Source organism: Zeugodacus cucurbitae, chromosome 6 (assembly GCF_028554725.1).
Source record: "Zeugodacus cucurbitae isolate PBARC_wt_2022May chromosome 6, idZeuCucr1.2, whole genome shotgun sequence".
Lineage (NCBI taxonomy): Eukaryota > Metazoa > Arthropoda > Insecta > Diptera > Tephritidae > Zeugodacus > Zeugodacus cucurbitae.
The window spans coordinates 47664674-48818106 of NC_071671.1; the positions used below are offsets into that span (position 1 = coordinate 47664674).

The following is a 1153433-nucleotide window of genomic DNA, read 5'->3' on the forward strand; positions in this document are numbered from 1 at the left end:
TAGATACTATGTTGCTGGGTCACACATGCTGCAAAAGTACTTATACAACTGCATGCGGAGAAAGCATACAAGAATACAAATGGGGATGGTACAATCAGGCGGAAAGACGACGAAAGGGAAAAAAAGATGCGAATGCAAAAATAATGGTTTCTATGTATATGAAAAACTATATGTATAACCGTAGTTTTTATTTGAACAGTTTTTCGTTCTCTTTATTACTCTATATACATATGTACTATTATATGTGATTATAGGAATATATGTGCTTGTGTTAATTGAATTCACACACACAATCGGTTATTTGATATTTCTGCCACCATTTGCGGTTAATTGTCTTTTTTTGCTTCGCTCAAGTCAATATTTACCGTACCCTTGAAGCATAACAAATCGAAGGCAAAGCTTTTAAGGCTAATGCTGGTTCATCCGTTTTGTGCTTTTACTCTTAATTTTTATTCTATTTTATACGTTTATTTATTGTAGGCCGTAAAGAGATATATGTAGTATCAAGGAAAATTATTTTTTTTTGTTTTAAAAATATAAAAAGTTGATACTGTTTCTGAAGGATTAAGATCTGTAGTATATAAACCGAAACCTTACCTGACCCGACCTATCGCAAAAATACAGCCGATTTATTTGCGCCCACTGAGCTTAGATCATGACCAGCCACCGCAAGTAAACAACGCAATTTCGAATTCTATCTAGTAAGAATGAATCTCCTTCTGATTGAATACAAATATTATTAAAAATCAAATACAATGAAATTCCTCTAACTCGAATCACCATAATCCACAAAAAAACTTCGAGTTGGAGAGACTACAAGTTATAGAATTTCCATTAAAACATTAAATTTTTTAAAAAGCTGTAAAATATAGATTTTTACAAAGTTTAATTTATTTACTTCGCATACAGTTATATGTAAATACGTTAAAACATGTGTTCTGTAATTTTGTTTGTTGCAGTTTGCTCTTTTTTGCCTCTTGACGTCTGTAGCCCATGCCTTTGTTACATGATTTATGCAATCCATAATTGTGATACCATACTTTTTGTTCCCTTCCATACGATAAAGGGACTCTTTTAAAATTCTGCCTAAACAGTTAAATTTGAAATTTTGTATCGAACATTTTGGTCGAAAATGTTAATATATGGAATGAAATTTGTATAAAGTTTGACTTCTATAGCCAATTCAAAAGTTCGAGTTATGTAAGTTGCACACAATTCTGGTAAATTATTATTAATAGCAGAATGCAATTATGAAGAGGTTATTCGATATTAGAGTTAGGCTGAGAGCATAACAAAACAAGTAAGGAAGGGCTAAGTTTGGGTGTAACCGAACATTTTATACTCTCGCAATTTATTGATGTAATTTTATAAAGACAACACAATTCGACCCATATATTCGGCATAAAGTTCAATAGAATAACGAAAATCATCATAAATAGTATATGGGGACTGAGGTAATTCCTAAACCGATTTCACTCGTTTTCACCACCAAGATACAACGTATCGAAGACTATACGCTCACTTAATTTAATATTACTTATAATTAGGTATATGGGATCTGGGGGAAGTTATGACCCAATTTTTACCATTTCAGGTACAGAGAGAAACTGTTATAAGAAAAAAATTCAGAGGGAATGAATTACATTAAAATATCTGAGGGATTTACCTATATTTTCGGTGAAAAATTAACCTTAGGCACTGAGTTCTTCATGTTTGATATCAGGGGCCTTGAAAAGTCATGGTTCGATTTTGACAATTTGTCCACAAGTGATGTCACAGCTGAAATACAGTATCTGTGTAAAGTTTTATTCCGCTAGCTTCATTGGTTCCTTACGAATACATTATAAAGTGAACGAATCAGATGGAATTCAAAATTGGGTTATATGGGAAGTAGACGTAGTTGTGAACCGATTTCGCCCATATTCCACCCGTGTCATCAGGGTGTCAAGAAAGTGTTATGTACCGAATTTCATTGAAATCGGTCGAATAGTTCTTGAGATATGGTTTTTGACCCATAAGTGGGCGACGCCACGCCCATTTTCCATTTTGTAAAAAAATCTCAGTGCAGCTTTCTTCTGCCTTTTCTTATGGTGTTTCTGACGTTTTTCGTTAGGGAGTTAACCCACTTTTAGTAATTTTCAACCTAACCTTTGTATGGGAGGTGGGCGTGGTTATTATCCGATTTCTTTCATTTTTGGACTGTATAAGGAAATGGCTAAAAGAAACGACTGCAGAAAGTTTGGCTTATATAGCTTTATTGGTTTGCGAGTTGTATACAAAAAACCTATTTGGGGGCGGGGTCACGCCCACTTTTCCAAAAAAATTACATCCAAATGTGCCCCTCCCTAATGGGATCCTATTTTCCAAATTTCATTTTCATAACTTTATTTATGGCTTAGTTATGACACTGTATACGTTTTCGGTTTCCTCCATTTTGTGGGCGTGGCAGTGGACCGATTTTGCCCATTTTCGAAAGGGTGCCAAGGAACATGTGTTCCAAGTTTCATTAAGATATCTTAATTTTTACTCAAGTTATCGCTTGCACGGACAGACGGACAGACGGACAGACATCCGGATTTCAAATCTACTCGTCATCCTGATCATTTATGTATATATAACCCCATATCTAACTCTTATATTTCTTGGTGACACAAACAACCGTTATGTGAACAAAACTATGATACTCTGTGCAACAGGTTGCGAGAGTATTAAAAAGATTGCGAACAGTTAAGAATGAAAAAAAGAAAAATGATAAGGCTGGAAGAGATTTAGCTATAGAACAATAGAGATAGAAAGCTTACATCGCTTTGTAAAACAATTACTGCGTTGATTACTTGAATAACAAATATACCAAAACCATCAAGGATATTTTACTGCATAAACCATAAATTTACAGATATATTTATTCTCTGATATGAATCGAGATTTTTGTTGAACTAATTTTACTGCAAGATAGATGAAAATAAAAAAATGTGTCTTGAAAATTACAAAAACTGGAATACCGGTTTCAAATATCAGTAACACATATATATAAGATCTGAAAGCTTTGTTATCGACAATAATGAAATTAATGATATCTTCGACTTTTCATTGGTCCTTGGTTGTCCATAAACTGCTTTTCTGGAGAATATGGAGTTTGTATAATGGATTAAATAATATGTGTTTATGGAACGCATATACAAGTAGGCAAGTTCCTGTTCACTATTGTGAATTGAATGTATTGGAGGGCCACCGTATATGTATTGGCCACCGTTTGAATAACCCAAGTACTTGGCATGCGAATAATTGGGAGTGTTACCTTGATTGATCACATACCTTCATTAGCTGGTTTATTTGTGTATTTATCCAAATTGTTGAGTCGTGCTGCCTAACGCTTTCCTTGTTAAGAAACTTATCAACATATACAAATAACTGAAGCTGTGAAGGAAAAGAGCTTTGAAGTAAAACGTCGTTATGTATAGTAGTGAACCTCTTTAACAGTGTTACGACTATATGTATGTCAGCTCTCAAATAAAACGAAATAAAGTAACTAAAATAAAAAATATAATAAATATAATATAAATATATAAAACAAGTAAGGAAGGGCTTAGTTCGGGTGTAACCGAACATTTTATACTCTCGCAATTTATTTATTTAATTTTATTTATAATAATAATACACAATTTTACCCACATATTCGTCATATATAGTGCATAAAGTCCATTGAAAGTTGGAAACCATAATATTAGGTTAGAAGCACAGAAGTCCTCATGTTCGATATATGGGGCCTTGAAAACCTATGGTCCGATTTCAGCAATTTTTAGAATGGGGCTGCCACACTATAAACGTAGTATTTGGTCAAAATTCTGCACCGATAGCTTCACTAGTGCTTACTTTATATATTGTAAAGTACACGATTCAGATCGACTTCAGAGTTCTGGTATATGGGAAGTAGGCGTGATTGTGATCCGATTCGGACTATTCTCACCACATATCATTGGGATGTAAGGAAACTATTACAAGCCAAGTTTCATTGAAATCGGTAGAGTAGTTCCTGAGATATGGTTTTTGACCCATAAGTGGGCGACGCCACGCTCATTTTCCATTTTATAAAAAAATCTGAGTGCAGCTTTCATCTGCCATTTCTTATGTAAAATTTGGTGTTTCTGACGTTTCTCGTTAGTTAGTTAGCGCACTTTTAGTAATTTTCAACCTAACTTTTGTATGGGAGGTGGGTGTGGTTATTATCCGATTTTTTTCATTTTAGGACTGTATTAGGAAGTGGCTATAAAAAACGACTGCGGAAAGTTTTGTTTATATAGCTCTATTGGTTTGCGAGATATGTACAAAAAACTTAGTAGGGGGCGGGGCCACGCCCTCTTCCCCAAACAAATTACATCCAAATATGCCCCTTCATAGTGCGATCCTTCAAACCAAATTTTATTTCCATAGCTTTATTTATGGCTTAGTTATGGAACTTTATGTGTTTTCGATTTTCGCCATTTTGTGGGCGTGGCAGTGGTCCGATTTTGCTCGATTTTCGAAAGCAACCTTCCTATGGTGCCAAGAAATAAGTGTGCCAAGTTTCATCAAGATATCTTAATTTTTACTCAAGTTACAGCTTGCACAGACGGACAGACGGACGGACGGACGGACAGACAGACATTCGGATTTGTACTCCACTCTTCACCCTGATCACTTTGGTATATATAACCCTATATCTAACTCGTTTAGTTTTGGGTGTTACAAACAACCGTTATGTGAACAAAACTATAATACTCTCTTTAGCAACTTTTGTTGCGAGAGTATAAAAATTTAACAAAAAATTCAAAATATCAATTAAGATAGTATGTATATATTATATGTAGTATATAGATATATACATATATATTTATATATTATACTCTCATGATATTTGGCAACATTTAATATTTGTGTGAGACAAAAACTTTATGAATACGGACACGTTTCTTTGGCAGGGGATACCATAGAGTTATAGTCAAGAAATATTCCGCTTGATAACTTTCAAGACTTCCTTACATCTCACAAACCAGACTGAAATTGATAGTAAATATCGAGCTGGCTGTTCATCAAAGTCTAATTTGGGCGTATAAAAGCCAATACACTTAGAGTCAATTCTCTATATATGTGCAGGAAATATTAAATGGTAAATAAGGTCTATAAAAGACGTCATGTGAGTTAATTAATTACATATTTAAAACTAACATAACGAAAAATCCTTTACACAATATTGTACAGTTTTAGGAAACGTCTAAGCTAACTCATCGCGCCACCGCAAACAATTTACATCCCCTTTTCCGTTTCACTTAATTTTTCACATTTTTGTGTTTAAGAGAGATTGTGGATATCCAAAGCCGGGTTTTTAGAAAATTATGTTGAGCAGATCGTAGTTCATATTTTCTGAAGTGGAGGAGAAACCCACGCGTCACAATTATTGGTTGATATAAATTAGAATTTATTTCGTATAAAAATGCATGAAAATGATATTTGGATTTTAAAACAATGCAATCTGCCACTTACTCAACCTAAGGATTAGTCATACTCATAACCTTCTAGCGATCAATTTTATTCAAAAACCCTAATCAATGCTTTTAAAGACTTCATTATACTCTCGCAACCTGTTGCACAGAGTATAATAGTTTTGTTCACATAACGGTTGTTTGTGTCACCAAGAAATATGAGAGTTAGATATGGGGTTATATATATATATAAATGATCAGGATGACGAGTGGATTTGAAATCCGGATGTCTGTCCGTCCGTCCGTCCGTCTGTCCGTCTGTCCATGCAAGCGATAACTTGAGTAAAAATTAAGATATCTTAATGAAACTTGGAACACTTGTTCCTTGGCCACGCCCACAAAATGGCGGAAATCGACGACTGAATCGATAGTGCGCCATCTCTCTCACTCCTTTGCAGTTCGGCGCCAGTTGGAGATCCCAGAGTGGAGGCCTTCCTCCTCGGCTTCCTCCGGCGGGTACTGCATCGAACACTTTCAGGGCTGGAGTGTTTTCGTCCATTTGGACAACATGACCTAGCCAGCGTAGCCGCTGTCTTTTTATTCGCTGAACTATGTCAATGTCGTCGTATAACTCGTACAGCTCATCGTTCCATCGTCTGCGGTATTCGCCGTTGCCAATGTTCTTAGGACCATAAATCTTGCGCAAAATTTTCCTCTCGAAAACTCCTAGACGACACTCATCTGATGTTGACATCGTCCAAGCTTCTGCACCGTAGAGCAGGACGGGAATGATAAGCGGCTTGTAGAGTTTGGTTTTTGTTCGTCGAGAGAGGACTTTACTGTTCAATTGCCTACTCAGTCCAAAGTAGCACCTGTTGGCAAGAGTTATTCTGCGCTGGATTTCGAGGCTGACATTGTTCGTGTTGTTGATGCTGGTTCCCAGGTATACGAAATTATCTACGACCTCGAAGTTATGACTGTCAACAGTGGCGTGGGAGCCAAGACGCGAATGCGCCGACTGTTTGCTTGATGACAGGAGATATTTCGTCTTGTCCTCATTCACCTCCAGACCCATTCGCTTCGCCTCCTTATCCATGCGGGAAAAAGCAGAACAAACGGCGCGGTTGTTGCTTCCGATGATATCAATATCATCGGCGTACGCCAGGAGCTGTACACTCTTGTAGAAGATTGTACCTTCTCTGTTTAGCTCTGCAGGCTCGGAGAGGTCCTTCCCAATCATGACGGAGCTTTTGTTGTTGCTCAACGTCAACTTACACAGCCGTATTAGTTTTGCGGGGATACCAAATACAGACATCGCGGCATAAAGACAGCTCCTTTCGTGCTGTCGAAAGCTGCTTTAAAATCGACAAAAAGGTGGTGTGTGTCGATCCTCTTTTCACGGGTCTTCTCCAAGATTTGGCGCATGGTGAATATCTGGTCAGTTGTCGATTTTCCAGGTCTAAAGCCACACTGATAAGGTCCAATCAGTTGGTTGACGGTGGGCTTTAGTCTTTCACACAGTACGCTCGATAAAACCTTGTATGCGAGGCTGATCCCACGGTAATTTGCGCAGATTGTGGGATCTCCCTTTTTATGGATTGGGCAGAGCACACTGAGATTCCAATTGTCAGGCATGCTTTCTTCCGACCATATTCTGCAAAGAAGCTGATGCATGCACCTTATCAGTTCTTCGCCGCCGTATTTGAATAGTTCTGCCAGTAATCTATCGGCCCCCGCTGTTTTGTTGTTCTTCAAGCGGGTAATTGCCAATACAGTGTCATAACTAAGCCATAAATAAAGTTATGAAAATGAAATTTGGAAAATAGGATCCCATTAGGAAGGGGCACATTTGGATGCAATTTTCTTGGGGAGGTGGGCGTGGTCCCGCCCTCAAATTGGTTTTTTGTACATATCTCGGAAACCAATAGAGCTATATAAACCAAACTTTCTGCAGTCGTTTTGTTTAGCCACTTCTTAGTACAGTCCAAAAATGAAAAAAATCGGATAATAATCACGCCCACCTCCCATACAAAGGTTAGGTTGAAAATTACTAAAAGTGGGTTAACTCACTAACGAAAAACGGCAGAAACACTAAATTTCACATAAGAAATGGTAGATGGAAGCTGCACTCAGATTTTTTTACAAAATGGAAAATGGGCGTGGCGTGTCAAAACCATATCTCAGGAACTACTCGACCGATTTCAATGAAATTCGGTTTGTAATAGTTTCCTTACATCCCAATGGTATGTTGTGAAAATAGGCCAAATCGCTTTACAACCACACCTACTTCCTATATACCAGAACTCTGAAGACAATCTGAATCGTTTACATTACAATATATAAAGTAAGCACTAGTGAAGATATCGGTGCAGAACTTTGCACAAATACTATGTTTATAGTGTGGCAGCCCCATTCTAAAAATCGCCGAAATCGGACCATTGGTTTTTAAGGCCCCATATATCGAACACGAGGACCTCGGTGCTTCTAGTCTAATATTATGGTTTCCAACTTTCAATGGACTTTATACAATATATATGACGAATATGTGGATCAAATTGTGTATTATATGTATAATATAAATAAAGTTAAATAAATAAATTGCGAGAGTATAAAATGTTCGGTTACACCCGAACTTAGCCCTTCCTTACTTGTTTTAAGGCTATTTATTTAAATACTACATGTGTAAAGTAAAAGATAATGTGCGCTGCCATTAAATGCGCTAATTAAATGCGACAAAGTATTATAACTCAAACGCTGAGGCACTCTCATCAAAATGTACACTTCAACGCACATATTTGCTTATATCTCTAGCTTAGAAAATGTGTTAACACTCTTCTGTGTGTTAGTGTCTCAAATATTTATAAACACGCATGCTGTTACTTGTAAATTTTTTCCATAACTTATTGTTTGTCATACTAATTGCCATTGATACCAGAGAAATTGCTTGAGAACACGTTCATCAAATTATAAAATAATAGCAGATTCAAGTTCACAAGAAGTCGGGTAACCATGTTCATTTGATAAGCAATTTAAGCAAATAAAGTGGATATGAAATGAACGATGCTAACGCCATGGTGCAGCATGGTGAGCAGATGAGTGACTTGTGGCATTGCTTATTCCCATCATTCCTTATTATGGGATAAAACACAATAGTCATAGACTACATCAGATGTGATGATTTCATATTGACTATGTAGACGATTTTCTTAAATCACATGTAATTTAATTTAAATTAAATGCCAAAGTAACAAGAGACTCTCGTAGCAATTTCAACAATTTACATAAACTACCTGGCAGCCCTTAGCTCAACTTCATTCTTTGTTCCTTTAACTCTTCGAGACAACTCGTTAACATTTAATATAGCTATTGCTGTTTGTGGTTAAGTTAAGACAATTTGCGGCCAAGTCGAAAACAAAACTCGTCAAATAGCTCGCCAGAAACTTTCCAGTTACATCAGAGATTTTTGGCGATGCTCAAATTTTCACTTTAGTACTCAAATACCAATTACAAGAGCAGACAAAATGTTTAGAAGCAGAGCAATGGAAATTGTAAAGTAAATACAAACTCTCTCTGCTAATTGTTTTTTTTATATCAAACAGCCAGACTCTTTCCTTTTCCAAACAGTCTATATATTTAGGCCACCGTTGAGCTAAAAGTAATCACCCAATTCGTTTGACTGACGTCAATGACGCTTATCAAAGTTAAGCTGTTGTCTTTATGCAACATTAGCGATTTTCTTTCTCGATTAAACATAATTTTTTTTTGAGTTCTCTTTGCATTGATTTGCATTTTTAAGCTTTTTCCAGATATTCATTGATTTTACAAAAATCAAGAGAAAATATCTGTTTATTCAACTGCTCGCTTTCGCACACATTCGTTGTTTAAAAGTCTGATTTAATTCGGTATATTTGGTATGCTTCTATTAACATCAAGGCTAAGTTCCAAACATATTATATTCTCGCAACATATTTATTTAATGTTATTAAGAGAACACACAAAGTCCAATGGATCAATTTCGCTATATTGCATTTTCTCATGGTGCCAAGGAACACGTGTACCAAGTTTCATCAAAATATTTAATTTTTTATTAAAGTTACGGACAGACATCCAGATTTCAACTGTACTCGTCATCCTGATCATTTTGATAAATAACCTATGTATAACTCTCCAATTGTATGTATTGTCTCCAACAATCAAAAGGATCAGGTACTAAATTTCAGAAACCAGTGTCCTCCTTTTAGTGCGAATTTAATTGTAGCACTGCAGACTATATTTCATTAGTTTTCTCGGCACTAAATTCCACCCAACAGCCATTTAAATGGCCCTTTCAACTTTTGGCTTTTGTATTCTCGTGAGTTAAAGTATGTATGTACATACATATGTAAGAATAGTCTAGAGTGCTATTTGTGGTGGCTATAGTAACCTGCTCTGCCGTAAATTTTTGTGGTCATTCCTCATTGACTCACACAAATCACAACCATGTGTACACATAAATATCTAAACACAAGAAAGCGTGCTCTTAGGAGCCATAAAACTGTTCAACAACAGTCGACACTTTCTCGCTGAGTGTCCACATGGCGCTGGGCCCTCTTCATACATACATACACACCCCCACACTTCTGTGGTTTGTGCTCCAACAATTTGTAATTGTGTTGTTTGACTTTTTGCTCTTATGCTTACGAATTCATTTAGTTACTCATATTTAATGGGTTTTTTGCACTTTTTTTGCTTTGTTATGCCAACGGATGGTTGAGATTGGGAAATGGCCATGTTTTTTGAAAGGAAAGGAAGTAAATGATTGCGGTAAACGGAATTTTAAGACTATAGTGTACCATATTTAAGGCTTAAAAAACAATATTTATTATTAAAAAATATGGAAATTTTTTCAAAGTTATAAGTATTTTTCTGGAGTGCCTGGAGTCTGCACTTGTAAATCGGTGCCGGTGATGGAGGTCGTGCGATGCATCTGAAACAGTCGAACCAAATTTTTTTTTTATTTTTATAAGTTTATTTTCTTTATGAACTAAAAAAATACCGAAGAAGTTATAAAATACCAAATTTTTTCGAAGTTTGAAAAAAAAATCACTTTTTTAAGAAAAAAATTGACTTTAAGTTGCAAAACGAGTAGTTTAAATAATACTTTTGTCCAACTTTTTTAGTTCAAATAGAAGATAATTTAATACTGAAGCTAGATTACTTTGGTTTTTTTCGATCGGACATATACATATTCTTTTATGCTATCGCCGGCACCGTTTTCTAACACTTGTGAAAATGAAAACTCGAGAAAACGCGCTTTAAAATCTGCCTGAGCATTCGCACCTGCTCGACGCTCGCCCACTAAAACTGCTCTAGCTTCGAAAATATGTCGAATTGGACTCTGGAATTTTAAAGACATTTTCTTGGATAGTTTTGGAAGAGATTTAAAACAAAACAAAAAAAACGATTTTTTGAAGCCTGTAAAGCAGACTACTGCCTTAATTCTTTCACTACTAATATCACCTAAAATATTCATAATATTTAAAATTTTCCAAGTCTGAGTGGCAAGTCCATGAACTACCGACTAATGCTATCGAAAAATCATTGTGTGGTTCCCGAATGAAGTATTCTGTGTAATGAAATGAATAATTAAGTATACTAGCTTAACATTGACGTCATAGCAGTCCAGAAATGGCTCGCAACAACTAAGAATAAATTAATCTCGCCCATGACCTGCTCAAGAAATAATATTTGTGAATGGTTGTAGTGGAAAAGTAACTTCGTAGGAATTCAGAAGTGCACAGATTAATAAAATTACGTAAAAACTGTTCAAGCACTATATAGTTAGTTACATGTATGAGTATGTGACCGCAGATATACCAATGTGAAGACCAAGTCAAAATGTTGAAGCCGAAAATCACTAACTTCCTTAACACCTGTGTCAGCGACAAATCGAAAAACTTTTCAAATTCAACTAGGATAGTAACTTTTACGAGAAGACATGAATGCAGAACATGTTCATATGCTTACTTACACACCCAAAGTCAGGTGTTGAAATTCATGTGTACATATGAGTATGGTTATATATGAGTAGTGTATTATCCAAACAGATTTTTGGACATTGACAAATGTAGACATCAACAGAAATCTTTTGTTGAAGTGTCGTCCGCCAAAGAAATGGAAACGATGTACGAGGAAAGTCAGTAAGTGTGTTAGGATTAGTATTAGTTAGTAATGTTGTAGAGCTTTCTCTGCACCGTCTGCTACAGTAATCCAGTGTTAGCCTCTACGAAACTTAATCAAAGTGAAATTGGTGATATATGCTGGTCACATATGTATATTAATGTGTATCGGTGCGCATATTACAGAATCTTGTGTATACCGGATGTGAGATAATTGTTTGTATATATGATTACATGTAAGCTTTCTTGAGTATGTACAACTTTTTTATTATAAGCGATATAAACCAGTGATAATTGTGATAATTGTACAATCCATCGAATTTCTTTCAACAACATTTAACAACAGAGAAATTAAGGGACTACTTTGTTATCCTAAAAAAATTCCACAGTTTGAATGTACATATTCGGATTCTGTTAAAAAATAAGGCTGAGCATAATATAATTTGAACTAGTAAAATCTTCTCTCTTTTCATGTAGTCACAAGCCGTAAGCCTTTTATTGTTGTAATCAACGCCTCTGTTTAAGCATAATATGGTTTAACTAATTTTATAAGTCAAGCCAGAGACCAGCAGCTACACCCACCATGGCGTATGAGTAACAAGCAAAATTAAAACATATTCCACGAAGACAGCAAAGGTATGTATGCATATAAACATATTTGAAGGCTTATGTGCAACATAAAATATGCAAATCCTTCTAACTTCATTTAGCACAATATAAAATATTTTGCGGTTGTCAAATTGACAGTACGAGCCTTCATTGCCTCTCAAGTCTGAAAAGACATGCCAACTTGTTCATTGCGTTTCTTAAAAGTACTTCGTATGTTTGTATGTATTTTTGCGAAAATATTTGAGTAATCACATCGTTTTACGCAATATAAAATTTATAAGATTGTCTTTTTTATGCGCAACTCGTTTAAGAAACTCGTACTCATTTCATTTGAAATGCGTTAAGTGCGTTGAGAAGCTACTTCTTCATTCACGCTGTGACAGCAACAATAACATTCGACTATAAAATATTGCAAAATCACTGCTTGAGTTGGGGTGTGTGTGTGAAATGCTTGGTACTTTGGCCAGCAAGTGATAAGAGTTTTGATGTGAGTGGCGATGATTGAAAATACACAAGAGTGCCAGTCATCAAGGCAACGATTTTTCACTTTATCCAATGAGTGTTGAAAATTCCATTTTCTTTTGTACAACTCAGCACATAAAATTTGTTTTTTTTTTGCAGTTACTGATGATTTCGTGGTTTTGTTGTTAAAGCTTAGCCTTATTTTTGCTTTTCATTTTATCTTCGCATATATGACTGGAGAGAGAAGTACCAGTGCTTCTTTGTACCTCTGACACATTGTTCTCGCCTGAAGATGGAAACAAGATTCAAAAAATGTATGAATTACAAAAAAATATTGAAATATTAAATTAAGCATAATTTAAAATATTTCAGCCTATTTAGCAAGGCATGCTATAATTACTGTGTGACCTTTGTTAAACAGCGGGAAATTACTCCAACATTCACTTCTGTACATGTAAACTAATTACATACACCCACGGCGTATGAGTAATATCTTCTATGGCGAAGGCAAATCAGCAGATAAGACGCGTAAATTACAATGATTTTGAAATTATTTCAAGAAATTCGGAGAAAAAAAGATGTGCATGCACACGTGTTCTCAATTGACGTTTATATACATTTCAAATTTTTTTTACATAAATATTCAAAAGTAACGGAGTTATATGCTATCTTCGGAGGTGCCAAAAAAAAAGTTCCCCAACTGCTGCCATGATTCCGGCCGAATGAGTTGCTGAAACAAAAAAATTCAAAAAGGATATTAAAGTTAAATATATTTCCTATACAATGACCTACGATTTTTGAAGAATATCAAAAATTGACAAATGGCTAAGTTCTGAAAAAAATTTCGTTTTTTTAGGTAAAAAATGGTATTTTTTTAATTGACAAATTTCAAGCAATCAAATAGATCGTAGGTCATTGTATAGTAAACTTAGTCAAGAATACTCAGTTTGAAGTCGATCGGTCAATGTATCGTTGAGTTATGATGTCAACAATTTTGAGAAATGTCGTTTCGAGTAAAAACGCGTTTTAAGTTTGGAATATAGCTGCTTACACCTACGGGCATTCAAAAACTATTCAAAATACGATCTTACTGCTTTCACAGGATATTTTTCAAAGCATAAACTATCGAATAAGCAAAAAATAAAAAATCCATTTTTTATTACACTGGTATAGCCCCTTAAAGATATTCCATGAAATGTACAGTGTTGGGAAATATGCAAGCACATGTGTCTGTTAAATAAGTTTAATTTAAAAAAATATAAAAAAAACTGTTGTAAAGTCTTTCGCTGACAATTGAGCAAGATTATTAAATGTTAATTTCATTTTTGATTACAAATTTTTCTCAACCAGTGGGGTAAAATATGAATTCTTTGCTACAGTACTGAAATGTTATTACTTCATTCGCCTTAAATTATCTTTCAAATTCCATTTCTTTTGAATCTCACATTGGAGTTATGAAGGGTTTTAAATAGTTTATTAGTCAGTCTATATTCTACTGAAGCATTTCAAACTTAAGTTCTATTCTCCCTGCAGAGATCTGAATATCACATATATAGTATATATGGTATTTTATATTCTTAATTTCATTCAGCAAGCGTCAAGCGTCAAGCGAAAATGAATCCAAAAATCATTTTATGATTGCTGTGTGGCTTGTATGTATGGCTGTAGTAGAAAGCCAAAAAAATCTCAATAACAACGAGCTTTTCTATTATAACGTTATGCTCCACAATCAAAAACGAAAGAGGCAAATAAAAACACGCATATACATCTTCGCATGCACCGTCGTCATTGAAGGGATTTGTGTAAAACAACAAGCCAACGACCGGTAATTGTAGGCAGCACGTCAGCTGCAGAGTAGGCAGTAGGAACCACATAAGTGGTATATATTCCGTGATGTCTAAGACATGTATATACCTGCTGCCTGTTGGCTATTCGTTTGTTTACAGTGGTTTTGTTGCTTTTGCTGATGGTTACTGTTATTCTCGTTGTTGCTTTTGTTGCTATCATAAACAATGAAATGATTGCCAACGGGTGAAATCTCTATAATAACGCGTCAGTAAGCAACGAGGTGAATGAATACCTTAGATATCACTAACACATTCATACACACTAATATCTATCTTTATTATAAGAAGCCGTCTCCGTGTTTATGACACTTTGTGTTGGACCACAACTAGGTGTATTTATGAACTTAATAATTTGACTGTCGTTTGATAGCTTTTGAGTGTAGTTTAAATCAATTGTGTGCGTGTCTCGGTAATAAAACAGATAATAGATCCGTTGTTGTAATTTATATTTCCAAATTTCGAAGAATATATAAATTTAATTTTCATTTCAACCGAAATAATGCTAATTAATTTTCATTTAAATTAATCGTCAACATTTCTTCCATCACACAGGTCTGACTCTTCGGTCTCCCATTTCTTCGAAACAATTGACACATTAATATGAATATAGTTATAGGTATGTAGTCTGTCGAAATCATATCATGAAGTAGGTAATTATCAGCTAATTAAAGTGGTTTCATTCTCCCTTGAGCGTGAAATGTGTGTATATGTGACCGTAATAAATTGACGTTCATGGGCACAATTAATTAGAGGGCGAAATGCGTGATTTTACATATACAGGGTTATTATTGTATATACGCGTCAACTAATAACAAAAATATCGACAAACATATATGCTACATAATTAAGTCAACCATCAGGTTTTTTCAGAACTAAATAATATTGGTACCATTTATGCTTATTAAACTGCTAATCATATCTGACCCCTTGTCAAATTTAATCTGCTATTATTTTATATTTTGATGAATAAGTTCTCTAGCAATTGCTTTGGTATCCATGGCAGTATGTGTGCTAAACAATAAATCATGTTAGAACTTTACAAGGAGACAGCAGAAGAGTGTCAACCTATTTTCTAAGCTGGAAGTATGTGCAAATATGTATATTTGAAACAAAATTCTGGCAGTATTTCTCACTTTACTATGAAGTGTTGAAAAGGATTGAAAAGGGTTTTTGAATAAAAAGGACGCTAAAAGGTGCGTCAGCATGATTAATCCTTGAATTGAGTAAAAGGCAGACTGTATTGTTTTAAAATCGTGAAGTAAAATGATTGAATGTATGTGTTTATTTTCTTCTCTCTATGCATATTTATATTAAATATCAAAATAAAACAGCATAAGCGCTTTGGTTAGTATAAGCTCTCCTTCACCCGAAATTTGATTGACCAGCAAAAAAAGTGAAAAAGCATCTAGCTTTCTTTGGGTTTATCCCTCTCTTTTTTTCAAATTTAATATATATCCACAGTCCCTATGTGGCCCCTAACAAAATCAAGTGAAAGTTAAAAAGGGTACAAACTGTTTGCCCTGGCGTATGAGTGACAGTTTGAGAACACAAAGCAATCAAGAAGAATTTGGTTTTTTATAGCAAAATAGGTCATACGCTTTGGTGAATGCGCGTATTTTGTTTAAGTTTATTTGCCATTTCCGATGACAATGACGTATACATGAATATACTTATTCATACTCTCAACCTCGGATTATTTGTTAAATAATCTTAATGCTTACTGAACACAATTTCAAAATCTCCCAAGTACGCGTTTGAGAGTCGAGTACGGAGCTGAGACCACAAAAAAACTTCGAGTTAGAGAGACTTCGAGTTATAGAATTTTCATTAAAACATATAAATTTTCAAAAAGCTGTAAAATATAGATTTATACACTGTTTTATTTATTGACTTCGCATAAAGTTTTATGTAAATGCGTTAAAATATATTTTTTGTAATTTTGTTTGTTGCATTTTGCTATTGTTTGGCTCTTGACGTCTATATCTTATGCCTTTGTTAGATGATTAATGCAATCTATAACTGCAATATTATATTTTTTGTTCGCCTCCGTAGGATATAGAGGAACTCTTTTAAAATTCTGCCTCGATAGTAAAATTTTAAATTTTGTATTATGCCCTGACCAAAAAGTTCGATTTATGGAAGGAAATTTGTATGAAAGTTGCCTTCTATTGCCAATTCAAGTGTTCGAGTTATGAAAGTTCCATTGTATGTAAAAAATTAGAACTTTTGAAATGTTTGTTTAAACCTTTGCGAAACCGGAGCGGTCTGATCGTGTAAAAAACTCTCTAATATAAATTAATATACCTCAGTTTTATATCTGTACATCTATAGTTTTTCTTAAAAATTTGTATGCATTTATTTATATGTAAATCATATTCAATCAAATATTTGTTAAAAGTGAGTATTTAATAAAAGTCACTCATACGCACCGGCGAACAGACGTTCAAAATGTAGCTAGAATCACATGTAAATGCCTATAATGCTTGTATTTATTTTTATGTGTAACTCATCTCGTTGGCTGCTAGGTCTATTCTGATTTGTTACATTCATCGCTTGCGGATAAGGGAACATAAAATGAACAAATCTTGAAAAGGAGCTACTTTTTTTATAAATCTTATAAGCAATATAAGGAATGACTTGTGTGTTTGTGCCATGACTCAGTGTTTGCGTTGTGCATTTCAATTTTGACAAATTCTCTGTGATACACAACATCGAGGTGACACATACAAGTATAATTGAAAAGGTTCGTATGTGAAATGTTGTCCATACTGAAACAGAATTTCAAATAGCCAACGCTTTGGACTACACTGCGTAATCACTTATTCATAACGCATGAAAGTTTCATGTTACAGTCCCAATTAAATTGCTTTCAACTCTCGCGGTGGCATCTCAAAGCAAATTAAGTATTTGTGAAGTCAAGTTTTAGCCATATTCGTACCTTTACAAAAGCAAATGTGCGCGAATTCAAACAGCTGTTGTCTCACCAACGGTAGAAATGTACTATAAGGGTGCGCTGTATGAGACTAAGGAAGAACTTGTAGGAGCTACATTCTCCTAGCATGCCAACCCAATACTTAATTAGTTGCTTTAGTGTTGACATTCAATTACTGCTGAATTAGCTATCAAAATATTTGAAACCCATAGCGGAGTCAAGAGCGAGTAAAACATGCGAAACAATGAGTTAGAATGTCGCTAACGTAAAACTATTGAAGGGCCCTAAAATATATTTTTATATTTCTTTCATTTTTGCATTATTAGGTGCTGCAAGGTAAGGAAATGAGTTCAACGTATTGAAATCGAAAAATATCCAAGAAATATAATATGAATGTTAAAATTTATTTTCCCCAAAGTGGCAACACTTTCTAATGTTATACAAATGTAGACATTGACAGCGCTCTCTCTAATCAAAGAGTTATCTGCATAAATGATTTGGTTAGGTGCTATGATATTGATTATTGTTAGTTCAGTAAAGCGTGAGTAGCGCAGCGAGTGAGTGCTATTTTTATTCACTAGGTAAGTTGTAATGAATTATATATTTGTACTATTCCATGTTTTTTTTTTTTTGCGTGATCATATTAACGGTAATATAATTTAGTGATTTATAGAAACAAGTACAACCAAAAAGCATGCATTACAAGTGCCGATATCTCCATCGCGTACAGTGCAAAGTGAGTCAACAATTGAGAGCGCATAATAATTGTGTCGCTCAGAGAGTAAAATTTGTACTATTTTTTGTATTGTATCTAAACATCTAGCCGCTCAAACTTTGTTTGTTATTAGCTCTCTTCAATTTGCATATAGAATATATGTGCGAGTAAATCTTAGTCATGTGCGTAGTGTTACCACAGTGACGGAATTTACTTAGATATGTCGGATTTTTATTGAAAACAAAATAGAAATTATTAAAAATTACAAAAAATTAAAATGTGAAAACATACAAACATACATACATACATATGTATGTACATATAATAACAAAAACACAATTTCGAACATTTCTTGTCATTTTACATTCAAACTATTTCTATGAAATTAGTGTTTCCTTAGGCGTGATCTTTAGAAAGGTATCTTAAGATTATTAATAGATCTTAGAGTATATTTCAACTTAATAGATATTGAACCTTCGATTGAAAACTATGATTTCTGTTAATAACAATATTGTAGTTATAGTCAGAGCTTAACGGTCTACCAAAGCTACCACGACCCATGTACTTGGACGAATATAGATAACAGTGCATTTCGACCCGATTGTCGTATGTATGGAACGAACGCAACCATTTCAAAGAATATTTTGAACTAAATGAAATTATGAGTTCTGCTTTACTCAAGTCTAATTGTCTATTTCAAATTATTTATTTAGAATTTTATTAATACACAGAGAAAATTCAATAACAAACAATGGATACAAGAACAACGCAAGGAACTGCTTCACAGAAGAATTCGAATGAGTTAAAACGTTTTTTCAATGAGAAATTATTGGCAAACATATTTCGTTTCTACGAAGAACAATATTTAATTGATGTGACATTTAAAGTTTCAAATCCAGTGTCTTTGTAAGTATTTCCTTATCTGAATCTTATATAAGAAATATGTTGATTCATATTTATAACTAACTGTATTTTACAGTGTACCCGCGCATCGTTTGATACTCTCAGCAGCGAGTCCTTACTTCGAGGATCTCTTCAACGGTGATCGTGGCATTAATCCTGTTATCGAAATAAATGATATCGATAGCGATATTTTTAAGCTCTTAATAACATTTTGCTACACCGGCCAGACGCTGGTGACCGTTGAAAATGTCGCTGCGATGCTGAAGGCGGCAATCGTGTTGCAATTGGAAGATGCCGCAACCACTTGTGTGGACTACCTAATGACACATATCAATGAATGCACATTACAGAGTGCATATGCGTTAGAACGCGAAACGCAATGTGAACTCCTGAAACAAAAAATCCGTGAATACGAAATACGGAATTTCATGGAGGTGAGTCTCATAATATACGTTATGAATCACAATGGCGACACTTGTGTAATTGAAATTATTTCGTATTTGACTAGATCATTCAACACGACGAGTTTCTCAATTTTGAAGTTGAGAAATTGCACTGTCTTCTAGAATCGGACAATTTGAATATAGCTCGTGAGAAAGATGCATTTGATTCAATAACACGTTGGTTCAATCACAATGTTTCTGCGCGCCGAGAACAACTACCTCGCTTAGTCTCTTGCTTGCGGCTTACACAATTCGATGTGGACTTCCTGTTGACTCACATACAAACATTACCAGGCTGTGAGCTGTTGGCTTTCATGGCGTCCATGTGGATCAGGGAGCCCGCAGCACGGACAAAATTAAATATCCGGTTTACAGAACCTCGTGTAGGGGTCAATGCCGGAGACGGTGTTGAGAAAACATTGCTGGCACTGTACAAAGAGGTAAGGTTACAGTGGCTCATGTTCAAAATTAATTTTATATTGAATTAATGTACTTATAATATATCTTTCAAATATACAAAGGCGGGCAAGAATAGCCCATGTGTGCTGCAATATGACAAAACTGAGGATAAATGGCAAGAATATGCGAGTATAAATAACTTTAACACCAAATGTAGTGCCGTTTTGAAAGATGATAATATATTGTTTTTGGGCGGTACTGATCAGCATGGAAACGCATCTAACACCGTCCTCAGCTGGAATATACGGAATAAAACATGGAAAGAAATGCCCGCCATGAACCAGGCAAGACGGCTTCACAGTGTTGTCGAATTAGACGGTAAAATCTACGCTATTGGTGGTCGTGGGAATGATGATACGCTTCTGCAGTCAGTTGAAAGGTAAGTATGTATAAATCTCGATGAATTACATACCATTGGCGATTGAGAGCGTTAAGACAACTAGAGAATAAAAGATCATGTTAAATTTAATGGTTAAAGCTACTTAGATAAGATATGTGACTTTCATGAAAGTGAGCAACAGCTCACCTCCCGGAGGACTTTCCATGTCTCGTTACTCCCAACGTTCAACGTTCACTCATTACAAAAACTAAGTGTTTCGTGTAGTCCATTGTAAATAGTATTTTAAACAGGCCGAACCAATTAAATATTATTTGGGAAAATAATATTTTTATATACAGAACCGAGAACAAAGAAGCAAGAGCGAGAGAAGATCAAAGTGCGTAGAGATAGGAATGAAATTCTACCATAAAGTCAAACATCTGACCTGGGGCTTGCACCCGAAGCATCGGCCTAATGAGATGAACTTGATGAATTGGTAACAGATGAACTGGGCGTACTGAAATATGGGAGGAAAACTTTTCTATCCTGCTTTCTGGCGATAACGTCAAAAATCCCGCCAATGGAGGACCCAGCGTTCATAATCGTAAATGATGGTATTTATATATCGATACTTAGCCATGCTATACAGCGGCTTAAGAACAACAAAATGGCAGGTCTCCTTGCGGAACTGTTTGAAGCCAGCGGAAATGAGTTAATAGTGAGCATGCATCAGAATCAGAATGAAAATTTTGAAGAAGGGTTACGCTATAATTTGCGTCAACTACTGAGGAATCAGCCTATTACCCATTACGTACAAGGTCCTATCAAGCATATTGTGTGAAAGACTGAATCCACCTGCCAACAAATTGGGCCTTATCAGTTCGGCTTTAGACCTGATCATACCATTATTTCTCAAATATTCACACTACCAAATCATAGACAAGACGCGATAATATGAAATCGATACCAGCATCTGTTTGTCGATTACAAAGCAGCCCGATAAGGTATCGTCTGTATGCCGCATTGTTTAACCTGATATTTGACTTCTACGACTTTGACATGAAAATTATTTTACGTAGAGCAGGTGTTCATGGGGCAGCTACAATATTCTACTACTCATAAATAAATATATCCTTCATTTTTTTAATTTTCCATTATTTACAGGTATACGACATCCAATGGTTGGGAGTTCGTGAAACCTTTGTTTACAGCACGACACAGTGGCGATGCAGTGTCTTTGAATGGTAAAATCTACGTAGTTGGCGGTTGGAATCAAACTCGCTTAAAATCCGTCGAATGCTACAATCCGGATACGAAAACTTGGACTCTTTGTGCGGATATGACGGAATATCGACGTTCTCCTGGTGTAAGTTATATTAAAAAGTAACGGATATAATGAGTAGATATTAATATTTACTATATTACAGATAACTGCACACAATGGTCAGATCTATATTGTAGCCGATATTTCAAATCACGATATCAATACTGTTGAACGCTACGATCCTCAGCGGGACACATGGACTACGGTACATTGACATTGACTTTCTCCAATCATTTAATATCAAACTAAATCTTCGAAAAATTTTCACAGATTTGCTCTTTAGAAAGTGGAGGAACCGTTTGGAGCAGCATCGCTTGCGCATCTCTTGACAATAAACTTTGGGCTATTGGGGGTAGAGTGGGAGCTGAGAATAACACAACTGTAGCAGCTTATGACGAAGAAAATGACGGTTGGATACAGAAGAGCTTATTACCCAAATGTTTAATATATTCTTGTTTTGTTGTACCTGTATCTGTACTAGTATCACAGTATTAAAACACGTATTTTAACATACAGCATATAAGCCGGGCAATGTGTCTTTAAAGAAAATGCGAAAGGGGAACTTTTTTCTTCTCCCTAGTGGCAACTCTATCAAATATTATAAAAATACGCTCACGGATCGGGCCTCTTCGCTAGCAGCTCTGTTGCATTCTTATTGCAATTTCTTTGTAGGTATGGGTATTAATATTTTTAAGATTTGTTACTTGTAGGTTTCTGCGTATGGTATATCGTGAGTTTATCGAAACAAATGAGTGTTCTGTGAACGCTTATTTAGGTGTACGGGTATACAATGTATTATTATGTGTTATGTGCCGAAATCTCAATCTGGTCCACACCAAATTTAAATCAGCATTTGAGGGAAACCCCCGATTTCAGTATTATATATGCAAAATATGTTTTGAGAGACAGGATGCTTAAAATTACCCAAATTGTAATTATGTTCTAGTAAGAGGAGATACTTTCCAAGTATCGTCATATCCCTTCATTTATTTACAGCAGTGATACATATGTAAAATATGCATTTCAGTTTTATACGTAAACTATATACTTTCTTCGTCTTGTCGCATCACAAAGGCGCGTTTCAAGCTCTTCGCTTGTTCGTGTTAGTAACAATTCATAGGTGTATAAGTACAGAGAATTAATATTATTTTATGCTCTTTCGTCGAAGTTCTAGTTGCAGTTACTTGCTATATGTGATATGGAAAATATTTATTAATGGTTGTTTTATGAAATGTTTTAGTATAGCGTGAGTAGCGCAGCAAATAACTTCAAGCTTCATTCACTTGGTGAGTTGTTATGGTATAGAATATATATCATCTACATATACTATGTGTACATATGAATATACATTTATATATTTCACACATGTATAAGCTTTGCTTTCTTTAATTTTTGTTTCTACGCGAAATTGTTATAATTGGGAATAGCGGATCTGTATTGATCATATTAACTTAGTGATTTATAAAAACAAGTGCAATACAACAAAAGTGTAAGCTTCTTAATCTGTTTACTGTGAATCTTTTGCCGAAATCTCTATCCGGTATGGTGCAAATGGTGAGTCAGTATTTGAGAGCGCATAATAATTGTATCGCTCAGAGTATCAAAATTGAGATATTTTTATTAACATCTAGTCGCTCAATCGTTGTTTGTTATTATTAGTTCTCTTCAATTTGCTTATAGAAAGTTTAAGCGAATAACTCTTAGTCATAGTGTTGCCGCAGTGGCGAAATTTATTGAAGCGATTGTGATTTAGATTTGGTGGATTTTTAATGAGAATAAAAAATCAAATAAACGAAAATTACAAACATTTAAAATGTGAAAACCAGTGCTTATTATACTCTCGCAACAAAGTTGCTAAGAGAGTATTATAGTTTTGTTCACATAACGGTTGTTTGTGTCACCAAGAAATAAAAGAGTTAGATATGGTTATATAGACGTATATAAATGATCAGCATGACGAGTGGAGTTGAAATCCGGTTGGGCAAAATCGGACCATTGCCACGCCCACAAAATAGTGAAAACCAAAAACAGACAAAGTGTCATAACTAAGCCATAAATAAAGTTATAACACTAAAATTTGGAATAAAGGATCGCACTAAGAAGGGACATATTTGGATGTAATTTTTTTTGGGAAGTGGGCGTGGTAACGCCCCCAAATCGGTTATTTGTATATATCTCACAAACCAATAAAGCTATATAAACCAAAATTAAGTGAGCGTATAGTCTTGGATATAGTGCACCTTGCTGGTGAAAATGAATTAAATCGGTTCAGGCATTAACTTAGCCCTCATATACTATATATGACGATTTTCGTTATTCTATTGAACTTTATGCTGAATTTATTGGTAAATTTGTATGTTATGCAAATAAAATTTCTTCAATAAATTGCGAGAGTATAAAATGTTCGGTTACATCCGAACTTAGCCCTTCCTTACTTGTTAAAAAGATAAAATTACTTCAATAACTCAAAAAAGAAGTGATTTTCCAAACCCATGATTTTGGGTTAAGTTAGCGGGATTTTTATTTGAAGATCTTAAACGACAGAACTATTTCCGTGATCTTATTTCTATAGATATCGCACATTAAATATTTATATTTCATTAGTGAGAGATCTTTCTAAAGCTATCTTAAGATTCTTAATAAACCTTAGTGTTTCATTTCTACACTTAAGTATTATGGAACCTTCGATAAAAAATTATTATTACTGTTAGTAACAACAAAGTAGTGTAATCAGAGCTCAACGCTCTACCAAAGTTGCCAAAACACCTAACCATTTCAAACAATAGTTAAACCAAATGAAATTAGAAAATAAAGGGTGATTTTTTAAGAGCTTGATAACTTTTTTTAAAAAAAAAAACGCATAAAATTTGCAAAATCTCATCGGTTAGATTGGTTCATGACATTTACTTTTTGAAGATAATTTCATTTAAATGTTGACCGCGGCTGCGTCTTAGGTGGTCCATTCGGAAAGTCCAATTTTGGGCAACTTTTTCGAGCATTTCGGCCGGAATAGCCCGAATTTCTTCGGAAATGTTGTCTTCCAAAGCTGGAATAGTTGCTGGCTTATTTCTGTAGACTTTAGACTTGACGTAGCCCCACAAAAAATAGTCTAAAGGCGTTAAATCGCATGATCTTGGTGGCCAACTTACGGGTCCATTTCTTGAGATGAATTGTTCTCCGAAGTTTTCCCTCAAAATGGCCATAGAATCGCGAGCTGTGTGGCATGTAGCGCCATCTTGTTGAAACCACATGTCAACCAAGTTCAGTTCTTCCATTTTTGGCAACAAAAAGTTTGTTAGCATCGAACGATAGCGATCGCCATTCACCGTAACGTTGCGTCCAACAGCATCTTTGAAAAAATACGGTCCAATGATTCCACCAGCGTACAAACCACACCAAACAGTGCATTTTTCGGGATGCATGGGCAGTTCTTGAACGGCTTCTGGTTGCTCTTCACCCCAAATGCGGCAATTTTGCTTATTTACGTAGCCATTCAACCAGAAATGAGCCTCATCGCTGAACAAAATTTGTCGATAAAAAAGCGGATTTTCTGCCAACTTTTCTAGGGCCCATTCACTGAAAATTCGACGTTGTGGCAGATCGTTCGTCTATTCATGATGAAATGTCAAAGCATACTGAGCATCTTTCTCTTTGACACCATGTCTGAAATCCCACGTGATCTGTCAAATACTAATGCATGAAAATCCTAACCTCAAAAAAATCACCCGTTAGAACACAAGTCTAATTGACTATTTAAAATGATTTGTTTAGTATTTCATATTCATAAAAGGAAAGCTTAAAACTAAAAATGGCCACAAGTTCCATGCATTCAACTGCTCCACAGAAGAATTCGAATGAGTTGGAACGTATTTTCAAGGATAAATTATTGAGAAAAATATTTTGTTTCTACGAAGAAAAATTTTATTCATATTTATAACTAACTGTATTTTATAGTGTACCCGCGCATCGTTTGATACTCTCAGCAGCGAGTCCTTACTTCGAGGATCTCTTCAACGGCGATCGTGGCATTAATCCTGTTATCGAAATAAATGATATCGATAGCGATATTTTTGAGAGCTTAATAACATATTGCTACACCGGCCAGGCGCTGGTGACCGTTGAAAATGTCGCTGCAATGCTGAAGGCAGCAATCGTGTTGCAATTGGAAGATGCCGCAACCACTTGTGTGGACTACCTAATGACACACATCAATGAATGCACACTACAGGGTGCATATGCGTTAGAACGCGAAACGCAATATGAACTCCTGAAACAGAAAATCCGTGAATACGAAATACAGAATTTCATGGAGGTGAGTCTCATAATACATATAATGAATTTTGTACTTGTGTATTTTAAATTATTTCGTATTTGACAATACTAGATCAGTCAAACCGACGAATTTCTCAATTTTGATGCTGAAAAATTTGAATATCTTCTAGAATCGGACAATTTAAATATAGTTCGTGAGGAAGATGCATTTGCTGCATTAACACGTTGGTTTAATCACAATGTTTCTGGGCGTCGAGAACATCTACCTCTTTTAATCGGTTGCCTGCGGCTTACGGAATTCGATGTGGACTTTCTGTTGACTCACATACAAACATTACCGGGTTGTGAGAATTTGGCCCTCAAGGCGGTTATATGGATCAAAGAGCCCGCAGTACGGACAAAGATAAATATCCGATTTGCAGGACGACGCGGAGAATTAACATTGCTAGCGCTTTACAAAGAGGTGAGGGATTACAGTGGTTCATGTTCAAAATTAATTTTATATTGAATTAATGTACTTATAATATATCTTTGAAATATACAAAGGCGGGGAAGAATAGCCCATGTGTGCTGCAATATGACAAAACTGACGATAAATGGCAAGAATATGCGAGTATAAATAACTTTAACATCAAATGTAGTGCGATTTTGAAGGATGATAAGGATATATTATTTTTTGGATAGGAAGGATATATTATTTTTTGGCGGTTATGAGTCATCATCCAACACCGTTCTCAAATGGAATATACGAAGTAAAACATGGGGAGAATTGCCCGCAATGAACCAGTCAAGACGTCTTCCCAGTGTTGTCGAATTAGATGATAAAATATACGCGATTGGTGGCCGTGGGGATGATAAGATGCTGTTGCAGTCAGTTGAAATGTAATTATTTCAAAATCTAGAAATAGTTAATTAACAATGACCATTGTGAGCGTTAAGACAACTAGAGATTAAAAGAACATGCTAAGCTTAATGGTACAAGTGAAGAACTACTCTCAGTCTCAGAAATTGTTTCTATCTCAATTAGAACTCTACTGGTATTCTAACACCCAACGTTCACTCATTATCAATGCTTGGTGTTGATGTAAGGTTCACAATCCATGGTCTTTTAAGGGTAAACCAAATTGTGAACCCAGTCTTACGAGTACGGCATTTAATACAGCTGACAATGCAATCTCCATAAGTTGCGTAAGGTAGTTCAACTGCAACTGCAAACCTGCAAAGGGATCAGTCAATGTGTGTGCGACAGAGATCTTGTAACATACAATACAGGGTGTACAGAAGACTTATACTTAAAAAAAAAAAGTTGACCCTGAAATCCATCCTCTAGCAATACTATTTTAATGATACTAATAAGCTGATGATGCAGTGCAACTAAATGCCTACGTCTTGAAGTAAACTCTATCTCGCTGACATTGCCAGCGATTCGTTCGTTAACGTTAGGAAACGCACTGATTGACATTTCAATCAAAAGAATGAATTGATATGAATTAGTTTCTTGTTGTTAATTTCCAGGTATACGACATCCAGTGGTTGGGAGTTCGTGAAACCTTTAATTACAGCACGATACAGCACCGATGCAGTGACTTTAAATGGAAAAATTTATGTATTGGGCGGATTGAGTAAAAATATCTTGAATGACTTAAAATCCGTTGAATGCTACAACCCTGACTCGAATACATGGACTTCATGTGCAGATATGATAAAGGGTCACTATGGCACTGGTGTCAGTTAGATGTAACAAGTAAGGAAGAACTAAGTTTGGGTGCAACCGAACATTTTACATATTTTATAATTTTATTGAAATAACACACAATTTGATCCATATATTCGTCATAAAGTCCACTGAAATAACGAAAATCGTCATAGATTATATATGGGGAGCGATTTCAATTACTTCTATATATATATGTTATAAAGTCCACCGTAAGTTTGAAAATTCGTATATTAGATATATGGGGACTACAGAAAGTAATGACCCGATTTTGCTCAAGAGGCACACTACTAGAAAAAACAGATCTCCTTTGAATTTCTTAAGAATATCTAAGAGATTTAAGTATATTTTCAGTGAAAAATAGGTCACAAGCACTGAGGTCCTCATGTTCGATATCTGGAACCTTGAAAAGTTGAAGTCCGATTTCGGCGATTTATACCACACTAGAAATATTGTAGTTCCGAAATTTTCAATTGGTCGGAGCTACGCCCTTTTGTTTACAACTTTGAGTGCAGCCCTTCAATAATACAATCTTTACCATGTCGGCTTTCTAGTGTTTTTCCTTACTGAATTAAAGCATTTTTTAGTAGTTTTCCTGTGTTTCATCAATATACCTAAATTTTTACTCAAGTTATTGCCTTATTGAGACGTTCTCTTAGCACCCACAAAGTTAAATAAAGTATCAATTCCTATTTCTTTTATAATACAGGCAGCTGCACACAATGGTCACATATATGTTTCAGGCGGTTCTGGGAACTTGTACAGAGCTGTTGAACGTTACGATCCTCAGCGGGACACATGGTCTGAGGTACATTGACATTGACTTTTTCCAAGCACTTAATATGAAACTAAATTTTCGAAACATTTTCACAGATTTGCTGTTTGAACACGGACGGGACCTATTGCTCTCGAATCGCTTTCGCATCTCTAGACAATAAACTATGGACCATTGGGGGTTTGGTGGGGAGTGGGAGAAAGGCTAATGTATCAGTTTATGATGAAGAAAATGACTGTTGGATAAAGAAGAGTTTATTATCCAAGGGTTCCATATATTTCTGTTTTGTTGTGCCTGCATCTCTACTGCCATCGAACTAAATAAATAATAATACAAATTTTTCTGGTTTTTGGTCTAAAAAATCTAGACAAAAAAAAACAAAAAATGTCACAATGGTTGAAACTATTGAAAAGTTGGCAAACAAACTGGCTACTGCCTAAAAAACATCAATTTTGTACCACTATTTTTCCCCAGTGGCCCAGAATCTACAAAATATGAAATAGATATACTAAATACGTATCCCTATATTTGAAATTAAATTGTTTTCTTATTCATTCAAATCCACGCGCTTGAATGTCTTCTTCATATCTGTTTACAAAATAATCATAAACAAATTCGAATGTCAGTTGAAAATCGTTCAATATTGCCTGGAAGCTATACTTTAAAGACTTTAAGGAAACTTTGAAAAACTAAAATAAAGCTTCTTTAAAACGGTGACGATAAAATCGAAAAATACCCAATAAATACATATTTTTCCCATAGTGGCAACACTTTACAGTGTTATAAAAAGTATGGACTTTGACAGTGCTCTCTCTAATCAAAGAGTTCGCTTCATAAATGCTTTGGTTAGTAGCTATGATATTGATTAATGTTAGTTCAGTAAAGCGTGAATAGCGGAGCGAGTGAGTGATATTATTATTCACTAGGTGAGTTGTAACGAGATATAAAGCATTAGCTTTACGCTGATCGATGGTTGTTTTTACGCGCTATTATATTAACGGATCATATCCATATATAATTTAGTGATGTATAAAAACAAGTACAATGAAAAAGCATACTTCCTTATCTGTGATGTCACATATTACAAGTGTCGATATCTCAATCCCGCCCAGTGCAAAGTGAGTCAACATTTGAGCGCGCATAATAATTGTATCGCTCAGAGTATCAAAATTGAGATATTTTTATTATTGTTTACAAACATCTAGCCGCTCAAGCATTGTTTGTTATCAGTTCTCTTCAATTTGCTTATAAGAAGATTGAGCGAGTAAATCTTAGTCATATGCGTAGTGTTGCCACAGTAATGAAATTTATTTAAGCGATTGTGATTTAGATTTAGTGGATTTTCAATGAGAACAAAAGACAAATTAATAAAATATACAAAAAATTAAAATGTGAAATCATACAAAACAACATAAATAAATTATTGTAGTACTAACATCAACATTTAGCATAATAATTCTATAAAATTAGTCTTTCATCAGAAAATAGAAAAATATGAAATATGAATATAATTTAAATTCTGCCATCCGAGGGCTTATTAAAGAGATAATTACTTCAATAATACCCAACACATGAGTTAGGGTTAAGTTGGATTGTTCGAAGATCTTAGACGAAAGGACCTTTTTCGATATCTGATTCCTATAGATTTTGTGCATTAAGTGTAATGAAATGTAAACGTGAGAGATGATTATGAAGGTAGCGGAGATTATTAATAAACCTTAGTGGCTAATTTCTACAGGTTCTAAAGGTTGTTGAACTTTCGACTACCAATACCCATGTACTTAGCCCAATACAGATAACAGTACATTTGGCATAGATATAGAACGAATGCATCCACGTCCTTTCAAGTGGTGTAGCAGAACTAAAGTCTAATTGTCTATTTTAAATTATTTATTTAGAATTTAATTAATACGAAGAGAAAGTTCAATAATAAACAATGGATACAAGAACAACGCAAGCTACTGCTTCACAGAAGAATTCGAATGAGTTAAAACGTATCTTCAAGGAGAAATTATTGACAAAAATATTTTGTTTCTACGAAGAAAAATCTCTAATTGATGTGACATTTAAAGTTTCGAACCCAGTGTCTTTGTAAGTATTACCTTATCTGAATCTTACATAAAAAAAAGTTGATTCATATTTATAACTAACTGTATTTTACAGAGTACCCGCGCATCGTTTGATACTCTCAGCAGCGAGTCCTTATTTCGAGGATCTCTTCAACAGCGATCGTGGCAATAATCCTGTTATTGAAATAAATGATATCGATAGCGATATTTTTGAGAGTTTAATAATATTTTGCTATACCGGCCAGACACTGGTGACCGTTGAAAATGTCACTGCAATGCTGAAGGCGGCAATCGTGTTGCAATTGGAAGATGCCGCAACCCCTTGTGTGGACTTCCTAATGACACACATCAATGAATGCACACTACAGGGTGCATATGCGTTAGAACGCGAAACGCAATATGAACTCCTGAAACAGAAAATCCATGAATACGAAATACAGAATTTCATGGAGGTGAGTCTCATAATACATGTAATGAATTTTGTACTTGTGTATTTTAAATTATTTCGTATTTGACAATACTAGATCAGTCAACACGACGAGTTTCTCAATTTTGAAGTTGAGAAATTGCAATGCCTTCTAGAATCAGACAATTTGAATATAGCTCGTGAGAAAGATGCATTTGATGCCATAACACGTTGGTTTAATCATAATGTTGCTGGGCGTCGAGAACATCTACCTCTTTTAATCGGTTGCCTGCGGCTTACGCAATTCGATGTGGACTTCCTGTTGGCTCACATACAAACATTACCAGGCTGTGAGTTGTTGGCCCTCAAGGCGTCTATGTGGATCAAGGAGCCCTCAGCACGACCAAAGATAAATATCCGATTTCCAGAACCACGTGGAGGATTAACATTGCTGGCTATTTACGAAGTGGTAGGTACTCACAACGGTTCATGTATTCATCATCATTAATGTATTTATAATATATTTTTGAAATAAAGGACCTAGCGGATAACCCATGTGCTTTGCAGTATAATAAAGCTGAGGATAAATGGCAAAATTATGGGAATATTTATAATTATGGTCAACAGCGTCGTGCGATTTTAAAGGATGATAATATATTCGTTTTTGGCGGCACTGAAAATGGAAAACCATCCAACACCGTCCTCAGCTGGAATTTACGAAATAAAATATGGCGAGTATTACCCAGCATGAAGCAAGCAAGAGAGGTGCACTGTGTTGTTGAATTAGATGATAAATTTTACGCGATTGGTGGTATTGGGGATGGCAATACTAGTCTGCAGTCAGTTGAAAGGTAATTATGTTTACATCTGTAATGTAATGGGTGTGTGATTTTAAGCTCAATGGTGAAAGCATCGGAGATAATATACGTGAGTTGAATGAATGTGAAAAACACACTCGATCAAGATATTTCTTCTCTCTCCAAGAGAACTCTCCAGGTTTTCTTATTACCAACGTTCACTCCTCACCTAAACTAGTGTTTGGTGTGTCCATGGCATTTTAAGGGAAAACTCTGTAAACATTATTTGTGTACCCAGTCATACAAGTACGGCATTAAATGAAATATCAAACGAGATATTTCGCTCTGGTGTGACCGGGAACGCTGTCTCCACAGGCTGTCCAATATAGTTTAAATACTTTAAGCGCATACTTAAAGCAATACATGTTAAAGAATCAGTGGCTTAAGGCTAACTGTATATCTCTCATAATCCCAGCGATTTCTCTAGAAAAATTCTAAGTTTCTAGATAGACAGTTTAATAATTTTTATTGTTTCCATTATTTTCAGGTATACGACATCTAATGGTTGGGAGTTTGTGAAACCTTTGATTACAGAACGATACGATGCCGGTGCAGTGACTTTGAATGATAAAATCTACGTACTCGGTGGTACAAAAAGAAATTACTTAAAATCCGTCGAATGCTACAACCCGGACTCGAATACTTGGAGCTATTGTGCAGATATGATAGAACAACATTTGTGTTGTGTTGTAAGTTAGAAAAAATGGTTGATATATTTAGGACATATTGAAACCCATATCAACAAATTATGACCCACCCACAAAGTTAAATAAAATTTGATTTCCTATTTTTTATATTACAGGTAACTGTCCATAAAGGCCACATCTACATTACAGGCGGTTATGGGGGAACCAGAACTGTTGAACGTTACGATCCTCAGCGAGACACATGGTCTAAGGTACATTGAAGTTGTTTTTTTCCAATCACTTGATATCAAATTAAATCTTCGAAATCTTCGAATTTTCACAGATTTGCTCTTTGGATGTCGGCGGGGCCAATTGGTGCCGTACAGCTTTCGCATCTCTAGATAATAAATTATGGACTATTGGGGGTAGGGGAGCGAATGAAAATGAGACAAGTGTAGCAGTTTATGACGATGAAAATGACCGTTGGGTACAGAAGAGGTCGCTACCCTCAGGTGACATATATGCTTGTTTTGTTGTGCCTTTATCTTTACTGACATCCAAATAAATAAACTGTAATAAACATTTTCTGGTTTCTTTAATAATAAATACAAGATTATGAAAGTTGTTTTTGAGAAGAGAGGAAAAGGGGCAAAATGTATTCGCCTATACGCCCCGACGAACGAGCGTTTTACTACCACACTTGTATAACAAAATCTATGTGTACGAATGTACTCGTAGAATGGAGTTTAGTACATTTTGTTGACATTAATATGCAAGAAACGGTTGCACGATTTAAGTCAGGATTTCAGTTTGTCTTTCACTCCCATTCCCACTCAGTCGCCATAGGTCGATTTTGATTTGTTACATTCACCGCATGCGAATGTATATTTGTGTTGGTGTGAAATAATTTTTAGTGATTTGGGAGCATAAAATAATGCTGGCAAGGTTCGTACAGATGTGTATACTCCGATTTATAGTTATGAATCCAAATGGGCAAAATGCCTTTTATAAGGCGTGGCAAACCTTCTAGACATATTTTTGTGATTTGGTTGATTTTTTTTTTTGGTAAATCTACAATTCGTTAAGTGTTTTCTTTTAGCTTTAACTTTTGTATACCAAATTTTATAACTAAAGTCGAGAGCACATATTTTCTAGAAGTAAAATGGTTCCATATGAAAAACTTTGTATAAATTCAGTGCAGCAAACACAATCTCTTAGCGGTAACCTAATATTGAAGATATACGAAACACATTTTCTCGCTTAATAACTGGAAAAGCTGTTGAAATGAAAGACAGTCAATCTTCAACATTAACTGAATACTTTAACGTCGATAACTCCGAACACCGGATTCTTGTCAATGTTATATGGACTCCACCCGTGTGATCCACTGAAAATCTTTAAACTTAAAAAAATAGTTTCTTCACAATTTTTACCACATATTTCAGTATTCCCTTATATTCTTACATAAAAGCAATAAACCGATTACCACAAATTTTCCGCATTAAAACATTTGCCACGCTGCAATTTGAGTAGAACTATATTTTCACGCCAATAGAAGTCATTTTCGATAGCTACAATAGTTGACTAAGCTCGAAAGCTACAAAGAGTTAAGAAAATCTCGAATAAGTGAATATGGCAAGACACGAGCTGAAGTCCGTCTTTTATTTAATGATTTTACTGAAAGCACTACCGTTGATTGTGGCGCAGTTAATGGATTACAGCTCTGAAGAGGAACAAGGTGTAGAAGATATGGCAATCAATTATTGTTTATGGTTCTTGAATTTAACCAGAGGTATGTAGGTGTCACTTAAGCTCTCCCACACACGCAATGTTTGTTAAATAATTTTATTATATTTTTCTTTTATTTATTTTAAATGCATTTGCAACCGAAGATGACTTTATTTGTGCTGCCAAGGTTGATCCGATTTTTAATATATTTTTATGAGGAACTTTCTGTATTTGTTTCACAATTTCTTACCACAAATACAAATTATTGTCAAAGAATTATTAATGAAGTGTATCATAATATATTCTACATTTATGTTCATTGAATTCTTAGTAGAGTCTCTCGGTGTTTAGAATTTACATAAATTACGTTTCTAGATCTGAAGATAACAAAAGAAGGCATTAGCACTGAAAGAGTAACACTAAAAAAATATTAAAAAAAATAATTTTTTTTTATGCATTAATATTCCTTCCGGAATACTGTAAACATATTTTCACTTCAAAGAAGATCAAGTACGTAGAACTAGATATTTCTGTTTGTAGTATTATGTAGTTATACCATATCTACAGTGGAATTTTCTAAATTGACAACACATGACGGTGACGTTAGTACATTGGTATCTTCATAAATTATTTCAGCCTATCACACCAAACACCTACACATCGAACAACCATCGGCACCTGTGTACCTTGCCCAAGTACATACATATTATATATGGCATCCATTGCTATTCACACATCCATCCATTGCTATCACGCAAACGGAAATGCAACGGGAAAGAAATGCTATCACAAGTGCACCTACACTTACACACGGTTACATTCATATTCACTCATGCATGGCATTTAGGCGGCAATTCTGGTATTTCGATATGGGAGCATTGGGTGGTTTGAAGCTTCTACTACGTCAACTACTTAAATATCTACAAAATGTGAGAAAATTTGAAATATCTGTATTAGGTTCGGTTCAAAAGTGGTGCTGTAAAAAATATAGTATTTTTTACAATAGTAGGAGACCATAATGGTGAAATGGATTTCGAGAAGAAATAAAACGACTTTAATTACTATTATGTTATGGCCAAGAATTTATCTTTATCTTAAAATTAGTTTGCCATTATGTTTTAAAAATTATTTCGGACAAGTAACAGCCTCGGCTAGCTATAGCTAGAGCATCAAAAATTCTCGCAATATAATAATTCTATATAGCACACTGCAAGGCAGCAGATATCGCATATGAGAATCTCAGTGTCTGTGGCTAATTTGTTATCAAAATATGTTTTGCTAAATTTCACAGATATTTCATATAAATTCAGAGAGTATCTGTTTCCTATAATAGTATGCCTCTGTAAAAAAGGAAGTGAAAGTACACTTAAGCCACCGACCTGCTAGAGAAGCTTGCAGAGATTCCTAGGCACTGTGTATGAACTTACACAAAGTTATCAAAGAGTCGCTGGAGGCGAGGCGCGGTGAGCTTATTCACGGATGGGTCGAAGTTGGCGGGAAAGGTTGGCGGGGGTGTTGCTATTAAAGCAAGTGGCTGCTATTAAAGCAGCGACGGATATATTGCTTCGAAGTGCAACAACCTTTAGGGAGGTGGTGATCCACTCGGATAGTAGAGCGGCGATACTAGCTCTGAGTTCATTGAACATGCGCTCAGGGTTGGTTAAGGAATGCCTATCCTCACTATTGGTGGCATCGTTATACTTTTCAATTAGACTAGTCTGGGTTCCTGGCTACTGCGGAATCGCGAGGAATTGTAAGGCTGATGAGCTTGCAGGGACGACGGACTCACTATTAGAAGCATGGAAGCATGTAGGAGTACCATTGTCCTACTGCGGTCTGCTATTGGACAGACAGGCTTCGGCTGAGCTGGGTAGGCGCTGGTCAGTTACCAACACATGCTTAGTCGCAAGATCCTTCTGGCCTAAGGTTAACCGCGGTAGGTCTACTGAACTTTTCGCCCTAAGTAAACCTCACCTCTCCTTAGTCGTAGGGTTTCTTACTGGCCCATTGGGATCCACGCTGTAAGGTTAAAAATCTTACCGGATGCTAACTGTAGAAGCTGCATGGAGGAGGATGTCCTTTCTTCTGGAATGTCCCGCCTTTGCGAGATCAAGAAAGAGATTTCTTGGATCTTACTTTTTAGAACAGGCTCGCGAAATAGCGAATATAGAGGTTAAGAATCTCTGCAGATTTGTAGTAGGTTCAGGGCGCTTTGTCGACTCCTAATTTGTTTATCTAAGGAGGATCCAGGCTTCACAAAGGACTATATTTTAAAGTCTACGTGTGTTTTCCCTTTGGGAAACAGCCTTACAACCTAACCTAACCTAACTTAAGCCACACGAAATAGCAGCAACACTCACGCACTGAAACACGAACGAATTAATATTCGAATATGCTTTCGGTAGAAAAAGAAATGCGTGACACACCGTACTACAACAGTATCCGGCCAACGACAGAATAATGTTTGCGAACGCACTCAAAGCGCTGAGAAGCTGTTCAGTAACGCAACTGTCGAACGAGATGTCGCAGCCAACACAATAGAGCAGCGAAGCAACGCCAAGCTGAACATCGCTTTGAGCGTCCAGTTCATTCAGTTGACGCAAATGAATGCCTTAGCTGTGAATAAACGAAGAGATTACTAAAGCCGGTTCTAAGGTTTTTCTCTTTTTAAGTGCGATTGTAATGATAACATTTCATTCATAGATACAATTGATAAGAAAGCTTCATTGCATATATTCGCGTTACTCATACGACATGGTGTACTCAATGGCCAGACATTGTTGTTCGAATAAAAAGTTTCTAATAATTATTGTAAAAAATATATGTGAGTGTAAAAACAAATGAAAAAGAGAGTGAACAGAATGGAGAGAGAGTGTCAAAACAAAAGGAATCAGCCTCTTAATGACACCTGCAGTGCGAAAACCACCTGTTGCTGTAAAAACACAGATATATAAAGATACAGATATAAATATATAAAGATTTAAGTATATGCGGTCCCGTATTTAAGTGTAAAATTGTGGCTGATAGGAGTGTTTCCATTTAATAGTCTGACACTGACTTTACAGTCAGATGAGGGAGCGTTGTATACTACTGTGGCGTTCGTGAATGACAAATTATATTTTGTTCTGAGACAATTGTAGTAGGATTATAGTGACGTCTTTGAAAAGCTCACACGATTTTCATTCTCTCCTTCATCCGTCTGTACATAGGTCATGGTATTTATAAAAAGTTATATTCGAATAGCATTGGAATCACAATGTGCTCTGTCTAATCCATAAAAAGGAAGACCCCCCAATTTGTCCCAATTACCGTGGGATAAGTGTCCTCAATAACGCATATAAGGTCATGTCGAGCGTATTGTGTGAAAGGCAAAAACCCTCTGTCAACGAACTGACTGGACCTTATCAGTGGGGCCATAGATCTGATAAACCCACCATGAATCAGATATTCAACATGCGTCAATTCATATTCATGCGTCGATGCATACCACCTTTTCATCGAATTTAAAGCTGTCTTCAACTGCACGAAAATGAGCTACCTCTATGCCGCGATGTCTGACTTTGGGATCCCTGCTGATCCGCCTGTGTAAACTGACGTTGAGCAACACCAAAAGCTCCGTCATGATTGGGAAGGACCTCTACGAGCCGTTCGATACCAAACGAGGTTTCAGACAAGGTGACTCACTATCGTGCGACTTCTTTAACTTGATGTTGGAAAAAATAATACGAGCTGCAGAGATAAATAGAGAAGGTACAATCTTCTATCAGAGTGTACAACTTCTGGTGTATGCCGATGATATTGATATAACCGCAACGCGGTTTTTGCTTCCAATGATATCAATATCATCAAGACGAAATATCTCCTGTCATCAAACAAGCAGTCAACGCATTCGCGTCTTGGCTCACACGTCACTGTTGGCAGTCATCACTTTGAAGTCGCAGATACTTTCTTCTACTTGGGAACCAGCGTTAACAACACCAACAATGTCAGCCTCGAAATCCAACGCAGAATTCAGAATTCAATCTTCTCTAGACGAACGAAAAACAAACTCTACAAGTCGCTCATTATTCCCGTCCTGATGTATGATGCAGAAGCGTGGACTATGTTAACAACCGATGAGACGATTCTAGGAGTTTTCGAGAGAAAGGTTTTGCGAAAGATTTATGGTCCATTGAACTTTGGCAACGGCGAATACCACAGACGATGGAAGGATGAGCAGAACAAGTTCTACGACGACATAGACATAGGTCAGCGAATAAAGAGACAGCGTCTACGCTGGCTAGGTCAAAATAATGAAATTTTCACATTTATTTAAACACATTCATCCTCAGCACATTGTACTTTCAGCACATTGAAAATATTCAGAGAGCTCATATCTCAATATAAAACGTAATAAACTCACTCTAAACAGTTCCTTATTGATCTCACTCTTAAACCTTATCCATTAATTAAAACTACCGATTCTGAACAGACAAATGTCTACGAACGACTATGAGCGGCTTGCCCGAACTTAGAGACCCCATATTTAGTTGTTAAAATAGCTTCTCGGAGATATAGTACCGACTTTCAACCAGAAAATAAACGTCATTACCAAAATAACCGATGAGGGTGTTAGACTATACACCCATGCCGAACAATTGTCTCTTTAAGCACTCGAACTCTACATATTATAGACACTAATATCTGTTTTCCATGTCAACAATGATGAAGATTTGAAGATAATTGGTCAATCCAATTCATTAACATTTTGCTCTCAAATGCCACGCAGCATGAAATTGTTTTGAAGCAACCCTAAGCATCCAATAGACATATAAACAGCGAGAAAGATTCACATGACATCTATTCCAGTGGCGGACGTCATAATCGTACAATCAGCGTATGAGGAAACTGAAATTCATTACAAAATGCTTCGAGTAAATTTATTTATAATTAAATTTCATAAAAGACTTTACTTTCATTTGCGTATTTTAAATAATTATATATAATTATAGGTTTTTCTAAATACATTTGTTTTTTTAATTACAAATTAATTAAGTAATTTTCCTAAATTAGCAGTTTTGATATATGAGTATGTAGCAAAATGGAATTAAATTTTCATTTCATGCTAAAGTTTTTTGTTTCATAATAATACGTACGTTTTTGTATTGGAATTGGCAAACAAACAATTTTGCTAATATACTTATGTGATGCTTATCAATGTATGCATGTATGTATGTATATAAACAACACTTGGCGAGTACATACTTTGAGCTAAAAAAAATCGTTTCATTAAAATCTTCGAAAGCAATTCGATATAGTTTGTCTTTACACATAAATACTCCGCTCTCTACCTTCCTCTCTCTTCCGTTCTTTCTCTCTAAATTGCAAAATGTGTACATATAACGCACTGTACATGGTACTACTATAAATCCCTATAGACTAAACTACTTTTGCCGAATTGACTTTAAATGCTGTTGCAATTGCTCGCAACGTTGGCACTCCTTGGTCAGCTGTTTCACAGCGGCCGCATACTGACGCTGTACTTCGTGTAGGCTTTGCAACTCCGCATTGAGCGCATCGCGTCGCCCGCATTCCTCGTTGTACTTCTGACGCACCTTTTGTTCGGTTTGCTTGACGCCCGTCAAAATCGCTTCGAATTGCTTTACGAACTCTTCACGGCCCTGCGCACTGCTCATGCCCTCGTTGTAGGCTTCGCATATGGAATTGAGTAGTGAGAGTTCCTTCTCGAGATAGCGTTTCTTGTCGTTCAGCGTGTTGAAGAGCGTGTAGTATTGCTTCGTCTCGATGTGTTTGGCACTCACTAGATGGTGGTAGTAAAGAATGAATGTATAAAATTCAGTTTAATTTTAAGCGCTTACTTTCATTGTATAGCTCATGAAACCGTCGCTGGTACTGCGTGAGCTCTGTGCGATCGGGTATGGCATCTAAACGTCGCTGCATCACCACAATGCTACGATTCTTCTTAGCTATCTGCAGCTTCAATTCCTGTATTTGTGCTTTCTCTTTTGAGATGGCAGCTTCTTGTTCCTCGGGTGTTTGTGCATTGAAGGCTTCCAGTTCGCTAGATGTTGCAATGTAACAAATTTTGAACATTAGAAGATTCTTGGGCCCAGAAACGATTTTAAACGAAGTTTTCCGAATTCGAAATTCGAATTTGGATTGAAATTTTCCAATGGGACAAAGAATTTTTTTTTTACCGAAATTGGTTCCTAAGCTAAAAACAGAGCTAAGTACGGGTCCGTTTCCGTAGAACCGGTAATCGGAAACGTTTTTTCGGACTTTCGAACATTATTCTATTTTCGAACAAAGCAAGGAAAACGTTAACGGAAAGTATTGAGGAAATATGAAAAGGATTTTTTATTAGATACATTTGAAAATATTCCGGAAATCTTTAATTCAGAAATATTTTGAAATAGAGTTGTCATGCAGAAAAATTTTACAATAATGAATACTGCAAAATATTTCCAAAAAAATCATTAAAGATTATTCACCACAAAGCTTTCCGAGAGACTCGAATTTAGATATTTTTTGGAATAGAGTTGCCATCTGCCGAATAAAAAAACTCAAAATTTTCAAAAAATGTACTGCTATGACTAAAATAAGACATTTATAAAAAAAAGTTTGGAATTTTTAAATTCAAACAATATTTGAAAGCGCCTGCCCGAATATAAATCCGGAACCATTTTGGACACGCTAACCCGAATCTCACAGAATGATATGAATGTCGAATTTGCATGTATATATTTTCTTATTTTAAAATAATCCTTTTGCTATCTAGACCTACACATTCAAACAAAATAAATGATCGCTAATAAACCGTTAGATGGACTTACTCAATCTCTTTTTGTAAATTGGCCAAATCTTGTCGACAGAACTCTTTGAATTCCGCTTCCTCTTTCTTCAATTGATCATGTTGTTTCAGCATATCGCGCACTTTAGTAACCAGTCTGTAATTTTTGAAAATCTCTTTATATCTGCTTTACACTATAAACTATTTTCAATATTTCACTCACTCTGGATCCGCTTTCGCTTCAATGGCTTTGTACTGTTCGATTTCCACTTCCAGTTGTTGTTTTTGTTCCAGATATTGTTGCAATTGTTGCTTTTGCTTTTCTAATTCCGCCTCAATTTCTGCATTCTCTTTGAGATTACTTTGCACTTGACGTTCTAATGCCAGCTTCGAAGCTTCGAGCATTTTAATTTGACTATGTTCTGATAATTGTTTGGCATCCGTTTCCATTTCCTGTTGCAGTTCAGTGTAATGCTTATGCATAGCGCTGCGTTCACGGGCATCAAGTCGATGTGTTGGCGAACAAGTGATGTTCTAACAGTGAAGAGTGGAAAATATGTATATTTTTATATTTATTAAACGAAATTGGTGTTATTGTATTACCTCTTTTGTTAATGAAAGATTTTTAAGCATTTTCTGCACATCAAACTGCGAAATAAATAGTTAACGAATGCACGGCACACAAAACAAAATCAAAGCACGAAGAGTCAAAAATTTGTTTTTGCAAAATAAATTAAAAATATTTAAATAAGCAGTTTAGCAAAGTAACAGGTACGACATTTAAATAGGAACTATTTTCAAAAATTATGTACCTCATCGCCAGCTCCAGCATGGCTTTCACTACTCGTACACGCCGCAGTCGCACAACCGTACTCTAGCAAGGTCATGCGTACACGCGTCTTCTCATCTTCGTTTCCCGCATCCTTTCGTTGATACGCGCGCACTGGATTATAGAGTTCCTATTGAGGGATACATTTTAAAATGAGACACATAAAAGATTTATTTATAAATTAGTACTTGAATGCGTTTAATATGCGTTGAGGCATTTCGTATTTTCGCCAGCTGCTCCTTATCCGTTTTATATTGATAGTGATTGTGGAATTGTCCGATAGCGAACTTTTTCAGTCGTTGCGCACGCTCAGCACGATTTTCAACCTAAGAGACAATAACAGTTATCATTTTATTACTTGTAGTAATAGTTGTATTAAAGCTTACGGATTTTTTAACAAGCCATTGTATGACCGGATGTATGCTAAGGAATTCGAGTCCTTGTATTTGATGTGGTTCTATCTGAAAAGGGCACTTCATTTGTGGCAATACAGACACTATTTTTTCAACGAGTGCACTGTGGAATAAATTTAAATAATATTAATAAATAAATACAGACAACAATAAACAAGTTTTTATTTAAAAATTTTTTTTCTATTCGTTTTCTAACTCATTTTTTTACAGCTTCTGGTTATTTCCTCTACACTTACATTTTTTGGCCAATCGTTAGGTTTTCGTGGAACAATAAATCCACATCAACATCATAATCACAGCATTCGATGCACCAAGTCATACCGCCGACAACTTTATCGAAGGGCGATAAGCCTTTGATACGCGCCCGATAATAGCCAGCAGCCACTAACATATCAAATGTTTCCTGCTCCTTCGCTGTAGCGTCCACATCTTCACGTCTCTCCACCTTTGTGTGGGTGAAATATGAGTCAATAACTTAATTTCCGTTTGCCACTGCTGATATTAATAATTAATTACTCACCTGAACTTCACGTCCTTCGGCATCGATACGTGTGGCCAATTTCACGTTTGGCAAATGTTTCGAGAATATATCACGATTGGACGCCATCGTGAAACGCCCACTTTCATTACTTGTACCCCAACTTTTTTTTCCTTAGCACTAGCTAATTTATCAACAAACTTTTACAGTAAAACACAGAAATTGGCAAAAACTTAAATGTTTTCTAAATGAGCTGTCAGTGAAATCAGCTGTGACAGTGCGGTGGTTGGTATAAGCAAAACAGCTGTTTAGGGGTATGACTTGTCGAAATTCCGATTGGAGAAAGTTCTGCAAAAAACTAAAAACGATCTCATATTAATTTTTTAACAAGTCATTAATAAATATTAAACTCTTTTAAAACAGATATCTTATATATGACTTCGGATTACTTATATTTTCTTTAAAACCGTGTATGCACTACAGGGATTGTGTTTTTTATTATGTTTAATGTTATTACATTATGGTGTGAACCTCTCCTGAGATTTGTAATAATGAGCCAATGACTCAATAAAGCAGAATTCCATATATTTTAAACTATATTCCCAAAACTTCATTAATTTTTTCATCAAAAACTATTTGTGACTTAGCAACCCTAACGTGGCCACCCACTCTCATTTTTTTCGCTCGCCCCTCATGTTTATTGTTGTTATTTTCCGCAAGTTTCCGTGAATGGAGTGGCGTCTAGCCGGCAAAACGTGGGTGCTTGTTTAGAAAAACAGAAATCGTTCGATTTAAGTTGAATATATTGTTATAAGAATTAATAGTGTAGAAAACAAAGCGAAAACAATGCCGTACATGTGTTTGCTACAAGAGGGCAATGAAAGCCTGCCCAGACTTTTGGAGAAGGCGCAGCAAAACGGTTATTCAGTCATAGCGGCACATATAAACACCAACGAAATTCCATTAGAATACCAGGAGCCGCCAATGTGTGACAAACAGGCGGAGTTCACATATCCAGACTTGGTATTCACCTCAGATCACTGGAATGGCAAAGTTATAAATGTGCTCTCGGACACCATGGACTGCGATGCTGAAGATATGGTGGTCCGTCGTAATGCTGAAGAAGTGCTCAAACGTGATATTTCGTGGGCCGAACATTTGCAATATGGTGGTTATACATTGCTGCGTTTAAAATCCGAACGTAATCTCAATATGGCACGCATTGCATCCAGCAATGTGAAGGGTAAGTGCTCAATTTTTTTGTACAACTCAAAACTAACTGTACTTGCTGTGCATGTTGCATATGCATAGGTTTGCTGCTCGTACAGGTGCCGTTGTATAATTCCAAGGAGGCACAGGCAACCTGGCGACGTGATATTGATGATGACGAATTGGAACGCATTGGTGAACAAGATACATGGCACTGGTGGAACAACTTCAGATGGGCGGCAGATTTCAATCCTAAAATAAAGGTTGTGCTCGAATTGAGTGAAAGTGATCGTCCTTCTTTAGAAGTAGTGCGTCGTTGGATGGGCGAACCAGTCGAAGCAATTATAGTGCCCTCAACAATGTTCATATGCAATCGTCAAAATTACCCAGTGCTGCCAAAGGCGTGGCAAGAGATTTTATCATATTTCATGCGTGCACGCATTAATGTAATCATTTCGTCCGATGTGCATGATAACAGTCTGAAGCTCTATGCCGAGTATATGCTTCGTTTCCAAGAACTACACACCGACACGCACGAATTGCAAGCGTAAGTTGTATGCTAGCTTACGGAGTTGAAATAATTGTTAACTTATTGTCTTAAATTAGTTTCGAAGATGTGCTGGAAGAGCCACTGCAACCATTATATGACAATTTGGACTGCTACACGTATGAGGTGTTCGAAAAGGATCCGGCTAAATATAAGCTATATCAAGATGCTATCGAGCAGGCGCTGCTTGACCGTGTATCCGATGCGGAAAAGAAACAGAAATTGGTAAAATAAAATATGTCGTTAAAAAAAATATATATTTTTTTTTACAATTATCATACACAGACAGTTATTATGGTGCTGGGCGCAGGACGCGGTCCACTTGTGCGTTCAGCATTTAATGCTGCAGAAAATACCGGGCGCAAAGTGCGTGTCTACATTATAGAGAAAAATCCGAATGCAATACGCACACTAACGGCGATAGCGAAAAAATTATGGAGCAATAAAGGTGAATATTATTTGTTTAATATTATTTATTAAGCACACTGCTTACTATTTATTTAATTGCAGATGTGCATATATTCTCCAAGGATATGCGAGAATTCTCGCCACCCGAACCAGCCGACATTCTAGTCTCCGAATTATTGGGCTCATTCGGTGATAATGAACTCTCACCAGAGTGCTTAGATTGTGCACAGAAGATACTAAAACCCGATGGCATAAGCATACCCTGTAAATCCACCTCGTACATAAACCCGATAATGTCTTCGAAGCTGCTAAATGGTGTGCGTCAAGTGCTGCGTCACGAGACACATGGTCGCCAAAAGCAAGCCACCTACCATACACATGCTGAAAGCGGTTTTGTTGTGCTGCTCAAGAATATTTACAATATCGGTTTGCCACAAGCGTTGTTCGATTTCGTGCATCCAAATCCGCAAAAGCCCATTGACAATAGTCGCTATAAAGTTTTGCGCTTCGAAGTCACAATGGATTGTGTGCTGACGGGCATTGCGGGCTACTTTGACACAACGCTCTATAAAGATATACAGCTGAGCATTAATCCGCAAACGCATACGCCCGGCATGTTCTCGTGGTTTCCAATGTACTTCCCATTCGCGGTAAGTTGTTTGCTGATTTATAAATAAATAAAAAAAAATATATTATTTGGCATTTTCAGGAACCCATGGATGTGAAGAAAGGTCAAACCATTGAGATCCACTTTTGGCGTTGTGTTACAAAACAGAAAATCTGGTATGAATGGTGTTTGGCTTCGCCATTTCGCACGCATATACACAATCATAGCGGTCGTTCGTGCCCCATCTACTGCACGTAGGCAACTAAGAAGGCAGTTTTCAAAATATTATAAGCAAAAAATATTGGCATCTCCAACTTTAAGAATTCATAATTTAACTGAGAATATCTAATATTAATCGTTTTCAAATAGTATCCAAAGTAAATTGCGCCCTAAAAGGAAAACACTTTAAGTTGCTGGAAATTAATGTTTAGCACTGGCTACGAAATGTATATGTTTTTACAGTTCCAATTTTTGTAGTGCTTGTTTTGTTCTTATTCTTGAAACAGTTTTTTTCTGGCTTAAACGAGAAACTGTATAAATTCCATTTATTTTTACACTAATCGCAGATTTTTTGAATGAAATATTATATTGAAATATATGCCAAGCATAGCGTCCTTTTATTTAATTGTTAATTTAATGCTGCATTGTTATAAATAAGTAAAGAGTAATTGAAAATATACCATTCGACAATTGTAAGCATCATTTATAGCATTCATAAGTTAAAATAAAAAAAGTTTGATTAATGGGAAAAAGTAAATTGAAGATAAAAGTAAATTTTAGATAAAGAAACTGATAAGCAACTGGGAAAATCTGGGTATCTTTTGTGCTTCGATTAATGATATTTCCACTCGGATCTCTTGCTGAAAATTTATGGAAAGCAAATTTATTATGAAGAAGAATTCAATATTAATGGATAGTAAAGTTATACCACTTCTTGCTTTCTTTTCAATATTTAATTCATCTCAGTTGTTTGTTCGATTCGTTACTCACCAAGATATTATACTTTATACGAATGAAATACAAATGTACTCTGTTATATGTTGCATACTTTTAGGTGCTTACTGTCTAATTGGTAGATATGCCAACAAATTGGGGGTAACACACAATGATCACTGCAGAAGCTGCCAAGAAGTAGAAGAAGAAGTGAACTATAGTGTCATCTACAATGTTTTATACGAAAAAAGAATGACAACTGTCGATCGCGGTTTTCTTTACGATTTCACAGAAGTTGTACAGATAAAACTTTTAGAAGTACTTGATTTCATCAAGACCATTGAGTGATTCAAAGAAGGCATGGTTGTGTGAGGGGATCCAAGTTTAGTCTAGTCCTAAGGTCTAGTTGCCTAGTCCGACATCTGATATACTTACCTATTTAGGCGCTAAATTTAAATCAATTTTTAACCATTTTCTTCCTCCTGTAATGGCTTGGAAGTTCCTTTAATTTTGATGTCCTCTCTAAGAAACGTAGTTAGTTATTTAAGTCAACCTCTTTAGAGATCCTTTTTAAACGAAATCGATTGTTAAAATCATCTAGTCCAGACAGGAGCCTTTTCTCATTCATTATTTTCTGATAAGTATTGCACATTAGTTGATGTTGTTGTTGTAACAGTTATCAAGATCCTGCTCGATAGGTGTATTTCAGACGACTCTCGGTTCTACGTAACCGGAACGGACCCGGGCTTTTAATCCGGCCTTGGACTGTCAAATCGACGGCATTCCTCAAAATTATTTAGCGAATATTTTATGCCGCTACAACAACAACATCCTGAGAAAGAGCAATTAATTATCATGGTTATTTCGATGGATTCGGGCCTTAGGGTGTTAGATGGATGAATTTCACAAAGAATTTGGGTATGCCAAGAGCTTCTATACTCCAGTGGTGATCGACTTTTATATGACTATAGAACTTGTTCATTATGACTCATGAAGTTAAAATATGTACATGCTTTCAACTATCACTTTCAATGGCAAATCTACGCCAGCGGACAGCAACAAATGTCGAGCTTTTAATGAAAACAAGTGTTTTATTTTATATATTTTTTTTTAATATTTTAGATCATTTTATATTTGTATATATGTAAATACATATATGTATGTATATATGTATATAACTACTATTTAGACGTTCTTTTTTTACTGTTTCCGTTAATTACTGTTATGATTACTCATTTCAATTTTCATAGTAGCTCTACAACTTTTTTATTATTTAATTTTCTGCGTGTGCCTTTGTGAGTGTGTGAATGTGTGTTTGTTTAAAATGTTTTAATAAGCAAATTATTCATATACCAGAGTATTTCAAACTTTGAATGAATTCGTATTAAGAAACGCGTTAGTTCATATATATATATATATATACACTAAATATATATGTATTTATGAATGCACATAATCCGTAATTATTATTGTATGCATTAGCAAAAAACATTGTGCACAACACGTCCGCGTTGCCCGTATGGCTAGACAAGGCGGGTGTTCCGGTTACTCTGTGCTATATGCGCCTCCACATTTCGCTAATTATTTTGCATTCACATTCACTTATTTTTTTTTTTTGCTTTTATTCTATATAAATATTCAATTAATACAACGTGGCGTTGCGTAAAGTTATTTGAAAGCACATCGCATCTAAACGCTGCTGGTATAATTTATAATTTTAATTCGCATAAATAAACTTTTTTCTTTGTTTTTATTTATATTTTCAAAGTAGTTTATTTTTAATTTTTTTTTTATTTTTTTGTTTTTTTTTTTTCTTTTGTTTGTATTATATGAGTGTAAATCTGTTTATTTGAACTTACGTATACATTACAATGCAAAATTTGAAATTACGTAAGCAGAGCGTGTAGACGCGCCAAATTGTTGTTTCATTTATTTAGTTAGGTAATTAAATGTCAATTTCAATTTAATTTTTTGTGCCAATTTGTTGTTATTATTTTGTTAAATATTTTTAATTGAAAGTACTACTATTTATTTATTTTTATTTTTTTATGAAAATTTTGTTAGTGTTAGCTTTTTAAAATATTTCACTTTTTAAATTTATTTGTTTATATAAAAAAAGTATACACAAGATTTCATTGATTCATTTATTAGTGTGTTTAGATTAATCAGTATTATTTATTTTGTTATTTTCGGCATTACAATATTCATGTTGCGTAAACAGAAAATTGCTTAGAATTCAAAATTAACAAAGCATGATTTTTTTAGTATAAATTTTTAAACTTTTCTCTGCAAAAATTCATTAGCAGCAGCTCAGTTAAGAAGCAAACAGTTAAAGCACAGCTTTTTTATTGAAAATCTTTACAAAGCCAAACTCCAACAGCATTTTATTAATTTGTTAGAAATTCATTTCGAGCGCTTACAATTATTAGCTAATTAAAAATGTTTTCTTTTAATAAAGCGAAGGCAATTATGTTATAGCATAAGCGAAATAAATTCAAGCGGAACTAATTTTATGACCACTTAGTTAGATCAATAAATAGGAAAATTAAAATTTCAATAAAAAAACTAATATATGCATAGAGTTATGTTTGTATACTTATTGCTTTGCAAACAAATATACTTTCTTAAGACAGCTTAGTATATAAAATCGTCATGATGTAACAATTGAATTGAGTTTTGAGTGTTACCAACACATCAGTACTTTTAGTTGCCATTACTAGTGAATTTTAAAATAGATAAATTATTATATTTATTACAAAAACAAAAAATTAATTTAAAAAAATATAAACAAATTATTAAAAAATAAAAAAAAAATTTAATAAAAAAATAAAATAAAAATAAAAAAAATTGTTAAAAAATAAAAAACAAAATAAAAAAAAAATAAAATAAAAATAAAAAAAATTGTTAAAAAATAAAAAAAAAATAAAATAAAAATAAAAAAAATTGTTAAAAAATAAAAAAAATTGTTAAAAAATAAAAAAAATAAAATAAAAATAAAAAAATTGTTAAAAAATAAAAAAAATAAAATAAAAATAAAAAAAAAAAAAATAAAAATAAAAAAAAATAAAATAAAAATAAAAAAAAATTGTTAAAAAATAAAAAAATTGTTAAAAAATAAAAAAAAAAGAAAATAAAAATAAAAAAGAAATAAAAATAAAAAAGAAATAAAAATAACATTTTTTAAATAAAAAAAATATATAAAATTATTAAATAAACAAATAAAAAAATTCTTAAAAAAAATAATAAATAAATAAATAAAATTATTACAACAAATTTAAAAAAACTTAATAAAAAGTTATTAAAAAAAATAAAAAAAATTATTAAAAAAAAATAAAAAAAATTATTAAAAAAAAATAATAAAAAAAATTATCGCATTAAACTAAAGCTAAATTAAAAATAAGTAACAGAAAAAAGGCAACAAAATAAATTGAATATTAAAAAATTATTTCAAAGAAATTCAAACAAATATAAAAGAATAAAAAATATGTTAAAAATTTATGTAAAAAAATCTTTACAAAATATATAGTTAAAAAAATGTTTAAATAAAATATTAAAATAAATATTAAAAAAATTATATTAAAATCATTTAATTTTAATTAAAAAAATATATACAAAAATTTAAAAATTAATTAAAAATGAAAGCGTCGTATAAAATTTCCAAACTATAAGATGGTATTTGAGCAAGTCTCCAAAGGCACAATTTGAACTCAGCACTGCAAAATACATTTGTTTGAAATTTTGCACCAGGCAAAATTATGCTTTTGCTGAACGAATTTAAATGGCATTCCTCAAACACGAAACATAACTAGTATTTCAAAATGTTGAAATCAAACAAAGTAATTCATAATTAAACGTGGAGGCAGACTATGGTTCACCAACTACCTAAAGTGAAAATCACTGCCGCATTGAGCTGAAAAACTAACACATAAAAAGTAGAAACAAACCAACTGGCAAGTAGTGCAACGAATTCGTTAAGAAATCATAGTAATAAGAAAAACATACCTCACTCATAGCAACCAAAACTGATGTTCGTACATTCTACACATTACGCACAAATACATATTTGTTATTTGTAGTTTTTTGTTTTTTTTTTTTTGTATTTTTTCATTTAAATTTTCTTTGTATTGTGTTTAAAATTATATTTTATATATCATTAGTTTTCTTTCTCATATTACAATTAATTATGTGTTTCATGTAAAATAAATAATAATTATTTTTTTCTAAATAGAAATATTAAATCATTTGTTATATGCTTCGCCATTTCTATATAATGTACTTGCTAAGAATACGATACGCTTCAATGCATTTCAACATTGCTAAAACCTTCATTTATACCATGCTATACGCTTTCGCCCACTTTCTTAATAAGCGCGCTCCAGCTGTTTCGCTCACCACAAAAAATATTTATGATCTTTCTTTTAATTCGCCTTCATCATCGACTCGCACTTCCGTTACTTGCTTGCATCATTCATTGGAAAATTGCAATGTTTTTTTTTTTCATTTTCATTATCTTTTTTTAAAGCATACGTATTATACTAAGAAATAATTATGTCGTAGCATTCTATGCAACACATTGCTCGCTTTATGAGTTAACAGCACTTGCTTGTGGCATCTGGCCACCCATTACGCCGCCGCCGCTGCCGCCACCACCACCGCGTATGGCAATGTTGCCTTGGCCGGCGCGTATGGGTTTGGCGATTTGTGCCTGTGGACCACGGCGTCCGAGATGCTTCTGTCGTACCGCCTCCTTGATGCGATCCACTTCGTATTGATAGCGTTTACGATCGCGCATCGCACCCTCTTTCGCCTCTTTGAGTGCTGACTCTAACGCCTTGACGCGCTCCATTGTGGTGCGCAGACGTTTCTCCAGCTTGGGCAATTCACAGCGCAGATCGGCATTGTCGCGCACCAATTGCTTATGCACCTTTGTCAACTGATCGAGATTGTTTTCGAGGAAAGAGATTTTCTGCTTTTGTGCCAATGAACAGCCGTCCTCCTCGTTATCTTCGTTGATTACGGTCTTCTTGATGCGTGCCTGTCGAAAGTGAAGAAGTGTTATTTTGTGATTTTTTCTGAATTCAATAATCGTAAACACTTACCTGTAAATCTTGTACGAAGAGTTTTCTGAGGTTATGTAGCGTTTGCAATTCCTTAGCCACGGTATCTTCGAGCCCCTTCAAGTCTTTGCGTGCCTGCTCGCGTCGCTCGTTGGTGAGTATGATGTCCTGCAGCTTGTTGGACTTGTCCGCCTCTTCCTGCTTCAATTTCTCATAATCGACTGTCATCTGTTGGTGTGCCAAAATCAACTTCTGGTGCACGTCCTTCATTTCGCTCATCTCATGCTGCTTGGCCAGTATTTCGTCTCGCAGTTCAGAAACTTGTTTGGTGTGCGCTTCACGCAGCTCATCCATTTGCGAATCGAACATGGAACGTAGCTCCTCGGCCTTCTGTTTCTCCTCGGCATTAACAGCGGACACGTGTTCGGCGGCCTTCAGTTTGGCGCATTCTTCGCGCAATGAATCGATTTGCTCCTCTAGCGCGCGCTTCTTGTTCTCGGCTTCGCGCATCGATTCTTGCAGCGACTTCATGCGTGCCTCATGCTGCGAGATCAATAGACGGTATTCGCCCAAATCTTTTTCGTACTCGGACAATTTCTTGTTCGAGTCGACTTGTTGCGTTTCCATGTTGCTGCAACGCTGTGCCATATTCTTCGCCTCGGTCTTCATTTTACTGATGTAGAGGCGCGCCATGGTGAAGTCTTCCTCCACCTTGGTCGAATCGCCAGCACCGGTGACGCTGTTCATTTTCATATCAACACCTGAATCGCCAGTAGCCAGAGCTTGTCCGACCTCGGCTAGATCGCGCAAAAGATTTGTCAGCATTTCGTTGATGCGTTTCTTCTGATGCGTTGACATATCCTTCAACTGCTGCAGCTCCGACGTTGTCGTATTGAGTAATGTTTGCTTTTGCTGCAATTCCTCGTTGAGCGAATCGATATCCTTGTTCTTGGTGTCGATTTCTTGCGATTTTTGATCATAGTTGACAGCCAATTCTTCGAGTGCTTGCAGCACCTCTTTAACCTCTTCCTTGGCCGATTCGTTCTCCTGTTGGATGCGTGCCATCTCCGATTGCAGCGCTTCATATTCACGACGCGCATTAGCAATGAGCTCTTCTTGTTCCAAAATCTGATCCTTCAGATTCTCAACATACTGGCTCTGTTGATTGATTTCCTCATCTTTCTCATCGAGCTGCTGGTAGAGGCGTTCACGCTCGGCTTCGAGACGTGCTCGCTCATCGCTACTGATTGAGCCAACCATGAGACCGGCCGCCGGTGTTGCCGGCACTGGACCAGCAGTAGGTGCCGGCACCTCTACCTCCAAATTCGGTGTGCTCGCCTCCATGACATCATCGACAGTGACTTGCTCTTCAGCATTAACCGTTTCACCGGCGCGCCAGCGTGCCAACTCCAACTCCAACTTCTCAATCTTACCCTTGAGACGTGCATTCTTCTCTTTTTCCTTTTCGTAACGTCGCTTCCACTCTTCGGCGGTAAGTTCCTCATTGACACAGACAACATTCTTAACGGTCTTAGCACGACGACCGAATTCTAATGTTGATTTGGTCTCAGCCTCATTGAAACTAGCTGGTGAACAACAAATTACGATTGTGGTGCGTGCGTTACCGCCCAAAGATTCTTGTAAGATACGCGTCAACTTCGAGTCTCGATACGGTATATGCGTTTTATTACCGTCCGCCAGTGCGGAAATCACATTACCCAAGGCAGACAATGATTTGTTGATGTTTTTGGCTTCATCCAATACAGTACCCTCAGCACCAGTCTTCGAAACCTTCTCGGAACCAGCCAAATCCACCAAATACAATTTGCCAGAAAGTTTCTTTTGATTCTCCAAATTCTCTTGTTTCACATTAATCAAAAATACTGAATGCGAACGCGACGAATGCTCATTCATGTCTGCAGAAAGCAAAAATTCAATTAATTTCAAATATCGGTAAATATAAATAAATATATATTAACTCCATTCACTTACTTGTCACAGCAATGTGCCGATTCGATTTTCCCTCCTCGATTACCTCGAACACATCCTCCGGTGACGACACAAAACGCTCTGTGGCGCCCTTCACGTACGGCACACGATTCTTATCCTCATGCACGCTCAGATTCACTTTCGAGACATCCAGTAAATCACGTATCTTATCCATATAAATTTCGTAGTATGAGACCTTAATGTGAAACTCGAGATTCATCTCCATTGTGTAGATGTGATTGAAAATATCATTGACGATACGCGGTATGATACCTTGTTTCACAGGATCACCGAGTACACCCTCCATGGTGTGTGTCTTACCGGACGATGTTTGACCATAGGCAAATATTGTGCCGTTATAACCGGCCAACACATCTGTGACAATGGACTTGGCCGCCTCATTGTACACTTTCTCCTGGGATGCATTTGGTTTGAAAACTTTGTCGAACAAGTATACTTTGCCCTATGGATGAGTTAAATGGAAATGAAATGGAAATTAATTTTGATAAATAGTATGTTGAATTGCATTCGATATTAAATAATTTATTTAATGAAAATATTATTTTGGATATAAAAATTTGTGAGGCCTAATATTACGTCGTAAATATAATTTACTTCCTCCCTTCAACCACCACTCAAAAAATCAATAAAATAACTCTTTACTCACGTAATTTTCGTTAATGTTGCTATGGTGACAGTGCTTGCCTAAATATAAGTAAATTAAGGTAATTTTTGCTTACTTGTATCGAACTGTTTTTGCAGGCGATCTACATTTAATTATTTTAAAATAACGCTCGCGAAACTTATTTTAATATTAAATCAAATCAATTGACCAAAGAAAGTAAACCAACCTTTTTTTTACTGTCAAAGCAAATTCACCGCCATCAACTGTCACAACAAAAAGTAAACAAACAAACCGCTGTAAAAATTCATGCAAGCTTTCATTTGAATTTAAAGTGATTAGAAAGTATGGAATAGCAACGATTCACACATATTTAACACATTTGAACTATCTAGTGCTAGGCCACCAACGTGTCCCAACTGCAATCCATTTATTATCAACAGTTTACTAGTGAACCGGATGGTTGTGGGTGGCAAACACGGCGCAGCTGTCAACTACAAAAATAAAAGCAAAAGTTTGCAAACAAAGTTCCATTAAATACCGATGTGCACATGCCACGATGGTTTGTTCAGTACAAAGTTGTTGTTGTTGTTTTTTCTCCTTACTACTTTTTGTTGTGAACGTATGCATCCTGCTGACCTACTTTTCATAGTTATAGAAATTCATACGAATACATGCCATATTAAAAATGACAAAGGGAGAAAGGGCGTGTGTTGATATATTCGGATAATTATTGTGATGCGTTTTTGATTTAATTCTTTTTTTAATCTTTCAGTATGCAACCACTAAAGATGAATTAAACGCTTGGATGAATTACATATTTGCATAATAGTGAGTGGTTTTCTGTGTTTTGCTTGCTTTCAAAATAAACATTTGACGTTCCTCTACTAAACACACACACCCACACCCACATATTTGTACGAATCTGCCATCCATCAATCGCACAATCATATTCCTGTTATTTATACATTAATTTATGCGCTAACGACTTGCACCTGATTGCTTGTGCACGCTGTTGTTGTTGTTGTTGTTGTGTTAACCTTTTTGATATAGGAATCAACCGAAAAACTAACAAATTTGGGTTAGAGACATTAGTTGCGCTAAACGTTAGTTGATTGGCAAGCAGACCGGAATTTCGTACGCACACACACAGTTTTGGCTGCTTGCCAAAAGGAAATTTCACCACAGATAAAGTACGAAATAAAAGTACATAGAGGAAAAAAAGTAAATAACAAAACTTAATGCAAATTAAATGCGATGTGATATTAGAAAAATCAATATACAACTTAAGCGGATAAAGTGTGGCGTAGATAATGTAGAGTTGTAGTAGAGAGTATAGAATACTATGAAGAATTTTATGGAGCTAAAAAATAAAATTTAACACAGCACAACGCGGAGAAATATGATGTTGTCATAGAACGCACAACAAAATAAAAATCAATCTTAAAATTAACCAAATGCAGCTTTTATTGAAAATATAATTATCGAACTTGCCCTGCAAATGATCAATGGCATGGACTGTTGTAGGAATATATCGCGCGGAAGCTTAAAATATTTGACATAGTTTTCAAGGCGGTCGAGTCTACGAAATCGGTCAAGGACTGCCAATTCGGCAACATTCCTCAATATTAATTGGGGAATGTTTTCTGCCACAACATAATAGCAACATATTCCATATTAGACAAATAAAAATGAAAACTGCAAAAATGGAAAATGGGTCAAGATGATTATATTTATATTATATAACAAGAGTAAAAGCTGTCAGCGTCAAAATAGCATACGATAGAAAAACCCGCCCTTTATACTCAAATAGATAAAACAATTGCTTAATTACTAAAAACAAATAAGTGATAGTATGTCTAGGGAATTTTTAGACTTTGTCTGGTATATGTACATACACACTTGTAAATAGTAAGATTTATCATACACAAAATCAAATTAGCTTAAGTAATTTTAATTTGGTAAATAATTGAAAAGGTCGTTCCGCCTTGAGCCCTGTTATACGCGCACGTTGTGCTGGTCATTGTTACGGTTTGACTCATCTATTCTGTATATTGAAATGACTAAAATGTATACACACATGAGTGAGTTTCGTTTTCTTTTTCAATGTGAAATTAGATCATAAATATAAAAATACCAAGTCATGTTCTCACCAATCAACTAACGACCGTCAGCATATAAGAAACATATAAGAATCCAGGAAATTTTTTTGTTTGAGGGAATTATGTGATAATTTCACACACTACCTAATTTCGGTATAATTAAAACGAGTGTAACGCAGACACTGTGTAGCAAAGTATATTTTTTGTGGAAATGATTCGAATACCATGAATTCAAATATAAGTTGATAGTTGCTATAGCTTAAGGGGTTACTGATTTAAAATTTTCATAATTTTTTTGGTACTCTAAATTAAATATTTCTATATGTTTTCAAATTCAAAAGCTATTTCTTTCAACCATCCCTCATTGCACTAAGAAACTTCCATAACGCAAATTAAAAGCGAAATTTAAATTTAAATAACATTGAAACTGCAAACAAAAGGAAGTGCAAAGCAAATGAGCCATGTGCCAAATGAAAATAGTTAAGCATGTTTTAACTCGAGTAACAAAAGCCCAACAATTGACAAGTGGTGAGATTGTGGAAAGTGTGCTCGAGGTTTTCGCTTTATTTTAATATTGCCATGATTGTTATAATTATTATTAATATTCCTGTACAATCGCATGTATTTATATAAAGTACGTATGCCATACGTGCTTTCGTTGGAGTGCGAGAAATTTTTAATTGCTCATGCATATGTACACTCATCGAAACAATATGCAAAAAACTGTTCTCTTTTTGCGCACTTTCCAACAGCTGAATAGTTTGGGTAATTAATTTTTTCCACAATGACACACATACATATGACTTGATGATAACATTTTAATTGGAGAAATATATAGATTAGATTTAAAGCGAAAAATATGATGTCAAAATTATGTATCAACAAGTAAAAAGAGACAGATATTCAGTAAGTTGTATCTAGTAGAAATGAGATGGAGATTTGGGCTTTATTACGCGCCTTCAACCTTCTCGAACAGCTTCAAAGGCTCAAAGTTTACATAAAATGTTTGTTGAAGACAATGTTCAGGAGCATAATTGCTTTCAGAACATCAAGCAAAACATTTACCGACAATAAATGGCTTTAGTTGCCACGATCCACGCCTTCACATGTGATTATAATGAAAAAGAACCCTAACCCCGACGACAATCTCCAAAAATAAACAATTTAGAAACTCCTGAAACCTCGAGCCTTTCCTTAACTTAATTTTATATATGTAGTTAAACGTAAATAGAAAGGAGTTATCTAACCATTGAGTGCTCTCCAAAGTGTGCTCTTTAACAACTTATCTCAAGTGAGCCATATTCGCAACAAAAACCCCCTTTGCAAAAAAAAAGAACAATAGAAATAGAAGAAATAACATAACATAACTGGTCACACTACTTTAAAAAGAAAAAGAAAGGCACGACACCATACGAGAATCTTAGTTTATTTTAAGCGCAATTAAGAACTTCAAGAAAAACATGTAGAACATCAAAAGCAACACATTTTTCGCTTTTATGTGTTTACTTAAGAGGGGAAACAACTCTTAAACTTAAGCCACCGGCGTTTGACAGAAAATTGATGTCAAGTTTTTATGTTGCTAAGAAAACTCCCAAGAAAGTACACAGCGAACACATACACACACACACACATGCAAGCAAAAACAAAGCGAGAAAAGACCTGAAGAAATTTAAAAGAAATAATGACGGAAGCAGCACGCAGAGAGTTCATGTAAAACGCCAAGTAATCTATTTTTAAAATCATTCATAAAAGCGTTATACATACATACAAACATACATATGCATGTAGGTGCGTTCAACATTGTCTCTCTTTTATTTAAAGATGGCATAAAGTAGAAAAACAGCGCAGCAGATCAGTAAAGCTATTGCAAAAAGAGATGTTGGCAAAGTGTGAATGATAAACAAAAATAAGCACTTTTTATTAACCAAAAAACAAAACAAAAGCAACAATACCAACAACAGCAAGCACTGCAAAGTAAACGAATATGTGGAAATTATTAAAAAGTACTTACAACTACGAAAATATTAGAAAAGCTAAGTGTATTTGTTAAATAACACAATGAGGACTGTAGGCAGTCAGAGTCAGTCAGTCAGAGTCAGTCAGTCATTTAGACGACCGCCAGTCAGTGACGAGTGTACCAGTACTCCAGTCTGTTGGCAATGGATGATGGAGTTAATTACCATTTTCGTAATTGGCAATAGCTTGTTAGTGTGGTTGCATATGAAAAAGTACCATATAGATATGTATGCCGGTATGTCTGAACATACATCATATTGTGGGTAAAAGTTTATTAGCGTTTTGTCTAGTTGTACGTATACATAGATTTATGGTTGACTGCTTTGGCGGTTAGTTTGCCAAATCAACATTCAAACAAACACAGATATTTATATACACATATCTACATTAGTTCATTGGTAAATCCACGAAGCCATTGTTATAGCGAGACATAAAAGAAAGAAATGTGGCGCTGCTGTGCGCCAACATGAAAGGCGGTTGCTCGGCCGGCAAGACCGCATTTGGCGCAACACACATTTTTCAGTGTAATTAAACGCTTGGAAGTGTGGAATATTTTCGAAGGCAACACAACTGAAGGAGAGAAATTATAAAACTAAAATATTGATGCGCATGGAAGAAAGAAAGAAAGTGATTAGATTGTATATTAAAAATTTGATATGCCAATAGCAAGTTAAGCCATTATTGCTGTTTGAACAAAGAAAAAGCAACTGATTGCATTTGTAAATATTATAAATTTCTAACAAAGAACTCACAATCCAAACATAGTTTAAAGAAGCATGCTGAGCACAGACTGAGTCCATAACACTGCTTATAAATGAAAGATGGGCGAAATCCACATGATCCCTAGAATACTCTTGTTTGAAGCATTACAGAAATGTGATATAAAGCACTATACATATACCATTTCTTGAGGCAATGTAGAGTAGTTTTTTAGGATATTTATATAGAAATATCCTTTCCATTTTCGCCCTAACTACATTTGAATTTCCTTGCTTGTTTCATTTCATTTACTATGCATTACAGAAACTGCTCAGAAAATCGTTGGCAACAAACACAAATTTCCAGTTTAATTTTCACCTGCATATAAAATTAACCCTAATAAACACTTACGAGTCTTTTGTTTCAATACGTTCGTACATTGTATGTCCACATTTCAACGTGGGTATGGCAAACAGAAGTGCTCCAAATTCAAGTAGTATGAGCATGCACTCATATGTTTTTGCGCTTCAAGTCGACCCATCTGTAGTGCCGCTACACATATCGCAACAAAAATGCCTGTTAGGTTTAAATAAATTATTAAACTTCTACTTGTGCTTCATTCGCACGAAATGCTTGCTTGGCGCATAATTCTGTCGATAGCTACACACAATGTAATTGGTAAATGTGTATATCCACCAACATACATATAGGTATATTTACATATGCTATTCCTACTCCTACAGTGGCGCACTTTTGCTGCTTGTGCTGTCCATTTGCTGTTACCATTAACGCTACCAACACGCCATTCCATGCCACCCGGCATATGGGTATGTATATGTAAGAAAATTCCGCGTGCAGTCATCACCGTCGTCGCTCCTGATGTATGGGCATGACTCACGCGCCATAAACAGTGTTCATGTTGCGGATAACTTGGCACAATGAACACAATAACTGTGTGGTATGAGGTTGAAATCGTAGCGTTGGCGCTGACGCCGACAATATAGCGTCGTAGACGACGAAGACCATGGCATCGGTAGCGCTGACGGTAAGCAGTATATGAATCGTTTAGATTCACGCAACTCTGTCTTCCGTCCTACATCTGTCCCCAGTTTTTGCTGTCCACATCTCTTTCGGCTTTTGTCTTTCTAGCGTGGTGCTCTCATTCGCTTTTAGAGTATTGGTTAATCGCCTCTATATATTTTATTTCTTTCTTTATTTGTGTTTTTGTTTTTTTTTTTTTTGGAGCAGCTGTTCGGTCGACGTCAAGATGTCGACTGAAGTATTTGCGGAAAATTGGTAAAATAAATGTTTATGACTGGAATGTTGTTCTTTCTATCAAAGATTACTGCTGTAAATCTAGATGCAACTGTTTTGTTTTGATTTCAATTTTTTACATGGCTCTTTGTTGTTTTGTTTTTACTAATTTATCTTAAAATTTAATAATGAATGAGTGAATCGTTTGTTTAAAAATGAATTGAATTATTGAACAAACGATCCACTTTAAATGGAAATAGAATATGTGCAAAAAAGCCGGTTTAAATTTTATGAAAAGAAACTATGAAAATAGTTAGTGCGTTTTACTAAAAATTTACTATGACGATATAATTTTAGAATGTTAGAAAACCAACCAAAAAAAATTTCAAACGAGCTTTATAGAAAAGCAATAAAATATAGTACTTTAACCACTTTAAACTGTGACACTAAATATGTACAATTATTTCCCGTCTACATACATATAAAACTTAAAAAATATTAAATTTTTCAAAACTTGTTTGACATAATCTTGTCCCAACAATGATTTAATAAAATCTCGATCAGATATATGGAATCGAATACCATCATCATTGTTATGAAATTTTACAAAGTGGGGTGGCAACACCCAACAATAAACCTTCTGCCTTGTGTTATGTATTTGTTTTAGGGTAGAATAGGGTAAAAATGACGTCATCGACCAAGGAGTGTAGCGGGAGTGGTGGCTGAATATGACTATTTTTGCAAACACAAAACTTATTTATATGCATAAATGTAATAATATTTTATATTCTCAGTTTTAATCAAATATTTACAAAATTTACATACCGCAATGGAAATGCAATTCTCTTCAGTGCTGTTTGGGAATTTGACGATGAATTTAGAGCCGGCCTTCTCTTCACTGTCATTCAATGGACGAAAACGACATACCACTTTGATACTGTCCTCCGCTGGAATCTCACGTTCAGCAGACATTTTGACGACTGCTACGGTACTGACCGAACCGTTAATCTATATCTATGAAGCTTATCCAATAAATATTTCAAATTGGTTTCGTTGCAACTACACTTCCAATTAGCACCGCTCCACTGCCTTTCGCTTTCTTTCAATTGTATACTTCTCTAAAGTGAAAATTATTACTGTATTTAACAATTATTGACTTTTGCTACGCTCCTGTCTCCTAATTTTAAATTTTCCTTTCTTTAATTTTGTATTTTTTTACTTCACTGGTGTTGCCTTTTGCTTTTTGCAACTGCGACGACGTTTGCTGCTTGCTTCACCGAGCCGCAGACACATGCAATTTCACACGTCAATCACACAACGGAATGGACGCGTTAAATTTTCTGAATAAAAAAATGCAATTTATAATAGCAAAGAATACCCTTTATTCAAGGTTTTAGTGGAAAATTTTTCAAATTTTTTAATTGTTAAAAAATATAAAAATTTTCACTTTGCTCGTCAAACCGAACCGAACCGAACAGCAGAAGACGAGACGACAAATACACACCTCGCAACGCAACCGAGAAAGATGACAGCAATTGACAGCAAAAATGTGTTAACAGATTAATTCCTTCTGACACAATTTAAATATTTTCCTATACTAACAATTAAGCGGTATTGTTTTTAGAACTACAATAACAATTTATTATATATTTTTTTTTATGAATACATTTAAATTAAATAAGTAAAATATAATAATTAATTAGTACATATGAACAAGTCTTTGAAATAATGTGGCAACCCCATCATTTTTGCACTTTGTCATTCACCGCTCTTCACAAGTTCAAAAGAGATTATATCAGCCATCTCTTTCGCGCAACGGACGTAGTTTAAAATCAGCTGGCATTAAAAAAGATGCCGCACTAAAGAATTTATTAAAAATATTTTATAAGCTATAATACAATAGAGTTTAAGAAACAATAGCTATTTGTAACACTCATTTTTATGAAGTTGTTTTAATTATTTCAAAATAACCTGCATAAATTTTTGTTTTCTCCTCTATTTAGTTTCAAAAGTACTTACACCAAATCACCACCCTGTACCAAGGAATGTGTCAAAAATGTCAAATTCTAACAATTCCCTCGTTTTGATTATTTCGTGCCATTGTCAAATTTAGCAAAACACACGTTAAACGTATTAATTTATAATAAATTTTCTGTGATTAAACAAATTCTACTTTCAAGAAGTTTGTAGTTTCTATATCCATGAGTTTCCAAGCACCCGCAACAACCACAGCCGCGAGCACTGGTTTCTCGTTTGGGCTGGGAACAGCAGCCGGAGCAGCGAAACCGGCATCTTTTTCATTTGGCGCCACTGGTGGCGGAGACGCAGGCGCTGTAAAACCTTTGGCATTTGGCGCACCAGCACCCGCTGCAACATCTATGGCTGCTCCCGCTGCTGTTGGATTTGGTGGCAGCTTTCTTGGCGCAGCTACGACAACCTCTGGCACAGCCGGCGCTTTACCTGCAGCTTCAACTACAACCACTGGCTTCTCTGGCTTTGGTGCACCAGCAGTTAGCTCAGCAGCCGTTGCTCCCGCTGCTGCTGCACCAGCAACTACTGCGTCGTTGGGTTTTGGTTTCGGTGCTGCCCAACCTACAGGCGCAACCACTGCTGCAACAGGTTTCAACTTTGGCGCTACGCCAGCTGCAGGTACAACCACAGCGATCGGCACTACAACACCATCCGTAGCCGCAGCACCGGCATTCTCATTGACAACTGCTAAGACAACGGCGGCTGCTTTGCCAACTCTGGGAACATTAGGTACTTCAACTGCGCCGGCCACAGGTGGTTTTGCAAACCTCAGTACTGCAACAAAAACGACAGAATCAGCAGCTGTAGCAAATGCTTCACACCTTACATATAATCAGTTGGAGGAACACATCAATAAATGGACCTTAGAGTTGGAGGAGCAAGAAAAAGTGTTCGCCGATCAGGCGACACAGATCAATGCGTGGGATAAAATTCTGATTAGTAATAATCATAAAATACTCGAGTTGAATGATGCTGTACAAAAGGTGAAATCAGATCAGCAAACGTTGGAACAGGAGTTGGAATTCATAGCCACGCAACACAAAGAACTTGAAGAAAGTATTGTACCACTGCAGAAGGAATTCCTGAAGTTGCCACAAGTTGATGTGGAGCGAAGTCAAACATATCTCTTGGTTGAAAATTTGGACACCCAATTGAAACAGATGTCAGAAGATCTGAAAGAAATCATCGATAATCTAAACGAGGCCAATAAAGGCCAGGATAGCACAGATCCAATTATACAGATTGGCAAAATATTAAACGCGCATATGAGCTCGTTACAATGGATCGAGTCATCTACAACTAATATTTCAAACAAGCTCGATGATATTACGAAGATGCACGAATCGTTTAAACGCGAATCGGAACGCTCCTTCCGTTCCGCTTACTACAATTGATTAATGTTATTAAATGATATTCCAAGTTTTTTCTCAATACAAATACATTTTTCTATAAAATACGTTATTTTATTTAATTTCTGTAAAAATTACAAATAAATCAAACAATGAACTTAGTAATATTTGTAATGTTTCAGCCGCATCAAAGTCGCCTGTTTGTTTGTGCTGCCCAACGCCAAATATGCGCTGTTAGGTGAAAATTCCACAACACGAATTTTGCCAATATCATCCTTTCTGGGGAAATTGGCAAAAACTGTAGCGCTAGGGAAGTGTGCCAACTTAACCGCGGACGCCACTTCCACGGAGCTCATAGCCAAAACTTCAGCAGTGTGATTGAACTTCACATCTGAAATGCTTGTACGTAAATTGAGAAACGTCTTCTCTGGCTTCGGTGTGGCAGTTAGTTGAAGTTTTTGGAAGTCATAAACGTTAACCACACCCTCCCTGCTACCAGTCGCTAGGAGGCGTTGGTCCAACGATAAATCCATTGCATTGCCATTCAAACAGCCGTCGTCAATGAGGCTATGCGCCAAACGTTGCTTTGTCAATGAGAATATGTTGATCTTGGAAGACAACGAATTACAAATGATATTTTTAGAATCGGCGGTAAAGCATATGGAAGCAACACCGTCATTTTGTTTGAATGTGTGTATAAGTTCCTGAGATTTGGCATCGAATAGATGCATGTTGCCGAAACGACCAGCGACGGCCATGTAACGTCCGCAAGGAGATATTCTAAAATTGCGCAGCGTCGTAACATCCTCGGGCAGTTTATAACGCGTTTCCTGCGCTGTCAAAAGATCGTAAACGTAATAATGTCGCTTTGTAGAACCAAAAATAGCCTGTAAGCAAAATCAAAAATAATAAAATCTGGTTTGTTAAAAAAAAGAAAACAATAGAACCTTCGTGCCACAAGGTTTCAAACGCGCACACATTATGGGGAAATTCTCAAAACGTATGCTGTGTAGCTTTTCATTTTTCACACCATCAATGCTGTATATGGTTGCTATACCCGATGTACCTGCCACCAATGTCGCTGTGCTTTTTGGTATAAATTGTATACTGGTAATAGAACCTTCGGCATATGATGCGCGATTTAAATCTTTCAAACGTTTGATATCTATATGCGTTTGTCTTAAAGTGTTCGTGTCTGGTTTAGCCACAAAACCAACAGTCTGCAGCAGTGCCTCGTCCTCTGCATCCTCCGACACTGTTTTGTTGTCTAGCTCTGCCCATTTTGGTTGTGGTACTGTTCGCACATAACGTGCAGTCAGGTATTCCTTGTACGATTTATCTTTACGCAAATGATCCTGCGGACCAGAGAAACGTGTAGGACGTTTCACTTCCCCTAATGTTATATCTGTGTCATCCTCATCGATCCAGGCGGGTTTTCGCTTTCTACTATCTTTTGTGTCGTCCTCTTCATCTCCGCTTGCCACTTCCTTTTTATTGAATTTTTGGGCATCATCAACGGCTGCAGCGAAATTCTCCAGCAAGCCTTTTCGATCACCGAATATGACCTTTTCCATGGGCAATTCCTGGGTGTCATCGTTGGCAGGTTTTTTATTGCTCGTTGGTGCAGAATATTTAATTTCGTTGCTTGTGCTTTCCGCCTTCAATTTCTCACGCATCAAATTTTCGTATTCTTCAGCACATTCGAGCAGATCCTGAATACTCTCATTTTCACTGTCACTCATTTTATTTTTCGTTCAATGACCAATTTATTAAAAAATAAAGCTAATAAAGTTTTTACGGCTAAATTTATTGAAAACCTGCCCCACAAAACTTTTGTTTTGGTTTTTTGACAACTGACACACGTGTGTGGAACTTGTGAATACAGTGAAGTCAATATAATTAGGATGGTGCCAATAATTTATTATTTTTTAATTAATCAATAAGGCGGTATGAATTCATTTGTTTAATTTTTTTAAGTTATTGCTTTTAATTTAAATTTAATATTCTTTCAATAGTTATTAATGAAAACTTTTCAAATAATTGGAACTGTGTTTTTACAAAGTTGGGTGATTGGAAAAAGTAATAATACATTTATCTCTAGAGTTTAGGACCTAATTTTTTATACTATCGCCTCAAAGTTGCTAAAGAGAGTTGTATAGTTTTGTTCACATAACGGTTGTTTATAACACCCAAAACTAAACTAGTTAGATATAGGGTTATATATACCAAAGTGATCAGGGTAAAGAGTGGAGTTCAAATCCGAATGTCTGTCTTTCCGTCCGTCCGTCTGCGCAAGCTGTAACTTGAATAAAAATTAAGATATCTTGATGAAACTTGGCACACTTATTTCTTGGCACCATAGGAAGGTTGCTTTCGAAAATGGGCATAATCGGACCCACAAAATGGCGAGAACCGAAAACACATAAAGTGCCATAACTAAGCCATAAATAAAGCAATGGAAATAAAATTTGGTATGAAGGATCGCACTATGAAGGGGCATATTTGGATGTAATTTTTTTGGGGAAGTGGGCGTGACTCCGTCACGTACATATCTCGCAAACCAATAGAGCTATATAAACCAAACTTTCTGCAGTCGTTTTTTTCCACTTCTTAATACAGTCCAAAAACTTAAGAAATCAGATAATAACCACGCTCACCTCCCATACAAAAGTTAGGTAGAAAATTACTAAAAGTGGGTTAACTCACTAACGAAAAACGTCAGAAACACTAAATTTCACATAAGAAATGGCAGATGGAAACTGCACTCAGATTTTTTTACAAAATGGAAAATGGGCGTGGCGTCGCCCACTTATGGGTCAAAAACCATATCTCAGGAACTACTCGACCGATTTCATAATAATGAAACTTGGTTTGTAATAGTTTCCTTACATCCCAATGATATGTTGTGAAAATAGGCCAAATCGCTTCACAACCACGCCTACTTCCTATATACCCGAACTTTGTGGACGATCTGAATCGTTTACTTTACAATATATAAAGTAAGTACTAGTGAAGATATCGGTGCAAATACTATGTTTATAGTGTGACAGCCCCATTCTAAAAAGACCATTTAACGAAAGTTCTAGGAGACGAGCCTTTTCGATTAACCATGTTAAAGAAAAATTAGAGGAGTAGTTTTCACAGCGAATACATAGGTTAGGTCAATTGTATAATTTTAGCAATTGTCAATTTGTAATTTTTTTTCTGGATAAGGATGAATTTAGCCTATCCAGTAAAAAGTTTCCGTGGTCTTACTTTAATTTCTTATTGGATTGAAGTTTCTCAACAACATTCTCTTCAGTTCCTCTCTTGTCAATCATAGATTTCTCTCTTCCTCATAATTTATTTTATATTTTCATATGTTTTCTTGTCTTTTCTTCAAAAAAGCTTCATCAAAGTAAAAAATTAAGTCAATAGTTGTAAATTATGAGTACGAAAGAGATACATACCCCTCGTTCAACTTTTTTAATATTTAACCAATAATTAAAACAATATCTACTCACCAGCAATGACTTAGTAATTTCAATACACATGATTCTTTTACAACTATTTTATTTATTGTCTACAAAATCTCTTACAAATACTATATTTGTTTTGTCCATTACGAATTCTATTTACGAGTATTTAGAAGGTTCTGTACATTTTTGGATTGATTGCATAAATATGAATAACAATGAATATATGTAAGAAAAAATCCAAACAATTGTAATGATAACTGGTAAAATAGACAAAAACAAAGAAATAATGCGAAGTCATAAAATATGTTGACGATATGAAAAAGGAATAATATTTACAATATGATAACTGAATTGAGTTTAAATATTAAATTTATGAAGTTGCTATACATAATTGTAACGCGAAATGTGAAAAATTATAAAATGAAGAAACAAAATTTCAATTTTCGTAGAGTTAAACTGATGTTTGACAGTTAGTTAATGCAATTACGTAAAGAAGTTGGTTTGTTTTACTTAAATATTTAACTGCATATAGTTTTCATTTTAAAATATGTTTCAATGTAACTAAAATTTAGTGGTGCATGATTAATGATAGGCAAAATATTGTCACATAACCGGCCAATTTTTGTTTTTAACTTTTCGATTTTCGAATATTGCTAACGTTACAGCAGGCACTTACGATACGTTACGCAGTGCGCGCTACGTTACAATAGGAATTTTCATGCATAGAATTCTGTACAAAGTCCGATGCGTTGATGAATTTTGGCAATTGTTGTGTTAACAATTGAATACTTTCCAATATTAAATATATATATACATTTATGTATATATTTAACGTTATTTTAAAATAATGTTTCTATGCATGTACGAAAATAATGTACATATGTATTTTATGCATTTATGTATGATAAAATAAGTTAATATCTGTAAAACAAATAACAAATAAGGATGTAAACGTATATATAATTGGCTATCAACGAAAACTAATAAAAAAAAAAACGAAAATAATAACGTAATAATAATTTCAAAACCAAAAGTAAATCAACCCGAAAATGGTGTACAATTACATTTTATATGCAAATGTATGTTATGTATGTGTTATGTTTGCGTATAGTTTGTATGTTTTGCGGGAGCGCATGCAAGTTTTCGTATTTCCGCTGTAATTCCATAGTGCAGGAGCTTTCAATTGAAAAATAACTGTACACTTGAAACAAGTTTCGTTTCGTAAATAAACGCGCTGCTTTTAAAACTATTTGATTTGAAACTGCTTTGCGGTTGATTTTTTACGTGTATGAAAACAATTGTTGCTTTCGGCTACAATTTACGCCTCCAACTAGCTGCGAGTACTTCACTCTGCCCTTATGAAGATGAAGTCGACGCTGTACTACCCATTGGTGTTGGAGCACGTGGACGTATCATCATCGTGGCCTTCTTGAGTGTGTAGTCCCAACCGCGCCAACGGAACCAAACGATGCCTTGGCGTGCGGTCAAATCTTGTGGATCATGTAAGTAGAGACCGTTTAGGCCGCGACCGCATGACTTCCACCACCAGCCGCCCTATAAAAAATTAAAAAAAATATGAAATAAATGGCACAGATGTGGATTAAAGTGTTTCTACCTTCAGCATGCTAGCACAATTCAGTGAGCTCCGATCGTTATCTCTGTTATAAGTCGAGAAAGGACTATTGTTAGAACCGTACCATGGATCATTAAGCGAATCACCAGCATTGCCTTCATAGCCATCGATCTCCAATTTATAGTAATCAGCTTCTGAGTGGATTTTGAAATGCGAGTATTGTGCATATCTAATTAAAGATAATTAATATTTAATAATTTATTTTAATATTTGAGAGAATATAACGTTTTACCGCTTATTGCCCTCAAAGTCCTCAAGCTCTACACGCAGCGCGTAATCCTCATTATTGGTGAGCATGTAAATGTTCTCATTACCCAACCAAAATTCCTTTGCTGGATCACCGAAGCCATTCTTATAGTCAGCCCAGTCACGATTGAAGTTTTCACGCGGCTCACCGAAGTCATCGCGCCTTTGTATAACCTTGAAATAAAAAACAAAATGATTAGAAACTATTATTCTAAATAAAGTTTCACAAATCACCGTCCAACCGCCATCAGTAACTTCTTGCTCACAGAACACCTTTAAAAACCAATAGGTTGTACCACGAATTTGTAGATAGAACACACCAGATTGACGCATGCCAGCATTCAAGAGGTCAACACAAGAGAAACCCTGAAAATAATAATTAAAATTTAGAAAACATCTTAATTGTGTAAAAACTAAAATAAACGATCAACAAAAATTATTAATGATATAACGTATGATATTCACGTAACGTTAATAAAATAATCCACCAAACGGTTTGTTACACATTATGTGCCATCTGGCAACACCGCTGTCAGTTGGTAATTTTTGCTTATCAGTTGAAGCTTGGTGTTTGTTTGGAAAATTTTTAGCGTCATAAAAGCATAAATTTTGTATTGTTAATGAAAAAGTTGTGCAATGTTGTGGTTTAAACTGTTATTACCAACATTATTAACAATATTTGATTTTGTTTACGCTATTGATGAAAGTCGTTTGGTCGATGCAGAAAAATCGCTGGTGTGGGGGCCTGGCTTGAAGCCGGATGAAGTTGTTTTACCAGCGCGTTACTTCTTCATACATGCTGTGGACAAGAATGGGCGCAAGTGTGTTGAATATTAGCATAAATAGTGAAAGTTTACAATGTGCTGAGGAATAACAAATTTGTCCGCTTTTTATTTGCAGATTTGCGCAATCACCGCCTCAGGATTTTCAAGTGCTTATTAAAGGCAATTCGCCGCATGGCAAATGTCGTTCCAATGTGAATTTCCTTGATCGCGGTGATGGCTCTTCGATTGTACGCTACACCATCGCCGATTGGTGTGATCAAGTTGAATTGGAAGTGCGCTATAATGGCTCACATGTGGCGCATTCACCATATGTCATATACAACAAAGTATATTCGGAACGTTGTTACTGCCCACAAGACTTAAACCTGTGGATGTTGCACAATAATTGTCCTGCCGGCTTGGATGACAAACAAATCGTTTGGGACCTACATTCATTTAAGCGTGTAAACTTTAGCGCTATACGTGATAATCTTTTGAGACGCTACAATCAACCCGAAAGTGTATCGTTGTGCCATTATGTAGTGAAACAGCAACAAATATGGCGTCAATGTTATGGCAAGTATACGGGTTTCAAAATGTTCATGGATGCTACTTTGCTGGCATTGGGACGCGTTGCTTTACTGCCAGATATGGAATTCTATTTGAATTTGGGCGATTGGCCGCTCTCGAAAAAGGGCGGACAACAGCGTACCTCGGGTCCATATCCAATATTCTCTTGGTGTGGTAGTGATGATTCGTACGATATAGTGCTACCCACTTACGACATCACCGAGTCCACAGTAGAGAATATGGGACGTGTAACATTGGATATGTTGTCAGTGCAAAAGAGCGAATATCCGTGGGACGTAAAAGAGTCGAAAGCCTTCTGGCGCGGCAGAGATTCACGCCGCGAGCGACTTGAGCTAATCGAATTGGCACGCAAACATCCCAATTGGATAAATGCATCACTAACGAATTTCTTCTTCTTCCGCAATGAGGAAGATAAGTACGGACCTAAGGTGCCGCATATATCGTTTTTGGAATTCTTTCGGGTGTGTATATACACGCATAATAATGTGTGAAACATAATTTAACGTTAGTATTTTACGTTTTACAGTATAAATATCAGCTAAATTTGGATGGCGTCGTCGCTGCTTATCGCTTTCCGTATTTGCTTGCGAGCGATGCGTTGGTATTCAAACAAGATTCGGGTTTCTATGAACATTTCTACAGCAAGTTAACGGCGTATAAACATTATGTGCCCTTTAAACGTGATTTAAGTGATTTGATTGAACGTCTGCAATGGGCAAAAGAAAATGACGATCGCGCACGTGAAATTGTGTCAGAAGCACGAAAGTTCGTCGAAGCAAATCTAATGCCACAGCACATTTATTGCTATCATATGGCTTTATTTAAGGTGAGTGTGTTGTTTAACTTTTTCAGCATATTTTTGAATAATTTTTCAAAATTTTATCATTTCATAACTTTTTTTTTTTTGGCTTTATCACTAATCCCAATTGTATTTTCCCTTCGTTACTTTCTTAAGCCATAAATACCATCACCTGCATTTTTTACTATATATTTTTATTTTGTGTATTGATTTTATGTTTTTTTTTATTTTGCTTTCTTCTTTCAACCCAATTGTATTCTGCTTTTCTCACCTTTTCTTAAGTTTCTACATAAATACCATCATCTGCATATTTCGGTTTGATTTGACCTCATTCCATCTTAGTTTAAGCTCTTCTCAACTCTCTAATTAACTGTTGTTGTTTAACGCTTTTAGGAATGGAGCACCCGTCTAGTCTCACCCATTACCGTATTGCCTGGCATGGAGCAGGTCGAACAGGTCTACACTTGTTCTTGCAAAGAACCGCCTTACACAAGAGATGAGCTGTAGATGCTCTCTACAGCACAAGCGCCTGCTATCTTCGTACTTATATATACATATATATATCATACTTATAGTTTGCCATCCCACTCATATTCTCACGCATTTCATGTTCTACGTCTTGTCCTGCCGTATACACATTCCATTCTAAGTTTTAGTTTTAACTTGTTTGCATTTAAGCCTGCTTCTGTTCCACTTTCACACAGGCTGGCTCTAAAGTATTTTACTCTTAAGTTTTTTTCTTTGACTATATGCTGATTTTATAGCTATCTAGAGACAATGGGTCTCTAATCATAATTTACCTTTTGATATTCTATATTTTTTGCCATACAAATAAGTTACATAACCTCAAACTTGGATAAATAAGCATACGCATACATGTGTGTATGTATGTATGCAGTTGCATTGCCATTTTTACAAACTTTTATACTTTTTTAAGCGAATTTTTTACGTATGTGCGAAAATTATCACATTCCAAATTGTACTTAAATTGCGCAACGGCGAATTTTAGTTTAGAAAAATATATATAAACGCAAATGAAATGTATTAGCAAAATTTTATAACGTCTCGAGTATACTCAAAACAAAACAAAAAAAATCACAAAACAAAACGAAAAAATTAGCTAAAATTACAAAAACAACAAAAAATAAATGTATGTGTGTCTGTGCAATATAGTGAAAAATTTGAACTATTTTTTTTCTCTCCCCACTAACCTTAATGTCCTTCAGTGTGAGTATATCCGTGGAGAATGTTGAATTCACCACAGATGGTTTATTTTTGACGCTGGGGAAAATGATGCCACCTTTACGTGAGAGCGGTTTGGCTGATGTTGTTGTGGTAGTGGCAGCGGATGAGGCGACACTTGCTGTTGAAGCGCCGTTGCTGCCAGCCATTTGCGCCGCGGTAACGGTATATGCGGTTACAGTTGGTTGACTGCCAGCAGCCACCGAGGGACTGGGCGTCGTCGTTGCGGCATTGGTGTATGCGTTGAGTGTGGCAGTTGTGGCGGCCGCTGTTGGCGGTGGCGCGGTAGTGCTGCCCGTTGTGCCGATCGGTGTGGTGGGCATATTCGTCTCGGGATACTCATCGATAACGGAGTAGCTACAGGGCGATAAAGTAAAGTCAATAAAACTGAAATATATACCATAAATCACCGTTACTTACCGATTTGGATCATATTCGACGAGTCGATCGATGGTGGGATCCATTAACAACTCAGCTGGTACGGGTCGTTGTGCCAGCAACTGCACATCGTCTTCTTGTTTCTTCAAGCGTTTCTCCACCATATCCAAATTGTTGATAATTTGATTCGTTTTCGCCTTCAAATCGTGGTGTATCTCACCGATGGCGCGTTCCTGCCGTTGCGTCTGTGTCAGCAAGGCATCCGATTTGGGTAGCAAATCATTGATAACGGAGGATTTTGTTCCCACCACCACATCCCACACTTCGTCCATCTTCTCTGAAACAGAGACCATTGGTCGTATTTGCTTCACGAGCGCATCGATTTTACTTGATTTTATTAACGGCATTGCTGTTGTTGTAGCATTCAATGAATTCAAGTGCTCCTGTTGATCCACTACGGCTTCGTGTATATCGCCAACCATACGCAACATACGTCCTACATTCTCCGATACAATGTTGATATGGAATTGCAGTTTCTTATCGATGTTGTCTGTGGTGTCGCGTAATTCATTCAATTCCGTGGATACATGATTCATTACTTCGGCGTTCATCGCTTTCGTGATCTCGACAACATTCATGCTAATGGGCTTCTTCTCACTCGCCTCCGCATTGATATCGTCCACTTGTAGGAAATTATTATCGATTTGTGTTTTGAGCACCTCCAGTTTGGTATCAATGTCGCTCACCTTTTGGTCGAGCAACAAGAGGCGATTGTCCAAATGCTCTGCCGTGGCCATATTGGCGATACGCGCCGCGCGTCCACCGCCAATGACAACGCTGTCATGCGCTGCGCCATGTATATCATTGGTGATTTTGTTGTCCAATGTGCGCAGCTTGGAGATGACCGCGTCGGTTTTGAGCAGATTGTCTGCCACACGATTGTCCAGCGCCTCCATGCGTTTCACCATGTGCTCGACGGACTTGTCGAGACTGTCGATGCGCTTCAATTTGCCCTCGAGCGTCGATATTATCACCTCAAAGATGTTGAGCAGCTGTTGTTCTCTGCAAGAAGAGAGAGGAAATTGGAGTTTATAAAAGTTGGAATAAAATTAAAATAAATGCTTTAGAAAGAAAATTACAAGGTAATTGGAGGAGTAATAAGAAGAACTTGATAGCGTTCCCAAGACAGTCCAGTTTAAGTAACCGGAATGCACGCGGAACTTTTTATCGGGCGAAGGTCTATCAAATCAGCAGTATCCTTCAAAGTCATGTGGATAATCAATTAGGACGATCACGAAATTAGGAATTTTAAAATCTGTAATCTTAACTATGGTAATAGTACGCTGTGTAAATCTCTTAAGATGTCAAACTATCCAAATTCAAATCATAGTATTCAATTGGAAATAGAAGGTTACACAAAACCCTATATTCCCAACTGATATTTCAATACTGGAAATTTGAGAAGACATTAAAGAGTTTCTTACCCTCAAGTCGGGTAAAATCTCGATACCTGGGAAATATCGGAATTCTCTCACTCTAACGCTTCGTCTTGTCTTGCCGTCAAACTAATTCAATATGGTCAAACTTTAGGAGTTGGATTATAAAGCTGCCTGTGATTGAGGGCAGGATATCTCTAAGAGAAAACTGTCAAATTCTAAAATGAATATTTCATCTATCTTTCCTTAGGGGGAGACTATCAGTACTACTTTCAGGGTAAATCATAACTTTTCTCCTGAGGTACTTAGAGCTCTGCAATGTGAGTCGGTCCCAGTAACATCATTAAAGTTGATCGAAAACGTCTAAAACTCTCTCTTCGCCTTCTCTTTAAATGTTCGACATTTTATATTTCTGTTCCTCAGTTGACTTTTATAACAAAAACCGAGCCTTATAACCCAAAAAAAAGGTACACTTGTTTATAATTGTACAATTTTGGTCTCCTAGAAAGGTGCATACGGCACTAATAACTATAATTAAGATCGTATATCATATAAATATGTCTACTAACAAGCTCCGAAGTATATATGTATATGCTCCAAAGATCTGAGCTTTATATCTCAATAAATGCAAATGCAATGCGTGTACATTGCGCCTTTGACAAATTTAACGTCGGTAATTCTATGTATTTGTATTAATTGAACGTATATTGTCGTTGAGGTGACCATTCTAAATTTTAATAGTTGTTGCTGTAAGAGTTTGTGACGCTTATTTTTTATAGCTCTTAATTATTGGTTCTTTGTAGCCAATTTGGGTCAATAATTTTAAAAAAGGTTTGTGGTAGGAAGTTATACAGTATAGTCATATCTGTTGTATCTACATAATTGAAAGGGAATGTATAGACGTGGGACTATTTAAAAGCTGTGTAATATTTATCGCAAAGTGATATTTAACAAAAATAATTGATATATTTGCATATGATGTTTATTGTAAAGAGTTACGGTTTTTTTTTATTTAGAAAGGTTCATTTAAATACGTGCCCCATGAGCACTTTACTTTTTTTTTGGCGACAGGTGGATATAGTAGATCTTCTTAGGTGCACTCACTTTTGGGTAAGAGATGCTGTGTGATTTTTGGTATTTTTTATCTGAGTGTTTTTAAGAGTTAGTATCTTAGCTCAATTATTACTCAAATGCTTCGTTAAGGATATTATTACGAGTTTGCCATTAAAAATACAGTTGTATGAAATTTGACTTCTATTGCCAATTCAACAGTTCGAGTTATGGAGATCTTCGAGTTATGGAAGTTAATTAATTATGTAATTGGTATTCATTATTATATCAATGAGCTTCATATATTACATATGTGGTCTGAACGTACGATTGTTGAATCCTTGCGAAATCATTCATTGTAGTCGTCTTCGATTCGTCACTTTTGACATTTTTTAATGATTGTGATACTCGAAAGCAATTTGCCAAAAACACCTTTCGTTTTCTCTTTTTAATGTTATCAAATTATCGAAATAGAAATTTAATTACACCAGTTTTACTCGCTGTTAACGAGTTTGTACTCTCCAATCATTTTATACTGGATTAATAACATTAGTTCCACGGGTATCAGAAAATCTCCTTCATAAATATCGATGCAGTACAAAAATACACACAATTTACTAAAAAAAGTGAAATCACTTCGTAGGCTATTTACGTTTTTTAATTTTTAAAAGGATTTCAAAATACTATTTCTGATTAGAATTGACTCCGATGAATTATTAAATGTTGGTGAATTAATTATTACTAATTTTAAAAGGTACCGTATGCTACTAAGATTTTATCAAGTAAATACCTAAATACAATTTTATATTACACTTTTAGTCTCTTTTAGACGTCAAGTAGATAAATTAGGTTTCTGAAGTTGATCAAATCAAAAAGGTTTGTTTTGTGCAACCTCCGAGATATCGTCGAATAAACCGAGCCCGATTCTTTTCCTATATATTGCTTTACATTCTCATAGAAGATGTACAACAGTCTCTTCTTCTACTTCTTGGCAGTTTCTACAGTAGTCATTGGTATAGTCTTAGTCTGTCGGCGTGTTTCCTCCTATCCCCTTTATTGGATTGCCAAAATTTTGACTTCTTCAGTACTTTCTCAAATAACACAAAGCTGCAACAAGTGCTCATTTTAATTATTCTTTCAATTTTATAATTAACATTTAAGGGGCCATCCATAAATTACGTCACACCTTGAGGAGGGTATCATTCAGAAGTGACATTGTGTGACAAGGGGCAGGGAGGGTCAAAAGCTTTGTGACATCACATTTCAAAATTTAGGGCAATATCGTTTCCCGCTCTGCTGCGCTCCTGGGTGTTAGAGGACTGGCTGCTCTGTACCACGCCGATCACGCAGCAGCATAATTAAGTATCTATTATTTCTTGACTAGTCATTCGTTGTTTCTGTACTTTAATATTTAACTAAATGTTGATTTTATTAAAGATTATTCAATAAATATAAGAATAAATAGAATAACCTGTTTTTTTTTAATTTAAGATAAATCCATATAATTAGAAAATGTGTGACGTCACGTCAGGGGGGGGTGAGTTCACAATGTGACCACTTGTGACAAGGAGGAGGGGAGGGGTTAAAAAGTCCTTAAATTCGTGTGACGTAATTTATGGATGGCCACTAATACAAAAATTTGTTTCATAGAATTTATAAAATTTTGAATTTAGCAATTTGTTAGTTTTGTCGTATGAAAAAGTAGTGCCACAGTTGATTCGAACATTGATTAGATTCATCTTTTCCAATCAGAATTTCAAACATTATTGAAAATATGATTAGTTTCAATATCACCCTGAATATTCAGCTAGTGAAAATATACAAAAGACTTAAGCAACGAACCTGGTCATGGAGTTTCAAAACTATAAAAAAATGTTAATATTAATTTTTTAAAGTTAATTTCTCATATAAAAAAAAAACGAAATAATATTTGTCGCTATTTTACAAAACCACAATTTTTTTTTTTAATAAAGCCGAAATTTTAAATTTTTAAATTGCTGCGTACAGGGTCCCTAAGTTAAAAAAATATTGTAAAGGCTACAAATACCCGTTGGAAATCTGAATATGGTGTCTCATTATATCAAAAATAATGTAAATGAAACTTGAATATAATTTTTATTATAAAAAAAAACACTAAAAAATGTAATACCATTTTCTAATTTATTATCTCGTTCTACCTAATTTGATTCGGAGCATTAAAGCTCACATACGCGCAAATCACAACAAATTCGCAAAGCGTAATTTAAATAAGCCAAACAAATGTGTAAATCGAAATGAAATCACAGCACAATTTCGCACAATGCGTCAACGTGATTTATATACACCGCTGACCTCAAACTGCTCCTTTCTGGCGCATTCATGTAGTACATGTCGCATAGAGCACACTTACAACATGCGATACACACACTGGATACGCGCCGTTACATTACGGTTACATATGCGACACATGTTGCGGGCATGTTGTCGGCAGTAGTAGTCATCGTGTTACCTATCCAATTTCTACATTGCGTTCTCTACAGCAACTTTTTTTCAACATTTTTTCAACGCTTTTTTGGTTACTTTGTAGTAGATTTGTTGTTGTTTTTTATGGCTTTGTTGCTGTTTTTTGTAGCTTTGTTGCTGTTGTTTCGCTCAATTGGTAGCAGCCGAGGTGTTTGGGCATCGTATGTTAGTTGTCTCCAAATAAATAATGCTGCTGGAGGAGCATATACGCCAAAAAGTCACACAAACATACACACATACACTCTAACATCTTTGTGTGGCTGTGCGGCTTTGGGTGGTGACACCCTGTGCGACGACAGTGACAACTAACAGGCTGCTATGAAACCTTAAAACACATTCATTATAGGCTTGGTGTTGTCATGTAATACATTTGTTGTTGTAAGCACATGTTGTTGTTGTAATTGTTGTAACTTTTTTTGTAAATTGTTTATACAATATTCATCACAGCGACTTCGGTTGCTCATTTGGCTATGAATGAAAGCTTTGCATTTTCCTGGGGCAAAGGGTAGTTGGCTGGTGTTGTTGGCCAATTAGCGCTTGCCTCAGTAAGTGTTTGTGTAAAATTGTTGCTTTGCTTAGTTGTATATAAATATTTATAAATTTACAACAACAATTGTGTCGCACTTGTGCAAATGCATAGTAAAGCGTTCAGCAATAAATTATTAACTAATCATAAATTATAGCATTTCCCAGCCATCGCTGATCGATGCGCTCGAGGCTTTCTGCCAATTGTGCATCTATAATTTGCTATAATTTGATGGATGCGCTGCCTTTGAGTTGTTGAAGTGTTGAGATTCAAGTGTTTAATCTGCAGTCATTTGTTAAACATTTAAATATGGGTTGCATGCATGCACTCACATAGTTGTTGTTTATTGCTTGTATTATCACATTTTTGTTGTTGTTTTGGTTGTTGGTCACATGCATAAATTTACCCACACCTACGATTATCCGCAATTATTTGCAACAATGTTGCTGGGTTATAATTTTTAGTTCGGCTTTTGGTTTGGATACACATGTATCACAACAAGTGTTTAACAACGAAATATTAAAGTTGCAAGGTCGCTATGTGTCCGAAAGTGCATTCACAAATGTAGGCGTACAGTGTCGTTAAAAAGTAAGGCAATCATATATTGTTTGATTTGAACCCCAAAATATATGTTTGTGTTCTTAAGTTAGATAAGGTATGTTAGACGTAATTTTATGACCTTAGCGATGTTCGTTTTTTAAAAGCTACTTCGTTGCTTGTTCGTGAATTTTTGGCTAAAACAATACTATAACAATGCCTCAGCCTAAACAACCCCAGAGAAGACTCCGTGTCGGTGATTCTCCTACTTCCAAAATTAAAGAGAACCTTATAAATATACGAGAAATCGCTGAAGGAACGAAAGGCTTTCCCAAAAATCGAGTTTTGGAAGTGTTACGACGATTGGATGACTTCGTTATTGCTGTCAAATGGTGGTTCATGGGGGTATATAATAAGTACTTAGACTCATTGCCCGATGATGTCACGTGTTACATTGTCACAGAAAGTTTTTTCAAGTCCAAAGAAAATATCACATTGAACTCGACGAGCGCTTTGATGCTGTATACGGATACTTTTCACTTTACCGATTGCGACCGCAACGCTTACGCGATTATAGGCGAATCCAACAGATCGTCCATTCTTCTCTCCGTTTTGCAATTTGGCGTCATTTGAAAATTTCAAGTGCTATCAGGTTACCTTCCACTTGGTCTTTCCAACGAAGTTGGGGTCGTCCTCTTCCGCGCCTTCCATCAGCGGTTACTACATCGAATACTTTCATCATGTTGTTTCATCATGTGTTTTCATTCATTCGAACAACATGACACAAGCCTGCGTAGCCGCCTTTAACTATGTCAATGTCGTCGTATAAAATAATGAGAAAAAAGTTATCGATCTCGTATTGCAGACGTTGGTATTCAAGTCGAGAGGCGAGAGACCTGAGCTTGAATCTCAAAAGACCGCGTGAGTACTATCCTGTCTGAAATACTGCTCATGAGAAAGCGATAGGGATCATTCCGCTGCAGAAGACGTTTTGTCGACTTTTCGTGGTCGTCAACAAAACTGGGATTCACGGGACTTTGCCTGGCAAACTCTGAAGAAGGCAAAAACTGTCCTATCGATTGGAAAGGAAAGGCCATCTTTGTCTCGAATTCATAAGGTGAGATCTACATCACCTGCATGGAAAAGTGCAAAACGGATGTTGTTTTTGTCACGATTATTTATCCCTGCCGGAACGGAAAGCATAAATCTCTAAAGACCGCGTGAATCTAGTTGTCGTCGAGGCCATCTAACGGGAGGCCAGAAAACTTGCTGATTCGACGGGGTCGGACCAAAGGGAAAGGGGTGTTAGATGAGTGGGTGAGTTTGGGCATGCAAAAAGGTGGTTAGTGTCATGCGGGGACTCGTTGCATGCAGGACATGTATTTTGTATAGCGGGGTTCAGTCTGGATAAGTAGGAGTTTAACCTTCTACAATATGCAGATCGAAATTGCGCAAGGGTCACACTGGTTTAACGCGGTAACTCGAGCTCTTCGTCTGACCTCTTGATTCACCTGGGGTCGGTTCTGCTTCCAGCAAGTGATTACATGGATGATTTCTACGAAAGCACCCTAGTATAAACTGCTTGGTAAGGAGTTCATTATGATCCTTAATAGGCAGCATAGTGACCTCATTGTGCAAATGTGCTTCTGGTGACATCAAGAGGCATTCTGGAGCTGTCCGGAGTGCGGTGTTCTGACACGTCTGTATCTTCCTCTTCTACGTGCCGCTGCATCCAGACGACCATACCGGTCGGTCACAGGGCTCTGCTATGCCAAATTATTCGCGCACTTCCCTATTTGGCGAAGAAAATAATGCTCTTTCCCAGGATAACGCACCAGCTAACAATTCCGCTGTCGTCACGAACTATTTCGTCGTTGTTTGAAAATCTATTAAATAACTTATGCCTTAAATTAAAACGCTTAATGTCTGTATTTCACTATCGGAAGGGCAACGTTCCCAGAACTAGACTCGCTGTCGTTTAAAACTACGGAAATAACTATCTGTTTCGTTTTCGATTTGACTGTGACAGGTATCAGGAATTGTACACTAGGTGCATTTGACATCGCGATTCCGTTGTGCTGAATTTGCCATTCAACAGGCTTCAAGTTGTAATCACCGCCCGACAAGTATGCGTGTAAATTAATTCTAAATTTAGTTTTAATGAATTTCGGTGAGGTGTCTAATCACATATTCATTTCGTAGATAATTTTATATTTGTGTGTTGACAGTTTTATGTACATAAATAGCAGCAAATACGTGTTTATAATCAACAACAAATGCATTTAATTATTGGTCAATTGGGCAACAAAGTGTTTGCTGTAGTTGTTGTTATTGTTGCAAAAACGATGTTTGCGATATTTTTAATGTTTTTGTTGTTTATTTTCATTAATCGTTGTTGTTGTTGCTACATGGTGCTATGCCGTTAACTTTGCTACCATTTTTATTGGTACTACATTTCAGGAAGAACTCCATACTTAATTTAATTATCATTGGCAATAAATCTTTCAAGCCAAACTAACGGAAAACTTGAAAGGAATAAAACTCTAATTTTTATCGCATTTCTTTGCCGCAAGACAACTGACTGCCACAAGTGGCGTTTGTTGCGCGGCCGCCGCTTACTCTTGCTTACTGCAGGCTTTCTTGTTGGTAGTTGTTGTTGTGTGTTGGTTGGTTGTTGCATTTTTGTTGTTGTTGTTGGAGAGTGCAGTAAACATTATAAGCATCGTACTACGTCTTCGCGCGCATTGCCGTTATTTTCCTATGCGTTGTCATCACCGTCGACATTTCGCCTGTCGCAGCAGCAGCAACATTCTCAGCAGGAGCGCATTTGCAACAAATGAGATAACACGATTAAAAGTTCAATAAATAACATGGCAAAGCCTGAAATCAACAACGTCACCTGCCCGCGGGCAAACGTGTTGAATTGGACATGCAATGGGCGCTGCATTGATGCACCGCCGCCGCTGTAGTAGCCACGGCAGCCGGCAAAGATACGGCCGCAGGCGCAGCACAGCCACAGTTGCACTGCTGTTGACGTGTTGTCACAGCAAAATAAATGTGTTGCTTAGTGGGCCTGCCTGCCTGCCTGCCTGGCGAACGGCGCCAAAGCACCTGATCAGCAGCGACCTAAGCGAGCGTGCGAGCGGCGACTAAGCGGTCAAGCGACTCGGACAGCCAAATGAGCAGGCAGGCAGGATAATTAAGTGGCATCGCTAATGCGTAATTAACCAATCAACGCGTAAGCGTGCAACGCATGCAAACTATTGCTCCGCCTAGCGTTCCATACACATATACTATATATAAGGAAAGCAGGTGTGTGTTTGATGCCACAAATATTGCCGACACATGTTGCATGCATTATAGATAAAATCTTGTTGAGTCTTATTTACTTTTACTGTCTTGTTGGGGCACTGGAGCAGGCCTGCTAGCTCAGCTGCGTCCATTCATGCTTAGATGCCGGGCGTCAGGCATTTTTCAGACTACTCTAGCGAAGCTGGTGATCATAATCTACATAAAAAATATTTGCATGCTTACATATATATTTGTATTATACAGTTACAAGTATTTAAATATTTATTTTTTGTATGCGCAGCTCACAAGCTCTCTCATGCTGCATGTTGTAATGATGAGGAAATGTTTATTATTTGTCACTTTATAAATTGCTGTTTAAAATGTGCGAACACTGAAATTAATGCCTTTTTGTTTTAGAAAAAACATTACAACGTGTGTTTGCTTGCTATCTATTTAGGTACAAGTATGCTTACACTTTTGTAATCGGCGCAGTTTTCCATTTGACAAAAATGAGTATCATATGACTAAATGAGTGTTTTATTAGCTTTCAGATCTGCCAGAGTGTAATTTACATAGTTGTTATAAGTGTCTTGGATATCATAATTGATGCAGTTTTATGACTACAAAAAGCTTAGTTCCACACATCAATAAACTAGATTTTACTTTTTCCGAAAGTAGGCTGAATAAGTGATTTCTGAGATACTCTACTCTACTGTACTCTACTATACTGTACTCTATTCTACTGTACTCTATTCTACTCTACTCTACTCTATACTCTACTCTACTCTACTCTACTCTATTCTACTCTATACTCTACTCTACTCTACTCTATTCTACTCTACTCTACTCTACTCTATACTCTACTCTATACTCTACTCTACTCTATACTCTACTCTACTATACTGTACTCTATTCTACTCTACTCTACTCTACTCTACTCTACTCTACTCTACTCTATTCTATTCTATTCTACTCTACTCTACTCTACTCTATACTCTACTCTACTCTACTCTACTCTACTCTACTCTACTCTACTCTACTCTACTCTACTCTACTCTACTCTACTCTACTCTACTCTATACTCTACTCTATACTCTACTCTATACTCTACTCTATACTCTACTCTACTCTACTCTACTCTACTCTACTCTACTCTACTCTACTCTACTCTACTCTACTCTACTCTACTCTACTCTACTCTACTCTACTCTACTCTACTCTACTCTACTCTACTCTACTCTACTCTACTCTACTCTATACTCTACTCTACTCTACTCTACTCTACTCTACTCTACTCTACTCTACTCTACTCTACTCTACTCTACTCTACTCTACTCTACTCTACTCTACTCTACTCTACTCTACTCTACTCTATACTCTACTCTACTCTATACTCTACTCTACTCTACTCTACTCTACTCTACTCTACTCTACTCTACTCTACTCTACTCTACTCTACTCTACTCTACTCTACTCTACTCTACTCTACTCTACTCTACTCTACTCTACTCTACTCTACTCTACTCTACTCTACTCTACTCTACTCTACTCTACTCTACTCTACTCTACTCTACTCTACTCTACTCTACTCTACTCTACTCTACTCTACTCTACTCTACTCTACTCTACTCTACTCTACTCTACTCTACTCTACTCTACTCTACTCTACTCTACTCTACTCTACTCTACTCTACTCTACTCTACTCTACTCTACTCTACTCTACTCTACTCTACTCTATACTCTACTCTATACTCTACACTCTACTCTACTCTACTCTACTCTACTCTACTCTACTCTACTCTACTCTACTCTACTCTACTCTACTCTACTCAACTCTATACTCTACTTTACTCTACTCTACTCTACTCTATACTGTACTCTACTTTACTCTACCTCACTCTATTCTACTCCACTCTACTCGAGTGTACTCTAATCTACTCTACTCTACGCTACTCTACTCTACAAAACAAAAAATGTAATTTAGTATTTAAATATAAAAGAGTTTATTTTCAAAAAATGTAAATATTAGTTACTAAATGATTGTCAATGAATTGTCAAAGTAATATTCGGCCCTATTCCCGTTGTCGTTGTCGTTTTAATAGTCGTTTCTAAGTCGTTGTCGTTTTTATCGTCGCTTCGTTCCTAAATTGGTATTCTTGAAGTATATCGTAACGCCTAAGAAAAATTATCGAAATTTGTCTACATATTTTATATAGTATACTTTAAGGAGCTCTTTTCCGATATAAACATTTCTTTCTTATGCAACGAGACACATTTTTAAAGCAGTCCTTAATGGATTTTATGCTATTCTGTATTGACTCTAAACAACGTTATCACTGTAATTATTAATTAATTGTACTTACGTACAACAATGTTAGTCTTCCATCTTTATTTGATTTTTTAAAAGAAGTAGTGGTGACATCTGCGTCCTCCAAACTTTTTTCTAAAATATGTTATACTTCCAGCGTCTCATGCTCCTTGCTTCTGGCTAATCCGACTACTCTAACTAGTGGTGCAGCCAAAGGAGACACGGGTATCTGTTTATTAACTTCTCCTCTTGTTGGAGTACTATTTTTTTCTTCGTTTTGAATTTTAAGATCTTTCATATCTTAAATATATTCTTAGATATAAAAATGCAATTTTATTAATGCCAACAATTTCCGACGAGAGATGGCGGTGGAATGGATTTATTTTTTTTTTTTAGAAAAAAATATCCCTCCCAAAAAATCGAAATATAAGGGATTTATACCTTTTCTAAAGTCTTTGGCATATGCAGGATATTTTTCCATTTCAGAAATTAAAATTTCAAACTGTTTCCGATTTGGAATTTTCATCTTCACTTCAAATATTCCTTCAAACAACCGCGTCGTTTCTATGTCGCTCACAATTATAGCAACGACAAAAAACGACTGTTTCTATGTCGTTTCTATAGTCGTTTCAAATTGGGGAATCTCAATTTATTTTCGATAAATGTCGTTAACGCCAACAGGAATGCCAAATAGGCGTTCTTAAGTCGTTTTAAAACGATAACGACAACGGGAATAGGGGCGATTATTATGGTAATCAGAAAAAAATCGTATATCTTATTTAAAAAAAAACTGCATGTGTTTGTGCTCAAAGCAGAAAAAAAAGTTAAAGTCAAATGTTTTTTGCGATCTTCATTACGAAATTCTTCTCCTACTTCACTAATACTTTGCGACAGCCAACACATGCCAAATCATTATTTGCATAGTAGAAGTAGCTTATGCAGCTATTTTTGTCATTTTAATACACTCTCACGCTCAGAATGGCCACAAAACTTCAACTCTGTTAGCTTAGAAAAAAATTTGTGTTCAAACAAGTCACAACCATGTTGTTGGCGGTAGCGGCTGCGATTAATTGAAGCTGTCAGCAGTAGCTTACGCATCGCCATTGCAGCTACTAGCAACAGAAGGCAGTAGAATGTGTCGCCAATATTTATAAAATTTATAAAAAAAAAAAATATATAATAGAAGAAAAAAATTAATTTACTGTGTAGTGTTTGCTAATTTGTTAAACATTTTTATGTAAATAATGCTTCTGGCAGATGTGCGAGTAAAAGATGTACTGCTTGGGACAATTAATATATCTACATATATGCACGGCAGTTTCTACTTGAGTATATGATAATTACTGATTTCTGTGCGCTTATTTTAGTTGTAAAGCGAACGTAGGTCATTTTAGTTATTTTTCCACATAAATATACGTATATTATTATTAATAAGTGCTGAGGTGTGCGTAGTATAGTATACAACATTATACTATACGATTAAATCTAGTTTAACTCTGTAATTTAAAGATGAAAAATCTACGATATATCTCTCACTACATATACCACAAGCTCGATGCATGTCTATTAAACTTAATATTAAAGAACTTATACCGAAGAAGACTTGAAACAAAAACGCCTAAACTAACACAACGTTCCTTTGCTTCTCCAATATTTTTAGGCAAATTTTACAATTTTCTCTTAATAAAAACCAAGACAACAAGTTCAAATCACTACATAAAAGAACCTAGTTAAAGCAACGTTTACTCCTCGGTCCTTCTTGGACATATCAAACCAACGTAATAACACATCAGATGAAATATTTTTTTCAAATTACACTAATTTTATAAGAAAAACTGTTTTTCTTTCCAAATTTGAGCAATTTGAAATTGATATAAGTGTCAATCCTATTTTATTATTTTTTTTTACCTAAGCCTCAGGTTTCAAAATTCTTAATTAAAGCTAAGTGGCAACTCTACAAACTATTTCTTTTTTTATTTAAAGCATTCTGAATTATCTATACCTCTACCTCTATTGTAATATATATATATATATTTGGCGTAGGAACCGCTTTAAGCGATTATAGCCGAATCCACCAGAGCGCGCCACTCATTCCTCCTTTTTGCTTTTTGGCGCCAACTGGAAACACCAAGTGAAGCCAGGTCACTTTGCACTTGGTCTTTCCACCGGAGTGGAGGTTGTCCTCTTCCGCGGCTTCCTCCAGCGGGTACTGCATCGAATACTTTCAGAGCTGGAGTGTTTTCTTCCATCCGTACAACATGACCTAGCCAGCGTAGCCGCTGTCTTTTTATTCGCTGAACTATGTCAATGTCGTCGTATAAATCGTACAGCTCATCGTTCCATCGTCTGCGGTATTCGCCGTTGCCAATGTTTAGAGGACCATAAATCTTGCGCAAAACCTTTCTCTCGAAAACCCCAAGAGTCGTCTCATCGGATGTTGTCATCGTCCACGCTTCAGCGCCATACATCAGGACGGGAATAATGAGCGACTTATAGAGTTTGATTTTGGTTCGTCGAGAGAGGACTTTACTTTTCAATTGCCTACTCAGTCCAAAGTAGCACCTGTTGGCAAGAGTGATTCTGCGTTGGATTTCAAGGCTGACATTGTTGGTGTTGTTAATGCTGGTTCCCAGATAAACGAAATTATCTACAACTTCAAAGTTATGACTGTCAACAGTGACGTGGGAGCCAAGACGCGAGTGCGCTGACTGTTTGTTTGATGACAGGAGATATTTCGTCTTGTCCTCATTCACCACCAGACCCATACGCCTCGCTTCTTTATCTAGTCTGGAAAACGCAGAACAAACGGCGCGGTTGTTGCTTCCGATGATATCAATATCATCGGCATACGCCAGGAGCTGTACACTCTTGTAGAAGATTGTACCCTCTCTATTTAGTTCTGCAGCTCGTATTATTTTTTCCAGCAATAGATTGAAGAAGTCGCACGATAGTGAGTCACCCTGTCTGAAGCCTCGTTTGGTATCGAACGGCTCGGAGAGGTCCTTCCCGATCCTGACGGAGCTTTTGGTGTTGCTCAACGTCAGCTTACATAGCCGTATTAGTTTTGCAGGGATACCAAATTCAGACATCGCGGCATAAAGGCAGCTCCTTTTCGTGCTATCGAAGGCAGCTTTAAAATCGATAAAAAGATGGTGAGTATCGATTCTTCTCTCTCGGGTCTTTTCCAAGATTTGGCGCATGGTGAATATCTGGTCCATTGTGGATTTTCCAGGTCTAAAGCCACACTGATAAGGTCCAATCAGTTCGTTGACGGTGGGCTTTAGTCTTTCACACAATACGCTCGACAAAACCTTATATGCGATATTGAGGAGACTTATACCACGGTAGTTGGCGCAGATTGTGGGGTCTCCCTTTTTATGGATTGGGCAGAGCACACTAAGATTCCAATCGTCAGGCATGCTTTCTTCCGACCATATTCTACAAAGAAGCTGATGCATGCACCTTATCAGTTCTTCGCCGCCGCATTTGAATAGCTCGGCCGGTAATCCATCGGCCCCCGCCGCTTTGTTGTTCTTCAAGCGGGTAATTGCTATTCGAATTTCTTCATGGTCGGGTAATGGAACATCTATTCCATCGTCATCGATTGGGGAATCGGGTTCGCCATCTCCTGGTGTTGTACTTTCACTGCCATTGAGCAGGTCGGAGAAGTGTTCCCTCCATAATCCCAGTGTGCTCTGGACATCCGTTACCAGATTACCTTCTCGGTCCCTACATGATAATGCTCCGGTCTTGAAACCTTCTGTTAATCGCCTCATCTTTTCATAAAATTTTCGAGCATTACCCATGTCGGCCAGCTTTTCAAGCTTTTCATACTCACGCATTTCGGCCTCTTTCTTTTTACGTCTGCAAATGCGTCTCGCTTCCCTCTTCAGTTCTCGATATCTATCCCACCCCGAACGTGTTGTGGTCGATCGCAACGTTGCGAAGTAGGCAGTCTGTTTTCTCTCCACTGCGGAACGACAATTCTCATCGTACCAACTGGTTTTTTTGCGTTGCCGGAGACCAATTGTTTCGGCTGCAGCGGTATGCAATGAGTTTGAGATGCCGTTCCACAGCTCCCTTATATCGAGATGCTGATGAGTGCTCTCAGAGAGCAGGAGTGCAAGTCGAGTAGAAAATCGTTCGGCTGTCGGTTGTGATTGCAGCTTTTCGACGTCGAACCTTCCTTGTGTTTGTTGACGGGCGTTCTTTGCTGCACAGAGGCGAGTGCGTATCTTTGCTGCTACTAGATAATGGTCCGAGTCAATGTTTGGTCCTCGGAGCGTACGCACGTCTAAAACACTGGAGACATGTCTTCCGTCTATCACAACGTGATCGATTTGATTGCGCGTGTTTCGATCAGGGGACAGCCACGTTGCTTGATGAATTTTTTTATGCTGGAATCTGGTACTACAGACAACCATATTTCGGGCCCCAGCGAAGTCGATCAGCCTCAGGCCGTTTGGCGATGTTTCGTCATGGAGGCTGAATTTTCCGACTGTTGTGCCAAAGACACCTTCTTTACCCATCCTGGCGTTAAAATCGCCAAGCACGATTTTGACATCGTGGCGGGGGCAGCGCTCATAGGTGCGTTCTAGGCGCTCATAGAAAGCATCTTTGGTCACATCGTCCTTCTCTTCCGTTGGGGCGTGGGCGCAAATCAGCGATATGTTGAAGAACCTCGCTTTGATGCGGATTGTGGCAAGACGTTCATCCACCGGGGTGAATGCCAGGACTCGGCGACGTAGTCTCTCTCCCACCACAAATCCAACACCGAATTTGCGCTCCTTTATATGGCCGCTGTAGTAGATGTCACAAGGACCCACCTTCTTCCGTCCTTGTCCCGTCCATCGCACTTCTTGGACGGCGGTGATGTCAGCCTTTAGTTGTATGAGGACATCAACCAGCTGGGCAGAGGCACCTTCCCAATTAAGAGTCCGGACATTCCAGGTGCATGCCCTCAAATCATGATCCTTAGTACGTTTGCAGGGGTCGTCATCAAAAGGGGGGTTTCTCATCCGAGGCTCGGTGTTTGTTTTCATTGGGGAGATTTTTTTTATGTGGTGGGTCCCAAGCCCTACGCACAACCGCACAAGCGGGCTTCGCATTCTCACTTTAGCTCGCCTCCAAACGGATGTCTGTTAGCTACCCAGGGGATACTTGGTCTAAAATCGGAAGTCGTGAGCTGCTTGAGTCATATGCAAAAGAATCGTTCCTGGCCACTCCCAAGTGAATGGCAATCAGAAACTTTCCTCACTTGCGTGAACTTCTACATATGACCCCATCCCCCCATCCTATTGTAATAGATATTGTATATATATTGGTATTAATATTTGTCTTTAAAATCAATTATTTGTATTTTTAATTATCAATTAAAAACATTTATTACAACGCTGTCTTAGTTTTATTCAATGCTATATTTGTCATATTCATATATATAATGAACGGCTTCTAATTTGAATTGCATTTAATAAGCATTCTCAATATGCTAATTTCAACAATTGTTAATAATAATAATTAATTAAGAAATACTCAAGTTAATAGAGGTAATAATTAATTTAATTGAGGCACGTCGTTTTTTATTTTATGATATATGTATGTATAGGAGGGAGAATTTTAATTGTTAACCTTTTGGCAATCTTTTGCGGCCGTTATGTATTACTTAATACTATGTTTACATATAACGAGATTATCTCCATTTACGAGTTTAACTCGATAATCTGTAATTAAGAAACGAGATTTCCCATACAAAATTCCTCTCTGGATAATCCGAGATTATAAAATTATCTCGTTTTATACAACTAGATTTTCGGTGTTATTCCTAGGTTTATCAAATGAAAATGTAAACAACAATGGCCGACAGCGAGAGAAATATGTGTAATACAACTACAAATGCAACACATTTGACAATTGATAATCTCATTTGGCTATATGTAAACGGTTAGATTATTGAACGAGCTTAGGACAAGATTATTTTCATATGTAAACATACTATAATCTCCGTTAACATATAGCCAAAGATTTTACGCATGTATAATATAGGCAATGAGTAATGGATATTGTTAACTGCATTCTTACAAAGGCAATAATTGCTAACTTATATTAAAATATATTTCAGCTTCTGAGTGCTTAAACTATTACAAGCTCATACTATTGATTTAGTAGGCGTAAATCAACACACTGCCTTAATTTGCGAATAATTAAAAATTTAAATAATTATATATTTTTGCCTTTATGCTTTTGCAACGTTGTTAATGCTTGCTAGCAGCTAATTTAATTGTAGTGTGGAAACTTGATCATTGCTAATTGTTATTGCTTTGTTTAATCGCAGCATTATTAGTGACTTAACACACAACAGATAATTAGAATAGTGAGAAAAGTTTCAAGGAAACTCCAACTCCATAATATAAAAAACAACATTAAACTATTTTCTGGAACTCTTCTCGTAATGTGAGAACAGATGAGAACACACATTTTCATTCATATCTTCGTCACTTATTAATTACTAGAAATGAAATACTGAGAAATCATTTACCTTAAATTCGATTGCTTAAAAACTAATGATCTGATTTCATTCGGTCAAATTTAATGACGCCGTGTATGACATGATGTATGACAATAAACAGTCAATTCCAACTATCGTTACATTTAATACCAAATCGTTGGGCGAGTTCATATTTGATTATTTGCACTAGTAATTTGATTCAAAAAGTGTTGTTATAAATTGCTAAACAAATAAAATAAGTACACTTTTGTTCGATGGATTATGACTGTCATTGAATTTGATATAAAAGCTGAAATCATAAAGTAATTTACTCTTTACTCTTCAAGAAAAACAGTAGTGTTTAGAGTGTCATAATGTCAGTATTTTGACATTTCTTTGACAAATTGTAAAAATATTCTGTTTTATGAAACTAACACCGTTAAAAAAAGTTTACTCTTACTCTGTCTGCCCATCCGTCTGTCTGTCTATCTGTGTGTGTAACGGATAACATGAGTAAAAATTTAAGATATCTTGACGAAACTTGTACGATCATGTTCCTTGGGATCGTGAGAGGGTTGCTTTTGAAAATGGGCGAAATCAGACCATTGCCACGCCCACAAAATGGCGAAAACCGAAAACACATAAAGTGTTATAACTAAGCCATAAATTAAGTTATAAAAGTAAATTTGATCGCACCGGGAAGGGTCATATTTGGATGTAATATTTTTGGGTATTTTACCTCGAAAACCAATAAAGCTATATAAACTAAACTTTCTGCAGTCGTCCCTTACGAAACCCATCTCACACCATGAAAATAGTTGAAATCGGATAATAACCACGCCCACCTCCCATACAAAGGTTATGTTGAAAATTACTAAACGTGCGTTAACGAAAAACGTCAGAAACATCAAATTGTATAGAAGAAATAGCAGAAAGAAGCTGCACTGAGATTTTTTTACAAAATGGAAAATGGCTCACTTATGGGTCAAAAACCATATCTCAGGAACTACTGAAATACTCGACCGATTTAAATGAAATTCGGTATATAACATTTTCTTGAAAATTGTTCAATTTTGAATTCCATCTGATTCCTTCACTTTATAATATATAACATTAGGGACCAATGAAGATAGCGGAATAAAACTTTACACAAATGCTGCATTTGCGCTGATGTATCACTTGTGGAGAAAGTGTCAAAATCGGTATATTATTTTTCAAGACCTCGAATATCGAACATGAAAAACTCAGTGCCTAAGTGTAATTTTTCACCGAAAATATGGGCAAATCTCTCAGATAATTTAATGTAATTCTGAGGAAATTGTTTTCTTCTAATAGTGTGTCTCTGTACCAAAAATGGTTAAACTCGGCTCATAACTTCCCATAGCTCCCATATACCTTATATTCAGATTATCAAACTTCCAGTTGGGTTTATACCGCATATATCGGTTAAAATGTGAGATATCTTAGCAAAATTAAGTGAGTATATAGTCTTGAATATAGTGTAACTTGATGGTGAAAATGCGTGAAACCAGTTTGGGAATTATCTCAGCCCTCATATACTATGTATGATGATTTTCGTTATTCTATTGGACTTTATGCCGAATATATGGGTCATATTGTGGGTTATCTTAATAAAACTATATAAATAAATTGCGGGAGTATAAAATGTTCGGTTACACCCGAACTTAACCTGTCCTTACTTGTTTCTTGATTATATTATGAGTGTCACTAAATTTGACATAAAAGCTGAAGTCATAAAGAAACTTTAGCAACTAAAAGGTGTCTTCGCTTGAAGTCTTTATTTTTAAACTGTGAGTGATTTGAGTGTAATAATGTCAGTATTTTGAAAAGTTTTTGACATTACTTTGACAAATTTATAACATTAAAATCGTGTTATTTAGTTATAAATAATTTTTGTTTGCTTAATGCTGAATTGATTCTTGGTGCGATTAAGGTGCCAAATTCCTTAAAACACTTGTTAGTTTTTATACTCTCGCAACCTGTTGCACAGAGTATAATAGTTTTGTTCACATAACGGTTGTTTGTGTCACCAAGAAATATAAGAGTTAGATATGGGGTTATATATACATAAATGATCAGGATGACGAGTGGATTTGAAATCCGGATGTCTGTCCGTCCGTCTGTCCGTCTGTCCGTCTGTCCGCGCAAGCGATAACTTGAGTAAAAATTAAGATATCTTAATGAAACTTGGAACGCATGTTCCTTGGCACCCTGAGGAGGTTGCTTTCGAAAATGGGCAAAATCGGTCCACTGCCACGCCCACAAAATGACGGAAACCGAAAACCTATACAGTGTCATAACTAAGCCATAAATAAAGTTATGAAAATGAAATTTGGAACATAGGATCCCATTAGGTAGGGGCACATTTGGATGTAATTTTTTTGAGGAGGTGGGCGTGGTCCCGCCCTCAAATTGGTTTTTTGTACATATCTCGGAAACCAACAGAGCTATATAAACCACTTTCTGCAGTCATTTCTTTTAGCCATTTCCTTATACAGTCCAAAAATGAAAGAAATCGGATAATAGCCACGCCCACCTCCAATACAAAGGTTAGGTTGAAAATTACTAAAAGTGGGTTAACTCACTAACGAAAAACGTCAGAAACACTAAATTTCACATAAGAAATGGCAGATGGAAGCTGCACTCAGATTTTTTTACAAAATGGAAAATGGGAGTGGCGTCGCCCACTTATGGGTCAAAAACCATATCTCAGGAACTACTCGACCAATTTCAATGAAACTTGGTTTGTAATAGTTTCCTTACATCTCAATGATATGTTGTGAAAATAGGCCAAATCGGTTTACAACCACGCCTACTTCCTATATACCAGAACTTTGAAGACGATCTGAACCGTTTACTTTACAATATATAAAGTAAGCACTAGTGAAGATATCGGGGGAGAACTTTGCACAAATACTACGTTTATAGTGTGGCAGCCCCATTCTAAAATTCGCCGAAATCGGACCATAGGTTTTTAAGGCCCCATGTATCGAACACGAGGACCTCGGTGCTTCTAGTCTAATATTATGGTTTCCAACTTTCAATGGACTTTATACAATATATATGACGAATATGTGGGTCAAATTGTGTATTACATAATATAAATAAAGTCAAATAAATAAATTACGAGAGTATAAAATGTTCGGTTACACCCGAACTTAGCTCTTCCTTACTTGTTTTTTATTTTATTGTACAAAATTTATTTTTCCTTGCAGTTAAATTTCATACACACCACGCGTTTTCCCTTTTTATTATTATTTTATTCTTATTTCCACCCAACAAGTGATAGTTGTTCATGCAACACACAGCCTTGTGCCACAATAAATTGTCAAAGGCAACAAAACAATGCAATCGTCGCGCGCCAATTTACACTCATTCACATTAAATTGTCTGTTATTGCTGTGACTGTGCTTAGCTGCTACTTTGTTGCATTTAAATGCATGCGCAAGCGTAAACAACATAATTACAACTAAATAAAACTGCGGTTTATAATTAAATATGTGTATATTCTCGCATATGTAGTATGTAAATATTGTGACTTTGTGCAGAACTTGTCTTGTCACAGCGTGTTGAGTGAAAACTGTTAAATGCAGGCATTTTGGAAAATTTAGCGCAAACAATGGCTGTGTTGACAAGACGTCAAAGCGCAATGGTGTGTGTATAGAGGGTGCGACAGGCGGACTGGGTTTTAGCTGACAAACAAGCATTGTCCATTAAAGCATGTGAAAAATGTGCAACGCTTTGTTTTATTGCAAATGAGTGAGTGAGAAATTCTTGCAGCAACAATTGAAAAGTGAAACTTTGGGAACTCAATGTGAGGGTGTTTATTCTATAGAAGTGACATAGAAGTCAAGTTGACACAAATTTATTCAAAACTTTAAGAGTATTTTATTTATATAATATAAAAATTATTTTTTTAATTTTTTAATAAAAAAATATTTTTTAAATAAACATTGAAAGGGTCTAATGAAGTCTTAAAAATTTTTAAAATATTTTTTTTTTATTTGAATATCACTATTATCTAATTTTCTCTCAAATATGAGATTTTCTTCTTTTATCTCTATGCAGTTGTTGTTTTTGCATTGTGTATGCATTTTCCCGCCGCCAAGTGATTACTTTGCCACCTAATTTGAAAGGTTGTTAGCGATTAATGTTCCTTTTTATTGTGTGATTGTTGTAAGCATATCTCGACTGCTCATCATAATTAGCATTGTTTTTGTTGGCTTATTTACAAACATCACATATTTGATGACTTCTCTAATAATCCACGCTGTTTGTACGATTTGTCGACATTTTGCGGCGCAAAGCAAGTTTGTTGCTTAAGTCTTCAGTTTGCTATGCACTCATGTGTGTACATTTTGATTTTGGAAAGTTACACGCATGACATGCGGCATTTCCTTAAATGTAATGGATTACTTAATTGTCCACCTGCACTGTGCAAATATTTATGGCGCACAGCTAACCAAACGACAAGGCAAACGCCAACCGGACTCCTGGTCATGCCGTTTATGCGTTTGCGGCTAGAAATTTGTTTTTGCTTTTGTTTTTTTTTCTCTTTTTCAAGCGCCAGCATTTGTTAGCCAACACTTAGCGCTGACGGCGCATCTCTATTTGGCAAGCGTGCCAACGTTGCCTTTGTCATCATGTCCAGGAAGCCGCAAGCGGCGAACTGGTGCATACACAGCAACAACAAAAAAAAAATAAAATAAAATTTATTTACTTTTTAAGTACAATTTCTACATGCTTGTACATGTGAATTTATTGCTGATAGAGTCATTTGCGCTGTAAATGCGCACACTGAAGATGTTACCTGTTCTGCGCGCATGTGCGCATTGACATGTACGCGCTGGCGTATGCGCAACATTTCACTTTCATCTAAGTAAATACATAATTATTTCCTGCATTTCTATTGCTGGCCAAAAAAGTGGTCAACGTGTCGCTGGGTGACTGTCTGTTTATATATCTACTCTCTGGGTTTGTGGTGTTATGCAATTGTGTAATAGACGAGGTGATTGATAACGCCGCTGTTTGCGTCTTGAGTTGTGTGAAATGTACAAATTGTAAATGGCTGGTGAAAAATTGCAGTTTTTCTTCGTCACGTATACTGTTTATTGGTATTTGTACTATTGGTAATTAAAAATGGATAATCGCTTAATGCAAAGTAAGGTAAAAAAACCATATAATCTTATAAATTATTAAGGAAAATGTTAAACTGTTTTTACTATAATTAGTAAAATATATCTTAAATTCAATTTAAAAATCTTCTTACGGATACGTCGTTGGTGCTCTAACTAGTCAATTTGTATTTATATAAGATTATATACGATTATATATGATTATAAGTTAACTTTGAAGAAAAGGTTCCAAAGAATTTTCCGGGTACCCTGTCAATTGCTCGCAATATTTGACAAATTATCAAAATATAAATTTGTATAACACTACAGTGGGTTGGGAACTGCTTTCATTCCTTTGATCAAACCTTCATCTAATACTCAATAATTACACTGTGCAACGCTCGACTGGGTGTTGGTTAGGTTAGGTTGTAAGGCTGTTTCCCAAAGGGAAACACTCGTAGACTTTAAAATATAGTCCTTTGTGAAGCCTGGATCCTCCCTGGATTAACAATTAGAAGTCGACAAAGCGCCCTGAACCTATTACAAATCTACAGAGATTTTTAACCTCTATATTCGCTATTTCGCGTGCCTGCTCTAAAAAGTGAGATCCAAGAAATCTCTTTCTCTGGTTGTTGGACTATACTAAGTTTTCCCGGAGATTGAGTTCATATCATTTAACCTTTTTTAAAACGTTCAAAGTTCTTATCAAAATATGATTTATATCTTTTGTCGTATGAGGTTGAGCATATCCATATTTTTATTTTTTTTAGTAACTTACATAAAAGCTGAATTCGATTGGTCACCACTCTGCTTGCTATTTTTCAGCGCTACCCACTTGTCAAAAATTTTACAAAACAAAGTTATCCAGTTGAGTAAGCGGTTATTTTTAACTTGATATAAATTCAAATTGATTAAATAAATCGTAAGGATGGACGCAGCTAGAAACAAAGTGGCAACAATTTTTTTTTTCGTGGTGCAACACTTTTGCGCATGTTAAGAGGAGATCTTTGTTTGATGTGTTCATTATATGGGATCCTGTCAAAAAAAATATATCTCGATTCTATTCCTTTTTAAAAGATAATTACCGTATATTGGAATTCTTTATTATTTCTTGAGATAATTATTGTAAAGTCAAGTATGGAATTCGAAGCTGAAATTCTGAAGCTTTTGTGAGACCTATAATTCTGAACGATAACGTCGGAAGGGATTTAGCTTTGATTGAGGACTAATTTTTCCATTTTTTCGTTCCTTATACTTATCGAGAGAAAATAAAAAAATCCTTGGGCTAGTCGAGAGATCGCCAACAAAAGAAGTCTCTTACAGTGATAATCTTAACTATAATACTGTCAAAGTTTTATCAAGATATTCTCAAGTAGGTCTTAAAGTGATCCTACACATAATTTTTTTACAATAAAAAAGTGAATTTCGTGTTTTAATCACTGTTTCCTGATGGGTTCTTCGTAACCGCACCAGCACAAGATAATCACCCTATTTAGATAGGTCACACATAGCTATAACACCAGAAGACATCGCGATAATTCGTGAAACTTTGTTGGATGACCGTAAAATTAAAATGAAGAAGTTAGTTAACAGCATTAAGATCTTAAAGAAACGCGTATCAGACACGAATTTTTACAATTGACAAATATTGCTTAAAAAATGTTTCAAAAACCAGTGATCCCGAATATTTTTTATTAAACTCAATTCAGGTAAAGTTATTATTGCACATTTCCACACATGTCATTTACTAACAGCCACGTTTATTTAATTTAGTCGCAGCAAAATAATAAATGCAAATATTGCTGCAATTTTAATAGAAAACTTATCGTGACAAGCAATTTTCAGAGAATATCGATAATTGTTTGAGTGTCGCAATGCTAAGGCATAATCACGATTATTGCAACCTTCAAATAATATTTGTGACATACAAAGTTAATTAAATTTTCTAATGAAACATTGAAGATTAATGTATTCAGATATGACAATTTCTTAGAATTAGGCGAATTAGAGTAGAAAAAATTGCCTTAGTCTAAATCTAGGAGTTCAGTGCTTTAGAGCTTTTAGAAACATTTAAAAAGCTTTTGCTAAGAAGAAAATAATTGCAGCTCCTATTTTGTCGTCATCAGTTTAATAACATAAGTTTAACAGCAGAAATAATTAGCTAAGAGCAGCATTCAAACTTAAGTTTATCGCTAAAATATAAAGGAAAAGTAACACTTTTCAGCTGAATCAAATATGAGATGTTGTAAGAGGAGCATAAAAACCAAAGAAACCCAAATATTTATAGAATAAAGTGAAGTTTTAAATCAGAAAACTTATAACAATATGTTCAAAAATCATACACAAAATTTACTAGTAGTGATATCTGCTTACGCTATCTTTATTGATAGATACTTTGGATTTTCGATAATCATGTACGTATTTTCGGCTAGCGAAAACTAACGCTCTTTTCTGCTGGTATAATATCCTTTGGTAATATTAGCTATGGTTGTAGACAAGTTTTAATTAGAAGACTTATAGAATTTATGATATAAAATAAAATAAAAACAAGTAAGGAAGGGCTAAGTTCGGGTGTAACCGAACATTTTATACTCTCGCAATTTATTTATTTAACTCTATTTATATTAATAATACACAATTTGACCCACATATTCGTCATATATAGTGCATAAAGTCCATTGAAAGTTGGAAATCATAATATTAGGTTAGAAGCACTGAGGCCCTCGTGTTCGATATATGGGGCCTTAAAAACCTATGGTCCGATTTCGGCGAATTTTTGAATGGGGCTGCCACACTATAAACGTAGTATTTGTGCAAAGTTCTGCACCGATATCTTCACTAGTGCTTACTTTATATATTGTAAAGTAAACGATTCAGATTGTCTTCAAAGTTCTGGTATATAGGAAGTAGGCGCGGTTGGGAAGCGATTTGGCCTATTTTCACCACATATCATTGGGATGTAAGGAAACTATTACAAACCAAGTTTCATTGAAATCGGTCGACTAGTTCCTGAGGTATGGTTTTTGACCCATAAGTGGGCGACGCCACGCCATTTTCCATTTTGTAAAAAAATCTGTGTGTAGCTTCCATCTGCCATTTCCTATGTGAAAATTAGTGTTTCTGACGTTTTTGGTTATTGAGTTAACCCACTTTTCAACCTAACCTTTGTATGGGAGGGGGGCGTGGTTATTATTCGATTTCTGCCATTTTTGGACAGTATAAGGAAATGGCTAAGAAAACGACTGCAGAAAGTTTGTTTTATATAGCTCTATTGGTTTACGAGATACCCACTTCCCCAAAAAAATTACATCCAACTATGCCCCTTCATAGTGCGATCCTTCATACCAAATTTTATTTCCATAGCCTTATTTATGGTTTTATGTGTTTTCGGTTTTCGCCATTTTGTGGGCGTGGCAGTGGTCCGATTTTTCTCATTTTCGAAAGCAACCTTCCTATGGTGCCAAGAAATAAGTGTGCCAAGTTTCATCAAGATATTTTAATTTTTACTCAAGTTACAGCTTGCACAGACGGACGGACGGAAGGACGGACGGACAGACAGGCATGTGGATTTGAACTCCACTCTTCACCCTGATCACTTTGGTATATATAACCCTATATCTAACTCGTTTCGTTTTGGGTGTTACAAACAACTGTTATGTGAACAAAACTATAATACTCTCTTTAGCAACATTTGTTGCGAGAGTATAAAAACTGTTTAAAAATCACTGAGGAGAAAGCACCATTAACTGTAACACAATTTAAAGTGACTTTAATAGTGTCTTTTAATATAAATGTATTAATTAACAAGAAGTAGATGTTAATTAATAAATTTATATTAAAATTTATTCCTAAAATTGCCTTTTAATATCATTCTACTCTTACATAGTTAGGTTAAAAAAGTTATTATGTTAACTCTTCTACAAAGACGCTTCGTCTAAGCTTGTTTGCGCACCTGTCTTAAATACTAACATTGTGACAGCTGACAAGTGACTCGAGCCAAAAGATTAGAATCAGCCGCACAAGAATAATTGCGCAAACTTTGCTGCCAAATATTAAAATGGTCAGCTGCTAATCACCTGTACTGTAAGGCTATCTCGCTCACACCAACAGCACAGCTGTATGAAACATACAAATATACCGTCACATATATTTTACGACTACGCACGACAATTTGATTGCATTTGTCATTTTAACTGCATGCTGGTCTCTGCTTTTTGTAATTTTTTCACGCACCAAAGTCGCTTTGTTGTTGTTTTCTCACAAAATTCTAGGTATTTAATATTATTAATTTTCAGATTTTTGCGTTTGGCCGCCGCAAACAGCAAAATGTTGAAATATTTTGACATTTCGGCATTTTGCAGACATTTTTAAGCTATTCTAAGCGAGCGTTTTAATGGCTTTCGAGCAGCTTTTCAGCGCTTACAAGTGATTACTATAAACACCCATTCGCGCCGTACGCCTATGAAATGTGTGTGTGTGTTGGACCGGGGAGAAAAATAAAACTCAGTTAATCGGTCAGTCAGCCAGTCAGTCATCCGGTGGCCTAGTCATTATACACATACATACAAATACACAGGAAAGGCAATTAACCACATTAATTTATCGTTGCAAATCGAGCGCAAAACGCACGCGCATGCGTAGTAGCCAACAAGCTTACTTTTGTTTTTGTTTCTTTTTTCCACAACATTTTAATGGCGTTTCTCGCGCCCGCTTTTACAACCAAACAGCGTTACAGCCTCCGTTTGTGTTGATTTTGTAAGATTCGTACTGAAATTGTGTTTGTTGTTTGCCTAATCGCCTATTCACTCAATGTCGTACAAAACGCTCCCGTTACGGTACAAGGCGTGGCCATTTCGGTATGGCAACAGTTAAAGAGTTTGCGCTTGTTGCCGCCTGCCAGCTTTTGGTTAGGCTTAACTGGTCACAACGTCTCGTTTAAAGTTGTTAAGGTGATTTGAGGCATTTAACAGTATTTGATCTGTTTTGATTTGTAGTTGTTTTCCGATCTCCTGTTTATTCAGTCACAACAAATGCGCTGACAGTCTAAGCTGTTGGTGCTTTATTGGTCAATTTGGAAAAAAAATATAAACTGTTTATGGCAGGGAAATTATATAGAATTGATTGTTGTTGGTAAAAAATATTTTGAGTTGCATCACCGAAAAAACTTGTTGATGGATATCTTGATTAAATTATTGTTTTAGAAAGTGGCGCACCGAACAAGCAACTGGTATAAAACAATTAGACTGGTATAATTAATATAGAGTTAGAAAATCGGGTGGTTGTATTGAGTTCAATCATACAACTGCATTGTGACTTTAAACATTTAATTTTAAACGCCACTACAGAGGTCAAAGACGAAGTAGGGATTAAATATAGAAATTTGAATTACTAAGTTGAAGTTTTTTTTTGTAGCCAGTGCAGTATAGATATGAAGAAATTGCTGCGATGTCTCTTCCTCTTCGATAGTTTTTTCGAAAGCCTCTGTATCTACAATGAAGTTTCCAAACAGCAATAATTTATCGCGAAGAGAATCAAGTTATCTTACGAAAAGTTTTGTTTGTAAAAGGCCTTTTCATCTTCAATTCAGCAAACGTTAATGTGAAGAGAATTAAGTGCGCTTACTAAGTACTTATAAGGTTCCACCTTTACTAGTATATCAGTGGGCTCACAATGAGTTACCTTGTTACTCTTTAAAGCAAACTGAGCTGTATTTGTTTAATATATATTCGGTTCGACATAACCTTTGTCTCGTATAAATATGACTTCACGTGGTTAGTCACGCTTGTGGTTACGGCGATCGCAGAAACACTAAGAATCTAATTAAAGTTTCAATAGTTTAAGGATTATGAATTGTTAGCGGTCAAATGGGGCATGTCGTCTCTAAATAACAATCATTCATCCACATGACTGGTTAACTTCCTGGACCAGCCACTAAGGATTTGTGCTTAAGGTGAAAAAATGGACTTCAAAGTAACTCCGAGATGAGAACCCGAATAAAAATATAACAAAAATATTTGAATGTCAGGGTCTGGAAGTAAGTAATCCAACTAAGACATTTATTATTGTTACAAAACGATCTCAAGATAGTTCAAGGTGAAAATATAACACAAATGCCATAATTTAAACTTGAAGAAAAATCAACGTTAAAAAGCTATTGAAAAGCTGCAGGAGCGGGATATATTCAGGAGATTCGTTACTCAACTTGTCTCTGCGAGTAATGTTTAATAACTGTACATACGAGAGTAGTGGAGCCACATTTCTCACTCTCTGAGTATCAACTAAGAAGCAATCGAAAATGTTGCTATCTGAATGTTGCGGAACGGCAGAAGAAGGGCAGCTTCCTCAATGCTCGTGAGCGACTTTGGAACAAGTAAAGTTGGATGAAAAGTAAATCGAGATCAAGAAAGGAAAGCGGGCCATATTTGCCTATGGAGAATATGACAGACTGACAGAGAGATGTTCGATTATTTATTTATTAGGATTTTGAATCTATTCGTGACAGTAAAGCACTCCTAACCTTTGTTAAAATCAAATGATCTAGAATATCACCTAGGCGCAGAATCTCTAAAGTAAGACATGTATTCGATCATCGCCGCAGTAGCTCCTCGGCTATTTAGTTATGAACCCCCAAAGTGTATATAATCAAATTACTTCAACAAATCGCCACTTAGTTTACTGGGCTCACGCTCATATCTCAGGGCAATTTTTAACCAATTATTCGAACACGACGGTCCATTTAGCCCCACAGCCCATACTGCTGCTACTGCAATTACTACTTGTATAAAAGTAAAGCCTCGAACTGCAAATTGCCTGGTCGTTTGTTAGTTTTTCACTTGTGCCAATGGCGCAGCGCCTAAGTGCCTACATGCACCTAATTGAAAGCTTTCAATTTTTCTCTACATTGTGTATTTATTTGGTCCAATTTTATTGCTGGCGATCACTTGCTTTTGTTGCGCGGTATTTTTCGCAATTTTTCAAATTTTTATTCATCCAATTTTGTGCGTTACTCTTTCGCTTGTTAACAAGCACGCATGCGCAGACACACAAACAGCGGTACATTCAATTATTCTCCTGAGTGCGTTTGTCCAACAAAACTGTGCATAGTTCGGCGTTCAAGTTAATTGCCTGCGCATGTTCTGCAGTTGCGCACTGGCTACTGCTTGGGTGGTTGGTGTTGCGGTGCGCAGCCGCTTGTGGCTCTGGGTTTGTTGTCTACGCCTTCTTCTAGTTAAGGCTCTTTTATGGCTTTGGGCTGTTGGCTTTGCATTCTTTTTTCTCACATTCCCTGCACTTTACGCAATTTGCCCATTAATGTAATATTCTGTCACATATTATTGTGCAATTATTTCGGCCACATTTGTGACAAAAAGGTTTGACAAGCGCGTTGACGCGCATAATGTTTGTCAAACCTCGCGTAAAGCTTAGTCTGGTTTTTGCTAAATTTTAATTGAAATTTCGCACATTCGTTTGCTGTTGGGTTGTATGTCAACGCGTTAGCTCTAAATAAAATCGAGTTTTAATGTCTTTTTGAAAGTTGATTTCAATAAAATTGCACTTAAACCGAATTATGTTTTCTGCAACAATAAAAAGTGTCAATTATTTTTTTCGAGTAAAATTTTTTGGTTTGAGCGCGTTTAAGTTTATAGTAAGCCATAAAAAGTTATCTGCGCACAAGTTTAAAGCCATTAAAAGTGGCCAAATAGATTAGGTAAGGTAAATTTTTTTGTGTCTCTGGCAAATTTGACATACATTATATTGGTATAATTCTTAGTCAAATGTAGTAACGGGGTTTTATCGACATAATTGGTTGACAAGCACTTTTTGTGTACCACCAACCTTTCTACAAATTTAATATTAGTTTATAGTTATAGTTAGTTTATTTTTTTACTGTGAACCAAAAATGCCGTGTTCTCTGCTTTTATAAATGTTAATTTGACAAATGATTTTAACAACTCTGAAATAATTGTGCGAATGATCTCTTAGATTATATTTCGGTGCTATATCCAAATGGATAAATTGGATCTAACTCAAAAAATATAGTATAACTACATCTAAAAAAATATTATTCTAAGTAAAATATCAATGAGGAATAAAAACGCTTTACTTCGCTTTCATACCTATTCTTCCATAAAATTGAACTATCACTTTACTCTTTCTTTCGAAATTCACAAAAGGGATCATCGATAATTAAGAAATATTTAAAGATCTGAAGCTATTAAAGTTCTTAAAATTTGCCATAGTCGCATATTTGTCTACATTTGTTCGTAGCAAACCACAATGTTTTGTAAATATTTTATAAACTCCTAATATTCTTTAAAGTTTACTGAAAGTTTTTTATGAATCCTTTAAGGAAATGTGACATATCAGCTTCGGACTTCGAAATGGTTTTAGAATATTTTAAAGAATTTGTTTTAGTTTGAATTCCAGTTACCCAGACTTATAAGTACAGACTTAACATTTTGTGTTTAGTCTTAGTTTAGTACTGTTCTCAGCCCGAAGCTGTTGTTCTACACCGTAAGTAGCTATTTGTGGATGTTCTATGGTAGGATCTAGACTTTTTGCCGATACTTACATCTAAGGGAGGGGAGTTTTTCACAAAGGACTGTCTTTAGTAGTTTAAATGTGTTTCCTCTGGTGCTATAGAACTTAACATAATCTAAACTAACCTAACCTGGATATTTTAGAGAGCATTCTCGTAGAAGAAATGAATTGTCGTAATTTTTTATGATATTCTTATAAAAATCAACTTTCGATTTCTCCGGTTTCTAGTGAGTTACGGTCTCTCGGTCTTGCGAATAGCAATTTTTAATGTAACCTCAGATGTAGAACAAGTTTGGATGATCTTAGCCCTAGAATTTGCAATTTATCGGAAATATAAATGCTGTGCTTATGGTTTAGTTGTTGTTGTTCTGTTTATAACTATATTTCATGGTTATCAAAATGAAATATTTCTGATATTGCAGCGTCCTTTTGTCAAATTTTGAAATATTTAACAATTAATAGTTATTAAAAAACGAAAATTGCCGTTATTTTTTGAACACGCCACGTATGGTGATATGGTGTCAGATGTGACCATTTTCCTCAAGTAAGATGTATATTATTATTTTTTTTAACTATGATTAATTTATATTTTATTAAAATCAATATTTTTTTTTATGAAAATCTTTTTCCAATTACATTTACTATCTTCTGATTAAATTTTGTTATTAATATTTTTCTTCCAGAAATAAATAAAAAAAACTGTCAAACATTCTTTGCTGTTGCAATTCGTTTTAAAATTAATCAAATTGACTTGATTAGATTTTCGAATTAGCAAACTTAGTTGAGTCATAAGGTACAATAACAACAAGTAACATTTTAGATTAGTACATTTTAAGTCGACAAACAAAAGTGCAATACCTACAAATTTGTATGAATGGTTGGTTACACAGTGAAGCCCCATTAATTTGAACATGTCTCTCTTTATACATTTTTTTGGAATTATCAAAACATAAGACCTTTTAATTATAATAAATTATTTGTAATTAATTAAAAATTCAATTTCAAATATTTTTTTCTTTATGATATTTTCTTAAATAAAAATTTATTATTTTTATTATCTAATTTTTTCCTTTTTTTATTATTTTATTTATTTATTTTTTATAAATAAAAATATACTGCTTTATGTGAATTTTCACATATTTCCATTAATAATTTTAATCAGTTTACGTTACTTATACTCTACTATAGCAAATACATACACAGTTTTGTACTGTTTCCGTTTCCGTACTCGTTTCTCGCGTGTCTCGTGATAATTTCGATTTCGTGTGCTAAATTAGTTTGTGCACACCTTTAAAACAACAACAACGCCACAATGAGTGTTGTGAGTATCAATAAGTGCAATGCAATGGCGCGCTAAAACCTCTTCAAGGTCTAACTCTTTGGTTAATAAAAATAATTACGCCCTCGCCACAAATTCAATCGATTAAAGATATAAAATGCGGTGCCAATGAATAACTGAATAACTGAAATCAAATGAGAACAAATTTTTGACCCATTTACATGCTATAATGGCATAGTTGCCGTTGTTTTTGAGTTTTTTTTTATTTTTTCTTTTTTAATTTAGCCCGCAGCCGGTAATAACAACAACACTAAAAACGTGTGCAAATCATTGCAAAAAATAAAATTATTTACGGTCATTGCACCACAACAATTTAACCGAGTTTCTTTTGCTGCTTTGTGTATTTCTGTTGTATTGCTTTAAGCCCGACATTATTTTGTGGAGCGAAAATTCTCACCAATAAACATAATCACACACACAAAACTGCGAATTCCCGGCCAAAAGCTTACAATGATAAACGATATGCAAGCCGCATTCAAAGTGTATTGTTTTTGTTGTTGTTGACAACATTTGACGTCTGAAGTTTTTCCTGTGATTTTTCGGTTTTTATTCATTCAATTGTTGTAGTACAGTTTTTGTTTTTTCGGTTACGCAACATTTGACCGTCGCCAAGTCCCGTTCGTTTGGTTGAGCTTATTACGGCATTACGGTGCTTTATGCGGATTTCCGACAAATAAAACAGTATATTACAACCGGCTGTCGTGGAAATCTGGCAACTTTTTTCGCAATTTTTTTTAATATTGCTTTTGTAGCCTTTGGCAAATTATTGCCGCTTGATTGTAGTCTATCTTGACAATTTATTTATTTATGCTTTGTTTTTGCGCTATAACGAGTTCGTGGTTGTTACTGTGGCTGTTTTTGCTTATTGTCAGTTAAGTTGTTGCGCGATAAATAATTACACAATTTTTGCGAAATTTTGCGTAGCGCAAAAATGCTGAGAATTTAGGTTTGCCAAACGTCAAAGAAATTTTGTGATTTATGATTTTCTGGGTGTAAATCATTTGAATAACGAAGTTATTGGACAGTAAATATCAGATTTTCTATTGTGAAATGTACTTTAGCAATCATTTCAATCACTTTTTTCTTGATTATATCCATATTTAGTAGCAGCAGAGGTTTTTCAATTTTCATAACAATCTAAACCAAGTCCAATTTATCGAAGAATTTCCGATCATTTAGTGCAGTACCCAGCAATAATTTTTACTTAAACTGTAATTTTGCTTTCATGTTGATACCCCAAAACTTCAAATGAGTATCGCTACTTGAAACTTTATAATAAGTGACTCGATCTTTTACTACATTTTGGGCAGATCTACTGGACAACGAGTGTGTTCTCATACTCAGCTATTTATCGTATGCTTGTAAAATGACTAAATGCTCTTTAAGGCTCTCTTTGTTTTTGGAAATAGAAAAAAGTCGCGAATATGGAGGTTGGAGCATCATTACGGTATTTTTTTTTTGGCCAATTCAATTTCGTTCCATGTTACTCAAATATATTTATCATAACTTTATCTAGTAGAAGTCAAAGGGATATTTATTAGAAAAAGACAGTATTCTTTCAAGAGTTTGACTCTGTATTTATAGTGAGCAAATAAACATATCCGTATGATATCCACTCTTTCTATATCTTTATTGTTAGTTGAAAGCGCTTTTATGATCTCCAAGTACGTTTGCTCGTTGTACTTGTATACGCAATGATTGTCGGAGGTTCGGACAAATTATCGTTAAAATTAAAATTGGCTTTGTTAATCATTAAAATAGGTTAATGGAGCTAATGAGATAATTTGGTATTCCATTCCAGCTAAACTAGTCGAATATTCGTTAGTAGGTTATGTAGTTTTATTTCGTAGTTCAGTGGGTTCCGCCATAATAATGGTTTTAGTCTAACTTATTCATTGACCTTCAATTCTTTAACCAATCGAAAGGTAACCCCATAACCATATATATAAGGTTCTATCACAGTTGAGTTCTGGAGGCTAAGACGTACATATGTATGTTTTTCATGTAACGAGCCCCAAATGTTACTAGCTACTTATTTAGATGGGGCCACAAAGCTACTCTCTTAGAATCAATTATAACCCCTAATTTAAACAATATTCATCTGGTTTTCGCAACTACTATTATAGTAACTGTTTTTAGCCGATATGTCTATATAATTTGAATATACATTTTCTTTAATCGAGTTATACATTGAGCTATCTGACAGAAAAAGTCGTATTTGAAGTCTGAACTTGAAACCTCTTGTCTCTAGATTATCATATGAATACCTACTTACTTCTTACCTACGATATATTATAGAATTACGGTCATTTAATAGCAGCATTTATGAAATCAAACTACTAATATATTTCGAACTAAAGTTCTCCAGAAAATGCAGTTTCTTTATCTCCATATAAGAGAAATGTTTGTCTCTTGGTTAAAATGCAGGACCTCGCGAGTTTAATTTATCTGACAATATACAGCCCACTTATCAAGATAAATCGATCAATAAGTTCATTAAGTTATCCACTTAATTTTCACCGCATCGGTGCGTACCAAACAGCCGTGCTCCATTGTGCCTATTTAGTTGTATGAAAGCGTCTATCTATATCGCCGTTAAGATGTATTGCCGGCAGTAAATCTTTCGCATAATGCGCCCACTCCCCACACATTTATTGAACATATTTCATCCACTATTTTGCATTTCGCGCATAAATCAATAAAAACTAATTGATAAATATCACTACGAACATGGAGCGGGAAGACCAAAGACCAAAGCGAACTGCGGCCAAATGAAATGCAACGACCCCCGCCATAGCCATGCAGACGCTCACTGCGGCGCTGGCGAAAGGAGGCGGCTGGCTAAAGTTTATCGCATCCTTCAAACAATTTGAATGCATTTGCATAACATAAATCACCTTTTACTACTTTTGCGCCGGCCTATGCTAAGCTAAGTTTGAATGTGGTGCGACTGCAGCGGAAAAGTAGCGTAGCGCTTGTTCGTAGCTGGCTTGGCGGTTGCAAGTGCGAGTGTGCCATTGCGTCTGCGTGGATTGGCGCGCTTTTACGCGCGGCCACAATGATTTTATCGCTTTGGAATAACTGTTAGCGCACACACACCTGTGTTGCGGCGAATATCAAAGCAGCCAATGGCAATTGCCAAAGCGCCGGAGATGGTTCGCCGAATCTGGTCGTGTTAGACTGGACCATTTATAATTCTGCCACGGCGTGGTATGTCGCACCAACGAGCAACAAGAACAACTTAAGTGGCCGCTGAGCCTCTAACGCAGCTCCACCTCAAGGCGGCCGCGTCTCTTCAGCGTAAGCTTGCCTTCGCTTAACGGTGCGTATCGTTGCTGTGCCGCGTGGTGTGGCGCGCATGCGTATTTGCATAATCACCGCAATGGTGATAAATCAAATTTAAAGCAGTTTTTTCTTTAACGCCTTCTGCCGCACACACACACACAGACTGGCATAAATACTCTTCTACATTGCTCTACTTGCGGTGCTACTCTCTTCAGCTGCACACTGCGCCTGCGCACTGTATATTAATGCGCGTCGCTGGCACACAAATCAAATCGCAACATCACGATAAGACGATAACGCGATAAGCGATAAGCGTTGCTCATTTGCGCATCGCCCAATGAAATGCGAAATAAATAATCTCTTTTGCATAAACCGATTTTTTCTTCGTCTTGCTGTTGTTGTTGTTGCTTTGATTCAGCATTAACTTTGGCTGGTGTGCTGGTTTATTTTGATATATTAATCAACTACATCAACCGCATTAATGCGCTGAAATATGCATCTACTTAGTTATTTTTAGTGACAGTTCAACGCGGCGTGATAAGCTCGTTAAGGTGGTGTTGCCACTTGATTAGATAAGTGATAACAATCATCATGGTGTAGGAAAATATATGGAAAATGCATTAGAAATTAATTATTTTTAGCTTGTGGTATTTATTAGAATTTGTGTGAAAAATTGGGTATTTACTTCAGATATGAGTATAAAATACTGGTACTTAGAACTCGACTAATAGCTCTTTATTTATTTTATATTTTTCGTCAGTGCAGAGAAATTTATTGCCAGAAAATGATCCCAGGTCAAAATAATCCCTACTAAAGCGTCGTTGAAGGGTTAAGACATGCCCCGAAAATGTTAACGTCAAAGCTAACATCTAATTTCGGATAAGTTCACATTTGGCTTTCTAATTCTGAGTTGCCGCTTTTCCTTTTCCTGTATACTTACCAGCTGTACAATTTTTTATATTTCTAGTAATGAACTATGGAAATATATATCAGACATTTTGGCTTCTAAAGTCCCTAATATTTTTATAGAATTTTCAGAGCCCGATTATACGTAGTTCAGAGTCGGCGTTCCACCGAAATGAGAATACTTTAGACTGAAAACTGAATATGTGAGTTTCTCTACAAACTTAAGGATAATATGAAAACAGAGTACACAGCGTTGTTATAATCCTCAGATACACAGATATACTCTATCTATCGGGTTTCTTCAGCTTTAACGTACATCTGACCACACCTTCTATTTGCATCAACTAACCAGTGTTCTTTTTCCTTTATATTTTAACGACGACTTTTTGTTGTTGTTAAATTTATATAATTAAACTGATGGCAACAAAATAGGAACTGAAATTGTTTTCTTCATACCAAAAGCTTTTCATAGGTCGCTTGATTTAGACTAAGGAAATATTTGTCCACTCGAATTCTTATGAAAAAAAAGTTGTAAATGTATTACTATAAAGGAGAGAGCTAAGAAGGCCTCGGTTGCCTTATATTGCTGCAGAGGCGCCATCGGAAAAAGATGGGGTCTCTCACCTAAGGTGGTTCTTTGGCTATATGAAACTATAGTCAAACCAATAATGTTCTATGGGAAACTCGTGTGGTGGAAGTCTTTGGAAAAGACTTCACTAGTCAAAAGACTAGTAAGTGTTCAACGAGCGGCTCTCGTAAGTATGAGTGGCGCGCTCCGTACGACACCAACCTTGGCACTTAACGCCTTACTGCACATAGTACCCGTGGATATAGCTGGACGGTACTTGGCTGCGAAAGCGGCTGCTAGACTTGGGGAATCCGAGTTTTCAGGCGAGTGCGTGTTTGGGCACTCAAGTATCCTCACACACTTCAGCTTCATTCCGAGATCTTTGGATCACCTCCATGCCACCGAGCTCAGCCCGGGCAACAGTTTCACTTCTCTTATTCCCTCAAGGGACGTTTGGGCGGAAAGGAGTCGCTGGAGGCGAGGCGCGGTGAGCTTCTTCACGGATGGGTCGAAGTTGGCGGGAAAGGTTGGCGGGGGTGTTTACTGTCGTGAGCTCCGCATCAACCTTAGTTTCAGGCTTCCCGATTACTGCAGCGTTTTTCAAGCGGAAGTGGCTGCTATTAAAGCACCGACGGACATATTGCTTCGAAGTGCAACAACCTTTAGGGAGGTGGTGATCCACTCGGATAGTAGAGCGGCGATACTAGCTCTGAGTTCAGTGAACATGCGCTCAGGGTTGGTTAAGAAATGCCTATCCTCACTATCGGTGGCATCGCTATACTTTTCAATCAGACTAGTCTGGGTTCCTGGCCACTGCGGAATCGCGGGGAATTGTAAGGCTGATGAGCTTGCAAGGTCAGGGACGACGGACTCACTATTGGAAGCATGGAAGAATGTAGGAGCGCCATTGTCCTACTGCGGTCTCCTATTGGACAGATGGGCTTCGGCTGAGCTGGGTAGGCGCTGGTCAGCTGCCAACACTTGCGTAGTCGCAAGATCCTTCTGGCCTAAGGTTAACCGCGTTAGGTCTGCTGAACTTTTCGCCCCAAGTAAACCTCACCTCTCCTTAGTCGTAGGGGTTCTTACTGGCCATTGCCCTATTGGGATCCACGCTGTAAGGTTAAAAATCTTACCGGATGCTAGCTGTAGAAGCTGCATGGAGGAGGATGAGATAGAATCGTCTCATCACTTTCTTCTGGAATGTCCCGCCTTTGCGAGATCAAGAAAGAGATTTCTTGGCTCTCACTTTTTGGAGCATGCTCGCGAAATAGCGAATATAGAGGTTAAGAATCTCTGCAGATTTGTAGTAGGTTCAGGGCGCTTCGTCGACTCCTAATTTTGTTAATCTAAGGGGGATCCAGGCTTCACAAAGGACTACTTTTTTAAAGTCTACTTGTGTTTTTCCATTTGGGAAACAGCCTTGCAACCTAACCTAACCTAACCTAATTACTATAAATTAAGTAACTCTCTAAAAGTCGAAGTAGAATACTATTCAGTTTCACATCTCATTTAACGCCTAAATTAGTTTAAATTTATTACTTTTTCAACGGTTCTAAGAAATTGTCATATCTGAATACATGAATCTTCAAGGTTTCATTAGAAAATTTAATTAACTTTTTATGTCACAAATATTATTTGAAGGTTGCAAACATCGTGATTATGCCTTAGCGTTGTGACACTCAAGCGATTATAGATATTCTCTGGAAATTGCATCATCAAAATTTTAGATTTTTTTTATAACATCAAATGTCACGATAAGTTTTTCTATTAAAATAGCTTCAATAATTTTTATTTTTTAATTTTTTTGCCCCCCACTAAATTAAATAAACGTGTCTTTTAGCATGATGGCTATGACATGATGACTATGACATGCGTGGAAAAATATTGGTTTAATTTTACCAACGGATCACCTATTGTTGAAACTTATTATCAAAGCAATATTGTTCAATTGTAAAAATACGTGAGTGATATGACCTACGCGTTCCTTTAAGATCTTAATGCAGTGAACGATCATCTTAATTTTATATTACTCAACAAAATTTCCCGAATTATCACGATGTCTTCTGGTATTATAGCCACTTGTGACCTATTTACATACGATCTTCTTTTATACTGGTACGGTTAGAAAGATCCCAGTAGGAAACAGTGTTTTATCAAAACACGAAATTCTCTTTTTTATAAGTAGAGTCACGTTTCGACCTACTTGAGAATAACTAGATGAAACTTGGACATTATTATAGTTAAGATTATTACTCTGAGAGATTTTTTGTTTGTGGTGATCTCTCGACAAGAGATGTGATTGGCGTTGCAACCGTTTAGCCGGTTATAGCCGAATCGACGATAGTGCGCCACCTGTCTCTCTCCTTCGCAGTTCGGCGCCAGTTGGAGATCCCAAGTGTAACCAGGTCGCTCTCCACCTGGTCCCTCCAACGGAGTGGAGGCCTTCCCCTTCCTCGGCTTCCTCCGGCGGGTACTGCATCGAACACTTTCAGGGCTGGAGTGTTTTCGTCCATTCGGACAACATGACCTAGCCAGCGTAGCCGCTGTCTTTTTATTCGCTGAACTATCTCAATGTCGTCGTATAACTCGTACAGCTCATCGTTCCATCGTCTGCGGTATTCGCCGTTGCCAATGTTCTGAGGACCATAAATCTTGCGCAAAATTTTCCTCTCGAAAACTCCTAGTGTCGTCTCATCTGATGTGGACATTGTCCAAGCTTCTGCGCCGTAAAGCAGGACGGGAATGATAAGCGACTTGTAGAGCTTGATTTTGGTTCGTCGAGAGAGGACTTTACTGTTCAATTGCCTACTCAGTCCAAAGTAGCACCTGTTGGCAAGAGTTATTCTGCGCTGGATTTCGAGGCTGACATTGTTCGTGTTGTTGATGCTGGTTCCCAGGTATACGAAATTATCTACGACCTCGAAGTTATGACTGTCAACAGTGACGTGGGAGCCAAGACGCGAATGCGCCGACTGTTTGTTTGATGACAGGAGATATTTCGTCTTGTCCTCATTCACCTCCAGACCCATTCGCTTCGCCTCCTTATCCATGCGGGAAAAAGCAGAACAAACGGCGCGGTTGTTGCTTCCGATGATATCAATATCATCGGCGTACGCCAGGAGCTGTACACTCTTGTAGAAGATTGTACCTTCTCGGTTTAGCTCTGCAGCTCTTATAATTTTTTCCAGCATCAGGTTAAAGAAGTCGCACGATAGTGAGTCACCTTGTCTGAAACCTCGTTTGGTATCGAACGGCTCGGAGAGGTCCTTCCCAATCATGACGGAGCTTTTGGTGTTGCTCAACGTCAATTTGCACAGCCGTATTAGTTTTGCGGGGATACCAAATTCAGACATCGCGGCGTAAAGGCAACTCCTTTTCGTGCTGTCGAAAGCAGCTTTAAAATCGACAAAAAGGTGGTGTGTGTCGATCCTCTTTTCTCGGGTCTTTTCCAAGATTTGGCGCATGGTGAATATCTGGTCAGTTGTCGATTTTCCAGGTCTAAAGCCACACTGATAAGGTCCAATCAGTTTGTTGACGGTGGGCTTTAGTCTTTCACACAATACGCTCGATAGAACCTTGTATGCGATATTTAGGAGGCTGATCCCACGGTAATTGGCGCAGATTGTGGGATCTCCCTTTTTATGGATTGGGCAGAGCACACTGAGATTCCAATCGTCAGGCATGCTTTCTTCCGACCATATTCTGCAAAGAAGCTGATGCATGCACCTTATCAGTTCTTCGCCGCCGTATTTGAATAGTTCTGCCGGTAATCTATCGGCCCCCGCTGCTTTGTTGTTCTTCAAGCGGGTAATTGCTATTCGAATTTCTTCATGGTCGGGTAATGGAACATCTATTCCATCGTCATCGATTGGGGGATCGGGTTCGCCATCTCCTGGTGTTGTACTCTCACGGCCATTCAGCAGTTCGGAGAAGTGTTCCCTCCATAATCCCAGTATGCCCTGGACATCGGTTACCAGATTACCACCTTGGTCTCTACATGAGACAAGATCAAAGATTTTTATATTTTCTCTCGATAAGACCAAGGCATTCATGTAGAACATGCGTCATAGACGATTTAAGCAGCTACGTCCAAAAAAACACTTAATTACACTACATTCTAAAGAAAACGAAAATATGAAAAAAATGTGACCCCAATCAAAGCTACCACGAAAGCTTCAGAGACCGATTTCCTTACTTGACTTTGCAATAATTATCCCAAGAAACAATAAAGTATACCTGATATATGACAATTCCCTTTTAAAAAGTGAAAATATATATCTTTACAGGCTCCCATATAATGATTGCCTCATATAAAGATCTGCGTGTTTCTGATTGGCATAATACCGATAATATTAATAGCTAATAGCTATGTGAGATATTGTGAGGGGTGGGTAAAACTGATCCATATTTGTCCCAATCTCTTTACAAGTTTACAAGACGGAGCATGATCATTTCTGATGTCGTAATATTTCCTGACCAACAACCACATCACTTTCGAAATATTTGTCTCTCAATAGTAACGACATAAGAGTAAGTATTTTAGCCAAGGCCACAGATCTAATAGGAGAGTGATGACTTTGGTTTCTTTTATATTTGCATTCTATAATTAGCTTCTGTCCAGCAACTCAACGGAGCTTGAAAATATTTTGCATATCTCTAATATACTAAAGAAGTATTTTAAAACCATAAATATTAATAAACCCTAGCAAAAACAAAATACTTTTGGTAGCATAAAATAAACGAACCGTTAAGAATCCAATTTATCACACGACAACACGTGGCAGTTTGACGCTTAGCAGCGCAGAAAGAAGAGGCGCGGTTGAGACACTCAACTCGCTTTTACAAAGTTGAGTCTACAATTTGCCAAAGCAACGAGCTCTCTGCCACACACACTCGTTGTGCGCTATGAGGCGCAAATTATGTACTCATACTCACTGTCAAGGTCGGAGGGTTAATAATTCACACCTGTGCGCTTTGCACAATTTCCGTCGTAAAAGTAAACAGCAACAACAGCTAGAGGCATGTCTAAAAAATCAAATAAATGTCTTACAATGCAAATGTGTCGTAAAATAAATTGCCAGCAGCAACAACCACAACAACCAGTGTCTCGATGACAGTCGAAAATATAAGAAAAATCCAAAAAATTTTGGTAATTCCTATCTTCATTCGCCACTGCGGAGGTTGCTATTGTTGTTGCTGTTGCCATCGCCAACAAATGACATTTATGCATTTTTTTGTCGTGCTTTTTGTTCACCTCCGCTTCGCCGTCGCCGTGTCTTATTATTGAAATTCAATTTGCATGGTCTTGCCTCGGCTGTTGTTGTTGGGATTTTCTTGCCGAATTCTTCACAAGGAAACAGCTTTTGTTTCAATTTTTGTTTAATTTTTTTACTTTGTTAAGCAATTTGTATAGTTTTTTATGAATTAATGCGGAAAACACAATGCCTGGAATTTGCATTTATGTATTTTTATTTTGGTCTAGTCTTGAGAGTCTTGCACATTAAGTAGTTGGTTGTTGTTATTGTTTTTGTCGAATTCCCAACATTGTTGCACTTCCTTAAATCTACAAGAGAAAATATATCCACTGTATTAATCATCTTCGCCAGCTTATTCATGCCTTGGCTATAATGCTGAAGTACAGCGAATTGGTGAGCCATGAAAAATGTGAGTTATACAAATTGTTTAGGAAATTCGTTGGCATTCCGTTTGTATTTAAATGCAATTTTCTCATTTCCGCTTTAAGGTGGAAACTAATTTCTTGGTTGTATACATTTTTGTAGCAATATAGTAATGAGTATCACAATTTGTTTTTAATGGAATGTGATGAGAATGCGGTTTTAATTTTCTTTTAGTCCAGTCCATATAGTTAAAAAAAATATAGTAGTATTGGAGTATTTTTACTCCAAGAGTTACCTCTGCTGTAAATATCACTCAGTTTACCTCGAATCTGCACTTGATTTGAGGTAGAGTGGACAACTCTTGTCGAAATAAAAATCCAGGTCCATTCCGATTAAGTTTGGCTAGGCTGTCTACTTGGAGAGCTATGAGCACCAGTCTTTATTGATGCCAATAATTCTAACGAATGGATGGAAGGGCTTTGACTTCGTCACAAATTTGTCGAGATAACCGTATCTCGAGTCTAGTAAATTCATCGAAAACATCACGACCAAGAATTTTAATCTTAATTTTGCGAAAGCTGGGTATTGGAGGAGAAAGCGACCAGTCTTCCTCATACAAATTGGGATATTTAGGTTCAACAGGACTTTTAGTCTCACTGTATGTACGCCTATTTCACATGAACTCCTACAATTCCGGCAAGACGAACATTGCTTAGAATAAGTATATCAGTAAATTTTCTGTGTTCCAATCTGGGCTTCATTCTCGCATCCATGTAGGTGCTAGTTGTTAAACAACGCTTACCGAGTTCGCGTGAGGTCCAAAGATCTAGCGCTAGGACTCAAGTGGACAAAGGGGCAACAAATCGGAGAAGTTTATAGAAGTTAAGATTTGTATTATTGAATAAACTAGAGCTTCTCAGTGGGCTTCGATAGACCAGACTTAAAACTGCGGGTTTATATACTACACCCCTGTCTTTAACAGTTATGAATCTTAAATACGAATATTTTCAAAACCAGTTTAGAAAGCTTTATAGGGATATATTCCAAATAAGTTTTGTCCATCTTAGTGACATTCTTCTATCACCAACATAACATGAAGTGATGATTCTTTTTCCTTAAAAACGATATCTGAACTTAGCTCCAAGATCGATTTTAATGTTTTTTTGATGTTTGACAAAAACTTGTTTCTAAATATTTAACAAGGAATTCTGAATAGGTTTTTTAAGATCCTTCGGTCTGTCGGGAGATATCATTAATAATATTTTAGTACGATAATATTATGGTCTCCACAAATCTCTTGAGTGTTCTTTAGAGCACATATCACGATCATTCCACCTTTTTCGAAGTGTCTTTCAACTATTCAGAGCTCAGATTTGTACCCTTCTATTCTGTCAAAACATAAAGACACTAAAGAAGCTTTAGAAGTGTTGCATATTATTACAAAATATGCGTTAAAATAATAATAAAATATTAATATTTATTTTATATATATTTTTAAAATTATACTGTTTACATAGATAACTCTAAAGCATTCACCGCTATTATTTTGATAATTTTCCATTATTTATTTTTAGCAAACTGATTGTGGCTTAGTGTTTGCCTTTCACTTGCGTGCACGAGCCCCATTGATACAAACGGTTGCATGTTGCAATATTATTTATTTTTTTATTTTTGGTAACTCAGTATGCCATTAAGGCCGTGGGCCTGTTTAGGTAGGTCGCTGTAGTATTTCAAAGACAAGACAAGAGAAGAAAACAAATTTGCTGCTAAACAAATATTTGACTTAACAAGTTTGCCAGCTGCAATGGGCCAAGTGCTTGACCTTTCTGTCTGCCACAATAACGCCAAAACCGTTTGTTTCTTGTCATGTGCCGTACAACAGCAACAACAACAATAACAGCGGCAAATAATAAGCTGTGCAATATGCTTTGTATACTTACACACTTATATGTGTGCATAAGTGCGTGCTTAAATCTGCAGTGGACCAGTTTTTGACACTTACAGCCACTACAAGCTACGCATTTAACAATGGCAACAGCAACAAAAATAATTTTAACACATTTTTATTTATTTACGACTACCTTTTTGATTTGTGTGTGTTTGCATTGCAGTTAAGTTTCCAAACGGTTGCGCAAAAAAATTGAATTTGACGCCACAAATGACATTTGACAGTTGAAATTTGACACAATTGATCAAATGTAAAATATCAACCATGCACTCATGCGTGTGTGTGTGTGTGAACTCGTTTAAGTGCCTCAAAATATTTACGTATGTGCTCCTCCACTCGAGTGCACAAAACAAATTTTTATTTACATTCATGTTCATTTGTCTCTCGCGCTGTCAAGCACTCGTTTATGGCACAACTTTATTTCAATTTTGTTGCAAAAGTCGCATGAAGTCGCTGCTAAACTGTCGCATACTACAAGCAACAGCAACAGCTTGTGAACGCTTGAAGGCAATTTTGTTGCAATACTTTACGAACTTATTAAAAATGTAGACATATTGTATGAAAGAAGACAGTCAGTTAGTAACCGATTATCTTCGAAAATATAGTTTTCATAACTAGCTGGTTAAAAGATAATCTAATTTCTAATAAGATGAAGATTAATATAATACAATTATAAATGGGGTTTCAATAAGAGACCAATAAAAGTTTAAATAAAACAAAAACGGATTCTTTGTTCCTGTGAAAGTACATTCGAAGCCATTATGTATGGAACTCGATTTCTTTTGCATGGCCACCACGGACCCAATTTTGGTGAGATAACACGTTCACCAAACTTGATTTTCAATAAACCGATTGTGACATTCGCTGAGTGGCTTGTGGGGCCGTCCTGTTGGATCCAATTGTATTGTCCAAGTTCATATTATTCAACTCGGGCCAACACGGGTTATCATTGTGAGGTCATACAGGACGATTAATAATATTTGAATAATTTCGACTCGTTGTTGGATCATATATCTTTAAATGATGAAATGGCAATCCTTACTGAAGAGAAATGTCAAAAGAGCGTGAAAAAATATGGCGTCATTTGCTATCCCTATCGGTCTACTTTTGTAGCGTCGCTTTTGAAAAACATAAGGACCAGATCTTCTAGGGATGAGACCTTATTGTCTTAAAATTCACAGTATATCGTCTTTAATCCAAAGGATGCTTTAAACTATTTTTGCATATAATAATAACCAGATGTTAACCGATAATTAATTTAGTAGACATTTTTTTCGAGGTCTTGACTGAAAAAATTATCGCACTTTGCACAATTCAAAAGAATTTTTATGACATTCAAGTTCATCTTATACAATTGCATCAACATCATCCTCCGAGGCTTGTACCAGAATAGCTTGCCCTTTCGAATAATCTCATAAAATCTCCTTTTGGCTTACAATGTTTCGACATTAGTTTCACTAACATAGTACATATATTGCATACTACATATTGGTCGTGTAAAAGGGGAGGATAGAAGCCATAATAAGATCCATTGTGTTTCCAAGACGCAATCAATTAAGAAATAAAACTGATAAAACATATGAGTATTTTTCATCATAGCAGTTTAAAGGCTGGTAATGTTCTAGCGTCTCATCGACCTGGGTATATGTCCTACATTTCGACGATTTCCTCCATAGTAGTGTAAAGAATGTTTCGAAAATTAGTTCCAAAGTCAGCAAAGTATTAGTGCTTTAACATTAAATTATATTAATTTTAGATATTATATTTTCAAATAAAAAGTTGACAGATTTAAAGTCTTTAATATATTCTTTATATTTGCACTTTTATTTTTGGTTTAAAATTGATTATTTCGTAAAAATATTCAAACTTTTCGCCTATAATTTTTTTTGTAAAAGTTGCATTTGCTATTAATTTTATTGTTTCAAATGTCTTTCTTTTTATTTAGCTATTAATGTTTTATCACACTACTTTTCGTGCTACCATTTTTTATGATTGTCTCAAATTATGTATAACAAACCGATTTTATTTATCATTTGGTCGCCTTTCGATTGCATAATCGAACCAAGCCACATTCTAAATGGTTGCCAATACAAAATAAAAAGGAAAAAATCAAGTTATATGCATATAAAAACTACTAAGTCAACAAAAAATGCATTTGAAAAATCAGAGTAAACATAAAATGCAATACATGCGAACTTTATGTAGTACAGAATTTAAGTAGTTGCAAACGGACTTAAAACTAGTAAGAACTGTAAGCTCAACTGGTCAGTCTACTGCATTTTTCCATGAAAACAAAAAAATTATTTCGGTTGTAAGAAATGTGTTAAAAAAATAATGGGAATTTTCGTTTTTTTGAAAAAAATTGTTTATTCATGGCTTGTGGTTTTTGGTCTCATTTCTGTTGAAAAAATACTAGTTGATGAAAATGCAGCCTTGGCCAAAAGTATTAGGCACCCCACTTACCCCACCCTAATTACTGAATTTTTTGTTTTAACAAGTGAAATAATGAAGTTTTATTAGTAAAACAGTTAAAATACAATGAATTAGTGATAATAACATAAAAAAAAAATAAAAAAAAATTTTATATTTTATGATCTTCTTAAAAATGACAATCTTTAGTTTTAGCTTAATTTTTTTTTTAATTCGTTTCGTTTTAATTCATTATTCGTTTAATCAACAGTTAAACACCCATGTAAGACATTTACAAAAAGAAGTGGTAACTTTGATAGCCACATTTGAGAATACTTGTATTTTAATGGGGTGCCTAATACTTTTGGCCAAGGCTGTACATATGCACATTTTGAATTAATTATCGAAAATTTGGTAGAAGTCTAGTATTTTTCAGACCAGTTCGGCTTTAGTTAGGATATTCTAGTTTGATATTTTACTGCTGGGATATGGTAATCTATGGCCATGCATTGGTGTCGAGTTATAGTTTTTTTTAATGATTTTTTAATTAAGAATTCTACAACTTTATGCCACTTTTATTGAGCAATAAATGCAATGCAATAACAGACACATACTTATATTTGAATAACTGAACAGACATAAATATTATTTGACATATTTCGAATGACAAGTAGTTGTTTGTAAGAAATTTAAAGAAAAAAGTAATAAAAAAAGAAAAAAAGCAATTAAGAAAAAGAATTTAAAAGAAATTCGGAAATGAAAATATTCGCAATGCCAGATGTTCGATTAATGAGCAACATTGTTAATTTAGTGAAAAAAAAATAATAAAAAACCAGATTATACGCTAAATTCGCATATAATCATATTTATCACACACATTATTATATTGAAATATTGCTGTAATAACGGTAATTTTCCGCATATATGAATCACACACCTTTAACTATGTTTTTGCCGTTGTCACATCCTCTAACATTGCATGTCAATAATGAGGAAAAATGTAAACCACAAGCCATAAAACGAAAAAAAAACTAATTGTAAATATCCTCTATTTACCGAAGATATCTAATGCCTTAGGTGTCTGCAACATGTGCCGCCGCAACAGCAACATCAACAACAACGGCAACATTAGCACATGCACAGCCAAAGCGGCGGACGGACTTCAAACGATTCACTTGCCGCTGTGCGACATGAAACGGACGCAATAATTCACGTGTACTTGCAAAACACACTTATTGACATACACTCGTACATTTACACTTCTGTGAAAATATATCAGCACTTTTATGTGCATTAATACATTTGTGGCAACAACAACATAAATCAATTGCGAAATGCAGAAAATAATAAATGAGAGACATGAGTGCTGTTGAAATTGTTTTTAATTTGCTTGTTGTAGAGTGTGAATTATCCCACAGGTAATGTTGTTTAAAATACATACAGGACATTTTTTTTTAAAAATTTTTGCTCTAATTTCCGTGTTTTGTTTAAACTACATTAGCAAAATATAAGGAAATAATTTATTTTTGCAATAAAAGGTTTTTCCGCGACTAAAACTAAAAAATGATCCACCTTCTCATTCCTTCACAGAGATCGGGAGATTTTAAATGTTAGCTTAAATTTCATACTCAGCAGAAACGTTCAATTAGTTTTATCGGCTATTAGAAGGTTTAAGCTCACCTATGGTTTATTCTTTGTGTCATAGATGTGTAATAACTACTTGCTTGAAAAGAAGTCTTGCAACAGTCAACCACAGAGGACTCACTAGGATTATGTTTTACTATTGAAACCTCAAGATATTAGTTAGCAATTCTCTGTTGCTCACAAGAGTTTTACTTTTTTCAATCTTGAAAGCTTTTTCTTAAAATCCTATGTCAGTATATCCGAATGGACGAAAACACTCCAGCCCTGAAAGTGTTCGATGCACTACCCGCCGAGTGGAAGCAGAGGAAGAGGAAGGTCTCCACTCTGTTGCAAAGATCAGGTGGAGACGAACTGGTTTCGCTTGGGATTTCCAACTGACGCCGAATTGTTAGGGAAAGAGGCAAATAGCGCGCTATTATTGATTCGGCTATAATCGTATAAACGGTTCCTAAGCCAATTACATACATATGTACATTAGGGTGGCCCTTAGTTGTATGGAGGATAAAAAAAGTTTCTGGATTCTCGATCGCACCCCCTAGAAATTTGCGAATAGCCCAAAAAGTAGTATATACAAAGTTTTGGGTCAATCAAAAAAGGTTTAGAGGTTGCGCAAGGAGCTTGAAATCCTGAAAAAATAAGAATTTTTGCCATTTTTATGTCTCAGACTTCCATATTTCAAAGTCACATTATCCCTTACTGCTTTTCCATACCGTAATAAGATAATAAGAATAACATTAGAACCGTTATAACGGTATATCACGAGCATGCGACTGCTTTTCCATACCGTAATAAGATAATAAGAATAACATTAGAACCGTTATAACGGTATATCACGAGCATGCGACGCTTGAGAATGCACCACATTAAATTTACTTTCATATTTGTATTTCTGTAACTCTATCATAAATCGACCGATTTTTAAGATTGTGGTAATTTTGGAAAGGTAATAAAATGCAGATCTTATTACGGTATGGAAACCAGATAGTGTGGCTTTGAAATATGGAAGTCTGAGACATAAAAATGGCAAAAATTCTTATTTTTTCAGGATTTCAAGCTCCTTGCGCAACCTCTAAACCTTTTTTGATTGACCCAAAACTTTGTATATACTACTTTTTGGGCTATTCGCAAATTTCTAGGGGGTGCGATCGATAATCGGAATACTTTGGAAAGTAAGGGCCACCCTCATGTACATATCACACGTAGACTTCAGCTCGGCTGTAGTATTTTATATCTCACTGATATATATTTTATACCTATAAACTATATTCTCTAAAGTTATTTTAATTTAGTCATATATTGGTAGTGTTCTTAGATCTTGCGTATTCTTCTACGCAAACATTAACATCGCCAACCAGCTGGACCATGTCGTTGTTGTCATCCGACTTGATCAAATTGTCTGTCACTATATGACTGAGCATCGAAATTATGTCTTTTTTCAATTTCAAAGCATTTATAATTATTCCAGGCCGTTTTATTAAGAAAAATATTCATAAATTACGAAATATTTTTCTTAGTTTATTCTACTTGATGAATATTGGATGGTGTGGATATCGAACTGCTTGAATATAGTTTTGAAATGAGTCTAATGAAATAGTTCCAGAATCGTATACCAAAGGTATATTGTTCCCTACTAACTTGGACTTGTTAGCGGGATTCCATATTGAGAGCTGTACGCATTTTTTGCTTCCATCAATTTGATAATATAAAAGAAATACTATAATGTGGGTATCAAAATCATTAAGCAAGGAATGTCATCCAGTTGATATTACTTGTTAGTCAAGAAAATTACCCAGCAAGTTTCGACATCTGAAATTCTACTACATTATTAAATGCATGCATGCGTTTCATCTCAACAGTCCTATGTTTAGGAAAAGGAATGAATGATCATAGTTACATAAATACATATGTGATTTAGGAAATTTTATCAACTCTTTAAAAAACTCATAGAAACATTGACAGTAATCTCTGGTGGTGATAATCCTTATAATTTCTGATAATAATAATATTAAAAAATAGAAAATTATTAATTTTTTGTTGTTCTTTTGTTTTAGAAAATCCAGTAATGAAACGATAAGTTTAATAAACCTGTCAAAAAAGTGCGAAAGGCGTTCATTTGAAAAATAAGTGCTACCCTATCCACCTGGAGGTCGAAAGGACCAGCAAGGAAGGCATACAAGTTAAAGTATGGTAAGTTTTAGTAGATTTCTGTGATTTATTTTTATTAACTGACATATCCATAAGTATCTAAGAAACCTGTAACTGACTTGGCTTTCACTTGATAAAACTGCCTAACCAAATAAAGTTATGCCGCTATTTTCTTTTTATCTTGCGCTCATTTCGTTTGACTATATTAAGGCCCGCAAATACCTTTTATGTGCTGTTTCTCATGCGTACCCAATTTCGCACATGCTTACAAACATATTTACGCACGTTTATGGTAATCGCCGGTGCACTGCATATCAAATGCGAAATCAGCGATAGACGAACGAGATAGGATTAAAATGTGATAAATGCCAAAATGACAATGTGGCAATCTGACAATCTCACCATTTAGCCGCGACGAAGCGAAGCGAACGCTTTGTCCGCAAGCCTGCCACAGAAACACACTTGTTGGGGTGCGCATGCGCAATGAGATTGCAGCGTTGTGATATGTATTTATATTTTGGAAATGCTTGCAAAGCGGTAATTTTACGTGTGCAACTGTGGGTAATGGCGTCCGAGTTTTTGATGCCAGCTCGTAAAATCCTTTTAAGTCGCCACACACACCATCCAAATATTTCGTTTGTTTTTGAGTGGCAGCAAAACAAAAACAAGTTACATAAATAACAAACGCTTTGCCAAATTGCAACAACAACATTAAAAAATAATATGAATCAAAAACAATAACAACAACAACAGCTAACACTTAAAAGTAGCGCACATTGCAATAAATGTCGCAATTTTTTGCTTTAATGGCTATGTGCGTGTGCGCGTGTTGCGAAAATATGGGAGCGCGTGCATTTCATTGCATTTCCATCTATTAAAGGAGCGTGAATTCGTGCTTGTTTTGCTTTTATTTACAAATGGTGTACGCATTATTTTGTTGGAATTCATATATATATAAGATTTAAGTATATAACGGTGAGTGACTTTAAGAAGGCAGTATCGCATCGTTGATACCATATATTTTCGCTGGGGTTGTTGTTGTGGTGGTATAAAACATTCTCTAAGCAATTTTTGAGAGATGCCGCCGAGGTGCGAGCGTTTGGCCAAATAAAAATCAGAGTCCGTTACGATTACCTTGATCTGACTGTTGTGGTCTGTCTGCTTTCGTGTGCCATCAACCTTGATTAGAAATTTCAGTACTGACCTTAAATACTCACATGACTATCGAATACTACTAGAATTGTGGCCCTTTATAGGCATAAAAACAAAGTCCTTATATCATCTATGCTGATCTCACAAGCCACTTGTCCAATCTTAACCAAAATTATATGCATATGACTTCAGTCTCATACGCATACGAGTATATCAAATATACATACTTCCCTTATAACGCCTTTTTGAATCCATCGGATTATTTCAACTTTAATTATATATACTTAACTATCTAAGACATTAAAAAGTCATTGAAACGAATTTTAGATTTTTAATTAATAGCAATTATGATAAAAGTGTCGCTAAAAATCTCTGTGCTTCATTTAACGACTATTTTGATTCTCTTTTTATACATAATAGTAATATTAGGCTCAACCCACATCGGATTAGTCAAGACGTCTTTTTTTGTCTAATACGACAACATCCCATACCTTCATATGCGACATCCCACACCGAAAAAGACGAGACAAAAACGCATATCCGCTTGGTGTGGGTGAATGCATAATACGTTTTTGTATTATTAGTCAAAGACTTTGTTGACTATTCCGGTCTGGGTTGAGCATAAGATGATACCTCTTGAAGAAACATACCACAATAAGCCATCATCTATAGTACCAAACAATTTTGAATTCAGTCTATCAAACTTACCTTTAGATTCGTAACCTACCTAAAACCAAGAGAATAGCCTATAAAAAGTATCAGTCCTTATTTTTATTAATATTTAAAATAAACCGAAATGTTGTTTAACTGTATAAAATTTGCTTTGATGACATCACCAACATTGAATGATATTGATAGATTGACTTTCAGGCTAAAATACATTTCGTTGACCAATAAAAAAGGTGTGGAATTTCAATTGTCTATTGTTTAGTTACTAATTGGCTAACACATAGATGTAATTTTTAGTTTTTTTTTATTTCATTACTATAAAGATTGCATTAGAATTTATTAGATTTAATAAACAATACGACAATTAAAGTCAAGTGGACATTTATTATAGTGCTTAATGAGATGCCACAATTATAAGCATAGATCTGAACAAAATGATATTTAATTCTCAGAATGTGTAGAACTTAACATTCTAAATTCTACTAATCAACAGAATTAAGCGTCTTCAAGCTTTCGACGTTCGACCACAGTTATAGCGCTGTGTCAAATTTGTAGGAGCAATTTAATATTTTTTTAAACAACTGTAATTGTATTTTCGTTCTAGTGTTTTCGGATTATGAACCAGGCAGTTTTTATCTACTTAAATAGTCTGCTACACAAAAATCTCCTTTATACATCAACAACAAATATTCAAATGAAATTTCATTGGTCGATGGTAGAAGAACATACTGAATTAATTGATTTGAATTGATTTCACGATTTCTATCTGATCGTCTACAGATTTCGTAATGTAATTTGATAAACATGTTCCTCTTCAATATGAAAAGATTGGTGTTATATGTGGACAAAATCGGAGCTTTGTTTTTTGTTTTGTTCCTTCATCACACTTAAACTTGAAGACCTGATTTGAACTTGCCAAAAAGTTTTATGAAACGCCGCCAAGTTTCTGGAAAATATTAAGTTGGAGTAATGAGATCAAATTTTAATTAAAACAAGTAAGGAACGGCTAAGTTCGGGTGCAACCGAACATTTTATACTCTCTCAATTTATTGAAGAAATTCAACCAATGCATATATGCGGAATAAAGCTCACCGTATTTTTGAAAAATCTATAATTAGGTATATGTTATGACCCGATTTTAATAATTTTTGGAACAGAGACACGCTATTAGAAGAAAACAATTTCCTCTGAATTAAATTGAGATATCTGAGAGTTTTACCCATATTTTCGGTTAAAATTTATCCTTAGGCGCTGAGTTCAACATGTTCGATATCTGGGGCCTTGAAAAGTTATGGTCCGTTTTCGACAATTTTTTCACAAGTGAAGCCAGAGATGATATGCATTCATTCATCGGTCGAGTAGTTCCTGAGATATGGTTTTTGACCCATAAGTGGGCGATGCCACGCCCATTATCCATTTTGTAAAAGGATCTGAGTACAGCTCCCTTCTCCTATTTCTTCTGCAAAATTTAGTGTTTCTGACGTTTTTTGTTAGTTAGTTCACCCACTTTTAGTAATTTTCAACCTAACCTTTGTATGGGAGGTGGGCGTGGTTTTTATCCGATTTCAACTATTTTCATGGTGGGGTATGTAAGAGAACCGACTGCAGAAAGTTTGGTTTATATAGCTTTATTAGTTTACGAATTAAATACAAATAACAGATTTGTGGGCGGAGCCACGCCCACTTTCCCAAAAATATTACATCCAAATATGCCCCCTCCTAGTGAGATCCTTTATTCCAAATTTTACTTTTATATCTTCATTTATGACACTTTATGTGTTTTTGGTTTTCGCCATTTTGTGGGCGTGGCAATGGTCCGATTCTGCCCATTTTCGAACTTGATCTTCTTAATAACAAGGAATATTTGTGCCAAGTTTCGTCAAGATATCCTAATTTTTACTCAAGTTACAGCTTGCACAGACGGACGGACAGACATCCGGATTTCAAATCTACTCGTCACCCTGATCACTTTGGTATATATGACTCTATATCTAACTCATTTAGTTTTAGGTGCTACAAACAACCGTTATGTGAACAAAACTATAATACTCTCTTTAGCAACTATTGAATCGAGAGTATAAAAATACAAAAGCTAGACAAATAGGTTGACGAATGAGTCACGAGAAGCTCCAAAGTAAGTACATTCAAGGCACCATAAAGTTCGGAGGTGGAAATGTTTTAGTTTGGGGTTGCTTTAGCTACAGTGGTCCGTCAAATTTGGTAAAGTTCGAAGGCAAATTACGGGAGTGTCCTACGGAGTGATGCTGAGTACAAATTTAGAGACCGCAGCAAAAAAAAAAATTGACTTAGAAGATAACTTAATATACCAGCAGGAGCAATGAGCCCATACATATAAGTCGGGTTGCGAAAGAATGTTTTCATCAAAAATCTTAATATCTTACTATGGCCTACCCAAAGCTCTGACTGAAATCCTATTAAGCATCTATGGCAATATTTGAATGATAAGCTTCTACCGATATTCTTGTCCCAATAAATGAGAAATTTTAAATAGATTGAAGGACTCCTGGGAAAACAAACCAAAATGTCTTTTAAAAAGTACGCTTGTCCAGATCATAAATTACGTCAAATATTACAACAAATTCTTACAAAAATCTTTTAATATTTCACATATTTCATTTTTGGTATTTTCAAGGGAAATTCTTTGCATTTTGAGAGTATTTTTTATTATACGAGGAGAGTATCCTGAGCTTCCTTTTTTGCGTTGCCATTAATATTTCCATTAATAATATTACCTTAGGATGTTTGTTAATGAATTATTTCAACTTCCTTCCTGGTTAATGCATGTAAGATATAGTCGTGGTACGGACGATTCCACAAGCAAATTTCTGTTTACTTTAAACTCCAAATATAATCCTAATTGCAAATGAGTCTAACAGGGACCATATTCTTCGGGATCAATTTTATTTTTATATGGATAAATATGCTGATAATAGTGTGGGGTATTACAGTTTTCGATTGAGAATACAATTTGTAAGTAAATTAAAAAATAATAATAATCTTTTTTAATAACAACCCTAATGGAAATGCATACCTTGGAAACCGTATACGAGTACAAATAAAGTGTGTACGTCTTACGTAAATCACCTGCAGGCGATCTAGTTTTACACATTTCTATTAAAAACAACAAGAATCAGTTGTCTAAAATCTAAACAAATGTCAGTGTCACCGAAACATTGTGTCGCGCTGTCGACTTGTCTATCCAACGCTTGAATGTGCTATCTACCTCTATCTATACACAGGCCTATCTAATTCGCTTACATGTGTACTTAGATACTTACATAGCAGTGCGTGCGTTTGTGCGCATGTGTGACAGCAAAATAGTGAAAATTCAACTGCGAAATAGAGTTGTACGCACATTTTCGTCTGGCACTTGGGGGCACAAATGCTGACTGAGCCAATGTTCTGCTGCCATATTATAACAACAACTAAACAAGCTTACAAGTCAAACAGTTAAACAAGCGAAATCAGATCAGTTTACGAGATTTGTTTGGAGTTAGCGACAGAGTGAGGCAACAACTCAAACGGACGGCGAAGCAGGGGTTGGGAGGCGTGACGTGATATCAGGTGACAGCTGAGGCGGCCGCATTAAAAGGCGTTAGAAGGCAGCACATTGGTGACAGTTTCAATTGTGCGTATGTTTCACTGTGTGTGTGACAGTGAGTGTGTGTACTGCGCATGCGCGGCTGTGGGATTTTCATTTTTCTGCATTTTCGCTGATCAATTAGAAGCTGGTTTCAATTTAACTCTAATTTATTTGTCTCTTATGTGTGCTTTGGCATTTTTGTTTTAATTTTTTGTAATATTTTTTTAAATATTTATTCTGTTCTTCGGTGCAACTTTTGTTCTACGTCGCACATATTTAAGCGCTGCGTGAACATAAATCATTTTGTTTTAAATTTTATTGTTTTCAACATTTTGTTTTTCTACTCTTAAAATATCTGTAAGCCTCTAATACTCTCCGTCTATTCATTCGCTCAATTCACTCGACGGCTAGTCAATTTGCCGCAAATATAATATTTCATAGAATCATTTTGCTTGTACGTCTTGTCGGCTTTTGTCAGTTTGTCCATTCTGGTTTTTTAGTTTTACAGTCAGTTTTTGTAGTTGTTGCTGTGATATATGTATTGCTCGCTTTAAATATTGTTCAATTTGCGCACAATTAAAATTGCTAATTTTTAATAGCCCACTTGTTGTGGGGGTATACATTACACGTCAGCGTAATTTATTTATTTAATATTGCTTTTTGTAAAGAGTTGTTTCAAATGCATAATTTGACATATTTAGGTAAACTAAACGATAAATAAACGAATAGTGGCAAAAAATGTGCTCGCAAATCAATGCAGTGAATGACAGCGAGAATGTAGACTGGTTGCAAGCAGACATATTTATATAACTTGGATTTGGAAGTAGATATATAATTTGCACAGTTACAAAATATTATTTTTTTTAAACTGTTTAATTCTTTGATATTTGATAAAGGAATAAAGAATACATTCTGAAATCACTCATTAACAATACTATGTTGAGATTGGTCTGGGTTCCTGGCTACAGCGGAATCGAGCGAAATTGAAAGGCTGATGAGCTTGCAAGATTAGGAACGACAGTAGCATGGAAACATGTAGGAACACCATTGTCCAAATGAGGTTTACTACTGGATAGATGGGCCTCGGTTGAGCAGGGCACACGCTGTTCAGTCACTAGCAATTGCGCAGTTGCCAGATCCTTCTGGCCTAAGTTGAGTCGCAGGAGATCTACCGAGAGAGAGAGATCTTCGTCCTCAGTAAAATTTACCTCTCCTTATTTGTAGGGGTTCTCACAGGCCATTGTCTCATCGGGATCCACGCAGTAAGGTTAAACATCTTACTCGACGCTAGCTGTAGAAGCTGCTTGGGAGAGGGACGAGGTGGAATCATCTCATCACTTTCTTCTGAAATGTCTTCCCTCTCTTCAGATTTTTGTTGGGTGCAGAGCGTTTTGTCGACTCCTAATTGCTAATCGAGGTGAGAAAGCTTTTTCAGGCTGGAATACATTGGTTGAAAACGGAGGTAAAAAGAATTGACCGGTTTTGGACATTTTACGGGACAGGGTACCGGAATAAAGCTCTTTTAGTTCCTCAATAAAATTCGACCGATTCTCTTTTTGACTGGCTTTACATTGTGAGACTTCGAGTTGGCGGAATAGAAGTTCACTTTGCGTTCTAGTTGGTGTCCACGATTTAGAATATTGACTTTAAAGCTACCTTTTGCTTAGGTATGTATTTTCAAAAAATAATTCTGCCTTGGTGCCTGCTTCACACTGGTGAATATATTAAATACTTTAACAATACTCGGTGACTATGGTGGACTCTGTTTAGAAAATGGCCTATTAAGGCTGAATATCTAGGGACCGGTTGTCATAAATAGCTTCCTCAATATTCTAGGGGTAGCGCCTGTTGAATATCCGCCACATTTATAATACTTAGGCGTAACAACAGGGTGGGAAAATGTTTTGCTGAGAAAATTCAAGATATTATATGTATTAAATATAACAGAATATATCCGGCAATCGGGTTTAAGTGTATTAGATAGATCGCTAAACTTAGTTCATTTCCTGTCTAAATCTCTATATTTCGACTAATGGCTAAAGTAACCTTTTATCCTTAATGCCTTGGTTAACTTTTTAGACCATCTAATGAGAAGATAGACTAATTTCTATGGCCCATATTTCTATGGAACATATTGCTAACTCCTGTATAAAAAATATCGGAATATACAGATTTCATCTTTATTTGGAAATATTTAACATATTTTAGCTTGCTTCAAGGAACCTATCTAACATTAGAATTCGACCAAACTAATTCCCATAATTAATAATTTTAAAATATTATCCATTCATTAAAATCCCCAGTAAACCAAAAACTTCAATAGTATTTATGAATCAGTTGCTTGCAACACGTATAAGTGGCCTAACACAAAACAAGAAAAAAAAAAACGATTTTATGCTAATAACAGCACAGAGTCATCATCATCAGTCAACGATTGAAGATCACGACAAACGTTTATCTACCAACAGCAAATAAAACAAAAATTCATAGAAAAATTATCCGGAGGCTCTTGCTGCCGTTGCTGCTGTTGCAGTTGCAGCTGCACGATAAATTGCTGCAACCAAACAATTCAAATTGATTCTAGATAAAATGGAAAATTTTCCTCACTGATATGGCAAATTAAAATGAAAACTCAACGCGATTGCAAAAAAATAAAACAAAAACACCAAAAACAATTAACCTGCTGGCGGCCAACTTTTCGCAATGTTTCATTAGCTGAGCGTTTTCAGGGAAGCTCTCTGAGCGTAGGCGACTATTCGTGCGGTTTGTTGTGGCGAAGAAGCTGTCAGCTTCGTGACAGCTGCTAACAGGCATGCTTTGAAAGGCAGAAAGCTTCGTGAATGGAAGAAGGCGTGTTGACGCTGCTTCCTTTGTTGTGAGCGCGGCAATTAAGCTTTCAATTGCAATTGATTTTTTTTTCTACAAATCTGAGATTTGATGATATGTCGAATGTGTCTGAGTTTATCCAGCCGGTCGAAGTTGAGTGCACCGTGACATTGAATTGTGATGCGTCAATATTTTAGTTAATGAGTGACTGCAGCAAATGCGTTTCATTGCTGATTTATTTTTGTACTTTTGTTTTAAATATCCAAATGCGCATGACTCAGCAGAATGGTATAATTTTTGTAATTCAATGCCATTCTATGCATCGGAGATTTTAAATATGTTTAGGTTTTTCTTTGTCGAAGGTGTGTGAGTTTTAGCTTTATGGAAATATGTCAAATATTTTCTTCATAGATGTGGTAAATATAAAAATTATTGTATATGTCCTTGAAAATATGTACTAACAAAAGCCAGTTATCGAATCAATCTAAAAGTAATGAGATTCGGCATTATATAGTTATGAATTTTTTTTTTGGAAATTGAAAATACGCCGAATATGTCTCATATATGTCTCAGATATGGCTTAAAACTCGTCAGTCCATTTATTATGTGTCATAAACTAAGGCTTCTATATAGATGTAGAGTATCAATAAAGCAGATCGACAAAGAGTTTTTAAATTGTTGAGACAATCGATTGTAGCCTTATAAGGTTGTTTCAGGAATGTCAGGATCACTAGAAGCCGACAATGTTAAACTATCAACTAGCTTTTTCGAATATAGCTAAGATTGTAAGGATAAAATCTTGAGTTATTGAAGAAACTAATATCTAGGAATATCCTGTTATAGCAGATTGGTTGTTTCTAAAAGACGGGAGCCATGGGGAAATATAATAAGTTGATAGATGGGTTGCCATCAAAAGTTTTTAGCAATAGGAATGAGCATATTATTAACTGTTTAAAGTTGTTTTCATGATGGTCGCGTCTAGAAACACCAGGCTATCATAGACCTGCATAAACCCTTCAATAAACCATAGCCAGTTCATCTAAAATGGAATATGATTCATTTCGGTAACAAATGCGATTTGTTGTTGCATAACTTAAGATTTATTGAGGAAATGTATGTATAGTATATCTATTAGGTCTACAACTTTGCTTCCGCCGTTTTCCAATAGATGTCTCTAGGGTCAAGAGCTGGTCGATTAAATCGATTTTTTTATATCGATCTTGGATATTCGTGTCAACATTAACCCAACCCAATATATTTGTAGAGATCTGTTTGCAACCCAAACTTATTCTCAACTGAAAATGTTACCGTTTTAGCCGAATTTTCGACATTTGCGGGAAATTTTGCTTTTCTTTTTTAATTCCAAGAAAAGTGCGGCTGAGGCTCATCGAATGCTTTCGGATACGTACGGCGAGGCTGTCCTAAGTGAAAAAAGCTTTAAATTGACAAAAAAACGGCGGAAGCAAAGTTGTAGACCAATATATATTATTTATATATTTTTCGTTTCAAAACACTTTATTGTTCGAGTTGTTTGAAACCGAGATAGATATCATCAGAATTTAAATATAAAATTTTCAAAAGGAGATTCAGCTTTAATTTTATGTTTGATATGTACTGACTTAATATTATTTTCTTTGATTTATTAACAAATATTGCCACGATTTAAGGTATACGACTAGCTGTTCACTTACCTGTAAAAAGAGAAAAATAATGAAAATTACATTAAAATGATAATATACGAGTTAATAAATTATAATTAACATACATATATTCAATAATGAAATTGAAATTAATATTTCTCAGTATACAATTGAAAAATGTTAACTCTCATAACTCACGTTGTTCCGCCAACGGACTATAATATATACTATACCTAAATGTAAGTTTCTTTCCACTCGCAATTAGTACAAGAACAATGCGCTCACCAAATCCAAAGAACTCGCGTTGGATTAGTGACTAATTTGCATACAAACCCCTGCCATATCAGAGTTGCAATAATACAGTTCGTACAAAGTCGTGTACATAAGTAATTTGTAATTAATTTAATTTAATGGTAACAATGCTTTTGCACTTGTTTTACATTTGTCAAGGTCGAACTGGGTTTGTCTGCGAATTTGCTCCGCAGATATGTTACTAATGTACTTAATTAGCTGTCAGCTACAGTGCTTAATCGTTTTTTGTAAAAGTAAATATGTATGTATTTGAGTTAAATATACATAAATTGAATAGTTTATATTTGTGGTGAGCTTATGCCAACTAACTAGAAAATAACTATGTATATACTTAGCAAATGTGTAAGGGAAAGCAATACTAAATCATAAATATAATGCATTTTTTGAAAATTACCGTTATCTTAAAGTCGGGTGTGGTTAATAGGTTGATTTCCGTCAACTAATTCTAACGGCACAACTCTGGTTCCATTAAGAGACATTTAAACACTGATTACTTTTTATGGCTCAGGAGAGGAAATAACCGAATGGACTGACAGTTACTCTCAGGTCGTCTCTGGTTACGCAAAGCAAAAATTACTAAATTAAAGAATTAAAAATATCTCTTTTATATTTTAATTGATCAATACTTGTTTATTCTCAGATTGCGAAATATTAATCCTATGATAAACCAATATTTTGGATATTTTTTGATATTACTATTGTGTATAAAGATCGTATCATAGTCCTGTCATTATGGCAGTCTCTGGTTACGCAAAGCAGAAACTTAACTAATTCAATTAATTAAAAATATCTCTTTTATATTTTAATTGATCAATACTTGTTTATTCTCAGATTGCGAAATATTAATCCTATGAAAAACCAATATTTTGGATATTTTTTGATATTACTACTATGTATAATGGTCGTGTCATAATTCTGTCATTATGGCAGTCTCTGGTTACGCAAAGCAGAAACTTAACTAATTCAAATAATTAAAAATATCTCTTTTATATTTTAATTGATCAACACTTGTTTATTCTCAGATTGCGAAATATTAATCCTATGAAAAACCAATATTTTGGATATTTTTTGATATTATTACTATGTATAATGGTCGTGTCATAATTCTGTCATTATGGCAGTCAAATTTTCTATTGTTCAAAAAGTGAATATCTTGTCATATATTTTTCTAGAATTTTGTTTCTTTCTGTACGGTTTGAGATAGTACAAAATAATATCATATTGAATTTAAAGATATAGCACTATATAGTCAGTGACCAACCCAAGTTAAACTAATAAATATAATTGTCACATTCTTTGTAATTCATGACAGCACATTTCGATTCAAATTAACAAGAAATCAAAATTATTCTTGTGAATTAAGTTAATGAGAAATAATTCTTCTCGATGCAGTGAAATAAGATGTGCTCGAGATTGTATTATTGTCAATTTTAGCGTTGAATTTGACCTAGTAAGAACGACGTCTAAATCTGGAAGTCTATTATATTTATATATACATATATAGGTCAAAATCATTAAAATTTACTACCAAAATTCGGAGACAGCGCACTTTAAGAGTGCTATGTGCAATTCATGGTAGTTATAATCGTCCTGTCTGACCGCTCAATGATAACCGAATATTTTTGGCCCGAATTGGATAATATGGATTTGGACAATATGTGGTTCCAACAGGACGGCACTACAAGCCTGGCTGTGTGGTCATGTGATTTATTGAAATTCAAGTTTGGTGAATGTGGTATCTCAGGAAAATTGGGTTCAGAATCTGGACTTCGGTAAGCGGGCCCGTGGAGGCCATGCAAAAGAAATCGAGTTCCATACAAAATGACATCGAATGTACTGTCACAGGAGTAAATAATTTCATTAATTTTCTCTTATTGGATAACTGTTTATATGGTCTGTACATTTTATTTCAATATATTATTAAGGTCTAAATATTAACTAAAAGATTTAGTATATATGCATAGTTCTTAAAAATATTTTGAAATCATATTTCGAAAAACATATTTAATATCAGGATTTCGTGATTATTAAGAAAAGTATACGAGTAAAGGCATGCTCTTAGGGCAGAAATCAAGTTCTATCCATTGGATGGCAAACACTTTACAAAAATATGTCTTGAGACTTTCTTGCAATTTCATCAAGAGTGGTTTGATCAGTTTTAAATAGTTCTATTGCTTACAAATGTTTTATTACATACATATATTGTTAAGTCTTGAAACATATACCAACAGTTAAGCGAAAAAACTAGAATACTTTTATATGCTCGAATATAAAAATAAAATTAATGAATGATTGCGTCAGCCTGTTACTAATATGTATTCACACGCGTTAGGGTTATCTTTTAAAATCGAAATTAATATATATTTTTAGTTTCATGCCTTTAATAAGTAAACCATAATCAGAGGAATCACTTACTCATATGTCAAACCATATTATTATAAATAGATTACTAGGGACTGGTATTAATAATTTGACCTCTGACCTTTATGCGAGAAGGTTAAAACTGTCTACAAACGAGACCACTAAAATATATATCTTACGTTTTTTTAACTATTACTAATACCGGTGAATTGGTAGAGATTCATGTCGTAGAGTTTTTTTTCTGTCATTTAAGGACCACCCAAATGTTTTGATATCTTTTATGCATTTCAAAGATATTTTTTCTACAAATGTAACCAGTTTAAATACTTTTTTCCTCAATCAATTTGGACAATCCTTTTGTGTCATAGCTGTTGTTGTATTATTTCAACAATTGCCTGGGGAGTTGTTTCTTAACACGCCCACTGGCCAATGCTACAATTGTATAAGTATGCAAGACGCAGTTGGTAATAACAACTGTTGCTGTTGGTGGGTGCGCTTTAATGTTAGCCGTCGTTCGTTGCGCCAAAGTGTTGCAATCAATGTTTTGTATCTATTTATGAAACGTTTCTTGTTATGTGTCTGTTTGTGTTTACAGTAATCTCATTCATCGACGACAATGTGAATGCTTTTCATAATAATGCACACATGTGACCAACTAAAATACTTGACTACGTATGTGGCAATCTGAACTGCTTCCAATTATAATGATAAATGGCATCGTATCGATATGGGAATGAGAGACACTGGCAAGCTTTAGTACTCTTATTATGTCTATGCTTTGTGTGAAAATAACCATTTATTTGCGACACCTACGCGTTCCTCATCATGTGAAATGATTTTTGATTCGCATGGGAACACCTTTTTGACAGCCGAAATTCATCTTTAGCGGATGTGAATATCAATGGTTGTGTGAAATCACATGATAAATTTAAGATAAGGCAGTGGTTTGAAAATAAAAATGTGAATTGCTTTTATTTAGAAATTTAAATAAGGATTTCTTGGCAAATAATTTCTGTCACGAGCAAGGGAGGCGAAGTCACTCATCTTTAGGTAGAGATCTCTGATTAGTACCAGCTTCCCAATTTTATAGAAAAGATGATAAATGTGTTGTCATTTATGGTTTGAATATGTTTTTGAGAAAAAAATCTAAAAATTAATGCAGCTATATCAAGAAAGCTTACATTACACAATTCACAATTCTCGGACACAATTGATACAAAAAATGAAGGTTTTGGAATTAAACACAAATATGGCCTCTAAAGGGTGGAAATTGTATTTTAAACAATTGTCAAAATCGTACTATAACTTTACAAACCCCCAGATACTTAATATGAAGGCTAAGGCTATGTCAAAACTTTATACGGATAATATTGATCAATTTACTAGATGTTTTAGAGTAATTAAGTGAGTACCTTTTCATGACTATAATGTGGTCTGGTATTCAAAAGTAATAAAATCGGTTCAGTAATGTCCTCATATACCCAATATAAAAATTTTTGAACTTGCAGTAGATTTTATACCACATACGAATATATCAGTTAATATTAGATATCGTTTGTCTTAACAGAATTAAGCGTAGTTTGGTGTCTATTTTTAATGAAATCGGCCCCTGATTTCATATACATGATAATGATTTGCATCAATTTTTATATACTAGTGGTAGATGTAATGAAGGACCAAAGATAGATCTTCGAAAAAAATAAAAAAATTATTTATCGAAAAATACTGGACACCTTATAGCATCTGACATATAAGCTTGGCGGAAAATTTTGATTTACTATTAAACCAAGAAGAATATGTAGGTTTTTTTCCATATTCTGGATTAAGAACTATATCCTGTTATTAATAAATATTACATTATTTAGAAAAGGCCTTTTTCGAACTTCGGAACCAAATATTTCGATTTTTGCGGTTAACTTTGAAAACCGTAGAATACAATTATTTTACTTATATCTCAATCTCCCGGAAAAAATCAGTTTGGTCCAATATCCAGAAAAACATCCATTGCCGTATAGTATAACGAATGTTGGATTCATATTCCTAAAAATTCTATTGGCTGACTTAATTACTTACTTAATTACTTATGAAATGTAAGAGTATTTGTTTTTAAAATAAAATAAATGTATATAAATTTTCTCATTTCAGATTCAAAAGTGTTGATATTGTGATATAAGTCACTTGCTTACTATAAAAAAATCATGTGCTTGTGTTATAAAAGTACATATAGTTCAAGTGAAAATTTAAAGTGTAAAAGCGAAAAAATTAGTTAAGAAAATAAATATCTTCAAGACGATCACCTATAATGTGATTTTCTACAACAACTGCCACAGACATTCAATGAATGGTAAGTGATCTTTTGAATAATTAACAGTTCTTGAGAGTATTGTATTGAGGACCAAATTTATTCAAGTTTGTTTGTTTATTTTTTTAATAGGAAAACAATAAACGAAATGGTAGCAACAAGCTATTTTTGATATTTTGTTATCGTTCATTAAAACAAAAGCTATTTAGGTACTCATATACTCTTATATATAAATATAAATATGTAAATAGCACAATTTAATACTGTACCATTAACTATAATGAAACTGACTGAAACAAACTGACTACTTATTGAGAAACACTAAACAATATTTTGAAGGTGAGTTCACACAAATTATGCACACAATCACTTTTCATTTGAATTGTTTTAAAGTTTGAAATCATTTTGTATCTTATTACCTTTCGACATATCTTATTTATCTAAACGAAAATGATATATTGCGAAGCCATGTTTATATTAATTACCGCTAAACGTCTTCTTTAATTTAAAGTTCGTAGTGAGAATAGAATTTTGCATATTTGTATTAAAGCGGCCATCTGAGAAGAAGACAATCTGCCAGGTGTGAATATTAAGGTGATCTTGTTGCTCTTAAAATACAATGCCTTCTCATACTATATTATATAGATGTATACATATGTACATGCATTTATGTGTATGCTAGTGTAATGGATATGAATGTTGTTGTATACATAGCTATTTTATAATTGAACAGTTTATTAGTAGCATGATATGTATATTCAAGCCAAGTAATTAACTTCTCAGGTGTTTATATTTATCGGGCTTAAGAATAATAAAAAATAGTGTTGTAGGTCAATTAATTTAGAGCAACAGAAGTTAGCAGCAGCTATTGTGAAAAGTATATCAATGAAACTTAAGTCGGAAAGAATGGGCAGCTGAAAAAAATTGAAGCTGGCTTAAGCTTAAAAAGAACTTTATTATTACTTTTCTATATGAGTTGGTTAGGAAAAGTCAGCTTTGACCATGAAACTATCACGGCCTAATACTGTGTATATGGTAATTATATCGGGTGAACCAAAGAGAGGTACTTTTTTCATAGCCTTTTTTTGACAGATTACTCGTGAGTCGTGTCAAGCTGTCATGATATTTTTGTTGAGTATTGTTTGGCATTTCTTCATGGAAAGATTTACGTCTTTAAAGTTTACAAATTGTTCAACTTTATTACGAAAATTCACGTTCTGTAAAGAATTTGTTTTGCACGCTTCGCTCAATTTGTGGTCACCATAATCGGCGTACTAAGCAAATCGGACTGCTATCGCGCCGTGATAACCGACCTGACATTCAAGCTCGTGATCTCGGCGACATTTGGTTTCAACAAGACGGCACACATCGCATCAATCAATTGATTTATTGAGAGAACACTTCAGTGAGCAGATAATTTCACGTTTGGGTCAGTCGATTGGCCACCAAGATCGTGTGATAACACCAGACTTTTTCCTGTAGGGATAAGTAAAGTCTAAAGTCTATGCGGACAATCCCACATCGATTCAGGTTTTGGAGCAAAACATCACGCGTGTCATTCGCGAGACGTAGCAGCGGCCAACATTTCAAAGAGATAATCTTTAAAAAATAAATGCCAAAGAATGTTCTTTCGAATGATAAAAACATTTCCCATTATATTTGTGTTTTCTGTGTTTGTTTTTTTTCTTTAAAAAATTAGGGAACCTCGAAATGGATCACTCATTATAAGTAAATTATTGCGACTTTCTACGAGATATCGAAACAGTTGCTTACGTGGATAAATTTAGAAAAAAGCGTCGAGAAAAGAGAAAGTCGAATTTTTGTTTTTTCTTTTGCATAAAAAAATCGTCAAAATATGTATATAGTACATAGATGTGCCTCTGAGCGATTATTTTAAATTTTTTTAAAGAAGAATCCAAAGTTCTTTGTAAACATTTTAAGAATTCAGAGAATTGTGTAGGCAACATAATATATGATCTCAAAAATGTCTTTAGATAGATAGATTAAATATAAATCAAATAAATGTATAAATCTATTTTGAGATTATTACGTATACGCACTGTAGACCTGAAAAATTTAGTTGACTGATTTTTTTGTATTTTCCCTTCTATAGAAACCCTAACTAAAGTACTAGTATTATTTAAATGGTAATAGTAGAAGCACAGATTTGGATTTTTTTGGTTCTCCCACAACTGAGAAAGTCAGTCAGTTGCTAATATTTTAGATCAGTATTTCCCATTCAATATTCATTGATTCCGGTATTCACGCATAGCTATGTGGTATACAATTGGTAATAATCAGAGTTTCAGTGGTAACAAATTACCTATGAAACGAAAATCACTCATTATAAGTGGCTAACCAACATAACTCCCGCAAAATACTTGAAACTTGAATAATTTATAATAATTGGGAAAAATATATGTATGATGAAGATCTGAGTACAAAACAAAAATGTGAAAAACAAATATATACAAATTCATCTGAAACGATTTGCCACCTGAATGTCAGTATATATGGCGTACATACTGTTTTCAAGCACTACATTCAAATTTTAAATTAGGTCATACTATATTTTATGTTCTTGTTTATAAACTCAAATCACACTTTGATTGCTTACTTTCATGCTGAATTAAAATGGTTAAAAAATTTTAATTGGAACCAAACACTGTCCAATGTTTCCAAAGCTAATAAAAGTTGGTAAATCCATACAACATATCTTATAATACTAATTGCTTTTGGTTTCGAAAATTCGCCCAAAAAAGTTTTTATTGCAAAAAATTGGTCGCCTTAATACTGTTGATAACTGTAACAATTGATACATAACGGTGCTTGTTGTCAACTATTCACTTTTATTGCTTGCAATTGTATTGCATGCCATGATTTATAGCTTTTACGCTCACAAATTCCAAAATGTTTACATTTGACTTACGAGGCCAAAAAAATAAAATGTTTGCATAAAATTAAAATTAAGTTTAATCGTAAATTGAGTAATACGAGACGGTAGTTGTAATTTTCAGTAAAAGTTGATAAAAATCATCAATACCAGTAGTAAATTAGTTAGGATAATTGCATAGATTTTGAAGCTAATTATTTGCGAACGAAAGTGAAAGTCGATCTTTATCCCAATATTCAAGCTTTTTGCTTATGGAATACTCTTTATAATTAAATTATTTATTTTAAGAACTGATGCATTTAAATTATGAAGTGCTATTAAAATGTTGTAATACAATGACAACTTTACGCGGCAATAACAACTCAACCCTCAACTCAACTTAACTCAATAAAATACAACCAAATTTATTCACATGTAAATTTATGAAGTTATTTCCAATTTAATGTACACTTTCGTGCCGCATTTACCATAATTTCTAAAGATTTCGACAAAATCATTAAATTGCCTGCCGCTTTTACAATTTACGGCCACATTTGACCCACTTTATGACCCATGAGTGATCGCAAAGTGGAGACTTTAAATAAACCGAAAAATATCGCTGGCGCAAAATCAGTAGCGCTGATGGCGGCTTGGTCATTTACAACGGCCATTCTAATAAAAATAAAAATACGATTTTTTCGAAAAACATTTTGTTGGCCGAAAATGTTAGCAACTACTCAACGCCTAACGAATTTAGCGATAAATTTTCAAAAAAACTATTTTTGTTGTTTTTGTTTTACGCATACAAATTTAATTATTGGTTATTGCAATTTTGCTGCGTGCGGTTTCTACTTCGTCTTCTTCTACTTGTTTCAACTTTGAATACTTATCACATTTAATTATATGTTGGCCATGCTGTCACATGAAATTTAATAATAATTGATGCCCGCAAGTGTTTGTCATGCCCAAGAGTATACTGAAAAAAAGAGATTTTGTTTTTGCTTTTATTTCGGTTTTACGCATTTAATTACCATTTACGTTGGTTGGAAAAAATGAATTCATTAAAATCGAATTTATTAAAGTGCCTAAAATTCATACTCACTGTATTCGCTTATGTTTATTGGTAATTAGTTAATTTTTTGCGATTTTTATCGAATGTAGTTTTGGCGAAACTAAAAGTGATTGGCTGCGTTAATTACATGTTATTTGAGAATTTTTACAATATTCGAAGTTCATTGTACGAAACATGCGTACTGAATGGGTACATTGCCAATGTTATGGATGGTGTATGAAAGTCGTATACTTTTCGAAGTTGGTGTTTTGAGCAGGCGATTTATAGTAGTATAGTAGAGTGATTCTTAGGATTGTGTGGCTTGAAACTTAGCTAAGGGAAAAGTAATTGTTTTATAGGTGGTGACCGTTGATACTAGAGCTCTTGGTATTCGACTAATCGACTAACCGAATTAACCGAATAGGGTATTATTCGAATAATAATATTCGGTTTGCACTATTCGGATAGTCGTCAGTCATCGACTATTCGATTAACCGCTCATTTTCGACTATTCGGTTAACCGTTCGTTGTCGACTATTCGAATAGTGCAAGTTCATTAATTTTCTTATTTTTATTGAAAAAAGTGAAACATTAAAACTAACAAAAAACTCGCTATTTTTTATGACTGTCATACCAAAACTGTTGTTGTTTCACATGCAAAATTAAAATATGACTGATACAACACTGCGTGGTATGTTTCTTGAGTTCGCTATTCTATACCCCTACCCACCTGCTGCCGAATTTTTTCGGTTTTTTGCGGCATATGCCTAGTACTGTAGTAACCGGTTACTTTTTGGAACCGGTTTTTTTTTGGGACACACTCGTGGCAGTGTGGGCGGTCGGTGGGTGGGGCTTTGGGGCATTTTGGGGCAAAACTTCGACGAGTGGGTAGTCGGTTTTCTGTGAAGATCCGGTTTTTTGGGTCGGTCAGTGGTCGGTTTTGCTCGTGCCCTTCTGCCGGAACGCTTCTCAACCGATTTATACCGCACATTGTATATATCTGGAAAATACGGACATATATCTGGAAAATCAAAGGCTTTTAGACTGCAAACAATTTTCATTTATTCGAATAGTGACAGTATAACTATTCGAATAACCGCAGTAGAACGACTATTCGAATAGTCGGAACATTGCGACTATCCGAATAGTGCTAACCGGTTAATATTCGTACGAACGGTTACAAACCGGATATTCGAATAATCGGTTTTCAGGTTAATCGAATAATTTTAAGAGCCCTAGTTGATACGTTATTTGCTGAGACAAAATTAATTTCCAAATTAATAGAGCGACGATATTCAGATATACGATTAGTTAACCAAGTTGTACATACTTCTAATTGAACAATTAAAAAAATTCAAAGTATTTAAATCCTAATTGTTCTCAATTAACTTAATGAAGCAATTAACTAATTGCCAAATTAGTACTCAATAAGCAGGACAGAGTTTTAAGGAAGCGATAAGATTCCATTAAATGAGCGTACTTAGTACGGAACCATAACAGTTGCCTCCTAATGTTTTTAATAATTATCATGGAATTCGGGTTAAACCGACTTTCAATAAGAATTCCTTTCCAATTCCTCTTATCTATTTTATTCACATAGAAGTTTTCCAAAATAAAATCATAATCTTTTAGACAGCTGTTAAATACTGATTGTTTGAGGCTAATTAAGTATATTTGAGCTAATTTATATATTAATTGCCTCAGTTAATTGACCATTTTGAACCTGATTTAATATGTAAAAAATTTTGTTAATTGACTCAATTAGGGGTATGTATGAAACGCCTATAAAATCGCATATTAGAAAATAGACATATTTTAAGATCATTTACCACTTTATTCACATTCATACATTCTATATCGATGAAAAATTTTAATACAGATATTATTGACCGACTCATAATATGAGAAGCTGCCATGAGATACTTATTTACTTACTTCTTCCGACAATTTCGAACGCCAAATGGTAATGAAATTCGAGGACTCTATTTCATGGTTTAATAAAAAAAATTACAAAGTTAAGGAACTAAAGATACTCAATGACTCTATGAGAACTATAAATAGTTTTGTAGTATTTATGGTGACAGTTTTCGGTAAACCGTGGTCTATTTGATCTCTAGAACTGGATAATAAGATCTCGCATTAACTCTGCAAACGCTGGACAATAATCAGCCCATGAATCGAGTCCTCTCAGCAAAGTTCAACTCACTGCAACCCTAGCAATGCTAATTGAATGAGAAAGGCGATGTGGAATCATTTAGGTACTATCTCCTGTCTCCAGGTACCTAATACTCGGGAGCTTAAAAAATGCTGGATGTGCTGTCCATAAAAGATTCATACTTCCCGTTAGAAATTTTCCGAATTATTGACAATTATCATTATTAACAATTTAGGTAACAAGTTTGAAGTTTTTACATATTGACTCAATGGAAGGTAGACACGTATGTAAAATATTTTACTACGGAAATCGCCCGTCACTTCAGTTAATTAAGCCCTTGTCTCCAATTCGCAGCCAAGCTTCCTAATTTCCCACAATAAAAGCGCGATATTCGATCGAATTAGATTAATTATTCCTCATGTAGAAAATTACTAGCTATTCATATCGAATTCTAATGTTTTATATTATTGTTATAAGACTTCTCATTATTCATCGTTAATTAAAAATTAGTTCAAATAATTTTAATTTGTGAACTTCTACACTATTTCATGTACTTCCTGCTTTACAGAGCATGCAACCATTCTTTTATGCCTTCTTCTCACATCAAACGAGATACCGCCGGCAACCAAAACATTTCCATATACTCACATGAGTATTCACCACCGCCAGCAGCCGCTCACAAATAGAGCATGAAAAAGTGAATGCTGCCATTTCAATTAGCCACCCACCTGTTGTCTACCAGTAATTGTCTTTACACACTATAATGTTGTGTTCAGGTATCAAGTAGGCGCTGCATGCAACCGATAATTATTTTCAGATACTCCACTCGTTCATATACTCATACTCGTACACACTCGTACTCGTTCGTATGTAGATTGTAAATTTACGCTTGTGTGCTACACTTGCTCGCGGTTGGCGGCGGCATATGAAGTTATAAATGGTGTAATAATAAAAATATATCAATAGTAGTGACTACCGTTAGTCAAATTATTTTTGTTGTTCCAATAAAACAAAACATATTCCATGCATTCACTGACCCAAATTTAAATGCATTTGCAATTTGTCTCGAGTCGACGAGAAGCGTAGTAGTTTAACTGTGGCAACCAACCAGTTGCGTAGGCGCTGAAAGCTAACACTTGAACTGTCACTTTAACAGTCACTTGAAGTTGTCAAGTGTCTTTGAAAGTACGCGTAAATATATACTTTAAGAAGATGGTGCAATTTGCAAACAAAAGCCAAGCGTGGTGTATAATTTGACATTTAAGTTGATTGTCTTACCGCTTTGTTGGATTTCTTCATTTACTGACATTTATTTTCATAAAAAATATTTCATTATATTGTATTATTTGTTTAAGTTAATTGTACAAAATTGCGTAAAGTGACAGTGGTGACCTTGCTTGTTCTGGTTGATTGGCGGAGATTTGCGGTTTCAGCGAGACCTAGTTGTTAATGTGTAGCAGTTGATATTTTTTCTTAAAAAAGTAGGAATTTTTAGGAATGATTCCAATCTCTAGATGATAACACCTCTTTCTTCAGCAAAATTTGCGAGTGGAGAATTATAAGCTTTTCGTTTCAGTGATTCCATTCGAAATGTCTATGTAATGAGAATGCTATAAAACAAATCTTTTTAATCTGAACTCACAATTCGTAGTAAACATCTTTGAATTGGAATTATGGCCGATATATATGCTTCCAAAGCCCATACTACATTTCTAGTACAACCAATTCAGTGCTTGCGTTTTTCGAGATTTCGTGTTTGCTCTCATCATACATTCACATAATCAAGGCATTTTATACCAGTTTTAGAAAGAGTATGATTGCATCGCCCTCTTTTAGTCAGTTCATTGAAAGGGTTTTTCAACACTGCTTGTAATATATTAGGTCTACAACTTTGCTTCCGCCGTTTTTTTTGTTAATTTATGTTTTTTTTTTGTAAAAAAACTGTTACAAATGTCGATGAGCCTCAGTCGCACTTTTCTTGGAATTAAAAAATAAAAGCAAAATTTCCCGCAAATGTCGAGAATTCGGCTCAAAAAGTGACATTTTCAGTTGTCAATAAGTTTGGGATGCAAACAGATCTCTACAAATATTTTGTTGGGTTAATGTTGACATAAATGTCCAAGATCGTTATAAAAAAATCGATTTATTCGACCAGTGCTTGACCCTAGAGACATCGATTGGAAAACGGCGGAAGCAAAGTTGTAGATGTACATCTTATGTCGGATCAGAAGCGTTTAATAATTGAGATTTTTTAATAATTTCTTGCATTATAATTTAGCCCATTAGGTCGAGTTTTGTAATTTATTTTTTAATGAGGTATAATACACAAGAAACACTGTTTTCACCACAATTATATTAATTGCATTTTCCAATTTACACTGAAAACATCACAGTCCGCAGTTAAGTACTCGGCTATTGATAGCGCATAATGCTGACATGCCACTTGGCGAGTTGAGTGGCCGGCGCTTGCCGTCACCTCGTCATAAATCACCTTCATCGCCGGCGCGTACATGCAACTGGGCGCGCTACTGCGCTACTGTGTTACGGTTAAAAGCAACAAGAAAACGGTACAACAAAAACAAAAAATTAAATTAAAAAAAAAAACATGTGTTCGTTAAAAAAGTCAGGAAAATCATTTGTTGTCGAAGCGCTTCGACATTTAACGCCACGGCAAGAAAACGCGACGCGCCGCCAGCATTTCACTCTTCAGCGCTTATGTCGGCGGATGGTTGCACGCCGCTGCCTCGCTTGTTTTAATTTTAACGATTTTTTAGTTTCTAAAACACAATGAGATCTTAACAGGCGTTAAATGCTGGTGGTGGTGTGGCAGCAAGCAACAGCGCGCGGTCGTTGGCAACAGCTATGAACCGCGCCACTACTTCTCCCATCTCTCAGTCTGTTTGCTGGTTTTCGCTTGCCGCTGGTTGTCGGCGTAGCTCGTGTGATCGCATTGTTCTGATGCGCTTCATCATCACAGTCACGCTCGTTGGCGCTGCGCAATGCGCGCTTGTGTTTTTTTCTTGAATTTTGTATTCTCATTATTATGCTTCTAATTTTTTGCACAAGACTGTTGTTGTATGGCACTTGTCGGTGTACATAGACTATGAGTTATATATCAGTAGCATAACGTGCATTCTTCTGCACAACAAAGATGTTATTGCTACCGGCATCTCGTGCTCTGTTTGGTTGCTGCTTTTGTTGTTGTTGTTTTTGTGTCGTTAATGATTTTGTTGCATGTTGCTAGTCGTCTGCCGTAGAGTATAGCGCCCGTCTGCGCTTCTCTATGTGTGTGCCGCCCTCATCATATGGCAGGCATGCACCCATGTATCTTCATTTAACAGTTCATATATTCGAGATGTGTTCAAAAAATAACGGGAATTTAAAAAAAAAATATTATCCAACAGTTTAATTTTTTAATTTTTTTATTATTTTTTATTGTGTGGGTTAGACGATTTTGTATGTGAGTGTGGCGATTTTCGTATGTTAAACGGCCATACTTCGTTACTTGTTCGTGAATTCTTGATCAAAAACAATACTGTAACGATGCCCTTGTCCCATATTTGCCAGACATGTCTACGTCTGACTTTTTCCTATTTCCAAAAATAAAGAGAACCTGAAAGTACCGTCATTTTACAAGCATACTACGAAAAATCACTGAAAGAACCAAAAGCTATACCTAACATCAAGTCTGAGAAGTGTTTCGAGAATCGGAAGAAACGCTAACATAAGTGCCTAATATTGAATGGAGACTATTTTTAAAGGCGACAGCATTAAAGTAGACATATTAATAAAATTCCCGTTATTTTTTGAACATACCTTTTATGTGTCTGTCCGCTGTTTTGGGTTTTGTCTAACGCTGGTGCGGTTTTTATGCCGGCGGTTGTGCTAGAAAACGTGTTGTCTTGATTTATGACTTTAACCCAGTTATGACGCAGATATATACATACACACTAACAAACAAATAAACAGCTAGCGGCAAGTACAATTGCAATTGCTTTAGCCGCCATTGTCATTGTTGCCACTTTATTTGTACCATAGTAAATTGTTATTCCAACCTCAAGTAGCATGCAACACATTGGCGCTTGCCTGTGGGCGGCCAGCGATTTCATGTACTCGTTTATTTTATCTTTTTTTTTTTAATTCGATACAACATGTTGTTGGCGCTGCAACAAATTTCATTGCTTCCGCTGCACTTTCGAAAAACACCGCTGTGTGGCACAATTGTTTGCTATTCTTTATTTTGCAATTTTTCATTCAAATTTTCTAGATTTTTGTGTGTTCGTATCCAAATCTTCTACCGTTGCACTTAATTCCTCGCAAATCTTCTAATCCATTTGGATTTATGTGACTAAGCGAACAATGCAACAAGCAACGCAAATTTGTAGCAACTACATTCCGGCCACCGATTGTGAAATATTTAAATCAGCAACACGAAAAATAGCAGCAACAACAACAACAACCTATAATCAGAATGCCTCTGTTACAAATAACATCATTTGTTTTACCACCACTGTATCCGCTTGTTTGTCTGTCTCTCTTTCGGTCATCCCTTGTGCAAATTTTCGATTGTCATACATATTCTAATTGTCATATTTCTTCATATAATTAGCTTTTAAGCCGTTAATTTATTTTTCTATGTATGAAAGGAAAAAGCGAGATAGGGAAACTATAACCCTGTATAGTTCAAAACCTTTCCCATTTTTTTTTAAAGAAACTATGTCAAGTAAACTTGTTACTAAGAATTTAATAATCTTTCAGCACGTAATAGAGACTTATAATATTGGTTGGAAAATTCCGCTTTCTTGTCTTTTGAATTTCGCGGCTATGTATAATGCGCTACAGAGCTCGTATCTGGCAATACTATACATCTTGAATAGTCCCAAACAGTGAACAAGCCGGGGTAGACGGCCAGGATGGTTTTGCTGTCTGTTTGGTGGGATGGGAAGGGAATCATCCACTATGAGCTGCTACCATATGGCCAGACGCTTAATTCTACCATTTATTACGAGCACCTGGACCGCTGGAAGCAGGCGATCAACCAGAAGCGTCCAGAATTGGCCTCCAGGAAAGGTGTAGTGTTCCACCAGGACAACCCAGACCACACATTTCGTTGATGACTCGTCAGAAGCTTCAGGAGCTCGGATGGGAGGTTTTATAGCATACCACCATATAGCCCGGACATAGCGTCAAGTGATTACCACCTGTTCCTGTCTATGGCGAACGCCCTTGGTGGTGAAAAGTTGAACTCAAAAGAGGCTTCACTTTTTATACAGGGAGATATTTGCTATTTTTGGCCCTCCAATATTATCTGTATTTATTCAATGTGAATTTAATACCGTGTGACTGAAGTGAATTACGGAAAATTGAAAATTTCGGTAGCGAGAACTATAAGTCAACATTCAAATTGGTTAATCCTTGCCCTTGTCTTTTTGAAAGACACATTCAAAGAAAATTATTTAAATTTTGCAGTGCATAAGTTAAAAAGGAGTTTAGTTTTGCTTAAAAGTATGCATTTTGACCTTGGTTGTCCTTGTGATGACAATAAACATATATAAAAGAGGTGTATAGGAAGAGTGTGTGGAGTTTTTTAGTGATTACATTTTGAATATGCAATACAATATAAAGTATTTCAATCTTTTACCGTTACATTTCAATGCAATGTACAATCACTGCAACTCAATCTAATAAAGCCGATGACATTCAACATTCAACAAGCAGCAAATAAACAAATGCAAGACGAAATGTGCGATTGCAATGGTCAATAAACTCATACTCAACAACAACAAAGTCAAGAGCAACGCAACTGCATGCAAAGAGTCGGCGATATTTGTTGTTGTTGCAAACGTCTTCCTCTTCTTCTGTTGGTGTTGCATGATTGCATTGTCAGCGCAACGTTAAGGTCACGAATAAACATAAATTGAATTGTTGCAATGTTATTGATTGCATTCTATGCTATGTTGTTGTTGCATTTGAAGCAGTTGCACGTCTGCATACAAATATTCGTATTTGTAAATTTAAAGCAAACATCCTCCACTTAAATTGCCACTCAATATATATTTTTTTTGTTGTTTTTCTGTTGCTTGCTTTATATTCGTTTTTTTGCCAGCAATTTCCATGCTGTTTTTTTCTATAAACAAATTCATTTATTTTATGTTTATTTTTTTTTATTTTTTATTATTATTTTTTTTTTTTTTATTTTATCTTTGTTGTTGATTCATTTAGTTCCTCACATTGTTTATTTGTTTTGGCACTTTTAATGGCCAAACGAGCAAAACAAAACAAACATAAGAAGCAGAAGAAGCTTATAATAAAGCTACCGATTGGCTCGGCTCAGTTTGGCAGCGATTTAATGGCTTGGATAACTTGGCTTGGCTTGGCGGTCAACCAATTGGCCAAAAGCCAGACAGCTGTGTGTTTCGTGCGGAAAAACAGTTAGTCGCCTGACAGAGGCCAGCACACGTCAGTTTTTGTTTATTCAAGAGTTGTCATGTCCGTTGTTATTGTTTTTGATTTTTTTTTCTAGTTATTGCTGCTACCAGGAAAAGCATTTTGTGTTGACTGCAACATGCGCTGCTTTTGCCAGCTCCAAACGTTTTACAATGCAACACAAGCGCTAAAAACTACAAAAAAGTAAAAAAGCAACAACAACAACAAGCAAAAGTAAGCAGCTACTTGCAGCAAACGTGTTGATTGTTGTTGAGTGACGTCTTGACAGGCGACGTGCTGAAGTGCACTCATTGTCAATTTCAATAAAATACCAAATGCGCTTCGGCCATAAGCCGCTAGCTTTTAGCCAATTTCAGTGGTGTCTTCAAGCAATTTTTTCAGTTGCTTTGCAACTGACCTTTCTTAATACAGTTTGAAAATGTTTGTTTTAATATTTGTTGTTTTTTTTGTTGATTTATTCATAAAAAATCATAAAAAAATTGAGTATGGTCCGGAATTTTGAATGCGTAGGTGGGTGTATCTATAAAGTGGTTGTTAAAAACGAAGTCAAAATAAACAGCTAGTTATATCTATAAGTGGGCTCTTAGGCCAAATATTTTATTTAAAAATAATGTAAATACTTTTAATTGCATCTATTTAATATTCAATAGAGGCACTTTAAATATATTTGTTTATTTTTTCTATTGCAACATTATTGCTTATTATGTATATATGCATGTATATATTAACGATAATTATAGGCTTATGGTAAACCACCGAATACTTTTTTTTTAATTTTTTAATTTTACTCATTAACCCATATGCTTTGGGGAGGACAATAAGTCCAACGGTGCCCTAAGTGCGGTAGCTTGCGGCGAGGCAATCTGCGACCTCTTCGTTCAACCAAATCGTTCTAGCGAAATTTATGTCTTCCTCGAAATCTTTCAACTTAGCGAGTATTTGTAAGTTCTGAAATAAGGAAGCGATGCGGAGGTATTTTGAGACCCAATTCTTGCTATTTTATTTTTCCCATATCCTCAATGAGGCAACATTTTGTTCTCTCTTACTCAAATAGAGCCCTCTTCCCAAGATTTCATCCTTCAAACCATCTAATTTCCATATTGTTCTTTTCTCTATTCAAATACTGTGGATTTTCCATATATCCCAAAATATAGACGCATACATTTTGTCTGTTGACTGTTGTGTCTTTCTACGTTTTGAATTCGCTGTAGTCAGCTCGTATGATTTTAATTAAAGTTTTTATGTATCTTCAGGTGGATTCGCGAATAGCTCTACAATTCGGTCCAATACATGCGGATGAAATAAACGCATGTTTGAAAGAACCTTAGCAATGTGAAATTTACGGTAAATTACGCCTTGTTTTACAACTTCCAAACCGCTAAGAATAATATGTTATGACTATTAATGCGGCACAGGGTCAAACAATGATAATACAACCACACAAAAAAAAAAATTGTCATGACCCGAGGTTTTACTATGTATGTATGCCTTATGTTTTTGGGGTCACTGAGTCCGGACAGCATTTTTAAAACTTCATCGTACTCGCTCGAAACTCGTTACTCGAAGATTTTCGGGGTCGCTGAGTACGAATCTGGTGTCAATTTAGGGCGGACGCTATTTTTAAAACTTCATCGGATTCGTTCGAAACTCGTTACTCGGGGGATTTATGTACAGAAAAACATTTCATAAAAAAATTTGAGTATAACCTTTTTTCGGTTAAAAAAAGTTTTAATTTAATCTTTTCTAAATTTCACTTGATCAATATTATGTATATGTATATTGTACATGCTCACACGTCTATTGTGGTAGAGTACTTACACACACGATGATTTGCTATATATTGTTTTAAAGATATCGCTTAATACTTGCAAGCAAATATTTAGGTAAACCGAAGTTTGTTTTTTTATCCTTAGAACACAACTGGTCAAAAGACTGGACACACTTGTTTTTTTAAATTATTTTTCTTACGGCCTATGCTGCCACTTGCCTGCAGTAATGTTTAACCACACGAACGCTATCAGAGCAGTTAGGGTTGATAACTTTGCCTATCGTTATACGATACTACCAATATTGCCATCGATAGCATACAAATCTAGATATAACTAAGACGATTTCAAAACAACTCAAAAAGTAAAATTATTATTCTTCAGTACATAATACAGCAAGAAAATTGAAATTGCTTAAAAAACACATATACATATCTGTATATGTATAAGCACCTAAATACTCATACCATTAATGAATCAGCTCATAAGTCAAATCGATTTCGTCAGCGGCAGCGTGCAGAAAGGAGGTTGCACCCATTAATGTGCTACACCAACTAAATTGATTGTTAATTGTTATTATGGCACTTAGGCCTGTGAACTTTTTCTCCTTGAAATACAAATCACTTAAATTGCGCAATTGCCATAAATTTAGCTAAACGACTAAATAGCTCATATATTACTCCCATTTGTATTCAAGAACATGCAAGTAGCCGCATTAGTGTGCCACGAAGTGCGTAAAAGCAACAAAGCTATTTGTTAAAAGGCACTCAAATTTATAAGTAATTGTATTTGTTGTACATATAGGTATACAGTGATACATATACATGTATAAATATAGATAAATGTAATTTGAAACGTAAATGTTACTCATACGACACACCTGACCACTCGCCACAGACAACAATAGCGGTGAGTAGGCGCGTTAGACATACGAAAAAAAATTGTGAAACAACAACAGCAAACAAATTGCAATGCAACAAGGGCAATTATTGCAATTACCACACGCACCCGAATTGCACGATAATGCGCGGCGGCTATGTTTAACGCTACAATTAACGCGGCTATCAACAACTGCAGCAATATATAAATACCAGTAGCATTGCAGCTACAACTAATTGCTATTGAATATTAGATGTTGCAATGAGACGAATGTGCGTCGGCCACGCGCGTAAGGAAAGCCTAAGTTCGGGTGCAACCGAACATTTTATACTAATCGGAATTTATTGATGTAATTTTATTAAGATAACAAAATTTGACTGATATATAATTTATTCAGCATAAAGACCACTAAAATAACGAAAATCAGAATGTATTGTATTGTGGGGCTGGTATAATTCCTGAACCGATTTAACTAATTTTCACCACCAAGGTACACTATATCCAACACTATACGCTCATTTAATCTAGCTAAGATATCTCACATATGAAACAATATATGCGGAATGACCGTACCCACCGTATGAAAAACCTATAATTAGATGTATTGAAGCTAAGAGATGTTATGACCCGATTTCAACCATTTTTGGTACAGAGACACACTATTAGAAGAAAAATATTCCCCCTGAATCAAATTAAAATATCTGAGAGATTTACCGATATTTTCGGTGAAAAATTACCCCTAGACAATGAGTTCTTCATGTTCGATATTCGGGGCCTTGACAAGTTATAGACCGATGTCAATAAATTTTCCACAAATGAAGCCGCAGATGATATACAGTATTTGTGTAAAGTTTTATTCCGCGACCTTCCTTACTTCCTTATGTATACATTATAAAAAGAAGGAATCAGATGGAAATGAAAATTGAGTAATATGCGAAGTAGTCGTGGTTGTGACTATTTTCCCATATTTCGCCCATTTTCCAACCGTGTTATCAGGGAGTCAAGAAAGTTTTATGTACCGAATTTCATTGAAATCGGTCGAGTAGTTTCTGAGATATGGTTTTTGACCCATAAGTGAGCGACGCCACCATGATGTTTTTCGTTAGTGAGTTAACGCACTTTTAGTAATTTCCGACTTACCCTTTGTATGGGAGGTGGGCGTGGTTATTATCCGTTTTCAACTATTTTCATGGTCGTGTGATTGGGCATGTAAGGAAACCGACTACAGAATGTTTCATTTATATAGCTTCATTGGTTTGAGAGATATATACAGATAACCGATTTGAGGGCGGAGCCACACCCACTTCCACAAAAAAATTACATCCAAATATGCCCCTTGCTAGTGCAATCCTTTATTCTAAACGTTACTTTTATAACTCTATTTATGGCTTAGTTATGACACTTTATGTGTTTTCGGTTTTCGCAATTTTGCGGCATGGCAATGATCCGATAGCAACCTACTCAGGGTGTCAAGGAATATGTGTTTCAAGTTTCATTAAGATATCTAAATTTTTACTCAAGTTATCGCTTGCACGGACAGACGGACGGATTTGAACTCCACTCTTCACCTTGATCACTATATATATAACACTATATCCAACTCGTTTAGTTTTAGGTGTGATAAACAACCGTTAGGCGAACAAGACTATAATACTCTCCGTGCAACATGTTGCCAGAGTATAAAAATATAAATATTTGTAAAAAGCTGTGTCTGTGCTTGCACTTGCCGCTGACAGCCGTGAAAATGTGTGCGCGCACCAAATTATAGTTGTTGAAATGAAGTTGAAACGCGCTGAGCCTGAATGCCTGATGCCTGAGACCAACACGTGATTTTAGTCTGTCCGATATAAAGTAAATATTCACATTTACATATGTACAGCTACGCAGCTGTGCTATTAGATCATTAGATGCATATCGCTTTGTTGCTGACTAATAACTGCAATAAATTGCACCAGCCGCACTTGCAGCCGCTCCCCCCCACAGTAACAGTAACCCCCCACTCATTTAAGAAAAATTAGTTCGCCCGTCAAACAGGCCGTCATTTAGGCCTAGTCAAACTGGCTGCCGAAATTTATTCCATCAGTCATCAAGCAAATTATGACAGCTAACCAAAAGCAACAACAATATGTACAAGATCACACACGCCCAAGCTGCCAATTTGTTTTTCGCTGCCATTGCCAGTGAGACTGCCAAAAGTGCGTCTGTTGCTGCTTTTCTTGTTGTTGTTGTTACTGTTGCTGCTCTTAAAGCGTCAATTGCCGTCAATGATGACGACGGCAATAACAACAATAACAGCAGCAGCAGCAGCAACAGCGTGAGACAAATTGGCTGCTGAAAGGCAGTGCTGCGCATGCGTGAGTGCATCTGTGCGTCTACATATATATAGTATATACATATTTAGTAAATATATGTATGTGCATGCATGTAATGTAGTTGATTTTGTTGCGTCGATTATTGCTTGTCTGCCCGGTTGATTGGTTGTTTCAGCTCAACTGTTGTTGTCTATGGGCGCTGTTACTGGGCTGTATCTTTATATTTGTTTTTAATTTTTGTTGTTGTGTTTATGTTTTGCTGTTAAATTTTTTTGTTTTTGCTTTTCTGTTACTGTTATTGTTATTATTTTTATTATTGTTATATTTCTCATTTTTGTTGTGCCGTCATTTCGTTTAAGGCCAAGGCAGTTCGCTCATTACACTCTAACTCGTTTGTTGTTGGTATGCAAAAGTCTGCTCTTTCAGTTGAACTGCACATTTTCTAATTTTTTTCTTTGAAATTAAATTTAAATCGAAAATATTTCGTTTTTAGTTTATTGCCTAATTAGTTTGTATTAATCACATTTTTGGCTAACTTGATAAATTACCGCGCGTATGATTAGTTAGTTGGCTGTTTGAAAGTTGTTGTTGAAATAACTTAATTTGGGCCATTAGTAGGCTAAAACTTGCTGGACTAAATAATATTTCCACCCTAGTAGGTCAATTTCTTGAACGTCTGATTATTTGCTATTATCCTCAATGATGAGTTTTTAACATTTCATTTCATTATTCTTAGCGCATTCCTTACATTAAAAAAATGCTATCATATCTAGCTTCTGCAGGTGAGATTTCAGGGGTAAATATCCAATGATGAACCCCTAGCTCAAAAATAAGTTCACTTTTCTCTTAATAATGTTACTTATTTGGTCGATTTATCATGCATATTACCCCAAAGTTATTTTAGGATTATTGGTATTCTAAAACTTAATGTATCCCACTAGACTTTTAAAGGAATTGAACTGCCTTGAACCAGAGTACTTATAACAAATAACTTTCTCTTCATAATCCAGCTTACTTCATTCCGAGAGTATTCTGTTAAGTACTTGGTTCCATCTTCCGGTGGCCTAACTATCACAAGAGAAATTTACTACGTGTGGTACATTCCTGTAGATAGCTACCGTCCACGTCGTTGAAACATGGATCCACTAGTACATACCAGAGTCTATAGAACAGTCGAAACAGTGAACTTCACTCAGAAGTTCTGCTCAGAGAAGGGCATATACTGTTAAATCGGAGGGAAAAGTGATGCCCATCGTTTTCTGAAATTCACAAATGGACTATCTACAAATCCAATTATCGGGTTGATTCGACGTTGTCCTATATATCCCTTCTCCAGATAGGCAATGTGTGACTTTTTTTTTGTTGCAAATATGCCTCGGCTAAAGTGCCTCGGCGGAGAGAAATTCAAGTCGAAAAGCTTATCGCTGGGACATTTTTATACTCTCGCAACAAAGTTGCTAAGAGAGTATTATAGTTTTGTTCACATAACGGTTGTTTGTAACACCCAAAACTAAACGAGTTAGATATAGGGTTATATATACCAAAGTGATCAGGGTGAAGAGTGGAGTTCAAATCCGAATGTCTGTCTTTCCGTCCGTCCGCCTGTGCAAGCTGTAACTTGAGTAAAAATTAATATATCTTGATGAAACTTGGCACAATTGTTTCTTGACATCTTAGGAAAGCTGCTTTCGAAGATGGGCAAAAAAAAAGTTAATCGACTTCCTGATTAAAGTGGATGCTTATTTGATCTCTGTTTGGAAGACAATGCTGTACTAATTAAGCTAGATTTGTCTCCTCATATAGGGATCATCACAGAAGAATCCTGATCTTGTAACCGCTATATATTATTGTTCCCTCAAATTTTGTTTTTCTGCCATCTTTAAAGCTTTGAATAATATTTGTCTTTTTAGATCTATGAATATGATCATTAAATATTTAGAGTAAATAAAAAACAATAAAAGTAACAGATAAACTACAATAACAACAAAAATATTGACGAAGTCAACATTTCTGCAATAATTTGAAAGCAATTTTCGATGCGTGCTGCCAACGCGTGACAGCTAATTAGCTTGCGAGCTTAATAAAAGCACAAAAACAATTAGGCAAAACGCCAAACAAAATAGGCGAAAAACTTCACAGCCAGTTTGTTATTAAGTAATAAACGAATAGCAAACTCGCGAAGAAACATTTAAATGCACTTAAAAACTGTTTGCGCAAGGAAAATGTGAGTGGCACTGTCAGCAGCGTAACGTCACTTCAATGAGAGCCATAAAAAATTACAAAAAAGTTTCAAATTTTTAAATTATTTTATTTTTATAAGTACACACTATTTGTCAACACGTCTTGTTAATTACCAATTGTTAGTGTATATAGTATGACAAATTTGTTGTTGTTGCGCGTATGTAAATAATAAGCTTGAGTGGCAAGGCTACAATGCAGCGCGCTGTCACTCAACAACTCTGCAACCCTGTGTGTGGGTGTGCCATTTTTGACATTTCAAAACAAATTGTTTCACTGAATTAAAAAAAAAAACAGTTTTTTGTTGAATATTTGAAACTTCTTGCGCGCTGTAGGCATTTTATTTCATTGAGCTTAAGTACGATTGACATCGCTCGTAAGCTGACTATTGGATACTTAAAATAAATTACAGCCTGTCTTCGCCACTTAAGTACACATTGATGTGCTGTTGCGTAATATGACATTTAAGTGACGAAAAGTGAACTCATTAAGCATGAAAATGATTAGGAAATTAATGAGGTGTATTTGGTTTCAAGGTTAGCAATTTGCAGTTTGAATAGGAAGTGATTAGTGCGGCTCATTTAAAACAATAAAGTATTATTAACGACGGAAAATAAATAATATTCAAATATGAGTAAGCTCCTGTAAGTAATATTTTTAACAGAGTTTTTTGTTTTAATTTTTTAGTCAACAAAAGAGTTAAGATATTTACGAAAAATACTGATCTTAAAACGTTAAAATTGACTTTAAGCACCCCGAAGACAACATACATGTTCGAAATTTTAAACTACTTTAAGGATAGGGTAATAAAGTTCCTACTTCTGTTTCTGATATTGCTTACTAGCATTTGTATTTGGTTTGATACGTTGACGAGCTAATGATCTTGAATTAGCCGGTTGTTGTAATAAACATTTTTATATTTTTTCTACTAAAAGAAGATGATCCACAGTCGACAAAATCGTCGAGATTACCTTTTATCGGCACTTTTGTTTATTATAGCATAGTGAAGGAATTCCGAAATATGAAAATGTTATTGAGTTTACTGTCTTTGGACAAATCGGTTTTAAATTATATCCACCCTACCGCAGGCTTCGATGGCATACCGGCCGAGCTATTCAAATACGGCGATGAGGATTTGATAATGCGCATGCATCAGCTCCTCAACCAAATATGATCAGAAGAACGCATGCTCAATGACTGGTATCCAGAAGAAAGGTGTAACCGCAATCTGCGCCAACTACCGCGGTATCAGTCTTCTGAATATCGCGTATAAGGTCTTATCAAGCGTACTATGTGAAAGATTGGATCCCATCGTCAACAAACTGATTGGACCTTATCAATGTGGCTTGCGTCCTGGTAAGTCAACCATTGACCAGATATTCACCATTAGCCAGCTCCTGGAAAAGACCCAAGAAAATCAGATCGACACATACCATCATTTTGTTGTCGATTTCGAAGCTGCTTTTGATAGCACAAAAAGCGATCGCCTCTACGCCGCAATGTCTGAATTTGGCTATGTAAAATGACATTGAGCGCTACCATCAGCTCCGTCAGAAAAGGGAAGAGCCTCTCCGAGCCGTTCAATACCAAACGACGTTTCAAACAAAGAGACGCTTTATCGAGTGATTTCTTTAACATAATGCTTGAAAAGACAATTCGCGCTGCAGACTAACCGTACTGGCACAATCTTGTTCAAGAGTCACCAGTTACTGGCCTATGCCGACGATATCGACATTATCAACACAACAACAACAACAGATCTGTGTGTGCAGCATTTTCAAGCGAGAAAAAAGAAGCAAAGGAAATGAGTCTAGTAGTGAACGAGGGCAAAACGAGGAACCCCCTGTCATCATGCAAACGATCTCTGCAGTTGGGAGACCACGTAACTGTTGGCAGTTATAACTTCGAGGTAGTAAAAGACGTCGTCTTCTTATAATAGGCTTCAGCATAAACACCAACAACGACGTCAGCCACGAAATCAATTGGAGGATCACACTTGCCAACAGAAGCTATCACGGGCTCAGTAGAGCCCTCCGTTGCAAAACTAAAATAACGCTCTATAAGTCACTCGTCATACCCGTCCTGATGTATGGTGCGGAAGCATGGACGATGACCAACAAAGATGAGCACTCTTTAAGAGAGTTCGAGAGAAAAGTCCTCCGAACCCGTTACGCATGGGCGTAGGAGAGTACCGGATTCGATTCAATTGATGATGATGATGATTGTGGTCGTTTTTATTATATTTATATCAGCTTAATATAGAAGAAATAGAGAGAATATGGGATATTCAAATTTTAGTCCGAAATGATCTTAGTCAGATAAATATATGTATAAGCCTGAGATCAGATCTTTGTTTCTTTGAGGAAAATATTACTAATTTCCTTGTTTGTCTTAGCCTTTGCAAAGTATTAAAATTCTAATATAGAATTCTGAAAGTGTAGTTTAAAAACATTTTTTTTTTTTTAACAAAATCGAGGAAAGCTTGATCGATTATACATTATCTCATCCACTTAAGGGTATATACATTCTACTAACAACATTCACTTCGAGCTTTCATTTTCTAAAAATTAAAAAAAAAAAAACCAACTACGACAATTAAGATTTTTAGCAAAACAAATTTATTTTTTTACGAAAAGTAGAAAAATCGATGAAACCAATCATGAAAATGCCTAAACACCATGAAGTATACACATGCAAAATCACATCGTGGACCACCCGTCGCTTGAGGCATGGCATATTGCGCCCCTGAGGTGCATGCCACTGGCCGTTGGGTGCTAATCGAATTGCCGGCTCGTGACTGCGTTGATAGTTATGTTTGTGTTGGAGTTGGAGGTGCACTTGTCTAAGCGTAAATGTGCGAACACTACCAAATTTGCAAACAAATGACCGCATAGATGGCGTTGGTGTGTACGCAATATTTTCTAGTTATACGCGCATATACTATATGTATGATTGTGGCCGTGCCGTTGAAGCGTGCGCTCATTCATGCTTGATATGCCACATCAACGTGCCACACGCCCCAACAACCGATAACCCATTCATCGCCTAGTAAAATCTTGTGTGATTTATGCGCACGTTAAAGGTGACAAGGTCAGAAATACTGTATGTGTGGAGGCATCATCAACGGTTGGTAGTGTTGAAAAGCAGAAGATATATGTATAGTGGAAATAGAAATTGTGTAGAAAGAGAAAAATGGTGAAATTACGAAATTGAAAAGATAAAAGTGGTGAAAGTTGTTAGTGTTATTTTTTGTAAGTTGGCAACCTTAGTTAGAAAAAAAAATCCTTTCCAAATATATAATTATTTCTCCTTCTGCTATGGCGAACACATCTACTCTTTTTTGAAGGATTTTTTATACATCTTTGTTTATTGAGCGGAAACCCTGTTTCAGAAAATTATATTTTTTTTAAACAAATTGTGTAGCTATTTATTGTCCATATGATTTTGAATTTTTTAATAGTTGATAACCCTTTTTAAGTGTGAATAAAAAAACTATATCTTTTTGAGATTTTTAATCAATCAGTATCAGTATTCTTAATAAACCCCAGTTTTTATTAGATTATTTTTGCTTACTTTTCATCTCACTCAAAGAGTATCATTCACAAATAGCAAGCAGTATAATCACCACAACCATATCATTTTCAATTCTTGTCGTATCAATTGAAGGTCTCAGAAGCGTGTTAATAGAGCCTTTGAAATAACATTGAAACAACAATTCAAGACCCTGGTAATGAATATAGTACTTGAAAATTGTCTTTGCAATAAAAACTATTTTATTATATTGTTCTGAAGTATTTCCTGTTGTGCGAACATTTTCATGCTCATATGCCTCATTCACTTTCAATTCTATAGCCGGTTGATCATGGCGGTGTTCTCAAGTTCCAAAAACAAGTGCGACTTATTTGTTGAAAATAATATCTCTTATTGTAAATTACAATACATGCGTTTTGTTCATTTCTGTAGATTTAAATAACTTCATTTGTAGACTTAAACTGTGTTGAGCTTTGTTCCTAATGATTTCGCTTTTACCTTCGCTTTGTGGGTGCTTTAATTGTGCATTATAATAGAGACTTCTTTGCAGGAAGTGCGCTCAGTTATACTAACTGCTTTGGAAATCTATTCTCGGAGTGTTTCTGACTTTATGAATTTAGTTTATTGATTCGAATTCATAAAATAAAGGCCCCAAAAAAGAAGAATGTCCCAAATATCTAAGCTTAGTTCAATGTGTTTTATGCCCTTAAAAATTAATTTATTTTCGTTTTATTATTTGCGTGTTGTGTTTGCTTCCATTTTTCAAGTTATCTTCATTGAGACTTTCAGGGTTGTATCGGCTTTTGATATCTAGAGATCTTACTTAATATGTATTGTTCTTGATTAGACCTAACGTGGAAAGGCCTAAGAGTAAGAACCACTGCAAGAGGTGTTTGCTTTTCGGAAAGCCGTAGAGCTAGCCCTCAATACAGCAGCCGGCTACTCCAAAGTCAATATCTATGTAGACAGTCAAGCAGCAATCAAGGCATCAATCTCGGTTCCTACTGTCACTCGATAGAAGGGACTTTGTGGGAGTACTCACAGGCCACTATCTGGTGGCACGCGCCTACATAATGGGACTTACGGATCGAGTTGAGTGCAACATCTTGGCTACATGTGGGCCTCACAATATGAGAATCTCGAAGAGGTATCGAAAAAGAAGCCACAAAACCTTTTTAAATCACGTCAGGCTTAGGCATCCTAAAGGATGAGTACTCCTCGTGGACAACGTGACGGCACTCCATTTGGTATCGCAAAGGACCAAAATTGGTCTATGTGTAGCTTACCGGAATAACCTAACCTAAGAGTAAGAAGAGCTCTACTGTGGGCATTACATACCACTTTTAATTCGCATATTTTTGAGTGATCTGAAATCTTAAGTTAAGTTAACATGACGGTAAATGAGTTTTAAAAAGACAACTTCGTCGTATGAATGGCGGGTATGAATATTGATTTCAGCCATTTTTAGTTCATATACTGTTTTGGCGACATGTAAACTGCTCTCTAAGTCTTGCTTAGATAATTCAGGTGGCTCATGAGATCCCTACATTAGTTTATCTAGTCTTAATAACATTCATATAAACTATTTAGTTACCCACATTTTGCAGCCCACATAATTAAAAAAAAAAACATATTTATTCAACTTTATTATGCAGACTTTTGCAAACTACAAAGTATGTACTAAACTGAAGTTAGTGCTGCACTTTCTAATACTAAAATTGTTTACTACATATTTTCAAAGCGCGATTGCTTTACTTGCAACAACGAAAACTATTACTTGCGAAATAATAAAGCAACAGGTGAATATTTCGTTGCCTTTTTAAATATTTCTCTTTGCTTTTGTTTTTGTTGTTATTGTATGTTTACTATAATTTGGTTAATGGCTCATTGGTTGCACGATTGTTGCTTTGCGTTGTGACGGTTGCCTGCTGTCACTCACCCAAGTTGTCGGACATTGCCGCTACAACACTAACTCTATGGCCGGCGGTCAAGCATAGAGAGATAGATGGGTACAACTGAGCTACATGTATGTTTATAGTGAAATATATATTTAGATATATGTATGTATATAGCCGTTGGCTGAGCGCACTTTTGCCATCAGCCGTCAGATTGCCAATCCTCAAATAGAGGCTTGCGTTTAAGTACAAGCGTAAGCTAAGCGTGAGATGTCTAGTTAACTAGAAACTCATATACTTATATAGTTAGAAATGGCCACCAAAGCACTCATTTGGCTTGCCTCACTTCGAACTTAATAAATGGGCGGCAAAATGAAAAGTGAAAGATGTAACTTGGGTGTGCCCAGAGCTAACACTATCATTTACTCCACTTTTTTATTTTTGCCATTTTTTGCATTTTTTGTTTGCACTGCTCCTTGGGTTTGGTCATTTACTAAGTAGTTGTAAAATCCACCACTTTACCACCGATTTCCTGTGTAATTTTCTGTTTTAGTTTCTGCTTTATTTTTAACAATTCGAAATGGTTAGGTACTTGTGGAGTTAATGGATGAATAAAACTTTCAATAAAAATTCAGTTTGGCGAAAGTCTTTCGCTGCTCATATAATATAAAATAATTAACTGTGTATAAAAGTTATTAATTAAATAAAATAAGTTCGTTGAAATAATAATGCTACAAACATGAACTATTGTATTGTTGTATAATATATTGTATGCTTCCCTCAGGAATTCATAAATATTGAAAAATATAAGTCCAAAGTAATGTATACGTATAATATTTTTGGGTTGAAATTATGAAGTTTCGAACAAGATTCTGAAAATAGTTTTCATATGAAACCGAAAATAGTTTTCAGTTGGCAATGTCGTAAATTCCTTTATTAATAGTGTATGATGTGTCATTTTTTCAGTGAAGTTTTTTTTGTTTAGTTTTTTGGATAACCTTAATTTGAGTGAGGCTTTACATTGAAAGAAATTGAGCTTCTTGCAGCATTCTCGTCGTTGCCGAATATTGTTCAGAATAATACAAGAGATATATTATCAAAATCGAACAATCAAGACAGTCGAATGCAGCAAGAAAGTGTGTTATTCAAAATTCTCAACATTTAGTAGAACCATTTTGAGAGAGTTATTGAAATTTATTTCCATATAAAGTGCCATTAACCTAAGAATATTTTCAAGCGTCTATCTGCTTCTTGTGTCATAAGAGGATTGAACTTACAGAGCATCAGAGATACTTCTTCCAATTTTACGCCAAGATTACGGACAAGTACATAGTACAAATTATTTGCCATACATTTTGAATTATTCCAAATAAATAGAGGGTAACATTAATTTAAGATATGGTTGAATATAGAAATTATAAGTCTTTTTAAGTTGTAAGTAAAGCTTACATATCAACATCAAATATGGCACACTCTGTGTCTAATCACATTCTTGTTTAAGATGCTAGAAACTACAGTATAGGTACATACGTACAGTCTGGTTTAAAAATCCGCTGACATTTGACTTGGTAGCGAGGTATCACAAAATAGAATTAGGAAATGTGGGAATGTGGAGAATGTTCAGGGAGAGATAATTATAGTCATTAATAACTATGGATGAAGTAAGAAAATTAAGGTGATACTGAAACTTATTTTATACTGAACATATGACCATTTAGGTTGAACTGCAGTTTAAAAAAATTTGTTTGCAGATAAATTTCGAAGAGTGGAAGTACTTAGATGTAGATCCTTTTTAGATATTTTGAATTTTCCATGCAATTCAAAACATATTTGTTACATAATCATACTTACAATAAAAAATTGCATTATCAGTGATGTATTTTTAGTACAAACCTGTAAAAAAAAGAAAGAATGAGTTAGCTTTTAAAAATTATATTATTATATAGTATAATATAGTTGAAGGAATATGAATATGATAATAAAAAAGCTCTTTTTAAAAAAGATTAAAAATGGAGATAATTTTATTTTTAAATTTTATAAATTATGTTATATAATTATAAATATGGTTGCCATCTGTAAGAAATAAAATTGAGAATAGAGTTGCCATGTTGAAAAATAATAACAAAATAACTAGAACTTTGCTTCCGCCGTTTTTTTTTTTTTGTATAAAAACGGTTACAAATGTCGATGAGCCTCAGCCGCACTTTTCTTGGAATTAAAAAAGAAAATGTCGAGAATTCGGCTCAAAAAGTGACATTTCCAGTTGAGAATAAGTTTGGGATGCAAACAGATATCTACAAATATTTTGTTGGGTTATTGTTGAGATAAATGTCCAAGATCGATATAAAAAAAAATCGATTTAATCGACCAGTGCTTGACCCTAGTGAATTCTATTGGAAAACGGCGGAAGCAAAGTTGTAGACCTAATATTTACATATGAAATAAAATTGGGTTCTAATGATACAATTATAAATTTTACTATTTTATATTTTTTAATGAAAGTTCTTCTGAATATGATAACCTATAAAAAATAATGTTCAATCTGCAGTATTTTTTAATTAATTTTTTTTTTTTGAAATTTAAAAATCCAATAACTTTTATTGCATAATAATTAAATAATTATTAAGTAGTAAGAACTAGCTCCAGTTGAGCGTGGAACGACCCCTACGCAAAGTGTGTGTAATACGAAACCGTTACAACCCACCAGCGAACAGCAGGACAGTACGGCAACATTGTAACACAAACACGTTTTCGTGTGTTTTTGATATTTATTTCAATTTGTTTCTTCGTTTTTGTATAACGACAGGACTGTGCTGTAGCTTACAACAATGTTGCCTGCAACAAGTGTGCTCAGACTCTTTTACTTTATTTATTTCATTTTTTCACTTGCTTTAATGTATGTACATATGCAACGCTGTGTCTGTCTCTCCGCGTGCGCTTCAAGGTCGCAACGCTGTCGTAATCACAGCCGTTCAACCTGTCCCAAGCAAACCATGTGGTAGGCGCAAGTTTGGTTATAGCGGCGTGCTGACTTATATGTGAGTAACCGGCAGCAGAAGCAGAAAGATATGCTTTAAAAGTGAATTTTATGCTGGAAAATTTATGAGCTGAGAAATATTTTTTTCCTAGTTTTTTTTTCATTTAGAGTTTTTCTTTGTTTCTTTTGACTATGGCAACTTTTCTTTTGGCAAAAAAGTGAAGATTTTTCACTCCTCCTCTACTTCTTTGTTTTCCTACTCTTCTTCTTTCGTTTTTTACACTCCTCTTATTCATTTATTTTTTCCCAGTACTTTTTATGATCATCTCTTGCGTTTTCCAGCTGTCAGCTAAAGTTGTTGTCGCAGTCACACGGTCTCCATGACAATAATGCTGCTGCCAAAAATAAAAAATGCTAAGCCAAAAAATTTATAAAAATATTTCCGCAATTGTTTTTGCATATTTTCCTTTAACTACCGCGGCAGTAAAGCCATGTCGCAGCATCCTCACCACGCAGCATCATGCACCTGTGGGAGTGCGAGGTGTCATTGAACCGGCCGCAGCTGTCAGCTGCCAACAGCACACACATTACAACAATGTTTGTTTTTTCACAACTTTAATTTTTAATGCTGTGCACCGCTTATCTTTATCGCCTTTTATTAGCCATTTTTTTAGTGCCTGCACTTTAGCGCTTCATTTTCATTTCCGCAGCCTTCACGACGCAGCGCATTCTTGTGTAACTCCCAACTGAGCTCGGTTTTTATTAACGAATCTTCTTCGTTTTGTTTTTAAAATTTTTTTGTTTTTATTTAAATTTAACTACCACAAAATGCACTGCACCGGCAACAACAACAAATTATTGCTGCGATTTGTGTTGTGTGTTTATCGTTGTTAATGATGTGACTGCTGTTGCCACTGTAGCAGCAGCCGCCGCCGCCGCCGCTGTTTGTCTTGTGTCTTTCCACTTTTGCTGAATTTCCACAATGTTTTTGCTTTTGTAGTCGCATCTCTGTGTTGCTCCTCTGCCTTATTGCTTTATTTTCTTTATTATTACTTTTTTTGGCAATAATTTTTACTTTGCGCTCGGCAGGCAACAGCAACCTTGACTGAAGGTGAGCCACCGCCATGCAATCTTAGTCGCAGGCGTTCGCACTAATTGTTACAATGAACCTGCGTGGCTGGTGCGCAATGCAATGGTGGGGTATATTTGTAGGAAATGCAAGTTTTTTACAACAATAAAGGTTATATAAGTAGGAAGTTTCAGCGCATCTTCCGTGTAGGAGTTGTGGATGAATTATGTATAATTGTGGTGGGAAATCGTATGGTTTAATGTGATATTGATATGAAAGAGTTTTCTCTTAAGTTTTTTTCTTTTTCTTGAACAAAAATATGGTATATTTTATTGAGCTATTGGTTACAAAAGTTTTTATTTTATTCGGATTTTCAATTCATCTAGATATGCACGCCAAAAAGTAGGCAATCATGTATTCCATTACCTCAACTTTGGCTCAGAGGCTAATTAACATCATCATCTCATATAAATCTATATTATTGCCTTCGAAACCTATTTCCTTACGGTTGTATGGAATTAGACCTGTTTTTTCCTCTAGCGCCTTCAGGTAATATATTTTTATGACCAAAATAATTACATGACGCGTTCTCCGGTGCGAATTATTTTCAATTGGTAGCAGAAAGACGACATAGTGAGCAAAATCAGGAAAATAAAGTCAATAATCGATAATCATGCTCAGGTTTTTGACAGGTATCTCGTTTGCAAAGAAGTTCTCTGCACCTTAAGACTCCAACGAAAATATTTTAAGTTAATACATAAGGACATCTGGTAAAATCGGTATCCGATATCCAGTCGAGTTTTTTTGCAAATATATTCTGCAATTTTTTATTAGAATTATCATACATACAATACATCGACTCATATGATACAATTCTTCAACGGTCTCACTATCCTTACTATATTATTCAAACACTTGTGTTCTCAATAAATCTGACTTTTACAATAATTTCAATGTTTTCGCAGTTGGAATTTGAAATCAATGGTGCCTTGACCTTTGAAAATTTCTGGCAAGAAAATCTTGATTTTTTAACGATGAGTTTATTATAATATTAAAATATAAAAATTGGGTCTATGGGCTTTTTCGAGCTTTTTTCTTTTTGAAACTTAATGGCCAACCCATATCTTTATAATAAATATATGTGTCTTATTTCTTCTTGAAACCACATTCTAAAAACTACCCTTGTATACATACATATGTTCTATGAATAGTCAGCTAACGTTTCAATGGGCTTCGTTCTCAGAAACTAGTGGAATGGATTAACATGATCTTTCCTGTAATTTTTAATATTCTATTATGCTATGGTTGTGTTACAACCAAGAGTTTAAAATACTTAATTTACTCTTCCTCTAAAGCATCAAGTTGAGACTCAGACTTAGGCTTAGGGCTTATGACTAGGTATCGAGTTCAGATCCGATGATATGCCTCAATTAACTGAATTTGTTCACTTGAAGACCTAAACACTTGCTGAACAAGTTGATTCAAATACAATAAAGATGATTTTATCTTATACAAGGCTTTCGAAAAAAATTAGATTTTAAGTGGAAAATTGTTACTTTATACATTTCTTTAATATACAATAATTATTATGTGTGATCTGCTCGCTCTAGAGTGGCAGTATTCTATAAGAAGGCAACCTGTGCCAAACTATGTGACACTGAACCTCTTTAAAACAAAAATTATTACTTCTCAATAATATCTATGTGACGATTTATCCTTTTACAACAACAACATTATAGAGTCCGGAGTACGATTCTAGCTTCTCATGATATAAAAAGGCACAGGAAGATATTTTGTTGGACTAAAAGCGGACAATTTCTTATGCAAACATTTGCAAAATAAAAATTCAGAAAAAATTTCTTAATTTATTTGTACTTTCGCCATAAAGTCAGCGTATTACAAAATTCAGCTTTCACAATTGTTAACCTCCATATGTTGAAACTCATAATCTGCCCTTACTTGACCCAAAATGCACTTATATAACATATGAAATACAATCTTTCTAAAGAAAATGCAACTTAAATGCAAATAAAATAAAGTGAATTAAGAGAAAAAAATACGCGGAAAACAGTTGAGTTGACATAGCACGAACTGCGCATTAAAAGTGAGCGCATTGAATGCTTATAAAGACTCTATTAAAAATAGTGAATTATGCAAGCCGTTGCACTCGTGCTATCTACTAAGTACACAGAAAGTGGCGAAAATGCAAAATTTAAGGCATGACTAAAAGGCTTTGCTATAAAAATGTAGATTTGTGTGCCACCGCCGCCAAAGTCTTTCACTATCCATAGCTATCGGCCTACAAACGTAAATTTTTCCCATGCAACAAGTTTGTGTCTGAAGTTTTTCGTTTAAAATGCGCTACCGCAGCTTTTCAGATCTTTGGTGCGCTGCTGTCGCCTGCGCAGGGCGTGTCACGGGTCACATGTGCCCGCGCATGGCAAGTAAAAGTAGATGGAGTGTGTAGGGAGAGCGCAAGTGATCGGGGATAGCAAGCGCTGGGAGTCGCAGGCGTTGTCGCTAGGAAATAAAAGTACAAATAAATGACTTTGGGTTTGCTCAAGCGCAGCGGTGTAATGTTGTTTCATGGGTAAACTGAGGTGCAAATTGCGGTTAAATAATTAAAAAAATGGGAAAGACGGTAAATGAGTCATAAGCTTTTGTAGATATGTCATTTAAAATAAGACTGAAAGGTAAGCAATGAAAAAATGTCAATACAACTTGAATGAGGTATGCGGAAAATAGTGGAAAATAGTCAAGTTGTAGTGACAGTCATTATCACTAATTTTGAGTGGCAAGGCTGGTATAGTTTACTATAGTAGTGAAATAATTTTTCATTTTCATAAAAGAGATGCTTATCTAATATTTACAAAATAATTTGCTGAAAACATTTGTCGAACAATTTAATTTTAAAAGACTCTTATCAATTTGTTTTACAAAATAATTTTTAATAAGACAAAATATTTTTATGCGGCATTATTTTCTAAAAATAATTTTTCAACAATTTATTAAAAAAAAAAAATTGTTTAAAAAATGTTTTATATAATATTTTAAATATTCATATGTAAAATATGTATAGTAATTAATTGATTTTTTTCAATAAAATTTTGACTTAAAATTATAAATATTTGGTTATTAATCAAGATTAAAAAAACTAAAATTAAAAAAAAAAAATTTAGTTTAATCTTTATTTTTTTATTTTTGATGATTTTTCAATTTTTGAAAAAAAACTATATATTTTTATTTTTCAACAATTTGTTTTCTCACATCATTTTTAAAACTGAAGATTTTTTTCTTATAAACGAGATGGTTTTTTACAAAATTATTTCTATTTAGACTAAATATTTTTATGCGGAATTATTTTTTTAAGAACAATTATTATCTTTTTTCTAAATAAAAATATTTTCTTTTCTAAAAAAGGATTATTTTATTAAAAAAATTGTTAGAAAAAATGGTGGATAAAATATATTTTTTAAACAGATTTTTTCAATAAAATTATACTGCGGTTTTTAATAAATATTAATAAAATATAGTTGAAGACAATTTTTTTTTTAATATTTTTAGAAAAAAATAAAATTTGTTATTTAATTTTTTTCGGAATTTTTTATACTCTCGCAACAAATGTTGCTAAAGGGAGTATTATAGTTTTGTTCACATAACGGTTGTTTGTAACACCCAAAACTAAACGAGTTAGATATAAGGTTATATATACCAAAGTGATCAGTGTGAAGAGTGGAGTTCAAATCCGAATGTCTGTCTGTCCGTCCGTCCGTCCGTCCGTCTGTGCAAGCTGTAACTTGAGTAAAAATTAAGATATCTTGATGAAACTTGGCACACTTATATCTTGGCACCATAGGAAGGTTGCTTTCAAAAATGAGCAAAATCGGATCACTGCCACGCCCCGGAAATAAAATTTGGTATGAAGGATCGCACTATGAAGAGGCATATTTGGATGCAATTTTTTTGGGGAAGTGGGTGTGGCCCCGCCCCCTACTAAGTTTTTTGTACATATCTCGCAAACCAATAGAGCTATATAAACCAAACTTCCTGCAGTCGTTTTTTTTAGCCACTTCCTAATACAGTCCAAAAATGAAAGAAATCGGATTATAAGCACGGCCACCTCCCATACAAAAGTTAGGTTGAAAATTACTAAAAGTAGGTTAACTCATTAACGAAAAACGTCAGAAACACTAAATTTCACATAAGAAATGGCAGATGAAAGCTGCACTCAGGTTTTTTTACAAAATGGAAAATGGGCGTGGCGTCGCCCACTTATGGGTCAAAAACCATATCTCAGGAACCACTCGACCGATTTTAATGAAACTTGGTTTGTAATAGTTTCCTTACATCCCAATGATATGTTGTGAAAATAGGCCAAATCGCTTAACAACCACGCCTACTTCCTATATACCAGAACTTTGAAGACGACCTGAATCGTTTACTTTACAATATATAAAGTAAGTACTAGTGTAGATATCGGTGCAGAACTTTGCACAAATAGTATGTTAATAGTGTGGCAGCCCCATTCTAAAAATCGACGAAATCGGACCATATATCGAACACGAGGACCTCGGTGCTTCTATCCTAATATTATGGTTTCCAACTTTCAATGGACTTTATACAATATATATGACGAATATGTGGGTCAAATTGTGTATTATATAACATAAAGAAAGTTAAATAAATAAATTGCGAGAGTATAAAATGTTCGGTTACACCCGAACTTAGCCCTTCCTTACTTGTTTATTAATATTTTTGGAAAAACAAAATTTTAAAACCAAAAATTGTTTAATATTTTTTTTTTACAATTTTTGTCAAAAAAAAAGAAACCAACACAATATTTTTTTAAATATCTTAAATTCTTTTAAATATTTTAAATTTGTTTTTGCTAAAAAAATCTCATAACATAGCGATATTAAGTTTTCTAGCAACAGCTGAACATACCGCAAGATAACAGATTTAATTGAAACTAAAATAAAATTTTATTATTTTTTTGCTATATTTGACTCTTTTTTTTTCGTAACGCCCACATCATTTGTGATTAGAGACTATTAAATATCTCAGATAATTATAGTTTAAAAATAGACAAAAAATAACCAAAATACCTTCTTGGGAGGCAATAAACCTAAACTGTTTACTTTTATAAAGCTATACAAATCATAATCCTATAATGAGCGGTTGTTTAAGTCAAAAAATTCGGAAATATATTTGGTTTGCATTATTGCTATTTTGATCGCATTTATATTAAAGCTACCTAATTAATATAAGCTTAAACAAATAACGCTAAACATCCACAGTTAATAACCGTCAATTTACTCCACTTTTGGATTTTATATTTTTTTTCAACACATCGCCACCAACAACACAAGCAAAAATATAGTGATTTATAGCAGTTCGAGAAATTAACACATAACAAACGCTTTAAAAGATGTCAACTGACCATTGTTTAGTGACAAAGCAAAACACAATGAAAGATAACATTTTATGCAAAAAAATATTAAAATACAAATGTGTTAACAAAAGGTAATATACATATGTATACTACATAATCTAATGCGATTTAAATGCAAACAAAAGTGTAAAATTAATTGTCAAGCGTTTGCATTGCACATCTTCTTCTATTGGCAATAATTTTGAGATATTTAGTCAAGATATTGCAGTTGACATGTGACAGCCTTGAGCCATTGAGTGGGGATAGTTGAAGAGTTCAAGTGATGACAAGTGATAAAACAGAAAATGTTTGCAAAAACTGCAGCTAATTAGGGAAGTCAAAATGTTTATATAAAAAAAACTCGTGCTACTGTTAATGGCCTTGAAATGTATTTGAGAAAAAAAAGGTGTGTGAATTAGCAGCATCTTGGCTGTCAGTAATGCATATGAGGCTAAAGAAAAATGGATATGGCTTTCCAACTGCAAGAAGCAGGATGAGACATATGTTTGAGAAGTTGTGGGATCATAGATACCCATTGGGTGTTGAGAGAGGGATTATAAGATGAAAAGTTACTGATTTGGAACCTGGTTTCAAAGTTAGCTTTGGATAATCCTTCCTCTGCAGGGGTTTTCAGAATTCGGCACCAATTAAATAAAGGGTTCATTAATTGAGGCATTCTCTCTAGCAGCTTTTATATATACCAAAGTGATTAGGGTGAAGAGTGGAGGTCAAATCCGGATGTCTGTCTGTCCGTTTGTGCAAGCTGTAACTTAAGCAAAAATTGAGATATCTTGATGAAACTTGGTACACATAAAGGTTATTTGTGACACTAAAGTTTACGGTGAAGAGCGTAAAAGAATCTTGCACTCAAATTGTTATAAAATATGAAAAATGTGTGTTGTGACGAATTTGACAAATTAAATTGGTTAACAACCACGCCTACATCTCATATAGCAAAATTTCCAATTTCATCTGATTCGTTCGTTTTATAATTTATAAATTAAATATTAATGAAGATATCTGAATAAACTTCTGCTCAAATATTGCTTTGCGAAATCGTTTATCCAAAAATTATCAAAATCGGACTATAAATCTTCAAGGCCACAGATATCGAACTTCTTCAGTGCCAATGAATAATTTTTTTACGGAAATTATCGGAATATCTTTCAGATATTTTAGAGAAATACAGAGGGAATATTTTTTTTCTAACAACTTCCTCCATATTGGATTCGCCATTTTGAATTAAAAAAAAACCGACGGATTCGTAATCCGTGACCCAAAGTAGCGCGTTTCAAGCGAATCTGATTAATTCTACAAAATATTGATTTTTTGTTGTTATGTTAAGCCCTTGATCTGATTGAGTTAAATGAATCTCGGTTTCGGATTCAGCGACCTCAAAAACATATGGTGCACATAGAAGACCTCAGGTCATAAACACAATTTTTTTTGTGTGGCTCTGCTATAAATGACATCAGAGACCCACAAGTTAAATTAGTTTTATTTGTAAAAAATTAAAAAACATTTTAATTAACAATAAAGCCTAATATGCACTGAACTTATTAGCAAGAAATTCCAAAATAATATTGAAATTGCACTCGCTGATTAGGAAGCAAATGCATATTTCCCAATATTTTCTCGCCGAGATAAGAAGCTAATTAAAAGCTTAACTATAACGAATTAATAGATTTAGCTCATTATGCAGGGCTTGCTATTGCTGTTGCTGTTGTGCCATTGATTACTCCGTTGACCGGTGCGACTGCCGGCAAATTGGTTTTGCAGCATTTTTCAACACTCACCGCCGCTGCCGACTTTCAAAGATGACTCCATTACCATTTCGCTACAAGCGAATATGACGTTAGTGAGCCGCGCGCTCGGCTTATTGCCAAAGTGTTGAAATCAATTACTAGTTTTGATGGCTTCATTGCCAATATCAGGCAACAAGCAGGCAGGTCGCCCGGCAGTCGCGCAGCTAATGACAACCCATTTGCTATTTTTTCGGCTGTGCTTATCGAATGTTGTTGCTTTGTTGCTGCTTACGACATAATTAGTGTAGTTGAGCTATTCGTTTTGCGCTCAGCTTGTAATGTTTTGCCTGCCTCTCCTCTTCGATGTATTTGCATATAAGGCTACATAAATCCTCAAGTAATCTCATTAGCCTTATTGGGTTATGTTTCTTTTTTTGTTGTTGTTGCTTTTAACAAATTTTAATTTTAGAAATAAATAAATATTTTAAAAATAATATTTGTGAAAACCTGTTGTGCACAGAAACCAAATAGTTGTCGTAGCGCCTCTTTGATTGCAAAAGACCTACAGCTACTCAGCGTTGCTTTTGGTTCCGCTGCAATCGAAGCTTTTGCTGTTGTTGTTACTTTCAATTTTTAATTTTGTTGTTTTTATTTCGCGCCAAATTGTTTATAATTCATTATTTATGCTTGCATAAAATTTTATTCGGTGTCTAAAAATAAATGCATACGATTTATCACCTACCAAAAACTATTAACGGAATGTCAAATTTTATGTTGTTGTCCTCAATGTTTCTATTTCGATTAATTATGGCGCATCTAAGCTTCTTTCAGTATAATTAGTTGGTTATCCATGAAATTAGATATAGAAAATTGACAATATTTTACGGTAAATGAGATTGTGATTTAATAGTCAATTTAACAGTAGTTTTATGTTACTATTCATTGACATTAAAATGATCGACATAATTGCATTTTAAATGCATATTAAACATGACATCTATGTTTCCGCATAACTTTACTTTTGAGACTTAAGACGATTAAAACGATTATAAATATTTCGACTGGGAAGTATAACAAACACTTTTCTATATTTTGTTTACTAATTAGAGAAAATTGTTTCTTAATTTTCGAAATCAGAACCCAAAAATATTTGTTTTACTTAAATAATTCACAGAACAACGTCTTTACTTCCAAATGAAAGAGAAGTAAATGTTAAACGGTCATTGTATAATCTTACTAAGAGTTGTAAGCCCCACCATTTCTCATTCTTTTGGGCTGTTGTCGGTTTATTCAGCTAGCATTCTTATAAGCTGAATAGCTGAAACTCTTGTTCAGCTCTTGACATTGTGCGCTGAATAAAGTGCTGAATGCCAATTGTATTACGTAGTTGCAATTTAAGTCAGTATTATCATGTTAAAAAGGGATTTAAACCTATTGCTCTCCTATAGTACATTCTAGCACTGTGTATGGAGATGGGTCTATGATTCGATCCTTTTTTAGAAATCTTCTTCTTCGATGCTAGCCACCAAGAATTGGTTTAATGAGTTTCAACATTGTTGCACATCAATTGTTCAGGAACCACATCCTAGTGAAACGCAAAACGGTTACCATAGAGGATGGTTTCAGCGTGGTAAAAGACCACCATCTCTAATTGACTATCAATTGTCTACTGAACGAACTAGCTGAGATTGTAAACATCTCAAAAAAGCTCAATCCGAACTTCGAACCATAAACGCAGATGTGTGAGTCCGAAACAGTTTGGTGACCGTCGGCGAAACATGAGTCCTCTGGTATATAGCAGAGTCCAAGGGGAGCAGTCGAATTAGTGGACTGACTCCCGAAAAAGGTGAAAACTATTCCATCGACTGGAATGAGAATGAAATCGACTACCAGTAGAAGAAAAAATCGGTCCCAAGGTTTTACTATGTCGAAAAATCTATGTCAACTCCAGATCAAGCTCCCATCTTCAGATTGGTATTTCTCTTAACTTTCACATTTGAAAAAGTTGAACTAAAATTAGGAACCTTTGTAGCCTACATTAGATGTATCGTGTAGACTATATATTATTTCAAAATAAATAATATATTTTTGGGGCAACAATTACGGTGAGTGTTGCTTTTCAAATTGTGTATGATTTTTAACGGCCACGAATTCGAATTCTTCTAATTATCATCTTCTTGCAAGCTGGTGTTAAAAGTAAAAAAATTTGGAACATCAAAATCGGTTCTGGGTGATCTTTCATATTACACTTAATACCTCCAATGGTTAATTAAATATAATTAGTATTATCCTCCTTGAAATAATAAGCGGATTGAAAGTATTATTTTACAACAGAAAAATCAGAAGCTAAAACGATAGCAAATACTAAGCCAAGACTCCAATTATCACATCAAAGCAAGTAAGTCAGCAAAAACTTAAAACTATCAACGCATTTCACATATTGGGACAATTGGCAACAACAACAGCAGCACCACAACAACAACATACAACATCAAGCTAAAGTAGGTACACTGTTATCTACAGACCGAATAGTGTGCCAAACTGGTCAAATGCAGCATTGACCAAGACAGCTTGTCACTTGACACATATCCAATGATGTCTATCAATAAATGTGTGGCTAACGGAGGCACACACACTGAAATGTCTTATGTTATTTCCTAACTTTCACTCGCAGCAGAAACAGCAATGCGAAGATTATTGAATTTTAATGCGTTTCAACGCATTTCCTACACATTCAATGGCCACTAAGCATGCAATCAAAGGCTCAAAATTTCAATAATCAAAAGCAAAGTGCAAACTCAAACAAAAAAATTAGATTTTAACGATTTGTTTTGATTTTGTCACCGTAAATTTGGGTAATTGCTTACATCATCGCACGCGTCGGCCAAAGCTTATGGCAACGCCGGCGAGCTGACAGCACGGCGTTTGGACGGTGATTCATTAAAAAGAGTAGTGCCACTGCCGTCGCCACACTTGACTGACTGCCTTAATGTTGGCTCACTTTCTGCACGCACCGGACACGCATAAATCTTCGCTGTGCAGCCGTCAATCACCGCGCCGCAGTAGTGCCAACAGATAACGCTGCGATGATGTGCGCTTTTCGTCGCAGTTAAGCGCTGAAGCTAGAAAACGTAGCCTATCTCCAACTAAAAGTTGCTTGTGCTTTGCTTTGCAATCTAGCGCCTGCAGGCCTATTTGCGCACCGACGCTTGATTTACGATCTAACCTGACAAGCGGTGGCTAGCTGCCTGCCCAGCTGGTTAGCTGAATCTGATCTGCTGTTGATCGACATGCCACCGCTTTTGATTGCTGCGCCATACATTTGGTTATCTTTTTCTTTATGTATATGTGCGTCATTAGCTTCGGGCATTCACGTGTAGGCCAGAAGGCCAATGATCGACTGATGCTTGTTACAGCGATCGATATGTGACAAGTTGACATTTGATGGACGTTTGTCATTATGTAATACTCGTCTGTAAGCGGTGAAATGTGCGTTAGGAAGTGGCTGTGTTTGATGATGTTACAGGAAGCTTAATTTTTAAGCACTTGGTAGCCTTAAGGTTCGAAATACAATATTGAGGGGTTTAGTTTAAAAACACAAAAGAAATGAGAATTTCTTCATATTTTTTAACAAAGTTCCTTAGCAATTTTATTTTACCAAATATTTTTTAAAAAAGATATATATATATAAACTATTTTTCATAATTTCCCAGCTTCGTCTTTATATTATTTACTCCTAGTGAGCTTTCAAAAATATACACAAATATATTTATATTTTTGTTCATAATATGGATATAATTGTGCCGAACACTGTATATGAATATGAAAAAAATTACTGTTGACAGTTGCCCTCAAGCATTTGTGCACAATTAGCTTGGTTGTCTTTAAGTATGCCTAGTGACATCAAAAACTCTTTCATTACTTATGTCGTTAACTGTCATCGATTTGTATTTATTTATTTGTTACGTCTGTTACGTTATGTTAACAACAATGCATTGATTGACATAGTAAAAGTAAAAAAGTATTATATTTTGCTATTATATTATTTGTTCGAATACAAACTCAATTATAAAGCAAACAAGTAAGGAAGGGCTAAGTTCGGGTGTAACCGAACATTTTATACTCTCGCAATTTATTTATTTAACTTTATTTATATTATATAATACACAATTTTACCCACATATTCGTCATATATATTGTATAAAGTCCATTGAAAGTTGGAAACCATAATATTAGGTTAGAAGCACCGAGGTCCTCGTGTTCGATATATGGGGCCTTAAAAACCTATGGTCCGATTTCGGCGATTTTTAGAATGGGGCTGCCACACTATTAACATAGTATTTATGCAAAGTTCTGCACCGATATCTTCACTGGTACTTACTATATATATAGTAAAGTAAACGATTCAGATTGTCTTCAAAGTTCTGGTATAGAGGAAGTAGGCGTGGTTGTGAAGCGATTTGGCACAACATATCATTGGGATATAAGGAAACTATTACAAACCAAGTTTCATTGAAATCGGTCGAGTAGTTCCTGAGATATGGTTTTTGACCCATAAGTGGGCGACGCCACGCCCATTTTCCATTTTGTAAAAAAATCTGAGTGCAGCTTTCATCTGCCATTTCTTCTATGAAATTTAGTGTTTCCGACGTTTTTCGTTAGTGAGTTAACCCACTTTTAGTAATTTTCAACCTAAACTTTGTATGGTAGGTGGGCGTGGTTATGATCCGATTTCTTTCATTTTTGGACTGTATTAGGACGGACGGACGGACGGACGGACGGACAGACAGACAGACATTCGGATTTGAACTCCACTCTTCACCCTGATCACTTTGGTATATATGACTCTATATCTAACTCGTTTAGTTTTAGGTGTTACAAACAACCGTTATGTGAACAAAACTATAATACTCTCTTAGCAACATTTGTTGCGAGAGTATAAAAAGAAATATATGAATGTGTAATGTCACTGTTTAATGTCTTGACATACTTTGCAGTTTTGTTAACATCTTTTGTAAATTTCCATTTGATATGGTAACATAATTGCAATTTACAATTTGTCCAATGATCCACCAATATTGCATGCAAATGGTAGGTTTAAATTATATCCAAAGTCTTTGATACAGCGTTCACACAGCATAGATCATAAAATATATATCGTTTTCGATTCGTCACTTTTGGCTCGCTATATTTCTGGTCTGATTTTCCCCAAAAAAGTTATTTGTTCAATTCGTCACTCTCCATATTTCAAAGTGGCAGATCGAATCGAAATCAGCAAGAATCGAAAGAGAATGCATGCAATAAATATCTACAATATTATCTTTAACAGCATAACAGCAATAATTACTAGTAGTTTGTTGACAATTATCTAATTAAAATTTGCTATAACTATAAAATTTCTGTATTAGCATATTTTAATCATGAAAACGAGCCAATCATACATCAATACTATATCTAATATCATAATTGTGGGAATTTCATAAACATTATTACTGTGCTATGTATTAAGTATTATTAAATAATAAATGTTTGTTTAATATACTATAATACTTTCTGATTAATATACCCTTCCAATTAAAAAAAAACGATTTTTATATTTTTATTTTCAGTTTCTAATTTCTGATGCGTCTGATTTGGGGATCATTTATGATATAAAAAGAATTAGTTTCACTAACCATGAAATGGTAAGTTACAATTAACATTATTTTATTGATAACAGCATTGCTGGATAAGCAATTCATATATTTATCTTAGTATTAAAGACTTTATTAAAATCACCCATTTACAAAATGTGAAAAAAATGAAAATGAAATTGTGATTCTTTGAAATATTTGGGAATTTCAGTAAACAAATTTTTATCATCTTTGTCAAATCCCTGCTCACAGTAACATGTCTGTTATCCGCTTATTAAATTCACATAGTTATAGCTGAATAATATACGATGTTACAGTATTAGGAACCGTGTGGTAAAAAAATATCCGAGTTCTTATATTGTTCCTTTTAAATTTCAACAATCGGCAAGTGCGGCCAATATTCCATTCTGACCACATTTGTTTGCTTGTTGAGTAAATCAGGGATTGCTTCCACTGACACTCAGCCAACTCTATGACATATTTGTCGATTAGGTGTTTACATGTGGCCGGGTTCTTATTGTAACCTTGTGCCCAATCTGTTACTTTAGTGATTTTAAAGTCGCTTGACTGCCTTTGAATATAAATATGTTTCTTGTTGTAAGCACCTTCCTTGTCAGAACAAGAAGGTGTTCTTTAATTATAGTAACCTCCATTTGAAATACGTAGTGTAGTGATCTGGTAGTCGGAAGAAGATTTACATAAGATAAACGATGTTTGATCCTAAGATAGAATAGTATTTTGCAATGAAGGATATTTTTATTGAAACAAGTATATTTCTGATACAAAAAGGTCAATCAAATCTCCTGACTTTGATGAAAATGATTCTGCTTGCTGAAAAATATTACCCTATAAAGGTTATAGCGGTTATTATTACGGAGATAGGAGATTATGAGCAAATGATATGAGATAATATTTGATAGTTTAAAGAATATTCGAACTTAGAGGCTTTAAAAACATGAAAATTATTTTTGTAATATGAAATCTACCACAAGTTGGATCGAGGGTTAAAAGCTTAAAATTGAATTAACATAAAATATTTGTTGTTGTTATGTTAATAGTTATGTAACTATAAAATCTGTTAAAGGGAAAAGTTTTTAACTGGTGGTAAAAATGTTTACTAAGCACTTAAAAACATAAGTTAAGTTTAGTGGGTACTAAAAGCATCGTATTCCATTGACAGTCCATATTAAGTCTGTTAATTAACATTGATTCTGTTATATATATTCCTGAAAATTATTTTAAAAACCGCTGATATAAAGCCTCTAATAAAAATCTATTTATATTAGTTTCTTCGATACATTTGTGTTTAAATTCTACATTGTTCCAAATTTACAAGTTATTAATCCCAACACTTATCAAATTATACAATTAAAATTGAATAAACGCAAAGTTCCGTTTCCGAACTTATTTAAAATGTAATCAATTACAATGATATTCAAATTTTTAAATTAATAAAAACCACTGCCAAGCAAGGTCAGCCACTAAGAGCATATTGTTAAAGGTGCATGTTGAGCGACAAGAGCTGAACTTTAGATATTAATACGTAAGCTCGAAGCTATATACATGTGTAACATGCTCACTGCACATGTGATTTTATCTTATTACTCACTTTCATCAATATTTTTTCACATGCAAGCTGAAGGCATTGTTGTTATTGTTATTGTGCACATGTGCAAACCCTGGTTTATAGTGGTAATGGATAGCAACATTAATGTCATGAACTAGTGCAATATGCAGCTGATTTTATGCTATTTTTATACACAACTTTGGTTGCTCTTACTTTTTATTATTTTCTCAACACTTTTGCCATAACAATGAATAATATTAAAAATGCAGCGTTTTAACAACAATAACAATGAGAGTAACGCTGAAAGCAGCATAAACTTTGCTTAACGTACTTGACTTTAGCCGGTCTGCATGATTATAAGTGTATTGAGTGAGTGTAGTGTTGCACTGATTTTGTCTGCCATAACTGGTAGAATCGCTTGTGGCGTCAAGGACGTTTACAGCAACAGCGACAGACAAATTTACATAAGATCATAGCAGTGCATACGTACTTATATGTTAGCGTCAGCAATCGAGAGTAACTGCGCTGTTGTGGACATGTTGAAAAACGAATTTGTATTAGCTCTATATTATTTTTATTTTTATTCTAGTTTTTGCATTGCCTTTGCGGTTTTGTTCTGATTCTAATCGCGCACCATAAACCAAACGCTGCATGCATAAATTAGAATATGTAGCTCTTGTCGAGGCAGTAAGTACAGTTGCAGTTGCCACGAAAATGGGCGTTGCAATTTTGACAGCTCCAACGAAGTCAACTAGACATTTGCGCAGCGGCGTGTTGTCTTGTTGGACGCAATTTCGGGCCATAGACAAGTTGACATAAAGACAGAAAATGTTTTTTGAGGTATGAGTATATAAAATACATACATGACGATATGAGGTGTGTTCAAAAAATAATGGGAATTTTCAAAAGTAAAAAAAAAAAAAATTTCGTTTTTTACAAACTCACGCTTCGTTGCATGTTCGTGAATTCTCGCCAAAAATAATACTGTAACGATGCCTCTATATTTATCAGACATGACTTAAGGCGCCGTCGTTGTACAAGCATGCGAAAAATCGCTGAAAGTGTCAAAAATGGAGTTTGAGAAGTGTTTCGATGATTAGAAGAAAACAATTTTTTTTTCAGAAATTCCCGTTATTTTTTGAACACACCTGTACATTTGTCCAAAATGTCAACTGTACAAATGTAAGCTGTCGCATACGCTGATATTTCTAAGGCGCATGCGTGCGTTCAACAAGTGCAGTGAAAATATTTGGCCAGCAATTGCTTGCCATTTTTCTTTATCTCAACACTTGAGTTTTTTTCAATTTAATTTTAATTTTTGTTGCTTTTTTCCTCACACATTTCGCACTTTAAATTTTTCGTTCTAAATTGTTATTTAAACTGCAAATGCATTTCATTAGCATTTAAATATTCCGGTGATAACAATCTTGATTGTGCTAATTGCATGCCATTAACACTTTGTGAGCCAACTGACTTTTTACTCAACACACATTTTTCAACATATTTTTGTTGTTGTTATTTTTTTTCTTTAAATTTTGCTTGAGCGTAAAAAGTTGTTGTTCTTGCGAAAAGACGCTTTTTATTTGTCACTTTCAATTAATTGCTTAACAATCGTTTTTTTTTTGTTTGACGCCATTTTTCATTAGTCTCTTTACTCTTTTTTGAAAGCGAAATAAACATCAGCATGTTGTAAATGTGTCAAATTTAATTGAATGATATCAATAGTGCGTGTTCGTTTGACCAAGTAACAACAATCAGCTTTGCGTGCGCTCTATAGAACAAATGCAAAACAAAAGACTTAAGCAACGAACTCGCTTGTGCAATTGTCTTCAATCATTATGTATTGATTTTGAAATGAATTGAGAGCTTTATTGGCATTTTGAAAACGCATATGCGTGCTTGTAAATAATTGTTCTATACGTTTTGATTAGGAGAAGATCTTAAGTTGAATTCAGTGAATATTGCCAAATGTAATATCAAAAGCCATTGAATTTGAATTTTTTTCCAAAAAAAATTTAAAAAAAAATTAAAATATTTTTTTTCTTTATGCAGAAAGGGATTTATGAACACCAATATATTCGATTTCGTTCATTTTTAATGTAGAATAAGTAAATATAAGTATGTAAATACCATATTACCGTTTCGAAAAGTACTTTATATTTGCCCAAAATGAAAATTAATGTCAATGAATTATCGTACAAGAAGCAGAATTAAATATTTATATTATTTAAATTTTTGGACCTATTATTGTTATTTTTTTATTTTATGTAGTTTTTTTCTATTTTTGTTTCTTTGAAGAAAAGACAAGATCTCAAATTTTAATTTAAAAAAAAAAGAATAATAATGGATTTGTAATCTATGAGAATATTCAATTCATAAATCCGTGTAAAATTCTAAAAATATGTTGTATAGATTTTAATATTTTATTTTAGTATAAGAGAAGTCAGTATCAGAGGTCATTCTACTTCTTGTTTCAAACATTTATTCGTCGTAGTAGGTTCTTGTGTTATATCAATTTTAAATATTAAAAGTAGAAAGCATTCAATTTTTGAGCTGTTTTAGTAATATTCTTCTTATAACCGAAACTAGTTTTCGGGCTAAGTTCGGGTGTAACCGAACGTTTTATACTCTCGCAAATTATTTATTTAACTTTATTTATATTATATAATACACAATTTGACCCACATATTCGTCATATATATTGTATAAAGTCCACTGAAAGTTGGAAACCATAATATTAGTTTAGAAGCACCGAGGTCCTCATGTTCGATATATGGGCCTTGAAAACCTATGGTCCGATTTTGGCGATTTTCAGAATGGGGATGCCACACTATAAACATAGTATTTGTGCAAAGCTCTGCACCGATATCTTCACTAGTACTTACTTTATATATTGTAAAGTAAACGATTCAGATTGTCTTCAAAGTTCTGGTATATAGGAAGTAGGCGTGGTTGTGAAGCGACTTGGCCCATTTTCACAACATATCATTGGGATGTATGGAAATTATTACAAACCAAGTTTCATTGAAATCGGTCGAGTAGTTCCTGGGATATAGTTTTTGACCCATAAGTGGGCGACGCCACGCTCATTTTCCATTTTGTAAAAAAATCTGAGTGCAACTTTCATCTGCCATTTCTTATGTGAAATTTAGTGTTTCTGACGTTTTTCGTTAGTGAGTTAACCCACTTTTAGTAATTTTCAACCTAACTTTTGTATGGGAGGTGGGCGTGGTTATGATCCGATTTCTTTCATTTTTGGACTGTATTAGGAAGTGGCTAAAAAAAACGACTGCAGAAAGTTTGGTTTATATAGCTCTATTGGTTTGCGAGATATGTACAAAAAACTTAGTAGGGGGCGAGGCCACACCCACTTCCCCAAAAAAATTACATCCAAATATGCCCCTTTATAGTGCGATCCTTCATACCAAATTTTATTTCCATAGCTTTATTTATGGCTTAGTTATGACACTTTATGTGTTTTTGGTTTTCACCATTTTGTGGGCGTGACAGTGGTCCGATTTTGCTCATTTTCGAAAGCAACATTCCTATCGTGTCAAGAAACAAGTGTACCAAGTTTCATCGAGATATCTTAATTTTTACTCAAGTTACAGCTTGCACAGACGGACGGACGGACAGACAGACATTCGGATTTGAACTCCACTTTTCACCCTGATCACTTTGATATATATAACCCTATATCTAACTCGTTTCGCTTTGGGTGTTACAAACAACCGTTATGTGAACAAAACTATAATACTCTCTTTAGCAGCTTTTGTTGTGAGGGTATAAAAATCAAAAAAAGGTTGCAGTCATTCTTAAGGAACAGAACACAGAAAAAAAGGCTTAAACATATAAATATTTTAGTAATAATATTTTTTAACCTAGTCGTAATCTTAAGCTTTCTCAAAATACGTCTGTCATACTTTATTTTCGAAATAATTTCTGATATGATTTTTGTGGAGATTCATGCCAATTAAAATGTTTTTATTAAGAAATATAAAAGCATTTTAGCACCTGAACACGTGATGCAAAGCTCTTAAAATTGTATTTCTCTAAGAATTTTCACAAACAAAATAAAAAGTTAATCAATATGATGCATCATCCAAATGCCTTACTTTAGTAATATGTTAAATTGAATTAATTAATCATTGTTACGCCTAATTAGAAATCATTATTTTTAAATGTAATAGAGCTGGTTAAATTTGCAGCCTATATGAGTCAATCCAAGTTATTTACCGCAAAAGTATGACTAAGTCATGTCTAGATTAAAAAAAAAAAAAACAATTTCAAAATCTCGAAAAAGGTATTTAAAACAACTATTGCCGCAAATTATGACATGAAAAAAAAAATTATTAACAGCCAAACAAATAATTATTAACAAATTCCTATTAATTTTTCTTTCAAACACCTTATATGCCGAAATAGCAAATATTTCATTGCATTTTTTTTTTGTTTTACAAAATTCACCAACTTCCATAAACACACAGCAAATATGCAGTTTTGCCATGCAACCAAATAAATACATAAATACCTCCACCTAATGGGCCCGCAATGAAATGCAACAAATTTTTCTTTATTATTCAACCAGAAATGAATGTGTTTACATTGTTATGAAGAAAGCGACCAACATTCGACGATTTTCACAACAAACATACATACTTACATAGATGTAATATGTAAGCTTAAAAATATATACATACTATATACATATGTATTTATATATAAATACATGCGTGTGTTCAATTGGATTGTGTATGCCTCTATAAGGCAAAATTACAATTCATTCCACCGGCACACGTTAATTTCATTCAACCTGAACCGCAGCTAAGCTTCCTATTTACCTACTTACATATAAATAAATAATTAAGGTACTTCAGAGTTAGTTAAAAAATAACTGTATACTGTATATTGCTTGTAACCGTGTGTGTGCTAGTGTATTAGCTCAAGAGTCTACGGAGTCGAGAGTTATTGCGGTTTCTGTTAACTAAATTAGTACTCATGCATGCAATATTTGTAGTTATGTGCGTAATATTAGTAAAGAGTTTATTACAGCGCATTTTATAAAACAAAAAAAAAAATATTTAAAAATTACAAATATACAAACTTATTTCATTTTTAAGAGCTGTTACTTTGGCTGAACAACTCACTTGCATTTATTACTTGCAATTGAATAATTTTGTTTATATTTGTTACGATTTCAACCAGTGACCAATATTGCTTTAACTTGTATTTCATGTGGTTTGTGTGCAACAACAACATGAACAACAACAATTATTGCCGTTAGCTATGCCATCACAGCAGAAATAAAATTTTTGATGTCTTTGGTGGTTTACCTTTACTTGGTCATAGCTGAGTTGTTGTTATTTGTGTGTTTTTTTCTTTTTTTATACTCTCGCAACAAAAGTTGCTAAGAGAGTATTATAGTTTTGTTCACATAACGGTTGTTTGTAACACCTAAAACTAAAAGAGTTAGATATAGAGTCATACATAGAGTGATCAGGATGACGAGTATCCGTCCGTCTATCCGTTTGTGCAAGCTGTAACTTGAGTAAAAATTAAGATATCTTGACGAAACTTGGCACAAATATTCCTTGGCACCATAAGAAGATCAACTTCGAAAATGGGCAGAATCGGACCATTGCCACGCCCACAAAATGGCGAAAACCAAAAACACATAAAGTGTCATAACTAAGCCATAAATAAAGCTATGGAAAAATTTGGAATAAAGGATCGCACTAGGAGGGGGCATATTTGGATGTACTTTTTTTGGGGAAGTGGGCGTGGCCCCGCCCACAAATCGGTTATTTGTATTTAACTCGCAAACTAATAAAGCTATATAAACCAAACTTTCTGCGGTCGGGTCTCTTACATACTCCACCACACACCATGAAACTAGTTGAAATCGGATAATAACCACGCCCACCTCCCATACAAAGGTTAGGTTGAAAATTACTAAAAGCGGGTTAACTAACTAACGAAAAACGTCAGAAACACTAAATTTTGCAGAAGAAATAGCAGAAGGGAGCTGTACTCAGATTTTTTTACAAAATGGAAAATGGGCGTGGCATCGCCCACTTATGGGTCAAAAACCATATCTCAGGAACTACTCGACCGATTCGAATGAAATTCGGTATAAAATATTTTTTTGACACCCTGATAACACGGACAAAAAATGGGCGAAATCGGTTCACAACCACTACTACTTTCCTTATAACTCAATTTCCTTACTTGTTTTTTTTTTCTTTTTTTATTATTTTTGATTAAAAATTATGTAAAATGCCTAATATTAATTAATTAAATAATATTTATCATAAATAATAGTAAATTTGGTTATTTCCATAAAAACAATTATCTCCCTCAAAAACGCCGATTAAAAAAAATTATTTTTTTTTGTATTTTTGTAATACAAAATATTTATTTTTGGAAAAATTAGCACATCTATAAAAAAAATACAAAAACAAGCACAAGTCATCACAGCCTATTTTATGTCCCATTAATTGTGCATTAATTTTGCATTTATTTACATTTTATCAAAACACACATACACATTCCTGCGCACAGGCGCCGTTCTGCCATTGTAATATTCCAGCTTTTGTGTTGCTCAAACACAGATTTGCATTTAAAGGTAACTGTAAAATGAAACATGTGTAACACTTTGTTAATATTCGCATTATGCCGTTACTTGCGGTGCTTTGTAATCAATAGCGAGCGAGCGCGCAAATTGTTGCTCTGCCACTTTGGGCAAAAAATTGTAATCACCCCAAGAGTACAATGAACAGCGCGTTTGCAAATCAAATTCAAGGTTGCATATGCGCAAATTGTACACACAAATATATCCCAATATTAAGCAAATTTACATTTCTAAATACAACAAACAAGTAGTCAAATGCCGTTATTTGCACACAATTATTACGTCTTGTCAAATGTTACAATAACATTCAGCTGTTACAAGCAGCTGTTAAGTGCAATGTTTTCTATTTGCTGTTTGCTGTTGTTGTAAGCAGGCTAATTTGGGGATGAATGTTCATGCGTAAAATTGTAATGTGTTTGTTGAGATCATTAATTAACATATTATGTAATATTTGTTTTTGTTTTTTATATTTCTGAATTTTGTAAAAACGAAATGTCACGGATATTTTTGCAATGTAAATTATAAGGAAGCTTTAGGTTTTGCTTTAGACGGGTTTCAGACTCGCTAATTGAGTTTAGACGTTGAACCTTCTACTTATAAATATGGAATTTCTATTCATAATTATAAATGTACATATATTTTTTGGTGAATTGTTTTTAAAATATGTATAGGAAATATGGATAAATTGACTCTTAAATTAAAGTCATGAAGTTTAAAGTAGATAATTATGGGTGTTAAGCGTATGTAATTGCAATTCAAAAATTAAAAAAAAAATATATATATATATAACAAAATCGTTGCCACAAATTAATCAGGATCAATATTTTTTTATGATTTCTTTCATATCAATTGATAATTTATCGGAATCATCAATGCAATTGTGGTAAATTAAGTACTGTAACAGTGTACATTGACAGTACGAAATGGTTATCTTTCTCTTTATTTATATATTTATAAAGATTAGAATATATATTGAAACTATTTATAAATTTAAGCTCCGTGATTTTTGTTATTTTATAAGACGTTTCCATCTAGAAACTATTTTATTATTTGATAGTTGAATATTATGTATTATGACATTATTAGCGCTGGTAAACTTTCAGTTTGACTGGTTAAATAGATGACAACCATAGTTTAATGATTCTAGACTTTTTGAAATAGTTGGAAACTATATTAAATAGTTTTTAAGCAGTCATTTTAAAAGGGCCAAAATTAGTTTACTGACTTCTAAGAAATATATTTAAAATATTTTTTTATCCAAGGGTTTTGAAATATATTGAACGAATTTGTAAAATTTTATAATTGTTAAGCAATTGGCAACGTTTTCAAAAATTAAATTTTATTTAAATTTCACAGAGACACTTTCTCGAAAGCACTATAGTATATTAACCCTCTCATGCCCGAATTAAAATGAGAGGAGCGAACATATTTTTTATGACAGATATATATTAGTCTGAACTCAAATATGAAGTGATAACAATTTCAAAGTCCTATGTATCTTGGTTCATTAGTTACAGGATGTTGCTTATAGGCATAAATTAAATTATTATAACTTTTCTCTTGACTATTTTTTTAATAACTCTATTATCTCTGCTTATTTATATAGTTCACTTTGTTTTAAAATAAAACAATTATTTTTATATTTTTTAACACTTTTTGTATAGCCACTTTTGTATAACTTTTTTCGCGAAACGATTTTTGCTACTTTCTCTCTGCGGAGAACTCTTACTGAATAACACGTGCACAGCTCATATCAGAAAAATTAACTGTAAGCTTGCACAATACATATGTCAACGTAATTGAAAAAAACCGCTGGTCAAAAATATTTAAATAGCGAGAATTAGAAGCCGGTGAGTACAATGTTGCCTATAGGCAACATGAAAGGATTCAAAATCAGTAAAATCGATTCATGGACAACAATCCTCACAGTTGTATTGCAGTTTCAATTTCGATTTTTATTCGATTAAAAATTAATGTAATGAAAAATGAATTTTCCTGTGTATTGATGTACCTGTATCGATCTGAATTAGCGCTTTAAACGAGCATTAATTGAGTTAATTGATCAATTAATTGCTGTGCGAAAAGGTTATTAGGTATACTCAATTTCTTGCTCAGAATTAGCTGTTAGTTGGCCTGTAACAGAACTGTCCGTTAATAACTACAGTGCACTGTTTGAGTATTACCAGATGATTCATTAGTAATGATATTTGCAAATTGTTCACTATATACAAAATTCATTTAACTTAGCAAAAATATACATATAATATTGGAAATGAAGGACATGAAACTACCATTAGCTTATTTAGAAATTATTTATTTTGCTTTGTTCCTTCAGGTATTATAATTTACATGGTTTTGTTCAGCATTAAACTCACTTCAAATCACCTGCCTGCAACTTCAAATGATTGCATTATAAAGAATTTGCCACCAGCTATTTACTGTCAAGGCAGCTCTACTAAAGTACAAACACATGTTGCTTTGTTTGAAATTATCTCAATTTCTTTGTTTTATTTGCACGCCAAATCTTAATGCGCACTGAAATTGGGTCAATTACCATAGCAAATTTGATTGTTATTTAATTTTTATTATTCGACATATTTATAGATAAATGTTTGAGCATTTACGAAGTGCAAATGGTAATGTTTGTGTAGAAGCATGTTAATTACAAACTCGTTTGTTCGTTTGGCAGTTGCTTATTACTTGCATATTTGGTTTGTTATCCACCTGCTCTAACATACTAGAAACAATAGTGGTAATGTTAGCTTGCGCTTTGAAGTAGCCTAAAGTGTTTCAACTCAACTAACTTGCTTTATGTATTTGGGATGTATGTATGTATTGTATTTTGTATTTATGTATATTTGGATGTATGCTATGGAAGCTTTAAGTCAAGTACCATGCAAAGGCGCGTAAATATTAACCCGATCAATTACATGCTACAATCAAATTGACCTTGAAAGAAGTGCAAGTGCTTGGTTACTTGAATGTTGTGAGTAGGCAATTAGTTCCGCTCAAGACTATATTGTGTGATTATGCAAACGAGTTTGGAAGAGAGGTGAGGAGTTAAGAAAATAAAAATATTCGAAAGAAATATATAGAAAATTAGATAACATAAGAGATCTTAAATGGATGTTAGATAGTGTTTTTCTTACTACATTAAGAAAGTAGACTTCATTAAGACTCAATTAGTTAATGAAGTACGGAACTTTAGCTTTTATTTGGGAATTGTTTTATAATTAGAAAGTCTGTAGGTTAAAAATAAAATTATAAATGTTTTTTGCAATACAAGAAATGCCTTGAAGCTCGCTTAATTTGAATGCGTCATAGCAGTATTTATAATTTGTCATTGCAATCAAAGTTTTGTAAAAATTCCAACAAACCGTTACAATGATATTAAATCAATTAATCAAACTATATGATTATATAAAACCTACAGCCAAAAATATATATAATTATAATTCATATTTTCTTAATTTTTGACTCACTTTCTTCGTAGTGAAATTCGTAATAAATTTAATGAACAATCGATTTCAGTAGCAAGCTTCATTTATATTTCTATATTTGCGAAAGTGTGTGTCTCTTTCACTCAGAAAAGTCCATTGATAAAATCATTAATTTACAAATATTGTTGAATCATTAATTAATTGTTGCTTTTATAACAGCATGGGAAAGATATATGCATAAGCATATACAATAGCATAACTTCCATAAGAAATTGTTTATCTTAATTACCGTATACGTAATCTATTGAGCGAATGTAAATTCAATTGTTTTTGTTGATTATTTAATAAATGGAAAATGTTACACCGTTTGGCTGTTGGGCGAAAAGTAAAAGACTTTCACACTGAAGAGGCACGAAGAAGCATTCACAAATTCCATTTCGATTGTGAAATGTTAATTATATAGCGGTGGAAGGCGGAACGGAAGTATGAGAAAATAAATTTAAGACAAAATATTAGTTTAATTAATGAAAAAATCGTATTTAGATTAGCTAGATATTTTAGAGTGGTGATTTGAACAAGTAACTGGTATAATGGTTAATAGTTAATAATCAAATATAGTTGAAATAGCAAGTGGTTAGACAACTTTAATGAGGCAATCACTTACTATCTCTTATTGATATCATGTTGATAATTTTGTTAATGCTTTCGTGTGTTAATACTTTGACAAGAGAGCAGAGGGCAACATAGCCAGCAAAGAAGTGGGGTATCGAAGATATTGGCTTAATTCGTTCTACGTCAAATAATGCTAAAAATTAAAGTAAAATTCTGAACAATTCGAGACTCGAAACCTTAATTAATTTTAATTAGAATAGAAATACTAAAAATTATTCATAAAAAAATCCAGATGTTTATTAGATATTTAGATATTTTGACATTAAGCGGCTAGATTTCAAATTCTGTAAATGTTTGAATAAATACAATAAAAAACGATAAAAAAGAAAATCATGAAGTTATTCTTATAAAACCGTAAATTAAATGTGATTTAATGTAAATAATTAAAAATAATACCACGTTCTAATTCAATTATCTGAGACAATTAAGTTGTATTTGGAACTTGATTAATTATGTTCAGTGTTATAATGTACTACATTACGCTCAAACAATTATTGCCAATCACCTAACCAAATAGGTTAAAACTTCTTTATCTTTAATAACTTAACTTTAAATCAGATTGAACTAATTTTGTAAAATCAAAAAAATAGATCTTTCTGAGTCAATATACTGTAGATTCTATTCTGATGGGATTTCTGTGATTCCTTTTGATTGGTGTTCTCACCAAATAGTTGTTTCCTCTTCGCATTGAACTCATGATTTACGTTTGTACAGAGAGTTTTATATTAGTTGGCAGTTATATATGGTAATAAATTAATTAATTGTCACTTAATTAGTTAATTGTCATTTAATTAACTGATTGTCAACCAATATCAATTAACAATTGATTGACAATTAGTTAATTGCTCAATTAGAAATTTTTTATGTGTCGTAATTTAAAATTCTTGGCTGGGTTAAGTTATTTGAGATTAAAATATTAAACCTAAAGACATTTTTTTATCAAATTAAATATCAAATTGCGTCTAAAAAGAGTATTTAACTTGAAGGCATGTATTTATAGAATATAAAAATTGGGTGCTTTCGTTTCTTTGATATAGTTGTAAGTTTATGAAAAAATATACCGGTATAACTAATTTACAGAAAATTAAACTTCATTATCTCAAATATTATTCAACAAATGATTCAAAGAACAAAACATTGATCTGAATGCACTCATGCATTTATTGTTATCATTCACACACAAATAACACAAAGACAATATCTTTGTATTTTCTTTCACATTTAAACTCAAGTTTGTGTTTATTTTGTTGTATTATTGTTGTCACTAACAATTAAGTATGGCTTACATGTGCGACAACAGCATCAGCTGCTTTAATAGCACAACAAAATGTGCATAAGAAAATCGAAAACCACTCACCAAGTGTTGAATCCAATTCAAATCGAATCCAATAACTCACGCATGAATAAATTAGCAGACCCATATGCACAAGCACAGCGCACTGCAGTTATAAATAGCATTACATATAAACGTATAATATGTAAATATATGCGCGGATGTCCCGCTTGTCCCGCTTGTCACATTGTCCTCCATCCATTCGTTGACTTGGTCTGTCATATTATGTAATATTTTGATTTCGATTTAATTGCGCTCAAAAAATGCACAAAAGCGAACTGTTGGATGAGCTGGTCAAAAGCAGCGGCAGCAATACTTGATTGGGCTGATTTTGACATTGGTGTTGCTTTTGTTGTTTTTGCTAGCAATGCAGTCCATTTACACCGTTTTAGTTATGCATGCATTCTACATTTTAATGCCGTATATTGATCACAATTATATATGTATGTATAAATTTAATAATATATAATATACGAGTATATATATAGAATATACGAGTATTCAAAGGTGACAATATTTATGACACTATGTAACAAAATGAAAGAATTTTTATAAAAGGGTTGAAATCTAGTAAAAATATTAAACATTTTTTCTCAAAAAAAATTTTCTTTACATAGTTCTCAAAAAGTAAATTTAGGGTTGCCATTGTATTGGAATTAAATTTTTCTTTTTTTAATGAGTTCAAGCAAAATCTATATTTTAGAATTGTAAAAGACATTTATAAGAATAGTCATGTCAGAAATTTCAAGTAATTGTCTTAGAGTTGCCAGAGAGTTTTTTCAGAAAAGTAAAAAAAAATTATAAAAAAATAAAGAATTTAAATTATAAAAATTGGAGTTATACTTTTTAAACTCTTTGAAAATACAAAACTTGCAATCTTTAATTGAATAATATAACACTTAAGCCAAAAAATATTATGGCAAATCACTTTGGAGATAATAATGAAGAGTTTGAAAGAGTAAAGTCTGGAGTAATAAATATTAAAATATAGTCACAATATCAATTAAAAGCATAAAGATAGGTTTGCTACATACTTTTAACGCCTCTGCCTAAGGAATATATTTTACTTGATATTTTTCGAAATTAGGATAATTAAACAATATCTTAAATATAAAAATAAGATAACCAATATATATTAATAGGGTTGCCAATATTTCTCGTTTTAAATGTTAAATTTTAGAATTTATAATTGTTGAATAAAAATAAATAATTATTTTCATAAAATAGTAATTTGAATTAGATATAAAATTTTTGTTTACTTCTTCAGAATACACATGCACTTACCATAAATATTTAAATTTGAAACAAAATCTTGTTATACAAATAAGCATAGTCATTGAACTATTTATGAATTTTATTTAAAGTATTTCATTGACAACGTTAGCATATCAATGATTTGATATTAAAATCAGATTATTAGTTATGCATTTTAAACATCATTGACGTTTTATCAAAAACAAATTAAAATATGCTTTAAATAGCTATGCTGATGCATATTTCGAGAATAGTTTTCTGAAAATTTTCCACCAAAAGACAGTAGCAAAGTGCATTTTGGCTGGGTATACAATGTATAAAGGTTTATAAAAAAATCTAAAAATTGAATACTAAAATACTTAACAATGTGTTAGAAAAAATTTGTTAATACAGTAATAATGCATTCATATTGTTTGTAACCCGTTTTCGATATTTTGTTTCTAGATATTTCGCATGCCTTTTTGAATGCCTGAGTATCTCATTACACAAAGGCATTGTTTTCCATAGCCAAACTAAGTCATTTGTAATTGAGAAACACCGCAGCAGCTAATTTATGCAGCCATTCAAGTTCATGTTACATTCAAAAGACAATAATAATAAACACGGCATGTGATTGATATGTACAGGGTGTGTCTACTTTTATCTCAATAAAAAAATTCGAGCAATTCGAACTTGAGACTGAATGAAGTTTTTAATGTAGTCTCATATGTCCAATCAACTCAATTGGGTATTAAAGAGTACAGAGTTTTTTAATATTTTACATATCCACATAAAAGCTGCCCCACCCTGTATATTTCAAATCATTTTCTGAACATTAATTGCTTATTTTCATTTTTATTTTATTTTTTTATTATTTTTCTATTATTTTTATTTATTTTTTTCTTAATGAACACACATTCTAACTCATTAATCGTTTGGCAAATTCAGTGATTATTAATGTCAAGGGTGCCCTTAAACAACATAAACTACAAACCACAAAATTCACACAATGTGTAGAAATATTACATGAAATGTGCGCAATAAATTGAACTTCAAGAAATTACCAGACAGCTGCGTAGCCAAAATTATTTCACACATAATTATTATCAAGTTTCTTCCATTATTGTTTTATAATGTGCTGAAAAACAAGCGAGAAATCGAACATGGCTACTTAAAGAAAAGTTAAGCGCTTATAGTGATGCAGAAAAGTATAAACGCGTAAGAGAGATTTAAAAAAATAACATTATAGTAATATTTTGGAGTTTTTATAAACAGTAAATATTTTTATTTACGAAAATAATTTTTTTTATGAAAATATAATGCTTATAAAGTATAATTTATAACAAAAATAAGTATAGGCACATGCAAGATTTATGCATTTTCGCGAAAAAATTATGGTATTTGACAATCCTGTCAGTTTTTCTTAACATATTTCTAACATTTTTTGACCTATGCTGAAACCACTGAAACCACACTTGACCACTGAAAAAAAAAAATTCCTTTAAAATATTGATGGCAACTCTAATTCGAAATTTAGTTGGAAAAAAATTGGCAACCATGTGGTAAACTGGGACACAATTATTGCATTTAAAACGTGTTTTTTTTTCAATACAATGTTGCCACTACCATAAATTTTAGATCACTTTTTCAAATATTTTTCTAGATATGTGGCAACTCTACCTAATAATTTTTATAGAAAGTATCAGAAATGATACATACATTAAACATTATGATATACAAATCATGAAATATTTTGTATACTCTCGCAACAAAGTTTATAGTTTTGTTCATATAACGGTAGTTTGTAACACCCAAAACTAAACGTGTTAGATATAGGGTTCTATATATCAAAGTAATCAGGGTGGAAAGTGGAGTTCAAATCCGGATGTCTGTCTGTCCGTCCGTCCGTCTGTGCAAGCTGTAACTTGAGTAAAAATTAAGATATCTTGATGAAACTTGGTATACTTGTTTCTTGGCACCATAGGAAGGTTGCTTTCTAGAAGTGGGCGTGACCCGCCCCTACTAAGTTTTTTGTACATATCTCGTAAACTACTTAGGCTATATCAACCAAACTAGAATCGTTTGTATTAGGTACTACCTTATACAGTCCAATAATGGACGAAATCGGATTAACCACGTCCACCTCCCATACAAAAGTTATGTTGAAAACTACTAAAAATGCTTTAATTCAGTAAGGGAAAACACCAGAAACCTTAAATTTCATTATAAAGAAGGTACAGAAGGGCTCCACCTAAAATGGTATACAAAATTTTAAGTGGGTGTGGCTCCGCCCACTTATGGGTCAAAAACCATATCTCCGAAACTACTCGACCAATGTCACTGAAATTTGGTTTGTAGTATTTTCGTTGCATCCCAATGATATTTTTGTGAAATAGACCAAATCGGTTCACAACCTTTTAAACTTTGAAGTCGATCTGAATCGTTTTCTTTACAATATGTAAAGTAAGCACTAGTGAAGATATAGGAACTGAACTTTGCATAAATACTGCTTTTATAGTGTGGCAGCCAATCCGCCCTTTCTAAAAATCGCCGAAGTCGAAACATAGCTTTTCAAGCCCCCTATACATCGTACATGAGGGCCTCGGTACTTATAACCTAATATTAGGGTTTCCAACTTTCAATGGACTTTATACCGTATACATATATGACGAATATGTGGGTCAAGTTGTGTATTATATAACGTTAAATTAATAAAATACGAGAGTGTAAAATGTTCGGTCACAACCGAACTTAGCCCTTCCTTACTTGTTTAATATTATTTTTTTTTAATGTGGCAACCCTTTTTAATATATATTTCTTTAATATTCATACGGATTATACATTTATATATCCACCGAACATTATCCTAATCAAAAAAAAAAAAATAATATTTAATTTTGGTTTAAAAATCTGGCAACACTTTTTTTATAAATTTTTTTTAATAACCATAGTTTTGTATACATCTTTCATTTAAAAATAAATATGATTTTGTTTTAATATTTCGTCATTTATATTTAGTTGGCAACTCTGTTGTATCATTTTGCTACTTCAAAACTTGCAACTTAGTATAACACTTTTACGACTTACTGTAGCTAATTCCAAACAAAATTTTATATTTTACTTCTTTTATGTGCTATAAATAATTATTAAACTTTATGTATTTGTTGTAACGTGTCTAAGGTTGCGTGGTACACGCAATAAGTTCCCAGCCCTCAAGGTAGCGTCTGTTGGGCGCCTGCCATAGCAGCATGTCAACATTTATTTGCCTTACCAATGAAAAATTAACAACAAAAGATAATTTGAAAAAAAAGAGAACATTTTGGTTTTATTCTATATTTTTTTGCAACAATATACACACTGCCAAAAAAAAACAGCTATAGAATTAGATTGTCACGCGATGAATTCGTTTTCGATTTTTCATTTTTTGCAAATTTTTCAATTAAATGCAGGTTTCAGGCGCTTGTTAGGTTTTCAATTTATTTCGTTGATAAAATTTTCATTTATTCTTTTGTTTTTGTAATATTTTTTTTAATTTCCTCAATGTAGGAGTGCCACTGAGACCAATAATGGCAAATTGCATTAAGGCCGTAATGTAGTTCAGTTTATTGCAACAAATATGAATAAGTAGGTGAAAATATGTAACAATGAACATAATTCAAATAACGCCAGCGCACAAGTGTGCCATACAAGAGAATACAAGAACAATATACCATACTTATATACATATATCTGTACTGTATACCACCTACTTATCCCGCAATATTTGACACACAAACAACATTCACATTCAACAACAGCACTTGACGCCGCCACCGTCGCTGCTGTCGTGACAGTGACTGTCGCAGACACGCGTCCATTTGTTTTGCCGAAGTTTGTGTCTGTAGTCTTTTGTTTCGGTAGGTCTGTTAATTTGTTCATTTGGCGAATTAACCAACAATCGGCTTACAGTGCTGTTGTTGCTTTTTTAATTATTTTATTTCATTATTATTATTGAATACTTCTATTGCCTTTGCAAGTGCGGCTTTATTTTTTTATAGCAACTTGCTTTGGAGTTTTTATTATTGCCCGTAGATTAGTGGATTATGTAGGCGTTTGTTTATATGGCAGCGGTATTGTTGAGTCTTGTTTGTGCTACTGAGAGTGTAGTTAGTGTCGTTTGAGTAGCATGCATTCTTATTGAAAAGTGAATTTAATATTTCTTTTGTAGAAAACTATTTTACTTATTAGGAATTTAAATATATTTCAAGTGAACTAGTCTCACACTGTTAACTAATGAAGAAATATAGGTATAGGAAAGGTATTTTTCAGTATTATAAAATAAAAAAAATGGACAGGTCAAACGATTTTTTTTCATTTTAATTGAAGATATTGAATAGCAGGAAAGTGCCATAACCGGAATTAAACCTTCAATGTAACCTCTATCATCAACCTGATAAAGCAGAATTGGTGGAATTCAGAGCTCACGCGGAAGTGAGCGGAATGTTAGAATAAACTAGCGTAATATAAAATCAAGTGGTCTTCCACGGCTCGCAATATAGGTATTAAACTGAATTTTATTAAATCCATCAATTTCTGGAAGAGCTCACTTGCGATCAATATATGTGACCTGGTCTACGGAAACGGGGCTTAGGTGTCAAAAAATCAATTTTCACTTTTTAGTTGATTCGTATGGAAGATGAGATGTTGTTTATTTTTAACAGCTGTTTCCCAGAAAACTAGTTTTCGCACGTTAGCTCCTCCCTTTTCATAGACCAGGTCACATATACATATTTTTTGTTCGAAAAAATGAGTTACTCAGAGGCCAACTTTAGAACTAGTATTGGATAAGTGTGGAATAAAATACAGTTATATATCAATTATTGATTAATTCTAATTAAAAATTATGACCAAATAGTTTTTGATTTGCTAGGAAATGAAAACAAAATAAAAAAAATATTTTTTACAATATTGCGATTCTCTATAGCTGTCATAACTATATTCTAATTACTATAGAAACTTTTTAAAAGGTTGATAATTTGGTATATATCGCTTTTAAGTTGAATTTTGTGTTTTTTCAATTTTTTCCTCTGTATGTATTCTTTTTTTTTGCTGATATAGTCTAACATATGGTCGGCAATATTAGTAAGCTCAAAACTGCTCGAAGAAACTTATTTCGCATATACATATGTATATATATTGCATATACGTATATATTTGTTTAAACCAACAATAATATTAAAAACAACAACTATACAAATTACAGTGACCAACTTGACCTCAACTCTGAAAGTTGTGCACTTTGTTTGTTGCCACCGATTTCGACTTCATGCCGCATAAAGTGTTTCATAAATAACAATAAAAGCCGAAGAGTATAAATGAACATACAAACATACAAATATATATATGTGTATATACACTGTACTTATTGATACCGAACCAGCAATCTGTGGCCGTCAACGATGCAGCAACAACAAAGCGCTGTGCCAACTTGCCGCCGCAAGATGTGCAACAGTTGAACCTGTGTAGCGCGCGATGTTGAGTGTTCAGCATATAACGGTGCATGAGTGCATGTACAAATTCGGCTTTTATTGGCTTCGTGTATTTGTTGCTTTTGTTATTATAATTTGCAATGCAATGACGTTGCACACGACAACAATAAAACAACAACAACAACTGGTGATAAAGTGAAAGATGGCCTGCAGTCAAAGTCAGCGCAGCCAAAGAGGGCAGCAATCAGAGAAAAAAATAAAATAAAAACAACAACAACAAAACCGAAATAATACAAGTAAAATCATTGTAAAGTTGCAGTTAAAAGCAAACTACAACAACATTAAAAAATACAAATAAATATTAAATCAGTGCTGTGAAGAAATCTACAAGCATCTCTTATTGCTGTTGTAATTGTAATTGTTGTTGCGCCGCTCATTTGCTTGCCGCGTTGGTAATGGCAAGTTCGCGACTCGCAGTTCAACACCATCACCATCAGCGTCCACCAGAGCAGCGGCAGCCACCGCACCGCATTGACTTATGAATTGAATTATGGGAAGTAAAACAATTTGGGTGGGCAAGCAAGCAGCTTGGAGCGCGTTGTGCGCATGCGCCACATACTGACCACAGTCGTCGCTGTTGCTGTTGTTGTTGCGGTCAGCTTTGTTGTTGTGCGCATAAATTGTTTATTCACTTTTTTTATTTATTTATTTATGCATAAAATGCGGTTGCCAGCAATTCACTCGCATATAATTCAGTTCACTTCATTTTGCGCTCCATTTTTCTTTATTTTTTCACTCTTTTTCTTCTTGTTTCCCACTGCAAGTGGTTGCCGTTGTGGCTTTTTATGGTCATAAAATGAAAGGCCAAATGCGCAGAAAATATGGGCGCAAATCAACAAAGCGAAATGCACAACACATAATTGCAACAACAAAAACAAACACATGACATACGGTTGCATTGCTGTAGGAAGCGCCACAAAGTGCCGACCGACGCATGCGTAATAAGTGGGTGCCGAAAATTTTTTCCCTACCGCCATTCTTTATTTGGCATTTTAGCCAATCGAGATTTGTAAACGCCGATTGAATATCTTTCTTCGTGCCACATTCGATTTCTTTCGTTTCGATTTTCTTTTGTTTTGCATTTATATTTTCTTGTTTGTGGCGAGTCATCAGGGATTTGTGGCATGTTGCATATAGTGGGCAAACGCATTATTAAATTATGGAAATTCCGCGAAATTTCATTTTCGAATTTGTAGATTTAATGATTGATATTGAAATGTGATTGTCGTTCGCCAGCAGTGGAGTATTTACCATATGCATGCGAACTAAATGTAGTGTAGAGATCATGTTTTAATCCAAGTTTTCTTGTCATTAAACATACTTAATTTCTTAACTGTTTATTTAGACTCTTTCAAGTAAGGAACAATATTTATAAAGCTTTAAATTGATTGTAAATTACTTTTCAATTGAACCTACACAAGAGCTATCAGAGGATTTTAAACTGAAACAGAATTATGAGAATAGAAGAAATTAAATATATTACATAATTTAACCTAATCTGAGCTTAATGGGAAAAATAAAATTTTATAGAGTTGCCACCTTATTTGAAATGTTTTTTTTTTTGCTATAAATACTAAATGTATAATTTACACAGTCCTTTCCATTGATTTGAAGGAAAATTGAGCTCGTAGTTTCCATTATTTTTAAATTTCTAACAAAATTATTGCGATGAGGCCGGACGCAAACTGTCATAGCTGTATGGAGGAAGACACGTGGAAACACTAAGTCTTTTCCTCCTCCACTGTCCAGAGTTTGCGAGACTGTTAACACATTTTGGCGAACTGAGCGAACTTGCCAGAATTGAAATTAACCGCCTCATAAAATTTGTGATTGGCTCAAAGCGCGTTAGCGATACGTAATTTGCGATCCATACTCAGGAGTTTTTTTGGCATTACAATGGACCGGTGCCTTTAGCTGTTCAAGTGGGAACCATACCGACGCCTGTACCGAGGGTCAGCTTTTGAACTTAACATAACCTAACCGTAATGACTCTGATAGCCCCAACTACTTGTGACATTTCAGACACTAAGAGCCATTATTGTGAGCTTGTAAATATTTACTGAATCCTAATTCAAGAGGAAATAAATCTTCCAATTCTAAATGCGTTTATCCGTATATCGACTTAGTCTAATACCTTTAGATGTTTTGTAAAGATCCCTTCGGCAACTTGACTTTATGGTTAATAGGGTTAATAATCGTCCCCTATTAACCATAAAGTCAAGCTTATAATAATTTTGAGGTATATATTCACCTTATATTTTGCAATGTTCTGATGGTTGTGATTATTATTCTACTATAGTTGTTAATATATTTTCTTATTTTTATTTAAATTTTATGATACGGTCATCCCTTCCGATTTGTCTAAGCCAATATCAACATATGTTTTCAATAGTGTTACTAATTTGAACCAATAATCCAGTGAATTTTTATACTATTGAAGCTACTCCTCCATAAAGCATACCATTTCCTCATTGCCCTATATAAAATAAAATATTTTTTATACCACAGTTTTTTTCCAGCTTTTTATCTTTCTTTTACCACTTACATAAGCTAGTTATATGTACTTAACGCCTCATAATGACAAGCACTTCATTGAGTTATTATTTTGGCGAAGTGAACTGACTTCGAAGTTGATAATCCACTTAACTGGAATTAATTTTCGCTACTTTTTGTCCTTATTTCCTACACTTTACCCTGTGCGATCATTTATAAAACAATTTTTCTTCAACATTTTATGAATGTGGGTTATTAAAAATTGCAAAAAAAAAGACATTAAATTCGTACAGTTCGAGGCTCAAGTGCATATAAAGCCGTGAAAAATACAGCTAAGTAAATATGCGTGTTGGAAATATGATATAAATGGTGGAAAATAAAGCCGAAAATATTAATGATTGTAGAGACAAAACATGAAATAAAGGCGCGAATAAATTATGATAATAAATCAACGAAAGACATTAATAGCTGGTCGGTTAGTGCAGCAAGTGAATTTTTTAGGTTGAAATGTGGTGAATAAAAAGTAACAAGTGTGCTTTTGGGGAAAATATTAACATATTTAGGGATTTTTCGTTTTAATACTACGCTTAATTGAGTCAATTAGGCAATTTACTTATGTAGTTAGTTTGACAATTATAATGAGAATTATTTCAATTATTTGTCATGAATTCTATAAGATCGACTAATCGACTAACAGCTTTTCACATTTTTACCACATTTCAATTAAAAATAAATTTGATTGAACTGCATTAAATCAGTTCCACTACATCACTGTTACACCGTTTAACGGTTCAATGCTTCAGCAATGCTGCCATGTCAACTGTCAACCCAAATTTCATTTCCACATTTCACCCTCACTCAGTGTCAGCCGGCGCAACAAGAGCACATAAATCTCAACTAAAATACGCACTCAATTGAGCACTCTCGTTCTATGTAACATATTTGGGCAGCTGTGCCACATGCCACATTCCCCAAAGTTTAACATGCGTAAGCGAAAATATAAATTTTGTCAAATTCTGAGATTGTTAATTTGAAATATTTTCGCATATTTTCAACACTTGGCAATTGACCGCTGACTCGTTGCGATAGTTGACCAAGCAGGCATTGCCCATAAGTACACGTACATATATGTAAATATCCACCCACGTGTTGGCGTCGAATCTTAGCACCCACGCCCCTCAGTCAAATTTTGGTCGGTGCCGAAAAACAATAAACCACAAAGCCAACAAATTCGTGTTGGTTTCCTTCAAAATACACTTTTGGTTTTATTGTTTTTTCCTTCATGCTAAACTGCAATTTGTTAGGGATTTGGTTTACGTTGCAGCGCTAATCGCATTTGTGATTTTTACGGCTTGGCATTTTATTTCATTGTTTTGAGTGTTTATTATCTCCATTCAAATTACAAAGAAAAGCTTGGAATTTGTTACAATGTAAGAGCTGCTAAACATCATTAAATGGGTAACAATGGAAGTGGTCCGGAAGTAAGTAGTAGTTTGGGAATTTCACTGATTTTACTATAAAATTCACTAATTTTAGCTAAAGAAATATGTTTACCCTGGAATGTGAAGTTTTAATTCCAAAATTCTAAGTTTAGATTTTACGGAATAATGTGAAAAATATTATTAGAAAAGATGCTCGTTTTAGAGAAGCGGTGCGGTGTTTGAATTTTTATCAAAATCGTGTCATAATTTTGTCATTATAACTGTTCGATTTCGAACAATTTAAAAAGCGGCGGTTTGTCATCATAAATCAATCTCTTCTTTCAACACTTTGTATACTCTGGGGCAGTTTTATTTGCGTTCTTCAATATGTCAAATTTAATGGCAGTCATAGTCAAATCAAAAACAATTATTGCCATTTATTTCTTAAAGCAATTTGTGACTATTCCTTCAAGCCAAATTGTAAAGAATTTGATACGTGGTTGCTTATCAAGTTTTGTTGGACTTTTGAATACATTATTTTCGATGCATTGTAAATACTTGAAATTTTATTATTGTCAAATTATCGTCATTAAAATTGACAATATGAAAACCTCGTATTTATTGTGTTCAATTATCCCCATACAATAAATAATATTAATAGCGTAAATATAGATTTGAAAAGTCATTCATACAGGGGCCTCTATCTGGTAGATTTTGACCAGAATATCCATCATTTGACATTTCGACTTTGATTTCTGTTGTTTTCGACTCTTATTTGTAAATTATATGGGTGTAAGGGCTATGTGTTTGACCATTGAGGTCACCTCATAAGTATTCCGTTTCACTCACTTAAAAAAGATGGTAGTAACATCATTTTGAGCTGGTGTACATCTAGTAGATGACACAATTTTGCCTCTTAAAATCGTATATTTTGGTTTTTGATAAATTCTTACGAAAATCATGATAAACCCAATAAAAAGAGACTACGATACGTCGACTAACATCAAATATACAACTTTTTCAAAAATTTTCTTTCTTTAATCAAGTTCAGAATCCAATAGTTCCAAAAATGTCCGCTACAGCTTTGCTTTTAATTAGATTTCAATGAATTAAAGTGTTTCATCCTTAGTTTGAATAAGATGAAGATCTGAGTGAGCTTGTGCTGAACCATAATTTATAGATAATAGAAATTATTATCATATTTTCATCTCATTATTTTTATTTTATACAGGTTTTCATTTGCTTCCTTATTAAGATTTATTACAAAAACAATTTTAAAAGCCGTGTAATTTAGAATAGAATGGCTTCAATTATCTACATACTATTATTTCTAGTATCTTTCAATCGCTTATTTCATATATTCATAATAGTTGTAGTAATGAGAGGTAATTACGAAATTCATTTAATATTAGCTTAATTAGCGGCCTAGTCCCGTTCAGTGTTTAATACACTAAATCAAAGCAGCTACAAATTTCGAAAATCAGTGACTCGTAAATAATACTTAGAGTGCCTGTTGCTAAATTACGCTGAACATAAACCAAATAATTAGCTGAAGAATGAGTTGGTGGTTTGTTAGAAGTACCATGCAGTATAAGTACATAGAGAAACTATTAAATAGAAAAATAATTTTAGTAGAGCATAGAAACTAGAAAAATATTTGTAAGTAATAGAGATACGCATGTTCAGAGAGTAGAAATAACGAAAAGTAATTAAGGAAATAATCATTAAAATCATCTAAAAACCACGCGGAGAAATGCAATCAAAATTAACTTAATAAATAATAAATTTGTTTTAACTATTGTAAAACACTTTCTATGACATTTTTGAATCTCTTTTGTATTGCTTTCATATCTATATACCATCTGCGTGCGTGTGTGACACATTTCATTAACGCCTTACTCGCTACACATCCACCTTAATGCCAACTAGAGCAAAAGAAAACGGTGAAAAGCCGCTTAGCGTGAAAAATAAACACGCCAGCCGCTTTTCAATCAACACACCACAATAGAAACAACAACGCCTGACTTGCTCATTGTCACCAAATCCATGGCAGAAAGTGTAATTTCTTTTCTACACTTTCCGACACTTTTTCTTCATTAACTCAAATCAAAGCCGACACATGTTTTCATTTCAATCATTAAAAGCGAAACAGAGAATGTGAAAAAATCAAGTAAAATTAGAAAAAGAAAATAAAAAGAAAGATATGAAAATAAATATAAAAAAAAAAAAAATAAATAAAAATATTAAAAAAGCATAAAATAGATAAACATAAACAAAACTTGCGTTAAAAAACTCATCACACCAAATAAAAGTTACGCAAAAGTCAAACAATCAAACAGAGGAGAGTGTCAATACACAGTGTGATAGCAGTCCAGGTTCGTTGCCGAAGTCTTTTGTTTCATGCTGCGTCGCGGAAAGGTTTCGCTGAGTATTTCATTTGCTTTTTTGTTATTATTGTTTTTTCGCTTTATAGCTTCAAACAAAAACTAATACATTTGTAGATGTTTGAGATACAAGATACATACATACAAGTAAAGCTTTTAACACTTTTTAATCTCACAAATGAATATCGCGATAGCGAATTTGATGCTTTTTTTTATAAAACATCAAACATTTACAAAATCAAAAAAAAAAAAATAATCCTTTCTTCATTTCCAGTTTTAATTTGATTTCTTTTAATTTTTTGCTTTCAGTATGTTGAAGAGGGCGCTTGTACTTTCTGACGCCTTGCAAGCAGCCATTTCAGTTCATTGACCGATTTGTTTCCAATTTTTTTCTGCCTTAAATGAGAAATTTCAATTTCTTTCGCTTTTGATTAATTAGTTATGATTTCTGTAACGTTTTGTTGGCATTCAAATTATTTTATGTTTCACCTCATCATACCACAAAGCCACAACAAATCCCTTTGGCTTTGGATTCTATGTGAAATTTTCGGTGTGATAAATGATTTGCCATAATCTGCTATTCATAATTAAAAACACAATGCCAACATTTTTTTCTTATTATTTGTCGATTTCTATATTTTTTACTATTTTGTTTTGTAATTTTCCGCTTTTAGTTTTCTGCTTTGTGCCACTTAATGGCCATGCAAAATGCTGCAGCACTGCGTTTGTTGGGTGGCTTTGGGTATATACAATTTGTATGAGCAACGCTTTGCATGGTTTCAGTACACTTATATCATATATACATATGTATGTATATATTGAAATTGTCGCAGTTTGCCGGTTGTGATACGCTGATATCATTGAAGTCACTTAAGTTTCTTGTGGTAAACACAGTTTCTTTAATTTGAACAAAAATTTCAATTAATAGAATATTTTTGGAAAGTTGCCTACAAAAATCTTTTTCTCTGTAGTTTCGTAGCATACAAAAATAAACTCGAAAGCATGTGGAACTAGGTGCTTCAATGTCACATAAAATTGTCAAGTTTGAGTTGCTTGTAAAGTATTTATTTCTATAGATCCTCTTTTTCAAATAGCAGATGAGTTCAGTTCGAAATATTTTTCAAAATCATGTTTTCTATTGAATTAGATAATGTTGGAGTTTAAACATCTCTCACAACCCAATTATTATTATTTTCCAATTGTTTTGCAAATTATATATCTGAATTGTTTTAATGTTGAGGTCTCTTTACTTAATAGATTAACCAATCTCAAATATTCCGGCATATTTAAAAAAAAAACTTTTTTTTTTAAACTAAATCTTAATTAATTTTTTACATTTAAATATTTTTACTATTTGAAATCTGTTGGCAACGTCTTAAATTGATTATTAGAATTCCATGTAATTTTACATTTCCTGATACATTTTTTATAAGAGTGCGAACCTGAGCTCTAATCGTTTTTAAACACTTTTATTGTAAATATAATTAATTACCGATTATATTTTTTTCTATTTTGTGGCAACTCCATAAATTTAGTTTTTTTTTGTTTGTGATAAAATTGTAATTTATTTCGTTTATTTTTTATTTATGCCCACTGTGCTGCATTTGTAATGTCAATGCGCCTTTTTAGCGTTCAAGTTCATAGTTTTCCATTTTCCAATTGCCGCTGACCACTGCTTGCTTGGCTTATGACAATCGTATGCATCTATCATAAATCTATTGTTGTCGTATATACTATACATACAAATATCAAGCCAACTTGTGTAGTATGCTTTACCTATATCACGATAATAGAAAAACTTTCCATATCTACGACACTGTTATAACATAAACTTTACTAGGTACACATATGTATATAAGGCATCTCTGTAGGAAAAAATAGCCCATAAGGCTAGAAAACTTTGACATACTCATATGTATGTTTCGTATAAAATAAGTTAACCTAAAAGAAAATATTCAAATATTCAAAAACGAATTTTGATCTAGATAATTTTCTGCTTCAAATTTGTTGCTCACAACAATTGAAACAATAAAAACTATAAATACGGAAGATTTTAATTTTTGTTTAAACTCTTTTGTAATATGGAGTAAATGAGTATTTTTTTTTTAAATAAAAATGTCAAAATTTCTTGAAATATAACATATCTTAGATACAGGGTCCTTAAATGTAGTTTGTTCATTTATTTTTCAATATAAATCCCAGAAATGAAATTCACTTTGCAAGCTCAGAGTGGAACTAATATTTTACCGACAACTCACCAGTTACTTTGATTTGCTGAATATCTCTGCCGGGCGTCCGCAGTTTTATTAGGCGTATATCTTACAAACACACACACACACCTCTCTATATAAATTTCATTATGCTATCATTTGTTGTTGTACTCTATGCGGCTTTTGTCTATTGCCAGCTTAAACTTTCGCTTTTTATAATCTCCACCTATGCTTGTGTATTGTTAGTGTTATCGTTATTTTGATTATTTTCTTTTTTCGTACAACTTATTGCCACGCTTTGCCGTAAGTTAAATAATGAAAATATGAAATTAACATATATAATATAAATGATAATAATGAAGGTATGCAAACATTAGGGTGGTGCAATTAGCACAACCCTATTTGATGGTATGGTGGGTAACAACAAAGAATTAATGAAATGGCTGTGGGTAAGATGGTTTTGACTTTTGATTTCATATTGGCTGTGCTACTTAAGTTTAGTGTGTGCCTGTGTGTTATGTTAATTATGGGCGAGCACATTAATTAACGTTTCAACGTAATGTTTCATGGCGCCCACACTGAAAATGAATATATATTTGTATATATCCGGAATAAATTTTTAGTGAATTTCCTACATGAAATCTTCCAAACACCTGTCTTGTTAAGCGGCACGAGCAAATTATAAATGTCCAAATGGAGAATTGAAAAATTGAAAGTGTCAAACTGTGGACGCCGCACCGACAGTTATGGCTCGTTGACTACTGGTAATCCGAGCGGTTCTTCCATTACGAACATGCGATTAATTTAGTGAACAAATTACTCGAAATAGGTGTGGGTCTAAATAAAAAAAAAAAAATATTTAAAAATCTTCACATTGACCCAGAATTATTTGAAAACCTTTCTTGTACAAATGTTTGCCTATATCCAACTCAAATAAATTTGTCTAAATTGATTTTCACACGAACTTCAACTTGAAAACTTTCAATTTAGTTTTTTTTTGGACAGCTTATGCGTGTTTTATGGCATGTTATTTTAATTTTTATTACTGTTATCTGTAGCCGAAATTAGTGGCTATAAATCACACAAGCTCTTTTAGTTATTTATAAATAAATTGTTTACCGTAAACATGCTAAAAGTTTTGCGTTGCGAATTCATAAATTTAATTGTGCAGTCTTCAAGTAAATTTTTTGTTTTTACTTTTATCTCATTTGACTATTTCGTCTCGCATAGCTTGTGATTTTTTAATAACTTAATACGCCATTCATTGTTATTGCACGCGTCTTTCTGTTTTGGCGCGTCAAAAGAAATGCGCTGCGAAAACAGAAACAGAACTTGGAAACCCGTTTTACACCACCGATTTTTGGCAATGAAAGTGACCTGCAAGTTGTTGATGTTTTATTTAAGTCAATGGGTTCTGACTCAAATATAGGAATGTGTAGGAAAAAAAAAATAATTTCAAGGTGAACTTGACAGATGACGTAGTAGAGACAGTGTTACACTGAGCGAATTCGTGGGCGTTGAGGAATTGACAGTTGAGAATATCAGTTGCAAATATATTATTACTGAGGGATCATGAGTGTCACACTGACATAGTTTATTGTAAATTTTCTTAAAATAAGAAATGTCAAATCGTTGGAACTGGACAAAGAATTGTATTAAGCTAATGGCACATTATTTCCTTCTCATTTTGCACTCAACAATAATAATTCCTATGGAATACTAGGTAAATTTTTTAACAGTATCTTGCTCACACACAAATCAAGTAGGCAGAGAGAATTTCACACTCATAATAGAGTAGATTTCTTAGCAGGGAATTTATCATTACATTTAAATTACTAAGTAATGCCATTAGCAGTACAATTACTATAGTTATAACAATGAATGTCTCCATATCCTTTCCTAAATCTATAGTAACTTATCTTTAAAACTAAAAAATAATTAATTAAAATTCTGTGATTACAAATGCAGTATTTGATAGTAATTAAACATTTAATCAAAAAATTTAAGATTACAGTCATCAAAATCCTTACAATTTCTGGAATACAATTATTATAGTCCTTCTAGTCATATTTCTGAGTACAATTAAAGCAATTTTAATATTAGTAATTTACGAATTACAATTACAGTAATCTGAGTAATATGGGTTTTAAATACTAAAGTGGAGCATTCTGGATTCGAAGAAAAAACATTTTTTTGTTTCAAAATAAATTAAAGGAATATAATCCTATTACTGATGATAATTATGGTAAAGCTAATGGTAATAATGATTAGATAATCATATTTGTAGTTGTAATTGTAATGGTAATGATAACGAAAATGGTAATAGTGATTAAATAATGATATTGGTACTTGTAATTACAATCGTAAAGGTAATTGTAATGGTAATGGTAATTATAAGGGTAATGATTACTGCAATAAAATTTGTTATTGATAGTGACCAATTCAATAGTACTAATTATAAGCTTAAATTATTCGGAGAATAATAATGAAACCTCGAACAGTAACTATATTAGTATTAAATAATGATTTCTTTATTAGTAATAACTGAAAAAATTTAGCAATCAAAAGTTTTTATGAAAAAAATATAGTGTTAGCGTTCAAAACTTGATTATTTCTCGCCAATGAAACTCATAAAAATACTGTACAAACAAACTGGGTCAGTCTTCTACAACACAACAACAAGTAGCGGTGCTTTGAGCCAATTAAATTGTTAATTACTTGGAATACTAAATCAACAAAAAACTGGTCGGATATTGTCATAATTAACACTAACTAAGTATGAAACGCTTAAAGTGTATTGCTTGAGTGAGAATGAACAAATACAAAACGACCCCCATGGGAACGGCGCCAGTGTCGGTATTCAACAGCTTTAGTGTAAGCAAGTTTGCAGGAAATTGAACTCGCCGTTGTTTCTTGGTCGGTAAAGAGTTTAATAACACGTCAATACTTTTATTTTTATTTTTTACCTTCATTGACATAAATACCAAATCACCAGCAAATGCAACAACAATAATAACAAAATAGAAAAATGCAAAAATTCAAAAATACAAAATGGTGCAAAGCTGTTTATTGCAATCTTATTTTTAATTATTTATGCAAAACGCTTGAACCAAGTAAGTTAATTAAGCCCGAAGAGTGCCAATGTACTGACTAGAATGGCTCAAATCAGCAGCAACAACAACCACGGCGAGCAAATAGTCTCGCGTAAAACGTAAAATATTTGAAATTTGCAGACCTGCTTGAATGAATGCCACCAGTTTGTGTTTATTAACTGAGTGACTAATCGCGATTGCCGGCTATTATTGATGCTTTTAATTAGTCGATGTGAAGGAGTACGCGCTTCTGCAGCGCCATATGCCATTGTGCATGCATGCAATTTATTTGCAATTCCATCAGCAATTTCGCATTCATTTTTTTCAATTGGTTTTCTGTAGCAATTTGTTGGTGGTCTGCCGGCTGGCTAATTGCTGCAATAGTCTTTCGCAGACTTCTCTGGTTTGCACTAAAATCACATAAATTGCTGAAGATGCGGCATATTTTTAGACAAATTGCTAGTTATGAATGTTAATGGTAATAATTTGCTGAATGCGTGGCTTTAAAGAACACCTTATATGGGCCCCGTTGGAAATATTGCTTGTGGTTTAGCAATGACCTATATTTTAAATTCACTGTATCAAAATTTTACCAAATTAATTCTTAAATTATTTCACAAATTTTATTAGTTGCATTCAAAGTGATTATATCGTAAAAATTGGGTTCAAAATTATTTCGTTGTTTCTAAATTTTGTTGTTGCCAAATTGCAAATATTTTCCTTGTACGATATTCTCCTCATATATTTATTTAGTTTATATATGTGTGTACAATCTTCCATTTCAGCAACTAAAACGAATTTTCAAAAATTCGCATGGCTTCTAAAAAACCATCCATCAAGCTTAACGAACACCAAAGGTCTCCAAATTTGAGTTTGCGCATACTCAAGGTAAAAAGCGTCAGGCAAATTTAGTACCCGCACACAAAATCGATTATACGCGTTGACGTGCGATTGTCAATAACTCTGTGAATTTTAATGATTATTGAAAACAAAGTAATAATGAATGAATCTTGCCAAATTTAATTAAATTTCAATGAAAAATACCAAAATATATTGCGCTTATGCCACAAAGTTATACCAAAACGTGCAAAACCAAATTTCGACACAAAATAATTTGTTTGACATGCTAAAAATTCTAATTAGATGGCTTTTTCGCAAGTGATTATCACTTAAAAAAAATTTAAATAAAAAGAATTTAATCAAATTGTACTGTCTCAGTACATAGCCACTGCCTAGTATGTGAGTATTTCTTAGAATCACTTAGCAAAAAAATAATCAAGCTTATAGTTTCGTTATTAAAATATTTTATTCGAATAGTTCTCAACAACAAAATTTGCATAATTAATTGTGTGAAAAGCGCTGTGCGCACTAATAATAAAACCAAGTGTGGAGTTAACTGTCAAAAAATTTAGAATGGACGACTTCTCAAGTGCGAAACCGAAACGCTAACTCCATAAAGTAAAGTATAATTCTTTATTTAGTTTTGTTTATGACGCAAGACTGTTATTTTATTTTCATACACATAATTATGCAATGTTAAAATATATATTCCTGGAATTTTTTTAAATAATTTATTTCTCACACAGAGAAAGTGTATGATAAAATTCTAGAGCCACTTTCGCTTTGCTTTTGCTCTCTCCATATATGTTCCGGTCTAAAATGTTGCGTCATATTTTAGTTTTTGCTATGCATGCTCTTAAATTGCAACATAAATTGCGTAAAACCGTTTTTAAACCAGTTCTATCAAAAAACAGTTATACTCTTAATAACTTAGAAATTGAAGAAGTAAAAATAGAAAATTAAGAATCAAATTAAGAAATTTTTCGTTGACATGTTTGAATAATTTAATTTTATTTCATTATGTTTTCTATTTTAGTTTTCTTTATTATTTAACGGTTATTTCTGTGGCTGCAGTGACGCCAAGGCGTTGCCATGAGTCTCGTTGATATGTTTGAATAATTTATTTTTATTTCATTATGTTTTCTATTATAATTTTCTTTATTATTTAACGGTTATTTTTGTGGCTGCACTGACGTCAAACGCCTGTCATGAGTCTCTTATATTCCCACACGCTGTTTTAGCGCAATCCATTATAAATACACATAAGTCGTTTCTGAATTAAAAAAGTATTTATAATGAGTACTCTAAAGTACTCAAAACTACTCAAAACTCTAAAACGTTTAAAAGAATTCCAAAATAAACGGAACTAAAAAGTTTCCCTAGCTATTTTAAAAAGCTCAAAAGCCATGATAACTTACAAGTTTAAATCGTCCTTAGAACTTAAGATTATTTGAAGATACTCATACCAGTTTCCAGAACTGATTGAAAGTACTCAGTACTAGTGTCAAATATGTACATATGCAATTAAATTACTGAGATTTGTTTTCATTTGCCGACATTCGGAAAATTGTTATTGAAATGTTGTGAAAATTTTTAAATTTTTTTAAAGTATATGTATATATTGAATATTCGATATCCCTATCACCAATCCAATACACCAATTATATCGTCCTGTGATAATTGAATACAAAATGTAGTTCTATTCTATTTGATATAGATTTAGTAATGGTCTATGGTTTAGTTAGACTACTATAGTCCTGCTAAGTTCTCGCTTCCAAAATCAAGCTAGCTAGGGGAAACACTTTATATTTAATATATATCAAAATGAAGTATGTATGAGTATGAGTATAAGTAGTAATACGTCTGAGAATGAGTATTTATTCTTAGCTCCTTGTACTCATATATGTATTGCGTTATGACTCATTCATACTCATATTTCCTAAATAAGAATTCTGCGTAATGATTTTTATCATTTTCGGTTGAGTAATAAGTACTTTCATTGGGGAGATTCGAGTACGACCTCCACTCCGATGGAAAGACCAAGTTGAAAGTGACCTGGCGTCACTTGATGTTTCCAGTTGGCGCCAAAAAGCAAACAGGAGGAATGAATTTATTTTCATAAATAATTTTATTTCTCACACAGAGAAAGTGTATGATAAAATTCTAGAGCCACTTTCGCTTTGCTTTTGCATGAAGCTCCCTCCATATGTGTTCCGGTCTAAAATGTTACGTCATATTTTAGTTTCTGCTATGCTTGCTCTTAAACTGCATCATAAATTGCGTAAAACCGTTTTTAAACCAGTTCTATCAAAAAACCGTTATGCTATTAATAACTTAGAAATTTTAGAAGTAAAAATGGAAAACAAAATGCTTGTCAGTTGAAATAAATTGGTCACCCAAGTTAAGAAATTTTTCGTTGACAAGTTTGAATAATTTAATTTTATTTCATTATGTTTTCTATTATAATTTTCTTTATTACTTAACGGTTATTTTTGTGGCTGCACTGACGTCAAACGCCTGTCATGAGTCTCTTATATTTCCACAGGCTATTTTGCGCAATCCATTATAAAAGGTACACATAAGTCGTTTCTGAATTAAAAAAAAGTATTTATGATGAGTACTCTAAAGTACTCGAAACTGCTCAAAACTCTAAAACGTTTAATGAATTTCAAAATAATCGGAACTAAAAAGTTTCCCTAGCTACTTTAAAAAGCTCAAAAGCCATGATAACTTAAAAGTTTAAATCGACTTTAGAACTTGAGATTATTTGAAGATACTCATACCAGTATCCAGAACTGATTGAAAGTACTCAGTACTTGTATCAAATATGTATATGTAAATGTTTCCATTTGCTGATATTCGGACAATTGTTATTGAAATGTTGTGAAAATTTTTATTTTTTAAAAGTATATATGTATACTGGAGAATACCATACTGAATATTCGATATCCCTATCACCAATCCAATACACCAATTATATCGTCCTGTGATAATTGAATACAAAATGTAGTTCTATTCTATTTGATATAGATTTAGTAATGGTCTATGGTTTAGTTAGACTTGGTTTAGTTAGACTTAGTAGTAATACGTCTGAGAATGAGTATTTATTCTTAGCTCCCTTGTACTCATATATGTATTGCGTTATGACTCATTGATACTCAAATTTCCTAAATAAGAATTCTGAGTAATGATTTTTATCATTTTGGGTTGAGTAATAAGAACTTTCATTGGGGAGGTTCGATGCAGTACCCACTGGAGGAAGCCGCGGAAGAGAAAGACCTCCACTCCGATGGAAAGACCACGTGGAAAGTGACCTGGCGTCACTCGGTGTTTCCAGTTGGCGCCAAAAAGCAAAGAGGAGGCATGAATTTATTTTCATAAATAATTTTATTTCTCACACAGAAAAAGTGTATTATGTAATTCTAGAGAAACTTTCTCTTTATATATATGATCCGGTCTAAAATGTTTCGCAATATTTTGCTTTCTGCTATGCATGCTCTTAAACTGCAACATAAATTGCGTAAAACCCACTTCTGTCCTAAAAACATATATTTGGTTTTAAACCAGTTCTATCAAAAAACAGTTATACTATTAATAAATTAGAAATTGTAGAAGTAAAAATAGAAAATTAAGAATCAAGTTAAGAAATTTTTCGTTGACATGTTTGAATAATTTAATTTTATTTCATTATGTTTTCTATTTTAGTTTTCTTTATTATTTAACGGTTATTTTTGTGGCTGCAGTGACGTCAAACGCCTGTCATGAGTCTCTCATATTCCCACACGCTGTTTTTAGCGCAATTCAGCATAAAAGGTACACATAAGTCGTTTCTGAATTAAAAAACAGTACTTATAATGCGTACTCTAAAGTACTCGAAACTACTCAAAATCCAAAAAAGTTTAAAATAATTTCAAAATAATCGGAACTAAAAAGTTTCCCTAGCTACTTTAAAAAGCCAGTATCCAGAACTGATTAAAAGTACTCAGTAGTTGTATCAAATATGTATAAATGCAATTTAATTACTGAGCTCTGTTTCCATTTGCTGACATCCGGAAAATTGTTATTGAAATGTTGTGAACATTTTTATTTCTTCAAAGCATATATCCGGGAGAATACGATACGAAATATTCGATATCCCTATCACCAACCCAATACACCAATTGTATGTTGAGTATAATATGTAATTCTACTCTTTGATATAGATTTAATATTGGAAAAAGATATTATTTACTATGGTCTAGTTAGACTACTATGGTCTTGAAAAGTACTCACAGCCAAAAGCAGTCATTAGAAAGTGTTTGATGTGAAAAACTCTTTTTGAACTAAGCGAGGAGAACATTTTTATATTTAATATTTATATTTAATATGAATATGCAATTTAAATGCCAATATGAGCATGAATCAAAATTAAATATGTACGAGTATGAGTGCAAGTAATAATAAGTAATACGAATGAGTATGAGTATTCATTTTTAGATCACTTGTACTCATATTTGTATTGCGTTATAACTTATTCATGCCACTGCTTTTATTGACTAATTTTCCTACAATTTCATTCATGACTCATTTATACTCATATTTCTTAAAGAAGAATTCAGAGTAGTTATTTTTATCATTTTGAATCGATTAATACTCGTACTTAAGTACGAATGCACTCATGTTTCATGCATCAAACATAGCCTTAATACTATTAAGTGAGTCCTGAAAAACCCTTAGAAAAATCATTATTGAGTGCATTAGAAAAGGACACTCTTACGCGGTGACCATTTCTAGTGATTCAAAATTCCTAGCAATCAAAAAATTTAAACATTTCAGAAAATAAAAACCAAGGGAATCTACATCCGCGTTGCCAACCACCATTAAATGGTAAACTAATTTTCAGAAATGCAATTTTTCACTCAATTAAATATGTTAATGAATAACAAATTTAAAGCGAAATTGCAAGCAGCAATTGGCGTAGCATAAACGGAAAATGAAAAACGAAAACAATAATAACAACAACATCTGCCACCAACTAGCAAGCATAATAGCAAAATTGTAGTAAAAGCTCAACAGGTTCGTTCTCTGCCTTCATTCAACGCGCTATGCAAATTCAAGCCAATTACGAGCATAAAATTGCGCGACACGGCACACCCACCAGCCAACGACGTGCGACAAACGGCCGGCACATAGAATATGAATACGAATGTGAATGCGAATGCGGCGGCGCAGTGCAGTCTGACCGCCGCCAAGTGAACGTTAACGGTGTGTTGCACTTGGCTAAACTAAACACATACTAAATATATACACATACATACACACATACATACATATAATATATACTTTAATAAATATTTGTTGTTATGAGTGCTTATGGTCAGCTTATAGCACGTGTGCGGGTGGCTACGTCACCAAAAGCATGCTTACATACATGCAATAATATAAATAACTAAAATTACGGTACTATTATAGTTACATAACTTAGGCTTAATTAAATTCAAATGCTGGTTATTGGCAAATTTGCTAACGAAATCTCAAATTAATGGGACACAGTAGTCACGTATGTATATATGAATGTATATATACATTAGTATTGATAATTTATGAACCTGCCATGTCTTTTAGGCCTTTTAGCACGCAAAAAGGCTAAATAAGAGACCTCACTTCAGCCACTGTTATAAATTCTATGCTAATGCCTGGTTAAAATTATAAACATATTATTTATGGGCAAAAGCAATACAAATGAACCTATAAAACATGCAAATTTTGTCTGCCGAAACACATATAAAAATAAAAAATAAAATTTAAAAAAGATATAGAAAAATATATAATATTTGAGAAAAACTAAAAACAGTCACCACAATATTTACAACTGTATAGCAATATATTTCTATGTTTGTATGTATTTATCTACAATATTTCATGTTCTTCGTGTATATGTAGGTCACAAAAAATTGTACCTCGAAACCTGTTTGCGGCTTCGTAGTAAACAAATACATTTGTTAGCCGCTTTATAAAGTGTTTTGCATATTTTTTTGCCCCATTAGAATTGCGGCTGCTTTGCTCATTAAGATAAATAATATTTTGTTTATTTATTGGAGATTTGTTTTTATTTGAGTTAAATAAATATATCTCAGCTCGTGAGATATAAAAATGTATTGGAAAATTAGTAAAGTGAAGAAAATTTGTTGGTACTAGATTCTTTAAACTGTAAATTATTGATATCACTGAACTCGATACTCGTTCTTTCTTTTGCTTAACTAAATACACCCATTATCTTTATCTTGTCATTGACTATATTATTCCGTTCTCCACAGTTTCCGGTGCTGATATAATGGTGGAAAAAGGGAATATCTCAAGTGATCTGGTCACGATTTCATTCTATTCGTATGTGAAATTCTTTTTTTGCTTTCACATAGTTGATGGTTACAGATTTTTAAATTAATACTTGATATCGGTTATTAAGACTTGTGAAAAAGTCTCACTGACATATATTAGCTAAGTCAAACATGATCAAACATTTGTTCGATTGGAAGTGGCAATTTTTCAATCCATTAAGCACTCACTATATCTTCTGAGCTTAAGACCATCACGAGCCTTACGAATCCTCACTGAATTATGGGTACACATATTTCCAGTTGATCACCATTTATCATGTAAGCAATATCATGCATTCTTGCCAACAGGTGCTACTTTGGACTGAGTAGGCAATTGAAAAGTAAAGTCCTCTCTCGACGAACCAAAATCAAACTCTATAAGTCGCTCATTATTCCCGTCCTGATGTATGGCGCTGAAGCGTGGACGATGACAACATCCGATGAGACGACTCTTGGGGTTTTCGAGAGAAAGGTTTTGCGTAAGATTTATGGTCCTCTAAACATTGGCAACGGCGAATACCGCAGACGATGGAACGATGAGCTGTTCGATTTATACGACGACATTGACATAGTTCAGCGAATAAAAAGACAGCGGCTACGCAGGCTAGGTCATGTTGTACGGATGGAAGAAAACACTCCAGCTCTGAAAGTATTCGATGCAGTACCCGCTGGAGAAAGCCGCGGAAGAGGACGACCTCCACTCCGGTGGAAAGACCAAGTGCAAAGTGACCTGGCTTCACTTGGTGTTTCCAGTTGGCGCCAAAAAGCAAAAAGGAGGAATGAGTGGCGCGCTCTGGTGGATTCGGCTATAATCGCTTAAAGCGGTTCCTACGCCAAATATATATATATATATATATTGACGCAGAGTATTTTCAAATATAGAATCCTGTATATATATATAATAATAGTATCCAAAAGAGGTTGTGAGGAAACAAATAGTCTTCCTACTACGCATACTAGTACTATACTGACATCAGAAAGCCTTCTGGCAACCCATTTACACCAATTTACAATTACATTCTATTCTATTTAGACCCAGAAACGTAGAAAAACAACTGAAGCATATACGAGGTGTGTTCAAAAAATAACGGAAATTTAGGAATATTTTAAAGCCTCCAATATTAACGAAGAAAATTAATGGATTTTTTTTTTTCAAGGAACGAAAATAACCATTACTTTTCGGACACACGTCGTATGTGCTTTAAATTTACCCCCGAAAAATAATCCCCATAATATAATATTCAATAATTTTAATATTTTCCAACACAAAAAGATCAGTAGCGAAAATGATCTCGGTCGTATTGTAGTGAGCCGGAGCAAACGGTGACCAAGCCAGGATAGTTGGTCCGCAAGGATTTTCTATGTGTTGCGTGGGATTGGTAGGGACATCTACTGTCATGCTCTTATATCAGACCTATATTGTCAATATTTAGACTGCCTAATGGAAGCAATCACCCAGAGCGACCTACTAGAAATAAAAATGGAGAATCTTACACATTCAGCAGACAGGAACTATATGTCTATGGCAATTATAATATCAATCCCTATTCCCATTTTTGGGTGAAACCCTTTTATCTACGTACCTAACCTAACCCTCCCGAAAAATTTAATCGAATATATTTCTTGAAATTCTTCTTTATTTTATCTGCAATCTACAAAAGTACTTTCATACATATATCATATCAAAAATATTTAAGTTTTACAGTAATTTATTGTATTTAATCTTGGGTAAACTTATTCGAAACATAATTTGAGGTATCCACACATTGCATATCGAATTTGTCAGAAATTTACTCTATATTACACAGAGTGTACTGCATCCGCCACTTTCAGGGGTGCAGTTGCTTTACATGTGCCATGTAGCTCTATTTCTATATCAGACGTCTCGACTGCTGACCTTCCTGATCCTCATTTAAAATGTATGTACGAGGAGGGAGGTTTTCATGGTGCGATTGCTCTTAATTTATGTTTAATGTATCCAGTTCGTCAACTAGTTCCTTTTGAATAGCTGTGTTTCTCTTAGCATTAACGTTTCTCTTAGCATTAACGCTGGTACTCATCCGATAACGTGGCACTGTTGTGAAGTCTTCGTATTCCAGCTCTTTTTTAACACTTTTGGGTGGTAGAAGCATGTCAGGGATGTCAACCATCTCTGAGATTCTCTTAGCCATGCCCATGGTACTCATCCGATAATGCGGTACTGTTGTGAAGTCTTCGTCCTCCGGTTCTTTTTTAACACTTTTGTTTGGTGGAAGTGCATCAGGGATGTCAACCATCTCTGAGTTTCTCTTAGCCATACAGCTGGTACTCATCCTATAGCGCGGCACTGTTGTGAAGTCTTCGTATTCCAGCTCTTTTTTAACACTTTTGGGTGGTAGAAGCATATCAGGGATGTCAACAATCTCTGAGCCAAAGTCCATTAGTGGGATGTCAAAAGTAGATGAGTTTCTCTTAGCATTAACGCTGGTACTCATCCGATAACGCGGCACTGTTGTGAAGTTTTCGTCCTCCGGTTCTTTTTTAACACTTTTGTTTCGTGGAAGTGCATCAGGGATGTCAACCATCTCTGAGTTTCTCTTAGCCATACAGCTGGTACTCATCCTATAGCGCGGCACTGTTGTGAAGTCTTCGTATTCCAGCTCTTTTTTAACACTTTTGGGTGGTAGAAGCATGTCAGGGATGTCAACAATCTCTGAGCCAAAGTCCATTAGTGGGATGTCAAAAGTAGATGAGTTTCTCTTAGCATTAACGCTGGTACTCATCCGATAACGCGGCACTGTTGTGAAGTCTTCGTCCTCCGGTTCTTTTTTAACACTTTTGTTTCGTGGAAGTGCATCAGGGATGTCAACCATCTCTGAGTTTCTCTTAGCCATACAGCTGGTACTCATCCTATAGCGCGGCACTGTTGTGAAGTCTTCGTATTCCAGCTCTTTTTTAACACTTTTGGGTGGCAGAAGCATGTCAGGGATGCCAACAATCTCTGTTGGGAAGTCTATTAGTGGATACAGTGGTATCTGTACCATTGGTATAGTTATTTCGAGTTCCCCTAACGTTTTTTGTGGTAACTGTTTTATTTTTTCGTCTTGCTTGGAACTTTTCACTTCACCTTTGTTGTAGTGAGCAAACTCCCGTCGGCGTTTTGTTTGTCGCAATATTGGACTCTGCTTTCTTGACATCGCCTCATATGTCCGCAAGTCAAGGGGTTTTTCTTTTGTTTCAATGTTCTCCTCTCCACTCAAATGCATTTTGCTGGAGCTGTAGAAATCCATAACTGTAGAGAGTTCAAAGCGTCGTTGTTTCAAAGTCAGTAACTGAGAATGTTATGATGTTGTGAGGAAAAGTCTGCCTTATTTATACTAGCCTGCGTTAGCATGAGCTTGTATGTCGGACAGGTAGAATTTATAGAACCTTTTTACCTGTCCATAAGCCTATTTTTTCCAAAGAGTACTTGCATTGTAGTACCTGAATTCTAAGAAGTTGCATGATTATGATTTGGTTTGAAAAGGTAGTTTGTTTCATTGTTGCAAGTTAACCTTCGTCATAATAGATTTCGACCTCGAATAATTAAGCACACGGCTTACTAAGATCAATATATCTGACTAAATGGGTTTGTACAATGAAGCTAGTGATTTCTGTATTAAAAAATGTTGAAATTATTATATGAAATTGTGAATCGAGTAAATGTTTTAGAAGGGAAAAATCTTTACTATTCTGGAATCCTGATGTCAGTTGCTTTATTATGAGTCTTGGTTTCCATTCCCATTTTTGGTTCTGTATACATTTTAAAAATTCTAAAATATGTTCCATTAATTAACTTGCGATTTTTTATTTATATTATATATAATATATTTATATACACTGGTGGCCACATAATTAGGGACAAAATAAAGTTGAGTAAAACACGCGTTTCAGTTCAATGTTTTTAGCACTAAATATTCGCCTAGAGACCAACTGTAAATTGCAACCTTATATTTTAACTGTGCTCAAAAATGTAGCACGTTTTTGAGTCGCAAATTTAGACACTTGGCAGAGGCACCTTCCCAATTAAGGGTCCGGACATTCCAGGTGCATGCCCTTATATCATTATCCTTAAAACGTTTGTAGGGGACGTCATCAAAAGGGGGGTGTCTCATCCGAGGCTTTCGTAGATTTTTCATTGGGGGGTGTTTTTATGTGGTGGGTCCCAAACCCTACACACAACCGCATAAGCGGGCTTCGCCTTCTCACTTTAGCTCGCCTTCAAACGGATGTCTGTTGGCTACCCAGAGGATACTTGGTCTAAAACCGGAAGTCGTGAGCTGCTTGAACCATGTGGAGAAGAATCGTTTCTGGCCACTCCCAAGTGAATGACAATCAAAAACTTTCCTCACTTGCGTGAACTTCTCCACATGATCCCATCGCGCTCTGGTGGATTCGGCTATAATCGCTTAAAGCGGTTCCTACGCCAAATATATATATACAGTGCACTCGCGGTAACGTGAACTAATTAAAACCAAGGGAGTTCACGTTAGTGAAAATGTTCACGTTAGCGATTGTCGAATTGGAAAACGCAAAATAACTTCAAATTGCTAAATTCAGGATTTTTACACATTTAAATGTAAAAGTATTTTATTATTGCTATTAGTATGTTCATGGGTATGAACATACATATTAAATTGCGAATAAAATTTCACATTAGATTTATTCATTAAAAAAAATTCGTTATCTTTTTCTGCTGCTTTTTCCTTTCTAATAGCTGAAATACTGCTTTCTCCCTTAAGCGTCTAAGTACACTCATGTCGCTTTGATCAACCATTGCATCTCCAGCCCATTGCAATGCCTTGTTAAAGATTTCAACTTGTTCACGTTACTGAGCTTTCTAAGTAAGTTTGTTCACGTTACAGAGTAGTCAATGTAAAAAAAGCGTGTTCACGTTAGCCGGTGTTCATGTTAGACGGTGTTCACGTTACCGCGAGTGCACTGTATATATATAATATCATGCAAACTACAATCTGAAAACAGATGCAAAAGGCTCATCACAAAAAAATAGTTTCTATCGTTGCTTAGAAGCACCTATTCTATTATATATAGAATACTTATTGACGCAGAGTATTTTCAAATATAGAATCCTGTGTGGCAAGGCCAAACTTCAATCAATTTCATCAACTAAAATGCAACCCTGCAATATAATTATTTGATGCTGATATGGCAACACTGAAATATCATCTGTTCGATCCTTCCTTTTTCTGGTGATCTCGCAGCAGTAGCTACACACATCCTACTTAAGAATTATAATTTATTTATTATTATTGTGGACATCCCACACCTGTATATATATATAATAATAGTATGTGAGGAAACAAATAGTCTTCCTACTACGCATACTAGTACTATACTGACATCAGAAAGCCTTCTGGCAACCCATATAAACCAAGTTACAATTACATTCTATTCTATTTAGACCCAGAAACGTAGAACAACAACTGAAGCATATACGAGGTGTGTTCAAAAAAACGGAAATTTAGGAATATTTTAAAGCCTCCAATATTAACGAAGAAAATTAATGGATTTTTTTTTTCAAGGAACGAAAATAACCATTACTTTTCGGACACACGTCGTATGTGCTTTAAATTTACCCCCGAAAAATAATTCCCATAATATAATATTCAATAATTTTAATATTTTCCAACACAAAAAGATCAGTAGCGAAAATGATCTCGGTCGTATTGTGGTGAGCCGGATCAAACGGTGACCAAGCCAGGATAGTTGGTCCGAAAGGGTTTTCTATGTGTTGCGTGGGATTGGTAGGGACTTCTACGGTCATGCTGTTATATCTGACCTACATATATTGTCAATATTTAGACTGCCTAATGGAAGCAATCACCCAGAGCGACCTACTAGAAATAAAAAATGGAGAATCTTACACATTCAGCTTCCTGTCTATATGTCTATGGCAATTACTTGCATAAAACTTTTTATATAATCATATAATATCAATTATACAATCTATCCCTATTCCCATTTTTAGATAAAAGCCTTTTATCTACGTACCTAACCTAACCCTCCCGAAAAATCAAAGATAATATATTTCTTGAAATTCTTCTTTATTTCATCGGCAATCTACAAAAGTACTTGCATACATACATATATCATATCAAAAATATTTAAGTTTTACAGTAATTTATTGTATTTAATCTTGGTTAAACTTCTTCGAAACATATTTTGAGGTATCCACACATTGCATATCGAATTTGTCAGAAATTTACTCTATAATACACAGAGTGTACTGCATCCGCCACTTTCAGGGGTGCAGTTGCTTTGCATGTGCCATGTAGCTCTATTTCTATATCAGACGTCTCGACTGCTGACCTTCCTGATCCTCATTTAAAATGTATGTACGAGGAGGGAGGTTTTCATGGTGCGATTGCTCTTAATTTATGTTTAATGTATCCAGTTCGTCAACTAGTTCCTTTTGAATAGCTGTGTTTCTCTTAGCATTAACGTTTCTCTTAGCATTAACGCTGGTACTCATCCGATAACGTGGCACTGTTGTGAAGTCTTCATATTCCAGCTCTTTTTTAACACTTTTGGGTGGTAGAAGCATGTCAGGGATGTCAACCATCTCTGAGATTCTCTTAGCCATGCCCATGGTACACATCCGATAACGTGGCACTGTTGTGAAGTCTTCGTCCTCCGGTTCTTTTTTAACACTTTTGTTTCGTGGAAGTGCATCAGGGATGTCAACCATCTCTGAGTTTCTCTTAGCCATACAGCTGGTACTCATCCTATAGCGCGGCACTGTTGTGAAGTCTTCGTATTCCAGCTCTTTTTTAACACTTTTGGGTGGCAGAAGCATGTCAGGGATGCCAACAATCTCTGTTGGGAAGTCTATTAGTGGATACAGTGGTATCTGTACCATTGGTATAGTTATTTCGAGTTCCCCTAACGTTTTTTGTGGTAACTGTTTTATTTTTTCGTCTTGCTTGGAACTTTTCACTTCACCTTTGTTGTAGTGAGCAAACTCCCGTCGGCGTTTTGTTTGTCGCAATATTGGACTCTGCTTTCTTGACATCGCCTCATATGTCCGCAAGTCAAGGGGTTTTTCTTTTGTTTCAATGTTCTCCTCTCCACTCAAATGCATTTTGCTGGAGCTGTAGAAATCCATAACTGTAGAGAGTTCAAAGCGTCGTTGTTTCAAAGTCAGTAACTGAGAATGTTATGATGTTGTGAGGAAAAGTCTGCCTTATTTATACTAGCCTGCGTTAGCATGAGCTTGTATGTCGGACAGGTAGAATTTATAGAACCTTTTTACCTGTCCATAAGCCTATTTTTTTCCAAAGAGTACTTGCATTGTAGTACCTGAATTCTAAGAAGTTGCATGATTATGATTTGGTTTGAAAAGGTAGTTTGTTTCATTGTTGCAAGTTAACCTTCGTCATTATCGATTTCGACCTCGAATAATTAAGCACACGGCTTACTAAGATCAATATATCTGACTAAATGGGTTTGTACAATGAAGCTAGTGATTTCTGTATTAAAAAATGTTGAAATTATTATATGAAATTGTGAATCGAGTAAATGTTTTAGAAGGGAAAAATCTTTACTATTCTGGAATCCTGATGTCAGTTGCTTTATTATGAGTCTTGGTTTCCATTCCCATATTTGGTTCTGTATACATTTTAAAAATTCTAAAATATGTTCCATTAATTAACTTGCGATTTTTTATTTATATTATATATAATATATTTATATACACTGGTGGCCACATAATTAGGGACAAAATAAAGTTGAGTAAAACACGCGTTTCAGTTCAATGTTTTTAGCACTAAATATTCGCCTAGAGACCCACTGTAAATTGCAACGGTATATTATAACTGTGCTCAAAGATGTAGCACGTTTTTGAGTCACAAATTTAGACACTTTTACTAAAATTCGGCGGTTTGATGAATTTATTGTATTTTGAGTGTGCTGGTGCTTGGTCACATAATTAAGGACACCAATTTTTTTATTGTGTTTTTTATTATTTTAACACAAAAACTTGCGGTAAGTTGTATAAATCATTTGTATATTAACTAAATATTCAATATCAAATAAAATAACTGTTAGATATGGGTCGAAAAAAGAGTTGTACTCCAGAATTGAGGAAAATGATTATTTACAAGTACGTGAAGGCAAAAATGTCCATTAGAGCCGTAGCGAAGGAACTTTTATGCTCAAAATCAATGGTCCACAATGCTTTGATTCATTACGGAGGACAGGGAGTAAAATAAGCAAAAAACGGCCCAGAAAAACTACTTCAAAGGACGATCGTGTAATTTGTAGAGTTTGCAAGTCGAATCCTTTTTTAACTTCCAGGCAAATTCTTGGCACGATAAAGGATCAACTGACCAACGATGTATCAACACGAACCATCAGATGTCGTCTTCTTGAATCGCAAGAAAAAAACCGCACGTATCAAACAAAAACTTAAAGAGTCGTATTAAATTTGCAAAGGAGTATATCGGAAAACCCTTAGATTTTTGGAAACAAATACTGTTGAGTGATGAATCCAAGTTAATTTATTTGTTTCAGATGAGAAACAATTTGTTCGTTAAATTTTCAATAAATCTATACCTTAGAAGATAATAAATATGGTAACTGAAGTTTAAAAAATACGTCGCTTTTAAATTATAAAATAAACCAATATTTTAAAAGAAAACGGAGTGTCCTTAATTATGTGACCACCAGTGTATTTATTAAATTTTTTCATTAAAAATCTTTTTAAAATAACTCGAAAATACAAAATTTGCTTATCCCCTTAAATAATATATCAAACTAACTTATCGGCTACATAATTGCAATATACATATACCCATATATACTCTAAAACACTTTGTGGCCTGTCACAATGACCGGAATAAAGTCTAATTTGTATGCATACGCTGATTAATTAATATGTTGCTTAATCTCTCAACAAGAACCAAAGCAAAAGAGCCAAATAACTGCACAACAACTTTTAGCCGAAATTAATTTACTTAATTCAGCACGTTTTGGCCACTCACTTTTTAGTGCTTAGAACCAAAAAACAACAACAAAAAATTGTCAAAAACATTTTTATGCAATTAAAAATAGTGTGGCAAATTGTTGCCAAGTGGACATGGCCTGCAGTTGAAGTTGTTGTTGTTTTTATTATTTTTATAAAATATTTTTTTTTTTAATTATTTTTGAAAATGAAAAACTGAACAACCTACCAAAGTTTGTAAATTTGTATAAAAAGTGTACAAGTTATATACATATACATATGTATCAATGTATTATCGCACGTCGATTTCGGTTTGACAGAAACAAGTTCGTTGCTTAAGTCTTTCGTAAACATTCTTAACATTGGCTGTAAACTGTAGTGACGGTCAGTTACTTTGCTAGTATGTATATTTTCTTGCTGTTTTTGGTATATTGACAAGTTTACAAAGCATATCGGTCGGTACAAAAACAAAAATAAAAAAAATTAAAAAAAAAAAAAAAAAAAGATAGCGCATGCTGCCACACGTCAACTGCCAACGCCACATTTACAACTCAGTTAAGCGGCTAATTTTTCAAAATTATTGGCTGTTGTCTGTTTTTGTTGTTTTTTTAACTATTTTCTGCAAAAAAAAAAGAGTTTTCCTTGCCTCTCAAGTTAACATATTTCAACATTTTTTTCACCACAAACACAACATAATCTAAAAATAACTGCTTTAGAATGACTTGCTTCCACTCCATAAACACTGAAGAAGAAGCAGTAGAAGAAGACACAAAATAAGCTTCAAAAGAAGCTCCAAAAAAGAATACAAATAATTTTTCAAAAACGTCACTCACCTTGTGCGCAAATTTCCGTTGCGTGTGTTGTTCAATTTGGTTGCGGCCAATTTGAAGCTGCTGCCGCCATTGCCGCCGCTGCCGACACCTGCACCACCGCCGCCGCCAAGTCCGAGCCCGCCATTACTACCGCTATTCAGCTGACTTGCGCTCGTGCGGGGCAAACGTGGATTACCGGCACCGGTACGCACGGATGCGCCACCACTGCCACCTGCGCCAGCGCCGCTGTTGCCATTGCTGCCGGCTGCCGAAACGGCGCAGTTGTCGCTACTCAGCAACGCTAAAGTGCAGACGAACAACAGCAGCGCTATGGTGAGCGATGAACGTTTGTTGTTGATGTTGTTGTTGTTGCGACAACAACGAATGGCATGCCCACCATTATCGCGTTTATGGTTAGTGCCAGTGTTGTTGATGCTCATGTTGTTGCTATTATTGTTGTGCATCGTTGTAATTCGTGTTGCTGTTGTTGTTGTTGCTTTCGATTGTAAGAACCAGTTCTTGGCTGCTGGCTTTTGTTGCTTCACTAGCAGCAATTGTTGTGATTGTTGTTGCTGTTTCTGTTGTAGTGATGGCTCATAACTGGCATGCTGCCGCTGCTGTAATTGTTGTCGCTTTAGCTGCTGCTGCTGTTGTTGGTTGGCCTTTAAGGCCGGCATATTGCTGTGTAAGTTCGATTATTCGAATGTTGGGAGCGCGTTAATGCTGCTCTTCAATTTTTTCTTTTGTTTCACGCACGATTTCTTGTTTGTTGTAATTTTTGTTATTTTCACTATTTTTTTTTGCTTATTCTTCGTCACTTCTTGCTTTAACACACCGCGTTTGCACGTTTTATTTTTACAATCATTCAAAATTTAACTGTGCACTGTTATTTTTTGTTGTTGTTGTTGTCGTTATTTTTTTTTTAAAATAAGTAATACCCGTATATAACAAATGCACTGATATTGACTGTAAACAAAAATGGACATATTACATATAAAAATACGAATTTGAAAAAAGTGAATGTGCTAATGGCTCAAATTTATTTCTGTCATCAGTTCTTCAGGTTGACTTACGACTTTTTATTATTATTACTTTTTAATTATTCAACAGAAATATGCACCTGTAAATTATGGCAATTAAATATTATTAATTACTCAGAATTAGCTGGCTTGCTTTGCTGTCCTTCTTTAATAAAAAAAAAATTTTTTGTTCGATGATTTGTACTTTTTCAAAATATTTCTATTATTAGGGTATACTTTTTGTAAATAAATTGCAATTATGTCACTTGAAAGTACTGCTTACATAAGACAAATATTCTAAGCTCCAGAAATATTCAATTATATCTAGTAATCAATCAAATCACAATGTGAGAATTTCGATAGACGACTATTTCGAAGAAAATGTCAAAATATAATTTATTAAACAATCCATAGAATATAATTTTTCATATTTTATAATTGCGCGGTAATTTGTATAAAAAGACCCGTATAGAAAAAAGTTTAAATTAATACTTATTTAACCCAACTAAAAATTTCATTGTGTAAATCAAGTAGTGTACCATAGGATGGGTTTGGGAAAAGGATAACCGACAGGATATGTAAGGGTGTTTCGAACTTCAATACGAAAGTATTTAATTAAAAGTCTATCTTTTAAAGAGATTTTACTCGAGTTTGGTTGCTGTTAGTATTGTCGTTACCATTAACTAGTTTTATTATATTTTTCTCTATATTTTAATGTTGCATAATCAATTGATACTTTGTTCAAACTTGTTGTCAACACCTCCATATATATTGGCTGTCGACAACCAAATAGATAAAATGGCTGATAAATAATCAAACTACTGGTTGATATTTGTATGTATACATATATGTATATAAACATAAATACTGAAAGCAAAAGCTGAATTTTCATAGAACTTTCAACAAATTCAAATTGGTATGAAGTTCAAAACTACTGACTTCACATTGTAACAACAACTTGTCTCACACATACACCTCTCATGGATATTGCAATCGCAACACGCAGCGCCATAATTAAATGCACTTTTGATGTCGCGAAAATTTTGAAATTTTTCAAATCTTACTCACTCACTTAGTCTTAGTCTATTACTAGGCACACAATTTTCTAAGCATTCTACGCGGCTCAGGAGTATTAGCATGCCGCTTGCTTTTAAGCCATTTTTTCTTCTTCTTATTCTTCTCGATCAGCACCAACGCGCCGCTCATTGAAATATTTCGGTAATAACTTAAAAGGCTGTCGTACAAATCTCTTTTTGAGAAGTTGTTCAGCTGGAAATTGTGGTTTTTATGCGACGCGTTGCTGCTGTCATTTCGTGCACAATGCTGCACTCGCATGCGTCGTTTGTTAGTGTTTTTGCTGTTGTTGTCTTTTTAGTTTTATTGTTATTCTTTTTTTATTAGTACTCACTGTTTGATTTGCCACACGCGCAATTCAATATGATCAAACATATCTATGATTTCAAATTTTCTTTTATTTTTTTCTATTTTTTTTTTTTTTTTAATTTTTTATGCTGTGTGTTTTTCTACACTGCTGCATTTATAATTGAGTAAATGAATTTACAAAGACTTAATAAAGTTCAAATTAGCTGCGATAATAGTTGAAAGTAATAAACATTAGTAAAATGCCATTAAAGTGTCATACACGTCAAGTGTTAACCTCTTTATTGTTCGGCATGTGGATGCGAAGAAAAAGCAAACAAAAAAGAAACACAAAAAAATATATTTATCAATACAATTATGATTTTATACTGCATTGAATTGTAAATGTATGCATTATGTATTTTTTGTTGCTTGAACCTCAATGTTGATTTGTTTGGAATATACCAAGGTAGAACTATATCGGAACATTCTTGATGACTGTCTAACGTTTTTGAGGCTAAAATTAAACCAACTTTGCTCCGACTCTTTCAACCTTTAGTAGGAACTATCTGGTCTTAATAGACTCTTGACTACTTGACTAAAATTGTCCTAGTTAGGTCATGCGAACGGGTATCCACCACAAAATATAATCTAACCTAGATGCTTCGTTGAAATTAAGGTATATTCTATGATAATAGGGCACATTTAACAAAAAACCTCAAGAGGAAAATAAACACATATATTTATAGGAGTCGGTGCTGTTAACAAGTGGGTGTACATCTCCAAGAGTTTTTTGAAAACGGAATTTTCTAAATGGAAAACATCCAGCGGAGCCACACTTATGCTTGGACACCCGAAAATCTAGCAAAGGTAGATGTCGCTGCTGAAAAATAGCAATCAGCTGATGAAACTTACCAACTTCTCATGAAAGTCGAAAGTTATCGAGTAGCCGGCAGTGTAAAGGGCAAAAAAGGACTTCTCAATAAAAATTTTGATTGATCCATTAAATTGGTTGTGTAAAAACGTTACTAGGCCTTTTAATGCACTAGGCAAAGATTAGATGTGGAGAGTGAGTGGAGGTACATATCTGAATTTATTACAATTATACTTTCTACTTATGGAGAGAAGAGAATAAAATAAAATAATAATTCTCTGTATAAAATAAATACTCATTCCAAAAGTAAAATATTACCCTACTACTGTTTCAAATTTCATTTATATATATTTCTGGGTATAAAATTGGAAACTCTTATGTTTTTTTTTACTCTTTCTTTCTCTCATAATTTCTACGAAAATTACGTGCAACTAATTTGTCCTTGTTATTTTATTTGAAATATACACATTTCAGTGTGACTAACAATAAACCAGAGTCAAAAAACAAATTATTTGTAAGTAAAATACCAGAAATCCAAGGATTAGTGAAATTAATAATATTTTTTATGAATTTACGCCAATTCCTATTGCCTTGTATATTTCAAATTCGCATGTTTCAAAAACTTATCATTTTCAAGACCTTCTTTTGTACTTTCATTAAAAAAATATAATATACTTTTTTATAAAAAAACAAAACTACAGAATACTCTAGAAAAGTAAATCGATTGGTATTTGGGGTAATTTACTTTTTCGAATAATTTACTTTTCCAAATATATACATAAATTATCTGTTTTTATAATATTAAATGCATTTTTAAACTTAAAAAATTCATTCATTTATTTGCTTCAATAATACATATGGATTTACATGAAAAACATATTTACATTTACATACATACATATGTATTTACTATGAAGAGAAAAAATCTTGAATATTCTTTTGTTTTTTTTTTCTTTTGCAATATATTTTCTGACCATTTTTGTACGACAATTCAAAAAGTCTGACACCTGATTTGCATCGTTTTCATTTTTAAACCAGTGGGTCAAGTAGGAGAGTTTATTTACTAAAAAGACGCGATAAACAAGAGAGTAAGTGTTTTTGCAACATCGTAAAAAACGCTGCTTGCTTCGTTTCGAATTTTTTATCACACTCTCTGAAAAGTAAATTAAAAAATTAAAAAATTTACTTTTTCGAGGTGCATGTGTAATCCTAAAGGTGATTAACTTTTCCGCGATTATTTACTTTCTGAGAATTTACTTTTCGAGAGTATACTGTAGTTTACTTCACCTTAGGCCAAACAAACAAAAGGCAACACTCAAAAATTCAAATCGACGACTTTGACAAATTGTACGGATTTTTGACACAACATAAACAGTAACAGTTGGCGAGCGAAATATTTTCGTGATTAATCTCCGAGCATTAACCACCAGCTGTGCTATTGGAGCTGACTTTTCTGACCATTGGCAGCAACAAGTGATCGGGAGTACAAAGGCTTATGAGCGGCCATATGCTATGTACATATGTGGATATGTGATCAATGACTTGTATTATGGATAGGTTAAGCCATTTAGCGGGGGCATGCGCAATAAATTTTTAAATATGTGGTGCTAAATTATGCTGATTTGACTTTTGAACTCGTTTTTCGGTAGAAAGTGTGAGTTAAAATTTTCGTTCGTTCGTTTTTTATGAATATTGAATGGAATTCCTACAAAAATTATTGCACCAGAGGGAAGTTTAGTTGAATTATATGAAATTGTGAGAAAAATGTTTGTAAAACATGTAAAACATCACGGAATATATATTTTTTTCATATATAATTTTTTGTATTTCACGGTCTTCGCACAGTTGTAATGAACATATTTTTCTCACAATTTTCCCATTTTGTTTATGTAATCTGAAAGAAAGACATTAATAATGATATCAACATTGAAAAAGCGTGTCGATTGCTACGAATATTCAGGTATAGTTTATATATAGAAAAATCTTTTTAATAAGAATTAAGTTCTTGCCTTCTTGTTCTCTTAAAAATTTATAATGTAAGGTGTTACCGATGACTTGCTGGACACCAGTCATATAGTAATGACCTCGTGTATTAACTTTTTTGGCAGATATCCATATTTAAATTAGTTGACTATTCAATATTAAATGAATTATTCCTAACTGATTTCAATACAGGACAACGTCTGTCGGGTTTCGAAAAAAAAATAAAACTAAAATTAAACAAGTAAGGAAGGGCTAAGTTCGGGTGTAATCGAACATTTTATACTCTCGCAATTTATTTATTTTACTTTATTTATATTATATAATACAAAATTTGACCCACATATTCGTCATTTATATTGTATAAAGTCCATTGAAAGTTGGAAACCATAATATTAGGTTAGAAGCACCGAGGTCCTCGTGTTCGATATATGGGGCCTTGAAAACCTATGGTCCGATTTCGGCGATTTTTAGAAAGGGGCTGCCACACTATTTACATAGTATTTGTGGATAGTTCTGCACCGATATCTTCACTAGTGCTTACTTTATATATTGTAAAGTTAACGATTCAGATCGTCTTCAAAGTTCTGGTATATGGGAAGTAGGCGTGGTTGTGAAGCGATTTGGCCTATTTTCACAACATATCATTGGGATGTAAGGAAACTATTACAAACCAAGTTTCATTGAAATCGGTCGAGTAGTTCCTGAGATATGGTTTTTGACCCATAAGTAGGCGACGCCACGCCCATTTTCCATTTTGTAAAAAAATCTGAGTGCAGCTTTCATCTGCCATTTCTTATGTGACATATTCTGAAGTTTTTCGTTAATGAGTTAACCCACTTTTAGTAATTTTCAACCTAACTTTTGTATGGAAGGTGGGCGTGGTTATTATCCGATTTCTTTCATTTTTGGACTGTATTAGGAAGTGGCTAAAATAAAAACGACTGCAGAAAGTTTGGTTTATATAGCTCTATTGGTTTGCGAAATATGTACAAAAAACTTAGTAGGGGGCGGGGCCACGCTAGAGATGGGATTTTACCCGGAAAAAACCCCAATGTGGGAAAAAATAGGGAAAAAACCCGGGGAAAATTACCGAATGGGATATTCGGGTTTTTTCATATTACTAACTTTGTTTATTTTCATAATTCAATAAATACGTTATATACATATACTCCATGCTCTCTAATTAAATAAAATGAGCAGTGGTGTACGCGTTGGTGATCTATCTATCTCACACGTTGTTTTGCCTTCGTACTGTGCGCACTTGTGTTAATTTGTTGGTATAATTGACGACTTGGATTTTGTTTTGTGGACTTTTGGTTGCCTAGTGCTTAAATACGTGATTTACTTTGGGTTGACAACTACTGCTATTCTTACGGACTTCGATACTTACTTCTTTTTATGAACGGTAACTTACCGGTAAGTTTGAGCTTTAATATTTGTTATATTAAACTATAGAAGTTTTATATTCCTTGCAAACCTTGTACTTTTATTCATTACAGTTGTACTTATTTCATATTAGTTTCGTAGGTATACCTACTCTGTTAATATACAATACTCTAGAACAACTCTATGCATTTCTACTGTTTTTTTTTCCTTAGATCACATCATGACCAGAAAGAAAAATACTGATGTATGGGAAAACTATTTTCATTCGGCAAACAGTAAAACAGTAAAATGCAAACACTGTGAAAAAGTTTACCAATTTGGCAATGTCAGCAAGATGACCAGCCATCTGTTAAAATGTTATAGATGTCCAACTGTGATCAAGAACAAATTACAGAAAATACCTGTTACTAGCACAACTGCCACAAATCTGCCCTTGCAAGCTGAATCACATAATGAAATGTCACAGGATAACAGTTTGACGGATACAATTTCTAATATTACGACTTCATCAGAAATTTTAACAGAAAAAAAACTTTATCTAGATCAGCTCTTATCGAAGGCAATATTTGTTACCGGTTCTCCTTTATCCATCGTTGAACATCCGCTGTGGGTACGATTTTTTGACGATTTGCAACCACTTTATAAGTTACCATCCAGAAAAGCTATCTCCACAACACATTTGGAAACTATTTATAATGAAATGGTCAATGAAATTACAGACGAACTGAAGTCTATAAATGATTTACATTTGCAGTGTGATGGCTGGAGCAATCAGCGCAATGAAGGTATCATCAACTTCATTATTGCAAAACCTGAGCCTGTTTTTGTTAAAAGCCTTAATACTCTTACAAATCGACATACAAGTCAATATTTATCTCAAGAGATAATCAATGTTATAAACGTGTATGGAGGCCACAAATTTGTAACCGTTATCGGAGATAACGCAAATAATATTCAAAGAGCATTTCAGATAGTTAAAAATTCGTATGCACATATAATACCGCTGAGATGTGTAGCACATACATTGAATTTGCTATGCGAAGATTGCTTAAAACTAGAACCTATTAATGCGTTTATATCGATCGCCACAGATACAATAAAAGCAATAAAAAGAAACCAAAGTATGAGCGTTTTATTAGCTCAGATTGTAAAAGAAAAAGGTTCAGGTGAAACATTAAAATTGCCTGGGAAAACCCGCTGGGGCAGTTACTGCACTGCGTTAAAAAGTTTAAAAAAATCCAAAGTTGCATTACAAACATTAGCAGTTCACGAAGATGCCAATATTTCAAGCGAAATAAAATCAAATTTATTGGATTTAAATTTCTGGACCATGGTAGAAAATTGTATAAAACTACTGGAACCTATAACAGATAAAATTTTCAAACTTGAAGGCAATGTTGTTTTGTTGTTATAATAAACTGCTGGTTTTAGTTTAGTTCCTGAATCAGGGTACACATTTTCACTTTTCGAACACTAGGCAACTGCTAGTGCCCTATATACGCTGGCGCAAAGTATGTGCGCATCGCAAAGTATGTATTTTTCGCTGCATTTGTTCTAAAAATAATAAAAAACTGTTAATTTTTCTTAAGATCGTGATAATTACGTTCTATAATGAAAATACCCGTCAATTGGGTTTTTTCCCACATAAATACCCGGTTTTTTCCCAAATGGGAAAAAAACCTGGGTTTATTCCCGTTGGGTTTTTCCCACTGCCCATCTCTAGGCCACGCCCACTTTCCCAAAAAAATTACATCCAAATATGCCCCTTCATAGTGCGATCCTTCATACCAAATTTTATTTCCATAGCTTTATTTATGGCTTAGTTATGGTACTTTATGTGTTTTCGGTTTTCGCCATTTTGTGGGCGTGGCAGTGGTCCGGTTTTGCTCATTTTCGAAAGCAACCTTCCTATGGTGCTAAGAAATGAGTGTGCCAAGTTTCATTAAGATATCTTAATTTTTACTCAAGTCACAGCTTGCACAGATGGACGGACAGACAGACATACGGATTTGAACTCCACTCTTCACCCTGATCACTTTGGTATATATAACCCTATATCTAACTCGTTTAGTTTTGGGTGTTACAAACAACCGTTATGTGAACAAAACTATAATACTTTCTTTAGCAACATTTGTTGCGAGAGTATAAAAATATGGACCGTGAAACATTATTACAAAATCAGTTTTCGATTAAAAAAATTTGTATTTCAACATGTTAGAATGCGAATATTTGCCTATGTACATATGTCTATATATATGTATTAAAATAAATTTTTGATAAGGCAAACAACTTGCAATATTGACAAATGAGCTGCTAAATGTTTATTTTTTCGCAAAATTCTGAAACAACGAATGCGAAGTCATATATTAATTTTGTCTACTGCTATATTTTAAAATTTTCTTGCTTTCTACGTGAAAATAAAAATGTTTGCAAATGGACTTAAACTATATAAAAAAATTTTCTAACTTTTCAAAATATTTATTGAATTTTTTTATGTACAGTTGAACTTCCCTAACTCTAATCAAAACTTAGACTTGACTTATATTGTCATTTCAAGAGTTCGTGTTATGGAGAACTTTGAATAATAGAAATTGGAGCTATGAAATTTCAACTATTTATTTTTTTATTCACTTCACTAATTTTTCACTTTATTCATTTCTTTTCACTTTATGTGAAGTTATTTTGTTTTTATTACGTACCTTTCTTAATTTTGTCTTAAATTGTTAGATAAACATATTTTAAAGTATTCAAACTAATGGATATCAATCACGTTTTACTAAAACTTCTTAACTAGAAGATGTCCTATTTTTTTTCCTTCTGATTCCAATAACAAAACTTTCATTATCACTCACATTTTTTATTTATTTTTAACTTTTTATACTTAAAATCCGTCACTTTTCGATTTCAAATTTATGTTTGACTTCATTCTAAATTCCTCAATCGCAGCTTTTCTCAAAACACACCACACAATTATTAGCAAAGCCTTCGGCATCATCTGCCTTTAATGCGCCACTAATACGCAGCAGCGATCGCATATTAATCATACGCACCGCTGCATGGCTAAGTAAAAATTCTACAAATCAAACAGTTCACAACTGCAGAACACTAAGAAGTCACGTTCACCGCTTAACTACAGAAACACACATACAACTACGTCAGACTAACGATTTGCAACGTCAACACTTCGGCAAAATAAAAGCAAAGCACCGCAGGTCACTAATAAAAAATATTAAAACTAAAAAACAGTTAAATCAAAAGCAAAACTAAAAGTTGAAATAAAAGCAGAAAAAATAGTAGAAAAAAATAGAAAAGAGTCTGCTGACGACTGCTTTGTGAGCCAGTTTTGCAAATACACAAATTCTTAATAATTTTACGCTACGCTCTTGTTATTGTTACTGCTGTTGTTGCCACTCGCTGCTCGTATGCTTTATTGCCAAATGGAAAATTGCAAATGCAATCGCAATCGGCGGCGCAGCCAAATGCAAATGTAATTCAATGCTAGACGTTGGATTTGAGTATCAAAGCGCTAGCACCGGCCACACTCAGCCACACAGTCAGTCAGTCAGTCAGTCACGCTAACTATCTAGCTAGCCAAAAGCTACTACTAGACCAAGCGACAAATAGACAGCAGCAGCAGCGGCGAATGGTTAGTGCGCAGCAAAGCAAACCAGCTAAGGCGGCATAAAGCCGTACGGCATAAAAGCTTCGCGAAATGAAAACATAATTAATTTCCAAAAAGTACAGAATAATATTTAGTTAAGTCACCGAAAAACAGAAAAACAAAAAAAATACAACAAAAATAATAATAATAAATAAGAAATAGCGTTTTTAGTTTTTAGTTAGCGGCGGCTATCAATTTCATTTGATTTTTGTATTTCTGCGCCGTGGCATTTGAGACTCTGAAACTTTTGGTTGCGGTCGGTTGCGCGCTGCCGCGAGTTGAGTGGCAGCCAGTCGTGGACTTTTGGTCCGTCTTTGCTATGATTTAGTTTAGTCTAACTGCGCGATTTTCGGAGTTGTGGCAGGAGGTTTTTTTTAATGTATTTTTGGCGTTTTCCTTAGTCATTTCATGTTGTTGGCACTGCCGCCGTTGCACTCAGCAGTGTAGATATCTACATATGCCTTCATGTGCATAAGTATTTACTGCTTATATTTACATGTTTGCAAAGCGACATAATCTATTTATGCCACACTTTTTTGCCACAAAGGCACACACGAACACATACAAATTTTGGCAGACTTATGCACCCACAGACACTGCGCAAGCGCATATTTATGCTTCAAACTTTATGTAGACAATATTTGCTGAATACAGGTTTTTCATTATGCGCTATTGCTGCTGTTTTCGGTGTTTTGTTATTGTAGACAAATATTTTTGTTTGAAAATTTTTCGAATTTTTAATAAATTTTTTAAAATTATTTTTTTTTGCACTCTTATTTAATTTTATTTTTTTAATATACTTTTTTTAAATAAGCACTTAATTTTTTTATGAAACAACAGTTTGTATATAATTTTCAACTTCGAAATTTCGAAAACTCCCGAAACAGCGTTTTTCATTAACTGATATATTCCTCTATAGATTTACAACACCTTTCGTTTATAATATTTTTTTTTTTAATATATTTACGAACTTCGAAAATTTCCAAAATACCTTTTTTCAATAATTTATATATTCCTCTAAAGATTTCTCAAAATTTTCCGTTTTCTTCAACACTTTTCTCTTGTTACAGCTTTCTTATTTTACATTTTCGAACTTCGAAAATTCCCAAAACATTATTTTTTAATAAATTTTTCTAAAGTTTTCTCAAAATTTTCCGTTTTCTTCAACAACTCTCGTTACTTATAACTTTTTAATATAAATATATTTTCGAACTTCGAAAATTCAGAAATTCCCGAAACATTCTATTTCAATAAATTATATATTCCTCTATATATTTCTCAAACGACGCCATTCATTTATTAAAACCTTTTAATAAAAATTTTCGAACTTCGAAAATTCTGGAAACATCCTACTTCAGTAAATTATATATTTTTTTAACATATTTCTCAAACTTCTCCGATATTTTCCATCCAACACATGTTTGTTGTTTACATTTCACAAATATAATTTTTTCCGTTTACAATATTTTAACATTTTGTTTTGGTTCAACATATTCATTTTCATTGCGGCCAATCAAAACTAGTAGCCGCGGTTGCAATCACTTTGAACGCCGCAGTTAAAAAGTGAAACATAAACAGCCACATAGTTATTAATCACAAAAAAACACAGAAAACAAAAACAAAAAACCAGCAACAAAGATCATCAAGCCGTATGATCGAATCGTCGATAACCTCGGCGCGTTATTGAGCAACGTCCAAAAGTCGCAGCGGCTACTTTACGGCCAAATAGTCGTATAGTCGCTGCTGATTGACTATTGCTATGTTTATAATTATTGCCACCTTTGGCGATATTTGCTACATTATTGTCTTTAAGCTCAAATCTGTTTGTTTACTCTTTAAATTCATTGAAGTTATTTTTAGCCAGCACGCACTGCTAACTGTATTAAAGCATATTTATTTCTAAAATATTTTAAACACTTTGCTTTTAAAAATATATTTTATATACAACTTGATTGCAATTGTATATTTCACACACACCAATTTTTCACAAGTTTAAATTTGAGTAGCAAATTATTATTTTGCACCGCGTTTTAGCCGCGTCTTCAACCGCACGCTTTAGTGGTCGATACAATTCTGTTAACAACAGCGCCAAGCGTGGCTGTTGTTAGTCGTTGTGGTGCGAGCGCAAAGCCACCAAACCAAGGCGACGGACTGGTATCGCATCGTCCAGCCTGGGTGTCTGCGGCTGTGGTGTGTTTGGTAAAAGCGTGCAGTGACGGCCGCGGTGGTTGTGGCGCGCATGCGCCAACGTTTATGCGCAGCTGATGCAAGCAATGCAAGCTAGATTGTAGCTTGAGACTTTTGATTTTGTTTGCTTTTGCGCTCTTTTGGTTTTTAATTTTTTGTGTGTTTAGATATTTGTGTTTTTATTTTGCTGGTTGATTGTTGAGCTTTATAGAATGAAGTGTGTGAATATTTGATTTTAAATATTGTTGGTATAGCTTTTTGTGTTTGGCAAAGAATTTTGAAAAATTTCATAAATTACATTTTTGAGTTTAACTTACTTAGTTAGATTTTATAAATAATTTTTTGATTAAGTAGATCCATTGACTCCTTGAAATAAATTCATTTAATAAGCAAGACATAGTTCATCTGATTAAAAATAAAATACAATACAAAATAAATGAACATATGTGAAGAGAAGATTATAAATATATAAAAACAGCTGATTAAAAGCTATTTGGTATTTTTTTTCATAAATTTCTTTAAAAAAATAAATAGAAATTTCTTTAATAATTAAATTTCTTTAATAAAATAATAAATTTCTTTAAAAGAATATAAATAAATATTAAAAATGTATTTAAAATTTATTTATTAGTTTGATTAAATATATAACTCTAATATTTTATTCTATATGACATTATTTTATACAAATTATTGTTTTCTATTTCCATATTCTATATATAAAATAATTTATATTATTGCTTAATTCAGACTAATTTTTTATTTATTTATTTCCTAAATATTTTGCTATTTTCTATATTATTTATTTTTTTATTTATTAAATATGAGTTAATACATATTTTTTAAAATTTTTGGTTTTTTTAATTCACTGCTTGTTTTATTTTTTATTTTATTTTATTTTATTTTATTTTATTTTATTTTATTTCATTTTATTTTATTTTATATTATTTGTTTCTGATTTTATTTTATTTTATTTTTTAAATTTTGTTATTTTCATTTTTTGAATTAAAAAAATTGACTTATCTCTTGAGCCCATTATTTGCTCAAACATTTTTTTTTCTTTGGTCAATTGTAACATACAGCATCCGACCTACTCGCAATCCACCATCATGGCATGTCCAACAATAACAGACCTACTCGCCAGCAGTTAATTGCGGCGATTGAGTGCCAAAGTCAATCAAATGAAAATGAAACTATAAATGACCCAAAACAAAAGACATTCACTTTCAATACTTAAGCGCTTAAATTTTCACTCAATTACTCATATTTCTACTCACTCATTAAGCTTAGCTTCAAAATTGAGAAGCTGTAAGCAAAAAGTGAGAGCCCCAACCGGCAGACTAACTACTTTTATTCGTGCAACCGAGTAGCAACAACAACCTATAGTTTCCTCTCTATTTCGGTGACGAAAGCAAATAAAATGTTTTGTTAGTTTTTCTTTTTTTTCTCTTATTCCTTTATTAGTTTTTTGTTTTGATATTTACACTCAATTGAGTTGAGTCAGTAAGCGTGTTGCTTTTTTTGCGGCGAATTCGTCTTGTAATTTGCTTTTTTGTGAGACTGATGTGGTTTAACTGGATATTTTTTTGTATTTTTTCTTTCTTACGTTAAAGTTTTTGCGGCGAATTGTAAGACAACTTATGAATGAATGCTTAGTGATTTAGCGTTTTTTAATTGGAAACTTGTTTATCTCTTGTATAATACTCGTATTAATACTATATTTTTATTGAGTTGCTAATAAAATAATTATAATCTAATTATAATTAAAGTTTTTTTATGAATTTCTTCTGGGGAAAAGTTGATAATTGTTATTACCGAGTAGAAATTTCATTGCTAATACAACATTCATAAAGTTATAAAATTTGTATTTCTTATTATGTTTTTTAAGATCTGTACTATAAACATGACCGAAAAGTTTTATACACCATTGAATAAGAGGAAAATGTAGATTGAATCCATTTTTATACTCTCGCAACAAAGTTACTAGCAACAAAGTTGCTACGAGAATGCTTTCGAAAATGGGCATAATCGGACCATTGCCACGCCCACAAAATGACGAGAACCAAAAACACATAAAGTGTCATAACTAAGCCATAAATAAAATTATAACGGTAAAATTTGGAATAAAGGATCGCACTAAAAAGGGGCATATGTGGATGTAACTTTTTTGGGGAAGTGGGCGTGGCCCCGCCCCAAATCGGTTATTTGTATATATCTCACAAACCAATGAAACCAAACTTTCTGCGGTCGGTTTTCTTACGTACCCCACCACACACCATGAAAATAGTTGAGATCGGATAATAACCACGCCCACCTCCCATACAAAGGTTAGGTTGAAAATTACTAAGAGTGGGTTATCTCACTAACGAAAACCGCCAGAAACACTAAATTTTTCAGACGGAATTGCAGAAGGAAGCTGCATTCAGATTTTTTTACAAAATGCAAAATGGGCGGGGCATCGCCCACTTATGGGTCAAAAACCATATCTCAGGAACTACTAGACCGATTCGAAATTCGGTATATAATACTTTTTTGACACCCTGATGACACGTGTGGAAAATGGATGAAATCGGTTCACAACCACGACAACTTCCTATGTAACTCAATTTTGAATTCCATCTTATCCCTTTACTTTATAATATAAACATAAGGAACCAATGAAGATAGCGAAATAAAACTTTACACAAATACTGTATATGATCTGTAGCATCACTTGTGAAAAAATTGTCGAAATCGGATTATAACTTTTCAAAGGCCCGAATATCGAATATGAAGAATTCAGTGTCCCATGGTAATTTTTCACCGAAAATTTGGGTAAATCTCTCAGGTATTTTAATTTAATTCCGAGGAAATCTTTTTCTTCTAATAGTGTGTCTCTGTACCAGAAATAGTTAAAATTGGGTCATAACTTCCATTATTTCTCATATATGAGGCATTCTCTGGAAAAAAGCCACTTGAAAAAAAAAGTTCTTTATTTTCTTTGGCAATGATATTTCTTATAGTATATGTAAAACCTAAAATAAAACATATGGTGTTAGGTCTGTGTAACGCGGGGTTGCCATACTGTAAGGTGCCAAAGTTTTTTGTTTAAAAATTTTCTAACCGCAATAACTTTAAAATTAATGAACAAATTTTAAAACACCATGTGACTTTTTTGTACAGAATTTCAAAAACTTTGAAACTGTATATCGTAAAAATTTTTAAAATTAATATTTCATAGCAAAAAATTAAAAAAAAATTTGAATTTTTAACACTTTATGCCCCCTTCGATTTTTTTTTAAATATCTTAAAATGTTCCTTATTTCATCACCTTTTCACTCCCCAAAGGGAATTTTGGGACAGCAATATTTGTATGAGCTACAAATAAAAAACCAACTCAGAACATGATGAAAAATCATTGATTTATGCACTATTATTATCTGCATTTAGCGTAACCCAGGATTAACGACGTGGACGTGGCAGAAATTTAATCCCTTTTTGTTTTTTTGTTATTTTTAAAATTTTTTTAAATTTTTTTGTATTTTTCAAATTTTTTTTTTTTGTTTTTTTGGTTTTTGTTTTTTATTTAAAATTATTACGTACTTGAATCTAATCTAAGTTTTAAAGTTTGAGAAATTCTGTACAAAAAAGTCGCATGGTATTTTAAAATCCGTTCATATCTGCCTCATATACCTAATTATAGAATTTTCAAATTGGGTCAAATTGTGTGTTATCTTTTTAAAAATATGTTAAGAAATTGCGAGAGTATAAAATGTTCGGTTGCAACCGAACTTAGCCTTTCCTTACTTGTTATTTTTATTTTTTGGTAACTGTATAGAATACAATAATAATACTTTTTTCAAAAAGCCTTTTTCGAATTTCGAAGACATATGTTCCGATTTTGAAAGCTAACTTCCAATATCAGAGAATACACTTATATTATTGAGTTATTTCCACCGCATTTCGAACACATAATTTTTCTGATTTTATCCGATAAACTTATACTAGTTTTTAAACTGAATTGACTTTAATAAATTTAAATATTTTTAATGAGAATTATTTTAAAAATTTTCATTTTACTAAAAATTTATTTTTAAATTGTTTCTAAAAAATGTCTATCTTTTTCCAGCACTTTATGTAACTCCTATTCCTCCTAACTATTTTTTGAGCAATGATTTCACTTCGCCTGGAATATCGCCAAAATAGCTGCATGATTGATGGCGTTAAAACCATGGAGCCCCTATGTAAGTATATACGAAAACATATATTTGTGTAAGTCAGTATATACCATATAGCGTATTGTATAAACATTATTTTTGTAGACTTTCTGCGGTGACACTTTCCATTAGAAATGTGTTTCGTTTTAAACGTTATCAAGTGACATCTTAATCAATGAAGTTGCGAGCAAGCAAAATTTCCTGGTTCCATGTGTAGCCAACACCCACAGCCGTCCACAAAGGCACACAATTCAAGGAGCGCCTGGCATTAACACCAACACACAACAAAGCACACATACACACAGCTTTACTGGTGAGTACTGCTCTAGTACATATTTTTTGCATACATACATTCGCACATATATGCGTTGGCTAAAAATTGTTGCACGAACGCCGCATTTTCGCAATCAATCATTGACAAATTGCGTTACAAAAACAAAAACTATTAACAAATAACGCATTACCAACTGAGGAGAGCAATAACAACAATATGTGTTTATATGTGTGTATATGGTATTTAAGGCAATCGCTTATCAGCCATAAGCCATCCGCCAGCAATTCAACCAAAAAACGTGCCACAAGCAGCATGCAACATGTGACAACATGCAACATGATGGTGCCAACAATTGAACGTTGCGATTTATTTTGCGACCGTGCACTACCTAAATTCGAAGTAACACACATACATATACATATGTATATACACTCCTCTACATATATATGTATATATTCGAGTAAAGCACCCTATAGCAGGTGCCTGTAAGTGGTAGGCGAAGTCTAACAAAGGCAACTTTGTATATAATTCGATCGATTTATAGCCAATTCCTTAGCGTCGACTGCTGCTGCTGCGGCTCTTACTAAGCTCTTTTATTTATTTATTTATTTGCGCTGCTACCAAAGCTGCTTATGTTCGAGTCTGCCTGCCTGCGAGCCAGTTAAAGCCATCACTCCATTTCCCATCGATCTCTCGCAAAAGCCAACAATTGTCCGCACACGATTTGCGCGCCACGTTCCCGTTGCTTGTGTCTGTATGTATGTTCGATGAAACAGTCGTGGCTAAAAAGTTTTGGCTTAAAAGTGGTATTAAAATATCTTTCTTTTATTATTACTCTTTGGAGATCTGCTCTATATAAAAATAGACCCTAAACCTTTACTCTTGCTCGATATAGTTCTGATGCTTTCAAATGTTTAATTGAGTTATATGAGTATAATCATGACGAATCCAACTGTACATTCAGTCAAGCTATGAAAGTCGATTTTTGTTGAATCCATTTATTAATTAATTTAGACTAATTACCCCGAAAAAAATATGAAACAATGTTTACTGTAACTTTTGCAACCGAAATGCCCATTAGTATTATCTATTAGTAAGAATAATATCTATCTATATGGATCACTACGACACTTCAGAATCTATTGTTCACTTTTTCTGCGGGTCTGATGACCGGTATTTTATCGATTTATTTTTAATAATTGTAAATTATAAAAGTTTCAATAGCAGACCATATACGTGGTGTGTTCAAGAAATTCCGGGTATTGTAAAATTTAAAATTTCATAATTTAATTGCTTTCTTTTTCTGTAGCAGTCGCTAAGGTTGGACGTTTTTTTATGAGCTTGTCGATTTACGTTTGTAAAAAGCTCACACTCAATACTGTAACGACGCCTCAGCCTCCTTATTCGCCAGACATGACTGCGTGTGACTTTTTCATATTTCCAAAAATAAGAGAACCTTAAAGGGTCGTAGGTTTACAAGCATACGATAACTCGCTGAAAGAGCCAAAGGCATTCCCAAAAATTGAGTTTGGGAAGTGTTTTGACGGTTGGAAGAAACGCTGTCATTAGTTCATAATTTCGAGAGAGGGACTATTTTAAAGGCGCCAGCATTAATGTAGACGATTGAATAAATATTTTTTTTTTATTTTTCAAAAAATTAAACTTATTGTTAGTTTTTGAGCACACCTTATATCTTGGCATATTCAAGTTCCTGCATTCGACACTATTCGGACCATAATCACGATTTACGGAGAAATTTGGCTTTGGCACCACCTATCGGAATATTAGTATGACTATAATCTCCTTTTTCACTCATTCTTATTCACAATGTTGTGTTGTGTATGTGTTGTATCCTAAAAGCAAGTAATAAGTTGATAAAATGTGCTCTTATTAAATATAAACATTAGATTTTACTGTACTTATTACAATACATTTATTTATTTAAACAATTTACGATCTCAAGAAACACTCCAAAAAACCAGAAACCGCATGAAACCTATTAATCTATCACCTATGAGAAAGGTAACCTCACTTTATACTTCTGTCACACCGTGACATCGACCTTCCTGCTGCATAAATCAATTTTCTTTACTCCACTCCCTGATCCTCGATAACACCAGTTCATCATTTGTATCGAGCTTTTTTCACCTGATAAAACCTGACTTTTTCCTTCCAGATGATTTTTATGTTATAGATCGAAATAATAACGATTCTAATTGGAAACGAATATTTTTTTGTGCTGAGTAGTCTCATGATCATCATCATGAGGCTTGGACTTAATTTCAAAATAAATGTGATCTCCAAATTCCTACCTCGGAACTTTTCTGCTAAGCTATTCACATGTTTCCTTACTTTTATGTCCACCACTGTTGGCATATTTGTTTTTCATTGCTTGTTCATTGGTTTTTGCATTTGTGATTGTTTTGCGCGCGTGTTGCACCACAAATCTGCGCGGCTTTTGTTGTCATGCGCTAAGCCATCAATTTGGCAGCTAAGGAGGTTGCTGTTGCGGCTGCCGTAACAATTGCTAGCGGCCGCCTGTTGTCGGTCCACAGCCACTATCGACAGTCATTGCCCTAGTTATTTTTTTCCACTCCTTTGATTTTATAAATTTGCGGTGTATTTGGCTTTTTTTCTATTTGTTTTTGCTTTTGTTTTGGTTCACTTGGCTTTGATCGATTTGTGCGAACGAGATTTTGTTATATTTGCTTTCATTTATTGCTAATTGAATGATGATGATAAAATGTGTAAATTTAATAGCAAATTGTTGCTGAATTCATTGCTGTCTAATGTGAGTTAAAATGGTATGTTTGTATTTATAATTGATAAGAAATTGCCAAGTAAGTTTATTAGCCAATCTGGGACTAGATATTATAGAAGTATTTTTGATTGTGTAGTCAACAATTTTTTCATGGTATTTCGTTGATTTGCTACAATTATTCGTTACAAATCATTTCCGGCGCTATCGTTTGGTTTCGTCAGGAACGGTGTTCTACTAAATTGGCACTATAATAACTGGAGGTCTAAAGTGAAGCAAATAATGATTGATTTGTGTCTCATATTGCTTATATGTTGTCGAAGTTGTGGATCGATTTTATTCATTTTTGCCATTAAACCACATTAAGCTAAACATTATTGAAGAGAACTAATTTTTATTTAATTGCTATAAGAGATATAGTGGGAGATCTTTATCGATTTTGATCACTTTTGGATCTTGTTTTGCCTGATCTCTAGTGCTCGCTGAAAAAATGTACCTTTCTCCTACATTTCGAGTATAATCAAAAGTCATAACTACGATCCGATACCACAACTTTCAAGCATTTCCAAATTCAATACATGGTGCACCGCGCGGCTCATGAACCTTTTGACTAGTACCAATGCATAACAATTATTAACAACTAATGGACCAGGATTTTCTGTTGATATTCTGAATTTCGAATACAGTCTATTGTATATTCCAAAAACTGAATATTTAACAATGATATCAATCAAGGAATTAAATTTAAAAACGCATGCGGTTAGATCATGAAGATGCCTTTCTTGTTGTCCTGGTAACAATAAAATTTGTATTTCTGCCCACTTCGGATTACATGTAATGTTGAAACAGCTTATGGTTCCTCAGGATATATCTGATTTTGTGTATCAATCTGTGACGTGGTAATTTTATTTATCGGTTTTATTGTTTTACCAGCATTTGGTTCACTATGTTTGATATTTAGATGATATTCTCCTTGTCCTTGCCGACATATTAGTGGATAGTGAAATGTGTCATATGATCGATTTAGATCCGAAATCATTCGGAATTTTTCTGCCAAGTAATTTAATGGCTCTATTGTTAATGGGATCATCTACCATAATAACACCAACACCTCTTCAACAGTTGTCTCCTTCAATCTACCAACATGTTCTCTTAATGACAATTTGTAAGCTTAAATGAGAATTGTGAGACTCTTTTAATGCGAATTGATTCTCATTTTCTAAACAACTTCTCTTTTTTCGTCGTTTAGAATTAAATTATACTGATACCGAATTGTCACACCTTCTTCACAACTGCCCATAAAATAAATTTTTTGAAACTTGGGATTATCATTAGAGATCGGCTGCAATAACCCAATTTAATGGTAAACTTAAGTGCTTACTGACACAATTTATCCATTGCGCTGATAGAAATCTTTGAATGCAAGACGAACAAATGATTCACTCGAGAATGAGCGGCTGATTCGGTGTTTCTTTCGTTCTCATACTCCTGTAGCTACATGTAATGTAGCTTGTTCTCGCAATAGCTTGCCGCAGAAGTTCTTCACGCTGTTCTTGAGTTTCTTGTACACGACTCTCTACTGTCCTTATCCTTTGAGATTCGTTTCTTGCTGAGGTTCGTTCTGCCGCCTGATAAGGTCTTTTATCACATTTGTTTTGTTCATCCTTGTTCCGCGCATTGTTTAGGTTTAGTTTTCTTTTTGTGGCATTTTACGAAAAATATAATATCAATTTGTTTTTTAAATTTTAGTTTTGGGTGTGTTTCTTTTAAAGTTTTCCTTACCTTTAGTGGTTTTCGACATAGGTAAATACAAAAAACCTATTTTGGGCTATGGCCACACTCACTTACCTAACATTCTTTAACCACGGATGCCCTTCCGTGATCCTCTTATAGTATTATTTATTGCTTACCTTTTTATAATTCATCCGTAGATAATGTTATAAAACATTTATTTCTTAAAATATGACTTGTTAGAACTAATTTTCGAACCATGATTGACGTAAAGCAAATTAAGTTTTCATCTTGCTAAAACAGACATTACTTGAGATCTCCCATGATTGGATCATTTGGGTTCATTCGTTTTGTGTTACGAAACTTTTAGGTTAGCTTTTGTTCGGAAAATCAGTTAAAACAGTAAATCTAGATAATACTAAATGAAGTTTTCATTTAAAAATAATATGTAACTAACGGAACAATTTTCTGATAAATCAGCTGTTTCCAAACATATTGCTATTAATTTAACACTGTATGGACCCGCACTTAAAACACACTCATATATTGCACCAACAATATTTATTACAATGGTCTGCAATTAGAAACGACCATATCGATTGACGACGACCAAAACAAGACAATGAGAAATCAACACCGAATGCTCAAGTGCCAACACAAACAAATTGATATTATGTGAATAGGGAGATATGGATTTCATTTTTTCCAACTTTTGATTAATTGCTGTGGGCGTATACAGCATCAGATAAGCGAACTCTAAATGCCGTAAACAATAAATCATACAAAAACAAAAAACGAAAATTGCCGATAAAATCAAACACACAATTTCAAATGGTGCAAAATGATTTGCTTGAAAGGCGCTCACTTAGTGGAAAATCTCACACGATTTTATTATATAATAATTCTACACAAATACGCGCATTACTCGTATGTTTTGCTATTAAGCACGTCCACGCAGGTTTTTACGAAACAGTCAAACAATTTCATTAATTTTCGTCTGTTAGATTCGTAATTTTTTAATTTTGTAAGTTGGTAGTTAACAACTCCACTGAGTGTATACAAAATATAAATTATTAGTATTCACCATTGTCTTGCCATTACTGGTGCGTATTCAAGTCATTCACTGCATTTTTCGCGGCATATCGCAGCGGATCATCTAAGTTTTCACAAATAAACGGAAAATATATTATTTATAACACCTAAATTAAATACCGAACTATTTTTTGTTATGATTTCGATATCATTTTGCTGCGCACAGTGTGTGTTAGATAAACTATATGGACTTAAATTAGTCTATATGTAGATAATATAATGGTCAAAAGCTCCTCAATCCCACCATATGAGAGCATGATAAAATTTCGTAACCTCTTATTTTTGAAAATCTCACAATCTGCTTTTATAAATAAAGAGAAGCAAATATTTATACGATTCAATAAAAGTATATCAATTTTATGTAACTAACAGTTTTATTTTGGTAGCTGTACATATAAAACACACCCTAATCGTTTTGAAGAATAGTACGGAGTTTACAATTCTTCGCTGGTTATAATTCTAAGTTCTTTCCGGTACCACGGTTGTCATATAAACATTTTTTAGACTTAATCCTCTCATAATATGTTCCCTAAAAGAGATATTTGAATTTTATGAACAGTATAAAGTTTCCGCTTTGTCTCGCCATTCGCTGAATTATGAATTAACGGAATTCTATTGACAAAAATCTGGGACAGTCGATCTTCACAATATTCTCTTTCACTATCACGTCGTTTTCCTCATGGAACACAATTCCTTTCTTATTGACCAAATCTGGCATCGTTCAGACGCTCAATTGTTGACAGTATATGTCCGAATTAAGAGTTTGCCCGTACTGGAGGAGCTCATAGAAGATGATTCCTTGCTTCCACCATCAAACACATATCCACCGTTTTCCAGCAACCATCCCTTTCAGAAATGGATCGATTTTTTTTCTGATTCAGCAGCTATTCGCAGATGGAAATGTGGTAAATTTTATTGGTTCCAAACGGTTTTTAGTACAATGTTTGGTTCGAACTCGATGTTTTCCATTGCTTTATCGATGTTTTCTACAATTCCTTTCGAAAAATCCTTCCAAGACTTAATGCATCTTTGGCATCTGAATTATCAGAAAAGAATCGATGTACCGATACCGATAATTTTCAAAGCACCTTATCTAACTATACCTTTGTATTTAAGGAGATTTTACACTAACCCAAAAATTTACAAATATTTACACTGTGCAGAGTACACTTCCTGCCTATGCATTTCGAAAGGCGTCCACTATTTTATACAAATGAACAAATACATATATGTAATTTTAATTGTTTCTTCTTAACGATTTCGTTTCACTCTTAAACCTTATTTATTTGTTGTTTTTTTTTTTGTTTTTTTTTTAGTTTTTTGGCATTATTTGTTTTCAGCAAGCATGTGTAACTGCGGTTCCCATCGTTTACAAGCAGCTAAAAGTGTTTCCTAATTTTCACTAAGCATTCATTTCTGCCAAGTTGTTGTTGTGTATTTGAACAACAATTCGACAAAGGTAGCTTACTAATACTAGTTGATTGTCTGCCAATGTGAATAAAGTATTATTCACAATTCTGAAATAACAACAGACAGAAAATTATCGAAGAAAAATACGCAACAACATAAGTAACGCAGCGCAAGCATTGTTAGTAAGTATATACATATGTACAGACTGTGGCATGATGTTGCAGTTGTTGCATTTTTTGTTGTTATTTTATTTTTTAGTTTTCATTTTCCATTAACTGCTCTTTAGCTCTTTAATTTTATTTTATCACTTTTAAACGCTTCAGTTTTTTTCCGAGCTATCATATGTATCTATAGAGTTGTTGTGTTTTCCAGCGTGTTTTGTTGCTTCTCAACATGTTTTATTTATTTCTTATATTAACAATTTGTTGATGAAGCCGTCACTGTCATTATACACCTGTGTAAAATGTTATGTATTTAATTCAGTTGCGTACACACGTACATACATATATATGTACATATGTTCATACAATCATATAAAAATTATGTTTTGCCACCAACCGTGTACTTTTGCTTATACAAAATTACAACATATACATATATTTGTGTTTCAATATGTGTGTTTATTTTGTTGTATCTACGCTTAGTTGCTTATAAAGCGATATCAGTTATTTCACGCCACTCATAAATTCAGTTTTATGCGATTTTTTGCTAGTTTGTTAGACGATGAAGATAATCGCAATTGTTTTTTGACAGTTAGTTGCAAGTAACACTCTTTTTTGTTTCTTTATGAGAAGGAAAAGAAAGACGTTTAATTTTTGTGAAGATACGTAGGTTTTTATATTTTATAGCCCATATTTTCACTAATCACTTTTATTTTCCGAAATATTGGTTTGCTACTTTGTTTTATTTTTCTAAGAGCAAGTTTCAGAAAATCCCTAATCAGATTAAAAAGGTATCTTAAAAAAAGGTTTGTTTCGTCGAAAAAATACCCTTTTTCTTGAATTTTTTTAGAAAAAATTATTGCTGTAGGTTTATTTTACTTATTATTATATGAAAGTACAACATTTGAAGGATACAAAAAATAGCGAGGAATAGCGGATTTATCGTCGATCTCTGCAGGCACCTCGAAAAGAGGACCAGCCTACAGCATCATTGGATCATCTGAAACCAAAAAATCGAAATGCTTTCTTTAGTTTATTTTTTTTTAATTTTTAAATTTTTGGTATTATTTTCAAGCCAAAATGACGATTTTAGACGAAAAAATCGTTATATTTGTTATTGTAAAATTGTTAGTAAACAAAATTTCAAAACGATCGATGCAGTAGTTTTTTCTGTAGGCTGGTCACCGACTTTAAAAATGACATATTTGGGAAAATCGATTTAAAGTTTTGTACACTCAGCGCAGGTAGCTGGAAGGCGCGCAAACCTAAGTTAGAGGTACCGTTATTCAACCTGCTGTAACTTCGTTAGCTTTTCTCCGAATGAACTAAAACTTTAATACAATATTCTTGAGATATTAATGGTTCAGAAAAAAAATGGAAAAAGTTGTCAAACCTTAGCCCCCCTTAAGGGATTACAACGGGTTTCGTGGATTCAAAAAATCAATTTTTTGTTTTTTGGATTATTAATTTTTACAACATCTCAAGAATTTCGATCGATCGATAAGTTTCGATCCGAATAATAAGTTTCGGAGATACAGCCTTTGGAAGGTGTACGCTCAAAGTCAAGTACTATTGTTACTTAAAACTTTAAACGCGTTTTTCTCCTAACCGTGTTTTCAAAGTCGGTTGTCAAATTTTCTCGAAAACTACTCAACCGATCTTGATGAAATTTTGAACAGGTGTTCGAGATACAATTTACTCGTGTTTGAACGAATGATTTTATTTTTTTTTCAATTACAACTATTTAAAAAAAAAAAGAAAAAAATGTCAAGCAAATTTGACCGAAATTTTTATTTTTTTGGAAAAATGTTTGCCAAAATTCCAATTTTCCCTTTTTTGTCTTTCCTTCGTTCAAGCACGAGATTATGGTCTTACCTAAAACACTTATTTTTGTTTTTTTTTTTCCATTTTGGATGATCCTGTCAGGAGTTATGCTGACAACACGGAAGCACCTTTTTTTCCAAGGGGTCACCGGAAATGGCGTTGCTATTGAGCAGTTTTACTTTTTTTTTGAAAATTTCAGAAATTATTCTTTAAATATGTATCTATAAGACAGAAAAAATTTTGAATGAATAAATAATTTTTTACATGGAAAAAAATATTGAAAATAGGCAAAATTTTACGCGACAAAACCCATGTAACCCCTTAACCCCCGTAGTACTTCAATATTCTCTTTCCAATGAAGGTTCCATCTAAAAATATAAAAAAAAGAAAACAAGGTATTTTAAGAATGCGATAGAGCAATTTACGATAACCAATCAATCTAAGAACAAAATCACTATTAAAAGAGTTTAATGAGAAGTACATTCAGGCTACCAAGCATGATAAGTGAACTTTGATCCTGTAACAATATAACAATTTAGTAAACTGTTAAGAAATATAAATCATTAGGTTCTTTTGATCTTTATGAGTTCAATTATGGCAACAGAAATCCTCCAAAATATATAATACACTTTACAGTAGGAAATCTAAGCATACTCAATATAATTGTCTCCCCTCATTTTATCACAGAGTGCAATCATTCATTCAATCAACCCACACCTACAATTCATTGAACTGTCAAAAAATCGAATTTTAGGAAATGGTTGCATGATTGCATAATCCGTTATAAATATTTGCTACATAAAACTACTCTCACTTTTAGCTTAAAATTAATAGCGCAACTAATAAAAATTGGGCGATTTGTCTGAGTACAAACAAACGACTAACTATAAACTTACATATAGACATATTTATTTAAATGCCTATTAATATGTCACTATTTCACATTTATTGCATAATCACAGAGTCCGTAATTGCATGGAAACAAATACTGGCATTTATATTTTAATTATGTCGCTTTTGCTGCATGCAATGTTCGACATTTTTTCTACCAAACACAAGGCGACTCCTATTAAAATATTCGCATGCATTCAAAAAAATATTGTGCATTAAATAGGAATGTAGTAAATACGGGTGGAATCAAATTGGAATATTGCTAAATTAAATGACTGTGGTTGATTTGAAATTAAAATGATTAAATATTGTAATTTTTTATTTTATTTTTATTTTCTGAGAAAAAAAAGCCACTCGTCAGAAATAGCAAAAAAATGAATATACTTTTTCGAGGAAGGCGGTCATATATTTCATACTCTAACACCCAACATAACATTTGACAGTTTATTGACGTTTAACATATTATTTTAGTGATTGCTCTTAAGGATAATTTGCTGAGAAGGATAAGGATAATTAGCTGATTTGGGAAGTGATAGTTTTACTCCACAATATTTCCTAAATAATAATAAGACTAAGACTCATAGCGATTATTATCGTCGGTTTCTATGGGACGATTACATAACAGGGGTATTCACACCAGGTTTATTAATTCGTTAGCCGTTATTTGGTAGTCTTTTACGTGTATTTTCCTTTTGTAAAATTAACAGATTATTGTTCTACCGAGTATCGAAGTACCAGTCTGACAAGTTTCAGAATTTTTTCGTTACTTGGTAGAGAAAAAAGTATTATATGTTCACTGTTAGATGTTTTAACGAAGTATCAACTAACGAATTACCAGATTAATATGTTCGGTCTGAATACCCTAACGAGGTGTGTTCAAAAATTAACGGGAATGTTTGCTTTTTTGTCAATTTGACAATTGGACCTTAGGACAACTGGAAATTTAACAAATTGAATATTTCCTAAGGTCTATTGTGCAGTAAAAAGGCAAATTTTTTCCAAAAGGTGGATATTGGATATATAAATTTCTTATTATTATTTATCTTATTTTAAAGCAACCATTAGTTGTACACGGGTATAATAATTTTTTTGCACTCTCTCGTTTGTCATTGTCGCATTGTCATTTTGTCATACTTGTACACATATTCCACAATGACGTTGGAAAAAAAAACAATGAGTATGTCCAACAATAATTGGCGCAAACTGTTGCCGCAATCACAAACGAAGCGGGCAAACAAACGCATTCGCATTTAGAGTTTAATAATTGAATTGTAGTAGTTGAGTAAAGTAAAAATAAATATCAAAAGGAAAACAATAAATAAATGAGAAGAAATAAAATAGAGAAGTGCGCTGAGAAAAAGTTTGAATATCAAGTGGCTGCTGTTGTTGTTGTTGCTGTTGCTAGCGCTACAGCATGGACACAAATCAATTAAAAGTAGGAGCATACAATCCAGCTTAAGCAGCCTGCAAGTGGCCAAGTGGTAGACAGTCAGTAAGTGTACGCGAATTGCAACAATAGCAACAACAACAACATGCAGCGACATTTCATCAGCGTGCAACAATACAAAGCAGCTGGCTGGTGGTGTGGAAAAAGTTGCAGGACAATGCTGCTAGCAACTGGACTTTCAAAATTCAATATTAACTGCTGCTAACCAGCAGCATTGCAAAAACAACAACAATAATTTACATTAACAACGAGCAACAACTTGCCGCTTGCTGCTTTTGCTGTGACAGCGCGTAAAATATCAGCAGCATAAGTTGTTGCAGCAAGCTGTGTTGCTGTGAGACTAAGCTGTTGGCTAGAAGGCGAAAAGTGGGTAAAAATGTGTTGTTGCAGCGTTCTGCGGCGCAACAACATATTGATGATGGCGCAGCTGGCTGGTGACAGGAGAGCAAACAAATAGCCACAGGTACATGCATGTGTATATATGTATGTGTGTATTTACTGGTTTGTAGCGCTGACGCATACTAATGATGCTCATAATCGATATGTGTGTGTATTTGTGTCCCCGACATGCCTTCACATGTGGTAAGCTACAATTTCAAACGCTTAAATCAACACAAACTACAAAGTTGCAATGGTTAGTCGCTGTGGCTGCTGCAACAAGAATTACGGCTACTTACAGCCAAAGTAACAACAACAACGGCAACAACTTTGTGCGCGCATAAATCGCACTTAATCACCGGGCCAGTGCTGGCTCGCGCGACTACTGTCACTGCAGCAACAACATTAGTTGCCTTTTTTGTTGTTGTTGCCGACACTAGTAGTGCTACTACTGCTACTGTTTACGACTGTGACTGCAATAATCAGCTGGCTGACAACTGTATATGAATTGGTGTTGTTGTTATTGTTGCTTTAGTTTGAATGGTGACAGTTGCTACAGCTTCAGTTGTTGTTGTTGCTACTGATGATAATTTATCGTACAGCCACAGTTGCGTTTCTCTAATGAGCGTTCTAATTGCTGCTAGTATTGCTGTTGCTGCGACCACAACTATTTCTGCTGCCACACAGCGCTGCTTGCAACTAACTGTACACAGCACTACTTGGATATACATATGTATGTTAGTATGCTTGCGGGCATTTGTAGCAATTATTATATAGATCATATACATATGAATATGCCCATTTGCTTGCTTGTTGTTGTTATTCTTGTTGTAGCTTTTGTTGCATTAGCTAGCCGTTAGCCACTGACCACTTGTTAACACTTTTTCTTATCGCACACATGAACATAAATAATAACGCGCATATCAATTGCGATAAGCCAAAGTCATAAGCAACATGTGTCCGACTGTTAATGCCTAGCTTCACTATATACTTCGAAACATGTATGTATACCTATAAGTGATGTCGTATCCTCACTGGGCTGCCCACTGCGTTTAATTCCCATGCATGCGTAATAATTCCGACCAGCATTTATGCGCTTGCCACATTGTAAGTTAGCAGCAAAATACAGCTTAAGAAATAGATATTTCAGTGCTAACCAGGTTGCCCATTCTCGGTGTTAATTATAATTGCTGTGGTCGTGCATACATTTAAGAGGGTTGTTCAAAATGTCAGAGATGTTTTTTGATCTCAAAAAATTTAATAGATCCATTTTTTTCCCATATTTTGATCACTTGTATATATAAAGGTTCCCTTGAGATCTTCATTTAACTTGCTCTCTCTGAAATCTCTCAACAGTGCGAACCCATTCTTCGGTTCTACAATCTAGATTTAGTTTTGGGTATCTGATTAGGTAAATATACTAAATCAAAGGACCACACAGGGTTGCATTTTGCATTGGTTTCGGACTGAAAATTTTAGAAAAATAGTAGAACACGTATTTATCGTTGTTGCTTACAGCAAAAATCCCCACTAAATTTGTCAATATTTTTTCGGGTCTCATCAATTGTCTCTCGGTAAAAATTAATGCTTGTTAACGTCGAAAATTTAAGCTTTTCAATTTACATTAAAAATCTCTCTTTCATTGCTATCAAAGCACTCATGATTACCTAAATAACACCCGATGCCACAGACTGATCTTGTGGACTCGTACACATGTATATGTATCCAGTAATGTATTTCCCCATACTTGTATTAAATCTGTAGGAAAAAATGAAACAGTGGTACACATTTCTACATAAGCATTAAATTATCGAGTATTTTAACAAAAATTTTTCTTTCGCTTGGGTTCTGTCAAATTTTTAATTTTTTTTCAATCAATATTTGTGAAAGAAATTTACGATTTTGTTAATGTCGAAATTTGAAATAACAAGTAAGGAAAGGCTAAGTTCGGGTGCAACCGAACATTTTATACTCTCGCTATTTATTTAGAGATTTACCTATATTTTCGGTGAAAAATTACCCATAGGCACTGAGTTCTTCATGTTGATATCATTTCCACAAGTGATGTCACAGCACAAATACAGTATTTGTGTAAAGTTTTATTTCGCTATCTTTATGCATTCTGCCATTTCTTATGTAAGATTTAGTGTTTCTAACGTTTCTCGTTAGTGAGTTAACGCACTTTTAGTCATTTTCAACCTAACCTTTGTATGGGAGGTGGGCGTGGCTATTATCCGATTTCTTTCATTTTTTGACTGTATAAGGAAACGTCTAAAAGAAACGACTGCAGAAAGTTTGGTTTATATAGCTTTATTGGTTTGCAAGATATATACACAAAAACCTATTTGGGGGCGGTGTCACACCCACTTTTCCAAAAAAATTACATCCAAATGTGCCCCTCCCTAATGCGATCCTATGTTCCAAATTTTATTTTCAGAACTTTATTTATGGCTTAGTAATAGCTCTTTATGTGTTTTTGGTTATCGCCATTTTGTGGGCGTGTCAGTGGTCCGATTCCGCCCATCTTCGAACTTAACCTTCTTATGGTGCCAAGGAATCATTAAGATATCTCAATTTTTACTCAAGTTACAGCTTGCACAGACGGACGGACGGACAGACGGACGGACGGACAGACAGACATCCAGATTTGAACTTTACTCGTCACCCTGATCACTTTGGTACATATAACCCTATATCTAACTCGTTTAGTTTTAGGACTTAAAAACAACCGTTAGGTGAACAAAACTATAATACTCTCTTAGCAACTTTTGTTGCGAGAGTATAAAAACAGAATTAGAAATGTATCCAATTTGAGTAACCTTTGAGAGTGGTGAATCGAACAAACAACTGGTTTAATGCAGTGAACTGGTGATTACGATAACAAGCAGTTATATGACATTAACTTTTACTGAATTCAACACGACAACCTTGTTATTGAATAAACAATTGCCTATCCACGGTGGAAATATTTATGAAATACTGCAAGAAGATGAGAACTCTAAGTTAAGTATAAATATAACTATCGTAACTTATGTTGTTATCGAATAGACAAAATCATCTGTTCAATTTCCTATGGGGTAGTTACAAAAAAATATTTAGGTATTTGTGTGCGTCTACATATCAGACTCTGCATTAGTTTAGCATCTACTTTGCGATATGGAATCTTTACTATGTACATATGTAATTCAGCGAGATATCGATGCTTGCTGACGCTTCCGCTAAGCTTTGATATTAATGAATGAGTGAGTATATTCACTTATCAAAGTATAAATTAAGGTTATCTTAATCATAAAATTTAATATTTTTACGAGAATTGATTACAAAATTGTAGTGCGAATCTAGAAATTGATTTCATTTATCGTAAATTTCTTTCTTAACATGTCTAGAATGAATGTTATTTTTAAAAATTCGAAGTCGTTTTAAATATACAGCAGTTAGAAGAAGAAACTGTTCGAAGCTCTAACTTGGCAGCTGGAAGCTATGAACGCATATTTCTCAAAATTGTGATTTTCAAACTGTCCTCTATCGTATCTCAAAAACGGCTTGACCGAATGACTTGAAATTTGTTAAGTGCATTCACCATATGTAAACGCATGGAACGCTCTAACCACAAATTACAAAAATTTCGATTTTTTATAGCAAAAAACAAAAAAAAAAGCAAAATTTGCAATTTTTGTTTGTTTCCGATAAGTCAATCAGCTGTTAAGAACGTTGTAACTCAAAAAATTTTTGGAAAAATCACTATAAAACAGGTCGTCACTTGGGATGACCCCTTAAATGATGTCCCCTTTTTGTCCATGTCAAAGTTACTTCGTTAAGTGGCAACATAATATAAAAGGCATTGCCAGCTTTTCATAGGTGGCATCTTTTATAAAATACTAGCTTTTTACCCGCGGCTTCGCCCGCAGTGGAGTCATTAAATAAGTATGAGAGATAAAGGGTAAGGGTATAATAATAGAAATGAGCCAATATCATAACTAAATTTGATTGTTTGGCTGAGATCAACAATTTTTAAAAATTTCTACAGACAGAAGTTTCAACACTTTAATATATGCTTATTGAAATGCAACAACAAATGTTAAAATATATTTCACCGTAACACAAATAAATAGTTCTGAATTCTAACAATTTAAAAAAATAAAATACAAAGTATTAACTTAAGATATTTTTGTAGACAATGTTATAAGTTTTCCTGTCGCGTGCAAATATGTGTAAATTCCTGGCATTAGATACACGTGAACAGGCTACATAAAGCTGATCATGAGAGAAACATGGGTTTTCTAAATGCACTCCTGCTACCTGTAATGTTTGTCCTTGTGCCTTGTTTATAGTAACAGCAAAGATAAGCTTGACGGGAAACTGAATCCTATTAAATTGGAATGGAAAGTCAGTGGGAATAATTGGTATCCGAGGTATTATAACACTATTTCCCTTACCGACACCTGTTAAAATAGTAGCACCAAGTATGCTTTGTCCCAATTTTGTTATCCGAAGCTTTGTTCCATTACATAGCCGAGGAGCATCTAGATTTCGCATAAGCATTACTGGTACATTTAGTTTCAATTAAAGTTTATGTGACGGTACACCCGATAGTTCAAGTAAATTTAAAAACTCCACAGGATATGAAGTACTTAGTTCCGTATCCATAATTGTATCCATTGACAAATATTCCTTCATTTCTCCCTGAACCTCGTTTAAAATGTCAGTGTTGATCCTATTAACGATTTCTTGGTGCTAATATTGCTCTTGCACACAACCACTGATCACTACACAAATTTTGTTGTAATTCCGGAAAAACATTAGCAATGAGATCCACATCACTTTCTACTAAATTACAAAATTCTCTTGACAGTGATATGTAGCCTTCAGCGTCAACGTCTAAACAACCATCACCAATTTTCAACAACATTTCTGCGTAAAGTCCTGATTCCACGTCATTATGAAGATGCACCCTCATATTCGTTTTCAGGCGGAGTTTTTCAACTGTCGACCATAAGCTTGACGATTTAATGCACGCTTGAATTTCATCTGCTGGTGTCCCCCTCTAAATCAATAGGAGGGTTTGACTGAAATCACCAGCCAATAAAACTACCATGCCTCCCATTATATCTGTACTATCTCGCAAGTCCTGGCGGGTCCGGTTTAAAGCTTCTATAGCCTTCTTCCTGTGCAAAATTCAATGGTAATTTTAAAACGGAATGTGCCGTACGACCGCCGTTTAATAGCGTCGCGGCAATACCTGACGAAGCTACGGCAACTGCTATTTTTTGGTCTTTTCTGACGGACATTAATAATAAGTTTAGTAAAAACGTTTTTCCAGTTTCTCCTGGTGCATCGAGAAAGAAGAGTCCACCACTACCGGAGTCTATTTTACGTAAAACTTGATGGAAAACATGATTTTGCTCTGTAAGTAATTGAGGAACTAATTATGTCACTTAATGTTGCAGTGCTATGAAATCATAATCTAGCTCTCGTCAATTTCATTAACAAAATCATCCATATTGTCTCGTCGAGGGAAAAATAAATTTTTTGACAAACAATTGTTTTATCTTTCGTAAATTTTTTTTTTTTTAATATAAAGTACTCTATGTTGCTTCTAGTACCTTCAAGAGTATATGTACAAAGTTTCATGATGATCGGTTCAGTAGTTTTTGCGTGAAAGCGTAACAAACAAACTTACATTCGCATTTATAATATTAGTAGGGATTGTCTTTGTTAAAATCTATTGAACTTTCGAAAGATGACAACTCTGTTATAATTTTTTTTTACATTACATAATCATATTATAGCTTCTTACCGTTGCCACTCATTTTGTAATATTTAGCTTAGATAAGTGGTAACTTTATTCCAAAATGTATTTCAATTTAATACCTTATGCTTAAAATTTCTCAATTAATGTTATAAGGCATTCTTAGTGTTAGAATATTTTTGGTTATATATCTGTTCTCTTAATCGATTGCAACACTTCCAAAATATTACTAAATCAAATCCTTTTGTCTGCTACGTTTATTGCTTTTTTCCTTAATTTTTTTTTTTTTCAAATTGAAATAGCTCTTTAATATCTGTTATCAGACCAAAGAGCTTTGGAACTATCTACTGTCTTCAAAATGTTATTCTCTGGTTTAAAAGTTCCCCTTCAGCTCTCTTCTTAAAGAGATCATATTATGAGGAAAGCAATAATAAATTGAACCAGTTTAATTTAATTAAAAAGGTATTTCGACTTTTCATTAAATTAGCACCTATTATTTTATTGTTTTTATGCACTTATATACCGTTATATTAATACCAGTTGCTTGTTCGATTCGCCACTATTCAAAGATTGTTAAATCGAAGATGGTTTAATTTCGACAAAAACCCTACAAGCGATTAGTATTTGTGTTTGCTTTGTGATCGCGAATATGTTTTTTATATCTAGTATATATAAATGGTAATACGATGAAAGAGTATTAATTATAACTTGGCAGCAGCGACACATAACGTATATTTTACGAAAAAGTCATTGCTCAATTAAATTGAACAATTTCACATAAAACTCAATTAAAATGAACTAAAAACCTGCTATTGATTGACATTCGAACAGCTACTGACGAATTATATATATATATGTTTTTTTTGTATAAATGTAGTGATACTAATTATCGAATTTAGCAATTATTTTCGAAAACCGAAAAAAAAATTGTGTCATTGCCATAAAACAATATAATTTACAAATTAGTAACAATTAGCATTTTTGCAAAATTTTAAACGAACTGTCTGTCATTAGTACAATTTTAATGTAGCCTTTAGAAATGTTTATTTCGTGAATTTTGCATATGTCGGCCGCAAAAATTCCTGCATCGCATGACTCAGTTTCGTCAAATGCAGGCGTCGTCGTCAGTCAGTCAGTGTTGCTCAACTGAATTTACCATAATTACAAATAATTTCAATTTAAGAGCGCGCACACACTCAAACACGCTAACACTAGGCGTTATAAACTATATAAACTATAAATGCCGCCTACCAAAGTTTCAATTCCATCATTTGGCTACTTTTGATTGCAAAAAAAGCGAAAAATATGCATTCATTCATATATGTATGTATCGCGCTATATTTTTGTACAATTTTAAATGCTGCAATTTTTTAACATTTCACACACACACGCTCACACTCATACAATTGTACTCACATATCCACTTTGAGTGAGTCTTGTGGCTGTTGGAGTGTCCAAATTGTTGGTATCACCTGGCAGCTGGTATCTATCTATCGGTATTGCCATTGGCATCGCCATCGCCATCGCCATCTACGCGTACACCGGACAGCCGTCACAAATTTCGCGTGCGATACACAATTCAAATCGAATCGAATCGGTTGCAATGCAATGCGAACTGAGAGATTTTCTAGATTAATTGTCGGCTTGAGTGTAATTACTTGTTGCCAGTTGGATTAGCCAACACACTTCAGGGTAATTATTTACCATTCTTTTTCGCTTTTATTTCAATTTGTATGTGTATTTGTATTTAACGGTGCTTAACAGTTAGTGCGAACCATTTGAAGGGGTGTCTATCAAGCGAAGGCTTATTCAATTAGCTGCTTCAGCGTTAAGAAAGCGTTATGTGTCCGCTAGAAAATGCCATGAAATGTTAGCTTGTAGTGTGAATATAATTTAATTTGCGAACACTCATGCACCTGTGTTCACAGTAACTTCATTTAAATAGTAAGCTAAATAGTTATAAAAGGATTATGTTAAGCTGGCAGGTGCACAAAAGTGCGAAATTGGTAGGAAAATTTAGATATACTATATTATGTATTTTATTACTGAATCATTATTCGAGGGAAATGTAAGATATAATAATCATAATTTAATTAATAATAATCTTAACAATATAAACGAAATCGACTTTAATATTTTCACAATTTCATATTTTAGCGGAGCTAAGACGAAAGACTTAAGACACGAACTTGAATTTGCGCGAACATACATTTATCTCATGAAAGTAAAAAAAAACTGTAATCATTTAGAGTTGTATCCATATTATTATTATAAATACATATTTCTTTCCAATATTTAAAGAATGACAGAAAAATATACATTATTTATTGGTAGCAGCCCTAAAAGAGAGAGTTTATTCTGTCAATAAAATTTTTTTATATTAATATTTAAGTCGGAGTGTTTTCTTCCATTCGGGCGATATGTCCAAGCCAGCACAACCATTGTATTTTTATGCCCCACACGATTTATACGACGACATTGACATAGTTCAGCGAATAAAAAGACAGCGGCTACGCTGGCTAGGGCATGTTGTACGGATGGAAGAAAACACTCCAGCTCTGAAAGTATTCGATGCAGTACCCGCTGGAGGAAGCCGCGGAAGAGGACGACCTCCACTCCGGTGGAAAGACCAAGTGCAAAGTGACCTGGCTTCACTTGGTGTTTCCAGTTGGCGCCAAAAAGCAAAAAGGAGGAATGAGTGGCGCGCTCTGGTGGATTCGGCTATAATCGCTTAAAGCGGTTCCTACGCCAAATATATATATATATATACACTATGTCTATATCGGAGAGCTCATACAGCTCGTCATTCCCACGAATCCGGTACTCATCTACGCCTACGCGTAGCGGTCCATAAATCATTCGGAGGACTTTTCTCTCGAAAGCTCCTAAGGAGTGCACATCTTTGTTGGTAATCGTCCATGCTTCCGCGCCATATATCAGGACGGGTATGATGAGCGACTTATAGAGCGTTACTTTGGTTTTGCGAGGGAGTGCTCTGCTTTTCAATTGCCTACTGAACCCGTGATAGCACCTATTGGCAAGAATGATCCTCCGATTGATTTCGTGGTCGCTGAGACCGTTTGCATGATGACAGGGGGTACTTCGCCCTCGTTCACAACTAAATCCATTTGCTTCGCTCCTTTTTCCATGCGGCACACACGGCCCTGTTATTGCAGCCGTCGGCATCGGCCAATAACTAGCGCCTCTTGAAAAAGATATTGCCAGTACGATTATGATCTGCAGCGCGAATTATCTACTCAAGCATGAGAAATCGCTCGATTGGGGGTCGCCTTATCTGAAACCTCATTTGGTATAGGTATAAGTTTTGTGGGTATCCCAAAATCAGACATGGCGGCATAGAGGCGATCCCTTTTTATGCTATCGAACGCTGCTTTGAAATCAACAAAAAGATGGTGCGTGTCGATCTGTTTTGGGTCTTCTCCCGGAGCAGACGTATAGTGAATAACAGGTCAATGATTGATTTACCAGGTCTGAAGCCACACTGATAAGGTTCTATCAGTTTGTTGACGATATGTTTCAGTCTTTCACCATAGTACGCTTGATAAGATCTTATACGCGATATTTAGAAGACTGATACCGCGATAGTCGGCGCAATTTGCGGTATCACATTTCTTGTGGTTCCAGCCGTTTGGCATGCGTTCTTCTGACGCTTTATCAAATCATCGCCACCGTGTTTGAATAGCTCGGCCGATAAGCCATCGGAGCCTGCGGCTTTGTTGTTTTTAAGCCAAAAAATTGCGATTTTTACCTCGTTATGGTCAACGTTGTCGTCAACGACTGTGGTTCGGGTTCTCGAGAAATGTTCCCTCCAAGTCCTTAGATGTTGCCTTGATTGTCTTTGCAGGAACTGGGCCTGGATTTAAAACCTCTAGTCAGGCAGGAGACCTTTCGATAAAAGTCTCGGGCACACTCGTCATCGTACCAGCCATTTCGACGCTTATGGTGATGGCCTATGACCTCTTCAGCGGCGGTACGCATGGTGGGATTTTAATGTGGACAAAACAAAAAAAAATGTATAACGCTCTATTGCTATATTGCATTCGGGTACTTATTAAGTCTGAAAAAGGTAAAGGTATGTCGGATGAAATACGAGTATTAAGAAGTGGGTATATATTTGAATTTATCACTTGTTGTCTTGCACTTAATGGTTCTAAACATTTTTTGTATCTTTACTTTAAATTTTTTCATATTTAAGAAGAAGAGTTTAACTTCTTAAACGGAAAAATGATAATGCTTACGTAATGTTTTGCCAACCTAAGTAATTATGATGCCAATTTCGCTTTAGAAATAGCTTTACCAGTATTTGCTATCAATTCTAACTCACGCAATAAACCTCATTGTTTATCAAGTTTGTACATTAATTCTTTTATTTTGTTTTTAGTCAGGTATAATCCTTCCCCAAAATATTTTATCTGATTGCGCAAATGAAAGTGTATGTCATAATTGTAAAATTTTTCAGCAACCAAATAAATATGATCATTCTATTTCCATGCAAATTCGACCAAAATTTCGCAATTTTACACAATTACGCTTTTTTCGTGCCTACAATTTTTCAGGCAGCCAAAAAGCGCTGCGCAAACTATTTCATAAATTTTCATATTGCTCCACGAAGACAAGTACTTGTTCAACACCAAACATTCGTACGCTAAACTTAAGTAATTTCGCTGACCGCGCTGTAAATAGCTGGCGAGCGAGTGAGTGTTTTGACCCAGATCAGTTAACGGGCTATTGTCGCAATTATCTTCCCCCACTCACACACACAGGCCACATAGTGTCGCAAGTTTTTAGAGCAGTGCAAAATTATGTCCGCCAATTTGTTGGCCATCCCCAAAAACAAAACAACAACAATAGATTTAAAAGAAAGAGTGAAAAAAGCTGAGTAAATACAATTTATTTGATTTCATGATTCGCACTTTACGCACGGCAATTAGCCACTCTTGTAGGCAGACGAAAGCAAAAAATAACGTTCGTAATAGCCAAACTAATGTAAGCGAGCAAAATAATTATAAAACGTAATAATAGCAATCACAGCTAATTTAATGCTCCACGCTTGCGCTGCGACGCCTTCACCGACCTCCGTTTCGCCGGTTCCATAGGCGGTCGCCGATTCAAGCTGAATCATAAAGTCAAAAGAAGCTCGCAGATTTCTTAGTGAGTTAATCGGACGCTTGCTTGCTTTATGTGTTTGATGCTCTGCAGTTTCATAAAAACTCAAGTTGAAAGAAAGAGGCGCTCGAATGCCAAACCGTAGCCAATTTGGCATTTTTATTTATGACCCTTGACACTTAAACGAATTGTTGTTGTTCGTTATCTTTGTTATAGTTTTTACTTTATTATCTTTTACCGCAATCGTAGCTGTGGATGTCATGCCTTTCTTAGGCGAGCCTAATGAAATTATATAACAATGATAATAACTTTTACTCTAACACAAAATTTCAGTAAGTAATATTTCTTTATCGCGGTTTCTAAAAACGAATTCGTGTATTACAAGATATAGTATCTAGGTCTTAATAGATCTACTATAATCTTTAAAGATTATAAAATTATATTAAGTCAATAAAAGTACATTGGTACCTTAGATATTTTACCTAGCGTACAAGCAACATTAACACGAAGATATGAACAATACTATAGTTCACAGATTGACTGGACTTTGGGTCAACCCATTAATAATAATAATTTCATCGACTTTGAGCGGACAATAACCATTCAGAGGTCGACTTACTCAAGTGGGTAATGAAGAAGCTACGTTGCATCAATTGTCATAAATTGGTACCAATGGCATTTGACCAATTCCTTAACTGTCGCTGGAGGAGAGACGCGGTAAGCTTCTTTACGGATGGGTCGAAGTTAGCGGGGAAAGTTGGGGGAGGAGTTTATTGTCCGGAACTTCTCATTAACGTCAGCTTTAGGCTTCCGGACCATTGTAGCGTGTTTCAAGCGGAAGTGGAGGCCATAAAGGTTGCAGCGGATTCACTGCTGGGGAGTGCAGCAGCTTTCAAAAAGGTAACGATCCACTCCGATAGTAGGGCGGCAATATTAGCCTGGTTAAGGATTGCCAGTCCTAGCTAGCAGTTGCATCGGAGCACTTTGCTATCATACTAGTTTGGGTGCCTGGCCACAGCGGAATCGCAGGAAACTGGAAAGCTGATGAGCTGACTTATAGTGGAATGGGAACAAACAGGAGCGCCGCTGTCCTCTTGCAACTTGCTTCTGGATGAATGGGTCTCAGTCGAACTGAGCAGGCGTTGGACAGTCACTAGCACCTGTTCTGTCGCAAGATCATTCTGGCCCAAAGTAAATCGCAAGAGGTCAAGGGAACTCTTTGCCCTAAACAAGATCAATCTTTCCCAAGTTATAGGTGTACTAACTGGCCATTGTCCCATTGGGACTCACGCGGTCAAATTAAGAATTTTATCGGATGCTAGCTGCAAAAGCTGCCTAGAAGAAGGGGAGGTAGAATCCTCCCAGCATTTCCTTTTGGAATGTCCCGCCTTTGCGAGATCTAGACAAAAAAGCCTTGGATCTTACTTTTGCGGGCACCCCCGCGAATTAGCGGACACAGAAGTTAAAAACCTCTGCAGATTTGTGGTAGGTTCCAAGCGCTTTGTCGATTCATAAATAAGTGAGGGGGTTGAATTTTTACGGCATCACAAAGGACTACTTTCGATAGTCTAAGTGGGTTTCGCCCTTTATAGGGAAACAGCCTTCGTACCTAACCTAACCTAACTTTCTCTTCTGGAACAGGGCGCTTAAATTTTGCTGGTAAAAATACAGCAAACTATTACTTGACCGTTGATTATACTGGGGATGTTTTGTCATAACACTTAGCAAGTCATTATTTTGCATTATCCCAATTTGTCCCATTAGGAAACAATGCACCAAGTTCACTTTCTTCCAATATGAGACCAATAACTTTCCATGAACCAATAATACATTGAAACTTTCACTATTGCTTACTTAAGGTTTGTTAAGGCTGCATCCTGTTGTTCTCTTCTGATCAGTAGAGTTGAGTAATGAAATCATTTCATTTTGCGTCTACAATGGGAACATCCACTTATTTTGATTCCATTCAACTTACGATTATTTTTCACTTAATACGAGGGCTGCTATATATATTTCTAGCCTAATAATGAAAATAGGAATATTTATCAACGAAAATGGTTTTATTGTTTTTCAAAATATTCTCCATTAAGATTTATACACTTTTGCATGCGCTCAAACCAATTTTCGAAACTTTTTTTTTGCGATTGTCAAATTGTGCGGTATCCAACGAGAACAAAACTTTTTTACGGCCAGGTGTTCATACAATATCGAATGTATGCTGGTGGGAGAAATGCATAGGCATGCCTCTATCTGAAGGTATGTTACATGACGGTCTTGCATTATCAGTTCACGTACGGCATCGATGTTTTCTGGCACAACGGCTGTTTTTGGACGACCTTCACGGAATTCGTCTTTGAGCGAGCGTCGGCCACGATTGAATTCGTTGTACCAGTTTTTCACAGTGCTATAGGATGGTGCTTCATAGCCATACAAAGATTTTAGTTCATCGATGCACTCTTGTCGCGATAATCCACGTCGAAAGTTGTTAAAAATGATCGCACGAAAATGTTCACGAGTTAATTCCATTTTTTGGCCGAGATGAATTTTTTAATTCCCTGTAAATAAAACAATTCACGATTAAATGACAAAACGTTCTGAGTGATGTTATGCTAAAAAATGTCAAACTTTCCAATGGAAATGTCAGATTGCACCTGGCAACACTTATAGCATTTTCTTTTCTCAAAAAAAATTTAACATTTATTCTGCCCTGTATTCGGATTTTCAAATTGTGGATGAGAGTTGACCAGCATAATAGGAAAGGTAGTACAGCATTTGTATAATGTTGAAACATAAAAGCTTTGGCGTGCTGAACATTATGCCTTCATGTTACTCTGTCTTTTACTGTCTCTCTCCAGTTATCCATTTGGAGTTTCTTCAGATCTTTAATTAATTAGTCCATCCATCTTGATCTTGGTCTCTCCATTTGCTGGTGTAGCTTTCACTTCCAGTACCTTTCTTTAAGCTCTTGAATCGTCCATTCATGCTGTGTTTTAATAAATCACAATACGTTTTCAACAAGTTCGTTATTCCATCTTATCCTGTATTCATCAGGTTCGATTCTGAGAGTGCTGAAAATTTTTCGGACAATTTTCTTATTTTTTTCCATTTATTGTGAAAAAAAATCATGAAATAATTTTAGTTGTAGTAAAATTAAAATATCTCTGTGTTTCCTCCATCTTTATCCTTATACTTCCTGAAACAAAGCGTATAATTTATGCTATAAAAAGTTAAATAAAATATCTTAAAATAATTAATTCTTTTAAGAGAGAATAAATTATTTCCCACATTAGATTCTTATATGTAAATATCCTCAGTACCAATTTATCAACTTGGTACAAAACCAACTGGCTCAGCGCCATCAATCAAAGTGCGCGAAAAAAATCGCCATAATTACATGAATGTTAACAATTCATTAGTGTTGCGAGTAAATAAAATGTGCTGCCAGCAGAATATACAATTTCGAAAAAAAGTAGAAAACATTGCCAAAAGTACATAAATTTGCATATTTCAAATCCAGACGAATTTCCCTGCCGATCAATTATATCAAAACCAAAGTCCATAAAACATTTTATACTCGTACAAACATATACACATACACATGTGTTGGAGCTTGTATCCGCATTGGCTGCGTACGCCTTTCATTATTCAATCCACCAAATCCAGCGCATACCGATGTGGAAAACAAATTTGTGAACATGACCAACAAATGGCCAAATTGCGCACCGCTCAGTTCGCAATTCGGTAAACCAATGCCGCAGCAAATGAATGTCTGTACAACGGGCGAACAAATTTCGTGTACAAATATGTAAATCAATTAAAAGGAACACAACGTCACAGGAACAAATTGCAAATTCATTGTGTTGCATAGTCAAAATAATACAAAAACAAAAAAAAATCAACGAAACGCATTGCATGTGGCCAACGAAAGGTGATAAAATACACGAATAGGCAGGAGCAATTTGAGACACAAACAGACACACACACATCGTTACAAAGAAAAACCCTCCTAAGGCGATGCGGTGTGTACACGCGAAGACATTGAGATTTGCTTGGCGTACTTCCACTTAAATTCAACAAAATCATTCACTCCTACACGGACGGCCGTTGACGGTGGACCTATTCAGATGAAGGTGCTTGCATATTTCTTTGTTGTTAGAGTAGGTGATGTACTCCAGTGCAGTGGGTTTGTTTTGAAGGTGTTAAGAGAGATTAAATGATAAAGATGTATTTGATCATTGTGGTGGGATGTTTTATGTGCGACAAATTACTTTATTAGACAGTCTTATAGAAATAGCACTGATCAAATCGCTGATATTCGATATCAATATAAAAATTCGGTGATCTAAACTTATTTTCTGAATAAGAGAGATATCCACAGACCACTTAAAATCTTAAAAATAATGAATTAAACAAAAAGGTATTCCAATTTCACATTCGATATTCGTAAGAAGTTCACCAATCGTCGCTGGCTTGTTGGCATAGACCATAGACTTGACGTAGCCCCACAGCAAAAAGCTTAACGGCGTCAAATTGCACGACCTAAGCGGCCAATTAACACGTTCACCAAACTTGGTGTGTGACTTTTGGCGTCGTCCATCCACATATTGTCCAAGTCCATATCATCCAATTCGGGCCAAACATATTCTGTTATCGTCGAGCGGTAGCTATTCCCATACACAGTAACATGCCGGTCTTGATCATCACGGAAGAAGTACAGCGCAATGACGTCGCACCAAATCGTAATTTTCTCGGGATGCAATGGTGACTCATGGAGTACGTGTGGATTTCTACCTGGCCTATAACGTATATTTTGCTTATTGACGGAGCCATTTAGCCAGAAATAAGTCTGGAATAAGCCAGAAATGAGAACGTCCATAAATTGGACGTAGCGCTCTTAAAGTTGAGGCCACGGACTCCGAATTTCGGCAGTAAATTTTAATAATTTCGACTCGTTTTTGGATCGTATATCTCTACATGATGAAATGGCAAACCTTACTGAATATAAATGTCAAAAGAGCGGGAAAAAATATGGCGTCGTTTGATGTCCCTATCGATCTACTTTGCTACTTTTGCTTACTCCTATTGAAAAACCCTTTATATGTAAGATACATTCGTAACTTTATTCTAAAACACGGAAGAGGCGTGACCATAGGCGTAGTACAAAAAATATTATTACAAAACCTTGTTTACTTTCTATAGAACACCATTTCATAGAGATTTGTTTTTCTTTCTTTTTAACTTTCATTAGATAACTGAAATGTTAATGAATACATCGAAGCGCAAAGCATTTTTAACCGATCAGTACCCTAACGTAGATCCCACATATCGCATATGAGGATCTCAATTCTAATATATGCCACAGTGCCATTTATCTCATCGAATAGAACAGCCGCTTTAAATGATACACACGGAATAAAATTTACACGAAGGAAACCCATATATTGTATTAAGGAATTTCGATCCTTTTTTTAATTTAAGTATCTTTTTTCTAATTTAATCTTTTTTTTAATTTAAGTATTATCTTTTTTTAAGTTTAAGTATTAATGGATCAAATCGATGAGGATCTTCTCTCAGCACTATACACCCAATACAATTAATTCAACATTTCTTTCATACCATACCATTTTTCTAACAAATATTTTACAGAAATCTTGAAATATTTTACGTTAATAGCGCAATAATTTTGAGAGCAGCTACTATTTAGCTTCACTCGAATTTAGCCCTTCCTTACTTCTTGTTATTTAATTGAAATTTCCTTAATTTTGTTTATTTTACTTGTCCAACTGTTAGCATAGTTTATTTTATTGAATTATTCGTAGCTGTTAAATCATCAAAAGCCAAATATATAGCAATCTCTCTGACATGTAAACTGAAAATTGCCTAAACCAATTTCTCATAATTCAACTTTGCAAATTCGTAATTCATATTTTTCCTGCCACTCTATCGCACCGATAAAATCTAATGGGCATGAAAGTAAATCACTACTTTTTTACAGACATAATACCTTACCCGCTTGTAGGTCTGTACTTCTCGCTAAAGGAAAATCGGCAAATGCTGTAAAAATGCTTGATCGAATAGTTTGGCTATTTAAAGGCGGCATATTTTAGAAAGTAGCATTACGTGCGACTAACTACGCCCCCTTCACTGAACAGCAAACACCCAAATGAACATTATATATATACAAGCATACATGGTCTGTATGTATATGAGTAGCTTATGTGCAGACGAGCCCAAATAAGCGTATGCAGGCAGGCTGCCGCCTAACACACATACTCCCAAAAGGTGTGCGGCAAGCCGCAGGTGGTTGGGCCGCGGCTGCCACCACAGACTGACTGCTTATGTTGCTGATGGTGGAGGTGTTGCCGTTGGTGCTTAAATGGTTTGGTGTGGTGGTTGATGGTGGCGGCAATCGATCTACTTGCAAATGCAATTACTTTTATTGTTGCTTGTTGTTGTACTCGCTATTTGCTATTACTCGATTTGTATGAGTTATGCGCTGCCACAATTATTGCGTCGGAGATTTTGTGTAAGCGTAACTGTAATTTTTTAAATTTTGTTTTTCCAATTTTAAATTTTTTTATTTTTCCAAATTTTTTTCATTTTCCTTTAACTTTTGTTGTTGCTGCCGTTGATTTTTGGTGTGCTCGTATTTGCTTGTAAATCAGTCGATATTCGCGATATTTCGTGAATAATTCGTGTAAATATTTCATGCAACACACATTTTCTGGTGTATTTGGTGTTGCACTGCGTTGTGTTGTGATGTGTTGCCACCATTTAAAGTGTTCATATTTTCCCCCTAAACAACCATAAATGGCGTGGGTCGGGTGGCGGCAACATGTTGCTGAGACTTATGTTGCACAGCACGCCTCGCGTAATCGATTCTGTGCAGGCTGCTTAATTTCTGTGACTAACTTTGGTCAGTGCTATGTTTGTGTTGTTGTTGCTGGTATGCCTTTGCTGCCCACTGTTTGCCGCCTACTGCCTTACGTAATTGCTTGCGTTGAATATGGAGCTTGCTGGAGGGGCGCAACACCGCCATCGCCAATAATGGATATTACCTACCATCATCACACCGACTAAAATGCTATTCCAATTGCATCGGTTTGTTGAATTATTATTGGTCAGAAGTACGTGTACGTAATGAGTGCAGGCAGCACTGTTGAGGCCTGCCGGCTGACGGGCAATTGCGCCGTCAACAGCTAGTCAACCCATGAACGCGTGCGCCAATTTTCACAATCGCAATCACTCGCAATCACATTCGCACTTTTCGGTGAACAGACATTCTGCTTTTTTTCTGCAATCACACGAATTTACATTTTCATTCATGCACATACACATATATATCTATTTAGTTGCTTGCATATTTATTTATTTGCAATTTATTTGTTTGGCCGCTCGTTGATTGACCATAAAAAGCTTTGAGTAAAAGTTAAATCGTATTTACGATAGTATTTGCTAATTTGATAGCCGATTTACTGACTGACTTACGCCAAACGCGTATGCAATTAATGATTTTTAAATGTTTGGTAATTTTTGTTTTATTTTCGCGTTCGAATTTGGAAAATTTATGCACGTTTTAATTAATAAACATAAAATATTCGATTATGGGGTGTGTGAGAAAAGGTAGTTTTGTGATAAGATATATAAATAGATTTGTGAAAAGAAGGATTTACATAAATTGGAGTTTATATGTACAAACAACTGTTATGAAATCTAACAGAAATTGTAGCATTAAAATAGAATTATTGTAAATCTTCAACATGAAAAAGTGGCAGTAGTGACTATTTACTTATTTCTTAAAACTTTACAAGCAGTATTTTTCTGGCATCTTAGTAAAATCATTAGAACGAGTTCGTGCCTTAAGTCTTTTGTACAAAGCTAAACTCTGGGTACTGAGCTATGAATTTTCAAGTGTTAGTATTGTGAATTTGCAGAAATGCAGTCAAACTTACTTTACTTCTCTATAACACATCCCTTTGGTAACTTCAAAACGCTGCTGTAGTTACTGCAACAATTGTTATTACTTGTTGAGTTTTATTTAAATATTTCCTTTTCCATTTTATGGTATTTTTGGCTCTTCTAAAACCAATCGAGATAAAGAGGAATCAAGCTTGTTTACAATTTTAGGTATTACGTGAGGTGTTTAAATTTTGTATAGTTAAGCTGGAGATCAAGTGGGACAAAATTAGCGGTCGTTTGAGATTCAAGGTAAGGCAAAGGAAGCAAGGAAGGTGGAGTTTGGGATCATATCAAACCAAATTCACACTGGTGTATATCAGTCGATGAATTTTCATGTCCATAGACTATACTCGTATATATAATATTTTTCGCTTTCGTGATTTTAGATTTGCAAGTTGACTATGTGCCGAGTATAACGTTCAATATGTGAGTCATTTTATTTTCATTGAGTGAACATGTGATGACAAAAAAGAATTTCATTTTTAATGCCAATATTATTTATATTTTTATGGCTACTAATTTAAATACATTCGTTTACATTTTATTCTTCTATCTAGATATATTCTAGGATACAATATTCATACTAAAAGCAGACTTCTGTAGTATCAGAAAATTCAGAGACTCGTGAGTAATTTTTCTTAACATTGTATCGAAACTTTAAAGTGCTATAAAGTTCATAATCGTCCACAAATCGGTCTAAGGGTGGCTCAGCTTAGGAACAATAAAAATCTGACTTTTGAGTAGCTTTATGGGCTAATGCTGTATTTTGGTCTGTCCAAAGGTTTTCTTTTTAATTATTAATGAAATGATCTCCGGTTCGTTGTGCTGAAACTATAACTTTTCGGCTCATTTGTTTTTTTCGTAAAGCTTTTATCTTGCAATAACAATTTACTGTAATTTTCCACTTATTTTAGAGCACAAGCTACAAAATGTAGAATATATTTTTCAATATCGAAAAGTTGTTTCTTTCAATCTACCAGGGCTAGCATAACTTATTTAGAAGAAAGAAATATAAAATCACATTTATTTTCCGTAACTCATTTTCTTCTGTTCATTTTTTTATATCAAATATTTGCTACATAGCAAGCACTAGATTTAAAATATTTTTATGGTGCTCAGAACCTATACTCAGCTTTTTTATTAATTTCAATATATTTAGAATCTGTCTAATTACAAAAACAATAACTAAATTTCTTGAAAAATGAGCAAGATTTGTGGAAGCATGAAATTAAAAACAAATCAAAAAATATTTAACAAAAAAATCGAAAGGCATCCCGTCTAGCGGGTGGTATCTTTTCAATATTCTACATTGCAAACCATTATTAAGCAGTTGAATCGCAAACATATTTCCATGGTACTCCAATCGGCAGAGATAAATTCTTCGACTGCCGCCTTTACAGTAAGGAACTTAATATTCCGGTGGAGGACATCGTTTCTCAGATCCACCAAAGCAGCCATTATACTGTAACGAACTTTATTATAAAAAGCTTAATTTTATATTTGAATTAGCTAAACTTTGAATCCCCGATTTGAATGCGATACGTCCAAATCGGTCTAAGTATTTTTAATAAATTAGACACATGTATTTCAGTCTGAGGAATCTTGGCATAACCCTTTCAGACCTGACACTAAACTACTGAATTTTTTTCCCCCATTTTTAGGACATAGAGTCTTTATGTGATATAAAAACATATTCGCCATCTAAATTTTTGTGTTTCAATTTCCTTCTAGGGTTTCGAGGACCCGCACATTTGATGCATCTCGGTCTGATTTCGTTTGAAATAAACAAACCCACACATGCTAACTATTTAAACTTTTTATTTATTTTTTCGTGTGATAAATAGTGAAACAAGTATTTTTCTTATTTAAGCATAAATATACATCGCACTTGGTGCATCGCGTGCGCGTAAGTGACTTACACTCTTTTCGACGGCACATACGGGCTGATTTTAGGTCAGATTCTTCTGGCCAGTGATTGATACCATCTAGCCGCTTTTCAGGGCATGGTTGGTCTGCTGGACGGTATCGTTTAGAAGGTGGAGTTAAATCAACGTCGCCTGATTCTGATCCAGAGCACCACTCCACGTTCGTTTTAGTTTGATCTGCTACCAAAGCTTCTGCTAGCGCAAGCCGAAAACTTAACAAATCGTGTATAGCCTTTGGCGGCATTCTAATATCCCGACAAAAATTACGATACTCCATCCAAGCATTGCAACACGCTAAGTCACTGCCAAAATACCATCATCTGTAAGCATTTCTTTGAAATGAAATGCAAGAAAAAGCACTTGTGTTTAGTTACTTAAGACCTGATACGCACAATTGATGCACTTGTTGAAAAGTACGGCTAAATCATACTTACTTTGCATTGAATCACTCCTATTCATTTTAAATATTAGAACTTACTATTTTTTTAGTTATAATATGCACTCTTCACTATTTTTTCACCAATAATATTTTAATAATATTAAATACAACATACTGCTGCAGCTCTCTTTGAAAAATTCGAAATACGACTTTAGAATTTCATCACCACGTGGATGACGGTAAACCGAATAGCGCAATAGTGCAAAAAGAAAAGGTGCACAATAATCAGCACAACCCATGCATATCGGCCTTTTTAACATAAGTGCACAAATAGTAAAGATCTTGTCATTGAAACATGACCGCACAATTGATGCATCACGGTCTGAAAGGGATAAGGATAGCTGCGCCAAATTCTTTTTGAGCTGAGTTATTTTTGTTTTTACGCGATCTCTCCATGTGCTCCACTTATCAATTGTAAATTCCAGATGTTTTCGGCATGGTTTTGTTGGTAATAAGTTACACAAAAACAAAAAAGAGAATGTAAAGAAATAAATTAGATGTCCTCACTGGTCTTTGCCTTTTTCGCTACATTTTTCTCCCTTTCACTTATAGGCCGTTTAGAAAAAAAACATGTCCAAGGAGGTCTGTTTCTTCCTCCCTCTCAGAATGTTCCGGAAATGAGTTAGGCAAGTGTCATTAAAAAGGTCAGATGTACGACTTGTTGCAACTTTTTCTGGTTGTTTTTTTTTTCCACGAACTGTGAAACTCTCTCCCACATTCCTAAGATCTCCTTTATCTCTACTGCGTGTTACTACCGAACCGAACCGGACTCGTATCTCGAATTTCGCTCGTAACTAAAAGCAAAAAATCACTTGCTCGTCGGCTCGTCGGCTCGTATCTCGAAAAACTCGTATGTTGGGGCACTCGTATGTCGAGGTACCACTGTACTCGAATTAACGAAAAATTCGATAAAACGAACAGACCTGACAATTAATGTATTCGTTATTTCGGAAAACTACTGTAATTAAATTAAAATACATTTTTCGATTGAAATGATTTATGAATTATTTTTCATGATTTATATTGCAAACACTCAATTTATCATAAATCCAATTTCAACATATATTTACTTGTATACATTATTATTGTATTAAAAAAGTTACTATCTCCCACAACTAAAAATAATATATATATGGGGCAACATATTTTCATTATGCCATCAGTTATTTTTTTTATATTTTTTATTTTTATTATGCCAACAATGCGTACATTTCAACATCAATTTTCCTGTGCATATCCAATACGCGCCACATATGTATTTAATATTGGCAACGGCTGAAGTAAGCAATTCGCACATTTCTCACATTGCTTGCGCAGTTTTCCCTCAACTCTTGACTGAATGAATTTTATGCATTATTTATAGGTGTACGAAATTCGGGAAAATGCAAACAATGCCACATTAAAATATATGCTATCACATTATGCTAGGCGAGCACAGCGATAAGCACATAAATAACTTATTATCACAGATACAAATATATGTATACATACATATGTATGTATTATATGTATGTATGTCTTTATGTGTGCATGTATGCTTGTGCCTTTGCTTGCAACAGGAAAATATTACGAGCGCTGTTGCATTGATTTTCATAATTGTTTTAACGTCACATAAACAAAAAAACTGCATATGTTGCATGCCACATGGATTAATATATGCTGCCACATACATGCATACATGCGTACCTCTGGGTATTTAATACATGTGTTGTGTTGGGAATCGGTTTTTGTTACAATTGCGTTTGGAGTGGGTTTGTCGTGTTAATTTTATTTTGCTTTTTTCACTTTTTTTCATTATTTAATTTTTGTTTTTACATTTAACGACATTGTGCATGTGTGCTTTTGTGCAAAAATCAGAAAAAATTATGAAAACCATAAAATCGTTGTATTTATGAGGGTTCGGAACATGTTTCTTTCGCTGCCATACTTCCTCAAATCTGTTGCATGTTGCCGCTATTTGCAGTCTAATGGGATTGCCTGAATGCCTCTATTGATAATTTATTTCATTTGCTTTCGCATATAGAGGTTGTTACACTTACATACATTGGTACACATAACTGTAATGCATTTTGTTGCAAGTTTTGCTTTTCCTACTATTAACTGCATTTTTATTTTTATTTTCATTTATTTTTCATATTTTCAATTTCTACGTTATGGACTTTTGCATAAATATGCGAAATTATAAATGTAGACGCGGTGGTGGTGGGCAGTTAGTAACACATGTACGTACATATGTTTGTTTGTGTTAGCATTACAAAAATATTAAAAAATTGTAAAAGAGATATCGCTCACTTATTGAGCAATACGGTGTTGGCCATTATTTGGTAAATGAAAGTTGCCACACTTGCGCACATAGCCGTTATGAATGTCCATACGAGTACCTAGTGCTCATGTACATGATTGTATATTTGTGTGTGTCGTGTGTATCTTACAATGTTGCCACCAAATGTGCACCGACAAATCGGAAAATGAAGTGAACACTTGTTGTTGGCCAAAAATTAAATCGAGACCATAAATCTGCGGTGGACGGTTTTCAATGTGCTAAGAATGGTCGACATCGTTTCGGCAGCAAACATATTATCATCTCATTATCTCGCTTGCATACTGAATTAAACATACTTAGTGGCACTTAAACATACCCTATAGGTAATACAATTCATTAAGAAAGCTAAGCAACCGTATAGCAAATTTTATATTATGTAATGGCATGATATATACTTCTTCTAGAAGATATATGTACGTACAAATTATTAATTAATTTAAATATACAATTAATTAATATATCATTTTCCAATTCTTTATAAATAATGGTACTGATATCAGTAGACGTACGTTGTAGCTGCTTCAAATAGACCGGCAACTATACACCAGTAGCCATATACAATAGGGGCGTTCTGTTCTAAAAAGAGAAGAAAGTTCTTGGATCTCCATATATTTGTATATAATTGCGATACAAATTCACTAGATAATTATTCTCCTGTTTAATAGTGTTCACCTTGATGTTAGTAAAAAATTGCATGACTCTGAAAATTTTAGATTTTATAAGTCGTATCTTCATAACATAAATCCACACAAATGTTTTCTAATGTCTTTGGAATGGACCGTTTTTCCAAAAAAAAATATTTTTTATTATATTTTAAAACAGAACTAATCCTGCCGATATGATATCAATCCTTAAAGCTACCTAGGTATTTAAATTTGGTTCTATCTCAAGATTTGTTATATTTATGGATGTCATTCTTTATACCCAGATGCTCATAATAAGGAATGAGTAGTTTTGAAATAAGTAACACTGTTATTATACTCTCGCAACAAAAGTTGCTAAGAGAGTATTATAGTTTTGTTCACATAACGGTTGTTTGTAACACCCAAAACTAAACGAGTTAGATATAGGGTTATATATACCAAAGTGATCAGGGTGACGAGAAAAGTTCAAATCCGAATGTCTGTCTCTCCGTCCGTCCGTCCGTCCGTCTGTGCAAGCTGTAACTTGAGTAAAAATTAAGATATCTTGATGAAACTTGGCACACTTATTTCTTGGCACCATAGGAAGGTTGCTTTCGCTGCCACGCCCACAAAATGGCGAAAACCGAAAACACATAAAGTGCCATAACTAAGCCATAAATAAAGCTATGGAAATAAAATTTGGTATGAAGGATCGCACTATGAAGGGGCATATTTGGATGTAATTTTTTTGGGGAAATGGGCGTGGCCCCATATATCGAACAAGAGGGCCTCGGTGCTTCTAACCTAATATTATGGTTTCCAACTTTCAATGGACTTTATGCACTATATATAAGGAATATGTGGGTCAAATTGTGTATTATATAATATAAATAAAGTTAAATAAATAAATTGCGAGAGTATAAAATGTTCGGTTACACCCGAACTTAGCCCTTCCTTACTTGTTTTTTTCTTTTAAGTTGTGTATTAATTTTAAGTTCTTAGTTTCTTTCCTAGTTTTATAAATATCTGTTATAAAGTCAACAAAATGGTCAGAAATTTAATTTGGTAAATTGATACATTGTCCATACCTTAGTTATAATTTGTAATGTCAGGTTAAATTCAAACGGTAGATCCAAGTAAGGCAAATTTGAAACTGTGATAAGTCACTATGAGTCCTGCAAACTTCCACTTAAAGTAATTAGTGTCAAATGGATGGAATGCACCATCCGCCTTTTCAGGTGTTTAAAAGCTCTAATTTTTCATATACTGGAACAAAAAAAATTCAATCGCTATTTTGATTTCTAAAAAATGTATCTCGACTAAACGACACGAGCATTTTTTGAGCGATTGACAAATTGTGTGGGATTCAACGTAAAATGTTCATGAAGTATTGAATATAGGTCCCACTAAAGCCTATAGTTGTCTTATTCTAACTGACTCAACCAACCAGCGATAAACACTTGTCCTTGATGGGGATTCAGCGCAAAAAAAGTGAAGTCGAAAGTTGTCAAAAATAAACGCGCGAAAATGTTCGCGTTTTTATTCTATTTTTTGACCGAGATGATTACTTTAAAATATCAAACTTTACGATGCGTTTATGAGTTGCAACACTAAGGTTGTCAAATCCCGAAATATAAAATACAACCTACGTAACACGAATTTTTTGTTTGACCGATCCATTAATTTAAATAAGAAAACGGAGTCAATAATAGAAAATACAATATAAATATAAAAACAGAATATATTAATTTTATAGGCTCAACACAACCACTCTCCTAGCAATTTTGTTATTATAAAAATTATAAATTATTTTATATTTTTAATCCTGTGTTGTTCATTTTTTATTATCTCCCTATAGTTTGACTCAATAATCATCACCTTAGTGATAACAGTAATATTCAAAATAAAAATTAAAAAATCATTACATTTATACCCAAACATTAATCTGGTTACTTAACACCGCAATCTGATACCACACTCATGATTATTAGGTAAAATTTTCGCTACAGGCTAGTTAGTTGCCCAAGTGGCCCAAGCATGCAATGACCAGCCGCATTCACCATACAGGTGAATTACAAGCGCTACACATGCAGTGGCGCCACAATCAGCACGCCAAACATAAACCGAAATACACATGGCATGCCATATCAATAGCAATCACCAAATCAGCAGCAGCAAACTACCGTAGTTTAATCAAAGCGGTCGTGTTGAGGAAAAAAAAACAAAAACAAACCGATACACCGACAACCGCATTAAAAAAGCCATACAATACATTTTCAGAACACTAACTGTAAAACGTTACAGAAAAAAATATAAAAACAAACTTTAGCTGCCCACAATCTAACCAGCTTTGAGGTATGTATGTATATGTTGTGGATATTTGTGTTTGTTGTTGTCCTCACAGTCGATATGCTCGAGAAGCGGATCAAATTGCGATTTCGCAATTTACTTAGCCAAAAGATCGTAAACGGTAGTTGTCAAAAAATTTATGCCACCATTTGTTGAAATAATTTGTCAGTCAGCAAAAATTATGCTTAGTACACATGGACTTACTTAAATACGAGTACATGTATTACTTATCGGGCCATGATATCAAGATTGTTTTACATTATTTTATTGCCCTCCGTGTTTCTTCCAAAAACGAGTACTCTGCTCCACAAATACTGTTTAAGGACATTCGTACGAGTGTAGTTTTTTGCGCAAAGTTAATTGTACCGTTACTTAGGCTAGAATAATTCTAGTCTAGAATAATTAAAATACACTTTTGGCATGAATGCGTGTATTTATGAGTACTTATGGGGGGCTATTAAGCGCTCACAGCAATTTAATGACATAAAAGCAGACAGACACACATACATATATGTATAGGCTTAATTAGATGCAGGGGTGTGGCAATGCATAATTGGATTTTATTACTAGTTTTATTGACATAATTGGCAAATACTATAATAAATGAGTTCACTTGCTTATTGGGCATTCTTAAGCACCCAAGAAGTAGTCATTTTGTTAGACAAGTGCTGTGGCTGAAAAAAATCATAATTATTACGAAATCAGTTACAATGTTGCACTTCGGTATGTGATTGTTCTACATATGTAAGTGATATTTTTCGATTAAAAAACAGTTAGTAGACCTACCGCATAATGCAGCAATTAATTAGAAATTATTATTTTTTTACTTAATTTTAATTTTTAATTTCTATTTTTGTTAAAAAAACACTTAAAAACAGACAAAAATTACAAAAAATGTGATTTAATAATTATTAATCTATCCGTAAATAATATTTATACACCTATAGTGTGGACCTATGCTCCTTGCAGGAGTAGCAGGAACTTATATTTGTATACAGTGACCCACAAAATTGATCATAGACCATTGACCATTGACCATAATGGAGCCTCCTTCAAATTTCGGCGTAGGCTAAATGTGGTGTGCCAAAAATTTCCAATTTTTGCTTCTCCAAGTCCATTCGCGGCCATCCGATATTTTTTGGTATCATCCGTCCACACAACCTTCTTCCACTAACCAACAAAGTATTCAGTTGAATTTGTATATGGCTATATATAAAAAAAAAGTACCCGGAAATTGCAATAAAACACAAACAACTTACATATCAATCATCTAAATTGATTATATCCCATTCAAAATAGGCCCCTCCTGAGGCAATGCACTACTTCCAACGAACAATCCAATCATCGAAACAATTTTTAAAGCTATATTCCGGGATGGCCTTCAGTTCTCGTTACGAATTACTTTTGATGTCTTCGATGCTCTCAAAACGGGTTCCACGAAGTGGTAATTTGTGTTTTGGAAACAGGAAAAGGTCTCACGGGGCCAAATCTGGAGAGTACGGTGGTTGTTCGATGATATTTGTTGAATTTTTGTTCAAAAACTCGTTCACAATGATCACTTTGTGCACTAGTGAATAATCGTGGTGCAAAATCCAACTGGTGTTCCGCCACAAATCTGGTCTTTTGCGGCGAACATTTTCTCTCATACGCTTCATAACGCCAAGATAATATTCTTTATTGGCGGTTTTGCCCTCCGGTAAAAATTCCTAATGAACAACACCACGAATATCGAAGAAAACGGTCAGCAACACCTTGATTTTCGATTTGCTTTGGCACGGTTTTTCAGATCTTTTGGCACCAATCGCGCTGCAACTTTCCGCATACTCAAAACATCAACCAAAATATGACGAGCGGTCTCATGAGACATGTCCATTATTTGGACTATCTCTCGCAAACTATAATGACGAGTTTCGAGCACCATTTCCATTATTTTGACGACCTTTTCTCTACGTTTTCTTCAGTTGAAGAGGACGAAGGCCGCTCTGAACGTGGAAAGTCGTTCACTTCTTCTCGCCCCTCTTTGAACAATTTATACCAATCGTAAACTTGAGTTTTCGACATGGTTGAATCACCAAATGTTTTTTCAACATTTCCAACGTTTTGGCACAAGAAATTTCGTTTGAAACACGAAGGCGGAATCGAAGAAGGAATGGCCATTCAAAAGAAGCGTCATCAATTGTGTGAGTCACTGTATATGTTTTCGATTTTTGAAATCTATATTTGCATTAGATCCGACAGTTGAGCTGCGCTCAAATTCAGAAATGCAAATTCGGAGATTTTAAACTCATTGGGTTTACCTGGAATTCTTACCTATAACTTTATCATTAAAATGAATTTGAATCCCCCGAAGTTGTGTAATGAGTATTGGCACGATACTAGTCATAAAATAAATCATGGGCAACATTCTTGAAGCCAACATTTTGAGTGTACCATGCCTAGGTTACGTTGTACTTCTACCACGGGTCCTAATGATGCCTTCAGGTTCGCCTATACCTTTCAAACGTTTGCAATTTCCAATCCTTTTGAATTTTTCTATGATTATTAATAAGGCACAAATTCAAGCAATGACAATTTGTGGCTTAAATGTGTAAAATCCATGCTCTTCTCACGGTCAATTATTATGGAATGGCCTAATTGCTATAAATATGCATGAATAGTGTTAGATTTTGTAATAACTTTTCAATAAGATTTTCATCAAACCTCTCCATATTATTTCAGTTTATTCAGAAAAAGAACGACGTATGTCGGATTCATTAGTATTTCTATAAGTTTGTTGTTAAAATTAATATGTACTACAATACATGCCGTACATTTGTATTTTCGATAACCATAGAAGATATTTTGGCTCTTTTTTTTGAAATTTTTAAAGAAATTTTGATGTTTATTGTATTTTACCAATTACCACCAATATATCGAATATGTTCATACATACACAATATTTGAAAATAACCTCCTTTTGAATTATTTACCCCTTAACTTCAGCTTATTGATGCACAGTTGAACTTCCCCAACATGAATCACCTTAACTCACAAAAAAAACTTCGAGTTAGAGTTATGGTAATTTGTATGAAATTTGACTTCTAGTGCCAATTCAAGAGTTCGAGTTTTGGAAGTTTAACTGTATATCAATTCTAAAGAATATAACAATGTCTTGTTTATGTTTTATTTCACAAATTCCTCCCCAAAATTGCTACCAAATACTTCAAACAGAGCGTCTCAAAAATGTCAATTTATGGTTGTTGCCTACATATGGGCATTTCCGCCATGTCGAACGTGATAATCGAACACATTTCAACAAAAAAATATGAACTAAAATGTTTTTTAAATTTGATTTTGATTTGATATTTTAGTAGCCCTTTATTAGCCCTTCATTTAGTGTTAAGGTTGATTTTGGAACGATTTTCATTCACAAAATAATTGCTAAAAGCCAAGACACTCCGATTTCAGCGAATTTTGAGGCAATATTCAAATGTCCTTTAAAATTTAATTTCACCCAAAAATTATTTTTCTTTTTTTTTTTTTTAATATTTACCACATTCGTACGGGACATTTTTTTCCATTATAAGAGTTATGTTGATTTTGTTGTTGTAAAAAAGTAGTAAATGTATTTATTTTTAAATAACATCAAACGAAAAACTCAGCAAACATTTTCTATAGTATGAAATGCAAATAGTATTATGAATGTGAAATACAATTTTTTTTTTTCAGAAAATGCTGTCCTCGCAGCTTTTAATTCTTGACCATCGCAACAATGGAATGTATTTAACTACTTTCCACTTTTCATCTCAATTATATAATAAGAAATGATTTTCAATCTCATCGATTGACGTAAAATACATTTGAACTCCAATTATACTATTTTGTGCACATTGATAAAATGAAAATGTATCGGGTATAACAATGTTTTTGAACTTCGTTATCTGCCAGACTTTCCTTTTGATAACTGCTCCGACTCCATCGACGGCTCCTTTTCCTATAATTTTCGGCAAAATCTATTTGAATGACTGGTTCAGTAGAATTTAAGTAGTTTTTGGTTTCATCAAAATATTTTTGCTAAGTGGTAAACAAGGGTCAAGTTTTTTCGATGTTAGCTATTGGGTCAGAAAAAGACCCAACGGTATTGGTAAGAGCTACATATATGATTACCTATTTTCCGCCAATGCTGCGAGTTAACTTCATCATCCATATTTAGTAAATATGCTAGAGGAATATATTGATATTTTAAATCTGTTAAGCATTTCGTGTTTGTCATACAGGTTTCGTTATTGATATTATTGATATTGCAGCAAACACATTTAAATTCTTTGGAAAAGAAGATATAATTTTTGCGTAACTTTCCAACGAATAACCGAAAATGGCATGGTACATGAAAACGCACATATTGTGTGACATATTAGTGAATAATTTCACATGCCGAAGGCGCAATTTGAACAAAGTAGTTTTACCTACTGGCGTACGCCGATGATATCGATATCATTGGAAACAACACCCGCGCTGTTAGTTCTGCTTTCTCCAGACTGGATAAGGAAGCAAAACGTATGGGTCTGGTGGTGAACGAGGACAAGACGAAATATCTCCTGTCGTCAAACAAACAGTCAGCGCATTCGCGTCTTGGCTCCCACGTCACTGTTGACAGTCATAACTTTGAAGTTGTAGATAATTTCGTCTACCTGGGAACCAGCATTAACAGCAATAACAATGTCAGCCTGGAAATCCAACGCAGAATCACTCTTGCCAACAGGTGCTACTATGGACTAAGTAGGCAATTGAAAAGTAAAGTCCTCTCTCGACGAACAAAAACCAAAATCTACAAGTCTCTCATCATTCCCGTTCTACTTTACGGTGCAGAAGCGTGGACGATGTCAACATCCGATGAGACGGCACTAGGAGTTTTCGAGAGAAAGGTTTTGCGGAAGATTTATGGTCCCTTAAGAATTGGCAACGGCGAATACCGCAGACGATGGAACGATGAGCTGTATGTGTTATTCGACGACATAGACATAGTCCAGCGAATAAAAAAACAGCGGCTACGCTGGCTAGGACATGTTGTTCGAATGGATGAAGGTGCTCCAGCTCTGAAAGTATTCGATGCAGTACCCGCTGGTGGAAGCAGAGGAAGAGGGAGACCTCCACTCCGATGGAAGGACCAGGTGGAGAGGGACCTGGCTTCGCTTGGAATAACCAATTGGCGCCAAACTGCCAGAAGGAGAGATGCGTGGCGCGCTGTTTTGGACTCGGCTATAACCGCGTAAGCGGTGTCTACGCCAGTAAAGAAGAAGAAGAAGTTTTACCTAGTGCTTCATTTGGGTATTATTTTTTATACAACTCATATGCTTCAGTAACTGTCATTATCATATACCCTTTAGTAATTAGCTTTCCTTCTATCAAAACTATATCCTTCTTTCCCGAAGCTTGAACAAAACTTTAAACAAAACTTCTAGAATCTTTAATTGGTTCTGCAGCTTTTGCCAATGCTTGCTTGCATTTGTAAGGATCACATTGTGTTTGTCTTTCATTTCGCCGTTTAGCGAGTTTTTCTCGATATTGTCTCTTACGTATGCGTTCATACCTTCTTTTCTCTTCAATTATTTCAATATTTCCTTCAGCCAACATTTTCCATTTTTGTCTAGCTTTTCGCATTCATTCCATGGTTTTTAATTTGTAGTTTTGTAATTTTAACTGATCTTTCTTTAACTTTTCTCCCCACCTTTTGCAACTCTTCTTCTTCTTAACTGGCGTAGAAACCGCTTACGCGGTTATAGCCGAGTCCACAACAGTGCGCCACGCATCTCTCCTTTTGGCGGTTTGGCGCCAATTGGTAATACCAAGTGAATACAGGTCCTTCTCCACCTGGTCCTTCCAACGGAGTGGAGGTCTCCCTCTTCCTCGGCTTCCACCAGCGGGTACTGCATCGAAAACTTTCAGAGCTGGGGCACTTTCATCCATTCGAACAACATGACCCAGCCAGCGTAGCCGCTGTCTTTTTATTCGCTGGACTATGTCTATGTCGTCGAACAACACATACAGCTCATCATTCCATCTTCTGCGGTATTCGCCGTTGCCAATGTTTAAGGGACCCTAAATCTTCCGCAAAACCTTTCTCTCGAAAACTCCTAGTGCCGTCTCATCGGATGTTGACACCGTCCACGCTTCTGCACCATAAAGTAGGACGGGAATAATGAGGGACTTGTAGAGTTTAGTTTTTGTTCGTCGAGAGAGGACTTTACTTTTCAATTGCCTACTCAGTCCATAGTAGCACCTGTTGGCAAGAGTGATCATAGTCCTTTATACGTTTGCCGTGGTCGTCATCAAAAGGGGGGTTTCTCATCCGAGGCCTGTGTTTCTTATTCACTGGTTATTCGTTTTTATGTGGTGGGTCCCAAGCCCTACGCACAACCGCATAAGCGGGATTCGCCTTCTCACTTTAGCTCGCTTCCAGACGGATGTCTGTTGGCTACCCAGAGGATACTTGGTCTAAGACCGGAAGTTGTGAGCTGCTTGAGCCACATGTAAAAGAATCGTTCCTGGCCACTCCCAAGTGAATGGCAGTCAGAAACTTTCCTCACTTACGTGAACTTCTACATATGACTCCATCCTCCCTTTTGCAACTCTCCTTATTCTTATTACATAATCGAGGTTGATTTATGTTATACAGCATGATGACAACTGTTGCTACTTTTGAATGCAAAATTAACTTGTAATGGTCCAGGCATTTCCAATGATAATAAAAGTTCTTTGGGATACTTGACTACGTCATCTTGGTCTGTAGCTCTGTCAACTCTCCTGGAACAAAATTAACAAAATTATAAATAGTCGCTTTCACTTCCACGACATCTTTGTTTTTTTGCCACGAATATTGGTCATTCACTTAGCCAATTATGGGTATTATATTGTTGTTTATGTCTTGAAAAACACGATGGATAAGTTCCTCCTTCCAGTTCGTGTCAACAGCGACCTTACCACTATCTAGCAACTGCTTCTACAATCGCAGTTTGATCTTGTTCAAAAACTCCTGTATGTTAGTCCTTAATTAGTGATTCTGTTTGTCCCAAATTATCAACTTGCATATCTAGAGAATCTTCGCTATAGCGGTATTTTTGGCGACTTTGCAAACTGGTGTTTCGTTGATTTGAAATTTAGTAGTAATTTCAAGGCTGAATGCACAGTTTGTCTGCCTACTAACAGGTGGCAAGTTGCTGCTATTCCGGTTATACTTTGATGGTGAAAATTAGTGAAATCGGTTCAGGAATTACCTCAGCCGTCATTTTCTATATATGATGATTTTCGTTATTCTATTGGTTTTTATGAATATATGGGTCAGTATTGTGTGTTATCTTAATAAAATTATATCAATTGCGAGAGTATCAAATGTTGGGTTGCACCCGAACTTAGCATTTCCTTACTTGTTACAAATTGTTTTGGGCTATCGGCACAACCTTATACAATTAAATAATTAGAGCAATATCTTAACAAAGCAACCATGACAACATTCTTTTTTTCTATTTTTTTTTTATTTTTGTTGTCAACTCATATAAAGTTCTTTTATTGCAATCTTCCGCGCAATTTTTCTATATTTACTTACTTTCTAAAGCTTTCTTGTCCTTGCTCGAATATTTCAAGACTAAAATTAGCCAGATCGGTGTGCCCGTTCTCAACTTTTGTGTGGATTTTAGACTTTTTCAGCCATTTTTTTCTCTCCGTAAGAACCATCCTTGTACTCGTACTTCAAGGAATATTGTAAAAAAAGAATTAGCGAAATTGTTGCAGCTTTTCTCGAGTTATGCGCTCATCAACACATTTAGCAATTCATTTTTATATTATAAACTAGCTGTGCCCGCGACTTCGTCCGAGTGGAATAGTGATTTTGGGCTTCGTCTTTATCTTCGTCCGCGTCAATTTCTGTTATCAAAGAACTTCTGCGTAAATTATATTTTTTGTTTTATTTCCTGGTGGCAGAAGAACATATTGATTTTCTCCGCAACCTGATCTTGACAACGCGACATATAATTGGCCATGTGAAAAGCAATCTTTGCGTAAATCGATCCCCACGTGTTTAAATGTTTCCCCCTGCGATTTATTAATTGTAACGGCGTAAGGTAGCTTAAGGGGAAATTTAATTCTATTAAAATTGAAAGGTATATCATTTGGAATCATGGGGATGCGAGGTATAAGTACTGTTTGACCAACTGCTGGACCAGTCAAAACGATTGCAACAATCACGTTATTGCGATGAAATTTGACTTGAAGTCGGGTCCCGTTGCATAAATTAGGTGGTTTCAGATTTCTAAGTAAAATTATGGGGCGCCTAGTTTTAGCTTAAGGGAATGAGGAGGAAGGGCACTTGGGCTCAAAGAATTTAGAAACTCCTGTGGGTAATGGACCACATCTTCTTGATCCATTACATTATCAATAGATGATAACTATATATCTTCAAGTAACTATATCTCCTTCAAGTTTATTTAAAATTATGTCATTAATTTCGTCCACGCTACTGTTTCTCGCCGCCAATATTGCCCTTTGACACATCCATTCGTGATCTTTATTTTCTATTTCGCTGATGTCAGGGTAAACTTTTAATATTAAATATACTCTTATTACTACTATTAATACTCTCACTCCTAAATCGCGGTCAATTCCAATTTCATCTTGAAAATGAGGTATTTTCCCGTCTCCTACTAAAAGTAATTTTGAAGGGAAAGTTATACTACCTCCCCCCAAATGGGCTCTCATATTTGTCGATAATTTTAAAATATTTACAAACTTCCATAATGGAGAACTTTTAAGGCAAGACTTTACAATGTCTGCTCTAGTTCCCCTTACTATTACGGGTAAAGTTTGTCGAAAGTCCCCAGCAAACATAACAGTAATCCCACCCATTTTATCATAGCTTCTAAGATCTCTAAGAGTTCTGTCTAGAGCTCCTACGTCAGCTCTATGGATCATGGTACATTCGTCCCAGATTATTAAACTGACATCTTGTAAAACTTTTCCCAAAGGTCCATTTTTACGTATACAGCACACGCTATCTTTCTCTAAAGAAACAGTTAGGGGCAGTTTAAAAGTGGAATGAGCTGTGCGTCCACCTGCTAATAAAATTGCAGCTATACCTGACGACGCTACTGCTAAGGCTAGCTGTTCCTGAGACCTTACTTCTGCTAATATAAGATTAGTAATGAAGGTCTTGCCGGTCCCACCGGGAGCATCAAAAAAAATGCTTCCTTCATTGAAACGAATACTTTGCAGAACACCATTATACGCTGTCACCTGGTCATTAACTAATCTTGGTTGATTTTGAATAATATACTCATTTAATTCATTTATATCATATGGTTTTCGCAATGCTACTTCCAACGGGTCCAAAAGCGAATAATTTCTTTTTGATGTAGGAAGCCCATAATCAGTTAGGGATTTGTCGCAAATCTCATGAATTTTATCTTCAATCATGATTAGTCCATCATTGTATACATCATCATTATAATTACTGTAAAACTATCCAACACAAAAAGAATTATTCAATTCGAACCAGTAGTTTCGGAGATTAGCGCGTTCAAACAAACTCTTCATCTATATAATATTAGTATAGATTAAGCTATTAACTTTTCGTGTCTGACTTTCTTTAACTGACTATTTTACGATGAGTCAATTTACGACATAATTGTCTTAGCACTTTTAACTCTTTGAACATGATATTAGTGCGTTTTTGTTCAAATAAATTCTACTTCTGAAAATGACCTCCAAGTATCAATAACCAATTTTGTTTAGGTTGTCGATAATAGCAAGGGGACTATACATAAGACTCTCTACTATTAACCTACTTATTCGACTCCTTCCATTAATACATTATGTAACAAAATATATTAATTAAAAAATAATAAACAAGATTTTGCATTGCTTTAGCAATTCTCACAAAAAACTCACTTATATATTGTCGATATGTATGTATGTATATAAGTATGCACTTAATATGTGTGCAGTCATAGATACAGACGTAAATGGCGAGTAATGACCATAATTGTTGCAACTCTTTTATGTCATTATTGTCAATTTGCAATGCTATTTATCGCATTGCTTGCAACACCAAGTCACCAGCAGCGGCATTTTCACATACAAACATACATTCGTAGATACATAAAGACATGAATTGCGGCAAACAACGAGTCAGCAATGGTTTAAACAGTTCCTACTCCCCAACTGGACATGCTCATAAAAAAAAAAATAAATAAATCTGTTTGTATGTCTGTATGTCTATTGGTGTGTGTAAAAAAGCGAATATGAGTGAATAGAAAGTAATGGACAAGAACAACAACGGCCGCTTATGCAGCTTTGTATGAAAATAGCAAACGTCAGAGCTCGCTTGTTATGTAATCGAAAACTGTAAGTGGTCACTTTCTTGTATTAAACATGCTGTTGCAAAATAATATACGGCCAAGCGAATAAATATGGCATCAGCAAAAGCAAAAACAAAACACTCCTCAATGGAGGCTAAGCAAAAAATATGGAAGCAAAAATCATTTGAGAAATGAACTCAAACAAAAAGTCAGCAATTGCTGTAGAAAATCTCATGCCACACACAAAAAAAAACAACAACAACAAAAAAATCAAATGCACTTTTTTATTGTTCGATGTCGTTGTTGTTGTTATTACTTTTCTTGTTGTTGTCAATAGTGTTGCTGTTGTTACTTGCATTGTTGTTGTTATCTAACTATTTGTTGTTGTTGTCGCCGCGTTGACCAACTGACCAAATGTCCGCATGCACCAATTCACCAAGTTGACCGGTCAGCAACAATTCAGTCGCATCGACAACATTTCGCTTGTGGCATGCAACAGACGCTTGGCGGTGTGTGCATACATACATATCTATATGTATGTGTGTCTTGCATATTGCGGGTGTTGCACGTGTCTCTTTAGCCATAGTTTCGTATACACCCGCATGCTGTGCCGTTGCCCGCCACTGTGCCGTTGTATATCTGTGTGTTGCAAGTTATTTCTACGCTGCATTTAGGCTTATGGCAACATGCTTGCAATCGCTTTTTTTGTTTTTCTTGCATTTTGTCGCTGTTGTACAGTTGAGAATTTATTGTCCCCAAGATTAACCTCACTGTTGGCGCTGTTCAAATGGGCGCTGTTAGTGCACTTTAAATTTATAATCTGCACCGCCAATCAACGATCGTAATTCATAATTCGAACTAGTCGCTTGCCTTATAGACAGTTATAATACATACAAAACGCTAAATTGATTTCATTGGTCAATACAAGTACTTTTTTAGTATCGCAACATTGTTGCACAGTATAAAATATTTCCGTTTATCTAACGGTTGTTTGTAATATTTAAAATAAATCGAGATTGATATAGACTTCTACTTACAATATATGTATACTATACAGCTTGAAAATCTTTGATCCAATAGTGAAAGAACGGTATTTATTCTTCGCCATAGTCTCCATCTCGACTTATTACTTTTATTGTAGAGCTACTCCAACGTTTCAATGCCACTTATAAATAGTATGATGCTTCAAAACCTTAAAAATATACGTTCGGTTCCATATTGACCTTCTCATTTGAATGAAATCTATGTTCCAAAGTCTCACCTTTTGCATCGATCAAAGATAAAAATGTTACTGGGGATCAAATCTGATGAATACGGTAGACTATTTTATATCACAACTGCTTCAATTTCTCTTACGAATCACAAGCTGAATGAACCGAAACGATAATTTATATTAGAAAAACACTGCATCTATCTCTATTGCTTTTTCATACATAAAACTCCATGTATTATATGTATGTCCTTTGACTTGGCAATGATAACCACACTCAATTTCAAGTTCACCCAACAAAATTAAAGAATTTTAGCATTGATTTTCCTTCCTTTCTGCATTTTTAAGATCTTCTTGAAAGGTAACCTATCATATTTGATAGGTTAAACAAATCGCCCTTAACATTTATCAATCCACTACTTTCCCTTAACGATTTTCTTTAAAAAAAAAACAATATTTCATCAAAACTTGAAATTCAATTTTTTTCATTGTAAGCAAAAGCAGCAGAGTTAGCATCCCTTTAAGACCAATAACTCGATTACAATTGGAAAACATGTCATAGTCGATAATTTACTACTTAAGATGAGTACTCTTTGACCAGGAAAGAGATTTTTTATTTGTGAGTATATCTTTCGGCCAGGTCAGAGACTTTTCAACTCATTTAACATGTAAAATTTATCAGAAGAGGAATACATTTCTGCATTTCTATCGTTCCGTTCATATGTTCATCAGTTTCTACAAGATTGATATTGTAAATCAGCGGAGTCAATAATTCTCCAACCCACGAAACTGTATTGATTATAAAAATAATAATTTCTCAATATGCCTAACGCCTAAGTTTCGATTAAGGGGTTAGATGAGGTTCAGAGGTTTAAAAGTAGGGAATTTTTTCATTTGCTTTTAATATATACAATCATATTTAAACAGTATTTTGTGAAATTTCTATTTAAAAATTCCGAAAACTCAGCATTCCCCTTGACACCTTAAAATCAAAAAAGATTTGTCGTGGGATAGGCATAGAATTTTTTTTTCAACATTTGCAGATTTTTATCGAGCTATAACATAGATTTCTGTGACGCCATATTAACAGGTTGGCTAAAACCGATTGTTTTGAGGAAAAAACACATTTTGTGACAAAATTTAATTTTAATATTGACCACACAAGCATTAATATTGACTAACAACGTTTCCACACGTTTGATGTAATATGATTTGGTTTTACTTAAAATCCTCTTCATTTTACTTGTTTATTGGAAATTTTAGTAAATATAGGAAACAAGTGAAATAAAAAATATATGTTACGTATACGCCATGCCATGAGTTATAAATGACAACAACTGCCCATTAGATTATTCACTTCCACAACTATGTTTAAGTTATTCCATTATTTTATATTTTTTGTTGATTTATTGAATGTAACAATAACAAAAATGTTACAAAAAAATTTCGATCATTTTAAATTGTGAATCTAAATAATTCATAGCAAATTACTTTATATAAATAAGTGTAAAAAAATGTTAACTCATTGCCAGGATACGTACTCCACAGTACACTCGGCTGTCAAGTTCATTTCTCTTGTTTTATTGCAAATTAATTACTTTTATTAAATTGTATTTGTTTTGCATATGAATTCGCTATTTATAATACATATAACTATATAATTTGCATTAAGAAAGTGTAAATATATCTCTGGAATTATTACTTGACAAAAGAAGAAAACAATAATTTGTACTTATAAATATGCATATGTTTGTATATAAAATATTTTAAAATATGTTCTCTTTTATTACCAATAAAAATAAAAAATAATGTACCAACGATGAGAATACAAAAAAAATTATAAAAATAAAAATAATATTTTTTAAATAAATACATTTGCGTTCATTCACAGTTGATCTCCTTTTTACACGGTTTTTTTTTTGCACGGTTTTATTTTACACGGTGTTTTTGAACACTTCCCAGTTACCATTTTTACACGGTTTTATTTTTTTTACACGGATTTTTTATTTTAATTGTATACTTTTTTGCAATAAAATCAAAATTCCATTCGTCAATAAATTCTAAATTAGGTTTAAACTAAAAAATACAAATCATAGATTCGAAAGCCAGTGAAAAGGTTGCAACAGTTTCAATACGTAAACAAATAAATGAAGCTGTATTAAGAGTAAGAAAAAAGAAGACACAGCGATTAATGACGGAACTTTGAAAATTATTATTTTTTTACCATTCCCAGAATAGTTGTTTGTTTCTTCTAACAGTAATATGTACATAAATATAATACCAGAAAAGTCTATAACAACAACAACAGTGAAAATTCTCACTGTACGAATAGATAGAATTTCATGTAAAATTAGATCTTTTTTACACGTTTTCTATTTTTTGCACGATTTTTTTCTTAAATTGGTCCCAATAGTGAGTTTTATATAAAAATTTGATTTTTTTTTATCAACTGTATTTTAGAAGCGAAAAAGTATTTTTTGTTGGTAAGTATTGTACTCATTTAAATTGAAAGCATAAACCGAATAAAAACACTACTGCATATACTATCCCTCGCATACGCCGTCATTTGCAGTATTTGTTGTTGTTGCGCAGCAAAAATTAAAAAAAAATTCACGAAATCAACCAGCTCGCATTCTACCAGGTGAACAGCAACGTCCAGCAGTACGCCCAACTAAATATTTTGCAGACGGTTCGTGTCTTTGATAAATTAAAACACGCTGTGCACCCTGTGTTTAGTAAGCGCAAATCGCAAATCGCAAATTCGACAAACTCACATTCTACCAGGCACGCAGAAATGCCGAATAGGTCGCCCAGCCAAATTATCGCATGGGAGAAATGCAAATGGTTCATATCATTGCTAATATAAATTGTTGCTTGATTTGCAACAAGTAAATAAGTGTTTTATCAGCCAATCAGTAAATAGAGTAGATCGTACAAATAAATTTTGTGTGACATACATACAAACATATGTAGATGAGCCAAAGGTGTATAAAGATTATTCACAGTACTGCAAAAAAAAATTGTCTTCAATGTTTTTTTACAAGTTTATTTATTTTTTTATTAAATTTATTTGCACACAGTTTCTTGCAAATTGGTAATTTTAAATTTTGTATAAAAATTAGGAAAAATATAATACTTTTTAAATAAAAAACTAAAATATATGATTAAATTTTAATATTTTAAAACAAATTCTTTTTCGATATTAATGGACAGACACATTCAGCCGATGCGTCGTAGCCTTGCTAAGTATGCATGTATTCTGCAAATACAATAAATAAATTAGTAAAAAGGTAAAGTTAACTATACACATATATATCTTAATTCTACCAGACAAACAGCAAGGCAGAGTAGTAGGGCGCCCAGCCCAATTTTATATAGCACAAAACACATTGAATGATTCCTGTCCATGATATGTTTGTTTTTGGTGTGCATACGTTGTTATTTTTGTTTTGCCACGGAGCAATTTATGTGAACAAAGTAAACAAAATATTATATTGCGGCGTTGTTGTAATGGTTTTAATTTCATTGAATTTAATACATTGATTATTCTTGGATTGCCCACTAATGAATGCATTTCTCACAACTATAACGAAAGTAACAATTTTTTCACTTCTCCCGTACTTATTAAATTATTACTAACAGCTGCGTAATCTTCATTTCACTTTGAATACAAACATTAAATATAAAACTATTTTTCACAAACTTTGTATTTTTTAGTTTTGTACTTGTAGCACTTTTTATGCAGCTACCTCCTCTAATTTTCCTAACGGTTTCACAGAATCAATTTCACGTGTTCACTAAGCTGCCATTTTACCAGGCGCGCAGAAGTGTAGTAGTAGTTGTTGTTGTTCGACAATCTTCACTTATTCAATGTCATGTAATATTCGGTTTGTGTCTTTGCTAAATTCCCTCTGCATTATTTGACCTTGAACGGCAATGTATTTTACTACAATGCTTAAATTATAAAAACAAAATTAAAATAATAATTTCAATGCTAAATACATGCTTTATACATACACATACACACAGGTATTAGTCGCAAGCTCTTCTTCTTTTCATACTTTTTATGCACAATTCACTGGAATTGATTTACATTATTTGCTTTTAAATTGAATTTTTTGTTGTCTGCTGCACTTTTGTCAATTAACATGAATATGGAGTTATGACTAGAAACTAAAATTTGTCTTCAAGAAATGCGGCCCCATTTTCCATTGACTGTCTGGAAAAATATTGTGAAATCCACCTTTTGCTCCAGCTTTGTTGTGTGTTTTATTTCCATTGAGGTGTGCTGCACAATTCCCCAGAGCCTGAAATGTAGGAAAATCAGTTTTCAGAAAAAAGTTAAAAAAAAATGCTGCACTGCTCCAGAAAGCGGCAAAACATTGCTGCCGACAACTGTCAACTCATATTTGGTACAATGTTTATGTAGCTGCACGAACAATATTGCACTATTTTGGGAACTGCTGCACGTAGTTTTGCTGCAAGAGCTATAATTTAGCAACAATTGTAGACATTTAACGGTATGTTCATTCGTTTTGTGCAATAATTTTGTTAGCCATGGACGAATTGTTGTAGATGTGCGGTGTATGAGAGTTAGCAGCTATAGAAATTAAAATTATTCTTTTTGTATTCAAATATAGATACCTGCGGACCACGTAAATTTGTAACTTTGGGAAACTCGTGCAATATTTATGATTGAATTAAATAGCGTGGTAAACGTGTAATAATTTGCAAATACATAATTGTTGTTGATGATTGTAGGAGATGACACAAGCGATGTTTGTAATCATAGAAAAATGTCAAACAGTTTTGTCAGTTGAAATTTTGAAGTTGTTCTCATAAGGAGTGTTATCACATTCTTCAAATTTAAATTTGAAATTATTTAGAGACATAAAATGTATTCAATTTTATTGAATTTATTTATAAATTTGAATTTTATTTATTTTTAAATTTATTTATTACCATTTTTATTATTTTACCTTTTTTATTTTTTTTTTGCATTTAAATAACATACATATTTTTTAGTACAGCTGTCACCCTGTTTATTACCACATAACCACAAACAGATGTCGCGCAAAGCAATTAATATCAGCTGTTTACACAATGCAGCGTTTTTTTTGCACGTGAGTGTTGCAGCTAAAAACATATTGTAAATAAAAGTGGTGTTCGAAGAAAATAAAATAATGAGTGAATTAAATAGTGAGGAAGATACGATGTTCGATGAAATAATTGAGGATGAAAATGTCGATGACGAATCGTTACCAAACTTTGCATTTCCAAATCTGAAAGGTAAGGCGAAAGAAAACAATTACACGTGTATCCAACTCACAAGCTATCCACATTAACAGGTGATCCTGATTTGCTGCCTGAATTTAATAGCAACGATGAGCACACAATTAGCGCTAATGAATATTTGCAGCAAGCCATCATAAGTAACTTAAGCACATTGGAATTCAAATGGAACAGCGAATGTTTGGTAAAACATATATGAGGCGCGAATGTATGACCTCTGTTTTAATGTTTAATATTATAATTTACTTCCCATATGTGTAGATTTGTTCTGAACAGTTTGGAGAGTATCAGGAATTGCTGGAGCATTGCAAACAGTTTCATAAAAATGAATTCGACGAGTATACTTGCACAATAGGGGATTGTGATGTGTTAATTTCGGATGAGGATGCACTCGCCAGGCACCTCGTATTGAGACACAGTGATTTGCACAAGTAAGCAGCAAGTATTTTTATAATAGCATGTATTAAAATTGATTTGAGTATTTTAATAAGGAAGTGTTTCTAATTTTTTTAGCATTAAAATATATGGCAACTGTCCTTTTTGTGATCTACGTTTCTCAAATTTCAATGAACTTAATAAACATTCGTGCTATCGTAAAATCAATCGAAAGGCCTGCACACAACCGTATTGCCAGTATTGTAAGGAAGAATTTGTCTCGCATAAAAGGTAAATATCTCAATTTGTCTTACATAAAAGGCTTCTCTCAATAACTTTTCTTATTTGAAATGTGTATTGCAGATTCCTGTTTCACCTGCAATTTCATTTGGCTAAGCGGCGTGCTAAAATTTGTATGATATGTAATACTGAATTCGCCGATGTTGAAGAATTTTTTCTTCATGTAAATTATGAGCATGAGCCGCTGGATAAGTTGGCATGTAAAATGTGAGTACGAAATGTTTACATTGCAATGAGGATTATTTAAATTTTTCACTTGCTCTCTACAACAGCTGCGATCGCATTTTCGCTGATTTGGAGACTTACAGCGCACACGAAAATATGCACAAATCAAAACCAAAATACAAATGTGATGAATGCAGCAAAGTGTATCATAATAAAAAACTATTAATAAAACATAAGGTTAGTGTAAAATGCACGCATAAAAATTGTTAAATAATTTAATTTTTTCCTACTAGGATAACTTACACACCGCGATTGAGTATAAATGTGACTTGTGTCCGAAAGTCTTTCCAACATTTTCCATTTTACAAAACCACTTGAAGTGGCATAACACCGAAACCGAGGTGCATGTGTACACTTGCACCAATTGTGGCTTGCTTGCAGGTGATTGTGACAAACTAAAGGCATGCAGTGATATTAAGAAACCTTTATAAAGTTTACAGTTTCATTAAAAACCTGTTTACATTATAGAAACATACCGCAGATTGTACCACCGACTGCTTTGATTGCGAAATTGAAGAAGAAATATTGACAGCCGCTTACCATTGTCATTACTGTGCGCAAGATTTCAGGGATAAACAGTCGCTCAGCCAGCATCGCGCTACGGGCGTGCATAAAAATGAGAAATTCATCTGTCCAATTTGCAATGAAGAGATCGACAATGCGCAATTGAAGCGCCTGCATATGTACAAGCATAAAGACTATAAAAATGTCTTGGAAAATCTACCGCTTAAGCGGCTGCTAATTTGTGATGTGGCCGTGAGTTAAAGAAATTTCACAAAATGTTTCCCATTTTAAATGCTCTTTGTGTATATTTATAGGATTGTGAAGAGTGCTACAACGAATGGGCTGCGCTGCAGCGACACAAAACGCGCATACACAAATCCAATACATGCACCAAATGCAATCAGAAGCTAGCTAATGCGGACGAATTGCAAAATCATATGGAAAAATGCAAATCGACTGCATTAACGTGTCAGTTTTGTGATAAAGTGTGTCCGACAAAAATGTCATTGGCGGTGCATGTGGCCAGAAGGCATAATAACAGTGCGTTCAAATTGTTTTTTTTTTTACATTTATAGTATTAATGAGTGACAATTCCAGAAAATGTTAACTGTCCACACTGTGCTGCTGGCTATAAAGATGAGAAAACGCTACAGCAACACATAGAGTATTCACATGTGCCGGCGCCTTGTACAAATTGCGAAAAAGTGATCAATTGCAAAAAGAATTTAGAGATACATATGCGTGTGGTGCATGAGATTGAAAGCAGATATTTCTGTGCGCATTGTAATAAGGGATTCTATCATCGTTCGCAGCGAGATCTGCATGAAGAGAATGTAAATAAGACTTATTGACAGTGATTGTGAATGTGCCAAAATTTGACAGTTTTAAATTTCTTTAATTGACAGGTGCACCCAGATGCAGTTTACAAATGTGGCGAATGCAATTTTAAAACGAAATATGCGAAATCCTTGGAAATACACATAGCGAAGCATTTGAAAAAATTAGAGTTTAAGTGTCCGCACTGTGATAAATCATTTGGCCGCAAAAACACGCTCACCTTACACGTCAAGCGGCATGAAAACGATAAACCGTGAGTTGTTTTTGTTTTTAATACATATAGATTCCCACTTTATACTATCTTCCACAGTTTCCGCTGTTCAGACACCATTATTGATGGCTGTGATGCCGCATTTATCACACGACCGCTCTTAAATAATCACATCAAAAGCAAACATTCCGTGCATCAGCGGAAACCAAAGAACGTTGAAAAGAGCCAACCAAAGAGGAGCGTGGGGACACGCAGAAAGGCAAAAGCAAATATAAGTGATGCACAGGCTGCAGTAAATTCGCTTATAAATAGTGCAATGCTTGAAACCAAATCGGCGGAGACAATGTTGACAGCAGCAAATAGTTTTGTTGATGTTGTAGATATGCCACACGATACTGAAGAGAACTATATGTTGCTCTTGGTGAATGATGAGGCGCAACAAATCGTTAGTGGTGTAAATGAGCAACTGCTGGCTATGGATACAGCAGATATTTCGTTAAGTTGAAGATTTTTATGCGTTCCTTGTATGTCACGATTTGGTTGGCATATTAATAACATATATACATACATAGTATGTATACACCATTTATAGTAAATTCCTTGTTTTTTTTTTTTAATTGCAAATTGTTTTAATAAACGACTATAAACTGCATTTAGAATTTACAACGTCTCCGCTGCTTTTCATTACTGCCAACGCACTCTTGTCTAGCTGAAATTATAAATATCAGCTCGGTCCATATTTCTCACGCTGCAACGTACATATTTATTTTTCTTTAATTGCTCGGCAGTTATACAATATGCTCCGCTTTTTTGTTTTGGTTTTTATCTTTCTGCTTTCTTCGTAAAAAAAAAAACAACAACTACAACAAACTACAATTGTAAATAAATATTTATGTACGAGTTATATATATGTATATTGTACGTACATATGCCTTTGTGCCGTTGTATAATGTATTTGTATAGTTATTGCATTTATAATTTGTTAAAACACACACACACTACAAGTTACAGTACTCTCAGACTACAAATAATTAATTGAGCGCAATCACGTCAATTTGACTGCACGTTTTACATGTTTTTTTACTTTAAATTTGAATATTTTAATATTTAATTAACAGTGTTTTTAAGGAGAAAAAACTTGGCGTATTCCCCTTTAGAATGTTTTATATTCGTAGTTTCTGTGTAAATATTATATTTGAATTAAATTTGAATTGTCTACTTTAATTTGTCTTTTTTGACTTTTTGGCTTGTTTGGTTTTCAATTTCTCCTTCTTCTTCAGTTCCTTCTCCATCAGCGACTTGTACAGTTTGTAGCCGAAGAGCGCTGCAAAACAAGAATACATAAAAGATAGATTAATAACCGTTTTTAAGTACGATTTATATAATAATTTTAAATACATAAGATAAAAAAAATATTATTTCTAAATAACCTAACCTAATTTATATGGGGAATATCATATTGTATGGAAAATTAAATTAAATTAAAACCCGAGACACACATCTAGTAACAATATCATGATAAAAGTATTATGGTATTGTATTTACTACGTACATTGACACACATCGATTTGAAGTAAACTTAAATACCAACTTTGTTTCACAGACATCAGATATTTCAAAAAAATGTAAACAATAAATATTTACATATGTGTAATGGAGAAAGCAATTACAAAAAAATGGCAAAAATATGTATTTTCTGCACAAAAAACAGAAGTAGTTGAAATGTATCTTAAAAGCCCGCCGCCTACGGCCATCAAAATAAGGTGATACATGACCCTGGTGTTTGAAAAAAAACTTGTGAAAATTTTTTATATTTTCCATTTTATTTATTTATTTTTGAAAAGTCATTTTGACAAAATATTTTAAAAAGCTTTTGTATACAAGCTCTCTCCCAGGTTTCTTACCTATTTCTAGCTGTGTTTAGTGAAATACCACAAAAAAAATGCTGATATTGTTACCAGCAAAATACTACATTGCTCACATGGTAAAGTGCTAGTATTTGGTGACACACATCTGGTATTTGTACGAACAATAGTATTGTTACTACATGTGTGTCTCGGGTATAAATGATATTTCTCAGTCTTCTTGTGAAAATCCAATTTCCAAACAGGCATGTTTGTTGAAAAGTAATAATAATTTGAACGACATCAAGAGATTTACTACGAACATATTTTCATTCTAACACTGAGTTGCCGATTTATCATTGTGTATTTTATTCGCTAGATAGTGGACCAATTTTCTCAACGTATTTGTAATGTGTAACCTTTGCTTCATTCCGAGCCCCCCAAGTCTTAAATTGATTGTAAACGGCTAATGGAAGATATGAGAAACTTTTTTTAAGGTCGAAACATGCTTGGTGGATTGCCTACCATCATTAGGAAAATCACTATTTAATGGGTTTTCTCAATTTTCACCCCTATAGAATATTTCCATATATACAGTATAAAATCCACCGGATGTTTGAAAATCTGAATATGAGGTATATAGGGGCTAAGGAAATATTGACCAGACGCTCACTGTTCAAAGGAACACATCTCCTTTGAATTTATGTAGAATACCTGAGAGTTTTACCGATATTTTCAATAAAAAAATATCCGCAAACTTCTAGGTCCCTATTTTTGATATCGGGGGCCTTTAAAAGTTATAGTCCGATTTGTGTGATTTTTATACCAGCTATGGCACACTAGAAATACAATATTTATGCAAAGTTTTGTTCAATATCTTTACAGGAGGTTGACTTATATATTTTAAAGTGAACGAGTCAGTTGGAATTCAAAATTGTATATGGGAATATGGGAAGAAAGCGTATTTGTAAATCGAATTAATCCATTTTACATCGGTAACATCAGGGTGTCAAGAAACTAATATGTACCAAATTTCATTGCAATCGGTCGAGTAGTTTCAGAGGTGTGGTTTTTGACCCATAAGTGGGCGGAGCCACACTAATTTTAAATTTTGTATGAAAATTTTAGTGTAGCTCTTCTGTGTCATCTTTACTATGAAATTTAAGGTTTATGGTGTTTTTCCTTACTAAATTAAATCATATTTAGTAGTTTTCAACATATCCTTTGTATGGGGGAAGGCGTGGTTATAATTTGTTTCCTCCATTTTTAGACTGTATAAGGAAGTTCCTAAAATAAACGAATCAGGAGTTTGGTTGATATAGCTTTAGTAGTTTACGAGATATGTACAAAAAACTTAGTAGGGGGTTGGGGCACACCCAAATGTCAAAAAAAAAAAATACATCCTATTATGTTCCTAGTGTGATACTTTGTTCCAAATTTTACTTTTAAAATTTGATTTTTGACTTAGTATGTATCTTTCTTTCTTCGAAAGAAACCGGAAAATTCCGTAAAAGTAGTTAAAATTACCAGATTAAATTTCAAATTGACTTCGCTCTAATATTATTTTCGCAAAATCTGTATCATTCAGGTAATTTTTTAGTGAACATGTTATCAATTTATTGTTTATATTTGTACAGTATGAAACAGTCGTCGAAGACCAACTAATTTACACATTCGAGTTTTCTTCACAGAATTATAGGCAGTTAGATGCATATAACCGGAACGAAAGCGAATGTATATCCGTGTATATATAATCAGGTAAATGCTTTACTCAGTATACAGCGACAAAACTTAGAAGTGTCTCGGTTTTATCTAGGGTGCTTCCGGGTTTTCGGGATACTTCAATATTTAGAAAAAAGAGATAACTGTTAGAAAACATTTCCCCTCAAGCAAATTATAATTATGGCTTTCTACTTTCATTGAATCAATTAGAAAATTTCCATAAAAAATAATATATTTTGTTTCGCGAATCAAGTGAATGTCCAGAATATCCGTTACAAAACATTAATAAAAAGAATTTAACTTTGTCGCTGCTTTCACTTATACATTTTTTGAAGTGTTGAGAGTCTCTGAATTGAATACGGCTTATATATTATTATTAATGGTATCTCTGAAATGACTTTTGACTTGTCGTGTCTCATAAAGCTTAAAAAAACACGCACTTTTTGCGACTGGTGTAAAGTCCAGCTTTCAATTTAAATAATATTAAGATTGTAATTTTTTTTAAGTATACGGAACTGGCATAATCTCTGCATTATTAATATATATACATATATACCATATGTACAATATTTGAACTTAATTAAGCTCAAACAAATTATTTGATTGTTATTCCAAAACAAACACTAATAAACCAACATCAAATAAGAGATAATCATTTAGATAAACCTTTTTTATATTGTTTGCAGAGTACTGTTTAACAGCATCAAACAAATCAACAAATTAGAAACTTCAAAACATCGAGATAAGAAGCGGAAAGTAACTCATAAAAGTCGTTAGACAACTTTTTTTTTTTTAATGTTCTACGTTATGCGTGTAACGTCAAAACATAAACAAAACAAACCAAAAAATAAATGATAATTATTTCGGCTAACTTTTGTAACACTTCTTTGAATTAGTGCTAAGAACAGCTGGCTGAGGAGTGAGCGGCAACTGGAAAAATTTTTAAGAGCACTAAAAAAGATTTCTTTCTTTAAGCGTGTAGCTAAAGCGACTTCACAATTATAACTTTAATATTAATATTCAACTTTCACTGTAATTATGAATAAATCACTTGAGTAGTATCGAGACAGCACAATGACACGGCAAATATTTTCTTATTTGCAATAGATATCAATAGATTCGGATCAAAATATGTACTGCTCACAATACTGTCAGCATATAGCCAAGCCTTTGTACAATCATAAATGTACACACACACATTACATATATAAGCAATAAAAATATTAACCTTTGCACCACAAATATTCAATATTCAACGCTACACACGCAAATAGTGCTAATAATTTTTGAAAATTTCGCGCAACTATTCGCATAAGCATGATAATAAAAAAAAATAAAATAAAAAAATCAAACAACAAACTTCAACACACCAATCACTAAGAGCACCGTAAACAACAACGCCGCCACAATGGAATAGTTGTAGACCTGCTGGAAATTCGTGTATTGCATGAGCTTTTGCTCGGCATGCTCGATGGTGTTACGCAGCGTATCCTTCGCAATGTGCAGAAACTCCACACGCTCTTGCCCGGATAGTGATTCGACCTTCTCCTGCAGTGCGCGTATTTTATTCATCAACCGTTGTGCATAGCTGTTATCGCCACCGATGCGGTGAATGATCGTTTGCACGGTGCTTTGCAGCTGATCGATTATGTGCAGGTGTTCGCCGCCGCCGGTTGCCATCGCCGTCAAACATAAGCGTCCCTCGAGTCTACCTGTGTACTTGTAGCTATGTACGCGCAGCGTTAGAAGAAGCACACGAGAAATTGTTTTGTACGAATGTGTTAAGTGACGGCGTTCAACTGCCAACAAATGTGTGCCCAACCAGCGGAGCGACCGCCGTCGTCCGCTATGCGCGTTTGCAAACTGGGAGCACGCGAGCGGCCGGCCGTGTCTGTTTGATTTGGTTTGGTTGGGTAGGCGCACTCTACGAAACGCGGTGGGGAAGTGACAAAACAAAAAGTAGCCGAAAGCTAGCCGCTTGGAAGTTGGCGCTCTAGCGTTTTTTCAGCTTTTTGTTCTTTGTGTGGCCAAATGTATGTATGTGTATGTATGTGGTTGTGTGAGTTTTTCTATTTTAGCTTTGCTCTATTTATTTTGTACGCGTTCAGTACTCGCTCGAATCTTATCGGCTGAGACCCTGATTATTTGTTGAGAAAATTTCAGTTTACACATGTGCTTGCAGTCAGCAGAGATAGCATAAACTGTTATGTCAATACTGTTTATTTAAGAAATACTTGTAGTATGTAGATACTAGAGCCCCTATCGAACTTGTCAATAGGTAAAGATAACGGATAGTAGATAGTTCAAGTCGTAATCGCTTGTAAAGTATTCAGCAAATAATTTCTTTATACACATTTGTCGCCACTAAAAATGTGAATCCAAATGGATACAACAAAGTTTCAGCTCTAAAAGCTTCCACTCCCTGTTCAAACAGAGGTTAGATAATATATCTTTTATCGGATGTTTCTTTATCAATATATTGATAACCTAATAAATGTTTCGGTATTTTTATCATTTAAAAAAATATAACAGTTTTCAAAGTAAAAGTACATTTTTCCAAACAAAAAATATCAGTCAGAGAACAATGGACCCCGCTCCCACGACAGTTCACATAATCTGAATGGTATACGTAACGGAAGCGAATTTTTAGCTGACTAGAGACTGTCAACTACTCAGCCGAATATCTCAAATTGATTTGAGAAATGTTTTCTGTCATTACAAAATCAACAACGAACTTCCAAAATCATAATTACTTAAAAGGTAAGGAAATTAGGACGTTTTAAATTTTTTTTTTTAATAATTTTTAGAATAAACTTTTTCAGTGGTGTAAGTAACCCGTTAGGATTTAACGGTAAACTTAAAAAAATCTTATGTTTAAAAAATCAATGAAACATTAAAATACTCATATTCACGCATCATCATATCTAGCTCCCAACAGTTTAACAAATAAATTCAACACTTCTAAAACCATTTCCCCTCGCTGCTTACCAAATAGAAGCACAATAATCGCAATCATTGCAAAGAATATGGCATAATCCCAAGAACTGTGTACGGGACCAGGTTGTGCGTAGCGACGCATAAAATCCTCGGCGCTGCCTTCTTGTGGATTATAAAGATTCTCCTTTAGATTGGCTTTCTCCTCATCGCTTATACCGTCCATTTGTTCGATTAACTTCCAAACCTCATCCACACTGGGCATCTTAAAATCGCCATTAGGATCGCCGAGATTACCATAGGGATCGCCAGAGCCAGCGTCAAGTGCTGCAACATCTTCGGCAAATTGTTGTTGATTCACTGGATCTTCGGCCATTGTGGTGAGCGCGCTAATTGGCTGTCTGACAAATGTGTTTGTTTTGTTTATTTGTTTCTTTGATTTCACTCGTTCAGTTTGGCACGCAAAACACTTGTTCACAATTTAATTGACGCTTTAACGAAATACTAATGCAAATTGCAATATTTTTTATTTGAAAATGTTTATGTATTATTATTCAATAGTTGCAGTATAATTTAATTGTTTTAATTTAACAACCAAATGGTGTGGGATGCTTGCAGAGAGGGGTGAATGCAAATGCGGAAAATTTAAACGAACTTGACAATAACAAAAATCTAATGGATTTTGGCAGCAAAGTTTGTTAAAGCTAATATTTATGAAACATTTATGTGGGTTGGGTTTCCTTTTTCTAATAAATTGGCTAACGATTAAATATTGAATTAACAAATAATAATAAAAGTCTGTTTCTTCATACTCTGAGTAAAAAATAATTATTAAAAGGGGCTCATAACCAGTATATTTTTATAAAACAAAATAAAGCATAATTAGGTATACTGACTACTAGAATTATAATTCGAGTCATAAAGATACAGCAGAACTAATAAAACACTTCTCAAAAGAGATTCAAATACTCATATTCAAAGATTTGAGGTTTGATTAAACGTAACATAACGTATCCGATTCTACGGCAGTCGGTTGTCCGAATAATCCGAATCCTTATCCTAATATATCCGAATCCTTTATACGATCCGAGTGTTTAAAGATTTATGACGATTCAAGAACCAGATTTTCTTCGGTGAATTTACATTTTATTACAACAAGAGTAACAAAACGTTTACCAATAAGAGAAAACAAAGCTAAAGGTACTTGCTTTACAAAGTGAGTTTTAGTTAAGATTTTGCTGTTGTTTGAGTTCTATGCTCAATAGTTTCCTGAATGACTGTTTAGTCGAACATATAATTGTGGAATTGGATAAAGGCAAATTTAATTCTTAATATATTAAATAGATAGTTAATTATATATAAAAATGCTTTAAACAAGAAACAAAATAATTGACATGAAATATGAAATGTATTTTAACTCTCTATAATAACTAATATTTTAAATTTTTATAACTTAACTAATTTATAATTCACCATAACTTGAGCAAAATTGTCGGGAAAATAAAAACCCCAATTTAAAGCCTTAAACTTTGTAGTCGAATCTGGCATCCCTGCACACTAGCTATTATTATGCACTAGAGATAAAATTTAAATACGTCAGCCACATTGAAGTGGCAACTTAAGCAAAGTAACATAATAAGCAGTCGTGGCCGAGTGGTTAAGGCGTCTGACTCGAAATCAGATTCCCTCTGGGAGCGTAGGTTCGAATCCTACCGGCTGCGGAATTATTTTCGTTAATTTTTCTTTTTTTTTGAAGAAAAATAAATTTATTTGTTTAACGATTACTTTAAATATGAAATTACTGGAATTATACATATATAAATTTATTTAGATTTTAAAAAGCTTATCAATCATATACTTTAAATCCACGTATTCAAATAAGGAAGTTGCCTACGTCATATGTACAAACATATTATAAACTAAGTGAACAGATTTATACTTTTCACACCCTCTCTACAGAACTCAACACCACTGATGTATCACCCACTGCTCATCAATTATCACATTTGTAAACAAACACAAATTTATTTAATATCTTTTTAAAATATACTAACACTATTTAAATGTGATTTAAATTAATTAAACGTTTCAGATTCGCAGCCACGTTGTAGTCCATTAAATAAGGTACTGATATTATTTAAAAGTAATGTGGTCAATAGAAGCACACCGTATTGGCATATCTGTGTTTTGTAGATATTTAAATCATAAATAATAACAACGTGTGTTGGTGTTGGTACTGGAGCAGTCTAAAGAAATACAATGCTAGTCTACTAAAAAATATAAATAAATTCTCATTTTTTGTGCAGACTTTTTGACAACGTCAGCATTTAGTTGACCACCAACACTTATGCGATGGTCAGCAAAATAACAAAATGATTTTTAACTAATACGTACTAAATTAACATATGTATGAATACATAGAACTTATACAAATATTTCAATAAATAATATTTATTTTAATGTATTAAATACACATACATATCTACGTACACATATGTAGGTATCTAAAGAAATACTAATGAAATTTGATAAGATTAGAAAAGCTGTATTTTTGTGTTTGTTATTCGTCGCAATGTTTTTGACTCAAGAGAACTAGTTGCCGGCACAACTTTATCAGCTAGAACATTTTATATACTCGTGTTTGGTTGTACATACATAAATTTTAACATGCATGCTCTTATCAAACCATGTAGAAAATAAGTACACGAATATTATTTTAAATGTTTTGTTCAAATAGACGTACATATGACACTAAACAATACGTGGTGTAAGAGCAATACGACTTTTTGAACGTCTAACAGATAAGTATATATGCTTTTATAAGGTATTTTGATGCTTTTTAAGTAGTTTAATTAAAAAAGGACAAAAAAATATAAAGCATTAAGATTATAAATGCATCCACCAATATAAGTGACACATATTCAACAAAACTAAAGGGATCATCACGTAAATGTCCAATTCCAAAATTTTGTATAACCAATATAATATTATTTTTTAATTGTTTGGTTAGCTAACATTCCATTTAGCTAAAGAATCTTGCTGCCCTATGGATCTATGCAAAAGTGAATGACCGCAAAATTTAACTGGAAAAAGAAAGCAACCGGTTTTCACTGCAAATACAATTCATACCGATATTTTGTTGTTTTGATAGCGTAACAGCAGGTGCAACATATTGAATTGGGGCAGATTTTTAACAAGTAAGTATTAGATACACGATAATACTAATTATTGCATGCATTTTTACTAGTGCTGGAATATATATTGGTATTTCAGACAATATTCGAACGCTCACTTACCAGCTAGTCCAAATACAACAACAGCCGGTACATAAAATGCCAAATTGGGAATGCTTTGTTGGAATGGTGATGATGAACCAGTTAAATCAACCATTTTTTACACAATCAATTTTAAAAGTAAATAAAGTATATAAATAAATTTGAGATGTGAAGACAAAAAGTCGGCTTTACTAAAGCTTCGTCTGGTTGAAATGTTAGTAAATCAAATTGGAGTATGCAATCTTATGACGGCTAACAAATATGCATTAAAATGATATTCACAATAAGATATTACGACGACTAATAATCGATAATAAATTCTGAATAACTTATTTAGTTATTCAAACGATATTATTATTTTTATATTATTATACGAAAGTATATAACGTTTTTAAAATTTTTTTCTTTTTTAAGTATAATATACATAATTTATTTATTTCCCAAATGTTAAACGGATTATTCACAATAGTTTCAGATCTATCGATTACATTTTTGGCTTCTGCCATCCTACGTTTGACAACCACACCAATTTTGACAACAGCTGATACTTGACAATTGTCTGCGTAAGTGCACGAACTGATTTTTGCGAGTCGATTGGAAAACCAAAAAATAATTTCGAAAAAATGAAGGCTATCTACAACGCTTTATTCAAAAGGACTTCCACATATGCCGTCGGAATAATGGCATCCGTGTTCTTCTTTGAACGCGCATTTGATGTGGCGTCCACACAAGTTTTCGAGTCCGTCAATAAAGGAGTAAGTTGCAATTTGTTTCCACCTGTGCAATTATGTAAGAACGTATTTGACAATCATATTTGTTCACTATTATTTTAGAAACTGTGGAAGGATATCAAGGATAAATACGAATAAGCTAGGAGGCTTCAAGTGGATTTCGGTACATTGTATCGAGAAAAACTTCTTGCTATCAATGAATTAAAAACAAACATTCAATTAGAATAAATGTAACATTTATTGATAAACAAAAACGAAAAACAAATTGTGTTTATTATTTTTTGGGTGTCTTTTCTGTTTTTGCTTCTTGCGCTGGTGGCAGTTGATCCTCTAATACTTCCCATGGTTTTTCATTTCGCACGGCATCCCATGGTAATGGAGCAACGTATCGTTCTGGTTCTTGCAATCTAACTCCATTTTCTTCCAATGTCTTGAGAAACTTTTCAACCTTACCTCCGGCGACTGCGTCAATATTACAAGCCATTTCAGTAATGCCTGATTGGAGGCATCTCATAGCCAGTACTCGTGCAAGATTCACAAACGCAGGTGTATCGGTGGTTTTGTATAGATGCTTTTTAATTGCCCATTCAGATGTACTTGCTCCCACAATTGGACCATTTTGGAAATGTCTCACTTCTGCAGTTACATAACGTCCACTTACTGTCAGCTCCAACTTATGCCAAAACGAACGTCCTGGTTTCTCCAAAAAATAACCTTTGGGTTTATGTGCAATACGCAATCTCTCCAGATTCCGTGGATTTCGATTTATTATGACCGGGTCACCAGTGGGTTGGCTTATTTCTTTGATTTTTCGCAAAACGCGAGAAGATCTCAGAGGTTGAAAATGTCCGGACATAATGGAGTTGACAAGTTAATTCAATAATTAATATAATAATAAATTCTAAATCTTTGGAAAAACAAATTTCTAGCTACGAAATATTGAATGCTGACTTCTTCAAAGGTGTGCTGCTGATAATCACCGCTGACAGTAGGTAAAGACAATTGGGCTGACATTATGTAAATTGAGCGACGATGATTTCCACAATTCTATATTCGAGTTTAACGAGTTTTATAAATTAATATTTTTAGTTACATATGTATATGTAATCTTTTATTCTTCTCAAATTAAACCATTATTTTATTTTAAAATGTGTTATATTTATATTTGAGTGAATAATTAATTAATATTCATCGCGAAATTCAGGCCCAGAAGAGTAATTCACAATGAAAATGTAAATATTTACGAATATTACAAAGATAAGCGAAAATCACAAAATAAAATGTCAAAATGTGCCTAATTGATAAATAATTCTTTTTAGCTTTCGCAAAAATCAAGGCATGCGCCAAATCAGGAGACATTTGAACAATTTGTGTTGACCATTGCCCATATTCGGATTGGGTACTTTGGCGCTCCGGTGTAGACATATTGCCTTATAGTATTATTAGAAAGGTTTTGTGTTAGAAATCACGTTACATATCAAAAATAATGCTTCTGTCTGCAGCTGGATTCAATTTGTGTGGCCGAATGCGGCTCCTAAATCGTGGGAGTTGCATAGCTAAGGCGCGCATACAGAAACCCTTCACTGCCGGATATCCAACATCATCGAAACGGGTGAGTAGAAATGTGTTATTTACAAGCAATACCTTGTACATTGTGCTCGAAATCGATTCAATCAATCACCTTGATGCCATGGACACTACTTCAAGACCACTTATACCTGTGTTCCGACATTGGATACTGACAGTGATTTTCACGTCTATGTCTTCTCTTGGTATTAATGAGAAGACAATGAATGTAATTACCTCACAAAACCGAGGTACCCACAATGCATGTTGAGCTATACACTATCTAACTCGGAGAGGTTATAGGTTATTGTGTTAAAGGAATATGAATTTGAAATATTGAACTTTGAACAGAGTTTTTTGGCAAACAAAGATATTTTTTTATTAACTGAACTCGTCCTAAAATGTACATGATTGCCCAAAAGCTAAAGTGAAAGTGGCCAAAAATACTTACAGAAATAGATGAACGCGATTTTTTAATGATTTTCCATTTAAGTATTATTTTAGAATAGTCTATGATATCCAATTAACTTTTATACTTCACTATTCTTCTTTTAGTATTATATTTCTAAAATAGTAGTTTCAAGTTTTTAGTATTTAAGAAAATAATATTTTGTAATAGTAATCGCTACCTCCAACAAGAAAGAAAGGTTTTTGAACAATTAATTATCACATTTTATTTTGCTATATAAATCTAAAAGTCATTATTAAATTAGTGTAGGCATATTAGGTTACGTTTTAAATTAATTATAATCTTTAGTCAACATTAAAAATAATTGGATCTCTGTTGAAATAATACATATAGATGTAAGTAAAGTTTATTTTTCTTTGAAAAATTATACCACAAATGGAAAAAAATCCGCGACATTTTAAAACCACAATCACGTCTAGGCAATACAAACTAGTCAGAGGTAGTGGTGTCAACACGTTTAGTTTAGTTTACTTTGCCAAATGTGCCATTGCCGGCGAGACGATGACGAGTAATTTTGGGGTAGTTCAACGTTCTTACTACCCCCACATTTATATCTGACTGCTGCTGCGAGTGGGTTGATATTGTGGAATGTGTGTGCATTCATTTTAGACGCTATCAACAACTCGATGAGCACCAATAACCGCACACAATACTAGTTCGCTCTTTTGAGAGTTTTTGGCTGACTCTATTAGATTTCTAGTGCTCACTGCATGTTTTGCTGATTGTGGACTGCCAGTCACTGTTGCAAATTCCCAACGTTTGGACGTGCGCAAGAACAAACACACAGTTGTAAACTCGTGCGCGAACAATATAGCAACTTGCGAAGTGTAGTAAACAAAAGATTTTATAAAACAAAGAATTTTGTGGAATTGGAGTATATAGTTGGTGTTAGATAAAACAGTAGCCACTATATATTTGAAATTTGTATTGAAACAATGAGAAAGTCCCAATAAACGTCGTATACTACATACATATACAAATATATAATGTTGATAGCGTAAAAAAAAAAAATATTTTTTTGTTTTTGTAAATTTATAAAATATGCTGTGCTATATTTAGTTATGAAAATCGTCGCATATTTTCAACAACAACGAGAACAACGACAACGATCTGCCGTTGGCATCGACTGCGACAACAGCTGAAGCAACAGGAGTGCTACCGAAATTAATTCAATCAATTTATTTATGCACATATAGTTCGGAAATGTTGAAGATGTTGCATGCTTTTGCCACTTAACAACGGTAAATAGTATTAATTAAAATGTTGTTAAATTCATTGAAACTGAAAACGAAAAGAATGCAGGAAAAAATCATAAATTTTATTGTATGTCTGGTATAAAAAACCCACATACTTCGCCTCTGTAGTATAGTGTTTCACTTGTTGTTGTTGTTGCAAACAAGAGTAGATACTATAAATGCTTATATTGATGCTTGTGGTACTGGTGGCGTATGAGTAACATAAATCTGTGTGACGGCCTGTGTCTTTGCCACATGGCACAACGATAGTAGAAACTATATGTCTACGGCACGCTTCGTTGCTTTGCGCACTCATAGTATATTTTACAACCACTACTCTCATGTACACCGGTTAGGATGGTATGAGGCGCAGCTTCTTCATTCTTCGTAGCTTGAGTGGCGACATATTTTCGTGGTTAAGCAATGAAGTTATGGATATGTTGACTATCTGTAGAGTCTGTCGACACGTTTATGTTGAAAGTACATGCATTTTATTTACACAAATAATATACTTTAAATTAATATTTGTATATTACTAGATAATATTATATCTATTAAAGAATATAGGATAGGCCACAGTTCTCTTTACGAGGTTAGCATATGTACGAAGCGTTTTTTAAGAGAAATTAAAAAAAAAACATATTTTCTAGCATATGCACTTTAAATTTGATAAGAAAAATTGAGATACTCCAGTATATAAATATTTAGTACAATAAATTTGCACTGCTCTTGAACAATTATTGCAATAACAAATTTCAAAATAGGTTCCCTTACAATTATTTCACATACATATATGTATGTATACTTATTTCGTAATAATTACCGTTTCAATATAATATAATTGTTTAATTTAAAAAATCGCCCATCGGCATACTCAATTGTATACAATTTTCACTAAACTAAATCAAAATATCAACGAAAATTCTGCCTTTAGTGACAAAAAATTCTCAGTGAAATTATCAGAGAGAAAAAAAAACAAATTTACATGCAAAAAAAAGCTATTTTAAGCACTCGACCGCGTTTTCAATCGTATAACACGCAGTTTTTCGCACTTTTGTTTATGCAACAAATCCGAGAAACAAAAGTGATTTACATGTAGATAAAACGCTTTTAAGCAAACAATTGATGATATAAAAACGTGAATACGTTGTTTAGTTGGTAAAAAAATATATGTATTATATAAAATATCAACAAGAATTCAATAATTAACCTGTTGCTAATACTCTTGTGTTTATATATTATTTTTCGATATCCATCGCAATCCATTAATTACAACAAAAAAAAAACGAAAACATTTCGCCTTCATCGTCGTCTTTGCCTGCCGCCAGTTTCACGTCCAGCCTCAACAAGAAACTCAGCCGCTGCAAGTCGCTATGGGCTACAACATCGAATGGATATTCCATCGGTTGCGTTGTCCTTCGGGACTTTGGTACATTGCCAGCCAAATTGCCATCACAGCGGTGGGATTGTTTGCTAAATTTGTACTGGGTAAGTACCAAATAAGTATAGTACATATCTACATCTATGTTATAATGCTAATTACACCTATTGAAATGGTATCCGATAATAGTAAAGGACAGTCAATGAAATTGTTGTTGAATATTTGCTGCTATTATAGCAACGACATGTTTTCAACATATTCGGTTAAGGCGTTAGAACCTTTGTTAATATAAAGATAACATATCAATATCTGACTTGTTACCTTTGAATAAATTATTTTTCCTCCTTTATTTTTTTTATTACAGAAGTTAAATATTTAGACGCATAAATGCAATTTGTACGTTTATGACTTAATAAAGAGAGAATTTGTGCATATAAATTTTGATGTATAATAAAAAAACAATTAAACTAAAAGCTCATTACTTTCGATTAGCGCGAAAAAACGTAATTGCAATAAATGCTCGTACTTCATATTACTATAATTTTTATATAATTATGAATGTATATTTATTTGCATATACATATGTATGTAAGCAGTTACTAAGTGTCGTTTTCGCTACTACGTTCCTTACTGTCCCTATCCTCTAAGCTCATTAGAAAAAATTCTATTGTTCGATTAAGTTGTGAATTTTAGCCAACTTTTACTCCTTTCCTTTTTTAATGTCTGTTGTGACTAAAAAAATAGAAACTTTGTTGTAAATTTACTTTTGAAAATTGTTTTTGAAAAATATAAAGTGTGGGCTTCTAAATCAATAAATTATAGGAAGTTTATAAAAACACGTGAAGTAATTACTGTATATATACTTACATACATACATATGTCATACATAATCGATATATAAACAAAAATTTACCAGACAATGGGACTTAAGCATTAAATGTTGGTAAATATAACCAGACAAAACATATTATTTTTATTAATGTACATAAAGCTCTTTGGATACTTATAATTTAAAAATATTTATTAGGTCTGCATTATAATTGTGAAAAAATAATCCACTGAGTATATCTTTATTTATTCGTGGTTCAAATGCTTATGCTTTAAATCAGAAAAGTTGGAACTAATTTACCGATGACATTGTGCATAATTTAAATCCTGCGTTAGAAATGTGTTCTTGATAATGAATTTGCGTCAATAGCACTATCTACAGTCTACAAACAAAGTTATGTAAACGTCACTACCTCAAATCAATATCTATCAGCTGAATTTTATTTGCATAATTATTGACGTCTGGCTGATATGATTGTTTCTATTTTTTTTATATATAAATTGTAAATAAATAAAGTTTCTTGATGCAAATATGATTTTAAAATCAATAATAACTGGGAGTGACAAACTTTAACTGATTCCACAAACTGTCAAAGAAGAAGAGAGACCTGTAATAATTGATAACTTGATATAGACCAAAATTGAATTCATTGCCTATTTCTTTCCAGTAATTTGAAAGTTAAATGTCCTTATAAAAACTATAGCGGAAAAATCGACCCTGAGTTAGGTCCGAACTAAATTTAATATATTCGCTACATGGCAGGAAGATGAATCAATTTCACCCATGTCTGTTATAAATTATTCAACTTTTAAAGTTTAATAGACTGTTATATGTTCCAAGATATGTTTTACAAAAAAAATTATAATTTAGTTCAAGCGGTATACATATGTACTTCTAACTCTTTCTTTATTAACTTCATTAGTTAATAATAAAAACTACAGATAAACAAAAATTCTTCAATTTTGTTTTGCTCTTTGTTTTTGTTCATTTAGTATATGACGTTCCACTTCCAAAACGACGCATATTTATGACCCAAAACAAGTGTATGAGTCCATAAATTATTGTGATATGAGTAACAATCGCATCAGTTAGATAAGTAAATATGCGTCGTTATAAATGTATTTTTAGTGTAAATTTTAAGCAGTGCACTGAACGACGAAGTATCGCACATAAACACACAAGTGGAGTATACGCAAAGTCATTGTACTTGCATTCGAACACGCTTTGTGCAGGAATCACAAAGGCAGGTGCGTTCATTTTTTTGTAGTACGCGCTAGTGTTGTGCAGCTGTTGATATATTTATCGCGTGATGCGAGGTGGCCAGGGGACGGAAATAACGTTTTTATAACGCAATAATAATTTTTATTGTATGTTTTCATATGCTGTGCTTGTCTTTTTTATCAAAAAGTGTTCGGGGATGCACTAAATTTGAAGCTTTCAGAATTGGATAAGATGGAAAAATAGAAAAAAACAAGGGAAATTGGTAAAAAATAAACAAAAGTTTTGGTCACTAGATTTACTTCTATCTTTGATCGAATTTCTCAGATTAGTATTCATATAGTTTCGAAAACAACAACAAAAGTGAACAAATTTTAACTTGATCCCAAATTTAGGAGAGATTAAGATAGTTTATTTTAGTTATGTGGAGTTCGGAAATTAATGTCAGATGCGTATAAGATCTAGTATCCAACTGATAGAGAGTTATTTTCAAAAACAACAGATTGAATTAAAATTTTATAAACAGTTCACGCAGTTAATCTACTGTACACTTGTCGTTATTTTTTTGGCATAGACTTTACAACAATTTCATATTCCATACACAATGGCACACATTGACCTTTCAACTAATAAACTTTGCACACATTTTGCTTAATTTATTTTCCACGTGAACGGTGTCTCTTATAGAATATATTCTATATTTGTAAATTTTCACCTCATGACCCAATTATATAGCTAGAAAAGTGTTTTATAAACAAATTTTTACATTCAATTAGTACAAATTGAAAGAAAATTATCGCCAAATAAGCTTGAGAAAATTTAAAGCATCATAATTTGATTTAGAATTTATATTCTTGATATATGAGTACCGAAGGTTAAGTTCAATTTGGCAGAGGCAAAATTCCACTGCCCGGATTTAATTGCATTCAATGACCTTTCGTATGTACATACATGAGTATGTTTGTTTTTGCGAAAATCTATATAGGCATGAGCTATTTTATGCAAGCACCTGCTGAAGAGGCTACACTGACTGTTATCAACACATTAGTGACGTTGATGCTTGTTTACCAGAAGAATGGCATAAGTTGAGAATATGACAAAGAGAAAAGTGAACAAAAAGAGTGCAAAACACAATGAGACTCATACTTCAGGAACATCTATATCGAAAAATTTTGACAATTTTACTTCCCAAACCCGTGAAATTATAAATTTTACAATTCCCGTTATTTTTTGAAGATTAGTTCACCAAATATTAAATTGCTGATGGTCGAAATATGTTCATATAGGCCTATGGTCGAAAAATGTTCAAGTTTTAGCTATTAATCCTTCTCCCCTGCTCAAAGAAGTTACGTTGAAATTTGATTATTTTTTTAAAGTCAAATAAAGGTTTTGTTTTAAATGTACCGTTATAAAAATTTGATTCAAAATAAAGTTTTCAAACGTAATTATTGTTATACAGTGGAATTCTCTAACTCGAATCACCTTAATACACAAAAAAACGTCGAGTTAGAGAGCCTTCGAGTTATAGAAATTTTCATTAAAACATAAATTTTTAAAAAGCTGTAAAATATATATTTACCCACAGTTTTATTTATTTACTTCGCATAAAGTTTTATGTTCATATGTTAAAACATGAATTCTGTAATTTTGTTTTTTGCACTTTGCTATTGTTTGGCTCTGTATCCCATGCTTTTGTTACATGTTTTATGAAATCCATTAGAGTAATATCGTTTTTTTTTTCGACCTCCATACGATCTTTTAAAATTTTGCCTCGACAGTAAAATTTTAAATTTTCTATTATACCCTGATTAAAAAGTTCGATTTGTGGAACGGAATTTGTATGAAAGTTGCCTTCTATTGCCACTTCAAGTGTTCAAGTTATGAAGATGTTCGAGTTATAGAAGTTCTAGTTATGGAAGTTCCACTGTATATCTAAAACTATTTTTTTGTGTTTTTGAGTTATGACATTTTACAGCTAAACAAGCGACTTGTTAACATATACAGACGTGTGAATATATTTTGCTCTAACAAATATAATCTATTTTTATTGCAAATATTTATTAAAACAATAAAGCATTATACTTTGCACGTGCATATTGTATATGTAAATATGTATATGTATGTATGTATGTATGTTTGCATATATTTTAACCTTTAATACTTCTAATTTAGATTTATAACTAAAAAGATCTCTCTCGCCAATTAAACAAAATTTATTTGTGCTATTTTTATGCACAAGCTCGCCGCTCTATGTACTATTTCCTGTTATATTTGTTATTGTTGTAGTTATTATTGTTGCACATTGAACAGACAGAGACAAAGTTGATGCAAACTGACTTACGTGTATGCAAGGGGAATATATGTATAGACGCGTCTGCTCATCGGTGCAACTGCACGCCGTCGTTCCCAATTCACTGGGTGTCATTCATTGCAATTTTTGTTGTTGTTGTTGTTGTTGTTTACGAGCATTTGGTGACGAGTCACTTTTGAGGTTGTTCAAAAAGTCTTTTCAGTTTTTTTTTCTTTTTAAAAATTCACGTTTTTGTTGTTATTTTTGTTTATGCTTAAAATGTTGTTTGGCGAAATGTCAGCTTTCGATGTTGATTGTTGTTGTTTTCATTGAGACATACCACATGGCATCATCGTATTTACACTTACATATAACCTAACCCAACAAAAATCACGTTGCAGCTGGAAAGTGAATATGTGCAGATTCTTTATGCGGCTCTTGAACTTGTTGCTACTTCTTGTGTTTTTTGTTTTTGTTGTTATGTTTTATTTCTTTTATTTACTTCGCCGTCAAGACGCTGTTGCCATTATTCATGGTCGCTGCAGCGCGAGCGATGACGATGCGACGACTTGAGAGCCATTGGCGGCATTATCAACATAAAAAATCGCTAAATCGCTAAAGCTGTCGAACAAACAAAATTTTGCAAACACTTCGCTTATATGAACATACACACATACATATGCATATGTACATATGTAAGTATGTATAAAAGTTTGCATTAATGTGGTCAATGTTAATCGTATTATTTTTGCATATTTTCAAAGCGGCGACTGCCCATGGCTCACATTTTGCGCGCACTTTTTGCAATTGTTTATTTTCGCTGTTGTGTTGAATATGCAATGCTTTATTATGATAATAATGTGCAATGCGAGTGTTATGTAATAATTTTGCAAAAAAAAATATTTACTTTAATGATAAGAATATTTAATTTTTTAGTAGTAGATGTGAGGCATTAGCATACATATACTTACATATAGATTAATTATTAATATATACCCATAGATTAAACTATTAGTTACAAAGGTTCGGTATTGAAGTTCCGGAAATTTAACTAGTATTTTCCGCTTTAGATTTATAAAAACTAGGAAGTTGTTGTATGTTCACCACTTGGTGGGTTTATGAAGTACATATAATAATTGTAGATATATATACAATGGAACTTCTTTAACTCGAATCACCATAATCCACAAAAAAACTAAAAAAACTTCGAGTTAGACAGACTTCGAGTTATAGAAATTTTCACTAAAACATATTTACATTTTTCGAAAAGCTGTAAAATATAGAGTTTTAGTTAGTTTTAGTTATTTACTTCGCCAAAAGTTTTGTTTAAATCAATTAAATCATGTATTCTGCAATTTTGATTATTGCACTTTGCAATTGTTTGGCTCTTGACGACTGTATCTCATGCCTTTGTTACACGATTTTTGAAATCTATAAGTGTAATATGTTCGCCTCCATACGAATATAGAGACTCCTTTAAAATTGTTCCTTGATAGTAAAATTCTAAATTTTGTATTATGCCCTGGTGGAAAATTTCGATTTATGGAAGGAAATTTGTATGAAATTTTACCCATGTTCAAGAGTTCGAGTTATGGAGACCTTCGACTTATAGAAGTTCGAGTTATGGAAGTTCCACTGTATATGACTGACGAAATGAAAAGACAAACTGATTAAGTTCAAAAAAAAGGTAATTTTCGTTTTTTTTTAAATATTTCTTCATTCGTCTACATTAATATTGTCACCTTCGAAATAGTCTCCATTCAATATTACGCAATTTGAACAGCGATTCTTCCAATTGTTGAAATATTACTCAAACTCGATTTTTGGGATAGTCTTTGCCGCTTTCAGTGATTTCTCGTATGCTTGTAAAACGACGTCTTTAAGGTTCTCTTTATTCTTTGAAAAAAAAAAAAGTCACACGGAGTCATATCTTGCGGATATGGAGGCTGGTGCATCGTTACAGTATTGTTTTCGACCAAAAATGCATGAACTAGCAACGAAGTCTGAGCTGTTAACCAACGAAAATCCCCAAGGTCATAAAAATACGTATTAACTTGGAAGTTACTACAGACCAATGAATAAGGTTTATCTGTATAAAAATGTGAATGATTGGACTTTATAAACCCGTGAAATTTTATAATTTCCGTTATTTTTTGAACGCACCCGTATACTATATTACCAAATACTAAATCACCGATAATCGATCTAGTTGAAGTATATAGCTTATAGTGGAAACACGTTCATGTGTCTGTCTATTAAACCCCTGTTCAAAGAAGTTACGTCTGATTTTGATAAATTTTTTAACACAGTTAATTACTTTTCGCATTCCTATGGGGTAAAAATCAGGATCGAATATAGATCTCGAGTTAATCGTTTTGAATACTAATCAATTTAAACTTATATTGAAAAAGATGTGACCTACCTACCGACCTACGCACTTATGTCTCGCATGCAATAAATCTTCGCATTAAGAATTAACTATCTACAGTTTTACATAGAGAGCAAGTTTACTCATCTTACCATTATCACCTGTCTCTTTGGTACATGTTTATGATAACTTACCGTAATTATCGATTTTGATAAGAATGCCTAATATCAAAAGCCAAAAAATAACAACTGTCTGATGTTTCCATACTTTTCGATAGGTTCCTACGAATTACAAACCCTTGGTGAATCTTAAGCTGGACTGCTAATTTCAAGCCCCAGGAAATATATTTTAGCTCATATATTTGTGGAACAAAAACTCAACTAAACCAATTCAGTTGCCTAAAGGGATGGATCGTTCTATTAAAAAAAATCGCCACAAAATTAGTCTAAACCACCTTTGAACTCGAAAACAATAAACAGTATCATTTTGAAAGTCATCGTTGTCTCGAGCCTACTGTCTCCAACTTGTTACATAATACAAATACCGACTATGAATTACATAAGTAGAGAAAGCGACCTCTGCGTTGAACCTTGTTTCGAATATTTCTACATATGTAAGGTTTCGCTAGGGTAAATCGTGTCTCGTGCGCCCTTTGTAGCCGTCTATGTCATTAATCAATGGTTAATTGGTGGTGCATTGTATGCGCCGACTTTTATTTTATTTTGATTTGATTTGCACTTTGATTTAAGTAAATCTACGCAAATCGGTTTAATACTTGGCGCATTGCGTTCGTTGTAAATTCAATTCAATTATCAGTTCATGTAAATTAATGTAAATAATAGATTGTAAATTGAAATTACTGTAGTCAGCAAATTTATTTGCTCGTAAATACCAACTATGTGTATGTATTTACTAAAACTAAAACATTTCTCTAACTTAGCTGTACCCGTATGTTTTTAGAGGGCGTTCTTAAATCGGTTCAATGTTAGCGCTATTTTATTTTTACATTCTTTGTTTAGTGAAATATAGATAAAGGGATAGAGAGAAAGAGAAAATACTCGGTTGGGTATTGGACCATAACTAATTTTTTCGAGAGTTTTGAGATTTGGAACAAGAAGAAAACAGACGATTTTTGCCGTAAAATGCTTTATTCATTATTCACGGTTATTTTTATCGGTAAACGTGTTCATATTGTTTGTGCGTTTTCTACAATATTTTTAAAATAGATTTAGCGTGACATAATATGTAGATCCACGTGGGTTATTATAGAAGAATAAAAAATCTCATTTCTCGATCAAGAACATAACTCAACTTTTAAAATTTCCACATTAGGGGCGAAGGCTCAATTAGATAATGAATTGATCTGGAAACCCTTGGATGATAGGGATTACAAAATTTCTACAAAAAAAAAAAATAATATCTTATGGTATCTTCTTCAGAATCATTATACACCGGATTTGCCTGTTTTGTTCGTTTTTATGTGATCTTTTATAGCTCTCCAATTAGGAACCAAGTCATTAGAGTTATAAAGCTGTATTAAATTATAAAAGGCTTCTATTGTCAACTTCAGATTGCAATATTCAGAGAACTTTGTACAATTTTTTCTTGCCCGTGCTATAATTTATTACTTCGTCTTTTGGCAAGTGACTAAAGCTGCTTCTAGTTAATTCTACTTTAACATCAACCCGCTATCTTCTTATTTACTTTGCTTCTTCTGAAGTTTGGCACGCTTATGCATTACTTTTGGAGACTCCACAGAAGATAAGATTTTTCAGAACAAACAAGTTTGTCACGCTTATGCATTACTTTTAGAGACTCTTCTCAAGATAAGATTGTATTCAGAATACAAGAGCACTTACTTTTATTTTTGGAGACTCTTCTGAAGATAAGATTTTTTTCACAACAAAAAATAAAAATAAATCAGTTTATTTTCATATCAAGAGATTTTCAAGCAGCAGATTGGGGCGTTACCAGCACTTTGATGAAGCTTTTCAAACTAAAAATAATAAGATTATTCGTTAATTTTATAAAGACATACCCTGGGACTAATCGATCAAATTAAAAATTTCGTTGTGATTACCGCTATTTCTAACCTAAACAGTTTAATGAAAATCTTAGCAGATGAAACTGAAACAAATGAGATTGTCTAGAAGACTTTTAGTACAGGAGCTAATTACTCAATTAAACGGCCTTTACTTAATTTAACGCTGATTAATATCGATTTACCATAGAAAATATTATTCTCATTTTTCTACATTAAATTTTAATCTAATACAAATGTATGCAGAGCAGGAGCATATTTGGATGTATTTTTTTTTTGGGAAAGTGAGCGCGACCCCGCCCCCTACTAAGTTTTTTGTATATATCTCGTAAACTACTACAGCTAGCAGGAGTCGTTTTTATATAGGCCAAAAATGGAGGAAATCGGATTATAACCACGCCCACCTCCCATACAACGGTTATGTTGAAAACTACTAAAAATGCTTTAATTCAGTAAGGAAAACCACCAGAAACCTTAAATTTTATTATGATGGTACAAAATAGTATACAAAATTTTAAATAGGCGTGATTCCGCCCACTTATGGGTCAAAAACCATATCTCCGAAACTACTCGACCAATTTCAATGAATTTCGGTTTGAAATATTTTCCTTGATATGTTGTGAAAATACGCCAAATCAGTTCAACCACGCCTACGTTTGAAACTTTCAATGGATTTTATACCACATACATATATATGCCGAATCTGTGAGTCAAATTGTTTGAAGGTTAGTTACGGGGACATACTAAAATAAGGTCTTTTTTTTAGGAATAAGGAATTTCTTTTAATATGTGAAAAATCATGCTTTAATATTCGTCAGCTATTTGCAGGTTTGATTTCATAAATCGAAAAGAACTAATTTGGATTCTAACTTCAATATTTCAGCGATATTGCAGTTTGAGTGTATTTTAGTTGTAGTTATTAGTAGTTATTTACAAATTTTATGAAAACCATAAATTCCTTTCCTCATACGTACTTAAACACAAATTTTATTGTCTTCCAACTGATTACAGTTTTCCTCAACAGAACCGTAGTGCATAACAGAGAGAGACTGATAAATGTGATAGCAAAACGTCCAGCCGGTGTGCCCTTAGTCACTGTTTCTAATCATCAATCATGCTTCGATGATCCCGGCCTATGGGGTAACGTAGCTGTGACTAATACATATACCTAATTAAATGCATGCAATTTAACCGAAACAAAACAAATATTTTACAGGTGTACTTCCCATGAGATATGTATGCAATACATTTAAGATACGCTGGTCAATGGCGGCGCACGATATCTGCTTCACCAATAAATATCACTCAACTTTCTTCATGTATGGTAGGTGTACCTATATACAAAACTAATATTTAAATTAAATTACGTGTAATTATTTTCTGATTATGGAATTTAATTAATGATTTTTCATTGTAGGCAAATGCATTCCAGTGGTGCGCGGCAGCGGCGTCTATCAGGATGCCATCAATTTGTGCATACAAAAGTGTGCGCTCGGTCATTGGGTGCACGTATTTCCCGAGGGCAAAGTCAACATGACTAAGGAGGAGATGCGCCTCAAGTGGGGTGTCGGTCGTATAATATACGAGTCGCCACGCATTCCGATTATCTTACCCATGTGGCATGAGGGTATGGACGATGTGCTGCCCAACACCGAGCCATATGTGCTGCAGTGGGGCAAAAAGGTGACCCTAAACATTGGTCAACCAATAGACTTGCATGATTTTATACAGGATCTGAAAGATCGTAAAGTACCAGAGCCGGAGGCGAGAAAGTTGATAACGGATAAAATACAAGATGTGTTTCATGTGAGTTTTGGAAAATTATGAAATTTATTTATTTAAAAAAAATAATTAATTAATATTTTTCATTGCAGCATTTACGCAAAGAAACCGAAGAACTGCATAAAAAACGGCTATAGTAATTAAGTCAATTCGTTTGTAATTATTTCGTTCACATTGTACTCATGGAAATTTGAGTATGTAAATGTAAAAGATAAAAAATATATATTTATATAATTAACGTTTAATAAGCTACATAAACAAGTCAAAAATGAGATATAAACATTTTAGCAAATTATAAATTTTAATTTCAAAAACAAAGTTCAATATAAGGTTTTTTCAAAAAGCTAGTATACATTTATATGTCAACAAAATTTGTATAAAACATTACACAGTTTGTCTAAATAGAATTTTCTTTAACTTGCTGTAAGGGAGATAAATCATAAATTAAGAAGCTAAGCACTTTGTAATAGAAACAAGGCAGGTTATTTTTATTAATTAAACTAAGTATATTTATGTAATAATGTCCATAAAATGATTATTGTCACTCATGTAATTTTATGTATAAATTTTATTTGTTAAAATAAAGAAAAAATCTAATCATAATAAAGAAACTAAGTTATCCAATATATATTTATATATGTATATGAATTTTATATAGTGCACGATGTTTTTAAATCAGGAGCATTGTAAATACGCTTAGTTAGATACACGTATACATATGAAATCGAAATAGATTTATGTATGTAGGTATTATATAAATTTAGTAATTGTATACGAACATTATGAATAACGTTTGTGTGAAAGAACAATAGTGTACGATCTTGAAAAAAATAGCCTTTAAAAAATGCTTTTTGTTGTGCTGAAGCGGAACTAAAGACAATTATGATGCAAATAAAATAAATATAACGAAAACCACAACAAATTTTTATTTTTTTAAACTCTTTCAATGTGCGAAAGCCTCATGATTTGAAGCGGCACATATAAAAATATACAATTTGAGATAAAGTATAAGACAATACATAGAAAAACTAGTAGTGTTCTGAATTAAAAATAAGAGTTTTTTTTTTATTTCAATCTTCTCAAAAAGCAATACTCAATCTTAGGAAGATTTCTTATAGAGTTATGCTAATACCTCGTATTATATATGGATAATAACGTATAGTTTCTAGTCTACTATTCACTAGTATGTATTGTTTATGGATACTGATTTTAGTATACTGAAAAACGCTAACCTCATAACCTCAAACGCTAACTGAGTATCAGTTTTTGAAAAGCAAGAAGTGTTAAAATAAAAGAGAATAAATTAGAAGATAATGATGCTTTATGAAATTAATGATAATAACACCTAAAGACTAGCGATTTCCTGGATATTACTTTTCGTAAATTAACGGATTCGTAGATCTGTAAGTAAAACGTTTGATATCAAAGATATCGTGGGCAAGGCTTTGGTAGGTGATGTAGCAGATTTCTCAAAGAAATGCATACATCTATCAAAATATTTCATTAATAATTTTCATTCGACTCAACCCAACAACAAATGTGACAATTTATTTTTAATTCAATTATACTCTTTTCAGGCATTAGGTAAACTGATTTGAATTATTATAATTCAGGTAATAACAAAATGAACATTGGCTATGATCTAAAGTACAGCGATAAAAAGAGATTTCGAAACCAAGCAATGAGAAACAATTTTGATTAGAAGCTCAATATATGTGATTGATGATAGTAAGAAACTCCCAGAATCAGGAGTTATATATGTACGAACAATGTATTAACAAATATTGGGATTAAAATTGATGTGTGGCTTATTCCAAAAGAGCTTCGTGATCAAATAATTTCGAACGCCAAATAAGAAAAACAGACGCACTGTCAACGCGGTAGCATTTCGCAAATTATTTAAATAAAATTTTTGCTATAAATATCATAAAGGTGTTTAAAAATTATACTCTTATAAATGTATGCTGAACTAAAAAAACCAAAAACTTTTTATGCTCGATTTTCACTTTAATTTCCTAAGTTGACGCGACTATCATTGGGTATGTACAGGGGAACTTCTCTAACTCGAATCACCATAATCCACAAAAAAACTTCGAGTTGGAGAGACTTAGAGTTATTGAATTGTTCATTAAAAAATAAAACTTTTTAAAAAATAAAACTTTTAAATATAGATTTATACACAATTTAATTTATTTACGATGCTAAAATTTGTATGTACATATGGTGAAACATGTATTCTGTAATTTTGTTTGTTGCAGTTTGTTATTATTGGCTCTTGAGATCTATGTCCCATGCCTTAGCTTAGATTAGATTATATAGTGACCTAAGGTCTATTGTGCCCTCTCTAGTTCTCACAGCACCCCCTCCAACACCGTCACGTTAAGAAATCTTAACAGTGTTGCAGGGCTGATGCATGCGATACTTCCTCATTGGGGATATAGAGCCCCAACTGTCTGTCCCCTTTCCTTCGCGATCGCCGGGCAGTCAAGGAGTAAGTTCTCTGGTATCTCCGCCTCCGTATCACAGAATCGGCAAAAATGTCTCATGCTTTTGTTAGATGATTTATGCAATCCATATGTGTAATATTATATTTTTCGTTCTCCTCCGTACAATATAGAGGGACTCTTTTAAAATTCTGCCTCGATGGTAAAGTTTCAAATTTTGTATTATGTCCTGGCCAAAAAGTTCGATTTATGGAAGGAAATTTGTATGAAAGTTGCACTCTATTGTCTCTTCAAGAGTTCGAGTTATGGGGAACTTCGAGTTATAGAAATTCGAGTTAGGGAACGAAATCTGTATGAAATTTGGCCTCTAAACGCTATTGCCAATTCAAGTGTTCGAGTTATGGAGATCTTCGAGTTATAGAAGTTCAAGTTATGGAAGTTCCACTGTATTATTAAAAAAAAAAACAATTTTATAAAAAATTTGTATTTTAAACATATATTTTTCGAATTTGATTAAATTAAATTGGTTATAGTCAAAATATTAAAAATCTATCATTTTATATAGTGTATTTGTAATAAAGAATATTAATACAAAATCAATTACAAAACTATTTTTTTAATCCCTGAGTCTGGCGAAAGAACAACAATTTATTGCCGGTTACTTGAACCAAAAATTGTTAAAATATGAATCTATTTTTCGGACCCTTCATTGGATTAGGTTGGTTAAAAATACCTTATTTTCTTAAATTTAATTCATATTTGCTCTATATCAATTGAGTTTAATTTTCCTTGAAAATAAAAATTAATTACAATAAACACTCCGCTTTTTATATTATACTTTCATTTTGAACGTTTTAAAAAAATGTCAGCATTAAATTAATTAAATGTGACTGTTTTTTAAATTCTCATATGCAACATTTGCGCCATTAAATCCACTGGGGACACTTTAACTTGTTTACAACGAAATCGAGACATTGACAAGTAAACAAAGTTTTTCTATGACTATTGTCAAATGAATAAAAATATAAACAAATTTACATAGCGCACAAACAACCAAACAGTAACAAACAACATTCCGTTAACTCGGCGAATAAGAAATTACAAAATAAAAAGGAAAAAATCAAAGATCCTTTGCTGTGGCGACGAAATATAATCTACAAATGTAATTAAATGCATTTTTTTAGTTTGCAGTATTTTAATATAAATATTTCTGATAATTATTGCACTCAATTTAGGGCTTTGCTGCAAGTTCCACCAAATAGTGAACAAGCCATTGTCCTGAATACGCCAAATCGCAACGAGATACTCAAGGACGGACTGCCGACACACACAAAATATAAAATCTTAGGCCGTGGCGCCTTTGGCACCGTCTTCAAGGCGATTTATCGAGGTAAAAACGAATATTTTTGTTTATGAAAAATTATTTACAAACAAACTTTTCGAAGCTTAAGTTGTTTATTCTTGATTTTGAAGTTATTTTTGTATGAAAAGAAAACAGTTCACTAGCAATAGAAAGAAATGAAGACGCTTGTAAGAAATTGAGAGTGAATTTACTATGTAGCCAACTGTTAATTATTATTTTATGTTTAAAAATTTATAAAAAAAATACTTTAGTCATACTTTATATTATTATATTTATATATATTATAGGTCAACCCGTGGCTGTGAAGATCGTGCGCAATGTGAGTAAAGCGAATGATCAATCTATGCGTAGTGAGATGCACATTTTGGGCTGGAAACACCGTAATATTATACGAATTTTAAAAGTAAGTCAGTATTTTGCCAAAATTCAGCAGTTTTGAAATTTATTACTTTAAAAGCATTTGAATTTTGAAGGTCGAAACTACGCAGAATTTCGGTATTGTCATAATGGAGAGATTGGTGGGGCAAAGTTTACAGGAGATACTTGAAGCCACAATGCTGCCACTACAGCATAGAATTTAGTAAGTAATTCTTCTAAAAATATAGAATTGATATCGTCTTAGAAAGCTTGAAAGTAGTATATATATTATATAGTATATATAATTCTAAACTTTTTTTTCCGAAGCATAACACTGGATATTCTGTCGGCGCTATCATATTGCCACAAGCGGAGTCTACTACATCTTGATGTAAAACCACAGAATGTGTTGATATCTTTCGTTGGCATGCAACAAAATTTACGCTACGAAACGCTATCAAATGCTTTCCGCCACCGGCAATATGTCTGCAAACTTTGCGATTTTGGTGCTTCCTTGAAGATAGACTCTCCAACGCCGTCGCCAAAGGGGAATGCGCGTGTAATTAACATAAACTTTAACAGACTGCATAATCTGCATACATATCTTAATTTATAGGGCACAATGCGCTACATGGCCCCCGAGGCATTGCGTGAGGAACCGCTCACACCAGCCACCGACATCTACTCACTAGGCATTACAATGTGGCAAATGCGACAGCGGCGCTTACCCTACCACAGCATTGCCTGCAATGAAGTGGTCGCCTATCAGGTGGTCAAAAATAAGCTCCGTCCCGATAGCACAACTCCAAATAATACCACAAACTGCACGAGCGCGCTGCATCGCCATCACAAATGCTATTGCGCCAATTTCACAGCGGAGGAGATCACTTATCACTCATTGGTACAGCTGACGAATGTACTCAATCGCACCAAACAACCCGAAGAACAGTTGCGCTTCTCTGACTGCGGTGCGGATCAGGTGGAGCTGCATCAGGCGACTGTGCGTCGGCCATTCGCCTCATTGAATGCGAAAATGAATGTTATGCGTAATTTAAGTGCCGAATTGAATTGCAGTAAGTCACCGGTCGCACAGAAGTCGCCAGCAAATGAGAGACCAATGCTGATACAACGACAGCAACAGCAACGCAAGAAAAGCGATGTTGTCGATCTGTTAGCGATGTTTGAGGATATATTGCGTTTAAGCGATTGCAACAAGGAACAAAGCTATGAAACGATTTATAAAGCTTGCTGGTGTGACGAGCCCACTTTAAGACCGAACGCCTTGCTGTTGCGCAAGCGCTTGATAGAATTGCTTTAATATTAGTTCATTATTTTATGTATTTAGTATAAATGATTTTGCGATCTTAGTAGCTGGTACCTTTATAACAAATATTATTCATTATAGTTTAGAGTTTAATGTTATCATAATGCATTAGTTTTATTTTCATTTTGTAAGTTTTTAAAAGGCTCACGAAATAAATATGCATACTTATTTTAGTTAGAATATAAAAAATTTGATGAGTTTTTTGTGGTCTGAAACTTAAAAAAATGCCAGAAAATAATAAGGGTACACAACAATCTTGTAGAAAATTTAGTATAGATGGTGGCCAATCAATCAATCCATAATTCAATAAACAGCGAGAGTCAGGAAATGACACTTTTGCGTATTTAATAAACATGTATAGCAAGCATTATGAATAAAAAGTCATCAAAATGCATATTAATCCTTTCTATTTAAATAATATAAATCTAAATGAATAAATAAAAATATCCAATTTATAATGATAATAATTTTTAGCTTTTGCAATTTTTGATTTTATGTTAATTTATGTTGATTTAATGTTAACAAATTAAAAGGTACTTACATCTTTCTTTCTCTGCATAATTGGAACTTGAGTTTGTACAGTATGACGATATTATTTTGTTACTATTATATACTATTATTATTACTTTTTATTTTATTTTAGTTTTATGTATTAAAATTTAATTTTAACCTTCGAATACATTTTATCAGTAAGCTATATTTTTTTAAATTAATCACATTTTTTAACAATATTCGCACAAAATATTGTAATGTATAGTGGAACTTTTCTAACTCGAATCACCATAATCCACAAAAAAAACTTCGAGTTAGAGAGATTTCGAGTTATAGAAATATTTATTAAAACATAATATTTTCCAAAAAGCTGTAAAATATAGTTTTATACACAGTTTTAATTATTTACTTTGCATAACGTTTTATTTACATACGTTAAAACATATATTATTTAAATTTGTTCATTGCACTTGGCTATTGTTTTGGCTCTCGACGTCTGTATCCCATGCTTTTGTTACATGATTTATGAAATCCATTAGAGTAATATCATTTTTTCTCCTCCATATGATATACTATATATAGACTCTTTTAAAATTGTGTCTCGATAATAAAATTTTAAATTTTGTATTATACCCTGGTCGAAAAGTTCGATTTATGGAAGGAAATTTGTATGAAATTTGACTTCTATTCAAGAGTTCGAGTTACGGAGAACTTCGTGTTAAGGAAATTTGAGTTATGGAAGTAAATTTGTATGAAATTTGATTTCTAAACGCTATTGCCAATACAAAAGTTCGAATTATAGAGATCTTCGAGTTATGGAAGTTCCACTGTATTATAATCAATTTTACTAATACTATTATTTATATTTTTAATAGCCCTATCTCTTATTACCCATTAATTTCACTAGGTAAATTTCATTTACCTACATAATTAAATAAACATATAATTACATAATTTTATTAAATTTGTTAATCTGCATTTATAAATCAACCTTTTGTTGAAAGCTTGACTTTTGAACAATTATTTTCCGTTTCCGATATAGTAAGCGAAAGCGTATCCGATGATAAATACAATTGCCTATCAAATGGAATTCTTATTGTGTGCCAAACATTTACTTAAATAAACTACAATTGAAATGTATTTGTAAATCATGAAATTCCATTCAATAAATTCCATATTCACTATTACCGATTTCAATAAACCGACAATTTTTTGATTAAAAAAAAATTGATTCACTTTTGGAGCAAGCAGCGGAACACATAACCACACTTTGTATTTTCTCGGTTGTGCGGAACTAGGTAGACGCAATTATAACGATTCCAAGCAATTTGCACTTGTATACATGAATATGAACATATCTAAGAACATCTATAATACTTAAATATCGCAATAACACTTTCCCCAAACTCATATAGATTGCCATTTTATGGGGCTGCTACCACTTTGGAAGCTCCTACTTTGCAGATTGATTATTTAATTTAATACTTTTCCTTCAAACATAACTTCATATACACTGTGTGCTGCGCAAACTTTTAACTTGAAATGTTTGTTAAAAAATCACACTTATACACTTTTAAATTAATAATTTAGCAAACTGAACTTTTTCACTCGCAAATGCACATTCAATGAATTTTGCTATTTGTAAATAAACTGTCCCGCTACTTGCTAGCGTTGCCAACCACTTGTGCGATTTCCGTGCCATATTTGTTGCGTTCCAACATGATTCATGCAAAGCCGTTGTGTTGAAAATAATATTTGATTTGTGATTTTAAATACTAAATTATTTATTAAAAAAAAAAATAAATAAAATAAAAAGGAAAAAGAATACATTTTTTATTTAAAATGTAAGAATAATACGTGGGATGTTAGTAAAAGCATAGAAAGTAAAGAAAAAGGATGGAAAGATTGTATTTGAAGTACAGAAGATGATGGAAAAATAATGAAATTAATTTATGGATTGTTTTAATTATTGCTGGTGGGTGCCATAATTCATAAATTCTATGAAATTTCAATAAATATATTGAAAATTTTATATATCAAAAAATATATTTTTTATTGTTCTATATTTATAAGAAATTCAGTTAAGTGAATTTCAAATAGCTCTATAATCCTTTAGTGCGGTCGGCATGTGTGGGGTTGTGTTTTTCAATTACTTCAATATTAAGAGACATTAATAAACTTACCTCAGCGTCTCGTACAATAAAACAACCGCAATTCTTTATTTTATTATTATTATTAATTTTATTTTTTTCGTTCGATTTTCATTCAGTGTATGTATTTTAATGTATATTATTCTCATTTTTCATAAATGTTACGTTTATAGTTTTCATTTAAATAAATATCTAAGAGATATATTAAAATTAAATAAAAATATATGTTTTAACAGAAAAAATATAGTAGTATTTAATAGTATACAAGTATGTAGTATGAAGTAGGTAAACTTTAGCAACTAACTACAAGGAGAGAAACTTAAATATATATATATATATATGAGCTATAAATAGTATATAATATATTACAGTTTATATTACTAAATCTAAGATCTTTAACGTCGCTAGTACATTAAACTATACAAATACGCATATATAATTTATAATTTATAATATATAGGTATTTAGTAGTTTTTATTTATGAACCCATATAAACTTTTTAGACTGACAGTTAGTGTAGTTTGTTTATACAATAATTATAATTATAATTAAGTATAGTAATTTAGTAGTGTTTAGTGTTTAACATTTTGTACTGACTACGCTACCAAGAGAGAAAGACAGGAAAGAGGGAATAAACTGCGTCAAACAATTTGAATGTTCACATGTTTACATATTTTTGTGTATGTGTGTACATATGTAGTTCTGTAGGTAAATAAGTAGAGTAGTTAAATTGTTCCTTACATACTTGTATATATATGTATGTTTGTGTGTATTTCGTTAGTGTTAATTTGTGTTTTAATACGTAATTATTGTTATTTAACTGTAAATATTTTGTTGTTTTAATTTTCACACAACATGACTTATGTTTGTACATATGTGTGTGTGTAAATGCTGTAGTAAATGTATGTATGTAATACTTATGCACTTGTATTGTTATTGTTTACGAATATATTGTTGTCAATTGCATCATAAGTAGGATTCTTGCACAAATTGCCTATTGGTAAATGCCGCAAATGCAACGTTTTGGTGACAGTGTAGAGTTTATACACAAAAAGTCTCTACTTTTGCACTTCACGCTGCAATTACGCATTGTCTTTAGTTGTAATATTACTTTTTTTCAGTTTTCATTTTAATATTTTTAGATACGTTGTAGGTGTACCGCTAACAATTTGCATGGAATATATGTATATAATTTGTAATGCTTATGTAGAAACCGTTATAACAATATGTTTTTATGCTAATTTCATTTCTTACTTGCTATTGCAGTACTATACTTTTTTGTTGTTTTTAGTTCATTATAAATTTAGTTTATTGTTTGTTGACTTGAGTTTATTAGTTTTTCTTCACACTACTTTCTTTACTATATTGTTTTCTTTCGGTTACTTTAACGATGTTTAGTTCGTCTGTTCGTTTGCTATCGTTTACAAATTGTTATGCGTTCGTTCAAAAAAACCCTAAAATTCAGAGATCTATAACAATTAGATCAATTAAAGTTACTATTGTTTATATTTATTGACTACTACATAACTACTGGGTGTAGTGAGTGTTTAATTGATTCTTTTAATGTGTTTCTAACCGTTATATGCTATTTTTATTTGAATTGTTTTATTATTTCGTTTGAATATTTTGTGCGGAAGACTACTTAACTTTAATAGTTTACATGATGAGACATAAGATTTTTTGCCATTCGTTCAGCTACATGCTTTACACCCTCTGTTCCTTTGTTGAAAAACTAATAATTTTGATACACATTTACCAAAATAAAAATTATTATTAAGGCTTTTATACTACAAACTAACGGAAATATTATTTTATAAAGGCCTTAATATCAGTTCAATTAATTATTTTATATACAATTTATAGAGATTTTGAATTCATTTGTATAAATTGTTTGATTGTAAATACAAAAAAAAAAAAATTAAATTAAATTCAAATCATTAATATATCTCAATAATATTTACATATTTCATATCAAAACAAAAAATACTCATTAATTATAAATTTATTCCATTTTAAGTTATAAAAAATTATACCAAAGTGCTCAGTTTATCTCAAATACTTTATATAGTTTATAATTTCCATTATGAATAAATAAATTTTGTATCACCAATAATATTATTAATTATTTATCATAATTTTATACAAAAAATAAAATCATATTACTCTCATTGATATTTTAAATTATTTCAGAATCCCTAAAAAGTCAGATTATCGTGTTTAATTTTACTTAGTTGAATTCATATTTTACAAAAATTTTATGTTTCGAATTTAAGTGTTAATTTTTAGAGCACTACATACAATAAACCATGAGTGTTATATGCCAAAGTGTTGCCAACAAATATTTTTTGTAATCTAAGAACATATTTTTGAAACTAAAAAAATAATATTATTTAATATAATGCGATCTTTGATTTTTTTAAGGTTTAGAATTAAAAAAAAAATAATATAAAGCGATTGTTATAGAACTTAATGACAAATATTTTAAATTTCTTTGAAATTAAAGCTAAAAAAATATATTTTATTCCATAACTCAAGAAAAATTATTATTTTTTTTAATATTGTTATTTTTTTACTTTAATTTTTTTTAACTAAAAAAAATATTTTAAGTTTATTTAATTTTCACATTTTAAAAAGAATGAAATTAGCAAATTAATTTAGAATATTACAATTATTAAATATTCAGAAAATTATATAATTGAAATTGCAGAAAGTAGCAATTTTTTTATAAATTAATTTCAAAAAAATGTGTGTTCTATTCTTATGTTTAAAAATTGTTATTTTTTTCAACTTTTCGAATAAATTGAATGAATTATATTAATTAAAATTGACATAATTCAAATTTTCTAAAAAAAAAATAATTATTCAACACTTTAGTACTCAATAAAGCTGACAACACGTCTGCCACATAACACTCAATGCGTGATATTAAATATATTTATGCATTTATAAATTTATAACAATTTATAATAAATACAAAATTGTTAAGAAATGCACAGCAAATGCATTATCCAAATAATATTTATGTATGTATGTATGTACAATGCCCATTATATAGTAATTTCGTTTCGAAATAAAACCAACGAGTCAACTTCCGCTCAACATACCAACATTATATTCCTTATACATAGGAAAATATGTGTACTTTTAAAAGGAATTAACTGTTAGGTATGTGTGTGTGAGTTGAAAGTATGCGTCACTAACTGCGCTGGCTTTCGCTATTCTGCAACCAAATGTGAGCACTCCCCACCAAGAGAGGGAGTGTGGTGAAAATAGTGGAAACCACTTTACTTAATTTCAATGTTTTTTAAATACATAAATATATACATATGTATGTATGTATGTAAATGCATATATAAAACGCGTTAACTACAAATATATGCTTTTTTTATATAAAGTAGTAGATACAGACAATTTGTAGGCAGTGTAATTTTACTTTGCTTGATTTGCATATGATTTTCAGTTGTAAATGCCTAACAATAGTTGGAAAAAAATTTTAAATTTTTTAATTAATTTTGTATGCCAAAATTGTAGTTGTAATTAATTAATTATTTTCTTGTTGTTAGTTTTAGTATTATTTTTCTTATTTTTTGTTTTTGTTTTTGTAGAGTAGGCAGTTAGTTTCACGTTTGGTGTTATTTCATTGTTACTTCTACTTGTTTATACAACAATTTGTTTTTATTGTTATTGTTATTTGTTTTTGTTTTTTTATAACTACTTTTGCGTACTTTTTCTTCGCTCAAATATCACATATAAGTCTTTTTTATATAAATTTTGCTTAAATTAATTAACTTGTGGATTTCGCAACAACCGTAACGGCATGTTATACTACTATAACGGGTATAATTTTATTTGTATTTTTATTATTTAATATTTTTTTTTATTATTTGTTGTTGTTTTTGAATATTATTTATTTTTATTTTACACCCTCTACCGTACTTAGCTAGCTCGCTCCCGAGCGACGCACGGGAACTGGTGGCGGAATTTTGGATTTTCGTATTGGCTGTTGTTGTTGTTGTTGTCGCGTTTGCGTTTCGCCAAATTGCAATGCGACATTTTGGTTTTGCTTTGGCGATGGCGGCGATTGTTGTTGTACGCTGGTTGGTATACGCGTCGGCGGTATTTTCGGCAAGCCATTCACACAGTTGCGCACAATCTCCGTTTTCACTTCCTGTGAGTTGAGAAAAAAGAAAAAATTAACAAAATTAATATCAATTTTAGTCATCAGCAAACAAATCTGAATTGCTTGCTTGCTTACCTTTTTCGGTGACAACGGCGCTGTGGGCGAACCAGTCGGTGTGGTTGGTACGCGCTTCCAGCCACTGCTTTTGCGCCACGAGTTGGCCGGTCGCTGTTGCAGGCGTTCTTGCAACTTGTGTGCGCTCGCGGAACCGCCGCGATTCATGCCGCCACCACTACCGTTGCCGCTACCGCCAACGACGGCGCCGTTAACGCTTTCGCTGCGCACCACGCGCGGCGGCTTGCTGTCGTTGCCGTTCGTGTTTGCCGCTTGGCGTAGCAATCCATTCAGTTCGTTTTCGGTTTTGTGCAACATTGATTTGGATTTGACCATGGGTAGCGTGGGTCCAGTGGTGTTGGGTCGACGCAGTTCCGTGCGTATGATCGCCTCGATGCATTCTTGTTCGTTGAGCTGTTGCAATGCTTCGTTTTCCAGTTGCAAGTCTTCGATTTCGATATCACTGCTTTCGTTGCCACACAGTTGTGTGTCCATTTCCTCTTCGATGCCGCCTTCGATGGTGCTGCCGTTCAGTTCGTGTTGCGTTGTCGTACAACGCGATTGTTCGTCCGATTCGCTGGACGAGCAGCTGGTCACTTGTGCGCGTCCCGCTTCGCTTGGCGTCGGGCTGGCCGCTTTCAGTCGGTTGCCATTTAAGGCGGTTTTGCTGCGCAGCCGCACACGTCGCTTCGACAAACTAGACGTTTCGTCTTCTTCCTCGTCGTCGTCATCCTCATCGTCCGTTTCGCCTTCTATGTAGGAGAACAGGCTGCGCGCCGAGGCTGAACGTATGTCGACGAGTTTGTAGAACTCATTGGTGAACTCGGTGCGCGCAATGTCTTCATCTTCAGAGTAAACAATCTGTCAAAGAGAATGAATATGCATTAGTAATAAGTACTCCATATGCCACTTCGCGTGTCACACTCACCTTTTGTTGCAGCAATTGGGATATCGCCTCAGACTCAGAATCCGTCTCCGCCGTAGTCGATGTGAGGAAATCATTCGAATTCCACATCCACTCGTTTTCACCATTTTGCCGCCTCAAATTGGTCAACAATCGTCCGCTGCGCAAAATTTGTTGTCCATCGTCCAGCGTCACTACGGGCAATTCCTCTTGCGACATGCTCCAGTCTTCCATTTCAGTCGAACACGGTTCGGCTGGCAGTAACCACTGCTCTGGCTCTTCTGGTAAATCTTCCAGGTGGCCATTTGATGGCTGCGGTTGTCCACTGCTCATTGTACAATAGCCTTCGTCACGTCCTTTTGCTGGACTTGCTGAGAGCGCCGCATTTTGCGCTTCCAAATCACGTACCCGATTCTTAAGCATGGTGACTTCTTCGCGTAGAATATCCTCTGCCACAATGGCATCCACCACTTTGCGCATGACATCGTCCAGACAGCGTTCGTAATGACGTATGCTTCGTTTGAGTGTGTAATTCTCTTGTTGCATGGAACGTAGGAGGGTCTCTTGGTGGGTGATGCGGGTCTGGTGGAAAATGAAAGTAGAGGAAGAGAAATATTTAGAACTGAAACTGTCCAGAAGAAAATGAAATTTCAGCTGTAAATTCTAGAGTTATTATATTGTGAAAAAGGAAGACCTCGTCCCAGACCTCAGTCAATGTTGACATGATGAATCCGATTTCTTGGATCGGAATATAAAGTATTTGAGGACTGAAAGCCTTTTAAGATCACTTCATTCTTATTAGCTGTTGTATTCTCTAAATATTCGAGAAAAGGGAATCGAACAAACAACTGGTATAAACTGGTCAAGTAGACTGGCACAATTATTATGAAAAAGCAATCCATCTTGGTCATAATTAAACACATTTCTCTCTTCTTAAATGTATTCTATTTCTAGCACCTATTTAACCAGATACAATCGATTTGAAAAGTTCTTGTGAATTTTAACAGCACACAAACGTCATTGGCGACTTAGTAACTATAGTTAGTGGCAAATGCTCAGATTTCATGTTGATAAAACGTACAACTTTTGGTGTTGTTGTATGACTACAGCTGATAGTTGTAAATATCTTTAATCAACAAGTCGGCAATGTGTTAACCCTTTATAACTCAACTAAGTAAAAACGGAAAAACTGTTTCGTTTCTAATAGATTTCGGATAGAAATGAAATACGTGTTTTATAGTTTAAACAATTTTTTTTTTTTTTGGGGTGAAAAACAACAAAAAAGGGTGTGTGACAGATATGTCACGTTATGTAAAAACGTCTCTAAGCTCAATAATAATATTTGTATTTCGTGAATATTTACATGTTTTTAAGAAGTGTAAAATTCTTTGAAGCAGTTGTTTTGCTTGTTGTAGCATAAAGTCACAACACATTTTTCACATACCGTTTGTGATACTCCAACACATCCTGGACGCTTGCAACGAATTCGTTTTTCTGCCCATACCGGCCAGTGTCCAACTTGATCTTGCCAAACTGCCATAGTAGGAACATGTTGGGCTGGGCCCTTATGCTTTTTAGATTGTATCTTGAAACGAAGAGGAATTGAACTTCGTTTCATAGGGGACTTTGTACCCAATTTGCACAACACCGTGGCAACTTCTAAACGAAAATCAGCAGATGACAATTGATTGCCCTCTATTTTTTTTTCTTTATGAGCTCTTTTGTATAAGAGCCAAGCATTAGACACTGCAAGGTCTAAAAAGTGAAAAAATAGACGAACGTGGCATCGCTTGCTTATTACCTTATTACTCAATGTTACAGAAATGGTACAAACCTAAACTTCACTATATATTGTATTAGTGAACATTTTTCGAATTATCTTATAGAAATTAAACATAATAGTGAACTACCTGAACTTTTCCACTAAATATTTTATTAAAACACTGAAAATTTTCTTATTTTTATCTTTTCGGTAATTGCAAGCACGTGCATTCACTAACTTTACCATATCGAAAAAGAAAGTACCGTTTTATAAATGATGCCAATACATAATAAACCAGAGAATTTTAAAATTGAAAAATACGGAGTTTGACAGTGCTGGTATATCATACTTAAAAGGGAAAAATTAATTTTCCTATGTTTTGTGCCCTCTAAAAGGGTTTGTAACATATCTGTCACATGATGCTATAAAGGGTTAATTGAAGTAGGCTTTCATATGGCGGCCCTTACTTGTTCCGATGCGTTGAAATGATAGTCTATGATAGTCTTACATAAATACAGTTTGCGTAATTAATTTCGTAAAGTGTATTATTAGGGTTGTTCTTTTGAAATAGTTAAGTTTATACCGAGACGGTTAGGGGAAGCATATTCGACAAAGTAATCGCAAGACTTAATTTCTTGCGCGAGAAGTACGTGTTTCGAGGCTTAAGAGCAATTTTGGTAGCGTCTGCAGCTCCAATAAAAGCACCACCCTAATGTATGCATTCAAGTGGCCAATATGTATGATGCTTTCTTGCTTACTGAAACGAATGCGTGAAATTTAATATTTAACTTAGCGGATGTGATTTAATTATTGGATCAGTCGTTGAATATTATCCACGAACATTGAACTCGGATATTGTTGTAGCAAAAAATTTTATTTCTGACTGTAAGATTTAATATTTTTAAATTACTCAGGCTAACTTTAACATTACATAAAGTTACTAGAGCATCATTTATACATTAATATATTAATTTATTGGTAAACATTTATTGGTAATTGATATTGTAGTATTCTTAATTTTCAATATTAGTTTTCTTTTAATATATAACAAAATTAGTATTAATTTACCTGCAATGTTTTGTGTCCTGGACATGTTTGTTTTTGCTTTCGTTCTTTCGATTTTATCACACGATTCATGCTGTAAAGAATTTAAAATAACTTTTAGTATTTTAAATATTAAAAATAAAGAAATAAATAAACAAGTAAGAAAAGCCTAAGTTTTACACTCTCGCAATTTATTGACGAAGTTTTATTAAGATAACACACAAATTTACCCATAAATTCGGTATAAAGTTTAATAGAAAGACGAAAATCGTCATATATAGATATGAGGGCTGAAGTAATTCCTGAATCGATTTCATTCATTTTCACCAGCAAGGTACACTATATCCAAGACTATACGCTCACTTAATTTTGCTAAGATATCTCACATATTAACCAATACATATATGCAGATTAAAGCCCACCGTATGTTTGAAAAACCTATAATTAGGTATATGGGATCTAGGAGATGGTAAGACCCGGTTTTAATAATTTTTGGAACATAGACACACTATTAGAAGAAAAGAATTTCCTCTGAATTACATTAAATTATCTGAGAGATTTACCGATATTTTCGGGGAAAACTTACCCTAAGGCACTGAGTTCTTCATATCCGATATCCGGAGCATTGCAAAGTTATAGTCCGTTTTCTACATTTTTTTCACAAGTGATGCCACAAATCATATACACTATTTGTGTAAAGTTTTATTCCGCGATCTTTACGGGTCCTTATGTATATATTATAAAGTAAAGGGATAAGATGGAATTCAAAATTGGGAAGTAGTCGTGGTTGTGAACCGATTTCGACAATTTTTTATCCATGTCATCAGGATGTCAAGAAAATATTATATACCGAATTTCATTGAAATCTGTCTGAAAATCTAAGTGCAGCTTCTTTTTGCTATTTCTTCTGTAAAATTTAGTATTTCTGACGTTTTTCGTTAACGCACTTTTAGTAATTTTCAACCAAACCTTTTTGTGGGAGGTGGGCGTGGTTATCATCCGATTTCAACTATTTTCATGGTGTATGGTGGGGAGCGTAAGGGAACCGACTGCAGAACGTTTTGTTTATATAGCTTTAGTGGTATGTGAGAAATATACAAAAAACCTATTTGGGGGTGGGGACACGTCCACTTCCACAAAAAAATTACATCCAAATATGACCTTTACTTGAACGGTCGTGTGTACCAAATTACTTTTATAACTTTATTTATGGCTTAGTCTCGTCTCGACATTCTGATCATTTTGATATATATATTTATAACCCTATATCTAACTCGTTTAGTTTTATGACTACAAACAATCGTTATGTGAACAAAACTATAATACTCTCTTGGCAACTTTTGTAGCGAGAGTATACAAATTTAATCAAAAGATTAAATATAATAAAGATTCTAAAAAAGGATTCCCTGGAAATTAATAATAATGTCTCTAATCTAAGAAAGAAAGTCTTGCGATCTTTGAGAGTATTGTATATGTGTGTATATGGCTTATTTTTAAATTTTACGCACCCATAAAATATATTAGTTTATATAACAAAAGTCGATAGGAGTTTGATATGGTATTCTATGGCCCAGTGGCCATTTTATTCATATTTCATTATGAATAGAGGCTTAGTAGTAGTATAATCTATACAAAAAGCCTATGATCTTCAAAAATATTGGTGCTCACGAGCTTCTTTTTTTTCTATTCTGACTTAACCTTAATAACTATACTGGTTCTCGACCAACCGACCAACCAGCTTATTTTTTAAATGTTTCACTATAGAATATTTTGAATTGACATTTATTTATTAGCTATATACCAAGTGTCGGTAAAATTTAAGTAATACATCTTAACAGTTGCTCGTAAGCGTCCTAGTAAGCGTTTGGATTAAACATATACATATGTATATTATATATAATTAATATAAGAAAAAATAGTTCGAATTATAGCACAGACTAAATATTCAAATAAATTGATCATTTTGATGTTCAATAAAGCTATCTGAAGTGATTCTATAAAGATAAATAATCTTCGTCTAGACTGATACTCCCCAGAGTTGAGCAGTTTTTACTGATCTAAAAATTATATTGAAAATATAAGCTAAATGGGAATATCTTAATTTTGAAATACCTAGTCAAATATTTCGATATTGGAGGCCATCTTTGGAAGAAACATTGTTTTTTCTTTTACTTATGGCACAATATTCCGAAAAGATATTATTTTGATACCATACCCAGTCGAGTGTTATTGAATAGCCTCCAGAGCACAGTTTTCTGTAATATTTTCTATCGAAAGAAAGAAATGCGAGAAATTTTTTCAACAAATTCCATCGAAATTTCAATATCCAAGTTTATTTAAATTCTCCAAAGATAAGCATCACAAATGTGGTTGAAAGTTTTACGCTACAAAACGCCCATTAAATTGACGAAATTATAACTAACTAAGCCTAAGGCTATAGCATTTTCAACATTCACTTGTTCCTATGTGTGAAAGTATATACATACAAATGTACAAAAGTATTTACTTGGCCTACGCCGTGGATAATAAACCACATAAAACAGTAGTAAACTCCATAGAGCCCAAGAGATAGTGCTGATAATTTAGTTTGTCGACATAAGTTTACAAGGGAGCACATACACATTTAAATCTGTATATATAGTATGTCTATGTATATAATGTGTTTGTTTGTACATATGTATGTATGTGTGACTAAATTTAACTGCAATAAATGCTACTGTGCTACTATTTGGGCGGCTCAACAATTTAAAATTGCCCTAAAGAGACTAGAGATAGAGCTGTAAAATCACCAGGAAATGACTGCAAGTGGATGTTTGGGTGGGTGTCTGCCTGTATTTGTGTATTTGTGTATATATGGTTTTTTGAAATATTTGCGCAAATAGGCACATTTCTGTTTTTTACAGAGTAACTAGCAGTGCAATTTCCAAATTTTGCGGTCCCAAATGTGGGTGCTCATATGGGTACATATACTTATATACGAGCAATTTACTCATGTGCGGAAAAGCACCGTAAATAACCGCACCATAAGCACTGGTATGATGAATTTTCTCATGTAATTACGTTGTAGTTATGAGTTTCTGTTTCAAGTGTTTGTTCATGTGTCCGTGTGTGTGCACATATTTTAGGTTATACCCAATTTTGGACAACCCTTAAGGGTACTTTGCGCTCCAATGTTGTTAAGTGTTGAATTTACTTAAATAGCAGGTCAAATGCAGTCCTGAGGGCGGAAGCCACTACGAACTTTTCACTTTGCGGCACCGAGTGTACGAGTATTTCGTAGAATATTAGATTTGAGCGTCGGGGGTATATACATAGGTCAACTGGGTAATTTGGTAATTGCGAAATTTGCATTCGGCACATAAACTATTCACATCACACATAACATACTTAACCACATATGATTTGGTGAAATTTTTGATTATTATTCGTTTCGTTAGCGAAAAAGTTTGGGTGGAGTAAAATGCTTGGTGAGCTGGAAGGTTGCAGTTTTCTAGCTTTCACAGTATTTGGCGGTAAATATACTGAGATTGCAATAAAATTAGGCGTAATTTCATTGGTTAGGTTAGTTGTAAATTGCATATGAAATCGATTGCAGCTTAAATTGAGATTCAGATGCATTATAAACATATAAATATCTAAGCAGTAACGGAAATTAAAATATGTAGGTATAGGTATTACAGATAATAAATTCTCTGCAGAAAAACTCGAACTTAAGAGAGGCCATAGTAGTTAAGAATTATAAAAATGTCGTCAAAATCGTTCCAGTTTTTTATTTCCTACGTTTAATAGGACTCAGAAAAGCGATATGCGAGCCTAATCAGTAAGTAAACAGTATTTTCTGTGAGACTGTCAAAATTTTGACTACTCCGTAGTATAAAAACTATTATTCGGAACAATAAGTTTGAGTTGATTTCTTATGAAATTTCAATGATAAATTCAAGAGGTTCAATGACTTGTATGAAAAGGAGCATGAATATAAGAACATAGAACAGCATTGACAGCACTCATAAATCATTTACTCTATCGTCTGAAAGCTCAATGTTAAAAAATTATTTATTTAGAAAACGAGATTCATTGGTATTTGATTTTGATATAATTCCAACAGAATATATTTGTTAAATTTTTTAATCCAAAGAATTACCTAAAAGCCTTTCGCACAGGAGTTAATTGACCAATTAACCGGCCTTTGTTCGATTAAAGCGCTGGTTTTGAATGCTTTACCATACAAAAGAAAATTCTTATTTTACTGCATTAATTTCTAATCGAGTTGAAATTGGAATGCAACTCTGCGTGTGATTGTACACACTGGAAATTTAGTGGTGATTATTGATAGCAATCAACTGATGAAACTTACCAACTTATCAAGAATCAAAAAATGTAATTATGAATAGTAAAAAATATCTGATCAACAATGGAGTCGCCAATGTGCGAAAGGCAAAAACAGGTTTCTTGATTCTAATATTAATGCTATAATCTTCTTTACATCATTTGCATTATTAAATATGATTTTCAAGAAAATATTTGATAGAGTGAAAGGACTTTGATACATATCGACTTAGAATCACTTTTCTTATTGAGTAGCATATTGGAAAATTAAGACAATTATTACGTAACAGAGACAACCTATAATGATACGGTGAAGATTTTTATCATTTTACTTTAATTATTTAATCGTACAAGAAACAAGATTTATGTCAATTTTCTTTTTCATTTACAAAATTTTAATTCAGGATTTCTCAGATACTAGAAGTGCTCAGAAGTCAGATCTAAGATAATTTTATCTTTTTTTTCTAATTGTATTTTTTATCTATAATTTGCTTTAAGAAAATTTAAGTTCTTGGTATTGTTCTCGCTTCAAAAAACTAATGTGAAAATTCTTCTGAGTTTCACTGAAATCTAACTTTCTTCAGTACCAAAACGATCCTAACCCATAAAAATCCATATCAAGATTATATATTATTCAAATTAAATAGATATTGCGGCAATTTCGTAAAGAAGTATTCCTGGTATATGTTTCTATGTAAGAGATGAGATCTTGTATTTCTATAGATCATACTAGATCGATTTATTTAATTAGTTTATTTTGTGCCAATCCATTCATTGCCTTCGTGTATTTTATACCTTTCAGAATATGAAATGTAACTTCTGTAATTATTCGAATTTTTTGAACTATGATCTCAGCTATATAGCTATAATTATATTGCCAATCCATGTTGAGTTTCTTTTAGTTTTTGAGCAATTTTCTTTAATTGTTTTAGCTTATAGTCTAGACAAATGCTAATAGACTCGATTAATAACGTCTGAAACGCTTATAAAGATATAGTTTGTATCTGCTTAAAGCAAATTGTTCATGAGAAAAACTTCTATCATAAATATTATCTATTATATACCAAATAGTTTTTATGATTGTTTCTAGACACATAAATATAGAAATAAAGAGAATTAAAATTATTCCCTACAAACTTGCACTTATCTATATACAAATATACTTGTACATACAGTAAAAACACTCATTTTGATTTATATTAGTTTAAAAAAATAAAAAATTAAGTATAAGTATTATATTCATTTATGTATTTGAAAAACAACAAAAAACTCACTTATCCAATTGCTCCCGCAGCTCTTTCTCGAACGTCGGCGACACACAATGACTCTGTAATGAACAAAAAAATACAAAACGCGATATGAGTTTAAAATGTAATTATTGCAGAGTTAAAAATTGTAATCACAAAGCAATGGAAATAATCATAAAATGCTGCGACACCATGATTGGTAAGTCATAAAAAGTTGACGCGATGCAATGTAAAATTCGTAATTATTTACAGTTTTACACGAGCATTATACACATATAAATACGTATATACAGTCGAGTAAATGGAAAAGACATTTACATAACTTTAAGTGCGCACATCAATTAAAAAATTACAATAAAATGTATATACGATTCTTTATAAGCTTGACCGTGGCGGAAAATCGAAGAAAATGTCAATTTGATTGACATTTACGAGCGCTAAAAAACAAGTAAAAATTCTAAAATGAAAATTCTAAAACACTTAACGGCAGTCGATAGTGTTTTGTAATTAAATTTATGACTTGGAAACATTTTTTAATATTTTCCTATTTTGTGATAGTTCCGTGTCATGATAATTGTGACAGGCATCTGAAGACTTGAATGGTCATAAATGTTGGACAATAAAGTTTAAAATGTATTTAAGTGAACATGAATACTGTATAAGCAGTAAGGGAAGAATTTTTTATTTTTTTTTCAGAAGTAAAATTTGAGTACATTTAGTATATAAAATTCTAATTCAAATTCATTCTATATACTAAATATTACAAACAAATCGTTAGATACCAGACAAGCTGAAAATTTCGTATTATTCCAATGAGAGTGTGCCCCTAAAATTGAATCCATATGTTTTGAAGATTTGACCTTCAAAACACACTCGTATAAATTTCACAGCTATAGAGCAATTCGTTCGAGAATAAAATGTTTTTAGTGACTGAACTTTTGGTATTTTGAAAATAATGCAACTAATGAACTGGATAAAAACGAATTTAGTGTTTTTATAAAATAAAATTTTTTGAAAGAACAAAAAAAAAATGTTGCTGTTATCAAAAATTGAATTCAGCGCTTGGCGAAGCAACCATTCATAAGTAATTTGCGAACTTTCGTATATGCAATATGAGTATGAAGACAATGATCGCAGTGTAGCTTTAAGATAGGATTCTCCAGCATCTATCAATATTTTAGACCTCAATAAATTGCTTGCCGGCAATAAGCTTAGCAAAGGAAGAATGAAATTATCGCCGGGATTGAGGCTTCTTTTAAAGCACACATGCATCTTTTTTTAGAAAGATGGATATAAAATCGATGTATTGCCCTCCATAGCAACTATAATGAATAATAAATTCGAATTTTGACAAAAAAAAAGGTTTTCATGAAAACGATTAGCACTTTTAAGAGTGACTGTTAAACAAGGAAATTTCATTCTAATTACTCGTAACCAATAATAATTCTTTCTTCGTAATCAAAACAAAATTATTTGAAATGCAAAAAATGAAGAATAAATATACGATTTTTGGCATTCCGATGATTATTTTCAACGGCGAGGTTCGTTTTTGTGGCAATTTATATATAATTATAATTATGTTGAGACTCTCTTCAATTCCTTTTTTGTGAAAGCTTCAACAGAGTAATTATGTAGAAAATTCTTGATTTAAGCGATTTTTATGTTATCGTTATTTGATTGCATTAATATGAGTTGATTGTTCGAATCGCCACTCTTCAGGGTCTGATGATTTTTATTTTATTTTATTTTTAAATTATCATTACAAAAAATAGATATTTTTTGTTGTTTGTGTTGTTCTTGATATTCATGTTCGTTTGAGAGATATAAATATTACGATCAAAAAGCTAAATTTAAATTTTAAGCAAGTCTTGCAAAAAATATTGTTTCGTAGGTGTCTTAAAAAATAAATAAAAATTTTATTTGCTAAAATACAAGAGTTTCTATATAGTCCAAGGCAGCAGAAGTTTATTGCACAATTTAAATTGCTTTCGCAAGAGATTAATGGGAATCGAATGTGATTTCAGAATTTCTTTCTATTTCTTTTTTATTGCGAATTATGAATAACAAAAATGTACATTTATATTATATGTAAATCCTTCTTTGTATAAATATTTATAAGAATATATATTATACTCATACATATATTTATTATCGTCTGGCATGACAGGCAATTCCAAACAAAAAAACCATCAACACTACGACTACTACAATAGTCTCAAACAAATAAAATAAATATGTATGACTTAGAAGAATGAATAATTGTACATTCATCGGCATAACAAATATGGCGATAAACATTTCTGCAGCAAGTATTATTTAAGTAAAATTAATTTATTATTTCAGAATTTGTAAATTTATTTAAGCTCAATGTGGGAGGCATAAATAATTTATTATTGAACAATTTTAAGTTATACACCTTTTCAATTAAATATATTTTGAGATTGAACACAAACTCCATATATTTCTCTACCCTCCCATATCTCTTTGGAACTCAATGTTCCGCTAATTGAATATGTATATACAGAAGGTCTCCATAGCTTGAACTTTTGAGTTGGTAATAGCGTTTGAAAACCAATTTTCGTACAAATTTCCTCCATAACTCGAAGTTCTCAATAAATAGAGAAGTGACAATATAAGGCAAATTGCATACAAAATTCCTTCCATACATCGAACTTTTCGACCAGAGCAGGATACAAAATTTAAAATTTCTCTATCGGCGTAGAATTTTAAAAGAGTTTCTCTATATCGTATGGAGGCGTACAAAAAATATGATATTATACTTATGGATTGCATAAATCATGTAAAACAGGCATGGATACAGACGTCCGAAGCCAACAAAATTACAAAATACATGTTTTAACGTATGAACATGAAACTCTATGCGATGTAAATAAATAAAACTGTGTATAAATCCATATTTTACAGCTTTTTGAAAAATTTATGTTTTAATGAAAATTCGAAGTTTTTCTGTGGATTATGGTGATTCGAGTTAGAGAAGTTACACTGTAGTTTTGATGCAATACAAAAATTTTTTCGTTAGTATTCGCTTTTGGTTTTACCTGAGATCACTTGAGTTCGAATATATCATTGTCTCACCACTTTCTAGGAGGTTTGTTTCGTCGAAAAAAGACCTTTTTTATGAATTTTTTTAGAAAATATTATTGCTGTAGGTTTATTTTACTTATTATTATATGAAAGTACAACATTTGAAGGATACTTAAATAAAGTTTTATCGAAAACAATTTTTGGTACCTTTTTCAAGCCAAAATGACGATTTTAGACGAAAAAATCGACCTATTTGTTATTGTAAAATTGTTAGTAATTAATTTTTGGAAAAACTCGACGTCATTCGAGAGCCATATATATGTAGAATATTTGTTCAAAATTTCAAAACGATCGATGCAGTAGTTTTTTCTGTAGGCTGGTCACCGACTTTAAAAATGACATATTTGGGAAAATCGATTCAAAGTTTTGTACACTCAACGCAGGTAGCTGGAGGTACCATTATCCAACCTGCTGTAACTTCGTTAGTTTTTCTCCGAATGACCTAAAACTTTAACACAATATTCTTGAGATGTTGATGGTTCAGAAAAAAAAATAATGAAAAAAAAAGTTGTCAAACCTTAACCCCCCCCTTAATATTCAACCAGGCTTTGTAGTCCATTATGGATTATAGATGAAAGCAGGTTTTGGTTTGGTAATAGATCACTAAATTACAATAATGTTATTCACAAAAATAACGAATATTTGCTGTATTTATTCGGAGCTACTTTCTTTGCTTGTTAAAATAATCTTTAATCATTTTTTTGTGCCAAGAAGTTTTCTCTGACTATTACTCAGCTCGAGTATTTTTTATAGAAGATTATGAAGTAGGTTGGTAGGAGAGAAAACTTGCATTTTAATTACTGTACTAATTTTACAAATCATAAATTATTGAAGCCTGTGATTTGGTTAAACTTTCAATATCACTCATGACTAATTTTAGCGACATGAAAAAATCATTTATATCGTATTTTATTTATTTATTTATTCATTCCTAAGAGATTTCTAACTACTCTTTATACTCGTTAAATTTATAGGGAGTAGTAAAGAATACCCAATTTATTATGGTATATAGTTAATAAGTGATTGGGAATCACTGGCAACTGGCTTCCGTGTGGTATATCTGTATCTCTATATGTTTATGTGTATTTCTACAGTGGCTTACATACATACATGTAAATTTATAAATAACACTCATGGTGGATGTATGTAAGTTGTCAAGCGGCTGAGTGAATGCGTAATGTCATTAATATGTATTTATGCGTGTTGTAAGTGAGTAAGAGTGCTTAGTCAAGCGGAAGTCAGATATTAAAATAAAAGAAAATATTTATGCACAACTGTAGACGCATGTGATTAAAAGCAACACACACTGCTGACCAGTGGAGCTCAACAAAAACAAAAAAAATATATAAGGTTGTAAGTAAATATATATGTAAATATGTAAGCATTGAGCCAATACCACAAGTGGCAACCAAAGCAAAGGAAAGTCATCAAAAATCATTGTCGTAAAATTCTTACACGATTCACTAGACTGGCTGCCGTCAAGTGCCGCAAGTGTTTGCGCTACTGTGCTGAGCGTTTTTCTTCTTACATTATTTTATCACTTTGTTATGCTAAATGTGGAAGTTGTTGTATTTACACACACACTCAAAGCACTTTGTTTTTAGTATTGCCGTTCGGGTAATCTCTTGTTGGTGGTGTGATTGGCGCCAAAGCCAAAGCGGTTGGGGCAGCATTGGTGGCGCCGCCGCTCTGTGGGTGTGGGTGCAGCCTCCACAGCAATGAGATTAAACACGAGACCGCAAGACACAGTAGCTAAGCAAATGACATGTTTGTTTGACATGACATGACAGCCGAGTTGGCAAGCCGGCAGGCTGGAGGTCGTCCCTAGCCACTTTGTTTGGCGCACTGTCTTTGGTTTGGAGTTCTTGCTTCTTCAGCCTAAGCCTGCTATGGAGCTGTTAGTGTGATATTTATTTTCTAACTGGTTTCTTGGGTGCAGTTTTTGAAATTTGCTTTGCTATAATCACCGAAGTATGCTCGTGCGTATTTATATACTATATTAAGGAGAGCGATGAGGGTATAGAGTTTGGATGCTGCGTGTCGGGTTTGTACTTCTTGTGGAAAATTTATTTGAGTTGTTTAATTTTGTAATGAAGCACTTAATTATTGTTTGCTTTATATAGTACAGTGTTCTCCCTAATAATTATAATAAGTTTGAGTGAGACCATTATTTTTGATTGAAACAAATGTTAACAATATGTTATTCGAGTAGTTTTTATTGCGAGTGGAATGAGTGGTTTCAAGTATCTTTGAATTGTGAAGGGATGTGTAGTCCGATGAGAGGTGTGTTTGTATCCGCTGAGAACTCGTATATACTCGTAAATGCAACCCTGTCTAAATCTGAACAATCGATATCAGGAGATCAAATATTCATATAATATAAATAGAAGACAAATGTAGTCAAAAGTCAGTTTTTTTTCCGACTTTTATGAAGTTACCAGATTCAAAACTGAGTAAAGTAGAGATCTTACATCTTTAAGTTGTATAACGATTCGTCTGAAAGAGACAACACGGTTATGCAGGATCCGGACGGTCTAGGGCTATGATAGAAAAAGTCGCCAGGAATGTCGAAGCATCAACCATAGACCAAAGTTGACATAAATCGGAGATCTTTATAGATATTTTTACAAGTTTCTATATATCGATACCATAAGTGATGAGGGGACATATTGTGTCGTTTCTACTATACTACAAATTTAATACAATCAGTGAAGATCTATTATACCTACTCAAAGCTACAATAGTATAATGCTTGCGCCTGAAGGAAACATCGATGGAACTATAATAAACGATGATCTTCTTTTGTTTAATATATTTTGGAGTTCGAATTTGAAGATGCTTTAGTAATTTATATTTGTTGTTGGTGTAACATTATAAAAAATTTTCCCCACCTTATTTAGCAGAATTCTACCGAGTTGGTAGTACATGGTCAGATAACAATCTGGTCGGGCCCGTTTACTAGACCCCCCGATGGGATTTCATACATACATATTTATGTCGGGATTATTGAAATCGTGTATTTATATCTACATCTCTCGAAGATCTTAAATATAATCTCAGTCAAAAAACTAATGGAGAAATTCTTGAAATAATAGTTGAAAGAAAATAAATCTTTACTCTATAGTTAATACTACTAAACTAGTGTTATCTACAAGCAAAAATTCAGTTATAAACATCGGGTGACAGGATCCAAAAGTTGATTATTTTCTTCTATAACTAAAGTTGCTTAAAATTCCGGACAAATGTACTGGAAAAGGTGAACAGATCAACCAGTGTAAAGATAACTTTAGATAGCATAAATAAGGAGGAAAACCGAAAGGAAAAATTCTTAGAACTGACACTTTTTCCGACGATAATTTGTGTTAACGACTAACTTTTCATTGATAATGCTTATAAGAATCTGGTTCTAAATCTCATAGGAGTGCTCAGAATGACAGAACTTCTCGTCGAAAGGACATACTCAAGGAGAAATGAGTACGTAATATTGATTGCAGATTTTCAAAGAGAAAATTCTGTAGAAATTTTCAAGTTTAAAATTATAAAAAAACAAAGCAAATGCGTAATAACTAACGCAACTCCCCAATAATCAGAGACAACATGTCAAGCACTTCATTTGAATATTTGAATTGCGAAGTTAAATGCAAAGTATTTTGTAACAATTTATCATTAGAAATATACGTATAATTGAATAGCTTAAAAAATAGCCTGGAGCAAATAGAAATACAAATATACTCCTTCTGTGGCTTAGCAACCCCAACAAAATTCAAAGCAACCACCAGTCAGCTTCACTTTCGGCTAGCAAGTTAATGCTATGTACCCCCACTGGGGGGTCACATTTGTACCAAACAAATCAGTCAGATTTCGGAAATGCCGCATTGTCATTCGCTCAAATAGGCACAGCTACCATGGCGGCTTGTCGGTTGCACGCTGCCTTAATTAGCATAAATGAATCATATGAGCCATAAGCTGACGTCCTCTATGGCCAAATCATAAGCGATAACTTCGATGGCCGAAAAACATGAATATTCGCTTCGCTGAGGAGGTGAGTGGTAGAGTGGATGAGGAGGGAAAGCGAAATTAAAATAAATTACAAGTGTCAGTTGAGCATATCCTGTGGACAGGACAGCCAGTCACTCAGTCCGGCAGGCGCCTGAGACGAAAATTTGTGAAAGTAACTGGAGTGTGGGTGTTTGTGTGTGGAATCTGTGTGTTGTATGTGGAGTGTGGGTTGCGAGTGTGCATCTGCATAAATATCAATTTGATGAGTATTCAAATGGACTTCACAACTCGCACACGACAAGCACTTGATTTAAAGCAACAGGGGTTGCCATTTTGCCCTTTATGGTGCATTGCCGATATTGTTTATGTTGTTGGAGTGGTAATACTACAATAACAAAAGACATTTTTTTTTTCGTTCCAAATTTTGTGTAAAAATTTGAATGCCGTTCACAAGGGTTGTTGTTCGGGGCAATTTTCAAACAGTTGCACGAATTAACAAAACAAATCCTGGCAACATGTTGCATTGGTGCGAACATAATGCCAAGTCCATGTTTTGACAAAATCCTGAGCATACCGCACAGCTAGCTCAGGCGCAAGTGAGTGACATGGAGGAGTGTGGGCGGGTGGTAAACAGTGGATATTGCACAAATCCGCTTGGCTTCGCTGACTTTGGCAAACAACAAGGCTTGGAAGACGAGAAGGAAAGGAAACTTAGCAGAAGGTGATGGAGGCGGGGCGGCGGCTATATCCGCTTGCGTGTGGCATGTGCACGTGCGTCGACGAATGCAATCACAATGCGGGGCGGGGAAAGACCTTTTTTTATATTTATTTGTTGTTGTTGTTGTTTTTGGTTTGGTTTGGTGTGGGTGCCAAGGTGGTTGTTTGGTCGGTTGCTTGGTTCGTTGAGCCTGCCACAGCGGAAGCGCTTAAATTTTATACTTGTTGTTATTGTTGCACATAGTCTGCGTTCAGCTTGAGTAGATGCGGCTGGCTTTTTACACAAGGCTTTAGGGAAAATGTATGGAAGAGATTTTCCGAAAATATGAACATGCGTAATATTTAATTAACATTAAGCATTAACATTAAAATCACTGGGTGTTGGTGGTGTTTCAATGGATTGTAAAGCCGCAGCTGAATTGCACGAAACATTTGTTGTTTCCTTTTGTTTTACGATGGACTCTGTATAAATAGTATCTACTTCTCTATGTATCAGCGTGGCTACAAATGAGTGACTGTTTGGGATTTGTGAAAATGAATTATGAATGTTGTAGACTTATTGTGGCTGTGCTGACATTTATGCAGAGTGTTGGAGAGTAGTGGAGCGCCACAACTGTCAAAGCGTTGATGATTATTAGATTGCTTTGTATAGAAGCTTCCGTTTCGAGCTGATTGCTAAATAATTTAGAGTGACCACAGTTTTACATTTTAAATATTCAACATTTAACAATAAAAAAGTTATTTTAAATAAAAATATTATAATAGCGAAGTTTCGGTTTTAAGTTATTAAAAAATTACAAATAAATAAATAAATATATTTTTTTAAATAATTAATAAAAAAATGATATAAAAATATTATAAGCTTATTAAATTTAAAAAAATTCAAATGAACACATAAAATTATAATAAAAATATATTTTTCTTGAATAAATAATGCAAAAATAATATAACCATTTTCTTCTATAATATATAAATAATATTATATTGCTTAATTATTAAAGAATCTAAAGTGATCATAATTTCGTTTTAAAATTATTAAAAAAAAAATAAAAAATTTCAGAAGAATTTTCTTAAAGAAATATTATAACAATAAAAGAAAAAAATATTATATGTAAGCATTATTTATTAAATAGTTTTAGGAGACATTGGGCCTCATGCATAAAACGTGAGCTTGAGCTCGGACTCGATTTTTTGAGTAAAAGGTGCTTGTCGTATGCATAATAAAATTTGATGTGTTTGCTTTTACTCGCTGATTCCGTTTGATCTCATCGTGCTCAGTATGAACGAAGTTAGATGAGCTAGTGCTCATTTTCATATGTATAAAAACAAGCTTTTGCTTTCTTTTGTGAGCTCTTGCTCAAATTTTGTTGAGGCTGCCTTATAGTTGACTCGCGTACACTAAAAAGGAATCATGGCTGAATATTTTGTGCCACAAAGAAATATAAAATGTTATCAACAGCGTAAAACAAATTTAACAAGTGAGGATAAAAAATTATATAGGTTTGTATTCTTAATTATTAATTTTTTTTATTATATAATTAATAATAAAATGATAAATACATAGGTTTGATGACACTAGCATCTGTTGGTTGGCTTATTATTTTTTTGAGAAGTCAGAAGAAACACTTAGTGATGCCCTCAGTAACATTGATAACATTTGACTATATTTAATATTTTGTGCAGATCCTGGATTCCAAAATGGTATAACCTCAAAATTGCATAGTAATGTTCAAATCCGGATATCTGTCTGTCTGTCCGTCCGTCCGTCTATCCGTCCGCGCAAACTGTAACTTGAGTAAAAATAGTCACATATCTTCCTGAAATTAGTAGACGTGTTTTTTGGCACTATATGAAGATTGATTTCGTCCACCAAATGGCGGAACCCGAAAAGGCATAAAGTGCCATAACTAAGCCATAAAATAAGCTATGAAAATAAAATTAGGTACAAAGGATCGCGCTGTAAAGGGGCATATTTGGATGTAATTTTTGTACATATCTCGTAAACTACATACCAAAGCTATATCAACCAAACTCTCTAAAACCATTTCTTTTAATCGGATTATAACCACGCCCACCTCCCATGCAAAGGATGTTGAAAACTACTAAAAATGCTTTAATAGGAAAGGAAAAGTAAGGGAAAACCCCAGAAACCTGAAATTTCGTTATAAAGATGGTACATAAAAGCTGCACTCAAATTGGAATACAAAAGTTCAAATTGGCTCCTCCCACAAACCCATACGACAGAAACTAATCCACCAATTTCAATGAAATTCGGTTCATAATATATTCCAGCCATCCCAATAATATGTTGTGAAAATAGGCCAAATCGGTTCATAACAACGCCTACTTCCTATAACCAGAACTGTGAAGTCAATCTGAATCGTCGGGTCATAACTTCAGCTAGCTTCCATGTACCTAATAAAGGGTGATTTTTTAAGAGCTTGATAACTTTTTTTAAAAAAAAAACGCATAAAATTTACTTTTTGAAGATAATTTCATTTAAATGTTGACCGCGGCTGCGTCTTAGGTGGTCCATTCGGAAAGTCCAATTTTGGGCAACTTTTTCGAGCATTTCGGCCGGAATAGCCCGAATTTCTTCGGAAATGTTGTCTTCCAAAGCTGGAATAGTTGCTGGCTTATTTCTGTAGACTTTAGACTTGACGTAGCCCCACAAAAAATAGTCTAAAGGCGTTAAATCGCATGATCTTGGTGGCCAACTTACGGGTCCATTTCTTGAGATGAATTGTTCTCCGAAGTTTTCCCTCAAAATGGCCATAGAATCGCGAGCTGTGTGGCATGTAGCGCCATCTTGTTGAAACCACATGTCAACCAAGTTCAGTTCTTCCATTTTTGGCAACAAAAAGTTTGTTAGCATCGAACGATAGCGATCGCCATTCACCGTAACGTTGCGTCCAACAGCATCTTTGAAAAAATACGGTCCAATGATTCCACCAGCGTACAAACCACACCAAACAGTGCATTTTTCGGGATGCATGGGCAGTTCTTGAACGGCTTCTGGTTGCTCTTCACCCCAAATGCGGCAATTTTGCTTATTTACGTAGCCATTCAACCAGAAATGAGCCTCATCGCTGAACAAAATTTGTCGATTTGTCGATTTTTCGATTTGTCGAACCGAACACTGATTTTGGTAATAAAATTCAATGATTTGCAAGCGTTGCTCGTTAGTAAGTCTATTCATGATGAAATGTCAAAGCATACTGAGCATCTTTCTCTTTGACACCATGTCTGAAATCCCACGTGATCTGTCAAATACTAATGCATGAAAATCCTAACCTCAAAAAAATCACCCGTTATTAAGGTTTCCAACTTTCAATGTACTTTATACCATATATATGACGAATATGTGAGTCAAATTGTATGTTATAGTAATAAAATTAAATGATTAATCGGAATTTAGAGAGTATAAAATGTTCGGTTACACCCGAACTTAATGCTTTTCCCGTTAATTGAATGCCCAATTTTTGCTCAATTTCTTTTACACATGTTTCTAGTGTATGTTTATTTTATTTTTAATGCTTGGTAATTGACCTTTTTCTAGCAAATATTTATTTTGTTTTAGTTTTTCTACTAAAAATTTAGAAATGTCGTAAGTTTCTATTTTATTATTATTATTTGATCCTACTTCTACTTCACTTTCATTTGACGACACGTTTGCACTTCTATAACATTAGATGTTTGATCTCCCTTTGCTCAAGTCATTGCAATTGGTTTGAACTCATTTTTATGCATACGAAATTGAGGAAAAGCTGTTGCTGTTTGATCGAACTCGACTTACGAGCAATTGCTCACATGCCTCAACTCAGCGCTTTTACTCGTTTTTATGCATGAGACCCAATAACTCCGTTTCAATAATATTAAAAAACGCCAAAGAAAATCAAATGAAAAGAATACATAAAAGTAATGTTTTTCCTAAGAAAATGAATAATTTTTATTATTTTTTCCCCATAAATAAAAAAGTAAATGGTTATATTTTAATTATGTAGAAAAAAATTTAATCATAATTCTTTACTTCGGTTTTTGAAATTAAAAAATATTAAAAAAAAATAAAAATAATTTTATCGAAAAAATTAATTTCTTTCAGAAATTTTTTTATTTAAAAAATCTTCAAAATGTTACTAATAAATAAGAAAATATACGAAACAATATTTTTCTTTAAATAAATATTTGAAAAACTAATAAGAAAATATTCTTTTGTATAAAAAAGTTCTTAAAATATCATGAAATTATAAAATAAAGCAAAAATAAACGGATAAAAGAAGTGTTAACAGATTTTTTTTTTTAATAAATATACAAACCAAAAAATATTAAAAAATGTATATTAGTTAATTATAAGATATTTTAATTAATAATAATTAATAAATAATTAATCCATATTTTATCAAACTTTAAATTAATTATAATATTTTTTTAAATTCATTTTACGTATGGTTTAAATAACAATACATCCTTTGACATATTTATCATATGTACATATGTGTATATATAAAATTTCAACACATCAAATCTAAATATAAGTACAACCCACAATGAACTCACCACATTACAGCCATAATTCGCGTATTTCAATGGCTTGTTGTGGAAACGCGGCATAACAAACATATGGAACAGCTGTCAAATCGAAATTATCAACAACAACAATACAGCTACTTTATTTTCTTCTTAATTAATTTAATACACCAACTACATGAATTAATACTCTCACTATTTTGATTATCACACTAAAACAACCAACGAATATTTGTATTTTCGTTTTGCACACGTGTTCTCTGTTTTACACCAGACTTCTTGCACTATGTACTTAAAATAAATAAGTACAACAAACAACGCGAGGGGCAAACTAAAAATTAACTAATACAACAACAAAAAATTAAGAATCAACCGTCGTAAATAAATAGTTACTAGTTCTTCTAGTGCGCTTTGAAAAACCGTCGCTCACAAACTGAAAGGCAGTGACGAAACTAGCGAAAGCGTCTAGCAAAAGGTCGTCGGCATAGAACTTCATAAAAACACTCTCACACACACATAGATATAATATAAAGAAAGAAGGAACAACCCTCGCAAAAGTCGCGACGTGTCGTGTAGCCGGCCGGCACATCTCGTGACCACTCAGTCTCACAACCACTCGAAGTCGGTGCCTCAGTCATTCAGCTGTTGGATGGCATTCAGCTGTTCGTGACACTGAAATATTATTGTTGTTGTTGTTGTTGCAGTAGGGAAAGGAGAGTGAGTGCACCGGCGAGTGTATGGTAGTTGTTTATTTTGATTCATCGTGAATCGAGACCTCTATAAAATTATTTAAAATATATGAAACCAATAGAAGACTAAGTATGAATACAGTCGAACAATATATGTATATTCTATATGTAATAGGCTAATTTAGTCTCATTTCTAATATGTTTTAGAAAAAGGGATATTTTATAAAAATCGGGAAGAATATTTTTAAGAATTTTTTTTAATGAAAAAGTTTACAAACGGTTAAATATTTGTTTCAGTTTTCAAACCTATGTTGAAGAGTTTTGTACCATATTAAAATCCCGTTATTCAATATTTTAAATTACTCACATCAACTTCTATAGAATTGTAGGTCAGATGATATTAACCCTTTGGCTTGTATTTTGATGTGTAGAGCTATTTCGTGAATTCTACTTCACGTTCTTAAAAAAAATCAGATATAGAGTCAAGAATCAAATTAGAATGGTGATAGAGCTGTAACTGTCAGACCGTGAGTGGAAGCATGTTGGGAAGACAAGTTCTACCAATTATTCAATTTATATACCAAGTATAAATAATATCCTACATAAAAGGGTAAACAGATAAAAAATTGTTTTTTATATGTTTATTATTATTAAATATTTAAATGATTTTAAGGCAATATGAAAATATATCAATTAACCATACAAATGTATATACATATGATTAATGTGAGCACTTAATTCATTGAAAGCTATCCAAAATTCAATTAGAACTTTCACACTACTAGAAGATATACACTAAGGTATCGAATTTAAATCTATAAGCTGATACCTTTTTTGTATAAACAATCATTCTGATATCCATATATGTATCTAAATTAGGATGGTTCGAAATTTTTAAAGTTATAAAACAATTCATTGCATGATGAATAACAAGAACTTTCAAACATTCATCCATCCTAATTCATATCCATTCCAACAAAGCTTTGAACATATGTGTTCATGTATGCAACGCCATGTATTTCGACTCGGCTTTCGTACGTAATCCACACCTTTGCAAACTTATTACAGCTTAATTGTGTAAAATGATATCTTATATGTGATTTTTTTCAGTTTCAACAATCTTACAACGACATTTTGTTCTAAAGCATTTAATGAAAAATGAATCGGATTTCAAAAGACTGCCAAGCATATTTATGTAATGTACATATGTAAATAATTTTTCTTTTGTTTTCGCTCCATTATTCTGTAATCAACGTGACTTCTCATGACGTACTCAGTCTTTGTTGTATGATTCTTTGTTATTTTTTTCCTGATGGTCATACACATAACGGTATTTGCTGCTGGGACTTGCATTACTTCCAAAAAGGAGAATTTATTTACGTAAATGTGACTTATTTATTGGATGTGATTTATCAATTAAATTTTTTAATGAATTTATTTGGCATGCCGACAAGAAATTACTAAAGTCGGTTTTTATTTGCTTTGGAAGATCAAGATGAATGCATCTCTTCTGCTGTTTTTTCCAATAAATTTAGTTATAAACTGACGACTTCTCCAACGAAAATATTCAAGATTGAGTCGTATGAATTTTCACTGATTCACTGATATTGCTGCATCGTGTATAGATTTACGTTCCTTTAACTTTCGCAACGAGCTTATTACAGAACTGGTGTGATTTTTAATAGCTTAGATATTTTTGTGTTCGATAGAAATTCCTAGACGAAAATTGTTGAAACAAAACCAAAAGAAACATAATATACGATAGAAGGGTCTCAATAGTTCCAAAAGCACACTTAAAACACTCAGGAATCAGTCTTTTGTACTATGTATGTATATAATCTAACATACTAGTTTTGCCCCACATCATTTTTCAAACCGAACCAGAATTCCAACTCCTGTTTTGACCATTATCAGAATAATTGTTTTCTCTAATAGCTGTCCAACCGCCTTCAATTTTTTAAATTAAAAAAAGGTCATACAATCTGTTGAACCTTCAGGCTAGTATTCAAAATTTATATTTTCCCTAAATATGAAACGTAGCCGAACTCAGTCAATCATCTTGCAGACATGTAAGCCTCAGTTATAAATTTTTAGAAAATGGTATTAAATAGTGAGTTCTATAAAGCACGTTGAAAATGTAGCTTAGTCTCTTGCCAATAAGTGTAAAACCGGTTATGGGAAGAAGTCTAGAGGATCCCACATTAGTATGTCTATGTATATAAAGATCAGCTTCTCTGGCCCTATTTTACATTGAAATTGTCCGCAGATGTTTTATTGATGAACGGTGCTATACTAGGCGAAGTTTGTTATAGTCGAATAAGGAAAATCAATGTTCCTATCTTTACTTGGAAATCTAACGCATATCTTTTCAATTACATATTAAACTGATGTACTGAACTGATTCATAGAAGATTACTCGTCAAATAGTGATAATTCCTCGATAGCCAACACTAAAAATTCTAATATTTTTTTTGATATGAGGAAACTTCTAATAAAAATCTGTCAGCCCTTCAAAGTCGGCGTGTCATCGTGATATGTTACTACTGTATCTACATATGTATATAGTGTTTGCTATCAAGCTCTGAAAAGTGCGTTAGATCTTTAGGGTTGTTCGCATTTAGTGCATACGCATGATGGCACTGCATCTGCGAACCCTTTACTCTATCGACAACATTGCAACAATCAAAATCAATAATTTATCGCGCAGAGTGGGTGTCATGTAGTTTGTTGTCACGCGTATCACGAATTTTGCATTTAATTTTAACGCTCTTTAGCAATTTTATTGAAATAAGAGTGTGGAGAACGAATGAAAAAAATATATAATGAAACGGGCCGAATGCGAAACAACAACTACAAATAATAATAATGCAAGCTTGTTTTGAAATATGTACTATATGAAAGGGGGAACTTAGAACAAGGGTAGTTTGCATTATTAGAGGGTTGTTTTGAAAATGACACCAGACGGTAATGTGATGAATCATAAGTGCAAATAAAACGCGAAAAATAATGATCCAGTATAACATTCAAATAGATCATCTTAAACTGCTTGCTTTTGCTAAAACGTTGGATAACTGCTCTTAGGATGGTTCTAACGTAGGGGCTAGGACTGGTAAAGATTTCTATAGTTAGATGATGGAGAAATCCATGATATATAATTATCTATAAAAATTGTAGAGAAAGTAATGTGAAATTAACCATCGACACGTATAGGCGATATGTTTCCAGACAGAAGATAACGGAAATCTCCAATAGTGGTTCCTCTACTTAACGGTATTTTATAATACAGCGGTTGAAAATGATGTTTTCAGCATATTATACTCAATTTTTCTTAGAAAACCGTTATTTTCCAAGAAAAATTTTCTAAGAAGAAATTTTTTTTCTAAAAGTCTTCAAATTGAAAGACTGAGGAATTCAACCTTAGTTTTGCTGTACTGCAAACGACGTGGACAGTCGATCTGCCGCATTCTTAACGACTATTCTCGATTTTGGGCAACACTCGCTGTAATAGGTTCAATCATTTTATTGTGTTAGCGGTAGAAAATATTCTCGAAATTATATTAAGAAATGCTGCCAATTTGTATAAGGTTGGATAAAATACAGTTCCGTACCGGTTTTTTAAACCCGTTTAACGTGGAAACGTTCAATCAGTTCATGCGAGTATCCAAACGAACTAAAATCGAAAGTCCACATGCCGTCTTTTTTTAGACGGGTTACTAGACTGTTTGTTGCAAGATTGCAAGAGATAGCTCACAATTTTAATGTAATGACTATCAAAATTGTCGAGCGTATAATGAGAGTGTGAGAGCATATTTAGCGACCGGGTAAACAATTTTATGATGGATACCTCTCAACGGAGTTTTTGTGTTATGATTTCTATAAAACACGCCATCATTACACCATTTGGGAACTGTACTATATACTCAAAAATTTTACTAACTAATTGAAATGCTGAAGAATTTGTCTCAATTTAAAAATGTTTGAACTGTTAATACTTTAAATACACATTCATTGACACACATATGGTAAAAGTGCACACTTCGCTATAAATAAAAAAAACTCCAAAATGTACTGTCAAATTCACGAGCAGCGTAATTAGCTGTTGTAACACCTATTACACGCCGCCACCAAAGCCCACCCAGCGCCTATTAACCACTCTATGTGGTGGATGTGGGTTGTCGAAAACATCCTTGCCACGCGCTAATTAGCCGAGCTGTAAATTTTAATTAGAGGCGAAAAATCTTAAAGTACACAAAGTACACACTCGAATGTGGCATGTGTCCTGTTCGCCAAGTATATTACAACGCACAGTTGCATATGGAGTGCCAAAAGAGTCACTTCAATGTTGGCACATAAATGCGTGAATTTTTCTGGGACATTAAACTGAACAGATACTTGAAATTAAGATGAACGAGCGCAGCAAAAACCAAAAAAAAAAAAACAAAAAAAAAGTTTTTTTTTTTAATAAAATGCGGCAAAGTACTAAGAAATCAAGAGGAAGGCAAGAAATAAAATAATCAGCGCGAAAAAAAGTTGAAAAGCACCGAATGCACTCGGTAGTATTGTGCGCTCCGAGACTGAATAACGCGAAATTAGCTTTCGCTTTCAAGTGGCAGCGGCATATGTTTGCGCAAACACGCCCACTTATAGACATACATACCTACATATGTTTGAAATAATTCTCGTGAAAAATGTGAAAAAAATATATATTAAGTAGTATACTTTGAGTGCGAGTACCGGGTACAAGCGGCGAATACAACGCTGCATAATGTGCTTAAGTACTCAAGAGTCTATTATTTATTATGAGCGTGACGCGGAATCGAGCACAGTGGCAAACGAGTCCGTCAATGAGCTTATCACCATAAAGGTATTCTTAGAAAGAGATTTATATATGCTCGCATGAAGCTACCTTGTAGGTAATTGGAGTAGTTCAGGAGTAGTATTGGTCCAGATATCCAAGGAATCGAATAGGATAGGATATAGGATAGAGAATAGAGGATATAGGATAGGATGGGATAGGATAGGATAGGATAGGATAGGATAGGATAGGATAGGATAGGATAGGATAGGATAGGATAGGATAGGATAGGATAGGATAGGATAGGATAGGATGGGATAGGATAGGATGGGATAGGATAGGATGGGATAGGATAGAATAGGATAGGATAGGATAGGATAGGATAGGATTGTTTACGGTTCAAGTGAAAAAGAAATAGAGATAGTTTTTAATAGTTATTTATTTTTAAATCATTACTTAATTTAAGTAATTAATTATTTAAAAAAAAAATTATGTCGAAATTTTATACTTTCAAACAATAAAACGATTAGAGTTCGAATTTCCTCCTGGGTTTACATTTCTGAACTCCATACCGGCGAATCGACTTGAATAAAGACTTATATTGGGTACACGTTGTAGCTCATATAGATTGTTTGGACGTTCGAGACACACATACAAACAAATTCACAATAAGACTCATACCGAAAGGAAGCTGTTCTCTCGGCCTAATTGGCGACTTTATAACCTTTTATGAAGAGTTCTCTACATACCACGCATATATTTCAGCTTTTGTTGTACGAACAACACAAACACCCGCACACACTCGTACATCATATTCGTGTCGTGTAATGCCTTAAGGACCGTACATTATTCATCATCGCTATTAACAAGCAGGTGCTACGTCGCATCATGCACATTAATTCCATTCGCTCACCTCCTCGGCTTGTACCGTTATGACGCGAGTCTGTGTTTAATGGAGCCGTTAAGAAGTGGCGCGTAGTTGGCTTAGGAGCTAGTCACCCTTAAGTAGTAAGTTTGCTTAGTGCATAGCTTTTGAAAATGGCAATAATTCGTCCCTTCCCCCTCAAATGCAAACCATCTTGTCATTATAATAAGCAGAGAGTGGGTACTTCAACTTCAATACAAAATTATGACAAGTTGTACTGGCGTAGTCTAAACAACCGGCGGACTTATTGGGTGCTTAGCTTTTGTCACGCGCTTTTTACAATTTAAGGGTGGCACACTAAAGTGAATTGGTTGGGGGGTACTCGTAAATATTTGGGGTATTGGTTTTATAACAGTTTCCTTAGTGACATTTCATTAAATATGCCATTTTTGGGTTAATGGTTGGACATTTTTAGTCTATTATGGTGGAGTAGAGCTAATATTGCGTTCTAGCTGGTAAATTGACGTTTCAAGTGAGTTCGGTTTTAATAAGCTTATACATTTTATAGTATTTAGGTAATAAAATTTGATGAATTTTTGGGGTCTTTCTGTGAGAAATTAGTTAATTATTTTTTGAATAATCAAAAATAATAGTTTTCTACGCGAATTACAAGTTCAATTTTAAATTTTGACTCAGTGGCTGCTCTTAAATATTGAAAAAAAAAAAACGTCGGGTCTTGTCGAAATGAAAGCTTGACAAAAGATTATCCGGCGAACGCTATTGAGAGAATAAAAAAACGAACTATGGCCTAGCAGTATCACATGCGTTCTATAGGAATCTCAGGGATCTCATTATTCTTTAATAGGATTTTATCCACCTTTCCATTAATTTACTGCAGACTAGTGAAGCTAATATAACTTACTATAACTTTCTTTAGAAGCTTCGCTCCAACGAGATGTGGGGAATATTGAATGATTTTCTACTCGATTTGCACTCCTGCTCTATGAGAACACTCATCAGCATCTCGGTATAAGGGAACTGTGGGACGGCATATCAAACTCCTTACGTACAGCTGCAATCGAAACCATTGGTTTTCGGAAAAGTCAAAAAAACAGCTGGTATGATGAGGATTGTCGTCTCGCAGTTGAGAGAAAACAGACTGCCTACCTCGAAATGTTGCGATAGACCGCAACACGAGTGGGATGGGAAAGATACCGAAAGTTGAAGAGGGAAGCGAGACGCATTTGCAGACAAAAAAAGAAAGAGGCCGAAATGCTTGAGTATGAAAAGCTTGACAACTGGTCGACAGGGGTAATGCTCGAAAATTTTACGAAGAGATCCGGCGACTAAATGAAGGTTTCAAGACCGGAGCACACTCCTGTAGGACCCCCAGAGGTGATCTAGTTGGTGATGACCAGAGTATACTGTGTTTGTGGATGAAACACTTCCCCAGCCTGCTGAATGGCAGTGAAAGTACAACACCAGAAGCTGGCGAACCGAATCCACAATCGAAAACGATGGAACATATGTTCCATTGCCCGACCGTGAAGAAATTAGAATAGCAATTACCCGCTTGAAAAACAATAAAGCGGCGGGGGTATGGATTGCCGGGCCAAGCTTTTGAAATATGGCGGTGAAGAGCTGATAAGATGCATGCATCAGCTTCTTTGCGGAATATGGTCGGAAGAAAGCATGCCCGGCGATTGGAATCACAGTGTACTCTGCCCAATCCTCAAAAAGGGAGACCCCACAATCTGCGCCAACTACCGTGGGATAAGCCTCCTCAACATTGCGTATAAGGTTCTATCGAGCGTATTGCGTGAAAGATTGAAACCCACCGTCAACAAACTGATTGGACCTTATCTGTGTGGCTTTAGACCTGGAAAACCAACAACTGACCAGATATTCATCATGCGCCAAATCTTGGAGAAGACCCGTGAAAAGAGGTTAGTTCTACTTTTTTCCGCCTGGAAGGGGAAGCGAAGCGAATGGGTCTGGTAGTGAACGATTACAAGACGAAATATCTCCTGTGATCAAACAATCAGTCAGCGTATTCGCGTCTTGGGTCCCACGTCACTGTTGACAGTCATAACTTTGAAGTTGTAGATAATTTCGTACACCTAGGCACCAGCATCAACACCGATAATAATGTCAGCATTGAAATTCAATGCAGAATCACTCTTGCCAACAGGTGCTACTATGGACTAAGTAAAGTCCTCTCTCGACGAACAAAAACTAAACTCTATAAGGCCCTCATCATTCCTACTTTATGGAGCAGAAGCGTGGACTGTGTCAACATCCGATGAGACGGCACTAGGAGTTTTCGAAAGAAAGATTTTGCGGAAGATTTATGGTTCCTTAAACATTGGCAACGGCGAATACCGCAGACGATGGAATGATGCGAATAAAAAGACAGCGGATACGCTGGCTAGGTCATGTTGTTCGAATGGACGAAAGTGCCCCAGCTCTGAAAGTTTTCGATGCAGTACCCGCTGGTGGAAGCCGAGGAAGAGGGAGACCTCCACTCCGATGGAAGGACCAGGTGGAGAGGGACCTGGCTTTGATTGGTATAACCAATTGACGCCAAACTGCCAAAAGGAGAGATGCGTGGCGCGCTGTTGTGGACTCGGCTGTAACCGCGTAAGCGGTGTTTACGCCATTCAAGAAGAAGATATCCTCTTCTTCTGCCTCTGGTTAAATAACTTATCGTTTCCTCGTGGAAATTGACTGGATTTTCATAAGTAATTTTTTGTCAAGCGTACTTTATTAAGCTTCAGAACTTAACAGATCGATCAAGTTGTCCTTTACTTATTCCATAAGAACGCAAAGGATATACTATTTTTATTTAGCCATAAAAGATGGATTCAGAGCTTTTTTTTTTTAGCTTTTATTTATCAAGTCTGCGTTACTAGCGGAAGTTAATGTGAATACTATCAATTTCGCAGAGATTATGAGAGTTTGTGGAAAGAAGATAAGAAAACAGAAAATAGAATGTAAACTACAAAATAAACGCGTTGGAAAATTTGCTGATAGTCACTACTTAACTTAAGCTAATCCCAGAGGATATCTGCCCCATCCAGTAATAAATATACTTTATTGACTGGCTCTCATTAAACTTAACCATAACAGTGTGGCGCTTTGAAGCGAATTAATCGATTTAAATGCCGCTTTTGGTGTCAGCGATTTTTCTGCGTCCTTAATTAAAGAATTCTACGCGAGCGGTGATTATTAAATTGTGTCAACTGACGGCGTAAGGAAGCGTTGCCAGCAGATTGTACATCCGCAATGCTGATACAAGCACAATGAATGACAAGTCGGACGGACAACTGATACAGAACAAAAACCAAAAAAAAAAAACTGAAAAAGAAAGGAAAATGGAGCGACTTCCGTTGAACAGTTGGGGCGAACGAAGGAAGTCGGCAAAAAATCCCAGCTATAATCGTTATTTACAGCAGATAAAGGCCGCTACGAATGCGCAGGCGACAAAATGAACAACGCAGAAACACACACACACAATCGAATTACCGGTAACAACCACAAAAAAAGGTATTAAACCACCAACATTGGGGCCGAGACTGATCCACTTGGCGTAGCGCCAAAATTCGGTGAAACAGCAGGGCGAAACATCAGCAAGAAGGGGGAAAAAAATTGTTATAAATGTAGTGAAAAATGCGCTGAAATAAAGGGCGAAATGAAGGCGAATCACTTTGTGGAAATCGATAAGCGCAGCCCATGGGTCCGTATAAGACAATAAATTTCCGCCGTAACACCCGGCAGCGCTGTCCCCACCGCACACGCTATTAGTTGTGCTCAGTCAAGGCGCTGGCAGTACTGTTATTGATGAGTGTCGCGGAATTCCTGTGTAGCGCCTGTGTCAACTAACCAAGTTCAGGCCACCCACACACTACACACTACTTGTCTCCCACTGGAAAATCTCAACTGACTGAAGACACTCCTTCGTAGCGACGCTTCACTACCGAAAATCATTAGAAAATTTTTACGCCCTAACTAACTGTAATGCTGTACACTCCTACACACATATGCATATAGAGTTGTGGTAATGGCGCTGAAGAAGCTTCAAATATATATAGTAGAGTAGTGAACCTCATATCTGTCGCTACATGCCAACGGTTTCAGCTGCACTGCCTGTCTTTCCCCTGCCTTGCTGTGTGGCGCTTTTTCACATCATAAACTCTGCGCATAATGGCATTTGAGTGCGTAAAATACGCAGCCAATTTCGGTAAATTGTGGGTGGGTAAATGCCGTTAGTGTGTGTTAAAGTAGGCAGCTAGTTGATTTTCGCTTCGCCTCGCCTCAGTGGAGCGGCTGTTGTGGCTTTTGCAGCGCCACTCTGCGCCACTTTGTTATTGAATTCAATTCAATTACGGAGTTGAAAATACCATAACATCGATGCGTCTGTCATTGTTGGCTGTTGGAGGCTGCTGCTGGTTGAGCTGGCTGCAATGCCAGCTTCACTTTGTTGTTGCTTATTCGGCAAAGCCTCAAATACTTTTTGGAAGCTCGCTTGCCATTGCTGTAGCTTTGGTATACAGTTTTAGAGGGTTTTGTTGCCGCAAGGTGTTTAAAAGTTTATCATTTAGTGGTGTTGGTAGTCAAATTGGGTTAAAGAATTAAGTAATTGCGGTGTTTTGCATATTGACAGTGTGATGGGAGTAAATTGCGTTGAATTTATTTATTTTAAGGTTTATTTAAGGTGGCATGCGTGATTGATATAAGAAGTTTCCTGCTGTTGTAGTTTGAGTGAATGTACATATGTACATATATTAGAATTTCATGGAAGTTTCATATTATGAAGTTTGGAAGTGTTTAAAATATTTTTGAAAAGCGATTTTCTTTTACATTTATCGTTCATTCACAATCTTTTAAAATAAAAAAAAAATTTAAACCAGTAAGCCTTTTAAGGTGTGAAGTGTAACTGCATCGCGAAATATTGATATACTATTCGAAGATTTAAACCAATTCATATACAAATTATAATGCCTGACTAATCCAGTTTAGTTCCTTGGAAGAATTATCAAACTCTTTCAGAGATATTAAAATTTTATCAATGAATCCTTATCGAAAAAGGCAGGCATTTAGAGAAGGTATTAACATTGTTAACAATAATATTTTATTTAAATTTAATTTAAGTAAATTGCAAGGAAGGGTTCTTGCATCGTCAGAAATGTCAAAGTTCACTTAGTCTTTGCTATAAGTATAATAATATCCGCTCTACTATGCATTTTTATTATATTTTTTTTTAAATAATATTTTAATAGACTTACATAGGTGTGATCGAGAGCTTTATATAGCATTATATGGTCAACATCGTTCTCATAACCTATACTATATTCATTACAAACGCTCCAAAACTCCTCTGCTCAGCAAAGCATACAACTACTGATCGTTTTATAAGTGGTGAGTACTTGTCTTGAGAAACGTATATGTATATTGTAAAGTATATTTTAGAGATGTAAGCTATCCAATATTACTTCAAGAATCTTTATTTTCTAGTTAGTGACTTATTTGGAATGCTATGATCACAACCTTATGGCATACGAATTTTCAGATAATAAGTAAGGTTGATACTGTACTGAACAGAACCTAAAACGACACTATCGTCCTTATAATGGTCTGATTAGTGAGTGTTTTTTCATGCTTAAGTCAATCTTGAGGTCAATCATTCTTTCCAGAAAATATTTTTTAATTTCTCAACTCAGGTGTTAGGCCAAACAGGAGGTATTACTGAATATTGAAATAAATCGATGTTATAGAAGATCAGACACTAAAATAAGGAAAAGGACTATGAAATTCTATTCGGGACGACGGAAAAAGACCTCCATATGCGATATCAATAAATTAAAATTGGAACGGCTACAACAAAATATATAAGAAAACAATAAATAGTTACAATTGGCTCAACAGTCATCACGATCGTACCCGCAACCTTTTAGAAAAGGTCTGTTAAATCCAGCAGCATAAGGTCAGTATGTCTCCAAGAGGACTTGAAGAACAAAAAGCCCATTTGGTAGAGGCATAGTTGTATGTTTAGACTATTCGCAACAAATACTAGTCATCATATCGGTTGCTATTTCACATTTTCATATATGGGACTTTTATCGATCGAGCCTTAAAGTAAATTAATATTTATGTCTTGAGATGTTTTACCTTCAAGCTATTGACTAATTTGGAATGTTACGACCTGATCATCAATTCATGACTATCGCTTTAAGCTGGACTTTTCTCAGAAAACGATACTATAGCCTTTATAATGAATGCTCCTAGAATGTCTTCATAAATGAAAAGTACTTACTATTTGTTATTTAATAACTCAATCACTTGGAAAAAATCAGTTTGGTCCAATACCCAGAAATAAAGTCGACTTATAATTGGTTAGTTAGGGCTGATTGCCAATAAGGTGTCCACGAAAACCTTGTAGATACAAAAATTTGCAACAGTAATTAGATTAAGAAGGTTAGTCTGTTAGGAAAGGACGAGATCAACAAAATTTGGGTAATCAAAATAACAGAGTTAAATGTTTTTATTTTCCTATTCTTCATTTTCTATCTTTAAATCCGTGGAACTGATTCGACTGTTAAAGATTTGAGTTAACATTTAGGACGATTAGAAATTGGAGGATATTGCTAAATACAAGCTTAGTACTTTCCAAAGGGGTTTCATCATTTCTTCCTATCGTATGAGCATAGATCTGATGCAATATATTAGGAAATAATAAGGAATAATTAATAAGGAATTTGGAAGCATGAGCTACAGTTGGAGCCCCGGTATATTGTTGAATATAAAGATTCTGTAACACACTTTTGCAAGAAATAACGCCAGTTTTATCAAGACATTATGCTATACTCAGGAAGTTATTGTAAAGATGTTACGATCTGATAGCTAAACTTCATTTGCCAAAAGCTCAGGTGAGTTTGATGTAAGTACAATAATTCTTAATGCAGCAGCCATTAGCTACAGAAAATTATTATTCCGATAGAGATTAGGCTTAACATGACTTTTCCAATTTCTATTAAAAGCTGTTTAGTACGAAGGAATGAGTAGAACCGAAGATGGAATTGGCGACCATATTAAAGAGTTGCTTCACACAAGGTTATGGCGTTAATAAAAAAGGAAGATGAGTTCCGAAATTTGATTTCCTTATCTATTAATGATTGTAACAACTGAGGGTTGAGTAAAGCATTTCAATAAACAGAAAAAATATCCTGATTACTACCGAGTATTCGCTTATCTTTGTGACATCATTAAAACTTTGTATCCTAAGTAACATTTCATAAACATCAAATGGAATGACAGTTTAAGCCGTCAACATATGTACATTAGGGTGGCCCTTATTTTCCAAAGTATTCCGTTTCTTGATCGCACCCCCTAGAAATATGTGAATAGCCCAAAAACCAGTATATACAAAGTTTTGGGTCAATCAAAAAAGATTTAGAGGTTCCGCAAGGAGCTTGAAATCCTGAAACATTAAGAATTTTTGCCATTTTTATGTCTCCATATTTCAAAGCCACACTATCTGGTTTCCATACCGTAATAAGATCTGCATTTTATTACCTTTTCAAAATTACCACAATCTTAAAAATCGGTCGATTGATGATAGAGTTACAGAAATACAAATATGAAAGTAAATTTAATGTGGTGCATTCTCAAGCGTCGCATGCTCGTGATATACCGTTATAACGGTTCTAATGTTATTCTTATTATATTATTACAGTATGGAAAACCAGTAAGGGATAGTGTGACTTTGAAATATGGAAGTCTGAGACATAAAAATGGCAAAAATTCTTATTTTTTCAGGATTTCAAGCTCCTTGCGCAACCTCTAAACCATTTTTGACTGACCCAAAACTTTGTATATACTAGTTTTTGGGCTATTCGCATCTAGAGGGTGCGATCGAGAATCCAGAAACTTTTTTATCCTCCATACAACTAAGGGCCACCCTAATGTACATATGTATGTGAATGCCGTTATAGGAATGTGAGTATATACATACATATATATGTATATATATGCAACATATATCCATGTGTGAGTGATTTTATGTACTTATAGACTCATTGGTTTTATATTACACTCTGGAGTAGATATTTAACTCTACTCAAGCCAATCGTAAAACCCGGAATTGCCTGCCTACTGGAAGCGATTACGCGCTGCATTACATTACATTAACATTACCGAGGAGCAGCGTTAGTGATGGCTTTTCATAATGTGCCATTCGGACAGACATTGGTCAGACACTTAATTCCGCATTTGAGACGTTAATTCGCAACAAAACATGCGTATAAGCAATTGACAAATGGCAGGGAATGAAGTTGTATGGCAACAACAACAGCAACAGTAGCAACATATGAAGGCAATAATAGTAAATTTCAGGAAGCTATTTGTATATGTGTGTACTCCCGTATTAAAACAAACAGTAAATACGCCAAGTGACAACAAAAACAAACAGTAAGTAAATAAATCGCAAAGGAAGAAGCAGAAGCAGCAGTGGAAGAAGAAGTAAGTTGGTTTAGTAACCAAATAGCCAAAACCTCGATGGAGCACGCATTGTAGTGGAACTCGGTTGGGAGATCTATGCTTCTATGTTTGTATATATGGACAGTACTGCTAACCAACCATCCAACCAACTAAAGTGGTGGCGGCGCGCAATCATGCAAGCATTCAATAATATTTATGTGGGGAAACCAACATGTGTGCTTGCCAAGGGTAAAGGGGGGTTGTTATATATATATGTTTGTTTGTATGCAATTGAATATCACCAAATGCTTTTCCAAGCATATTGGATACATTTCCTGCTTCAACCCAAACATTAACCGAATCAGTTGGGGCTAAATATTATGGTCAGAAATCCGGAGGAGGAGACAGTAACTGGACTGGGTGTTGTGGCGTATTGCCTCGTAATTTACAAAAACAACTGCAGGCAGCAGTACATTCCGTTGGGTGCCACAAACAGTGGTTTGTTTATTTGCTTGCAACCTTCTTCTTTCGAATGGCGTGCAGCAATGGACAACTGAATTGTCGCAAATTGTAACTGGAGCTGAAGCATCTAGCATTGGCACTTGTTTGGCAGATGTGCTTTATACTATTTATATATGTCCATATCTATGTATGTATGTCTATAAGTGCTGTGTGTTGGAATGTTGTTGGAGAGTAATGTCCGTTTCAGGAAATTATGTTGCCACATCAGCTTTGCGCGCCACATAACAGTTACTTACTCAGTACATCTAATGCATTCGGCGGTGTACAACCGACCGCCGCCATACTGACTGACTGAGTGACTGACTGTATGTCTGCTGTCTATTATTGGCTATAATGTGAATGCATGGTTGGGTCATAAGTACTTTATCTGTTGAAATGAAACTACACTGTATATATTTATTTATATCTAGCTCTGGGTGAATATTTGGTCGTAAATGTGGGATCTAAATGATAGTCTAGTTTCTGAACTACTACCATTGCGTCTAATATTGCTCCAGTTATTAAAAGGCAGATTCAATTAAATATCAAAATGATGTAAAAATCGAAAAAAGTCTATCGTATTAGAAGATCAAAAACATTTTGTTATTATAAGGGTCTAAACCATTAATCCACCACAAAAGCTTGAAGATAAATGGTCTCTAAGCCCTTACGAGCCCTAATGTATGTATATACACAATCAATCAATGCCAGTTCAATACTTTACCCATTCCCTCCCATTGTACTCGCTTGGATACAGAAAAAATCATGTTTTTTTAACCAAGTGGCGCGCTCTGGTGGATTTGGCTATAATCGCTTGAAGCGCTTCCTACGCCAAATATATATATTAATTAATTTTTACGGAGTCTATGGTGCTTGTCGTACAAGTCCGAATTGATTAAATCAGTTTTTTAATGGTTTACTTCGTATTTCCACCGATAGTCGCGGCTTCAATCAATAAAAATACTGGATCTCTGTTACAGCTAAAAAGATTGTATTCAGTATAAGAATCTGAGGAATCTAAGCTGACTTCCATTGACCATCAATGAGAGAGAGTCATCAATTATTTTACCGGACACAAAATTATACAACGCTATTGAAATTAATGTCTTGAACTTGAAGAACCTGAACTGAATAGATAAACTGATTGTTACAGGATCTTTCGAAAAGTGGAAATTTCTGAAGATAATTGAAAAGGAATTTAAAATCTATACTGAAAGGGTACTGAAAGGACCAAGGAATGAAATCAAGTTTCTAAGTCATTATATTGTTGGCTAATAGTAAGGAAATATGATGAATATATGATTTTCAAGAAAAGTTTCTTCAATAGTCTGGTATAGATGGTCGAATGTGAAGTTTGGTATCAACTATCAAAAAAATCTCAGTAATTAAATACGTCTAGGGAACACAATAAAACCTTCTACTATCATCTCATTGAGATTAAAAAGGGAAGAGCTGATATATTAAAAATTACTATGGAAAATCTAGGATACAGGGTACAGTTTCAGCACTTTTCTTAAGCAATTAAATAAAAAATATATAGAATAAAAAAATCAATATTATTAAATAAGAAAACAACTAATAAATAATAATAATGAAACAAATAATAATAAACATGAATCATAAAATAAAATTGTAAAACTCGAATCATCAAACATATATTATTATAGGTAAATTTATGGAGCAAAAAATTAAAAAAATTACTGTTTCTTTTACTGCCGAACTAACTCTACGTACCACTGGGTTCAGACAGCTTAGAAATGTAATGAATCTGCCAAGGAAAGTGTGTCTCTCTGTTGTGTGTCTGTATCTCTTTATTCCCATTTTAATTCAATTCAAACTTCGGCACGTTTTAAACGAGTTCTATGCAGTGTCAAGATTCTGTCGTTAGTTACCCCTATTAACGTAAGTACGTATGTATCTTCATTGTTGTTATCTGTCCTTTATCCGCAATTGTCTGTCGTTCATCGCCTTTACTGTCAGCCGCATTGACAATTTGACGGCGGCGGCGCCTATAAGCGCGCTTAGTTAGCCATTGTATGGGTTCTAATGGGTCGAAATACGCTCGACAGTTGACCGCTTAGCCTTTGCTACTTGTTTTACTTATTTCCTGTGTGTTTGTTTTACTTTTATTAACTCTTATTTTATTTTGCTTATTTTGTTTTTAGCACTATAACCAACAAATGCTACGGTACTCACATTATTAAATCTTTCCTGCAAGTGGGAAAGCGCTTCTTCTAGTTCGACAATCCGATTTTCCAGTACCTCCTGCGAAGAGAGCAGAAAAAGAGAGAGAGAAGAGAGTGCCAGAGATAGCAAAACAATAAACGATGAGTTTAAATGAAATTTTGTTTTACACAACTTATATTATTACTTTAAATTTAGGTTATGTTGTTTTATTTTAAATTCAAAAGTTTTTTATTGTGAACTTCACCAATTTGTGTTGTTTTTGTTGTTGTGAGTGACACCAATATTATACACAAAATGAAAATTATTACAAATGTGTGTATGTATGCGTATGTAGAAGTAAGTTATGTTGGTATGTGTTGTAAAACTAATGGGTGAGTGCGAATGTCACTATGGACCATGACCGTGATAGGTTATACACTTACAGAGAGGACATATGAGTAAAGCATGATGTGATTTTTTTCTGAGAGCATGAGTAAGCGCCTACAAAATACTGGCATGAATATTCGACAGTTTTTTCAAATAAGCTTTTTGTGTAAGAAAGGGTCTAATATACTTCAACTGGTTCTACAGAGTTATAAGGCATTTATTTTATTCGTTTTAATAATGAATTTTAGGTAGGAGACTTAAATTTTATCATTTAGCTTAAATAAAAATTGTCGTCAAAGTTTCATTATATTGTAGTTCTATATACAAAGGTTATAAGTAGGATCGGGGCTCAAAATAATATATAATTTTTTGATGGCTTTAAGGAGGAGAGATCTAACTATTTTCATAAATTATGAGATGAAAATTTTTCAGAGAGAAATATTTGAATTTAAGCAAAATTTAGTTAAGAAGGATTAAGGGAATTTAGAATTCACTGGAAGTTAAGTTTTTTCGATACATTGGAAAATTAAAAAAAAAACACCACTAGCAAAGGCAAGCGAAAGACCTCTCTCATAAACAGCATTCCATGTGATTCGAAGGATTGGCAGAAAGAAGACTCTGTAGGAAGTTAATTTTGTCATCAATAGTTCACAAACTAGGCCTTTTGTTAAGATAATCACATGTATTAATTAATATTTAATATGTGTTTGACGCAACCAACTAAAACCAATTTTGGTATGATTTGGCGCAGGATCAGTGAGTAATGGACTTTTAGTGGAACTTTTCGAAATGGAAAAGAAGCGAAATGGAGAGGATACAGCAAAAGATCTATCCTTACATCTGCAGCGATTGCAGAGATATGTGATAATTTGATAGATGGTTAAGAGAAAATCAGACTAACGCATAACCTATTACCTCCTGTGGGATTACTCTCAACTTATTTTATACCTATAATAAGTAATAGCAAGAAAAGACAATTATGACACTATCCGAAGACACCTACTCTAAAATACCTAAGCATTTCGGAGACACCTTAATTCTATTCTATAATTCCTCTTAAATTAAGAATTTCTCTATGTTCTGAGGAATAACTAGTTATCCGTAGGTACATAACGTGAAAATCCCTTAAAAACTCTCCCTTTCATTGTAGCGAAGAGTTTAACTCAGACTGTGAAGTGAGTAAGCAGTATTGTTGGTTTTGAATTCGAAACACGGCTGATACAAAAACTAGAAATCGAAGAAGTATCTGTAGATTCTTGATCTGACAACCACCCGATTATATTTCCGTTCCGTCAATGATCCATAATTTTGTTTCAAAATTCAATCGGAGAAAGGGTGAATTATAAATGTAGGGAACCCACTTACAAAGGTCGGCAAATTATTTTTTTAATCTTTTGACTCACTTGATAAGAAAAGACCATGACTTGATATAATCAACTTCACATAATGGTTTACTACAGGGTTTGTAATATTAAGAACACTATGAGAAAATAACTTCTTAGAGTCTGACGAGTACTGAAAATTGATTGAAATAGATCTTTAACCGAAGTCTTTGTTATATGACGATCTCTGATGAGACAATCGTTGGAATATTTTTTTGTTATCGAAACTCAGCACATGGATCAATTGGTTATGTGAAAACTTTTAAAGTTGTAATGAATAATGATAGCATGATATTAATACAGTTAAGAAATACATATGATAAATCGAAATATTTTATTTTCTTCCAGATGTTAACCATTTCGCACTTCCTAGAAAAAAATATATATAATTCCCATTCAACTTTCAGCTTTCTGCGCAGACTCTAGTCAAATACGGCGTTGCCACGCTGCTATAAATGGTCAAAGGAAGTATTAAGATGTATTGTAAACGCGTGCACATCATAAATATTTATAAGTTCGCATGTATTCAATATAAAATTCTGCACTATCGGCCGCAAAACGCGTAGCACATGCGCACAAGTGGTCGGACGGTCAAGTCGGTTCGCACGCACAAGAGCAACCACCACCAGTTCGCCAAGTGTGCGCCACGCACCGCTGCACCGCCGCTGTGTGCTATGCGTTTGCAGGGCAATGAACTTGCGTGCAATCAAAGCGTAAAGTGCGTCATAGTGAGGCAATAAAGTTGCGCCACCGGCCGATGGTCGACAGCCGCGTTCATTCAAGTTCACTCGCCATATGGTATGGAGTATGTGTATGTAATTATGTAAGAATAAAAGTGCTAGTGGGCAGCGTTGGGAAACAAAAATAAAATGCATATGTAGAAATAAAAACAAAAACAAAATTCTAGCCAGTAGCTGTTAGCGCTGGACTGTGCCTGTCGCATTTGCCGCGTCGCGCCGCGCCGGGAACGTGACCACGCATTCGCTACTGCCTGGAGAGCTTTGGATAATTTTCATTGTCGCGAATTTTAGTGTTGCAGTTATTTCTTTGATTTTATGAGAAAGTGTGGTGTACACGCCGACTACTGCGCTTACTATTTGCCGGGTCGGTACGACAGCAACTACTTGTTAGTGCGTCTGATAAATGCGCACTAGCGAGCTATTAGCGAAATTACAGGGATCAAAGAGTCAACAAAGGAAGGCAGTAAAGAAGTCCGCAGGCAAATATTTAAAGCATCTGCAGAAGTTCTCTTATATGTATAGGGTGGTCTTGCAGAATCAGATCGAACATTTCTATAACTTTGGTCCACAATTTCACTTTTGGGGATACCCAGGCTGACTAGCAAGTCATTTTCATTACTTTCTGTGATGGTTACTACTTTTATCTCACGAGAAGATCGTCTGAAGCGCCTGAGTCGCTTATGGACAATCTATATGGATAATCTACGAGTCGGTAGTCTCGAAATCTCTCGGTAATCTCGTATATTTTCAAGTAAATTTTTACACATATATCGAAACTGAGTCTCCAGAGGAGAGATTGTGGTACGAGCTCTGTATCCTGGCACTAGACCTCATCAAAGATCATAGAAATCCTTGTGTATTATGCTGGCACTAAGTTTGGACTTGTTGACGGACCTATATTCCAGAAGCTGTATACTCTCTGAAGCTTTAAGTTCTAAGTTATAGTTGAGATTTTGCGGCTTTAGTGGGTTATAAGTAAGTAATTCGAAGGCTTTGGCCAAAACATCTTGGACAAGATTACGTACTTCAAGAGCGGTGGAAACCGCATTTTGGACCCTCAGGTCTATATGAATAGTCTTAGAAGAAAATCAGAGTCCCATTTCGATCAGCAGAGCTATCACTTTCTGTGATGAGGAAGGAGAAATAACCACACTTTATGTGGAAACACCATTTGGACCACCCTCCATACAAAGAACTACCCATGCATTCAACCACTTAAGCCCCACAATTTGCGGCAGCTGTAACTAATGCAGCACTGTAATTGCACTCGAGTGCGAGTAGAAAGCACCAATTGTCTAGGAAAACACAACAGCTTCAGTGTTTAATATGAACAACAACACTACAGCAGCGCAGCGATTGCAGCAAATCTGCGCTTGTGCGCATGCGCAAACACCCCACTGCACGACACCGAGGCGCATTTAAAGTGCCACAGACATATTCTTTTGTCTGGACTTGGCCTAATACGGTTTGACGTTGGATGCTAGTGAAACCATACTAACTACACACACATATTTACAAGCAAAGGAGAATACTAGCTAACTAGTTGCCTGACTAAGGCTTAGCTGTGGTTACTGCGAACGTCAATGCGATTTCCGCAGCCGTCATTGTTGCTGCTGTTGCGTGTATTACCGCTTTTGCAATTGTTGTTTTTGTTGTTGTTGCTGTTGCTACTGCATCAATGAGCATTAAATATACAAAGGCATATTGCGTGTCTACCACAATCAGCTCATTGTCAGTGGTCTTGTTAAGTCGTTACCTGCAAATGCAGTTGTTTGCCTAGTTGCTTGTTGTTGTTGCTGTTGCGCATACGCGTTAGTTGTTTGCTTTTGATTGCTAAATACGAGCAGTTAACGCGTTTCAGTTGAGCGCTGCTGTAATTGCAATGCACTCCAGTGCAACCAGTGTGTTCAAAAAATAACGGGAATTTTAAAATTTTCTATTGGTCAAAAATCCAATTGATACAATGATTAATATCCTTATGATGCTGAACTTAAAGGACCGTGACGCTAAACGAGTCAAAGACTATCTTAAAAATCTGAAAAATGTTCCGACGATTGGTAAAAATTCTGGCCTAAATGCATAATATCGAATGGGGAATATTTTAAAGAAGAAAAAATTATTGTGGACGAATGAATAACATTTTTTTTTTCAAAAAAACGAAAATTCCCGTTATTTTTTGGACACACCTCGTATATATATATTATATGTACAAGTAATTTTGAATGTGGCTGTGTGCGCTTATTCTATATGAAAATGCAATAAGTATGCATGAATGCAGTGGCGTATATCTCAGCTGCATACGTCCAAATCCATTTATTAATTTTCACATTTTTGTTCAAATATTTAATCAATGGCATTTTGAGGTTTTAACACTCACATATCTGTTGAGATAATTACGAATACGTTGGTATGTGGCTTTGTAAGAAAAGAATTACTCAATCAGCTATTGTTCGTAAGAGTTTAGTGGTTTAGTTCACAACATGCTTACAGATTGTCTTATGATTCTCTAAGCTCCCAATATATTGTATGAACTCATTAGTATAAAATGAGAATAATATTATACGGATATATAATTATATAGATCTTAAGTAGGATATTTTTTGGAAAGTGACTAACCACATTGTTGCTAACGGTGAATAAATTATGAACGTATAAGGTGTTAAAACTAGTTGATAATAAGAGGCTGACCGAAGAGGCTGGCTGTCTTTTCCAGAGAAAATTAATCTTTAGATTTCAATCGAAATCGGGAAAAAGAATCAACAAAGAAAGGCAGTAAAGTCCGCAGGCAAATATTTAAAGCATCTGCAGAAGTTCTCTTACAGTACAGGGTGGTACAGTTTCCTTCAGAATCGGATCGAACATTTCTATAATTGTGGTCCACAATTTCACTTTTGGGGATACCCAGGCTGACTATCAAGTCTTTTTCATGACTTTCTGTGATGGTTTCTACTTTTATCTCACGAGGAAATCGTCTCAAGCACCTGAATGGTTTATGGGTTCCTTGTAAATCACAGCGCACGATGGACAATCTATTTGCAAAGAGACTGGATAAATTCTTTCGCAATATCTATAACCAGCTGTTTTCTCAGATCGGCGACAGGACGGTGGCTCTTGTAAAGGGGAAGAATTCAAAAACTTGAACTGATTTGCTTATCAAAGATCATCTGAAGTATTATACATCGTAATTAGTGTAAATATATCCTCCGACCATACTCGACAGCTCTTCAAAGATATGGCAAAGTGAAATATTATAAAAAACATATTATACTTAATAGAATAGCCTAATAATATTCAACCAAACGTCTCCTCGATTAGAAGTAGAAACTGAGATTCCTATATAACCACTATTTCTTAATAATTGAAATTCATGCATGAAATGCGAACTTAACTTTTCCAACTGTCAGTGAACGAATGATTCATGTTGTAGGTCTACAAATGTAGTCTTCGTACCAATACTAGGCGAATGGAAATGTACTAGTGATACAGATCTTTAATGTAATTTTAATTTACATTTGAATAAATAATATATAGCCTAATTTAGGGAATTGTGATCTGAAATTTATTGAGACAGAAATAGAAGACGAGTTTCTGATTAGAGGAACATTTATGAAGTTTATGAGATGCAAATAGATATGTTGTACCATATATTTTTGGGGATCGGAACGATCCATAATAGTTTAACGCCTTAACGTATACTACAACTCGACCGCTGTCATTCCAAGAGTAATATTCCCAACCTTTTTTTTTTGGGTATCCACTTCGTCGGAGGTGCGTGTTACATCATGACAGATCACATTCGTTGGATAACCGATGTATTTTCAGATTTGTCATAATTTTTCATAAGCCTATTATCAACAGAATGATGTATGCTCAAACAATACAAACACCATTCTATTGCCAGTTAATTGCTTTTCTAACAAAATAAAAGAATATTCTGAGTGATTATCAAGCAGCGTTGCTCAAGTTCAAAAGTTCACATGAATGTAATGCTTTTAAATAATATAATTCGAAAGAACAGTAATAAAGAAACACCAACAAGGCAAGACACTAAGCCCGCTTGTTGTTGCGTTGTAAGCGATTATGACTATGATGTATTAGACATTCAAGTTATTATCGGCGAACTGACATCAAACAGCATGCGAGACACTGCAAGAGGTCCAAATGGGAGAACATATTTTCACACATATGTCTGTATGTATATTTATATGTGTGCGTGGAGTTATGAGCCAAAGAAGTAGACATAAAAGAATATAGTTCTAATGCATGTGTAGACAAATAGGTCCTCATGTGTTAGTATGTATTCTTTTCTGTTTGTGAATTCTCGAAATGAAACACAGGTGTTCTTGCCTCAAGTTGCATGTCATGCCCACGAAACATAAAATTTCGCCTCGTTCTAATTACAGTTCTTGGTTATTATATATGGTTGTTGTAACATGTTGTTGCTGTTCGTTGACTGTTGTTGCCTCAAATGTCGGTTGCAATTGAGATTATACTTTTCTTCTGTAGTTTTTCTGGTTCTCTTTTTTAATTTTTAATAATACACGCCATATATTTACGCCCCTTTATCTATACATATAATCTATTCGTTTTTGTTGTTGCATGAAATGTCATGTGTAGTTTCCAACAATTATATTTTTACCGTTAGTTGTCAAGAAAAGTTGAAGGGTTATTGTTGAGCTGTGTCTCAGTAAGAACATAAGTATGTTTATATCGCTGTCTCTCAGCTAGTCGCTCTTCTAAATGGTTAATTATTTATTTAATAAGGTAAAGCAAGTCGCTCATTATTTCGTGTAAATAAATATGTAATTAACCCAGTTTTGTTCTACACAATCTTGAAATTATTGAAGGTTAACTAATGACTCGGAGGTTATATATGTGGATTAAGTGACACTCGCTTGGCTTGAGCGCCGAAAAGCGAATAGATTGTGGAGGCGATTAAAAAAACTATAAACTCATACAAACAAACTTATTTTAGTTTTACAGCATTTTGAAAGCATACTGCAAGTGTAATTTACTTATAAATAAAATTGTAGAATTTTTTACATTTTTATATAATATTACATTGATGTTTTGTTGTTTTTGAAGCAGTTAGTCTACATTTCCTTTTAATTCTCAGAAAATAATTCAAGAAAATATATCTTTTTAGAATTAAATGATATTTTAGATTTTATTACATATATGGTTGCCAACATACAAGAATTTAGTGACTGATAACTGATTGATGGTTATTTTCGATTTTCGAAAGATAATTTTTGTACACAAGGGCTGCTACATATATTTCTGGCCTAGCAAGATAATGCAAGACCATCATGTAACATACCTTCAGATAGAGGCATGCCTATGCATTTCTCCCACCAGCATACATTCGATATTGCATGAACACCTGGCCGTAAAAAAGGTTTGTTCTCGTTGGATCCCGCACAATTTGACAATCGCTCAAAAAGAGGCTCAAAAAAGTGCTTCGAAAATTAGTTTGAGCGCATGCAAAAGTGTATAAATCTTGATGGAGAATATTTTGAAAAACAATAAAACCATTTTCGATGATAAATATTCCTATTTTCATTATTAGGCCAGAAATATATATAGCAGCCCTCGTATTATAATTTCTCATAGTTATATTCCCTTTGCTTCAAGACTGGAGAAAACATTAAAAAAGGTTAACAAGAAAATTTGATTTTCGAAATTTCGAAGATTCGGATTATAATTACAGTAGTTTTCCGAAATAACGAACACATTAATTGTCAGGCATGTTCGCTATATCGAATTTTTCGTTAATTCGAGTATTCAGTTAGAGGTATTTTTATCAATAAAAATGAGTTATATGTCCGTAAATTGCAGTTTAATAAATTGTTTTGTTAATTATTTGTTAAAAAAATGAAAAACTATAACAAAATAATTCAAATCGGCTAAATTCTTCCAAGACGGACCAATTCTGACTCTTATTCTACTATTTGGTACTGATCAATAATTTTAAGCTTTTTTAACCTTTTTTTAATTTGCACATTTTTTTGAATTATTTCCAGTTTTATTTTTAATTATGGTTCGATGGTATTTGATTTTTTTCCTCTTTCTTCATATGTCTTCTTCATGTTGTTCGTTAAACTGAGTACATACTTACAAATTCTCGATGTTCGTTATTTAAGGTACTTAATGTAACAAATTTGCTTGTTCGTTATAAGCGGTTTTCGTTAAAACGAATATTCGTTATTTCGGAAAACTACTGTACTTAGAAATTTAAAATTTACCAGAAGAAAACATTTGTAAAGTTAGGTGGGAAAATTTTTATTCGAAGTTCGAAATTTCGAAGATTCGAATCACCTGGAACATTTAACGTTTATAGCTCGACAGCCAAATCTCGGACCAAATTATTAACAAAACTCTTACTTTTGACATATTAGGTGAAACAATGACTTCGATAATTAGAAACAAATTTGGGATTTCAATTCAATGTTTATACTATAAAATTGTATGTAAAGAGAGTGTACAGCAGTGGCAGCCCACAAAAAAGCAGGACTATTATATTTCAGTGGCATATAGTATAGTAATCTTCAACGATGTTTCTGAGAATTATGTATGTAAAACAAAATTGAATAAATAGACAATGTGATTGAAGAAACCCTCAACCCAAAAGTGAAAAGTATAGGGACCCTCAGCTAATGAACATGTATTAGAAATTCTGAAGATTTTTCATTATAGATGTCATTATAATTTTATTTTTAAGTTTTTTAAAGAAACAAAAAAATATTCTTCCACTTATCACCAATGTGAACACCTTTTCCTATAGCACAGTGTAATTGCATATTATTACGTGAGTTATTTATAATGCAGCAGCCAACACCTTTGAGTTGAGAACACGTATTATGTTTACTTAAAATAAAACAGCTTTAACTATTAAGCGGGTAATTACTGCAAGGTATAATTAGAAAATATTTACGCTTAGGAATTCTATAAAGCTGAAAATAAACATTTTTACAGAAGTAAATATGTATATATACAATGCACACGTTTGTACACAAATATGAGGTAACACCTATTCCATGTTATTAGCTACAATTACCAGTTTTGAACGTAATTACAATAATTAATTACCATATTTTACCCAAACCAAATACAAACTACAAAAGCATTACTATTGAGAGATAATACAAGTATATAAATATTTAAATACAAGTTTATCATAAAAAAGCGCATTGATAATTTTAGGTTTTACTAATAAGAACTTAATTTAGTAAATATTTAAATTATTTATTAATTAAGTAATTTATTATTAGAAATCATTGCTAGTGAGGTTATCTTAAGGTCGCTTTCCACATTATATATTTAGACAAAAACGTCTAACCTTGATGAGATATGAAGAGAAGAGGGAGAAAAATTGGGAAGAACTTTAAAAGGTTCTGAAAAGATTGTCCTGATAATCCTTTAATAGATTCAAAGACGAAGTTCGGATAATTAAAATGTCAAAAAAATTCTTATCACTGAAAAGAATATTCTTCTATATATTCTGAAAATATTCTTCAAGTCTTGGACTTCTTTCTTTTTCGTGCTCAAATAGGTGAGATATCAGATTCAACAAAAAGTGGTATAGAAATTTCCTGGGACTCCACAGAACATCGTCAGCATAGTTGCTCAGATTTCGTTCTAACAATAATAGAATGATAACCCAAATATTCATCGTCAATTTGTCAAAGATGCTGTAAGTTCTTGTAAAAAAACTTCCTATAGAAAAATCTTTATTTTCTTGACGACTAGGAATAAAGACACCTCAGCAAATTCTTGTAAAAAAACTTCCGATAGAAAAATCTTTATTTTCTTGACGACTAGGAATAAAGACACCTCAGCAAATTTTCTGATCTCATAAGAATCTCATAAAAACTAAAGTTTTCTTTGAGGTGCTACTATAATCGAACGCTGAAATAAAATAGCAGGGATTGAAAAGAATTCGGAAACAATATCTAATAGTTTATTAGTACTAATGTACTATTTACAAAGTCACTTTTTTGTTTTCAAAAGCTTTGAGGTATTCGAGTGGTAAATGTTGCGATCATTCAAGGGGTTCTGGGATTTACAGTTAGCGCTGCAGAGGTTTGAGGTTATGCCAATCTTTATTACATGAGTCTCTATGACAGAGGTCCATACTATCAATATCTTTGAGTGATTTCTCATTATCGGCAAAGTTTTTTTAAAAAGCGATGAGTTGCATATTTTTTAATTTATTCAGATGAGATTTTCTTTTACAATTTTGTTACTGAACGAAGAAAACGAATTTTATATTTATCAATGCACTTTTTTATATTTTTTACTTATTTAATTGTTAGTTTTAACTTTACTAAAGATTAGTACTATAACCCATATTGTATTTACAAGAGGACTTACCCGATCTTTTCGATTTTGCGCATCGGAAATATCACTTTCCTGCGAGCGTTGTTGGTGTACTAGCTGAATTTTTCCTTGAGATATCGTTATATAATTCGTTGGGGGCGAAAATGCCTGTATGTCGTCTTTATCATCATCCTCTTCTTTTATATCTAGCGTTCTGGAAAAATAAAAGTGGAAAAAATAGAAATATGAGTGAAAGCTAATATTTTTAAGAGGGTGAATACTAAGATACATTTATTAATTGTAGCTTTCTTCGATTCGAATAGAGAGTACGTACTTCATAAAGGAGATATATCAATTATATTTGATTATACCAGTTTTTGTATGTATTTGATTCACACAGCTAAATTTATAACACTTCGGGATTTCTAGGTCAGATACATTTAGTTATGAACAGGTGGAATCAAGGTATAACTTCTCATACGGTTTATCTGCTATTCGAGACATTTAATGGTGATGAATCGAACAAACAACTGGTATAAGCAGCATAAATTGGTATAATATAAATGAGATGGATTAACAAGCGGTTATATCATTGTGATAAAGTCTCATTATACTCTCTTATATTGATTTCAAATGGAATGCTACTTTGAATTGTAATTTTTTTTTACAAGATAGCAAGCTCAAACATAAGCAGATTAGTGACGAATAGAAGGCGACTTGTGTGTGTTTAACTTTCTAAATGTACCGTTATTTATTTAATTTACCCTGTTATAATTAATTTGTATGAAAAAAATAGATATTGCAGTCGTGATACGTATCTTAAGTGGCATAATAAATTATATTTGCATAAGATAGTATATACAGATATACATATAATAAATAAGTATATGTTTAAGTAAATAATTCACCAAAAATTTTTGATCATAAAGCTGCAGCTTGTTTGTTCCACTTTTGTGGCATTAATCGTCAAGCGATTATCTCAGCAAACAACTGCTTACTAGACACAATTTTTTAAGTGTTTCTAATTTCATTACACTGCATACATATTTACATAGGCACATACATATATACCACATATAAGTACATATATTTATGTCTGCTTTTAAGTATGCATATAAACGTTTCGTTGCACATAAGCCGATAAGCTCGATTTGAAGTGCATTGCGAACAATTGCAGCTGTTCTTGGATTCAAAAAACACACGCACACACACACACAAGAGTAAATGCACATGTGAAGCGCGGCGAGTGGATTAACAAATTATCGATTATTTGTTATTGTCAAAAGAAAAAAGGTAAATGGGTTAATTGGTGTAGTCAAGTATGTAAATGTTGTTTGTATTGTTATTGTTGTTGTACGATAAGAACCGAGGCAATATGGTGTTTGTAGCCTTGACAAATTTGGGACAAGTTGAAAATTACTGCTAATCTCTAGTAAAAGAGCAGCAGCTTTTAGTGTTGCTGTGTGGTTTCATGGTCTATATTTTTGTGACATAAATAATTTTTGTGGTTTAGTGTTCATTAGAGAGTTATTGTTGGTTAATTGAACAATGCATTATAATGTAAATAATTTAATTGGAGCTTTAAAAAAAAGAATGAAAGAATTAATTGAAATTTTGAAAAAGCTTTTGTAAACTGAATAGAAAGTTGAAACATTTCCAACTCATCCGCTTTGTGATTTTAAGGAGACCAAGTACTTTCACTAGATCAGAATGTGTATTGATGCGATTCTGTACACTATTAAATAATAAAGTTAACTCTAATAAGATTACATATTTATGTCGAGAACGGTCTTTCCAAAAGTCCAAAAGGAGGTAACAGAAAAACCAAGTCTTTCAAGTATTTTACTTATTTACCTAGAGATCTATTTCTCATCAGCAAACTAGTTCCAAATGATATCAGATCAGATTTGAATGAATGGAAAAACAATGAACTCCGATTCATGCCGCAAATTTCGTGATTAAGTCATCCGTGGGAGGTGAAAAAAAAACAATTTTTAATTTTTCCTCATCTCAACATTAGTTGAGGTTGTTGCAAGGTGACATCGAAAGAAAAACTAGCATACAAAAAATTTCCTTAGATCTTAATTTTCCCTTATGAAAATTTCCTGTACATCCCACTGGATCACAGAACCTCAAATAATTTATGAAAGAGTCTAGAAATTTGAGCTGAGCCTGAGCCTGTATATCCCACTGGATCACAGAACCTTAAATAATTTATGAAAGAGTCTAGGAATTTGAGCTGTGCCTGAGCCTGCATATCCCACTGGATCACAGAACCTTAAATAATTTATGAAAGAGTCTAGGAATTTGAGCTGTGCCTGAGCCTGTATATCCCCCTGGATCACAGAACTTCAAATAATTTATGAAAGAGTCTAGGAATTTGAGCTGAGCCTGAGCCTGTATATCCCACTGGATCACAGAACCTCAAATAATTTATGAAAGAGTCTAGAAATTTGTGCTGGGTAGTTCTATGAGTTCCGACCGGTTGTGGACCTGTTTTAAGGTGAATAGTTCCTAAGTTTTAGATATATCTGTTTCACAGAAGCTTTTACATCACACACTTCAGAGGAATCGAACTAAAATGAGTTGAGGGATCGTACTAATATATGAAATGGATTTGTAAAGAATGTTAGTAAAGAATTCAGACAAAAGTTTGTAGAAAGATTTCATAGAACAGACGTGACGAAACCACATATATTATATGGAACATTTAAAAATTAAAGTGAGAAAATAGTTATACCCATTAATTCCGAAGGACTCTATTATTCTTTAACTAAAGCTAGAAGGTATATTAAGCAAGCTTGAACAAAAGCCTTTTATCAGAGATGGAAATTCTTTTCCTGATCAATCGGGCTTCAGAGAAGTAAGAACTCACACATATGATCTGCCGTAGCTTTCTACATCATTTCGAATAGCGGAACTAATCTGGACCATTACACCAAAAATTATATTGAAGACACTGTATTAAAAACTTGTCGTGTTAGGCATAGAATCATCATTAGGTGGCATGATGACAGCTTGATGCTTTTGCTAAGTTTAAGCTCGGCTCATATCATATGTTTAGAAGTTTTAGGAAGAATAAAGCTACCGAATCGAGTTAATAAGTTATTTATCGAAAGTACATTAGTTCTCTGAGTCGCTATCTTAGTGCTCATTATGAGTACGAAAGAGGAGAGCGAACTTTAATTAGTGACAGTGAGGCTGTGACTATTTCCTGATCCTGAAAAAAATCTTCTATTCACTAAGAAGTTATGATTTCGTTAAAAAAAATTGCCATAATTTCTAGAAGTCAGTGTACGTCCAAATAAATGGTCGAATATATCATAAAACAATAGCCAATATAATGAAGCTGTCCTTGAAAAGCAAAACAACAACAAAGAAGCATACAAATCGCGAATGAGCTAATGCTGACGCCCAGAAATTAATAGCCAATCGTCGCTAGATGAAAGAGTAAATTCTAAATTAATCTTTGCATAACCAAGTTTGTATAAAATGAAATTAAATATGCTAAGCAGTTGGGAGTGCCAAATATGGATGTCGTAATACCTAAGTTAGAAGTAATCAAGAAAACAAAGCGTAGAAATCGATAGTTTTGCAAATGATTTAAGATGCTTAATGTTTACAGCAAAAAAGGTTCTCAAAAAGTAATTTAATACATACATACAGAAAGAAAGTTATTATTTTATTTTATTGTTTTTGTTTTTCGTTCAATTTCAACAACAACACTCGCCGCCTACAGTCTCTTGGCTTCGCGTGGATTGCCTCATTTCGGTTTATTTTTTGTTTTTGCTTTTGTTGTATTCTTTAGCGATTAACGCGCAACTTTTTCTTCATTTTTCAACACCACCACCAACAACAATGACAATAACAACAAAGTTGAAACTTGTTTTCCCTGTTTTCTGTCTGTCAATCGATTTTGTGCGAAGTGAAAAATTTCATTCATAAGCTTTTCGGTGAAGTGTTGACTTATGCGCTGAAAGATGACGGCGACAATAAAATGTATATGTGAGTATAATAACAATAACAACAACAATGGCAAGTATGTGGTTTGCATTCGCAATGTGTCTGCTGGCTGCAACTATCTGTTGCTTTTCGTTTGCTTAGACAAGTAGTCGGGCCAATATTAACTAACTATATGTTAGTGACATGTGTTTATAAATATGGCAGCGTTGAGTACAGTGGTGGGGAGAAAAATTTCAATTCAAAGGAAAAAGTGTAGATCTTTTATTGTACAGTCGGATTTTTCATAATTAACGCTATAAAATTTTCTTTCATTGGATACCCATACTTCTTAAACTGGTATAACTTTTTATTTATACCAGATTTTAATTACTCTACATTTAGAAACAATAAGTTTCAATTGCGTCTAAATTTTTTCAGCAATAAATACTCTACTTTTAGATACCTTAATTTTCACTTGCATCTTAATTTTTTTCATTGGATATCAATATTTCTTAAAGTGGTATAATTTTATATTTATACCAGTTTTTAATTACTCTACATTTAGAAACAATAAGTTTCAATTGCGTCTAAATTTTTTCAGCAATAACTCATACCTTTCTAACTGGTATAATTTTCTATTTATACCTGGTATAATTTCTAACTGGTATAATTTTATATTTATACCAGTTTTTAATTACTCTACATTTAGGAACAATAAGTTTCAATTGCGTCTAAATTTTTTTCAGCAATAACTCATACCTTTCTAACTGGTATAATTTTATATTTATACCAGATTTAAATAACTTTACTTTTAGAAACTGTACGTTTGAGTTGCGTTTAAATTTATTTCATTAGATATCCATATTTATGTAACTGGTATAATTTTAAATTTTATACCAGATTTTAATTACTCTACTTTTAGAAACTAAAAGTTTCACTTGCGGCTTAATTTCTTTGCATGGATACCAATATTTCAATAACTGGTATAATTTTATATTTATACCAGTTTTTAATGACTATTTTTAGGAACTTTAAGTTTCATTTGTGACTTAATTCCCAAAAATTTTAATTTATTTTTTCATTTTAAATTTCAATTATTTTCTTCCAGTTAAAATTCCTTTGTTGCATTTATTTCCAACAACACTGTACAACCAAATCAATATGTTTAAGTAAACTGCAAGTCTTTGTAGAAGTATATATTTATATATACACATGTATAAATATTAAGCACACATGCAAGTCCCATATGTGCCAAAGCGGCAGCCACATTGCAGTCAGTCAAGCAGCCATTAAGTCTGGCTTGGCTTCGGAACGAATGAATGATGTTGGCTGTTCTTCGAGTGCATTGCATTGGTGAGGCTGCCTGCGGCTAACAGACTCACAAATAAACGTATATTTGTTGCTCTGCTTGTACGCATGTGGCCATATGCATAGCAAGTAAGTTGCTGAATGCAACACAGTGTGGCTCAAGACAACAAAGTGGCAGTGGCAGCGGTGGCTTGTAGTGCGACAGTCAAATAGCTGCTTAGCAAAAATACAAAAAAAGAACTGACATGTAATACGCATATATATGTAATAATGTATGAATGTTTGTATTAATGACTGTGCGTCCATCGGCTGGTTTATATGTATGTGCTTTTCTCAGACCGACTGTCTGTCAGTCAATTTTAGTGTTTGTTGGTTTTGGTAGGAAAAAAAAATCAAAATCAAAACAAGTCGTAAAGTAAATAATTTATTTGTATTTGTAAATGCACTTTTTGTTTTATTTTATTTTTTATCTTTTAATTTTGTTTCTTTGCTTTTCGATTTTCCTACATGCTGCAACAGCTTCGGATTTATGCGGACTGGATCGCCAACGCAATTATGGCAAAGATGCCAAGATAAATGAAAAGTAATGGAAAAACAACAAAAAGAAAACAAAATATACAAACATGTATGTGGGTTGGCGTATAAATAGTAATATTTACTCAAATCCGCTGGCAGGAAAAAAACGCTTAAGAAATTTTAATGAATGAAAAGTGCGGCCCTTTGTTTTTAGTGGTAGACAATATCAAGTGTGTGTGATGGTATAAATGAGTAGGGTTGTGTGTAAAAAATTTGTATGGAAAGAGTTTAATATTTTTAAAAGTCAACTACGACAAACTAGTTCCGAAACTAGTCCTCAAGTAGTCTAAAAGTAATTTCAAAGTGGAAAATAATGATTTTTTAAATATATTTTTATTGTAATTCTTTCATTTTGAGCAAATAAACCCATCAATTGACTCTAAAAACCATATAAAAACTAGTTTACTCCTCTCATTTGCCCCTTTACTAGTAAAATTTGGTCCACTACTACCCCTAATTGAAGTAATGCTTCTCTTTATTTGCCTCAATTACATTTTCGTACTACCACACACACCCATAAGTACTCGTGTGCATTTAAACTTTCTGTTTCTAATCTTCCCAGCGTTTCGGCGCAGCTATGCAAATGTATTTCATCACCTAAACAACGGTGAATTGTCTGCTGGTGAAAGTGAAACTGCAGCGTGTGAATCTTTTGAAGTGATTTGCTTTCGTAATTGTTGGTAAACACCAAGCGTGGCATAATTAAACTGCAAAAATGTGAACTTTCATTTCAGTTATTCTTTAATGAGACTTTAAATACTTCAGCTGGCTATAAAAAGGCTATTTTGTTTAAATAAATCGCAAATCAAAGAAATATTTAAGTTCCATTCAATAGGGACGCTTCAAAAGTAGACCGATAGTCACAGCAAACTACGCCATATTTTTGATATTTCTCTTTAGTAAAGTGAGCCATTTCATCAAGTATAGATATACGATCCAACAACGAATCAAAATTATTCAAACGTACTATCGAAATTCGGAGTCAGTGGTCTCAACTTTAAGAGAAGAATATGAGGTTCATTTCTGGCTGTATGGCTCTCCAAGCAGAAATCTACACGTACTTCATGACTCCCCATTGCATCCCGACAAAAATTATGGTTTGTTGCAGTTTATGGACCGTCGTAGTCATTGGGTCGTACTTCTTCAGTGACACGTTAATGATAACCAAATATTTTTGGCACGAATTGGATGATATGGACTTGGACAACATGTGGTTCCAACAGAACGGCGCCACAAGCCACACAGCGATTTATTGAAAACCAGGTTTGGTGAACGTGTTATCTCACGAAATGGCCCAGTCAAATAGCCCGTGTTCTGAGAATAGGGAGATTTAGGAGACTAGTAGAGTATCCTCAATATTGAGACATATAATATTTTTTTTTGACTAGTATCACCGATATTATTATTATATAAGCATTGCTCATCATATATGGTATATAGTATTAGGACCTCCTCAATATTATTGAAATCAAATTAGTTGCCCAATTATTTCAATTCCTACCTTCAAGCCTACCACTATCACATACCATCCATTAACCATTAACATCCAAGTTCACTGAGAGTAAAATGCAATGAACTGTGGCAAGAAAGCGAAACCCGCTAAGTACCAAAAGGCAAATGTTAAAACCACAGTCAAAGTAATGGAAACACAACAACAACAACCGGGTTAACAATATAAAACAACGAGTTACTTAAATCACAATCGAGGTGAAGTTTGGTAATTGTTAATTGAATTTACGAGTTAACTGCACAGCGGCACACAGCTTAAACACAGTGCCGGCCAATGGTATGCAGACAAGACATTGTTGTTAACAACAACAAACCCTGGCGAGCAGTTGCTGGCAGCAATAAAGGCTTAAATGGCACACACATACAACGCATGGAGGCTGCCACAAGCCACAACAATTTTGAAATTTTTTTTTTGTTTTTGGTTTTGCATCCGCAATTCACGTACGCCGGACGGAGCGTACGTCACGTGAGTGGGCCAATTTGAGATTGGAAACTTAATGCTCACTAGGCGCTGCACTGTTGGCCACTTGGACTGAGATTTTGTCTTGCAACAACAACAACAAATATAAATATTTTAACTGCTGCGCAGCAAAGTCCTGTTTATTGATTTTTGCTGGCTGCTTTGCATTTTTTCTACTTGGAAATCGCAAATCAAAAGCGAGCAATTGTCCAAACACTCAAATAATCACCATACAATGCATGTATTTGGGGATAAGTGCCGCATGGACATGGAAAAATGTGAATGTACGAGGGTAGTTTGATATGGGCCCCCGGAGAGTTTTGGACAAAATTTTTATTTTGGGTTTAAAAATGTATTTTTCTTCGAGGTATTGTTAACAAGATACATTTCATATATTTCCCCATTTTGTAACCATTAAAATTGGCAATGTTTCTGTGATGGGTACCTCATTTAATGCGGAGATCTCAATATAGAACTGTAACAATAGTCACATATGTTAAAATCTGAATGCAGATCATAATGATCTATAGAAGGTTAATACTCCTAAGGTAGGGTTTATCTATTGTGGCTTTAGAAAGCTTTAAACCAACATATAAGGAATGGAGTAACGGTGACATAAATCTATTTACAACCGATTTATATCAACGATAGTGTAATGCTGCTAGATTTTAGTCACACGAGAGATCTGTTTGGAGATTTAAATCCTGACAAAGTGGTGAAAATTGTTTAGCACATATAAGGTTGAATAATCCAGCAATTTAAGCACTAAGAAGGGTTACCAAATAGACAACTATAGTTAGAAACCAGACTAGTTCTAAGAATCCTAATACGGTTACCTCAAGAAGCTTTCATGAAAACCTGGATTTCTGGAAATCAAGTACAACTAGACTAGAAGGTAGATCAGAAAAGACCCTTCTTCAATTGACAGACCTTGCCTAGGAACCCAAGAAGCATGAGCGTACATCTGGATTATCTGGAAATCGCGATTGAAATAGAAGCTAAATCAGAAAAGTGGCTTATTGAACAGGCCATCCAATTAGTTCGAAAAAGTCTCTTCTAATTTGTACTTACCGACGAGTTTTTAGCAACTATTCAGGTTTTTGCTTTGTATCATTGAATCGAGAGAGAACTCGAAAACTGATAACCAAGTAGTTCCTTACATGGTTTCTTGTTTTTTACTTTAAAGGGTCGATAATTCAATTTGTTGAGGAAACGGTATTTTCTACTTTCTATATGCATATTTATGAGGACTTCTTGAAAATTTAAGGACTGTGTTATGTTTATAATAGTCTTCAGATTGAACAAGTGGAATTTCTAGGGTCCTGTTCTAACCAGGGATGAATAAATCCACGGACTTCAACGATAACCCCCGTCCATACCTACGACTGTAAATAAGATTTTGTTTTTTTCTCGTCAAATAACTTTTTTGCACCGCAAAACGGTAACTTGCTACATGCCACAACATTTATTTACTCATACACACACATGTGAGTGTTACCAACCGCTGTTATTTGACTTTTGTAACGCTGCACTCGCTGCACAAGTCGACAGTAAGTAGGCATTTAGTTGCGGGAAAAAATATATTGGAAAATATTAAAAAATAACTGTTCACTGTTCACTATTTACTTTGCATATTTGTGTTGTTTTTGTGTGTTTCTGGTGTTTTTATTTTACAACTTTCCGGTAAACCTTCAGCCTCTACGACTTGCAGTTTGCAGCTGCTCGTGATTGTTAGCTTTGTGCTTCGGTGCTTATTCATTCAGTCAGTCAATAGACGTGTTTGCGCTCGTAAAAAATAGTGGCCACAGTTTGGAGCCAGAAACAGTTAGCCGGTTGTTGTGTGTCAATAAATGGCTGCTAAGCCACTCGCTTTGTTTATATTGTTGCACTTACAAGTTGTTGTTTGTTGTTTGCTGTTTGTTTTTGTTATTTTACGCGTTAATGTTTTGTTTGTTATGAGGTTACTAGATTATTGCCTCAATCTACTTGTGAATACATACTCGTACTTTGGCTATTGAGATGTGTGGCAGTTGCTGTCGAAATGCTCGAATGCATGTTCTTGTTGTTGTAGGTAAGTGTTGGTTGTTTGAGTTTCCTAATTGCAGTCAATTTAGCCCTTAACAGATGACTTAAGTGCGTATTTTAGATTATTTTATGATTTATAAATATCTGTCTGGAATGTTTATAACGGTATAGAAAAATTACGGTAAAATTTATTTTTGCAGAAAGAACAATGTTCGTCGGTACTATGACAGTTTGAAGTAGTAAAGTGAGAAGAGTATGATAATCCACACAATGCGTGTTCATGAGGTATTACTGCCATATTAAGCACTTTGAAAGATTAACTCTTTTCCGATCAATAATACAGATACGTATTATTAAACTAATTGATACGAAATTATTGTCACCAAATTGGAAAATCAATCTTGTGAACCGACTTTTTATATGAAAAAAAAAAATGATAAGTCCTCAGGGATCACTATGTGATCTGATCTTCCAAATCACTATACAAAGTAATATAATGGGACTATGCTGTCATAGCTGAGTAATCTTTTCGGAATATTAGGTTTCGAATATATATTATATAAAGGGTCTTCGAATAGTATAAGTGATTTTAAAATTCTTATGTATGATTTGTATGAAAGATGACTTCTATATATACATCTCTTGATTCGGTATGTAAACTTTTAACCGTAACTAACCGTTTGTATTGGTTGGAAATGCTCTGTAAATATCAATTAATACAAGAGAATCTTTTCGACCGACTATCCAAGCCAATTGGGTTACGATTACACCAGAAATATATTCAAAGTCTCATGAGATGGTATTATGTGATCAACAAGGGACGTTTGGATGCGTCTAGACGTCTGATGTAAATATTAATTTGATGGCCAGATCTCCATCTTTGACATCACTTGGCTTAATTTTATGGTAAGGCTATTTGAATGGCAAAATTCTACTACATTCACGATCTCAAGACTGAAATTATCGGCTGGAAGGCTCGATAAAATAATGAAAGATTAATCAAAAATTATTTTTTATTGATTTATAAAATTTTATTAACGAAATATTCCAAATTCATTGTAAAGCACCAATTTCATATGACACACCCTGTACATTTTTTGGAATGTTACCACATTGGAGGTGTAACATGTTATTTCAACTTGCTGTAACTACTACATATTTTTATTAAAAAAAAAATTCAATGGAAATACTGCGCTAAAGCAAAGAAGTTCCAGAATGCCGTCCTGATATCTGACAAATGGGGAAATCAATTTGCCGATTCCAAACATATGTATACAACATATCACATGAAAAACCATGATGGAGAGCAGGCCGAAGACCTCCTACACGAGACTAATGTCACGAAATCACAACAACAGCAACGTAATAACAACCGATACCAACGATACATACAACAGCCCGTTCGGATCAGACTAAGGGCTGTTATTTCGGCGACCCAGACCTGTTTGGAACGGTAAGTTCTAGATTAATAATACATACGAACGACGGAAGCGATGGTCCAGCCAGGACTTCTCTTGCTAAGAAAGAAGAAAAAAAATGTTCATAGCGGTAACGCAGCTTTTTCCTGATCTGGTTGGAAATTAGGATCCTACATTTGATCCTGACATAAGTTATCTAATCTCCATAATTATTTTGGTTGGAAAAAATTGACAGCACAAACAAGGTGTTTCAATATGGACCTAACCCTAACTTACTATATCTCGAACTCTCATTCATATGTAAGAGAACGTTCGGTCCATCTTGTATATTCTAAGTAAATACTTGTAACTTATGTATTTAAGTCTCACAAGTCATGCTAACTCAACAATATAATTGTTTGCTGTATAATGACTGTTGACACCATTTACACTAACAACAATAAATGCACTGCTAAAGATAAATGAACTTTGCGTGTTGGACTTTATATCATAATTTACTTAATTAATTTAGCATTTATTATGTTAATTTCATTGGTGGCAACTTTACAGCGTTGTAATCACGAGTGTATGTGTGTATATGAGTGTTTATAGTAAAGTGATTCGATTAAACGCGCCAGCAATGAGTAATGAACGCATTTGCATAAAAGATATAACCTCAACTAAACTGATTGCAAATTGAAAGTGCTAAAGTTAAAGACGGGAAATCAATGAACTTTGTGCTGTAAGCCAAGAGCTCACACATACAAATGCATGGCAGCGAGTAGACGACCGCAAATTGTGGCCTGACTTACTAATCAATTTATTTTTGCATTAAAACGAGGCACACACACACGCTCTTTTGTGTAATTGTAATTTACTATGGTTTATTGTGCGCGCGCCACAAATTAGCATAAAAATCACAAGCACGCGGAATAAATGAATAAGGCAGCTAAAACAACAACAGCAGCAACAACAAGTGCAAGTTAAATGCTAAGAAAGCATCAATTGAAAGCTAAAAGCAGCAACAGAAATTACGCATAGCTGCCGCACACGTCAACACAACACGCGACGAAAAGGCGAGCAGCAGCGCGGGCATAGGCAGCGCGTCGGCACTTGCGCCACAAAGAAACTATAACAATAATCAAGAAGAAGAAACAGGCCGCCAATGTCGCTGCTCTTTTGCACTTTGCAATTCAATTGCCACCGCTGATGATGACGGTCGCTTGCACTGACTACTATGCAGGCACAGCGAGCTCGCTAGGTTAGGAGGTGCCTGCTATGAGCCGTGCGGCTTAGGTGCTAAGTGGTGAGGCATATTGCTTCGCGCTGCTATTCACTTGCTAGTTGTTAGAAATTTATGCAGTTGATATACAAAAACACAAACAACAACAACAAATGCGTGCGTGAGTCATTCTGCCCGTGGAAGTGTTGTTGTTAGTCGACGCATTAGATTTGCATTGCATGACAATTTAAGTATGTGAGTGTGACTTGACTTGCGGTGGCATGCAACAGGCCGTCGTCAGTGTGCGCAAATTACAGTTGACAGCTTGAAAAATGCTGAATAAAAGATATAATTAAATGACAATGAAAATGTAGCCGATGATTTTATGCATCGATTGGCAGCGTCAGATTGTAAGATGAATCAGTTGCTATTATTATCGAAGAGCCGAAGATGAAAAGAGATGACTTTGTTATTTACGATATATAAATATATATGAAATTAGAGACAATTTGATATATATGATATAGAAGTTCACCATATAGGCGTGGTTAAAAAAATCTTTTAAAAATCACGAAAATATCTGCATCCTGGGGATCCTCATTGGCATTCAACGTCATTCTGCATATAGTCTCCCCGGTGATATTGCCAGTAGAGGTAATGCTGTGAAAGTGGCTATTAGATTCAGAGAGGCTGTTTATATGAATAGTTTTAAAGAGGGACATTCCGAAATCCTCGGCTAAACTACCTGACTCCTTGTGGTTCCTTCATTGTTGACACACCTACGTGAAACATGTGGACAGGATGAAGCCGTTGGAGAAGAGGCGCAGTTAACTTTTTCACCGATGGTTAGATGTTCAGAGGGGCTGGTTGGTGGATGAGACTTCTGTAAGGAGCTCGCCGTCCATGACAGTTTTAGGTTACCGGATCACTGCAATGAGTTTCAAACAAAAGTAGCCGCCGAAAATGCTTCGAAATGCTAATTCCTTCAGGGAGTTGTGCATTCACTCTGACAGCAGAGCGGCAATACAAGCTTTGGACTTGTTGATTGTGCGCACACAACTAGTGAAGTATCTGACCTCACTATCAATAGCATCAGACGACTTTAGTATTAGTCTCGGCACCCAGCCGAGTCAAAGCGGAATCGCTGGGAACTGCACGACGCATGAGCTTGCACGTAAGGACGCTCTAGCCGCAACCCCAGTGAATTGGCCTGATATCTTCATGCGTTCTCGTTCTGGATCTGTGGACCTCGCATTAGTTCAGTAGCAGACCAGCTTAAAGACCAGCTTCTGCGCGACTGCGAGATCCTTTGGGCCCTGTGTGGATAGTAGGAGGTTCATTGAACTACTTGGCCTCAGCAAGATTCCTATCTCCGCAATGGTAGGAGTGCTTACTTGACTGTGATGCTGAACATCCTGTCTGATTCAAGTTGCCAATGTGGTATGGAGGAAGGCGATATTGAAACATCAAATTAATTTCTCCTTCGCTTCCAGGTTTCGTCAGATTAAGGCTGACATATTTCGGCAGCAGTAGTCTCGGTGGAATTTAATACAGCTCGAATAGCTATTAACCGTCTCAATAAATTCGTGGCAGGCTCAAAGCATTTTGTCGACTTTTGAAGGAGTATGGTATTTATATTTAGGAGTTCCGCGGTATCACAAAGGACAGACGAAGTTAACTGCCCAAGTGAAATGCATGAGATCAGCCCTTTAAACTATGTCCGTATAAGTCAGTTTTTTTTTTAATCAAACGACCGCCAAATGCAAACAAAAAGCAATTGAAAACTATAATTGTGCCAATGAATGAAGTTGTACGGCTGTTTGAAAACAACAAAAAAACTTATTTAAACCGGTAAACCAGCTTAAATGGCGATTTTAAAGTTAAAACTTATGTTACACCCACTTAGCTCATTTCCGTTTTCAGCAGACAATTAAAAAAAAAACAACAACAACAAAAAGCATTTATTTCATTTTTCATTTTTGGAGTCAGTGGCGTATGAGTAACCGCGATTTGCAAAGTCTAAAAAAAATTGAAAAATAAGAAACAACAAAAAAGTAAACCAGACAAAGCTTTTAAAGCCATTTAGGCATTAAATCACTTCAACACAGACTCTGAAAAAATCACAAAAACAACAACAAACATTAAATAAATAATATAAATTTGCGCCTATACGCATAATGACTTATGGACACCCACAAATTACCTTAAAATAATTTGGAAAAGAAAAACAAGAACAATGAAGCAAAAAAGTTTCGGTAAAAAAGCAAACTTCAACTTCCGCAGCCATTAGCAGTTCATTGAACGTAATGAGCGCGATCGTTTCGCAATGGACATGAGCGCCAATCGAGCGTGAAGAAAACGAGGCGAGCGAACAAAAAAGCTAACAACAAATGTTGTAAAACCATAAAATCACTACAAATGCGTGCGCATATGAAATAATAGCAAAAACACAATTGTAAATGCGTTTAATTTATTCAATTCAATGCAAAATCGCGCACATATGGTAATAGACTGGCCACGCCGCCGCCGCCGCCGCTACGACAATCACGCTCCGCTTAACACTTTCAATTAGCCCAGGCTGCAAATGAGTGGGCGCCACTGAAAAGGGCTGACGCGCCGCCACTTTTAGATTAATTTTTTTTGGATTTTTTCCTCACTGTTTTGACTACAATTGATTGAGTAATCGCACTGAACTGTGGTCAGCCCCAGCGTATGGGATGGTAAAGCAAAAAAAAAAAAAAAAAATAACAAAACAAAAAAATGAAAAAAAAAATTGATTTAAAAATAAAAAATGTTTCAGAGAAGTAAAAAAAATAAATCCAGCATAACAATAAGCTCTGCTAATTAGTTTCAGCCTAACGGTTTCCCGTTTGTGCTAACCAATATCCCTTTCAAGCCGCTGTTTTAATGTAGCACAGCAAATGCTTTGCTTTCACAACAACAAAGTTAACTTTTTTAAGCCACATTTATATGAAAAAATACAGGTATATGTAACGGTACTAATTGCGCTAATTGAAAGCAATGAATCGGTTTCACATGCCCGCTTGTTAACCAACTGCAACTAAAATGGTAAATGGAGCGTTTCATGTTGGTGATAAGCAATCAAGTGCTATTTTGCACGTACTTAACTATGCTCGATTGCTGTTGCATAATGTTGCGATTCAAAAAAATCAACAACAATAACAACAACATGAAAAATAATGTGTTTATCTTTAACGCCCGATAAGTTAGATATGTATTGTATTTGTATATGTCGTACGTTGAACTTTTACTGAAGTGAACTAGTTCTCGACTAATTTATAACTATATATTACTCTATAATGTGTAGGACGAACTCAAAAGAAAATAAACGATTTGGTGATGTTCGAAAAAAAAAAACAAAAACGGTACGATTTTCAAACGATTTGAAAACGGAAAATGTGAAAATAATGCCCGAAAACGATTTGCAGAACATGCCTGTTAGATACAGAATATATAGTTTTAAACCCAAACCAATGTCTGATCGTGTTTGAAGTTGCTGTTTTTTGGGCAGGTGTTGCTACTGATCGGGTCAACATTAAAATGTGATTTTTGTTGATCGCAAATTATTAAGACTTCGTTTTGTTTTTTTGTTCCAAAGAACAAACATTTTCAGGAATTATGGAACATGATTTCATATTTTTGACTGCCTTCTTCGTCCTCACAGTGTCACATATATTAAAAGAGTTTTGTATTTTTTTCAGTTTTCGGCGAATGACTTGAACTATATTCGTCTTAAGGGTCTGATTCTTTAAAGATTTCATCGCGGTTCGATTGGCACTCTACAAAAACAGGAAAAATTGTCGAAGTAAAATACAAGGTAGTCAGTCAGCTTCCCCATCTTCTCGACAACCACTTGTTCTTCGCCAATTAGTAAGCGTGTTTAGCTTTCAGGAAATGTGACTCGTTTTAGAACAAATCTAGAATTGACGCATAAGTGACAACATTTTGCGGCATCGTTGTTTTACATATAAAATTCCTGGCTTAAGAGCCTCCTTTTAAGTGCTTTTCCTGCAAATGCAAATGCAAAATGTAATATTTAGGCCACAAATACAAAATTGTTTGCCAATTTCCTCTTTTAAGTGCCTTTTAATATTTTTGACATTGAATGCGCTAAGTCAAAAGGAAAACATCTACATAGTGTTGTTATGTTTTTTTCTTTCATATTTATTGTTATTAGTAAGTATTTTTGTTATTAATATCAAATAAATGTGACTTTCATTCCAAAAGAAAAAATATTATATCGAAGTATTTGAGAAAATGCTTGGTAAGTACCTCCTGGCATTTAAGGGGATTCATTTAAGTGCCTTCCCAGCTTAAATGTCTCAAAAGTCTTGCATGTTAAGAAGGGCACTTAAGCAAGGATTACTGTATATAACTATTCATTTCTAAAACTGTTCTTTATAGAATATGATATATTGATATATGAGAATCTTAATTGTAGTATGCATAATAACTAAATACATATGTTCTCAAATAGCTTCAAGGTTCTTAATTATTTCTCTAAGATACCATTCTCACAAATTCTATTCATATATTTTCAATATTAACTACTTAACTTAAAATAGTAATTGTTTGAGTTAACATGTACATTTAATTGACTTTCTTCACAAGCACACTTTACTTAATGTAATCAATTAGTTCGACATACATGTATGTATGTGAAATTGCTAATTGACTCAATTAAGGAATTACTGCTTCATATTAATTAGGTTTATTATTAAACATTTGCTTTTAGATTGTCAGAGGTGTGTCTAGTGATATTTTACGATATTTACAATAAGAAATATATCAAAATAAAGTAGTTTATTAACTATATATTGAGGTGTAATGAGTTAAGCCAAGCGTCTGACCGTCATTATCTTTATTGTTCAAGTTTTCGTAAAAGGAATCTAAATTTAAGATAGAGCCTACATACTCTAACTGTAACTCAGCTTTTATTCGCCACAATTGTATAGCAATAATTAAGTCATTCTTATTACTGAACTTATTCATCAAACTACCGACTCCAGGTTTTCATTATCCGCCATAAAATGATCTCAAGCGATAAATTGCTACTACAAATTTAATTTATTACACAGAAAAACGAAACATTAAAAGAAATTCCACACAAATTAAGAAGGATACTCACAACTAATGCTGACACCGCATCATTAATTTGGATATATTAAAGCTCAATGTGACATACATAGTTAGACTGTGCGCTTGATAACAAACTAAATTCGCTTGATAGCACAACAAAAAACGCTGTCACAAAGTATTAAATTGAGTAATAAAGAAATCAAATTAATGGACATATGCAGATTAATTGAAATAAAAAGTTGGAGTTTAAGCAAATACTCGTTGTGTAGAGGGTACTATGAGTATACTAGAGCAAAAGTTGGAAAAACAATAAATTAAAATACGAGTTTTTGTTTCAAACGCTAGACGCCTACGTCTCACAGATCGAATCAGAGATTGCATTGAATTATTGGTGGAAATTTGATATGCAGGCGATAGGGCAAGAGTATAAGATATATAGACTTGTATATATTTAAAAGGGGTATGACTGACACCTGTGTAAATTTTTTTCACAAAGCATTAAAATATCTGTATATACATATATATAAACATATATATATAACTAGCTATATAACTATATCCATATGCATTCAAGTATTCCATTTCATTGTTGCGTTATTTATCTCCATTGCAGACATTCGTCAAATTTAGAAAGGCTGTAATTTGTACGGCGAGTGAAAGTACGCGTCTGTCTCGATTGATTGCATTTACTCATTCATTCATGCATTCATTCACCCATACATTTCGTCACATACGCCAGCAAACATACTTACATACAGACACATTCGCTCACTATTCGACTGCATGGTTCAATGCATTTAAATGGCTGCGTGCAATAGTAATCACATGTGCTAACAAATTTACACATATCTAACTGTCTAACTAACTATATATGTATGAATGTATGTGCTGGAGTGTGTACTTTATGTAATTAACTGCAAGTTATGTGGCTTAATTTGGCTTCATCGTCATACTCTAATTAAGTTCGTCGCAAAATACTTTGATGTATTTATTGCCAAAGCATACTCGTACAAATAGACAAACAAACAACGATGGCAAGACATAAAATAGAATTTAAGTGCCCCTTTATGTGGTGTAGAGCGCTAATTAACGGTTACAATGTGTACTATACTATCTACTAGTACGACTCATTTAGAAACATTTATAGTTAGTAAATAGCATAAAGCTGAGCACATAGAGGAGATCAATACAGTGACAGATTTATAGGTACAATTACAGCAAACATAACAAAACATATATCTTTGAGCTTGGAAATCTTTTGTTTAGACCCATAGATATGTTGCTCACTACTGCACTGTGTTCCTAGCTTAATAGGTCAAGTTAGAAACAAATAACTGTTTTATGCAATATTAGCCAAAGATCGTAAATCAAGGAGAGTACTCTTCTAGAGAAGTCATATAGTAAATAGTAGAAGATCGTTATGTCTCAGAATTTCCATGAAGAATATTCTATAACAATATTCAGGCGATTTGAGTTGGGATGTTCTTTAACCAAATTCTGACATAGGACGTAATTGCATCATTTGTTGAGATATAGTGGTTCTAAGCTTCTTCTTCGTCGTGTTGTTGTAACAGCAGAAAAAAATTCCCCAATTTATTTTCAGGAATGTTGTCGAGTTGTTAGTTTGTGATCGGATAAAATTCTATGTCCGCATGGATTCGATATCGTTGAGCCGATTATCGTGGGATCTGTAGTTGAAACAACAAACAAGTTTACCAAGAATGAATTGAAGATATTTCCAAGACGTTGCAATGTTTAATAAGCGAACCACTCCAAATCTCCTTTAACTTGGTTGCTGACTAAACTCCAGAGTCACTCAGCAATCATCGCCTGAACTGTGACCTCGTAGGAAACAACACTTCGTTTCCTATTGCAAGCGCACGCCTTTGGTGAGAAACATTTTGAGACCATTAGACGACAAACATATGCTACTTAGTTTTTGAAGTTATTCTGTTATTGCTCCAAATGAATATCTCCAACAAGAAGCTAAATATTGTATTTCAACTCTGAATATCTCAAAAAGGATAGTCTGTGAGAGTGGTGAGGTCTTTTCTGTAGCTATGTATCATTTTTTTTTTTTAATATATTAATCGAGGAAATATCTGTTTTCAAATTAGAACGAATAAATAATGCAAGAGATTGCAAATAAAAGTTCATCGGGGGAAAATATTGTTAGAGTGAGCTTACGGATAATTGAGTGAGTACTAAGAGTACAACAAATGATTCAATCGCCTCGAAACATGACAACTATGTTTCTTCATAAGATCGGATTGTGTGATTGAAGTACAGTTTAGACAGGATGACAAAAAGTGTATTTTTTCTTAAGAACGATTTTTTTGGTTAATGTGTTGCTAAATAATTGTAGAGCAGCTACAAGTGAGGAACGATATGGAGTTCCTACACTTATCATGAAAGAAATTGAATAGGTGCATAGAACTTCAACTCAGACCCTTAAAAACATTATGTAATGTTATTGAAAACCATGTCTTGGAGAGGCATGCATTCTAAAAACTATTTTTATGAAGACTTTCTAAATAAAGAAATATAACTTGACCTTAAAATATATACACTGCCTGGAATCTCAGTTAATTATCTCGAGAGCAATTTTAATGGAGGGTTATTAAGAATAATTATTTACACAGTTAACTGTCCCAGCAATTAGTAATTAGGAATCTAAATAAAGACAGTTGAACTTCCATAACTCGAACTGCTCTAACTCGAAGTTCTCCATAATTCGAACTATTGAATAGGCAATAGAAGTCAAAATTCATACAAATTACATTCTGTAACTCGGAAGTCTCTATAAATATTATATATTAGAAATATTTTAAGTGCAAATTCTAAGTTATTAATTAGATTGTGAATTTAAATGATTTCGCCATAATTGAAGTAAATTTCCATTCAATTAGTGTCAGTTAATTGAATATCCGTGTTGTCAGACTGCATACTTTATTAAAACTAAATCGTTCCTTTTAGCTGAAATATAATATTCTCCACATATTCCGAAGAAATATATTAAGTCAAAAGACCACAAGCTCTCTTCATACGACAAAATTATTCATCAAATTACATGACACCTTGTCGTGTAAATTTTCAAATCGTCAACACTAGCTGCCAAATATGTAAACAAATTCTCCAGAATTCTGAAAAGGGTGTGTTAGCATAGAAATTTGAAAAGTCGTCATCCCTTTGAGTTTGTAATTCTTAAAGAGTTTTACAATTTAGTTGGCTAAACCGAGTTAAATCCAGTAAAGTATGCGCATTTAAATGCTTTTACTTTTTGCTTAGCATAATTCTTTGCTTAAAAATGCTTTTTGTGGTTTTACACAATTCTTTAAGCTCGCAGGTACACAAACCCGCATATTTACGCCGTAACATACACACGTGCCACACATTGGCTTAATCCGTCGTTTTTGGTCGGTGTCTTTTTCCAACTTGTCTGCAGTTTCTTAAGAATCACAGCGGCTTGGTCATAAGACACCGCCGCCTGTCGGCTTTTCGACGGAAGTCATGTTAACACTTTGTGCCCGGCTAAGCCCCCAGCAACAACAACAACACAACGATAAATAAATGCGGAGTTAAAGTTGCTTGGAACCTGGCGTTTTTTTGCTTGCGGTACTTGAGGGATTGCTGCCTGCTGGTCTGTCACTGTCAGTGTCGCCACGTAGCGGCAGCGACAGGTTTTTTGCCGCAAACACAACAGTTTATTTTTTGCCATATTTTGTTTTAATGTTTTATTCGTTTTTTTTTTTGCTTTTTTCGCCTTTTTTTGCTTTAATGTCGACAGGAAGCCCTTCAGCTGCAGTTTGGTAAATCGTTGTCACTCGGTTGACATTTTGCCCACAACACACATTACGGCGCATTGAGTCGCAAAAAAGCGCCCGGTAATAAACATGCAACAGTAATGCAAATCTACAATACTATTATTTATTTATTTATGTAAAAAATGTGTGAGAACAAACAGCAAAAAGTTCGTTGTTATGCGGTTTTACAGTATGCACAAGTATTTTGAAGTTTCCGTTGAAACTTTTAATGGATGGGTCGGGTGAAATTTAAAGATTTAGTCGTTAGCGAGTAAATAAATATTGTTGTTTTCACTGTTTAAATTTCGGTTAATAGTGTGGGATTTGTATGAATGGCTTGGTTGGCTACAAAGCATTCAAAAGAGAAAGCATTTCCAGGGCTCTACAATGAGCATAAAAGGTTATAAAAAAATAAAAGTAGATAGTTTCAAACATTTTTTAAATAAATATTTAAAATTTACAACAAGTAATCTTGTTTTGTAACGTAGTTTTTGTAAACTGGTTTAAAGGCAGGGAGACACGTATAAGTATGTACGTATAGATAAACAGCTGCTAATTTGTAAGTTTCTTTCATAAGTTACTATAAGAAGGCTTAAAAACACAATCGTAGTTATTACATAGAAATTTGAAGAAATATATTGCAACTTAAGTAGAAACTATTGAAATTATGAAGAAAAAATTGGTGTCATTGAACAATTCCAGGTTTAACAAGTAAGGAAAGGATAAGTTCGGGTGCAACCGAACATTTTATACTCTCGCAATTTATTGAAGAAATTTAACCAATACATATATGCGGAATAAAGCTCACAGTATTTCGGTTAAAATTTATCCTTAGGCGCTGAGTTCAACATGTTCGATAATAGGGGCCTTGAAAAGTTATAGTCCGTTTTCGACAATTTTTTTTCAAGTAAAGCCAGAGATGATATGTGCTATTTGTGTGAAGTTTTATTCCGCTATCTTCATTGGTTCCTTTTGTTTACATTATAAAGTAAAGGAATAAGGTGGAATTCAAAATTGAGTTAAATGGGAAATTGTCGTGGTTATGAACCGATTTCATCCATTTTTCACATGTGTCCTGAGAGTAGTTCCTGAGATATGGTTTTTGAGCCATAAGTGGGAGATGCCACGCCCATTTTTCATTTTGTAAAAAAATCTGAGTGCAGCTTCCTTCTGCCATTTCTTCTGTAAAATTTAGTGTTTCTGATGTTTCTCGTTAGTGAGTTAACCCACTTTTAGTTATTTTTAACCTAACCTTTGTATGGGAGGTGGGCGTGGTTATTATCCGATTTCTTTCATTTTTGGACCGTATTAGGAAGTGGCTAAAAGAAATGACTGCTTTGGTTTATATAGCTTTATTGGTTTGCGAGTTATATACAAAAAACCTATTTGAGGGCGGGGTCACGCCCACTTTTCCAAAAAAATTACATCCAAATATGCCTCTTTATAGTGCGATCCTTCATACCAAATTTTATTTCCATAGCTTTATTTATAACTTAGTTATGACACTTTATGTGTTTTTGGTTTTCGCCATTTTGTGGGCGTGGTAATGGTCCGATTTTGCCCATTTTCGAAAGCAACCTCCTCAGGTTGCCAAGGAATATATGTTCCAAGTTTCGTTAAGATATCTCAATTTTTACTCAAGTTTTCCGTTGCACGGACAGACGGACGGACGGACAGACAGACATTCGGATTTTGACTCGTCTCGTCACCCTGATCATTTTGATATCATATAACCCTATATCTAACTCGTTTAGTTTTATGACTTACAAACAACCGTTAGGTGAACAAAACTATAATACTCTCGTAGCAACTTTGTTGCGAGAGTATAAAAATGCAAAGCAACAACAAAATCCACACATAAGCCTCCCTAAAATTAAATGCTACTTAAGCAAATACCGCTAATGACAATCAAAGATAGCCTAATAGGCCTCATTAAAATTACTATGGAATAAATTTGCAAAATGTTGTGGCAAAGCAACAAAGACCAACAACAAAGAGAAATGAAGAAAATGTTCAAAGCTATTTAATTACATTCAAAGCAGCTGATAGTCGCTTTGCACGCACGTCAATATGCTTAATTAATGAAAACAAGTTCCCAAATAGGCCTCAAACTATTGTCAGTACAATTTAAACTGTGCGTGTGTATGTTTGTGTGTTCGTTTGGACTAAATTAAACAAGTTGGCTAGCAGTTTAGCGGCAGCTGTGAGCCAAAGCCGCGCCAAAAGTCGATACACATATGTATGTGTCTGTGTGTGTGACAGTCGAAAAGGCGTGTTGCGTGCGGTATTTTATCAGTTATTTTGTATTTAAATACATTTTCAACAACAAAAGGTGGCTTTTAACGAAATATAGGTATTTATGTTGTTGTTGTTATATTGATGCGCGCTGATAGCCACATACAAGTTAAACGCGTTGTAAATGCTGTATGTTGTGACTAAAACATATTTATGAGATCGAGGCAAACAATCGAAAAAGCTGCCGAGTAAAGTAATTGGTGTCGCCAATGAACTAAGCAGCTGATAAAATTTAAGGTTAATTTGCCAATAAGCGGTTTTCAATGCCACGAAAACGGAAGAGGCATTAAAAAATGTAGCTTTTATAGAGATGTTTGTATGGCTATGTATGTATGTAATAAAACTGCGCTCATTTTAGTTGGAAATTGAAAGTCATTACAAAATGTTTTTTCTTTGTTTACTTTTACTTGTATTTAATTGCACTTGTACGCATGTAAGGCTCTGTACATATATACATACAGCATATGTTCATGTCTACGGGTATGTGCGCCTTTTAATCATAATAAAAAGTAAAAGATACTAAAAACTCAAATTAGTCAAGTTGTAATTGCATACCAAATGTGTTGTGGCACATATCTTTTATATACACACATACATATGTATGAAATTATATATACATCTGCTAGTTTATAAACATATGTACACTCATATCAGCATAAAATTGCATTTTAATTGCAAAATGTGCGCCAAAAGGAATTTCCAACACTTTGATAGCTTAATGGTGTAAAATGTTTTCATCCCCATAAGTAAATGGCTTCGTGTTGCCACTATAATTTTTTTATATAAATAAAAAATATTTTAAATATATTTTTTTATTTTTTACTATTTATTTTCTAAATATTTTTTATTATTATTTTGTTTGTATTTTTATACTCTCGCAACAAAGTTGCTACGAGAGTATTATAGTTTTGTCCACATAACGGTTGGTTGTAAGTCCTAAAACTAAACGAGTTAGATATAGGGTTACATATATCAAAATGATCAGGGTGACGAGAAAAGTTCAAATCCGGATGTCTGTCTGTCCGTCCGTCCGTGCAAGCTGTAACTTGAGTAAAAATTGAGATATCTTAATGAAACTTGGAACACGTGTTCCTTGGCACCATAAGAAGCTTAAGTTCGAAAATCAGCAAAATCGGACCACTGCCACGCCTACAAAATGGCGAAACCCGAAAACACATAAAGTGCCATAACTAAGCCTTAAATAAAGCTATGGAAATAAAATTTGGTATGCAGGATCGCACTATGAAGAGGCATATCTGGATGTAATTTCTTTGGGGAAGTGGGCGTGGCCCCGCCCCCAAACAGGTTTTTTGTATTTATCTCACAAACCAATAGAGCTATATAAACCAAACTTTCTGCAGTCGTTTTTTTTAGTCATTTCCTTATACAGTCCAAAAATGAAAGAAATCGGATAATAACCACGCCCCCCCTTCCATACAAAGGTTAGGTTGAAAATTACTAAAAGTGGGTTAACTCACTAACCAAAAACGTCAGAAACACTAAATTTCACATACGAAATGGCAGATAGAAGCTACACTCAGATTTTTTTACAAAATGGAAAATGGGCGTGGCGTCGCCCACTTATGGGTCCAAAACCATATCTCAGGAACTACTCGACCGATTTCAATGAAACTTGGTTTGTAATAGTTTCCTTACATCCCAACGATATGTTGTGAAAATAGGCCAAATCGCTTCACAACCACGCCTACTTCCTATATACCAGAACTTTGAAGACGATCTGAATCGTTAACTTTACAATATATAAAGTAAGTACTAGTGAAGATATCGATGCAGAACTTTGCACAAACACTACGTTTATAGTGTGGCAGCCCCATTCTAAAAATCACCGAAATCGGACCATAGGTTGCCAAAGCCCCATATATCGAAAATGAGAACTTCGGTACTTCTAACCTAATATTAGGGTTTCCAACTTTCAATGGACTTTATACAATATATATGACGAATATGTGGGTCAAATTGTGTATTATATAATATAAATAAAGTTAAACAAATTAATTGCGAGTATAAAATATTCGGTTACACCCGAACTTAGCCCTTCCTTACTTGTTTTTTTTTTTTAATTTTAATATTAATAATTTTATTAGAAGCATGAATAGATCCCACGACAGTCGGGTCAATGTAATGGAACGAATCACGATTTTTATCCGCTCAAGGACATCTGGATAACATTTCACAAAACTATTTCAGGAATAATTTTTGTCGCTACAACAATAACAAAGAATTTGATGGCCTTAGACTTTCGCCCTGAATTGTATGGAATGCTCAGATGTTCTCTCTGAATTACAGTAATCCCTTTTATGAATGATTTAACGATGAATGACAATATTGCTGGCATATATTAAAGTTTTCTTCGAAAAATGATTCATTAACAAATTAAAAGAAGTTCATAGATCTACAAAATAGTTGTATTCCTAAATAAACAGTCACTCGGAGAGTCCCAGGCATTATCATCGGCTTTCAGTCAGCTGTCAGTGTAGAAAAATAGTCAGTGCAGTTAGAGCACGTAGTGCTATCTGAAATTTTTCTATACTTCTGCAGTGACGGTGAGTTCTTATAGGAAGAATACATTTATTTGCAAATGGGCACTTCAAAAAAGATTCAGACTGAAGCACTTTAGCTTCTGTAGTCCATTGAAGAGCTTCCAAGTGTAAGATTACTGAGACACTTTAAAAAAAGCTAACGAAATAAGACGATTTTTCAGTGACGTAAATTAAGTGTGTGTCATGAGAATCCATAAACTTGAGTAACTGTTCTTTAAATTTCGAATTGTTGATTTCATAGTATGAAATTTATACTGATCCATATAGTACCATATGGGGCTACACAAATCGTCTCTGCCGAATTAAAAAAAAAATATTTTGAAAACTCTTCGTAAAAGGAATGCTTCCATAGAATTGAGTATAAGCAGAGATGATATCGGTTGAGGAGACCTATCGACCATGTGAATGGCTATAATCAACCTCCGTGATATTATGTTGCCAGAAGCCTATTTTTTATTGATACAAATAATTAACTAACGAGTCACTAGTAACTAAAAAAGTGGTGAGCGTTAACTAAATGTTTTCTGTTTTTTTTTTTTGTAATTAGCGGTGCTTATAGAAATTGGGTCTCAACAACCCGTATAACAAATTTAATGAAAAATAGTAAAAAGCAGTTATTCAACATTTTTCGTTAAATTCAAACCAACTGGCAACTCTAGTATGCAACTATCAACGCATTATAGCTTCCCCACCGAGTTAGTTCATCAAGTTAACGCATTCTATAAATACATTTAAACTCATACATAGATTTGAAGATATGCATGTTGTCGACAAATTTTGCAATTTTACGATTCAGTTTATGATTCAACGCAATCATGCGATTTCCCTTTTTAGTTAGCAATTAATGCGTAATTCGCAATTAAAACGAGTTAAAATGCTTTCAATTAAGGCACACAACTGAACAAACAACTATTTACATACATATTCAAATATTATGCACAAATGGGCAGGTAGTAAAATGATATTGAATGAGAAGGCAAAAATCCATATACTATATACAAATCAATCAAGATTGCAGACACTTGTACATATGTTTAATATATAAAAATGCAAATAAAGGATCATCTTTGTACGTTCACTTTGGTGAACAACTGGAATATTTAAACTTTATTTTGAGCTGGTTGCTTGGTACTGATTACTACAAGTTTTTTGTTGTATGCCATTTTATGAGCATACCCATACACTTACAATGTGTAGTGTATGTAAATTGAATATGAGTTATTAATTATTATTTCACACCGCATTTACTTTTATTTTTTTTTTCACACTAACAGGTATTGCGAAAAATGAAAAAAATATTTTTTTGAAATTAATTAATTTGCATTCACCAGCAACAGCTTTTCAATTTGTTGTGGTCTGTAATTACGAACTGCATTTTTTGTTTGTGGAATTATTTTTGAATAAAGTTTTTAGGTGTTTAATTTTAGTAGTTTGAGGCCGCCAAGTTGTATGGCGTTATTTCTTTTAATTGCATTATTATTGTTTTTGAGATTCATAGTTGGTTGCTAGGAGGAATGAATTCTTTTTTTTCAATGATATGTGATCTGAAAAATTTTGTACAAAAATTCTTTTAAAAGCTAAAGGCAAAATATTAACCCCCGCCAAAGAATGATATAAAAGAAAAATTGAAAACCTCTCTTTTATTCAAGAACTAATGAACTTTTATGCCTGATGATGATTTCCAAAAAAATTAACGATACTAAATCGCCTCATTACTCAAAAAGAGACTCGTCCTAAATACTTGGTCTCAGAAAACATACTTTAATGCTTTTAATCCCTTCTGAAATCTGAACATTGTTATAGCCTATGTGAAGAGCCAAATTAATTGATCAATTCAAATTGTGATTGAGAAACCTTTACACTGTCGGCTACTCGATAACCGATCAGCTGTTATACAGTTTTTTTTGCTTTTCTTCAGCTGATTGCTATTTTTAGCAGCGACATCTACCGTCGTGTAGCGAGAACAACAACTCGCAGACAAAGAACGTATATATAAAAACTTATACTGTCTTTGTCGCGAAGTTGCATTTCAATTTCAAGTCGATTAAAATTCAATTAAAAATAAATGTAGATTTTATATTGTATGGGAAATCGATATTAATCGGCGTTTTAATCGAGCAGAGGCCTGTTAATTGATCAATTAGCACCTATGTGAAAAGGCTATTAGAGAAATACCTTAAATATTTATCAGTCTACGACCTTCCTGCCTGCTTAGCCTTTTCCTTCCTCGGTCTTTTGACATCACTTTCGCAAAGCAATTCTGCATTAGATATGAAATCTGGTCTGGGATTCTTATTATGGTTTTAATAAAAATCTATGGAAACCTTATTATTGGACAGATCAGTATCTTGATCATTCCTGATTTTCTTCCAAAAAGTTCAAGCAGTAAAAATAAAGAATGATTCTTGGAAAATGGTATCGAGGTATTATAGAAACATTAAACATTTTTTTCAAAGAAATCTTGCCCTTTTTCGTCCTCGACCAAGAAAAAAATCAAGGGTTTAGTGCTTTGGATATTTGCTTAAGAAAAGTCTTGTCTAAGTTAAAAATTACTCCCAAGAGAACAAACCGTGATTTTTTAGATTACTAAGAATTGAGAAAAATATTTTATATTTTTTATGATTCTTCTTTGTAGGAGAATAATGGCACTTACAATTGGATTAATTGCTTAGAATATTTATACTATTCATATAAATGCCAAATATTTAAGAAACCAAAAACACCAATAAAACCAATTTACATAAATTCCTGCATAAAAAAGATGCCACCTTTCTTTAATAGCACCAACTTGAGACCTCAAGTATACATGGAACAATGCAGCATCCAATCAACGGTCATAAAGTTAAATACAATTCTTAAGCTGTTAAATAGTCTAATTAATGGTTCTTAAACGCATTTTAATGGCGCATAATTATTACTAATATTACATAAGCATTCACATAAAACTGTTGAGCTTAATGAACTTTTATGACCACAGGGAAGTACAGAAGAGTCAATAGCAAAGTGAAGGCAAAACAATGCGCATATTGTCTTAAGACAATGGCCAGACTAAATGGCTGCACAAGTGACCGGCTATAGAAATCCAGTAATAAGACAGGAAATAAAAAACTGAACGGGAGATGAAAAATTAAACCATGCTATGCATACTTCGAAGAAGGAGCGTAATGCAATTAGTAAACGAATGCAATTCAAGTCTAATAGTGGCGAGAAATTATGAACTGAAGACACGTTAATGCTCGCGGCATAAAGAAGTGAAAGACAAATGATATAATTGTTAAGTGTTGGATAAATGCAGAAAAGAAAGAACATTAAAAGCAACAACAGAAATTATTGGAATTGTTCGAATTTTTTTTTTTTTTTTTTTTTTAATTTTTAACGTAAGACACCGAAGCCTTTCGCTTAACTAATGACTCAGAGCTAGAGGTTTCCCACAAAATCTAGTACGTGAGAAAAAAAGCAACGGTTTTAGTAACAGTCAGAGTGATAGGGAAAGGTAGTCAATCACTCAGTGACAGAAGTACATGGCAACAAACATAAGTACCAACAGAAATATTTGTGTAAGTTTAGTAAGGCATTTAACTGAATTTTACCCTGCGAATATGGGAAAAAAGTGCTCAACTGAAAAGTAGAAAAAAAATATTATTTTATAATTTTTTTATAAAATAAATAAAATAGTATGAAATCCCAAACAAACTGTGAAATAAAACTTAAAAAACTAGGTGTGTACACCAAGCGTCAGTGCAAGTAAATAGGCGTTAACGCGGCGCAATTGAATTGTCTGTGAACTTCAAAAACAAAAAAGGGAAAATTTTAAAATAAATGTTTGCGGTTTATCGCTGCAAGCGCCGCCACGGGAATGGTCTCTATCAAATTTATGTGTGTTTTACACTATTTGACTTTTTCGCTGTTCGCAAGTACTTTGTATACATGGGTACATGCATATATGTACAATAGTATAGATCTCTATCGTAACCCCGCAGTGAAACGTTGAAGTAGAGAGAAAATAGTAAGAGGAATAGTAAAAGGAAGAGCTAACTTCGGAAGAATAAATACGCTAGTGAAATATAAGCTTATAAAGGGTACGAAATATACTCTATGTTATGGCAAAATCGGTTGACAGAAAGTAGAGATCATTCTAATGACAAATGTCGACCAAAAGAGCCTATAGTTGGTGCCTAATAATATCTAGAGCTACAAAAATGGATTAATTATTACATTATATTCAATATATGTAGCTTTCTGAAGATAATTTTATAAAGTTTACCTTTTATAAAGAACTTATTTTCAGTGTAAACTCAAACAGGAATTATCATATTCGTTCAGAGCATCAGAGGATTTCGTGATCCAAAAATACTAAATTTTTTGGTTGTTTTATATATCATATTCAAACGCCTGTATACGATATGAAGTCTACCAAAGGGACCAATAAAATTAGTCTTTCAACGAGAGTCGGTTCTATGCCATTTGAACGGGATAAAATTTTTAACCAGATGCGGATTATTATATGGACAACATTCTCAAAGACTATTTGGCAGGAAATATTGAGATTTGAAGAAAGCATACATATTTCGATTTCACTAATGTCTGGAAGAAAGTTGTCGGATCAAAAGATCATATAAGAACTGAAGAAAAGTAGTAGAAGAACTACAGAAAAGTAGCCTCGCTCACTCTCCCGCATGCAGAACTCATGTTATTCATTGTACGCTCCTGGTGATGCCTAGGTTCGCTACCAATGGACGCATAATGCTCAAACGCTTTGGGCCACCTAGTAGGTTCCATTGGATATCATTCCGATGATAGGACTTTTAATTTCATTCTTTAAACAATTAGTTAAGATTTACTGGTTACGAAGAAGATCTTTATATTGTATTGTTTGGACTAAGATTAGATTATTTCCATTTGTATAGCTTAATTGATTAGAGACTATATTATTGAGGAAAAACGTTATTTGTTTACGTTTTAAATTATTACTCACTTTATACCTAGTATAAATTACTAAGCCTTTAAGGTTATTTAGGACTAGAACAAATTATGTATTATTCTGACAGAAATCGGACAACTGACTACATAGAAGAAATTGTATGGAAGAAAGACGTTTTGGACTCGGTGCATACTACTTTGAAAGTCACACTAGTTCATTTGCACTGCAGGGTATTTACACTTTTTACTCACGCTTGTGCCACTGATAACGCCAATGACATGTGTGCGCCCCGGTTGCGTGTAAATTTTTTGTTTTGTTTTATTATGACTCTACACGTTTTTATATATTTGTGAATACGTGACCCAGGTGAAATGTTTAATTTTATTCACTGAAGCAATAAATTTCCCACTCAACTCATAATTTTGTGACCCTAACCTACCCAAAAGAAACGCAAGAACAAAAAGAACTACAACAACAGAAACAGAAACAGAAATTTGTGTAATGAAAAGTAACTAATAAAAAAGTAGCAAATGAGTATAAGTAAATGAGGCAAATTTTCACATACATAAATAATTCTATTTGATATATGTATATGTACATATATTCATAGATGCCTACATAGTGGCTTGGTATTTTCGTACTCACTGTTTCCCTAATTTTTTTTATGCTTCACCTGCCTGCCTCTCCATCATCCAACCACTCAATTACCTTTTGTCATGCAAATCTAATAAACATTTTCATTATTGGCGCACATTTGTTGGGTACAAATATGTATAAATAACGGTTAAAATAGTTTTTAAGGGAATATGAAATGTGTGATAGGTTTTCACCGCTGTGATAAGCGGGTAGCTAACAACACTTTTATGTTTATAGTACACACTATTTAATTGTTCCCTGTAGGGCAGTGATGTTAATTGAATTAAGTATTTAGGCGTGAGAAATGTAAAATGGACGGAATTCAATTAAGTATTTGGTATTATCGCACTAATTTAATTTAATTAAGTTGTAATATTGGATATGAGAACTTTCAAGTATTTTTTATTATTTTTAGACGAGTTAGCAAATTGACTATTTTAAAACTGGTTTCTAAACAAATTACCTTGAAAGTAGTTACAGAAATAACTATGATTGAAGTAGTTACAATTCAAGTTACTTTGTAACCACTTTATAAGTTCGTTATTTCCTGTGTATTATAATTACCATATTGATATTTATAATTTTTCAATTATTTATGAAGGCAGTCTTCTTCAGTCTAAAAAAACGTGAAATGAAAATTTTTTTGATTAGGGTTGCCACCTGTTGAATATTTTTCAGATTAAAATGAAATGAATTACAAATGAAAAGTAAACATATTTCGGAATTTACGTTTGAAAATTAGTTTAATGTCGAAAATATTTTTTAAGAGAGTTGCCACCTGTTTACATTTTCATATATAACTAAATGATTAGAATACATAAAAGTAACCCGTTCAAGGATGTAAAAGATTTTCGTTAAGGACATTTTTGAAAGAGTTGCCATCTGTTCAGAAATTATAACTAGAAAATTAAAAATTTCTATTTTGAAATACTTTCTCTGATTCCTACAGGCTCTAAAGGATATTTATGAGTACATTTATTTAACTACTATTATATCTCCATATCACATACACTTCTTTGGGTGTGAGCGCTACACATTTATTATGTGAAACTTGAACGCAATGTTTACAGTTATGTACTCATATCATACATACAATAAAATAAAATATGCATAAATTCATACAAATCTACATGTCTGACTATCTGTTCCTTGGTAACACGAACTGCGGTGAGGACACGTGCTAATGGTACCCTTACAAAAATACATATATACATGTGTACCTTTTTGTGCTTTGTTTTATTTGTAGACACGCCTGCAATCGCATAATCGTATTACCAAAGTCAATAGTGATATTCCATATACCAAATACATACATATGTATATATCGTGTTTCTTTCTTTGTTTTTGCGCATATTTGCTTTTGCAGTTCTGCTTTAATTACATTAATTTGAATTTTAATTGCTTTCCGCAAAAATACCGTGAAACGGTAAAATTTGTAAATGTAGTAAATGCTAATTGGCTTGAGTACGCTTGATTTCATGTCATTTGGTGAATTTAGTGCAGAACGGGTCGGGTTTTTGGATTTGGAACAGTTAAAAGGATTATTGAGGTATTTCGGGGTTTCGTTTCTAAATTTAGATTTTATTTATGAAAATATAGTACCGTGAAATACGTACTGTTTGCTTGTTGGACAAAAGCTTTGTTTTTGTAATTTTTATAGCGGCATTTGAAATCATTTCGTAAAACATAATATTCAAAAATACTGATGAGTACACAGTCCTTGATCGAATATAAATCCGAGTTTGTTTCGGAAAGCAGAAAAAGGTTAATGACTTCTACTGATTTCATCCTTTGTAAGAGGGCTAGAAAGTACGAGGTTTTAGGAATGTATATTGACATATATTGAAATCAATGGTTTCTTATTTATAATTTTTTGAGCACATAAAGCTTTTATGATTAGACTGAGCTTCCATGAAACGTTTAAAAAAAACAGGAACTAACTGTAAACTAGACTGGTCAGGATAATATAGAAGCAAAAATAGCCTTTGGAATAGGTTCAGAGAATGCCGCTCAAAAAGGTTAGCTTCAGCTGAAGAATATCCTAATATTGATTTAAATCTTGGTTCGTTAAGACCTTTGATTAATAAATTACCAACTTCAAAAGAACCTAAATATGACGAGCTGTTTAGAACGAATGTTGAATTCAGCACCAAATCGCAGTGACTATAATTAAGGTAGTGAACCTGTTGGGGTATCACTTGCTACCAAAAGCTTATCATAATACGGATTTGTAATATAGAGAGATAGCGATTATAACTTCAAATAACTAAATAATGTCGCCATTATTAAATTAAATAGAGTCGGTCTTTAGGATATCAAGTAACGTATTCGTTTTGTTACAATTAGTTGAGAAAATTTTTGAGAATTAATATATATAAATTTGGGTTCCAACTACAATTTAAGCTCAGCTTAGACAATAGGACTATTTGCGTTCTGAGGTAACCTTGAACCAACCTCACCTTTCAACTATAGATTGCATAGTTTTAACAAAGAACTATCTGTAGGAAAGGAAGTGGGAAATGAAGAAAAAGAGGTCACAACATGGTCTGAAAATTTATAGTGACATTCCAGATGAAGGTCAGCGATAAACTTATGGACTTATGGATGAAACTTATTGGAGCAGATTGAAACCAGTTGGTACTCCGCTTCAGAAGGACTAAGTGAGAAAGAAATTTGAAAAAGAGAACTGTAAAATTATGTAAGATATTTGGAACAAATACTACTTTAATTTTTCGTTAAAAAGTGTTGTAATTATTGGATTGTTGACACTAACAGCAATATATTGTTGTTATATTATAGAAAGTAGCGATCTAAAGTGCAATAACTCTCAAAATGTTTACTTTTAGTGATGCCAGATGTTTTAACGAAATTTTTTTTGTGCAATTATTACTCTTAAATTCAATTGTAAAACTCCTAAACTTATTTTTTGAAATAGAAAATTTAATATGTGGAACATAAATCATTTTTAAAATATTTCTCATGAAAAATTAGTTCACTTAAGATTTTTTCCAAATTTTTGAGTATATTTTTACGAAGTATATTCCATACGAAAGGACCTTTGAAATTCAACATCTCATTTAAGCTATCTTCGGCTAGAAGATCTATTTTTTGCATAATTTTGCGAAAAGAATATATAATATAAACAGCGCTGCACTTGCCACCATTTAAATGCAACTGAATTTATAATGTTAGCGCAAATTCATTTCCTTTAATTTTAGTTTTTTTGTTTGGTTCTTACTTCGATCGTTAATGGATTTCCCAGAGCAGCAAATGTAATTATGAACACCAAAAGTATATAAAATCTGATTATGTCTAGAGCTATGTATGTACATAGCATGAATAATATGTATGTGTGTGTGAGTGTTTTGTAGAAGGTACTTACTTGCGCGCCAAACGCTTCCTTATGCCGGCCAACATCGTGCTGGAGCTAGCGCTACTCACAGTGCTGCTGCTTCGACTGCTACTAGGGCTGTTGTACGCCTCAGTGGCTGCTTGATTTTCCGGTCGAGTCGGCCGTTTTAGCCAATTATGCGCTGCTACCAATTCAATTCTCACAATTTCTATGCTTTTTATTATGATTTCTTTTCTTTTTTTACTTTTTTTACTTTTTTGTGATTTTTGTTTTTTATTTTGCTTTAGCTTTCGATCGATTAGTGAGCACGAAAAACACCAACTTACCAACACAAAAAAATTGAGTTTGCTACTAAATTTCCGCCGCCGCGTCTAATGGCCGGCTAGTAGTCTGTTCTACTTCGTTGTAATAAGCGCGCTAATATATTTGTTGTTGTTGTGGTTATTGTTGTGTTTGTTGTGGCAGCGGCCAGTCATAATCACAAAGCATAACATGAAGAAATTTGTTTTTCTTTCAGAACAACCGCAGGCGCGTTGCTGCTGCTGTGCCGCGCGGTAAGTTTAACTATTTTCCCAACTCAACACTCGGGGTCGCTATGCGCTCGTCGCCGGCCCAACATCTTCTGGCTGATAGGCACGAATTCAATTTCACGGATTTCACTTGCGCGATTTTCAAGTACAAATTACTTGACTGCAATTTGATGTGTTTGCGCGTGATTAACTCGACGCAGGGCGATTTTCGCGAGTACACCAAGTGCACGCACACTCACGCGCTGGCAATCGACACAGTATCAAATTCAGCAATAACCAGCTGTGAATTAAGCGTGCGCTGCGCTTTCATTTACCCGTACTGCATGCGATTTATTTGCTTATTATTATAATTTTTTTTTTTGCAGTTGTTTGGTGAAAGAATCTTCTGGTATATATTTTGACTGCGTCTTTATTTGCTTACACAGCGCTCCCCATTCGCGGCACTTTGTGGCTGCGACTCGTATTTCTTTAGCTTTCTTTGCTTTCAGCGCGCTGCGAAACACTTGTTTGTGCCTTTGTAGACCTTCCAAGAGGCAAGGTGCGTCGTGTCTTGCTGCTGTGGTACAAACCGCGCGCCTCCGCGCTGTGTCGTTGGGAGTGACTCTGTAAATAGAAGAAAAGCACCATAAGTATATAAAAGGAAAAAACTGCAAACCAAAAGAATTCACATATAATATTATTTTTCTTTTGTACTCTGTAATCGAAACTGAAGCTGTTGGCAGAGTAGAAGTGAGAGAAAAGCGCGCGGTAAAGGCTGGCAGTCAACACTGCTACGCGTCTGGCTGCGCTTCGCCAACGTGCGCTGTGATTTATTGTGGGAAATTCGATATTTTTCAAAAGGCAGACTCAAATATGTATATATAAACACACACACTGACACATACATATATACACATGCCATGTGTTTAAATGAAGTGTTTATGCCAACATAAACACCGCGCTGATGATGTGCGAATCTCTCAAATTAATTACGTGGCATCTCTCTTTCATTACTTTTGGCTGCAGCAGTAAAGATTTCTCAACTTTGTTTAATGATAAACTTTCAGCATTTCATTATTTTCCTTTTAATTTTTGTTTTTGGGTGAATAAAAACGCAGATTTTGGTTCGCCTTGGCGCAGCGGTGCTTTTGCTTTTGAAGGCTGCAATCTGGCGCATAAATTCTCAATTAATGTTAGTGATTTGTATGGTTTTCAACTACGCATTGTTGGGGTTATGATATTAAGTGTACTGAGACGAAAAAATGTCATTCATTACTGTATAGAATTGAATTACATGCATACATACATTCGTCGCTTAGTACTACTTAATATGTCATGAGTGATATTTGATCTCCCAGAAGACAGTAATTGCTTCAATTTCATTAATCTCATGAAAACAATAGTATATAAATAAAGCTCAAGTTCTTTATAAATGAGAAAAAGAAATATAATTTGTCACAGAATCTCAGTGTTGTGAAGAGTGTTGAAATGTAGGAAGTTCAATTTCTTTCTCACACCATAAATTATTTGATATGGATGTATGAGCGAGTAAATTTTTCATATTTCTGTTCCTCGATGATTTTGGTAGCAGATTAAAAACTTTTGAAAGTTTTTTCTTTAGCTATAAAGATATTAGAGACCAAATGCTGTGTTCCCCACTTCTCAACTCGCTAAAATAAAATTACATAAAAAAATTACCCGATCTTAACCATTTCTGATACAAAGAAACACTATTAGAAGAAAACGATTTCCTCTAAATTAAATTGAGATATCTGAGAGATTTACATATGTTTTTCGTGAAAAATTACTCTTAGGCACTGAGTTCTTCATGTTCGATATTCAGAGCATTGAAAAGTTATCAGCCGATTTCGACAATTTTTCAACAAGTGATGCAATCAGCTCAAATACCGTTTTTCTGTTTTTTTATTCCGTCATCATTGGTTGCTAATGTATATATTATAAAGATAATGAATCAGATGGAATTCAAAATAGAGATATATGGGAAGTAGTTGTGGTTGTGAACCGATTTCGCTTATTTTACATCAGTGTTATCAAAAAAATATTATATACCGAATTTCATTGAAATCCTGAGATATGGTTTTTGACCCAAGGTCAAGGTTTCATTAAGATATCTCAATATTTACTCAAGTTATCGCTTGCACGGACAGCCGGACAGACATCCAGATTACGAATACACTCGTCATCCTGATCATTAATATGTATTTATATTTAACTCTCTATTTCTGGGTGATACAAACAACCGTTATGTGAACAAAACTATAATACTCTGTGCAACATGTTGCTAGAGTATACAAACGAAAACGTTCCCCGATTTTCATTTTAGAAATTAAAAAAATATATAGGCTACATTTTACTGAGAGTTTCTTTTTATTTTATAATTTATTTTCACCATATCTTAAGCAGACTTATATAGATTCTTTAACTGCGCTCTTTTAAGTTTAAAAAAATCAGGCTTTCTTTTAAAATATGTATGTGACTTGACCTGACCTTTCTCTACGTTTCTAATCTGATCACCAAAAGAACTCTAAAACAGCATTTATCGCTAGTTTAATATCCATTAAATAGCACAAGCTAAAAGTATACAATTTGAGTGCTATTCTTCAGGCATATAATTTCAAATTTAAGCTTTCACAGCATAAATTCGTCGAAACTGCCGAGAGACTTTAAGAACTGCATATACTTTTTGCAGAAAAACAGACACCGCAAAAAACTTCACAACGCCTAATGACCACTTTGCCACAGAAAACCGCCATAATTGAAAAGACAATGGGGAAAAGCAAAGCAACCAGCGTAACCGCAGTTAATTCTAAGCCTATCTCAAATGCAAAGTGCAGCATTTCCTGACAAGTGTTTTTGTTTTACATTCCCATTCTGATTGCAAACTACTGCCGCACGTCGTGGAAAACGAAAACCACCCACTCACCGGGAACGGAGAAACACATGTTCGCCGACCAACCGACCGGCCGTCCAACGCTCCCAGCTGAGTAAACCAGATTTTAATGGGCACCTCAGCATTTCAATCTCAGCAGCTATAATTTCATAAACACGCCGCGGAAGAGTTGCCAACAGTGGAATTGTAATCTATGTAGCCACAGCACGGAGATAACGAAGAACGTAATGCGATGTGAGAATGGACAAAAGCTAAGTGAATATACATATATGTACATTTGGTTTGTAAGAGTAGAAGAACTGACGTTCTACCGCCGACTCCGTTGCTGAATGCAGTGAGTAAATGAGTTGGAATAAACGCATTGATTTATATGTGTATGTGAGCATAGACAATTCTTTTTCTAAATAATGCTCTGTAGAGTCGCTTCTAACAAAATTTGGAACTTGCGAAGAATTGCATCGTAATAAACTAGTCCGATTGTTATGCTTTTAAGACTACTATTCGAATACAGTTTTACGATATTATTTACGTAGCTTAACAAATATTGAGAAATAAAATAACTTTACAGAGTTGCCACATTTTTTTCCAAATAAATATCATTCAAAAGCAGTCCAACAATCATGAGTTTAACACTACTTTGGAGAACAGCCACTATTTTGACGATATAGTCACAAAAAAAAAACATAGCGTTACCACCTAATTTAAATATATTTTTTTATTTATTATATTTTTCATACAATAAGCAAATTTCAATGGTTTCGGGGATTTTTTTGAAATCAAATTTTAAAAAGGTTGCCACCCCTACTGATTTTACTACTTATGAAAGTTTAAAATAAAAAATTTAAAAACTTAACAGTACGGTTTAAGAAATCATGACTATCATGATGTAGCCACCTGATTTAAATATATTCAAATGGCAATAACTATTGAAAAGTTAATTATTTTAGTCAAGAAAACTATAGAAATATGAGTTACTCCTAAATGTAGACTATGCTTTATTTTACTTGATTATTAAAATGCCTTTACATCATTACCAAGGGCTTATATCAATATTTTAGATAGTCCTGTGTTGATTTGCGCCAAACTGTATGCTAAGTTTTATTAATTAATTTGTAGTAAACCAGTTTTTGATACAAATTGTGAACCATTGCCTACATTTAGGGTGATAGTGAATAAGGATTTCCAGGGAGAAGGCTTTAAATATACGAAACTTTGTACTCTTTATGCAACAATTGCATACTAAAAGAATATACAGATCTTTCGTCAGAAAGGCCAGCAGTTTCACATGTATAACTTCTAACAGATACTGAGGATGGCCAAGCCAAGGACTACACCTTCAAGATACTTCCGAATCTTGGTGCGTGAAAATATTGTGAATTACCGGAAAAAATCCTTAGTTAGAAGAGAAGATTTTCGAATATTGAATTCTCATCTACCAGAAAATTTACTTTTTATACCAAAAAATGGGCAACCAATCCATTTCCTATTGGGTAGGTAACTCTGTAAACCGCCAGTGTGCACTTGGCGCATAATTTCCCGATAGTTGCGGCACACATAGCGCCAATGTTGAACTGTAGAAAGCAAAACGGCAATGTGGTCTCGGCGCTAGGAGAGCCTCTACTCTGCTCTGCAGGTGAGGAGCGCAGTGGCAACAGTCATCGCCGCTAACTGCTCTGGCATAAAGGTGAGCTGAGTCAGTTGGTTGGCTGTTTGTTTACTTGACTATTTTGTTTGCTGGCATTTCGTTGCAGCTTTTGACTCTTCCACCTTACACTATTTGCTGCTGTTGCTCTAGCTATTGTTGCTGGCTTAGAATTCATTGTCCATATTGCGAACAGCAGCGTCTCTCGTCTGCCTCTTCCTCGCTGTGCAACGGCAATGTTGTCGTTGTTCCGCATTTGGTTTTAAATGCTACTTTGGGCTCTCGGGTTGTTGTTTGTTTGCTTGTTTCTGCCGTTCATTTAACGGAAACATGCAACAACATTCGATATGCCCCACCGCGCATGCAATTATCCAGCGTCAAGGGAGAACACAATAAACGACTATTTACAGATGTTGTATTGCAACAACAACAAATATACTGTGAATGCCAGAGCACAAATGTCTGTCGGTCTGTCTGATTGTTTGTAAGTAAAAATATGTTACAATAGCACTCGGGAGTACCGAATGTCGGTACATTTGTACATATGTATTCCTTATGTGAGTCGACTAACGTTGCTTGCTAACTGGCTCGTGGGTTTGTTCTTATTGTTGGCGTCTCTCTGTATGAAAAACTCTTTCACCACTTGCCACTTGCCACTTTGCAACTGCAGTTGTTGCGCTTTCTGCGCTTGCTATTATCACTATTTGCCTAACTACATACATACGAACAAGCTGACGAACATGGTTACAATTGGAGAGCAATAAAACAAATGAAGAGACACATAAAACAAGCGACGTTCAAACAGATGTGCGAGTATTAAAGTTACATATGAGACTATGTTTGCACATTAGGGTGGTTACTTTTTGATTAAGCAAAACGTATAGTTGGACCCCCTTACGTTATGGCTGAGTGATTTTGTGGCATGACTCATGAGCTTAGCATATACTGTAGATTATAGTTTTCGCACCCTTCAAATGTGTTGCCATAAAGCACGCCCAAATAATGGTATAATATTTGAATTGACGTGAAATTACGATTAATGTGTGGAAATAGTTGAAAAAAGGTGGAAGTGATAAAGTTAATTTTCTTTGCATTGTTGTTTATTTGTTATTTTTTTCAATTAATTAATTTTCGATAATTTTTTTGTACCTGAATTCGGTATTCGTTACTTATATTCGGTACACAGTATATTTAGCTAACTTTTTGTGTGTTTTAAGGCTAATATTACAATAATATTATTAATCTAATATTAATATTGCTAATATTTCCACCTTCGTTCGATATTCGGTACCACAGCTAAGAGAATAATTATTTGATTTATTTAATTAAATAGTAATTTTTCACAGCTTTTTTTCGAATATCTCGAATGTCTATTTCACATCTTTACCTGAATATAAGTAATTATAACAAAACTAAGGTAGTTTTTCGAATAAAATTAGGTAAAATGTCTAGAATTCTAAAAATAAATGAAAAATATTATGAAATTGATGCTTAAACTTGTGTGCCGAAAAAAAGTTAATCTCAATACCCATATTCGTTAAAAAAGAATTCTAAGAAATTGTATCATACTGTTATAACCCCAAAAATTATTTTGGTAAAAAAAATTATAATTTTCCCTCATTACAATCGAAGATCTCTCAAGTAAAGCAAATACATTTCTGGACACAAATATGCATATGAACCCGAACTTTGTCTTTCCATATCTTATGTCAGAACAAAAATTATTTGAAATTAAACTTTGAACTCTATAGGGGTAAGGGTCTTCACTGTTCAAAGAATATTACAAACTATGAATGAGTCAAGCCTGGGATCTACCAGGGAGACGTTTATAATGTTGACACAGAGCTGATTTGACAATAAAAGTTCTGTTCTGTTGAATAAAAAATTACTACGTGAAGGTTATATTGGATATATGGAATAAGTTTTCGAAAATATACATGCATATATAATACCAAGTTAAAGGCTTTGACTTTAAGTAAAACGCTTATGGACTCTCAATCGAGTGTTTAAAATGATGAGTTTATGAGAACTCCAAATTGTAGGTGGTATTTGGTGACTATAAAAACATTATCAATTTAAGCTTGATAAAAGATGTGTATAGTAAACTCAGTATTTTAAACGACGCTAAACACCGAAATACCGATAAACTCGAGTTAGTGAGTATCTGAGATTTTGCTGTTTGACGTTAAGCACTAAAATTACCAATAAACTGGAGTTTGTGTGCGACAATGTATGTATGTATGATAAACTATGTGTTTATTAGTAGTATATGACGTTAAACCCCAAAATATGCAATAAACATAAACTCGAGTTAGTGGGAAAGATTAACTTTGCGAAAAATTAATTTTGAATCTGAGTTAAACACTAAAAATGGCTCGAGTTTATTATATGGTACGTGCATCAATAAAAATACCTGTATGTAAATGACGTTTGACACTTTTCAAAATGTCAATAGACATACTAATAAACTCGAGTTAGTGTGCAAAATGTGTGAATTTCAACTCCAAAATGTGCAATAACTCTAGTTTATGAGAAAGGCCTGATAAACTCGAATTACTGATGTTTGAACTTCAACTCCATTCTAGTGAGTTTTTCTTTACACTAACTACACGAATAGCTAATAAACTCGAGTTTCAAATGCGATGAGAATGAAATTAAACAATATAAAATATTAAAGTTAAGTAAGGAAAATGCGATAAAAAAGGGATAAAAAGTATGTCCGGTATTGTCTGACATTATACCTATTTTTATGTAGATGTGTGTGTGTATAAATATCCGTGTATAAATATTTTGTGACAATATAATATATGATATGCCACTGTTTGAATTATATTTGTAAAGGCAGCAAAAAAAGTAGCCATTGTGCAGTTCAAAAAGCTATTATTCGGCTAGAAGCTAATAAAAGTATGGACATTTTGAGAGAATTCCTCTATATATCTAGATATATAACAGAAAATAACTTTTATTGCATACGCTATTGTAGTGGGGCTTAAATATTTTATATATGTATGTAAGTATGTATATATAGTCCATATGTGTTGGCATGTATGCAAAAACCAATTTGAATAGCCGAACAATAAGTAATTTGAATTTACTGCCGACTGCCAAATGTACTATGACTATTTCAACTACACATCAGGACATTAATAAAAGCTGAAATACAAAAACAAAAAAATAAAAAAATATTTGCTTCATATAGTGCACATTCCCGTTATTGTGAAAAATTTGCACTAGCATAAAATTCCAATATCCAGGCATTGGCTTTGAGTCTACTGCTACTGCTACTGCTGCTTCTTGCTCTACCTTTTGCTTCACATTTTTTTTGTCAACGCTCGCATTTGCATGGCGTAAAAACTAAAGGAAAGCAATCAAGCATTTTTTCACAAAAATTGCAGTGCGAACTAGTGAAGAGCGCACAACATTATGTTTAAACAATAAAGTACCAATACACACACTGTATACTTTATAGTATATAGTGCAGCTTAAAGTTGCTTGTACTAGCTTTCTATGACCGCACAATGCACGCTACAAACCTTGCAATATCTTTTGTTTTGAAGCTTCCTTTTATTTTGCAGCAACTACATTGCTACTACTTTGTTCCGCTTTTCATCATCACTCTGCTTTCTTTGCTTTATTGAGTTGCCAACAATTGCAAAGTTTCAGTACCAACAGTGTGTAAGAAAAGTAAGTAGCTGGAAGTTGAAGTACAAAAAATGTAGAGGGGTGGTTGGAAATGTCAGTGTTTTCAGAATATTAAAAAAATCTATAAAATCAAAATGTTTTAAATTCAAAAATTCAATTTTGTTTAGAAATTTGTGTTTTAAAAAAATTTGTATCCACAAAAATTTTTAGGAATATGGCATCCAATAATCTTCATAGATTCCACCGGAAGTGTATTTAATTTTTTGTAATACTGGGGTTCTCTAAAGTCTTATTGTTGTTGTAATCGTAGCACCAGGAAACATTTTCATATAATTTTGAATAATCCACTGTCCAGAGGCTTCACCAAATATAAGTTTGGGTCCGTACGGATGACATAAGTCCGAGTATTGTGGAAAAAGTCCAAAGGATCTATCAAAATAGGTGCTTATTTGAGGAAATTCATCCTCAATGTAGTCAGATGTGAATACTTAAAATTGTTGGAGGGGACTATATATGTATGAACAATAATCAAACATCTCCTTTTCTAGTCAACGTCATCCGAAATAAATCTAAGGAAGATAATCGATTTGACAGTCCTTGGTCTAGAATAATTATGGGGATGTTAAGGTTACGAAACCCCGACTATGGTGGGCACTATATCCTCATTTCTACTTTGAGTAGACAAATCTATAAAATGTTTGAAATATATATTAGATTCCAGTTAAATATTACCTAAACACCTCCGAAGTGGTAACATGTTTGTATTTATGGCAAAATTTCGAGTAGAATAAAGAGATATTTCAACAATTTATGTCCTCAGCTTTGGGATTATTGATAAACTTTAGATCATCGATAGGGATATATTTCTTTCAATATTTTATAGATAATTGTTAGCTTTGCAAATACTACTGAGAGACCTCAGGATTCCGATTAGTTCACTTACGCTATTCCGGTCATTTGATTTCGATAAAAGATTTTAAAACATCGGACCTACATACATATGTAAACGGTTTTTAAATATCTTTAAAAATACTGAAAATTATTCGAAGACCAATAACGGTACTTTAAAAATGATATCTTAATACTTAAAAAGTTTTAATAAAAAACGCACCGACCTATCAAGCCAATCTCGTATGCTTTACTTTCCTACCTATAGGCTTATAATGTACATTCCAATGGCGCATAGCCTCCATATATAGCTCCAGCAAGCGCCGTCAAGAAAAATGAAGTTGAACTCTAAAGTGTGTAGTAACTAAAAGCTTGTGTGGCGGAGAGTGGGTGGGAGGGAGTATTGAGCAAACATTGTGAAAAGCAGTGAGTAAAAGAAAACACTTTTCAAAGTGCAAAATATTTAGTTGCACTGCAACAAAAACAAAAGAAGAAGCAAAACAAAGCAGAGGAGTAGCAAATGGTAGCAGCTGATAAAACAACAACTTGCCACACAGTGAGTATCAATTTCAAAAAAATACAAATACAAAAAATAAAATAAAAATGGATAAAAACAAAAAACCGTCAGCTAAACAAAAACTAACATCTGTATCAATTTCTTCAGCGTCAGCGTGTAAATCTCAACATTCCAATAAGTTTTTCTTTCGCACAAAACTTTTGTAATGAAATACTGAAAGTGTGTACTCATTGACTTTTTTCTCTGTTATTGTAAACACAAACACACCCACACCCATTCGCAGACTCATGTGCAACTTAAATAAACAAAATATAAAATAAATTGGTTGAAGTTAAATATTTTTACTTCAATATTTGCGGTAATCCAGGGATTTAAAAGAAAGCTAATGGAGTTTGAAAGTTACGAAACATATACACATACACATACATATATATGTACATAGACATATTAGGAGTTTTGGTGAAGAAAAGCATTAAGTTTTGTGGCTAATATTGTTTGTTGTGGAAATTGAAGTCAGAGAAGACTAAGTACTTAGTTCAAGTTTTAATAATAAAATGAAGAATTAGCTTTGTTTTTTAAATGGAGTTTTAGATTGAAATTGGTATAAGATTATGTCCATATCGTGAAGTAAATTATATTAGAATTAATTGACAGATGTTGTAGAAGTCACTTATTTCTTCTTCATCCCTAGTGTTCAATATGAAACTCGTTTTCTCTGCAGTTCTAGTGGAGAAAAATAATATTAATATATGAGACGCTTCATTATAACTCCACATCTATCATAGTCATCTCTTCATAAACTGTATATGCTATAAGGTATGTACAAACAATTCCTCTAAATATGAAAAAAAAAATTCCATAATCTCCACATCAACATAAGTCTTGAATAGATAGATCTAAGTGTTTCGATCATTCACCATCCGTTCATTTTCAAAATTTTCGTATAAGGTCAGTTCTAGGACCATCAATGTGACTTTGAAGAACTTATAACTTTCCAAAAAAACGTATTACCAAGTTTCAATCAATTAATGGATTCCTATTATAATATCATATTATTAAGCTATGCTAATAATTATGCTTTACTATACAAGACAAGTTCAGATCGTTACGGCAGTCGAATCTGTGCGACGGGAAAAAATCCAGTTGTTTATACATTTCTCTATTCTATACTTTTTGTGGTTACAAGAACTAAATTCCAAACTCCAAGTCCTAGCTCTCAACACCTTTGGGTTCTACTGTAATACTCTACACACATAATGGTGTCTAGGAAAAAGTGAACAAATCGGCTTCCTCCAGCGGGTACTGCATCGAATACTTTCAGAACTGGAGTGTTTTCATCCATTCGAACAACATGACCTAGCCAGCGTAGCCGCTGCCTTTTTATTAGCTGAACTATGTCAATGTCGTCATATAACTTGCAGATCATCGATCCATCGTCTGAACTTGAAGTGTTTGATTTTGGTTCGTCGAGAGAGGTCTTTACTTTGCAATTGCCTACTCAGTTCAAAGTAACAACTGTTGGCAAGAGTGATTCCGCGTTAGATTTTGAGGTTGACATTGTTGGTGTTGTTAACGCCAAGTAGACGAAACTATCTAGGACTTTGAAGTTATGACTGTCAACAGTGACGGGAGACCACGCTCGAGTGCGCTGACCATTTGTTTGATGGCAGGAGATATTTCGTTTTGTCCGTCTGAGGTAATGCGGTAAGTTATTACGGCCTTTTCAAGGACATATATACAGTATATGTTTAATTCCAATATTAGGTCTTTAGATGTCTGTTAGGGATAGAGCATAATTTATACAGCATATAACACGGGTTTTGTATTAGATCAATAGTTCATGCTGTTGCCGATTCGAAAAGATAACTTAGCTCAGTTAGAGCTCCTCAGTGCTTATTATTCTATTGTAATACCACGAACCTGGAAGACTATGTGCTTTAGATGTTTCATTGGCTCTAAATGTAAAAATATCCTATTTTGAACCACTGAAACCCACCTAACCCCTTATGAATAATATGAATACCAATTATTTTCTAATGTTTTCTAAAATTACAGCAGCTATACATATGTGTTACATCGAAACGATTTAGGAATCTAAAGATATATTGATATTCGTACAGCTTTTCTTCTACTTATTATTTTGCAGACTTATAAGGTCTGTAGATTCATATGCTCTCAGTCACAATTTTCAGAGTGAATTTGAGAGCCCTAAATCTATTATACCTGTCATATCCAGCAGCCAGATAGAGAAAGATAAGTTTTCTTAAAGTTTTGGAAAGGTAGGTAAAATAAAGCTTTTATATCCTATTCTTTATATAAGATTTATATATTTCAAAGATATTCGCTTACTGTATCGTCTTTTTTATATTTTTTTCGACCTTTTATACATCTAACTAGTACTGGTCCAAAATGGTCAGTTTCAGTTTAGTCAGCTGAAATTTAAGTTAATATTTATATATATCTACTAGCAGACCCGGCCACACGTTTTTGTGGCTAAGGTATACATTAAATTAGTAAATCTTTCAATGCAGAGAAAAAATTCTTACGCATACATTATTGAAGATCTGTGTTAAGCGTAAATCATCATAATTTGTAAAACTATGATTTTTTTAATCGTATATTGGAGAAAGTAAAAAATTACCAAATTTCATAGTTGGCTTTATCTTGGCTTTGTTGACGATATTGATTATCTTCTTCACAGCCGGTCTTCTTCTTTTGCAAAGCTTGATGTTGATTTATGTTACGCAGCATGATGACAACTCACACTACTTTTAATTGCAAGTGAGTGGGGATAGTCCAGCAATTTAAAATAGTCTGTGGGATAATTAAATACGTCATCCTGGTTTGTAGCTGTGTCAACACTCCTTTAACGAAATTCTAAATTGTCGCATTAAGAACAAAGAGATCCTAGGTCATTCAATCAGCCATTTATGTTTATTATATTATGGTTTCATGTCAGGAAAAACACGATGAATAAGCTCCTCTTTCGAGGCCATGAAGTGACAGAAATCCGTTAAAAATGTTATTAATCCATCGAGGTGTCAACTGCGTCGCTACCATTTTCAACTATTTCTACAATCGCAGTATGATATTGTTTGAAAAACGCTCGAATATTATTTGTTAACTGGCGATTCTTTATGTGTCGCCACAAAATAGATGATTTTAGGAATGTGATTAGTTCGTCAGCAACAGTTGATCCAGGAATAATTGGAAGAGTCTGGCGTAAGTCACCTGCTAACAGAATCATGGCTTCACCAAAAATATTTTCGTTGTCGCGTAAACCTTTTAAAGTCCTATGCAGTACCTCCAGCGACTTGAATATCTGGAAAATCTTCTTTATAGCTCTTTTTTCGGCGATTTTGCAGACTGGTGTTTCATTGATTTGCAATTAAGGAGTAATTTCTAGACCGAATTGCCGTTTGTCTGCTTACTAAAAGGTGTCAAGTTGCCCCTATTCCCATTATAACTGGGCTTTGAAAATGAGGTAGATCGGTTCAGGAATTACCTCAACCCTCATGTACTATATATGCTGATTTTCTTTAAATTGTGTGTAATAAAATTACATCAATAAATTGCGAGAGTATAAAATGTTCGGTTGCCTTTCCCTACTTGTTACAAATTGTTTTGGGATATCGACACAGCCTTATACAATTGAACAATGATAAAAATATTTTAACAAAGCAACAATGACAACTTTCAAAATATTATTATTATTTTTTTTTATTATTTTGTTGTTAATTCAAATAAAATCAACTTCTTGTTATCTTCATCGAATATATACTTACTTAGTAATCCTCCCCTATCCTAAAAAAACTAAAATTCGCTAGATCGGTTTGGCCCTTCTCGACTTTTTTCGGGACTAACGACACAAATTGTTTGTATGGGTGATTAGAAAATTGTGGATTTAAGACTTTTTCAGGCAATTTTCAGGTAATTTTTCTCTCCGTAAGAACCATCCCGGTACATCTAAAAACATTCTAAACAAAGAATTTGCGAAATCGGTTGAGCGGTTCTCGAGTTATGCGCTCAGCAACACATTTTGCGATTCATTTTTGTATTACAGATGACATCCATTTCTCGGATGTAGGCAGCAAAAAATACAAAAATCATAAAAAAATTATAGTATGTATATATTTTTTCCAATTTCACAGTTGCGGAAAACTGCAAAAAATTGCGCAATTTCACTGACGCCAGCAAACTGAACACTTTTTGCTTTCGACTGGCAATATTTATTATTTTAAAATTCATACTGCAGTCAAAAGCGATCTCGGCGAGTTTTGCAAAATGCACAAAATTCATAAATGTCACATAAATAAATAAATATGAGAACATAAATACACAAAAGCAAACAACAACTACAAAATGCAAATACTGAAAATAAACAAAACCTAGATCTCCACCAAATATATTGGGCGACATATGCCAATTTGCAGCGGATGAGTCGAATGCTTATGCGCCCGCTTTTATATGAATGTAGGTATGAGGGTGGCTGACTGTGTAGAGAGGTGCCAACGTTGACTTACTTAATATATCTGTGCATGGGTGTGTACGTTGTTGGTGCGAATAAACAAGTCATAAATTGACTGCGGCGCGCATTAGCATTAGCGAATCGGCAGCAGCATTAAGCGCAACTGATTTACGTGACCACCCAGCGTTGTTGCTGGCAAAATGTCTCCAACACAGATTTCGCTGAGTCGTCGACCGCTTGTGGAGCCGCTTGCACCGCAAGCGCGGCGCTCGCCGTGCGTTGAGGAAGATCAAAAAGCGACCGTGCGCACGCCACAAGTGGCACAAAACGTGCGTTGTCATCACGATCGCGGCGACAGACACATCAGCACGCTGGCAATAACAACACCCTCTTCTTCTTCTTCCCCTTCCATCAACATGCAGCATCAAATACTATTTTGTCAAAAGTCATTTGCTTTTCATATTTGCGGAAAATTGCGAATTTGTTCCTTCAAAGTCGCACGTTACTAATTAGAAAGAGCCGGCAACAACAAATTGCAGCAATAACAAAAACAATAAAGTTCGCATTGGAAAAAGCAAATTTTGCATTCATATTTATGCGAAGGTGCCTTTAAGAGCTGCTACAATTGGAGAACAGCACGAAAAGTGCACAAAAATATTCGACTTTTATTTATAGAAATGCAAAGCAGTGCTGATTGCCGCACTTTCATTGCAAATATGAAGAATGTATAGCTCTTTGGAGATTTAGTTGCAATTTGTGGTATTTGAGTGGCACGATTTTAATTTATTTTTCCTTAAAGATTTGAGGTTATTAAAGTGAAAGATGAGTAAAGGTAACTACTTTAAATGTGTGGGCTATGCTCTGCAGGGCCCCTGGGTACGAATTCCCTAGAATAAATAGTTATATTCCCTCGTGAATTATCAGTTTACCGTTCTCTCGTCAGTGAAATGGCAAAACAATTCTCGCTAATATTATAAATCTCCTATAAAACAAAAAAAAAATTTCTCGACTATTTACTATTTTTTCTGTGTTTAAAAAAATAACGGAAATTGTAAATTTAAAGTTTCATGGCTTTGGAGAATTAATTACCCCTGAACTTCCTTAACTCGAATCACTATAATCAACGAAAAAATTTCGAGTTAGAAAGGTAATTCGATTGCCAATACAAGAGTTCGAGTTATGGAGAACTTCGAGTTATAGAAGTTCGAGGTATGTAAGTCCAACTGCCTAAAAGAATGATAAAATTTGGAGCTGTACTTATTGCTTAGATTGTCTGTAACAAGCTAGACATGTGGGCTTAGTGAATTTCGTTTGTTAAAAGCTAACACATCGTTGTTTGTTCGTGGAATCTTGGCCAAAAGCAAAACTAAAAGGATGTCCCTGGATCTATATTTGCCAGACATGACTTTTTGAGACTTTTTCCTATTTCCGTAAATAAAGAACACCTCAAAAAGCTTTACAAATATATGAGAAATCGCTGAAAAAGCCAAAGTCTATCCCAAAAACCGAGTTTGAGAAGTGTTTCGACGCTCTGACAGAATTGAATTATATCGAATGGAAACTATTTCGACTGCATTAATGTAGACGAATGAATACATATTTTTTTCAAAAAACGAAAATTGCCGACATTTTTTGAAAAATAAACCCGCACCAAAAGAGACTTTAATATACCCTAGAAAAACCCCCACATTCAACTGTGGAACACCCATTTTACGAATGAAGCACTGTTATTGCTTACAAGTGTTCAATATGGGCAACTCGGTTCAACGATATTCGTTTAATTGTTTGGGTGAGTTCTTATTATATTTTCAGTGTTTAAAGCCATTACAACATTCGTAAATGGTTTATATAGTGCTTCCAAACATGTTATAATAACCTCGAGGATTCTATTATCTTTTGAACTAATAATATTCTATTTCTAGTATCTAATTTAAACCCCTTCAAGAATCCAACGTGTTTAACGATAAACTGAGTCAATTATTTCAAATCAATTAATCGACGATGATCACACTCTGAGAGCTACGTTAACTGATGTTAGAAATACATCTCCACATGTATATGATATAAGTCATTCGACAGATCAATTAACTTGTATGGCAATTAAGTCTGTTTGAGGGCCCAGGTTCACAAGGGCTATACTTAGTTTATAGTTTTCGATATTTTTTGCTATTGAGAGAGAATTAATCCTCGGAAGGAAACTCCCTTATAAATATAGTGGGAAATTTGGAGCATTTTGAAGACTTAAGTGAGACTTTTTCAGCGAGAAATTTTGTAAAAGAAACTCTTCCTTAGCAACTTTTCTTGTATGTATATAATATGTTTACAGTTTATATATACCACACACACATATATACTTGAAACATACATGTATACTCGTAATCAAGTATATACACTCAACATAAGCCCCCACATTCAATCGCATCGCTCTCTGTTTTGATGCACATTTCGCAATTACAAATTTCAATTTTTATTAAATTGTCCGCAACCAGCGCAATAACAACACCAACATAAGCAAAGCCACAACGGCAACATTAGCAACGGAGTCATTGCTTCATTTATAATTAAAAACTTCTGACTTTTGAAGCACTTTGGTGCAGTGACTCGCTCATATCGGGTGGCCTCTGCAAATGAAGTACATTTCTGCTTTTTTATTTGTTTTTCACTTTTTTGCTTTTTTTTTCGTAATAACGTTATTTGCCTCCCCTTTTTAGCTGTTTGTTCATTGCTTAATTGTTGAGACTGCAATATGATTTGATTATTTATGTGAATTTTGTTATTGCAGCATTCCATAATGGACCTGCCATCCATTGGTGCTGTATGTGAAATGTCAGGGAGAAATCAGTAAAGCTAATTTGAATTTGAGAGTGCCCAGCGATAGGAGGAGGAAAGGTAGTTCAATTGCTTTTAGTAACGAATTTATTGGCAGTAGTTTTGAAAGCTAAAGTTGTTGTTGTATTGTCCAACATTTTAGTGGGTTTAAATTTGAAGCAGGTGGAGTGATCCGAACTCTCTTTTTTGGTGTTAGTATTGGAATGCTGTGGGAAGACTATAGTTATAGGACTAAGCAATGTTATACTAGAATAGAAAATATTTTTGTATGACATAGGGTTGCCATATTAATGAATTATAATGTTATTTAAAATCACATTTGTTTGAAAAAAATTCCGAACAGGGTTGAGAATTATTTATTAAAATTGTTTTTATATTTAATTAAAGCGAATAAAATTTATTATACAGCTGAATATAAATTGAATATTTCGCTATATGCCCACATATTCCGAAATATATAAATTTTAAGCAGTATTGCCATATTATATTGGCATTTTTTAAGTTAATTTATGGAACAATTATATTTATAAGATTATATGTCAAATAATATTGAGAAAGTACAAAATTAATATTTTTTTTCAAATTTCATCAAGGTGGTAACCCTAATTTCTTCAATAATAGTAATCAATAAGAATTTATGGGATGTTTTTATTTCAGTTTTACTACAAACTCAATTTTATAAAATTTAAGAATGTATTGATTAGTATAAATTCATGTATCAAGAAAGACATATTCTTAAAAATGGTTGCCACCTAGTTTAATCGAAAAAGATATTCTGTGATATTTTATATTCTTATCTGATTTGAGATGATTTCCGGCATTTTTTGGAGATATTTTGATAATTTTGATGAAATTCAATAAATTTGAAATAAGTAACCTCAAAATATGTAATTGAAATTGAAGGAAGTATTTTAAGAATTGTTCATTTTAGGGCTGAAAATTAATCATAATTTATTTTTGCGGAAGAAATGATACTCTTCCATCTTTGGAAAGTAATCTTGAAATTTTTTAAATTTGAAATTTTTTCATTTGATGGGCAATTACTTAATCTTGAAGTCAGTTTTTCTTTTGCAGAATAAATTCATCCAGAGATTAACTTATAAAGTATCTGAAACTGTTGTAAGTAGCTTAGGATATGAGAATGGGGGTAATTTCATTAATAATTGTAGAATTATTAAAAAAAACTTTACTTGCAAGCTTCAGTTCAAAACCTGATAAAAAATGGTGGTTTAAGTACATTTTTTTAGATCCTTTTTTTTGGAAAAATACTGAGTTTTAAGTGAAAACAATTTAGGTACAGCACACGACTTGGTCTTAGACCAAACCATTTTCCGAAGGCAATCACTTTTTGATTATGACTTAAACTCCCAAAAAAAAATTGGTTAGATTCATACCAAGAAATAAACGTCAATTTTGACATAATAATGATTTTTTGAAAAATACCAGACTTGTTTTCAAAAATACCAGACTTGCAGCGAATCGAAAAAAAAAATCTTAAATATCACCCTCACATTTCAAGGAAAGTAGGTCCAACCTTGAATTCATACAGATTTCACACCATCAAATTTCGCCAAAATTTTCGCTCACACAAATCACAATTTTCCCCGCAATTTCTAAGTTTGCCTTGACTTTCAACAAACCGCTTTGAATTTACGAACATAAAACAAATGAAATTTTGCACAAAATGTAGGCAAAGTGCACCGACGTGCACATTTTCACCAAAAAAATGAAAAAGTAAAACTGCAATTGCAAGCAATTTGAATAAATTACGCTCAGCATTTTTCGGTTTATTTTCGCTACATAAAAAAAATTTAGTTATTTATTTTAGCACCAAAAGGCAACAACAACACCAACAACAAGGAGAAATAAACATGCAAATTGCACAAATTATAGCTAGCTTATAAGAAAGTTATCAACACCACATGCATACATGTATGTGTGTGTGTGTAGACCCCGCTTTGTACCGCTGACAGCTAACAAACCGCTTGCAACCACACTTGACTAGCTTAAGACTGCCGTTAGAGGTGGCAGGTGGCGGCAGGGTGGCTAATAAAAAAGCGCGAAGAAACGGCTTAAAGAAAAGAAAAGCACAATTTATGGTGTTAAACAGCGCCAAAGGCGAGTCATGTGTGTGTATATGTGTATATGAGTTTGTGTGCGTGTGGCAAGGAGCGACGCAAGACACTCGATAGCAGCAATTCAGCTGCCTGGTTTGTAAAAATTAATTCAAAATTTATGCGCACAACATTATCAAGGCGACAGGTGTTTGTACAAGTGCCCCTCCGGAGGTGCATGTATGTGTGTGTGTGTATGAGTGCCACTGACTGCCTTGAAATATGTGTCAATATATGCGCGCGGCTGGCGCTTCAGCCTTCGTTGCGCCGCAGACGTTGTGACGTTCAGAAAGGTGCTCCATAAAAATGTTTATAAGAGCTCATACATACATACACCTGCATATATCCATATATGTATATACACACATATATGGGCGCCACTTGCACCTGAACTGGTTGGGAAAATCGATTATTCATTTTGTGGGTAATTGATTCAATCGATGTGGTTCCGTTTTATTAAGCGCTTGTTGTTGTTGTTTGCTGTTGACGTTTAACATGTGCCATTTTTCACATTTTGTTGCAGGTCCGTCAAAAGTAGGTGACGTGTGCCACTCCAAGTTGTTGTTGATGTCACAAAATGTTGCACATATCAATAAAAGCTTGCTTGCCAGTGTGGCATGAATGCATGCATGCCTGCATAACGTTCATGTTCGACATGCCGTCGGTGCGTAGTTAGTAATCAGTTGCGATTTCACTGATTCGATCATGATGAAAATGATCCTTCGATTGGAAAAGCATAGCATAACGCGCTAACGGCATTTAATGACAATGTGAAAGCTCGAAACGCATGTGTGTTCGAACTATGATATACTAGTTGCTACTTCATTAAAATACTTGCACGTTGTTACGCTTGAATGACGGTTGTGCTGCCTCATAACTGCATGCGAGCTTATTAAATATTAATTAATTTTTATTTGGTTTTTGTTTTGCTAAATTTCATTCGCGGAATTTGCGGTAGAAAGGTTGCAGAAACTACTTTTACATCCTTTAGTAATGATTAATAATTTAATTTCATGATATGCTATCAAGTGCTTAGAAAAATGTAGAACAGTTGGAAAAGTAGAGCTTTCATGAAAGCTAGAGCTTACTGAAAAGCTTACTGAAACTAAATATTATTTTTAGTATGTTTAGAAAGTCTGAAGAATTCGTTTTAGTATTGCTTTCTCTTATATGATATATGCTATCAAGTGATTCTAAAAAAGTAGAAATGTAAAAAAATAGAGCTTTCATGAAAGCTCGAGAAAAGTCTTATGAAAGCTACTTTTTATTATATGTTTTGAAGTGATTATTAAAGGTTAGGAAAGTGGAGCTTTCATGAAGCATAAAGCAAAAGCTTACGAAAACTGCATATTATTTTTAAAATGTTTAGAAAGTTTGAAGTATTTATGAAAGCTTCTTTTTATCTGATCAAATGCCTTTAACGAAGCATAATTTTAAAATTTAACATAAATACATCTGACATAAGTCATATAAACTGATATAATCTTATACGGATGGATTATCAAGGATTTATTTGAATAAGGCATAATCTATTGTGTTGATTTTAATGGAAAAATTTCGGTACTTTTTGCGAGAGAGCAGAGAGCAGACATAAGTAGATAAGTGGTGAAACGACTACGGCTAACATTACACAAGAGTCGTGAAGTTAGTTGCGGATAACTCATAGGCTGTTCTCGATGAAGAACGTCAATAGTTAGTTCTGATATAAAGACGAGAATTGACTTCCAGAGCGGATTGAGATCAACAAAATCGTGAAAATATCTTCGCTGATATATTTTTACTATTTTTTATTTGCTGAGAATAATATCAGCCTAAGTTGTCTAGGCAAATCTTTGGATACATTTTACGAAACGAAAGAATAATATCAGAACAAACAAGTAAAGGCTCAGTTCGGGTGCAACCGAACATTTTATTCGATCGCAATTTACTGATTTAATTTTATTAAGATAACACACAATTTGACCCATATATTCGGGATAAAGTCCAATAGAATAACGAAAATCGTCATATATAGTATAAGAGAACTGACTGAGGGCTATGCTCAACTAATTTGGTTGAGGTATCTCACATATTAACCGATATATGCGGAATAAAGCCCAAAGTATTTTTGAAAAACCTATTAGGTATATGAGAGCTACGGGAAGTTATGACCCGATTTTAATCATTTTTGGAACAGAGACACACTATTAGAGGGAGTGATGGAATGAGATGGAATTCAAAATTGAGTAATATGGGAATTAGGCGTGATTGTGAACCAATTTTTCATCCGAGACATCAGAGTGTCTGATGAATTATCTAACGAATTTCGTTAAAATCGGTAGATTGAAAAAAAAAATATTACAAAATATTAATAATCATGACACTTTCGGTTTAAAGAACTCACATTCTTTTTAATTTAGAAAAATTCGAAAAACACAACCTTGTCATCGAAGCGATTATCATGAGCTTACTGTATTACAATTTGAATGAAAATTCAAATATAATTATGTATAAACCGCTCTAATGAATATTGCTACAATTGCTTTAAATATTGAGTGCAATATACTTTGCTGACAATAATATTTCAATTTAAATTAAGCTGTGTCATATAAATGGAAACAAGTGCGCCTGTCAACTTCCTACTTAAGTGAACTTAGCAGATAAACTCCGCACAATAACTACTAATTTCAAGGTACAACGCGTTAATTATAACGCTGAAGTAGGTATGTATGTGAGTGAGTATTTGAATAATAGAAATGCGGTGTTATCATTACTCATTAACGGGTATTATGCACTTAAACTGAATTATGATTGATCATTAAAGGCATTTTCGAAATCATTAAAGTTGCTGACGCTGTTTCAGCAATTGAAAATAAGAAATCTAATAACAACAATGGACAATGAATTGGACGATTCTGAAGTGACATACAGACTGAGATATATATGTGATATATCTATATATATATAAATAATATACAGATGTGTATGTCTATTTGTATTTATGAACTCAGAGCGACACTTGACCTGGTCGTCACGTCCAATCAACTTTCAATTTGGTTATGATTAAATACCCATTCAAGGTTTTCGCAACGCCGTGGAAAATAAATAAATTCAAGTAAAAAATAAACAAAATACAGTTAAATGTAGAAAAATAAATAAAATCGCGAGAATTGGTCGAAAAGACAGCGCAACATTTTAATTAAGGTATTAAAATGCGCTAGGCTGATTAACAAGTCGCTAAACTAAGGCAGATTCAAGCTTACTTAGACACACAACTCAACTCTGTTTTAATTTTTTAAAGCGTCAAATTGTTATTTAATGGATAAACAACAAACAAGGCTTGTTGCGGTGCGTTTGAAATGAAAACAAAAGACGCGGAAATGAGTGTGACAGTAGTCACAAAAACACCACAACACCAACAAAAAGCACATAAAACAAAGAAAAACGTTAACAAATTGCTTGTGTTGACAAAGTCGTGAGTTTGACAAGTGTATAAACGCATTTAAATTTACATACATCCAACCATATTAATATGTCTGTATGCTGTATATACCAACAAACAAGCATTTATAAAACCATATTTCTATAAAACTGTATATATTACAATGGCGTCTCATATGTTGTTACGCGCCACAAAGAACTCTTGCGTGACATAAGTGCACACAAAGAACAACAACAATAATAATAACTACAACAAACATGTTTTCTAACAAAAGTTGTTGCTGATAATTTACTACATGACAAATATAAAATTTGAGTTTATATAATACAAACAAATACACGTATTTCCACACCTTTCGACCGACACTAATATTCGTAGAATCTTACTTAACTCTAGACTTAATAATAGCATTCTAAGTTTGTGAAAACCTGTTTTTTTGTGTACCGAAACTTTGACTACGTAATTTTGAGCGAAAAATGCGAGTTACTAAAAATAAAGTTAGGATAAAAATAAAAAAATAAATTCTTATAAATATTGCTATGAAGACGCGTGAAAATTTATTTCGACAAAGTGAGTTGAACTTGTGGAAAGTTGTTGTTGATATGCTGGCAACACAATAATCTTTAGAAATAAAGGGAGGTATTTGCAAAATTATGTTTAATCATAATATTTAGGTTAGGTTAGGTTGGTCTAGTAGGCCTTTGGAACGATTTCAACTATTTTTATACTCTCGCAACCTGTTGCACAGAGTATCATAGTTTTGTTCACATAACGGTTGTTTGTGTCACCAAGAAATATAAGAGTTAGATATGGGGTTATATATACATAAATGATCAGGATTACGAGTGGATTTGAAATCCGGATGTCTGTCCGTCCGTCTGTCCGTCTGTCCGTGCAAGCGATAACTTTAGTAAAAATTAAGATATCTTAATGAAACTTGGAACACATGTTCCTTGGCACCCTGCAAAATCGGTCCACTGCCACGCCCACAAAATGGTGGAAACTGAAAACCTATACAGTGTCATAACTAAGCCATAAATAAAGTTATGAAAATGAAATTTGGAACATAGGATCCCATTAGGGAGGGGCACATTTGGATGTAATTTTTTTGGAAAAGTGGGCGTGACCCCGCCGCCAAGTAGGTTTTTTGTATATAACTCGCAAACCAATGAAGCTATATAAACCAAACTTTCTGCAGTCGTTTCTTTTAGCCATTTACTTATACAGTCTAAAAATGAAAGAAATCGGATAATAACCACGCCCACCTTCCATACAAAGGTTGGGTTGAAAATTACTAAAAGTGGGTTAACTCACTAACGAAAAACGTCAGAAACACCAAATTTTACATGAGAAATGGTAGAAGGAAGCTGCACTGAGATTTTTTTACAAAATGGAAAAAGGGCGTGGCGTCGCCCACTTATGGGTCAAAAACCATAGCTCAAGAACTATTCGACCGATTTCAATGAAATTCGGTATATAACACTTTCTTGACACCCTGATGACACGGGTGGAATATGGGCGAAATCGGTTCACAACTACGTCTACTTCCCATATAACCCAATTTTGAATTCCATCTGATTCGTTCACTTTATAATGTATTCATAAGGAATCAATGAAGCTAGCGGAATAAAACTTTACACAAATACTGTATTTGAGCTGTGACATCACTTGTGGAAAAATTGTCAAAATCGGACCATGACTTTTCAAGGCCCCTGGTATCGAACATGAAGAACTCAGTGCCTAAGGTTAATTTTTCACCGAAAATATAGGTAAATCCCTCAGATATTTTAATGTAATTCATTCCCTCTGAATTTTTTTCTTATAACAGTTTCTCTCTGTACCTGAAATGGTAAAAATCGGGTCATAACTTCCCTCAGATCCCATATACCTAATTATAAGTAATATTAAATTAAGTGAGCGTATAGTCTTCGATACATTGTATCTTGGTGGTGAAAACGAGTGAAATCGGTTTAGGAATTACCTCAGTCCCCATATACTATTTATGATGATTTTCGTTATTCTATTGAACTTTATACCAAATATATGGGTCGACTTGTGTTATCTTTATAAAATTACATCAATAAATTGCGAGAGTATAAAATGTTCGGTTACACCCGAACTTAGCCCTTCCTTACTTGTTTACACTAAGCTTTGTTATAGTATGTCTTAGATAATGTGTTCACTTAATTTTTTTTATGCGGCATACATTTCATCGGAAGTTTGAAAATCCGGTATAAGGTATATGGGGCTTATGGAGTATTGAACCGGTTTTTGGCCAATTTTGGTACAGAGTCACACTAGAGGAACACATCTTCTTTCAATTTCTTTAGAAGATTTGATTTATTTACCAATATTTTCGATAAAAAAAAATGAGCCATAAGTACTAAGGTCCTCATGTTGGGCAACTGGAGACATGACGAACTATAGTCCGATTTTGGGGCTTTCGGTTTTTAGACAGGTGATTTCAAACTACATAGATATGATTTCTTGTAATTTAATTTTTTGCCCATACCTTCACTATATATGTATTTATAACTAAGTGAACCATTTAGACGGTATTCAAATTTGTGTTCTTTGAAAAGTAGGAGTGGTTGTGAACCAATTTCGCCCACTTTCCATCCGCAGCATTAAATGTCAACGTTGAAATAGGTTCTTTAAATCTCGTTTTTGAACCAACTGAGTAGAAGAATAAAATGTTTAAGATTGTGGCTTTTTGTGACTTCAATATGACAATGTTAACGTCGCAAATGCATTTGTTTCTGTTGTTGTAACGGCGTACAAATAGTTGGAAGAGAGATTTCTTATTAGAACTTAATAAAAGTATATATCAGCCGTATTATTCGTCTGTATTGTCTTAAAGAATTATCTCTATAGTTCGATGACAGGGTTTTGGAACATTTGGAAACTTTTGTTTACTAATAAGGCATTTACAGCGGCTTTCTATTGTCTTCGATGGAGTACCATGAAATTCAAGGTCCTCAAAATAGCTTTATCGCCCCAATCCTAGTGGTATCCCGAAATCAAAGTTGAACAACTACATCTTGTTATCTATATGTAGCTCCAAAGCATAGTCATAGAAGAGAACAAAATAGTTCTTCTGGACCTTAAACCTTTTTCATGGATTGATAGTAAGATTTCATTTATCTGGAGATTTCGGTAATTGATAAAGAGATTTGGAGATCTAGAAAGGAAGGATATTTTTAAATATGTAGGAGGCACCCGTGAAGGTTAGACGAATTGATCCATTCGGTGAGTCGAACGTTCACATCCGCGATTCTAAAGCGGTTTTAATAATGCTCTCTACTCTTATATACTAAATACATTCATTGAACTCAAAATAATACAAAACACTACCGGATCCATTAACTCCTTAATAATCATTCTCATCTCACAGCAATAATTAAAGGGCGTGTTTTACAGATGTAAGTACAGTACATATGAAAAACATCATTAAAACTCCACGCAAACCGACTAATGTCTAGAAAAATATTCCACAATTAGTGCTTGCCTGCGCCACATGCTTTCATGTCAGATTTTTTTGTAATCACCTAAGGGTTAAACAACAAAACTCATCAAAATTAACAGGAAATCTCATTAGAATTTTCACACACACACACACACTGAGAGACTCCCAGTATCAGCATTGTTGCAACACTTGGAAACATGTGAAATCGGCACGCAAGATAACACTTAATGCGCGCTGGGAGTATGTACATTCATAAATTCTACGCTCCATGTCGTTTGATGTCGGTTGGTGTGTTGCAAGCATGTAACTACACATATTACTCAACGCCTCTTTCAGATAGATAATCTAGGAGCAACACTGAATATGAGGTAGCTAAAAATAACAGAAGTAACATCGTACTTACTATTTACTCTGCTCACATTGTTAGATTAGTACTGTGGAAGGAGTGTGTGTGAATACAAATAGTCATATGTATATCTTCATACTTTTATTGAGGTAAGTTGGTAAATATTGAATGAGAGTTACAAAGGTACAAATGGTTTGAACGACTTTTTGGATCAGAACTGATTCATTTCTACTTCACTTGGGATCATTCCTTAAAAAAAATAGGTAATATTAAGTTCAATAAGTATTATAAGAGTAGAGTAATAATGAAAACTCTAAAGCGGCTGGCAGATTTTGCAAATATTCGCTATTATGACGTCAGCACTATGACAGATATTACCGAAAATATACTATCTTTACTATCGCAAGTCATATCCTCTTTTGAACTACTACTCGATATACATACATATATGAGTTGTAATATAGATAAATGAATTTATGAAAGATAGTCTAAGGTCCTTGTGAAATATACCTTCGATCTGATGAAAAATAATATAACGGGTAATATCGATTTACTTATTCAACTAAAAATTATTATCAAAAGGATTGGATCAGCAAAGTTTTCAGAAGTCAGGCAGTCGGTTCCTACGACAGTCGGGTCTACTTAATGGGAACGCATCCGAATTTTTATGTGACCAATGGCTGTAAACTCGAGAGCTTTCTAAAAAATTTTTTGTTCTATAATTTTGGTCGCTAAAAAAAACATTAATCAGGATAACAGTCGAGAGAAAGCATAAGCTTCGAAGTAGAGAAAGATAGCTTCAATGGGGAACTTCTTATATAGAATACAGTTTGTAATGCTTTATAATATGCTTATAGAGTACTTCTTACATGTCCAGGCATATTACCTTGGCTGTGGTGGTGTTCATTTATTGAACTCAAACATTTATTTAGTAAACAAATTTGTACAGTTTTTTAAGTTTCTGGAGTGGTCCAGAGTTTTTGAGTTATTCTTCCATGAAAGAATTAATATGTTAGAATTTTTCATTGCAGAGATTTATGTGTAATGTAGGAAATTCTCCGCTTGAGAGGAATGTTTCATTTATTTTTAATTTAATATACCTAACGGGTATCGATAAATATTAGTTTATAAATTGAATAAGGGTGGCAACCACCTTATATCTTTCTCATATTAAGGTTTTTAAAATACTGAAAATTTCATAAACACACTAACTGCCGATTTTATGCTTGTTAAATAAGTATATGAATTCAAGTGGCAACCCTGAAAAGTATTATTTTTTTCTACAACTTAATTTTGCTTTAAAATTTTTCTTAGGTAAACAAGATTTCATGAGGTTTAACGTTACTTTAGAATTAAATTTTACAAAAATAAAATAAAAAAACATGTGGCAACCCTTTTTATTTTTTGGTTTCAATGAACGCTAAAAATATAAAATTCTAACTAAATACAGTTTTAATAAAAATATTTTCAAAATCTACCACCCATTTCATTATTGAAAAGTAGCCACTAATAATTTTCCTACTGGATCACTTAACAAAATTAGTATGCCTTTGGTGCCCATAGAATAGTATTAAAGCTATTGCGGAGCATGAAAGCCGACACACAAAGTTTACTGCACACTGCAGATTCATGTCGGAATTGCTTATCAAAGCAAGAGCTGAGAAATCTTGCTGTGATACGCATGAATACCCAGACGTATATGTATGTGTGTGTGTGTGCTTGTGTCGCTGCAATAAAAACGCCAAAAACAGATAGCAAAGCGAGAAGTGTCATCAAACAAAGTAGCAGCCAAAAGGCACAACAAAAACAACACACAACAATTTCATACTAAACAAGAGAGTGTGTGTGTGTGCGGCATGAATGTACTTTGTAGGCATACAAATGTAAGTGCGTAAGTATATATGTATGTGTGTTTGTATGTCTGTGTATGTGAGTTTGCCCCAATTTCATTGGAGTTGCAGACGCACGCTCATATGATTGTGATATTACTGCCATATTTGTACACATTTGAGGCTTATCACACGCAGCACACACATACAACAACAAACAGTTGGCATGGCATAGCACAACATAGCATGGCATAAGATCGGAAGCGGCTTAGGGCTCTGTGCTTATGTAAATATGTAAAAATGTAGATAGTAGGTGAGCTCCCAAGTGAACAATTTATTTATAATTTATACGCATTCAGTGTTGTATGTATGTATGTATGTACATATATGTTTCTACATATGTGTAGCGCAACAATGTTGCTGGCGGCTATTGTCGCTAGCAGTCAGCCGGTCGACAGCATTTCATCAATGCTTTCGACAAAAATTGGAGTTGAGCACAACAAAGACAACAACAAAACAAAATAAAAATAACAACAACAAATTCAAATCGGGGGTAAAAATATGCAACAAAAGCAACTCTCGTGCCACAGACGAATAAATAATACACAAAAACGCTGTGCTGCCAAAGTCGCATGCCAGCTGCAGATCAGCACCGGGAGCGTATTGTCTACAGACATACAAAGAAACATACATACATACATATGCAAAATACATTCATATAAGCCGCTGAACTGTGTGGCAAGCAAGTTTGTTGCTGTTGCTAGTGGTTGTTGTTGTTGCAGCCAGCTATTTTGCGATTATCATTATCATTCACGCACACATATCATACGCAAATACGCGCAAAAAAGCTCATAAATTGCAAGCGTTGTGAGGCAGAAGAATAAATAAATAGCGAACGTTGGCAGTTTTGTTGCTGCAACATATACACACACACCCATACATACATCCAAACACATTTCGGTGTACGAATGTGAGCTTGTCTTGCTGTCTTTTTGGTTTTTTTGGTTATTTTGTAGTTTTGTTATTTGCTTGCTTTCTGTTAACATTGTGTGCCACATTGTCATAATTTTACGCAGCTTGTATTGTTGTTGTTGTTGTTAGTGGCAGAAACAGATACATATCCATATGCATATCATCATATTCATAAGTATTTCCTTTTGCGCCCTTTAGGCATTGTGCCACTCTGGTATTTTTGGTTGACGACCATTTAAGAGTAAGAATTTATGTTGGAATGAAAGTAAGCAAAAAGAGATAAGGGAGAGTGGAATTCGTATGGAATTGTTCCAAATATAGTGTACTTGAAATCGTCGTTACTTATAAACACACCCACTGTAGGCTTTATTGCCCTTCTACAATGATGATATGGCTTAATAATAAGTCATATACCGAAGCCTTATTCCAATCCGCCAAATTTGAGCAAGGGCGAATCGAACAAACAACTGGTATAAACTGGTATAATAAAATAAATATAGAATAGCTGGTGAAATAAGTACATATCAGATAAATATACTAGAGGCTTGATTTCCAAATACTACGAGATTTTAAATTACCGTTATCTATAACCACGTGCAGTCTGGTTCGATCTGTCCTCTCAAAATGAAGACTTCTACTAATAAATAGTCATATATAGAAGCTGTCTTCCAATCCACAAAGTTTGAGAATAGGATAATCAAACAAACAACTGGTATAATGGTATATATATGGAATAGCAAGTAACATATCATTTGGTTACAGATAATACAATATGCTTGAGATAGACATATTTCCAAATATAATGCTTTTAAAATCACCGTTATTTATAATCGCACCCACCATTTACCGGTTTTGGCTTCCGCTTTTAAACCTGTCTTCGCTTATCCTAAATTCGTGTAGTGACTGATAGAACAAAATACTGGTATAAACTGGTATATTATAATATGAACCGTAATAGCAAGCGGTTAATCAGATCTTGAATAGTTATTGTTATTTTCGTTCAGTTTTAATAATCTAGATGAGACTTTTAGAAACCTGGATAAAATAAATACGTAAAATGAGTTTGTACCAGATGATTCGAAATTAAAGTCACATTTTCGGCTTATTCTAGTATTCAAGAACGTAAAAAAGCACATTCAAAATAAAAAGGATGCTCATTCTATCTATTATTTTATGCTTTTTCAAACCACCTTTAATTCAACAAAACCATAAAACTCTTTGGCCGAACATTACGTTTGGCTAGGAAAAACATTTTTGGCAAATGAGCTCAAAAACGAGCACACAGCACGTTAAGCAGCAGCGGAAAAATTTGCCCGAGGCTCATTGACTTACTGTCCTACTATTCCGTCTTTCAGTCGGTGTCATGCATTCACATAGTACATGTAGGGATGGTTTTATCGTAAATTTCACGCAAAAGTACTAACATTTACATATAAACATATATGATATGACATATGTATGTGCTGTACATATATGCTTTACTATACTAAGTGATAATAGAACTTTACTTGGCCTAGGTTCGCGAAAGGTTAAAAGTGGTGAAATGACACGGCAGGGAATGATACCGAGGTTGGTGAGGATATGTTAATTATTTTTGGTAAAAATGCCCCTAAGCAGAAAGTGATTATATACGTATATGATATGTGAAAGATTATGAAGAAATAATAATATTCATGAATTGTTTCTACAGTACATCATTCTTGAAAGCCAGAACTAAAATCATTTGTCATGGGAAGAAGACGGAAGTGGAAATGAAAATATATTAGCATAAAACCGAAGACATTTAAGAAAGCTTACAGCGGAAAAATTTTTGTTGGTAGGGTTGCCACTAGTTTAGTATTTTAAATCAATAAATTTCAAAGATAAATGAATTAAATTGAGATATCTGAGAGATTTACCGATATTTTCGGTATAAAATTACCATGGGGAATTGAATTCTTCATATTCTATATCTATTGAAAAGTTATAGTCCGATTTCGACAATTTTTTCACAAGTGATGCCACCGCTTACAGCGGAAAAATTTTTGTTGGTAGGGTTGCCACTAGTTTAGTATTTTAAATCAATAAATTTCAAAGATAAATGAATTAAATTGAGATATCTGAGAGATTTACCGATATTTTCGGTATAAAATTACCATGGGGAATTCAATTCTTCATATTCTATATCTATTGAAAAGTTATAGTCCGATTTCGACAATTTTTTCACAAGTGATGCCCAGATCATATACAGTATTTCAGTATCTTCATAGGTTCCTTATGTATGTATATCTTATAAAGTGAAGGAATCATATGGACTTCAAAGTTGAGTTTTATGGAAAGTTGTCGTAGTTGTGAACCGATTTTTTCCATTTTCCATACGTGTCATCAGAGTGTCAAGAAAATATTATATACCGAACTTCATTGAAATCTGTCGAGTAATTCCTGAGATATGGTTTTTGACCCATAAGTGGGCGATGTCATGCCCATTTTCCATTTTGTAACAAGATCTGAGTGCAGTTTCATTCTGCTATTTCTTCTGTAAGTTTTCGCCACTTGTAGGCGTGGCAATGTCCGATTTCAAAATATCGTCAAAATATTTTTTTATTCAAGTTATCTGTTGCATGGACGGACGGACGGACAGATAGACATTCGGATTTTGACTCGTCTCATAGCCATGATCATTTTGATATTTCTAACTCGGTTAGTTTTATGACTTACAAACAACCGTTATGTGAACAAAACAATAATACTCTCTTAGCAACTTTTGTTGCGAGATAGTTCTCACAAATATCTCTACCAAATTTGGTAATAATTTATTCTCTACACCCGAGCCTTATAGCTTTCAATTGCAACGGCATACTTTTTCCTTATCTTTCTTTATCAAATATTTTCACAATGCAATTGAGAAATCCCCACTATCATGAGCCATATACTATGCGTGGTTATTCATTGCCAATGTGATTCAAACGAAATTCCATTGAAAACAAAACCAGAAACCAAAAACCAAAAGGGCGCCTGAAAGCTTATCACATATAATTGATTTCAAAAGAATTACCAAAGTAATTCATATGTAATGCAAGCACATTAGCACATTAGTGGAATTCATTAAGTAACCAGTGTCATTTGCTATCAATCAAAGCGACAAAAACGAGTGACAACAACGACAATAAAACAACAACAAAGGAAACGTCATAGAAATTAGTAAGTAAATGTCATTAGTTGAGTGGAAAGGCGCTTTGGATATCAAAAAATATTAAATACTTTGGTGGACTTAGATTAATATTAGGGTGGTGCATAAATGCAGGAGAATTTTTTTTCAAATGCTTTAATTTTTTTTTTAATTTTATGTAAAATTTATTTATTATTTATATATATTTTTAATTTATGTAAAAGTGTTTGAAGAGCGTCTTACAAGCACCTAAGTTCATACTATCCGAAATCTGTTCACAAACTATAGTTAATTATTAGGGCAATCTCAAATTTGAAAGCTATGCTTTATGATCTAACTCTAACCTAAAATCAATTATTTGAAGTCACCAACTGTGGTATGCTATCTTTTGGAGATATTAAATGTTTTAAAAATCATCCCGGTCGATTTTTTAAGAACACCCTGAGACTAGGTACTTGATTAATTAATGGCATGTGAAATGTAGGTGAGCTACAACTAACCTTTTTTGTTTTAGTAAATTGATAAGCAGTCGAGTGCCAGACGCTATTGCGAAATATTGCTGAAAATTACAAAAACACTAACAAACACATATTTGTAATTGAACACTTATCGATTTCGTAATACATCCATAAAGTGCTCTCAACTCAGAACAAATGCGATAAATGTGAATGAATGTGAGCACAGCTAGGTTAGTAACCACTTCGGTGTTGAGTGGCAGAGAGCTTAAGGGGTTTCAACACTCGTTTTTTATACATATCGACAAACATTTTATTATATTTATGGTACTTATCTATAAAACTACGATTTCAATATGAACTCTATCCGCAGTCAACAATATCTACTTGAACCACACTTAATCGGCTGGAAAAAAATTGTCTAGCTTGTTGACACTTCTTTTTTCTTTCTTCTGTATGTCTCTGTGTTTGTTTGCTTGTCTGAATCAACCGTTTGTGACGTTTCAAGTGCCGATGACAGCCACAAAATATGAAATTATTAACTATAACATAGCGTACAGTGACAATGAAAGGTATGTTTGACGCCAATGAAGATGATAATGATGACGATGATGATCAGGCAAATAACAACAACAAGCGCAACAATTAAAATTACAGCAACAAATGTCGTTGTAAATTATGTCTGTGTGTTCGTTTGTGTTGTTGTGAATGAAGCGATCATTAAGGCAATTGACAAGTTCACAATCACCATACAATTTACTTCTCAAGCCCATAACACAAACACACACACATACATGTGTATGTATATAATATATAGAGTCACTTTCTCGCGCACTCCAATGCCCAAGGAGGGCCCTCTTTTGGTTACTGAGTGGGAAAAAAGTGGAAATTATAAGTTTTATTTTCATAACAAGCATTGTTCGTGCGCATGTTTTTGTTGTAACAAGCAATTATTGAAAAATATAAATGAATGCATGAATGAGTTGAGTTGGTAGGCAAAGGCGGAAAGTTAAAATATGCATGTGGATGCGTAATTAATAGATCTCGGTGACAACTTACATGCAATAAAAGGGATAAAGGGTGTGTCAGTTGGGAATTATTGATCTCACAAAAATTAAAAAAATGGGGATAAATTGAAATTCTTATAAATAATGAGTGAAGTGATTATTGCTCCAATATAGAGGACATTAAGAAATCTTTCTACATTATGAAAATATTTGGATTTTTTGTTAATTTTTTAATTCGCCTTAAAATTTTTGATTGAATCCACCAAATGCACTAAATGGTGAATATTTATAAATCATATTAAATTTTTAAGAGTATTTTGAGCTCCAAGAACCTATGAAGAAGATAAATGACAATTAAAAATATTTTTTTTTTTTTCATGGAATAAATGACTTGCAACAATTATTGTATACAATTTTCGTAAATAAAATGCTTCAAAGAGATCTATAAGGTTAGAGTTGAATTTTCAAAAGACACAAATAATTGTTTATTAAAGTCATAAGTCCCAAATTCATAATATAAAGAACCGGAAAATTTAGCTAAATATTAATTTTTGAAGTTTGTGTTTGTGTGAATTTTTGAGGGTTTTTTACAACAACAACAATTAATGGGCTAATTAATATATTTTTTCTATAAGCAAATTTTAGTAATTTTTATTTTATTGAAAATAGGGTCTAAATGAAGTTCCTTAATAAAGATGACACTTGCCTTGTCTGCACTTCCGCAATGTTTTTAGCCTAATTTATTTAATTAATAGACATTTCGAATTTGACTAAAATTAATTTCGGCACATATTTAAAGTTTTTGAAAGAAAATTACATAATCATACCAAGTTACGGCTTAGCCTTATTCCAACATAGTTACTTCGGTCTTCATAAATATCCTACAGTAGAGTTGATAAAGAAGTCCAGATTATATAATACTATAAACCTAAATCTGTTTTTTCTCAGCCTACCGAGGTCTATAAGTTCCCTAAACTACTAAAAAAAGAACTATCTACTTACATACAAACCAGTCTTTTGAAAACCTTTCTTATATTAAATAGATTATTTTAGAATTCTTATACTATGTTTACATATAACGAGATTATCTCCATTTACGAGCTTAACTCGATAATCTGTAATTAAGAAACGAGATTTCCCATACAAAATTCGTCTCTGGATAATCCGAGATTATAAAATTATCTCGTTTAATACAACAAGATTTTCGGTGTTATTCCTAGGTTTATCGATAATTTTGCGAAGAAGAGGAGAACTGTCAAATGAAAATGTAAACAAAAATGGCCGACAGCGTGAGAAATATGTGTAAAACAACAACAAATGCAACACATTTGACAATTGATAATCTCATTTGGCTATATGTAAACGGTTAGATTATTGAACGAGCTTAGAACGAGATTATTTTCATACGTAAACGTACTATTAGCTGATACTTAGTAAAGTTAACCCACTACCTGTCAAATAATATTATGAAAAATATTGAACAACTCTTCAAAATTTGTTGTTATTTTTGTGACAAATAAAAATTCAATAGTTCCTATATGGAGCCCCTGTAGACGTGGACAATGTCAATGTACTTTAAACATATGTAAACAAGATACTAAACGCATCACAATTATGGCAAGCAATCATAAAAGTAAAAGCGTATCTACACGATATATATCCTTATATACATATATACATAAGTACATATATTTGTTGTGACATATGACTAACTAAAGCAATCTCAAAAAGGTAATGCACATGGTTCGATTTACAACCTTCTTTTCAGGGGAGAAGTGCTTTCTTTTTCATTAAAGTCACTTTTGATCGTTTCTTAAAACAGTGTTTACATACAAACATATTTTTCGTATAATTTGATTATAATTTTGAGAACACAATGATCTTTCAACTCTTATTTAACTTAAAATAATAGTTTTATTCACATCAAGGTTTAGCTGTTTAGTGCTTTAGAAAGTAATTGCAAACAACTTAAATGTACTGAAAACGCCCATAAACGCCACTCTCGCATATGTAAAGTATGGACGTGTACATGTTCTCAACCTTTTTGAGTATCTTTTATAAAAAATCCCTGCTAATAACCGCTTCCCTTAAGCAAAAAAACCCACAAATTACGAAGGTCGCCTTAATTGAATAAAATATGGGAAAAATAACTGACAGGTTAATGAATAAGGGCGCAAAGGTGTCAGTCATGAGTTGCATGAGAATTTGTGGGCGGTACCTGAAGTAATGAAAGCGTAAAATACCAACACCCGCACTAGAGGACCGGCATAAGAGGAAACAGATGTTGCACTTAGAATATTTTTGAAGAGTGTAAGCAGCTGCTCTGAGGACACTTGTGGGAACTACAGAAAGTGATATAAAAATAGTTTCAAATACAGCATAAAAGATGCATATGTAGATTTGTAGAGGATGAATATTGAGGAATGAAAATAATAACTAGAGATTTAGTAAATCTGTTGATTTCTAGATATATTGAGAAATGAACTAATTTAATTATGAGAGCCGAACTGATTTATACCAGTTCCTTATGGGTTCCTCCCAGTACTCAATTAATAGTTCGCTACGACTCCAGTACAACAATAAAATAGTTAGTAGTTTGCATTCGCAAATAATTAACTATAATAAATGTGTGTGTTTGACGTCTACTGTTAATTGAATTATTTTCTAAAATTAGCTAATTACAGAGTAGGCGCTAGCTTAATGAACAGCTGTCTGACGACCGGCAGGTATGAGTAGTTGCAATTATATTTGCAGATTCAATGTCATAAGGGGTGAAGGGCATTCATTTTAGCTATAAGTTGTTAGTGACAGCAGTTAAAAAGTGAAGAGGTCACAAAGTGAACAGAATTAAAATAAACATTAAAATTATGTATGTAATATGATCTTAAACAAAGTATAATTAAAACAGTACTATGGATATACTAGTAAATACATGAGGTGTTACTCATATATATAGTTAACAGTTTAATACTGATCAGAATTTTCTATTATTGTTCTTCACTTATGAAATTTGTTATTTATTGTAGTTTATTCGATTTGTTAAAATATGGAGATGAGTGAATCAAATGAACAACTGATATAATTGCAATAGCGAAGTTGTTGTAATAAGTTCGGATATATATCATATTTGAAATCGATACTATGTTATTATTGATTACTCCTTTATAATTAACTCAACGAAATAACTTTATTTCTACCGTAAATTAGTGAATCTATCGAAATGTATTTCAATATTTTATACAGATATAAGAGTTGTTCTATATACGAATTGAGTACATCAGCCAAAGCTAAGAATTTTACTAAATACTTCCTCGAACAAACCGAACAAGTAATTTAAATTATTTAAGAATTTTCCGACGGTTACATGAATTTGTAAAATAAAAAGTCAGTAGTAGTACGTTTTCATCAAAGCATAACATTTAAATGGAACCAAACAATTGTGTGGTACATAATTAATATAGGGAATGAGGTTTCTTAAAGAGTTCTTAGAAAGCACAAAGGGTTAAATCTCAGTAAAAAATGGTTTAAGATTTTTCTTATTGAAACTAAACTCTTAAGGGGCTATGCCAGTGTGACACTTTTGAAAAATATTTTTTTTTTGCTTATTCGATAGTTAATACTTTCAAAAATATTCTGCGAAAGCGATGAGGCAGGATCTTGAATAATTTTTGAATAGCAGTGCTCTAAAGAGGGCAGGTATACGATGCTATAGTCGCGTTTTTCTCGAAACGACATTTTTCAAAAATGCTGACATCATAACTCATCGAAAAATTGACCCATCGAGTTTTTTGATTTGTTGAAAATTGTCAATTTGACATTGAACAAAAACGAAGTTTTTTTATTTTAAATAATAATAACCTTTTCGAATATTTTGTTTCAGCTTCTCATTCGGCCGGAATCATGACAGCAGTTGGGGAACTTTTTTGTAAAGAAAAATTCTTAAAATTTAGCTGAAAATATACGTTATTATGTCCAAAGAACAACGAAACATTCGATGGAGTACTTTCTTAAAAAAATCACGAAAATCTTCTAATGTTTCAAGCGTTACACTGTTATAGCCCCTTAAGTTGAAGAAAATCAACATTCAATAGGTATTATTTTAGGATCATTAAAAGATTTTCGACTTAATAAGGTTTGTAGCTGTTTATTATAGCATCTCTTTTACAAAATCTGTATTAAGAACTATTCACATTTACATATGACCCAAATTAAATAACAATTCAGTTCTCCAGTTCTACAGAAATAATTTCACAATGCTCTTGGTAGATATTGAATAATTATTTTTGGAGAAAAAACGCTTAATATCAATTGAAATTATTAAAACAAAACTTCGTATCAAAAATATACGAGAACACTATGATTTTAAATCATATATTCAGGCAGATTCTGCAATCCGAGTAAAAGTGAAATTAAAAAAAAAATGTGAAATTTGAAAAGTAAAATCGAAGCTTAGTACACCAAATATCGGATTGAAAGTGAATTTGCTTGAATTTCACTCGAATGTGAATTACAGAACTTGCCTGATTCTTAAATTTTTAATAATTATATATCACATTTAATTTATTTCAACCAAATATCAAGAAAAATTTGATATTTCCTACAGAAAAATGTATGCATATCCAAAAAATTGGAAATTATTATTTAAAAAAATATGGATTTTTTAATTGTCAACATACTCCCACCTCTCTTCAGACCAAATAATTGTCAAAAGTTACATTTAAAATAGGAGAAAACAAGAATATTATTATTAAAGATGGATCTCTAAAAAGGGTTTCATGTACAGTTTTTCATAAATCTCGCACGCTTTCTAGATTTTTTCCACAAATAGATTACAAACTAACAATTTTTCTAGGGATGGGAAACTAATATGAAACTTCTCATTATTTATATTTTTATCATTAATAATTCTTTCACACTTTTGTTTTAACTTCTTATTTTCCGCAATTAAACATTTACGCACAATTGCACAACCTTTAGCCTCTATTTAAGTCAATTGTACAGCTAGTATTAGAGTTTTAATATCTAACAGTAATTTTAAACATTATCTTATCACCGGTAGATTATTTTAAATTTATAAAAAATATAATTATTTGCATATATTTACCTCAAAAACAACGACGTCGACAGCTGAAGTATGGTTATAAACAATTTTCTTGCTTACTGGCTCGGCAGAAATTTCACTTGAAAAATGCTTAAAATGCACTTGTTTAGTTATAAAAATTATAATTTTAATTCTCCAGAAGAATTTTTGCATTTACTGCTTATTCCACAAACTTTTATGTATTTTTGCATACAGTAAGTACAATATTATTATTGCCTGCTTATCGTTCACAATTCAACACTTTTACAATTTAAGGCAAATTTCTGCAACAATTCAGCACTTAATAAGCAGCATTTGCCCACTAATAATGAATAATTGCCATTATACACACACACACTTCATTTGCGACCTGATAACCCGGCACAATGGCAAGCTCGTTACTTGAGGCCTTTGGCTTGTGGCTCCACTACCCAGCAACAACAATAATACACAAATCCCACAGTGCCAATATATGTATGTGATAATTAACCTTTTTTCGTTGTAGCTGTTCACTTGATTTTGATGAATTGTAATGAATTTATGCGCGTTGTAAGTAGTTTTTTTCGATTTTACTTTCTTTACTTTTTTATTTCACTTTTTAATTCCCTTTCGAGTTCACGTTTTTTTGCTGTGTAATAATAAATTCAACAACTGCAACGCAAAATGAAGCACAACGAATTGCCGAGACACAATAAAAAGCATACAACAACACACTTACAATGTAGCACAGAAAAAGGGGAAGGGTAACACACGGCACTCACTACGACGGACAAAGTGCAGCGGACAGCTGACGTTTATTATTTATTGTTTGTATGTATGCACGTCTGCAAGGGGTCTGACCGGTCGGTCGGTTGGTCGCTTGTAATGATGAGCGTTTGCCGGCAAAATATGCAACAATTGCGAAAATACTTGAATCCACTACTCGAAGTAGAAGGCAGCTGCACCAATGCCGACTGCACGATTTCGCGACAGGTGACAGCTGTCAATATTTGACTCTGCAACAACACACACACACTCTGGGGTTTAACTATTGCTCACACACATTTGTTGCTGCACAATTGCACCGTTTCAAACTGTATTTCTAATCATAATTTTCTTTCACAACAGAAACACCGAAAGTTTCGATAGTTTTTTGAGCAAGAGAACAACGCGCACGCACTTGATGAATATATTCTTTAAATTATAAGCGACGAAGAAGAATTTCAAACAAATTACATTTCAGTGTTAGAATTGAAATTGAAAGAAATTAGTAAAAAACCGAGCGACGAGAAGCGAAGTTATTTCACACAACATCCAAACTAAACGAACAGACGACGAATACTGAATACTCGCTGCCGCTGTTGCTGGCCAAATGCTCTATGCCAGTTACTTGCTGTCGCTCCAGTGGCAAAAGGCAAAGTCAAAGACAGCAGCGTTGCATTGAGCGACGACGGAGAGCGTCTTCCGGTTCAATTGCTATGGCGGAGAGCGGAAGAGAGCGCGTGTGTGTGTGAGTTTCATTTGTATAGGCATGAAATGGCAATGAAACGTGAATTTCTTGAGTGAATGTAGGGTGGTGGGGTGTCAGTTGCACGGCGTTTGTTGTGTTTGTTTGTGCGGAGCGCGTATAAGAGTTTACGAATGTTGTGAAAGAGGTGGCGTAGTAAAATAGAAAAAATGCATTTGTTTGTGCCAAAGTCGCAATCAGCTGTGCGGCGGCGAAGCTGGTGGGTTGTTGTAGTGGGTGTGGGAAAAATAAACAAACAAATAACAAATAAATAAATGAAGAGGCTGATAATAACAAACACAAATACTAATTATAAATAAATGGTGAAATTTAAAGATATTAAGTTGATCTAAGAAATTTAAAAATATTTTTTAATACGTATTATGATGAGAATATGATAGTGTTTAATGATGATAGGACCAAATGAATATTTCGCCTGGGTTGGGTAAATGAATTTATGAGAATAACATAGTGGTGTTAGTAAGATAGGAAAAAAGTAAATTTTAAGTTGTTGGAGTAGAGTGTGGTTACTCGGGACTCACTGGAGAACCTGAGCTGTTTGTATGTTAGATGTGGTGGTGTGACTAGCGGAACCCTATTCACGGGAAATTGATGTTTGAAGATGATGAGAGTTGATTGCCTCTCTTTGCATGATAAGGGAATATGATCTCTCCATAGGACATGATTTTTGATTTGTCTTTTGTAAAATCTAGGGTATTAGAACTCAGGATTAGTGATTATTTCCAAAAAAATTTGTTCGAGATGAAAATAAAAGTGGTCATGACAACTGTCAAAAACAACTCTCCGCATTTTCTTTAGTGACCTTATTGCTTACATCGAGTATATTATTTTTCGTTTAGGACCATTTTTCAATTCTAGTCTTTTGAAATTGTTAGATACGAAGAGATCTAGACCAAAGTATCCCAGCTTTATTGTACAAAGCCTTTTCTTTTTATAGCAAATGCATTATTAATTGGGTATCAGGTCAGAATAGGCACTCACGTCCCCCGAGTGGTACAATAAACTGATTATGGTTGATGACTTAGGTATGAAACACTTAGCCGCTAGACTCATATTTTTAATATAATATGTATATAATTAAAATTTTGTAATTTATTTCTTAACACGAAACTTAAAATATTCATTCAGAAATGCAGCCGAGGTCTATAACAAGTATTATGTTACTTAAACCATCTTGGATTCTCCATTTCTAAGTTTGCCTTATATGCGCTCTCTCTCTTTAATTAAAGGGAAATATTTCAGTTATGTGGTATAATCCCTTGATTTTCTATCACTATTTGATTGCACCAGTTGATGAAACGGTTTCTAACATTTGTGTGGTCGATCCGCTGAATTTTGAAGAATAGTGAATCGAGCACACAATTGGTTTAAATGATAAATATTGGTATAATAACATTACTCTTTTCTCGGAGTCATATAATTGAATTTAACGCAAACCTCAGTAAAATTATATTGATTATACCAGTTTAAGTAATTTCTACTAACTGTAATCTGTAATCAATTAGTATAAACCATAGAGACGGGTATCACAAATTAATGTGAATTTTTATAATTCCATATATTTTGAAGAATAGAGAATGGAACACACAATTGCACAGTGGGCCAGAAGGTAGGCAAAAGCGGCCAAAAATTTAAATTAAAAAAAAAATTAAAAAATTAATCAAATTCCTTCGAAAATCCTTACTTGGGTGTTTCTGGGTCGCTGAATACGAATCTGAAGTTAGTTTTTAAAAATTTAAAATGGCGGATCCAATATGGCGGACGAAAAATTAAAAATTCATTGGATTCGCTCGAAAATCGTTAGTCGGGGGTTTTTGGGGTCGCTGAACACGAATCCGGTATTATTTTTCCAAAATTCAAAATGGCGGATCCTATATAAACCATAGAGACTGGTAAGATGATATTAATAAATTTTCACATAATACTTCATAATTGGTCTACTTAAATATATTATAAATTAATCTAATCGAATTCATTGATTTCAACTTTATTTTGCCAATATATTATTTAAGTAATGGCTAAAGATATGCAACACAAATTGTCCTCTTAAAAAAAAGTATACACATCTTCATATATTGAAATTCACATAATAAAGCCATCTCAATTCTAAGTTCACCAGCCTGCAACTGAGTTTAAGGACACTCTGCATTTGGTGATTTATACAAAAACAACAAAAATAATACTTGTTTATTACGAATTCACATTTCAATGCCTTTGTCCTCTCGTTGGCAGCGCAACGCAGCAGATGCCTAACTGTTGAAATTATGGCCTACAGAAAAATGCGAAAATGCGGAGGAAAAAAAGTGGAAAGCAAATTTGTGTATAAGTATCTATGTGTGTATTTGAGCACATTAGTCTATGTATTTATGAGCTTTTAACGCATTCTCTAACATTTATGCGAATAAAAAGATACAAACACACACACACATAAATACATATATAGTATTTCAACATAATGTGGCACAAAGGGTTTTGAACTTTAGGACATTGTGCCACTTATGATTGCGAATGTTTACAACAGCAGCAATGGCGCTTCATTCAACCAACAGCAGCTCATTCATTCACTCATTTGTTCATTCGCACAATCTGGCATTTTGGCATTCACTTTATACTATTCACATTTGCTGAGCCGAGCACTTTCTTGGCCCAGTTATTATCGAGCCAAAATAATCAGTCATTGTCTATTCAATATACATATGTACATACATGTTTACATATATACTGCTTATAATAATAATACTAAATATTGTATGTATGTAAATTTCACTGGAAAAATATGATTCTGATTTTGTGTGCTTTTGATAGCGCCATTCTTAAGCGCCTAATCTCGCCAGCACAATCAATAATCAGCAATAAAATTCAGCGCTTCTATTGTATAAAGCCTCGTAAGCCATGTGACTATTGAAAACTTTATGACTTTTCAACTGTGCTTATAATACGGATAAGGTTGAGAGGGAAGGGTGTAGACACTTGATAACTTTTTAATACCTTCGAAGCATAAAAACAGGCGTACAAAATGTCAGAAGTTGAACTCTATATACATACATACATACAAATATACTATACAAGTATAGTATAGTAGTCTTCCGCATAGGTAGCAATGAGATTTGATTGCTGGCGCCACTGAAACTGCAAAGAAGCGCGAATAAGTAGAATTTTTATGTGCACACAGGCCATATTATATACATATTTTGTTTTTGCGCGCTGCAGCAATAGCGAAAAATCTGGGTCATGCGAATGACTTGCTGGAATCTAAATAAATTTGCTTCACTGCTACTTACAGTATTTACAGATATGTTCAGTATGTATAAACCAATACCAAATTGAAATTCAATAAATATTGGGCTAAGATTATTTTTGTCTAAAGAAAGCGGATTAATTTGAGCGCGGTTATCGATACGTTATAAGCAACTTAGTCTAAATAATAAAGAAAGTATGGTTTTTTGATTAGAAGTCAATCACTTTTGACTTAAAAATTGGGAACCACTGCATTTTATTAAAGAGATGGTAACTTAATACGAGTGGGCCCATAACTTAGTTAAAACTGTTTGTGCTGAAAAGACTTTGGCTTTTGGTATAACTTAGTACTTTTTTCAGTTTTGTCGATGAGTCCATTATAAGCCGTAATTCTGAACAATGAAATTGCATTGTCAAAACATAATCCGATAAATACCGGCGATCTTCAGGAAATCAGAACCTAAAAAATTTATTACAGTGGTCGGTTATTAATCGACCCTCTTTGGATAAAATGAAATAAAATCTTAGAACACAGTTGGGGTATTCTTATTTCTATGATGGTACCCTTAGAGCTGAATACTTCATTTTGAGTATCCGCTGATTTTTTATTCACCAACTGTGTTCCTATCGTTACTCCCAAAACGCCTTCTATCAACGTATGCAATGTTGTTGTTGTGGAAGGAAAAATTACCCAAATTATTTTGAAAAGTACTACCGAGTTGACTGCCCTTGACCGGATAAAAAATCGGGGTCGTTGTGGTCTCGTATTGCAGATCCAACTACCGTGGGAACGAATCATATCCGAATTTCACTATTGTCAAGCAATAAAGTTTACAAAATCATAATGCCTTTAATTCAAAACCTTCAAGCATTGACTTGACAAATAGTGTCTCCGCAACCTCAAGTGGTATTTTTTTTTTTGTAAATTTAAGGCTTTTTTTTGTATAAAAACGGTTACAAATGTCGATGTTACAAATGATGATGAGCCTCAGCTGCACTTTTCTTGGAATTAAAAAAGAAAAGCAAAATTTCCCGCAAATGTCGAGAATTCGTCTGAAAAAGTGACATTTTCAGTTGAGAATAAGTTTGGGATGCAAACAGATCTCTACAAATATTTTTTTGGGTTAATGTTGACACAAATGTCCAAGATCGATATAAAGCGATTTAATCGATTTCATCGACCAGTGCTTGACCCTAGAGACATCTATTGGAAAACGGCGTAAGCAAAGTTGTAAGACCTAATAATTTTTAGTAAGTATGATCTAAAGTTGGATGTCAAGGCTGCCACTAGTTATACTGATTACAGGATATACGTGTCAATCATCTTGATTTTGTCTCAGCCCAAACAGTACCGTATACAGGGTAATATAGCGGAAACTCTAATTCATCAAAAATGCTAATTTGTCCAACATGTTCTTACAATTTAGTTTAATAAATGTGATGGAACATGTGAACTTCCTTTGAATATTGAATCAGGAAACACTACAATTGTGGTTCAACTATTTCGTCTAGGAAAATATTGAACGTCCTTCCAAAGCCAACAGCTCATACATGAACAATTAGGAGATTCCTATTATATATAATAGAAAGACTGAATTCACAAGCTAATCAAACTTTTTGAAATTATCACAAATTATCAAATCAACATTTGGAAGAATTTCTCCTGACTATTTCATTCAAAAGTGAAAAAATTTTAAATGCATTTTTTAGTGTTAAATTGAATATTCATTTCTTGTTTGGGACAATAGTCTTTGGAGCAGGAACATAAATTAACATTAGCTAGTTTCTTCCATATGTCTGCCATATAGTATTGAAAAACATGTGATTTGTTGAAATGTGAGAATAGATTGGTTTTGGATTGATGAAGTGAAGGATTTGAAAAAATTATCGTAAATTTATAAAGGAATTGTAACTGAAACTGGTTTTCCTTGGAAGAATCTATCGAAATTATTTGGGTTGTAAAATATTGATTTGGAAATTCAACTTCGATCTCCCTTAAAACACATATTAACTAGAGTTTGCTAACAAAATTTATATTTATGCTCAGTATCTATCAGAAATTATTTATTTAAAATTATTATTTATTTAACAATAAAAAATAGTTCTCTGTGGTCATCTTTCTAGTTTTTTTATCGAAAATATGACTTGACAACGCTTGCACTGACAATAATAATCATACCAATGAGCTGTGTACGAAGAACCAGTGACATCTTAGGCTTCAATGTACATTGAGATTTGTATGTGTGTAGACTAAATTAACATATCAGGTCACTTCAATTTCTCCCGATTTGTCTACAAACAAAAATACGTCAAACAACAGCAGGTGTAAATTTTATGAACACAAAATTTAATGCTTTTACATACCAGCAAACACACATAAATATATAAAATATCGCATTGAGTATCAAAACCAACAACAAATTGAGAAATCATTTCACGTGCAACTGTCAACATTATGAAATCATAAAAATGCTTCAATCCAGAAAATCAATGCTTCATCAACTTTCAATGAATGCAACTAAAAAGTTTAAAGGCAAATATACATACATACATACATACATGAAATACATAATGTTTGCATGCATCTATGTATGTAAATATGTATGTATGTGTCCCCGTGTGTATCATGTGGTACGTGCTGTGTGTACGTTTTCTTTTAATTAAGCAATCGGTTTTCGATCGACAATCAATAAACTCAGATTGATAGCTACAATGATAGTTATATATACACATATATCTACAGAGGCAACAGGCAATCTGCACGGTGCTTACATACATATATACAAATATACATGAAAACATAAAAGCGCACTAATAGGAGTTTATTCATACGTTTGTATGTATGTATATCTGTAGTTACATCTGTTTGTATTTACATAAATGCAAGTGATTTATGCTGAAAAGGTGAAAGCATTGCTTAAATTAAAATTTACCAACGAACTTAAAAGCGCACACAAATGGAGCTATCATATGTATATGTATGTACATACTAATTCAACTGCTGTTCAATGCCTTTAGAAGATACCCAATTGGAAATTAAAGAATGGGTCACAGTATGTTCAATCCCATCATCAAAGAAATTGTGAAAATCCAACGGTGACCACGCCCACCTTTCTTAGGATAATGTTACTAAACGATAACGCCTTGCCTCATATATAGATTTAACTCATGCCGAAGAATAGGTAGGACATGATACCAAGCATACGACCAAGAACACAATATTGTGAAATCCTACGCCATAAACGGGACAATGGGTACAGACATCATAGCAAGGGTGTCAAATATACTCCGCCAAATAAAGGTTTTAAAACTTTCAAATCTCTATCAATCTTGCTTACGACCTATATTAAGAACTGAATCAGGGGCGTGGAGATCCCATACTAACCCTAACTTCACAACATCACCGACCTTAGCAAAATGTAAGATCCACATTTGAATCTTTCCTCTCATGGCAAAGAATTTTTTCTCGGAAGACTCATAACTCAACCACGACTGGTTCTCAAGAAATGCCAGTTTGAACTTCCCATCGACAAAAAGTTACATTCCAGATGTAAGCTCCTAGATTGTGTTTCATATACCAAATATCTGATTAACTTATGTGTGCCAGTCGTCTCCTTTTCACCAAAATCCTGCAAAAAATTTCTTAAATTTTTCGTGTATAATTTTTAGTTCTTTCCGAAAAGTACTGGAACATTTTTTATTCAATATTCTTAAGCGTCTCCCATTGGGGAAAAGTTTGAGTTAGGTTATAGTGATAGGACTAAGGAATGCCATCCCTTTTTGGTTATTTTCATAAAAATGTCGAGAATTAGTCGCTGGAGAACTAAGTTGTAGTACTGTAGTAAAACATTGAACCTTCAGATATGATATTTACCAGGCCTGGAAAGTTCGAATCGCTTCTATACGAGGGAACCGTTTGTACCACGGTTCCTTATGAAGTGATCAGAATTAATAATTCAGCAGCAATCGTCAAGTAATAATTTATTAATGGAGTTCATATCAAACTGTGAATATCAAAGACTGAAATTGTTATTTATCGGTGATTCCAAATTTCACGAAGTCCACAAAAGGAAAATTTAAATAAGGGAAATTTTCAATACGAAGACATATAATACATAATATGCATTATGATCTTCTTCAATAAAATCGTATTGATCTTTGGTAAATCTTTCTACAGATTCAATTTTGAAAATTTTCTAATGGAAATAATTTCCTACTGGGCCATCTCAGATGCATAAGTACTGTCATTCGGATATATACACTTATACTATTTTTGTTTGTGTACATTTCTATGCTCAAAGTGTTTGCGTTGTACAAACCTTGGACTTGATTGAATTTAATTGTAACTGCCATTGAAGCAAATACTAAAAATTTAACTTAACATAACTGTAAACAAATGCAGCACTACTCAGCTACCGTAAATGAATATAAATAACCGTATTTGTTTTATTATGCAATAACAAAGTTGTAAATGCAGTTATTCGATGATTGTTTTTGGAGATTTTACTATAGGTGTCAGAGGTATCATGAAGCAGCAAATGAAGAAAATTCAATTTTAAGAAAAATTTGTTTGATTGGTTGAAAAGGGAGGCGAAGAGAGCCTGACCGCACTTAGGTCATCATTAGGCCCATTGTGCTCCTCGAAAGCATCACCTGAACAACTCGGTCGATTTAACGAAGCTTTAAAATTATTTAAATACTGAAATAATATTGAAAGGAATCCAAAGAAGAGCTCATGTTAAGAACATACATATTATGACGACTACTTTATATACAACTGCTTCTACAGGAACCGAGATTTTACAGTCAAGTAAGAAGCTTGGGGCAACAGTCTCAACTAACCTGACTGATCTTGCTTTAGCTTTATTAGTTTCCTAGTTTGAAAATAAATGAAGTACGTTAGTTATAAGACTAATATATTTCCATATCATGGATTCTTTCAAATTCTAATACTTTGCTTGACTTGATTTTTCTCAGAACAATCCCAAACATGATCATCTTGTGTTCAACGAACTGTTCCCACTTACGGCATTATAAAATCTTCCTTTCATCAAAGGCAACGGACTTCTGTTTCTAGTTTTCCGTAACCGAATCTTAAAGCTTAATGTTGATAGCTATATGTCAGAGTTTGTTTTAAATCCGACCTTACGGCTCTGAAACTATACGAAGTTCTACTTTTATCGAACCATGAACTTTCAACTCAACAGAGTTTTATAAAGCGAGTCCCTGCTATTGTCCGTCAACTTCCATCCATCGGCTGCAAATTTGTCAAGGAGTTCGAATTTCCAGCTATCGCTAATGCTACCATTGTCTACCTTAGCAAAGAGTAGGATCCAAACAAACCCATAAATATATGAAATTACTAGCAGCAAACACAGCATAAATATTTACATAGTACCATGACCGATTAAAAGCGACTTAACCCAACCAACGAGCAGTCTTTTCGCCATCGTTTTGCGGCACTGCACCCGCCATTGCCGAGTTACTGACCTATACCACACCTCAGCCGCTAATTATGTGGATATTTAATATGTCTGCAAAACGCATGTCCTTGACCTTACTACGCCACACTGCGAAACATAATATTTATTTATGGACTTGGCTGCTCCCAACGGCAGACAGGCGACGGCCAGCGCTTAACCGATTAGCATTTCAAATGGCAGCGTTTATATATTTTTTTGTGCGCAGAATTACAAATCACAATGTGACAATAAAATAAAGTAAGCAAATTTTTATTTATTTTTCTCCATTTCTGTATTTACATGTAAATCAGCGGAGCTTTGCAAGCGTTACGCTCCATGGCACTGTGGCACTGCTGCAGCAGCAGCTTCCTTCGAAATTGCTAATTTAAGCAGACAGATTTGCATATTTAAAGACGAGGGTCGGTTGATGAGACAGTTAATTTTTGAAGTCTAAAGTTTGTACTACAGCAACTACACTTACGAAGTCTTTATAATAAGGAAGAGTGATTGGACCAAAGTAAAATAATTACAGAGCAAGCATCTAGAATGTCTGAATGTCTTCGTTAAGACATAAGTGGACACAACATCATAACAAAAGTAAAAGTTAGGCAATGTTAGGAGCAAGGAACAATGGATATGGGCAATATGGGCTAAGTTCTAATACTACAAGGACGGTCGAATAGATTTGGATCGTTTAAGTAACCACAAAGGTTGCGAACCTTCAACCTTGTCCGCTAATTTAGTCCTGAGAAACCTACCATAGATGATATATTTACCACAGATCTTGTTGACTTGGTAAGGTTTTTAATAGAACATAAAAGAGTTGTGCTACCATTTAGTCCGTCAAATATTGATAAGGGCTCTCCTAATCTTTTGATCGACAGATGATGTTAGATAAGATCACTTACTTCCTGAGATTTCGGAATATAATTTAAGAGAAAACATAAACAAAGCTAATTAGTCTGGTGGTGACAAAATATCACCAGAAAATAGTAATCGCAATCTTAACCTGTCATCTAGGTATCTACAGAAGTTGAACATTAGAATCGGTAAAGTAACCACAAAGAGTATATTGAATAGATATTCACCACAATTTTTTTATTAAAATCTATTATCACAGAGGTGTTAGATATGGTATCAGGCTTACTATAGTGTCCTTAATCTTATGTTAGAGACAACATTTAGAAATAAGTTAATAACACTGGATCCAAATATCACCTTATCACCTATAATCTATAATTATTATCTTAGGATTCGGTTAAAACATCGAAAAAGGCGATACTTTCATCTATTAAGGTACTAAAGTTGAAATTGACAACAATATTTGTCTTTGGGATAAAAGAAAGTTGGACGAAGTTAGAAGAAGGTAAGTTCTTGAAAAGTGTTAAATGCAGTTCTCATAACCGTCTTTTTGAGTGTAACTGCAAGGGCTCTCAAAATCTGGTAGATCAAAAAACAAGAAGAATATTAATTCAAAGGTATTAGATGGTTGGATTTTTCTTATATTGGACACCATATGGACGAGTACAACAATACTTTGTTAAACTTTGGACCTTGATAGTTCACAAAAGACCAGTCATTGTAGAAGACCTCTTTGGGTCTAGTCACATAAAATATTATTAAATGTCGATAAGACAAAACATGTAACTTGGAGCCATGTAACTTGGAGCGACTGAATCTCGACTAGGAAATATTAGCTTGAGTTGAAAGATTTTTTTAATTAAGCTTGAAATTAAGCTTAAAGAAAACGCGTATGCAACCAAAAGGATCAAATCGATGAACTTCAGAAACGTACGACTGTTTCACATCATAATTTCCGAGATTTCATTCTCTTCAAGTATAGTTATTTCTTATCTATTAAGGGTTTCGGTCTCTCGAAAAAATCGAATATTTCGACACACGTATATTCTGAAGCTCTTGGGAACCCCTCATAAGGGAAAAAGTGGAAAGACTGGGAACTATTGGAATATATTTAGTCCAAAACTATTGTTTATAAAATTAATGGGGTTTTAGTCGAAAAAAATTAAGCATTCCAATATTTTTCATATGGAATTATCGTTCCACCCTCGTACATACAAATCCATTCATAGACTCCCGCACATATATCTGAATTTATATTACATCAGAGTCTGTTATTCATAGAAATTTCGACTGCTGCAGCAGCATTCAAAGCAGTTCATTGTGAGCTCGGCTTAAGACGCAATTCATGCAAATAACAGTACATAACTATGTAAATGCCGTGTGTGTGTGTGTTTGAAGAGAGGTGAAGCCGTGCGACGCTGCTGTGTGTGGGTGTAAATAAGTTCTGAAATTTATAACGCTTTTCGGTAAGAGTTACGCGCGGAGTCAATATTGAAGTGGCTCAAAACTGCTCAGTTCAGTGAAACTTAGTGGCGTGCAACGCCTCGAGTAGCAGCTGTTCTACTGTTGCTGCCAATAAGCGATTGCGAGACACTAGCCGGAGCTCTTGAAACGGTGCGTTGCACCCGTTATGGCGATGGCAACAGCAACAACAAGAGTCAGGAGTCAAGAGTCGGCGGTGAACAGACAACCGCGTTGTCAGCACTTTGTGGCAGACGCAGTTTTCGTAGTTGGTTCGCAAAGTGTTTCTCATAAGCTTAGCTAAACTAAAATTGCAACAACAACAACAACAAGTGCAATAATAACAAGTGGCACGTCCAACCATTGTTGTGTTAGAATTCTGCAGCAAATAACCTTTTTCCTTTGACTAAATTGATTTTTGCTTAGTTTGAATTATTTTCGAGTTCGTAGCATTGTTGTTGTTGCTGCTGTTGCAATTGTTGTTGGTTGCTAAATTCGTGCGATGAATGCGCTCACATAAATTTATTTCGCCAGCGGCGCTATGAAGTGAAGTGAGGGCGCGCTGAAGTCTTACAGACAGTTAAGTTACATGTGTATATGTTGTTGTTGCACGCTTAAGGTACTCACATGCAACGGAATGTTGCATACTCGTATTGTTGGGTGTAGGTGGCGTATTTGAGTTATAAACGTTTGTATGAAATTTTCTTAACACGATTATTGCATTAAAGCATGCATTGTTGTTGTTACTGCTGCTGTCGTTGCGCTGTTATGGTTTAATTCGTTAATAGGCGTACGACCAACAACAACAGCAATAATGTCAGCAGCAGCAGCATATTGTTAAGAAATTACTTGATTGGTTTGTGTCAGTTATCGGTTAAGTACATTGGTTTGGCATTTATGGTTGTGCATAATTAAACGTAAAAATCGTAAAAAAGAGTTGCCACCTATCTGCAAAAATATTAAAACTTTAAAATAATTTTATATTTAATTTAGATATACATAATCATTATAATAAATATATTTCACAAAAATACATAAATAGTTAATTTAATAATAATTTAATTGAGAGTTGCCACCTCTTTGCAAAACTTATATTAAAACTGTAAATAGATAAAAAATTAATTTATGTAACATATTGTATTCTATTATTAAAATTACTCAAAAAAGGCATAAACAGTTAAAATTTACTTAGAGTTGCCACCATACAATAATTGTTAAAATTTTGTTAATAGAAAATGTAATAATTTAAGCATTTAAGCAAATATCTCACGATTTTTAGAATATTTAAAAAGAGTACACCATCGTACATCTTTTAGTCCTACATCATGGAAATCCCATACAAAGGTTATGTTTAAATTTACTCCTCCAACAAAACCGCCAAAAGCACTAAATTTTATAGAAAAGAGGGTACAAAAAGGCCGCACTCAATTAAGTATAAAATTTTGACAATGGGCGTGGTTCCCTCCAGTTACGTGTCGAAAATCATATCTCATAATCTACTCGACCGATTTCAAAAAATATTTTCTTAACAACCTGATGTAATATGTTGAAAATGTGTGAAATTGGTTCAAAACGCATACGCCTACTAACCATATAATACAATTGTGTATTGCAGCTGATTCGTTCACTTAATCTATAATACTATTATAAAGAGGAAAGATTTGCCGATTTAAAAAATTCTTGCACTATTGGAAAGCCACATTCACCCCTGCTGAACAAAATTTCAAAACCTGCCAAGTACGCGCTTGAGAGTCGAGTACGGAGCGTGCGCAGCGACTTGAAAAACAAAATATTAGAAATATACAAGCTCACACTAAGCCGTCGAACTCCGACCGCTAACAAGGCCTTCATAATCAGAGAGAAAGACAACGGACACCAAAGACAAGAGGTCGTAATCAAGGTTTCAATGTAATGTTCGAATTTCCTTCATTTTACTTTTTTTTAAATGAACCCACACAAGAAATGGTAAAGTACATATGTATGGGAGAGTGTGTATAAATGTGTAAAAACTTATATCTTTTGAAATATTTGTTTAAACCCGTACGAAGCCGGAGTGGTCTGCTAGTAACATGTAAATCAAGAATCAATAAAGATATCGGAACAAAAATTAATTAATACTATTAAAAAATTAAATTAATTAAATTGTAGAAATAAATTTTGAGGCCCATACACCGAATATGAAAGCCTCAGTGTCTTCGGATAATCCGCAAATACTGTCAGATGTTTTATTGAAATTTAGGGGAAACTTTTTCTAATAATATTATGCTTCTATGCTTCATGGGTAAAATCGGGTAATTACTTCCCGAAGCTCCCATATACCTAATATAAGGATTTTCAAATGTACGGTGGACTTTATATCGTATATATCGGATAATATGTGAGATTTCCTAGCAAAATGAAGTGAACGTATAATCATTGATATAATGAGGATTGATAGTGAAACTGGGTGAAATCAGTATATTATGATTTTCGTTATTCTAGTGGGTTTTATGCAGAATTCATGTTAGCTTAATAAAAATAAAATATATATAAATAAATTGCGATATCCTTCCTTGCTTTGGTACAGTGTTTCCTTTTTATTTATTTGTTAAGGTTAAATAACGATATCATCAAGTAGCACACTTGAAAAGCTCAGGGTCAACACAGTTATTACTTCCAAATAATTTGGTATAAAATATTTAAATACATAATTTTTTAACAACAATATACATATGCATGTCTTCATTAGAAATCATTGAAATGAAAAAGTCGCAGACTATTTCTGTTATTCTTGTAGCCTTCGAGCGCTGCTGTGGCATAGTTTTGTAATTATAATTTTTGATTTCACTTCTGCTTTTAATCGCAATTCACGCACACACATTTTCACATTTATAGAAGATCGGCCGGCTTTCACACTTTTATCGCATGTACTTGACTACGACGCATTTGGTATTTTGCATTGCAATCGAAAGGCGTACATATACATATATATATATATATACTAGGGATACTGATTTACATAAATTAATGAAGTGTTCGAAATATTAAAAAAAGGTTTTTGGTTAGAGTTCAAGAAATTTTATGTAACCTGATTAAGTTTGTAAGGATGGAAGTAAGTAATTGAATGGAAAGTAGAATGAAGTTTTATCTACACAAAATCTTCTTGATTTGTCGTAAATTTGGACTAAGGATTAAACTGGTATACTTAAGATTGAAATTTGGAGATTATTCAATATTTTTTTAATAATAAGATTTCCATTGTACAAACTCCAGAAACAACTCATATGGATTACGTGTGGGATCTCTTCAGAATATCTGATTTTTCTTCTTGAACATTTACGTCTGAGTGTATTACTGGATATTGGAAAATACAACATAATGTTACTTGGATCATCAATTGATAATAATCTAACTAAGTCTATAACTTAGTACATTTCCTAATGAGTCAAACTTGTACTGTAGTCTTTTCCCTGGGATTTTGCATTTCCTAATTCGAACTGATTCCACGTTTTTGTCAATAGTTCGAAGTTTATGCGAATGATTATCGTTTTCTGTTGTAGATATTGCTACATTCCCTAGATAATGGAACATAACGACCCTGATTTTATCCTCCTCGATTTCGTTGTTATTGGTAAATCCAAGTATAATATATATGTTTCCCGAGTCGAACTAATATAATGGATCTACTATGTATGGAATTTTTATTCAGCTAATTTTCACTCTCTTAGGCTGAATACGCTATGAAAGAAATATGATCTTGAAATTTTTTGACAATCAGCACTCAAAGAGACAACTGATATGAATTAAGACCTTAAACCTTTAACGAACTTCATATCAGGATTTCACACCGTTTTGAGGGAATTATAGCTGAATAAATCGCTGAATGACAAAAGGCACAGCGCAAGCGCTTCCAAAACAAGGTCTGTTCTTTCGAAAAATATCAGCGAGGGCTGACGAAAACCGCGACTATAGCATGTGTTCTAAGAGTCTTCAAGTGGCTCCAAAATATTATAAATATATGTGTTTGTGATTACTATAATGATATTGATTAGAGCGAATTTTTTTCAGTATTACCCTAATGTAAGCAGACTTATTTATCTGAATGTAAATTTTTTTATGTATCCGATATTTTTATTCTATGTAAGTATATATGTTGGTATGTGTTACATGTGCGGTTTGTAGAAAAAAAAAACTATTTTCTAACATGTTTGATTTGTTGCAAGCTCTTCAGATTACAACATTTCCTTCCACACTGAATGCAGGTCACTACGTCATGATATGGCCGACGGCAACACTGTATGTGGAACCATACAAATTTATATGTATGTATGTACATATACAGACACACTTCATAATAATTAGAAAAGCGAAAAATGAAAAAAAAATATTAGAAGAGCTTTATAAATATACAACATATAGAAGGCCGCACCAGACTTAAAATTGCATAAATCGACACTTGAAGTGGGATATATAGGTGTATATATATGGTATGTATAATAAGTATAACTGAAAATTATTTTTGCGGCTCAAATCGCAAAATAAATGAACTGCACAACGCCAATTTGCTTAAGACTTTTGCACTAATAAGCATTTGTTTGGCAAGTAATTTAATTTTGCGGCAGACAACTCATTCGATTGTATGTAAGTATGTATGTATGTATGTGGCTCACATTCGCAATTAATTTATCTGGTTCACAATCCGTTTACCTACGATTGACACAACAACCTAGTGTGGTTTTCAGGCCAAACGCCCATTGCTCAGTCGCTCAACTGTATGATTTTCCAGCATTTCTTAGACTCTTAAGCTTCCACCAATGCTAGACTTTGCTGCATGCATTCATTGAATTCTCATTCCTTTTTATAATATTTTCCAGCAAACTGCACATTGAATAGATGAATATATTTGCAGACAAAGCCACAAAAAAACACACACACACATACTTACAAATGACTGCATATAATGCGTCAATCTCTGGTGTGTAGCCACAAAATCATGATTAAATTACAAACCGAACGAATTTGTCCAATGGCATAGTAAAGTAAAAAAAATTCTCAAGCCTAGTCTATCAGCTAAGCTCAATGGCGCTCGGTAGCTCGCCAACCACACTGAGCCACGCTCAAGTCACTCAAGCCACGCGGTGGCAGACATTCAGTTGGTTGGTGTGTTGGCCGAATTGCCGGTGAGTAAGTTAGCAAGTCACTTTGAATCGCTGACAGCAAATCGAATAACCACAAAAACATATCGAGACACTTCCTCAATCAGTGGTTTAGTGTCTGCGAGCAGCGTCTCAGCTGCTTGACTATTTAGTTGCTTGTTTATTTATCTGGTATGATGGTTGTGACTTCTTATGCTGTGTGTATATAAGAGTTTTCTTCGGCTACCGTTTTCTTTTGTTGTGTATGCCACATTGTATAAGTATGATGAAATTGATTTCTGCAGCCGCGCATCGATTGTGGTTAAATTTTTTACAGTTATACAATTTCTAAGAAAATGACGTTGTGACTAAGTTTTTGTGTCGACCGGGAAGGCAGCTCTTAGTTTCGGAAGGGAATTTCAACCAAAAGAAAGTACATACATATATTAAACAAGAAAGGGATCTGACTTTTATAGTCAAAGGCCAGCTTTGACTTTACATTTTAAGCTCAATTTACCATCGTGTCTGCCTTCTTAGGTTGGTGCGGAGCACACTTAACGTAATCTATCTCTCCTGTTCTATGAGAGACGACGCAGTCTACTAGATTTCGTTTGGATTTAGCTTCCTTACGACGGAGATTACAGGGCTTTCCACTTGTTAGTTTATAAACCGATTGATCTTTTGACACCAAAAACACCTAGATATGAATGAATGAGGATATCTCATGGATCAACGAAACCATTTAAGTCTTTCACTTTCATTGTAACAGAGACCTGAGTTATTATTCCTTAGGGTAGACTGTTATATTGCTCTTTTTAAATTATGGCAAATACATACATATGTAATCAATATTTATTCTTATCCAGGATTTTTGGTCTAAACATCTCCTCCTCATATCTATTTATAGTCAAATTTAAATAGCTGTGGAACACCACTGAATGCTTCCTATCTAAAGTTTTCTTCAATAGGACGCTATAAAAGGAGATCAATAGGGACTGCAAACGACGCCATATATTTTACAGCTCTTTTGACATTTATCTTCGGTAAGCTATACTATCCTACGTTCCAAATGATCCCATGGCAGTGGGACAGAGAAGTGCCCGTAGTGTCGAGAATATTGCTGCCGCTAACGCATTAATTGAGGAAGACCCAAATCAGTCTCTCACACTTCGTTCTCAAGCATTGGCCAACTCTGTAACGTCGTTGTGACAAATTTTGTGAAAAGATCTCGGCATACATCCTTACAAGATCAAATTGTCACAAGAATTGAAGCCGCTTGACCATCAGAACCGTCGTATGTTCGTATGTTGGGCTGAGCAACAACTTGAAAATAATCCGGGTTTTCATAGAAAAATCATCTTCAGCGATGATGTGGTTGAATGGCTTCGTTAATAAGCAAAATATGCGTTATCAGTCAGGCAGCCATCCACACGTACTCCATGAGTCACCGTTGCATGCCGAAAGAAATGCAGTTTGGTGCGGTTTATGGGCCTGCGGCGACATTGGGCCGTACTTCTTTCGTGATGGTCAAGACTGGATCGTTACTGTGAATGGGAATTGCTACCGTTCAAAGAAAACCGAATGTTTTGGGCCGAACTGGATGATATGGACTTGAACAATATGTGAATATGTGGTTCCAACAGGACGGCGCCACAAGCCACACAGCGAATGTCACAATCGCTTTATAAAAAAACAAGTTTCGTGAACGTGTTATCTCACGAAATGACCCAGTCAATTGGCCGGCTCGGTCGTGCGATTTGAAGTCGTTAGACTATATCCTGTGGGGATACGACAAGTCTGTCGGCTATGCCAACAAGCCAGTGACGATTGATGAACTTCGTACGAATATCGAACGTGAAATTGCAGGCCGATTTATGCTTGAAAACCGTCGAAAATTGGGTTCAGCGTCTGGACTACTGAAAGCGTGCCCGTACAAAAGAAATCGAGTTCCATACATAATGGCATAGAATGTACTTTCACAAGAATAAAGATTTTCATTGATATACCAAACCACTTTTGTTTTATTTAAAAACTCTTACGTTCTTATTGAAAACCTCTTTATTTTCGAAATATATAGGAAGAATGCATGAATCCTTCGGAAAACGGCGAATCGATAATCCCTTCCCTAGAAATTTCGTTTCTGTCGATTTGTCAGTAGTAGACACTTCCTATACTTCGACAGCCACTACTCTCCATCTACTGTCCAAACAATTTCGACCCAAATCAACTCTCATGATCTAAAGATCCTTACCGCAACCAACTCTGTCAAAAATGATTTCCATATCGGTGGCCCTTATTTAAAAGTTGTTTATTCGCTTTTTTGTTGTTTTGCCAGCTGAAAATATTCCCCAAATAATCTTGAGAATTGATGCCAGTCTTTGAGTGCCGACTAAGTAAAAGGCATTAATTCCTTAGATGTACCAATGGATCTGTATACAAGGGATAGAATTCCAAGCTATCGGTTTTCAAGGTTATATTATATGGCCACCATTGTGGAGAAAAGGAATTAGATGTAGAGAATTTCGAGTGGGAATTTTCCTCGATCTCGAGAGAGCCTTTAACAATGTGCTGGGGGAACCCGGTCATTCGATGTTTGAATAGATTTGGATAAATTGTCACCAAATTTCTTCTTCATTAAACGCTGTATCACAACTGAATAATTCTTTCATCTTCCAGAGACACATACTTAACATATTATCATCCTTTTTGTCATTCACATCCATTCGGCCTATGCGAGTATTGATTGTGCCAAGGCACGTTTACGCATTAAATTTCAGCAATTTATTTCATTTATGTATGACCTTTCACTGGCAATACAGCACGCTGCGCCACAGTGTCTTTACCTGACACAATAACATTCGCAGTGTCGCCAACCTGACTGCCCTCATTTCCCAAACTGCCGACGACACACTGTCTGCGCGAAGTCATAAAGAAACTTTTGCGTTCGTGTGCTTCGCTTCGAAGTGCTTGTGTGGCGACTGTGTGTACCGACTAACTTGTATCCTTGCAACACATGGCGCTGGGATATGCTCGTACATATTTATTGTACTCAAGCACGCGTAAATTAGCTGAGATTTATGATAACCTCGAAAAGAAAAAAAGTTTTTGATAGTTTTCCGTGGAAACTCGAAAGCGAAAGTAAAATTCAGTGAGACTGGCAGGCGGCAAAACGTTTCGTTTAGTAATAAAATAGTTGAAATAAATACTGCCATGTGTAGGAAAGTGTTCTGGGTATGCCAGGCTACATTCCCTGGAGGTTGGCCATGTCTGAGCTCACAACTTAATGATGGCTCATGCTTTGCATATTCGCCTTTTGATACTTTAGCTCCCTTTTTTGGTACTCAGGGACTTCAAGCTACAGTACTTTAGTTCTCCTTCGGTACTTTACTCCTTTTCTGTCCTTCCGCTTCCTTACTTCACTCCTCTGGTCGTTGTAATGCCTTGCCATTTAATAAAACCTCCGCTCCGCTTGGCATCTAATGCATCACCTTTGCAGCCATTGTTTGCATTTTAAGAAGTTAAAGAAGAATTTTGCAAACAGTAGCCATCGCCGGGAGCAGCAACCTTTGCAACAACACAGCCAACAATCCTAACGGCAACAACAGTGGCAAAGGCGAGTGAACTTTGAAAGCGTTGCTCTTTCTTTGTTTGTTCGCAGCATAGCTGACTGAAGTAGAAGAAAGGACATGAAGTAGTAACAAAAGTGAGTGCAGTCAGTTGTCTCAAATAAGAATGCTGACTGTTGCTGCAAACACTTCAGTTGCTGTTGGGAACAGCTGGTAGAAGGAGAACATGTTCAATACAATTTTTAGGAATATGAAAAGCTTGTCAATCAATATGATTGAAAGTTATTATGCATTTAACATTATGTTCGTTCAAAGCTTGGAGTTCGTTGAAATGGCTACCCGACAGGATGCAAATACAAATTTAAATATCAAAAGAATACAGAAATTTTAAAGGATACAAGGATATCGATCGCAAGGATATTGATGCAAGAGTGTGGATACAAGTTATCGATATTTATAACAGTTTTATTATGAACTCGCGACTCTAAATGTATACTTTAATAGGCGAATCTTCCAAATAATCTAGGACCGACTGAGAAAATATTATCATCTTGTATGGGAAATTTAAAAGTACCATTCCGGATGGCATTCGATTAGAGGATATTCTTTTCAAAACCAACTGATCATACCACTTTCGTACCGTTCCCACCGAAGTCGGGACCGCGAACCGGAACGGATCTGTCTTTTCTTCAACCAAGGGCTGTCAACTTGACTGTATTCCTCAATATTACATACACCGCTACAATAGCATCAATTGGTACTTTCATAACGGTTTATTATTATTATCCGCGAAATCCTCTACGATTGAATATTGTAAACTCAATTATTTAACTGCGAAAGTGATGAATGGCTTGAGGGTTCACAAAATAACGGTAGCCTCTTATTGTTTCATTGTAGATTATGGCAATCCGATGGAATATGCTTGATGGATGACCAAGTTTATTTTGGGTCTTTCTGTTCACAATTGAAAGTACTGAATGTATCTCAACTTGTCAAGAGACTTCTTCTATATTTTAGGTTCGAAATAATTCAATCTGTTCTGAAGCTGTAATTTCAATCCAAAAATTCTTAAATCACTATTGTGAAACGGAACCCATTCCATACTCTTAGTGGATTCTGCAGACCAGTAACTTATGGATGGAAGCTGTATTACGGAAGTTTCTTCGTGACATCAAATGAAGCCACGTAACTCAGAAGGTGTATGTTATCACCAGTCAGTTGAGACCACACTAATTTCTCCAACACTACATTAAAAATAGAGTCTCTCTTTCGTAAATCTAGTTCAAGCAGCTTCGTATGATTCGTTCCTATTTTAATGGATATATCTGTACTTGCAATGTTCCGTCAGAGGAGGTATCAAACATTATCGTTCTATTCAAAACCAAAAAAAATTAAGCAGAGCTCAGGAAAACCTTCTGAGATCACCATGAAACCACCTGAAGCTAAATTTATAGTCTCTACGTACTCCAGCGTAGTTTGACATCAAGAATAGAGAAAGCCTTGCTCAAACAATTAATCGAAAAGTGGTTTCAATAGCTCTATATACTATGATTCCAGGTGGAAGTATTGGAATATACGGTCTCTCCAGAAACAAATTGTTAAAAAGACTATCTCTAGCTCTAACTCTTCTTGGTTGTAACTTTTGTGAGGCGAAAATGTCTCTGATAATAAGTAAGTTCGGTTTTGTAAAGCGATGAGATTGGCTAAGTAGGACTGAAAGAAGATCCATTTGATCTAAAGGTTCATAAAATTTCTAATTTTGCCTCTTAAAGTTCTGAGACTTTGATACCCAATTTTGGTGATTATTAAAAATCCAAATTTCAAATTTTCGTATAGATTTCAGAATTTGTTCAGAAAGAATAATATTTGAAATTATAATTTAATTATTTTCTTTTCACCACTTCCTTTCACCATTATTGCTCAGCACGAGTGGAGCCGCTTTTGTCTACGGTATCACTTTTAACTTTATGCCAATAAAAATACAGTTGCAACTGTCAACATTGCTTGTCAGTTGTTTTACTTGACTCCCCCCGCTTATATCTTTACCCTCCCCCAGATAACATTCATAACCTCAACAATCAACAACAGTGCCAACAATGCACTAGCATCCTTCCATTGCTGCCACTTACAGCATATGCAATACAACCCTGATCATGGTTTCTACGTCACTCCCTATCAACCACAACTACACTTTTGCTCTGTGAAATGTACCGCTATTGTCTTCTCTGCTACTTTCCGTTACGCTCTGCTTACAGCTGTGGCATTCATTTTCCAATTTAAAGTGTGTTCGTTTGCATGTACATATGTCGGTGTGGCACAGCAAGGCCATCACCCGCACAGAGTACAACACCTTCAGGCCCTTCACGTACTTTGGTTTGTCTGTCTGTCTGTCACTTGAAAATTTCTCCGTCTGGAAAGTTTTTCATTCTGACAGCGCCGCTCACTCGCCTCATGTGAAAGCAAAAGGAGAAATAATAAAAATTATCTGTATGAGGAACATGACATTTTTGATAAAACAGTCTCGTGCTCGTGTATGTAAATGGTTTTTAAATGTTTCCTGCGGATGTCCTTGAAATTTCTATGCAAAATACATACATACATATATGAACGTGTCGGTGGTTGGTAATTGATGAGGAAATCCGTTGAGAATTTTAAATTTATGCTGTCGGAATACTGATGGACGGTGCAATGATAGAGGTTGAAATTTTTACTATAAAATTTTAGTTAAAAGTTTATAGTTTAAGCTTCTCTTTGCCATTCAAATCTTAGGTTTTCGTATTCTGTTCTTTTTAGAAATACTAATCTTATAGCCTTTTCACATAGGAGCTAATTGGTCAATTAACCAGAATTTGCTCCATTGAAACGCTGAAAAGCAAAAACAAAATTATGTCTCAACTATCGAGTAGCCGGCAGTGTGAAGGGCAAAAACTGATTTCTGAATCAAAATTTTACTTGATCAATTAATTATTATTAATGGCTGTGTGAAAAGGCTATTATACGAAGCTGATCGCATCGAAATGTTTTTTTAAAGAAAGTTATATCCACGGCAGAGGATATTCTGTGAAGTCTAGAATTATGAAATCTCCCTAACTTGTGGAATATTTAGCACCTGCTTTTATAAAAATAGCTTATTATCACTTTGCTTTGCCTTTGGTAGGATCATGATGCCTCAGTCCCAAATTAATGTTAAATACCTTCATTTGGATACTGCAGATGTTCTAACAGTCCATTCTTACTGTGTTCTAAGTATATTAAATTAGCCTCCAATGAAACCGGTAGACATTTAGAAAATTTAGGAACATTCGCATAATATTTTATTAAAATAATAGAAGAGTAACTAAAGAAGAACTCTGAGTTTCAAAACTGAGGCGCCATCACAAATTTCATACTAGGAACATGTATCGACCGAGATCATCCGTAATGCCAACAACTGGAGTGGACGTATAGAGGACGAAAAGAAGTCGAAATATGGTTCCTTTGTTAGAACTTGCTACATCTTTGAAGTTGCCAACGAAAATACGACAGAAAAGAACAAAGAAGGCAGACAGCTAAGAAGAAACGATCCTACTCAGCACTGAAATATTGTCATCAGGTCTGTTCTTTTAATTATGGGATGATAATTTAAAAATGGGTTAATCACCTTCAATGATTTTTCCAATGGAACACTACTGCGAATAATATTGCAAATATCTTAAAATCTTGAGAGTTGATATTTACGACTCTATTAAGATTGATTTTGGATAACGTGAAATGAAGCATCTGCAGGATCCAATAACGAATACTATGCTAGAGATCTGATAGGGATACCCCGTCAAATCTTCCGAGCTATAAGTCAAGGAATAAAATTGTATGAATTGGACTTCAACGACCTTACGTGCCCATCGTATTCTTCGGATCAGGCTACCGGCCTCTTTTTGTACCAGATTTCAAGACTATTTTCGATGGAAGGAAGGAAGGAAAAGTTTTTGAATTTTGTTTAAATAATGTGTTTTTTCCTTAAGCTTATATCGATTAGTCAGAATGTCATATCTAGAGATAAAGCTTTAACGTTAGTAACAGTCGAAATAAATCAGAACTATAGTATCCATTAGTTAAATCCATCAGCTTTACTACTTTATAAAACATATTGCATTGCCGTTTCGGGAAAACACATTGCGCTCACAATTTCCCTAATTGCATAATAAAATACGAACTGTGCTCTCAAAGAAATTTCCTCAATAACCCCATGGCCTATTAAAAAGTTGCGCGATTAGGAATTGAGGCAGGTTGAACTTAACCTAAATTAGTGAAAAACTCTTCAAAAACGTTTTATTGCGCCCTATGCCTTACAAAATTGTTGGCCTCTTTCCCCTATTTGGGTTTTTATGAGCAAAAAAGCCTCCGTGCGTCGCTATAAAATAAATAAAAAATCCGACGCTATTAAATAACGACATCCCCCTAATTTTCCGCATTCACATGGCTGAGTCATTTTCACTAAACAGTTTCTTTTAGACAACAATTAAGCGCGCTTGCACTTAGAAACATTTCTGTCACAAGCGATGGGCCTAGTGTTGCCCATTTTGGCCAGTACACTTGTAACACCATACCGTTCCACTCATTTTGGTGAATTCTAATTTTTTGTACATGTTAGAGTGGGTGTGTGTGTGATCGCACGCCTAAATGGGGGAGCCTACATTTAACACTTAGTACCCCATGCGCCATTTAAAGGCACTAAAACAGTTGGCAGCAAACACCCACAACCACACAGCCACACACCTCGGTATATTTTCTTTTGTTTTAGATTGTTGTTTCTTTTTTCTTGTTTTTTCTTTTATTTTAGCGCGCTCTAGCGTTTAGCACTCTGTGGCCCTTTGGGCGTTGTGCTGTCTGTATGCTCTGCAGTTGGTTGTTGGTCGCATTGCTCGCTTGGAAATTCAAAATGCTAAACGGAGCGTAATAAGCTGCTGCACACCAGATTACGACGATGACGCCAGCAGCAGCAGCAGCGATTTATTACGGAAGCGCACTTATGCATTCATGAATAAATTAACAATTGCCAAGCGCGCGTCTTTTTTCTTGTTTTCCATTTGCTTTAATTTGAATGCTGAACTTTTATACAAATTCTTTAGATACATTCTTCTTTCTGTGCAGTAATTTCAAGAGTTTTTTCTTTCTTTTTTTAATTAAACAATACACATTTTGTCATATAGAGTTTGCATAGCAAATTTGTAGGAATAGTATAGAGGGACTAATACAAATACTCAACATGAAAATAAAACTATTCTTCTCCTTAATTAGCGCTACAACCTTCAAAGTAATTTCGGTGTAAATCAGAATAGCATGACGTTATTTCTTCTTCTTCCCAATTTGCCAACTTGAATTGAAATTTTAATTCCAAATAGGGTCCCGGCTTTGTTATTTCCCACACATATAACAGCCAAATTAATTTAGTAAAATTTCATTTAATTTAATTGAGAAACCAGTTCTTGCTTTCATACAACCGGCTACACGATTAACGATTAGCTTTTATACATTTTTGTTTTTGCTATTCATAAGAAGTTTCAGCTGTTTGCAATTTTATCAATAACCACAACTAAATTTCCAGTGTGGACAACAACCCGCAGAGTTGCATTCCTGTTTAAACTCGATTGTATTCGATTAAAAATTAATGAACTAAAATAAGAATTTTCTTTTGTATGGTAAATCGATCTAAATCAGCGCTTTAATCGAGCAAAGACCGGTTAATTGCTCAATTAATTCCCGTGCGAAAAGGCTATTATCGATAATTCGTAGTAGACGATCGATAAAGCATCCTGTTGTCTAGCAGTCGAGAGATCTTAAAGAATATTTGTTATATTATCTAATGTTCTCCACAGTACTCTTCAAATTCTTTACACAATCAAATAACAAATAATATTTTAATAGGCTGGACCAAAGATGGTTCAATCGTAAGCTAAGAAAGCAGAGCCGTTCGGCAATATCTAACAGGGATGTGTAGTTTTCAATGAAGAAATACTTTTCGAAGTTGGTGTTTTTAACAACTGTTAGTTGACTTATACTCAGTTGGGTTGGTCATTTTATAATGAACAGATTTATTCCGAAACAACATTTATTCTTCACATAAGGAAGCCAAGATGTTGGAAGGATAGTAATGGTATTCGTTCTACGTGAAAATTCGCTACCAAAAAAGGGGTGGAGTTTACTATAGAAAAAATTAGGACGATAGCGTTATTGCACTACACCTTTGTAAAGCTTTCTTGCTAAGAGATAAGAGAATAATATATATCGGTCGTCGGAGTCTACGAATCCTGCATGAACATTATGCGGAAACAGTTGGAAACCAGAAATATAATCAGAGATTGACCATCGGTCATCGGGTCATACTAGAATCGCTGTCAGAAAGCATTTCAGCCATAACAAAAGCTAACAGCGCCACAGCGATTAAGAATCACTTGACTACAACGGACTCATAATTCACTGTCAAAATCATTAATCCAACGCTTTCTGCACGATTGTCATTCAGAAGCGAGCGTTGTGTCAAACGTCGTGGCGTGGTCGCGAACTAGCGTTCGTCGCTAAGCTCAATTAACTGTCACTTTCTCGTTTGACGCGAAGGCGTGATGCGGCGACTGGCGTTTAACAATTGTTAATATTCTGATATTTCCTACTTTTATTGTTGCCGTTGTTGCTGTTGTTGTCGCACAATAAATTACAAATTGTCAACTTTGACAGTTGCACGAGTATTGTTATTGTTTATGAATAGCTAAACAGCCGCAACAGACGCGACTGCGACAGTGGCGGTGGCGGTGGCGCTGCGACTGCCAACATTGTCACTCCAACTGATTGCTCGGCTATTTTTATGCGACAATACTTTTTTTAGTTTGGTTGTTGTTTTTTTTTTTCATTCTATACCGCAGTCGGTGTCCATTCACTGTCTGCGCGTCGCTGACGTTGTCACTTTTGCATAAATGGCAAAAATTACTTAAGTAAATGTTATGCTACAGGTAAGTCGCTTTAACGGCGCCCCTTTTGTCTAGGAGAACAACAACAATAAAAAACATAAATAATAATTTTTATACAAATTCTTTGCTCATATTTATTATTATATTTTTTCACTCTTCTAGTCAGTTTTTATTGCAATGTTGCTGGGAGTGGAACGGAATTGAATGCAACATTTACGTCGCGTTTGCGTCTGGGTTCGTTTTGAAATATAAAAATAACAACAAAACGAAAAAAATATGGAGAAAAATTAATATGCTACTTGTTGTTGTTGTCGCATGTGCATTGCCATTTCAGTTTCACTAAGCACTCCGTGCCTTTCCGAATTACAGTTACAAACACAACAAGCTGCCAAGCGCTTAAATGCTGAAATTAATTTAAATTGAATGCACTTAGCATAATGTAGTGATTTTTAATAAATTTTCGTTTGACTGCCTTATGCGCATTTTAATAAAGTTAATTCGGTGGGTTTGGCCGACCAACGGTGCTGGCGACTAATGCAGCTACTTAAGTTGCCTTACTCACTTTGGTAAACGTATTTTGAGGTCGCCGTTGTGTGGTCTATGGGGTCTAAATTGTATGCAGTTTTGGAATAAATGCTTGCATATGCAATTAGATACAATTGAGATAAGCTAAATAAACATTATAATTACGTAATGAATTCGGAGAGAAGTTGATACACCTGGTATTAGTGGCCACAGAATTTTACATTTCATTCATGAAAGGGTGTGGCTGCCTGTCGTTGTCTATCTTCAAACCAGCTCAATCCTACTGTTTGACGTATAATTTGAGAGATTTGAGATGGAAGGCGCTGCAATGAAGCGATGAAGCGATTTATTCTTAATGACGACTAATACTGCAGAACTAAGAGCTGGGGGATTTGCCCTGATATATCTGAATCAGTATTCTACAAGGAATCCCTAATGTATAACGGGTGATCCCAGGAGAGGTACTTTTTTAAATAGTCTTTTTTTGAAAGATCACGTGTGAGGCATGTCAAGCTGTCATGTTAGTAATCGGCCTACTAAGCGTACTATTCGCAACACCATCACCCACCTTGAATATACTAGGTCCAGCACAGTTCGTTCAAACGAGTCATGGAAAATTGGACTCAACGGTTGGAACATCTGAGACATAGCCGCGGCAACATTTGAAAGAGATAATCTTTAAAAAATAAATACCATAGAATTTTCTTTCGAATGATAATGAACATTCCCCATTAAATTTGAATTTTCTGCGATTTTTTTTTTCTTAAAAAAAAGGGAATCTCTAAATGGACCACTCTTTACATATATTCACAAAACCTTTGCTGATGGCTTTGTGGAGGACCCATAAATGGTGGGACTTCCAATTTTTAAGCCGACTCCAAACTATTAATATTGAGTATAAGATAAGGGGGGATGGGGTCATATGTAGAAGTTCACGCAAGTGAGGAAAGTTTCTGATTGCCATTCACTTGGGAGTGGCTAGGAACGATTCTTTTACATATGACTCAAGCAGCTCACGACTTCCGTTTTTAGACCAATTGTCCCCTGGGTAGCCAACAGACATCCGTTTGAAATCGAGCTAAAGTGAGAAGGCGAAGCCCGCTTTTTCGGTTGTGCGTAGGGTTTGGGACCCATCCCATAAAAAAAACCTCCCCAATGAAAAAACAATCAGAGCCTCGGAAGGAAACCCCCTTTTGATAATTATGGAAGGAACACTTCTCCGACCTGCTAAATGGCAGTGAAAGTACAACACCAGGAGATGGCGAACCCGATTCCCCAATCGATGTCGATGGAATAGATATTCCATTACCCGACCATGAAGAAATTCGAATAGCAATTACGCGCTTGAAGAACAACAAAGCGGCGGGGGCCGATGGACTACCGGCCGAGCTATTCAAATACGGCGGCGAAGAACTGATAAGGTGCATGCATCAGCTTCTTTGTAGAATATGGTCGGAAGAAAGCATGTCCGACGATTGGTATCTCAGTGTGCTCTGCCCAATCCATAAAAAGGGAGACCCCACAATATGCGCCAATTACCGTGGTATAAGTCTCCTCAATATCGCATATAAGGTTTTGTCGAGCGTATTGTGTGAAAGACTAAAGCCCACCGTCAACGAACTGATTGGAGCTCATCAGTGTGGCTTTAGACCTGGCAAATCGACAATGGTCCAGATATTCACCATGCGCCAAATCTTGGAAAAGACCCGAGAGCAAAACTAATACGGCATGTGTAATGTAAACTGACGTTGAGCAACACCAAAAACTCCGCCAGGATCGGGAAGGACCTCTCCGAGCCGTTCGATAACAAACGAGGCTTCAGACAGGGTGACTCACTATCGTGCGACTTCTTCAATCTATTGCTGGAAAAAATAATACGAGCTGCACAGAAGGTCTGCTTTTTCCAGACTAGATAAAGAAGCGAAGCGTATGGGGCTGGTGGTGAATGAGGACAAGGCGAAATATCTCCTGTCATCAAACAAACAGTCAGCGCATTCGCGTCTTGACTCCAACGTCACTGTTGACAGTCATAACTTTGAGGTTGTAGATTGTTTCGTCTACCTGGGAACCAGCATTAACAGCAATAACAATGTCAGCCTGGAAATCCAACGGAGAATCACTCTTGCCAACAGGTGCTACTATGGACTAAGTAGGTAATTGCAAAGTAAAGTCCTCTCTCGACGAACAAAAATCAAACTCTACAAGTCGCTTATTATTCCCGTCCTGATGTATGGCGCCGAAGCGTGGACGATGACAACCTCCGATGAGACGACTCTTGGGGTCGTCGTTGATCTGCACCTTGCACTAATCCATATTTCTATAGAACAATTAACGAAGTAGGACATCTAATGCATAATGTTAGTAAGACTTGCCAAAGAAAAGTAATAACGGCAAAGTTATCGCTGGTATTCTTACTTGGGGACGACAATTCAAAAATGGATGAACTTCACGACTCTGAAAAAAATATATATGACTCCAGAAAACTGTCGGTTCTGAGTTCTGGTTGCAGCGATAACATAACATTAGTCTCTCGAGGGCGAAGAAAATTGAAAAAAAAACGAATTTCCTTCAGAACGACGTATTTACCTCAAGTGCACTGTTCGAGATCTTTGACGTTCCGGCATTGGATAAGATAATGTGATAGATAGTAGGGCACAGTAAGTCTAGTCTAATTAATAATAATTGATGCTTACTTGTGAAATGACGTAACAAAAGTTGGAACTGTTTGGAGTCTTAAAGGATGAAATTACTGAAAGAAAGAGTTCGCCGTTTTCGTAATAGTCTACTAAGCCTGTGAGTTTCAAACTCAAAGATACCCATATTTGCTGTTATGTATGTGCTTTCTCAACTGATTTTTTCTAAACATTTCCATTTGTATTTTCCATTTCATCGTCGTCGTAATCGCGGTAATCCCATTAAATTCCAACATAATCCCATCTTGTGCGAAAGTGAAAGGCATCATTCAATTATTTACCTCCACTGAATTTTAAAATGATAAGCGCCTAAGTATATTACGAGTATAACTGCATTGCTGGCAACGGCAGTGTTAACAACGCGATGACTGGGAATACGCGACGGTCGGTCACAAGCGCCAGACGCACAGAGTGCAATAGCCACTTACTTCAGATATGTGGATATTGACTACTCTCCTCTACATATCTACAAATCTACAAACATCTGTCTGTGCGCCTGTCTGAACGCCCGCTTTGCCGATTAGCAGCATGCAACTTAGACAGTGTGTGTCTGTGGCTTTGTGTGGTAAGTACCAACTTTTAAGTGAGTGAGTGGGTATCAAAAGTCCAACACTTGACACATTGAAATGTAGTAAATCCTGTTCGATATGTCCGTCGCAAAACGCACTTCAAAGATGTGTTGGCTTTGGGGAATAGGCGGTGGCGGCGGCGGCAGCGACAACGGAGGCGTTGGTGGTGGCGGCGGTGTTGATGATAGTGGTGCGTCGAAGTGGAATAGTGTAGTGTTATTGTTGTTATCGTAGGGGTTACGAGTGGCCACAGTGACAGCAATCACAGTTCCTAATCGAAAATGTCGCGCGTGCGCGCACACACAAGCGCGTAAACACATGTAAAAAGTAGCGCGGCACCGCGCGGCGCGGGGTATAACCGCAACTTAAGAAGTTGATAGTGAAAAATTGAGTGTCTGCGCGCGAGTAACAAGCAAAACAAATCAAAATGTTGTATATGAAATGCGCGCTTGTTTGTGCCAAAGATATATTGAACTAAGTGGACCTATGACAACATAGCGCGACACACGCGCTCATGTCCACCACCGCTTGCTTGCTTGCGCTTGAAAGGGATTTGCGATTGCGTCTGGCGCTGACACATTTAGTGCTTTTCGGACAGCTCGCGCGGCATGCACGACACTCCACACACTACAAGAGTGTCTGCACACATGTCGTTACCACCAGCGACGCGGCGGCCAACAGCCACGAACACTGCGCGACAGCCCGCGTTACCAATACCGCGCGCGCCACCGTCAATGCCAATACGCGCCGCCGCCGCGCTTTTAATGGTGGCAATAAAATTTGCTTTAATTGCATTTCATCGTTTTTCGCATAAAAGACGCGCGCAAGTAAATTTGTAATTGTAAATTAGTCCTTTGTCTTGCGTGGAGTATCGAGCGCTAATAGCCCGATGGCAGACATACAGCGTTCCACCGCTACACCGCCGCATCTCAACGCGCTTCAACTTCGTTTATTTTATTGCACATCGTCTCTTATTTAATTGCTACGCATGTAGCGCGCGGTTGCATGCCACATATTGTATTAAAATGCATTTGACCTAACATACTGTGAGGGCAACATTCGGCGCACACATACAAACACACACATTTAAAGAATTACAAGCTTTCATGCAAATAAAAAATTAAAAAATCGTTGCGCAAAGAATCTCTTTACGCTCATTTGCCATGTAATCGATACCCCAGCAGCTTTCGTGTTGCCTCCATGTCGGCTTCTGCCATTCGCCACAGCTACTGTCTGGCGTGTACGTTTGTACGTCTGTATGTCTACAGCTGTTGCATGCAGCAGAAAATCACGGTTGCGCATGAGCAAATGTACCGCACACAGCGTCGCGCCGCTTCGTGTCGAGTGAAGCGTGTGGTGTGCGTCGAATGTGCCAAGCAGCGCAACGGTAGCGGAACTTGCAAGCTAGCTTGGGTTGTTGCATATCCCAAACAAATGGCAGGCGACCCGAATGCACTACATGGCAGGGAACACAGACACGGTGCCGCAAACGTGCTCAACTGTAGCTGAGAAAATAAGTTCGTGTAGAAAAAGATATATGAATTTGAGGTTATGCCCGATACTAATAATAAGTTTATAATTAAGCATCTCGAAGAAGTATATAGATATAAAGTTATCACCGCAACTAAGTTGGTGAATTTCAAGTTCACGCCTCAGTATGTCACGGGCTAGAACCTCAGCCGTTAAAATCCTAATCTATTAAATATAAAACCTTCTAATGTAGTTCTAAAATTCTTGATATATTTTAATAAATTGAGCAAAGGCAACGCCTGAAATTGATTCGATATCTTTCTCAAGATGTACCCCAAAAAAGAACACCCTAATTTAAAGTTTTGAGTGGTATAATAGACAATATTTCATCCGAGTAGAATGCTCTATTAAGGGGGTCATCTCATATGATGGGCTCAAAAGCAAAAGTCAAATTTTTGGTATATTCATATCGTAGTGTATTCCCTGCTTTTATGCTTACAGATTTAACTACCTTTTATGTTTCCAATAAGTTAATGAGTCGGAATCGTTGAGGAAGTCCATTTCTTCGAGACGGGAGAGTTCAGAACGCTGTAACTCATGTTATACAGAACATTTTTAGCTTAAAATTTATATTTCTACTGACGAACTATATGTTTATAAATGATAATTAACTTAAGGCTCTATTTATCTGGTCGCAGAAAAAATTCTAAAAAATAACTAAAAAACAGACCCCTTAAGCTGCTCAAATACCACAGCGAGGACCCTTTATTCATACATCAGCTGTCTTCGACTCGCCCACCGTTGGATAGTACTTTCAATAATTTTGTAACTGCCTCTGTCCCATTAAAACCTTAGCTGGCCTCGGAGTACGTTCCCTCCCGTCATAATTAAGTTGGTGTGGTAGGTGTTGGTTGAGAAAACTCTCTTTTTACGAAGGCATACAGCATCACTCTCTTTGGCCTCATTTACAAGACAACCTAGGGATCATTAATGGGGACTACTTTTCGGGGTGTGGAAAGCGGCTCTGAGTGGGAGTGTTTGTGAAAAGAAGTTGTGTTGTGTTTCGATGTAAAGAGAAATAGAACTTAAAAAGAGGAGTCTCAGCAAAGCTAACTGTACATTTTTGTTGAATATAGAAAGACTGAAAATGTCGCCCATATGAAAAATATTAAATTCAACATTATACGTTGTGATTGCAAATCGTTGGGTTACAGAGGAATCCTATGGATCGAAATTTTTGTTTTGAGAATAAAGCCGGAAGACTTAAAGATGATTATGCAAAGAAACGTCAGGTGCAGATCGCAAAATAAATAATTCGGGTGAATGTACGGTCAACTGAGCTCATAAATTTTATATATTGTCGTCCTCAGTGGTCGAGTGGGTTACGTACAATCGAGGTTGGCTTACAGTAGAATCTAGTGACCATAAAATGATATACAAAAACTGAGTGAGAAGTTCATTGTAAGGACAAAATATAATTCAATGTTTTTCCCTTTTTCTAAAAAATCTCATATAAGCTCAATTTTTGCTCCAATGGGCCTAAGCAAGTATCACCCATCGTAAGCTCAATGATATTTTTGTGATATGAATGCATATATGTATGTATGTATCAAATCCGGACTATGTCCGTATGTATTTGTATTTGTGTTATCATGTCACCTCTACTTTAGTTCCACATTCCCCACTTTGGTCTTGTGTGGAAATGCGTGCGTTCCTATCTTTGGCGATGCTTAATGCGAAATAAGTCAGGAAAGCCACATGAATTGGTAACATGAGTCGCTGCCGTCAAACATGTTCCGCCACCGGCCTGTTGCCCACAGCTCTCCGGCACGCTGACATCCCCATGCAAAGATTCATGCTGAGTGGAAGCGTTTGGTGGCATGCAATGCAACGATTAACGCAGATGGAAAGCAGAGCATGGCAAAACAAAAAGAAAGAACAATCATGAGCATTGTTGTTGTAATTGCATGTGTTGTTGGACGGGTATTCTTGTGTTTTAATCGTGAGTGATTCTCCTGGTTCAACGTGTACGCAGTAAACAGAACAGAACGACGACAACAAGCGCTGCAGCGGGTACAACAGCAATTAGTTGCTGTTATCTTGCATGTTGCCCGACTTTGTTAGCAACTTCAGCCCCAGCGTGGCTCTAATGAAAACTCCCAACTAAATACGGCCTAAGCAGCGTTGCATTTAACGAAGTGTAGAGCGAGTAGAATGAACCCATGTGTGGTAATAAGACCATAAGATAGCTGCAAGCTGCTTTCCCTCTGGTTCTAACCAACACGGTATGAAGTAACTCTGTGCTGAAGAAGACGTGAAGAACAAAAGGCGAAATGTGGTCGCAGAGTGAAAACTGATACTCTCTTATTTGAATGTGATGATGTGAGCAAAAAAAATTTAAAGCATCAGCTTTCTAATCACAGCTACTTAAAGCATAATAAAATTATATGACCATATCCATATATTCTACATTCGTTTAGTATATGTTAGTTGCTGGCTTTGCAGAGTTATAGTCTAACTAAGTACAGTGGGGTTTAGGTCATACACCTTGTATTGTATGTACAATTCCCCTCGAGTCAAAAATCTAAGTTATAGAATCCTTTTAGTCGGAAACTGTAGAAAAAAATTGATACTTACAGCTTAGAACTTAGAGAATTGTCGGCCGATATCAAGCCTCCGAGAGTCCCTGGCATGGAAAAGACAACTTTTAAAAACCCATTACTCGTTTAAAGACTGCTAAAAACTTTTATAACATAAGAATGTTATTCAATAAGTTTTCATCTAGCCTTTTAAATTGACTTTACGACAGTAAAACATTGAGGGACCCAGATACCATCACTCAAATGTCCGTAGGAGAACGCTCTTGGGAGCAGGATATTGCTATGTCATCATAACAACGACCTCGACGAACATTAAGCAACAGATTTTTAGGGAGTTTGAATGTCCTAGAATGCACCTAGTATTATCCAAAATTGAACTTTACTTGGTAAGCTTAGGCTCCAGATTCTCTGAATACTTGGTAAGAGAACACTATAAACTCCTATGCATTCTTATTTTAATTCCTTGTGATTTGATAATGAGTCCTTGAGGACTTTTCTAACGATATTAATGAAGACATACTATACTAAGGCCTTAAAGATCTTCTTTAATCTTCTTATTTTTTTCTTAGATAGAATAATTTTTTTATAAAATATAATAATATTATATTATATCAATGACCTCGTCCGCTCTCAACTCTGTTCTGAGTCATAATCAGAGATGGTCATTACATCAGACTGAACGTGGTATATATGTATTCCCTGCTTTGATCGGTTGGTTTACCACAGATCTTCATTATCATCCGTACAGATCTCAGATGTGATCGTGAGTTAGTTAAAGAACTTTATAAATATCTTTCGGCGTTTTTAGTCGGTCATAATCATCCTTCGTTTTCTCAGTTTAGGATTTCTGGTACAGCAATCCTTGAGCGGACTGTTCGTTGTTTATAAGACTTTTTTCCTTGACATTGTATTACTTCGATGGCTGACGGAAAATAATGTCTGGAACACTAAAACGTTCAGTTTATACGTCAGTGCGAATTCTACAGATATCAAAATTTGAAATCGTAAGTCACAGTTTCTGAATTAAACATTTAGATTTTGAGATTTTAGAATGAAATGTTTTCACTTTGAAAATCAATATATTTTCTATCGCAACCTATTTCAGGTACTTTTGTTTAGAAATTCATTGGTCATATTTTCTGCTATGACAACCTCTATCTCTTAAATTAGGTGGAAAATATATCAAACCGTTATCACTGGAAACAAATATCCAATCCAAATAACCAATGTTCCATAGAAATTATACCTCGGTAGTCCAAGCTTTCTTTAATATGGTTAAACCGGGATATGTTTTAACTTAATATATTCAGCTAAGCGACGAGAACTTTAAAATTTTCTTACAGGGTTCAGAGATCATTGTAAGTAATATCTTTCAAACAACGCTACTCAGTATCTTTTGTTTAAAAATTTAATACGAAAACTTTAAATAATACCCCATTACTCCTTTACTTTAGTTAAATCAGTTAATTTCCAGTTAAAACAGGCGGAAAAAAGCCACACCAAAAAATCGTAAGTTTATTTCCGTTGTTATAATTGAATTAGCTGCAGTATCCTTTGCATACCAAAATATTCAGGACAATATCCCCACCGAATCAGTTGCTGCAAACAAAGTGTGCGGATTCCCCCACATGCTTTGCCAAGAGTCAGCCAGGCAAGCAACCAAACGGGAGAGACAGACAAACAGCACAAACATGGAGACATAATTGTGCCACGCAAACAGAATCAATTTCACAGGACAACAACCTAAGATGGCACAAGCACACGCGCGAGGATACGAAATGTATACTCGCAAGGAAGTGCAAAAATCCTTTATAATGTATAGTAGAGTATGTATGTATGTACTTGTGTATTTATTGCAATGAGGCAGAGTCATTGTAAGATTGTCAATATTTAAATATTTGGCCGTCTATTGGCGCCATAACGCTTACCAAGGCTTTTATTATTGTTGCTATGTAATCGGGTATAGGGATACATCTGTGTTTGTAACTAAAAAGGGTGGTACAAAAGCTTTCTTTTTAGTGGTTTTGAGCATTAGTGGAGAGTAGTAGTAAACTGGCGAGTTTATCTGAGGAAATTTGTTATATTACCATTGAGAAGGTTCTTAAATCGGGTTGTAGTATGTTTTGGAAAATGTCCAAGAAAACCGATAATCTCAGAAATAAATATCTTAAAAATAAGTAGCTGAAAATGGAAACCACAAACGAAGATTAACGAACTGAAGGTTTGTTCGGAGGGTTTCTGTGCGTTTAGATGGGGTTTCGAACATTCGCACTTTAGACCCATTATTGTCTGTGTTGTTTAAAGGCGAATAAATCCGAGTAAGGTCGATCAAAAAATGGTCTTCTTACCATTGATCCACAAGGCTGGTATACTTGGTAATTCGTATTGGAGCAGTTGGCCAATAAGTGAAGAGCTGGTAACTGGTACTCTCTGTGAATCAATTAGTTGAGAATTACAATATATACTTCTTATCACCGAACAAAAATACGTGAAATCATAAATATAAGCATGGCCGCAAACAATGTCCCACCGATCTCTCAAGATAAAGAGCTGCGGATCGGATAGAACAGTCCAAATTAGTAAGACTTCTCCATTCCTGAAGGATTCTTTTAAAATATTCAGCAGCGATTGAAGACGATGAAAAATCTGGATTGGAACATTAGAAATATTTAGTTGCCGAAGACTTCACTTGACTTGATATTACAAAACGAGAAAACTTGATAATACATACTTTCTAGAGAGATCTTTCATAAATAGCAATACGGTCAAACTATTTCGGTCTAATATTGTTCTTTGTTTTGGACCACCCTATCTAAGAAAATATTGATACTGAAGGACAACAACGCAGCTGCGTCACTAATAAGAAAACCTAGCAACATATCAGCCAACTCCTGCTTCCAGTGATGCCAACCCATTCCTCTTCTGCTCACTGATTTAGCGCAAAAAGGGTACACAGATGAGTATAAACATACATACATATGTAGGTTCGCAATGTGTTTAAATGTGGAAAAAATTGAAATTTACTGAAACTCAAACAGCTTTTGGCAGGAAGAGTTTGATATCACTGAGCGCGTGGCGCACTGACAAAAAGTTGGGCAATGAATCGAGTTCTTCTTGTGTGTATTTAAAATGAAATTTTAGCTGATACGACTCAATTGAGAAGAGCTTATATACTCATATGTGGGAGAGTAAATAAATATGCGCACATATGACGTAGTAATGCAATAAGTTATTGCCGCTCGACAAGCAATAGATTCCGACATGCAAAGCCAATATCCCTTCATGCAACAATGCGCAGTAAGTCAGTGACTTTAATAATAATTCCGCTGAAAAGATTGTTAGCAAACAGTTTTTGATAAGATGGAGTAGGGGTGATTTAAGCTTAAAGGAATTTTTTTCTCCAAAAAAATAAAAGGGAAGCTTGTTATGTAGAAAGGTGTCTCATATACATATACTGGTATTGGGTGCCATCTGTGCTATCTCATTTTCTTAATGGATACCTGTCAATACTGTGATAAATAAAGATATAATTTATTGATAAATATACGAAAGAATTAACCTTGCCACCATTAAACCAAACTGAATTTCACTCAAATCTATTGCAATAGCTTTCATGTGATATCACATCACTTGATATCATAATAACATGATACAATAATAATTTTGCATTTAAAATTATGGTCATATTAGTAAAAGTTATGCAACTTCATAGAAATTTATTAAAATGCTAATTAGGTTTAAATTCAAGACATACATAATTATTGTTTATATGACATCACATCGCATGTTACTTACAGGAACCTATGTTTCTATATTTGCTATAACTTTTTGAGAAAAAATGTAATAATTATTTTCGTTATAATTATGAATATTGCATTTTCTAAATCTTCACAATTTACTTTTTTATTAAAATTCAATATCATGCGACATAACAGTCGATGATGTGATTTTTTTTATCACATGATATTTCTTTTAGAATATTTTATATGATTTTTTTGCTCTTTTATATAGTGTGAAATTCATTAAAATGCAAAAAAAAACTTAACTTAATATGTTATCACATGATCTAACATCACATGATATTATTGTCACATTTCGGACATTTTTGAAACTTTTTAAAAGAATATTCACTGAATTTATTTTATTTTTGCAATAGTATAGAAAAACTACTTTAACTAACTGTCAAACATCGCTATTGGTGTAGTTAAATATATGACATGATATTTTAGTGTTTGGTTTTATATCATTTAAATTGCATAATATTTTTTATAAATAAGACTGTTGATACTTCAATAAATTCAGAAAAAATTATACAATTCATATAGTATTTAACCATCACATGACATTAATGTGACATGATCACATGATATTTTAGCGCTTAATATATGATGTTATCAATTGAAATTGTACAATATTTTATAGTAATACGACTGTTGATATTAAAAAAATTCAGATAAATTTTATAAAATTAATAATTGATCACATGATATTGCATCACGTGATATAATTGTCATATGATTTTAATTCCATTTTTTTCGAAAAAAAATTTTTATACAACATGCTGAGTCTAAAAGCCATAATTTTAATGAAAAGTCACAATGTAGTGCTATATATGTATAAGTAGTTGCAATATTTGCTTTATTTCACATCATAGGATGTACTGAACAACGATGTCATCATATCTTCAATGTGACCCAGTTGTCCAAACAAAAATTTCACAATTTCTAGCAAATTATTTTTCTTCGTAATTCAGTAAAATTCCATAAAAATTCTTTGAGCAAAAAAATTCAATATCAAATCATGCGGAAATCACAGTGACGTGTTGATCAAAATAATATCATTCTCACACTCGCCTATATAGTAAATAAATTCTAATTAATTAGGCAGCTGCAAACGGACAAGTGACCTCATTCAACTGACAGTGTTGCCAAACAGACGTACATGTATTGACAACTGTGTACAACTGCGTTACAAGCCCCACAAGTATGTAGGAGTGTGCGTATGCCAGCGTAGTAAACAGCAACATGTTGCTGCAACATGTTTCAAATAACGCTTAATGCCATAAATTTTCGAGCGCAACTAGCAGGGCAAAGAAATGCATTAAGGCCAACTAACAGCAGTAGCGGCTATATTACAAGCGTGAATTACAACAACAACAACAATGGTGATTGAAACAATAACAACATGAACAACAACAACAATAAAAGCAAATATCGCAAAAAATCAAAAAAAAAAAAAACAAAAAAGTATCAATGTCAGCACAACAACAACACTAATAACCAAAGTGTATGCGAAATGTTTACAAAAACACAACAAAAACAATAACAACAACAACGCATACGACCATAAATTAAACTCTGACTCGAATATGTCAATGCGGCTGGCCGGCTGGCTGACTGACGCTGGGCTGCTTGCTTGCTTACTTGCCTGCCCATTGGACTTTCGCAGCGCGTATAACGAACTGCCGTTCACCAACCTCGTTCACAAGCCCTCCAAATTGGTGCCTGCCAAATGGTAGGCAGACAGACGACTGCATGCATGTAAATATGTACAAATATGTGTTGCGCGTGTAAATTCAATTTTAATATTCGTGAAATATTTCGAATTTTATTTATTTGCATTTTACCATTGTTGTTGTTGTACTGCATACAATGCTTGCATGGAGAGTGTGTGAGTGCTGAGCTTTTCGGGTGTTGCATTCCCGCTGAAAGTGCGTGTGTGTATATTTGTTTATTGCCTGTGTTAGCTCATTTAAATATTTACAAAACCACCGACCGACCAACAAGCAGAAGTAGACGGACAGACAAGCGAGATTTATGCATGTGAATTACATACTTACAAACACACGAGTATACATATATGTATGTATGCAAGTGTCTGCACACAATCACTCATACATATTTATTTGTGAGTAAACTCGGAACCGTTTTGCATCTGTGCATGTCATTTGCTGTGCATTTCCCAACTTTGATTTTTTCTAAATTTCTTATTTTTTTTTTGTATTTTTAGGTGTGAAATTGAAAATGTTTAAGTGCGGTGAGCGCCACAAATCAACCGACACAACGTCGGACTGTCGGCCGCCAGAGAGCATGAGCACAAACATACATCGATATGTACCACAGTCTGGGCCAACCACTGCCTCACTGCCAGTTGCTGAGTGTGTGTGTTGTAGCGGGGAGTTGGCGTAGCTGGTCAGCGCGTCCGCCACAATGAGACCGCAACTTTTGACGGCTCATCCGTTAGCGGCTGCTCACACTTACTACAGTTGTTTTATTGTTATTGTTGTTGTTGTTGTTTTCTCTTGTCATTTTTGCTTCTTGGCCCATCTATTTGGATGTAAATTAACAAATGCACCGCAAAATTTTTTGTTAGTATGGCGTAGGCAATAAGTGGTTAACACTTATGAGCTGGTAATAGCATCCCAGTAGGAATGTAATAATGCAAACTCTAAAACGATACATTTTTGGTAGAAAATAATTCATAATGACAAGGAAGAGCATCTCATAAAGTATTATGATATTAAACTTTCCAGAAATAAGTTAAAGAACACTGAAATAGCAAGAAGATCTCTTAATATGAAGTTCCAATACGTGGTCGATTCTTCTATGGATATTACTACCGATTTCAACGGCCCTTACATGTTGATTGGTATTGAAATGTAACTGATCTACACCTACGAAACCATTGTTTGACAGATTAGTTAAGTCGACTGATCACATAAAATTTGACCCATATATTCGGCATAAAGTCCAATAAAAAAACGAAAATCATCATATATAGTATATAGGCTGAGGTAATTCCTGAACCGATTTTACTAATTTTCATCCCCAACATACATTATATGCTCACTTAATTTGGCTAAATATTTCACATATTTTTGAAAAACCTATAATTAGGTTTATGAGAGCTAACGGAAGTTATGACCCGATTTTAACCATTTCTGGTACAGAGACACACTATTAGAAGAAAATAATTTTCTCTGAATTACATTGAATTACATCTAAGAGATTGATTACATTACTTGAATTACAACTGAGAGATTTACCGATATTTTCAATGAAAAATTACCATAAGGCACTGAGTACTTCATATTCGATATCCGGGTCATTGAAAAGTTATAGTCCGATTTCGACAATTTTTCAAGTGATGCCACAGATCATTCGTTATCTTCATTGGTTCCTTATGTATATATTATAAAGTGAAGGAATCAGATGGAATTCAAAATTGAGTTATAAGGAAAGTAGTCGTGGTTGTATACCGATTTCGCCCATTTTCCACACGTGTAATCAGGGTATCAAGAAAATATTATATACCGATTTCATTGAAATCTGTCGAACAGTTCCAGAGATATGGTTTTTGACCCATAAGTGGGCGATGCCACGCCCATTTCACATTTTGTAAAAAAATCTGTTTGCTGCTTCCATCTGCCATCTCTTACGTGAAATTTAGTGTTTCTGACGTTTTTCGTTAGTGAGTTAACCCATTTTTAATAATTTTCAACCTAACCTTTGTATGGGAGGTGGGTGGGCGTGGTTATTATCCGATTTTCAACTATTTTGATGGTGTATGGTGGGGTACATAAGGAAACGGACTGCAGAAAGTTTGGTTTATATAGCTTCATTGGTTTGCGATATATATACAAAAAACCTATTTGAGGGGGGCCACGCCCACTTTCCCCAAAAAATACATCTAAATGTGGCCCTTTCTAGGACGATCCTTATACTATTATAGCCTTATTTATGGCTTAGTTATGACACTTTATGTGTTTTTGGTTTTCGCCGTTTTGTGGGCGTGGCAGTGGTCGGATTTTGCCCATTTTCGAAAGCAACCCTTTCCCGGTCCCAAGGAACATGTGTACCAAGTTTCGTTAAGATATCTGAATTTTTACTCAAGGTATCCGTTGCACGGACGAACGGACGAACGGGCAGACAGACATTCAGATTTGGCTCGTCTCGTCCTTATATATATTTAACTTTATATCTAATTCGTTTAATTTTATGACTTACAAACAACCGTTATCTGAACAAAACTATAATACTCTCTCGAGAGAGAGTATAAAAAGTCTCTAAAATAATGTGGATCCAAGGCTCGTAATTCCCGATACCGCTAGGTCTATGAGGTCTCCAAATCAATACATTATGCTAATATCAGTAAACTTTACTATACCTTCTTTCCATTCACTATCCAAAACAGAACAAAGGTTACGATATTTGCTACCAGACCATCATTTGACTTATCAAAAGATACCTAAGTCTTTCATCATTCTTCCAGCACATCATTCTAGAAAACCGTGTATCATATAATAATAGAAACCTGAGTTACTAGTTCACAAATCTTGCTCAATACACAATTTATATTATGAGTTCAGGCCTACATTTCTGAAAGCCATGAAATCCCTCTTTCATATACTAAATTCACCAATTTTGCTTTGTGATGAAAAACGCCACAAAGAATTCATGCTATTTGCTATTAAATCTCTTTTTACAGCCCACTGGATAAGTTTGATCTCAGTTTTACCTAAAGTTAACCTTAGACTATATGTCTGCACTGAAAGACTTTCTCATAAAATCCGTTAGAGGCTCCCTTTTTTCGGGTCACGTTAAATAGAACAGTCCAGACTGGAGAATTGGAATCAAGCATATATTTCGTATTTCCTATTGGGAACAATCTCACTGCAGAGCTAGCGCCCATAAATCATGGCTGTTCTCCAGTGTTGTGACCGAAAATTTTGCAGAACAAAAAAAAGATAAACCAAAAACCCAAAAGAGAAGACATTTTCAAGCTGAAACCAAAACTGAAGTTGAGACCGAAACCAAGACAGCAAAATAATGATCAAAGAACCAGGAAGTAATCACCTGTGAAAGCATAACTGCAAACAAGCATAACAGTAGTTATATGTAAGTAAAAAGGGACTAAGCTTGTACTTAAGTACAGTAGAATCTTTAAGAAAGTAAATAAGGGCTATGTATGTGTGCAACAAATATTCACTAAATTCACTTAACCGCTTTAAACGGATGAAAAAAGGTTTGTTATCTTCCGGTCTTCTATGCAGTCACATTCTTGTACAGGTATGTATGTATCTATCTATTTCCTTAAAACGCTTTTTTTCCTTCACCCTTAACGCTTCAACGATCTGCTAATTGCTTTTCAAACCTGCCAAAAATATTGGTTAACCAACTTAGCGTATCGATTTCGTACCGAATCGCTAAAGTGGATATTTTGAGAATAATTTGCGGAAGAAGTTAATAAGATTCCCGGAAGTTGGTAGCATTCATAATTTTATTTTGCAATTTCACAGGGAGACGGAGAACTAAGAGAATTGTGTTTGAGGTGGTGTTTGTACCGCCAAATGCTTGCATTTTGTGAAACCCGTTTGTCTTTCGTTACCAGAGACTTCTTTATTGATTAAAATAGCAAAGTATACACCTGTCATGGACAGTATTTAGTTGTAGTTAGTGTTCAATTGAATTGTCGTTAGTTATAGAATAACGAATGTAGTCCAACATTAAAAAATAATCATATACTTGTTCGAATACGTCTATTAGAAGTCCTTTTACATCACTATAAAAATTAGACTACCTTCTACTTTAGTATTACCGGGTTATTGGTTGATTAATAATAAGCTTTTCCAGACCTGTAGCATCATAATAATGATATAGAAATCGTCTTTGAATAACTGATGAATAAAATCTCCAAGAACCTTAACCGACCCAAAAGATGTCTAAAGTGTCTGGCTGAGCTTCATGTCTCATGGCTGATCCATAAAAGGCTTTTTTCAGACTTATCGCCACAATCGACGTTTAATTAATATATTTTTCGATTATTATTGAAACGGTTATTGAAACGGATATCATAAATCCCCAAATTCAGCATCTATTATGGGAATAACAGTTCTTCAATTGGACGGTTTAGAGTTAAATTTACAACTTAGAGAGAATCAGAAATTTCAATTGATGACCTCTTGAAATCATTTTTAATCATCCCATGCTCTACATTCTACGGATCTCCTATAAAATCAAGACAATCGACGTAAAGAAATACTATAATGGCAATGAGAATGCGAAGTTCAACTCCCAAAAGTTAAAGACAATAACCGACACAAACTTAAGACATGACCTTTGTAGAAAGAAATTCGGGAATACTCGAGAGATTATCATTATTACATGAACCAAGAATAAACCCTATAAGAAATTTATGTTAGATGTATTTTACGGGTCTTATGTTATTGGAACTCATGGAGTCTGGTATCACTAAAGCGGAGATTTTTAGTCAAACCGCAGTTGACCATACGAAATACGTATGGATGAGATTCATTCATGGTTTTGCATTACTTTTATATATTAAATCTCAAATTCTTAACAAAATTTAAATAATAAAACATTGTTTACCTGAATCGGACCCTTAATTTTAAATATAAATATTGACAATAAATATATGACTTACCTTTTCCTTCCATTTACTTAAAAGTTGTTTCACAGCGCTGTTAACAGTTAACATTTCCAGTAGGTTGCAATGATTTTTGAACACCCCTGCAAATACAAGAATTTGAGAAATGAGTTGAGTTTGTTTACTTCGTTTTGTTTATGCTCTCTAATTAGAAATTGTTTCTCTAAGAAGAATTTTCTCTCATTCAACGACGGCGGAACGGAATGTGCTAAAAATGGAACAGCGGTGTAAAGAGTTTTGTTGATACGAAAATTAAAACAATAAAACAAAAATGTTAATAATAATAAAACAACAAGAAAGAGTAGGGAGAGAGAGAGTGCAAATCAAGAACGAAAACACACATCAACGAGAGTCAGCTGTTAATGTGCAATGTTGCAACTTTGCAACTCTGCGTGTGATTACAGTTATGTGTTGTTACATGTACATATGGATGTGATTAAAGTAGAAAGGAAATCGAAAAATAATATAGACTAAGCGGATAAGAGTACTGCAATATTGTAATCATTACATTTGCAAATTGTTATATATTTTTTAATTATATGAAATTACAAATAAATGTCAATATTTATAATCATACAACAATATATGTATGTATGCAATAATTAATCTCTCAAGTATAAAAATAACTGTATTGTAACTGTATAAAAATGATTACTTCTAACTACTTTCAAAAAAATATATATTGTTTTTTGCAATAAATACATCTGAAAGAATCCACTGGGTACCTCATTACTTTCGTTCTAAAACATTTTTGGCATTACAACGAAATGTAAAGGTGAATCTAAACGCAGACATCAGGCTTTTTTGTGAGTAAACAAAATGCTGAGCGAAAAATAAAATCAACAACTTTGTTGTTTGGCTACTCTTATACACATATTAGACTCAATTAAAATAAACACATTTTTATTTAAGAGAGAGAAGAGAATTCACAATGCACAGTGTGGTAATGACGACGATACCTCAATGAAAAGTATTAATAGAATTGGAACAAGGAAAACTAAAATTAACTTCTTGGAAAAATAATTTCGAGGAGTTAACTCTTATTGTAATGTTTACCAAGCCACATAACCTTCTTTAGGGAACTGTAAAAAAAATTAAGAATTCAAGAATCTAGTAATCGATTTTTGCCCCAACCTAACTTTTTGAGATACAAACAACTCGATGCGTGAGTGTGTATATTCGTTACATTTACCGCGGGGTCTGCTATTCCAAAACAGACCCGAATGTTATTCCGGAAAAGTCTTGACCGCATTCTCCAATATTATTTGGGGTATGTTATGTTAAAACTACTACAAGTTACTGTACAGTCAAGCCAAGTCTAAAGACTTTTTAAGCTGACTAGTAATAAAGAACAAAGACATTATGAAGAATTTTAAATTATTTTTATGGTTTAAATCGTGTGAAAATTATTTTCTTACAACGAAGCTGTTTTCTCAAAGCTCTACTGAGATTAAAATTGATCTCTAAACAAAAAGCGTTTTCCGTAAACGTAATAAGAAAATATTATAATTTCGGTTGTGGTGAAAATTTATTGTATTCTAGACCTAATATTATTGTCTGCATAGTTCTAAACCTCCGACATATTTTACGAACAATTATCTCAATTGTTGAACCTACATTAATTATGTTTCTTTAAATTTTTTATACGGTGAGTTATAGAATATGAATATTATACAGAGGATTATAATAGGAACCTTCATATAACAAGTAAGGAAGGGCTAAGTTCGGGTGTAACCGAACATTTTATACTCTCGCAATTTATTGATCTAATTTTACAAAGATAACCCAATTCGACCCATATATTCGGTATAAAGTTCTGAGGTAATTCCTAAACCGATTTCACTCGTTTTCACCACCAAGATACAATGTATCGAAGACTATACGCTAAATTAATTTAATATTACTTATAATTAGGTATATGGCATCTGGGAAAAGTTATGACTCGATTTTTACCATTTCAGGTACCGAGAGAAACTGTTATAAGAAAAAATTTCAGAGGGAATGAATTACATTAAAATATCTGAGGGATTTACCTAAGTATATTTTCGGTAAAAATTACCCTTAGCCACTGAGTTCTTCATGTTCGATATCAGGGGCCTTGAAAAGTCATGGTTCGATTTTTACAATTTTTTCACAAGTGATGCAACAGATCATATACAGTGTTTGTGTTTTATTTCGGAAAGTGAAGTAAAGTGAAGGAATAAGATGAAATTCAAAAATGAGTTATATGGGAAGTTGTCGTGGTTGTGAACCAATTTCGTCCATTTTTCACACGTGTCATCAGGGTGTCAAGAAAATATTTTATACCGAATTTCATTGAAATCTGTCCAGTAGTACCTGAGATATGGTTTTTGACCCATAAGTGGGCGACGCCACGCCCATTTTCCATTTTGTAAAAAAATCTGAGTGCAGCTTCCTTTTGTCATTTCTTATGTAAAATTTAGTGTTTCTGACGTTTTTCGTTAGTGAGTTAACTCATTTTTAGTAATTTTCAACCCAACCTTTGGGCGTAGTTATTATCCGGTTTCTTTAATTTTTGGACTGTATAAGGAAATGGCTAAAATAAACGACTGCAGAAAGTTTGGTTTATATAGCTTTATTGGTTTGCGAGTAATATACAAAAAACCTATTTGAGGGCGGGGTCACGCTCACTTTTCAAAAACAATTACATCCAAATGTGCCCCTCCCTAAAGAGATCCTATGTTCCAAATTTCATTTTCATAAATTTATTTATGGCTTTGTTATGACACTGTATAGGTTTTCGGTTTCCGCCATTTTGTGGGCGTGGCAGTGGACTGATTTTGCCCATTTTCGAAAGCAACCTCCTCAGGGTGCCAAGGAACATATGTTCCGAGTTTCATTAAGATATCTTAATTTTTATTCAAGTTATCGCTTGCACGGACAGACGGACGGACAGACATCCGGATTTCAAATCCACTCGTCATCCTGATCATTTATATATATATAATCCCATATCTAACTCTTATATTTCTTGGTGACACAAACAACCTTTAGGTGAACAAAACAATAATACTCTGTGCAACAGGTTGCGAGAGTATAAAAAGTGGATGTGGCTCCGTGTTCCAATAAGTATAATGTACACATCTCACTACCTACTCACGCTAAATCAGTCAAACTTAGTGGTCTGAGATTGAAACATCTCGGTGGTCATACCTTCAACGATCCAGGTGAATTGGCGGGATTAGAAATTAATCGCCTCCACAACTTTGTAGCAGTGTGAAAGCCCTGTCTTTAAGATCCATACTTAAGAGTTTTTAGCTTCTTCATAGACTTACATATATAGAGATTTGCCTTTAGCTAACTGAGTGGGATCCTTCATGAATGTTGTCGCGGGGACCCAACCAAACATGACTTAATGGATACATTTATTTTTGCCATTTCTTAAAAAAGTGCATGCAAATTTAAATAACCAGCTCCACAACCTAACCAATGATTAAATTTAAAAATGTTGGAGGTGCGATAACTTCAGATGAAAGATGCCATAAATTTTAAATTTAACGGTAAAGATAAAACAGTAGATACAGATCCATGTGTAGCACTTTAAAAATCAATGCATATGCTAGAATTTTCGGAATCGTTTATTACCCGAATCATCTAAGTGTGGAATAGAATTGTAGAATAGAATATTGATTATAGAAACACTGTAATACAGTGTGGGGTTCTGGATTTAATGCTAGATACGAAAAAATACCTTTTTTTCTAACAGTGGTCGGTCCTTGAAAGATAAATACAAACCTTCGAGCGCCTTGAAAAATATGCCCGCAAAATCCATTAATCGTCCTGAAACTGCGCAGGATTTAGAGAAAAATAAGACAATATTGAACCACAAATGCGAGAACACCTTATATATTGGATATAAAGCTCGAAACTTTAAGAAATATTTACAACTATTTCCTTTTAAAGTCCTTTTAAATTTTCAGAAATTTTCTAAATGCTGCAAACCATCGCCTTCCGAGAACACGTACCATAAAGTAAATACTATTTGCTGATAATCGGAATGTATACAAATAAAAAACCATTAAAATATGAGAAATATGTTTGCACAATGGTAAAAGTGGATAAAGCACACACACATACATACATATATTCCACAGATCTCATAGCTGTGCATACAAATAAAGATAGTACTTTGGTATGTATGTGTTGGGGACAGGTAGCGGGGAGTCAGGCGGCACTTGTGAACAAATCAACGCAATTCACTTGCACTGCAATGACACACGGTTTTTTGCGCTCAGTTAACTTCTTTCAGCCAACAGTTACACACTAACACACATGCATATAAGAGTATGTATATGTGTATGTCTCACTAAAGAGTATCGCCAACAAAGTAACACCGACATTTCAGACTACAAACAGGACACGGCAGCCTTGCATTGCAGCCAAGTGTGGATGAGTTGAGCAGAGTTATTGTTTTTGTTGTTGGCAACTTGCAGTTGGCGGTTGTCAGCTAGCGGCTGGCGACTGGGGCTGGCAACACGTGTCGTTGGGCACGCGACGGGGATTACGGCGCTGTAGAGTTGGAAGTTGGAACAAAAGCGAAAGTTACACATTGAAAAGGAATATCAGCGTACTAATAACAACAACTGCAATAAAAACAAACAATTTACAAATATCATCCTGATAGGAGCTGGGGTACTAAGCTTGCATGTTAACAGTTACACACATACATATGTATATACAATCATGTAGGTATGTGCTTGCTGCAGTCAAATGTTTGTGAAAGCGAAAAGTTTGGCTTTGAACTGACAAAATAAGCACGAAAACACAGTAAACACACACCCGAGGTGTGTTCAAAAAATAACGAGAATTTTAAAAATTAATATATTTATACTCTCGCAACCTGTTCCACAGAGTATTATAGTTTTGTTCACATAACGGTTGTTTGTGTCACCAAGAAATATAAGAATTAGATATGGGGTTATATATACATAAATGATCAGGATGACGAGTGGATTTGAAATCCGGATGTCTGTCCGTCCGTCTGTCCGTCTGTCCGTGCAAGCGATAGCTTGAGTAAAAATTAAGATATCTAAATGAAACTTGGCACACTTATTTCTTGGCACCCTGAGGAGGTTGCTTTCGGTACAAAATCGGTCCACTGTCACGCCCACAAAAAATGGCAGAAACCGAAAACCTATAAAGTGTCATAACTAAGCCATAAATAAAGTTATGAAAATTTGGAACATAGGATCCCATTAGGGAGGGACATATTTGGATGTAATTTTTTTGGAAAAGTGTGCGTGACCCCGCCCCCAAATAACTTTTGTGTATATAATCAATAAAGCTATATAAACCAAACTATCTGCAGTCGTTTGTTTTAGCCATTTCCTTATACAGTCCAAAAATTAAAGAAATCGGATAATAACCACGCTCACCTCCCATACAAAGGTTAGGTTGAAAATGACTAAAAGTGCGTTAACTCACTAACGAGAAACGTCAGAAACACCAAATTTTACATAAGAAATGGCAAAAGGAAGCTGCACTGAGATTTTTTTACAAAATGGAAAATGGGAGTGGCGTCGCCCGCTTATGGGTCAAAAACCATATCTCACGAACTATTCGATCGATTTCAATGAAATTCGGTATATAACACTTTCTTGACACCCTGATGACACGGGTGGAATATGGACGAAATCGGTTGATAACCACGACAACTTCCCATATAACTCAATTTTGAATTCTTTTGATTCGTTCACTTTATAATACATATATACATTAGGAACAAATGAAGATAGCGGAATAAAACATTACACAAATACTGTATTTGAGCTGTGACATCACTTATGGAAAACTTGTCAAAATCGAACCATGACTTTTCAAGGCCCCTGATATCGAAGAAGTCTGTGCCTCAGTCAGGATAATTTTTCACCGAAAATATAGGTAAATCCCTCAGATATTTTAATGTAATTCATTCCCTCTGAATTTTTTTCTTATAACAGTTTCTCTCTGTACCTGAAATGGTAAAAATCGGGTCATAACTTCCCTCAGATCCCATATACCTAATTATAAGTAATATTAAATTAAGTGAGCGTATAGTCTTCGATACATTGTATCTTGGTGGTGAAAACGAGTGAAATCGGTTTAGGAATTACCTCAGTCCCCATATACTATTTATGATAATTTTCGTTATTCTATTGAACTTTATACCGAATATATGGGTCGAATTGTGTTATCTTTATAAAATTACATCACTAAATTGCGAGAGTATAAAATGTTCGGTTACACCCGAACTTAGCCCTTCCTTACTTGATTTTTTGTTTTTAGTCGACAGACATGACTCCGTGTGACGCTTTTCTATTTCGAAAAATTAAGAGAACCTTAAAGCCTAAGTCTTTGCAAAAAACTGGTTTTGAGAATTGCTTCGACGATTGAAACAAGCGCTGGCACAGATGCAAAATATCGAATGTAGATGCGACAACATTAATGTAGACGAATGAATAAATATTTTTTCAAAAATCGAAAATTCCCGTTATTTTTTGAACACACCTTATATGTGCATATGAGCTTCTGCTATTGAAGTAAGTAAACAAAACTCAACGCAACAAAGCGAGTATGAGTGCTTGCTTTGGCTTGCATTTCCGCTATTGTCCTTTAGATCATTGCATTCTGCGCTGACACTGGTGAAGGTGAGTGAGGCTCCTTCACTTATTTGCGCGGAAAAAGCCAACTCATCTTGGCGATTGTTGCAAATTAGCGACATTAAAGGCTAAAAACTTTGCACCAACGCTTGCCACACAGCACTTGCACGACCGTTGCAGTTGTGGCGACTGAATGTCATTGAAATGATTTCCTTTCATCACCACACTGGCATTCTGGCATCCATCCATTCGTAGGACACGTGTCCGTCTGCCTTTAATGTCGCTCATATTGGTTGCAGCGTCATTTGCTGTGTGCTATTGACGACAATAATTTGTGGCTGCCACTTTTTTGTTCTCATACTATTATGTTGTTGTTGTTATTGCTGCTGTTGTAATTCTTTTTGCAATTTTGTTTATTGCAAAATTTCTTGCATATTCGACGGTTAGAAATTGAAATTGATAGAATTCTGCAAACTTTGTGTTTTTAAGAACCCTAAGTTGCAATATTTGTTGTTGTTGTGACGGTGGTGGAATTCCATGCGTGGAATGGCAGTTTTATGACATCGCCGCGCCAACTGTTTTGTCAATTTCAAATTACTAACGTCACAACATGCGGTTAAGTAGTGGCTACAGTGGGGTGGTGACCACTTTCAAGTGGAGAAATTTAAAAAATTCAGTATTCCAACAATTCTTGTCGTTTATATGGGAGCATATTATTATTATCTCAGAATTGTATGACTCTCTCTGGTTCCAGTATAAATAGTTCGGCACGGGGTCAGACTTGAAAGCTCGGTTACAACTTCTGATCTACGACCTTTACTTTTTCTTTGCCGAAGTATTTGCTTTACAACCGTGACAGCGATCGATTATCGGTGAGTAATTATTTGAACCACAACTTGATCCCGTATTTACAACGAAGATATTTTCAAGAAGAACCGTGATTTTATTACGATCGATCCAAAATGTTAACGATCTTCTGGACTACCGTCTCTCGATATAAAGACTTCATTCCCGCGAGCTTCCTACCTGATATTACAACGACATATACCCAACGGTGAGTCTTCGCGCTAGGCTATTTACTAAACGGTTTGATTATTTCACTTATTGAGACACCAGTCTTAGAAATATCAAAAGAAAAACTAGAAGCGGAAAGCGACATTATCTTAATCAACAAACTGACAAAATTAGGAGAGGAAAGTGCTTACCACTTCCAGGACGGAGACTTCCGCAAAGTCTCGGATGATTACTAAAATATATCAATTATCTAAACTGAACTTGTTAAAAGCTAGGACCAACCAATGACTCCACTTCCTACAGTTAAAAATCCGTTGGGAGTACTTTAGCTTACACTTCAAAACAAAAGTCCAAACAAAGTGCCAAACAAGTGTCTTTAATAAAACAACACTACTTAGTGCGGTCTCTAATTTGCGATACAGGCAATTTGATCTCAGAGCTTTTTTTACAAGTATGCAGACTTCAATCTACAGAGAGACTATCGCCGATCTTCTTTAGTATTATTCCACAGTAGTTGTAGAGATATTGATTAGACGAACTACGTTTGAAGTCCTTCAAAGTAAATTCGTCAATTTTGGTTGGCTAGGTACTGTACGAGGAAGGAATGAAGATGTTGGATATGGTAAAGCAATCGAATGTTGTAGGTTTTGTAGTGGATTTTTCAGCTAAATCTATGCGACAGAATTCCTGAAACTTGTAGTCTTTAGATCGTTCAGTGTTTTAACTAACAATTTCAAACTAAAATCTAAGCATACTGTATCACTAGCCTCCAACACCGCGACACGCTTCGTCAACACGTTTATAATGGATTCCTCGAAGTACGTCCGCGCTGCGTGTTGAGCCCGTTGGCGCCTATGATGGCCTCCCACCCGCATCCGTTGGCTGTCTACCTCGTCTAAGCGGAAGTTAAATGGGCCTCTGTACGTCTGTGGCGGCAGACATGACACTTACGAGGAATTGCCGCGCATACAACCATCAACTAAAATGTACAAAGTCATATATGACTTGTTGTTTGAGAATAAACAGGGGAAAGTTAAAAATGCCAAAACCGGGACACGAAATAAATTGTTTGCGATTTGTCGCCCTTTAAGAGTCTGCAAAAAATGTTTTTCTGTTTTTTTTATATCTTTTATTTTTTGCAAAGGACATGCGACCATACGCAAAGGACATAAGTAAATATGTATACATAAGTGACAAAGTAATAAAAGTGCAATTTAACCAAAAAATATGGCAAATTAAAATATGTATGCATGTATGCGAACTTTCCCTGTTCAGAGCACCAGCTTAGTCCACTCAGACAACTCCATCGCCAATATTTATTTTTCTTCATTGCAGTTTCTCCTTATTTTTTTTAGTTTTTCCTTGAATTTTGCTTTCGAAACTTTGAACTGCGGCGAGTGGAAATCGTTCACGCTGGAATCCCATAAATGCGATAAATTTCGCAAGTCGCTACGTGAGTGTATTCATGTGTGTATGTGTGTTTGCCTAAAACACTACTCACACGCAACCGCACTTATTGTGTTTGGCGGCATTAACGTACTTTCGTTGTCCTTAAAGCCGCAACATTAAGGCGTCCATTACCGCGTCACATTGGTAGACGACTGCCAGACAGACTTTCGGCTAAAAGGCGAGCACACACAAAATAAAAGTGCAAGTGTGGAGTTCAACGACATGTGTGGCGGTGCAAATCGCGCGAAAGCAAGCGCAAGCGTTCGGAGGCGATAATGGACGTTGTGGAGGTACAGTGGGACGAGATAATAATTTTTTTTTTTGGGAAAAAATACATTTACCTTAAAAGAACCTTAAAGGAAAAAATAATAAATAATAAAAAAATAAAAAATAATTTTGTTTTAAAAACTATCAAACTTAACCTCAAATTACTATAAAAAGATCAATGTCGTATATACATATGACTCCAATGTTCTCTTCATATAAGCAATCAATACCATCCATTTTTTGCAGTAATGGGGGCTACATGTCCGAACTGAGAATAAATCAAGTAACAGATATCAAAAAGACCGACTCTGAAAAAAATAGTCTTCTTCTTGACTGGCGTAGACACTGCTTACGCGGTTATAGCCGAGTTCACAACAGCCGTCTGTTGTTTCCTTTTCATTGGTAATTCGTTTTTATGTCGCACAACCACATTAACGAGATTTGCCTTTTGCTTGACTCCAAACGGAAGTCTGTTGGCTGAACAGAGAATACTTGGTCAAAGACGGGAGTCGTGAGCTGCTTGAGCCACATGCAAAATAATCGTTCTTGGCCACTCCCAAGTGAATGACTGACAGAAACTTTCCTCACTTACGTGACTTTCTAATTATGACTTCATCCTACCCGAAAAATATTGCCTCATTAAAAACAACACGTCTGAAATAACCCGACATAATGTTAAAACTCGTTATATCATTTCCCTTAAATTGGTTTTCTTAACCGAAAATTTGTTTAAGCTTACAATTCTAAAATTTCACAATATTCTCCCAACAACCGCCTAAGGGTCATCACTTCTCTGCTAATTATCCGAGATTTGGCCGTTATGTTTGAGATCTGCCCTAATATATTCAGTTTCGTCGATTCCGTTCCGTTAAATTTGATGTCAAAGATATACCACGATCTAGAAGGCAAATTGTAGAAATATCCATAAAATAACGGTCGAACTTTCTCCGTTTTGATAGTCCATAAGGCAGAAATTCTAAAAAATGCATTTTGAACCATTTAAACAAGGGTAGATACTAAAGAATAAGTGAATGGGTGCCACACAAGTTTACCTAAAAAATCTTCTTGGATCGAATTCCCATCTGCAAATCGCTGCTGAATTGCAAAACTTTAGTGAAGTGCAATGGTTACTGGTGATTAAAAGTGGTTCACTAACGACAATATCATGCGGGAACAGTTGTGGTCGAATCGCGGTGAGTCGATGCAAGCTGTGGTCAAAGGTCAAGGATGGAGAGTCAAGAATGTTTTGTTATGTGTTTGATGGGATTGACAGGGAATCATCTACTATAAGCTGCTCCCTTACGCACAAACTTTTAAATTTGATCTGCACTACAATTAAACTGTCTGAAGGCAGGAATCGCCCAGAAGCAGTCGGATTTTGCCAATAGGAGAGGAGTTATCTTCTATCAAGATAACACCGGGCTGAACACATCGGTCGTGACGCGCCAGGAATTCCCGAAGCTAGGTTAGGAGGTTCTAATACATCCACCTTATAGTCCGGATCTAGCACCAAGTGGTCACTACCTATTCCTGTCTATGGTAAACAACTTTACGAGTGAAAACTTTGCCTCAAGAGAAACTTGTGAAAATTGACTTTCTAGTTTCTTTTCCAACATTGACATTATGAAATTTCCTTCAAAATGGCAACAAGTTGTCCAACAAAACAGTTCATATGTTCGCATATAATAAACATAAATCGGATCGCTTGAACTATGCTAAATAAAGCCTTCAATTATTTGCAGTAATTATGGACTTATTTTAACTTCACTTTATATATACTCGTACCTAGAACTTAGAAGAAAAAATATTATATCCCTAAAAATTTATAATTTTATATGCCCATTTGCCACTGTACGACGTGCGGATATGCAATACAGCTCATATTTTATTTTCTTTCTGCACAAACATACATCTGTATATGTTTGTACGTTTATTTCACTAAATGAGTGTTTGACTGCTGAACACAATCGTAGTGAGGCGTTAGTGAATGCATTTCTTGTCGCGGATCTGCTTCCTTCCATCTGAGCAAACACATACATATAGACATATGTACATATGAGTCTCTATGACTCTAGAAACAATGGGGCACATATCCATATCCACTTATAGAACTCATAGAAACATCCTCATGTGAATGCCATCCATCAGCGCACTTTTCCAGCGTAACTTTTATTGCAGTTGCAACTTGCTCTTTTGCTTGTCTTTTTGCTCAGCTTCTTGTCTGCGGAAAATTATTAATTAAAATCAAGACTCGGCGAATTCATAAATTCGTTAAGCAAATCAAAATCGCAAATAAATCTCAGCAGCAGCTGGCGGGTGAAAATATTATTTATAATAATTTAATCTTTCTTTGTTAAGAAGCGAGAAATTAGAAAAGTTAGCTGTGAAATGAGGTTTGCGCTTGCGCTAATGGTGTTAACATAAATTAATTTGACGCTGAAAAACTTATTTTATCTCAGCTACGAGTATGTTTGCGCTTTGTGTGGAAATTTAATAGAAATTTTCTGGTTGAAATTAGCTGCAGCTTTCAGAAAAGTCAAGTTCATAACGTAACGGTAATCACATTTAATAAATGTGTGGGATGAATAACCGAGATACGAATTATGATCGAACATAAACCATTGATGTAGAAAATAAACGAGGGATGATACTAAACAATTCGATACATTTTTGATCGATAAAAAATGATTATTACTTCAATAAGTAAATTATTTAATAGCAGTTCACATAAGATATCTAACTATATAATAATATCTGAAATGCCTTCACATTTTAAAAAATATTATAACATCTGAACCAAAAATGATATTTTCGAATACGAAAAAATATAGGTATAACTTTTATCCAATCAATTTAGGTCCAGGCTTATGCAATTAACATTGTATGCACCGGACTCTTCTTTTTCTGGGAAATAGCTCTGAACAGATGGAAATCTATAACAAAAGCCCTGCTCTATTACGAATGCGATATAGAACACTCCGAATCCATCAGGTACAAAACCTGATGTCTATAAAACGCATATCAGATAGAAAAAGCTTCATTAAGAGCTCCAAAAGTTTGAATTCAACGATGAAATGAGACTGCAAGAATATAAGGTCTTACGATAGTGCATAAAAAAGGGCGCATTAGTGCTAATTGAGCCCTGGGGATGCTACACTTCTACCTACTCACTTACCATTTGTACGAAAAACTTCAAAATATTAAAATAGGCAATAAGAAAAACTGAATGAAATTTCATTGAAACCTTTCCAAAGTAGAGATAGCGAATTTCTAAATAATATTTATGAATTTATTAAAATCAGATTACTTTCTATTTGGATTTACATCACTTTTGACCACTTCAAAATTATATTTGACGGATACGTGTACAAAGCTCCACCAAAATTCCGAAAACCGTGATCATGGATCTCTGGTTGTTATAGTTGTTGTTGTAGCGGCATAAAATATTCCACAAATAATCTTGAGGAATTCTACCAATTTGACAGTCCTTGACCGGAAAAAATTCGGGTCCATTTCGCGAGCGGTTACGTAAAACTGACCGTGGAAACGGTCTCTGGTAATATATTATGTGCGAATGGGTATTCGATAATATATATCGGTCAATAATAGAAAATACCGGAAGTACCACCCACTGAGATGATCTCGGATTAAACCAGTAGAAAAGTTGGAATACTTGGGGCTCATCTTGGATAGGACGTTATCCAGGAGGCCTAACATTGAAGAAAGGGTTAAGAAAGAATCAGTTGCCTTATACTGTTGCAAGGGAGCCATTGGGAAGAGATGAGGCCTCTCGCCAAATGTTGTAGCCTGGCTCCACGAAACCGTAGTCAAGCCAATACTGTTTTACGAATTAATAGTCTGGTGGAGGGCGCTCGAGCCTACACTTGCTAAAAAGTTAGAACGTGTACAAAGAGCGGCTCTCATAAGTATTTGCGGGGCACTAATGACTACACCGACACTGGCACTCAATGTCATTCTATGTATAGCACTATAGCACCTGTTGATATTGCGAGCAGGTGCTTTGCAGTCAAGTAGGCTATTCGACTCAGAGAAGTTGTGTATATGAAGGGTCCCAAAAATGGATATTCTGAAATTCTCGATCACTTGGACTGCATCCCTGGAAATCTAGATTACTGTGTTGCGGAGCCTAATCCCGCGGCTCTTTCTCTGTCCGCATTCCTACGAAAGAAATGTGGGCGAGTCGAAGCCGGTGGAGAAGAAGCGCGGTAACCTTTCTCACGGGTAGATCTAAATTCAAAGGGAAAGTTGAAGGAGGAGTCCTCTGCAAGAAGTTTGACGTTAACTCCTACAGCTTTAGAGTGTCAGATTACTGCAGCGTTTTTCAAGCGGAGATGGCTGCCATAAAGGCGACATCTCATCAGAGTTGGAACAAGTCTGGTGCCCCTCTATCCACATGCCTCTTTGCACTGGATTAATGGTCGTTGAATGAACACGGTGGGCGTTGGATATCAATCCGTACCTGTGCGACTGCCAAATCATTCTGGCCTAAGGTGGATCGCAGGAGATCCATTGAGCTATTTGCTCTTAATAAGGTCATCACTGGCCACTGCCCGCTGGGGTTACATGCCGTGAGCCTAAATATCCTGACTACAAGTTAGTTGCCTGCATAAATTCGTCAAAGCGCTTTGTCGTTACTTGAGTGTCTTGGGCATCCATTTGTAGGAGTTTGCGGTATCACAGAGGACTGGCTATAGTTGTCCATGTGAGAATTCTTGTGGCAAAAGAGATCAGCCTCTCTAACTTTACTAGAATATAGGTAAAAAATTTAACTTTTCCTACAACAGATTTTATTTATATATCATGAAGAAGAGTTCTCTCCGGTTAAGTTTATAATAAATATATCGGTCGGTATACAAGATGTCTTAATAATATTATGGGGGAATGAATGTTTAACACAGTGTGATTGAGTAGTTTGATAATATACCAAATGGATGATAATGTTTCTATACTAGGTCACGTTTTGGGGCTAATCCCCGACAAATATATATAAAATCGGGTTTTCTAATATCTTCCCCCACTCTGCATATTGCGAGTATGATTGATGAGATGATTTTTTCAAATCAAATTGACTTGGTAATGAACAATCGGATACATTTCACACTCATAATTAGCGAAAGTATCCAATCCTCGGTTCGGCACGTTCATTGTTCAAATATGTATGTAATTCGTTTGCGATAATTAAATTGAATTTCGAAATCTTTTACATTCAGTTTTAAATAATATTATGTTCAATAACAAATTTTGCTTAATGCACTGGTTCAACGCCCTGTAGGTGTCTTAATCGATCCGTAATAATATCACAGCATTCCATTAGCATTTAACACCGCCATAAACGTGACAACTACCTTATGCAATTACAACAAATTACAACAAAAATGCCTACACTTAAACATCGAATATGTCAGTGCAAATTAAATATTGCATTAAATGCAATAAAATATTCACAGTAATTAAGTGAGGCAAACAGAAGAAAAGTGCAGCTGCACTCAATATGCAACAACAAAAAGATCATAAAAAGTGGACTCATATAACACATATACACAACAGACAGACTCACGCATGTTGGCACGCACGCATATGCATTCATTCATTCATTGAGCGTGTGCGTGGCTTTTATGGGATTTATGACGTTTTTAGATTTATGACAAAATATTAAAAATAACTCAAATATGAAGTGAGAGTGTGTGCGTGCGTGTGTACTTGAGTACAAACAAATGCCGCCGTTGCATTTCTAAAGCATTTGCGTACAAGCATTTTGAGTAAATGAGTGTCATAAAATCATAAAATGATCATAATCCTTTTTTAAAGAACTCCAAACGTCTTGACTTGAATTTGTATGAGTATGTATGTGTGTGTGTGTGTGCGTGTTGAAGAAAGACATGCACAAATATTTAATGTTCATATATAAATAACTTGAAAACACACATAAAACTACATACATGATGTAAGTGAACTCATCATTGCTTCATCAGCAGCAGGCACTTGCTACATGTGGCATGCCACTTGCTGCACATACTCGTATGTATGTATATACAACACACATGTATGCATGCAGCTTCTACTCATAGTCACCTCAATTCTAATTAGTGCCGCTTGTCGAAGGGTCCTCAACAGCATCACCACCAGCAGCAATAGCATCGAATTATTAGTTTTGCGCAAACAACAAACAGCCAACAACAAAAGCGCGAAATACTCTCAATGGAAGGCAGCATTGTGGAAGACAAACGGATGCAGGAAATAAGCGCAATGATGATGTCTACTAATGCAGACATATAAATCTCTCAAGCACCGCGCTACTCCTCGCTTGCGCTAGATTTTCTGCAATTTCTTTTATATTTCAAATCCATTTTTATTTTTTGGTTAGAAGCAGAAGAAATGGTGCGCGAAAAATGATGAGTTGCAGGTTGACTTTTCAAGGATATTATTTGTGGGTGTGGAGATGGCAGCAACTTAATTACTTTTATGCGAATAATATATGCAAACTAACGGAGTATTCGTACGAAGTACGTACTTACAGTTGTGTGCAAAATAATAGAAACACTTAAAACTAATAGTTAGGTCCCAGGCTAGATTATGTTAAGAGCCGCGTGCTAAGGATCTCACTTGGACAGCTAAAGCCGCCGGTCCTTTATGATATTGGTTAGGTCAAGAGACAACATCAACTGTCCTTTGTGACCCCGATATAATCCTGACGGATCGCCAAGACCCTGCTATAAATTTCTTAAATCGGCTAATGTCGAAGCTGTGCCTACCGAGGTGTATTAACCTTAGTCTGGCGAATGCTGAACATTGAAGGAGGAAGTACTTGGATGATCGCTTTGCCAACTATCGTCTGGTTTGATCTCTAATCTGACCGCATATGTGCCTTTTGGACAGTGACCAGTAAGCACAACAATGATTGCGACGAGATGAGCCTTCCTAAGCGGCAGCAGTTGGAAAGACAGCTTTCGGTCCATCGCGGGCCAGAAAGACCTCGCTATTACACAGGTGCTGATTGTTGTCCAGCGTTTGTCAAGCTCACTCGAAGTCAGTGTGTCCAGCGCTCTAGCGCAAGTTGACTACGGACTACCCACCCGCTTTCACTCCGCCGTCAATGTTGCTAGGGTACCTTCTATTGCAAGCTGGTCCGCTTTGCAGTTTCCTTTATGATATCAAAAACTCTTAAATATGGATCCTTATATATTGGCAAAGCGCTTTCACGATTTTTTTGAGGCGAGCTTAATGATATAAGTAGTGAGGTCGAGCACTTCGGAGCAGTATCTCTGCCACTATCTTAATGCCTGCCATCACAAACTAAAAGAAGCTGCAGTCCAATGATAGCCCGAAACTAGTTTGACTGCGAGCTCTGTACAGGGGTGTACCCCTCCAATCTTTCACCATAGTTTCAATCCATCCATAAAAAGGCACACTGCGCCTCTCTTAGATAAATCACAGCGGTTTTGAAGGATCTTGTTTAAGATCATTCTTGTAGAAGAAATTGGAATGATTAATTCATTCTGCTTAATTTTACTCCAATAATTGGGATAATAAGCTCTACAAACTTAGAGCTTAAAATAGTTTAAGTATGACACAAAAAGTACACAATTCATCATTCTAGTATTCTTTTTTAGAACTCGCATACAATTCTTCTATATTTATTGTTTTAATGTAATATATTGTAGTGTGTCTATTAATATATCCAGCACTGTATAAATGCACATTTAATATTTTCTTGCAATGAATTCGCATTGCTGCTGCTCCTGCTGCATATTTCCGATAGTTGCCCTGCTGACTGGGCCACCTTTCGAAGACACCAGCATCGATATGAATAAAATGAGGCAATGAAGTGCAGCATTTGGCCCCCATTTCTAGCAAACAAATATACATATATGTATATGTGCAGTGGTAAGTGTGTAACCGAGACACTTGAGGGCCTGGTCGCATACTTATGATTGATTTTCTAAAAATACTTAAATAATATGTTGATTTATACACATACCGGCATTTATATATGTATGAGTATGTGTATTACATTTGCGACACTGCTGGGGTGGCTGACAATTCAATCATCGCTGCATAATCAGTGAAATGTCAGAAACTTCTTGGAATGAAGTGCATTTGACAGCGTAAATGGCACGAAATGTGCCACCGACTAAGCAGACAGACACACACACACACAGAAATATAAGATTTCTTGCACTCATTTTCAGCAAACGCCATCCATCCATTACCAGCAGTGCAACGGCGGCAACAGCGCCTGTTCGAAATTGTTGCGTACCAGCTTCAGCTTCTGCAGTATGGCCTGATCATCATCATCTCCGGCACATAGCGCTCATCGGTGATGGGTTTATTCCTGCTGCTGTCGCTGGCAAACACCCTCAGCTGGCGGCGGACAAAAGCCGCGTTTGTTGCCGTCAGCGCGCCAAGGTGTAGAATGATGAATTTCCTTGGTGAATGAGCTGATAAATGGAAACATTTTCTATTTGACTTTGGCAGCGCATACAAATGTTGCGCTCTTCTCTTCTCTCCTCCTTTGCAACCAACCTTGTCATCCTCCTTCCTTCGTTCGATTGGTGTGAGGGTCGGTGTCGCTGTCGCCGTGTCTGTTTGCGATGAGACACATTTGTCAATTGGTAATTCAATATCTACTTAAAAGGAAATTCACAGTTGTAAATTAAGAATTGTGTGTACGGGCACACTTGAGGCAACGAACAATTAATAAGTGATTTTATGTGAAATTCTTTGCATAGAGAAAATGTTATATCATAAATGTGTGTATGTAAGTTAATTGCTATTTACTCAAATGCCATGTTTCTTATTATAAATATATATGTATTTAAGTATATTTATAGCCACGAGTATAAATGCGGTCTGCCGAGAATACCCCAAATGTCACATAAAAATAAAATATTTTACTCCCCCAAATGTCTTAACCGCTCGACATTTTAATGAGACACTAAAGTGGTGCTTAGACCTTTGGAGACCTTTCAAAAGCGGAGATAAATTTTCGAGATATTTCGAATCTCATTTTTCAAGGTTCTTTGGGAGCATTTTTATGCAATTCAAGCAAACTTAAAGTTGTTGATGGCATTTATTAAAATCACAGCCTGTCATTATTAAGCTTGAAGACACTAGAGACATGCTTCTTAAAAAAATAGTATAGCAATACTTTTCTAATTCCTCATTCTCTCAATTCATATATGGTTAGATATGTAAACAACTATATCTGGTAAATATCAAAAATACTGGGCTAATGCAATAGCAATAGACTAATAGAAATTATCGCTAAATGGCCTCGACACCAAATATAATAAAAATATGTAAATTGGTCGGTGAAGGTTTAAGACTATTTTGTAGTTGGTTAACTAGCATTCTCAAGCACGTGAATACTTTGGGTTCTTCAACTGGATTTGATAATTTTTGTTTTTTTTTTTTATGAAAAAATAGAACCGAACAATGAACCACAAATGTTCGAAATATGTGAGTTAGTAGTTAACTGTCTTTCTCAAGCTTTATTAAATTAGCCATCGTGATATAATTTTTCTATGGTCATTTCATAAGGACCACAGGAACCGGAAATTCATTTTATACACTAAAGCTCATTCAAAAGTGCAGCCGATATTGCCTAAAGTAAGATTATAATCGATCTTAGTAAAATCCGTTCAATTAATATTAAGTACAACCTTTTAGTCTTGCTTTCAAGTCAATTGACATACTTCAAATCAAAACATACTATAATTAGTTGAAAGCCAATTTAACTATTATGTAGTACGAATTAAGAAGAAACTGGTTGATAATTTAGATCTCAGCAGTCGATTTATCTTATCCTATATGTAAATATGGCCTAATACATAGCTTGAAGTGTGAATAGTCTTAAAGACGAAATTACAAAATTCAATAAAAACTCATTGTTTGATTTCAGAATCTAACAGACTAAGAAGTCTGCTTAAAAATGCCTTGGGCGGCACGCTGAACTCAATTTTCGACGGTTTTCAAGCATAAACCCTCCGATACTTCTGCAATTCCACGTTCGATATTCGTCTGAAGTTCATCAACCGTCGCTGGCTTGTTGGCATAGACCATAGAATTGAAGTCGATCCACAGCAAATAGTCTAACGACGTCAAATCACACAACCGAGGCGGCCAATTGACTGGGCCATTTCGTTAGAGAACAAGTTCACCTAACTTGGTTTTCAATAAATCGATTGTGCCATTCGCTGTGGCGCCGTTCTGTGGGAAGCACATATTGTCCAAGTCCATATCATCCAATTCGGGCCAAAAATATTCGGTTATCATTGAGCGGTAGCGGTAGTAACGGGTTTTAAATATCACGGAAGAAGTACGGCTCATTGCTAGTTTGCAAAAAATTGACATGAGATAGCTAATAAATTTTGCTTAAAGGCTAAAAACATATCTACTTCCAAAAAACGTCTGAATTATATTATATAAGAGGACTGGATAAGACTGGATAAGGAAGCGAAGCGTATGGGTCTGGTGGTGAACGAGGACAAGACGAAATATCTCCTGTCGTCAAACAAACAGTCAGCGCATTCGCGTCTTGGCTCCCACGTCACTGTTGACAGTCATAACTTTGAAGTTGTAGATAATTTCATCTACCTGGGAACCAGCGTTAACACCAATAACAATGTCAGCCTGGAAATCCAACGCAGAATCACTCTTGCCAACAGGTGCTACTATGGACTAAGTAGGCAATTGAAAAGTAAAGTCCTCTCTCGACGAACAAAAACCAAACTCTACAAGTCTCTCATCATTCCCGTCCTACTTTACGGTGCAGAAGCGTGGACGATGTCAACATCCGATGAGGCGGCACTAGGAGTTTTCGAGAGAAAGGTTTTGGGGAAGATTTATGGACCCTTAAGAATTGGCAACGGCGAATACCGCAGACGGTGGAACGATGAGCTGTATGTGTTATTCGACGACATAGACATAGTCCAGCGAATAAAAAAACAGCGGCTACGCTGGCTAGGTCATGTTGTCCGAATGGATGAAAGTGCTCCAGCTCTGAAAGTATTCGATGCAGTACCCGCTGGTGGAAGCAGAGGAAGAGGGAGACCTCCACTCCGATGGAAGGACCAGATGGAGAGGGACCTGGCTTCGCTTGGAATAACCAATTGGCGCCAAACTGCCAGAAGGAGGGATGCGTGGCGCGCTGTTTTGGACTCGGCTATAACCGCGTAAGCGGTGTCTACGCCAGTCAAGAAGAAGCAGAAGAAGAGGCTTTAAAACGCTTCAAGACCATCTAGTGAAAGATCAATATTCAGTACATTCGTCTACCATATACCTTCATCGCAGGCTGAACAGTTTTAAGATGAACTTCGCTATCCTTCACTTGGTCTCCTTAGAGGATTTTGCTAGCAGTTAGTCACATTGGACATCATAAAAGTTTAAATAAATTCTTTGAAGGTTCAGTGCTAAATTTTTTTCGCGATATTTATACTTGTTTGCAAGTAATTTTCTACAATTATTATACTTTTGTGGTGGCGAACGGTTTGCAATGCATACAGTTATGCGCATAAAATATATGATCATTACATTGTAGATAACTGCCATTTCCTCAATAAAAATAGACTGAACTTGAAGAAGCGAACCGAACATAGTAACTACGAAACTCATAAATCCAACTTAAAACAACTTTTGGGTTCACTGCACAAATATACTCTCATAAAATATTGCAGTTAACCAACACATACACACACTCATATGGGGACTCATATATTCTTTAGAAAGCACTCACACATTCGTAGCAAAAGCACATTTGTGGTCAGCGCGGTTGTTTACCTTTTTTAAGTGTCTTTAACAGAGAGCAGAGCGCGGCATGGTGCGGCGCAACGCGGCTTTTTCGACATCTTTGGCACTCCGTGAAAAGGGCCAATGAACCTTTTTTTATCGCTTGACCAAAGCACACTTTGCCGCAGCTGCATTTGCTGGCCGACAAGCGGCAGTTCATGCATTTTATTGCAATGATGACAACAGCAACAACAACAACAACATGGCCAATGCAGATTGTTACACTCGTGTGCTAAGTGTTACTGCTGCAGTTGTCACTGTTTGGTTTCAATTTATCTTAGAAATGTTTGGTTTGCCAAAAAATTCACACTTCCATAGCTGTCAACAACAACAGCCCTTTGTATGGACGTACCTAGGCCAATATGTAAATGGGTTTCCCTGCCTTCAAATGCATACATACATATATACGTTTGCAAAAAATTCCTGTCATTGACCAAGCAGTGCACCGAAATTTTCCGACTCTACGTCGACGACAACTCGCATAAATTGTGCTTGAATGCTACAATGACCGGCCGGTGAATGGAATGTGTGCTCTTATGAATGAATGAATGAGGGCACAACCAACACGTGCGGTCAACATATGCAAATACATAATGCAAAACAAGTGCGAATACAATTGTTTAGAATTGCAAATTTAATTGTAAGGGTTTTACAATCACTTGCATACCTACAGTAGGTGTATTCGATTGGCCACATCACTCTACTCGCTATATGTATTTGAGCTAGTCCAATTCCAATTGCTTCTGGAAAAGCAACATAGTTACTGAGTTGAATTCTATATAAAAAGAGTATGTGAGAGTGCAAAAAGATAATTTCGTATACCTCGGAACCAGCATCAACAGCACGAAAAATATCAGCCTCGAAATCCAGCGCAGAATCACTCGTGCCAACAGGTGCTACTATGGACTGAGTAGGCAATTGAAAAGTAAAGTCCTTTCTTGACGAACCAAAATCAAACTCTACAAGTCACTTATCATTCTGTCAACATCAGATGAGACGACACTAGGAGTTTCCGAGAATAAAATTTTGCGCAAGATTAATGGTCCTCTTAACATTGACAACGGCGAATACCGCAGACGGTGGAACAATGAGCTGTACGAGTTATACGACGACTTTGACATAGTTCAACGAATAAAAAGTCAGCGGCTACGCTAGCTAGGTCATGTTGTCCGAATGGACGAAAACACTCCAGCTCTGAAAGTGGAAGGAAGGAAAAGGCCTCCACCCCATTGGAGGGACCAGGCGCGGACTGCGAAGGAAAGAGAAGAAGACATGATACAGTAAAATACCATTATATATATTATATCCTATGGGTCCGCGTGTCCTCCATTTATTTCTATATTCTGATAGCCTCTTGTTTTGACTGCAATATTATATATTTTGATGTCCAAATTTCTTTTTCAGTTTAAAGTGGGTTCGCCTTTCCCTCGGCTGACTTGTGGATTCCAGTTGATAGTGTTTTAGTAATAGCAGAAAGTCCACAGTATCCGTTCGTTCACATTCTGTTGGTGTTCGTGGTATGCCTGAATATTTCTAAGGAACCTTTTTTGAACCCGGGCTTTAAATGCCTTGTTCCATGCTCTTTTATGTAATTAAAAATCATAAAAAGCAAAATTTGATAAACCATACTTGCATCACACTGACTTATTAAATTAAATCTGATTTCAATATTAATTGGAATCTTTACAAATTTAGCGGAAAAATAAACAAGACTACAATTTGAATAGAAGTTCAAAATAAAATGAAAATTACTATTATTTTCCTTCTTAACTAATGACAAAACTTAAATCGTATCAGATCACCGTGTACACAATCTGTATTCCACATTAAAATAGGTTTTTACCCCCCACAGTGTGAAATGTGTACAGAATTATATAATAATTACCGTTGAACACGCACAGGTATCACTCGCCATATGTAAATCCCAATACCCCAATGAGGTAATAGCAGAGAGCAATAAGAATGTATTATGTAAATATAAATAATATATATGTATATACATTTATATAATATTTAAATATGAATGTATACACGTATGCACTAATGAAAGTATCTAAGTCGACTTAAGCAAATTTAGATATTTTGTTTCTGTTCAAAATTTATTTCGAAATTTTTATTGGTGTCTCTCTCTGAGGATGTAAAATACAACATCAAATCTTGTATAAGCTGGGCATAATGTCGCAGATTATCTTCATTAACTGAATTTGACTTCTGCTAATTTACCACGTTGTTACTTTAATAGTTGCTTACAAGTAGAAATGTACTTTTTTCCTCGTATGTAGAGATTTTATAGCTTTTTTACCTTTTTGGAAAGCCATTTTGGTGGCAGATTATTATTCTATTTGAAATGAAGGTACATGCAAAATGAAGGTCATGTACTGTGATAGAAATGTAAAGCTTCCCGATCGCCAACTACTCATAGTTTTATAGCATAGCGAATATTAAATACCTAATTCCTTTAGTCCGTGCCCACGATTCACGAAAATTGTACGCTGATAAGGAAGAGAGAAACCTTTAACAACCTTGCCATTAAATAGTACACATGTCATAAATTATTTTTAGGGGAGAATTTAACCTTAAACTCGTTAGAATTGGAACATGTTGCTAAGTTCTATAAATACATTTGCACATAAATAAATAAAAGTCCATATTCATATATATGAAAATATTGATATGTCCTTTATCAACGTACTTATCTAACTATTTATGATATGTAGTAGCCAACTGTAGCGATTAAAATGCTTATGTGCCTTTATTTTAGTATAATGGGATTAATATGTAAATGAGTTAAGTTTATTTATACAGGGGAGTGTTCAACGAACCGATTCTCATGTGATTTTGGGCAATATTGTATGTTTTGGTTGTGTGCTATATAAGTATATTGTTTATTTACAATACTTCCTGAGCTGAATTGAATTAAATTTAAGTTCGTTGACAGATTTTATTTAAATACCGATCAAGAACTTTTCGTTACGGCCGAGAATCAGCTCAAGAACCAGTAGAAATATTTTGTCTAGTTAAACAAAGTTCAATCGCTGAAAAAACAGTCCATGATAGAACAAAATTAGGATCAATTCCAGTAGATAAGATGATGACTGACTGATGACTTTTTGGAACTCTTTTATAGTAATAAACCCAACATTTTATGTCTATATGTGACAAGTTTCATTGACTTCTTTGAAAATTCATAACAGATCTACGACATTTATGGCTACTTGGGAAATACAGTTGAACTTCTCTAACTCGAATCACTATAATCCACAAAAAAAAAACTTCGAGTTAGAGAGATTTCCGAGTTACGGAAGGTAATTTGTATGAATTTTACTTCTATTGCCAATTCAAGAGTTCGAGTTATGGTATTTCAACTGTACTTGATCCAAGCTGTAATCATAATATGACATATATAACTGTATCCAGAGTTTTCACTTAAAAAGGGAGGAGGAAAAGGGAGACCTCCACTCCGATGGAAGGACCAGGTGGAGAGGGACCTGGCTTCGCTTGGTATAACCAATTGGCGCCAAACTGTCAGGAGGAGAGATGCGTGGCGCGCTGTTGTGGACTCGGCTATAACCGCGTAAGTGGTGTCTACGCTAGTCAAGAAGAAGAAGAGTTTTCACTAAGTTCTATGGAAGATATTCATTAAATTAACTCCTGTATTAAAGTTCCTGCTTTACTCTTGGGTAGGAGGGGGATTTATATGATAAATGTGTATAAAATGCATGACAAGGATGTTTATTACCATAAATTACCTACAGGTAGACATGATATGAAGTCATATGGCATGAATATTATATTAAAATGTAATTATTCTCCACTCTTCCTTATTCAACTTTTTATGCTCCTAAAATATTTGGTCAACTATTTCTGTTTATTATACAAAATTGGAATTATCTTAAGCTGTTAAACAGCATTAAACGCGTACAAGCTTTCACAAGTATGTAATATACAATATACAAAGATGAAGACATAAATACACACTCATAACGGCATATGCAAATGCAAATATTTCTGATTTGAGACACCTGATAAACCATTTGTCTAGACTTGATAATTGCACAATAGCCGAATTGTTCGAAGGCTTGTTTAATGTAGTTAAATTCTGAAGCAACAATTTAACCGCCGGAAGTGAATTAAGTCTTGCCAGACGAAGTGACCATTAAATAATTGCATGCCAAAAGAGGAATGCGAGTGTGAATATGTAAATTTATAGTAAATTTATGTAGTTAACTGAGATTTTATACAAGTCAGAAGCAGCTGAATATCAAATATTCTTGCATTAGCGCGTTAGGAATAGAGATGTGGACATAGGTTGAGCATAAATTCATAACAAAGCTCTCGACCCGGTATTTACCCCAAAATCAAAGTGAAAGCAATGGATTAACTTTGGCAATCATGAACAGCTCTAATAAGAAGCCTTCCTACAATGATACAAACCCTGGGACATCATTTTGACCATATCATTATAGAAACAACCTTGCAAATCCCTAATGAGATAGTATCATTCAATAGCACTGGAACACTACTAAGTTTTTGCGACGTGAGAGCGTTAAATGTGATATTGTAATAACAGGTGATGGCACATTAGACCATAGGTCTCAGAGCGATTCTCTATATCGCAATTTAATATAATCTATATATATATATTTGGCGTAGGAACCGCTTTAAGCGGTTATAGCCGAATTCACCAGAGCGCGCCACTCATTCCTCCTTTTTGCTTTTTGGCGCCAACTGGAAACACCAAGTGAAGTCAGGTCACTTTGCACTTGGTCTTTCCACCGGAGTGGAGGTCGTCCTCTTCCGCGGCTTCCTCCAGCGGGTACTTTTAGAACTGCAGTGTTTTCATCCATTCGAACAACATGATCTAGCCAGCGTAGCCGCTGTCTTTTTATTAGCTGAACTATGTCAATGTAGTCGTATAACTTGTACAGATCATCGTTCCACCGTCTGCGGTATTCGCCGTTGTCAATGTTTAGAGGACCATAAATCTTCCGCAAAACTTTTCTCTCGAAAACTCCAAGAGTAATCTCATCGGAAGTTGTAATCGTCCACGCTTCTGCGCCATACATATTGGAATAATCAGCGATTTGTAGAGTTTGATTTTTGTTCGTCGAGAGAGGTCTTAACTTTTCAGTTGCCTACTCAGTTCAAAGTAACACCTGTTGGCAAGAGTGATTCTGCGTTGGATTTCAAGACTGACATTTTTGGTGTTGTTAATGCTGGTTCCCAGATAAACGAAATTATCTACAACTTCAAAGTTATGACTGTCAACAGTGACGTGGGAGCCAAGACGCGAATGCGCCGACTGTTTGCTTGATGACAGGAGATATTTCGTCTTGTCCTCATTCACCTCCAGACCCATTCGCTTCGCCTCCTTATCCAGTCTGGAAAATGCAGAACAAACGGCGCGGTTGTTGCTTCCGATGATCCGATATCATCGGCGTACGCCAGGAGCTGTACACTCTTGTAGAAGATTGTATCTTCTCTATTTTTTCCAGCAATAGATTGAAGAAGTCGCACGATAGTGAGTCACCCTGTCTGAAGCCTCGTTTGGTATCGAACGGCTCGGAGAGGTCCTTCCCAATCATGACGGAGCTTTTGGTGTTGCTCAACGTCAGCTTACATAGCCGTATTAGTTTTGCAGGGATACCAAATTCAGACATCGCGGCATAAAGGCAGCTCCTTTTCGTGCTATCGAAGGCAGCTTTAAAATAGATAAAAAGATGGTGAGTATCGATTCTTCTCTCTCGGGTCTTTCCCAAGATTTGGCGCATGGTGAATATCTGGTCAGTTGTCGATTTTCCAGGTCTAAAGCCACACTGATAAGGTCCAATCAGTTCGTTGACGGTGGGCTTTAGTCTTTCACACAATACGCTCGACAAAACCTTATATGCGATATTGAGGAGACTTATAGCACAGTAGTTGGCGCAGATTGTGGGGTTCCCTTCTTATGAATTGGGCAGAGCACACTAAGATTCCAATCGTCAGGCATGCTTTCTTCCGACCATATTCTACAAAGAAGCTGATGCATGCACCTTATCAGTTCTTCGCCGCCGTATTTGAATAGCTCGGCCGGTAATCCATCGGCCCCCGCCGCTTTGTTGTTCTTCAAGCGGGTAATTGCTATTCGAGAGAACCATTATATTCCTTGTACTGTTATATCTTAGTTACTCGGTTTACCCTAGTTATAAAAAATATATATCTTTCATCGTTACTATCCAAATACAATAATCATTACTTGAAAATTCAATATCCCACTTCAATTATTGTATTTCACCTTATTTTACATAAAATCACTTCAGCAACCTGTAATCTCAATCCTCGCCTTGTGTCTTCACTGATTTCCCGTTTGATGTAATGGCCATTAACTAATTAACTGTACATACCTATATCTACCTATATACAAATATATCCTCACCTCAATGTACATACACAGTGTGTACTGTCCATATGTAGCCTTTACCGTCCTCACACGATTTACATTCGTCTGTTTGCAATAAACTACGATTGCCTGTCTGGCAGCACCATTGGCTTATTTGATAAAAAGTAAAAGTACTTGCTGCTGTTGGGTCGGACTTAATATATTCGAGTATACATTGGACATATACTTATACTTAGGTATACAAGAACACTTTGAACATTTTTATACACTTATCTTTGTTTGCTAAATTTACGCTAAAAGCTTTTCTTAGCAGTCTGATATGCCGAAGGAGTCCGATTTATTGTTTGGCACAGAGATATTTATGTGTGTACGTATGTATGTATGTCTCTGTAGGATTTAACTCAGGATTGAACTCAGCAGAATTTAGTTAGGTAAAGTGAATGAGCGGTGATATAATAATTGGAAATCAATAACTTAAACGACAAGTTTAATTCTAATTCTGCGACTTCATGGGTTAAACAACAACAAAGTTCTAAGTTTGCGTAAGGAAGTAGCTTCGTAGAGAGTCTAACATTTATGAGGACATATAAGAAGATATTTAAGCATTAATAATTTGTTTTTTTTTCGGGAGGCACGTTCTTTGGTGAATTAAGTTATAAGTCGATAATTCCAAAAGGGAAATACACTTGACCTCAGATGACCTTCCAAAAATTAAAATGAACTTAAACTCACGTGACCTTTTAAAATTTGAAATTATCATGTTCTCATGCGATCCCTCGAATTGCAACTACCATTTTTATAAACCAGTGAAAAAAATATTTCGGGATCCCGAAATTTCGGGACTCAATATTTTTTATAACTCGGAGTATATTCAAAAGAAATGTAACATATATGACTAATTTCAGTAACTATTCTCTTTACTGCAAATTAAGTCTATGAACGGAGCACTATCAAAAAGTACATTTCGGGATCCCAAAATGGCAACCCTGGAATTTTAATAAATGTACTTCATCATAGAAATCATCGATCGAAAGCCTTAACTCTGGGGTTTTGATATTATTAGCCTATCAAAAAACACAAAAATAAACAACTTTAAATTCCGATTTGTACAAATTTCCCTCTGTTCTTAGCACTTTTAACGCAAATGACGTTCGGTGACCAGATTTTCTACGATTATCGTTGACAGCAAATCTATTCGCCGCCCATTAGAATAACGCACAAAAATAATTGATGTAATCATATTTAATTAAATTGTTTTGTTAAACAGTCAGGCAATGTGTGAAGGTAATTTCATTTAAATTTGCAATATTTTAAATTCCAGTAAATTTACTACAACAAATTTTTAGAGATAGTGGGAATTTTTTGTTTTCATAATTCATAGTTTCGCAATTAAGGTCCAACACAGTACCGAAGTGAAATTTCGGTTGGCATGACGTTCTCCAAACACTCTTTTCTTTAAAGATGATTCACATTTTATATCTATACATATGCATGTATTGGATAGTCCTCGAATCAACTCTATATAACTTTTGCTGAGGTAATATAATGAGCTTTGAATGTGCTTACTAAATCCAATATTAAACCTTTTTTTTTAACAAATTTGATGATAACATCGTATTTACATATATTATAGGTACTTACATAAAGGGTGATTTTTTAAGAGCTTGATAACTTTTTTAAAAAAAAAAACGCATAAAATTTGCAAAATCTCATCGGTTCTTTATTTGAAACGTTAGATTGGTTCATGACATTTACTTTTTGAAGATAATTTTATTTAAATGTTGACCGCGGCTGCGTCTTAGGTGGTCCATTCGGAAAGTCCAATTTTGGGCAACTTTTTCGAGCATTTCGGCCGGAATAGCCCGAATTTCTTCGGAAATGTTGTCTTCCAAAGCTGGAATAGTTGCTGGCTTATTTCTGTAGACTTTAGACTTGACGTAGCCCCACAAAAAATAGTCTAAAGGCGTTAAATCGCATGATCTTGGTGGCCAACTTACGGGTCCATTTCTTGAGATGAATTATTCTCCGAAGTTTTCCCTCAAAATGGCCATAGAATCGCGAGCTGTGTGACATGTAGCGCCATCTTGTTGAAACCACATGTCAACCAAGTTCAGTTCTTCCATTTTTGGCAACAAAAAGTTTGTTAGCATCGAACGATAGCGATCGCCATTCACCGTAACGTTGCGTCCAACAGCATCTTTGAAAAAATACGGTCCAATGATTCCACCAGCGTACAAACCACACCAAACAGTGCATTTTTCGGGATGCATGGGCAGTTCTTGAACGGCTTCTGGTTGCTCTTCACCCCAAATGCGGCAATTTTGCTTATTTACGTAGCCATTCAACCAGAAATGAGCCTCATCGCTGAACAAAATTTGTCGATAAAAAAGCGCGAAACACATTTCGAACCGAACACTGATTTTGGTAATAAAATTCAATGATTTGCAAGCGTTGCTCGTTAGTAAGTCTATTCATGATGAAATGTCAAAGCATACTGAGCATCTTTCTCTTTGACACCATGTCTGAAATCCCACGTGATCTGTCAAATACTAATGCATGAAAATCCTAACCTCAAAAAAATCACCCGTTATTTGTTAAGTAATTGAAGAGAGTTTAAGTACGCGTGATTTTCGAAATTTTTTCTATTATTAATTAATATTTATCCAGTTTGAATGCTATTTACAGATCACTTATAGTGTGATTATAATTTTTTTGATAAAAATTTTCAACGCCAAACCGTCACTCATGCAAAAACATAATTAATTTACATACATCCATATGTACATACATATATATAGGGCGAATAACTAATCGAATCACATCAAATTAAATAAATTCGAATCGTGATTCAATTCAACGACGCTGAAGCATGCGAGCATATGAAATTTTTCCCCAATTTTTAGCATTTGCAAATCGTAATAGAACTTTATATAAAATGCCGATTCTGAAATTGTCAAGCTATAGTTTATGAGCCAAGCTTCGAATATGAGGACTAACTTTGGTTATTTTGTTTTAATTTTTGTATTTGTGGTGAGCAAGTTTGGGAAATAATTTCGCATTTGAACTTCATAATTGTGTTTTTCACAATTGTTTTTTAGTGCTTTGTCAGTGCCGAGGATGAAAGTGTGGATTGCACTAAGCCGCCAAGTTTCTTTGTAAGTGAATCTTATTTTCGAATACGCGAGTGGATGCTTTCAAAGAGGAAGTTTTTCGAATTTCGGAAAAAATTGTCTAAAACGTGGAATTTACCCAACTTTAATTTAGTTTCAAGATCCCGTTTTTTTCAAAATTAAATCACTACTGCTGAAGTTCATCCCAAGGGTTGGTGATCTAACAAACGTATGCCCCTGTTGTTATTGTAATTCTTTTCGATAATTCGACTTTATGTGGTTTAGAGTTCAAGATGCATGGTCTTCGACTTCTTGCTGACCAATAAGTTTATATATTCGATATTCGTTGAGATTCGGTGTAATATTGTATAAATGGCTGCAGTTCAAGAAGCCAAGTACAGCGGCTGCTCAGATCTTCAAAGATCTTTACTAAAACTATGATACTTATGAAGAATTGTAGGAGTTCGGGAATTTGGTTAACTGAATTTGAAAGATCCTACCCATCTTCATTCTACGCAGCAGGCTCTGATATGGTATGTTAAACAGAATTCCCATATTAGACATAACATCAAAGCACGAAAAGGAATGGAGCTGTCAAGAGTTGTCATATGACCAGAATACCAGGTCTGTCGCCCAAAAAATTTTTGATAATCAAAAACTTTTATGATATTATAACCAGGTTACATTCGATAATCTTCACTTTAGACCTACGTTATCTCGGGTTCTTTATCAACCTATAGACTTCAATTTTGAAAAGAACTTTCACAACAGTAAACTGATTTTTCATGAAATAAGGAAAATAATAACTCATTGATCCCCGCTCGCGAGATATCTCTTCTTTTAGATTCCACAAAGTGACAAAGAGTGTTAACATAAATATAATCCCTTAAGCCATTCGAAATGTGCTGCCCACTACCTGATCTCAGTACCAAAGAGCTGTTGCAGCAATGTGCTCAAAATGATGGAGTGCTAAGTCGTATATTTGAGTAAAATATTTGAAACGAAATACCTTTCCTTCCTGCCACGACAGTGCCTGATCGAGTGCATTTTAAATAAAACGGAAGTGTTTGACGAGAATGGGGAGCCGGATGTCGACAAATTTAGAGCGTTGCTCGACACAACCGTTAAAGATAATGAAGAAATTTTCGCGATTATGGAGAAAGATCAGCGATTTGAAGACGAAGACCGCCGAGGAGGAGAGAAAAAATCCGGAATTTGCCGGAATTTATCAAGAGGTGTTTAACTTAAAGAAGTTTTTTTGTTAAGAATTATTGTCAAAAAGTTTTGGAGAAAAAGTGCAGAAAATTTCGTCAATATTGTAAAATAGAATAGAATTTATTACATTTAAATATTAAATAAAAGCAATGATTACGAAATTATGAAATGAAACTAAATTCTTATTGAGAAGCCTTGCTTCGTTAGATCTTTAAACAACTGTGTTGTGATTTCTTTACTTTTTTAAATGACGACTCGAAATGATTTCTTGATATCTAGACAGATCGTCCATACATACTATATCTTAGGAAATTCCAGACTTGTTCTTATTCAACGAGAATGTCTAAACAAATTTGAGTTACTTTTGAAATAAAACTAAATAATGCTTGAGAACATGAACCGATATCTCAGAGATTTAACGATACTGAGGACCTAATTTTTGTACCTGGAGGAATTTTTTAGATGCTTTGAATGATAATAATTAGATATCTCAGATATTAACCGATATTTTCGGTAAAATGTCAGCCTTTATTTAAATTATTTTAGCATTCCGAACTCCCGAACTCCTTTACAACATTTAGGGTTATTAGGTCTCCAGGGAGCTTTATTAATGGAAGTCTAACACTTTAATATATCTCTTATTTATATCTCTTCGAGAAGGGTTCTCGAATTATATTCCAATAAATGCGAGCATTAATTCAAAGGATTAACGATTTTCCCTAGTACATTAGCAGGATATTCATCACTGTAGGGACGACATGCAACCGTTAGATAAGTATATGGACATTTTTTAAATTTAAATTCTCTTTAATTTTTTCCTTTCATTCATGATTACCTGTCCCCCTGGAAATTGTGTGCTCTGTGAAATGCTGGTTGAGTACTGCTTAAGGCTTTGTAAGATTCTTAGTTTGTAGTAAGATTAGTTTCTAAATAGTGTACTTATGACCTTATGTGAAAATTAATGGCTTATATAAGAGAGTCAGATACAAGAAGTTATTTAGAAACCTCCAACCCAGAGCTAGCATAAGAATATGAATTCAGATTCTATTCTATCACTCGGTGTGATCTTGTCCATATAGCAGCAAGAAGAAGATTAGAAAAGTCTAATCTAATTATAATTTTAGGAGGTTGATCTGTGAGTGGCTAACATCTTGTCGCAATATCTCCTCTGCGGTGACGGCCTTGTTCTGAAGCGAATTTAATGAATAAGATTGTTATTAATAAGCTCACAAAACTACTTTTTTCAGTCTTCGAAGCTGATTATATTCTAAACAGTTTCTGAAGGAGTGGTCTTAAGGGATAATTTGTTCATAATGCTTATTGGTTAGCCCTTGAATCAACTCTATATAACAACTCTGAAGAAATATTCTGTGTTAGAGAAACTTATAATCGTTCGTGCTTCCTAAGACCAATATTAAACCTTTTTTTACGAATTTGATGACAACATCATATTTGCGTATATTTTAGGTACATATATAGTACGAATGATTTGCGAAATTATTTCTATGATTAATTACTATTAATTCTGCGCGTCCAGTTTCTACCAGTTTGTATCTGTATGCTATTTACAGATCACTTATAGAGTGATTATAATTTTGTTTATCAAAATTTTCAACTCAAAACCGTAACTCGTGCAAAAACTTAATTAATTTACATACACCCATTCATACACATGATATAGGGCGAATAACTAATCGAATCACATCAAATGAAATAAACTCGAAGCGTGTTTAAATTCAGCGTCACTGAAGCGTGCGAGCAAATGACATTTTTTTGCCATTTTTATCATTTGCTAACCATAATAGAACTTTATATAAAATGCCGATTCTGCAATTGCGAAGCATCAGTTGAAGTCTATAGTTTATGAGTCAAGCTTCGAATATGAAGGCCAACTTTGGATGTTTTATAGTGATTTTTGTTTGTGTGGTGAGCAAGTTTGTGAAATAATTTCACATTTGAACTTCATTTGAACTTCATATTTGTGTTTTTCACGATTTTTTAAGTGCTATGCCAGTGCCGAGGATGAAAGTGTGGATTGCACTAAGCCGCCACGTTTCATTGTAAGTGAATTTTAATTTCGAATACGCGAGTGGATCAGAAAATTCTCTTTAAGTGAGTGAGTGAGTGTTAAAAAAAAATTTACATTTAACGAAAGTCTACTTGTAAACCCGAAATTAGAAGAATGGAGACTTGGTGGACGAACACGACGTTTCAATAAGGGATAATTCAATTATTTATTACCCGCTGTGTTTTGGGCTCCAAATTCAACAGAAGGAAAATCGTTCCTCAAATAGCGCCCACACATCGATAGAACAAAGTAAACCTCAGAACAAGTTAAACTCTCATAAGAACCAGCAATCGTTCAGCAGATTGCAGGACCCTTCATTTCTTGGATAATTTCAAAAACATAGAATAAGCAGAAAGCTTGTTGAAAATATCCTTCAATCTGTTCACATCGACCAAAGGATCTCGTTATCTTCCAAACTTAAAACACTGATGTTATTTTTGTTCACCTCAAGATCTCGTGATATAACAAACTTAAATAACATTGTTGTTATTGTAACTATTTTCCGATAACGTAATATAAATATCAGGAGTTCAAGAAACCAAGTTTAGCGGCTACTCAGAGAATTTCTGGAACTAGGTCTCCAAACATTTTAAAAGGTCCTACAAATTTAATTTGTCCTACGACGCAGCCATTGAATTTGTTCCTTGATGTATCTCGGGTTCTTTGTCGCTCTTCAGACTGTAATTTGGTAAAGAACTTTCACAAAAGAAAACTGTTTTTTTTTTTTTAAAGGAAAATAAAAATTCTTTAATCCACTCTCGCATGACATTTCTTTATTGAGTATCGTTTAATTAACTAATGATTCATATATTATATATTCCCTTTAGCCGCTCCACATGTGCTGTCCGGTGCCTGATCTTAGTACCGAAGAGCTGATGGAGCAATGTGCTGAGTTTGCCAAACCTCCACCACCACCGCCGATCGGACGTGGCGGTCCAGCAAAGTTTGAGCATTCACATCATCATCCACCGCATATGCGTGGATTGCATCCACATCCTGTAAGTGCTGAGTTGTATATTTGAGTAAAACTATACTAAATTCATTTCACAAACTCTTCCTGCCGCGTCAGTGTCTGATCGAGTGCATTTTCAATAAAACCGAAGTTATTGGCGAGAATGGCGAGCCGGATGTGGACAAATTTAGCGCGCTGCTCGACACAACCGTTAAGGATAATGAAGAAATGGCCGCCATTATGGAGGAAGCATTCGAGGAGTGCACAGAGAAGGCCAGCGAGTTGAAAGCGAAGATCGCTGAAAAGATTAGCAAAAATCCGGAATTTGCCGAGAAAATAGCTAATCATAGAATGCAAGCGGCCTGTTCGCCTTTCGGCGCCATGCTGATGACTTGTGTAAATATGGAGACATTCAAAAACTGTCCCGCCTCTGTTTGGAATGATAGTACGGAATGTAACACGGTGCGTGACTTTATCAATGAGTGTAAGCGTGTTTGAATTAAAAAAAAAATAAAAAAAATAATAATAAATGGAATAAGAGTACAGAAAATTGTGGCAATATTGTAAAACAGATTTTAACAGAAATTTATTTTCGTAACCTCACGCATATATTAAATAAAAGTGATGTTTACAAAACAATCAGTTGGCACAGGCCTCATTGGAAATCTCCTATTCATTAGAACTTGACAATTACCATTGGTTGAAATAGTTGATGTGGTAACAGCATTGATGGATGATATATCGAATCTCAATGAAGAGGTGTGAGTAAGTCACACCATGTCGTGATTCCTTTACGTGACAGTTTTTTAATCTGTCTGCGCACACGTTCCTTGAAAGGATTTCGACCGATTTTATCACTATATTAAAAGTCCATAGAGTTCGCTAGAGTAACGAAATACATTATACAGCCCTCCAGGACTATGTTGACCGATTTCATTTATTTCCGCCGCTAACCTATAGTATATCCTAGAACACCTCATTTTCGTACCTGGGTCTTGAAAAGTTACTGTCCGATTTCGACAATTTCAAATTGTATGAATAATATTTATTAAGGTATCTCAGAGATTTACCGATATTTTTGATACAATGTCAGTCATATGCTGTGAGGACCTTCGTACCTAGGGCTATGAAAAGTTATTGTCCGTTTACTATTAACCTCGCACTTTGAAAAATTATTTCCGATTTCTACAATTTTTAGTACATATATGTATATTACTTTTGTATATGGGGGAAAATTGACAGTCCGATTACGACCATTACTAGATGATATTAATGCTTGTGACGATTTTTATGAGTCTATTAGCAGTTTTTCAACATATCTTTTTATAGAGGATGGACCTGGTGGGCCGGATTATTATCAGATCAGTAGATGGTAGAATTGAACGTCTGGCCATATGGTATCAGCTCATTGTGAATGATTCCCTTCCAATTCCACCAAACACACAGCAAAACCTTCCTGGCCGTTAACTCCGGCTTGGCCACTGTTTGAGACGATTCTCCTGCCTTCGACACCGACCGTTTTCGCTTGATATTGACGTATGTGATCCATTTTTCGTCGCCAGTCACCACAAACTTCAAAAATGGGTCGAGTTCGTTCCGTTTCAGCATCATATCGCAGGCGATGAGTCGGTCCAGAATGTTTTTTTTTTGCATCAATTCATGCGCCACCCAAACATCAAGGTTTTTTTGTGTATCCAGCCTTCTGCAGATGGTTTAAAATGGTTTGTTGACTAACTCCCAGTTGTCACGAGATGCCACATGCCGGTCTAACTCGATGCGTTTTTTTATTTGATCGGTATTTGTCGTCACAGGTCTTCCGTCGGCTGGCATATATATGTATAGTATTGCCAGATACGAGCTCTGTAGCGCTTTATACATAGCCACGAAATTCAAAACACAAAAAGGAGGAAGGGAGATATTTGCCAACCTAATATTTGACAGATGTCGATCGTCGCTTTTCGTCGTCTATGTGTTCTGCACTTAATCCTGTTCGTTCCTCTCAACAACATGTGAAGAGAGAGTGAAATGAAAGCAATCGTGGAGATGATGGCAAAAAGCAAAACAGAATTGATGTAGAAATGAGTTGTAGCCCACTGCTTGAATATGTCCTATATCTAATAACACATTAAATCCATAGTTTCACAATTAAAGTCTAACACAATTTCGAAAAGACTTTCTGTTATCACTACGACAACTGATAACCTATACAAATCTTACAGATCCGGCAAAACCTAGAGATCCTACAAAAATCAAAGACCATATAAGTTCTTATCTTCTCTTTCGGTATACAGAAACCATGAACGTTATCGAAATCTGGTGAAAAGATAAGGAAAAGCCAAGATGTTGGTAGGCAAGACTTTTTCGAAACACTCCTCTTTAAATCTGATTCTTATTCTGGAGATACATTGGAGAGCCCTTGAATCAACTCCATATACCAACTTAGAAGAAATACTCTTTTTTTTCACGCTTACTAAGTCCAATATTACATATAATTATTTTTTACAAAATTTGTTAATAACATCGTATTTACATATATTTTGCATTGTTGTTAAGTAATTAAAGATACCATCTAAAGTACAAATGATTTTCGAAACTATTTATATAATTGATTATGATTTATGCCCCGCGACTAGTTTCCACCATTCGTATGCTATTTACATAACACTTTTAGAGTGATTATAATTTTGTTTATCAAATATTTCAACGCCAAACCGTCACTCATGCAAAAACTTAATTAATGCATATACTCCCATAGACATACACCTATGTAGAGCGAATAAATAATCGAATCACATCGAATGCAATAAACTCGAAGCGTGGTTCAATGCAGCGTCGCTGAAGCCTGCACGCATATCACATTGTTTTTTGGAGTTTTTATCATTTGCAAACCGCAATAGAACTCTATATAAAAGGCCGATTCTGCAATTGCCAGGCATCAGTTGAAAACTATAGTTTATGAGCCAAGCCTCGAATATGAAAGCCAACTTTGGATATTTTGTAGTGATTTTAGTATTTGTGGTGAGGAATTTTGTGAAATAATTTCACATTTGAACTTCATATTTGTGTTTTTCACGATTTTTTTAGTGCTTTGCCAGTGCCGAGAATGAAAGTGTGGATTGCACTAAGCCGCCACGTTTCATTGTAAGTGAATTTTATTTTCGAATATGCGAGTGGATCCATGAATTCTTTCAATGTGGAAGTTTTTTTTTTAATAAATAGGGATTTAACCAAAACTGAAATTAACCGAACAAGAATTTAGTGGATAAAAGCGAAGATCCAACATATTGTAGGACGATCCACTATTGGAAAACATCAAGTATCTAATAACAAACAGAGGCAGAGCAAAAACCTCTATAGTGCGTTGAATTTAATTTCACGATCACGTTGTTTCTCAAACCACTACTGTTGTTGTCCATCTCAAGCGTTCGTGATGTAACAAACTTTAGCCACTCTTGTTATTGAAATTCTTTTCCGGTAATTCGACTTTATCTGTTTTAGAGTTCAAGATGATCTTCGACTTCTTGCTGACTAAAAAGTATATACACTTATAAGATCGATTATAAGACCGAAGAGGTGGACTCTTGTGAGATATTGTACAAATAACTGCAATTCAACGTACCAAGTGCAGCGGCTGCTCAGATCTTCAGAGAACTTTACTAAACGTTGAACATTTATGAGGAATTAAAGGAGTTCTGGAACTGGTTAACTAAATTTGAAAGATCCTACCGATCTTCATTGGCAGCCGCTAATCTTGGTCTATTAAATAAAAATCAAAAATTAGACAGTCAAAGGATGAAAAGGAATAGAGCTCTCAAGTATTGTCAGTCGCCCAGAGAATTTTCGAAATTCAAGAACTTTTAAACACGTTATAACCTGCTGACATACGATAAATTTTACTTTAGACCTAAATATTCTCAGCTAACTCGGGTTCTTTGTCGATCTACAGACTTTCATGAAATAAGGATAAAAACTCATTGATCCACGCTCGCATATTATTTCTTCTTTTCGATTCCACCAAGTAACAAAATATAATCCCTTTAGCCACTCGAGATGTGCTGCCCAGAACCAGACCTGAGTACTAAAGAGCTGATGGAGCAATGTGCTGAATATGCTGGACAATCACATCCATATCAAGTAAGTGCTGAGTTGCATGTATATTTGAGTAACATATTTGAAACTAAATACCTTTCCTTCCCACCGCGACAGTGTTTGATCGAGTGCATTTTGAATAAAACCGAAGTTTTGGGGGGAAACGGTGAACCCGATGTCGACAAATTTAGCGCTCTGCTCGACACAACTGTTAAAGATAATGAAGAAATGGCCGCCATTATGGAGGAAGCATTTGAGACTTGCACAGAAAAGTTAAGCGAGTTGAAGACGAAGATAGCCGAAAAGATGAGCCAAAATCCGGAATATGCCGAGAAAATGGCCAATCATAGAATGCAAGCGGGCTGTTTGCCCTATGGCGCTGTTCTGATGAATTGTGTTCATACGGAGACATTTGAAAATTGCCCCGCTTCTGTTTGGAATGATAGTACGGAATGTAACACTGTGCGCGACTTTATTAAGGAGTGTAAGCATGAATAAATTAAAGAAGTTCTTTTATTAAGAATTATTGTCGGAGAGTGTTGGAGTAAGAGGATAGGAAATTATTGCAATATTATAAACATAAATTTATTTTCTTAACCTTATATATGAAATAAAATCGATATTTACGAAATAAGCCTCACTGAAATCTCCGTCTTTGTTAGACCTTGACAATTGCTGTTGATTGACACAAAGTTTAAACAGTTGATGCGGTGATTTATTTACTCTTTTGAACCACGATTCGAAATGATTTCTTGGTATCTGTTTGTTTCTATAACACTTTTTGGTTATGGACAGGGTTTAATATATCAATGCTATACTTAGCATGAATTATATATAGTATTTATATCCAATATTATACGATCACTTAATTTTACTAAGATATCTTACATATTGGGTTATATGGCAAAAAACCAGCCGGAAGTTTGCAATCCCCACAACAGCCGGATCCGACCAAGGACTGTTATTTCTGCGACCCAGACCTGTCTGGATCGGTAAGTGGTCTAAAACTGTCATTAATTGAGCAACACCTTGCAGCAGGGTTGCTCTCCATCCTTTAATCCGCGCTGGCCTTGAGCCAGACAGTGCAATTAGCACCTAGTTTACTCACTGCGTCGCCACCCATTGCGAGGGGCTAAGATAGGACCTTAACGGTCCTCCGGAGCTCCAGGCAGCATGACTCCCAGTCTGATCAGACCCATCCCCAACCTTCATCCCGTTCCAATCCTCGTACCAGGACCACAACACAACTCCTGGTCCCTCGTACCGTCTGTTCCGTGTGTCAGACCGTAATAAGTCGGAACGTCACATCAGCTCTGGCTGGTGTCATTTTCCGACGTGTTCCGGCCTGCGCACCACCCTTGAGTGGAGTGAGTCATTCGTTGCCCCATGCCCGCAACAACCTCAAACGGAGTCGCCAAACAACACCCGTGTGTTGTCGACAATTTCCTCTGCGGGTTTTGCAGCAGCAATAACCCACACCTGTACATCACTCCCACACACCCAGGATCACCAACCTGGCCACTGGCCAACCGAGACAAAAGAAGCTTCTACAATTTAACTGCAACGGACTGCAGAGTAAGATCGAGGAGATAGTTGAGCTAATGAGTCGGGAAGGCGTATTGATAGCTGCAGTTCAAAAAACCAAGCTAAACTGCCGCTCGGATCTTCTAAGCTATGCCGGTTTCAACGTTATACGTAAGGATCGCGAGCGAGACAAAGGTGGTGGTTTGGCATTCATATTGCACTATATCAACATCGTTTAATCGATGGAAACATCGACGGCAAGGATACTACTCTAGAATGTCAGGGCATCGCTTTCCGGTCAGGCGATGTTGAGCTCGAAGTATTTAATATATACATCCCCCAGTTACATGTTGCCCAACAGGACATCACCCGACCATCGGTGCACTCCTTCGTGGTGAAAACCGATTGGTACTTGGCGACTTAAATCTACGTTTACGATCTATGGCATTCTTGCCTGTCAAATGATCGTCGGGGGATGGACGGATTGAAGATTCGACATTCTGCACAAGCCCCCACCAGAATTATGAGCACATGTAATAGCTCGCCTGATATTACAATCGCTAGCGGTGGTCTGATAAATAGCATAACCTGGCGACCTATGCTAACTCTCGCATCAGACCATCTGCCTATAATTGTCTCGAGCGAAAAACTTCCTGACTTTATTTCTGTGGACAACTGTATATTCGTTAACTTCAAAAAAGCTAACTGGGTCGGCTTCACAGAATTTACCGAGAGCACCTTCAACGCACTGCCCATTCCCACGGACGTATACGTTGGCAAACGTCAATTCCGCAAGGCAATCGCAGCTGCTACCGATCGGTTCATTCCTGCTGGACGAATTGCGGATATCCGCCCTAACTTCACAGCGGATGCAGCAGTTTTAGCCAATGAGTGCGATGCCTTACGCCATGTCGATAAGACGATTCGACGAACGGCAAATCAATATAAGCGGACGAAATGGGCAAAGCACCTGAAGTCTTGTAATCTTTCCACTAGGGTGGGTAAGCTCTGCACTACTGTCAAATACCTATCTAACCGGAGAAGGCATGATAACCGAGTTGAAATTCAATTTTAATTCGTTGGTCATGCCTCCTCGGACCCGAAAAAGTGCGCGAGCTATTTCAGCCGTCAATTTACACTGCACCCTTCGGTGGATAAGGCGAAAAGATGTGTTACCCGGAGGTTGCGCAAAATGCCAAAAGACTGCGCACCAATTACCTTCACCAGCGGCGAGGTTGCAGATGCCATTAAAAAGACCAATTCGTCCAAATCCATTGGCCCTGACAGTATAAACATGCTGTTTCTTAAACACCTTGGTTCGACGATAGTAAACTAACTCACCAAGGTTCTCAATCTGTCTTTGACCACTCTTAACATACCCGATTCGTGGAAAACCGGAAGAGTGGTCCCACTACTGAAACCAGGGAAACCAGCCAACCAAGGGGAGTCTTATCGTCCGATAACTCCTTTCCTCATTAGTGAAGACACTTGAGGTCTTGTTACTCCCGCCCTTCACTTACCACCTGAGCCTAGCGCAGCACCAACATGGATTCCGTAAAGTGCACAGTACCACCACAGCACTTAGTGTCATAAACGCTCAGATAACAAAGAAAAATGGTCTAAGTCAAAAACCTCCCTACAAGAGAACGGTTCTAGTAACGCTGGACTTGTCAAAAGCTTTTGACACAGTCAATCACACAACGCTACTAGAAGATATCGAACAATCTCTGCTACCTCCAGGACTGAAGAGGTGGACCATTAATTACCTGAACGGGCGACAATCATGCGTATCGTTTCGAGGGCAAACACCCAAGCTAAGAAGAATTAAAGATGGGGTAGCCCAGGGTGGTATCCTATCCCCCTTATAATTTAACTTCTACATTTCGAATTCATTAAATATTTTCTTTTCAATCTTTAATATCAGTCCCCATGCATTTTCGCCCCACACTTTCAATTTGCATTTCGCACGGAATGAAGTGTTAAATTCGATTTACTCTAACGCGCATGTACAGTGGTAGCGGCAAACAGCAACGTTTGCTGCGTTGGAACAAGAATGTATCGATTTCTTCGCCGAGTGCAAGAAGCATGGATTCAGCGCCGCCGGGATGCGTGCCATATGTGAGGTCATTTACAAACCTCGACCTATTTCACTTACTAATGCTACTACTGAATTTTATTTAATCACTCGATTTGATGTAGTCCACATAGCCTCAAAAATTTGCTTTCATTGCAAGCCTTCCGGAACAAATCTCAAAGGAGATACGAATACTTCAGTATTTAGCTTGCCATGTAATCACGAATCCAGAGGAAATGATGACAGAGCAGCCTTAGGTTAAGGAACTGACATCATCTAATATTAGGTAAAACCTGTATTTTCCACAGGTGTCCACATATTTTATGTCGACTGTCTAGTTGACTCTGAGCTCTATATCTTAGACAAATACTTAGAAGGAAATGATCTGTCATTTGTAGATCTAGGATAGATAGGCATGGTCGCAGCTCGGGTCTTTAATATGATCCCAATTACAATAAGTAAGGAAAGGCTAAGTTCGGGTGTAACCGAACATTTTATACTCTCGCAATTTATTGAAGCAATTGTATTAAGATAACACACAACTTTACCCATAAATTCGGCATAAAGTTTAATAGAATAACGAAAATCGTCATATGTAGATATGAGGGCTGATGTAATTCCTAAACCGATTCCACTCATTTTCCGCACCAAGCTACACTATATCCAAGACTATATGCTCACTTAATTTGGCTAAGATATCTCACATATTAACCAATACATATATGCGGAATAAAGTACTTTTGAAAAACCTATAATTAGGTATATATGGAGCTAAGAGATGTTATGACCCGATTTTAATAATTTTTGGAACGGAGACACATTATTAGAAGAAAACAATTTCCTCCGAATTACATTAAATTATCAGAGAGATTTATCCATATTTTTGGTTAAAATTTACCCTTAGGCGCGGAGTTCAACATGTTCGATAACAGGGGCTTTGAAAAGTTATAGTCCGTTTTCGAAAATTTTTCACAAGTGAAGCCGGAGATGATATGCACTATTAGTGTAAAGTTTTATTCCGCTATTTTCTTGGTTCCTTATGTATACATTATAAAGTGAAGTAATCAGGTGAAACTCCAAATTGAATTATAAGGAAAGTAGACGTGGTTGTGAACCGATTTCGCCCATTTTTATCAGAGTTATCAGGGTGTCAAGAAAATATTATATACCGAATTTCATTGAAACCTGTCGAGTACCCGAGTCGAGTTTTTGACCCATAAGTGGGCGAAGTCACGCTCATTTTTCATTTTGTAAAAAAAATCTGAGTGAAGCTTCCTTCTGCTATTTATTCTGTAAAATTTAGTGTTTCTGACGTTTTTCGTTAGTGATTTAACGTACTTTTAGTAATTTTCAACCTAAGCTTTGTACGGGAGGTGGGCGTGGTTATTATCCGATTTCAACTATTTGTATGGTGTGTTGTGGGGTACGTAAGAAAACCGTCTGCAGAAAGTTTGGTTTATATAGCTTCATTGGTTTGCGAGATATATATAGGGACGACGCCCACTTCCCAAAAATTTTACATCCTAATATGATCCTTCCCAGTGCGATTCTTTGTTCCAAATTTTATTTATACTTTATTTATGGCTAAGTTATGAAACTTTATAGGTTTTCGGTTTTCGCCATTTTGTGGGCGTGGCAATGGTCCGATCAAGTTACAGCTTGCACAGACGGACGGACGGACGGACGGACAGACAGACATTCGGATTTGAACTCCACTCTTCACACTGATCACTTTGGTATATATAACCCTATATCTAACTCGTTTAGTTTTATGACTTACAAACAACCGTTATGTGAACACAACTACATATAATACTTTCTTAGCTACTTGTGTTGCAAGAGTATAAAAATACAATTGGTCCTTGAAAAAGTGTTTTTTCAATACCAGAAAACCTTGACTTTAAAATGTATTAATCGTTCGGAAGTATCTTGAGGATTGTAGGGCCCTTCATTGAACACAATAGGTGGGGCTAGGTTAGAGATATATCAAAGTCCACATTTAATATTCTCCCTCTGCCAAAACGCAACTCACCACGTATGGGAATGTGCTACACAATAAAATAAAATGGATGTGAGTTTGTAGTCATTTATTTGTATTCAGGTATTAAAAGTAATTATATTTCTAAAGTGATATACACAAAGGAAAAGAGCTTAACTCGAATTTATTTGATAGTTTATGAGAACGGAGCATATAGTCCTTCCACCAGCAGACCACATCCTCCTTCGCAGACGGAAAGTTGACGCAGTCACGCTTTTAACCGCTATGTTCTTACCCATCGCATGTGATATTTCCAACGGCAGTACGCCATTAAATTCCATTTTTGGTTTTCAACTCGGACATTATGGTCGCATCCTTGTTGAACTCATCGTTCGATTCGATTTGAAGTGCGAAAAATCCTAACGAAACATCCTTACTTAATGCATACCTTTCTCTAAATTTTAGTGACCGAATGATATAGAAAAACGAGTCTGCCAATTGTATTTCTTGGTTATTTGTTTTTACAGCGTTAGAGTACTTTTTGAGAGAGCGGACGTTAAGTCAATAGACTATGCTAAATAGTCGTTCAAACCTTGTTCGCTAATGTTAAATTTAGACCATCTTGATAACTGTTTTCATTGAGTTCACTCAGTATCACAAGTTTCCTTGAATATATCCAGTTCGTTTATGAAAATAGTAATCAGTAGCCGACCTAAGGGTTGGTTTATAATACTGGAAGTGATACAATTCACTATCTAACGCAAAACTTTTTCTTTTTGCATTTGTGTTTTTTTATCAATTGAAGAGATATTGAAAAGACAAGATGTTGGTAAGCTAGACTTGAAACACTCTTCTCATTGTCCTTGATATCCCGCAGAGCAGTATGAACACATCCAGCGCTACACGATATAAAACGCGTTTGTTGTGATCTATTTTAATGGTTTTCGAAGCGTGTTCGTTGGATTTCTCACGCTTTCAAAGTCCAATAATATTTTTTGTTTACAAATTTGGTGATTCATCGTATTTATGTACATATGTTATAGGTACTTACACTGTTGTTAAGTAATTGAAGAAATCAACTAGAGTGATTATAATTTTGTTTATAAAATTTTCCAACACCTAATCCTCACTCATGCAAAAACTTAATCAATTTAAATACACCCATACACATACGCATATATAGAGCGCATAAATAAACGAATTACATCAAATGAAATAAACTTCAGGGTCGCTGAAGCGTGCGAGCATATAACATTTTTTGCCATTTTGCAAACCGTTATAGAACTTGATATAAAATGCCGATTCTGCAATTCTCAATCATCAGTTGAAATCTGTAGTTTATGAGCCAAGCTTCGAACATGAGGACTAACTTTGGATATTTTGTAGTGATTTTAGTATTTGTGGTGAGCAAGTTTTTGAAATAATTTCGCATTTGAACTTAATAATTGTGAACTTAATAATTTTCCCAATTTTTTAGTGCTATGCCAGTGCCGAGGATAAAAGTGTAGATTGCAACAAGCCGCCACGTTATATTGTAAGTGAATTTTGCTTTCGAATAAGCGAGTGAATCCATGAATCTTTTCAAAATGGAAGTTCCTTTTAAATTAAAGGGAAGTCCGAACTTCACCGAACAAGAATTTAGTGAAAGAAAGCGAAATTTAAGGAGATCATAGGATCCTCCATTCTTGGATAAGATGAAGAATCTAATTACAAACAAAGACAGAGAAAAAACAATTCTGCATCGTTGATTTTGTCCGCAATTAATTTCAAGATCCCGCTGTGTTTCAAACTTAAATCACTACTGTTGTTGTTCATCTCGAGCGTTCGTGATCTAACAAGCTTAAGACACGCTTATTATTGTAATTCTTTTCCGGTATCAAGATGCATAATATCCGACTTCTTGCTGGCCAAAAGGTTTATACATCCGATTATAGGATCAAAGGGGTCGACTCTTATGCGTAATATTACATAAATATCTGCAGTTCAAGCAGCCAAGTACAGCAGCTCGGAGCTCAGAACTTCATTTAGCGTGAGACATTTAATGAAGGTCTGTAGGAATTTGGAACTTGGTTTCCTAAATATGAAAATTACCATGCCTTTCGTAGCAGCCGCCGAACTTGATTTCTTTAATCGAAATTACATATTAGACAGTCAAGGAATGGAAATTAATAGTGCAGACACGAGTTGTGTTATATGCCTTGGTATTCTGGACAACGAATTACGCAACAGCTTAGACAATTCGGAAATTCAAGAGCTTAAAAGACATTATAACCCGATGACATTCGATAACATTTGCTTCAGATCCAAAAATACTCAGTAAATACTCAGGTTCTTTGTCGACATACAGACTCTAGTTTCAGAAAAAACATTTACAAAACTAAACTGATATACTTCCATAAATTCATTGATCCACGCTCGTACAAAACTGTTTCTTTTTGATTCCACTACTTAACTATATACTCAAATATGTTCCCTTTAGCCGTTCCACATGTGCTGTTCAGTGCCTGATCTTAGTACCGAAGAGCTGATGAAGCAATGTGCAAAGTTTGACCATTCACAATATCAACATTATCCACCGCATATGCATGGCTTACATCATCATCCTGTAAGTGTTGAATTGCATATATGTACATTGGATTAAAATATTTGAAACTAAATACCTTTCCTACCTGCCACGACAGTGTCTGATCGAGTGCATTTTCAATAAAACCGAAGTTATTAGCGATAACGGTGAACCGGATGTCGACAAATTTAGCGCTTTGCTCGACACAACCGTTAAGGATAATGAAGAAATGGCCGCCATTATGGAGGCAGCATTCGAGACGTGCGCAGAAAAAATGAGTGATTTGAAGGCGATGATCGCCGAAGAGATGAGCAAAAATCCGGAATATGCCGAGAAAATTACTAATCATAGCATGCAATCGGGTTGTTCGCCCTACGGCGCGATTCTGATGAAATGTGTTAATATGGAGACATTCGAAAAATGCCCCGCTTCTGCTTGGAATGATAGTACGGAATGTAACACGGTGCGCGACTTTATCAAGGAGTGTGAACATATTTAAATTAAAGAAGTTCTTTGATTAAGAATTATTGTCGGATAGTTTTGAAGTAAGAGGATAGCAATTAATTGCAATATTATAAAGCAGAAATGTAATTTCTTAACCTTATATACTAAATAAAATCGATATTTACGAAAGAAGCCTCACTGAAATCTCCTTCTTCGTTAGACCTTGACAATTGCTGTTGGTTGACACAAAGCTTAAACAGTTGATGCCTTTACAAGAGTTCTCAGAGATGTGTCAAAGCTCAATTAAAAGGCATATACTTTTTTGAGTCAATTGTCAATTGCTCAACTGAGTGATGATTTATTTACTTTTTTGAACCACGATTCGAAATTATTTCTTGGTATCTGTTTTTTTTCTATAACACTTTTTGGGTAGGTTCTATACCTTACAAACATGTTCGAAATACTATTACGACCTCATAGACCTTAATAAAATACGTTTAGTATCGTTTGATATAAATGTATAATACATAATAGATTTCTAGGCAGGGTTTAATATAACAATGCTATACTTAACATGAATTTGTTGTTAGGGGAATGTCTAGACAGTTTTCATTTTCTCTTGGCATTGAACTAAATTATATTTAAGAACAAGAGCACGAATTTCACCCTTTTCAGCCTCCAAATTATATATAGTATTTATATCCAATATTATACGATCACTTAATTTTACTAAGATATCTTACACATTGACCTGTTTATACGGCAAAAAACCAGCCGGAAGTTTGTCTCTAATTGTCTCCACTATTTATGTGTTCATAAGGCCTTGAAAAGTTATACAGCGATTTTGACAATTTTTAGATCAATGGCATTCTTTAAGTTATCTCAGAGATTGACCGATATTTTCGGTAAAATGTTAGCCATATACACTGAGAACCTGGGCTTTGAAAAGTTACAGTCCGATTTCGATAATTTTATATGACTTGAAAGATATTGAATAGGACGTCTCAGAGATTGACCAATATTATTGGTAAAATGTCCACCCTACGCACTGAGAGTCTTGTCGTACCTGAGGCCTAGAAAAATCGCAGACCGATTTCGACCATTATTCTATGATATTAATGCTTCTTAGGAATTTCTTTAGTCAATTAATGCACTCTTAGAAGGTTTCTTTTACTTTTGGAGGGCGGAACTGGTTACTATCTGAAATATAATATGTATGTATGTATATAGAAAGCTGAATTAACTAATAAGATTTATTAACGGAAGTCTTAACTTTAATTCATTTCACATCTTCGACTTCTCTTTCTTTTCAGAGACGCCAAATAAACCCCGAATTTAAATAAATTCGTGATATTAATTTACAGATTTAGAGATTTCTCTTGATACAGGATATTAGCAGGATATTCATCACCTTAGGGACAACATCCAAACAGTAGTTAAGTATCTGTGCATTTTTTACATATTTTCCTTTCACTCTTTATTAACTGCCCTCCATTGCAATTCCGCCCCACAAATCGCACCACACTTTCAATTTCCATTTCGCACGCAATGAAGTGTTAAATTCGATTTAAACTCCTTAACTCGCTTATCGACAGCTGTGCCAGCAGTCAGGCATGTGAGCAGCGCGCATGTGCGGTGGCAGCCACAAACAGCAATTTGCGGCATTTGCAACAGTATAATGCCGCTAGATTCTACTGGCGCTCAGTCGGGACTGCAAAGTGTTCGCGTGCAGACGCTTCATGGAGATGGCTGCATTGGAACAAGAATTTGTCGATTTCTTCGCCGAGTGCAAGAAGCAAGGATTTAGCGCCGCCGAGATGCGTGCCATATGTCAGCCGTTGTTGCCACATCGCAGCAACAGATGTTGGGCGGTGACGTGCGCTTTGCTGGCTATCTTCGGTGCAGTATATCTACTCTACAATTGGTGCGATGAATTTAGTTGGTTTGTCAGCGCCATCGGGCGGTTGTTGCTGCTACAGGTGTTACCCTATTGGGATTGGACTCCACTATATAATAGTCGCTGTCTGATTGAGCGTACTTTAGATAAGGTGGACTCGGGAAGTGTGTCATCCACCACGAAAATCCTGGAGCGCTATGAAACTGAAGCTGGGAATTGTGTGCTCTGTGAGACGTTGGGTGAGTACTGTTTAAAGTGTTTTAAAATAGTGCAGAATAAACGGTTTATATGAGAGAGTCAGATAGCAGAGGTCATTTAGAAACCTCGACATATTTCACTTTTTAAGACAGTGATAGATTGAGGATTTCAATCTGGATTTCATTTAATCACTCGGTTTGATGTAGTCCACATAGCCGCAAGAAAAAAAATTTGCTTTTATAGCAAGCTTTCCGAAATATCAAACTCCGCAAAGGAGATACGAGTTTTAGTGGATATTTTGGGGACTATTTCAGAATATACGAATACAGAGGAGTTGATGACAAAACAAACTTAAGGCTGAGGGACTGGCATCTTCCTATTTTGGACATAATTTCAGACCCCACAAATACCGTCCAAAAATGGATTGGTTTGCATTTTACACTGTGTCCCGTTTTCAATTAATATTCTGGATGACTCTGCCCTATGTATCTTTGATAAATAGTGAGCTAACTTATTGAAGCATAATCTTAATATTGCCCAAAATGAGCATGTTCTATATATCGCCATGCAGATATTTTAGAGGTGAGCACGCTTCCACCTCGGAATTTGATATGATGCCAATATCGAATCAAAAATAAACAGAATTTTTATTAGCTATTGATCCTCGACAAGCAATGACAAATTTCCCAATACTTTTTCTGCGTAAGAAAGTTGTTTGAAAAATATATCGAACTTGTGGAGATTGAATCCGGTAGGACACTCGACATAGACGAATAAGTGGCGTTAGGTCAAATATATAGCGAGGTCGTGATATGAATAATATTTTTTCACTTCCAGAACGCATTCCCACATCGTCGAATATCACCTTCTCAATACTGGAATCTATGCATCTCGAACGTGGTTGGCCAGTGATTGTCACCGACTCGCATCAACCACTTACGCTTAACACACTGCTCAATCAAATGTATAACTCGTCGCTGGATTTTCTGGAAAGTGATCCCTGTGATGTCTCAACGAATTTAATGCTGAAGAAGCTCTTTAACTTAGAACTGGCTTTGGAGAAGATCAAGAATACAACACCAACTAACAATAAATGGTTCCTACAATTACGTAATTGTCAGCGACGCGCTGTCAAGGCTTCGCGTCGCTTCGTCACAAGACCATACTACTATCCGCTACATCTTGAGCCATTCTACTCGAGTTGGGTGCTGCTGTCGCAGAACTATGCGAACGAAAAATTGCGAGAAATCTATTTACGTGGCTTGATCTTCGTTCAGCAGCTGAGCGGTCACTTTGATATACGTCTGCGACCGAAGCAACCCTGCCAAGAGCGTTGCCCTGTGGTGAATATACGTTTGGGTGCTGGAGAATGCTTGATTTTCTCCACGGATTTGTGGGTTTTCAGCTATGGTACTGAGACGATCGAAAGTAAACTCGTTTCGTTGGCGACAGTGTTGGAAATCGATTGGCAGTTGTAGAGGGAATAAATATTAATTTACATGTAACTGAGAATGTGTTAATAAAATAACAATAAATTAAAATGGAAGTACAGTTGTACTCATTAAATTGTATTCAAATTTTTGTTTTCAAAATAATTGTATTTCTAAAGTTATATACACAGAGGAAAAGACCTTAACTGAAATTTGATAGTTTATGAGAACGGAGGATTGATTGCTAATTTCAGTATCTCAAAGAATAATTTAAGAATTCTAATGGTTTCTATTAGAATTGCATTTGTTCGTGATACAGCTCTTTTTGACACTGGATCTCCTCACGTTCCACTTTCAATTTGCACTCGAAATAGTCCTTCCACCAACAGCCATCCTCCTGCGCAGACGGAAAGTAAACGCATCACATCACACTTATTACCGCCAAGTTCGTACTCATTCGCACGTGATATTTCCAACGGCAGTTCATTGTCATTTAATTCCATTTTTGGTTGTTTCAACTAGTATCCCTGGGCTGAACCCAAGGCATATATGAGAACATCTACCATATCGCCTAGAAAAAGAAGATTTTGGTCTATCGATGTATTCTTACATAATTTATCTATAAACTAAGGGACTAATCAGTTAAAAAACTCTTGCCGTTACTTTCGATCCATTCTTTCTCCATTGAGAAGTACTATTTTCTATATCATCAGTCTAGTCCGAAATGTTTAAGAAAATTATTTTAGTTGAAAGTAATGAACAACCTTTGTTAGTAAATTCACTTCACAGTTCTGATAAGTACTCCTCTACGCAAATTTTCCACCAGCTTGTGAAGGAAACGATAAACTACACCACATTAATAGAGAACATGAAAAATATTTAATTATAGCGTTTTTAGAAAGGAGATAATTGATCAATTCACCGGCCTCTGCTCGATTATATCGTTTTTAGACGGGAGCTAATTGATCAATTTACCGGCCTCTGCTCGATTAAAACGCTTATTAAGATCGATTTACCATACAAAATAAAATCTACATTAATTTTTAATTGAATTTTAATGGACTTGAAAATGAAATGCAACTCTGCAACAAAAACGTACAATATACGTTCTTTGTCTTCGATTGGCTTAATTTTTTGATAAAAAAAGCTGCGGTAGATGTCGCTGCTAAAAATATTAATCAGCTGATGAAACTTACTAACTTCATATGAAAAGAAAAACCAAAATGTATAACAACTGATCGGTTATCGAGTAGCCGGCAGTATAAAACTAATAAAGCTTCTCAATAAAAATTTGAATTGATCAATTAATTTGGCTGTCTAAAAACGCTATTGGAAATCACAGAATTGTGTCAATATGTATACAAAAATTCATTGAAAGAGGGTATGCCCTGTATTGGTTACTTTTTATTACGTGTAATACTTTGGCTCAGGACCTCAGTAACAATTTTATTTTGGAAAGCAGGCAAATTTTGGAAAAATGTGGAGTACAAATTCTCGTAATTCGATCGCAATAGCAATATAAAATGAAAGTGATTTAAAAATAGCAATATCGCTCATGACTAATACAAACGCCGTAGTCATGTGCTCAAAACGAAACCGTTTTCCTTTTTGTTTTTGTGTTTTTTTTTTTTTAAATCAATTGAAGAATTTCCATACCTTCCAAGCTGTTGGTAAGCAAGACTTTTTCGAAACACTATTCTCATTGTCTTTGATAGTCCGCAGAGCAGTATGAACACATCTAGCACTACACGATATAAAATATTTGATGGTTTTCGAAGCGTGTTCGTTGGATTAATCATGCTTTCAAAGTCCAATAATATTTTTTGTTTACAAATTTGGTGATTCATCGTATTTATTATGTACATATGTATGTATATTCTAGGTACTTACATAGTTGTTAAGTAATTGAAGAGAGTGATTATAATTTTGTTTATCAACATTTTCAGCGCCAAACCGTCACTCAAGCAAAAACTTAATTAATTTCAATACACTCATACACATACACATATATGGAGAGAACTGGGGTTCAATTCAGCGTCGCTGAAGCGTCGGAGCATATGACGTTTTTTGACATTTTTATCATTTACAAACCGCTATAGAACTTGATATAAAATGCCGATTCTGCACATCCCAATAATCAGTTGAAATCAATAGTTTATGAGCCAAGCTTCGAATATGAGGACTAACCTTGGATATTTTGTTGTGATTTGTGTTTTGGGGGTGAGCTAGTTTGTGAAATAATTTCGCATTTGAGCTTCATAATTGTGTTTTTCACGATTTTTTTTAGTGCTATGCCAGTGCCGAGGATAAAAGTGTGGATTGCACTAAGCCGCCACCTTTCGTAGTAAGTTAATTTTATTTTCGAATACGCGTGTGAATCCATTAATCCTTTCAAAGTGGAAGTTTTTCGAAAAAATTTAAATTTAATGAAAGTCCGAACTTAACCGAACAAAAATTTAATGGGTGAAAGCGAAATTCTAAGAGATCGTAGGATCCTCATTCTTGGATAACATCAAGAATATAATAACAAACAAAGGCAGAGCAAAAACCTTTCTGTATCCGCTGATCCCGCTGTTTTCCAAACTTAAACCATGTTATTGTAATTCTGACCAAAAAGTTTATATATCCGATTATAGGATCAAAGAGGTCCACTCTTATGAGTAATATTGTATAAATAGCTGCAGTTCAAGGAGCCAAGTACAACAGCTGCTCAGATCTTCAGAGGTCTGTAGGAATTCTGAAACTTGGTTTGCTTAGGCCTAAATATACTCAGTATATACTCAGGTTCTTTGTCGACCTACAGACTCTAGTTTCGGAAATAGCTTTCACAAAACTAAACTGATCTACGTCCGTGTATTCATTGACCCATTGATACAAAAATGTTTCTTTTGATTTCACCACTTAACTATATAATCACTCTCCCTTTAGCCACTGCACATGTGCTGCCACGTGCCTGACCTTAGTACCATAGCGCTGAAGGAACAATGTGCTGAATTTGCCAAACCGCCGACACCACCACCGATGGGACGTGGCGGTCCAGCAAAGGTTGATCAGTCACATCCAACGCATATGCATGAACTACATCTACATCCCGTAAGTGCTGAGTTCCATGTTGAGTAAAATATTTGAAATTAAATACCTTTTATTTCTGTTACAATAGTGCCTGATCGAGTGCATTTTCAATAAAACCGAAGTGTTTGGCGAGAATGGTGAACCCGATGTTGACAAATTTAGCACGTTGGTCGACACAACCGTTAAGGATAATAAGGAATTGGCCACCAGTATGAAAGAATCATTCGGGACTTGCGCTAAGAAAATGATCGTTTTGAAAGCGAATATTGCCGAAGAGAAGAGTAAAAATCCGGAATATGCCGAAAAGATGGCTAAACAAAACATGCAAATGGGATGTTCGCCCTTCGGTGCCATTCTAATGGATTGTGTTAATATGGAGACATTCAAAAATTGTCCCGTTTCTGCTTGGAATGATAGTACGGAATGTAATGCGGTGCGTGACTTTATCAAGGAGTGTGAGCATGTTTAAATTAACGAAGTTCTTTGATTAAGAATTATTGTCGGAGAGTTTTGGAGAAAGGCGATAGCAAATTATTGCAATATTATTAACAGAAATTTAATTTATTAACCGTATATATGAAATAAAATCGTTATTTCCGAAATAAGCCGTATTGAAATCTCCTTCTTTATTAGATTTTGACAATTGCTCAAAGATGTGTCAAAACTTAATTAAAATGTATCAGTAGGCCATGTGGCACATACTTTTGCGGGTAAAGCCATAATCGAACTATTACTCAAGTGGGTTTAATTTCTTTATTCGAAATGATTTCTTGATATCTGTTTGTTCCATCTATCTTGGTAAAAGACTACCTATCTCTTTGATAATTTCGGACTTTTGCTTTCTTTTTCAACGTTAGGGTCTTGCAGCGTTTTAAAATATTATAAAAGTAAAAATAATCTAATAAAATAGGTCTATTATAAATCTCGTAAACTTATATTATCCCAAATAACGAATAACATTGTGGAATATTAAATTTTTATAAAACTTTTTGGTTCCAACATTCTGATAAGATCTTTTGGGCCATGGAAGTCAAAATGTCATCTGAACACAATATATTACCGATTTCTAGATAGGATTTAATATACCAATGTTATCCGTGGCAAAAACTTAAGATTAGCAGAATGTCAGATTTCATTTACTTTTGGCATTGAACCCAACTATTCTTAAGAACATGAATCGATTTCAACTATTTCAGCCATCAAACTATATATTACTACGTTTACTTAATTTTACTGAGATATCTTATATGTTGAGCGATTTGTGTGGCATAAAGCCAACCGAAAGTTTGAACCTCCTTATTTTAGGTATATTACGGCTGGGTAAGGTATTTATCCGATTTTAACTAGTTATTATTGGCGCAGAGGCACATTATAAGGAGGAAAAGATTCCCTATGATATTTTATAAAATATAATATCAGCCATTTGCACTGAGAAGACATCATTGCCGATTTCAATATAACTGTTGTATGGAGGGTGGACCCGGTTGACCAGGTCTTATTATCCGAAATATTATATTATATAAAGAAAACTGATTTTTTTTGAAAATTTTGAATGTGAACATTCAAAACTATTTCTCAACATTTATGCCTATTACTTGTTCAAGAAGCTTTATTAACGGAAGTCTTAACTTTAATTCATTTCACATCTTCCATTTCTCTTCCTTTTTAGAAACGCCATAATAAACCTTGAATTCTTTCCAATAAATTAGGGATATAAATTTACAAATTTAATTATTTCTCCTGATACATTAGCAGGATATTAATCACTGGAGGGGAACATGCAAACAGTAAATAAGTGTCTGCATTTTTTTATTCTTTAAATATTTTCCTTTCACTCTTTGTTAGCCGTCCTCCATGCATTATCGCCTACAAATCGCACCACACTTTCAATTTCCATTTCGAACGCAATGAAGTGTTAAATTCGATTTAAACTCCTTAACTCGCTTATCGACAGCTGTGCCAGCAGTCAGACATGTGAGTAGCGCGCATGTGCGGTGGTAGCCGCAAACAGCAACGTTCCGCCTTGCAACAGCTAACGCCGCTGGGTGCTAGTGGTTCTCATTCGGGACCGCGAAGTGTTCGCGTGCAGACGCTTCATGGAGATGGCTGCATTGGAACAAGAATTTGTCGATTTCTTCGCCGAATGCAAGAAGCAGGGATTCAACGCCGCCGAGATGCGTGCTATATATGAGCCGTTGTTGCCACATCGCAGCAACAGATGTTGGGCGGTGGCGTGCGCTGTGCTGGCTATCTTCGGTGCCGTATATCTACTCTACAATTGGTGCGATGAATTTAGTTGGTTTGTCAGCGCCATCGGCCGGTTGTTGCTGCTACAGGTGTTACTCTATTGGGATTGGACTCCACTATATAATAGTCGGTGTCGGGAAGTGTGTCATCCACCAAGAAAATCCTGGGGCACTATGAAACTGAAGCTGGGAATTGTGTGCTCTGTGAGACGTTGGGTGAGTATGGCTTAAGGGTATGTGCTAGTATGTTTTTTACTTTCTAAATAGTGCAGAACTAAGTACTTTTAATTTTATTTGAAAATGAGCGGCTTATATGAGAGAGTCAGATATGAGAGGTCACTTAGAGACCTCGAAAAGATCGGTTTTCTGTTTCCATCAAGAATTTTAGGGTTTGAAATCGGTTTTATCCAATTTCGTTGGAATCTGGTCCACATAAATTGGCTTTAACTGCAAGTCTACCGAATGTGCGAACCCCGAAAAAGAGATACGAAATTCTATGAATATCTGGGCTATTTCATAATGTCTTCACTTTTTAACTTAACGTAGAAGCCCAAATTCAGAGGAGAGAATAAATTTTATTTATTTAGCTTGATCTTCGTGCAGCAGCTGAGCGGTCACTTTGATATACGTCTGCGACCGAAATAACCTTGTCAAGAGCGTTGCCCTGTGGTGAATATACGTTTGGGCGCAGGCGATTGCTTGGTTTTCTCTACGGACATGTGGGTTTTCAGCTATGGCACGGAGACGCTCGATAGCGACAGTGTTGGAAATCAATTGGCAGTTGTAGAGGGAATAAATACATACTTTTTTTATTTTAGTTACCGACAAATTACAAATTACTTTTTGAAAGTGGGGACGTTAAGTCAATAGACTATGCTAAATAGTTTTCAAACCTTGTTCGATAATATTAAATTTAGACCGTCTTGATAATATACAAATGCCGTAGTCGTGTGCTAAAAACGACACCGTTTTCATTGAGTTCACTCAGTATCAAGTTTGAATATATCCTTTTACTAGTCCTTCCTTATTTGTATTTTACAAATTTGGTGATTCATCATATCTTATAGGTACTTACATTGTTGTTAAGTAATTGAAGAAATCAACTAGAGTGATTATAATATTGTTTATCAAATTTTTTAACACCTAATCATCACTCATGCAAAAACTTAATTAATTTAAATACACCCATACACATACACATATATAGAGCGTATAAATAAACGAATTACATCAAATGAAATAAACTTCAGGGTCGCTGAAGCGTGCGAGCATATAACATTTTTTGCCATTTTGCAAACCGCTATAGAAATTGATATAAAATGCCGATTCTGCACATCCCAATAATCAGTTGAAATCAATAGTTTATGAGCCAAGCTTCGAATATGAGGACTAACTTTGGATATTTTGTTGTGATTTGTGTTTTGGGGGTGAGCTAGTTTGTGAAATAATTTCGCATTTGAGCTTCATAATTGTGTTTTTCACGATTTTTTTTTTAGTGCTATGCCAGTGCCGAGGATAAAAGTGTGGATTGCACTAAGTCACCACCTTTCGTTGTAAGTGAATATTATTTTCGAATACGCGTGTGAATCCATTAATCCTTTCAAAGTGGAAATTTTTCGAAATATTTTAAATTAAAAGAAAGTCCAAACTTAACCGAACAAAAATTTAATGGGTGAAAGCGAAATTCTAAGAGATCGTAGGATCCTCATTCTTGGATAACATCACGAATCTAATAACAAACAAAGGCAGAGCAAAAACCTTTCTGTATCCGCTGATCCCGCTGTTTTCCAAACTTAAACCATGTTATTGTAATTCTGACCAAAAAGTTTATATATCCGATTATAGGATCAAAGAGGTCCACTCTTATGAGTAATATTGTATAAATAGCTGCAGATCAAGAAACCAAGTACAGCAGCTGCTCAGATCTTTAGAGCTCAGATCTTCAGAGCTCAGAACTTCATTTAATATAAGATATTTAATGAAGGTCTGTATGAATTCTGAAACTTGGTTTGCTTAGGCCTAAATATACTCACTATACTCTAGTTTCGGAAATGGCTTTCACAAAACTAAACTGATCTACGTCCGTGTATTCATTGATCCATTGATACAAAAATGTTTCTTTTGATTTCACCACTTAACTATATAATCACTCTCCCTTTAGCCACTGCACATGTGCTGCCACGTGCCTGACCTTAGTACCATAGCGCTGAAGGAACAATGTGCTGAATTTGCCAAACCGCCGACACCACCACCGATGGGACGTGGCGGTCCAGCAAAGGTTGATCAGTCACATCCAACGCATATGCATGAACTACATCTACATCCCGTAAGTGCTGAGTTCCATGTTGAGTAAAATATTTGAAACTAAATACCTTTCATTCCTGTTACAATAGTGCCTGATCGAGTGCATTTTCAATAAAACCGAAGTGTTTGGCGAGAATGGTGAACCCGATGTTGACAAATTTAGCGCTCTGCTCGACACAACCGTTAAGGATAATAAGGAATTGGCCGCCATTATGGAAGAATCATTCGAGACTTGCGCAGAGAAGTTGAGCGATTTGAAGGCGAAGATGGTCGAAGAGAAGAGTAAAAATCCGAAATATGCCGAAAAAATGGCTACTCAAAACATGCAAATGGGATGTTCGCCCTTCGGTGCCATTCTAATGGATTGTGTTAATATGGAGACATTCAAAAATTGTCCCGCTTCTGCTTGGAATGATAGTACGGAATGTAACACGGTGCGTGACTTTATCAAGGAGTGTGAACATGTTTAAATTAACGAAGTTCTTTGATTAAGAATTATTGTCGGAGAGTTTTGGAGAAAGACGATAGCAAATTATTGCAATATTAGAAACAGGAATTTAATTTATTAACCTTATATATGAAATAAAGTCGTAATTTCCGAAGTAAGCCTCATTGAAATCTCCTTCTTTGTTAGATCTTGACCTTTGCTGTTGGTTGATAAAGATTTTAAACAGATTTTATGTATAGATCAAGGATTTAAAAGTTCGAATTGTACCAAAACTCACATCACACAAACGTTAAAAATTTTGAACTCTATTAGCTTGGAAGTAACTACTCACAATTCTAAGTCAGGAATCACAAAGCCTCCAACTTTTCTGGCAGTAAGTAAATTTGAAGTGAGTTTTAAGGAGAGGACTTCTGTTGGAAATTCTTGAGTTAATTAAACATTTTGAGAGTTGGTCGTGGATAATAAAACTCAAGGCCTGGGTTCAACTTATGTTATTGTTGGCTGTTGGTTGATAAAGATTTTAAACAGTTGATGCGGTGACAAGAAATCTTAGAGATGTGTCAAAACTCAAGGTAGGCCATGTGACACTGACTTTTTCGGGCCAAGTGACAATCGAACAATTACACAACTGAGTTGTGATTTCTTTACTTGAGTTTTTGATGTTTGTTTGCTCTTTGCACAATACGCTCGACAGAACCTTATACGCGATGTTGAGGAGGCTTATCCCACGGTAGTTGGCGCAGATTGTGGGGTCTCCCTTTTTGTGTATTGGGCAGAGTACACTGAGATTCCAATCGTCAGGCATGCTTTCTTCCGATGTGTTACATAATAAAATAATGCGACTGTATAGTTGTACTCATTAATTTATATTCATGTCTTAAATGTAATTGTATATCTAAAGTTATATACACAAACAAAAAGAGCTTAACTCGAATTTGGTTGTTTATGAGAACGGATCTTGAGTGTGGATTTGATAACTCAAAAGATGTTTTAAGACTTCTAATTTTAATTTCCAGATAAATTCACCCAAAAATATATATCAAATTATATACTGAAGTTGCACTAATAAAATTGACATACCGCTGAGGCTTAAATCTTTTTAAGCGTTTTAGCTTTATGCCCTAAGGTATGTAAATCCTCTTAACTTAAACCAAAGAAAAATAAATCAAAAATCTACAGTCGGCAATCCACTCTCCTCTACGCTTTGCGATTCTTCGTCTCCACCAGCTTCTGCAGCGTCGCCGTTAAATTGTTGATCGCATCGATCTTTAAACGTTCGATTTTCTCTTGCTGCAGCGCTGTCGTCTTTTGGAATTGCATTTGTTCGCGGTGGAGCTCCTTTTGACATTGGATCTTCTCACGTTCCACTTCCAGTTTGCGCTCGAAATAGTCCTTCCACCAGCCACCATCCTCCTGCGCCGCATTGACAACAGACGGAAAGTTAACGCTGTCACACTTGTTACCGTTATGTTCGTACCCATTCGCATGTGATATTTCCAACGGCAGTTCATTGTCATTAAATTCCATTTTTGGTTGTTTCAACTCCGACATTATGGTAGATTCCTCATCAAACTCATCATTTGATTTATCCAAATTCGTTTCGGCCGTATTGGCCAGCAGCGACAGCTGGTTGCCATCAAATTGTGCCAACAGTTCATTTGAGAGTGCGGGCGCCTGTTTGATCTCACGAAAGACTGCAGTTTGCGGTAACTGTTGCTTCTGTTGTTGCTGCTGTTGTGCGGTTGATCTTGAGTATGGCGATGATTGAATTTGAAAATCATATATATCCATTTGTTTGTCTTTTAAGTATTTATGCATCTCCTCGAAGAACTCCCAATGCACATAGCCACTGGACTTTTTCTTTGGCAAATTTTTACTATACGTTATCAATATGTTGTGCCATTTCTTTTGCACCTTCGCGGCGCTGTAACGAAATCCCAACTTCTGTAGTTGACGCGTGCAGTGTAACCAGAGCGCCGTGCGTTTTTGACGTCCCTCCGTGAACATGCCTTGCATCGGTCCGCGTATGTGTATGAGCGCACGTGTTGCCTCGGAGGTCCAAGCGCGTTCGTACGGACCACGTCCCGCAATTGTGATACTGTTGCCATTGCTGCCCTCTACCACTTCTTCTAGCAGACAGTCGTCGTTGAGATCTTCGCAATCGTCGAGATCTTCATCGCTGATTTGATAGTAATCTGGAAGTTGAGCAGTCGGTTTTATGAGATTTTATGTATAGATCAAGGATTTAAAAGTTCGAATTGTACCAAAACTCACATCACACAAACGTTGAAACTTTTGAACTCTATTAGCTTGGAAGTAACTACTCACAATTCTAAATAAGGAATCACAAAGCCTCCAACTTTTTTGGCAGTAAGTAAATTTGTAGTGAGTTTAAAGGAGAGGACTTCTGTTGGAAATTCTTGAGTTGATTAAACATTTTGAGAGTTGGTCGTGGATATTATAACTCAAGGCCTGGGTTCAACTTAGGTTATAGGCAGGCAACAGCACATAAAGATATTTGTGTTCAACAGGAATCGGAATAATAATAAATACTTCCCCGCGTTGAGAAACTGAATTATTTTCTTCTTATATTATATTCTGAATAGTTTCTGAAGGTATGATCCCGAGAGATACTTTATTCATAATGCTTAGAGTATTTTTTGGTTTATTGATTTAATTTTTTTATATTCTCAGACAATTATTTGTAAGCTAAGTGACTAGCCGGTTAAAACGCTGGATCTCTTAGAGCCTTTTGCTACTATATCTGCTTCACATTTTGGACATCTGATGAATATGTGGATTGCAACATCGTTACTTTTGATCTCCGTCAAGAAGTCTAATTTTCCAAATAATCAATCTAGCCTGACCTTCATTAGAATATACACTTTACAGTTCTCGCTTTCAGAACTTGCTAAACTACTTGAGGCTTGTCTCACGTTGTCAGTCCTTTGACCATATGCGAAGACATTAGTTTTGAAATTCTATAAAGAGATAAAGGGGTCTGCCAATTGAACATCTAGATTATATGTTTTAACTCTGTTAAAGTACTTTTTGAGGTGGGTCAATAGAATAGTCGGTAACCGGCCTGGCAGGAACAAGTGGAATTAATTTGGATCGGATTCAATGATTGGATGCAATCGCTGTAGTCATTTGCTCGAAACAACATCCGATTTTTATTGAGTTCACTCAGTTTCACAATATCTTCCTTGAATATCTTAAAGATAGAACTTTGACAAATTTGCCAAAAAAACAAACTGGAAGATTACTAAAGAAAGAATTACGAATTACTGAATTACGACCTGACGTAACGATTTTTTACTTTCCTCAAAATTATACAGCTCTAAGTCCCTCAAAATTTTGTTTTGTATTAGTCTCTGATGACAGTTAAGCTAGTTACTTAATAAAATAGAAAAAAAAGTTACACACACCAACAGCTTTTTTACACCATCGTAGTGAAAATGAAGCATTTCACATTATTCACCACGATTTATACTCGCCACACAGCAGAAATTAGACTTGGCCCTCACAGCATCAGCCCAGTCAACTCAACCCTTCAATGCTTAAGCTAAATTCTGCTCGACTTCCTAAACAACAAGTGAAGTTTTTCTCTCTTCATTCATTCTAGAAAGTGAATGTGTAGGTGAAGATAAAAAGCAAAACAGAATTGATAAAAGAATAGAAAACATGTGAGATAAAAGCAGCTAGCGCACAAGTACACAAATGCTTGCTAATATCCTCTGCCAATTATGATAATACGCTTGAAAAAGCCACTAACACAGGACATATGTACAAATAAATATGTATATTGAGCTGGATACACACTTTTCTCGTTGAAAAAAGGAAACAAACACTACACTAGCTAGCAACTAAGCAGCTAAATACGAGGCCATAACAACAAAAATACAGCAATAGAGCAGCAACCACTTGCCAGGATACAGAAAATCTGTTATGCTGTAAATCAGTGACGTAATAGCAAATCACAAGCGCACATACAAACATACAAACAGACACTCGTTGTAGAAGATATTGAAAATTTCAGCTTTCTTGCAGTTTTTGCACACTTACTATTATCATTATCCAAAGTATGCAACGTTGGTCCAGATTTCTGTGACATGGTTGCTTTACACTTTTTTTATTTTGACCTCCAAATTATTGATGTTTCTTATTTGCTTATTTCTCTTAATATCTTTGTATACATGTATACGCACTGCCAGTCAGCACTAGATCTACTGCGTAGCGTTAGTTTTCTCTAACTAATTCCGTGAAAGTCGCAAGCGCCCTAGCGATGCTGTAAAAATCCTTGCGGTCACAGCTTCGTTGAGCACATTCGCCCTGTGATTTGCCGTTTTCCATTTTTTGCTGACTCGCATCGTCGCTCTCGTCGTTAGATCTGCTCTCACTATGCTCGTGTTGGCTTGGGTCTGCAAGCGCTGACGGGGAGGCGGCTCGCACTAACAGCATTGTCTGCCTGTAACTGATGGGGTCGGACGACGGGATGACTGGCAGGCTGCCTCGCTGGGCTGGTGGAAGGAGGTCATGTGTGTGAGCTAGTTCAAGTTTATGTGTTCGTATTTATTGTTGTTGTGTGAGTATTCGGCTCGGCTATGTGCGTGTGTGTACTTCGTTCGTTTTAGCATCAGCCGTTACCGTTAATCTAGCTAGCGCTCATCCATATAGTACCGACAGACGTAAGGCGGCTGCTGCTTGCTGAGAGGGCTAAGTAATTCGTGAAATGTTGTTGTGTGACAACGATGCCGGGCGAAATGCAAAAGCGAAATTTCGAAAAACTACCCTCTTGTGTAGTGAGAAGACTTGTGCGGGTTTGTGAGTGTGTGTGTGTGTGTGTATGGAAGGATATGTACTCGTGTGTGTGTGTTGATGAAAAGTCTGCTTAATAGTAAAGCAAATAATAATATTTACTCAATGAATATTTTATGAAAGCAGATTGAAGTAAGCAAGTTCTGCATAATAAGGATAAATAAGGAAGATCAAAAGCAGTTACATATTAAATTTGGTATACTAATTGTTTATAAATGTCTGTACAGACAGTGCATATCAGACCACCTCGAAGTCAGTGGACTGACTAGCTTTATGAAAGTTCGAAGTATTCTTATAACGCTGTCGGCTGATAGATGCCCCTGGAGTCACTGTATATCCAAATATTGTATTTGTGGCATATATATATATACCGCTAGTTGGCGCTCAAAGCGAATTAGTACGGTTCTTTATGAACCGACGTTTTCAAAGTTTACGTCAGTAGAGTTGAGTTGATCTTCAAAATATCGGGCAACATACGCGGAAGGCAAGTAAAAAATAAAATTGATGATATATGTAAATATTATCTTAATACAATGTCGCATGAACATACAGTGGAACTTCCATAACTCGAACTTCTATAACTCAAAGATCGTCATAACTCGAACTTTTAAATTGGCAATAGCGTTTAGAAATCCAATTTTAAAAGAGTATTGAGGGACTCGTATGGATGCCAACAAAAATTGATATTACACTTATGAATTGCATAAATCGTGTAACAAAGGCATGGGATGCAGACGTCAAGAGCCAAAAAATAGCAAAGTGCAACAAACAAAATTATAGAATTACATGTTTTAACGTATGTATGTACATAAAACTTTATGCGTAGTAAATAAATAAAAGTGTATATAAATCTATATTTCAAAGCTTTTTGAAAAATTGTATGTTATAATGAAAATTCTGTACCTCGATGTCACTCTAAATCGAACTTGTTTTGTGGATTATGATGATTCGAGTTAGAGAAGTTCCACTGTATTTGAATTTTTTGAAACAATGAGAACCTTAGAATTGTACGAAACACTGCCTATAAAATGACCCTCACGCAGCTTCATTTTCAATAGGGACTATCTAGACTAGACCCTGTTATATTAAAAAAATGGCTTGCATATAATGAGTCCTCGCATGATATTAACCATCCCTTTGTACATATAATCCGACCTCCACACCATATAACCTCGAAAAAGCGAGTTTCCTCGACCTTACTTTAGATGAACTCAATGAAAATGAACTTACAGTTTTCCCTTAAGAGTTGATATAACCGTTACAACAAAGCTCTGAAATTAATTTCGCAAAAAAGCAGAAGCGCAAGAAAACTGTGGAATTGGTCCTAAATTATTTCAGCTATCTCAACATGAATTCATTATGTTTAGATTGTCCTTTTTAAATTTTCATATTATGACATTGACGTAGATGAAGTCGTTTCATACCATTTCCAATTCCCCAATTAACTGCACAGCATCACTGAAAGTTGACTTTATACCATACATATTGGATAATATGTTAGATAACTAGAAAAAGTTCGATTATACTGTGGTTCGGTGATAAAAACAGATAAAATCAGTTTGTATCTTCGCTTGGTCCTCTCAGCCGAAATATGTGGAAAGCCGAGAACGCTTGTATATGGATTATTATTTTTGTATAATCATATTTCATTAAAATAAAATCAAACAAATAATTGAAATAAATAAGCTTACCTTGTTAATAAGATGAGAATGTGCCCAAAATGAACTCAATTGGTTCACAACTTTTCCCAAAAACAATCACTGCTTCCCGACGTCACATTTCCATCACTAACTTTTCACAGATCTTAATAATTGAACGTATTATTTCACTACATGCTATAATATAAGCTATTAACGCCTCAACACACACATAACACTTAAATATTTGCTAAAACACTATGTAAAACTATTTAAATTACAATTTATAGATGAAATTACACAATTCACTAACCGCATACAAAGCAAATCGCAATTTAAATGTCAAACTTTGAGGGAAATAAGCACAAAAGGAAATGGAATTATCAGCCATCACGGTCAACAAACTCAAAATGGAGTACAGCAGAAAACATTTAATTATTGTATTTCTGATAGTTATTATTGACCTTCATACACTTTTAAAGATTTTACTTCATTTGTTGAAAATTCGATTTTAAATTAAGTTGGTTCTTCACACTAAAACAAGTTATTTAAACAAAGCATGAGCAATTAATTTAAAAACGGTTAAAAACTATTTAGACGCGCTATTACTATTTTTAGTATTTCGCACGTCATAAATAAATCTACTACAATTGTTTGCAAACACAAACAGCTGTTTTTGACAGTTGACAACCGCATCGTTTCGGAATATTTGGCGGCTGAGCTATGCATTGAATTTCACGTTTGCACTTAATTTATAAATTTTAAGTGAAATTCTAGCTAATCATCAAAAAAGAAAGTTAAAAAACAGAAGCAGCAAACAATGAGTGCAAACGGCAGTGTAATGTAAGTAATTTATTATAAATATGCAAGAGAAAATAAATTTATTATACTACCCACACCACAGCACCGATTGGAAACGCTTGTGGCAACTTGTATCCGGCATACACCATGAAACACCTGAGAGCACGGTGCGTGAGGAGCTACTAAATGTATCGAAGGAACTGCAGGATGGTGTGCTGCAGTTTCGCAAACGTACAGCGTCAAATGTGAAATTGGAAGATTTGTTGAAAAGGAAAAAACAGGAGAAATTGCTGCCATTCACGCAGAATTTGCAAGAGTTGTTGGTGTGTTATTTTGAAATTATGTTTTACAAAATATATTTAACATATATTGTTGTTGTTATAGGACTTGGAGTCACAACAATGCTGGGAGATACTCTGCTACTATCTAACCAACGAATATCGCGGTTCCGCCAGCTCACTTACCACACACATATCATCAGAGAGTAATATGAGCAAATTGCTGGATGATATTTGGGGTTATTACACGCTCGAACGCATGATCGTATTGAAAATTGTGAAAAATTTGTTAATCTTCTACAAAACACCCAATCATCCATATCACGCGCAATACAAAGAGATTTTGAATAAAATTACACTGCCAAAACTGCGCGATTCCTATCTCAGTCAATTGGAGCAACTCATTAATGCATATCCACCAAATCAGTTGGCGAACGGTGAATTTTTCGACTATCACACACGTCTGATTGTCTGGTCCGAGGGCAATGCACGCGAAATCAACGAGGTGCTACACATTCTGTTGCTCATTTGTGAACATCAACCATTCGAATTGAAGCATATTGAGAAACTCTTCAACTGCTTTCGTCAGCACACCTTCGGCCGACAACAAAGTTACTTGGATATTGGCAAACCGCTACATAATGAGTTAATAACGCGGTTGGCATACTCGGAGACCATTTTGCTTTTGAAGTGTATCGACTTGAGTGACACAGCCTCTTCGTTGGCGCTCAATATTATCGACTTGTTGGATAAGGACATCATACGTATGCATCACAATCCTGAAAATGGTCCACTGCTGCTGGGTTGGATGTTACTGAAAATGCGCTTCACCAAAGCCATTGAGGACGCAGAAGCTTTTCTGCCATGCCAGTTAATGGGGAAGCGCGCTATTGATCTGCGTTGTTTCGAGTATTTGCACAATCTGCTGACAAGTTCCATGTTTAAGGTAGTTGGATTGTAATATGGCGAAAAAATACTAAATAATAAAAAATTATATTTTCAGGATGATAGCTTGGTGTCGCGCATAGTACGCAAGACTGTCTACAATATGCTGACGCACATGTGTAATTTCTTCGATGGTGATGGCTCTTGCGCGCGTCATGCGTACATATATGAATTGCTGAGCGAGCTACTGTCATGGCCAACACTAGCGAAGGAGTTTTGTGCGAATGAAGGTAAGTTTAGTGGATTGTTACGAAAGAAAAGTTGTAAATTCTGTTGTGGAAACTAGTGAAGTGCTTAGAAAGAAAAGTGGCAAAATTTATATATGCCACAAAACGAAAACAACAACAACATACACTTTTTTATATTTATTTCCAGATATTGGCGTCCGCTCGTTATTCAACACACTTCTGGAGACATTCCCTGTAGATTTTGTGCATCTCTCAATGCTGGCGAGTTCGCTCACCAAAGCGGGCATGTCGAATTTTGTAAGCATACCTTTAGGCGCACTACCAATGATATAATAACATTCTCTCCGCTTACTAGATCAAAACCCAACTTGAATCACTGCCTATATACACTGATATATACGACGAAAGCAAATATCCTTTGCGCGCCATCAACGAGGAGGACTACATACTCACTGCCGATATAATGCCATTCCCACACTTGGATTTCATAATACCAGCACATACCACTGCGGCCATAATGTCACGTACCGAGGGTTATTGCGTTCATTTTCGCGTCACACTCAATTATTTTGTGGTTTTACACCACGAAATCAATTGTTTACTCGCGGAGACGGTGCAGAATCAAGGTGACTGGTCGCAAAATGAACGCGTTCGTCGCATTAATGCGGGTCTGGAGTATCTGCAGAATGTTTTGCAACGCACCAAGTCGCTCAGCGCAATCAGTGCGGAGATGGTGCATCCCACAGAGATGTGTATTGATTTGCTGAATAAGTTTAAGGCCGTGCCACAGCCGCCAGTGCAGATGTTGGCGAATTGCTTGAATGTTTGCACGATGCTGCTGCCGCTGGTGGATGCAGAGATTTATGCACGCGTTGTACATTTACACATTTTGCCAGCGATAACAAATGAAACGCTCGACAGTTTTAAGGAGGATGCGTTGGGTATATGCTTCGATTCGCGTATTGTTGGCTCCTATTTGATTGATGTGGAGAAGAAACTGGAGCGTTATGATTTTTTGATGGCTTACATTGGATTTCTACGCACTTATACTAAGGTGAATAATTGGAATTTCATTATTTTTTTGTATTTTGGAAAATATTTTAATTTAATTTTTTAAAACTAATTTTCTTTTTTTGATCCTATTTTATTTAATTTTATATTTTGTATTATTTTTTCTATATTTTTATTTTTTATTTTTATTAATATTTTTAATTATTTATTCATTTTTATTATTATTTTTTTAATTTTTATTATATTTTTTAATTTATTTTTTATTTAAATTTTTTTAAATATTTTTAATTTTAAAAATATTTTAATTTCAATTTTTTCAAATATTTTTATATATTATATTTTTTTTATTATATTTTTTTTATTATATTTTTATATAATTTTTTTATATATTTGTTTTTTTGTATTTTTTTATATATTAATTTTCTATTACTATTATTATTATTTTTAATTACTTTTTAAATATTTTTAATTATATGTTAATAATTTTTTTAAATGAATTTTATATATCCATAGCTTCAACGCAATAATTTCTTCAAAATCGAGATACCCGGTTTGATATTTTTGCTGCGCGAAGTATTTCCTCATATGCATGCTTGGGGCTTTCAATCACAAACGGAACGTCACAAAATCTATACCGAAATTATGGGTTTCGTATGCGACATTTTGGATACCGTTACCAGCCTCGGTGATAAAAATGAGAAGATAAACGCAGAAAAGAAGTTTTTGCGCGACATATGCATACATAGCTTGTCGAATATCGAAAATGGCATGGTGCTGCTGCGGTAAGCGGAAACATAACCTCTAAAAAATTATTATTTTTTTTAATTTCAACTTCACTTTCTTTCCAGTTTCGTAGCGCTCGGCAATGCCTACCTACAGCACACCATGGAAATGGAGTCCAATTGGATGATACAGCAATCACATGGCATCGTGCTATTGGTGCGTTTGGCCATGCGCATACTCATGCAACTGTTGCGGCTGAAACCGGCGGCGCAGGACACCAGCGAGTTGTCGCCACTCGAAGCCTTAATCTACACGCAACCCAAGCAACGTGATACGCTGCGCATCATACCGGTCGTGACGAGCTACATGAGCAACATCTTCGATCGTTGGCTGCCGATATTGTCGTGTCGCCTTTTGCGCCGCATAGCGCTTGAATTCAATATGTCCTTATTGGCTTGTCTCGATATGGAACCCGATCAAATACGTTTAACTTTCCTACAGCGTTTACCCGATGAGTTAGAGAGCGATTCGTTGAAAGTCGCCATATTGGAGTTGGTGGAAGCGTGCATTGAAAAGCAACCCGGCGTGACGGAGGCGTTCTTCAAAGTGAATGCCACACAAGAGAAGCGCTTCTTGGGCAAGGAGGCTGGCGTGCAAATTGCTGATAGCATCTTAACATTCTTAGAAGACTATCTGGAAGCTGTGGCGAAGGACTCACAAATGGTGGAGCACACATTGCCCAGTAAAATAATGAATATATTCCACTCGCTCTGGAAGAATGGCATGCAAAGTTTGGTGGAGGAGCTCACAAAACGTCCGAAGTTTTGGACACAACTTTGTAATCCGTTATTCAGCACACTCGGCAAAAATGCGCGTGTTTACACACAACTGCTGAATATACTCTCCATTGAAATATTCTCCACGCCGCCGAATGGCAATAAAGAATTGAAGGAAGTCGTTTTGCGTTTCTTCGAGTCGTCCAATTTCAATAAGTGGCTTACGTATGTGTATGATATGCCAAAAACGCCCGCAGCGGATCCATATTGCGCAGTCGAACTGTTTACCGAAGATGTGCCCGAGTGGCTGTGTCGGTTGGCGGCCTTCAAGAGTTTTCTGATAATACTGCTGAAGAAGCAGCCGCAGTTCGTTGAAGTGCCGTCCAAGCAGCTGAAGAAGCTCGCCGAACAAACGCTTGTCACGCTCGTGGATCGCGCTGAATTCATCGAGGATCTGCGTCCATTCATCGTGCTCAGCGAGCTGTATCTCTTCGTGTTGCTCAGCTTCAAACTCTCATACACAGATAGTCCCGAGGAGGATGTGGAAATGTTGAAAGAACTCATTAAACTGCTCAGCCGTCTCTCCTCTTGCTATGAAGATTTGCATTTGCGTGCCAAAGAGGCGTGTCTCGCCTTCACCATCAAATGCGCCGATCTGCTGGCTGCTGAGTTGCTGAATGACTCCGATGCCGCGCTGAATTTCCTCTACTCAGTTGTTAGCATTATCTGCTCGGAGTTGCAAACATTGGAGAATAGCGCGCGTGTAGAGAAACAGGCAAAGCAGGAGCTGGAGCAACTGCAACAGACTTCATCGAACTCACTCGTCTTGAGTTTCAATCTGCTCAAAACGGTGGCGAGCATATTTCATGATGCCGGTCCCGGTAACTGGGACCTGCCTTTCATTGTGAATAAAGTATTCCAACGTCTGTTGAGCTGCGCCAGCTCCATATTGCAGCTATATAGCAAGCAAAAGCTCTCAGTCGAATTGCTCGATGTGCTGATCGTCTTTGCGAAGGGCAATTGCTCGGCGGAGTTCTTGCATTGTGATGTCGGCGATTATTTGTGGCTGAAATTGTTGCCACCAAAGGAACTCTTGCAGTCCAATTTCGCGGTGTTGGGCCAAACGAAAACTGAAGAGAACGGCTGGACGGTGCAGAAGTGGTGGCCCATCTATACGCGTGGCATCACTTTGGTCACTATCTTGTTCGAGAAGCATAAGCATTACTTCGTGAAACACGCCTTGCAATTTGTGGGTATCCATGAGGTGTATTTGGTGGACTCATTGCTGTTGGCCAAACAGACTTTGGAGCCGGCGGCCATGGAGTTGATCAAGAGTTCAGTTACTTTGGTGTCGAATTTGGTGGAATTCGAGTCACTGTGGCGTTTGGAACACTCCCAGTCCTTGTTCAATTTGATGGTGAGTAGAATAGCTTTCAAAAACTCTTGATTCTGAAAGGCTCCAAGATAAAATAAAACGAATTTTTGCTATTTGGTAGTTAATTTTTCGTGATTATGCATTTAATTTCTGATTATTGGAGCTTGTAGGTGAGAAATATTATTTTTTTATCATACCATCCTAAATGTAGACTACGTTTTGCGGTTTTTGTTATGAAAATCAGTTCAAAATACGAAAATCTACCAAAATCTCTCTTTTCCAAAGTAAAATCATAAAAAATTTATAAACATTTTCATTAAATTATTTTTTAAAAGATTTTAAATTTTTTCTCCCTAACCTCAAATTTTTATTTATCTTTCTCTGTATTTTTAAACACAGCGCGCCGTACAAGTGCTCATGGGTCACGCCATTTCTATGTTTCATCAGCCGAGAAATCTAAAATGCCTCATCTCCGGACGCAATTTGCAATTGGACATACTCTCAGATATTGAGCGTCCTGGTTTCACTGACGAAGTCATCAGCGCCTTCAATAAGTAAGTAACACGCAGCCAAAAAACATAATTATTTATTAATCTGTTTTCATTTTTATCTAGTCTCACCGAAATCATCACGCTGAGCGTACAATGCTTGCAGCGTTTCAGTCCCAAACTGCTGGACTTGATATGCGCACCGGAATTTTTGGTCAGCAAATGGGAACCGATTTTCGAAATACATTTTGGGGCGCCCAAATTGAATGAGACGGCCATAACGTTGACTTTTGGCACAGTGCTGAGCATTGTTGGTGTTTTTACGAAAGTGCTCAATTTAGTAATGTCAATTAAGCATATTTAAAAAGGTTTTTACAACTAAAATAAAATTATATTTTACACTTCCAGCAAAGTCATGGTTTCCACGAAGTGCCACTGAATGTATTGCCCGCCAGCAGAGATGGCGCCACTACTCCACCAGTCAGCGGCACAACAGCATTGGCACGCTCACAACGCCAATTCTCCAAATCTGTCTCCATTACATCCGTTTCCTCAGCGAATTGTCCACCGAACGAGCTGCTCGCCAATCTGGATGGTGAACTCTGCTTGCTTGCGCTCGAGCACGTACTAATGTTGGCCGCCTCGCAGAGCATGTTGGCGTTAAAGAATCCCTACTTGCCAGCGCGCGAAAAACAAATTGTGCGTCGCGAGATCAGTACCGAACTCTTGGCATACCATGAATTTGTGCGCAAGAAGGTGCTGATCGACCATCGTGAGCATCGCGAAATGTGGTATCGCCGCAAGCACGGCTTGGTGTTCATGGAATTGGGCAGCGCAGATGCTGGTGCTGCCAACAACGCCACAGTGAGCAGTAGTGGCACCACAACACGTAGCGCTTCGTCTACGTCGCAGTCGGGTGCGCGTCGCCACTCGTCCGATTTACGTGTGAATGTGGTGCGTCGTCTGCATTTACAGCAAGAGCATCATCGCCATCAGCACCAGCAGACGCCATCGACCGCTTTCGATATGTCGCGTGTGATTAGTCCGATTGGCGCTAGTGCGCATGCGCAACAACAGCAGCAGCCATCAGCGGTTTCGTCCACACCGCAGCTGTCACGTCCACCGCTGCGGCGTCAGGGCGATCCCGCACAGTTGGGCACTGAGGTGAAACGGAACAGCGCCGGCAGAGATCAAATTGTTGAGGTTCAGGATGACGATGAGATTGAAGTGTTGGAGGATATACAATATTTACCACCTGATGAGCCCGCCTATACGCCGCTCTCCTATGTGCAACTGGTGGAAGAGGATTACTTGCACTTTATGTCCAATCTTTTTACCGTTATTTGTCAAAGCGATTAAAAAACGGAGGTTGAAAGTGTGGTTAGGTTGCATGCTGCTTATTTTCGACGCTAAAGTCGGTTATTGCAACAAGCAGAAATTATTTATAAGTACAGTGTTTAAGTGTTTTTTATATCTAATTTCAATGAGAATATAGTTTTCTAACAAAACTGTTTCTAAATAAATAGTTTTCGTACAAAAGTTGATTTTAGTATTTTACAAGAATTTTTCGAGTAATGGTAAGCGTAATGAAAAGTGGAAGGAAGGGAGCTTTAAACGATTACACATAACTCAATTTTAAATTCCCTCTGATTCTTTCACTTTGTAATATATACATTAGGAACCAATGAAGATAGCGGAATAAAACTTTACACAAATACTGTATATCATCTGTGGCTTCACTTATGAAAATTGTCGAAATCGGACTATAACTTTTCAATGCCCCGGATATCGAATATGAAGAACTCAGTGCCTTATGGTAGTTTTGCACCGAAAATATCGGTAAATCTCTCAGATATTTTAATTCAATTCAGATGGAATCTTTTTCTTCTAATAGTGTATCTCTGTGTCAAAAATTGTAAAATTGGATCATAAATTACCCGAGCTCTCATATAGCTAATCATAGGATTTTCAAAAATACGATGGGCCTAATAACTTATAAATCGGCTAATATGTGAAATATATATATCCAAATTAAGTGAGCATATAATTTTGGATATAATGTATGTTGGTGGGTAAAATGAGTTTAATCGGTTCAGGAATTGCCTCAGCCTATATACCATATAGAGGAAGCGAGACGCATTTGCAGACAAAAAAGAAAGAGGCCGAAATGCTTGAGTATGAAGAGTTTGACAAGCTGGCCGACAGGGGTAATGCTCGAAAATTACGAAAAGATCCGGCGACTAACTGAAGGTTTCAAGACCGGAGCACACTCCTGTAGGACCCCCAGAGGTGATCTAGTTATTGATGACCAGAGTATACTGAGTTTGTGGAGGGAACACTTCTCCAGCTTGCTGAATGGCAGTGAAAGTAAACAACAGGAGATGGCGAACCCGATTCCCCAATCGACGACGATGGAGCAGATGTTCCATTACCCGACCGTGAAGAAATTCGAATAGCAATTACCCGCTTGAAGAACAACAAAGCAGCGGGGCCGATAGATTACCGGCAGAACTATTCAAATACGGCGGCGAAGAGCTGAAACGGAAGAAAACATGCCTGACGATTGGAATCTCAGTGTACTCTGCCCAATACACAAAAAGGGAGACCCCACAATTTGCGCCAATTACCGTGGGATAAGCCTCCTTAACATCGCGTATAAGGTTCTGACGAGCGTATTGTGTGAAAGACTAAAGCCCACCGTCAACAAACTGATTGGACCTTATCAGTGTGGCTTTAGACCTGGAAAATCAACAACAGACCAGATATTCACCATGTGCCAAATTTTGGAGAAGACCCGTGAAAATAAGATCGACACACACCATCTCCTTGTCGACTTTAAAGCTGCTTTAGACAGCACGAAAAGGAGCTGCCTTTATGCCGCGATGTCTGAATTTGGTATCCCCGCAAAACTAATACGGCTGTGTAAGCTGACGTTGAGCAACACCAAAAGCTCCGTTAGGATCGGGAAGGACCTCTCCGAGCCGTTCGATACCAGACGAGGTTTCAGACAAGGTGACTCACTATCGTGCGACTTCTTTAACTTGATGCTGGAAAAATTATAAGAGCTGCAGAGCTAAATAGAGAAGGTACAATCTTCTACAAGAGTGTACAGCTACTGGCGTACGCCGATGATATCGATATCATTGGAAACAACACCCGCGCCGTAAGTTCTGCTTTTTCCACATTGAATAAGGAAGCGAAGCGTATGGGTCTGGTGGAGAACGAGAACAAGACGAAATATCTCCTGTCATCAAACAAACAATCAGCGCATTCGCGTCTTGGCTCCCACGTCACTGTTGACAGTCATAACTTTGAAGTTGTAGATAATTTCGTCTACCTGGGAACCAGCATTAACAGCAATAACAATGTCAGCCTGGAAATCCAACGCAGAATCACTCTTGCCAACAGGTGCTACTATGGACTAAGTAGGCAATTAAAAAGTAAAGTCCTCTCTCGACGAACAAAAGCCAAACTCTACAAGTCCCTCATCATTCCCGTCCTACTTTACGGTGCAGAAGCGTGGACGATGTTTTCGAGAGAAAGGTTTTGCGGAAGATTTATGGTCCCTTAAACATTGGCAACGGGGAATACCGCAGACGATGGAACGATGAGCTATATGTGTTATTCGACGACAAAGACATAGTCCAGCGAATAAAAAAAACAGCGGCTACGCTGGCTAGGTCATGTTGTTCGAATGGATGGAAGTGCTCCAGCTCTGAAAGTATTCGATGCAGTACCCGCTGTTGGAAGCCGAGGAAGAGGGGACCTCCACTCCGATGGAAGGACCAGGTGGAGAGGGACCTGGCTTCGCTTGGTATAATTTGGCGCCATTTGGCGCCAAACTGCCAGGAGGAGAGATGCGTGGCGCGCTGTTTTGGACTCGGCTATAACCGCGTAAGCGGTGTCTACGCCAGTCAAGAAGAAGAAGATATACCATATATGATGATTTTCGTTTCGCTATTGGGCTTTATACCGAATATATGGGTCAAATATATCAATAAATTACAAGAGTATAACATGTTCGGTTGCACCCGAACTTAACCTTTCCTTACTTGTTTTAGTTATATTCCATAGTTATTCATTATTTTCATTTCTAAATATTTTATTTATTTATTTAAAATATTTTAAAATTTGCTGGAGAGTATTATAGTTTTGCTCACATAACGGTTGTTTGTAACACTCAAAACTAAACGAGTTAGATATAGGGTTATGTATACCAAAGTGATCAGGGTGAAGAGTGGAGTTTACATCCGAATGTCTATCTGTCCGTCCGTCCGTCCGTCCGTCCGTCTGTGCAAGCTGTAACTTGAGTAAAAATTAAGATATCTTGATGAAACTTGGCACACTTATTTCTTGGCACCATAGGAAGGTTGCTTTCGAAAATGAGCAAAATCGGACCATTGCCACGCCCACAAAATGGCGAAAACCGAAAACACATGCCAAGTGCCATAACTAAGCCATAAATAAAGGTTTTTTGTACATATCTCTAAAACCAATAGAGCTATATAAACCAAGCTTTCTGCAGTCGTTTTTTTAGCCACTTCTTAATACAGACCAAAAATGAAAGATATCGAATAATAACCACGCCCACCGCCCATGCAAAAGTTAGGTTGAAAATTACTAAAAGTGGGTTAACTCACTAACGAAAAACGTCAGAAACACTAAATCTCACATAAGAAATCTCAGCTGGAAGCTGCACTCAGACTTTTTTACAAAATGGAAAAAAGGCGTGTCGTCGCCCACTTATGGGTCAAAAACCATACCTCAGGAACTACTCGACCGATTTCAAAGAGACTTGGTTTGTAATAGTTTCCTTACATCCCAATGACATGTTGTGAAAATAGGCCAAATCGCTTTACTACTACTTCCTATATACCAGAACTTTGAAGACGATCTGAATCGTTTACTTTACAATATATAAAGTAAGTACTAGTGAAGATATCGCTGCAGAACTTTGCACAAATACTATGTTAATAGTGTGGCAGCCCCATTCTAAAAATCGCCGAAATCGAACCATAGGTTTTTAAGGCCCCATATATCGAACACGAGAACCTCGGTGCTTCTAACATAATATTATGGTTTCCGACTTTCAATGGACTTTATACAATATACATATATGACGAATATGTGGGTCAAATTGTGTATTATATAATATAAATAAAGTTAAATAAATAAATTGCGAGAGTATAAAATGTTCGGTTACACCCGAACTTAGCCCTTCCTTACTTGTTTGAATAAAAATTGTGTTAAATTCTTATAATTAATATTCTCCATTGCAGGGTTAAACATCAACACATCAGCTTTTTCGTCACAATTGCGCACACTTATCTAACGCATTATCTGCCCTCCTTTATACCTACTATATATGTAAGATATGTATATAAAAGTATGTATGTGTGATTTTGCGCCAATTCATTCATATAGATTGGTTATCTAATAATCTTACAACGTAAACCGGCATACAAATGAACTTGATGGACTTGATGCATCTAGAAATGGGCGAACATACATACATACATATACACACATACACATAAATCGAGCGATAAATCACTTTTTTAAATACCTCTACGTGCAGCTATGTGAGCCATGTGGCAGCTGGCCAAAGGCAGAGCTACAAACATGATAACTGTTTAAGACCCACATCCGTTCCTGCATACTCATATACATATATATGTATGTGTGTAGCGTTGTGTGTGCTATCAGCAGCCACTTCATCACTAATTTGCTGACGCGCGCACAAACGAGCCCCCAAAATTGTCGAATGAGCGTTGAGAGCTCTCCTTGCTGACTGCCAACGTTGACGCTGCTGCTTCGCTGTCGTCGTTACTACAAAGCGTTACGTTGTGACGTTGGTAGTTATCGCTTGGCGAAGAAGTTTGAAAATCACGAGTTGGTACTCACATATATACTCATATCTATATGGATGTATGTATGTATTTATTTGTATATAGTCATTGTGACTAAGTCTTCGCAAATTTATATACATAAGTACGAGTATATATGTATATACAGAAGTATGTATGTCTGTATGTAGAAAGGTGCAAATATTGTATGCGGAGCGCAACTCATAGATTTTCACTGAGCGCTGGCGAGAGCACCTCATTGTACTAAGTGCTTGAATGTCGAGGCTAGTGAGCCACCGAAGCAATGCGCTCACGTGGTTTTATTGCTGAGTAATTTGTGTACATTTATGTGATTTTGTTATAAGTGAGCGGCAATAAAAGAAGTAAAAGCGAATTTCTCAAATTTCTATGTATTCGTATTTAGATACATACATACAGATATACATATGTGTATGCGTATATATCTAACATTTAATGTAATTTATTTGCAAAATGAGTTGCTCGAGTTTACCTTAAAATAATTGTGAAATTGCTAGTTGACAGCCATGAAGTTGTCGCAGCGCTATGAAGTTCCAAAAAACTCTAAAATTAAAAAAATTCCATTTATAACGGACTGATTTCATGCTCATATGTACACATACATATATTTGCTGTGTAATTACAAAATAATTCTTAACTAATATATGCGGAATTATGACTAAATCAGCTTCGCTTTTTTAGTGCGAATTCGACGCTTCGCTCAATTAATGAAAATTGATAGCAGACAGGTGTGAAATGTGTTATGTTTGCGTGAAAAACTGTGAGGCAGGCTTAAAGCAAACAAAAAACGTAATGATATTAAAAAAAAAATAAATAAAATAAAATAAAATAAAATAAAATAAAATAAAATAAAATAAAATAAAATAAAAAATAAAATAAAATAAAATAAAATAAAATAAAATAAAATTAAATTAAATTAAATAAAATAAAATAAAATAAAATAAAATAGAATAGAATAGAATAAAATAAAATAAAATGAAAAAAAAATAAAATAAAATAAAATAAAAAAATAAAATAAAATAAAATAAAATAAAATAGAATAAAATAAAATAAAATGAAAAAAATAAATAAATAAAATAAAATAAAATAGAATAAAATAAAATAAAATGAAAAAAAATAAATAAAATAAAATAAAATTAAATTAAAATAAAATAAAATAAAATGAAAAAAAAAAATAAAATAAAATGAAATTAAATTAAAATAAAATAAAATAAATTAAAAATTAATTTAAATTTTTTTACAACAACATAAACTTCTTAAAGTCGGGGAGGAGGAGACACTAAAAAAGGCCTAAAAACGTTTCCTCGTTCTACAGTATTTATTAACCCTTAACTAAGTTTAGATTCCATAACACATAATACATATTAATGAATATTTTCAGATATAGATTAATAATATCGATAAACTGACCTTTGTAGAGTAATAATAATTCCTAAAGTATGTAAGAGCTATTAGAAAGGTAATTAATTATCGATTAAGTGTTTACCGATTACAAAATACAGCAGTTGTCCGAAATAACGAACACATTAATTGTCAGGCCTGTTCGTTACATCGAATTTTTCGTTAATTCGAGTACTCACTTTGAAATATGTTTTTCAATAAAAATTAGTTAAATATCCGTAAATTGCAGTTTAATAAATTGTTTTGTTAATTATTTGTTAAAAAAATGAAAAACCATTACAAAATAATTCAAATCAGCTAAATTCTTCCAAGATGGACCAATTCTGACTCTTTTTCTACTATTTGGTACTGATCAATAATTTTAAGCTTTTTTATAAAATTCAACATTTTTTCTAATCACACATTTTTTTTTTGATTTTTTTTTTTCAAGTTATATTTTTAGTTCTGGTTCGATATTATTTGATTTTTTCTCTTTCTTCATATATCTTCTTCATGTTGTTCGCTAAACCGAGTACTTACAAATCCCCGATGTTCGTTATTTAAGGTACTCAATGTAACAAATTGGCTTGTGTTAAAACGAATATTCTTTATTTCGGTAAACTACTGTACCCGCATAATCATAATTATTATTCTATTTTAAAAGTTTAACCGATTTTGCGCCAGAGCGCCAAAATGTATGCAATTCATTTTCATGTTAAGTGTATTTTGTACTATTCCTTAAGTCCTATATTTTGTATTTTATTAAAAAAATGATATTTTGATGCTTAAAAGGTATAATGTAATATTATTATTTAAGAGAAGATTTGTGCGTCTTTTATAATTATATAACTTTTTGGAAAATATTCGAAACTTAATTTTTGAAACATTGCTAATGTAAATTTTTTAAAGCCATACGTATTGTGTTATAAGAATTTGGATATGCTAGCGCATATTTTGTGATATAACGAACCAATTTTTTTTACTTATTTAAGGGGTTATATACAGTTAGAATTTTCAAAAAATCGATTTTTTTTATTTCATTTTCTTAATGTACATATATTTAAGAATACACACAGAAAATTTCATATCGTTCCGGTGAATATTTTCAAAGTTACAAGCAAATGAAAAATTTGAAAAGGCGTTTCAGAGTGCTTGGAAGTACAAGGTCCAAACTTTAAACGCTTTTTCTCAAAATGGTGTTTTCAAAGTCGGTGACCAACATTACTCGAAAACGGCTAGACCGATTAGTCTCAAATTTTAACACGACCTTCTTAAATATATTTTTTAGTAATTAATCGTAGATTTTTTCTCTCCGATAAATATTTTTTTTTTATAAACAATTTAAGGCCGAAATTTCGGTGAAGAAGCGATTTTTTTTTTTTTGAGAAACCGCCATTTTGTCAAAAAATTTTATTTTGCTTATTCCTTCGATTAATTACTAGATTTAACATTATTTTAACGAAATCTGTTTGGTTTTTTAATTTCAAATGATCCAGTTCCGAGATATAGTAGTCACCGCAAAACGTCTTTTTTGAAAGGAGCTCCTGGAGATCAGCTGTAGCTCTTTTTCAAATATATATTTTTACTAAAACTAAGTCTTAAAATACAGTTAAAAGATACCATAATATGTGTATAAATTTTTGGATCAATAAATTAAAAAGTTTTCTCAGAAAAAATTCTGGAAAATTCACTTTTTTTCGGCCGTCTAACTGTATATAACCCCTTAATATGTACTAACCCCTAGAAGTATGCTAATGTTTTGAATGAGATTACAGAATTACCTTACGTTATTGAAACTGAAAATAACTTTTGATTAGCGTATCTTGTCATCTATTTATTAGTCCTTTGGACATTGCGTAATTATTTATTATTTTTGAAAAAAAAGAAATAATAATAATAACTGCTTATAAAGATTACCTAACGAAATATAGACTTAAAGAGACAGTTTACATGCGCTTCACACTTCTGTCACATTATTTTACAATATTATTCCATAAAAAGAGTAATTAAGCAAAATGCCATATAATAAAAAAAATTACTATACATTAAATACGCTCCCATCTACGGTATAAACAGAACATCGCTCAATGCTATAAGCTGATTATGTTTATGCTACAGAGAGCATTTCGCAAAGCATATCTTTACATTGACATACATACATACATATTGACATAGATATGTACATACTTTCCTACATATATTTATGTAGAACACTCTTCGTTCTTTGGGAGTGCTATGTAGGTAGGCAGGAGTTGGTTAAATCGCAGTCACCGTTGAGGTTTGCAGCAAATAAGAGCAGCTGTTTGCGCGACTGAGCATGAGCATGAACCAACAATAACAATAAGAAACATAGAGTTTGGGGAGAAAAGTGCGAATACATAGATATATTCAAGCACATAGAAATGGCTGAAGGCAACTAGGCGAAAATTTGCTGAGAAAAAATGTGAAAGGCAGCAATGTTGAAACAAAAGTGGCAAGGTGGTGTGTGTGCGCGCCTCACAGCACAAACGAACATACATATGTACATACACACATACACTTAGTAATATTTCTTATATGACATGTATGTAGTTAAGCATGTGTTGCTCATCGCGCACCGACGACCGCCTGCTTCGCGTATACCAAACGACCCACGTTGGTTTTTCGGCAGATACAAGAGCGCCAAGAGTTCACACGGCCGTTCAGTAGTTCGTGAGAAGCCAACGTGACCGTTTGTCGTCCAACGCAGCAAAGCAGCCAACCAAAAAAAAAATAGTCGACTAACTGGAGTGCAATTGTTGTAGCGTGTGCTAAGCAGAAATTAAAGAAAAAATAAATTTTTTTCAAGAGTAAAAACTCAAAGCAGAAATCTCAAGTGCTCGACGAGATTTAGAAACGAAATTGAATTACTTCAACGGAAATTACATAAAACTTTTTTGTAGCTGAAGCTGCAGTCAGTAAATTTGTTGTAACGTGTGTGCGCGTTGTGATTTTCGCAGCAGAAAACGTAAGAAAAAACACGAAAAGTTGAAGACAGCAGAAATTAAAAATTAGATAAAACTCTCTAAAAAGTTTTTTTGAACTCTTTTCTTTTTCGCACACCTCCCTCTCCCATAGAGGTAGTAGAAAAGACAAGTCGAAATTAATAAAAGTCGCCAAAAAAGAATACGAAAAAAATACAAAAAAAAATCTCAAAAAATTACAAAAACAAAAAAAAGAACACCTGTCAAATTCGAAAAACCGTTTTCTTCCTCTCAAGTGTCGTGTGAAAAAATAATGATTAAAAGTTCTTCGTCAATTAAAAATTTGTGGTTGTCCAAAAGCTCCCATTTAAATGCCTTGCAACTCGTTAATGGATTTGTGAGTAAGCGTGCTAAAGCGACCGCTTTGAATTTGGCCGAGAATTTGGATGAATCGGCGGCGACGAATGGCAACGGTCTTAACGGTGGCAGCAAAGGCGGCAAAGATAGCAAAACAGAGGCAGCGTTGAAAGACAACATTAACACTAACAACAATAGCAACAACACTGGCGGCAGCGGCACCACCAATTTAACGGAGGCGAAACAACAAACATACTACAACAACACCGTGTGGTTAGAAGATCGCACAAAGTATGGACACACCGGCAAGGAGTTGCAAGAGAAAATTGCCTCAGAGGTGAGTGAGTGAGTGTGGCAGACAAGGGTGCTTTTGTTGTATTGGAAGCTGATATGTGGCAGTTAATAATTTTTAATACATAACAACAACAACAATACTTCCGTATTCCCTACCAACCAAAGTAACCAACCAGTCGTGCCTATCGATTTTCACGGGTGATATAACAGCTGAAACGCCCACGCAACACACACCCCGGACACATGTATATCTGTATGTCTTTATGTAGTAAGCGCCTTTAACGCACGCCACAATTTGCTTTATGTGCTCTAATTTTGGTTAACACAAAGTCATGCTTTGTCTAAAATTTCGTCCTTTGCGCGAACGTGTTGGCGCCGTGGTGCCTTAAATGGCTAAAGCCAATGATAATTGTGGGCAATTTGTCTAACAAATGTCGTTAAAAGCGTTTTGGATAAATGTTGCGCTGTCAACAAACGGTTTTAATGCTAAAATATAATGACTTAATACAGGGTGTTGTGGTATGAAGTTCCAAGTTAGAGAAAATGGTTGCCAATAGGGCTTGTGCAACAGATTAAAGTTCCGAAGTTGGTGTTGTTGTTGTTAAATATTACTCAAATAATTTATGGAAACCGTCTATTATAAGACTGGATTGCTCTATCGACGCGAGGTTAAAAACTTATAGTGCTCAAGATCCAATACTTTGAAGACCTTCCACAATGAAGCTAGATTTTTATAAGCAATTATGAGATAACTGAAAACTGTGTGATTTTGTCTAATCAGAAGTCCAGGTTGCGCCTCCGGCCTGCTTTTGGCAGACGTTTTTCTATACTAGATCGTATATAGAATAATATTAGATGTATCTAGGGTCAAGCACTGGTCGATTAAATCGATTTTTTTTATATCGATCTTGGACATTTGTGTCAACATTAACCCAACAAAATATTTGTAGGGATCTGTTTGCATCCCAAACTTATTCTCAGCTGAAAATGTCTCTTTTTGAGCCGAATTCTCGACATTTGCGGGAAATTTTTTTTTTAATTATAAGAAAAGTGCGGCTGAGGCTCATCGAATGCTTTCGGATACGCACATTGAGGCTGTCCTATGTGAAAAAAAGCCTTAAATTTACAAAAAAAACGGCGGAAACAAAGTTGTAGTCCTAATAGAAAGAGGCAAATACGACCTCCGATAGTAAAGTTTAAGAAATGTTGACTTTTGTAATTTTTAAGAGGTATACCCTCAAGTTTTAAATACTTATCTATCCAAACTGGTCAATATAAATTCAAGGAATATCACTTTGACTATATAACCCAAATTAAAGACTCGCATTGAAAGACAATGAACATATGCGTATTTTATAACGATATGAAGACATTTTGTGATGATCCCAGTACCTCCGAGTACTTGTCCACTGAGAAGTAAAATCGCTAAACCGTTATGTCACATTTTTCACAAAATAGAAAACAAAGTACCAAAACATTTATTTTATCAACTTTGGAATTTTAATTTTTGGAAAATATGCGACCCGATCCTTATAAAGCAGAAATTGTTGAACTCTCAACTTAATGAATTAATCAATATCCCTTGGGTTTTACCGGGTCCCCAAAAATCGCCGAGTAACGAGTTTCAAGCAAATCCGATGAGTTTTAAAAAACGCTGTCCGTCATATTGTTTTGTGGGTTCAGATTCTTCTTACTGACACATCTAGCATAGACAAATGCAAACGATACCAATATCAGAGAAGAGTTTCTATGTACCGATCAACCTACTATTGAAATATACTGAGTTTGATTTCCATCGAGTGGGTGGGTTTATTTAGGCGAAATGTGCGGAATGTCTATATTTGTATAATTTTAGAATTTTCTTGGACAAGTTTAGCTTTAAAATGTTCCGCTTTTCATTTTGTGTTTTCGGAAGAAATTAGGTGATTTAAATACGTTAAGTTATTGCCTATTGTCGCTCAACAGAAGCACTACAAATGTTCAACAAACTGTCTCAGATCGATAAAAATTTTTAACTTCCAGTTTTGGTAATTCTTCAGTTTTCGATAAACAATAAGCTATTATTTTGGGTTGGGCTTTAATAACAAACTAAGAGATAAACTCGTCTCTCAGTGGATTACTGCTAAAACCGATAGAAATATTTTTTTTAGTCAAAAAGTTGACTTTATCGCACTTAAGCTATCAAAATTAGCACTAAATGGAACTCATTGTTGAAAAAGTGGTTTCTGTGGTTTCATAAGCCCAAGTATGACAAATATATTTTTAAAAGACACTTACTTAAGGGTTTCCTTGAAGAACTGCAGATAGATTTAATATTAAAAAATATATTTTTGACCAAGTAGCCCACTGTATATGATTGATGGTATTTGGGGGCGTGGTTGTTACGGAAAAGCTTGTGTGTACATTTGTCATTATTAATTGACATGTCTGTTGGGACAGCAATATTTGCTAATAATGCCTCAATTCACGCCTGATTAACCAGCAGATATTTGTCCATGTGTTTACCTACCTATATACTCTTGTACATATGTATATTTGTATCTATATTCGAAAATCAAGGTGTACATATGTATATTTCGTACATATATGCATGTTAATATGCAAATATTGACGCTCTAGTGCCACTTATTTTCGCTCAAGATTTGATATTGTTGACAAAAAATATTTTTCAACGACGTAGTTTTCTCTTCGCAACACAAATTTGGAAATTCTTTAACACTTCGCTTAATCCTGTGTATTTTAAAATATGACAAAATTTAGATATATGTATGTACAATATATAAATATTCATATTTACATATAAGTATATCTACTCCTTAAAAAAATATGCGTTTTTTCATGAAATAAAATATATCAGTGAATCACTGTTAACTGCAAATATCTGACGTATAGCTATTATGTATTCCGAGCCCCCTTGGGTTGTTGCTAAATATCCCAGTGGGCGTATGCATTCAATAATTCAATATATTAGTACGCAAATTGCAAACAATGTTGCCATATTGCCATAGTTAATTTATTTTTATGAATAAGTTTATTTGATCGATACATTTGTTTGTGGAGATTATATTATAGGAGTGAAGAATAATATCTACAAATTAGTATACATTTATTTCATCTAAATTGCTGTACACAGTATATTAATTATTCAATTTGATATAAATTAATGATTTAATTAGTTGCAGCCAATTTAAAGAATCACTAGACTGAAAATTTTTAATTGAATGAAGCATATAACTGTTTTTTATAACTCGAAATGTGCGAAATTTCAATAACGATTATTACTAAAACAATTTAAATGTTGAAATTTGTGTCAATTACAGCACTTAATTAATTATAGTAATCAATCGAATACAATTAAATGAAGTAATAATGACGTCCATACTGGACTAGACATTTAGAGACTTTCTAAAAATTCTAAAAAAATTCGCGACGTTTTCCAATTAATATTAGGCAATTAATTAAGTAATTATTTTCAATTTAATTGAACTTAATTTACAAAATTAAATTCTATATCCATTATTTATTTGAAACATTTTTTGCTTGGCAATTTTTTATTCTAATAATTACTTGCGACTTTTTTATCTAATCTGTGACAAAATAAAATATTTATTGTAATATATATTGAGGAAATTTATATAATTTTATGGTCTAGAAAATTACCGTTGAATAAGTTTATTAATTGTCGTCTGCTATAAATTTATTGCTTTCCCTTGAGGAATTATGTGACACTCCTAATTATAACGAAGAACCTTTATTTACAGACATATGTACATATATGAACATATATTTTGCTTTAAAAAATATAAATGAATTCAGCATTAATAATTTACTTATCATTTACGATTTAGCTTCCATCTTTTTTTATTTTCAAAAAAAATTTAATTCCGTATTCCTAAACATTTTAATAATTTTTCTTAAAAAATAAAACAAACTTACTTGCTCGTAGCAATAAAAATATCTGTGGTTAGCATCTGCATAAAATTGTGCATGACTCACCTAAAAAAAAAAAAAGAGCGAATATTATTAAACCAGTATTAAACAAACTTAAATAATGCAATTTCTTTAATCAGACATATATATATATGTATGTACGTATATTACTATTGATAATGCTTAAATTCTTGGTATCGAAAGGGTTGAGTAATAACCATCTTATTAACCCTTTCATGCCCAATGTTGCCTATAGGCAAGGTTGTACTTACCGGCTTCTAACTCTCGTTATTTAAATATTTTTGAACAGCGGTTTTTTTCAATTTGTAGACTTATGTGTTGTGCAAGCTTACAGTTATATTTTCTAATATGAGCTGTGCACGTGTTCATTCAGTAAGAGTTCTCCGCAGAGAGAAATTAGCAAAAATCGTTTTGCGAAAAAGTTATACAAAAGTTGTTCAAAAACATAAACATAAAAGGTATATTTTAAATCAAAATGATCTATATAAATAAGTAAAGATAAGAGAGTTAATTAAAAAAAATTCACGAGAAAAGTGTTTTGTTTATTCATAATAATTTAACAAATTTAGGATGTTGATCCTGTAACTAATGAACCGGGCTACATAGGACTTTGAAATAGCACTTCATATATGAGTTAAGACTAATATATATCTGTCAAAAAAACAAATATTTGCTCCGCCCATTTTAATTCGGGCATGAGAGGGTTAAGAATATTATAATCTGTTACACAGTACAACATGCTCATAGAATATGTGATAAAAATTAATTAATACGTTCATTCTGCAATAATTCCTCAGTATGTTACTGAATTAAAATTTAAAGACATTATTAGTTGAAATAAATATTTTCTATTTTCTACATAAAGTAAATATTTTAAGATAGTTTATTTTAATTACTCCGAATTATGTCCGACTTTTTGGGATAAATTCTAATATTTCTTTATGAATTAATTTTTTTTAATTAAGTTAAAGTCCTGAAATTCCAGAAATCAGAATTATTGAGAACCTTAATAACAAACAATTTATAAAAAAATTCACTATATCAGGATTATCAATTATATACATACGTTCCCATATATTCTGTCATAAGTACAACGGACAATGAAATTAATTTGATTACGACTTCCCAAATCCAAAGAAAACGCCTGAATGCTTTTAAATCGTAAGTAATTAAGAACGAAAAAACTGAATTCCTATATTTTTCCAAAATATTTCTACTGAGATCTCATAAAGGTGAATTATTTAAACGAACGGAAAAATAAAAAAGAAAAATTATCAAAAACGGCTCACATATAGTAAATCTTAGATTATCTCCCGATTCCACTACACGTATTTTGTGAAAAGCTACCATTATTTGGCACTTTTTAAGAGGGATTTTACATAGAGCAAGAATCATAGAAAGAAAGATTGGGACAATTTCGGATAGTTAAGAGAGGAAATCTCGTTACTGTTGACTGCAGAGGTCTTGAGTAGAGAGGGAAAGAATTTGTTTATGATATGTTACTCTGATATGTACGGAGTTCTTTCCTAACTTTTGTAAAGAGTAAAACCTAACAATATTTTCAAAGTCCAATACCCATTATTTTTCTTAACAATTATTAATTTATTTTTGCTTTTAATATTCTGCTATAGTAATTTCGGTTTAAATGTGTTTAGAAATAACATCAACATGCAATTTAAAAAATTTAACCCCACGAGGTCTCTAAGACCATAAAAGTAAATACATACATATGTATGTAATAGATAATTCAGATCATACACAGACTTTAAATATTGTTGATTATTATACTTTAACAAACCGTTTCATTTGCTTCACAGTCGCCAAGTTTTGGATTTTGATTACATTTGTATTACAGTTTTTTCAATATTCAATATAAAATATAAAATAGTTTTAAATTTTCTTGTTGTTTTTTGCTTGTACATATTTACGTAATTTCATATGTATGTACATATGTACATAGCGTAATAAAACTAACGTAAACAATTTTATGATTTTGTTATGTTTGCAAAACTATTTTTATGGTGTTTTGTGTGTTTTATTTTGATTTGCTTATTTATTTCTTTCTCTATTTGCTCTACTTCGTGTCTTCATTTGCTATCTCGATTTTTTTTGTGTGGTTTTTATTTGGTTTATTTACATGCGGTTTACATGTTTGTGCTTTTATATAAGCCAATATATACCCATAAAGAAATTAGAAAAAAATTAAAATTAAAGATAAAGAAATAAATGTTGCAAATCATACATACATACATACAAATATACAATACAAATGGGCATTTCCGCCAGAAGGTCTACCACAGACAAAATATTAAACATTATTAGAATTACAAAGTTTTTGCATATTTTCATAGGAAAATATTTAAATTTATTGATATTAAATTAATTTTAAATTAATTCATAACCAATTACGAGATATACCAAAGCCAAGTCGAATAGGAACTACTTTTCTCATTTCGATTTTTCTACTGCATTTGTTTTTTCGTCAAAATTGTTAAAGAAACATATCATGTGTAATTTTTTGCTTTGTGTAAAACCTTTATAAGGGTACAAACAGCAAAATAAAATGCATAAGAAAGCATGCGATTGCAAATAACTGTAAGTTTTTGCTCTCTTATTATCCTATATTTTAATGTCCCGTGCGACATCAAAAAACAACACTTGCTACCACTGCATCGCAAATAAAAGCAGCAAGCTCGCCAAATTTTGGGTATAAACAGTAAACTTGTATACAATTAAAATAAAAAAAAACCTTGTTCAAAAATCAGAAGATTTGTGGTTTTGGTAACTACTTAAAATAGGTCACGTGCGATATCGTAGGTGTGGAATTTAAAAAATGATTTTTTTTTTTTGTTTTATAAATTTGACTTAAGTATGTAAATAGATACATTTACATTAATTATTTACATATGAACAAAAACCGCACTTTAAATTCCACTGAAATAGGTATTCAATTAGATTTTGGCGAAAATTATAGGCTTCCAAATCAAAATAAGAGTGCTCATTTTAACAAGGTTGTAAGGGAAAATCGTTTACTTCTAAAAGTGACAAGTTAACGCATGAAGTATTATTTTCTTGATGAATCTCTTAACTCAAATTAAGAAATCCTTTAGTTGCTTTTCTAAAATATTTATTTTTTTTTAAGGTAACTGCTCTCAGTTTAAAAACAAATTTATATTATCAAGCCTGGTTGATTTTATAAAATAATTAAAATACTCTTCATTAGAATAGAATTTTCTTGCAAGGAGCCGTCGATGGAGTGGGAGCAGTTATCAAAAGGAAAGTCTGGCAGATAACGAAATCCAAAACTGTTTATACCCGAAGACAGCATTTTCGGAAAAAAAAAATGTATTTCACATTAATAATACCATTTTCATTTCATACTATAGAATTTTTGTTGTGTTTCTCGTCGGATATTAGTTAAAATTAATAAATAAATACATTTACTACGTTGTTAAATAATTCCGTATAATATCAACAAATTGAACATAAATATTATGATGGAAAAAAATGTCCCGTGCGACATGTCCCGTGCGATTGTGGTTAATAATTAATTAAAAAAAAAACTATAAATTATTTTTGGATGAAATTCATACCATCTTTAAAGGCCATCAATGCGCAACATTTTACAATCGAAAACATTTGAATATTGCCTCACAATTCGCTGAAATCGCCGTTTGAATCGTTGTTCCCAAAAACGACTTCCATTTTTTGTCCCGTGCGAATGCCTTGGTTTTTACCCTCTCGCAACAAATGTTGCTAAAGAGAGTATTATAGTTTTGTTTACATAACGGTTGTTTGTAACACCCAAAACTAAACGAGTTAGATATAGGGTTATATATACCAAAGTGATCAGGGTGAAGAGTGGAGTTCAAATCCGAATGTCTGTCTGTCCGTCCGTCCGTCCGTCCGTCTGTGCAAGCTGTAACTTGAGTAAAAATTAAGATATCTTGATGAAACTTGGCACACTTATTTCTTGGCACCATAGGAAGGTTGCTTTCGAAAATGAGCAAAATCGGACCACTGCCACGCCCACAAAATGGCGAAAACCGAAAACACATAAAGTACCATAACTAAGCCATAAATAACGCGATGGAAATAAAATTTGGTCGTGGCCCCGCCCCCTACTAAGTTTTTTGTACATATCTCGCAAACCAATAGAGCTATATATACCAAACTTCCTGCAGTCATTTGTTTTAGCCACTTCCTAAAGCAGTCCAAAAATGAAAGAAATCGGATCATAACCACGCCCACCTCCCATACAAAAGTTAGGTTGAAAATTACTAAAAGTGGGTTAACTTTTTAACGAAAAACGTCAAAAACACTAAATTTCACATAAGAAATGGCAGATGAAAGCTGCGCTCAGATTTTTTTACAAAATGGAAAATGGGCGTGGCGTCGCCCACTTATGGGTCAAAAACCATATCTCAGGAACTACTCGACCGATTTCAATGAAACTTGGTTTGTAATAGTTTCCTAACATCCCAATGATATGTTGTGAAAATGGGCCAAATCGCTTCACAACCACGCCTACTTTCTATATACCAGAACTTTGAAGACAATCTGAATCGTGTACTTTACAATATATGAAGTAAGTACTAGTGAAGATATCGATGCAGAACTTTGCACAAATACTATGTTAATAGTGTGGCAGTCCCATTCTAAAAATCGCCGAAATCGGACCATAGGTTTTTAAGGCCCCATATATCGAACACGATTACCTCGGTGCTTCTAACCTAATATTATGGTTTCCAACTTTCAATGGACTTTATACAATATATATGACAAATATGTGGGTCAAATTGTGTATTATATAATATTAAATAAATAAATTGCGAGAGTATAAAATGTTCGGTTACGCCCGAACTTAGCCCTTCCTTACTTGTTTACAATTATCTTCAAAATGAAAACTGTTCCAAAATCAACCTTAACACTAAATGTAGAGCTAATGAAGGGCTATTAAAAAATCCTACTGTCAAAATTAAAAAACATTTTTGTTCATACTTTTTTTTAGTTCAAAGGTGTACGATTGTCCCGTTCGACATGGCGGAAATGCCCATATATAGATGCAAATATTATATAGACATTTGGTTTTATTATTTGGACTTTGCTATTTCTCTTTTATTGGCCGTTTCCAACACATAAACGTTGTTAATCATCTTCTCTGTTATTTTTACTTATTTTTTTATTTTTATTTATTTTTTTACTATTTTAATGTTTTTTCTTACATACTGTCTATTCTTTATACATACACACACATATACACTTCCATGTGACCTCTTGGCGAAGCGAAAAAGTAAATTAAAACCACTGAAAGAGTGTTAAAATAAACAAGATTAATAGACTCTCAGCTGGCGAAAGATCTGGAAGAGGTTGACTTGTTGTTTCAACACTAACACAAATACATATATCCGTATATGTATGTATGGGTATGTGCGTGACTGTGTCAATTTCACACAACTTCACTGTGTAAACAGTTTAGTATTTATTTATTCTATGACTGCTGGCAAAAATTCACAACAATACGAGTAAGAAGAATGTGAAAGAAATGAAGAAGAAAAACAAAAAAATATATAGGAGTCATATATACATATTTGTGTATGTAAAAAACCGAGTATTTAGCAAAAATAGAGAAAATAGAATGCGACTGTGACTGCCGTTGTCAAATGTATTGAATTCGAACAGTCGTCTCTAAAAATAGTCGCGCTAACACATTTATATTTGAACAAGTTCATTCTCTACTTACATACATATTTACATTTCTTAAATACTTACACTTACAATGCTTGGATGTTGTGGATTCCCTAAAATGCTGCCTTGCCAAAAATGTGTTTATTTAGTCAGCTGTTATAAAAAAGCTGGCAAGAATTAGCATTTCCAAAACAATGGCTAAAGCGAATGCCTACTGAATCCATGCGAAGGCGCATTAGAATCTATTGATGCACATATTTGTATGTTTGTATATACATCAGTGACGCATTCATTTGTTGCAGAATATAAATTTTTCGCATATTATATACAGTTATTTACCGTATAGTGTTATTACGAAAATCATCGTAAAACTCATCAAATGATTAGTCAAGTGACTCTGCACGTTCCACTACGTGTTAGCCGAACGTGTCTAATCTTATCGTGAATTTGTTGGAGTTATCCAACAAACGAGCGTATAATTTATTGGTCACATTGCTGTTTATAAGTATGTAAGGTTGATATTGGTAAAAATCTTGTTTGGTGAACAAAAAATGAAATTTCTCTGATTCATTATTAATTAGTCAGTAGAATTAGCTCTCAAAACCTTGAACAGATATATGGTTACTTTCTTATTTTGTGAGGCTGCATATTTACTTTATGAGAAGTCCATTTAAAAGTTTAGACTGCAGACATAGTGAAGCACCGAGTAAAATAGCAAAGATAACAATGAGTGGGAAGTCTAATTCGGACCATTCAGTGAATATATATTTTTTACGACATACATAATTTTTTACGCCGAGACTCCCATATATTTTACACCTTGAAAGGGTCGCAACTATCTGTATGTGGAGTCTTTATAGTCACTGCGGATACTCTTTTAATGCCTCTCAGATGTTATTTATCGGTATCAAGAGCCAAATAAGGTCTCTTAAAAAGGTACCAAAGAATTGGATAATGAGCAAAACTAATTTTTAGGTCTATTTTGAGGGTTTAATAGAAAACACTTTTGTAAGGGACTGTATATCACTCAAACAACGTTCCTCTATTAAAGTAAAAGGATAAAATGAGCGAGTATTCCTAGCGAATGTATTCCTAGTCTCTGATCTATTTTTGGATCACATACATATAACTAAGACAGAAAACAGAGACAAAGTAGTCTCATATAATCTGATAAATGTCCTCCCTAACCAAATGGATAGTTTCTTCATTCAATAAAGTCTACTTAGATAATGGAGGCTTATTTCCAAATAAGAAAATATTAAATAACCTTCTGGTCTATATGGTATTTCTACCATTCGTCCATTAATTTTCAGAGTAAGTAATCTTGGAACGGTTTCACTACAATATTATTGTGTAAAATAGTAACAAATTTAGTGAGTACCAGAACTAAATTTATATATAGTACCGGCCTCCCACCAGTTAGAGTGTGTCATAGATGATGACTTCTCTAGACTTAGGTGACTCCAATAGACTAATTCCATGTGGATGAACATTATGTCGGATGCAAATTGGCAATGTTGCATTGAAGTAGGTGAGATTTAAATGTCTAGGCACTTTCACCTTCATTGTTCAGCTTTTGCTAGACTGATGCTCAAACCACTCGGTTCGAACTTTGCCGCACCAAAGAACTGGCTCAAATATATATCAGTCAGCTCAACAGTCATTTGTGAAAAGTTCAAAGGACTTTGTCAATTCATGAGGGTCAATGTCATCCATTTCTAGGAGGAGCATCACAAAGGACCGAAACCTATAGCTGTCTAAGTGGGATTGACTCTATCGCAAGAATCAGCCCAATAACCTAACCCAGATTATCTTCTCTTCTAGGATCTATAATACCCGTCAATATTAGTCACTATAGTCTACTTTGATAAGAAATCTCTTACGACTATTGATCAAGGATCCTTGATTATAAGTGATTACTTCACTTTTGGTGACTGAAACAAGGTTCTCATATAAACATTTTACGGAAAATTTAAGTGAGAACGAAGTTAGATATGTATGAATGTAGTCGATTGGATATAAGTTACTTTCGCTTAAATTGCTATACATATTTATTATTACTTACATATATACTGCTTTGTATTTCCTCGCCGGAAAATGTTTATCTCAATTACTTGAAGGTCAGTACGGCGAACGTAAACCTAATCTACTTTAATATTTATGATATTTGAGGCACAAAGCCAATTGTTTGACGTTCGTTTTTTTTTTACTTTCAGTTACAGTTATCGAATTTCAGCTGTATGTATGTATGTATATATTTAAGCCATTATCTATCTGGATTTTTTTTGTTTTTTTTTTACGCTGAATCAAACTTGTTGATTGTCGTGTGTAATTTGATTTTGTTGATTGGTGCACAATTTGTGATTTCAGAAGTGTTTGTAAACATGTGTACATGAGTATGTGAGTGTTTATGAGCACTTTCACTGATGATTTGCGATATTAGTTTTGTATGTTTAGTTTCATTTTAGTTTACGTTTTGTCGTAAATAAACGTGTTGTATACAATTAATTGCGTAATTTGCTGCTGGTGGAGACAATTAAGGCACAGAATTTAATAATTATTGTGGTGATTAAAACTAAAATTATAATAATAATTCTAATTTTTTTTTAATTTTTGTGAAATTATAGTTCCAATGTGATCTAATAATCAATCTGCCAACTATGACTCATATAAATAAATAATAATAAATGCAAATATTAACAGACAATTAAATACATAAAAATAAACTTTCATAATAATCCTTGAAAACAAAAACAAAAAATCGAAAATGCCCAGACGATTATTATCTAAAACTATTTGTTTCCTGTCTCTCGTTCAACAAATTAACGCCAAAAAATTTTGTTATGTTTTGCACGTCAAATACGCCGTAAATATTCGACTATTACGTTGACCTGTAGACGACTTTACATATATAACAAGTTTGTAAATACATACAGACAGACATGCAGTCGAGTTATGAAAATTTACATTTCAGCACGCTTAAAAATGTCTAAAATATTTTCGTATACTCAGTATGTGTTTGGGTTTGCAAAAGTTCGCATTTCTTTACAAAAAGCTCGTGAATTTAAAATTAAACATTTCAGTATTATTAAAACAATTAATTTTTTTATTGTAATTTTTAAATTGTTATTGATATTTGTGTTGAAAAAGTGTTGAAAAATAATTGGGTTTTGCAAAAGTGGTTATGTTGGTATGTAACGAGTAACATTGGAAAAAAATAATAATAACTAAACAATTTTGAGCAAATAATTTAATTTTAGAAACATTATTAATGAATGTGAGTTTTAACAACAATTTTTTTGATGATTTTTAATTTATATAATAAAAAAGTACAAATATTTGTGTGATTATATTATTTTTAGAAAAAAAAACAGTTAAAACATTTGTGGTGAAATAAATTTCTTCAATATTTTATTAAAAAACAATAAAACCGATTTTTTGATGTATTTAAATTGATATAAAATTAATTTTACCTACGCATGTTTCACTATTTAGCTGCATTTTCTATTAGTGATGGGTTTGTTTAGGAAAATAAAAATAAATTATACATGTCTCCGATTCGAAAAAGATTGAAGAGTGGTGAATGTTTGGCAACTGGTATAAAAATATAGATTGGTATAAAGGATAGCTTTTGTGAATGAGGTCTCAAACCAACAACAGCTATAAATCAAATAAGTTTTTTTTGAGGAATTTGCTAATTGTGCTAAAATAAATATCTCAAATTCAAATAAGAAATAAATTTTAGCCATCTTCGATTCAATAACTCTTTAAAAAAAAATAAATGAAAATTGGTAAAAAATATATAAACACATATAATCAAATATAAAACACACTCGATTCAGCAGATTTTTGAGAGAACAACCGTACAAAGAACTGGTATAAATAATGTGATACAAACAACAACTGGTATAAAATATATGAACTAGTATAAATTAGTATAAAAATTCTCGATTAAGCTGATTTTTATTGAAGCATCGACCAAAGAACTGGTATAAATGAGAAACGAACAGCAACTGGTATTAAAATATATAAACTGGTATAATAAAATTCAAAATATTTTCCATTACCAGATTTTTGAGAGCAGAATTGAACAAAAAACTGATATAAAACATTTAAATCGAACAACAACTGGTATCAAATATAAATTATTATATTAAAACATAAAACATTTCTGATTCACCAGATTTCTTAGAGAAGAAACGTACAAAAGACTGGTATAAATTACCAAACAGCAACTGGTATAACCATGATAGATTTTAGTGAGAGGTGAATCGAAAAAGTATTTAAATATTTATTTTAAGTTTTTATCCTTGAATTGTGTTTACTACCTGCAGCGCCACAAGAGTTTCAAATTGTCTATGTATATTCTCTCTTAAATACCTCACATACATACATAAATCATATTTATTTGAATTTTGACAAACATCGAGCTTCCATTAACTCATTTAATTGGCAAATAATTTAAATTTAGCAAACACATAGCAACATCGTTGCATTTTACAACAATAAATAATACGCTCGCTGTTTGAGCGATCTATTTTGGCACTTGTGCAAATTGTTTAGAGAGCAAAGTGATTTTGTGCAAAACCAAAAGCACAAATACATACATACATATAGATTCATACATATTTAAAAAGACAATTGTTCAACATCTTCAGAGTGATGCAAAAGAAAAATCTGTCATTCGAAAAATATGTCTCATACAAGACAAATGATTTGCCTGCTGTGTGGTGCGAATTAGAAGCAGGTGACTCATAATTTGCATTTGTGATTTCAATTACTAAAAATGACTTTAAAAAATTATTAAAAAATAAATATTCGAGTTTTCAGCTTAAAGTCTGTCCATTTTTTTTGAGATGTTCGTCAAACAACCAAAATTTCACTCAAATAGGTCTCAGACCTCAAAAACTAATTTGTAATCACCATTTAAATAAAGAGAGGATCTGCAAAAGTTGTCGTTTTCACTTATTTGCATATACAAACTATTTGTATATTGGCATTTCCGCCATGTCGAACGGGACACCCTTCAACTAAAAAAAAGTATGAACAAAAATGTTTTTTAATTTTGACAGTAGGATTTTTTAATAGCCCTTCATTAGCTCTACATTTAGTGTTAAGGTTGATTTTGGAACAGTTTTCATTTTCAAGATAATTGCAAAAAACCAAGGCATTCGCACGGGACAAAAATTGGAAGTCGTTTTTGGGAACAACGATTCAAACGGCGATTTCAGCGAATTGTGAGGCAATATTCAAATGTTTTTGATTGTAAAATGTTGCGCATTGATGGCCTTTAAAGATGGTATGAATTTCATCCAAAAATAATTTATAGTTTTTTTTTAATTAATTATTAATCACAATCGCACGGGACATGTCGCACGGGACATTTTTTTCCATCATAATATTTATGTTGATTTTGTTTTATAAGACGGAATTATTTAACAACAAGTCCAATAAAATGGCTTAAAAAAGTAGTAAATGAAAATGGTATTATGAATGTGAAATACATTTTTTTTTTTTCAGAAAATGCTGTCTTCGGGTATAATTTTTTTTGGATTTCGTTATCTGCCAGACTTTCCTTTTGATAACTGCTCCCACTCCATCGACGGCTCCTTGCAAGAAAATTCTATTCTAATGAAGAGTATTTTAATTATTTTATAAAATCAACCAGGCTTGATAATATAAATTTGTTTTTAAACTGAGAGCAGTTACCTTAAAAAAAATAAATATTTTAGAAAAGCAATTAAAGGATTTCTTAATTTTAGTTAAGAGATTTATCAAGAAAATAATATTTCATGCTTAACTTGTCACTTTTAAAAGTAAACGATTTTCCCTTACAACCTTGTTAAAATGAGCACTCTTATTTTGATTTGGAAGCCTATAATTTTCGCCAAAATCTAATTGAATACCTATTTCAGTGGAATTTAAAGTGCGGTTTTTGCTCATATGTAAATAATTAATGTAAATGTATCTATTTACATACTTAAGTCAATTTTATAAAACAAAAAAAAAAAATTCATTTTTTAAATTCCACACCTACGATATCGCACGTGACCTATTTTAAGTAGTTACCAAAACCACAAATCTTCTGATTTTTGAACAAGGTTTTTTTTTTATTTTAATTGTATACAAGTTTACTATTTATACCCATTTTGGCGAGCTTGCTGCTTTTATTTGCGATGCAGTGGGAATAAGTGTTGTTTTTTGATGTCGCACGGGACATTAAAATATAGGATAATAAGAGAGCAAAAACTTACAGTTATTTGCATTCGCATGATTTCTTATGCATTTTATTTTGCTGTTTAATATCAATAAATTTAGATATTTTCCTATGAAAATATGCAAAAACTTTGTAATTCTAATAATGTTTAATATTTTGCCTGTGGTAGACCTTCTGGTGGAAATGCCCATATATAAAAATATAAAAGTATCGCTCATTACTTAATTTTCAAAATAAATATAAATAGCTAAATATATTATTTAATTTCACAAATACGTCAATGTCTTGTGGTTGCCACGTGTTTGCCCATACAAACGTGTTGTAAATATTGAAATTTGTATATTTACAGCAGCGATTAGTATTTAAAAAGAAACAACCGAATTAATTATTAGATATTTCTTATAGAATTAGTAATTAATAGAAAAAACGGATTCGCTATATTTAATTGGCATTTAAATAAAATTTCACTTGTCACCGCGCAGTTAGTTAACGATGTGTGGCTAAATACTTGCTATCGTCAAATTAAAACTAATTGTGCTAAAATGCGCTCTGCACAAATCAAAAACGGTCTAAGAATTGTTAATAATTATAAATATAAATGTAAATTTAAATATGTATATATCTATATATGTATGTCAGTTCACATACTTAATTCTGCTCAATTTCTTCTTTAATCTTGTTGCTATTTTATATTTTGCGCCATTTCCGGTGCACTCGTACCTAACGGTGTATTTATGAAAAACACAAAATTTAAACTCATGACATACATACAAATGTATATATTTGTCTGTATGTATGTATATATGTATGTATTAAATTGCGCATAAAATTGTATTTTAGTAGCAAAAATACATCTGTCTGTATGTATTTATATTCATACTCATATGCTTAGTATGTCAAAAGCACGAGGTAACATTTTGTTGATCGCCTAACAACAAAATTTGTTTAAAAATGCCCAAAAGCAAGCTACAACAACATGTTTATCATATTTCTCTCTATTTATTTAATTTAATGTACAATGCTTGACTTAGCAACATGCCAAGTGGTCTGCAAAACGCAAACTACAAGAAGCACACACACACAGACACTCACACACTTCTGATTTATTTATATGTCTTCAACTGCAGAAACGTGATCAAAACGAATGCCAAAAATCAGAAAAATTAAAGAAAAAGAAACAAAAAACCATTTCAGAACTAGCGTACAACAACAACTAGCCGACAGAGTAATATTAGTGAAATGGAGCAAGTGACTGCTGAGCGTTTGTGTGCCAAAAATTATAAGCTGCAATAACAACAAATGACTTGTTTTTGTATAAATAGCAGCAAAAAAAGCTGTGACTTTAAGAAAACAACAATTTCAAGTGGGAAACACACCCCTTCTACACTAACACTAATGCATTTATTTATTTATTTGGAGGCATGTGAGTGCTCTGGATTTGAATTTATGTGCTTAGAGCATGTATATGTATGTACATACATATCATACATACATATACAAACGCCTATATTAAGTATATACATATGTATGTAGATATGCATTTTTGAAAAATATTTGTGTTTCAGTTATTTGAACAACGCACAACAACTTCCAGAAAAACAATTATTACACACACTTGTGCCTTTGCTTGTACTCTATATGAGTGTATATGTGTCTGTTTGTGTATTTATGCAAATATTTTTGTAAATTGTATATTGCTTTTTTCGAACTGCACAATTTTTTTTGGCAAAAACAGATGTTATTTGTTTAGACAACTTTCAGCGAAGGCGTGGCGAAATTTTGACACCTTTGCTTAGCACTTGTAATTATGTACCGACGTAAGCAAACATACTGTACATTTATGTACATGTGTATGTATATAATATAGTCTCGTGATTATTGGGATTGATTGTTGATTTGGCGAAATTTTGAAAACAACAACTAATACACATACACTTACAAACAGAAAAACATATGTACATATGCATGTATATATGTATGTTATTAGATGAATAAAAGGTACTTTTAATAAAGATGGATAGCAGCAGTATAGATAATTCTTATTTATATTAAATTTTGAATCGAATTTCTTTAAAAGCGATCGACTGCAACGTTATTGTGTAGCGTCACAAAAATTCGTCACGCTTCTAAAGTCAACCACATGCACTATACTGAAACTTGTAGCGATTTAAATATTTTTCTTGGCTCGTTTGGCATAAAATGCTACCGTCTTAAAACCAAAATGTTAAAGTGTTGCCACCTGTTTGAAATTTGTATGTAATTTTTTAATTAGGTTCAAAATTACTAAAAGTGCGTTAACTCACTAACAAAACACGTGAGAAACTCTAAATTTTACAAAAGAAATGGCAGATGAAAGCTTCACTCAGATTTTTTACAAAATGAAGAATGGGCGTGGCATCGCCCACTTATGGGTCAAAAACCATATATCAGGAACTACTCTACAGATTTCAATGAAATTCGGTATATAATATTTTTTGACACACTGATGATACGTGTGGAAAATTTATGAAATCGGTTCACAACTACGCCAACTTTCTATATAACTCAATTTTGAATTTCATCTGATTCCTTCACTTTATAAGAACCAATGACGATAGCGAAATAAAAGTTTACACAAATACTGTATATGATCCGCGGCATCACTTGTAAAATTTTTTCGAAATCGGACTATAACTTTTCAATACCCCGGATATCGAATATGAAGAACTCAATGCCATTTGATATTTTTTCACCGAAAATATCGGTAAATCTCTCAGATATCTTAATTTAATTCAGAGAAAATCGTTTTCTTCTAATAGTGTGTTACTGTACCAGAAATGGTTAAAATCGGGTCATAACTTCCCCTGGCTCTTAAATACCTAATTATAGGATTTTCAAAAAAAACAATGGGCTTAATAGCTTATAAATCAGGTAATATGTGAAATTTCTTAGCCAAATTAAGCATATAATTTTGGATAAAATGTATGTTGGTGATGAAAATGAGTTTAATCGGCTCAGGAATTACCTCAGCCTATATACCATATAAGATGACTTTCGTTTTTCTATTGGACTTTATACCGAATATATGGGTCAAATTGTGTGTTATCTTAATAAAATTATAGCATAAATTGTGCGAGTATAAAATGTTCGGTTGCACCCGAACTTAGCCTTTCCTTACATGTTTAATTTTTTACCATCTACTAATGGAATAATATAATTGAGTCAGCATTCAATTAAACCTAACGAAGCACCCCACATATGTATAAATACAAATTTGTGTACTTTACACTTTGCACTTTGCGCATTTCGTTAATAATTTATTCATTCAGCTGTGACATTTATATTTCGCTAGCTGTTTTTGAATATTTTGACAAATTAAAAAAATCAAAACAATGCGTCTGTGTAGCTTTTGGCATTGACATTTAGACGTATTTTCGCATCTACTTCAGTCAAGTTATTTGGTTATTTGTTGTTATTTTGCTTCTGTTTTTATGTTTTGATCTTAAAACGGCATACGTAAGCGGTTACAACTTGTGATTTCAGATAAATACAATAAACTATATATAGATACAAACATATATGGACTAATTTTCTTAAAATAGGTTCAAAAGTCTGCTGAAAAACCATTAAATTTCTTTAATAATATTTTCCATACCAGTATGTGTAAAGATATGTATATGCATTTTAAACCCTTATTCAATATTAGCTAAAACCCATTCATTATTCAATTCATTTATCGCGACGTGCTACTCACAGAACACTTAGTTAGTAGCTGTTTACTGATGTCAACTGCAGATAAATATGTTAAGCAGCACAATTTTGCTACCTTGTGCTATTTTTTGCTTAATGAAAAAGAAAAAAGTGATATAGAGCAGTTGGTGAAATTTGGCAGTACCTAAAATTAGCACATGAAAGACACTTAGTGATAGATTTGACTGCGAGTACCAATCAGAATTGCACATATCCCTAATAGATTAGAAAAGCAATTATTCGCTTGAGTACTTAGTAACTGACTGAAGTGTTCTGTAGAATAACCCGGAAAGCAGATTTGTTAGAGATTTAGAAAAATTTCACAATATTGTGTTAATTCAGCCAAGGGTTTTAATAATCTGTGTTATCAAAGATAACTCAAATACACCTGATTTCATATTTTTTTTAATTTTAATAATATTTATGAAGGTCATTCATGGCACAGCTAACTCATTTATTCATAAAAAGTTTTTACAATGTTACCCACCGATGAAATAAAAATTCTACTTAATAATCTGGCCGCTTGATTTGGAATATTAAAAATATTATTTTTGTATTTCATTTGTCATTTAGCCAAAATGTCGTAAATATTTTAAAATATTCTCATTAGGTTATAGGATAAAAAAATTTCATTTTGAAAGTGTACTCAAGATGGATACTGTGACCTCTAGTAAAAGCGTCCGGTGATAGTCACCCTGGGGTACACTTTATGAATTTGACTCTTCAAAGAAAGAAATTTTATTTAAAGTTTCTAAATTGATCAATGCTATATTTTCAATAATTCTGATTTCTTTTTATTGCTAAAATAGAATCTGCACACGAATTAATTGTCCTTTGCCTTGAATTTAGAAATGTCGAAATGAAGGTCAAAATATTGAATCATTGTTCAATACAAACACATGTATTATGTGCTCATAAAACAGTTATGCCAATTTTAAATGAGATTTTTTCACCTTACTTTATATTAATAACACAATATCGAACAATGTTGCAATTTATATGCTTGTTGATGATGGCGATTACATGTGTATATACTACATATGCATATGTCTGCAGATTGTCTCGCTATATGTATAACATATTTCCTGCTGTCGTCTGTCATATTCTATAACATTTTATTATTCGCTTATAACGGCATACAATAGTGTCCGTCTGTTGTGATGACTTTATCGATTCATTATTGGTGTTATTGCGAGTGATAAAAGAATGATAGACAAATTAACCTAATTGTTGGACAGCAAAGTAATTGACAGTTCAGTTGCGAACGATATAAGGTTGATGAGAAGGTTAGATATACAAACCTACATATGTAATAAAGGCACTTTTCGTACTCAGTGGCAAAATTCAGTAAGTTGGTAGTTTAAAATGAGATTGAGGCGAATTTCATACAAACGAATAGAATTTGTTTAAGTAAATTGTTGCTGATATTGCTGTAATGTCTTGCAAATGACCTAGCGAAGATGACCTCAAATATATATACATTTATTTATTATAAATTATATATAAATAAAGTGTTATTAAATTTATATATAAATTATATTTCATTCACTCTTTAACACCCTCTACCTGTTCTTTTCACCACCAAAGTGTTTAAGCACGTTAAAATATTTTTTCTCGCATGACATAAAATTGTTTACACGCTTTACAAAGCTGCTAGACTGTAACGACGTTGACCTATTTGACATTTAACCTCTGTCGGCAATGTGCGCAAATTACAGTAATCGGTAATCGGCTTAGACAGGGCGCGACACGGAACACTTTTGCTCATTTTACAAATTGCAAAGCGCGAGAAATTCAAATAAAAGGAAATAAAATAGCAAGGAAAGCGTAAGCAATTTTCTTCTATAGTACATATACTCGCATATATGTAAGTATAGAGTAAGAATCTAATCCAGCCAAACGCTGACTTCGAAGGTTTTTATTACACGTTATTTTTACTGTTTATTTATATATTTCTACATATATATTTCTAGCTATCAAATTCCCTTTATTCATTATTGTAATTTCCTCTCATTTTCATTTGCAGAAACGCTTACGCGCCGCACCATTGTTAAATCTAGTGTTTGCCAATCGGAAATTGTCCTTTTACGATACCAGCCATACTCCTGGCCGAGATGACGGCATACGGTAAATATACTACATACATATATACATATATATGTATATATATATATAAACACTAAATGAATTAAACACCTTTTATTGCCTTTAAGTCTGGTGTTGGGTTTACAAAAAAAACAAAAAATAACAAATATGAGTTTTGTTTAATACTAAATTATAAATAAACAAAGCTTTAGTTAATATAAGAAAAACTGGTTTAAAGCCGAATAATGCAACTAATTTTGCAGCTTCGTTGCTTATAATGAAAAAAATAAGCTACTATTTGTTAAGATTTTTTATTGTTATTGTTTAATTGTTTACTTTTTTTAATTATTTTGCTTGCTTTCAAATTGTTTGTCGTTTGGTGTGTGAGTTATTATTAATATACTGAGTTTTGGTGCTGATGGCGCTGTATACGAATTGCCTATAAATGCTTTATTGCTCAGCTGCCAGCTGCAGTTCAATAAATTGTATGAAATCGATGGATAATTTTTATTTGATATACAATTATAAGCAAATCTATATATAAACCAATGTCAGTGCACAAATGAATTACATACCTTTAGGTGAAACTTATATTTTTTAAATACCGAAATTCGGTGAGAAAATAATACCCAGTTTCTTCCAGAAAACGAAAAAGCATCGAGAGAAAATTCTATTGAAAAATCTTAGGGTATTCCTTGGAGATATCTTTCGTGGGTGAGTTCTGTTCAATGCAGACCAATTGTCATTATGAAAAAAAAATGAAAATTATACAATTATCTTGAAATACTATTTTAAGGTTCATTAGGTAATAGTGTATCATCATAATGTATGAGGTATTTAATAAGTATATAATGATGGAATTTTTATTTGGAATTGGTTCTTTTTTGAAGGTTTATGTCAACCTAATTTTTGAAATGAAGGTTAAATTTTTAATGTTCATTCCATTTATGGATATACTGACATGGTTGGTTGGTTGGTTGGTTGAAAAGGGAGGCGAAGAGAGCCTGCGGTCAGGCCGCACTTAGGCCATTATTAGGCACATTGTGCTCCCCGAAGGTACCCTGGTAAGCGTCACCTGAACAACTCGGTCGATTTAACGAAGTTTCTGCGTTTATTCCATCCCTGCTGCCCAATTTCTCTCAGATTAGAGTAATGGGAGTCTTGGAAGGTATCTCTTCTTAAACGGCAGACCCCGTGATGACCCTTGTGATACAGCTTAGTTCTATTTTGCTTAAAGTAAGAAGTTTTTTGGTCTGTCCAGTGTCAACACTACCCCATAGTAGCTTTGTGGTGCGACTCGTGTTGCACATGTTCCAGGACCTGATATACTGACATAAAATAACTAAAAAAAAATAATACTTAATTTATATTCATTTCAATAATTGGTAAATTAATGGGTATTAAAAATTTATCTTTCAATAAATTGCGCTCAATTATTACTTCATTCACGATAATTATGAGGTAATTTACATGCAATTAATAGTTAATTGTGCAATTAAGATTTGTTTGACTATTTAATTATCTTCAATCTTCAAAATTAAAGAAAAATTAAGTATTAATTGGGTAATTAAGAATTAAAAACTCAGTAAAGACAATCATATAGCAAAATTAATATTATGTGGCCTTTCCGAAAGTTAAGTAAGATAATATTTGACTTTTTTAGATAATAAAAATGAACCAAATATATGTGAAAAATTACATTAAATCCTGGGCTGTAGCCTCCAAGAAAGAAACAATAGTGTAAAACTATGATAAGTTTCTGAAGAGATTGAAAACATGGTAGTTTTTCCTCTAACAAAATTTAATTTGTTTTCTATCCTTCAAATTAATTACTGTATCACCATTATAAGACTGCAATAGAACTCAATCCCTATCTGTCGGCGAACCATACCCTAGCTTGAGCTTATATTATCTATGATCTTCAAAACACTTGTTCTCATTAAAGAAGAGAGCAACAATAATATTTTTGAGTAACGCCTTTGCCAAGTTGAATGTGCAAGAACAAGTAAAGTGTGACCTTGGCAAACCTTGAAATTTCATTTTTTTGTAAAATCAATTTAAAATCAATTCTTCAAAAATAAAATTATAAATTTAACCAGAAAACTACAAACATTTAATTTGTCTCAATGTACAAGACAATTTTGGCACTTTCAATGGCAATAACATAAGTCATACAATCAATATGTAGATTGAATTGATTCGCCAGCAATTCTGCAACACTATTGGCAATTCATTATTTTCATGACGATATTGCATTAAATGCGCAAATATTTAATAGATAAATATTGAACACAATACGCTTCGTCAAGCTTGATTGATTGATTGAAAGTACTACAAATCAGCCAAAGCGCACGCCTTGTCTTGATTGATGCGCAATCAGTAAACTATTAAAAGTCGCAGAAAGTATTATTTAACAAATTGAATAAATATATGTTTATTTATTACATTTTACTACATAATGCAAGTACTAAAACACAAAGCGCGAATGTTTAAAACAAATATTTTATGTGCAAGCTACATTTATAGACAATTCATCATAGGCGACTCATCTGATTATGAACTAATTTTAAGCGAAGATTTATATTTATACTTAACACATATATAAATAAATTGAAAGCAATTAAAAATAGATAGACTTGACAATTTCGCATGGCGACTTGCGGTAAACACTGATATTTTTAGCAGCGCTCTAAGCGGCGTAGCATATAACCTTACCAACAGCAAATATTTTTGTGGTGTCACCAGGCGCTTAGCTCGGACCAAATTCGTGTGAAATTGTCTCTGCGTCTAATAATAGATTTTATTGCTATGCAAATTATAGCAGCACAATATTGGCGGGCATACGGAAATGTATATTTTAAAATATAAAGAAATGGGTACATGAGAGTTTGGAAAAATAGCAGCGTTTGTATTAAATTTTTTGGAAAAATTAAAATTTCCAAGTTGTAAAATATTATAATATTTATTTATTGACATTAAAAAAATTAAAAAATTCCCCTGCGGTAACTAAATTCTGAAATACGTAACAATGATTTTACTACATGAATTAAGCTGTTTGTTATTTTAATTGTTGGCAACCCTATGCTAAAATATTTAAAATTACTGATATATACAATTTCTTTATTTAACTTTATCCTCCGAAATATTTAAAACCAATTTTTTTTAATCTCAGTATTATATGACAACCCTACCATATGATAACACTGTAAAAAAAGATTAAAGAAGAATTTATTAGTTTCAAGAAATTTGTTCTTAAAATTTACAACAAAAATTATATATTACAGAACATTATATTTTTTATATATCTATAAGGAGATAGTAAGCATTTCTGATCAGCTGCCGATCATAATATTGATTTCAAAAGTAAAATAATATTTCTTACAATAATTCTTTAAAATATCAAACAATGGATTGGATTTTGTTTTTATTTTTTGCCAATTAGCTGGGGCTCATTCAAGCACTCAGAATCCAACTAGATATCCTAATAGTCGAAATTCAAACCAGCTATTGCCTCACCTAGCGACAGCGGTCGGCAATTAGTAGCAATCGGTGGCGTGGTCACACGTCCAAATTGATAACAAAATAATTCGAAAACAAAACAACCGCTATTTTTAGAACAATTAAGTGTGTGAATAAATATTTTTGACAATTTAGCATTGCCATAAATTAATTGCGGGGACGTGCCAGACATACTGTATCACGGAATATTTTGTAACTTGAAAAATAATTCTAATTTGGTTGAACCGCATTTCATTTGATAACACGGCGTAATGAGGGCTGTCAAATTCCTTTAATCTGTGTATTAAATATATTTTCTGTTTTGCATGACATGCCCATAAATCTTAATTGTCTAAGTTTTGGCATAACAACATAATAATTGATTTGTTGTGTTGTGGGTGCTGTAAAAACATGTTTTCCTATTGATTTTTGAACAATTGTATTTCTAACTGTGATTGTTTTCAAAATAAACATTTTGTGAAACAATTAACGTTACTAATTAACGAGTTTAAATGGATTACTAGTGAGTACACGCAAGTAATAATATTTGCTTAAAGTTACTTATTATAACTGTACTATTATTGTTCTAGAAATTTTCTAAATGACTAACGGAAAATATTGACAGTTTTAATTGTCGAAAACGAAGGATTTCAAAACAATAGAACGGTATTTTTAAGTTATTATCAAACAATTTGTATTTTTGAGATTGATTTATTTTTTAGCAAAGATTTGCCTACAAATATTTACATATTGTTTATTAATTAGCAGCGAAAGAAACGCATTTCACTTGATATTTCTTAATTAACTATTATCAACTACACTAATTGAAACATAATAGACTTAATTAAAATACTTTTTTGATTTGTGGCAACAATAACAAATATGTATAGTCAAAAGTTGAAATAATAAAAATATTTGAGTAAAAAATTTTACTCAATTTTGTAATTGAAAATTTGACACGCTTTCTCTTCAATTAATTTCATTCTCAATAATAAAGATTCGAATCTTTTATGTAAAATGTCTCAACTTAACTTACTTAATTTACTAAATGAGTAATTACGAAATTTACTTAATTAGTCAATTAGAAATATCAACTAACTCTTTTGAGAAATATTTCACATTTTAAAATCATTACTATGCATATTAAACCAAATTATATAAATTAATTGATTAAATTCACTAAATGAAACAGAGTCATAAATATTGAGGAGGACAATTTTTTACTAAATTTAGGATTCAATTATTTTAATTAACATTAATTTAATTGCCCTTAAATTATCAGCAAAGTTAGCTAAGAAAGATTTTAAGAAGAAATACCAAAATAAAACAGTCAAGAAAAATGTTTAATTTTATAAAAAAGGAAGGGTTAATTACGTTTGCAACCGAACCTTACATCGGAAATCTATATTTAAACATATTATTACTAGGAGCTCTAAATTTTGGAAGAAAAAAATAAAATAAAATAAAATAAAATAAAATAAAATAAAATAAAATAAAATAAAATAAAATAAAATAAAATAAAATAAAATAAAATAAAATAAAATAAAATAAAATAAAATAAAATAAAATAAAATAAAATAAAATAAAATAAAATAAAATAAAATAAAATAAAATAAAATAAAATAAAATAAAATAAAATAAAATAAAATAAAATAAAATAAAATAAAATAAAATAAAATAAAATAAAATAAAATAAAATAAAATAAAATAAAATAAAATAAAATAAAATAAATTAAATTAAAATAAAATAAAATAAAATAAAATAAAATAAATTAAAATAAAATAAAATAAAATAAAATTAAATTAAATTAAATTAAATTTATAGGATTTAGTCATACGCATTTATCATATATATATATATGTATGAATGTTTGTGTCTGTATATAAATAATAATCACCTTACTTATATAATCATTCATATATCTCACAAAAAAGTTGTTCTAAAATGGTAACTCATGCACTTGATAGCATTATTTGCAGAACCGCAGAGTAATATGTGCACCGCCAGTGCGTATGAGTAACCAACATGAGTTTTAAATTTTTTATTGGACCTTACATATCTAAGTATATGTGTATGTATATACATTTATAAATAAATATATTTATATGAATGTTAAAAAAATATATATAAAAACCACGATACATAAAAATAACACAACTCATCTTTTACTCACGTTTGACTATCAGCTTTGGTCAACTTTGTTGATATCTAACGCTTATAAAAAGTGAATAAAAGCTAATACATGTCAAATACAAACAGCAGTTGTGCGAAAAAAATTGATTTGTGCACAAGCCTGTGTTATGCGTCATTGTTAAATGCTGTTAAAGGATTAAGAAAATAAAAAATTAATATCAATTAACATATTTATCCGAAAAATTTGTATAAAAGATACATATGAGAAAAGAGAAGAAAAAATTGTAGCGAGCAAACCAACTTTAACGCCTATAAAATTCAAGTTCGAACTTTTGAATATAAAGTCTTCAGCAGATAGCACGTACGCACGGTCTAAGTGGAGTAGCGCATGAAAAGTGGCGGGTGATCGGAAAATAAAAAGAAAAAGTATTGAAAATTCTACAAAAAAACTCTGAAATAAATAAAAAAAATAATAAAAAAAAATAAAATTTAAATCAAATAAAAAAATCTGTGTACGAACCTTTTACTTTTTATAATATTCAATTATCGAAAAAAAATGGATTGCTTAACTTTAATTGACGAGGTCGCCGTAACGGGACGAGATATGCATCATAAAAACATTGGTTCGCGCACGGAATCTTTTGAGAATCTTAACAATCTCGATAGTAATTTGAAATTGATCAGCGCCGAAATGCTGAGTGATAAAGTGTTTGCTCAGGAGTGTGTTGAAAACGACAATGAATTGGATCATTATGATGAGGCTGTGCTCACTGAGTTGGTGCAAGGTATTTGCATGCAACAACAAAAGTCGACTTTTGTCAAAATCGTCTCCAAGTATTTGAGGTAAATTTTCGAAACAAAATTTTTAGTTTTTGTTTTTGTGTAAAGTGAGTTAAAAAAAATGTTGAGAACTGCCATAAAAAAAAACGTAACAAATTTCGACTCATCCTGTGTCGACGCTTTACTACATATCTAGAAGTGGAAAATTATTTTTAAAATTATGCAGAATGATTTTTAGATTTTTTTGTTTTTTTCTACTATAAAAAAAATCTCAATGTGAATGGTTTTATTTTTCAAAAAGTTTTTTCCAAAATTTGGAATTTGATTTGTGATATTGCAAATAACTTCTATAAAGCTTAGTGTGTGCCTTCGCTATGTTGTGTATAATTAAGACTTGCGCCTAAATGTAGGCCTTTTATCTCTTAAAGTCTACCATGTGACCTTAATAAATGTCTCAAAATACAGAAAAATTAACAAAAAATATTCAACCAATCTTTTGGGTAACACCTTATAAAGCTTAAAAATAGCACTAGAAAAAAATCAAAACATAATAAATAAATAAATACGAAAAAAAGCAACAAATCTTAGCTTTTTAAAAAACAATTTACAGGTGTAGCTCCAGAGATAATCTTATCATCATTACATTTCCTTCAATAAATCGCTAAAACTGATTACATTTTGTTCACGTCTCGCTAAAAACAAAGGTCTACTAACCTCCTCACAATAAATTTTGCAAACCCAAAAATCAATAACAAAAATTATAGCACCCTTTAATAAAAAATATGAAATACCAAAGAATATCAACAAAAATAAATATAGTTCACCAGTCTAAATTCGTTAGACTTTGGAACCATAAATTGAGAAATTCCACTATTTTTAGCGACGCAAAACATCGTTCATTCATTCACTATTTTCACCAATCTTTATGATCGTCATAAATGTTCAAATCAGTTGCTTAGAAATGCTTACTAAACAGTATATGGTGGTAAATCACAGTTTAGTAGCACATTCACCTGACTTTTTGTTCGTGCATGAAATGAGCAGATTTTAATAATTTTATTGCCATCGAGTGATTAGATAAAAAAAATTTTGTGACTCAAACTGTGTCATATGTTTTAAATTGCTTATTGCACCTGCCCATTAAATATTTGTACTACCTGTTTCGTCACACACATAGAAACATACACTCTTATATGATGGATAAACTTGAACTTCGTCACGAGATAACACGACTAGACAGCTCGAATGGCTGTATCAAAGAGCTCGAGCCTGTTTCTGCTGACGTATTTTTATGCATTTCATGGAAGAATTTCATAACAAACGTGTGACTATGTGTTTGTTAATTTCCATGACAAATTTACAGTTGTTGTTTAATCAGTTTTCTGGGGATTTCATTTTATTAAATATCGCTAATAATATTTAGGGTTCTCGGAAAATATTTATAGGTGCAGCAGTTGAGATTTCGTTGGGTTTTTTCCAAATATATAATACTAAATTAAGTTATTAAATTTAGCGTGGATTATCAGTCTATTATTAACTTGAGTGCTGACGACGCAGTTTTTTTGGACTTTGTTTCTTTAAATAAATCTGTTTTTTAATATCAGTGGAGTTTTCAACGTAGTTCAAAGTCTATTAGAGGTACATAAAATTCTTTCATAAATATTCGAAGGTTCGAAAAAGAAATTCTACCGTAAATGTTCGAAAGAAGTTCGAAAGAACAGTTCAAAACAAGTGAACTACTAAGAAAGAGAGCATGGAAACTTTTTAAAATGCTGTAATTAATATGAAGTCTTACCATAAGGACTGTTCCCACATCTGACCGGTTTACTCAAACGAAACGGACCTGCATTTATGTCCGACCAAACACTGTTAACATTTCTATATTTCCCATCCGACCCCTTACCAACTATATATTCGTTATGAAAATTTATTTTCAAAATTCAGAGGAGCGAATATCATTTAATACACTTCGTACAAATCCCTACTCACCACGGTTAATAACTCTTCGGACTTCTTGTGAACAAATCTTAGCTTTTTGATGGAATAACATTAGAGTGAGTCCCGTTCCCTCTTCCTCCCTCCTATGGATCCTTCAATTGCCTAGTTGCCATTGAAATCCATGTAAATTCAAATACCCAAATATGCCCAAAGTATTTCAATACGCTGTGAAGCTCGCATCTACGCTTTCCGAAAGTATCTTCACTTATAGGGCCTTGAATGAACAGAGTAAACGATTCGTAGTCAGTAATAGATTCCGAAAACAAAACCGGAAACGAATGGAAACCCAAAATTTATTTAATCTTATCTTGAAATATCTAAATAAATGACCCAAAAATCGTGGAAAATGTGGATATGTTCTTTGAAGTAACTTCTTGAGTTTTAACTTCGATCAAATAAATTCCAGATCACATGATGATCCTGAATAAGATATAAAACCACTACTTTAAAACTTCTTCAACACTACTAAACAAACATCGTTCATCTAGAAAATACTTTTGAATTTATTCGAGCCAGCCGCGGCGGTCACCTGCCAAAATCATTTTTTAAACATAATGGCAAATTCTGATATTTATAATGAAATTCTTGGATATAACCTTAAATTATATTTGTTTTATTTCTTCTTGAAAAGCACATGTCTAAAATAAACACCCTTTATATATCTTCTTAGATCCCTTAATCCCATGTTAAAATCATTGTAACTCCTTTCAACAGTGTTACCGCTATAATGAGCTCTGAGAGCAGAGTAAACGTTTCGTAGCTTGAAAGTAATACTGAGAGTAAACACAGAGTGAACTAGAAGATCTAATATCGTACAATCTCTTCTTAAAGTATCCAATGATCCAAAAAGGATGACAATTGACCTGAAATAAAAAATTGTATCTGATATTATGATCTATAATAAGAGATTATATTATCCTCCTATTAGAACTCGCAAAACACTATGGCAAGCGATTAGAAGTTTACTCCTATGTACTGACATCAGAAGAAGCGAGTTGATCTCATTACTTGTTCCATATGTCATATGACTTTGAGGCAACGTAAAGGGAGTATTTTAAAGGGAGTAGTACTCTTCGGTACTTTTTCTATAAAATAAATATATTTTTTCCGATTGTTAATTATTGAAGTCAGCTGATATCAATTAGTGCTACTTAGTACTATATAAGCATTAGCCATTTTCAAGCTAGCTCTTTAATGGCTAAATCTAAAAATAGCAATTTGTTATTTTCAATGTTTGTTTTTATACTTTTATAGTCTGCAAAATTTAACTAAATATGATAAGCGTTATGCTTTAAATAATTTAAGCTGCGCAAAAAAAGTTTGCACGCTTACCATTGACTAACAATAGCGTTTGTTATACATATATGTGTATATATTTATATTTATAAATATATCTAAATATTTCACAAGCAAATATTTTGTGCTAATTAAACAAAATGCTTAAGTAGTTTAAGTATTAAATTATTAAATACTTAGGCAAATATTAAGTAGATTAAGGCAGATATTAAGCAACAATTCAGCAGCTATTACTTGAATTATTCCAACCTGATGCGCTAATTAACACCTTTCGCCGTGCACACAAACAAAAACACCGCTAGCTAGCTGGCAAACGCTAATAAATATTTATTAAAAATTTAACAGCAATAAAAGTGTTGTTAATTTGATATAAGAACGATTATAAATAGCGCTGGAGGGGAGGGGATTGACTGGGAGCGCGAAGTTGGGTAGATGCGCACGAGTTGGACGCTCGCGGAGCGGTTGAGAGTTATACTGGGTTAGGTGGGGGCACGTGTGGTGCGGATTGTTGTGCCGTCATATCGATCATAAACCGCCTATATAATTGGCTGACAACGTGGACCTGCAAGTCATTAGCGCGCGCTCAAGCTGACGGTGCACAAGTACAAATTCCGTAGAGACTCCGAATAATTTTGGTGATTTTACAAAAAACAAAAATTAATTGAAATTCAAACGAAATTAATTAACTTTAAGTCAGTAGCGAGTGTAACATAAACAAGTAACAGTAATTTTAACAAGCGTTTAACAACACTTTGTTGTGTAAATAAATAAATCCAAAAAAGTTAAAAAGTCGCGCATACGCCATGGAGGTACAAAGCAATGCAATTGAGAATTATAGTTTTGTTGGTGTTGTTGTTAATAGCAATGATGCTTTGGAGTTAAATTCAATTGAAGAGGAAGCCGAAGTAGTGTCCCGTGATTTCTCACGTAGTGTTAGCAATGATAGTGAGGGTGGTATTACGATGGTGATTGATAAAGTGAATGGTGAAAGAGAAAATTCCCTTGCCGATGTATTACCAACAAGTGGTGAAACATGCGCTGAAACTGAGGCCAAAAATCAGTTGGAGAAAAAGGTGGAGGAGGCAAAGGAACTGCTAGAGACCACGCAAATTATCGAGGAAATTATTGAAGGTGTGGCGCTCAATCATAGGCGTGGCACCATTATACGCACCATATCGGCTATCATAAGGTAAATGGGTGTATGGGCATGTGAGCAAGCAAGCAAAGCGGTTAATAAGAAATAAAAAATATAAATAAAATAAAATTAATACTTAAAAGTGATAAATTTAATGATATAATAAAAAATTAAATAAATCAAATAAATACAAAATGATCTACTTTTCTGTATTTGTGTGTAACAGTATGCATATTGTTCTAAAATGATATTTCCTACTTTCTGCCTTTTAATAACAATTGTGACGCGTGTTTGAGTGACAGTTATTATGCAATATGGACACAAGTATTTATATTATATTAATAATATCATGAAATAGTCACATAATAAAGTTAATCATTTCTGTTCTAAAGTTTATATTGTATGTACACACATACATAAATAGAGTGTTATACAAGATCAGTTAGATTAGTTAGATATTTTGAAAAATATTCATATCAATATACCAATACCACATCCATGGATTGAATGTGGGTCTAGGATTCAAAAATAGACTCGTTTATATTTCGATCGATTGAAATATCGAAAAGTTAAAAAAAAAATATTTTTTCGAAAACAAATTTCTCAAGAACTTTTTTTATAGTTCAAATTTAAAAATTTATTAATTATATTAAAATTTGTATTCAACTTTAATTTTTAATTTTTTTTTTTAATTTTTTGTAATTTCCAAATAATACAAAAATTATTCTCTAAAAACTATTTTTTTCCTTTTTTTATATTTTTTCCTTTTACGTTTTTGAAATTCTTAAAACAATATTTTTGTAAGCAGTTTTGATATTTTTTGTCAAGTAAAAATTCATTTACACATTTTTGAAATCCTGCAGCAATAAAGAGAAATTCTATAATAAAACTGATAAATCTAATTGTGAAAGATTCTTATAAATTTTAAAATTTGTTCGTTGATTAGTTCTTTTAATTTTCGAAAATTGTTTTTTAATTGTTATAGAATTTTAAAAAATTTAAGAAACCTGATAACAGTTGAATATATTTTACCAAAAATATTTCTTCAATTAAAAATATTTTTAACCAGTTGTTAGAACATTGAGTTTAACTAGTGGTATACGTTAACAAAAACGTTGCCTACATTTCAGCGCGGAGAAAATAAAACGAATATGCAGTTAGAGCAATATTCCCATTTCCATCAAATTTCCATTGCGTTTTCTATAAACAATTTTATATTATTTCAAATCTTAAATAATCTTTGTATGTATTTTAATTCGGAAAGCATTTGTCAACTAAGTCATTCGGTAGGTTAAAAATGGTCTAAAATTTTAAAAGTTAAATCTGACCACTTTATTAAAGCGCCGAATAGTCCCTTATCAAAATCGGCTCTGTTCTTTTCGTCGTTGCTTTAACATGTAGAATGTCGAAGTTATTGAGCAGAAACATGGCAAATCGAGCACCTCTGATAGTTATTAGGAACAGCGAAATGTTGAAAAATGTACATATGTTCGTGTAAGATATTTTCGGAAGAGTGTAAGAACAACTGTATTATTCAGTTATCATTTCTTGATTTTCGAAATAACACTGTAGAATACTCGGCTTGGCATTGAACCAAACTTACTTTTTCCGTGATATTGAGCCTTAAGTAACGCGTGTTGTTCGATTTTCGAACATATGTTATTAGGGGTTTAAGTTGGATGTTCCAAAAAATATCAGCTTTATATTTGTAAAAATACTGGTCCAATTTTTGAAATTTTGTATGGTTGTGAATGTGGTCATATTTATTACATTGGAAGAAGAAGAAATATGTATATAAACAAAAGAGTAGTGTACCAAATTTTCAAAAATTGAGCCAATATTTTTTGAAATATGTATAAAATTTTAATTTTTTTTTTCAAAGATCCAACTTCCACCCCTTTATCTTCTATGTTATACACCATTTGACACCATAATAAATAAGGGCCTTTTCAGTAAGCTAAATTTCGAAATTCGAAGTCGAATAAATAATAACATACCTTTTTATTTGTGACTCTCTACCGAAAATTTTTTTATTTGATCCAATATCCACAAAAAAAGTCGATTTTGACGTATAGTGAAATGAAACTTATGAAATACTTATTCAATTAAATATGCTAAATATGTTTGTATGTCATCGCTTTATCAATGTCAAATATTTGTGGTCACCTTTTGCCTGTCGCACAGTGTCTTCACACAAATTATCGCTTCGTATGACAATCTCGCGGTGTCAAGTGGCGTTACTTGGCACGCGGCTCTTCTTACTGATATGTATGTACATAGCTACATGTGTATGAATGTTGACAATTAAATGTTCATCAAAAAAAAAATAAAATTTTTAAATTCTTCCGCTGCTTGGTGAGCTAGTTGTTGTCAAGCTATTAAATGTGTTTAGCAAATTCTTATTATTATGTTATATGTCGCTATGTATACTCGATATACATACATACATACATATGTACATGTCAATCAGCAAACACATTTGAAAACAAGCGAAATTCAAATTAATTTGCCTTAATTTGTTTAGATTGTTTGATTTCAAGTGTCTTTTCTAAATACCGTTACTTGTGTATGTACAATGTCTTTTCCGTTTTCTTTTTTGCCAACACAACGAATTCGCTTTGGGTGTAGCCTACAGAAGCGTTTCTTATCGATGCGACCGTGAGTAAATCTATTCCAGAAATACGGAATATTTAAAAATATTGCATTTTCGAATTTTTTTTCTTTTTACAAATAAATTTTAGAAAAATTTCTTCTTATTAAATCTTTATTCTTATCTATAAACACCGTTATTTAATTAAATATTCATAAAACTCATAATTAATGCATTATCTGCATAATAAAGTAACAGTAATTTCGTTTACCGTTGCGCCACATTGAAATTCTTTTAACTCTTATTGTTGTTATTGCTGTTACTGTTGCATTGATTGTAGTACATTGCTCCTGCAGAGCAGCATTATTTAATTGTGTAGTTTTTGACAATTTCCTTTAGTATTTCATTTACCGTTATTTTCGATATTCATATGTGTTATTATGTGTGTGCTTCGAAGTGTGTTAAGTTAAGTTAAGTAGTGTGTTAAGTTTATTTCGACGTTTTTGTATTACAAAGTCTGTCCGTTGCTTTTTATGAAGTTTACATATTTTCATTTCGAAACCGAATTAGTTTGGTATTAGCTTCGTAAACTTTGATTTCAGCTTTCAAAAAGCGCATTGTTTTGCTTAAGCAATTTTGTTATTGTTGTTGTTGTAACAATATACACTAAACTCAAAACGAAATTTTATGATTAGCTATACAGGTTCTAACGAAAATATGGGCGAAACAGATGATGATGAAAACGATTCAACAGATGGGTAAGGGTTTAGAAAAAAATATACACTAAAAAAATATTTTCGAAATTTATTTATTTTTTTAATTTGTAAAATATTGAAATTTTTCAGTTAAATATAGGAGTGATTTCATTGATTTTTTCAAAAAAAATTTAACACGCGCATTAGTGAAAAACAGCCTACAGTTCCCGAAGGTGAATAAAATACTCATTACAGTCAATTTTAGTTTACAGTTGAACTTATAATGAGAGATAATTTACAGAAAGCAAATACCCGTTATTATTAGGTCTCAATTATATCTGTAGTAATTATATTGCTTATGACATACGAGGGCATGATGGAATCAATATGGACTTTCGCTCTAATTTGAATCATAAAAGTAAAATATCCATTCAAATTGATTCACTATATCTCACTCATCTTTATATGTCATTCTATATATATATATATATATATATTGGTTTTTTCTGAGTTTAGAACACAGTTGAATCACAATAGTCTCTGAAAGAGATAGTATTTGAGGCAAGCTATTTTCTTGTTAAATAGTTTTTCATTTTTCCTTTCAAGTAGGGTTTCTGAAAAGTTTAAAGAACTACTAAGGTATTCGGGATTACCTGGAAAAATATCAATAACACTTCAGAATGTAATTTTGGCAATATTTTTCACCTTTTCTTATAAAGCGTTTAAACAATAAAAAATAAGACGATTTTCAAAAGATCAGGCCAATGTCTTGATAATGGAAAATTTCAATTATTTTTGGAAACTATACGATGTAATTTAACTGAAAACTTATTGAAGTAGAAGTAAATAGTTTGTTTTATTATTAGTGATTTCGAACTCAAACGTTATTAAAGATTTGACATTAGATCACCATTTTATGTTTGTCGAAATCCATAAAGTCACCGTTTATCTTTCTGAAAAAGTGTTTTAATAATTTACTTTAGACAGATTAACAAAAGATACCAATATTTCTTTATAAATAGTTACAAAGTTTTCTTAAAACTAGTCTCTCTCTTAATTATATATATATATTTGGCGTAGGAACCGCTTTAAGCGATTATAGCCGATAATTTCTCTTAATTAAATAAAATTAATTTAGGAAGCCGAAGATAGAAACTCTATATAGACAATATTGGGCTTTAGAGGGTTAATAGATTTAATTGTTCCCCATAAATCTATTTTTTCAACAAAGTCAGATCGGTCCTATCGTTTTTAAATAAAGATAACTCTTAAAATATGAAAATCTTCCACGAAAAAAATTGTTTTTTATAGAACTTAAAATTTGTATGAAATATGTTTAACGAAGTTTAAGAACATATAACTGTTTCAAGCTAATATTCCATTATTTTCTAATGGAATATTGAAATACATACAAGGGGTTCATTATTATAAAAAAATCTTCAAGTATCTATATTTCAGTTAACCATATGATTCCTAAATGGCATGTTCTTTGGATCCTACTATACTATATTCCCAATTAAGCCATACTGCCCGCTTATCCTGTCAAATAAGTACCTGAAAATTTGAAATAAAACACAAACATCTTATCAATCATCTAAATTTATTATGTACCCTTCAAAATATGCCCAGTTCTGAGGCAATACACTTCTTCCAACGAACAACCCAATCATCGAAACACTTTTTAAAGCTATATTCCGGATGGCTTTCAGTTCTCGTTGCGAATCAGTTTTGATGTCTTCAATGCTCTCAAAATGTGTTACACGAAGTAGTAATTTGAGTTTTGGATACAGGGAAAATTCTCACGGGGCCATATCTGGAAAGTACGGTGGTTGCGCGATGATATTTGTTCAAAAACACGTTCACTTTTATAATATATATTTTTTTAAAACATTTCCAACCTTTTGGCACAAGAAATTTCGTTTGAAACACAAAAATTTAACACAAACTCTTTGTTCAATAGGTTTATCCATAGTAAAAATTGCAACGCTCACAAAAGGTTGGCTTGTTCCTAATGACGCCGTAAACAAACTAAATGACACATAGCAAGAAAAATTGACGGAATAGTGGCTGACAGGGAAAAACATTTTTTTTGAAATATTCTCAGCGGGAAAATTTAAAATGAGAATTTCCGGGTACTTATTTGACAGAATATACTATCTAAATTGGTTGATTTATAAAATCTGAACTTAAACCTACATTTTGAATAAAGTTATCATCATACAAACCACATGAGTCATCAGATGACACTGTGTAGAAATAAAACCCTACATTAAGAGAAGTATTTACTTCTAAAAATAGCAGAATTTGGCGGAATATATTGAAATATCATTTTAAGAGAAATATTTAATGCAAATATTAATATTGTTTCAATAAATTAATCAAAAAATCAAATCAGAGATCCTGTAAACATTAAGAGAATACATAAAAAAATGATCAACATGCTCTTTGGGGTCCTAAATTGAGTAGAAATGAATTTAATTATATGCCTAAAATTCTTTAAATCCTTTAAAATTAAAAATAAATATCACGTTGCTTCACAATTATTTCCACTTCGCTTCTAGTCTAAAACCTCGCGAGGATGTATGTATAAGAAAATGGTACTTTTAAAATTGTCTGTGGGAATTTTTTTAGCAAAAAATCAACAAAAAAACATTTGCCTAGCTGAGCTATCCAGGTGTGTACGTCTATTTTAAGGCATGCGATCCCAAAATTTTCCATTGCATTAAATGCAGACAAAATATCAATTAGCAACTTCGTTCATCTATTATTGTCTACTTATCAACTGCAAAAAAGTATTCATTATCACTTTTAGTCTAAATTGTTTGCAAATTGCTCAACTCAAATTACTCATAACCGAAAAAAGGTATATTCATACACACATACCCTCTCTACTACCATCATACAATGTATATAAGAAACCGTTAGTTAAGTGACGTTTATGTAATGTACTTAAGTCTCAAAATGTATGCAAACATTTCCTTACCATTTTCACCTGCCCACTTCTCTTTGCGCTCTCTCTACTCAAGCATACTCGATGGCATGGATACTGCAGAAGTGCCGACATACAAACATACAAACATTTGTTATGTTATGTTATGTTATGTTACTTGATTTGATATGCCCGTTACTTAGATATAAGTACTTGTAGTTGTTAGTTTTCTTTCAGCTAAATCTTTCATACAAACTATATACAAACAATCATTCGTAGTGATTGCAACCAACGAGTGTATCCACATACTGACATTTCTATAAATTTATATATCTCCATGTACATATCCACTATAACGACATCCGCTGGTATCCACATAGATGTATATGCATGTACCAGCTGATGTTGCATTGCCAACATGTACCATGTACTACTAACTAACAGCTTTTCACTTTGCTAACTTTCGACACATTGTTACTAACTAATGCTCGAAAAATAGACTAGCAAAATATAAAAACATTTACCAATAACTCGCTAATTAATCATTTTAATTTTTTTGCAAATTCTTCCTACCACTTCAACTACCGTATAATCAACAGTCATCGCGAGCAGGAGCAACGCAATGCCGAAGATGTGCTCTTCGATATGTTCTACAATGAGGAGACTGGTCTTATTTCGATGGGTAAATTTCTGGCCGCCCTCAAGACGACCGGCATTAGGCGCAGCGATCCGCGTATACGTGAATTGATGGAGAATCTGAAGAAGGTGCATAAGTTGTCGAATTATGAGACTGGTTCGTCGGCGGAGACGCAAAATTTGAATCGTGAAACATTTAAGGCGTAAGTAGTATTTAATAAAATACCATAAAAATAACAGTGAAATACCGAATTTAGGTTGAAGTCTAATTATTTGAGAAAACTATATTAAAATATTAAAGTTTATCATCTTATATTGAATCTCCAAAATTATCTTAAACCTCTTGATCCGTTACACAGGAGAATATTATTATATAACAGTTGCTACAGTTTTGGAGTCGAGAACTACAATTGTAGAGTTTAATTTTTTATTGAAACTGATGCCAGATGACGCTATGGCGCATTGTCCGATATTTTTCATAATTCATCCTTGAAGGATCCAATCAAATTTAATTATGTCAAAACTAACATTTCGAAATAAGTCGCTAGTTCCGAGGCATCACTATTCTTATGAGCTCTAGCAGAAACGTTTTCAAAAAAAGTTAAGGGAAGATACATTATTACCATAATATGCTTAAACTCGAACTAGCGGTAGTAACTATATCAAAGGGATCTGATACCAAAACTAATTTTGGGATGCTTCATTAACTTGGAAAGATCACAAGTTATTCCAAGCGCTTTCTTACACAAATAATCTTCGGCTATTAATTATTGAAACAAATATTTAGAAACCAATGATTGAAATTTTTAGGAAGTCCCGTCCTTTGAAAAACTCCCTTATAGTCTTGAATATTATTGTTACTTAAATATATTGAACTTATTTGTTTAAACACTCCAATTTAATTAGAATTCCCTTCGAACCTCTTCACAAATCTTGGAAAGACCTTAGGAAGGAATTTCGGATACAACTTTGAGCCCTTTTCCTCGATTTAAAAAAAAAGGTAACCATGGAGAGGCCCATAAAAGTGAAATTATAGAAGGAATATTAAAAGGCTTTTTTGAAGCATTTTCCGCACCTTGATTTATTTCTAATGCGATACTTTCGATTTAACTTCGACGAAATAAACTTAAAACTCTTACCGTCATTGTTTGAAGAACTTTTAGAACGTTTAAAGTTTCTAATTACAGCTTATTCTAATTAAAGCTTTTGTAGGATCTTGGTTCAATTCATTTTGGAAATCTTAAATCTTATCTCTCCTAGCAAACCGAATTGATTTAAATATATTTTTACATTTTCTCTCTTTCCCTCCCTTTCCAGTGTTGTCGCTCAAAATATCGTCTTGATTGCCAAAGCTTTCCGTCAACAATTCATCATACCTGATTTCGTGAGCTTCGTTAAGGATGTCGAGGATATCTATTGGAAGTGTAAGACGAACGCTGATGGCGCCGTAGCCAATTATATACCACAATTGGCGCGCTACAGTTCCGATTCGTGGGGTGTAAGCATCTGTACGATCGATGGACAACGCTACTCCATTGGCGATGTGGATATACCGTTCACTTTGCAGAGTTGCAGGTAAATTTTATTAGGAATGAATGAGAGCGAGAAAGATAATCTTCGAAGATAATCATACATAAATGTGAGCACGTGATGCTTATTGCGCTTCATACCATAAAACCAGTTCATACAAATATGCACCGCGAACTCGCCAACCGTAACCGTAACCGTGCTGCGTAGATTCAGCAAGCTTCAGATCTCGATGCACAACGGAACCAGTTTGTCTCACTGTGGTCCGGTACTTCCCGGCGCTGGGTGATGATGCGAAGCGAGATGACCCACAAAGAGACATACATACCGACGTACATACTTCTAAATATTCATACACTTCATTTGCAAATGTTCCACGAATTAATTACACTTCTTTCAGAGCTCGCTCGCTACCTTCACCTTGAACGGCGTGAGCGTGTTTCGAGCGTATTCCAAGTAAACAAGTGATAAATTGCGTAACTTTATTACGTTTGTCTAATGGACAGCGTGTCCGTCGGGGATTTAAGCCTCTGCACGCGGCGTTGAATGAGTGGCTCTGCGGTTCTGCTGACTTGAACTGTCTCGTGACCAGCTAGCTACCTTGCAGCGGCCGTTGTCAGCGGTCTAGTTGTCGTCGAAGTCGTCTTCATTGTGAATCACCTACATAACTCTGTTCCACCTTCACGCCCGCCTCACTCATTTTGTGTTGTTTGTGTTTGTTTGTTGCATTGCAAAATTGATAGAAAAGTAGAGAGAGAATGTAAAGGTTCGTAATTGTTTCAATCGATTTAAATCACTGCACAATTTGTGTTTACAGCAAACCGTTGACGTACGCCATTGCCTTGGAGAAGCTGGGACCGAAGGTGGTGCATTCGTATGTAGGCCAAGAGCCAAGTGGTCGCAATTTCAACGAATTGGTGTTGGATCATAACAGTAAGTGTGCGGAAGTCTAGTCTAACACATAGAAATTTAAATAATTTTTCATGAAATTTATTTTATTGTTTTGTTTTTGTTATTAATTTTCATTTTATTGCACTTTAGACAAGCCACACAATCCCATGATCAATGCGGGCGCCATCTTAACCTGTTCACTGCTACAGGCCTTGATCAAACCCGATATGACGGCAGCTGAGAAATTCGATTACACATTGCAGTGGTTCAAACGCCTGTCGGGCGGCGAGAATATCGGTTTCAATAATGCCGTGTTCCTATCGGAACGCGAGGCAGCCGATCGTAATTATGCTTTGGGCTTTTATATGCGCGAGAATAAATGCTATCCGAAGCGTACGAATCTCAAAGAGGTCATGGACTTCTACTTCCAGGTGAGCTTGCAGGGAGTTTAAAAACAAATTTAAATTTTTTTTTTTACTATTCCTTTGAACTTTTTTTATTTCAAAATAAGCGATTTCTTAAAAATTTCGAAATTTCGGGATTTCATATTACATACATCTGAGTTCGTTTTTTACTAAAACCTCCACTTTCTCTCCCCCACACAGTGCTGCTCCATGGAGACCACCTGCGAAGCCATGTCCGTGATTGCCGCAACACTAGCTAACGGTGGCATTTGCCCCACCACCGAAGAGAAAGTATTGCGTCCCGAAGTTGTACGCGATGTACTCTCCATTATGCATTCGTGCGGTACATACGATTACTCCGGACAGTTCGCCTTCAAAGTTGGTCTACCCGCCAAATCTGGTGTCTCCGGTGGCATGATGTTGGTCATCCCAAATGTGATGGGCATATTCACATGGTCACCACCGCTCGACAAGCTGGGCAACAGTGTGCGCGGTGTGCAATTCTGTGAAGAATTGGTGAGCGCCTTCAATTTCCATCGCTACGATAATCTCAAACATGCATCGGATAAAAAGGATCCACGCAAACATCGTTACGAGACTAAAGGACTGTCAATTGTGAATTTGCTCTTCTCAGCGGCCAGCGGTGATGTGACGGCATTGCGGCGTCATCGACTCTCCGGCATGGATATCACATTGGCCGATTATGATGGCCGAACAGCGCTGCATTTGGCCGCCTCCGAAGGTCATTTGGACTGTGTGAAATTCCTATTGGAGCACTGTCAAGTGCCACATAATCCAAAGGATCGTTGGGGTAATTTGCCAATTGATGAGGCCGAGAATTTCGGACATCATGCCATTGTGGAATACCTGAAAGAGTGGGCCGAGAAGGCTGAAGCGGCCGAAGCGCACACACCCGAAGCGGTTATTAAAAATACCGAAGCGGATGAGGTGAGTTTTTGCAGTAGTAATGGTGAAATTGTTTGATAGCTAAGGTTGAACGCACAGTGGATTTGGTAGAGTTTCGAAGTTTATATCTTAATTTATTTTAGGGTTCAGATCAATTAATAAGAATAGATATACTTACATGAAATTCTATTTTAAGAAGTATTTGACAGAACGTAGAGTGCTTTCAATCTGCTAGTTGACATTTAACTTACTTGTGGGTCATTTCAGCTTTATATATCTTTAAAAATAGGTTCCGAGGTACATTTTCGTATTACTATTCGAATCGTTCGAACTTTTATCGTTGCCAAATTTCAATTTTGTGGCAAAACAAGGACATCTTAAGCCGTTTTCAATATCTTCTGAATCTTTATATGGAAGCTGGTACCACATAACATATAACGGTTTCTATTAAATAGGTTTTTGATGGAAAGTGTTGATCTAATAATCTTCATTATATGTTATAATGCCAGCGTTGGTGGTTCGAAAATATGTCTAGATACCGTATTATGGGTTCTACCGTATTATGGGTTTTATCGAAGTATTATTATGTTTGGTCCGGTTCTTTTGGTTTAGCTTCATGTTAACGACTCAAAAAAATAAAGCTGTCGACTAAAATGCGGGTTCACATAGCATATAACGGTTTAATTTTGCTCTAAAATCAGAGGATTGGAAAATAGGTGGTCTATCTCCAAAGATTATTCGACAGGGTTAAGTTTTATCGAATTAATACTAGTTTAAGTCCGATATTTTTGGTTTATCTTCCAGTTAATGACTCAAAAACTGAAAGCTGTCGAGTAAAATGTGGGTTCACCTAGCATATAACGGTTTAATTTTTTTCTAATTGGAGTAAATCCGAAAATAAGTGTGGTGTTTTGATAAAAAGACCACTAACTATATAAGGTTTCAACTTTTTCAGGTTAAGTTGTCTGCAAAATGAAACCATGAAGATGAGAATCTAGCAAATTAGCAAAAATATCCAAAACTCTCTGATTTTGAATCAAGTAATCTCTTCGATCCACTATGTTCTCAGCCTAAGTCTACTATTTGCGTTTTTTTGTTATAATTTTTAAACTAGTATATCTGTATTTTTAGAAAGTACATATTTCGTTATTTGATTTAAACATTTACTATTTGCTGTTTGTAGGAAATTATTACTTCCACTCAGAGCGTTAGCTCCGACTACGATCGCAGCGCCACTGCTAGTCCAATACCGTCGGATGCAGGCAGCAGCAGCGGTATAGATGATAATACCAAACCGGGTTTCTAAACTCAATATCACGCACACACATACACACATATATAGAGACTTAAAGCACATCATCCAATCGCATCACAAATACATACCTACTTAAGACAATGATTTGATATGATTCCTGGAGAATCTCTTACATTTCGTCATATACCAAAAAGAGGAAAGGAAAAACAAATATCCGTTACGGTAGACACTGCAAATCTTTTGTGTTGCATTATGCATTATTTTACAAAAATTCATTTATTTACGAAACTTAATTCTAGTTTAGTACTTTAGTTCGTAGTATTAGGTCCTGAGCATCTCACAACTACTAGAATTGAGACGAAGAGTTTTCAATTATCTACTTAGCCGTTGTAACGGCATATATATACATATACTATGTTTGTAATGTAATGCTAAAGTTATTGACCCATGAGTATTTACATGCGTATTGCTTTTTAGTTTATTCAAATATTCAAATATGCTCAGTGTAATGAGCGTTTCGAGCGAGTGAATTTTGGAGTGACAAATTGAGTTGCGCTCGATTGTGTGCGCAATTTTGGAGCGCAAGTTGTGCGAATATGCATAGAATAATGTTTTTGAAAGTAATTGTGGAAATGTTTTTGAGAAACTGCTGAAAATGGAAGTCTTAAATATTGTAGAAGAATTGTAAACAGTTTTTGTTAAAATATGCATATTTTCACTCAATTTTTATGTGAGTACTTACGACAGACTGTCTTAAAGTTTGACAAATAATGTATACATTAGTGAAGACACGGCTAAAGTTTCCTATAAATTATAGTTGAAGAATATTGATTTTATGTACGAAAAAATTACAAAAATTTTCAAATGAAAAAATATTGGATTTTGTGGTTTTAAATGTTTGAGTATGAAAGGGAAAGCGATTTTTTGGAGAAAAGTATAAAATTTTATTACAAAAAAGTGAAAAATTGATTACCACGTGCAACAAGTTGAGTTAAGTTGAGCAAAATTTTTCTGATTTTTATGTAAAAAAAATGTACTGAGGAAAATGAGATTAATACACTGGAAAAATATTTTGTTTTATAAAAAAAACCAAAAAAAAAACTGTTTACCACGTTCAACATGTTGAATTTAATTGAACAAAAAAAACTTGATTTTTATTAAAACATTTTATAAAAAAAATATTGGTAATACACTGAGAAAAATTATTGTTTTCTTTTAAAACAAAAAAAAATTAAAAAATAAATTCTGCAAAATTATGGATACAAAATATTATTGAAAAAAAATTTAAAAAATTTTGAAATTTTAAGAAAAAATTAAAATATTTTTTTAATTCTTCTTCTTTTTTATTTATTTTTTATTTTTTTTGAAACATTTTGTTAATATTAAATCTGCAAATTATGGTTATAAATAATAATTGAAAAAAAAAAATCGAATTTTTTAAACTTGAAAAATAAATTAAAATTAACTGTTTGAGAATTCAAAAATTAATTTTGCAAATAATGCTTATAAAAAATAATTGAAAAAAAAAATGATTTTGTTTTTGAAAATTGAAAAAAAAATTAATTAAAAATAATTTTAAAATAAAATATGCGTATAAATTTATTTTTTTTTTAATTTTTCAAAACTTCAAAATTTTTTAAATTAATTTCATACAGTTCAACATGTTGTACGTGTGTAAAAATAAATTCAAAATATTAATAAAATAAAATGTGAAAGTTCTTAAAAAAGAAACATCAGACATTTGTTTTGCTTGTACTTGACTCTTTTAAATAAAATTTCAGCTAAATTAGCTTACTTAATTAGCAAAAAAAATCTAAATTAAATTCTTTGAAAAATACACTTGGAAAATTAAAAAAAAAATATATATGATTTAATATAAAGTACTTAAAACTTAAAATTAACTATTACAAAGCACTTAAAACCACATTACGTCACAACAACACAAAAACAAAAAATTTAAAAACAAATGCGAATGACAACGTAGACACCTAAATAAACTACTTAATGACAATAATATTTGACTTGCTGCATTTTATGTAAAGTAAAATGTAAAAATTCTTAAAGAAAAACTAAACTGAACAAAAAATATTTGTGTACCGTTAAACATTTGAAAAACAAAAATATTTAAAAACTTATGACAATTTTTAGCTAAAATTAACGCACATTTGCTTTGCTGACATTGACATTTCAATTATTTCTTTATTTTTGCAGTTTTGCATTAAGAAATGATGATTTCAAAAGTAGCGAATGCAAAAAGTAATGATTTAGAAAAAAATTATGCATGCAAATCGAATGATTACACTCACTATCAAGCCATATTTAAAGGAAATTGTATATTTGTCAATTATTGTAGAGCCAGTAAATAAATGTCCAAGTAACAAAATGTTTATAAATTTAACAAAAATCAAGCGAAAAAACAATTTAAAAAATATATATGTACTTATTTATGTATAAATGTGTTTTGTAATGGCATCAGTTTGTATACTTTTAGACGATAAGTTTTCCAAAAAAAAAAAAAAATAATAATAAATAGAAAAACCACAAAAATAAAAAATAAAACAACAAAAAAAAAATAATGTTTATTTTAAATGCTATTAAACACAAAAAAGTTTAGCTGTGATTAGTTTGTTCGGTTGCTACTTAGACTTCAATAACATTCGACTTATGTACTTTCTATGTAGTAAATAGTCCATTATGTACTTATATTTTCATTAAAAATATAAAAATTTTAAATATTTTCTTTTAAAATATAAATTTGCTATTGAAACATACCAATGTAATTACAAAACCTGCCTAAAACCACTGAAAGAATTATTGAACGAAACTCCTACCTAAAAAACTTATGCAAAATTACAAAACAAGGATTATAAGCAAAAGTTGAAAACGTATTGAAGTTTTGTGAAAAAGTCTAAAATATACATACCTACATATAACTGTTTTTCGAGATTCTATTTTACTGTTAAGAAAGTTAATTGTATTAAATGCAGGTGAAAAAGCTGTCTACAGATAACATGCTACGCATAACTTTGGAATTTTGATAAAAGAGCTTAAGTCGACTTAGGATTTTCATACACTCAAGCTGGTAATGTTATTATTCTTAAACAACTTTGAAACGATCCGCTGTGTAAAATATCTCTTGAACTTGATTTAAATATTTCATTTTTCCATGAGAGTTCAAATTAAAAGAATTGATGTTGAAATTTGCTAAAGTCAAAATTAGTTGTTTTATCAAAATTCTAAAAATATGTTTTGGTGTTTTGTTGTAGTTCACCCACCTGTGCAATTTAATTACAAAAGTTATGTATGAATGTAGTAATGCTTTTACAATTGTATGAATATACTGTACTTATGCATTAAATACTTATTCAAGAATATATTTACAATATATATGTGTATTAAATAAAATAAAGTGTGTAATACACAAACTACATTGAAATAAATTTTAAATGTAGTTTTTTATTAAAAACAAACTAGAGGGACTTAAGGCCGTGTAGTCTTTTGAGCTTTTTTGAGTAGTTTCAAGTTTTTGAACGGTGGCAACTCTATTCTAAAATATGCTGAAATTAACATAAAACTCCTTTACCTGGTGCGTGTAGACCTTTTGTATAGATATTGCAGATCTCTTCTTTAATAGAAAAGCTAAAGCGGCACTCTCTCTCAAAATATGTTTAAAGTAAAGGTTTCTCAAAAATTATTCGGGATAATTTCTGATGTTTCTTATACATATCGCTCATTTACTTGAATAGTGTCATAACTCAAAAAACACCATTTTTGAGTTGAGTAAGCAGAAATGTGCGCAAGTTCATCGTCCATATTGTATACAAATTTTATTCTGATGCGTAGAAAAATAAACTGTGAAATAAGAATGTGCCGTTATGTTGTTATGTTGCATTATTTTTTAACCACAAAAACGACACTTTTCAGTTGTGCCAGAATTTTTTTTACGAAATAACGACATATTTTGGTTACAACACATATTGCAATAAGGTGAATTTGGATTTCTTTTCAGAAAGAACGACATACATATTTTGTGTTAGAACGATATTTGATGAAAGGGGAATTACATTTTCCATGTTGATTTTTTAGCAATAACGACACATTTGACTTATTACAGCGAAATTGAATTATAATTTTCACAAATAACGGCATAATTCCAAAGGGGTCACGTTTATGCCTAAGAAAAAGCTTCAGCACTCTTTTTAGTCCACTTATGCTCAGCATTTTATTAAATATATTACATGCCACTAGTTTATTCAATAAACTTATGGCATTTTTATATATTTGCTAAATTAGAAACGATTGAAAACTTTAAATCGCTCTCCCGAAAAATCGACTTTTTTGAGTTGTGACACTATTCATGTAAATTAACGATATGTAGAAAGATATAAAAATCGAAAAAATTCAAGCAATTGATGCAAAAAGAAAACAAACCGTAGTGGTGAATTTGTCGAATTGGTACATTTTGGATGAATTTAGCTGATAACATATTTGTATACTCTGCAGAGCACCAGGGAGAATATTATCCAAGGAAGGAGTGGCTGTTAATTTAAATGGCCCAAAAAAGGTTAAGAGCAGCAAAGAGAAGAATACAAATTTTGCAAAAGTTATTGTATTGATTGAGCTTCAGAAAGAAGCAATTAAATAAATCTTCGTATTCCAACGAGGGAACAACGATTAATCAAATTTTTAAATAGCTGTAGAGATTACTAATGAAATCTTGATTTCGTATAATGTGATAATTTGCTTTTTAAGCTCATTACTTCTTTAAGGCAACATTTGAATTGTTCTGTTATGGTTTTTTTAATTTATTGAACAAATAATTTAATAATACTATTTATTAAACTACAATTTACGGATATTTAACCCATTTTCTTTAATAAGGGGTCTATCTAGTTCGAATTTTCAACAAATTGAAAAACCTCAATTTTTAGGGCTCCTAACTAGATGTAAACCCTTAAAAAGGTAATTACTGTATACATATTTGAAAATGAGCTTAAACTTGGTTTTTGCGGTTTTCATACCCAGCTAAGCAGCAAATGAAATATAAACAAAAATCAACAATTGGACAGATTTCACTTCCTTCAGCTCATGCAATTCAAGAATCAGCTTCATAGAATGCATCAGATTCTTCCACTACGTACTCTTCATATAAAATATACAGCCATTCATTCTGCAAGTAGGCAGTAGACTGAGCCACAAAATAAAATTTTCTAAGATAGTAATTCCAACCAGGATTTATCAGAATTTTTGCAGAGGTCGTTAGATTTATCAGAAAAGCTCGTCTAACAAAAATAAATCAATGTTCACATAAATTTAGCAAATAATTCGAAATATCGAGTGAGATTTATATCGCTCATTTACATGAATAGTGTCACAACTCAAAAAAGTCGATTTTTCTGGAGAGCGGTTTAAAGTTGTTAATTGTCTCTTATTTAGTAAATATGAAAAAATATCATTAGTGTTTTGAAAAAACTAGTAGCATGTAATATATTCAATATAATGCTGAGGATAAGTGGACTAAAAAAAGTGTACTGAAGCCCTTTTTGAATTATGTCGTTAATTGCGAAAAATATAAATCAATTGACATAACATAATTTTCATTTTCAGTTTACGTATAGTACATTATTTCCCGTGTACTGACAAAAACTTATCTAAGACAGCAACCATTTAAAGTGCTTTTAATTATGATAAAGCTTAATACAGTCAAAATTAGAGGAGAAATATGTTGACATGTTAGTTAACAGAACACTGTTAACTGTACTCTTTGTAGTTAGATTTGCATTGAAGTACTGTATTAGACATAGGTTAGTAAATGACTAACTGCCTTCCCTAAATAAAAGCGTTGGTGGAACGTTTTTTAACGCTCAGCGTTAACGTCGATGCGCCATCCCTAAATAAAAGCGGCAACTTTACGTCAAATATCAAAATGTTTACTTGAATTGTTGTTGTGAAATTTTATTGTACAGAGAAACTTCTTTTTTCGCAGCCAACTTTACTTCCGAACGCACTGCCAAAATAGAAAATTTTAACTGCTCAGCGTCGCCGTCGCGTTATTTCGGTATGCGCCATACAAATTGTATGGGCATGAGAATTTTTTGACAGTCATTTGCCGCTGACGCTTTTATTTAGTGAAGGCAGTAAGATTCTAGGATCCCTATATTTTTATTTAAAGACATAGACAATGCAGAGTCATTATGAGGAAAGTGTTAAAAGTGGCAACGCTGATCCAACCATTAACATTAATCGCCACTGTTAACTTCACTTGCGCTGTCTGAGCGCCAACAGACCCACCTACAAGCCGCCGCTGAAAGCTACAGCAACTCAACAGCAAACAGCAAACACAAGCGGCCAACGAGCGAACCGACGAACGAGCGAATGCACGCATCAGTCGAAGCAAAGCAATTGGGGTGCGCGTTACGTAGAGGCGGAAAAACACCAGAGTGAATGTTGTGCGGAGCAAGTGTCTACACACACGAATGTTTTTGCCAGTTGCTAGTTGTGCGTAGTCGAATTTCAAATTTGATGGAATTAAATTAAAATTCCTTTGCATGCCAAGCGAGCGCGTTATGCACTCACAAACAAACAGTGTGGTGATCAGTTGAATTTTCGGTTAAAATTGTGAAGTGTCTTCTATGGAAGAGTAGTAAAAAAAGCGAAGGGAAGTGGTGTGACGCTTAATTTACCGCTAAAGTAGTGAAGTGAAAAGTTAATTACGACCGAGCAGGAGTCACAGCGTAGCAAAGCATAGAGCAAAAGGCAAGTGAAACATATGCCGGCAAAATAGAGAGCGCATGCTGCACTAAAGATACGATTGGGATAGGTCCATATGCACTGACGAGTACATACATACATAGTGTAGACACACGCAGCATCCGAGTAGGCAACAACACAAGTACTAGGTGGTAGATGCATAGCAGCAGCAAGCGCGCAAAACTACAACAGCAGCGAAGCGTTTGGGGTCAAAACTAACAGTTCAGTGTTTCACAGTGCGTTGTTTGAGGGTTGAGTTGAGGTGGCTTGCGTCCGTTTCCGGTGTACTCACTCGCTTTGCGGTTAACTATTGATGCTGTTTGCTTTGTGGCGTTGAGCAGTGAACGAGTTGCAGTGTTTTTGTGGGCGTGTCATGGCAATTAAATAGATACATGAGACATATTGCGGTACTTTGACACAAAAAATTTTGTGGGAAATAAGGAAAACAATATTTGAAATAAAAAAATTGGAAAATACAATTTCGAAAAAAATATTTTCGAAAATATAAACTTCGAAAATTTTCAAAATTACAAAAAAATTTAAATAGTTTCTGTACGCACAAAAACAAGCATATACCGAAAAACAACGCGCTCCAACGCCCAAAACTCTGCTACAGTTACAGTTACGCTCCTAATTACTCCGAAAAAGGGAGTCATCATACATTTGCGCTCTATCTGCCGCAATAGTTGTTGTAGTATGCATCAAGTGGAGCTTTAGTGCATAAAATTATATTTGTTTGTATGTATTATACTTTTTAACCACAACAAATCGATGAACTTTGAGTGTATTTGTGTGCAATAACAAGTCATAACTAGTTGGCGGGAATTCCAGCAAACAAACGCACACAAAAAAAAACTAAAAAAAAAATTAATACGAAATATTAAAAAATAAAAAAAAAATTGAAAAAGTAATAATTTCAAACAGTAAGCAAGCCAATCAAGCGCCCACAAGCTATTAACCCGACCGGCTTTTTCGCAGCTTTAACTACCGACAGCAGACACCAGTCAATCACTCATCATCCATCTATTCATCCAGCCAGCCAGCCATTCAACCGACCAACCAACCATCCATCCATTAGCTTCGCGCTCAGCTATTTCCTACCCATCAATCTATCAGCGACAGTTATTCAATAGCAGATAGCATCGCCGCAACGCATCACTCGTCACAGCGTTTTAACGCAGCCAGATCGCACTAGCAGCAGCAGGAGTCGCATTTGCATGTGAGTCTATGTGTGTGTGTGTGTGTGTAATTGCTTTTTAGTCCTCTAACATATTTTATACTTTCTCTATTTTTTTGTTTTTGCTTTATATTATATAAAAAATATGACCCCTCATTCCGTGCCAAATTTATTTCAATTGTGATGCTAGCGTTTCTACAAAATGAAATTGTTTGTGTGTGTGTGTATTAATGCTCATGTCTTGGCGTGTCTTTGCATATTGCTACTCATAAGCTATCTAGTTTTATTTGAGCGTGTCACTTCAAAAAGTGTAATATATTATGTCTCTTTTAAGAAAGCGGAAGTAATATTCTTTGTAATAATTATTTGCATATCAAAGCAAACTCTTCGTAAAGTAATTTATATGCTAAATAAACATGTTTTTTTTTCAATATCATGTGAGAGCAATTTGGTTTCTCATTGTCAAAGGTATGATAAACGCAAAAAAAAAAAATTTTTACCAATCATTTTTGTTTTTAAAAATGTATCTTAAAAAAAATTGAGAAGGTTTTTTTTTTAATATTTTTAAGCTCAAATTAAAATAAATAATGTTTTTGGAGCATAGAAAAATTATAGAAAATTAAAATAAATGAAGTTGAAAATATGTTGTTGTATTAAACCCATTCCGTGGATTCAATTTAACACCACTTTTTCCAGCTTAATCAGATGGTTGACTTATCTTGCAGTATGGTGGTTTCTAAATAGTCAATCGTAGCTGATTTATCAGGATATATAGAACATTGATTTAACATACACTCAAAATAGTTAATGGATACACTCACAGTAGTGTAATGGATTCAATTCATATGACATAGTCTAGATGACCAATTGCTAGACCTATCTTTTGAGAGATTCAAGGATAATATTTTATCGTTACGTGAGTCTTGGAAGCTATTTGTTCGCAAATCACATAGAATAGCAAATATTTCTGATTGTAAGAGAACCTGAAGAGTATCTTCAGAAGCGTTCCTACCTATACTATTAAAATCTTGAAATATATTTGACATATTTGAAGTACTCAATGCACATTCATAAGGTTATTTTGATCTTACTTTACTAAAACTCATTAAGAGTTAGTTTAGGAGTAAAGTTAGGAGAGATAATTACATCATGATCGATTCTTCAGAAAACGTATCCAATATTTGTCGAAGAAAATAATGTTTATAAGTCAATAATTATATTATTAAATAATTAATGATTCTTTATCTTTTGTTGAAGAAAAAAGTTGTCAAACGTTTGTATTTGACAACGAGTTTCAATGGTTTTAAGTCACTTATTGAAATATATCTTAAAATGTATCTTAAAAATTTGAAACAATTTGATGCCTAAGAATTAATTTCACTTTGTATGTCAGTTTCATGTATAAAGATCTTAGATACCAAGTGTTTTCCTTAAAACAGCTCTATTGAATTAGATTCGTATTTAGCGCACTAGAAGTGAACTTAGTTTTTTCATTGATATTAAAGCTTCAATTAGTCTCCAGTCCTTGTCACTAAATTTTGCTAAGGCGACCTTACTTATAATTCATTTCTTCTGAATAATATTTTTCTAGATTGCCTAAATTGGGACATATTTTTATCATAGAAACGAAAGATTAAATATGTCAGAGTAGTATTATAATGGGGTTTTCAATAAGATCCCTACACAAGTTTTTTAAATAAAACAAAAACAGTTTGGAATATCAATGAATTTATTTATTCCTGTGAAAGTACATTCGATGCCAGACGCTGAACCCAATTTTCGTGAGATTTCACATTCAACAAACTTGGTTTCAATAAATTGATTGTGACATTTTGTGTGGCTTGTGGCGCCGTCCTGTTGGCACCACATACTTTCCAAGTCCATATCATCCTATCTGAGCCAAAAATATTCGATTATCATTGAACGGTCAGACAGGACGATTATGACGACCATAAATTGGAGATTGTAGCGCTCTTAAAGTTGAGACCACTGATACCGAATTTTGGTAGGAAATTTTAATAATTTCGACTCGTTGTTAGATCGTCCTTCAATGATAAAATGGCAAACCTTACTGAAGAGAAATGTGAAAAGAGCGGGCGTCGTTTGCTATCCCAATCGGTCTACTTTTGTAGCGTCGCTTTTGAAACACACTTTATTTGAGAAACCCAAATCTCACACGAAGCTATGGCGGCAAAAAGGGTCGGTCCTATGGAGAAAAGATTTGTGTGAGTTTTTGTGAAACTCGTAAATTTTCCTGTTAATTTCTTCTTTTTACTTTTAGTTATATATTTCCCCGAAATATTTTAAATTATATAATATTATTAATAAATATTACTTTATTCAATACTTTTCTGTTTGTAAAGTAATCTCTAATCAGTATTATGTTTTGATACCATTTATGTCTTTTAATACTATTATTGTTTCTAATCTTTACAAATTTACTTATAATATCTTTACTTTTTGCAAAAAAAACGGCATCACTAATATATTGTTTATTATTAGACATCTAAATTGGGTTATCCTTTAATGCCTTTAAGTTAACCACAGTGCAGGTTACTTGAAAAATAAAAGGACCCTGGTTGCCATAAAATTGTAATCACAAACAATGCATGCCAATCAAGTGTCCGCATCAATGTTGGCATGTCCTTATAAGCTTTGTCAGCTGTTGACTTTAGAATGCAATGTAAGCGAAAATAAACCGAAGTTACACATATAGTGCATTTATAAATAGAGATAGTTATTTACAGTAGCAGTAAGTACAGGGTATTCACAAAATGTACAAAGCAAGTTATTATCTTTTTTTAAGTAAAAGACAAATATTTCAGTATAGAAAAACTTACGATTAAGTTATAGGTCTAAGATTTCGAACTATATATGTATTAAAAAAATTTAAAATAAATTATATTTGCACATCCGCAGCCAATATCGCTCAAAATCCAAAAACTGAAGCATACATTTGGGATTTGAGATATTAACAGTTCACTTAAAACCAGCAGACAAATATTTTAGAGTTCAGGATTCTTTAACTACTCGCTTAATAAATAATATTCCACTTTTCAAATCTACTGGACTTACTGCACCGCCCTCGTCTATGTCTCTACATCAAATAAGCTGATTTGAAATATTATTTTGCAAATAAATATAAATACAAACATGTGTGTAAATATGTACAAATATTTGCAAAGGGATATTCAAAGTGGTTGGAGAGTATTTAGACTGTACGCAAATTTTTCTATGGTGTCTCTATGGTGTCACTATGATTTACATATTCATGTGGACACACCTACAAATTACTGTGTGTATTCGTTTTATATGTAAATTTATTTCTGATGGATATATTACACATACATATTCACATTGTGTTGAATGTGCCGTTTGTCGTTTGATCCTCTTAATCCTTATTGGTTGCCTGGCGCTCAAAATATTTACAATAATAGTTGTGCTATAGATGTACTAGATATGTGAAAGTGTGCATATTTTGTGATTTTAAGCGGAAAGTTTATTTTGCTGAGTTTCTATTTTTCGTACAATGTCGATGGTCAGACCAAATAAATATTATATGCTAAATAATATATATAAAATGTTTATATAATTAATGAACTTCACTTGTCATGGATAGCAAATCGGCTTAGGCGCATAACCCAAGAGACAACGAATAGAAGTTGGTCATTATATTAACTAAAATATCAGTATATGGGAGATAGGCGTGGCTCTTATCCTTTTCCACTACATTTTCATTGTAGACAATGACGAAGTCAAGTATATTATCAAGAATTTTTACTGTTAGATCCCAAAAGGATACTATTTGATTTTAATTGTTGGGATAAGCTATCTCGCGGGTAAATTCCTTCATAAAGCAAAAAACGCATTCGGTGATCTTTTGCAAGCAAATATTTATGAAGAGGAGACACAATTTAATCATTTAGAAAATCGTTTTTCAATACTGTCGCTACAGTCGGGTCTACATGATTAACATTAACTCGACTTTTTAGCCACTCAAAGTTGCGAAAATTTTCCTCAAAGTGAACCAGTGTGTGAATCTGTAGTTCCATTAAGTACTATAATGTCTAATGTAAAAAAAAAACACACAGTTTCAAAATGTCCATTTCTTTTGACATCAAAATTTACCAGGTCTTTAAGTTGAGCACTAATTTCGATACCCTGTATCGGTGTAGCTAAGTGGAATAAATACAGTGTGTCACTTTTATTTGAACAGTACAAAATGAATTGTAGTTCATGGCCAACCAATGGTGAACAGTCTCATGCGTCAGGTTAGCCGAAATAAACCCATATAATATGTATACTATATATGTATATAGAATATAATATTTATATGTATCTATCAGTATGACACTGTTTTATATATAGTATTTGTATTATAGCTGCTTTAACACATACTAATGGAGTGGCTATTGTTAGTTCAGTTCATCGTCCTTTCATTAAAATGTCTGTTTTTAATCAGAAAATCGTATATTGTATATCTCTCATATTGTTAGATTGTTAGTAAACTTGATAGTGACAAAAGTTAACCGAGGCTGTTTTTATACCCAGTAACATGTTTCACAGGTTATAACCTAACATTTTGTTTACCCAAGGTTTAAGGTTTGTAAAACCTTATTAATTTTCGAGGTAAGTCCAGGTAGTAATGTACATATATTCGATAACTGATTTTCAAAAAATTCCCAAAGGTGGTGCTGGAACACCAAATTAAATAATATCATCTATTTTATTTTTAAAAATTTCGAGACTAATTAATTTTTTTCCAACCAATATTATCCGATTCATTCTGATATAAATCGCCACTGCTATAAACTCATAATCAAATAGAGATGGACCCGTTTTTTTAACGTTACACATACTGTAGAAAATCCGTCAGTTACTTTCGTTTTGAGCTCTGTTGAAACATAGCTTAATTTAATTATTCGGTGTGGTACATACATAGGCTGGAGAGCCTTTGGTCCAACAATGAAAGAAAGCTTTGAATGAAATTAATACTTAATCTCCATAAATAATAATAAAATTGTTGTAATACTTCTCGAAAATGTCGATACCGGTTCGATAGTGTGAAATATCCAAGCTTCAAAAATAGTGATATCCTCTTTTGATTGAAATATTTTTTCAGCCAGTGATTTTTTGAGTCTGGGGAAAAAGCAATAATCGCTGGGGTATAAAATACTGAGATTTATTACTTTGAGAGTAGGATTGGAAGTTTGTGTTTGTCGCGTGATTTCTCCAAAAGCAACCGATTTTTCAGCTGAATTAGTATAGTCAATGTGCGACTATCAGTTACATATTCTCTGTTTCTATAAATTTATTTATAAATTCCTGCTCCTGACAATTTTTTTTATACTTGTCCATTTTACCAACACCACGCTTATGATAAACCCTTTATACTAGTATACAGCTATTGAGTTTTAAATAGTATATATTAATATTTCAAAATTTATCGAGAAAGCAAATGTTAATGAAAAAGTGCAACGCTTAGATTTAAGAATTTCTACAGAAATTTTGCTACATAACATATGCACATATATGTATATGTATATAGTATAACTCTCCACATAAACAAAAACTTGAAGACTCAGGCATTTCATAAACTTCTTATTTTTATAAGACTGCAAGAAAATGCTTTGTATTTATTGTATGTATTATATACATATGTATATGTTTTTATGTACATACATATGTCTGTCCCAATGCGCTTTTAAGCATAATTGCATTTACTTACAATGCATATGTATCAATATTGTTTACATACATGTATGCACACGCTTATGTAAGTTTGTGCCATGTGCGTTAATTATCAGAATTAAACGTGAGAACTGACCACATGCCCGGTCATATGAGTGAATAGCCGACTTTTCTATAAACGCTATAGGGGTGCAGGGGTGCAACGGTTGACAAGGTAGGCGTTTTGATGCGCGACCACTGACTGCTTTCATGGCAATTGCGTATTGACTGCGGCATATTTTAGTGATTTTTATTTACCAAACAGTAGATAAAGTAAAAATTTTGTGAGTGTGATTGTGTAATTTCCATAAACAGTAATTGGTTATGTTTTGTTGACTAATGTGGATTTTCATGTATTACTGATTTTATGCTTGTAATAAATATGATTTTTGAAGAGTCGAAATTTTATCAATGTGTAATATGTACATAACATTCAGAGATTATTGTTATTTTAGCTAGTATATTGTGATCAATTTACATATCCTTGATGCAATTAACTTTTAATTCAAAATTTTGCAGTTCATCATATTTTCCATTTAGAATACGCGTTTCATCAGAAATATACTTAAATTTAAGTTTTTAAGAAAAAATAGTTTTAGTCTTTGATAATGTTTTAGCCCAAGATGTTTGATTTCTCCCTTCATAGATCTTAATTTTCTCTAAATATCTACTTCATACATTAGTTTTATAGACTACAAAAACAACCTTCAATCAATGTTGCCGTTATGGAGCTGATTGGGAATGAGAGTGTAGGAAAGACACTTCAATAAATCCCATTAATCTTTCTAAATTTGGAAAGGTCGCTCAAATAGCAAATGTTCCATTTTCACATATCCCTTGTGTCAAGAGTTTTGACAACTGCATTCTTCAAAAAAATAAATTTCGAATAGGTTCTAAATTGGGAAATTGGAAATTTATATCACTGAATAGGTGATGAGATTTGAATATATAAAGGTCAATGTTTTTATCTACTTTTACGAGGCCAGTTCACTGAAATAACTAAATTTTAACAAGTAAGGAAAAACTAAGTTCGGGTGCAACCGAACATACTCTTGCAATTTATTGAAGAAATTTTATTAAGATAACGCACAAATTTGCTCATAAATTCGGCATAAAGTTTAATAGAATAACGAAAATCGTCATATATAGATATGAGGGCTGAGGTAATTCCTGAACCGATTTCATTAAATTTCACCAGCAAGGTGCACTATATCCAATACTATACGCTCCTTAATTTTACTAAGATATATCACATATTAACCAATACATATATGCGGAATAAAGCCCGACGAATTTTTGAAAAACCTATAATTAGGTATATGGGAGCTAGGAGATGTTGTGACCCGATTTTAATAATTTTTGGAACAGAGACACACTAGTGGAAGAAAACAATTTCCTCTGAATTACATTAAACTATCTGCGAGATTTACCCATATTTTCGGTTAAAATTTAACCTTAGGCGCTGAGTTCAACATGTGCGATATCTGGGGCCTTGAAAAGTTATAGTCCGTTTTCGACAATTTTTTGATGTCGAAGATCATATATGATGCCACAGATCAAATACAGTATTTGTGTAAAGTTTTATTTCGCTATCATCATTGGTTCCTAGCGTGTATATTATAAAGTGAAGGATTCAGATGGAATTCAAAATTGAGTTATAAGGAAAGTAGTCGTGGTTGTGAACCGACTTCGCTCATTTTTTAACCGTGTTGTCAGGTTGTCAAGAAAATATTATATACCGAATTTTATTCGAATCGGTCGAGTAGTTCCTGAGATATGGTTATTTACCCATAAGTGGGCGATGCCACGCCCATTTTTCATTTTGTAAAAAAAATTTAAGTGAAGCTTCCTTCTGCTATTTAATAATTTTCAACCTAACTTTCGTATGGGAGGTGGGCGTGGTTATTATCCGATTTCTTTCATTTCTGAACTGTATAAGCAAATGGCTAAAAGAACTGCAGAAAGTTTGGTATATATAACCTTATTGGTTTGTGAGTTATATACAAAATACCTATTCGGGGGCGGGTTCTCGCCCACTTTTCAAAAACAATTGCATCCAAATGTGCCCCTTCCTAATGTGATCCTTTGTCCAAATTTTATTTTCATAACTTTATTTATGGCTTAGTTATGACACTGTATAGGTTTTCGGTTTCCGCCATTTTGTGGGCGTGGCAGTGGACCGATTTTGCTCATTTTCGAAAGCAACCTCCTCAGGGGACAAGGAATATGTGTTCCAAGTTTCATTAAGATATCCTAATTTTTACTCAAGTTATCGCTTGCACGGACAGACATCCGGATTTCAAATCCACTCGTCATCCTGATCATTTATATATATATAACCCCATATCTAGCTCTTTTATTTCTTGGTGACACAAAAAACCGTTATGTGATCAAAACTATTATACTCTGTGCAACATGTTGCGAGAGTATAATAAAAAGTATTATAAAGAGAAATGAAGTGAAAGATTGAAACGAGAAATTTGCAAAGGTTTATATGTAGTTCTTGATCAGTTTTTAGTTTCCATGGTAATCGATTTCATGCCATGGAATAGGTTAACAATTATTTGATTGTTACAATGGTTTCCATAAATCTTTATTTTGGAATTTTAGACACTTATCTACGGTTTCAAAATACCAATTTTTGGGGTTTATAATAAATTGGTTTAAATCGTTTTCTGGATCTAGTCTTATGTATCAATGATATCTAAAGTTTTGATGTGAAATTAGATTTTTTAAACGAATTACGAATAAGTCTGTTAAGTGTTCTCTTTGAGAATACAATCGAAGAATTATCGATGGAAAACATTTGTTGGAAGGATCGGAGAATGCATACCAAATCAAGTTTTGTACAAAATATTTCGTTTCCCATATAAATAGTCTAGAGCAGTTCTTCACAATATTTAAAATATTTTTGTTTCAGAATTAATTTTGTTGTTAATACAAATACTAAGTTATTTAGGACTTTTATAATTGGTTCCAGAAATATTGAAAGAATCGATGGGTTGTGTTCGAAATATTCAGGGAACTTATATCTTCACTAATGAAATATATTTAGAACAAAAAATTAAATAAGATATTCATGACACAAAAAATATATTAGTTAGTTATAGACAACCTCAGCTCATTTTTCTCGAACAAGTGCTACCTTCAATTCACCGAAAGCAATTGACATTACTGACACTTGATATTAATTTTATACACTTGTTTGCATATATTTCACTACGTTTGTGCATACTGCATACATATATGTAGTATATACTCATATGTAACTACCTGAAATTGTCGACATACGTAGATAGGAATCTATAAATATCTACATACGAGTATATCCACTATGCTCATGCAGTACATTTATAACGATGAATTAAATTAATAAGAGTGAATAGTGGAAGTGCTGAGGGAGTATAAGCTGGGTCGTTGCACTCGTAGGGTTCTCATACCTCATACATACAAACATACATATGTGAAGTCATGCTTAAGTACGAACTCAGACGGGTCGTTAAGTGATTGATTGAAAGCGAAAAGTAGCGGTAAAGCATGTGTGTGGCGATATGTAAATATGCGCATGTCATACAGTCAAATGTGAGTATGTAAATATACCAAATTGCGGCAAGTCAACTGGCAACAATTTACTACAATTCAAATGCAATAAGAAATCGTAATTAACTAATTCAATGTCGATGCAGTTAGAGCCAATTGAATGCAATGTTTGTGAGCTAGGCTTAATGTGAAATTTTGAGAAAATCGTTATGCAAGTTGAACTCTTTGAATATGATGGTTAATTTGGCAAACGATTATTTGATTATTTCATTAAAGCAGTATTGTTTGACATTGTATTTAAGAAATATTTGTGAATTATAGTTTAGTGAAAGTGATTATGGAAATGTACATAAAATAGATGGGAACGATATACAAGGTGTGTTCAAAAAATAACGGGAATTTTCGTTTTTTGAAAAAAATATTTATGTGAATATTGCCTCAGATATTGATCAGTGAAACATATTATAGAAAAGTAGAAAAAGTGGATGAGAATAACCTACGAGGTGTGTTCAACAAATAAGGGGAAATATCGTTTACATTAATACTGTTGTCTTCAAAATAGTCCCAATTCTTCCAATCGTCGAAACACTTTCAAACTCAACAGTCCTTACAGGTTCTTTTCATTTTTTGAAGTAGGAAAAAGTCACATTGAGTCTTGTCTGGTGAATGTGGAGACTGGGGCATTGTTACAGTATTGTTGTTGAACAAGAATTCATGAAAAATTTCAAAATTCCCGTTATTTTTTTAACACAAAATTATTTTTTGGTATTGCTAAATTTTCCTTAAAGGAACAAGTATTTAAATAGATGGCAGCAGATTTTTAATATTCAAAATATTGTACTTAATTTCTCCCCAAACTTTACTTGAGTAATTCTTCCATATTATTTTAAGTGTGAAACTCAATTCAAGCTTCATTATATTTCCATAAAATATCGAAATATCGAAATCGCTTTAAATACATAATCACGTGCGAATATTTAACGTAAATTGCCAAGTAAATTACATAATTGAATGAATGAACTGCAAAATATGCGATTTAAGCCAATCTAAATGAAATACACATTGGCACTCCACTATTTATTGGCAATCTATAGAGGAAATTTACATCATTGAACTCCGCCTAAGTCAAATCGTATGCACTCGTGTATGCACCCCAAAGCATGCCAAATTGATTGAGGTGCCAGTAAAGAGCGTGTCCAAATGTGAGATGCCAAAAATAATTGACCAATTGCCAGATAACGAGTTAGACGCTGCAACTGTTAGGCCACAAACTGGATGCACAAATGAAATTGTAAAGACATATACACAAAAAAAAATAGAAAATAGCAAATAAAAAGCTCAAAAGCAGCAGCTTGCATATGCGGCTGGCGCTAGAGAGTTTGGCCCCGGCGAACGGATATCTGAAAGAGTGCAATGCACTCGCCAAGCAAATAAAATAATATTTAAATGCATGTGGTTGTATGTACCTATGTATGTATGTATATTCCATAAGTATACTTGAATTTGTGCATTCATAACGGCAAAGTCAGCAATAAGCCATAACAATTGCAACTTCGGTAACCGCACAACGCCAAAACGCAACGCAGCTTCCGAATGCAAATAAAAACTGCACAATTTATGACTCTAAAGTAATCTTCAGAGTTTTTACGAGCGCACGCAATTTGAATTCGGGATAAAATACGGAAATTAAAACTCGAAAAAGAAAAAAAATTGTAGTGAATAGAAAATTACTTGTGAAAGTAATATCATTTTACTTTCCGATTTTGTGCGGAAATTTCAAGACAGTTGGATGGAAATGATAGTTGAAAATCAAGAGTGTCATTATAAAATGAAAAATTATATATATGTATAACGGTATTTGTGTCTATAGCGTAAACATGTGATATAAAGAATAGGAAAATTTTCGTGAATTCTTGACCAAAAACAATACTGTATCGTGGCTCCGTGTGACTTTCCTTTGCCTATTTCCGAAAATTAATAGAACCTTAAGGAGCTGTTGTTTTACAAGCATTTGAGAAATCGCTGAAAGAACGAAAGGCTATCGAAAAAATTGAGTTTGAAAAGTGTTTCGAAGATTGGATGAAGCACTGGCATTAGTGCATAATATTGAATGGGAACTCTTTTGAAGGCGACCACATTAATATAGATGAATGTATAAACATTTTCCTTAAAAGTAATAGAAAATGACTGTTGAAAATAACCACGAAGAAGATCATCAGACTTAAATTTGATAGTTTGTTCATGAACACTCTGCCATGTGATTTATAAATATTTATTTATTGCATATATATTGTTTTTATAAAAGTCAAATGATCTAGTAAGGTTATATAAACAGCAACAATAATATACATTTTGAAAAATATAATAAACCAGACTTACCGAATATTTCAGCAAAAAGTTTCTCAAATTCACTATTTCACGATCTCGAAAATTCATTCGCTAAAGAATGTTCGCTGCTTGCGTTGTACGCAGTTCTTGTTGTAAGCACTTGAGCCGCTTGTTTCACATTTAGTTCACCATTACCGGCATAAATAACAACAAAACAACATCGAATAAGTACAGCACTTAACAATTTTTTTTTTAAACTACAACACAACTAAATATTTTAATATAAATTTAACACACCGACGCTTGTACACGAATTGCCAGCATTGTATATTTCAACTTTGTTTTCACTTTCTGCCAAAATGTTGGCCACAAAAATTTTAATAGATTTTTAGTTTGTAAATTGCAAACTTTATATTTAATAGTTAATATATTAAATATTATATAGAACTGATTAAACACATTGATAAGCGAACTATAGAAGGCAAATTGAACGTATTTCATACAAACGAAATTCAACACGCACAAGCCCGTTTCCGCACGAACAACGGAAGAGCAGGCGAGCAATTCCATTATATTTTACTTTATTAACTATTTACTTCTTTAAAAACACTAACCGCACTGCTTCTTTCACATTTTTATATAAATAAAGATCTAGGAATAACTTTAATTAGCAAAATAGTTAATTTAGCGCACAAATTAGTAGAAATAAACGCGAATATTACCAATTAGCACTTGAAGCTGTGAAATTGCTGCATCACTCGTTGACAACTGCGGAAACTGGCGCGTTGTGGAACATATGGGAAGTAGCGGTAGGGTTGCATTTGCAATGAGGAGACTTTTAAATATTTTAGATATTGCATTTATTTTAGAAAAAATATTTTATTTTTTAATATATATAAAAATATATGTATATATATTTATTTAATTCTATATTTTTACTTAAAATTTTGAAATCAATTATTTTAATTGTAAAATAAATTTTTAATTAAATTTTGAAAATTTGTAAAACATCCTTTTCAGGCTGGGGATGGTTTCTGTGTAGCTTAATGATATTATACTCGTAATTAATAACAATATTTTTTGTATTCGTTTATGTATTATGATTTTTCTATAGAAACATAAACGTAACTCCAGATGATGATCAAAAAATCAGCTTTAAGAATCGTCAATATATCAATTAGAATATTATCAAACTTGATTATCAGTTGATTAATATAATTATTTCAATTATTGTAAGGATAGTAAGAACAGTTATTGTTTATATTTTAATAAGCCAGGTATTGCAATACGAGATATTTGTAAAAATATTTTTTTCTGTTTCTTCTTTTAATTTTGTAAAAAAATATTTTTATAGAAAATAAAATTTTTCAAGCAATAGAGATTTCCATTTTCATACTTATTAAGAATTAGCACTAATCATATTCCACACGCAATTGCAACTCTACATCCCCTGTTTCATTATGCTTGCTTCCTCAGTTTCCGCGCGGCTGTCAGAAAGAGTTAGAGCCGTGAAAATAATGTTCATTGAAAACTGTATAAAAATGTGTAAAATTTAGTTTAATGTGCGGTCTTTTATTCAAAAATACAACAATTAAATGTGTCGCATATTGCAAAAGATAAATCGTGTGATTTCGGGTATTTCTTACGTAAAAATGCAAAAAATATTTTATTTCGGCCGCTTCAATATTCATGACGAGCAGAACAATCGAATGCGCTGTAAAGGTGGCAGTGCAAGAAGTACGTCAACGGATATCCGTTGCAGTACGGAAATATCAAAATGACGAATAATTCTTGGTTAACTTAGTACCATTTATTACGTGTTTATTGTTTTTTATGTTTTATTTTATTTTTTCATATTTGTAGCACAATTAACAGGTAATATTAAAGGATATATGTATCTAATGATTGTCTGTAAATTATATCTGTATGTAACGAGTACTTGTATAATTTAATTATTAATAGTATGAATATTGTAGACTCTGCATGCAGATAAGTGAATAATTATATTTACATTAGATTTACATTTATTGCTTTTAAGAGCAGTGTGGGTAGATATACATGCATATGAGCAAGACTCAAGAAATGTTCTGTTTCGATGGGTTGTTCACTTTACTCACTCTTGGGTATTAAATAAATAGTACAGACCGACCGATTAATCGGCCTTGGTATCGGCATCGGCCATATTTGGCCGATTCTTAGCCGATTATTTCTACTTCTTTCGGATTACACTAAAATACACTTTTTTTACTTTTTTTGATTTCTTTAGAGCATAAAATTTGAATTATTCTGTTTACCATATAAAACACAGTGAATCACATTTGGCTAAACTAACAATTCATCATGATGTTAATTTAAGTCTAGTATAAAGAAATTCAATAATTTTACATTCATGAAAGGTTTTATTTTAAAGCCACTATTATAGAAGCATTCGTAACTAGGTTAATCTATTTTTAAAAGTTTTCCATAGACAGGGTCACGTAATAATCACTTGGTGCTGGCCTGGACTATAAGGTGCATGGAAAAGAACCTTCCAAACAAGCTTCCGAAGTTTCTATTGAGTCACTATCACTATTTGCCGCTTTTCACAATGCGAGATATAAATGACAAAAGCCATCTCTTTGAAAATAACGGATTATTTTTACGAGACCTACTATTTTCGAATATTGGCCTTAATGGTCATATTTGTCCTTAAGGGACTATACCAGTGTAACCCATGAAAAATTAAGCGATTTTAGTGAATTTTGTTAAAGAAAGTACTCGATCGAATGTTTCGAAGTTTTCTGGACATAATAAGGTGTACTTTCAACTATATTTTAAGATTTTTATTTTACAAAAATTTTGAAAAATAAAGGAGTTATGGGCTGTCTTGGGAGGTGCCAAAAAAAGTTACCCAACTGCTGACATGATTCCGGCCGAATGAGTAACTGAAACACAAAAATTTAAAAATGTCATTAAAGTTGAATATATTCCCTATACAAAGACCTACGATTATTGAAAAATATCAAACATTAACAAAATGGCGTAGTTTTGAAAAAAATTTAAATTTTTTTGGTAAAAAATTGAATTTTTTAAATGCCAAATTTACAATTTTCAACAAATCAAAAAGATCGTAGGTCATTGTATAGTAAATACATTCAAGAACATTCAGTTTAAATTAGTTGATCGGTCAATAATTAGTTGTTCTATCTCTATCAACATAGATCTTATAATAATAATTTATTTAGTTTTGAATATTAATTAAATGAATAAACAACTTCATATTTAATTGAGTTGTTTACTTATTTTTTGATGTTATTTGTCTTTGTTTTTATCCTGTTACTATACTAATTTACTAAATAAAGTTGTTGATGAAAGAATCGGCATCGGCCAAAATTTTGGTATCGGTCGGACACTAATAAATAGTTTACCATGATTACTGCTATGTTGTACTTGCTTAGGAAGATCAAAGAGTTATTAGATTTAAATTAATACCAATTATTCAATATTTCATATCGATCAGAATTTATATTGAATAAAATAGAGACTTTCAAGAGACTTTCCATATCTTTAGAAAGTGTTCTGATAGACTGTCTCCAATGCAAAGATTTAACAGCTGGACGAGTTAGAAGAGATAATTCCTTATCTCTAACTGGGAGAAAAATTTATTTTCACACATGTCATTCAAACTGGTTACTTCAAGAAGAGATTGTTTTTAGTTTTTTAGTATCTAATACTTGTCCTCACTAACCGCCTCTCGAATATGTTTAATCACTGAGGAAGCATTTAAAATATTTGCGAAATAATTCGATCACCACGACAACTATCGATTAATTTTTGATGAGAATATTTAATATAATACGATTAATATTGAGTCCAAATATAAATTAAGTCTGTTGAGAAATAAAAGTTTACGAAAAATTTCTACCACTGTGCCATCTTTGTTTTTTGCACCAATATCGCTTATATGTGATAAATGTATTATTTCAATTTTATTGTAAACATATCAAATATAAACTACTTTGAAACGAGTAGATTTTCAAATATTATGTCACATAAACAAAACTTACAAGTTACCAAATGTTATGTAACTTATCTGTGCAAACATAAAAATCAAGTGTATACGCCAATCGAAGGTGTTATAGCATAGCTAATGCCAAACGTGATGTGCCAAAAAGATCAACCGCTTTTCATACGAAACTCGGATTATGCAGCGCTTATGTGAATGAATGTACATTTTTTATCATTTGCTTTGCTCCATTCGACACTTGCAACGTGCCTTACTTTATTAGTCCACTTAAACAAGTGAGTTTATACGCGAAGATAGTGTGGAGATAAATTTAGACTTGGTTTTATTCATTTCATTGGTTAAAAGTGAATCTCTGATTGTCTGGGTTTTATTGATAAATTTTTGGTTAATAATAATGACATAATTTTTTGACACTGGTTTGGCAAGAACGATCTTCTTACTTTCTTATCATCTTCAACATAAGTGTGGGATCTTTGAGCATTTAATTTATCTGGATTTTTTTAGGATTTTTAGTAGAACAATTTTTGATCAGAAAATGTTGGGTGCAAAAAAATTGAGAGAAGAATGACCATTAATTTGACAGAGCATTATTTTAAAATTTTCTTCAAAAACCTACTTTAATTTCCCTTCGAAATTGTATTTTTTTAAGATACACAATCCCCTCAGCTTCATCTCTAACCCTTTGAGAATTTCGTATAAAATAGTGTTTTCGGAAGTATCAGTTAAAGTGTCTATCACTGGCGCTTGCTGTCATCTGTAATTACCAACAAAGAAACTTAGAAAAACGAAAGTCAAGAGACAAAAACACTGTCAGCTGCCAATTCTTCGTGACGTGTGTGCGTCTACACCTACGCCCCTCAGCGGCACGAAGAAATGAAAGCATAGCGGAAAATAGAATTTCCAATAGAAATGGGATTTGCATACATACAAGCAAACTTAAATGCATTTCGAAATAGTTTTTCAATGATATGGCGTTGGCAGTGCATTGCTCTCTCGTCCTATTGTTTCGACAGATGGTTGCCGATCATTGACTCCAGTAGTAGGTGATGTGTGTATGGTATAGATTGAAGTTTCATAATCTCTTGAACTTACCATTTTAGAAATATATCATCAATCAATAGACAATTTGCATTTCTTCCCAGATAACCTTTATTGTTACAAATATTTTCGAAACAGATACTTCCATACTTCAAAAATTGTGTGCGGATACATCTTCTCCCTGGATGAACTTCTTACGAAAATAATTTATGTGTTTACAAAATTCTTTGTATGCAACCTGCGTTTATTGTCCATAACAATTTGGCTTGTTTTTATTATTGCCACATTTCGCATGTTTCTGTATCTCACTCCAGCTGCACGCAGATAGAGCATCAAAGCTACTTCAATAAACATTACAACGTTCACACATGGGCATACACATATACCTATCGTACGTAACTCCATTACACAACGGTATCTAAGCGGGCACGCACATTTTTATTACCTAAATGATTTCGACATTTGATTTGTACCACACCCTACAGGAAAAATTTATCAGAGAAGAGAGTTCTTACTCTATATAAATGAGTGAGAGAGATTTGAAGCTCCTTATACCAAGATTTAGAAGAAGCTTTTTTCATTTCATTATAATTCCGTAGATCTTATCCGAAGTACTGAATATCTCTCTGTCATTCTCTCACTCTTTTTCTTTTATGTGTTGCCTATTGAACCTATTCCCGTTACTTTAAAGAATCGATTTCTTGATTTAACTGAAGAAGATTTCAGATTTCTATTCTCCTGAATAGAGTTTACAAAATTATAGTTACCTGCTCTGCTCTTTTTGTCTAATAGTCATATTGTTTACACTGACGAGTGGATCGAAGAAATGATCAAAGAAACCGTTGTATCACTAAAATATATTTAAAGTTAGAACTATTATTCCCAAAAGTCAGTCTATCTTAAAGAAGACAACTCTCTTATCTGACTTAAGATGAATATGGAAATGTACTATTCACCATATAACCCTGCCCTTTCTTGCGGTCCAATCAGGACAAACTTAAAAATTCCATCGTATTCGAATCTAACTAACTTTAGACAACTGCACGTTGAAGAGTCTTCAGAGACATCATAAACTATTATTCCCTAATATTTTATCGTAATTTTAAGGCGTTATTTTTAACACAACTTTAAGTCTCAAATAGTTATAGCCTTCTAATTCATTTAATCAACACTTAAGATCGAAAAGATCTATTAGAAGATGACAGAACCTGTCAAAACTCCCAAAAAGTTCACTGGGAATTCTCTAAATTTTCCTACACACTCTCCGGCACTCTATTCCCTACGTGTCGTTACGAGATGCCACTATCTTCACTTTCGCAGCGTGACACCCTGCTGATTCCACGCACTTTATTCTTTATTGGCTTTCCAATTTCACACAGGAGCACTACAACAAAAAAGGGAAAAACTGTGGGGAAAGCAATAAAATTGCATTCATAAATCGCCCAATCTGTGCATGAGTGTTTGCTAGTGTTTTTGCCATTGTGTACTTTGGTGCTGAATTTATGGAATAGCGGCGCTTGCAAATACACTTCGCACTACAGAACCGTAGAGTGAGTGAATGAGAGTGCCCTTACTTATATTCGTGACCGTACTGAAGTTGCTTGCCATACAATGGAGGCGTCTGGATTCGCAGCTAATCAGTGATATTGAAGGAGAAGTGTGTAGGAGTTGGGTTAGGGGCTGGAGAATGAAATGTAGAGGTGATTGTAGGTTTCTGCAAATACTCGGAAGTATTAGCAAAATATAGTGGTTTATTGTTTAGAAGAATGCGTGAAAAAATATACGTTGTCACGCTGTGAAATACTCTGAGGGAGTTTGTAGTGCTTATTCAGTTGGGTGAAGTACTATTCTGGGCTGAGGAAAAATGCAAAAGTCAAAGTTTCATAACAGACCATACCTCTTACATTGATAGTGTAGATAAGTTCAAGTTGAATGATGAAAGTTCTTGGGTCGAGGTTCTGAACTCACGTCGCGTTCTATAATATGAAAGTCCATACATTGAGGTCCTCGATAGTGACATTTGTGCCCTGAATACTCCGTTATGAAGGCTGTTAGGAATCAACGTGTAAAGAGAGGGACTTATTGTAGCATCTTGGAATGGATGTTTCTTACCTAGGAGTATAGATCAGAATCTACCAATTTAAGTTGGAGTTTTTGAAGATTCGGTAATCAAAGTTTCCTGAAAATAATAATGCTCCATTTTATGTTACTGTCTAGCCAAGTTTTTGGAAAACCTCTCCATATTTCTACGACAACTGTCTATCTTCTTTAGGTCGTATATGGATTGGAGAAATTATGCATTTAAACTCTAATCTATATTATTATCCTTCACCTGGAACTTCGGGGTACCTCATTGTACCAGAAGACAACTTGAATAATAACAAATTAAATTAAGTATATGGCTTTAAAAATCCCTTTTATTCCTCCAAATTATCATTACTTATCAAAGTCATACTTTTCACACAAAATCATTTAATAAACCATCCTGTTTTCTCTCTTTCAGCAAACCACAGTTTTTACAACTCAACGTCGCATCTTATAAGCCATCAAGATTCCTTGCTGTAGTATGGATACGAATTCTGTTAGTCCACTGCCACCGCCAGAAGCACCACTTGCTATGATGGAGGTCGAAAAATCGCCACCGGGGACACCAACAACAAACGATATGCCACCACCACCGGATGAAGAAAAGTAAGTGGAAATAATCAATTATCTACTTGAAGCTAATAAAATAAGACGCAAACAGTTGTGTGTGAAATAAAAGCAGAATATGAAAATAGAAAGACTATGGGAAAGGAAATTTATGACTGTAGAAAGAAGAACTGAATAAAATGCACTTAAAATCAGGCAATTGAAACGTTAAGGTCTCTCTTCGTTCTTTTTGTAGATTCGTTGTCTAAATAATTTCAGATTTAAAGACCCTGGAGTTAGACACTGAAAATTTACAATTCCTTTGCTATTTATCTATCAGCTTTAAGTATTTTTATCTAGGACAAATGGCAAAAGAATCAATGTTAAGACTTAGAGAATGACACTGAGAACAGCGATACTACGTAACTTAACCGACTCTCAGAATTAATGAGTACCAGTTGACCTACGGATAATCATAGAGATATTATTTAGAGGTAGATTTAAATCTTTGGAACTTCTTCAGTGGAGTTAGCGATGTATTTTGAAACGAATCTGGCATAGAAACCTATTTTCAACTAATATTTGAGATTTGGCGGTGAAAAAATGCTTGTTACATCTTATGGACTTTTTATATTTATATTCGTATATTTGGAAAACTAATTAAAGTAAATATTTTGAATTATTATATTTTTTGCACATAACTGTATATAATTTAAGCATAGTGAAAATTGTCAAGGTCCATTTGAAAATTTAGCCATTAAATGTGTCAAACCTAAAATATTTTTTTCTACATTGTCCCCTTTAAAACATGTCTGCTTTCATACATAGATTCATATGGGTATGTAAGTAAGAATGTGCGAATTCGACTTAAGTGCCCAGTTCTATATAAATGTAAAGATGTATATAACTTTGTATATAAATAAATTTGTATTTCTGTGCGCAGCATTCGCCTTTGCTTGGATACTTAAGAAATTCTCTTGGCAATTTGGTAACCACTCATTTCCTGAGTTAAATTAAGACAGTTCCTGCGTCGTGTGGAATTTCGCACGGCCAATCAAGTATTATGCCGTCACACCTACATATTTTCGGCACACAATCATACCTACATACACATTTATCTCCGGTAGATATCTATATAATTTGTGTATTTACCATACCTTGGGCACTTAAAGCAAGTGCACACTGATTTAATTAAGTACATCTCCACTCGCAAGTCGAGACAATGTGGACTCGTAAAGTGTCAGCAACAGCGACGCGATATTATTGCTTGTGTGCCAGCGTTGATCTGGCAATCAGTGCACATTGCTCATTTATTCAATGATTCGTAGGTAGACTAGCACAGTATTATATATATTGGTATATTATATGTAGAACAGTTGAATAACTATGCAGATATTTGGTTGATAAACAAAACAGTTTGCTATCACCGCGGGGATATCAGATAATTTGTTTTAATCTACATAAATGACTGCTGTAATATATTCACCTACATTTATTTAATCAGCAGCTGGAGACGAGTGTACTTAAAGTGTGACCTACACTAGATGAGTAGTAGGTTCAATTCACAAAGAAGACTAAAACTAGAAATAGAACTTAAATTAAAACTAGAATAGAACTAGAACTAGTGTTCGAAAGACCTTTTTTACACCTTTATTTTCCCTAAAATTTTCCGACTCTGTATATTGGATACCGATAGGATGAGAAGCTTGGCCAGAAACCTAGCAGTCATGTAAATGCTTATTATCTAAACATATAAGTAAATTACTACTCATTATAAATTTGTCTGTAATATATTTTATTTGTTATATGACTCCAAGTTTAGTGTTTACCAAGTAACAGTCAAGCTATTAAAGCTTTATCTTATATTTACTAGTTAGTCAGCATGAATCCTTCTTTTAATTTTCATTTCATCCAAGTGCTGCAGCTGAGACAATCTAAATGACTAGTCACATATACCAAAATTCATATGTGTTTTTGTGTAATAATAAATAATAAGTTTTGTTCACAAAACAGTTGTTTGTGTCACACATAAATAAAAGAGTTAGACATGGAGTTATATATATATAAATGATCAGCATAACGAGTGGAGTTGAAATCCGGATGTCTGCCCGTCCGTCTGTCCGTGCAAGCGATAACTCCAGTAAAAATTTAGATATCTTAATGAAACTTGGAACACATAGTCCTTAGCACTCTGAGGAGGTTGGTATTGAAAATGGGCCATTGCCACGCCCACAAAATGGCGAAAACCAAAAACCCATAAAGTGTCATAGCTAAGCCATAAATTAAGCTATGAAAGTGAAATTTGGTACACAGGGTCGCACTAGGAAGGGGCATACCCCTTAAATTTTTGGTGAAGTGGGTGTGGCCTCGCCCCAAAATAGGTTTTTTGTACATACCTCGTAAACTACTGAAACTATATCAACCAAACTCTCTTAGATCATTTCTTTTAGGAATCCTTATACAGTCCAAAAACGGAGGAAATCGGATTATAACACCGCCCACCTCCCAGACAAATGTTATGTTGAAAACTACAACAAGGAAAAACTCCAGAAACCTTTAATTTTTTCATAGAGAAGGTACAGCAGGACTGCATTCCAATTGGTATACAAAATCTTAAATGGGCGTGGCTCCGCCCATATCTCCGAAACTACTCGACCAATTTCAGTGAAATTCGGTTTGTAATATTTTCCTTGCATCCCAATGATATGTTGTGAAAATAGGTCAAAACGGTTTACACCCACGCCTACTTCCTATATACCAGAACTTTGTAGTCGATCTGAATAGTTTACTTTACAATATATAAAGTTGGTACTAGTGAAGATATCGGAACAGAGCTTTGCACGAATACTGCATTTATAGTGTGATACCCCCTTTCTAAGAATCGCCGAAATCGGACCATATGTTTTCAAGGCCCCATATATCGAACATGAGGGCCTCAGTGCTTCTAATCTTTTTTTACCGAAAATATAGGTGAGTCTTTCAGATATTTTGAAGAAATTTGCAGGGAATATTTTTCTTCTAATAATATGTCACCGTGCCAAAATGTGTGAAATCGGGTCATAACTTCACCTAGCTCCCATGAGATTTCAATGAAACTTGGTTTGTAAAAGTTTCCTTACATCCCAATGATATGTTGTGAAAATAGGCCAAATCTCTTCACAACCACGCCTACTTCCTATATACGGACCATAGGGTTTTAAGGCCCATATATCGAACACGAGGACCTCGGTGCTTTTAACCTAATATTATGGTTTCCGACTTTCAATGGACTTTATACAATATATATGACGAATATGTGGGTCAAATTGGGTATTATATAATATAAATTTAGTTAAATAAATAAATTGCGAGAATATAAAATGTTCGGTTACACCCGAACTTAGCCCTTCCTTACTTGTTTTTAGTATTATCAGTTCTTATAAACTGCATTTCAGATATTTTCATTGACATTGAACAAACCTTCAAAACCCTCATTTAAGTAGATTTAACGTAATCTCTTACTGTAAAAATCTTTAGATCGAAATAATATAAGCAATGATACATATTAATCCCCACCCCACAATAAAAGTAGATCGATAACGCTATATCTCCTTCGTTCTACTAAATTTCACTTTCAGACATTTAGAGAGACAATTTATTTGAGATTCCATACTTTTGCTTATTATTTTTTGGGGAGTTTTACTTTATCTGCTGGATTGTTTTTTTAGAAGTTCACACACAGAATTCTCCAAAAAAGTATTATTAAATTGAATGATCATTAAATAAAATTTCGAAACTCCATTTTTTCACTGTGGTTCGCACGTTATTCGTCGAATGTAATTTAAAACACCATAGTAGACTTTTCATTAAGTCACTGTCGGTGCTGATGAAAATCATTAAACATTTTCTTTCCATACATCTTTTAAGAATATTGTGTTATCATATTTCAATACGATTTCTTTGCAATTAAATTTAGAGGATAGAGACTAATGTACGTACGCTTTTCATGCCCGCTGTCAAGGATTAATTATTATTTTACCCAAGTCATTTATGAATTTTATATTAATTGAAACCTCGTATTTTTATGGACTCTCTTTATGGCACTCACATCGGCTTCATTCAGTGAGTGTCTGGATTTAGGCAGTTCATATGATCTCTTGATTCCGGTTATGTCGTTTAGGTCGTAAATAATCAAAATTTCTTCTCTTAGCTTTCATTTCAAAGAAACTAAATTAAACTCTATTGATTTATACTAAGTTGCCATAATTAAATTTGCACATATGTATATAACCCCCCTCATTTGCATATTTATATTAAGGTATGTGCCTAACAGTATCTGTACATACATATGTACATACAGTTATTGTGTAGACGTTAATGGTGTCAACGTGTAAAAGCCCACAAATTGTCAAATGAAATGCTTACATTGTTGTCGATGTCAGCGCACATGGCATACAAATTTACATACATACCGTTATCCAACGTTGTATAATAGTAATCGCATAATCGTTACACTTTGAGCCACCTACTTTTGCGTACTTCCTTTGACATCCTTTTTCTATTGCCAAATGCTGACCAACTGACCGCACACAATCAAAAGTTCGTAATTGAGGGTAGATGAATATATATTTAGATGTGTGTGTTTCTCTGTGTGTGTTATCCTAACCTATGTATACTCATCTAAAGAAGAACAATGTAAAAAGTTAATGACACCAATACTCCGGCTTGACACAAGCCAAATGTCCTGCGTGTACACACCCACTGCGCAATATATTCAACAGTTGATTGCGTGCTAAACTGACTTTTCCACTTTTATCGTATAATTCTATACTGCTTAACGGTATTTTTACAACTTTCAAGCGATTTCTTGCAATTTATGCGACAAAAATTTGGGTTTATATATTTGGCTTGAATTTAAAAAGGGACTTAGATATTTACAATGTTGTGGAGATATCAATTTATAGGGCTGTTATAACACGGAGGATGGGATCATGTGTAGAAGTTCACGCAAGTGAGGAAAGTTTTTGATTGTCACTCACTTGGGAGTGGCCAGAAACGATTCTTCTCCACATGGTTCAAGCAGCTCACGACTTCCGGTTTTAGACCAAGTATCCTCTGGGTAGCCAACAGACATCCGTTTGAAGGCGAGCTAAAGTGAGAAGGCGAAGCCCGCTTATGCGGTTGTGCGTAGGGTTTGGGACCCACCACATAAAAACACCCCCCAATGAAAAATCTACGAAAGCCTCGGATGAGACACCCCCCTTTTGATGACGACCCCTGCAAACGTTTTAAGGATAATGATATAAGGGCATGCACCTGGAATGTCCGGACCCTTAATTGGGAAGGTGCCTCTGCCCAGCTGGTTGATGTCCTCATACGACTTAAGGCTGACATCACCGCCATCCAAGAAGTGCGATGGACGGGACAAGGACGGAAGAAGGTGGGTCCTTGTGACATCTACTACAGCGGCCATATAAAGGAGCGCAAATTTGGTGTTGGATTTGTGGTGGGAGAGAGGCTCCGTCGCAGAGTCCTGGCATTCACCCCGGTGGATGAACGTCTAGCCACAATCCGCATCAAAGCGAGGTTCTTCAACATATCGCTGATTTGCGCCCACGCCCCAACGGAAGAGAAGGACGATGTGACCAAAGATGCTTTCTATGAGCGCCTAGAACGCACCTATGAGCGCTGCCCCCGCCACGATGTAAAAGTCGTGCTTGGTGATTTTAACGCCAGGGTGGGTAAAGAAGGTGTCTTTGGCACAACAGTCGGAAAATTCAGCCTCCATGACGAAACATCGCCAAACGGCCTGAGGCTGATCGACTTCGCTGGGGCCCGAAATATGGTCGTCTGTAGTACCAGATTCCAGCATAAGAAAATACATCAAGCTACTTGGCTGTCTCCTGATCGAAACACGCGGAACCAAATCGATCACGTTGTGATAGACGGAAGACATGTCTCCTGTGTTTTAGACGTGCGTACGCTCCGAGGACCAAATATAGACTCGGACCATTATCTGGTCGCAGCGAAGATACGCACCCGCCTCTGTGCAGCAAAGAATGCCCGTCAACAAACACAAGGAAGGTTCGACGTCGAAAAGCTGCAATCGCAACAGACAGCCACGAAATACTCTACTCGACTTGCACTCCTGCTCTCTGAGAGCACTCATCAGCATCTCGGTATAAGGGAACTGTGGAACGGCATCTCAAACTCACTGCGTACCGCTGCAGCCGAAACAATTGGTTTTCGGCAACGACAAAAAACAAGCTGGTACGATGAGGAGTGCCGTCTCGCAGCGGAGAGAAAACAGACTGCCTACCTCGCAACATTGCAAACGACCACAACACGTGCGGGATGGGATAGATACCGAGAGCTGAAGAGGGAAGCGAGACGCATTTGCAGACAAAAAAAGAAAGAGGCCGAAATGCGTGAGTACGAAGAGCTTGAGAAGCTGGCAGACAGAGGGAATGCTCGAAAATTTTATGAAAAAATGAAGCGACTTAACGAAGGTTTCAAGACCGGAGCATCCTCATGTAGAGACCAAGGTGGTAATCTGGTAACCGATGTCCAGGGCATACTGGGATTATGGAGGGAACACTTCTCCGACCTGCTGAATGGCAGTGAGAGTACAACACCAGGAGATGGCGAACCCGATCCCCCAATCGATGACGATGGAACAGATGTTCCATTACCCGACCATGAAGAAATTCGAATAGCAATTACCCGCTTGAAGAACAACAAAGCAGCGGGGGCCGATAGATTACCGGCAGAACTATTCAAATACGGCGGCGAAGAACTGATAAGGTGCATGCATCAGCTTCTTTGCAGAATATGGTCGGAAGAAAGCATGCCTGACGATTGGAATCTCAGTGTGCTCTGCCCAATCCATAAAAAGGGAGATCCCACAATCTGCGCCAATTACCGTGGGATCAGCCTTCTAAATATCGCATACAAGGTTCTATCGAGCGTACTGTGTGAAAGACTAAAGCCCACCGTCAACAAACTGATTGGACCTTATCAGTGTGGCTTTAGACCTGGAAAATCGACAACTGACCAGATATTCACCATGCGCCAAATCTTGGAGAAGACCCGTGAAAAGAGGATCGACACACACCACCTTTTTGTCGATTTTAAAGCTGCTTTCGACAGCACGAAAAGGAGCTGCCTTTATGCCGCGATGTCTGAATTTGGTATCCCCGCAAAGCTAATACGGCTGTGTAAGTTGACGTTGAGCAACACCAAAAGCTCCGTCATGGTTGGGAAGGACCTCTCCGAGCCGTTCGATACCAAACGAGGTTTCAGACAAGGTGACTCACTATCGTGCGACTTCTTTAACCTGATGCTGGAAAAAATTATAAGAGCTGCAGAGCTAAACCGAGAAGGTACAATCTTCTACAAGAGTGTACAGCTTCTGGCGTACGCCGATGATATTGATATCATCGGAAGCAACAACTGCGCCGTTTGTTCTGCTTTTTCCCGCATGGATAAGGAGGCGAAGCGAATGGGTCTGGAGGTGAATGAGGACAAGACGAAATATCTCCTGTCATCAAACAAACAGTCGGCGCATTCGCGTCTTGGCTCCCACGTCACTGTTGACAGTCATAACTTCGAGGTCGTAGATAATTTCGTATACCTGGGAACCAGCATCAACAACACGAACAATGTCAGCCTCGAAATCCAGCGCAGAATAACTCTTGCCAACAGGTGCTACTTTGGACTGAGTAGGCAATTGAACAGTAAAGTCCTCTCTCGACGAACCAAAATCAAGCTCTACAAGTCGCTTATCATTCCCGTCCTGCTTTACGGTGCAGAAGCTTGGACGATGTCAACATAAGATGAGACGACACTAGGAGTTTTCGAGAGGAAAATTTTGCGCAAGATTTATGGTCCTCAGAACATTGGCAACGGCGAATACCGCAGACGATGGAACGATGAGCTGTACGAGTTATACGACGACATTGACATAGTTCAGCGAATAAAAAGACAGCGGCTACGCTGGCTAGGTCATGTTGTCCGAATGGACGAAAACACTCCAGCCCTGAAAGTGTTCGATGCAGTACCCGCCGGAGGAAGCCGAGGAAGGGGAAGGCCTCCACTCCGTTGGAGGGACCAGGTGGAGAGCGACCTGGTTACACTTGGGATCTCCAACTGGCGCCGAACTGCAAAGGAGAGAGACAGGTGGCGCACTATCGTCGATTCGGCTATAACCGGCTAAACGGTTGCAACGCCAATCACATACATACATCACATAACACGTGACATACGCTTAATGACAGTGATTTGGATTTTTATTGAACCCAGATCATGGTTTAGATCTTAATATTCTTAAAAATATTGCTCGCTAGTTGAAAAATTAAATATCTTTGGATTTTTGAAAATATTCCGTTATTATTTCACCTAACGGTACATACTATAGTATCTTTCCACACCATTCTCTAGTCTAGTCTGGACACAAACCATTTCCAGCTTATATTTCTCATAGATTGGAAAAGCTGCTGTACCTTTAACAGTCTGTTAACAAAAAGTTCTCTGTTATTTAACAGCGATCTTCGATTGATAACAGAGAACTTACCATTTTTGGAATCTCTGTTGGATCCAGAGTATATATGTATGTATTTACACAGATTTAATCTCTCTCCGGCTCTCAGCAAATGCTCCAATGCAATTTTATCAATTTTCTGTGCAATGAATGCTGTACAGCTGACCGGCCAGTTAGTGTCCGCCGTTTGTGTGAGGCTGTTGGGGTAACATAAAAGCGAGTAAAAAGCAAAAAAAAAAAAAACTTCGAGGCAATAAATTTTTTAGTGATTTTGAAATAAAAATAATCTAAATGTGCTAGCACAAAGCTTAATTGAGCAAGAATTTTTTTTATAGAGTGATTTAAGTTGTTGGAGATAATAGTGGCATGTAGTAAGTGCTTACATGTGTGTATGTATGGGAGTGCAGTGATTACTCAATGAATTGTGAAAACGTGATGAGGAGTAAATTATTTAATTGTGGAAATTGCATTATTAAATTTAAATAAATTAAAAAAAAATATTAATACAAAAAAAAAATTTAAATAGAAAAAATACAAAATTTAATTTTGAAAATTTACTGGAGAATGCCATTTAGTTAACAATTTTATAAAGAAACATAAATAATTTTTATGAAAGAAATCCTACTATCCACAATGGTCTAATGAAATTTAAAAAATTTTTAATAATAAACAAATTAATTATAAACTATTCCAAACTGCTATCGCCTTTAGAACTAGTTAATTCACTACAAAAGCTTAAAATACATGCACAAAAGTGATTTCTTTGTTGAGGCTCACAGGCGTCCAATAAACTACACACATAAATACATACACAAACAAGAATAGAATGCTTGCGGGTGACTTGAAGAATGTGCAGCGCTGGCGTAAAAGAACGTAAGTGTTGTGATAAATAAACAATTATTAAGTAATATAATTCTAGAATGTAGATTTATCAGAGCACTAGTTAGCAGTAACCGCTTTTAAAACTGGTTGAAGTCGTGTTTCGAACCAATGATCTATTATTAGCCATTTCTTCTTACTCTGCGCTTATGTCAATGTTCGGCGTTAGTTATTTTCATTTCATGTACTTTTATTAATTATAAGATATTCATTTATTGCAAGTCATTCTAAAGACATTGCTCTAAAGCTCTCTATTAATGTTTGTTACCTTCAAGTTTCTTAGCATAATTGTTTAATAAATTTCAAAAATAGTCGTCAACTTAATTTACTTAATTATATACTGATGACCTACGTAACATACACTCCTGCTTTTTGATGGTAATCTCCTAATTCTTACTAAAAGTTTCTCTCAACCTATTATTTACTTGTAGAGATTCCTTATAGACTTTTCGCACAACCAAATTAATTTAATACATTAAGTTTATAATTTAGAAACTAGTTTTTGCTTTTCGCACAGCCGAATACTCGATTAACGATCAGCTGTTATAAATTTTGGCTTTTGGTGCTTCATAAGTATTAGGTAAGTTCCATCAGCTGATTGCTGTTATCCAATAACTCCAACCAAATTTCCAGCGTAGACAACATCCGGCCGGAACCGCATTCAGGTTTCAACCGGATTTGTATTCGATTAAAAATTAATGTAGCAAAGTCAGAAATTTAATTAATCAATTAACCTCTGTTCGATAAGGCTATTAGACCTGTCTTCTTCTCTGTAGAATTGCATTTCTAATTGTATTTTTGTCAAATAAACTCAAACCGAAAATCATCGTTCCAAAACACACTTGCGGCGAAGATGAACTTGAACCCTTATAATAATGAATTTCATTTTTCCTTTTTCTTACTTTCATAGAAATTAGATACTACGAAGGCTGATATATATATTTCTGGCTTAATAATGAAAATAGGAATATTTATCAACGAAAATCGTTTTATTGTTTTTCAAAATATTCTCCATCAAGATTTATACACTTTTGCATGCGCTCAAACCAATTTTCGAAGCACTTTTTTTAGCCTTTTTTTGAGCGATTGTCAAATTGTGCGGGATCGAACGAGAACAAACCTTTTTACGGCCAGGTGTTCATGCAATATCGAATGTATGCTGGTAGGAGAAATGCATAGGCATGCCTCTATCTGAAGGTATGTTACATGACGGTCTTGCATTATCAGTTTACGTACGGCATCGATGTTTTCTGGCACAACGGCTGTTTTTGGGCGACCTTCACAGAATTCGGCCACGATTGAATTCGTTGTGCCAGTTTTTCACAGTGCTATAGGATGGTGCTTCATAGCCCTACAAAGATTTTAGTTCATCGATGCACTCTTGTCGCGATAATCCACGTCGAAAATTGTGAAAAATAATCGCACGAAAATGTTCACGAGTTAATTCCATTTTTTGGCCGAGATGAATTTTTTAATTTCCTGTAAATAAAACAATTCACGATTAAATGACAAAACGTTCTGAGTGATGTTATGCTAAAAAATGTCAAACTTTCCAATAGAAATGTCAGATTGCACCTGGCAACACTTAGTGTTGCCTAGGCCAGAAATATATATAACAGCCCTCGTAAATATTGTAAGCAATTAGTTCCGTCAATAAATATTTAAACTAGCATTTTATTTACACAGCCAAGTTAATTGATCAATTAAAATTTTGATTGAGAATCCAGTTTTTCAGCTGTTATACATTTTTGTTTTTTGCTTTTCATAAGAAGTTGGTAAGTTTCATCAGCTGATTGCTACTTGCTACTACTAGCAGCGACATCTACCGTCGTGTTGAGTGAACAACAACTCGCAAGAAACGTACATATATATAATTACAAATGCGATATTTGTCGGTCAAGGGTCAAATCCCTGCCACATTAATATGAGGCATTTTTTCGAAATTAATTAACATAACTGAAGAAGAAATCTATTCTTTGAAAAATGCAAAATTAATTAAAATTAAATTAACTTAATTTCAAATACCCTGTGCACTTAATAACCAGTTTAATATGTAGTACAAATATTTTGTATGTGTGTGTGCTCTGAAACTATTCTCCTTTAGTATGCTCTCCATAAATCCATTAATATTAACTCCCGCTAATAAACCCAACACCAACGCCATACACATCACTCACCATTTACCGCCCATCAATTCATTTACGCCAAAAATTTACTGTCATTTCATTATGCTGTAATTTGCATGCCATGGCGTATGAGTAACATGCCGCAAATTCTTCTTCAACACAGCAAAGAGCCAGCGTGCGTGTGTATGTACATACTCATATACACACATTATCGCCGTTGCTGCCACTTACTCACGCATTCATATCCAATTTATTATTTTTAATTAAATCAAATATGCGCGTACGCTTGTGTGTGTGTGCGCAGCTTGGTAGGTGCGCGTTTCAAATTGTCGCTCGCGTTAAGTAACAAACAACAACAACAAGTACAAAATATGCTATTCTACATAAATAAATAAGCTCAATAAGCTTAGCGTTAGTTGTTGAGCGTAAACTTTGCGCTCGGTGCAAAATAATCGTTAAATCGAATAAGTCCATGCCGCCGGGTGCCCACCCACTTCTGTCCCAGACCCGCCGGTCGAACTAATTTTAATACACACACCCAATTTTAGGGCGCTGTGTTGCGCAACTGGCAATGAAATGCTAAACTTGGCATGTTTTGCTGGTTATTTTTACTTTTACTAACCTATATTGCTGTTGTTGTTGTTGTTATAGTCAGGTGGTAAACCACCCACTCGACAGCAACACCTCACACATTTGTTCACCTGGCTAACCTTAATTGTGGCACGCATACATAACGGTAATCAACGACAGTAAGGATTAGCTGCTAAACCTGGTGAAGGCGAAGGTTTCAGATTCAACAGTTGTTTGTTTGTTTGGTTGTGTTGTTGTCCAAGTTTGTTTTTGGCGTTTGTTTAAGGTGCTCAATTTCCATCCTGTTTGTTGTTAGTTTTGTAGTGATTTCATGAAACTTTTATTATTATATTTTTGTGTTTTGTTGGCTTTAAGCGTCCAGCTGCTCATCACGCTTTATATAATAATAACGAATAACGAATGAGTAGGTCAGATGTCACTTGATTTCGGTTGTTTACCTGAATTAACTATATTTTCGGGATATTTTTGTTGCAAGTGCACTCGTCAAGTGGCTATCAATCATAATTGAATGAATGTAGAGCATAATAAGTGAATTGGAAATTTGTTTTCCTTCGAACACGCATGGTGTGCGGCAGGTGTTATATGCTCTTCAGTATTGTTTATAAAGTGTTTACTTACTTTATAAACATTAATATTAATGTGTCATAATAATTGAAAGCTGTTTAAGAAAATTTATTCCAGACAGAAGCCACATACATATGTCTAAGCCACAAGCTACACCTGTACAAAGAAAACACTGAGGCAATGAAATGGAGAGTTCTAGTTAATTTATCATATTTTACATTACTGCCATTGCCCAGGTCCCGACATACATCATACTGGTTATGATACCTAAGTAACTAATAACACTATATAGATGGCAAAAGTCAATGTGAATGATACTAATGAAATTGTTTTTAATCTCTATCCAATATTCGTTTTATGAACTTAAATATTAGGTTGGCAAATATCTCCCTTCCACTTTTTTGCTCTTTATTCAATGCTTTATAAAATGTGATCGGATTTAGTTCACATATTTGCCGTTTCGTTCGATAATCTGTTTCCATCTAGACGGCAACTTCATAATACCCCCCTCGTAGAAGCCTCTTCCTTATTTGCGAAGAACTCGGACAGCCACTTTTCACAAGTCTCTTTTGAGTTCAATTTTACACCGCCATGGACAGGAGCAGGTGGTAATCACTTGGCACTATGTCCAGGCTATATGGTGGATGCGATAAAACCTCCCATTCGAGCTCCCTGACGACTTCTGACGACTCATCGACGAAGTGTGTGGTCTGGCGTTGACCTGTTGGAACACTAGACTCTTCTTGTTGGCCAGTTCTGGACGCTTCTGGCCAATCATCTGCTTCAAGCGGTTCAGTTGTTCGCAGTAGATGGCATAATTAAGCGTCTGGCCATATGGTAGCAGCTCATAGTGTATGATTCCCTTCTAATCCCACCAAACACACAGAAAAACCTTCCTGGCCGTCAATTTTAAATTTTGTATTATGTCCTGGTCGAAAAGTTCGATTTATGGAAGGAAATTTGTATCCAATTTGGCTTCTATTGCCAATTCAAGAGTTCTACCTATGGAGTTATGGAAGTTCTGCTGTAATAAATAAGTTTGGTTTCTATGCTCACGAGAGCAGAAGAAAAAAAATCAGCTGATATCGAAGACTTGTCTTGCTGGTGGACCTTAAATGATATAATAATAATTTTTAAATAATGAAAATTTTTAGCAAAAGGGCTTCGCCTAGAAGATAAAACTTGTGTTAATACACGTACATATTCAGACCTTCAAATGTTATGGTATATATTAATAATTATTTAATTTTAATATTGAGTATATATTGCCTTAATTATTAGGTTAAAGGCGTAATTTATTGCCCAAAATATTCACAATTTGAAAAAAAGATATATAGATGACCACATTACAGAATTCTAATACTCGATGTGTTGTAATTTTTTTTTTAATATATTGCAATTTCTTTTAAAAATATTTCAAAGCATTTTTCACCTATAATTTTATAAAAAAACTCCGTTCCGGTAAAAATGATTCTTCTCACTATGACTAATTTTTTGAAAACATAAATAAATGCCCAACTGGCGACGTCATACGCAATGCAGTGACGACTGGCGAAGGTTTATGGAAGCGGCCAAAGCCGACACCCGCTTGTAAGTTTTCTGAAATATTTTTAGTTGGAAACCCCTATGCTAAAATTTAATATTTTATCAATTGTATTACCATACAAGTTTTATCAGATTACGACCCTGTTTAGATCATATGATCGGATTCCTTACATATCCTAAGGCTTTTTAGCTTATAATATCTTATATTTTTTTCGCTGAAGACCTTCTGTGCACTGCTTCGAATAATACAAGAAAAACATTAAAATCGGTCCACGGCTCTATTAACTTGGCAATCAGCTTACTGCATGTGAAATTTTGTTTTGAATTCAATTTTATAACCAAAATATTTACTCTTCAAATGTAAAGGTATATATAAGACATCTAAAGGTACGAAATCTATAACCTCGTTTCCCTGCTCTCTATGTCGATCTGACCCAAAATCTCTATTTTATCTCTTTTTAATTATGCCGGTCTATGTACATATGTGATTTTACATATGGTTTGTTCGATTCGTTATTTCGATATTTGGTTAATGATGTCATGTTCCATTCAGCTTTTTCTTATCGTCGTTTACCGAAAAATTGAGTTTTCATATAGTTTATGTCATTGCAGCTGTATGATTTTCTTTTCTTATTTTATAATTGTATTAAGTGCCGTTTAAACACTGATCCTCGTACCATTTACTTATATACATATATGAAGAAAAATTCATATGTACGTATGTAAATCCACATATGGGCTGACTGTTATAACCTAACTTCAATACAATTCATGCGTGCATTAGGCCAATTAGAGAATCTTAAAAATTTTAATAACATAATGCTCTAACATGATAATAATCTTTTATAATAATTTTCAACTTGATTACTTTTACTTTTCTCTTACCAAGAGCAACTGTTACCATAAGTACGTACATGTTACGTATTTTACAGTGCATTAGCTACACATTTACTTATGTAAACATATGTGTGTTTAAAAATACAGTAAGTGCATTGTAATTGCAGCGTCAATAATCATTAAATAACGATGGTTAATTTAATGAGATTATATTTATTTACCAAAGAAGTTTGCCGACGAAGAGTTCAATACTCGCTTGAACCAAGAAAATGTGTGTTTATAAGTATTTTAATTTAACTTTCGCTTTTAAATTAATTGTATCTACAACTTTATGTATCAATAATGCTTCATAAAAGTGATATACTTAGTTCAGACATTTAAGAAAAATATAAATAATTTTATAATTATTACATAAACGCCGTTATAACGTTCACACGATTTCAATCAATTGTTATGAACTTATGCTTCACACTTTGGAGAACCCTGTAGACTAAATAACAACAGATGACGCCAGAAACTATATTACTTAAAGGGGGTCATCCCATGAGACGGACATTTTTTAGTGATTTTTTGGATTTTTTTGCTGCGACCAGTATATAGAAAAAAACGTATGTTTATCATTATTTATTAACATATATTTCGACAGTATAAATTTAAAATTTAAGCTAAAAATATTGTGTAGAACATGAGTTACAGCGTTCTGAACACACCCACCTCGAAAAAATAGGCTCGCACTACCTCCGCGATTCCGACTGATTGGCATTTGCGTAAAAAATTGCGAATTTTGCGTTATTATATATTATAGGTGAAAGCGAAAAATAAAATAATCATTTCACGGATAAGTCCGTTCTGAACACTATTTTTTAACATTTCTCACCTCTAAGTGTATGTATGAAGGATCAGTCGATTGATTTCCATTGATAAATTTTTGAGTCTAGACATATCTTATCGTTATCTAATTGCCCTATAGTGCCGCATCAGATTTTCAGAAGATTTTTACTACTGGAGGCATTATTGGTAGAAGCATATGAAATTTAACTTGTCCTCTTAAACTGGTATAAAATCTTACTTATTCTGCTTAAATTATACCAGTATATTTCATTTATACCAGTTGTTTATCTCTTTCGTTTCCCTTGGTTGAATCCAAGACGGTCTAAGATAAGTCCTAATAAAAGGTAATGATTGAAAATGAAGAAAAGTAAAACTGAAATAAATATTCAAATAAACAACTGTTCACAATATGTTTCACACAATTTTACTTAATATAAATAAAATGTAACTATTAATAAAATACATTAATAACATTAAGGGGCTATAGGCGATTTTCGTAAATTTTTTTAAAAGAAAGTATTCGATTAAACATTTGGAAGTTTTTTTAAGGTATATTTTCAGATATATGTATTTTAAGATTTTTTACAAAAAAATATTGAAAAATAACGGAGTTATGTGCTGTCTTTGGAGATGCCAAAAAATATCGCCCACTGTTGACTTAATTCCGGCCGAATGAGCAGCTGAAATTAAAAAATTCAAAAAGGGTATTAAAGTTGAAGGTATTTCTTATACAATGACTTATGACTTACTTATGATGTCAGCAATTTTGAGAAATGTGGTTTAGAGACAATCGAGTCTAAAGTTTTTAACTATAGAGGTTTATCGAGCGGTCGATCTTTAGAACGCTGCCATTTGAAAACTATTCAAGATACGATATACGATCTTGCCGATTTCACAGAATATATCCTATCTAATAAGCAAATAAAACAAGTAAGGAAAGGCTAAGTTCGGGTGCAACCGAACATTTTATACTCTCGCAATTTATTGATATATTTTTATTAAGATAACACACAATTTGACAAAATTTGAAAATCCTATAATTAGGTATATAAGAGCTAGGAGAAGTTATGACCCGATTTTAACCATTTCTGGTACAGAGACACACTATTAGAAGAAAAGTATTTCCTCTGAATTAAATTAAAATATCAGAGAGATTTACCGAAATTTTCGGTGAAAAATTACCATGGGGCACTGAATTCTTCATATTCGACATTCGAGGCCTTCAAAAGTTATAGTCCGATTTCGACAAATTACGATTTTCACAAGTGACGCCACAGATCATATACAGTATTTCCATAAAGTTTTATTTCGCTATCTTCATTGGTTCCCTATGTATATGTATATTATAAAGTTAAAGAATAAGATGGAGTTCAAAATTGAGTTACATGGGAAGTTGTTGTAGTTGTGAACCGATTTTAACCATTTTCCACATTTGTCATCAGGGTGTCAAGAAAATATTATTTACCGAATTTTATTCGAATCGGTCGAGTAGTTCCTGAGATATAGTTTTTGACCCATAAGTGGGCGATGCCACGCCCATTTTCAATTTTGTAAAAAAATCTGAATTTAGTGTTTCTGACGTTTTTCGTTAGTGAGATAATCTACTTTTAGTAATTTTCAACCTAACCTTTGTATGGGAGGTGAGCGTGGTTATTATCTTATTTCAACTACTTTCATGGTGTGTAATGGGGTATGTAAGAGAACCGATTGCAGAAAGTTTGGTTTATATATCTTCTTTGATTTGCGAGATATATGCAAATAACCAATTCGGGGGCGGGACCACGCCCACTTCCCCAAAAAAAATTACATACAAATATGCCCCTTCCTAGTGTGATCCTTTGTTCCAAATTTTACTTTTATAACTTTATTTATGGCTTAGTTATGCGTCTGTGGCAGTGGTCCGATTTTGCCCATTTTCGAAAGCAACGCTCTCACGGAAGGAGAACATGTGTTCCAAGTTTAACCAAGATATCTCAATTTTTTTTCAAGTTATCCGTTGCACGAACGGACGGACAGACGCACGGACAGACAGACAGACATTCGGATTTTGACTCGTCTCGTCAACATGATCATTTTGGTATATATGACCCTATATCTAACTCGTTTAGTTTTATGACTTCAAACAACCGTTATGTGAACAAAACTATAATACTCTCTTTAGCAACTTTTGTTGCGAGAGTATAAAAACGATTTTTTGAAAGAATCACACTGGTATAGCCCCTTAACACGATCACGATGTGCGAAAAAATTCAAAACTGCTTGTCATAAGTTATAGCAACTAGCATCAAATAAATATTCAGGCACCTAAAATGTTAAAATTGTGCAACTGACAGCGCTGTTATTTAACAGCCGAACCTAACAGCGAGTGAGCGCAAAGTACTGTTAATAAAAGATCTTTGATAAAACTGTCTGTTATCACGCTCACAACGCGCCAAAACCCGTCCGTACAACTGATAAGTAGCTGAGTAGAATCTACAATAGTGACAACAACAACAGCAGCAACAATTATAAACAGATTACTCTTGCACATCCGCACAACAACCCAAATGTAGCCGGCATCAACACCAAAACCCGTAAAATGAAAACAAAAGCCAACGAATGAATATCAACGCGACGCATGAATTGTTCACGCGAAGATCCACAATTTTAGTCGACGTTAGATATTCGCGCTGATCGGTTGGCATCCAGTTGGGTTTAGTGATCGAGATAGAGAATTGCGGTATTATAGGAATTAGAGACGGTGCAAATGGGAACATTTATAGGTGGTTGGAAGAGTGTGAAGAATATATTTTTTTTGTAAAAAAAAAATTCCCTAAAAAATATAAAACAAAAATTAAATACAATTCAGACGAAGTGTGTGTAAATTAGCGTAAACAGCACAACCAAAACAAAAAGGATGAGATATTACTTATTTTGAGTGGTGCTGTGAAGTGATATGTATATGTATTAATATATTATATACAAATACAAACATACATATGTATCATATATACATATATACAAATACAAACAGTGTATAATTGATTCCATATAATCACCATTACAAAACTTGGTGTTTACTTCTAAGAAAAAAAAAATAGATTTTTTGTTTAAATAAAAAAAAATCACGAAATCACAACAATAAAAACAACCTGCGGATTAGCAAAAATTGTCGGAAAGCATAGAAAGTGAGCGTAAAATAGGTCGTTGATGCTATTTATTTCGGTGAGGCTAAACGCATGTTGTCGGTCGGCACTTTAAAGCACGCCAAATTATACAAATACCACCAAAAAATAATAAAAACAAAAAAATACAAATACAAACACAAAAACATAATAAATAATTCGAAAACAAAGCAAACAATTAATCGGAAATAATCACTTAAAAATAAGAAACAGTTTCAAAATTTGTTTCCAATTAAGTTTTTGTGGTGTACAAAATTTTGCTTTTCAATTTTAATTTTTGTTACGGATGAGACTCATATACATACATATACACATATATGTATTTTTACATAATATAATTTATACTAAATTTAAATTTTTTTTATAAAATTGGAATGTCAAATATTAAAATGAACTGTTATTATAAAAAAAAAAATTTTTAATATTAAAATAAAATTTAATATACAAATGTTTTAGTGTTTTAAGCGAATCAGTAATCCTTTAAAATATTAAAAATAAAATGAAAAGAACGGAAATGGAAATGGAAACAAAATATTTTTTGAAACATTTTTTTGATAATTACTTTTTTAATTTTATTACAAATTAAAAAGAATTATATAGAAAAAGTTAATTTCATTTTCAAATCGGTAAGGTTTTAAAAAATTAAACTTATCAGCCCTTGAAACATATTTATTTTTATTATTTATTCTAAATTAATTAAAAAAATAAAAAAAAAATATTATAAATATTATTAAAAAAAAATTTTAAAATGTATCGAAAACTGAAATATAATATAATTTGAATAAATTTCAATTAATGAAACAAATTATTTAAATAAAAACCAACAATAAGAAATATTGAAAGAAATTTTATTAAAACTGTTTGATTATTTTTTAGACTCGGTTACACTTATCTTTAAAATGTTTACCAAAAATGTTGAATAAAATTTAAGTATAAAAAATATTATTTATAAAAAAAGTATTTAAATATCAAATACAGAAATTAAATATTTTTAAAATAAAAAAGTATAATATGAGGACCACTCTTTATTGAAATATTGTTATTATATCAAAAATATTACAATTAAAAAAAATTAAAATATAATAAAAATGTAAAATTATTAAAAAAAAATTAAATAATAAAATTAAAATATTTATTCTGTGAAATATTAAATTAAAATTTCAAAAGAAATGAAATATTTTTTAAATAAAATAGTAAAAAAATATTATTTGTTGAAATTATGTTAAAAACGAAAATATTTTATTATAAAAAAAAAATTAAAAAAAACAAGTAAATTCAATTTCAATATTATTTTAAAAATATTAAATTTCAGCTGTTTTACGAAACAGTGGTACACATACGTATACAAATATGTAAAGCAAATATGAATAAAATCTTAAAACATGTAAACAAATAGACTTACAGAAAACTGAAAACTATTTTTTTTCATATTAAAAAAAAAATTATAATGATAACAGAAAATTAAAAAATAAATTAAGCGCAATTATTTTCATAAAAAAAATATCTCATCTCTCTTAAATCGAACTCTTTACTTCCAGCAATACTAAAAAAATATTATTTATCTAATTTATCTCAATTTTCATTTGAATAATCACATTATTTAGAATTTCAGTGCAAGCAAATATTTATACAAGTACAACCTTCAATACTCAATACTGGCTGGTTATTTGTATTTGTGCGCATGTATTCACAATTTTCAAAAGACAAACACACACCCACATACACATATGTATGTATGTATGTATGTATGTCCACATGCATGTGGGTGCGTGTGATCTTGCTAAATTGTGCGGTGTCAAGTGAAATTGTCACACAGCATTTTAGCATTTGGCTGGAGTTATCTAAACGCCAACAACGCACACACACACAGACATAATGACACTCAAACACACGCCAAAGCAAACGAAAATAAACAATTTTCATTAGACGCTTCGTGTGTCGCTGATGCTGCGCCCACGTTCGCTGATTTTTGTGTTGTTGTGATTTTTTTGTGAATTTTGTTTTTGTGATTTTAATGACGTGAAAAGTGAAAATTTTGTGTTTTTTTTTTCAATAAAAAAAACATTTTTTGTTGTTTTTATTTCGCAGCAATTTGAACTTTTCAGTGCCATTTGAACTTGAAACGCTATTCAATATATATTATTATTGTTGTTGCTATTATACAAGTATCTAAACAGTGAAATTGTAGTTGGAATTGTATAGAACGTGTCTGGATCTTTACATGCGTGATCGCCATTTGAACAAAATGCCACGGGGTGGTACAACAACAGCGTGAGTTTGCATAAAATTGTAAATAATGAGCACAGATAAAACAGTGCAAAATACTCGTATAATACTATATGCTTCGCCAAGCTACTCAAATACATTTATTTTGTTTTAAATAATATGAAACGACACACAGACACATACAAATTTACTGACAATAAATTCATTTAGTTTCATGAAAATTTGGGTTGACTCATCTGCATTGAGCTTTTTATCATTCGATGGTCAGTCAGGAGAAGCGTGTAGCCTCTCCTAAATTGTTTTATAAAATAAAGCTTTCATATAATATGTATATATATTTCATTAAATAGTCAGTTAAATTCGGGTATTTTATGCATGATTTTGGGTAATTTCTAACCACAAATATATTCGTTTACATAAACATTGTAAAGCTCATATAGTTTTGGAATAAAATATGTCTCAGGATTATCAGGGTCCATAAGTTTGTAGTTGCTGTGGTGGGGAGTTCAAGCCTGCTAAACTGAGTCCTACCAGAAGCCATTGTCGTATAAGAATTTTTCCAGAAACTATTTTTCAAACATTCTGTTTCATCCACACCTTTTTGGATCGACAACAGTGCCGTACTGGTGTAGAAGAACTCTGGTCACAAACAGTTGAATCTACAGAATTTATTTTATATCAAGTTAATAACTGTCAAATAGGTATAATAGTATTCTGCACATTTTAAAATGATTTTCGCCAGCCTTCATTGTTGCCTTATTATTAACAGAGTGGAACGTCCATAACTCGAACTTTTATAGCTCGAGGTTCATCATAACTCGAACTCTTGAATTGTCAATAGAAGTAAAATTTCATTCAAATTTCCTTCCATAAATCGAACTTTTCGACCAGGGCATAATACAAAAATTTAAATTTTAACATTCGAACAAAATTACAGAATACATGTTGTAATGTATTTAAATAGAACTTTATGCGAAGTAAATAAATAAAACTAGGTATAAATCTATATTTACAGCTTTTTGAAAAATTATAACATGAAAATTCAATGACTCGAAGTCTCTCTACTCGAAGTTTTTTTGTGTATTAAGGTGATTCGAGTTAGAGAAGTTCCACTGTATATAAATAAGAGAGAAATCTCTTAAATGATTCCAGTATACTATTACATATTTGTCTTTAATTCTGATTGCAGAGATCGATCATGCGACAACGCCGTAAATAATATGTGACTTCCTTCTATCCTCCTCCAAATAATAATAACAATAATATAGGGTCAAACACTTTTATATGTTAAACTATATAACTTAGAGCTCTATGCTGAAAATGTCTACTCATAATCTAGCTTATTGCAGGCCATAATACAATATCTCTTTTAGGAGTAATGAAATCATCACAGTTTTCAGTGATATTTATGTATATCTTGGTCCAATGATCTTTCCCTATCCATATACTAATATATTATAGATCCTCTCATACTCTCAATATTAGGTGACTGAGAGTAATGAATCGAAAGACAACTGTCATATCACTTTATGACAGCTCATACTCTATTGTTTCGAATTCCTTCAAATAATTTTGACGAGATTAATCATTTATTATTCATGGTATGTCATATTTCTAGACGGTTAAGAAGAATACTTGCTGATTTGAACAATAAAAAATGGAATCACACTTTAAAAAAAATAATAAATATAGAGGACTTCAGGATCTCAGATGGATGGTTCAGCTTTTTCAAAAATGATCAGGAGAAAGTTTGAGCTATTACGTTAGGGAGAAACCAATTTCGTGTTTCCTTTAATTCAAAATAATTATTTTAATAAGCTTTCAATGGCTACCATTGCATTCCTGCCACATGCAACTCTAGGCTCTTGAAAAGTACTCACATTCGAATGCAAATATACATACATACATTTATATGTTAACTATGTACGTAGTCTTTTAAACTACAAATTAAGTGCATTAAGAGCTAACAAAAGAATTAGCACGAAGGAGCCGACTATTCCCGGGAACGACAGAATTACTGCTCCTGTCATATACACGCAAGAAGAGAACCTGTAGGAATATAGGAAGTACGAGTCGCTGTTATAGTGATGGTAGAAATGGTTTGTTTAATTTATATTAGGCTCGTTATACAATTTACTAAAGATTTTCAAGAACCTATTTATAAGGGTACGACTGAGAACTTTATTTGTTAATATCAACTGAAATATAAACATGATTAATGAATTAAGCGACCCTCAAGCTACTTAAGTAGTAATTTATTGTAATGCATTAATTTCCAATCCATAAATTTAGATTTCGTTAATTTAAATTTCTAATATTTAATATGAGATCAGTTGATTAGGAAGTTATATATGTGAGAACGCTTCACGCTTCCAACTGACGCATTCGCCCAAGTCATGCAATGGAACAAATTATGAACAATTGACAATTTACTTAAATAATCGGACTCTATGTGAATGCGTCTCACACTTACAGCAACGCAACCACCGACTCTCAGTGCATTCACATTGGCACACTCACAAGCCACTCCTACTTCAATACGTAGATTAGGGGTATGACTTATAATTATATGAGATAATTATAAATGTTGATGAAATTATTGAAATGAAGTTGATTATTAAGGATGAGTGAAATATGAGATATCCATAATACCCTGTCTAATTGTAAATATCGAATTCTCGGTTAATTTAAAGTACTTCATAGTTTCAATAATGTGCTTTTTTTAGGTGATGGATTACCCAGGTGAACTCACTGAGATTTAGTTATATTAAAAGTAAATTTATTTTTTTATCGAAATTCTGTAAATAATATAACAAAAAATATTTTGAAATTAAAAATAGCCTGAGAATTAGGAGACAGAAACCGATTTTATTTAAATTTAATGACAATTTAATATATGTTTGTATATAATGAAAGGTATTTTATTACTACACTAAATTAGGAAATGAATAATGTTTTTCAAACGAAATCGATTGAAATCATTGTTAATTAATACATTTTTGTATTTAAATTCATAATTATCGTTCAAAACTTTAAACTCCTTCTAAATTTGTGGAAAATTTATTTCAATTCGATTAAAAAAAAAATGTTTTAAAAAAACCTAATCTTCCTCTAATCAGTTTGATCAACCGGATTCTCCATTGTGAATTAAAAATAAGGCGATCAACGCATAGCATAGAAATATTTTCATAATTTAACTAGAAAGCCTGTACCACATATAGTACCGAAGTTTTCATGGGACACTTAGCTTGTTCCTGAATTGTTGTTAAATTGAGCTTTCTGCTCAGCTATTTCTTCGAAATTTTATTTAACATCTAAGTGATCTTCAATAAAATATATTTCAGTATAGATAAAAACTTTACCTTATCTTTGAATGAAAAAATTAAAAAACAAATAGATTAAATCATCTTTAGCCATACCCCTAAAAATATTATGATTAAAGCAAACCAATTTATATTCGCAACTCCGACTGCATGCGAGTATACATATGTGTGCGAGTAAATGATTGTTTTATTGCCACTTTCTTTAATCGAGGGACGATCGTGTCACTGCAGACCGACCACCAATTCACCCGCAGGATTTCTATTTTCGTGTGCGGCGAACACAAAGGCTGACAGAAGTGCATGCGTGCAAACATATTCGCTGGCACTTATAGTATGTATGAGTGTCTGAATAGTCGATTTGCCAGCAAACATTCAAGGGGTGATGGCAATTTGTACATGCTGCTCCCATCATATGCTGGACTAGCGATTTAATCATTTATGTATTGTACATACATACATATGACTATAAAGGAGTGTGTATACTATATGAATCTGTATGAAACAGGCGGAGTGGGAAAACATAATTATTTTGTACACTTTCCCAGCAAAAACTTACAACTCAAAATCATAAAAATGCAACGATAAAATGTGTTTGACAGCACGTCTGGGTATGTGTGCATATACATATATATTCTCTGCAGAACCAATTACAGTCACAATTAACAATGTCAAGTTGTCTGCCTTCAAATAGCACATTTCTATTGTCGCTTCGCTGGGCTTATCGCTGATCTTGTATAGGCGCTTTAGGCGCTGCTTGACAGACTTCCTTCCAATTGGGTCTCGCTGTTTCTTTTTTTCGATTTGTATTTATTTTTTCCTTTTTCAATTTTTCTCATTCTCATTTCACTGATAAATGAACTTGACTTCGCTTATGATTTCATTGTTTCAATGTTTTATGGCTGCGAACGTAATGAGTTGCTACAAAAGCGCTCATTAGAATCAGCAGCTGATACAGCAATTATTACTAGTCACTTGTTGAAACAAATGTTGTGGCATAAATAGCAGATTTTTATTTTATTTAGTGAAATTGCTCAGAGGGGGAAGGGGTGTAGTCGTGTTTCTGGTTAATCAATTACAGGCACAACATAATATTCCATCCCAACTCTGTCATTTGAGTGTACCCAGAAGGCATTGTATGTGAAGTTATTCCATAATATGCCACGAAAAACAAATGTGGAGCCTTGTTTTAGAAATGGGAAACTTTCAGTGCAAACACTTTCTCATATTCAGTTTAAAATCCCCTGAAACCTAAGATCGACAGCATCTATCCATCAAATTGCAGCCTGGGACTTTCTTGAAACAAGTGGGTTGCTATGAATATGTGTTTTATATAATAAAACTAAATTCTTCAAAGAAAAGTACTCAAGGCAATGGTAAAACTTTTTGGAGATCTCGATAGCATGTGTCCCCAATTAATTAGTAATTTCACATTTAACCTAGAAAATAGTGATTTATGAGGTCGACTATAAGGACTGATCGGCTTTCAAATTAGTGGCTGAATATTTTAGCGTTAAGAATGCCGTTAGATCTATTTCAAGCAATGCTTCTCAGTATATAATAATATCATAAAATGTTAATGAGTTCTAAGGTTCAGCTAAGGCTACAGCAAGGCAAAAACCGAAGAACCGGAATAGTTCGGCTAAACTTAAGTCATTGGGGTACTCTGGAACAATATCCGCGGAACAAATTTATAGTTGCTGTTGCTGTTGTACGTTAGATTTAAATTTAGTAAATGCAGCCGAGGTGATAGCCATTCACCGAACCAATATATACGTCCGCTTCAATTATGTAGATCCGTTGTGGGATTGGCCAGCAACAACCCTTGATATTTATCGATATTATTAAATAGAGCATATAGAGTACGTCCAATACTTGATACCAAATTCACTATGTTCCATTTCGAGAATGGCTGGATTCCTATCTTTTTTTCTAACCTAACTACTTTTCCCTACATTTATCTGTTGATCCAGCCTCAATATTATCGATCAATAAATCACACTTATTAGATATTAGAACGATGAGAGATGAGAGTCTATGCACTTATGTAAGTGTTCCCTAGCTTAGAACTTACTATACTTCTGAATTCTCTACTCATATGAAATTAGCATTATTTTGCAAGTGTTTCTACGTTGGATCAGAAGGTTAATGGATTCTTATACACACATTTTGAAGACTGTATTGTTTTGGAGTACTCCACATCCTCAGACTCAGCTGGTTGTGTATTTCACTGTATCGGATTAAAGTGGGCCAAATTAGTGTGTAGTTTATAGACCATTATTATAAAAATTATTAGAAAACATTGACTTAAATATTTTTAGATCAACTATTTGTATACCCTCACAACAAAGTTGCTACGAGAGTATAATTGTTTTGTTCACATGACGGTTGTTTGTAACATCTAAAACTAGACGAGTTAGATATAGAGTCATATATACCAAAGTGATCAGGGTGACGAGTAGATTTGAAATCCGGATGTCTGTCCGTCCGTCCGTCCGTATGTCCGTCTGTCCGTCCGTGCAAACTGTAACTTGAGTAAAAATTAAGATATCTTAATGAAACTTGGAACACATGTTCCTTAGAACCGTGAGAGGGTTGCTTTCGAAAATGGGAAAAATCGGACCAATGCCACGCCCACAAAATGGCGAAAACCAAAATCACATAAAGTGTCATAACTAAGCCATAAATAAAGTTATAAAAGTAAAATTTGGAATAAGGCATCACACTACGAAGGGACATATTTGAATGTAGTTTTTTTTTTGGGAAGTGGGCGTGGCCCCGTCCACAAATCGGTTATTTATATATAACTCGCAAACCAATAAAGCTATATAAACCAAACTTTCTGCAGTCGGTTGTCTTACGTTTCCCACCACACACCATGAAAATAGTTGAAATAAGATAATAACCACGCCCACCTCCCATACAAATGTTAGGTTGAAAATTACTAAAAGTGGGTTAACTCACTAACGAAAAACGACAGAAACACTAAATTTCATAGAAATAATAGTAGAAGGAAGCTGCACTTAGATTTTTTACAAAATGAAAAATGGGCGTGGCATCGCTCACTTATGAGTTAAAAACCATATCTCAGGAACTACTTGACAGATTTTAATAAAATTTGATATATAACACTTTCTTGGCTTTCGTGTCCCTAATGACACGGGTGGAATATGGGCGAAATCGGTTCACAACCACGCCTACTTCCCATATAACTCAATTTTTAATTCCATCTGAATCCTTCACTTTATCATGTAGACATAAGGAACCAATGAAGATAGCGGAATAAAATTTTACACAAATAGTACATACATCTGACTTCACTTGTGAAAAAATTGTCGAAAACGGACTATAACTTTTCAAGGCCCCAGATATCGAACATGTTGAACTCAGCGCCTAAGGGTAAATTTTAACCGAAAATTTGGGTAAATCTCTCAGATAATTTAATGTAATTCAAAGGAAATTGTTTTCTTCTAATAGTTTTCTGTTAAAAAAATTATTAAAATTCGGTCATAACATCTCCTAGCTCCCATATACCTAACTAGGTTTTTCAAAAATCCGACGGGCTTTATTCCACATATATGTATGTATTGACTAATATGTAAGAATCTTAGCAAAATTAAGTGAGCGTATAGTCTTGGATATAGTGTACCCTGCTGGTAATATGAAAGAATTACCTCAGGCCTCATATGCCGAATTTATTAGTGAATTTTGTATGTTTGTAAGTTTCTTCAATAAATGGCGAGAGTATAAAATGTTCAGCTGCATCCGAATTTAGACTTTCCTTACCTGTTTTATATTACTCTTACATACGTATGTAAATGTAATTATATTCACTTGAATAGTACTTTCAAAAAAGTAATAGTTTTTGCAAAAACCCATTACAATTATAACGCTACTTTAAAGTGGCTTAATGAGCGCATAATAATCATAAAAAATATTATTTTTTTACTTAACTACTAAATGGTTTGTTTAAGCGAAAATAAGAGTCTTTAAATACAATTTAAACAATTTATTAAAATGGCAACAAAAGAGCCGGCTCATCATTGCTTTTATGAATAAACTTTTGCTCACACATGTTCATTCATGCTTATTACTTCTATGCAAGTACATATGTATGTATGCATGTCTGTATGTAATTTCTCTTTTGCACCTTTTGTTATCAACGCGCTGCAGTCGCTTTTACTTTTTGTCGTTGCATGGAAATTGTTAAGCCCGTGGCAAGCCATTTGGCAAGTCTAAACAAATATATGTATATAACATGTAGATATATGTTCCGAACACGCTTCCATAAGCCAACGAGATAAACAGATGGACCGTCAGCCAGTCAGTTGCATTAATGTTGAAGAAGCTACAACTCATTTCATTCAGACTCACCTATTTATGTTTGTATGTACATATGTATGTTTGTCATATATGTGCCGCACTAGCATGCGGATGCATGGCAGCATTTCACCTTTCTTACAACAAAAAGGCAACCTGCAAACTTGCAACATGCCGGTAATGTTGCAACAGCACAGCGCATTCATGCTTTTGTTTTGTTTGTTTACCTTTGGAGGCAAGCAGACATGTTCCATTCGCACATTTGTATTTATGTACACGCATATGTGTATGTATATGCACATGTAGTTCTACAGATAAGTATTAGGGATGCTCTAACAGTGGGATATTTCTTGGAAAAAATTTGTATGACTAAAATTATTCTATAGTCAATAAAAACTAGTATTAATAATATTTGACTACTTTTTTTCCTTTTAAATAAAAAATAAATATTTCACTTAAATAAAAATTAAAAAAAAAATAGTAAATTAAAACTAAAAAAAATATTTTTTTCGAAATTTGTCTACGAAAATTACTGTTGAATTTCATGAACTATTATAAATTTATTGCAACGAAAATTCTTCAAATATTAGAGAAATCAAAAATCGTAAAATCTCTCTACCCAAACCAGTAGTCAGATCAACTTAACAAATTTTTGTAAAATTTCGAAGGAACTACAGAACATGTCTGTCCGATGAACGGAACAGGCCCTAAGTAAGCGAATAAAAATACTCATGTATGTGAAACTGATCCAATATGATTATCTGACTTCAGGATTAAATCATATTTTTATATTTATCATATACAAATTATTCGAACTAAAAATCTGCTCCAACTATGATACTAAAGCCGATACTTCTAAAAAATCATAATTGAAATTAGTTCATATTTCGAACTGATGGCAATTACATTCGAACCTAAAAGTTATTCGCTAGAATGCTTTAGAATTAAATTACCTTTTACATTCTATTTATAATAAATTTATCGTACAAACTAATGCACAATTTTCACTTTGTCAAATTTAATGGTGTTAAATTGACAACAGTAAAATTATTATAATTTGAGTACTACCATTGATTCAATTCAAATGACAATGAGCTCTTCATTCCAACTGTGGTAACATTTCATACCAATTTGATTGATGAACTCTCTTGTATAAGGTTTCCAATTTGGTTAGATATGTACAAAAATTTGGATTTGACCGCAATACTGACAACATTTTGACATACTGCGATAAGTAGTTCAAATATGTATGTATTGACCAAACCTTGGTACTTTTTAGAATTTATTCATTCATTTTTGAAAAATTTTGGAAAATGTAGGTATCTTCAATTATAAATAAATGTTTAGTGTGTGCTTTTGTGTGTTTCTATATTATTTTAAATTATTTTTTGTTTTTTTTTATAATTTTTCTCTCAAAAAATATATGAGCTACCCTAACACAACTAGTAAACAACTGCAGGTTTCACTCGATTGCACAAAACACACCTCACTACAACTACTCCACCTACTAATCAGGTACAATACGACATTTGTAGCTTGAGTTACACGCATTCGCAGCATTTACAACTATCTAATCATTTGAAGCAGAAGAAGAAGCCGCTTCGTTTTCGCTGTTTCGATAAAAAAATGAAAAATTTACTTTAGCAACGACGCTGTTAATGATTAAAATTGTTAAACAATTATTATAATCTGTTGCTAGTGGTTGTTGTTTTTGCATTTTCTATTGCTTCGGTCGCCGTCCGGCAATTTCACTTTTTACTCAAAAGCGTCAATTGGTTATTATGCGCATGCGCAGGTGATTACCGACAACAGTCAACGGGGCCCCACGGCAACACAATACCACAGCTGCAAAATAGCAACAACAACAATAACAATTTTACTAACCAATTAACCAACCGCAAGTTTCCTCTAGCGCCGCTGCAAGCGCCTAAGCAAGCGATACGTTTCACCTTCGCACTCATTCGCCGGTCATAAATAAATGAGGTGGGCAAAGTTGTTTATTGAGCCATAATGTACCGCTAGTTTTCTGGTTGCAAGCGTGACTTTGTGACAAAGCGCAGTCAATGAAGCTGCACAAATGCTGATGTTGTTGGTTGTGGTTGTTGCATTTGGTGATGATTAATAATAATGCTTGGCGTGAGTACTTTCTTTTTCACATGTAGCCACTAATCTCCATGAACTCGAGTGAACTTACAGCACCATTTGCATTGCAATTCGGCAGTCAGTTGCATTTTCTGTGTTTATTTTATTTTTGAAATGCATGGCATTTTCATTTTTTACATAATTTTTTTTGTTTTGTTTTGTCTGGAAATTTTCTCCGCCTGCAACCGTGACATCGTGCCACAAGTTGCCTGCCGTCTGCAAAAGTTCACATGTTGCACATCTGGCTGCAGATTCACCATATACTCATAGTGGGAAATTTTTGAATCTGATAAAAGCCAATGTAGTTGGTGAACTTGTAGGAGAAGATAGCAATCAAAATGCATTTCAGATTATAGTGATCAAAGAAAGTGCGGCGATATTTAATTTCTATCGAATGAATCATGGGTTCACCTTTTTTTCTTGACTGGCGTAGACAACGCTTACGCGGTTATAGCCGAGTCCACAACAGCGCGCCACTCGCCTCTCCTTTTGGCAGTTTGGCGCGAATTGGTAATACCACGTGAAGCCAGGTCCTGCTCCACCTGGTCTTCCATCGGAGTGGAGGTCTCCCTATTCCTCGGCTTCCACCAGCGTGTATTGCATCAAACACTTTAAGAGCTGAAACACTTTTGTCCAGGTCTGAAATTGAAACGAGTTCCAGACAATTTCGAAAATATTATTCGGAGTTCTCTCAAAGTGTTTATTTTAAAGTCGATTGAGAAATTATTAATAATTCGAGTAACTTAAAATCAGTATTCGCTAACATTATCTTTTGAACGAATCCGTTTCGTCTCCATAGTTCTATTTGAGAAAGTTAACTAATGTCGAACCTCTCTCAAGTTCTTAGCTTGTTAGTCATGCACATTGGGTAGTTCTGGAAGAATACATTTTTCTGGTATCCTTAGTAAAATGAGAATTACAAAATTTTCTTTTTAATCGAAAAATTTTTTGAGAAAGATTAACAAATCTCTTATTTTCTTGCTGGGTTTGTTTAGAGGTCTATATACAAACATTATGGGAGAATTTGAAAAGATACCAACCTTTTGTGAAGAAGATGCTCGTTCTAAATAGTCACAATATTGTTGTTTTTGCAGCGGTTAAAAAGGTAATTTTAAGGAATGCTGCGAAGTCGAATACGCGTCGATTTTGATAGGATAGACCTGACTGTAGTGAAAACGATTGAGCTGTGCTCTTCATATACAGTGGTGGGAAAGTTTCCAGTCGGTTGAAATTTAAATACGATCATCTTACTTTCATCTCATCTCATCTTACTTTCGCATAAAATATTATAAATGGTGTTTTTTTAGGTGAGTGGTTTTCAATGAGGCAATCGTTTTTTCGGAGTTCGTTTTTTTGGCAGCTATTACTAGAATTATACACAGTATGGTTGGTTGGTCTATTGCTTTTCTACGACCCCAATTTCTGCAAAAAGTGGTCATAGATTGTGACACTCGGCTGAAATTTATTCGAGCCAGCCTCTGCAGTTCCTTGTTCAAAATCATTTTTAAAATTAAATGCCAAATTCATATCTTTATATAATAATAATTACATTTTTTCTTCTTGAAAACCACATGTCTTAAAAAAATACCGTATGTTGTATGCAAGATTAAAATCCTATACATTATAACTTAACAAATCTGACCTATCAGCGATATTGCCTGCTAACATAATATCTGTCTGAATTAGAAGTCATTTAATACCAATTGAAGTATGTATCTTTTCTCCGAAAGGAGAACACACAATTCCTGCTTTAATCAAATACTCATTAGGGTATTACTGGGCATTACTAATACTAACAAGGTGTGCAGAAAGTATCTGACCTTTGACCCTTGAGGTGTTCAAAAGAGGAAACTTACAAGCATAATTTATCCAAAGCTGCAGATCAAATTATTATTCAATGGACGTTAGTCAACTGGAGACAGAACATCTTAAAAAGCATACATCTCTCTTGGAATAATTTTTCTAAAAATTATGTTTTACTACCATATATCCCTCCATGTATTACATAGGAAGTGTTAAAATTTATCTCTCCAAAGTACATTCAAAAATCTCTTAAGCATGAAACATGCTCTCCAATCAAGTGATGATATCAATTCAATTAGCATTTCACTAAGTACAGATGACACACAATGCAAAGTTGTTTATTAATTAGCACAAATATCCACATTCATATCTGTATGAAATGCAAATTTGTATGTGTCTGTTCGTATTTATATATATAATAGTTAAATGATTATTAAATGAATGTGCTCATATTTCATTATTTGTGGTGACATTAAATATTTGTGCAAAAGATGCAAAAATCAAACAAAAAGATACCGACAAACATACATATGTATATATGTCTCTTCACTCACGAAATATACGAGGGTGGTTCGATTAGTAAATTATATTGAGATATATACATTTTTTACACCTAAAATCTCATTTTAAAGAAAAGCTTCACTTATCTCTCTCTCTCTTTCTGGAACCAGTGATTTTCGAAAGTTCTGTGTTTTATCCAACTATCCCGTATTGTCATATATATCAATAAATATAAACTCTCGTGCATCACTTTACAATGAATATCGTGCATGAGAATAACAGTACTTCGTAGTACGTTATTATTATTATTCTATGGCTTTTTTGCATGCTTCCAATTTAATTCAATTCAATTCAGTTCATTTCAGTTAAGTTGAGTTGAGTTTGTTGCTATTGTTGGTTCCAGTTCACAACGAAATAGGATCACCAGAATGCTGGTTCAATTTCAAGCTATACATCATGCATACAGACAACATAGAGCTGTGTATTATCTACATATGTGTCCCAGCTATAGTTCTGTGAAATTCAAAACAGAAAGGAACTGTATATTATAACGTATATGTGTTTGCTTATAATTAAAGCTACCACCCGCCCTCTATAATGGTGCGTTGATGTTACGCAAATGAATTATTGAGCATGCGTGCGTTCGCATGGGACGCGGTCTTATATATTTACTTACATAGGTCTGTCATATACACATATATATGTATACATATATGCAAAAGTGTATCATTCGTGATGAAGTTGTTGCCACACGAAGGCAAAGTGATCTCACACATGCAACAAGATCATAAAAAAAACATGAACATCACTAAAATTCGATATCACACTTGTTGCTGGTTTCAATTCACTTTCATTTATGAATTTTTAACATCTGTTCAGAGCATATGTTTATATATGTACATAAGTATTTTGAAGCTGCAATTATAATTGCTCAGATATGCATTTGAATTTATGCAGCAGAGTTCATACAATAAAATTTATGACTGTGAAATTGAAATCAATTACAGAAAAAATATATAAAAAATAAAAATTTTTATACATGACATACATACATATCGCTCATTTACATACTCGCATAGTAAAATGTACTGCTTAACGTAACCCAACTAGTAAAAAAGATAATTGCCGCTGATCGTCGCAAATCTTCTGAATAACTTCCTTCACCGAGGAGGAGCAACCACAGTTACTCTTCAAGTGATGGTATTCTCCAAAGCCTCAACTATGCTATCATAGCTTCATATTATCTACATATATTAGTGGTATTCATTTAATGTCGCAAACGTATGGCAATATCGCAAAACAGCTGTTCATTTTTACATGCATTTTATTTTACGACAATCTTATGCGAGACCATTTTCAGTGGCATTCATGGCAAGTTTACGCAATTCACAATCAGCTGCAATATTGCCAAAAAGCGCTCATTTAACTTATATTGCCATATTGCCAAATTGCCATTTTTATATGATTGCGACGTTAAATGTGTACCACAATTATCTTATCTATCAATGCCATAGATTCATTTTGGTACATAATTGAAAATTAGTCTTAGTTAACAATTGTCTCTTGAAGGGAATAGTTGACTACTTCTTGATTGAGAAAGTACTTACCACAAGCAGGCGTGTTTACACACTATAAGTCCTCAGAGAGATTACTATGTTCTCCAATCAACCCAACTAATTGTAAATTAACTGGATTCAGTGTAGGTATTAGTGTCTCATAACCTTGTACAGGTTCCGACTTTCTCAAGTTTGTTATAAAGTTATGTTTTCAGATGCTATCATTATATACTATAAGACCTGTGCATTCTAGCATACGTAGGGAGAAAAAATATAAGTTTAAAGGTCTCATACAATTAAATTGTTGGTCTTATTTTAGGACTTCCTTAAACTGGTAGTGTTCGAAGATCCTTAACAGTATCGGCTGTATTCCGGTCCCCACCTGACATATTGACCATTAAAATATTTGTATGTAAATTGAAAACTCAAACAAGATAAAATGAGGTCCTTTTTTGTTCCATCATTATACTGATCTCTCTCATAAACGATCTTTAATATAAACCAGAAAATGAAATGCTCGATTTCTTCATCGAATATGAGCTAAGATTGTAATTTATCGTATTAATTTACACTACTAAATACCATTTTAAATTGCAATAGAGAATGACTCATTTCTCAGTAAACTATTTTCATTTTCAATTATCTGCTTAATCTGACACTTTTTGTTTGCGAATCATTTAACTTTTGTAAAAGCAACAAAATGAAGATTCTTCTGTATGCCCAGAATACTAAATTAATCGCAGACACAAAATCAAAATAAAAGTTCTCTTAAGAATGCGAAAATGTACTATAATTTACATTAGTTGGACCATAAAAACTCACTTTCCTCATTCCTCAACCTATTAACTTGAAATTACTCAACATGCAACGTTGTAAACAAAATCACAAAATGAAAAGCGAATGCCTTGTCTGGGCTAATGTGCGTTAAGTAGTTGTAGTTGGCTCGTTTGTTTACAATTTAAATTCAATTAGAAAATCACAATTTTGCGTTAAACTTCCAGCTAAGTGGAGAACATTTGCGACAGCATTACAGGCAATGAATAGCTGGTACTTACATGGAGAGCCACCCTGTAGGGTATTCTGTTTTTGTGACAGTGGATAAGTTATATAGCTCGAAAGATCGTAATTTTAAAGTACCATATGTAATCAATACTTTTAAATCAATTTCATGCCACACATAATTAAAAAAATTCATTAAAATTTAATTGGCAACCCTTAAAAAATTCTAATTGCTTCCAACTCTGTTTTATATATTTTTTATTAAATTTTCTGTTTCTAAATAGTGTGAAACCCAATTTAAACAGAATAATATTTATTAAAATTATATTAATTAACAAATGGCAACCCTGGTGTTTATAGTATATATTTCTTTTATATTGTCCTTGTCTTTCTTTCGTTTATATTTCAGGCAAAATATTTTGATTGTTTTTAATAGATTATGTAAAACAATTAAATCATACTTAGAAATACTTTTTGGTGCTTGCTGGCAACCCTTAAAAATATTTCCATTAAAATAATTTTTATCATTAATGTAAATATATGTATGTATATAAGCTGAATAAGCACTTTCTTTTTGATTTTATGAAAACGTGGTAACCCTATGTATCTAAAATTTCCTAAAATCTTCAACACAACTCACAATACATTATTCATTAAATCAACTGTCTTTAATCTTAATAAATATAATTCAGTTGGCAACCCTTTTAAAAACTGAATAATAAAAAGCTTTCATACTCAAGTAACAGCGCGCACAAGTACCACGTATTGATATAAAAATAATTTAGAAGTTACTTTACGAATTAAATTTTATAGAAAGGTGGTAACTCTATACACTGAAAAAATAACTCCCAGAATATATTTCCTACAGGGTCATCCGCGTTTTATGTTCTTGTGTATTAGTATATATACATATATGTACATATATAGATCTTTGTAGACGCATCACCACTCCTACTCGTAGACATCGCTCAGCATCTGCAACTCGGCGTAGTCAATTGCGCTAGATTCATACAATGCTCCGATCAAGCGAGATCTGCCATAAAGTCATCTTAATGATAAACATATTTCAACGCACATCAACATATGGACACATGTACAGTTATTTGCTGTCATATGTGCACGCCACAAGCTGTTCTTTCAGCTGTCAATTAGCAATTCTAATATTTCCCCGAGACTTGTCTTCCAAAGTCACACACAAAAGATGCATAATTCGAAAGAATCCCAAAGCTCGAGTTGCCCACGCTAGGCGACACTATATTTACTACACGACATCACTATTTAGCTGAGAATATACCATGTAGAGTATGTGTGTATTCTTCAATATATGTTTGTATATGTCTCTTAAATCAGACTTCAGTCGTTCGGTTAAATGCTTGAACATTTTGATATTTGATTTGTGGCTCTGTTCGTTACAATATGATTTAGGCAATTTTAAATGCAATTGTTGTAGTTGTAATCTAATTGAAATTGTCTTGTAATTATGCATAATTCGAATGAGTCTTAAATGAACAATTATCCAATGAAGAGTTTACAGTCGGTGGACAATTGTAGTGAATTCGTGAGTATGGTTGTAAGCAAACTAACAACTAGTCTTATATTCTTATTATTTGATGGGAACTTTAGTTGATGTTGATCCATTCTATCCATTTCTATCTCCTTCACCGAAGTTTTTCCGAACTCAGTCTTTCCAACATAGAAATGGTTTCCGCTTTCTGCAATGGCCACAAATTTGTCAGCACAGTTTTAAAGCTCACATATCTCATTGTTTCAATATATTTTAGATAAACAGTCGTATTTCTGTGAACAACTGTCTTTAATTCGTTAAACCCGTTGTGGGTACCCAAATGAACAAACAACTGGTATAAGCCTTAGAGACTGACATAATAAAACTTGTGGGCGATAAATATTCTGGAAGAGTCGCTGATAAGTTGTCAGTAGCCTCAATTGTTCAAGGGAACTTCCAGATGTCCTCCATATTCATCACTGAAAGTTCTGGGATACGGGTGAATTTATAACAAAACTATTTACCTAAGCTATACTTTCCGTACATAAACAACAAATATAGGTGTTTTTTCTTCGGGTGAATATTCTTGCAATAAGCTTTCAAGAATTCGAAAATGAACGCGATTTTTTCGATTCAAGTGTTTGTTGTATTTATTACAAATTGCATAGAAAATAATATATTTAGTAATTTAGTGTCATTATAAAAGCATCCGAAGAAAAAGTTGGGCACTTTCATTCCGCTTCGACAAGTTATCAGCTTAAGCTGCTTTAAATTTAATCGGAATCATCTGTTCAATTTGCATTAAAGCTGTTTTAACTCCATTTAGTTTCAGAAATTTTAAACCACGAGGTCAGTTTGATATGTCAGTGAATTTTCGTAGTTGTGACTTTTGACGATTAAAAAGAAAAAAATAATTTCGAAATTTCGGGAGCCTGAAAAATAATTTATAGGATCAATATGAGGGCACTAATACCAAACATTAAAATTATACAATTCCAATGCTAATTCAACTCTAGTCAGAAATCATTTATAAATCCCTGCTGTTTATTAAGTTTGGTAAGATAGTAATGGCTTGAATCATACTTGATAATCTTGAATGGTTTCTATAGACTAGACACTTATGAAAAGCCCCATCTCAGCCTGGACTAAACAATCTGAAAGGATCCGCATCAAACTCCAGTACACCCTGTATTGTCACTCAACAGCATTTCCCGAAAAGCTGTCAGATAGGGTCAAAGTAGGACGATAGATGGATTTTTTAAAATGCTAGTTGTATCAGAACGTTATAGATATAGCTTCTCATCAACATCATTGAGGCTTGTGATGAGTCAGACTGAAATGTATAATTTTGGAATCGATCCGATCGGTCGTCGAGAACGTAGCAATTCCGATATAAACTCTTCAAATTAAAGACTGAATTTTATGTTTTTAGAGCCCAAAACTTGTAAAACCTTAATTTTTTCGCTGTATTAAGCAGTCATTTCGATAAAAACGAGATTAGTCCAGAGTCTCAATTGTTTGGAAAATAGAGGAACAATATTTTTGAAATGCTGGACTAAATATTTCGGATTAAAAGAACTGATTTAGACAAAGCACATTTTTATTGAAAAAAATAAGTTTTTTTGAAAAGAACAATTTCATTGACTTATCACACTGCCCTCGTGATTTTATCAATTTCTTAACAATAAGTATAGATTTATATTTTGCTAATTTAGTAATTATTTTGTAAGAGAATATTAAAAATTCTAAATTAAATTAAATGGAGTTATGCAGTTTTTAACATTAATAACAATAGTACTAAAATGAAATAAAATAACAAAATTTTTAGCAGGCTACGAAATCGCTTTCGCCTTTGGGGTTGTACAAAAAACTATTGACATTTTCTCGCTTTACAGACATTTGATATAATATTCTCTATGAGATTGAAGCGGAAAAAAGTTAAAGAACAGAATTCGATGACGATGACGGTTAATGAGGAGTTTATGAAAGAGTTGAATCGCCAAATAAAGCGACGACCAGAGGCGGAGGCTAATTACAGACGGTTGTATCTCATTGGCAGACAGTTGTTAAATACGAAATAATAAATAATTATTATTATATACAAAAATAAATTTAATTACAAATAATACGTTGAATTTATGCATTTCAGGCGCTATGAGGAGGACTCGGAGAATGACTGGAACTGTGGCTCGTGGTTCGAGTATTTGCTCATCGTTATACTCTCCACCATCTTGTTGGTGGGTGTGTTGATACTCACGCTATTCTGGATATTGTTCTATCGCGATGGCTTCGCCTGGTCGGACAATCCAGCATTACAATTTAACTTGCATCCCACCCTAATGGTGGCGGGTTTCATAACGTTATCGGGTTTTTGTAAGTAGCGAAGACATAATTTAAAAATTATTATTTTTTTTTTTAATTTTTTGTTTTTGTTTCTTTGTCTCTTTAGCCATTTTGCTGTATCGCCTGTGTCGCTGCTTGAAGCACATCTATGTTAAGCTGATCCATATGTTCTTTCACGCCTGCGCCATACCGTGTGTGGCTTTGGGATTTCTGTCCGTCTTCGATTCGCACAATTTGTCGGAGCCGCCTAAAGTGAATTTCTACAGTATGCATTCGTGGTTGGGCTTTATCACCATGGGAATGTTCGTTTTGCAGTTCGTTGTTGGCTTCTTCAGGTATGCACAGATGCGCGCATGCGCAACTTATTTAGTTTTATGCACTCCTACAGTTGCGCTGCAACACTCCCATGTAATTATTCATCAACCGCCCATTTTATTGTTGTGAATTTTGTGTGTTTTCTTCTATTGCACATCTGTTTATTGCCTCAGCTTGGATTAATGAATGCTTTATTTGGTCTCTTGCAGTTTCTTGGTGTTGCTGTGCTGTGAGAATCGCACCTACAAGTGTCGCAGCATTATGGTTCCGATACACGCCAGCTTTGGTTTGGTGAATTTCATGTTGGCAATTGCAACTTGCATCACTGGGTTGGTGGAATATGAGCGTCAGAATGCGGGTAATGCTGTTTTGAGGTAAGTCGTGATTATGCTTTATTATACTAACATTATTAAGTAACATAGAATTAGATGTGAGATTAGGAAGTGGTGTAAATTAACAAGATTGGGTCATAACTCATATGAGTTTCACGGTAATGTAATTTAATGTTTCCGAAATATCTTTTATTAAAGTCGGACTCAGCTACTTCCAAGCAATCTATGGAATTTGTATCTTTTGTTACTCCTCTCTGAGGCATAGCGCCTCAACGAGGTTGTAGCATCTTTCGTGCAGTACCGACCACCGCCATGGTAACTGTTTCCTTGAAGATTCCAATCATGCGACATCCTCGTAATGCTGTCTGAAGCCTTCATCAAATTCTTATCGCTTGGTTGCTTATAGTTTCTGGTCAGAATATTTTGCAAATGATTTGTTGGTTGGTTGGTTTGTTGGTTAATGCTTGCAGTCTCCGAGTCATAGAATCGAAACCAATTTCACCAATCCAAACCAATCCAATTTCACATATACGAAGCATTTTCTGAGTCTTTTGTCTCTGGAGATTTGTGGGTCGATGAGTTGTACTGAAGAATTGCACTATTTTTCATCAATGAGACCGTTTGTTCTGCGATTCGGCGGCTCGATAACCAAGTTCTCCCAGTTATTGATTTAAATTACTTCTTGTGAATCCCATAAAACTGTGTTCATAATCTTTCAGACCGATAAGACAGTCTTCGACTTCTTCGGAGCATATTTGTCGGGTAATATCCACTGTTTCGGCTTTGTCTCTGGTGTATACCTGTGAATCGTGGATTGTCACGAAACGACGCAGGACCTACTTCGACCTCCGCTTAAGTAAGGATAAATCTAGCTTTAAAGTGGTCTCACGGCTGGATTTGTTGTCCGGAGTGTCCCATCATGCTGGCAGCATTGTCATGCTCAAAATTTTATTTAGAATATATCTCAAGCGGATAAAAATAAGGGTTCGTTCCGGTTATGTAGACCGTGGGAACGATCGTTCCAGATGCCTAGATGTCTCAGCTATCTCGCGCTTCTTCAATCAGTGGTCTACCAAGACGAGATCATGGACATTATACTCCGAGGTATCCGGTTTCGATAGACCTGGTTAAATCTCTTTTTGACGTTTACCATCGAAGGATAAGAATCACCATATGGAGCATCCAAATGCTTCTTTGATTTCGCCATGAAAGGAGAGAGCAGAGGAAGTATTGAGCCTCCGACCGGTACTGCTTTTTATCATGTTTCTAAAACCGGCGAATACGCCCACTTTCATACGCGATCAAAACGGGCCAATTTGATTGAATTAGACAGCAACCGCGTCCGAAAGTTAGCTAACTGATAATAAGAAGTAGATTATCTTGCGCCAGTGGCGACATCGTACTATGAGGATAGATACTTATCGGACCTTAGTAATAATAGGTGCGCTTTCGGTTAAGAAAGAAAGAACATTTGAGGTCCATCCTATTGCTTATTCTAACGATATTAAATCTAAAGTTACGAGGGACTTTCTCATTTTCAACTTTTTATTATGGAATTTTTATATGAATTTATTTAATTAAAACAAAATTATATTCGAATTAAACTAATTTATATAAATCTCTTCCCCCCTCACAGCTCACGTAATTCGGAAATCGAACACTACATTATAAACTCATTGGGCATCGTACTCGTCGCCATTGGTATCATTGTCTCTGTCGCTGTACGACGATCGAACGCTCCAGCCACTGCCAAGGTCTATGTTACCGAACGTTGCTGAACACATTTTTAGCCATAAAAACGAAAAGAAATTTCATATTTTTGAAGAGACAAATTTAAATTAACTAAATAAGATTTCTCGAAACAAACAAAACAAAAATATATATAAAAGCAATGTTGCCAGATTTTCCTTTTTTGACACTTTTTATGCATAAGTGAACTACTTAAATGAATAAAATAAATAAAAAAGAAAAATATCGAAAATTCCTTCCTCAACAAACTTTAATTTGTACAGCCGAAAGATATGCCAAATTGTCAACGAATATTTTTTCTATAGAGAAAAAAAAACAAACACGAAAATAACGGTAAATAGTAAAAACCCACCCAAAAGCCAAAATGCAATGAAATTAACAACGCCAGAAAGGAAAAGAGAGAACAAATAAAACGAATACCAAAACGCACAAATTATTAATATATAAAGTACATACATACATACACACATACATACATGTACTGTAGATATGTATAAGCTAAAATCCAAAATTTCAAAATTCATTAAAAATATAAGAATAATCAAAATAATTCGTAATCAAAATTAGCATCAAAAATCAAATGTTTATCATTAAAAGCATAAAAAAAATTATACGTACATACATATATATAAATATTATATAATAATTGTTTTGAGTATATCGTATCGTTAAGTAGCCCAGTATTGTATTACTCATACGACATGTAGTCCTACAACGATTACCAAACGGAATGTGTACGCATTGGCAAAGTGAATATCGAATTAATATGATAAATTAAATTGAATCAAAAAATTGTCACCACAATTCATTAAATTATAAGTCGTAAATGTAGTTGAAGTGTTTTTTTTTTATTTTTATTTTTGTTGTTTTTTTCTTTTTGTTTAACTACATAAAACATACATACTATATCAGCATAAATGTAGTTATGGAGCGCAATTTGTTTTGCTGCTATAAATTACCGTAACATACATGCATGCATACATACATACATTAATCTAAGCAATATACAAATGTATGGAAATATTTCAATTGAATACAAGTAATAATAAATAAATAAATAATAAAAAGGTCCCTTTTTGTAATTTAAATATAAATTTGTCTTTTCTAATTCATTTAAAGATGCAAATGGGTGAGAGCGTTGAAACTCAAACGATTTGAATGTGGTTAGAATTATTCGGAGTAATATATAATCGGCTCAAAACAAAAATATTGGAAAAGTCTGCCACGTCTTTAGGGCTTTACTGGTTTAATGCTGAATAAGTTTTGGAGAATGCTGCAATATATTTCAAAATTGTGAGAAAAATTAAATGAAATGAAGTAAATATAACAATATGGGACTGTGTGAAGAGATATTACTGTTAGAGACATTTTTTAAAAGAGTTGCCTAGATCTATTTGAAATTTACAACTCTTTTTTTTTAATATAAGAAAATATAGGCCGACCTATTCAAATACGCAATAACTGATAGGATGCATGCATCAGCTTCTTTGTAGAAAATGGTCGGAAGAAAGCGTGCCAGACGATTGGAATCTCAGCGTGCTCTGCCCAATCCATAAAAAGAGAGACCCCACAATCTGCGCCAATTACCATGGGATAAGCCTCCTAAATATCGCCTATAAGGTTCTATCGAGCGTACTGTGTGAAAGACTAAAGCCCACCATCAACAAACTGATTGGACCTTATCAGTGTGGCTTTAGACCTGGATAATCCACAATTGACCAGAAAAAATCTTGGAAAAGCCCCGAGAGAGAAGAATCGATACTCACAACCTTTTTATCGATTTTAAAGCTGCTTTCGACAGCGATATCTGAATTTGATATCCCTGCAAAACTAAACGTTGAGCAACACCAAAACCTCCGTCAGAGGTTTCAGACAAGGTGACTCACTTTCGTGTGACTTCTTTAACCTGATGCTGGAAAATATAATACGAACTGCAGAGCTAAATAGAGAAGGGACAATCTTCTATAAGAGTGTACAGCTGCTGGCGTACGCCGATGATATCCATATCATTGGAAGCAACAACCGCGCCGTTAGTTCTGCATTTTCCAGACTGGATAAGGAAGCGAAGCGTATGTGTTTGGTGGTTAATGAGGACAAGACGCAATATCTCCTGTCATCAAACAAATAGTCAGCGCAATCGCGCCTTGGGTCTCACGTCACTGTTGACAGTCATAACTTTGAAGTCGAAGATACTTTCGTCTACTTGGGAACCAGCATTAATAATCCCAACAATGTCAGCTTCGAAATCCAACGCAGAATCACTCTTGCCAACAGGTGCTACTTTGGACTGAGTAAGCAATTTTCCTCTCTCGAAGAACCAAAATCAAACTCTACAAGTCGCTCATTATTTCTGTCTGAAGCGTGGACGATGAGACGACTCTTCAGATTTTCGAGAGAAAGGTTTTGCGCAAGACTAATGGTCCTCTAAATATTGACAACGACGAATACCGCAGACGAAGAAACGATGAGCTATACGATTTATACGACGATATTGACATAGTTCAGCGAATAAAAAGACAACGGCTATGCTGGATAGGTTATGTTGTACCAATGGATGAAAACACTCCAGCTCTGGAAGTGTTCGATGCAGTACCCGCTGGAGGAAGCCGCGGAAGAAGACGACCTCCACTCCGTTGGAAGGACCAAGTGGAAAGTGACCTGGCTTCACTTGGTGTTTCTCGTTTGACGCCAAAAGGCAAAAAGGAGGAATTAGTGGCGCGCTCTGTTGGATTCGGCTATAATCGCTTAAAGCGGTTCCTACGCCAAAAATATATGTATATATACATATACACTAGTCTTATAAAAAAATTATGAGGTAAGTTAAAAAAAACTAAATAAAATAAAATAAAAATATTAAACAGAGGTAAAATCATAATAAAAATATCCCAGTACAATCATTAATTTATTTAATTTTAAATTAATTTATTTTTATTGTTTTTTTTTTTTATTAAATACCAGCGACACGTCCCGTCTTTGCACGGGTGGACAATATTTCTTGACATTAACTCCTCTCCCTTACATCAGTGATGCCTACATCGCTAATTACTGTTTCGAATGTCCAAATTGAATAATTCAAAAAATTATATATTTAAATTAAAGCAGTCTTATGAAGTCAATTATTTTAATAAAAATTAATACCAAAGTATAAATAAAGCCATGGTATTTTAATATATACAAACATACATGCAAATTTTTCATCTTTATAATACTGGTATAGATTATATTTATAAACAAATAAACATTATTTTTTACTAATATTAAGTAATTCTTGGTACACAATATATTTACAATTGACTGTATGTGGTTTGCGTATGCAGTCGCGCTCAACAGCGCCATCTGTGTGTAAGTTTTGATTTGAAGGTAGTTGACAGTAGCGAACTAAGAAATAGTAACGTAATTTATATATGTGTTGGTTTGGTATTATATTATTAAGAACGATAATTTATTCTGCGAATGTCAGACCTTATGTGAATATATTATCGCATCAGCTCCGTAACCATGGCATAACAGGTTGAGGTTCGCAGCCAACGACCACGTAACAGCATGCACGATTTTCGAAATAAGCGTCAGAATATGTATTTCTGAACACTTGTAATAGAGTAAGCAAAATCGACTTGGGCTGATCTTTACGAGATCCATATTATCGGAATTCTTATTTAGTACATACTATGTGCTAGCGAGTATCCCTATGGAGCCTGCTGGTTCGAAATTTTCTTAACACTTTTAAAATTTTGGATTTTAGTAGTAGAGTTCGGTATCCCTTAAGCTTCTATTATGGCCGTCTGATTCATTGTACATATTTCCTCGATCATATGCTCTCATTTCCCAATAAGTTGAATAGACAGCGCTTCTTTTCAATGCAATAGTAATCGTAGCTTCGCTTTTACTAATGTTTATAGAGTAAATAACTGCATAACATTGAATTTCTATTAGCTGATCTTGAATTCTATCGCTTCTCATTAAATTTAAATGGATATCAATACTAATAAGTAACTATTCGACAGATATTTGCAAATCCCTTGTACCGGTCATTAGTTCTCGTGTGGCTGAAAATTATTTTTATTTTTTAGTCGTATGCTCAATTACTTTTCTAAGCATTGTATTTTAAACGAGGTTTGAATATATTGCATTTTGGTAAAGATTCTTTAGATTCGGAAATCGATTACGCACTCACTATCCAGTCCTTATTCTCATGAGTTGAGATTATCATGTCACTCTCTGACAAAAACGCAAACCTTGTATAATTATCTTTGCATATTCATATGTTTGTTTTTGTAAATATTTAAATTTTCAGTGCACTTGTCCAAAGTATACTGCATTCCTTGACTCAATAACAAACATATGCAAAAAGTGAGTGTGTGCCAATAAGCCAGCCATTTCTATTTATTGCTGTAATTAAGAATCAACTAAGGAGTTTGCCGCAATTCTTAATCGAATGCATCAGAATTAAATGGAAATCCAATAACTGTAAAGGCTTAGTGCTTAACGAAAATAGTATGCAAATGAGCTGCTCAAAGACATGCCATAGTGCAAAATCGCCAAAGTCACCTGCTGCATAATGCATTATACATATTTTCATATATAATACAAACATATGTAGTTCCATATATGTAGGCATATTGCCATGCAATCAAGCTCAAAGTACACTCGCGTGAACTCAACGCAATAAATTGCATGCACAACAAGTTCACTGCACTTTTCAGCATATTTCAACGCTAAATAAGTACTTCCTATTAATAAACGATCGTCAAGCCAAATCGAGAACTGACTTTTAATCATAATCACTTTAACTACTTAATTCATAATATATGCTGTGTTTTGTAGTTGTTGCAATTATGCGCATAAATTAAGTGGCAAAGTGCCAAGGCATAGAATTGCTGGTGTTAAAATGGCTATGTATATGTGGAAGTATGTCTATTTATGTATAGATGTGTATGCGTGTGCTTGTGAGTAAACAATATCCATTAAAAGAATCACTTGGCGCTACTTAAATACATACATTTACAACGTGCTCAAGCCTCACCGGCCGCCTCACTGACAAACAAACACACACCTCTATACTTATGTGTATGTATATGTGTGTTTGTGCGTGCCTCGAAGTATGTTTGTAGAGCCACTGGGCGATCGATCGTACAATGTTCACTCGACCCAGTGAGCTCCAACTAGCAGCAGCAGCAGCGACTGCCAGTTCTGTTGTGTACGCTGTTGCGGTTAGTTGTGTTTCTTGTATGGCGCTCGCGGTGTCTCATTACAAACACACACATACACATATTATACATAAATATAATAAAAGCGTAAATTAAATATTTAATATTTAAAAATCGTTTATATTTTTTGGATTTTTCCTGACGGTTAAAAGGTGCTACTGCTTATTATAAATTATTATAAATTTATGCGTGTTTATGTTTCGCAAAGTGCAGTTCGCACACACACACACATATACAGACGCTAAGAAGGCAGTGCTCACTCAGTTTGCTCATCAAACTTTACTTTACTTTGGCGTGGTGCGTACCGGTCGTTAGCAGTTCGTCTCCGTTGTGGTCGCTGAAGAAAAGTGAATGTTATTGTTATTGACGGAAATTTTTGCAAACAAAAAAATAATTTTTGCTGTATTATTCATTTGGTGCAGACGTTGGTTGTTATGGTTGTGAGTGCTGCCAGTGTTTATTGAAAAAATCGACAAGTGTACTTTAACCGACTTATTGTGGCCATAAAAAAAATTATTTCAAATAATTTGTGTGCTGTGAATAATTGGCTAAGAAGTGTGAAGAAAAGAAAAAAAAACTAAATAAAATTAATAATTATAAAAAATGTATGGCTTCAGTATGCTTAGTTATTAAAAAAAAGTATAAAAAAATAAAAAAAATGATAATTTATTTTTATTAATAAAAATAACATTAATAATTAATTATGAAAATTTAAAACTTCGAAAAAAACTGCATAAACAAAAACAATTTAAAATAAAAATTAAAATAAAACATTTTTTTTTTTTAACAAAAATAACTAGATTATATTATAAATATGTATATAAAAAAATAATAAAAATAAGAAATTAACATCTTATTCTCTCGCAATTTATTTATTTAATTTTATTAATATAACAGACAATTTGACTCACATATTCGGCATATACATATATGGTATAAAGTCCATTGAAAGTTGGGAATCCTAATATTAGGTAAATGGGAGCTAGAGGCTGATTTTACCCGATTTCACTCATTTCACGGAGACATTTTACTGGAAGAAAAATATTCCCCCTGATTTTTTTCAAAATATCTGAGAGACTTACATATATTTTCGGTAGAAAATTAATTAATTCGAAGCTCTGAGGTCCTCATGTTCGATTTATGGGTAACATAGCCTATATTTATTGCTAGAATCTCAAATTTCTGGAAATAGTTCCCAGGTGAGCATATCAAAAAGACTTTGTGATGGATAATCGTATTCTGAAACTGAAAATCGTTTTGCAAGTCATTCACTTCGCATCGCAATCGCGTGCAAGAGAGAGAACAAAATTTCAAAACCTCCCAAGTACCCGCTTGAGAGTCAAATAAGGAACATGTGCATCGCCTTGAAGAACAAAATATTAGAACAAGCTCGCATTAGGGCGTCGAACTTTGTGCGTTCCCAACGTCTTCATAATCAGAGAGAAAGACGACGGACACCAAAGACTGTAGTAGGTTTGACACTTCTTATTGGATATCGACCGATCGAGTTTTGATCCATCATATATTCGCATACTTAAGGGGCTAAACCATTGTAAATGGTGAAAATTAGAAATTAGATTTTCATGCATTTTTTTTTAGAAAGTACTCGATCGATTGTTTCGAAGTTTTTTGAACATAATAAAGTATATTTTCAGCAACATTTTAAAATATTTTTTTTTACCAAAAGATTGAAAAATAACGGAGTTATGTGCTGTCTAGGGAGATAAAAAAAATTCCCAACTACTATCATGATTCCGGCCGAATGAATAGTTGAAACAAAAAAAATCAAAAAGGGTATTGAAGTTGAAGATATTTCCTATACCATTAATTGATTTTTATCAAATATTAACAAAATGGCGTAGTTCTGAAAAAAAATTGTGTCGTTTTTTTGGTAAAAAATTGTAGTTTTTAAATACCAAATTGACAATTTTTAACAAATCAAAAAGATCCTAAAGTTTAAAATGGAAGTCGATCGGTCAATTTCTTGTTGTTATGCCTGCGAGCGGTCGCTCTTTAGAACGCTGCTATTCAAAACCAATTCACTATACGACCTTACCGCTTTCCCGGGATATTTTTGAAAGTATTAACCATAGAAAAAGCAAAAAAATAGATTTTTGGAAAACGTTCATTCAGACTTAGTAGACATATGATATTTTCGTGTACCATTATAATATAATTTCCCTAATCTGCTAGGTTTAATCATCCAGTAAGGAAGCACTCTGAAAAATACATCGGCTCCTCTAGTCAGGACCAAAAGTGTTCAAAAATTCAGCATTTTCATCTGCTTCCCCTAAATAGTGACGGAAATGCCAGTAATAGTTAAGGAAATTGTATAATGACCGCCACAACACGTTCGATTCCAAAATGTCATAATCGGGCGCAAGCATTTCCTTCCTGTTCGCACATCGCTAAAGTGGAGTGATTCAAGGCACATGGCGTCTTGATTTCAATTGCCAATAGTTATTGCAAGCGATTGCAACACGTTTTTCATTTAATTTTCTTTTGCCATCATTTTCTTTTCTTTTCGATTTTCTTATATTGGCATGTTGAGTGGAAAATCATGATTTTCCACTTTGCATTTTGCCGCAACTATTTATTAGAAAATAGATGTTATTATTATTGTTATTGTTGTTATTACTTGCGGCTATTGAGCTATCGGTTACAAAGCAAGTGATTGCGCGGTTTTTGTTTTCATTGCAAAAATCGGCTCTCGGAAAGTGCAATTATTGTTGTGACACCACACCATCCTGCAACATTTTTGTTGTTGCTGTTGTTACGTTAGCGTAACGGGGTCTCTTTGTTTTCCTTGTGTGTGCACGCCTCCTACTGTTTTCTTTTGTGGCCGTTTTTCCATCGCCAGCACTTGTCTCTGTGCACATTTGCATTGCAGCCGGTTACATAACGGCTAATCGACCGACAGCCATCGACTGAACGACTGCGGTCTGTTGTGCGCTGCCGAGGCGTGCAGCCAATTTCGTTTGGCCAAAGCACTTGTTCGGTTTGCCGGTCTCAATTTACATTTCACTGGGCCACTCAAGCGACACTCACACCCACACCCGGTTGCGTTCGAAAAAATGTTTTATGTACGCATACCTTAATAGCTTACAACAAAAACAGTTATTTTTATTATGAAAAAAAATTAAAAAAAAAACAACAAACGCATAACTGTGCAAGTGAAACAAAACAAACGTAAAGCGGTCAAAGAAATTGCGCGATTTTTGACGTTTCGCATATTCAATGAACGGAAAAACTTTATGCCCCGATATTTGCATTTGCAGTGACAACAACAAAAACAATTGAGGCATGATATTTAACAAATATTTACATATGTATTTAGTTTAAACGGGCCAAATATGTTTGTTGGTAATGAAGTGTAAAATAGATTGCAATAAAATACAGTGGAACTTCTCTAACTCGAATCACCATAAACCACAAAAAAACTTCGAGATAGAGAAACTTCGAGTTATAGAATTTTCATTAAAACATTAAATTTTTGAAATAGCTGCAAAAAATAGATTTATACACAGTTTTATTTATTTACTTCACAAAAAAATGTTATGTATATCCGTTAAAACAAGTATTCTGTAATTATGTTTGTTGCGCTCTGCTATTATTTGGCTCTTGACGTTTGTATCCCATGCCTTTGTTACATGATTTATGGAATCTATAAGTGTAATATCATATTTTTTATTCGTCTCCATACGATATCGAAAGACTCTTTTTAACCTTAGAAGAGTGACATGGCTATACAACGTAATCTCGTCAGTAATGTATTTTGTTTGAAAATTTAGACTTTTTAGACGTTTTTTTTTACAGAAACGTCAATATCTCGCTTGTTTATGCAAATAATTTTTTGAAACTTGTGTTAATTGTTAGAAACAAATGTATTTTTATTGAAAAATATAAAAATCAAATAAAGTTTTAATTTCGAACTGCTCAAATGGGTGAAATTCTTCGCTGTCTCTTTGATTGGCTGTAGACGTTGTTGGAGTATTGTCCACATTTTCATCATTGTCTGAGTCCGTATTGGCTTCGGCATTGTGGTGAATGTCAGAGGATGTAAATAATTTTGTCAGTTGCGACTTATTGCCTATTTTTGTGCCCACCGATGTAGTATTCCGCACATGCAAATCTTTCGCCATGCCATAGTTTGTGATCAAATTGTGCATCGTGATATTCATACCTCTGTCCACATATCGGTTGGTGAGTCGCATAACGAGATTGCGCGCAATACCAGGCGACCGCTGTTCATTATACTTCGCCTGCAAGTGGGTGGTTGGTTTTTGCGCCAACAAGCCAAAACATTTTTATGCCATATTTTCTAGGCTTAGAGGGAATGTATTGGCGGAAACTGCATCGGTTTCTTGTTGAAAGCAACTGCTCATCAACTGTTAATTATTTACTTTGGACGAATGGTATCGGCAAATTCGCCAAGAATAATGTCCAAGCATGATGAATAGGCGCCAATTTGTCGTATCGTAGTCTCTCAGCGCGAGTCAGGGAATCGTCAAAGCGTATAAAACGGCACAATTGTTCAAACCGATGCAGTGACATCACTGCTCTATAAAAGGGCATGTTCGTTTTGTGAAAAAGATCTTAGCATGAACTAAGTTTGCACCGGAAAATAAAATTATTGCAATAAAAGCATATAGTTCCTCATCATTTGTGTCTTGCAAATATCCTATTTTTTTGGAACTGTTTGATGGATGTTTGCCTGTATTACTCTTTCAGTTTTCCTATTCGTCTCAAGAGCAATACCTGACGTTGATTGTCTTCGCATTTCCAATGCCAATTCCGCTTGCCATTTTTCAGTTCAAATCACATTTGCTTTCGTCAGGGTCCATATATACAGCAGCCTCCTCCTGGATATATTCTTCGAAACGTGGATTTCTAATGGGCTCAGCATTATCATCTCCAAAGTCCGATTGGTCACTGGGTATCGATTCGTGGTCACCACCAAGTTTAAGTTATCTTCCACCATCATCATCATCGCTATCATTAGCATTCAAATAATTTGAAATATTCTTCTCTTCTCCTTCCGTCAATTCGCCACGTAAGTTGGCCAAATAAATCGCCAATTCCTTACTCATTTCAAAAATATATATTTGTCACAACTAAAAATCAACTGTTTACTCGAAAAATTTACGCAAAACTAATTAGAAATGCACAACAATCACCAAAATCGTTAGAAAATTACGCCTCTTCATACTAAATATATGAAGAAATTCTATGGGCACTGAGTGCCCCAAGTCACGTATAGCGTACTGACCATATAAAGTGCCGTTACATTCTTATTATAAAAGCTATGTACTTATTTTGTCAACTTATAACTAATATTATAGTTTGTCACTATGCTAAAATTTGGCTAAATTGGACTGCCCTATCCCCAGAAATTTAATATCAAAAATGAGATTGGGCACTGAGTGCCCAACTCACGGTTCTAAGGTTAAATACTGCCTTGATAGTAAAATTTAAAATTTTTTATTATCCCCTGGTCGAAAAGTTCGATTTATGGAAGAAAATTTGTATGAAAGTTGCCTTCTATTGCCATTTCAAGTGTTCGAGTTATGGAAGGAAATTTGTACGAAAATTGGTTTCTAAACGCTATTAGCAATTCAAAAGTTCGAGTTATGGCGATCTTCGACAAAGTTCGAAAGTTTAATATATTTAATATTGGAAAGTTTAATTTTGAAATATGTAATTTAATATTAATCCAGTTTTACATGGATTTTTAACTTATTTAAGTACTTTGCGGATAATAATTTAAAAAATTAAAAAAAATAATAATAATTCATTAAAAATAATTAATAATGCTTTTTTTATTTTGAAAATATTTTATTTTCATATTTTTTAAGCAATTTTATATTAACCTTTTTTACCTCTCAAAAAGTCTTTTCAAATTATTTATATATGAAAAAATAGTAAATATAAAAAATATTTTTCATTAAAATTAACAAATTTAACTTAAAAAAATTTACAGATCTTTTTTAACATTTCAAAAGTCTATTTATTTTGTTTAATATAAAAGAAAGGGAGCAAAAAAATATTATTCATTAAAAATTATTAATTAAACAAAAAAATATGTTTTAGGAATATTTTTGTATATTTTTTTTTATTTTACATAATACTAAAATACTATAATTACAAATTACAAACTGTAGAAATAAAATTACTAAATTTATAAAATAGAAATTTTAATTATAATTAATAAAAAAATTCTATAAAAACAATATTCAAGTATTTGTATATCCATAAATCTTCTTCTTGACTGGCGTAGACACCACTTACGCGGTTATAGCCGAAATATGATATATATAAAATAAATTTTTATTTATTTTTTGAAAATAAATGCAGAAATATGAAAAAATCGTTCACAATAAAATAAATAAAAATAAAATAATACATAATTATAAAAAGAAAGAAATTTTAATTTTTAATAAGATACAAATTTAATAAGTATTAACTGAAAATAGATGAATGTTAAAAAATATATATATATTCACATTAAATGCGCATAAAAATTAAACAAAATGAGTATATTCATCTAAATAAAATTTTGATTTTAAAAATAGTTAAATAAAACAATTATATATATAATTTTGTTTTCAAAGAATTAAAACTAAAAAAGTTACTACGAAATAAATAAAAATATACATATTTTAAAACAGAAGCTCAAAGATATTTATTTCTTTGAATTAGTCACATACATATAAAAATAATAAATTTAAAAAAGAGTAGCCTTAAATAAATAAAAAAACTCCGTAGTGAAAATATAATAAATTTAAAATATTAAACAAATTTATTTTCCGCCTTCACAACTTGCTTTTGAGCAGTTAACGTGAAAGCTGTCTGAAATTCTGACAAATATTTACTCAACAGTTAACAGCACTCAACACAAACAGTTCCATTATATTTCGAGCGCATTGCGACAGCAAGTGAAAAAGTGAAAATTAACACTGAAAACAGGAAAGTAAACGAGAAATAAAGTAAGCGAGCAATAAAAAATAAGTCAGCAAAAAATAAAAATAAAATTAAGTGAAATAAAATAAAAAGTGCAAAGTTTAACACCAAAGCATTTGGCTGTATTTGTGTTCTAATTTATCGCTCAAAGACAAAAATGTCTACGCCAATTTGGCTAAGCAACAAACACGCGCACACATTTTGCTGCGCATGCGCAACTGCATTGCTGACATTACTGCTACTGATTGACGGCGCAGAGAGTTATGGCTTCGGCAGGTGTCCGAAATATCCATCGATGCCGAAATTTAATATGAGTAGGGTGAGTAAATGTATTTTACTTCGAAAAAAAAGCAAATAGTGCAATAAGGTGGAGTAGAGTCCTCAATGTCATGTCGATGTTTGTACCAGTTGCTTGTTCGATTCGTCACTCTCCAAAATTTCGTAGAGAAGTTGATTTTTATTTCGAAAAACTCTCACATATAATATTAATTTTTTGCTTTTCATTTTCTATGCAATAAAAATTCTTATTCCGTATCCAACTATATACATAAGTGCTTTGTGAGTAATTATATAAAATTCCAAAGTAGGAATAAGCTGCCAACTGTTGCAATAAAAAACTTAATTGACTTGCGCATATTTATAAATTTGCAATTACTTTTTTAATAGTTTTGTTTTTCAACTTTCTACGCCAAGAAATGCTAATAAATTCTTTACACACTGCAGTACAGGGTGTTTCACATAGTGATTTAATTTTTATGATGTCAAAGCCGAAAAAATCCTTTACACATATTCGGACTCCTTGATGAGAGCTTCTATATTTATTTTTCATTCGATTATCGATCGATGGTTAGTTTTCAAAGCTGATATTTACACCTCAAAGACGATATGAGTAACATTTCATTTGCCTAGAACTTAAATTAAATATTTTTCTAAATTTCTCTCTCTCTCTCTCATTGTTATTCAACCACGCCAACCAATTTAGCACTCTCGCTTCCTATTTACTTCTTTCGGTAACTTTGCCTCACGTCTCTATTACTTTAGATTTAAAGTGAATCTCTCTTTAAATTAATTTCAATCATACTAAAAAAGAAAAATGTTCAATATTTTTTATGTATTTGTCTACATTGATATTTCTTCCAGAAATTGGTTTTATATATATCTTTATAGAGTAACGGTTTTCAATTTAAACCATTTGAAATGCATGTTCGCATGATTTTGTAGTTGTTTATCAGGGAAAAATTGGTACATGACTAAATGTAAATACTGAAGTTGCTGACTCATTCTCTAACATAAGAGCATTAACCAATTGTTGACACATAAAATGACAAAACGTAAAAAAGATATTGGAAGAGTAAAGCAAAAACTAGTTATTTGAAAATCAAAACATTTCGATTCAGCCAATACACTTGTAGATTTAACAGTTGAGAGTTCTATTTCATCTTAACGCTTCAAATTAGTTTCAGAATTATACTTGCTTACTAATAACCTTAGCCTACTTTCATTTGTTAGTTGTTACAATTATATAAAAAAAATAATAGATTAGCAATTTTCCCATACGGTCGTTTAAATTACATTGCTGTTATTATTATTTATTTATTTTTTTTTTTGTTTAAATACGAGGTATAAGTATCAAATAATAAGACCGGGAGAGATTCTAACTAAATAATAATTAAAAATTTTCTTTAAAGTAACTTAACTTAATTTCACCATCATTGTTTCCTAGTACATTTAACTCAGTCTTAGAAATTCCTAACAGTTTTAAAGATCTTTAGAATTCTTCTTCAGCAACTTGTTTCATGAAACAGATTGCAGATCCAAAAGAATCTTATCCAATTTCGAAAGAGAATTTTATAAATGAAACAAGGTCCTACTAGGATTATCTCTTTCATATGTATCAAAGTTAGTCTCACTTTTCTATTACCAACCCTCGTATCCATAAGTACTTGTAGTTTACATGTTTTCTATCTAAGTTTCGAACTGAATTCTTTAATAATAACAACAGCAATTACATTTATTTATTATATACATTATCAAAGTAGTCATGCAGCTTTTACATTGCACTCATTGAGTGCTAGTACTCACTCACTTAAAAATAATATAACCATGCTGGGTAATTGCTGTAAACTATGCACTGTAGGAAAATAAAGTGAGAAAACTTTTCAAGAAGAAAATTTATATTATTGGTTTTTGTTCCTTGGACACGTATTTCAAACTATTTTTGGACGATGAAAATATAAATCGTTATGAATGTTGATAAAAAAGAGAATCTACGATCTGAAGCAGAGCAATTAGTGAATTATTTTTCGATTTCTAGTTATAGTTTTGTAATCGCTCGAGATTTGTTATATATAAAGTGTTTATCTAACATAAAAAGTTCCTCGAATAGATTTCCTTTGAATCTCTAATTTATTAAAATATGTATCGCTGACCATTTATTAATATTATTTACCAAATTTAAAAATGGGTTTGAGTATGAATATGTGATGTGATTACTTTTATAAAGCAATGTCACTCTGTCCTACAGGGTTCATTCAGACTTACTATGTACAAACGTACATTGTTTTCGTTGTGAAACTTTACTGACCTTTTGTCGGAGTATATTTTAACGTTGATTCTCAAAACTTTGGACTGCTTTCAATAAGATGATTAGACGAAAGGAGGTCAGACAAGTGATTCTACGGAAATTATGTTTTTCACATGACGTTCATACAGATATGCATATATGTATAAATGCATTTTGATATATGAATATGTACATGAATAAGTGTGATCGTTGCGTCGAGAATGCACTGTTAGTTTGATTGCGAGTGAGTGGTGAGCTTTAATTGAATGTGCTCTAATGAAGATAGACTAACAGCCCTATTCTGTACCCCTGACAAATTTATAAAATATTTTTAAATTTTTTCAAATTTTTGTCAAGAAATACATTTTTGGTATTCTGTGACAATTTTGATAAAATACAAAAATTCAGTACGCATAGCTTCTGGTTTGGTTTACGATTGACCAGTTATCAGCCTATCTATCCGATTCTGATGTCGAGATATCAACTGAAGCCTCCCAGATCTGATGCAAAGTATTTGTTTTGGTTTTACAACCCCATTTACTCTATATAGATGATAAGATTACACCGCCTTTACTCGGTCGCCAGAGCCTCGTTAACCTCCCTTACCAAACATGGAGGGCCGCGCGTAAATGAGTTTACTTGACAATCGGATGGAAGAGGCTATATATTCGCTTTTCCATCCCAGATCCACCCTTTCTTTTGCTACATATACACACATATGTCCTTTATAAGGATGATCATTCAAAAATATTTGGAATGCAATTTTGATTCAGTTAGTTGTTCTGTTTAGCTCCAGAAAAGTTCCTTGGGGACTACGAAATCTAAACTTCGTTCTTTATTGGCAAAAATTTGCTAAGCTGTATTTGCATGCTATATAGAGAAAACAATTTCGTCAAAGTTACCCTCAGATATTTTATTTGTCAAGAGCATTTTTCTTCTTAACAACCTATAAAGAAAAGAGCTTTTTATTTTAGAAACAGAATACGAGATGCTTGATAAATTTCAAATTTTTAAGTAAATAAGTTAAAAAAAAACAAAGACAATGAATGTCGCATTGTTCGTTCGTTTCCGAAGTAAGTCGGGTAATTGAAAGAAGGTACTATAAAACATACATTCAAAATGATCATTTTAACAATATTTCAAGCATATTTCCCATTTTCATAAAACCATCGATGTAATTGTCCATTAGAAATGTTGTAGCTCCTGTACGAACTAAAACCAGGTGTCTTCTCCTCACTGTCTTTCAGAAACTATTTTGCAACGATCAAAATCTTTTTTCTCCCATTCCGGAAATATAGTCAAAAACCATCCCAAAGTTCTGAAAAATATGACTAAGGAGATTGGCTTCATATATGGGCAACTTTAAATATGAAATTGTTTCCTATAATAATTCCAGTATATAATAATATGATAAACATATGTATATTTTGACCAGCCTTATAAATTCTCCGAAAGAACCATGGCTTCTTTGGATCACCTTGCTCTGATGATCGTAAAAATATCGATTTGGCCTTAATATTCTTTTTTTACTTATATTATATTTTTATACGTTTTCTCTTCTCCATATATGCAGAAGCTCACGATTTAAGATTCATAAACGATTAGATTTTAAATGAACCGAATAAAGTATACGAATATAAAGACATATCTATACTTACTGATATACTCATACACATAAGTATAATATACGGTCAAGTATAGTCAATTAGTAAAAAATAAAAGAATGCCAAACCACCGCAGATCCGCTGCTGATTAGTAGCTCAAGGATAAACAGCTCAATAACTGTGTAGTCACATTTTCAAGAGTGCACTAAAAAGTAATAAGTATTTATGTATACATATAGTAGATATCTGTGGCTTTAAAAGTTTCCTAAGTAGACTTAAGTTAAATGTGAGAAATTGTGTTATTCTGAGTAACTTTAGGAAGACAGAACGATGAGAACTTATCTTACATCCACATTTTATAAGGCTACCGAGGTAGACCGAAGTTGCCAGTTATTTTCTCTGGCTATTCTGACAACCCTGACTATAACGTGATTTTACTTTACGATTGGGATATTTCGCAGTATACTGTATAGACAACTGGCCTTGAGATTTCCGTAAAAGTTGTTTTATATTACAACTTATTTAATCAATTCACGTTTTTTCCTCTCCCGCCAATTTTAGTATGAACAAATTTGTTTATATTAATAATCTTTATTTGAAAAAGATTTAATAGTCATAATAAACTTTTTCAAAATAGTTTTATAAATTCTTATGAATTTGTTTGTTTAATCTAATGCAATTAAAACAGATGCCGACAAAAAGTGTTTACAACTAATCAGTGTCAGGGGATTATCGTCTGTGCTCGATTGACAGGTGTCAAGATAATTGGTAATTAAAATATAAATCAAAGTAGACAAACCTATGAACAGGGTGTGCCATATGTTAAATCAGTGTGTAAGCACTAGTTCGCTTTTGACGTCATTTATACTCAATTAAGAGGTTCAAAGTCCTTCACACTACTATAATTAAAAAATGTACATATATAAGCTTGAATAACTAATATTTTTATATATTCAAATCTTATCAATTTTACCTCCCACCCTGCATAGCTTTTGAAATATTTGCACTGTGCCGATCATCTGCTGTCGCTTACAGCCCGTTTATGACTTTGAACTAATTTTAACAGCGATTTCTGTTTACATTTTTTGCTATAAACTTTTATTTATTTATGTGCATATATATATATATATATGTATGTATATATGCATGGATGAAAACCAGTTTCTCTTTGCAGCCCAATTCACGCTTTTGAAGCTCACGCTCATGCGTATATGCGAATATTTTTGCGCTTGCGCATTTCACACTTCGTTGTATTCGAACTTTTCTGTGTTTATTATCATTATAATTATTGTATTATCAATATTTATTATAATTTTAAATATTATGCGGATTATTTTGTCTTGTCATCAACATAGTTATTAGTTATTGATTTGTTAACTTTTGACGCCGAACCCATAATTGGCAAATGCGACAACAAATAATTATGTTTGACAATTTTAGAAACACGACATTTGCATATGTACATCTATATACTCGTAAATATCTATAAATACGTGCTTTATAACCTTATCCATACCCTTTAGAGAAATAAACTGATTCCAAACCACTTTGCAACTAGTCTGAATCGTTCCACTAGTCCGCCGATCTCATACTCGGATAAAAAAAAGGAAATTTAAAATTTCATGTCAAAAACATTGATAAGATAAAGTAACACTAACTAACAAAATATGCCTAACTAGCTTACTGTTAAAATTAATCTTGAACGGGTTGCCATCTGTTTAAGAATTTTGCTCTGATAAAATGAATAAAAATAATTTAATTATTTCAATAAGTACCTCTAACTTAACATTTTAAAGGAAGTTAGCTGTGCTAGATATTTTTTAGGGGTGTTGCCACATTTTGAAGAATTTTGAGTTAATAATTTTAATAAAAATATTAAATTTTTTCAATAGATTTTTTTCAAACTAAACAGCTTCTAGAAAGATTTCTGTGGAGGGTTGCCACCTGCTAAAAAATTTAATTCGAATTTACTGCTGGATAGGTAAAGAAACATTTCGACACTAATATAAAATTTAATAGCTTTGAGCTAAGAATTTAAAATATTATTTTAGTGCTGCCACTCATTTGAACTTTTAATTCAATTAAATGGATAAAAAAAGAACAAATAATAAGGAGCTTCAAACAATATAATTTTAAAAACGCCAACAGTTACAAATATTTTTTAGTAGGCTTGCCACCTATTCAGATTTTTTAAATGTACTGTAAATAAAAAACTTATTACATTAGAGCTATATAACTGAAGAGTTCAAAATGCTTATAGTTAAAATATATTTTTGATGAAGATTGCCACCTGTTTGAAATCTTTATTAAACAATGTATGAAGTAAATAGCATTCCGTCTGATAATAAATGTAGTCGATTCTGCGATACAAAGCAAGCCACGAATTTTATAATTAAGTTATAGAAATCGTATCCAACAAAATGGCTTAACTGTTTATGGACCCAGGACCTCTATTCCGATTGGTTATCGAAATTCTCTTTATAAATAACATATTTCGAATCAGGTCTACTAATTCTAGAATTCTGATTATACTATATAGTCTAGCCCAAAAGAAGCAATGTGGATTATTCCCTAGTAATACTACTACCATTAACTCCAGCATTCTTAAATTCTTTTTAATTTCCTTTTATCTTTCATTTACTTTCAGGTACTTGGTCAGTGGTATGAAGTGGAGCGTTCCTTTTATCTACCCGAAATCGCTTCTGGCTGTACGCTACTGGAATTTCAACCTCTGCATAAGGAAAAGCTCTCCAAATTTAATAATTTCGAACTCGAAGTGGCGATTAAAACGATCAACAGACTGTAAGTGACCAAAATAAAATGTAAATGAAAATTAATTTTATTTTTTAATTTAATTTCCTATAATAAATTTTATAGAACCGGCAATCCGTCAGTGAATCTGGGTTATGCAACGCCTGAGAATCGAAAGTCCTCGATTATGGATTTTAAGGTTAGAATCAGTTCTAAAATAATGAAGCATATAATGTTAAATTAGAAGTTGTATTATGTGCAAAATTATAGTAAAATATTTATCCCGTTACGCTTTTATTTAAAATTTATTATTTTAATTTATTGCTCTCTCGCACTCTTAGTTCAACACCCGCTTCCCGGATGTAATTGCACGCCTATTGCCTGGCTCTGGCAAATATCAAGTGCTCTACACGGACTATGAGAATTTTGCGATTCTGTGGTCTTGTGGCAGTCTCGGTTCGATCGGTTATTCCGATCAAATTTGGGTCTTCGGACGTGATCGCGACTTTCCCGTAGAAGTACGTACGACAATATACGATGCATTAAAGAAACTAGGGCTCGATCCGGAGCGATTAGTGTTGAGTAAAAATAAAAATTGTCCACAAACATTATAGTTAAGATTGCCATAAAAATCACAAGAAAGAAATTAACTACTTACATTTAAATAATAATGAAATATGTATATAACTAATATGGTAAACATAATTTGTAGGAGAAAATCAACAAATTTATTTAGATTAAACAATTTCGAAAACTTATTTTTATAGCTGTAAATTTGTGGTTATAAAGGCAGCGCCTTGTTAATTATACAAATTAAAATTATTTTTTCATTATTTCTTTTATAATTTTCATTTAAATTTTGGTTTGGAAATTATTCTTTGTTTAATTAAAAAAAAATTGTAATATTTTTTATTATAACTTGTATCATAATTATACTAGATTAGGTCGCTGTGATAATAAGAAAATTTGATATTATCTTGTACATATCTAGTTAAGAGATAATTCGGAAAATTGTTTATGTATTAAGTTGTAAATAAACGATAATAAACTTATAAACAATATAATGCCATATATATACGAGTATATTTGTAATTAGCACGATTTAATCTCGAAAACATTCACATGAAATATATAAAGCCCATATAGTTTTATTACAGAGCAGTCGTATCTAGGTTTTCAGATTAAGTCCTTGAATTTACGTATTCCAACTAAAATTAGTCTAACGGAGACCAGGATGATGGTCTCCATTTACGTCTCAATAACGTGATCGTCTCAGGTGCTGTGGGAACGTCCTATTGGAAGCATCACTAGATCGATTTTTCTATGATTCCAATTTTTCTATGAGCAATCATACATAGTTCTTTAATAGAAAACATGGATGATCTAGACGTTAGAGGGATTTATCGACAGATTTATGATCAGATAAGAAAGGGCTGCAAAGTATGTTTTGAAGTTTGAATCAATCCAATGTCGGCTGAGTCCATAAACAAATATCGCTGTAAAAACTAAAAGCTATGCCGAGCGGAGGCTTGTAACAAATAAATAAATTTGATAAATCGGTGACATGCCCTATTGGCTACAAGAAGGCCCTTTTGGAATTGAAATTGTATTGAAGCACATAATTTTTTTATATTAGGTTGAAATCTAATGAGATATTATAAATAATGAAAATATTCTACCGTGAAGGAACAATCAGGTTCTAATATCGGTGTTTTTGTCGTTGCGTTAGAATTTAAGTACTATTCCGCGATCTTTGGTATTGAAAATTATTTCAGAAAAGGTTACTGGAAGTGGCCTCATATTCTTAGTAAGAGAATAATACGGACTACAAAATCCAAATGATACATGGACTATTTTGAGACTGTCTAATAACATTTATAGTTGAAGTTAATGTTGTCCGATCATTGTTGTTGCCAGTCCATAATATTTGATATTCGTCGAAAATTGGGATTAAACCCGGATACTAGTTGATAGTATAAGTAGGCAAAGCGAACATTCCGGAGAATTTCGTATTAAAAACACTTTTGAATTAATCTAACTGTCGTCCAAAGTCGGGGTAAAACATGTAAGAACCTTATTTGACGAAAAGGGGTAAGGCGCCCATTACAAAAGGTGGGGAAGGTCAATCAAAGGTACTTCGGAGGAACGGAACATTTGATTTTTTTACAATATAATTCATATAAAGGCTCTATCGTATGTGATTCCAATCGATTGGAGTTCTTTTATATTTTAAATGATCTTCTGTGATCAATATTTCTATAAACTGAAATTAAAGCTTTCACGACAAACTGTTTGGAAAATGGAGCGTTCACTGTACAGTAAACCAATTTAACGGGGAATAACCCCAAGTTATTTCACATTTAGCATACAATTAATAGATAGTTAATACAGTTAATATTTGTATACAAAATATTTATAAACAGAAATGATGAAAAGTCAAAATAAATCACACAAACTCAGGAACGTTTCAAAATTACAACTCATTCATCGCCATTTAATTAGAGCATCAGTACTAATTGGCAGGTCACAAAAATTCTTACTCGCATTAAGTGGCTGTAGAATGGGACTTCAGTCTTAAACGAATGCTTGAAATTTCAAGATGTTCAAACTGGTTCTCAAAGTGATCCTCGCAATTTTGTTGCTGTTTTGTATTTGCCAAATGGTGGACGCTAGAGGTGGTGGTGGTGGAGGACACGGCGGAGGTGGTGGACATGGCGGTGGTCACGGTGGTGGCAGAGGATTTGGTGGTGGCAGAGGATTCGGTGGTGGTAGAGGTTTTGGACGTGGTCGCGGAGGTGGCGCTGGCCTCTTAGGTCCTGGATTTGGCAGATATTATGGACGCGGTTATGGTGGTTATGGCCGGCGCTCTGTAGTCGTTAATAAAGTGGGCGTGGTGGCGTATGCGCCTTACGAACGACCCTACTGTCATTACCATCCATGGGCGTGTTATGATTATTATTATTAAATTTTGCGTGGAAGTTTAAAAAACAATTTTTTCGAAATAAAATAATATAAATAAATAATTATTATAAAAATAAAAAAAAATTAATAATAACAATAAATAATACTTTAAATTATTTATAAAAACTATTTTTAAAGAATATTCTTTGATTTTTCTTCATTTTTATTTAATAAGAAACTACATATGTCTGTATATTTAAACATGATACGCATCACTTAATAGTTAGTATGAAAATTTGTAGTGTTTTTGTTTTCTCAATTTGATTTGATTTATTACACAAACATCGGTTATTTGTTATACAATATGCAATTATGTGTGTATATATGTTTGTATGTCTCACTGTATATTATGTACATGTGTGTATAATGACATTAAGTATTGATTTTTTTTAGTATTTTATTATTATATATTCTTTTCAAATAAAAATATTTTTTAATTGCTTCGTGCATAAATTAGTAAAAAATATTGTACTCATAGCAACCTAAATCACTTTGTTGTTGTAAAAATAAATTAAAACACATTAATTTATTTTAAAAATCAACAGATATGTTGGCTGCTGCTGCATTATTGTATGCTATAAATATATAAAACTTATTCGTATAATTCGTTGAGTTGAGTTGAATAATGCAGACTAGCGCTGCTCGATGATTGGAACGTGTTTTGAGGAAGTTTTTAATAAAATAAAATAAATTAAAATAAAATATATTTATTTTAAATTTTATTTTTAATTTTTTGAGTTTAAAAAAACGGTAAATAAATAAAAAATTCCAAAAAAAAATAATAATTAAAAAAATAAATAAATAATAAAAAACAAATTATTAAAAAAAAATAATTAAAAATAATAAAACATTAAATAAAAAATAATATAAAGTGTATAAAAAAATATGAATAAAATAATAAATATTCAAAAAAATAAAATAAAAGTAATAAAAAAAATCTTTAGACACATTATTTTAATTATAATTATATAATTATATAAGTGAATTATAAAAAATAATAATATATAAATAAACATGTAATATTAGTAAAAGTATAAAAAAATTTATTTAAAAAAGGATAAAATAAATTGGTAAATAAGTAAGTATTACAAAAAAAAAAAGCAAAAAAATAAACAAAATTATTAAAAAATAAATTAAATACTTTAAAAAGACAAATAATAATTTGTTAGATTTTTTAATGAAAAGTTTATTGAAAATCGAAGAGAAATGAATTTTATCTTACAATATATTACTGAGTATATTTATTTAATAAAAATATATATAAAAGTAAGGAAACTTGTTTAGCTGGACTGCAACCGTTGCACACAACTATATAAATTATTGCCTGAACACAACTTGTCTGAGTACTTTTTCGTAAGTATTATTATTTAAATACTAAATATAAATGCATAATTTGTGCTGCATGCTTATTGTTGTTGTTACACAATTAATTTTTCTGCGAAACTATTGCTATATCTTATAAACTTAGCTTTTACACCAACCACTGCTGAGTATGTACGAACGGAAGTGTTTTTCATTTTCACTTATGCTACAATATTTCTTTGTATATATGTATATGTATGGATGTATGTACGTATATGGCCAGTTGCATTTAGCACTTCACTCGCTTTACCCCACTACACTTCCCTACATCATCGTCTTGCATTCATACTCGACCAAACTGTGTTGTATGCAATGATTGATTTCCGCAAAACTTGGACGTTCATTCGGTTTACGATTCCAGCAGCGACGCATCAAAGCATACACCGAGAGCGGCGTATTGTCCGGACAGCTGAGCACATTACCCTCTTTGATGAACTTAATCACCTCTTCGTGCGTGAGCCCAAAGTAGGGTTGCAATGCGAACGAGAATATCTCCCACAAGCATATGCCATAAGCCCAGACATCCGATTCAATGGAGAATTTATTATACAATATACTCTCGAGTGGCATCCAACGTATCGGTATAACATCGTTCTCATCACCTTTGTAGTAGTCCTGCAAGTAGATTTTATGTGATAAACCGAAATCGGCAATTTTCACTTCCATCTGTTCGTTGATTAGACAATTGCGTGTGGCCAAATCGCGATGCACGAATTTACGCTCGGACAAATAAACCATGCCAGCGGCAATTTGTGCCGCTATTTGCAGTAAGTGACCCTCATTCAATTCTTGCCGGTTGCGTTGTTGTATTTGATGTGTGGCATAGGGTGAACAGGCGCGTAAGTATTCACTCAAATCACCGGGTGACATGAATTCGAAGAGCAGACACATGGGGCGCCCCAACGCGCATACACCGAGCAGTTTAACAATATTGGCGTGATCGAATTCGGCCAGAAGGCAGGCCTCACGTTCGAAATCCATTTGCATTTGATCGCTAGCATCGTCTTTTAACATTTTCACGGCGACCAGATAGTCATCATTGCCTGGCACAAGTCCAGGTGCTTTCGCCTAGGCGGTTATTAAGAGAAAATATAAAATTTTAATTTCGTAATTTTTTAACTAAAAACAGTGTCAGCATACCTGAAACACACGCCCGAAAGCGCCTTGCCCCAACGAACGCACATAGACAATATCGCCACGTGGATACTCGAGTTTCTCCAATTTGGTGTTTAAATTTGTTTTCGGCTCCGCTGCGCTATGCACTGTTGCTGTACTTTTAATGGTGCCACACTTGTTGCTTATCGCCACGGCATTATTCGAACCTAAAGTTTCTCTGCTCTCTGTCAAATTGCAGTCGCCACGGCCGCGCACCGACACATTGCACTCGGAAGTTGGTACTTGTTGGCGTTGTTGTTGCGACGTGAACTCTTTGTGTTTGGAAATTTTATGTACGAGTAAAATAATCAAATGCAACGCCACAATGCCAATGAAACCGATGCCGGCGAGTAGGAAGATCATGGATGGTGTGAAGAAAGTCTCCATTTTTATGGGTGCATTGAGATCTTTGGCAGTGAGGTCAATGTAGTCGGCTGTAAAAGAATGTAAAATTTAAATTAAATAAATATTACTTTAAATAAGCATATTTGCACTTACGGCAGAGCGGTATATCACAATGCTGCCAACGCACCGACTCATCAAGCGTGTAACACCACGGAAAGGGTTCTTCACCGCCGGCGTTGCGACAGTAATTCTCACCATTAGCTATTTGTGGAAACACCTGTGGCGGTTGGATATGTTTGTGTGGATGTTGTACATCCCAACGTTGACATGGCAGACCCGATTTTGTTACATTCGCGGTGCCGAGGTAGTAACGGCCGTTGCCATTGCGACAATCGTCTATTAAAATATATGCAAGAAAATAAGAATATAATTACTGAAGCTTTCAGTTTATGTGTTCCGTTACACTTACAGCTCACTTCAGCTTCCTTGAGTTCAGTTAATCCAATATACGAGCAATTCGGTTTCTTCGTTGTGGCATTATGTCTTGGTAGCACGCCACAGTTTGGTAAACGGAAATGTCCACGACTCTTAAGAAACATATTACGCTCCTTCTTCTCCTCAATCAACACCCAATCGTTGTAGCAAAATTGCAGATGCGTCGCTGTGCAATCCTCATAGCATAGCGGCACCTTTATTGTACGTCCATTTTCTGTTTGACAATGCGGGAATGCGTAGGCGCATAACATTTTCTATATTAAAAAAGAGAGGAGATTAACTCCTTAAGCTCATTACAATAATTGCATTATAGTAGAGCGCACTCACCTCTGCCGCTTGGCGACATAATCCCGTCAGGTCTGCAATTAATTCCTCCCACAATGCGGTTGTTATTTGCTCATTCTTCCAACCGCCCGTCGGATCTTCACGACTATACCATACCTGTCCGCTTATATATTGCTTACAAATTAAACCATTGTACGGCGCACAATAGCCCTTCTCCTCGTGTTCATGCTCATGCAAACGCTCAGCATTTACCGCGGCGTGTTGATGTTGATGATGTTGGTGTTGGTGTCGCCCACCCACTGTCCCACTATCCGCTTCCAGTGGCGCCTTCAATGAACTAGCGGCGGCGGCATTGACGCTGTCAATTGTAAACAAAAATACCGCAGCTACCGCGAGCAAAACAAAAGTCCGAATAAAAAAACAACAACCAGCAATAAAGTGGCCCACAGCAAAATTGCCGCCTTTGCCACAATTACTCTTAAGCTTAACACTAACAGCCGCACTACTACCCACACCTAGCGCCAAAAGGCTTCTGGTGTTTTCTGTTAGTTGCGCCCCCTTTTGCACAATGCGCGACCACTTCATTGTATCGGCTTTGCAAAAATGTGAAAAATTATACTTTTCACTTGTTTTTATTATGGTGTTTTAACATTTTAACTACCAATTAGCACAAATATAACTTTGATAATACACTAAAGATTAAAATATACTATATTTTACAAATTTTCCACAATATTTTGCACTTTATTAGTAGTGAAATTATTTTTTCCTGCTTTTGAAGACGCCTTATGAAGTGTGACTGACAATTGGGAGGATAATTGATAGTAGGCAATGTTAAGGGTGGTTTTTCCTGCAGCACAGGGATGTTTCACTACACATAAAGGACGACTACACAAAGCGGAAGGCAAATACTGAAACTCAACAGCTGACTTAGTTAGTTGACACCATTAAGGAAATAAGGTATATTTGTTTAACATGTTTTATTTGTTATCCTTCATTAATGTTACACTATAAATGTGGTTTAATTGCATATATACACGACATTTAATTACTTTCTTCATCTGGAATCGAATCCAAGCCCTGTAGGAATAAAAAAATTAATACTTTTGTAGTTTCTCAATAATGTGCCGTTTTGTTTTTAATAAGAAATCATAAAAGAAATAATCATAAGATATAAAACAACATAAATTGATCTATAAACACAAAATTTTTAATTGATGTAAACTCTAATTAAATGTATTGAAACCGAGGAAAGAATTATGTTAAATTTTCAGACATTGTTTCAGCTATTACATATGAATATTTAGTTTTTATAAAATCATTAATAGTTAAGAACTAATCATTACTCTATTCCGGATCTTATAATAGATACTTTAATTTGATATGCCAGAAAACAAGATATAACTTTGCAATTATAATTAGTAGAAAGTATTTTCTAGTTTCAAAATCAAAAACTACAATTACTATTTCAAATAACTTTAAAAACATTGCAAATACCTAATAGCACTACATTCCCAACTTTTCTTTTGTTGATAAACAAGCACTCGTTGAAAGTATTATAATTTTCCAACTAGTTGATACTCACATTCTGAATGTACGGATTGTTGGTTAGTCTGCAGTCGCGTTGATACAACATTCGTTCGAAACGTTCGTCCATATTGCGGCGGTAGGCCTGTAGGGTAGTTAGAAAAAACACAATATAATTACGGAAAACACTTGATGTGGGAAAGAAACGGACAAAACGTGAACTAAATAAATTATTTGCTGTAATAAATTGCATACTAAAATGTTGAAAAGATGCGAAGCACTGCGATCCAGCACACAGTTATATAAGTTGACTGTGTCATCCGGAAAATATCACAACCAACGTTTACTTACATTGCCAAGAGTCAATTTATTGAGACCCCACATAGCGTACACCGGGACCGCAAGTACGACTGTGATAATGCCGGCTGAAGGTAAGATTTCGTACCACATTTTACTTTAGTTTGATATATTTGGATTTCTAAAAGAACGAAAGAACTCCCAGCGAAATCTCACGCACCAACACAAACTTTTTTCACAATACTTTGACAGCGAGTAACACATATGACAATTTGATCAGCTGTGCGCTGTCAATAAAAGGAAACCGGCGCCGTAGGATTGATTCTTATAACGCCGGTGAATTTGTTTAATTGGTATTTTGTTATTGATAACGTACCGAAAAACCAATTAGAATTCTAATTGGAAGTAATGACCTTTCCTAATAAATGAATAAATAATAAAATGCATATGACGGTAATAAAATTATATTCGTTAAAATATCTAAATATCCCCAATATAAAAATTTTCTTTAATAACAAATGTGGACAATAATACAAAATATTATTGGGCAAAATTTATTTACGCCTTGTGTTGCTTCATATTGCTTTCATATATTTTTAGTTCCAAATCCTCAGTGAGTTATTAAATGTTTATGAAAACAAATGAAAAAAGACAATTAAATTAAGAAAATTTTTAAGCTAATTAGAATAGAACGAAATTCGCAGCGACATCTAACGTAAGTAAATTGCATTAGACACCAATTACTACCTGTCACCGGCCGCTATTTGCAAAACGGCAAATTTGCAAAACAACAACAAATACAGTACCAACAAAGCTGACATCTACAAAACGGTGACAATTGCTTTTCATCGTACCTTCCATAGACGGCAGAAAAAAATTGTTGATTAGACATTTCGGACGGACAATTTATTGTCAATTAGTTTTAAATTAGTTAAAATCAACATTTTTGTATTATTCTGCTTATCTATACCAACGCAAAGGTGCAATAAAAACAGCAGCAAATTCAGGCAGATTTGTAAAGAGCCTGCGTACAACCAGAGGATACGTAACGATTAGTACCGTTGTTGAACAGCAGCTGAATAAAGGTGAGAAGTCGGAGCAGGAGCAGCCACAAGTAACAATGGCGGCGAGCAATAGCAGTGGCATAATTGAAGCGACTTTTCCGAGTGGTGCATTGGTGCCTAAGGCGGAAACAGGAGTCATAAATTTCTTGCAAAAGTATCCGGATTACGATGGGCGTGACACTGTGATCGCCATTTTCGATTCAGGCGTCGATCCGCGTGCAGCAGGTTTGGAGGCAAGTAAATTTTTTGTTATTGTAGTATTTAGAGGTTATGACCTTTTATTATTTTATTAATAATTATTAAATATGTATATGTATATATTTTTTTATTTTTTACAGACGCTATGTGATGGTAAATCCGTGAAGGTGATTGAACGTTATGACTGTACGGGTTGTGGTGACATTGACATGTCCAAAAAAGTTAAAGCTAATGATAAAGGATTCATCACTGGATGCTCAGGACGTCAACTTAAAGTAAGTGCATGGAGTTTGTGTGTAGTTTAACGTAATAAAAATATACTTTCGCAAAAAAAAGAACAATTACACTAACAGCAAAGCTAATTTCTTTAGAATATAATTATATATGCATATGTTTATTAGCCACAAAATAACGTCGTGTACATAAAATTTCGCATGATTAAGCACTTTCACACAATTAATCGGACTGTATAAATATTTATATCCACAAAAGTGTAGCTGTATAAGTGTGCATACTTATCTGCATATTATCACGAATCAGAATCTAATATATTTTTATATGAGAGCTACATACGCAATTACATGACTTTCTTTGTTTTGTTTATTTTTATCACTATATTCTGTATTTTTGCAAATATGCTTATCTGTATCTGTTCACTATTGTAGTTGTCGCCACAAATGACGGCTTCCAACACTGCCAACGGCGAGTATCGTATCGGTGTGAAGAACTTCCATGATTTATGTCCATTCAAAGTGAGAGAGAACATAATCAATTTCTACAAAACCAAGGATTGGGATGGCCCTAACAAAACGGCCACGGCGGCAATTTCGCGTAAAATCACGGAATTCGAAGCGCAAAATTCTGGTTAGTTTAATAAAATTTAAATTTTTTATATTAAATTTATTTTATAAAATAATCTGCTGCAGATTTAACGAAATTGAGTTGGGATAAGAAATTGATTAAGGAGGATTTGGACAACACTTTGGAAATGTTAAACAACTATGATAAGATATACAAGGATATAAGAACCACATATGACTGTGTTTTGTATCAGACCGCCAACGGTTGGCAAGCAGTTGTGGACACTACAGAAAAGGTGTGTAAAAAGTGATAGCACAAACTAAAGCTTAATTGAAAAATTTCTTTATTATAAATATATAGGGTGATCTTGAGAATGCACTACATCTTGGCGAGTACTCGAAGACACATGAAATAAAGAATGTTGACGATTTCTTCTCCATATCGGTTAATGTACATGATAATGGTGATGTGCTTGAGATTGTGGGCATGTGTTGTAAGTAAAAAATAAATATATTTTGTAAATATTATTTATTTACATTTTTCAATAACTTTTCAGCATCACATGGCACACACGTCGCTTCCATCGCCAGCGGCAATCATGCTTCTAAAGATGTCGACGGTGTTGCGCCAAATGCACGCATTGTTTCGCTCACCATCGGCGATGGGCGTTTAGGTTCTATGGAGACTGGCACCGCGCTAGTGCGTGCCATGATGAAAGTTATGGAGCTATGTCGTGCCGGCACCAAAGTAGACGTGATCAATATGAGTTATGGCGAACATGCGCACTGGTCGAATGCCGGGTAAGTTGTATGGCTTGTCGCTGCTGCTTATAATAATTATATTAAATTGATTTTCGAAATTATGTACGTAAACGAATCTACTTTGAAATTGCAATTGAAAAACTTTAAAAATGAAAAAAGTCAAATGCATCAATATGACAGTCCTTTGGTTGTTGATAAGAAACGTAAAAGGAAACGGAAAGCCTACATGAGGTAATATATTTCCAGACTTTTTAGCTTCCATTGTTAGCCATTTGAGCACACTTTTTGTTTAACATTTTGAATTAAAAAAAAATTAAATGTGATTAACAATGCGTTTAATTGCACGCAACCACAAATACCAACAAAATTTCAAAGTAAATTCATTTGTTGTTGCCTTTCTAGCAGTGTTTTGCTGCTTTAGTTAATTGATATAATTAATATTTTATTATTATTGTTACCTCATGTTGACTTGCCGTTCTAGCGATTAAACAAATTTAATAGTTTCTAATTTTTTATTCTCATTAATTGCTTTTATTGTTGGGTTATCTAGCCGCATCGGTGAGCTAATGAGCGAAGTTGTGAACAAATATGGTGTTGTATGGGTTGCTTCTGCCGGTAATCATGGACCTGCTTTGTGCACTGTTGGCACGCCACCTGATATTAGCCAGCCTAGTTGTATTGGTAGGTGAAAAAATAAATTAAAAATTTAAATAATTTTTGTATAATTTATTTATTTATATTTTTTATAATTTTTGTATATATTTTATATATTTCTTAATATTTTTTTTTATTTTTTTATAATATTTTTATATTTTTTTACAATATTTTTAAATTTTTTTATAATATTATTTAATTTTTTTTTCCTTTTTTTATGATTTTTTTTTATATACATATAAATTTCTTTCATATATCTTAATATTTTTTTTTAATATTTTATATTTTTATTATTTTGTTTAATATGTTTACATATTTTATATTTTTTTTTTAATATTATTTAATTTTTACATTTTTTATAATTGTTTTTATATAATATTTTTTATTTTTTTATATTTCTTAATATTTTTTTACTTTATTTTTTATATATTTGTTTTTATAATATTTTTATATTTTTGATAATATTTTTAAATTTTTTATGATTTGTTTTAATAATTTTTTTTTCATATTTCTTAATATTTCTTAATATTTTTTAATTTTTTTTTTTAATATTTTATATTTTTTATTATTTTTTTTTAATATTTTTAAATTTTTACATTTTTTATAACATTTTTATTTAATTTTTTTATATTCGTTAATATGTGTTAACATTTTTATATATTTCTTTATTTTTACTATATTTTTTTAAATAAATTTTTTATTTATTTTATCACCGCTTAGGTGTCGGCGCCTATGTCTCACCACAAATGATGGAAGCCGAATATGTGATGCGTGAAAAATTGCCGGGTAACGTCTACACATGGACATCGCGTGATCCCTGCATTGATGGCGGTCAAGGTGTAACGGTGTGTGCCCCCGGCGGCGCCATCACTTCAGTGCCACAATTTACCATGAGCAAATCGCAATTGATGAACGGCACCAGCATGGCAGCACCGCATGTGGCGGGCGCCATATGTAAGTAGCGATCAGCAATATAATTAAATATTAATTTTATTTTTAATTTACGCAGCGCTCCTAATTTCCGGTCTCAAACAGAAGGGCATTAAATATTCTCCCTACAGCATTAAGCGTGCCATCACCAATACTGCCACCAAACTAGGCTATGTCGATCCATTTGCTCAAGGCAGCGGTTTGTTGAATGTCGAGAAGTCATTTGAGCATCTAACACAACATGCTGAAGCCACTGAGAATATGCTGCGGTATTATTTAGTCAAATTATTTGTATTTCTTATGTTAATTTGTTGCCTTGAAATTGCAGTTTCTCCGTGCGTTGTGGCGCACAAGCCGCTAAAGGTATTCACCTGCGTCAGGGTGTGCTCAAGAAACCATCCGAACATGATGTTAGCATCGAACCAGTATTCTTTAATGACTTAGAGACTGGTTAGTGCGTTAAGAAGTGATTTTTAGACTTTAGATTCTTTTAACATAACCTATTGCTTTTCTACCTTAGAACCACAACAAAAGTTCAACTTTAATATGCGCTTGAATTTGATCTCCTCACAACCGTTTATGCAATGTGGCGCCTACTTGGATTTGAGTTATTCATCGCGTTCGTTGACCGTCAAAATTGATCCCACAGGCCTACAGCCCGGTGTACACACAGCAAAGTGAGTGTTTTGAAAGATTCGAAAGACATAATTATTCTTTTGATGCATCCTGTATCCTTTTTTGGTGTCTTCTATATATTTTTATTAATTTATATACATATTTATATCTCCAGCATTTCGGCCTACGACTCAAATTGCGTTCAGAAAGGCATCCTATTCGAAATACCCGTGACTGTAGTGCAACCGCATGTCATCAACACCAACGAGTCTGTCACCTTTGAGTGCAACTCGACCAAAAACGATGGCAGCATTGAATTCCAGCCAAATACCATACAAAGAGACTTCATTATGGTGCCGAGCGGTGCTACATGGGCCGGTAAGTTGCTCATTTGAAAATAAATATTATTTTTTTTAATTTGATTTGTTGTTATTTGTAGTACTGCGCATGCGTTCAACGGATAAAAATCGTGAAAACCTCATTGGTAAATTTTTCGTACACACCATGCAAATATTACCACGTTCATCTTGTCGTGTCTTGGAGACTATGAAAATTTTGCCTGTGAATGCAGAGAACGACACAACGCTGCATTTCTTGTGCCAGGTGAGTGTAGCGCACACTAAATAGTTGCTTGATTGTTGTTATTAACTGAAATATTGTAGGAGGACAATATACTCGAGCTCTGCATTGCTAAATATTGGTCCAACTATGGCACAACGCATATCAAATATAGTCTGGAATTCCATGGCATCAAGGCGACCAACACGAATCCATGTAAGAGACACCTTTATATCTCAATAGATATAACTCTTTTCAGATGTGCCCACGACAGTCGCTTCTAACACCTCAATCGACTCCAGTCCCATAAATGAAGTACTTGTATAAATCACCACCTATTGCAGACACCGAGTTTTGGATATTGTATTACGTTAAATTCCTACCTATCCAGACTGAACCCCGCCATACCCTATATATGTCCGGCATGCAAAAAGTCCCCACATGACACTAACCACCTCATTGCATGCCCCCACTAGAATTACCATTGCGCAACTTCGTTTTGGATATTGTAGCAAGTTAAACTCCTACCTATCCAGACTGAACCTGGACATATCCAATATATGTCCGACATGCAAAGAGTCTCCGCATGACACTAAACACATTTCAACCCACGACCATTAAACCCCACTCATCTAATATCCTTTTTGCCTTTGGTCCGACCCTGTCGAAACAGCTCGTTTCCTGGCCCTCCCGTTAGATAACTTCGATGGCAATTGATTTATGCTTGCCGGTTCAGGCAGGTTTGGGTAACCGCTACAATAACAACAGCCGGACAGCGAATTGGACCCGGCTTCTCCGATTGCCAAAATGGCTGCATTCAAAAATTTATTTGTGGAACTTGTTTTATGCCTCTACAACAAATTTCCTAAATGTTGTTTCTCCTCTCTTCAGATATCATGCCCGCGGCACGTGGCATACACAAGCTGGATTTCGTTGCTTTGAAGAGCGAAGACTTGCAGCCGCAAATCCAACTGAAGACTGCCGCCGTTGTATTGCGTCCCACTGAAGCCAAGATCACCCCGCTCAGCGCATTGCGTGATGTCATACCCGACGGACGTCAAATCTATCAGAATGTGCTCACGTTTGTGCTACAAATCGCCAAGGCACAGGAGGTTGCCGTCTATGCGCCACTCTTCAATTCGTTGCTGTACGAAGCCGAATTCGAATCGCAGCTCTGGATGATGTTCGATACGAATAAGGCGATGGTCGCTTGCGGCGATGCACACTCACACAAAGTCTACACGAAGTTGGAGAAGGGCGAGTACACGATTAAGTTGCAGCTGCGTCACGAGAAACGCGATCTGCTAGAGAAAGTGTACGAGGCGAATATGGTGGCGCTCTTCAAGCTGTCCAATGCCATCAATATGGATTTGTATGATCATTATAATAACTGTTTGACTGGGCGTCGCAAGTTTACCAATTGCGTGCTGAAGGACACACCTTCCAAGGTGCTGTATGTGGCACCGTTGCCGCAAGAGAAGCTGACCAAAGCCAATTTGCCGGCGAATACTGCCTGGCTGGCCGGCAGTGTGACCTTGGCCAAGGATGAGTCGGTGCGTCGTGTGGATTCATACGACTTCACCTACTACTTGAATCCACCTGAAAAGAAGAATGGCAACGGCAGCGCCGGTAGCAGTGCGGGCAGTGGCAATAATGCGGCGAATTCAAGCAAATCCAAAACCAATATCACCGTGCCGAATATAGCGGTGAACACATTATGCACGCTGAATACCGATGTCGGTGACACGTTGACGGCATCGGGCGATGGCGCGGCAGCAGCGAGTGCTGGTGCCAGTCCCCCCGCGGGCACTTCGTCCCCGAAGAAGATGACCACCGACGAGTATGCTGAGGGACTGCGCGACTTCCAGTGCATGATGATCTCCAAGTGCGGTGAGTGGTCGTACTTCTTCTCTTCTTCTTCTTTTAAATTCATTATAATGTATTATTTTCGCTTTCAGAGGTCAGTAAGGCTGAGGATATTTACGACGAGGTCATTGCCGCACATCCCAAGTATGCTTTGGCACATGTGCTCTTCATGCAGAATATCGAAAGCACTGAATACAAGCCCTTGCTGCCCCATGCCTTCGCCAAATTGGTGAACACAAATGTGGATGAAGACCCGCACAAAGAGGAGATGGTGCGTATTCGCACCGCTTTGGAGCGAGTCTCCCAGCTGGGTGGCTTGGTTATAAATGACATGAAGAGCGAATATGATGAGTTACTGGCTTATTATGGGCTCAAGAATGACACGCGCCCGGATGCCAGCAAAATTAAGACGTAAGTTTGAACGGTCTTAACCTCAAATTATAAAAAAATTTAAAAATTTTTTTTATATGCAGCAATATGGATAAGAAAAAGGCGAATTTGTTGGAAGCGCTCGCCAGAAGAGGTGTCGCAAAAATCAAGATTAGCATCATCGATGGCAATATGAAGGATCACCTGGATGAATTCAAAGATATCTATGTGGAAATAATCAAGCTGTCCGATCCCACTGATTCGAAGGTGCAACCACTTACTGATCTTATTGTAAACTTATGCTAATCTCTCTCTCCCTCTCGTTCCCTCTTACATTTCAGGTTGTCAACTTCACGCTGTGGCACGCCTATGCGAATGCTCAATACGGTCGCATGTTTAAGATTTTGCAGAAAATGTACGATGACAAGCGTCAGCGGGACATACTCGAAGAGCTGAATCTGTTGGCTGGCTCTTTGGGTTTCGCGCATGTGCAGACGGCCATTCAACGCATAACTGTAACCGCATATCCGAATAGCTTCCGTATATTCTAAACAAAAAAAGAGCAAAGAACACGCAAATTGTCAGTAATGTAGTAAATAAAGTGCTCGGCAGTCCGAAGTATACGCACATCATAATTCAATACGTTAAAATAATAAAAAAAAAGAAATATACTATCAACTTATACACATATATATATATAGTTCATATGTTTTCATCTATGTATGTATGTATGTAAGTTTATCTTTCTTAAGAAAGTGTGTATTAAGTTTTTCTGTTTAAAATATTGTTCTCCAACACTTGTAATTGTAAACGTAAAATTTAGCTCTTGAATAACTTGTAAACGCTCGCAGCAAGTAAAACAAAGTAAAATTAAACAATTTTTATTACTCAAAAAAACTGCGTGGGTTTTCATGAGAGATATAAGAGGTTTGATTATATACAGGTTTCGCCCCATAATCCACTCCCCGTATCAAAATTTCGGTTGCTATCGAGATCAATTATTCAGGGTTGTTGTGGAATCTGACAGTTGTCGGAATCAGAATTCAAACCGACAAAAAATTCTGGTTCGTGTCATGAATTCTGATATTATTGATTTGATGTTCGAATCAGAAATTCTATTGGTTTTAGGTGTCATGGAAATCAATTTTATCGGTTTAACTATCAGAAACAAACCAAGAGCTTCAGGGCTGACAGATTTGAGACATTTTGTTCAAATTTATTTTGATTTGCCGTTAAAACGCTTTGGAAAAAATATAATTATTATTAAAAAATAAGATAAGAACGCTAAATGACGTAATTATTGAATTCAACGGAAAAAAATAAAATATTCTAAGAATTTTACAAAATAAGTAATTCAGATTAGATCATGGAAATATCTAACTTTTTATATAAAAGTTAAACAATATACAGTGGAACTTCCATAACTCGAAGATCTCCATTACTTGAACTTTTAAATTGGCAATATCGCTTAAAAATCAAATTTCATACAAATTTCCTTCCATAACTCGAACTCTTGAAGTGGCATTGAAAGGCAATTCCATACAAATTTCCTCGAAGTTTTTTTGTGGATTATGGTGATTTGAGTTAGAGAAGTTCCACTGTGTATATATGTACACTTAAATATGTCAAAATAATTACTGTTTTTGACTTCCTTTGAGCATAAAGCGAATTACTGTGCTTCCTTTCGCGCTACTCTCATTGCCAAATAAAATAAAAGCTGAAATAATTTCTCATTTTAATTATATTTTTTGTGATTAATGAATATTTTGAACTAATTATATGATTACAATTCCAAAAACATGTCTTGCTAATTTTTCCCCATGAATAAATAGCAGAACAGCTGATTCGAATATTGGTTTGCTTATATTCGAAAAGACGAAAATCCAATCATATTCTGTGACACCAATGAAAATCAGCATTGGTTTGCCATTCTGACATTCAGAAAATCTGTCTTGGATTCCACAACACCCCTGATTAATCCGGATGTGTTGTGGTTTTGATACAGAGTTACATAGGTTCATGGCTTCAACAAATTATCATCTGATTAAATTCTACAACATCTCTAAAATAATGTCCTAAAATTTCAAGTCGATCCGAGTAATAGTTTTGGAGATACAGTCCGAAAAAGTGGTGCGGTCCGAAGCGATTTTCTCAAAACTCAATGCAAATGGACAACTCCTATCCATTGTAACCATCCATACTTCAATATTAACACCGTTGTCATATAACTGTTTGAAGGATTTTTCAATAGAGCAAATAATGATCCTTTTACTATTCGTTCATTTTTAATTTCATTCAGCCGTGTTTCAAATTTTTTTATAAACCATACAAATATATTACGTTACTATATAGCTAAAAGCCCAATTTGTTAGGAAATTTGAGGACTTTCTGTCTTTTTCGAGAATCTGAGTTCTAAAATATATTACTAATTAACGTTTCTCTCGAATGTTCGGAATGTTATTTGTAGGTGCAATAAAGAAAACAGACTTAATATATGTAGACCCAGGTCGGAACTCAAATCAAAAAGACAGCTGCTACGCATACGTCATGTTGTCCGAATGGACGAAAACACTCCAGGTTTGAAGGTGTTGGATGCAGTACCCGCTGGTGGAAGCAGAGGAAGAGAAAGGCTTCCACTCCGTTTTAATGACCACGTGGAGAGTGAACTTTTTATTTCCAATTGGTAACAAATTTCAAGATGGAGAAATGAATGGCGCGCATTCATTGATTCGGGTATAAGCGGGACCTTCGCCAAATATATATATGTATATAAGTATGATTCGTGGAGTCCGAAGTTCATTGTTACCACTTGGTGCACTAGGATCTCTCTACCACATATTTATTTATAAAATAAACTTTTCTTATCCAAAGGCTCGGACAATTACTCTCAAATGCTTAAGCAAATGGTGATATAAAATATTTCATAACGCTCGATATGTTCAATATGAACCTTCTCTATTCAAGTCTCTTGGTTCATCCAGAAAGATTCCAATTTGAATTGGAGTAAAGATCCTTTATAGCTTCAGAGATTTATGCCACAGTACTGGAATGGCTCAGTCAATAGTCCATGGACATCAACACAATTGTTTTCCTATAAGTACAATATTGATCTCTTATTCCTATAAGTTAGCTGTCGACATGTCAATTTCTTCGGCTAAAGAGATTGGACCAAGAGATAGGTAGAGAGGTCAGTACTTATGTACTGAATTCTGTTTTCTCAACTAAATTCAAAAATATTCTGAACATCCATACCGGTTCCTCCATTCTGATTCTTAAAGAAACATGCCTTTATGCTAAGAGTTTAACTCTGAGAAAAAGATCAAACATTTCATTATTCATTACGTTATTCCCCCACGGCATTCATTATTCCATAATTTAATTAAAATTATAAAAATAAGTATTACTCCCGAGAATACGGTCAATATCTCCATGCTGTCATTCAAATGCATCATTATTCATCGCTTGGCGAATGCAACCCGTTGCCAAATGCTGCTTACCGTCTACCGCAATTCTCCTCAGCCGTGCGCTGCACGCTTCATTAGAGACCCCTTCGGTGTTCGCGCCAACTTCGCTTCCGGTTTACGTGAGCAACGGAATGAAAGTCAATTAAAGCAAGAACCCCCAATTTTTCCACACACTAAAATTCATGCATAAATAATTATGCCGTAATATTTGGAGTGAGTAGATAGCATTTCTACGAAATCTCAATCCCTTGTGTGCGCGCAACGGTGCTCGGCTGCACATCTGTGCTGCGTTGCATCTTCGTCGTGCGTAATTAACCGCAGAACCAAGATAAATGATCCAGTGCGGTGATCGCTTGGCCGATTGCTATCTACCTATGCGCAGCGCCACTCCTTAGTCCGTGCTATTGTTGTTGTTGCGCCTGCTGGTTCTTTTGTTTTAGTCGTGTGGCAGAATTTTTGGGCACGTGTGGCAAATAAAGCGAAACCGTTTTGTTCTTGTTGCTTGAGTAATGGACAAGCGAGTTCACTATTTTCTTGAGTTCTACGTTTATGCTTGATAGACTTTTGGTATCAAAAGTGAAGAAGGTGTATAATCATGTAGGGAAGTGAAATATATCGTTTCCTCGAAGTAATTATATTGAAAAATTTGGTTTCCATATAGCAATGGATAGCTGTGACTTACAGTAATCGTGATCCAAATTAACTATCTAAATATTGGCTAAAAATCAATGAAGACTACTTCTTCTCATTCATTTCATTCTCATACACCATTAATTTGACTTCCTTATCTGTTTCTTAGGTAATTTAAAAAGATGTGAAGAATTTCCCAATGACTTGTAGGCTATGTCACTATCCGTTTTTGAGATCGCTGAATCCGAACACGAGGTCCATTTAACCCCATCAGATCAGGGTTATGAGATACACACAAAACAATACGGCGGAAAGCGATTTTTTAAATTTCTCGCATTCGCTTGAATCTCGTTACGCGGGAGTTTTCGGGGCCGCTGATTAAAGAAATCCATTGTTTTTGTATTAAATTGAAGGTTGTTTAGTACAGAAAGAAAAATCGGATTTTGATACAATATGCATCATTTTGTTTGGCAACTTATTTCAAGATCCATAATGCCACTCTTACAGAAACCCTAGTAGGGATACTCGTTTTTTAAACGCTTTTCTTGAGGTCAATTTTTCACAAGCAATGTTATCGCCATATACTGGTATATGTAGTAATGACTTGGTGTTATCCTCCTCCTGGAGCTTCTATTGAGTCTCTATTGATATGTGTGGCCTGGCGAAGTCCTGACGGAGCCCAGTCTATTGTCCAAAACTGGCAGCTTCTTGGGCAATTGCTTCCTTCAGATGATCCCATTGTTGACTCTCTGCCCAACCCACTTTCTTTTATTTTTATATTTTAAGCAACCATGTTAATTCGACTATAGTGTTCGAATCAATATACAGTGGTGCTCCAGTATAACGAACGCCAATATAACGAATGTTCAATATAACGAACGCTGTTTTTCAATACATTGATGACTCTATATAACGAAAGCTGGAAATTGGATGAACTCGATATTACGAATGTATGGCGTTTGTATTTGGTTTTGGTTGTATTACAACAAAAAACAATGTTGCTAGTTAAACACCCGTCGGTTCTTGTTATTATTGAGCTATTTTAAAGAATTCTTTTTTTTAAAGAATTTTTTTCTTCTTTTTGTTTAAAGAATTCTATTTAGTTTTTATGGTTCAGGTTTGTATACCACAACAATTTTCACTTCAATACTCCTTAATAATACTTTTAATTATAGGTTGAAGATTCTCTTGAAAGTCGAAGTCTTCCAAAGCGAGCAATATTACTCCTGAATAACGCTCCTAGTCATCCACCAGAAGCAGAAGCCACCGAATGTAACGGCTCTAATTCAACCGATAGACCAGAACGCGATTCGCCTCACCAAATTATTTTACCGAAATTCTTTACTGAGCAGTGTAGTGCAAAAGAAAATTTAAATACAGCTTTAAAGGACCTCACCCTTTTCAATGCAGTTCGACTTATTGCTGCAGCTTGGGAAAAAGTTTCAGGGGTTGTTCTTCAGAAGTGTTGGAAAATCATTTTGTGTAATTAATTAAACCACACCTGACGATGAAGATGATGAGGACAATATACCTCTAGCAGATTTGCGATTCAGAGAAGACCTTTCTATTATGGAGAGCACACTTTCTCTTATCCATACAATGTTTCCCTAGGTACGGTTTTACTTATGCATTTGTAGAAAGAATTTAAATTAATATTCAAATAAAATTTTAGACAAACTTCAACACAGGTGATTTGGAAGCATGGAACAGTGTAGACAATGTACTTGTACAAGAGAACCCGAGTGCTGAAAATGAACTAGCTATATGTAGAAAGGAAGAGGAGTAAGGTGATACCGCTGCAGTTGTAGCTGTGCCGCCAATAAAGCATACTGATGCCATCGACTGCTTTGAGAAGTGTATCAAATGGTCTGAAGAAAACGACGTGGAACAGGAAAAAATATTTTTATTGAAAAGCCTACATCAAATGGCACAGGGTCCCAAAATTCCTCGCCCACAAAAGCAAATGAGCATAACAAATTTCTTTTCAGTTGAATAATGCTCATATTTTTGTTATAAAATTCAAATTCTAGTATATGTATTTATTTCAACCAATGCTTATGAATTCATGAATAAATAGTTATTTTTAAACATGTATGTACCAATATTAATTTAGTTTTCGTTTCCGATATAACGAATATTTCAGTTTAACGAACGGTCCCAACATTATATCATTCGTTATATTGGAGTACCACTGTATATTAAAGTGTTAAACAAATCTATATACATACATATAATACACAAAGTATTTAAGTTGATTCGTCCTCATATGATTGAAAAAAAACGACTGATAATGGTGGAAAAGATGGCTATTGCTGCAGGTGAAGATCAAAATTTTAAAAAATATATACTAACATTCTGATTAGGTCAGTGTTAAGATTCGAAAGCGAGGATAGAATTTTTTATTAACGTTGGTTGGTTGGTTTTATTTTGAATAAATTTTTCATTTAATATATACGGAGCTCAGATAGGTCTAATACCATATTTGAAATAATGTAGATCTCACAGTTTTTTTTACAAGATAGATTAAAAGAAAACGTTTTGAATGTCGGGAGTTGAGTCGGGGATTTGAAAGAACGTTGGAACCTTGTTAGAGTCTAAAAGTTCAAGCTTTGTCAAGACAGTCGGGTGTACGTGGCTGGAAAGGAACAGAATTTTATCCTACCAAGGACTGTCAACACGGCAGCATTCCTTAAAACTATTTGTAGAACTACTATAATTTTAATTAATTTTTAAATTTTATAGCCACGTTCTCAAATGAATACTAAAAATAAACAATTTTATGTGTTTTTCTAGTCTCCAAAGTGAATATCATACACACTTCTCCAAATGTATGTATATTTATATAAAAAGCTACCGGCTGTTTCATTATTTTTGTCTTTTTTAATTAATTCTTTTGCCGAACACCTTGAGACAGTTCTAAGAAATTATTTAATAATTTTATACAGTATTTTTCCGTGTAGCATAAGATATTTGAATTTTCTTGTTTTTTTTTTATTTATGAGTTCATTTTTTATTTAATAATATTTTTACATCTTAAATTATAAAATAAAATAAAAATTTTACTGTTGTCTAGTAAAAATATGATTTATGGAGAAGATCTATAAGCAGTGAAGAATAATTTAAAATAAGAATATCTGAATATCAAAATATGTAGTATATTTTATATAAAAAATCATATTTCATAGCTTGTTAACCGATTGCAAGAGACACGTTCCGCTGTGACGCAAGCGGCAACGCGTCGACTCGACGCCGCATAAAACATAAACTACAGCACCAAAGAACTGACTAAAACTAATTTTAGACTATGCGACAATAATAAAATATTTACTAAGTGGTCATAAATAAATGTGTGTGGCTGTGTGTGCCATGCGCCAACAAAAAATATAATAAAATAAAACCAAGTGGCACCACGAATGAATTTTCATAGGCCTACAGCATGGATATTAATTAGATGGATATCTATATTTATATATCAAATATATATAAGTTCATAAATTATGTAGCTGTTTATATATATACTCAAGACTATATAGATATCGCAGAACTTAGAGCTCTTTTAAAAATATTTCCATCGATGCATTCCCAGCATTCCTCTTTGACACATCCATTAAGAGATTTTTGAGTGGGTGATAATGACTTTTGCGGTATACTTTGTCAACCAAAAACTCGCCGGCAGCGACCCATTCACTTGTATGTATGTACATACATATGTAGTGTATGCATTTCCTATAGGAAGTGCATTTGCTTAGGATCCACTTCACGATCGCCTTAAAATATAAGCATTCAAACGAACCCCCTCATCGGCATACACATATCCGCCTATATGGGAGTATTGTTGTTGTCTGTTGCAAGAAAAAGCGATCAAGCTAGATCGAGAGCATACAAGACTTTCCTTCGGATCGCGCTATTTGCCACCGTACACCGAACAAACGCCGAGCGGCCAACGTCGTCAGCAGCGCCAACGTCTCAGTCTGCATTGAAGCGTAAAAATCACATATTCACACATTCGCACATAACTGTAAACATACAGACGCGTCTTCTTGCCGCTGCCAACGCGATCCAACACTCCAATAAGACGCCGCCGCGCCTTTGATCGCTGATCTGATCGCCGCTGCTGATCGTGTGTGTCTGTCTTGTCTACGCTGTCTGTCTCGTGGCTCAGGAGGATCCAATCGATTCGAATTCGTATCAGTAGTGAAAGTGTAGCAAAAGCGAACGGTTCGCCTAACGGGTACTCTACAAAATTCCGAATACAGATTCGTCGAGTCGTCCGAACTAAAGTGCTGGCCCCAACAGCCAAAAGAGCCAAGTAGACTACATACATACACCAAGATCCAACAGCTTCACTGGCCTTTCTGCAGCGGAAAATACTTAATACTAAAAACAAAAACCAAAATACAAAATAAAGGAAAATTAAAAACGGAAAAGTGAAAACTCTGTTTTCAGTTGAGAAGTTATTTTTAAAAAATATATTTTTGGAATTTTAATTTCTTTCGTGGATTGCCGCTGTGCCGCTACTTGCAATCATGTACAAGAAGAAGTGCGTGCGATTGTGTTGAAGATTTAAAAGTGTGTGATTTCGTATTAAATTAAGAAAATTGTGAAATTTTTGGAAAACAAATCAATTTTATTTTTGTGGAGAGATATTCTTGTGTGAGCAACAAAATATTTAACAGAACTGTGCTTTGTTGTGCTCTGAAAATGTGGACAAAATCCAAGGATAATATTGCACAATATTTGTGTGTGGCGTTGTTGCTGTGTCTGGCTGCCAGCGCTTCCGCTCAGTACGAGCACTACGTGGATACTTTGGGCGCCGATATATTCTATGAACATCAGGAGGGCTCCGAGTTGCCAATTCATTATTTGAATGAGGGTGATAGCGAGTTTGTCGCACTGGATTTGGATAGATCCATCAATTTCTACAGTGAAAAATATGATAAACTTTTTGTAAGTATATTTGGAGTTGATTTAATATAATCTTAGTGATTTTCCTATAAAGGTTTCGTGAAACTACTTCAAATTCAGAGCTCTTCTGCAACACTATCTGAAGTCAGAGGTATATGGATCTATTAGGCAACATATTCCTAAAAAATAACTGTGAATTCAGCGTAATTGTACTACTCTGACGAGGGAATCTGAAAACTTCACATTTTAGGAGACATACATATATTATATAAATTAGTTTGAGTATGATCAAGTCAGAGAATGTCGGACTAAATGACCTTTTCTCAAATATTTGGTTTGATAATTTTTTCATTGAGCAATGATACATATCCTTCAATCTAAAAAGTATTCAATAATACCGTTACATGGATTTTGATCCAGTTTAACTAATTCGAAAACATATTTAGAGGATTTCTCTTTTAGTCTATATTATTATGTCTATTAAAGCTATACTATGCATGCAAATAGAAGGATCAATTTGACCGGTTTTAAGACAATTCGGAGTGACTAAAGTCGTTCAAAGAAATTTTGTGTCATTCTGTAAGCTATTCCGAAAAAAATGTGCTCGGTGAGTCTAAAATTGTTAAAGTCTAATGGATGTCTAAAACTAAATTAGATTTATTTTGCGAAATGGCGTTATATTTTTTGTCTCGAAACCTTAGGATTCTTAAGACATACAAACATCAATAGATGTTAAAAAAACTATTAAAATATTTTTCTTCTTCTAAAACACGTAGAGATTGTTTCTTACCTATTACATGTGAAGTTTCGATACTTTTGCTTCTGGTATCGACAGAAAGTATAGCTTTTCGAGTAATACTGAGAAGTTATTAATCCTTTAATTATTTTAACAAAGAAAATCAATTTCGGAAGACACATTGTATTTGGTATGGAAGTGAAAAACATTGTTGAAAACAGTAAAGCTATAGGGTGTTCAATTTTCTTAGGCGGTCTTTTGATCCTTGTTTTTGTGAATCTTTGAGATATTGTCTATATACATATGTATATTTTATAGTCATCTGCTTCCAAGCACGTCGGGTAGTATTTTCTTTCGAAACATTCATATTTTTATTACAATTATTTATTTATATGTATATCTATATATACCACGATACATCTTCAAAGCATATTTTCGAAATTCTTATTAAGAATAAATCAAAATTAATTGTCAGATGGTACAATACTGGTTGTTTAACAAGGCGCTGTCACTGAAACAATATCAAATGGAACATATATATAGATCTACGCATCTACTGATAGATCGTACATTTCTTTGGGGTAACACCCACACACACACTATTGTGCGACATGATTAATCACAAAGTTCAGAGCTTCATGTGTTAAAAAAAGAATTAATTAAAGCGAAAATGTCCACCAGAGAATTCCATGTTTTTCGCGCCATAACATTTTCACAAAAATTATTAAATTAACAAACATCGAATGAGAAATCAGACGTTTCGCGTTAAAATTGTCACAAAATTAAAATGCCTATAAAAATACAAAGCTCATAATTTTTGTAAGTTGACAGATCGCAAATGTTTGGCTGTGGGCCAGCGAGTGACAGCTTTTTTAAGAATAAAGAATCACTTATATATCACTGGTGCCACATGTGGCCATTAAATATATACATACATACATAGATAATGTCGAATGTCCTGTGCGTTATAAAAAAGAAAAATGCGGGCCAATAGCCGTTAACCACTGCGCCATGCGGCTAATAAAAGTGAAGAGCAAAATAATTTCTTCCCAGACAAGTGTGTCGCTTAAGTGTCAATTTGGCGGCGTTGCGCTCAATTAAGATCTCACTAAACTAGTGAGGCCTAAATAAATACAAGTTTTTGTAGCCGAAATAATGTTGACAATGACTGCATAAAAAATGTGGCGCTAAAGTGGGCGACATAGTCTAAATATTCCGCCATTTATTTCCGTAAATTGCAGAAAATTTCGTTGCTAAATATACATACATAATACAAATATACACACTTATGGTATTCGTATCAGTTATGTTAGTGTTATAGGCTGGAGGCTAGATAACTCTGAAACCAGCTCTTTCCTCAAATCTATTCTTACCTGATATTGAAAAACTTAACAAAGGTTGCAGCAAGAACAGTTTAATCTTGTCCTGGGTAACAGGACACAAAGGTATGCAAGGCAACGAACTTGCAGACCAACTAGCTAAATAGGCCGCGGTTGGTAGGCCGCCAGGCCGGAGCTCTTCATTGCTGTTGGTAGGCATCTTCTCAGATATCGACTATTAGAAGATAAATTTGATAAATATTAGAAGATAGCTATTGGCTGCACTTGCAGGGGCTTCGGTACTCCGAACTGTTTCTAGTGGAGTACACCCGGAATAGATTCAACCAACTTATAGCGCTCCCAAGAAACAAAATGAGACAAATAGTAGCACTTTACACTGGCCATTGCAGAATAAGGTGTCATCTGAACAAATTCGGAATCTGCTCGTTGGATCAGTGCAAGTTCTGTGATCTGACAGCGGAAACACCTGAGCATCAACTCCTGGACTGGCATGAGATTGCGAGGTTACGAAGTCAGGCAATGGGGCCTTTCTATCCCCAAAGGGGAAGTATCGTTCATCAGCCCTATAGAGCTACTAAGTCTTAAAGCGACAGGGCTGGATGGTATTCTGTGATAACAGGAGAGGGCACAATAGACCTTATGTCGCAGTATGTTCCTCAAATCAAATCTATTTATCTTATACCGTTTGTGAGAAGTGCCAGTAGTCAATTGAGACTGATATCAAAAAAAGTGTGGAGTATTTAAGCTCAGGACCAAACGAGTCGTCACGCACTCAATGAACTCGGTTACAGCAACTGAACTTTGACTCAACACAACTTTTTCAAAGATAGTAGTTTGTTTCGTTAAAATATTTCAATAATGAACACCTCCAGGTCATGTAGTTTCAAATCAGAAAAACTATTGCCTAACCTTTATAGAATCGCTTAGGCAGTTAATGCCATACAGTACATTTTTGTGGCTAAAAAACAATTCGTAAAACCTTTTTAGTTTTTCGTTTTTTGTTTCATGCTTTTTAAAAGATTTTTTTGATTCATTTCATTATTCAGAATTCAGTCAAAGTATATAATATGCTGATTGTCCTCTCCACGAATATTCCTTAAGTCAATATGACTCTTGGAACATTAAGAAAAAAATAATATAACCCTCCTTCAAGTTCTTTTTTATGTAACTCTAGGTTCAAATATAATTTAATCTTTTAAGGAACACGCAATCCGTCCAATGTGTCCGAAATGTCTATATAATTGGGTTCATTGAATCCATTTCGATATAAAATACTCAATTGAATAAATTTATTGCAATTTCCGTACTTATAATCAGTGCAACGAAAAATCTTATCAACCGATATATATGTATATTCTAACATATATGTATATAGTCACATACGTATGTACGAAAGCAAATAGACACTCGAGACGGTGTAAATAAACTCGATTTGATCTCGTGCTGCCTTCTGTGCCTTTGCACAGAAATGGTGTTTCTATATTAAGATTCCCAATCAATCACTCACAGCATCTATGGATGCCAGTATATACTTTATGTATGTAGGTATGAGAGAGTGTAAGGTGTTGTGTGGACTGTTGCTGTTCGAAGTGCAACAACAGCTGCTTTGTCTCATTTAGGTCTGTGATCTATTTTCTCTGGGCATTATGTTGGATGTGTATTTGTACTATATATGTAAGTAAGTATGTTTGTGTGTATATGCAAATAAGTTGTTGTGTTTGTAAGCAAAGCTGAACGCTCGAAATTGTGTTATCATGTCAAATGTTTACAGATGTACAGATTAATTTGAAATACTTTGTTTTCGTCTGGTGGTGTGTGCAATTTGAGTATTTAATTGATTACAAAGAGAGTTAATTATGTTAGGAAATTATGTTTGCGAGAATTTGAAGCAAATTATGATTTATGTTTATTAAGTCGGAATAGTAAACGACTGATTTTGCGAATTTGAGCGTGAGATGATTATATATTTGTTTTGTATATGTATGCTATAGAGCACAGTCTTATAAAGCAAAAAGAGTTTGTTTTTATTCTTCTGCAATAGTTTTATTTACTTATTAGCTCAACATTCATCTGAGATTCTGGGTGATATGGTGAATGTCCAGTTCGCCCACTTTGAGAGCTCTAATAGTTTAAGTGGTTTACTAAGACCCCACCTCATTTAGTCGTTTCACTAGCCAGTTTACAGTTAGGTTAGGTAAAGTTAAAGGGTAGATTTCCGCAACTGCTGAGAATCTCACTTAGATAGGTTCGACATCCGTATCTCTAAGACCCTGCGCTTGGTAACGATGTTAGACACTCCCTTACTAGCTTAGAGTGTACTGCCATTGAATCCAAGGACAGTATTGCCGCTCTGCTATCGCTTTCGCTATATACACACCTCTGTGAACGATGTCGCACTTCGAAGCAGTATGCCTATTGCTACCTTAATTGCAGCCAGTCAGATGAAATAAAAAATGGTTGCAAGCCTTCTCTCCGAAAAGAAAGTGAAAAATATGATCGTTGTCAGTTCGATCAGTATATGCCAGCTTCAATGGTTTCGAAACTTTGTTGCCAGGTCGAAAAAGCTTTGGTTTCTCAGGAGATTCCAAATGACATCAAGCTGTACAAAAGCGAATCGAAAGAGATATTATATTGGGATTTAAAGAACTAACTCCTTTATTCCGATCGTCCATCAAGTCTGTTCCTTATATTATACATGATGTACCTTTACACTTTCAATAGTATGGCGACGAGTTAGTGGATCACGGTCGATGTTCGGTCGACGGTCCGTTATATAATTAAATTAATCTTTTTAGAGACTTTTTAAAACATGTCCCATACTTCACTGGACTTTCTTTTGACGGCCGTAGCATGTCAAAAATGGGACCGCAAAATGGATACATACATACATAGGTTACGTGATATAACTCCGTAACTAACTTATGTGGGGTACGTGGATAATGATCTAAGCTAACTAACTAGCTAAGGGCCGTCCAAAGTGGTGCAAACTTTGACCGTCCGTCTTTGATATAGTACAAGGAAGAATATTGATTTAAATAAATTTTTAAAACTGTTTTGAATGTGACAAGGCTTATTAAAAATCCGTAAAGTTAATTTTGAAATCACAGATTAAATTCCAATGTGAAAATATTCATATCATATCTTCTTTTTGATATTGAGTGAATTCTAGTTCAAAATTACTTGACTGACTTATTAATTTATGAGGCGGCAAATTGTGGATCATTAAAGCGCCAATTAGCTCAGAAATTTATCGACACGCTGCATTCTTATCTTTGTTGTAACAACATAAGCGGAACAAAAACAAAAAAAAAGAAATGTAATTCACACTTGTTTTCCTATTAGAAGGTACGTAAGAAACGCATTGCTAGTTGCTTAGGGTCTCTAAGTGGCGCACATATATGCCATGTATACTCATATATATCATCTGTTTGTGAGCATGCAATCCACACAATCGCTTGTACTTAAGTACGCACTTCAATTCACGAGCATAAACACTCTATTAAGCGAGATATGCTGAGATGATCCTTGCGGAGGGAAGTGCCCGGAAGAGGAAAGATAAAAATAAAAGCGAAAACAAATGTGCGGCATTATAAAAACAAACCACTTCATTGATCACACACTACATACAGACATACCGATGCACATAATCACATGATTCTCTGACTTACATACTTGGGGGGATTTATGTCGACATTTGCACTTGTGTGTTGAGCACTTACATTCGACATTCTTAAGTATATTTAATAGATGGTTGGAGATTGTTGCCCATCTAATGAGCTTGTTAATTGACTTGCATCGCAACATCACACCCTACAGCTGGTGTGACTAATTGCATGAGTAGCCACAATGCCCGGTAGGGAAAACATTCCCAAAGTATATTTGTTTATTATGAACTTTACTTGGAATAAAATCTCTATTAATGCTATTGAATTGTAAAATTAATCGCTCCGTAGTGAAATTTTGAATTTGAACCCACCATCATTTAGAATAATAGCAGTCTTAACGTTTTCTTCCTTTTGTTCCAAGCTGCCGTATATAGTCGTTGGCTGTATAAAAATGCGGATCTGTTCAATTTACGTAGTATTGGCTAACGGTAAAACCTCTTTCTTGTTAACAAAAGAACTTAGTAAGTTCCACTTCTACTGAAAATACCAACTACATCCGAGGAAAGTTGATCATGAATCGTATGTATCGCATTGCCAGGAGTTTTCTGTGTTGGTATACAATCCAATCCAAACCAATGACTTCGTTCAGTTTTGTCTGAACACATGGCCAAAAATGCCAGACTTTCTTATGAATGATATAATCTCAATTATTCTGAGAGATTGGATCTGTAGTTGAGGTCTATTGCAAGAGCAGCAGAGGGCATTCAAAAAACTTTCTTATCGTTTGTTACCACAAACATAATATCATCTCCTATTAGATAATTCATAAAAATATAGATTATATTTCAAAAAATATAATGTCATGTTGAACCCACAGATGGGGTCCGGAAATGGTGGTTTATTACATTGAACAAGGAATGTCAATTCAAATTTCATAATGCCATTCAATGGATGAAGGAATAGTTGGCTTCGAGGAAGAATTATGTAGTCCCAGATTTCCGTTAGTTTTGCATGACCTGAATTGCATCATATCTTAATAGATTATTATTTTTAATCTTATGTTGTTCCGACCGATGGATTCCGCAAATTGCAGCTATTCAAAACATCAAGTCAGTTCAATCCACGAATGATGATATTTCCTATTCCTCTCCTAACACTAAGTTCTGTTCACTAAATACTTTAAAAAAAAACCGAAAGGTTTGCATGCATTCGGAGGAAATGTTTTATATATTTTAACCGTTTCGTTTGATTTTTTAAAAATTGGTGACGGCGCGAGAAGCGTGAAAAAAAGCAAAGGAAATCTTTTATGACCAGCCTTCCGAAAATTCTTTAATAGATCATGAAGTGCTATTGGGTTATATGAGAATGAAAGAATAGATCCATAGAGTTTCATGCATATCTTCTGAAATTCTTCAGTTCTAGTTCTTCAAAGGTTTATGATCAGCCTTAATACTAAATACGATCAAGGACGCCACCAGAACTCACCCTAACTCAGGCAAGCTTTTTATCTTTGGTGATCGACAACAAAGATTAAAGTCAGTCTTCCAATGAGTGGAGCCAATGGATGCTATCTTTTATTTTAACAATCTTTTCTGTAAGAATATTTAAGTATACACCTACAACAAAAACCAAACAACAAATATAATAAAGCTGCAGATTATGGTGATCATTGGATCATTAAGCTCCAGCTCTATCTCCGCTCTGCAACAAGTTCCCGCCAGCTAATTCTGCTGCAACCAACTACAACACAAATCATGCATCGATCGCACGCATTCCAACAAGCGCTGAACCAAATCACCCATGGTTCACTTCAAAAATAAACAGAAGACGCTGAAGGAGCAACATTTTAATGTTGTTGCTTTTGTTGTCTGTTGAGTATGTGTTGCTTATGACTTGCTCCCCAGAGTGTTGCATTGCAAATGTATGAAAAACAGCCGCCGCCACAAACAACAACAACAATGTCGATCTAAATTTAGTTGCATGCATGTATTGTTTGTGTTGTTATTGTTGTTGCTGGCATTTGTTAAGTGTGCAACATTTCGTTGAGAATACATACTTGTATGTGTTATTGTAATTAAGAATTCTTGTCTGTTTTTGTTGTTGTTCTGCACATCGCACTTATTCATCACTGAGATGTTGTTTCTGCGTTTTATGTTGTTTCTTATTACAACAACGTTGTGTGCCACACAGTGAACGCAAATGCGTTGCATCAGTAGCTGCCACACGCATACAGTCCATATGCCTCGACGGCAGCACCGCTATTTGCGGTTACTTTAATGTTTTTTGTTGTTTTTGGTGTGTGTGTGTGGTTGTTTGTGGGAATTTTTTATTCCCCATCCTGGAGATACGCCTATAAAACTCTTTACATTTGTGTTATTTCTTCATAATCCACACTTTACACAACACCTAGTCGGTTCTATAAATAGCAACAACAACAAAAAAACAATAAATGGTTTTTAAAATGGAACACAAACAAATGTTGAAATTGTTGCAACGTTTACATTGTTGTTGGTGTTGGTCAGACATACAGATGTATATACTTCTAACTGGAATTTGGAGCACAGGTGTTTCGAAATGCATTTGTTTAGTGAAATTAATTGCAAAATTAATGAATTAATCTCATTTCTTTGTTTATGAGATAACATCTTCCTATGGTACTGTGTGAGATCTTTTGGTTTGCGGCTGGGTACTCTGGTTGAAGTAATAATGAATATGTGGTGAAAGGAATGCGTACTGTGGAAAATATCGTCATTTTATACTGGTTTGATGGCAGTAATCAAAATAGGCCTTCCATAAGCAGTACTCCCAAGTTCTCCTCTTAGTGAGAGTAGAGAAGAAGGGAGAAACTTGGATGAAATTGTAGATTGTTTATATTCGGAATCAGCAATCGATTCATATCTCCTTAAGACCCTCCAGAACTTTCGGTTTAAATTTATTTATCTTGAAATTTTTACTTCGAATGATGGATCCGAAAACCGAAGATCCGAATATTCTCTCCAAACTTAATAGAAGTAAGGATTGTTCAATTTAAGGTTATGAGATTTATAGATCCATATTAACTTCCTAAGTTGATGACATCGAAGCTCCCGATGCTAGCAGCGACAGTTTGTCCATCTCTTTCTATATTATTTTACTTCTCCATATAAGCTCAAACCTCAAAACCTCAAATCTATGGGACTATATTGTGTGAACTCATCACTTATGAAAATAGATCGTCGAACTTACCTTTTGCAGCTTCTCAAAAGACTGCGAAAAAAATCAATAATTTGTAAGTGACTTACGTACAGAGCCTTATAAGAATCGAAAGCGATTAACTAAACGGACATCCACACAATGTTGTAATGGAAGAAAGGAATAATAATCATGATTTTGAGAATTGGAATTTGGATTTCAGTATGAGAAAGTTTTTCCCAAAGTTTATGTCTCAAAAGCCCATAATCGACCGATTCACCTTGACACAAAGCAATGATATCGCTTTCGAAAATTTGTATAACTTCTCTACATCCACCGTTTCTATTGTAACTAGTTCACAATAGTCTTTTCCTGTTCTCAGAGCTCAATAGAATAGTCACTGCAAAGGTCGAGACCGATGCGTATTTTGAAGCAAATCGTGTCGAAAAGTTTGAATGTATCGCCCCATAATAAAATATAATTTTTCAAAAAAATATCTTTATAAAAATGTCTTTGCTATCTGGTTGACAAGTTGTATAGCATATAATCACGATTTCTGAAGACTTTCATCGATAGTCTAGTAGTTCTAATGCATTGTACCTAAGCTTTATCTACGATTAACTGATGATCAGCTGCCCGAACCTTTATTTTCAAACCTTTCATATCATTTATTTAGCTTTCTTATATATGTATATCTATTTATAAAAGATGTCTAACCACAAATGCGATCCGTTTTTTATAATTTCTTTTATAATTCCAGATCAACACCAATGGTATATTGACATTCAACATCGAGTTTCCCGAGTATATCAATCAACCATTCCCGCTAGAGTATCCATCGATTGCGCCGTTCTATGCCAATGTCGATACAACGCTCGCATATAATATTACCTCGATATCGGTATTTGAAACCACAGAAGCACAACAACTGCAAATAGCCGACGATTTGGTGAAGTATGCATTCCCAGATAAGGCGGAGTTTGCGCCAGACAAACTGATTGTGGCCACTTGGAAGAATGTGGGACACTTCAGTGCCAAAAATGATAAACTCAATACCTTCCAGGTGTGTAAAAATAATTAAGTTTTATTGAATTCAATTGGATTAATATAAAATACACGAAAATAGGTTATACTGATCGCCAATGAGGAGGAAACATTTGTGCAATTCATTTATGCGCGCGATGGCATACAATGGCTGCAAGGTGAGACTGGCGCTCTGGGCTTGCCCGATATACGCGCACAGGCCGGTTTCGTCGCCGAAGATGGACGTCACTATTACATTGAGGGCTCAGGCACAGATAGTGTGAGTATATGGTGCTTTTACTGTTTGAAACGTATATCTGATTGACTTTATCTACAATCAACAGGCGCGTTTTACATTCTGCGAGAACTCAAACATTGGTGTACCCGGTGTTTGGATCTTTCATGTTGGCGCCTTGAACGAAACAGCTAATGTTGAGGTGCCCATCGATCAAGAAGGACTCAATGCTATACCAAATGTGGAGACTTGTGCTGATAGTGGACACAAAACTTGTAGTTTCAATTCGGATTGTCACGAAAAATCGGATGGTTTCTGTTGCGTCTGTCGCGAGGGTTTCTATGGTAATGGTAAGGACTGTCTCAAAAATGATTACCCAATACGCGTGACTGGTACTTTGGCTGGTCAAATCAATGGACAAGTGATCGATGAACGCGCCAAATTGCAATCGTATGTTGTCACCGCTGATTCGCGCAGTTATACCGCCGTTAATCCGGTTAGCGTGGAGTTGGGCGCACAATTACGTTTAGTGGTGCCCATCTTCAGCGCCATTGGTTGGCTCTTCGCCAAGTCATTGCATGGTGCAGTGAACGGTTATCATTTGACTGGTGGACATTGCGTGCATGTGTCGAAGGTACGTTTTGATACCGGCGAATCTTTGATTGTCAATCAGACATTCGAGGGCTTGAACTACTGGGATCAACTGTCTGTGAAGCTCGAATTTTTCGGCGATGTACCAACGGTGAGCAGTAATGCCAAATTACATATGGCCGATTATGTGGATGAGTACGAGTATGTGTCGCCGAATGAATTGCATTCCGTGCATGCGCATTTGATTGAGGTTCCAGAAGAAAATCGTGTCATCAACTTCCAACTGGATCAGTCAATTTACTTTGAACGTTGTTTGCTCGACGATGAAGTCTTACCCACGGGCACAACTGTGCTGCAGAAGGCCTCGAAGATTGTTTTAGACTATTTCGAACGTGATCAGGCTTTGCGTACCAGTGTGTTGACCAAGATCGGTGTAGATGCTGAGTCGAATGCTTGTACTGATGGCACTGCCAACTGTGGTGAGAATACAATTTGTGTGCCCTACGAGGATACCTATCGCTGTGACTGTCGTAATGGTTATGGTCCACAGCTGCAAGAAGATGGCTTAGAGGTTTGCGTCGATATTGATGAATGTCTATTGCAAACGCATGCTTGCGATGAGAATGCGCTGTGCACCAATAATGAAGGCGGTTTCACTTGTATCTGCTTCGAAGGTTTTGAAGGTAACGGTTATCGTTGCTTGAGAAATGAAACGCTCATTGGGCAACAAGAGGACTATTCACCAGGGTACATTATTAGCAATAACTATCAGGATGAGTGTCAGGTGAGTTGAAGGGCAGCTAAGAAGTTTTTGCCAGTATGTAATTTATGATTTCCTTTCTTTCGCTCTCTCTTTAGCGTTGCTCTCACGATGCCGATTGCGTAGAGAGCCGTTGTGAATGCCGTGCTGGTTTCGAGGGTGATGGTTACGTATGTAATCACATCTGTGGTCATGATCAAGTGTTGGAAAATGGTCGTTGCGTACCAATTTTATTGGATGAACATCCAGTTCAACCCCAATGTAACTTCTTGGGTGAATGCGAATGCCCCTCTGGTTACGAGTTGATTGAGGATTCTCAAACTTGTCGTTACATTGCACAATACACCGCCGATTCGAAATCTGAAGAATTAAGTGAGTAGTCGGACATAGCCTAAGTTCCCATCTACCGCAAGGGCTAGATTCGGTACCAATCTTTATCTTAAAATTTCTATTTTTATATTTGCAGTACCCTGTGATGTGGATGCTAACTGCCACATTAATGCTACATGTGAGTGGTATGAGAATGAGATGCGTCATGCGTGCACCTGCAATCAAGGCTTCCAAGGCGATGGCTACAACTGCGAACTCATCAACACATCCTGTGCCTATGTAAGTCCATAAAATTCTGCCTCAATAAAAAAACAAAACAAAATTTTATATTTTAATGCTTCTACCCTCAAGAACGGCGACATTTGCGATCCACATGCCTATTGTTTATACGAGGAGTCGCGTTGCGTTTGCGAGGAGGGTTACGAAGGTGATGGCTATCACTGTCAGCTGGCGCCCGATTGTCGTGATAACTCCACCTGTGGTCAGAATGCTTTCTGTATCGTCGGCGTCTGTCAGTGCTTGGCCGGTTTCGAGCGCGATGTATCCGATCTTTGCGTGCCTGCTGGACGTTGTGGTCCAGTCTTTTGTGGCGCAAATGCGATCTGTAAATGGGACTCGCAACAGGGTGTACAATACTGTGACTGCATTGAGGGCTATGAAGGTGATGCCTTGGAGGGTTGCCGCAGCATACCGCCACCATGCAATGTGCGTAACAACTGTGGTGTACATGCCACCTGTGAGCCCACCGAGTGAGTATGCGGAAATAAGAGTAGAGTGACTTTTTTATTGATCTCAAATTTTATTATGTCTATGCACAGCGATCCAGCTCGGTATGAGTGTCAGTGCAATGCTGGTTTCCACGGTGACGGCTATGTTTGTGTGGAGGATCAGAATTGTCTCAACACCCCACAGATGTGCGACATGAACGCCAAATGTCTGTCCACCAATAATGGACTTGTCTGCGTTTGCAATCAAGGTAAGGTTATGGAGCTATGAAATACACTTAATCTCTCTTTCGCTTTCAATTGCTCTCGGCTCTACAAAGGCTCTTAAAAAATAATATACTAAAGCGCTATCAGTTATACTCATTTTCTGTCTCGCTAATACTTACCCCACCCGCCACTCAGCCTCTCAAAAAAGAATACACTTTCTAATTGGTTTATCTTTTGTTGTTTTTGAGGTCATTCAAACATTGTATATGTATGTTTCTAAATATGTATTTATTTTTTCCCCTTTTGCTCATACGAAACTGTGCGCGGTCCTTCGCTCTTGCAAGCCGTGCAAAAGCAGTAACCGAAAATCGCTAAACCGAGCAATATGTTGAAGTAACCGTTGTTGCGATCCCAAGTGAGCGGATGTAGTAGAAACTCACGTAAGCCACCAATTGTTGTCATTTTTGGCTTTGGTGCATGTCCACCACTGATCTGCGGTCCACTTGGCCTCATCGACGGCGGCACTGTTGTGTATAGTCGGCTTTGTTTCGTCGGTTGCGACAGTGTCTGCAGCCCCTTGGTGAAGAGACCATGTCTTGCTGTTAATTTTGGCAAATGATATAATTTACAAATCAAATTTTGAGAAAACATTTTCTTTAACTATTTTGAAAAACTTCCTTCATTGAAAATAATGAATTGACACTGATGGTTAAAGCTCAGAGTAATTGGAATATTTTTTGTAAATTGATCAATTTAAGAGACTCCAAGTATTTGGGAGAGCTTTGACGTAACGGTTTATAAAAATTTTTTGGTCAGACTTATTAGGAATGTGGAAATTACGGTTGACATAAGAAGTCTATTGGATCTGTGGGATCCCTTTCTTTAAATGTGCCGAAATAAAAAGTTTTTTAGACCTACCTCAATGACAATAGTTTCTTTGAGGCTTAGAGGAAACTTTTCCTAATTTCTGTGGGGAAACTCTATACCATATGTCTTTATAGTCAGAAAAATTTCAGCACAGAGGTGTTTTTACCACATTTCTCCTGGAACCACCAGTTGGCTTGATAATACCTCCAAAAATAACTTAATCTTCAATCTTTTGTATACTTAGGCCTATTTGTTAGACGTCTCAGCATACACTTTCGACATATTTTTTAATACTTTCCTCTATTACATCTAAAGGGTTTTATGGCAATGGCTCACTGTGTTTGGAACGTCAACAACATGAATCTGGTTTCTTGCTCGTCAGTCAAGGTGTCGTCATTGTGCGTGTACCGTTGAATGGCAAGAATGTAAAACCCATTTCGGTGGCTTCGATGGCTATTGGACTTGATAAGGATTGCGTAGAAGGACGCATTTACTGGGGTGATATTTCATCAAAGAAGATCGTTAGCGCTAAATACGATGGTACAGATTTGAAAACTTTCTTGTCGGATGGTGAGTGATTTGGAGACAAAAAAATATAGAACTGAGTTCCTTATACAACATACTTTTTATAACAGATATTGAGTCACCGGAAGGCATTGCTATTGATGTCATTTCACGACGCATCTATTGGACTGATTCGGTGAAGGATACAATTGAGGTGGCCAGTTTGGAAAACGCCACATTGCGTGCTGTGTTGGTCAACAAGAATCTGGTTAATCCACGTGGTATTGCCGTAGATCCATACAGAGAGTGAGTGCGCATAATCTTTAATGTTGAATTCTAGCGTATATTTATATGTGCTATGTAATAACAGAAAACTCTACTGGTCCGATTGGAATCGTGAAGCACCGAAAATCGAAATGGCTGACTTAGATGGTACTGGACGTGAATCGTTGTTGGCTAGTGGTGCTGTAATTTTACCCAATTCACTGGTCATACTCGAGAGCAGCGGCGAACTGTGCTATGCTGATGCCGGTACTAAGAAGGTGGAGTGCATTGATTCATACTCGAAACGGCTGCGTACAATCTCCAACGATTTGACCTACCCCTTCGGCTTGACATTCACACACAATCAATTCTACTGGACTGATTGGACAACGTAAGTCAACATAAATATTTTTATAGATCTAGAACCAGTTTTAAACCTTTCATCTCTTTCTCACAGCAAAAAATTGGAGAGCGTCGATACTTTTGGCAATCGTCAAAAGGGCATTCAGACGCCTTTCTTCGGCAGTCACAAAATGTACGGCATGACCGCCATCGAGGATAGTTGCCCGCAATTGAATAGTCCCTGTCTGATCAATAACGGTGGTTGCGTGGATGCACGCATCTGCTTGGTGAACAGCAAGGCGCCATCGGGCAAGAGCTGCAAGTGCACACCACAGTCGAAGACCTGCAATGTGCCACTGTACGGTGGACAGTTTTAAGGCATCGATGCGCCCTTTTCTTATCCAATAAATACAGTTAATAAGAGAAATGTTTTTATTTATTCGAATTTTTTTACAGCAGCACAAACTCATTGCACAGTTTTCTTAATCAGATATATATGTATACGTGTATGTATGTATTCTTATAAATTATGTACCTAGAAGCACATAATAGAAGCAAAATGCAGAAGAAGAAAAAACTATTTATAAATACCATATAAGCTAAAAACACCAATGATTTTTTTGTAATTTTTATAAGCCGAGTATATTGTCCCATAAATATGTATGTATAGATGTGTTCGATATATATATTTTTCGGTAAATCTAAGTAATAAAGAGAAATACATATCCACATAAGATCCCGTCATTTTGCTTTAAAATTTAAGTTATCTCGTTATATTTGAAAGAACATAAAACTTCAGTTCAGTTGGCAGTCCGCTTAAAAGTTGCTGCTCGATGTAAGTCGTCCAAAGTGCCAGAAAACACATCAAGGGCCGAAGTCGCAATACTTTGTGATTCACATTAATCACCTTGATCGTGGCAAAGAAATAATACTGTATTGTGGTATCGGTTGATCGTCGAGATCAAAGTTATGCCAAATTGTTAAGCCAAAGGCTTTCCATCTACAAGACAATGAAACTCGATCTTAACTGAGAATTATTCTGTTATATTTTAGGTTAAGGAGTTATACCAAGATTCTTATTTTTACATAAAGCGCAAGCTAGATGGCGCTATGTTCAGTTTTTGTGGTCTTTTCTCCAAAAAAAATATTTCAAGATCAGAGAACTACTTTAAAAAGAATCAAACAACTTTGATATCCAATTGTATTTAATATCCCGAAAATCTTCAAAACAAAAACGCTGAAACTTCCTAAAATCCTCCTCAATCATCTCGTATTTAAAAAACTTTCCTGTCTCATACAACTCCATCATCTAACAAATTTCATTGCTGTTCGAACAACAGGGTTTGCGTAGTCTTAACGGAGCGAAATTGATGTCCGGAAAGATTTTTACCTCGGCGACATCCCTCAAAAATGGTTGGATAATGAATTATGTCAACACAAGAACAAGAAGTATGACTTAATAAACTCTTACTATATTACCCTTGCCTTTGAAATATACAGTACAATAGGTCTCGTAAAAGGTAATCTATTAATTTTTCGTTGATCTTACGGTTTCATTCAGCGTAGTTGGAATAATCCGATTTAGGTAAATGTGCACGATTTGTTCGAAAACTTATTGCCATTTTGAAGGTAATTTCATAACGCTGGGACAGCCTTCAAGCGAGACACGAGGTCGGGACTATAAGTAAATGCATTTTCCAAACAAGCTCCCGGAGCTTCTGGGGAGTCACTATAGATGTCTGTGGCCTGGCATTGCCTTGATGGAACACAACTCCGCTACTATTAGCCAAAGCTGTTCGTTTCTGGTCGAAAGAATCCTACAGATGGTTCACATTTTGACAGTACAGATCGGAGTTAAGAATTTGGGAAGCAGCTCAAAGTACCCATAATGATTCCTTGCCTGATTTGATAAGATTTTTGTTAATATATTGGGGAAATACTTAGTTGTTAGATCCGGAACAAAATCAGACAACAATAAAATACACTAACATTTAGGAAACTTCAATGAATATTTTTATTTAATTTAATTATCTTTTTTCATATATGTATGTATACTTCAAATTACATTTTCATCGCTATCAATTAAAATTTAGTTTTCTCAAATTTTGTTTTCAATTGCATTTTGTAGTTTTACAACTTTAACGTGTTGTTGCTGCTTAATTTAATTTATCTTTTTTGCTTTTTTGTGTTATATTGTTTTTGCTTTTTCCGAGATGAACTACATAGAATGTTACAGTTATAGCGGCAACAATTACAGTTAATTTATTTCACCAACATTTTATTGCACTTTTTTCAACTTTTTCTTTTTGTTTCATAACTTCTTTCCTCTTTATGCTTTATGATATATATTCTAATTTTCTTTTTAAATATAACAGTAAATATAATTAACTACTTTATTTATGCATTTATGAATTTATATTGACTTTTTTCTTTTTATTATTTAACAGCTACTTTTTACATTATCGAATTTGTTAAGTGTACAGGTGACCTAATGTGCTGTATGGAAATTCAAGATAAAAGAAACTGGCGTAAAAAGTGGGTGTATTCATACTACAAATGGCGTTCAAAGCGGTAATGGGCGTTAAAAACTTGTCTGAGTTTTCGTAATTACTAAAATAAATTCAAAAGTAATTTTGTTTTTGGTATTTTTATATTCTACTTATTTTCTGTTGCAAGGTGTTTTTAATTATTTAAAATGTGATTTTAATGCTTTGGATAATTTATAATTTTTTTATTAAAATTAAAACTATTGCAATATTGTTTCGAATATGCTTTTTAAAGTTTTTAAAGAAACCAACAATAATTACTGTATTAATGTGCTTTGCATAATTTTAATAAATTTATATTTTTTTTCGAAAAAATAAATTATGATACAAATGTTTTGTCGTATATTTAACATTATTTAATTAATATAGAATATTTTTAGCATCATTCTGTATGTTTTACAATTTTTTTTGGATATACTAGATGGGTCGCAAGTCACACTCCACCTTTGAAGAAGTTCGATTAGTTTCAAACCTCAGAATGTAAGGAAATTCACTTCACGTCATTGGGAAATTAATGGAAAGGTCTCATAATTTTGTTAAAATACATTAAAATGAAAATCTAAAAGGGAGAGTCATGGAGAGTGATGAAAAATTATGATAATTATTGCAAAAAAGACCTTTTCAAGTCGTCCGAGGCGATGGCAGCAAAAAATGGAAGTGAAGTTAGTACTCAAACAGTTCACAGGAGTTCCTAAAAGGTCAATCTACCAAAACGAATAGCCAGGAAGCTTATTTGCACTTTTCTTAAACATGTGAATAAAAATTATTTTTGATGTGTTTTGCTTGAAAATTTTTGGTGTACCTATTTTTTTGAGCAGGTGTGTATATTTTTAAAATATCCTTCCATCCAAATTTCCATTATTTAAGAATTTACGATTTTTTAAACTCGGAAAAAGAGTAAAGTATTATAATTTGTATACTCTCGCAACAAAAGTTGCTAAGAGAGTGTTATAGTTTTGTTCACATAACGGTTGTTTGTAAGTCATAAAACTAAACGAGTTAGATATAGGGTTATATATATCAAAATGATCAGGGTGACGAGACAAGTCAAAATAGGAAAAAAAGTGAAAATTGAGATATTTTAATGAAACTTGGAACACATGTTCCTTGTTTTCCTGAGGGTTGCTTTCGAAAATGGGCAAAATCGGACCACTGCCACGTCCACATAATGGCGATAACCGAAAACACATAAAGTGTCATAACTAAGCTATAAGTAAAGTTATAAAAGAAAAATTTATAATAAAGGATCGCACTATGAAGGGGCATATTTGGATGTAATTTTTTTGGGGAAGTGGACGTGACACCGCCCCCAAATCGGTTATTTGTATATATCTCGCAAACGAATGAAGCTATATAAACCAAACTTTCTGCAGTCGGTTCTCTTACGTACCCCACCACACCATGAAAATAGTTGAAATCGTCTAATAACCACGCACACCTCCCATACAAAGGTTAGGTTGAAAATTACTAAAAGTGGCTTATCTCACTAACAAAAAACGTCAGAAACACTAAATTTTACACAAGAAATTGCAGAAGGGAGCTGCACTCAGATTTTTTTACAAAATTGAAAATGGGCGTGGCATCGTTCACTTATGGGTCAAAAACCATATCTCAGGAACTACTCGACAGATTTCAATAAAATTCGGTATATAATATTTTCTTGACACCCTGATGACACGTGTGGAAAATGGATAAAATCGGTTCACAACCACGACAACTTCCCATATAACTCAAATTTGAATTCCAGCTAATTCCTTCACTTTATAAGTTATACATAAGGAACCAATGAAGATAGCGAAATAAAACTTTACACAAATACTGTATATGATCTGTGGCATCACTTGTGAAAAAAGTGTCGAAATCGGACTATAACTTTTCATAGCCCCGAATATCGAATATGAAGAATTCAGTACCCCACGGTAATTTCACCACCGAAAATTTCGGTAAATCCCTCAGGTATCTTAATTTAATTCAGAGGAAATATGTTTCTTCTAATAGTGTGTCTCTGTATCACAAATGGTTAAAATCGTGTCATAACTTCCCCTAGCTCTCATATACCTAATTATAGGATTTTCAAATTGGGTCAAATTGTGTGTTATCTTAATAAAAATATATAAATAAATTGCGAGAGTATAAAATGTTCGGTTGCACCCGAACTTAGCCTTTCCTTACATGTTTTAATTATATTACAAAAACGTCGATGTAATTTTTCATATAATATTTTATTTAATTATTTTTTTGTGCATTTTATAGTTTAACTTTTATTTAATATTTATATCAAAACAATTTAATTTTAATTATATATGTTATTTATATTTTTTTACCTAAATATATTAAATTTTATTTATTTTATAATTGCATGTGAAAGTTGATGATTTTATATATTTATTATATTATTATCATATTTAATTGTTTCAGTTTAATTATTGTTAGTCTTTTAATTTATTATTTAATGTATTATATTATATATTATTACTTTATTAAATTTATATTTAAATTACACCTGTATTTTATATAATGCTTTTAGAATTATTCCTTAGTAGTTTTTTAAACCTTAATTGGGATTGAATTTTGTATTTTTACATAAGTTAATTTGTTAAATTTCTTAAAATAAAAACAATTTTAATTAATTAGATTTATCTTTAAATAAACAAAAAAAAAATATTTTTAAACAAGTTTGAGAATAAAAGATTAAAAATATGCAAAGCACTTAACTTAGTCAGGAAAAATTATTTATTAATTTTTATTATTCTACAAAATTTTCTTTGCACAGTGTAACTTTCACAACAGTACCTAAATTAACATGTTTTTGACGATAAACAACTTTATTACCTCAAACACATACTCTAATTGCTCTTTTTAACATTATTTACATATTAATAGTGCTATATGCTTCATCATTATATTATATACAATATATAATACGCCTTAATATTAAAACTAATTTATCGTTTTTGGTTTGACGAGTGCACTCATACTTAATTTCTATCATTTAAGTACAATTAGTTAGTCTAACGCTATTATATGCATTTAAGTCTACTAATTTACTTAAAATTTGTTTGAGAACGTGTAAGGCCTTATGCATAAATAGGAGCAACTACGACATATACAAGTATGTACATACACATATGTATCTATAAATATAACCTATAGTACTATGAGACATTTTGCAATTTCGAACTGTTTCAGCAGTCATTAATCATGTTTTGGCCCGCGACCCGCGACCCGCGACTTATACCTAATAAAATTCATTTTCTAAAGTTTCGTTTCTAACAGTTTACTTACAGTTGTTTTTAACATAAATTTTAGTTTTTGTATTTTTACATAATTTAAAATTTGTTAATTTTTGTTCTAGACTTATAAATAGATTTTCACCGCATTGTTGCTGCTGTTTTTTTTACAAATTTGTTCTCTATTCATATCGTTCCTAATTCACTAATCTCAATTCTTGTAAAGCATTAATAGTATACCAAAGCGTTTCTCAGTTTTACTAAAATGTTTCAATTCTCTCTTAGCATAACCTACATTTCTTGCACATTCACTACTCATTTATATATCTCTATATGTATATAGTATGTACAATCTTACAGATCTATATTTTAGTAATGTGCTTAAAACTATCTTATTTATTCCAAATATTGGTATCTACACTAATACTACATTATAAACTATTGGTGCTTGTACATACATTTCAATGTACTTAGAAGTGTCTAATAAAATGTATGTTTTAATTATCTCAATTAGAACTAAAAATTGACCTTGCTTAATTTCATATTTTATAATAAACTACTTATGATCAATGTGATTGGGCAGAACGAAAGCAATAATGTAATTTTAACGAGTTAAAACGAACATAACACGACGTTTAGGCGAGTCAATTAAGGAGTTAATTACTCAATTAAGAGTCTGTTTGAAAATGAAATAAATTTGGTTTAATATAACCAAGTGTATAAGAATAAGTAATGTGAATTAGTTTTGCATCCGTTAATTTAAAGATAATCAGAAGTTAAAATCTTTAGAAACGATTCAATAAGTCTTTGCAATTACTTACCATAAACCAGTATTCAATTCCTTCCGATTTTCTTTCATAAAAAGGTTTCTATATTAGATTATGCTTCTAACTCTAGGAATAATACATTTGTATGTGACGAATTTGTTATCCTAACCTCAATAGTCCATGTATTCAAGCCAGTAAAACATCTACCCATAATTTAACCATACCACAGCTTTCCTAAAAGTAGGTCGACTATTTAATATTAAATGTATATAGAAAAGTTAATGTGAATCTAATCGTTAGGAGAGTACCTTTATAGGGTAAGCAAAATAATGTTCTGAAGTTATAATACAATCTGGATCCAGTTATTTTAATGGGGGGCAGATAATAGATTAACTCATGTTCCTAGTTTTATGCTTTAAAATTGATAATGGAAAAGCTAATCAATGAATATGTGTTAGATCTCTAGTATCGATTAGCTTCTCCGTTATGAAACTAAAAGTAATGTTGAAGCCCACGCAAGAGAACAAATAGGTTTCGATGAACAATTCTGATCCTGATTGCAAAGGATTTTAAGTCGGTAGAATTTGATCATTTTGAAATAATCCAAACTATTTAAATGTTTAGTCGATGATGAAAAAGATGAATTAAACAAAATTTATACCAGAAAGACATCGAGAAAAGTAATCTAAAATTCTTAATTACTACCGATATTCTTATAAATACAGTTATATCGGGTTTTTGTTTTCTACTTAAATTCTAATTAATTACATTTACAGTATGTTTTGTGCTTTGGCTATTATTAGTTCACCATTTGTTTGTACAATTTGATTACATGGTTTTTATAATGAATTTTTATCTTTTTTTTGAAGAAGCTTATGTTTTCTAAAATTTTTTTGTGTTTGTTTTCAAAATAACTTATATAAAAATCTACAACAAATTTTAAAATTCCTTGTTGACATGCTAGTTCGCATATTTACTTTTGAATTAGGTATGTTCTAATGAAAGCTATACAGATTCGCTACAGTCAGGTCTACTGTAACAAATTAAAATTTTGTGAATATAAGATATAAACACAACGTTTTTTTATAGATCGGTAAGTAATATTTTTCTGGACAAGACTATAAGGAGACAGTGCTTTAAATAAGTCTAAGTTCTAAGATTTATAATATGGATCATTAACCAAGCCAATTGCTCATGTGATGGAGTTCTGACATTCTTCAGAGCTTTTATATATAGATTGGGGAGGAGGCATTATGATTTGCGAGAGCAGATAATGGGATCACCAGCTTTACGGCTCCATTCTAGGAGCACAACATGCATTCTGCGAGTACTAAAGACACATCAAATCTCTGACGACTGCGAAATAACAATAAAAAAGAAACCCAATGAATTCGATATTTCTTTAATGTCAAAATTATTATAGTTCAGATCAAGAATGGTAGAAGGCAAGATTGCGACATAGTGACGCGCTCACGACCCTCGAATGGGAATAGGCAACAGAAGAATTGTCAAATGGAAAACAGAAATGTACATATGCAGTTAACCAAATTGAATAATGTGCTGATAAAATATCACAATGAACGTGAAAATCGTCATCTATAAAATGATCCAATATAATAATGCGCATTTCTAATTAAAATTATATGTTTTGTTACAAAAAGTTCGCCATTTTGCCAACTTTTTTGTTGGTTGGTAAAGTGAAAAAAACTTTTTTGTACTATTGTTGTTTAATTCCGCCTTTTCAGACTTCTTTTTCAAGTTAATACATTTTTCACTTAGAATTTTAAATAATAATTAAGCTCTAGCCTTGACTTCAGCTCTTTGTTGTGGTTTTATTATTCTGTACTACCGTGTAATTTGTCAATTTTTCTTTCTTTTTTTTGTTTTGCTCGCGTGTTTGGGGGTCGTGAGTGCGTCACTCAATAGGAAATTAAAATCCAAAACTGCTAACTGTAAACGAATGACGTAATCTTGTCTTCTATCATTCTTGAGTTCAGATAATCTTACGAAAGGAAAATACGAACGTTATATTTTGTGTACTGATAAGATATAATTGCTGAAATAGACCAATCTCTAACCATCTATATTTTTTTTCTAAGTGGGCGCTGGACTTAGAATTATGTTTTTTGAAAATGGGACTTCTACCATTTGAATTACTCCGATTATTTTTTCGTTGTTAAAGAGCTCCAAGCTAAACTCAAAATGACTTCTATCTGACATTATATGTCTGCCCTTTTGTGTAAAAAAGAGTAATTTGGATGCTTGAAATATAGATGGAAACATTATTCAAGAGATCTTACTCTGCTCTCGTGAGGATTAGATGTACTATAAGAAAAATTAAAACACCGATTTAGACTCTCCCAAATTTAGAAAAAAACAAATAATAATCTATAGCTCTTATATATCAATATTTGGTAAGGTCTTAAGAAGAAACTTTCCAAAAAAAAATTAAAATTTTTTAAAAGAAGTAAAATTCAAATAAAAAAGTTTTCTATATAAAAATGTATTATTTATGAAATGAATAAATTTTATTAGATATGAAGCGTTATCTACAAACTTAAGACGATATATGTATTTAATATTGTACATTCACAATGCATATAATAAATATTTATAATGAAGTAACTTTAGGCTTACCCTAATACTACTACAATTGAACGAGCCACTTTATGTACAGTTAATCAATTGATCACTACAAACGAAGCTTAAGGTAAGTGTTTTATATATATGTATTTCTTAGCAAAATATATATTTCTTTGAAATCGTTGCACATTAACGGATTTCCACACACTACCACAATGCCGAAATGCTTCGGCTACATTTAGCGATTTACACTTCGACTTACACTATCGGCTAATAATCTATACATATTTACAATATATGGTGTGCGAAACTACTATGCTGCTATCTCTGCTGCAGTTAACTATACGTGCTGTTATGTGTGAGTATGTGTTCTCCCAACTACTCGACTTTTGTTTGGACTCCGCTGCAGTAACGATAGCCGACGTTCTGATCAGACGTACTGGCGTTTCGGCACGCCTTAGCACCGCTCCGATTTCTACTTATATTATATCCATTTGTTTTTCTTCGATATCGACGAGCGGAGTCTGCGACCCCACATAAGGTTGTATCATACAATTGTCCCTTGTAAATGTTGCGGTGATTGCATTTGTCCGGATTGTTGTGAATCCTGTTGTGGCACTTGTAGCGGTGAATTGTTGTTACTCGATGTGGGTGATGCGCACAAATCGGCAGTATTAATGGCCAGCGATGAACCGCCACCCAGAGTGGAACCACCTAGAGCCGAGGGATTGATGCCACCACCGGGACCACCGGCCACAATACAGGGTACACCTAAGATGGGTGTTGGTTCTTCGGGTGGTGTGACCTGATATTGAAAGTACAAAGAATTAGGTTTGGACTATTAAGGCGGTATACATAAAACGATAATTCAAAGAAAAATTACTGGTGTATATTAGGGTGGTACTCAAAAAATCAAAATGCGGTTTTTATCAATATCATATATCTGCTAATTTTTGAATTTTGCAAAGCAAGAATTCAGCAAAAAAAAATTGGAAAACAATTTCATACACTTAAGTGCCACCCTAATGTCTATACTTGCTCAAACTGACCTCCAGTCCGATACTGCCGTTGAGTGCAATTTTTATGGGATTCGTGTGATTCGTTGCTTGCATTAGCGTCGTAAAATGGCTAATGCCGATTTCCTCCAACGAGGACTTACGACGACCATGACTAACACCGACATTCGGTAAGCCTTGCCGTAACGATGAGGAACGCCGTAGCAGAATATCATTGTCGATCTGCAAGTGGAGAGTAAGCGGAACAAAACCGATTCAAAAACGGGGAAATTCACCAATATTTCAAAACAACAACAAAAATAGGGGGTGTCGTTTTTTGAGTGATCGCAAAATACAAAAACACAAATGAAATTTTTTGTTAAAAACTACACAAATCGTTCAAAAATTTTTCTCAATGCAAAAAAAATATGTTTTTTTAAGGTGAATTACGATTCAAAATGAAATTGATTAAAATTAAAATAATTTTTTTGGTAAATATTATTTTCTCAAACACGAATGCTAATCAATCGGATGCAGATACAAATGTGGTGATTGGGCGTTTCCACTGGCTTCCGCTATCTCCACTGACATCAGTGCCAACAACAACCAGTTGCCATACACATATATCGGTGACGGTGGTTGTGCTGGTGTTAGTTAGTGATACAAATGTTGCTTACAACCGGTGATCGGTGAACGGTGATGCGGTGTCGATGGTTACAGTTGTGGTGGTGATGATGGTGGTTGGTGCCACACTGAGTAGTTGCTTGCGGTTATATAGTGAGGTTGGTGAGTGGGAAATGTGGTTTATAGTGTTAGTGGGATCGGTGTAATGGGGCTCTGAGATTCTTTATTCAATTTCTTAATATAAATACAATATTTTTTGTTCCACAAAATTTTTAAGCTACATTCTTTTTACTAATTAACCATTATTTGTAATTAATTACTAGTTAATTAATCTTAAACTGTCCAATATATTCAGACAAAATAATTCAATTCAATCTCAATGTCCCATTACTGATGATTTAATGATTATATGATGTTTTAGTAACGTATAGAAAAAGGGTTTAAGATAGTGTTACACATACATAATTTAAGTGAAGTAATTAAAAAATAATTAAATAATTTGCTTTGATTATTTTTGAACAAGGTAGTAATCTAAATTCTTGGACTAGTCGAAAAGAAATTGGCTTTTTATGTAGCTCCTACTTGAAGTTGTGGCCTAAGCCTTAGTACTCTCCTAGTTATCTGCGGCTTCCGAAATATATGGGATCCTTGCGAGAAGCTTTTCAAAGAAAAAATTTTGTGAGGTAGGTGATTTTTCACTGAGTCAATTTTCAGACAATAAAATCTCCAACCTAAACAACGTTGAATGAGAACCACGCCCCTCTTTATATAATGGACTTTCTGGAAACAAGTACATGGATTTCAGATTAAAGTTATTTCCTATGATCATTTCTAAACAGAATTTGAATAAATATTGGACCACAAGCTCGTCTACCTAAAATTGGTCAATAATCCATACCATTCCACATATACATCCCTGAGGAATCTTCCAGTTGATATCTCGAATAAATACAGGTCGAACTCAAAGTATAGAATATATGGCCTATATTTACAGAACCCCTTAAAGCAATTCGACTGAGATCGCAGTTGATTTACAGTCGTAGTTTTATTTCGAAAGTTGGAATATTTGTTTCCCTGATTAGTATTCCCAACGAATAATATTTAGTAGGGTTACAGTAGGAAGATCCATCGGTTTATGAGTTTCAGGTAACTAGACGCGAAATAAAGGTGAAAAGTCCACTCTGGCAGACCCATTATTCGACTACTCCCGATAAATGTTAAGTATGTATAAAACTGAATCTACTTTTTCGCATTAAAACAAAAACGTTCTAAAGTAATAGTGATCTCCCCAATATTTAACAATTATCTGACATTACAAAATCAAAAAGAATAAACAAACTGTGGAAACACTAAATTATTCTTGCTGTACATGATGAGGTGAAGAGGTGAGGAGGTTGGTGGACAGTTAGAAGTGAAAAATACGAGAGTTTAAGTGTGAAACGAAAGCAAACAAAACACAACACGAGATACGTGATACGAAAGATATAGTACGTAACGCATAACTGAGTAGTACGTAAGAACAACGTGACAGAGAGAACGCAACCATTAACGAAGAAGAAAACGTAAAACATAAAGCAAAATGGTGTGTTTAACGTCAATGGATAAATGGATAAATAGTAGCCAACCCGCAATGAATTGCTCCGGCCGCGCTGTGTGCCAACAACCGTCGGACTGTCGGGTAGAGAAAGAGAATTGGATTTAATTTGTTGTATGGGCGGCGAGCAGCGTGGCGAACCATACCCGGCCAACGTCTGTACGCTTTGCATTTGCATCGGATTCAGCCCCGCTATGCCGGAGCCGCGACGCGAACCAGCACCGGTCGCAGCGCTAACGGTTGGACCGCAAGCAGCACCCAAATTGATATTCGAACAGAAGGATATGTTTGATTTGCGGCGTGAATTGTGACGTTCGAAGGTTTTTTGCGCTGAAAACGGCGACGGCCGCACCAAGTAGCTGTAAAGTAGAAGATTTAAATATTTGATAAGAGAGTTTTTTATAGCAACAAATCTTTTATCTCTGCAACTCACATGACATCGCCCTCCTCCAACTTCAGATCACAGCTCGGATTGATTATCACATACGATAGATGATTACGCTTCTCGCTAACATCGTCATAGTCGATTGTCGGCAAATTCAACGACTCCATACGACTGCGCACCAAATTCGCGATTTCGGCGCGTTCGATCTGTTGCGCATGATTGTTGCGCGCCTCGTCGGCCAAATTGATCGAATACTGAAAAAACATAGAAGACTGCTTTACGATTAGTCGAATTAGTTCGGTTTCAGCAATAGTAACACTACGTTGGTACGAGTATTAGTGGGTGTGTACTCCAGTTATAGTTGCTATATATGTATATACACATTCGGATGCAAATACGTGATGCAGTAGTACTACAGAGCTTAGTAACTATTTAAAAGCAATTCATTGTTGTTGTTTATAAAGTGAGCATCTAAGGCATCGCATTGTGAGTTGTTGTTGCGTAATTGTTAAAAATGCAAAGAATTTTCTACTGAATAGCGCTCGTACATATAAAATCTAGCGATTCGGTGTTCGGTTGCTTCTTCAACTACTGTTTGTGGATCATTGCAGAGATTGCAATTTCGCACTTTTTCGAAATATTTTCTAAATAATTTTGAAATTCGGGTTGCATAAATCAAGCAGTATTCTATATTTTATACATTTCATTCGATATTTTTGTTTCTATACATAGTGTTTTAGATTATTATATATACAGTTCTATCTAGTTGCAATCCAAAGCGTTGGAACTCATACAGAATAGGTTTTATATAGTGTGATATAAGATTTTACAGGCATATCGTTGTGTTCTTAAATAGTTATTACCTACCTTTGGTTATAAAATTATAAATTTTTTGACAGATAAGTTAAAGTTAAGATATTTTATGTGGTATATATTTTGGATTCCCTTTCGGTTTCAGTAGTGTCATTTAATGTCTAGTTCAGTCATGTAATATTTTGGATTACACTTGCGAACTATACTTTTTTAAGGAAACTATGGTTCTTTACGAACATTACGACAAATTTTCGGTAGTTATCATCTCGAAAAAGTAATCTGGGCTTTATCAGAAGCTATTTTCTCAAGAATAGAAGTTCTAAAGTGTCTTAAAGGATTCATTGAACGTTAGAAGATCAGCGAAAGTTTACTTATTGAGAGTCATCCTACGGGATTACTAGAAAAAGTCCTGTGAGAAATCATGTTGGAAGCCGTACAGCTGAACAGACAGCAAGTTCTCTCGACTCTGTACGTGCATTTTGTTTGAATATTCTGGTATTAAGCCGGTAGCCGCTGGATTCGCCTCATTGTTTCATTGATGCTAATTTTATTGGCAATCACATCTTCACCAGTACGGAAACTGGAGACCAAGAATGATAAGAAATATTTTGGTAACCAGCTTGTTAGACAGATTTGGTTTCATATGACATTTAATTGTTTCTGAAACTCAATTATAAGTTCTTTGAAAATCCGCTCATTTGGGGCCATATAAAGATACTTGCTGAAATAGCTAAAGGACTACGTGGCTGACGGATCGCATTGGTTCCAGAACTCACGTCACGTCTATATATCGTGTATTGTGCAGAATGTTCTATTAATGAAACATTGATGAGATTAAAAATCATAGATTGGAAACTCATAAGCCACTGAAGTTCTATAAAGGCATGCTGTATTTACAATTAGTTCCTCATAATGGTACGTTCTTCTTGAAAAACCATCCGAAATCCGCATATTTTTTAAACTTTAGAAGATACTTTGACTTTCACAAAATCAGTAAAATATTTTTATTTTCTAATGTTATTATTTGTGAAGACATATACCGTGGAGGATTTATCAAAATTCAAACTGAAACCCAAGGACTGCATGGTTCGATTTTTTTCTATTCAGTGATACTCCCGGGGGTTTTTCAAAATTTTGACGAAAGGTGAAAATAATTTTTTTAATTTTTGATTTCGTCAATCGGTATTGAAATACACGATCTCCTGGTCACTTAATCGAAGTCAAATACTAGCCAAGGATATGTCCTATCATCTACAGCTGATACGGAAGTCACAGTATTTTACCGAAAGACTAAATTTAGTCAATGGCTATCAGCATAAACAGCGTGACCTATTGTTATTCTCAGTTATACTCGTATAGTAAGCAGTAAGCTTTATAACCACGGCTCTCGCTTTCAAGACGTGATTTTTTGATAAAGAACGTTTCGTTGGTATAACATGAAACAACGGCAAGTTCCCTAACTAAAACAAAAAGATTTCACACTCGTTAAGAACTCGAATAAAATAATATTCTTTAGAATTTACCATCGATTCTGGAATAAAGTAACCGTCATCTTGAATAGCGCTACTCAAGTTTTGAAGCTTTTAGAGAAAATCGTCTTTAGTGGAGACCTATGACATCGCCTAATCCAAACAGGAATTTTTAGAAGTGGGCAATTTCGAATTTAATTTAATAATTTAATTCTTCTTCTTTTCGACTATATTGAGTACTTTCAAAACCAGTTTCTACTTCAAAATAACAAACAAAAAGAGTAAATATTAAAATAAGTTATTGTTTTTCATAATAAAAACGATTGCTTACGCTCTAAACACTTAAACACACAGACAGATAAACGAGTAAGTAGTACCTGCAGGCAAACATCTAGGCGTACAGCGCGCTTTGGGTATAATGTGCATTTGACACAATTTTGTGATCGGTTGGTTTTTGAAACGTTTTAATTACATAAGCGTTTTTCTACTTACTGATGAACCCTTCCGTTCCGAACAGCCACCCAGACAGGTGGTGGATTTGTGTTGTGATGGATGGCTTTGGTGATGATGACCAGATTCCGATGGCGGTCGGTAGGTGACGCCACGAAGGACCTCGCTGCTGTCCTTCGTCGAATCGGGTGTACCCGCTTCTTCGTCGTACTGTACCGGTACCGTTCAATTGGCCGATTGGTCGAGTGGTCGTTTGGGGCGATTTGTAGTAGTTACACATGAGCGTGTGTTTGATTTTATTTTATTGTGGTAAATGTGGTTTTTTTTTGTAGCAGTAATGCAAATGTTAGATACAAAATGAATTTTTAATTGAGTTTCAATTTCATTCTTTCATAAAAAATATTTCGTGTTAGTTATAAAACAAATGTGTTTTAATAAATATTAGAATTGAAAAAAAATAATGGAGTTTTATTCTTATGGTGAATATACATATTATATATACATATGCACATACACATACGTACAAAATATTATGGATATCATGCATTGCGGATATTTATTGGCTCGAGATTTGTATGGGTTTTTGAGTGGATACAATTTTTTTTGGGACTTTGGTATGTTGCGAGGAAACATTGTCAAAAGTAATAATTAATATATTGGTTATTTAGAATTATTATTTAGAAACAAGTAATCAAAATACAACAAGATATGTTAAAAGGGTTTCAGTTGGTTTTCTTGCGTTGGCGCTTAGTGAAATCGCTTGTAAAACAAAACTATGACTTGTTGTGCTTTATTTTTTCAAGAAAGTACGACTAAGGAGCTAAAATATATCGGGTGATCCAAGTAGAGGTACTCTCGACCTTCCCAAGCGACAATGCTTTACTCTGTGGCTCTTGAAAAGTTCCAAGAAGATCCGACGTTTTCGAGCCAAATTCTGTTCAGCGATGTGGCCCATTTCCGGGGTCAATGGGTATGTAAACAAGCAAAATTTAAGAATTTGAGACGAAGCGCAACCTGAAGAGATTCAAGAGCTGTAATTTCATCCAGAAAAACAACGGTTTGGTGTGGTTTGTGGGCCGGTGGAATCATCGGACTATATTCATACATAAATTATGCCGGGGAGAACGTCACCGTCAATGGCGATTTTTATCGCGCCATGATATGGCGATCTCGGCTATGGTTTCCACAAGACGGCGCCACTTCCCACACATGGCATCAATCAATAGATTTATTGAGAGAACGCTTCAGTGAGCAGATTTTTACACGTTTTGGGCCGGTTGATTGGCCACCAAGATCGTTTGATATCACACCGCTACACTCAGAGAACCATTGAAATTAAATTAATGAGAGGTGTGATTAGTGACAGAATTCTGCAAAGAATTATATTAGGCGAAAGGTCAACCAACTGTAAAAAGTGTGTCGCAGATACCATCACTGGTCCTTTTTGTACGTCCGCTGTATGAGATCATATGATGTCACACTTTTCTCAATGTTCAATGCATTTAAAATTGGTATCTTCAGGTCCTAATTTGAATTACCATCCATCTTAGTTTTTGAAGGGCTTCGATATTCCGATCACTTTCGATGCTATACCGGAATACTATTATCGTTGTTACTGATTATATTAGATCTTCTAGAGGACTGTTTTAGGTTTCGAACTGGTCTATCAGCGATTCAGAAAATTTTGTATTACAATTGAAATGGTTACGGAGATATCTTAACCCTCTGAAACAACGACGAAACGGTTACAAAGAAACCAATTGATAGAATTCAACTGTTTTTTGTGATAAATGACGAAATGAGATGATAATAGCGAAGTTTTGAAGGAAACCAATTTTTTATCTTTTATTGTATAATACATGGACGCAGAATAGATTTCGAAGCTCGTTCTGGTTCTAATCGGGTGTACTGTTCATTGAGGTTTCATTTGGAAAGGGTAAATTTATGAATTTTTTTAAGCATAATGGGGAACACGGAAGTGGAGGAAGGAAGAACAATATTGGAATTTCATAAAAAATTGAGAGTATAGAGTGAAATAGCAGGAGAAATTTGTATTAAATAAATTATTAGAATGAAGTGGAGGAGATATTAATAAAGTAAATTAAATGGAACGGGAAGTTGTGGTATGAACATTAATAAAAAAGTGAACAGAAACAGAAATAGGAATGAGAATAAAGAATGGTAAAGTGAAATCAGAAAAAAAACATAAGTGTAAAGGAATCGAAATCGAAATAAAGGAAATGAGAGAAATTAATACAGCACAATCAAGTGGATCCTGGTGGATGATATCAATTGACTGGGATATATGGGATCTGGATGAGGTTTAATGAGTTGGAATGACATACATATACAACAAATACACAAATAATTTTAATATTATATTCTCTGTCTCACATATAACTCATAAAATTTTGTGTTAATTTATGTTCGATTGATATGATTTAGCATGGTATAAAACCATAAAATAAAAACAAAAATATGTGTGATCTGTTTTATTGGATCTGAACTGATGAACCATTTTGTATGAGTGATTGATGTTTTGACATTTTTATGTTGTGTGTATGCTACACTAAGTAAAAATGTCTTCTACCAGGCAATGACTAATTAAACGATAATATCTACAGGACATTCTTTGTATTTGAGTTTGAGCTAAGAAGCAATTTAAACTACTTAAAAAAAAATTAGAAAAAAATTAAAAGTGGAATAATCAATAATTTTTTATTGAATATATGTTATTTTAAAATCTTTTTGTAAAAATGTAACCTGTGTAATTAAAAACAAATTATAAAAATAAAAAAAAATATTAAAAAAAAATTCATAAATTAAGAAAAAGTTAATTGAAAGCCGCTTTCAATGAAGCAATTGAAACGAAAAATATTGAAAGTAGAGATTTGTTTGAAATTTTGAACTTATATTAATTAAATTATATTAAAAATTTATTAAAAAAAATCATAGAAGCAAGTGAAACATGCAGGGGATAGCCATGCAGTAAAAGGTTAATAAATTGTAAGCGCATGCAACTGAATTTTTTCTAAATAATTTTTGAACCCTTAGAAGAGAAACATTTTTTTCTATTTTTTTAAGCAAAGCATGTTCAACAACTCCATATTTAATACAACTATTTAACGGAAGCGAAAATATTGTTGTTTTATTTATTGTAAATATAATTGTATATTATTTACAAAATGCATAATGGCATTTGGTAAAAGAAAGAAAGAGAGAGAGAGAGACTCACTGCGTGCGTGTGCGCTAGTTTCGGGTCAAGTCCAATATACATATTTTACTTAAAGAATTTGTTTTAATTTACAATGTTTTTTTTAACTGAATTAAATATTTTTAAGTTTCTGTAGATTGTTTAATTAATAATTATTATTATTTTTATTAACCAATATTTGAAAATTTGATTATGTTAAAATTCGAAATAAATAAAAAATAACAAAAATTTTAAACCCTTCATTTCCTGTATTCCTTATCCTTTGCTTGTATTGTTTCATGTATTGCGAATGGAGTTTGGCAAGTTTAAGGCGAGATGCAATATAAATATGTCAAAGTCTTTCATACATACATATGTACATATGTATTTATGTACCAAAATATAAATTTAATAGTAGTAAGTAGTGTATGTGTGTGTGTTAGAAACGCCAGAAGCGTGCTTTTAGAATGCTGCATAAAAATTTGCAAATCAAAAACAATTTTTGAAAAATAATTCTGAAATAAATTTCAACTAATTAGTGGAAAAATTGTTAAAAAAGTACTTAAAAACAATATTAATCTATTGAAAAAAAATTAAAATATCATTGAATAATTATACCCGTCATATTACATGAGTTTCGGTTGCAGTCTTTCAAAAAAGCATTTGAGTAATTTTTTTATAGTTATAAATATCTTTTAGCAAAATGCAATTATTTATAAATGATTATGTAAATTTAATACAAAAGTCAGCTAATTGTTATATATGTATGTATATACGAGTAAGTTATTATTAAACCATACCGCTAATTGTACAATTTAGCAAAGTTCCTTATAAAATATGAACTATTCAAAAATATATAGTTAAAAGTTGCATTTTAATAGAGTAAGAAAATGTTTGTTAGTCTGACTAAAGTCATAAGGAGCATTGTTGAATTGGCGCAGCATAGAGGAGAGGCTTACTTCATAATTATTATAAATTTTCTGAAAACCAATTACAGCCTTATAAATATATGCTTTGTGTTATTTAAATGCTTTTTGGAGTCTTAGATTAATAGAAAAACTTATTCAAACTGATTAAGTGGAAAAAATAAACTGTTCAACTATTTTAAAATATATTTGAAAAATCTGAGTAATATATTTTGTTAAACTAAGGCAAAATGCAATAAAAAAGTAATAATTGTTTGTGTGCAGATATTTGTTTCCTGTTTCGAGTCATTACGTAGTCAGCTACTAACTAGGTTCTATAATCTATAGTTCTATACATAATAGCAATTTATACGGGGACATTAGCAATCTAGAGCCACAGCGTATGACTCAAACCTACATCTTAAATCACCATTTTTACGAAAAATATTTTGTATCGATCATGTAGTCTGCTTGGACTGACATTATTATGTTTTCGTATGGTGACGAACTTATCCTGAAAAAGGGTAGATAATCTTGAATATTATATGTAAATCGCTACTGCTGGATAGTCTGTAGAAACTGAGAAATAAGATTCTATTTAATTAAGCAGTCGTGGTATTCTTCTAAAAATAGCTAAGGTATGTTTTTTCCTAAAACTTGTAAATAGTATTTTCTGCTTAAATCCTGACATGACATGTTCTCAATACTATGATGATGCATCACTACATGAAAACAGAATACTTATAATCTTAAAGCTTTATTATTTCAACTGATTAGAAAATTAATTAATAAAATTTGTTACGAGAGTGACGGGAAATTACAGTAGATTTCAAAAGACAATTATTCTGATGACTTGAGGTCCTCTTCATATTAAGAAATCTATGGACTGTAGTTCCATAAACTTACCCTCAAGATCTACATTAGCATCTTTTAAAATAGGTTTCAAGAAAACATAATATTTTTGATATACTATTCCAAGAATATCGAGCTCTGAGGGACTTATTTACAAAAAAAAAATTTTTATACACTAACATAGATCTTGGCCACTGCGGAATCGCAGGGAATTGTAAGGCTGATGAGCTTGCAAGGCCAGGAACGACAGACTCACTATTAGAAGTATGGAAGCATGTACGAGCACCATTGTCCTATTGCGGTTTGCTAATGGAGAGATGGGCCTCGGCTGAGCTGTGTAGGCGCTGGTCAGTTACCAACACATGCGTAGTCAGAAGATCCTTTGGCCTAAGGTAAACCGCGGTAGGTCTACCGAACTTTTCGCCCTCAGTAAACCTTACCTTTCCTTAGGCGTAGGGGTTCTTACTGACCATTGTCCCATCGGGTTTCATCAATTTCAGTCCCGCCTTTGCGAGATCAAGAAAGTGATCTCACTTTTTAGAGCAGGCTCGTGAAATAGCGAATATAGAAGTTAAAAATCTCTGCAGATTTGTAGTGGGTTCAGGGCGCTTTGTCGACTCCTAATTGTTAATCTAGGGGGGATCAAGTCTTCACAAAGGACTATATTTAAAAGTCTACGTGTGTTTCCTTTTGGGAAACTGGCTTACAACCTAACCTAACCTAACCTTACATAGATCTTCATAGATCTATGGTAATTACTCTTCTAAATAAATTCCTTCACTAAACTAAAATTGTGTGGAGGGAAAAAACTTATTTTGGAGCTAGTCTAAGTATGCAAAATGTGTTTTAATAGAGATCAGTAGTTGAAAAAATCATCTCCAATAAATGTTTCGTAAAAAGGATTATCTCTATGTGAGGTATGTTGTTATTATTTTATGTAGGAATGTGTAGTTATGTTTGTATGTTAGTATATTTAAAGGGTGCTCATCATTACTCATTCAAGTTATTATGATGTTATTAAGCAAGTAGTAAGTAATAGTTATAAGTTGTAGTTGTTAATAAATCATTTGGATTCTTGTTAAAATTTTAACTTTTTTTACATTTCAGTATTCTTTAATGTTGCTTCGTTATGGACTCACCGATGGTCGCAAGCGCACACAGTGCTTTCCGAAAGCGGAAAACGGTCCCCACTTCTCTACAGGTGAATTACTCACATGTGATGCTTCCGTATTCGATGTGTCCTGAGTACGATAAATGCCGATCGGTATTTCGCAAGTTGTCGAACAGAGTTTCTGATACAAGCGACCATAGGTGCGTATCCACATGTCGTCTTTGGTGATGCGCATCTGTTAATAAAGGATGGGTTTTTGTTTTAAGTAGTATAAAGAAGAAAAAAATACATCTCTATATCAATAAAAACATAAGAAGCCTTTCTATTACACAGAACACCTATTCTGAAACCCTTGACCTGGCAGTGTGAACAGTATAATAAGGTCTATTTCAGATCTCGGTTAAATTAAGAAATAAAGATGAGCCTCACGACCAGTGCTCTCGTTTTCAATTCGCCAATATTGAAACGATAGTGTTGTCTCTTGCAAGGTTAGTTATCAGCATTACCATTGACTTCGAGACCACTGAAGTAGATTGGTCTCATTTTCTCGGAGTCAATGCTCGTTTTTTTAAGGAAACTGCTGTCCGAGGCTCTACTGGTACACTGGTAGGAGCCACCTTCCAATCTGAATATAATTATACCATATAGCTGTACTTACCGATGTCAAAAAGCCACTGCCCGGTGCCTGATCGATGCCCAACAGCAGCCGCACAAATGTGATCACATAGTCCTTGACGAAGGCCTGATAAAGCAGTGTGTCCAGCATGGAGGCGCTAAAGACGGCGCCGGCAGCGAAAGGCAGGCGAAACATGTAGGAAATATGCGAGCCGCGCTCCTTTTCGCGCTGCGGCACAAAATCAAAAAAATATATGTATTAAAGTATACTTTCAATAATACTTCTGTATATCTATTCTGCATCCAACGCTAAAAATATTTACATTTCATACTCGTACCTTCTCCATTTTACTCAGATGTAGCGCATATTTGTCGTGCGCACGGAACTGCATGAAACGCATGTTGGAGCTCTGTGAGAGTTCGGTTATGCTCTTGATGCTCGGAAAGAATCTAAGAGGAACGGAAGGTGGGATTATTCCAGGAGATATTTTGTATAAACGGATCCTCAACTCACTTGAACATGGTCTGTACAGCGACTATGGTGTTGCAATCGGCCAACGAGTCTTCCTCCGCCGAGTTGGACAATTCTTTGTTCACCACCACAACACTCTCGGCTAAGGTGATGCCGGCGCGCAGCAGATCATCCAAACAGTCGATGGAACCAAGCATCCAGTAAACCTAAATGTGGTTGAAATAGAGAGTTTTATATTAATTTAGAAGTAAGGGAGATTTGTATTATCTTGGAATTGAAAAAATACGGAGCTGAAATTGTCGCTTGAGAAAATTATCAAGTTGATTTTAAGCTTTAAGATCTCTGATAGAAGAATCCGGGAACTGTTGAATCATTATAGCAACCTCTTTTTCATTTAATATTTCATTCCCCACCAACTCATCAAAATAACTGTCCCACCAACTGCCACCTCTCAGCACTCAATATTTTCCAACAAAAACTCAATTCATTTCATTACGACTGTGAAAACTGACACTCACCAGCGGAAAGTAGGAGAGTGCATCGAGAAAGGCCACATCCGGTCGACGCTCCAACAGCAATATAATCGGATTTAATGACGTTTTCGAACGAAAGTGCGCACGTAACGGTATGATAAAGTTGTAAATGCCATTCGATGCATAATCCGCTGCCAGGATAATCGTCTTGTTTTGCCATTGATACTCCTTGGCATTGCGATAGCTACAGTGCTCGCAGACCTACACAATCGTATATATATATAGAGTATTAATTTACAGTTGTGTGAATTTATTGATTTTCATGTCTCACCTGTGCCAGCTGCAGACAACACAATGGCTTTTTCTCCTTGAGCAAATAACAAAGCGTCGGACTAACACCGATGAATGGCGAGACGGGTGGGAAACCCTTAACGATGCTGCAATAGATAGGAAAGAGGCGACACATATTGGATATGACATGAGTTGTGCTTTAGTAGTTTCCATTTGTTTTTTTTTTTTGTTTTGTAATTAACGGCAAACTGCAACTTGTCTTAATTTATTTTCTATTTTATTGATTTTCAAGTAACTGAAGCGTTAATAACGGTAATAAAAAGTGCATTTAAAAGGAGCGGAAAGGAGTGTGTGGATCGGTTTGTTGTTAAGTTAAATAAAAATGTCAAATGTTCTTAAGCAATTTCATACGCAATTAGCCACATCGAACGTTAAATTAACACATATTATATAAAACGTACATTCAAGGTAAATATTTGGCGTTAGTTAACCTTAAATCTTCGTAAATCACTACATGAAAGCCTTCTACAATTTACTTGTTATATTGATACATACTTATTTTAACGTCTCACTTAATTATAAGCCCCTTAATTATGTAATGTGTTACTCAATAATTAACTAAAGCTTACAGTATCCTGTCTACACAATTATTTGCTTGATCAAGTATTATTGATCGAGTTTCGTAGTCAATCCACTCTTTCATCACTTCTATGAAGAAATTATGTGTTTTACATATAGTGGAAAGCTAATTTCGGCTTTATTTGCTGCCTATTTAAATGATTTTTTAACTTGTTTTTGAGAGTATAAGCACAATCTCTTTAATTCAACAAAATGTAGTTTTTAATTGAGTCATCGATTTCACATTCATATGTACTAATATCTCACATAATTAAAAAAATAACAGTTGATTCACTTAAGTTAATCGACACAATTTGTTAATTACTATTTGTTTAAAAATATGTACTCACTGGAAGCTAATAAAATATACATGATATACTTTTATGGAAAATGTAATCGATTGATGGTTTTTCAATTAAATATAAATTCCATAAGTAGTACATGAATCTGTGTATGGTAAAGCGAATTCAATTAATGACTTAATGGAGAAAGTTATCTAAGTTAATTAAAGACTGACTGGTCGTTCGACTGCCAGTAAAAGGAAGAATTTTTCGGATAAATTGGATTGTTTGAATTTAAAATTAGTAAAGTAGAAAGAACGTTAACCAAGCAGAAATATTAAATACTGTATTGGAAGATATCCGCAATATTTTTATTCTACACATGGCTTCACTGGTAAGTAATGTTGAAAAGGTGAGAGTCGAACAAAAATTAAATTCCGTTTCTTTCATTGTTTTCATTTTTATTATGTCATTTTATTATTTTTATTGGTAACGGATGTCCAGAGCATACTGGGATTATGGAGTGAACACTTCTCCGACCTGCTGAATGGCAGTGAAAGTACAACACCAGTAGATGGCGAACCCGATTCCCCAATCGATGACGATGGAATAGATGTTCCATTACCCGACCATGAGGAAATTCGAATCGCATTTACCCGCTTGAAGAACAACAAAGCGCCGGGGGCCGATGGATTACCAGCCAAGCTATTCAAATTCGGCGGCGAAGAACTGATAAGGTGCATGCATCAGCTTCTTTGTAGAATATGGTCGGATGAAAGCATGCCCGACGATTGGAATCTCAGTGTGCTCTGCCCAATCCATAAAAAGGGAATAGGGAAGGGAAGGGAATCGAATATTCGTGATCATATATGGTTCAAATTGTCTTCAATAGCGTAAAAACTTCGTGACCGCTTGATATCAATATATCTTAATATATAAAAATCCCGTGTCACGTTGTTTGTTTTCGATGGACTTCTAAACAACTGAACCGATTTTAATGAAATTTTTAACACTGTGTGCAGTTTGGTCCAACTTGAAAGATAGGATAGTTTATAACTCTCCTTATAGTCGCATTATTTATTTATTGCAAATTATTTGTTTATTATTAGCAAAGAGCTATCCACCAGTTGGTGGCGCTAAGTGCGCTATGTTACTGTAGATGGCGCTACATTCCCTTCTAAATTTTCATGGATTTAGGCTGTCATAACAAAAGCTGCCACTTGCTAAAAACATTAAATGAAAATGCGTTGTTTGAAGTTTATATTATTTGTGGTAAAGTTATACGAATCTATGACTTCCAATATTCTAAATTTAAGAAAAAATCACATACAATCCGTGAAATAAATAAAGTTATGAACATATGTATGGTCAGACAAATAAGCAATGCTGACACTCTTTTCCAGTAAATCTTCCTCAAATTTGGGAGATTTCAGAGGAATTTAGGAAATCGCAGAGTTGATTTCTGTATGTATTTCCTAAATGCATCACTAGCGAGTCGGAGTACCTATGGGAACTGAAGGAAAAGTAGGGAAAACTTTAGTATACCGTCCCACGATTTCGGGGTTAAAATAGATATGGGCGGATAGAGGGGGATCTCCAGATCACGAATATATATAATTATTGCCGCCGCAAACTTATAGTTTCTGAGTTATTTGCAATTTAAGATTTAAAATTAACAATTTTCAACACGTTATTTCTCACTGTATATTGAATTGTTCACATATATTTTGCACTTTAAATATATTTACACTTCATTAATTTGTTTCTACATATTTATTTTTAACAAATTATATCAAAATTTGCTGTAAATAAACATTTAATTTTATGCAAAATTCTGTTTATTTGTAAAATAACAAAACGGTTGCAAGATGACAAAACATAAGTGTTGCCACATGCATCGATTAAAAATAATCAAAATGAATAAAATTCCCAAAATGAAGAAAACAAATACCCAATAAATAGTTATTAAGTAAACATTCTAACTACAAAAAAATACCAAGGTTTCAAAATTTATAAGTACTTCAAAAAAATAACCCTGGTCGAGCCAACACCGGGGATTATCAAAGAGGTGGAATAACAAGTTCTTCCGCGTAGAACTACTTTCTGCAGAGGCGGCCTTCGGCCGCGCTTCAAAAAAATAACCCTGGTCGAGCCAACACCGGGAGTTATCAAAGAGGTGGAATAACAAGTTCTTCCGCGTAGAACTACTTTCTGCAGAGGCGGCCTTCGGCCGCGCTTCAAAAAAATAACCCTGGTCGAGCCAACACCGGGAGTTATCAAAGAGATGGAATAACAAGTTCTTCCGCGTAGAACTACTTTCTGCAGAGGCGGCCTTCGGCCGCGCTTCAAAAAAATAACCCTGGTCGAACCAACACCGGATATTATCAAAATATGGGAAATAATAAAATAGTTTACATTACACATTACATGCATTATGTTTATTGTATTTGGGGTATAATCTTTCTTTTTCATTATTGTGATTCTTATAATTCGTTTACAAAATATGTGATATGGTAACACCTATTTTGTGTCAGAAAGCAACCCTTTTTTATTGTAAAAATAAACAAAATTGTGCAAAAAGTAAAATACTTATTTACAGCATATTTTAATATAATTAGTTAAAAATAAATATTTATAAACAAATGTGTGAAGTGTAAATATATTTAAAGTGCAAAATATATGTGGAAAATTCAATATACAGTGAGAAATAACGAGTTAAAAATTATTAATTTTAAATCTTAAATTGCAAATAACTCAGAAACTATAAGTTTGCGGCGGCAATAATTATATATATTCGTGATCTGGAGATCCTCCTCTATCCGCCCATATCCATTTTAACCCCGAAATCGTGGGACGGTATACTAAAGCCGACCCGAAAAGTATAAGCTGTTATTGAGTGCAAACGAACGGACACTTGCCCTACGCTACGAAAGAAATCAGCTGTTATTTAAGCATTGCTTAAGCCTCCCAGTTTCAGTGCTTAAGCATAACCTAAGTATGAACTGTTGATGTTGACGAAATTAACTTCCAGATACAACAGTTGTTGCCAGGCGATCTGATGTCTTTTAAATCAATCGATACTGTTGTTGATGAAAATGAAAGTGTAAATTTTCCAACTGAATTTTTAAACTCTCAAGATATACCCGGAATTCCACCACATATTCTTCGGTTGAAGATTGGTTCAATTATTATTCTTCTGCGTAATTTGAATCCCCCTCGGTTATGCAACGGTACACGTTTGGTTATCAAAAAGTTAACAGGGAATATTCTTGAAGCAACCATTTTGACTGGAAAGTTTAGAGGAGAAGTGGTCCTGTTGCCCCGTATTCCAATGATACCGTCAGAATCTACGATACCATTCCGAAGACTACAGTTTCCTATTCGTTTAGCTTTTGCCATGTCCATTAATAAGTCTCAAGGCCAAACAATGTCCATTTGTGGGTTAGATTTGGATAATCCATGTTTTTCCCATGGGCAATTATATGTTGCATGGTCACGTGTGGGAAAACCATCAAATCTATTTGTGTTAGCTCGAGACAGGTTAACCAAAAATATTGAAAAATACGAAAATTTTCATCAATAATTATAAAAATTTTGACCTCAAGTTCAAATCTCAATCCTGTGGATTTTTATACCAGATATATACTAAGGTTTCCGTCTTTATTCATAAATAATAATTTCACTGTAGTGAATAGTTTACTACAACACAGCAAATCTAAAAGTGAGGAAATGTTCATTCTGAGAATTCGAATGATTCAAACCGATTTATCGTTTAAGTTCAAAATTTTACAGTTTCATATGTACATACATAGGTATGTTTGTGTCATGTTAGCGTGTTGGAGAGCCATCTTCTTTATTTGTTTACACGCTACACAACAAAACAAAGAACGAACTTCGCCAAAAATATTTAAATTGATCAGAGACGTTATTCCCTGAATATATTAACATTCCATACAAATAAATGGCCTTGAACAGAGTTCAAAAAGCGTTTTAACTATTTCAAATAAAAATTGGGCGGGGCGAAGTTCGCCGGGTCTGCTAGTAATTTATAAAATTTTGACTCTGCAATATTTCCATCTCTTTAGTTTATGCTATTCTAAGAATTAGACACTACAGGACTTGTCAAAATCTCCTCTTTAACAATGAGAGATGATTGGGGTTATAAAACACGTTCATCGATAAGGAGTTTGGTATTGTCACTTGTCTAAGGTGTACTATACTTCACATGTAAGTTGAATTTTAGTACTAATAGAGTTGAATCATACAAATCGAATAACCTCTGAAATTTAGGGCAAGAACGTAATTTGATCAGAACATGACATGGCGCACTTACTTCAGGAACAAAAGTAGCATTATATCCTAATTAAACAATTAAGTGAATATCAATAATTAAACAATTAATTGCTCTCAATTTAAAATAAAATGGAGCAATTAAACAATAATTGAATAAACATCCCATTCAAAGGAAAGTTGTTACTAATATTATTTTTGGCAATCATTTCCATAAAGAAAATGAAGATACGTATGAATACTTTACAATTATATAATTTGTTTCAGTTAAATCGAGTAGATTTGAAGCAGCTACGATGAAACAGTTTGTTCCCATGACATTAGGGTTCATGTAACCGAAAGGTATCAGGATTATTATTTAACCAAGCACTCCTAATTCGATAGCATTTTCTAAAAATTGTTGGTAACATTTTTTTCTGTTGCTAAATGCTTTAATTACTTCAGGTAATTGACCCACTAATTGAGCATTGCGATCGAAATTTTTGTCTTTAATACCGGTTGAAGGAGGGTAGAGCTTTATTATGCATTATAAATAATTACATTGCATACTTCAACTTTTCGGCATATTTCGTTTCTTAATTTATTTATAACCAGGTTTGAACATTTTATTTAAGAATATATACATTAATATATAAAATACCATTATTTTATTGACCATAAAGGTATTCTGATAAAAGATATAACCATATTACTAAATCATATTAAGCACTATGCATGTATTATAATATGAACATTGTATGGAAATCGCAAATTATTAATAACTTGATGCATATTTTAATGAGCTCGTAGGTGACTATAATGTTATTTCATAATATTTCGATACTTACACAGCAAAGTTAATTATGTTGAGCATACTAAATTACGTGCCAGCAAAATAAGTTACATACAAACATATGCATGTATGACGAGTATGACGATTATGAGGCACACAAACATGAACATAAACAATTAGCATATTCGATAATTAACACTAAAATAACAGTCGATCACAAAGTAATGCAAATTCAACGAACATTTAAGGCTTAATAAAGGCAAACCAAGTAACTCGTGTCCATGTCGAGTATGTGTGAGTGAGAGAGTCTGGGTCTGTTAGAGTAACCGTGTGTGTGTTTAGTAGCCGCTAAGGGCGCCAAATCCCAAAAAATTAGAAGCGCATCCACTGTTATATGTTACGTATATGTACGAGCACGAATAAGTAGTGATAAGAAGTGAAACCGGAAACGGAAACGGCAATGAACGCAAACTGCAGCAGGACACACGGCAAACAAACGATGTTTACGAGCAGTAGATGATGGCTGATTGACTGACTGACTGACCAAAATACCACATTTACTTACCGCAAATAATCCATAGCCCAGATAGGGCGTGCCGACTTGCCGCCGCCGCCACCACCAGCACCGCAACAACCGCCGCCCGAAGTCGAGCTGCTCGACGTGGCTGCGGTGCGTTGAGTGCCCGTCGTCGAGAAAGTCGTCGTAGTCGCCGTCGTGGCCGGTATCCAGGTGTTGGTGGAGCAAAGTGAACAATAAGTGTCGCCGCCAGCATCCGTGGCGGCATCACCGACGATCTGGGCGAGTGCACGATTGCGACGCACGAAATTGCACGGCAACACGCGTCGACAGTCGCTGTCGCAGCTGAAGCTTTTCGCCAGCATGCGATAACGCGACTCGCCGCCCTGCAAGTGCGGTTGACTCGTGCAACAACACTGATTATTCGAATCCTCCGACGAGCTCATGATCAGCGAATAGGTGCGTGATTGCGGAAAGTGACCGCTCAGCGCACTTGGGTACATACATATGTGGAGGAAGTAGACGGTGCGGAGGGTGAAGGGCGAAAAGTGAGCGAATTCGTAATAGAGTGAAAGAAATATAATATAGAAAGGTGTTGTGAGAGAGATGAAGTCCGCAACTTGCATTTTTTTATTTTAAAATAATATTTTTATTTTTTGAATACAGTTATTATTAACTGAAGTCGGAAAACTAAAAAAAATAATGTATGTAAAGTAAGGTCTAGTGAAGAGAAATCCATTTATTTGCAATTGATGGCTTTAGTAATTTGTATCTCATGTTGAGTAATCGTCGAGTCCGAGCGCTGGACACAAAAGTGAGCTCGGTTGAAACTGGATGCATCACGAGCATCACTCAAAAATTATCATGGACCGGTAGGTTACTGGTGTGTGAGTTACTAAGTACAACGTTAAGCGAAAGCAGTCATCAAACCTTATATAGGCCAGGAAGGTTTTGCTACATGTTTAGTAGAATTGACAGGAAATCATTTTTTTTGATCTGTTCCCCTGCGGCCAAACTCTTCATTCGGACCTTTGCAGTCAACAGTTGGACCGTAAGAAGGGAACAATCTCTCAGAATCAATCAGCTTTAACCAATAAGAGAGGAATTATGTTCCATCAGCGCAGTTCCAGGCCACACCCATTGATAGTGACTCGCCAGAAGCATCGAGGGCTTGGTTGTGTGGTTCTTATGCATCCATCTTATTATGGTTCCTACCTGGCACTAAGTGATTAATATCTGTTCTTGTCTATGACAAATGATTTTCCTGGTGAGAATCGACTGTCTCAGTTTTTTGCCAATAAGGACGAGAATTTCTTGGAGATTATATTCAAATGGAAATTATGTATATTCAAATGGTAACAAATCATTGAACAAAATGGTACAATGGATTCGTTTTACTAGACCACTTTACTATCATTATCAAAATTTAAAGTATTATAAATATATGTGTTTTTTAAGCAGCTGCCAGTAGCGATTTTGGGACTGCAAATATTGTTTGTTTATTTTTGTTTATAAATATTTTTTATTTTTATTTTAAAATCTTTTTCATCAACCTTATTTGTCATCATTATTTTTGAACACAATTTAAGTAATTTTTTTTTTGTTTGAACTTGGGGTTTCTGGCTTAAGAATTTTTTAATAAAAAAAAATTAAATACAATTTATGACTAACCTTCTTCACCGAAATCAGTCATCAGTTTTCCCCAACATACTTCACAACAACTTATACAATTTTTTACACAAAATCCGAATTTAATGGTGTTCACAACCTTAGCTAAGACACAGTACACTTACAAATTGCTGTACATTACAATGGGCATTGGACAACAATTAGGGATCAAAACATATACACACACTATATAAACTGCAAATGTCAAAAACACCATATTCTCGAAGACACTAAATCGCTAAATATACAATATATAAGTAAGTGGGTGTGTCGATTTTGCATGAAAAAAGTCACAATACAAAAAATGCTAGAACCAACGTATTGCCAGGACTAAGTAGAGTAGATATTTACTATATAGAGTAGAAGTTCAACTATTTTATAAATAAATATATATATAGGAGAGACAAATTGATTACATGGATATCGGTGAGTTTATGGATTTGGGTGCATACAGGAATATACATACAAATACCACGTACAAATATAGATATACTTATTGCATGAGGTGTATGAGATGTTAATTTGCTTACGCTATTTTCTCAGACGGCGAACGCCAAGGTACATCATCATCGATCTCATCTTCGCTCTCATCGCCTTCTTCGCCGTCGTCGTTGCCTGATATGCTGAACGATGATGAGGTGAACATATCCGGTACGGGTAAAATGGATGGGCGGCGACTGCCTGTAATTTGAGGGAAAAGATAATAAAGTGAGGTTAGTGTGTTCTTGAAGATTTTTTGATAAGAAATAAATAAAATATGTAATCACTGAATTAAAAACAATGCGAAAGGTCGAATTAAGCTGGGTTAACACTATGCCATTTTAATGACATATTTTTTTATGAAAATTATTTTATGATGCTTTGTTTAAAAGCTTCAAATGTCAATAAGGAAGCGTCATCTTTTATAAGAAAATTGTCATATAATTTACTATGGCGGGAACGAGGCATTATTTGTTGGAATTGGAATAATAAATTTTGATATTGTACAATAAATTATAAAAAGGAAGAAAAGTCTCACACCTAATGCTTAAATAAGAAATATTAAGATAATAAAATATTGCACAATAAAAAATTATTGCGTAATATTATTGCACAATTTTATATGCTTCGAATAAGTCAAGCTTAAATACAAAATATGAACAAAATAAAATGTATATTAATAAATATTGCACAATAAAAAAAATATTGCGCAGGTTTAATCGATAATTTGATATGCTCAGAATAAATAATGTTTTAATATTATCAAAATAAAATATAAAATAAATAAATATTGCACAATAATATATATTGATCAGTTTTATTACATCGAGTTTATACGCTTAGCGTTCAAATAGCTACCACCAAAACGTTTTCCGTTCTCACAAGCACAAAATTATTCAAAGCACCATTCCATCCCACTCACCTCTACGCTGATTGAGCACATCGGGGCTAAGTAGATTTGGATTCCCCGCTTGTGGCACATCCAAGTGATTGCTAGTCGTTAACGTGGCGGTTGCAACACTGAGACCGCCGCCGCCACCAACACCACCACCACTACTGCTGCCACCACTGTAGCCCAAACCATTGCCGCCACTGCTGCCACCGCCGCCCAACATTGGCGGTATCGTTGTGGTGACTGTGGTTGTTGTCGTGGCTGAGGGTGTTTGCGTTGCATTCATCGATGTCACCGTTGTATCCTTGAGATTCTGCTTCGAATCTGAGATTATCACAGACGTTAGATTATCAGTTGCTATTTACGGAATGCACACAACAGAGAGAACAGAGAAAATTATTTGATTTTCATTTTGCAGTATTAAAAAAAAGGCAGGAGTTTAGCAGCAGCTTAGCTTTCATATTTGTTAACGAGTACGCGGGGTTGTAGCGGCGCAAAAGGTGGCTTATTCATACACAAGTGGCACACATATTTATATACATTCATGTTTATTTACAGCGAAATGCACATTTAGTTTATGAATCTGTTATTAAATGGGGCAAAAATGTAGTTGTGTTTGTATATTATGAGTATTTACACATGAGCCCCTAAAAGTATGCTTCTCAATATATAGACATTTATTTGTTAGCTACAGCATTTTCAGCCAAAGCATTAAAGTTTTAATAATAGAAAAATATTTTTTGAAAATACACTTATTTAAATGCAGGCAGCGCAGGCTTAAAGCGAGTTCAATATATGGAAATTTCATAATAATAGAAAGGAAGGGTTGAAAATGTCAAGCGAAATTAAATGCAAGAAAATTTGCATTTTAAATTAAACAATAAACTAGTACACGTAAAGCTTTAAAATAAATTAAATTTAAATTTAAACTTATATACTATAATATATTACACCACCAACTACTTTAAGCATAACAATTTCTACACAGTTCCTTTATTTATGAGTTTCCCTGTCAGTGCAGACTTCGCTGAAGCGTAGCACATATGTCATTTGTCGTTGTTTTTGTTGTTTACATTTTGTAAATTGCTTTGTTTTGTATTAAGCTAATCATTTTTTGCTTATCTTCGTGAGTATCAAAGGTGAATGTTGTTAGACAAGCTTTTAATTAGTTACTCATACGCCCCGGCGGACCAATCCATCTGATATGAAAACATTTATTGATTAAAAGCATTGAGAAAACAAATAAACTGTAAAAACTCGTTATAAAGTAATTACTAACGATTGAGTTTAGAGCTGTATTAAAAAATAAAACTATTGAAATTTATTTTTTTGCTCATATTGTTATTAGTTAATTTTTTGCTATGGAGCCCGATATGAGTGTAGTTAGTTTTCATTGAAATCCCTACAGTAGCTAGATCTTGATACGGTAAGAAATTTTTAATTAATGTGCATGTCGGAGTATGATTTTTATAATACATTAGGGAATAATTTAATAGAGCCATTCAATTTCAGCTGCTTACGATTCTTTAAAATAGTCATGCTTCTTCCAAATACACACTGCATGAATAAAATACTATGTAATATTGATCGAGATAAACAACCAAATTTAATTAAACAGGTACTTAATTTCGAAAACAATTAGACATTTTGCTAACTGACTCAATTGAGTGGTTATAATATGTCAATTAGATGAAGTAATTAGTGCTGATTTAATTTACACAATTTTAATAATAAACTTTTGAAGAAAGTTCGAAGAAAAGTTATCGAAATTCGGAAAGTGTTTGAAAGTGTGTAAGATTATTGACTTACAACAAGGCAATGAGTTCGTAGATCTGGTTACCTAAAAGCATGTATTAGGTGTTGAAACCTCAGCAAGGAGCAAAGAACATTAAATATAAGGAGATGACTAATTATTGGAGATTCTCTTTCTTTTCATATTTTTTAAAATACGACAGATTCTCCAGAGTTTAATACGGATCAATAGATTTCAAGTACATATAATAGCGATTTGTAAGCTATGTGGATTGTTGCTCTTCTTTGGCCAAAGAGAGCCGTTTAATCTTCGAAATTGTAGTAAATAGAAGTAAACATTAGTATTATGAAGGGCCTGGAAATTAATTTGCTTCGAATGAGCATGTTTTTCATCTTAGTAAAATGAAATGTAGTTCCCTCCATTTGTCAAACCCCAATCTATATATTGGATAAGAAGTTTGGATAAACATCTGGTAAGCATCAATGCCATACATTTTTTCAATATGTAGCTGTAATCAGGGCTTTGAATATCTGTATAACAGGATCTATTGATTAATAATAAGAAGAATGGCCGGGTATGGATAACTGATAATTATTGCAAGGTCTAGAAGGAAAGAGTTTTATGGAAACTACTTTTGGACAGATAGTAAGCACAACGCCGGTGAAACTTTAAGTTAGAGGGGGAAAAAACCCTTCCTTAGTATACTTAAAAAGTCGTCGAAGAACATCCTAAATTAGATGGAACATTTCGAAACTACCTGCTAGCTAATTTATATTATATTAATTGTATTTAAAACTATTCTAGCAGAAAATATTGCTAGATTATCGTTGAAATATGACGAAATTTTAACTTATGAATTTACATATTAACAAATAAAAATAAATTTCTTATCATATTTGAATCAAAATTATTTGATCCAAAATTATCTGGAGATAAAAAAGCACAGCTAAATTTGTTCCAGAAAAGCAGTATTTTCGAAAATGATTAAAGTCGTTTTGATTCCAGTTATGAAGTTGGTACTCTGGTAATATATGTACGCATACGATCCATTTATATAAATAAATAATAATAGTAATTAAGGCTCACAATTATACAACTTCGGAGTAATCAATCCAAAAACTTCACATTTCTGATAAATAAATAAAATTTTTTTTTTTACAATTTCAACTTACATAATAAGAGAGAATATCTACTAAATCGATAAATCGAATCTGTTAATGGATTTTATATTGAATATACTATACTGTAAAAACTTTCTAAATTTTCTTTAACAAATTCGTTTACTATCAAAAATTTAATCTCTGTTTTCAGTAAATCCCTATGAGAGACGTAATTTCAAATACTTTTTATCGCACTTTCCAGTCTTCAATTTAAATTTTTCATGAAAATTTACAATAATTTAGCAATCGGCCTCACTACACATGACATCATTTCGTGACCCACAAATATTATGAAATCAAGCTTGCCACAAATGACTGATTGGCAAATAAAAATATCATAGAAAGCATACAGTTCACATAATTTGCGCTTAAAAAAAAAAAAATTCTCCAAACCCAATTTAAAAATAAAAATAATCAACATTTTAATTATTGACTAACACGAAGAGAAGCAGCCATCAGCGAGCGGACACAGGTCAGTGCGCAACGAACGGACGCTCTACTGACTTGCTTGATGGATGCAATGTGAATGTGAAAGTATATATCTGCGTAGTTCAATGAATATGTACTGACATTTCGACACGTGCGGTGCGGCATTGCATGCAACATCATTCGGCGGAAGTGCAAGCAAAAGCGTGGCGAGGCGTTGACGCTGAAACAGTGATTAAGGGATCAAACGAGAGCACGCACGCGAATAGGGATGCACCTAACCTGGTATGCAATTAGCTTGTAGAGAAAAATAGTACTGGTGACATAAGGTAATAGTTTGTGACTAGTATTGATGTTATGAATTCTGGAATAGTTGGTAGAAAATATAATATTTTTTTATGCATTTAATATTAAAATAGATGAGGAGACACATATTTTTCTAATTTATGCCCCTACTTCCGAACATCTAAAAAGAATTGCCACGTTATGAGCAGACAATTCAGATACATTATATTCCCTTCATCTAGATTTTAACATATGATTACACAAATAGGCAGCCACTACACTGAGCTAACGAGGTTTACTGTTGTCACAGTCTTTTCAAACAACAAAAAGCATCGTTTTCGTGTCCCTTCGTGAATTGTCCTACCTCTTGCCAGTGCGAAACTACGGAAAATGTATGTATTAATGGTCCAATTAACACTTTTTAGGTGAAATTAAGAAATAATCGGAAAAACTATTAATGGTCCGGAGTACATTACAAAGGAACTAGTTCGAGGTACATTTGATATAGTTCGAAATTATGGAGAAGGGATACATTATGGGTCCAATTAATATATTCGGTGAAATTATTAATAATTTGGCAAAATTTGCGGAGTGGTCCGCAATACATTACAAATGAACCAGTATGGAAGTACATTTACAAACACATCAAACTAGTTCAAAATTTTGGAACATACATGGTAAAATTATCATTTCCTTGATGAAATCAATATTATATTGAGTACAATGGTAGTGGTCCTTAATACATTACATAGAAACCTGTTCTTCGCTATATCCATCAATGCTTCAAACAAGCCTGAAACTATGAAAAAGGTGTAAATTATGCATCCATATAGCACTTTGAATGCGAAATTATTCTGAAATTATGGAAAATGATAATGCTCCGAAATACATTACAAGCTAACTAGTTTAGGACTACATCCATAAGCAAGAACACATACCTATAGAGAATCAATAAATAAATGCGTGACAAAAACGAGCACGAGCACGAGCATGCAATGCAAATAACTTTTCACACATGTACCAATACACACACACACACACATGCAATACAAAATGTACACGCATGCGGATGCAACAACAAGTGATAATAATAGCAGCATGTGTCAACATAAGGTAAGGGGAAATGTTGTGGTCGCTGATTGTTGATTGTTATAAGTTGTTGCTGTTGTTGTTGTTGGTGAGCTGTTGAGTTGGAAAATGGCTTTTGCGTGGATATAAGGCGGCAACGGAACTGTTGTTTGGTGGTTTGGTAATGGCAAAACGGGTCTATTTTGTATTAGCGGTTGATTTGGCGGTCTACGTTTGGACATGGTCAGAGGATAGCGGTCACTTTTGGAAGTGGAGGAAGGGACGGAAATTCGGGCTACATACAAGCAGAGCTACGCGATTACATACTTATAAAGAAAAGTAGAAGAACAAAATAATACTCGCTAGGCTACTAAGTGGCTATATACAGGGCGGTGGTGCCGAGCTACGATAATCAATAAGAGAGGATTCTTCGGTAGGGACCAAAATTTAGTACAAAAATGTATTTATACATATGTATGCAATATGCATTAGCGAGCGAGTGGCGAATGGAACAAACGTGCATAAAAAAAAAACAAGTTGAGGGATCAGCGAGCGAACGAGCGAGCGTGGGATCATGTGAGCATTTCAAGTTGGAAAATCTTAGAAAAAGTATATGTAAATAAATGTAAATGGATGCTTGGTTGCAGTGTCACACTCACGCACGAATAGTGTCGTTAGGTCACTATCACTATATGTTGGTGGATATCTATCGGCCATGGGTGTGCCACCGCCGCAGCCGCCATAGATGCCAACACCGCGTCCCGAGTCCAGGCTTGGACTGTGCGGTACGCGTACACAAACCGATGGCACCGGTGCTGTGCGATTCAATGACGTTGATGTGGTTGTACTAATAGTGGTCGCCGGTGTTGTTGTTGTGGTAGATGTTGCATTCATATTCACATTGATGCTATTCGTGGTGATTGTAGTATTGTTGTTGTTTATTGTTGTTGTGCTAACTAAATACAACGTAATGGATTGTATTACACATATACACTGAGATTTGTACATATGTATGTGGATATGAGCTACACAAAAATGTTGTTGCTTTGTTCTACTGTTTTGGTGTAATTATTTGTGTGATAATCTCTATAAGCTACAATTAAATTCATATTGTTTATTTTTATGTTATATTTTCTAGTTAATTAACTTTAGTTTATGCACATAACTAGTTTTCTTGTTCATACAATAGATATATATAATCTATATGTTTTGTAGATGATTGTGAGAATTTAAATAACAAGTTGTATGTATGCTATGTATATACCGTTAACTACAAGTATTTTTTTATTTGAAATTCTTGGATGTCACACTCTCCAAATATTTAGCAGAGTGGAATAGCTATCGGCTCGAAAAAATAGGATGAAAATAATATTAATCTGCTCAAAAAGAAAGCCCAACTGTCCTTTTAGTTTAAAGAACAGTTACTATCCAATATGAACCAAACCCCTTTAGAGAATTTACTAAGTGTCGAAGGCTATCGAATTTGCTAAAAAATATTATTCAGATTACAAAAGGTTAGATTAGAATCTCAACTAATGGATTAAGAAAGAGCCGAACAGTACACTTTTTATTTTTAGCGAAAGAGACTAACGGATCATCCAAATTGAGAATTTTTCGATATCTGACAAGAAACTAATACAGACAACCTTGCCTGGGGTTCACGGGTAAGTACTCTGTGAAAAGTCCTAACCTAGTTCTCAGTTCCTTCTTTCCGAAAAGTGGAATCCGATTAGGTTAATTAGACCTATTATCTAATAGGTTAGAACTATACATTAGATCTGTTGACATATGTATATAATGCTAAAATAATGCTAAAATTAATGTTTTGTTTTGCAGCAAAAAAAATATCTTGAGAGTATCGGAGAATCAGACAAACTTTAGTAATTCAACCGATACACTTAAATATTTTCAGGGCAGCAAACAATTGTGATTGTTGAAAGCAGGATTCTTTAAGCCAAGGATTCATGTGTTCCTAATTAAAGAAATTTTGGTATAGATACGAAGCCTCGAACCATCCAATGAAGAGATACCAGCATGTTCATCGTTTGTTCAACATCGATCGAGTAACTTTATACTGTGATTATCAGCGGAATATGCCAGCGCATCTCAGCAATAACTGTAGAAAGGTCCAGCTATTCTGCTCAAAAGATTCTTATCAGTTCTAGATATTGGAACTGATTTACAATAAACTCTAGAAGTATTTCCGGAATATTACTAAAACCATTCGCCCATTCGCCGAGGCAATAGTTATGCTAAAGAATAAGGTATATTTAGGGAAAGGAATATTCCTCAGAAAAATCTTTGCCAATAAATATAACGAACTGTTCTGCTGATAACCATTCACGAGTAAATGGAAAGAAAAGGTTTAAGATCAATTACTAGCATAATGTCATAAGACGAAGCTTGGTAGGTCGTAAACGAAAGTAATTTCTGTGAAGGCATTGTTAGACGAAGTGAATGTCAGACAGATGCATCATGATCTTTAAGTCTGATACACTCAGACAAGTATAAACACAATAAATTCTAGATGGGGTAGTCTTTAGATATTAAAGAATTTAGTAAACATAACTTCCCAGATTTAGCCTCTAATTAACAGCAAAAGTTCAATCAATTGTCCTCAGTTTTTCCGATTTCATCAAATTAAGATTCAATAAATTTAAGTAACACTAATTGGTCATGTAAAGTATAACTACAGTCGTAATTTAACCATGTAAACTCTACACATGTTCTTAGTCACTCGCAATCAATGTTTCACCAATACAGTGAAATAAAGTGTGACAGCGTTGGCATTTTTATATACCATACACACTCTATAGTATATGGATAAATGGATATTTATGGTGTTATAGTCGTTGTAGTTAACACTTAATGGACATTTGACGAATTTATGGCAAAATCAAATTTATGCGACAATTTATTTTAATTTTCGTAAATAACAGCATTTTCAGAGTTCAACGGCGAACATGCATAATGGATGACCAAAAACCAGAGGAAAATAGAACAAAAATGAAATTTCGACTTTGATTTATTTCATTTGCACATATTCATAATTCACTTATGATGACTAACGAAAAAGTTGAAAACGAAAAAAAAATGAAATAACGGTAAATAGCGAACGCGCGAACAAGAAACAGACATAGTTAGAGAGCGAGAGAGAGGGAGACGCATATATATGAAAATATAACATTTTACAGTGTAAATATAGGAGTCAAAAGTGAGAGAGAGAGGGCGGGTAGTTAAAGAAAGAGCAAGAGCGATTCAAAGCGTTTGAAGTGGCAGTGTGACGTTATTAAATCAAATGCAAATATTTATGCCGCGACAAGTAAACAACAGAGTAAGCGGAATGGACAAACAAATGAACACAGACAGGACAATAACATGAACTGAGGCAGTCAGTCATTTACTTGAACTCACGAATAAAAGAGATGTAAAGTGAAATCAAAAAATGAAATCCATTAAATTGAATAAATTATAATTAACGCACACACTGACACACATCGAAAGCGTTACTATTTCACTTGCAGCAGCCAAAACAGTTATTTATTTAGCACATTATTGTTATTATTGTTAACTTTATGTTACTCAGAAATCCAGTATGCAAATATAGTACAAATAATATGATGAAATTAATTTAAGTGTATGTGTGTATGTTTCTTGGTATTTATGTAGATATCTAGTGCGAATTAGGGATGTCCTTATTTCATGATTTCTTTTTATTCATTATTATTTCAGGCCCTCTGAACTCAAATAAGGAGGAGTATGAAGACACTTTTATTGGATCTTAAAGGATAAGCTGTAATACTGTAAAAAATCCTATAAGGTCTTTCTGGTAACGTAACGAAGTAGTACAAAGCAGATTAAATCCCTTTTTTAACAATTGACTAAGGATATTATCTTCCTACCTTTTCAATTTTTTTTCTATAGTGTTCATGAATATCGGTTCAAGAGAAAGAGAAAATTCGCTTATTGTAGGACTGTTAATATTGTTCTTGAGTATGCTACTTTGATGTTTCGTGCGAAGTGTTTAAGATCAGAACTAGCTGGAACACTTCCAACGAATTCAAAAGATAGTGTAATTAAATAAAAATGGAAGAACCATCTTATACTACCTTTTTTAACGAGTCTTTTGAAAAAAAATAGAACGTAAATAGGAGTTCACAAATCACAATAATAACATACAATACGAGGATTACCTACAAATAACCATTATATTTTCTAAAGGTCTAAAAAAGTTGATATTTGCTTTTTATGGCATTTATCAGTGGAGGTTTGTCGATATTAGGAGGTCTTACCAGAATTGATAATCAGGAAAAGTTGTCTTTTATTTGTAGTAATATTTTCTAGTAATCAGGTCCAGATCAAGAACATGCACCTGCTATAAGTTCCAGACGACTAATAGTAGAATCTTAATGTCTACGTTAAGATAAAGGCTCAGTTATGCATACTTGATTTAGCACAGCTTAGTCAAAAATTACTTGGAAACTTAGCTGCAGTTATACTTCACACACCGCTTCAACTTCAGCTGTTTATTATTATGGTTTATTGGTAGTGTTGCCAGAAGTGCAGATTTTGCAATATTAAGTTTTTTGTTTAATTAAAATACAGAAATACAGTGATCCACGTTTAAGTGCGCCCCCAAATGTATGTATGTATGCAATGTTTCTTTTTCCATATTTATTGTTATTAAAAAGTATTTTTATACTCTCGCAACAAAAGTTGCTAAGAGAGTATTATAGTTTTCACATAACGGTTGTTTGTAAGTCCTAAAACTAAATGAGTTAGATATAAGGTTATATATACCAAAGTGATCAGAGTGACGAGTAAAGTTCAAATCCGGATGTCCGTCTGTCCTTCCGTGCAAGCATTAACTTGAGTTAGATATCGTAATGAAACCTGGTACACGTGTTCCTTGGCACCATAAAAAGGTTAAGGTCGAAAATGGGCGGAATCGGACCACTGCCACGCCTACAAATGTGCGATAACCGAAAACACATAAAAAGCTTTAATTAAGCTATGAAAGTGAAATTTGGTACAAACGATTGCTCTAGGAAGGGCCATATTTGGATGTAATTTTTATGGGAAAGTGGGCGTGGCCCCGTCTCCCACTAAGTTTTTTGTACATATCTCTTAAACTACTAAAGCTATATCAACAAAACTCTCAGGAGTCGTTTTTTCAGGCATTTCCTTACATATTCCAAAAAAGGAGGAAATCGGATTATAACCAAGCTTACCTCCCATACAAAAGTTACATTGAAAACTACTAAAAATGCTTTAATTCAGTAAGGAAAACAAACAGAAACCTTAAATTTCATTTTAAAGAAGGTACAGAAGCGTTGCACTCAAAATGGTATACAAAATTTTGAAAGGATAAAGGTGGGCGTGGTACCGTCCACTTATGGGTCAAAAACCATATCTCCGAAACTACTCGACTAATTTCAATGAAATTCGGTTGATAATGTCTAATGCCTAGCTTCCCAATGATATGTTATGAAAATAGTCCAAATCGGTTGACAACCACGCCTACTTTCCATATACTATACTACTAACTTTGAAGTCGGGCTCAATAGTTTACTTTACAATATATAAAGAAAGCACTAGTGAAGATATCGGAACAGAACTTTGCAAACATACTGCATTTAATGAATGCCCGTCGCCTTTATAAAAATTGTCGAAATCGGACCATAAATTTTCAAGGCCCTATATATTGAACATGATATTTTACATACATATATACAACATATTTTGAAAAAATTCGGAGGGAATATCTTTCTTTTAATAATATGTCTCCGTGCCTAAAATACGTGCAATCGGGTCATAACTTCACCTAACTCCCATATACATAATATTAGGGTTTCCAACTTTCAATGGACTTTATACCATATATATGACGAATATGTGGATCAAATCGTGTGTTATATTAATAAAATTAAACAAATAAATTGCGAGAGTTACTTCCGAACTTAGCCCTTCCTTACTTGTTGTTATTAGTAAGAGATAAATGTGACTTTCATTCTAAAAGAAAAAATATTAGATCGAAGTATTTGAGAAAAAGTTTTGTAAGTACCTCTAAGTACTTAAGCGGGATTCAGTTAAGTGTCTTTCCCGCTTAAGTGTCTCAAAAGTGTTGTATGTTAAGAAGGGGCACTTAAGCGGGAATTACTGTATTACCAAAATTGAAGATTTTAAAACTAGTATGTTTCTCAAAATTCCATAAAATAATCTTCACTCTCAAGAAATCTGGCAGCTCTTGAAGAGTTTGTGTTTGAAAGAAAGCTATTTAGTAAATATATGAATACATCTTTTTCAGAATAGCACCACACCCAGACCAGGTAGACCTATTTTGATACTGATACTATAATTTAAGGACATCCCTAATGTGTGAGTAGTAAAGTTCTTTATGTAGTTTAATGAAATTTATAGCAATAAATGTGTAATATATGTATGAAAGTATTTATGTATTTATCATTAGAATTTAATACAGATTTTTTTTAAATAAATCATTTATTTATTGCTCTTTTTGCGCTTACAAACACAAGCGCACAGTCACTATATACCACGCTATATATTATATGTATGTAAACAAAGTATATAAGAAAGCGCATACACACATACGCCTATTTGATAACTAATGCTTTTATAGACTTTCAAATAAATAAACAAGTCGGAAATAATTTGAAACGAACAAAGACGAACAAAACAGGCTTATTGTATGGTATTGTATTATGTTTGTCTTGCTGCCTGAGAAACGATCTGTAAGTAGGGAGAGATAGTTGAAAAGGTGTGTAGGCGTGCGCACTTACCACCGTCCTTTGTCGTCGCTTGTGTATCCAAATTTTGATTCTGATTTTGATTGACAACAAAGGCCGAATTCTCCTCCTTTGTGATGCTCATATAATAGCACGTGTCGTCCTTCTTCATGATATGCCGCGGCCCCGGATTCAATAGTATGGTGTCCTCGTAGAATTCCGGCAGCTCAGCTGGACGAACACCCACCAGTGCAACGCCATACCTGATGGAAGAGAGTACGAGAGAGAGTGATAGAAATGCGGAATGAAAAAAGTGTAGAAAATAAAATCGGAAAAATATCCGTCAAAGCAATGAAAAATGAATGTCCATCAATGAATTTGAAAATCCAATGTTGGAAAGCACAAAATTCAATCAGCGCTAAATTAAATTCACTTCAATTGTTGCTATTAGAGCTTGTCCATCAGTCAGCGTTAAGCGTCGCTGACCAAGCGACAGCAGCAGCGACAAAGTTCAAACGCAAAACGAGAAACCATATAAATCTGTGTTTGTATTTGTATGGAAGTGTGTGTACTCACTTTCGATGCGAATGAAAGCTGGCATAAGTGAAACTTTTGCCCTCATACTCGCCGAAGAAGCGACTGTCGCCGAGCACAATGTGATAGATCTCGTTGCCGGAACACTTGCCATAGAGGCGATGCCATTCCTCCGGTGATTGTTGACCTTCCCTGGAAAAGTTGAATGAGAATGTGTGATGAGTGAGAGAAAAATATTTTTTTGTTTATGTTCTCATGCTAGTTTGGCATGAATACGTGCAGTTAAAGTGTACTTTAAGTTAATAGCTAATATGTATTTTTAACCTTGTAGTGCCTTTTAACCCTTTGCTCCAGACATTAAAAGCAAATTGATAAATATGGTTTACATTATACAACTTTCAGCAGCGATTTTGAAGAATTTTGAGTATACATAAAGTACTCTTTTTAGTATTCTACGTAGCAGATTATATGTATTTTTAACTCTCGAGTGCCTAACCTCGAGCAGTTTTCATATACATATATAAATAATATATTATAAAGTTTTTCCTAGCTTTTAAAGCTTTTATGATATTATTGATATGAATTTTGTATATATTTGTATAGCTGATACGTATTTTTAACTCCATGGCATCGAAATACGAAAGTAAATAGATAAATAAAATATTACACAGCTTTTACGAGCTTTATAAAGCTTCCAAAAAACTATTACTTTAGGATATTTATGATTTATTTCTGTTATATACAGGTAGGTATTTAGGCCTGTATATGTCAATTCATTTGAGCCAATCGAGCTTTCGCGAGCTTTTCAAAGTTTTAAAGGATATTTTGAACAATCTCATGAAATATTCTAGATTTTATAGTAAATCATGATATGAAATGTATTCATTTCACAATTATGTAGACTCCGAAATACGAAAGTTAAAAGATAAATAAAATATTATAAAGCTTTGCTAGCTTTTTATAACTATAAACTATATCTTTAAGATATCTATACCTAATATCTGATATGCATATAATTAACTTCTTAGATATCAAGTCATTGTAGGCATACAAAGCTTCATGGGCTTTTTAAAGCTCCAAGGGCGATTTTAAAAAATATCTAGAACTAAGGCGTTTTTATTATGTTTAATAGCAAATCCATGTAGGTGATTGGACCAGTGATGTGAAAGAAGCTTTTAAAAAAATTGTATATACCTTTAATTATATCTTCAAGAAAGGAAACAATTTAAAAATGATAATAGTCCAACAGTGGGTTAACAAACGCCATGTTTACATATCATTCCTAAGTGCATCCATAAGTAGTTACTGTCTTAAGTACTCATTCTTGAAGTGTCATTGCTAAGTGTTCTTACAAGTTTGAATTGTTGTTGTGAACGTTAGCGGGTAATTGCGAATTTCCGTTTCTCTTCTTCTTTTTTTTCTTTATTTAAAGCTTTTTTTCGTCTATTTCTTTTTCGTTTGCTTTTGTTCGCAAAGTTCTTGTTCATTTGACGTTTTACTGTTTGTTCGGTGTTTCCTAAGCATATTTTCTATTGATATCAAACAGTTTTCTTAGTTCCTAACTAAATAAGACTTTAGTTGGAATTTCTTTGCCTTCACTTTAATAATAAGAAAATTAAAGTTTTACATGGCGACTAGTAGTCAGACCGCAACTTTTTAACGGCAATAAAAGTTGAAAGTTATACGATAATTGGGTGTATAAATAGAGTGAGACAGGGTATTCAATGGGAACATTAAATATATAAGAAAGTTGTTGAAAGAGTTAAAAGAATAGTGTGTAGTTGTGGTAGTTTTAATCAGAGTTTTGGAACATAAACAGTAATTTGTTTGGAAACATGAAATAAGATTGCTTCTTTGTGACACTAATGCTTTGGGATCACATCAGCTATTCAAGAGTTATAAGTTTAGAGTTTAGGTTGCTTCATTGGGGATGGTAAGATCTTTTCTAACGCTTAGAGTTTAGGCAGGTATGCCTCGTAAAGATGCTCTGATTATGGCTAATCTGAAATAGGAATATGAAGCCGACATTCAGTGGCGTCATGGAGTATCGCATCTTGTCTGATTTGACAATTTCTTGATGGTCTAAACGATATTCAGATGGGTTACGAGGTGTGGTTTTTCATGTTCCACTGTATTCGTTTCTTACTTTGGCTGTAGCAGACGCTAAGGTTAGATGCGCTTCCTTGCTTCACGAACAAGCAGTCTTGTCCGAAAGCATGCAGTAATGATACCCCAGCTGCCATTTGCACCACGGTTCCGTATGACCTTTTCATATTTCCAAAAATATGAAATTAGAAATTATTCCTCATACTAATTTGTATAGCTCAATATTATTGATTATTCGTATAATTCACTGAAATAATTTATATTTGAAGATTACCGAATAGTTATATTACATTTCCGGGAATATGATTATTATTTTAATAAGCGGATTTTGTTGGAAATTCCAGTAGCCTAAACAAATCTATATACGAATTTAAGTATTTATTTGTATGTAATCTGAAAATACATATATAAAGGTGGAGGCAAGCACTCATAAGGAACTTCAAGCACATACACGATTCAATAGGCTCTCAAGGAAATTTCTATTATAAAGCTCTGCAATAGACTACTCATACAAATATTAGAATTAGAATTGAAGAAGAAGGAAAAGCTGTTTTATAAAGGCAATTATCAAAAACCAGAGCAATCTATCAATTGATTAAGTCGAGAATTGCTTTCTTATCCACCGTATATACGAATTTTCTTGTCCTCAAAAGAATTCGCTGGGACCAAATTTTGAGTCAATGAAAAGGTAATCGCTGAGACACATTATAATTACTACTTCATTTAATTTATCGAAAGATCACAATCTCCATCGATATATCGTTCTCGATGTTGAATTATAAAATTTGTCAAATTGAAAATAACATATTTTTCTTTAAAACGTACTTTTTAATAGTGATGGTCTATAAAAATAAAATTTGTTCTGGGTGTAATTTTAGATGTTCTGGGTCCTGAATGTACTTCGACACATTTAACTCAAATATATTCGATCATAGATAGAACAAGAGGACTTAGAAAGTGTGAATGGATTAGAGCACAACTCTTATCCATGAAAAAGTTTCAGAAATATTTTTTTTGTTTAATTTTTCCTATAGGGCATTTTTCGGATATCCACCTGTTGTTGGGCCAATGTGTTGCGCTCGTTATTTATAATACGAAATTGTGGAATTTAATTCAATTACATACACGGATATATTTAATAACAAAACAGCAGCGCCGCCCAAGTGCCAGCCGGCGACACGGGTTCACATATACAAGCTACACCTTTGTAACCATGGCCAACCTTGCCAAAGGGCTCCAACAACAATGTGGGAGCTCTCTTCATATCATATACTCGTACATATCAGTCGCTTGCATATAATGCAAAAGTTACCTATTCACAATAGTGCGCCACGGCTATTCACTTGGCATTATGTCATGGCCTTAAATTAATATCCACCCATTTGGACGTTGAAGCGCTCTGTTTGAATATTGAAAGGACGAAAGCAAATCTATATGGGATGTGCGATAGTAAGTCATGCGGTGTTACCGGCCGCGGCTGGACACATAAAACGACAGTTGGGCGTGAAATAAATTAATACCGACACAGTTACAAATACATATAGACATAAATTACAAGCATATAACGGCATGACCGCGCAAATTCAGAGACACAACAATGGCGCTGTTGCTCTACTCTGCCACTTAATAGGAATAACTGTGTTATTGTATGCGTTTTTTTGTGGTTTTTCCTGAAAAGGCACAGCTTACAAGCAAAAGGGACGTCACATAAAACAAACACACACACACACTCAAGGACTGTAGACAACCGCCATTACAGTAGCAATACATCTTTCAACGGCTACGAGTGTGTGAAGGCGCCGAAAGATATGCGGCTCTATGGAAATGATGGAGAAAAAAGATGGACACAAAAGGCGGAAGCGAAAACGGAACGGCGTTGACAGTAAGCAAACGGTTTGCCCAGCGATTGTGACACTAATGTCCGTTTAATGTGTTCCTGGAAAGATTACGCCGCTACTCGACCGCAACAATTTATATAACTGTGGGTATAAATTGGCACAAAGGTGTTACTACAAACCTCCTTCTACAAAAATGTATACATACATATATGTAAGTTTCGCTTTCGCTGAGTGCCGGCTTACGAATAAAGGTCGCGGTATTAAAATGAAATTAAAGTGAAGCCAATCATCACCATGAATACTGTGGTTTATATAAGGATGGATGTAAATGCCCTGTGCATATAGTAATATTAATTTAAGAATTACAATTCTGAAAATATTTTGAACTGGATAGTCAACAAAGAAAAACCTTTATAATCTTCCATTTACAATGAATTTTATGGAAATGGGTAACTCGAAATAGAGAGAGAGAAGGAGGGTCAAACACAATTTCAAAAGCCAGAGCGCATAGCGATGATATCCAAAAAAATGAAGTCATGGAGATCAGAGCCCAAACTGCAATGAACATTCGTTAATTCTTGAGATTTTTAAACTCATTGTGTCTCCAAAGAACACTCCTACAGTGTTTGTGTTTGCATACTTCTAAATCTAGCAGTTTTTTCATTGACACTGGTGCTTGAATACCATCAACAGTATATAATGTTAAAGCACCAAGAACATTCGGAACATGAGTAGATAATACTAAACTACTATATCATTTCTTTAAAGTATGTATATTAACAGTTTAGTATTTAAATTATTCCATATAACTACTTATCGATTGTACATACATATGCCTCGATCTAGCCTTCCTCATCGAACTCTATTCGCCACTAACTACATTGACTTACAGAGTCACTAATAATTTGTTGAGGTTTAGGTCATGAGAACCAATATTCCTCCGGATAGATAGATATTTATACTCTCGCAACAAAAGTTGGTAAGAGAGTATTATAGTTTTGTCCACATAACGGTTGTTTGTAAGTCATAAAACTAAACGAGTTAGATATATTTATATACCAAAGTGATCAGGGTGACGAGTAAAGTTCAAATCCGGATGTCTGTCTGTCAGTCCGTCCGTGCAAGCTGTAACTTGAGTAAAAATTGAGATATCTTAATGAAACTTGGAACACGTGTTCCTTGGCACCATAAGAAGGTTAAGTTCGAAGATGGGCGGAATCGGACCACTGGCACGCCCACAAAATGGCGATAACCAAAAACACAACCTAATAAGCAGGCCCACCTCCCATACAAAGGTTAGGTTGAAAATAACTAAAAGTGCGTTAACTCACTGACGAGAAACGTCAGAAACACCAAATTTTACATAAGATATGGCAGAAGGAAGCCTCACTGAGATTTTTTTACAAAATAGAAAATGGGCGTGGCGTCGCCCACTTATGGGTCAAAACTCATATCTCAAGAACTACTCGACAGATTTCAATGAAATTCGGTATATAATATTGGCGAAATCGGTTTACAACTATGTCTACTTCCCATATAACTCAATTTTGAATCCTTCTGATTCGTTTACTTTATAATGTATACATAAGGAACCGATAAAGATAGCGAAATAAAACTTTACACAAATACTGTATTTGAGCTGTGAGATCACTTGTGGAAAAATTGTCAAAATCGAACCATGACTTTTCAAGGCCCCTGATATCAAACATGAAGAACTCAGTGCCTAAGGGTAATTTTTCACCGAAAATATAGCTAAATCTCTAAATAAATTGCGAGAGTATAAAATGCTCGGTTGCACCCGAACTTAGCCTTTTCTTACTTGTTTTGGTTTATTGTTTTTAAATGAGCCAATCATGAGTTATGATGTCCACTGTAAGACCTATATTTTGGACACATCATGGGAGATGAAGTGCCAACAGCTGAGTTTTAGGAATTTTTGAATAAAACTTTCCCAAAATACTGTTTAAATATGCGTCCTTGAAACGCTGAATTGTTTAAATGAAATATAGGATTGCATTTATTAAAAAACTGAAACTGAAACCCACCTAACCCCTTAAGAGAGTTTACCATAATATCTTAATAAAGTGGTATTCAGGATTGCTGGTCGTCTATTTTTGATTATACCGGATTCTGTTAGTTATACCAGTTGTTCGTTCGATTCACGACTCTACAAGGTTTGACGATTAGAAGACAGTTTACACATCACTTTTTAACCTACTTAATGGCAGGAATATTGATTGATGTGGTCTGAGAATAGCACATCCATCTTCGTCTGATATATCTATTATGAATTATATTGCTCTCAGTTTTAATCCTAAATATATTAGAAATACAATTTAATCGTAAAATACACCAGTAATTATTGAAGAAAATATTTTTGGTTCATCATTTCATATACAAGTGTGCCAAAATCCTGTCTGCTGGTTACTGAAGTTGATTATTTACACAATTTTTTCAACTATATTATACGAAAAAATTTCTGAAAAATATGATATAACAAAAAAAAAACGATTTTTTCATTTGAACATGTTCCGTGAATGTCCTGCATGTTATTCGAAAATAAGGAAAAACTACTGATTTTTTCTATTTATTTTGCTAATATTTTTCCCAGCCACTGTACAAACGTGTATGCTTACTCATCGCAATTATTCTTTTACAGAAAAAATATACAGTTAACGCAATGGGAATGACAACAATTGTGTAAATGCATGAATGTTCGTATTGTTGTTTGTGTAACATTTGTACATAAATATTTACACACATGTTTCCGTTTGACCCGGTTTCACGCGCCCAGTGGAGGTCGTGTCCATTAGTATGACTCTCTTCTTTTTGTAAATCATTATGCGTGTGTTCTCTGGCACTTGCTACACGTGTACTGTTAAGCGTGTGATGTTATGCATATATTTATTAGTGTATATTGAAATATATTTTCATGGAAGATAATTTACTGGATGTCTAGCGAAATTTACTTTAGTAACACAAGTGCACGTTTTTATTTTTAATAGGGTTTAAGCCTTTAACTTGAATATGAAATGGGAGAGTTATCACATTGATCTTATAGAAATGTAATGTTAACACTTAAATAGCGCAGACTTTTTAACATATTTGTTAGGCATTTACTTCAATATAATTTTATTGTTTTTTTCAGGTTATGAATATTTGGAATACTTTGTTTATCAAAGTATTGTTTTGTAGACCTCAGAACTTCTTTGTATTGAAAAAAAAATAGTTTTTAATAATTTTGTTAAAGGTTACCATCTTCATATATGTATATATGAATGTATATGAATAATCTATACCAATTTGATTAATCAAGTCTAAAAAATTTTGAATTTGATTTTGAATTGTATTCGTTTCAGTTTATGAAGGTACAGAAAAGTGTTCAGAATAGTTGCCAACAGTCTCAGAAATACATATTGAATTATAAATAAAATAGCCAAGATCAAAGTGTACTTGGCAACCATGGCAAATTTCCAAGAAATTTCATATTTTGGAAATTTGGATTCAATACATACATATATAATTGGATTAAATATTTTGTAAAAATGTCATTCATATACACGTGCAGAAGATTTTTTTTATATTAGGATACCCCCTTGTAGAAGTCCCGCCCTTATTTGCGAAGAACTCGGACAGCCAGTTTTCACAAACCTCTTTTGAGTTCAACTTTATACGACCAAGGGTGTTCGCCATGGACAGGAACAGGTGGATTCGATAAAATCTCCCATCCGAGCTTCCGTAGCTTCTGACGAGTGAACAACGTAGTGTGTGGTCTGACGTTGCCCTGGTGGAATACTACACCCTTCCTGTTGGCCAATTGTGGACGCTTCTGGTCGCTCGCCTATTCAAACGGTCCAGATGTTCGCAGTAGATGATAGAATTAAGCATCTGGTCATATGGGAGCAGCTCATACTGGATGATTCCCTTCCAATCCCACCAAACACACAGCAAAACCTTCTTGGCTCATCCGGGCTTGGCCACTGTTTGGAACGCTTCACCGGCCTTCGACCACGACCGTTTTCGCTTGATATTGCCGTATGAGAGCCATTTTTTGTCGCCAGTCACCATTCGCTTCAAAGCAGCGCTAGCAATTCGGCGTTGATTCGGTCCAGAAGGTTTTTTTGCGTCAAATCATGCGGCACCCAAACATCAAGCTTTCTTATGTCTCCAGCGTTCTGCAGATGGTTTAAAATGGTTTGGTGACTAACTCCCATCTCAGGTGCGGCGTCACGAGATGCCACAAGCCGGTCTAACTCGATGTTTTCCATGATTTGATCGGTATTCGTCGTCACAGGTCTTCCGCCGGCTGGCTTATCTATGGTATCGTTTTCACCCGCTCTGAATCGTCGAAAGCGCTTTATACATAGCCGCGAAATTCAAATAACAAAAATGCGGAAGGGAGATATTTTCCAACCTAATATCTATAAAGTAGAGCTCTTGGTATTCGACTAATCGACTAACCGAATTAACCGAATAGGGTATTATTCGAATAATAATATTCGGTTTGCAATATCCGGATAGTCGTAAGTTGTCAATTATTCGATTAACCGCTCATTTCCGACTATTCGGTTAACCGTACGTTGTCAACTATTCGAATAGTGTAAGTACTAAACTCACGAAAATTCCGCACTATTAATATTTTCACAAATAAAAACAAACAAAAACAAGTAAGGAAGGGCTAAGTTCGGGTGTAACCGAACATTTTATACTCTCGCAATTTATTTATTTAACTTTATTTATATTATATAATACACAATTTGACCCACATATTCGTTATATATATTGTATAAAGTCCATTGAAAGTTGGAATTCCTAATATTAGGTTAGAAGCACCGAGGTCCTCATGTTCGATATATGGGGCCTTGACAACCTATGGTCCGATTTCGGTGATTTTTAGAATGGGGCTGCCACACTATAAACATAGTATTTGTGCAAAGTTCTGCACCGATATCCTCACTAGTGCTTACTTTATATATTGTAAAGTAAACGATTCAGATTGTCTTCAAAGTTCTGGTATATAGGAAGTAGGCGTGGTTGTAAAGCGATTTGGCCTATTTTCACAACATATCATTGGGATGTAAGGAAACTATTACAAACCAAGTTTCATTGAAATCGGTCGAGTAGTTTCAGAGATATGGTTTTTGACTCATATCTCCATCTCCGTCCATTTTCCATTTTGTAAAAAAATCTGAGTGCAGATTTCATCTGCCATTTCTTATGTGAAATTTAGTGTTTCTGGCGTTTTTCATTAGTGAGTTAACCCACTTTTAGTATTTTCAACCTAACTTTTGTATGGGAGGTGGGCGTGGTTATGATCCGATTTCTTTCATTTTTGGACTGTATTAGGAAGTGGCTAAAAAAACGACTGCAGAAAGTTTGGTTTATATAACTCTATTGGTTTGCGCGATATGTACAAAAAACTTAGAGGGGGGCGGAGCCACGCCCACTTCCCCAAAAAAATTACATTTAAATGTGCCCCTTCATAGTGCGTTCCTTCATACCAAATTTTATTTCTATAGCTTTATTTATGGCTTAGTTATGGCACTCTATGTGTTTTCGGTTTTCGCCATTTTGTGGGCGTGGCAGTGGACCGATTTTGCTCATTTTCGAAAGCAACCTTCCTATGGTGCCAAGAAATAAGTGTGCCAAGTTTCATCAATATATCTTAATTTTTACTCAAGTTACAGCTTGCACAGACGGACGGACGGACGGACAGACCTTCGGATTTGAACTCCACTCTTCACCCTGATCACTTTGGTATACATAACCCTATATCTAACTCGTTTAGTTTCAAACAACCGTTATGTGAACAAAACTATAATACTCTCTTTAGCAACTTTAGTTGCGAGAGTATAACAAAGGCTGCTTGGATTTCAAACAATTTTCATTTATTCAAATACTTGCATCAGGGCAGCTTTCGAATAGTCGCAATGTTACGACTATTCGAATAGTAATAATCGATTAATATTCATACGAATTGTTACATACCGGATATTCGAATAATCGATTTTCAGGTTATTCGAATAATTTTAAGAACCCTAGTATGTATAAAGATATTGAATAATTTATAATTTTCGGGAATCCTGAAAAGCTTATCAGAGGAAAATCATTTAAACACTATTATTGACTTTGGGTTTCAAGCCAATGTAATCACATATTCTTTGTTTATTGTTTTTGCTTTTAAAACTCGTTGTCCTAAGAGTGTGTAGAGATGCGGAAAATAGCCCATTCTTGATTCATAAGATTTGAAGTCATTTGATCATCCAACAGATATTTATGGAAGCGGTGCTTAGAACATTGACTCAGTATCGAATTCAAAACTACGAAGTAACTTGGTGTCAATGTTCTGCAAAAGGATCTCATAAAAAGCAAAGAAAAATTGACAATACAAATGAAGGCTGAATGGGAAATACTAGGAATTTTGTCACAGAGAAATGCAAGGTATAATATTACTAGTAAAACTTCTGAATGGTTTAGTTTGTAGTTCATTCATTTGGTCTGATATTGAGTTTAGTGCCCCATTGCGTTCATCTAGACAGTTTAGACCATTACTTCTAAAATCTTCTAAAACAAATTTTGTGTTAAACGAACCATTCTGCCGAATATGTCAGGATTTTAATTCTCATTCCAGCACAAATGATCCATTTGACTCAATATTTAGCGTTAAAAAAACTATTTTGTCTTCTCTTAATAAGTAATATTCAGAAATTTTTAACTTTTTGTTTTTATAAATTTTTATATCTCAGCTGTTGAAATGTAGCTGAGCAGTTTGAGAACTGGACGCTTAAAAATCTCTTGCCTTTCTAGACTTGGCAAATTCCGCTCGTATGCGGACTGCGCCCCACGCGTCGGTTGGACGGGAGGAGGGTAATCCTTTAGGCTTATATATAAAAAAAATATTTTTTTATAAGGAAAATTTTCAGCACGGCGAATTCAGAACGTTGCGGAACGTTCAGACAACAACAGTTGTAGCAGTATAAAAAAATACGGATTAAATTTTCAGAACGAGTGGCAAAATGTTTCTTTGAAAATATTTATGACAAGACCACGGTGAGTCAAATAGAGAATCCTTCAACTGTGGTAGCACCCAAATAATATATTCAAATACAAAACCATACCAGTCATCAGTGCTGACTCATCACGCTGAACAGCTGTGAATCATAAACTTACTGTTGTCTAAATATTTTCATACACTTTATATAAATTAAATTCAAGAAAATTTCATAAAACTATATCATCTACTTACTGTCCTCGCGACGTGTGCAACAGCAATGTGACCAGTGTACTCGCGCCGGGGCAGGTACAGTTGTTGGCTAACAGCGCGTATTTGAATTCATCCTCGCAGACGACATGCTCTGCGAATTTCACATGCAGCTTGTGCTCCGGTCTGCGGTTGGCGGTTTGGCGGTTTGGCGGTTTGACGGTTTGACGGTTTGTAGTTCAGCGATTGAACGGTTGAACGGTTAGCCACAACAAACAACGAACAGTGAGCCGAGGACGAAACGCAACAATGGCCGCACAAACCCGAAATGAGTACGGGGAAGTGGTGTGTTGCCGCGAAATCCATTTGAATCCAGTCATTGTTACAATTGTTGCAAGCCACAGCGACGCATTGTTGTTTTTGTTGTTGTAGTGCATTAGTTTAAGTGGCGTGGCGCGAAGGTTTCATTGACGCGTTCCAACGATGAATATTGAATGCAGGGGTTCACATGAAAAAATACACAAAAACAAAAGCAAATATTCAGGTGAATTATGTTTTCATTTGTTGTTGTTTATTTGCATACAAATGGCATTATGCGGACATAATTAAAAAGCAACTATAAGCATAATTACAATACCAACAACAATAAGAGTAATAAGTGCAAGCGCGACGTTCATTGTTGTTGCTTACAACAACATTTAACCTTTCCTTTTCCGAATTCATTTCATTGTTGTCCAACACAATTTCGCGGACATTCAATATGAGCGTCCATTTATCAGCGCGTCTAATTGTACTCACACACACACAGCCACTCACACACACACTTAGATCAGACTATCCGATGCTTTGTTTTTGCATATTTCACTCACTGTGCGCTGCCGCAGCGGAGCTGCTTAGCAAGATTAATGGCCGCCATTTCAACAATTCGAGCGAGTGTTGCAATTCGCTTTTGTTGCGCTCAAATTTTTATTTGCTCAGATTGAGGTCACGTTGCTTATCAATTTTTCCCAGAAAATTGGTGAATTTATTTCACAAAATGAAGCTTGAATTTCCCTTGCGACCGCTATTGTTACAATTTAATGCCAACAACAATAAAAAGCTTTATTTAAATTTTAGAAATTGGAAAGACAAATTATTTTAGTTTGGAAAGTTGAGCGAGAGAACTCTCGGAAGAATATAATAATCTCTCCTCTCTATGTAAATGAAAGGAGAAGTGGGTTTAGTCGACGGTCCACGATAATCCATATTTATTACATTTGTTTGGAGACTTGTGAAGAGATGCCCTCACTTTTTAGACCCATCTATAATTTATTTCCAGCCCAACAGCTCATTGGCATATATGTGGTTTAAGATTGTGTGTTCTGGAGATTGGAGTGGACACTTTTGGATATATCGTCCTTCCCTAACCTGTCATTATTGTAACTGCAAGCAAATCAGATGAATTCTTCAAAAAATTGGATCCGCCATTTTTAATTATGAAAAACCGACACGGGATTAGTAATCCGTGACCCTGAAAACGTGAGTACCGAGCTTCAAGCAAATCCGAATTCCTCAAAAGATCTCCTTTATATTGTTTTTTTGGGGTTATGTCTGATGAGGTTAAATGGATCTCGGATTCAGCGACCCCAAAAACATAAGGTACAAATAATAAGACCCCCAGGTCGAATGACTGTGTGATCATTTAATGTCCGAAATTGATGTTCAATGGATTCTGAATGGTTAGAAGTAAAGGTACCGTTAAGTATACCATGGCTATAGTAATCAAGGTTCTATTTGATAGAATTTCGTCTCGGAAATAATACTTAATAGTTTGAATGAAGGGAGAAAACGATTTTTTTCGAACCGATTGAACAGCAATGCGATGAACTCTGAACTCTGATAGACAAGTGACACTTGGTCTATAAATGTTCATACAGGCAATGCCTGGATCTCAAACTGCACTAGGTATCAACTAGATTTTGCAAGTGAAAGTCTTTCATAACTTGAAAGACAGAGCACATAAATTTAGGGAAGTGATAGGGTTGCAGATTAGAGCATGATGCAACCTATTCTAAAACATCTGTTTTACTGTTCCGAATTCCCAACAATAAGTCTATATTATATAAACAATTCATGAACTTAAGGAGTTTCGAGGAATCTCTTCGTATGTTATATGGTAAATATGTATAGGGAAAGAATAATCATTGGTTTAGCATAAATATTCGAGAGCCAGTTGATAAGGCTCAGACCTCTTGCTCTAAATGCCATCAAAATCCACGATCCTTTCGAATATTTGAAACCATTTCAGGTCTGTTGACACATCCATCCATAAACACACTTTTCATAAGATTTTCTGAACCTGGAACATATTAGTTGATTTCTGTATATCGATATCGCTGAAATTTTAATACTGCTGCAACTAATTCCCTCTCATACTCACCGAAATATTTGCACATATTGCGGCACACTCGGCGCAAAATCCTTAACCGCCCACGAACGCAATATCGTATGCTCGTCGGCTGCAGTCTTATCGGCATAATTGCGTGCGGCGAGTATGAAACAAGCCTCGGCCTCATTCATGCGCGCACGTGCCAAATCGCCATCCTTTAAACAGGAACCCTGCAAAGAAAGCAAACGAATATCGATTAAACGCTTGACTTCATTCGCGAAAGTGCTTAGCATTGAGTAACGGGAATATGTAGTTAAGCGCTGGTTTGGAATTCGCCGGCGACTCACCTGAATATAAATGACCCGCTGCGCCCAAATCGGCACCTGTAATATCATGCGCATGGTGGTGTCTAACTCCATGGGGCTGAGCAGCACCACATAGTAGTCCTGCAGCAGCGGGTGCGCATAGAATTCGTTGAGGAAGTCCATGATTGTGTCCGCGTGCAGTGTGGTCGAGCAGACGACGACGTGTTTTTCGCTTTGCGCGCGATGCGATGAGTAGCTGCCGCCCAATTTCTGGCGTTCCATCCATGTGAAGGCCAATTGCTCGAACTGGAAAGATAGTGTGAATGAGAGTGGCAAATTTTTTTTTGTGTTTTTTTTTTTATATTCTCGGAAGTGGAAAAAATTTAGCAACGTTTCTGTGTGAATATGTCCGTCTGGCGTGTTTTGGCTGAAAATCTTGCGTGCATGTCAAATCATCGCCGCCAATCAACAGCAGCGTAGCAATAACCCCGTCTGTCGCCTAGGTCAGTTATGCAGGTCATTCAACACTCGACTGACGCTTGACTGGCGGGCCGCATGACTTTCGATGACAGTCAAAGCTAGTTTGCCAAACGTTTTCGTTTACTTTTTTCCACTTGTTGTCACTTCAATTAGAGACTTTTTCTAGCTTTCATCCCGTAGAATTCTCGTACAGTTGCCAATCAAGCCTTCTTCTTTTCAGTTTTCAATAGTTTGCTGAAGTTGAGTTTTCGCAATTTCTTTTATGTGTGGAAGCTTGTAGCCAAACCTAACCCACACACAGATTTCTGTGGAGCTTTCACTATTTAACAAAATGTTGAAAAAATAAAAGGAAAACCAAAGTCAAAAGCAAAAGTTTATGCATTTAACGTTCGAATGCAATTTTCTACGTGTTGCCAGTTTTGCTTTGTTTGCCCAGTTAACGGTTCAGTTGACCGCTGCCACATAGCAACGAAGTATTCTTCTTTCATCATTATACTAGTGATTTGTGTCAGAGTGGGAGGGTGAAAAAAGTTTTAACGGTTAAGTTGATTTGACAACGGAAATGTGCGAAATTTAAGTAATTGGATCGCTAACGTTCAACGCATTTACAGTTAAACGATTTGGTTTTGTATTATATTGAATTTAAGCCTTGAAAATGTATGTACATTGAATTCGGCTCAAAATGTAACATTTTCAGTTTAGAGAATGAGTTTGGGATGCAAACAGATCTCTACAAAAATTTTTTTGTTTTAGTTTTAACCCAAATATCCAAGATCGATATAAAACGATTTAATCGACCAGTGCTTGACCCCAGAGACATCTATTGGAAAACGGCGGAAGCAAAGTTGTAGACCTAATAGAAAGTAATGAATTAGAAAAAAATTAAAGTTCCATTCCATCTGGGGATCTTTCACTGAGATCTTTATTAACAATTCGAGGAGTTACAGTGCCATAAGAGTAATAAGAGTAATCTCAAAATCATTTTCTACTCTTAATAGCATACTCCAGTGATCCAGTTTGACATCTCTTAAGGCGACATATTTTAATAAACTTGAATTTAACCCCGATTTTGATTAAAGATGGCTTTTGAACTTAAAAAGGAAGAAAGTTTGTGGAACGTCAACTACTTCTACACTAGTCTATTTATAAGCTCGGATTTAAGGGACGTTCGTTTTTACATTTAAAAGGAATTTGTATGAGACACTTAGCTTTAGAAAGATGCCATTAAATCGTTTCCTTTTATAAACAGTACTATAATCTATTCTCAACTAAGGATATAAAATGAAGTAAGTTTAATCTCTTCAAAGCATGAACAGCAATCGTCGGGTGAGTTTCAGAACTGTTAAGAATTAGAAGATTTAGTCTTAAACATGGTGTCATATTAGTCTCTAATAGTAGCTGTTTAGTATTTCATTGGCAAAGGATAATGACAGTCAGGAAGACAGATCGTACATATTTTAGGGCGTGACCCGAAAGCTTTGAAAAATATTTTTTTAATTCAGCGAAGAATCGGCTGCACATTCTGGTTGATGATCTTTTAGACCCAAAGACAGTAATATCTAGTGTCCGACCGAATTATTTGGCCGATACTGGGCTATGCCAATGCCAAAGCCGATTAATCGGTCGAACTCTAGTAATATCTATCCTATTATGGAGGATGGGATCATGTGTAGAAGTTCACGCAAGTGAGGAAAGTTTTTGATTGTCACTCACTTGGGAGTGGCCAGAAACGATTCTTCTCCACATGGTTCAAGCAGCTCACGACTTCCGGTTTTAGACCAAGTATCCTCTGGGTAGCCAACAGACATCCGTTTGAAGGCGAGCTAAAGTGAGAAGGCGAAGCCCGCTTATGCGGTTGTGCGTAGGGTTTGGGACCCACCACATAAAAACACCCCCCAATGAAAAATCTACGAAAGCCTCGGATGAGACACCCCCCTTTTGATGACGACCCCTGCAAACGTTTTAAGGATAATGATATAAGGGCATGCACCTGGAATGTCCGGACCCTTAATTGGGAAGGTGCCTCTGCCCAGCTGGTTGATGTCCTCATACGACTTAAGGCTGACATCACCGCCATCAAAGAAGTGCGATGGACGGGACAAGGACGGAAGAAGGTGGGTCCTTGTGACATCTACTACAGCGGCCATATAAAGGAGCGCAAATTTGGTGTTGGATTTGTGGTGGGAGAGAGACTCCGTCGCAGAGTCCTGGCATTCACCCCGGTGGATGAACGTCTAGCCACAATCCGCATCAAAGCGAGGTTCTTCAACATATCGCTGATTTGCGCCCACGCCCCAACGGAAGAGAAGGACGATGTGACCAAAGATGCTTTCTATGAGCGCCTAGAACGCACCTATGAGCGCTGCCCCCGCCACGATGTAAAAGTCGTGCTTGGTGATTTTAACGCCAGGGTGGGTAAAGAAGGTGTCTTTGGCACAACAGTCGGAAAATTCAGCCTCCATGACGAAACATCGCCAAACGGCCTGAGGCTGATCGACTTCGCTGGGGCCCGAAATATGGTCGTCTGTAGTACCAGATTCCAGCATAAGAAAATACATCAAGCTACTTGGCTGTCTCCTGATCGAAACACGCGGAACCAAATCGATCACGTTGTGATAGACGGAAGACATGTCTCCTGTGTTTTAGACGTGCGTACGCTCCGAGGACCAAATATAGACTCGGACCATTATCTGGTCGCAGCGAAGATACGCACCCGCCTCTGTGCAGCAAAGAATGCCCGTCAACAAACACAAGGAAGGTTCGACGTCGAAAAGCTGCAATCGCAACAGACAGCCACGAAATACTCTATTCGACTTGCACTCCTGCTCTCTGAGAGCACTCATCAGCATCTCGGTATAAGGGAACTGTGGAACGGCATCTCAAACTCACTGCGTACCGCTGCAGCCGAAACAATTGGTTTTCGGCAACGACAAAAAACAAGCTGGTACGATGAGGAGTGCCGTCTCGCAGCGGAGAGAAAACAGACTGCCTACCTCGCAACATTGCAAACGACCACAACACGTGCGGGATGGGATAGATACCGAGAGCTGAAGAGGGAAGCGAGGCGCATTTGCAGACAAAAAAAGAAAGAGGCCGAAATGCGTGAGTACGAAGAGCTTGAGAAGCTGGCAGACAGAGGGAATGCTCGAAAATTTTATGAAAAAATGAAGCGACTTAACGAAGGTTTCAAGACCGGAGCATCCTCATGTAGAGACCAAGGTGGTAATCTGGTAACCGATGTCCAGGGCATACTGGGATTATGGAGGGAACACTTCTCCGACCTGCTGAATGGCAGTGAGAGTACAACACCAGGAGATGGCGAACCCGATCCCCCAATCGATGACGATGGAACAGATGTTCCATTACCCGACCATGAAGAAATTCGAATAGCAATTACCCGCTTGAAGAACAACAAAGCAGCGGGGGCCGATAGATTACCGGCAGAACTATTCAAATACGGCGGCGAAGAACTGATAAGGTGCATGCATCAGCTTCTTTGCAGAATATGGTCGGAAGAAAGCATGCCTGACGATTGGAATCTCAGTGTGCTCTGCCCAATCCATAAAAAGGGAGATCCCACAATCTGCGCCAATTACCGTGGGATCAGCCTCCTAAATATCGCATACAAGGTTCTATCGAGCGTATTGTGTGAAAGACTAAAGCCCACCGTCAACAAACTGATTGGACCTTATCAGTGTGGCTTTAGACCTGGAAAATCGACAACTGACCAGATATTCACCATGCGCCAAATCTTGGAAAAGACCCGAGAAAAGAGGATTTTAAAGCTGCTTTCGACAGCACGAAAAGGAGTTGCCTTTACGCCGCGATGTCTGAATTTGGTATCCCCGCAAAACTAATACGGCTGTGTAAATTGACGTTGAGCAACACCAAAAGCTCCGTCATGATTGGGAAGGACCTCTCCGAGCCGTTCGATACCAAACGAGGTTTCAGACAAGGTGACTCACTATCGTGCGACTTCTTTAACCTGATGCTGGAAAAAATTATAAGAGCTGCAGAGCTAAACCGAGAAGGTACAATCTTCTACAAGAGTGTACAGCTCCTGGCGTACGCCGATGATATTGATATCATCGGAAGCAACAACCGCGCCGTTTGTTCTGCTTTTTCCCGCATGGATAAGGAGGCGAAGCGAATGGGTCTGGAGGTGAATGAGGACAAGACGAAATATCTCCTGTCATCAAACAAACAGTCGGCGCATTCGCGTCTTGGCTCCCACGTCACTGTTGACAGTCATAACTTCGAGGTCGTAGATAATTTCGTATACCTGGGAACCAGCATCAACAACACGAACAATGTCAGCCTCGAAATCCAGCGCAGAATAACTCTTGCCAACAGGTGCTACTTTGGACTGAGTAGGCAATTGAACAGTAAAGTCCTCTCTCGACGAACCAAAATCAAGCTCTACAAGTCGCTTATCATTCCCGTCCTGCTTTACGGTGCAGAAGCTTGGACGATGTCAACATCAGATGAGACGACACTAGGAGTTTTCGAGAGGAAAATTTTGCGCAAGATTTATGGTCCTCAGAACATTGGCAACGGCGAATACCGCAGACGATGGAACGATGAGCTGTACGAGTTATACGACGACATTGACATAGTTCAGCGAATAAAAAGACAGCGGCTACGCTGGCTAGGTCATGTTGTCCGAATGGACGAAAACACTCCAGCCCTGAAAGTGTTCGATGCAGTACCCGCCGGAGGAAGCCGAGGAAGGGGAAGGCCTCCACTCCGTTGGAGGGACCAGGTGGAGAGCGACCTGGTTACACTTGGGATCTCCAACTGGCGCCGAACTGCGAAGGAGAGAGACAGGTGGCGCACTATCGTCGATTCGGCTATAACCGGCTAAACGGTTGCAACGCCAATCACATACATACATACATTATATAGAAGACAAAAGAAAAGTCTTTGATGGTCTTGTTATTAAAATCGCATTTATATAATTTCTTTAAAGTATTTTTCTAATGTGTCATTAAGGACATCTGGTTGCTGTTTTGTATCATAATTGAAACTAGTCTCCGAATCGAAAATATTAACTGTTTTCAAATATAAGGACGTACAGAACTCATTTCTTGTCTTGAGAAGAATATAGTGTAGTGTATCGATTACTCGATAATGAAGTTAAACTTAAAACCGTTTGTCGTATAATGATGATAAAAAATTATTGTTAAACAGATGGTAACAATTTAAAAAAAAAATATTTCGAACTATACAGTTTTTAAAACTTCTTTCATCATTTTATATTTTTTAAAAAGTTTTGATCTTGTTCTACGTTTGGAACTACATTACTGGAGTATAACAAATTCACATTTGCGTGGCGGATCTTTCTATTACATGGACAGACTTTCTGTGCGTTTTCCATCTTATATATTTTAGACTTAAACTTTCAAATACGTGCCAATCTCTATTATGCTACTGATCTTTTACGTGAAAAATACCTTCTGCTCTGAAATAAATGTTCTTTCATAATAAGAATATTCTTCAATTGATCTGAGTCAAAGTTGTCATAACTGTTGTAACCCAAATAAATTGACTCAAATCGTTTTAGTGTGTTGAAACCAATTTGGTATTTAAGAGCTGTAGCTTTAGAAATTTAAGAGTTTAATTGCGTTAGAATAAACTTTATTGCCTCCAATTTCCCAATGGGATACATCTCGACACTTTGGTTTAAGTTATGTACTTATAAAACGGCAGCATGTTATGTACTTTACCTTGTGTGTCACAGTGTAACTGCGAGCATTTAATTACCGTTTTTACGCTTTAAAAAACTAATGAGTAATTTACTGAGAAATCCATTAGATAATTAAATTTTAATTCAATATATAATGTGTGGCGCTTTCGAAAACTTTACTTTATTTTATATTAGCGTTGGTCGGGACCTGCGCGCTGTTAATTAATGTGTCAAAGCAAATTACTGCAATATGCATGCAGTTGAAATTATCCATTATGGAAAAAACGTTTAAATTAATTTAAAAAGCAAAGAAACACATATACATACATACATACTGTATATGTGGCAGTTCATTATATTTAGTTATGTGTTTATTAGCAAAACCGCCACTGTCATTACCATTAAAGGGAAATGTCAATGAGTGTAAGAGCCATTATCCTGGCGCTGGCATAACGGCACATATGTGAGTACTTCCATTTGTGTATGAGTGTGTGTCTGCCGTTCAAGTACTTTAAGTAATGCAAAGCATTTGACCCAAATTGATGCTACAAACATCAGCTGTAAAGGGTGACCAGCGTGCAAATGGTTCAGCTTCGACAGCTGTCACACTCAGCAATGTCATATAACTGTTAGAATATTGAGCGAGGTTTGACACTTTATAATGAAGTAATATAAATTTAGAATTTATGGAATATATTGAGAAATTGTAATAAAAATTTGGGGCTTTAGAAATTCGTCGTAACTTGGAAAAGTGTATACAATCTCGACAGAAATCTGTTAAAAAAAAAAAAAAATATTAAAATCGGTCCGAAAATCCATAAATGCATCTTCAGTTCAGCTAAATTCAACGCATAGAGAAGGTCCCTCCTGTTTCGTTGCGGTTGCATATGCGTCTTCATTTGTCAAATCTTATTCTGCAGAAAGCATAAACTACCATATATAATGTAAAGATTCTAGATTTTAGTCCATATATCATCTCTTCGTAGTCTATATACAGTTGAACTTCCATAATTGTTCTAACTTGAAGTTCCCCATAATTCGAACTATTGAATTGGCAATAGAAGCCAAAATTCATACAAATTACATCTCTCTAACTCGAAGTTTTTTTGTGGATTATGGTGATTCGAGTTAGAGAAGTTCCACTGTATATGAAGAATAATAAAGAATAATAAATAAAAACATTGTTATAGGTTAGCTTGGTGTAACACTGTCAAAAAGACAAGCAAGACAAGTATCTTGGACGAAAAATTATCTTCAAATCAGAACATCTCTATTTTCTACTATTTAAGGTGATCAAACTTTTCGTCGAGGGTACTGGTGATAATATTTTTATTGGCTGCCTGAATTGAATACCTGAACAAAGTCAATGCGGTTCCTTTAATGCTGATTTACTGATGATCTTGACTGTGTTCGCGTAAGCCGTGCCTACGTCAATTATATTACTGAAGACTTCCTAATTACTGGGATTTGTTCTAAAGTTGTTAACCTCGGAGATAACAAAATTTTTCCGGATTATAATTCTTTTCTAACGAGTCTCATTCTTTCGCTGCATATTAGACGAGACGAGACATAATCTCAATTCAATTGAATTATGTAGTCAGTGCGAGTTTTTCGATAGTTGTATAAGAATCTGTATTAGTTAGGCAATGTAAAAAGTTTTGATTATGATCCATAGAGCATATGCTCGATGGCCACAACGATTTAAGACAGTGCATGGTATGGGGTCGATTGGTTCTGTATATACCTCAAATCAATTGAAGAATCAATAACAGAGGAACTTTAAAAAATCAAAAGATCTTGAAGATATTGCAGTCATCTTTCATAAGTTGGGTGGATATATTTCTAAAACATATTTAGGCACAATTAGGGTTAGAATAAATAATATTTTGTATTTTCGAATGAGGATGTTTCTTAATGGTTCTCAGGGGAAACGAGGTTCATCAGCAGTGTTAAGCTATAACTAGAGAACAAAAATCTACTGAACTTCCGACGGTCCGTGCCATACAAGTGACGAGATAGAGAAGAAGAAACACGAAGAGTGATTATTCGCCTATGGTCATTCGATTCATCAGGAGAGCTATCACTCAACGGACTGCCTTGATCAAGCGACCTGATATCCGACTCGACTGCTTCTCGGGAACTATTTGTTCAAGTTATGATTACATGGTCTAGGCGTAGATGCTAAGTATATTTTGTGACTTTGAGATCGACATTTAAAATATAATTACAGGAGTAAGTCGGCATAATGCTTGGAAGGTTTTTAAAATTATACCGACCAATCAGAGTATTGATATTTAATCAAAGGCAGCCACTCTCATTATTAATATTTTTTTGTATGGACACCCTATTCTATATACCAAGGTTAATATTATAATAGTATTATGTGCGTATATATGTATGTGTGTTTTATAAATGAGCCTTTGATACTTTGCCTGTCTGTCCAGCTACATACATACCACAAATATTATAAAAAATATGTATGTCGGCACTCACCTGCGTCGGCAGCACAATAAGTGCTACGCAAATCATAATCACCATATAAAGCTGTGAGGGCCATATATCGGGCACGAAATCGCCATAACCGACTGTTGAGAATGTCACAACCACATAATACGTGCTCTGGAACAAATTCAGATGACGATGACCGGCGCGTTGAAAATGCTGTATGCCACAGACGCTGCCATTGAGATGCCAATAGATAAGTGGTGTATGTGAAAGAGAAAGAGAGAGGAGGAAAATAGGAAAATGAGCTAATAAGTACTAACAACAAGCTAATAAGTGTCGTAAAACGACCAAAGGTCAAGTGAGTGATGGTAAACACATGGAAATCAACAGACATGTGTTGTTGTTGCTGTAATTGGCATATGTGAAAATGTATGTGTTAGTATGCTGTCTATGTGTATGTGTTTTTTGACTAAGTTTGACTATTTGAAGGTTATGATGTGCATACTTATGAGCTAAAGAGCACCTAAAATTAGATTTCCGAAATTTTGCAATGAACGTTTTTCGAACGCGTTGAACGCTTTTAAGTGCTGTCAACATTTCTATGCATGTGTATGTGTGTGTTAATGTAGATGTGATGTCCTGGCTTAATTGCAACAGCTTGTTGTGATTGAGAAAATTTCACTACAAACGTGCCATTAGTTTACGTAACATACTTTATATGCGCAAATTTATAGTTTTTGGAAGTCTTCTTAATTACCTTGTGAACACCAGACACAGCAACGTGGCGGAGAGTATGGTGAGCTGTTGCGAGAGTGCGGATTGCGACTTTTGCATGGCGCGATGCAGATCGTTCTGTGTGGAGGAGAGAAGAAGTAAAAATATTATGTTTTATTAGTTTTTATATAAATATGTGTATATATATAATACTGAGGTACTTACGAACATATTCTCCAACGATCGCTTCGCCAGCCAGCAATTGAGGAATATGGGTATGAATAAGTTTCTTAAAGGCGACCATAGTATCTAGAAGGGAAGTATCGTTTGTAATATATTAATTTAGCAATTTATGAGAATTCTTTGATTTTTCATTAAATTCGTAGATATTAAGATTTTGAAATTTTTTTACTAAGTTTGGTATTTAACGACCTCTCTTTCTCTCTTTTAGAAGATAGTTAGCAAAAAGTAAAATGGACTGTGAACCGAGACCATGTTCGGTCCCATGAACAAGAAGAGATCAATCACATAATTCAACTACCCATTTATGAATAATAAATATATAATACTCATTAATTCTCACATAGTTCTCCATTAACAAAAAAAGACCGCTCTCAGCAGGAGCGCAGGTAAGAATTTCATTATGTGATCCTTTCAAAATTAATTAGTTGCATACTGGGTAACGCTAAATGATCTGCGGCCTTCATGGCCTTAAAACTCCTTACGGACCTCGGACTTGACTCGGACAACGATCTAGGATTACAGTTTTTTGGATTTAGTTGCAACCTGGGCTGGTGGTCGCGACATTGCGTCACCTGAGTATGTTGGGGTGAAACCCTTCAGGAAATGCTGGTGGGTTAATGCCAAGACTGTCTCCGACTCGTTAAAACCCTGGCAGGCCTCGGAGTACGTTCCTCTTCCATCAACATGAAGTTGATGTGGTAGTTGTAGGTTGAAAGGACTCCCTCTTTACGCTGGTCGGGAAACCCTGGCCCTCTCCTAGATGCGAGAGTGCGGGGTGGCATCACCGAAACTGTCCAAGTGAGATTCTCTGCAGTATGCGGAGATCTACCTCTTAACCTAACCTAACCTAACATAAACTGATAATTATAGAGACTTTGAGCTATGGCGTTGAAAACAAGATATTCGAACATACAATGGCGATTAGATTAATGAAGAGACACTATTGAATCATCCTTTAAAGGTACGTAATTGATTTTATTTACATTTACTAAAAGTGCCAAAAACTATTGCTGCAAGGTAATCGTGAGCATTGTGTTCGAACTAAGGCTGAGTTCATACTTTCTATGAGCCGCAACAACTTATTGCATTACTATTCTCGGTTCTCGTCAGATTTCTAATTTCATTAACTTCGAAGTCCTTCCAAGCTAATATCAAATTTTTTTATTCTCAGAAGATTTGAACAGTGTTTTCGATGAACACCTTTAATTAATTTTTGAGGTAAGAGATACAAAGGAAATGAAGCTGAGTGAGAGTGTGGCATGATAACAGATTGCTAAGGAATGAAAATTGTTGAATAGATGATGATTCTAAAGTGGTTTTTCGAACGCCTTGCTCTTGAAGAATATTATTCAATGGAAAATTGAGAAGACGACTCTTAAATTATGCGAATAAGTCCGCTAATAAATGAAGGTTATATTAGGATAGTTTAATGGGGTGATCCAAAAGTGATATCGCGAACTCCTTAATATGGATATTACAGATTTTTAATAGTCGACAAACCGCTTTGTGCTTGTTACAAATTGATTAGGTGGTTAATATCTAAACTAGCCGGTTCATCTGGTTCGCCGCAACTAGTGCTGCCGAGATAGTAAATGAAAGTACTATACATAAAAATAAATGTTGATATGTAAGATGTTATCAGTACTTACCGTTAATGCAAATGGTATTGTCGTAATTAATTCTAGAATGAAATGAAACGAAAGAATCTGTTGCCAGATATTTCCCTGTGAATGAAAAAAATATAATATTAGCACTCAAGTATATTAATAAAAAGATAAGATTTTGATACTGAATTGAACAAAGAAAAAATGTTAAATGAATATAAAGGCAGTTGAATCCTTGAAAGTAGCTTAGAGAGTGCCTTAAGCTTCATAATACATATGCACTGATACTATTGTATATTAACTGCCACGCTATTTGCTCATTAAGCTACTTTTTGCAGGGTAATATTCAGAATTTCATGCTGCTGTGAGTTATGTACAAATAAATATATGAGCTGTGTTGAAATTGTTGTACTCATTTATGAATAAGAACGCATAAACTTTATATGAGCGCGCATAAGCTCATGAAGCTAGCGTAAGTAGCATTATTTTAATAATATTTAGTGTGTCTGCAAACTTCTTAAAGTTGCTTGATTATAGTAAAATAGAGTGTTAACCGAGTGTTATTTTAAGTGTCTTATATTTTATTTTGAGTGTAAATTATTTGCACTAAAAGTTTAAGTAAATCTTTTTTATATATTTGTATGACTATACTCACCTTATAGCCTAGATATGTTAGTAGTACGGCCTCTGTGAGAGATACTAATGCTAATATTAATTGCGCTGCCCACAATATTGTGGGCCGATTCACCCATAAGATAGCTTCCCAATTTATAATGGGATTCTCCTGGAATTCCTCCTCAGTTAATTGGGCCGAAACGAGGAACTCAGTTTTATTGCTCACTGAGCAGCCATAACTGAAAGGAGAGAGAGAGAGAAATATATAAAATATGGAAAGCTTAGAAGGGATTATGTAAGATAAGGCAAAACGTAACCTCAATTCTTGAAATTGAAAAATCGTAAATGACATATGAAAATTTCGAATATTAGTTATAGGAAAGGTTACAGAAGTTCCAATAAAATTGTTGTTAAACCCAGGTATATGTAATTATAATCAAAGTTTTACTACTTACCACGTTGCAAAGGTTGGATTCGTATCCGTTATCACACGTAATATGTACAGAACACATGCTAGTAACTTAAAAAACAAGTCGGCAATTCGTATTCGTAGGCCTGTAAATAGATCAAAAAGTAAGCGTTGAATAAATTAGAGTCAAATGTTGTTGCTGGCAGGCAATTAAGCGCAAATATACTTAATTTAATAAATACAACAAATAAATTATAATTATGTGTATAATGCTGCCAGCGGATATTGCGGCAATTATGTTTTGTATACATGTGTGTTTGTGATTGCGGTAATGTCAACAAATGAAATGCCAAAATAAGCGCCCAAAAGCGACGGTTAACTAATAGCACCACACTTGAGTAACCCAGTGAGTATTAGAAAGAAGAACCTTGTTATTTTTTTTTTTTGAAGATATTAATATAACCCTAGCATATCGAAAAACTGAAGATATCCGAAGTAATGTTGTTATAACAGAAACTAAGTTGTAGCAGAAAAGTTTTTTCTAAGAATATAAATGGCATATATAATAGTTTGAAGAAAAAACTATACATTGCTTTGAAGGAATATGAATGTCGACGCAAAGTACCAATTTAAATCATTTGTATTTTTTGTTAAGTTACTATTTAATCTGTAACAACTCGAATATAATTTTAGCGATGCATAGCCTACAGTTTTTATAAGAGAGTTTTCGGTATCTACTTTAGACAGATCCTATCTAGATATATCTAAACTATTACCAGAGTTCGAAATAATTATACGATAGAGGCACTTCGAAACATCGTGGTCTCGATTGGCTCAATCACAGACCACAGTCTCGTTGTCATAATATTTGTCAAGATCGGACTATTTGCAAGTTGGCCTACGAAATTATTTAACATGTATTTAATCACTTAAATTGGTATTCATAAAGTTCAGAGACAATGAATGAGTTTTCTAATTAAATTTATGTTTTTTATAGCTCAATATACATATTTAATGAAACCACAGAGCAATCGAAATATTTTTTAAGAAGTAGATATGCATCAAACGATTTGATATTAGCGGACTTCTATTTAACAGCTCTCTACTTGCAGTGTTCGAGCTCTGTTCAAGAACTGTTATAACTGTCCGCTATTCTATCCTTTTTAACTTATACCAGTTAATGTGACTTATATCAATACTATAAAGAAGTGGAAGCAGAATGAGTCTAATGATATGTTGAGTGCGGTCGTTTGTGGTTTTTTAACTTCCACATTTAACCATTTAATCAGCTAACAGACAATAAGAGTTTAAAAAGGTCTACCTTTTAAAATTTACTCTGGAAGACGCTATTAAAGATATATTTAAGTGTATACAAATATTTATATATTGACATTTGTATTAAAAATGTCGGCTACTGGATCAATCTTGAAGGGGGTTTTTACGGACACAAGGTGATTCTGCAAAACTGTGCTATCTAAAACCAATAAAAAAACAGAGATCTTCATCTATTTAGGACGTGCTATCAAAATATATATTTGCTGTCTTGCAAAAATTTAATTTTTTTACAGAAAAATTTGTTTTCTTAAATTCACTGTTTAACATCATTTAATTAGCATTTACCTATTCTCTCTTCAGTTCACAAGCAATGATTACATAACTACAAGTTCCATTACAGCATTCAGACAACTTAAATGACTTACAAACATTAAAAAGACTTCATCACATCATTTGTAGTCATTATTAGCACATTATCGGCTCATTATCAATGCGACCTCAAGGAAAATTGTTCATGGGGAAGCGAAAGTAATATGATTTACATCCCCCATGTAAATAGTACACGGAATGCCGCTGGTTATGAGAGGAAATAATGGCAAATAAGATGCCAATAAACATACTAACACACACACACAGAAAAATCTACTAAAGACTGTACTACTCTCCAGGCGATGCAAAGGTAATATGATAGGCGAATATGTGGAAAGAGGAGCGAACAAAATGACAATGGAATAGCAAAATATTTGCTCGCTTTTCCTCTCGGCATTTGTGTTTGTAGTCAATATTGATATGCGACTGAAGGCTTAAAGCGAGCAATTAAGAATGTACATAAGCAAATGGTACAAGGCACTTATCGTATATTTATATTTCTTTATATAATATACTACATATATATGGGTAAGGGGTATAATGAGTTGAGAGGTATATAGTTTGTAAGTAAGTAAGCTTGGAAGTTGACATTTTGCCACAACAGCCTTCAATTTAGTACAGTCTTGAGAGGGGGCGAATCGAACAAAATCAATTAGAGATAGGTTAGCAAGCGGATTAACCAAATTGATAAAGCTAATATACTATCAAGTATAATATTCAACTAGATGTTGTCACATGTAAAATATTAAAGATTGTTTTGTCAAGAGAACACATTTTATTACTTGGCGAGTAAAGAAGTAACGAATTGTTTATCTCTACTTTACTTGAGGGCAAATAGGAAACCGAACTTATTTATCAAAACATTATTTATTTACATTAAGTAATATTTGTTATAGCTCTGTCGAATCCGCGGAACGGAGTGAAAATCAACAAGAAGTAATCGGAATGCTTTGTAAATACTATTAGCCAGTTCTGTTCACATACTTATTTGTCTAGTAATCCAATGGTTGTTAATTAAATTAAATATTAAATAAATACAGAATGCCATTAGATTTTCGTTGAAATAATAATTCGGTCAAGGTTTCGGCATAGTAAGTAAAGCCTTAAGATACAAAAGGCTCCCACATAGCTTCATTACATTTTAACAAATATACTTGCTTTGATTTCTTTTTCTTGCAACACACTAAATAATATGTTTCTCATGTCTTTGCATCATAACTGAAAGTTGCTCGTAATTTTTAACACCTATTATTATCTGTTTAACCTGTTTAAATTTATGACTATGCGACATGCGAGCTAGCAAGAAGAAGATCTTGGTATTCATGAAGGAAAAAATAGATGAAATAAAAGTAAATATAGAAGTATTTTCTCATTTCTATAATATAATAATTGTAATCAAGACTATAGAACCAGCGATAAGGCTCTCTTTAACTGGAAGCGAATAATATTTTTTATGCATATCCTAATAGATCTATTTAGTACCGCTTAAATAAGATATTCTAGCTCTGAAAATCTTCGAATAGAATAAATTCTGGTTGTATACACAGATTCAAACTATGATTAAAAGTAACTAAAACATATGCCATGCAAAGTGTTAGTCGGAAGAATATTCTATTATTTGTTTAATTCTCTCTCTACTTTTAAGGAGTTCAAAAATATAGATCAGTATTATTTTTTATAAAATTTTATGTTTTTAAGATAGATGCAATTATTAAGATTATCGACTAAAATATTTATTCATTATTGTTGTGCGGCTTCAGAGATTTAATCTACGTGGGTGGGTGGGTCTTTATAACCAGTAGGGTTTAGGGACTGACTATACTATATATGCTGTATTATTCAATAATTTGTTTGGAAATATTTACAACAACAGTAAATACAAGTTTTCCAAACTTTATTGAAGAGTAACCAAGACAATTTACAGTAAATGAAAATCCGCAATAAACTTTATCTAATTAATCTGTTCCCAAGGTGCAGCGAATACTAATACGAATAAATATTCTATTCTACATTTCGTTAACTGATTGGTACGTAGACTCGAGGATGCTCTACTTTTGTAGTTAATTTAAAAAACATTTAATCTTCAATGACGTTTAAAGACGTGTGTGCCATGTGCTCCTAGTAAATGTGGCGTTTGAGTAACATTAATAGTTGTTGAGAGCTATTAGTGGTTTTCCATCACGTATGAGTACTATTTTCGTTGAAGGAATTACTGGTGTGTCATGGCGTATGAGTAATATTTTTAATACAGCAATGAAAATTAGGTTCTTCATACCACTCTTTCCTAAACGGGGTCTGACTTACTAACCTTTCAGCAGATATACATATGTATGTAGGTGATCTCGGTGAATATAAAAACGAAGAAATGATTGGTAGACTCACGGTTGCTGTAACCTTATAATAATAATAAACGACATTTCCAATGAAAAAACTCAGCGTTATGATGCTATAAATTTGCAACAGATATATTGCTTTGAAGCGTATCATCCTTTAGCAAAGTGTTAATTCTCTCTGGTAGTAAATGATCGAGGCTTGTAAGGAAATGTCACCCTCACATTCAGGCGATAACGGATACGATTAGACTATATTGGGTGCCTGGCCACAGAGGAATCCTAGGTAATAATGTAAGACTAATGAGCTTTCAAGGCTAGACACATCAGTCTTAACTACAGTAGAATGGGAACAAGTAGGAGACCTACCTAAATTTGTTGTTGTGACCCAAAGAAAATCCTGAGACGTCTTGGAAGCTCTTCGCTCTCAATAATAAATCATTATTTGAAGGGGTCATTGTCCCATTAAAAAATTTATCGTATGCTAGCTGCAGAAGTTTCATAGAAGAAGACGTGCTGATGGAATGCCCCGCCTATGCGAGAGCGATACTAAAATTCCTTGAATCTCACTTTTTTAACTGCCCTGTAGTCGGTTCACGGCGCGTTGACGCGTCCTAATATCTATTTAGTGTTTTTGTGAGTTCACAAAAGACTGTAGACTATAAGGTCAAAGTGAATTCTTTCTCTTGTGGGGAAAAGGTTTTGGTAGAAAATCCTAAAAAAGTTCCCTAAGAAAATAAGGAGAAAGTGCATGCATTTGAATGGTAATATAATTCCTTTGATATAATGGGACCACCAACGGTATCGATTGGAGAAAAGAACAAGATTGCTACCCAATGTACATGATCTTTTCAAATATACCATTACAACATCTTTCGGGGTGTAGAACGCAAGTTGGGCCGGCACTGATAATTGCTATGTGTATAATTTATGTTTTTATGCTAAAACAGTCGCATTTATAAATTGAATTTTCCTTTATAGCTCCAATAAAAAACATCAAAAATCAAAACCAAAAAATGAGTGGCAGAATGCTGAAATTCGAATATAATTTTTCATTCACACGAAATTCATGATACGAGTTTTCCTTTCGTGTGAAAATAAAAATGCATGGGAATGCTTTATTCACATGAAATCTATACTATCTATACTATTATTATAAAGAGGAGAGATTTGTATCGATTTAAAAAATTATTTCACCATTGGGAAGCTACATTCACCCCGAGTAACATAGGCTATATTTATTGCTAGAATTTTAACTTTCTGCGGTCTGCTAGTTTACTATAAGGCTGAATAAATTTTTTGGCATGGGGAATGAATGAGAATAAATTAGTTTTGGATACGAAAACAAATACGATATATATTTTTTAAATTTTTTTTTGTCTGATAGCACTGAAAATTAAGAAGTGGACAGACCATAAAAATGGTAGTTAAGACGGTTTGGCAGTAATGTCAAAATCATATATTTTCAAGGAGAAAATTTCCCACCAACATACTCTAGAAAGAAAATAATCATAATCAGGGCTTCTTCTTCGACTCTCAAAGAAATGACAGGCCTCCATACTTCCAACAATTAGTCAATAGCTATAAGTACAAGTGTCTTTAATAGTTTCTCGAATTTAATTGCGACAATTTTAAGCTTTTGTAATTTAAGTAACACTCTTTAAGGCGCAAATGCGGCTAACCGACAACAAATACAGTCAATTACAGTTATGTTTACAAACAAACACATATTTGTTGATGACTGCTATGCTATGTGGTTTGCGGTTTACGGTTTACGGTTTACGGTTAACAATAACTGTATTAATATTAAAGTGCATTTCGGCAAATTGTAGATACTGTGTGTGTGCGTGTGTGCTGTAATTACAGTTATCTGAATACTTGTTGACATTTGCCAATGGCGCTTTGTGCTTTGCTTTGCTTGCTGTCTAATAATAAATTAATTAAGTAATTATGTTGTTGCTATGATTATGAGCTGACCAATTGAATCATGACAGCACAAAACGGAAGGACGGACGGACATACAAAGCAGCAGTGTTGTATTTAATAGTAAGTGTGTAATTTGCTTGAAGTGCTTGGAAGGCGAGGCAGAAGGCTGCGCTGTGATGAGGAAAGAGGTTGAATGATTTTGTGGTAGCATTATGAATATTTGCTACCGAATAGAGAAATGAAATAAAAATGTGAAATTTAATATTCTTGCAACTTCATCATTTATGCAAACCAATAAGGAATATTCAAACAAAACTTTAATATTTTCTTAGTCGCATGTCCTTTAGTTATTGATATAGATGTACTACGTGCTTTTTACTCTAGAAGAAATCACTTGTTTGCGTTATTTATTTGTTTATTACTAGTTTGCTCTTCTAGCTAAATGTTTGCATTGTCAAACTGAGTAGCAAATGTCACAGCAAAAACTTTCCAAAACAGAAATACACACACACAAACAAAAATCTGACTACAGTCATCCGTTTGGCCAGTCTTGTTTGCTGAGTTTTCGTGCAACTTTGCTTTAGTTTTGAATTGTCCAATTGGGAATTGATTTGCAAGTTTCTTAAAGTGCTCACTCGGCTTCCAACATTATTTGCGCAAAATATTTTGAGTTTACTACGTAAACTTGGCACAGTTGGGTGGGTGCAACAAACTTCAAAGGTCACGTGCTGGCGTGTAAATATTTGGAAAATTTACTTAGACGGCGCAAAGCGACTTAACTCAACTGTTGGTCGAAAGAGAGAGAGAGAGAGAGAGCGAGGCAGTTAGACAGCAGCTTTGTTGAATTATTGAAAAACTAATTTCTGTTGTGGCATATTGCTGCTCTTAAAGTTTTCTGATTTAAATATTTAAGTGGAGAATGTAACTTCTGAAATTTTAGTCCTTGTTTGTTTAGTAAAGTAATATTTCAGATGGTTTAACTAGCAAAGAGCTATTGATTACAAATGAATTTTGATGTGAAAGTGATATAAAGTGGAATTAATTTATTTAAAATTGATATTTCTATGAAATTTTATGAATTTAAATTGCATATTCTCAATATCTCAAATAATCTCAAATTCTATCTCTTTTATTTATAACTTCTAAAACATAAATTTAAATTGGTTGCTTTGTTTGATAATTTCATGCTCAGTGAAGCGTTGAAGGATACCCGTATTCGACATAGCTGCTGCACCCTTACATATGTATGCAGTTTACAGTTATTGCTCTAATATGCATAATGGTAGCAGCAAGAGTGTTTTGCAGTGCTGCTCTGTAGAGCTAGATATACTAACAAATAAGAATATTGCGATACAAAGGGCTTATTTTCATTATCATTATTATTCATATTGATTGTTTGATATGTTGCTGAGTGTTCTATTTGTGGAAAGTTGCTTTGAAATATATCCTATTATTTCTTTAATATATGCAGAACTGTATCTTTTTGTCTGATTCAACTTTGAAGCCGTTTTAGTACAGGAGCTAATTGATCAATTAACCGGCTCTCGCTCGATTAAAACGCTGATTTAGATCGATTTACCATACAAAAAAAATCTTAATTTCTGCAAACTCAAAATAGTTCAACTCTGCTGATTCTTATACACTCTGTAAATATGCGGTTATTAATAACATAGCAACCAGCTGATGAAACTTGTAAACTTTTTATGAACAGCAAAAACAAACATGTACAACAGCTGATTGTTAATCGGGTAGTCGGCTGTGTGAAAGGCAAAAACTCTTTTAGCAATTATAATATTAATGTATTAAATTAATTTGCCTGTGCAAAAAGGCTATACAAACATTAAAATTTAATTATATTCAATAAGTTCTTGGTATACCATGGATTATGAAAAACAATTACATTAGCTAACATGTGCCCTTTGGTTTGACACTGCTTATAAGTAATATTTATAATTGCTACATGATATTAATAGTTTGCCAATACGTATGAGTAACATTTCCATTGAAGGTATTACTAGTGTCCGACCGATACCAAAATTTTTTTCGATGCCGATGCCGATGCCGATTCTTTCATCAACAACATTATTTAGTAAATTAGTATGGTAACAAAATAAAAACAAAGACAAATAACATCACAAAATAGGTAAACAACTCAATTCATATGTAAATATGAAGTTGTTTAGTGATTTAATTAATATTCAAAACTAAATAAATTATTATTATAAGATAATGTTGATAGAACAAATAAGTTATTCGCGTTTTCTCAAAGCGAATCTGCAATCAGCAATATAGCTTTTTTCCTTTAAGGGGGTATACCGGTGTGACATTTTCAAAAAATCGATTTTTTATTTTTTGCTTATTCGAAAGTTTACATATAATTTCAAAAATATCCTGTGAAAGCGGTAAGGTCGTATCTTGAATAGTTTTTGAATGGCAGCGTTCTAAAGAGCAATCGCTCACATGTATTAGCCGCTATAGTCGAAACTTTAAACGCGTTATTCTCGAAACGACTTTTCACAAAATTGCTAACATCGTAACTCAACGAGATATTGATCGATCAATTTCAAATTTAAACTGAATGTTCAAAAATATATCTATATATATAAAAATAAGTTACATTTCCTTGGTAATCTTATAACTCAAGAACCGCCGAATCGATTGACACAAAAATTTTAGAGTTCGTTCCTACCTATAAGGAGGTGGTTTGTGTGAAGTTTGTTTGGAATCGGTGCAGCCGTTCCTGAGTTTGACATTTTTTGTGAGTAAATACACTGTACCAAAATCAAGTATTTTCAATACAATTTATCAATTTTACATCGTTCTCTCATTGCGAACAGAATATTAATTTGCTGTCATTGGAATTCAGTTGACAGTTTTCTTATGTGCTTTGAGTTCTTTTATATCTTGCTCTCATTTTGAACGAACATACTTTTGGTGAGTGTTAACCATGTGTTTCTTTTTTAATTGTATTTTAATTGCTTGATTTTTATATATATAGTTCAATTGCCAAGCGTTACTTAATTTGGTTATGTCCAGTGTGAGTGTATGTGAATTCATATTTCCACGCACACACGCTGAAGTTTGAATTAAATGTATAATTTTTTCTAGAAATAATTTTCAATGTATTGCTTTTACATTCAATTAGTCATACACTGTACTGAAAGAATGCCACGTTCAAGACGACCAAACATTGACAGACGTTCACGTCAATCAAATGCTACAGCGTTAAATCGAAGATCACAAAGTGAAGAAGATCGTGTTCGACGAAATGAACCACCATTGATTACAGCATGTATGCCTACATTGGCCAGATGAATATAGAATGTATACATTGCAAAGCATTTAAATTCATAAACGAAACGCTTGGCATGTGTTGTGCTGGTGGGAGAGTCAAATTACCGGTACTAGAACTTCCGCCAGAACCTTGCATTCATTGGTTTTTGGTAATTCGCCAACGTCAAAGCATTTCCTCTTAAATATTCAAAAATACAATTCATGCTTTCAAATGACATCTTTTGGAGCTACAAATATTATTAAAGATGGATTTATGCCGACGTTTAAGGTGATTTCTTCGTGTGGAATTAGCAATATCATTTTTAATTTATGTGCCGTCCCTGTGTTCGATGTTTTTAGAAATTAAGATCCGTTATCATCTACATATATTTCTCGACCGTTACAGATTCAAGGTCAAATATACCATATAGCTGGATCTTTGCTACCATTACCAGATGGTGATCATACATTTTTGCAAATATATTTCATTGATGGTGAGAATCGTGAATTAAATAAGCGCTGTGCAATTTCGACGAATACGAGAAGATCAATCGTGAATGAATTGCAAACATTTTTTCATCAACACAATGAATTGGTGAAATTGTTTAAAGTGGCACTCGAACGGATGCCCTCCGATGGCCACAAAATCATAGTAAAAGCCGATAAAACACCAATTGGGGAGCACACCAGACGATTCAATGAACCAACGATTGATGAAGTAGCCATTGTTGTGGTTGGCGAATAGTTTCAGTCACGAGACATTGTTTTGTAGTGTAGAAATGAGAATTTACAACGTATTTCAGAACTCCATCGCTGTTATGATGCATTGCAATACCCTATTTTGTTTTGGAGAGGGGACGATGGCTATCACATCAACATACCAATGATAAATCCAACAACTGGTACATATACATTTTATTTTGTTTAGCACGTTCGCGTTCATTTGAATTTAGCGGCTGGCTGCCAGATAATCACTTAATTTTTCCACTCAAAATTGAAGAGGGGAATTCCCGCTTTTTTCTACAGGTTAATTTTTTTAAATAGTCTGAACAAATTAGGGAATTCCCGCCATTACCACATGAATTTCCTATGCACTTTTGTCGGGATTTCCCGCATTTCGTTTTATTGAAACTTCCCCTCAACAAACCACAAATGACTGGCACGTTAACTTTGAATGGGGATTCCCCAAATTAAATTTGTTTGAATTGCGGTTGGCCTGTCAGGAATGGTAGTTCACGACTTTACCAACACTAAAAATGTGCAGTGATAAGAAGTGAACCATGTTTGACGGTAGAAAAGCCCTATTTAAATAGCAATTGTTTTATTGAAGGAAACATGAATGACGGGAATTCCCGCAATTTATGCGAATGTGCTAAATATGATTTATAAATCATTTTCATTCGCTAATTAATTTTTGCAATACAGGTCAAGAATCAACAAAAAAAGTCAGTGCGATGAATTTTTATTCGTACCGATTGATGATTCGCCCTCAAGAAACAAATTTAATTTGCGATGCAATCAACTTTCGCATCAATATATCGTCGATATGTACGCCACAATTGAAAGTGAGCGATTAAATTTCATCCGTTACAATCAAGCCCGATTAAAATTAGAGGAATACATACATTTGCGTGACGCAATAGTCAATGATGTAAATGTGAATGATATCGGCCGTTTAACAATTTTACCATCATCATATGTTGGTAGCCCACGTCATATGCATGAATATACGCAAGATGCGATGACATATGTACGAAATTATGGACGACCGGATCTATTCATAACATTTACGTGCAACCCGAAGTGGGTCGATGTGTCTGATTGTTTACTTGATGGTCAGGTGCCAAAAGATCGGGATGACATAACTGCCCGTGTATTTCAACAAAAATTGAAAAAATTAATGGATCTGATTGTCAAACTCCGTGTATTTGGAGAAGTGCGGTGCTTTATGTATACCGTAGAGTGGCAAAAGAGAGGCTTACCTCACGCACATATTTTGATTTGGTGCGTAAACAAAATAACCCCTGATGTGATTGATACCGTCATATCGGCCGAAATTCCAGATCAAACCATCGACCCAGGATTATTCGAAGTTGTCACGAAAAATATGATTCACGGTCCCTGTGGTGATATTAATCGAAATTCACTTTGTATGATTGATGGTAAATGTTCGAAACGGTTTCCAAAGCAATTGATTGCTGAAACAATTACAGGAGATGATGGATATCCACAGTATCGTCGACGATCAACTGAAGACAACGGTAAATCAACTGTAATTAAAATTACAAATCAAGATGTTGAAATCGATAACCGGTGGATAGTTCCGTACTCACCGATGCTGTCAAAAATGTTCAACGCTCACATCAATGTAGAATATTGCAATTCTGTAAAATCAATCAAATATATTTGCAAGTATGTGAATAAGGTCAGCGATATGGCTGTTTTTGGAGTGGCTCCTGAGAATAATCATGACGAAATTTTGCAGTACCAAATGGGGCGCTATATTAGTACGAAAGAAGCTGTATGGCGTATTTTATCGTTTCCAATTCATGACAGACATCCGGTTGTTGTACATTTGGCAGTTCATCTTGAAAACGGCCAACGTGTTTACTACACTGCTGCAAATGCCGAACAAAGAGTAGTAGAGCCACCAGTAACGACACTAACAGCTTATTTCCAGTTATGTGAAACTGATGAATTTTCCAGGACTTTGCTTTATTCGGAAGTGCCTCACTATTTCACATGGAAATTTCAACGTCAAAACAAGGCACACACCTGTTGATGGTTATCAAGGTATTTTTCGAACAGATGCTTTGGGACGCATTTATACAGTTAGTCCAGCTAATGTTGAATGTTTTTACTTGCGACTTTTGTTGGTGAACGTACATGGACCTCAATCATTCCAACATTTACGAACTGTTAATGGTCAATTGTGCGCAACATACCGTGAAGCATGTCAACACTTGCATTTGCTGGAAGATGATACGCATTGGGATGCTACGCTTCGTGATGCATCATCATATTTTCCATCAAATCCACTGGAATTGTGGAATAAATACAAAGATTTCATGGCTGAAGACATTTTGATTCGACTTCGACATCGTTCCAATGATCCTGCATTGCTGCTGACATTGGAAATGTATAATGAAGCCTTGATAATGATCGAAGATTTGTGCCTTACGATTGCAAATAAGGCATTAGGGCAATTAGGATTGACTCTACCAAATCGTCCAATGCATGATTCATTTGAACGAGAATAGCAACGCGAACTGCAATGCGATCGTAATGAATTGCGTGCGTTCGTACAAACGTATACTCCACAATTAAATGATCAACAAAAATATGTATATGACACAGTGATGCAAGCTGTCAATGACAACACTGGTGGATTGTATTTTTTGGATGCACCTGGCGGCACTGGAAAAACATTTTTGATTTAATTAATACTGGCAACGATTCGGTCGGAACAAAAAATCGCATTGGAACTTGCTTCTTCCGGAATTGCAGCTACATTACTTTATGGCGGCCGCACGGCACATTCCGCCTGGAAATTGCCATTGAACATGCAAGCAATTGAAACACCAACATGCAATATTTCAAGGAGTTCTGGAATGGCTAAAGTCTTGCAACAAACATCCATTGGACGAATGTCCAATGGCCCATAAAAAATCTTTGGAAGCCTTAAATCGAACATTACAAGGTTTGAGACGGAGTTTACAGCTGTTTGGCGGTGCATTAATATTGTTATCTGGTGATTTTCGTCAAACGTTGCCTGTTATTCCCAGATCAACACCAGCTGATGAAATTAATGCATGTTTGTAAAGTTCATTTTTGTGGGCACACGTACAAATGCTTTCGTTGACGACCAATATGCGTGTGCGTCTTAAAAATGATTGGCGATGGAAAAATGGCAAGTGATCAAAATGGGTTTATCACGTTACCGAATAATTTTTCAATAATTGTATGTATCATCAAAAGAAGAAGTATCATCATTGATCGCGTTTTTCTAAATATTGCTCAAAATTATAATAACCATGATTGGTTACGAGAACGTGCAATTTTAGCACCAAAAAATGTCAATGTCAACGAAATCAATTTCCACATCCAGGAAAAATTGCCAGGTAATTCGGAAACGTATAAATCCATTAATACTGCTATGAATGATGAAGACGCAGTCAATTATCCGGTTGAATTTTTAAATTCTTTGGAACCACCAGGCATGCCACCGCATAATTTGAATTTGAAAGTTGGTTCATCGATTATACTTCTTCGAAATCTTAATGCACCGAAACTTTGTAATGGGACGAGACTTTCAGTGAAGAAATTGATGCCAAATTTAATTCAAGCAACAATTCTCACTGGCAAAGCAAAAGGTGAAATTGTACTAATACCGCGCATCCCATTAATACCAACGGACATGCCATCCGAATTTAAACGTCTTCAATTTCCTGTTCGGCTATCTTTTGCTATGACCGTCAACAAAGCCCAAGGGCAAACGCTCCAGGTGTGTGGAGTTAATTTAGAGGAAGCTTGCTTTTCTCACGGTCAACTGTACGTTGCATGTTCGAGAGTTGGAGCCACGAAAAATTTGTTTATTTATGCACCACAAAATAAAACAAAAAATGTTGTGTATACAATTGTATTAAATTGAACATTGCTTTTCTTTTTCATTATTGTGTTAAGAAATCAAATCTTTTAAGCAATCAATTTTTTGCGTAGAGAAGCGCGCCGGGTAACGCTAGTTTACTATACAATGACATATCTTTTTGATTTAATGAAAATTGTCAATTTGGCATCTAAAAAGACCATTTTTTACCTAAAAAATCGAAATTTTTGTTTAGAACTACGCCTTTTTGTTAATGTTTGATATCTTTCAATAATCGTAGGTCATTGTATAGGGAATATATTCAACTTTAATAACCTTTTTAAATTTTTGTGTTTCAGTTACTTATTCGGCCGGAATCTTGTCAGCAGTTGGGGAAATTTTTTTTTGGCACCTCCCAAGACAACCCATAACACCTTTATTTTTCAAAATTTATGTAAAATAAAAATATTAAAATATAGTTGAAAGTACACCATATTATGTCCAAAAACTTCGAAACATTCGACCGAGTACTTTCTTTAAAAAAATTTACTAAAATCGCCTAATTTTTCATGGGTTACACTGGGTGACCCCTTAAGGACAAATATGAGCATTAAGGCCAATATTCGAAAATAGTAGGTCTACTAAAAAGAATCCGTTATTTTCAACGAGATGACTTTTGTCATTTATATCTCACATTATGAATGGCGGCAATTAGTGATAGTGACTCAATAGAATCTTCGGAAGCTTGTTTGGGAGGTTCTTTTCCATGCACCTTATTATAGTCCAGGCCAGCACCAAGAGATTATTACGTGACCTTGTCTACTGCAAACTTTTAAAAATAAATTAACCTAGTTACGAATGCTTCTATAATAGTGACTTTATGACATTATCTTCAACAAATTTAAACAAAACTGTACATATTTGACATAAAACGAATGTTTCTAGCAGTGCTAAATAAAACCTTTCATTAATGCTGAATTGTTGAATTTCTTTATACTAGACTTAAATTATCACCATGATGAATTGTTAGTTTAGTCAAATGTGATTTACTGTATTTTATATGGTAAACAGAAGAATTCAAATTTTATGCTCTAAAGAAATCAAAAAATAAAAATAAATGTATTTTAGTATAATCCGAAAGAAGTAGAAAGAATCGGCAAAGAATCGGCCAAATATGGCCGATGCCGATGCTTAATTTTGTGGCCGATGCCGATACCAAGGCCGATTAATCGGTCGGTCTCTATATGATATTAATAGTTAGCCAATACGTATGAGTAACATTTCCATTGAAGGTATTACCGATGTGTCATGGCGTATGAGTAACGTTAATAATGGTATTAATAAGTTACTAGTGTGACACTGCGTATGAGTAACACTTTTATATGTAATATGGCTGCTATGCTACATTTGATAACTTCATGTCAATATTTCCTAAAAGAGATTTGATATTATATTATTATTCATATACACATACCATACCATATTCTACTTTATAGTTATAATCTAAGGAAGCACAGAGCTTATAACGTAGAAACTAGTAAAAAATATCAAAAATACACTTAAAAATTAGGTTATCATTTTTAAATTACGAATTTGAATATTCATGTCCGATTTTTAACCAAAAATATAGGGAGAAAGTTAGCTTAAATTAATACATTGGAAAATAAGGAAATTGTGTTCAGTCTGAAATTTTAAAAGGGAATGTTTATTCATGTTTACTACACTCATCTGACTGCTCAGCTCAGATTTATATTTAATATCCATTATAGCTATTTTATACCATAAAGAGCATTTTGGACTGAATAATTTTCAACAAACTTGCAGTACTACAATTGCTTTAATCGCTGAGAGAAAAAGAAAAGTTCGACCAAGTTCGTCATTCGAATTCAGGTTTTTTACGAGAGATCTATAAAGCTCAAAGCTCATTTGCGTTTTCAAGAATTATTGAAAAAGAATAAGTTAATGTTTTCCCACCCGAATATTGTTTGGCATTTAATCATGGGAAGACAACCTGAACAAAGTTTACAAATTGTTCAACTTTATTACGAATTCACTTTCTGTAAATAATGTGTTTCGCTCAACTTATGGTCAACAGATTCGGCGTACTTAGCGTACTATTCGCAACACCATCACACATCTCAAGACCCTGCATTCATTATTGGATAATTTTCGACGTAATAGACCACGTCCTGCAGGCAGTGAAGAAAATATAGCAGCCGTAGCTGAGAGTGTACACGAAGACCGTGGAGAATCAATTCGGCGCCGTTCGTATGGAACGACTTGGTACATTTTACGTCGAGACCTTAAATTGAAATCGTACAAAATACAGCTTGTGCAAGAACTGAAGCAAATTCTGTTCAGCGATGCGATCCATTTCTGGCTCAATGGAACAAGCAAAACTGCTGCATTTGAGACAAAGAACAACCTGAAGAGATTTAAGAGCTGCCGTTTTATCCAGAAAAAACAACGGTTTAGTGTGGGGCGTTGGAATCATCGGTCTATATCTCTTCAAAAATTATGACTGTGAGAACGTAACAATTAATGGCGACCGTTATCACGGCATATAACCGACTATTAGATGTTTGAATGACAAGATGACGCTACTTCCCACACATCGCATCAATAAATGGATCTATTAGGAGAACACTTCGGTGAGCAGATAATTTCACGTATTGGACCGGTCGATTGGCCACCAAAATCGTGCGTTAGACTATTTCCTGTGGGTATATGTAAAGTCGAAAGTCTATGCGGACAATTCCGCTTCGATCCAGACCTTGGAAAAAACATCACGCATGTAATTCGACAGTTACCAGTCGAAATCCGTCCCAAGGTCGTCCACTAAACGTGGCACTGCTTTGCATAGAAAACAATGATTTATCTCTTTGCTTTTGACAAATAGCTTGTAATAGTTAGCATGACTGACCGTCTATAGTCTCTACGTATTTAGAAGAGCCCTTACGCATAGTTCCTAGCTGCTTAAAAACTTACAATTTTATTGCATTCAGCTTAAATCATACTTCTTAGAGTATGAATTCAAAGGCTATCTGTTGCAATCTTCTTATGCAAATAATAAAACGAATAACTTGTTCAGATTCATTCACAAGCCTCCTTACAGTTATTTTACGAACTTAGAAATCTACTTCTGCATATTTATATTTATACACATATATTCAAAGTGTCTTCAAAAACTATAAACGTGCATTTTGAATTTACATTTCTCGTTGCGTACTTACTTGATCTCTGATTCTTAATGAAGTAAAGTTGCAGTCTTTCTTTGAATGTGTTTTCGTTTACGTAATATTCCACACGGACTCTGAAAATAGAAAGAAAAGAATCCCCGCACGCAAAGGGGGATTACAGCAATTAGTGGCGATTAGTAAGAAATGGTAGTGCTAAGTAGTGAAATAAGTATTTTGCATGTGCGCTGAAAACTCGCGCAAGCACATGTAATTTAATTAGAACGATAACTGTTCTTATAAACATAGTTGCTAAGTAGACGAAAGATTATTACAAATGCACATGTGCATACAAGTTTTATAAACATACAGACGCTTGAAGACACTAGAGTAGCTAGGATATGCCATATATGAGTACACATGTAATTGTCAAAGGCGCTGAAAATTCGTGGTTTTGCTGTGGCGAGGACCGAAAAGTTGTTGCAAACTATTTTCGCGACGCGTGTTTTACAAGTGGCAAGTTGTAAACTTTTTATTTATGATTGTCTTAACTGCTTGTTAGCAAAAATGAGCGAGTATTTGTGCAAATTTTTCGTTAGTCTTTACATTTTCGTAATTTTTACACTTTTTGCTGGGGCGCACAGTGTTATGATTTTGGTATAAGGGTGTTAAAAAATTATCATATATAATAATTTAAATTTAAAGAGTAATATTTCATTTTGTAAAACTGTAAAATTTATTATTTATTTAATATTATTAAAATAATTTGTAAAAACGTACAGGTTGGACCAAATGCATTTTAAAATCTACAAAAACTACGGACAACTGTCAAGCCGTCTATAAAATATTTTTTCAAATATTTATTAAAAAAATCTAAAAATATTCTCCAAAAAAACATAAAGTAAAAAGTCTGTTAGAATCAAGACGTGGGTATAAGGTAGCGAATTACTGTTTATTTTTTGTAGAATATTTGTTTGGAAAGAAATTGGTTGACAAGATCTCAGTCGTTTATTGATTTAAAAAGTTTATGTGCAGTAACTAAATTTAGTAACAATTTTTGGTATAAAAATAATAAAAAAATGTATGTTCACCCTGTATTCAGACATTTTTGATTAAGAAAAACCAACGGTACCTGCAAATGTAATTTTTCTTAATAGTATTTGTAACCAAATTTGCTCTGTAACCTTTATCAATGGTTTGGCAATTTAAAATATAAAATCATTTATATTTTCAACAAAACATTTCCTGTAAATTTTTTATGTTTCAAAAATGAAATTAAAATTTACAAAATCTTTTGCTTCTGTAACACAAAATTTCATATATTTCAATCGTATTCGCAGCCAAAAAAAGTTTTTTCTTATTTATATACTATCAGACCCGGCCACACGTGTTTGTGGCTAAGGTATACATTAATTAGTAAGTTTTTCAATATAGTGAAATAATTCTTATGCATAAAGTCGAAAACGATATAGCCGGTAAATTTTAAATGATTGATATATATTAAGCGTAAATCATCATAATTTGTTAAACTTTGAATTTTTTTAATCATATACATATTGAAGTATGTAACAAATGAGCATATTTCATATTTTTTTTATGCACTCAAATAAAATTCTTTTATTACTATCTTCCTCGCAATTTTTCCACATTTACTTACCTTCTAATTCTTTCCTGGTCTTCCAAGAATATTTCAAGACTAAAACAAGTAAGGGAGGGCAATTTATTTATTCAATTTATACAATTTGACCCACATATTCGTCATATATATTGTATAAAGTCCATTGAAAGTTGGAAACCCTAATATTAGGTTAGAAGCACCAACGTCCTCATGTTCGATTAATGGGGCCTTGAAAACCTATGGTCTGATTTCGGCAATTTTTAGTTACTGAGTTAATTCACTTTTAGTAATTTTCAACCTAATCTTTGTAAGGGAGGTGGGCGTGGTTATTATCCGATTTCAACTAATTTCATGGTGTGTGGTGGGGTACTTAAGAGAACTGACTGCAGAAAGTTTGGTTTATATAGCTTTATTGTTTTGCGAGAAATATACAAATAACCGATTTGGGGGCGGAGCCACGCCAACTTTAACAAAAAAATTACATCCAAATATGCCCCTTCCTAGTGCGATCCTCTATTCCAAATTGTACTTTTATAACTTAGTTATGACACTTTTTGTGTTTTCGGTTTTCGCCATTTTGTGGGCGTGACAGTGGTCCGATTTCATTCCATTTTCGAACTTATGGTGCCAAGAAATACGTGTTCCAAGTTTCATTAAAATATCTCAATTTTTACTCAAGTTACAGCTTGCACGGACGGACGGACGGACGGACGGACGGACGGACATTCGGATTTTGACTCGTCTCGTCACCCTGATCATTTTGATATATATAACCTTATATCTAACTCGTTTAGTTTTATGACTTACAAACAACCGTTATGTGAACAAAACTATAATACTCTCTTAGCAACTTTTGTTGCGAGAGTATAACTACAATTCATTTTTATATCTATAGAATACAAATTGTTTGTATGGGAGAATAGAAATGTGTGAATTTTAGAATTTTTCAGGATTTTTCTCTCCGTAAGGACCATCCTTGTACTTCAAGGAATATTGTAAACAAATAATTAGCGAAATTGGGTCAGCTGTTCGAGTTATGCGCTTAGCAACACATTTTGCGATTCATTTTTATATTATAGATATATATTTTTAATTTTTATGAAAAATAGTTTGGGTTACCCTGTGTTAAGTTTTTCTTCTTAAAAAGCTCCAAATTGTAACGTTTTTTTTTTTAATATGATTACTATTTTAACTTAATGTTTTAGTGTAACCAAGCGTTTTAAATGTATAAAACTACGCCACTGAGCGCTGCCTCCGTCCTTTCTTTGAAGAATTTTACAGACACATTTCTTAACTTCAGGATACATTTTAAATTAAAATATGTGTGATAGCATACCAATTTTCTTTATTGTATTTTATTGTTAACTTGAAATTTAAGTATGAATCTAGAAAGTTTATCATAGATCCAAGGGAGCCCCACCTAGGCACTGAGAGATTTCGAGAACTTTTTTAATGTTTTTAAGTTTGCACGAGAGCTTTTATTCATAATTTTTAAAATTTATGAAAACTTCCCACTGCGCACCAGCTTGCCACTGGCCACAGTTGCAGTGTGAATGTGTATTTTTCTTCAACAGTGATCCTTACACAAAAAAACACACACATTACAGCACTCGTACACATGTCCTCAAACGTATAAGTTTAGCTTACAAGCATTATAACTAGCTGTGGCACGCATTCGAGCTGCCGCCGGCTACTGAAATGTCTCTGCAACTTGCATGCGCAGCGCGCAAGGGCTAACTGAAGATTTATAGTTTTCTAACATTTTTTTCATTGCTTTGAAATTTTTTTCGAACGTCGCCTGCAGCCACTGCTCAATGCGCACGTTCGCGTGCACTTTTGTACTCATTTATTGTTGTTGTTGTTGTTGTATACTTTTCTCACAGCATACAACCAGCTTATTTTGCTTGTAAATTTATTGTAACATTTCGCCTTCGCGTGCACACACACTCATATGTGGCATCTTGCACGTGCCACACGCGCGTTCTCATCCACAACAATAAGGAAGAGCAGCAGCTTAGCGGTATTTATCTTTAGCATTGCACTTGAGAATGTCAAGCGTTTTCCTTTTCAATTGATAATAGCAGCAGTTAGTATGCGCTAGCCGACTTCTTTCTCTTCTTCATCTTAAGCGTGTGTTTGTGTTTGTGCCTCAAATAGCGGTACTTGTGCTTTCTTACGTAAGCTGCTCTTGGCCGTGTGCCTTTTGCACAAATGCTTATCTGTATATTATCATATATATATATATATATGCATATATGTATGTGGGTATGTGTGTGCTTTACATACTAAACAGCCACAACGCTTACAATATTGCCCCGAGCTACGCTTTCGCTATGCGCTATTTTGAATGCCTTTCGTAGTTGTGCCACTTGAAATGCATGCGACATGCAGCGGCAGCGAGGCGTTAGCGGAAAATACAGTTACAAATGCAGATAGCAGCAAGATGAAGTACTAAAGGCAAATGTCGTCATAGTTCTCGCAGCTACTATTTTTCTATTTGAATTTATTTTATGCTTCTGTGTACGTGCAACAACACTTTTTGCAATATTTTCGCCTTTGGTGTCGTGAAAAAGTTGCCAATGTGTTTGACAGCGGCGTGAAAGCGTCGCCTTTAGGTGTTGGTATGAAAAATTTTGAGAAAAGTACTTTCCTTTGATGATTTCACAGCTCTAAGCATAAAAGATAACGGGATTTAAGACAAGTTTGTTTAAGGTATGGAATTTGTGTTTAAACGACAAAATATTTACTAAATTCTTTAAAATGTCTGAATAAAAAAAATATTTTTTAAGATTTATGGAGCAACCATATAGACTATTTCTTAATTTTTTGCAGTATTTCGCTTAAATTAGATGGGTTCGAATGAAATAACTGTTTGAACCCAGAATGTATGAGTAACTTTTAATCTGATATACCTGTGTATGCTATAACGAAATAATTCCGAGGATAATCATTTTTCCCTTACTGGGTTATATATCGGGAAGATCAAAATATTATTATCAAATAAAAGAATTAAATTCTATAAAGAATATATTGTACATTTCATGGTTCCTTTATCTTTGTTCGCTGAGAGATCTATATTGATCTCAATTGTAACACGCAAACTGACAAGCTTCTGTTATGCATTTAGGTCAACATTACAAATTCAGAATAGTGCAGTGACTTAACGATCAAAGGTTGCATCAATAGTTGGTGTGAGTAGCCTATACATGTCTAAGGGTGTATAAACTTTCTCAATCTGAAATCTAGCGCACTATTCTTATCTATCTTCATATACCAGGTAGTGATCCCTAGACGGCGTTTTAATGATGACTTCATTCGGTTTGGTAATGCAGTTGAGAAATCCTCCACCCCAGTTTCTGAAATATATTTATTAGCAGCATTATTAAAACCAATAGAAATTGCTAAGTATGGTTCAACCTAACCATTTACTTTACTAGTTCGAAGAATATAAAAACCACGAATGAATGAATTAAAGAAAATTTTAAATTTTTGGTAACTTCTTTTATGTTATTTATTACATTCAAAATTTACTGTGTAGCCTACTATTTATAATACAAATAAACCTTAAAAATATGTCTAAACTAAACGCGAAGGGTTCTCTTGCTCTCCTTTCGAATGCCATTTATGAGATTCTTGACATCCCGTCTCACTTTCAGAGGCGTCGCTGCAGCTGCTTTCTTCGCTTCTTTCCTACGATTCTCTGCTTCCCGCATTTGATCGGTGTATATTGAAAAACTGAGGGAGTTCCGTGCTGGTCGCTGATGTGGTATGCTGGTAGAGATATTACTTTCTATTCTCATTCGCAACATGTTTTGTAGTTATATTTTCTTTTCTTTGTAGAGATTTCGATATAATCGTTTTATGTCCTTTTAGTTCAAGTTCTCCGGTAACTTCTTGACTGTTCAAGTTCTAAACTGTAACTGAGTTTAAGTTTGCTTTATACACCGAATTTTATACCCTTAAAAGTCAAGCAGGTAGTGATTGAATATGTGGCTAAGTTATATAGACTACCAAGAAGTCATTAGCTAAGTCAGTAAAAAATTTCAGGTAAGGTAAAGGTAAATTTCGGTTAAGGGTCGTTTAATTTAATGGGAGTGATCTTAGTAATGCAGGTATAAAGAATTTTTCAAAGAAGATTATTTTGAAAAAAAAAAACATGTTGTATATGGGGATAACGATAAGAGGTAACTTGTGCGGCAATCAACTTAAAGTATTGTTTTTGTCCTTTATGTTGCTATTTTTTTAAATGAATCACATCATATTAATGTAGTGTATTAAATAATATTACAATTTACTGCATAATTAAAACATTTTTTTCTGGAATTCCTTACAAAGTCTAAAAAGGGTCTCCCCTGGCTTGTCCCATTGCTACTTTTTATTTAACTTTCCGACTATACATATATTTTTTGTATGAGATGCTAAACCAAAACTAAGTTCAATCGGAAGTAAAATAATTAAAATTAAGTATTGTTAAATAAAAAACAAAATTATTTTGTTTATTTCATATAATTTTTAAAATTAACTTTTGTCCCAATTTTTTATGTATCTATCCTGCCAAATTTTGTTCCGGTTGTACGACATAAATTCAAAGACGATCGCATTGAAAAAAGTGCTCATGGGCTCATTTCAGCCTAAAGTTAATAATACTAATCGCGAAATCCGTTTGAGCGCTGTAGTTTTTAGTTATTGCGCCCCGATCGTGCGGCGTATTGGATTCGAAAACTGATTTTGTCTTGTGATAGTTAAAGTGAAATAAATAATTAACGCAAAAAATAACTCAATCAATTAAAACAATTAAATTTTTCATGAAAACGTCTCTCCCATGCCTGTCAAAATTTCTGCCAGGGGAGTAAGTTAGAGACCTATTCATCATGCCACCCGGACCGGAAGTCGTGAGCTGCTTGAGTCTTGATACTTTCTTGCGTGAGCTTCTGAACATGACCTCTTCCCCACCTCCAACCATCACCAGCATCAACAAAACCAAAAATATTAGCCTCGCAATCCAACGCAGAATCGCTCTTACCAACAGATGCTAGTTTGGACTGAGTCGACATTTAAATGTTAAAGGTCAGAAGATATATTACGTCTTTAAAAACTCAGAAATGTTTTTGAAAGATCTTAAGAAATTATATTTAATATTTGTTTCGTTTATTTATGATAAAGAGTGAATTTGTTGATTTGTTATTTTAATTTTATGGTTTATTCATCTTGGAAAGTGAGTACCTTTAATTTATAATACTATTTTAAATTAATTTTTGGCTTTTGGTAAAATAATGATCTACCATAAACTTTACGTCTCTCCCTTGGCCGATGTATTTACCCTGGTCGTCGAAAAAATAATAAAATATATATTAAGTGACTTGCCCTTACATGAGAAGATAAATAAAACGGTAAAATTCATAATAAAGAGGTTTCATGAAAAAAATCCAAAGTTTTTCTTTGGCCGTTTTCTCTATGCAATTGAAACCTCTTATCGTAGAATCACCCATATAATAAAAGCTTCCAAATTGAAATTAAAATTATTTAATATTGCGTATATTTTCACAAAAAAATAGTTAAAGTATATTAACTGTCAGGGCCGAAATGAGTCGATTCGATAATTGTAGTATCAAATAATTTAAAAATGTTTAAAGTGTAAATCTGATAATGTTTAGTAAGCATTTTTTAATGAGCAAGATGCAACTTCCTATCGACCGAGTGAATATCTTTGAGCATGGTGCTATTAGCCTTTAATTTCTCGAAAATAAGAAACATTATAGAATAGCTGAGATTATCCTTTTTTTCATTAAGGGGTTATATACAGTTATGCCCGGTTTCACAGTTCGTACTTAAGTTGTGCCCAAATAAAATCTTAGCTAAGCATTGTTGCTGACTGAGTAGTCATTTGCGTTTCACAGTCGATGCTTATTTTCTATAAAATTCTATTATGATATATGGCAGCACAATGAAAAACATTTGTTATCTGACAAATTGAAATTATTGTTGATGAAAAATAACTTTGCGACGAATAAATTTAGAATCTGGGAAATGGATGGAAATAATAAAAGGACACCGAATTTCCCCGCTAGCGAGGGTACCTATTGCAACTCGCAGGAAAGCATATAACCGTCATTGAATGCAAGAAATTCCAAAAATTTTTTCAGCAAATAATTTTTATTTTATTTTTTTGACAAATAAGTCAATATTCAAAACAAAAATCAGCTGTTACTTAAGCACTGCTTAAGTCTCCCATTTTCAGTACTTAAGCAGAACTTAAGTATGAACTGTAAAACGCAATATTTCTGTTTTATCTTAAGCACAACCTAAGCACTGACTGTGAAACCGGGCATTAGAATTTTAAAAAAATCGATTTTTTTATTTCATTTTCTTTATGTACATATATTTAAGAATACACACAGAAAATTTCATATCGTTCCGGTGAATATTTTCAAAGTTACAAGCAAATGAAAAATTTGAAAAGGCGTTTCAGAGTGCTTGGAAGTACAAGGTCCAAACTTTAAACGCGTTTTTCTCAAAATGGTCTTTTCAAAGTCGTTGACCAATATTACTCGAAAACGGCTAGACCGATTAGTCTCAAATTTTAACACGACCTTCTTAAATATATTTTTTAGTAACTAATCGAAGATTTTTTCTCTCCGATAAATATTTTTTTTTTAAAAACAATTTAAGGCCGAAATTTCGGTGAAAAATCGATTTTTTTTTTAGAAACCGCCATTTTGTCAACAAATTTTATTTTGCTTATTCCTTCGATTAATTACTAGATTTAACATTATTCTAACGAAATCTGTTTGGTTTTTTTAATTTCGGATGATCCAGTTCCGAGATATAGTGGTCACCGCAAAACGTCTTTTTTGAGAGGAGCTCCTGGAGATCAGCTGTAGCTCTTTTTCAAATAAATAGTTTTACTAGTACTAAGTCTTAAAATACAGTTAAAAGACACCATAATATGTGTATAAACTTTTGGATCAATAAATTCAAAAGTTTTCTCAGAAAAAATTCTGGAAAATTCACTTTTTAAGAAATCCGTATCTTTCATTATAACTCCCTCTTATCACTCCAAAGAAGATGGTTAAAAGAGAGGAAGCTTCACATGGATATACATATAGGATAAACTTTGAAACTCTTCATAATCTGTTTTTAATCTCACGAGATCAATTTCAACAAGACTTGTCTACCCTGACGGTGAATATTGTAACCAATGACGTGAGATTGTAGTATAATCGTATATACAATTGTTTCTGCTACTCTTGCAAGGAGCATAGGGTCAGTATTGTAGTAAGCTACTAAACAATTTTCATACTTCAGAACTCAAGCCATAATTAAAATTTCAATAAGGTAGCAGAAACCTCTGGAAGGCATCTCTGATCGTTCCCATTATACTGACGAAACCAATACCATTTCTTAGCATACATTCTCTACTAACATCCAAAAAATACTTTACAAGCTTCAAAAATAATCCGTTTTTAAATTTTGTAAATAATAAATGTTCCTTTTAGTTATATTTCTAGTTTTTATTTATGGATTACATCTTAAATTAATTATTTTAGCTCATATAAAAACATTTGATAAAATCTTATAATATATTTCTAAATTAAACGCGAAGGGTCCGCTTGCTCTCCTTTCGAATGCCATTTATGAGATTCTTGACATCCCGTCTTACTTTCATCGGCGTCGCTGCAGCTGCTTTCTTCGCTTCTTTCCGTCGATTCTCTTCCTCCCGCATTTGATCGGTGTATATGGAAAAACTGAGGGAGTTCCGTGCTGGTCGCTGATGTGGTGTGTTGGTAGAGATATTACTTTCTATCCTCATTCGCAACATGTTTTTGAAGTTATTTTTTCTATAGCTTATAGATTACTTAAAATAATTGCTTTATGCACCAACTTCTCTAGTAGCTTCTTGAGCGTTCAAGTTCTAAGCTGTAACTGATTTTAAGTCGCCGTATGCTTCAGCTTTTATAGTCAAGTAGGTAGAGAATAGATATCTGGTTGAATTATATAGAGTACCAAAAAGTCATTAGTTTAGACAGTAAACATTCTCAGGTATATAGTAGAGTCTTAAAAAGGGTACCTGCGGTTAGCTATCATTATATTTAACGGGAGTGATGCAGGTTATACAGGTATAAGCACTTAAAGCATTGAAAATATAAGCACACGTGTCTTAAAATAATAAAAAATGTTAATCCTTTTTTTATTTACCGTCTATTAGTTTCGGAAGTTCTCTGCCTTTGTTCAATTATTTGTAGCATGCATGATTACCATTCATTACATAACCTATTGTGCATTGCAACGCAGACATTAAAAATGTATTACCACTGCTTTTTATTGCCATTTCAATGGAGTTGTTTGTGTTTTTTGTTCGAACAAATGTTTTGCGTGTCCCAATGCAATTTGGTCCATTTCTCATAAATTTATTCGTACATAGGCACACACACATTACGTATTTATTTAGTAATATTAAATCGTACATTTCACACTCATTAGTAGAGGCGATGTTTATACGCATTCGTATATTTTTTCACATACGTGAGCTCACTCATTCTCCGCAATTCATAAAGGATATATTTATGGTAACAGAACAATATAATGTTTACCGTATTATAATAGAGTACTTTAGTATTAAATGCTGATACAAATGATATTTGCTTTGTTTGCAAACTCGATTGTTGAAACATGTCTTTTGCCTTAGTTATCGTAAAACTGCAATGAAGTATTCAGAGAGGTGAAATATTAGAGGTTTTGGAACTCTTTTTAATGAAATTTTCCGGAAAATGCGAGAGAGATGTCCATAAATCTGAGACGGGATGCCAAACAATTAATAACGCTACAAAAGTAGACTGATAGGGACAGCAAACGACGCAGTATCTTTCCCGCTCTTTTGACATTTCTCTTCAACAAGGTTTGCCATGGAAAGATATACGATCCAACAACAAGTTAAAATTATTAAAATTTACTACCAAAATTCGGAGTCAATGGCCTCAACTTTAAGAGCGCCATGTACAATTTATGGTCGTCATGAATGTCTTCGTCAATAAGCAAAATATGCGTTATTGGTCAGGCAGCAATCCACACGTAGTCCATGAATGAAAATTACGGTTTGGTGCAGCTTATGGGCCGGCGGCGTCATTGGGCTGTACTTTTTCCGTGATGATTAAGACCGGCACGTAACTGTGAATAGGAATCTCTACCGCTCAATGATAACCGAACCGATTTTGGCCCGAATTGGATGATACAATATGTGGTTCCAACAGGACGGCGCCACAAGCCACATATAGAATGTCACAGACTTCATTTTCTTGACTGGCGTAGACACCGCTTACGCGGTTATAGCCGTGTCCACAACAGCGTGGCGCATCTCTCCTTTTGGCAGTTTGGCGCCAATTGGTTATACCAAGCGAAGCCAGGTTCTTCTCCACCTGGTTCTTCCATCGGAGTGGAGGTCTCCCTCTTCCTCGGCTTTCACCGGCGCGTACTGCATGGCACACTTTCAGAGCTGGAGCACTTTCGTCCATTCGAACAACATGACCTAGCCATCCTTTTTATTCGCTGGACTATGTCAATGTCGTCGAATAACACATACAGTTCATCGTTCCATGACAGGATATATTTATTCTGGTCCTCTTGTCACAATCGGTTTATTGAAAACCAAGTTTGGTGAATGTGTTATCTCACGAAATGGCCCAGTCAATTGGCCGCCTCGGTCGTACGATTTGATGTCGTTAAACTATTTCCTGTGGGACTACTTCAAGTCTATGGTCTATGCCAAAAGCCAAAAATCCGTGATTTGATCGGCAAAAATAGGCCCCGTTGCCCCACTGAATATCGAACGTGAAATTGCGGTAGTATCGGCCGATTTATGCTTGAAAACCGTCGAAAATTGGCTTCAGCGTTTTTTTTTTTTCAAATATTCTATCTTTATTGGGGGATATGGAATTTCCTTTTGGGAGACCTTGCTGATATTGCCCTCAATTACAGACGAAATTCTTGTTGTGTAGATATGATTCGTTTTGGCATCGGCTTTGGCCAAGAATTGGGTATCGGTGGGACACTAATTATTTCATACTACTACAGACATAACAACTGCATCAGCACAAGCACAGCTGCGGCTCAAAGCAGTGACAAATATATGTTGTTCAAACTCATATTTAACATAAATTAAAGTCACCTGTAATACAAATTTTACAACTGCTCTAAAGCAATTTTTATTTCATTTGATTTAATACATGCATTAAAATGATTGCTAGACATTTCGCTAATGCACTATATATAAAAAATTAAATTTTACCATTTTATTTATATTATTTTCGCTTCTCAACTAAAAAATTTCAAATAAATCCGGCACATCAGCATTTATCACCGCGTTATAGCTGCGTGAAAGCTCTATAAAATAGGCAAGCACTAGCCGGTGCGGTAGCCAACTGTCCACTTAACTTTATTAAGCGACTGAAATTGAATAAATGAGTGGGCGACGGCAAAGACACACACTCGCGAGAATTCATTCCTTGCCGAATGCCATTCAAGATTTACAGGCAGCCTGGGCCATGGAATTGTTTATGTTTATTTCTTATGCCTTAAGGCATAAAACTCAACAGCAGCAGCACTGGTAGCAGCATAGAAATAACAACTCGAACAACAAAAACAACAACAGCAACAACAAATGACTATGCCATTCAAACCGAATTACAAGATTGGACACCTGTGAATTGAATTTGGAGTATGACTGTGGAAGGTCACTAACAAATTTATGATGCCGCCAGAAGTGCGCTGCTGAAATAACGGTACAAGTTGTAGGAGAAAAGGGAGAAAAAGAAAAGGTAGAATTGAAGAAGAATGCGAAGAGTGCCGCATGGAGTAGGTGCAAGTGGAAATAGGTGAACTTCAAAGGCACGCGAAATTGAAGTGTAGAGAGGAGGAAAGGGTGCAGAAGGTGAGGTAGGGAGAAGTATGGAGGAGTGAGGTAAGGAATATTGGATGCTGATGGCTTGGGCTTTAGATCCATAAGTGGGAGTTCCATGAAAGCCGTACATTAGCCACGAATATAGCTTTTGAAGAGAATAACGAGGAGATAAGAGAAGAGAGGTAGAAGAATAGTGAATGGAGAGTTGTAATAAATAAACGAATGAATGGCAGAGCAAAAAGCAAAATGGAAAATATAAACGAACAAAAGACACAGTTATCAAGCGAAGCGAAAATTGCATTAAAGCGCGCTGAAAAGGCGCAACAAAATGGCGGGTGGAAAGCGCTCGCTCAGGCAAATAATTTAAGCACGAGAATTTGTTGCAGCAGAAAATCGTTTAATGCTAAAGAATAACGAGTAAAGCAATGAGAGAGAAAAAATTAAATTGTTGTTGTTATTTTTGCTATTTTTTTGTTGTTACTACAACTGCTTGGCGCTTAAGCTGACCACTAACTTGGCCGCGAGCAGCCGCGTCAAGTGTTGTCGCGACCCCTGAGTGCCAACCAGCGCAGAGTGGCGGTGTTGTTGTGGCATGCGGCATGTGGCGTGTGGCAAGTGGCATGCAGCGCGCGCCATAGTGTTTTTCAGCGCACAGCATGACAGCGACATTTGTAGCTGACACTTCCACAGACACAGACGCCAAAACAAACCAACAACTGTAAATATGCATGTATGTGTTTGTGTAGAGTTGCCGGCGTCTGCTGTGGCATCAAAGAGATTTCTATCTGCATTCGCGTAAAATCCGCCACATTTCGCCTTTGCAGATTTCATAATATTTCAGCGCCAGTGTTGTTGTTTTTGCTGTGCACTTGTACCAGATCGAGTGGAGAGAGGGGCGCGTGGCAGACAGCTGATGCAGCACAGCAGGCATGTCGAGACTTTGTGCGAGATTAAATGCGTTAACGCTTGAAAAGCTGCTTGAGCTCATGGCGACCAAACGGTATCAGTTCGCTCGGCGTCGCTGCCAATGCTGGTAAGTGTGTACGTGTATGTTGTGGCCCGATTTGCTGCTCGAGTGCTTTGAATGGATATGCTGGTAGAGCAGCTGCCTGATAAGCGGGAGCACCAATGCTGTGGCGCTAAATAATTTGCATTCACTGGCTTTGTTGTTGTGGCTTTTGTTCGCGTATTAGTGTATTATTTGAAATAAATATACTGAGTGGAGTGGAGTGAAGTGAAGTGTTTTCAAGGGCAATTAATTTTATTGCGAATTTGAAGCATAAATGTTTTTGTAATAATTTTTTTATGCTATTTCTATTAAATCATTGCAAATTTAGCAATTGAAATCGTTTGCGGGAGATTTTATCTGAGTAATTGTCGATTCATCTGTCGATTCACCTGTACTAATAAAGTTGTGTGAAGAACCCATATTCGTTGAGCCAAAGGTGGGTCTAACATCTCACAAAACGAAATGGTTAAAATACAAAAAAAAAATGTGAGTAGCCACATTAATATTGATGTAAATATAGATACAGAAAGAGATATTGATGAAGGTATAAGAGAATTTAATGATGTAATATCAAATGCAGCTGTCATAGCAACACCAAACATAAGCAATAAACCGATTATCCACAGAAAAATCACTAATAATGAAATAGAAAAGCTTGTAAATGAAAAAAGGCGAGCTAGACGTGAATGGCAGTTAAATCGCTCCCCTTCTACTCAGCTGCAACTAAAATATGCTGAACGAAAACTAAAAACAGCGCTTAAACGTGAGAAAGAATACCGCACTCACAATTATATAAAGAAACTGTGTCCAAATTCAAACAAAGGAAATTCTCTTTGGAAAGCCCAAAAGTCAATGAAGCCTCCAGTCGACTCCAACTTGCCTATAAGAGGCTTGGGTGGAAACTGGGCACGAAGTGACGAAGATAAGGCAAATTGTTTCGCAAATCACCTAGAAAAGGTATTTCAACCTAATTGCCCAAAGAACAGCTTTAAGCTGCCAATCATCTCCAATAGCGCTAACGAGTCGCTTGGGTATTTTCAAACGTCATCTTCTGAAATTATTAAAATCATAAAAGAGCTGAATCCTAAAAAGTCGGCAGGACACGATAAAATTACTCCAAAAATGCTAATTGAGTTACCAAATATTGCTTTAACAGTGCTCTCCTTGCTCTTTAACGCTATTCTCAGTTTCGGGTACTATCCAAGTTCATGGAAAAAGTCGCAGATCATCATGGTAGAGAAACCAGGTAAAGACTTGACACAGCCGTCTTCATACAGACCAATCAGTCTTCTACCCTGTCTTTCTAAAATATTTGAAAAAGTGTTACTATGAAAGATGTCTCCTTTCCTTCATGAAAATAATGTAATACCAACGCACCAATTCGGTTTTCGTGCAAAACATGGCACTGTAGAACAAGTAAATAGAATTACTAACGAAATCAGAAGGGCGTTCGACTGTACTGTTCTGCTATATTTCTAGATGTGGCTCAGGCGTTCGATAAAGTGTGGCATGACGGGCTTTTATATAAGATTAAAAAAAGCTTACCTCTCGAAATGCATAAAACCTTGGAGTCTTATTTAAAAAATAGAAAGTTTACTGTCAAAGTAGGAGACTTCATATCTGAAGAACGACCAATAAGAGCTGGTGTACCTCAGGGCAGTGTTTTAGGGCCAACTCTATACATAATATATACAGCAGACCATCCAACAGCTAGTAATATTTTGACATCAACTTTTGCGGATGACACAGCTTTAGTGAGCCGAAACAAATGCCCAATTATAGCTTCAAAAGTATTAGGAGCGCATTTGATTTTTGTCGAAGAATGGCTAGCAAACTGGCGTATAAATGTAAACGAACAGAAGTGCAAACATGTTACTTTTTCTCTAGGACCAAAAACGTGTCCGGTAGTTAAAATGGATAATATTTTAGTACCCCAAGCGACTGAAGTAACATATCTTGGTATTCACTTGGATAGAAGGCTCACGTGGAGAAAACACATATCGAGCAAAATAACCTGCATGAAGATAAGAGCTGCCAACTTAAATTGGCTTCTAAACAAAAATTCAAAACTTAGCCTAGACAACAAAGTTCTATTATACAACGCGGTCATAAAGCCGATTTGAATTTACGGCATTCAACTGTGGGGTACGACCTGTGCAACCAATATCGATATAATTCAGAGATTCCAATCAAAAATGCTTAGAACAATCACGTGCTCACCATGGTATATGCGTAATGAAAATATCCATAAAGATCTTGGTATTCTCATGGTAAAGAAAGAAGTAGAGAACAGCAGAAATAAATATTTACCCAAACTCCGCGATCACCCAAACCCATTGGCTAATGCTTTATTACATTCTTGTAATCAATCACGTCTAAAAAGAAGAGATATGCCAGCACACTGAGGAGCAACGTTTCACCAAAACAACTCAATCAATTGGTTGAGCTTGTCTAGTTTTAATTAGAATTAAGATTTTATAACTTATTGTTAGGCTCCAAAGAGCAGATTCAATAAATAAAGAAATATATGAAAAAAAAAATCTTTCTTTTACACGCCAATAATGATCTAATGAGGGCGCAATGAATCATTTTAACCAAATTTCGGGAAATTTAGAGAATGTGCAGTATAGTACATTTTTATTGAGCAAGACTAAAAGTTAGCAGGATGTACAAAAATCTATGTATATTATGATATATAATATAATACATACACATTATGAGAAAAGCATAAAATTCAGTCGGAGTTGTGTCCAATCAAATTTTAGAGCTGCTTAATTAAATTATGAGTATAATAAGAAAGAAATTATATTTTCCAATATCATAGTGGTAATACAAAGTAAAAAAATTTCGTACAATATCCATTATTTAAAGCATATCTCTGCTCTCAGGCTCTTATAAGCGGAACAAATTAGCATTTCTCAGTAGAAGTGAAGCTCTGAATTGTGGTATTTCATCATAGAACCCATTTTTATATATTCTATCCACTTCCGGGCTTGGGTCTACATATATTTTTTATGGCTTTTGATTTGTCTCTATATTTCACTGATACCTTTAGCAAGTACCACATCAAATCCCTCCTAGCTTGAACATTTAGATTCTTTGGATCTTATATTAGCCACTTAAATTAACTAAATAATTGAATTTTTTGGAATTTTACTTAGTTCTATCGAGTTCGCCTTTGCTTCCTTGAAGGTAGTCCATTCGAGAGATTTATAAGGGTTGTAATGTTTAGTGGTGGTGTGTTCATAAAATAACGGTAAAAAATATTTATTCATTCGTCTATAATAACATTGTCGCATTCAGGTTGAAAGATCCCCATTCGATTTTAGGCATTTATGCGAGCGCTTCTTCCAATCGTCAAAACACTTCTTACCTCATCTTTTGGGATAACTTTTGGGTTTTCAGCGATTTCTAAAATGTATGTTGGTAAAACGATGGCCCTTTAAGGTTCTCTTTATATTTGGAAATGGGAAAAAGTGACACGGAGTCTTGTTTGGTGAATATGTCGGGTGGAGTATCGTCACACTATTGGCTTTGACAAAGAATTCACGAACAAGCAAGGGAGTGTGAGCTTTTAACAATAGAAGTCAGCTGTTGCGGACAAAGTAATCAATGAAATCAGCTAAAAATTTACTACAGGATCATATACATATATCAACATTATAAAAAAATTAAAAAATCGACAGTTGGAATTTATGAGAATTGGAAATTCTAAAATTCCCGTTATTTTTTTTAATACATACATAGAACTGAACTTCTCACTTCAGAATGGGAGTAAGGCTTAAAGGTGTTTAATTTGAGGATCATAAAAACCGCATATTTAATTTTTATAGATATACTAACGTATATATTAATATGTTCTGTCTTGGAATTTTGGCAGACCCGAGATTTCTGGCAATAAATATAATGTTCATAGAATTTCGGGAACGACAACTGCTAACCGTTGTTGGTGTAAAAGCTATGGGAGGTTTAGAAATATTTGGCTGTTGAAGTTATTCGTAAAGTGAAAAACAAATTGTTGTTGTAATAGGATTGCAAATCTACTACTAAATCGAACAAGAATCAGACGAACAAATCATAATAGCATTGAAGCTGATAATGACCCTTAGTGTAATAAATAATTAATTAATAATTATGAAACAATTTTCTGTATTTCCACGCATTTGATGGATCCAGTGGCATTATAGCACTACCATCGATAATATTGTTCGCCAACAACAAATGAATTAAGTTCAATTACTAAACTGATTTAATATTTTTATGTTTAAGATAAATTATATAATTCATCAGACAATTAAAAACATTTAAAAAATAATATTCTAAAACATCACCGGCTAAATCGGTTAGGAAATAATTCCACTAAAAGCCGGTCGCCACCATAAACGGAATATTTCTACCACGAATTGTCAATGGTACCACGAACACAAATTTCGTATATTTTGGTTTGCAATTGCAAATGCAGTCTGTCTGTTCTCATTTGTTATTGTTGCCATTGATGTCGCTAACATAAATTTTGAAATAAAAACAGCACATAGCACAACTTTTCCGAAGCTTCATACATACGAGTATAAAAATATTCATGTGTCTGTGCAAATGGAATTAACTTCATTTGCGCGCATACAATTTCGTAGCATACATTTATGAGCGCAACGATTGTGTCTAGCAATCATGCGCACGAGTTCGGTTGGGTATGTTCGCTGTTAAAAATTCGGCAGTTTATGACTGAGTACATACAAATGTATTTGCGAGAGTATGGATGGTGAAATAATTTCAAAATAGAGTAAATTTTGTGAACTTTGAATTCTGAGTTCCCCGATTTTATGGCAAAACTTGGATTGACCGTTGCTGAAATTACTGTTGTATTCAAGTTTGAACAATTTGCTTAGAGCAATAGAGAACTAAATTTGCAGATTTGCAGTAAAAGAACTAACCAAGAAATCTGTGTGTACAATAAGAATTAGTTCAGACTCTTCGTATGAGTTGTTTCGTACTATCAAAGCATTCAGCGAGATGTGTGGTAAAAACATTTGGAATATCAAAGTCTCACACCCTTCAGTAGAGCTAGATAAAGTTCTCAATGTAGCAATGAAACTAGTTGCTATGAATAACGAAACGTTTTGTAGGGGAGAGACTATATAGAGGGCTTTTAGATATAGATTTGAATATGCCAAACAAGTTTAGTTTGATAGAATTAAACTCAGTATCTAAAGAGGGAAGATCTTAAGGAGCTTACTAAGTTGATGATATCCTTATTCCATAATTCCTAGAGACCTCATAAAAACTGTCTTATAGATGCTCATAAAAATGGAGATTTTAGGAGAGAAGAGAGTCCACTTAAGTCTCATATCCATATCGCAGAAGCCATTGAACTAGAGTTTCGAGTTTTCCTCGCGGAAATGAAAGCTTTAAAAATATTGCGGGAACCATCCATAAAGTGCGTAGTGAGTTTGTATATTTATTCATAGCATATTCGCATCCTATATATCCAAGTATATACACACAAAATTCAGTTTGAAAACTGTCACGACGCCAGGAAAGCTCAGCGGACATCGCATGCTATTAAAGCGTTCATGATAGAACTCCACGGAAACAATTCACACACACACACTCACATACAGAGAAAAACCAAAAACATATACAACGCCATTGGGGGAATGCCGTTAAAATTAATTGAGACATTCGCAACAACAACAATAATAACAACAGCAATAAAATCAGATAGCAGAAATGTTGCATAAAAACTCCGAAAAGTGCATAACCCGAAAAGTGCAGCGAGACTAAGCGAGAGCGATCGCAATAGGAAGAGCGAGATGAATAGGGGGAATGGCTGACATGAAGGCTATAAAACCGGATGAATGCGTCAGCAACTGCGAACAGAATTCGATTTAAGGATTTTTTAGGACAGCAAGCAGTAAAAGTCATATCAGCGATTATAATTTCTGCCATTTTTACGTTAGTTTTATAGTCACCGCTTTTCTTGTTGTTGTTGTTGCGTTCTGTTGTGCTCTCAACGAAATTAGTTGACATTTAAATTTTAATAAAAGACGTGGATATGTATTTGAAGAACCACTGTAGAGGTAGATGCAGAGGGATAAGAACAGGCACTAGAAATTTGAAAATGTAGAGATAGATATAGAGAGGTCAAGAGGAACTGAAAGGGAGAGGAATACAGACTGGGGATAGATATGAAGAAACAGAGAGTTAAAGAAAGCGATGAGAATTGAGATAGAAAGAGAGAGAAACGTAGAGATAGATGGACATGGATAGGGATAAAAGGGGGAAAATAGATAAGGAGATAGAGATAGTGAGGGTAGGCCATTTTTCATGTGAAGAAATATGCAATTAGCTGACGTGCGCACCTTAATCTTGAGTACGGTCTTGCTTCAAACAAAGGTTTAATCTGAAAATGTTCAAACAAATAATCAGCATTTCTAGAGATGAGGTTAGGAACACTGTAGATTTGGGATACTAATATGGGAAAGATCGGATCCATAAATAAAATAAGTAGGCATGATTGCGTCTCTTCGATTACATTGGATAGTAATGGCTGGATGAGACAGTGTGCCTCTAATAGAGTTGGGAATGGAGACGGGAAAAGAGTATTAACATATTTATTTAAATTTAAAGACTCTCTCGCTTTCAGAGAATTCCTACTATTAGCTCAATACCAGTTAACAATACTGATATTATTTACTTGGAATATATTTTTGGTTTTAGAAGTTTTGTTTTTTTTTTCAACCAGTTACTCACTACATTGTAATGTAAGCTGATAAGTTGAAGGGTTCATTTTGAAGTGAATGCTAGCATTTTTCTTAGTACTCAAGTAACGCGACCCGCCCAGCTTTTGTTGGGTTAGGTTAGCAACGAATGTGCGCGTAATTTTCCATTTTTTCTATCGCCACACAGTTGACTCATTTAAATGGCAATGCGTCATAACGCGAATCAGCTGGTGTATGTAAGTTTGGTGCGCTATACATCACTCATCTAGTAATCTATCTTCATCAGAATTATTGCGTCAATGATATATTTGCTAGCTTTTGTGCGTATATCCATACAAAAATGTGAAATATATTAATGTAATATACATACGATTGCGTCATTTAAATGCCATAGGCGAAATTTTTCTACTCAATTTCATCCACTTTGTCAACACACATCGGTGAGCAGCGCACATTTTAGTACTCAGCGCTCTAGGCTGTCAATTACCTGAATAGTCACTACCCTCCATTTTTGTGTTTCCTCAAGATAATTTGTTGCCTTTGGAGAAATACTTTTTTTCCTCAAGTTTGGTAGTTTTCCAAATCGGATATCATTCGCGCTTTACGAATTAACCGGCGGGTCCACAGTAACCATTGTAGACTTATCAACCTTCTATAATCTAGGTAGGTTGCTTAACCGTCATGTTGGATGAAGACCGCTAGTCTCTTAAAATACCATACTTTAAGGAGTGGCAAATCGAACATACTATAACTTATATAAATAGGATAGACTTGCGTAATCATATTGAGATTAAATTACAGGCGATTACAGGTAACAAGTTGATTTTAAAGAGTGAAATGTCTTATATTGAATTTAACTGGATGCCATTCTTTTTGCTTTCACATATATATTTTTTACTATAAAATATTTTTTTCTAGACATATCTAGAATAAGACTGAAGAGACCACGACCAGAGTTCGTCATTGTTTACAGCCTATTGAACATAAAAATGTTTGTTATAGAAATCCGTAAACCTCACGAGATCCGTAGATGCTGGAAAATCGAAACCTAAGTCTAAGGCTTCGTAGTTTAGACCTGAGATTAAGTACTTCGAAACAGGTTTTATTACAAATATTAATGTGTGATAGTCAAGTTAAATATATTTTAGGGAGAGAAGCTGATTTTTGTCACTCTTAAAAATTTATTTTGTTGTTTTTCCTTTTTATTAGAACTGGGGAACCGATTGTTATATGGAATGATAATGTCCTTTCCTGGTTTCAGATAGGGATTCTAACTAAATGACAAATTTTCATAGCTCCCATAGGTGTAAGTCTTCTTTAAGGTAGTCAGACTTGCGGGTGATTGCCCCGCAGAGCACACCGTTCGCACACCGTCACTGTCTCCCGTAAGTGTGTCGAAAATCTAAAGGAAAATCGATGAATAGACAAGTAAGTAGCGTAAATTGAGTTAAGCTATGCTTATAATTCAATTTGTGTGGCAATTTAAAATCTTTTCGGTGCTTGTAATGTGATCTTTTGTTACACGCTGATGGCACACAAATTCACGGCAGCTACAGCAAGAACAACTACAACAGCAAGGTGGCTGGCAAAAAGCGTAATGATGAATGATGCTTAAAAAGCTTTTGGTTGTTGTGATATCATCTTGACACCATTGTTGTTGTTGCTGCTGCTATTGCAATTGATATGCTTTTGGTCGGTTCATTTGACTTTGACAAAGTTCAAGAGAAGGCGTAAGCATTTTATACACCCTCACACACACATATATATATCCTTGAAACGTCGGCAGACTCTCTCCTGCGTACTTTTTTGGTCGCTGCCGTCAATGCCGTTAGCGTCGACTAGCTAAGAACCAGCTGAGTTGGTTGCCTTTTGTTGTGGTACTTGTTGTATGACGCGTAAAAAGCAAGCGGCGTCATCGCTTCCACAAAGCTAAGTTTGTTAAGTTCAAATGCCTGCAGCTGAGTTGCATGCTCTTGCCTTTTCCCTGCTTGCTGCTGGCTTCATTGCCGTTCATATTGCTTTCCATAAGAAAGATGGGATAAAGAAATACATAGGTTGGTGCACAAAGGTCGTGTGATTTCACAGAAAGTATTTATTTTCGCTAGAAAATGAGATTATGGATCAGCGACCGTGGCAACATCCTGCTTAGACAAAGTTCAGGGAACTCGTTTTGTACAACTATAAATCAATATGTTAAAGACTGTATATATTAAAGATTGGACAGAAGGGGAAGTGATTTTGGTCAGTATGAATTATTTTAAATAATACCTAAACACATTTAAAAATTGGATAGAGGAAATGTATACAAGGCCTCATGGTTAAGCATTTGGCGACTTTTAAGAGGTGATTGATTTTTACTGTCTTGAAAATACTTTTACGAGATATTTTGATATGGGTCGACGAAAAGTCATACCGTTGATAAGTATAAAATCTCTATTAATGTCTACCATTTCAAGACTAAAGAAATTCTTCATTGCGGTTTTTATTAACAAAAAACTAAAATTTTTATACATATTCCTAGCGTTTTATTACGATTTAATTTTATATTTGTAACTTATTAAATTTTACATCTGAACAAATCTTATAACATAATAATATTATATCTAAACTAAACGCGAAGAGTTCTCTTACTCTCCTTTCGAATGCCATTTATGAGATTCTTGACATCCCGTCTTACTTTCATCGGCGTCGCTGCAGCTGCTTTCTTCGCTTCTTTCCTACGATTCTCTTCTTCTCGCATTTGATCGGTGTATATTGAAAACCCTAAAGAGTTCCGTGCTGGTCGCTGATGTGGGGTGCTGGTGGAGACATTACTTTCTATCCTCATTCGCAACATGTTTTGTAATTAAGTTTTCTTTGGTTTGTAGAGATCTTGAAATAATTGTTTCGGGTGCTGTGTCGAAAAAATTCTCTAGTAGCTACTTGAGTGTGCAAGTTCTAAACTATAACTGATTTTAAGTTGCCATGTGCAACGAAATTTATACCCTCAAAAGTGAAACAGGTAAAGAACTGAAGTCAGCTTAATTTATACAGAATGCCGAAAGGTCATTAGTAAAAACATAAACATTGAAGCAGCAGGTATAATAAGTTACCTCCCGTTTATTACCATTATATTTAGTGGGAGTGATTGAAGGCATATCGGTAGAAGGTTTCTATAGAAATTTGTGAAAATCGTTTCAGTCCTCACGAAACAAAAAGACATAACGAAAGTTAAAAAATTGCATAAAAAATACCGAAAGGTAATCCTAAGATTAGCTTTACACCAATTATAGATTATTTTATCAACAAGGTAGAACAAGCTTCATTTGTGTAATTTAATTTCTACTTTTTTTATCTCAATGTAAAAATCTCATAGTTGTGTTCCACCACTGCCTGCAAATTAAAAAATTGCTTATAAGGAATGAAATATATTTCTCTATGGTCTACTGAGTTCGGAGAACTTTTTTCAGGTATTTTTCTTTTTCTTCTATTCTTCGCAATTGAATTTAGTTTATTTTGGGAATGTCAAAAGATACTGATTTAACCTCTGAAAAACCTTTAAAATTAACTAAGTGCTACTTAAAGATCCCTAGTTCTAATTTAGTATTTCCTTATAACAAATACGGAGAAACAATATTATACATAATTAAGTGCATTTATGAACAGGAAATGAGAGGAACTTAATTTTAGAGTAAGTAATTTCTATACCGGTGGTGTAGTAGCGATGACTTTCAATGACATAATACAGATGTAATATATTTCTTGACTTATGAAGATTTATCACATAGATATATCTGAGAAGATGTTATAAAACCGTTTAAGGCTGTTAAATAATACTTGTAACAAGAGGTCTGTGTCCCTTGCTTTCGCCTATTGAATTATACTCAGAATCAAAAATCGGATCTAGACTTCAGAGCTGTCAACCAATTAACAAATGTGAGAACTTAAAGAGAGGCACCGCCAGTGTGTAAATGCGAGGATATATCTCTTTACCATCAATTAAGAGAAAAAAGTTGTTTATCCTGTTTGAATCCAAAGTTTTTGGATTTAGAAGTCTCATAGAAAAAAAGATTAAAATTTAAAAGGGAAACTCGTGATTAGTTCTTTTATAGGTATAAAGAAATCCCAATACACTAAGTGAAAATGAAAATCGAAGAATCGCAAATATAAGTAATTTAATATATGATTTATGATTTCAAAAGTGCGTTTAACATACTACTCTATCTATACTTTATAGCTTTTTCGTACAAATCAAGATGCATTAGAATCGTTTTATTCAAAAAAAGTACTGTATCAATCACTTTTACTTCAACTCTATAACATAAACCATACCATTTGTTCTGCAGCTTAAATAATAATACGATTTATTGCGAGTATTGAAAATTTATTACCAATCAATAGCATGCTACCATTTCAAGGTATGCACACGAAATAATCTCGCTTGCAGCGTAAAGTCTTCACCTACATACAAACAAATATACACCTTCAATTTAATGTTGCTAGAGCGCTGATAGTAACATCTATGTATGTACATATATTCCATATTAAATGGTTTGTCATTACTCACCTTGGTATCTTGTCATACGAGTCCCACGAAGTTAAGCAATTATAAGACGAGTATCGACTGTTACTCGCCATGTTACACAATAAACTTTCCATCGGAGTTTAATTTGCGACACAATCTGTGTGTGTGTGAGGAGTAAAAGGATGAGGATTGAGGAAACGAAGGGGAGGGGAAAGTGAGTGTAGTAAGGTGCTGGAAGAAGTGTTGTAGAACAGATTGATTGTGTCACAGCGGTTGTCAGATTGTAGTCAAAAGAGTATGGATAGAGATAGAGGGTGTAGGAAAGGTGAATTGACAAGTCAAATTGGGGCGTCAAGGCGTATGAGTAATCTATTATGTATGCAGCTGGCTGTACTTGGTAACTATGTTTGTGTGTACATTTTTCACATTACAATGGCGAGCAATGACGCTTCTACTATTATAAATATTTTTGTATATGTGTGTGTGTGTATGAGTGGCATGAGTAATGGTGTGGTACTGTTATGTCAGTTGCTAACAAATGTCAAGCGTAGTGTGTCTGCCCGCTGTGGGGTGTATTAGCTTTCTGGGGTAGTTGGTAAGTGGGGAGCGCATGACGGCTGGAAGAGTAGGTGAGTGAGTGGTGTTCAAGTTTCTGCAGGTACTCCTCGTCTAGGTATAGAAATCACAGATGAATTGCTCGGTAGGTGGGTTTCGGTTGATTTTGACGCTTATTTGCTTAGTGTTCTTTTTCGTTGCAGACTGTTTTGATTTTTTTTTTAATTTTTGTGTGGAGGTTATTGCCTCTAAGGGAATTTAATTTCCACTCCTCTTAAGTTCATTGCAGGCTATTTTTTGTTATTTCATTTTCATCTTGTTTTTTATTTTTTTTTTTGTTTTCCTCTTCGTTTAATTATTTCTTATATATTGCTATGTTTATTATGTTCGCACAACTATATTTATTGCTTATATTTGTCTTTACAGCACAGCTACGCGCTTCTTGGCTGTAATTCACTATAAATTGGTTTATGACGATCATAATTTTTCTTCGCATATCTATTCATTATAGCACTCGTCTGTCAGTGAGTTGTCGCTGCACTGAGCTGATTACCACGCTTATACACGTATAGAAGCCATAAAAATTTATATAGAATACATAAAAAAATATAGTGTTTGTTGTAATTGTTCAGTCAGGCAGACTGAATGATTTACCCAAGGAAAAAAGAAATAAAATAAAATAAAATAAAATAAAATAAAATAAAATAAAATAAAATAAAATAAAATAAAATAAAATAAAATAAAATAAAATAAAATAAAATAAAATAAAATAAAATAAAATAAAATAAAATAAAATAAAATAAAATAAAATAAAATAAAATAAAATAAAATAAAATAAAATAAAATAAAATAAAATAAAATAAAATAAAATAAAATAAAATAAAATAACATAAAATGAAATAAAATAAAATAAAATGCGATTTGAATAATTTTTGGAACAACGACATATATTCAATATCCGGGGCTGTGAATTGTTATAGTCCAATTTCGACAACTTTTTCACTGGTAGTGCCGCTTTTTTCCGCTATCTCCATTGGTTTCAAAATTGAGTTATATGTGAAGTAGTCGTAGATGTGAGCTGATATTGCCCATTCAATCATTGTGTTATCATGGTGTAAAGGAAATATTATATACCGAATTTCATTGAAATTAGTCGAGTAGTTCCTGAGATATGGATAACCTCCTCAGGGTGCCAAGGAATATGTGTTCCAAGTATCATTAAGACATCTCAATTTTTACTCAAGTTATCGCTTGCACTGACAGACGGACGGACGGACAGACATAACCCCATATCAAAGTCTTTTATTTCTGAGTGACACAAACAACCGTTATAATACTCTCTTTAGCAACTTTGTTGCGAGAGTATAATAAAATAAAATAAAAATTTTCAAAAAGTTGTAAAATATAGATTTAAACCCGACCATCAACCTCTAAGCTCCGTATACGATATAGAAAAGGCTTTGTCACAAATTCCTTTTTAAGGTGTAATATTGACTAGTTGAGAATATCTTTTATGTTATCATATACTACTTATAAAGTATTATTCTGCATCGCATATCACTGGAAGTTAAAATTTTTACGGTGTTTTTATGGCGTTGACAGGAGATCAATCCCTTCTGGTGCAATAGATACATATGTATGAATGTTAAAGAGGACGATTTGATAAAATCTTTGACTGAAATTTGCCAAATTGTACACATAGACATTAAAAAATTAAATGAACCAAGAACCCCTCGAAGAATCGGTTTCATTTATTATAGGACATTTTAATCAGCTGAATGCAGAGGACCATAACAATGATTAATAATCGAAATGATTGTTCTGATATATGCAATAATAATTCCCAAGGAAGATTGTCAGTTCTATGAATTTTCCATGATTTATTACTCAATGGATATTGAAAAACCCTGGAAACCCCGGAATTTTTTATACAACTTGCGTAATATTTTTTGTTTTACGAGAACTTAAGCGACCTTCACAGGTCATATTTATTTTTGTTTGCAGAAAAATGTGTCAACTAATATCTCTATAATTTTCTACCTGAATGGCCTACATCACCCCCACTAAATATAATGGTAATAAACCGCAGGTAACTTATTATAACTGCTGCTTCTATGTTTATGTTTTTACTAATGACCTTTGGCATTCTGTATAAATTAAGCTGACTTCAGTTCTTTACCTGCTTCACTTTTGAGCGTATAAAAATCCGCGCATGTGACGACTTAAAATCAGTTATAACTTAGAACTTGCGTACTCAAGTAGCTACTGTAGAGCGAGTAAAGTAGTTATTTCGAGAATTCAGTAAACGAAATAAAATATAACCGAAAAACATGTTGCGAATGAGAATAGAAAGTAATATCTCCACCAACACCCCACATCAGCGACCAGCACGGAACTCTCTCAGTTTTTCAATTTACACTGACCAAATGCGAGAAGAAGAGAATCGACGGAAAGAAGCGAAGAAAGCAGCTGCAGCGACACCAATAAAAGTAAGACGGGATGTTAAGAATCTGATAAATGGCATTCGAAAGGAGAGTAAGAGGACGCTTCGCCTTTAGTATAGTTAAATATTATAAGATTTGTTCAGCTGTTAGATTAATAAATAAGAGTAAATAAATATTAATTTTTTATTCACAAAAAAATAATTGTTTTTCTATAGACAACACAACAACAAGCTCTAATGCTTCGAAATAGTTACAACATTTAATGAAGTTGATAATATTGAACTTATGGCGCCACTTGTTGAAATTTTAATTGATTAGGGACTAAAATTCACCAAATCACCAAAGCAAATTTAATTTTGAGAGATATTTAAATCAAATTGCAAAGGACCATAACAATGATTAATAATCGAAATGATTACACTGATATATGCAATAATAATTCCCAAGCAAGATTGTCAGTTCTATGAATTTTCCATGATTTATTACTCAACGGATATTGAAAAACCCTTGCCTTAGAGAACGGATAGATTATTACGTTACTTAAGATATCCTTCCGGAATTTTTTATACAACTTGCGTAATATTTTTTGTTTTACGAGAACTTAAGCGACCTTCACAGGTCATATTTATTTTTGTTTGCAGAAAAATGTGTAAACTAATATCTCTAAAAATTTTCTACCTGAATGGCCTACATCACCCCCACTAAATATAATGGTAATAAACCGCAGGTAACTTATTATACCTGCTGCTTCTATGTTTATGGTTTTACTAATGACGTTTCAGCATACTACATAAATTAAGCTGACTTCAGTTCTTTACCTGCTTCACTTTTGAGCGTATAAAAATCGGCGCATGTGACGACTTAAAATCAGTTATAACTTAGAACTTGCGTACTCAAGTAGCTACCGGAGAACTTTGTTAAAAACAGCGAGTAAAGTAATTATTTCGAGAATTCAGTAAACGAAATAAAATATAACCGAAAAACATGTTGCGAATGAGAATAGAAAGTAATGTCTCCACCAACACACCACATCAGCGACCAGCACGGAACTCTCTCAGTTTCTCAATATACACCGATCAAATGCAAGAAGAAGAGAATCGACGGAAAGAAGCGAAGAAAGCAGCTGCAGCGACACCCATTAAAGTTAGACGGGATGTCAAGAATCTGATAAATGGCATTCGAAAGGAGAGTAAGAGGACACTTCGCCTTTAGTATAGTTAAATATTATAAGATTTGTTCAGCTGTTAGATTAATAAATAAGAGTAAATAAATATTAATTTTTGATTCACAAAAAAAAAAATAATTGTTTTTGCATTTAATGAAGTTGATAATATTGAACTTATGGCGCCACTTGTTAAAATTTTAATTGATTAGGGACTAAAATTTACCAAATCACCAAAGCAAATTTAATTTTGAGAGATATTTAAATCAAATTGCAAAGGTAAGAATTAAGTATTTCCACAGTGTAACAGAACTATTTTATTTATACTAGGGCAATTGCTATTAAATTGGGATCATCGCTTATGTATTAATTTTAGTATTCCAAAATTAGTTGAGCTATTAAATACGTTAAACCTTCCACACATTCAACTTCAATGGTTATCCCTTAAATTAAACTTAATCAAATGTATACTTGTAAGTGTATTGATTTCGCGATAGTGCTTTACGTCAAATTCCACGCGTCATTCCTTTTGTGCGTCTACGCCACCACTTAATATCAACGCCAATTAATGCAGTGCATTAAAGTCAGCACTTTGCGGCAACGTTAAATTTCACAGCAACTTTTTGCGCACATTATACGAACTGTACGAATTCATTAAGTTAAGTTGTCTGGCGTGAAAATAATATATGCACAATTTCAACAACGCGCACAGAACTCACATGACATGGTGGTTGGAGAGAAGAGGTGGGTGGTAGACTTGTGGGCTAGTTAGCAGCTTATAACTTTTACTTTATTGCTATAATGACACATACACACACGAATATTGGTAGCTGGAGCGTAATTGCTTGCACACACATACATACATATGTATATATATATTTACATATACCTATAGACAGTTCATTTTGCCAGCGAAAAGCAAACATTTTCCAAAGTAATTTTCACGCCTGCAACAAACCCACAAGCAGTTCTACTCATAATCATTAATAACAGCCAAAAAACCGAAAATACGACAACAACAACAATTACAACAACGATTTTCTACTTGAATAACGCAAGCCGCCACACTAATTTATGATGAATTATTCGAACGCCTAGCAAATTGCTTTGACTTCGGCTTCTTGACGTTGCTGCTTTCTTACTATTTTCTTCGCAACTGTTGGCTGATATACATATATATATACAGTTATCATATATCTATTTACATACATATGTATATATAGATAACTACTTGTGTGCGTAAGTATGCTTGTATGTTCTGCGTTGTCTCTCGCAGACTTTGATGGACAATTTATGCACACATTGCAGACAAGCTGAATTACCATGCCGTTAAGCCAATGTAAATATGTATAATGAGGCTATTTACAAGCCATTTGTGTGCGATTGTTTGTTGTGCAATTTTTTTGTTTATTGATATATTGGTCAATTGTGAAAAAGTTGTCTGCAAAAATCGACAATTTCGCAAGCATTTAAGTATACAAATATGTATACATACAATATATAAAATAAAGGGTATGTAAATAAGGCTTTAATATCGAGATAGACTGTTAAGAACTTCATTATGGTAAAACTCTACTCTCACAAAGTGGATTTTACAAAATTTGGTAGCGAAGTTCGAGTTGATCTCACCATAAAGCATTTCGTTGGTTTTAAAAATCAGTCGAAATATTAATTTCATATGAAATATCGTCGTTCCTTCAGACGAAATCAGCTTCAGGTTCGCGAATTTAATAAATAAATCGATATTCGAAGATTTTTATCCAAAACATGCAAGGAAAGGCAAAGTTCGGGTGCGACCGAACATTTTATACTCGGCATAAAGTCCAATAGAATAACGAAAATCGTCATATATGGTAAATGAGGGCTGATGTAATTCCTAAACCGCTTTCACTCATTTTCCCCCACCAAGCTACTATATATACAAGACTATATGCTCACTTAATTTTGCTAAGATATCTCACATATTAACCGATATATGCGGAATAAAGCCCGCACATAATTAGGTATATGGGAGCTAGGGGAAGTTCTGATCCGATTTTAATAATATTTGGAACAGAGACACACACGATAGTTTCGGTGAAAAATTACTCTTAGGCACTGAGTTCTTCATGTAGATATCCATGGCCTTGAAAAGTTATAGTCCGATTTCGAAAAATTTTCTATAAGTGAAGCCACAGAAGATATACAATATTTACGTAAAGTTTCATACCACTATCTTCATCGGTTCCTTATGTATAAATTATAAAGTGAAGGAATCATAAGGAATTCAAAATTGAGTTATATGGGAAGTAGTCGTGGTTGTAAACCGATTTCTCCCATTTTTTATCCATGTTATCATGGTATCATGAAAATATTATATACCGAATTTCATTGAAATCTGTCGAGTAGTTCCTGAGATATGGTTTTTGACCCATAAGTGGGCGATGCCACGCCCATTTTCCTAATTGTAAAAAAATCTGAGTTTAGCTTCTTTCTGCTATTTTTTCTGTAAAATTTAGTGTTTCTGACGTTTTTCGTTAGTGAGTTAACGCACTTTTAGTAATTTTCAACTTAACCTTTGTATGGGAGGTGAGCGTGGTTATTATCCGATTACAACTATTTTCATTGCATGTGACGGGGAACATAAGGGAAACGACTGCAGAAAGTGTGGTTTCTATAGCTTTACTGGTTTGTGAGATATATACAAATAAACTATTTGGGGGCGGGGCGGACAGACAGACATCCGGATTTGAACTCGTCTCGTCGTCCCGAATTGAACTCGTCATCCTGATCATTTTGATATATATAACCCTATATCTAACTCTTTTAGTTTTATGACTTAGAAACAACCATTATGTGAACAGAACTATAATTTATAGGTATATAAGAGATTTATTTTTTTGTCGAATAATACTGTTTACCGAAGAAACATATTCTAATCTAGTTCTGAGCCAAATATATTTAGTTCTCACTCTTCGAAAATTGTTATTGTTAGTGGAGATCATATATAAAAGTTTTATTTCAACGGCTCGAGTATCACCTCAAATACTTTAAGTTGAAGATCTCATGAGCAGTCATCATTGGCAGAGGTTTCTTTCGTGTTACAAAAAAACGCTCGAAGGTTTCGACCATTCTATACAACGTAAAAGAACCGAACCTTTTTTTGGCCAAAAAAATGTCATCTTGGGAGTATTCTATAGCCAATAATTTGATCATATTTCTACTCAACACCCATAAGCCTTGAACGTTTCTGCCATCCGTTACTGTGGTACAGAAATTAATCATTATTTTTACTGATCAAGAACTCTTAACTCGGCAGGAAACTATAAAACTAGTCTTTTCTTAATGCTGTTATATTCCAAAAGAATTCGAAGATCTTGACATAAGATTTCAAGGTCGGTAGAATTAAAACCGGCATCGGATGCCTGATATTCAGAAAATTTTAAGATTACGAAGAGAATATATCCCTACAATAAATATTACTCCTCTCCCAAGGTCTTAAGTTATTCTCGGAAAGGTTTATGGCGCACGGTTGTTATTTGTATTCTAAATGTAGGTATGTGCAATTTTCTAATACTTTCCTTCTAATATTTTTTGTCATAACCTTCTAGCTAAGAAGTTTTTAAGAACTTAAGCACCCAAGTAAAAGAAATTGAAAAAATAAACGATTTCTTCACACAATCAATACAAGCAGTTTTGCTCACTCAGTGGAAAAGTACCGTTAAACCGCTTCTGCTGCGCCTTTAAAGCTGCTTTTTTGCAACCACAGAGAAGTCTTGCCGTTTATTGAGGCGACACAGTAAGAGTTTATCACAAGCCGGCACATTTGCCACTTCGTCAACCGCCATTTTGATGAGCGCCGTAAAATTTTCTTAATTTCGATCGATAGCTTGGCACTTAAAAAATCATTTCAATTGCTCAAAAGACAAATCAACTGTAAAGCAGCGAGCTAACACGGATGGATGATCTGAGAAGTTGGTTCACGCTTTGACTCATTAAAAAGTATGTATGTGTGTCTTACATACGGAAATAATTTTTTGTCATCACAGTTACGAAAAAAGTCTAACGGAAATATATGTGTATCAATCTTGTGAAATGACAATGCACTAAGCGAAGCTTATTTAATCTCCTTTCAGGTAGCTCTTATATCATAATATCCAAAAAAGGGACCCAAAACGCAAGAGGATGTTAGATAATGGCCGTCCTTACAACTCAGTTTCATATTTATCTCATTTAATTAAATTAGATGGCATTTAACCTAAGCTAGGTTTTCCCTACTCTGTCAAAACACAGTTCCCTACCTGTAAATAGCTGCTGGCTAAACAAATGACTTCTCGATATATTATTCTCTACCTGTTCTCTGACTTTTGAGGGTATAAATTTCGGTGAACATGACAACTTAAACTCAGTTACATTTCAGAACTTGCACGCTCAAGTAGTTACTAGAGCAGCTGCTTCAAAAAACGCCTAAAGCAATTATTTCAAGAACTCTATAAGCAAATAACAACAAAACATGTTGCGAATGAGAATAGAAAGTAATATCTCCACCAACACCCCACATCAGCGACCAGCACGGAACTCCCTAAGTTTTTCAATATACACCGACCAAATGAGGGAGGAAGAGAATCGACGGAAAGAAGCGAAGAAAGCTGCTGCAGCGACGCCCATTAAAGTAAGACGGGATGTTAAGAATCTAATAAATGGCATTCGAAAGGAGAGCAAGCGGACTCTTCGCGTTTAGTTTAGACACATTTTATACAATTTACTCGAATGTTTTTTTATATGAACCACAATTATGTATAATTTAAGATATATTAAATAAATAAGAACTATAAATATAACTAAAAGAAATTTTTTTTCATTCGGAACATTTTAAGATTGAAGATTAAATAGTATTTGGAGGATATTAAAAGAAATGGTATTCATAGAATTGGTATGGGTTTCATCAGTATCGTGGGAACGGGTTTTTCGCATAGCTGTTTAAGGGGTTATATGCAGTAAGTATTTAAAAAAATATAATTTTTTTGTGTTTTCTTAATATATATATATATATCTGAATATACACACACAAAATTTCAAGTCGATCCGACGAATATTTTCGAAATTATAGACACAAAAAAACTTTAAACTCGTTTTTCTCGAAACGGTGTTTTCAAAGTCGGTGAGCAAGATTTCTCAGGAACGGCTGAACTGATCGGTCTGAAATTTAAGTTTAATGTAAATTAAAGAACCGAATTTTGGTCGAAAATCGAACCTTTTGCTTTGAGTAGCCGCCATTTTGTCAAACATTTTTTTTTTGCTAATTCCTTCGATCAATCAATAGATTATTTATTATATAAATGAAATTTATTTGGTTTTTGAATTTTAGATGGTCCAGTCCAGAGATATCGTGCTCACCGCAAGAAGCCTTTTTTTGCGGACCTCTGCAAAATTGGCAATATCAACGTTCCCGATAATTATTTTTGGCAATAACCAAACAGTTTGCTTAGAAAAAATTCTTGAAAAATGCCTTTTTTCGACCTCCTAACTGTATATGACCCCTTAAATAACAAAATCAAAGCATTAAGATATTAACTTATTGCGATTTCATGCAGATTTCAATTAAATAAAGAAATTTATGGCGAAGAAATTTGCTCTAAACTATGGGGAGAAATAAAATACATACGACGAGCTTTCCACAGAAGCGATCAACTCGTAACTTGGTGAGTACAGTACAGGTAGGCACGAGAAGAAATGTCTACAGTCACGCAAGAAAATCCTTTGTTTTTCAACTTTATCGCAAATACTAACCATTCATTTTTTAAATTACTAAAAAACTGTTTTATAAAAAAATTTGTATTTTTGCTCTAATACTAGAATCGATTGATACGTTTGGAACTACTGTGATCTTATAAAGGTTTTTCAAGAAGTCTCTACTAGATAGCCGTATAATGCGCTTAACATATTTTTCATTAAATTCCCAAGTCGAAGGTTCATCATTGAACTTGATTATATATGTACAAAATTGTAGGTTAAATATGCTTCTTTATACTTTCTAAATTTGGGAAACATTAACTGAACTATAATGTAGGTCTTTTAATGAAATGAATGATTTTATAGATTACTCGGCAGTTGAAGAGTCTACCAGTTTTTTATATCAAATCCTTTGTTTCTCCAAAATAATAAAAAAAGAAGTTGTCGATATGACCAAAATAAGCTTTAAATTGTGTCCGAAGTGTAAAAACCCATAAAGCCCCTCTGGTGATTGTATTATTATACATTTAATTCCAATTGAAAGCGATATACAAAAATATGCAATACTCATCGGTTTAATTTCATATACACGGTTTAATACTATTAAAGCCGAATGTACTATACTTGCGAATCTCTTTGTCAGGGTTTTGATCTGACGTTCTATTTTAGTACTCAAAACATACTTCATCTCATACTTTTGGCTTTTATTTAAACTTGATTCTATATGTCTTTTTATAGAAGTACCTTTTCCGGATTTTTCTATTTTATAAAGAAGTTTGTTGTTAAAAAAAAACCAAAAATGCTTTTATATATTATTTATGTATAATCATAAGGTTACACATAATTGAGACATAATCACCCACCGTTATCTTTATACCTGTTATACCCGTAGTTAGCGCACTATTAAATCATGGTGTTCAAAAGCTTTTACCTGTTTCATTGTTCATTACAAAATTTGCACCTTCTCTACCTGGGCGGAAGAATATAAATCTCGCTCAATATGGCACTTTGTACTCAGTTACAATTTAGAACGTAAACGACAACGCAACCACTGGAGAACCTACCTCAAATCATTGCCAACAAATTTAAAGAATATATAAGTTTAAAAATGTTTAAAAATAATATCTCTACAAACACTCCACAAGAACAATCAACCCGTTACCATTTTCCTATATACACTGACAAAATGTGGGAGGAAGAAAATCGTAGGAGACAAGAGAGAAGAATAAATGCAGCGACGCCCATAAAAGTGAAGCGGGATGTCAAAGCGCTTATAAACGGCATTCGCAAAGAGAGTGCGAAAACAATTCGAGTTTAGATTATATAGTTTATATGTATTAGAAATTTTATGTTAGGTTTATTGAGAATGAAAAAAAAAATAAATAATTTAATATAAGAACTTTGGAATATATTTATTTTTCAATTATTAAATAAATTATACTTGTTTGTCAAGAATTTATCAAATAAATTTTTGATACACTACCCATATTCCAATGAGTCGATCTGCATTTCTCGGAAAATGGTAGTCAGAAGGGACATGTTTTCAAAATAGTCTTGCAGCGCGATTCTAAGTGTTGTAATTATGGAAAATATTGTCTCGAGTCTAGTCGTAATTTCCGGTAATTTTTCGTAATACAATACGTCTTTCTGATCCAAATACGTAATATTCGAAGTTGCCTTTGATTTAGTTTCACACATGACTTTGTTCATTTATTTTTATCCGATTCAAAAAATAATCATGTTAACCATCTTTAAGCAAACCGCAAGCATTTAACTATAGACTACTGCCGTAATAATTAAAGACGGTGATAACGATTTGATGCAAGATTAAATTGTCTTTAAGTTGAAGAGGTTTTAGTGTGAAATATGGCAAATTAAATAAATAATCATCATGTTGCTTCTGAAATTGCTATATATGAAACGATCCGGTGTTTATGAGACAACAAATTTAATTCTGTTTATTAAAAACAAAAAAATATAATTAAGTTATATTTTCTACATTCATTCTGCCATTACCAGGCGAACCTGTCGATGTTGACCAGTCCAGTTAAGAAATCTTATCAAGGCATCAATTTTTAATGTTGAATATTGGTCTTTCACAGTATACTTTCCTTTATTTCGGTCGATACTGAACTGCTTTTGTGTTGAATCACCCGAGGGTTAAATTTTAATGTGCAGGGTCAAACATTAAAAAAGTTATAATGACGGATTTATCTTCTGGAAATATTTTATTGCAGAAAATAATACTTGTATGTATTTTTTTCAAAAATTTTATTTCACATACAGGTAGTCAAAATTATTTACACTTCGGACGTTTTTTTACAAGTTTCTGAGTTTCATCGTTGTTATCTCAGGATAACATAATGATATGTTGTTATAAACCTTGATCTATTCCAGAATGAAGTCAGTTTGGCCAGAATAGCTAGAAATATGGCGGAGATATAATCGTATGAACTGAAGACTCGCAGGAGTCAAAAGTATTTACACACGGCGATTTAGCTTTTATCCTTGGATTTGGTTTGAGCAATAGTTATAATTGAATTCTATTATATTCATAACAAACTAACTCAGCCTTAAAATATAAAAAAAAGGTAAATAAAAGGCAGAAAACGAAGGAATGATCGATTATAACTAGATTGGAGACTGTTACTAAGTTTAAGACTGGTGTGTCGGCTGCGGAGTTAGTAAAAATGTATAGAATTTAAAGGAATACTGTTTATAATGTTATTAAAAAGAAGAAGACTAACAATTACAAGGATACTTTAAAGAGAACTGGGCAGAAACTTGTGATAACTCAAAGATAATGTAGAATATTAGTAGGAACTGTCATACAAAATACCACAATTAGTCCTCTTAATATTGCACCACCATCGAATTAATATACCGCATGAACAGTCAATGATACTACACTGTTCAGGACATTTAAAAATAGTAACATAATGTAGGTGTGCATAAACTGGTCAATATTTCCGGAACCAAAAAAGCGATATGTCATTTGCCTTAAATTGAATCCTAAAGCCTGTAGTGGGTAAATAAAGCTGAACATTAGTTCCAGAACTTCTTTAGTAAAAGCTTTATGCATTTACCACGTGAGAAGAAGAAATATGCAGTTTAGACGCTAAATGGAGTCGGAGTGACATCATGATTTTTTTGGAGAAGTTTTCCTTACTTAAGTTCTGGAGATTTGGTACTAATTTAGGGACTCTAAATCATCTGGATATATCAGAATTCACATGACCATGCCATTGTAGTGGTTAGTCAACCTTTTCCAACTATTTACTACATTTTACAACAGGACAATGCCCCATTTCATAAAGGATCGTTACTAACAATACTTTTAAGTGAAGCAAATCAAATTGACCTCCGCAGAGTACCGACCTAAACTTTATTGCAAATATTTGCTCTTTTGTTAAATATCAGAGGACAATTGATATAATAACCGAAAACGACGAAATTACCGACATTTGGTCTAAATTATTAGTTAACTTAGCGACCAATTGTGTTGAATCAATTCGGACCGCAAAATAGACTGTTATTGATGCCAAATGCGATGTAACCAACTATGATCTTATTGCCGTAGAATAGTAACTTAGACTAAATATTAAAATTAAAAAAATGTTCATAAAATATAACGGGATAATAGAGTTCAAGTTGTGTGTAAATACTTTTGACTACTGCGAGTCTGTAGTTCATTTGCTTATATCTCCGCCATATTTCTAGCTATTCTTGCCAAACTTCATTCTCCCAGGAATAAAAAAAACGTCCGAAGTGTAAAAGGTTTATAACAACATAGCATTATGTCACCCTGCGACAACAACAACAAGCAAAAGCTTTTTCTATGAAACTTGTAAAAAACGTCCGAAGTGTAAATAATTTTGACTAGCTCAGTATATTGAGAATTTTATATCAGAAAGCGGGAAAAGTGTGACTCATTGTTTGAGAGATCACATTACTCCCGGTTTGCGACCGTAAATAAAATGTAAAAATAAATAAATAAATAATAGGTTTACGAGGTATAAATTTATTTAGTTTAAATATACAATTAAAAGTTATATATAATTTACTTATAAAACTAAGCGGTTTGAATTTGGACTCTTAAACACGAATACTTCTTTCACTATCCTTGCGAATAGTCTTCATCAGACTTTTGACTTCTATCTCTATTTTAGGAGACGGCGCTTTCTTCGTTGCCTTCTTTTTGTTCTTTATCTTCTTTATTTTATCGGCATAGATTTCAAAGCGTAACGCATTCGGAGGCGGCTGAATAGTGCTGGAGAATTCAGTTGGTACACGTATACTAAACATCTTATTTGGTATTTTCGGAAATGTTACTTAATTTATTAGAGTTTTTTATCTGTTGCGACTGTAGCTGTTATTGTTTTGAGCTTAGAAACAACTTTTATACCCGTAAAAGTCACACAGGTAGTGACTTCGGTAATTAATGGAAAACACTTGAAACGATAATCCCTTTTTCAAGTTTATTGTGTTTTAGGTATACAGTTTTGGGAGTGAATAGTCGTAATGACTATCCCTTTTTCAAGTTTATTGTGTTTTAGGTATACAGTTTTGGGAGTGAATAGTCGTAATGACTATCTTTTTATTTGAAAATACAGAATTAAAAAATAAAAGAAAATAGGTTTGTGTATTTAATATGGGAGTGTTCAGTATAATCTATTAACACGTTTGCCTGGAAATTTATATTTTTTGTCTTTGAGGCTTCAATATTCCTACATAATTCCTGAAAAATGATCAACTAAAGATTTTTTATACTAATAAATGATTTTCATATTTTTAATCCAATAGCAGGCAACTTTAAAATTTGTTAATATTTTCTTAAATATAATTTTCTATATACAAACCAAGAAATTGTATTTACAATCTCTTAACACAATTAATTTCTCTTCGCCACCATGAAACTCAATTCCCCAAAGAAATCAGCGTGTCCAGGGGATAGTAAATCGATTTTCGATAGTAAAAGTTTATAAATAACTGCCAGCCAGGCACAAAAATAGTAATTTTGACGTGGGTTATTTTGGAAACGTCAAAATAACAGATTGTCTGCTCTCAGCCAAGTGTCATGTAAGTGAGTGTATTCAAACTGACGTATATCTGTACGTGTATGTGAGCCTTACTACTACCAATAAATTATTAAATGGCGTTGTGGGTGAGTAGAAAAGATAGTAGAGTCTAGTATCCAATTGTGGTTTGATTTTGACCTACTTTAAGTAACATTGAATGACGGCCGGCTGATTGGCGTAATGTCTGCGGAGCCAGACATGTAAGCCAGCGTCAAAAAACTATAATTTTTTACACAATACTAATGTGAGAATGATAAAAATAAATATACGGACATGTAGATACCTACATATATTTGAATAGATGCATATATCATTAAATATACATATAAGTACTTCTACAACAAAAGGTCTAAAAATACTAATGAGTCTGATAAAAGCAATCCAAAACATAAATAAATTAGTTAAGCCAGATTCTCAGATCTTTTCTCAAGACATGTTTCCTAACTTCTAATCCGAAATAATTTAGACTACAGCTTGTCAAAAAATGGCTCTCTGTAACTGTAATTATTTTATATTATTTTTTTCTAATCTCCTAATCACACCTCAACGCAGTAGTCTTCTTCAGGCGTCCCAGCCAATAAAGCCCCCATAATCAACCCCCTTAATTAGAGTATTTCCATTTATTATCTCAAATGTTGTTGCATATAAATGAGCATAAATATGTTTTTGTCATTGATTAATCAATGTGAAAAATAAGTGTAATGTTTTTGGTGTGGGGTGGAGTGCGGTGTGCGCCAGACTTACACTGCATGCATTTAAGCTGTCAACGGGCAATATGTCTTCCATTAATTACTTGCAATATTGGAAAATGTAATTTTCTTGTTTTAAGCATTTTTTCAGCATAAATTATTAATATATAATGCGATACTTGGCAGCATAAAGACAGATAATGCATTAAGGAAAATGTTCATGTGATTATACATATGTAGACAAAGTCAATCGATACTATTTATAGCATAATAATACATTTTATCTATTTAGATACCTACATATGTACATTTGAATGTAATTAGGCGTATTTATGTATATACTATATATTTATAATGTTTTCGATTAATGCAATTTTTGTTTGAAGTAGTAAACAAGTAAAGTGTCTCTACGAAAGATTTTCTGCAATCTTGTCGTTTGGTAGCCATTTGGATACAAATTTGTGTCAATATATGTGATATGATAGATCTGTCATATAATCTATTGTAATTTAAACTTGGAACACTCTCCGAAGATTTCGTTAAATTCTAGTTCAGTGGTACAATTCTTCTCAAATTTATATCCAAATATGGCTATTTAAACGGATGATTTCACCCCCATCTCATATCTATTTTTTTTCGAACAGTTATTTTCTCAGTTTTCTAATTGATCAATTTGCTAATTGAATTCAATTAAGACTATTCGAAACCTACTTAGATGGTTATTATGTGAAAATTGCACGATTTGTTTCATCCGATCAAATCATGGAAAATATCCAGTTAAACCGGCATGTGGCACCTCGTGACATCGCACAGGAGATGAGAGTTAGTCACCAAACCATTTTAAACCATCTGCAGAAGGCTGGATACACAAAAAAGCTAGATGTTTGGGTGCCGCATAATTTGCCGCAAAAAAAAAACTTTCTGGACCGAATCCACGCCTGCGATATGCTGCTTGAAGGAAACAAACTCGGCCCATTTTAGAACGGATGGTGACTGGCGATGAAAAATTTATCACATATGACAATATCAAGCGAAAGAGGTCGTAGCCAAAGGCAATCGTCTCAAACAGTGGCCAAGCCGGGATTGACGACCAGGAAGTTTTTGCTGTTTGTTTGGTGGGATTGAAAGGGAGTAATCCACTATAAGCTGCTCCCACATGGTCAGACGCTTATTTCTACCTTCTACTCGAACAACTGGACCGCTAGAAGCGGGTGATCGACCAGAAGCGTCCAGAATTGGCCAACAGGAAGGGTACAGTGTTCCACCAGGACAACGCAGACCATACACTTCGTTGATGACTCGTCAGAAGCTACGGGAGCTCGGATGGGAGGTTTTATCGTATCCACCATATAGCAAGTGATTATCACCTGTTCCTGTCCATGGTGAACGCCCTTGGTCAAAAGAGGCTTCTGAAAGGTGGCTGTCCGAATCCTTCGCAAATAAGGAGGAACGAAACGGCGCATATTTGAACTAAATCCGATCACTGTAACACTTTTTATAAAGCATTGACGCGGAAGGGAGATATTTGCCAACCTCATATTAAGAGAAGGCCGTATTCATTTGAATGACATTGCCAAATCACTGACAAAATTACTTGAGATTTCGTTCGTTTAATACAATCTTCACCGAGTCATACATCTTAAAATTTCTACTCAAATTTCTTAACCATTGTACGTTTATCCGAGTGGTATTTCAGAGTAAATCATAGGTATCCCGACATAAATTGAAGAATTTCTTGGTATTCCAAAATATAATATATACATTTTTTAAAGCTAAAATGTCTATTTTATATAACCGTTAACTAGACGAGAAGTCGAAAATTAGTTAAAGTTACTCTCAAGTTCATATCTTGTCGGCAATCTACTGTGAGATAAAGTGCTAAATAGCTACAAAATAGCGGAATAAATTTCTCTTGGGCGGCTATATAACCGGGACCATTCCAATTCTGTTGACCCGACTGTCACAATAGACTTATGAATCTGAGCACTTATACATTATAAGACATTGATATTACATTCGAAGCCCTTTCTAGTATTTTTGTTTAAAATTGTTGACGTGACATTTCGATTAAGACTCTTGTATAAGTCAAAAAGCTCATGAGTCATATAAGCTTTAATTATCATAATGATAATGTATTCATTTTGTAATAAACTAGTTTCTAGTAAATGTACTGTCTTAATAGTTAATCAACCGCACAATCGCCTCTAAAATCTCCAATTTCAACTTTATTGCAACGCTACAATTTCAATTTTCACTACGACAATTTTTGTTTTTTTCTTGTAATTAATTGCATCAAATATTTATGCCAATTACTGGCGCTTGCGTTGTTTAATGCGTTGCTGAGTGCCGGCGAACTTTACGGCGTGTACAACACTCAGCGTTGCCTTGACCCAAAAGTTCAACAGCCAACGCGCTTTCAATGTGAAAATGTGAATGCCCAGCGCGGAATGACATTTGGCTGCAATAAAGCCAAGGAATTCCCATGAGTTGACGATGACTTCAAGTGTAATTTACTTGAATTATATTTTCTACGCAACTACTATTAGTGTGCTTAGTAATGGAATATAGTAAAGAAGGATTGAGTTATGAAAATTGCATGAAATGGACGGATTAAAGCACGAGACACGAAAGCACGAAGTGAGAAGAAGAAAATATATTTCAATTGTGAGAATTATAACAGTCCATTATGACGTATTACATGCATACATACATATCTGTTTATGGATATAATTTATACAGTACTTCAAAGGAGGTAGTAGGTTACTCATACGCCAAGACGCACTTTCAGTATATTTACATGCAGGCTGCTCTTGGCGCTAGTTTAAGTGTTGGAAATTTAATTTAGTTTACACCGATTTGCTTAACGCACATTTGAAGTTATTGTTGTTGTATGTTTATCGTAGTTGTTGTTACTTTTGTTGATTATCTTCGCTTGCGCGCGTGCTGGCATACGGATTGAGAGAGAGAGAGAGTATAAAATTAAATATTTGATTTGAATATTATTTAAATATTTTATTTAGCGCTACCCAGACGCATTTCATTAGCACATCAACGTAGTATTACTATTGCAGAATTAACAATTGCCAATGCTTGGATGAGGCGCTGATGCGTACAAGGATAAGGCAGCTGTGCCTTAGCAGCAGTGGAATAAAGTAAATTTTGCCATGTCAAATTGAATTTTGCGCCAAAATAGATTTGTGCTATGCGCTTTTCATATGCAAATCTTGAATGTACGCATTTGGAGTATAACTCTATGCTTGATACGCACGCACACATTTATAGCTGGTGCGTATAAATATTTATGAGGGCATACGCAGGTCTGCCCTTTCGAGCAGTTGTGCTGGCAATTGCTGATTCGGTCGGTGATAAGTTCCGAAAGCTTTTAGTTTTAGAATTATGCATAGTTTTGGAGACAATTACAACAACAAAGCGTAGAAATTGAATTTCATCAAAAATTGCTTTGTATTATTTAATTACATAATAGTAAGGTGCTTTCAGGCGTAAGAGCTTTTAGTTAGGTCTTGAAATAATTTGCATTTTCAATGCCTGGCATTGCAAATATACGAAGATGTTACGTTAGACTATGGATGCATGGAGTGATGTTGTTCTTTGAAATATACCAATCCCTAATGTAAAGTACCAAATTTATTTCTATGGTGAGTTCTATGCAAATTTGCTTGCACTTGGAGAGTGTTGCCATATATTTATCAATAAAATCTGCTTCCATTTTTACGAATGATATAAAGGGGGAGATATTTAAGAAATACATTTATAATAATTTAGTTCAAAAAGTAAATTGAAGGCTCAAAAAGAGTTGCCTTAATTAAAAATCATAAAATTTACTTAAATATTCGAAAATGGTTTCCAAGTAAGGAATATAAAGTCGCCGTAAGAAATAATAAAATATTACTAGAAGTGGCCACATTTATAAAAATATTCCGAAAATATTTTTTTTCCATTTAACTATTGTTAAACTAACAATTTTTAACATTTCAACCCCTGCGAATTCAGATGGCAAACGACTTTGCGGGAGCACGTATCCACTTTATTGAAATGTATTTATAAAGTCCACATTCAACTTACTTTTATTCTACAAAGCCGAAAAATATTGAGAATGAGATTTTCTGAATTAAAACATGCCACTTCGCCAGGTATAGTTGAGATCCTAAGTAACGATCAATTTACCTACCAAATTACAGATAATTTCAGCTGTTAGATAAGCAAGGTTCACTAGTACACAATGTTCAACAGGGTCGAATTATAACTCTCTCTCTCTCTCTCTTCTTTCCTTAGAAAATTCTGCCGACTAAGGTCTTCTGAAAAAGTGGTGATCGGCTGGTAGAATATTAACGATCAGTTAGGCGCAGAAGAGTTCAATGTCTTTCTTAAATATACCCTTATTTTCGAGCTACGCTATTTAGATAGAAATTAAGAAGGACACTAAAGAGTTAGAAATATAGATATAGAAGAGTTCTAGGTAGAAAAATTCGATTATCTTCTATAAAACACTGTGAAACTCGGTGGATGAATAACTTGAAATTTCTCTGATATGGGTGCTTGAATATAGAATATACATAAATATATTTATAGTTTCGGAAACCAACTTTAGTGGAGCCGAACAAAGCAGAGATAATCTTTCTTGAATTTGAAACAATTCGAATGTGCTTTGGAGGGTAGCTTTTGCAGACATAGACAGACATAGTTTAGAAGATTCAAAAAGTTAAAAGATTAATATAAATAGACATAAAAACGGTATAATAAACCCTAAAGGAAAATGATGTGCAAATTATCAGTTCAACAAATCCACCAAAAGTGCCAACAATACTTCATTTTAGTTTCCAGCTACAAGGTTCCACTGAAGACCAGACCAGACCAGACCATTGAAATAATGTGATCAATTTTAGTATCAGAAAATTTTACTTGATTATTCTTCAATCTCCCATATTGAATGATCTTTTGGAAAAATTCACACTACAAACACCACTAACATTAATTTAATTGATATTATTTCAATAAAAATAATGGATTAAAGGGAATTATGACCCAGCACAGCTTTACAGCATTTTTTCGACGGTTTACAACACACAACACGCCATTAAAAGTCACAACGACTTTTGTTGTAAATTCGCGAGTCACGTCCATTTTAGCTGACTAATAAGCCACTAAGCCATTCGAAAGCGCATTAATTCTAATCAAATACCCACATAAGCGCATTATGACACATTTACAACAACGACAATAATTGAAAGGAGGGCAATAAAAGAAATTAGGTGAAAATAACAAAATCATTCAAATATTATTTCACAGCCATAAAAAGTGCACGCAAATAAAAAAGAAACAGAGGAGAAATATTTATTGTTGAATTGATATTATTTGGCGCGTGGCCAAGCTGTGGCATGTACGATGGTGGCAGGCAAGCCAACAAGTGAACAGCGTGGCAGCATGACTGTGGACAAGAATAAACAAGTTAACAAGTGGCGGTAGCATGGTGAATGGGTGTGTAGAGAATGGACGAAAAAATGTTGGTATAAGAGGCGGGGTTGCCACCTTTGATTGTATAAATGTATATATAAAGCTTATTTTTGTGTTTTTTTATGACTGTCGGCCTGTTTCAAGTTTGTAAGCAATAAAAAAAGTAATTTTTTTCAAACTTTGTCGGCCTGCGACGGTAAATATAGAGCGCCTGTTGCATACTTTTCGGCGTGCGGACTTATTATTATGGATATACGCGATGGTAGGGGTGCATTTACGTGCTAATGTGCTCAGTCACTGTCTTATTGCGACAGTGGTGAGTAATGCGAGTGTTGTTACGCCTACTTTAAAATAGACACACGAATATATGAACGCAGTCGTCTATAAAGCGTCGTGCTTTTTTAGCGCCTCAAACCGAAACTGTCTGCGCGAATTTTTGTTTGTTGTTTTTGCTACGCATACATTTCATTCTATTTTATACTCATTTTCAATTGTCTGTCTGCCTGCCTGCCTCCACTCGCTCACACTTCTTCGCCGCCCGCCCGCATGTCTGATTCAATTTACGCGCCTAATAGACCGGAAGCAATCGCTTGTCGCCGACAATCTTGCCAATTCTCGACTGCAATTTATTATCGCCGATAATCGAAGGTGTCAGCCTCATGTTGTCGTCGCCGCAAGGCTATTGAAAAATAATGGCATTCACGCCTCTAAACGTTTTGTGGCATTTAGTTTGGTATTCAGCGCTCGTATTTGGTATTTATTTATAAAAATGAAATTTGTTGTTGTCTTCCGAAAAGGTCTTGACGCACGTTTTTAGATGTCAACGTTGAAAATTCGTAACTGATTTATGTATTTTTTTTAACTGAAATGAAACAGATTCCTCGCTTTTTGTTATTGTTGTTGCTTGAGTGAGAAGTTGCGTTAGCGCGGTGACAGCTACTTAGTGTGAAATTGGAAAATTAGGTTAGGCATACAAGTGAAATGAACTGTGAAGTGCCATTGACATTTGATTCGCACTCCATTTTGTATTTTGAATTAGACGGGAGACATACATATATATATAAAGTAAGAACAATAAGAAAGAAATATAAATAAATAAATAGAATAAATTCAGAATTAACAAGAAACATATTAGCCACCATTTTGAGTATTATTTTTTATTCTCTTCCAACGAGTAATATTGTTCTTGACCTCAAACTAGAGAAAGTAGATAAACGATGTATAACAAAACGATCAGGAAGTTGAGACGAACTCTTTTCCGGATGTCTGTCTAGTTTTTCGACCATTAAAATGTTGCCAGATGGATGAGTAAAAATGTACAAATGTCATAGAGAACCAGATAGTCTGTTGTTGTTGTAGCGGTTACTCAGGCCTGACTGAAACGACAAGCCTAGCCTAATTGTCATCGAAGTCATCTAATGGGAGGCCATTTCCTTGGCTGTTTCGATGGAATCGGAAAGGGGTGTTAGATGTGTGGGGTTAAGGGGCATGCAAAGAGGTGGTTAGTGTCATGCGGGGACTCTTTGCATCTCCAAGTACCCCATTCACGAGGAGGTAGTCAGTGAAGGTGTTAATAGCTCCTCTGTGAATGGCGTTCAGTGCGTGATTTCTGCGAAAGCATCCCAACAGAAACTGTTTGGTAAGCATTAAGTTATGCTCCTTGACAGATAGCATACAAGCCTCATTGTAAAGGTGCTCGACTGCAGATATCAAGAGGCAACCTGTGGCTGTCCGGAGGGCGGTATTTTGACAGGTCTGAATCTCCCCATCTGCGTCCTACTGCATCCAGGCGACCATATTTGGCTGTGTAGTTTAGCACCTGATAGCATTAAGTCGGTCAAAATCGGTCAAACACCACGTATATTTCCTAGGGAAAAGCATTTACTAGTCATAAATTGTGCTTTTGACAACTGAAAAATATTATCTCGAATTGGTCGAAATCGGATTATATCTTTTCAAGACACAGAATATAGGAATCTCTGTGTGTACGGCTAAGCATTATAGCATATGTTGAGCCAGGTATAGGATATCTAAACAAAATTAAGTGAGCATATGTCTAGGTCGTTTCCAACTACGTGATATAATGATTTCCTCACCTCTGATTGAGTTTATGCCAAATGTAACGGTTATTATACTTAATAAATTATACTAATCAGCAAATAACTATACCCATCACGTGACGCTGTAGTAGCAATGTCACTCAATATTATACCAACAGTTCAATTTGAGCGATATATATCATTAGTTAGATCCACTAAGAAGAAAACAAGTTATTGATAGATGGCGTTAAAGTCAGTATATATCTTAAAATTATATAAGCTTAGTTCAAATTTCTCTAATCCTTACTATATCCTGCCTAGGCTCACTACTTTCCAGAGATTTAAAAGCACTCATACTACCATATTTTATGCGGAAATTCATGGGTTTGGTGACTTTAAATTTAAATTATCACCAAATATAATATGGAACTCAAATAAAAAGTAACATGAATACGGTACGCATGAGAATGAACCATTTGCTATTATTATAGTTTGTACGAGATTTACAGTAGCCAAGAAACCATTTCAAGAAAGAAGCTACTGGCGCTTCGGAATATACTAGACCCCGTTTGCCAGGTTAAATTGCGATTTATGCTCATAAAGTATTCTTAAATGTTTTGACAAATTTTTAAAGTGAAACTGGAGAGCTGTGATTTTAATAGAAGTCCACTCTTGAGCATTAATGTAAATGTCAGTTCGAAATAAATATCCCGATCATTTTTCTCTTTTATTACAAAATGGGGAAATACTACTTAAGGTTAAATTGATGGATAACCTTTCGACAAGCAAATGCAAAGCTAATATTGAAAGAACATATTTACTGAGAAATCTTTTAAACATTTTATGCTCATTTTACTGCCTGTGAACCCTTGAAATCTCAACAGCCGACTCATGAAAGCACTTTCAGATGCCTAGAGAAGAATATACACGCATGCACATAACTATAAAGAAAATACGAGAACATACGTAAATATGTATTTACTCTAGTAGACTTAACGTCAAAATTGCTTAGCTCATCTTTCAATAGGCTGAATGGCTTTGAAAGGCATCTTCATGCATATGTGGTCTATGTGAACATTACGGTGGTTCTCATTTGTAACAAAAATTTGAAATTTTATTGGAAAGGAACATAAATTAAGAGCTATCGTAAAACAACATAAAAAAATCTGAGCTTTTACTCAACAATCAGCTTTAGGGTGGTATTTAAATTTAGATAGAAATTTTGAAAAAATATCCATATCGATGTTATCCTATTCAGAGGGAATATTATTAAGTTTTTATTTAATTTTTGTTGGGAATCAAGGAAAACTAATGATGAATTATTTAGCTCAGACACAATAATTAATCTAATTTATTCGAAAAATATTATATTGCAATCAATAAACATATGATATGAGCTTTGATCTTTATTCGACATACCACAGTGAAGTGATATCAGAAATTATATTTCAAAGTACATCCTAAAAAATCATTATTCGAGGACCACCCTAAAGTATTCCCAAACACAAACTTTATTGTTGCTTTAGCTGTAAGTGCTCTCACTAAGCACCGCAATGATTTTCCTTTTTATAATAATTTTATGGCAAGCTTGTACATTAAATCTCAGGTGCTCACACAGACGCACACACACACGGGAACACACTCACATGTACCCATGTGCTTTAAAACGCACATAAAATTTATTTGCGGTTGGCAACAGGTTCTTTATATTAATTGACAAGCAGGTTGTTTCCTCCAATGACAACAACAACACAGCAGGCGCTAGTGTAACAAACACAAACACATGGCAACTTAAGGCCTAAAAGGTAAATGCCTCTTGGAGTCTTGCTTAAATGGAGCAGCGATTGTGAATGTAAAAAATTGAGCGCTAGGAAATAGCTAAAAGCGCGTGTGTTTAGTGGCACCGTCAAATGCCGAAAGGCCTATATAATCACACTCAAATGGAGTTATACACACACTCGTGTATGAACTACCTAAAAAATGTGCCACAAGTTGCCACTTTATTCGGCACATTGAGCCATCGTGTTGAGCCCTCTCAACACGTTTTGTACATTTCCCCCACTCTGTGTGTCTAAATTTGTAGCGACTTAATTTTCTTTTAAGGAAAGTGAAGTGGTATTGTACGCACTTGAGTTATTGAACCCAAAAGCGCACTTTTGTACATGTGGCTTGAGTGGTTAAAAATAAGGTCATGGCGCCATTGGAGCACATTTTTGGGTAAGAAAATTTTTATTTTTGAGGGAATGCAGAGGTGTTATGCACCCATAATGAATTTTGTATATATATAACCTCAGAAACACAAAATTTTACAGAATAAATAGCAGAACGAAGCTGGACTCAGATATTTTTACAAAATGGAAAATGGGCTTGGCATCGCCCACTTATGGGTCAAAAACCATATCTCAGGAACTACTCGACAGATTTCAATGAAATTCGGTATATAATATTTTATTGACACCATGATAACACGCATAAATGGGAGAAATCGGTTTACAACCACGACAACTTCCCATATAACTCAATTTTGAAGACCATCTGATTCCTTCACTTTATAAGATATACATAAGGATCAAATGAAGATAGCGAAATAAAATTTTACACAAATACTGTATATGATCCGTGGCATCACTTGTGAAGAAATGGTCGAAATCGGACTATAACTTTTCAATGCCCCGAATATCGAATATGAAGAACTCAGTGCCTTATGGTAATTTTTCACCGAAAATAGCAGTAAATCTCTCAGATATCTCAATTTAATTCAGAGGAAATCGTTTTCTTCTAATAGTGTGTCTCTGTACTAGAAATGGTTAAAATCGGGTCATAACTTCCCCTAGCTCTCGTATAGCTAATTATAGGATTTTCAAAAATTCGTTGGGCTTAATGTCTTATAAAACGGTTAATTTGTGAAATATCTTAGCCAAATTAAGTGAGCATATACTGAGAGATATAATGTATGTTGGTGATGAAAATGAGTGAAATCGGTTCAGAAATTACCTCAGCCTATATAATATAAATGATAATTTTCGTTTTTCTATTGGACTTTATGCCGAATATATGGGTCAAATTGTGTGTTATATTAATAAAATTTAATAAATAAATTGCGAGAGTATAAAATATACGGTTGCACCCGAACTTAGCCTTTCCTTAGTTGTTTTTATATAGTTTATCATTATATTTCGCAGTTAGAATTTTATATTTCGCTTGGTTTTTTTTTTAAGATGACAACTCTTTTAATATATTATATCGATTTCAGAGTTCTGAAATATTTTTTCTTTTTAAATATTTTCTTGATTTTAATATTAAAATATATTTTATGTTTAAGTTAAGTGGCAACTTTGACTCTTATTAAATATTCAAACTTCATTAAAAATCCATTTCGGTTCCCACTGACATATATATGTACACACGTATGCTTACCCTCCGAAAAAAAAAGAAATGTATTTCCATTAGCATTTGAATGCGTGCCATATTTTCTCATCAGCCCTTTGCATGGAATGGCAAAACATGTCTCGACTTTTGTCAAATTGTTACAAATTGCATACTCCAAAAACATTTTGCCACCAACACGATTTTTTATGTTCAACCCACACACACACATGCACGCATACTCATGTATTTGTCAACACACAACTATACAAACAAATATGTGTTTCACCTGCATACACAAACAGGAATTGTACGCAACGGCGACCGTTAGGTGTCGGAAGTGCTGTTATTTACTTTAAACCAAATATGCAAATAGCCGGTGGCAATAGCAGTTTTGTGCTTTCTCATCACACGGCTAAGTGATTGCGCAAATAAACTACAAAATCAAACAGACACATACATACGAGTACACCCATATATATACATATATTGGTATATATTCATGTATATATTGGCGTGTATGTGCTTATTTAGTGAAACATGGAACATGCTGTTTGTAAGATAAATACAAAAAAATTGACATACATTCATACAGAATGAAACATGTTACAACTTTTCGGTAGTTTAGCGTTTGATTGCTCCACTTTTGGCTGCTTTGCCTTGACTTGCCATCCTTTGAATGTGTTCAACTAACGAATGGGGAAATATCTAAGTGAAATAAGCTTTGAAAATTTGTCTGAAATCAACATTAGTTTAGTGCGAAAACATAAACAAAATATTTCAGAAACGTTGGTAACGAATTTTAAAAGTAAAATGTCACACGATAACCTCAAAAAGTTTGAAATACGCTGTAATACCATCATATATGTTAACATTACTCAGAAAAATTTAATATTAATTTGAAGTTTGTTATTCAGCGGTATTTAGTAAGCGAGTACTCTATTAATTTTTTAACACTTTCATGAATACTCATAAAGGTTTTTGTTAAATCGTCACTTAACCATATGCTAACTTTGACACCTTGAGATCAAAAAAACAGAAGAACGTACTGTTATACCATACCTAAAAGTTAAAGAATGATCAGTGACAGAAATAAGAGAACATAAAGTGATAGCGTACCATATACCATAAATGCTAATGAGTACTTTTGGTTATTGCTGAGTACTTTAAAATGATATTGAACATAAATGAACATGAGTACTGAGTTTACGCCAAAGTACTTTAAAGTCATATAAAATGAATAATACTCGGAATTATTTTGAGAAAACCTAAATAAATCAAACTGTTAATTCCAATAGGGTATCGATTTGGATAACAACTTTCCCTTGCACAGAATATTTAAACCCGAAACTGAGTGATTCCAAAATATCCTAGATTCCGTTTTGATTTATTACTGAGCTTTCTACAGAAGCAACGATGTTGAGTAATAAAAAAAAATACTACAATTCACTTAAATGAGTACAGGGTACTAAAGTAGCTATTGAATGCATTGAGTACTTATATTGAATAATTAGGAGGTCAAAACAATTATGTGTGATTTCAAACCATAATGAATATTTAAAATCGGTACCGAAAAGTCCATACACGGATACTTTGTGTTAAAACATGCTTTTGAAAGTAGGTTTAATAAGTAAAGTAAAAATTCAAAATTCGAAAGTGTCAAAAATTATATTTCTCGAAGTCAGCATACATGCATAGTATCCCAAAATTTGAAGGGAAGAAATTTACGATTAAAATAAATGTAAAAAATATCACTTGTTTTAATTTGATAGCAAGCAAAATACTTATCTAATATGGCGAAAGAATAAATTATATTTAAGGGATTAAAATATTAATTGCCTTTTTTTACGACCTTTCAAAAATTACCTAAAATTTACGCTTCTACACCAGAATACCCCCTTAAATGATGATTATAGAACTGAGGTACATATTTTAAGGAACCCTAAAATAAAAATAATTTTTTTAGATGTACTGCTACGTGTTTAGAATTTTTAATTTAGTGAAATTTATAAGCCAAACAATTTACTTCAATACTACAAAATAATAGTGTTTAGAGTTAAACATATTTTTGAGAAGAGTTACTACTTATTTGACATTTTGATTATAACAAATAGACGAAGAACATAAAATGATGCTAAATGGTTATCAAGTAAACAATCCTAATACATAATCCTGCCGGAGAAATATTGGAGAAGTGTTGCACTCTTACTAATTGATAAAATGAATTCATACGATAATTAATGTGTCATATGAAGAGTATTTGAATAGTCCTTGAAATAATTAAAACAATTTTTAATAGGATCTAATTATTTCTTTTAAATGACACACGAAGTTATGGCTCAAACCTAATCTAATTAAATATTATTGTGAGTTATTTTACTTGTCTGTCACGACCGAGCAATTTGTACTTAAAGTAGTCTATCAATATTTAATTTTTTTGCATAAAGTGCAACTCCAGTATAATTAAATCGGTTCCACGCGTACTTAACGCCACCCTATTTGGTTTTTAATTCAATTTGTCATACAATTTTCACTTGTTGTATTTTCATGCGAACAAATCACACGTTGCTACTCCGAACGGTATACACGCGTCACTGTCGCCAATTGTGTATGTGTGAGTATTAAAAAGTATTATGACTGTTGACACTAATACATGCCTACATAAATTTGCAAATGAAAAAACCTATGTATGCACTGAGTGTGTGACGGTGTGTTTTTACGAGCTTGTACAATTTCGCATTTACATGCACGTGAATAAATATTTGCGACTTGTGGAACCCATATATCAAAAACTTTGTAAATTTCTCTGACATGGAAGATGAATTTGTAAAACAAATTATGCAAATCAGTGTGTGAACACAGTCAGAAATGTAAAAAGAAATAAATAAAAATGAAGAAAAGAATGAAAATCCAGACATTATTTGACAAAAATTCCACCCGAGCATATACAGGGTGATACTACATTTGAATTATTTGTACAAAAAAGACAAGTTGTATGTTGATTAGAATGAGTGAACGATAATTGAATATGCTACCTTTCGCAAAGTTAAAAATAACGGTAAAACCTAAAATAATAAGTCCCAAAATAGAGAATTCAAAAATTATTAATTTTGTGGAAAGTTTTATGCATGAGTTTGAAAATAAATAATCTCTATTCTCTATCTCAGAATACCTTTAGTATTGCAGCATAGTGTTGCCAATTCATCTATTTTTAGCCACCTACAAGCTTCTCTTCCACATCGTTGAACACGTGTCCGTTAGTGTGTATTGCTCTCCCTCTCTTTATTTATAATTTAACTTGCAATAACAAAAAGCGAAAGCTTGAAATAATACTTGACATCTGAGCTAAATAAATAAATCAATATTTACAAATAAACTAACTTAACTTTTCAATTGCAGAACTTAGCAAATTTCGCGTGAATTCAATTGCTTAAATGGTACTTTACAATTTTCGAATAAAGTATAAAGTGCTCGCTGTACTAACGAGACACTACAAAAGTGGAGTACGGAGAAGAAGAGTGTGGTTTGCTAAAATACAGTAACTTGTAACGCTATTGGGACTTTACAATGCTTTCCAGCTTTATTTAAGTACATAACTGAGGATGAGTCCAGTAAATGCTGCTGTATGTTGCACAGTATAGCATTAATTAATTACCAATAAAATTAAAATTTACATCAATATTATTTTTACATTTGAAGCGTTCGACAAACGGGACGGAGGCAAGCAATGGGGTAAGGGACTTAACTTAATGAGTAAACTTACATTGAAAGAAGCATACCTTTAAGCGCGGAAGGTAACCAAATTTTTGGTATGTAATTAAAGCAGCATTATTAAAGGACATCGATCGATGAATTCTTCATTGAATGGTACTTCAGTGCACTTATGCAGGTTTAAAATAAGCAGCAAGGATATACATATCTCTAATTGCAAAATTTTCCACCCAACGCACAAAAGTATGCTACAAAATTGTAATGATTACTTACACGCACTGTCGTTCACCTCAATTTCTTAATAAGCTCAAGCGCAAGTCAACGAAAATAACAAAATTTATAATGTGCTGTTACGGTGAGTATTTATTTAGTGTAAGTGTACTTCTTGCCAATTTGTATGTACATATGTGTTATAATGTGGAGAACAATGACACCCTTTTAATGAATTATTTAAAGCAGGTAAGTAAATTTACGAAATCCGCCTACATTTAAGAGGATTGAAGCAAGCATTCGATACAGTATAAGAAGAAGTGTATATATGTGTAGATATGTATGTATGGGTATGAATGCATATATTTGTATAAATATATATATGTATATATGAATATGCGTGCGCGCATAATAAAGGCGTTCAGATTTCATTGTAATTAACAAAAGTTGTAAGGAAGAGCACGCACCCATTGGAAAGAACAGGTGAAAGATGCTCTCATACACATGCTTTCATACATATAGACACAGATACACACCCTTTTATATATGAGTATATGCCCGTAAAATGTAAATTTGAATTTTGATGAAATTCAGAAGACGCAAAAATTCCACGCTGGCGAAAAAGTTCATCTTGAGAAATGACATTTGTTGAGTAGTTGACTTACAGACAACAACAACAGCACCAATAAAGTTGAAATTTTTGAGTGCAAGTGTACCGGAACGGAACGCTCGTCATGTATGTGTGAACTCAACTTGAACGAAGCTGATTTCATATATACTATTGCTTGTATTTACAGTATTTTTTGGTAAATTTCCAACAACTTCTGCGAACACACATATACATATACCAATGTGTGTCTCCTACCTCCGCCGCTGTATCCTGTCGCTACTTTAATTAGTGTTTTTATTAAAATTTATGTGCGTTGACAAATGTGCCACTAACTTGCTGTGGCAAAGGAAAATCAAACAAAATGAAAATGAAGCAGCACATGAAAGAAAGGAAATTATTCGCTCAAATACAAATATATTCTCCCATACATTCACTAAAGAAAACTACCCACATGTCCTGCTTTTCGCAATTACTTCACCATTGGCATATGCAAATACTTGTGCTGCTCCTTAAGGTTTTCGGAGCCTTCACTGCCAGTTCCGCTGCTTCTCAATGAACACAAATAAGCACGTCCATTGTAGTCAGCCTGAAGGCCGAGTTGACGTTTTTGGGTCACTGCTATGTGCCGGAAATTCGCTGCTTCTTGAGGAGTGGCAAAGAAAGATTTAGTGCGCATACTTATGCGGTTCCTATGTGCCTGTGGTGCCTTGTACTGAGTTGGATTAATTTAAATGCTTTTGTAAGACTTCAAATATTTCCTTTGGGAACAAACAGTTGGCCTACTTTTGTTTCCACGAAAGCTTCAAGGCGCTTAAATTAGACACTAGAGGAGTTCAAAATGATAAAATTTTAACTTTAGTTGTGTGGTTGAGTAGTAAATTTGTAGATTAGATAGCTACTGAAATGATTGTTAAGACTTTCATAGCTCAAAGATGGAAGACGTGTTCTTGAAAGCATCTTCTTACAAATTACCAAAAGAGATTTTTAAACTGTTTGTCAGCTTGACCCAATAGTTAATAACATGTGAGTGAGTCCCATGCATCGCAGCTTTGTACTTTCTAGTATAAGCTTACATATGATCGATGGTCCCTACTTTCAGCAATGTTAGCCATTGTAGTTTATTCGCTTGAAGGAGACCTTTGCAGTAGTACAACAGTTTGTTCTGGATCTATGCCAAACTTATAAAGATATTATTCCAACATTTCCAGAAAACCATTCGTGATGCCGCAAATCTTTGATTGGTCTTAAGCACTTGTGAATAAAGTGCCTGTTTACCAAGGCGTTAGTTGAAGGAACTTTAAAATTGTCACACAAGACGACCATCTGTGAGATTTTTGAGATTAAGAGCTACTGATCGATCTACGAATGTCGTCTAATTAGTATACGGCAATACGCGAAAGATGGGATACAATCGGGATAGGACAAACATTTAATAGCAACCGACTTTCGGAGACGGAAAGCACATAGACAAAACTACGAGATATTGATATATATTCATGTGATTAGATAATATGGTAGCTGGGATGCATTTTATGTTTGGATCTTATTAAAAAGTGAATGTTTTAGATTGGTTAACAGGCTAAACATGATATTTCCTGGATGGTTAAAGTAATAGCATACACCAAGTCTAAACTAATTATAAAACTCAAGATATAAAGAAACAAAAAGAACCAGTGATAATAAAATACATTGAGGTTCAATACTACGGCAACACATTTTATCCGTTGAACCGATAACTGCTAACTTTTACAGGGCAAGATAATACTGTATTTTCAGGACATCTGAAATTATTGTTAGAATACGAGGGCTGCTATATATATTTCTGGCCTAGCCAACACTAAGTGTTGCCAGGTGCAATCTGACATTTCCAGTGGAAAGTTTGACATTTTTTAGCATAACATCACTCAGAACGTTTTGTCATTTAATCGTGAATTGTTTTATTTACAGGGAATTAAAAAATTCATCTCGGCCAAAAAATGGAATTAACTCGTGAACATTTTCGTGCGATCATTTTTCACAACTTTCGACGTGGATTATCGCGACAAGAGTGCATCGATGAACTAAAATCTTTGTATGGCTATGAATTAACATCCTATAGCACTGTGAAAAACTGGTACAACGAATTCAATCGGGGCCGACGCTCGCTCAAAGACGAATTCCGTGAAGGTCGCCCAAAAACAGCCGTTGTGCCAGAAAACATCGATGCCGTACGTGAACTGATAATGCAAGACAGTCATGTAACAAACCTTCAAATAGAGGCATGCCTATGCATTTCTCCCACCAGCATACATTCGATATTGCATGAACACCTAGCCGTAAAAAAGGTTTGTTCTCGTTGGATCCCGCACAATTTGACAATCGCTCAAAAAAAAGGCTCAAAAAGTGCTTCGAAAATTGGTTTGAGCGCATGTAAAAGTGTATAAATCTTGATGGAGAATATTTTGAAAAACAATAAAACCATTTTTGTTGTTAAATTTTCCTATTTTCAACATTAGGCCAGGAATATATATAGCAGCCCTCATATGAATCATTGCTTAAATAGCATTCAAATTACAGTATATATTTTGGTTTTTCCATGCATTGAAAAACTTTAGATCATTAAATTCAACTAAACAGTTAGTATATACTTCGGATTTGGCCATATTCATCGATTAGATGCTTCAAAGTTTTAAAAATGGTAAAGAGATTCGATATTTATTATAAGGATCTTATTTATTTCGAACTAGGTCCTTTCAGAATTTCCCTCCTGTGAATAGTAAAATGCTGTTTTTTCTTCCATTAGTAAATTTTAACTAATTTATTATGCTTCGAAACTTCCATATTAACAAAAAATTGTCTTTCACAAAATATTTAATGCGATTAGTAAAATAAATCTCTTTCTAACAATAATCCTCAAAAGAAATTCAGTAAAATATTACCAAAATACTCACTGAGCAGCACTTTGCGTTCTTTCACTGCCGTCGACAGCTTTGCCAAAGATAAAAGAAATAATTTGCGCTATTCTATTTGAATTTGAATTTAAAAGCCGACTCAAGAATGATTTCGAAAAGAAGACACTTCAGACACTCAGCATCACTGCAGAGGAAACCAATTGAACGCAGCATACATTTAGGCGTCCATACGTGTAATAGATTTATTTTGCACGCATGCACACTCAATGGCAACGACAAAAACTAAATATTTCTTTCAATTTGCCATTCGATCAATTCTCATTTGCTGAAGGATGCTACAGCATACAAACAAAAACAAATAAGAAGAGCAGCACGCATGAGACGGCACAAATAGACACGCACTATGCGTTTGAGTATGTGTGTGTGTGCTTGTTCGAATAATTGTTCGATGTGTATTTTGTTGACTTCAACAGCCATGACGTGGCAGTCAGTCGATGCGCCAATGATGACAACAAACCGACAAACAACAAGTGAAATGATCGTCTCTCTCCCCATCTCGCTCACTCTCTGTGTTTACACACATAAATGACAATGACACAAGTGAAAACATGCTGTTGCATACAACAACAACAGCAACAGCAACAAGCACAATTGTTTTTAATTGAAGATTGGAGTGGCTAACGGTATATTGTATTTAATATTGTTGTCATCTGTGTTATATTCCCACAGCTACGCACTCTACGGCCACAATGCCGCACAGAGAATTTACAGTATTTTACCGTTGTTTATTTGCACTCCCATACACACAGACACTTTCGTATATTTGTGTTACCCCCCACCCTCTTGTATTTGCATTTGTATTGGTTTTCACAATTATTTTCCCCTGACCGGCTGTTGATTTATTCGTCAGTTCCATTGGTCTACGCTGCCACTTTTCTGCTCTTCACTGCCCCCAAATTGCTTTTCGAGTGTGTTTGTAGGATTTAATTTGTTTTTATATTTTTTATACCAATTTTTTTCGCTGCGTTTTGCCGGTCAAGTGTATTATAGCGGGATTTGTTTGCTTTTGTTTTTTGTTTTTTGTTTTTTGTTTTTAGTTTTCAATTTTTTTTTTCGTTTTTCCATCATGCTGTTGTGGCTGTTCGAAAACATGAAATAAATATATGCGCATTTATTTCTCTGCATTTGTCATTTAATTTCCGTTTATTTTGATTTTTCACAGGAAAAATGGCCAATTTTGATGCATATGCTGAGGAGGATTTATTTTCAAATTGGCTGGTTGATAGCTGTTCGCGCTGTTAATTGAAATATGTTGGAGAGTGGTGGCATATATTTATATATTTTGATATATTAAACTTATATATGTTTTGAGATAATTTTAAGCCGGGACTTTAATATCACAGATTAATTTTTTTACTACCTTAAAAATATTTATCTTTGTCTCTATCTGCATTTGCCTCTCTCAATAACTATCATTATCTCTATCTCAATCTCTATTACTATTCTATTCCTATATATCTATCTGTATTTACTTATATCTACACTTTTCTCTGACTTTAAACATACAAATACATGTTTCTCTCCGTATTTCCGTTCTTCTTGCCTCTGAGTCTTGAAAAGAAGAAACTTAATAATCTTAATGAAACTTGGAAAACATGTTCCTTGGGAGAGGCTTCGAAAATAAGCAAAATCCGTCCACTGACACGCCCACAAAATGGCGAAAACCGAAAACATATAAAGTGTCATAACTAAGCCATAAATAAAGTTATAAAAGGAAGGAAAAATTTGGAATAAAGGATCGCACTAGGAAGGGTCATATGTGGATGTAATTTTTTTGGGGAAGTGGGCGTGTCCCCGCCCCCAAATCGGTTATTTGTATATATCTCACAAACCAATAAAGCTATATAAACCAAACTTTCTGCAGTCGATTCTCTTACGTATCCCACACACACCATGAAAATAGTTGAAATCGGATAATAACCATGCCCACCTCCCATACAAAGGTTAGGTTGAAAATTACTAAAAGTGTGTTAATTCACTAACGAAAAACGCCAGAAGCACTAAATTTTACAGAAGAAATAGCAGAAAGAATGTGCACTCAGATTTTTTTGACGAAATGAAAAATGCGCGTGGCATCGCCCAGTTATGGGTCAAAAACCATATCTCGACAGATTTCAATGAACTTCACTATATAATATTTTCTTTACACCTTGTTAACACGGATAAAAATGTGCGAACTCGGTTCACAACCACGACTACTTTCCTTATAACTCAATTTTGAATTCCATCTGATTCTTTCACTTTACAATATATACATACATTAGGAACCAATGAAGATAGCGGAGTAAAACTTTACACAAATAGGGCATATCATCTCTGGCTTCACTTGTGAAAAAATTGTCGAAAACTGACTATAACATTTCAAGGCCCCAAATATCGAACATGTTGAACTCAGAGCCTAAGGGTTAATTTTAACCGAAAATATGGGTAAATCTCTTTGATAATTTAATGTAATTCAGAGGAAATTGTTTTCTTCTCATAGTGTGTCTCTGTTCCAAAAAATAAAATCGGTTCATCTTTCCTACCTTTTTTCAAAATACGATGGGCTTTATTCCGCATATATGTATTGTTTAATATGTTAGATATCTTAGCAAAATTAAGTGAGCGTAAAGTCTTGAATATAGTGTACTTTGGTGGTGAAAATGAGTGAAATCAGTTCGGAATTACCTCAGCCCTCATACACTTGTTTCGTCATTCATTTTCACAAGGCAAGTCTAGACAACTTACAGATTAATGGTAAGTGAAATGAACTTCTTTATATGATAAGACTATTACTGATTTCCAAGTAGTTTGAGACTGGTGAATCGAACACATGAATGGCATGTTTTTTTTTAGAAATTTGTTTATGTAATCGTTATACAAATAATTCAATACAAAATAACTCCCTTATTGTCCCATATCGATTAAAAATAATTAAAAATAATGGAAATATGTACTTTTATTTATGATTTAGTCAAACAGATGAGGTATAACAGTCTATCTTTTATAATGACTCTCATCCAGCTTGGTAGAGAAAACACAAGCGAATAGCTTATTTAATTTAATCGATGTACTATGGTTATAACTATATGAATATATAATTATATGAATGGTGTTGTAGAACCACATAATATTTTCTTGTACTCATACATATGCATATGATAGACTTCCTATAACTATCTCTGTTTACATCTAACTCATAGTGCTGTTAGAACAAATTGTAAAATAAATTTGGTCTTATTACAACAGCGTTGTTTTGAAATTTCCTTTTATTAATTAAGCTTAATTAAGTTTATTACATGGATAAGGAAGCGAAGTGTATGGGTCTGGTGGTGAACGAGGACAAGACGAAATATCTCCTGTCATCAAACAAACAGTCAGCGCATTCGCGTCTTGGCTCCCACGTCACTGTTGACAGTCATAACTTTGAAGTTGTAGATAATTTCATCTACCTGGGAACCAGCATTAACAGCAATAACAATGTCAGCCTGGAAATCCAACGCAGAATCACTCTTGCCAACAGGTGCTACTATGGACTAAGTAGGCAATTGAACAGTAAAGTCCACTCTCGACGAACCAAAATCAAGCTCTACAAGTCGCTTATCATTCCCGTCCTACTTTACGGTGCAGAAGCGTGGACGATGTCAACATCCGATGAGACGGCACTAGGAGTTTTCGAGAGAAAGGTTTTGCGGAAGATTTATGGTCCCTTAAACATTGGCAACGGCGAATACCGCAGACGATGGAACGAAGCGCTGTATGTGTTATTCGACGACCTAGACATAGTTCAGCGAATAAAAAAACAGCGGCTACGCTGGCTAGGTCATGTTGTTCGAATGGATGAAAGTGCTCTAGCTCTGAAAGTATTCGATGCAGTACCCGCTGGTGGAAGCCGAGGAAGAGGGAGATCTCCACTCCGATGGAAGGACCAGGTGGAGAGGGACCTGGCTTCGCTTGGTATAACCAATTGGCGCCAAACTGCCAGAAGGTGGGATACGTGGCGCGCTGTTTTGGACTCGGCTATAACCGCGTAAGCGGTGTCTACGACAGTCAAGAAGAAGAAGCAGTTTATTACATTAAATTTTTTTCTCAATATTAGTGACTTATATTAGTGAATTATTAAAACGATTACACAGCACGTAACAATTTATGTATTTAACTTTTCAGCTTATCGATGGATATTAAAGTCCAATATCTCTTAACACATGATCAGAAATTCCAGTTTGATAATATTAAAATTAAATAATTGAATAAATTAAAGGCGTAAGTTTGCTAGTTTTAATTATCGTTATCGATACTCTGTGTATATGTAGCTATATCAACTCTCCCAAAAACAATAACAAACATTTAAAGTTTTATGGAGTCGAAAACCAAACACACACAACACCAATTCGACACGGCAATCGAAAAATGCTTTATACGAGTTTCAATTACAAAAGCCGCGCTATGAATTATTTATGTAGCATACGAGTACAAACGAGTTGGGTCCATAAAATATTAACAAGCAATCTGGCAACAAATAAAGCGAACCATAGTTCGGCAACTACGAAAAGGCGCGCAAATGAAAATGCGATTAAGTGAAATTTAATGGGAAATTACATGAAATGCGAGTGTTGACTATGTGTGTATATATAAATATCATATATTTGTATGTTGACCCAACATAAACGAGCCACTAATCCCACTTAAGAGCAACAGAAGTGGGTAGCTCGCAATGATCTATACATATAACCTTTCGCATGTACATGAAACTTTCTATATACATACTATATGTATATTTCTCTCATATTTTCAAGTTCATTAAAATTTTATTGAATATTTTTGGTCATTGAAAATTGCCAAAAACAAAGTTTCTCTAACCAGCAAAATTGCGTTGGATTAAGAAGTTGACGAGAATGACCGGCTTAAAAGTAATGAGCAGAAAATTTTTGTTTCACTTTTCACTTAATGTTGTTGCTATTGTTACTGCGAAGAAAAAGGTTAGAGCAGCAATGTTATTTTTCATGCGCCCAAAAATGTGTAGGCTTCACAGAATTGTCAATATTTTAGTTAATTTTCAAACAAAATTTATTATATACAAACTCCAAGGGTTTATTTACATTTGTGTTGTTGTCGCTGTTGTTGTTGTTTGTTTTATTTTGTGTACGGTTTTAATCAATTTTGATGAAGGACCTCTCATGTCGCTGCTTGACATTTATTTGCAAGTTTATTACTTACAGCCACAATGTTGAAGATTAAAGCTTTAAAGCAGAGTACCCATGTATTTGCATTTGTTGTTGTATGCTTGGGACTGCTGTGTGTGTGAAATTTAACCAGCTTAATAAAATGTAATAAAGTGCATAAAATGAAGCACTGTTCGGGAAATTATGAAATATAAATTTAAATTAATTAAATGAGTAATTACATGACGCACTGACGTAGTTTACATTGATTACAGTTGATGTAGCAGCAAAAAAGGTACATTTGTAATTGCTTTAATTTAACAGTTGGACAATTTCACGCTGTGATATACATACACATTTACATAGAGAAGTGATTAAATATCATAAATGCTGAAAATGAAGAGATTTTCGTTGAGCATTTGCAGCACTTTAAGCAATGTACTCGGTTAATTGAGTAATTTTAATGAAGGTGTGTAAATGAGTAATTACTTAAAATAATAATTTATTAATTAATTGACTGATAGAAGCAGGTATCGATTACAAAGCCATGTTAATGAAGTTGTAATATACATATGTTCAGTGTCGAATTATAAATATTTGTTATCAATGATACTTTAGTCAAACTAGCGAACCAATGAAACTATGCTAAAAATGTATTCAATTTAACTGAAATGTGAACTTTTTATTATAAAATTTCAGAAAGATATATTGAAAAAGAATTCGATGATGGTATTTCATTTTCTAAATCAACATACCTTTATACCTCAATAAATATACTTTACCGAGTTGTTTAAATTTTTTTGCTATCATTTATTGTCAATTAATTACTTACAAATTCAATTCAATTAATTATTTACTATATAATATTTAGTTAATTACTTTATTTATTATAAATTGAGAACAATTAGTGACTAAATATTTGAGAGGCCTTTCAATGAATATTTTCTCAATCGTATATTCCTTTCCGCCAAAATTGGCATAATAGATACTTCGGTACCTTTTTTCTCAAAAGTAAACAAGTGTTGCGCTAATTGACTCAATTAACAAACAAATATATCTAGTTTATTTACTATCAATTTGAATGTTGGAGGTCATCGTTCGTTCGCATTCATCATTCAATTTTTAAAATTGCATTAAAGACCTCTGTAAAACATTAAAACATGTTTGAACTCTATACTCAATAGGTAGTTGAATCTCAATATACATATATATATATATATTCGATTAAGTTAAATTTTAATTAATTTTAAATACGAAGCTACAAATGAAAATGACAGCCATTACTGTTGCAACCAATTATGTGGAAGGTCGAGTAAACAGTATGTTCAGTGTAATTCAATGTCAATAAATACCAAGTCACCTTTTGGGTAAAAATACATTTTCTTTTCATATTTTATTCCTCTAAAAGGAATTACAACTAAATATCTAACACAGCCTAAACGCGTATACTTTTTTCATTCTCCTTGTTAATGCCTCGTTCTATTTTCGTGTATGATATCCGAGTGGGTGTTTTTTGATTCTCCGCTTCCACTATTATATTACAATATATTGCGAAACTTAAGGTAGTACAAATTGAATGTTGCTGGGATATGTTGGTAGAGGAAACATTTTCTGTGCGAATTCTCAACATGTTTATAGAATTTATTTCTTGAAGATGAATATTTAAAGATACCTTCTGATGTAACTGCTGTTGACTTCAAGTACAAAAGTATTTCTGAGTTAAAAACGGCTTTGACTTTTATGCTCTTGAGGAGTGATGTAGATGAGTAGTGTGAGTAGATGTACTACTTTCTACCTGAAAGTAATTAATTGTATGGAAAATATGTGCATGGAATATTAAAGCAGGTAAGACAATGTTAACTTAACTTTAGTGGTTGCTCATGAAGTTGCAGACCATTATATTCGAAAATAGTATTTATTCGAAGAAATATATATATGTATATTATAATCATTTTTCAAAACCCCTTATCATTCCTTTAAAAACTTAAGAGGTAAATATTGAGCCGTAGAAACTGTTTTCTTTTAATTTAATTCTAGAAATATTATCATTGATTGTTTCCAAAGTCTATTAGATCGCCCTCAGCAATTAAGCAGAACCTATAATTTTTTTGCATTGTCAGATCTATTTTAAAATTTTAGCCATAGTGTTTTTAAGGGATAAGGTTAGTCATGGATTTTCACCGAGAATCATCCTTCAGCAGTGCACTCTCTCTTGGAAAAGGCGATTTCTAAGAATGCGCCAGTACCCGAAGTTTAATATCAGCATACATTTTTTTAATTTCATTAAATATTTTTATAAGAAAGTCTGATGGTCTGTTTAATAAATTCGATTCCTAATCCAAAGTCCAGATTAAATATTCAAAGTTTGGCGTTTTTGATGGCTTTAGACTGACTAACCTCTTAAATAAATAAAAAAAAAATCTTTAAAAAACGAAATCATTAGTTCAGTAAAACATTGACACAAGTGAGGTCAGGTACGAAGGCTGTTCTCTTAAAAAGGAAACACACTTGGGCTATTAAGAACAGTCCTTTGTGATGCCATAAAATTCAACCCCCTCATTTAAATTTAAGAATTTATAAAACGCCAAGAACCTACACCAGTTTGCAGAGTTTTTTATTATTTTACTATATCCGCTAATTCGCAGAGGTGCCTAAAAAAGTGAGATATAAGAATTTTTTGCCTAGAACTCGCGAAGGCGGGGCATTTTTTGTTTGACCGCATATATATCGATGTGACATTTGACAGTTAGAACTCCTATGACTTGGGAAAGATTGACCTTGTTGAGCCCGAAGAGTTCCCTTCACCTCTTGCGATTTACTTTGGTCCAGAATGATCTAGCGACAGAATAGGTGTAGCACCTGCTTAATTGAGCTGAGATCCATTCATCCAGAAGCAAGTTGCAAGAGGATAATGGTGCTCCTACTTATTCCCATTCCACTGTAAGTGAGACCGTCGTACATAGCCTAGCCAGCTCATCAGTCTTGCAGTTTCCTGCTGAAGCAAGTCACAGAAATTAATTTCGTTAATCACCCTTAAGAAAGACATCACTTGGACCGCATTTTTAGAAAGTTCTAATTCTACACGGATCGATTTGAGATTTCTGTAGCATTTTTGAAACATATTATACCATTTAATAAATCAAAAATAATTGATTTTTAAATTTTCAAATTATTACTTGAAATGAAGTGGGAGCGTTTTATGTTCCATAGAACTGATCGTCAATAATTTTCACTTGATATACTTCTTAACAGTAAGTGCAAAACATCCTCGAAAATATCAAGAAATTGTACTTATAGAAAAGTAATCATATGAAGGTAATCATGATTACTATAGTAATGGTTACCATTTAATTACATATACACACATCTATGCAAATATATTTATACACAATTTTTCTCATATTTTTCACCACTCAACGACCGCTAAGTGCCGCGCTGTCTCGACGATTTACGACGCTCATTTACTAAGCGCCATTCACCATGTAATCGAATAAAGATCAGCAAATCGACGATAATGAAACTAAAAGAGATAAAAGCAAATAGCAAAGCGAAAAATATCAAAAAATAGAAAAACAACAAAAAACCTCTTAATAATAATAAAATCTATAAACGGATAGCTTCAGCGAAGTCTTGTAATAAAAATGCTATGCATTTTGCATTTGCTGGCATCACAGCCAAGTATCCACCCCACCACCACCGCCGATTGTGCTTCACTTGAGCTTCATTCTGCACAAATGCTGTGTGTTATTAATGCAATAAAGTGAAATTCAATTTTGGTGGCAACGACAGCGGCTCTGACTGTGACTGTGGCTGTGTGGCGGCAGCGGTTACTTTGCTTTGCGCTGCCTCCAGCATACATTTTATGCTACCACAAAATTTTAGCGACTTGCACTTAGACGCCCGGCCATAAATAAGTTTCTACACGCTCATGCCGTTGTCGCCAAGACAGCAACAATAACACCAAGTCTAAGCCGGAGTGAAGTTCTAAAATTTCACGACCCAAAAGCATCTTTCTTTCAGTGCGAAGAAGATGTGAGCGGTTTTAAGAGCTGTGGCAATGTTCCTGGCGAATTTAATTATGATGGCGGTATTACTTGTTGTTGTTGCATTTTTTATTTGCTTTCATGTTGCTTTCGAGTTTTCGGTTGGCATTTTTCAATTTTCGCAGAATTTTATGAATTTGAGTTTGAGGTTTCTCGCAATATAAATATGTGAGAGATGCGGAGTAAATTTCACTTACAAAGAAGAAGGTACAGTACCAATTATTAATTAATTAATTAATTAAATAAATTTAAAAAAAAAACTTTTTTTTTTAATATTTTTTTTTTTAATTTTCAGCTCAGCAACGAACTCACATTTTGACAAGCGAGTGTTTATAATTTTTCGAATTAAATTACCTAAAATTGTTCACAAAAATACCGTTGCACACGCAGTGTTGCATTCGGCATGCCACTCACACCCGAAAAGTACCGTTAGACGCACTTTTTCAAACACAAATCATTTACAATTCAATATTTGAGAACACTTTCCACAATTTTTTATTGTTGTTGTTATTTTTTAATATTTTTTGCTGTTGTTTTTATTTATTACATTCAATACCACTTGGGGCACATTGCTACCGTTAAAAAGTATCGTTAAACACACACACATGTGCGCCTCACATCCACTGTGTCACGCTGTGTCGCTTTCATCTTCACTTTGGTATTTTACCGTTAACAATTCACGAATGCTAGCAAACGCTTGGGCATTTAGAAAACGACTAACGGTAAACGCGCACAAAAGCGCACAATAAAACGCTCAAGTGGCCAGCAACCAATCGGCGTGTCAAAACTGTTATACGAGCACCCACAAGCAGCTGTTGGGCCGAACATCCATTATACAGCCCTTCATGTCAGCTGTCATGTAAAGAGCGCCCTGAGCAGCTGATTCAACGCGCGCTTTACGCATGAGCTTTACACGAGGCGGTTTTCCGCCGAACTGCAAATTGTTTGCATTTTAGCGCAACATGTGCTCGCAGTCGTGCGGAGCAGCTGATTTCCTTTTTGGCGCCAAAATCACAAACTGTTATACTAACGCTTGTTTGTTTACAATTTACAGTTAGCAGTTGAGTGGGTGCGCTCAGAGCGTAATGTGTTCAAAGTGACTGTTAATTGTTAACTGCGCTATGTAGCTTTCTAAGAGCATTAACAGTTGCAAAGAGTATGCAGTGGAAGTTGAAAGCTTTTGTGGTACTTATTTGCTTACTGTTGGAAAGCTTTAAGTTTATGTTATACTGTAAAGCTTTAGACATAAAAAGCTTTTAATTTGAGCTTAATGGTTTTGTGGAGCTTTTAGTACATGCTTTAGTCAGTATTTTATGAATAAATGTGATATGCTATGAATTTCGTTTTTAGGACACACTGTTAAGGAAAATGGTGGCAGTCTTAAAACTTTTATTATTAATTTTAATATACTACTCAGAACCTTTGAATGAACAATTGATATCGGGATATATAGAAAAACGACTTCAATTCAAATTGAATTCTGATGAATTTTGACTTGTTCAGAATGAAATCTAGACTTATGAAATCGGAGGAAAAATCGTAGAAAATAATGTATGGACAATTAGTGAATGTTAATAATAAATTTTAAAGGTAAATGTCCACAGAATGAGGAAATAAACTCATGACTGGTGTTACTGCAGGCTTTTTATGTCAAATATTCATAAATAGATTGAGTTTACACCAAAATATGTATATTAATTTTGAATACCACGTTTTTACGAACGTTTTTAACCACGTTCGTGCAAAAGTGTTAAGCCGATAAATTTAAAAGTTTGTGAATTGGGAGAAAATATCGTGAGATTCTCTGATAACTGCAATCTATAAAACTATTCGCTATACTATTCGCCAAAGACCCATTCTCAGAACAATGTAAGAGTGTGGTAACGTCGCTCCAGAAATTTGTTAAAACCCAATTTCATACATTTTTAGCTCGGAGACATATTATTAGAAGAAAATTTTCAAAATATCTGAGTGGCTTACCTAAATTTTTGTAAAAAATTTCTAGAACCACTGAGGTCCCCACATTCGATACATGGGGCCTTAAAAACTCATGGCACGATTTCTGTGATTTTTAGAAGGGTGTTGCCACATTATAAATGTAGTATAACTTACTTTATATGTTATAAAGTAAACGATACGGTGGTTGAAAATATATACGATACGTCCCATTTTCATAACGTATCATTAAAATTGGTCGAGTAGTTTCTGAGATATGGTTTTGGACCCCTATGTTGGCCAATACAAAATTTTGCATACCTATTTGAGTGCAGCCCTAGGTACATAATATTTATACTGAAATTTAACCCTTCTGGTGGTTTTACTTGCTGAATTAAATCACTTTTAGTAATTTCAACGTCACCTTTGTATGGGAGGTAGGCGTGGTATAATCCGATTTCACAATTTTTGGGCTGTATACAGTAGTATCTAAAAGAAACGGCTTAGATATCGCCCATCTTCAATAACCATGTTCCTAAGGTGCCAAGAAATGCGTGTACCAAGTATCATCGAGATATCTTAATTACTAGTAGTTACAGCTTGAACAAACGGACGGACGGACAGATTGATTTTAACTCCACTCGTCACCCTTTATCTCTATATCTAACTCATTTAGTTTTGGGTGTTATGTACAAGTACGAGTATAAAAATTAGTTTCCACTATGTACAGAAAGTCAACAAATTGTTGTATTAACCGCTTTTCTTATTCTTATTGAGACGTTAATTGAATACAATTACCAAGAAAATGTTTGATATGCTTGAAGTTTAATGAAGTCACATATGTATTTAGCAGGTTTCTTCCTCATTAAATTATGTCTTCAACTAACCATAGAGGAGAACAAATAAATATTAAAATAATTCCTTTTCATTTAATTCTTATAATATCATCAAAAGTGGAGATGCTTATGTAGTTAGCATATTTAGTCTTAATTAGGTGCTTAATTGAACTCAATTTAACTAATAAAAAATAAAATTTAATGGAAACAAATTATTTGTAGGAAACCCTCAATCGCTACATATGGCAGAAAAATTGGGCCTCTCGGATGGAAATTTTTCGAGCCAGACACTTGTCCGAATTGATTTGTAAAACATAATGACAAAGAAAATAGTTCTTTTTATTTCAGTTGAAGATTATTTTCGACGTAAAACTGATTCAATTTGAATTGTTGCTTTAGTATACTGCTAATTACACCCAACATTCAGATAATTTAAAGACAATTAAATCTCTAATTCCTTTAATTTAACTAAAATACTTAGTTTTGGATTTCTTTATTGGAAAATTTATATAATATATATTAGTCTGTATAAATTTAAGTATTCAAGAAACTTCCCACAAATCTAAATTATGTAGATTTTGCATTTGAATGTTCATTATTTCCACACATATACTTAACACGTTGACTGCCAAGGCCATTTTCTGAAAACTGTCCAAAAATGACATTTTGATTTTTTCACATTATATTACTAAAAACTCTATTTCTAGATCATTGGTATCATCAAAAATCAAAAATGATGTTTTTTTTAAGGAGAAAAAGGACCTACGAGTTATCTCGTAGTTGGCGTCTGGGAAAGAACACTACGAATTATCTCGTAGTAGGTAGGCACTTCTGTCCAGCCTGTCCAGAGAAGCCAGCCCATTGTGTGGAAAAACTACCACAAACAATAATATATTGCTTTATTTATTGTATTTGAGTTAATTTTTCCATTATATTGAATGAATTTTTCCATAATTTTTTTTTTTTTTTTAATAAAAAAAAGCTCACGGAAGCCAAACCCAAATTTTTTTTATTTTCCCAGAAGCCATTTATCGATACTAACACTATTATAATACGGTTTTACTCGTAGCTACATAAATAGTGGTAGATTTAGGTAGTACGAGATAACTCGTAGTTGGCAGTCAACGTGTTAAACAAATTTTTAATCATCATTCAGACAGCTTAAGTGTACTGAACTAATCCCACGTAGATTCTCGAGTAATTGATTAAATTTTAAATACCACAAGATTACAATTAAACCCAAACCATACATAAAAGTAACACAATAGCAAAGCAAAACTTGAAATTTCAACCAAGCTTAACACAGCTTAATTATGTTTATATTTTAGTTAAAATTAACTTACGAAATTAAGAGAAGCTGTACTCCCACCAAAGTGAAAACAAATGGACAATGAACTGCAAATAAACTCTGGAAATTTCAATGATGACACATTGGTATGCGAACTAATTATAAATGCATTTAACAAATGAGGCAATAACGAAGGCAGTCATGAGAGAGTGGGAGAAACGCAAACATCAACACACAAACAGGCATAAATAATTACACAAATAAGGCTCAAATGCAAATAAATGCGAGAACAGTGTTTGTCAGTGGAATAAGCAAATAGTTTGCGGATATAATTGATTGAGCTTATCAGGGAATACAAAGAGTGGTGAGAGAGAAATTTAAAATTTAAGAAACTTGCTATAAAATGGCAAATTGGCGGAGCTTTAAAACAGATATATACACATATAAGATATATCTTCCTCCGCACATCCATCAAAAGTACTTTATATGTTACTCTTACTCGCTCTCTCGCTCGAAAACTATCTTGCCTAGTGCCGCTCTACAGTTGTCAGCCTGTCTGTCTGCCAGTCTGCTAGCCTAATCTAAATTACTTTGCATACATTAGCCAACAGAGAAAACTGTCAGTTGCGCTTCAGCGTCAATTTCAATGTCTGGCGTTTGCCCATCTGCCAGCGTGTAAGGCCCATCAAGCGCTGAGTGTCTCAGCAAAAACTCTTAAGTCACCGCTTGTACACATTTGAGAAGGATCACATTCCGTTTCAGTTTTTCTTTTTTGTTTTCGCAAGGAATATTTAAGCTAAAATGTTAGCCATCGTTTAAATTTAAATATGCTTCTATATTAAGTTGCGGTCATACTTACTTACGTGTACAAGTATACTCGTATATGTATATAGAATACTTAGTGGCGCATTTAAGTCATTTAAGCTAAATTAAATTTCAGCGGTTTTTGTCTCGAGAGAAATTAGCATATTTTAAGTTTTACTATTTGTTTTTGTCTAAATAGAAGACATTTGATACCAAAGGGCATATATATAATTTTACCTCTGAGTAAGTATAAAATATCATATGCTGGGACAAATGCACCTCTTTCAAGTGCAAAAATGCATTTGCAAGGAGATAAATAAAGATAATACAAAGTAGGAATATTGCTAAATATTTAACACATTGGCTGCCAAGCGGTGTTGACGAAAACCTTCACGCTTTTGGTTATAAACTGGTGGAAATCGGGAGTATATTTAATTTTGTACTATTTCCGAAGCTCTTTATATTCAACACATATACAATATGTTATGATCACCCAAAATTTCTAGCATTTGGGGTTACACGTGGCGTATGAGTAACATTTAAAGCATTTCTTTCATATCATATTACAAATTAAAAATATTTTATAGCTTTAGGCAGCTAACCCCATTGGCTTTAGCGCCACTATTATATAAGAAAAATATTAATATTTATATATTATGCTATTAGGACTACAACTTTGCTTCCGCCGTTTTTTTGTAAATTTAAGTTTTTTTTTTCGTATGAAAACGGTCGATGTTACAAATGTGATTTTCGGTAAATGTGGAATAAAAGGTTCATATGTTGCCGTTACTATGCAACGAAAATTCGATAGTAGGTGTATTAATTTAATGAATTATTAAAGAGTTGATCAGATTCATTTAATTTTAAGTCTGGTACTAGTTTGTCAAGGCAACAAACAAGGAATAATCATAGAAATTTATGAATTTGTGGTTCCCAAATGCGTCTAGACCAAAGAAATTTTGAAAATGTATATCAAAACTTCTTAAAAACCCACTAATTTTGGTACAGTGCAACGCAGCGAACGGAAAACAACATTGATGATCGTTGCAAAGGGATGATTTGACGGATAGCAGTTTCGGCAAATCACAATAAATATAATTCTTCCAATTATACATAAAAATCAGTCTCTCTAACACACTTCCATGGCACATAAACTACCGCTAATGAAAGGCAAAATGAAGCACAGTTGAGGTTTGCAAATAAATACCAATTCTGTGCCGATAAGTGATAGAATACGAGGGCTGCTATATATATTTCTGGCCTAGGCAACACTAAGTGTTGCCAGGTGCAATCTGACATTTCCATTGGAAAGTTTGACATTTTTTAGCATAATATCACTCAGAACGTTTTGTCATTTAATCGTGAATTGTTTTATTTACAGGGAATAAAAAAATTCATCTCGGCAAAAAAATGGAATTAACTCGTGAACATTTTCGTGCGATCATTTTTCACAACTTTCGACGTGGATTATCGCGACAAGAGTGCATCGATGAACTAAAATCTTTGTATGGCTATGAAGCACCATTCTATAGCACTGTGAAAAACTGGTACAACGAATTCAATCGTGGCAATTCGAATTCAATTCTTCGACGCACGCTCAAAGACGAATTCCGTGAAGGTCGTCCAAAAACAGCCGTTGTGCCAGAAAACATCGATGCCGTACGTCAACTGATACCTTCAGATATAGGCATGCCTATGCATTTCTCCCACCAGCATACATTCGATATTACATGAACACCTAGCCGTAAAAAAGGTTTGTTCTCGTTGGATCCCGCACAATTTGACAATCGCTCAAAAAAAGTCTCAAAAACAGTGCTTCGAAAATTGGTTTGAGCGCATGCAAAATTATTTAAATCTTGATGGAGAATATTTTGAAAAACAATAAAACCATTTTCGTTGATAAATATTCCTATTTTCATTATTAGGCCAGAAATATATATAGCAGCCCTCGTATAGTCTTTAGTGACGAAAAAAAAAATTAAATTTGGTCGGCCCAGGTCATTGCAAGAAATATTGGAGAGATTCGCACCAGGAACGACGGTCCTACTACAAGCGCTGTTTTGGAAGCGGTACCTTGATTTCATGGGCTGCATTTTGCTCAAATGAATGCTAATATCAATGTATATCTTTTGGACAGCGAGCTAATACAATTTGCTGGCAATATTTATGGCATATAACTGGACATATCGAAAGGATATCGCTTTAATCCACACGAAGAACATCTTTAACGACCGGAAAATTCCGGTATTACAATGTGCAGCATTAAATCCTATTCAGGATCTCTGGGGGAACCACTCTGCTCCTGTTTTCCAAAACGGAAAGCAGTTTGAAACAGTACGTCACCTTAAATTAGCCATAACGCAAGAATTTGCCAATATTTACATAACTATTATACAGCCATTAGTTAACTCTCTGATTAAGCGGCTAAATTTAGTTTAAAATATAAGGACAATGCTACTGACTATTAAAATAAACATTTCTTTCAGTTAAACTCAAAAGCATAGGATTTACTGGTAAAAATAGTAAAATGCACATATAAATATTTCCTATTAATCTAAACTTATATTATGTTTTATACTTAAAAAAAATTTTTTAATGTTTTGTTTTTTATATCGTATATAATAGTAATAACAAACCTGCTTATTCAGAAATATTTTGCAATTTTGTAATCTCTTAATTTTTTTTTCAAAAAGCTCATGCACATATAATTATTTGTATGAGCTTCACATCACAGTTTCATATTACACCAAAATAAATATGGATATAATCCAATATATGATTATTTGTTTCCTATCTTTTACCTGCCAGAATGAGCTCTGTAATAAGTGGTTCACTTATAACTTTCTTGGTTCACTCACAGACGCGCCGTCGTACGTGTCGTATGAGTGATATTTTAATTTATCACTTTTGTTGGCTGGAAGGAAAGCTAGCATAGATAGCATGCTTTAAAAAGCATTACAAAACCAAACATTTAGAGAAAGAAATATTAAAGCAATAAATTCAAAATTAATTAATATCTTAGAGGAGTTGCCATATCGTTGAAAATTTTAATTCTTAAAGTTGATGGTTGTAAATGAAATATTAAAATAAACATGTTCCAAGAGAATTTATTCCAAAATATATAAATATATTTGTTTAGCGTTGCCACCACGGTAAAATAAATGAATATTTTTATTGTTTTAAATAAACTTCGGATGATGTTTTGTTAATGTATGTATATTTGCTGGACAGAGAAAATCATGTTTAGCTCCTTCCTTCACATCCTGCCAATCGCAAAATAATAAACAATTAGTGTTAAAGCCTAGATACATAGTTAGTACTACTAGTTTATTACTTCGGTTAAACTGACAATTACTTTTACTTTTTTATTTTAGCTTGTAAATCACTTAAAAAAGCAGAAAGCAAAACTCAAGATTCGGTAGTGACTTCAAATTTAAAGTTTCACTTGGACCAGCAAACTTGCAACCAAGTTCAACGGCAGTTAACTGAACATAAGTTACACTCCAGCAGCTACTTTTCAACTTTTTTGCAATGCACTCGCCATCTGTGATACACACACACACGGACACAAACAAACAACAACCACGTGTGCAATAACTTGCCACAATTTCGTATGAAAGATCTAACTACTAGCTTAAGTACTTAAGTGGGTCACATACTGCGGGGAAGTATGAGAAGAATACTTCGAAAAGACATAGACAATAGACTCTTATAGAAAAAGAAAGTCAGTGACTTACTTGTATATAGTGTATATGTTTGTCCATATATACCCTTTACAAACTGTATATACCACTTACATCAGCAGCGGTGTATTTATTGTGATGCGTTTGCTGGTAAACTTTGGCACTTGAGCCAACTTTGGCGACTCATGTTACATAGTTACATGTGTTACTACGATTGTTTGTGTGTATGAGTGTATATATATGTTTACAAGCGCAATATATAATAATGCCTGCCTGGAATTCCCATGCTCATTTTTAACCTCCTCTCAGTTTTCAAAGTAATTTATGTGTGTATGCCGCTGGCATTTATGTGTCTGTTTGTGTGTTTGTATGTGTAGAGTTGCATATGTGGCCCCACTGCGCCTTGAATTAAAAGTTTATTTTAGTTGTCATAGCAAATTTCTTTCACAACAACAACAACGCGCGGGCGGCGCACATATGCACTTGAGCGAGTATATTAACTCTCAAGAGATCATCTACATGCCTGCAGTTGTATATGTATGCATACATATGTGTGATGTGTGTGGTTGTGACATTTTCCCGTTAACACTTTTGCTTTATATTTTTTACTGTACTTTACTTGCACTTTATACGGAGTCGCGTGTGTGAGTGTGGAATTTTAAAGTGTGCTATGTTGTTTGTTGTTGTTGTTTTCCGCGTTTAACGCTTAACTTGTCTTAGCTGTGCAGCGGTATTTTTTCTGTTCGCTGCTTACTCTTGTGACTTTTATTCAATATGCTGGGAAATTTATGAGAGACAAATTGTTGGAGTTTTTTTTATAAACTTCAGGAGAAAACACGAATAAAAAGGGAATAAAACCTATTAAGAAAAATAATTTTATCGAACAAAGAATATATATGAAATATTCAGTTTTAAATTCATTTAATGCTTAAACGTGAAATACTCTTTGTATCGGTAAATAATACTTTATAAGACGCATTTTTGATCCTGAGAAAACCGACTTGAAATAAATAATTGCCCCTTAATCGAGCGTTAAACTCACAAATGGTGCGTTCTCCTCTATACTCTATACTCTATCTCTGTCTCACTTGAATCTTTTCTCTAGATATCTCACAAACTTCGTTTGATTTCATACATCTTGGTCACATGTTATCCTATAATAGTACAGAACACAAAGTCACCTCTCGTAAACTACTTAAGCTATATCAACCAAACTTCATGGAGTCGTTTTTTTTTAGGTCTTCCTTATACAGTCCAAAAATGGATTATAACTATGCCCACCTCCCATACAAAGGGTTTGTTGAAAACTACTAAAAATGCTTTAATTCAATAAGGAAAACCATCAAAGAAGACTTAAATTGCATTATAAAGCTGCATTCAAAAGAGTATACAAAATTTTAAATAGGCGTTGTTCCGCCCACTTACGGTTCAAAAACCATATCTCCGAAACTACTCGACCAAAATCTATGAAACTTGGTTTGTAATAGTTTCCTTACATCCCAATGATATGTTGTAAAAATATGCCAAACCGGTTTACAACCATGCCTACTTTCTGTATACCAGAACTTTGAAGTCTGAATCTGAATCGTTTACTTTACAATATATAAAGTAAGCAGTAGTGAATACTGCATTTAAAGAGTGACATCGCAATTCTAAAAATCGTCGAAATCGGTCCATAAGTTTTCAAGACCCTATATGTGTATCGAATAAGAGAACCTCAGCGCTATTAACAAATTTTTTATGGAAAATATAGATATAACTTAGTCAGACTTGTGAGATGGGCTGCAGCAAGACTTGCTCATCTCTCAGATGATACCCAATTGTACGAAAACCTTTCTCAAATCTCACTTTTTCATACAAATTAGTCAGAAGCTATGCTGTAATGCTAGTGTCAGTAATACCCAGACCATGTATGGAACACAAAGTCCTCACATTTGATGGTTGATGCATACAGCAATCTATTCGAGTATATTTAATTTATTGGGACCCCTTTTCGTTGAGTCCTTCCAAAGGCTTCACATTTACTAACCATCTGATTCAAATCTAAAGTCCCAAATATAGGTCTAAAACATGGCTCGGAAAGTTTTTATTATCCAAAACATATTTGCTGACCTTAATTTGAAACGAACGTCGTGTTTTCAATCAAACTATCTGATATAGTATTAGGTCTATTACTAAGGTCTATTAATATTTATATTTACTAAAATATAAAATTATTTTTTTAGTAAAATGGCAACTAATGATGCATAATGGACTATTATAAATATCGTAAATTAGATCAGTAATTAGGTATAGATCTTGAATTTAACTTAATTCAAAGAATTTAATCAAAGAGTTCTGTAGATGAGTTTAGGAGAACTGTTCCCAACATAACTGAAATAGACTTGTTTCCATTCAAATTCTGAAAATAATTGGCTTTTAAATTCTCGACTGTTTCGAGAACTCATGGGACCAATCACGATATGATATTCAAAACAAGAGAGAATTGAAGTGGTATTATCGCTAACCATTTCATATTGCTACATTTGTTTGTTCGATTCACAGCTTGGCCTTTGTTATAAACAGTATATAGCACTTATCCGCTAATTTTGTATGCACCTTCTATATTTATACAATATAATAAATTTAAATAAAGCCCTCACGTTTAAGGTATATAATAATTGTGTTCTCCTTTAAAGCTTTAAACTCTTCCCTCAAATTTGATTTTTATTAAATTTCCCTGCCAATAATTCCTCCCTCTTGCTGTAAATGTGCTTTCTTTATTTGGCATTGTTAAATGTCAACAGCTGCGTCGCTGTAATCCAATGTATTTACGATATCAAAAGCGCACACCACAAAAAGACGAAGAAGAAGAAGAAGACAAAGCGTATATAACAAATAAAGTAATAAGTGCAACAAAAGGAGATCAAAGAATGGAGAAATCAAAATATATTGTTTTCATATTTACGCTATGCACTTGACGGTGAAGTACTAGGGGTGTGCTGATTCTCGGTGAATTTTAAATTTTTAATTATATAAGGAAATATTATCTTTGTGAGTTTGAAAAGTGATAAATAATTAAATAAATATTATATCAATTTATTACTTTCAGAGAAGTTCCTGATCTTAAAGAACATAATTTTTTTTTTAATAATTTTGAACATCCCTAATAATATTGATACAGGTCTAGAAAGTGCATGTCAGTGCTTTCAGTCCGAATCAATGTGAAAGTGAACTGTGTGACGTGCAGCAATCTGAGCTCATTCGAGCGTTATATGTACTTGTGTACGTATGAATATAGGTTGTATTAACTATGGTCAGCGATTACTTCAGTTTGGAAAAATATGTTTTCAATTACATTAAATGTATTACTAAAGGAAATTGCTTACTTAAATACAGCAATTTCTAGATATAGTTTTGATATTTTAATTTCAACTAAATGAAGTTTTATTATAAGCAAAAAGCACTCATTTCATTTTAATGAAAGATCATTAAAGTAAATTATAAACTCGAGTTTATGGTAATCTTGAAGTACCGCAATAAACACTGCTCCCAAACTGTGAGTTTACCAAGCAAAGAAATTGCCTTAAAGTGTCACATAAGAATTATTGAACTAAACTCAGATTTTCTTAAACACTTGAGATAATTCCTACAAACTCACAGTTTCAAACTCGAGTTAATTTCTGTATGGTTCAACTAAATTCCCCAAATAACCCATTAGTAGAACGATGTGTAGAAATAGGAATGCAGTTTTGAGAATTAATAATTCAAAGATTTCATGATTTTGGTGATGGTGAAATTTTTGACCATTTCTAATAGTTTGAGATTTATCTAGCAGTATAATATAATTTCCAATACGTTCTCGTATACGCAGTTATCATGCAATACCCAGTGTGATTGCAGCGCTTTGGCAATAGCTGTCAAACAACCGCTAACATGTCAACTCAACAAAGTAGAGTGGGTCAGTCAGCTTAAGCGAGATATTGAGCAAATGCAGCTGGTCACATTACTTTTCAAATTATTGGATCACACTATTTCATTTATAACATATTTACATGCATATATATAAATTTGTGAATGAATATGTATTTCAAAGTATATACACTTTAGATTGTTACACAAAAAACATATTTTTAAAAATGAAAAAAAAAAAATAATTTTCTTAATTCTAGAAGTTGAATTGCATATTATTGCTTCAATAGTAGGCATTAAACCAAATTTATGAGTTGACGGGCATATTTCTCACTGATTGACACGCAACTACATTAGTAAAACGTGATGATTTTCACCGACCTTTGTACCATATATGTATATCATTTGACTATATCTTTTCAAACGAAATTCTTAAATCTGTCGATGAAAATCGTCATCGATGGATGTTTTATCAAACTTATTCGAATAATATAGATGAAAGTCTTTATTGCGGCTCAAATTCTTCAATTTCACATAAAGAGACAAATAAAATGACTGATATCAAAAGGGGTAGCGTTGAGAGGCTACCCGGAACTATAGATTTTACGAGCTATCTTTGATCCATTGACGAGTTGAAAACTAAAAATTCTTCCGAAATTAAAATTTCTCAAAGTTACCTAAATGAGAATGAATTTTTGAAATGATACCATAAAAGTATTGGGTCTACAACTTTGCTTGAGCCGTTTTCCAATAGATGTCTGTAGGGTCAAGCACTGGTCGATGGAATCGATTTTTTTATATCGATTTTGGACATTATTGTCAACATTAACCCAACAAAATATTTGTCGAGATTTGTTTGAATCCCAAACTTATTCTCAACTGAAAATGTCACTTTTTGATCCGAATTTCCAAAATATTAACGCTAAGACCTCAACAACTAAATATTTTTTAATTATAATTCCATAAGTTTCCATTTCAGATCCGAATACTTTTTTCACTTTCCTTGCATATACATTTCATTAGGTTTTTGATATCTCGTTCTATTTTTGTAAATGTTCTCTTCGGTTTTTTTTTTTGGATTTTTCTCTGATGTTTCTGTTGTTCCATCCATATAAATTGGGAAGTTTTCGCTTTGCTGTCTTGTAACTCGTTCCAGTGCGGCGCTGACTGATCCAACATTTTGTGAGCGTGTTCTAAACATGTTTAATTATATATAAAGCGAGTTTTTTATAGACGTTTCTTCCTTAGCTCCTGCGCACAAAGTCACAAAGTTATTTCTGAGAAAATAGTATGACTCCCGCTTTTAAGCTTGAATAGCTATATCAGGTACCGACAAATGGCGGGATTATTGACACAAAATTACATCGTTTAGGAAAACATTTTTCGAATGGCATATTTTTAGCAGGTACGACCTTGCTGTTCCAGATAATACAATTACAAAAGCATAATCCCGTAATTATCTTCTGGAGAAAGTCATAGGCGTGATAAATAGAATGTGGAAAGGGCTTTAGTTTCTTGACATATGTACATAAACAAAAGAGTTATGCATTTCACAATGACGCCATTATGACGTCTATGTCTTAAAACAATTACATAACCTTAACTTGCTACCTGCTTTTAGTAAAATGAGGGTATAAAAGCGGGACCAACGCACACTTTACTCAGTTACAATTTTGAGCTCGAAGATCTTATCCATCAACTAACGAAAAGTATAACAGCACAAAATGTTCAGAATCATCAACACTGTGAGCAACACTGAGGAACAAACCACAAGAATGCAAACCGCAAGCTTTCAGATATACATCGATGGAACGCCGGTAGAGAAGAGTCAAAGGAAAAGCTCGAAGAAGGCTATCACAAAAACTGAACGAGCTGTCAAAAATCTAGTGAAGGGAATTCACAAGGAGAATGAAAGAATTATACGCATCTAGAATTAGGTTATAATTTGAATATGAAGATAGATTAGATTTAAGTTAAATAATAAAGTAAAGCTGGAAATTTAAAAACGTAAACACATATTTTTCTTTATTCACTAATTATGAACGGACTCTCCAGACTTCCTTAAATCCAAGAAACAATTTGTGTGGGATGTTTTTTGCATAGACGAGTGACTGAGTTATTGTTGTTATTCAATGTGATCAACCAAATTTTTGGTTCTTACATGAGTATTAAGTGTTACGAGTACATAAGTGTTTTCAGCAAGAACGATCAGAAAACAAATAATTTATGCGAACGAAAGAGTTACGGATTATTGATTTAACTATGAATTTCTTGCGAACTTCGAATTCAAATATTTCGATTTTGCTTGCTAACTTCGAAAATCGAAGAACATACTTTTTTACTTATGATACAATCTCCCGAAAAAAAATATTTTGATTCAATACGCAGCCGGGTATTTTATACTGTAATGAATAGTACACACTACATAATCAGCCTTATAGAACAGCCTTATACACACTACATAATCAGCCTAGTGAAAAAAGCATTCCCATGAACTTTTCTTTCCGCACGAATGCGCTCTACACCTCGAAAGAATGGTGCATTTGAAAAAATCATATACGAAAAGAACTTTATCGGACGTACATTAGGTAGCAATCTTGTTCTTTTTCCCCAATCAATATCGATGGTGGGCCCATTATATCGAAGAAATTACTATTTAAATGAATGCATTTTCACCTTCTTTTCTTTTTTTGGCATTCCATCAGCAATATGATTTTACCTCGTCTTTTTCTAGGAAACTTCTGCAACTAGCATTCGATAAAGTTTTGAATGGGACAATGGTCCCTTCAAATAATGATTTATTATTGAGAGCGAAGAACTATCTAGAAGTCTATCCCGACTGTCTAGTAGAATATAAGAAAAAATGGGTAGTCCTCCTACTTGTTCCCATTCTATAGCAGTTAATACTTCTATAATAGTTAATACTAGCCTTGAAAGCTCGTTATCAGCCTTACGTTACTAATCGTAACCGGTATCGCCTGAATGTGAGGGTAGACATTTCCTTACCAGTCTCGAGCACTTACTACCAGAGAAGCAATAGATACGTTGCTACCTTTATAGCATCCACTTGCGCTTTAAAAACGTTAAACTAGTCGTGAAGCATTTTGAAGTCTCCACCACACAAGGACAACCACCGTATATTAGTTTAACTTTGGTTTTATATAGCCAAAGTTCTAATTAATATACGTAGACCTTAGTTCACATTAAAAAAAATTTTCATTTACAATAAGGGAAAACAATTTTCGAACACGTGAGATTTTCCCCATGTGAAATTTATGTTACAAAAAACACAAATGTGTGAGTTTTTTCATTGGAAATATCGTTTACATGAAATATAAAGCTGAATATCTTTTTTGAATGTTTATAACTAATATGTGCTGTTCTGTAAATGTCTGCGATTTGAGCGCTAGAATATTCCAAAAACAACTTGCTTTTCAAATTTTCTTTCGAAACACCATTTTTAACAAAGTCTTGTTCACTTTGCAATTTTCCAACTTCCACTAGCACTTTAGGAAAACTATTTGATGCTATCTGTTATTATTATTATTTATACAGTTGCATAACAACCCTGTTAACAAAGTGTTTAAGCAAATGGTGCGCAAAATTAGCTGCAATAACGTTAAAGTTGCCATTCAAAACTTTAAAGCGTTACAAGCGCAGCGATAAGAAAGTTGAAATCAAAAAAATCAAATAAAAAATACTATAGAAAATACCGAATAAAGATTGGAAGCTTTAAAGAGACTCGCTTGTGCCAATTGCACTGCAGTGAAAATCAAAATATGCACAAGTGCTGGGAAACTTCTGCAATTTACATGCTTTGCTTGCGAAAGTTCGAACAGAACTTCATTTAAATTTCAATGAAAACAGTAGAAGACGCTGAGGAAATACATGCACAGTTAGACGAAAGTTACAAAATCCACGCTAATAAAACTGTTAAGGAACAGCACTAAGAAGAACTGCCACACCCACACCGCCCACTTTACACTACGCATTACAAAAATCCAAGTTTAGAATGCCATTTGATGGCCAACAACACAAAATAGAAATAGAATAGAGCAAAAGGGGAGGAAGCAGCAGCAGAACAAGCCATGTTGCACGTTGTAACACTATGATAAACCCCAAATTGCAAATTGCAAGCGTTTGTCGCTTTTATCAACACACAGTGAAAATACCGTTGAACTAGCGACATTAGCAGTAATAGTGTAGGTAACACAAAAGCAACAAAAACCAAACTCCAACAATGACAATAAAACACCGTATTTCCTTTTTTAGCCAGTTGCAACTTGCAACGGCGGTGAATGCGCACGACAGCTTGCACACGACAGCTTGCACACAGCCCTCGGCCACTGCAACGAAGTGTCAAGCAACAGCTTGTGCCACCCACCTGCCACACTGCCCACCGCCGCCACAATAACAACAACACAACAGCACAAAACAAAGTTGTTAAAAGAGCGGCAGTAATTGAAAGTCTCAAGCAGCGTTGCACGGGCGCACACACAGCGTGCTCTTGATTTTTACAGTTAATACCTGAAGAACACCATTGATGCCACTGACGGTTTGACGACTCAGCTCAGCTGGAGTTCGTGATCGCACGGAGTATACGAGTATAGCAAGTTGCAAGTTGTCGTGGAGCGCATTTTCGACTGTGCGGATGGATTTTCCACTCACTTTCGGTGTTTCAGCGCTTCATTGTTGATGTCTCTTTGAGTCACTTGCGTCGCAATTAAGTTGCATGCATTTAAATGGCTTTGTTGTGCGTCGTAAATGGCAATGTGGCAGATGGCTGGTGGTGGAGTGCAGGAAAATGTTGCTCGAAAGATTGTGTGTGTTTTAAAATACAGTTCATAGAATGATATTTGCAAGATTTGGAGCTCAGAAATGCTATAAAGACTTGTTATCGAGATTGAACTTAAGCTGGATAATGTTTTTAACTCAGCTCTCGATGTGTTGGGACAATAAGAATGTTGAATATATGGAATTTTTAGGAATACTATCAAGTTGATTGTCCTTGTATGGACTACAAATCCAAGACTATCCCGGTCTGCCATAGAGACGGTGCCTACAAATCGAGAATATTGATCCGTTCCACCGTTCCACGAGCGTTTAGATTTTTAACTTTAAGGACACGAAGAAGGGATGAGGAAATGCCGTCACTCTCAGATCGAAAGCGTGGAGGGCTTCAGTAATACCGACCTCTAATTATAAATATCTGTTATGAAATACTGTAAATCACTAAATTTTCATTTTCATTTTATACGTTCTTAAGTCAGTAGCTATAGTTTACTTCGAAACTGCGCGTATCTTACTTTGCTCAACAGTATCGGTATCTGTTATTTGAAATGTTCTCAATTCCCTTGAAGAATTTTTTTTTACTCAGAATACCGTTAAGTTAAGAATAATTTGGGAATATATATTACCATCTTACAGAAGTTATCAATGATATCCAACGAGTTTCATCGAAAACAATTCTGGTTTCACCAAGAAGAAACTAAACTCCAAACAGGGAACATTATAATTAGAATTCTCCAGTGTTCTTAAAAAAAAAAATTATTGAGAAATTATTAACAACTCCAACACTCGGTTGTGGCCATATCAATATAAACCAAAAGACCATTTAGGACGTAACAAAATAACTGCAAAAATATATATTTGTTTATATTATCTTCTTTTATTTTTTTTTTTTTCATTTTCGAAACATCTTAATAAATCATTTAACTAGAATCTTCTAAACATAATTCTAATAACTAAATCTTCAATTTTAAACTCGCATCTAAAACTATGCTATCCCGCTTTTCAGACTCTAATACTCTTCTCACTCTCCTTGTGTATACCCTTCATAAGCTTCTTGATATCTCGTTCGGTATTAGTAATTGTTCTTTTTGTGCGCTTCTTTGGTGTTTTCTCTTCCTCTGTGCCGTCCATATATATTGGAAAGTTTGCTGGACGTGGTCTCATGGCGCGATCTTGTGCCGGGCTGGAATTGCTAATATCTTGTGGTCTGATTCTCAACATATTTGAAGTAGAAATTTACGGTTGTGTTTATACTTCGTGCTTTTATCGCTTATTTAAGCTAGTATTTAGTAGATGTTGCCGTTTGAAGCACGAATACGTTTCTGAGCTTGAAATGCGTCAGAGTCAACATTTATAGTTGAGCAGGTAAGAAATTTTCTGTGAGAAAATTATTGACACATTGATTTTTGCAAGGTCATAGTATTCAGGTAGTTTCATTATTAGGTATATATAAATATATATTTTTTTTAACAATTAACCTTTTGGCGATCAATATATCCTATAGATATATATATATCAGATAGATTTATTTTTGTCACAAAATCATGGTCAATAACTGACGAGAGTAAGTATGACAATTTTTATTTTAATGCATCTTCATTACAGACTCATCATCAAGGTATACTCATCCATTTACTTCAGTTATAATACCAGAACTCTGTTGGGACTTTATCAGATCCCAGATAAGGCTAAGGAATGTGAGGGGCCGCGTTCACATTAATTAATATTAATAGAATAAAAGGCTTTTATATATTTCCAATAATATTGCTCTTAAAGGCACCACTCCCTTCACTTCCGCTTCTAGGAAAGTATCAACTGCAAGTGTGTTAGTTGAACATAAAAGTTTAAACAGAAATTTCGTTCAAACCTGACTACCGCCGCGCTCAGGCAAATGAAAACAAAAGGCAGTATACAACAACAAATACAAATACATTATTGCCTTCTCTCATTCCGTGCAAATCAAGTGAAGCAATATTTGTAGTTCTTCACATTTTAAAAACTTGCTATTCAAGCTGTGAAGGGTATATTCTCCTAAGAGAAAAGATCCTTTGAAGGTGAAGCACTAAATTAGCACTAAATGTAAAGTAGCCAAAATCTTAATTATGACGAAATAACTTGACTTAATTTCAATAGCAATAAATTCCTCTAGACGTTTCTAGGGTAAGAACTAAGGCTACTTAACCATAGAATAGCAAAAAAGAAAAATATTGAGATAATTGTGACTAGATCATTTATGTAACTTCTATAATAGACATAAAGTACATTTCTAAACTGATTAAAATATGAACAATAGAACAAAACTATTTTCCGTTTACTAAAAAAAAATTTAAGCTTTATTAATTACTGAATCAATAATATTTCCCAACAGATGTTTTAACTTCCTAAATCATGCATATATAGTTTCTAATTAAATACTCTCAAAATAAATTTCTGTCTAGTTGTGGCCCCCATACTCCTCATTATCTGTACCAGCTGTCAGCTACCCCATACATGCTCGTATTCTTGAAGACCTTTCGTGGTGCGAGAGTCTTCTATACATATGTATGTATCTCATTTCTTCGCCTTCCTTCCTCATCATATTCCTTTTAATAACTATTACGCACATTTAACTTGTTTCGGCCTCTGCGTTGTAATAAATAATTTATTAGCGTCTTAAATACGCTTAAATGTATTGGATTACTTATAACAGCACATGTGTGTTTCATATATATTTATGTGCGACGAGAGTACATTTGGGATTTCATTGTATAAAAATACAATACGAAGCCATTGCATATTAAATGAGTTCCATTAAAAGCCAATCAAATAGCCACATATATTAAGATATTATATTTTTTTTGATTACTACTATAGATAGTGGCAGAGTTAGGAGAATAGTAATCCAAATTGAGGGCCAAATTAAATAGTAAGTGGAGTAAATTTATGGAGTTGTAGTGGGAAATTAATAAAAATAAAGATTTGTTACAATTCAATTTATTTTTCTTTACTAACTAAATATTTTCTTTACACTAAATATGATACAAATTATGAGGTTATTATATTTGCATTTATTTTTTATATAATTATTATAGAATATTCTTTTGGCTTATATACGAATACTTCTTTTACTCTCCTTGTGAATGCTTTTAATCAGCCATTTGATATCCTGTTCGATTTTTGTTGAAGCTGCAGAAGAAACGATTTTTTTGGTTTTTCCTTCAGATTTCTATTTTTCAGCACCCTATCGTCATGTGGTGGTATGAATTCAATCCATCTTAAAGGAGTCGGTCTTGTAATTCCATTCTGTGGGGTGTTGTTTGAGTCGATATTCTGTGCACGGATGCTTAACATGTTGAAGTTAGTTTTATAGATCGGCGAATATGTTTTTTTTTTTTTTGTTTAGTTTTATTTTTTTTACTTTTTAGAGTTTATTTTCCTTGGAAGCTTATGATACGTTCAAATTCGAAATGGTGTCTGAGTATAATCTAAAAAGTGCGCTCACCTTTATATAGTATGCAGTCGAACAGGTATTTGACGAATTTTCATAAAATCACAGCATAAACAACAAAATATTCTGAGAGAAGTTTATTTTTTTCGGTAACCTCATATTCTTAACTTTAACTACCTGTCTAGGTCATGGTAATTACCTATAAAACTTAAAATTGCTTACTCTATATTATTGATTTCAAAAAAAATTTCATTGGGGTAAGCGAGTAAAATAGATCACACACCATCATTGGATAATAAAAACAAAATAGTGAATAAATGTTTATTTGTTAGTTATGCACATACCATATCCAGTAAAAGGACTATATTCAGGTCAAACGTCCGATATAAACAATAAAATGTCTCATAGTAATTACCTGTAAAGAGAAGAATAAGATTGCAGAGTAAGAAAATATTTTATACTAGCTTATAAGAATTATATAAGTATAGATATACCAATAATAATTTTTGGAATCATTGCTCAAGGAATATTTAGGATGGGATACAGTATTATACAGAGCTGCATCATATCTGCCAACGGAGGATCAAAGGTAGACATCACCAACCGTATAAAATAGGTCAAGCATGCTTTCGGCACAGACAATGTGGTCTATAGCTGCTCCAACATTACGCGGCGTACAATATTAAGTCAACTCTTCTATACGGCTGCGAAACATGGATTGTCGTAACCCCAGATCGCAAAGGTTCAACTTCTCACAAACCGAAGTCTTTGCAACATTTTTGCCACATTTTCTGGCCAGCCAACGTCTCCAAAACACGGACTTATGGTCACGCAAAATTCAAACACTCGTGTGGGACGAAATTTTCAAAAGAAAATGGGTCTGGATCGGCCATGTATTGAGATGAGATCCAGATACAATCAATTGAAATGATATCGTTTTCAACCACAAAACAAACAACGGAAAGAAGCACATTCGCTCTAAACTTTTAAGCAAATATATTTTGCGATAGTGACACCAAAAAGAGGCGAAAAATTTGTCGTACAGTTCGATATCGTATATCCAAAAATATTACATATACATATATATTTAATAACTATTTACTTTGGTATATATATATGTACGAATTTTGTGTAAAAATCCAGCAATAAAATATAATTTTATTTTAACCTACATCAAATTTATTATTTTCCTCTATACTGTACAAACTAAAATTAACACAAGATTATCCCAAAACAAGCACACAGAAGCATTCTTAATTCAAATTTTCAACGGTATGTCCTTTAATGTTCCACAATTTACATTCTTCTCAATATGTAATAACCCACTAAGACGCCAAGGCTGAATAAGATAATTCTATCCATGATTCCAAATTTAAAACAGCACAAATTCAGGCGAAAATTCGGTAAAGATTTAGTTGAATTGACACAAATCCAGGCGAAGATTCGGTAAAAATTTAAATTAATTGATTTCTCCCAATAACAAATAAAAAGAAAGAGTTTTGACTTTTCATATGATTTTTCAAATTAAGTAAAAAGCAAAGATTCTATTCTTTATTTTTTTATTAAAATTGGTTTATAGTTTTACCGTTATCAGAAATTAGACTATCATTGCATCCACAAATTATTATCCAAATTATTTAGTTTAGATTGATTGTGTCACTTTGCAGAAACTTTTCTTAACCTTTAATGGCTAATAACATTTCAACTTTCATAACCTCTTATATTATGCATTCCTAGATATCATAACCACAAATTCCAGCATTTTTTCTAATTACAGGAGCGACATTTTATTTGTTATTTCTGTTAATTTAAACAATTTTGAATTTAGCTTCAGATGGAAATTACAATTTCGGTACAATAAAGTAGCCAATAGCAACACCAAATATAAATATTATCAGCCGATCTGCAATCATTCTGTTTCCTTCTCCACGATTTCCTTGTAGAATATTACTGGCCAGGCGATTTATTTTATTTGTATATGTGAATTTGAAAGAGTAAAAAATTTATTATTATTTTGTTTTGAAAATTTTCTAATGATAGACATAAAGTTGACAGAAAACACAAAGGCTAAGTGAATTCATTATATTTACAAAGAAATTGGGGTATTTTGTTTACCAGTATGCATGTCCGGAGAGAGTTGGAGAGATGTACGGAAATTGTTTGAGTAGGCCTTTTCAAGACGTTTTAACCATGAGTACATAATAGGACTAAAACTGATACTATATAATTTCCAAGTAGGACCCATAAAGAAAATTCATGGATAGAGAATTATTAGGGCAACTCTAAGTTCATGAAAGTCTGAAGCCTTATAATATGACTATTAGAGTAATCTTTTTTTATCTCAAAGAGAGAAAATAGTTTTTTCAAAAAAAATTTTAAAATAAAATACAAGCTTTTTACGATATCGGTGGAGATAACTCTTTTTTAGCACCTAAATTTAGTAAGTAGTTAATAAATATTGTAATCTCTGGGAGTTATAGACAACTTAGAGACATATAATTCGTTAAAACGAAAAATCTCTCTTAAGAGATCCAAAGTGTTTATAGGGTTTTGGTGTTGTGTTACAAAATAATTCACAACAGATATTGTAGAATGGAACTAAATTTTCAGAACTTACATAATCAGTACAACATCGTTAAAATCAGGGAACAGTGTTGTATATATCCATTAGAACAAACAAAATAAATCAATGTTCTCGAAAATATTTGGCATTAAGCCAGATCGAAAACGGTATCACCAGAGAATATTAATTATTTAGAGATATATGGAAAATATCTTAATCTTTATGTAGCACCAAAGTGATCCAGAGGTATTGAGAACCTGATTTTATTTGTCTGAAGTTTGAAAATTTCTAACCTTCGTTACTAACACTAGAAATATCTCGAAGCTTACACTAATATAACTCCAGCCAAAGTGCCCAAACAAAACACTATCACCGGTTCGGTCATTCCAAAGGGATTTCTTTGTTAATCAACGCCACTTGCTTCAGAATTATTGAAGAAAATTTATTTAGTTAGATTATTTCAGTACAAATTGATTTAGTTCACTGTTTTGATGCAATGCTGAAAGGAAAACATGAATAAGAAACATTTGCTCAAGAACTATATCTTTTATAGTTTGGGTTTTACCAACAGTCTTGATTAATTTAATTCTAGTTATTCCTCGTCTTATCTTCTCCTCGGCGAAATGATGAAGCCTACAAGCAAACCGAAAGTGAAGATGCAAAGTTTTCTCTGCATTTTGTCGACAGAAGTTCGGAATTTTACAGATTCTTGAAGTTTATTTTTTAGTTTTCGAGCATATGTCAGAGTAAAATAGAATGTCTACATGACATAGAAAAATATAAATAAATACAAGCCAGGATTACCGCAGTGAATAAACCATATTAAAAAATAAAAAACTCAATTATTTTAATCTATAAAATTATATATTTGTTTTTTTCTGAACTCACCTATTTTAATTTATTTTTTTCGTACTCGTATACTGTGGTGAAAACATAACCGCATACGAATCCTAAACCAAATGCGATTATAAAACCGACCATATTTGATGGGCTAGTGGTTTTGCGGGTATTTGTGGACTTATTGAATGATTCTCGATTTGAGTTTTGTTTTCAATTTGTAAAAATATCTGATAATAAATTCAACGATTTTTTGTTTGAAAATTTAATCAAACTCAAGGTATGGATCGTTTATTTTCTTCCGAAATACGTAAGCTCCCTTATAATCGTGAATTATTTCGACAGTGACTGTTATCTTGACAGATAGTCAGTGTCAGTAAATTCTTCAGGAAGTGTTTTGATACAGTTTTAAGAAAGCTTTAAGAACTTTACTTGGAAGCTATTAAATTTCAGATACTGTATATAGTCAAATAGTTTAATAAAAGTACATTTTTTATAAATTCTATAAAAAAAATCCTTAAGAGTTCCCGTGTATATATTAAATATATATTATTATAAATTTTCAGTGCTATGCTATATTTACATTATTATTATTAATGAATCAGTCATTCTAAGGACTATCCACCTCGACAAGTTTGTTACTTAAAACGTTTTTATTAATTCGTTTATTCAGATTTCCTATTTCAAATGTTATTTTGTTAGTTTTATTTAATCATTTTGTTTTTTCTATTTTTAGTATGACTCATTTCTGAAAATAAAATGTGAACATTAACAAAATGCAATCAAAACAAAGAAACAAAATTATAAAAATTGACTTACGAATAGTTTACGTTTTCGTTTCATTTATGCCATGTTTTGTCCACTTTTGAAATTATTTCTATTTCAAAATAATTTTTTGTTTACTTTTCTTTCATTCTCGGCAGAATGATATAACCAACGAGCACACCAAAGGTAAAGATGCACAACCTTCCTTGCATTTTGTTGGCTGGATTGTCACTGATAATTTTTCATATATTTTTTTATTATTTCCTTTGCATTAGAAACGGTTTGCCATATTCAAATTTTATTAGTAATTTAGAAAAAAATATTTTCTAAAATATCGATGTACAAAATATCGAAATTTCACAATATACATTTAGGAGTTTGGTTTCTCTTTTGCTCAGTCCCTTCAGGATATTATACTGCTACGTTAAAGCATTTGAAAGTGAAAGCAAAAAAATATTATCCGGTTGACTTAATTTCATAAATAGATAATATAACAATGTTATTTTATGCCAATTAGATTATACCATTTTACGTACTTTTTATACCAGTTGTTTGTTCGTTTTGCCACTTTCCAGCCATAGAGAAACGAAGACGAAGTTCATTTAAGAGGTTATATACAGTTAGAATTTTCAAAAAATCGATTTTTTTTAATGTCATTTTCTTAATGTACATATATTTAAGAATACACACAGAAAATTTCATATCGTTCCGGTGAATATTTTCAAAATTACAAGCACATGAAAAATTTGAAAAGGCGTTTCAGAGTGCTTGGAAGTACAAGGTCCAAACTTTAAACGCAAATCTCAAAATGGTGTTTTCAAAGTCGGTGACCAATATTACTCGAAAACGGCTAGACCGATTAGTCTCAAATTTTAACACGACCTTCTTAAATATATTTTTTAGTAATTAATCGAAGATTTTTTCTCTCCGATAAATATTTTTTTTTAAAAACAATTTAAGGCCGAAATTTCGGTGAAGAATCGATTTTTTTTGTGAGAAACCGCCATTTTGTCAAAAAATTTTATTTTGCTTATTCCTTCGATTAATTACTAGATTTAATATTATTTTAACGAAATTTGTTTGGTTTTTTAATTTCGGATGATCCAGTTCCGAGATATAGTAGTCACCGCAAAACGTCTTTTTTGAGAGGAGCTCCTGGAGATCTTTTTCAAATAAATATTTTTACTAGTACCAAGTCTTAAAATACAGTTAAAAGATACCATAATATGTGTATAAATTTGTGGATCAATAAATTAAAAAGTTTTCTCAGAAAAAATTCTGGAAAATTCACTTTTTTTCGGCCGTCTAACTGTATATAACCCCTTAATTTGCACTTAAATAAATTATTTTGATGAAACTTCCTTTAGGAGGTTTCCCAAAATACTAAGAGCAAAGGAATGTCACATGATCGTTTCTGATATTATGTATGAAATGTATAAACCTATGCGTGGGCATATATGTATTTTCAGAAGACCTAATGGTTTTTGTCTATTTTTTAAACGAACCACTTCATATTGATACAGCGATGGTACTTAGCTCCACGGTAGAGATTATTAATATTTGTCATAACTCGGTTTATGGATACGAGAGCACAGTCAAAATTATCCAGGTAATATTTCCAAACATCGTAAGCCTCAGAAGAAATCTTTCTTTTACATATTTATAAATATATTTTTATAGGTTATACAGTAAGTACAGCCGAAAATAATATTAGTCGTCCTTGTACACTCCAAGGGGCTAAACATAATAAAACCAGCAGTCTTCATGCATAGACAAACACATAAATTAAACGCATTATGCACTGACCAGAGCTTTACTCTGTGTCGTGACCTCAAGCGTTTACCGTTATATGCTTAAATAAATAACAATGTGATTTAGGCTGCCAAGCAAGTGTATGCACACCATCATTATACGAGTACTACATATATAAGAGTATGGATGTAGGTATATAAGCATATATGGGTGTATAAATTTATATATTTATTGCAGCAATTAAGCAGGCTTTTGGGGTTTATGTCGGCTGAAATCATGCAACAAGGAAATTATCATTAATCAACACCCACCTCACTCAAACACATGTGAGGTTATGTTGAATGCTTGCAACGCAGGTGGGTGAATTCAGTTTAACAGCTCGAAGTAATTTATACAGACCGACATGAAATGACCTTAAAGCCTTGGTTGTGAATAGTAATCGCTCATTAAAGGAACTTTTCAAATAAATTATTATTTCTAACTTAACTATAAATATACTTTTATCTAATGTTATTATATGTATATTCTATATTTCTCGTAAATATTTTCCACTATTTCACACCATCATTTGTGGGCTTACTAGTCTTTCAGTAATTTTCGACACAGAATACACTATTAATCAACAGGAAACTGATTAACATACAAGTATATTCTTTGCATTTTAACAAAGAATACTTGTGTATGTAAATTCATTCACCTATTTATTCACCTCTGCGGCGGAAGTAGCCGGAAATTAAAAGCGTACCGAAGTCATTTACATATTATTCGAACTGAAATGAAACCGTCAGAGAAAAGAAGTCTTTGTACTTTAATGGCCGCCAGTGACAGTACGTCAAAGTTGTTAATAAGTGTTTCAGTGTACAATCGCCACATTTGAGCTCTTAACACACTTGTGTTGCCATTAATTATCACAGATTACTAAGGTGTAAATATCGAAATAAATGCTCTGGTATTACCGCACTTCAACACTTTCGTTCGAATAGCCTAAAGGGTATTGAGAGGAAATTAAATTTTTTTTTGTGGTTTAAGTTTTCTTCATCGGTGTTATAGTATTAAGTTGTTACTGAAGTTGTTATATGCATTAAGGTGAGACTTAAAATTCTTGTTAATAATATGTGTCTTGACATATTCTATACACACCGATAGACTATGGCATTTATCTGTTATACTCTGACTTTTGGTAGTTGTACTATAAAATATTGCGTATCTATACTTAAATATCACCCTAATGTATATATGATCCATCCATAATAATAACAATCAAAAGACGAATAGCTACATAACATAATGCAGGATTTTTATAAAAATATAAAGAAGGGAGCTATTTGTCATAATCGTGTCATAATTCTGTCACTACTGTTGTCAAATGTCATTATGTCCAATTGTTTGAATGCAGTAAGTAAATTCAATCAGTTTTTGTATTTTGCTGCGATCGAAATAAGAACTGTATCAAATGATAAATATAGGTTTTAAAATTTTTTCAATACCAGAACAAATTTTCGGATAAGTTTTTGGTCAATATTCTTTGTTTCATCAGATAAGTATATGTTACAAATATGATAAAAATTGATAGTTTCTTGGTATTAGACTTGATCATGATATTGGTCTTGGTCTTGGTTTCCGAATTGGTATTTGTTTTGATATTGATCATGATCTTGGTCTGGGTTTTGGTCTTTGATTATTGACTCATATTGATCCTGAGTTTGTTTTCGATCTTGGGCTTGATCTTGACTTTGGGCTAAGTCGAGGTCTTGTTATTAATCTTGAGCATTAGCCTTTGTTTGATCATGTTCTTAATCATGGTTTCGGTCTTGGTCTTAATCTTGGTTTTGTGTATTGATTTTGAGCTTGACTTCAGTCTTTGTTTTCCAATGAATATTTCTTCCAAAATCTCAACTCAATCGGATTATTTTATTTTATTTAAATGTTTGGTTTTTCCAGCGCCATCTAGTGGTAGCCATAAAAAATGTGTGATCGAAATGTGATCTCATATATTTTGTGCCGGTCCCACTGATCAATCATCAAAATAGTTGAAATCATCAAAATCACTTAATTTTGCAAACATTTTTTTTGGATTTTAAGAGTTTTATTTTAGTGTATTTATTGCAATATTTTCACTTTCCTCCGCACTTTTCACTTTTAAATTTCTTCCAAGGAAAAAAAAACACTTGACCCTTTTTTGCCCCCCATTAAACACCTCATCAAAAAATTTAGCGCAAGCAACTTTGAAGTGCCACTGGCAAACTTTCTTCACTCATTCGTGCATGCATTCATTTCATTTATGTTTGTATGTATGTGTATGTGTGCTTTCATAAGTAATTCTTCACTCGCTGCTTCATTTTTGCTTTTACATTCCATCACCTTTTCAAAAATTTCTGCGCTTAAACCTTCTTTCCGTCACACACATGCATATACATTCCACGCAGGCATTCACTGCTGCCAAGGCACTCAAGCATTTAAATGCGCTGCTGCGACGACTATAAATTATGCCAGTCCTTGCGACTAGCTGTGAATTCATACACAACCACTCTGTATGTGTGTGTTTGTAGCCGTCTTCATACTTATTAGCAAAGTTGCAATGCAAAGTTTGGTTGCAGGAATTCGTCAGGAGTTTACATACACACTCATATAAACAGATATATATATATATTTATATATTATATATGTTAGCAGATATAGACATTGTGGCAATATATTTCGCCAAGTATTTAGTAAATCTACTTAATTCCGACAAATATTTATATGACAGACTTGAAGATGTTTCAATACCTCGACAAATAACCACTTCACACTTCTACTAACACACATACATACATTTATATGTCTTTCCTCTCGTAGCTAGCTGCCAAGTGTCGGCCTACCCCTGAGGTTGCTCATAAGTCATATTCATAAAATTTGTGCACCATTAAGCCGAGCCTTCGGTTCGCTTCGATGATTTACACATTTCACACATCCGAAGATTCTGAGGTTTACGCACTTAAATGAGCCCAAGCATTTCCAAATGGGAGTATACATATACTAAGTATGTAGATCCTTGAATTTGTGCAACAACAATTTTCTTAAAGCAAGCAGTGAGGCTCAGTGAGACTTTGGTGATACAAAAGCCTCACAGTGATGGGGGAAAACGGACCATCTTCACAGCTTCAACGCTTCAGTTGTACTCTTGATCTTGATCTTAGTCTTCGTCTTGATCTTGATCATGGTCTGGTCTTAATTTTGGTCTTGGTCTCTTCGTCTTGGTCTTGGTCTTGGTCTTGGTCTTGGTCTTGGTCTTGGTCTTGGTCTTGGTCTCTTGGTCTCTTGGTCTTGGTCTCTTGGTCTCTTGGTCTCTTGGTCTCTTGGTCTCTTGGTCTCTTGGTCTCTTGGTCTCTTGGTCTCTTGGTCTCTTGGTCTCTTGGTCTCTTGGTCTCTTGGTCTTGTGCTTGGTCTCTTGGTCTTGGTCGTGGTCATTTATTGCTGGTCATTGCTTTTCTTTACCCAAAGTCTAGGTCTTGGGCTTAATCTGGGTCTTGATATTGATTTCGAGCTTGGCTAGGCATTACTTTTCTCCAAGTAAAACTCGCAATCTCAACCATGATAGTGGTTTAAATTTAACTGTTTGTTGTTTTGTCAGGCTTCGACCTTGCTTCCTCTCGCGATTTATCGCTTTTTCGGTTCCCTTTGTTTTATTGACAACACCTTTATACTCAAGTACTCCGATTCATATGTCCATTGTCACATACACTCATTTACAACCGAAACCGTTGTAAACTATAAATTACCTTGACCACAATAAATACGAAAGCCCTCCAATCTTTAACATCCTTGAACATGCACGACCACTAAACACCAAGCGGACGAGCTCTAATCCCTTACAATATGTCGCAGAGATACGCTCGTAACATTTAGTGGTGCAACACAAAAGTACCGTTCTGTGTGTCTCTATTTTCTGCCACAGTGGCAATTGTGTGTGTGCGCCATCTTGTAATAAACTCGTACAAAAGCCATTGTGTCTGTTACAAATACGCTGCCAAAAAGGGTAAAGACGCGCGCAACAAAATGAAATTGCACATCGCAATCGCGAAGACAACACGCCGCACAGAAGAAATGCACAAGATGGACAAGTGGCATGCAAGATTGTCGTCGCTGACATGCCGGTCTCTGGCGACGTCATTGCCGCCAGGCATGCCAACCAAAGTACGCAACAAAACAGTTAAATGAATCCATAGATTCAATTCGCCATGACTTGACGGTTTGGTGGATGCGCAGTGCAGGGAGACGTAGTGAAGACGCCACAAACCAATTTGCCTGCTGCTGCGCGCTGGCGTGACAAAGGGCTACTTACGAGCTCGTGACCACAAACAAGTGAAAATACTTCCCATCTTCTTGCTGTGTGCTATGTACACTGTATGTATGTATGTGTGTTTCATGAGAAATCTTTTTGTGGTTTTGTTCGCTTTCTTAGAAGTGTTCCGTTCTCTCACGCTCGCCTTGCTTTTTGTGTAGCTTTTTAAATAATGAGCTCTTGGAAATAATATTTTAAATTGTTTCCACGTTTCGTTGTCTTTAAAAATTTGTATGTCGGTCGGATTGTCAACCGTTTTCAAACCATTATGTAATTGTGCGCACGTACGTAATTGCAGTACGACAAAACGGAAAGTGTAAACGAAACCGAAATTGCGAGTATTGTTGCGTAATGTGGCGGCAATTACGTGGGTCAGGATGTGATTGCGTGGGAAGCAAAAGGGTGCGGAGCAGACGACATAGTGGACAGCACTGGTGCTGGTGATAGTGAGAAGGCCTTGGTAATATATTTTTTGAAACTCTCTTCGACAAGATATCGAATTTTATGGAACATTTTTATCGTATTTATTGTACGAAATTTCTAAGTTTTCTAATTACTTGTTCATTAGTATTACCAAATATGCTAAATGAAGTACACTGACTTTAATAAACAGTAGGACAGCAAGGAGGCAAGGTATGTCGGAGAGATCAAACATTTCGATTCGAAATTCAAAGTGCTTGTCAGTGTTTATTAGCATAGCAGAACTATATGATTGTTAAAAAAAAAATATGTAGTAAAAACCAGTCCGTACTTCAAACATCTTGATTCTGCGGAGACCCTACTGCTGTAGAGCTAAATTATATTATATAATGGATCACATATGACAATATCAAGCGAAAACGGTCGTGGTCGAAGGGATTGAAAGAGAACCATCCACTATGAGCTGCTCTCATATGGCCAGACGCTTCATTCTACCATCTACTGCGAACAATTGGACCGCTGGAAACAAGCGATCGACCAGAAGCGTCCAGAATTGGCCAACAGGAAGGGTGTTCCACAAGGACAACGCCACACCACACACTTCGTTCATGACTCGTCAGAAGCTACGGGAACTCGGATGGGAGGTTTTATCTCATCCACCATATAGCCCGGACATAGAGCCAAGTGATTACCATCTGTTCCTGTCCATGGCGAACGCCATTGGTGGTGTAAGGTTGAACTCAAAAGAGGCTTGTGAAAAGTGGCTGTCCGAGTTCTTCGCAAATAAGGACGGGGTATTATAAAGATACCGTCTAGATGAAAACAGATTATCAAACGAAACGGCGCATATTTGCACTAAAACCGATCACTGTAACACTTTTTATAAGGCATTGAATAAAGAGTAAAAAAGCGGAAGGGTTATTTGCCAACCTAATATATTCGTCTTAGAAATCCATACCAAGAAGGCTGTTAATTTCTAATTGCATATCGTTCATTTGAAGAGTAAAAGATAGTCCATGTGGGTAGTCCTCATATACATCAATTAAAAAAAAAATGTTATTCCTCCCACTCAGTCTTAATTCTTACTCAGTCTTACTTTTATCGGGTTCTAGGAACATGTCGATTTATTCAAATTATTGGGTAACAACCGAGTCGTATACCATAAGTTGGTCAAGATTTAAGAACACACAGGAAGATGATGTCAGGTCTCCGCTGTTGCAAATCAATCAACTACTTCAGTTACATGACGCGGAGAGTTTATGCAGAGGTTGTCATGTTATTCATCTTATAGGCACAATAATATTACCTTCGGGAATATGAAGTAGAACCAGCATATCAGTGTCCACCAACCTGTTTAAGAAATACCCAATTAAACGACTCAAAAACTATTTCGGGACCAATCAATGAATTGTCAATGAGATTTGAAGCTAACATCTTGACGTCTCGATATCTAAATATTAATCAGGTCTAAAATCCAGGTTCTCCTGTTGCAACCCCTATATAGAAGTGTATTAAACATTTTTGGAGGCGATCATTGTGGTGACAGGTGCCACAAGCGACTCGAATTTATTCGGCGAGTTCTTTAACTCAGTGGACGGCTGGAATATATATAAAAGATAATGATAATGCGAACTAGTTTGATCGTTCCGTAGTTGCTGATATGGACACCGCTAACTGAGTTGTGTGCTTAAAATAGATGATGCTAAGTTCAAAGCTTCAACTTTTGTTAGCTTTTTTTTACATTTCAACCAATAACTTGACCAAAGACATGCTGACTTAATAAACAAAATTTTGTTAAAATATTTGTGGTAATATATTCTCCAATCTTCCAAACGCATATACCAAGTACTTTATATCTATTTATTATTAAGCTCTCAATTAAAAAAGTAAATGTGGTAAACTTCTACCGCACACACACCCACTCAACTCTGTAAGCGATAACTTTACCAAACCAAAGAGAGTGTCACTACAGCCACTCAAGTGCTTCAATCATCTACCAACTACTCTAAAAGCGGCTAACTTATGTCTCTACACACTCAAGTGCAACACTGCATAACGGCACTTGCAGTCATGTATGTGACCAGTGTGCCACGCTGCATTTAGACACTGCAATAATTTAGACTTTTCATTACGTTCAATGGGCAGTAGTGGTTGAGCTAGCGTCCTGCCAGCTGGATGCCTAGGCAAGTAGCTTTATGACACACACACACACATGAGTACGCGTGTGAGCATGCGTGTATTCAAACATGGCAGTGTCAGCTTAGCTATGCGGGGCATAAGCGCATAAGTAGAACATGAAATCTTTATTTGCCATTAAACAACATGAAATTGCCAGAGTCTGGCAAGGACTGTAAACTTTAGTTAGCACCGTGAGTGTGTTTTTGCGGGGGCCGGAGAATGGGAATATGCAACAATGTGGAATGTAAGCAACATATCTGTGCGCATAAATGAAGACATGCGTGTACGTGTGTGTGTGCTCATAAATAATTTGGTCCACAATATGCCGAGTCGAGTGAAGGAGTCGAGGCGAGCGAGTCGAGTTGAGTGGTGCGCTTATGCTTATGCTCTGGCTTCATTCATTTAGCAGTCAACGTGGAGGCCAAGCACAGATTTAGTAGCTCATTGCAACTTGCCGTTTTGCTGTGATTTTGTTGTCATTACAGTTTTGTTGTTGTCACTGTTGTTGTTGTTTGGCTGCCTGCTGCTTGCCAAAAGCTAAGTGCCACTGCAGGCGAGCTGACAGCGCAATGAATATGACAGAGCCCTGCAGCCATGGCACGTTCAACGCTCATTTATTCATGTTTTGCGAGTGTATGTGTGTGTTCACTTATGTATCCATGAGTGTGTTTCTGCGTTTTGCTCGTGGCTTGCAGTTGTGAGTGAAATATCTGTGCATGCCTGAGTATGCCGCTGTGATATGTCAGCGTGCTTGTTGTTGTTGCTGTCATTGTTGTTGTTGTTGTTTAGTCCAAAATTAATGCCACACTCATCTATATATGTGTGAGTGCGTTCGTGGCCACAGCGCCAAATTGCTTTCCTGGCTGCCGCGCTAATGTTGCCAGCGATTTACGAGCATATTCATTATGTTTGCTTGTATGTATGTATTCATATATATATACATATATGTATGTGTGTGAGACATGACTGTCTGGCTTCTATGCCACGTCTACTGACTATTATTGCCATTTTTTGTTGTCATTAGAGTGTTGTGTTACGTACTTTGTTATTGTATTCATTTTGCGCTATTTACCACCCAGTTGTTGTTGTTATTATTTTTGTTGTTACTATTGTTGTTACTTGCATTATTGTTTTTGTTCTTGTTATTTGTACTATTGTTGTTATTGTTGTTGTTTTTCACTCCTTCATTGTCAGCAAGGGGCGAGCACTCATTGAGAAAAGTTTAAATGCCACACAATTTGCTGTCAAAATGTAATGAACTTTTCGAGCGTAAACGCAGTGGGTGGCTGAGCCGTTACTCATGCAAAGTACCGTTGTCTGTGTGTCTTCTTTATATGAGAGTGTTTCGTTGTTATTGTTGTATGTTCAACACGCGTATATTGGTAACCTTCACTGCTTAAAGTGTATGAGTTTGAGGTAAGCTTTTTGTTTTTTATTTTTTATAAAAAAATGAAGGAGTTTGTATTAAAATGAGGTTATAAATACATACTTATATGTGTACATGCATAAATACTTAATATTGAAATAGAGAGTAAGACTAATTAAGTATCGAAGGATCCACACTCACTTAATAGGAAGTTGTAAATAACTAATTTTATTTAAAAAGGTAATTAACACCTTAATAATAAAGTGGGCTTTATATATGACTACTATAAGCAGTTTATAAGAATCTATAACATATTTATAACGCGAGAGGAACTACTACTAAAAATATAACCTTGGAATAATGCCAGCCAGAATTGTGCTTAGACACGGTTTACACGAAGGCTTATGTAATTAATCGCTATGACAAGATTAGCAAAAAATTACATTATATGTGTCCAGTCATCTCGCAGATAAGTTCACAGTTTCAGCTAGTATATGTATGTATGTAAGCGGGTCCTTGTGAGCGACCATATAAAGGAGGAGGAAAAGGAAATTCGGTGTGGGATTTGTGGTAGGAGAGAGACTCCGTCGTCGAGTCCTGCACTTGATATAAGGGAACTGTGGGACGGCATATCAAGCTTCTTACGTACAGCTGCAACCGAAACTATTGGCTTTCAGAAAAGTCAAAGAAACAGCTGGTATGATGAGGACTGTCGTCTCGCAGAGAGAAAACATACTGCCTACCTCGCAATGTTGCGATTAACCGCAACACGAGCGGGATGGGATAGATACCGAGAGCTGAAGAGGAAAGCGAGACGCATTTGCAGACAAAAATAGAAAGAGGCCGAAATGCATGAGTTCGAACTGCTTGATGCGGCAACTAACAGAAGATTTCAAGACTGGAGCACACTCCTGTAGGACCCCCAGAGGTGATCTAGTGTTTGATGCCCAGAGAATACCGAGTTTGTGGAGGGAACACTTCTCCCGCCTGTTTAAAGGTAATAGCGAGAGGTCTGTGTGAAAGACTAAAGCACACCAAAAGCTCCGTCAGGATCGGGAAGGACCTCTCCAAGCCGTTTGATACCAAAAGAGGTTTCAGACAGGGTGATTCACTATAGTGTGGCTTCTTTAACCTGATGCTGGATAAAATAGTTCGAACCGCAGAGCTATCGATATCATTGGAAACAATGATGCTGGCGAACGATAATTCATTAAAATATCGGAAGACTTATTTCAACCTTTAATACTAGTGAAAGGAATGTCAAAGAGTTAAATCAAGTAATAAATATGAGCTTCAAGTGATTTTTCGTCTTCGGTACTCCCATATCTTTTCTTACTAGTGAACAACGGGTCTTCAACTTATCCGCCAATATCGAAACCAAATTGAATTTCAAAAAAATTTTAGCCCATAAAATAACGCACAGACACATATATTCTGACTCACATAAAATCAGTTACTAAATATAAACGAAATATAAACACGTTCGGCGAACAACGAAAATAAGACAACAACAAGTGTAACAACTTTGATTCGACCTCTATTAGCACCTTTGTTACCTGGTAAACGAGTAAATCAAATATTTCCCGCTTTCAGCCACACAGAAAATATACAAACTTTATTTCATTTGCAGTGTAAACATTGCAAAATCTGCAGCCAACAACTCACTTCAACCCTACCTCTACAAGCCACCAAGCTTGTCTTTTCAGCCACTTTTGGGCTTTCGTGTTACTTTCGAACTTTTCTACAGTCAGCCGCCGGATGCTTTGCGTGAAGACTCATCGACCATAAGACGATGGAGATTTCCTGTACAACTAAAAGCACTCGCAAGTTGCGTGCCACCAAAATTTGCAAATACGGTGAGGTGTGTATTTAAACTGTATTCTCAAGTATATATACATATGTTTATATGGGGGCAGCACAAAGAATATCTGTCGATTTTAGAATTTATGTGAAAGCTAGTGAATTTATTTCACCCGATTGAGTTATTTGGCATTTGCTAAGCTTAAAGCGCACACACGCACACATCTACAACACATACGCAAGAGTTTGCTTTTCGGTTCATTTAAAATCGCTCAAATTGCTTGCATGTGTGTGCCGTATTTGCCTCCGGTGCTTTATTTTGCATTTTTTGTTGTATTTTTTATTTTATTAGCTCCTCCTGCAGTTGCTCACCTTCAACACACAGTGTTGCAAGCTTAAATTTATTTATTTATGCGGGTGCACATTGTTAGCCGTATAAAACTCAGCTGGAAAATAAAAACTGCAAAATGAAAAAAATATTTCGTTGCTTTCGGCTAAAATCATTTGAATGGAACTATTGAAATGCATTTTAATTCAAACCGTTTGTTGTGATAATTAGAATTTTATATAACTATAGTATGAATTTTTGTGAAAAGAAAGTCACTAAAGAGAGACATATTTTTAAATTTAAATGCACACTTTTTGTTACTTTCCATTTTGTACCAATAACTCTTAAATATAAACACCATCTTCAACACCTTTTGTGAAAATTGCTTATTTACAGATTTGTATAGCGTGTAAGGGAGAAACCCAGTTCCATGCTCACTTGCCTTTGGAGTGGAACCATACTACAAATGTAATTTTTATGTCGATTTATAATAATCTATTACCTATGAGTGCATTAACAATTCTTCTTCTTCTTGACTGGCGTAGACACCGCTTATGCGGTTATAGCCGAGTCCACAACAGTCGCTGGACTATGTCTATGTCGTCGAATAACACATACTGCTCATCGTTCCATCATCTGCGGTATTCGCCGTTGCCAATGTTTAAGGGACCATAAATCTTCCGCAAAACCTTTCTCTCGAAAACATCTCATTGGATGTTGACACCGTCCACGCTTCTGCACCATAAAGTAGGACGGGAATGATGAGAGACTTGTAGAGTTTGGTTTTTGTTCGTCGAGGGAGGACTTTACTTTTCAATTGCCTACTCAGTCCATAGTAGCACCTGTTGGCAAAAGTGATTCTGCGTTGGATTTCGAGGCTGACATTATTATCGGTGTTGATGCTGGTTCCTAGGTATACGAAATTATCTACAACTCCAAACTTATGACTGTCAACAGTGACGTGGGAGCCAAGACGAGAATGCGCTGACTGTTTGTTTGATGACAGGAGATATTTCGTCTTGCCCTCGTTCACCACCAGACCCATTCGCTTCGCTTCCTTATCCAGGCTGGAAAAAGGCGGAACTAACGGCGCGGTTGTTGTTTCCAATGATATCGATATCATCTGCATATGCCAGTAGCTGTACACTCTTATAAAAAATTGTACCTTCTCTGTTTAGCTCTGCGGCTCGAACTATTTTTTCCAGCATCAGGTTAAAGAAGTCACACGATAGCGAGTCACCATTAAAAATTACCACGATCTTAAGTGATCCTCTATGTGCCATTTCATTAAGCTACATTTACATAAATGCAGAAAACGAATATTTTCGATAACTTTATTGGGAAATATTCACCTCATGTGCCCCTATTGTAAATTTATTGATTGCCTCTTTCGATGTCCTCAATGAAACTAATGGAAATAGATTAGACCTTGGTGTTTACCTTCGACTCTCAAGCTCTCCTCATGAATGACTTGGCCTATGGTAAGTATTTAAGAGCTGAATTTAATGTAAGTGTATTATCTCTGTGACATACTCAGTGAAGACTAAGCTATTTTAAAAGTTCAAATAAAAACTGGGTTTAGTTGAATTTTCTGGGTATTGGAGTAAATATAAATTTTTCCGGTGATTGAGTCGTAATTAAAAAGTATTTTCTCAGTTTTTCGAAGTTAGCTTCCAAAATCGAAATATTCGCCTTCGAATGTCGAAATTTAGCTTACTGGAACGATATAATTAGTTACCAAAAGTAAAGATATGAGCATAATCTACATTTCTTTCTTATTCAATTGGTACATAACAGAGAGGAAGGTGGCTTAACCACCAGTATTTTTCGAAATATAATGTTTTTATTTTTTTGGAACATCCAGCTATAACACCTAATAACTTCGGTCATATAAGCTTGACCGAATCATATTATGCACCATTGAATTAAGAAGAAAACTCATTTTGTTCCATATTTTGGATGTCTAAGTATATATATCCAGTAATTAATTTTTGGAGGCTATCTTCGAAAATCGAGGAACGCATGTTTTTTACTTATGACTCATTCTTCCGGAAACAATTAGTTTGACCCAATACCCAGCCGAGTGTTGTACCTGTGCATTGTAATTATTTCGCATAAACGGCAAATCGAGTAAACGATTTTGAAATAACCAACGCATCTTATAATTTTTATTCGCGCTATCGTGTTATCCACTTTATTTCCATTGATTCCACTTATTCCACTGCTAAATAATTTTTAGTGTTGCCATATCAGTAAAATTTTAATGATGAAAAAACAATTGTGGAAAATAAATAATACGACATAAGACGACTCAAATACTTTCAGACTCATCGGTATTGTCTCTCGCTTATACTTTATTTGAAAATAACTGTAAAACTGCAAGTAACACTTATTTAATGTGGCAACAAAACGCTTAGTGAATAGTTTCCAACATAAAAATTTACACAAGAGTGCGAGCTATATTCTTTTTACTGCGAATTTATTATATTATCCTTAAACAAATCGCATTTTTTTTCAACACATAAATTCCATATCTCTCTCTTTCACTCTCTTTCACACTCACTGGGTGTTTTTAACGGCTGGCTTACCTTGGTATTTGCAGTGCGATTTCATCGAGACTGTCGGACGGGCTCATCGGTGTCTTCTCGAAGAGGCGTGACGGCGCCAGCGTGAGATGGCCGGTGGAATCGCTGACGCAGCGAAACACTTTGGCGCCGCGTCGCTGACGCTGTTGCTGACGTTGGCGTTCAACGCGCTTTTTACGTTTACTCTCCTCGGCGCGCTGGAGATTATGCAAGCGAAAGAAGAACATTGACATTCTGTACGCACCAATTGGCGGTGGTGATGGTGGTATTGGTGGGGGTATTATTCATTTGTTGACATTGTTATTGTTGTATATGTGTATGGGTGTGTGGGGAGTTATTGTCGAGGTGTTGCGTGTTTAGTTAGTGATAAGTGGCATTTTTTCAGTGTTGTTATTGCAATTTTTTATGTTATATATTTGTTGTTGTTGTGTGTAAGGCATTGTCATGTGTTTGGTTGCGTTGATTGGTTATTTATTTATTTAGTATTTATTTTATTTTTTTGCCATTTTTCAATTGACAATAAGCGCATTTAATTTGATGATGACACGTATTTTTGTATGTGTTGTTGTTGTTATTTTATTTTTTTTTTTGATTTTTCAATTTATTGTGGCATAAAAAGCAGTTGATTTCAAAAGCGGATGAGTTGTTACAAATTGTTGTTTTTGCAAATTTCAATTGGGTTTTTTGTGGTATTTTTTTTTTTTGTAGAATTTTTTATAGAATTTTTTTTAGTTGGTTCAAGCAATTTGCACAGCAAATCATATGTGTGTGTATGCACATGAAAATAAAATTTGATTTTTGATGAGTTATGTCACGTAATTAGTTGGGAATATACATATTTTACATTGGTGCAATGGACGCATAAATTAATTTGATTAGTCAACTTTTGGGAGTTTGCGATTGATTTGATTGCGTTGGCGCATTAATACGCTGGCTCAACATTTTGTACACATTTCTCTCTCGTAATAACAGTAATTATAAATAACATTTCAATTGAGTTTTGTTGGGTGAGTGAGTTCGGTAATGCTTACGTTTTTAGTAATTCAATTTGCATGCACACACAGTTAATTATAATAAAAAACGGTAAAAAATGGAAATACTTAATGTGAAAGTAAGTGTGTTTTTAATGATATTTGACATTCTGCAATTAAATAAATTCAATTAACTTTTAACTGAAAAAAAAAATTTATAGACTTTCTTTGACGTGACGTACGTTGAAAGAGGTTTTGACGATGCAAAGAGACAAGTTACGACCATTTTATCCCCGCATCCGACTGTGCACTCCTGCTCTCATTTATTTGCAGGATAGTGTTTGTTAGTGTTTCAATTATTATTTAAAAGCGTTAAACCGATAGGTAGTTATGAAATAACGGAAGAAATGAAACATCCTTAGCACTGGTGAAGGATGCGATGAAGTGAATATTAAGGACTGGCTGAACTGCGATCATGAAGACTCTAGAAGAAATCAATTCAAATTCTGATAAAGAAATCATTTACGATTTGAACAGTAAGAAGAGGGAAGATGATGAAGAAACTAAAATTGGGAACGTATGTCAAGCACCATCTCACGCAGAAACTTTAATTTAAAGTTTATTAAAATTAAAATATTTGCTTCGAAATCGATTAACTCGATTTTCAATTATTTAGAACACTCCTGGTTTTATTTTATCCGTATTATCTAGATTGAACTGTAAATAAATATTACTATTGGTAAGACCTTAACCAATAAATCCGGACATATTGATCTATCTCAGAGTTGATAACCTATATCCTATACTCCTAACTTGCGGCTTTATTATCTTCTCAAATCGATATTTGAGAGAATATTTGTAGTTTAACTACAAAACTTGAAAGATCTGTAATAAACTAAGGTTTCAAAGTCCCTTGAATCACTAACAAACGAAATTAAAGTGTCTTCTACTTGAGTCAGCTATTTTAAATCACTTGCATCTCACCAAAAATCTGTTATAACAAGAAAAACTAATCTTTCTCATGCAGCCTACAACCAACAAAAGTTGTTGTTGTAAAACATTGGATACACATTTTTCCAACAAATCAGCCAATGTTGCTAAAATAGAATCATGCTCGCAACAAAATTTGATTAATTAAATGGAGGCATTGACATGACATCAGCGACAGCGAAACAGAACACACTCGCAACTATGCTAAACTATTACGAGTGAAATCACGAAATGCATTGTTGCACGTGACTGCGCCTACTGAATGTAAAGACCCAGTAGGAAAATTTAATGTCTCTTCAAAAAATAATCACAAAAAATATGTCATTTTGATTCTCATTACTCTCGAGTAGTCAATTCTTTTCGGAGAGCTACTAACTAACTCCTGATTATTTTAAACTTATATTAGAGCTAACGAACTCTCGATGTCCAGTCAATAGCATTCTATATAGAGGTTCTTTGGCATACAGAAAGTGTTTGTTGTGTTTCAATTTTAAAACTTCTACTTTTTACTTTTTTATTTACAGAAAGTTCTGCCATTTAGTATATCTTGCTTGATTAAAAACGCCTGCCAAACTAACAATTGTTATGGTAATGAATTTTCGACATAAAAAACTTAATTTATATAAATATATGTATGTACGAAGGAGGATTGATAACTAAAATTGAAATATTACATGAAAAGCTTAAGATGGACTTTGAAATAATATTTTGAAACATGAAACTGCAAAATTAGTTTTATTAAAAATGACAACCTTATATATATTGAAATAAGCTTAGTTTATAAAAGCAAAACCATCAAGCTGAAAATATAATATGATGCTTTTAAAAATTTAGTAGAAACATATAGAATATTTTCTAAAATATATAATATTTCGGTTATTATAAATTGAATTTTAATGCTAGTGTATTTATGGGATAATGAGTTTGAGTCCTGGCTACATTAAAATTTAATTAAGCCATTTCACTAGCTATCACCTAGTACAGAGAGTTTCAAGCATAAATATATATTAATGAATAACAAATTAACATTTAAAATACGAGTATATTTGATGGTCGGGAGTGGTTTAGTACTTCATTGATAAAATTTAGTAAAGACACACACATTGAATATTAGTTAAAATTCAAGCAATTGGCTCTTGATTCTAATTTTTTATAATATTAGGTCTACAACTTTGCTTCCGCCGTTTTTTTGTACATTTCAGGCTTTTTTTCATTAAGGACAGCCTCACCGTACGTATCCGAAAGCATTCGATGAGCCTCAGCCGCACTTTTCTTGGAATTAAAAAAAGAAAAGCAAAATTTCGCGCAAATGTCGAGAATTCGGCTCACAAAGTGACATTATCAGTTGAGAATAAGTTTGGGATGCAAACAGACCCTAATATTTTATTCCTTGTTTTATGAATATATTGGAAATATTGCACAAGTACATATGAAGAAATCATAAATTTAGTTTCTGAAGTGTTTAAATAATATTATAATAATATAGCAAAGCAGTTTGCTAAATCAAAAACTGTAAATCACCCAACTTCTTTGTACCTAAAAAAGAATATTCAGAAATAAATATAGTATGAAGGCACTTTATCGCAAATGCTAATAGTATAAACTGTAATTGCCAGTTGAATTGTTGAATAATTTGTGTACCCATTGTGACGCTTATGTTACAAAGCTAACCAAAATTATTACATAAATACGATGTCATTAATAATTAATTCACTAATCAACCAAACTACGCACACACGTTAATTTTACGTAGGTCGTTGGTACAACATGACGTATACGCAACATGCGTGGATTAGCCCCAACCATATAACGGGTGATTTTTTTGAGGTTAGGATTTTCATGCATTAGTATTTGACAGATCACGTGGGATTTCAGACATGGTGTCAAAGAGAAAGATGCTCAGTATGCTTTGACATTTCATCATGAATAGACTTACTAACGAGCAACGCTTGCAAATCATTGAATTTTATTACCAAAATCAGTGTTCGGTTCGAAATGTGTTTCGCGCTTTACGTCCGATTTATGGTCTACATAATCGACCAAGTGAGCAAACAATTAATGCGATTGTGACCAAGTTTCGCACTCAGTTTACTTTATTGGACATTAAACCAACCACACGAATGCGTACAGTGCGTACAGAAGAGAATATTGCGTCTGTTTCTGAGAGTGTGGCTGAAGACCGTGAAATGTCGATTCGTCGCCGTTCGCAGCAATTGGGTTTGTGTTATTCGACCACATGGAAGATTTTACGCAAAGATCTTGGTGTAAAACCGTATAAAATACAGCTCGTGCAAGAACTGAAGCCGAACGATCTGCCACAACGTCGAATTTTCAGTGAATGGGCCCTAGAAAAGTTGGCAGAAAATCCGCTTTTTTATCGACAAATTTTGTTCAGCGATGAGGCTCATTTCTGGTTGAATGGCTACGTAAATAAGCAAAATTGCCGCATTTGGGGTGAAGAGCAACCAGAAGCCGTTCAAGAACTGCCCATGCATCCCGAAAAATGCACTGTTTGGTGTGGTTTGTACGCTGGTGGAATCATTGGACCGTATTTTTTCAAAGATGCTGTTGGACGCAACGTTACGGTGAATGGCGATCGCTATCGTTCGATGCTAACAAACTTTTTGTTGCCAAAAATGGAAGAACTGAACTTGGTTGACATGTGGTTTCAACAAGATGGCGCTACATGCCACACAGCTCGCGATTCTATGGCCATTTTGAGGGAAAACTTCGGAGAACAATTCATCTCAAGAAATGGACCCGTAAGTTGGCCACCAAGATCATGCGATTTAACGCCTTTAGACTATTTTTTGTGGGGCTACGTCAAGTCTAAAGTCTACAGAAATAAGCCAGCAACTATTCCAGCTTTGGAAGACAACATTTCCGAAGAAATTCGGGCTATTCCGGCCGAAATGCTCGAAAAAGTTGCCCAAAATTGGACTTTCCGAATGGACCACCTAAGACGCAGCCGCGGTCAACATTTAAATGAAATTATCTTCAAAAAGTAAATGTCATGAACCAATCTAACGTTTCAAATAAAGAACCGATGAGATTTTGCAAATTTTATGCGTTTTTTTTTTAAAAAAAGTTATCAAGCTCTTAAAAAATCACCCTTTATTTTTGTACATAATATATTCATATGCATATGCGAAGATTTTAGGCATTTTATTGACGCAAATGAGCAAATAAAAAAGTGCCGTTAAATTAATGGTCAGTTATAATATCAATTTATTAATCATTCAAGTGAAACAGAGCATCTGAATTTTTCGAGTTATCGAAGTTGTCTTATAATTGTATTGAATTGTGAAAGCTAAATAATATTTCTCAGAGAAATTTTAGCTTTTCGGTTGTTATCAGTATTATGCCAACTATTAACTATAAGCGAAAATATGTATTTTTTATTATCTTCATTTTGATTTCTTAGCTACTTATAGTGAACAATCACATATAAAAGATATAGGTATTCTAATATAATATTTCAATAATTTAAGAAGATGAAAGTATAAATAACATCCAGAATTGGAACCGCAAGCAGTTTGTGCGCTTGTTGTAGCTAATCCCGTCTACTAGATCCAAGTTTCAATCATCAAATATAACTCTAATGACGTGTCGCTTAGAATGGTAACTAGTATATAGCTAACTCAAACAAAACACGGAGGGAAAAATAAAGCTACCATAAGTATGCATATATGATACTTGATATAAATTATCTGATAGCTACATCATAAAAGAATAGTATTTATTCCTTCCTTTCCTAAGCTTTTCAGTATAATTTTCGTATTTCAATCCACAGCAAAAGGTCCAATAAAGTTAAACGTTTTACAAATTTATATATAGTAAATGGCTGAAACACCTAGCTACTTAGCAAATCTATAAGGAATATATGGCACCTGATCTAATCTTCTGCAATATCTATTATATGTATGACTTCATATACAGAAATATAACAGTGTTGTTACGCCATTTATAACACAGGACGACTGGTTAGTTTAAGCTGACTTCTGAGTTGTCTCTTCTCCGAACAAAATTATAATCTTTCAACCTTAATGGACACAATGGAAGTGATTTTAATATCTATGGTTCCAGAAAATTTCTACAAGCTTCTAGGAAATATTTAGGAGCTTTTCAATGGCATTGCAAAAAAATCCTCATGACTAGTTAAAATAGAGAAGGAACAGATTTTATCTAATTTTTTATATATTAGATCTATGGAGATTAATGGAAACGTATCGATAGTCAAGACTATAGGAACTTTAATGTTATTTAAGTAGTAACTAATTTAGAAGATAGTACCCACTATGCGCTAAGCATTGAATATGTCTTCTTTTGACTTAATTTTAAGATTGAGAATTTAAGAAAAAGGTCAACGAACATTTTCACTTTTAAGCCATCTTTAACTTAAGGCAGTAGTCTGCTTTAGAAGCTGAAAAAAACGTTTTTTTTAGCAAATTTTTTTTTTGAAAGGGAAGGAAATGATTGCAGTAAACGAAATTTTAGGACGATAGTGTACTATATTTAAGGCTAAAAAAAACAATATTTGTTATTAAAAAATATTGAAATTTTTTCAAAGTTGTAAGTATTTTTCTGGAGCGCCTGGAGTCTGCACTTGTAAATCGGTGCCGGTGATGGAGGTCGTGCGACGCATCTGAAACAGTCGAACCAATTTTTTTTTTTAATTTTTATAAGATTCTTTTCTTTATGAACTAAACAAATACCGAAGAAGTTATAAAATTCCAAATTTTTTCGAAGTTTGAAAAAAGAAATCACATTTTTAAGAAAAAAAATTGACTTTAAGTTACAAAACAAGTAATTTAAATAATACTTTTGTCCAAATTTTTTAGTTCAAATAGAAGACAATTTAATACTGAAGCTAGATCACTTTGGTTTTTTTTTTCGATCGGACATATATTATTTTTGCTATCGCCGGCACCGTTTTCTAACACTTGTGAAAATGAAAACTCGAGAAAACGACGCTCGACGCTCAGCCACGAAAACTGCTTAAGCTTCGAAAATATGTCGAATTGACCTCTGGAATTTTAAAGACATATTCTTGAATAGTTTTGGAAGAGATTTAACCAAAACAAAACAAAAAAATCGATTTTTTGAAGCCTGTAAAGCCTGCCTTAACCAAGAAATTAAATATTTTACACGAAAAGTTGGTCATAGACCCACCCAAAAGCTTTAATCGAATCACTTCAACTGTATTCATTGAACGAGTTTATTTGTATTTCTGTCAATTTTGACATATAAAAACGTTCCTTTGACACATTCCTTTAAATATTTGTCATATAACTGCCTATTTGCCCGCCTGCAGACACACCTACACAACACGTTAACAAACGGTCTATTAATCCCCACGCATAAAAACATATGTACATACATATGTGCACAGGGCGTATGTTATGTGTGTACATAGGGCATGTATTTGCATACATTTATTTGTGTTTACAACATAACTGTAACAACAAACATTACGACACAATTGAATTATCTGTTGGGCAATGTTGAAAATCAGCAATGCGGAAATTATTCGATGTTTTCCGCAGGAAACCAATGGCAAGAAGACAAGATATAACGACGTGCTATCGCCCATATGCTAAGCAGCAATCAAATGAAATAAAGATAGAAAAAATACGCCGTAAATGCAAACAGGAGTAGAGTGTTGTGAGGGTGCCAAGCTATGCTACGCTGTGCTTAAACTATGCTATGTCACTGTGCTATATTATGCTATGCCATGCCATGTCATGTTGTGCTATGTAAATATACTGTATTGCGTACACAAATACGCATAATAAGCAGTTAGAGATTTGTAAGGTAACGGAGCAACACGCACGAATGCGCTGTGACATAAGTGGAAAAAGAAAAGCGAATGAAAAAAATCTAAGAGGAAAATGCCTGCGACAGCTATAGCTCATCAATTGGCAGATGTGTGTGCTGTGGAGCTGTGTGAGCATACTAAATGCTATCTGCTTAGCACATCCTTTCACACACAAACATTCACACACAAACACACACATACAAACATAGAGATTCTTTGAATTTATTCATAAGCTTGTTTTAGATTGGAAAAAATGTTATTTGCTAAGCATTCGAAGCGTGTGCATATTTCGATGTATGTATGAGCATATGCTGATATGTATTTTTTTATAACTGTTTATCAGTATGTAGTAGTGAAAAAGCAAATGAAAAGTGTTCAAGCAACAGTTCGTTCGAAAATGCTACGCTCACAATTCATGGAATGCTTGTAACTGTATATAACAGCTATAGTGTCTGTTTGCTTGAAATCACAAGCATTCGCCAATGCCACTTGTATATTGGAATTCAAAGCTTCACAGAAGCACACATACAACCAAATGTTTATCACACGACAAACACACTCTTCGCTTCCACTAAGGAGCCGCTTATCAGCTACTGCGGAAATGACTGAAATGCCTCGTTTATGGCGGTGAAAAGCGAAGAAAACACGCACCGGCTTTAAGAGATTTCCGACAATTGAATTGTGGAGTGCAATAACGTTTGCTTGGAAAGCCGATATAGTTGCCAGTTGTAAGCGAGTTTCTGTTAAACTCATCAGCTGAAGTGTGTGAGTGAAGCGCAAATTCACTTGAATTACAGCCGATTTATTAAGGAGAGGAAAATATAATACTTTTAAAGTAATTACCAGACCACCAATGTGAGTTTGAGACTATTCGTGATTCAAATCGCTGTAACCATTTTAATGATGTTTGTACAATGTTAGAATTTACTAAAAAGGCTTATAAGCTATTTAGGGAAAGTTTAACCAATAAACCTATATCAATCAGGTAAATAGATCCTATTGGATCACTGAATGAAAATCTAAAAAAATGGAATAAAAAATATTCTCTGGAATAATATGTTTCAACTGTGTAAGGTGATATTCTAGTTTCGTGGCGTAGCGCAGATATTTGCTACATTCTGTTTATAGGAAAATAAGGTAGTAGGTAGGTCATCGAAGTCTTCTAATGATGATCACAAGAAGCCAGCTTTTTGGACAGGTTCGGCCATAAGAAGAGGCATGTTAGATGAATTATTTGGTTAATATTATTCAAAGCTCCCTTGATTGTAGGATATGAGAGTGGTAAGAAATATACCACCAAAATGGAACTAATCGATGACATAAAAAACATTTGGTCAACTAGTACACTTGATTTGATTAAACAACTATAGATTTCTCTGCCCAATAAAAATTATGAAGTTCTTGCCAACAAAGGTAATACCACCCTTTAATAATTTAAAGAAAAATATTCTAATTATAATGTAATAATGTTAAGTTTGACTTTTATGAAAAAAACGGAAAAAATTAAGTTAGCATAAGGGACGCTATCCTGATGAAGACATTTTCTTTTGCAAATTTTTATACTGTTTTGGCTTTTAATTCATTAAAATGTTATAATGAAGCGTACTGTGTTCATCCTCAGCTTTTTTTTTAGCGATAACCCAAATACTATGGATAACATTTGGTATTAACTAAACATGCTTGGGGGCGCTATCCTCATGACGCACAGTGTATGTGAAAAATCGTTCGAACGGAGCTTTCTATCAACTGAAATAATAATAGCTTGAAATAATTTAATTATTCATTCGCTTTTTAATATATAATACATTTGAATTATTTAGTTATAAGACTTAAACTAGACTGTAATGACAATGATTAGTATCCTGAACACGGGAATAAATCGAAATCTTAAAATCTCTTAATCTCTTCTTCTATTCACACTTTTAACGAAGCCTGAGGTTAGATGGAAGAATTCAATTAAAATGAAGGCATTTGCTAAATATATCTCTTAGCTGCTTCTGATATATAAATCTTCTGAAATTCGAATTTTTATTTATTCCATATCATATCCTCAAATATCTTCATATCCTCTTATATGATGCTTATCTGCGTATTTTTCCAACTGATCGCAAAATCTTTAAAGGACAACAATAACAGCAATAACAATAAGGCTTACAGTAATGAAGGCTCAGTGCCAATTATCTGTTGATAGGTATTAGTTATTATACCATGCTCGAAGATTTCCTCGAGGCGTACAAAGCCAACAATATTGAGTACTGTAGAATGAAGGTATATGAAGTTTTATCATTAAACATACAATAAACTTGTAGATAAGCCACCAATGATAACCAATGCTCTATTAAATAATTTTAATTCAACTAATAATATTTGTTCTATCTTCTGCGGGCTGAGTTTATTCAATATGAACGAGGACCTTATAGATTTTTAATACAAATAAGTGCTACAATGACTGCTTCTCCAATAGAAAATCGATTACAAAACTAACAATTACAGATACATATGTACATACATAACTCCAGTACTATTTTTGAGTTCGACCAACACCGCATCATCAGTTTCTCAGAAACAGCAAAACCCCCAAGGGAGCAATAAATTTAATTCGAACATTTTAATTTGAACACAAGCTACGCTACCAGGATTACACACAAATGTATATAATACCTCTTCTCTATAGTAATCTACCAATACCAACACAAAAGCAAACGCCCTCTCCGAAGAGACCAAAGGAGCAATTATGCCAAGCGTAACAACATTTCGATTGATTTGATTGAATTATAGTGCTGCATTGTGCTCGCCAGTGAGCAGCTGCTGATGAGCTAAGCATTGCTACAGTGGTACAAAAAAAACAACACAAAAACATTTCATTTGATTTCATTTCATTTCATGCGATTTCACAGCCAAGCGCAAAGCAAATGCGCCCAAGTGACCATTGTTTTTTTTTCCCAAAGCAAATACAATAGAATTACACGAACCTATGTGGAGCAGCAGCAAATGAAAAGGTTAAGCATCACAGGAAAAAAAAAACAAAATTTCAGAATTTGCGGTAACACAATTTGGCTATCATTTACCGCCGGCGTTGAAATCCTTTTTTCCGGCAAGCGCACACACCCACAAATAAACCGAAAAGCAAAATCCAAAGGCGAGAAGTGCAAATAGAGCGATTGCGGCGCAGGCAAATAAGCGCACCGATACAATGCCACGCCAAATGTAGCGTTTAACGATAGCCATTGTGCTTCGCTGTGCATTAACCGTTAAACCAGAGGAAGAAGAAAAAAGAGGCGGCTTCACGCCTAAGCCAGTCTAGCGTGAGTAGGCAACGCAACAACGCGCAGCATAATGATTGCAAAGCACCCAAAAAATAATGTAGAACAACAAAAAAAACGTATAACAACAACAAAAAATAGAAAAAATAACAAAAACATAGCAACAACAACAACAAGCACGCACCATTTTATTATGTTGTTCTACACGCAATTTTAACCTTTTACAGGCGATTGCGCGCCCTTTCAACACGAACCCATGTGATTTTCAACACACTCACACACATAAAAACATATATGTGGCACACACACATCCACAGAGCAGCAGCTTATTCGTGTTGCGGGCGTCTGGCTTCATGGCACCCGCGCTCATTGTTTGGCGGCGAAAGTGCGAAATTGCCGAAATAACAACACAAATTCCTAAATAAACACTTTTAGCACAACAACAACAACAACAACAACAGTAGCAATAACAGCAACAATAATTGCCAAGGCAACAACATCGAATGGGAAATAAAAATAATGGCCAACAATCAACGCATGAGTATATGGTCAATTGCTAGAGCTGACTGCCAGACAGCCAGCCAACCGTTACCTAGTAGCCCAAAAAAAGTGAAAAAACAACAAATTTTAATAGCACTACAGAGAGTATGCCGTCAACTAATCTGCGAGTTGTTGCTGTGTGTGCGCATTGACAAGTTCATTATGAGCGCCCCAGCGAATGGGTGTGAAAGAGGCTGGATGTGCGGGAGTAGAGTAGGGTGTGTGTGTGTGCCTTGACGCTTTACGATGAAGGCATAAACGTTGTTGTAATGATAAACATACAGGCATACATAAATATACATATGCGAGACGTGGTAGATGTAGCGCATTACTTGCTGGTGCGCCATTGCGTATGAGTAACTGTCTGTATGTGTTCGCTTGGCAATCACACTAATATATGTGCATAAATATATATATTTTTATTTGCTCTAAGATATGATCTAAGCGCATATGTGCGGCGAAGTAACTGTAAGTTTATTACACACTAGCCACGCGTTGGCATCGTTAAAGTCACACACACAAATGCTGTTCATCAAATCAAATAAAATTGCAATTTTATTTTAAGAAATTAAAAAAAAAATGAGCAGAAATGTGACATACATGTATGTATGTGTGTGCGTGCTTGTGATTTGTGGAAAATATTGATTGCTTTTTATCAATCTAAAAGCCAGCAAATTCATTTGTATTCCTACGACTCAAGGGATTTTGATGCGTGTTGGTGGCGTAATTTTCTCTTATCAGTGCATAAAATGGTAGAGCGGTATCTTTTCTATTGCCTTCATTTATTTGCTACGAATGTGATATGTAATTATGGCAGCTCGTTAAAGTATTTGTGTATGACTTTTCATGGATTCGAATTTTGAAGAAGATTTTATGTGTAACAAAATATTTTAGCAACTAAAATTTGTATAAGGCAATATTGTTATAATGTCATTAAAGACTCAATAAGATTTATTAATGGTCGCTAAAACTCTAACAATCTCTTTCAAAATCAAAAAATTTTTTTTTTAATATGTGGCAACTCTATTTTAAAATATTGTTCCATAAGCAACATTTACAATGAATTATACAAGTTAATAAAGAAAGTAAATCAACTAAAATTTTTAAAAATAATTTTTTCAACATGTGGCAACGCTCCTTTATTATATTAGTAACTCCGCATTAAATTTATATATCTTTGATTTAATACCCATATTGTTATATTTGCTCAATCATATCAGTTTTATTTAAATGCATTTTGTCCACAAGTGGCATCATCTCTGCTAAATTATTTAAATTTAAATTTTTAAATTTTTCTATACTAAAACCTTTCCCAACAAAAGACGTATTAATAACTGTACGGAAAGATATCTGCATTTCCATACCTATATATTTGCAATATGATATTCATTTTCCACCTTTTTTTGAACGTGGCAACACTGGCAAAATATTTTTTCTGCTCCTTCAAAGCAGAAGAGGAAAGCTAATAAATGAAGTTTACGGAATAAATGAACTTATTTAAATACTTTTTAACAAAGATGGCAACGCTTTTCAAAAATAATTTCAAACTGTACAAATTTTAAAACTTTATCTTATTAAAAAATATTTTCAAATATGAGTTGTTAACTGCGTTAGTATAAAGTTTAACAAGAAGAATTATTCCATTTTTTTTTTATTTAAAATATCAAAACCAATTAGGTGACAGCCCTATTGGCAAAAATATTTTAATAGCCTTATTTAATCACATTAATTTTTAAATCAAGTTCTCTTATGCGTTTATTTTTAACTGAATTTGTGAACGAAGGGGGGGGCAACCTTTAATTTTTATTTCATTTAGTCGTTAATGACAGTAACCGAGCTTCATATTGTGCTTTCGATAGTGCTTTCATAACATTCATTAGCTTTTGATATCTCTTTTGATTTGATAATATAGAAAAGTTAGTATCTACTCTTTTATATTCTTTTACAAAACAAAACTTCTCATAAAACCTTTTTGCTGGCAATCAATCTTCAACTATGGCTTACCAATTTATGTGCTCCACTGATTTTATCAAAAGAAATAGGTATCAAATATCTAAAAATGTATTTTCATTGCGAAAAAGTTACTCAATAAGTTCACTAAGAATTTATTAACTCCAACACTGACCACAAAAACTATGCAGACATCTTTGAAGTCACCTTTGGCTTTCACCTTTTAAAAGCAGTCAAGTGTACAAAAGTTGCCAAACAAAAGTATCGCAAAAGTTGTAAATACCAAAAATACTTACTGTTTTCTGCGCGTCAAAGCGCTTGGGAGCAAATGAAGACTGAAGACTTTTTTATGATTTGGTAGCTAATAGAAATAGTGGTTAGATATTGAGTTGATGAGGAGTGTAACGGAGATTAAAAGTTGCCAGATATAGTATTGTGAAATGTTATACTAGTACGTGGCTCACACTGGGCTTGTTCGTATTCTAGATATACTTGAACGATTTATTCTTGATAATTGGTTTATTAGATATTATACAATTTAAATTCATGAATAGCGTGTAGACACTTTTATAAATCTTACATGTCTATTTTATTCTGAATTAAACTTCGAAGCATGATCCGGAGTTTATTCATGAAAAGCTGTGCCGAAAAAATAGGAATACGAAAGTATCCAGGTGAGTGAGGTCAAAGACATTGCACTTCTAACTCATTTTTGGTTTATGAATAAAATCGATTGTACTAATTCGAAAAATGAATAAACTCGTATTGAAACATTAGCTTTTCATTTGCAATTTTAGCAAAAAAATTACTCAGCTTTCTGATGTTACTACACACTCCTAGGAGAATATTTCTACGATAATTGGTTAGGATACTTTGAAATTTATCTGTGAGTGAGTGTCTCCTATGATCATAATTTTATTCCTTGGGCTTCTCACGGTCTTGGTTAAGTGATTTTTCGCATTTTGATGACTTTTAGTCGAACTGGCGGTTGCTCTATCGAGCTTTGAGCTTTCGTTTTCAAACAAAACTGTAGCCGAAAGCCTTTATTGTTTTTTAAGGTAGATTTTAGTGAATTTTGGAATTCCGTTTGTCCTGTTAGTTCAATGAATTACACAGGCCAACACTCAATTTGCTTCTTTGAATTTATCAACTGATTCTAGTTAATTTGGGTGTGCTGAATTCAAATCTGTAATCAGTTTGTCAGCTCTAGTTTTCATGATATCGCTTTTTTATACCCTCCACTTAACTCATGATCTGAAAAAATAAGTGGAAGGTATAAAAAAGCTATACCATGACTAGAGCTGATAGAGACAAACTGATTACAGATTTCAATTCAGCGCACCTAAACTAACTAGAATCAGTTGATAAATTCAAAGAAGCAAACTGTTTTTATTTTTGTAGGGATGTGTTATTAATTCAATGGAATGCTGACTATCGCGTGACTTTTATAAACTGACGCTGGAGAATATAATACGATCCGCAGAGCTAAATAGAGAAGCTATAATCTTCAATAAGAGTGTACAGTTGCTGGCCGATGATAACGATATCATTGGAAACAACAACCGCGCCGTTTTTCCTGTTTTTTCCAGACTAGATAAGGAAGCGAAGCGAATGGATCTGGAGGTGAATGAGGTCAAGACGAAATATCTCCTGTCATCAAACAAACAGTCAACACACTCTCGTCTTGGCTCCCATGTCACTGATGACAGTCATAACTTTGAAGTCGTAGATAATTTCGTTTATCTGGGAACCAGCATTAACAACACCAACAACGTCCGCCTTGAAATCCTACGCAGAATCACTCTTGCCAACAGGTGTTACTTTGGACTGAGTAGGCAATTGCAAAGTAAAGTCCTCTCTAGACGAACTAAAATCGCTCATTATGCCGTCCTGATGTATGGCGCTGAAGCGTGTACGATGACACTTGGGGTTGTCGAGAGAAAGGTTTTGCGGAAGATTTATGGTCCTTTAAACATTGGCAACGGCGAATACCAGCAGACGATTGAATGATAAGCTGTACGAGTTATACAACGACATTGGCATAGTTCAGCGAATAAAAAGACAGCGGCTACGCTGGCTAGGTCATGTTGTCCGCATGGACGAAAAGACTGCAGCTTTGAAAGTGTTCGATCCAGTACCCGCTGGTGGAAGCCTAGGAAGAGAAGGACCTCCGTTGTATGGACCAGGTGAAGAAGAACCTGGCGTCACTTGTATTACCAATTGGCGCCAAACTGTCAAAAGGAAGAATGAATGGCGCTCAGTTCTAAACTCGGCTGTCACCGCGTAAGCGTCAATCAAGAAGGAGAATACTACATATTAAGGATTTGAGAAAACCCAAGCTTTATTTATATCAAAATTATAACAATTACATAAAGAAATTGTGTAAGTCATATTAAATGTCCTTTCATTTATCGATCCAAGATACAAATTTTATATAATTTTTTTTAAGTTTGGTTTGAAAATTTTTATTTTAAATATGGTAGAACAATCTAATCTTTTTTATACAATGGTATTTTTTAAGTTGCGAAATATCTGTTCGATTGGCGAGTCCAATTTTGTAAAATAAAAACAATGCACTAATTTTGGTTTAAACACCTAAAATTAGATCAAACACTTGGAAAACAGACAAATAAGCGTTTTGCTTTACCTAATCCTGTGTATAGAGGGGTTATGTATAAGTTCAACAAGTAAGGAAATGCTAAGTTCGGGTGCAACCGAACATTTTATACTCTCGCATTTTATTTAGAGATTTACCTATATTTTCGGAGAAAAATTACCCTTAGGCACTGAGTTCTTCATGTTTGATATCAAGGGCCTTGAAAAGTCATGGTCCGATTTTGACAATTTTTCCACACAGTATTTTTTTACAGTATTTGTGTAAAGTTTTATTTCGCTATCTTTATTGGTTCCTTATGTATACATTATAAAGTGAAAGGATCAGAAGGATTCAAAATTGAGTAATGTGGGAAGTAGACGTAGTTGTGAACCGATTTCATCAATTTTCCACACGTGTCATCAGGGTGTCAAGAAAATATTATATACCGAATTTCATTGCAATCTGTCGAGTTCTTGAGATATGGTTTTTGACCCATAAGTGGGCGACGCCACGCCCAATTTCCATTTTGTAAAAAAAATCTGAGTGCAGCTTCCTTCTGCCATTTCTTATGTAAAATTTGGTGTTTCTAACCTTTCTCGTTAGTGAGTTAACGCACTTTTAGTCATTTTCAACCTAACCTTTGTATGGGAGGTGGGCGTGGTTATTATCCGATTTCTTTCATTTTTGGACTGTATAAGGAAACGGCTAAAAGAAATGACTGCAGAAAGTTTGGTTTATATAGCTTTATTGGTTTGCAAGATATATACAAAAAACCTATTTGGGGGCGGGGTCACACTCACTTTTCCAAAAAAATTACATTCAAATGTGCCCCTCTCTAATGTGATCGTACGTCCTAAATTTTATTTTCATAACTTTATTTATGGCTTAGTTATAGCTCTTTATGTATTTTTGGTTATCGCCATTTTGTTGGCGTGGCAGTGTCCGATTCCGCCCATTTTCGAACTTAACCTTCTTATGGTGCCAAGGAATACGTGTTCTAAGTTTCATTAAGATATCTCAATTTTTACTCAGGTTACAGCTTTGCACGGACGGACAGACGGACGGACAGACAGACATCCAGATTTGAACTTTACTCGTCACCCTGATCACTTTGGTATATATAACCCTATATCTAACTCGTTTAGTTTTAGGACTTACAAACAACCGTTATGTGAACAAAACTATAACACTCTCTTAGCAACTTTTGTTGCGAGAGTGTAAATAGAACCAATTTCATTTTATACAGGCATATTATGTGCTCTTATAAAATTATTTGATTAAAATAACTCCATTTTGTACTCTCCTTTTAACCTTTTTTAACTTTTGTTTTTTTAATTTTGCTTGAATATGCAATGTTACTTCCTCAAAATAAATGAAAACCGCAGAATTTCTATGTAGGCATGCTTGTTTTGGCGTATAATGAGATTCTTGGCATGACTACAGTCGCAATGGCCTACACACAACAACAACAAAAAAAAAACATACATGCATACACAACGTGGTATGAAAATAAGAGAAGACTTTTGAACTTCCGTGCGAGCCATGCGATGCTATGCTACCGCAGCTTATGTGAAATTCATGCTGTTGCTGTTACTTTTTTTATAATTTGCTCTGCTTCCTTTTTAGTTTCAGCAATTTGTTTTACTCAGAAAAAAAACCATGCATTTTCACTCGCCGAAGCAACAACGGTCCGAGGTGATGGCGCCGCCGTTGAGCAAATATGAATATACAAAAAAAGCTGCAAGTGAAAGCAACATCAAAAGTGTAACGGTAACAACAAGAAACCGTTAAGGTGAAAGTGCAAAGAAAGCAAGCAAAGAGAGATGAGGCAAGTAGCTAGCAAGCTGCCAGAGTTCAGAGTATTTTACGCTAAAATATAAACAATTTGTAAGCGGCAGCAGCCTGCAGTGGACACCGACATGCTACTAAGTACGGAGTACCGAAGTACCGTTACGGGCAAGCATGCCACCATTGTGCAGTGTACTATATTTACCAAAGCTACACATGAGTGTTTATGTATGTATGTATGTGTGTCAGAATCTAGGTACCCATGAAGGGCTTGTAAGCATTTTATTTACTTAATTTTCTGACCCACTTTGCGCTCAACTCTTTATGCATTTCGTATGCCGCTTGCCGTTACCGTTGCTGCAGGCGAAAATGTTGAACACTTCAGTGTTTTTCGCACTGTTGCTGTGAATAAACAAAGGCTGATTTTTTAAAAGATTTCGGTGCAAATCTCAATACATACTTAAATGCATACGAGCTTGTAATAAAGCGTGGAGCTTCGTGCCTGAAACCCACATTGACTTTGTGTTGTACAAATAAAAACAAAATATAAAATTACGCGAAAAATAAAGCATGCAGAAGGCGAATATAAAATACGCGTTAACGGAGTGAAAATTAACTGGGTGTGACGTAAAATATCATAAGGAGAGGCTTAATATTTGGTATTTTTGCAGGTAAAGTAAAATATTTAAAAAATAAATATAAATTATTTTGAATTATATAGTTCGAATAAGTGGCAACACTGCTAAAAGTACTTCTGACATTCATATTATTTAATTCCCTCGAATTTGATACCCAATTTCAATACTTCATTTGCGATAAGGGTTTAATTTGATATGAAATATTAAACGTATGGCAACCCTTTCCAAAGATGTATTTAACTTACATCTTTCGTAAGTCTCTTGATTTTGATACCCATTTTACAGTATTTCAATTAGTTTTTCAGTAATTTTTTTGGGTAGGTGGGCGTGGTCCCGCCCTCAAATTGGTTTTTTGTACATATCTCGGAAACCAATAGAGCTATATAAATCAAACTATCTACAGTCGTTTTGTTTAGCCACTTCTTAGTACAGTCCAAAAATGAAAGAAATCGGATAATAACCACGCCCACCTCCCATACAAAGGTTAGGTTGAAAATTACTAAAAGTGGGTTAACTCACTAACGAAAAACGGCAGAAACACTAAATTTCACGTAAGAAATGGCAGATGGAAGCTGCACTCAGATTTTTTTACAAAATAGAAAATGGGCGTGGCATCGCCCACTTATGGGTCAAAAACCATATCTCAAGAACTACTCTACCGATTTCAATGAAACTTGGTTTGTACTAGTTTCTTTACATCCCAATGATATGTTGTGAAAATAGGCCAAATCGCTTCACAACCACGCCTACTTCATATATACCAGAACTTTGAAGACAATCACAATACAATATATAAAGTAATCACTAGTGAAGATATCGGTGCAGAACTTTGCACAAATACTATGTTTAAGTGTGGCAGCCCCATTCTAAATATCGCCGAAATCGGACCATAAGTTTTTAAGGCCCCATATATCGAACACGAGGACCTCGTTGCTTCTAACCTAATATTAGGGTTTCCAACTTTAATTGGACTTTATACAATATATGTGACGAATATGTGTGTCAAATTGTGTATTATATAATATAAATAAAGTTAAATAAATAAATTGCGAGAGTATAAAATGTTCGGTTACACCCGAACTTAGCCCTTCCTTACTTGTTTTAATATAGTATATATATTATTCTTCTTCACTTTGATACCCATATTACATATATACATAAACTTTTTCGTATTTTTCCAACATTTTATATATTTTAATAGGTGGCAACCTTCTAAGTCTTGTTTTGCTTTAAACCAGTCGAGTATAACATTTGGGTGAAAAATATCAAAGAAAAAATATTCAAACACAGTTTTAGTGCAATAAAACCATTATTTCCAGGAAATCCTATAAGCTCTCAACAACCGGCGCATGTATCCACGCAACACTCGGCTCCCAAAAAGTCAAAAATATAATGCAAAAAGAAAAACAGATAAACAACAGTTATATGTGTATTAAAAGAAGCAATTCGCGGCACTTCAAAAGCAAACAATCCAATTAAATGCGCTGAGTGTTTGTGTACTTAATGAAGGTTTCTGACTCGTTTTCATTTTTCGTCTTTATTTTCATTTCCATTTCTTTGTTTTTTCACAGTACCGCTATGCTCTCAGTAGCATAAAGTATCTCTGTGTTTATGGTGACATTTGCGCAAAAAGCCAATGACTTTGCAAAGATGTCAAAGTGGATAAAGATTACGTACATAGTCGTGGAAAAATATTAGGGTGGTTCTAAGGTATATGGAAATTTTAAAGTTTATTTTGTCACATACTTTCGACACTTATTTCATCAAATGCGGTGGATATTTCTCATCATATTTCTCGTATTATCAGTTATTGAAACGATTTTAGACCTTTATTGACCTATAAGAGTATAGAACTTAAGCAGTAACTAAGCAGTGACTCAAGGTGCACCTTAATACTGTAATCAGTCGATTCAATTTTATTCTTATACACTTAATACCTTCAAATATTGGTTAATTGAAAATTTTTATTTCAGAAAAATATGTGTCACCCTAATGCTCAAATAAAATAGCGCCTGTGTCAAATGATTTACAGTTCAAGCGCTGTTTGTGACCTTTCTTTTTAATTAAGCGCATGATTTAACAGTTTCAACATTTCGCTCTGTATCAAGCGATTATATATAAGTATATATGTATGTATGTATGTATGTATCACTTACATATTCTTTTCCTTTTTCGTTTGCATTTACAAAATATAATTTTTCAGTTTATTTTGTTTATTTTTGTTGCATTGCCATTGGACAAGTTAATTTAATCAATTGACATTTCAATTGACATCCGCATGGAGTAATGGACTTTTGAGTTTTCTGTTGATTTTCGTAATTTAAGTGATATATTGGCAACTGAGGACTGATAAGCGTAGTTATTTCCAGAGAGAAGTTGTTTCTTCTAGAGTAAATTGATCGTACATATTTGCAACAAACTCAGAACTTCGTGAGAGTCTTCTGTAGAAGCTCTTTCTTTCGACCAATTTACTTTATATTTTAAAACCGTTCTTTTGAATATCCGAAGCTCTTTGATGACTCTTGGATAAGGAATAATCAATCATCGAACCCAGCTTCACAAAGCGTAATTCACTTCTTCTTACAGCAGAGTGAGTGAATTTCTCTTTCCTTTTTTAATTGTCATATCTTAAGCTGCTTCAGGCTTAGGGATGCAAACATAGGGAAATGAAAGATCGATGTTTCTTCAAAGCATATCGCAATCAAAAACATCGGCCATTAAAACATCGATGCATCGAAACATAAATATTAAGAAGCCTGTTTATACAATTCCGGAAACACACTATTCATGTTAACCCAAACTCTATTGGATTCTGATTGATAGAAGTAACATCTGATCCGAGATCCATTTCCTCTTCCTCTTGTAAATACAATTAACAGCTTATTTCACATTTCCTTATTTTATGAAAAAGTCAAAAAAAGTTTTTTTTTAGCCATAGCATCTTTAAAATGCAGCAATTTGAATCTCTGATCTAACGCAGTAGCCTACGTCAAGATTGAATTGTCAAAATAAATCATAAAATTATCCGTAATATTTTCCAAGCGCACATTCCCCTAACGAGTTCTCCGTATTTTACAACAAATCGAATTCCAATGTGAGAAAGCGTTTCCAAATAGAGGGTTTCGGGTTAATACCAGAAAAAGTGTGAAGTTATAAACTAAATTTTAATATAAAACATCGTTGAAAGTCCCAACGATTTTAGATTCAAAACATTTTAGACGAAAACAGCGCTTGCATCCTAACTCAGGCTGAGAGCCCACATAGGATCAGTTAACCACAATTACAACAGATAAAAAAAATATAGAATCATAATAAATATTTACTGATTATGTTCAAGAGGCTCTTGCTAAGAATCAATCTTTTTTTACGTAAGAAATAGAAAAACGGCGGACGGACAGGCAGAGCACTGATTTATTGGGGTTGGGTCAAGTCAAGGTCACAGATGTGAATACACATTACACACTTGGCGTACTCGTCGAACAAAGCAAACAAAATTTATAACGCCTTATCAAGAATGATGGCGAATAAGGGCTGCGTGCGTTCCGGCAGAAGATTTTTAATTGCAAATTGCTATGAGCTCTGTAATTTTGTATGCGGCGCCAATATGGATTCAGGCGTTAGATGTCAAAGCGTATGCGAGACCAATGAACGCTATACATAGACTGTCGGCAATAAGAGTAATAAGTGCTTTCCGAACCATATCTAGCGATGTTGCTGAAGTGTTGGCCAGCATGCCGCCTATTGACACCCAGGGAGATGAATTCGCGCGACTGCATATGGTAACAGCACCCCCCTCAGAGAATAAAAAGTTGGACTTGAGGAAAACGAGCATCATGAAGTGGCAGCAACGGTGGGAAGCCTCAACTAAAGGACGGTGGACACACAGACTAATACCGAACATTCATTCGTGGATATATGGAAAGCATGGTGACCTTGATTTCCACCTGACCCAAATGTTAAATGGTCACGGGTGACGTTAGTCCGTATTTTCCGGTGTGTGCAGAGTCCGTAGAAGACTCTGAGCACGTATTTTTCTATTGCTCTCGCTTTTTAGATATAAGGGAAAAGTGGAACAGTGGAAAATTTGACTGCACTTATGTGTCAGTGCTCTGATAATTGGAAAGCTGTTAGCGAAGCGGTAGCCAGAATAATGACAGAATTGAGGCATCTACAACAGGCTAGGCGTCAGTTAGTCCGCGCTATAGAGGAGGACTTAAATTGTCTTGACACTCCCATGAAGTAATACTTAATCCGGTAGTTCCGTGGGAGTGTTTTGTGCTGGGAGTAGGTTAGGTTCAGCGGATTAAAGTTCCGCTCCTCGGCTTTCGATGCTTCCCCCTACTATAAAAAAAACGTTATGAAAACAAAATGGATATATTTCGTAGAGATTTTCAAAACAACTTCTTTCTAGATGATCTTTCATTCGCTTATGAGAAGTTTCTTTTGCCTGTAAAATATGAATTCATGAAAAATATAGAGATACAGATAATGGTGATCCAATTTGACGAGTTACGATCTAACTTACGTAATAAAATTCTAACTGATTTTTAAGTAATGTTCTAATGTTTCTGAGGAACTAGACAAAATAAAAGAATGTTGAATTACTGGTCAGGAACCGAAGGCTTTATTACGATATTCAACAAATGGTTGTGGGATTCATTGCTTCAATTAATTTGTTCGGGGTGAATGGAGAGTATGGTATAAGGCACTTTTTTCAAGTACCAATCACTTTCTCTTGCTCTCCTTTATTCTTATCTCACATAAGTAATCGCATTAAATCGTGAAATTGCAGCTGTCCTCTCTTATTCAAAGAAGAATCCCGGTAAATGGAACAACAACAACACTAATAAGCTATTTTTATTCGCCAGCCACAGATTATACACATTTTCAGGTCAAAGCAGAAAAAGTTTGCACAAATTTAATGCGAGCAACTAATTGGCGGTTGGCCTCAATATTTAGGTGTTCATATGTATGTATGTGTATATAGCATGTTTATTGTATATGTGTGTGCTTAAGTAAGTGCAACTTGCCACTTCCTTCCCCAAACAAGCTAGTTGGTTGGCAGATAATGCGGTTATTTTTAGCGGGTACTTTGTTTACAAATCGATGCCACGCTGAAATTCAGAATTTACGACAAAAACGACAGCGAATAACGGCATTAATGAAAGCGGACTTGCGAGATATGCACACACACACAGACATATTTAGAAGAAAGCCGAAAATTAAGTGTTACCCCACTTATGGATAAATTATGTGGTAGTATTTGTTGCTGAATTTGTTGTTTTTGTTGCTGCTGCCACTATTGCTTAGAAGTTTGCGGTAATTGTTGTTGATGGTTGAGAAGCAGACTGATTGAATTTGCCGGATTGTGGGGGTATACCACAGGCAAAGTGAAAGTGATTTCGAAGTTTGCTCCAAAAAACAAAAACAACAGTAACAACAACAACAACAACAACAACATCTATCTTTATAAACGAACTTTCACAATAAAGACAAAAGTTCTGCGGAAGTTATTTGCCGATTCGCACCAAAGTCGATTAACTTCTTTATACACCCTCGCACACACACATATAGAAGTACACAGCAACACCAACAACCACATCATCAATTTGCACTAAATTTGTTTGAACATGTGATTTGTGTCGGTTAAACAGGTGTGTGTGGAATCTGGTTTGGAGTTGCAAAGTGGAAAAGTTTTATTTTTGGCGCCTTTTGTGTGCCTGCCACGTTGTAGTGCCTGCCTTCCACTGTATGAGCGGGTGTCTTGTGTGCTTCTTTTGTTCTTACTTTTTTTCGTTTCCCACGCAACGCTGCTGATTTATTTTTAATATTGCTCTTTGTCTTCAATAAAATCGCGTTTTTTCTGCTTTCGCACGCGTGCGTTCGCGGGTAACAGAAGCCGGGCTGTGGCGGCTATTGTGGCTTCAGCAGCCACATAAAGACTTATGTTGTGCGGTAATCAAGGAGAAAGCTGTGCGCACCGTTTACGGTTTGTTTACGAGATTTCGAAGTTACTTTAATTTAAAAATTTAATCTCTTAAAAGAGATGAGATAAAATTTTCACTTTAGAATAAGCGACAAACAGGTGAGGAGTTTGATAAGGTGTGATAAGTATGTATAGCGAAATGATCGAGTAGAGATGAGATAGGAAAGTTCATCGACAAATTTGTAGTTATTATTGCAATAATAATAATGTTTCAATAGAACAGTAGTCTGAGACCATCTTCATTATATAGAAACCTCATGGGAACAATGTGAAACTTTCTGAAGCTCTGATACAGTCATTGGAAACAGAATGATCTGATCAAAAAGTGTGGTACAGTTACTTAAGAATTAGTGCTACAAGTAAACAAGATAGTTCGATTCACATTATGGAACAAATCACTATTTCTTACTCTCAAATCAAGCCTATGAACTTTGCTTATACGACCAATGACTTAGTATCACACAGGCAAAGTGACATCTTATGGGTCTGAAGAAAGATCCAATCATCTATGAAGCAGCAATGTTCCTTATGGAAATAATTAATTGTTAACGGTTCATAAATCAACTATTAGCTCTTAAATGAAATATTCTAGAATATAAGATTTTCGATATGAGTAATCAAAGTTCAGGTAGCAAAAAATAATTGTGAAAAAAGTTCAATGTTAGTTCTCTTTCAAAAAAAAAAAACAGTTCTAAATAATCAGAGGAGTACTTTCAATGAGCGGTTTGAGTATAGTATATAGCTTCTTCGAACATATGTATTTCGCAAATGGAGCTTTCTTAAGAGATAAGGTTAAAAATCATCAAATAGGAGTTAAAGGTTAGAGAGTTCACTTTTTCGAAGGGTATTTTTGGAAAAAATATATTTATAATACAAAGAATTTGGGAAATTTTCTGAAACTTTTGGAGTTTTTTTTATTATATTTAGTTCATTTTTCTTCAGAAATAAAATATTTTATTAAAAAAAAATTATTTTTATATTCAAAAAAAAGACTATAGAATACTTTTCAAATTCTAATAGATTGCCTCGATAGAAATCTCGCTAACCAATGCTTTTTCATTTTTCTCAGCAACCCAAATCATATCATCCCAATACATTTATCGCCGAAATGTAGGCAACATTTTGTGATATCTCCGTTGATAGAAAACAATAAGAAGTAGCAGACAAATTTGAAATTATTTAATTGAAATTACACATTTTTTTCTCTTTTGATATGAAATATTTGACATTACAAGATGCTTTAAGTGTTTGAGCACTTTGTTACTCAAATTACGTAAATTCAGTTGAGTGTTTCTCCACTAGCCACACTGCAGCTAACAGCGTCTCAGACAGCAAAGCTCTCAGACAAAAATATTTTTATTGATTATCTATCAAATATTAATGGAAAGTCAATTGAAAAACCAATTTTGTTATGCTTTATCAACACGAAGACGACAGTGAACGATTGTAAGTGTGTAACAAAGTAAATTACGGTTATTTCAAGCAAGTATTTACTTACTTATTTACTTAGCTATGTTTGACAGAGATTTATGTAACATATATTTATATAGTAGAGATACAAACAAAATATGTTTAAAACTGTGTGTGCTACAGTCGAGTCCATTACAGCCATTACATTGCCAGATTTGTTATTTATCATTTTTCTGTTGATTGAATTTCGTACAACTTAATTGAATTACGTAGCAAAATGTGAGATTTTCGGCAGCTGATTGCACAAAGAGATATTAATGAAATAATGCGGAAGTTTATAAACGAAATTAAAAAACAAAAAATAAATAAATTCATAAGCCATAAGGGAAATTAAAATTTCAAAGATTTTTCAAAACGTGACGGAATTTTGTTGCGTAACGCAATTTCGTTGCAGTCGAGAGATTTTCATAATTAAGCTTAAATAACTTAATTTCACATAACGAGATCCATATTTCGTAAATATAACCATTTTTTCAGGCTCAAAATTGGTTCCGAAAAGACTAAGTATACTCACAACTACGCACACCTTACATAATATTTTCCAATTCAATTTATTTTACTCACATATATGAAGTATTCAGTGTGAAAATTGCATAAATAAATACTGATATGCCACTCACACTCTTCATACCGAAACATTTTTTTTATGTGAAAAAATACAGATGTTAATCGGATTTTTGTATTTAGATTAGCAGCATGAATCCAATTATGCAACAAAATTGAAATTGAAAAGAGCAGATTTCAGCACGCATATGCAAATTTCATATGATAAAATAACAACAACTCATATATGTACATATGTACTACACATGTTCACAGTTATGTGCGAGCATTCATATTATATATGACAGGTTAAGTAATTTCATGTGGCCATTTAGGGCAAGTGATATTATAACGATATACTATAAGAGTAGCAAATGCTAAAAGCTTTGCCACTGACAGTTGAGGCAAAAAATTTGTGAAAAGGATTTCATTGCAAAATGTGAGGTTAAAACCGATTGACCATTATGAGTGGCATAAAAGTGTAAAGTGAAATTGCATAAAGTGATTTTGTTTGGCTTTTCAGTTAGGAACAATAAAAGTAATTGATTAATATTGATAGTGGCAGCTTTTCGGGCACGGAGTATGAATATTCAAGCGCGTGTAACTGTTGTGTAAGTGTTTAGGTATTTTAGAGGAAATAAAGAAAAATATTATATAAACAAGTAGCAGTAGAAGTTTAGTAAAGTGGAAAATTCAGCAGATGCAGTTGAAATTCTTTTGTATTGAGCCTAAAGCTTTGGAAATCGAAAAGCATGGAAAACAGAATTTTTTTTTAATAATTCTTCCTGGTTTTTGAGGAGTATAATCTCAAAAAATATTTTTTGGAAATCAATTGAAAATTGTATTCAACAAAGCTTTCTTGACTCACTTCTAGGCCAGGCTTAAAAGTTTAGAATGTATATACAATTCTCTTCATATAAGAGACCTTAATAAAAGATATGAAGAATCAATAGAAAGCAGCAATTAGAAATAGAATTATAATGGCGTAAAGTTTAATTATTTTTGATACTCAGGAAGAAAGTACAAGGGGAAAGCTCTCTGGAGAGCAATTATTTTCTTTAAAAAAATATCATTCATTTGTCTATTTATGCATTATCAAGTATGAATGGGGAGGACACTATGTGGAAATTATTGTTCGTTAAGTTTGCACTGAATGCTATGGGGAGCTTGGTATCCAAATGTATTGCCTACCTTTAGGATACATTTTTTTTTACTAAAAATTTTTGAATTTATGTAAACAGATATAAATTTTGAGATTTTTTATATAAATCTTGGTAATTATTATTTCAACAATAAAATACTGAGCCTTTCCATATAATGTAGGAAGCTTTTACTAAGCTTTCACGCACTTTAAATAATGAATATAATATAAGTTTGGAAACTTTTACTTTGGAAAACACGTAGTTATATAAATTTCCACAGTTTTAAACCTCTAATCGGTTGTTTTTTTTTTTATTTTGATGAAGAGTAGAACAGTTTTAATGAAACGTTGCCTACATTTAGGCTGAATGATTTCTGCTTAGTACAGTAGGTGTATTCAAATCAATAATCCAAATATTTTTTATACATTACTTGAGCGTTAATAATCTAGAAAGTATAATATTCTGAGCTTTTTATATTTAACTCATAGCTTTGAGATGAGTCCTTTAACCTTCATTTGAACATAGTAAAAATTTGTGAAAAGAAGTATTACAAATTCAATGCAGGCGTCCTTTTAAAAGCTGCTTTTGATTAAATATAAGTGAACCTGTAACTAGTATTTGCAGAATTCATAGAATATCTAACTATGTTGCCTACATTTAGGCGTAATCATCGTAACATTAATTAAGGCAAGCTAAAGTGCAGTCATGCATATGAAATGGAAATGAAATTTATATTAGAAATTTAATAATAATTACAATGATTAAACAAAAATTTAATAAAAACAACAACACCTACATAGAAAGTTAACAACAACATTAAAATATAAATATTTAATACAAAGGACAATGTTACGTATACGCCATATATCAAAGCATACAATATGATTTCTAGTGAGAACATACAACAGAGACTGAGAGAAGAAAGTAGAATGATTAATAATTTAATTCGTATATGAAAAGCAAACAGAAAATGTAAATGTAAGCAAAATAAGAAATAAATTCGAATTTGGAAATCAACAGCAATAAGACTTACAACGACAAACCATTCGGCTACCTTTGTTGTCGTCTTTTTCGTTGCATTTACACGTTGTTGGGCGGCCGTTAGACGCTTACCAAATATGCTAATCGGCATTGCACAGCATGAAGTAGACACACACATATACGAGCACAAACGGCTATTATGTACATTGAGACACAGATAACGGCATATTGATGCGCTTGTGACGTTGTGTGTGTGTGAGTGTGGCGGAGTTGTGTGTGTGAGACGCTACAGAGTATTGTAGTTTGACTAGGAAATTATGGCATACACTTGCAGCTAAGCGCTAGACGCTGATTATTTATTTTTTTAATGGATTTTTGTGATACAATTTATTTAAATATTTTTTTAAATTATCTTTAACATTTATATTTATTGATTAGGATTTTTTATATTTAATAAATAATTGAATATTTTTATTTTATGTTTATTTATTTTCCAGGAACATTCAGCAAGCTTTTCAATTGCATATTTTAGTTGCTAATAGTAGGTTTAATTGCATTTGTTGCGATTAGAAGTTGCTTTAGAGGCTACTTTGAGAGTGTGCGACATTAAACAGCTACAACAACTAGCTAGTGCAAACTAAGATGACAGTTTGTTGGCAGACATATATGAGTATATTTTCAATTTTTTTTTAAGTTGAAGATTTTATTTTTATTTTTTTTAATAAAAATTCTAATTTTTTTTTAATTAATTTGAATTGATTTTCGTATTTTTTGCAATATTTTGTTGTATATTTTCAGATTTTTTTCATACTTTTAGCGCTGTTTTATAACATATTTTTATCAAATTAATTTTTTTGTAGCATACTTTCAGGCACATACACATTTTCATACATTTAAACACTGAGTTAGTATGCCTAAGCACATATATTCGCCTAAAATCGTTAAAACTACACTTACTACACACGTAAAAAACACAACTACGTACAACAACAAATCTGTCTGCATGTGCGTATCTCTGTGTTTATTGCATTGCACGCTCGCTCGCTCCCAAAAGCTCGCAAATCTATTCATTAAGTTTGCGAAATAAAGCAATATTTTCAGCTGCTGCTGCTGCTGCTAGTTTAATTTAGCGTAGCAGCATGAAATTTTATTTTATTATTGCCACCATTGCTCGCCGCGCGGCTAGTCCGCTGGCCATTTCGGAATTTACCTGAAGCGCTTTACACTTAACACTTTCACACAAACAAATTGAATTAATTACGATTTTTGTGTTTATTTAAGTATGCACTTAAAAACACGCTGAGTACCGTTGTTTTATTTTATATTTGCTGTTAAACACAAACACACGCGCACGCTGAATTTATTTTACGGAAATACGGAAAGCTTGCTGCAGTTGGTTTGGCTGTTATTATTGTTGTTGTAAATTTTTTGTTGTTGTGTTATTATTTGTTTTTATTGCATGGAAATTATGAAAACAAATTGTGCTTAATTGATTTACGCTAACAAATTTATGCTGGCCTTTCAGCTTTCACAGCAATTGCTCTAAAACTTTTTTTGGTTTTGGCTTTTTTTGGATTTTTGGACAAAAATTAATATTTATTTAATTTAAAATTAGACTAATTGCATTATTTACTTTTTTTAGTTGTTGTTACTTATTTATGCATAATTCCTTATTTTATTTTATTTTATTTTTTTTGCGCGCCCACAAAACTTTTGCTGGGCGCTTTAATTGACTTCTGATTTCATTAGCTGATTATTGGTTAGTTTGTTGCTTATTTATTTTCGCATTAATTTAACGGTAAATATTTGTGTGGCTTACTTTACATATTAGCTAACACTTTTCACCGTTACGGTTGATATAATATGCGGTTTATTATTAAATATATGTATATATGATTTATATTATATATATATATTTTATTACTTTTTATATTTAATTTTTTTTCTAATTTTTTTCGCTAACCTCAAAACATTTTTTGCACTGATATTTTACCGCAAAACGTTTCACTTAATTATTTTTCTAAATTTCATATTTATTTACTGCGCACTTATTTGCATATTTGTGTTCTGTTTGTATACATATATATATACTCTTTCACTAAACAGTTAATTAAAGCTTTTACCATTTTTCTCATTTATTATATACACTTATCATTACTTACTTACAGCTAACTGTACAGTTATTTATATGCCGCTAAGCAAACGTTACTTATTTCAAATGCACTTATACATATATAATATTTATTGTAATTAAGTCTAATTTGTTTTTATTTTTGCCGTAAACAACAGTTGATTGGTCTAAAGTTAGTCAGTCAATTTGCTTGCGAATTTGGAAATTATAGCAATGTTATTTTATTGGATTCTTTTTACTCAAACAACTCGAGTTTTTTTTTATAAATATGATATTAACAGCTTCTGGCTATAAAAATCTGAGAGAATCAAAAGTGATTTTTTATGAATTGTACTTGGGAAATATCAGAAAAAAATATTTCAAAAAATTTTCTTTTAAATATAATTTTTTTTTTTGTTAATGATTTAAAATACTTTCTTATTTTTTATATAAAAAATTATTTTTCATAATTTTTATACCCTGAACAGACAGGGTATATTAAGTTTGTCACGATGTTTGTAACACCCAGAAGGAAGCGTCGGAGACCCTATAAAGTGTATATATAAATGATCAGTATGCTGAACTGAGTCGATTTAGCCATGTCCGTCTGCCTGTCCGTCTGTATATATACGAACTAGTCCTTCAGTTTTTAAGATATCGTTTTGAAATTTTTTCTCTTCAAGAAGCTGCTCATTTGTTGGAACTGCCAATATCGGACCACTATATCATATAACTGCCATACAAACTGAACGATCGGAATCAAGGGCTTGTATGGAAAACTTCCGCATTTTACTACATATCTTCACGAAAGTTGGTGTGAGTTATTGTTCATAGAAATAATTCAATCTCCGAAAAAATTATATAGTTACTAAAAGAAACTATACCCTTCACAGGTTATTAGCTTCGGTACAGCCGAATTTAACGTTTTTTCTTGTTTTTATTAAATTTATATTCGAAATATTTATTCCATATTTTGAGTATTTATTTATATTATCATAATATAATACATTCTCTAAATATAATAATATCTCTATTTTTATAAAAAACTTTTTTTAAATTTATAAAATTTATTTTAAATTATTATTAACTATATTGAAATCGATACTTTTGTTATATATTTATTTCAACTATTTATATATTTGTTAAAAACCAAAATCTTCATTATTTTCAATTTTATTAAAAAAAACTTTTATAAAGATTTATGTGTTCTTTTATTTAATTTCTATTAAAATACATATAATTATTTATACTCGTTTAAGCCAAACTTTAGTTATGAATTAGAATTATGGTTATTTATTTTTATTATTTATTTGATTATTCTCATTTTGTATTGAGTATCAAAGGCTAAGTGATATCAATGGCTCTTCTACATGTAGTCTAATATGAAGATATTGTGGAATACATATTTCAGAAAACAGTAATGTACTGCTGTTGTGTGCTATGTAACCTACTCTAAATACACCCATAGTACTATAAGCCATCGCTATTGTTGTGAAATATTGCTCTCGTCTTTCACATCATTGTTATGTATGGCGACTAGCGATAGCAGGTAAAGGGTTTTTCTATAGGGAAATTACAAAAGTAGACTGATAGGGATAGCAAACAACGCCTATCTTTTTTCTGCTCTTTTGACATTTCTCTTTAGTATGATTTGCCATTTCATCATGGAAAGCGATACGATTCAACAACCAGTAGAAATTATTAAAATTTACTACCGAAATACGGAGTAAGTGGCCTTAACTTTAAGAGCGCCATGTTCAATTTATGGTCGTCATGAATGGCTTCGTCAATAAGCAAAATATGCGTTATTGGTCAGGCAGCAATCCACACGTAGTCCATGAATGAAAATTACGGTTTGGTGCGGCTTATGGGCCGGCGGCGTCAATGGGCCGATCCGTGATGATCAAGACCGGCACGTTACTGAGAAGGGGAATCAAGAATGGCAATGATAACTGAATATTTTTGGCCCGAATTGGATGATATGGGCTTGGACAATATGTGGTTCCAACAAGATGACGTCATAAGCTACACAGCGAATGTCACAATCAATTAATTGAAAACCAAGTTTGGTGAATGTGTTATCTCACCATTTCGTGGCCATTTCGCCCAGTCAACTCGGCGTCACTGTCGTGTGATTTCGAAATCGAGTTCCACACATAATGGCATCGAATGTGCTCACATATATAGGAATAAATAATTTATTGATGTCCAAAATTGTTTCATTTAAAACTTGTGTAGCGCTCTTATTGAAAAACCCTTTATAAACGAGTACTAGGCAACCATATAGCAAAATTTGTATTATGCTTGTCAACCGGCTACTGATCATTGGCAGGTGAGGAACAAGATATTTATGTATTATAATACACTGTATTTTTTGTAGAGGCTTCTTGGTATATAAAAATGTATAATATTCATGGCAACCGCATAGTGACCATAAGCATTCTTTCTCTATTATACATACATAAATGTTTAAGTTTAAGTTTTAGGTTTGGGACCAACTAGTCGCCTTACGTATTTGTCTTATGTACATTAGTTTATGATATTCATATTTTTATGCTACAACTTTGCTGCGCCGTTTTCCAATAGATGTCTCTAGGGTCAAGCACTGGTCGATTAAATCGATTAAATCGTTTTATATCGACCTTGGACATTTGTGTCAACATTAACCCAACAAAATATTTGTAGAGATCTGTTTGCATTCCAAACTTATTCTCAACTGAAAATGTCACTTTTTGAGCCAAATTCTCGACATTTGCACGGAATAAGCATGCTGCCAGAAAGAATGGTCAAAAGTAGTAGCTAGCGACGGTCAATATTTTGAATAACATTTTTGTAACCGTTTTTATACAAAAAAAAGCCTTGAATTTACAAAAAGAACGGCGGAAGCAAAGTTGTAGATCTAATATTTTATTTAATTTTTTAATAAGTAAGTTTATTTCAATGAAGAGCTTGACAAGCTGGCCGACAGGGGTAATGCTCGAAAATTTTACGAAAAGATCCGGCGACTAACTGAAGGTTTCAAGACCGGAGCACACTCCTGTAGGACCCCCAGCGGTGATCTAATGGTTGATGACCAGAGTATACTGTGTTTGTGGAGGGAACACTTCTCCAGCCTGCTGAATGGCAGTGAAAGTACAACACCAGGAGATGGCGAACCCGATTCCCCAATCGACGACGATGGAACAGATGTTCCATTGCCCGACCGTGAAGAAATTAGAATAGCAATTACCCGCTTGAAGAACAACAAGGCGGCGGGGGCCGATGGATTGCCGGCCGAGCTATTCAAATACGGCGGCGAAGAGCTGATAAGGTGCATGCATCAGCTTCTTTGCGAAATATGGTCGGAAGAAAGCATGCCCGACGATTGGAATCTCAGTGTACTCTGCCCAATCCACAAAAAGGGAGACCCCACAATCTGCGCCAACTATCGTGGGATAAGCCTCATTAACATCGCTTATAAGGTTCTATCGAGCGTACTGTGTGAAAGACTAAAGCCCACCGTCAACAAACTGATTGGACCTTATCAGTGCGGCTTTAGACCTGGAAAATCAACAACTGACCAGATATTCACCATGCGCCAAATCTTGGAGAAGACCCGTGAAAAAAGGATCGACACACACCATCTATTTGTCGACTTTAAAGCTGCTTTCGACAGCACGAAAAGGAGCTGCCTTTATGCCGCGATGTCTGAATTTGGTATCCCCGCAAAACTAATACGGCTGTGTAAGTTGACGTTGAGCAACACCAAAAGCTCCGTCAGGATCGGGAAGGACCTCTCCGAGCCGTTCGATACCAAACGAGGTTTCAGACAAGGTGACTCGCTATCGTGCGACTTCTTTAACTTGATGATGGAGAAAATTATAAGAGCTGCAGAGCTAAATAGAGAAGGTACAATCTTCTACAAGAGTGTACAGCTCCTGGCGTACGCCGATGATATTGATATCATCGGAAACAACACCCGCGCCGTTAGTTCTGCTTTTTCCCGCCTGGATAAGGAAGCGAAGCGAATGGGTCTGGTGGTGAACGAGGACAAGACGAAATATCTCCTGTCATCAAACAAACAGTCAGCGCATTCGCGTCTTGGCTCCCACGTCACTGTTGACAGTCATAACTTTGAAGTTGTAGATAATTTCGTATACCTAGGAACCAACATTAACACCGATAATAATGTCAGCCTTGAAATCCAACGCAGAATCACTCTTGCCAACAGGTGCTACTATGGACTGAGTAGGCAATTGAAAAGTAAAGTCCTCTCTCGACGAACAAAAACTAAACTCTACAAGTCCCTCATCATTCCCGTCCTACTTTATGGTGCAGAAGCGTGGACGGTGTCAACATCCGATGAGACGGCACTAGGAGTTTTCGAGAGAAAGGTTTTGCGGAAGATTTACGGTCCCTTAAACATTGGCAACGGCGAATACCGCAGAAGATGGAATGATGAGCTGTATGTGTTGTTCGACGACATAGACATAGTCCAGCGAATAAAAAGACAGCGGCTACGCTGGCTGGGTCATGTTGTTCGAATGGATGAAAGTGCCCCAGCTCTGAAAGTTTTCGATGCAGTACCCGCTGGTGGAAGCCGAGGAAGAGGGAGATCTCCACTCCGGTGGAAGGACCAGGTGGAGAAGGACCTGTCTTCACTTGGTATTACCAATTGGCGCCAAACCGCCAAAAGGAGAGATGCGTGGCGCACTGTTGTGGACTCGGCTATAACCGCGTAAGCGGTTTCTACGCCAGTTAAGAAGAAGAAGTTTATTTCAATTCGTATAAAGTAAAATCAAAAGCATATAATTAATAAATATAGTTTTTTTTTCGTTTTAGATTTTTTTTTATATTATCAACCTGATGTTTTAGACTTTATGATTAAAAAATATTTGAATAGCTTTTAAATGCATAGAGATCAAACTATATATATCAAACGAAGTCACTTTAATCATTTGTTGTGTAAATTAGCATGCTTTTGAAGAAGATTTTGGTAACTTTGGTACGCTTTTATAAAAATTCTAATTAGTTATTACTATATAGTTGTTGTTATACTTATTTTAAAGGAAGTGAATTTTTTTTTGTTTTTCATTTGTTTATTCAATTTTATTAATTTTAAACAATTATTTTTATTGAAAAAATGTATTTCCATTTGTTAATTTTTTAATTTATTTTATTTTTATTGCTTGTAGCTGTAAGAATACCAATTATTATGTTTTTCTTGTTCATAAAAAAGGCACAAATCAAATATTTTAAATTACTGTATTGAGCAGCTTATCAAATAAAGTCCGTAGTTTAAATATTTATTTAAGAATTATGAAGTAATTGAGTATTGCACATACTCAGTTATCGGATTTAAGATTTTTTTTTGATTTTTTTAATTTTATATGATCATATTAACCGCTCAGTATTTTAACAAATAAAAAAAATTATTATGTTTTATAAAAAAAATTATATATTTTTTCACCCATAAACGTTGTTTTTTTCGTCATCATATTTAATTACTAAAGTACTTCTCGCACAAAGTTTATAAAATTAACATAACTTTTTTTTAACTCTTTGCATAAAAAAATTGTTCGTAGGAATTTTACCTCACAAATGAGCCCACATTGTTTTTAGTCCTTTCCACTACACACGTTTATATATTTAATACAAATGTTTTACATTTCCACGCGGCTCGCACATGTTTTCCTGCAAAAAGAGATTTCAAATATTTAAAAAATGCAAACATGTTTGTAAAATAGTTTGAACTCGTTACCACGGAAAGCGAATCGTTGTTGGTTTTTGCGCATAAAGAGTTGTACAACTGTTTTTTTTTTTCGCGATGCGTTCACTTAGCTCTGCAGTTTACTCACAACAATTATGTAATGAAAACAACTATGAATCTCTCTATATAATTATACTTTTTTCACGATTTCCAATTGCACTTAAAACTCATTGCAGTCAAACTAGTGTTGCCATATTTTACACTTTTTCACACTTTCATATTTATTATTTTTACTTTGCTCTATTCAAATCTAGTACCTCTAAAAAAAAACCACTCCAATTATGCTAATTAATCTCTCACTCATATTTATTGCATTCCATTTTATATACTCTAGACTTCCCTTCCCCCCTTTTTGCTTGCTTTGTTGCATGCAGTTATTTGTGTTACGACGTTCGCTGTTTGTTGCAGCTGCCCGGGTCATTTGTTTCTACCACACTCATTTGTTGCACAACAATGCTTTAGCTCAAGCTGCAGAATTTCGCTTTCATATTTTAATTGCAACAAATAATAAAATTTCAGCAATTTGCAACAACTGAATACATGGAGAAAACGAATGACCCGGAAATTTAGTTGGAATTTTGAAGTGTTTAAAAAGCTTAGTGAATGGTTTTGGAAATGAAATGAATGAAAATATCTTCTATTATGAGTACAATAGTCACATATAATCTGTATTTGACGCAAGTTTAACTTTATTGCAATACAATAGTGCTCGTGGCGTATACGTTACATATTAGAATAATTAAATTTTTTACAAAAAAAATTAGTTTAAAAATCGAAATGCGAGAATTATAAAAACTTAGAATTTACAATCGATGTCAAGCCAAGTTCAATTCTCACCTTATATATAATTACCATATTCAAGGATTCTTCATATTAACTACTGTAGAGCACGACACCGGGCGTATACGTAACCTTTTGAAAATGCTGGGTAATGTTTGATTTAAACATTTTCTCAGAAAAAATAAGTAGCACGAAAATATTTAAATATGTCATCATATAATAACTCATAACCACAAACTTCGCTAGTAAAATTCACTTAAAACAACCCATAGAAATAGTGCAACTTGTCGCAAAGCCCTCGAGGCCCACAACCGTCAAGGTCTAAAAAGCATTTACAAACAAATTAAATGTAGAATGACGCCTAAGGGATTGAAATAAAAGCTAGCTAAAAGAATAAGCGACAAATTAAAGACGTCAACTCGCTTACAGTCGACAATAAAAGCGAGACGCCTGCGGAACACTCTGTGTTAGTGTTGATTAATGCGCACTTGTAGGTATATATTTAAATATATAGTAAATATCACTGAAAGCTCATAACTATAAAACAAGTGAGAAATAAATGAGTGCAAGATGAATTACTGTAAAAGAGGTCACAACCTTTAAATGAATTAGCAAACAAATGGGCACTTAACAAGTGGCAAGAAAACAACAACAACAAAAATATGAGACAATTCGTAGTTGTTGGGAATTATTGTAGAAAATAGTGTAGGGAAAATATCAGCAAGAAAATAAGGGTAGTATTTCTAGCGAGAGTAAAAGTAATGATGCTAAGGTTCGTCTTAAATCGAGAATTTGTAAAACTGTGAATTAGCTTACAAATTAATGGGTTCCAGAGAACTCCAGAAAGTTGTCTTGATTACAATAAGATAAGATTTAACAAATCTATGATTTGATATTATGTATTTTTACATTTTCGAGTGAACTTCATATGTTGGATTTTCGGATTCTTCAAGGTTCGATATTTTTGTAAATAAAGTCTACGTCTTCAGAATAAAATGTTCACTTCACCCCTAAAAACATTACACAATAGTTCTGGAGCTGAAATGAGTTAAATATTTCTGAAATCTCGAAAATTTCCCTAATTTTTCCTTAGTTACTTTCTGGAAACATGGCCACAAATTATTATTGCTGTAGCGGCAGAAAATATTAGTCAAACCTTTTGAAGTATACTGTTGAACTGACAGACCTTAGGAAGATATAAATCCAGATCCAGTTAGGTTCAACAGATAAGACCACTTTTGAAACGGTATAATTTAAAATCCTGAGCTTTGCTCACAGACTTTAGGGGAACAGTCAAACTCAGACTATAACTTCAAGAAGCTTCCGAAAAAAGTATCGTAAAGTTATATTTCATTATCTTCATGGTATAACTGAAATATATTGGCCTACTTTAAACATCTGTCTTCAAAATTTTCATCGTGAGCTTCAACGAACGACCTGCTTGTAAGTTGTACTGATGTCATACAATATTTCTGTTTAAAGCATATCCTCAACAATGTAATACATAACATATGCATAGGAGCTCGTTGGCTTGAGAACTGGGCAATTTTGTTTTGAAATTATCAGTTGAGTTAACTTGAACGAGCTAATAGTCTTAAAGAATAATTTCTGTTCACTCCAGTAGGCGATCTTCACTTTTTAAAGAAGGCGTCTAATTGCTGAGAGGATTATAGAACATATATACATGTACATGGATTCCAGTTCTGGCAAAAGTTGACTACAACTTAAATGAGACTAGAACTGACTGTAAAAACTCAGCCGAACTACTTAGCCTTCAATTTAAGAAGAACTATAAAGACTGCACAGTAATCAAGTCAAAAGACAATCTGAAGAAGTCTCTTTCATTTCGAGTTAACACAAAGAAGTTGATATAGAAGAATACTATAAAATTCAATTGTGACACTTTGTAGCTCATAAAATGCAGTCAAATGAGCGGCAAGAAGACATTGTGTCACACTAGGCCGAAAGCACTGCGTACCCCCTCTCAGCAAGTGATTGTGCGCGCTCCCAGCTGCTTGAAACTCTTATTTAATTAACGCGAGATTAAAATATAATTAGCGCCTCAACTATGGCCGTGAGCGAAACGTGCGAAGGCAAGGAGGCGGATGGCCGCTAATGGCAATGGCATGCCACTTGTGGACTCGTGTTGCCAAGTGCCATTAACTGACAAGTACATTCACCGAATTTCCATTGACTGAACAATTTCTCTTCTCTGTTCACCCATAAAGTGCTTAAGCAAATACAAATAAATACTTTAAACCGGGACAAGCACAAGCAGTGCGCAGAGATTGAGTTAATAGAAGAGGGACAGGAAGAGAGATATGCAATAGTGAAGCTTTAGAGAGAGAAGGCATGTAAAGAGGCAGCAGTTGATATACATTTTGTTGGCATTAATTGCGATTGTGTTCGGCGCCCTCACACAATTCGCATTTCGCGCACTTAAATTGATTGGTTTACCGCAATGAATTAATTTTAAATTAACTTTTTGTTTGCGCTCATGCATTTCTCTCTGCTATTTTTAATGCGAGGCAACTTGTTTATATTTTTTTTTTTTTTTTGCTTTCTTTTAATATTTAATTTATTTTCGCAATTTTGTCGTGTTATTTCACTCTGTAGTTGTTTTTGTGTCGCGGCTGTGGGCCTTCCCTTAAGGACCGCGCTCGGAACAATGCACCCGCTGACATAACAGGAAGCAAAAATAATATTTAAATGAAATGAAATATATGTAAACTGGAAAAAACAAGTGAGGTTGAGACTGACCGCAGAAAAATACAACACAGTGTGCAAGTATACATGAACAAGTTCAAAAGTATTTGTGTGTGTGTTTTTGAAGGGTTGTAAATTTACATGCTCAATGGCTTTTATTAAAAAACATTATCTCTGACATATCTACTATCCGTGGTAATGTCATTATTCTTTTTTATTAATTTGCATATCAATTTGACATATTGAATTGTGGGCATAAAACAGTTAAATTCTGAGCAACGGAAAGTTTAACTGATTTCTGTCAAACTTGGTGGAGCAATGAGCGTGATTAAAAGTAGACAATGAGTATTCAATTTTTAGGATTAAAAAGAAATTATATATTATTGAGTTGCCATATAATATATGGTTTCATAAATTATGTCTATAAATATTTTAAAAAATATGTTTGCGTTTAAAAACTGCTAATTTACTTTAGAAATGGTCAGAAGAGAATATTTTTATTTTTAGAAATCTCTAATTTCTCAAAAATTTAGAAAAATAATGAATATGTTCAATTAAACAACTTTTCAACCCATTTTATTACTGTTAAACGTGGCAACCCTCTCTAAATATTTTCTGTGAAATGCTAAACCAATTTATCACCAGAACTACCCTATTGAAGAATTAAATATATATTTTTTTCGTAATTCTAAGCACATTTCTTATAACATTTAGGCATTGCAGTAAATCATGTGGCAACTCTATGATTATTTTTTTTTGCATTCTCTTCAACAAAAACAGGTTCTATGGATTCTATTAGTTAATAAACACTCATGAACAGTATTTTTTTTTTCAATAATAGTGGTAGCACCGTAGGCAAATAATAATTTTTAACTTAACAAATTGTTTTAGAGAGGTGCCACTTTTTTATTAAGTGGAATTAAATCTAGTAAGTTATAATTAGTTAATAGAGTTAAACAAACATTATTTAACTAAGTTTTAATAAAGTTGCCACCTTTTTTATAAGAAAACTAACCCCAAAAAACCTATTATGCCAATTATTTGTTCGAAATGAAAAATTCAGCTTTGCTTGAGTTGCCACATAAGTATTTCAAAAATACAAAAATATAAAAAGTTTCATTGCTAACAATTTCCATCATGACCTAAATTTATAAACAAGCCTTTCAAAAGGTTTCAGTGAAAATCTATAAATATCAATCGCATCATATCCGCCCAAAAGTGCGCCTGAGTGCAACAAAGCGTCACCACAATGCTCAACGTCATTCACACCGTTTCGCAGATTAACCAAATTGGCAACACGAAAAATCAATAAATATTAAAAATACATGTGACAATGCAGTGACTTGGCAATAAATACAAAAACAAACAAAAATACAACGACAGACTTTAACAACAATAACAACAAGCAAACGAGTCAAATGCATACAAATAGAGCTGAAAGCCGAGCATGTTTGCTTGACAGCTTTATCAAAGAGAGACTCAATAGAAGCGGTCTATTTTTGGAGCTAAAAAAATAGTTGTTGTTGGCAACTTGTTGTATTAAGTTATAGTGGTTGTTATCAAGTACCATATAGTTTATATGAAATTGTGTTATCTTATGTTATGTTATGTTATGTAATGTTATGTTATGCTATGCTATGTTATGTTATGTTATGTTTTGTTATGTTATGTTATGCTATGTTATGTTATGTTATGTTAATGCTATGTTATGAGATGCTGTGTTATGTTATGTTATGTTACGTTTTGTTATGTTATGTTATGTTATGTTATCTTATGAGATGCTATGTTATGTTATGTTATGTTATGTTATATTATGTTATGTTATGTTATAGTATGTTATGTTTTATTTTGTTATGTTTTATTATGTTATGCTGTGTTATGTTATGTTGTGTTTTGTTATGTTATGTTAAGTTTTGTTATGCTATATTGGGCTTCGCTAAGCTAAGATAAATAATATCATGCCAATCTGTCCCAAGCTATGTAAAGATATGATATGTTATATCACGATATGCTAGTATGAAGGCGAAATAACAGCAGTTATTACCTATGCATCTACGAACACTATTTTGCTGATTTAATTTTTTAATAAAAGCAAGACTTTAAATCAATCTGAGCAACAGACTCCCCTCTTTTAAATAATCGCCACAGAATAAACCCATTGGGAAAATTGCAAGATCTCACACACACTAGCACATTCAACTGTCACTTTACGTTTATGCAAACGTTGGCAACTTAATGTAGTCACAATGCAGACACTATCCAGTCACTATTAACGTCGGAATACATACAAGTATGTATGTATATATGGTATATATGTATGTAGGTATGTGTATGTGAGTCTCCATACAGGTGTGAGATTTTATGTCGGCAATAACACAGCAGTGAAGCCAGTGAAAAGTGCTGCTGTCAGAAAAGCCCGTAGACAGTCAATTACAATGCAAATGTGTTGGCAAAGGGGATTGCCACGAAGGCAATGAGTTTAAAATGTTTGTACACAAATGAAGCAATAACGGTGTGACAGCGCGAAAGAAGCTGTAGAAGTATAGACATAAAATTGTGCACCTGCCAGCGAAGAAGCGGAAAGGAATGACAAGCAACTGCTGCACTGCCTGAGTGCCTGAGTCAACGACGGACTATTTGCCGAGCAGCTTCTTAGCTAACGAACGGTGGTTGACAGTTGCAAAATGCAGATATTTACATACTTACATACATATGTACATATATTGCACTTTGACATTTCCATTATTAGAAAATAAAAGTGGAAAATTAAAAAGCACACAATAGCTGAGAATTGTGGGAAGTATATTTTTGTTTTTTTTTTTTTTTGTGTTGAAAGTTGCAAACGATGCTGCTGAAACAATACCACTGGTTGGCTATAAAAAATAAATAAACTTTGCGAACTTTGCTTGTTGCAAAACGCTGACAAATTTCGAACTTCCTTATGCAGACAATCAACAACTTCCGTTTCCCTCCACAATGAACTGAATACATGCAAAGCGCGCATAAATGCGACGACGTCAAATTGTTTGCATTTGTTGCAATATACATTTTTGTTGTTGTTTTAGTTTTAGTTTTTGGCTTATTTTTTGTTGTTGTTTTATTTTCTGAAACTTTGAGTTCAACGGTTTAAGTTGAATCCTCCGTTGGTCGTTTCGTGTTTATTATCCCCAGCTGGCAATTGTGACAGTTGTTCGCAGCTTACGTTATATAAGTTTTTGTATTGTGTTGTGTTACGTTAAGTTAAGTTATGTCATCTATGTTAGGTTAAGTCAAGTTAAGTTAAGTTAAGTTACGTTAAGTTCAGTTCAGTTCAGTTCAGTTCTCTTATGTTGCACTATGCCAACATACGCTCTTCTATGGCATCTCATGCTATGTAAAGCTTAAGTTATGTTACGTTATGTTATGTCATGTTGTTTATGTTAAGATATATAACGTTAGTTAGATCAAATTCGGTAGATAACATTTTACAAGTACAGCTTAACTACTTCCCTTGAACCGAAATCCATTTAATTTCCATAAACTTCTTAAGACAACCGATTTGAAAGTCTTTAAAGTATATCTACATAAAAAATATTCTCTCCACATTAAGCCAATACAAGTTGCCACACTGCCGCTCCGCTCCACTGTCAATGGCTTGCTCTCCCACACGCATAACGGGATTTAATTTAATATGCGCCACGAGCTTTTCAAAATGTTTTCATTGTTCAGATTTCTACGTCAACTACTTGCTGCATTTTCTATTTTGTTGCTGTATGCTTCTGTTCATTTATTGCATTTTTCTCTTTTCTTTGTGCAAAATCGTTTGTATTTATGTTTCTTACCCAATTGTTGGCAATCAGCGGGAAAATTGCTTGTGATCCGCTTTTGTGGCAGTTTTCAAATGAGATCATTTTGAATGTCAAATTGCTTTGAAAGATTTTAAAGATATTGAATGCAGAAAAAATAAAAATATATATACCAAAAAACGATTGAATTACAATTAAAAGACATCAAGCTAAATTTGTATGTGGAAAGCGAGGGATGGACTTTGGAAAAATAATCTCTTGAAATTCGGATTTTTTCGTTTTTAAGACCAATCACCTACTTTTCCTAAAAAGAATTTGAATTCTCGGAGGAATTTAAAATGTATAATTTTAAATAGAATAACTCTCTTTGATGCTTTCTAATTTTTTCCTAACACATAATTACTAGAGAACGTCAGTGCCTTCAATACCTTTTGTGAAACAAAAACTAGTCACGGAACCTTTCTTTCTTTTATCTATATTTTTCATCAAAATATTCAGAAGATGTATTAAATAGTCTGAATTCTCAAAATCCTTGCTTTTAAATTATGCTCAGAAACACATTCCTACAACTTGTGGATTTCAGTATATTTTCTATGTTTTCATTAGAAGGCTCTCATAATATTATGCTTATTAGCCTTCTTCGATTCGCCAATTCTTTAATCGCTATGGTTGAGCTCTGCTTCTCTTATCAGAAGAAAAAGACCATTATATGAGGGAACCAAAGTAAATAAATCTAAATGAGTTCATTAACAGAGAAAAGGAGGTTAATGGAGAAGGAGGAGGAGGATAATGTGGTTAATCAGCCCGATTTTCTAACTAACTACCTCTAACTCTAAAATTTATTATGCCAGTCTGGTATAATATTTATACCAGTTTCTGTTCGATTAGTCACTTTCCAAGGCTTCTTAAATCGAAAGCCTATATTTGGTTATATCAATCCACATAATTGATTTTTATGGATTCTTTGATTCACTTCTCTTCAAGGTTTCTTAAATCCAACCTCTCAATTTAAATATGCCATTATTTTCTTTTATACCAGTTCTTTGTTCGATTCGCTACTCTCTAAGGTTTCAGCGAAGAAGGTTAATTTAGTATGGGGTGGATAAAATAAATCGGAAGTGCCTAATAGTGAACTCATTCCTATGGCAAATGGATTTTGAATTAAAACTCATCTATTTTTGAAACAAAAAAATAATAATAATAGACTTTGACACTACCAAGAAGCAATGACATTTGTGTACGTAAATAACTTAATGCTATAAAATAACCAAGGTTATAAGTATTTATTTATATCTATCCACAATTTTAATATACCAAGATTAGAGAATTATTTTTAGAAAACTGCATGACGGCAGAAATGTCGCTGAAGCTCACATGCGACTGCCGGTGCACTGAATAAAATATTCACGCAAAAAAAACCGAACTCTATACCAACAAAAACAACACTCACACTGAAATTAAGCTAAATATAACCAACGAATTCCGGCAAATTTCCACAACTTTGAACAGCGAAATGTTTATGATGCTGCTGCGAACTAAAGTTATAAAAAATTGAATGCCAACAACAGAAGCCATATGCCAACTGCATTGAAACAATGTCATAAATCACTTAGCAAACACTTGAGCGCTTTATGCAGTTATATGCCGCTGCCGTCGCCCTCTTCAGCTTCGGCGTTGATGAAAATTTACCACCACAGTGGCCAACTGTGGAACAGAAAAGCCAAAAAAGCAACAACAACAGCAAGAGTAGCAGCAGCAAGTGGTGGATAAAGGGGGCCAAACTAGGTCACAGGCTATTTGTTATACAATGTCCCGTTACTTTGTATATACTAGTTTTTATACATACATACATACATACTTGAATACATATGAACTGGAGAACTGCCAATTTGTCGGTTTATTTAATTTGCGTTGTACTATGCCACAAGTGCTGCTGCGTCGTTTGTATCACAACAAAAGGCAGTCGGAATAAAAGAAATTGTATGAATAAATAAAGTAAAATGAGAAATGTTGCAATAATACAGAGTGCAACAACTGGAAACTTGTTGCTCAGCATGTAGGCAATAAATAAATAAATAAACTTAACATTTTTTGTTTTTGAAATTGTGTGTGTGTGAAATGTATGGGAAACGCAAAATAAAATATGCTAGAAATACCTTAGAGCATGTCAGTAAGCTTGAAAGCAGAAAAAATGCATATTCTTGGAGGAAGTAGATGCAACATTCACTTCCTTATTGTCTTAAAATGATGTTAATTTCTGTCGAATATGTATAAAATGCTTTATCCACTAGGTCTAGGTTAATATAATATAAATTATTACAGGATTTTATGAAAAACGTATTCATATTAGAAATACGGTCCGATATTTTATATCGCCTACTGTGGGGGGCACTTTTTCCTAATTCACTTTAATTTTTTACAACCATTATCTCGATCCACCAAGCTGCGTTCTTAAAGTCCATAACAACCCGATACCAAACGACAAGTAATACTCGAACCGAGTGATAAAACCCGATTGAGTTGAAAGTATAACTTATACCTGAGAGGATCCAATGATGTCTACATCAAGTCTTTATTTCTGATATCTCGTCTTTATAGCCATTGAGGATCACTCACTGATATTAAGAAAAATGGTGCTAAAGTTGTAGTTTACAAACAGCATTATTAAGTTTTCGTTAAGTATAATACTGATTTCTCATCCGAGGTCTTTCCTACGCACAACCGCAGAAGCGGTGGAAGTGGAAGCCTTCCACTTTAGCTCGCTTCCAAATGGATGTCTGTTGGCTACCCCGAGGATACTTGGTCTAAAACCGGAAGTCGTGAGCTGCTTAAGTCATATGGAAATAAATCGTTCCTGGCCACTCCCAACTGAATGGCAGTCAGAAGATTTCCTCACTTACGTGAACTTCTACATATGACCACATCTCTTTGGACTGTGTAGACAATTGAAAAAAAAAGTCGCTCATTATTCCCGTCCTGATGTATGGCGCAGAAGCGTGGATGATGAAAACTTCCGATCAGACGCCATTTGGGTTTTCGAGAGAACGGTTTTGCGCAAGATTTATGGTTCTCTGAACGATGGAACGATGAGCTGTACGAGCTATACGACGGCATCGACATAGTTCAGCGAATAAAAAGACAGCGGCTACGCTGGCTAGTTCTTGTTGTTCGAATGGACGAAAGTGCTCCAGCTCTGAAAGTATTCGATGCAGTATCGCTGGTGGAAGCCGAGGAAGAGGACGACCTCCACTCCGTTCAAAAGACCAAGTGGAAAGTGAAACTGGCAACACTTAGAATTTCCAAATGGCGCCAAATTGCAAAACGGAGATATGAATGGCGCGATCTGGTGGATTCGGCTAAAATCGCGTACGTGATTCCTACGCCAAATATATGTATATAAGAATAATTCTGGTATTAAAGGAATTATTTTCTTAGTTGAAAAATTGAATGCCAATTTTATATTGAATCGGAGTTGTGCCTATGGCATTTTTGAAAGTATGCCGAGAGTCTTTGTTATTTCTGAGTTTGTGTTTATGTTTCCAACAAGGTTTTGGGTTTGTATCAAATCAGAGGAGGTTTTGTATAATATCTGAATTGTTTTCAAAGAAATTCATAGGAGCTATTTTCATTGAAGACTTAAATATGTAAATGTTTTCAGTAGTGAAAGGAAATATACATGAAGAAATTTGTATATTAGTGTGAGGCTATCTTCTTTTGTCTAACTTTTATAAATCAACAATTCAACAAGGAGAGTCTCTACGAAAAGCTTTTTTCTATATGCGTTCAGATTTATTGTCCTCTCAGCTAAACCCATCAATAAAATTTTAGTAATTATAATGGTTTTTATATAATTATAAAGGTACCGATTCAATGTTCAGGTCTATATACACCGAAATCAACTCATGAAGCTTTCTAAATGTCTCTCTCAAAGAAACTGAGCATTTGAATTGAGAAGAACTAAGATTTCTTTATTATACGAAATGTTAGATCCAGTTTTAAACCTTCTCTGTTCTGCGTCACAATGTTAAACAGGCTATTTGCAAAGTTAACATAAACGACAGTCAAAAATTGTAGCTTAATGATAGGGGTTGTAACAGGTTCAAACCATCCATCAGTTTGAGTATAAATTAACGATACAAAAAAATGGTTGATGTGTAATAATGTAATAATGTTACAACCACCTGTTTAAGTTACCGAATTTAAGTGCATTGATATGGGTATTAAACTAAAAGGGACGAAAGGAATTCTAAAGATTCTAATTCTAAAAAGGTTGCCACATGATTTAAAAAAAAAATATTGAAACCAATTGATTTATTATTAAATTTAAATTAATTACTGATTTCAATCATATTGATTCCATTTTCTGCTCTAACAACCATATCTTTTAAGTTAAAAATAACTGTAATTAAAAATAAACGTCAAACTCCTGTTCTGTAATAAATAAGCTTATCGCGTGAATTAAATTACAAATGAGCTGCCAAGCAGCGAAGGCTTACAATTTGCACACACGTCCTCCAATACTTACAACAATATCTTTGGTTTGAACGCACCCACTCATACGTTTGCTCGCGCTTTTATCTTCCTGTCACTACTGACAGTTGAGTGTTTTCCAGTTTTCCATTTGCTTCGTACATATTTCTCCGGGCGATTGCACATGCATTTAATTTGCAACTGAATTGCTGAATACCAATGCAAATAAATCCATAATTCAATATTATTGTTTGCCAATTATTTATTGTTATGACCAACTTGCCAATCCGAACGGTAATACAATGCAACAACAGCAGTAGCAATGAACGAAACAATTTTTCTGCATTTTCCACACTTCAGCACAATTTAATTGATGACTATTATGAGACTTCCTTTCAATTAAGCGCGGCTTAAAAGTAGTACAGCATTATTGTGCTATAAATAAATACTTTCGTTAAAAATATCGCAAGCGAGTAATTGTGTGTGTGTGTTGCTTATTGAAAATTCATACGATTAATTTGTTCAAATGTAAAGTATTCGTGTATTGAATGCATTGTGTACTCATACATAAGTGATTTTCTGAGAGGCGAATATATGTGAAGTGCAGTGTGGAGAAGTGCCTGCGGCTCAATGGGAAATTAATATTTCTGGCAACACAAATGTATATATCATTTTTTGCCGTAATTGAATTAAGAAAATAATAACATGACTTATCAAGGCTAATAGCATAAAATATTGCGCAATATTCATGCACATTTTGAGAACGGAGTCAGATCATCTGAATGACAACTGTTATGTTATGAAGGCATTCGCTAGTGTGACGTCAGCAACTGTTTGAAAATGTTGAAACTATGTGTGCTACCACGATGTAAAGAAAGTGTGTAAAATATATTTTATTGAGTTATAAGTCATATTCTTCTTTCTAGATACTCCAATTGATTCAACGTCATGCATTTATTTAATTAATGTCGATAATATAAAGAAGACCGCTTTTATAAATTATATAAGGTTATAGATTAAAAAAAAAAAAAAAAATTATTTCCGACCGATTTCTTATGACCAAGGTTGATTTTTCTTTATTAGACTAATACTATATCCAAGTTAATTCGCTAAAACAATTAAAACGTTAATTATTTCATTAAGTATGACGTTCACACTAATTTTTGCTGTATTGAATATTCCGTTTAATCCAATTGAATTTGGGCTGGAAAATATTGCAGTAAAACAGGAAAGACAAATTGAAAATTATTTAAAACTTAAAGACACAACTTCTGTTAATTCTATTAACAAAGTTGTCAATTAAAAGCTAATTGTATAATTAGTTCAGAGTCGAATTGTACGGTAAATGGAGAACTTTTAAAAGTTCCGTCTCATTATAAAACAACACAACATCCATTTATTTTCAACTATAATTGTCGATCATGAACCAACAAAAGTCTATATGAAAATACTTATGTATGTACGAGTAAAGATACCATTTCAGACAATAATAAAACAAGTTCATCATACAATGATGCTTGACAAATTTCTCGTTCCCGATTTTATCAAATCTATTTTAAGAATTACTATCCACGAACAATTTTATTTTTCTCTTTAGCATAAAAGTGAACAACATTTTTTATTTCCACCTCCGAGAGCAAGTCATAATAATTTGAAGACTTGTCCCATAAACAATGCATACATATGTACACACACATTTAAATTTAAGTGAACAGCACTTATATTATATTAGCCATATCGCCACTTACGCACGTTTTAACCCCAACAACATTGGGGTAGTAACATTCAGGATGACGAGCTACATTGTTATACTTCAAGTGCCCTATTTGGAGATGAGATGAGATCGTGGAATTGCATAAAATAAAGTTAATTGCTGAATCTTATGCAAAGGTCAATTGGGGAGCAAAATGTTACTACGGGTTTTGCATGTTCAAGAGCAATTTAGTTTTTGAGGAATTTTTGGCGTTGAATTTTTTGTAGATAAAGTGGCTTTTCAAAAATACAACAACTCTGTTTACTAGTTAATGGAAACCGAAAACCAAAGAAAGCCGACGAGAGCCTTGAAAGAACATTTTCGATGGATCTGTGATTTCATAACTTTCAGTATAGTATTCTCCATCTCACAGCCTTATAATGTCGATTTTACATGGGAAATAAGAAATATAACAGTTTAAGAGACTGATATGGTCTTACAGGGTAGGAAATAATATAAATTGTTAAAAGGTAGATTGATATTTTGGTATGAAGAAGACCTTTTGTGCTGATATTTTAGTGTAAAGGAAGAGGAAATAAAAAACACGTCTAGCTATAAAGAGCGGTGTTGAAATCTGGGATATCGGTAAACTAAAATACCGGATCGGAACTTATATGTACCTCCGGCACATAAACAACTCTTTTGAACATGGGCTCACATACGTTGGATCTCTTTTAAGATATGGTTTACCCTTAACAACAGAATTTATTCCTCAACTCTTACTATAAACCTCACAACTATATCCGATCAAGCTAAACGAGACAATATTCTTCTTCTTGAATGGCGTAGACACCGTTTACGTGGTTATAGCCGAGTCCAAAACAGCGCGCCACGTATCCCTCCTCCTGGCAGTTTGGCGCCAATTGGTTATACCAAGCGAGGTCCTTCAGGTCCTTCTCCACCTGGTCCTTCCATCGGAGTGGAGGTCTCCCTCATCCTCGGCTTCCACCAGCGGGTACTGCATCGAAAACTTTCAGAGCTGGGGCACTTTCATCCATTCGAACAACATGACCTAGCCAGCGCAGCCGCTGTCTTTTTATTCGCTGGGCTATGTCTATGTCGTCGAATAACACATACAGCTCATCGTTCCATCGTCTGCGGTATTCGTCGTTGCCAATGTTTAAGGGACCATAAATCTTCCGCAAAACCTTTCTATCGAAAACTCCTAGTGCCGTCTCTTCGGATGTTGAAATCGTTCAAGCTTCTGCACCGTAAAGTAGGACGGGAATGATGAGAGACTTGTAGAGTTAGGTTTTTGTTCGTCGAGAGAGGACTTTACTTTTCAATTGCCTACTTAGTCCATAGTAGCACCTGTTGGTAAGCGTGATTCTGCGTTGGATTTCAAGGCTGACATTGCTGGTGTTGTTAACGCTGGTTCCCAAGTAGACGAAACTATCTACTACTTCAAAGGTATGACTGTCAACAGTGACGTGGGAGCCAAGACGCGAGTGCGCTGACTGTTTGTTTGATGACAGGAGATAATTCGTCTTGTCCTCATTCACCACCAGACCCATACGCTTCGCTTCTTTATTTAGTCTGGAAAACGCAGAACAAACGGCGCGGTTGTTGCTTCCGATGATATCAATATCATCGGCATACGCCAGGAGCTGTACACTCTTGTAGAAGATTGTACCCTCTCTATTTAGTTCTGCAGCTCGTATTATTTTTTCCAGCAATAGATTGAAGAAGTCGCACGATAGTGAGTCACCCTGTCTGAAGCCTCGTTTGGTATCGAACGGCTCGGAGAGGTACTTCCCGATCCTGACGGAGCTTTTGGTGTTGCTCAACGTCAGCTTACACAACCGTATTAGTTTTGCGGGGATAATAGACAATATTACAGCTGCATATTATAGCTTTGGGTTGCCACCGTCCATAGTGCAGAGTTTTAACAAATTTGTAGTCCCCATCTCATTGATTCCCCCATAAAGGACGGGTGTTGGAACAGCTGTGCCGACTGATCTCTGCTATATTATTTCAAATCCTATTTTAAAGGAACAGATAAGAGCCGCTTTAGCAAATGTATGACAAACTAAAAGCGCTTCGGAGATATATGTATGACGACCTTATACGATTTATATCTATCAAATGGTATCCATCATAAGCTTGTCGTGAGGAACTCTATACAACTCTATGCAATTAGTGATATAAAGAATACAATAACTCTAAAGTCTAAATCCATACACCTAACAATCGGTCTTAGCACATTTCACTTAACCAATTTTTGAACTTATGAAACACCTACCACCCAAAGTACTATCAAGTAACATCTACCATAAAGTTATAGTTCCCAAAAAAGTATAATCTCACCATATCTCTACGCCAAAATCTCCAGTCTGCTAATTATGACTATCCCAAGCGAGTATTTCCCCTTTGAGAGCTATCTTTGCTAATCAAACATCAAGCTTATTAGCGAGTATACATATCTACATAATTCCGTCAAAGCGAGTCAAAGTCATATTTATTATGTAAACTAGTTGCGTTGTTATTGTTGTTGCGCAAATATGTTAGCAATGCAAATTAATTGTATCCTAATTGACTTTCACTACTTGAACGGGATTAATTTGTAACTTTATTGCAGAGCAAAGCAACGTTGGCCCACACACACACAATCAAAAGTGAGCAGCTGTTACTTGGAAATGCGCATACACAGACAGAAATATATATATATATGCATATGTATGTACTGAAATACATATATACAGTGAGAAAAGTTGCATTGCTCGCGTGCGTAGGAACTTGCTTCGTCGGCGCCAACTGTTGCTTCAACTTTCAATCATAGGTCAGCAGCAAATATATACAAAAGTCTGTATGTACAGCTATATGATTGCGTGTTTGTATGAATGTCTGTATGTACTTGCGCGTATTTCATTAATTAAGTTGTTCGTTCTGCACTTCAATGAGTTTTTCCCTTCCCTCATTTTTTGCTCGCTATTTTTCTTGCGCCCGCAAACACCCTGCGAAGTGTTCGTTTGCACGCGACTCGCCGTTCATGTTGCATGCCTTCGCAGTGTGCTTGTTGTTTGCTGTACTCATTGTTGTTGTTGTAGTTGTATACAAATGCATACATAAAAGTTTAATTGCAGCCAGTTGCAAGTCAAATGCGTTGAGTATTTAATTGAAAAGCGGCGAGTATGCAGATAGGAGCAGGCGGTGCAGGGTAGTCATGACTGTAGATATTATGGAATATACTGCAGGAGTTGCATATTTGGAAAATAACAGAATTTCTGGAAATTTTAAAATTTATAGCCACATTGAAGCTTTTTGGCGACTTTCACGCGATCAAGTAGCTTAACAGGGCATACATATGTGTGTGTGTAGGGTATATAAATCAAGAAAAAATAGTTTGAAAGCAGCGAGAGCAATATGATGAAATAGGCAGTGTGAGTCTTACTCAAAACACACCAAAAAATATGCAAAGAAAAATCACAAAAAAGTGCAAAGAAAGCACAAAAGCTTAAATGCAATGATAGGGCAAGAAAAAGTAACAAAAAACTCAGTGCAGCAGTGGCATACTAACAGTTACAGTTACGAGTACGCAAAAAAAGAACACACCAAAAACAAAATATGACAGCATTGTTTCACTAGCCCTTTGACCTTTCAATCAATCCCGTTAAACTCAATTTACGAGTGAAGCATGAAAGTTAAACCAGCAGCATGAGAAAGACTGAAAGAGAGAGGGAGAACAAGAAAGGAGAAAGTGCAAGCAGAGTACACTATGCGCAAAAATCTGCAACGAATAATCGTGCAAGAAAAAAAGACCAAAAACAAGTGTTATAAAGTGTGGGCGCAAATTTATGACTTTTCCCCTTCAACAGCTGTGTCCATGCTGAACGCTGACTTGACAAAGCAGACACACACAGTATGCACAAAAAGTGGTTTCAAAGCAGCGCTAGAACAAAGTGGCAATGCACGAAATGATGGACAAGCGGAAAATGGCCAATTTTCAATGTTATAAAGAGCCATTGAGTTATGAATGCAAAAAAGGGTTGAAGCTTTATTGGCATATAAAGGTTCGATAAAAGTTACTAGTTATTGAAGAGTTGTGATAGGGAAGCAGGGGAAGTGTAAGAAAATTTACTAGTAAAGTTATAGTGTGTTGGAGAGCATTGTAGTTTGAGTGAGTAATGGAATTATGAAATAAAGCTGCTACTTTTAAGGGTATTAATGGTAGAATGTGTAATGCAAATACCTTCTATAGGACATGCTATCCGATATGATATTTTCTCTATTCTCTATTCTCCATACTAAAATGTTGGATACCTTCAGATAGAACTGTTAACAATGGTTCCAAAGAGTTGGAGTACTCTCAAAATAGCAAACTTATTGCTATCAATTGAAAATGTTTCAACTATTTCTTTTGAAACAGGGCGGACATTTGTTTTATCAACTAAAGCATGTCGCTGTTTTTTAAAAGGATTAAAGCATTTATATCGTGGCATTGTGGAAACCCAAATATTGCTTTAGGTGCCGTTCAACTTAAAATCTATTTAAACTTACCTATTTTTTATAAATCTCCAAAGATGTAGGTGCGAGCCAAACAGCGTTATGTTATACGCGTTCAATGTGCAGGGTAGCTAATGTAGGTTCGTGCACGTTTAACGGTACAGTACATAGAAATCGTGGTGCGCGCTCCCACTAAAATCTCAATATCTCGAAAACTATTCAAGTCTCCAAAATTTTCTTTTATTTTTAAATAAAGGTGAAATCATAAGGAATCGAAAATTTTTTATTAGAAAGTTAAAAAAAGTGGCCAAATTAACTAGAATTTAATTCAAAATTTTTTTTTGACATTTGTTTGGTCAAAATTTGGAAATTTTTTGTTGGTCATAATATAACATTAAACCACGTACTATTAATTATATCGTCTGTAAATTTCATTAAAATCGATTAAGAAGTTTCGGAGATATTAATTTCTGAAAAAAAACTGCATTTTTTTCAACATGGCGTAGCGGCCGCCATTTTGAAATTTTTTCAAAATTCTTTTTGGTGTTAAAATTTACTTATATAAGACTATTATTTCCCAAAGTTTCAAAAAAATCGGAAGACCACTTGCAAATCGCTTTTCTTCTGACGGAGTCTTGCCCAAAAGCAAAAAAGAGTCGCTTAAGAAAAGGCCCAACATATCCAGTCTTCAACTCTTTTAACCTTAACCGAAATCAGCTTTTAACTCCAGAATTGTTGTATCTCATTACTTAGCCCATATCAATCTACTCATAAGTAAATGAAAATAGAGTAAATTTAGTACCGAAAGAACTGCATAAATGATATAAGTGTAATAAGTATAATATTTTGCTCAATTTAGAGTCGTCATACCTTATAAAACTCTACCCCTAAATTAATGAAGATAAAGTTTCATCGAAACATATTATACTAGCAAAATACGAATAGGCGGCTATGAGTGAGAAGTGTGAGCAGGAAGTGCTCCATAAGTTGGTGACAATTCATGAACTTATAGCCTTTTCGCACAGGATTTAATTGAACAATTAACCGGCCTATGCTCGATTAAAGCGCTATCTTAGATCGATTTACCATACAAAAAATCTTATTTTACTGCATTAGTTTTTAATCGAATACAAATCGAGTTGCAACTGGAATGCCAAAGGCCACACTGTAAATTTGGCTGCGGTTATTGATAAAATAACAACTTATTATGAAAAAAATAAAAAAATATAACAGCAGATCGTTAATCGAGTAGCCGGCTGTGCAAAAGTAAATTTTAAATTTAAATTATAATCTTAGTGTATTAAATTAGCTTGGCTATGCGAAAAGGCTATTAAACATTTAAGAAAAGTTTGAAGTTGTACTTAACCGAAGTAGTGAAGCGATTTATTGGTTAGGCGCTAAAAGAGTACCAATAAGGTGTTCTTGCGTCACCTGCTATGTATTTATTTTCCAATAAAATTATAAATTTGCCTAATTTTAGGGACATTATAGCAAGGTTAATGTTATATTTAGCCATGTTTAATTGTAGTAATTTTTTAAATAGAGTTGCCAGCAAATTAAGTAAAGCAAATGTGAAGAATTATTTTGGATGTTATAGTCTTAAGAAGTTTAAATTATCGTAAATAGCAGAAATTCAAATTCATTAATATACAAAATTTTCGGAAGTCCAAAAAAAAACTGTTGAACGAATAAAAAATTTTGAAAATATTTAAAACCACTCTCAAAACCCATTCTAAAAATCGAAAAAAAATGTTTTCGGTATTACTTTCGAACAAAATTACTTTCCATTACAATATGCACACTTCAAAACGACAAAGAATGCCAGCGCCACCTACAACGAGCGCCATTTATGCGCTCCTGTTGCATGTCCAAGGCAAGCGTGCACACATTAATTTGCATTTTTTTCCAATTTGAAGCGCGGCTTTGCAATCAGCAGACACACACTTTTAATTTATGCTGCAGTGAGACAATTAAATTTTCGCACAATGCACCAGCAACACCCACAAATACAAACGTACGTTGCCACAGCTCCACTTTCATGTAGTCTTGCAACGCTGCAGTGTCCCACCCGCCAGCAGGTGGTGTAAGTAATTGCTTTACAGTACTCACAAAAAAAAAAAATAAAAATTGGAAAACGTAAAACAGTGGCAGCACTAAAAATTGCCACCGATTGCAGCAATTTATTGCACGCTTCGAGTGCGACGCTGAGCGCTGCACGGCAAAAGGCGTTTAATTTGCAGTGACACTTTCACCTGCCGCCTGCGACGGCAATATGTTATTGCTTTAGATTGAATATGGTATTTATTGCGCTTTTGCAGTCAAGTATGCGAAGCTTAAGCTTCAACGCTGCTAACTGCTCTGTGGCATTTTTAATATCTGCGCACTCGAGTCCGCCTGCAGCGTTGTGGGCGGAACGCGGCGCAGCACAGCCTTTAGTCGTTAATATTTTGCATGGAAATTAAAGTAAAATATGCGCCAATTTGGCTAAGAGAGTATGTTGCATGCAACACTGAGGCAAGAACACACACTCTCACTCTCAGTACTCATTTGCTAATGCCTTCCCGTCCGTCCGTCTGCCATTTCGTGTGGTCGTTTCGTTTGCACTCGCACTTCCGTTGGCCACTTCCGTTTCCTCAAACGCCTGCATTCACAACGCCTTGCACCAATTTGGCGCATTTGGTATGCCTCTCAACACTCGCTCGCCTCGCCGTTCTCTCCCGCCCACTCTTCAGCCTTCAACAGTTGCGAGTTTCAACTCATAAATGTTGCAACGAAATGTGGCAAGTATGTATGTATGTTTGTATTTCCCCATTTGCTCATAAACTAATACGAGCTCTGTCCGCATTCGAATTAATATCCAGCTCTGGCAGAAGCAACGGGAATTATAACCAAACCGAAGCATAAAACCAAAGCGAAGTGAATTAAAAATAAGCAATTTTTTCGCCGCATTATTTATTTACTTTGTTTATATACATATATTGCTTTTAGTATTATTTTTTTACTCTCTCTCTTTTGCTGCTTTGTTTCGCATTTTAATGCTCGCTTGCAATTTGCTTTGTCGCTTTCTATTAAAAATTCAAAGCGAATTGTTGCCATTATTGCCAGCAACAATGGCATTCCGCGCATTTTTATTTTATTTTTTTTTTTATCGCCAATCCCATGGTTGCATTTTGCGCATGCGCTGAATTTTTTAGTGACAAATACCGTTAATGGTATATAGAGCATATAGAGTTCAGTACAGTCACATTGAGGTCTTGTTAGTTTAAGTCGCATTCGGAAATATTTATTGAGACATTTCTGCATTCTTTTAAACGAGCAACGGTAACTATAAAATGTTCAAAGAGTAAATTAGTTGTCAGTTAAAAATATATGTACTTTCATTATTATATTGTTTGTAATTTTGCGCCAGCGATTCAATATTAACCCTTATCGATCCCTAAGGTTCAACCCACACCGGATTAGTCAAGACATCTTTTCTTGTCTGATACGACAACAGCCCATAGCTTTATATCTGACAACCCACACCGAACAAGACGAGACAAAACGCATGTTCGCTTAGTTTGAGTTTGAGCAAAATACGTTTTTGTGTCTTATTAGTGAAAGACGTTTTTAACTAATCCGGTTAACAGTAGACTGTTCAAATTAATATTAAATCTTCCACTCTTATGCTCGGAATTATCGATACCATATCTAAAATCCTTATGAAGCCATTCCTAAGGCAACCGGTCCAGCTAAATTGCATTGGTCCTCAACTTTATCTGGCTAAGAACAGCCAACACATGCATTGCTCAAAATTATCATGAACAACAAAAACACTTTTAAATTTCATACCCTTTTAAGTCAGAGACGTACATAACCAGAACAACTCTAAGTTTTATCTACCCAGAGTCTATCAATTCTGCACATTCTTTATTTATATCTGTGAATTCAAGAAATCCCTAACACTCAAATTAAGCAAACGCTTTTTCCGTTCTCACGACAGTCGACTCTACGTAACCGGAACGGACTCGAACTATTAACCGGTCATGGGCTGTCTATATCATTTCCTCTAGGTTAGGTTAGGTTAGGTTGTAAGGCTGTTTCCCAAAAGGAAACCACACGTAGACTTTGAAATATAGTGCTTTGTGAAGCCTGGTTCCGTCCTGAACCTACTACAAATCTGCAGAGATTTTTAATTTCTATATTCGCTATTTCGTGAGCCTGAGATCCAAGAAATCTCTTTCTTGATCTCGCAAAGGCGGGACATTCCAGAAGAAAGTGATGAGACGATTCCACCTCACCCTCTTCCATGCAGCTTCTACAGCTAGCATCCGGTAAGATTTTTAACCTTACAGCGTGGATCCCAATGGGGCAATGGCCAGTAAGAACCCCTACGACTAAGGAGAGATAAGGTTTACTGAGGGCGAAAAGTTCAGTAGACCTACCGCGGTTTACCTTAGGCTAGAAGGATCTTCCGATTAAGCATGTATTGGTAACTGGCCAGCGCCTACCCAGCTCAGCCGAAGCCCATCTGTCCAATAGCAGACCGCAGTAGAACAATGGAGCTCCTACATGATTCCATGCTCCTAATGGTGGGTCCGTCGTTCCTGGCCTTACAAGCTCATCAGCCTTACAATTCCCGCGATTCCGCAGTGGCCAGGAACCCGGACTAATCCAATTGAAAAGTATAACAATGCCACCGATAGTGAGGATAGGCATTCCTTAACCAACCCTGAGCGCATGGTCAATGAACTCAGGTCTAGTATCGCCGCTCTACTATCCGAGTGGATCGCCACCTCCCTAAAGGTTGTTGCGCTTCGAAGCAGTATATCCGTCGGTGCTTTAATAGCAGCCACTTCCGCTTGAAAAACGCTGCAGTAATCGGGAATCCTGAAACTAAGGTTGATGCGAAGCTCCCGACAGTAAACCCCCCGCCAATTTCGACCCATCTGTGAAGAAGCTCACCGCGCCTCGCCTCCAACGACTCCTTCCTGCCCATACGTCCCTTGAGGGAATAAGAGCAAAGAAATTTCTTTCCAAGTATGTCTAACATACTTGGGAATTTACTACCGATACAACAACACTGTAAGACTGCAGAACCTCTAAAGACTCGTTTGAGAGAAGTCCAAAGTGTCTGTTTCTTTTTTTAAGAAAAAAGCTACACCCTTAACACTAACCGAAACCTGCATGGGACTGCTTATAGTCTCATAATAAGTGTCCCATCACTCAGCCAATATAGATCCATTCAGAAAATATTCAGCTCAGCATCGTGTTTCAATGACAAATGAGTATATCTAAATTCTTTGAAAATTTCTGAAAGAACTTCATAAACGATATGAGCAGACGAATCTTAGCGTAAATTAGTGACTTAATCTTTATATATCAGAAAATGAATAAAGAATAGATCGATTCGAAACATCATATTCGGATTTGGCTAGCGAATTAATACTACCGGACAAGGACCTTATAAGTTCGGGACAGTTCAAGATCATTAATATCTAAGGAATGATCAAGGCACATCGTACAAATTGAGAATACTAAATACTAAACCGGACTGGAAACTCCGAAAGAGGCGGAGTCAAGCTTCAATAATAATTGTAAATAAAGATCTCGCCCATTTTTTGTTCATGAAGTCAGAAAACAACGATTTTGCCAATTCAAGATACGAAATAGTTCTTAGTTGACATTCGAAACAATAAATCAACTCACTTCACATCTAGGGCATCAATATCGAAGTAAATGAGTTCGAATTAATATCTGATCTTGACTAAGGAGCGTTAAATGTGGGCTAAAACTCCAAATATTTACGAATAATTTATTTAAAAAAAGTGAGAAAAGTAAGGTTAGGTTCGTGAGGATATCGATCAAAAACATGAATCTCTCTAATTCCGCTCGAATACTTCTACTTAATGCAGTCAATATCCAATTTCGCGTGACAGCCCACCAGAATGTACTCATATATAGTACTGCATCTAGTAGTCCAGCTAAGCTGCTGTGTATTTATGTCTGTCAATATGAGCACACGAAGAATTATGAGCTCAAACTTGTCAGCGATTACGCGAATACAAATCTATAAATATATATGTATGTACACGAACAACAATAAAAGACACAAATGGCAAAGCAAATAAATCAAATTTCTGCACAAGCAAGCAATTTTATGCGATGACGGAGGGAAAAGGCAGGGGTACAAAAGCTTATCTACGGAACAAAGTACCGCTATGCAAACATAAATAGAAAGTGCTTAGGAAAAAGTGAGTTATGTTATGACTGTTTGGGATATTCGACACAAGTGTCTATGTGTTTGTGGGGATAACTAAGTGTTTGTATAAATGTATGATTGTATGTGTGTGTGTGTTCGTGTGAAACCATTGAAGGCAATCTGAGACAGGCATTGAAGTCAAACACATTTGTTTTGTGAATAATTCAATAAACACAAATCGCAAACGCATAAATCAGTGCAAACAAGTTCGAGGCGCAGTTGGTTGTATGTATGTACTATATATGTATATGCTATATAATATATACTGACATCATATGTGTATATAAACCTCTTCGTGTTTGCCTTTACCAGCGCTGCAATGACGGAAACGGAAATTCATAAATTCCATTGGCTTAGCCGTGTCAGCGGCTTAATCCGGCTTCAATGCACAAACATTCACACACATACACACTCACATAAGCTCCAATAAATAAACCACACAATCTATTACGCCTGCTACAACAAATTCCAACCATAAATACTCGTACAAAGCAGAAGTGCTCGAATATAGATAAGAATCAATATTTTATGACGGCCGGATCTGCCTAATTGTGTGTCGGCTGCGGCAGCGGGACATTTGTTGCCGAAGAGCGAGAGTGAGTAATTATGTTTAAGCCGCCTTAGTGCTTCAATAGCTTTGCGAAGGTTAAGAGATAGAATTAGGTTATTTATGCCGACTTGGTTGGACAATGGAGTGCATTGTGATGGATTCTGTCTGGCAGCTGTCATACGCAACTGTATTTTAACCGTTATTATAATAAATATGATTATATGTATTGTATATACATATGTACAAGAAGATAAATGGGACGGTAAGATTGCTAGACTGCATTAAGAAGTACCAAAAGCTTTTGAAGATGAAATGTGTCTCAGCAATGCATTTTCGAACATATGAAAATCAAATATTTTGCAAAAAGTGTTGTCAACTGCTTAAATTTTAAGAAAATATTGAAATTTGAATTTTTTACTGAATTTAAAACAAAAAACTCAATTTTTTGGGCAAATCTTCGGCACATATTGGCTCGAAAAGAAAATAGTTCTAATAAACATAATAAAAAATCCTTCGTTCATTAGCTAGATAATATCATTCCAAAGATGTGTGCAAGCTTTGAACAAATGTGCTTCATAACTATTCGATAAATCGTGTTCACCGACTTGAAAATTTGAGTTTTGAGATAAACGCGTTTAAAGGTCTTCATTCATACTGACGAGGCCTGATGGGAGGAATTTCTAAAGGGTATGTCTCATAAAATTTTACACGGGTTGATTTGAGATTTTTGGATAATATTTTTAACTTATTGCAATATTTAATAAAACGAGATTTTTTTTTTTTAATTTTGTAATTTTGAAACCCACTTAACCCATTATTTTAGTATTAAATTGAATTCGTTTAATTAATTTAAATTCAATTCAAATTTCATTGAATAAATACTACTAAGAAATATATTCGTCTTGTATAAAATTTTTATGCGGGTGGCAATTTCTTTAACCCATCTTTACCCATCGTTGCGCAAACGCAACATTTCAAATTTGTTTTTTTTTTATTTATAAAATAAGGAAACTAACAGATAAATATACATTTTTTTTAAGGTTTTTCAAATACAAATGCATTTTATTTTTATCATTCAAAAACTACTAATTGAGTCATCTCGGGATCGGTATATTCATCCAATCATAAAAAATACTAATTTAAATAAAGCTTTACTTTTTACACTGTACAAAGCTTTAACAATGTCTTATTTGTGATATACACCCTTTTGGTGGACAAAACTACCCACCCGAGTTGTTTATCTTACATTTCTAGGAAATGTTGCGTATACGCAACGTTGGGAGTAACAATAGTCAGTTGTTATTGTTACTCAGCATGCCATTCGTGTTAGAAATGTATTGTCAATAATGGGTTCTCGCTATTCAAGGAGTAGTTCTGTTTTGTTTTTATTATACAGTTGGTTCTAGAACGTTGAGCTAATAGCATAGATAACTTGATACGAGACTCTTTGGTTCGAGAGAGACAGCTGTCAAAACTCACATTTTTTATAACATTTGCCAATGATGCCACTGCTGAAAAATATTAGCTTGGGTATTTAATAAATTATACAAAACACTAAATTAAACACTTTGAAAATGCATACATATTTTGCCAAAATATGTTCGCACAGTTCAATGAAATTTCATTTCACACTAATTTCGTCAAGTAAATCATCAAAGGAAAGCCTGTAAGATTTGGATTCAATATATGGTGTTTGTGTAGTTCAAATGGTTATCTGTATCGGTTTATTCCATATGGCGGAAAGGATACTAACCACAATAGAAATGATTTAGGTCTAGGAGAAAAAAATGTTCTGGACCTATTTTCTGTCATTGAAGATCCTCGCAAACATCGCATTTTTTTTTATAATTTATTTTCTTCACACAAATTATTTTGCATTCTGAAAGAGAATGGCTATTTTGCCACTGGTACTATTAGAGAAAATAGAACTATGAATAAAACCATGATAAATACGAAAACTCATCAGAAAACGAGAGAGGGTCAGCTTTGACCAAAAACATGAAGTACTATTAGTTCAATGGAATGACAATTCTGTGGTGAATGTGGAATACGAGAGAAAACTAAAAAAATGGTGAATGTGCCACTGCCCCAGGTTATAGCAGATTATAATAAAAATATGGGAGGCGTCGATCTGCATGATAATGGAATTGCCAATTATAGGATTCGAGTAAGAGGGAAAAAGTGGTGGTGGCCACTGTTCATCAATTTGATAGATAGTGTTTTAGTAAACTCGTGGAAGAATTACCATCTGGCAAATGAGTGATCTATTACTCAATTAGAATTTAAATCTTACTTTGCTGTTAGTTTGATGAAAACCGAAGAAGCCCAACTCGCAGATAATTCTCACTTTTTGAGTAATTCAAATAGAAATTTACGAAGACCATCCAAAAACGCATTACCTTCCAATACTCTCTTCGATAATATTGGTCATGTCATAGAGGAGCACTAAAATAAACGTCGAAGAAGATGTTGATAGTGTAGAAGTACAACAAATTATATGTGTAAAAAATGTCAAATACATCTTCATGCTGATTGTTTGAAAATATTTCACTCACGCTAGTCGCTATAGTATTAGCGTATGTGAAATATTTTAAATGTATTTTTATGACTTGCTTGTATAATATAAGTTCAGTAATCCCAACGTTGCGTAGGCGCAACATTTCACGGAATGAAAAATAATTAATCAATATTTTTTTTTATGATTTTCTCTAAATTTATGTATTTTTAAAACCATAAAATATGCACTTATTTTTACCCTTGGGATTTAATGGGTTAAACATATTTTTAATAATAAATTCTCCTAATTCTCTTTAATTTAATATACATATTACACTGTAATTGTTATAAACTTATACGCAGTTTAATACCCAATTTCACACATAATCAATCACATTAGCTTTCTTGAACTTAAAAATTTCAGTCAGTTGGCAACTCTCTTTACTTTCACTCATAAACCTTTATAAACAATTTGTTTCTAATATCTATATGTTTGTGAGTTTTATCTCATAAGCGTATTTTAACATAAAAGTTCCAAATGGGTGGCAACCCTCTTCACAAAATATTTCGTACTGAATTTTTTTTTCAAACTTTACCAAACAACAGGTGCCCATTTTTACTGCATTACTTTTGGCTGTCCGGTAACCCATACTGTTGCATTTTTTGTCTAATTGCTACATCTTTTGCCCAAAAATTCCAAACAGGTGGCAATCATCAATATTGTATTACAAAATATATAAGTTTTACGCACACCAATCAAAATAGTTAAAGAAATAAAAATTTTTATACTGCGAGTGTGACGAAATTTCGTTACGTAACACATTTTCGTTGCACATGACTTATTTTTCCTATTGAAATTATAATTACCAACAAAAATAAGGGGAAAAATATTTAGAATTTTTCCAGCGCGCCACGCGTTACAGCGTAAAATTTCAATGGAACATATTCTGAATTCGAAGCAGCATTATTTGCATAGTCACACATACCTTTGCAAATGTACTTACTTACAAATATGCATGTCAATGCAATATTGCATATTCAAGCAAAAAGTATTTATAAATATTTAAGCACACATACACCCACACATACTCGTATGTACATATGCATTTGCATATTTAACGCTGTGCAAAGTTCATTTTCAATTTAACTGCAGTAATAAGCGAACGAACGAGTGACGGAAGTACACCGTTTTGTTGGCACAATAATGCAGAGAAATTATTGCCGCGAATGATCCACAAATATCACACACTCGCATATACATATATGAAACTAAATACCTGCCAGAAGAGGAGGCAAACAGGAGCGAATTTGCATACTAAAGGACACAGTGCGACAATGAGGCAAGCGAAATGCAAATAAATACAGTTACTGGTATGTATGTATGTGTGTGTGTGTGTGTGTGTAAACAAAGCAGAGCTTGCGCGCGGACTCAAGCAAATAAATGAACTTTTCCGTTTGCATTTTTCTTTTAATACTTACTACCGCTCTCCTCGCCTCACGCTCCTTTGTGCGGCGCATTGGAATTTATAATTTGTTTGGCAGCGCCAGTGGCAAGTGTTGCGATTTGTCAACGTGCTTTACACTCACTGTGTTTGTATGTGTGTTTGTGTGTTGAACTTTACTTTTTTGCATTTGCCAAAAGTCCTTTGCACCGTCTCATAAATTATGAACGATTGCCAAAGCGGAGCAGTCGTTGTGTATAGTTGTTTGCAGGGTTTGCGAAAAAATTTCGAATTTTATTTCATTTTCATTTATATGTATTTTTACATATCTATGTATATACTTATTTGTATTTATATACAAATTCTTTTTTCCATTTCATTTCACTTTGATGTCTCAAATGTTAAATTTCATATATTTTTCGCGGGGTCATATATATGTATATATTTTAGTAAGAATTTTAATACCAATCCGAACTTAAATCCGAATATTTGCATATATGGCCATTAGGGTGGAAGTTAAGTTTAAACAAGTAAGGAAGGGCTAAGTTCGGTTGTGACCGAACATTTTATACTTTCGCAATTTATTTATTAAATATATTTATTTTATATAATAGACAATTTGACCCATATATTCGTCATATATATATTCTAAAGTCCATTGAAAGTTGGAAACCCTTATATTAGTTTAGAAGCACCGAGGTCCTCTTGTTCGATATATGTGGCCTTGAAAACCTATAGTCCCATTTAGAAGATTTTTAGAAAAGCCATGACACACTATAAATGAAGTATTTGTGCAAAGCTCTGTTCCGATATCTTCACCAGTGCTTACTTTATATATTGTGAAGTAAACGATACAGATCGACTTCTTAGTTCTGGTGTATAGGAAGTAGGCGTGGTTGTGAACCGATTTTGCCTATTTTCACAACATATCATTGGGATGTCAGGAAAGGTTATGAACCGAATTACATTGAAATTGGTTGAGTAGTTTCTGAGATATGGTTTTTGACTCATAAGTGGACGGAGCCACACCCACTTAAATTTTTGTATACCAATTTGGATGGAGCCCTTCTGTACTTTCGTTATAATGAAATTTAAGGTTTCTGGTGTTTTCGCTTACTGAATTAAAGCATTTTTAGTCGTTTTAAACATAACCTTTGTATGGGAGGTGGGCGTAATCATAATCCGACATCCATTTTTGGACTATATAAGGAATGCCTGAAAAAACCACTTCTGAGAATTTCGTTGATATAGATTTAGTAGTTTACGAGATATGTACAAAAAAAACTTATTAGGGGGCGGGGCCATGCCCACTTTCCCAAAAAAATTACATCCAAATATGCTACTTCCTATAACAATCCTTTGAACCAAATTCTATTTTAATAGCTTTATTTATGGTGGCTCTCAACGATTATCCCTTTTATCGCCTATTTTCCCAATGGAAAATTAACCGCAAGATCTAAGCTCGAAGTAGAAATCGACTGAAAAGTAATGATAGGATCATTAAAGTGTTATTGTCTCCGACTGGATTCATTTATTTAGACATTTTTGATTAACATTTATTTCAAGATATAACATCTCAAAAAGATATTCGACACTGAGACTAAACATAAATGTAACAATGGCACTAATAATCTCCGGAGAGAGAATATACCATGTTTAAATGTGGTTAGACTAAACAGATACATATATCATATTAAATAGTAAGAGAGAGATGGAGGTGGATATATAGATAATAATAGATAAAGATACATACATAGATAGCGAGATAGAAAAAGAGACACATATAGAGGTCTGTTATTCTAGTGTGATCTGATCAAATATTTCTGGAAGTAAAATATAAAATTTCAGGTACGAAAAAATATTGCACTACAAGTCTATATATATTGGAGTCTATAAGATATTGGAGTAAAATTATTTACCACAACTACTAATGCACTACATATTGTATTTGCCCTTCAATATTGCAGCAATTGCAAAACCCATTAACAATCAAATGTCTTTATCTTTCCAACATAATTAACATCTCAATTCATTAGCAACCTACATATGTAGAACAAGCAACTGAATCATTCAACTCTAATTAAAATATTGTGCAATATTACGCATGTAAGTGAAGACAAAACAATTTCATAACCCAATGCATCTCATTACATAATATTCTCGGTTTCCGATTATTGACAACTCAATCAACATTTGGTTAGAATGCAATAGCAATAATAACAATAAATATTTTGGTATATATTTTAAATAACAACAACATTACCAACAACCAAAAATGAATTACACAAACACAATGCAAAATCAGCAGCTCAGCGGCAACTGTCAAAATCAGACGCAAACTGTGTAAAATCACTAATTAATTCGTATAACTGTTATATGATTTTGCATTAGCATATGTTTGTTTATTTATTGATTTGTTGATTGTATAATTACGTAACATGATTAAGTTGAAAGTGTAAAATGGAGGGTTGTTAATTGAATGCAATAAAGTGAATTTGAATCAGCTGAGTTACTTTGAATGATGCTGACTAATTTATGAAAAAAATTAAATTAAATTCTACTGAATAAACTAATTTAAATTAAACTCTATTAAATTAAACTAAATTAAATCAATTAAATGTATATGAACCTTATTAATTTAAATTTAATTTAATTTAACGCAATTTAGTAAATCATTTCACTTACTTACTTTAATTATGTAAATAAATGTTAATTGAATTCAATTAATTATTTTATATAGTTCGCCTGACATTGAAATGGACTTAAAATATAATAAAAATATTTCACAAATTGACTAAATGAACGGAAATTATACACTAATTACTAAGCTATCTAAACTTCATTAACTGTATTTAAATTTACAGATCAGCACAGAATTAGTTAAATTGATTAAAATGAGTCTAAAATAAATAAATAACGACACTAAATAATTGTATCAAACTGAGACCTTTAATTAACTCGATTTGCGCTCTCAATTAAGACATAATTAATGAATATATATAGTACAGCATTTCATGTGAGGATAATTATGTCAATTAGTTAACAAATGTAGTTGTTTGTGAACAGTTGTAATTGATTAACTAATTTAGTTGTATGTGAACAAGAAATATTGATAAAACTAACACATAATCGTCTTGAGGAAATATATATATGTATGGATATCAATTTAATTGCGTTGAAATATATAAATTGAATTAATTTGGTTTAATTAAGTGACAAACATTTAGCTTAAATGCATATAATTAATACTAAATGAGGATGAAAAAATATTTTTTTTTTAATTGTGAACTTAGGACTATTTTTCTATGTAAAAATATATATTTCTCTCCATAATTCACCTAATTAAAACTAATTTTCCACTATTTATCAAACTGAAATATCAACAAATAGTTTACATAACAACATTACTGCATCCACACGCAGTCCGACCGCTGACATCGATTCCACCATTTAATATCATTTAATAGAATCCCGCCTTGTTTGCTCACAAATTGCCATTTTCGTTTATATTTAATTTAATTATATTTCATTAGGGAATTATTTCCACTGCGATATTAACAACATTAATACATACAATCTGTTTTATGCGCTAAATTAATACGAATTCGTGTTCGCTCATGCCTGTAATTATTATTTTAAGCTTATGCGCTGATTGACGCTGCGCAACTGAGCTCAGCTTTGGCGTTGCGTAGACAATTATTGTGAATTATGTCGATTATAGCTGACTATGAATCACACGCCAGTTGCATTAAATTGGCAGCTTAACACAAAGCAATTGATCAAATATGTAAATGGGAACAGGCATGTATGTGTGTGGGAATGTGTGTTTGGAGTATATGAAATATTAGGTGATTAGAAAACAAATGATGTCCTTGCCTAACAATGGCATGGTGGCGGATGGGTTGGCATGGTAATGTGCATATGTGTACGTTTGTGTGTGTACACATATTACATTTTATTAATTTGTGAGCTTATTAGATACTTAAACATTTGTAAAACATATTTTGAAAATCATTTGATAATTTATAGGTGAATGTCAGCCACACACACCAAATATTTCATATGTTACTCATACGCCATGGTGATATAAAAAATATATATTAATTATATTTATTAACTGACGCAACAGTTACGGAAAGCGACATATTGATATAAAATAAAATAAAATAAAGTAAAATAAAATAAAATAAAATAAAATAAAGTAAAATAAAATAAAATAAAATAAAATAAAAAAAAATAAAATAAAATAAAATAAAATAAAATAAAATAAAATAAAATAAAAATAAAATAAAAATAAAATAAAATAAAATAAAATAAAATAAAATAAAAATAAAATAAAAATAAAATAAAATAAAATAAAATAAAATAAAATAAAATAAAATAAAATAAAATAAAATAAAATAAAAAAAAAAAATAAAATAAAATAAAATAAAATAAAATGAATAAAATGAATAAAATAAAATAAAATAAAATAAAATAAAATAAAATAAAATAAAATAAAATAAAATAAAATAAAATAAAATGTATTAAATCGATATATAAGATTTTTTTGAGGCATCTGAAATATGAAGAAAGTTAAAAGAAGTCCTTCAGCCCGATATTTGAGTACCTGTATGAGAGAGAAAATCTTCAAGCGATTTAGTCCAAACAAAAATCAAATTTAATTTATAATATTTTACGATTTCTGGCGTCTTGAGAGTGCCTAGTATATTAATAAAATATGAATGGAATGACTTCCATTCCTTAATAATCAATTGTATATCATATACCGTTAGTATATAATCTATTTACTATATTAAATTAATACCTTTCAACTTTCCCTTCGTACATTTGCTTGTCTCAGCCGATCATTAATCTTCCACATTCATCACAAGCCAATTTTCAAAATAAAATATACTTCGCACCAGAGATGTATTTGGTCGCAGTGCTTTTAATGATCATGTCGTACAACTGCACTCACAAACCCACACACATACAATCCCAATAAACACAAACAGCCAAGCGTATTCATTAGCCAACGTCATCAATTTGCGCTTCGCCTTCGTTGACGCCTTTGGCCAACACACACCAGTGAATTGTCTCTGGCGTCAAACGCAATTATATGCGTCATTTGAAGACTGTCAGCTATCAGCAGCAGCTGTCATTCGTTATGTCATCAGAATAAACTCCAAACAAACTCACACACTTCCACATACATACATTTGTACACAGAACTGTTTATCTGTTCATCGGAGTGTGTAACGAGCATACGCTCTGGTGAGGCACGAGACAGTGATAGAGAAGTGTGTGTGGTATATAGTGAAATGCCTCAGTGCATTTACAAGATAATTAGCTATAGAGTGGCTCAAAGGATAAAACGCATGTAGATTCTGTTTGATTTGTGATATACATTCGTACTATACAAAGAGAGTTGTATTTACATACATATATATGTGAAGATGTAGATAAGGCATGCACTGTTTCATTGGTGGACATTAATGGTCGGTTTGCGTTTGTAGCTACAAGAGTTCCTCGGCGTAAATGATGATAAATGATAGATTTCAGGCATATCGGTTTGCTGTTTGTTTGCGTATTTATTAACTGTGAGGGGATTTTACTCGGTTCGAGTCTGTTTACCTTGTCATGTGACTTGTGTGAAGAAGCTAATAAAATGGTTTATTTGATGGCAAAAATATATTATATTTGCTTTTTTATGATATTAGTACAAAAACAATGTGGAAATTTGACTTCTATGAAATTGTTTAAATAAGTTGTAATAGTTTCACGTTTTAGAAATATTTTATCTCTTTAAAATAATTGATTTTATTATCTCGTGATGACTTAAGGTTGATAATTTCGATTGTTGAAGAATCCATCCTCAAGTATATGCTGAACACTGAAGCAAGCTACAAACACATTCGGTAAAGCTGACCTTACTTGAATTGCGCTGTAAAATATTCAATGATATATAATATGAGCAACACCAAAAACTCCTTCAAGATCTCCGAGCCGTTCGAGGTTTCAGTCTAGGTGACTCACTAACTTGTGCTGGAGAACTAAATAGAGAAGGTGAAATCTTCTAAAAGAGTATACAGCTGCTGGCGAACGCCGATGATATCGATATTATTGGAAACAACACCCGCGCCGTTAGTTCTGATTTTTCCACACTGGATAAGGAAGCGAAGAGTATGGGTCTGGAGGTGAATGAGGATAAGACGAAATATCTCCTGTCATCAAACAAGCAATTTTTTATACTTAGGAACCAGTATCAACAACACAAACAATGTTAGCCTCGAAATGAAACGCAGGATTACTCTTGCCAACAGGTTACTACTTTAGACTGAGTAGGCAATTGAAAAGTAAAGTCCTCTTTCGACGAACCGAAATCAAACTCTAAAAGTCGCTTATCATTCCCGTCCTGCTTTATAATGCAGAAGCGTAGACGAAGTCACCATCCGATGCAATACCCACTGGTGGTAGCCGAGGAAGAGGAAGACTTCCACTCAGTTGAAACAACCAAATTAAGAAGAAACTGATAACACTTGGGATTTCCAATTGGCGCTTACGGAGGAACGAACGTCGTGCTGTTGTAAACTCGGCTACAAGAGCTAATTGATCAATTAACAGGCCTCTGCTCGATTAAAACGCTGATTAAGATTGGATTTGGATTGGATTTACCATACAAGATAAAAATCTACATAAATTTTAATTGAATTTAATTGACTTGAAAATGAAATGCAACTCTGCGACTAAGACCCTATCTGTAATTATATTTACATTCGGTAGATGTCGGTAGATGTCGCTGCTAAAAATAGCAATCAGCTGATGAAACTTACCAACTTCTTATGAAAAACAAAAACAACAATGTATAACAGCTGATCGGTTATCGAATAGCCGGCAGTATGAAGGGCAAAAACTGGTTGCTCAATCAAAGTTTTAATTGATCAATTAATTTGGCTGTGTGAAAAGGCTATACGCGATTCCTACGAGAATTAAGAAGAAGTTCGCTTTACTATCGGAAGTACTGCATTAAACGGCATATTAACCCTTTCATGCCAACTGTTGCCTATAGGCAACATTGTACTTACCGGCTTCTAACTCTCGTTATTTAAATATTTTTGACCAGCGGTTTTTTCAATTATGTAGACTTATGTGTTGTGCAAGCTTACAGTTACATTTTTTGTAATGAGCTGTGCACGTATTCATTCAGTAGGCCTTCTCCGCAGAGTGGAATTGTCAAAATCGGTTTCGCGAAAAAGTTATACTGAAGTGTTTATACAAAAAGTGCTCAAAAACATAAAAAAAATTGTTTTATTTTAAAACAAAGTGAACTATATAAATAAGTAAAGATAAGAGAGTTATTTAAAAAAAAAATTCACGAGAAAAGTGTTTAGTTTTTTTATAATAATCTAATTTGTGCCTATAAGCAACATCCTGTAACTAATGAACCAGGATACATAGGATTTTGAAATTTTTATCACTTCATATTTGAGTTAAGACTAATATATATCTGTCCTAAAAAAAATGTTAGCTCCGCCCATTTTAATTCTGACATGAAAGGGTTAAAATTAAAATTGCTTTCATTCATGTCTATACCTCAATTATTAACCCTAGATTTAATGATGGTACAATACTTTGAAGAAGCTTAGAAAACTTCTATCTAATGAATAACTCACTCGAGGGTCTTCTGGCTCATAATCAAATAATAATACATCAGTCTACAGACGATTAAACCTTTCGCCCTAAATATCGCCTTTGTAGTGTGGAAATATTTTAACTCTTCCAGATGCCTCAAACTTTAGGAATTCTTTATTTCTTAATTTTTCAATTTTTTCAATAATTTATATTAAACATAATATTTTCTCCTCACACAAGGTTCACTTTCGCATCGAATGATATTTAAACACCAACCATAAGAGTACAAAATCTTAATATAATTATAAAACTTAATACATCCTCATTGAATTTTCTTCTTATCTTTTAAATACCCAGCATCACCTTGAAGCGGTTAATGACAGTCAGGTTTACACCTGCAGCAGCATTACCATGCATTTATGCTGAAGTCTATACACACGGCGAAAGTCAAACTGTTTACATGTGCATTAAATGCAGTTAATGCGCGGCTTAGCAACACCAGCAGCAAGTGTAGAAGTAGAAGAAGCAAAAAAGTTTACACCGACTCACGTTTCACTTACAAGTCGCAAAACAAATGCAACTTAATCCCTGTAATTGACTGCAAAAGGCGAAAGTAGAAATCGCAACATGCAACAACAAGTGCTTTAACGGTGTTGCCATTTCAACAATAACAACAGCAACCTGTTGCTGCAAATAAATAAATAAAAGAATAAAAAACGTAATTTCGAAGTAAGGAAGCGAGCGAAAAGCGCCAACTCACGTCGCTAAACAATGAAACTTACGGGAAGTTTACTTGACTGAAGTACCGCAAATCGTGGCGAAAGAGGGGAGCAATGCTGTGGTGTGGGGTGTGTGTGTTTGCTAAACGCATTAGAATTAAGGCATTTAAGCTTAGACGTCTAATAACAACAAAATGACATAATAAATACCTCAAAAGCTGGGGTTAAGCGCACAGCTAAGCTGTTTATTCACGGCTTTGTATATATGTACATCTATACATGTATATATGGGTGTGTGTGTTGTGTGTGGCTGCGAGCAAGTGTGTGAGTCGCTGTATTCAATGTCTTACGGATTTTTATTGTATTAAATCCTTATTAAGACGATACAGATTTGCTAATAAGGCGAGGAGTTGGTAACAAGCGCGTTTAGCTTGTGAGGAAAGCATTAAGGAAACTGACATACATATGAATTCGCGTTTACATAGATACATGCAAACATATGTTGCATATAATTATATATATTTAGAATTATAATTACATATAAACTTCTTTAAACAGAAGTAAAAGTCGTAAAACAACATCTTAGCCACCCCTTGCATACCAAAATGTTACTCATACGCCCTGTCGTACGTTTTTCTAATTGCCATTGAAAACAAAGTTAGCGCTTATATGCGTGCTTGTAAACGCAACAGCTTTCTAATTCATAAGTGAATGGGAATCTAGACTGGTATTTTGATGGGTCACACACTCATACTACATATTATGTCTTCTGTGACAACTTTCCATGAAAAGCGTGAAATTAATTTTTAATCAGGCAATAAAAAATGCGCAATAACAACCGTCATGTACACTGCTAAAAATTTTAATAGATAGCAGTAATTTTTATAAACTCTTATTTTGTGAATCAGCCGCAAATAGAAGGTGTGTGAGGTTATATCGATATAGATTCCTTAAAATAACTTAAAATCCATACAAATTTGCTTATTTTTTTTCTGATTCACATAAGCATAGCATTTTTCCAAAAATATATTTTAAAAAAATATAACTTATAAGCCCCAGAATCCCAGCCTATGAGTGATCGACGGAAATCTACTAGAAATTTAAACTATTGTGAAACCCAGGTGAAGCTACTTAGTATATGTTGCTGGGTATAAGTACCTTCAACTAATTTGCATTCAATAATATATTACAATTCAAAAAAATTTAACACCGCGATCTTAGAATTATCTGTTTGTTTCCCGAGTGTTAGAAAAATATGAGTTCTTCGCTATTTTGTGAGAGAATAGTTTCAGAAGAAAAAGTTTACAGAGTTCACAGTCAAGTTGTCGAATTGTTTTTGACGCTATACATGGAAATCCTTTCGAAGGGATTTCTCTAAACCACTGATCATTATCAGGCTCCAACGTGGAAAGTGTCAACATTCAAATGAATATCAGAACAGACTCCTTTATATAGTCACGAATGCAGCTGGAAAGAACTTCTAGCACAGTCGACTCAGAATACTTGGAACAATGAAGATGCTCTTCGACTATTCAGTTCTAAAATCATTTCTGGTCCCTTGGAGGTCATTAACAGCAATAACAATGTCAGCCTGGACTGAGTAGGCAATTGAAAAGTAAAGTCCTCTCTCGATGTACAAAAACCAAACTCTACAAGTCTATCATCGCTCCCGTCCTACCTTACGAGGCAGAAGCTTGGACGATGTCAACATCCGATGAGACGGCACTAGGAGTTTTCGAGAGAAAGGTTTTGCGGAAGATTTATGGTCCCTTAAACATTGACAACGGCGAATACCGCAGACGATGGAACGATGAGCTGTATGTGTTATTCGACGACATAGACATAGTCGAGCGAATAAAAAGACAGCGGCTACGCTGGCTAGGTCATGTTGTTCGAATGGATGAAAGTGCTCCAGCTCTGAAAGTGTTCGATGCAGTACCCGCTGGTGGAAGCCGAGGAAGAGGGAGACCTCCACTCCGATGGAAAGACCAGGTGGAGAGGGACCTGGCATCGCTTGGTATAACCAATTGGCGCCAAACTGCCAGAAGGAGAGATGCATGGCGCGCCGTTGTGGACTCGGCTATAACCGCATAAGCGTTGTCTACGCCAGTCAAGAAGAAGAAGAAGATGAGAACTTCAGGAGTCTTACTCTGCCAAAAGAGAGAGTTCTATGTTTGGAAAGAAATGGTTTCACTTTAATTTTTTTTTTTAAAACAGTCATCAGAAAATTGAAGAATCCGGGACAATTGTTTTCTTTCTAGAGAGAGTGACATTTTTTAAGATATTAAAAACCCCATTGTATTCTTCCTACGTTTTTAAAACGAAAATCATCATCGAGATAATTAAGCATTCGAAAAATCTCTACCATTATTTGGATATTTGGTCTAACACCTGCCAAATTATACCAAATTTTTCCACAGTGCGTCCCACTCCCACAAAAAGTCCCCATCTACAACAGATAAACATTTTGTTTACACTTTCTTTTCATACCGTTAGACATTTTAAAATTTTAAAACGAACATATGACTTTGTGTGTGTGTGCCAACTCGTGAATAATTAATATTTTGCTTTAAAGCTTTGGGACTCTGGCTACACGCACGGGAAATACACACCGAATTTGACGCTTGTAAAATTTCACACGCATCTTAAATGTGTTTGCCGGCTGTCGCCGTTGGCACACGACAATGACACGCGTTTAAATAGCGGAGTGGGAAAACGAAGGTGGGCGGCGACAAGTAGATAGGGGCACACAAAGTTTGTCAGAGAAAAGCGCAAACGAAGCGTGGACCGGTGCATATATTAATTTTTTAATGCTTAGCGCTAAGCTAAGGGGGTTAACGGGCGCGCCGGCAATATGCTGGCGTAATGAAAATAAGTGAAGCGAAAAAAGCGCGCAAAAAGTGTGTGTGACACAAGCCAAAAGTAGAGAGACATAAAATTTGCACTAAAATGTATGAGAGTGGATGTGTTCGAATTTGTATGTGTGTGTGTCAGAGAGATTAAATCGCGCGTGTGAGTTCGCTAAGCTTTTCCCTGACCTGCTTTAGTTTCTCAGCCAAAACAGCCAAATGAGTCTTGTCACTTGTCGCAGGCAACAACAACAACAAAAGCATTTTTTAGAATTTTTTCACTTTCGGATTTACCGCTATTTCCGGCAAATTACATTAGAATGCACAGCGCATTAAATTTTCGTAAATCCATTTAATTATAAATTCAAGGAATATTAAGCAAGTGAGGGGTGAGGGGCGAAGAGCCAGCAAGTGCATAAGCTTATAATTTAAGCAGTCCAAATATGAGTAATGCGAGCGCCATAGTCGCAGTACCCCTTCACCTCACCGAACACACATTCGCCCTTAGTCTCGTGCGAGTGAGCAGCTGTTGGTCGTGCGCCAGCAAATATCTGGCTTAACGGCACACGCTACACTTTATATGCATTGCCATGTTGTTGTTCCAGTTGTTATTGTGTTTACCTCTTTGCTGTTGTTGTTGCTGTTATGTAAATAGTTTACCATCAAAATAAACTAATGATATGCAACGGCAGCGTTGGCGCTTAAATCGAGCGCACCAGGATAATCAAATGTTGTGCAATGAGTGTACCGTTATACCTCAACACGGGAATTGAAATACATACATACGTACTCTATATATATGTGTATATACAATTTGCACTTTCACTACTCACTGCGGTATTCTACGGCACTTCACCAGCGGAACTGCCACATTCAACTAATTTCCTTTTCGATGCTTTCGAGCGTTGTTAATTCTAAATCCCAGCGTTTCGACTCAAAACGATTGAGCGCACAAATACCCAATAACGGAAATGAAAACATTTAAAATACCACAATAAGACAAGTATACGAATGAGTAGATATATATTTAGCTGTGACAGTTTTTGTAACCGGAGTTAATAAGTGCGTGACTACTACAAAGTTAGGTTTGAGTTCGAATCCCAGGTAAAGTAAATTATGTTTGTATTTCGATAAGTATCACTGACAGCAATGCAGAGTTTCTTTCAACTTCTTTAATCCGAGATTTGTAGAATGATTCCAAGAGATCTGACGAAAGATATCGAGCAATCTTGAGGGCTTCACTTGTTTCAAATACTGAGAAGACTTGAAGCTTACTATTCAGTAAATCGTCCAGTTTTTTCCAGAGGTCGGCAGCCTCATTATATTCGAGAATGAAATGAAATGAAAACGACAGTTCCAAGATGAGTTTTTACACTTTTTGCTATGTATTATGTAATCGACTACTGCTTTTTTGGGAAATATCAAAAGCTGTTATTAAAATTATTTACTCGTTAGTTTAAGAACTAAATAAGGTATTGTTTTGAAGATAAGCCTTTCCTCCACTCATTATATAATATAAATATTTATAAATTAGATATATATTCCGTAGACTTGATTGCTTTGGTAATAGAAGCCAAGATCTGTTAATATATCCAGATTTATTTTTTCTTGTATTATATTGAATCTCAATTCAATGAAGTTTTCAAGAGAGTGTATTGGAACGTTAAAGAACAGTTATATGAAATATCGAACTTGGTTTCTATCGTAAACGGAAAATAAGTCTCAATAGTAAGGGCAATTGATAAAATAATTTCCCTTCGAGTATAGGAAGTATTTTAAAGGTTTATAACTTTCTCAAAGTGGATCAAAAAATTAGTTCAAAGTTATGGTATATGGAAAGTAGGCGTGGTTATGAACCGATTTTCACCATTTTTCAAGCATATTATTGGGATGTCAGGAAAGGTTATGAACCGAATTTCATTGAAATTGGTCGATCAGTTTCGGTAAAATGGGTTTTGACCGATAAGTGGGCGAGCCACGCCTATTTAAAATTTGGTATACCAATTTGAGTGAAGCTCTTCTGTACCATCTTTACCATGAAATTTGAGGTTTCTGGTGTTTTCCTTATTCAATTAAAACTGTTTTGGTAGTTTTAACCATAACCTTTGTATGGTAGGTGGGCATGATTATAATCTGATTTCTTCTATTTTTGAACTGTATAAGGAAGTGGCTAAAAGAAACGACTCTAGGGAGTTTAGTTGATATAGATTTAGTAGTTTACGAGATATGTACTTAAAACTAAATAAGGGGGCGGGGTCACGCCCACTTAAAAATAAATGATATTTTATTTATGATATTTCCGAAAGAAATTAGCAGCAGGACCGAATAAATATTGACTTGACGACAGTGCAAGCTTTCCAAACAGACAAAACACAGAGTCCAAAATTCTTTGAGATCACTTAAGAGTTATTCATAAACTTAGAGTTTTAAATTCGAGTTTAAGACAGTTAATATAAAAACAGTGGAACAGACGTCCGCTTACAACTAAAAATCTCGAATCAAACTAATAACCTTTGTTGTTTTTTTTTTTAATTTCTCGGTATCAACACTTAATTTCCACTGCTTCCAAATGGATTTCCTCGTTTATTACCACACGTTTTCTATTTTCTCATTGCTGTTGTTGTTTTCTGTGGAAATGAGTATTTTAATGATTGTTCTGCTTACTTTGCTGTAATTAAATTGTGTTCGTTTGTTGTTTTTGTTGCGCTGGAAGTATTAATTCTACGAAATATTTATTGTAACTATAACGGTTATGAAGTAATTGAAATCGATTTACTCACTAAATGCATACAATGTGGTAAACGAGTAGAAGAAGAAACTGATTGAATCGATATAAAACGGTAAAGGGTATACGAATAAGTAGTTGGACAGAAATATGGGAGAATACAAGTATGGAAGGAGAGTGGGAACCAATTGATTGAGCAGACGAAATATAAGCTGATTGCGTCGGCCAGAGGCGACGGCTAATGGACGATGGCCGGCGATGAGTGGGTATGACGATGATGAGTGTGAGCTGTTTGAGCTTAATCAACTCAATTGCGCTGCCGCACAGCGTATAAAGAGAATCGATATGAAAGGTGCTGCCTGGCGCTTCAAAGCAAAGAAAATAGTAACAACAACAACAACAACAACATGAAATAAGTGAAACGAAAACAATTAGAAAAGCAAATCACTGCACGAGCAGCAACAGCTTGAAACTTAATTACAAAACCGAGTCACAGGTGTGTAATGGAAAATTGTGGTTGTTGTTTGTTTTTGTTGCCGGCAAATATATGTACAAATGTGTGGTTTTAAGTAAGTGAGTAACAATAGCAGGAAATTGAAATTCCGGTGTGTAACGGGGGGTATTAAATTTGTGAACGGAGCATGCATTTTATTGAACCAAATTGCGGTCGAGTCTGGCAGAACGCAAATAATACGCTAAGGCTAATTGAAATATTTGCAAAACCTAATATACTAAAACTAAGTTTAAAGAGTGGGAAATATGACCGATTAAACATTGTTATAACGGATCAACAGTGCTTCTTAAAGAAGTAAAGTGGCGAACCGAAGATTACTGGTAGAAATTGTTTTGGTTGCCAGTAGAGAACATTTTGCGAAAGGAACTCAATTCCTGTCGGTACAATTTTTATTACATGTTTTAGATCAGATTCAAAAACACAAAAAGATATCGGAATTTAAAACAGAAAGTGAATTCCAAACCTAAACCACGACAAAAAAGGAAAAAACTGTAACACAAACAGAAACAGAAAGCAAAATAAAACCAGTTTCAGCATAAAACAGAACCAGAACTGAAACTAATAAGAGTGTAGAAAGAAATAGGGATACAAACTATTACCAAAAATCAGCTGAATTCATTCTTAAAATTAAAGCTAAGCTTTAATCTAAACAAAACGATTACCGAAACTGTAACAGGAACAGAAACATTTTGTAAACTAACATCAGAAACAGAAATTGATAAAAAAAATCTGTAACTCACACTAAAACTGGCGATTCAACTATTTAAAATAAAGCACGAACTTTTAGTTATGCAAAAAGGAAAAAATATATACCCACACATACATTCATACTACAAAAGGGCTTAAAAGCCTTTTCATAAAAAACTGAGTGTCCATTAAGTAACCTCTGTGCATTGGGTATTGCTATTGAATATTCATTACTCTCGTTTGCATGCATACAATATGTGTATATACGTAGCGATACAGTGCCACATACCCATATACAAAAACAATATATGTGAGTATAATGGAAAATAAATTCACTTTGTCATGAATTGCAACGATTTTAAGCACTGATAAACAAAGTTGCAGCAAATATATTGTTTTTATATGCAAAATTGTAGAAAAGTCATGTCATCAATTGCACTTTATTATGAAATTTATATGCCAACACTATTGGACAATAAATATGCCAACATGGAAATAACTAAAATAAATAAATAAAATGGCAATAAATTGCAAAACGTTTAGACACACACTGACATTGTTGGTGAGATAATGAAAGAAATTTCAAGCTAAAAATCAAATTATTTTCTATCGGTTTTGGTATTTAGAAAATTTATTGTTGTTGTAGCAATAAAAGTAAAGTCAAATTGTTAAATTTTATTTTTGTGGTTGGTTAACTGGAGTACGGATGGCATGTGTCAAATGGTTAGGTCAAAGCAAAAGTTGTGGATTAATTCTTTCTCCAGAAAATAGAACAATTCGAAATGCATAACTTCGTAAAACCCCCTTGAATCCTATCAGATTAAGCGTCTCTCTCCTAATTCAACATCACTTTTGGTTTAAAGTATACTTGCGTTAGTCCGTTTGAGGCATTTAGCACAACACCGATGGAAAGATAATGTTAATAGCGAACCCCTGAAATCTTATTTAGCCTAGATCTATATATTACAAACTCATTCTTTTCTAGTTCCCTGATAGTTAATATCTGGAAAAGCTCTACTTTCTCTACATTCCACAAACTTTTTAGAATGGTTGACACTTTTTGAACGTTTTTGTTTCTAGGATCTCTTTACAGTGTAGAATCATTTTTATCATAGCCATAACTAGAGAGGCTAGATCATCTAAGACCCAGTATCGGTCTTAACTTCCACGTTATAGGTTTAAGAATTCCAAATATTTCAACTGTTTGAAACTTTCTCGAATACCCTTTTTACTTATAAAGTCCACTCGGAGAACCCTAGTGATTTTTACCTATCCATTTAAGTGCATATTTAAACATTAATTGGGTTGGACTATGCTATGGAACAATGAGATTACCCTCAAATTAAGTAATTTATCACAGAAGACTCAAATTGATAGACATCACTCAAGAGAAAGAAGACCATCAAAACATTTATTCACTTTACAGAACGCGTACCGTTAGTCCAAGAAAACTAAAAATAGTTTTGAGTACTTTAACGATAATCGCCTCTGTTCAAGTATTACTAGTACACATAACCGCCGCTTTATTTCATTTGCAGCACCAAGGGTACTTTACTAAAAATACACAGTAAAACCGTACAACCGCAATAAACATAGAAAAGCGACCCGCCAGTGTTGCCCACGCCTTGCAAACCACAAAGCTACATTGCGGTGCAAGTAAACCAAACAAACAAAACATAACCGCCAGCCGTCGGCGCCGCTTATGCCCACAGCAATTTCGTTTATCCCCACTATCGATTCGGCAAACTTTCCGGTCCCGAGGCACTTGCAACCAACAGCTGTTGCGCCGTAAGCCATAAGCGATTAAGCAAAGTTAACTTGTTGCGCGAAAGAGGTGAAGCGAAAGTGAGTCAAAGAGAAAAAAGTGAAGAAAAAATTAGTGGAAACGAGAATAATGGATAAAGCTAAAGTGATATAAAAATTTGCTAAATGTTTTCTGCAACAAATTTTAGCTGCAATAAAACTTTTTTGCATTTTGTTGTTGTGGTGGAGAACAGAAGACCGGTGGTATTTGTGTAATTGAAATTAATTTCGCCAATTTCCGTTTAGCATCCGCATAAGCCTTTCGTTGATTAAAACATCTCAAGGACGGACCGAAAAGAGCCGCTGACCCACGAAACCGGCGGCACCTAAGTGACCCTGCATGACTTTGTGGTGTTGTTATTGGCGGTTAGGGGCGCTTTTACATAGAAATATATACATATTTATCCCTCAACATAAATATTTATGCACTTCCGTACACCACCAAACTCATCGCTATACCCTCCAATGAATCGATCATAATCAACAACAGACCGCACCTTGGGCGCAGTAAAGCCACAGCGCTATTCTGCGCGTTTCTTTGCTTTCTCTTCCCTTTTACTTTTTCATCCTACCCCTGCCATGTACTGTCCATTTTGTTTGCTTAGCTGTTTGTTGTTGTCTTTGAAAACAAATTTATTTACTAATAACATTAAGGCGATACTAGACTAGTGTTGTTAATATTTCCATTGTTGTCATACTCGTGTACAACACAAACAAATGTACATACAAACCCATACTACAATAATACCGTTAAAATAATATGTCAACAATAACAACAAGGATACAATGGTGACGGCGCCAGACACAGTTAACGAACCAGCGATTAGAAGGAATGTGGAAAAGCAATTAAACGGTTTCCACTGTCTTGTTCACATATACAGTTGGTACGAAAAATAATCGTGGGAAATAAAAGCAACGATATTCTCAATGAAACTGAAAAAAAACTTCAAAAAATTCAACAGAACTAGAGTTCATCGAAGAAAATAGATAATACCAACTTATTAAACTTTAATAGCTATATCAGATTACAATTATAAGCCCAAAAATCCCTCGAGTTCACAGCTTTCCACTTTGTTACCCCAGTAAACCAAACCCTTAATTTGAACAGCCTCGATTAATGTCTGAATTCAAGTTCTCAAAACATTTGAAATTTCTCTCCTTAGAACTTAAAATGCAACCCTTTTCACGCCAAATCTAATATATTTTAATCTTTGTTATTTGGTATTTGACTCCTATCGCTTCAAACCATTTTTGACTGCGGAAGAAACATGGTTCCTTCTCGATACTTAAGAAAGTAGATAGAAGGAAATGTCAACATTGGTCTGTAAGCACCTTCAATATATAAGTCTAATTTAAATTCGAAGTTTTCGGATACCTCCTTAAATGTGCCAGATATTTCTCCAAGCTCTTGAGACCATGGCAAATGCAAAAAATTGATTTCCTCAGGTATTCGTAAGAAGACCTATGATAATTTAAAGAGCTAAGGTTAGTCTCAGTTTTTAAGTAAATTTTAAACCGACTTCGAATTACGTATGAAGTACATAAAAACATTTTCAAGCTAAAACACCGCTCAGACCTTCGCCATTGTTTGTTGAGAAAAGACCTTTGTTAAGAAATGGATTTTAAAGTCAGGCAGTGGGATCGAATACAAGATATATGTAAAGATTGATTTTTTAAGAGCTTGATAACTTTTTTAAAAAAAAAACGCATAAAATTTGCAAAATCTCATCGGTTCTTTATTTGAAACGTTAGATTGGTTCATGACATTTACTTTTTGAAGATAATTTCATTTAAATGTTGACCGCGGCTGCGTCTTAGGTGGTCCATTCGGAAAGTCCAATTTTGGGCAACTTTTTCGAGCATTTCGGCCGGAATAGCCCGAATTTCTTCGGAAATGTTGTCTTCCAAAGCTGGAATAGTTGCTGGCTTATTTCTGTAGACTTTAGACTTGACGTAGCCCCACAAAAAATAGTCTAAAGGCGTTAAATCGCATGATCTTGGTGGCCAACTTACGGGTCCATTTCTTGAGATGAATTGTTCTCCGAAGTTTTCCCTCAAAATGGCCATAGAATCGCGAGCTGTGTGGCATGTAGCGCCATCTTGTTGAAACCACATGTCAACCAAGTTCAGTTCTTCCATTTTTGGCAACAAAAAGTTTGTTAGCATCGAACGATAGCGATCGCCATTCACCGTAACGTTGCGTCCAACAGCATCTTTGAAAAAATACGGTCCAATGATTCCACCAGCGTACAAACCACACCAAACAGTGCATTTTTCGGGATGCATGGGCAGTTCTTGAACGGCTTCTGGTTGCTCTTCACCCCAAATGCGGCAATTTTGCTTATTTACGTAGCCATTCAACCAGAAATGAGCCTCATCGCTGAACAAAATTTGTCGATAAAAAAGCGGATTTTCTGCCAACTTTTCTAGGGCCCATTCACTGAAAATTCGACGTTGTGGCAGATCGTTCGGCTTCAGTTCTTGCACGAGCTGTATTTTATACGGTTTTACACCAAGATCTTTGCGTAAAATCTTCCATGTGGTCGAATAACACAAACCCAATTGCTGCGAACGGCGACGAATCGACATTTCACGGTCTTCAGCCACACTCTCAGAAACAGACGCAATATTCTCTTCTGTACGCACTGTACGCATTCGTGTGGTTGGTTTAATGTCCAATAAAGTAAACAGAGTGCGAAACTTGGTCACAATCGCATTAATTGTTTGCTCACTTGGTCGATTATGTAGACCATAAATCGGACGTAAAGCGCGAAACACATTTCGAACCGAACACTGATTTTGGTAATAAAATTCAATGATTTGCAAGCGTTGCTCGTTAGTAAGTCTATTCATGATGAAATGTCAAAGCATACTGAGCATCTTTCTCTTTGACACCATGTCTGAAATCCCACGTGATCTGTCAAATACTAATGCATGAAAATCCTAACCTCAAAAAAATCACCCGTTATAAGGTGAACTTGAATTTGATGGATTAATATTACATCTACTACTTCAGAAAAGTACTTTCTCCGTCAAATATTAACCTAAACTAGGATATTTATTCTCAATTTATAGATAATGTCAGTTTTGAATTTGACGTATATTATATTTTCCAGATTTCCGTTATATCTATTTATAAAATATATAAATCTAAAATATTATGCTATTAAGTGGTTAGGAGGGTGTCAGAGAGGGTAACACAAGGGAATTTTTAAATTTTTTTAAAGTTTAAATTTTAAATTTTTTTACAAATTTCGAAAACTCAGCCGTTGACATCTCATCACTCATGACGTGTCAAAAAAAGGTCTTACCGTGACAATCTCATTATTAGTTCATCTAAAAACTATAAACCAAAAATATTTCGATAATACAAGGAAATATCTAGTTAATGAAAATTTTCGCCATATATTGGCTCAAAAAATAATTGTTATGAAAAAGAATCCTCCATTCATTAACTACATGATGTTATTTCAAAGAAGTGTTCGAAACTTTAACAAAATCGATTCACAACTTTGCGCGAAATCATGTCCACCGGCTGACATAGTTGAGTTTTGAGTTAAAAGTTTTACATTCATACTGATGTGAGCTGATGGCCCTAATTTCCAAAGAGTATATATCTTAGAATGGATGGAATCATATGTAGAAGTTCATGTAAGTGAGGAAAGTTTCTACCTGTCATTCACTTGGTAGTGGCCAGAAACGATTCTTCTCCACATGGTTCAAGTATCTCACGACTTCCGGCCTTAGACGAAGTATCCTCTAGGTAGCCAACAGACATCCATTTGGAGGCGAGCTCACGTGAGAATGCGAATCCCGCTTATGCGGTTATGCGTAGGGTTTGGGACCCACCACATGAGAGGAGCTGACGTCGAGCAACACCAAAAGCTCCGTCACGATCGGGTAGAACCTCTCCGTGCAGTTCGATACCAAACGAGGTTTCAGACAGGTACAATCTTCTATAAGAGTGTACAGCTACTGGCGTACACCCACTATATCGATATTGGTGAAACACCCAAAAACTCGTCTAAACCTTTGCAGCAAAAATCACTTAAAATCGAATACGCTTACGAATGCAAAACAGGAAAAGCAATCAGAGCTAACCAACGATGTGTAATCACTTTTAAGACAGGAAAAACCGCAAAACTTGCCAATGCACACTGCTCGACCGTAACATTTACTCGACATTCATTTTATGAACTCGCACATTATACACGAACACACAAACGAAGGCAGACGAGCATACATACACACAAGCCGAAAACCACACTGACACACAAGCAATACAGCCAAATCAGCAGCTAACCTCACTCAATGCGCAACAATAGCAGAGATTCAATGCTGAAAAGCAAGTCAACCGATGCGACACACAAGTACCTATGCAACGGTAAATATATATATTTCAGTATATATATTCAACAGTAAAATCGCCGAAAAGCTCGTAGACCTCGCAGCTTCAGCGCATAAAAAGTAAAGTGAATGAGAAATGGTCAAAAAGCGCTGGATCAATGCTTGAATGGTTGGAGGATGTTGGCCAAACAAAAACAATAACAACAACAGCACAAGCACAATAGCTGCAAATAAAGCAAATCCAATTTCGATGGTCAGTGTTTGTGACAACTTTGTAACGGAGAATATTTTGACAATGCAACAGCGATGAACAACTACAAACAAACCCTTTACAAAGTGCACCGCGACAACAACAACTACACAATACAACAAAAGCTGTGCAGTGGCCACAATAAAAGAAATAAAAAATGTATTCATCAAGTTCGTACAGCCCTTTGTCTGTATATGTGTGTGTGATGTGCTTGATCAGCGGCTCAGAGCGCGCGAGCTCTCTCTGTCTCCATTGTGAATAGTTTAAATCGCGTATAAAAATTGGCAACAAAGCAGCACCAGTTAAAAGTGGCCACAGAAGTTAACGGTGTAAACGAAATAAAACGAATGTGCTGTGCAAAAGTATATTCGTTACCCAAATAAATCAGAGTGATCCACAGAAAAAAATAAATATGTATGTAAATAAATAAAGTATGAAATTTAACTGTAGCGAAATCACTGAATGGCAATTAAAGCGAAAAAAAAATATTTATAAAATATGCCGCGTTTGAAAAACTGGTTGGTAGAGAATATAAACAAAGGCGGCACAAAAGAAAATAGTCGATAAAATCAAAGTGAGTTTAAAGAAATATATTGGCGAACTTATATTTACTATGTGTTGCGCGCAATTACATATTAATATACCAATATTAATACAAAAATATTTCTTTGTTTTTCAAGCCATATCTGTCACACATTTCAAAATAAAATACCGCTAGCTGGCGCCAGTGTCAAATCTCTACCTAAAATCCTATTTACGACACATCTGTGCTCATATTTCAAGTTTAGGTGGCGGTACCGTCGAATTATCATTCAATCGTACAATTTTAAACAAAATTTCTTAATTTGTAAAATAGACCACTAAAATATCGCTTGGTACAAGCAAAGAAAAAATCGTCGATTAAGTGAGGCTATCAAAGTCATTTGAAAGTGTTATAAACTACTAGACATGATTTAAAATATATTTTATATAAAAAAAAAATTTGTTGAAAGTTTTCAGATTCAAATAAGGTTTATTCTAAATTTGGTTTGAAATTGCCAAATATTCATTAATTTATTTCGGTTAAAATCAACGTTAATCTTCGATTGCGATCTATTTCTTGTTTGTGTTATTGCCCATTCGTAGTTTCATCAAACTCTAAACTCAAGAAAGCACCCACTATGTCAGTGAAAAAAATATGTACATTAATGCGAAAATAACTCTGTCTGTCTGTTACTCTTTCACGCCTAAACGGCTGAACGGATTTTTATGAAATTTGGTATGGTGATAGATGATAACCTAGAAATGGTCATAGGCTATAAATAATCACAATATAATAACCATAAATGGCTGATCGAATGACCTATTTTGGTGGTAAAAAACAAAGACGTAGTTGACGTAGTCAATTCTCCCACAGACTATTTAAAATTGCCTGAACTATCAACACTCACTTTGCAATTAGAATTAGTGTGAGTTGTCATCATGCTTCGTAACATAAATTAACCTCGACTTTGCAATAGAACAAGACTGGCTGTTATTAAAGTAATCAATATCGTCATCGAAGCCAAGATTGAGCCAACTATGAAATTTGCTCATTTGTTACATACTCATTTCAATATACGAATAAAAAAAATTTAAGTTTAACAAACTATGATGATTTACGCTTAATACAGATCCACAATAATGTATATCAATCAATATACCGGCTATAACGTTTTCTTCTTTATGCGTAAGATTTTTTTTACTATATTGAAAAATTTACTCATTTAATGTATATCTTAGCCACAAAAACGTGTGGTCGGGTCTGCTAGTATTCTATAACACGTAAATTGGAGTATACGTTGAGACCAGACCAGACCACCATACATTCTAACAATACGAAATAAAAGTTTCAAATAGTTACATTCTACTTACTAGAATGAGCCATATGTACTGTAAAGTCTTCGAAATTAAACGGTGCTTCTTGAAACTTGTTCATTAGGAAGTGTTCCTTCATAAAATCATATCTTGGAAAGAGGGAGATAGATAGGTAGAGAGAGAGAGGAGCATAGAGAGCTGAATAAATAATGAACTATTACGATTAATCTGAAATAAAAATATTCCCACGTTTAAAATTATTGAGTAAAAGGTTAAAGAAGGTATCAAGATACTCTCACTAACGTAGTTCGCAATCAAGTGATCGCTTTCTCCCAGTCGTCTGAGTTTTAACCATCACTGGCTTTTAACCGCAGCTCAGTTTTCGTCAAGTCTGAATAATGAATGAAGAATAATTTTAAAATTTTGGCCACGGTACCACCAACTAAAAACATACTTTTTGATTACGAAAAGATTTTACTTTTATATATTTATCAAGACAGATGATATTTGAAAAGCATATCGAGCCACATGAATAGAAATTATCAATGGAAAGATATACGCTTATATACCTTGATTACCTTCTTTGATTCTCATTTCACAATACCCTTGCACTTTATCACAAAAACGTTATAAAAATTATTATTTTGTATGAATATTAAATGGATCATTTCAATTAAAGTCAGCATGAAGGGCATAAGTAACAACAGAAGGACTTTATGTTTACATGTAAGGAAAGTGTAAATTTATCGCCTTTAAAGTTACATTGTTGCAATAAAGTAATACTTCACGGCCATAACTAACATCACATGTACTGTTGTATGTACATATATGAAATATATTATATATTCACAGTTATATAGTATAAACATAGCAGTAAATATTAACAAGCGCAGTCGTAACGTTTGCTTTCGCAGCACTTTTTCGCTGTCGTTGTTACGCATATTCGCGCGAATTATGAATTTATGTGCGAAACGCATACATATATAAATACGTAAATACGTCCAACCCCCTTTTTGCTTCGGTTGGCATATTTTTTATCGTCGGCGGTGATGCGTAAATCCTGTTGCATATCCGCCTTTGGCCAAATTTCAATTTCCCAGCGTCGCATGCATGCGGTGTACGTAGCCCTTACATTGTCAGAGTTTGCATGGGCATATGAATGTTTGTAGGCATGTATTTAAAGTAAATATAACGGAATTTTTTGACATTATCGATTTAGTGGCACACAAACAAAACCGAATTTTATCGAACATGTTCTTTCAGATTCAATTGACCTCCGCGATCAATTGTAAATTGCCAGAGGATTTCCATATATGAGAATAGCTGAACTTACTGAAAATATTTTTTATAAACCATAGATTCCTCCAACAGCTTTCATTTTTTGTTACTATTTAAACCCTGAATTCATTACATAGACTTGGTTGAAAAATTGTTTAAAAACTTTTACAAAGTGCCAACCCCTCTAATAAAATCGCCACTTGAAATTATGAAGTCTGATTGTAATATTTCAATTAGTTTATTTTATTTATTTTTATTATTTGAAAATTGAGCAGGTGGCAACTCTTTCAAACATATTTTCGCTTTACGTTATTTTAATCCTCTTTCATTTTGATTCACATTGTTAATATATTTAATGAATTAATTTGGATAAAAAAATAACAAGTGGCAACCCACTAATAGCTCTCATGTAAAAAGGAAGCATCAAGTGCAAAACATAGTCAAAACGTAAGAAGGAGTAATTCTAAATATAAGAGTATATCTCCTACGGGCTTTAAACACCATACTTTCGAATCATTTATACTTCATACACTTTTTATATAGCTAAAATTGTATATGACTGGGAAATTTAAATTAGAAACCTTTTTTGGAACCTTGATACCAACTAATTTAATGGCATCGTAATTCTATATTGGTTAGAGGCTAAAACTTGTCTTCTCAATATGTAAGTTCCAACAGATTTCCATGAAGGGAGATCTTAAAACTCGGAGAACTCTTCAATCAACAGATAACTTCTATCTACGAAGATCAATTTGTTTTCGAAAAATATACCGAAGTGAATCACTGAATTAAAGTCTACCAAAAACTCCGCGACAATCAACGAAAGATTTCCTCAACCGTTTACAAGGCAGCGGGGTTTACTTTAGAACTAAAAGATATTTATGTATATTCAGCGTTGTTATTACATCAAAGCTTTCCAATGCTTCAGGGAAAAAGTATGCTGTTGGAACAACTACATCAACTATTTCTTAATAAAAGGTGAATTCTATAACTCGGTGAATATAAAAACTTGGAAAATAAGCGGCCTGTAATGATACTTATAGTTATCTCAGATATACAAAGGTCATAAGGGAACAAATTATTGATAAAAGGACGGAAAGACATAATTCCTGTTCGAAAACAGTACCGATTTTACTATAAAGTAATTGGCAAGCGTTATGGAATGCCGAGAGGCGTTCACTTATTTAACCTCATACTTTCGGGAGGGTCTCACGGGTTTTATTCATGGAAAATGTAGAGGTACTGTTATTTAAATTTGAAGCCACATGTACTGAACGTACACGACATCTTTCGTCAGTTATATCTAACAGATCCAGAATGTCCGTCAATTGCAAAATCAACATATTACGAGGTCACTGAAGGATTAATGATCCACTAAATAAACTAGACTTTGAAGTTCCGTAAGGTCAAACAGGGGAAATAGCTCTGAAGAGTTCGCGGGAGCATAGCGCAATCACATTTTTTGACTGCTGGGAGAACAAGGAATCAGGGAGATTTACATGTCTCTGAGAATCTATTAAAGCAACAGGAGTCCCAGTAGTCCATCGTTACTCCGCAATAAAAAGTGGATGACTTTAATTTTTGTAACCAAAGAAGAACGAAATTCGATGGAATGGATGGGTGGAGGGATCGAAACTGCCGCTATTTCGTTTATCCAGCAATAAATTTCTTAATATATAAGAATCTAGTTTCTTTCTGCACTTTTATTTGGTTTAATCTCTTTCTCTCACAATAAATTTAAGTTCTCGCTTTTTGGGGGCGGTCAAGTAATTCACTTAGCGTGGAATTGAAAAAAATACAACGGATATTCAGTGATTTCGAAATGCGCAAACACCACCGCCACCATCACCACAACAGTGGCACCCAACTAATAGTTGATGGTTAACAGTTGGCATTTTCGCCGCCCTGGCAAATGTCACAGCAGCTGAGTGCGGAGCAGTGGAACTGCGGTTTGTGGCTGCCTTGAAGGCAAACGTAATAAAATTTGCACGCTTCACCGCTTTAATACCTTTAATCGCTTCCATTTAACGATCGCGCAATTTTATGCACAGATTTTCAGCAGTTTTCGATTTCCACAACGACAAACGCATTAATGCAATGCAATCATCATAAAATATCTATCTGTCGCTGTAGTGGTGCATGCAGTGTGGTGTGTGGTGGATGATGCTATTGTCACTTGTGGTGAGTTCATAGCTGTCAGTACGGCGCGTACGTATTTAGTTGCTGACGTTAACGCGTAACCTTTAGATTACAGTCCGTGTGGGTGTGTTTGAGTGTTGTTGTTAAGTGCTTAAGCACGTAATGTGGCAGTTATTCGCATTTAAGCGTTCCTAATGTGATTTAAACCGTTTTCAATTAGCACTAAGATTGTTAAAAGACAATCGTAAATGTGTGAAATTCCTTTGAAGCGCTTATTTGCATAAAGTCATCATTGGTAGCAGGCAGCACAATGATTCGGCGAAGTAAACAGAAATGTTTGAATTCGCTGGAAAATTTAAAATTCAGCTCCTTAAGTAAAAAAGCAATGCCAGATGCAGTTTATTTAAGTCAAGGTTAAGTTAAGAGGTAAGCTTATCAATAGTTATGGTTATGTTTTGTTAAGATAAGTTGCGTTATCCTACGTTAAGTTAAGTTTGAGCTAAGTAAAGTTAAGGCTACGTTAAGTTAAGTCAATACATATTGATTAATTTTAATAACCCTATTAGAATACACATTAGTGTCATTTTAGTTACGTTACGTTAAGTAATCATACGTTAAGTTTTATGTTACGTTAAGTAAAATTTATTTTTAAAAAAATGAAAACTGCTATAAATTTCAAAAATTTTATTTCCAATCGAAAATATTTGAGTATAATTGCATTATTCAATAACGTAATTAACACTTACCCACCAATTAACCCACCTACTTGTGCAAAATACCGCAATTCCTAATTTAATATTCTGTAGAAATATCTTCCATAAAACACCTAATTTCACATTGTGGTTTTGTCAATAAACGCTTAGCATATTTCCATAGAAATTTAACAACTTGAACTTTGCCTTTTAATTGCGATAAAATTATTGGCCACAAGTGCATATGCACTTCAGCTTGCAACAACAACACAGGAGTAGTAGGATAGACATACTCAACTAGTGGAACAGGCATATGCATACATATATCTTAATTTAAGTATATCCCAAGAAGTATGGTAAAGCTCTCGAGCTCTCTGACTAGCCAACTCTTTGTAAATACTATAAATTCTACATTTTCCAATAAATCAACATATATCCCTTCCAACAGCAGCAACAATAACTAGTCGAGGTATAACAATATCCGCCGCCGGATGCCCATGAGCTAGGAAGATGTGTACAGATAAAAAAGACCCAAAACTAAAACAAAAGCAACTTAATCAAGTAGAAGGATAGTGCAGCAGGAGAATGTGCAAGGAAGCCGCAAGAGTCTTCTTCATTGCTCGGTTCGTTTTCTCCAGTGACCAAAGTGTAAATATTTGCTTTTGCTACGGCATCACAAGCACTTAATTCTATTTGTCACACACAATAAACTCAGCAAACCCGGAAAAACCCTGTTTAACAGAGCAAACATAGACGTCTCGGGTTTCCGTAAAGTTGTTAAAGTGAAATGTATAAAAAAATATTAACTCAAAGTTCATCACCATTAAACTTTCAAATCGCCAGAGACCTTTACGATTCCTACCAAAAAATATCGTCCGTAAAAGGATCCAGATTAAATTTTGTTCATCAATTTTACTAGGCTCCCTGAGTCTTGATGTTTTAATCCCTTCAACTTAACAAGATTAAAGATCAAATGGTCATAAAATCCCGAATTTTAGAGTGTTCGATTATGTCATTTGGTTGGTAACTTCAGATTTCTGTGATTTCGATTTTGAGAAACTTTGCGAAAATTTAACCTTATATTCATTCCAACGATACGTCCAAACACTGCAGTTTATCTTTACAGTACCCAATTTTTAAAGTTGCTCGAAGACCAATCCAACTGTTCGACAAATGCTTTTCGCGGTTTTAAAAGAGATCTTGACACAGAAACACACTGGTCTTCTACCGTGAGTCTACACCTACCCAAGCGGCACAAAGTATGAATAATCGAAATTTCATGACCAAGATCTTTCTCGAGTTCTATATCATAGAGAAAATCAGAAGAGAGTTCTATACGACAGATCCTCGTTCCATCCTACAAAAACCAAATATTTACTGAAGTATTAGAGCCTACGACTATTTCGAAATCGACTTGGTAACATTTATTTTTTGTAGTCGGTTAAAGCAATCGGAAACAAGTAAAACATTACTTGCATATTCAATAAGTGTGTGCATTTCGCAAATATGGTTGATTGTACCACAACACGAGTAGGAGGTACACATCCTTCCTGCTGGAAGAAGACATGTGAGTTGTCTAAGTATGAACATGAGAAGGAAATGCATTAAGTGATGTAGGCGAAGGTAAACAACAAAAGCAAATGTGTTGATTTGTTGGCAGTTCGTGTTTGTTATTTTGAGTCTGGCTGTTTCAATATGCCGCGCAGACAGCTGGAATTGCTGACGGAATTGTTCAGATATATTGCTGAAGTAAATTATATGTACATATTTATATGAGGAATTGTAAAATTCTAGAATATAATGGCTTTTTTGCACTAACGTCCATAAATAATTAATCCCTCACATTTCGACTTCGAATAAATCTCATTAAATATCACCAAGAAAACCGTTGCCACTACAATCGAGTTCAATATTATCAACTTGTAAGTAGTAAAAATTCCCTTAAAAAGTTGTTTAAATTATACACACTTGATATACTTCTCAAATTTTAACAGTATCATATTTATTCTTACATCTGTACAAATCTTATAACAAATAACTATATTAAACCCTTAGAGTTCTCTTGCTCTCCTTCCGAATGCCATTTATTAGATTCTTAACATCCCGTCTTACTTTAATGGGCGTCGCTGCAGCTGCTTTCTTCGCTTCTTTCCTACGATTCTCTTCTTCTCGCATTTGATCGGTGTATATTGAAAAACCTAAAGAGTTCCGTGCTGGGCGCTGGTGTGGGCTGTTGGTAGAGATATTACTTTCAATCCTCATTCGCAACATGTTTGTATTTTATAGTTTCTATAGCGTGTAGAGTTCTCAAAAATATTATTATTTGAGTTGCTGTTTTGAACCGAGTTCTTCAGTAGCTACTTGAGAGTGCAAGTTCTAAGCTATAACTGACTTTAAGCTGCAAAACGTACCGACTTTTATACTCTTAAAAGTCAAGCAGGTAAAGAACTAAAGTCAGCGTGATTTATATAGATTGCCTAAAGGTCCTGAGTAAAGTTATAAACATAGAAGCAGCAGGTATAATAAGTTACCTGCGGTTAATTACCATTAAATTTAGTGGGGGTGATTCAAGTCAGGCAGGTAGAAATTTTCTAAAGAAATTCGTTGAGATTTTTTTTAAACAAAAGCAGCTTTAGTTCATAAAACATTAGTCATAAAAACAAAGATATATGAAGCAAGCCTTGCTTAAAAAAACACTGAAAGGAAAAAACACCCAACAGTATTTTTAAATTTTTTATTACAGGGAAAAATAGACTATTTCAACACTATTATTTGAAAATTCTTAGATCTGTCGTTGAGGTCATTAATATATCCACTGCACCCAAAAGAGATTAACCTTCTGTCGTCTCCTACAATTTTAAATTCTGATGATATGAGATGCAGAAGAAAGCAGTTTTATAAAATAATCTTAAAGAAATAACATTTTAACTAGTCAATATCGGACATGATAAAAGGTATTTTGTATGAAATCCTATGTCGTTATAAAAACAATAAAAACTATGTTATGCAAGATTTCTTCTTGGTCGACGTTTCGCAATGCCGGTTATTCTAAAAAAAGCGGTACAGCCCTCCTCAGAAATGAATTTGAGCAACTCGAGACTAATGGAGAGCTCATTTTACTATTTGAGCACCGTTCGCTAAATCGGTGGGTTCTTCTTAGCACACCCTCAATGAGTACTATTCGTAAAAAGTGAGTATTACAGAGAAACAAAGAGGAACTAGGCAACAACAAATTTTTGCAACAACAACAAGGCCTCCGTTGACCGTAATTCTCCTAATTAGTTCTCTTCAACAGTTCTTCATTTTGAAGATTCCATAGAAAAGGATCACGCAAGGCAGAAATGGCTAACTAAGAAGCCTATAATAACTGAAAAGTGGATTCCGATCTTTTGTACTTGTAGTTAACTTAATTATATGCAACACTTATCCTTCTTCATTGAGACAAAAATTCGTATTCTGTTTGGGGACAATCTTCATTTAAACTTGGATCTTCTATTAAAAGTACTCGTAAAAATGTTCGAACAAACAGCAACAACATTCTATTAATAGAGAAAGACTATAACATATGAACTCCTAAATCCAAATCCCCAATACAACAACAAAAGCAACGGCATATTACAAGGAAAACAAAACAAAACTGACAACTGCTTACCGTTATGGCATGAAAAACCTTTTGGAATGCAACATTGCTGTACTGATCCTGCAACATCTAGAAGAGATTTGTGGCAACAACAATAGCAGAAGGCTACAACAACACATGTAGGAGAGCAAAGGCAAAAGTGGCAACAACAAATATACTGAGGCAGAAAGACGGTGGATACTTTCAGTAGTAGTAACAACAACAAGCTGCATTATAAATTTGTTGTTATTTTGTTTTCTATTTCTCAATTCTGTTTTTCTCCTTTTTTGTTATCTACTAGTAACACCGGCACAGCGGGTTGTTAAAGAAAATATGTCTTTAATGGCAGTTGCTTGCATGTTTGAGTATACTTTGCACCTTACACACTCACATACCCATACACTCACTTACACCCTCATATGTACAAATGCAAGCTGCAAGTTGCACTTGTGCTTTACACCTTAGCTAAGCTTAACAGAGCTGCAAATCTCAGTAAACACCAACACACTTTCATATAATAGAAGTGCACACATCTGTGCAAATAATTGCACTCTAAGGTCACACGCATGCACATCAATCGCACAATGCATTCACACACAGATACACGCTAGCTTCTTTCGCTGAAGTGCTGTTGCCTCATTCTTGTTTATGTACGACGATTGCCTCCGGTGTTTGCTCTCTAATGCGTTTCTTCCTTGAACTGCAATATTTATTTTGAATGGGTATTTACAGAGATATTGAATGCTATGCTTCGGATTCCCGAAAATCGATTGGGTATTAGAAATAAACGATTCCGGGATTATATACATTGGTTCGAGACATTTTCGAACTTATAAAGTCTTCTAAAGATTTTTAAATTATAGAAGACACACAATAAGTTTTTGGGGGTCTCAGGTCTCAGTACTGGGGAATAGGTTCCGAGATTTCGGGATTAATTAAACTTTAGATGATTTCTTATCGGCTTAAAAATAAAGATTTCAAAATCTAATAATTCATTAAAAACAATTTGGAACTAATTGTTCACGGTGCCGATCTCGTAATTTCGGGATTTAAAAAATAAAAATGCTTGAGAAAAGGCATCTTCCAATGTTGTTGTCAAATTTCTCTTTAGTCTAAAAATTAACCTTTTCTAAATTCTACTAATTCATTTAAAACAATTTAGATCAAATCCCGAATATCCCGAAATGCTAACGGTACTGATCCCGAAATTTCGGGATTTCTTAAGGATTATATTGAACTACCTAAGTATTAATAATTTAGAACAAATCCCGAAAATCCCGAAATGCTATCGGTACTGATCCCGAAATTTCGGAATTCGAAAATTCAAACAATTTTAAGTGAAATTTTTTTAGCCAATCAAGAATTGCCAAGCTGTCAATCTTGCTTAAAATATGTCTTCCGAGTGCTTCAGCTTTCAGTTTAATTTATTCCACATTTCTTCTTTGTCTCAGCATTTAAATTTCTATTTTTATTTAGTAATTTCAAATTTCTTTATCTCTTATTTAAATTTCTGTATCTCTTTGCCACGGCTTTGTGCTAAATTTTTGATTATTCTCTCTCTGCGTTTGTGAGTCCGCTGCTGCTTTATCTTCCAGGCGCCTTTGAGTGTGTGCTTTTGCGCGTTTCTTTTTTCGGTACTTGCCCTATTTTCAAAAACGTTAATTGGCACTTGATGCCGCACACCAAGAGCCAAACCAACTTAAACTATTCATGAACAACAACAAAAACCACAACAACATGAAGAAATTGTTGATTCTCACTATCACCTGTACGCACACACACAGACAAAAAAGCAAACGAAAGCATTCTTAGCTGTAAATCGAAATTGTTGCTAAGAGAGATTTGAGTATACAACAATAACAACAACAATAATAGACAAGTATGCACAAACACTTTCTCCCACATAAACACACAACAACAACAACAACTATTGTATTCATTTCTGCGCACAATTTGCAGTTCAAAGAAGAAGAAGCATCAACAACAACAAAACGAAAGTATCTTGCAAATAATTTTGCACTTGGATTTCTTTACTTTGTTCCATTTACAGTTATATGTTTTTATAGTTTTTATGGTTCTTGAAGTTGCTGTGTTTTGTTGTTTGTGGTTATCTACTTTGCTTTCTCTGGAGCGCAAATGACTTTGTGTACATTTTTTTTACATTTCTAGTGTAGAGCCAATCGAGTTGTTTATTGAGAGCATATCAATAATTTACAAAAATAAGTTCAGTCGCATACGATTTGACACTTGAATATAAATATATTCTATAATAATAATTGAGGTGGAATCTATTGGATTATTATTTTGCATGACTGAGTTTAAGGCAAATAATATAAATTGGAATTTTCTAATAAAAAATATCTGAATACACTTCTCTCATAAAATTTTTAATGATAAATATTGCATATAATTAAGTTAACTACAAGTACAAAAGATCGGAATTCACTTTTCAGCTAGTATGGGCTTCTTAGTTAGCCATTTCTGCCTTGCGTGATTCTTTTTTATGGAATCTTCAAAAGGACGAAGTGTTGAAGAGAACTAATTCGGTGTGTTAAGAATAGTACTCATTGAGGGCGTATTAAGAAGAACCCACCGATTTAGCGAACGGTCCTCAAATAGTAAAATGAGCTCTCCATTAGTCTGAAGTTGCTCAAATTCATTTCTGAGGAGGACTGTACCGCTTTTTTTAGAATACCCGGCATTGCGGAACATCGAACAACAAGAAATCTGCATAACATAGTTTTTATTGTTTTTATAACGGCATAGGATTCCATACAAAATACCTAATATCATGTCTGACTCGTTAAAATGTTATTTCTTTAAGATTATTTTATAAAACTGCTTTCTTCTGCATCTCATAACATCAAAATTTAAAATTGTAGGAGACGACAGAAGGTTAATCTATTTTGGGTGCAGTGGATATATTAATGACCTCAACGACAGATCTATGAATTTTCAAATAATAGTGATGAAATAATCTATTTTTTCCTATAATAAAAAATTTAAAAATACTCTTGGGTGTTTTTTCCTTTCAGTATTTTTTTAAGCAAGGCTTGCTTCATATATCTTTGTTTTTATGACTAATGTTTTATGAACTAAAGCTGCTTTTGTTTAAAAAAATCTCAACGAATTTCTTTAGAAAATATCTGCCTGCCTGACTAGAATCACCCCCACTAAATTTAATGGTAATTAACCGCAGGTAACTTATTATACCTGCTGCTTCTATGTTTATAACTTTACTCAGGACCTTTCGGCAATCTATATAAATCACGCTGACTTTAGTTTTTTACCTGCTAGACTTTCAAGAGTATAAAAGTCGGTACATTTGGCAACTTAAAATCAGTTAAAGTTTAGAACTTGCACTCTCAAGTAGCTACTGAAGAACTCGCAAAGAAACAGCAACTCAAATAATAATATTTTTGAAAACTCTACACGCTATAGAAACTATAAAATACAAAAATGTTGCGAATGAGGATAGAAAGCACGAAACTCTTTAGGTTTTTCAATATACACCGATCAAATGCGAGAAGAAGAGAATCGTAGGAAAGAAGCGAAGAAAGCTGCTGCAGCGGCACCCATAAAAGTAAGACGGGATGTTAAGAATCTAATAAATAGCATTCGGAAGGAGAGCAAGAGAACTCTAAGGGTGTAATATAGTTATTTGTTATAAAATTTGTACAGATGTAAGAATAAATACGAAACTGTTAAAATTAGAAAAGTATATCAAGTGTGTATAATTTAAATAACTTTGTAAGTGAAGTTTTACTACTAATATTGAACTCGATTGTCCTGTCGTAACATTCTCCTCGATGATATTTAGAGACTTATTCGAAGTCGAAGTGTGAGGGATTGATTATTTGTGGACGTTAGTGCCTCAAAGCTATTATTAAATATCGAAAAATAAAAAAAATTTACATATTCTTTCAGCAATACGATAGTAATATGGATACATCATGGAACACAACTCTCCAACAAACAAACAGTGAATTTACGTTTGATCTGCGTTTCAATCCTTTTGAACCTTTCTGTATCATCACTGATCTCATTTAAAATTTGCTGATTAGAAATCCAATAAAATGTAAAATGAGCTACGAAACAAATATTGGTTATAGTCTGAAAACTAGTAACACCCTTAAGTTTCCTCAGTAAACATCACAATCATATGCTTTCAAGTAACTTGGATAGAAAAGCGATATCTTTAACTGTTGTTTCACACTTCTCTTATCAATCGAAAGCATGTTTTGAAAATATTGAAAACATATTCCGGTTCGCGAGAGATAAAAAACGTAAACTATCATGACTTCAAGACAGTGTTCCAACCACTTATTATTTTCGATAATTGATCGGAACGTTGATATTGTTAAAGTATCCTTAATCTTGTATATAGGACTATTTCTCAATTCCCCTTTCCAGTTCATCAACTTTTAATGTTGATTCTATATTCTTCTTTCGGTCGACAAAAATCCTCTTAGCTATATCCTCCGCGCGGGTGTCGACTGGGCAATCGGCGCTGCTTGCACTGTCGTGGACTCAAGCTGCCACTTGGTTGGCTAAGGCATGACAGTGGTGGCAGGCGTCATCCAGCGAAGGCTGGCATAATTCTCCATTCATTTCCCTGAGGTGGACTGCTTTTAACGCTTCCCCGGAGGGAGATGGATGGGGGAAGATGTCAGCCATTGCTATTGAGGTGCCTGGCAGTAGGTATAAAACGCTAGGGAACCCCGAACTAAAAAAACTCACAATGGAGAGCGAAATAAAGGATGAGAAGCGGACTGGGATATCAGCCCAAACGTCGGTGGGAGATGAGGCTGCTACCACCGGCGGGCACAGCGAGAGCTGTGTCGCCAGCGGCCACACCTCCACTGCAACGGGAGCAGGTTGCAGTGGTTGTAGTACTACTGCCAAACCAACTTTACAGCGCACTGATGCCACAGTCCTCGAAGACTCGGACCAAGAAAGCGCTGTAAGCATCAACGCGGAAAAGGAAGAAGAGCTTCTTCGTTCTCCTGAGCTGTCGACCGTGGGTACCAACTCTGGTAACAAGAGAGGGCCCCGGAAGAAGCCTAACAAGGAGGGGATGTAAGCTAAGGCCAGATACAAGGCGGCGGTCGGAATATGTAACCGACTCGAGGGCAAGTCCAACCTGAAGGAAGATGAGGTGCAACGGTTGGCTTGGGCCAGGGAGGAGGTGAAGACCGGCCGTGCTCATTTCGCAACACGGAACTGGTGCAATGCCTCGGATCCAGCATTTGCTAATCGGATTGAGGAGCAAATAGCTGAAAAGAGGCAGCGTTCGACGGAAAGCGAACCAAAGTACCCCAGGGAAAAAGAGGAAGTGCAAAGACACTGCTGAAAAGCAGCAAGTCAGGCACTTGGATGAAAGACCAACGACATCAAAAGCAGCGGCGGCGGCCAGTGAGATTGCGAAACGACATCTGATCGTGGCGCTCATTGACCATAGTAACCCGCTGGGGCAGATGTCACAGGAGCGGTGGAAAATAGTGGAAATGAAGCTATTGGAAGCCCTTTTCGCGAGGACGGATGCTCAGCCAAGCGCGCCCATGCCCATATTTGATGGAGCTGGGTGGCTAAGCGGAGTTAAAATCCTGAAGTGTAAGGATGACCCGTCGCTTACATGTGTAAAGGAAGCTGTAAAACGCTTCCTAGCCTATGGGAGAATGGGAGACTGGAGGTGGTGGACCGCAATGATATTCCATCGGTGCCCAAGGCGAAGGTAATTATACCTCGCGTGGTAGACCCGGAATATGCTTTGCGGCTGCTACAACGGCAGAATCCGGACGTGCCGACTAGCGACTGGAGGGTGTTGAGCGTGGCAAAATCTTCAAATGAAGATGGAGGCCAAAGCTACATCCTCCAGATGAATAAGGCGGCGGACGATATTCTATACGCAAGGTTCGGGAAGAAGGCGTGGGGCGTTGGGAGCGTGTTCCTTCGCCTCAAGAAGCGCCTCCCCGCAAAAAACCTATTTGGGGCCGGGGTCACGCCCACTTTTCCAAAAAAATTACATCCAAATGTGCCCCACCCTATGTTACAAATTTCATTTTCATAACTTTATTTATGGCTTAGTTATGACACTGTATAGGTTTTCGGTTTCCACCATTTTGTGGGCGTGGCAGTGGACCGATTTTGCCCATTTTCAAAAGCAACCACCTCAGGGTGCCAAGGAACATTTGTTCCAAGTTTCATTAAGATATCTTAATTTTTACTCAAGTTATCGCTTGCACGGACAGACGGACGGACAGACATCCGGATTTCAAATCCACTCGTCATACTGATCTTCTAATTGACTGGCGTAGACACCGCTTACGTGGTTATAGCTGAGTCCAAAACAGAGCGCCACGTATCCCTCCTTCTGGCAGTTTGGCGCCAATTGGTTATACCAAGCGAAGCCAGGTCCCTCTCCACCTGGTCCTTCCATTGGAGTGGAGGTCTCCCTCTTCCTCGGCTTCCACCAGCGGGTACTGCATCGAATACTTTCAGAGCTGGGGCACTTTCATCCATTCGAACAACATGACCCAGCCAGCGTAGCCGCTGTCTTTTTATTCGCTGGGCTATGTCAATGTCGTCGAATAACACATACAGCTCATCGTTCCATCGTCTGTGGTATTCGCCGTTGCCAATGTTTAAGGGACCATAAATCTTCCGCAAAACCTTTCTCTCGAAAACTCCTAGTGCCGTCTCATCGGATGTTGACATCGTCCACGCTTCTGCACCGTAAAGTAAGACGGGAATGATGAGGGACTTGTAGAGTTTGGTTTTTGTTCGTCGAGAGAGGACTTTACTTTTCATTTGCCTACTTAGTCCATAGTAGCACCTGTTGGCAAGAGTGATTCTGCGTTGGATTTCCAGGTTGGACATTGTTATTGCTGTTAATGCTGGTTCCCAGGTAGACGAAATTATCTACAACTTCAAAGTTATGACTGTCAACAGTGACGTGGGAGCCAAGACGCGAATGCGCTGACTGTTTGTTTGATGACAGGAGATATTTCATCTTGTCCTCGTTCACCACCAGACCCATACGCTTCGCTTCCTTATCCAGTCTGGAAAAAGCAGAGCTAACGGCGCGGGTGTTGTTTCCAATTATATCGATATCATCGGCGTACGCCAGTAGCTGTACACTCTTGTAGAAGATTGTACCTTCTCTATTTAGCTCTGCAGCTCTTATAATTTTTTCCATCATCAAGTTAAAGAAGTCGCACGATAGTGAGTCACCTTGTCTAAAACCTCGTCTAGAATCGAACGGCTTGGAGAGGTCCTTTCCAAACCTGACGGAGCTTTTGGTGTTGCTCAACGTCAGCTTACACAGCCGTATTAGTTTTGCGGGGATACCAAATTCAGACATCGCGGCATAAAGGCAACTCCTTTTCGTGCTGTCGAAAGTCGACAAAGAGATGGTGTGTGTCGATCCTATTTTCACGGGTCTTTTCCAAAATTTGGCGCATGGTGAATATCTGGTCTGTTGTTGATTTTCCATGTCTAAAGCCACATTGATAAGGTCCAATCAGTTTGTTGACGGTGGGCTTTAGTCTTTCACACAATAAGCTCGACAGAACCTTATACGCGATGTTGGGGAGGCTTATCCCACGGTAATTGGCGCAAATTGTGTGGTCTCCCTTTTTGTGTATTGGGCAGAGTACACTGAGATTCCAATCGTCAGGCATGCTTTCTTCCGACCATATTCTGCAAAGAAGCTGATGCAAGCACCTTATCAGCTCTTCGCCGCCGTATTTGAATAGCTCAGCCGGTAATCCATCGGCCCCCGCCGCCTTATTGTTCTTCAAGCGGGTAATTGCTATTCTAATTTCTTCACGGTCGGGCAATGGAACATCTGCTCCATCGTCGTCGATTGGGGAATCGGGTTCGCCATCTCCTGTTGTTGTACTTTCACTGCCATTCAGCAGGCTGGAGAAGTGTTCCCTCCACAAACTCAGTATACTCTGGTCATCAATAACTAGATCACCTCTGGGGGTCCTACAGGAGTGTGCTCCGGCCTTGAAACCTTCAGTTAGTCGCCGGATCTTTTCGTAAAATTTTCGAGCATTACCCTGTCAGCCAGCTTGTCAAGCTCTTCATACTCACGCATTTCGGCCTCTTTCTTTTTTGTCTGCAAATGCGTCTCGCTTCTCTCTTCAGCTCTCGGTATCTTTCCCATCCCGCTAGTGTTGCGGTCGATCGCAACATTGCGAGGTAGGCAGTCTGTTTTCTCTCCACTGCGAGACGACAATCCTCATCATACCAGCTGTTTTTTTGGCTTTTCCGAAAACCAATGGTTTCGGTTGCAGCTGTACGTAAGGAGTTTGATATGTCGTCCCACAGCTCCCTTATACCGAGATGCTGATGAGTTCTCTCAGAGAGCAGGAGTGCAAGTCGAGTAGAAAATCGTTCGGCTGTCGGTTGTGATTGCAGCTTTTCGATGTCCAACCTTCCTTGTGTTTGTTGACGTGTTGACAGAGTCGTGTGCGTATTTTAGCTGCTACAAGATAGTGGTCCGAGTCGATGTTGGGACCACGAAGCGTACGCACATCAGAAACACTGGAGACATGTCGTCCATCTATCACAACATGATCGATCTGGTTGCGAGTGATTCGATCCGGGGACAGCCAAGTAGCTTGATGGATTTTCTTATGCTGGAATCTAGTACTACAGACGACCATATTTCGGGCCCCGGCGAAGTCGATCAGCCTCAGACCGTTTGATCATACTGATCATTTATGTATATATAACCCCATATCTAACTCGTATATTTCTTGGTGACACAAACAACCGTTATGTGAGCAAAACTATTAAACTAAACTAAACTGTACAAAAGGTTGCGAGAGTATAAAAATTCGAACTCAGCACTTCTATTACCTAAAAGTTTTCTATGTTTAGGAACCCATAGAATCCAGATGCAGTTAATATGGATACCATGTTATCCCGCCAGAGGGTTTAACACTAACTGTCAGCAAGTTCAATAGCTTTAATACTGTGAGACTATTAGTGGAAATGAATATATATTGCTCCGAAACATTGTTGTTGTTCTTCTAGCAATGTCAAGAAGATACTTTTCGATTTTGGATTGTGAGGCATTTATTTCATCGATGAAATTTTATATTTACGAAATTGGAGTTAAAAGGTTGAATTTATTGCAATTGCACTTATATATTAGTTGACATAACTAAGAAGATATAAAGTTAAAAAAAGTTAAATATATTATGTTTGTATATTCGAAAATGGGTCATCTTTGTATACACCTTATGTCAATGTTGTACGAGAGAACTATTTTACATCTAATTGATATTCTTATTTATTCCTTAGAAATATTATTTTATTATTTATACTCATTTTGAAAGTAGATTTCATCTGAAATTAAATTTCATCAAAAAGATTTAGCGAAATCACTTCACATACTTTCGAAATTCACTACCAAATAAATATTGCGTATTTTCGTAATTTATGATAGTAGCTTCAATATTTTCAACAACTACATACAGGAAAAGCTGCAATATTGAAACATATTAAATTACAACAAGTTCTGAAAAAGCGGAAGTCAAATCGACAGATGAAAATCTAATAACTTTCTCAACTAGCCGAAATGTTCAAGTGGAAAGTTGAAGTTGCCCCAGGAAATATATTGAAATACAACTATAACGGAAAAGGAGGTTGTGTGTGTGTGGCAACAACAAACTAAATGCAATAAATAAATAAAAATAAAAGAGCCGGAAATGTAAGTAATGAACAACCGTTACAAAGAAGCGCGACCCACCGCGGAGCTGCAGCCATTCGCGTACGCTTTTGCTTTTGCGTTTGCGTTTGCCTTCAAATCAATTTATGGACATTGCAATCAAGCGGAAGGCAACAGCGAAAACCAATGAAAGTGAGTGCGGATGCACACAAACACTCTTACATAACGGTGTAAGGAAGTGAAAGCTGCGCTGAAAACTTTCATTTTTATGGCTGAAAGGCAGTGGAATAAAAAAAAAACATAGAACACTATGAAAATGCGGTATAAGCATTGAAAATTTCATTTTATTGCTACAGCTTAATGGAGATTGGAGCGAGATGATTTCTACTTGAATATACTCATACTCGTTTGAGCTAGAAACAATCAGTGAAGTAAACTGTATGTATAAAAATGAAAAATGCTTTGCAATAATAGTAAATGAATTAAATATTAAGGGAAACTATGAGTCATAAGAAGTAGTAGTGCACATTGGCTCATATGAGTACATACTTACGTATATACCCACTTTTAGAGATGATAATGTGAAATTGAGTATAACTTTTTGGCGTTCAGCTAAAACACGAAAAATAGCGAAACCATGCGCATAAGTAAAGTGGAAACGCATATATATTTATATACATCTGAATGCATGCTTACTCATATATACTTAACTGTACTCATATACACTCATCTAACATAATGACTGCTTGAAAGTTAAGCAGCATGTGTATTATCGGCTGGTGGTGTTGGTGAATATACATTAAGCAACTTTCTATAAATACTTAAGTTTGCCGTAGACAAGTTATGACACGAAAACCGAGTAATGAGAAAGTAGTATGTATGATGGTGGTACGCTAATGAGTTTTACATATGAACTATGAAGGGTAAATGTGAAAGAAACTTATTTTAGTGCATTAAATGAAGATTTCCTAAATTTAGTTGTGTTTATAAAAATATTTTTGGGAAAATATGTACTCATACTCATACCCAAATTTATAAGCATACTTATACTTATAACAGACTTATACTTATACTCATATTCATACTCATATTCGTATTCATACTCATAAGCAAAACATTATATTTATTAAGGCAACTTTTTATATGTATAATGAGACAATAATTAAAATTTTATAATATAATTTTTTAACTTCAATGAATACTCATAATTATACTCACACCCATATTAATTTTCTTATATATTCACACATATATTCAAAGCCGAGTATTTTATATGAAACACATACTCATATGTATACTCATACTCAAATTTATATTCATAACCATACTCATATAATTTATACTGGCATTTCACATTTCTACTCTTATTCATACACATACCCGTATTAAATACTTATGATATGAGAAATTTCAGCTTCTTGAATATGTTTATACTCATATCAACTTATGCATATATTCAAAAGGAAATTAATATTTCTCGAAATCTCAAACTAACCGCTAAAACTTGGACATCTTTGTGCCCACCGAATTTCAAAATATTCATATCAAATATTCATTAGTTGACTCAGCAGCTGGTATGCAAAGCTTCTGCGCCCACAAGCCGACTACAGTAATTGTCAGAAACCAGATGTCGCACAAGATTCTACAGAAATTTCGCTCAGCTCTCAATCATAGCCGTCTATCCTCAGACAACCAACGACTTTGTTTACAAACATACAAGCAAATATTCCGAAAAGTTCAGTTCATTAAGGAAGAAAGTTTTGCCGACAAACTCCGAACCTGGTCGCTGTCATAACCGACTTTAATATGCATCTGCAGATATATATGTATATATTTGTAATTCAGTAATATATTTATTTATATGCTCCAATGTATATCTTTGTTGCCAACCAAATGCGCCGCTCTAATAGCAATGTGGTTAAACTTTCGCAAAAAGTTGCAAAGCTCTACTCCTTGGAGATTTTGGCAATATTGTCGCCAAATCGTTTACTTAAAGTTGCAAAACTCTTGCTAAAATTGTTCGAGGCATGCCTGGGCATATTCATTTACCGTATTTGAGTTAAGTTAATATTCATTTAGTTTTGCGAAAATTATTCGCAAAAGTGCGCAATGAATTTGAAATGCGAAAAAGCCAGAAAGTGATTAGCAAATCATGACATTAGATACTGAACGGAAAAACGTGTGCACTTCTGAAATGTCGAAGCCTTTTTGAAACAACTAGTAATGGCGCTCAATGCGTTAACGCTTAGAGAGTGGCGAAACGAACGAACAATTGCACTGAAAATAGCCTCTCCAGCACTGTAGAAGTGTTACTCTCGGGTAAGTGAATTTAAAGGCTTTAAAGAGATATATCTTTCTGATAATCATACTATGGGTTGAAGTTTAAACACAATGAGTAGGAATGCCCAATAGAACATAACTAATCTAATGATTTTGTCTAGCTTAGTGCAAACCGAGCCAAAACTAATTCAAAGTGACAGTAAACATTGTTCTAAGCTATTGTCTTCTTCTTAGGGCACAATAGACCATAGCTAGCTGTGCGACCCTCAAATTCAGTCTAAGCTAGAAATTGGAAATTTCTGCGATTCCAATATATAAACCAAAGACAAGTCTTCTATAATGACACAGAACTAATTCCAAGAACTAGCAGAGAAAAAATCTTAACTCAAATAAATAATTTCTCAATTCAAATGTATGTTTGAAATGCAGCACTCAGAACATTAAATATCGCGTGACATAAAAGTGACATCTATCTGTTTCTCTTACATTGTATTTAACCGCTCTTTTAGATTACATTGAGCGATTCCGTGGTACTTGTGTTTCATCTATCGTTTATTTAAACTTTGTCTTGAAGCTTCCGAAATATGTTAAAAAATCTCCGAGAGTTTTGAAAACCTTTTGTAAAGCTATATCGAGAAGTCCTCTGGTTTCCATTCTGATAATAATGTTCCTTAGGTCCTTCTATTCAAGTTGCTAGATTGAAGACTTTTTGTTGATTTTGATTCCCATAAGTTGGATTATTGGAAGATTTTACCAGCGCAGATTCTGATTATATTTTCGACTTTAACAAATATTGTAATATCGCTATATATGGGGCCCAAATTGTATATAACCTTTTGTGGACCATTTTTGTAGCCCAAATTCTTCAATTCTCCGTTAATTGCATTGGGAAAAGAAATCGACAGTTGAAGTCTGGAAATTTGCTAGATATTTTTACCCATGATTCCCTAGGTATTGGTACTTAATTGAGATTTATCTGATACATTTAGCTGCATTAGTCTCAGCTTCCGGGAGTGTTTAGGTAAATGCCCGGAAATTTATTGGTCTCTGATATGACAGACCATTTTTTAGGATTTCAACGTTTCGAAACTGGACTCTCTGGTTTGTTTCTCACTTTAGAGATTCCAAAATATTTATGTATAAGACAACTTGATCTACTAGGATCTTAAGTTGGAAGTAATTAATCTCTCCTCAATTCGCTTTATATTAAGAATTGCTACAATATTTTTAGAATTTTTTTATAAACGTCTAAAAAAGGCGAATAAAATAGCTTGATTCAAGTATGTAACTAATTATAGTGGTAAACTGAAAACACCAGGGTTGGATTTCAAGTTACTATACCACAAACTCACAACCTTATGAGCTTACCTTCGTATATTAATACTCAAGCAGTTGCCTACAACTATCAATTACTAACATATAACGTTCAACAAACATGCCTAGTACATTAAAAAACCAACAACAACAACAATAATAAGAAAACCAGCATAGTTGTTGAAAAACTTTACATTCTTGCCTGGTGCAAAAGTTTTTCGTGTACAAGTGGCTCATATGTGTAAACAGCAAATGCAAATGGCTGACAATTGGTGCGTTAAGTGTTGGCATGAGTGTACAAGTGTCACACTTACACACATACATACGTACATGTAAAGTTATCTATTTATATGCAAAATGCAAAGAAAAGCAGATGTGTCATAGCAAAGTTGCTAGAATGTTTTCACCTACTTACTAACAACTAGTGGTTAGTTTTTAAGTAAATATTGGTGGAATATGCTTTGAGAAGTGTATGTGTCTATATCTTTGAATATATGTGTATCTATAACTATAATGTATATTTGTATGTGTGTGTTATATATAAAAGTTTCTACATATGTGTGTTTCTAGTAGAGCAAACATATCATCGCATCGCAACATTGACCAAACAAACAAACTAGCTCCAAATATAGCCAAGCGAACAAATTCAAATATGAGTATGAACATATGCATATAGTCCTTAATACATACACATGTACTCATGAGCATAGTTAAGTGCATATAAATATGAATTTGAGTGGCAAAGTATGAAAGTACGAAAAAGAAATGAGTATAAATAAACTTTTCAGACACATTTACCAGCCACGAGTGTCGGATGTACAACACAGACACATACATATATAAAATAGACACACACACCTACGAATATACTTATATATAACTGCATAGCAGCTAGCATATTCTATGCCGCTTGCATGTATCCACAAATAATAAGTCTTTCTGCACAACGTGTGCCAAAGTTTGTATATTTTTTGAGTATTTTGTGCATTTTTCTATGTATGTGTGTCTCTAAATATACATACATGCCTATATATATAGTATGTCTGCATTTTGTGATTTATCCAGAATGTAAAAATGTAAAAATCTATGAAATTATTCAAGTTGGCGCTTAAGTATTGTAGCAGCGCATATCAAGTGTTAAAATATGCCTGCTTTGCAAGCAATCGATAGACACACAATAATACTTAGACAAATATAACGGCGCACAATGGCTTTTATGTATCTGTTTTGGTATGGTTTCTTTCACGAAAATGTCTACAAATTACACGCAGGTATTAGCATAGACTTCAAAATGTGCGGCGCTTCAACGTATCTTTGTGCTTGTTTTAACAAATATTTATTCGAATTTCTACTGCTTTGACTCATGCCGGTATATTGTGTGCTTAATTTTGGTAATTTATGCCATTTTTAGACAGATTTAGCTTCAGTGATGGAGTGTAAAAACTAAAAGAGCACTTGATATTACTGAAAATTTCATTGTGAGACAATTTTTTTCTCTCAGGACATTTAATATTTAACTCAGATACCCTTAAATGAGTTCATAGTTAGAGTAAGTAATGCCATTATATTATGAACACTTACATCGCGGAGTTACCTTTGCTAATCTTCTAAAACAGACTTAGTTAAAGTTCCCAGAAAATATTTGAAATCCAAGAAACCTACTTCACTGAAAGTAGGAATATGTAATCGATGAACACCCCTTCCTTAAAAATGTTTAGCAAAAAGAGTCATAAAATGGTCTTTTATAATTAGTTGGGGTTAGGTGAGAATATGAGTTGAGCTCCGAACATGAGTTCTTTAAATATCTGTAAGACTAAACAAAATTGATGGATGATGCCTCGCAACTAACTCTGGCAATGCTTCTTGAATAAGGATCAGGAGTTAATAATCATTGAAGTAGTAAGAAGGGTTATATCCAGCATTTATAATGTGTAATTTTGATTGCAAGACTCAATATTAAGCTCTCGAAAAAGGTTGCCTTAGAAATAGTACTATCATATTTTCTGAAATGTATCAAAGCCGTCGATTTTAGGTTCGATATATATATTGAAGATTCATGGTCCTCACAACATTGGCAACGGCGAATACCGCAGACGATGGAACGATGAGCTGTACGAGTTATACGACGACATTGACATAGTTCAGCGAATAAAAAGACAGCGGCTACGCTGGCTAGGTCATGTTGTCCGAATGGACAAAAACACTCCAGCCCTGAAAGTGTTCGATGCAGTACCCGCCGGAGGAAGCCGAGGAAGGGGAAGGTCTCCACTCCGTTGGAGGGACCAGGTGGAGAGCGACCTGGTTACACTTGGGATCTCCAACTGGCGCCGAACTGCGAAGGAGAGAGAGAGGTTACTATTCAGTTTAAATCTATTAACATACCTGAACTGCTCTGGTAATGGACTATTTTCACGATAGTCACCCCGATAAAGTCAGAACTACGACAAAGTTTTAACCGGTCAAAAGTATTTCAAGAAACTGAAATGGCTTTTTAAACATACATATGTTCACAGAAATTGTAGAGCCAGTCTTCTGATTTTCCCAAAAGCAGGCGTTGTTCTCGAAAAGGTGAGCATAATGATTGTAATTTTTAAGAAATGTATGGATGTGCAAATTAAATCACCTGGGATATGTGACAGATTTTCGTGATATATTTTTCATATACAAATTATTAAAAAAGTGTCTTCTACATGCTCTAGATGTATCGACTTTGACACATTGATTCACTATCAACCATCTATGCTATGGTATGACGCTAGCATTAATAACTATAGTATTCACGGAATTATCAAATCGACAAAGGCCATACAAATGTTCAGCGTCCGAAATCATTCATCACATTAACTTATCACATACCACACATCTTTATTGCCTCCACAAATACTTTTTTTCATAAATTTCATGAACCACAAATCACAAATGAAAGGCAAATATTTGTAATTAATTAATAAACAAAAGTATTATTGCTGGAAAAAGTTGAGATGGATGGATCTAATTTTTTATGCAAAAACAATAATAAAATAATTGAAAGTTAAGTGAAGTAAAAAACACGTCTCATGGTACGAATGCGATTTATCTGCATAAAAAATTTAAACAAAAAATGTTTATCAATAAATTTCAGGCAATAATAATTCATTGTCAATATGACAAACTTTAAATTACTGTTATCAAATATTTTGCTCACAACAGAGCGCTAAAGAAATGCAACGCTTTAAAAATGTGCGTAAAAAACTTTAACCACAAAAATCATAAACCAAACTTCAACACATCAAAACACCAAAACATTACGAGCTGTCATTGGCTGTCAAAAAGTGACGATTGCACGTGTTTGATATGTAATAACAGTAAAGTAGAAAAAATTTAATACATATTTTTTAATGTAGCTATGTTTAAGAATTTCTTTTGTTTATTTTTTATATAATTATCGAATTCGGTGGAGAGTACCAGAGTACAGGGACCATTTGAGGTTTAAAAGTTGAAAATAGGCTTGGCTCCGCCCCTAATAGATACCAGGCATCATCAAAGATCGAAAAAGAATAATATTGAATTTGAATGATTTCAAAACTCTCACCTTAAAATGGCCGAAATCGAAATATAACTCAAGTCCCCAGATACCGAATATGAGCATTAAGTATTTAAGATATCTTAATCAAACGGAGTAGACTTTTTTTAATGATAATAATATACTCTGGTGTTGCAAATGGATAAAATTCGTTCAGTACCTCTCCAAGTCCCCATATTACTGATATAATGACTTTGAAATTTCTGTCGTGTATGTCGTCCAATAAGTAAGAGAGTAAAGTGAACATATAAACTAAGATTTACTATAGCTTGATGACGAAAACTAATGAAATCAGGTTATTTTAAAGAAATTATTGCCGGATATATGAGTCAAGACATGGGTTATCGTAAACAAATTGTATGGAACTTTGAGAACGGTACTTTAATTTATGTCTTACGTAAATGAAGTCGGTACGGTCCTTTTCTCCAGCCCCTATATACCCACTGTAATGATTTTCGACTCTCTGATTGGGTTTATGCCCTATTTATCGAACAAAATGTGTGAATGAATAATGATTAAGATCCACCAAGACTTTGATCTAACCTCCATATACATAATTTTTAAGATTTAGCTAATACTACACAATACTAATGTAGAGTAGTCAGGGTTCCTGACCACTGTGGATTCGCGGTGAATTGTAAGGCTGATGAGCTTGCAAGGCCAGGGACGACGGACTCACTATTAGAAGAATGGAAGCATGTAGGAGCACCATTGTCCTACTGCGGTCTGCTATTGGACAGATGGGCTTCGGCTGATCTGGGTAGGCGCTGGTCAGTTACCAACACATGCTTAGTCGCAAGATCCTTCTGGCCTAAGGTTAACCGCGGTAGGTCTACTGAACTTTTCGCCCTCAGTAAACCTTACCTCTCCTTAGTCGTAGGGGTTCTTACTGGCCATTGCCCCATAGGGATCCACGCTGTAAGGTTAAAAATCTTACCGGATGCTAGCTGTAGAAGCTGCATGGAGGAGGGTGAGGTGGAATCGTCTCATCACTTTCTTCTGGAATGTCCCGCCTTTGCGAGATCAAGAAAGAGATTTCTTGGATCTCACCTTTTAGAACAAGCTCGCGAAATAGCGAATATAGAGGTTAAGAATCTCTACAGACTTGTAGTAGGTTCAGGGCGCTTTGTCGACTCCTAATTTGTTAATCTAAGGGGGATCCAGGCTTCATAAAGGACTATATTTTAAAGTCTACGTGTGTTTTCCCTTTGGGAAATAGCTTTACAACCTAACCTAATACTACATATATACTCAATAGCCAAAACAAAAGGAGTTAGATATAGAGTTATATATACCAAAGTTATCAAGGTGGAGTTCAAATCCTCTCTGCCCTCCATCCCTCTATGTCCGTCCATCCGTGCGTCTGTGTTATCTATAACTTGAGTAAAAATTGAGATATCTTAATAAAACTTGGTAGACGGGTTTAGGAAGGTTGGTTTCGAAGATAGCCATAAATAAAGCTAACCAAAAATCAGAAACTACTCGACCAATTTCAATGAAAATCGGTTCATAATATTTTCCTGGCATCCCAATCATATGTTATAAAAATAAGCCAAATCATTTCATAACCAGACCTATTTTCCATATGCCAGAACTTTGAATCGATCTAAATAGTTTACTTTAAAATATCTAAAGAAAGCACTAGTCAAGATATCGGAACAGAACTTTGCACTAATACTGCATTTATAGTGTGGCATGGCTTTTCTAAAAATCGCCGAAATCGAACCATAAGTTTTCAAGGCCCCATATAACGAACATGAGGACCTTAGTGCTTCTAATACCTTTTTAACGAAAATATAAGTTAGCCTCTCAGATATTTTGGAGAAATTAAGAAGGAATATCTTTCTTTTAATAATATGTCTCCTTGTCAAAAATGCGTGAATCACCTATCTCCCATATACATACCCAATATTAGGGTTTTCAAACTTTCAATGGACTTTATACTATATACATGCCGAATATGTGAGTCAAATTGTTTGTTATATTAATAAAATTAAATAAATAAATTGCGAAAGTATAAAATATTCGGTTACACCCGAACTTAGCCCTACCTCACTTGTTTTTTTTATTTTTCGTCGTAAATTCGGTCAATGAGTGAGCTTTTTTTGTGGTATCCACTAAGGTTGAAGTTTTACATATAATATATTTTGATAGCAAAAATTTGAGAAAACGGTTCAAACTCTCCTCAAACTCTCATATATGCAATATATTGATTTCTGCTGTTCACCTAATTTTATTCAATCGAGAACCAAATAATGTTTGAAGAGTGAAATTTCGCACATAAAAAGACTTGACTCATCAATCTGTGAAATTTGGTAAATCCCCAGGCATTTACATGCCAAATTGAGCAGCAATAAATGCGGTGCTTTGACAACGCAAAATATTTGTAAACATAAACATAAATATATAAACATTTGCTTATGTGTATGTGTGTATGCAAATTATTGTGTGGTGGAGACAAAAATATTCAATATTTCCACTGACTTGCCGGAGGATAAGCAAATATTACGTTTGCCACTAAACAATTTGCTGGAAATTCTGCGGCCAAATTAATGGTCAGATGGATTGGCTATGCTGTGCTGTGCTACGTTGTATAGTGATGTGATGCGCTATGCCTATGAACCGCATGTTAATTTGAGGCTAATGCAAAGCAACATATTTGCACGGCCGACGCGGCACAAGCAAATGCACTTAGCTTGGTATGCGGCCTACGACATTCACCGATGACATTATGTCAGTCACTATGCCAGTGTGTGTGTTTGCGTTGGTAACAGCACATTTGACTGCACATTAACCACAGCCCACAACAAGTATGCAGCAGCGGCAGCAGCGAATCATAGTCAGCTTGTCGCCTCATATATACAAGTAAATTAGCGGTTGCAGCACGAACACGAGCATCAGTTTAAACACACACATACAAGAAAATCCACTCACATACACAAGCACTAATTTGATTGTTTGCGCATACTTCGCTCTGATTCAGCGTTGCTGGTCGCCACTTACACACATATAAACTCATATGTAGTAGCTGGATGCCCCACACAGAGGCAACAACTGACTGTCAGCACGGCAGCATCAATTGGCGTCAACCGAATGACCTCATAAACAAATTTGCAAATTCATCAAGTGTAAATCCCTTGATTATGACAGCATTATCACAGGCGGTGGCACAGTGCTGATGGCGGTTGTTTGTTGTTGTTGCGACAGTTGTTGTTGTTATTATATTGCTGCTGTTGTTATATCGGCAAGTTATATGTGGGTTACTACACTGCCACCGCTCAAATGCGCATTTTAGTGAGATTTACGCCACTGGATGTGTGTGGGTGTATAAGTTCATACATATCAGCAATATGCATATATATATATGTATATATATATATATATGTCTATGTACATGCGTGTGTACTTTTCCGATTTAGACATGTTTATTCAGCATTAAAGGCACACATGCATCCGTATTTTGCCAAACGGTCGCAGTGAGCAAAATCAATTCACATGTAAATCAAAATATTGCGTATACGGCAAGGTGTGCGTGGGAGGTGTGTTGGCACAGTGTGTCAATCGTGAAAAAATATAAAAATTATAAATTAAATTAAATTAAATTAAATTAAATAAAATAAAATAAAATAAATTAAATTAAATTAAATTAAATTAAATTAAATTAAATTAAATTAAATAAATTAAAATAAAATAAAATAAATTAAAATAAATTAAAATAAAATAACCCAATTGAATTTTCAGAAAGTGTATAGACAACTTTTGGATTTTTACATTTTGTTTAACAATTTAGAATTAAAAATTGAAATTGAAATTCCGTAATATGCAATTAACAATGCATATTTGATTTTGATGCTTGTTTGATAATAATTCTTTTCCAAATTTGAATTTTACTTGAATCTAGGACAGGGTTGCCGTAGTTTAAAGACCGAAATAATATAATACAAATCTTTCAATTATCGTATAAAATGTATTCCTTTAAAATAATTTCGGTAGGGCTGTCCCAAATAAATGCTTATAACTTATATATGTTATAGCTGAAGTAATGTCTTTTAAAAAACCTTGATTACCCACTGTATACTGTATAATGTATGTGTATATGGTATATAGCAATCGAATTAATGAAATGATGAATGCATAGAGCAACGTTTATATATTCTGCATTACACCCATACATTACAGAGATAGTGATAGAGATAGAGATAGAGATAGAGATAGAGATAGAGATAGAGATAGAGATAGAGATAGAGATAGAGATAGAGATAGAGATAGAGATAGAGATAGAGATAGAGATAGAGATAGAGATAGAGATAGAGATAGAGATAGAGATAGAGATAGAGATAGAGATAGAGATAGAGATAGAGATAGAGATAGAGATAGAGATAGAGATAGAGATAGGGATAGTGATAGAGATGGAGATAGAGATAGAGATAGAGATCTTCTATAAATTGAAAGTTTAAACTTGATCTCAATGATCGTATATGGTTTTCTTGTCAATTTCTGAGTAAACTAGTTTACTGACAATTTGTCTAATATTATAATGTGCTATACTGGGTCCGTCCTATGATAAGTGTTTTGAGTATATTTAATTTTGTGTTATGTACTAAGAAACAAGAATGTGTAAAACACACGAAAATGCATCTGATATACATATATGTAAAATGTATATGTAAATATATGATCTAGTATATACTGAAACATACTTACACATATGTACGTCTGACTCGACCGAAAAATTCATTAGTTAAATTTTTAATGACCTTTCTCGCGACCTTAGCACGTGTTTTAAGTAGCACACATATAGATGGATGTATGTATGTCACACTAATTACGAATAATAAAGTAGCATAATTTTCTACATACCCAAAAAAGTAACAAAGAAAGGAAAACTTTGAAAATCGATAAATAAAATGGAACTCAAAAAGCACTTAAATACGCAGACAACCACATAACCAAACAGAGAATTTGGAAAACGTTGAGTGTTTTATGCCTTTACTAACACACATACCCGCATTGTGGCACAGTTATTGCTTTTTATTGTAATTTTCGTGTGTTCACACGGTCAAGGTTAAACAACAACAGCACAGCATAATTTAAGTATAACCAAAATATTTCTGGACTAAATGGAAGTTCTTAAAGAGGTAATGAAAGCATAGTTGAAAGTAGATTATGTGTGCAATAGACCACTTTATTTTAATTGTGTAATAATTATGAAAGTATAAGTTTGAAAAAATTATTGTACAGCATTCCATTTTTTATACAAATCAAAGCTGAAATAGCACATATTCAGACAAATGTTGCCTACATTTAGGCGCATTTATTAATAAATACTACTTCTAATAAAATTCTTCCCATTTTAAATTTATAGAATTGTCGCGAATTTATGAAAATATATGTCTTTGAAAAACTATGAAATTTTTTCATTTTGAAGTTGTGACATTCAAAAGAGACTAAACGAAGAAAATTAAAAAAGGGCTCTGCTTTAAATTGAGTTTACTGTATTGAATTCAACGGTCCTTAATATTGAGCTTACTGTATGTGTATCACACTCCTTGTCATTCTTCTTCTCTTCTCATTTTTGTTTTTGAATATTTACTATAGTAATTTTGTATGGCTTTAATGAACTACTTTTACAGCTGTCTAATTTGATATTATAGTAATGTAGTTCCTGGCCTATTCGTATAATATGTATTACCTCAACTATTGATTCTTAGAGGAATTTGTTATTGATTAATTATGACTCAGTGGCATCAATATAGTACACAAAAGAAAGCCGATATGAAAAAGTTCATCAATGCAATTGATTTAAATTTAAATTCGACAGAAATAAGTAAAAATTTGCAAACAGAATTCTTAAAATTTAATTTTAGTTCCATCACAATATTTAATCTAACTCAAATTTTAATTAATTTTTCTTCCTGGTTTTTGTCACCTACTGGCAACTCTATAGCGCAGACCGAATCAGCTGATTGTCATTTCAAAATTTGATTATATTTTTGAATAACAGAATTAATTAACAGTTTAAACACTCACTAAGAATTCTTTAATTAATTAAACAATAGAAAAAAATAAAAATTTCATGAGAATTCGTGATACAAGTGCTTATCAATTTCACTTTAATTTGTCTAATTACGATTCCAGGAATTATTCAACGGCTCGCAATAACACTTAGTAAATGTATCTGTGTAAGAGATGTGTATCACTTTAATATTATTTGGGTATTTTCCATATTGGCGATTTTCTGTTTGATGGCCTTAAACTTCTGACATTAATTCTATTGAATTTCGTAAATAAAATATTTATATGTATGTGGTTGGTTAGTATTGCCCATTTGCATGCAACAGCTAATTCAGCAGATGACAACAATATTTTTTAAGACTAAATATTCGAGGATGCTGAACAGTGATCTCGACTGGACTGGACTGAATATTTTTCGTAAATCCTATTCCAAATGTACTTTTCACTCATCTTATCTCTTCCCGAAAACAAAATTATTACATAATAATTATACAAGAAGAAAACTACAGTAGGTTCTGCAATACTTTTCAAAGACCGTCTGTCAAGACAAGTTTCCAGTAATTTTATCAGTTAATATTGAACTATTCCTGTAGAAACTATATTAATAACAACAGAAACACGTATGGTTTTAAACGCTTACATAATTTTAATATTTTCAGTATAGGAAGCCCTTCGAAAGAAATTTCCGGGAAATCTGCAAAAACCTAAATTGAGTGAAATCTTTTTGGAATTATTTTTAAATCCAATGATTAATAGAATTCTCAAGCGTCGTGATCACTTTGCTATCACACCCTTTCTTGGGTGACTTCACTGGCAACATTTCAATATCTCCCTAATTGTAGGCAACACTTTCAAAGATAGACAATGATAAGGTAAAAATTTTATATTTTAACGTATCTAGCTAAATATAGCAACGCCAGAAGAACTGTTTGTCCTTTCATTTGATATTTATTTTAGAAAAAATTAATGAGACAGCTTAAAAAGATAACAAAGTCACCTACCAAGCTAATTAGTTGATAAGAAGATATTTATGTGCATAAATAACAATTATATTTTAAAATTAATATATATATGTATTGCTCTAGTTTCGCAGAGTACTTTTATTTAAATATAATATTTTTGTCAACAAATATGTTTGGGTAATTGCGCCTACAAATAATTTTAAATTCAAAGCCGATACCATATATTTCCCCAACAATTTTTAACTAATATTCATTCAAAAAACATATTTTTACTTTTTAACACTACGCTTTTCTACACTCTCGCGCACAAACAATATTTTAAACAGCTGCTTCCAAGTAATATTCACGCAAGAAGTCTCTGAGCACATCCACTTTCTGTTGCACCTCTGTAGCTTCCTTCAATTTCACCGACCAATCGGTTAGTTTTTGCGGCACGGCCTTTCGTTGCTGTTCCGCCGGCAGCCCATTCACATAATCATCAATACGCCGCACACTCTCGCGCACCAGCTTAATGCGTTTCTGATTCAGTGTCTCAAAGAAAGCTTCAAGTCCAAAAGACATGAAGTCCGACTCAATCCAACAATCATAATGACTCTCTGAGGGCTCTAAACGTGCCACAATATCTAGGAAATCTTTATACAGCAACGACTTGCCGAAGATGTAGAAGAAAAGCGGTGGCTTGAACTCCTTTGATGGCTGTTTCTTCTTACTCTTCTCCTTCACGAGCTCCACATAATTTCGCAAGTTGATTTTCTTGTTCAGCAAAATTTCATTGTGCACATTTTGGAATCGTTCATCGTCGAGCACGCGTTCAACCAGCGCCTTAGTCTCTTTCAGCTCATAGTCGAGCACCTTGAGGTAATCGGCCGTTATAGCTTCAACCAGTTGATCGCGTGCAACTCGTGCAGCTTCGCTGGGCGACTCAGTGGTGCTGGTGGCTACGTGGGTGCAGGCGAGCTGTGTGTTGTTGAAAAAATTTGAGTTTTTATTTATAACAAAAATATTAATTTTTCGTTTACGCTTACACCAAACACTAGCAGCAGTACTGCTAGATATTTATTTATAAATTGTTGTGACATTTTTAGAATCCGTCAGTCCGAAACTGCTGCTTATCGCTACAGCCGATGTGCACACACTATACTGATCTTGTTTCAAGCGTAGTTTCGAAAATATTTTCCGCACAAATTACTGTGCATACAAACACGTATATGAACTTTGGGGGAGACTCCAACGAGTACACTATTGCAGCAAGAAGCAGCATTCTGTAGGCAGCTGATAAAGAGCTATGAGCGCTGAGCGCGTTTTGAGTTTCTTATCAGCTCTCTCTTACAAGATGAGTGTGCGCTGAACGCGTTGATTATTTAGTATTTGTACATATGTATGATATTTATATAAATAGAAGAATTATCATTTAAAAGATTACTAATTGGCGTTGCCACCTTTTTAAAATTTAAAATGTATAAATAAATGTATTTTGAATTTTTGAAATTTGTTGGTCAGAAAAATATATAAAGTGAAAATATAGAATATTTTTCGAAATTGAGTTGTCACCTTTTGAAAATTTAAAATTAAAGAAATAACTTTATAAATTTGTTCAGATTAAAATTAAGAAAAGTAGATTTTTGTAGGGTTGCTACTTGTAAAAAGCAGTTTATTTCATTAAAATGTATATTATTTAAACATGCACGTATGGACATACAAAAAAATTAATACCGTCATATTTTAACAGAGTTGCCACCTTTTTAATATTGAAAGTTGTATTTTTAAATCGTAAACCGAAATTGAATTAATACATATCCTTCATTTTAGCCCGGTGAACCACTTCCACATATAGTTATTCCAAATTGTAGCCAGTGGCTCTCAAACCATGCCTAGGAAAAGTGCCTTGTAATCCAAACATAAACTTCTTATATAAATATTAATAATCCGATTTTTTGTAGCGACCCCGATAAATCTTTTAAATCTATAATTTAACAGTATGTTTATTAAAGAGAGAAAAGTTTTCTTATCAACTCTGGTTTATAGTTAGAAAGAGAACATTTTATTGATCCAATTTTTGTTTTTCAGTCAGAATATAAATCTAATGCAGGTCGCTGAAGCCCGAGGAATTGTGACCCGTAGAACCGGGCTCTTCTATAAACTGTAGTGATCCTACATCACTAACTATCGAAATACTAAAAAATTCGGCTCTCATTATTTCCGGATCATTTCCGTACAGCTTACGCTACTGTTTTCTAATATTTATTACCAACGCATTACAAATTTCGCACATTCTGCCTATTCGATATCAACGAGTTGAAATGAAAGAAACAGAAAGCTAAGTATGTTTGAGCAACATGACAAAGAAATCTAAGAGCTTATACGGCCGCGGAAAACATGAAGATACAAAAATCCACAAATAGTTTTGAAAATAAAATGGCATTCCAAAAGTATTGTCGGTATTCAGATTATTATTTGCTTATTGTGGTAATAGTTTGGTGTCTGAATCAGTTTCGTTAGCAAGATTGGATTATGATTATGATGGTTTTCAGGTTAAAACTAAATATTTAGGATCTCTCCAGAAAACGTCAGCATAGACACAAACCATAAAAAGGTGAATAAATCCATGGAAAGATGTAAGTATCTACTTACAGTTCCCCTTTTCAACCTCAACTTGCTTAGAGGATTTGTGTTTCGTTTAACTTTCGATATGATATCAGACATTCCTACATTTGCTTGCATTTTCAAAAGGTTTATTCTTGAATACATTTATTTTAATATTAAAACATTTCATAACTCACACTCTTCCATAAAATAAAAATATCGAGCACAAGCTCTATAAACCATTTCTTTTTGTGACAAAGTTCGGGCGAACTGGATTCTACCAGTCCACATTCTCAGATTTTGTGCAGTCGCTTTGCCTTGCTGCTCCACAGTCAAACCAAACAAATATTCATCTATGCGCCACACAATTTCTTTGTAAAATTCATCATATTTTTGATCCACCAACTTTCGAATATCCTCAAAACCATATTTGCGCAAAAGGATTTCATTAAGATCATCCCTACTCTCTGTGGGATCAAAACGATTCACAACGTGATTAACACAATTGCTCATAACAGTTTCGCCACTCTCAAATTGCTCACTGCTTTCGAGATTGTAGGTATCATCGTCATCGAGTATTTTCCGACATAATTCACCACTCTTTTCATAAACATATAAGCTTAATTGGTGGGAATCATTAAGTATAGAGCCTAACAATTGATTGAGCGAAATAAACGATTCTATGTCCGTTTTGGAGATTCTAGTGTCATCGGCATGGCTGCAGGCGACCTGAGTTGTATTCAGAAAATTTGAAATTAAACGATTTTTATTTTTGTGATTTAATTCTATTATTTCTTACACCTATCAACAGTATAAACGCTGCGAAGTACTTGTTGTTAGACACTCCGGCCATTTCGTTCCGATATTTGTTCTGTACTAATCACTTCGAACGGTATGCACTAACTACTGCAAATGTCGTTTCGAAATGTCTTTTATGCAAATTTTACAATAAAAACAAACAATAATGGCAAATATATGAACTCTTGGTACATCGTGTGGTAGATACATACGAAATATATTGGAAACGAACTGGTGATCGTAAATGTGTCGCAAACGACCTTATCTGTTTATTTACAAAATCAGTGTCATGAATCAAGGTTATCTTCTTTATATATATAAATGTATATACATATATCTAGTATTTATCAATTTGTAAATCAGATTGAGCTAAAGTAAATATATAATATATGAGATAATAGGTTATTATACAGAGAAATACGCTTTCTCGTTGGATTACAATAAGAAGAACTAGAGAACATTTGCCATCCATATATTCCATTACTTATCTCTGTCCTTAGACACAAGCGCAAATGTTGGTCCTCTTTCCTAACTTTCTCCCCAGTTTACTTTAGGTGACCCAAATCGGAGATTCGACAACAAATTACCAAAAAGAACTGAAAACTCTTTGGCGTGGCTTTCAATCACTTTATTATTTCATTATTTCAAAGCATTTAACAACTCGCACACTAAACACCATTTTCAAAATAATAATAACGCATGCACCTTCTATAGGTCATTTCCTTCGCAGCCAAAGTTGGGGCGTTCTTAATTTTGCTTGACCACATTTTCAAATTTTGTGCAGTCTGTTTCTTTTGCTGCTCCACAGTCAAACCCTTCACATACTCATCAATTCGACGCACAATTTCTACGTAGAAGCCTTCATATTTTTGATCCACCACCTTTCGTATATTCTCAAATCCATATTTAAGCAATACAGTTTCATCCAAACCATCTCCAAGCCGGCTCTTTGTGGGATCTAATCTATCCATGACATGATGAATACAATTACTTAAAACCTTATCGCGGCTCTCCAGTACCTCACTTGTTACATTCTTGTATACATCAGCGTCGACTATTTTCTGGCATAATTCATCACCTTTTACAGAAATAAACTCGAGCAATTCAATGGACTCATTAAATATGGAGTTTAACAATTCATTGCGGGAAGAAAACATTTCCATATATTGTTCGGATATCTCAATGTCATCAGCGTGGGTGCATGTGAGCTGTGTGGGGTTGAGAAAATTTTAAATTAAACGATTTTTGTTTTTGAAAATTCAAAAATACTTTTCTTACACCGATCAACAGTAGAAACACTACGTAGTACTTGTTGATAGCCATTTTGATTTGGAAGAAATGCACTAATCGCTTCAACTGATGTGCTTTCACTGTTGAAGTTATTTCAAATGCAATTTCGTAATCGCTTGTAAGCAAATTTTTCAATAACAACAACAATAATGAAATATATATAAATATTACTTTGACTTTATTAAGAAAGACAGCAGTTAGGCCCAGATTCTTATTTGTGATGTGCGTCTATGCTAAATTCGGATGAATCTGAGGATAGTTTTCCAAGTTTTCACCACAGGGGCAGTGGTTGTCTAGATTGATTTTTGAACCAATGATTCACCGGATTTAAGTCACTGACTTATTGAACCACCACTTTGTACTAAAAAAGTCAACTAATGTAAATAAGACATAGTATATTAGACGTCAAGGTGTTTATCAGTTTCGTTACAAACTTAGAGTCAGGAACCAAGGTTATCTGGTATATATGTATATGTATAATGTATATATTCTGTATAAACCTATATATTATTTGTGAATTTATAAGTGTATGAGAAGTGTATATGTTATCAATGCATTTAGAATTGAAACGCAATTGCAATTTTTTTTTTGCAAAAAATTCTCAATTAATTAATAGTTTAAGTAGAATTGCCAACTCTTTTCAATTTTAAATAATCATGTTGGAAAAAATTACACCTCTGTTCATTTAGCATAATAAATACATATATTCAATAAAGTCTGACTCTAACATGCACCTTATTATTTTTAACTAATAACAGGCCAAAATATAGGTTGAGAATTAATTTAATTGAAACAGTTATGTATAATGTTGACAGAATTTAATTTTAGATTTAAGATTCAATAATGAATATTTTCAACAGAGTTGCCACATGTCTACGACTTTATATAATGAAATTGAAACAAGAGTGTCCAACATATTTAGTGGAGTCTTTCCAAATTTTCGACATCTGATCGATGACACACCTTACTAATCCTAAGAGATGTAGAAGACATATACATACATGTAGATATGTATTGCCATTCATATCCATAAGTCATAAATCTTAAATCACATAATTATAGAAACCACATATAGAAATAATAAATATCGACCACTTAAATTGTTGATGGAATTTGGGCTAAAAACACGGATAATACATATTTGGAAACAGCAACATTCACACACTTTTAGAACCGTCACGACTACATCAGGTCATCAGGGAGAGCCAGTCATATAACAACAGTGTGCTACACCTATCTGAAACCAAACGGTCAGAGTTGAGCGAAGTAAAGACAGCACCTTCTATATTCAGGAAAACCAATCAGTCAACCCCGAAGCAGTGGTGTAGGTATTTTCTGGTGAAACTTTGACCGACAGAACGATAAAATAATGTCAGAAAGATGTCCAAAGCGCGCCAGTAATATAATCTCCACCAAAAAATATTTTTATAAACAGCTAAATAGAACCTTAGAATCTGTCAACAAATATCAAGATAGAACATCGTAATAGTGATGGGGGACATTAGAGCACAGCTTGATCCAGACAAACTCCAGATGTGAAGATGTGGAATCGTCATGATGACTGAACATATTGGCCCTTTTTTGCAAAAATGTGTCGGGCTAACCAACTCGTTATTGAAGGCACACTCTTTCCTCACAAATTCATCCATAAGACCACCGCCATCTCACCAAATCCGTTGGCTTAAAACTAAATCGATCACTTCGTAATCAACAAAATTGTCTTCACCCTCTGATGGAAGTAAGATTCAAACGGCGAGCAGATACTTACAGCGATCACCATTTCCGATCAAAGTTGAAGAGTTGCGTGGAGGGAGGAAGATTAATAAACAAATAGTTAAGAACAGGATATAGAAATTTTATTCAACCTTTAAAAATACCAAAAAATCTAATTAAATAGAACACTTACTTTACTGCTTAAAGAAGATTAAAAAATCTTGTCTATTTCGCTCTTCTTCAATGATGTTCAATAAAATAATTTTGCGGACTCAGTTTCAATAAAGCATTAACATCGTAAAAACAGAGGATTTGTCATAACACTACGAGTATGTTGCCTATTCAGCCCTGACGCACAAAATACTGCATATGCTGAAGAAAGAGGTTCGTTCAGTTGAACCCAAACATCAATACGGAATCAGAATAATCTAGTAAAGACTAACTTCTTTATCAATAGGTATTTTAATACGTATCAGACGTAAAGCTTATTTCAAAGTATCTATATTATGATTTACTGTCAGATATTGTAAAAATTCTTGCATTTTCAATTTTATTCTTGCATATCTTTATTTTCAACTAACTAACTGTTCGAACACTAAACACCTCGCTCAAAATAATTAAATCGCATATATTTTCTAAAAGCCATATCTTTCGCAGCCAAAGTTGAGGCATTCTTAATTTCACTTGACCACATTTTCAGATTTTCTGCAGTCATTCTGCTATGCTCCTCCGCCGTTAAACCCTTCACATATTCATCAATTTGGCGCACAATTTTCACGTAGAATTCTTCATACTTTTGATCCATAACCTTTCGTATATCCTCAAATCCATATTTACGCCAAGGGATTTCATCTGGATGGTCTCCACGACGACTCGCTATGGGATCTAAGCGATTCACGACACAAATAGCACAAGCTGCCAAAAGCATTTCACGATTATCCAATTCCTCACTCGTTTCATTTTTGTGTACCTGCTCATCGTGTAATTTGTGACATATTTCATTACCTCTTTCAAAAGCATATTTGGTTAAATTAAGCTCATCTTCAAACATGGAGTCAAATAACCGACTCCGTGCAGTTAACGTTTCCTTGTCTATTTCGGATTTCTCAATGTTATCAGCGTGGGTGCAGGCGAGCTGGGTTGGGAATATTTGAAATTAATCTTTTTTTTTTTTGTTTTTATGAATTAACTAAAATTTTCCTTACACCGATCAGCAGCAGAAGTACTACGAAGTACTTGTGAATAGGCACTCCTGCCATTTCACTTGGGACATTTGGATCGTCTAATCTCTTCAAACGATGTGCACTCACTAGTGATTTTATTAAAAATGTGATTTCGAAATTCTATTTATAGAAAATTTTAAAAAACAACAACGATAATGGTATATGTAGTATTATCAATGTGACCTAAATAACTTAGGCAGAAGTTAGGCCGATGTTCTTATTTGCGGTGGACGTCAATACTAACTTATAAAGAACGTGAAGAGAGTTTTACTATTTTCCCCACAGATCAGGTAAGGTATACTATGATATATACTATATAAGAAAAAATATGTTTTCAACCCACGATTCATCGAATCAAAGACACTTCCTTAATAAATCAATACTTTTCAAAACTCCGCAACCAGCTAATGTAAATTAGGCATGTGACTTCAAGGTCGTTATCAGTTTCGTTACAAGGTCGGGGTCATCTACTGTGGTTATCGAATGAAGTGATCTATATTTTGAACTACACATACACTGCGCGTCATCATCATGTGGCCCCACAAAATATTCGAATTATAAAGTGGAAGTTATCTATTCCGGATTTCTGAGTATCAACAGCTGTTATCCACATTTTGGGTATTTGGGGCCTTAGAGTAAGCAACCGACAGCAAGAGACCTTCGGAGAATTTGATAAATACACAAACCAAAACCCGACATTTAAAGAGTTGAAAAAATTTGTACGTAAACAGGAGCACAAAGGTGTCTAATATTTCTGAATAAACCTTGGGATATCTTTTGGGAATGTTAGGAGAATATATAATCTTAATTTCTAAATTATATTTTTTTTTATTTTATGTGTTTTGTTTTTGGAAATTCGCACACTAAACACCTCCCTCAAAATAATAAAATCGCATACATTTGCCAAAAGCCATTTCTTTCTTGGCCAACGTCGGCGCTTTCTTAATTTTGCGTGACCAACGTCGCAAATTTCGTGCAGACTTTTTTCTTCGTTGCTCTCGGGTCAAACCCCTTACATATGCGTCAATTCGCCGCACAATTTCCACGTAGAATTCTGCATATTTCTGATCCATGACTTTTAGAGCATTGTCAAATCCATATTTGCGCAGCAGTATATCATCTGGATGATTCCCACGACGATACGCTGTCGGATCTAAACGACTCACTACCCGATGAACACAATTATTCTGAAACGTTTCGTGATCTGTGAATGCCTCACTCGGTCCATTTTTGTATATCTCCTCATCGAGTAACTTCTGACATAATTCACCAGCTCTATCAAAAGCATAACCGGTTAATTTCACTGACTCATTAAACATGGCTTCTATCAACTGATGGTGAGAAGGAAGCGTTTCCTTGTCTATTTCCGATTCCTCGTTGTCATAAGCGTGGCTGCAGATAAACTGTGTTGTGTTGAAAAAATGTGAAATAAATCGATTTGCGTTTTTATAAATAAATTATTGTTTTCTTACACCGATCAACAGTAGAAACAATGCAAAGTACTTGTCGATAGTCATTTTGATTCGTACTGATCACTTCTAATGATGCACATGCACTGTTGATTTAAATAACAACACCCATGATATGTATAGAGATATAACTTATCATCGATTTTTCGATAACTTAGACAGGAGTTAGGCCTAAGTTCTCATTTGAAGTGTGGGTCTATGCTAGCATAGGTAGAATGTGAGGATAGTTTCATAAGTTTTACCACAGGCATGTTGTGCCCTTTCGCACAGGAGCTCGTTAATCAATTAAAACGCCGATTTAGATCGATTTAACGTACAAAAGAAAAAATTATATTTTACTTCATTATTTATTGTTTATTGATAAAATAACTGAGTGTGTGAAAGATAAAAATAGGTTTTTCAATTATAATCTTAATGTAATAAATTAAGTTGGGTGTGCGAAAAGGCTATAACATATTGACAAAATTTAATCTTTATATTTTTAGATACCCGAGTTTAATTTTTGAACACATGATTCGCCGGATTGATGCCATTCACTTACTTATTGAACCAGCACTTTGCACTACAAAGTAGTCAGCTATTGTAAATTGAATACGTGACGGAAAGTCTTTACAAGATTGAAATCAGGAGCCAAGTTTATTTGGTTTATACATATATATTCTGTATAGACCTATATATTATTTATATGTTATCAATGCATTTAGAATTGAAACGCAATTGTTTTATTGTTTACGGAAATAATTCTCAATTAATAAACAGTTTGGATAGAGTTGCCAGCCCTTTTAAATTTTAAATAAGTATGTTGATAAAATAACACCTATGTTCCTTTATATACTCTCCCAACAAAGTTGCTAAGAGAGTATTATAGTTTAGTTCACATAACGGGTTAGATATAGGGTTATATATACCAAAGTGATCAGGGTGAAGAGTGGAGTTAAAATCTGGATGTCTGTCTGTCCGTCCGTACATCTGTGCAAACAGTAACTTGAGTAAAAATTAAGATATCTTGATGAAACTTGGAACACTTATTCCTGGGCACCATAGGAAGGTTGCTTTCGAAGATGGGCAAAATTGGACCACTGCCGCGCCCACAAAATGGCGAAAACCGAAAACACATAAAGTGCCATAACTAAGCCATAAATAAAGCTATCGAAATAAAATTTGGTACAAAGAATCGTAGATAGTTTCGTATATCTGGGAACCAGCATCAACAACACGAACAATGTCGGCCTCAAAATCCAGCGCAGAATAACTCTGGCAACAGGTGCTACTTTGGACTGAGTAGGCAATTGAACAGTAAAGTCCTTTCTCGACGAACCGAAATCAAACTCTACAAGTCTCTCATCATTCCCGTCCTACTTTATGGTGCAGAAGCAGGGCCGATGTCAACATCAGATGAGACGACACTAGGTGTTTTCGAGAGGAAAATTTTGCTCAAGATTTTAATTCAGCGAATAAAAAGACAGCGGCTACGCTGGCTAGGTCATGTTGTCCGAATGGACGAAAACACTCCAGATCTGAAAGGGTTCGATGCAGTACCCGCCGGACGAAGCCGAGGAAGGCGAAGGTCTCCACTCCGTTGGAGGGACCAGGTGGAGAGCGACCTGGTTACACTTGGGATCTCCAACTGGCGCCGAACTGCGAAGGAGAGAGAGAAGTGGCCAATCACATACATACATACAAAGGATCGCACTATGAAGGGGCATTTTTGGATGTAATACTTTGTGGAGAAGTGGGCGTGACCCCGCCCCCTACTAAGTTTTTTGTACATATCTCACAAACTACTAAAGCTATATAACCAAACTATCTAGAATCGTTTCTTTTGGGTACTACCCTATACAGTCCAAAAAAAAATAATAATCGGATTATAACCACACCCACCATACCATAACCATACAAAGGTTAGGTTGAAAATTACTAAAAGTGAGTTAACTCACTAAGGAAAATCGTCAGAAACACTAAATTTCACATAAGAAATGACAGACGGAGGCTGCACTCAGATTTTTTATACAAAATGGAAAATGGGCGTTGCCCACTTATGGGTCAAAATCCAAAACTTAATGAAACTTGGTTTGTATGTAATATTTTCCTTACATCCCAATGATATGTTGTGAAAATAGGCCAAATCGCTTCACAACCACGCCTATTTCCTATATACCAGAACTTTGAAGACGATCTGAATCGTTTACTTTACAATATATAAAGTAAGCACCAGTGAAGATATCGGGGTAGAACTTTGCACAAATATTATGTTTATAGTGTGGCAGCCCCATTCTAAAATTCACCGAAATCGGACCATATATCGAACACGAGGACCTCGGTGCTTTTAACCTAATATTATGGTTTCCAACTTTCAATAGACTTTATACAATATATATGACAAATATGTGGGTCAAATTGTGTATTATATAATATAAATGAAGTTAAATAAATAAATTGCGAGAAAATGTTCGGTTACACCCGAACTTAGTCCTTCCTTACTTGTTCATAATAAATGCATACAGTGGAACTTCTCTAACTCGAATCACCATAGTCAACAAAAAAAGGGTCGAGTTAGAGAGACTTCGAGTTATAGAAGTTTTCATAAAATTGTTTTCATAGATGAAAATTGTCTAAAAGCTGAATAATATACACAGTTTTATTTATTTACTTCGCATAAAGTTTTATGTATGTATATATATTCTATGATTTTGTTAATTGCTGTTTGTTATTGTTTGGCTCTTGACGTCTGTATTCCATGTCTTTGTTACATGATTTATACAATTCACAAGTGTAATATCATAATTTTTGTTCGCCTCCATACGATATAGAGAGCCCATTTTAAAATTCTACCTCGATGGTAAAGTTATAAATTTTGTGTTATGCCCTGGTCGAAAATTCGATTTATAAAAGGAAATTTGTATGAAATTAGACTATTGCCAATTCAAGAGTTCGAGTTATGGAGAACTTCGAGTTAAGGAAGTTTGAGTTATGGAAGTTCCACTGTATATACAATAAAGTCTGAAGCTAATTTTAACAATTACAACATAAAATACAGACTGATTTAATTAAAACAGTTATATAAAATATTGACTGAATTTAATTTAATACATAAGTGAATTTTAATTAAATTTTGGATTCAATAAATAATACTTTCAACAGAGTTGCCACATGTCTACGAATTTATTTAATAAAATTGAAAGCAGAGTATCCAACATATTTAGCAGAGTCCTTCCAAAACTGTCGAAATCTGTTAGATGACACGCCCCACTAATCCTAAGGGATGTAAAGCATTCTCACATACATCTAGATAAGTATATCCACCCATACCCATAAGTCATATTCAATTTTAAATCACATGATTATAGAAACCACAAGCAGAAATAATAAATATCGACTCCTTAAATTGTTGATGGAATTTTTGCTGAAATCACGGATAATACATATTTGGAAACAGCAACATTCTCACAGTTTTGGAACCGAAGCCACAAACAGAAATAATGAAAATCGACCCAATAAAATGTTGAAATTGGCGAAATTTCGCTGAAAACACGGAAACAGGAACATTTGCACACTCTTAGGATCGTTATGACTCTGCTATGTCATAAGGGAAAGCCAGGCATATAATCCTAGCGTCCTTGGCCTATCGGAAACCAAGTGACCAAAGTTTGGAGAAGTAATGATAGCAGGGTACCTTCTATATACAGGTTAAGCAGTCAACATCGAATGGTGTTGGTAATTTCTTGTCTTTGTCCGAAAATCACCTATCGATGGGAAACTGCACAACGACAGAATAATGTCGGAAATATTTCCAAAAATCATTTGGTAAACAGCTACACAGGATCTTAGAATCTGGCAATGGAAAGGACATTCTAATAGTGATGAGGAACTTTAAAATACAACTTGGTCCAGACAAACTCTAAATGAAAAGGCAAATGGAGCCCTTTTTGTTTTGCAAAAATGTATGCGGCCAACCAACTCGTTATTGAAAGCACTTTCCTCACAAATTCATACATAAGCCCTCCGGAATCTCACCAAATCGTTTGGCATAAAACCAAATTGACCACTTGGCAAAGAATAGCGTCACTTTCTATTGGACATAAGAGTCAAACGAGGAGCAGATATAGACGATGATTGCTGTATACTCTATTTCCGACCAAAGAGTAGGGTGGGAGGAAGATTAGAAGTGATTTAAGACACAACAAATCGAATTGAATAAAACTCTTTTTTTACAGCTTAAAGAAGTCTAGTCTAGATAGATCTTCTTCAATGATGTTCAATATAATGATTTTCGCGACTAATTCTCAATAAAGCAATCACTTCCAAAAAGCAGAGTGTTTGTCATATCACTACTAGTCGGTTGCCTCTTCAGCCCTGGCGTACAAAATTATGTTTATCCCGAAGAAAGAGGTTCGATCAGCTGAACCCAAACTTCACTTCGAAATCAGAATAATCTAGCAAAGGTTAAAGTCATCGATAGGTATTTTATTACGAATGAAGCGAAATGCAAAGATCTCATGCTTGTATATATTGAAAAAAAAAAAATGGTTGAAAATGATTTTACAATTTTATTCTTGCATAAATTTGTTTTGAAACACTTAACTAACTGTTTACACACTAAACACCTCGCTCAAAATAATAAAATCGCATACATTTTCCGAAAGTCATTTCCTTTGCAGCCAAAGTGGTGGCGTTCTTAATTTTACTTGACCACATTTTCAGATTTCGTGCAGTCGTTCTGCTTTGCTGCTCCTGCGTTAAACCCTTCACATATTCATCAATTCGCGGCACAATTTCCACGAAGAATTCTTCATACTTTTGATCCATAATCTTTCGTATATCCTCAAATCCATATTTCCGCCAAGGGATTTCATCTGGATGGTCGCTGCGACGACTCGCTGCAGGATCTAAACGATTCACGACACCAGTAACACAAGCTTTCAAAAGCGTTTCACGATTATCCAATTCCTCACTCGTTACATTTTTGTGTACTTGCTCATCGTTTAATTTGTGACATATTTCATTACCTCTTTGAAAGCATATTTCGTTAAATTTACCGCATCTAAAAACATGGTGTCTAACAACCGATTGTGTGAAGGTAACATTTTCATGTCCATTTCTAATTTCTCGGTGTCATCAGCGAGAGCAAGTGAGCTGATTTGTGTTGGAAAAATTGTATGTTAATCGATTTTATTGTTTGTGCATCAATTATATTTTCCTTACACTGATCAACAGTAGAAACACTGCGAAGTACTTGTTGATAGCCATTTTGATTTTCCTCGGAACAATTGGATCGTCTAATCTCTTCAATGCGCACTCGCTGCAGACTTTATTTCAAATGGAATTTCCTGATCACTTTTATGCAATTTTGTCAATAACAACAATAATAATGGCATATATGTATAGTAGTCAGGCCTTAATGACTTCAACAGGAACTGGGCAAGTTCTTATTTGTGATGTGCCTCTTTGTTAACTTTCGAAGAACTTAGGTAGAATTTTAATAGTTTTCTGCACAGATCCAGTGAGGTATATTTTGAAATATAGAAAAAATATATAATCGGAGTTTCAAAAGCTTTAAAATTATCGAGGTGTCCGAATGCAATTTTTGAACCCACGAATCACCGAATCGAAGGCACGTACTTAGAAATCAACACTTTGCAATACTTAGCAGCTAGCTAATGCACATTGGGCATGTGACATCAACGTTGTTATCGCTTTCGTTAGAAGATCGGGGTCATGCACTGCGGTTATCGGATGCACTGATCTATATCTTGTGTGTACACACATATGTATATAAATGTAGTTCATTGTGGGAATTATTTTTTTGTATGAGAATTTTATATTTTGTTCAATGCATTCGAAGTCGAAACGCAATAGACATTTTATTTACGAAAAACAAAAAATAATAAGAATTCCATATCAAAAGCGTTGCGTAAGCAATAACCTTAGTTTGGATTAATTTTAGAGAACAATTTACCATCTGGCTGTGAAATAAAGTCGAGTTGAGCAAAAATTTCTCAGTTGGAATTTTGGAAAATTATTAACAGAGTTGTCATCTGTATTTGTGCCTTAAGTGCAAATTAATAATTAAAAAAGGTTGAGAATAAAAGTGAAATCGAAAAGCAACAGTGTTGCCAGGTTTCTAAAAATAATTTAATAAATATAATTTTATTAATATCTTAGTTGGATTAATTTATTAGGCAAAAAAATAGTTTCAGAAGATTGTAAAAATTATGATATTTTCATCAGAGTTGCCATATGTTTATAAGTATTAGCTGATGTAATTATCAGAATGACAACATAAGTTACAAAAATGAAAAATGACATTTCGAAATTTTAGTAAACTAAAAGCAAGTTGCCACCTTTTTTTTCTGCAATTATAATATATTTGAAGAAAGGAAGATAATTTTTAACACTTCCAAAAATAATATTTTTAAGATTTTTTTCAGGGATCGTTGGAAGCTTCAAAATCCAAAATTTTAATTATTTTAACAAAACTACCTAAAGGAGCGGAAACTTGGTCAACGATCTGCTCTTTTTTCGCCACTAAAATGTATAACTATGCAGTAATGCCATCTTTAATTTAAGTAATTCTCGAAATATATTTTAGAATTTAACAAAAAATCGCATAAACTCTTTGAAATTCTCCATTCTCAGCGCGACATCGTTTTCGGTCTTCATTTTCGCTGACCATTCCACCATTTTCTCCGCCTCCACCTCATCTCTGCCGCGCTGCTCGGGCGTCAAATGCGCCAAATAAGTGTCGACTTCCTTGACGAAATCATTCATAAATTGGATTTGTTTACGCGACAGCCTACGCTGCAAATTCTCCAGTCCATGTCGCTTCAGCGCACGTTCCATTATATGATTTTCGGGCATAAACTTACGACGCGGATTTGTGGTGTCATGTCGTCTCAGTATTGCTTCGAATTCCTGATAAATCAACGATTTCGCTATGAGATAGAATAAGCGGTTGGCTAAATTGTTGCGTGCCGGTGGCTCTTCCTGCTCTTTATCGTTGACTTGCCGCACGAAATTCTCCATAATGCGACGTTCAGCCTCCATGAGATCGCTTTGCAGTAGCCGAACTTCCGCATCGGCCAAAACACTCTGGATGAGCGCCTTGCTTTGCACCAATTCATAGTCGGTCAACTGCAAATATTCCTCAATCATTGTGGCGAGCAATTGTTCACGACGATTCGTTGGACCCGTCTCGGGCGCTGAGCTGAATGCGCTATCGACGAGCTGTTGGAAGTGTGAAAGAATTTCTTGTAGCGCATTTCTTCTTGCTTATTTTAACGTAATGCAAACTATTTATACCCGGTAAGTACATACCAATCCCAGCAGTAACGCAATGCTAAGCAGCAGCTTGAGGCGTTGACATGTCTTGGCCATTTCCTTATTGTACACCTGCACAGCCGTTCTTCTTTGACGTTGAAAAGCGAAATGTGTGTGTCTACATTCAAATTTAAATTGACAATGCGTTCAAATGAGAATTACTGTCTGTCAGAGAAATCAAAACAACCGAAATGTCGGCCAACTGATAGGTGATAACACTTAACTCGTTGCATACTCAGTTCAACGAGCGGCGTAGAGTTTTTTGTTGGGTGCGCTTATCAAGAGATCGCGCTGAGGTCGTCGCTATTGTAGATAGTGGCATTTAATAAACAAATCTGCAGTTTTATATATATATATAGTGAATTTACTCGTTATTATTATCAATTCTGCAGCTTCAGACTCATTAATAAGTAACCAGTAAGCAGGAGAAAATCTGGTGTTATAAACAAGTATGCTTTAGAATCTTAAATCGCCATATCGGGATTGAAATTCAATGTACTAACTTTAGGTATTAAAACCAGGCTAATGAGAGATGAACATATTAAGAAACGATTGCAGTTGCACCGAAATTTTAGTCTAGATGTCTAGATTATCCGGGTATCCCAGCTTAAGAAAACTATAATAAGCTGAGTGAGGAATGAACTTTTACCGCATAATCTCGGGAGAGATACCTTTGAAAGTATTCTTAATTGGTTTTTACAACCTTTTCTAACACGGCCTTTTAAGCAAAGTCAATAATTTGAGCTGGCTTAGTTTAATTCAAAGACCTACCGTATAACGATGTTGGAAAGACCGGCTATAGTTGGAAGTCCACCGGATGATATGCTATATGACATTGAGACTATGACTTATGGCCCCTATTTTTACAACTTTCTTAAAATATATATGTATATTCTTTTAGGTACTTGACACAGATATATGTATGGACGATACGAGTGCACAGCGGACGGTATTTCTTAACTCCTCAAACTCAACTAATCGGCTGAGAAGTTAATGAAAATACTGGGCTTAATAACTATATTATAGAATAAAATGAGTTATGCGAGATCCAGACGACTACGATTTTAAACGACCATATAAAAGCGGTTGGGTCTTCATAAAGCGCTTAAGATATCAAATCACTGCGATACATTATATCCAAATATCCGAACTGTGCACTCCCGGAAGTCACTTATGGATAGCTAATTATGGGGTTATATACAGTTAGACGGCCGAAAAAAAGTGAATTTTCCAGAATTTTTTCTGAGAAAACTTTTTAATTTATTGATCCAAAAATTTATACACATATTATGGTATCTTTTAACTGTATTTTAAGACTTAGTACTAGTAAAAATATTTATTTGAAAAAAGAGCTACAGCTGATCTCCAGGAGCTCCTCTCAAAAAAGACGTTTTGCGGTGACCACTATATCTCGGAACTGGATCATTTGAAATTAAAAAACCAAACAGATTTCGTTAAAATAATGTTAAATCTAGTAATTAATCGAAGGAATAAGCAAAATAAATTTTTTTGACAAAATGGCGGTTTCTCACAAAAAAAATCGATTCTTCACCGAAATTTCGGTCTTAAATTGTTTATAAAAAAAAAAAAAATTATCGGAGAGAAAAAATCTTCGATTAATTACTAAAAAATATATTTAAGAAGGTCGTGTTAAAATTTGAGACTAATCGGTCTAGCCGTTTTCGAGTAATGTTGGTCACCGACTTTGAAAACACCATTTTGAGAAAAAGCGTTTAAAGTTTGGACCTTGTACTTCCAAGCACTCTGAAACGCCTTTTCAAATTTTTCATTTGTCTGTAACTTTGAAAATATTCACCGGAACGATATGAAATTTTCTGTGTGTATTCTTAAATATATGTACATTAAGAAAATGAAATAAAAAAAATCGATTTTTTGAAAATTCTAACTGTATATAACCCCTTAAAGGCTGTTCATGATGAGAACTGTCCAACTATTAGGTACCACCTCATAATAGAATAGAAGGTTATGACGATACAATAGAACCAATAACTAAGCTAAGGCTTTAGTGTGGAAGATGGGATGTTAAGGTCAAGGCAAGATGTCACTCAGGGGAACAAGTGGTAATCGCATGTCATTGGGTATATAATAGGTAAGAAAATTAAAAATGTAAGATATGTTGGGAGTCAGAGTGAGGCCCCACGAGTAGGTTTCAATATTTAGATTTAGACACTTCTAAAATAAATATTCTAAATTTAAATATTTAAATATATTCTAAAATTAAACCTTAAGTATATGATATTTGCCTTCAATCCAACTATTGCTATTTTTTTGGGATAAGTCTGGTAACCCTGAATAAAAAAGGTCTACGAGTGAGGCTCGAATACTTTATACCAGATAAAATCTCCACTATCTGCTTTTCAATAAATTGGTTAGTTCCGTAGTACAATGTAGCTTCGTACCCCTTTTCGGAACAATATCAGGAAATACTGTTTGAGAAGTATATATTAATCTAGGGTCGAATATAAAAATCGCCTGAGTCTCTAATTTTTTCATACAATTATCCCAATACTATCGGATCATTACAGAAATATCGATCTTTCTTAAGGGCGAAACCATTAAATGATTTGGATTCTTTTTGACTAATGATTAATCGACTTTTTTGAAGTCCATATTGGTAACAATTAAATGCTATTATCTATAGTGCAGCATGTAAATTAGGCTCTCAAAAGTCGTCAATTCATCGAATGATCTAGTTCCAATACTACAATTACTCGAAATAGTTCGAAAATTAATACCGTTTTTGACAATCCCATTTTCAAGCAACTAACAGTAAAATATGTTTCCCATCTCACCGACACGTGACGGCAACTAAACACAATTACTTTGGTTAAAAAAACGATTTATGCTCCAACAACTAAATGACGATAATTACCGTTATTAACAATGTGCTAACCACAATTATGTGAAAATTAATGTTGAAATAATCTAACAAAAACGGTTTCAACTATGTTCATACATGCATGTATAATACACAATTTGTGGCAACAATTTACGTCGACCATATGCAACCAAGGCGCCCAGAGAAACCGCACAAATATGCTAACAACAGGAATTTAATTTGAATTCTTCATCCACAATTATCATGTGTAAGCGACAACAACTGTTTGCATAAGCCGAGGAAGTGACTACACGAGGAGTGTGCAAGTGAGGGAATTGAATAGCGGTGGCAGGAAGGTAGCATATTGCAGCGTACGTTTGGAGAGGTGTAGTTAACAATTGAGAAAGAAAGAAAGATAGAAATTAATTTTAATATTTTTTACGCGTTTAAAAGGTATTCACGTAAAAATGTATATGTGGTCATATTACAAAATAGCTAAAGCCAACTTAAGCGAATGAGGACTTTTTTATTGTTAAGAAAAATGTGTACATATGCTTTAACTCTACTTCAATGGGGTTAGAAATTTACAATACCGGACACCGTTAAAAATAAATCGATTTAAATTTTTTTAATATATGTAATAAAATTGATGAAGGTGGTATCTTAAGAAACTGTATAACCTTTTTTCAAATAAGACACAGACAATTCAAAGAAATATCTTATACCCGGTCTGGTAACATTGATTTGAATAGAATTTCGAATTAATTGCCACAATCAAGATGGATTGACGAACTCGAAGCAGACTCGAAAAAGCTTAGCTTAAAGAATTGGAAAGAAATCGTAACGGACTGAGTTCTTTGAAGCCAAAGCGCACAAAAACTGTAGCGCTAAAATATGTGGTGAATTTGTTTTTTTATAACAAACCGCAGTTCCTTTCAGCAAACAAATTTTGAGACTTCAACTGTGAGGTACCTGGTACATGCGATATAGAAGATGATTTTTTGATTTTAAAGTATATGAAGGCGGAGGCGAGACGCATTTGCAGACGTAAAAAGAAAGAGGTCGAAATGCGTGAGTATGAAAAGCTTGAAAAGCTGGCCGACATGGGTAATGCTCGAAAATTTTATGAAAAGATCAGGCGATTTACAGAAAGTTTCAAGACCGGAGCATTATTATGTAGGGACCGAGGAGGTAATCTGGTAACGGATGTCCAGAGCATACTGGGATTATGGAGGGAACACTTCTCCGACCTGCCGAATGGCAATGAAAGTACAACACCAGGAGATGGCGAACCCGATTCCCCAATCGATGACGATGGAATAGATATTCCATTACCCGACCATGAAGAAATCGAATAGCAATTACCCGCTTGAAGAACAACAAAGTGGCGGGGGCAGATGGACTACCGACCGAGCTATTCAAATACGGCGGCGAAGAACTGATAAGCTGCATGCGTTAGCTTCTTTGCAAAATATGGTCGGAAGAAAGTATGCCTGACGATTGGAATCTCAGTGTGCTCTGCCCCATCCATTAAAAGGGAGACCCCACAATCTGCGCCAATTACCATGGTATAAGTCTCCTCAATATCACAAATAAGGTTTTGTCGAGCGTATTGTGTGAAAGACTAAAGCCCACCGTCAACGAACTGATTGGACCTTATCAGTGTGGCTTTAGACCTGGAAAATCGACAATGGGCCGGATATTCACCATGCGCGAAATTTTGGAGAAAACCCGTGAAAATAGGATCGACACACACCATCTATTTGTCGACTTTAAAGCTGCTTTCGACAGCACGAAAAGGAGTTGCCTTTATGCCGCGATGTCTGAATTTGGTATCCCCGCAAAACTAATACGGCTATGTAAACTGACGTTGAGCAACACCAAAAGCTCCGTAAGGATCGCGAAGGACCTCTCCGAGCCGTTCGATACCAAACGAGGCTTCAGACAGGGTGACTCACTATCGATCTGCAGAGCTAAATAGAGAAGGTACAATCTTCTACAATAATGTATAGCTGCTGGCGTATGCCGATGATTTTGATATCATCGGAAGCAACAACCGCGCCGTTTGTTCTGCTTTTTCCAGACTAGATAAAGAAGCGAAGCGTATTGGTCTGGTGGTGAATGAGGACAAGACGAAATATCTCCTGTCATCAAACAAACAGTCAGCGCACTCGCGTCTTGGCTCCCACGTCACTGTTAACAGTCATACCTTTGAAGTAGTAGATAGTTTCGTCTACTTGGGAACCAGCGTTAACAACACCAACAATGTCAGCCTTGAAATCCAAAGCAGAATCACTCTTGCCAACAGGTGTTACTTTGAACTGAGTAGGCAATTGCAAAGTAAAGTCCTCTCTCTACGAACAAAAATCAAACTCTATAAGTTGCTCATTATTCCCGTCCTGATGTATGGCGCCTAAGCGTGGACGATGACAACATCCGATGCGACGACTCTTTGGGTTTTCGAGAGAAAGGTTTTGTGTAAGATTTATGGTCCTCTGAACATTGGCAACGGCGAACGATGGTAAGACGCAGACGATGGAAGGATGAGTTGTATGTGTTATTCGACGACATAGACATAGTCCAGCGAATAAAAAGACAGCGGTTACGCTGGCTAGGTTATGTTGTTCGAATGGATGAAAACACTCCAGCTCTGAAAGTGTTTGATGCAGTACCCGCTGGAGGATGCCGCGGAAGAGGCCGACCTCCACTCCGAATATATATATATATATATATATATGAAAACTGAACAAAAATCTAGACCAGTCATAGGTGAAATTATTGAAAGAGAGTTGCCATATAACAGAAAAACTTATATCAAGTTGGACTGTGATACTTCCATTAGTGCTTGAGGTATAAAAAATAAAGTCAAAGTTTTTGATGTAGGTGTGACTAGGTATCTATGTTAAAGTTGAATGCCAAATTTGGTTGAAATTTCTCGAGAAGTTTGTGAGGCATGAAATTTCACTAAAATTTCGTGTTAAAGTGACACCCAAATGGACTTATCTCATATAACAAATAGTAATCTTTTGACCAACATTTAGGCTTACTTTAAGTACAGGCACTTACAATTCTGAAAAAAAAACACAAGTTAAAGTGAAATTACTTATTCATGTCACACGCGGTTTACCGCACATTTTCCTACACCTTTATTTTGTAATTTTATTTTATAACACATTTCAGCAGAAAAAAAAACAAAACGGCTTACTTCCTCTTGATTACTTTTTATTTTATTTATATTTTATTCAAGAGGCATTCAAGCCAGCAAATTAACAATTTAGAAGTGAACACACCGGTTGCCAAATATGTAAATTAGAAGCAAAACACGCGCGTAAGCGGTACGGCGGAAGGAGGAAAAGGTATGCAGGACATACATATAAGTATGTATGTGAGTATTGTGTGCATATGTGCCAACAAAATATCAGGACTTGCATATATAAAACTAAAAGCAACGCAGCTAACGATAAGCAAATGTCCTGAAGGACTACACTTTATGACAACTTGCCACATATTTATATATATACTACATATATATAGAATGTAGTATATTTGTATGTAGTATATAGTATGTATATAGCCACCTTACGTCAACCAGCTCATTTATTATTAATCAATTAGGACATACACACATAAACACACCACAGTAGAAGAGGAAAACCGAGCAGAAGAAGAGCCAAATATTCAAAACGCGTGAACACGCACTAACACACAGCGACATACCCCTACATAACCACAAATACTATGTACTAACATAACACACATTCTTGAAAAGACGCACCGCATGGTTGCCACAAAACACTCTGCCGTTGTGCGCCACAAACGCCGCGGCGGTTTTGGGGTTATAAGTACAGCATGGAATTTTTATTTGCATAATGAGTAGCTCACATTGTGGCGGGTGAAATCAAGCGAACCGCGTTTGGCCTGATTACTTTGTCGACACCACAATAATGTGCTCAGCGGAGAGTTGAGGATATGCGGGTGCACACCCACATACATATGTCTATTTGAAAGGTTTATATGGAATTTGAATGTATGAATATGTTTTCAATTATAAATGATTATTAAGGTTTAGAAACCTGTATTTGAAGCTAATACTATATATATTTAAATTAAATGAGGGAAATAATTTTTTTGAAATATACATAAAATATTGAAAAACAAGTAAGGAAGGGCTAAGTTCGGGTGTAACCGAACATTTAATACTCTTGCAATTTATTTATTTAACTTTATTTATATTATATAATACACAATTTGACCCACATATTCGTTATGTATATTGTATAAAGTCCATTGAAAGTTGGAAACCCTAATATTAGGTCAGAAGCACCGAGGTCCTCGTGTTCGATATATGGGGCCTTAAAAACTTATGGTCCGATTTCGGCGATTTTTAGAATGGGGCTGCTACACTATAAACATAGTATTTGTGCAAAGTTCTGCACCGATATCTTCACTAGAGCTTACTTTATATATTGTAAAGTAAACTATTCAGATCGTCTTCAAAGTTCTGGTATATATGAAGTAGGCGTGGTTGTGAAGCGATTTGGCCTATTTTCACAACATATCATTGAGATGCAAGCAAACTATTACAAACCAAGTTTCATTGAAATCGGTCGAGTAGTTCCTGAGATATGGTTTTTGACCAATAAGTGGGCGACGCCACGCCCAATTTCAATCTGAGTGCAGCTTCCATTTGCCATTTCTTATGTGAAATTTAGTGTTTCTGACGTTTTTCGTTAGTGAGTTAACCCACTTTAAGTAATTTTCAACCTAACCTTTGTATGGGAGGTGGGCGTGGTTATTATCCGATTTCTTTCATTTTTAGACAGTATTAAGAAGTGGCTAAAAAAAACGACTCCAAAAAGTTAGGTTTATATAGCTCTATTAATTTCCGATTAAATGGGGCCATGCCCACCTCCCCAAAAAGATTACATCCAAATATGCCCCTTCACAGTGCGATCCTTCATACCAAATTTTATTGCCATAGCTTTATTTATGGCTTAGTTATGGCACTTTATGTGTTTTCGGTTTTCGCCATTTTGTGGGCATGGCAGTGGTCCGATTTTGCTCATTTTCGAAAGCAACCTTCCTATGGTGCCAAAAAATAAGTATGTATAAAGCCTTGAAGTACACTTTATGAGATGATGAATTCAACGACATGGTGAAAAATTAAAAAAACTGTGGTCTGTGATCGATAAATTTAGCGCCTATAATGAAAGTACTGCTAACGGACTGTTGTTGGGCGTATTCACCGGAAAAAATATAGTTCACTATGCAATTTAACTTTCTCCGGATCGATCGAACCTGAAACAAATGGAACACGCCAGTGTTTAATATGTGATATGAAGTCCCAGCATCGAAACAAACACTTATATTAGGGTTTTCAGATGCTTTTGCCTCACTTAGCTAGTATAAGCATTGAGAATTCTATATAATTACCGGCAAAGCCTAAAACACGACAGGTCGTTCCCATGACTGTCGGATCTTCGAAGCCACAACCAGACCATGATTTTTATGCGACCACGGACTGATAGCTCAGCAGCATTGCATACAATTATTTCAGGAATATTTTTTTGCTGCTAAAACAGCCACAATACTGACTTTTTGTAATTTTAATAAACTTTAGAAGTAAAATTCAACATCGTCTGTTCCGGGAAATGCCGCCTACAAGTTGACTTAAATATGCGAAGTCTTTTGAAATTTTTTTTTTTTTGCCAAATCAAATTATTTTTTCGCAAGTCACTGTCATTTAAACTGTCAAGTAAACTTTCTGTTTTTCAATTATGCCACATGCCAACAGAAGAATTCATAAAAATGCAAGAAATCCAAGAGAAAATTCTAATTTTTATATTTCGCTCCTCAAATACAAACAAGAAATAAATTTACAAACTCCTACAGAACGTTATCTATCTAAAATATGAACTTGGTAGTACTAGCAGCGAAGGAGCGCTTATATCTGCCTGATGCAAATACCTTAGAGTGACATAACCTGCTGACGTTTTGCTCGTGAAAGAGGGTTTAGAGGAGTTAAATATTTACAATTTAGATTTCATGACGAGAACAATGACATGTCAAGAGCTAGGACATTCTTAGCTGTGACTTAGTTGGCGCTGTTGTTGGCTGAAGGAGTAGAGGAACTGGAAATATTGTTTATGAAATGAAAATTCGGAATAAACACAATTTATGGCAAAATATATGTATATATTGCTACTTCTTGCATATATACAAATATATGAGACTTTTAGATTGTCGAAAAAATACTGAATATACTAAATATCAGTGTAAATTGATTGCTAATTGACTAAATTAAGAAGCTATCTGAACAGAATATAATAAATAGTTTATCCAAGTCACATCTCTAAAATAGTAAGGTTGAATAACTAAAATATAAATAATAAATAGTATACCGAAGGGTTCAAGAATGAGGGACATACCAAAAATTATATTCAGAGACAATAAGGAACTCAGTAGCGCAGTAGGGCTCATCACGGAACTTTAAAAACGATCTCAAGATCTAAGATCTCACCTAAAAAGTAAAGTGAATGCGAAGTAAAGTGGACTCGAAAGAATATAAACTATGCTATTCTTTAATATTTTACTTAAAATATTACATTTGAAACTGTTACTTTAAATACTCCAAAGAAAAATAAAGAAAGAAGAAGTGCCACAACCACTCAAGATAGATTGCTTGACAAAACACTTTCCTCGAGCACATTTGATTAATCGATAGCGAACGTAAAGATTTCACTTGTCAAATTCTAAATAGGTCAAAATGTATCCCTTTTTATGCAAATGAGACTTTTTTCCATTTCTTCTGTTCTTTAGGTTAGCATTTGCATACTTTTAGGAGCACTTTGCTTTCATTACTCAGGGGCTTTGCTGTCATTGAAAATTTGTTTGCTAAATGGAACGAAATTGCAAAAAATCAAGAATACACTTGATTTGTTTATTAATTTATGCAACGGGTGATGGTTTTATATTTTTCGACTGATAAATTGAAGTATTTTGTGAATTGCTTAAATTAGTTGGTACAATTTGCTTTCGAAGAGCATTGGAATTGTCATATACTTCTTAGATTGAACTGTGTCAGTGAGAATTACAGAGTGACGAATCGAACAAAGCACAGGTGTAAAAATAATATAGGGTGACTTGTACACTACTTTTTGTTTACTAAAAGAGCCTGGGGAGTCCTAAGAAATAATATGATAGGTTTGAGAGTTGATAGGATAAGTGTCAAATATGGTTATTCATTTTGACAGCTAGTTTGACAAGGGCTTGACAGCTTATTTTCTCAAAACCAGCATTTATATTTTACAACCGATTAAAAGTTTTTACTTTCAAACAATTTTTATTTCCATTACTTCTCGCACTACAAATATCTAGCAACTCATAACTCACTATGAATCATTTGTAACTACGAGTATACTAGTTCGAAATACAGTTAGCTTTTTTGCAAACCAACTTTTTAATGGAATGTGAGTGATTGTGGAACACAAGAGCAGTTATGTGAAACTATTCTCAAATAATAATGTAAAATAATAAAAGTTTGATTGTGGATATTAGGAGCATACAGTTAAAACTACTAACTGTATACTACAGTATATATAGAGAAATCTCTGATTACTTTTCTGACAATAAACAATTTTAATTTGCTTCCATGCTTGATTGATTTTCAAACAAAAATAGAAACTAACTACCTTCATATATGATTATCGTTGGCATTCTAAATGTTACCTTATATACATATGAGTTATACATAAGTACGTAGTTGGTACCCAGTGGCGAGTGGGAAAAGTTGCATGTGCACAAATTGTTGAAAGCAACTTCAGAAATCTGTCATTCTATCGACATAATGCATGCAATGCAGCTTGCTACGGATTACGAGCGCTTCTTCTTTCTTCTATGAGTATGCATACAAGTCCACATTATTGCAAGTGGCTCGTTTGGGTAAAAGTCTTTTTAATTAGATCAATAATTGGCAAATAAATGAAATTCGAAGTGATGTGCAAGTTTGGCACTGAAATGTGAAAAGCTTTTACAATTACATTCGTTGGATAGAAAAGCTGATTACTTGTGTTGTTGTATTTTGAAACCCATTAAGCTTTAATTGTGTTAGAAGAATTATTACAAATTATTTTTGTTGAAATTTTTGAGTTCATTTCGTAAGATGAATATTTTTAAATTTTTGGTTTGGGTGGAATTTAGAGAAACATGATAATCATACTTCGTCTTACGAGGGATAAAATACGAGGGTGATTATGACCCAAAAAAGTTATCGGTACGTTAGTCGCCTAAAATTGGTCAGTCATCGAGATCTCTTAATATTTAAACACAAAAATTTTAAGAGACTGCCACCGATGATATTAGTAATAAAAAATAGAGCTGCCGAAAAAAGAGTATTTAAAACCGATATTAATTTTTAAGAAGTGATGCCATTTGTTTGAAAGTATTTAAGTCAAATATTTATAGCATAAACAAAGACGGCAATATAAGGAATTTTAAACAAGTTTCTGGATCAAAATATGTTTAGAGAAATAACGAATTTTTTTTATTTATCGGTCTTATAGCTTATCCAATTGTTAGGAGGTTGCCATCTATTTTAAATTAAAAAAATATATTTGGTAATATATAATATACAATGAAATTGTATAATGAGAAAACACCGATGTTGGTGGAGGTTTCAAAACCTTACATTTAAAAATATTTTTTTAGTAAAGTTACCACTTTTTTCAAAAATTAAAAAAAAAAAAATATTTCAAAAAGTTTTAAAATTTTCAATTAAATCAATAGCCTAAAATTAAAGATTTTTTTTTAAACTCACTATATTTGCAAGTAATTGACCTAAAAAATAATTGAAACAAAATTTAAGTTAAGTCAGCAAACTAAACTTAAATGTGGTGGAAAGTGCGTTGACCTCATTTAAGCTTTGATCTCTTCCACACTTTACTCACTTCTCTACAACCCACAGCACACATGCATTTATTTTATTTAACTAAAAATATATATGTAGATATAATAAATAAAATGATATTTTCCCATATTTGTAAATATATTTCCCCCAATTTTTGTTTGCACCAACTTCAATGGAAACTCACTAGCATTAGCACTTAACAAAGAGCGACACTCGAGAGATAACCGAATGGATGAAAACCTAAAAATAAAAGCCAAAATCCTCTTTTATGTAGCTCGCTTATAAAATTGTATGCATTTAGTGTTGGTATATATACATACATTCTATATAAATATTATACTGCATTGAAGGGACTGAATACTGGCCAGTGCTGGACTCCACTTCTACACAGTGAATTCGTAAATAATTCATTAGCGCGCTGGCAAAATTAAAGTATTTTTGCATTGCATTAATTGTCATAAATAAATTGCAGGAAATAAAACATGAAAGGAGTTGAAAAGAGAGCGTAAAAAGGTAAAAAGAATAAGCGAGTTAATAATTACGTATTTTAGATGCTTTTGTACCACAAAGCAGGCCATTTCCTTCAGTTGAAGAAGTAATTTTTTTTTAATTTTGCAGTTCAAATCGACGAATCTAACAGTATTGTGGCAGTCTCCAAAGAAGTGAGAGTTATACATACTTAACCTCTTGGAGTCGTCTGAAGACCTGTAGATCACCCTACTTGTCGGATACATTCCAGGCTCACAGAATAAATTGAAGGAGAGCTCTCCAATTATATGCGCAACTCTGATTACTGCACTGCACACTAAGAGAGGAAGTTCTAAAAAGATGGGTGGAAAGATATCTAAAATTTCTTCTGACCGTTGCTAGTAAGTGGTAAACCTAGGCTGCCAGCCTATTTCATTCATTTTCTGTTAATTAGTCTAAAATTGCAACATTTGGCTGCAGACATTTATATATAGATTATGGAAAATACGATTTATTATTTACTTTATTTTTATATATTAAAAATATCTAATTCCCTGCTTTACAATCAGCAATTAGAAATAGTAAGCTAAAAATACTGTTACTATCGTTTCAGCTCTAATCACCAGTACTTATATATTTCATATCATGTTGAGAAAACCACACTTCAGTTGCACGTGCTGAGCTTTTCGGACATCACTTTTTCTCTTTTCTTCTTTTTCTTTTTATTATTACGGCGCATAAATTTAGATTCGCTTTCCGTGTAACCGCGAGCAACGAAAGCGGTGAGCTGCCTGTTGGGCTTGAAAGGAGGCATGGAGTGTAAGTGAGACTGTTTTCTTGAACGTCATGCTATTTTTAAAGATACTAGTAATAGCTTTTTTGTTAATTTACTATTTAATTTAATTTAGTTTTGAGGGTTTTTATATTTATTTTTATATCTCAAAGTAAAATTCTTGTTTTTAATTTTTTTATTAATAGTTTTCTTAACCGTATTTATATGATATTTAATATTCATATATTAAAGACATTTTAAAGTTTTTTAAACTACAATTTAATTTAATTTAATTTAATTTTATTTTATTTTATTGTATTTTATTTTATTTTATTTTATTTTATGTTATTTTATTTTATTTTATTTTTTTTTATTTTATTTTATTTTATGTTATTTTATTGTATTTTATTTTATTTTATTTTATTTTATTTTATTTTTTTTTTTTTATTTAATTTTATTTTATTTTAATTTATTTTATGTTATTTTATTTTATTTATTTATTTTATTTTATTTTATTTTATTTTATTTTATTTTATTTTATTTTATTTTATTTTATTTTATTTTATTTTATTTTATTTTATTTTATTTTATTTTATTTTATTTCATTTTATTTTATTTTATTTTATTTTATTTTATTTTATTTTATGTTATTTTATTTTATTTTATTTTATTTTATTTTATTTTATTTTATTTTATTTTATTCTATTTTATTTAATTTAATTTAATTTTATTTTATTTTATTTAATTTAATTTAATTTAATTTAATTTAATTTTATTTTATTTGATTTTATTTTATTTTATTTTATTTTATTTTATTTTATTTTATTTTATTTTATTGTATTTTATTTTATTTTATTTTAATTTATTTTATTTTATTTTATTTTATGTTATTTTATTTTATGTTATTTTATTTTATTTATTTATTTTATTTTATTTTATTTTATTTTATTTTATTTTATTTTATTTTATTTTATTTTATTTTATTTTATTTTATTTTATTTTATTTTATTTTATTTTATTTTTTTTTTATTTTATTTTATTTTATTTTATTTTATTTTATTTTTTTTTTATTTTATTTTATTTTATTTTATTTTATTTTATTTTTTAATTTTTCACATTTTTATCAAAATCAAAATTAATTAATTAATTTATATTTTATTATTATATTTCTCATTTCTTTAATTTTACTAACCTCACTTTGCTTTTCAAATTGTTTTTCACCTTTTCAGCTCAAATTAAGCGCAAACAAGCAACTCCGACCCGCTTTCTACTAATTTTTACAACAAAAAATCAAAATAAATTATTTCGCTTACCTTCTTGTTATTGTTGTTGCATATGAGACCACCTTTCATAACGAAATATTAAACATCTCGCTACATTTAGATTTATATATCCACGCACTGCTACATTCATGTGTATGCATATGTATGTATGAGTACTTTTCTTGTGTACCTTTAACCATACCCTTATTGATTAGGTTATTTGGTTATTCTACAAATGATGCCTGACGGCGCGAAAGGGTACAAAGACGCCTTGGTGAATGGCGCACAACAACAAAATCAATATATTAATGCGTTAAATATATTGTTTACTTTATATAGCTTGTTGCTGTGCGGCATGAAAACAACAAAAATGCAAAGAGAATAAGGAACTGTGCGCTTCGAAGACCTTTCTCATATATGAACAAGCGCACACACATATACAAATTTATGCAACAGTTCACTAATAAATAATATAAACAGCACAGTTAGAAACACACACTATGGCACTTTTGTACACACACGTGCCATATGTGAGCGTAGCACAGCAAGTAATCGAAGCCAGTACGTGTATGCGCCATATATCGCATGTGGACCGTGGCGTATGAGTAAACAAGAAAAAACAGGTTAGCATAATATTTGTTGCTTTATTTACTTCCGCGTACGTGCTTTACGAGCGCACATATGTTTATTTACTATATATACATATACATAGATATATAGACATATATTATTGTTGTTGTTGTTATTTGCACTTGAACTTATTTGAAATCTCCCGTGGGTTTCTATCACACATCAAGCTGATTTATATCTTTATTTTATTTTCACTTATTTTTTTTTCTTTTTTGCGTTTTATTTATTTTGCAGCGTTATTTGATAGTTTCGTGTTTATTTATTTATTAATTCCACCTTTGTTACCAAGTGTCAACAGCGTTTTGTGTGTAGCCAATGTAAAGTTCATAAATTTTTCTTGCTATTTTTTTGTAGTTTTTGTAGTTGTTGTGTCTGTATGTAAGTATTTACACTAGCCACCTTTATACTATTTCAGTAACATGGGTCGCAACAGCTGCCATTGGCATGTGGCAGCGCACTCACCGTTTTCAGTTAGTTTGCTTCCGGTGTTTTAGGGCGCTTGCGGAAGTCACACCGTGCACATTTCGGTAATGGACGGTGTTTTAGCTTTATTGGCTCGCTCGTAAGCGCTTTCACACACGTATTTATAGCACTAGAGTCTAGTTGGTTGAAGTAACTATTGTAAATAGTAACTGAGCTCACTTGGTATGAGTAGTAAAGTAAAGTTTTCTTAAATAAATTGGGATTCTAGGATTTCAAATTTAGTCTCTATCATGTTTTTTTCATGCCACTTCCACTTTATATATAACTATTTTAATGTAGTCCTATGAAACTTTTCCAGAAAAACCACTTTAGTTTCATACCCTTGATACAGAGAATAATCGTATTCTAATGAGAACAATTAATATGTTGCACAGTGTATTAAAATAGTATTTTCTGACTCATTTTGATTATTATTTATTCACAATTCTTAAATATTTTCTTTGATCCCTCAAAACATATTTGGTAAAGACTTCTACCAGCGATCTTGATAGTTAAGTCATACACCACAATGTTTGGTGTGTTTGGTGGGCATAAAAGTCCAAATTGAAATAGCATTTTATGAAAATTGTTTAAGAATACCAATGTAGAACTCTTGTTTGAAATTGCTCCGGAGAGGCAAGCTAAAGATTTCATTCTTAGGAGGATTACTAATTATTGGATTTTAGTTTAAAATTTAGATGTCTTAATATTCTAATCCAATACTGACGGTCAAATGTATTGACCTAGGAACGTGATTAGAAATCGAAATAGACTTCAAAGTAAAACTACAGTTCTTTAAGTGTGATTATTTATTGAAAGTGCTATGTAAGTATTTATTATAAAATATAACAAACTATTTAGAAAAAAATTACAGAAATATTTAATTTTAATTTAGAGATGTTGAGATTTTTAGTGGTATAACAAAGTAGAAATACACAAAACTAAAGTTGAGTTAACAACAATTTAACAAATACGGATTACAACCCCTAGTATTGGCAAAAATTTTTTTCCATAATTCAAAAATTGTATATCGAAAAAAAGGAATAGAAAATATCTAGTTAAGTAAAACCTGACGCTCTTACAATAAATGACACATTTTCGTCAATATAAATCGATATGGAAGTTTTTGCAATAAAAAGGTGTTATCGCAGAAATTTTGTACGTTGATGCCTGTCTTGTAGTCGCTTTCGTGGTATAAAACCTTTAGAAACACCACTATATTGAAAAACAAGGCTTTTATACGAAAACTGCATTTTCTCACATTAGTCTAATATCGTTTTCAAGGTTTTTCATCCGCTATTTCCTCATTTTCCTATCAAAATTTATAAATTGTTTTTTTTTTTTTTTTATTTTATACTGTTAGCTTGTACTCTTTTGTACAAAAAAAAATATTTCATATGAATTTACGAACCAAAGTTAGGGGGTTATACCAAAGGGGTAAGGTCTAATCTTGAAAAGTTTTAAAATAACAGCGTTCTAAATAGGGACCGCGCGCAGGTATACGCCACTATAGTCAAAACTTTGAACGCATTTTTCTCGAAACGCCATTTTCCAAAATTGCTGACATCGTAACTCAGCGAGAAATTGATCGTTCGACTTCAAAGCGAAGTATTCTTGAATATATTTACTATACAATGACCTACGAACTTTTTGAAAATTGTCAATTTGGCATTAAAAAATTTACACTTTCTATCAGAACTACGCCATTTTGTTAATTTTTGATATTTTTCAAAAATATTTGTTTGTTTTTATTACTTTTTAGGAATTAAATAATTTTTTTTTCAAATTATTTCAATTTGATTTTGTTCTATTTACTATAATTTATCATATTTTAATATTCTTTTTCCGACAAATTATTAATTTTATTATATCAGTTATTGAGCTCACTGCTTTCATGGTATTTTTATGACGTTATAATTTTTTTTTTTATTTTTATTATCTTTCATATTTTATATGATACCAATATAATAGTTTTTAATTTTAATTATTCTTTCCTAATTTATATAGTAAGAGGAAAATCATCATTACCAACCTTTTTTTATTTATAGAATTTCAAATTAAAAGGCTTATTAAATATATTAAAAAAAATAATAATTATAAACAAAATAAATGTCGTATTTATTTACTATTAAGTACTAAGTAAATTATTTTATATTTATTTTATTTTATTTTATTTTATTTTATTTTATTTTATTTTATTTTATATTATTTTATTTTATTTTATAAATATTTTATCTTCATTATTTTCAATTCATTATTATTAGTTTTGTAGTTATGTGTTATATTAATTAGTAATGTATTATTACTTATTTTTTAACAATATTACTTTTTAACTAAATTATTATAATTACTTTATTTTAGGAATTTCGAACTAAATTTATTTAAATTTTTTTAACAAAATTATTTTTAATTTTTTGAAATATTTTTTAAACGATATTTTTTCACGACTCTTTCATTATTCTTACCGAAATCTCTATACTTTATGTGTTTAATAAATTCCCTAATTACAGTCCTGCTTAGCAATAATTTACAAATTCTTCCCAGAATTCTGAATTATTTATATACACTCCAACGGTAAAACAGCTTATATATGACTTGGACGTTACTAACGGTACATCTTAGTATTATTTAGCATATATTGATGTGTGTAACTGTTTGTTAAATTAAAGCACTAGATGTAATTTAATTTATTTTTATTAATTAATTTTTAATTTTTTCAGATTATGGTATTTTGTATTGAATTTCACATATACTACAGCGGCCGCAAAACTGTGCACCAAATTATTTCGACAATGAGTTAATGAACTTATTTATTTTAATATTTACACTGATGATTTTTGCCAGATATTTGAACGAAAATGTTACATAGGATCAATTTCTGTATGTTTAGTTATAATTTATTTTTATTGTTGTTGTAAAATGTTTAATATTTTTTATTGTAATTTATTTTTTTCTGGTATTCATTCACACACTCTTCAGAAATTAAATTTTTAACACTTTCATTAAATTTAAGTTATTTTACTTGTTGTTGTTGTTATTCGTTCAAGTAAACTACGAGCAACCGCAGCCGCTTGGAAATATGCTTTACGTATTCAAATGCAAGTTAACGAACCGTGCACACGTATTCCGTTTGTGTGTGTGTGTGCGTCACTTAATCTAAGCTTTCCTGCTCACAATGCACCGACTTTCCTCGCACTCTACTTCTCTACTTAATCACATTCGACTGCGCGCACTCCGCTGCCACTTCCGTTTGCATTTACTTCACAAGCCTTTCTTCCGTTCGCTTTGCGCTAATGTCCACACCGTTAACCGTTAACCCGCCGAAACGACCGACCGACCGCTCACACGCGTCGAACACAGCCACACGCACGCCGCACGCTCACAATCACAGAACCGTAAACCGTTGTCGCCTCGTCAGCGCGATCGTCGTCATCAATTGCGTTGTGTTGTTTTTTCTCGCCAAACGCCATTCGCCAAATTTAATTAGAATTTTCTTGTGGGTTAACACTACGTAACGGCGTATTGGCGTAATTGCGTTTCATTGGCGCGTCGTTCGTCGTTATCCGCTCTGTCCGTTACAACGAGCCTCACATGTTATATGGACCGCGTATAAAAACAAACTGACTCCGACTCCAACGGACACAATGTGACACATACAATTACTGTCGTTCGGTGTTCGGCTGTTTTCACGACGTTCGTTGACTTGGCTTGGCTTGGCTTGTCAGCTCGTGTTGTCGTTCGTGCGCTCGTTTCGTCTTTGCTCGTTTTGTTGTTGTAAGTCAATTGCTGTTGTAATTGTTTTTGTTTGTTTCGCTAACTTTTTGCTTCTTCTTCTTCTTATTTCTTTCCGCCAAGTTCGTTTGCCGTGAAAGCTGAAAGCGGCACACAGCTGGTAGCGGCAATAGTAGTGCCTTTGACTTTGGCTGCGACTGTGGCTGTGGCTAAGGCTGCGGCAGGCGCGCCGGCTCCGTGCCATGCGCACCGCCAACAGCCAGCAGCCAACAGTCGCACGTTCGCGGTTGCAATCTGCTTGGAGGTGGTGTTGCAATTGTTCGGTTTTGGCCGGTGAGAGCTTACTGTTAGCAGTTATGTTCACTAACAGCGCAGAGTATGGACTGCATGTGTTATGTTATGTTATGTTAAGTACTCTTAGGGATGAATATCCTTTACGCTGTTAGCCAATTAGTTCTACTGCTTTGCTTATACGTTGTCGCATTGAAAGCTTCGCTGTAAGCTTTTTCACTTTTGGGGGTAAGAGAGTTTGCGCACAAGGACTCTCTTATTTCCCAAATGTAAATTTTGTGGATTCTATGTTAAGTTTTTAGTACATTATTGCGCTGCTAACACGCGGATTGTTACTAAAGTTCAAAATTAAAGTACTGCGCAAGCTCTCTTAGTATCTCTACATTCTAGGTAAGAATAGGTGTTATGACCCCTTCCATTATATGAACCGACTGTTGATATTACCATTAAAACAAAGGAGGGGTAAGGTTTGTTTCGTCGAAAAAAGACCTTTTTTCATGAGTTTTTTTAGAAAAAATTATTGTTGTAGATTTATTTTACTTATTATTATATGAAGGATACTTAAAAAAAAGTTTTATCGAGAAATAGCGAGGAATAATGGATTTATCGTCGATCTCTGCGGGCACCTCGAAAAAAAGTTGTGGTGCCAGCCTACAGCATCACTGGATCATCCGAAACCAAAAAATCAAAATGCTTTCTTTAGTTTATTAGTTTATCTTTCAATTGACATCGAGTTTTTTTTAATTTTTCAATTTTTCAATTTTTGATACCATTTTCAAGCCAAAATGACGATTTTAGACGAAAAAGCCGACTTATTTGTTATTGTAAAATTGTTAGTAATTAATTAATTAATTTTTAGAAAAACTCGACGTCATTCGAGAGCTACATATATGTAGAATATTTGTTCAAAATTTCAAAACGATCGATGCAGTAGTTTTTTCTGTAGGCTGGTCACCGTCTTTAAAAATTACATATTTGGGAAAATCGATTCAAAGTTTTGTACACTCAGCGCAAAACAAATTAAAAACAAAAGTTGTCAAACCTTACCCCTCCCTTAAGGCATATCCGCCTGCAAGACAATCCCTATATCCCTTGATGATCCAACTTTTATTTTCTGATTTGAAATCTTGTCCAGAACAGGTTTCTATTACCACGGTTGTATGAATTTGGGGTTGTTCGGATAAAGAGATGTCTAAAATCAGACTTAAGTGCACTAATCACTCTCTAAACTATACTGTTATTCTATTAACTTTACCGTTCAATAACACAAATGACCAGAAACACCACTTGAAATAGGATCTTCTCATTAACCAGTTAATACCTTTACCGACCTGATTTGCAGTAATTAGATTGCTTAGTTGTTATAAAGCTTTAGGAATCTCTAAATGTTTCCTAATGTTGTGGTATCTATCCCTAATCCTTTCCCTACTCAACACTATAATTGTCTTTTATAAGGGAAAAACAAAGATTCTGAGGGAATACGTTGCCTACCTCTAGGCGTTTATATGAAACAATTTATCACTGTTGAACGCCTGATTCGATATTTCTGCTACATCAAATGACTTTTCTGTGAAAAATATTGTAAAATATGATACGCTTCTAAAGAATTTGTTTATTAAATTGCAATATTTTAGAGAAGCAGTAAACACATTGCCTACATTTAGGAGTTTATAAGAAACAAATCATGAGAATCGCACACCTTAGTATCACAGCTTTTACATTTTGAGTATCAAACGTCTTTATTGGTTAGAAAATTACTAGTTCCTTGTTTTTTTTTTTAAGAAAATGCTTTGAGTCTATGTTTAGCTACAAATTAAAGAAAAAAGTACCTAAAACCAAAGGATATTCAGGGCTTCAGTGGACCTGAAATTGAAATATAAAACAATTTTTTTTCGGAATTTACAACGAATTTTAAAGAAATTTTGGAAAACTAAATATGAGGAAACCCGAATAAATACGAAACATGCATCCAGCCAGTTTTAATTCTACGACATATTAAGGAATTCCAACGAATGAAAGATTATTGAATAGATAAACGATATTTCAGATTACGAAGTGAAATACTGAAAGATAATAAAAGGGCTAGAAACTCCATAAATTTGCTTTCTAATAGACTTGGAAGACGTCAAGATTGTCGCTTCCAATTTTTCCAATTTTTTAATTCAAAAAAAAAAAAATTTTAATTTACTGCAATTTAATTAATTGCATTCTCCGTGCTTACCTCCGAATAATATAAATCTCTCGGAACTAGAAATAGCAAGAATTTTCCAGTATATCATTTCCCCAGCTTGTTCCTGACCTTCGCAATAACTTGCGAATTGAAAATATTTCAAATCGAAAGCAATAACAATAAATCTGCGAACTTGAAGTCACACTTAGTAGCTAATTAAAACAATTTCAGAAACAAACAAACGCACACAGACTCCAATTATTTAATTATGACATCATTAGCATAGCTATAGATAGTAGGGAAAACTACCGCACTACCGCACCGCACCTCGTACGCCGAACATAAAAGACGGTGTGAAATGGTTTAAATCAACTTAACCGCCACTTGAGTATGCACTTGTGAGAATAGAGTAATTACTGAATACATAACTGTTGTTATATGCATTTACACACAGAAACACACATTAGCACAATCGCAACCAATGCAGGTGTGCACTTTGAACCCCACCTGTGGTCTGCACTTCTCACACGTCGATGCGACGATCAGTGGAGCGGAAAGTGGCTCCAACTAAGCATGTAAAAGCTGAGTGACTGACAAGTGCCGGTGTCACAGTGCAAAAACAAAGCAAGAAATAGCTAAACACATTGTCACTGCTGCAGTGCGGGCAACAACAATAAAAACGTTATGACTTATTTATGGCTGCGAATGACAACTAACAGCAACAACAGCGAAAAGAAACAATAATAAAGCGTTGACCAACGCGATGATGGCATATGTGAGCAGGTGGGATGGTGCAGTGGTGAATATAAAGTATGTTGCATAGAAAGTACAGTTAGATAACGGGAAAGTGATTGCATTGAGGAAAGCAAAAAAATACAGCTGGGGGAATATTAAGGGTGAAACCAAAATTTTAGCTGAAAATGTTTAAAACTTAGAGATAACTTGATTAAAAAAATGAGAAAGGAAAAGAATAAAATTTTGAAATTTTTCTACACAATTTTAAATGTGAAAACATCATAAATGGTTGCCACCTGCCGAAAGATATAATAAAACAATAATAGAAATGATATAGGAAAGAAATTTATTCCTCAGGTATTTAACAGAAAATTAGAAAAGGGTTGCCACCTGTCAAAAGATACAAATAAAGTAAAATGTATCAAAAATATTTCCTAAAATTATATTATTAGAAGAAATTATATGTTTTCAGATATACGAAAATGTTGCTTCACAACAGAGTTGCCACAATTTATTTCAAAATTAATTTATATGAAATAAATAATATGAAAATATGGCAACAGTACCATATGTAATGTGCCGATTAGTTAAATAAATGTATAAAAACTTGTATACCTGATAGTTATCCAATAAAGTGGCAACAATTAATAACGACTCCAGTGTTCAAAGGCCTTAGGATATATTACTACATCAAATTAATGTCGGACAACATATTGCTATTCAACTAAATAAAGCATTTTGTAGATAGTTGCCAGAGTATTTTGAAATAAAATTTCTGGAAAATAACGGTAAATTAATATTTTTTTAATATTGCTGCGTTTTGTAAAAAAAACTTCGAGGAACTGAAATTTGTAAAAAAAATTATATCTTTATCATACACAGAAATTGTACCAAATATATGCCCAACACTGTAATAATTCATATATGAACATAGGAGCACTCATAACAAATTTTAAATGTGTTAATAATTATATGAGAGCAAAGTGTTAATTATTATTATACAAATGATGTTAATTAACAGTTAAGCAAATTGCTCTAAAAGTCACAGTTTACATTTACACCTTGGCTTTATAGAATGTTTATTAGCATGAAAACAAATATATGAACTAGAAATTCGCACCAAATCCATACACCACTAAATCACGAATAAGTGAAAGCTCAAGAGATGCATATTTATAGTACAGTGGTATATATGTATATATTGAGTACAAGTATGTATGTACGTCTTTAGGTTTGTATGTCTAGCTTAGCATTAAGCCTAGTAATGATACATTACTATGAGCGCAAACTTTTCAAGTGTCAAACTTTCAAGTTAAATATATACATGCAAATGCATTTTTATGCGCCTCTAGGTCTTCAAAGGCAGCTTAGCGGCAGTTAAGTGCAATTGAATGTTGCAATGTTACTCATACGCCAAGGGTTGTTTGGAAAATGTTCACACTCAATTAGACAGTGAAGTGTAAATTTTGAAGCACTTAGTAGTTTACAGCGAGAAAGTCAATTAAATAAGGCAAATGGGTAAACATATATTGGCAAATTTACTGATATGTATCATATATATATATATTGTATATGACATTCACTCGTTTGACTTGAAAGCTGGAATGAACTTAAAGCAAAATTAATTTCCTCTTTTCAAATTATTATATTTATTTGTTTATATTTTATATTCAGTTTTCTATAAATATATGTCAACAAATAGATGTAGTCATTGTTATCCACTATAACCATCTCATAAACATATATATTTCCCAGCCAAAAGCAATAGCGCTTCAACATAGCCTGCATTCAATAAATAAATCAGAATTAAAACATTTAAAATGCTAATCTGCGACCGTTATTAAATTTTGCACAGCGCCAGGAAATATTCTCGACTGCAGTGCAATGACAGCACGCACACAAACAGCAGGTCGAAAGTACTCTAAAACTAAAGCGATGACAAGGTTAAGCTACAAAACCAAACAACAAAGCTGTGGAAAGACAAATATATACCGTATATATATAATATATATAAATATACAATAATACATATCTACACATAAATATTTATATACATTTATACATAAATACATAGGCAGTGCAGTGCCAAGTTGAAGTCAAATTCAATTTTGGGTAAATATGTTTCAGTGAATACAAATTTTATACTCAAAATGAGTAGTGCTGTAAAAAATTTAGTACTTTAGATAAACGAGTACTCGGGTATCTATTATCTCATAATTTTGTAAAAACTTTTCGCCAATAAAATATCCAGGAAATTAAAATTAGGAAAGAAAACAGTATTAATATCAAGAATGAGTACTTTTAACAAACAGCAAATACTTTTACTTCTAACAATATGAGTGCATTCGTTATTTAGTTTCGAATATTTAAGCGATACTAAGAACCTTTACTCTATAACTAGTCATCCTGTATGTAATCATCGAGTCTGAGTTACTTTAGAAAATAAAAAATCTGAAAAGAGTATACTCATTAGGAAAATGCCTGACTCCATTTAGTCAAAACCGAGTGCATTAGAACAATAATAATGTATTCAATAGACTTTGAGAACTATAAATCCATACTCAAAGTGGTTTCTATTACGGTAGAAGTGACTTTTTCTAACCGACTACTTTTTGAGTACTATTCAATTTAGTACTGAGTACTTTTCAATATACAGTAAGTACATTGAGTTGTGAGTACTCTACAATAGTCATTGAGTACTATTATAGTAAATATTATTAAATTATGTAAAGATGTGTTATTATGCTTTGAGAGTCTAATGAGTACTTCAAAATACTCAACATTATGAGTATCTGACTACTGAAAATTTTAGGGAAAAAAATCTCAACTCCTGAGTGAAAAGTACTTCGAAAAACATCAAATGCTTCAGGAAGACACAGATGACTCAGATTTTATATTGGGCTGAAAAATATTATAATAATTTGTCTATAACTGAGTACTCATAAAAGTATCTGAGTATCTAAAATGTGTAAATTAGTCCACTGAAAAGATATTGAGTAATTCTAGAGTAATATGAGTAATTAATGAAGAGATATTGAGTACGTCGAGAGTAGTACTCAGGAACTTAATTTCAAGTTTTCGAGTGTTTTTTTGAAATTTTATCATATCAAAGTCAATATAAGTAACTAATACTCAGCAGTTATTACAAAAAGGCCTGAAATATATTATATATTATATATTAAATATTATATTTTGAGTATTCCGAATCAGGTTTTAAGATAACCAATTACTTTCGCCTAAACTATAAACACATATAAGTATTTTGAAACAGCTTAACGATACTTTCAAACACTACCAACTAAAACCCCTACTGTCATAACAGACATAACGAACGAACAAGTCAACTGCACAACTAACCATTTCCAGGAAATTCCAAATATAATTCAGGACATATTTTTTTCAGGGCAAATATATAAATTGGCCACTTCACAAACGGGTATGCGGGCAACTGAACGTATATGAATGCGGCTGTACGCACAATAACTCACTTCAACGACCATAAACGAATTGCCTTAGCCACTTTAAATGCCAAACTGCGGGACGCAAGGCACGCTCTTCATCCCTGCTTCATTCATTCCCCCCAACTGCCCTGCAACACGGAAGGCACTTCACGTCGTCGCTGCTGAGCCGAGCTGGCAATGACATTTATCTACGCACTTCATGAATTTCAAATAGCAAGCTGCCAACAGCCAGCTACAGAAACAACAAAAACAAAAATAACAAATAACAAAAACACTAACAACTTAATAACACAAGCAGTTGAACATATTTTCTGCCATCACCGATGGTCGCTGAAGGGAAAATCAGCAGAAACTAACCGAACAACAAGACTAATAAATCCTCAGCAGCAACGTGGTGGCAAGGCTGCGACACTGTCGACGGAAAGTCAGTTAGAATTTAAGAAGGCTTGAACGAGCGCAGAGCTGCGTGTAACAATAATCAGTGTCTGCTGCTGTCAATAGCTGAAATGGATGCAAATAGACACACACACATACATACATGTATACAGACAGACAGGATCTGCCAGGCAAGACAATAACTTTTCACTTTACATCTGCATTTTGCGATTAGCATCAAAAGCAGAGAATGTGTGTCTATGTGTGTATTTGTGATGGCAAGGATGGCTAGTCTCTCAGTGCCCGTATCGGTGACAGCTTCTCAGCAGTGACTTGCTTATGAACCACTTCATACATATAGATATCCGCATGTATGTTTGTCTGTGTGTGTGCTTCACAACTTTACCACAACCAACACTTTATCGCCAGCACTTTTCCGCATTTCCACTTTCACGCTTCAACCAACTCATTCAATATTCAAGCAAATCTCTTTAGCACAGCATAGTGAGTAGCTGCTAGTCACAAGCCCACACACACACCTACATATATATTGACAAAAGTAGACAATTTCTAGGCGAGGAAAACACAGATTTCGCTTGGCTTGCTGGCGTTTAACGCACACACACATAGCTCCCTCCATATCATAGCATAGAGTCTAGGCAAATTGGTTGGGTTGCATAAAAATGTCTGCAGAAATTAGTGGCGTGAGGAAGAGGGGGGGAATAGTAAATTGTCGTAGAGTTGACATGTCAGCTACTCAAATGTATTTATTATTGAAATGTATGGGCATATATTCATAGCAGCTGAGCTATTTATAGTTAAAAGGAGTCGGTATGCTTCAGTTACTCTATAAATTGATATAGTGTGCATAAGCGTGAACAAATGTCATTGAACTCTTGAATAACTTAGCATAGTTTTAAATAGAAGGAGAACTTGTAAAAAATACAGGTATTGTAAAAATATTTGTAGGTTTGATTTTTCAAAAAATAATAAACCTTTTATGAGCTTTAACTGCGTGAAAAATGGTTTGACAGCGCTCTTCGACACGAATGGATCTATACATGTATCCGATTTTTGGTTTTAGTCTTCGCTTAACCTTTACTATATAGAGAGAGTGAGAAGCTACTTCCATGGAGCTGATACATTTCTATAAAAAAGATGTTTTATGCATTAAATACACCTGAATAATATCAGACAAAGAAGTAAATCCAAGAGAAAATTTTTTTTTTCAAATATTTGAATTTACATAGCCAAAATTTGAACCACTTTTTACTTCTTAGAGATAGTCGAGGTTAACAGTCTCACCGTTTGGCAATTTAGTAGCTACCATCAATTATAATATTCAATTAGGTAAACATCATTCGTACTTCAAGAGAGAGAGAGAGAGAGAGAGAGAGAGAGAGAGAGAGAAAGAGAAAGAGAGAATAGAAAGTACATACAATTTAAATATAATCCTAATTTTAATCAAAAAACACTTCTAGGAATAATGACGTGATCCCCCTATATCTTCATGATAGGCTTGTCATAATTATTACTTTAACTCACGTTTTTTTTTTGTTTAAGGCTGACTGATACTGAACTAAGTACATATTTGTTTGCGAACTGTTAATATATTTAAAGCGAAAAGCAAGGAATTAATTGACATTCGACTTCATTATAAGTGACACATTTCAGCATCTGTCATCGTCCTGGACACATTCAAAGGTTCTTCTGAATTTGTCTTACCTAAGATGTCTTTAAAATTACTGCGATTTGACAAACCTTTGAGAGTGCTAATCGTACAAACAATCGGAATAAGTAAAGAAAACGAAAATTTCAATAATAAAATAAGAATAGAAAGTTTTTCTGGTAATGAAACCGTTCATATAATCGCTTATATTGAATTCAAAAGAAGAAGAGAACTCAGAGAACAATAAAAATGACTATTGGCATAATTCTGCCGGTATCAGATATTTAGAAAGGTGTGATAGCTTTATCGGAAAAATTAATAATTTTGTTTAAATCTAACTTAATTTATTTTGCCTCAGAATTGGTTCCGCCCTATTAAATAAAAATCAAAAGGAACAAGAGAAGAGAAATAATACTTAAATCCCGTTATTATTGTCTAGTCGAGTTCATAGACACATTCGAATGACACTATATACTTCAAGATATATAGAATGAAATTAACTAAAATTAATAAATATTTCTACAAAGGGATTATATGTAGATCAATGTTATTGAATCAAAATTAAAGATAATTCAGTTCAAAGAGATATCGGATATGTCGCATCAGTTATAGCAGCAATGTAAAATCTTATAATTATAAAAATGTATAGAATGAAGTTGAATAAACTACTTTTGGTCATATTAGGTCGAGGGCCAAAGCTCAAAACTTAAGAAGGGGCGTATCTGACAACTCAGAGCATAGAAGAATCTTATATTTTATCGACAAATGGATGCAAATTGTTTACAAATATATAATTTATAGCATTACGATATCTGTTTAGCCCAAACAAATACTCCTCTGCATTACTCTCCAAAAAGTAATAGAGAGGTAATGCAGAGGAGATATACCGCCCCAACTTCGCTATTCACTGATCACCCTTTACACAACAACAACATATAGAGAAACATAAAGGAGTGAACAAGTGTACAACGACAGAGAGGGAGAAGAAAGTGAACAACAAAAATTCGCGCTTTAAGTGAAGTAACACAAACCCAAGTTCACACAAAACACATAACTTACAGTGAGAACTAATAATACAAACCCAAACACAACACTCAGTTTAAAGTGAGAAATAGAAATACAGCAAACCCAACACAACTCAAGAAGAAGGAATCTATACAGAACACAGAACAACCAACACTGAGGAGTAAAACACTATACAACATTAAAAACGGAATAACTCAAACATAAAACAGGTCAATATTTTAAATATTCACTAACATTAAATCATAACTAATTATACATAAAACAATTAACCATATTGTTAACACACATACATCCACATATATACAATTTATGTACAAACCCATACCTTTTATATATTCCTAATACACATTAAATTTATAACGTTTATATTAAAACCCAAAAATAACTCTTTTCTACAAACGGATCGGCCTCATCGTCGACTTAACTCGACAATATCATACAATAGTCATATATTATAAAAACTTCATAGTAAATCCGAACATTTTCCACAGAAAATTTTAATGCATTAATTATTCAATCTATTTAAAGTATTATAATCGATTAAATATGTTACTTTAGATTAATATGTTAATTTGTTCCTCCACAATTTTCAAAAACTAATACTATACTATATCGACAACACCCTGAATGTATGCTATATTTTTGTATAATTGTATTTGAGTAGGATTTTAGCAAACATTAAATCAAATATATTTGAATTAATACTAAGCAAAATTTATTATTTTCCCTGTTCTACTTAAAACATTATTTTCTTCACAATTTCCATTTTCATCAAATCTCTAGGAAGTTTTTATTTTTACGGTGTAAAATCGTCATCACGTAAAATTACGCCATCTGTTGCATTTTAGATGATAAACAAAATCGAATTTCCAGTCAACAAAAGCAGTAAAAACAATAGAAGAGCAAAAGGTAAAAGCTATACAGAAACACAATGAAAGATGTGAGATGTGTTAATAAAGAGAGAGCTTTCGAGAGAGCAGAGAAGAATTGACAACATATGAGCTGTATAGTATATAATATATAACAATGTCGAAAACTTTTGAAATTACTGAAGAAGTAAGTGAAAAAGTAATAGATAATAATAAAAAAAATCAAAACAAAAGTCCTACTTTTTCTTCTTATTAGGTTAAATCTTTCTTATGATCTACCTCCAGTATGCCTCATATTCTTCCGAAATGGAAAAAATGTATTACTTAATGCCTTTTTTAATAATAACCGAAAAAGGAGATCTGAGACTAAAAATCTAACTAAGTTTATTCTATGAATTCTACAAGTTTAATCTAAGCATTCTATGTTCAGAGTAAGAAATTATTGGAACAACCCCTAAGGGTTTTGAAATGTAAATATAATAATGACATGTGGAAGACAAGAATTAACGGTAAAAATATGAATCTGCTAAGATGCTGCTAACCGAGAACTTGCGAAGGACTGATTTTCAAGAGTCTCAACAGTTCAAAATAAAAGAAAGATCGAATCTTTCTGAAGTAAGAAGACGTGTGGAAGTCTTATATTTATTTATTATTATGATTATTGTCTTCAGATAAGTCAGAAATTATCGTTATTACAACTTGAACACCCTCATTTGATGAAACAAAATCACAGATAATTGTCATAACACCAAATCATAACAGTAAATTTTCTTCATATACTGATTTAAAACTGGCAACACTTGCTCTGCTGAATAGCGAGCGCGAGCACAAATATATGAGTAAATATTGGGAGAACACGAGGCGAAGAAATGAGTGCGAATCAGCGTAGACAGCAGAGAGGCCGATACCACACGGACAAGGCCAGAATTGAAAGTTAACAAAGCACATAAACAAATACACCTATACAAATATAATTCACACACACACATATACATATGACACAGCAAGTTTTGCTTAATAGCATACTTTTAGGAGTGTATTAGTGTAAAGTAAGCGCTGCACATAAGGAAGTGTTGTGTGACTCGACAGAAATTGTTTGTATTTATATACATATATTTTATATTTGCATATATATATGCTTATAAATATGTATTATATATAGAAATAATAGTGGAAATATATATGTATATATAGCCTGTAATGTAGCTGAACTAAAACTGACATAGAGCTTACAAGCTCAGTGCTTTTGAACTGAAAACAAGTAAATATGTAAGTAAATAAGTTCATATGTACCTAACGCATATATAAAGTCAGGCTTCCTGAAAAGTTTATAATAAGAAATAACACTCACTGCATCACAATAAAAGCCAACAGCAACAGCCATACAACAAACAACATAAATAAGTATTGATGTATGTGTGTATGAGTCTCCATGTTTGCATGTCTGACTGACTGCCTGTATGTTAGCTGGTTGGTAAATATAATCAAAATGCAGAGCAAGCATTGTTGGCGGCTTTAGAAAATTGTGAAAAAGTTTATTACTTTTCTCACTTTTGTTTGCATTATCTGCGTAACGCGAAACCAAACTGAGTGTATATGTAAGTATGTGTGTGTTAGTTTTCCACTGCTTTTCATATTATTGTTTGTGCTTACAAGCATTCCTACTTCGCATTGTTGCTATTGTGTTGTGAACTTAGTGTTTTGTAACCGCACTTTGGCGTCAATTGTGGTCAGCAGCAGCACAAAGCTCAAGGTCACTCAACAACTTAACAGTTACGAATTCGTACAATCAAGTGCGCTCTGACAGGCAATTATGCGATGAAGTAGTTCGCTGGCTTGCAATTGAGAGCAGCAACACAGGTCATAATTGTTAATTGCGTTTAGAGTTATACACTTTGTACTTATGTAGGTAGATAGTCTCGCGTCGCATTGCAGGTGTGTACATGGCGTATGAGCAACTTTTGTAATGTAATTGTGTAGAGAGACTGCAATTGTATTACGAGCCTCAATTGTTATTAAAAATACATTAAACAGTTGTACGAGAAGGATGTTATTTAAACCCTTAGGACTGTACAGCGATGTTAGGACCAAAAATATGCCAAGTCTGATCTGGAACCGAGAATATATTGGTCTAGTGAACGATAGTCTCAACTCATATTAATTCAAATTTAGGCTGCATTTCCAATAAAATTTTAATATTATGTTTATTTGTGCCTTGTATTTTCAATCAATAAATCTCTGGCAAATGTAAGTACATAAATTTTTAGTATCCTTCAATATAATCAATTCAAGCTTAACCCACCAATAGTGGTCAATCGGTCAATTTGACCGAAAGTTCGACAAATCGTAAGACGCTTTAATCAACATTATTTATTTTTGCATTGGCCGATTCACTGCATTTTAGGTAAGTTAGATAGCCCTGCGAATAGCAAATCTGCTAATATGTATTATATTTTTTTTGTAGGCCTTGAACTTTGGATTGTTATAAACATTAAATGGCTAACGTTAAATTCTTCAATTCATATGAAAAGTCCTTTATTCGGAAATTAACACGCTGCTGGGAATTTTCTAGACAATTTTCTAGACATATTATACATAAGCCTGATACTTTGGGCCAGCAACCAGCTCAGAAAACTATACAAAAAAATTTGGTAACATCTACATAAAGAAGTAAACTTAAGAGGTGTATATAGATAAGTATATGAAGCTTTCATTATATCGGGGGATCTAAGTTGAGATACTTTTTACAATAGCCCTTTTTTACAGATCTCGCGTGAGTCGTGTCAAACTTTAATGTTATTTTTGTTCAATATTGTGTGGCATTTCATCATGGAACTACTTACGCCTGAACAACGTTTACAAATTGTTCAACTTTTTTACGAAAATTCACGTTCTGTGGTCAACATAATCGGCCTACTGAACGTACTATTCGAAACACCATCAGCCATTTCGAGACCCAGCATTATTGGATAATATTCGATTCGCCATGATAACCGACTAGTTGATGCCTGAATTGAAGCTCGTGATCTCGGCGACATTTGGTTTGAACAAGACGGCACTACTTCCCACATATCGCATAAATCAATGGATTTATTGAGAGAACACTTTGGTGAGCATTTTTTTTCACATTTTGATCCGGTCGATTGGCCACCATGATCGTTTGATATCACACTAAACTTTTTCCTGCGGGGATATGTAAAGTCTAAAGTCTATGCGGTCAATCCCGATTCAATCTGGGCCTTGAAGCAAAACATCACGCGTGTCATTCGCCAGTTACCACTTCAAAAGGCTCGAACGAGTCATCGGAAATTGGACTCATCGGATGGACCATCTGAGACGTAACCGAGGCTAACATTTGAGAGAGGTAATCTTTAAAAAATAAATGTCAAAGAATGTTCCTTGGAATGATAATACACATTCCCCATTAAATTTGAATTGTCATGTTTTTTCTTTAAAAAAGTAGGAAATTTCGAAATGGATATTCCTTTTATATAAAAATGGTTAGTTGACAGATATTAGACAAGGACTAATGACTTGGCTTGTTTATAAATGCTCTTACTTTCTTTGAGGAATCAATAGTTGACAATTAAACCGGTCAATAAGAGGAATCGAAATTAGTCATATTCATATGAAGAGACGTTTATTTGGAAATTATGTCGATACCCGGAATTGTCTAGCAATAAAACACGTCTAAACTATAGACCTGTATAAAGAAGAAGTAATCTTAAGAGCCACATATAACAAACTACTGATTTATATTCTACAAACTATTATAAGTTGTAAGTAGTCTAATATAGCATTTCGACTCCATACAATTCTTACATTTGTCTCTGTCTTTGCTTTTCTTATATGGCGGGCATACTCATAAAAGCCCAAATGAGGCTCTGTAGATGAGTCATCTTCAAGCCTAATAGTAATCCCTAAACTCAAATAGCGAACCTTGAACTAATATTACAGACAAATTGAAGCTAGAAAAAAGAGTCCAGGAGAATATTAAACCCCTTAAAGGCCGATGTAGTGCACTAGCACTTAAAGTCGCCCATTAAGCGAGGTGTTTAAAGCGTTCAAAAGCCGTGCATGCAAACCACTTGCAAATGAACTTAACAAGAAAATATGTATCACATTTTGCACAGTCGACTGAATGACTTTCTCAGAGCACTGGCGTAGAGTGAACAGGCGTCCAGCGTTTTCACAGCAGCTAATTGGCAATTAACGCAGAAAATAAACTTTAATAGCCACTCCGTAGCGCATACTAATGCCAGCGTGTTGAACTTGTTGAACATTTCGTGCTCCACTATTTGCTCGCCTCGCGTCCGCGGCGCCCTCTAAGTGGCAGTGAGTGTCACCTGCGGTGCTGCTCATTAATTGACGATTGCGCCACAAAAAGAATTTAAATTGAAATGAGCTTTTTTATTGCATGAAGGGTCGATGATGCCGGCACAAGATAACGGTTTAATGTGCGCGCGCTACATCAATTTCGCCACCGTTGTGACTTTAATAGTCGCTATGTAGTTGGAGTTTGTTTTTGTAGTCGATCAGACTTACTGACTGGCAAATCAGTTATTTTAACGACTCCGGTGAGCAGCGATTGCAGTTCATCGACTCAAATATTGCTAATTTGGTTGGCAATCAACTTGAGGTGATATTAACCTTTATGGCAGATAACTTCTCGCGGTCGAATTGTTTGTTGTTTTTTATGTTTTCAAAATCTTGAAAACTTGTCGAAATACGTAAACAATTTTTTGAGGTTAAAAATGGAACTAGTTCTGGATGAGTTTTTTCGATATCTGATATCATATTAAGGTGTTGAGATTACCTGCAGATTATCTGTTAACGTGAGCTCAATTCCACTTGGCTGATGTGAACCCAACTCATCCTCGAACTACTGTTTGCCTAGTTTTAGTCAACGCGACCATATGACTTGTGAAATGAATCTAATTTTTGGCTTGCATAGACCCAAGCGTAGTTAGCACATTATATTAAGTTTTGGGTCTAAAAATATAGTTCTTCGAAACATAGTTCGACCGTGTCAGAAACAGTTGAAATCATAATATCTTGAAACATTATTTCAAACTTAGAACTTTGTAAAATTTATGGCCCGTTCTTCTACTAAAACCGTAAGCAGACATAGAGGACCCAATAGTGACGAAGTTTTCACCAAATAAAGACTAAAAAAACCCCGATATACAAACTAAAATATTTGAGTCATATTTAGTGTTTCAATTTACGTATAATGAAAGACCAGTTACAAACAGTTATAACGATCCCAAAAATTGTACAAAGTAGTACCGAATCCAGGAGCTAGTTGAGGTCACCCAATCTTTTATACTGACTGCCAATTTCCTGAGACGATAAACACGTTTCTTTCTACAACGAAATATAGAGAAATGTGGAAGGGTATTACAATTGCAATAGTATTCTCCAATTTAGGCTATTCGACAAATATGGGGATTCACATATTATAGACCGAACACTATTTAATTTTTTAGGAAGTATTCTCATAATTGCTGCCAGAGAGTCGAGTGCTTTTAAAAAGGCCATTATGATTTATATTTTGTTTGGACAAGAAATCTAACGTTGATACTAAGTAGTGCTAGTGAAAATATCCAGAGGTTATACAAGTGTATGAAAGCTTGTTTTGGTACTATGTAAAGTCAATGACTTATGTAAGACTGATAAGAGAAATTGAGCTAAGATTAAGAATACAAATTAAGTGTAGAAAATTAATTATTTTGCTAACTTTTCTAAGAGTAAGGATATTTGAGTCTCTCAACCCATATCTGGTATAATATGAGTCGTAAGGCTCTTTGTGGTCGATTCGCTTTCGTCAATAAGCTGGAATGCTTAAGAGTTCCAAAGCACATATTCACCAAACCAAACCAAATGCCTTTACTCCTTCCTTGGTTAAAATATTTTATGAAGCACAAAATAAAATGTGACAGCTTGTGAATGCGTTATCGTTAATTCTTTGAATACATGACATGGGCTTTAAGACCCAACTCATATTTATCTGTACATATGTAGGTACCCTAATATATAAGAATTCATATAAACATAATAACAAAGGGTATCTATATGCATTATATACTATATGTAAGAATATATAATATATAATAATAATAATAATAAGACACTAAAATTTCATTTCATTGTTAAACCTTCAACCGACTTCAAGCCGGAAGTGCGCAATAACATTGTGCAAAATAATTTGTCAATAAACTTTTCACACTTCGCTTTGGGTGGGATATAAACAAACTCGTATATATACTTGCACATATTTATGTATTTATGACCTTTAAAGGACACGCAAATTTGCGAAAATTGCCTAAAATATAGTTTAATAAAAATAAAAAAGGATTTGCATGTTTCAATTTCGCCCACGCCGTTTTGGAAATTTGCACAAATTTATGCGACGAGACACGGCGCAAACGGCCGGAAATAAGCTATTTATACTTAAGTGGGATAAACAGCTGAACTTGTCAATGTCGTTAACAGGAAATTTGTTGAATTGGCAAAGTAGAAAGATTTTCAAAGTTTGTTACAAATAAATGAATATGAATTTTAAAGGCCCATTGTGAGTGGAGAATACACAATGGAATAAAGTAAGTTGTGAATTTTTGATAAGCAAGGGAGATTTTAAATTTTAAATATAAACTTGTGAAAAAAAAATTTCAGAAGTACTTGATTTAACTTATTTTTATACTCTCGCAACAAAAGTTGCTAAGAGAGTATTATAGTTTTGTTCACATAACGGTTATTTGTAAGTTATAAAACTAAACGAGTTAGATATAGGGTTATATATATCAAAATGATCAGGGTGACGAGACGAGTCAAAGTCCGAATGTCTGTCTGTCCGTCCATCCGTCCGTGCAACGGATAACTTGAGTAAAAATTGAGATATCTTGATGAAACTTGGAACACACGTTCCTTGGGACCGTGAGAGGGTTGCTTTCGAAAATGGGCAAAATGAAAATGACCACTGCCAAGCCCACAAAATCGCGAAAACCGAAAACACAAAAATTGTCATAACTAAGCCACAAATAAAGATATAAAATTTGGAACAGAGGATCGCACTAGGAAGGAGCATATTTGGATGTAATTTTTTTGGGAAAGTGAGCGTGGCCCCGCCCCCAAATCTGTTATTTGTATCTATCTCGCAAACCAATAGGGCTATATAAACCAAACCCTCTGTAGTCAGTTCTCTTACGTACCCACCACACACCATGAAATTAGTTGAAATCGGATAATAACCACGCCCACCTCCCATACAACGGTTAGGTTGAAAAATACTAAAAGTGAGTTAACTCAGTAACGAAAAACGCCAGAAACGCTAAATTTCACATAAGAAATGGCAGATAGAAGCTGCACTCAGATTTTTTTACAAAATGGAAAATGGGCGTGGCATCGTCCGCTTATGGGTCAAAAACCATATCTCAGGAACTACTCGACCGATTTCAATGAAACTTGGTTTGTGATAGTTTCCTTACATCCCAATGATATGTTGTGAAAATAGGCCAAATCGCTTCACAACCACGCCTACTTCCTATATACCAGAACTTTGAAGACGATCTGAATCGTTTACTTTACAATATATAAAGTAATCACTAGTAAAGATATCGATGCAGAACTTTGCACAAATACTACGTTTATAGTGTGGCAGCCCCATTCTAAAAGGTTCTAGGTTTTCAAGGCCCCATATATCGAACATTAGGACCTCACCTCTAACCTAATATTAGGGTTTCCAACTTTCAATGGACTTTATACAATATATATGACGAATATGTGGGTCAAATTGTATATTATATAATACAAATAAAGTTAAATAAATAAATTGCGAGAGTATATAATGTTGGGTTAAACCCGAATTTAGCCCTTCCTTACTTGTTCCAACTAGTTTTCCGAAATAAACTCAACGCGCTTTTGGATTAGTTATGCTCTGTGTTGTTTTAAAAATTTGAGAATTTCTGCCGGAGGTTAAAACTACCCCTACATAAAATAGGTCAAGGATCACTGTTAGAACATAGATTTTCCTCTACTTATAACTCTTGGGGAATATTTGTTTTTTCTTAACTAAAAATTTAGCTGGCTCATGAATTTAATGCAGAACATTTTCAGGGAGGAAAAACATTCGTAAATTTTAGAAGCTCGCTTAGCTACAACGTAGGCGTCTTCAATTCACCACTTCCTTACTCGATAATGTTTGCTCTCTTGCCGATATATTTCATTGTAACAAGACAGAGAGTTGTAAACTACTTTATAATCTATCTATATTTTATTATGCCAGTTTATACCAGTTGCCTTTTCGATTCACCACTCTCAACTAGTCTAAAAACTTGACTATTGATTGATATTGATTGATGTGATTAAAAGTCCATTTTGAGAACTGCCCTTTTAGAGATTTATATATCCAGTCATATAAATACAAAGAAGACGGGCCTTGCACTCCAGTTTTCTAAGTTTGTTTAGAAGTTTAGTGGAAAGTGGAAAGAAATGTAAGCTAGAAACTTGTTTTTGAGCTAATTTGCCTTACTTGACTCCACGTAAATATGGGTAAAATTACTTCTTCTTCACGTTGGGTGAACTAGCAATCTGTATAGATCTCCCACTAGCAGTAAATACTGGCCTCTTCTAACTCAAAAAAACTTCGAAAACTTAGGAAAAGGTATCACTAATTGAATTATTGCCGACAGAAAAAAATTATCGCTTTTGTTATTTAGTATTAACTTTGAATGGAATGAGACTTGATATAAAATGTCCTGCATTGAAGCAATTTATCGAATCTTCAAGTTTCCTCGTTGTTTGATACAGTTCTTGTTGATCGTTGCATAAACAAGTCCAGTTAAAGCTGTTAACTAAGTTCCTAACGATATGAGCCAGAATAAAGTCTATACTGAAACCGACGAATCTGGCAGCTAGAGCCTGCCAATAGATGGCGCAGTTCAATGACCTCAACGACCTACAAATATATATCGAAAATACAAATTCGCCTAAAACACACTTAAGTTCCCTAAAGCTGTGATACACCTTAAAAAAAGTAAAAGCCTCACGTTCGCCAAACGTGCGACACGATTTGTTAAAAATTTTATGGAACTTCGAGAAATAAAGAGATAGAAGTACACCTATGACATTTATGAAAGCAAGATATTTGCACACTTCTTATCTAATATTCCAGCTGAAAACTCATCTATTTTCAGACGTTTAAGGTGATAAATGTGTCTGCCAGCAAAAGCAAAAAAAAAGATAAGAATATAAGAATATGAGCGTCAACGAAGAGCTTAATCTACCGCACAGACTCTGATAAAAAAAGCCATTGAGTCCCGAAAACCGTTCACACAAACAGCATAATGACAGGTAAGGATGACAGCGAGCTGCGAAAGGAAATTGCGAAAATATGTTCGCCAAGTCAGTGAAGCGTGCGGGCCTGCGACAGGACAGCGACACACTTCGTACGAAACACGTACGTTTTGACAGCCGCAAGTGACACAGAAATGGCGATTACCAATGGAATGTATATATATGTGTGTTGGTGTTGTACAAAGTTGTTTTGGGTATCATTATCGCATTTCGATGCTCGCCCTTTTCGGTTATACGCATGGAGAGTGCACAGATTTGTATGTGGCTGGGCAATCAGAGCTTCGATTTGCTTAATAAATGTCATGAACACTTGCACTACATACATATAAGTACTTAAGAGCATAGCAAATTTTATCAGAGTAGGGGAAAGGTCCAATCGCCTAAAAATATGCTATGAATAATTACTGGAAAATCACAAAATCTTTGTATTTTTAGCTTTTTGTGACAAACAGCTATATTTACGGTTGAAAAAGAAATGAAATGAAGCGTGTTTACTCAATAGCCGTTATCTCAATGTTAATTTATCAATTGTGATTGTAAAAAAATTTTCGTAACCTTTTGATACAAACTCAGCTTTGGCTTTCAGACTATGTAACAAAATAGGTTAGTCATTAACATATAACAATTCTTCCCGTAAGAATGGATTCTATAATTTTTTTACGGATATCGGACCAATGTCTAGCTTAAAGAATCCAGCTTTAAAGATTTCTGTACTAACTAATGCTCTAAAGGTTTACAAAGAGTTTTTATTAAATTTTTGAGTCCTATGGACATAAATGTATGATGCGAAGTTGGGCTAGGTCATTATATTTATATCAAGAAATTCTTAAGGACTAGAGCTTGTGGGCAATCTATTGTAAGATCTCAGTTTAATATTAGACTTTTCAAAACAGTTGAGTTTATAAACTAGGTATAAAAGAGAACAAATTATAAAACCGTATGCAGAGCCCTGGAGAGACCATTTTTGACCGAGCTCAATTTTATTTCTATGTAATAAGTCTTATGTATGTACGTAGATCCATAAAACACACATTGAAAAACTTAAATAGAATCAGAACTTTCCGAGAGGAAGAATGTTCAATAATGTAGGTAACCGCCTTCGATTCACACCTTCTTTGCTCGCTATATTCGCTCTCTTCTTAGGTCACCATTCTCAAAAATTTAAAGAATTAAAGAGAATTAATAGAAGTGAATAATTAAAACTAAATAAATAATTAAGTTAGATTATAGAATAGACCACGGTCTTCCAAGCAGAGGTCGCTGCGTTTTAAGTAGCCTTGGACACACTGTCATTGATGACAGTACACTCTAGACTAGTTAAAGAGACTACGCAGACTAAGCATGAGCTCGCCAAGCAACCAGAACCTGTGCAGTGAGAGGTCCTCTGGCCCGCTGTGGAGCGTAAAAGATCCTTTGAACTGTTTTTTTCTTAGTAAGGTCCATCCCAGCGCGATCATTGGAGTGCTTACTGGACATTTATAATGGGCACTAAGTGAGATCATCTGTACTAACCTAACCTAACCAATAGAATTTATATATTCTGAGAACTCGAAGAACAGGTCAATAGTTTCTAAATTGCCCACTTTATATTGGGAAGCAAGCAAAATCTTTAATGTCATAATTGAGTAGCTTAATTCTTCCAACATGAAGAATGTTTTGATACTTAGACCGAGATCTTATTACAGAAATAATTTTAGAACTTAAAATCAACCCTTCAGTAAGAATTTTAACTAAGAATTATAGGACTAAAATGATAATAATTCAAATAAACTATTTTGCTCGATTTTTTTAAGAAGCATTCATTTTGTCCATCGGCCGGACTTGAATAATTACAATAAATATAAAGTTACATATAAGTATTTGAATCCCTAAAGCGTATTTAAAACTGCCTGCATCAAGAATAAATTTAATATTTAATAGAGAGTTATCGTTGGGACATTTTTTACACTCCCGCCAATTCAGACAACACAAAAAAATCAAATCAAAAATCACTTTTCACAAAATTTTTGAAAGAAAAATCTTCAAATCCTTAAACCCACGAAATCACATTTGCACACACAGCTTCAACCAAATACTGTTAACAGCATTTACAAAAATCCTGCACACTCATTTATGTTAAGTACTCACCCACGACATCACTTAACAACGCTACCAAAGTTGAGCTGTTTGCTTTCGAGGCGGCAAAATGTTGTTACTCATACGTCATGGCGAACGCCAGACCTACAACAACACAACAATGACGGAAGGCAAACAGCGTAGCGTGAGCGCAGCTGTCAATCACTCGGCGAAAGTGAGTGTTTTATACAAACAGATGTGTATTTTGCACATCATTATGTTAACTCAATCGCCTGTCTACACACGCCAGCATACAATATAAGCCGTTGAATATATTGGCATACACGACGAGATATAAGTTTATGTAATCCGACGCTCGCAAATCACTTACCTGCAAAGAGAAGAAGAAGAAGAAGAATGTAAAATAAGTTGTACTAAGAGCCATAATATAATCATATATGTGGTGAAAGGAAAAACAAAAACAAGAAGATGAAAATATAAGTGCAAACATATCAGTTAAAGCATTATAAGAGCTTGTGTGGAGATACATGTGTAAGTGCGAGAATATTTCATATATATACTTATAACAAATGAGATCAGAGAAGTCTCGTACAGAATCAGATGATAGAAATACTGCTACAGTTGCGTTGCTAAATCTGAAAGCTTCTCACGTTTCATTCGGTTTTCTCTGCATGTCTCTTCATTTACATGCTCTATAAGCCTCATTTCGTGAGTCTTTGCAAGTTTGGTTATTCCGTTTACTACTGAATCCACATCAACATTAACATACCAAGGAGCATTAACTATACTTCTTAGTACCTTTTTTGGAAGCGCTGAATGCAGGCAATACAGCTTTGACTTGAGCAACCTCATAGTTGAGCTCCATAGGCCCACATTGGCTTTAGTACTTGATTATATATAAACAGCTTATTTGCGATTGAAAGCGTGGTTCTCCTACCGCCCAGATGGTAAAACTTAGGAAATTTTAAATCCAGCTCGCACCTTTTTTTCTTGACATGCTCTTTCCAGCGAAGCTTAGCATCTAGGTGATTCCTAGATACTTAGCATTATTGTGATGTGGCATAGGTGTACCATTTATATAAATGGGATGGTTTGATGTGTTTTTAAAGAAAAGTCTAAGTGCATTGGTTTAAAATCGTTTAATTTAATGCGTCACTTGGAAGTCCATTTCGAAATTGCATTGACTGCTGTCTGCACTCGATGCGTAGATACTCAGGTTAACTCTCCAGCTGCTAACAGGACTGTGTCATCCGCAAATGTCGCTGTCACATAACTGGAGTTAGTGGGGATGTCATTTGTAAAAAGCAAGTAAAGCACGCTTCCCTGGGGAACACCCGCTTCTATCGGTTGCAAATTTGAGTTCGCATCCTCTTATTTTATGCGAAAGTATCTATCTTTTAGGTAGGAAGCAATTATGTTTGGATAACATGCATTTCAGTTTCAGCTGTAGACCCGATTGCCAAACTCTATCAAAAACCTGAGATACGTCTAAGAAGGCCGCCGAACAAACGTTCTTTTTATCCATAGCATTTTCAACGAAATTAAAGGAGCACCAGGTTAATAGTAGAATGGTGACCACGAAAGCCAAACTGATGTAGTGGTATAAGGTGTTTTTGATCTATTATTAATTTGAGACACTTTATGAGAACATTCTCGAAGACTTTCGAGAGAGCTGGCATCAGCGATATTGGCCTATAAGATGTGACATCATGTAGTGTTTTGCCAGGCTTAGGTATCATAATAACTTCAGATACTTTCCCCAGCGATGGAACGTATCTTAGGCATAATGCACTGTTTACAATGTTCACAATTTTATTTTGTACAATTCTTTGATAGATTGCGTAATATTTCTCCGGTTATTAAATCAAACCCAGGAGCTTATTTGAGTCTTGCGTTCCTGATCAGAATTTTAATTTCTCTACTAGTAACAGGAGAATAACTGAGGAGTGGATCCAACCATTCATGTCCATCGTTAGGTGTAAATGTCATATGATCTGCAAATACTGCAGCTTTTTGTGCATAAATAATAAAAATATTGAACTTTTTCATGAATTTGATAAGGGTTTGAATACCCAGACTATATTTTAATTAACAGCAAAAATAATTGTCAATACTGAAAATATTCGAGGATTTTCAAGGCAACAGGTACAATTGCTTATAACATTATGCTATTTTTGATTTTATCTACATTTCTACGCTGCGGCACAGAGCTTAAGCTCTTAAATCAATATTCTTTCCCATTAAATACTATTTTGAACATTAGTTAATTGTTTCACTGTGAGATAAATTGAATACAATTAAGGGTTAATAGCTGAAATTAGCTTAATTGCCTAATTCGCAATATACTTGAATATGATTTCCAAGCTTTTAGAGATTTTTACTAGATTATAAGCTAAAGTCTTAGTATAAGCTAAGGTGAATATAATTTATCTCTTCATAAATAATTCAGATTCTTACATATGGAGTATGCTCCATGGCCTCTCAAAACTAATAGAAGATGGCTATTAAGCTCTACGCCGCTTTTGCCGAAAGGTTAGTGCGTAAATTCGGTATTTCAAATCTCTAGATTGTCCCAGATGAACTCAGTTCTTTTGAAGACATTGTAGCCAAAATAGGGGCCAATGTTCCCTTAGATTTCCTCAGCGAAGGTCTCTCAAAATTCGGTTATGCCTTGTGAATTTAAATTGAGTTTTGAAAGTATAATGAATATCCTCTGGAAACCTTGAGAATATATTTAAGAAAATATGACCCTTATAAAAAGGCCGGATGTAAGTATAAAGCAGCCATTCGTCTACATATGCAAACACCTATTTGCATTTATCGCAATTTAGTCTACAATTCATCATCAACTTTACATATTCCCATCGGTGTGCTTTGTTACATTGTTTTTCCATTTTCCAACAATCACTTATTATCGACACTCATCGCCTAACAGCGAACGGTAGTAAGTAAAGCAAAAACTGAGGCATTACTTATTTTTGTTGTTCTTTTTGCCACATTTTTTTCCTCCTTTTGTTTTTGCTTACCATATTAAAAATGTTTTTTATCTCGATTTTTTCCGCAGAGGATGTGCTCATGTTGCCGTGTCTATGGCCATTACCTGTTCTTTTTTTCCTTTTCCTTTCATTGTCTTTTCACTTAGCTCCTTTTCATGCGCTTAGTTACACATACGTGCAAATAATATGCATAGTCAGCCACTTTTTTGCGATTTTGTTATTTATAGTGACCCTTTTTTGTAATTCTTTTCTATTTTTATGCCTTTCAGCCTTCGCTTAGACCATATTTCTACAGCCAATTTGAGGCTTTGTTTATGCTCCTTCAACCGTGTAACAAGTTAATTGGTTAAAAATATTGACAAGTATGCTCTCTTGTACCACATATGTATAGGTGAATAGGTAAGGGAAATTAAATAGAGAGATTTCATTAAAATATGGATATACCTTATTTAAATTTAGTTTAGTATAAATTTTTCCCACAACATACATTTGACGAATAGTGTTTTCAATCGTATAGTTTTTGTGTATTTTTCCAATCGGTTTTGTTATTGCAGAGTGCAACTAGATGAAAGATTTTCCAGCATAAGGAGAAGATATAAGGGTAACACATGGGTCTATTACATTTCAGTTTCGTCAGTTTTCGGAAGTTTTATCATGAATTTCACTCACTTTTTACAAGAGAAGGCTTTTAAATCCAAATAATATTATTGATGTATAGTTTACTAAAATGTAACTTTGTTTACAGTCTTAGAAATAATATCTTCTGCTGAAAAGAGCTTTAACAGCTCTCTTAAATATATAGATATAACCAGAACTGCATCTTAAATAGCACGCCTTTCCTTATATATCTTCTTAAATATAAAGTGACGATAATTTCGGGATCTGATTCGAAAAAATAGTTTTTACAGGGCCAAATGTTATCTCTTTCAAATTCAGAGGGCAAATACATATGTGGCTGTGGTTATTATAGCCGCAAAAATTTTATGACGAGTTATAAATCCGAGCCTGACTGTCATCCATTAACATTACTTGCAAACATTTTTTAGAGAAAGCCCATGGGACAGTAATGCAATCCGAAAATGAACCGTGGCAAATGGTCGAAAACTACTTACTTAATCCAACTATGAACAAGAAATTATACGTTAAAATTTGAAAATAACGGTTTTTACACGTGGGGTTTTCAGTTAAGCAATATTTTTTTTCGGAGTGGAGTTCTTTTAACAGCAGTTACTTTATTTATACTTAGTTTGCACGATCACGCTGCGAAAAGTGATCGGAAATTGGACCTGTCGGCTGGAATTTATTCGAGCGTCAGTCACTTGACCGAAATCATTTTTAAAACATAATGACAAACGCATTATAACCAGGATTAGTTTTCCAAAAGTATGAACCAGAGAACTGCAAAAATCACTATTTTCTTGATTTACTCATACGCGAACTTTTTCATTCAACTCAACTCACTGAAAAAAAACAGAGTGATGAGTAAAAATCAACTCAATTTGCCGTACACATTATTCTTTGGATTTTGAGTCCTCGGTTCAAAATTTCTCACTCACTTCAACTCACTGAACAAAAGTCAGCGTTCAATAAAATCAGCCTGTGTTGACGAAAGCATCATTCGGTTCAATTTGAGTTGATCGATTATGAGTAAACAATTAGCGACAAGACGACATGTTCTATGCAGTTTGTTGTTGTAGCTTGTCTTGTTCTTCTTCTCACATTTCATCTGTGCAGAAAAAGTGCCGCTTGCTGCGCGCATGAGTAAAATCATACGAGTTGATTTTTGCGAGTTGAGTGTTGTTCTTGTTCAAAACAATGATTGTTGAATCGAATGAGCAAGCGCCCGAAATCATTATATTGAACACGAGCCGAACAAACTCGGAGTGAAACTAAAAATCGCACACACACGAGTGAATTTAAAATCAACAACGAAAATGTGAGCTAAGGCAAGTTTGATCGGCTGATCCGAACAGTGTGATTATTCGGCTGTTGAGCGCGTACGAATGTTTTTCATTCAGCAAATGCCGTTCTCTGGTATGAACCTTTATTTACCTTTGGGGTCTTCTTAAACCTAATCAATGACACTATACTACAAAATCGACCAAGCTAATTTTTTCTAGGAGATAAGTAAAAAAAATATTCTCCGATTTCCGAAGTGTGTATATATCTTCTAAAAAATCCAAAAATTTGAGCTTCGAAATTTTGTGTTTCAAAATAAATTTCTTGTGCCAAAACGTTGGAAACATTTGGTGATTTAACCATGTCGAAAACTCAAGTTTATGATTGGTATAAATTGTTCAAAGAGGGGCATATAAAAATCGTAACGCATACAAAAGGTTGACTTGTTCCTAATGACGCCGTAAACAAACTAAATGACACATAGCAATAAAAATTGATAGAATAGTGGCTGACAGTTGTGCCAACCTGGGGAAAAAAATTGAAATATTCTCAGCGGGAAAATTTAAAATGAGAATTTCCGGTTACTTCTTTGATAGAATGTATAGTGTTATTTTATAAAAGACAACCCTTCCGAAGATAGTTAATAAAATAGAGGCTAACTATTAAGAAAATGCATAATAGATAATGAAAGGTCACAACTCATTATAACTATATAGATGAGCCAATAATAAATCAAGACCAGATGTATCATCTTACATTTATTCACAATATTCACTCAAATAATTTCTATGACAGTCTTCCGAATGACGTTGGATCACATAAATTGATAACGATATAGCCGAATCGACGATAGTGCGCCACCTCTCTCTCTCCTTCGCAGTTCGGCGCCAGTTGGAGATCCCAAGTGTAACCAGGTCTCTCTCCACCTGGTCCCTCCAACGGAGTGGAGGCCTTCCCCTTCCTCGGCTTCCTCCGGCGGGTACTGCATCGAACACTTTCAGGGCTGGAGTGTTTTCGTCCATTCGAACAACATGACCTAGCCAGCGTAGCCGCTGTCTTTTTATTCGCTGAACTATGTCAATGTCGTCGTATAACTCGTACAGCTCATCGTTCCATCGTCTGCGGTATTCGCCGTTGCCAATGTTCTGAGGACCATAAATCTTGCGCAAAATTTTCCTCTCGAAAACTCCTAGTGTCGTCTCATCTGATGTTGACATCGTCCAAGCTTCTGCACCGTAAAGCAGGACGGGAATGATAAGCGACTTGTAGAGCTTGATTTTGGTTCGTCGAGAGAGGACTTTACTGTTCAATTGCCTACTCAGTCCAAAGTAGCACCTGTTGGCAAGAGTTATTCTGCGCTGGATTTCGAGGCTGACATTGTTCGTGTTGTTGATGCTGGTTCCCAGGTATACGAAATTATCTACGACCTCGAAGTTATGAGTGTCAACAGTGACGTGGGAGCCAAGACGCGAATGCGCCGACTGTTTGTTTGATGACAGGAGATATTTCGTCTTGTCCTCATTCACCTCCAGACCCATTCGCTTCGCCTCCTTATCCATGCGGGAAAAAGCAGAACAAACGGCGCGGTTGTTGCTTCCGATGATATCAATATCATCGGCGTACGCCAGGAGCTGTACACTCTTGTAGAAGATTGTACCTTCTCGGTTTAGCTCTGCAGCTCTTATAATTTTTTCCAGCATCAACTTTTAAAGTATAAAAGCATTTAACTGCGTCATGTGACACATTTGTGGAAATTGCGAGTTCGCTGAACTCACGACATTTGCCAGTAAAATAAAAATATTTTTATACTCTCGCAACAAAAGTTGCTAAAGAGAGTATTATAGTTTTGTTCACATAACGGTTGTTTGTAACACCTAAAACTAGACGAGTTAGATATAGAGTCATATATACCCAAGTGATCAGGCCGATGAGTAGATTTGAAATCCGAATGTCTGTCCGTCCGTCCGTCCGTCCGTCTGTGCAAGCTGTAACTTGAGTAAAAAATTTAGATATCTTGACGAAACTTGGCACAAATATTCCTTGGGACCGTGAAAGGGTTACTTTCGAAAATGGAATGGCGAAATCGGTCGACTGCCACGCCCACAAAATTGTGAAAACCAAAAACACATAAAGTGTCATATCTAAGCCAGAAATAAAGTTATTAAAACTAAAACTAAAAACAAAGGATCGCACTAGGAAGGGGCATATAACTCACTAACGTATAACATCAGATACTAAATTTTGCAGAAGAAATGGCAGAAGGAATCTGTACTCAGATTTTTTTACAAAATGGAAAATGGACGTGGCGTCGCCCACTTATGGGTCAAAAACCATGTCTCAGGAACTACTCGACAGATTTCAATGAAGTTCAGTATATAGCATTTTCTTGACACCCTGATAATACGTGTGGAAAATGGATGAAATCGGTTCATAACCACGACAACTTCCCATATAACTCAATTTTGAATTCCATCTTATTCTTTCACTTTATAATGTATACATAAGGAACCAATAAAGATAGCGAAATAAAACTTTACACAACTACTGTATGTGATCAGTATCATAACATAACTTGTGAAAAAAATTTAGAAATCGAACTATATTCGATGCCCGGTTATCAAATATGAAGAATTCAGTGCCTTCGGGTAATTTTTCACCGAAAATATCGGTAAATCTCTCAGATATCTTATTTTAATTCAGAGGGAATCTTTTTCTTCTAATAGTGTGTCTCCGTACCAAAAATGGTTAAAATCGTTTCATAACTTCCCTTAGCTCTCATATAGGTCTCATTATAGGTTTTTAAAAATACGATGGGTTTATTAGTGAAATCGGTTCAGGAATTTTCTCAGCCCTCGTATACTATATATGATGATTTTCGTTATTCTATTGGACTTTATGCCGAAGATATGGTCAAACTATATAAATAAATTGCGAGAGTATAAAATGTTCGGTCGCACCAGAACTTAGCCTTTCCTTACTTGTTTTAAATTAATATTTTCAGAGACTTTCATTTACTAATAATTGCGTTTCAAATAGATATAAGTTCCATGCAGCGAAGGCTGAAGAGTGCTAAATATAGATTCACAAAGACAAACTCTGTAAAAACCATATTTCAAATTAAATTCCCTGAGTGTCACTTTCAAGCAACAACAACAATTAATATAAATCGCATTACATACACGAAACAACAAAAACCACCAACAAAAAGGTTTAAAATTAAAAAGTCTCAAATAAATTAAAACATCACTCACAGCCGACGCGCCGCAAAAATACGACATTGATACAACAATAACAATAAGCTATAATAGCATACCAACGAGCTGTCATATTATGAAAACGTCAACAATAAGCTGCTGCAGTGTTTTAATTACAAGCTTAAAATATTTACCAACAACAAATGGAGCTGCTGTCAGCTGGTTGACATTTCAACGCGCTCGCGCCCTCGCTCACCAGCCAACCTGCCGCCGTCCGCCTGACAAATACATTAGGTACTCAATTAATGTGGGAATTTGCAATGAATGCGGCTGGAATTTCGATGAGGCCACTCACTGCACTCAATTACGCTCAACGGGGCGGTTGTAATGAGAGCAAAACGAGCGAACGGACCGTCGGTCAATATGCCAAGCAAACAGCCGCCGAACAAATGCGATTCACGTGAATCGCTCTAATGTTATATAATTCATGCTACTTCACTTCATTAAGCGTAATTGACGGGCCGGCATAACGGTTAAATGAGATAACAACAACAACATATAACAACCACAAGAATGCATTTCAGTTCGTTAGTGGACACAATGGACTTTGTGGTTGGAAATATTTTGGACCATTTAGTTTTTTCGCTCATTTTTAGGTTAAGTGCGGCAAATGTTTGTTGTTGTGCGTCAAGTTTGGAATGCGAGTGTCCAAATTCCTGTCATATTTTGTGGCAATATTTCAGTGAAATGGCTTAGTGTTGACTTTTGATGTGTCAGGTTGCCTGGAGTTTTGCTGCACACACCCCCCAACATTGCTAGTGAGCTGCATCCAGCAAATATTTATTTTTGTATTTAGAGGGTGTTGGCTGGGTACAAAAATAGACTCATTACAGCAGCTTAAAATGGTATTTGAATATGATTATGTGAACTTAATAGCAATGGCATATATTTGCTTATATTTTAGGTAATTATAGAGACCAGGATTATGGGTTAGATGAAGAGAAATTTTATGTTAGATATTGGAAATAAAATCTGAGTAGTCAGAAAATGTTTTCGGAGACAAATGAAATATATTTAATCGAACTCCTTCTTTAATACACGAAATCATCTCAATTTTATTTAGAAGTTGAGACTACTATCGGTTTTACAGAGCCTACAAACATCTCATCGTGGTGTATAATAATGATTTTTTTTTTCAAAACTGGGATCAAAATGCTTCATATATATGATGAATCAGAATAAAAATACGGATTTTGGTAAAGATTCGACTCTGTTAACCTCTATCATCAATAACCCTTTAAGTCCCCAGAACCAGGGGGTATTATTCTATTAATGTTTCTCGTTTAAGGACCTATACAAGTGCGACATTTTCAAAAAAACGGTTTTTTATTTTTTACTTATTCGTTAGTTTATAATTTCAAAAATATCATGAAAGCGGGAAGGTCGTATCTTGAATTGTTTTTGAATGACAGCATTCTAAAGAACGGCCGCTCGCTGGTAAATCCACGAAATTCGCCTCATTTTTCATGGGTTACCCTGGTATAGCCCCTTAAACTACCAAATCTACATGTCAAGTGTATGTCTTACAAAGCAAATAGCTGAAACATTGTAGCTCGGTGTCGAACACGGTCCTAAAATCAATTTAGAGACGTATTCCTAAATTGGTTTCTCTATACATATGAACGTTAGTTATTGTTGTTTATAGTATTATGATTATTAAGGAAGTTACAAAGTCGAGAGTCCATGGTTCGATGTAAATCCACGTTCATTGCTGTAGCATTGCCCTCTCAGTCGTCGGAATGACCTCGAAATGCTAGCATAAAAGAGTACGTAAGATCGAGTCCCTCATCCCCACTTGGGTATGCAGCCTTCCTCCATAGCATCCTACTTAAAAACCAAAGTATGAACTTAACGACCCCCCCTAGTATTAGAAGGTAACTTCCAAAGAGAATTTCACTACAGAAAGAAGTAGGAAAGTGGACGAATGACAGTTAGGGAATGCATAATACTCTTCACAGGGTGTACTCCGCTGTGATCGATGCCTTTCTCTGCGTCCAGCTTGGAAACGAACAGACTACATTCCAGTCCGAGTTACTAGAGATAAAAGAGGCAGGATCTTCAATAACATTTTGTAACTAACAAAGGCATCGCTACATTCATTAGTAAGGGCAGAGAATCTCCTTTTGTAAGACAGGTCAAAATGGAGCTCGATAATCTTATTTTTTTTTCTCTCTCATTGGTTTTTGTAGACACCGGAACAGCGAAGGAAATAAGAGAGCGGATGAATTTGAAAGACACCCCGTAATGAACGTGAGGCGAAGGAACTCGACCATCGAGCAGAACTAATCAGAGGAAAATTCCTAAAATAAGTTGGTTACAAGTTAGATTGTAGATTTTAAGCAAGCAAGGTGGCCGAACAAGTATTTCCTAAGTAAATCTTATCAAAGACCTAAAATTTAATCCAAGGATATGTGAAAGTTCGAGTTCAACGAACTTTGTGAGCTGACGGAAATTACGAAATTTAATGCACTTAACTCTTGTTATTAAACTTTTTTGGCTCTCTTATTAAAGCTGAACAAAAATGAACAAATACACATATTTACCGTTCATCCAAACGCATACTACTGCGACTGATATCACTCCAAGCGGACATCGAACGCGGCCGCTGAAAGAACGACTTCGAGGTGCGACGTACCGGCAATTGTTGCGGTGGATAGCCGGGTGGCGGTGTGGGTGGTGTATCGTTGATTTCACTATGGAAATTGACATTGCGCGCTGTACGCGGCGATGATGACGACACCACCGACGGCATGGAGGAAGCATGATGATTATCATCGGTCATCTCAAGGGCGGTGTAGCTCACTTGAAACTGGTGGCTCATTGCGAGTGCGACGTCACTGGCGATTGGAGAGTGAGTGTGTAGCACTAAAGACCGGGCAACACACACAGCACTCTAAACACACGTATTCATATAATGGAAGCAGCAGTATGCGGCAATAAATCTCGGTCACTGCTGTGGTTTGTGCGGCGCAATCAAGTGATTTAGGAGCAATGAATGATTTGAGTGTGGAAGGGATTAAGCACTGGGTGTTGATTGCAGCTTGCGGACGACCAAATGTGCTACATTTTATTTCACATTATTTATGCATTTATTTTATTTCAGCATTTTTTATCACTTTTATGTTTTTATTTTCTTTTTTGAGATTTTCTTGTTTTTGTTTATTTATAACAGCTTTCAGCTGGAAAAAGTTCGCTAACGACTTTTTGTGGTATTATCACCGGATTATGGTTAAGCTGTCACTCGCTGCTGCTGCCTGCTGTCGCTGCGTGCCTCTGTGACCGGATGTGCTGGAGTTGAAACTTCCTTCAGCCCCCCAACTGAGGCGAGTTGCGGGCACATATTGTTGTTGTTGTTGTTTAAAGGCAATCAAATGCAA

General features: G+C 34.4%; 41 protein-coding genes, 5 long non-coding RNA genes, 1 other non-coding gene and 1 pseudogene across 89 annotated transcripts in view; 28 read left to right on the forward strand and 20 right to left on the reverse strand.

Moving 5' to 3' along the window:
- Positions 1 to 17908: 17908 nt before the first annotated feature.
- LOC105217007 (kelch-like protein 5) lies at positions 17909 to 22158 on the forward strand. The gene is made up of 8 exons (XM_054233390.1): positions 17909 to 18048; positions 18914 to 19088; positions 19162 to 19519; positions 19594 to 19968; positions 20050 to 20366; positions 21471 to 21672; positions 21734 to 21835; positions 21901 to 22158. Exons 2-8 carry the CDS (start codon positions 18934 to 18936, stop codon positions 22123 to 22125), a joined length of 1734 nt encoding a protein of 577 aa, XP_054089365.1. The 5' UTR covers positions 17909 to 18048; positions 18914 to 18933; the 3' UTR covers positions 22126 to 22158.
- A 654-nt stretch (positions 22159 to 22812) lies between these two features.
- LOC105217000 (kelch-like protein 3) lies at positions 22813 to 34401 on the forward strand. Of its 2 annotated transcripts, XM_011191798.3 has the most exons (9): positions 29185 to 29317; positions 30290 to 30482; positions 30555 to 30912; positions 30985 to 31335; positions 31404 to 31717; positions 32211 to 32412; positions 32526 to 32621; positions 32693 to 34141; positions 34242 to 34401. In XM_011191798.3, the coding sequence occupies exons 2-8, from the start codon at positions 30328 to 30330 to the stop codon at positions 32912 to 32914; spliced, it is 1698 nt and encodes a 565-aa protein (XP_011190100.2). In that variant the 5' UTR covers positions 29185 to 29317; positions 30290 to 30327; the 3' UTR covers positions 32915 to 34141; positions 34242 to 34401. The 2 variants fall into 2 exon arrangements, with proteins under 2 accessions (XP_054089366.1, XP_011190100.2); XM_054233391.1 differs by lacking the exons at positions 29185 to 29317; positions 30290 to 30482; positions 30555 to 30912 and adding exons at positions 22813 to 22916; positions 25585 to 25942.
- Positions 26224 to 28711, forward strand: LOC105217005 (kelch-like protein 5). The gene is made up of 6 exons (XM_054233392.1): positions 26224 to 26365; positions 26449 to 26515; positions 26587 to 26784; positions 27418 to 27628; positions 28326 to 28424; positions 28490 to 28711. Exons 2-6 carry the CDS (start codon positions 26499 to 26501, stop codon positions 28709 to 28711), a joined length of 747 nt encoding a protein of 248 aa, XP_054089367.1. The 5' UTR covers positions 26224 to 26365; positions 26449 to 26498.
- Positions 34402 to 39045: 4644 nt separating the features above from the next.
- On the reverse strand, positions 39046 to 42865 carry LOC105216998 (coiled-coil domain-containing protein 93). Of its 2 annotated transcripts, XM_011191795.3 has the most exons (10): positions 42630 to 42864; positions 42346 to 42554; positions 42083 to 42212; positions 41885 to 42022; positions 41680 to 41826; positions 41471 to 41515; positions 41091 to 41401; positions 40911 to 41024; positions 39936 to 40138; positions 39048 to 39877 (listed from the first exon to the last, which is right to left on the reverse strand). In XM_011191795.3, the coding sequence occupies exons 1-10, from the start codon at positions 42714 to 42716 to the stop codon at positions 39501 to 39503; spliced, it is 1761 nt and encodes a 586-aa protein (XP_011190097.1). In that variant the 5' UTR covers positions 42717 to 42864; the 3' UTR covers positions 39048 to 39500. The 2 variants fall into 2 exon arrangements, with proteins under 2 accessions (XP_028899169.1, XP_011190097.1); XM_029043336.2 differs by lacking the exon at positions 41471 to 41515 and having other exon boundaries at positions 39046 to 39877; positions 42630 to 42865.
- Positions 42866 to 43277: 412 nt separating this feature from the next.
- On the forward strand, positions 43278 to 45963 carry LOC105216997 (protein arginine N-methyltransferase 5). The gene is made up of 6 exons (XM_011191793.3): positions 43278 to 43830; positions 43899 to 44343; positions 44403 to 44568; positions 44629 to 44791; positions 44854 to 45401; positions 45461 to 45963. The coding sequence occupies exons 1-6, from the start codon at positions 43434 to 43436 to the stop codon at positions 45614 to 45616; spliced, it is 1875 nt and encodes a 624-aa protein (XP_011190095.1). The 5' UTR covers positions 43278 to 43433; the 3' UTR covers positions 45617 to 45963.
- A 4601-nt stretch (positions 45964 to 50564) lies between these two features.
- Positions 50565 to 61534, reverse strand: Khc (kinesin heavy chain). Its single transcript, XM_011191792.3, has 4 exons — positions 60856 to 61534; positions 53341 to 53800; positions 51391 to 53264; positions 50565 to 51326 (listed from the first exon to the last, which is right to left on the reverse strand). Exons 1-4 carry the CDS (start codon positions 61000 to 61002, stop codon positions 50874 to 50876), a joined length of 2934 nt encoding a protein of 977 aa, XP_011190094.1. The 5' UTR covers positions 61003 to 61534; the 3' UTR covers positions 50565 to 50873.
- Positions 61535 to 62075: 541 nt separating this feature from the next.
- LOC105216993 (nuclear pore glycoprotein p62) lies at positions 62076 to 63571 on the forward strand. The gene has a single exon (XM_011191790.3). It carries the CDS (start codon positions 62232 to 62234, stop codon positions 63453 to 63455), a length of 1224 nt encoding a protein of 407 aa, XP_011190092.1. The 5' UTR covers positions 62076 to 62231; the 3' UTR covers positions 63456 to 63571.
- On the reverse strand, positions 63499 to 65284 carry LOC105216995 (U3 small nucleolar RNA-associated protein 18 homolog). The gene is made up of 2 exons (XM_011191791.3): positions 64358 to 65284; positions 63499 to 64297 (listed from the first exon to the last, which is right to left on the reverse strand). Exons 1-2 carry the CDS (start codon positions 65150 to 65152, stop codon positions 63569 to 63571), a joined length of 1524 nt encoding a protein of 507 aa, XP_011190093.2. The 5' UTR covers positions 65153 to 65284; the 3' UTR covers positions 63499 to 63568.
- A 1661-nt stretch (positions 65285 to 66945) lies between these two features.
- On the reverse strand, positions 66946 to 242449 carry LOC105216992 (tenascin-R). 2 transcript variants are annotated; one of them, XM_054234886.1, is made up of 8 exons: positions 242311 to 242449; positions 230075 to 231019; positions 72564 to 73583; positions 72113 to 72500; positions 68982 to 69113; positions 68734 to 68921; positions 68484 to 68670; positions 66946 to 68422 (listed from the first exon to the last, which is right to left on the reverse strand). In XM_054234886.1, exons 2-8 carry the CDS (start codon positions 230728 to 230730, stop codon positions 68225 to 68227), a joined length of 2769 nt encoding a protein of 922 aa, XP_054090861.1. In that variant the 5' UTR covers positions 230731 to 231019; positions 242311 to 242449; the 3' UTR covers positions 66946 to 68224. The 2 variants fall into 2 exon arrangements, with proteins under 2 accessions (XP_054090861.1, XP_011190091.2); XM_011191789.3 differs by having other exon boundaries at positions 242284 to 242409.
- LOC105216991 (protein O-glucosyltransferase 2) lies at positions 69309 to 72855 on the forward strand. The gene is made up of 4 exons (XM_011191787.3): positions 69309 to 69568; positions 69648 to 70563; positions 70629 to 70928; positions 71295 to 72855. Exons 1-4 carry the CDS (start codon positions 69384 to 69386, stop codon positions 71406 to 71408), a joined length of 1515 nt encoding a protein of 504 aa, XP_011190089.2. The 5' UTR covers positions 69309 to 69383; the 3' UTR covers positions 71409 to 72855.
- Positions 138935 to 305782, forward strand: LOC105216989 (zinc finger protein 845). Its single transcript, XM_054234887.1, has 16 exons — positions 138935 to 139102; positions 181038 to 181112; positions 246628 to 246742; positions 246821 to 247028; positions 301744 to 302002; positions 302062 to 302189; positions 302267 to 302436; positions 302519 to 302671; positions 302744 to 302887; positions 302953 to 303082; positions 303139 to 303306; positions 303374 to 303661; positions 303724 to 303949; positions 304007 to 304242; positions 304315 to 304499; positions 304557 to 305782. Exons 5-16 carry the CDS (start codon positions 301897 to 301899, stop codon positions 304960 to 304962), a joined length of 2340 nt encoding a protein of 779 aa, XP_054090862.1. The 5' UTR covers positions 138935 to 139102; positions 181038 to 181112; positions 246628 to 246742; positions 246821 to 247028; positions 301744 to 301896; the 3' UTR covers positions 304963 to 305782.
- On the forward strand, positions 236912 to 239096 carry LOC128922838 (uncharacterized). The gene has a single exon (XM_054234888.1). The coding sequence runs from the start codon at positions 237009 to 237011 to the stop codon at positions 238086 to 238088; it is 1080 nt and encodes a 359-aa protein (XP_054090863.1). The 5' UTR covers positions 236912 to 237008; the 3' UTR covers positions 238089 to 239096.
- LOC114804540 (uncharacterized) lies at positions 299813 to 301594 on the reverse strand. The gene is made up of 3 exons (XR_003752698.2): positions 301358 to 301594; positions 300731 to 301020; positions 299813 to 300667 (listed from the first exon to the last, which is right to left on the reverse strand). It is a non-coding gene; the product is annotated as an uncharacterized LOC114804540 (long non-coding RNA).
- Positions 305533 to 314487, reverse strand: LOC105216990 (uncharacterized). Of its 6 annotated transcripts, none has more exons than XM_054234893.1 (3): positions 314254 to 314411; positions 311012 to 311461; positions 305533 to 305781 (listed from the first exon to the last, which is right to left on the reverse strand). In XM_054234893.1, exons 2-3 carry the CDS (start codon positions 311331 to 311333, stop codon positions 305678 to 305680), a joined length of 426 nt encoding a protein of 141 aa, XP_054090868.1. In that variant the 5' UTR covers positions 311334 to 311461; positions 314254 to 314411; the 3' UTR covers positions 305533 to 305677. The 6 variants fall into 6 exon arrangements, with proteins under 6 accessions (XP_054090868.1, XP_054090869.1, XP_011190085.2 ...); XM_054234894.1 differs by lacking the exon at positions 314254 to 314411 and adding an exon at positions 313012 to 313200 and having other exon boundaries at positions 311012 to 311448; XM_011191783.3 differs by lacking the exon at positions 314254 to 314411 and adding an exon at positions 313012 to 313200.
- On the forward strand, positions 310112 to 311231 carry LOC128922839 (uncharacterized). Its single transcript, XR_008472024.1, has 2 exons — positions 310112 to 310459; positions 310556 to 311231. It is a non-coding gene; the product is annotated as an uncharacterized LOC128922839 (long non-coding RNA).
- On the forward strand, positions 312597 to 312678 carry Trnas-cga (transfer RNA serine (anticodon CGA)). Its single transcript has one exon. It is a non-coding gene; the product is annotated as a tRNA-Ser (tRNA).
- Positions 313500 to 314445, forward strand: LOC114804542 (uncharacterized). The gene is made up of 2 exons (XR_003752701.2): positions 313500 to 314154; positions 314231 to 314445. It is a non-coding gene; the product is annotated as an uncharacterized LOC114804542 (long non-coding RNA).
- Positions 314488 to 314750: 263 nt separating the features above from the next.
- Positions 314751 to 315228, forward strand: LOC105216984 (cytochrome b-c1 complex subunit 9). The gene is made up of 2 exons (XM_011191778.3): positions 314751 to 314987; positions 315066 to 315228. The coding sequence occupies exons 1-2, from the start codon at positions 314856 to 314858 to the stop codon at positions 315099 to 315101; spliced, it is 168 nt and encodes a 55-aa protein (XP_011190080.1). The 5' UTR covers positions 314751 to 314855; the 3' UTR covers positions 315102 to 315228.
- LOC105216987 (39S ribosomal protein L18, mitochondrial) lies at positions 315178 to 315977 on the reverse strand. The gene has a single exon (XM_011191779.3). It carries the CDS (start codon positions 315817 to 315819, stop codon positions 315238 to 315240), a length of 582 nt encoding a protein of 193 aa, XP_011190081.2. The 5' UTR covers positions 315820 to 315977; the 3' UTR covers positions 315178 to 315237.
- A 305-nt stretch (positions 315978 to 316282) lies between these two features.
- Taz_4 (tafazzin) lies at positions 316283 to 330768 on the forward strand. Of its 5 annotated transcripts, none has more exons than XM_011191773.3 (6): positions 316283 to 316575; positions 319562 to 319721; positions 329372 to 329500; positions 329577 to 329684; positions 329778 to 330166; positions 330235 to 330768. In XM_011191773.3, the coding sequence occupies exons 1-6, from the start codon at positions 316450 to 316452 to the stop codon at positions 330277 to 330279; spliced, it is 957 nt and encodes a 318-aa protein (XP_011190075.2). In that variant the 5' UTR covers positions 316283 to 316449; the 3' UTR covers positions 330280 to 330768. The 5 variants fall into 5 exon arrangements, with proteins under 5 accessions (XP_011190075.2, XP_011190076.2, XP_054090864.1 ...); XM_011191774.3 differs by having other exon boundaries at positions 319574 to 319721; XM_054234889.1 differs by lacking the exon at positions 316283 to 316575 and adding an exon at positions 317724 to 318239.
- Positions 330769 to 333291: 2523 nt separating this feature from the next.
- Positions 333292 to 336031, forward strand: LOC105216982 (uncharacterized). Of its 2 annotated transcripts, XM_054234381.1 has the most exons (7): positions 333292 to 333567; positions 333629 to 333748; positions 333822 to 333976; positions 334237 to 334352; positions 334423 to 334529; positions 334634 to 334865; positions 334923 to 336031. In XM_054234381.1, coding segments are annotated over exons 2-7 (1314 nt in total). In that variant the 5' UTR covers positions 333292 to 333567; positions 333629 to 333746; the 3' UTR covers positions 335625 to 336031. The 2 variants fall into 2 exon arrangements, with proteins under 2 accessions (XP_054090356.1, XP_011190074.2); XM_011191772.3 differs by having other exon boundaries at positions 333292 to 333748.
- Positions 336032 to 341763: 5732 nt separating this feature from the next.
- Positions 341764 to 579358, reverse strand: Nckap5l_0 (Nck-associated protein 5-like). Of its 4 annotated transcripts, XM_054235112.1 has the most exons (10): positions 578897 to 579358; positions 513257 to 513342; positions 427594 to 428696; positions 392511 to 392670; positions 381659 to 381727; positions 351817 to 351869; positions 346241 to 346310; positions 343435 to 343992; positions 342528 to 343367; positions 341764 to 342440 (listed from the first exon to the last, which is right to left on the reverse strand). In XM_054235112.1, the coding sequence occupies exons 3-10, from the start codon at positions 427626 to 427628 to the stop codon at positions 342213 to 342215; spliced, it is 2013 nt and encodes a 670-aa protein (XP_054091087.1). In that variant the 5' UTR covers positions 427629 to 428696; positions 513257 to 513342; positions 578897 to 579358; the 3' UTR covers positions 341764 to 342212. The 4 variants fall into 4 exon arrangements, with proteins under 4 accessions (XP_054091087.1, XP_011190072.2, XP_011190073.2 ...); XM_011191770.3 differs by lacking the exons at positions 513257 to 513342; positions 578897 to 579358 and adding an exon at positions 466832 to 468174; XM_011191771.3 differs by lacking the exons at positions 381659 to 381727; positions 513257 to 513342; positions 578897 to 579358 and adding an exon at positions 466832 to 468175.
- On the forward strand, positions 360756 to 361468 carry LOC128922858 (uncharacterized). Its single transcript, XR_008472054.1, has 2 exons — positions 360756 to 361110; positions 361175 to 361468. It is a non-coding gene; the product is annotated as an uncharacterized LOC128922858 (long non-coding RNA).
- Positions 543743 to 545180, forward strand: LOC128922857 (uncharacterized; annotated as a pseudogene).
- LOC105216978 (uncharacterized) lies at positions 546914 to 548759 on the forward strand. Its single transcript, XM_054235117.1, has 4 exons — positions 546914 to 547026; positions 547104 to 547160; positions 547996 to 548166; positions 548238 to 548759. The coding sequence occupies exons 1-4, from the start codon at positions 546964 to 546966 to the stop codon at positions 548616 to 548618; spliced, it is 672 nt and encodes a 223-aa protein (XP_054091092.1). The 5' UTR covers positions 546914 to 546963; the 3' UTR covers positions 548619 to 548759.
- Positions 550982 to 552834, forward strand: LOC105217004 (general odorant-binding protein 67-like). Its single transcript, XM_054235122.1, has 4 exons — positions 550982 to 551138; positions 551205 to 551261; positions 552162 to 552254; positions 552327 to 552834. The coding sequence occupies exons 1-4, from the start codon at positions 551076 to 551078 to the stop codon at positions 552705 to 552707; spliced, it is 594 nt and encodes a 197-aa protein (XP_054091097.1). The 5' UTR covers positions 550982 to 551075; the 3' UTR covers positions 552708 to 552834.
- LOC105216979 (uncharacterized) lies at positions 559057 to 560981 on the forward strand. Its single transcript, XM_054235121.1, has 4 exons — positions 559057 to 559188; positions 559263 to 559319; positions 560265 to 560390; positions 560467 to 560981. Exons 1-4 carry the CDS (start codon positions 559126 to 559128, stop codon positions 560845 to 560847), a joined length of 627 nt encoding a protein of 208 aa, XP_054091096.1. The 5' UTR covers positions 559057 to 559125; the 3' UTR covers positions 560848 to 560981.
- On the forward strand, positions 562336 to 564433 carry LOC105217002 (uncharacterized). Its single transcript, XM_054235115.1, has 2 exons — positions 562336 to 562928; positions 563725 to 564433. Exons 1-2 carry the CDS (start codon positions 562532 to 562534, stop codon positions 564363 to 564365), a joined length of 1038 nt encoding a protein of 345 aa, XP_054091090.1. The 5' UTR covers positions 562336 to 562531; the 3' UTR covers positions 564366 to 564433.
- LOC105217001 (uncharacterized) lies at positions 565530 to 567983 on the forward strand. Of its 3 annotated transcripts, none has more exons than XM_054235118.1 (5): positions 565530 to 566199; positions 566264 to 566537; positions 566605 to 566661; positions 567246 to 567410; positions 567478 to 567983. In XM_054235118.1, exons 2-5 carry the CDS (start codon positions 566475 to 566477, stop codon positions 567856 to 567858), a joined length of 666 nt encoding a protein of 221 aa, XP_054091093.1. In that variant the 5' UTR covers positions 565530 to 566199; positions 566264 to 566474; the 3' UTR covers positions 567859 to 567983. The 3 variants fall into 3 exon arrangements, with proteins under 3 accessions (XP_054091093.1, XP_054091094.1, XP_054091095.1); XM_054235119.1 differs by having other exon boundaries at positions 565530 to 565987; XM_054235120.1 differs by having other exon boundaries at positions 565530 to 565698.
- On the forward strand, positions 570925 to 572553 carry LOC105216980 (uncharacterized). Its single transcript, XM_011191768.3, has 4 exons — positions 570925 to 571062; positions 571132 to 571188; positions 571797 to 571961; positions 572029 to 572553. Exons 1-4 carry the CDS (start codon positions 571000 to 571002, stop codon positions 572407 to 572409), a joined length of 666 nt encoding a protein of 221 aa, XP_011190070.2. The 5' UTR covers positions 570925 to 570999; the 3' UTR covers positions 572410 to 572553.
- Positions 573209 to 577999, reverse strand: LOC105216976 (uncharacterized). The gene is made up of 2 exons (XM_054235114.1): positions 576453 to 577999; positions 573209 to 574582 (listed from the first exon to the last, which is right to left on the reverse strand). The coding sequence occupies exons 1-2, from the start codon at positions 576499 to 576501 to the stop codon at positions 573585 to 573587; spliced, it is 1047 nt and encodes a 348-aa protein (XP_054091089.1). The 5' UTR covers positions 576502 to 577999; the 3' UTR covers positions 573209 to 573584.
- Positions 579359 to 579523: 165 nt separating the features above from the next.
- On the forward strand, positions 579524 to 586945 carry LOC105216975 (nucleoporin Nup188). Its single transcript, XM_011191764.3, has 11 exons — positions 579524 to 579685; positions 579747 to 579966; positions 580028 to 580867; positions 580925 to 581096; positions 581242 to 581351; positions 581410 to 582108; positions 582579 to 582847; positions 582914 to 584981; positions 585339 to 585493; positions 585554 to 585767; positions 585836 to 586945. The coding sequence occupies exons 1-11, from the start codon at positions 579663 to 579665 to the stop codon at positions 586784 to 586786; spliced, it is 5721 nt and encodes a 1906-aa protein (XP_011190066.2). The 5' UTR covers positions 579524 to 579662; the 3' UTR covers positions 586787 to 586945.
- Positions 586946 to 595366: 8421 nt separating this feature from the next.
- LOC105218447 (glutaminase kidney isoform, mitochondrial) lies at positions 595367 to 643152 on the forward strand. 7 transcript variants are annotated; one of them, XM_054233024.1, is made up of 9 exons: positions 595367 to 596328; positions 617897 to 617997; positions 631425 to 631454; positions 635610 to 635849; positions 636964 to 637221; positions 637991 to 638106; positions 638215 to 638495; positions 638670 to 639416; positions 642841 to 643152. In XM_054233024.1, exons 1-9 carry the CDS (start codon positions 595948 to 595950, stop codon positions 642856 to 642858), a joined length of 2172 nt encoding a protein of 723 aa, XP_054088999.1. In that variant the 5' UTR covers positions 595367 to 595947; the 3' UTR covers positions 642859 to 643152. The 7 variants fall into 7 exon arrangements, with proteins under 7 accessions (XP_054088999.1, XP_054088997.1, XP_054088998.1 ...); XM_054233022.1 differs by having other exon boundaries at positions 595368 to 596328; positions 640558 to 643152; XM_054233025.1 differs by lacking the exon at positions 595367 to 596328 and adding an exon at positions 608972 to 609114 and having other exon boundaries at positions 640558 to 643152.
- Positions 643153 to 647828: 4676 nt separating this feature from the next.
- On the forward strand, positions 647829 to 711088 carry LOC105218446 (uncharacterized). 6 transcript variants are annotated; one of them, XM_029044271.2, is made up of 7 exons: positions 686293 to 686439; positions 688973 to 689155; positions 707151 to 707296; positions 707405 to 707628; positions 707705 to 707933; positions 708123 to 708287; positions 709882 to 711088. In XM_029044271.2, exons 3-7 carry the CDS (start codon positions 707172 to 707174, stop codon positions 710021 to 710023), a joined length of 885 nt encoding a protein of 294 aa, XP_028900104.2. In that variant the 5' UTR covers positions 686293 to 686439; positions 688973 to 689155; positions 707151 to 707171; the 3' UTR covers positions 710024 to 711088. The 6 variants fall into 6 exon arrangements, with proteins under 6 accessions (XP_054091064.1, XP_054091063.1, XP_054091065.1 ...); XM_029044270.2 differs by having other exon boundaries at positions 686324 to 686482; XM_054235089.1 differs by lacking the exons at positions 686293 to 686439; positions 688973 to 689155; positions 707151 to 707296 and adding exons at positions 647829 to 648598; positions 667712 to 667889.
- Positions 711089 to 715133: 4045 nt separating this feature from the next.
- LOC105218445 (apolipoprotein D) lies at positions 715134 to 732166 on the forward strand. 4 transcript variants are annotated; one of them, XM_054235095.1, is made up of 5 exons: positions 715134 to 715288; positions 722081 to 722480; positions 728976 to 729130; positions 729206 to 729278; positions 729421 to 732166. In XM_054235095.1, the coding sequence occupies exons 2-5, from the start codon at positions 722319 to 722321 to the stop codon at positions 729691 to 729693; spliced, it is 663 nt and encodes a 220-aa protein (XP_054091070.1). In that variant the 5' UTR covers positions 715134 to 715288; positions 722081 to 722318; the 3' UTR covers positions 729694 to 732166. The 4 variants fall into 4 exon arrangements, with proteins under 4 accessions (XP_054091070.1, XP_054091069.1, XP_054091071.1 ...); XM_054235094.1 differs by having other exon boundaries at positions 715159 to 715353; XM_054235096.1 differs by lacking the exon at positions 715134 to 715288 and adding an exon at positions 715500 to 715641.
- Positions 732167 to 733217: 1051 nt separating this feature from the next.
- On the reverse strand, positions 733218 to 736507 carry LOC105218444 (tyrosine-protein kinase transmembrane receptor Ror2). Its single transcript, XM_011194024.3, has 5 exons — positions 735725 to 736507; positions 735372 to 735651; positions 735056 to 735298; positions 734543 to 734991; positions 733218 to 734470 (listed from the first exon to the last, which is right to left on the reverse strand). The coding sequence occupies exons 1-5, from the start codon at positions 736265 to 736267 to the stop codon at positions 733667 to 733669; spliced, it is 2319 nt and encodes a 772-aa protein (XP_011192326.2). The 5' UTR covers positions 736268 to 736507; the 3' UTR covers positions 733218 to 733666.
- A 140-nt stretch (positions 736508 to 736647) lies between these two features.
- Positions 736648 to 737793, reverse strand: LOC105218443 (uncharacterized). Its single transcript, XM_011194023.3, has 3 exons — positions 737561 to 737793; positions 737268 to 737354; positions 736648 to 736762 (listed from the first exon to the last, which is right to left on the reverse strand). Exons 1-3 carry the CDS (start codon positions 737657 to 737659, stop codon positions 736727 to 736729), a joined length of 222 nt encoding a protein of 73 aa, XP_011192325.1. The 5' UTR covers positions 737660 to 737793; the 3' UTR covers positions 736648 to 736726.
- A 313-nt stretch (positions 737794 to 738106) lies between these two features.
- Positions 738107 to 746219, forward strand: LOC105218442 (tripeptidyl-peptidase 2). 3 transcript variants are annotated; one of them, XM_054235092.1, is made up of 20 exons: positions 738107 to 738221; positions 738487 to 738803; positions 738909 to 739043; positions 739434 to 739632; positions 739695 to 739864; positions 739930 to 740062; positions 740126 to 740369; positions 740490 to 740561; positions 740881 to 741011; positions 741705 to 741938; positions 741994 to 742183; positions 742243 to 742364; positions 742435 to 742591; positions 742705 to 742907; positions 742969 to 743132; positions 743192 to 743303; positions 743979 to 744977; positions 745046 to 745364; positions 745427 to 745589; positions 745664 to 746219. In XM_054235092.1, exons 2-20 carry the CDS (start codon positions 738627 to 738629, stop codon positions 745871 to 745873), a joined length of 4134 nt encoding a protein of 1377 aa, XP_054091067.1. In that variant the 5' UTR covers positions 738107 to 738221; positions 738487 to 738626; the 3' UTR covers positions 745874 to 746219. The 3 variants fall into 3 exon arrangements, with proteins under 3 accessions (XP_054091067.1, XP_054091066.1, XP_054091068.1); XM_054235091.1 differs by lacking the exon at positions 738107 to 738221 and having other exon boundaries at positions 738298 to 738803; XM_054235093.1 differs by lacking the exons at positions 738107 to 738221; positions 740490 to 740561 and having other exon boundaries at positions 738298 to 738803.
- A 7373-nt stretch (positions 746220 to 753592) lies between these two features.
- LOC105218441 (nidogen) lies at positions 753593 to 769755 on the forward strand. The gene is made up of 12 exons (XM_011194021.3): positions 753593 to 754363; positions 763934 to 764236; positions 764300 to 764476; positions 764541 to 765806; positions 765881 to 766154; positions 766249 to 766391; positions 766464 to 766861; positions 766931 to 767088; positions 768227 to 768481; positions 768547 to 768721; positions 768786 to 769070; positions 769137 to 769755. Exons 1-12 carry the CDS (start codon positions 754118 to 754120, stop codon positions 769396 to 769398), a joined length of 3942 nt encoding a protein of 1313 aa, XP_011192323.2. The 5' UTR covers positions 753593 to 754117; the 3' UTR covers positions 769399 to 769755.
- Positions 769756 to 771619: 1864 nt separating this feature from the next.
- On the reverse strand, positions 771620 to 995453 carry LOC105218438 (potassium channel subfamily T member 2). 7 transcript variants are annotated; one of them, XM_054234395.1, is made up of 30 exons: positions 993056 to 995453; positions 964331 to 964524; positions 856885 to 856964; positions 839940 to 840039; positions 839525 to 839723; positions 838915 to 838989; positions 837248 to 837331; positions 837066 to 837160; positions 836357 to 836540; positions 827740 to 828003; positions 827444 to 827622; positions 825070 to 825210; positions 813922 to 814071; positions 813400 to 813608; positions 807259 to 807555; positions 801938 to 802264; positions 801066 to 801216; positions 798916 to 799359; positions 792430 to 792535; positions 792144 to 792359; positions 791668 to 791831; positions 791492 to 791603; positions 791197 to 791382; positions 790567 to 790773; positions 784520 to 784687; positions 781794 to 782017; positions 781507 to 781719; positions 781392 to 781437; positions 779197 to 779385; positions 771620 to 778985 (listed from the first exon to the last, which is right to left on the reverse strand). In XM_054234395.1, exons 1-30 carry the CDS (start codon positions 993179 to 993181, stop codon positions 778695 to 778697), a joined length of 5421 nt encoding a protein of 1806 aa, XP_054090370.1. In that variant the 5' UTR covers positions 993182 to 995453; the 3' UTR covers positions 771620 to 778694. The 7 variants fall into 7 exon arrangements, with proteins under 7 accessions (XP_054090370.1, XP_054090371.1, XP_054090368.1 ...); XM_054234396.1 differs by having other exon boundaries at positions 781392 to 781719; positions 790642 to 790773; XM_054234393.1 differs by having other exon boundaries at positions 781392 to 781719.
- Positions 946535 to 949977, reverse strand: LOC105218437 (uncharacterized). 2 transcript variants are annotated; one of them, XR_008471930.1, is made up of 6 exons: positions 949629 to 949974; positions 949393 to 949557; positions 948861 to 949248; positions 948538 to 948732; positions 948302 to 948471; positions 946535 to 947359 (listed from the first exon to the last, which is right to left on the reverse strand). It is a non-coding gene; the product is annotated as an uncharacterized LOC105218437 (long non-coding RNA). The 2 variants fall into 2 exon arrangements; XR_852073.3 differs by having other exon boundaries at positions 948861 to 949557; positions 949629 to 949977.
- An 89083-nt stretch (positions 995454 to 1084536) lies between the features above and the next one.
- On the reverse strand, positions 1084537 to 1085670 carry LOC105219081 (uncharacterized). Its single transcript, XM_011195004.3, has 2 exons — positions 1085444 to 1085670; positions 1084537 to 1085375 (listed from the first exon to the last, which is right to left on the reverse strand). Exons 1-2 carry the CDS (start codon positions 1085495 to 1085497, stop codon positions 1084737 to 1084739), a joined length of 693 nt encoding a protein of 230 aa, XP_011193306.2. The 5' UTR covers positions 1085498 to 1085670; the 3' UTR covers positions 1084537 to 1084736.
- Positions 1085671 to 1087128: 1458 nt separating this feature from the next.
- Positions 1087129 to 1087960, reverse strand: LOC128919717 (uncharacterized). The gene is made up of 2 exons (XM_011195003.3): positions 1087801 to 1087960; positions 1087129 to 1087730 (listed from the first exon to the last, which is right to left on the reverse strand). Exons 1-2 carry the CDS (start codon positions 1087852 to 1087854, stop codon positions 1087188 to 1087190), a joined length of 597 nt encoding a protein of 198 aa, XP_011193305.1. The 5' UTR covers positions 1087855 to 1087960; the 3' UTR covers positions 1087129 to 1087187.
- A 452-nt stretch (positions 1087961 to 1088412) lies between these two features.
- On the reverse strand, positions 1088413 to 1089239 carry LOC105219080 (uncharacterized). The gene is made up of 2 exons (XM_011195002.3): positions 1089078 to 1089239; positions 1088413 to 1089007 (listed from the first exon to the last, which is right to left on the reverse strand). Exons 1-2 carry the CDS (start codon positions 1089120 to 1089122, stop codon positions 1088468 to 1088470), a joined length of 585 nt encoding a protein of 194 aa, XP_011193304.1. The 5' UTR covers positions 1089123 to 1089239; the 3' UTR covers positions 1088413 to 1088467.
- A 2085-nt stretch (positions 1089240 to 1091324) lies between these two features.
- On the reverse strand, positions 1091325 to 1092188 carry LOC128919705 (uncharacterized). Of its 2 annotated transcripts, XM_054234401.1 has the most exons (3): positions 1092008 to 1092188; positions 1091808 to 1091937; positions 1091325 to 1091717 (listed from the first exon to the last, which is right to left on the reverse strand). In XM_054234401.1, the coding sequence occupies exons 1-3, from the start codon at positions 1092059 to 1092061 to the stop codon at positions 1091398 to 1091400; spliced, it is 504 nt and encodes a 167-aa protein (XP_054090376.1). In that variant the 5' UTR covers positions 1092062 to 1092188; the 3' UTR covers positions 1091325 to 1091397. The 2 variants fall into 2 exon arrangements, with proteins under 2 accessions (XP_054090376.1, XP_011193303.2); XM_011195001.3 differs by having other exon boundaries at positions 1091325 to 1091937; positions 1092008 to 1092164.
- Positions 1092189 to 1092829: 641 nt separating this feature from the next.
- Positions 1092830 to 1093644, reverse strand: LOC105219076 (uncharacterized). Its single transcript, XM_054234402.1, has 2 exons — positions 1093498 to 1093644; positions 1092830 to 1093428 (listed from the first exon to the last, which is right to left on the reverse strand). The coding sequence occupies exons 1-2, from the start codon at positions 1093540 to 1093542 to the stop codon at positions 1092889 to 1092891; spliced, it is 585 nt and encodes a 194-aa protein (XP_054090377.1). The 5' UTR covers positions 1093543 to 1093644; the 3' UTR covers positions 1092830 to 1092888.
- A 6406-nt stretch (positions 1093645 to 1100050) lies between these two features.
- LOC105219074 (uncharacterized) lies at positions 1100051 to 1101017 on the reverse strand. Its single transcript, XM_011194999.2, has 2 exons — positions 1100809 to 1101017; positions 1100051 to 1100718 (listed from the first exon to the last, which is right to left on the reverse strand). The coding sequence occupies exons 1-2, from the start codon at positions 1100866 to 1100868 to the stop codon at positions 1100080 to 1100082; spliced, it is 699 nt and encodes a 232-aa protein (XP_011193301.2). The 5' UTR covers positions 1100869 to 1101017; the 3' UTR covers positions 1100051 to 1100079.
- Positions 1101018 to 1152595: 51578 nt separating this feature from the next.
- The window catches only part of LOC114804840 (uncharacterized), a 1837-nt gene continuing 999 nt past the window's right edge, over positions 1152596 to 1153433 (reverse strand). The window contains exon 1 of the mRNA XM_029044757.2: positions 1152596 to 1153433. This exon is cut by the window's right edge and continues 999 nt beyond it. Within this exon, the coding sequence (XP_028900590.1) occupies positions 1152596 to 1152877 (282 nt within the window). The 5' untranslated portion in view covers positions 1152878 to 1153433.

Bases quoted from the DNA above. Each gene is read 5' to 3' on its own strand.
- LOC128919717 (XM_011195003.3), bottom strand. From the start codon at position 1,087,854: ATGGCCGGAGTGTCTAACAACAAGTACTTCGCAGCGTTTATACTGTTG. The intron at 1,087,731-1,087,800 runs GTAAGAAATAAT...AATACAACTCAG, and splicing joins CGTTTATACTGTTGATAGGT to GTCGCCTGCAGCCATGCCGA.
- LOC105218442 (XM_054235092.1), top strand. From the start codon at position 738,627: ATGGCGGCGAGCAATAGCAGTGGCATAATTGAAGCGACTTTTCCGAGT. The intron at 738,804-738,908 runs GCAAGTAAATTT...TATTTTTTACAG, and splicing joins CGCGTGCAGCAGGTTTGGAG to ACGCTATGTGATGGTAAATC. The intron at 742,592-742,704 runs GTGAGTGTTTTG...TTATATCTCCAG, and splicing joins CCCGGTGTACACACAGCAAA to CATTTCGGCCTACGACTCAA.
- LOC105217002 (XM_054235115.1), top strand. From the start codon at position 562,532: ATGGAGATGGCTGCATTGGAACAAGAATTTGTCGATTTCTTCGCCGAG. The intron at 562,929-563,724 runs GTGAGTACTGTT...TTTCACTTCCAG, and splicing joins TGTGCTCTGTGAGACGTTGG to AACGCATTCCCACATCGTCG.
- LOC105219081 (XM_011195004.3), bottom strand. From the start codon at position 1,085,497: ATGTCACAACAATTTATAAATAAATATCTAGCAGTACTGCTGCTAGTG. The intron at 1,085,376-1,085,443 runs GTAAGCGTAAAC...AACAACACACAG, and splicing joins TACTGCTGCTAGTGTTTGGT to CTCGCCTGCACCCACGTAGC.
- LOC105218444 (XM_011194024.3), bottom strand. From the start codon at position 736,267: ATGAAGTGGTCGCGCATTGTGCAAAAGGGGGCGCAACTAACAGAAAAC. The intron at 734,992-735,055 runs GTAAGTGCAAAT...ATTCTTTTACAG, and splicing joins TTGTGATATACCGCTCTGCC to CCGACTACATTGACCTCACT. The intron at 734,471-734,542 runs GTATGCTGACAC...ATAACCGCCTAG, and splicing joins CTTTCGGGCGTGTGTTTCAG to GCGAAAGCACCTGGACTTGT.
- LOC105217007 (XM_054233390.1), top strand. From the start codon at position 18,934: ATGGATACAAGAACAACGCAAGGAACTGCTTCACAGAAGAATTCGAAT. The intron at 21,673-21,733 runs GTAAGTTATATT...ACTATATTACAG, and splicing joins AATATCGACGTTCTCCTGGT to ATAACTGCACACAATGGTCA. The intron at 21,836-21,900 runs GTACATTGACAT...AAATTTTCACAG, and splicing joins AGCGGGACACATGGACTACG to ATTTGCTCTTTAGAAAGTGG.
- LOC128922838 (XM_054234888.1), top strand. From the start codon at position 237,009: ATGACCAGCCATCTGTTAAAATGTTATAGATGTCCAACTGTGATCAAG.
- LOC105219076 (XM_054234402.1), bottom strand. From the start codon at position 1,093,542: ATGACTATCGACAAGTACTTTGCATTGTTTCTACTGTTGATCGGT. The intron at 1,093,429-1,093,497 runs GTAAGAAAACAA...AACACAACACAG, and splicing joins TGTTTCTACTGTTGATCGGT to TTTATCTGCAGCCACGCTTA.
- LOC105216982 (XM_011191772.3), top strand. The intron at 333,977-334,236 runs GTAAAAACGAAT...TATATATTATAG, and splicing joins CTTCAAGGCGATTTATCGAG to GTCAACCCGTGGCTGTGAAG. The intron at 334,353-334,422 runs GTAAGTCAGTAT...TGAATTTTGAAG, and splicing joins ATATTATACGAATTTTAAAA to GTCGAAACTACGCAGAATTT.
- LOC105216997 (XM_011191793.3), top strand. From the start codon at position 43,434: ATGCCGTACATGTGTTTGCTACAAGAGGGCAATGAAAGCCTGCCCAGA. The intron at 43,831-43,898 runs GTAAGTGCTCAA...GCATATGCATAG, and splicing joins TGCATCCAGCAATGTGAAGG to GTTTGCTGCTCGTACAGGTG. The intron at 44,792-44,853 runs GTGAATATTATT...ATTTAATTGCAG, and splicing joins AAAATTATGGAGCAATAAAG to ATGTGCATATATTCTCCAAG.
- LOC105217004 (XM_054235122.1), top strand. From the start codon at position 551,076: ATGAGCCAAGCCTCGAATATGAAAGCCAACTTTGGATATTTTGTAGTG. The intron at 551,262-552,161 runs GTAAGTGAATTT...TAATCCCTTTAG, and splicing joins CTAAGCCGCCACGTTTCATT to CCACTCGAGATGTGCTGCCC. The intron at 552,255-552,326 runs GTAAGTGCTGAG...CCACCGCGACAG, and splicing joins GACAATCACATCCATATCAA to TGTTTGATCGAGTGCATTTT.
- LOC105218446 (XM_054235089.1), top strand. From the start codon at position 667,765: ATGGATACGAATTCTGTTAGTCCACTGCCACCGCCAGAAGCACCACTT. The intron at 667,890-707,404 runs GTAAGTGGAAAT...TATGCATTTCAG, and splicing joins CCACCACCGGATGAAGAAAA to GCGCTATGAGGAGGACTCGG. The intron at 707,934-708,122 runs GTATGCACAGAT...GGTCTCTTGCAG, and splicing joins TTCGTTGTTGGCTTCTTCAG to TTTCTTGGTGTTGCTGTGCT.
- LOC128919705 (XM_011195001.3), bottom strand. From the start codon at position 1,092,061: ATGGCAGGAGTGCCTATTCACAAGTACTTCGTAGTACTTCTGCTGCTG. The intron at 1,091,938-1,092,007 runs GTAAGGAAAATT...TTCCCAACCCAG, and splicing joins TACTTCTGCTGCTGATCGGT to CTCGCCTGCACCCACGCTGA.
- LOC105216987 (XM_011191779.3), bottom strand. From the start codon at position 315,819: ATGTCCGGACATTTTCAACCTCTGAGATCTTCTCGCGTTTTGCGAAAA.
- LOC105217000 (XM_011191798.3), top strand. From the start codon at position 30,328: ATGGATACAAGAACAACGCAAGCTACTGCTTCACAGAAGAATTCGAAT. The intron at 30,913-30,984 runs GTGAGTCTCATA...TGACAATACTAG, and splicing joins AAATACAGAATTTCATGGAG to ATCAGTCAACACGACGAGTT. The intron at 32,622-32,692 runs GTACATTGAAGT...GAATTTTCACAG, and splicing joins AGCGAGACACATGGTCTAAG to ATTTGCTCTTTGGATGTCGG.
- LOC105216998 (XM_011191795.3), bottom strand. From the start codon at position 42,716: ATGGCGTCCAATCGTGATATATTCTCGAAACATTTGCCAAACGTGAAA. The intron at 42,555-42,629 runs GTGAGTAATTAA...ACCCACACAAAG, and splicing joins CCGAAGGACGTGAAGTTCAG to GTGGAGAGACGTGAAGATGT. The intron at 41,516-41,679 runs GTACATAATTTT...TTTATTTCGCAG, and splicing joins ATGCTGGAGCTGGCGATGAG to TTTGATGTGCAGAAAATGCT.
- LOC105216978 (XM_054235117.1), top strand. From the start codon at position 546,964: ATGAGTCAAGCTTCGAATATGAAGGCCAACTTTGGATGTTTTATAGTG. The intron at 547,027-547,103 runs GTGAGCAAGTTT...CGATTTTTTAAG, and splicing joins TAGTGATTTTTGTTTGTGTG to TGCTATGCCAGTGCCGAGGA. The intron at 547,161-547,995 runs GTAAGTGAATTT...TATTCCCTTTAG, and splicing joins CTAAGCCGCCACGTTTCATT to CCGCTCCACATGTGCTGTCC.
- LOC105217001 (XM_054235118.1), top strand. From the start codon at position 566,475: ATGAGCCAAGCTTCGAATATGAGGACTAACCTTGGATATTTTGTTGTG. The intron at 566,662-567,245 runs GTAAGTTAATTT...CTCTCCCTTTAG, and splicing joins CTAAGCCGCCACCTTTCGTA to CCACTGCACATGTGCTGCCA. The intron at 567,411-567,477 runs GTAAGTGCTGAG...CTGTTACAATAG, and splicing joins ATGAACTACATCTACATCCC to TGCCTGATCGAGTGCATTTT.
- LOC105218445 (XM_054235095.1), top strand. From the start codon at position 722,319: ATGTCTACGCCAATTTGGCTAAGCAACAAACACGCGCACACATTTTGC. The intron at 722,481-728,975 runs GTGAGTAAATGT...ATTTACTTTCAG, and splicing joins CGAAATTTAATATGAGTAGG to GTACTTGGTCAGTGGTATGA. The intron at 729,131-729,205 runs GTAAGTGACCAA...TAAATTTTATAG, and splicing joins ATTAAAACGATCAACAGACT to AACCGGCAATCCGTCAGTGA.
- LOC105216984 (XM_011191778.3), top strand. From the start codon at position 314,856: ATGAAGGCTATCTACAACGCTTTATTCAAAAGGACTTCCACATATGCC. The intron at 314,988-315,065 runs GTAAGTTGCAAT...CTATTATTTTAG, and splicing joins TCGAGTCCGTCAATAAAGGA to AAACTGTGGAAGGATATCAA.
- LOC105216976 (XM_054235114.1), bottom strand. From the start codon at position 576,501: ATGTCACAGAAATCTGGACCAACGTTGCATACTTTGGATAATGATAAT. The intron at 574,583-576,452 runs GTAAGTGTGCAA...CTCAACTTCCAG, and splicing joins TACTTTGGATAATGATAATA to ATTACTATCAAATCAGCGAT.
- LOC105216991 (XM_011191787.3), top strand. From the start codon at position 69,384: ATGTTGTGGTTTAAACTGTTATTACCAACATTATTAACAATATTTGAT. The intron at 69,569-69,647 runs GTGTGTTGAATA...TTTTATTTGCAG, and splicing joins GTGGACAAGAATGGGCGCAA to ATTTGCGCAATCACCGCCTC. The intron at 70,929-71,294 runs GTGAGTGTGTTG...TAACGCTTTTAG, and splicing joins ATCATATGGCTTTATTTAAG to GAATGGAGCACCCGTCTAGT.
- LOC105219074 (XM_011194999.2), bottom strand. From the start codon at position 1,100,868: ATGGCCAAGACATGTCAACGCCTCAAGCTGCTGCTTAGCATTGCGTTA. The intron at 1,100,719-1,100,808 runs GTATGTACTTAC...CACTTCCAACAG, and splicing joins TTGCGTTACTGCTGGGATTG to CTCGTCGATAGCGCATTCAG.
- Nckap5l_0 (XM_054235112.1), bottom strand. From the start codon at position 427,628: ATGTTGGCCGGCATAAGGAAGCGTTTGGCGCGCAA. The intron at 343,993-346,240 runs GTAAATTAATAC...ATTTTCCACCAG, and splicing joins CAGGACACAAAACATTGCAG to ACCCGCATCACCCACCAAGA. The intron at 343,368-343,434 runs GTGAGTGTGACA...TCTCTTTGACAG, and splicing joins CCCAATTGCTGCAACAAAAG to ATTGTTTACTCTGAAGATGA.
- LOC105217005 (XM_054233392.1), top strand. The intron at 26,785-27,417 runs GTAATTATTTCA...GTTAATTTCCAG, and splicing joins CTGTTGCAGTCAGTTGAAAT to GTATACGACATCCAGTGGTT. The intron at 28,425-28,489 runs GTACATTGACAT...ACATTTTCACAG, and splicing joins AGCGGGACACATGGTCTGAG to ATTTGCTGTTTGAACACGGA.
- LOC105216980 (XM_011191768.3), top strand. From the start codon at position 571,000: ATGAGCCAAGCTTCGAATATGAGGACTAACTTTGGATATTTTGTTGTG. The intron at 571,063-571,131 runs GTGAGCTAGTTT...TTTTTTTTTTAG, and splicing joins TTGTGATTTGTGTTTTGGGG to TGCTATGCCAGTGCCGAGGA. The intron at 571,962-572,028 runs GTAAGTGCTGAG...CTGTTACAATAG, and splicing joins ATGAACTACATCTACATCCC to TGCCTGATCGAGTGCATTTT.
- LOC105216979 (XM_054235121.1), top strand. From the start codon at position 559,126: ATGAGCCAAGCTTCGAACATGAGGACTAACTTTGGATATTTTGTAGTG. The intron at 559,189-559,262 runs GTGAGCAAGTTT...CCAATTTTTTAG, and splicing joins TAGTGATTTTAGTATTTGTG to TGCTATGCCAGTGCCGAGGA. The intron at 559,320-560,264 runs GTAAGTGAATTT...TGTTCCCTTTAG, and splicing joins ACAAGCCGCCACGTTATATT to CCGTTCCACATGTGCTGTTC.
- LOC105218438 (XM_054234393.1), bottom strand. From the start codon at position 993,181: ATGTGTGTGTCTACTTCATGCTGTGCAATGCCGATTAGCATATTTGGT. The intron at 840,040-856,884 runs GTAAGTACGCAA...ATCTATTTACAG, and splicing joins CATTAAGAATCAGAGATCAA to GCCTACGAATACGAATTGCC. The intron at 781,720-781,793 runs GTGAGTTGCAGA...TCTACTTTACAG, and splicing joins TTGGAGGAGGGCGATGTCAT to CTACTTGGTGCGGCCGTCGC.
- LOC105218441 (XM_011194021.3), top strand. From the start codon at position 754,118: ATGTGGACAAAATCCAAGGATAATATTGCACAATATTTGTGTGTGGCG. The intron at 765,807-765,880 runs GTGAGTTGAAGG...CTCTCTCTTTAG, and splicing joins ACTATCAGGATGAGTGTCAG to CGTTGCTCTCACGATGCCGA. The intron at 768,482-768,546 runs GTGAGTGATTTG...TTTTTATAACAG, and splicing joins GAAAACTTTCTTGTCGGATG to ATATTGAGTCACCGGAAGGC.
- LOC105216990 (XM_054234893.1), bottom strand. From the start codon at position 311,333: ATGGCCGAAGATCCAGTGAATCAACAACAATTTGCCGAAGATGTTGCA. The intron at 305,782-311,011 runs GTAAGCAGCGAG...CTTGTTTTGCAG, and splicing joins GATTATTGTGCTTCTATTTG to CGCTCTTCGGCTACAAACTG.
- LOC105219080 (XM_011195002.3), bottom strand. From the start codon at position 1,089,122: ATGGCTATCAACAAGTACTACGTAGTGTTTCTACTGTTGATCGGT. The intron at 1,089,008-1,089,077 runs GTAAGAAAAGTA...AACCCCACACAG, and splicing joins TGTTTCTACTGTTGATCGGT to CTCACATGCACCCACGCTGA.
- LOC105216995 (XM_011191791.3), bottom strand. From the start codon at position 65,152: ATGAGTGACAGTGAAAATGAGAGTATTCAGGATCTGCTCGAATGTGCT. The intron at 64,298-64,357 runs GTTCTATTGTTT...TTTTGCTTACAG, and splicing joins TGAAACCTTGTGGCACGAAG to GCTATTTTTGGTTCTACAAA.
- Khc (XM_011191792.3), bottom strand. From the start codon at position 61,002: ATGTCTGCTGAACGTGAGATTCCAGCGGAGGACAGTATCAAAGTGGTA. The intron at 53,265-53,340 runs GTAAGTGAATGG...TGCTTTCTGCAG, and splicing joins TCGGCACATTGCTGTGACAA to ACATGAATGAGCATTCGTCG. The intron at 51,327-51,390 runs GTAAGTGTTTAC...CACTTTCGACAG, and splicing joins TCTTCGTACAAGATTTACAG to GCACGCATCAAGAAGACCGT.
- LOC105216989 (XM_054234887.1), top strand. From the start codon at position 301,897: ATGAGTGAATTAAATAGTGAGGAAGATACGATGTTCGATGAAATAATT. The intron at 303,083-303,138 runs GTTAGTGTAAAA...TTTTCCTACTAG, and splicing joins AACTATTAATAAAACATAAG to GATAACTTACACACCGCGAT. The intron at 303,662-303,723 runs GTGAGTTAAAGA...GTATATTTATAG, and splicing joins TGCTAATTTGTGATGTGGCC to GATTGTGAAGAGTGCTACAA.
- LOC105218447 (XM_054233022.1), top strand. From the start codon at position 595,948: ATGATTAAAAGTTCTTCGTCAATTAAAAATTTGTGGTTGTCCAAAAGC. The intron at 596,329-617,896 runs GTGAGTGAGTGA...TTTCATTTGCAG, and splicing joins AAGAGAAAATTGCCTCAGAG to AAACGCTTACGCGCCGCACC. The intron at 631,455-635,609 runs GTGAGTAAATCT...TATAATCAACAG, and splicing joins CGTTTCTTATCGATGCGACC to TCATCGCGAGCAGGAGCAAC.
- LOC105216975 (XM_011191764.3), top strand. From the start codon at position 579,663: ATGAGTGCAAACGGCAGTGTAAT. The intron at 581,352-581,409 runs GTAAGCATACCT...TCCGCTTACTAG, and splicing joins AAGCGGGCATGTCGAATTTT to ATCAAAACCCAACTTGAATC. The intron at 585,494-585,553 runs GTAAGTAACACG...ATTTTTATCTAG, and splicing joins GTCATCAGCGCCTTCAATAA to TCTCACCGAAATCATCACGC.
- LOC105216993 (XM_011191790.3), top strand. From the start codon at position 62,232: ATGAGTTTCCAAGCACCCGCAACAACCACAGCCGCGAGCACTGGTTTC.
- Taz_4 (XM_011191773.3), top strand. From the start codon at position 316,450: ATGCTTCTGTCTGCAGCTGGATTCAATTTGTGTGGCCGAATGCGGCTC. The intron at 329,501-329,576 runs GTAACGTAGCTG...AATATTTTACAG, and splicing joins CGATGATCCCGGCCTATGGG to GTGTACTTCCCATGAGATAT. The intron at 330,167-330,234 runs GTGAGTTTTGGA...TTTTCATTGCAG, and splicing joins AAATACAAGATGTGTTTCAT to CATTTACGCAAAGAAACCGA.
- LOC105216992 (XM_054234886.1), bottom strand. From the start codon at position 230,730: ATGCCGGCCTTAAAGGCCAACCAACAACAGCAGCAGCAGCTAAAGCGA. The intron at 72,501-72,563 runs GTAAGTAACGGT...ATCGCCCTGTAG, and splicing joins GTCGAATATGATCCAAATCG to CTACTCCGTTATCGATGAGT. The intron at 68,423-68,483 runs GTAGAAACACTT...AATTTTTTATAG, and splicing joins ATTGTGCTAGCATGCTGAAG to GGCGGCTGGTGGTGGAAGTC.
- LOC105218443 (XM_011194023.3), bottom strand. From the start codon at position 737,659: ATGTGGTACGAAATCTTACCTTCAGCCGGCATTATCACAGTCGTACTT. The intron at 737,355-737,560 runs GTAAGTAAACGT...ACTACCCTACAG, and splicing joins ATAAATTGACTCTTGGCAAT to GCCTACCGCCGCAATATGGA. The intron at 736,763-737,267 runs GTGAGTATCAAC...TTATTCCTACAG, and splicing joins ACAATCCGTACATTCAGAAT to GGCTTGGATTCGATTCCAGA.